We start from the raw sequence: 1,153,433 nt of genomic DNA, 5'->3' as shown, positions 1-1,153,433 counted from the left end.
TCAGGAGGTTATACAGAAATGTACAGTGTGTCATGAACATTATAATCATAGTGGCAAGTAGCACGAGGGAGAAAAAGCCATTAAAAAAAACAAAGCTACGGGAGCGGATGAAATCCCTGCTGAGGCACTGAAGTATGGCGGAGAGGCACTGTTGGCGCGAATACATGCCCTCATCTCTCTCATCTGGAGGGAGGAGAGCATGCCGGGAGATCTTAGAGATGCAGTGATCGTGACCATCTTTAAAAAGGGGGACGTCCGACTGCGGCAACTACAGAGGAATCTCCCTGTTATCAGCTACTGGGAGAGTCGTCGCTAGAGACCTCCTCAACCATTTTCTCCCTGTGGCCGAGGAGCTCCTCCCGGAGTCGCAATGCAGATTTCGTCCCCTACGGGGCACAATGGACATGATTTTTGCAGCGCGACAGCTGCAGGCAGAATGCAAGGAACAGCACCAGCCCTTATACATGGCCTTCTTCAACCTTACAAAGGCCTTTGACACTGTCAACTGCAAGGGTCTATGGGGCATCCTCCTCTGAATCGGATGCCCCCAAAAGTACTTCACCATCCTCCGCTTGCTCCACGACGACATGCAGGCCATGATCCTTACCAATGGATCCATCACAGACCCAATCCACGTCCGGACCAGGGTCAAGCAGGGCTGCGTCATTGCCCCAACCCTCTTCTCAATCTTCCTCGCTGCCATGCTCCACCTCACAGTCGACAAGCTCCTCGCTGAAGTGGAGCTAAACTACAGAACCAGTGGGAAGCTGTTCAATCTACGTCGTCTCCAGGCCAGGTCCAAGACCATCCCAACCTCTGTCATCCAGCTAGATACGTGGACGACGCCTGCGTCTGGGCACACACAGAGGCTGAACTCCAGTACATAGTCGCGTATTTACCGAGACATATGAAAGCATGGGCCTTATGCTAAACACCAGTAAGACAAAGGTCCTCCACCAGCCTGTCCCCGCCGCACAGCACTGTCCCGCAGATCCACGGCGCGGCCCTGGACAACGTGGACCACTTCCCATATCTCGGGAGCCTCCTATCAACAAGAATAGGCATTGACGACGAGATCCAACACTGCCTCCAGTGCACTAGTGCAGCCTTCGGCCACCTGAGGAAAAGAGTGTTTGAAGACCAGGCCCTCAAAACTGTCACCAAGCTCATGGTCTATAGGGCTGTAGTAATACCCGCCCTCCTGTATGGCTCAGCAACATGGTCCATGTACGGTAGACACCTTAAGTCGCTGGAGAAATACCACCAACGATATCTCTGCAAGATCCTACAAATCCCCTGGGAGGACAGACACACCATCGTTAGTGTCCTCGGCCAGGCCAACATCCCCAGCATTGAAGCACTGACCACACTTGATCAGCTCTGCTGGGCAGGCCACATAGTTCACATGCCAGACACGAGACTCCCAAAGCAAGTGCTCTACTCGGACCTCCTTCATGGCAAACGAACCAGAGGTGGGCAGCGGAAACGTTACAAGGATGCCCTCAAAGCCTCCCTGATAAAGTGCAACATCCTCACTGACACCTGGGAGTCCCTGGCCAAAGACCGCCCTAAGTGGGTGAAGTGCATCCGGGACGGCGCCGAGCTCCTCGAGTCTCGTCACCGAGAGTATGCAGAAATCAAGCGTAGGCTGCGGAAAGAGCGTGCGGCAAACCAGTCCCACCACCCCTTCCCTCAATGACTATCTGTCCCACCTGTGACAGAGACTGTGGTTCTCGTATTGGACTGTTCAGCAACCTAAGGACTCATGTTAAGAGTGGGAGCAAGATGATGATGATGATAATCATAGAATCATAGAAATTTACAGCACAGAAGGAGGCCATTTTGGCCCATTGTGTCCATGCTGGCCGACAAAGAGCTATCCAGCCTAAGTTCACTTTCCAGCTCTTGGTTCGTAGCCTTGTAGGTTACGGTACTTCAAGTGCACATACAAGTACTTCTTAAATGTGGTGAGGGTTTCTGCTTCGACCACCCTTTCAGGCAGTGAGTTCCAGACTCCCACCACCCTCTGAGTAAAGAAATTTCCCCTCAAATCCCCTCCAGACCTCCTACCAATTGCTTACTGATAAGAGAAACTAGTCCTTCCTATCCACTCTATCCAGGCCCCTCATAATTTAATACACCACAATAAGATCTCCCCTCAGCCTCCTTGTTCCAAAGAAAACAAACCCAGCCTATCCAATCTCTCCTCATAGCTAAAATTTTCCAATCCAGGTAAATCTCCTCTGTACCCTTTAGTGCTGCACTAGAACTGCACACAGTACTCTAGCTGAGGCCTAACCAGTGTTTTATACAGTTCAAGCATTACCTCCCTGCACTTGTATTCTATGCTTTGCCTAATAAAGGCAAATATTCCATATGTCTTCTTAAACATCTTATCTACCTGGCCTGCTACCTTCAGAGATCTGTGGACCTGCACTCCAAGGTCTCTTTGTTCTTCTACACTTCTCAGTGTCCTTCCATTTAATGTGTATTTCTTTGCCTTGTTAGCCCTCCCCAAATGTATTACCTCACACTTCTGCAGGATTCACAACATTCTGGGACTCCTACTCAATGGACATGTGTCTGGAATTTAAAAGTGAATTGTGTTAAACTTTTGGAGGAGAAATATGGACAGAAATATCTCACTATTAGGCGCCTTTGGACTAAACTAGGGCCTTTTAGATTGAGTTTGGACATTAGCAGTCTAACAAAAGCCCACTTACCAGGGACCCAGATACATACATATTTTAATAGTTCTTAAAACGGCTATACCTGGCATTGGGAAAACACACAATGGACAATATCAAGATGCTAATGCTTCTAACAGCACCATTTGAAAACCCCATTAACACCTTGGGAATCTTATATCATGTTAATGCTCAATCAATCTACCAAAATTCTCACAAAGGGATCACATTAGAGTTGATCAGCCTGCCAAAATCACACAAAAGCAGTCATCAAAAATCAATTGTGCACTCAGGTATAACTGGGGGCCTTGATGGTGACTTTTTGGGCTGAGGAAACACTTTTGAATAAATGGACCCGAGGACACTCTGGAAAAGCACTTGGACTCTGGGCTCTTTGACTCTGGCTTTGAAACATCTAACTTGCCACACGAGGTTATAGCAACGCAACAAGAAGAACCTAACAAGAAGCCTCGGAGTCACTGAAAAACCAACAATCATCCAGCGCTCATTCAAGGAAAAGACTTATTTACCATCAAAACGTCGACCAGTGTTAATACCGAAGACACCGCAACCAGATAAAGAATCCACAAGATTGAGGAGAGAGAAAGCAGTGTGCAACTGGTCTAAACTGTGGAGAAATCCTTTGGTGAGCATAGTCCCTGCAATTTCAGAGCCTAACTTAGTGTAATGGTGGGAGGTGTTTTATTTTCACTGCAAAACCTCTGTACCTGTTGCGGATACGTTTTCCCCCTTTTTCTGTACATTTTGTTATATGCTATTAAGTTAATTAGTGTGATGTGCTATTTTCTAAATAAAATATTTGTTCTTGCACCAAACAGTTGCCTGTCTACATCAATCACATTCCCTAAATAATTTCAAGCTCTAGAACCAGGGAGTGGGACGATTCAAACCAGCAAGGTCAGAAAAGGCTGACAAACCCACCACCCCCTACACTTCTCTGGATTGAATTCCATTTACCACTGTTCTGCCCACCTGACCAGTTCATTGATATCTTCCTGAAGTCAACAGCTTTCTTCTTCATTATCAATCACACAGCTCATTTCTGTATTATCTGCAAATTTCTTAATCATACCCCCTACATTTAAATCTAAATTATTGATATATACCACAAAAAGCAAGGGACCTAGTACTGAGCCCTGTGGAACCCCACTGAAAACAGCCTTCCAGTCACAAAAGCACTCAACCATTACCCTTTGCTTCCTGTCTCAGCCAATTTTGGATTCAACTTGCCACTTTGCCTTGGATCCCATGGGCTTTTACTTTCATAAGGTCTGCCATGTGGGACTTCATCAAAATCTTTGTTAAAATCCATATACACTACATCAAACACATTACCATCATCGACCCGCCTTGTTACTGTTATATATGTAAACATGTATTTACTCTATACAGCCACCAGAGGGCTCATCCCCTGGAGTCCCAAGGGTTCCCATAATTCCTTGGGAGCACAGGTATTTAAGGAGGCCTCACAGGTTGGAGAAGCACTCTGGAAACCTGCAATAAATGACTAAGGTCCCACTTTACTTTGAGCTCACAGTGTTCAGTTTGACTCTTTCTCCATACACAACAGCTACCTCCTCAAAAAATTCAATCAAGTTAGACAGACAAGACCTTTCCTTAGAAAATCCATGCTGACTGCCATTGATTAATCCAATCTTTCTAAATGAAGATTTATCCTGTCCCTCAGAATTTTTTCCAATAATTTTCCCACCACCGAGGTTAGGCTGACTGGTCTGTAATTACTCGGTCTATCTCTTTCTCCCTTTTTAAACAAAGGTGCAACATTAGCAGTCCTCCAGTCCTCTGGCACCACACCTGTAGCCAGAGTATTGGAAAATGATGGTCAGAGCCTCTGCTATTTCCCATTTGCTTCTCTTATCTGGCCCTCGGAATTTATCCACTTTCAATGCTCCTAAATCCCTTAATACTTCCTCTCTCACTATATTTGTTTCATCCAATATTTCACACTCCTCCTCCCTCATTGCAATGTCTGCATCATCCCTCTTTTTTGTGAAAACAGACACAAAGCTTTCATTAAGAACTATACCCACATCTTCCACCTTCATATACAGATTACCTTTATGGTCTTGAACAGACCCTACTCTTTCTTTAGTTATCCTTTTGCTCTTAATGTATTTATAAAACATCTTTGGGTTTTCCTTGATTTTACTTACCAAAATTATTTCATGCTCTCCTAATTTCCTTTTTAATTTCTCCCCTGCACTTTAAATATTCCTCTAAAATTTCTGCTGTATTGAGTCCTCGGTATCTGTCATAAGCCTCCTTTTTTTCATTATCCTACCCTCTTCTTCTCTTCTTAGGCAGTGCCCTGGAATCGAGAATGACTTGCTTCCACACTAAAAATGACTTCTCATGTGACTAATGAGTCCTATGTGAGACCTACAGTCTCTGTCACAGGTGGGGCAGACAGTGGTTGAAGGAACGGGTGGGTGGGAGGCTTGGGATGCTGTGCCCTCCTTCTGCTGTTTACACTTGGCTTCAGCTTGCTCTCGGCATAGAGACTCGAGGTGTTTGGCGCCTTCCTGGATGCTTTTCCTTTTCCTCCACTTTGTGCGGTCTTGGGCCAGGGATTCCCAGGTGTCGGTGCGGATGTTGCACTTTTTCAAGGAGGCTTTGAGGGTGTCCTTGAAGTATTTCTTCTGCCCACCTGGGGCTCGCTTGCTGTATCGGAGCTCTGAGTAGAGTGCTTGTTTTGGGAGTCTTGTATCGGGCATGCGGACGATGTGACCAACCCAATGGAGCTGATCGAGCATAGTCAGTGCTTCGATACTGGGGATGCTGGCCTGAGTGCGAACACTGACATTGGTGCGCCTATTCTGCCAATGGAGTTGCACGATCTTATGGCGGCAACATTGGTGGTACTTCTCCAGTGATTTGAGGTGCCTGCTGTACATAGTCCATGTCTCTGAGGTATATAAGAGGGCAAGAATCATTACTGCTCTGTAGACCATGAGCTTGATGCTGGGTTTGAAGTCCTGGTCTTCAAACACTCTCTTGTTTAGGTGACCTAAGGCTGCATGGCACACTGAAGGCAATGTTGGACTTCATCTTCGACGTCAGCCCTTGCTGACATTAGGCTCCCAAGTTTTGGAAAATGGCTCACATTGTCCAAGGCCGCGTCGTTGATTTTGATAATCGGGGAGCAGTGCTGTGTGGTGGGGGCAGGATGGTAGAGCACCTTTGTCTTACAGATGTTTAGTGTAAGGCCTATGCTCTCATATGCTTCGGTGAAGATGTTGACGATGGGTTGGAGTTCAGCCTCCGAGTGTGCGCAGATGCAGGCGTCATCTGCATACTGTAATTCGACGACCTTGGATCTGGCCTGGAGACGGCGGAGTTTGGACACTTTGCCGTTTGTTCTGTAGATTAGCTCCACTCCAGCCGGGAGCTTACTGAGGATGCGATGGAGCATTGCAGCAAGGAACATCGAGAAGAGCATTGCTGCGATAACACAGCCTTGCTTGACTCCAGTCCGAACATGAATTGGGTCTGTGGTGGAGCCATTGGTCAGGATCATGGCTTGCATGTCATCGTGAAGTAGGTGGAGGATGGCGCCAAACTTTTGGGGGCATCCGAATTTGATGAGGATGCTTCCTAATCCCTCACGATTGACAGTGTCGAAGGCCTTTATGAGCTCAAAGGCCATGTACAGGTGCTGTTCCCTGCATTTCTCTAGGATTTGCCGTGCGGTGAAGATCATGTCCATTATGCCCCTTAGTGGGCGGAGTCTGCATACTCTGTATACCCAGGGGACAGCCAGGGGAACATTTGTTAGTCCCACCCTTTTTCTTTAATGGAACATACTTGCTCTGAACCTTTAGGATCTCCTCCATGAATGCGCCACTGCTCTGACACTGATTTACCTTCAAGAACCAACGACAACATGAGGAAAAATTGTTTTATGCAGTGAGTGGTTAGGATCTGGAATACATTTCCTGAAAGGGTGGTGGAAGCAGATTCAATCATGGCTTACAAAAGGGAACTGAATAAGCACCTGAAGGAAAAAAATTGTGGGGGTGTGGAACTAGCTGAAGTGCTCTTGCAGTGAACTTGCACGAACATGACAGGCCGAATGGTTCCTTCTGTGCTGTGCTGTAACTCAGGGCTGAAATTGTCCCTTCCCTTAAGGCCTGTTGACCATGCTGCGGAGTGTAATGGCCGCTGCTCTTTCATGTAATGGACGCCATTTTGAAAATTCAGCCCCTGAGGTATCCCAGCAGTGACCTGCTCCCTCTGCTCCGCTCCACTGCTGCCGATCCAACCTAAGTGTGTCATCAGAGCATACACCGCTGATATTCCCCCCCCCGATCGCGAAATTCCGCCGAAAAAATCTTGCTCCCACCACGCGGTGCGAAAGCAGCTTTTTCTGCTGGTGCACTGAGCGTAGAGTCCTTCTAAAATGGCGGTGTGGCTCCCATTAAATGGGAAGATCTACTGCCGGTGCCGCCATGTTTTATCTTTGTCGGCCGACTGCCATGTCGGGCCGACAATTATGCCCCCGGGTTCGGCCAGGCTGCCAACATGCAGCCTTGCTCCCCCTCTTGGGTGTCAGGCTGCTAGCCTGGCCGAAACCTCCCTGGTGGCCCAGTGGACCGAACTTAAAGAATCATGCAGACTCTCCCCTTTAAGTGAATGCAGTGCCGTGATGACATCATCAGCGAACTTTCGCTTACCGCCGCACATCCGCTCCTATTATGACCGACTTCCAGTCCGCCGGAAAAAAAAAGCCAAAGAGCAGAATTTTGCTCAAGAGGCCACCGCATCCAGCATGTCAGTAAAAACAAGAGAAACAGGGTAGGTGCACCCCGCTTCCAGCAGTGAACTGAAACAGTTACTGATTTTCATAGCTTTCAGTTAAATTGTTTGGTAATCCCACAAGACTCGTAGACAATATTAGCGTCAGAAGAGGCATTTGACAAATGCACTAAACATTCAATAATCTCTCAGCTTTTTGTATCTAGGCACATTAAAAATGGGTGGCCTGTCAATATCTGATTGAGATCTTGGAAGGTTAATTGGGGAAATCATTTACCTTCTACCCATTGAGCTGTCTTCAATACACATTTAATATATACAATATACAATAAATGATATAGATTTTAGCTCCATCATTCTTTGGTCTTTATTGATGTAGTCTTGCTTCATTTCAACTAAACACACAAATAAATACATCTTGTAATTGTTGAAAATAAACCTAAACATTTCTGACTGATTCAAGATTCAGTTCAATATCACATGACTTTTATTTCGAGTAACCTAGACAAATCAATATTTTGTATCTGTCTTCACAATATAAGTCACAAACAACATACCAAAAATAGTGGGGAACCAAGGAACTAATGTGAATGAGTGACTTAAAGTAATTAATATTAGAAAATAAAAAGTACCGGAGAAATATATGGGACTAAAATCCCCTGGACTTGACGGCCTACATCCTAGGGTTCTAAAAGAGATGGTTGCAGAGGTAGTGGATGCATTGGTTGTGATCTTCCAAAATTCTCTAGATTCTAGAATGGTCCCAGCAGATTGTAAGTTAGCAATAATAACCCCGCTAGTCAAGAAAGAAGGGAGAGAGAAGATAGGAAAATATAGGTCAGTTAGCCTTACATCTGTTGTTGGGAGATACTGGAATCCATTATTAAGGAAGTGGTAACAGAGCACTTGGTAAATCATAATATGATTAGACACAGTCAACATGGTTTTATGAAAGGGATATCGTGTTTGACAAATCTATTCAAGTTTTTTTGAGGATGTAACTAGCAGGGTACATTAAGGGGAACCAGTGGATGTAGTATATTTGGATTTTCAGAAGGCATTTGATATGGTGTCACACAAAAGGTTGTTACACAAGATAAGGGATCATGGGTTTGGGGTAATATATTAGCAGGGACAGAGGATTGGTTAAAGGACAGAAAACAGAGATTAGGAATAAACCGATCATTTTCAGATAGGCAGGCTGTAACTAGTGACATGCTGCAAGGTCAGTATGGGGCCTCAACTATTTACAATCTATGCTGTATTAAGTAATTCAATGAAGGGACCGAGTGTAATGTATCCAAGTTTGCTGGGAATATAACGCTAGGTGGGAAAATAAGCTGTGAGGGGGACACAAAGGCCTAGAAATTGGGGGTTTAACACCGGCCTGTTTTGCTGAAAAAATGGTGGCCAACTCAGATCAACAGTGATGCCATTGCCAGCGTCGCTGCAGAAATGGAAATGAGACAGATAGTGATGTTATTGAGTGTGCAACGGTCGTTTGATGCAAGGAAGTGTTGTTGCAAGTGGAGAACACCTTGCTTCTGCTCACACCAATTGCTCAAATTTACAGGGGCTCTACTTGCAGTTCCCCTCGTGCTCGAGTACCTTCAGGAAAGGTAGTGGAGTTAGCGCAGAAGAGAAGAGGGAGGAGGAAGAAGGCCAGGGGGGCTCTCAAAAGGAGACTTTAAACACCTCGTTTTTTACGAGAGCACTTCTCTTGCCTCCATTTAAGTGAGGAGCAGTGTATTAGGAATCTGCTTCACCAAGGAGGTGGTCACAGAACTCTGGCATCTCCTACAACCAGAGTTGCAGCCTCAGAGCACGGTGATCTTGGTTCTCCCAGCCGCCCTCAAGGTCACGCTGGCCCTCAATTTCTTCGCCAGCGGATCTTTCCAGTCTGCAGCAGGAGCCACAGCTAACATCTCCCAGTTCGCCATCCATCACTGCATCCAGAAGGTCACAAAGGCTCTCTACTCCAGGAAAAGGGATTATATTGACTTCTCCCTGAACAGAGAGAAGCAGGAAGAGTGCACATGTTGCAGGGGACCATTGACTGCATACACGTGGCTTTGCAGGCACTGTATAACAATCCTGAGATGTTCCGTACGCACAAAATCTGCCACTCACTTAATTTGCCGTCGTTGTGCGACCACGGCCAATGCAAGATGATGGTGAAAACCTGGTATCCTGGCAGTAGTCATGATGCCTTCATTCTGTGCCAGTCTGGTGTGCCAGCAATCTTCCAGCGACCACATCAAACCTGAGGCTGGCTGCTTGGAAACAATGACTATCTGCTCTGCACCTGGCTCATAACTCCCCTCCGCAACCCCACTACTCGTGCCCAGCAGTCATATAATGACAGCCATGCTGCCACCAGGAACATCATTGAGCATACCATCGGGATGCCCCAGGAGGAGCCCTTCAGTACTTGCTAGATCAGGTGTCCCATTTCGTGGTTGGCTGCTGGATGTTCCAAAACTTGGCCATCATGAGAGAGCAGCCCTTGCCACCAGGGATTGCGGGACCATCTCCGCAAGAGGAAGGGGAGGAGGTGGAGGAGGAGGAGGAGGGAGGGAGGAGGCAAGTAGCAAATCCTCGTTCCAGACAGGTTGTCCATTAATGCCTCATCAGACTCTGATTCCTGTAAATGAAACCCCAGATCCCAGTTGCTCACCACTTCCTCATCATATCATCCCTCTGTCACGGAGCATCACAGCATTAGCTTGGGTACAAAGCTGAAATGAGAGCCATCACAAAACACACATTCCAAACAAAAATCATAAATTTGTCTGAAAATTACAAGATCAATTAATCATTCTTGTGCATTCCAGTACTTTCTGCCGTCTATGTGTCTTTACCTACTCTAGTGCTTCTATGCAGTGCTCCCCCAGAGACTGCAGCATGGCTGGTGGAAGGCTGATGACTTTCAGTGTGGGAGACTGCAGATAGCCTTGCATGATGATTTTGGCCAGCTGTGGACCTAGAAGGCCCAGCTTTAGATTGCACCACCTCGGCATGGGCGGCAGCAGTGTGCTCTGGCTGGCTGAAAGGCAATGGTAAGGGCATTGGCGGAGTGGCAGTGGTGGGAGTAGGAATGCTATCATCCTGAGAGAAGACAGCAGGTTCTTGCTCCATCGACCCACTGCCACTCTCCCAGGGCAGCGCCTCAGCATTCCTAGCAATCTGTTGGAGGACAGATTGCTGGCCTGTTGCGATTCCCTGCAAGCCCCTTTCGACACTCATAAACCCAGTGATAATGGCAGCAGTCTGAGCTTGCTTTGCAGCAAGCTGAGCATGCAGGAGAACAATCTATGCTTTCACTGCAGCACTGAGATTTTGGGTCACTTCTGCCTATGCTGCAATGGAAGCTGCGAGTTCGCCCATCACACGCAGCATAGTGGCTGCTCTTGGCCTGCAAGAGAAAGGGAAGTGAGTGAATGTAGTGCAATGTGTTTGTGTAATGTGCCTGCCATAGTTGAATAGTTGTCAGTGTGTGCAAGGTGTGAGATGTGGGTGTGAGTGTTGCAGCAGTGGTAAGGCTTTGAGGGTGAAGTGAAGCCATGATTGTGAGGTATGAGTGGTGATAGAAAGAGATTGTTGCTAGGTGAGTGATGGTGGTGTGGTGCATTGAGCAGTGTGTGAGGCATGTGGTGCAGATGGTGAAATAAGGCATTTGCTGAAGCCTTCACTCACCTTGACCTGCTGTGTGAGGTAATTAAACTTACCTCGGCACTGGATCCAGGTCCTTGGGACCACAAAGGTGATGGTGATGGAGTCAGCAATCCCCTCCCACAGCCTTCTGCAAATGGCCTTGGATGGCCTCCTGCCACCCTGCGGGTACAGGACAGCCTGCCTTCACTGCACGGCAAGGACCAAGGAGCCAGTGCAGCATCTGAGAAATCTTTTGCTCGCTCCCTTGGTTGCTGTGCTGTGGTTTGCTCTGCAATAGTAATGAGGTGCTTCTGCAACAAAGCATCTCCCCTTTAAATAGTGCAGAGAGCCAAGGTCAAACATTACTGGCTATCAGACTGCACCTGGTATTGGCCTCCTGGTGAGTGTTAAGTCAATCCGCAGCACATTTAGCGCTGCAATCATTATAATGAGCAGTCAGCATGAATTTTGCATGCTGCCTGCACCACTTTGCATGGGCGCAGGCAAATAGCGTTGGTCTGAGACACTGTCCATTTTTAAGCCATAACAAATCTCTAGGCCATTGAGTCTGCAAAGGGATATAGACAGGTTAAGCGAGAGGACAAGAAGTTGGCAGATAGAGTATAATGTAGGGAAATGTGAAGTTATTCACTTTGGTAGGAAGAATAGAAAAACAGAATATTTTTAAATGGTGAGAAACTATTTGATTACATAGGGTTACATAGGATATACAACTCAGAAATAGGCCATTCGGCCCCACCAGTCCTGGCAAACAATCCATCCATCACCTGACTTCTGCATTTATGTGCAGCGAACTGCTAGGTCCTCGATAAATCAGCAGTAGTGCCCTGAAGGGACCAGAAGCAAGAATTTTAGGGCAGTTTCCTTCACAGCCACTGGTAATGCATGTCTGCCAAGTCCAGCAGGGAGCAGGTCTTCTCCTAGAAAGCTGTAGATGTCTGCCACCACCTGACATGACAACCTCAGCTTCCGGAAGCACTGCTCTCCCGAGAGGTCAAGGAAGCTCAGCCTCTGTCTGTAAATCCTGCGACCTTGGTCCATCTCTTGTGCAGCTCCCCCCTCTGCCCCTTCCCCCTCTGCCCCTCCCCTCGCTGCCCCAACCCCCTGTGCCCCACCCCCCTGTGCCCCTCCCCCGTGCACCACCCTCTTGTGCCCCTCCCTCTGTGCCCCTCCCCCTGTGACCCTCCTCCCTGTGCACCTCCTTCCTGTGCACTTACTGATCCCTCCGCAGCACGTCATCACTACCATGGATGGTGATGGTCTTCCTGTTCTGACAAGAAACCTGTGCTGGAGACGTTAAATTTAAACCTAAGTAAAATTCAATTTAAAAATACCTCATTACCCTCTCCTAAGGATGGTTAATTTTATCAATAAATACCCGCCTGCCTGCCCTAATTAAAGCCTTGACTTTGGGGAGAAGGTTACTCCCAGGAATCCAGTTAAACCTGGAAGTGGGCATGTTGGAACATGCCCGCCTCTAACCCATCTGCTCTTGGGGGTTAAAATTCCCCACAATATTTTTCACCTCACTGATTGCAGTCTGAAAAATAAATCACCATCAAAATTATCCTGAATTGCAATGAATGGAAAGTTTTGGTTTCATCAATTTAAAAAGGAATAGAGATGCCTTTAAATTCAACTTTGGTAAGCCAATGAGTAATAATCAAATAAGTAATCTTTTTTTTTAAACAGTTAAATCTTCCTCCTTAAAGATGAAGCTTAGGTTGTGCAAAATGCGTATTGAACTGCAGGAAGCTTACCCTTTCCTCATGAGGAGGTAGGTACATGGTTCTGTTTAGCATCAGTTCCCAACCATTCTGCTGTTTCATAGCCTCTTGCCTTCGGTTACAGCCTAATGCTCAGCATAACCAATCAGCAGAATTAGCTGTGCACCCTGAGTGCCTCAGTATGATAAGCACAGAACTTATTTCATTATGTACTGAGAAGAGCGACTAATCTGCCAGAGCAATAACCGCAGATGCCAATTATGGATTGAAGCCATCTGGCCTATCAATATCACTTGCTGTAGTTCAGATGTGTATGACACGATAGAGTTGTGGATTATTTGCGCTGACAGAGTCAGTCAAATGCTTGGCTGGGTGGACAGAAGTGTGATCTATCAACCTTTCACCACTAACTGTGTTAAGGTAATTGTTCTCTCCTGTGGAATAAAAAGAACAAAATAAATGCATTTGTACAAAATTTTTTAGCATACTTTATAGATAACATTACACATAATATAGGCCAGTCACATTTGAATCAAATAAAATTTGTTCTAAAAAGCAAGGTGCACACACGGCTGGCAAGCGCTAGGGATGGTTGTTACATAGTTATTGTTTCACTGTGATGTCATCTAAGCTGTCGATATTACTAGCCATTTATACCCCAAATTTATTTAGTCCAATGTAATACCTCTTTAAAGAATTCTCGGAATACAACAGTAAAGATCTGCAAGAAGTGCATGTACGTTCCCGATTCACACATTTAGTTTATTGAAATAATTATGTTACTCCTACTCTGTAAACTGAAGCTGCTTTTGGGGCTGGCGTCGTTCAGCATGGCATGATATGGCACAGCTTGGCACATTACTGATAAACTGTGATAAAGAACAGAATCATTTTTCCCACAAATATTCTTTCCTTTTATCCTATTTCATGGGGTAAGGGTTACATTTCCACTGATATTTCACCCAAGTGACCATTCTTCTGGACCAACTTATCTGGCACTCTCTTCTCCAATAGCTGTGGATGCTGGGACAATTGGAGTTTTCAAGACTGAGATAGATAGAATTTTGTTACGTAAGGGTATCGAGGAATATGGGTAAAGGTGTGTTATGTATGGAGAAAGAGTCAGGCTGAACACTGTGAGCTCAAAGTAAAGTGTCACAGTCTTTTAATGCAGGTCTCCAGAGTGCCTCTCCAACCTGTGAGGGCTCCTTAAATAACTGTGCTCCCAAGGGATTATGGGATCCCTTGGGATTCCAGGGGATGAGCCCTCTGGTGGCTGTACAGAGTAAATACAAGTTTACATATATAACAACACTCCCCCCCCCCCCGCCCACCCCCCCGCAAAGTCAATAGTGTAACTATTTACAATGTGAGTCGATCTAGGGCCCTTCTTGTCCTGGTTCATCGTCTCGGTGTGAAAGCTGTAATTGTGGAATCATTTGTTGGGCCCTTGCTGGGCTTCCAGGTGTGTTGGGCCCTGCTGGGCTGCTGTGGATGATGAGTTCTGCTTCATGGCCAACCGTAGTGCCGGTTGCCACTGGTGGGTATGTTGGGGGATGTAGGGGAGGACGAAAACCCCCTCATTTTACCCAGAAGGAAAAGGGCTGTGGGATCGGTTTGTGCTGTGAATTGAAACCGAGACGGTTTGACCTTGTCAGAGCAGTGATTGGACGGGGGAGGACACCGGAGGGCCAATGGTGGGACAGAGTCAGCCTGAAGCATGGGGCTTTCAAGCCAATGGGAGAGCACTTGCTCAAAAACTGTGGGACTGACTCATAGCCATTATCGGGCTATTGTCTTCCCCATGTTTACACTATGGAAGGAAATTATGCAGACCTTCAGAAAACTAGGGAATCCAAAACAAAGCAAGGACCTACACAATGGCTACAGGAGGCCAACCCAATCAACACCTACTCAAACCTTGAGTAGGTTAGAGAAAACTGAATTGGAGGAAAATTATGCAGACCTTCAGAAACTAGGGAACCCAAAACAACCCAAGGGCCTACACAATGGCTACAGGAGGCCAACGCAATCAACACCCACTCAAACCTTGAGCAGGTTAACATCAGTGGAAAAAACCCGCAATAATCTAAAACTGCTGCATTTTTCAAAATCACAAAGCCCACCAATGGGAAGGATTGATTTCAGCAGGAGAGGCGGACTGGATAATCTGGCTATAAAAAGGGGTTTCTGTGTAGTGTGTGTGGTTCCCTGCCCTCGTGATCCAACAACCAGCAAGCCTCTTGACACTGAAGGAAAACCAGTGTCCGAAGACACCGAAGATGGAAGAAGCAAGCCACCAGACTGCAGAAGGCACAGTAGTGAGTATAACCTCTGGTCCCCGGAACTCCCAACTCAGTTAGGCCAGGAAAAGTGGGAGGTTGGGCATTGTACTGCTAAACTTGTGTAAAGATTTTCGTTGTGTCCGTTTAGTGGGATTTAGGGGGATTGTTTTGTTGGTGTATTGGTGTTTGTTGAGATATACCTTGTCAAATAAATTGGAAGCCTAAGTTCCTCTTGGAATCACCTTGTCTCAATTCTATTGTATTACATCTCCTGATCGTGAGTCTTATGTCAGAACAGTGTAAGGGAAGCTAGGAGCGCCTCGAAAATGCTCAACTGTGTGTCACAGGCTAGGGAAGAAGGGGTTAGGAGTGTTTGACACTCACAGGTGCCTCACAGGCTAGGCATAAGCTGTGGGGACGCACGAGTCTCAAAACCCCCTTCATAAGCTCCAGGGGTGCTCTTGCAGCACTCAGGGTACCTCACAGGCCAGGCATAAGCTGTGAGGGCAGAAGCCCAGAGAGAGACACCCAAGGCACAACAACACTCCCTGAGAACCCCTTACACGGGATCAAAAAAGGTAGGGTCCAAGGTGGGTTGCTCAGGATAGTCCGTGAATCTGAGTTTGATTTGGTCCAAGTGTTTCCGGTGAATGAGATCATTTGAAAGTTTGACCCGAAACACCCATCTCCCCTCTTTGGCCACGACAGTGTCGGGAAACCACTTGGGACCTTGTCCATAATTCAATAGAAATACAGGTTCATTGATTTCAAACTCGTGTGACAAATTTGCGCTATCATGGTATTCACTTTGTTGAAGCCGCCTGCTCTCTACCTGTTCATGTAAATCAGGGTGAACTAACGAGAGCCTTGTCTTAAGTGCTTTTATCATGAGCAGTTCAGCATGTGGGATCCCAGTGAGCGAGAGGGGTCTCGTGTGGTAGCTAAGCAGGACTTGGGATAGGCGAGTCTGCAGTGAGCCTTCAGTTACCCTCTTCAAGCCTTGCTTGATGGTTTGCACTGTTCTCTCTGCCTGACCATTGGACACTGGTTTAAACAGGGCAGATGTGACATGTTTGATCCCGTTAAGGGTCAAGAATTCTTTGAACTCAGCACTGGTAAATCATCACATGCTAGTACGAAACGCGAACATGGATCATACAACACAAGCAATTTGTTGAGCACAACAATTTTCTCGCTTTTACAAAGGCATTTTCTTGGCTTTTGCCCCAAACCCATTCATCCCCTTTTTGTAATAAGATATACAGTCGTTCTAACAGTGTGCTGAGACCCGGTAAGAAGTTACCAAAGTAGTTCAGGAGTCCTGGAAACGACCGCAGCTCCGTCACGTTCTGTGGCCTCGGCGCGTTCTCGATTGCCTCCGTCTTCGCGTTGGTGGGTCTGATGCCATCTGTCGCAATCCTCCTTCCTAAGAACTCCACTTCAGGCGCCAGGAAAACGCACTTCGAGTGTTTTAACCTGAGCCCCACGCGGTTGAGTCGACTAAGAACCTCCTCCAGGTGCTGCAGATGCTCGACTGTGTTCCAACCTGTGATCAAGATGTCGTCCTGGAAGACCAGGGTGTGCGGGACTGGCTTCTTTAAGCTTTCCATGTTTCTCTGGAATATCGCCGCCACTGATCAGATACCAAACGGGCATCTTTTATTTGCAAAAAGACCTTTGTGCGTGTTGATGCAGGTGAGGGCCTACAATGATTCCTCCATTTCCTGCGTCAGGTTGGCTGAAGTCAGATCCAGCTTCGTGAAGGTCTTTACTCCCACCAGTGTTGAAAAGAGGTCGTCGGCCTTTGGTAGTGGGTATTGGTTCTGCAGGGAGAAAAGATTGATAGTTACTTTGTAATCACCACAGATTCTGACCGTGCCGTCTCCCTTGAGGACTAGGATGATTGGACAGGCTCACTCGTTGAACTCAATCGGTGAAATGATGCCCTCTCTTTTCAGCCGGTCTAGCTCGATCTCTACCCTTTCTCTCATCTTATACGGTACTGCTCTCATCTTGTGATGGATGGGTCGCGCCCCCGTAATTAGGTGGATCTGAACTTTTGCTCCTTGGAATTTCCCGATGCCTGGTTCGAACAGTGAAGGAAATTTGTTTTAGACCTGGGCTGACGAAGTGTCGTCAGCGGGTGATAGCACTCCGACGTTGTCCGAGTTCCAGCATATCTTTCCCAGCCAGCTCCTGCCGAGCAGCGTGGGACCATTGCCCGGTACCATCCAGAGTGGTAGCTTGTGCACTGCTCCATCATGAGGGACCTTTACGGTAGCACTGACAATTACAGGAATCAATTCTTTTGTGTAAGTTCTTAGTTTCGTGCCAACTGGAGTTAAGACTGGCCTTGAGGCCTTGATGCACCACAATCTTTCGAAAGTCTTTTTGCCCATGATGGACTGGCTTGCACCCATGTCCAGCTCCATTGACACCAGGAGTTCATTTCGTTCAACAATCAGCTTTATCGGGGGACAATTCATGGTGAATGTATGCACCTCATGTACCTATGCCTTCTCGGTCTGAGGCTCTGGTTCATCGTGATCTGCCGTGCATCTGTCCTCCTCTGCAAAATGGTGGTTTACAGGTTTAAAAGGATTAGCAGCTCACCTGCACACTCATTGGAGGTGTTCCATTGTTCCACAGCCCTTGCAAACGTACCCTTTGAATCGGCATGAATGGAAATTATTATCACCCCCGCAGTGCCAACAAGGTGTTAATGGCCTTGCATTCATCACCCTTGATGGTGGACTCTGAGACATCTGCGGGCATGCAGCTGCATGTATGTGTGACCTGCCCTGTACATTACGATTCGAAAACAACATCACTTTGTTCACAGTACTTGTAGCAGCACTTGTGTGCTGAGAGATTTGCTTAGTATTGTCACTGGTGGCTGCATCTTTGGGTTCGCTATCTGTATCTCATCGCCAGTTGTTTTGTATGGAGAAAGAGTCAGACTGAACACTGTGAGCTCAAAGTAAAGTGTGATCTTAGTCTTTTATTGCTGGTCTCCAGAGTGCCTCTCCAACCTGTGAGGCCTCCTTAAATAGCTGTGCTCCCAAGGGATTATGGGATCCCTTCGGACTACAGGGGATGAGCCCTCTGGTGGCTGTACAGAGTAAATACAAGTTTCCATATATAACATGAACAAATGGAATTGAGATACAATACATATCAGCCAAGATCTAACTGAATGGCTGAAAGGCCTACTCCTGTTCCTATGTTTATTTATGAGCCTAGATGATGAGTATCAGCAGGGTATTAGACTGTAGGAGGTGCCACCGCCAAGCCCAGTCCTATCCTCATCAGCTAAGTATTTTTATTATATTCATTCTCAGGATGTGGGCATCTCGAGCAAGGATGCCATTTATTTCCCATCCCTGGTTGCCCTGAGAAGGGGGTGATACAACTGAATGGCTTGCTAGGCCACTTCAGATAGCAGTTAAGGGACATGTGACTGGAGTCACACAAATATGGGCCGGACCAGGTAAGAACAACAGGTTTCCTTCCATAAAGGATATTAATGAACAGGTTGAATTTCTATGACAATTGGACAATTTTATTGATACTGTAGCATTTTTTTTACTTTGGGATTTAAAAAACTCAATACAAATTCTCAAACTACCATGGTGAACACATTCTTTGAATGATTAATTCAGGGATGGTTGTTATTACCCTCATAATAAATGGTGAGACTGAGTACTGTGTGTAATGAGCAAGTGTGACCTTTGCTCTTTTAATAAGATTCTAGAGTGCAGGTACCTCTGGGTGGCCTGCTTATAATTATAGTGGGGAACAAAGAAATGGCAGACCAGCTGAACAAATACTTTGGTTCTGTCTTCACAAGGAAGACACAAATAACCTTCTGGAAATACTAAGGGACCGAGGGTCAGGGAGAAGGAACAATTGAAGGAAATCCTTATCAGGCGGGAAATTGTGTTAGGGAAATTGATGGGATTGAAGGCCGATAAAACCCCGGGACCTGATAGTCTGCATCCCAGAGTATTTAAGGATTGGGGGTAATGTACTGATGTGGATAGAGAACTGGTTGGCAGACAGGAAGCAGAGAGTCGGGATAAATGGGTCCTTTTCAGAATGGCAGGCAGTGACTAGTGGGGTGCCGCAGGGCTCAGTGCTGGGACCCCAGCTATTTACAATATACATTAATGATTTGGATGAAGGAATTGAGTGTAATATCTCCATGTTTGCAGATAACACTAAGCTGGGTGGTGGTGTGAGCTGTGAGGAGGACACGAAGAGGCTGCATGGTGACTTGGACAGGTTAGGTGAGTGGACAAATGCATGGCAGATGCAGTATAATGTGGATAAATGTGAGGTTATCCACTTTGGGGGCAAAAACACGAGGCAGAATATTATCTGAGTGGCGGCAGATTAGGAAAAAGGGAGGTGCAATGAGACCTGGGTGTCATGGTACATCAGTCATTGAAGGTTGGCATGCAGGTACAGCAGGTGGTGAAGAAGGCAAATGGTATGTTGGCCTTCATAGCTAGAGGATTTGAGTATAGGAGCAGGGAGGTCTTACTGCAGTTGTACAGGGCCTTGGTGAGGCGTCACCTGGAATATTGTGTTCAGTTCTGGTCTCCTAATCTGAAGAAGGACGTTCTTGCTATTTAGGGAGTGTAGCGAAAGTTCACCAGACTGATTCCCGCGATGGTAGGACTGACATATGAGGAGAGACTGGATCGACGGGGCCTGTATTCATTGGAGTTTAGAAGGATGAGAGGGGATCTCATAGAAACATCTAAAATTCTGACGGGACTGTCACAGGTTAGATGCAGGAAGAATGTTCCCGATGTTGGGGAAGTCCAGAACCAGGGGACATAGTCTAAGGATAAGGGGTAAGCCAATTAGGTCTGAGATGAGGAGAAACTTCTTCACTCAGAGAGTTGTTAACCTGTGGAATTTTCTACCGCAGAGAGTTGTTGATGCCAGTTCATTGGATATATTCAAGAGGGAGTTAGATATGGCCCTTACGGCTAAAGGGATCAAGGGGTATGGAGAGAAAGCAGGAAAGGGGTACTGAGGTGAATGATCAGCCATGATCTTATTGAATGGTGGTGCAGGCTCGAAGGTTCGAATGGCCTACTCCTGCACCTATTTTCTATGTTTTCTATACTGTGCTCCCAAAGGTTGCTGTGATCCCTTGGGACTCCAACAGGTGGGCCCTCTGGTGGTCAGGTGTAATGCAGGTTACAAAGGGTTAAATACATAACATCACTCCTCCGTGAAGTGAACAGTATATTTATATTTACAAGGTGAGACGATCTGGGGCTTTGCACTCCCTTGTCGATCATCTCGGTACAAATGCTGGTGTGGGTGGGTTGATCAGTTCTTCACTGGGCTGTTGGGCAGCCAGCCTTGCTGGGCTGCTGGGGATGATGAGTTCGATTTCGTGGTCAACCATGACGTCAGTTGCCACTTGTGTGTGTGTTGGAAGGTCAAAATTAGTGGTGTCCTCTTCGGGTTGTTCGTAGCTGTTGGTGAACCGCAATTTGATTTGGTCCAAATGTTTTCTGTGCGTTTGTCCATTGGTCAGTTTGAACTGAAACACCCTGCTCCCCTCTTTGGATGTGACCGTGCCAGCGAGCCATTTGGGACCATGTCCATAATTGAGCACAAATACAGGATCATTGATCTCAATATCGCGTGACAAATTTGCGCGGTCAAGGTACACACTTTGTTGATGCCGCTTTCACTCCACGTGATCATGGAGATCAGGGTGGACAAGAGAGAGCCTTGTTTTAAGCGCCCTTTTCATGAGCAGCTCAGCTGGTGGAACCGTGGTGAGTGAGTGGGGTCTGGTGCGGTAGCTGAGCAGCACTCGGGACAACCGGGTCTGCAGGGAGCCTTCCAACACATGTTTCAAGCTTTGCTTGATGGTCTGAACTGCCCATTCTGCCTGGCCGTTGGATGTGGGTTTGAATGGGGCAGGTGTGACGTGTTTGATCCTGTTGCGGGTCATGAATTCCTTGAATTCAGCACTGATGAAGCACGGCCCATTGTCACTGACTAGGACATCAGGCAAGCCGTGGATGGCAAATATTGCTCATAGGCTTTCAATGGTGGCCGTGGATGTGCTTACAGACATTATTGTACATCCAATCCATTTTGAGTAAGCGTCCTCGACAACCAAAAACATTTTTCCTAGGAATGGGCCCGCATAGCCGACATGGATCCTCGACCACAGTTTGGATGGCTATGACCACAAATTTAGCGGTGCCTCTCTGGGTGCATTGCTCAACTGAGAGCAAGTGTTGCACTGGCGCATGCTTGACTCTAAATCTGAGTCGATGCCAGACCACCACACGTGAGATCTGGCTATGGCTTTCTGCATTACGATGCCTGGGTGGGTGTTGTGCAGTTCACAAATAAATGTGTCTCTGCCTTTCTTGGGCAATACCACGTGACTGCCCCACAAAAAACAGTCCACCTGCAGGGACAACTCGTCTTTGCGTCTGTGGAACGGCTTAATCGTCTCCTGCCTCTCCACTGGACACTGGACCAGCTCCCATGGAGGACACAGTTTTTTTACCAAGGACATTAAACGATCCTGGCTGGTCCATCCTGATCTGGTGGGCCGTAACGGGGGACTTCTCATTCTCAAATGCCTCCATGACCATGAGCAAGTCTGCTGGCTGTGCCATTTCCACACCGTGGTGGGCAATGGTAGCCGACTGAGAGTATCTGCGCAGTTCTCTGTGCCTGATCTGTGGCAGATTACATAGTTGTATGCCGACAGTGTGAGTGCCCATCTTTGGATGCGGGCAGAGGCATTGGTATTAATCCCTTTGCTCTCCGAGAATCGTATATGAGCGGCTTGTGGTCAGTTTCAAGCTCGAACTTGAGGCCAAATAAGTACTGGTGCATTTTTTTTACCCGTAAACGCACGCCAGAGCCTCTTTTTCAACCATGCTGTAGGCCCTTTCGTCCTTGGAAAAACTCCTGGATACATAAGCGACCAGTTGCAAAATCACCGATTCATTAGCCTGTTGTAACACACACACCCGACCCCGTATGACGATGCATCGCAAGATAACACTAATCGTTTACATGAGTTATACAGGACAAGCAGTTTGTTAGAACACAATAAATTTCTGGATTTCTTAAAGGCAGCCTCTTGTGAATTCCCTCATACCCAGTTGTCTCCCTTGCTCAGTAGCACATGTAGGGGTTCTAGCAGGGTGCTTAACCCAGGTAGGAAATTACCAAAATAGTTAAGGAGTCCCAGGAACGACCGCAGTGTCCGTCATGTTCAGTGATCGTGGCGCGTTCTTGGTGGCCTCCGTTTTGGCGTCAATGGGTCTGATGCCATCTGTTGTGATTTTCCTTCCTAAGAATTCAACGTCCTGTGCCAGGAAAACACACTTCGAGCGTTTCAACCTGAGCCCCACGCGACCTAACCGACTAAGAACCTCCTCCAGATTCTTCAAGTGCTCCATGGTGTCCCAACTGGTAACTAACCAATAAGTCGTCCTAGAAGACCACTGTGCAAGGAATCGACTTTAGCAGGCTCTGCATGTTCCACTGGAAGATTGCCACGGCCGACCGAATCCCGAACGAACACCGATTGTAGATAAACAGACTTTTGTGTGTGTTGATGCAGGTGAGGCCTTTCGAAGACTCCTCCAGCTCCTGCATCATGTAGGCTGAGGTCAGATCCAGATTGGTCCAGCCAATGTCGCAAATAGGTCATCTGCCTTGGGTAGCAGGTACTGGTGCTGCAGCGAAAAACGGTTCATCGTTACTTTATAGTCCCCGCAAACTCTAACCGTACCTTCTTGAGTACCGGGACAATCGGACTAGCCCACTCGTTGAATTCCACCGGTGCGATGATACCTTCACGTTGCAGCCTGTCTAGCTCAATTTCCACTTTTTCATGAATCAGGTATGGTACCGCCCGAGCCTTGTGGTGGATGGTTCGCGTACCGGGAACCAAATGGATCTGTACTTTCGCCCCCGAGAAGCTTCCAATGCCTGGCTCGAATAACGATGGGAACTTGCTTAGAACCTGGTACATGAGGCATCGTTGATGGACGACGGATGTCGTCCCAATTCCTTTGGATTTTTCCCAGCCAGCTTCTGTCAAACAACGTGGGGCCATCCCCTGGTACAATCCACAGTGGGAATTCATGTACTGCTCCGTCGTAGGAGACTTTGACTTCTGCACTGCCAATTACAGGGATTAGTTCCTTTGTAAAAGTCCTTAGTTTGCTGTGAATGGGGCTGAGCTTGGGCCTGTGTGCCTTCGTTCCCCACAGACTGTCGAAGGCCTTTTTACTCATTATGGACTGACTTGCCCCCGTGTCCAGCTCCATAGATACTGGAAGGCCGTTCAGTTCAACTTTCAACATTATTTATGGACATTTCGTCGTGAACGTATATACCCAGTACACTACTGCCTCCTCGGTACGAGTTTCCAATTCAGTCTGATCCACTGTAGATCGATTTTCCTCTGCAACATGGTGGTTTGCAGGATTTGCCGGGTTTGTAGCTCGCCTGCACATTCGTTGGAGGGGTCCCGTTGTTCTGCAACCATTGCACGCATAGTGCTTAAAGCGGCATTGATGGGGCCGATGATCACCTCCGTAGCACCAACAGGGTGTTAACTGCCTCGCATTAACAGTTGATGACGGACTCTGGGTCAGTTGAGGTCGGGCCACAGCAGCTGGCATGTACGTTCTGCCATGTATATTTCTGCTCAAAACCGACGTTACTTTATGCACAGTACTAGCGAAACTTTGTTCTGCGAAATCTGCTTGGTGTTGTCGCTGGTGGACATAAATGCCTCGGCTATTGTTATGGCTTTACTCAGATTCGGAGTTTCTACAGTCAACAGTTTGCGAAGGATTGTCTCATGTCCGATGCCCAGTGCAAAAAGTCTCTGATCATTTGTTCTAGGAATCTCTCAAACTCACAATGTCCTGCGAGGCGCCTTGGTTCAGCGACGTAGCTCGTCACTTCCTAGCCCTCCGATCGTTGACATGTGTAGAACGATATCTCGCCATCAAAATGCTTTCCTTAGGATTTAGGTGCTCCCGGACCAGCATACACAATTCTTCATTGGATTTCTCTGTTAGTTTTGCCGAGGCCAGGAGATTCTTCATGAGGCCATAGGTTGTTGTCCTATGAAGACAGTTAGGAAGATTACCCTTCGTTCGGTAGTGTTCTCGTCCCCTTCCAGCTCATTGGCCACAAAGTATTGGTCGAGTCTCTCCATGAAGGCCTCCCAAACGTCCTATTCTGAGAACTTCTCAAGGATGCCAACTGTTCTTTGCATTTTCGCACGGTCGTTCGTTAACTTGTCGCCAATTATTACACTCATAATAAATGATGAGACTGAGTACTGTGTGTAATGAGCAAGTATGATCTTAGCTCCTTTAATAAGATTCCAGGGTGCAGGTACCTCATGAGTGGCCTGCTTGTATACTGTGCTCCCAAGCGATGCTGGGATCCCTTGGGACTCCAACAGGTGGGCCCTCTGACAGAAAGGAGAGGAGTAAAAGTGGAGGGCAGAGAAACCCAAGGCAAAAAACAAAAAGGGCCACTATACAGCAAAATTCTAAAAGGTCAAAGTGTAATAAAAAGGCAAGCCTGAAAGCTCGGTGCCTCAATGCGAGGAGAATTCGGAACCCAGGAGAGGGCTCTGAGCTAGTTAGAGTGGGTGAGAGCTCAGATGAAAAGGACCCCAAGAAAGAATGCAAAAGGCAGGAGGCAACAGAGCAGAGTAGCACTGGGGTAAGTGTAAACCACAAGCTGACAGGAAGGGACAATATGTATGAATATAAAAGGGGCTGCAGGAGGGGTCAAAACTAAAAATCATGGTTTAAAATCTAGTATTAAAACACTCTACCTAAACGCACGTAGCATTGGAAATAAAGTAAATGAGTTGACGGCACAAATCATTACAAATGGTTATGATTTGGTGGCCATTACAGAAACGTGGTTGCAGGGCAGCCAAGACTGGGAAGTAAACATACAGGGGTATCTGACAATTCGGAAAGATAGACAAGAAGGGATAGGAGGTGGGGTAGCTCTGTTAATAAAGGATGATATCAGGGCAGTTGTGAGAGACTATATTGGTTCTAATGAACAAAATGTTGAATCATTGTGGATGGAGATTAGAGATAGTAAGGGGAAAAAGTCACTGGTGGGCATAGTTTATAGGCCCCCAAATAATAACTTCACGATGGGGCGGACAATAATCAAGGGAATCATGGAGGCATGTGAAAAAGGAACGGCAGTAATCATGGGGGATTTTAACCTACATATCGATTGATCAAATCAAATCGCACGGGGTAGCCTTGAGGAGGAATTCATAGAATGTATACGGGATTGTTTCTTAGAACAGCATGTTACAAAACCTACAAGGGAGCAAGCTATCATAGATCTGGTCCTGTGCAATGAAACAGGAATAATAAACGATCTCCTGGTAAAAGATCCTCTCGGAATGAGTGATCACAGTATGGTTGAATTTGTAATACAGGTTGAAGTAGTGTCTCAAACGAGCGTACTATGCTGAAACAAAGGGGACTACAGTGGGATGAGGGCAGAGTTGGCTGAAGTAGACTGGGAACACAGACTAAATGGTGGCACAATTGAGGAACAGTGGAGGACTTTTAAGGAGCAACAAAAATATATTCCAGTGACAAAGAAGGGCGGTAAGAAAAGGGATAACCAGCCATGGATAACCAAGGAAATAAAGGAGAGTATCAAATTAAAAACCAATGCGTATAAGGTGGCCAAGGTTAGTGGGAAACTAGAAGATTGGGAACATTTTAAACATAGAAACATACATAGAAACATAGAAAATAGTTGCAGGAGTAGGCCATTCGGCCCTTCGAGCCTGCACCACCATTCAATAAGATCATGGCTGATCATTCCTTCAGGAGCCCTTTCCTGCTATCTCTCCATACCCCTTGATCCCTTTAGCCGTAAGGGCCATATCTAACTCCCTCTTGAATATATCCAATGAACTGGCATCAACAACTCTCTGTGGCAGGGAATTCCACAGGTTAACAATTCTCTGAGTGAAGAAGTTTCTCCTCATCTCAGTTCTAAATGGCCTGCCCCTTATCCTAAGACTGTGTCCCCTGGTTCTGGACTTCCCCAACATCGGGAACATTCTGACCGCATCTAACCTGTCCAGTCCCGTCAGAATCTTATACGTTTCTATGAGATACCCTCTCATCCTTCTAAATTCCAGTGTATAAAGGCCCAGTTGATCCAGTCTCTCCTCATACGTCAGTCCTGCCATAGAAACATAGAAACATAGAAAATAGGTGCAGGAGTAGGCCATTCGGCCCTTCTAGCCTGCACCGCCATTCAATGAGTTCATGGCTGAACATTCAACTTCAGTACCCCATTCCTGCTTTCTCGCCATACCCCTTGATCCCCCTAGTAGTAAGGACCTCATCTAACTCCTTTTTGAATATATTTAGTGAATTGGCCTCAACAACTTTCTGTGGTAGAGAATTCCACAGGTTCACCACTCTCTGGGTGAAGAAGTTCCTCCGCATCTCGGTCCTAAATGGCTTACCCCTTATCCTTAGACTGTGACCTCTGGTTCTGGACTTCCCCAACATTGGGAACATTCTTCCTGCATCTAACCTGTCTAACCCCGTCAGAATTTTAAATGTTTCTATGAGGTCCCCTCTCATTCTTCTGAACTCCAGTGAATACAAGCCCAGTTGATCCAGTCTTTCTTGATAGGTCAGTCCCGCCATCCCGGGAATCAGTCTGGTGAACCTTCGCTGCACTCCCTCAATAGCAAGAATGTCCTTCCTCAGGTTAGGAGACCAAAACTGTACACAATACTCCAGCTGTGGCCTCACCAATGCCCTGTACAACTATAGCAACACCTCCCTGCCCCTGTACTCAAATCCCCTTGCTATGAAGGCCAACATGCCATTTGCTTTCTTAACCGCCTGCTGCACCTGCATGCCAACCTTCAATGACTGATGTACCATGACACCCAGGTCTCTTTGCACCTCCCCTTTTCCTAATCTGTCACCATTCAGATAATAGTCTGCCTCTCTGTTTTTACCACCAAAGTGGATAACCTCACATTTATCCACATTATACTTCATCTGCCATGCATTTGCCCACTCACCTAACCTATCCAAGTCGCTCTGCAGCCTCACAGCATCCTCCTCGCAGCTCACACTGCTACCCAACTTAGTGTCATCCGCAAATTTGGAGATACTACATTTAATCCCCTCATCTAAATCATTAATGTACAGTGTAAACAGCTGGGGCCCCAGCACAGAACCTTGCGGTACCCCACTAGTCACTGCCTGCCATTCTGAAAAGTCCCCATTTACTCCTACTCTTTGCTTCCTGTCTGACAACCAGTTCTCAATCCATGTCAGTACACTACCCCCAATCCCATGTGCTCTAACTTTGCACATCAATCTCTTGTGTGGGTTCTTGTCGAACGCCTTCTGAAAGTCCAAATATACCACATCAACTGGTTCTCCCTTATCCACTCCACTGGAAACATCCTCAAAAAATTCCAGAAGATTTGTCAAGCATGATTTCCCTTTCACAAATCCATGCTGACTTCGACCTATCATGTCACCTCTTTCCAAATGCACTGCTATGACATCCTTAATAATTGATTCCATCATTTTACCCACTACCGATGTCAGGCTGACCGGTCTATAATTCCCGGTTTTCTCTCTCCCTCCTTTTTTAAAAAGTGGGGTTACATTGGCTACCCTCCACTCCATAGGAACTGATCCAGAGTCAATGGAATGTTGGAAAATGACTGTCAACGCATCCACTATTTCCAAGGCCACCTCCTTAAGTACTCTGGGATGCAAATGACAACAAAGAATGACTGAGAAAGCAATAAAGAAAGGAAAGATAGATTACGAAAGTAAACTTGCGCAAAATATAAAAATAGATAGTAAAAGCTTTTACCGATATATAAAACGGAAAAGAGTGACTAAAGTAAATGTTGGTCCCTTAGAAGATGAGAAAGGGGATTTAATAATGTGAAATGTGGAAATGGCTGAGATCTTAAACAATTATATTGTTTCGGTCTACACAGAAGAAGACACAAAAACCATGCCAAAAATTGCTGGTCACGGGAATGTGGGAAGGGATGACCTTGAGATAATCACTATCACTAGCGGGGTAGTGCTGGACAGGCTAATGGGACTCAAGGTAGAAAAGTCCCCTGGTCCTGATGAAATGCATCCTAGGGTATTAAAAGAGATGGCGGAAGTTATAGCAGATGCATTCGTTATAATCTACCAAAATTCTCTGGACTCTGGGGAGGTACCAGCAGATTGGAAAGCAGCTAATGTAACGCCTCTGTTTAAAAAAGGGGGCAGACAAAAGGCAGGTAACTATAGGCTGGTTAGTTTAACATCTGTAGTTGGGAAAATGCTTGAAGCTATCATTAAGGAAGAAATAGCGGGACATTTGGATAGGAATAGTGCAATCAAGCAATCACAACATGGATTCATGAAGGGGAAATCATGTTTAACTAATTTACTGGAATTCTTTGAGGATATAATGAGCATGGTGGATAGAGGTGTACCGATGGATGTGGTGTATTTAGATTTCCAAAAGGCATTCAATAAGGTGCCACACAAAAGGTTACTGCAGAAGATAAAGATACGCGGAGTCAGAGGAAATGTATTTGCATGGATAGCGAATTGGCTGGCTAACAGAGAGCAGAGAGTCGGGATAAATGGGTCCTTTTCGGGTTGGAAATTGGTGGTTAGTGGTGTGCCACAGGAATCGGTGCTGGGACCACAACTGTTTACAATATACATAGATGACCTGGAAGAGAGGACAGAGTGTAGTGTGACAAAATTTGCAGATGACACAAAGATTAGTGAGAAAGTGGGTTGTGTAGAGGACACAGAGAGGCTGCAAAGAGATTTAGATCGGTTAAGCGAATGAGCTAAGGTTTGGCAGATGGAATACAATGTCGGAAAATGTGAGGTTATCCACCTTGGAAAAAAAAACAGTAAAAGGGAATGATATTTGAATGGGGAGAAATTACAACATGCTGAGGTGCAGAGGGACCCAGGGGTCCTTGTGCATGAATCCCAAAAAGTTAGTTTGCAGGTGCAGCAGGTAATCAGGAAGGCGAATGGAATGTTGGCCTTCATTGCGAGAGGGATGGAGTACAAAAGCAGGGATGTCCTGCTGCAACTATATAGGGTATTAGTGAGGCCGCACCTGGAGTACTGCGTGCAGTTTTGGTCACCTTGCTCAAGGAGGGGGTACAGAGATGATTCACTAGGCTGATTCCGGAGATAAGAGGGTTACCTTATGATGATAGATTGAGTAGACTGGGTCTTTACTCATTGGAGTTCAAAAGGATGAGGAGTGATCTTATAGAAACATTTAAAATAATGAAAGGGATAGACAAGATAGAGGCAGAGAGATTGTTTCCACTGGTCGGGGAGACTAGAACTAGGGGGCACAGCCTCAAAATACGGGGGAGCCAATTTAAAACCGAGTTGAGAAGGAATTTCTTCTCCCAGAGGGTTGTGAATCTGTGGAATTCTCTGCCCAAGGAAGCAATTGAGGCTAGCTCATTGAATGTATTCAAATCACAGATAGATAGATTTTTAACCAATAAGGGAATTAAGGGTTACGGGGAGCGGGCGGGTAAGTGGAACTGAGTCCACGGCCAGATCAGCCATGATCTTGTTGAATGGCGGAGCAGGCTCGAGGGACTAGATGGCCTACTCCTGTTCTTAATTCTTATGTTATGTTCTTATGTTCAGGTGTAATGCAGGTGACAAAGGGTTAAATACATAACAGTTGTTATATGTACTAACAATCCCTAGTTCTGGATTATTAGTCCAGCAGTTTTACCACTACACAGTCATTCCCTTGCATGCACATTTTCCAATAGCAAGAAAGATGGTCGATTTGTTCTTTCATTAACTCATAGGCACAGAGGACATGTGTAGCAACCACTTTTCACCGCTTGGTCTCTCTCTGACCTTCGATGTTTTGCCTCCTGACCCCTGCCAATTGGGCTCTGGCTACCCACCCATCTTCCCGCCCAATCCTGCTCCAATGTGAGCCTTGACCCTTGGGATTCTGGCTATCCGCTCGGCTACCCTCCCAAACCTTTGGGCCCTGGCACTTAGTCCTCAGTTACACTGTTACAGTACCAGCTGTGTCCCCAAATATATTTAATTATTGTTTGTTTCAGGTGTCCTACAGCCAGCCAGCACTGACCCACACAAAGGACACAGGCCCTGTCATTGATATTGGGAAGGCAGGAAGAACTTTTTGTGACAAATGAAGATCTATTTTTTTTGTATGTTTTTGTCCTGCATTGCCATTGTATCTATTAGTCAACAGCAGAAGAACAACACCTCAGTGCACAGCTCAGGTGTACAGGGCAGAGGTCAATTGTGTGAGTATTAGAGTCAGTGCTCATATTGTGGGATTATGGTTCCACATGGAGGCTTCAGGCAGAGGTTGATGGCTCGGATGAGTTTACTCTGGCCCCAGAATAATTTTCATAGCATAGCACAATGGGTCGGGAAGCTAGGGACTGAAGCAGAGGGATGCTGGAGGAATAAAGAAAGTGGAGAGTACAATAGTCAGCTGAAGAGCAGTGGCTAGGCGGAGCATCAATCACTGAGGAAATAATATGGAGCTTAACAGAAAAGAGTGGGGCCAAGGGTCAACCAGAGAGGGGAAGGTAGACAGCAGAAGCAAGAGGAGAGGATGTGGTGATCAACCAGAGAGAGAAAGGCTGGAGAAATCAGCCGGAGACATGGGGATAGGGACACTATTCAGACAGATAAGGATATGAGGTGCTTCAGGGCTGATAAGGAGCCATAGCAGGTAAAGGGGGTAGGCGGGCTCCGATTCAACACCTGACATTGTGGATGACAGAGCATGGCAAATGGGATGCAATAGCAACAAGGGAAAGGAATAGTGGCGGTCATAGGAGTGACACACTGACATAGCAGAGATACAGGAGGGACCAAGTACTTCCTCCCGACATAGCTTATTCTCTGACTTAATATGAGCAACTCCACAGGAGCTCTACTAGTTTTATTACATAGCTATTGTGATGATTATGTCAGACACTGTGTACTTACAGTAAAAAGATGAACAAAGGAAGTTGTGGGAGTAATGACAATTGATGACAATTTGCAAGCTGGATTTAATACAATACAACAGATTGTGTTGCTATAAAAGTCAAGTTGAAATGGGTAAAGCTATACATATTATGCTTTACAATGAAACAAAGTGCCAGTAAACACCAAAGCCCCAATTTTAATCAATTGCACCTAGCAAGAATGGGATGCATTCAGGTAGAATGCCCGATTCACAACCTGCATAATTTCCAGCTCCATCAAAATGAATGGAATTTAAAATCAAGTGTCCAACCTAAACACGCATTGTTCTCGCCAGGTGCACTCGATTAAAATTGTGGCTCAAACAGTTGTTGCTTTAATTACAAGTGTTATCGGCAAGGTTTTTCATGATCCCCCTTACAGTTGAGCTGCCGTGCTCTATTTTTAGAACTGTGCTCCAGTGAGCTGCGTTCTTGTTGGTTTTTAAAAGCTTAATGATTGAAAAAAGAAGGAAAGACTCACAGAGGTGAGGAGTTCCACACGTTTAATGTCCTCAGAATAAGTTAGAGCTACTGTAACTAATGGTTTCAAGATTGCAGTCTATAAATGACCAAAATTTTAAGGATCTATTTTCTTTTCCAGTTCATAGCACTTTTTATGAGCATGCCTATACATTGCATAGAATTACATAGAATTTACAGCACAGAAACAGGCCATTCAGCCCAACTGGTCTATGCCGGTGTTTACGCTCCACACGTTCCTTCCCTCAGGAGTGCAGAAACCACAGCTTTCCTGTTATTCACCCATAGATTGTGTGGCCTCCTGCTCTAACAATATCTCAACTCTGGTAAACTGCCTATTGACATTTATGTAGGATTATACTATAGGGCTGATTTCCTAAATATGTCCTTCAAAGCACATATTGGGAAAGGGCGAGCATGTTTCCCATGATCTTCCATCCATTAATATGACGTAAAATCATGAGACGTTGGGATGGGCTTCACTTGAACCATGCCAGTGTCTTGGCGAATCTAGGGCTGTAGATAGGGCTTTTAACTAAATAGTCAGGGGTCAAAAGTCAAAGGGAAAGGAGAAGGCAATAGTGCAGGGTAGTAATAGGGGTAATGATAACAAGAATGTGACAGGAAGGGACAGAGCATACAAACATAAGGGTGTACCAGCAATTAGAGTTAGAGTCGGGAAAATGGTAAAAAGACAAAACTAAAGACTCTTTATCTGAATGCACGCAGCATTCGTAACAAGATGAGTTAATGGCACAAATAGAAATAAATGGGTATGATCAGATAGCCATTACAGAAATGTGATCGCAAGGTGGCCAAAGCTGGGAACTGAATATTCATGAGTATTTGACATTTTGGAAGAATAGGCAGAAAGAAAAAGCAGGTGGGGTAGCTCTGTTAATAAAGGATGAGATCAGTGCAGTCATGAGAAATGATATTGGCTCAGAAAATCAAGATGTAGAATCAGTTCGGGTGGGGATAAGAAATAGCAAAGGAAAGAAGTCAGTGGTGGAAGTAGTGAATAGCCCCTCCAACAGTAGCTACACTGTAGGACAGAGTTTAAATTAAGAAATAATGGAGGCTTGTAAGAAAGTTACTGCAATAACCATGGGCACTTTTAATCTTCATATAAATTGGACAAATCAAATTTGCAAAGGCACACTTCAGAACGAGTTTACAGAGTATATTCAGGATGGTATCTTAGAACAATATGGTGTGAAACTAATCAGGGAGCAGGTTATTTTAGATCTGGTAATGTGTAATGAGAAAGGATTAAATGATGATCTCATAGTAAAGGATCCTCTAGGGATCATCATCATCATCATCATCATCATCATCATCATCATAGGCTGTCCCTCAGAATCGAGGAAGACATGCTTCCACTCTTAAAATGAGTCCTTAGGTGGCTGAACAGTCCAATATGAGAGCCACATTACAGGTGGGACAGATAGAAACATAGAAACATAGAAAATAGTTGCAGGAGTAGACCATTCAGCCCTTCGAGCTTGCACCACCATTCAATATGATCATGGCTGATCATTCACCTCAGTACCCCTTTCCTGCTGTCTCTCCATATCCCTTGATCCCTTTAGCCGTAAGGGCCATATCTAACTCCCTTTTGAATATATCCAACAAATTGGCATCAGCAACTCTCTGTGGCTGAGAATTCCACAGGTTAACAACTCTCTGAGTGAAGAAGTTTCTCCTCATCTCGGTCCTAAATGGCTTACCACTTATCCTTAGACTGTGTCCCCTGGTTCTGGACTTCCCCAACATCGGGAACATTTTTCCTGCATCTAACCTGTCCAGTCCCATCAATATTTTGTATATTTGTATGAGATCCCCTCTCATTCTTCTAAACTCCAGTGAATACAGGCCCAGCCGATCCAGTCTCTCCTCATTCGTCAGTCCTGCCATCCCTGGAATCAGCCTGGTGAACCTTCGCTGCACTCCCTCAATAGCAAGAACGTCCTTCCTCAGATTAGAAGACCAAAACTGAACACAATATTCTAGGTGAGGCCTCACCAAGGCCATGTACAACTGCAGTAAGACCTCCCTGCTCCTATACACAAATCTCCAAGCTATGAAGGCCAACATGTAATTTGCCTTCTTCACCATCTGCTGTACCTGCTTGCCAACTTTCAACAACTGATGTACCATGACATCGAGGTCTCGTTGCACCTCCCCTTTTCCAAATCTGCCACCATTCAGATAATATTCTGCCTTCATGTTTTTGCCATCAAAGTGGATAACCTCACATTTATCCACATTATACTGCATCCGCAATACATTTGTCCACTCACTTCACCTGTCCAAGTCACCATGCAGCCTCTTAGCATACTCCTCGCAGCTCACACCGCCACCCAGCTTAGTGTCATCTGCAAACTTGGAGATTTTACACTCAATTCCTTCATCTAAATCATTGATATATATTGTAAATAGCTGGGGTCCCAGCACTGAGCCCTGTGGCACCCCACTAATCACTGCCTGCCATTCTGAAAAGGACCCGTTTATCCCAACTCTCTGCTTCCTGTCTGCCAAACAGTTCTCTATGCATGTCAATACTTTACCCCCAATACCATGTGCTTTAATTTTTCACACCAATCTCTTGTGTGGGACCTTATCAAAAGCCTTTTGAAAGTCCAAATACACCACATCCACTGGTTCTCCCCTGTCCACTCTACTTGTTACATCCTCAAAAAATTCTAGAAGATTTGTCAAGCATGATTTCCCTTTCATAAGTCCATGCTGACTTGGACCGATCCTGTCACTGCTTTCCAAATGCGCTGTTATTTCATCTTTAATAATTGATTCCAACATTTGATTGTAAACAGCAGTAAAATTACATCAATGATGCAGAAATGCAGCATCGGGTTAGCTCTGAATGATGTAGTCATGATGAAGGTGGCATAAGCAGTTTCTTACTCCCAAACAACAAAGCTTTGACAGACACATTTTTCCACAAAGATAGTACCCCTTTTAAGTTCCTTTCTTCCTTGAAGAAAATTAATTTTTCTCTGTCTTTAGAATCACCCAGGCAATCGATGTTGGCTCTGGGGAGTGGCAAATGTGAGCATCAACTTCACCCAGCTTAAATATAGGTCACACACAAGTGAAACCTCATACTGTGTACTGAGTTTACACCTCAATCCCAACCTCACAGGAACATCTCTATGCAACCAATGTGAAGTTTCCATTAAAAAGACTGTAAGTTCTCACAATACAATTGCTGAAATTTTCCCTATAACTGAGTTCAAGTCAGCAGTGTATTTTATTGTAATATTCTCAAAAAGGTGTCTTTGAAATGATTGTTGCAACACTGCACTGAGTTTAGGTCTAAGATTCAGCATGAGCATTCTACCTCTTCTTTTACCAATCTTGTTGCATTTGGCTTTCATATACTACCATTTTTGAGCCAATACTGATGATACTAAGCTTTGTGACAAAATGATGAGTATAGGCAAACACAAAGAGCCAGTGCAATGAAGCAGCTGAGTAAGTAATGACACATGGATGCTAATGCAGTTAATCGAAAGGCAATGCAAATTGGAATAGCCAACTTAAACATGTACATGAAGAAGGGGTGTGCATTAGCAAAGGTAGAGAAGGAAAATAAATTTACTCTGAAAGTTTCCAGTCATGCAAAGTTATTTCCAACAATACTAATGAAGTAGTAGAAAACATCTCAAATATACTTGATCGTGAGTCACAAGCTATTCTAATCTTTCCTAGATCATCATTGAAATTGATTTGAGACAGTGGGGGAAGATTTCCTCTGCAATAGATGGAGCAAAATCCTAAATTCTGTTATAAAGCATGTATTTGTGATTTTGCTGCACCTTGTTCACAAAGGAAATCTTTCTTTGCCATATGTACTTTTGGGCAGATTATCTTTCACAGGACATTGATGCACTGGACAGGGAAATGAAAAGACACGCAGGATGATGAAGAGGAATTAGAGAACTTGCTTTCAATGGACAAAAGAAGACTTAAGTAGGACACAAGCTAGGTTCTTAAGATAAGAGGCACAGATAATGTAAGAGTAAATAGACTATTTAATTTGGATTTTATGTAGAAAAGTGAGTGCTGATGATATTATAAGGGACATAATCAGTGATACTATTGAGGATATTGGCATAGAGCAGTTAGGAGGCTGAACTAATGTACCAATATTACTGATTTGCATCTTTATTGATGCTAATTCCACTCCTTCATACTGTTGCATTCTAAAACACTCCTCTAACCGAACACCCATAATGTTCTTACAAAGTTAACAATCATTATTCAAATAAAAATATTTGAAGCAAAATCCCTGTCTGAGCAAAAACATTCAAAAATCTGTTCAAGCTAATGGTTTAAGAAAGGTTATTGATAGTGGCATTCGGGAGCCTTCTGTCAACAAGAGCAGGCATTGACAACGAGGTCCAACACCGCCTCCAGTGTGCCAGTGCAGCCTTTGGCTGCCTGAGGAAAAGAGTGTTTGAAGACCAGTCCCTCAAAACTGTCACCAAGCTCATGGTCTACAGGGCCATAGTAATACCCGCCCTCCTGTATAGCTCAGAGACGTGGACCATGTACAATTGACACCTCAAATGTCTGGAGAAATACCACCAGCGATGTCTCCGCAAGATCCTGCAAATCCCTTGGGAGGACAGACCGCACAAACACTAGCGTCCTTGTCCAGGCCAACATCCCCAGCATTGAAGCACTGACCATACTTGATCAGCTTCGCTGGGCAGGCCACATCGTTCGCATGCCAGACACGAGACTCCCAAAACAAGCGCTCTATTCGGAACTTGTCCACAGCAAACGAGCCAAAGGCGGGCAGAGGAAACGTTACAAGGACACTCTCAAAGCCTCCCTGATAAAGTGCAACATTCCCACTGACACCTGGGAGTCCCTGACCATAGACCGCCCTAAGTGGAGGAAGTGCATTTGGGAGGGCGCTGAGCTCCTTGAGTATCGCCGCCGAGAGCATGCAGAAATCAAGCGCAGGCAGCGGAAGGAGCGTGCGACAAACTAGGCTCCCTGCCCACCCTTTCCCTCAACGACTATCTGTCCCACCTGTGACAGAGACTGTGGTTCTTGTATTGGACTGTACAGCCATCTAAGAACTCATACTAAGAGTGGAAACAAGTCTTCCTCGATTCCAAGGGACTGCCTATGATGAGCTGTTTCAGACCCACTCTTGGGTGTTTCACATATTCTAATGTTCATCACATAAAGGTCCATACTATTAATTAACACCCATTATAACCCCACACTGATTATTATTTACCAGCTGATGTGGGCTTGATTCCAAAATATATCTGGAAAGATTTTTCATCATATTTGTGCACTACAGTCATTAACAATTATTTATTTAGACTCTGACCTTCTCCAAATAATCCTAATATAAAAATTTCTCCCATACATTGTGATTCAATCTTTGACAATAAATAACATTGAAGAATTACAATTATTTCTGAGATTTAAAGCTGCATGCTTCAGACTCATTTAGCTATGATCATTACAAAAAGGTTAGAACATAAGGGAACACTTTAGTGACTGTCTCAAGTCCTTTTTACTTAGAGTCTCACCACTGCTCTTCTTTAATTGTTTTATTAAGAATTTATTGTGGTTTCATAGAATATGCTTCCAACAGAAACCATTAGGTACAGTGCATGACAGCCATGAAAAAGTAAATCATTATTTTGTATTTATTAGGGTTTACGAAAACAAAATAGGGAACATATGAAACATGTTGCAGTGGTTTAATCCACTATCAGCACTGAGATTTCAGTTTGAATCCATCCCAAGAGCAATTGCCCTTATCCCATTTCAATATCCCTTTATTCCCCTTTCCTTCAAACACTTTCCTTCTAACCGACGAGTAAATGGTGACATGGTCATTGCTTCAATTACTAACATGAGTAATGCAGTCCACAGTCTTACAACCGTTTGTATAAACTTGAGGGCAAAAATCTAGGCTGACACTCCAGTGCAGTGCTGAGGGAATGCTGCACGTTGGAGGGAATGCTGCACGTTGGAGGTGCTATCTCGTCTGCTCTCTCAGGTGGAGGTACAAGATTCCATGACACTATTTTGAAGAAGAGCAGGTGAGTGTGCCAGTGTGCTGGCCAATATTTATCCCTCAATCAACTTCACTAAACCACATTGCTATTTGAGGGAGCTTGCTGTGCGCAAATTGGCTGGCGCATTTCCTACACTACAACAATGACTACTTCATGGGCTGTAAAATGTTTTGAGAATTACGGTGGTCGTGAAAGGCACTATATAAATGCAAGTCTTTCTATCTTTTTTGTATAAGAGGGTTTTTCTTGCTCTCTGTCCCAAATCTCGTATATTTAGTCATGAGGTGGAATTTCCTGTGGGGGGTGTAATTGGAAAGTTACGTCCAAAATAGCGCCCTTTTGTGTGCTCATTTTGCCAATATTAATTTACACCTAAATTTCTTGCCAAACTCATTAGCATATGCCAGAGCATAAACAATCGGGGCCCGAGAAGATACATATATTCCTTCTTTAAATATAAAAATTGAAGTTTCATGCCATCTAACTATCATTCATATATATTAGACATTGCATGTTTAAGAATCTGCAATCGTGCAAGCTTTTAAATAGACTCATACTGATGCCATAAAATACATTCAAAGGAACAGATACCGTGATAATTTTTTTAAATCACTTAAAAAATCACAATGAAACAACAGAAAAATGGTTTTGTTTCCTGTTGTGCCTAAAATTCTAGACAGAATAATTCATTTGTTTTGAACCAGCAAAATTGTAGGAAATTCACATCTAGAATCATAGAATTATGGAATGATATAGCCTAGAAGGAGGTCTATCTGCCCATCATGCCTGTGCTGGCTTTTTGAAAGAGCTATCCAATTACTCCCACTCCCCTGCTCCTTCCCCATAGCCCTGCAAATTTTTCCACTTCACGTATTTATCCAATTCACTTTTGAAAGGTATTGTTGAATCTGCTTCCACCACCAATGTATTCCGGATCATAATAACTTGCTGCATAACTTTTTTTTCCTCATATCACCAATTTTGCCAATTAACATAAAACTGTGTCGTCTGGTTACTGACCTTTCTATCACTGGAAACAGTTTCTCCTTACTTACTCTATCAAAACCCTTCATGATTTTGAAAAGTTCTATTACATCTCTTGTTAACCTTCTCTGATCTAAGGAAAACAATCCATGTTTCTCCAGTCTCTCCACATAACATAGTCTTTCATCCCTCTAGAAAATCTCCTCTGCATGCTCTCTCAGGCGTTGACATCCTTGCTAAAGTACGGAGCTCAGAATTGGACAAAATACTCCAGCTGGGGATTAACCAGAGTTTTAAAAAGGTTCAGCATAACTTGTGTTTGTACTCTAGGCCTAGAAATTTAACTCCTTTGCGCCTCTCATTAGCGCCTCCGGGGGCTACCAGCTTTGCGACTGGGCGTTGTTGTTGTCGATTGGCGCAAATATACAGGAAATTACAGCCCATATAACATATTCCCTCAAAAACTCTGTAATCACTGGAAACAGTCTGTTTCTATTTATTTTGTTCCATCTCTTCATAATTTTAAACAAATTTATCAAATCACCCTTTAATCTCTTCTGCTTTAACAAAAAACAGCCCCAATTTGTCAAGGATTTTTTCATATTTGTACTTCTTCACATCAGGCAACACCCTGCAAATCTGTGCCATATGCACTCATTACCTCAACACTTTCCTATGGTGTGGAGCAGAAAATTGCACATAGTATAGTGATCTTACTAAGCTTTTATATAGATTCATCATTACATTTCGGACTGAATCTTTATCTTTCCATCGGGTTGGGTGCAGGGCAGTCACGTAGTGGGTCGCTATCCCGGACGTTCTATCAGAGTGTTCGACAGTGGCTTTTTAACCAAACCACTGCAATTGAATTAATCATGCGGCTTTCCCGGTCAATTAACTGGAGTGGGTCTGATGACATCACGGATGTGTCGACTTCAGCTCAGCTACTGAAAGGAGCATTGCACAGATGACAATTGAAGGTTGGTGGAGATGCTGCAAAGGTTAGTGGGGGAAACAGTGGATTGTTGTGAAACTAAGCTAGTTCCAGAGAGAATGTTTCCCCTCATGAGGAATAGTTTCAGAATATGGGGTCGTCCATTTAGAACTGAGATGAGGAGGAATTTTTTCTTTCAGCAGGACATAAATCTATGGAATTTTCTGCCCCAGAGAGCGGTGGAGGCTGGGTCTTTGTATATATTTAAGGTGGAGATAGACAGATATTTGAACAATAAGGGAATGAAGGGTTATGGGGAGTGGTCAGGGAAGTGGAGTTGAGCCCAAGATCAGATCAGCCATGATCTTATTAAATGCTTGAGGGGCCAAAAGGCCTACTCCTGCTCTTATTTCTTATGTTCTTATGTTTGAATATAATGATATAATGATGGTTAAGCAAAAATGCAGGCTCAGCGCCAAAAGGCTGCCCCAAGTTTAGTGATCCTTTCCTGGAAATCCTGCTCCAGGGAGTGAGAGCCCACAGGGAGGTCCTCTTTCCTGCTGATGAGAGGAAGAGGCAAGCAGCAGAGATAAAGAGGGTATGGCTGGAAATCACAGAAGAAATGAACAGCAGGAGTGTCGTCACCAGGTCCTGGATTCAGTGCAGGAAGAGATTTAATGACCTCATGAGGTTAGGAAAGGTGAGTGCAATGCCACATTCAATTTCATCCTGGTGTGTGTGTCACCCCAACCCCATCACTCTGCCAAGTCTACTCCTGCACATCGCTCCTCACACCACCCTACCTTGCATCCATCACGTCTATGTACCTAATCACATCCCCATCTGATTATCCACCACTGACACTCACCCTCATCCAAATACAATCATAGAATCATATAAATTAATACCACAGAAGGGGCCATTTGGTAATATTACACCACTCCCTCATAATCACTCTCTACAGATGTAGCCCACCCATCACTTATATTTATTCCATGACTCTCACTCAAATGTCTCTTGTTTGATAAGGTTCTTAACGAATACTTTGCATCTGTTTTCACAAAGGAAAGGGGTAATGCAGATACTGCTATCGAGGAGGAGTGTCATATTCTGGATGAAATAAATATAGTGAGAGAAGAAGTATTAAGGGGTTTAGCAGCTTTGAAAGTAGCTAAGTCCCCAGGCTCGGATGAAATGTATCCCAGACTGTTGAGCGAAGTAAAAGAGGAAATAGCAGAGGCCTTGCCCATCATTTTCCAGTCCTCTTTGGATTTGGGCATGGTGCCGGAGGATTGAAGGACTACTAATGTAGTACCCTTGTTTAAGAAGGGAGAAAGAGATAGGCCGAGTAATTACAGACCTGTCAGCCTAACCTCAGTGGTGGGAAAATTATTGGAAAAAATCCTGAAAGGCAGGATAAATCTACACTTGGAAAGGCAACGATTAATTAGGGACAGTTAGCACGAATTTGTTAAGGGAAGATCATGTTTGACTAACCTGATTGAATTTTTTGAGGAGGTAACCAAGAGGGTCAATGAGGGTAGTGCATACAATATAGTATATATGGACTTTAGCAAGGCTTTTGATAAGGTCCCATATGGTAGACTGGTCACGAAGGTTAAAGCCCATAGGATCCAGGGCAAAGCGGCAAGTTGGATCCAAAGTTGGCTTGGAGGTAGGAAGCAAAGGGTAATGATTGATGGATGTTTTTGTGACTGGAAGGATGTTTCTAGTGGGGTTATGCAGGGCTCAGTACTGAGTCCCTTGCTTTTTGTGGTATATATCAATGATTTAGATTTGAATATAGGGAGTATGATTAAGAAGTTTGCAGATGACACTAAAATTGGCTGTGTGGTTGATAATGAAGAGTAAAGTCATGGGCTGCAGGAGGATATCAATCTACTGGTCAGATGGGCAGAGCAGTGGCAAATGGAATTTAATTCAGAGAAGTGTGAGGTGATGCACTGTGGGAGGGCTAATATGGAAAGGATATACACATTAAGCAGTCGGCCACTTAATAGTGTAGATGAAAAAGGGACCTTGGAGTGCTTGTCCACAGATCCCTGAAAGTAGCAGGCCAGGTGGATAAGGTGGTTAAGAAGGCAAAGGAATGCTTGCCTTTATTGGCCAAGGGATAGAATATAAAAGCAAGGAGGTTATGCTTAAATTGTATAATACTTTAGTTCTTATGTTAGGGCACAGCTGGAGTACTGCGTGCAGAAACCCTCACCACTTTTAAGAGATGGTTGGATGAGCACTTAAAGTGCCATAACCTGCAGGATTACAGACCTAGAGCCGGTAATTGGGATTAGACTGGATAACCTTTTGTTGGCCGGCGCAGATATAATGGTAAGTGCTGCAGGGAATCGAATACGGCCAGGGTGATCTCCTGGACTAGTTTTGATTGCTTGGATGGGTCGGAGAGGAATTTTCCCAGATTTATTTCTCCCTAAATTGGCCTGGGTTTTTATCTGGTTTTTGCCTCTCCCAGGAGATCACATGGCTCCGGTTGGGGTGGAGTGTAGAATTATTCAGTATCAGAGGTGTATGAGGTGGACTGGTTGGGCTGGGTGCTCTTTGCTTTTCCATCATTGTTCATAGGTTTATATGTAACCTTCAGGGCTGATGACCGAGGGCCGTGCGGCTATTTGTCGGCGTGGACACGATGGGCCGAAATGGCCTCCTTCTGCGCTGTAAATTTCTTTGATTCTATGATGAGAGCACAGAATACCAGAGAAAGGCAGAGAATGAAAGATATGTCTTGAGTTACCATTGACTGCATCAGAGGAGGATGCGGTATCCATAAGTTGCGGTGTTGTTGGCGGTGAGAGATGGAGAGTGGGGGAGTTCCCTGCAACATGGTGACAGAATTAAATATCACACAGCCACATGGCATACAACAGTCAATCATGGGAACTTCATGTTAGTAGCCAGTGAAATATGATCATGTGCATAATGGTTACTTAAAACATTCTTATCATAACAGTTCTAATTCATGATTTTACTCTCCCACAGGCCCAGCAAGTGCCCCCACACTTTCCAGCCAGAGGAGAAAGATGACTCATCAGAGGAAGCTTCACTCTGAGGGTGCACCATCACATGATGCATGCACACCCAGCATCAGTGCAGATATGCATTGACGGTGGATCCTGCAAGACGGGTGTCATCGGCAAAGAGGATGATTCTGGAGAAGCAACAAAAAATGCGGGAGAATCTGGCAACTTTTTCAGCCGTGATGTGCACCTGTGAGTATGCTCACAGGTTTATTTAGCTGCTGCATTGTGAGTGGCTTAGCCAGTCACGTGCTGGTTACAAGGCTTAATAAAACCCCAGTCAGTTGGGCCTAGGTCATCCATGATGAGGCATGCGGTTGTGAGCCTAGTGGATGAACTGGTAATGTGCTTTGATAACTCTAGTTGGACATATTCCTGGAGGTATTATCACATAGCCTCCTGGCAGCAACTGCCCCGCCCCCATACTCACGCCATTTGTCACCCAACACATCTATCCCCGTGGCACAATGCCTTCCCACATCAATCAGAAAGCGAATCGTCTTGTCATGATCCGATTGGATGATTTTTGACTATCTGTCAAACTGCCTTTTTTCCCAATCTCTGAAATGTTTATAACCAAAGTGTTAAGAATTTTTTTTAAAGCTTAATTTTTTATTTCCCCTCTGATTTTTGTCCTAGGTTTTGCTCGCAACAGTGTCCTGGAGATTAGTCTTTAATTCGTGGAGACTCCAGAACAATCCTGGAAGGTTGGCAACCCTAGTGCAGTGTGATTGTTAAATCTTTGTTCATAAACCAACTAGTTCTCAATAGCAATGTGTTGCATTGAATGCTTAAACAAGAACCCATGAAGCAAATACAATACATGCACAATTATAGGGAGAATGGAGTAGTCCATCTCCAACTTGAGCAGCACCATGTTGCAGGTAATGGCTATAATGTGGTCTTCCATGGAAAAGGTGGCCACCTGCGTAGAGCATCAACTGTGCCAGTCAAACAATTACACGCTTGCTGTGAACAACAACTTGCAGAATCTGATCGCAGTCACATCTAGGGGGGATACAAAGCGAGACTTGGCCATTCATCGCCTCACTGATGTGTAGCAAGACACTCTCCGACTTCTTGCTAGCAGGGAAGTGCAGGTGGGCCCATGAGAGGGATGATGATGACGAGGGGACATAGAAGTGGGAGCTCTGCTCAAAGTGCTCCCTCTTCTTGCCATTGAGTCCCCCCTCAGTCAGAGCCCCACAAGCTGCTTCAAATTCCGATGGCCGAGACTGCCCCTGCATAGGTGCAGGAGGAACAATCTTTGGCGGGGCCCTCACATGCTCAAAACCCAGAGCATGTCTGCCAAACATACCTAAGCAGTCAGAGCAGGGAAGTGAGCAACCTGCCTCTACTGCTGCTGAGAGAGAAGCCAAAGTAGTCCCTTCTCCTGGTGTAGAGAACCTTAGTGACCCCCCAGGTGCGGCAATGGACAGCAAACTGTAAGATGTTAGTTATGTCTCCTGCTGCAGACTGGAAGGATCTGCTGGCGAAGAAATTGAGGGCCACAGTGACCTTGACTGCCACTGGGTGAGCCGTGGTCACCCTGCTCTGAGGCTACAGGTCAGGTTGCAGAAGGTGGTAGAGTTCTGTGACCACCTCCTTGGTGAAGCGTAGCCTCTTAGGCCACTGCTCCTTGCTTAAGTGGAAGTAGGAGAAGTACTCTCTAGTTGGGTAAGGCCTTCTTTTGAGAGCATGGCCGTCCTCTCCTTCCTCTGCGCGCATTTTCCAATCTTCCTCGCTGCCTCCACTCCCTCTGCCATAGATCCCGGAGTGCGAGGTCGATTACCAGTACTGCCCCCATGACGGTGAGCAAGTGTTATGAGCAGAAGCCTTTAAAAATAAATGAAAGAGTTCTGCACTTCCAAGAACATTCCCTGTTACCTTCCAACCTTAAAATAAAGAAAGCTGCTGGAGATGCAGAAAGTAGCACAGAACATCTCAAACTGCAGAACCATGTCAGGTGCAACTGGTTGCTGATGATCCCTTTAAATATCGTTGCTGCAGCCTCCTTCGTGCTATTGAACACCTGCTCTTCCTGTCGTTGTTTAGCCGTGCCGGTAAGTTGAACAGGGAAAACCAATGCGGCAGATTGGGTGTCAAGTGAGCATTGCACACTCACTAACGTCACGATCTCGTTAATTTAAATTCCTCCATCGATCGCGTTTACCAGCAGCGCTCCTGGCTCTCACAAAATGCGCCCACCATGGGATTCACCACCAGCTGACAAAAGAGTGATGGCCACCATTTGTTCGACATTTCATGACGTTAATGGGGGGGTGCAAACCACCCAAAGTTTTAGCCCGATTTGCTCTTTTAATAGCCTTTTCCAATTGAGGGACTGCTTTAAATATCTTGTGAGCGCAAACACTCAAACCCCTCTGCTCTTCCACATCGCCCAATTACTTATATTGCTGAATTATTGGCCTAAATTTTCCTGCGACTGTGAGATCGGTGACGTTACTGTCGCGCACACCATTCTTGACATTGATAACTTTCTCCATATTTTCCTGCATTTCGAATTAGAACAAACTGCAGCAACGTGAATCAGAAGTACCATTTTCATTCTATTCCCACCTCGCTCTAGTACCCGCTCACTGCAACGTGTGCTCTCCTTTTGAATTAATCTGATGATATGACTTCCTTTCTGCTGCCCCTTTGGAATGCTCAAAATTTTCATCAGAACAGGGATGTTATGCGAAATAATATTACAAATGTCCCTGGCAATACTACATGGCATAATGTCCTTATAGAACCTCCAACTCACTGTGCCCAACACCGTGGGAGATTATCACATAGATATTTGGCTAATTCTGTGCTTCCACACTCTCAACCGAAAGTGATACTCACAGGTGTGCATGGCAGGAAATTGCAGATACACAGCCTGTGATTTTCTGCCCATTATAATTAATTGACAGAAATGATTTGCTGTGCATCCACAGTTTCTTACCAATGCTATCTTGTGACCATTGATCCCCACTGAGGCACAGGTTTGACCTTATTCTTTGATGTTTTAACAAAAGAAAATCAATTGTCACACCAAATACTCAGCAGGTCTCCTCCAACCAGTCGTATTGCAATTTCAAGATAACTGCTCTGTAAATCATGAGAAGCTAACATGAACAGCTCAATGCTCGCACACAGAGGACAACAGTTTTTGTACATCAATGATGTATTGGTGAAATGTATTAATACTAATTATAGGGTACGGTAGTATAGTGGCTATGGTACTGGACGAGCAACACAGAATTCAAATCCTGCCATGGCTAGTTGTGAAATTAAATTCAATTATGTCCTACCCAGTGCGCCCTACATGTGACTGTAATCTACATGACATGATTGGCTTGCAGTGACCTAGCAAGCCATTCCATTGTCAGAACATCACCCACATGTCATACACTCTCTTTACGTGATGATGGAAGAAACAGCAGTTTGCAGCGAGTCAGAGAGACACAGCACACCAGAATATCCATCATCATCATCATCATTTGCACTTAGAGCCCGCCCAGAATCTCAGAATTAATGAAACTAAATGCACTGTATGCTGCACAACATAATGGCAAGGAGGGCTAGAAAAAATGATAGCTGTCAGGGGCAACAAATCCATCTCAAATGCTTCATCTTTCTGTAGAATTAAAAAGACTGGTACATATTAAGGAAAGATTATAATGAATACTAAAGGGAACAAGTAGAGATTCAATGGTAGTAGTCTACGTATGTGTAAATGACATAGGGAGAAATAATATAGCCACATATGTGAGTCTTGCCGTAAAAATCAAAGATAGAGGATGCAGAGTAATGTTCTCCACTGTACTTCCATTATTTGAGAAAGAAGGGGAATTCAACAAAACAAGGAGATAAATGTTGTGGAAATGACAATGCTACCTTCATAAGTAACTATGAATCCTTCCAGAGTAAAAAAAGACTGGTTCAGGTGAGACAGGCTACACTTAAACCAAATCGGTATGAAGGGACATGCTGGGAAAATTGGGGCAGCAATAGAAAATTATTTAAACTAGATAGCTGAGTGCAGGGCAGGGAGAAAACTGAATCCCAGAAGTTCCTAGGATAGAAGGTGGTCAACAGGTAGGGATGAACACAGATACCCAGACAGACATACAGGAACCAGCCCAGAAATAGACAGACACTGGGAGATGTGTATCTATAATAACATGTTTACACAGGAACGTACAAAGAATTAGAAGATGCCAGCTGCAGGCTGTTGTACCAGTTGGTAACAAAGGTGTAGTGGAAATATTAGAATCATGGTTAACTCCAGAGCATGGAAATAAATATGGTATTCAAGGCTTTGTTGAATATATTTGTTCTTGAGATGTTGGTGCCACTGGCAAGGTACTATCTATTGTCCATTCCTAGTTACCATGTAGGCAGGCGTCAACCACTTAGGCCACGATTCCCCTACCTTGGCAGGTCCGTGACCAGTGAAGTCGATGGCGGGTCCCGATCCCGCTGCTGGCTCCAGGCACTGTGTAGAATGATTTTACATTGATTGGGCTTGTTAAGTCTGCCCAGTTCGTTTGCTGACCAATTGAAGGAAGCGAGTCTGATGACATCATTTGATGACGCAGGTTTCCTTAAAGGGACCATACGCAAATGTAGTTTGACAGTTGTGCTGTCAGTGTTCTACAGCATTGAGGTGCTGCAAACATTGACAAACACTGTACAAAGGTGCACGGCTGCACCCAGGCTCTACCAGATGCTTATGGAAGGAGTCACAGCACACAGGGAGGTTCTCTTCCCTTCCCATGGGCAGAAGAGATCTCCCCAGGAGATCAACGCAGCCTGGTTGCACATTGCACAAAAACACAGAAGCAGGGATGTCACCAGGAGGACCAGGCTGCAGTGGCGCAAACCTTTCAATGATCTCAGTAGATCACGAAACGTTACTGCAAAGCCACACTCAACCTCATCCTGCTGTGCCACTCATCACATCCCCATCACTCTGCCTTCCCTACCCTACTCCTGCACATCCTTACACCAACTTACCCTGCACTTGAATCCATCCCTCTCTCTCTATCTACATTATCACTTCCCCATCTCACTAGCTACCCCTGACACACCCTCATCTTAATCGAATCATACCAACTAACAACACACAAGGGTAGTCATTGGGATGTTTTATGCAATGCTCATGTAAATTTTCTGTTAATATGGTGTCAATCATTGAAACCTTTATTTTCAACACTTTGTGTTCTTGGGCAGATCTGTGTGCACCTTTGAAAGTGGCTTAATGATTTGTAGTGAATGGTGAGACATAATGGAATCCCCCGCAATGCTGATGAGTGTGAAAGGAATGGCTTGGGCATTTTAGGTGTTGGTGTGGGGTGGTACCAACCCAGCGTATCATGAGGCAGCCAGGTTGTACAGCGTCAAATGAAATAAATCTGGTCATTGTGAGGCCATCCCTGGTGTCCAAGGCAACAATGTGGTCTGGTGCTGATGCCCTCTGTCCTGTGCAACATCAGTTGATTACAGAGAAGGTTGGTGTTGTTGTTGGTGCTGCTGGTGTGCCTGGTGCTGCTGGTGTTGGGATGATCGTGGTGGGATTCTGAGGACCAAGGTGAGATAGTTTCAAGGGCACCAATTCTAATGTAATAAATGGCAGGTGAACTTGAGATGACAGAAGCAATCTGTCAATGGTGAGAGAGGTTGTTCCAATGTGGTGACACTCGATAGAGAGTTTACCCCAAACACTTGCAACCTGCATAAAGCAACAGCTTCTGAGCTTGGGAAATGAACAGCATGTGCAGGCAGGTAAGTGTGGGGAAGGGGTTTCCAGGAGTGGGTTGCGGGAAGGAGGTGGTTCATGGAGCAATCTAGGACAGAGGAAGGCCTAAACTTTTCTTGTTGAACTGAAAGAAGCATTCCTGCTCCTCCTGATCCTACAAGAAAAGTTAAAAAAGACATAACTTAAATGGCCACTTCTGGTCCTGGATCCTCTTCTCGTTTAACTTTACATTAAACCAGCATTAAAATAGCAGTCAGGGATTGATTACATCATCGGACCTCGATCTGCATATGTGAATGAAGATCCACTGGTTTTTGGCGGGTAGCTTAGCTGTCCCTTCAGAAGCCTGAGTCAAAATCGTGGATGGCGGGATCCCAGGGGCTAGAGGCACCTGCTTTCCAACTGGTAGGTATTGCTGACTAGGGGTATGGCACAGATCACCAGGTCAGCAAAAGAAATAGAACAATGTTCTCAATGAAGAGGCAGGAAGGGTAGCTGAGAACATGAAAGTTATTTTAATGGGAAACTTCAACCAAGCTCACATGAACTGGGAAAACCCAAGTGGTTTAGTCAGTGCTGATAAATGTAACTCAGTTTGTCAATGAAGCCATGCAAAGCAGTGCTCCTCCTAATCTGTTATTCATTAAAGACCCAGAAAATGTACATGAAATGAAATGTGGGACAGTGACCACAGAAGGATAACGTTTAACCTATTCCGGATGTCAGAAATACCTCAAAGCAGGAACATAACTATAAAAGAGCTAAATTCCATGAAATGAGGGAAGAACTAAAGCAATTAGATTGGGGGAGGTTGTTCAACAACACTTCAGTGGAAGAAAGTGGAATATCTTTAAAGTACTAGCCTACGGGATAAGTATTTTCCTTAAACAATTATGAGCATGAATGGATTAACAAACAATCTGAAAGTGAAATAAGGAGGTAAAATAACCTATACAAATCCTGCAACTAGTAAGAAGGGGTTCCCCAGGATGAATACAAGTAAATGCAGAAACATTTTAAAAGGGTGATCAAAGAGCAAAGCGAGATCTGGAAAAACACATAGCAGCTCAGCCCAACAGTAAAATATTATATCAGTACCACAACAGCAAGAGGACAGTGAGAGAAGAGGTGAAAACCATATAAGATGTAAATGGGCTCAAAACTGAGGATGAGCACAAAATAGTAGATATTTGGAAAGGCTACTTCTTCCAAGCATTCATAAGAAAAAGCACGACTCTCCACATAAAGATATCTTAAGTATATGTCGTTGGTCTCAGATCAACCACTGAATGGCAGTGTAATGTATTTGTTTCATGGGTTCTTTGCTTAAGAATTCATAGCAACACATTGCTATTAAGAACTAGTTGGTTTATTAGCAACAGTTTAACAATCACACTACACATTAGAGTTCATCCACCAGGCTCACCACCTCATCATGGATCCCCCAAACCCAACTGGCAGGGTTTTATTGAATCTTATGAACATCACGTGACTGGCTAAGCCACTCAGAACTCAACAGCTCTACAACTATTTAGTAAAACCCATAAATCAAGTGCCCATCTCTCGTGGAAGGCCGCAAGCGTACCAGTGGACACCGCGTGCTCCATCTCCAGGGACACCCTGGCTCGGATGTAACTGTGGAAGAAAGGCAGGCAGTTGGGCTGAACGACCCCCTCGACTGCCCACTGCCTGGATTGGCTTATGGCCCCCTTGTCCATGCGCAGGAGCAGTCCTATGAGGAGGCCTTCTGACCTCCGCACAGGGTGCCCAAAGATCAGGAGCATGGGACTGGAGTGCAACCAGAATTTGAGGAGCAGCCCCTTCAAATATTGAAAGAGGGGCTGCAACCACACACATTGAATATAGGCATGAAACACGGACTCCTCCAGACCGCAGAAATTGCAGGCAGCCTGGGAGTCCGTGAACCAACTTAAAAAACGATTGCACAGGACTGCTCCGTGCAACACCCTCCAGGCCAAGTGCCCAATAAATAAAGGGAGGACTCCCGCGTAGAGAGCACTCCATTAGGGACCCCCGCCTCCTCTGGATGGAAATATGGTGCACCATGGCATATCCAGACGTCAGACGACAACGGCAAAGTGGAGAGTGTGCGAGAGCAGTCCGTACAGGAATCCCCTCCGTGCAGAACTGAAAGGCACGGAGGGGATTTCCCGGAGGAGGTTCAAGTTGTGAGGTGCCTGCTCCTGAGGGAGGTTTTGGGACTTGGCGCCGATGAGGAATTCCATCCAGACTGGAGTCAGTACAGACGGGATCGACCCATCTGTTTAAGCCTCCTCGACACACCTAAAGGAGTCAGGGCCCAGTGTTCTTTTTAGCGACTCGATGGCATTGGCCGCGCAACGGACGTCGGCCCAGGATAGGCGCCATGCCAGCTCCTCAGGCGCCATCCAGCCCGTTCCTCCACCATTGAGTAGGTCCATGACCCTGGTCACCTTGCCAAACACAGCCCTCTCATCCGCCTGCCAAATAAAACCGTGCTCGTGGAGGTACGGATTCCTGAGCAGTGACTCCTGAAGGACAGCAGCCACTCCAGATGGTTGAGAACTATGCTTGATGGTGACTCTGTTCCAGACCCTGGTGAGTTCCTGGTAAAAGACAGGCAGCCCCCGCATGGAGGTCCAGACGCCTCCCAGATTCACAAACAAGAGCTGCGTGTCGTAATTGAGGCAGTACTGCTGGCAGAAGAAATATGTTGCCAGCACACACCATCTAGGAGGGGGCTCAACGTATAGGTATCTCTGCAGGGTCTGAAGATGGAAAGTCGCAGCCTGTGTGCTCACACACACCAATGCATGACCGCCCTCCCTAAGTGGGAGACTCAGAGCCACAGCAGAGACTCAATGCTTCTGTTGTTCCAGAAGAAGTCGACCACCTTCTTCTATACCTTGGTGACAAACGCAGGCGGAGGGGTCAAAGTGACCAACCGGTACCACAGCTTAGCAGCCACCAGCTGGTTTATAACTAGTGCTTGACCCCTGTAGGACAGCATTCTGAGCAGTCCTGTCCAGCCCCCTAGGCGAGTGGCGACTTTGGCCTCCAACCTCTGCCAGGTAGACTCCCAGCTAGAGGAGATGGGTGGTGTTCCAGGCAAAAGGCCTGACTCCTCCGGCAGGGAGTCCACCCTCCACTAACTCACCAGGAGCCTGGAACATTTCTTCCAGTTGATCCTGGTGGAGGATACGGCCAAATAAATCTTCTGGCACTCACGCATCCTCTGCAGGTCAATGGGATCCTCGTCCATGAGGAGCACGTCATCGGCGTAAGCCGAGAGGATGACCTCCACGCCCGGCCCTTGCAGAGCAATCCCATCAACCGTTTCCGCAAGAGGTGCAGGAAAGGCTCCACGCAAATGGCATATAACTGGCCGGACATGGGGCATCCCTGGCGCACCCCTCTCCCAAAGTGAAGGGGCGCCGTCAAAGACCCGTTAACCTTAATCAGACACTCTGCGGCAGCGTACAAAAGTCGGATCCGGGCGACGAAATGCATCCCGAACCCGAAAGCGCGCAGAGTCCCGAAAAGATACTCGTGATCCACGCTGTCGAAAGACTTCTCCTGATCCAGGGAAAGGAAGGCGGCCGACAGACAAGCCCTCTGGGAATGGTAGACCAGATCCCGGACAGATGGATGTTATCGGGATTGTTCGACCCGGGACCGTGTAGTCAACAGCTCTACAACTCTTTTAGTTGAGACAAAATAAACAGTTAAATCAAGTGCCCCCTGATTAAAGTGGGGGGACACTCCAAACACTTTTCAAGTGCCCTTTTTTTTGGGGCACTAAAACTACAAATTTTACAAGTGCCCCCTGGCTAAAAGGGAGGAGGGGAGGAACTAAAACCCGGCAATAAAACAAATTAAACTTTAAAACATATAAAATCAAATTAGAAATTTGGTTGCCGGGGGTGATTATGCACTCCAGTCCCTCAAGCGCCCACCCCTCATGGAAGGCCGCAAGCCTACCGGTGAACACTGCATGCTCCATCTCCAGGGACACCCTGGCTCGGATGTAACCGGGAAGAGAGGCAGGCAGTCAGGCTGAACGACCCCCTCGACCGCCTGCTGCCTGGACCGGCTGATGGCACCTTTGGCCGTGCCCAGGAGCAGTCCTACTTGGAGGCCCTCGGACCTACCCGCTCCCCTCCGCACAGGATGCCCAAAAATCAGGAGTGTGGGAATGAAGTGCAACCAGAATTTGAGGAGCAGCCCCTTTAAATAATGGAACAGGGGCTGCAACCTCGCACATTCCATAAAAACATGGAACACGGACTCCTCCAGACCACAGAAATTGCAGGTGGTCTGGGAGCCCATGAACCGACTTAAAAATTTATTGCACGGGACTGCTCCATGCACCACCCTCCAGGCCAAGTCCCCAATAAATAGTGGGAGCACTCCCATGTAAAGTGCACTCCATCGGGCACCCCCAACTCCTCCGGACGGCAAGATGATGCGCCATGGCGTGTCCGGACGGCAGACGAGAATGGCAAGTTGGAGAGTGTGCAGGAGCAGCCCGTACAGGAAATGCCTCTGCGCAGAGCTGAAAGGCATGGAGGGGATTTCCCCGAGGTGGCTCAAGTTGTGAGGCGCCGGTTCCCGAGGAAGATTTCGGGGTTTGGCGCCGATGAGAAATTCAGTCAGGAAGGGTCAGTTTGGATGGGATCTCCCCACGTGAGCCTCCTCGACGCACCTAACGGAATAAGGGCCTAGCGCTGTTTTTAGCGACTCGATGACATTGGCCGCACGCCGGACATCAGCCCAGATTAGGTGCCAGCACACCTGGTGCCATCCAGCCCGCTCCTCCGCCACCAAGCAGGTCCCTGACCCTGGTCACCTCGCCAGCCACAGCCCTCTCGTCTGCCTGCCACCTAAAACCTCGGTCGTGGAGGTACGGATTCCTGAGCAGCGGCTCCTGCAGGACAGCCACCACTCCAGACGGTGGAGAGCTGGTGGCGAATGTGTTCCAGACACTGATGAGTTCCTGGGAAAAGACAGGCAGCCCCCGCATGATGGTCCTGACGCCCCCCAGTCTCACAAACAGGAGCTGCGTGTCGTAATTGGGTCTGTACTGCTGGCGGAAGAAATACGTCGCCAGGGCATGCCACCTAGGAGGGTCCTCAACGTAAAGATGTCTCTGCAGGATCTGAAGATGGAAAGTCGCAAGCTGGGTGCTGACACACACCAATATCTGACCGCTCTCCCTAAGCGGAAACTCAAGACCGCAGCAGAGACCCAGTGCTTCCTGTTGTCCCAGAAGAAGTCCACCAGCTTCTTCTTTATCTTGGCGACATACGCAGGGGGAGGGGTCAAAGTTACCAGCCAGTACCACCAGCTGGTTTATGACTAGCGCTCGACCCCTGTAGGACAGCACTCGGAGCAGTCCTGTCCAGCGCCCTAGGCGAGCGGCGAACTTGGCCTCCAGCTCTTGCCAGTTCGCCGGCCAGGCTCCCTCGTCAGGGCTAAGGTAGACTCCCAGATAGAGGAGATGGGTCGTGCTCCAGGCAAAAGGCCTGAGCTCCTCCGGCAGGGAGTCCACCCGCCACTGACCCACCAGGAGTCCGAAACATTTCTCCCAGTTGATCCTGGTGGAGGATGCGGCCGAGTGAATCTCCTGGCACTCATGCATCCTTCTCAGGTCAACGGGATCCTCGACCGTGAGGAGCACGTCATCGGCGTAAGCCGAGAGGACGACCTCCACGCCCGGCCCTTGCAGAGCCAGTCCCGTCAACCTCGTCCGCAGGAGGCACAGGAAAGGCCCCACGCGGATGGCGTATAACTGGCCGGACATGGGGAATCCCTGAGGCACCCCTCCCCCAAAGCGAAGGGGCACCGCCAAAGACCCGTTAACCTTAATCAGACACTCCGCGGCGGCGGAGAAAAGTCAAATCCGGGCGACGAAATGCGTCCCGAACCCGAAAGTGCGCAGAGTTCCGAACAGATATTCGTCATCCACCCTGTCGAACGCCTTCTCTTGGTCTAGGGATAGGAAGGCGACCGACAGCCCAGCCTCCTGGGAATGGTGGATCAGATCCCGGACCAGATGGATGTTATCTGGATTGTCCGACCCGGGACCGTGTAGTCAACAGCACTACAACTCTTTTAGTTGCACACAAATTAAACATTTAAATCAAGTGCCCCTGATCTGTGGGACATTCCAAGCATTTTTCCATGCCCCTTTTTTTTTGTTTTTTTGGGGTTTTTTGTGCTTTTTTGTGTTTTTATGGGGTGCTCTAAAACCATAAATTTACAAGTGCCCCCTATAAAAGGGGAGGGGGACACTAAAACCTGGCAATAAAAACAAATTAAACTTTAAAACATATAAAAACAAATTAAAATTTGGTTGCTGGGGGTGATGATGCACTCCAGTCCCTCCGGTGCCCACCTCTCGCGAAAGGCCGCGAGCGTACCGGTGGACACCGCGTGCTCCATCTCCAAGGACACCCTCGCCCGGATGTACTCGCGGAAGAGAAGCAGGCAGTCGGGCTGAACGACCCCCTCAACCGCCCGCTGCCTTGACCGGCTGATGGCACCCTTGGCCGTGCCCAGGAGCAGTCCTACGAGGAGGCCCTCGGACCTACCCGCTCCCCTCCGAACAGGGTGCCCAAAGATCAGGAGTGTGGGACTGAATTGCAGCCAGAAATTGAGGAGCAGCCCCTTAAAATAATGGAACAGGGGCTGCAACCTTGTGCATTCAATAAAAACATGGAACACGGACTCTTCCAGACCGCAGAAATTGCAGGCGGCCTGGGAGCCCGTGAACCGGCTTAAAAATTTGTTGTACGAGACTGCTCCATGCACCACCCTCCAGGCCAAGTCTCCGATAAATAGTGGGAGGACTCCCACGTAGAGTGCACTCCATCGGGGACCCCCGCCTCCTCCGGACGGCAAGATGGTGCGCCATGGCGTGTCCGGACGGCAGACGAGGATGGCAAAGTTGAGGGTGTGCAGGAGCAGCCCGTACAGGAAACCCCTCCGCGCAGAACTGAAATGCACGGAGGGGATTTCCCCGAGGCGGCTCAAGTTGTGAGGCGCCGGCTCCCGAAGGAGGTTCCGGGGTTTGGCGCCGATGAGGAATTCCGTCCGGACGGGGGTCAGTTCAGACGGGATCTCCCCACGTGCTTGAGCCTCCTCTACACACCTAACGGAGTCAGGGCCCAGCGCTGTTTTTAGCGACTCGATGGCATCGGCCGTGCGGCGGACGTCGACCGAATTTAGGCACTGTGCCAGCACGTCTGGCGTCATCCAGCCCGCTCCTCCACCATCGAGCAGGTCCCTGACCCTGGTCACCTCACCAGCCACAGCCCTCTCGTCCAACCGCCACCTAAAACCTCGGTCGTGGAGGTACGGATTCCCGAGCAGCGGCTCCTGCAGGACAGCCACCACTCTAGACGGTGAAGAGCTGCGCTTGGTGGAGACTTTGTTCCAGACCCTGATGAGTTCCTGGTAAAAGACAGGCAGCTCCTGGATGGCTGTCCTGATGCCCCCCAAGCTCACAAACAGGAGCTGCGTGTCGTAATTGAGGCCGTACTGCTGGCGGAAGAAATACGTCGCCAGCGCATGCCACCTAGGAGGGGGCTCGACGTAAAGGTATCTCTGCAGGGTTTGAAGACGGAAAGTCGCTAGCTGGGTGCCAATTCACACCAACGACTGACCGCCCTCCCGAAGCGGGTGACTCAAGACCGCGACAGAGACCCAGTGCTTCCTGTTGTTCCAGAAGAAGTCCACCAGCTTCTTCTGTATCTTGGCGACAAACGCAGGGGGAGGGGTCAAAGTGACCAGCCGGTACCACAACATTGCGGCCACCAGCTGGTTTATGACTAGCGCTCGACCCCTGTGGGGCAGCACTCGGAGCAGTCCTGTCCAGCACCCTAGGCGAGCGGCGACCGTGGCCTCCAGCTCTTGCCAGTTCACCGGCCAGGCTTCCTTGTCGGGGCTAAGGTAGACTCCCAGATAGAGGAGATGGGTCGTGCTCCAGGCAAAAGGCCTGAGCTCCTCCGGCAGGGAGTCCACCCACCACTGACCCACCAGGTGTCCGGAACATTTCTCCCAGTTGATACTGACGGAGGATGCGGCCGAGTAAATCTCCTGTCACTCACGCATCCTCCGCAGGTCAACGGGATCCTCTACCGTGACGAGCACGTCATCGGCATAAGCCGAGAGGACGACCTCCATGCCCGGCCCTTGCAGAGCCAGTCCCATCAACCACGTCCGCAGGAGGCGCAGGAAAGGCTCCATGCAGATGGCATATAACTGGCCGGACATGGGGCATCCCTGGCGCACCCCTCTCTCAAAGCGAAGGAGCGACGTCAAGGACCCATTGACCGTGTAGTCAAGAGCACTACAAACCTGTGATTATTCTCTCAGGTGCATATATTACAGGCAGACCAGGCTCGAGGAGCTAAATGGCCTACTCCTGCTCCTATGTTCTTCCTATTATCATTGCCCTACAAACCCCCCACCCCGAGATATCTGTACTCCTCTAATTCTGGCCTCTTGAGCATCCCTGATTTTAATCGCTCAACCATTGGTGGCCATGCCTTCAGCTGTCAAGGCTCTAGAATTCACTCCCTAAACCTCTCTGCTTCTCTACCTCTTTTTCCTCCTTTGAGATGCTCCTTAAAACCTTTTTGGTCATCTGTCCTAATTTCTCCTTATGTGACTTGGTGTCAAATTTTGTTTTATAATGCTCTTGTGAAGGGCCTTGTGATGTTTTGCTACACTAAAGGTGCTATATAATACAAGTTGTTGTTGTTATAAATGAGATGGAAGTTGTCAATAGTTTAAATGTTGAGAGAGATTAGGGAGATTTGTGAAGCATCAACAATCATTGTGATCGAGTCAATGGCCACTGGAGAGGTACCAGTAGATTGGAAATAGGCTAATGTGGTGCCTATAATCAAAAAAAGTGAAAACACAAATACAGATAATCACTGCCCATGTAGTTTTAATGCCATTCCATGTAAAATAATTTAACAGAATGGTTTGGATAAGATATGTAAGTGAGCAGAACAATGGCAAATTGCATTTAATACAGAAAAGTTCAACACATAAAAAGGAAAAATTGGCAACATGCATACTTCACAAATAGTACAGTTTTGAAATAACTAAGGGTGAAGCTGAAAATTACCTGGGAGTGCTGATAGACTTGGAGCTAAACATGTCCACCCAATGCAGAGCTTAATTCAACAAAGATAGTACGATGTTGAACTACTTAACAAATACCTTAGTGAATAACTGAAAAATCAATGGTTCATTGATTCCGTTGTTCGAATTGGTTCAGTACAAACAGAATTGTCAGAATTTTTACCAACCATAATCCACTTAAGGGACCTCCTAAGAGTGATTAATAACAAGAAAACAGCAGTTCCAATTCTGCCGTCTCGCACCATTTGTGAGTGGCATTTGTAAGGATGTTGTGAGAGAAGAAAGAATGGGGTAAAATATTTCCTGCAGATTGCTTTTTATGAGAGACAATGATGGTGAAATTCGTAGTGCAAAACAAGTGTTTTACACTCCGTCCAGCTTTCCTTTTCATTGAAGTGAATGGAAAAGAAAATCAGCTAGTTTATAAATGGACTGCCGGTTTGCTTTCATTCATGTTGTGTTACCTCCCAAGACAAAACTCACCCCCAAAGATATTCACAGAACCCATTGCGGCATATCTCACATCACTTATCAATTATCACTGCCGTGCTGTACTGAGGGAATGCTGCACTGTCGGACGTACCGTCTTTCGGATGAGACGTTAAACTGAGGCTCTGTCTGCTCTCTCAGATGGATGCAAAAGATCCCATGGCACTATTTGAAGAGGAGCAGGGGAGTTTTCATGGTATCCCTCAACCAACATCAACAAAACAGATTATCTGGTCATTTATCTCATTGCTGTTTGTAGGACCTTGCTATGTGCAAATTGGCTGCACATTTCCCTACCTTACAACAGTAACTACACTTCAAAAGTACTTAATTGGCTGTAAAACTTTTTGGGTCACGCTGGGATCATGAAAGATGTTATGTACATACAAGCTCTTCTATTATCAGCATCTTTAATCTTAACTATCAGGCTACATCTCTGTGCTTCTAAAGATTACTTGTCTGTGGTGATATACCTGTTTTCTATCATTTCTCTCTTCAATGCTGCCAAATTCCGAGATTAGGTATTCCAATGTTTAGAACTCCATCCATGCACAAACCACCCCGCCCACCCCCCCCCCCCCACCCCCGCTGCCCTACCCCACAGGGCCAGACTGCTGGCCAACTTGCAGTAGGAGCAAGTCGATTTTCCACCTTCCCTGTCCTCTTTGGCATTTGCAACTCACTAATGCAAGTGCTAGAGTAGTGAGGCTCAGTCACCAAGATGGTTCAGCCTTCTCGCTGCAGCAATCGGACGGACGCTGCGATCGCAATGCTTACTGTCCACCTGATTAGCACACCAGTCAAAAATCACTCCCCTTTCTTTTTGGAGTATTTTTCTTTTTACTGTACTCTATCCCAAAATTGTCTTCTTCTTCTTCTTCTCTTCTTCTTAGGCAGTCCCTTGGGGTCAAGGATGACTTGCTTCCACACTAAAAATGAGTTCTCAGGTGAGTGAAGAGTCCAATGCAGTTCCTACAGTCTCTGTCACAGATGGGACAGACAGTGGTTGGAGGAACGGGAGGTTGGGGCGCCTGGGTTGATGTGCGCTCCTTCTGTTGTCGACACTTGGCTTCAGCTTGCTCCTGGCGTGGAGTCTCAAGGTGTTCAGCGCTTTCCCGGATGCTTTTCCTCCACTTTGGGCGGTCTTGGGTCAGGGATTCCCAGGTATCGAGGCAGATGTTGCATTTTTCAAAGAGGCTTTGAGGGTGTCCTTGACGCGTTATATCTGCCCACCTGGGGCTCGTTTGCCGTGTTGGAGCTCTGAGTAGAGCGTTTGTTTTGGGAGTCTCGTGTCAGGCATGCGGACGATGTGGCCCATCCAGCGGAGCTGATCGAGCGTGGTCAGTGCTTCGAAACTGGGAATGTTGGCCTGAGCGTGAACACTGACGTTGGTGCGTCTATCCTGCCAATGGATTTGCAGGATCCAAAATTATATGAAACCTTGAAAGACATTCTTCACTGCAACAATGTGATTTTGAAATTTCCCACAACGGACATCCTTAAAACCTCTCCAGTGACTGTTGTGCTGAGATTTACCTCCACTTCTTCCTTCCTTCCAAACATAAGAGCCGCGATTTTACTAACCTCGGTGGGTCCGTAGCCTGTGACGTCGGTGACGGGTTCCAACCCCGTTGTTGGCTACATCCCGGCCTCTGAACTGAATTTACCATGATTGAGTTTGTCAAGCCTGCCCAGCGCATTTCCCGACCAATTCGACGAAGCATGTCTGGTGACATCATTTGATGACGCGTCATCAGCGGGTTTCCTTAAAGGAAGAATGGCTAACTTTATTTTGACATTTGTGCTATCAGTGTTCTACAGCATTGAGGTGCTGCAAACACTGACAAGCACTGCACAGGCGCAAAGGGCTGCACCCAAGCTCTCCCATGACTCCCTCCATATGGTTCTGGAGGGAGTCACAACACGCAGTGAGGTTGTCTTCCTGTCCCATGGGTGGAGGAGACCTCCCCAGGAGACCAACACAGCCTGGTTGCAAATTACACAGCGGCACAAGCAGGGATGTCGTCAGGAGAACATGGCTGCAGTGGCTCAAACGTTTCAATGATCTCAGTAGAACACAAAACGTTACTGCAAAGCCACACTCAACCTCATCCTGCTGTGCCACTCAGCACATTCCCATCACTCTGTCTTCCCTACCCTACTCCTGCACATTCTTACTCACACCAACCTATCTTGCACCTCCACCCATCCCTCTCTATTTACATTATCACATCCCCATCTAACTAGCCACCCCTCACACTCATAAGAACATAAGAACATAAGAAATAAGAACAGGAGTAGGCCATACGGCCCCTCATGGCCGATATCGTCATGGACTCAGCTCCACTTCCCCGCCCGTTCTCCATAACCCCTTATCCCCTTATTGTTTAAGAAATTTCTGTCTTAAATTTATTCAATGTCCCAGCTTTTACAGCTCTCTGAGGCAGCGAATTCCACAGATTTGCAACCGTCGAAGAGAAGAAATTTCTCCTCATCTCAGTTTTAAAATGGGCAGCCCCTTATTCTAAGATCATGCCCTCTAGTTCTAGTCTCCCCCATCAGTGGAAACATCCTCTTTGCATCTACCTTGTCAAGCCCCCTCATAATCTTCTATGTTTCGATAGGATCACCTCTCATTCTTCTGAATTCCAATGAGTAGAGGCCCAACCTACTCAACCTTTCCTCATAAGTCAAACCCCTCATCCCCAGAATCAACCTAGTGAACCTTCTCTGAACTGCCTCCAAAGCAAGTATATCCTTTCATAAATATGGAAACCAAAACTGCACGCAGTATTCCAGGTGTGGCCTCATCAGTACCTTATGTAGCTGTAGCAAGACTTCCCTGCTTTTATACTCCATCCCCTTTGCAATAAAGGCCAAGATACCATTGGCCTTCCTGATCATTTGCTGTACCTGCATGCGAACCTTTTGTGTTTCATGCACAAGTACCCCCAGGTCATTAAACAGTATTAGGGCTCATGGGATTGGAGGTAATACACTAGCATAGACTGAGGTTTGGTTAACGACAGAAAACAGAGAATAAACCCGACATTTGGTGGCAGGTTCGCAGCGAGTTCCCGACACGCTGGGGGAAAAAAACATTTTTCCACCCAACCTGCCACTGACCGCGCCCGCTGAATCCCCTCAAAATCCAACCTTACATTACAAAATAAAATGCTTATTTGAATATCCATGGCAGTCAAATTATAATACATGATCAATAAATTATAATATAATGTATAAGGGCTGAACAAAGCCAACTTAATGCTGGATAATTGGCCCATATTATACCGTGCCGAGGGTATGTTATCTAGTGTGACTGTTAGAACTGATCATGATGCACATTAGCAAAAATTGTGTATGGATGCAGACTGTACAATCTTTATTCCTGGCACTTTCATTATACAAAGCACATATCTGTGTGATACCTAACTCCATGCCTTTGCCCCATATTCCTTAATATCTTTTGTTAACACAAACTAGGGTTGTATTCCTTGGAATTTAGAAGATCAAGGGGTGATTTGATCAAGGTTTCCGAGATATTAAAGGGAACAGATAGGATAGATAGAGAGAAACTATTTCTGCTGGTTGTTCAGTCTCAGATTAGGTGGCAGAGTCTAAAAATCAGGAAGGAAATTAGAAAACACTTCTACACACAAAGGGTGGTAACATAGAAACATAGAAACATAGAAAATAGGTGCAGGAGTAGGTCATTCGGCCCTTCGAGCCTGCACTGCCATTCAATCAGATCATGGCTGAATGTTCACCTCAGTACCCCTTTCCTGCTTTCTCTCCATACCCCTTGATCCCTTTAGCCGTAAGGGTCATATGTAACACTCTCTTGAATATATCCAATGAACTGGCTTCAACAACCCTCTGCGGTAGGGAATTCCACAGGTTAACAACTCTCTAAGTGAAGAAGTTTCTCCTCATCTCGGTCCTAAATGGCTTACCCCTTATCCTTAGACTATGTCTCCTGGTTCTGGATTTCCCCAACATCGGGAACATTCTTCCTGCATCTAACCTGTCCAGTCCCGTCAGAATTTTATATGTTTCGATGAGAGCCCCTCTCATCCTTCTAAACTCCAGTGAATACAGGCCCAGTCGATCCAATCTCTCCTCATATGTCAGTCCTGCCATCCCGGGAATCAGTCTGGTGAACCTTCGCTGCACTCCCTCAATAGCAAGAACGTCCTTCCTCAGATTAGGAGAGCAAAACTGAACACAATATTCCAGGTGAGGCCTCACCAAGACCCTGTACAACTACAGTAAGACCTCCCTGCTCCTATACTTAAATCTCCAAGCTATGAAGGCCAACATACCATTTGCCTTCTTCATCGCCTGCTGTACCTGTATGCCAACTTTCAATGACTGATGTACCATGACACCCAGGTCTTGTTGCACATCCCCTTATCCTAATCTGTCGCCATTCAGATAAGATTCTTCCTTCGTGTTTTTGCCACCAAAATGGATAACCTTACATTTATCCACATTATACTGCATCTGCCATGCGTTTGCCCACTCACTTAACCTGTCCAAGTCACCCTGCAGCCTCTTAGCATCCTCGTCACAGCTCACACCGCCACCCAGCTTAGTGTCATCTGCAAACTTGGAGATATTACACTCAATTCCTTCATCTAAATCATTATTGTATATTGTAAATAGCTGGGGTCCCAGCACTGAGTCCCACGGCACCGCACTAGTCACTGCCTGCCATTTTGAGAAAGACCCGTTTATCCTGACTCTCTGCTTCCTGTCTGCCAACCAGTTCTCTATCCACGTCAGTACATTATCCCCAATACCATGTGTTTTAATTTTGCACAACAATCTCTTGTGTGGGACCTTGTCAAAAGCCTTTTGAAAGTCCAAATACACCACATCTACTGGTTCTCCCTTGTCCACTCTACCAGTTACATCCTCAAAAAATTCTAGAAGATTTGTCAAGCATGATTTCCCTTTCATACATCCATGCTGACTTGGACCAATCCTGTCACCGCTTTCCCAATGCGCTGCTATTTCATTTTTAATAATTGATTCCAACATTTTCCCCACTACTGATGTCAGGCTTTTCTTTCTCTCTCCCTCCTTTCTTAAAAAGTGGTGTTACATTAGCTACCCTCCAGTCCATAGCAACAGATCCAGAGTCGATAGACTGTTGGAAAATGATCATCAATGCATCCACTGTTTCTAGGGCCACTTCCTTAAGTACTCTGGGATGCAGACTATCAGGCCCTGGGGATTTATTGGCCTTCAGTCCCTTCAATTTCCCTAACACAATTTCCCGCCTAATAAGGATTTCCTTCAGTTCCTCCTTCTCACTAGACCCTCGGTTCCCTAGGATTTCCGGAAGGTTATTTGTGTCTTCCTTCGTGAAGAAAGAACCAATGTATTTGTTCAACTGTTCTGCCATTTCTTTGTTCCCCATTATAAATTCACCTGAATCTGAATGCAAGGGACCTACGTTTGTCTTCACTAATCTTTTTCTCTTCACATATCTATAGAAGCTTTTGCAGTCAGTTTTTATGTTCTCAGCAAGCTTCCTCTTATAATCTATTTTCCCCCTCCTAATTAAACCCTGTGTCCTCTTCTGCTGAATTATAAAATTCTCCCAGTCCTCAGGTTTGCTGCTTTTTCTGGCCAATTTATATGCCTCTTCCTTGGATTTAACACTATCCTTAATATCCCTTGTTAGCCACAGTTGAGCCACCTTCCCCGTTTTATTTTTACTCCAGACAGAGATGAACAATTGTTGAAGTCCATTCATGTGATCTTTAAATGTTTGCCATTGCTTATCCACCGTCAACCCTTTAAGTATCATATGCCAATCTATTCTAGCCAATTCACGTCTCATACCATCGAAGTTACCTTTCCTTAAGTTCAGGACCTAGTCTCTGAATTAACTGTGTCACTCTCCATCTTAATACAGAATTCTACCATATTATTGTCACTCTTCCCCAAGGGGCCTCACACAACAAGATTGCTAATTAGTCCTTTCTCATTACACATCACCCAGTCTAGGATGGCCAGCCTCTATAAATATTTGGAACTCTCTTTTGCAAACAACAATTGATGCTAGAGCAATTGTTAATTTCAAATCTGAGATTGATAGATTTTTGGTAACCAAAGGTATTCAGGATATAGGTCAAAGACGGGTATATGGAATTAGGTCACAGATCAGCCATGTTTTCATTGAATGGCAGAGCAGGCTCGTGGGGCTAAAAGGCTACACCCTACAACTATGTCCCTATACAACTTTGTACTAATATTACTAGCCATTTTAGATTGTGCCAGAGTCATTTATGGCAGCTCATAATTCTGTTTGAACGCTAGTATTTCTTATTAACTCATCTTTATTTAAATTGTTTTAAGGTGAAGTTTTAAAAAAATTATCTTATTATTCAAGGTCTAAAATTGGGGTGTGAGATAAACTTTAACCCTACCTGCTTGATGGAAACCAGACGGATAGGCAGTTAAACTCGATGACTTACTGCTGATATTCTGCCATCTTCAATTTTGACCTGCTCTTCTAGTTAAGCCATGGCGACCTCCTTTAAATATGCAGATCAGGGTCCAATGACATCACCAGGTCCCATCTGAAATTTGAACTTCGGCATGGGCAGGAAAGCCATCGTGACTTTCCCGCTCGGTGATGTTAAGTGAGAAGAGAACGGAAAGCAGAAGAGGCCATTCAAGGTAAATTTTTTTTTTAACTTTCCATTGTGGATGAGAAGGAGCAGGAGTGTTACTCCGGGCACCCACAAGGAATATTTAGAAATTCTCTGCACCAGATTCTTCCAAGTCTCTGTGGCGCAACTCCCTCCCTTGGAATCCCGTTCCCCGCATTTACCAGAGTGCCAGTGAGCGGCCGAGAACCAGTCAAACTTCTATAGACCACCAGTCGCTTCCTGCCCGTTTTGGGTGGGAAGTTAGCTAGTGGCATGCTAATGAGGTCTGTCAGCTAAAATCACGGATGGGTGGAGTCAAACTGAAACCAGTCATTTCCCACCAGAAACCCGCAGGCAGTTTTCTTTAAATACTGCCACAGGGCCAATAACATAACCTGAACATTAGAATCAGAACCTTGATTTTATCTAAAAGACAGCAGTGCAGCGCTCCCTCAGTTATGCACTGGAGTGTAAGGCTACATTACATAAAGGAAATTGTGAACACGAGGAAAAAGTTGATACACCAGTGACTAGAATCCAACTTCCAAGTTGCATGACACAGATGGCAAATAATCATGTTTAAAATCATGTGGGTATTATATGGTAAATAAGGAGAAGCTATTTGCAGTGGCACAAAGGTCAGTAACCAGAGGACACAGATTTAATGGAAAAAGAACCAGAGGTGACATGAGGAAACAAAAATTATGCAGTGAGTTGTTATGATCTGGAATGCACAGTCTGAAAGGATAGTGGAAGCAGATTCAATAATAACTTTGGACAACTACTGAAGGGGAACATTTTACAGGCTATGTTAGAACCGGCACAGGCACGATGGACAAAATGACCTCCTTCTGTGCTGTAACACCATCAATTCCTGACCAGATCTACACCCACCAGGCCTCCTGCTTTTCAGGACATTGCCAGAATATCCATTTTCCCGGTGTCTGACTTCATCTTCTTCATATTGCTTGCGTAATATGAATGGCTCACACAAACAGGAAGTGCATAAGAATATAAGAACATAAGAATTAGGAGCAGGAGTTGACCATACGGCCCTTCAAGCCTGTTCTACCATTTAATAAGATCATAGTTCATCTTTGACCTCAACTCTACTTTCCTGCTCGATCCTCATATTCTTTGATTCCCCTAAAGTCCAAGGGGCCGATATTGCCCCTCCCGATAAGGCCTCTGGCCACCTGAAAGCAGTGGCCACGGGGCGGCGCAGAATGGCTGCCGAATCTCTGCGGAGCGGTGGCCATTTTGAAAGTTGCCGTTCTTCAGGGTCCAAGTGTCCGGGACAGCTCCGCCCGTTTTCCAATGGCGGTGTGCATGTGCCGACCCCTTACCGACTGGCGGGACCCCCCTCACGAAATTGCTCCTTGGGAAATTTCCCTTTCCAAAAATTGCCCCGTGGGAGTGGTCCTGCCACAGGTCGGTGCCCCCGACAGTTTTTGCTGTGGGTGCACTCTCTGTGCCATGGCGGCTCGGCCGCCCTTAAAGGGGAGGGCGCACTGCCACGGCCGCAATGTTAATTTTCGCAGGCTCGAAAACTCAGGGGACGTCCGCCAAAAGTGTCTATGCATTCGCAGCAGGAAAGTGAGCAGTCTGCCTTTAACTCTACTGAAGCCGCAGGGTTTGCACCCCGTAAAAGAACGCAGAAGAGAAAAAAGTCACAGAAGTAGATGTACAAATGTAAACACTAGTGTATAATGAGGTGTTACTGTTCCGTTACTTTTATCACACGTATTAAAGTATTTATTTTCACCACTTTCCAGTCATGCCCATTTTTGTCTGCTTCCTTGGAAGTGCCTTTGTGAGTTGGAGTGAATGGTGAGACATTACCTCACCTCCAGCAATGGGGACCAGTGTGAAATAAATGAATTGGTGCTTTAGATTGTTGTTGGAGCGGGAGGGAGGGAGGATGGGTGGGGGACTTGGCACAGCATGTGGCAGCCAAATGGATTGCAGGAAGTTAAGTAAATCTTGCCACGGTGAGGCCATCACTGGCCTCCCAGGCAGCTATGTGCTGGGCTGCTGCTGCCATCTGGACCTCAGCTTTCTCCTCCTCCTCCTCCTCCTCATCTTCCAGATGTTGGTCCGCCTCCTCTGAAGAGGCTCTGGGATGTGCGCCTTGCTCCTCATGCAGCTCTAATCCTGGCTGCTGCGCTATGTTGTTCAACGCACAGAATACAACGATTCTGGAGACCCTGGCTTGTGCGTACTGCAGGGCTCTTCCAGGTCTGTCAAGGCATCTGAAGCGTATCTTCAGCATGCCTATTGTTTGCTCTATGACACATCTGGTAGAAATGTGGCTTTCATTATAACATTCCTCGGCCTCACTTCTTGGCATCCTCTAGGGTGTGATGAGCAATGTCTTTAGTGGATCGCCCTCGTCACCAAGCAGCCGGTAAGTGTGTTTGGCAGTGCAAAGAGCTGAGGGAGGGTAGATTGGCACAGCATGAAAGAGTCATGAGAGCTGCCTTGGAATTTGGTGCATACATGTATGATGATTTTCCTATGGTTGCAGACCAGCTGCACATTGAGGGAGTGGAAGCCCTTCTGGTTCACAAACATTCCTGGGTGAGGTGGGGATGCCCTAATGGCCACATGTGTACAGATGATTATGCTCAGCACCCGTGGGAAGCCAGCCAGAGGGGCAAAGCCGAGCGCCCGCTCTGGAGCACTGGGGTCATCAGTGGCAAAGTTCACATCATTGGCTGCCTTGTGAAACATGGCATCGGTGACATGTGTAATGCATCTGTGACAGCTGACTGCAAGATGACGCAAATGTCTGAAACAGATCCGTGGAAGGAAACTGAGGCAAAGAGGTTGAGGGCGATGGTGACTTGTCCACTAGGTCATCTGGGCTGGAGGTCTTGCTCCACCGAGCTGCAAATATCTGCGACAACCTGGCGCGATAGCTTGCGCCTCCTTGGGCAGTGCTGCTCAGTCGTGTTGAAGAAGCTCATCCACTGCCTGTATCCCTGTGTTGGGGGTATCATCTCTGGCGTGATGCTGCCCTGCACTGGTGCCCTCTCTCCTGTGGAGTATTAAGTATTATGTGGTGGAAGAGAAGGTTGTTGGTGTTGTTGCTGCTGCTGGTGTGCCTGCTGCTGCTGGTGGGGCCCATCTTGATCCAATTCTGAGGACCAAGGTGAGACAGTATAAATGGCACCCATGCTGATGTCATCGATGAAAGATCAAGTCGAGATCAGAGGACCAATCTGTCAATGTTGTGATAGTTACTAACAATGTGGTAAGAGTGACTTCCGAGGTTGCAGAAAAGACTTGCAAACCCTAGACACTTAAATCTGTGCACAAAATGGAATCAGCAACAGTCTTTTCCTTAGACAAATAAGCAGGTTTCATGTCGGAGTATTTATGTGAATTTCCGTGATCTTCATTAATGATTCACACAATGGCCATTGAGCTTCTGCCTCATGTTGATAGTCAGGTTTCCGAGCTCAGCGATTCTTGTGGTCATCCAATAAAAATCAAAAGCACAGGTTAAAAACCCTGTTAAAGACTTTACAACAAACACTTAATTACTTCTATTATGTCGCCCGCCTCTGCCGTTCGGGTCCGTGGCAAACTAGGAAAAGCGCACCAGTAAAATGCGCGAGGCGGCGGGATGATGGCAGGTTCCCGACGTGCTCGCAATTTCAGCAACTTTTACTGACAAACCCCCTCCAAATCCACAACCCTGGCAGTGGGAAAATTCCAGCCTCTGTGTTTCCTGTATGAGGACACGTAAATCTTTCTGAACACCAGCATTTAATAGCTTCGCACCATTTAAAAATATTTGGGCCGAAAGTGGTGAAGGGCAAGGGCCGCCCAAGTGCTGCCCAAAAGACGGCCAATGGCTGCTGAGATACCTGACAGTACTCTGGGCGGGGTTTTCGGTAAAACGGTCCTTGAAAGGGTGGCCGGTGGCAAAAGAGGGACTTACACCATCAATCTGGGCGGCAGCGGGCAGGAGCTCTCATTCTCAGCGGCAAAGGCGCTTGTAGCCCAAGTGCCGCCGAGGATAGAGTCGGGCCCACGGAGAGTCGAAGAACTGCAAATAAAAAGCATTAAAAAAAAACATCGGAAGACCTTCAGGGGACTGTAAAGAAAAAAATGTTACATTGTTTATTAACCTTTTTTTTCACCTCTTCATACTCACCGTCAGGGATAGACCAGCCTCCTCACAGCAGTTCTGGCACCGACTCCTGCCTGCACCAATCTGGCATTTCAGCGGGCAGGAGGTCCCAGTGGCTCTCCCCTCCCGCCCTCTCCAGACTAAATCGAAACTGGCACTGGGCGCAACGCAAGGAGGAATGTTGGCAGCAGTGACCATCAATTTCGCCCCCATTCTGTTTTTCTCTTCTTCTTACCAAAGTGAATAATCTCACATTTCCCCACATTGCTCCATCTGCCACCTTCTTGTCCACTCAATTAACCTGGCTATATCTCTTTTCAGGCTCTTTATGGCCTCTTCACAGCTTACTTTCCCACCTAGCTTTGTATCATCAACAAACTGGGATACATTGCACTCAGTCCATTCATCTAAGTCATTAATACAAATTGCAAATAGCTGAAGCCCCAGCACTGATCCTTGTTGCTCCCCACTAGTTACAGCCTTCCAACTGGAAAATATCTCATTTATCCCTACTCTCTGTTTTCTTTCCATTAACCAATCCTCTATCCATGCTAATATATTACCCCCAAACCCATGAGACCTTATCTTGTGTAGCAACCTTTTATGTGGCACCTTATTGAATGCCTTTTGGATTACCAAATATACTACATCCACTGGTTACCTTTTATCTACCCTGGTAGTTACATCCTCAAAAAAACTCAAATGAATTTGTTAGACATGATTTCACTTTCATAAAACAATGTTGATTCTGCCTAATCATATTATGAATTTCTAAGTGCCCTTTTACTACTTCCTTAATAACAGATTCCAGCATTTTCCTGACGACTGATACGAGGCTAACTGGCCTGTAATTCCTGCTTTCACTCTCCTTCCTTTCTTGAATAGCACAGTTACATTTGCTACCTTCCAAGCTGCTGGGACCATTCTAGAATCGAAGACATTTTAGAAGATTACAATAAAATGCATCAACTATCTCTGCAGCCACCTTTTTTAGAAACCTAAGATGTAGGCCATCAGGTCCAGGGGATTTTTCGGCTTTTAGTTCCATTAGTTACTCCAGTATTTTTTCTCTACTGATATTAATTACTTTAAGTTCCTCACTCTTATTAGCCTCTTGGTTCTCCACTATTTTTGGTATGCTTTTTGTGTCGTCTACTGTGAAGACAGATACAAAATATTTGTTTAAGGTCTCTGCCATTTCCTTATTCCCCATTATAATTTCACCTGTCTCAGCCTCCAAGGGACCAACGCTTACTTTTGTTATTATCTTCCTTTTTACATACTTGTAAAAGCTCTTACAATCAGTTTTTATATTTCATGCTAGTTTACTCTCATATTCTATTTTCTCCCTTTTTATTATTTTGTGGTTATCCTTTGCTGGTTTCTAAAGGTCTCCCAATCCTTAGACTTACTATTATTTTTGGCAACATTATTTGGGGGAACAATTTGTTATCAACCATTTTGATGCACTAACATTGCCTAGTTTAGCGCCTGGTGATAATTAGTGCCGGCAATTGTAAAATTCAGTTTTAGAGCCCCAGGTGGGAAGTTGAACGTTAAAACAAGTGGTGCACACTTCTGTTAGGATGTTACAGTTGTTTAGCAGGGCGCTAATGTCAGAGCATTAATCAAGTTCTGACGCAATGGTGCCAATGATTCTGGACTCAGGCAGAAAACTTGAAATAGCACCCCGGGAGAGGCATCAGATGTATGAACACCAGCTTTTTCTGGTGCGATTAGCACCAGGTGTTAAGTGCGGTGGGGCAGCTGAATTTTGCAGATGGGGCGCTAACAGGACATTGCATATTCATTGACGTCACCATTTCAGTGGCGCTACAGGGCCAGGCATTAAGTGTTGGCACCGCTGGTAAAACGTTAATGAATTTCGCGGGTGACATTCAAATCGCTGTACCTGGTTGATAAGCCATTAGCGCTCCATTAGCGCCCTACCCAGGTGCTAACAGGAGTCGCAAATGAAATGAATTTCTAGCCTTCGCCTCTTTTAATCTAATACTATCCTTTACTTCTTAGATGGACCACATCTGGCAATGTTCAATCAAGACATCACAAACTTGGCCCCTGCTGACCTATTCTTGGAGGAAACCAATGTGCCAATTATAATACTGATACCAGGTAAGTTAAACCATCTGTCACCACTGCACACCCAATATTTCTGTCAGCATTTTCCTAATAATAGATTTAATGATATTTCACTATTCTTCAAAAAGTATTTTTCCATTATATAATAAAGCATTCTATGTTATATTGTATAAGGCTTCTGTTGTTAGAAAACTGTCTCCAACTCAGTGCGAGCAACACCACTGAAAATCCATCAGTTTTAAATGATGGGGTAGACTGTCAACTTGCTGTGAACCTGGCATTGCAGATCAGCTGCCTGTTATGGAAAGTGCCTGATTTTCAGTTCTGTTGAAATTGATGGAAATAAAAATTGGGCAGTTTCTATAATGGGCAGTCGATCTGCAACACTAGCTTTACACTTGAGCAGAAAGTGAAAGATTTCTTCTCGATATGTCATCCAGAAATTAGAACGTGGCATGAAATGCTCTGTGTATGAAACATGAGTTACCAGCTCTCAAAATCTCTTTAAATCATGTATATCAAAGTAAGGCTTGATGCTTTAGCACTGAGACAGAACTGAGAGTTTGCACTATTAAAGCAATGTTCTGCATTGTCTAGTGATAGGTTTCTAATAGCATAGGATATGGGCTATTCGCTAAAACAAGTGCACAAGTTGCTTTCCATGTGTTGAAATAAATCACTACTCCTTCTATTATCAATGTATCCTGCAAGCTGTTCAAAACTGGAAAGGAAAATTGCAAATAGAAAAGGAACGGTATTGACATATGTTTCTCTTTTTTGGGAGATCTCCAATCACAATTTAGCATATTTGGCAGGACTGAATGCAAAAAAAGAGGATGTCATCAACTGAAGTGTGAATGAATCACATAGTGAAAAACAGGAATAGCATTCAGAATAAATAATTAAAAAAAAAGAAAAATAAAGCAAAAACAAAACTCACAATTGAGTTAATAGCCTGCCGTGGTCATACATATGAACATTGGAACAGGAGTAGGCCATTTCCTGTTCCGCCATTCAATGAGATTATGGCTGATCTGCGATCTATCTCCATAGACCTTTGGTAAACAAAAAAAATTGCTCAAGGAGTTTGTTGCATGAAATTTGGCCTTTAATACCTTTGGTTAACAAAAAATTATCAATCTCAGCTTTAAAATTAACAATTTATCTAGCATCAATTGCCATTTGCGGAAGAGAGTGCCAAACTTCAACCACCATTTGTGTATAGAAATGTTTCCTAATTTCACTCCTAAAAGGTTTGGCTCTAATTTTTAGACTGTGCCCCCGAGTGCTACACTTCCCAACCAGCGAAACTAGTTTCTTTCTATCTACCCTATCTGTTCCCTTTAATATCTTGAAGACTTCAATCAAATCACCACTTAACTTTCTAAATTTGAGGGAATACAAACTTAATTTGTCTAATCTCTCCTCATAATTCCTCATAAAATGCCCCTCATGCTGCAGAGACACCGACCCTCAATAAAGCCATTGCGATAGCACAGACGTTTATGTCCACCAGTGAGAGCACCAAACAAATCTCCAGGTATTCAAAATTCACCCAGCATCACCTTGGCAGCTAACAGACATTTAGTAAAATGTTGAACCAGAAAACTGATTGGGCCATTTCTTAGCTCATAGCACCACTACACACAGAGAGCATATAAGAAAGCTACATGGACTCCAAGCAGGCAAAATGGGATTGGTTTTGGTGTTGGTTTCTGTTGTGTATCTGTAAAGCATGCACTTCGATGTTCCGCCATGAGGGAGCGTATCCCCTGAAGTCCCAAGGGATCCCAGCATCCCTTGGGAGCACTGTATATAAGCCAGCGCCGAAGGCCTGTTCCTCACTCTGGAGTGTCTTAATAAAGACTGAGGTCACTGTTACTGTAAGCTCCCTGTGTGCAGTCTCATCTGTGTTTGGAACACAATAACTGACAACGAGTATATGAATCCAATGCAAAGATGCAGCAAACTGTGGGCATCCTGGAGAAGTTCTCGGAGGGTGAAGACTGGGAAGCCTATGTCGAATGGTTAGACCAGTACTTTGTAGCCAGCGAGCTGGACGGAGAAGGAAGCGCTGCAAAAAGGAGAGCAGTCCTCCGCACGGCCTGCGGGGCACCGACCTACAGCCTCATGAAGAATTTTCTGGCTCCGGTGAAACCCACAGATAAGTCGTATGAGAAGTTGTGTACACTGGTTCGGGAGTATCTTAACCTGAGGGAGAGCGTGCTGATGACGAGGTATTGGTTCTACACGTGCCAGCAATCTGAAGGTCAGGAAGTGGCGAGCTAAGTCGCTGAGCTAAGGCGACTTGCAGGACAATGTGAGTTTGATGGCTATCTGGAGCAGATGCTCAGAGACTTTTTTGTACTGGGCATTGGCCACGAGACCATCTTACGAAAACTTTTGACTGTAGAGACACCGACCCTCAGTAAGGCCATTGCGATAGCACAGGCGTTTATGTCCACCAGTGAGAACACCAAACAAATCTCTCAGCACACAAGTGCCAGCAATGTTCACAAATTAACTGGAACTTTGTTTGCGAGCAGAAATGTACAGGACAGAAACCACGAGTCTGCAACTGCCAGCATTCCTCAGGTGACCCAGATGAATCAGAGTCTGCAACAAAGGATGAATGCAAGGCAATTCACACCTTGTTGGCATTGTGGAGGTTTCCATTCAGCCAATTCATGCCACTTCAAAGGGTATGTTTGCAAGAGCTGTGGGACAATGGGGCACCTCCAACGAGTTTGCAGACAAGCTGCAAGCTCTGCAAAACCTGCTAACCACCATGTGGCAGAGGAAGATCGGTCCATGGTGGATCAAAGCAATTTCGAGCCTCAGAGAGAGGAGGCAAATGCTGAAGTATGCAGGGTGCACACATTTTCGATGAAATGTCCACCTATAATGCTAAATGTAAAATTGAATGGCTCACCCATAGCCATGGAACTGGACACTGGGGCTAGCCAATCCATCATGAGTAAAAAGATGTTTGAGAGACTGTGGTGCAACAAGACACTCAGACCAGCCCTGAGCCCCATCCACACGAAACTGAGAACGTACACCAAAGAGCTTATCACTGTGCTGGGCAGCGCCATGGTCAAGGTCACCTACGAGGGCACGGTGCATGAACTGCCACTCTGGATTGTCCCAGGCGATGGCCGCACACTGCTTGGAAGGAGCTGGCTGGGCAAAATCCGCTGGAACTGGGATGACATCGAGTGCTATCACATGTCGATGAGACCTCATGTTCCCAGGTTTTTAACAAATTTCCTTCCCTTTTTGAGCCAGGCATTGGAAACTTTTCCGGGGCGAAGGTGTGGATCCACTTGGTCCCAGAGGTACGACCCATTCACCACAAGGCACGAGCGGTACCTCATATGATGAGGGAGAGAGTGGAAATCGAGCTGGACAGGCTGCAACGCGAGGGTATCATCTCCCCAGTGGAATTCAGCAAGTGGGCCAGCCCAATTGTTCCAGTACTCAAAAATGATGGCACGGTCAGGATTTGCGGCGATTATAAAATAATTATTAATCGTTTCTCTCTACAGGACCAATTCCCGCTACCTAAGGCAGACGACCTATTTGCGATGCTGGCAGGAGGCAAGACATTCACCAAACTCGACCTGACTTTGGCCTACATGACGCAGGAGCTGGAGGAGTCTTCGAAGTGCCTCACCCGCATCAACACACACAAGGGACTGTTCATCTACAACAGATGCCCATTTGGAATTCGGTCGGCTGCAGCGATCTTCCAGAGAAACATGGACAGCCTACTCAAGTCGGTACTACGCATAGTGGTTTTTCAGGACGACATATTGGTCACGGGTTGGGACACTGTTGAGCACCTCCAAAACCTGGAGGAGGTCCTCCAGTGACTGGATCATATAGGGCTGCGACTGAAGAGGTTGAAATGCGTCTTCATGGCAACAGAAGTGGAGTTTTTGGGGAGAAAGATCGTGGCGGATGGCATTCGGCCGACAGACAGACAGACAGAGGCTATCAGGAATGTGCCCAGACCACAGAACGTCACGGAGCTACGGTCGTTCCTGGGACTCCTCAACTATTTTGCTAACTTCCTACCTGGGTTAAGCACCCTCTTAGAGCCCCTACATGTGTTATTGTGTAAAGGTGAGAACTGGGTATGGGGAAAAAACCAAGTAATTGCTTTTGGAAAGCCAGAAACATTTTATGCTCCAACAAGCTGCTTGTATTGTATAACCCGTGTAAAAGACTTGTGTTAGCATGTGATGTGTCATCGTACGGAGTCGGGTGTGTATTACAACAAGCTAACATTGCGGGGAAGTTGCAACCTGCCGCCTATGCCTCCAGGAGCTTGTCTAAGGCCGAGAGGGCCTACAGCATGATTGAGAAAGAGGCATTAGTGTGTGTGTATTCGGGGTAAAGAAAATGCATCAGTACCTGTTTGGCCTCAAATTTGAGCTGGAAACCGATCACAAGCCCCTCATATCGCTATTCGCTGAAAACAAGGGGATAAATACTAATGCCTCAGCCCGCATACAAAGGTGGGCACTCGTGCTATCAGCGTATAACTATACCATCCGCCACAGGCCAGGCACCGAGAACTGTGCAGATGCTCTCAGTCGTCTACCACTGCCCACCACGGGGGTGTAAATGGCGCAACCTGAAAACTTGTTGATGGTGGCGCAGCCCGCAGACTTGTTGATGGTCATGGAAGCGTTTGAAAATGATAAATCACCTGTCACGACCCGCCAGATTAGGACTTGGACCAGCCAAGATCCTCTGCTGTCCCTAGTAAAAAACTGTGTACTGCACGAGAGCTGGGCCAGTATCCCCGTTGAAATCAAGAGCTAATCAAGCCGTTCCAGCGGCGAAAGGACGAGCTGTCCATTCAGGCAGACTGCCTGTTGTAGGGTAATCGCGTAGTGCTATCTCGGATCTCCACAGCACACACCCGGGTATAGTAATGATGAAAGCGATAGCCAGGTCCCACGTGTGGTGACCCAGTATAGACTCTGACTTAGAGTCCTGTGTACGGCAATGCAGTGTGTGCGCTCAGTTGAGCAATGCGCCCAGAGAGGCACCACTAAGTTTGTGGTCCTGGCCCTTCAGACCACGGTCAAGGATCCATGTCGACTATGCGGGCCCGTTTCTCGGTAAAATGTTCCTGGTGGTGGTGGATGCTTTTTCAAAATGGATTGAATGTGGAATAATGTCGGGAAGCACCGCCACCACCACCATTGAAAGCCTGAGGGCCATGTTTGCCACCCACGGCCTGCCTAACATACTGGTCAGTGACAACGGGCCATGTTTCACCAGTGCCGAATTTAAAGAATTCATGACCCGCAATGGGATCAAACATGTCACCTCGGCCCCGTTTAAACCAGCCTCCAATGGGCAGGCAGAGCGGGCAGTACAAACCATCAAACTGAGCCTTAAACGAGTCACAGAAGGCTCACTCCAAACCCACCTGTCCCGAGTACTGCTCAACTACTGCACAAGACCCCACTCGCTCACGGGGTGCCCCCGGCTGAACTACTCATGAAAAGGACACTTAAAACCAGACTTTCGCTGGTTTACCCCAACCTGCATGGTCAGGTAGAGAGCAGGCAGCAGCAACAAAATGTAAACGATGGTCGCGCCACTGTGTCACAGGAAATTGATCTGACTGACCCTGTGTATGTGCTAAACTATGGACCCAAGTGGATCGTGGGCACAGTGATAGCTAAAGAAGGGAGGAGGGTGTTTGTCGTCAAATTAGACAATGGACAAATTTGCAGAAAGCACCTGGACCAAACGAGGCTGCGGTTCACAGACTGCCCTGAACAACCCACAGCAGACACCACCTTTTTCGAGCCCACAACACACACCCAAAAAATCAACGACACCACCCCGAACCAGGAAATCGAACCCATCACGCCCAGCAGCCCTGCAGGGCCAACAACACGCCAGCCCAGGGAGGGCACAGCCAACACACCAGAACAGACATTTGTACCGAGGCGGTTCACCAGGAAAAGAAAGATTCCCGACCGCCTCACCTTGCAAATAGTTTTCACTTTGACTTTGGTGGGGAGTGATGTTATGTATCTGTAAAGCATGCACTCTCATGTTCCGCCACCAGGGAGTGCATCCCCTGAAGTCCCAAGGGATCCCAGCATCCCTTGGGAGCACTTTATATAAGCCGGCCCCTAAGACCTGTTCCTCACTCTGGAGTGTCTTAATAAAAACTGAGGTCACTGTTACTTTAACCTCCCTGAGTGCAGTCTCATCTGTGTTAGGAACACAATAGTTTCCTGTTCAAGTGCATGTTGGCAATGCAATATTAATACAAGCCCAACGATTGTTGAACTAAACCCAGCTGCATTTTTGAGTTCACCTTGAGTGTGGGTGAGCTTCAGGCTTGAGTAATAATTAGAAACATATTCATTAGTAGATGGGATGAATAGTCCTTTTCTGTGCGATAGCATTCCATGCTAATTCCTTATTTTACTGTGAATGTCTGGACCATGCAGCAAATGTACGATAGGATGCTCCCGTTCTCTTTCGGCACCAGTCTCTTTGCTTCACCATATTTATTGATGCAATCAGTGATGGCTGTCATGATTTGCATGCATCTCAGTGTACTTGCATTTAGCAGATTTACCTGGTTAACTCAGAGGTGTCAAGAGCCAGGGCTGTAAAGGATAACCATAGTTTCCTGGAAGCCAACCTGTCATTTTTCTTTTCAGATCCAATAATGGTTGTGTAATGTATTTACCTGCCACCAGGGGGAGCGACCATCAGAGGTCATTGGGCCACAGATACACACGTGCAGCCCTTGTATATAAAGAAAGCCTCCATGTTTAATCCTCACTTTGAGAGCTAATAAAGTAGAGTCAGGTCGCACCTGATTGAGTTCACGGTACTAAGTCTATTGAGTTATTGCATACGCAACATTTGGCGACGAGGCACAAAATGAACTTTCACGCACAAAAAAAAATGAGCACCGTTGGAATCCTGGAGCGATTCATGGAGGGAGAAGACTGGGAGGATTTTATAGATCACCTCGATCAGTACTTCGTGGTCAACAAGATGGATGAAGATACTGATGCAGTTAGACGCAGGGCAGTTTTCCTCACGGATTGTGGTCCAAAAATCTATGGCCTCAAAAAGAATCTGATCTCACTTGCACGTCCAATGGAAAAGATCTATGAGGAATTCTGTGCTCTGATTTGGGACCATCTCAAACCTAAAGAAGGCATCATTATCTCAAGATATTGCTTTTACAAGCATGTTCATTCTGAGGGCCAGGACATTGTGGATTTTGTTGCCGATCTGAGACGTCTCGCTGGGCCGTGTAAGTTTGGAACTGCGTTGGAAGGCATGCTGCGCGACGTCTTTGTAATAGGCATAAACCACGATGTGATCCTGCGGAAGCTGCTGGCTGCGGAGATGCTAGATCTGAGCAGGGCATCACGATCGCCCAGGCCTACCTGACCACGGTCGATAGTACAAAGCAGATATCCTCACAGAGTCGGAACTTCACGGCAAATACTGTGCACCAGATTGTGTCGTCGGTTGGCAGAGCTGCACCTGGCCGGGCCTACCCGACTGTGTTTGTGAAACTTGTAGCTGCTCGAATTCCACCATTGGGCACAAATCCGATTTCACCCTGTTGGCGTTGTGGGGGCAATCATCGGCTTCATCACTGCCGTTTCAGACAGTATATTTGTAGAGGCCATGCGAAAATGGGGCACCTTCAGTGGATGTGTCCGGAGCTCAGCAAGTGTGCTATGACACACCATGTGGATGATGATGACCGATTCGGATCGGATCCAGTAATGCAACCCGAGATACCCAAGGAGGAAGTGTATAGTGTACATTAATTCCTGACAAAGAGCCAACCGATAATGATTGAAGTAAAATTGAACGGCGTGCCGGTATCTATGGAATCAGACACGGGTGCGAGTTAGTCAATTATGAGCCAGAGGACTTTCGAAAAGCTGTGGGACACCAAGACCGTGAAACCCAAGCTGAGTCCAGTGAATGCAAAATTGTGCACCTTCACCAAAGAGCTCATACCAGTGATTGGCAGTGCAGCAGTCAGGGTGTCATACGATGGGACAGTTCATGATCTATCGCAGTGAATCGTTCCAGGCAATGGTCCAACGCTGTTTAGCAGGAGTTGGCTCGAAAAAATTAAGTGGAACTGGAATGATATTAAAGCTTTGTCATCGGTGGATGACGCTTCGTTGCTCAAGTGCTGAGCAAATTTCCTGGTCATTGGCAACTTCACAGGAGCCAAGCTGCAGATCCACCTGGACTCGGATGCAAGACCCGTCCATCACAAAACCCGAGCGGTCTCGTACATTATGAGGGAGAAGGTCGAAATCGAATTGGACAGACTCCAATGTGAAGGGGTCATTTCACCGGTCGAATTTAACAAATGGGCTAGTCCCGTTGTTCCTGTGATGAAGAGTGATGGCACTGTGAGGAGTTGTGGAAATTACAAGGTTATGATCAATCGAGTTTCAAAATAGGATCAGTACCCGTTACCAAAGGCTGATGACCTGTTTGCAATGTTAGCTGGGGGAAAGTCGTTCACTAAATGGGATCTGACATCGGCCTATATGACACAGGAGCTTGTCGAATCGTCGAAGAAACTTATGTGCATCAATACGCTTAAAGGGCTGTTCATTTACAACAGGTGGCTTTTCGGAATTCGCTCGGCTGCAGCCATAATTCAGAGAAACATGGAGAGTTTACTGAAGTCCGTCCCTAGAACCATGGTGTTCCAAGACAACATTCTGGTCACAGGTCGTGACACTGCCGAACACCTGCACAACCTGGAAGAGGTTCTACGTCGTCTGGACAAAGTGGGGCTCAAGCTGAAACGTTCAAAGTGCGTCTTTATGGCACTGGAAGTCGAATTCCTGGGAAGGCAGATTGTTGCAGACAGCATCAGGCCTACAGACTCGAAAATAGAGGCCATCAAAAATGTACCCAGACCCCAGAATGTGACGGAGCTGCGTTCGTTCCTTGGTCTTCTCAACTACTTCGGTAATTTCTTATCTAAATTGAGCACATTATTAGAGCCACTGCACATGCTGCTCAGAAAAGGCAACAACTGGGTTTGGGGTGTATCTCAAAGCAGGGCCTTCGAGAAGGCTAGAAATCTGTTTTGTTCCAACAAATTGCTGGTACATTATGACCAGTGCAAGCATTTAGTATTGGCCTGTGACGCTTCATCACATGGGGTTGATTGCGTGCTGCAACAATCCAATGAGTCGGGTAAACTGCAAACCATTGCGTACATGTCGAGAAGCATGTCTAAAGCGGAAAGAACCTATGGCATGGTCGAGAAAGAAGCTTTAGGGTTAAAAAGATACACCAGTATCTGTTTGGGCTTCGTTTCGAGCTTAAAACCGATCACAAGCCGCTCATATCTTTATTTTCAGAGCATAGAGGTATCAATACCAAAGCGTTGTCCCACATCCAGAGGCGGGCACTGACATTATCTGCCTATGATTATGTCATTCACCATAGACCTGGCACCGAGAATTGTGCCGATGCATTGAGCAGTTCGCCGTTGCCCACGCTGGAGGTGGAAACGCCACAGCCCACAGACCTACTGTTGGTCATGGATGCCTTTGAGAGTGAAGGGTCACCTTTCACTGCTCAACAAGTTAGGATCTGGACCAGGATCCGATCTTATCGGTTGTAAAATGCTGTGTCCTTAGTGGCGATTGGTCGGCCATTCCCAGGGAAGTGTGTGATGAGACCAAACCTTACAACCGTCGCAAAGATGAACAATCCATTCAATCTGATTGTTTGCTATGGGATAATCCCAAGAAAGGCAGGGAGAGAATTGTACAGGATTTACATAGTACCCATCCCAGTATTGTAATGATGAAGGCCATTGCCAGGTCTCAGTTTTGGTAGCCTGGCATTGACTCTGATTTGGAGTCATGTGTGCATCAGTGCATCACTTGCATGCAGTTAAACAATGCATCAGTGGAATCTCCACTAAGTCTGTGGTCATGGCCATCCAAACCATGATCGAGGATCTACATCGACTATGTGGGTCCTTTCCTGGGCAAAATGTTTTTGGTGGTGGTGGATGCGTATTCCAAATGGATAGAATGTGTAATCATGTCATCCAGCACATCCACAGCCACCATTGTGAGCTTCTGTGCCATGTTCGCCACTCATGGTCTGCCCGACATCGTTGTGAGCGACAACGGATCGTGCTTCATGAGATTGGAGTTACAAGAGTTTATGAGACTCAATGGTATCAGCACCATTCAAACCCGCGTCCAACGGTCAAGCGGAGCGGGTCGTCCAAACCATCAAGTAGAGCCTGAAACGCGTAACTCACGGTTCTTTGCAGACTCGCTTGTCATGCATACTGCTTAGTTACAGGACAAGACCCCACATGTTTACCAGGGTCTCCCCTGCTGAACTGTTGATGAAGAGAGGTCTCAAAACCAGGCTCTCGATTGTCCACCCTGATCTTAACGATCACGTCGAAAACAGACGTCAACATCAGCAGTGGTATCATGATCGCACTGCCATGTCACGCGGCATCTCTATGAATGATCCTGTGTATGTGCTAAATTATGGTCAAGGCCCCAAGTGGGTCACTGGCACGGTCACAGCCAAGGAGGGTAACAGGGTGCTTATTGTCAGGCTCACTAATGGGTAAACATGCAGGAGGCACATTGATCAGATGAAATTGCGGCACACAGACGAACTGGAACAGCTTGAAGAAGACACCATCAATGACCAACCGATTCATAATCAGCCATCAGAAGACCCTGCTGTTGTCAATGAAGCTGGACATTCAATCCCCGACATGGACACTGCCATTCCCATTCAATCGGCTACCCAGCCTCAAATCATGAATGCTTCAGAGAGCTCACCCAGATCTGGAATTGAACTAAGATGATCAACTTGGAAGTAGAAAGACCCGGACCATCTCAATTTGTAAATAAGACTGATACCAAGATCTTGGGGGGGAATGATGTAATGTATATATGCCTGGGTTTACCTGCCACCAGGAGGAGTGATCGGCGGAGGTCATTGGGCCACAGACACACACGTGCAGCCATTGTATACAAAGAAAGCCTCCATGTTTAATCCTCACTTTGAAAGCTAATAAATTAGAGTCAGGTCGCACCTGATTGAGTTCATGGTACTAAGCCTATTGAGTTACCAGGTTGCATAATAGATTCCCTAAAATAAAAGTATTATGACTGGTTGCAGGGAAAATGGGAATTTACTGGCATGATTCTGTGTACGTGTAACAAACAAGCTGAACATTGATAGACAGACAATCCTTGAGGTTGATGAATGTACCAATGCTGTGTACACATAGAGCTACATATGAAACTCTAGACTTTGGGAAATCCAACCTGTTATATACGTGGACTTGTATTTACTCTGTACAGCCACCAGAGGGCTAATCCCCTGGAGTCCCAAGGGATCCCATAATCCCTTGGGAGCACAGGTATTTAAGGAGGCTTCACAGGTTGGAAAGGCACTCTGGAGACTTGCAATAAAAGACTAAGTTCACACTTTACTTTGAGCTCACAGTGTTCAGTCTGACTCTTTCTCCATACACAATAACTGGCGACGAGATACAGATAGAGAACAGTGGGCATCCTGGAGAAATTTTCAGAGGAAGATGATTGGAAAACTTTTGTGGAGCAACTCGACCAATACTATTTGGCCAATGAGCTAGATGGGAAGATAGCGCTGCCAAACAAAGGGCGATCCTCCTCACCGTCTGTGGGGCACCAACGTATGGCCTCATGAAGAATCTGTTGAAACGAGCGAAATCCACGAAGAAATCGTACGACGATTTATGCACACTTGTCTGGGAGCAGTTGAACCCGAAAGAAAGCATTCTGATGGCGAGGTACCGGTTCTACACCTACAAAAGGTCTGAAGGCCAGGAAGTGCCAAGTTATGTCGCCATGCTAAGATGGCTTGTAGGACATTGCGAATTTGAAGGACATTTGGAGCACATGATCAGAGACTTTTTCATACTTGGCATTGGCCACGAAACCATACTTGGCAAGCCTTTGACTGCAGAGACCCCAACCATGAGTAAGGCCATAGCGATAGCGCAGGTGTTCATTGCCATCAGTGACAACAAGAAGCAAATCTCTCAGCAAACAAGTGCTGCTACATGTACGCTGAGCAAAGTGAGGTTGTTTTCGAATCGTAACGTACAGGGCAGGTCACACATACCTGCAGCTGCATGTCTGCAGCTGACTCAGAGTCCACCATCAAGGGTGATGAATGCAAGGCCATTAACACCTTGTTGGCGCTGCGGGGGTGATCATCATTTCCATTCATGCTGATTCAAAGAGTACGTTTGCAAGGGCTGTGCAACAATGGGACACCTCCAACAAGTGTGCAGGCAAGCTGCTAAGCCTGTTAAACCATGTTGCAGAGGAGGACAGATCCACGGAGGATCACGACGAACCACAGCCTCAGATAGGGGAGGCAGAGGTACATGAGGTGCACACATTCACCACGAATTGTCTCCCGATAATGCTGAATCTTGAACTAAATTGACTTCCGGTGTCAATGGAGCTGGACACGGGCACGAGCTAGTCAATCATGGGCAAAATGACCTTCGAAAGGTTGTGGTGCAACAAGGCCTCAAGGCCAGCCTTAACTCCAGTTCGCATGAAACTAAGAACTTACACGAAAGAACTGATTCCTGTAATTGGCAGTGCTACCGAAAAGGTCTCCTTCGATGGAGTGATGCACAAGCTACCACTCTGGGTGGTACCGGGCGATGGTCCCACGCTGCTCGGCAGGAGTTGGCTGGGAAAGATACGCTGGAACTGGGACGACGTCCAAGCCCTATCGCCCACTGACGACACTTCATGTGCCCAGGTCTTAAACAAATTTCCTTCGCTGTTCGAACCAGGCATTGGGAAATTCCAAGGAGCAAAAGTACAGATCCACCTAATTCCGGGGGCGCGACCCACCCATTACAAGGCGAGAGCAGTACCATATATGATGAGAGAAAGGGTAGAGATCGAGGTAGACCGGCTGCAACGAGAGGGCATCATTTCACCAATCGAGTTCAGCGAGTGGGCCAGTCCTATTGTCCCAGTCCTCAAGGGAGACGGCAAAGTAACTATCAATCGTTTCTCCCTGCAGGACTAATACCCACTACCAAAGGCCGACGACCTCTTTGCAACACTGGCGCGAGGAAAGATGTTTACAAAACTGGATCTGACTTCAGCCTACATGACGCAGGAACTGGAGGAATCATCGAAGGCCCTCACCTGCATCAACAAGCACAAGGGTCTTTTTGGTTATAACAGATGCCCATTTGGAATCTGATCAGCAGCGGCGATATTCCAGAGAAACATTGAAAGTTTACTGAAGTCGGTCCCGCATGCCGTGGTCTTCCAGCCCGACATCTTGGTCACAGGTCGGAACACAGTCGAGCACCTGCAGAATCTGGAGGAGGTTCTTAGTCGACTCAACCATATGGGGCTCAGGTTAAAATGCTCAAAGTGCGTTTTCCTGGCACCTGAAGTGGAGTTCTTGGGAAGGAGGATTGCGGCGGACGGTATCAGGCCCACCAATGTGAAGACGGAGGCAATCGAAAACACACTGAGTCCACAGAATGTGATGGAGCTGCGGTCGTTTCTGGGACTCCTGAACTACTTTGGTAAATTCTTACCAGGTCTCAGCACACTGCTGGAAGCACTGCATGTCTTACTATGAAAAGGGGCCGAATGGGTTTGGGGCAAAAGTCAAGAAAATGCATTTGTTAAAGCGAGAAAATTGTTATGCTCAAACAAATTGCTTCTGTTGTATGATCCATGTAAGCGTTTGGTACTAACATGTGATGCGTCGTCATATGGCGTCGGGTGTGTATTGCAACAAGCTAATGATTTTGGGAAACTGCAACCGGTTGCTTATGAATCCAGGAGTCTGTCTAAGGCTGAGAGAGACTACAACATGATTGAAAAAGAAGCGTTAACGTGTGTCTCTGGGGTAAAGAAAATGCATCAATACTTGTTTGGGCTGAAATTCAAATTGGAAACTGACCATAAGCCACTTATATACCCTGTTTTCCGAGAGTAAAGGGATAAATGCCAACGCATCGGCGCACATCCAGAGATGGGCGCGCACATTGTTCGCATACAACTACGCCATCCGCCACAGGCCAGGCACAGAAAACTGAGCCGATGCTCTCAGTAGGCAGCCATTGCCCACCACGGGGGTGGAATTGGCGCAGCCCGCAGATCTAGCCATGGTTGTGGAAGCATTTGAGAGTGAGCAATCACCCGTCACTGACCAGCAGATCAAAACCTGGACAAGCCAGGATCCCTTATTATCTCTTGTCAAAAGTTGTGTGCTTCACGGGAGCTGGCCCAATGTCCCAGTGGAAATGCAGGAAGAGATAAAGCCATTCCAGCGGTGCAAAGATGAAATGTCTATACAGGCAGACTGATGAAAGCGATAGCCATATCCCACGTGTGGTGGCCCGGTATTGATGCGGAATTCGAGTCCTGTGTTCATAGATGTAATACATGCTCACAGTTAAGCAATGTGCCCAGGGAGGCGCCGCTAAGTTTATGGTCTTGGCCCTCCAAACCATGGTCTAGGGTACACGTTGACTATGCAGGCCCGTTCTTGGGTAAAATGTTCCTTGTGGTTCTAGATGCGTACTCCAAGTGGATTGAATGTGAGATAATGTCGGCTAACACGTCCGCTGCCAGTACTGAAAGCCTGCGGGCCATATTTGCTGCACACGGCTTACCCGATGTCCTGGTGAGCGACAACGGGCCATGTTTTACCAGTGTTAATTTCAAAGAATTCATGACCCGTAACGGGATCAAACATGTCACACCTGCCCTGTTTAAACCAGCGTCCAATGGTCAGGCAGAGAGAGCAGTGCAAACTATCAAGCAAGGCTTGAAGAGGGTAACTGAAGGCTCACTGCAGCCTCGCTTATCCCGAGTCCTGCTTAGCTACCGCACGAGACCCCACTCGCTCACTAGGATCCCACCTGCTGAACTGCTCATGAAAAGAGCACTTAAGACAAGACTCTCGTTAGTTCACCCTGATCTACATGAACAGGTAGAGAGCAGACGGCTTCAGCAAAGTGAATACCATGATAGCGCAAATCTGTCACGCGAGATTGAATCAATGATCCTGTATTTGTTTTAAATTATGGACAAGGTCCCAAGTGGCTTCCCGGCCCTGTCGTGGCCAAAGAGGGAAGCAGGGTGTTTCAGGTCAAACTTTCAAGTGGACTCATTCACCGGAAACACTTGGACCAAATTAAACTCAGATTCACGGACTATCCTGAGCAACCCACCTTGGACCGTAACTTTGTTGATCCCCAACATACGCACCACAGTTGACCACGAAGCAAAACCCATCATCCACAGCAGCCCTGCAGGGCCCAACACACAAGGCAGCCCAGCAAGGCCAGCTGCACAGCAGCCCAGCAAGGGCCCAACAAATGATTCAACAACACCAGCTTTCACACCGAGATGATCAACCAGGGCAAGAAGGGCCCCAGATCGACTCACATTGTAAATAGTTACACTATTGACTTTGGGGGCGGGGGAGTGTTGTTATATGTGTGGACTTGTATTTACTCTATACAGCCACCAGAGGGCTCATCCCCTGGAGTCCCAAGGGATCCCATAATCCCTTGGGAGCACAGGTATTTAAGGAGGCTTCACAGGTTGGAGAGGCACTCTGGAGACCTGCAATAAAAGACTGTCACACTTTACTTTGAGCTCAGTGTTCAGTCTGACTCTTTCTCCATACACAATACAACCATTTGGAAAAAGCCTGGCGTTCTTTTTTTGTTGTTATCAATTGTTCACTGTGAAAGAGATTAAGCTGTTTGCTCGGCACACAATGCATCAGTCACCTGCTTAATACATATAGAGACTGCAGATTGACTAATACTACTGCTGCATGCTGTGACAGCTTGAATATTCAGGCTGTCACAGCAGGTTGTGCCATATCTGACCTGGAGTTTCGATCCTGGTCAGCTCACAGTATCATCACACTAACCCTCTTCTCGAATTTCCTCACTGCAATGCTCCACCTCACACTCAACAAGCTCCCTGCTGGAGTGGAACTAAACTTATAGAACCAGTGGAAACCTGTTCAACCTTCGTCGCCTCCAGGCTAGATCCAAGACAGTCCCATTCTCTGTCGCCGAACTACAGTATGCGGATGACGCTTACGTCTGCGCACATTCAGAGGCTGAACTCCAAGCCATTGTCAACATCTTCACTGAGGCGTACAAAAGCATGGGCCTTACACTAAACATTCGTAAGACAACCAACCTGATCCCGCCACACAGCACTGCCCCCCCAGTCTTCGAAATCCACAGCATGGCCTAGGACAACTTGGACTACTTTCCATACCTCAGGAGCCTATTATCTGCAAGTGCAGACATCGACAACGAGGTCCAACACTGCCTCCTGTGCGCCAGCACTGCCTTCGGTTGCCTGAGGAAGAGAGTGTTCGAAGATAAGGCCCTCAAAAATTTGGCACCAAGCTTATGGTCTACAGGGCTGTAGTGATACCCGCCCTCCTGTATGGGCCAGAGACATGGACCATATACAGTAGACACCTCAAATCGCTGGAGAAATACCACCAATGATGTCTCCGCAAGAACCTACAAATCCCCTGGGAAGATAGATGCACCAACGTTAGTGTTCTCAATCAGGCCAACATCTCCAGCATCGAAGCACTGACCACGCTCAACCAGCTCCATTGGGCGGGAGACATTGACGCATGCCCGACACAAGACTTCCAAAGCAAGCGCTCTACTTTGAACTCCTACATGGCAGGCGATCCCCAGGTGGGTAGAGGAAACATTTCAAGGACACCTTCAAAGCCTCCATGGTAAAGTGCCACATCCCCACCGACACCTGGAAGTCCCTGGACAAAGACCGCCCTAAGTGGAGGAAGAGCATCCAGAGGGCGCTAAGCACTTCGAGTCCTGTCCTCAAGAGCATGCAGAAAGCAAACGCAGGCTGCGAAAGGAGAGAGCAGCAAACCAGGCTCCCCACCCACCCTTTCCTTCAACGACTGTCTGTCCCACCTTGACAGAGACTGACATTCCCGTATTGGACTGCACCTGAGCACTCACTTTTAGAATGGAAGCAAGTCTTCCTTGATTTCGATGATGACAACACAGTCTCTGTGGTGAATCAAAACTTTCACATTTATTGTTTGTTAGACAATCCTCCATTGTCTATGGGCTAGATTTTACACTTTTGTACAGATCGCCTAAAAATTGGTGTTATTTCTGGTGTGGGCGGTAAAAATGAGATTTCAGATCGCCAGCTTGTACCCATTCTCAAAGCCCCTAGTCTCCATTTTTGAAATTGGGCATTACCGCAAGTGATATGAAATGGGCGGTAGCGTTAAATCTCTCTGACCTTCTGCTGTAAAGTGTTGCTGTCCTTAGCAATGGCATGGCAATGCTCGAATCCTGCGATTCAGGAGTTCAAGAGTCATCATGACATGCGCATAAGAGGAGACAGAGAGAGGGAGAGAGCTGAGAGTGAGTGAATGCGTGTGTGGGTGTGGTCTGGCTGCTTTGGGAGGAAGGAGGGAGAGTTTAGAGCTTTAGAGCAAATAGGGGAAAAAAAATTAGCTGTGACCAGCCAAATATTTGCCCGAATTTGGAACCTAAAATGGAAGGAGAGGAAGAGGTGACTCAGCATGCTGTGGAGACTGAAGCTGGCTGATTCTACATCTGTTGAGGAGCTCCGATTCTCGCCCATCAATCCACTGGGTCTGTTCTCTATGGAGCAGAGCGCGGATTTCAAGAAACCAGCATCGCCAGGCTCCGGAAGGCATTCCACCCCAAGGCCATCGAGTGCTCCTCCGGCCATTCCCGCCTCCACTGTGGAGGTACGGAGCCCAAGCACCTCGCCACAGGACACCCCATTTGTACCCAGGACGGCACTGACCCCACGGAGGTTTCGTGGACATGGCAGGTCTGGGCCATGAGTGCCACATGAGACCGGAGAGAAGGTATAGTTGTCCAGGAGGACTGTAGACATTGGTGACCAGATCCTCGATGCATTGGGGGGCATATCCCGACAGCTGGCCACCATGACTGAGTACATTCTGTGGATAGTGCAGGCCCTGGAGGCGATAGCCAGGAACACTGCTGGCACAGGCCTCCCAGTGGTCCTGAAGTGCGGCTCTCCACCCCTAGGTTCCGCACCGCCAGTGCCAACGACACATGAGAGGCAGGACCAAGATCCTGCTTCTGGATCCGAGAATGTTCTCACCTCGGCAGCCCCCGCTCCAGTGCAACCACCGCCTCTGCCTTAATCCTCCCCAATGAAATACCGCCTGAGGAGGGGAAGTGGTAGAGGTGGGGAGAAGAAGGGGAGGAGGGAAGGAAAGTGAGCTGCATGTCTGCATGTGATGTCTGTGTTGTATCTCCATCTCGGTGTATGCAATTTGTTGTAATGTATGGGGGGACGGGGCCACCCTCCTGCTTTGCATTTGTATTCTGTGTTGTTGGACATGTTGACCATTTGATTGATGTAAATGGTGGAAAAAGTGGGGTGGGGTTGGGTGTTTTTGCCTGTGATACTTATGATTTCAGACCAATGGTCGTATAAAATGTTTTTTATTCAACATAACCTTGTTGTGCATTGTCTCAGACAGCTGGACCATTACACACCGGTGATTCCTTAACATGAAAGGGTTCAATAAAACTTAACTTGAATCAACTTACCAAGGTGATGCCCACTATTGATGTCTGAGCTGCACACACACAGCAGTTTGTCAGTGTTGTCAATCACAACAATGTTCTTTCAGGCAAATCGTTCAGTTATGAGTTCCTGAAGTAAGAGTCTTGCAGCTATGTAGCCACCACGGGGCCTTTCATAAAAACATAGAAACATAGAAGGTAGTTGCAGGAGTAGGCCATTCGGCCCCTCGAGCCTGCACCACCATTTAATATGATCATGGCTGCTCATGCAACTTCAGTACCCCGTCCCTGCTTTCTCTCCATACCCCTTGATCCCTTTAGCCGTAAGGGCCACATCTAATCCCTTTTAAATATATCTAACGAACTGGCCTCAACAACTTTCTGTGGTAGAGAATTCTACAGGTTCACAATTCTCTGAGTGAAGAAGTTTCTCCTCATCTTGGTCCTAAATGGCTGACCCCTTATCCTTAGACTGTGACCCCTGGTTCTGGACTTCCCCAACATCAGGAACATTCTTCCTGCATCTATCCTGTCCAATCACGTCAGAATTTTATATGTTTATATGAGATCCCCTCTCATTCTTCTAAATTCCAGTGAATATAAGCCTAGTCGATCCAGTCTTTCTTCATATGTCAATTCTGCCATTCCAGGAATCAGTCTGGTGAACCTTCTCTGCACTCCCTCTGTAGCAAGAATGTACTCCCTCAGATTAGGAAACAAAAACTGCACACATTACTCAAGGTCTGGTCTCACCAAAGCCCTGTTAAACTACAGTAAGATCTCTCTGCTCCTATCCTCAAATTCCCTTGCTATGAAGGCCAGCATGCCATTTGCCTTCTTTACTGCCTGCTGTACCTGCATGCCAACCTTCAATGACTGATGTACCATGACACCCAGGTCTCATTGCACCTCCCCTTTTCCTAATCTGCTGCCATTCAGATAATAATCTGCCTTCCTGTTTTTGCCACCAAAGTGGATAACCTCACACTTACCCACATTATACTGCATCTGACATGCATTTTCCCATTCACCTAACCTGTCCAAGTCCCCCTGCAGCCTCCGAACATCCTCCGCGCAGCTCGCACTACCACCCAGTTTAGTGTCATCTGCAAAATTGGAGATATTACATTCAATTCCTTTGTCTAAATCATTAATATATATGGTAAATAACTGGGGTCCCAGCACTGAACCCTGTGGCACCCCACTAGTCACTACCTGCCATTCAGAAAAGGACCTGTTTATTCCCACTCTTTGCTTCCTGTCTGCCAACCAGTTCTCTATCCACGTCAATACATTACCCCCAATACCATGTGCTTTAATTTTGCACACTAATCTCTTGTGTGGGACCTTGTCAAAAGCCTTTTGAAAGTCCAAATACACCACATCCACTGGTTTTCCCTTATCCACTCTACTAGTTACATCCTTAAAATTTTTGAGAAGATTTGTCAGGCATGATTTCCCTTTCATAAATCCCTGCTGACTTGGACAGATCCTGTCACTGCTTTCCAAATGCGCTGCTATTACATTTTTAATAATTGATTCCAACATTTTCCCCACCACCGATGTCATGCTAACCGGTCTATAATTCTCTTTATTCTCTCTCCCTCCTTTTAACAAAAGTGCGGTTACATTAGCTACCCTCCAATCCATAGGAACTGAACCAGAGTCTATAGAATGTTGGAAAATGACTACCAACGCATCCAATATTTCTGGGGCCACTTCCTTAAGTACTCGGGATGCAGACTATCAGGCCCTGGGGATTTATCAGCCTTCAGTCCCTTCAATTTCCCTAACACCATTTCCTGACTAATAAGGATTTCCTTCAGTTCCCCCTTCTCGCTAGACCCTCGGTCCACTAGTTTTTTCAGGAGGATATTCGTGTCTTCCTTATTTGTGACAGGACCAAAGTATTTGTTCAATTGGTCTGCCATTTCCTTATTCCCCATTATGAATTCCCCTGATTCTGACTGCAAGGGACCTACGTTTGCCTTCACTAATCTTTTTCTCTTCACATATCTATTGAAGCTTTTGCAGTCAGTTTTTATGTTCCCTGCAACTTTACTCTCATACTCTATTTTCCCCCTCCTAATTAAACCCTTAGTCCTCCTCTGCTGAATTTTAAATATCTCCCAGTTCTCAGGTTTGCTGCTTTTTCTGGCCAATTTATATGCCCCTTCCTTGGAGTTAACACTTTCCCTAATTTCCCTTGTTAGCCACGGTTGAGCCGCCTTCCCTTTTTTATTCTTCCGCCACACAGGGATGTACAATTGTTGTAATTCATCCATGTGATATTTAAATGTCTGCCATTGCCTATCCACCATCAACCTTTTAAGTATCATTCTCCAGTCTATCCTAGCCAATTCACGTCTCATATCATCAAAGTTTCCTTTCTTTAATTTCAGGACCCTAGTCTCTGAATTAACTGTGTCACTCTCTATCTCAATGAAGAATTCTACGATATTATTGTCACTCTTCCCCAAGGGTCCCCGCATGACCAGATTGCTAATTAATCCTCTCTCGTTACACAACACCCAGTATAGGATGGCTTGCTCTCCAGTTGGTTCCTCGACATATTGGTCTAGAAAACCATCCCTTATACACGCCAAGAAATCTCATCCATAGTATTGGTACCAGTTTGGTTAGCCCAATCAATATGCAGATTAAAGTCACCCATGATAACTGCTGTACCCTTATTGCACACGTCCCTAATTTCCTGTTTAATGCCAGCCCCAACCTCCCTACTAGTGTTTGGTGGTCTGTACACAACTCCCACTAATGTTTTCTGCCCTTTGGTGTTTTGCAGCTCTACCCATATAGATTCCACATCATCCACATTAATGTCCTTCCTTATTATTGCGTTAATCTCCTGCGGTCTAGAGGGGGGCGTGGGCATGGTTGCATAGTCAGCCTGATTGTCTGGCCCTAGCTCAGCATCCAGCCCCTCATCCTCCTCTTCTTCTCTCTCCTGAGGTGGACCATTAGTCCCTTCTGGCAACTCTTGTCCCCTCCTGAGTGCTCCAGGCATCTAAAGTGCTGCTTAAGCACAGTTATTGTTTTATGGACCACATTGCGTGTGCCTCTGTGGCTCTGGTTGTATCGCTTCAGCCTCGGTGTGGGTGTCACGCAGGAGGATCATCAACCAGGTGGCTAGGTCATATCAGTTATCACCAAGCATCCAGCATTGTCCTTGTGGCTGACTCTTAAACATGTCAGAGGCAGCGCTCTCATGCAGGATATGAGCCTCATCGAAGCTGCCCGGACATTTGGCATTCACTGCCATTATGATCTGGTTGTGGTCAACAACTAGTTGGACCTTCAGGGAGTGAAATCCTTTTCTGTTACAATAAAGCTCTGGGTCCTGAGAACGTGCCAGCATGGAGATGTGAGTGCACTTTATTGCTCCCTGCAATGCAGTAGAATGCTCCAGCCCTGTCTGTCTGAGCCTCCATGGTCATGGGAAGCTGATAAAGTCCATCCTACTTGCATACCGGGCCTCCGTGACCTGTCTAATGCAGCAATGTGTGGCATGGTGAGACAGAGAGAAAATCTCGACCGCGGAGGCCCGAAAGGAAACGGACGCATAGAAAGACAGTGCTGCGGTGACCTTGACCTCGACTGACAGTGATGTCCTGATGGCAGGCTGCATATATGGCCTAATGAGCTCACTTATTTCATTGATCACCACTTTGTGGAAGTACAGTCTCCGGAGACAGGTGTGCTTAGACACGTCAAGGTAAGACCTCTTCTCCCTCTGGACCTCCCCCTCATTCTGGCACATCTTAGATTGGGCACATAACGATGTGCATTAGACGCTGTGCCATTTGCACTCTGCAGCATCTGCGTATTAATCGATGCAGGCTGGGAAATGGCTGGCCCCATTCCAATGAAAGTATAATAGCGATTGATCAGAAGGAATAATTTTCAGACTAAAAGACTCCTACTGTAAAACCCAATCGTCCAGAGTCTGAAAATATGTCAGTTGAGATGGTCACTTCACCTGAGAAGAACTCCAGAGTCAATCAAAACTCCCTCGAAGTTGAAGTAGCCTTTTCAATAAACGACCTGCGATTTAAAAAATGGCGCCCACACCGCTGTGATTCATATAGAACAGTTCCACTTTTTCAGAGCGGTGTTTTGGGCGTGCGATATTGTGGGCAAAATGTGTGAGAGGTGGTGAAAGTGAGGCTGGGCGATCTCCTGGGCGTTAGTTTCGGCAAATTTGATTTTTACCACAAAAAAAAGTGGGCAGTCGGTATTATTGAATCTCGGCGTTAATTAGATGCGGAAAATAACGCTGGGCGATATTATGGGCGTTGGTTTCGCCCATTCTGATGATTCCACCCAAAAAAATTGGGCGGGCGATATTATTTTTTCCTGGCGTTACGCACATGGCAAAAGTAACGCTCGACGATAAGTGTAGGAAAAATGAGTGTCAGTTTCCATTTTGTGGCTAAATGGGCGATATCTGGGCGTTACATGTCATTTCAGCGTTAAAATGGACATTGAGTGGGCGTTTTGCATGCAAAAATAATGGAACATCTAGCCCTATATCTTTGGCTGGTAGGTTGAGTCCACCTATTATATAATCCAGCTTGCCTTGTATTCCTCCATTCTTCCTCCTCTTTTTCGTCACCCAAGTCACACAAATGACGAGGGATTCCTACAGGAGTAACCATTATCCCGAGGGGTGGAGTGCTTTGAAAATCCCTGTCAGCCATTCTGTGAATCTCTTTCACTCACAGAGATGAGCACATAAAAAAAACAAGATCGACAAGAATAAAAAAAACAATTTTAAATTGGAACTGAATGTTGCTGGTTGTCGCTTTAAATACCTTTCTATTGAAGGTGCAGCTGAGAAATTCTGGACAACCAATTTTTACACATGAAACTAAGAAATTGTGTACTTCTGCTGTAAAGGCCATTAAATGGAATTGCTATCTAAATGACTTCCCTTTCATTAAGATGTTAGAATGCAGTTGTTGCCTATTTCTGATGGGAGCATTTAGTGTTTGATTCTATCTTGACTGAAAATATATATCGCACACAAAATAGGTGGAGATCCAGTATAACTGATCAGTACCCATCTTTCTGCTCCACTGTACCCCATGTGTGTCTCTTCATGGGGAGCAGTGGACATGAAAATTAGGGTTGGTGGCATTTGCCACCATCTTTAACCAAGCAATTGCTGCTGCCTTAATAGCTGAACCAGTCAGCCTTGGGCCGAATATTCCAAGCTACATAAGATACATTTCTCCACTTGGAAAATGAGTCATCTCACAAACCTACTTCCCACAAAATGATTTCAAGTTATGAACAATTTTATATATAAACACGTGATGCAAAGATTTGTTCAAAACCTGCTAATTAATCACAATTATTTTTTTATAAATATTCATTTGTGAATTAAACGCTTTCAAAATTTAAGCACAACTTAATTACATTTTATTTTTGGAGAAAATGTCCCGTACTGAATTCCATCTTGTTCTCCTCCTTTCTTGAAAATTAATGTTTTATTTCTTTGCTGTTTGCTATTACCTGAAGCACTATTGAAATTGGCCCTGGTTTTCCCGGGGTCTGTCTTGAAATTTGAAGGTAACATGCCTATAGCTAATGCCTGTTCTGTCAGCAGGAACAGAAAATTAGATGTTATACATGTGCACCAGTGTCTCTTATTTAACATATATTATTGCCATGACCAAAAGCTATTACATTTAAACACATTAGAAATGTCTGAAATGTTATTTCTACAAATCCCCTTAGTTACATGTGTCCACCATTACTTTGTCACTGTTCTTCTCCAAAAAGTCTATAGTAATTCCCTCAAAGTGTTGTTTTGTATGATATGCATTGGTAAAAGATGTTTGCAAATGTTTTTGTCTATTTTGTGATTTACCCATTGTAAAGTTGAAACACTTCAATCCCATTTTAAAACAGCAAATGTGAGCTTGATTAAAAAGTACTTTCCTCATACATCCCCTTTCATACTCCATTACTAAATATGATTGATCACCTTAAACTCTACCATCACTCTCTATCATTAAATCCTTGAATGATTTTACGATCATTCTGGAGAGCAGAAACAATTTCAAATTCCTCTCTTCCACTACTAAACATTTTCTTCCACCACCTCCTGCTTCAATTTTCATCCTTGCCTCAGACACCAATGTGAGGAGTTTATTAACTTTATCCTGTCTAACACTGAGGGCATCCACTTTTCCTCTTCAGTCCTATACTTACCTGCAACAACAATCTGTTTCTATCATCTGGCATGGCATCTACATCCTTCAAAACTGCTGTTGTCACACCCCACTCAAAAATCTGAGGGCATGAATTTGATCAAAGCTTGTTACGCCCGTTTTTCGGTGGTCCCCGGGCAGTGCATGCTTTTTTACCGGCCGCTACCGCTGGGAGCGATTGGGCACACGATTCATCCCGGTTTTCTCTGCAGGAGCAGGAGTGGGAGCGGTAGGCAGCGGGAGTCGGCGGTAGGTGCAGGCTTCTCAACTCAGGAAAGATCGGAGGCCGTGTACTGCGCATGCGCGAGATTTATAAGAACATAAGAATTAGGAACAGGAGTAGGCCATCTAGCCCCTCGAGCCTGCTCCGCCATTCAACAAGATCATGGCTGATCTGGCCGTGGACTCAGCTCCACTTACTCGCCCGCTCCCCATAACCCTTAATTCCCTTATTGGTTAAAAATCTATCTATCTGTGATGTGAATACATTCAATGAGCTAGCCTCAACTGCTTCCTTGGGCAGAGAATTCCACAGATTCACAACCCTCTGGGAGAAGAAATTCCTTCTCAACTCGGTTTCAAATTGGCTCCCCCGTATTTTGAGGCTGTGCCCTCTAGTTCTAGTCTCCCCAACCAGTGGAAACAACCTCTCTGCCTCTATCTTGTCTATCCCATTCATTATTTTAAATGTTTCTATAAGATCACCCCTCATCCTTCTGAACTCCAACGAGTAAAGACCCAGTCTACTCAATCTATCATCATAAGGTAACCCCCTCATCTCCGGAATCAGCCTAGTGAATCGTCTCTGTACCCCCTCCAAAGCTAGTATATCCTTCCTTAAGTAAGGTGACCAAAACTGCATGCAGTACTCCAGGTGCGGCCTCACTAATACCCTATACAGTTGCAGCAGGACCTCCAAGCTTTTGTACTCCATCCCTCTCGCAATGAAGGCCAACATTCCATTCGCCTTCCTGATTACCTGCTGCACCTGCAAACTAACTTTTTGGGATTCATGCACAAGGACCCCCAGGTCCCTCTGCACCGCAGCATGTTGTAATTTCTCCCCATTCAAATAACATTCCCTTTTACTGTTTTTTTTTTCCAAAGTGGATGACCTCACATTTACCGACATTGTATTCCATCTGCCAAACCTTAGCCCATTCGCTTAACCCCGATCTAAATCTCTTTGCAGCCTCTCTGTGTCCTCTACACAACCCGCTTTCCCACTAATCTTTGTGTCATCTGCAAATTTTGTTACACGACAGTCTGTCCCCTCTTCCAGGTCATCTATGTATATTGTAAACAGTTGTGGTCCCAGCACCGATCCCTGTGGCACATCACTAACCACCAATTTCCAACCCGAAAAGGACCCATTTATCCCGACTCTCTGCTTTCTGTTCGCCAGCTAATTCTCTATCCATGCTAATACATTTCCTCTGACTCCGCGTACCTTTATCTTCTGCGGTAACCTTTTGTGTGGCACCTTATCGAATGCCTTTTGGAAATCTAAATACACCACATCCATCGGTACACCTCCATCCACCATGCTCGTTATATCCTCAAATATTTCCAGTAAATTAGTTAAACATGATTTCCTCTTCATGAATCCATGTTGCGTCTGCTTGATTGCACGATTGCTATCTAGATGTCCTGCTATTTCTTCCTTAATGATAGCTTCAAGCATTTTCCCCACTACAGATGTTAAACTAACCGGCCTATAATTACCTGCCTTTTGTCTAACCCCTTTTTTAAACAGAGGAGTTAAATTAGCTGCTTTCCAATCCACTGGTACCTTCCCAGAGTCCAGAGAATTTTGGTAGATTATAACGAATGCATCTACTATAACTTCCGCCATCTCTTTTAATACCCTGGGATGCATTTCATCTGGACCAGGGGACTTGTCTACCTTGAGTCCCATTAGCCTATCCAGCACTACCCCCCTAGTGATAGTGATTATCTCAAGGGCCTCCCTTCCCACATTCCCATGACCAGCAATTTTTGGCATGGTTTTTGTGTCTTCCACTGTGAAGACCGAAGCAAAATAATTGTTTAAATTCTCAGCCATTTCCCATTTCCACATTTCCCATTATTAAATCCCCCTTCTCATCTTCTAAGGGACCAACATTTACTTTAGTCACTCTTTACCATTTTATATATCGGTAAAAGCTTTTACTATCTGTTTTTATGTTTTGCGCAAGTTTACTTTCGTAATCTATCTTTCCTTTCTTTATTGCTTTCTTAGTCATTCTTTGCTGTCGTTTAAAATTTTCCCAATCTTCTAGTTTCCCACTAACCTTGGCCACCTTATATCCATTGGTTTTTAATTTGATAGTCTCCTTTATTTCCTTGGTTATCCACGGCTGGTTATCCCTTCTCTTCCCGCCCTTCTTTTTCACTGGAATATATTTTTGTTGAGCACAATGAAAGAGCGCCTTAAAAGTCCTCCACTGTTCCTCAATTGTGCCACCATTTAGTCTGTGTTTCCAGTCTACTTTAGCCAACTCTGCCCTCATCCCACTGTAGTCCCCTTTGTTTAAGCATAGTACGCTCGTTTGAGACACTACTTCCTCACCCTCAATCTGTATTACAAATTCAACCATACTGTGATCACTCATTCCGAGAGGATATTTTACTTGGAGATCATTTATTATTCCTGTCTCATTACACAGGACCAGTTCTAAGATAGCTTGCTCCCTTGTAGGTTCTGTAACATACTGTTCTAAGAAACAATCCCGTATGCATTCTATGAATTCCTCCTCAAGGCTACCCCGTGCGATTTGATTTGACCAATCGATATGTAGGTTAAAATCCCCCATGATTACTGCCGTTCCTTTTTCACATGCCTCCATTATTCCCTTGATTATTGCCCGCCCCACCGTGAAGTTATTATTTGGAGGCCTATAAACTACGCCCACCGGTGACTTTTTCCCCTTACTATCTCTAATCTCCACCCACAATGATTCAACATTTTGTTCATTAGAGCCAATATCGTCTCTCACAACTGCCCTGATATCATCCTTTATTAACAGAGCTCCCCCAATTCCTTTCCCTTCTTGTCTATCTTTCCGAATTGTCAGATACCCCTGTATGTTTAATTCCCAGTCTTGGCCACCCTGCAACCACGTTTCTGTAATGGCCACCAAATCATACCCATTTGTAATGATTTGTGCCGTCAACTCATTTACTTTATTTCGAATGCTGCGTGCGTTTCGGTAGAGTGTTTTAATACTAGTTTTTAAACCATGATTATTAGTTTTGACCCCTCCAGCAGCCCCTTTATATTCATACATATTGTCCCTTCCTATCACCTTGTGGTTTACACTTACCCCAGTGCTACTCTGCTCTGTTGCCTCCTACCTTTCGCATTCTTTCTTGTGGTCCTGTTCATCTGAGCTCTCACACACTCTAATTAGCTCAGAGCCCTCTCCTGGGTTCCGAATACTCCTTGCATTGAGGCACTGAGCTTTCATGCTTGCCTTTTTATTACACTTTGACCATTTAGAATTTTGCTGTACAGTGGCCCTTTTTGTTTTGTCCTCCACTTTTATTCATCTCCTTTCTGTCTTTTGCTTTCGTCTCCTTTTTGTTTCCCTCTGTCTCCCTGCATTGGTTCCCAGCAACCCTGCGATATTAGTTTAACTCCTCCCAAACAGCACTCGCAAACGCTCCCCCTAGGACATTGGTTCCGGTCCTGCCCAAGTGCAGACCATCCGACTTGTACTGGTCCCACCTCCCCCAAAACCGGTTCCAATGTCCCAGGAATTTGAATCCCTCCCTGCTGCACCACTGCTCAAGCCACGTATTCTTCTGAGCTATCCTGCGATTCCTACTCTGACTAGCTCGTGGTACTGGTAGCAATCCTGAGATTACTACTTTTGAGGTCCTACATTTTAATTTAGCTCCTAGCTCCTTAAATTCGTCTCGTAGGACCTCAACCCTTTTTTTAACCTATATCGTTGGTACCAATGTGCACCACGACAACTGGCTGTTCACCCTCCCTTTTCAGAATGTCCTGCACCCGCTCCGAGACATCCTTGACCCTTGCACCAGGGAGGCAACATACCATCCTGGAGTCTCGGTTGCGGCCGCAGAAACACCTATCTATTCCCCTTACCATTGAATCCCCTATTACTATCGCTCTCCCACTCTTTTTCCTGCCCTCCTGTGCAGCAGAGCCAGCCACGGTGCCATGAACTTGGCTGCTGCTGCCCTCCCCTGATGAGTCATCCCCCTCAACAGTACTCAAAGCGGTGTATCTGTTTTGCAGGGGGATGACCGCAGGGGACCGCTGCACTACCTTCCTTGCACTGCTCTTCCTGCTGGTCTTCCACTCCCTATCTGGCTGTGGACCCTTCACCTGCGGTAAGACCAACTCGCTGCACGTGCTACTCACGTCATTCTCAGCATCGTGGATGCTCCAGAGTGAATCCACCCTCAGCTCCAATTCCGCAACGCGATCCATCAGGAGCTGGAGGCGGATACACTTCCCGCACACGTAGTCGTCAGGGACACCGGAAGTGTCCCTGAATTCCCACATGGTACAGGAGGAGCATATCACGTGACCGAGCTCTCCTGCCATGACTTAACCCTTAGATACACTGAAATTATTTTTTTTGTCGTTTTTTTTGACTGATGACCTCACTTTTCCCATGATTGGAGCTTAGGGGTCAGCTGCGCATGCACATAAAATCTCGTGAGTGATTGCACCTGACAGTTAGAGAGGGAAGTCATTGAGAGAAAGAAGGAAGAGAATCTCAGCCATCCACCTTGAAAACCCATCATGAGTGGTCGAAAAATTGCCAGGAAGTCCAATGCAGGGAGGCTCAGAGCTTGTCTCTTGTCTCTGAGGTGGACCACCATCACAGAGTGCTCACCCAGGATTGTCGTGGCAAGCCAGCCCCGTCCCAATATAAACACATTTGGCGGGAGATTGGGGAGGCCATGTCTGCATGGTTCGTGATGCTGACCAGTGCAGGAAGAGATGGAATGATGTGGTCGTGTCAGCAAGAGTAAAGATCTTATTGTTGCACTCCCATACTACTGAAAATTAACCATAATGTGTGTGTGTATGTTGCATCTGCAAACCGGTTAAATATTGCAACTTATATTTCTGCAGAGGAAAAGAACAGCCATCGCCTCAAAGCAGTGCAGCATGGTGAGGGGGCCCACCGGCGGTCATCGAAGTGATTGACATCGAGGAGTGTGCCTTGGCATTGGCGGGTGACCAACCCCATGCCACCACACATGGGGTGCCGTTCCCGTGCTATAGCATAGTAATTTGATCATAATCATCGTCTGTGTTATGCTCATGTCATGCAAGGTCATGTAATGTGATGTAAAATGCATGTACTGTCTGTCGGCTATTTTACCAATCACTGAACACCCCCCACCCCCCCCACTCCCCCACCACCCCACACCCCAGCTGCTAAACATTGAAATGTTGTATTGTATTTGCACATGATGAATCGAATAACACCAACTTAGGCATCCCATCCACCTCTGGCATGCAAAGGCCATGTGCAACACCAACACCATCCACCTCGACCTCATCGGGAGCGTGCCCCAGCACCTCTGCCCACCCTCCCCCACCACTCAACATCCCCCATACCCCCCGCATCCACCTCCGCAACCCACAGAGACGAAGACCAGGAGGAAGAGCAGGGAGAAAGCCCAGTGTTTGTCCAACTTGAGTTCGAGGAGGTGGAAGAAAAGGACTCCATCCTCTTGACATGTGTGCCACCTGTGCGCACAACATCGGTATCGGGGTCCGAGTTTTTGGGCTTTGGCTCGGAGGAAGCGGGTGTTGTGAAGCGCAGCACCCGTGCCGTTAAAGCCACCAAGCCGCATCCACCCAGGTTGATGCAGCAAGGAGATGATGATGCAAGACGGGTGGAAGCAATGCAGGAAATGGTTCAGCTGCCGAGGACGAACGTCGATCTAGGTCGAAACTTCCTCCAGGCCATGGCTGGGATAGCTGCCAACATTGTCTCGTTTGCAGAGCAGCATACCAACAAGTATGTCGCTGCTGGCCAGCATGGTGTAGCGAACCGGCAGCTCTGTTGATGCCATGCGGGAATCAATGGTCCCGGGATATGGTGTGGAACCACACCCACCATGCCATACCAGCCAGGCCGACAGAACCAGAGGGTCCGGAGATGGCAGCGTTTTCCAACTCAGCTCCTCCATTCTCTCCCCGATGAACACGACAGCAACGCTTCGGGTGCACTGCTGGACAATGTGCTGGTACCGATGCGGCATGCTGGTCGGCGTGGGGATGGGCAACCCATCAAGAGGAGAATGGGGCTCACTTGGAGGGGGGGAAGAGAGGTCATGGGAATGGGTAGAGGGTTGGGTATTGGTGATGTTTGTATATATTGTTCATGTTGTTGTTGGCGTTTAAGATTTTGCCTTTTGATGCTAAATGTACTGTTTTTGGAAATAGTGTCAAAGACTTTGCTTGACGTCTTTGAATCTTCTGCCACTTTTGAATGTTGTACAATTCAATACCAAAATGTTATTTTACTATTCTTGGTCAGTGTCTAACTTTTAGATAATGAGGCGTATGTTCTGAGAAACACACAAATGTCCTTTAAATGTAGTGCAGTGTGCTAAAATTTTCACATTCCCTGCCAACTCCCTATAAATCGTCCTGCTAAGCCACTGTTGAGGAGTGTCAGGGGAAAGCAGTCGTTGGATGCATTGCCAGCCTGAATAAGGCAATGACCAAGTGGTTTTTAAAAGCCAGCAGAGAAACATAGAAACATAGAAAATAGGTGCAGGAGTCGGCCATTCGGCCCTTCGAGCCTGCACCACCATTCAATAAGATCATAGCTGATCATTCACCTCAGTACCCCTTTCCTGCTTTCTCTCCATACCCCTTGATCCCTTTAGCCGTAAGGGCCATATCTAACTCCCTCTTGAATATATCCAATGAACTGGCATCAACAACTCTCTGCGGTAGGGAATTCCATAGGTTAACAACTCTCTGAGTGAAGATGCTTTTCCTCATCTCAGTCCTAAATTGCTTATCCCTTATCCTTAGACTATGTCCCCTGATTCTGGACTTCCCCAACATCGGGAACATTCTTCCTGTATCTAACCTGTCCAGTCCTGTCAGAATTTTATATGTTTCTATGAGATCCCCTCTCATCCTTCTAAACTCCAGAGAATAAAGGCCCAGTCGATCTAGTCTCTCCTCATATGTCAGTCCTGCCATCCTGGGAATCAGGCTGGTGAACCTTCGCTGCACTCCTTCAATAGCAAGTACGTCCTTCCTCAGATTAGGAGACGAAAACTGAACACAATATTCCAGATGAGGCCTCGCCAAGGTCCTATACAACGGCAGCAAGACCTCCCTGCTCCTATACTCCAATCCCCAAGCTATGAACGCCAACATACCATTTGCCTTCTTCACCGCCTACTGTACCTGCATGTCAACTTTCAATGACTGATGTACCATGACACCCAGGTCTCGTTGCATCTCCCTTTTTCCTAATCTGCTGCCATTCAAATAATATTCTGCCTTCGTGTTTTTTCCACCAAAGTGGATAACCTCACATTTATCCACATTATACTGCATCTGCCATGCGTTTGCCCACTCACCTAACCTGTCCAAGTCACCCTGCAGCCTCTTAGCGTCTTCCTCACAGCTCACCCGCCACCCAGCTTAGTTTCATCTGCAAACTAAAAACATAATAAAGAGAGGGAAGATAGATTGTGAAAGTAAACTAGCACAAAATACAAAAACAGAAAGGGTAAGAGTTTCTACAGGTTCATAAAAAGGAAACGAGTGGCTAAAGTAAATGTTGGTCCCGTGGAGGATTAGACTGGGAAATGAATAATGGAGAACAGGGAAATGGCAGAGACATTGAACAAATATTTTGTATCGGTCTTCACGGTAGAAGACACTAAAAACATCCCAATAGTGGATAATCAAGGGGCTATAGGAAGGGAGGAACTTAATACAATCACTATCACTAATGAAGTAGTACTTGGTAAAATAATGGGACTAAAGACGGACAAGTCCCCTGGACCTGATGGCTTACATCCTCGGGTCTTAAGAGAAGTGGCTGCAGAGATGGTGGATGCATTGGTTGTAATCTACCAAAATTCCCTGGATTCTTGGGCAGTCCCAGCAGATGGAAAATCACAAATGTAACCCCCCTGTTTAAAAAAGAAGGCAGACAAAAAGCAGGAAGCTATAGACCAGTTAGCCTAACATCTGTTGTTGGGAAAATGCTGGAGTTCATTATTAAGGAAGCAGTAGCGGGACATTTGGAAAAGCATAATTCAATCAAACAGAGTCAGAATGGTTTTATGAAAGGGAATCATGTTTGACAAATTTGCTGGAGTTCTTTGAGGATGTAATGAGCAGGGTGGATAAGGGGGAACCAGTGTATGTGGTGTAGTTGGATTTCCAGAAGGCATTCAATAAGGTGCCACATAAGAAGTTACTGCACAAGGTAAAAGCTCAAGGGATTGGGGTTAATATATTAGCATGGATAGAGGATTGGTTAACTAACAGAAAACAGAGAGTCGGGATAAATTGGCAAACAGTGACTAGTGGGATGCCGCAGGGATCGGTGCTGGGTCCTCAACTATTTACAATTTATATTAATGGCTTGGATGAAGGGAGCAAGTGTAATGTAGCCAAGTTTTCTGATGATACAAAGATGGGTGGGAAAGCAAATTGTGAGGAGGACATAAACACTCTGCAAAAGGATATAGACAGGCTAAATGAATAGGCAAAAATTTGGCAAATAGAATATAATGTGGTCAAATGTGAGGTTATCCACTTTGGCAGAAATAATAGAAAAGCAAATTATAATTTAAATGGAGAAAAATTGCAAAGTGCTGCAGTACAGAGAGACCTGGGGGTCCTTGTGCATGAAACACAAAAGGTTAGTATGCAGGTACAGCAATAATCAGGAAGGCAAATGGAATTTTGGCCTTTATTGCAAGCGGGATAGAGTATAAAAGTAAAGAAGTCCTGCTACATCTGGAGTACTGCGTACAGTTATGGTCTCCATATTTAAGGAAGGATATATTGCATTGGAGGCTGTTCAGAGAAGGTTCACTAGGTTGATTCCGGAGATGAGGGGGTTGACTTATGAGGATAGGTTGAGTAGGTTGGACCTATACACATTGGAGTTCAGAAGAATGAGAGGTGATCTTATTGAAACTTGTAAGATAATGAGGGCGCTTGACAAGATGTATGCAGAAAGGATATTTCCACTTATAGGGGAAACTAAAACTAGTGGACATAGTCTTAGAATAAGGAGCCGCCCATTTAAAACTGAGATGATGAGAAATTTCTTCTCTGAAAGGGTTGTAAATCTATGGAATTCTCTGCCCCAGGGAGCTGTGGAGGCTGGGTCCTTGAATATATTTAAGGTGGAGATAGACATATTTTTGAATGATAAGGGAGTAAAGGGTTATGGGGAGCTGGCAGGAAAGTGGAGCTGAGTCCATGATCAGATCAGCCACGATCTTATTGAATGGCGGAGCAGGCTCGAGGGGCCAAATGGCCTACACCGGCTCCTATTTCTTATGTTCTCAAAGGTGGCTTTTCAGATGCCCAATCAGAAGATAACTCACGAGGAGCTGGTTGTGAAGAAGGGATCATCAGGAGGAGCCCATACCTCTGGCAGTAAATGATCTCAAAATATACTGTGAGAATGGGGCCGTGTATCACTGCCACATCACCTTCAGGCCTAATATAGAATGTCAGAATATACGCTATGGAATGTTGAAGGAGCATTGGCCAGTTACTGAACAAGTCACCGCTTTTGATGGCACCATACTCTACCTGCCTGTGAAACTATCCCAGGTGGTCATTCTCAAATCGCTAAGAAAAACAGAAGGCTCAGAGGTGAACATCAATATTGAAATGACCAAGTTCCTGCAGCCAAACTCTGATCTCTGCATCCCCTACTACAACGTAGTAGTCTGGAGAGCTATGAGGGATCTGGAATAAACAGTGGTCGGACGAAATTTCTATGCCCCAAAAAATGAATTTGTTCTTGCTCAACACAGGCTTCTTACTTTGTGTAATGGCGTGAGCAGAGACCGTTGCAGCGATCCCTAGTACCACTCAAATAGTGAGTCAGACTTGGGATCTACTGTTCTGAACTGCTCAGCTCCTTTGTCCATACCATCCCCTCAAGATCGAGGTAAGCCCACCTTTTTCCGAACGGTCTTTCTGGCGGGCGGTCACAGGATCTTAGAGGATACTAATGATGAAACTTACGTTTTGGGAGATTTTCCCATGGGCGGGCAGTATGGACTATCGCCGGCAGTACTTGTCTGATGAATTTCCCGCCGGGCGGTTGTTGGGTGGTAGGTCGGCAGTCCATGAGTTTTTTCCGCCAAACTGGGATTTTTGGGCAATCGCTCGCTGGTTGTGGGTGGCAGTGCGCAGTAGTCCGATGAAATTCGAGCCCTGATATTCAACTCCTCTATTCTCTACTGTTCCATCTTCAATCATCACTTTCTTGGAATGTGCCTTTGCTTTTTAATTATGCCCCTATGTTTCTCATCACTGTCTGTTTGAGGCCTTCCAATCAGGCTATCATCCAGCCCAGAACACTGAAATTGCTCTCGTCAAAGTCATGAATGACATACTGTATGACTTCTCCTCTCTTCACTGTTCCTACATATCATCTTCACACCAAATCACTCCATGCCTCGCCGTTTCCATTGTTAGGGATCCCCTCCTGCTGTACACCCCTTTATGCAACCTTCAGTTCTCTTACACCAAATTACTTCTTGATCCCTGCTCCACCAATGGCTGTTGTTCCTTCAGTCACAATGTTCTAGCCCTCTGGAACTCCATTCTTCAGTATCTCTATGTATCCCTGTGTTCAAAAGCCATTGGACTGTGCTTTTGTCCATCGTTAGCCCTTCTTTTCCCTCTTACTTGTTGCCCATTTTCCTGTAAAGTGTTCTGAAATGCCACTCTAATTGAATAGCTCTATAGAAATATCATCATCACCCTCATAGGCAGTCCCTCGAAACGAGGATGACTTGCTTCCAAGCCAAAAAAGGATGAGTTCACAGGTGTTTCAATGAAGGACCTAATATCCAAGGTCCTGAACTACATCCTGAAGGGTGGAAGATGCCTATGCGTGGATTTTTTTAACGTGTGGTAGCCATTGCACACCAGCCACCACACGGGCTTGACAGAGCTAAGTTTTGGTCCAGTGGCAAGGGTTATCCAAGACGACTGGAGACCTGCTCTGCTGCACGGGTATAGTGCGCACACATATCGTAGTGTGGGCCATGCTGCCCCATGGCCCCTGGCCCAAAACTCACGCCTCTCCTGGGCAACGATTACATCCCTCCACAGTCTCTCGCCACTCCTGCTGTATCTGCCCACGCTCCCATCACCGACCTGGACCTTGATGACATCACTCTTCACTGCGGTTGCCCTCCTACACCAGCTCGCGCTGTACCTTGCAGTGGTATGCCGCCACGCTGCTCCCGGGCCACCGCACCTTCGCTCCTTTATGGCCACTAAATTCCTACTTTGCACATTGACAATTGTTCTTTTTGCTAGTACAGTAAATGGACATAATTCAAATAAATACATACATATATTCCTGGTAGTGCTGCATAACTTTCAGCACTATGATCTGCAGTAAAGAGCTAGGAGAATGCTGGGTTCAGACTGCCAAAAGGTACAAAATATTCATGGGGTCCCATGAACCCAACATTTGCCTTACAACTAATGTGTGTAAATCGCACACATTGCCTGCGAATGCGATACCACTGTTCACTCCATTCAAAGCAGAAGCATGCACATATCCGAGGTTACACAATGAAACTTGTCCTTACCATCCTTGCACCGTTGCATCTGCTCTGATGACACCACCTTTCACACTAGTACCTCTGACATGTTTTCCTTTTTCTTCAACAGAGGATTCCCCTCCGCTGTAGCTAACATGGCCCTCAACCGTGTCTGTTCTATTTCCCGCACCTTTGCTCTCACCCCTTCCCCTTCCTCTCAGAACCATGACAGGGTTCCCCTTGTCCTTGCCTTTCACCCCACCAGCCTCCACATTCAACGGATCATCCTCTGGAAGTGTAGTCCAGTTAACTATGGGAGTCAGTGGGCTTATATTGGATAGAATTCGCATTATGAAGGTATTCAGATAGAATGTAAAGGAGCTTCCACCAGACAGTGCATCAACATTGGAGATTTTGTTTTAATCAAGAGTGATGAGGATCATCTGTATATATCTATAGAAATATACACTGTTGTTGATTACACTTCTTATGGTAGCGTGAGACTCACTGTATCTCTCATGAACATAGTTTGTAGGAATTAGACCATGACTTCAATCTCTGTCACCTATGAAGGATAAACTTGTATTAACTAAAAATACTCTGACGCTGATACGTATATGTATAGGTATATGTAAAAATCTTACTGCACAACCAAACAATAGTCAATTCTTTTAACATAAATCAGAAATGGCAAGGATAAAAGACTCATGGATAATGTGGGGAATTAGCATACTTCAGTATTGATGTTTATGATAGTAATATACCCCTTGCATATTTATAAAATAAAAAAAATTTATATTACAATGTAATGTATTTAGCAGGTGAATAGATAAAGACAGGAAGTGCAAGTCAAGACATTAGGACAATGAACAATGGTTAAAAATGGCGCTTTGAGAGCAAAATGTTGCATGTCAAATATGTTTTCTTACAGTGAAATGACAACAAGCGGCTACCATGCTGCACTACACGTCAACATATATATCAGCTGGGCACAGAGCGCAGAAATTTACAACACCTTTTTTGATGCCAGAAATGAGTTATCAGAACTATAAAATAACCAATTATGCTCATTAATGAGTTAAACATTCAATTAAGCAAACCATGCTGCAGTTCCCATATACTAAGGGTCTAGCCCTTAATCTTTTTCAGTGATATTGGTTGAGGGATGAACGTTGAACACCTTAACAGGCAGACGTGGCCTTGGTTTAAGATGTCATCTGAAAAAGATAGCAGCTCTGGCAATACAGCTATCATTCAATGCTACACTGAAGTGTCAGCCTGAATTATATGCTTAAATCCTGGTGTAGGGCTTGATCCCATGATCTTCAAACTTGGAAGCAATAATGCAAGATTGAAAGGTATTCGCCATACTGAAGTTTGTCCTACAGCGATTGTCATCATCCTTTCAATTGAAGAGTGGGAATAGAGTTTAGGAAGATTTTAATGTTAACCATTTCAGTTCAGGTGTTCCATGCGATGGTGCATAATGTCATGTCATAATGTAGATGATAATAGGACATACATCCTCATCTGTGAAAACAACCTGGCATCTAGGATACATTTACACAGTCACATGATATGGTTTTATGAAAGGGAAACTGATATGTCCTTACTATACAGTATAAATGCACACGAGGCCCATACTTGAGAGAAGGTCACTCTATGACCAGTTACCTTTATTACCAAGACCTCAAGTGATGAAGGTGGGTGAAGCTTCCCCTTTTTTACCTGAAAGTCCAGGTTAGGAGTGTCTCCCACAAGTTCACCCCTCTTGTGGTCAATGTTCTCAAGGTGTACAACTTAGGTCAGCTTATACATGGGTTACAATGATAGTTGAATAAATGACATCATCTCCCCCCCCAAAGTCTTATTGGGATCACAGGTTAAGCCTCTCTCTTGTGGTTTACGCTCCCTTGTAGAGCGCCTGAGTTGGGGCTCCGGTTGTTGGGCGCTGGCCTGAGTGTCTGCTGTTTGCGGTGCCTCAGGCCTGTCCAGACTGCCCACAGTGACTGGGCTCTCCTCCACTTGGTTCCGGTGTTCGTTCACCTGTGGTGGAGTAAACTCTACGTTGTGTTCTTCCTCTGCTTCTTCTATGGGGTTGCTGAACCTCCTTTTAGTTTGATCCACGTGTTTGCGGCAAATTTGTCCATTGGTAAGTTTACCTACCAAAATCCTATTCCCCTCTTTGACAATCACAGTAACCTGCAAGCCATTTGGGTCCTGCAGCATAATTAAGGACAAAAACACAGTCATTGACATCAATACATCGCGCCCTCGCATTCCTGTCATGGTAGTCACATTATGACTGATGCCTGCTCTCAACAATTTCTTTCATGGTAGAGTGTATAAGGGATAACCTGGTTTTGAGCGTCCTTTTCATCAGCAGCTCTGCAGGTGGAACCCCTGTGAGCGAGTGTGGTCGGGATCTATTGGCCAACAGGAGGCATGATAAGCGGCTTTGTAGGGAACCCCCTTGGATTCTGAGCATCCCCTGTTTGATTATCTGCACTGCTCGTTCCACCTGGCCGTTTGAGGCCGGCTTAAACGGTGCCGTTCTGACATGGTTGATTCCATTGCCTGCCATGAAGTCCTGGAATTCAGTGCTTGTGAAGCATGGGCCATTATCGCTGACCAAGATATCGGGTAGACCATGGGCGGCGAACATTGCCCGTAGACGTTCTACTGTGGCAGAGGATGTGCTTGAATTTAAAATGGTACACTCAATCCATTTAGAGTAGGCATCTACGACAACCAAAAACATTTTTCCCATGAAAGGACCTGCGTAGTCCACATGGATTTGTGACCATGGCTTGGCGGGCCAGGACCAGGGGCTAAGGGGGGTTTCTCTGAGTGCGTTGCCCAGCTGAATACACGTGTTGCACCTGCGAACACAAAGTTCCAGGTCTGCATCTATTCCTGGCCACCAAACGTGTGACCTGGCAATTGCCTTCATCATGACAATGCCCGGGTGCTCATTGTGAAGCTCTCTGATAAACACCTCTCTGCCCCTCTGAGGCATGACTACTCGGCAATCGGCCTGAATTGAGAGTTCATCCTTGCGCCTATGAAACGGTTTAAATTCCTCAGGGCATGTCCTGTACGTGGCTGTCCAGTCCCCATTCAGGACACATTTCTTAACTAAAGACAGTAGCGGGTCTTTATTTTCTTCCAGACTTTAATCTGTAGGGCTGTCACAGGTGAGCCTTCGCTTTCGAAAGCTTCAACAGCCATGACCATCTCAGCATCATGCTCAGTTGTCCCCTCAGTGGTGGTGAGTGGGAGCCTGCTGAGTGCATCGGCGCATTTTTCAGTGCCCGGTCTGTGCCAAATTGTGTCGTCATAGACGGCTAACGTAAGTGCCCACTTCTGTATGCGGGCTGATGCATTCGCATTTATGGTCTTGTTGTCTGCCAAAAGGGACATTAGGGGTTTGTGATCTGTCTCCAGCTCAAATTTCCTGCCAAACAGGTCGTGGTGCATTTTTTTTACTGCATATACACATGCTAGCACTTCCTTTTCTACCATCCCGCAGCCCCTTTCTGCCTGGGACAGACTTCTGAAGGCATAAGCTACCGGCTGTAACTGCCCATTGGCATTCACATGCTGCAACACACACCCGACCCCATAGGACGACGCGTCGCACGTTAGAACAAGTTTCTTACACGGGTCATATAACGTTAACAGTTTGTTGGAGCATAACAAGTTGCGTGCTCTATCAAAAGCCCTTTCCTGGCTGTCCCCCCAGACCCAATCACGACCTTTGCATAGGAGCACGTGTAGTGGCTCTAACAGCGTGCTCAATTTGGGAAGAAAGTTACCAAAATAGTTCAGGAGCCCCAGGAACAACCGCAGCTCCGTCGTGTTACGGGGTCAGGGTGCTCTCTGGATCGCTTCCGTTTTGGATGCAGTGGGTCTGATCCCGTCTGCTGCTACCTTCCTCCCCAGGAATTCTACCTCTGGAGCTAAGAAGACACACTTCGTCTCTTTCAGTCGCAGCCCTACCGGTCCAGTCTGCATAGTACCTCCTCCAGGTTGTCGAGGTGTTCTTCAGTATCGCAACCCATGATGAGGATGTCGTCTTGAAAAACCACCGTCCTTGGAATCGACTTGAGGAGACTTTCCATATTTCGCTGAAAGATCGCGGCAGCCGAACGAATCCCGAACGGACATCTGTTATAGTCAAACAACCCCTTGTGTGTCGTGATGGTGGTCACCTTCTTCGACTAACTCGCCAGCTCCTGGGTCATGTAAGCTGAGGTCAGGTCTAATTTTGAAAAAGGTTTGCCACCAGATAGCGACGCAAAGAGATCCTCCACTCTCAGGTACTGTTCTTGGAATGACACCCGATTGATGGTGGCCTTGTAATCGCCACATATCCTGACCGACCCATCCGCCTTGAGCACCGGCACGATCGGGCTCGCCCAGTCACTGAATTTGACTGGCGAGATGATGCCTTCTCTCAGCAGGCGGTCCAATTCGCATTCTATCATTTCCCGCATCACGTACGGCACCGCTCTGGCCTTGTGGTGTACTAGCCTGGCGTCCGGGTTTATGTGAATCATTACCTTGGCCCCCATGAAAGTGCCGATGCCGTGTTGAAAGAATGAGTCAAATTTGTCCAGGACCTCTGAGCATGATACTCGCTCCACAGAAGAAATTGCATTGACATCGCCCCATTTTCAGTTCATGACAGCAAGCCAACTCCTCCCCAGTAATGCAGGACCGTCCCCCGGGAGAATTCAGAGTGGCAACCTGTTCTCTGAATTTTTGTGGGTCCCGACTACCGTGGCGCTGTCTGGCACCGGAATGATCTCCTTTGTATATGTCCGTAGCTGTGCGTCAATAATTTTGGCCTCCTGGCCTTGGACACCCACAATCTTTCAACCTGTTTGATACTCATCAGGGACTGGCTGGCCCCCGTGTCTAGTTCCATTAATATTGGGATGCCATTGAGGAGCACTTTCATCATTATCGGTGGTGTCCTGGTATATGAACTGTATATGTGCTCCACATGAACTCGCTGAACTTCAGCTTCCAGCGATTTCCCCCAGTATTCATTTGGCCTCGTAGGGATTACATTGGGCCCGTTCTCCTCGTACATCAAACTGGCTGCAGGCTTCCTGCACATACGCGCCAAGTGACTGCTGACGTTGCAGTTTCTGCAGGTATATTGCTGATACCTGCAAGCTCTGGCTGGGTTTTTGCCTCCATACCTCCAGCATGATCTGGAGGCCCCGTTGTTGGAAACAAAAGGTCCATTACCAGTCAATCGTCTCTGACTGTCTCTGTAACTGTCCTTAAGCGCACCATTAACAGGTGTTGATGGCCCCATTACTGGCCGCATTGTCCATTGCGATGACATGAATCACCGTTCAGTTAGCCATTGTCTCTGTTGAATTCCCCCTTTGGGTTCGAGTACATGCTGGGGCATGTTCGATTGCCCTTGTCTGCCTAGAGAACTGTGTGCCGCGTTAACAATGTTGACTCCCTGGTCGTTTGCCGCATTTGAGCCAAGATTTTTGTCATACATCATTCTGGTCTCTTCCTCCCCTGAGATAAATGTCTGGGCTATCAGAGCTGCCGCTTCCAAGGTCAAGTCTTTGGTCTCAATCAGTTTCCTGAAAACCCCAGCGTACCCGATGCCCTCAATAAAAAAGTCTTGCAGCATCTCCGCTCTGCATGCATCAGTGAACTTACATAGGCTCGCCAGTCGCCGGAGATCTGCCACGAAGTCTGGAACGCCGCCTTCTCGCCACCGGTGCGTGTAAAACCGGTGTCTCGCCATGTGCATGCTGCTCGCCAGTTTAAAGTGTTCCCCGATCAACTTACTGAGTTCTTCGAATGTCTTGTCTGTCGGCTTCTCTGGCGCTAGAAGGTCCTTCATCAGGGAGTACATTCTGGATCCACAAACCGTCAGGAGATGATCCCTGTGTTTGTCGGCCGAATCCTGTCCCAACCATTCCTTAGTGACAAAATGTTGCTGTAGTCTCTCAATAAAGCCATCCCAATCATCACCAACACAGTACCTCTCTTCTGTGCTGCTAGTGGCCATGCTAAATCCCAGTTTCTCGTCGCCAATGATATGTCCTTACAATACAGTATAAATGCACACGAGGCCCATACTTGAGAGGTCACTCTGTGATCAGTTACCTTTATTACCAAGACCTCAAGTGATGAAGGTGGATGGAGCTTCCCCTTTTATACCTGAAAGTCCAAGTTAGAAGTGTCTCCCACAAGTTGACCCCCTTGTGGTCAATGTTCTCAAGGTCTACTACTTAGGTCAGCTTATACATGGGTTACAATGATAGTTGAATATATGACAGAAACCATGTTTGACAAATTTGCTGGAGTTCTTTGAGGATGTAACACGCAGGATGGATAATAACCAGTCGAGATGGTGTATTTGATTTCCAGAAGGCATTCGATAAGCAGCCACATAAGAGGTTACTGTGCAAGATAAAAGCTCACAGGGTTGGGGTAATATTAGCATGGATAGAGCATTGGCTAACTAACAGAAAACAGAGAGTTGGGATAAATGGATCATTTTCCGGTTGGCAAACAGTGACTAGTGGGGTGCCACAGGGATCAGTCTGGATCCTCAACTTTTTACAATCTATATTAATGACTTGGGACTGAGTATAATGTAGCCAGGTTTACTGATGATACAAAGATGGGTGGGAAAGCAAATTGTGAGGAGGACACAAAACATCTGCAAAGGGATATAGACAGGCTAAGTGAATGGGCAAAAATCTGGCAGATGGACTATAATGTAGGAAAATGTGAGGTTATCCACTTCGACAGAAATAATAGAAAAACAAATTATAATTTAAATGGAGAAAAATCGTCAAGTGCTGCAGTGCAGAGAGACCGGGGGGTCCTTGTGCATGAAACACAAAAAGTTAGTATGCAGGTACAGCAATGAATCAGGAGGCAAATGGAATGTTGACCTTTATTGCAAGGGGGATAGAGTGTAAAAGCAGAGAAGTCCCACTACAACTGTACAGGGTATTGGTAAGGTCACACCTTGAGTACTGCGTACAGTTGTGGTCTCCATATTTAAGGAAGGATATACTTGCATTGAAGACTGTTCAGAAGGAACTTTATGGGCCTAAATTAAATAGTGCCCGATAACGGGTGTAAAATGATCAACACAGTACTCGAGTGCCTGAAGAGAGAGGTCCGATGGCTGCCCTAAATTCATTCTAAGGCCTTATTGTGATAAATCCGGCAAGCTGCAGGCACCAATTGGGAACTCTAATGTACCTCTCTATCCAGACCCTTCAAATTTCAGCCAAATTCAAATTTTGGAGCACGAGCGGCCTGCAGGGAGGTCTGGGTGGAGGAGGCAAATGAGAGGGGATCGACACAGGATAACAGTGGTCTGCAGTATTAATCTGGAGGCAGAAAGAGCGCTTCTGCTTCCCCTGGTTCCACATTAAAGTAAGTTATGAAAGCTAACTTGCTGATTTCTTCCGCAGCTTTTAGCAGTCCCTCTAAAGGCTTGAGACAGAAGATTGTGGCCTATAAATTTGATTGCACCAAAGAACAGGCATGCAGGAAGCAGAGCCTGCACTACATATGCCTGTTAATATTGTCCCAGGTAGCATGTAATATTTGTGTTGCCTGCTCTTTATCATGAGTGAGGCATGCAGCCAACACTAACTGTGCTGGACGCCTGTCTGAAGGCCCATATATCGGGCATCTCTTAAAGTTAGCCGAACCTCTTAAAGGGGATGCACATTCTGGTTGCAGACAACTTGTGCACAAGAAATAGCTGTAGCAAGTACTGAGAGGACACCAAGGTTTTCAAATGCTGTCTTGCAAACCCTGGTGCAGATAGTGAAGAAGAGGAGGAAATCCTCTTTCCCCCAGGGGGCCAAAAGCCCTTCAGGCATCAACTCCATCACCAGTTGGAAGATATCGCCGAGGAGGTCAATGCCAAGAGCTCAGCACATAGGGCATGGATTCAATGCTGAAAGAAGTTCAATCACCTTACCAAAGTTGGTAAGGTAACAATACAGCTCTCTTACTCTCTGCTCACACCTTCAACACCTCCAGCCTCACTAATCAAAATACTCACACCATGCTTCCCTTCACTCTTCTACAATCACTGCACCACATTTCACCATGCTGCCTTCTCCTCAAACTCACAATCTCACCACTATTGCAACTCTCACTTTCTCACACCTCCTATCTGACACCAGCTATTCCACCATAACTGAGAAGAACTTGAAGTGTTGGAGGTGCCTTCTTTCAGATGAAACGTTAAACCAACATCCCGGCTGCCCTCTCAGGTTAATGTAAAAGATCCTCTGGTACTTCTTGAAGAAGAGCAGAGAAGTTCTCCTAGTGCCCTGGCCAACATTGATCCCTCCACAGACAACACTAAAACAGATTATCTAGTTATTTACCTTATTGCTGTTTGTGGAATCTTGCTGTGTGCAAGTTAGTTGATACATTTCTCTACATTACACCAATGACTGCACTTCAAAAGTACTTCATTAACTGTAAAATGCTTAAGCATGTACTCAGTTTGTGAAAAGTGCTATATAAATACAGGTTCTTTCTCACTCTTTAGATTTGCCTTACTAGGTAATAAAGCAGCTTAATGATTCAAACCAAATTTCACCTCACCTTGTTTAACACAGTCTGTCTGCAGAGAGTTTGAAGAAGTACATGTTCAAAAAACACAAGTTTCAATGTTGTGCTCCCAGACCCTGCTATCATGCAAATAAATATAGGACAATGTCAGTTAATTTCTATAAAGATAAGACTTTGGACTGGATTTTTGACTTTTGTGATTTCGGGGTGGTAATGGCAGCAGGGTGGTCCTGATACATACCATACAATTGACAACGTTATGTTGTAGGGCACTGAAAATTGAAACACGTCTGAGCATGCGCGAAATGTCAACCATTTTTAGCCTTGCGATTTTCGGCTGGGTGCAAAAACTTCCTTGTGTAATGCCTGATTTTGTGCCTGGAAAAAATTTGCGCTCTCGTCTGCAAAATTTGACAAAAAATGTGGTTCCATGATCAGGGACGCAAAATCAGGCATTACACAAGAAGGTTTTTGTGCCCCAGCCAAAAATCGTGGGGTTAAAAATGTTTGACATTTCTCACATGCTCAGACATGTTTCAATTTTCAGTGCCCTACAACATGACGTTGTCTATTGTATGGTTTTGCTTTGGTGGGGGGGTGGTTTTGTTACTTTGTTGCAGTAAAATGTCTGTTTTATCCTTTGCCATTGGTGTCTTGTGTATCATTGCAACATTCACCGGAGATGTGGCTTTATGGGGGCACATAGCGTGTCCAGTATTAGCTCTGTCCCTCAGTTTCCTCCATTTAGAGGAGCCAGTCCATTATGAGCTGGTAACATGCGACTCCGGCAGCATCTCCATGCTGGCTCCCCCGTTGGTGGTGTGGGTATCCAATGGGGGTCTCGCCAGGCTCCTCGTCATCGTCCTCCTCCTCCTGAGATGGGCCTGCTATCTCCACTGGCAATGCTTGGCCCCACATGATGGCCAAGCAGTGCAACATGCAGCACACCACAATGAATTCAGAAACCTGTTGATGGGAGTTTTGAAGGCTGTCACCAGAGCGGTCCAGGCAAAGGTCTGCCTGTAGGAGATGGCATATCTCTGTTAGCACTTCCTTTCAGAAGTGCAGTCTTCTCACACACTGCTCCTCAGAGAGCTCGAGATATGAGCGTTGATACCTGTAAACCCGTGGGGCGTAGGTCCACCTCCGCAGACGTCTTCGGCCTCTCCTCCTCCATGGCCCGACGTGGCCAAGAGCCCTTGTTTTATCCTGACGCAGTCTAGCAATAGCATGGAGGATGATACACTGGCGAACTAGTAATGGCAGATAAAAGTACCGCTTTCAAGTCAGAGCTTCACGCAGCGTGCTGTGCGCAAATGTTGTAGTCAATGTGACCTATGATGTAAGAGCCTCCTCCCTCAATTTAAATACGCTGCAAATACCAGCTGCTGGACCATGGAAATGCCTGGTTTTTCAGGTATTTCCTGGGGCGGGCATACAATGGGAATTTAGGGCCTAATTTGGCATCTGGGGTACTAGCGGAGCATTGCACGACTATTGATGTCATGATCGCACTGAAACTAGAAGGCAGGGCAGTCAGTTTTTGCACCACTGCAAACCCTGAGCCGAATTCACCGACCAGGCGGTAAAAGCTGGACGCCCGCCGTTACATCTAAAAACACCCTATACTGCCCCTCCGGGCACAACCAGAAGTGCAAGGAAGCCGAAAATCCAACCCATACACTTTACTTACCACTGAATCAGTAATTATAGCAGATTGAAATTTTAGGGAGGTAAAAAAACACTGACAGTCTGTATATCTGCCTCTCCCTCCCGCCCACATCTGATGAGGGGCAGATAAATACAGTATCACAACAAAAAACTCCCATTTCTAAAAAAATCAGTATCACATGATTATCATTCTGATCATCGTTTAGTAATTACTGATGATCGTTTTCATAACATGCCATATTTTCATATGAATCACATTAAAAGTTAAATCAGTAGCAATGTGAATCTACTTTTGCACTTAAATCTGCCTCCCTTCCCTGACTTTTGCAATTTACCAAAACTAATTGACTTGCTTATAAACACAGGTTGCATACTAATCTTTCATTTTCATTATTTATGCCAGGTACTTACATAAAAGGATTTTACAATGGGAGAATATGTCATCAAGATTCTAGGTGAAAATCTGAACATTTTTTGAAACTTGCATGTTTCTTTCATGTTAAATTTACATAAAGTAATTTTAACTAAATACATTTCTTCAGCATTTGAGAGTTTGAAAAGTTCTAATTAACATATAATAAGATACTCAATAGAACAGTGCTTCCCACACATTAATTCAGTGTTGGCTGGATTATCTTGGAGAGATATTCAGTCGAGATATGGTGGTATGCCTCTGAGAACATAGGAACATAGGAACAGGAGTAGGCCATTCAGCCCCTCAGCTCTGTTCTGCCATTCAATTAGATCATACCTTAACTCCATCTACTCATCTTAATACCATAACCCTTAATACCCTTGCCTAAAAAAATAGGTTAAGAATCATTGCAGAAATCGTCAACCTGAGCCAGTTTTACATTTTTTTAAATTCATTCATGAGATGTGGGCATTGCTGGTAAAGCCAGCATTGATTGCACATTCCTAATTGCTCTGAGAAGGTAGTGGTGAGCTGCCATCATACTATCAAGTGATTAATAACAGCGGTAAGATCATAAGAACATAAGAAATTGGAGCAGGCTATTTGGCTCCTCAAGCCTGCTCTGCCATTCAATATCATGGCTGATCTTCTACTTCAACTCCACTTTCCTGCACTGTCCCCATATCCCTTGATTGCCTCAATATCCAAAAATTCTAGCAATCTTTGTCTTGAATATAATTAACAAAATGAGCTTCCACAACCCTCTGGGGTAGAGAATTCCAAAGATTCACAACCCTCTGAGTGAAGAAATTTCTCCTCATCTCAGTCCTAAGTTTCGGAAGAAGTTTTGAAATAAGTCAGTTGTTCATCCAATTCGCAGTGGGATGGGGGACAGAAAAAAAATAACAAGAATAAAATACAACTTTTTCTCTTAAGACCAGCTATCATTCAGTTATTCAGAATCTATTATGCACATTAAGGCTACGATTTCCCAAACCAAGCCGGGAGAGAGGCATACGATGTCAGGGGCAGATTCGAAGCCCACTCCTGGCTCCATCTTTCCCCTAATTGGGCTTGTTAAGCCCGCCCTGCAAGGTTCATGGCCAATTAAAAGGAAGTGGGTCTGATGACGTCATTGGATGACGCGTAATCAGTCGGTTTCCTTAAAGGGGTCATGGCCAACTTTATTTTGACAGTTGTGCTGTCAGTGTTCTGCAGCATTGAGATGCTGTAAACACTGACAAGCATTGCACAAAAGTGTGCGGCTGCACCTAAGCTCTCCCATCACAGCACGTAGGGAGGTTCTCTTATCTTCCAATGGGTGGAAGAGACCTCCCCAGGAGATCAACACAACCTGGTTGCACATTGCACAGGAGCATAGAAGCAGGGATGTCATCAGGAGGACCTGACTACAGTGGCACAAACCTTTCAATGATCTCAGTAGATCATGAAACATTACTGCTACTGCAAAGCCACACACAACCTCATCCTGCAGTGCCACTCATCACATCCCCATCATTCTGCCTTCCCGACCCGACTCCTGCACATTCTTACTTACAACAACTTACCTTGCATCTCCACCCATCCCCCTCGCTCTATCTACATTATCACGTCCCCATCTCACTAGCCACCACTCACCTTATCATTGTTCAATCATACCAACTAACAACACACTTGGATCTTTTATCCAATGTTCATGTAAAGTTTCTGTAATGTGTTGTTAAACATTGAAATCTTTATTTTCAACACTTTGCCTTCTTGAATAGACTTGTGTGCTCCTTTGGAAGTGGCGTAGTGAGTTACAGTGAATGGTGAGACATAAGAATACCGCTGCAATGGTGATGAGTGTGAAAGGAATGGGTTGGACATTGTAGGAATGCTTTATGGTGTTGATGTGGGGTGGTACCAACCTGGTGCACCATGTGGCAGCCAGAGTGTACAGCATCAAGTGAAGTAAATTTGGCCATGGTGAGGCCATCCCTGGCCTCCCAGACAGCAATGTGGTTATGTGCTGATGTCCTGTGTCCTCTGCAGCATCAGTTGATTGCGGAGAATGTTGATGTTGTTGTTGGTGATGCTGCTGTGCCTGGTGATGTTGGTGGTCGGGCTGATCGTGGTAGGATTGTGAGGACCAAGGTGAGATTTTTTCAAGGGCACCAATGTTGCTGGAATCGATAAAGCTGAAGTTGAGATGACAGAAGCAATCTGTCCCTGGTGAGAGAGGTTGCTCCAAAGAGGTGACATTGGATAGAGAGGTTAATCCAAACAGTTCCAACCTTCTTAAAGCTTAAAAGTGTATTCCAAAGCCTGAAGGCCCCAGCATCTAACATTGCAAAATGAACATCTGTGAAATGGTAGCTTTTATACTACGTTTGCAGCTCTCACCTATTCAAAATTGTTGAAAATCTGACCTACATACCTGACATGATCCCTGAGTGACGGGAACCTCGTGAAAAATTTGAAAAAACGATTATTAGTTGGTAAAATGTTGTTCAACTACCTTTAAATACCCTCTTAACTATTTCAATTAGCTCACCCGCTGCTTAGTGCCGGGTCTGCAAAGTGCAGGCAGACCCGGCACTTGGAAAACATACATGGAGGCGGGTTCCGAGCGGGTTACCGCCCCGCTGTCAATCTTTTAGATTATGACAGGAGATCTGCCTCTGCACCCGCCCTCTGAGCGCTGGCAAAATCCAGCCCGAAGTGTGGCTATAAAACAGTTAAACAGTCGGCACTTGTGTAGAAATCAAAGCTAAATCTTAATTAAAGGCTGATAAAAATGGTATGGCTAGAAGTCTGCAAAAATGGAAAAGATGCAGTAAAATGTCAATCTTTCATTTGGCTGTAACTATTTTTTTCTCATAGGTAAATGACATTCAGCTGCTCCAAAATGTCAAGCTGGGGAATTGTGTCTTGAACTTCATCTTGAGTACAGGGGAAGAATATGTATGTCGTTAAATCTCTTTCAATAGGTTCCTGCCACAAATGGAGACAGTGCAGAAAATAAAACTGTGAGGGAGCCAACAGCTGAACGTTGTTTGAAAGCAAATCGAAAGCAAATTATGCCTTGCTGTTCCCAGTTTGTTGAAATTCAAAAACAACTGAGCCAGATTACAGGCAATCACAGACTACTGTGCATCATTAGGAATCTGCAATCCATACTGGCACACCAGTAGTAGCGGCTGCTTTACAGCTCTTGTTACCATGGCAATGGAGCCTCTCTGGCATCTCCTGGGCAGCAGGTTTCTTGTGTGCATTGACTGTTGCCGGGGTTGCCCACAACAAAAAGCACATATGCTAACAAAATGCCGCACTGAGTATCAATTACACAACTGTTTTGTGTAGTATATACATCTAGTGTGGACAATCCCAGGCTAGATCACTTGGTCAGTCAGGGCTATTGCTTCACTGGAATCTTTGCAGCCCAAATGGAAATATTCACCTGAGGAAATTCTAATATGATTGTACATAAATAATGTCAGATTACATTAAATGTCAAGAGTGCTGTGCAAAATGAGTCATTTAATCATATGCGTTCATTTCACTACTTTATCATCAAAAGTTGACATTTAAAGAAAACTTGCTCTACTGAAGACATTGACTGCCATATTGTGGTATGATTTCATGGGTCATGGTTACCGGCTGTAGCTTTGCCAAGTCATCAATATTCAGGTGTGAACCTTGACAGTTAGGAAGGCAGGACGGTGGCAGAGAATGAGGGAAAATGTGGGCGGTGAAGTCTATCTGTGTTTCACTGCCCTGACCGATATTTCTCTACCCTTGCCCCACCCAGGACGGCTACTAACTGCTTGTTATTATATATGTATACTTGCATTTACTCTGTACAGCCATCAGAGGGCTCATCCCCTCGCGTCCCAAGGGATTCCATAATCCCTTGGGAGCACAGCAGGTATTTAAGGAGGCTTTACAGGTTGGAGAGGCACTCTGGAGACCTGCAATAAAAGACTAAGGTCACACTTTACTTTGAGCTCACAGTTCAGCCTGACTCTTTCTCCATGCACAACAACTGGCGACGAGATACAGATAGCGAACCCAAAGATGCAGAGAACAGTGGGCATCCTGGAGAAATTTTCGGATGGAGATGATTGGGAAACTTTTGTGGAGCGACTTGACCAATAATTCGTGACCAACGAGCTAGTAGAGCGATCCTCCTCACCATCTGTGGGGTACCAACGTATGGCCTCATGAAGAATCTGCTCACTCCAGTGAAACCCACGGAGAAATCGTATGACGATTGTGCATACTGGTCCGAGAGCATTTGAACCCAATGAAAGCGTTCTGATGGCGAGGTACTGGTTCTACACCTACAAAAGGTCTGAAGGCCAGGAAGTGGTGAGTTATGTCACCGAGCTAAGACGCCTTGCAGGACATTGCAAATTTGAAGAACATTTGGAGCACATGCTCAGAGACTTTTTCGTAATTGGCATTGGTCACGAAACCATACTTCGCAAACTTTTGACTGTAGAGACCCCGACCTTGAGTAAGGACATAGCGATAGCCCAGGCGTTCATTGCCACCAGTGACAATACTAAGCAAATCTCTCAGCACACAAGTGCTGCTACAAGTACTGTGAACAAAGTGATGTTTTTTTCAAATCGTAACGTACAGGGCAGTTCACACATACATGCAGCTGCACGTCCACCATCAAGGGTGATGAATGCAAGGCCATTAACGCCTTGTTGGCGCTGCGGGGGTGATCATCGTTTCCATTCATGCCGATTCAAAGGGTACGTTTGCAAGGACTGGGGAACAATGGGACACCTCCGTGTGTGCAGGTGAGCTATGAAGCCTATTAAACCTGCAAACCACCATGTTGCAGAGGAGGACAGATCCACGGAGGATCACGACGAAACAGAGCCTCAGATAGAGGAGGCAGAGGTACATGGGACACACATTCACCATGAACTGCCCCACGATAATGCTGAATGTTGAACAAAATGGACTCCTGGTGTCAATTGAGCTGGACATGGGCGCGAGCCAGTCAATCATGGATAAAATTACTTTCGAAAGGTTGTGGTGCAACAAGGCTCAAGGCCAATCTTAACTCCAGTTCGCTTTAAACTAAGAACTTACACCAAAGAACTGATTCCTGTAATCGGCAGTGCTACCATAAATGTCTCCTACGATGGAGCGGTGCACAAGCTACCACTCTGGGTGGTACTGGGCGATGGTCCCATGCTGCTCGGCAGGAGCTGGCTGGGAAAGATACGTTGGAACTGGGACGATGTCCGAGCACTATCGCCCACTGACGACACTTCGTGTGCCCAGGTCTTAAACAAATTTCCTTCGCTGTTCGAACCAGGCATCGGTAAATTCCAAGGAGCAAAAGTGCAGATCCACCTAATTCCAGGGGCATGACCCATCCATCACAAGGCGAGAGCAGTACCGTACATGATGAGAGAAAGGGTAGAGGCCGAGCTAGACCGGCTGCAACGAGAGGGCATCATTTCACCAATTGAGTTCAGCGAGTGGGCCAGTCCCATTGTCCCAGTCCTCAAGGGAGGCAGCACCGTCAGAATCTGTGGCGATTACAAAGTAACTATCAATCGTTTCTCTGTGCAGGACCAATATCCACTACCAAAAGCCGAGGACCTCTTTGCAACACTGGTGGGAGGAAAGGCGTTCACGAAGCTAGATCTGACTTCAGCCTACATGACGCAGGAACTAGAGGAATCATCGGAGGCCCTCACCCGCATCAACATGCACAAAGGTCTTTTTGTTTATAACAGGTGCCTGTTTGGAATCCGATCAGTGGCGGCGATATTCCAGAGAAGCATGCAGATGTTTACTGAAGTCAGTCCCGCACACCGTGGTCTTCCAGGATGACATCTTGGTCACAGGTCGGAACATAGTCGAGCACCTGCAGAACCTGGAAGAGGTTCGTAGTTGACTCAACCGCGTGGGACTCAGGTTAAAATGATCGAAGTGCATTTTCCTGGCACCTGAAGTGGAGTTCTTTGGAGGGAGGATTGCGGCGGACGGCATCAGGCCCACTAACGTGAAGACAGAGTCAATCGAGAACGCACCGAAGCCATAGAACGTAACGGAGCTGCGGTCATTTCTGGGACTCTTGAACTACTTTGATAACTTCTTACCGGGTCTCAGCACCCTGCTAGAACCACTACATGTTTTACTATGAAAAGGGGGTGAATGGGTTTGGGGCAAAAGCTAAGAAAATGCCTTTGTAACAGCGAGAAAATTGTTATGCTCAAACAAATTTCTTGTGTTCTATGATCCATGTAAGCGTTTGGTACCAACATGTGATGCGTCGTCATACAGCATTGGGTGTGTATTGCAACAAGCTGATGATTTCGGGAAATTGCAACCGGTTGCTTATGCATCCAGGAGTCTGCCTGAGGCTGAGAAAGCCAACAGCATGATTGAAAAAGAAGTGTTAGCGTGTGTCTATGAGGTAAAGAAAATGTAACAATACATTTTTGGGCTAAAATTCAAATTGGAACCTGACCATAAGCCATTTATATCCCTGTTTTCCGAGAGTAAAGGGATAAATACCAATGCATCGGCCCGCATCCAGAGATGGGCGCTCATGTTGTCCGCATATAAATACGCCATCCGCCACAGGCCAGGCACAGAAAACTGCGCCGATGCTCTCAGTAGGCTGCCATTGCCCACCACGGGGGTGGAAATGGCGCAGCCTGCAGATCTAGCCATGGTTATGGAAGCATTTGAGAGTGAGCAATCACCCATCACTGCCCGGCAGATCAAAACCTGGACAAGCCAGGACCCCTTATTATCCCTTGTCAAAAGCTGTGTGCTTCACGGGAGCTGGTCCAGTGTCCCAGTAGAAATGCAGGAAGAGATAAAGCCGTTGAAGCAGCACAAAGATGAATTGTCTATACAGGTAGACTGCCTTTTGTGGGGCAATCGAGCAGTGGTCCCCTAGAAGGGCAGAGACACCTTCATCAATGACCTCCACAGTACCCACCCAGGCATCGTAATGATGAAAGCGATAGCCCGATCCCAAGTGTGGTGGCCCGGTATCAATGCGGACTTAGAGTCCTGCCTTCACAGATGTAATACATGCTCGCAGTTAAGCAATGCACCCAGGGAGGCGCCGCTAAGTTTATGGTCTTGGCCCTCCAAACCATGGTCTAGGGTACACGTCGACTATGCAGGCCCGTTCTTGGGTAAAATGATCCTTGTGGTTGTAGACGTGTACTCCAAGTGGATTAAATGTGAGATAATGTCGGCTAACACGTCCGCTGCCACTACTGAAAGCCTGCAGGCCATTTTTGCCACACACGGCTTACCCGATGTCCTTGTGAGCGACAACGGGCCATGTTTTACCCGTGCTGAGTTCAAAGAATTCATTCCCCGTAACGGGATCAAACATAGAAACATAGAAAATAAGTGCAGGAGTAGGCCATTCAATAATGCACCACCATTCAATAAGATCATGGCTGATCATTCCCTCAGTACCCCTTTCCTGGTTTCTATCCATACCCCTTGATCCCCTTAGCCGTAAGGGCCATATCTAACTCCCTCTTGAATATATCAAATGAACTGGCATCAACAATTCTCTGCGACAGGAAATTCCACAGGTTTAACAACTCTCTGAGTGATGAAGTTTCTCCTCATCTCAGTCCTAAATGGCCTACCCCTTATCCTAAGATTGTGTCCCCTGGTTCTGGACCTCCCCAACATCGGGAACATTCTAACCGTATCTAACCTGTCCCGTCCCATCAGAATCTTATATTTTTCTATGAGATCCCCTTTCATCCTTCTAAACTCCAATGTATAACGGCCCAGTTGATCCAGTCTCTCCTCATTTGTCAGTCCAGCCATCCCGAGAATCAGTCTGGTGAACCTTCACTGCACTCCCTCAATAGCAAGAATGTCCTTCCTCAGATTAGGAGACCAAAATTGAACACAATATTCCAGGTGAGGCCTCACCAAGGCCCTGTACAACTGCAGTAAGACCTCCCTGCTCCTATACTCAAATCCCCTAGCTATGAAGGCCAACATACCATTTGCCTTCTTCACCGCCTGCTGTACCTGTATGACAACTTTCAATGACTGATGAACCATGACACCCAGGTCTCGTTGCACCTTCCCTTTTCCTAATCTGCCGCCATTCAGATAATATTTTGTCTTCGCGGTTTTGCCCCCAATGTGGATAACCTCACATTTATCCACATTATTCTGCATCTGCCATGCATTTGCCCACTCACCTAACCTGACCAAGTCACCCTGCAGCATCTTAGCATCCCCCTCACAGCTCACACTGCCACCCAATTTAGTGTCATCTGCAAACTTGGAGATATTACACTCAATTCCTTTATCTAAATCATTGATGTATATTGTAAAGAACTGGAGTCCCAGCACTGAGCCCTACGGCGCTCCATAAGTCACTGCCTGCCATTCTGAAAAGGACCCGTTTATCTCGACTCTCTGCTTCCTGTCTGCCAACCAGTTATCTATCCACGTCAGTATATTACCCCCAATACCATGTGCTTTGATTTTGCACACCAATTTCTTGTCAAAAGCCTTTTGAAAGTCCAAATACACCACATCCACTGGTTCTCCCTCGTCCACTCTACTAGTTACATCATCAAAAAATTCCAGAAGATTTGCAAGCATGATTTCCCTTTCATAAATCCATGCTGACTTGGACCGATCCTGTCACTGCTTTCCAAATGCGCTGCTATTTCATCCTTAATAATTGATTCCAACATTTTTCCCACTACTGATGTCAGGCTAACCGGTCAATAATTACCCACTTTCTCTCTCCCTCCCTTTTTAAAAAGTGGTGTTACATTAGCTACCCTCCAGTCCAAAGAAACTGATCCAGAGTCGATAGAATGTTGGAAATTATCACCAATGCATCCACTATTTCTAGGGCCATTTCCTTAAGTATGCTGGGATGCAGACTATCAGGCCCAGGGATTTATCGGCCTTCAATCCCATCAATTTCCCTAACACAATTTCCCGCCTAATAAGGATTTCCTTCAGTTCCTCCTTCTCACTAGACCCTCAGTCCCCTAATACTTCCGGAAGGTTATTTGTGTCTTCCCTCGTGAAGACAGAACCAAAGTATTTGTTCAATTGGTCTGCCATTTCTTTGTTCCCATTATAAATTCACCTGAATCCGACTGCAAGGGACCTACGTTTGTCTTCACTAATCTTTTTCTCTTCATGTATCTATAGAAGCTTTTGCAGTCAGTTTTTATGTTCCCGGCAAGCTTCTTCTCATACTCTATTTTCCCCCTCTTAATTAAACCCTTTGTCCTCCTCTGCTGAATTCTAAATTTCTCCCAGTCCTCAGGTTTGCTGCTTTTTCTGGTCAATTTATATGCCTCTTCCTTGGATTTAACACTATCCTTAAGTTCAATTGTTAGCCACGGTTGAGCCACCTTCCCCATTTTATTTTTACTCCAGACAGGGATGTAAAATTGCTGAAGTTCATCCATGTGATCTTTAAATGTTTGCCATTGCTTATCCACCGTCAACCCTTTAAGTATCATTTGCCAGTGTATTCTAGCCAATTCATGCCTCAAACCATTGAAGTTACCTTTCTTTAGTACCCTAGTTTCTGAATTAACTGTGTCACTCTCCATCTTAATAAAGAATTCTACCATGTTCTGGAACCTCTTACCCAAGGGGCCTCGCAGAACAAGATTGCTAATTAGTCCTTACTCATCAGCTAGTCTAGGATGGCCAGCTCCCTAGTTGGTTCCTCAAAATATTGGTCTAGAAAACCATCCCTAATACACTCCAGGAAATCCTCCTCCACCGCATTGCTACCAGTTAGGTTAGCCCAATCAATATGTAGATTAAAGTCACCCATGATAACTGCTGTACCCTTTTTGCATGCATCCCAAATTTCTTGTTTGATTCTGTCCCCAACCTCACTACTACTGTTTGGTGGTCTGTACACAACTCCCACCAGCGTTTTCTGCCCTTTGGTATTCCGTAGCTCCACCCATAATGATTCCACATCATCCAAGCTAATGTCCTTTCTTATTATTGCATTAATTTCCTCTTTCACCAGCAATGCCACTCCGCCTCCTTTTCCTTTCTGTCTATCCTTCCTAAATGTTGAATACCCCTGGATGTTGAGTTCCCAGCCTTGGTCACCCTAAAGCCATGTCTCCGTGATGCCAATTAATCATACCCATTAACTGCTATCTGCACAGTTAATTCGACCACCATATTCCGAATGTTCCTCACATTGAGGCACAGAGCCTTCAGGCTTGTCTTTCTAACACACTTTGCCCCTTTAGAATTTTATTGTCATGTGGCCCTTTTTCTTTTTGTCTTAGGTTTCTCTGCCCTCCATTTTTACTTTTCTTCTTTCTATCTTTTGCTTCTGCCCCCATTCTACTTCCCTCTGTCTCCCTGCATAGGTTCCCATCCCCCTGCCATATTAGTTTAACTACTCCCCAACAGCGCTAGCAAACACTCCCCTTAGGACATTGGTTCCGGTCCTGCCCAAGTGCAGACCGTCCGGTTTGTACTGGTTCCACCTCAGCCAGAACTGGTTCCAATGTCCCAGGAATTTGAATCCTTCCCTTGTGCACCACTCCTCAAGCCACATATTCATCTGAGCTATCCTGCGATTCCTACTCTGACTAGCACTGGTAGCAATCCTGAGATCACATCAGCCCTGTTTAAATCAGCGTCCAATGGTCAGGCAGTGAGAGCAATGCAAACCATCAAGCAAGGCTTGAAGACGGTATCTGAAGGCTCACTGCAGACTCGCCTATCCCGAGTCCTGCTCAGCTACCGCACGAGACCCCACTCACTCACTGGGATCCCACCTACTGAACTGCTCATGAAAAGGACACTTCAGACAAGGCTCTCGTTAGTTCACCCTGATCTACAAGAATAGGTGGAGAGCAGGTGGCTTTAACAAAGTGCATACCATGATAGCGCAAATGTGTCATGCGAGATTGAAATCAAGGATTCTGTATTTGTATTAAATTATGGACAAGTTCGCATGTGGCTACCCGGCACTGTCATGGCCAAAGAGGGGAGCAGGGTGTTTCGGGTCAAACTTTCAAATGGACTCATTCACCGGAAACACTTGGACCAAATCAAACTCAGATTCACGGACTATCCTGAGCAACCCACCTTGGACCCTAACTTTTTTGATCCCCCAACATACACACCAGTGTCAACCGGCGCCACGGTTGACCACGAAGCAGAACCCATCATCCACAGCAACCCTGCAGGGCCCAACACACCAGGCAGCCCAGCAAGGACAGCTGCACAGCAGCCCAGCGAGGGCCCAACAAATGATTCAACAACACCAGCTTTCACACCGAGACGATCAACCAGAGCAAGAAGGGCCCCAGATCAACTCACATTGTAAATAATTAAACCATTGACCTTCGGAGGGGAGTGTTGTTCTATATGTATACTTGCATTTGCTTTGTACAGCCACCAGAAGACTCATCCCCTCGAGTCCCAAGGGATCCCATTATCCCTTGGGAGCACAGCAGTTATTTAAGGAGGCTTCACAGGTTGGAGAGGCACTCTGGAGACCTGCAATAAAAGACTAAGGTCACACTTTACTTTGAGCTCACAGTGTTCAGTCTGACTCTTTCTCCATACACAACACTTCTTTCTTGCCGACCACATACAAATGGTGGCAAGGGACAAGTCCTTGGAGGATTTTCCTCCTGTACGCTCCACAGCTTCCCAGGACTGTCATGTGGAAGTTGGTGGTAGGTGCTGAGAAGGAACAGTTAAAGCCATGAGATCCCGCATGGAAGGAGAGGACCTGGTAGTGATGCCTCTCCCTCCAGTACAAAACACATACCTACTGAACGCCTCAGTCTCAGCCAAACTTTGGGGTGCTTCTGCCATTAAGATCCATCACCGTCTCTTCTGAAACTGCAGTGGAGTCCCAACTTAATTTGTGTCTGTCACTTCCTCACCCTCTTCTCCCTCAGTATTGGCATTGCCCTGTCAATGACTGAATTGCCTTCTGAATGTTCCAATTGTTGGAAGAACTTACATAGAATTTCACAGAAATTGCAATACAGAAACCAGTCATTTGTACCCTCCACAACAAAAGTACGACTCCATTTGTTGCTCTGTTCCCATATGCGTTTATTCCTCTTTCCTTACACCACCTAAACAACCTGGCCTAGAAATTTGTGGTCACCACCAGAGTTGCTGGTGTCAGCGGCAACTTGGGTTAATGGTTGCTGAAAACGGATGCAGCAATACCCGAGAAAGATTTGCACTGGGGATTTGCACTGGGGGTTAAAGATTTTTAGCCCGGTGCAAACTTATTGTGTAATGCCCTTCTGGTGGTGTTAATGCAGGCATGGAAGTTGAAGTTCCCATCCTGAAGTAAAGTTCCAGCTTCCAACAGCCTCTGGGAGCAAGTCTGTGAAGTTTGCAAGGCATTGTTGGCAATTAAAAGGGCAATGAATTCAAGGGGCAATGTGTTCAGAACTAATAAAAATTAAAACAAAGTGAAAAAATGCAGTTTTCAGACCTTACTGCCTTTAAAAAAAATGAACATTAAAAAAAGTCCCAAATGGGAGTCTTCAGCACTTAAAGCTGAATTCACTTCCGAAACTCAAAAAATGATGAAAGTGCTTCAGCGCTAATACAAATGGCTCAGCAAGCCAGGGAAGGGGCACCCAGGGTCTCGCATGCAGCACTGCTGCTTTGTGAAGGGGGTCAACACTGCAAGAGAGGTCCTCTAACCATAGGGGTCCTCCAGAAAGAACGATGTGGAACTACATCACCGAGGCCATCACTGCCTGCAGTTTTACACCCACCACCTGACTCCATTGCCCAAAGAAGCTTCGTGATCTCAGACCACTGGTCATAGGTCACTGAAGGCATCTTCAAAACCATCTCCTACCAACTGCAACACTAGCCTCACACACTGCTCAATCCACAAATTCCCCCCAACCCCAATCACTCACCTCCCAACAATCTGTACCCATTATGAGACACAACTCCCATTCCTATCCTCATCTCACCTCCTTGGAGGAGACAGTGTAAGCTATTCTTGGCAGAGGCATGGCTGAGCCATTGGCCAGTGGTGGGGCAGAAAGGATACAAGATGCAGGTATCCTCATATGTTATCCTCCTTCTGGTAAGCATCTCTGGCTTTCCTGCCCTCCCCTCACCACAACTCCACCCCTGTGCCTTCCTCATTTCACACACCCAAGAAGTGCAGCCTGCCCAGACAGTGGTTGGTCAAGAAGAGGGAGAGGAAATTGAAAAAGAAGAAACACCATCATTCGATCTCACACTCCCAGCCTCCCAGCCACCAAAGTCGACCAGCAAGGACATCTGCAGTGTCCCCCACTAAAAGTCAGCAGCCTTCCACTAGCCATGCTGCAGCCACTGGGTAGCACTATGTGACATCAGTAGGATAGACAAAGGCACACAAGACACTAAGAGAATGCATAATGGTGATGAGTTGGTTTCTTGATGTCATATTGGATGCATAGATATATAAAGTTGGATTGGAAAGTTTGATTTGTGGTGGCTTTTATTTCAGCATTGTGGCCAAGAGGACACTGTGATGGTCAGTGGCAGAGGGAAGGTAAGGTGTGGGACTCATGTTGAATGGGGAGTTGGGATTATGGTCACTGGTACCGCAGGTGGATGATTCTATCCGGATATCCTGGCTAGAAAGGGACTTTCTGGGTTGCATCCTTCCTTCTGCTTCCTCCACTTCAGCTTCCTCCTCATTTGTTTCTTCCTCTTCTGCGTCTTTCTCTTCCATCTGCTAGCGGATGCTGTAAATTTGAAATGGCAGCATAAAATGCTGGAAATACTCAGCAGGTCAGGCAGCATCTTGACCTAAGATGTGAACTCTGTTTCTGTCTCCACAGATGTTGCCTGACCTGTGGAGTGTTTGCAGCATTTTCTGTCTTGTCAGAGGCCATCCTTTATCATTCAAGGCCTTGCAAGCATCCAACAGCACTCCCTACACACTTAAAGAACTTGTAAGAACATAAGAACATAAGAAATAGGAGCAGGAGTAAGCCATATGGCCACTCAGCCCTGCTCCACCATTCAAATGATCATGGCTGATGCGATCATGGACTCAGGTCCGCTTCCCTGCCCGCTCCCCATAACCCCATATTCCCTTATCGGTTAAGAAACTGTCTATCTCTGTCATAAATTTATTCAATGATCCAGCTTCCACAGCTCTTTGAGGTCGCGAACTCCACAGATTTACAACTCTCTGAGAGAAGAAATTCCTCCTCATCTCAATTTGAAATGGGCGCCCCCTTATTCTAAGATCATGCCCTCTTGTTCTAGTCTCCCCCATCAGTGGAAACATCCTCTCTGCATCCACCTTGTCAAGCACCCTCATAATCTTATACGTTTTGCGAAGATCACCTCTCATTCTTCTGAATTCCAATGAGTAGAGACCCAACCTACTCAACCTTTCCTCATAAGTCAACCCCCTCATCTCTGGAATCAACTGAGTGAACCTTCTCTGAACTGCCTCCAAAGCAAGTATATCCTTTCTTAAATATGGAAACCAAAACTGTACGCAGTATTCCAGGTGTGGCCTCACTAATATCCTGTATAATGGTAGCAAGACTTCTCTGCTTTTATACTCCATCCCGTTTGCAATAAAGGCCAAGATACCAATTGCCTCCCTGATCACTTGCTGTACCTGCATACTAACCTTTTGTGTTTCATGCACAAGTAACCCCAGGTTCCGCTGTGCTGTAGCACTTTGCAATTTTTCTCCATTTAAATAATAACTTGCTCTTTGATTTTTTTTCTGCCAAAGTGCATAACCTCATACTTTCCAACATTATACTCCATCGACCAAATTTTTGCCCACTCACTTAGGCTGTCAATGTCCTTTTGCAGATTTTTTGTGTCCTCCTCACACATTGCTTTTCTTCCCATCTTTATATCGTCAGCAAACTTGGCTAAGTTATACTCAGTCCCTTCATCCAACTCATTAATATAGATTGTAAATAGTTGGGGTTCCAGCACTGATCCCTGCGGCACCCCACTAGTTACTGATTGCCAATGCGAGAATGAACCATTTATTCTGACTCTCTATTTTCTGTTAGTTAGCCAATCCTCTATCCATGCTAATATATTACCCCCAACTCCGTGAACTTTTATCTTGTGCAGTAATCTTTTATGTGGCACCTTGTCAAATGGCTTCTGGAAATCCAAATACGCCACATCCACTGGTTTCCCTTTATCCACCCTTTTTGTTACATCCTCAAAGTATTCCAATAAATTTGTCAAACATGACTTCCCTTTCATAAATTCATGCTTACTCTGCCTGACTGAATTATGTTTTTCCAAATGTCCTGCTATTGCTTCTTTAATAATGGATTACAACATTTTCACAACTACAGATGTTATGTGGTCTTCCAGTGGAGCCACAGCAGCTCTGAGGAAATTCTAGGCCCAAATCAACAACATAAGAACATAGAACATAAGAATTAGGAACAGGAGTAGGCCATCTAGCCCCTCGAGCCTGCTCCGCCATTCAACAAGATCATGGCTGATCTGGCCGTAGACTCAGCTCCACTTACCCGCCCGCTCCCCATAACCCTTCATGCCCTTATTGGTTAAAAATCTATCTATCTGTGATTTGAATACAATCAATGAGCTAGCCTCAACTGCTTCCTTGGGCAGAGAATTCCACAGATTCACAACCCTCTGGGAGAAGAAATTCCTTCTCAACTCGGTTTTAAATTGGCTCCCCCGTATTTTGAGGCTGTGCCCTCTAGTTCTCGTCTTCCCGACCAGTGGAAACAACCTCTCTGCCTCTATCTTGTCTATCCCTTTCATTATTTTAAATGTTTCTATAAGATCACCCCTCATCCTTCTGAACTCCAACGAGTAAAGACCCAGTCTACTCAATCTATCATCATAAGGTAACCCCCTCATCTCCGGAATCAGCCTAGTGAATCGTCTCTGTACCCCATCCAAAGATAGTATATCCTTCCTTAAGTAAGGTGACCAAAACTGCACGCAGTACTCCTGGTGCGGCCTCACTAATACCCTATACAGTTGCAGAAGGACCTCCCTGCTTTTGTACTCCATCCCTCTCGCAATGAAGGCCAACATTCCATTTGCCTTCCTGATTACCTGTTGCACCTGCAAACTAACTTTTTGGGATTCATGCACAAGGACCAATTGTGGAGCAGTGGAGGCGTGTCCTGCTCAGAGGAGCTGAGCTGCAGAGAGAGGAGCAGCTATCAACCTGTGCTCCTGCCTGGAGAGCCCTGAGACCAGCCCAGGAAAAGAAGGAAGGAAGGGGCTTCACCATCAATCTTCATCCAGAGGGAGAGGAGGAGAAAAGAAAACTTTGCAACAACCTTATCATTTCTGCAAGGAGTTGGAGAGAGGGGGAAAAACCAACAACATCCAGTGTGGAAGGAGGGAGACTCTACATCTTCTACAGGTGGGTGTGGGTGCATTTCCCAAAAAGACTTTGTTGTATCGGTGGGGGGAGGAAAGAAGACCACTGAGGGCCGGAACATCGCGGGGGGTGTGTGTGTGTGTGGTAGTGTGCGTGGGGGCCGTGCTTACAACTAGGCCCCCCCCCACAATTGGAACACCCCCCACCCCCCACATTTGCCTAGCCTGGGATAGCTGGAGCTACCAGGCTGAAGTTTCTTTAAATCACCAATTAACATCATTAGGAGTGTGTGCCTGGTGGCTCTAGCTACCCCAGGTGAAGACGTCTTCTCCCCCCACCTGAAGACCAACCCAAAGACTGTGCTTGTGTATTTTGCCATCTGGGGAGTGCACCCACCCACAGCTGCGAGGGGAGACCTGCCCTCGCAGCCCCCCCCCCCCTTCCCACCCCCCTCTCTCTTTCTCTGCTACTCTGTTTCTCCCCTCTCTCTCTGAGGCCTCTTCCTTCCAAATTTGCAAAAAAAAAAACCAATTAAGACAACTGAGCAGAGGGAGCAAGGCCTCTCCCCAATTGTCAACGAGGGGAGAGGTGCCTCGTTAAGGGCTCCTCTGCTCAGTTAACATACGAGGCCATTAAAGACCATTAAGGCCTGTGACTCTGGGGTGGGTGTAGCCCTTAAAGGGACCCCGTGATGGCGACCCCATCCACGCCGGTGGCAGGGCCAGCAAGGACATATGCGCAGGTGGCAACCGCTTCCACAGCACCTCCTGCGCCACCCGCTGCCCTGCCACCATTTACACTTATAACAAAAAAACACGGGGTCAAGAGCTACACTCACCCCACAATGAGCATCGAGGAGTGCGTGCGGGCGATGGCTGGGGTAGTCGGCTCCTCGGCCATTGTCGCAGCCTCCAAGATGTCTGGGAAGGCTGTTTTCTTCCTGGGGTCGGAGCGGGCGGTGTCCCTGGCCCTCGAAAAGGGGCTCACGGTGGGCGGGACGTTCCTGCCGGTGGATCCTCTCGAGGCCACCGCGCAGAGGGTCATCGTGTCGAACGTCCCGCCCTTTGTTCCCGCTGGGCTCCTCCTCCCTCACCTACACCAACTGGGGGAGGTAAGGTCGGGGATCAACCCCATACCGCTCGGCCTCAGGGAGAACAGCCTGCGCCACGTGTTCTCCTTCCGCCGCCAGCTCTTTGTCCGGCTGGAGCGGGAGGACATGACAGAAGGGCACTTTAATGTGGTGCACGAGGGGACTGCCTACCGCGTCTTCTGGACGTCGGACGGCGTGCGGTGCCATGCCTGCAGGGAGGTGGGGCATGTTCGCAAGAACTGCCCCGCCTCCAAGGCCGCCAAACCACCGAAGGCGGCCAAGGCTGGCGCTGCCGCCACCCCTCCCCCTAGTTGCGTCCGCGTGCCGGGAGCCATGGGTGCGCGGGCATCGTCGGAGGCCTTTGTTTTCAGGGCCTCCGGCGGGGGGGAGGGAGAGCGTCCGACCGGAAAGAAGGCGCGGAAGAAGACAAAACATCAAGAGGCGGGTCCCCTCGGTGCGCCGGATAATTTGACCACCGCGCTCAGCCCAACCCCGTCACCGGCGAGCGCGGGGTGCCCCGAGCCCGTGCCCGAGCCCTTGAACAACACCACAGAGGGGCCCGGGCGCGGGCAAGAAAAGGAAAAGGGGGGGGCGGAGCGGGAGGCCTCGGCAGACATGGAGGTCTCCCTGACTCCGCGCGCCCCCAGGAACAAAAAGAGGCACCGCCCCAATGACGCGGAGGGGGAACAATATCCCTCCGCGGAGGAGTCGGTGCCCGCCGCGTGTCCCGCGTCCACCACCAGCGCCCCCAAATTGCGCTGCAGGCGCGAGGAGTCTTTCCCCGGGGAGGGTGAGACAGTTGAGGCTGCCCAGCCTCTGCCTCCCGGGGATGGAGTGGAAGATCTGCCTGTCGTGGGGGGCGTGGGGACCGCGGAGGAATGCGTAGCCGCCGGGCCGGGCGTCCCGGGGACTGAGGCGGGCGAGGCCGAAAAGGCCGAACCTGAGCCCGCCCAGCTATTACCCAACTTCCCCCGGGAGTTGCTCGACCCGGCAGAAACAAAATATATTGATTTTAATGAAACTGTAGACGCTGGGCCGGGGGGTGGCAGCGGGGAGGGGGAGGAACACCCACCCTCGCCCCTTACTTTGGAGCTGGAGCACTTGGAGGGCCTGGGGATTTCCTATGGCCGGGTCTCTCCTTGTTCTCCGGTTCCTGGGGCGGAGGGGGAACCCCTTCCGCTGTCATTTCCCGACCCAGCACCATTTTTAAAAGAGCCCAGTGGGGACTCCTCTGCCGACGATCCTGGGGGTGGGATCGGGGCAGTGCCAGGGCCGGTTGGAGCGGCCGGTTCATTTGCCGTACCTTGTGCGGTCGATGGGCCGGCTGCTGGCGGCCACCTCCCGGAGGAGGACGGGGACTCGGTGGGGGACGCGGGTGAAGACCTAGAGACCACCGCCAGGGAGGCGGTGGATCTGCTCGCGGCCGCCGCTGAGGCCCTCCTCGTTCCTGCAAAGGAACTTCGGGACTTTTTGGCCCAGAGCCGGGGTCGCCGCGACCAAGCCCGACTGGCCCTGGATAAATGGGCCGAGCCGGAGCTGATCAAGGGGTCCGTCCGCGCCGCCGTTAAAACCTTGGCCGCGGGCGGGCCCTTGACAAAGGAGCAGCACCTTGAGCTGCGCGAGCTCGAGGGACTCCTCGCTGGGCTGCGGAGGGAGCGGAGTTCAACAAAAGACTCCGCTCCCTCCCCCACAATAGGTTAAGGTAGAGGTTGCACTATGCTTTTGCCATGAAGATAACCATAGCCAGCCTCAACATCAACGGCGGCAGAGGGGCACGCCGTAGATTTGACAATTTTTCGCTCCTGCGGGAGGGGAAATATGCGGTGTGCTTCCTGCAAGAAACCCACACCGTTCCGGGAGACGAAGCCACGTGGCTCCTGGAATGGCAAGGAGAGGTCCGCATGAGCCACCTCACCGCCATTTCTAGTGGGGTGGCCATCTTGCTGGGCCCGCATTTTCAGCCGGAGATCTTGGGGGTCGAGGAGCCCGTGCCAGGCCGCTTGCTGCACGTAACGGTTCGACTGGGGGACGTGCCGCTCCATCTCGTGAACGTGTACGCCCCTCATCCCGGCCCGCAGCAAACGCGCTTCTTTGAAGAGGTGTCCGCTCTTCTTGGCTCCGTCGACGTCGGCGACTGCATTGTCCTCGGGGGGGATTTTAACTGCACCCTCGAGGCGAGGGACCGCTCCGGTGCCCCGCAGTGCATGACGGCGATGGAGAAGTTGAGGGACCTGGTCGGGTCCTTCGACTTGGTGGACGTCTGGCGAAATCTCCACCCCGACTCCAGCGCCTTTACTTGGGTGAGGCCTGGAGTTGGATGGTCTAGAGTCGACCGCCTTTACGTGTCTCGGGCGTACGTTTCCTGCGTCCCGGCGGCCTCCATGCGGCCGGTGCCGTGTTCGGACCACCACCTGGTGTGGGCGGAGCTCGCTTCGCTCCGCGCGAGGACGGGGTCCGCGTACTGGCACTTTAACAACCGGCTGCTGGAGGACGTGCGGTTCCAGGACTCGTTCCGTCGATTCTGGTCCGACTGGAGAAGGAAGCAGGGGGGCTTCCCCTCCTTGAGGCTATGGTGGGACGTGGGCAAGGCTCACGTCCGCGTCTTCTGTCAAGAGTACGCGAGGGGGTCGACCAAGAGGCGGGCGGCCAGAGTCGGGCGCCTAGAAAAAGAGGTGCTCGACCTGGAAGGCCGTCTCGGTCAAGTCGTCCAGGACCCGGCCCTGCGGACGGTGTACGAAGCGAAGAAGGCCGCGCTGAAGGACCTGCAGCTCGTCGGGTCCCGAGGCGCGTTCGTGAGGTCGCGGATCCGGTTCCTGCGGGATCTGGACCGCGGCTCCCCCTTCTTCTACTCGCTGGAAAAAAGGCAGAGTGTCCGTAAGCAGCTCTTGACGCTGCTGGCCGACGACGGCTCTCTCGTCTCGGATCCGGAGGGCGTCAACAACAGGGTCCGTGAATATTACGGGGCTCTGTTCTCTCCGGATCCGTCCAGCGAGGAAGCGCGTAGAGTTTTGTGGGAGGACCTGCCGAGGGTCGGCCCGGAGGGCGCCGAAAATCTGGAAGCTCCGCTAAGCCTGGCGGAGCTGACCGGTGCCCTCGCCCGGCTCTCGAGGGGAAAATCCCCGGGGCTGGACGGGCTGACCGTGGAGTTCCACAGGGCGTTCTGGGACGTCCTGGGGAGCGACTACGCGCGGGTCCTGGGGGAAAGTCTGGCGACCGGGGAGATGCCCCTCTCTTGGCGCAGGGCAGTCATCGTCCTGCTGCCTAAGAAGGGCGATCTCCGCCTCCTTAAGAACTGGCGCCCGGTCTCCCTCCTCAGCACGGACTACAAAATCTTCGCCAGGGCGATGTCTGCTCACCTTGGTGCCGTGCTGGACCACATGATCCACCCCGACCAGTCATACACGGTCCCGGGCCGGACAATCCACGACAACATCCATCTGGTCCGGGACCTCATCCATTGCTCCCAGGAGGCTGGTCTGTCGGTCGCCTTCCTATCCCTCGACCAAGAGAAGGCGTTCGACAGGGTGGATCACGACTATCTGCTCGGAACTCTGCGCGCTTTCGGGTTCGGGACGCATTTCGTCGCCCGGATCCGACTTTTGTACGCCGCCGCGGAGTGTCTGATTAAGGTTAACGGGTCCTTGACGGCGCCCCTTCGCTTTAGGAGAGGGGTGCGCCAGGGATGCCCCATGTCCGGCCAGTTATACGCCGTTTGCGTGGAGCCTTTCCTGCGCCTCTTGCGGACGAGGTTGACGGGACTGGCTCTGCAAGGGCCGGGCGTGGAGGTCGTCCTCTCGGCTTACGCCGATGACGTGCTCCTCGCGGTAGAGGATCCCGCTGACCTGCGGAGGATGCGTGAGTGCCAGGAGATTTACTCGGCCGCGTCCTCCGCCAGGATCAACTGGGAGAAATGTTCCGGACTCCTGGTGGGTCAGTGGCGGGTGGACTCCCTGCCGGAGGAGCTCAGGCCTTTTGCCTGGAGCACGACCCATCTCCTCTATCTGGGAGTCTACCTTAGCCCCGACGAGGAAGCCTGGCCGGCGAACTGGCAGGAGCTGGAGGCCAAGGTCGCCGCTCGCCTAGGGCGCTGGACAGGACTGCTCCGAGTGCTGTCCTACAGGGGTCGAGCGCTAGTTATAAACCAGCTGGTGGCCGCAATGCTGTGGTACCGGCTGGTCACTTTGACCCCTCCCCCTGCGTTTGTCGCCAAGATACAGAAGAAGCTGGTGGACTTCTTCTGGAACAACAGGAAGCACTGGGTCTCTGCCGCGGTCTTGAGTCTCCCGCTTGAGGAGGGCGGTCAGTCGTTGGTGTGCGTCAGCGCCCAGCTCGCGACTTTCCGTCTTCAGACCCTGCAGAGATACCTTTACGTCGAGCCCCCTCCTAGGTGGTGTGCTCTGGCGAGGTATTTCTTCCGCCAGCAGCTCGACCTCAATTATGACACGCAGCTCCTGTTTGTGAACTTGGGGGGTGCCAGGACCGCCCTCCGGGAGCTGCCTGTCTTTTACAGGGAACTCATCAGGGTCTGGAACAAAGTCTCCACCAAGCGCAGCTCTCCGCCGGCTGGAGTGGCGGCCGTCCTGCAGGAGCCGCTGCTCGGGAATCCGTACCTCCACGGCCGAGGTTTTATGTGGCGGTCGGAAGAGAGGGCTGTGGCTGGTGAGGTGACCAGGGTCAGGGACCTGCTCGATGGCGGAGGAGCGGGCTGGATGGCGCCAGTCACGCTGGCGCGGCGCCTAAATTCTGCCAACGTCCGCCGCGCGGCCGATGCCATCGAGTCGCTAAAAACAGCTCTGGGCCCTGACTCCGTTAGGTGTATCGAGGAGGCTCAAGCACGTGGGGAGATCCCGTCCGAACTGACCCCCGTCCGGACGGAATTCCTCATCGGCGCCAAGCCCCGGAACCTCCCTCGGGGGCCGGCGCCTCACAACTTGAGCCGCCTCGGGGAAATCCCCTCCGTGCCTTTCAGTTCCGCGCGGAGGGGTTTCCTGTACGGGCTGCTCCTGCACACCCTCAACTTTGCCATCCTCGCCGGCCGTCCGGACACGCCATGGCGTACCATCTTGCCGTCCGGAGGAGGCGGGGGTCCCCGATGGAGGGCACTCTACGCAGGGGTCCTCCCACTATTCTTCGGGGACTTGGCCTGGAGGGTGGTGCACGGAGCAGTGCCGTGCAATAAATTTTTAAGCCGGTTCACGGACTCCCAGGCCGCCTGCAATTTCTGCGGTCTGGAGGAGTCCGTGTTCCATGTTTTTATTGAATGCACGAGGTTGCAGCCCCTGTTCCACTATTTGAAGGGGCTGCTCCTGAAATTCTGGCTGCACTTCAGTCCCACTCTCCTGATCTTTGGGCACCCTGTGCGGAGGGGAGCGGGTAGGTCCGAAGGCCTCCTCGTAGGACTGCTCCTGGGCACGGCCAAGGGTGCCATCAGCCGGTCCAGGCAGCGGGCGGTCGAGGGGGTCGTTCAACCTGACTGCCTGCCTCTCTTCCGCTCTTACATCCGGTCCAGGGTGTCCTTGGAGATGGAGCACGCGGTGTCCACCGGTACGCTCGCGGCCTTCCGCGAGAGGTGGGCACCGGAGGGACTGGAGTGCATCATCACGCCCGGCAACCAAATTTTAATTTGATTTTACGTTTTAAAGTTAATTTGTTTTAATTGCCGGTGCTTTTAGTGTCCCCTTCCCTTTTATAGGGGGCACTGGGGAAAAATTGTGATTTTAGTGCCCAAAAAAAAAAAGAAAAAGAAAAAAGAAAAAACACCAAAAAAAACACAAAAAAGGGGGAAAAAAAAAAAGGGCCTTGTAAATGTCTGGAGTGTCACCCAGGTCGGGTGGCACCGTTTAATGTTTTATGTTTTCACAGATAAACTCAAAAGAGTTTCATGCACAAGGACCAATTGTGGAGCAGTGGAGGCGTGTCCTGCTCAGAGGAGCTGAGCTGCAGAGAGAGGAGCAGCTATCAACCTGTGCTCCTGCCTGGAGAGCCCTGAGACCAGCCCAGGAAAAGAAGGAAGGAAGGGGCTTCACCATCAATCTTCATCCAGAGGGAGAGGAGGAGAAAAGAAAACTTTGCAACAACCTTATCATTTCTGCAAGGAGTTGGAGAGAGGGGGAAAAACCAACAACATCCAGTGTGGAAGGAGGGAGACTCTACATCTTCTACAGGTGGGTGTGGGTGCATTTCCCAAAAAGACTTTGTTGTATCGGTGGGGGGAGGAAAGAAGACCACTGAGGGCCGGAACATCGCGGGGGGTGTGTGTGTGTGTGGTAGTGTGCGTGGGGGCCGTGCTTACAACTAGGCCCCCCCCCACAATTGGAACCCCCCCCACCCCCCACATTTGCCTAGCCTGGGATAGCTGGAGCTACCAGGCTGAAGAGTCATTAATCACCCTATTGAAGATCGTTAGGAGTGCCTGGTGGCTCCAGCTACCCCAGGTGAAGACGTCTTCTCCCCCCACCTGAAGACCAACCCAAAGACTGTGCTTGTGTATTTTGCCATCTGGGGAGTGCACCCACCCACAGCTGCGAGGGGAGACCTGCCCTCGCAGCCCCCCCCCCTTCCCACCCCCCTCTCTCTTTCTCCGTTACCCTCTGTTTCTCCCCTCTCTCTCTGAGAGCCCTTTCTTCCTAATTTAAAAAAAAACAATTGAGACAACTGAGCAGAGGGAGCAAGGCCTCTCCCCAATTGCCAACGAGGGGAGAGGTGCCTCGTTAAGGGCTCCTCTGCTCAGTTAATATACGAGGCCATTAAAGAACATTGAGGCCTGTGACTTTGGGGTGGGTGTAGCCCTTAAAGGGACCCCGTGATGGCGACCCCATCCACGCCGGTGGCAGGGCCAGCGAAGACGTATGCGCAGGTGGCAACCGCTTCCACGGCACCTCCTGCGCCACCCGCTGCCCTGCCACCTTTCAGATTAATTACGAAGAAACACGGGGTCAAGAGCTACACTCACCCCACAATGAGCATCGAAGAGTGCGTGCGGGCGATGGCTGGGGTAGTCGGCCCCTCGGCCATCGTCGCGGCCTCCAAGATGTCTGGGAAGGCTGTTTTCTTCCTGGGGTCGGAGCGGGCGGTGTCCCTGGCCCTCGAAAGGGGGCTCACGGTGGGCGGGACGTTCCTGCCGGTGGATCCTCTCGAGGCCACCGCGCAGAGGGTCATCGTGTCGAACGTCCCGCCCTTTGTTCCCGCTGAGCTCCTCCTCCCTCACCTACAACAACTGGGGGAGGTAAGGTCAGGGATCAACCCCATACCGCTCGGCCTCAGGGAGAACAGCCTGCGCCACGTGTTCTCCTTCCGCCGCCAGCTCTTTGTCCGGCTGGCGCGGGAGGACACGACGGAAGGAAATATTAATGTGGTGCACGAGGGGACTGCCTACCGCGTCTTCTGGACGTCGGACGGCGTGCGATGCCATGCCTGCAAGGAGGTGGGGCACGTTCGCAAGAACTGCCCCGCCTCCAAGGCCGCCAAACCACCGAAGGCGGCCAAGGCTGGCGCCGCCGCCACCCCTCCCCCTAGTTGCGTCCGCGTGCCGGGAGCCATGGGTGCGCGGGCATCGTCGGAGGCCTTCGTTTTCGGGGCCACCGGCGGGGGGGAGGGAGAGCGTCCGACCGGAATGAAGGCGCGGAAGAAGGCAAAACATCAAGAGGAGGGTCCCCTCAGTGCGCCAGATAATTTGACCATCGCGCTCAGCCCAACCCCGTCACCGGCGAGCGCGGGGTGCCCCGAGCCCGTGCCCGAGCCCTTGAACAACACCACAGAGGGGCCCGGGCGCGGGCAAGAAAAGGAAAAGGGGGGGGCGGAGCGGGAGGCCTCGGCAGACATGGAGGTCTCCCTGACTCCGTGCGCCCCCAGGAACAAAAAGAGGCACCGCCCCAATGAGGCGGAGGGGGAACAACATCCCTCCGCGGAGGAGGCGGTGCCCGCCGCGTGTCCCGCGTCCCCCACCAGCGCCCCCAAATTGCGCTGCAGGCGCGAGGAGTCTTTCCCCGGGGAGGGTGAGGCAGTCGAGGCTGCCCAGCCGCTGCCTCCTGGGGAGGGCGTGGAAGATCTGCCTGTCATGGGGGGGGGGGGGCCAGTGGAAGAATGCGTAGCCGCCGGGTCGAGCGTCCCGGGGACCGAGGCGGGCGGGGCCGAAAAGGCCGAACCTGAGCCCGCCCAGCTATTATCCAACTTCCCCCGGGAGTCGCTCGACCCGGCAGAAATACAAACAAATAATTATGACACTGTAGATGCTGGACCGGGGGGTGGCAGCGAGGAGGGGGAGGAACACCCACCCTCGCCTCTTGCTGTGGAGCTGGAGCACTTGGAGAGCCTGGGGATTTCCTATGGCCAGGTCTCTCCTTGTTCCCCGGTTCCTGGGGCGGAGGGGGAACCCCTTCCGCTGTCAATTCCCGACCCAGCACCATTTTTAAAAGAGCCCAGTGGGGACTCCTCTGCCGACGATCCTGGGGGTGGGATCGGGGCAGAGCCAGGGCCGGTTGGAGCGGCCGTTTCATTTGCCGTACCTTGTGCGGTCGATGGGCCGGCTGCTGGCGGCCACCTCCCGGAGGAGGACGGGGACTCGGTGGGGGACGCGGGTGAAGACCTAGAGACCACCGCCAGCGAGGCGGTGGATCTGCTCGCGGCCGCCGCCGAGACCATCCTCATTCCTGCAAAGGAACTCCGGGACTTTTTGGCCCAGAGCCGGGGTCGCTGCAACCAAGCCCGACTGGCCCTGGAAAAATGATCCGAGCCAGAGCTGATCAAGGCGTCCGTCCGCGCTGCCGTCAAAACCTTGGCCGCGGGCGGGCCCTTGACAAAGGCGCAACACCTTGAGCTGCGCGAGCTCGAGGGACTCCTCGCTGGGCTGCGGAGGGAGCGGAGTTCAACAAAAGACTCCGCTCCCTCCCCCACAATAGGTTAAGGTAGAGGTTGCACTATGCTTTTGCCATGAAGATAACCATAGCCAGCCTCAACATCAACGGCGGCAGAGGGGCACGCCGTAGATTTGACAATTTTTCGCTCCTGCGGGAGGGGAAATATGCGGTGTGCTTCCTGCAAGAAACCCACACCGTTCCGGGAGACGAAGCCACGTGGCTCCTGGAATGGCAAGGAGAGGTCCGCATGAGCCACCTCACCGCCATTTCTAGTGGGGTGGCCATCTTGCTGGGCCCGCATTTTCAGCCGGAGATCTTGGGGGTCGAGGAGCCCGTGCCAGGCCGCTTGCTGCACGTAACGGTTCGCCTGGGGGACGTGCCGCTCCATCTCGTGAACGTGTACGCCCCTCAGCCCGGCCCGCAGCAAACGCGCTTCTTTGAAGAGGTGTCCGCTCTTCTTGGCTCCGTCGACATCGGCGACTGCATTGTCCTCGGGGGGGATTTTAACTGCACCCTCGAGGCGAGGGACCGCTCCGGTGCCCCGCAGTGCATGACGGCGATGGAGAAGTTGAGGGACCTGGTCGTGTCCTTTGACTTGGTGGACGTCTGGCGAAATCTCCACCCCGACTCCAGCGCCTTTACTTGGGTGAGGCCTGGAGTTGGATGGTCTAGAGTCGACCGCCTTTACGTGTCTCGGGCGTACGTTTCCTGCGTCCCGGCGGCCTCCATGCGGCCGGTGCCGTGTTCGGACCACCACCTGGTGTGGGCGGAGCTCGCTTCGCTCCGCGCGAGGACGGGGTCCGCGTACTGGCACTTTAACAACCGGCTGCTGGAGGACGTGCGGTTCCAGGACTCGTTCCGTCGATTCTGGTCCGACTGGAGAAGGAAGCAGGGGGGCTTCCCCTCCTTGAGGCTATGGTGGGACGTGGACAAGGCTCACGTCCACGTCTTCTGTCAAGAGTACGCGAGGGGGTCGACCAAGAGGCGGGCGGCCAGAGTCGGGCGCCTAGAAAAAGAGGTGCTCGACCTGGAAGGCCGTCTCGGTCAAGTCGTCCAGGACCCGGCCCTGCGGACGGTGTACGAAGCGAAGAAGGCCGCGCTGAAGGACCTGCAGCTCGTCGGGTCCCGAGGCGCGTTCGTGAGGTCGCGGATCCGGTTCCTGCGGGATCTGGACCGCGGCTCCCCCTTCTTCTACTCGCTGGAAAAAAGGCAGAGTGTCCGTAAGCAGCTCTTGACGCTGCTGGCCGACGACGGCTCTCTCGTCTCGGATCCGGAGGGCGTCAACAACAGGGCCCGTGAATATTACGGGGCTCTGTTCTCTCCGGATCCGTCCAGCGAGGAAGCGCGTAGAGTTTTGTGGGAGGACCTGCCGAAGGTCAGCCCGGAGATCGCCGAAAATCTGGAAGCTCCGCTAAGCCTGGCGGAGTTGACCGGTGCCCTCGCCCGGCTCTCGAGGGGAAAATCCCCGGGGCTGGACGGGCTGACCGTGGAGTTCCACAGGGCGTTCTGCGACGTCCTGGGGAGCGACTACGCGCGGGTCCTGGGGGAAAGTCTGGCGACCGGGGAGATGCCCCTCTCTTGGCGCAGGGCAGTCATCGTCCTGCTACCTAAGAAGGGCGATCTCCGCCTCCTTAAGAACTGGCGCCCGGTCTCCCTCCTCAGCACGGACTACAAAATCTTCGCCAGGGCGATGTCTGCTCGCCTTGGTGCCGTGCTGGACCACATGATCCACCCCGACCAGTCATACACGGTCCCGGGCCGGACAATCCACGATAACATCCATCTGGTCCGGGACCTCATCCATTGTTCCCAGGAGGCTGGTCTGTCGGTCGCCTTCCTATCCCTCGACCAAGAGAAGGCGTTCGACAGGGTGGATCACGACTATCTGCTCGGAATTCTGCGCGCTTTCGGGTTCGGGACACATTTCGTCGCCCGGATCCGACTTTTGTACGCCGCCGCGGAGTGTCTGATTAAGGTTAACGGGTCCTTGACGGCGCCCCTTCGCTTTAGGAGAGGGGTGCGCCAGGGATGCCCCATGTCCGGCCAGTTATACGCCGTTTGAGTGGAGCCTTTCCTGCGCCTCTTGCGGACGAGGTTGACGGGACTGGCTCTGCAAGGGCCGGGTGTGGAGGTCGTCCTCTCGGCTTACGCCGATGACGTGCTCCTCGCGGTAGAGGATCCCGCTGACCTGCGGAGGATGCGTGAGTGCCAGGAGATTTACTCGGCCGCGTCCTCCGCCAGGATCAACTGGGAGAAATGTTCCGGACTCCTGGTGGGTCAGTGGCGGGTGGACTCCCTGCCGGAGGAGCTCAGGCCTTTTGCCTGGAGCACGACCCATCTCCTCTATCTGGGAGTCTACCTTAGCCCCGACGAGGGAGCCTGGCCGGCGAACTGGCAGGAGCTGGAGGCCAAGGTCGCCGCTCGCCTAGGGCGCTGGACAGGACTGCTCCGAGTGCTGTCCTACAGGGGTCGAGCGCTAGTCATAAACCAGCTGGTGGCCGCAATGCTGTGGTACCGGCTGGTCACTTTGACCCCTCCCCCTGCATTTGTCGCCAAGATACAGAAGAAGCTGGTGGACTTCTTCTGGAACAACAGGAAGCACTGGGTCTCTGCCGCGGTCTTGAGTCTCCCGCTTGAGGAGGGCGGTCAGTCGTTGGTGTGCGTCAGCGCCCAGCTCGCGACTTTCCGTCTTCAGACCCTGCAGAGATACCTTTACGTCGAGCCCCCTCCTAGGTGGTGCGCTCTGGCGAGGTATTTCTTCCGCCAGCAGCTCGACCTCAATTATGACACGCAGCTCCTGTTTGTGAACTTGGGGGGTGCCAGGACCGCCCTCCGGGAGCTGCCTGTCTTTTACAGGGAACTCATCAGGGTCTGGAACAAAGTCTCCACCAAGCGCAGCTCTCCGCCGGCTGGAGTGGCGGCCGTCCTGCAGGAACCGCTGCTCGGGAATCCGTACCTCCACGGCCGAGGTTTTATGTGGCGGTCGGAAGAGAGGGCTGTGGCTGGTGAGGTGACCAGGGTCAGGGACCTGCTCGATGGCGGAGGAGCGGGCTGGATGGCGCCAGACACGCTGGCGCGGCGCCTAAATTCTGCCAACGTCCGCCACGCGGCCGATGCCATCGAGTCGCTAAAAACAGCTCTGGGCCCTGACTCCATTAGGTGTATCGAGGAGGCTCAAGCACGTGGGGAGATCCCGTCCGAACTGACCCCCGTCCGGACGGAATTCCTCATCGGCGCCAAACCCCGGAACCTCCCTCGGGGGTCGGCGCCTCACAACTTGAGCCGCCTCGGGGAAATCCCCTCCGTGCCTTTCAGTTCCGCGCGGAGGGGTTTCCTGTACGGGCTGCTCCTGCACACCCTCAACTTTGCCATCCTCGCCGGCCGTCCGGACACGCCATGGCGTACCATCTTGCCGTCCGGAGGAGGCGGGGGTCCCCGATGGAGGGCACTCTACGCAGGGGCCCTCCCACTATTCATCGGGGACTTGGCCTGGAGGGTGGTGCACGGAGCAGTGCTGTGCAACAAATTTTTAAGCCGGTTCACGGACTCCCAGGCCGCCTGCAATTTCTGCGGTCTGGAGGAGTCCGTGTTCCATGTTTTTATTGAGTGCACAAGGTTGCAGCCACTGTTCCATTATTTGAAGGGGCTGCTCCTGAAATTCTGGCTGTACTTCAGTCCCACACTCCTGATCTTTGGGCACCCTGTGCGGAGGGGAGCGGGTAGGTCCGAAGGCCTCCTCGTAGGACTGCTCCTGGGCACGGCCAAGGGTGCCATCAGCCGGTCCAGGCAGCGGGCGGTCGAGGGGGTCGTTCAACCTGACTGCCTGCCTCTCTCCGCTCTTACATCCGGTCCAGGGTGTCCTTGGAGATGGAGCACGCGGTGTCCACCGGTACGCTCGCGGCCTTCCGCGAGAGGTGGGCACCGGAGGGACTGGAGTGCATCATCACGCCCGGCAACCAAATTTTTATTTGATTTTACGTTTTTTAAGTTTAATTTGTTTTAATTGCCGGTGCTTTTAGTGTCCCCCTTCCCTTTTATAGGGGGCACTGGGGAAAATTGTGATTTTAGTGCCTGGAGAGCCCTGAGACCAGCCCAGGAAGAGAAGGAAGGAAGGGGCTTCACCATCAACTTTCACCCAGAGGGAGAGGAGGAAAAAGCAGAAAACTTTAACAACTTTTATCATTTCTGCAAGGAGTTGGAGAGAGGGGGAAAAACCAACAACAAACATCCAGTGTGGAAGGAGGGAGACTCTACATTCCTACAGGTGGGTGTGGGTGCATTTCCCAAAGAGACTTTGTTATATCGGTGGGGGAAGGAAAGAAGACCACTGAGGGCCGGAACATCGCGGGGGGTGTGTGTGTGTGTGTGGAAGTGTGTGTGGGGGCCTTGCTTACAACTAGGCCCCCCCCACAATTGGAACCCCCCCCCCCCAATTGCCTAGCCTGGGATAGCTGGAGCTACCAGGTTGAAGATTTTTCTTAATCACCTAATTAAACATCATTGGGAGTGTGTGCCTGGTGGCTCCAGCTGCCCCAGGTGAAGACATCTTCTCCCCTCACCTGAAGACCACCCCAAAGACTTTGTGTTTTGCCATCTGGGATTGCACCCACCCACAGCTGCGAGGGGAGACCTCCCCTCGCAGTCCCCCCCCCCTTCCCACCCCCCTCTCTCTTTCTCTGTTACTCTGTTTCTCCCCTCTCTCTCTGAGGCCCCTTTCTCCCAAATTAATAAAAAAAAAAACAATTAGGACAACTGAGCAGAGGGAGCAAGGCCCCTCCCCAATTGCCAACTAGGGGAGAGGTGCCTCATTAAGAGCTCCTCTGCTCAGTCAAATCAAACGAGGCCAATCAAGGCCATTAAGGCCTGTGACTTTGGGGTGGGTGTAGCCCTTAAAGGGACCCCGTGATGGCGACCCCATCCACGCCGGTGGCAGGGCCAGCGAAGACGTATGCGCAGGTGGCAACCGGTTCCACGGCACCTCCTGCGCCACCCGCTGCCCTGCCACTATTCAGATTAATGACCAGAAAACACGGGGTCAAGAGCTACACTCACCCCACAATGAGCATTGAGGAGTGCGTGCGGGCGATGGCTGGGGTGGTCGGCCCCTCGGCCATTGTCGCAGCCTCCAAGATGTCTGGGAAGGCCGTGTTCTTCCTGGGGTCGGAGCGGGCGGTGTCCCTGGCCCTCGAAAAGGGGCTCACGGTGGGCGGGACGTTCCTGCCGGTGGACCCTCTCGAGGCCACCGCGCAGAGGGTCATCATATCGAACGTCCCGCCCTTTGTTCCCGCTGAGCTCCTCCTCCCTCACCTACACCAACTGGGGGAGGTAAGGTCGGGGATCAACCCCATACCGCTCGGCCTCAGGGAGAGCAGCCTGCGCCACGTGTTCTCCTTCCGCCGCCAGCTCTTTGTCCGGCTGGCACGGGAGGAGACGACGGAGGGGTCTTTTAATGTGGTGCACGAGGGGACTGTCTACCGCGTCTTCTGGACGTCGGACGGCGTGCGGTGCCATGCCTGCAGAGAGGTGGGGCACATTCGCAAGAACTGCCCCGCCTCCAAGGCCGCCAAACCATCGAAGGCGGCCAAGGCTGGCGCCGCCGCCACCCCTCCCCCTAGTTGCGTCCCCGTGCCGGGAGCCATAGATGCGCGGGCATCGTCGGAGGGATTTGTTTTCGGGGCCTCCGGCGGGGGGGAGGGAGAGCGTCCGAACGGAAGGAAGTCGCGGGACAAGGCAAAACATCCAGAGGCGGGTCCCCTCGGTGCGCCAGACAATTTGTTTACCGCGCTCGGCCCAACCCAGTCACCGGCGAGCGCGGGGTGCCCTGAGCCCGTGCCCGAGCCCTTGAACAACACCGCAGAGGGGCCCGGGCGCGGGCAAGAAAAGAAAAAGGGGGGGGCGGAGCGGGAGGCCTCGGCAGACATGGAGGTCTCCCTGCCTCAGCGCACCTCCAGCAACAAAAGGAGGCGCCGCTCCGTTGAGGCGGAGGGGGAACAACATCCCTCCGCAGAGGAGTCGGTGCCCACCGCGTGTCCCGCGTCCCCCACCAGCGCCCCCAAGCAGCGCCGTAGGCGGGAGGAGTCTGTCCCCGGGGAGGGTGAGACAGTCGAGGCTGCCCAGCCTCTGCCTCCCGGGGATGGCGTGGAAGATCTGCCTGTCGTGGGGGGCGTGGGGACCGCGGAGGAATGCATTGCCGCCGGGCCGGGCGCCCCGGGGACTGAGGCGGGCGGGGTCGAAAAGGCCGAACCTGAGCCCGCCCAGCCAATACCCAACTTCCCCCGGGAGTCGCTCGACCCGGCAGAAACCGAAACAAATATTTATGACACTGTAGATGTTGGGCCGGGTAGTGGCAGCGGGGAGGGGGAGGAACACCCACCCTCGCCCCTTACTTTGGAGCTGGTGCACTTGGGGAGCCTGGGGATTTCCTATGGCCGGGTCTCTCCTTGTTCCCCAGTTCCTGGGACGGAGGGGGAACCCCTTCCGCTGTCATTTCCCGACCCAGCACCATTTTTAAAAGAGCCCAGTGGGGACTCCTCTGCCGACGATCCTGGGGGTGGGATCGGGGCAGAGCCAGGGCCGGTTGGAGCGGCCGGTTCATTTGCCGTACCTTGTGCGGTCGATGGGCCGGCTGCTGGCGGCCACCTCCCGGAGGAGGACGGGGACTCGGTGGGGGACGCGGGTGAAGACCTAGAGACCACCGCCAGCGAGGCGGTGGATCTGCTCGCGGCCCCGCCGAGACCATCCTCATTCCTACAAAGGAACTCCGGGACTTTTTGGCCCAGAGCCGGGGTCGCTGCAACCAAGCCCAACTGGCCCTGGAAAAATGGTCCGAGCCAGAGCTGATCAAGGGGTCCGTCCGCGCCGCCGTCAAAACCTTGGCCGCGGGCGGGCCCTTGACAAAGGCGCAACACCTTGAGCTGAGCGAGCTCGAGGGACTCCTCGCTGGGCTGCGGAGGGAGCGGAGTTCAACAAAAGACTCCGCTCCCTCCCCCACAATAGGTTAAGGTAGAGGTTGCACTATGCTTTTGCCATGAAGATAACCATAGCCAGCCTCAACATCAACGGCGGCAGAGGGGCACGCCGTAGATTTGACAATTTTTCGCTCCTGCGGGAGGGGAAATATGCGGTGTGCTTCCTGCAAGAAACCCACACCGTTCCGGGAGACGAAGCCACGTGGCTCCTGGAATGGCAAGGAGAGGTCCGCATGAGCCACCTCACCGCCATTTCTAGTGGGGTGGCCATCTTGCTGGGCCCGCATTTTCAGCCGGAGATCTTGGGGGTCGAGGAGCCCGTGCCATGCCGCTTGCTGCACGTAACGGTTCGCCTGGGGGACGTGCCGCTCCATCTCGTGAACGTGTACACCCCTCAGCCCGGCCCGCAGCAAACGCGCTTCTTTGAAGAGGTGTCCGCTCTTCTTGGCTCCGTCGACGTCGGCGACTGCATTGTCCTCGGGGGGGATTTTAACTGCACCCTCGAGGCGAGGGACCGCTCTGGTGCCCCGCAGTGCATGGCGGCGATGGAGAAGTTGAGGGACCTGGTCGGGTCCTTCGACTTGGTGGACGTCTGGCGAAATCTCCACCCCGACTCCAGCGCCTTTACTTGGGTGAGGCCTGGAGTTGGATGGTCTAGAGTCGACCGCCTTTACGTGTCTCGGGCGTACGTTTCCTGCGTCCCGGCGGCCTCCATGCGGCCGGTGCCGTGTTCGGACCACCACCTGGTGTGGGCGGAGTTCGCTTCGCTCCGCGCGAGGACGGGGTCCGCGTACTGGCACTTTAACAACCGGCTGCTGGAGGACGTGCGTTTCCAGGACTCGTTCCGCCGATTCTGGTCCGACTGCAGAAGGAAGCAGGGGGCTTCCCCTCCTTGAGGCTATGGTGGGACGTGGGCAAGGCTCACGTCCGCGTCTTCTATCAAGAGTACGCGAGGGGGTCGACCAAGAGGCGGGCGGACAGAGTCGGGCGCCTAGAAAAAGAGGTGCTCGACCTGGAAGCCCGTCTCGGTCAAGTCGTCCAGGACCCGGCCCTGCGGACGGTGTACGAAGCGAAGAAGGCCGCGCTGAAGGACCTGCAGCTCGTCGGGTCCCGAGGCGCGTTCGTGAGGTCGCGGATCCGGTTCCTGCGGGATCTGGACCGCGGCTCCCCCTTCTTCTACTCGCTGGAAAAAAGGCAGAGTGTCCGTAAGCAGCTCTTGACGCTGCTGGCAGACGACGGCTCTCTCGTCTCGGATCCGGAGGGCGTCAATGACAGGGCCCGTGAATATTACGGGGCTCTGTTCTCTCCGGATCCGTCCAGCGAGGAAGCGCGTAGAGTTTTGTGGGAGGACCTGCCGAAGGTCGGCCCGGAGGGCGCCGAAAATCTGGAAGCTCCGCTAAGCCTGGCGGAGCTGACCGGTGCCCTCGCCCGGCTCTCGAGGGGAAAATCCCCGGGGCTGGACGGGCTGACCGTGGAGTTCCACAGGGCGTTCTGGGACGTCCTGGGGAGCGACTACGCGCGGGTCCTGGGGGAAAGTCTGGCGACCGGGGAGATGCCCCTCTCTTGGCGCAGGGCAGTCATCGTCCTGCTGCCTAAGAAGGGCGATCTCCGCCTCCTTAAGAACTGGCGCCCGGTCTCCCTCCTCAGCACGGACTACAAAATCTTCGCCAGGGCGATGTCTGCTTGCCTAGGTGCCGTGCTGGACCACATGTTCCACCCCGACCAGTCCTACACGGTCCCGGGCCGGACAATCCACGATAACATCCATCTGGTCCGGGACCTCATCCATTGTTGCCAGGAGGCTGGTCTGTCGGTCGCCTTCCTATCCCTCGACCAAGAGAATGCGTTCGACAGGGTGGATCACGACTATCTGCTCGGAACTCTGCGCGCTTTCAGGTTCGGGACGCATTTCGTCGCCCGGATCCGACTTTTGTACGCCGCCGCGGAGTGTCTGATTAAGGTTAACGGGTCCTTGACGGCGCCCCTTCGCTTTAGGAGAGGGGTGCGCCAGGGATGCCCCATGTCCGGCCAGTTATACACCGTTTGCGTGGAGCCTTTCCTGCGCCTCTTGCGGACGAGGTTGACGGGACTGGCTCTGCAAGGGCCGGGCGTGGAGGTCGTCCTCTCGGCTTACGCCGATGACGTGCTCCTCGCGGTAGAGGATCCCGCTGACCTGCGGAGGATGCGTGAGTGCCAGGAGATTTACTCGGCCGCGTCCTCCGCCAGGATCAACTGGGAGAAATGTTCCGGACTCCTGGTGGGTCAGTGGCGGGTGGACTCCCTGCCGGAGGAGCTCAGGCCTTTTGCCTGGAGCACGACCCATCTCCTCTATCTGGGAGTCTACCTTAGCCCCGACGAGGGAGCCTGGCCGGCGAACTGGCAGGAGCTGGAGGCCAAGGTCGCCGCTCGCCTAGGGCGCTGGACAGGACTGCTCCGAGTGCTGTCCTACAGGGGTCGAGCGCTAGTCATAAACCAGCTGGTGGCCGCAATGTTGTGGTACCGGCTGGTCACTTTGACCCCTCCCCCTGCGTTTGTCGCCAAGATACAGAAGAAGCTGGTGGACTTCTTCTGGAACAACAGGAAGCACTGGATCTCTGCCGCGGTCTTGAGTCTCCCGCTTGAGGAGGGCGGTCAGTCGTTGGTGTGCGTCAGCGCCCAGCTCGCGACTTTCCGTCTTCAGACCCTGCAGAGATACCTTTACGTCGAGCCCCCTCCTAGGTGGTGTGCTCTGGCGAGGTATTTCTTCCGCCAGCAGCGCGACCTCAATTATGACACGCAGCTCCTGTTTGTGAACTTGGGGGGTGCCAGGACCGCCCTCCGGGAGCTGCCTGTCTTTTACAGGGAACTCATCAGGGTCTGGAACAAAGTCTCCACCAAGCGCAGCTCTCCGCCGGCTGGAGTGGCGGCTGTCCTGCAGGAGCTGCTGCTCGGGAATCCGTACCTCCACGGCCGAGGTTTCATGTGGCGGTCGGAAGAGAGGGCTGTGGCTGGTGAGGTGACCAGGGTCAGGGACCTGCTCGATGGCGGAGGAGCGGGCTGGATGGCGCCAGACACGCTGGCGCGGCGCCTAAACTCTGCCAACGTCCGCCACGCGGCCGATGTCATCGAGTCGCTAAAAACAGCTCTGGGCCCTGACTCCGTTAGGTGCATCGAGGAGGCTCAAGCACGTGGGGAGATCCCGTCCGAACTGACCCCCGTCCGGACGGAATTCCTCATCGGCGCCAAACCCCGGAACCTCCCTCGGGGGCCGGCGCCTCACAACTTGAGCCGCCTCAGGGAAATCCCCTCCGTGCCTTTCAGTTCCGCGCGGAGGGGTTTCCTGTACGGGCTGCTCCTGCACACCCTCAACTTTGCCATCCTCGCCGGCCGTCCGGACACGCCATGGCGTACCATCTTGCCGTCCGGCGGAGGCGGTGGTCCCCGATGGAGGGCACTCTACGCAGGGGTCCTCCCACTATTCATCGGGGACTTGGCCTGGAGGGTGGTGCACGGAGCAGTGCCGTGCAACAAATTTTTAAGCCGGTTCACGGACTCCCAGGCCGCCTGCAATTTCTGCGGTCTGGAGGAGTCCGTGTTCCATGTTTTTATTGAGTGCACGAGGTTGCAGCCCCTGTTCCATTATTTGAAGGGGCTGCTCCTGAAATTCTGGCTGCACTTCAGTCCCACTCTCCTGATCTTTGGGCACCCTGTGCGGAGGGGAGCGGGTAGGTCCGAAGGCCTCCTCGTAGGACTGCTCCTGGGCACGGCCAAGGGTGCCATCAGCCGGTCCAGGCAGCGGGCGGTCGAGGGGGTCGTTCAACCTGACTGCCTGCCTCTCTTCCGCTCTTACATCCGGTCCAGGGTGTCCTTGGAGATAGAGCACGCGGTGTCCACCGGTACACTCGCGGCCTTCCGTGAGAGGTGGGCACCGGAGGGACTGGAGTGCATCATCACGCCCGGCAACCAAATTTTAATTTCATTTTACGTTTTTAAGTTTAATTTGTTTTTAATTGCCGGTGCTTTTAGTGTCCCCCTTCCCTTTTATAGGGGGCACTGGGGAAAATTGTGATTTTAGTGCCCAAAAAAAGAAACGAAAAAAAGAAAAACACAAAAAAAAAAGGGGGGAAAAAAAAGGGCCTTGTAAATGTCTGGAGTGTCACCCAGGTCGGGTGGCACCGTTTAATGTTTATGTTTTGCAGGTAGACTCTAAAAGAGTTTCATGCACAAGGACCAATTGTGGAGCAGTGGAGGCGTGTCCTGCTCAGTTGGAGCTGTGAGCAGTGAGGAGAGGAGCTACCAACTTGAGCTCCTGCCTGGAGAGCCCTGAGACCAGCCCAGGAAGAGAAGGAAGGAAGGGGCTTCACCACCAACTTTCACCCAGAGGGAGAGGAGGAGAAAAGGAAACTTTGTACATCTTTTTACCATTCTGCAAAGAGTTGGAGAGAGGGGGAAAAGACCAACAACAACAACATCCAGTGTGGAAGGAGGGAGACTCTACAATTCTACAGGTGGGTGTTGGTGCAGTCCCAAAAAGACTTTGTTGAATCGGTGGGGGGAGGAAAGAAGACCACTGAGGGCCGGAACATCGCGGGGGGTGTGTGTGTGTGGAAAGTGTGTGTGGGGGCCTTGCTTACAACTAGGCCCCACACACAATTGAACCCCCCCCCGCAATTGCCTAGCCTGGGATAGCTGGAGCTACCAGGCTCAAGAATTTCCTTAATCACCCTAATTAAACATCGTTGGGAGTGTGTGCCTGGTGGCTCTAGCTGCCCCAGGTGAAGACATCTTCTCCCCTCACCTGAAGACCACCCCAAAGACTTTGTGTTTTGCCATCTGGGGATTGCACCCACCCACAGCTGCGAGGGGAGACCTGCCCTCGCAATTCCCCCCCCCCTTCCTTCCCCCCTCTCTCTTTCTCTGTTACTCTGTTTCTCCCCTCTCTCTCTGAGGCCCCTTTCTCCTAATTTAAAAAAAAACAATTGAGACAACTGAGCAGAGGGAGCAAGGCCCCTCCCCAATTGCCAACTAGGGGAGTGGTGCCTCGTTAAGGGCTCCTCTGCTCAGTTAAATATACAAGGCCAATAAAGACCATTAAGGCCTGTGACTTTGGGGTGGGTGTAGCCCTTAAAGGGACCCCGTGATGGCGACCCCATCCACGCCGGTGGCAGGGCCAGCGAAGACGTATGCGCAGGTGGCAACCGCTTCCACGGCACCTCCTGCGCCACCCGCTGCCCTGCCACCTTTTCAACTTATAACCAGGAAACACGGGGTCAAGAGCTACACTCACCCCACAATCAGCATTGAGGAGTGCGTGCGGGCGATGGCTGGGGTAGTCGGCCCCTCGGCCATTGTCGCGGCCTCCAAGATGTCTGGGAAGGCTGTTTTCTTCCTGGGGTCGGAGCGGGCGGTGTCCCTGGCCCTTGAAAAGGGGCTCACGGTGGGCGGGACGTTCCTGCCGGTGGACCCTCTCGAGGCCACCGCGCAGAGGGTCATCGTGTCAAACGTCCCGCCCTTTGTTCCCGCTGAGCTCCTCCTCCCTCACCTACACCAACTGGGGGAGGTAAGGTCGGGGATCAACCCCATACCGCTCGGCCTCAGGGAGAACAGCCTGCGCCACGTGTTCTCCTTCCGCCGCCAGCTCTTTGTCCGGCTGGCGCGGGAGGACATGACGGAAGGGCACTTTAACGTGGTGCACGAGGGGACTGCCTACCGCGTCTTCTGGATGTCGGACGGCGTGCGGTGCCATGCCTGCAGAGAGGTGGGGCACATTCGCAAGAACTGCCCCGCCTCCAAGGCCGCCAAACCACCGAAGGCGGCCAAGGCTGGCGCCGCCGCCACCCCTCCCCCTAGTTGCGTCCGCGTGCCGGGAGCCATAGGTGCACGGGCATCGTCGGAGGGCTTTGTTTTCAGGGCCTCCGGCGGGGGGGAGGGAGAGCGTCCGAACGGAAAGAAGGCGCGGAACAAGGAGAAACATCTAGAGGCGGGTCCCCTCGGTGCGCCAGACAATTTGTTTACCGCGCTCGGCCCAACCCAGTCACCGGCGAGCGCGGGGTGCCCCGAGCCCGTGCCCGAGCCCTTGAACAACACCACAGAGGGGCCCGGGCGCGGGCAAGAAAAGGAAAAGGGGGGGGCGGAGCGGGAGGCCTCGGCAGACATGGAGGTCTCCCTGCCTCCGCGCGCCCCCAGGAACAAAAGGAGGCGCGGCTCCGATGAGGCGGAGGGGCAACAACATCCCTCCGCGGAGGAGTCGGTGCCCGCCGCGTGCCCCGCGTCCCCAACCAGCGCCCCCAAGCTGCGCTGTAGGCGAGAGGAGTCTGTCCCCGGGGAGGGTGAGACAGTCGAGGCTGCCCAGCCTCTGCCTCCCGGGGATGGCGTGGAAGATCTGCCTGTCGTGGGGGGCGTGGGGACTGCGGAGGAATGCATTGCCGCCGGGTCGGGCGTCCCGGGGACTGAGGCGGGCGGGGCCGAAAAGGCCGAACCTGAGCCCGCCCAGCCAATACACAACTTCCCCCGGGAGTCGCTCGACCCGGCAGAAAATGAAATAAATGTTTTTTATGACACTGTAGTTGCTGGGCCGGGGGGTGGCAGCGGGGAGGAGGAGGAACACCCACCCTCGCCCCTTACTTTGGAGCTGGTGCACTTGGGGAGCCTGGCGATTTCCTATGGCCGGGTCTCTCCTTGTTCCCCGGTTCCTGGGGCGGAGGGGGAACCCCTTCCGCTGTCATTTCCCGACCCAGCACCATTTTTAAAAGAGCCCAGTGGGGACTCCTCTGCCGACGATCCTGGGGGTGGGATCGGGGCAGAGCCAGGGCCGGTTGGAGCGGCCGGTTCATTTGCCGTACCTTGTGCGGTCGATGGGCCGGCTGCTGGCGGCCACCTCCCGGAGGAGGACGGGGACTCGGTTGGGGACGCGGGTGAAGACCTAGAGACCACCGCCAGCGAGGCAGTGGATCTGCTCGCGGCCGCCGCCGAGACCATCCTCATTCCTGCAAAGGAACTCCGGGACTTTTTGGCCCAGAGCCGGGGTCGCTGCAACCAAGCCCGACTGGCCCTGGAAAAATGGTCCGAGCCAGAGCTGATCAAGGGGTCCGTCCGCGCCGCCGTCAAAACCTTGGCCGCGGGCGGGCCCTTGACAAAGGCGCAACACCTTGAGCTGCGCGAGCTCGAGGGACTCCTCGCTGGGCTGCGGAGGGAGCGGAGTTCAACAAAAGACTCCGCTCCCTCCCCCACAATAGGTTAAGGTAGAGGTTGCACTATGCTTTTGCCATGAAGATAACCATAGCCAGCCTCAACATCAACGGCGGCAGAGGGGCACGCCGTAGATTTGACAATTTTTCGCTCCTGCGGGAGGGGAAATATGCGGTGTGCTTCCTGCAAGAAACCCACACCGTTCCGGGAGACGAAGCCACGTGGCTCCTGGAATGGCAAGGAGAGGTCCGCATGAGCCACCTCACCGCCATTTCTAGTGGGGTGGCCATCTTGCTGGGCCCGCATTTTCAGCCGGAGATCTTGGGGGTCGAGGAGCCCGTGCCAGGCCGCTTGCTGCACGTAACGGTTCGCCTGGGGGACGTGCCGCTCCATCTCGTGAACGTGTACGCCCCTCAGCCCGGCCCGCAGCAAACGCGCTTCTTTGAAGAGGTGTCCGCTCTTCTTGGCTCCGTCGACGTCGGCGACTGCATTGTCCTCGGGGGGGATTTTAACTGCACCCTCGAGGCGAGGGACCGCTCCGGTGCCCCGCAGTGCATGACGGCGATGGAGAAGTTGAGGGACCTGGTCGGGTCCTTCGACTTGGTGGACGTCTGGCGAAATCTCCACCCCGACTCCAGCGCCTTTACTTGGGTGAGGCCTGGAGTAGGATGGTCTAGAGTCGACCGCCTTTACGTGTCTCGGGCGTACGTTTCCTGCGTCCCGGCGGCCTCCATGCGGCCGGTGCCGTGTTCGGACCACCACCCGGTGTGGGCGGAGCTCACTTCGCTCCGCGCGAGGACGGGGTCCGCGTACTGGCACTTTAACAACCGGCTGCTGGAGGACGTGCGGTTCCAGGACTCGTTCCGTCGATTCTGGTCCGACTGGAGAAGGAAGCAGGGGGGCTTCCCCTCCTTGAGGCTATGGTGGGACGTGGGCAAGGCTCACGTCCGCGTCTTCTGTCAAGAGTATGCGAGGGGGTCGACCAAGAGGCGGGCGGCCAGAGTCGGGCGCCTAGAAAAAGAGGTGCTCGACCTGGAAGCCCGTCTCGGTCAAGTCGTCCAGGACCCGGCCCTGCGGACGGTGTACGAAGCGAAGAAGGCCGCGCTGAAGGACCTGCAGCTCGTCGGGTCCCGAGGCGCGTTCATGAGGTCGCGGATCCGGTTCCTGCGGGATCTGGACCGCGGCTCCCCCTTCTTCTACTCGCTGGAAAAAAGGCAGAGTGTCCGTAAGCAGCTCTTGACGCTGCTGGCCGACGACGGCTCTCTCGTCTCGGATCTAGAGGGCGTCAACAACAGGGCCCGTGAATATTACGGGGCTCTGTTCTCCCCGGATCCGTCCAGCGAGGAAGCGCGTAGAGTTTTGTGGCAGGACCTGCCGTAGGTCAGCCCGGAGGGCGCCGAAAATCTGGAAGCTCCGCTAAGCCTGGCGGAGCTGACCGGTGCCCTCGCCCGGCTCTCGAGGGGAAAATCCCCGGGGCTGGACGGGCTGACCGTGGAGTTCCACAGGGCATTCTGGGACGACCTGGGGAGCGACTACGCGCGGGTCCTGGGGGAAAGTCTGGCGACCGGGGAGATGCCCCTCTCTTGGCGCAGGGCAGTCATCGTCCTGCTGCCTAAGAAGGGCGATCTCCGCCTCCTTAAGAACTGGCGCCCGGTCTCCCTCCTCAGCACGGACTACAAAATCTTCGCCAGGGCGATGTCTGCTCACCTTGGTGCCGTGCTGGACCACATGATCCACCCCGACCAGTCATACACGGTCCCGGGCCGGACAATCCACGATAACATCCATCTGGTCTGGGACCTCATCCATTGTTCCCAGGAGGCTGGTCTGTCGGTCGCCTTCCTATCCCTCGACCAAGAGAAGGCGTTCGACAGGGTGGATCACGACTATCTGCTCGGAACTCTGCGCGCTTTCGGGTTCGGGACGCATTTCGTCGCCCGGATCCGACTTTTGTACGCCGCCGCGGAGTGTCTGATTAAGGTTAACGGGTCCTTGACGGCGCCCCTTCGCTTTAGGAGTGGGGTGCGCCAGGGATGCCCCATGTCCGGCCAGTTATACGCCGTTTGCGTGGAGCCTTTCCTGCGCCTCTTGCGGACGAGGTTGACGGGACTGGCTCTGCAAGGGCCGGGCGTGGAGGTCGTCCTCTCGGCTTACGCCGATGACGTGCTCCTCGCGGTAGAGGATCCCGTTGACCTGCGGAGGATGCGTGAGTGCCAGGAGATTTACTCGGCCGCGTCCTCCGCCAGGATCAACTGGGAGAAATGTTCCGGACTCCTGGTGGGTCAGTGGCGGGTGGACTCCCTGCCGGAGGAGCTCAGGCCTTTTGCCTGGAGCACGACCCATCTCCTCTATCTGGGAGTCTACCTTAGCCCCGACGAGGGAGCCTGGCCGGCGAACTGGCAGGAGCTGGAGGCCAAGGTCGCCGCTCGCCTAGGGCGCTGGACAGGACTGCTCCGAGTGCTGTCCTACAGGGGTCGAGCGCTAGTCATAAACCAGCTGGTGGCCGCAATGTTGTGGTACCGGCTGGTCACTTTGACCCCTCCCCCTGCGTTTGTCGCCAAGATACAGAAGAAGCTGGTCGACTTCTTCTGGAACAACAGGAAGCACTGGGTCTCTGCTGCGGTCCTGAGTCTCCCGCTTGAGGAGGGCGGTCAGTCGTTGGTGTGCGTCAGCGCCCAGCTCGCGACTTTCCGTCTTCAGACCCTGCAGAGATACCTTTACGTCGAGCCCCCTCCTAGGTGGTGTGCTCTGGCGAGGTATTTCTTCCGCCAGCAGCGCGACCTCAATTATGACACGCAGCTCCTGTTTGTGAACTTGGGGGGTGCCAGGACCGCCCTCCGGGAGCTGCCTGTCTTTTACAGGGAACTCATCAGGGTCTGGAACAAAGTCTCCACCAAGCGCAGCTCTCCGCCGGCTGGAGTGGCGGCTGTCCTGCAGGAGCTGCTGCTCGGGAATCCGTACCTCCACGGCCGAGGTTTCATGTGGCGGTCGGAAGAGAGGGCTGTGGCTGGTGAGGTGACCAGGGTCAGGGACCTGCTCGATGGCGGAGGAGCGGGCTGGATGGCGCCAGACACGCTGGCGCGGCGCCTAAACTCTGCCAACGTCCGCCACGCGGCCGATGTCATCGAGTCGCTAAAAACAGCTCTGGGCCCTGACTCCGTTAGGTGCATCGAGGAGGCTCAAGCACGTGGGGAGATCCCGTCCGAACTGACCCCCGTCCGGACGGAATTCCTCATCGGCGCCAAACCCCGGAACCTCCCTCGGGGGCCGGCGCCTCACAACTTGAGCCGCCTCAGGGAAATCCCCTCCGTGCCTTTCAGTTCCGCGCGGAGGGGTTTCCTGTACGGGCTGCTCCTGCACACCCTCAACTTTGCCATCCTCGCCGGCCGTCCGGACACGCCATGGCGTACCATCTTGCCGTCCGGCGGAGGCGGTGGTCCCCGATGGAGGGCACTCTACGCAGGGGTCCTCCCACTATTCATCGGGGACTTGGCCTGGAGGGTGGTGCACGGAGCAGTGCCGTGCAACAAATTTTTAAGCCGGTTCACGGACTCCCAGGCCGCCTGCAATTTCTGCGGTCTGGAGGAGTCCGTGTTCCATGTTTTTATTGAGTGCACGAGGTTGCAGCCCCTGTTCCATTATTTGAAGGGGCTGCTCCTGAAATTCTGGCTGCACTTCAGTCCCACTCTCCTGATCTTTGGGCACCCTGTGCGGAGGGGAGCGGGTAGGTCCGAAGGCCTCCTCGTAGGACTGCTCCTGGGCACGGCCAAGGGTGCCATCAGCCGGTCCAGGCAGCGGGCGGTCGAGGGGGTCGTTCAACCTGACTGCCTGCCTCTCTTCCGCTCTTACATCCGGTCCAGGGTGTCCTTGGAGATAGAGCACGCGGTGTCCACCGGTACGCTCGCGGCCTTCCGTGAGAGGTGGGCACCGGAGGGACTGGAGTGCATCATCACGCCCGGCAACCAAATTTTAATTTCATTTTACGTTTTTAAGTTTAATTTGTTTTTAATTGCCGGTGCTTTTAGTGTCCCCCTTCCCTTTTATAGGGGGCACTGGGGAAAATTGTGATTTTAGTGCCCAAAAAAAGAAACGAAAAAAAGAAAAACACAAAAAAAAAAGGGGGGAAAAAAAAGGGCCTTGTAAATGTCTGGAGTGTCACCCAGGTCGGGTGGCACCGTTTAATGTTTATGTTTTGCAGGTAGACTCTAAAAGAGTTTCATGCACAAGGACCAATTGTGGAGCAGTGGAGGCGTGTCCTGCTCAGTTGGAGCTGTGAGCAGTGAGGAGAGGAGCTACCAACTTGAGCTCCTGCCTGGAGAGCCCTGAGACCAGCCCAGGAAGAGAAGGAAGGAAGGGGCTTCACCACCAACTTTCACCCAGAGGGAGAGGAGGAGAAAAGGAAACTTTGTACATCTTTTTACCATTCTGCAAAGAGTTGGAGAGAGGGGGAAAAGACCAACAACAACAACATCCAGTGTGGAAGGAGGGAGACTCTACAATTCTACAGGTGGGTGTTGGTGCAGTCCCAAAAAGACTTTGTTGAATCGGTGGGGGGAGGAAAGAAGACCACTGAGGGCCGGAACATCGCGGGGGGTGTGTGTGTGTGGAAAGTGTGTGTGGGGGCCTTGCTTACAACTAGGCCCCACACACAATTGAACCCCCCCCCGCAATTGCCTAGCCTGGGATAGCTGGAGCTACCAGGCTCAAGAATTTCCTTAATCACCCTAATTAAACATCGTTGGGAGTGTGTGCCTGGTGGCTCTAGCTGCCCCAGGTGAAGACATCTTCTCCCCTCACCTGAAGACCACCCCAAAGACTTTGTGTTTTGCCATCTGGGGATTGCACCCACCCACAGCTGCGAGGGGAGACCTGCCCTCGCAGTTCCCCCCCCCCTTCCTTCCCCCCTCTCTCTTTCTCTGTTACTCTGTTTCTCCCCTCTCTCTCTGAGGCCCTTTCTCCTAATTTAAAAAAAAACAATTGAGACAACTGAGCAGAGGGAGCAAGGCCCCTCCCCAATTGCCAACTAGGGGAGTGGTGCCTCGTTAAGGGCTCCTCTGCTCAGTTAAATATACAAGGCCAATAAAGACCATTAAGGCCTGTGACTTTGGGGTGGGTGTAGCCCTTAAAGGGACCCCGTGATGGCGACCCCATCCACGCCGGTGGCAGGGCCAGCGAAGACGTATGCGCAGGTGGCAACCGCTTCCACGGCACCTCCTGCGCCACCCGCTGCCCTGCCACCTTTTCAACTTATAACCAGGAAACACGGGGTCAAGAGCTACACTCACCCCACAATCAGCATTGAGGAGTGCGTGCGGGCGATGGCTGGGGTAGTCGGCCCCTCGGCCATTGTCGCGGCCTCCAAGATGTCTGGGAAGGCTGTTTTCTTCCTGGGGTCGGAGCGGGCGGTGTCCCTGGCCCTTGAAAAGGGGCTCACGGTGGGCGGGACGTTCCTGCCGGTGGACCCTCTCGAGGCCACCGCGCAGAGGGTCATCGTGTCAAACGTCCCGCCCTTTGTTCCCGCTGAGCTCCTCCTCCCTCACCTACACCAACTGGGGGAGGTAAGGTCGGGGATCAACCCCATACCGCTCGGCCTCAGGGAGAACAGCCTGCGCCACGTGTTCTCCTTCCGCCGCCAGCTCTTTGTCCGGCTGGCGCGGGAGGACATGACGGAAGGGCACTTTAACGTGGTGCACGAGGGGACTGCCTACCGCGTCTTCTGGATGTCGGACGGCGTGCGGTGCCATGCCTGCAGAGAGGTGGGGCACATTCGCAAGAACTGCCCCGCCTCCAAGGCCGCCAAACCACCGAAGGCGGCCAAGGCTGGCGCCGCCGCCACCCCTCCCCCTAGTTGCGTCCGCGTGCCGGGAGCCATAGGTGCACGGGCATCGTCGGAGGGCTTTGTTTTCAGGGCCTCCGGCGGGGGGGAGGGAGAGCGTCCGAACGGAAAGAAGGCGCGGAACAAGGAGAAACATCTAGAGGCGGGTCCCCTCGGTGCGCCAGACAATTTGTTTACCGCGCTCGGCCCAACCCAGTCACCGGCGAGCGCGGGGTGCCCCGAGCCCGTGCCCGAGCCCTTGAACAACACCACAGAGGGGCCCGGGCGCGGGCAAGAAAAGGAAAAGGGGGGGGCGGAGCGGGAGGCCTCGGCAGACATGGAGGTCTCCCTGCCTCCGCGCGCCCCCAGGAACAAAAGGAGGCGCGGCTCCGATGAGGCGGAGGGGCAACAACATCCCTCCGCGGAGGAGTCGGTGCCCGCCGCGTGCCCCGCGTCCCCAACCAGCGCCCCCAAGCTGCGCTGTAGGCGAGAGGAGTCTGTCCCCGGGGAGGGTGAGACAGTCGAGGCTGCCCAGCCTCTGCCTCCCGGGGATGGCGTGGAAGATCTGCCTGTCGTGGGGGGCGTGGGGACTGCGGAGGAATGCATTGCCGCCGGGTCGGGCGTCCCGGGGACTGAGGCGGGCGGGGCCGAAAAGGCCGAACCTGAGCCCGCCCAGCCAATACACAACTTCCCCCGGGAGTCGCTCGACCCGGCAGAAAATGAAATAAATGTTTTTTATGACACTGTAGTTGCTGGGCCGGGGGGTGGCAGCGGGGAGGAGGAGGAACACCCACCCTCGCCCCTTACTTTGGAGCTGGTGCACTTGGGGAGCCTGGCGATTTCCTATGGCCGGGTCTCTCCTTGTTCCCCGGTTCCTGGGGCGGAGGGGGAACCCCTTCCGCTGTCATTTCCCGACCCAGCACCATTTTTAAAAGAGCCCAGTGGGGACTCCTCTGCCGACGATCCTGGGGGTGGGATCGGGGCAGAGCCAGGGCCGGTTGGAGCGGCCGGTTCATTTGCCGTACCTTGTGCGGTCGATGGGCCGGCTGCTGGCGGCCACCTCCCGGAGGAGGACGGGGACTCGGTTGGGGACGCGGGTGAAGACCTAGAGACCACCGCCAGCGAGGCAGTGGATCTGCTCGCGGCCGCCGCCGAGACCATCCTCATTCCTGCAAAGGAACTCCGGGACTTTTTGGCCCAGAGCCGGGGTCGCTGCAACCAAGCCCGACTGGCCCTGGAAAAATGGTCCGAGCCAGAGCTGATCAAGGGGTCCGTCCGCGCCGCCGTCAAAACCTTGGCCGCGGGCGGGCCCTTGACAAAGGCGCAACACCTTGAGCTGCGCGAGCTCGAGGGACTCCTCGCTGGGCTGCGGAGGGAGCGGAGTTCAACAAAAGACTCCGCTCCCTCCCCCACAATAGGTTAAGGTAGAGGTTGCACTATGCTTTTGCCATGAAGATAACCATAGCCAGCCTCAACATCAACGGCGGCAGAGGGGCACGCCGTAGATTTGACAATTTTTCGCTCCTGCGGGAGGGGAAATATGCGGTGTGCTTCCTGCAAGAAACCCACACCGTTCCGGGAGACGAAGCCACGTGGCTCCTGGAATGGCAAGGAGAGGTCCGCATGAGCCACCTCACCGCCATTTCTAGTGGGGTGGCCATCTTGCTGGGCCCGCATTTTCAGCCGGAGATCTTGGGGGTCGAGGAGCCCGTGCCAGGCCGCTTGCTGCACGTAACGGTTCGCCTGGGGGACGTGCCGCTCCATCTCGTGAACGTGTACGCCCCTCAGCCCGGCCCGCAGCAAACGCGCTTCTTTGAAGAGGTGTCCGCTCTTCTTGGCTCCGTCGACGTCGGCGACTGCATTGTCCTCGGGGGGGATTTTAACTGCACCCTCGAGGCGAGGGACCGCTCCGGTGCCCCGCAGTGCATGACGGCGATGGAGAAGTTGAGGGACCTGGTCGGGTCCTTCGACTTGGTGGACGTCTGGCGAAATCTCCACCCCGACTCCAGCGCCTTTACTTGGGTGAGGCCTGGAGTAGGATGGTCTAGAGTCGACCGCCTTTACGTGTCTCGGGCGTACGTTTCCTGCGTCCCGGCGGCCTCCATGCGGCCGGTGCCGTGTTCGGACCACCACCCGGTGTGGGCGGAGCTCACTTCGCTCCGCGCGAGGACGGGGTCCGCGTACTGGCACTTTAACAACCGGCTGCTGGAGGACGTGCGGTTCCAGGACTCGTTCCGTCGATTCTGGTCCGACTGGAGAAGGAAGCAGGGGGGCTTCCCCTCCTTGAGGCTATGGTGGGACGTGGGCAAGGCTCACGTCCGCGTCTTCTGTCAAGAGTATGCGAGGGGGTCGACCAAGAGGCGGGCGGCCAGAGTCGGGCGCCTAGAAAAAGAGGTGCTCGACCTGGAAGCCCGTCTCGGTCAAGTCGTCCAGGACCCGGCCCTGCGGACGGTGTACGAAGCGAAGAAGGCCGCGCTGAAGGACCTGCAGCTCGTCGGGTCCCGAGGCGCGTTCATGAGGTCGCGGATCCGGTTCCTGCGGGATCTGGACCGCGGCTCCCCCTTCTTCTACTCGCTGGAAAAAAGGCAGAGTGTCCGTAAGCAGCTCTTGACGCTGCTGGCCGACGACGGCTCTCTCGTCTCGGATCTAGAGGGCGTCAACAACAGGGCCCGTGAATATTACGGGGCTCTGTTCTCCCCGGATCCGTCCAGCGAGGAAGCGCGTAGAGTTTTGTGGCAGGACCTGCCGTAGGTCAGCCCGGAGGGCGCCGAAAATCTGGAAGCTCCGCTAAGCCTGGCGGAGCTGACCGGTGCCCTCGCCCGGCTCTCGAGGGGAAAATCCCCGGGGCTGGACGGGCTGACCGTGGAGTTCCACAGGGCATTCTGGGACGACCTGGGGAGCGACTACGCGCGGGTCCTGGGGGAAAGTCTGGCGACCGGGGAGATGCCCCTCTCTTGGCGCAGGGCAGTCATCGTCCTGCTGCCTAAGAAGGGCGATCTCCGCCTCCTTAAGAACTGGCGCCCGGTCTCCCTCCTCAGCACGGACTACAAAATCTTCGCCAGGGCGATGTCTGCTCACCTTGGTGCCGTGCTGGACCACATGATCCACCCCGACCAGTCATACACGGTCCCGGGCCGGACAATCCACGATAACATCCATCTGGTCTGGGACCTCATCCATTGTTCCCAGGAGGCTGGTCTGTCGGTCGCCTTCCTATCCCTCGACCAAGAGAAGGCGTTCGACAGGGTGGATCACGACTATCTGCTCGGAACTCTGCGCGCTTTCGGGTTCGGGACGCATTTCGTCGCCCGGATCCGACTTTTGTACGCCGCCGCGGAGTGTCTGATTAAGGTTAACGGGTCCTTGACGGCGCCCCTTCGCTTTAGGAGTGGGGTGCGCCAGGGATGCCCCATGTCCGGCCAGTTATACGCCGTTTGCGTGGAGCCTTTCCTGCGCCTCTTGCGGACGAGGTTGACGGGACTGGCTCTGCAAGGGCCGGGCGTGGAGGTCGTCCTCTCGGCTTACGCCGATGACGTGCTCCTCGCGGTAGAGGATCCCGTTGACCTGCGGAGGATGCGTGAGTGCCAGGAGATTTACTCGGCCGCGTCCTCCGCCAGGATCAACTGGGAGAAATGTTCCGGACTCCTGGTGGGTCAGTGGCGGGTGGACTCCCTGCCGGAGGAGCTCAGGCCTTTTGCCTGGAGCACGACCCATCTCCTCTATCTGGGAGTCTACCTTAGCCCCGACGAGGGAGCCTGGCCGGCGAACTGGCAGGAGCTGGAGGCCAAGGTCGCCGCTCGCCTAGGGCGCTGGACAGGACTGCTCCGAGTGCTGTCCTACAGGGGTCGAGCGCTAGTCATAAACCAGCTGGTGGCCGCAATGTTGTGGTACCGGCTGGTCACTTTGACCCCTCCCCCTGCGTTTGTCGCCAAGATACAGAAGAAGCTGGTCGACTTCTTCTGGAACAACAGGAAGCACTGGGTCTCTGCTGCGGTCCTGAGTCTCCCGCTTGAGGAGGGCGGTCAGTCGTTGGTGTGCGTCAGCGCCCAGCTCGCGACTTTCCGTCTTCAGACCCTGCAGAGATACCTTTACGTCGAGCCCCCTCCTAGGTGGTGTGCTCTGGCGAGGTATTTCTTCCGCCAGCAGCGCGACCTCAATTATGACACGCAGCTCCTGTTTGTGAACTTGGGGGGTGCCAGGACCGCCCTCCGGGAGCTGCCTGTCTTTTACAGGGAACTCATCAGGGTCTGGAACAAAGTCTCCACCAAGCGCAGCTCTCCGCCGGCTGGAGTGGCGGCTGTCCTGCAGGAGCTGCTGCTCGGGAATCCGTACCTCCACGGCCGAGGTTTCATGTGGCGGTCGGAAGAGAGGGCTGTGGCTGGTGAGGTGACCAGGGTCAGGGACCTGCTCGATGGCGGAGGAGCGGGCTGGATGGCGCCAGACACGCTGGCGCGGCGCCTAAACTCTGCCAACGTCCGCCACGCGGCCGATGTCATCGAGTCGCTAAAAACAGCTCTGGGCCCTGACTCCGTTAGGTGCATCGAGGAGGCTCAAGCACGTGGGGAGATCCCGTCCGAACTGACCCCCGTCCGGACGGAATTCCTCATCGGCGCCAAACCCCGGAACCTCCCTCGGGGGCCGGCGCCTCACAACTTGAGCCGCCTCAGGGAAATCCCCTCCGTGCCTTTCAGTTCCGCGCGGAGGGGTTTCCTGTACGGGCTGCTCCTGCACACCCTCAACTTTGCCATCCTCGCCGGCCGTCCGGACACGCCATGGCGTACCATCTTGCCGTCCGGCGGAGGCGGTGGTCCCCGATGGAGGGCACTCTACGCAGGGGTCCTCCCACTATTCATCGGGGACTTGGCCTGGAGGGTGGTGCACGGAGCAGTGCCGTGCAACAAATTTTTAAGCCGGTTCACGGACTCCCAGGCCGCCTGCAATTTCTGCGGTCTGGAGGAGTCCGTGTTCCATGTTTTTATTGAGTGCACGAGGTTGCAGCCCCTGTTCCATTATTTGAAGGGGCTGCTCCTGAAATTCTGGCTGCACTTCAGTCCCACTCTCCTGATCTTTGGGCACCCTGTGCGGAGGGGAGCGGGTAGGTCCGAAGGCCTCCTCGTAGGACTGCTCCTGGGCACGGCCAAGGGTGCCATCAGCCGGTCCAGGCAGCGGGCGGTCGAGGGGGTCGTTCAACCTGACTGCCTGCCTCTCTTCCGCTCTTACATCCGGTCCAGGGTGTCCTTGGAGATAGAGCACGCGGTGTCCACCGGTACGCTCGCGGCCTTCCGTGAGAGGTGGGCACCGGAGGGACTGGAGTGCATCATCACGCCCGGCAACCAAATTTTAATTTCATTTTACGTTTTTAAGTTTAATTTGTTTTTAATTGCCGGTGCTTTTAGTGTCCCCCTTCCCTTTTATAGGGGGCACTGGGGAAAATTGTGATTTTAGTGCCCAAAAAAAGAAACGAAAAAAAGAAAAACACAAAAAAAAAAGGGGGGAAAAAAAAGGGCCTTGTAAATGTCTGGAGTGTCACCCAGGTCGGGTGGCACCGTTTAATGTTTATGTTTTGCAGGTAGACTCTAAAAGAGTTTCATGCACAAGGACCAATTGTGGAGCAGTGGAGGCGTGTCCTGCTCAGTTGGAGCTGTGAGCAGTGAGGAGAGGAGCTACCAACTTGAGCTCCTGCCTGGAGAGCCCTGAGACCAGCCCAGGAAGAGAAGGAAGGAAGGGGCTTCACCACCAACTTTCACCCAGAGGGAGAGGAGGAGAAAAGGAAACTTTGTACATCTTTTTACCATTCTGCAAAGAGTTGGAGAGAGGGGGAAAAGACCAACAACAACAACATCCAGTGTGGAAGGAGGGAGACTCTACAATTCTACAGGTGGGTGTTGGTGCAGTCCCAAAAAGACTTTGTTGAATCGGTGGGGGGAGGAAAGAAGACCACTGAGGGCCGGAACATCGCGGGGGGTGTGTGTGTGTGGAAAGTGTGTGTGGGGGCCTTGCTTACAACTAGGCCCCACACACAATTGAACCCCCCCCCGCAATTGCCTAGCCTGGGATAGCTGGAGCTACCAGGCTCAAGAATTTCCTTAATCACCCTAATTAAACATCGTTGGGAGTGTGTGCCTGGTGGCTCTAGCTGCCCCAGGTGAAGACATCTTCTCCCCTCACCTGAAGACCACCCCAAAGACTTTGTGTTTTGCCATCTGGGGATTGCACCCACCCACAGCTGCGAGGGGAGACCTGCCCTCGCAGTTCCCCCCCCCCTTCCTTCCCCCCTCTCTCTTTCTCTGTTACTCTGTTTCTCCCCTCTCTCTCTGAGGCCCTTTCTCCTAATTTAAAAAAAAACAATTGAGACAACTGAGCAGAGGGAGCAAGGCCCCTCCCCAATTGCCAACTAGGGGAGTGGTGCCTCGTTAAGGGCTCCTCTGCTCAGTTAAATATACAAGGCCAATAAAGACCATTAAGGCCTGTGACTTTGGGGTGGGTGTAGCCCTTAAAGGGACCCCGTGATGGCGACCCCATCCACGCCGGTGGCAGGGCCAGCGAAGACGTATGCGCAGGTGGCAACCGCTTCCACGGCACCTCCTGCGCCACCCGCTGCCCTGCCACCTTTTCAACTTATAACCAGGAAACACGGGGTCAAGAGCTACACTCACCCCACAATCAGCATTGAGGAGTGCGTGCGGGCGATGGCTGGGGTAGTCGGCCCCTCGGCCATTGTCGCGGCCTCCAAGATGTCTGGGAAGGCTGTTTTCTTCCTGGGGTCGGAGCGGGCGGTGTCCCTGGCCCTTGAAAAGGGGCTCACGGTGGGCGGGACGTTCCTGCCGGTGGACCCTCTCGAGGCCACCGCGCAGAGGGTCATCGTGTCAAACGTCCCGCCCTTTGTTCCCGCTGAGCTCCTCCTCCCTCACCTACACCAACTGGGGGAGGTAAGGTCGGGGATCAACCCCATACCGCTCGGCCTCAGGGAGAACAGCCTGCGCCACGTGTTCTCCTTCCGCCGCCAGCTCTTTGTCCGGCTGGCGCGGGAGGACATGACGGAAGGGCACTTTAACGTGGTGCACGAGGGGACTGCCTACCGCGTCTTCTGGATGTCGGACGGCGTGCGGTGCCATGCCTGCAGAGAGGTGGGGCACATTCGCAAGAACTGCCCCGCCTCCAAGGCCGCCAAACCACCGAAGGCGGCCAAGGCTGGCGCCGCCGCCACCCCTCCCCCTAGTTGCGTCCGCGTGCCGGGAGCCATAGGTGCACGGGCATCGTCGGAGGGCTTTGTTTTCAGGGCCTCCGGCGGGGGGGAGGGAGAGCGTCCGAACGGAAAGAAGGCGCGGAACAAGGAGAAACATCTAGAGGCGGGTCCCCTCGGTGCGCCAGACAATTTGTTTACCGCGCTCGGCCCAACCCAGTCACCGGCGAGCGCGGGGTGCCCCGAGCCCGTGCCCGAGCCCTTGAACAACACCACAGAGGGGCCCGGGCGCGGGCAAGAAAAGGAAAAGGGGGGGGCGGAGCGGGAGGCCTCGGCAGACATGGAGGTCTCCCTGCCTCCGCGCGCCCCCAGGAACAAAAGGAGGCGCGGCTCCGATGAGGCGGAGGGGCAACAACATCCCTCCGCGGAGGAGTCGGTGCCCGCCGCGTGCCCCGCGTCCCCAACCAGCGCCCCCAAGCTGCGCTGTAGGCGAGAGGAGTCTGTCCCCGGGGAGGGTGAGACAGTCGAGGCTGCCCAGCCTCTGCCTCCCGGGGATGGCGTGGAAGATCTGCCTGTCGTGGGGGGCGTGGGGACTGCGGAGGAATGCATTGCCGCCGGGTCGGGCGTCCCGGGGACTGAGGCGGGCGGGGCCGAAAAGGCCGAACCTGAGCCCGCCCAGCCAATACACAACTTCCCCCGGGAGTCGCTCGACCCGGCAGAAAATGAAATAAATGTTTTTTATGACACTGTAGTTGCTGGGCCGGGGGGTGGCAGCGGGGAGGAGGAGGAACACCCACCCTCGCCCCTTACTTTGGAGCTGGAGCACTTGGAGAGCCTGGGGATTTCCTATGGCCGGGTCTCTCCTTGTTCCCCGGTTCCTGGGGCGGAGGGGGAACCCCTTCCGCTGTCATTTCCCGACCCAGCACCATTTTTAAAAGAGCCCAGTGGGGACTCCTCTGCCGACGATCCTGGGGGTGGGATCGGGGCAGAGCCAGGGCCGGTTGGAGCGGCCGGTTCATTTGCCGTACCTTGTGCGGTCGATGGGCCGGCTGCTGGCGGCCACCTCCCGGAGGAGGACGGGGACTCGGTTGGGGACGCGGGTGAAGACCTAGAGACCACCGCCAGCGAGGCAGTGGATCTGCTCGCGGCCGCCGCCGAGACCATCCTCATTCCTGCAAAGGAACTCCGGGACTTTTTGGCCCAGAGCCGGGGTCGCTGCAACCAAGCCCGACTGGCCCTGGAAAAATGGTCCGAGCCAGAGCTGATCAAGGGGTCCGTCCGCGCCGCCGTCAAAACCTTGGCCGCGGGCGGGCCCTTGACAAAGGCGCAACACCTTGAGCTGCGCGAGCTCGAGGGACTCCTCGCTGGGCTGCGGAGGGAGCGGAGTTCAACAAAAGACTCCGCTCCCTCCCCCACAATAGGTTAAGGTAGAGGTTGCACTATGCTTTTGCCATGAAGATAACCATAGCCAGCCTCAACATCAACGGCGGCAGAGGGGCACGCCGTAGATTTGACAATTTTTCGCTCCTGCGGGAGGGGAAATATGCGGTGTGCTTCCTGCAAGAAACCCACACCGTTCCGGGAGACGAAGCCACGTGGCTCCTGGAATGGCAAGGAGAGGTCCGCATGAGCCACCTCACCGCCATTTCTAGTGGGGTGGCCATCTTGCTGGGCCCGCATTTTCAGCCGGAGATCTTGGGGGTCGAGGAGCCCGTGCCAGGCCGCTTGCTGCACGTAACGGTTCGCCTGGGAGACGTGCCGCTCCATCTCGTGAACGTGTACGCCCCTCAGCCCGGCCCGCAGCAAACGCGCTTCTTTGAAGAGGTGTCCGCTCTTCTTGGCTCCGTCGACGTCGGCGACTGCATTGTCCTCGGGGGGGATTTTAACTGCACCCTCGAGGCGAGGGACCGCTCCGGTGCCCCGCAGTGCATGACGGCGATGGAGAAGTTGAGGGACCTGGTCGGGTCCTTCGACTTGGTGGACGTCTGGCGAAATCTCCACCCCGACTCCAGCGCCTTTACTTGGGTGAGGCCTGGAGTAGGATGGTCTAGAGTCGACCGCCTTTACGTGTCTCGGGCGTACGTTTCCTGCGTCCCGGCGGCCTCCATGCGGCCGGTGCCGTGTTCGGACCACCACCCGGTGTGGGCGGAGCTCACTTCGCTCCGCGCGAGGACGGGGTCCGCGTACTGGCACTTTAACAACCGGCTGCTGGAGGACGTGCGGTTCCAGGACTCGTTCCGTCGATTCTGGTCCGACTGGAGAAGGAAGCAGGGGGGCTTCCCCTCCTTGAGGCTATGGTGGGACGTGGGCAAGGCTCACGTCCGCGTCTTCTGTCAAGAGTATGCGAGGGGGTCGACCAAGAGGCGGGCGGCCAGAGTCGGGCGCCTAGAAAAAGAGGTGCTCGACCTGGAAGCCCGTCTCGGTCAAGTCGTCCAGGACCCGGCCCTGCGGACGGTGTACGAAGCGAAGAAGGCCGCGCTGAAGGACCTGCAGCTCGTCGGGTCCCGAGGCGCGTTCGTGAGGTCGCGGATCCGGTTCCTGCGGGATCTGGACCGCGGCTCCCCCTTCTTCTACTCGCTGGAAAAAAGGCAGAGTGTCCGTAAGCAGCTCTTGACGCTGCTGGCCGACGACGGCTCTCTCGTCTCGGATCTAGAGGGCGTCAACAACAGGGCCCGTGAATATTACGGGGCTCTGTTCTCCCCGGATCCGTCCAGCGAGGAAGCGCGTAGAGTTTTGTGGCAGGACCTGCCGTAGGTCAGCCCGGAGGGCGCCGAAAATCTGGAAGCTCCGCTAAGCCTGGCGGAGCTGACCGGTGCCCTCGCCCGGCTCTCGAGGGGAAAATCCCCGGGGCTGGACGGGCTGACCGTGGAGTTCCACAGGGCATTCTGGGACGACCTGGGGAGCGACTACGCGCGGGTCCTGGGGGAAAGTCTGGCGACCGGGGAGATGCCCCTCTCTTGGTGCAGGGCAGTCATCGTCCTGCTGCCTAAGAAGGGCGATCTCCGCCTCCTTAAGAACTGGCGCCCGGTCTCCCTCCTCAGCACGGACTACAAAATCTTCGCCAGGGCGATGTCTGCTCACCTTGGTGCCGTGCTGGACCACATGATCCACCCCGACCAGTCATACACGGTCCCGGGCCGGACAATCCACGATAACATCCATCTGGTCTGGGACCTCATCCATTGTTCCCAGGAGGCTGGTCTGTCGGTCGCCTTCCTATCCCTCGACCAAGAGAAGGCGTTCGACAGGGTGGATCACGACTATCTGCTCGGAACTCTGCGCGCTTTCGGGTTCGGGACGCATTTCGTCGCCCGGATCCGACTTTTGTACGCCGCCGCGGAGTGTCTGATTAAGGTTAACGGGTCCTTGACGGCGCCCCTTCGCTTTAGGAGTGGGGTGCGCCAGGGATGCCCCATGTCCGGCCAGTTATACGCCGTTTGCGTGGAGCCTTTCCTGCGCCTCTTGCGGACGAGGTTGACGGGACTGGCTCTGCAAGGGCCGGGCGTGGAGGTCGTCCTCTCGGCTTACGCCGATGACGTGCTCCTCGCGGTAGAGGATCCCGTTGACCTGCGGAGGATGCGTGAGTGCCAGGAGATTTACTCGGCCGCGTCCTCCGCCAGGATCAACTGGGAGAAATGTTCCGGACTCCTGGTGGGTCAGTGGCGGGTGGACTCCCTGCCGGAGGAGCTCAGGCCTTTTGCCTGGAGCACGACCCATCTCCTCTATCTGGGAGTCTACCTTAGCCCCGACGAGGGAGCCTGGCCGGCGAACTGGCAGGAGCTGGAGGCCAAGGTCGCCGCTCGCCTAGGGCGCTGGACAGGACTGCTCCGAGTGCTGTCCTACAGGGGTCGAGCGCTAGTCATAAACCAGCTGGTGGCCGCAATGTTGTGGTACCGGCTGGTCACTTTGACCCCTCCCCCTGCGTTTGTCGCCAAGATACAGAAGAAGCTGGTCGACTTCTTCTGGAACAACAGGAAGCACTGGGTCTCTGCTGCGGTCCTGAGTCTCCCGCTTGAGGAGGGCGGTCAGTCGTTGGTGTGCGTCAGCGCCCAGCTCGCGACTTTCCGTCTTCAGACCCTGCAGAGATACCTTTACGTCGAGCCCCCTCCTAGGTGGTGTGCTCTGGCGAGGTATTTCTTCCGCCAGCAGCGCGACCTCAATTATGACACGCAGCTCCTGTTTGTGAACTTGGGGGGTGCCAGGACCGCCCTCCGGGAGCTGCCTGTCTTTTATAGGGAACTCATCAGGGTCTGGAACAAAGTCTCCACCAAGCGCAGCTCTGCGCCGGCTGGAGTGGCGGCCGTCCTGCAGGAGCTGCTGCTCGGGAATCCGTACCTCCACGGCCGAGGTTTCATGTGGCGGTCGGAAGAGAGGGCTGTGGCTGGTGAGGTGACCAGGGTCAGGGACCTGCTCGATGGCGGAGGAGCGGGCTGGATGGCGCCAGACACGCTGGCGCGGCGCCTAAACTCTGCCAACGTCCGCCATGCGGCCGATGTCATCGAGTCGCTAAAAACAGCTCTGGGCCCTGACTCCGTTAGGTGCATCGAGGAGGCTCAAGCACGTGGGGAGATCCCGTCCGAACTGACCCCCGTCCGGACGGAATTCCTCATCGGCGCCAAACCCCGGAACCTCCCTCGGGGGCCGGCGCCTCACAACTTGAGCCGCCTCAGGGAAATCCCCTCCGTGCCTTTCAGTTCCGCGCGGAGGGGTTTCCTGTACGGGCTGCTCCTGCACACCCTCAACTTTGCCATCCTCGCCGGCCGTCCGGACACGCCATGGCGTACCATCTTGCCGTCCGGCGGAGGCGGTGGTCCCCGATGGAGGGCACTCTACGCAGGGGTCCTCCCACTATTCATCGGGGACTTGGCCTGGAGGGTGGTGCACGGAGCAGTGCCGTGCAACAAATTTTTAAGCCGGTTCACAGACTCCCAGGCCGCCTGCAATTTCTGCGGTCTGGAGGAGTCCGTGTTCCATGTTTTTATTGAGTGCACGAGGTTGCAGCCCCTGTTCCATTATTTGAAGGGGCTGCTCCTGAAATTCTGGCTGCACTTCAGTCCCACTCTCCTGATCTTTGGGCACCCTGTGCGGAGGGGAGCGGGTAGGTCCGAAGGCCTCCTCGTAGGACTGCTCCTGGGCACGGCCAAGGGTGCCATCAGCCGGTCCAGGCAGCGGGCGGTTGAGGGGGTCGTTCAACCTGACTGCCTGCCTCTCTTCCGCTCTTACATCCGGTCCAGGGTGTCCTTGGAGATAGAGCACGCGGTGTCCACCGGTACGCTCGCGGCCTTCCGTGAGAGGTGGGCACCGGAGGGACTGGAGTGCATCATCACGCCCGGCAACCAAATTTTAATTTCATTTTACGTTTTTAAGTTTAATTTGTTTTTAATTGCCGGTGCTTTTAGTGTCCCCCTTCCCTTTTATAGGGGGCACTGGGGAAAATTGTGATTTTAGTGCCCAAAAAAAAAGAAAAAAAGAAAAACACAAAAAAAAAGGGGGGAAAAAAAAGCGCCTTGTAAATGTCTGGAGTGTCACCCAGGTCGGGTGGCACCGTTTAATGTTTATGTTTTGCAGGTAGACTCTAAAAGAGTTTCATGCACAATGACCAATTGTGGAGCAGTGGAGGCGTGTCCTGCTCAGTTGGAGCTGTGAGCAGTGAGGAGAGGAGCTACCAACTTGAGCTCCTGCCTGGAGAGCCCTGAGACCAGCCCAGGAAGAGAAGGAAGGAAGGGGCTTCACCACCAACTTTCACCCAGAGGGAGAGGAGGAGAAAAGGAAACTTTGTACATCTTTTTACCATTCTGCAAAGAGTTGGAGAGAGGGGGAAAAGACCAACAACAACAACATCCAGTGTGGAAGGAGGGAGACTCTACAATTCTACAGGTGGGTGTTGGTGCAGTCCCAAAAAGACTTTGTTGAATCGGTGGGGGGAGGAAAGAAGACCACTGAGGGCCGGAACATCGCGGGGGGTGTGTGTGTGTGGAAAGTGTGTGTGGGGGCCTTGCTTACAACTAGGCCCCACACACAATTGAACCCCCCCCCAATTGCCTAGCCTGGGATAGCTGGAGCTACCAGGCTCAAGAATTTCCTTAATCACCCTAATTAAACATCGTTGGGAGTGTGTGCCTGGTGGCTCTAGCTGCCCCAGGTGAAGACATCTTCTCCCCTCACCTGAAGACCACCCCAAAGACTTTGTGTTTTGCCATCTGGGGATTGCACCCACCCACAGCTGCGAGGGGAGACCTGCCCTCGCAGTTCCCCCCCCCCCATTCCTTCCCCCCTCTCTCTTTCTCTGTTACTCTGTTTCTCCCCTCTCTCTCTGAGGCCCCTTTCTCCTAATTTAAAAAAAAACAATTGAGACAACTGAGCAGAGGGAGCAAGGCCCCTCCCCAATTGCCAACTAGGGGAGTGGTGCCTCGTTAAGGGCTCCTCTGCTCAGTTAAATATACAAGGCCAATAAAGACCATTAAGGCCTGTGACTTTGGGGTGGGTGTAGCCCTTAAAGGGACCCCGTGATGGCGACCCCATCCACGCCGGTGGCAGGGCCAGCGAAGACGTATGCGCAGGTGGCAACCGCTTCCACGGCACCTCCTGCGCCACCCGCTGCCCTGCCACCTTTTCAACTTATAACCAGGAAACACGGGGTCAAGAGCTACACTCACCCCACAATCAGCATTGAGGAGTGCGTGCGGGCGATGGCTGGGGTAGTCGGCCCCTCGGCCATTGTCGCGGCCTCCAAGATGTCTGGGAAGGCTGTTTTCTTCCTGGGGTCGGAGCGGGCGGTGTCCCTGGCCCTTGAAAAGGGGCTCACGGTGGGCGGGACGTTCCTGCCGGTGGACCCTCTCGAGGCCACCGCGCAGAGGGTCATCGTGTCAAACGTCCCGCCCTTTGTTTCCGCTGAGCTCCTCCTCCCTCACCTACACCAACTGGGGGAGGTAAGGTCGGGGATCAACCCCATACCGCTCGGCCTCAGGGAGAGCAGCCTGCGCCACGTGTTCTCCTTCCGCCGCCAGCTCTTTGTCCGGCTGGCGCGGGAGGACATGACGGAAGGGCACTTTAACGTGGTGCACAAGGGGACTGCCTACCGCGTCTTCTGGATGTCGGACGGCGTGCGGTGCCATGCCTGCAGAGAGGTGGGGCACATTCGCAAGAACTGCCCCGCCTCCAAGGCCGCCAAACCACCGAAGGCGGCCAAGGCTGGCGCCGCCGCCACCCCTCCCCCTAGTTGCATCCGCGTGCCGGGAGCCATAGGTGCACGGGCATCGTCGGAGGGCTTTGTTTTCAGGGCCTCCGGCGGGGGGGAGGGAGAGCGTCCGAACGGAAAGAAGGCGCGGAACAAGGAGAAACATCTAGAGGCGGGTCCCCTCGGTGCGCCAGACAATTTGTTTACCGCGCTCGGCCCAACCCAGTCACCGGCGAGCGCGGGGTGCCCCGAGCCCGTGCCCGAGCCCTTGAACAACACCACAGAGGGGCCCGGGCGCGGGCAAGAAAAGGAAAAGGGGGGGGCGGAGCGGGAGGCCTCGGCAGACATGGAGGTCTCCCTGCCTCCGCGCGCCCCCAGGAACAAAAGGAGGCGCGGCTCCGATGAGGCGGAGGGGCAACAACATCCCTCCGCGGAGGAGTCGGTGCCCGCCGCGTGCCCCGCGTCCCCAACCAGCGCCCCCAAGCTGCGCTGTAGGCGAGAGGAGTCTGTCCCCGGGGAGGGTGAGACAGTCGAGGCTGCCCAGCCTCTGCCTCCCGGGGATGGCGTGGAAGATCTGCCTGTCGTGGGGGGCGTGGGGACTGCGGAGGAATGCATTGCCGCCGGGTCGGGCGTCCCGGGGACTGAGGCGGGCGGGGCCGAAAAGGCCGAACCTGAGCCCGCCCAGCCAATACACAACTTCCCCCGGGAGTCGCTCGACCCGGCAGAAAATGAAATAAATGTTTTTTATGACACTGTAGTTGCTGGGCCGGGGGGTGGCAGCGGGGAGGAGGAGGAACACCCACCCTCGCCCCTTACTTTGGAGCTGGTGCACTTGGGGAGCCTGGCGATTTCCTATGGCCGGGTCTCTCCTTGTTCCCCGGTTCCTGGGGCGGAGGGGGAACCCCTTCCGCTGTCATTTCCCGACCCAGCACCATTTTTAAAAGAGCCCAGTGGGGACTCCTCTGCCGACGATCCTGGGGGTGGGATCGGGGCAGAGCCAGGGCCGGTTGGAGCGGCCGGTTCATTTGCCGTACCTTGTGCGGTCGATGGGCCGGCTGCTGGCGGCCACCTCCCGGAGGAGGACGGGGACTCGGTTGGGGACGCGGGTGAAGACCTAGAGACCACCGCCAGCGAGGCAGTGGATCTGCTCGCGGCTCCCGCCGAGACCATCCTCATTCCTGCAAAGGAACTCCGGGACTTTTTGGCCCAGAGCCGGGGTCGCTGCAACCAAGCCCGACTGGCCCTGGAAAAATGGTCCGAGCCAGAGCTGATCAAGACGTCCGTCCGCGTCGCCGTCAAAACCTTGGCCGCGGGCGGGCCCTTGACAAAGGCGCAACACCTTGAGCTGCGCGAGCTCGAGGGACTCCTCGCTGGGCTGCGGAGGGAGCGGAGTTCAACAAAAGACTCCGCTCCCTCCCCCACAATAGGTTAAGGTAGAGGTTGCACTATGCTTTTGCCATGAAGATAACCATAGCCAGCCTCAACATCAACGGCGGCAGAGGGGCACGCCGTAGATTTGACAATTTTTCGCTCCTGCGGGAGGGGAAATATGCGGTGTGCTTCCTGCAAGAAACCCACACCGTTCCGGGAGACGAAGCCACGTGGCTCCTGGAATGGCAAGGAGAGGTCCGCATGAGCCACCTCACCGCCATTTCTAGTGGGATGGCCATCTTGCTGGGCCCGCATTTTCAGCCGGAGATCTTGGGGGTCGAGGAGCCCGTGCCAGGCCGCTTGCTGCACGTAACGGTTCGCCTGGGGGACGTGCCGCTCCATCTCGTGAACGTGTACGTCCCTCAGCCCGGCCCGCAGCAAACGCGCTTCTTTGAAGAGGTGTCCGCTCTTCTTGGCTCCGTCGACGTCGGCGACTGCATTGTCCTCGGGGGGGATTTTAACTGCACCCTCGAGGCGAGGGACCGCTCCGGTGCATGACGGCGATGGAGAAGTTGAGGGACCTGGTCGGGTCCTTCGACTTGGTGGACGTCTGGCGAAATCTCCACCCCGACTCCAGCGCCTTTACTTGGGTGAGGCCTGGAGTAGGATGGTCTAGAGTCGACCGCCTTTACGTGTCTCGGGCGTACGTTTCCTGCGTCCCGGCGGCCTCCATGCGGCCGGTGCCGTGTTCGGACCACCACCCGGTGTGGGCGGAGCTCACTTCGCTCCGCGCGAGGACGGGGTCCGCGTACTGGCACTTTAACAACCGGCTGCTGGAGGACGTGCGGTTCCAGGACTCGTTCCGTCGATTCTGGTCCGACTGGAGAAGGAAGCAGGGGGGCTTCCCCTCCTTGAGGCTATGGTGGGACGTGGGCAAGGCTCACGTCCGCGTCTTCTGTCAAGAGTACGCGAGGGGGTCGACCAAGAGGCGGGCGGCCAGAGTCGGGCGCCTAGAAAAAGAGGTGCTCGACCTGGAAGCCCGTCTCGGTCAAGTCGTCCAGGACCCGGCCCTGCGGACGGTGTACGAAGCGAAGAAGGCCGCGCTGAAGGACCTGCAGCTCGTCGGGTCCCGAGGCGCGTTCGTGAGGTCGCGGATCCGGTTCCTGCGGGATCTGGACCGCGGCTCCCCCTTCTTCTACTCGCTGGGAAAAAGGCAGAGTGTCCGTAAGCAGCTCTTGACGCTGCTGGCCGACGACGGCTCTCTCGTCTCGGATCTAGAGGGCGTCAACAACAGGGCCCGTGAATATTACGGGGCTCTGTTCTCCCCGGATCCGTCCAGCGAGGAAGCGCGTGGAGTTTTGTGGCAGGACCTGCCGTAGGTCAGCCCGGAGAGCGCCAAAAATCTGGAAGCTCCGCTAAGCCTGGCGGAGCTGACCGGTGCCCTCGCCCGGCTCTCGAGGGGAAAATCCCCGGGGCTGGACGGGCTGACCGTGGAGTTCCACAGGGCGTTCTGGGACGACCTGGGGAGCGACTTCGCGCGGGTCCTGGGGGAAAGTCTGGCGACCGGGGAGATGCCCCTCTCTTGGCGCAGGGCAGTCATCGTCCTGCTGCCTAAGAAGGGCGATCTCCGCCTCCTTAAGAACTGGCGCCCGGTCTCCCTCCTCAGCACGGACTACAAAATCTTCGCCAGGGCGATGTCTGCTCACCTTGGTGCCGTGCTGGACCACATGATCCACCCCGACCAGTCATACACGGTCCCGGGCCGGACAATCCACGATAACATCCATCTGGTCTGGGACCTCATCCATTGTTCCCAGGAGGCTGGTCTGTCGGTCGCCTTCCTATCCCTCGACCAAGAGAAGGCGTTCGACAGGGTGGATCACGACTATCTGCTCGGAACTCTGCGCGCTTTCGGGTTCGGGACGCATTTCGTCGCCCGGATCCGACTTTTGTACGCCGCCGCGGAGTGTCTGATTAAGGTTAACGGGTCCTTGACGGCGCCCCTTCGCTTTAGGAGAGGGGTGCGCCAGGGATGCCCCATGTCCGGCCAGTTATACGCCATTTGCGTGGAGCCTTTCCTGCGCCTCTTGCGGACGAGGTTGACGGGACTGGCTCTGCAAGGGCCGGGCCTGGAGGTCGTCCTCTCGGCTTACGCCGATGACGTGCTCCTCGCGGTAGAGGATCCCGTTGACCTGCGGAGGATGCGTGAGTGCCAGGAGATTTACTCGGCCGCGTCCTCCGCCAGGATCAACTGGGAGAAATGTTCCGGACTCCTGGTGGGTCAGTGGCGGGTGGACTCCCTGCCGGAGGAGCTCAGGCCTTTTGCCTGGAGCACGACCCATCTCCTCTATCTGGGAGTCTACCTTAGCCCCGACGAGGGAGCCTGGCCGGCGAACTGGCAGGAGCTGGAGGCCAAGGTCGCCGCTCGCCTAGGGCGCTGGACAGGACTGCTCCGAGTGCTGTCCTACAGGGGTCGAGCGCTAGTCATAAACCAGCTGGTGGCCGCAATGTTGTGGTACCGGCTGGTCACTTTGACCCCTCCCCCTGCGTTTGTCGCCAAGATACAGAAGAAGCTGGTCGACTTCTTCTGGAACAACAGGAAGCACTGGGTCTCTGCTGCGGTCCTGAGTCTCCCGCTTGAGGAGGGCGGTCAGTCGTTGGTGTGCGTCAGCGCCCAGCTCGCGACTTTCCGTCTTCAGACCCTGCAGAGATACCTTTACGTCGAGCCCCCTCCTAGGTGGTGTGCTCTGGCGAGGTATTTCTTCCGCCAGCAGCGCGACCTCAATTATGACACGCAGCTCCTGTTTGTGAACTTGGGGGGTGCCAGGACCGCCCTCCGGGAGCTGCCTGTCTTTTATAGGGAACTCATCAGGGTCTGGAACAAAGTCTCCACCAAGCGCAGCTCTCCGCCGGCTGGAGTGGCGGCCGTCCTGCAGGAGCCGCTGCTCGGGAATCCGTACCTCCACGGCCGAGGTTTCATGTGGCGGTCGGAAGAGAGGGCTGTGGCTGGTGAGGTGACCAGGGTCAGGGACCTGCTCGATGGCGGAGGAGCGGGCTGGATGGCGCCAGACACGCTGGCGCGGCGCCTAAACTCTGCCAACGTCCGCCACGCGGCCGATGTCATCGAGTCGCTAAAAACAGCTCTGGGCCCTGACTCCGTTAGGTGCATCGAGGAGGCTCAAGCACGTGGGGAGATCCCGTCCGAACTGACCCCCGTCCGGACGGAATTCCTCATCGGCGCCAAACCCCGGAACCTCCCTCGGGGGCTGGCGCCTCACAACTTGAGCCGCCTCGGGGAAATCCCCTCCGTGCCTTTCAGTTCCGCGCGGATGGGTTTCCTGTACGGGCTGCTCCTGCACACCCTCAACTTTACCATCCTCGCCGGCCGTCCGGACACGCCATGGCATACCATCTTGCCGTCCGGAGGAGGCGGGGGTCCCCGATGGAGGGCACTCTACGCAGGGGTCCTCCCACTATTCATCGGGGACTTGGCCTGAAGGGTGGTGCACGGAGCAGTGCCATGCAACAAATTTTTAAGCCGGTTCACGGACTCCCAGGCCGCCTGCAATTTCTGCGGTCTGGAGGAGTCCGTGTTCCATGTTTTTATTGAGTGCACGAGGTTGCAGCCCCTGTTCCATTATTTGAAGGGGCTGCTCCTGAAATTCTGGCTGCACTTCAGTCCCACTCTCCTGATCTTTGGGTACCCTGTACGGAGGGGAGCGGGTAGGTCCGAAGGCCTCCTCGTAGGACTGCTCCTGGGCACGGCCAAGGGTGCCATCAGCCGGTCCAGGCAGCGGGCGGTCGAGGGGGTCGTTCAACCTGACTGCCTGTCTCTCTTCCGCTCTTACATCCGGTCCAGGGTGTCCTTGGAGATGGAGCACGCGGTGTCCACCGGTACGCTCGCGGCCTTCCGTGAGAGGTGGGCACCGGAGGGACTGGAGTGCATCATCACGCCCGGCAACCAAATTTTTATTTGATTTTACGTTTTTAAGTTTAATTTGTTTTCATTGCCGGTGCTTTTAGTGTCCCCCTTCCCTTTTATAGGGGGCACTGGGGAAAATTGTGAATTTAGTGCCCCAAAAAAAAAAAAAAAAAAAAAAAAGGGGGAAAAAAAAAAGGGCCTTGTAAATGTCTGGAGTGTCACCCAGGTCGGGTGGCACTGTTTAATGTTTTATGTTTTGCAGGTGAACTCCAAAAAGAGTTTCATGCACAAGGACCAATTGTGGAGCAGTGGAGGCTTGTCCTGCACAGTCGGAGCTGAGCTGCAGAGAGAGGAGCAGCTATCAACCTGTGCTCCTGCCTGGAGAGCCCTGAGACCAGCCCAGGAAGAGAAGGAAGGAAGGGGCTTCACCACCAACTTTCACCCAGAGGGAGAGGAGGAGAAAAGAAAACTTTAACAACTTTTATCATTTCTGCAAGGAGTTGGAGAGAGGGGGAAAAACCAACAAACATCCAGTGTGGAAGGAGGGAGACTCTACATTTCTGCAGGTGGGTGTGGGTGCATTTCCCAAAAAGACTTTGTTATATCGGTGGGGGGAGGAAAGAAGACCACTGAGGGCCGGAACATCGCGGGGGGTGTGTGTGTGTTTGGAAGTGTGCGTGGGGGCCTTGCTTACAACTAGGCCCCCCCCATAATTGGAACCCCCCCCCACCCCCCACATTTGCCTAGCCTGGGATAGCTGGAGCTACCAGGCTGAAGATTTTTCTTAATCACCTAATTAAACATCGTTGGGAGTGTGTGCCTGGTGGCTCTAGCTGCCCCAGGTGAAGACATCTTCTCCCCTCATCTGAAGACCAACCCAAAGACTGTGCTTGTGTGTTTTGCCATCTGGGGAGTGCACCCACCCACAGCTGCGAGGGGAGACCTGCCCTCGCAGTTCCCCCCCCCTTCCCACCCCCCTCTCTCTCTCTCTTTCTCTGTTACTCGTTTTCTCCCCTCTCTCTCTGAGGCCCCTTTCTCCTAATTTAAAAAAAAACAATTAAGACAACTGAGCAGAGGGAACAAGGCCCCTCCCCAATCATTAACAAGGGGAGAGGTGTGCCTCATTAAGGGCTCCCTCTGTTCAAACACTAACGAGGCTAATAAAGACCATTAAGGCCTGTGACTTTGGGGTGGGTGTAGCCCTTAAAGGGACCCCGTGATGGCGACCCCATCCACGCCGGTGGCAGGGCCAGCGAAGACATATGCGCAGGTGGCAACCGCTTCCACGGCACCTCCTGCGCCACCCGCTGCCCTGCCACCATTCAGACTCATTACGAAGAAACACGGGGTCAAGAGCTACACTCACCCCACAATGAGCATCGAGGAGTGCGTGCGGGCGATGGCTGGGGTAGTCGGCCCCTCGGCCATTGTCGCGGCCTCCAAGATGTCTGGGAAGGCTGTTTTCTTCCTGGGGTCGGAGCGGTCGGTGTCCTTGGCCCTCGAAAGGGGGCTCACGGTGATGCGGGACGTTCCTGCCGGTGGATCCTCTCGAGGCCACCGCGCAGAGGGTCATCGTGTCGAACGTCCCGCCCTTTGTTCCCGCTGAGCTCCTCCTCCCTCACCTACAACAACTGGGGGAGGTAAGGTCAGGGATCAACCCCATACCGCTCGGCCTCAGGGAGAACAGCCTGCGCCACGTGTTCTCCTTCCGCCGCCAGCTCTTTGTCCGGCTGGCGCGGGAGGACACGACGGAGGGAAATTTTAATGTGGTGCACGAGGGGACTGCCTACCGCGTCTTCTGGACGTCGGACGGCGTGCGGTGCCATGCCTGCAAGGAGGTGGGGCACGTTCGCAAGAACTGCCCCGCCTCCAAGGCCGCCAAACCACCGAAGGCGGCCAAGGCTGGCGCCGCCGCCACCCCTCCCCCTAGTTGCGTCCGCGTGCCGGGAGCCATGGGTGCGCGGGCATCGTCGGAGGCCTTTGTTTTCGGGGCCTCCGGCGGGGGGGAGGGAAGGCGTCCGAACGGAAGGAAGGCGCGGGACAAGGCAAAACATCCAGAGGCGGGTCCCCTCGGTGCGCCAGACAATTTGTTTACCGCGCTCGGCCCAACCCAGTCACCGGCGAGTGCGGGGTGCCCCGAGCCCGTGCCCGAGCCCTTGAATAACACCACAGAGGGGCACGGGCGCGGGCAAGAAAAGGAAAAGGGGGGGGCGGAGCGGGAGGCCTCGGCAGACATGGAGGTCTCCCTGCCTCCGCGCGCCCCCAGGAACAAAAAGAGGCACCGCCCCAATGAGGCGGAGGGGGAACAACATCCCTCCGCGGAGGAGGCGGTGCCCGCCGCGTGTCCCGCGTCCCCCACCAGCGCCCCCAAGCTGCGCCGTAGGCGAGAGGAGTCTGTCCCCGGGGAGGGTGAGACAGTTGAGGCTGCCCAGCCTCAGCCTCCCGGGGATGGCGTGGAGGATCTGCCCGTCGTGGGGGGCATGGGGACCGTGGAGGAAAGCATTGCCGCCGGGCCGGGCGTCCCGGGGACTGAGGCGGGCGGGGCCGAAAAGGCCGAACCTAAGCCCGCCCAGCCAATACCCAACTTCCCCCGGGATTTGCTCGACCCGGCAGAGAATGAAACAACTGATTTTAATGATACTGTACATGCTGGGCCGGGGGGTGGCAGCGGGGAGGGGGAGGAACACCCACCCTCGCCCCTTACTTTGGAGCTGGAGCACTAGGGGAGCCTGGGGATTTCCTATGGCCGGGTCTCTCCTTGTTCCCCGGTTCCTGGGGCGGAGGGGGAACCCCTTCCGCTGTCGTTTCCCGACCCAGCACCATTTTTAAAAGAGCCCAGTGGGGACTCCTCTGCCGACGATCCTGGGGGTGGGATCGGGGCAGAGCCAGGGCCGGTTGGAGCGGCCGGTTCATTTGCCGTGCCTTGTGCGGTCGATGGGCCGGCTGCTGGCGGCCACCTCCCGGAGGAGGACGGGGACTCGGTGGGGGACGCGGGAGAAGAACTAGAGACCAGCACCAGCGAGGCGGTGGATCTGCTCGCGGCCGCCGCCGAGACCATCCTCATTCCTGCAAAGGAACTCCGAGACTTTTTGGCCCAGAGCCGGGGTCGCTGCGACCAAGCCCGACTAGCCCTGGAAAAATGGTCCGAGCCAGAGCTGATCAAGACGTCCGTCCGCGCCGCCGTTAAAACCTTGGCCGCGGGCGGGCCCTTGACAAAGGAGCAACACCTTGAGCTGCGTGAGCTCGAGGGACTCCTCGCTGGGCTGCGGAGGGAGCGGAGCTCAACAAAAGACTCCGCTCCCTCCCCCACAATAGGTTAAGGTAGAGGTTGCACTGTGCTTTTGCCATGAAGATAACCATAGCCAGCCTCAACATCAACGGCGGCAGAGGGGCACGCCGTAGATTTGACAATTTTTCGCTCCTGCGGGAGGGGAAATATGCGGTGTGCTTCCTGCAAGAAACCCACACCGTTCCGGGAGATGAAGCCACGTGGCTCCTGGAATGGCAAGGAGAGGTCCGCATGAGCCACCTCACCGCCATTTCTAGTGGGGTGGCCATCTTGCTGGGCCCGCATTTTCAGCCGGAGATCTTGGGGGTCGAGGAGCCCGTGCCAGGCCGCTTGCTGCACGTAACGGTTCGCCTGGGGGACGTGCCGCTCCATCTCGTGAACGTGTACGCCCCTCAGCCCGGCCCGCAGCAAACGCGCTTCTTTGAAGAGGTGTCCGCTCTTCTTGGCTCCGTCGACGTCGGCGACTGCATTGTCCTCGGGGGGGATTTTAACTGCACCCTCGAGGCGAGGGACCGCTCCGGTGCCCCGCAGTGCATGACGGCGATGGAGAAGTTGAGGGACCTGGTCGGGTCCTTCGACTTGGTGGACGTCTGGCGAAATCTCCACCCCGACTCCAGCGCCTTTACTTGGGTGAGGCCTGGAGTTGGATGGTCTAGAGTCGACCGCATTTACGTGTCTCGGGCGTACGTTTCCTGCGTCCCGGCGGCCTCCATGCGGCCGGTGCTGTGTTCGGACCACCACCTGGTGTGGGCGGAGCTCGCTTCGCTCCGCGCGAGGACGGGGTCCGCGTACTGGCACTTTAACAACCGGCTGCTGGAGGACGTGCGGTTCCAGGACTCGTTCCGTCGATTCTGGTCTGACTGGACAAGGTAGCAGGGGGGCTTCCCCTCCTTGAGGCTATGGTGGGACGTGGGCAAGGCTCACGTCCGCGTCTTCTGTCAAGAGTACGCGAGGGGGTCGACCAAGAGGCGGGCGGCCAGAGTCGGGCGCCTAGAAAAAGAGGTGCTCGACCTGGAAGCCCGTCTCGGTCAAGTCGTCCAGGACCCGGCCCTGCGGACGGTGTACGAAGCGAAGAAGGCCGCGCTGAAGGACCTGCAGCTCGTCGGGTCCCGAGGCGCGTTCGTGAGGTCGCGGATCCGGTTCCTGCGGGATCTGGACCGCGGCTCCCCCTTCTTCTACTCGCTGGAAAAAAGGCAGAGTGTCCGTAAGCAGCTCTTGACGCTGCTGGCCGACGACGGCTCTCTCGTCTCGGATCCGGAGGGCGTCAACAACAGGGCCCGTGAATATTACGGGGCTCTGTTCTCTCCGGATCCGTCCAGCGAGGAAGCGCGTAGAGTTTTGTGCGAGGACCTGCCGAAGGTCAGCCCGGAGGGCGCCGAAAATCTGGAAGCTCTGCTAAGCCTGGCGGAGCTGACCGGTGCCCTCGCCCGGCTCTCGAGGGGAAAATCCCCGGGGCTGGACGGGCTGACCGTGGAGTTCCACAGGGCGTTCTGGGACGTCCTGGGGAGCGACTACGCGCGGGTCCTGGGGGAAAGTCTGGCGACCGGGGAGATGCCCCTCTCTTGGCGCAGGGCAGTCATCGTCCTGCTGCCTAAGAAGGGCGATCTCCGCCTCCTTAAGAACTGGCGCCCGGTCTCCCTCCTCAGCACGGACTACAAAATCTTCGCCAGGGCGATGTCTGCTCGCCTTGGTGCCGTGCTGGACCACATGATCCACCCCGACCAGTCCTACACGGTCCCGGGCCGGACAATCCACGATAACATCCATCTGGTCCGGGACCTCATCCATTGTTCCCAGGAGGCTGGTCTGTCGGTCGCCTTCCTGTCCCTCGACCAAGAGAAGGCGTTCGACAGGGTGGATCACGACTATCTGCTCGGAACTCTGCGCGCTTTCGGGTTCGGGACGCATTTCGTTGCCCGGATCCGACTTTTGTACGCCGCCGCGGAGTGTCTGATTAAGGTTAACGGGTCCTTGACGGCGCCCCTTCGCTTTAGGAGAGGGGTGTGCCAGGGATGCCCCATGTCCGGCCAGTTATACGCCGTTTGCGTGGAGCCTTTCCTGCGCCTCTTGCGGACGAGGTTGACGGGACTGGCTCTGCAAGGGCCGGGCGTGGAGGTCGTCCTCTCGGCTTACGCCGATGACGTGCTCCTCACGGTAGAGGATCCCGCTGACCTGCGGAGGATGCGTGAGTGCCAGGAGATTTACTTGGCCGCGTCCTCCGCCAGGATCAACTGGCAGAAATGTTCCGGACTCCTGGTGGGTCAGTGGCGGGTGGACTCCCTGCCGGAGGAGCTCAGGCCTTTTGCCTGGAGCACGACCCATCTCCTCTATCTGGGAGTCTACCTTAGCCCCGACGAGGGAGCCTGGCCGGCGAACTGGCAGGAGCTGGAGGCCAAGGTCGCCGCTCGCCTAGGGCGCTGGACAGGACTGCTCCGAGTGCTGTCCTACAGGGGTCGAGCGCTAGTCATAAACCAGCTGGTGGCCGCAATGTTGTGGTACCGGCTGGTCACTTTGACCCCTCCCCCTGCGTTTGTCGCCAAGATACAGAAGAAGCTGGTGGACTTCTTCTGGAACAACAGGAAGCACTGGGTCTCTGCCGCGGTCTTGAGTCTCCCGCTTGAGGAGGGCGGTCAGTCGTTGGTGTGCGTCAGCGCCCAGCTCGCGACTTTCCGTCTTCAGACCCTGCAGAGATACCTTTACGTCGAGCCCCCTCCTAGGTGGTGCGCTCTGGCGAGGTATTTCTTCCGCCAGCAGCGCGACCTCAATTATGACACGCAGCTCCTGTTTGTGAACTTGGGGGGTGCCAGGACCGCACTCCGGGAGCTGCCTGTCTTTTACAGGGAACTCATCAGGGTCTGGAACAAAGTCTCCACCAAGCGCAGCTCTCCGCCGGCTGGAGTGGCGGCCGTCCTGCAGGAGCCGCTGCTCGGGAATCCGTACCTCCACGGCCGAGGTTTCATGTGGCGGTCGGAAGAGAGGGCTGTGGCTGGTGAGGTGACCAGGGTCAGGGACCTGCTCGATGGCGGAGGAGCGGGCTGGATGGCGCCAGACACGCTGGCGCGGCGCCTAAACTCTGCCAACGTCCGCCACGCGGCCGACGCCATCGAGTCGCTAAAAACAGCTCTGGGCCCTGACTCCGTTAGGTGCATCGAGGAGGCTCAAGCACGTGGGGAGATCCCGTCCGAACTGACCCCCGTCCGGACGGAATTCCTCATCGGCGCCAAACCCCGGAACCTCCCTCGGGGGCCGGCGCCTCACAACTTGAGCCGCCTCGGGGAAATCCCCTCCGTGCCTTTCAGTTCCGCGCGGAGGGGTTTCCTGTATGGGCTGCTCCTGCACACCCTCAACTTTGCCATCCTCGCCGGCCGTCCGGACACGCCATGCCGTCCGGAGGAGGCGGGGGTCCCCGATGGAGGGCACTCTACGCAGGGGTCCTCCCACTATTCATCGGGGACTTGGCCTGGAGGGTGGTGCACGGAGCAGTGCCGTGCAACAAATTTTTAAGCCGGTTCACGGACTCCCAGGCCGCCTGCAATTTCTGCGGTCTGGAGGAGTCCGTGTTCCATGTTTTTATTGAGTGCACGAGGTTGCAGCCCCTGTTCCATTATTTGAAGGGGCTGCTCCTGAAATTCTGGCTGCACTTCAGTCCCACTCTCCTGATCTTTGGGCACCCTGTGCGGAGGGGAGCGGGTAGGTCCGAAGGCCTCCTCGTAGGACTGCTCCTGGGCATGGCCAAGGGTGCCATCAGCCGGTCCAGGCAGCGGGCGGTCGAGGGGGTCGTTCAACCTGACTGCCTGCCTCTCTTCCGCTCTTACATCCGGTCCAGGGTGTCCTTGAAGATGGAGCACGCGGTGTCCACCGGTACGCTCGCGGCCTTCCGCGAGAGGTGGGCACCGGAGGGACTGGAGTGCATCATCACGCCCGGCAACCAAATTTTTATTTGATTTTACGTTTTTAAGTTTAATTTGTTTTCATTGCCGGTGCTTTTAGTGTCCCCCTTCCCTTTTATAGGGGGCACTGGGGAAAATTGTGATTTTAGTGCCCAAAAAAAAAAAAAAAAAAAAGGGAAAAAAAAAAAAGGGCCTTGTAAATGTCTGGAGTGTCACCCAGGTCGGGTGGCACAGTTTAATGTTTTATGTTTTGCTGGTGAACTCCAAAAAGAGTTTCATGCACAAGGACCAATTGTGGAGCAGTGGAGGCGTGTCCTGCTCAGTAGGAGCTGAGCTGCAGAGAGAGGAGCAGCTATCAACCTGTGCTCCTGCCTGGAGAGCCCTGAGAATAGTCCAGGAAGAGAAGGAAGGAAGGGGCTTCACCACCAACTTTCACCCAGAGGGAGAGGAGGAGAAAAGGAAACTTTTAACAACTCTTTACCATTTCTGCAAGGAGTTGGAGAGAGGGGGAAAAGACCAACAACAACAACATCCAGTGTGGAAGGAGGGAGACTCTACATTTCTACAGGTGGGTGTGGGTGCATTTCCCAAAAAGACTTTGTTGAATCGGTGGGGGGAGGAAAGAAGACCACTGAGGGACGGAACATCACGGGGGGTGTTTGTGTGTGGAAAGTGTGTGTGGGGGCCTTGCTTACAACTAGGCCCCCCCCCACAATTGAACCCCCCCCCCAATTGCCTCGCCTGAGATAGCTGGAGCTACCAGGCTGAAGATTTCTTTTCCTTAAATACCCTATTAAACATCATTAGGAGTGTGTGCCTGGTGGCTCGAGCTGTCCCAGGTGAAGACATCTTCTCCCCTCACCTGAAGACCACCCCAAAGACTTTGTGTTTTGCCATCTGGGGATTGCACCCACCCACAGCTGCGAGGGGAGATCTGCCCTCGCAGTTCCCCTCCCCTTCCCACCCCCCTCTCTCTTTCTCTGTTGCTCTATTTCTCCCCTCTCTCTCTGAGGCCCCTTTCTCCTAATTTAAAAAAAAAAAACAATTAAGACACTGAGCAGAGGGAACAAGGCCCCTCCCCAATCATTAACTAGGGGAGAGGTGTGCCTCTTTCAGAGCTCCCTCTGTTCAAACACCAACGAGGCTAATAAAGACCATTAAGGCCTGTGACTTTGGGGTGGGTGTGGCCCTTAAAGGGACCCCGTGATGGCGACCCCATCCACGCCGGTGGCAGGGCCAGCGAAGACATATGCGCAGGTGGCAACCGCTTCCACGGCACCTCCTGCGCCACCCGCTGCCCTGCCACCATTCAGACTAATTACAAAAAAACACGGGGTCAAGAGCTACACTCACCCCACAATGACCATCGAGGAGTGCGTGCGGGTGATGGCTGGGGTAGTCGGCCCCTCGGCCATTGTCGCAGCCTCCAAGATGTCTGGGAAGGCCGTGTTCTTCCTGGGGTCGGAGCGGGCGGTGTCCCTGGCCCTCGAAAAGGGGCTCACGGTGGGCGGGACGTTCCTGCCGGTGGATCCTCTCGAGGCCACCGCGCAGAGGGTCATCGTATCGAACGTCCCGCCCTTTGTTCCCGCTGAGCTCCTCATCCCTCACCTACACCAACTGGGGGAGGTAAGGTCGGGGATCAACCCCATACCGCTTGGCCTCCGGGAGAACAGCCTGCGCCACGTGTTCTCCTTCCGCCGCCAGCTCTTTGTCCGGCTGGCGCGGGAGGAGACGACCGAGGGGAACTTTAATGTGGTGCACGAGGGGACTGCCTACCGCGTCTTCTGGACGTCGGACGGCGTGCGGTGCCATGCCTGTAGGGAGGTGGGGCACGTTCGCAAGAACTGCCCCGCCTCCAAGGCCGCCAAACCACCGAAGGCGGCCAAGGCTGGCGCCGCCGCCACCCCTCCCCCTAGTTGCGTCCGCGTGCCGGGAGCCATGGGTGCGCGGGCATCGTCGGGGGCCTTTGTTTTCACGGCCTCTGGCGGGGGGGAGGGAGAGCGTCCGACCGGTAAGAAGGCGCGGAAGAAGGCAAAACACCCAGAGGCGGATCCCCTCAGTGCGGCAGAAAATTTGACCACCGCGCTCAGCCCAACCCCGTCACCGGCGAGCGCGGGGTGCCCTGAGCCCGTGCCTGAGCCCTTGATCAATACCGCAGAGGGGCCCGTGCGCGGGCAAGAAAAGGAAAAGGGGGATGCGGAGCGGGAGGCTTCGGCAGACATGTAGGTCTCCCTGCCTTCGCGCGCCCCCAGGAACAAAAAGAGGCACCGCCCCAATGAGGCGGAGGGGGAACAACATCCCTCCGCGGAGGAGGCGGTGCCCGCCGCGTGTCCCGCGTCCCCCACCAGCGCTCCCAAATTGCGCTGCAGGCGCGAAGAGTCTGTCCCCGGGGAGGGTGAGACAGTTGAGGCTGCCCAGCCTCTGCCTCCCGGGGATGGAGTGGAAGATCTGCCTGTCGTGGGGGGCGTGGGGCCAGCGAAAGAATGCATTGCCGCCGGGCCGGGCGTCCCGGGGACTGAGGCGGGCGGGGCCGAAAAGGCCGAACCTGAGCTCGCCCAGCTATTAATCAACTTCCCCCGGGAGTCGCTCGACCCGGCAGAAACACAAATGAGTGATTTTAATGAAACTGTAGATGCTGGGCCGGGGGGTGGCAGCGGGGAGGGGGAGGAACACCCACCCTCGCCTCTTGCTGTGGAGCTGGAGCACTTGGAGAGCCTGGGGATTTCCTATGGCCGGGTCTCTCCTTGTTCCCCGGTTCCTGGGGCGGAGGGGGAACCCCTTCCGCTGTCATTTCCCGACCCAGCACCATTTTTAAAAGAGCCCAGTGGGGACTCCTCTGCCAACGATCCTGGGGGTGGGATCTGGGCAGAGCCAGGGCCGGTTGGAGCGGCCGGTTCATTTGCCGTACCTTGTGCGGTCGATGGGCCGGCTGCTGGCGGCCACCTCCTGGAGGAGGACGGGGACTCGGTGGGGGACGCGGGTGAAGACCTAGAGACCACCGCCAGCGAGGCGGTGGATCTGCTCGCGGCCGCCGCCGAGACCATCCTCATTCCTGCAAAGGAACTCCGGGACTTTTTGGCCCAGAGCCGGGGTCGCTGCAACCAAGCCCGACTGGCCCTGGAAAAATGGTCCGAGCCAGAGCTGATCAAGGGGTCCGTCCGCGTCGCCGTCAAAACCTTGGCCGCGGGCGGGCCCTTGACAAAGGCGCAACACCTTGAGCTGCGCGAGCTCGAGGGACTCCTCGCTGGGCTGCGGAGGGAGCGGAGTTCAACAAAAGACTCCGCTCCCTCCCCCACAATAGGTTAAGGTAGAGGTTGCACTGTGCTTTTGCCATGAAGATAACCATAGCCAGCCTCAACATCAACGGCGGCAGAGGGGCACGCCGTAGATTTGACAATTTTTCGCTCCTGCGGGAGGGGAAATATGCGGTGTGCTTCCTGCAAGAAACCCACACCGTTCCGGGAGACGAAGCCACGTGGCTCCTGGAATGGCAAGGAGAGGTCCGCATGAGCCACCTCACCGCCATTTCTAGTGGAGTGGCCATCTTGCTGGGCCCGCATTTTCAGCCGGAGATCTTGGGGATCGAGGAGCCCGTGCCAGGCCGCTTGCTGCACGTAACGGTTCGCCTGGGGGACATGCCGCTCCATCTCGTGAACGTGTACGCCCCTCAGCCCGGCCCGCAGCAAACGCGCTTCTTTGAAGAGGTGTCCACTCTTCTTGGCTCCGTCGACGTCGGCGACTGCATTGTCCTCGGGGGGGATTTTAACTGCACCCTCGAGGCGAGGGACCGCTCCGGTGCCCCGCAGTGCATGACGGCGATGGAGAAGTTGAGGGACCTGGTCGGGTCCTTCGACTTGGTGGATGTCTGGCGAAATCTCCACCCCGACTCCAGCGCCTTTACTTGGGTGAGGCCTGGAGTTGGATGGTCTAGAGTCGACCGCCTTTACGTGTCTCGGGCGTACGTTTCCTGCGTCCCGGCGGCCTCCATGCGGCCGGTGCCGTGTTCGGACCACCACCTGGTGTGGGCGGAGCTCGCTTCGCTCCGCGCGAGGACGGGGTCCGCGTACTGGCACTTTAACAACCGGCTGCTGGAGGACGTGCGGTTCCCGGACTCGTTCCATCGATTCTGGGCCGACTGGAGAAGGAAGCAGGGGGGCTTCCCCTCCTTGAGGCTATGGTGGGACGTGGGCAAGGCTCACGTCCGCGTCTTCTGTCAAGAGTACGTGAGGGGGTCGACCAAGAGGCGGGCGGCCAGAGTCGGGCGCCTAGAAAAAGAGGTGCTCGACCTGGAAGCCCGTCTCGGTCAAGTCGTCCAGGACCCGGCCCTGCGGACGGTGTACGAAGCGAAGAAGGCCGCGCTGAAGGACCTGCAGCTCGTCGGGTCCCGAGGCGCGTTCGTGAGGTCGCGGATCCGGTTCCTGCGGGATCTGGACCGCGGCTCCCCCTTCTTCTACTCGCTGGAAAAAAGGCAGAGTGTCCGTAAGCAGCTCTTGACGCTGCTGGCCGACGACGGCTCTCTCGTCTCGGATCCGGAGGGCGTCAACAACAGGGCCCGTGAATATTACGGGGCTCTGTTCTCTCCGGATCCGTCCAGCGAGGAAGCGCGTAGAGTTTTGTGCGAGGACCTGCCGAAGGTCAGCCCGGAGGGCGCCGAAAATCTGGAAGCTCCGCTAAGCCTGGCGGAGCTGACCGGTGCCCTCGCCCGGCTCTCGAGGGGAAAATCCCCGGGGCTGGACGGGCTGACCGTGGAGTTCCACAGGGCGTTCTGGGACGTCCTGGGGAGCGACTACGCGCGGGTCCTGGGGGAAAGTCTGGCGACCGGGGAGATGCCCCTCTCTTGGCACAGGGCAGTCATCGTCTTGCTGCCTAAGAAGGGCGATCTCCGCCTCCTTAAGAACTGGCGCCCGGTCTCCCTCCTCAGCACGGACTACAAAATCTTCGCCAGGGCGATGTCTGCTCGCCTTGGTGCCGTGCTGGACCACATGATCCACCCCGACCAGTCCTACACGGTCCCGGGCCGGACAATCCACGATAACATCCATCTGGTCCGGGACCTCATCCATTGTTCCCAGGAGGCTGGTCTGTCGGTCGCCTTCCTATCCCTCGACCAAGAGAATGCGTTCGACAGGGTGGATCACGACTATCTGCTCGGAACTCTGCGCACTTTCGGGTTCGGGACGCCTTTCGTCGCCCGGATCCGACTTTTGTACGCCGCCGCGGAGTGTCTGATTAAGGTTAACGGGTCCTTGACGGCGCCCCTTCGCTTTAGGAGAGGGGTGCGCCAGGGATGCCCCATGTCCGGCCAGTTATACGCCGTTTGCGTGGAGCCTTTCCTGCGCCTCTTGCGGACGAGGTTGACGGGACTGGCTCTGCAAGGGCCGGGCGTGGAGGTCGTCCTCTCGGCTTACGCTGATGACGTGCTCCTCGCGGTAGAGGATCCCGCTGACCTGCGGAGGATGCGTGAGTGCCAGGAGATTTACTCGGCCGCGTCCTCCGCCAGGATCAACTGGGAGAAATGTTCCGGACTCCTGGTGGGTCAGTGGCGGGTGGACTCCCTGCCGGAGGAGCTCAGGCCTTTTGCCTGGAGCACGACCCATCTCCTCTATCTGGGAGTCTACCTTAGCCCCGACGAGGGAGCCTGGCCGGCGAACTGGCAGGAGCTGGAGGCCAAGGTCGCCGCTCGCCTAGGGCGCTGGACAGGACTGCTCCGAGTGCTGTCCTACAGGGGTCGAGCGCTAGTCATAAACCAGCTGGTGGCCGCAATGCTGTGGTACCGGCTGGTCACTTTGACCCCTCCCCCTGCGTTTGTCGCCAAGATACAGAAGAAGCTGGTGGACTTCTTCTGGAACAACAGGAAGCACTGGATCTCTGCTGCGGTCTTGAGTCTCCCGCTTGAGGAGGGCGGTCAGTCGTTGGTGTGCGTCAGCGCCCAGCTCGCGACTTTCCGTCTTCAGACCCTGCAGAGATACCTTTACGTCGAGCCCCCTCCTAGGTGGTGTGCTCTGGCGAGGTATTTCTTCCGCCAGCAGCGCGACCTCAATTATGACACGCAGCTCCTGTTTGTGAACTTGGGGGGTGCCAGGACCGCCCCCCGGGAGCTGCCTGTCTTTTACAGGGAACTCATCAGGGTCTGGAACAAAGTCTCCACCAAGCGCAGCTCTCCGCCGGCTGGAGTGGCGGCCGTCCTGCAGGAACCGCTGCTCGGGAATCCGTACCTCCACGGCCGAGGTTTTATGTGGCGGTCGGAAGAGAGGGCTGTGGCTGGTGAGGTGACCAGGGTCAGGGACCTGCTCGATGGCGGAGGAGCGGGCTGGATGGCGCCAGACACGCTGGCGCGGCGCCTAAATTCTGCCAACGTCCGCCACGCGGCCGACGCCATCGAGTCGCTAAAAACAGCTCTGGGCCCTGACTCCGTTAGGTGCATCGAGGAGGCTCAAGCACGTGGGGAGATCCCGTCCGAACTGACCCCCGTCCGGACGGAATTCCTCATCGGCGCCAAACCCCGGAACCTCCCTCGGGGGCCGGCGCCTCACAACTTGAGCCGCCTCGGGGAAATCCCCTCCGTGCCTTTCAGTTCCGCGCGGAGGGTTTTCCTGTACGGGCTGCTCCTGCACACCCTCAACTTTGCCATCCTCGCCGGCCGTCCGGACACGCCATGGCGTACCATCTTGCCGTCCGGAGGGGTCGGGGGTCCCCAATGGAGCGCACTCTACGCATGGGTCCTCCCACTATTCATCGGGGACTTGGCCTGGAGGGTGGTGCACGGAGCAGTGCCGTGCAATAAATTTTTAAGCCGGTTCACGGACTCCCAGGCCGCCTGCAATTTCTGCGGTCTGGAAGAGTCCGTGTTCCATGTTTTTATGGAATGCACAAGGTTGCAGCCCCTGTTTTATTATTTGAAGGGGCTGCTCCTGAAATTCTGGCTGCACTTCAGTCCCACTCTCCTGATCTTTGGGCACCCTGTGCGGAGGGGAGCGGGTAGGTCCGAAGGCCTCCTCGTAGGACTGCTCCTGGGCACGGCCAAGGGTGCCATCAGCCGGTCCAGGCAGCGGGTGGTCGAGGGGGTCGTTCAACCTGACTGCCTGCCTCTCTTCCGCTCTTACATCCGGTCCAGGGTGTCCTTGGAGATGGAGCACGCGGTGTCCACCGGTACGCTCGCGGCCTTCCGCGAGAGGTGGGCACCGGAGGGACTGGAGTGCATCATCACGCCCAGCAACCAAATTTTAATTTGATTTTACGTTTTAAAGTTTAATTTGTTTTAATTGCCGGTGCTTTTAGTGTCCACCTTCCCTTTTATAGGGGGCACTGGAAAAAATTTGATTTTAGTGCCAAAAAAAAAAAAAAAGGCCTTGTAAATGTCTGGTGAGTCACCCAGGTCGGGTGGCACAGTTTAATGTTTTATGTTTTGCAGGTGAACTCCAAAAAGAGTTTCATGCACAAGGATCCAAAAAGAGTTTCATGCACAAGGACCCCCAGGTCCCTCTGCACCGCAGCATGTTGTAATTTCTCCCCATTCAAATAATATTCCCTTTTACTGTTTTTTTCCCCAAGGTGGATGACCTCACAATTTCCGACATTGTATTCCATCTGCCAAACCTTAGCCCATTCGCTTAACCTATCTAAATATCTTTGCAGCCTCCCTGTGTCCTCTACACAACCCGCTTTCCCACTAATCTTTGTGTCATCTGCAAATTGTGTTACACGACACTCTGTCCCCTCTTCCAGGTCATCTATGTATATTGTAAACAGTTGTGGTCCCAGCACCGATCCCTGTGGCACACCACTAACCACCGATTTCCAACCCGAAAAGGACCCATTTATCCCGACTCTCTGCTTTCTGTTCGCCAGCCAATTCTCTATCCATGCTAATACATTTCCACTGACTGCGTGTACCTTTATCTTCTGCAGTAACCTTTTGTGTGGCACCTTATCGAATGCCTTTTGAAAATCTAAAAACACCACATCCATCGGTACACCTCTATCCACCATGCTCATTATATCCTCAAAGAATTCCAGTAAATTAGTTAAACATGATTGCCCCTTCAGGAATCCATGCTGCATCTGCTTGATTGCACTATTCCTATCTAGATGTCCCGCTATTTCTTCCTTAATGATAGTTTCAAGAATTTTCCCCACTACAGATGTTAAACCAACCTGCCTTTTGTCTGCCCATTTTTTAAACAGAGGTGTTACATTAGCTGCTTACCAATCCGCTGGTACCTCCCCAGAGTCCAGAGAACTTTGGTAGATTATAACGAATGCATCTGCAATAACTTCCGCCATCTCTTTTAATACCCTGGGATGCATTTCATCAGGACCAGGGGACTTGTCTACCTTCAGTCCCATTAGCCTGTCCAGCACTAACCCCCTCGTGATAGTGATTGTCTCAAGGTCCTCCCTTCCCACATTCCTGTGACCAGCAATTTCTGGCATGGTTTCTGTGTCTTCCACTTGAAGACCGAAGCAAAATAATTGTTTAAGGTCTCAGCCAGTTCCACATTTCCCATTAATAAATCCCCCTTCCCATCTTCTAAGGGACCAACATTTACTTTAGTCACTCTTTTCCGTTTTATATATCTGTAAAAGCTTTTACTATCCGTTTTTATGTTTTGCGCAAGTTTACCTTCGTAATCTATCTTTCCTTTCTTTATCGCTTTCTTAGTCATTCTTTGCTGTCGTTTAAAATTTTCCCAATCTTCTAGTTTCCCACTAACCTTGGCCACGTTATACACATTGGTTTTTAATTTGATACTCTCCTTTATTTCCTTGGTTATCCACGGCTGGTTATCCCTTCTCTTACCGCCCTTCTTTTTCACTGGAATATATTTTTGTTGAGCACTATGAAAGAGCTCCTTAAAAGTCCTCCACTGTTCCTCAATTGTGCCACCGTTTAGTTTGTGTTTCCAGTCTACTTTAGCCAACTCTGCCCTCATCCCACTGTAGTCCCCTTTGTTTAAGCATAGTACGCTCGTTTGAGACACTACGTCCTCACCCTCAATCTGTATTACAAATTCAACCATACTGTGATCACTCATTCCGAGAGGATCTTTGACTCGGAGATCATTTATTATTCCTGTCTTATTACACAGGATCAGATCTAAGATAGCTTGCTCCCTTGTAGGTTCTGGAACATACTGTTCTAAGAATCAATCCCGTATGCATTCTATGAATTCCTCCTCCAGGCTACCGCGTGCGATTTGATTTGACCAATCGATATGTAGGTTAAAATCCCCCATGATTACTGCCGTTCCTTTTTCACATGCCTCCATTATAGCCTTGATTATTGCCCGCCCCACCGTGAAGTTATTATTTGGGGGCCTATAAACTACGCCCACCAGTGACTTTTTCCCCTTACTAGCTCTAATCTCCACCCACAATGATTCAACATTTTGTTCATTCGAGCCAATGTCGTCTCTCACAACTGCCCTGATATCATCCTTTATTAACAGAGCTACCCCACCTCCTTTCCCTTGTCTATCTTCCCGAATCGTCAGATACCCCTGTATGTTTAATTCCCAGTCTGGGCTACCCTCAACCACGTTTCTGTAATGGCCACCAAATCATACCCATTTGTAATGATTTGTGACGTCAACTCATTTACTTTATTTCGAATGCTGCGTGCGTTTAGGGAGAGTGTTTTAATACTAGTTTTTAAACCATAATTTTTAATTTTGACCCCTCCTGCAGCCCCTTGACATTCAGTGGCCCTTTTTGTTTTTTGCCTTGGGTTTCTCTGCCCTCCACTTTTACTCATCTCCTTTCTGTCTTTTGCTTTTGTCTCCTTTTTGTTTCCCTCTGTCTCCCTGCATTGGTTCCCATCCCCCTGCCATATTAGTTTAACTCCTCCCCAACAGCACTAGCAAACACTCCCCCGAGGACATTGGTTCCGGTCCTGCCTAGGTACAGACCATCCGGTTTGTACTGGTCCCTCCTCCCCCAGAACCGGTTCCAATGCCCCAGGAATTTGAATCCCTCCCTGCTGCACCGCTGCTCAAGCCACGTATTCATCTGAGCTATCCTGCGATTCCTACTCTGACTAGCACGTGGCACTGGTAGCAATCCTGAGATTACTACTTTTGAGGTCCTACGTTTTAATTTAGCTCCTAGCTCCTTGTATTCGTCTCGTAGGACCTCATCCCTTTTTTTACCTATATCGTTGGTACCAATGTGCACCACGACAACTGGCTGTTCACCCTCCCTTTTCAGAATGTCCTGCACCCGCTCCGAGACATCCTTTACCCTTGCACCAGGGAGGCAAATACCATCCTGGAGTCTCGGTTGCGGCTGCAGAAATGCCTATCTATTCCCGTTACAATCAAATCCCCTATCACTATCGCTCTCCCACTCTTTTTCCTGCCCTCCTGTGCAGCAGAGCCAGCCACGGTGCCATGAACTTGGCTGCTGCTGCCCTCCCCTGATGAGTCATCGCCCTCAACCGTACTCAAAACGGTGTATCTGTTTTGCAGGGGGATGACCGCAGGGGACCCCTGCACGACCTTCCTTGCACTGCTCTTCCTGCTGGTCTTCCATTCCCTAGCTGGCTGTGGACTCTTCACCTGCGGTAAGACCAACTCACTAAACGTGCTATTCATGTCATACTCAGCATCGTGGATGCTCCAGAGTGAATCCACCCTCAGCTCCAATTCCGCAACGTGGTCTGTCAGGAGCTGGAGGCGGATACACTTCCCGCACACGTAGTCTTCCGTGTCCCTGAGTTCCCACATGGTACAGGAGGAGCATAACACGTGACCGAGCTCTCCTGCCATGACTTAACCCTTAGATACACTTAAATTGGCAACAACAATGCTAAAGGTTACTACTGATATAGAAGAGAAAAAAGAAAAACTACTCACCAATCACCAGCCAATCACTTACCCCCTTGGCTGTGACATCACCTTTCTGTTTCTTTCTAATTCTTTTTTGCCTTCTCCCTTTATAGGCCTCTCGCCGACCCCGGACTCGCGCTGCACCAAGCTCCCGCCTCCTCGACTGACTGCTCGAACTGCCTGACTCCCACTGGCCTTTATAGGCCTCTCGCCGACCCCGGACTCGCGCTGCTCCGAGCTCCCACCTCCTCGACCGACTGCTCGAACTGCCTGATTCCCGCTGTCCTTTATAGGCCTCTCGCCGACCCCGGACTCGCGCTGCTCCGAGCTCCCGCCTCCTCGACCGACTGCTCGACCTGCCTGACTCCCGCTGGCCTTTATGGGCCTCTCGCCGACACCAGACTTGCGCTGCTCCGAGCTCCCGCCTCCTCGACAGACCAACTAGTTTTTAGTTTCCTGCTTTTTGTCTGCCTCCTTTTTTAAATAGGGGCATTTTTCAGTTTTCCAGTTTTCAGTTGCAGTTTTCCAATCTGCTGGGACCTCCCCAGAATCCAGGAAATTTTGATAAATAACACCCAATTACACTATCCCTGACGCTATTTCTCTTAAGACCCTAGGATGCTAGCCATCAGGTCCAGGGGATTTATCCACCTTTAGTCCCATTATCTTACTGAGTACCACCTCCTTAGTGATAGTGATTGTGTTAAGTTCCTCCCCCCTATAGCCCCTTAACTATCCACTGTTGGGTTATTTCTAGTGTCCTCTACTGTAAAGACTGATACAAAATATTTGTTCAGAGTTTCTGCCATCTCCATGTTCCCCATTACTAATTCCCCGGTCTCGTCCTCTAAGGGATCAACATTTACTTTAGCCATTCTTTTCCTTTTTATATACCTATAGAAATTCTTGCTATCTCTTTTTATATTTCATGCTAGTTTACTTTCATAGTCTATCTTCCCTTTCTTAATCATTTTTTTAGTCATTCTTTGCTGGCTTTTAAAAGCTTCCAAATCTTCTGTCCCCCCACTAGTTTAACATCCATTGCAGCAATCCATTATTTCTGTAAAATCAAAAAGAACCCAGTCCAAAATCTTAAATGCAAATTTACCTGAAAGATGTGTGTGTCCGATGAAGAGGTGCTGACAGCTCCTCTGTGAGTCTGCTTGCACACTGGGTCAAAGTACACCATAGTGACGTTAAGTTGGCGTTGCACGCTGACTGATGTCACCACTGTGTCATTTCTTTGCAGGACAATACTTCATAATGGCATTGCCACCAGGTTTTCGAAAATGGAGGACACCGTGGGACCCGTCACCAGCAGCTGGAAGAGCTGCCACCGATGCTTTCTCAACATTACACTGCGCTAATGGGTGGTGCAAACGACCCAAATTTCTGGGCCCCTATTCTTAAATGTTGATTTGGGCCGAGAAGTTCCTCAGAACTGTTGTGGCTCCACTGGAAGAGCATATTCCACCTGGATTCCTCTCTAGAAGAAACCACTCCCCTCTGTTTCTATCTATCCTCATCCAATCCTTAATTATTTTAAACACTTTTATCAAATCAACCCTTAATCTCCTCTGTTCTAATAAATGCAGTCAAATTGTGACACAAGAAATGTGATGCTGGCAGACAGGAAGTAAGTGATTTACATACCAGCCACATAAAGACATGGACCATCTTCCCAGCAGTAAAGCCATGATTGTGCATTTCAGCACTGTCCCTGCCAGAGTTTGTGGGATCAGTGGACCTCATTTGCAAGGAGTCAACGGGCATCTGAGCCAATGTGGGTGCTTCTTAGGCCTCCCTCTGTCCCATTCTGCCACTGACACCTGGGTTCCCAGGCCCTCCTCCTGTGTAAGGTGGCTGATCCATATTTCTTTTAAACAAGAGAAGTGACCTCCTTTAGCAGTCCAGACTATGATATGCTTTCTATTTAAAAAATGTTTGGTTCTCGAGTTGTCACTCACTTGCTGTGATAAATAGAACATATTTTTTTAACAAAAAAATTAATTGTGCAAATGGGCTGGATTTTCTTTTAGAAAACAGCATATTTTCAAACAATACAAATTGGCTGCCAAGTTTCCTACATTACAACAGTGCCTACACTTCAAAAGTACTTCATTGGTTGTAAAGCTCTTTAGGGCGTTCTGAGGTCATGAAAGACACTACATAAATGTAAATCTTTCTGTATTGAAATTCTGAGGTGGTAAATAGAGTAAAATGTCAGTTACTGCTACATTCCTGATGTCAAAAATGGCCACCAAAAGTTTGCTCAGGAAAACCCACCAGTCCTGTTACTGGCAGGTGTAAATTGGGATGAGGAGAGCGTGGCCAAGCTCTCCCCATGATTCCCCCAATTCCTGTTCTCAGCCCCCAGGATTCCATCCCTTCTAGCCCTCACTTCAGCCAGTAACACCTCCATGCTGCGTCAGAAAACCCAGGGGCCCTTCCTGCAGCAGAACCATATGCAGCAGCACAACTTGATTCCCCATCCTCCCAATTGCAGTGAACCAATGCCCAGCAGTTTTACTACAGTAACCCTGCCCATCCTACATAATGACAGGCACTCCAGAAAATGTCAGTGGGTTAGCAACTGGGTCACGTGGGCCAATAAAAGTCCTGTCCCACCACTAACCCGCCAATCACTGTAAAATCTTACCCAAGAACGATTACTTGACTTTGAATTCATTTGATATGTCATTACTTGTTCGGGATTAAAAAAAATTAAAACCAAAATATTTTCAAGGATTCTGAATCAGCTATAAGCGACCTTGGGGGCCATATTAACATGGGTGGGAGCAGGTCCCAACCTGCCATATAGGGCCGTTGCCATTTTTATGGGTGTCAGATTGCGTGCCGTGTCAGAACAGGTATAATCTCCGAAATCCGGAAACCTCGGGACCAAGGCCATTCCGGTTTTTGGGTTTTTCCAGATTTCGGAACAGAAATCCGACGTCCCGAATCCGGAAACCCCTGGGTCGAGTTTCGGGTATTTCCGGCTTTCGGAGACAATCCGACGTCCGATATATTTTTTTACACAAGTCCATTTTTTTAATGAATGAGAATGATCTGAATTCTTTTCAGTTGTGTCCATTCTAGGCAATGCACCTGAAACCGGCCCCCTTTTTTACAAAAAAAATATTGCTGTTGTCTTTCTGTTTATATTGTTTTTTCTGGATATTTCACATCTATATACTGGGCTGTAATTTCTATCGGTGCCATTGACAGGCTAATGTGAGGCGAGAGCCCCGCCTAAGTGGGGAAGTATCCCCTGAGGCCGCTACACAGCCAGGGCAGATGCTGTACTCAGCTGCTGCTTGTTCGCACGCTTTGTACCATTCAAACGTGCGCACACACACACATTACCCCACAGATTCACCCGGATCCCAGCTTGGATGCTAAATTGGACCCCTAGATCTGCTTCACATGTCGGCCGCATCTAGAATCCTGGATCTTCCACACAGCGCAGCATGATTGCTTCTTCCAAAAGCTGAGTGAGTCAAGACACAGTCGAGCCCACCAAAAAATACATGCCCCACAAGAGAAAGCCAGACATGCCCATGCCCCAAGAAGTGGGAATCTGACATCCGTATCCGGAAACCCCCGTTGTAGGTGCATGCGGTTCCGGGGAGGAAGGGCCAGGCAGGCTCTCGCAACACTTTCAACGCGGCCTTCTGCCCGAAAAGCGAGCCAACAACAGGACCTCCATCTGGCACCAACTGGACTCCTCAGAGGCAGCTGAGGTCCAAAAGGACACTATGGAACGTCCGGAACTCTGGATCTGATTCGGCTCGGAACACTATCCACTGGCAGAGCTCAGCCAGGACCATTAGGTCCAGAATAAGAGAACCAGCCAGCAAGGATTCCTCACAAGCACTATGGAGGACGGTGGTGTTGGTGCCGACCCTTGATTTAAAAAAGAAACAATCTAGCAGTTGAATTCCATCACTAGCCCCGTGAATACCCCCTGTCAACACCCCCAACAAGCCTCTGTGTAGCCGCAGCACGGACCAACAGAACCCGACGCCTGACGTCACTGTCAGAGACGCTACATCAGCCGTGACCATGCAGGTCATTGGAGGCGACGACTGTTACTGCACTCATTTGGAAATTATTTATTTAGTATCTTTTTAATGTTCCAATTAATAACTTTTTTTAATGAAATTAATTTTAGGGTCCAGTAGTTTTCCCACTGATTTTCTCCTATTTAAGTCACATTAAAAAAAAAGTCCAACTTTCGGAACATATTTCCGGATTTCGGATGACTCCTCCTCCGATCTGCATGATGTCCGAATTTCAGAACATTCGGTTTTTGGAACAATCTTGGGAAACTCGTCAGCAAAATAGGGATGTGAGCAGCTAGTTCAAAAGGTAAGTGCTTTTCATAGTACTGCTTGTAAGCCATAAGGAGCAGGAGAGCAGGAGATCAGCCGATCGTGCCTATTCCTCGCTGCCATGATCATTGGAAACCCTACTCCAAACCCATAATCCCAAGTCTTCTGCCCTACAATCTGCCAACCTCCCACTTCTAACCAGCGATCTTTCCCTCCCTCCCAATTGCCGTTCCGATCTCCCCTTTAACCTCACGATCTGTGCCAAATCCTCCTTTATGCCCTACAATCTTTGCCAATTGCTGGGACCGTCCCCAGCCAATGTTCCCTGTAATTTTCTTTGGCCCTTTAAGGGGCTGCAAGGGCCATTCAAAATATCGCACATGCACGGTTTTTACATTGAAATGATGGCAATCCGGCTGCGCGGCTACTCTGGGGCAGTGCGTGATAGGCTCTCCCACCCGGCAGCCGGCCAACCTTCAATATGGATCATTAATTTCAATTTTGCATGACACATTTGCGCTATCATGATATGTGTTATATATGTATACTTGTATTTACTATGTACAGCCACCAGAGGGCTCAGCCCCTGGAGTCCCAAGGAATCCCATAATCCCTTGGGAGCACAGGTATTTAAGGAGGCTTCACAGGTTGGAGAGGCACTTTGGAGACCTGCAATAAAAGACTAAGGTCACACTTTACTTTGAGCTCACAGTGCTCAGTCTGACTCTTTCTCCATACGCAACAACTGGCGACGAGATACAGATAGCGAACCCAAAATGCAGAGAACAGTGGGCATTCTGGAGAAATTCTCGGAGGGAGATGATTGAGAAACTTTTGTGGAGCAACTCGACCAATGCTTCGTGGCCAATGAGCTAGATAGGGAAGAGAGCGCTGCCAAACGAAGGGTGATCATCTTCACCATCTGTGGGGCACCAACGTGTGGCCTCATGAAGAATCTGCTCAGTCCAGCGAAACTCATGCAGAAATCGTACGCCTTTTTATATGCATTGGTCCGGGTGCATTTGAACCTGAAGGAAAGCGTTCTGATGGCAAAGTACCGGTTTTACACCTACAAAAGGTCTGAAGGCCAGGAAGTGGCGAGTTATGGTACTGAGCTGAGATGCCTTGCAGGACTTTGCGAATTTGATGGAAATTTGGAGCACATGCTCAGAGACTTTTTCGTACTTGGCATTGGCCATGAAACCATACTTCGCAAACTTTTAACTGTAGAGACCCCAACCTTGAATAAGGCCATTGCGATAGCCCAGGCGTTCATTGCCACCAGTGACAATACAAAGAAAATCTGTGCTGCTACAAGTACTGTGAACAAAGTGATGTTGTTTTCAAATCGTAACGTAGAGGCAGGTCACACATACCTGCAGCCTACACGTCCGCAGATGTCTCAGAGTCCACCATCAGGGGTGATGAATGCAAGGCCATTAACACCTTGTTGGTGCTGCGGGGGTGATCATCGTTTCCATTCATGCCGATACAAAGATTACGTTTGCAAGAGCTGTGGAACAATGGGACACCTCCAACAAGTGTGCAGGCGAGCTGCAAAGCCCGTTAAACCTGCAAACTACCATGTTGCAGAGGAGGACAGATCCACGGAGGATCACGATAAACCAGAGCCTCAGATTGAGGAGGCAGAGGTACATGAGGTGCACACATTCACCACTAATTTTCCACCGATAATGCTGAATGTTGAACTAAATGGACTCCCAGTGTTAATAGAGCTGGACATGGGCGCGAGCCAGTCCATCATGGGCAAAAAGACTTTTGAAAGGTTGTGATGCAACAAGACCTCAAGGCCAGTAATAACTCCAGTTCGCACAAAACTAAGAACTTACACGAAAGAACTGATTCCTGTAATTGGCGGTGCTACCGTAAAGGTCTCCTACGATGGAGCGGAGCACAAGCTACCACTCTGGGTGGTACCGGGCGATGATCCCACGCTGCTCGGTGAGGAGCTGGCTGGGAAAGATACACTGGAACTGGGACGACATCCGAACACTATTGCCCGCTAACGACACTTCATGTGCCCAGGTCTTAAACAAATTTCCTTCGCTGTTCGAACCAGGCATCAGGAAATTCCAAGGAGCAAAAGTGCAGATCCACCTAATTCCGGGGGCGCGACCCATCCATTACAAGGCGAGAGCAGTACCGTACATGATGAGAGAAAGGGTAGAGATCGAGCTAGACTGGCTGCAACAAGAGGGCATCATTTCCCCGATCGAGTTCAACGAGTGGGTCAGTCCTATCGTCAAAATCCTGAAGGGAAACGGCACCGTCAGAATCTGTGGCGATTACAAAGTAACTATCAATTGTTTCTCCCTGCAGGACCAATACCCACTGCCAAAGGCCGATGACCTCTTTGTAACGCTGGCGGGAGGAAAGATGTTCACGAAGCTGGATCTGACTTCAGCCTACAGGAACTGGAGAAATCATCGAAGGCACTCACCTGCATCAACAGTCACAAAGGTCTTTTTGTTTATAACAGATGCCCGTTTAGAATCCGATCGGTGGCGGCGATATTCCAGAGAAACATGGAAAGCTTACTCAAGTCGGTCCTGCACATTGTGGCAAACATGGCCCGTAGGCTTTCAGTGGTGGCAGCGGACATGCTTGCCAACATTATCTCACATTCAATCATTTGGTGTACGCATCTACGACCACGAGGAACATTTTACCCAAGAACGGGCCTGCATAGTGGACATGGACCCTCGACCACGGTTTGAAGGGCCAAGACCATAAACTTAGTGGTGCCCCCCTGGGTGCATTGCTTAACTGTGAACATATGTTACATTTGTGTACGCAGGACTCTAAGTCCGCATCGATACCAGGCCACCACACATCGGATCTGGCTATCGCTTTCATCATTACAATGCCTGGGTGGGTACTGTGGAGATCACTAATTGAAGTGTCCCTGCCCTTTTTGGGTACCATTACCCAATTATCCCACAGAAGGCAGTCTGCCTGTATAGACATTTCATCTTTGCACCCCTGGTACGGCTTTATTTCTTCCTGCATTTCTAATGGGACACTGGACCAGCTCACGTGAAGCACACAGTTTTTAACTAAGGTCATTAAGCAGTCCTGGCTCATCCAGATTGTAATCTGTCGGGCGGTAAAGGTTGATTGCTCACTCTCAAATGCTTCCATTACCATGACTAACTCTGCAGGCTGTGCCATTTCCATTCCCGTGGTGGGCAATGGTATTCTACTGCGAGCATCGACACAGTTTTCTGTGACAATGTGAGCACCCATCTCTGGATGTGGGCCGATGCATTCGTATTTATCCCCTTACTTTCAGAAAAGAGGCATATCAGTGGCTTATGGTCGGTTTCTAATTCAAATTTGAGCCCAAATTTGAGATATTGATGCATTTCCTTTACCCCATAAACACACGCTAACGCTTCTTTTTCAATCATGCTGTAGGCCCTCTCAGCCTTGGACAGACTTCTGGAGGCATAAGCAACCGGTTGCAATTTCCCAGATTCATTAACTTGTTACAATACACCGTATGATGACGCATCACATGCTAGTACCAAACGCTTACATGGATCATACAACACAAGCAATTTGTTTGAGCATAACAGTTTTATAGCTTTTACAAAGGTATTTTCTTTGCTTTTGCCCCATACCTATTCGTCTCCTTTACACAATAAGGTGCGCCATGGTTCTAACAGTGTGCTGAGACCCGGCAAGAAGTTACAAAAGTAGTTCAGCAGTCCTAGAAACGACTGCAGCTCCATCACATTCTGTGGCCTCGTTGCGATCTCGATTGCCTCCGTCTTCGAATTGGTGGGCCTGATGCCGTCCGCTGCGATTCTTCTCCCCAGGAACACCACTTCAGGCACCAGGAAACAGCACTTCGAGCATTTTAACCTGAGCTGCACGTGGTTAAACCGACTAAGAACCTCCTCCAGGTTCTGCAGATGCTCGACTGTGTCCCGATCTGTAACCAAGATGTCATCCTAGAAGATCACGGTGCGTGGGACCGACTTCAGCAAGCTTTCCATGTTTCTCTGGAAAATCGCCATGGCTTGTCGAATCCCAAATGGGCATCTGTTGTAAATGAAGGGACCTTTGTGCGTATTGATGCAGGTGACGCTCTTCGATGATCCCTCCAGCTCCTGCGTCATGTAGGCCGAGGTCAAGTCCAGCTTCGTGAACGTCTTTCCTCCCGCCAGCATCACAAAACGGTTGTCTGCCTTTGGTAGTGGGTATTGATCCTGCAGGGAGAAACGATTGATAGTTACTTTGTAATTACCACAGATTCTGATGGTGCTATCTCCCTTGAGGAATGGAACAATCGGACTGGCCCACTCATTGAATTCAATTGGTGAAATGATGCCCTCTCGTTGCAGCCGGTCCAGTACGATCTCCAACCTCTCTCTCATCATGTACGGTACCCCTCTCGCCTTGTGATGGATGGGTCGCGCCCCTGGAATTAGATGGATCTGCACTTTTGCTCCTTGGAACTTCCCAATGCCTGGTTAGAACAGCGAGCGGAACTTTTTTAAGACCTGGGCACACAAAGTGTCATCGATGGACGAGAGCACTCGGACATCGTCCTTGTTCCAGCGAATCATCCCCAGCCAGCTCCTGCCGAGCAGCATGGGACCATCTCCCGGTACCACCCAGAATGGTAGCTTGTGCACCGCTCCATCGTAGGAGACCTTTCCGGTTGCACTGCCGATTACGGGAATCAGTTCCTTTGTGTATGTTCTCAGTTTAGTGTGAATGGGAATCAGGACTGGCCTTGAGGCCTTGCTGCACCACAATTTATCCAAAGTCTTTTTGCTGATGATGGACTGGCTCGCGCCCATATCCAGCTGCATTGACACCGGGAATCCATTTAATTCAACTTTCAGCTTTATCGAGGGACACTTTGTGGTAAATGTGTGCACCCCATATACCTCTGCCTCCTCGGCCTGAGACTCTGGTTCTCCATGACCCGCTGTGGATCTGTCCTCCTCTGCAACATGGTGGTTTGCAGGATTAGCAGGGTTTGCAACTCGCCTGCACATACGTTGGAGGTGTCCCATTGTTCCACAGCCCTTGCAAACGTATCCTTTGAAGCGGCATAAATGGAAACGATGATCATCCCCGCAGCACCAACAAGGTGTTAATGGCCTAGCACTCATCACCATTGATGGTGGACTCTGAGACATCTGCGGACGTGCAGCTGCAAGCACGTGAGGCCTGCCCTGTACGTTGTGATTTGAAAACAACATTACTTTATTCACAGTACTTGTAGCAACACTTGTGTGCTGAGAGATTTGCTTGGTATTGCCATTGGTCGCAAAGAACACCTGGGCTATCGCTATGGCTTTACTCAAGGTTGGGGTCTCTACAGTCAAAAGTTTGCAAAGTATCACTTCATGGCCAATGCCAAGTAGAAAGAAGTCCCTGAGCATGTGCTCCAAATGTCCTTCAAATTCGCAATGCCCTGCAAGGCGTCTTAGCTTGGCGCCATAACTCGCCACTTCCTACCCTTCAGACCTTTTGTACGTGTAGAACCGGTACCTCGCCATCAGAACGCTTTCCTTCGGGTTAAGATGCTCCCGGACCAGTGTGCACAAATCATCATAAGATTTCTCTGTGGGTTTCACTGGAGCAAGCAGATTTTTCATAAGGCCATACGTTGGTGCCCCGCAAACGGTGAGGAGAATCGCCCTGCGTTTGGCAGCGTTCGCTTCTCCTTCCAGCTCGTTGGCCACGAAGTATTGGTCGAGTCACTCCACGAAGGTTTCCCAATCATCTCCCTCTGAAAATTTCTCCAGGATGCCCACTGTTCTCTGCATCGTTGCGGTGGAGTTCGTCATCTGTACCTCGTTGCCAATTATTATGTATGAATAAAGAGTCTGACCAGATACTGTGAGCTCAAAGTAAAGTGTGACTTTAGTGCAGGTCTCCAGAGTGCCTCTCCAGCCTGTGAGGCCTCCTTAAGTATAGGTGCTCCCAAGGGATTGTGGGATCCCTTGGGACTCCAGCAGATGAGCCATCTGGTGGTTAAAGAAGGTATTTATAGGTTTACATGTATAACAAAAAGAATGATAATGATAATGTGGTCCTGCTGTTAAATTCGGTAAGACCACCGCAGGACTGGGATTTCCTGGATTTCCGGGTCCTCGTCCTCCCCGCCCCCCATCCCCCGCAAACACGTTTCCCCTCCCCTCTCTGTCTCCTGGTAAATATCTAATCCCTCATCTCAGATTTGGCTCGGTTGGTAGCATTCTTACCTTCAAGCTCCACACCAAAGACTTCAACACAAAATCTTTGGCTGTGTGGTCCTGAGGGAGTTCTGCATTGTTGATAGGTGCTGTCTTTCAGATGAGATGCTAAACTGAGGCCCTATCTGCTCTTTCAGGTGGATGCCATGGCACTATCTTGTAGAAGGGCAGGGGAGCTAACCCCCAGTATCATGCCCAATATTTATCCCTCAATTATCATTGTTAAAATAACAGATTATCTGGTAATTATCACATTGCTGTTTGTGGTTCTTTGCAGTGCACAGGTTGGTTGCTGCCTTTTCTACATTACAATAGTGAATAATACAAAAGTAATTCATTGGCTGTAAAGCACTTTGGGACATCCTGAGGTTGTGAAAGACACTATATAATTGCAAGTCTTTCTTTTTACGTCATTGACTGTAAAGGGATTTGAGACGTTCTTGATATAAATCCAAGTTCTTTCTTTCTTACTTTCTTTATTGCAAATGCCATTTTGTTCTGTGGATAGGTCAAAATGGTTGAAGATAAGAATTGCTCCTGACCTGAATTGTGTGATTGCCATGATCCCTTTGGGATGTCTGAATTTTATTTTAAATGAACCAACCAAGTACTCAATTTTCTAGTTAAAAGCATAAGAGAGCATAGAATAAAAATGGCCCTCAGTTCAACAAGCTCACTTCTTCTACAGACTGTGTACAATGGCCTAGATTTTCCGATAATAACACCAAAGATAACCCATTTAAATTAAATGGGCTACTGTCAGTGTTACAATTAGTAAATCTAGGCCTGTATGTCTTGTGAAACAAAACTCCAGAATATTCATCCACTCTCAAATATCCACTATTCACCCCTCAGTTTCACAGACAACATGAACTCCTGCCTTACACCACAGGAACCATTGGTCGCGATTTTGTGCCCCCAGTCCCCGTGCTGCCCCACCCCCAGGCAGGAAAGGGTCAGGCAAGAGGGTAAAGTCTTAAAAATCTGTATCCCGCTCCAACCCACCGATTTCGCGGCAGCTGAAATATTAACGATGGCGATTTAGGCCCCGCTAAAGGCAAGCGGGGTCTACTTAAGATTCAAAGGTTGCGGTCTGATGATGTAATCAGCATCACAGCATCAACTTAAGGACCACCAGCGATGTCTGCTACCCGGTAACAGCAACATGGTGGGAGGAGCCAACTGGTCAGAAAAGCTCCAATTAAATTTTACAACTTTGCCCATCTTTGAACTCTTTCTGAGCCATGAGGAGCAGGAGTGCTTGGGTCTCTCCAGCCCAGGCATTCCCTATACTTCAGGGAATCCCCAGCAATAGCATCCTCATGATCTCTCCGCAAGACAAAATACCAACCTACCCCTCCCACCACAAAGCCAGGGAATCCCTCCAACCACAGAGGCCAGGTCGGAAGGGGGGTGGTGGGGGACAGGACCTTGGGTGGCAAAATCATGGGCCTCGGGGGGTAGACATCATTGGTCCCGGGGCGGGGCAGGAAGGATCATGCGCCTTTGCGGCGTAGAGATTCCGTGCCTCGTTGTGGGTTGTGGGGTAAGTGGGATGGGCGTGGGTTCAAGATTGCGGGCCTCTAGGGAGGAAGAGATTGTTGACCTCGGAGGGCATAGAGATTGCTGTCCTCGGGCGGAGGGGAGGGATCGGTGTCAGGGGTTATCAGTAGCCTGGATAGGGGAGGGTGAGGGAGTGCCTGTTATCCGTGGGGGGGAGGTCTGTAGCAATGGCGACCGATTGTGGGGTGGGGAGGGTGTGGGAACCATTCGTCAGTGGACCACGTTCATTTAATGTGGGGTTGGGAGGAGCACTTATACTCTTACTGGCTCCACATTCAGGTAAGGATGGGGCCCTTCCTGCTGGTTAACACCATGTTGTGCTGTGTTGAGTTCAGCAGATTTCTTAGCTTATCCTTCTATTTTAACATTGCTATATTAATGCAAGTTGGTGTTTTAGTTAACGATTGAAATATCCTTTATTCTGTATGCTGGAATTTATGTACACTGCCCAACTACTTGATTCAGAGTGGGTTCCCATTAGTCTGCTAATTTCCTTTTCTTCTCCTTTTGATGAGCAAGAAATACTTGATCAAATACTTCTGTTGAGGCTCCTTTTACTTTCAGTACTCCTGCTCTCCCTGCTGTTGATGGTCTCTGGTTGCATTTTTCTGAGGAAATCAAATAGCTTCACGGAAGACATGTCAAAATATAATATTCAGCAGGGAGTTTTAGGGACATAGTTTTGTTCATAAAATGGGTGTACATCATACCAATTTAGCAGTGGGATAGCCTGGGTCCAATCGGCACAGGCATTGGTCCTGCTGCTAAATTTGTGGGGATCAAAATTTAGGTGCCCTAGGTAGATACCTAAAAAAATGACAATAGGACCCTTAAATATGTTAATAAGGGGGCTTACACCTGGCCTAACATCTCTAGGAGGCATGCAACTTGCCCTGCTCAGGATTCTTCAGCAGGCACCATGGCTGCCAGCTCCAGGTAAGTTTTTACTTTTATTTAAAAGCCAGCCCAAATTCGAGGCCAGTATATCAGGAAGCTGCCTCTGGAGGCACGACAGACACTTACAGCTCGCCGGAAATAAGCTCATGAGGCCCGAGGCCCGAGGCCCAATTTTGGGCAGGCCTTGGGCCTCTAGTTTCTGGTGCCCAAAAACAGGCCTAAACAAATTTTAATTCTCTGCTTTTTGTGGGCTTTGTCATGATTGGCTGATTTAGAGAGGTGCCAGAAGGTTTTTCTGTCAAAATGCTAACCTTCAATTTATTATGGGTTTTCTTTAGAATAATAGCTCTGCATGAATAAGGGAGATTGAGGTCTTGAAATTAAAAACCATTATATAATTTCTTAAACTATATCCAATATTGTTTCCTGATATAAAACAGAAATTTCTAGAAAAACACAGCCAATTAGACAACATCTGACAGGTTATGATATTTTGATTGTATACCTTTCATCAGATCTGGTGATGCTGGCAGGCTGCTCTGTAGTTCCAGCATTTTCACTTTTAATTCTAATTTCCAGCATTTGTAGTTTTTTCTTTTTCTTTTATTGTTTGTACTTTTAGTTCTCACTTATTTTGTTCAAGATCAAAGTCTTTTTAACTTACCCTACTCAAACTCAGCTTTTATATGACATATTCACGGTTTATCAAACCCAGCCATGACAAGGAAATTGGAATAATTTTCAATGAATGGAAAAGATAATTCACTTGTATATATTTGAATTTCCCACAGTGCCCTTGTGGTTCAGTTGAACAATCAAGTGCCTTGAAATTTGACTTTTCAAATATTACTATACAAACACTTTGTACATTGTGCATTTGGATAAAATTCTGTTGCTATTATAACCATTTTATTTTAAATTGGATATAATAATAGATTCACAGAATCCAAATCTTACAACATAAAAGGAGGCGATTCAGCCAGTTCTTTGAAAGAGCTATCCAATTAATCGCACTCTCCTGCTATTTCCCGATAGCCCTGCAATTGTTTCATTTTCAGGTATATATTCAATTCCCTTTTGAAAGTTACTATTTAATGTGTTTCCACCACCCTTTCAGACAGTGCATTCTAGTTAGTGCCCCCATTAAAATAGCAAGCAGAGGAATTACACATCAATGTGTTAAGCATTCATATGCTAATATTCAAACAGCTCAATTTCAAGGTATAATTTATCAAAATGTTTTTTCATAAAGATTTTTTTACAGCATCAAATTTGACAATGTTCCAGTCTTTTGTAACAGTAGTTGAAATGATGTTGAATTAGAAAGATAAAGTGTGCCACGTGAGAAGCCTGGAACTTGATGGTTGGAACAACAGGTTATAATGGAATCTATGTAGGTTACAGTGTTATCCAGTTCTAGTGCTGCTCAGAGCTGTTCAAAAATGACACTGTGAAACATGTCTGAAGGTTGCAATAGGGGAGAAAACCAAGGGAATTCTAGGACAAAACTAATCAGTGCAACTGACTTGTAATGGTCAGTGCAGTTGATAGACACCCCACAGAGTTAATATCGATAGGGTTTGGCAAGTTTCTTTTAAGCATGTGCATGACCAGTGCACCAGTCATCGTAAATTCTCAGGACCAAGCCTAGCAGTGCTGAGATCATTCAGATCAGCTTTTTATACTTGGTCAGTGATGCTGTTGATGGAGGAACTCGATGGTTGCATATCACAAGCTCATGAGAGGGGCCAACATTATGCTCATGAGGACAGGTCTGCCCTGTCCTTCATTTTGTGAGGTTTATCCTAGAGAAATGAATTATCGCTCTGAAGAAGTAAAGACCGAGTGCATTTTGAAATTCACTTCCTAGCATTTGGGAGTGAATTTTCTCAAAGATATGTTGACTTGTTTTGGAAGTAAACATCTTTTGTCTTTTTTGGTTGTTTTTATTCCATTTAGTAAGTTGTGCTGTTTTGTTTTTCATTTGTTCCTTTCTTGGCCTCTTTTGATTTCTTTACTCGTTTACCTTCCAGCAATGCGTTAAGTTGCAAAAGGACATAGAAAGCTAAGTGAGTGGGCAAAAATTTGGCAGATGGAGTATAATGTTGGAAAGTGTGAGGTTATGCACTTTGGCAGAAAAAATCAAAGAGCAAGTTATTATTTAAATGGAGAAAGATTGCAAAGTGCTGCAGTACAGCGGGACCTGGGGGTACTTGGGCATGAAACACAAAAGGACAGGCTGCAGGTACAGCAAGTGAACAGGAAGGCCAATGGAATCTTGGCCTTTATTGCAAAAGGGATGGAATATAAAAGCAGAGAAGTCTTACTACAGTTGTACAAGATATTGGTGAGACCACACTTGAAATACTGCGTGTAGTTTTGGTTTCCATATTTACGAAAGGATATACTTGCTTTGAAGGCAGTTCAGAGAAGGTTCACAAGGTTGGTTCCGGAGATGAGGGGGTTGACTTATGAGGAAAGGTTGAGTAGGTTGGGCCTCTACTCATTGGAATTCAGAAGAATGAGAGGCGATCTTATCGAAACATATAAGATTATGAGGGGGCTTGACAACGTGGATGCAGAGAGGATGTTTCCACTGATAGGGGAGACTAAAACTAGAGGGCATAATCTTAGAATAAGGGGCCGCCCATTTAAAACTCAGATGAGGAGAAAGTTCTTCTCTCAGAGTGTTGTAAATCTGTGGAATTCGCTGTCTCAGAGAGCTATGGAAGCTGGGACATTAAATAAATTTGACAGAAATAGACAGTTTCTTAAACGATAAGGGGATAAGGGGTTATGGGGAGCGGGCGGGAAGTGGACCTGAGTCCATGATCGTATTGAATGGTGGAGCAGGTTCGATGGGCCGGATGGCCTACTCCTGCTCCTTTTTCTTATGTTCTTATGGTATTAAGTTGAGTTCTCTATTTAAACATCCTGAAGTGTTACAATGGACATTCCTCTTAGAACTCCTGTGGTAGAAATTCAGTCGTGCCCATTTTGAGGCGGTAATCCAGGCGGGGCGGTAATTTTAGCGCCTTGAAAAGGATTGCGCCTCCTGCCGAGAAATTTGTTGGAATTGGATGAAGAGCTGAAGGGGGCACTGAATCTGCCATTACAAAACTGAAAAAGGAGGGAGCTAACGAAAAGGCTGGCTCTAAATTATGCCAAACCATTGTACATGCTCCGAAGTCCGATTCAAATCCTGGGAAAAGCTGAATCTTAAAGGCGTGTCAAAGTAATTATCCGCGTGCGCAGCTCCGCCTCCTCACAGACCTGAGAACGGGAAAATGGAGGAGCAGGGAGGAGGTCAGAGAGCGTACCGCTTCTTAGCCATGGCACTAGAGGCTGTTGAGAGGTGCAACAATGCGCTGCATCCTGGAGGGGGAGGAAGGCCATCGCCAATGGTATTCAGAAGGGTGTGGAGGGAGGTGACCCAGCACGTCTCTGCCTGCGACACATTGGCCAGGATAGTGACACAATGTTGAAAAAATTTCAATGACCTCACTTGGGTCGTCTGCGTGAGTACCCTTTATTACATTAACCAACTTGGTGGAGGATAGCACCACATTCCTGGGGTTTGTTGATCCTGATGCTCCTGGCCCCAGTAACCTGCAGCAACGCACAGCATGAGGGGAGGCTTGGGGGCCAGCTTTCCCGAGGTTAAGTTGACCCAGGAGTCCTGCTCAGGGTCAGGCAGATGAGGACCTGGATTGGGAGGCTATGTCCAGGAAGTCGATGTAGATGCACCATGAGCTTATGGGTGCATTGACGAGGGTGCCGAAGAGCGTGGATGCACTTGCTGTGAGTGTGGCGTAGGCCGCCTCAAGCATTGCCCATGCCTCTCAGCATTCCACTGAGCCCATCCTTGCCCAGCTAAAGCAGGAAGCATGAGGAAGGCTAGCACCTACCAATTCCAGCAGCACACTGCCATTCCTCCACGGCAGTCCCAGAGGTGATAGCACATGCCATGGCTGATGTGGCAGCAGCCATGACATCACAGGCCAAAGCCACACAAGGTTTTCGTAATGTTATGCAGACACTGGTTTCTGGCAAGCACTCTCAGACTGCAGTGTTTCAAGCGCAGGCTGTGCTTATGCAGTCTCAGAGTGATGCAATACAAGCAGTGTCTACCGCTATCCTCTTTGTCATAACCACAGTCGGATGGGAAACTTACGATGGCACAGTAGGTCAGCAATCTGTGGTTGCACACATTGCTCCCGCTGCTCTGGCACTGCCATGGAGGAATGGCAGTGTGCTGCTGCAATTGGAAGGTGCTATTCTTCCTCATGATGACAGCATTCCAGCTCCTGCCATTGCCAGTCCGCCTCCGCACCTGCCAAGGTGCAGTCAGCAATCAGGCCTTCCATGCCCACAGCTGATCCAGGATATCATCGTAGGCTGTCTGTCCTGACTCCCTCAGCTGCAGGCACTGAGGCCACATTGAGGAGGAGCAGTAGGCTTCGGAGGGGGTTGAAGCAGAGTGGTGGGAAATGCCAGCTCCAGACACACTGAGGAAATGTGTCCCCATGGGACCTCTGCACATATATTCTGCAATATAATGATCTTGTATGTTCTTTGAAGGGGTGGAAGCTCAATTTTGTTTTATTTGCAGGTGTGGGGTTTTTGGGGTTGTTTGAAGGATGTTAAAAAATAAAATGTTACTTTGACCGTCTCCTTCAGCCTCTGGTGTATGACTGTGGGCTTGTGACAGAGATGTGGCATTATCGTGGCACAATGCACGGTCATTGTTAGCTGCATCCACTGCTGAAACCCTCAGCCATGCCTTTGTAACCTCTAGACTTGACTATTCCAACGCACACCTGGCTGGCCTCCTACATTCTACCCTATGTAAACTAAAGGTGATCCAAAACTAAGCTGCCCATGTCCAAACACACACCAAGTCCCGTTCACCCATCACCCCTGGGCTCGCTGATTGGCTTCCGGTTAAGCAACAACTCAATTTCAAAATTCCCATCCTTATTTTCAAATCCCTCCATGGCCTCGCCCCGCCCTACCTCTGTAATCTCCTCCAGCCCCACAATCCCCCGAGATGACTGTGCTCCTCGAATTCTGCCCTCTTGAGCATCCCTGATTATAATCGCTCAACTATTGGTGACCATGCCTTCTGTTGCCTAGGCTCCAAGCTCTGGAACTCCCTGCCTACACTTTTCCACCTCTCTACCTCTCTTCCTCCTTCAAGATGCTACTTAAAACCTACCTCTTTGAGCAAGCTTTTAGTCATCTGCGCTAATTTCTACTTATGCAGCTCGGTGTCAATTTTTTAAAATCTCATAATACTCCTGTGAAGCACTTTGGGACGTTTCACTATGTTAAAAGTGCTATATAAATATAAATTGTTGTTGTTTTTGTTGCATCCTTCAGTTCCCTCCATTTAAGCAAACTGATGCCTTATGAGCCACCGCCGAATAGCACTGACACTGCCAACTTTGGCTTACAGCCTCTCCCACGGCTGCTGTTGGTCCTCGCCGTCTTGCTGCACATTCATAGAGACATAGAGACTAGGTGCAGGAGTAGGCCATTCGGCCCTTCAAGCCCGCACCACCATTCAATCAGATCATGGCTGATCATTCACCTCAGTACTCCTTTCCTGCTTTCTCTCTATACCCCATGATCCCTTAAGCCGTAAGGGCCATATCTAACTCCCTCTTGAATATATCCAATGAACTGGCATCAACAACTCTCTGCGGTAGGGAATTCCATAGGTTAACAACTCTCTAGGTGAAGAAGTTTCTCCTCATCTCAGTTCTAAATGGCTTACCCCTTATTCTTAGGCTATGTCCCCGGTTCTAGACTTCCCCAACATCGGGAACATTCTTCCTGCATCTAACCTGTCCAGTCCCGTCAGAATTTTATATGTTTCTATGAGATCCCCTCTCATCCTTCTAAACTCCAGTGAATACAGGCCCAGTCGATCCAATCTCTCCTCATATGTCAGTCCTGCCATTCCGGGAATCAGTCTGGTGAACCTTCGCTGCACTCCCTCAATAGCAAGAACGTCCTTCCTCAGATTAAGGAGACCAAAACTCAACACAATATTCCAGCTGAGGCCTCACTAAGGCACTGTACAACTGCAGTAAGACCTCCCTGCTCCTATACTCAAATCCCCTAGCTATGAAGGCCAACATACCATTTGCCTTCTTCACTGCCTGCTGTACCTGCATGCCAACTTTCAATGACTGATGTACCATGACACCCAGATCTCGTTGCACCTCCCCTGTTCCTAATCTGCCGCCATTCAGATAATATTCTGCCGTTGTGTTATTGCCACCAAAGTGGATAACCTCACATATATCCATATTAAACAGCATGTGTCATGCGTTTGCCCACTCACCTAACTTGTCCAACTCATCCTGCAGCCTCTTAGCATCCTCCTCACAGCTCACACCGCCACCCAGCTTAGTGTCATCTGCAAACTTTGAGATATTGGACTCAATTCCTTCATCTAAATCATTGATTTATATTGTAAATAGCTGGAGTACGAGCAATGAGCCCTACGGCACCACACGAGTCACTGCCTGCCATTCTGAAAAGGACCCGTTTATCCCGACTCTCTGCTTCCTGTCTGCCAACCAGTTCTCTATCCACGTCAGTACATTACCCCCAATACCATGTGCTTTAATTTTGTACACCAACCTCTTGTGTGGGACCTTGTCAAAAGCCTTTTGAAAGTCCAAATACACCACATCCACTGGTTCTCCCTTGTCCACTCTACCAGTTACATCCTCAAAAAATTCCAGAAGATTTGTCAAGCATGATTCCCCTTTCATAAATCCATGATGACTTGGACCGATCTTGTCACTGCTTTCCAAATGCGCTGCTATTTCATCTTTAATAATTGATTCCAATATTTTCCCCACTACTGATGTAAGGCTAACCAATCTATAATTACCCATTTTCTCTCTCCCTCCTTTCTTAAAAAGTGGTGTTACATTAGCTACCCTCCAGTCCATAGGAACTGATCCAGAGTCAATAGACTGTTGGAAAATGATCACCAATGCATCCACTATTTCTAGGGCTACTTCATTAATTACTCTGGGATGCAGACTATCAGGCCCCAGAGATTTATCAATTTCCCTAACACAATTTCCTGCCTAATAAGGATTTCCTTCAGTTCATCCTTCTCACTAGACCCTCGGTCCCCGAGGATTTCCGGAAGGTTATTTGTTTCTTCCTTCGTGAAGACAGAACCAAAGTAATTGTTTAACTGGTCCGCCATTTCTTTGTTCCCCATTATAAATTTACCTGAATCTGAATGCAAGGGACCTATGTTTGTCTTCACTAATCTTTTTCTCTTCACGTATCTATAGAAGCTTTTGCAGTCAATTTTTATGTTCCCCGCAAGCTTCCTCTCCTACTCTATTTTCCCCCTCCTAATTAAACCCTTTGTCCTCCTCTGCTGTATTGTAAAGTTTTCCCAGTCCTCAGGTTTGCTGCTTTTTCTGGCCAATTTATATGCCTCTTCCTTGGACTTAATACTATTGTTAATTTCTCTTGTTAGCCACGGTTGACCCACCTTCCCCGTTTTATTTTTACTCCAGACAGGGATATACCATTGCTGAAGTTCATCCATGTGATCTTTAAATGTTTGTCATTGCCTATCCACTGTCAACCCTTTAAGTATCACTCGCCAGTCTATCCTAGCCAATTCACGCCTCATACCATCGAAGTTACCTTTCCTTAAGTTCAGGACCCGAGTCTGTGAATTAACTGTGTCACTCTCCATCTTAATAAAGAATTCTACCATTTTATGGCCACTCTTCCCCAAGGGGCCTCGCACAACAAGATTGTTAATTAGTCCTTTCTCATTACACATTACCCAGTCTAGGATGGCCAGCCCTCTAGTTGGTTCCTCGACATGTTGGTCGAGAAAACCATCCCTAATACACTCCAGGAAATCCTCCTGCACCACATTGCTACCAGTTTGGTTAGCCCAATCAATATGTAGATTAAAGTCACCCATGATAACTGCTGTACCTTTTTTGCATGCATCCTAAATTTCTTGTTTGATGCTGTCCCTAACCTTACTACTACTGTTTGGTGGTCTGTACACAATTCCCACCAGCGTTTTCTGCCCTTTGGTGTTCCGTAGCTCCACCCATACCGATTCCACATCATCCAAGCTAATGTCCTTCCTTACTATTGCATTAATTTCCTCTTTAATCAGCAATGCCACCCCACCTACTTTTATTTCTGTCTATCCTTCCTAAATGTTGAATACCCCTGGATGTTGAGTTCCCAGCCTTGGTCACCCTGGAGCCAATTACATCATATCCGTTAACTGCTATCTGCGCAGTTAATTTGTCCACCTTATTACAAATACTCCTCGCATTGAGGCACAGCGCCTTCAGGCTTAACTTTTTAACACACTTTGCCCCTTTAGAATTTTGCTGTAATGTGGCCCTTTTTGCTTTCTGCCTTGGGTTTCTCTGCCCTCCACTTTTACTTTACTTCTTTCTATCTTTTGCTTCTGCCCCCATTCTACTTCCCTCTGTCTCCATGCATAGATTCCCATCCCCCTGCCATATTAGTTTACCCCCTCCCCAACAGCACTAGCAAACATTCCCCCTAGGACATCGCCAGGCTCCTGTTCCTCTTCCTCCTGCCCCTCCTCCTTCTCCTCCTGAGGTGGGCCTGCAATCCCCATTGGCAAGGCCTGGGCTCTCATGATGGCCAAGTTGTGTAGCATGCAGAACACCACAATGAACAGTGAGACCTGGTCTGATGAATATTGAAGGCTGCCTCCAGAGTGGTCCAGGCATCGAAATTGCTGCTTCAGCAGCCCTATTGTCTGCTCTATGATGTTGCAGCTGGTGGCATGGCTCTCATTGTAGCGTTCCTCCAGCTCTGTGCTGGGATTGTGGAGGGGGTTCATTCGCCAGGTGGGCAGGCCATATCCCTTGTCCCTGAGCAGCCAACCTTGGCCTTGCTGTGGTGGCTGAAACATTCGAGGCACAGTGCTCTCCCACAGAATGAAGGCAGCATGTGCGCTTCCAGGATAGCGAGCATTGACTGCAATGATACGCTGCATGTGGTTGCACACCAGCTGTACATTTTGGAAGTGGTATCCTTTTCAGTTTCTGAAGATCTCTGTATTCTGGAATGGTGCTCGCAAGGCCATGTGCATGCAGTCAATTGTTCCTTGTGCCCTCGTGAAGCCCGCTAATCTGGCAAACCCACATGCGTGCTCTTCCTGTTTCTCCCTGGTCATCAGGAAGGTAATGAAGTCCATTCGATGGTTGTACAGAGTCTGTGTGACGTCGCAGATGCAGCGATGTACTGCGAATTGTGAGACGCTGCATATGTCCCCTGATGCAGCCTTGAAGGAGCCGGAGGCATAGAAGGGTCGTGCCACCGTGACCTTCACTGCGACGGGCAACGCAGTCCTGGTGCTGATGTGAAGCTGCAGGTCTGCCAGCAGGATATGGCACAGCTCTGTAAAGACCTCCTTTCGGAAGCACAGCCTTCTGATGCATGGCTCCTCAGACAGGTCCAGGTATAAGTGTTGCCACCAGTAAAGCCATGTGGGGTAAGGCCTCCTGCCTGACGTCTTGGGGCTTTACTTCTTCAGCCACTGAGATGGCCAACAGCCCTTCACTCTTGATGCTGCCTTACTAGAACATGTAGAATGCAATGCTGGTGAACTAGTAATGCCCCCACTAAAGTTCTCAATTACTTTTTCTCACGCTGAACTGTTATGTCTGTTTGCCACTGCACACTTGGAGGCTCACGCACCATGCTCTGTGTAAACGTTGCACTGACTGTGACCTCTGAGGGAAATGCTTCCTCATCCCTTTCATCATCATAGGCAATCCTTCGGAGTCGAGGATGAATTGCTTCCGCACTAGAAATCAGTTCTCAGGTGACTGAAGAGTCCAATGTGGGATCTACAGTCTCTGTCACAGGTGAGGCATGCGCTCCTTCCTTTGTCGATGCTTGGCTTCAGCTTACTCTCGGCGAAGAGACTCAAGGTGTTCAGCGCCTTCCTGGATGCTTTTCCTCCACTTTGGGAGATCTTGAGCTAGGGATTCCCAGGTGTCGTCTGCGTAAGGTGGTAGCCACCAGTTAATGACCCTGGAAGGCTGTACCGACTGTTTTATCAGATTAGTGGCAGTCACTAAATGAAGCGGCCACCCCTAATTTTGCGAACGGGGCACAAGTGTGGGCATTGTGATCAGACTGATAGTCAGCAGTAGGCGCTAGCATTTTGCACCCCCATTAAACCTCAACTGAATTTTAAGTTGGGGCACTAAAAGCTGTATGCCCCGTCAGTAACGCTCGCATTAATGCCCCTTCTGGCCACTACCTGAGGCGCTAGACAACCGAAAATCCAGCCCATAGAATTTTACAGCAGAGAAGGAGACTATGCATCCCATTGTGCCCAGTGAAAGAGCTACCCACATTCACATTCCCTTGCCCTTTCTCTGTAACAATTTTTTTTTCAAATATTTATCCTTTAAAAAGCTATCATAAATGTTGCTTCCAGGCTATTTCTGGTCGGGCATTCCATGTCCTAACAATCCTGTGTGTAAAAAGTTTCTCCTAACTTGGTACTTTGTTCCTGCAGTCTTTGATCCCTGGTGATAACCTTAAATGTAGGCCCTCTAGTTTTCAACTCATTAACCAGTGGAAATAGTTTTTTCTGATTTGGGGTACGAAAGGCACTCTCCTCAACAAATTGCAGTGAGGGCTGCATAGGCAGAGGGGAAAAGTAAGGCAATGTAATGTGTGCTGTGAAACAAACAGCTTCCCAGTTGAGGAAGACAGACAGCTTCCCAGTTGAGGAAGACATTCAGAACCCTTCAAAGGTTTGCCATGGCATGTGAGAACTCTACAGTTCTGATACCATGTAACATACATTAATTTTTACCCTAATCAGCTGTATACTCACATGGAATGCTTTTTTGTCTTTCCACATTCCCTGCCTGGAACTCTTTCACTGTTGGGAGAAGAAGAGGGTCATGTCCATTAAAAACTGCCCCACTACCCTTTTGCATGTGGTCTCTTCATATATTCCTATTTATGAAAGCAGAGTGGCAAATTGCATACCTTGGACAGGGGTAAGGAACCAATCATTCATTAACATAGAAACATAGAAATTTACAGGACAGGAGGAGGCCATTTTGGCCCATCGTTTCTGCGCCAGCCGACAAAGATCCACACAGCCCCTGGTCAGCAGCCCTGAAGGTTATATATAAACTATGAACAATGACGGAAAGGCAAAGAGCACCCAGCCCAACCAGTCTGCCTCACACAACCTCGACACCCCTTGTACTGAAACATTCTACACTCCACCCCAGCCGGAGCCATGTGATCTTCTGGTAGAGGCAGAAACCAGATAAAAACTCAAGCTAATTTAGGGAGAAAAAATCTGGGAAAATTCCTCTCTGACCCATCCAGGCGATCGAAACTAGTCCAGGAGATCACCCTGACCATATTCTATTCAATTAATGTCTTCTCATTGCAGGCCAAGAAAGCTAGAAATAAAAGAGAAAGGATGAAAACTGAAGGAAACCCCAAATCTCCAGTCTTTATCTTATACTGTGGAACTGATCCTATGCATAGTGAGGAGAAATTCAGTTGTGACAATTGGAGCGGAGCAACATTTTTCCATTTCCGGCTTCCATCAAAGAATGTTTCTCTCAAATACACGTTTTGCCAATTGCTAACTTACCTGACTCCACTACTTTATTTGAGGTGCTGCATATTCCAATATAAGCTTTACCCAATGTGTTTCCATAGGGACACCTGAGGAGCAGGAGCTACAAGAGCCAAAGGCAACTCCATCTGCTTCTCTCGACACTATGCCAATCACTCCATCTGCTGCGTACATCAGACCAGGAATATCCACTCTGGGGGACGAAGTAGAATTTGAGCAGGGAGCATCAGGCGAGGCACATGGCATAAATAGAGAGGAACAATTGCAAGGAATAGCAAAGGGAGCAGCCTGAGGGTGGTTGGAGGGTCTGCTGAAGGCAGTCCTTAGATGATGAGTTCTGGGATTGGTGCCATTCAAGATCTGCCTATAAAAGAAGTTCACTGTGTTAGAATGTGCAAAGAACCTAATACAGTATAATAGTGCGGAGGAGTTCACTCCCAGCATCTGTGTAGTCATCTTTGACTGACTGAACTGCAGTCCTGATATACCCGCAGAAGTAGTGCAGGCATCAAAATCCTGTTTTTTCACTTGCTATGTGTCATGCCAGCAATGCAGTTGAAGAAATTCTTTTCCACTGTATTTCTAAATGGCCCCATGATTTTATAGTCCCCAGTATCAAGTTAAAGCTATCCAAAGCTAACAATAACTACACACATGAGTTGACCTAGCAAATTTGTGGCAGTCAGCTCATTGCATTATTGGCTAGCTTTGTGCCAGCAGCTAGGCATTCAAGCCCACACTTGGCTTGGACTTCAGAAGTATCCCTGTTATTTGCATTTTCACTACAAATGGTGATTGCTAAAAGTCAATTACACTGTACTGGTGGTTGTGAGACTAAGGGTAATCATGGGAAGTAGAGATTCAACGTGATTGTTTAGGTGGCAGCCTTGGCTCAGTGGTAGCACTCTTGTGCAGAGTGGCGGAATGGATTTGTATGATACAATAGAATGATCATGATGTTGTAAATGTGTTTAATGTTCAATAAATAATATATTTTTTTAAAGTGGCAACATTCTGCCTCTACGTCAGCAGGTTGTGGGTTCAAGTCACTCCAGGACTTGTAAAGTTGGCTGTTGTTTATAACATTTCAGTGATGTAAATATAACATAGAAACATAGAAAATAGAAACATAGAAAATAGGTGCAGGAGTAGGCCATTCGGCCCTTCTAGCCTGCACCGCCATTCAATGAGTTCATGGCTGAACATGCAACTTCAGTACCCCATTCCTGCTTTCTCACCATACCCCTTGATTCCCCTAGTAGTAAGGACTTCATCTAACTCCTTTTTGAATATATTTAGTGAATTGGCCTCAACAACTTTCTGTGGTAGAGAATTCCACAGGTTCACCACTCTCTGGGTGAAGAAATTCCTCCTCATCTCAGTCCTAAATGACTTCCCCCTTTTCCTTAGACTGTGTCCCCTGGTTCTGGACTTCCCCAACATTGGGAACATTCTTCCTGCATCTAACCTGTCTAACCCCGTCAGAATTTTAAACGTTTCTATGAGGTCCCCTCTCATTCTTCTGAACTCCAGTGAATACAAGCCCAGTTGATCCAGTCTTTCTTGATAGGTCAGTCCCGCCATCCCAGGAATCAGTCTGGTGAACCTTCGCTGCACTCCCTCAATAGCAAGAATGTCCTTCCTCAGGTTAGGAGACCAAAACTGTACACAATACTCCAGGTGTGGCCTCACCAAGGCCCTGTACAATTGTAGCAACACCTCCCTGCCCTTGTACTCAAATCCCCTCGCTATGAAGGCCAACATGCCATTTGCTTTCTTAACCGCCTGCTGTACCTGCATGCCAACCTTCAATGACTGATGTACCATGACACCCAGGTCTCGTTGCACCTCTCCTTTTCCTAATCTGTCACCATTCAGATAATAGTCTGTCTCTCTGTTTTTACCACCAAAGTGGATAACCTCACATTTATCCACATTATACTTCATCTGCCATGCATTTGCCCACTCACCTAACCTATCCAAGTCGCTCTGCAGCCTCATAGAATCCTCCTTGCAGCTCACACTGCCACCCAACTTAGTGTCATCCGCAAATTTGGAGATACTACATTTAATCCTCTCGTCTAAATCATTAATGTACAGTGTAAACAGCTGGGGCCCCAGCACAGAACCTTGCGGTACCCCACTAGTCACTGCCTGCCATTCTGAAAAGTACCCATTTACTCCTACTCTTTGCTTCCTGTCTGACAACCAGTTCTCAATCCATGTCAGCACACTACCCCCAATCCCATGTGCTTTAACTTTGCACATTAATCTCTTGTGTGGGACCTTGTCGAAAGCCTTCTGAAAGTCCAAATATACCACATCGACTAGTTCTCCCTTGTCCACTCTACTGGAAACATCCTCAAAAAATTCCAGAAGATTTGTCAAGCATGATTTCCCTTTCACAAATCCATGCTGACTTGGACCTATCATATTACCTCTTTCCAAATGCACTGCGATGACATCCTTAATAATTGATTCCATCATTTTACCCACTACCGATGTCAGACTGACCGGTCTGTAATTCCCTGTTTTCTCTCTCCCTCCTTTTTTAAAAAGTGGGGTTACATTGGCTACCCTCCACTCCATAGGAACTGATCCAGAGTCAATGGAATGTTGGAAAATGACTGTCAATGCATCCACTATTTCCAAGGCCACCTCCTTAAGTACTCTGGGATGCAGTCCATCAGGCCCTGGGGATTTATCGGCCTTCAATCCCATCAATTTCCCCAACACAATTTCCCGACTAATAAGGATTTCCCTCAGTTCCTCCTCCTTACTAGACCCTCCGACCCCTTTTATATCCGAAAGGTTGTTTGTGTCCTCCTCAGTGAATACCGAACCAAAGTACTTGTTCAATTGGTCCGCCATTTCTTTGTTCCCCGTTATGACTTCCCCTGATTCTGACTGCAGGGGACCTACGTTTGTCTTTACTAACCTTTTTCTCTTTACATATCTATAGAAACTTTTGCAATCCGTCTTAATGTTCCCTGCAAGCTTCTTCTCGTACTCCATTTTCCCTGCCCTAATCAAACCCTTTGTCCTCCTCTGCTGAGTTCTAAATTTCTCCCAGTCCCCGGGTTCTCTGCTATTTCTGGCCAATTTGTATGTCACTTCCTTGGCTTTAATGCTATCCCTGATTTCCCTTGATAGCCACGGTTGAGCCACCTTCCCTTTTTTATTTTTACGACAGACAGGAATGTACAATTGTTGTAGTTCATCCATGCGGTCTCTAAATGTCTGCCATTGCCCATCCACAGTCAACCCCTTCAGTATCATTCGCCAATCTATCCTAGCCAATTCACGCCTCATACCTTCAAAGTTACCCTTCTTTAAGTTCTGGACCATGGTCTCTGAATTAACTGTTTCATTCTCCATCCTAATGCAGAATTCCACCATATTATGGTCACTCTTCCCCAAGGGGCCTCGCACAACGAGATTGCTAATTAATCCTCTCTCATTACACAACACCCAGTCTAAGATGGCCTCCCCCCTAGTTGGTTCCTCGACATATTGGTCTAAAAAACCATCCCTTATGCACTCCAGGAAATCCTCCTCTACCGTATTGCTTCCAGTTTGGTTAACCCAATCTATGTGCATATTAAAGTCACCCATTATAACTGCTGCACCTTTATTGCACGCACCCCTAATTTCATGTTTGATGCCCTCCCCAACATCACTACTACTGTTTGGAGGTCTGTCCACAACTCCCACTAACGTTTTTTGTCCTTTGGTATTCTGCAGCTCTACCCATATAGATTCCACATCATCCAAGCTAATGTCCTTCCGAACTATTGCCTTAATTTGCTCCTTAACCAGCAATGCTACCCCACCTCCTTTTCCTTTTATTCTATCTTTCCTGAATGGTTTTGGTGTATATAATCTGTTAGCTCTTTGGATTTGATGGTAATCATTTTGAATCCATCAGGATAATTTTATGAGATCATACTCCCAGCAGAGAGTTTTCCCTACTAGATACAACTCTTTTAGTTGAAGACAAATAAATCAATTAAATCAAGTGCCCCCTGATTAAAAGGAGGGAGGGTGGGGGGGACATTCCAAACACTTTTCAAGTGCCCTTTTTTTTGTGTTTTGTTTGCTTTTTTGTTAGGGCAGTGAAAAACACAAATTATACAAGTGCCCCCTGGCTAAAAGGGGGAGACACTAAAACTGGCACAATAAACAAATTAAACTTGAGACAAACATCAAATTAAAATTTGGTTGCTGGGGGTGATGATCCGCTCCAGTCCCTCTGGCGCTCACCTCTCACTGAAGGCCGCGAGCGTACCGGTGAACACCGCGTGTTCCATCTCCAGGGACACCCTGGCTCGGATGTAACCACGGAAGAGAGGCAGGCAGTCGGGCTGAACGACCCCTCAACTGCCCACTGCCTGGACTGGCTGATGGCCCCCTTGGCTGTGCCCAGGAGCATTCCTACGAGGGACCTGCCCGCTCTCCTCCACACAGGGTGCCCAAAGATCAGGAGTGTTGGACTGAAATGCAACCAGAATTTGAGGAGCAGCCCCTTCAGATGTTGGAATAGGGGTTGCAACCTCGCACATTCCATAAAAAACATGGAACATGGACTCCTCCAGACCGCAGAAATTGCAGGCAGACTTACAAGATACATATTGGGAATTCAATGTACATGTCTCTCACTATTTTCTCTCCATTCATTTGAATGGACGGAAAATTGTAGGGAGCACTGAATTCTTAGTGTATGCTCCTGGCAGGCAAGGTTCCTTATCAGAAATTGCCAGGAAACACTCCATCGGGATTTAAATATAACTATAGATTTTCCTGTTGCTAATCATATCTTAAAGAAAACAAAATTGTAACTTAAAGAAAATATTCCATACATATCCAAATCAGATATAGAGCCAAGTGGTACAATGATTTGCAGACTGTCCATTCATTTCAGGGAACTATATATGAATGGCTCAGACTGATGAGATAAAAGTCTGGCTGCAAATGTGGAAAGATCCTGGGTAATATCCTCCCATAATAATTCGAGAACTTCATAGATTTCTTTGTCACTAATAGAGAGGCCATCCAGTCCGCTGCCTCTGCTGCATCTCCCCCTTCCTATGCTAATTAATGAAAGCATCCCTTTAGTCCTCTTGCTAGTAACCTTATCTCTAACTTTATACCTTATCTCTCTCTAGTTTTTCTCCCATCTTTCTTTCTGTCCTTTTATCCATGAGATCTACTTTCTGCATCCTCAATCCATCTACTAAATTCTTAAACACCCAACTTCCCTCCTTGGCCCCCATGCTAGTTGACATTATAAATGGTTCCCTATTCTCAGGAACTGTCTCTCCCTGCCCCTCTGTCAAAGCCACCTTCATCATCTCCTTTCTCAAAGACACACCCACAATCAGTCTTTGTTAGTTAACTGCTGCTTGTAGTTACCTCCCCTTCCTCTCCTTGTTTGAGTTCCCTCAACTCAGTTCATGCCCTCCTATGGCACCAAAACAACCCTAACCAACATTCTTCATGATTGTGATGGTGGTGCTCTATCATAGTTATCCTCTTTGTAGTCTTCACCATAACATGCTCTTCCAATGCCCCTCCTCTATTGTCCAGCTGCTTTGTGGATTGCCCTTGCATGATTTCACTCTTATCTATCTGGTAGTAGTTGGATCATCTTCATCAATGGCTTACATTTCCATCTTCATCACGACACCATCATCTCTAAAGTTCACCAAGAAACTTTCTTTGGCTCCTCCTCTTCCTCATCTACTACTTGCTGCCCCTTAGCAACATCATCTACAGGCAAAGGCCTATAAATTGCATCATGCTCAGCTTGGAGCATAAACCCAGCAGCAAACACCAACCATTTTCTGCCAAAACTGATGAGTAAGCGGACTGCACAAAATCAGTCCCTCTCGTGTCACTAGGGCATGACCAGTGAGCAAGAGGCAATGCGCTGATCACAGCGAAGTTGAGCATCAGCCGGCAGGGGTGCCGGCATCAGACCAACAATGAGTGCGGGAGGGTGGAGGGGAGGAGATCGGGAGGGAGGGGGCTGAGCAATTGCTGGCAGGGACCATGCAGTATTAATGTGGAGATAGGAGGAGCACTTCTGCTCCATGTGGCCCCACATTCAGGTTAGTAACAAAATATATTTTACTTACCTGTTTGGTGGTAGCCTCCTGTGATCCATTTAAAGATGGCTGGTTTGGCAGATGTGCGCCTGAGAATATTGACAGCAGTTCGGACACCTAAAGAATGGTCCCCATGAATGTCGTCATCATAGGCAGTTCTCAAAACGAGGATGACTTGCTTCCACGCCAAAAAGGGATGAGTTCACAGGTGTTTCAATGAAGGACCTAATATTCCAGGTCCTGAACTATATCTTGAAGGGTGGAAGATGCCCATGTGTGGATTTTTTTTATCGTGTGGTGGCCATTGCACACCAGCCAGCACACGGGCTTGACAGAGCTAGGTCTTGGTCCAGTAGTAAGGATTAACCAAGACGACTGGAGACCAGCTCTGCTGCACGGACCTAGCCTGCACATATATCTCAGAGTGGGCTGGCCCGTGCTGCCACTGGGCCCTCGCCTCTTCTGGGCCCCGAACTTATACCTCCCATGGGCCCCGTTCACGTCCTTCTACGAACTCTCGCCGGTCTTCTGCCCCAATCTCGCTGCTCCTTCACCCCGACCTCGCTGCTCCTGCGCTACCTTCCCGCACTGCAACCAGCAACCTGGATTTGAGTGATGTCAAATCCAGTCACGCTCTTCACAGCCGTCGCACTCCTGCAGTAGCACGCACTGCTCCCTGAAGTGGCATGTCACCGGACGTTGCTCCCTCGAATGGCCCCGGCCTACTGATGGTCTTGCAGGCCGGGACCACGCCGATTTCTGGGCTGGACCGCCGCACGTTGCCCCATTAATGTAGCAGTGGGATCAGCAGGCTCTCAGACTGTTAAATTGGTATGATTTGCACCTGTTTAACAGCCGAAAAGTGGGTGCAAAGCACACCAATTTGTACCCTCTTGTCTGAAGAAGCCCCTGTAAAACAAATGAAGCTCCAGCCAGGCACTTCTTGCAGCCAATGCATTATATGCTGGAAATAGGCACGTGACATAAAGTGAGCAAAAGTCTTGCATTGCTGATCTGTCCCATTTTTCCAATGGATTTTGTCCAATTTACTTATGAAATTCTAGACAAGTGTGAATGCTGTTGAGTTCATATTTGCACAAGCAAAAACTAAGATTCCCAACTTTTACACAAAAATGCATATAATCCATCCTCAAGCTAACAAGTCAGATGAAAATGTTGTGGAAAATTATTCTTTATGCAGTAAGAAATAAGGGGCTAAACATTTGTCTGCTTTGCGCCACCCATTACCATCAAAAAGTAGCGAAAAGAGGGCGGCTGCCATTCTTTTGCCAGCTGGTGGCGGGTCCCACAGTGTCTGACATTTACCCAGGCCCGGCAGCGCTATTGGTAAGATTGATGGTCCTGCAAATTTAAACGAGGGAGAGGTGACATCAGTCGGCATGCAACACCAACTTAACGTCACCTCTGCGAACTTGGAGCTTAGCGCTGAGTTCAGAGCTGGGACCTAAGCTCGCCAAGAAAACCAAGCAATCAGCAGACTGACAGAGGCGCTGTCAGCATCTCTTAAAGGGACACACACATCTTTGAGGTAAGTTTGCATTTAAGCTTCTGGACTGGATTTTTCTGATTTTATTGACATAGTGGTTTGCTGCAATACATATTAAAAGTTTTTTTAAGTGTGTAGGTTGTGATGTTGGACACTAGCAAGGAGGATAGAAAATGCTGCAAGTACTCAACAGGCCTGGCAACATGCATGGAGAGAGAAACAGATTTCATGTCTTAGATCGAGATGCTGCCTGACCTGCTGAGTATTACCAGCATTTTATGCTGTCATTTGAGATTTACAGCATCCGCTCGCAGAGAGAAGAGGAAGATGCAGAAGAGGAGGAAGCAGAAGAGAAGAAAGCAGAAAGAATGATGCAACCCAGACAGCCCCTTTCTGGCCGGGATAACTGGAATGGAATCATCTTCCTGCAGTACCAATGAACACAACCCCAATTCCCCTTTCAATATTGGTCTCACACCTTTCCTTCCCTCTGTAACTGACCATCACGGTGTCCTCTTGGCCAGGATGCTGAACTAAAAGCCATCACAAAGCAAACTTTCCACTCTGTTATGTATTTAACCCCTTGTAACCTTGTAACCTGCATCACACCTGACCACCAGAGGGCCTACCTGCTGGAGTCCCAAGGGATCCCAGCATCCCTTGGGAGTACAGTATATAAGCAGGCCAACCACGAGGTACCTGCACTCTGGAACTACAAAAAAGGAGCTAAGGTCACACTTGCTCATTACACACAGTACTCGGTTTGACCAATTTTTATGAGTATAACAATTGGCGACGAGGTAACAAACCGCGCAAAAATGCTAAGACCAGTTGGCAGCCTGGAGAAGTTCTCAGAGGGGGACGATTGGGAGGCCTACACGGAGAGACTCGACCAATACTTCGTAGCCAACGAACTGGAAGGGGACGAGAACGTGACCAAATGAAGGGCGATCCTCCTAACTGTCTGTGGGGCCACAACCTATGGCCTCATGAAGAATCTCATGGCCTCGGATAAACCAACAGAGAAATCCTATGAGGAACTGTGTACGCTGGTCTGGGAGCACCTAAATCCTAAAGAAAGTGTTTTGATGGCGAGACATCGGTTCTACATGTGTCAACAATCGGAGGGCCAGGAAGTGGTGAGCTATGTCGCCGAACTAAGGCACCTTGCAGGACATTGTGAGTTTGAGGGATTCCTAGAACAAATGCTCAGAGACTTTTTTGTACTGGGCATCGGACATGAGACAATCCGTCGCAAACTATTGACTGTAGAAACTCCGAATCTGAGTAAAGTCATAATGATAGCCCAGGCATTTATGTCCACCAGCGACAACATTAAGCAGGTTTCGCAGAACAAAGAAGTTTCGGCCAGTACTGTGCATAAAGTAACCTTGGTTTTAAGCAGAAATCTACAGGGCAGAATGTACATGCCTGCTGCTGTGGCCCGACCTCAATTGACACAGAGTCCGCCATCATCTGTTAAAGCGAGGCAGTTAAAACCCTGTTGGCACTGCGGGGGTGATCATCGGCCCCATCAATGCCATTTTAAGCACTATGCTTGCAATGGCTGCAGAACAATGGGACACCTCCAACGAATGTGCAGGTGAGCTGCAAACCCTACAAACTCTGCAAACCACCATGTTGCAGAGGAAGATAGTCCCACAGTGGATCAGATAGAATTGGAAACTTGTACTGAGGAGGCAGAGGTGTATGGGGTACACACGTTCACGATGAAATGCCCACCAATAATGTTGAAAATTGAGCAGAACGGTATTCCAGTTTCTATGGAGCTGGACATGGGGGCAAGCCAGTCCATAATGAGTAAAATGGCCTTCGACAGGCTGTGGGGGAAGATCGCACACAGGCCCAAGCTCAGCCCCATTCACACCAAACTAAGGACTTATACAAAGGAACTAATCCCTGTAATTGGCAGCACTGAAGTCAAAGTCTTCTATGATGGAGCAGTACATGAACTCCCGCTGTGGATTGTGCTAGGGGATGGCCCCACATTGTTTGGCAGAAGCTGGCTGGGGAAAATCCGCTGGAACTGGGACGACATCCAAGCGCTCTCGTTAGTTGACGACACCACATGCACCAAGGTTCTAAGCAAATTCCCTTTGTTATTTGAGCCAGGCATTGGAAGTTTCTCGGGGGTGGAAATGCAGATCCATTTGATTCCTGATACGCAACCCATCCACCACAAAGCTCGGGCGGTACCGTACATGATGCGTGAAAAAGTGGAAATCGAGCTGGACAGGCTGCAATGTGAAGACATCATCCCATCGGTGGAGTTCAATGACTGGGCCAGTCCGATTGTTCCAGTACTCAAAGAGGACGGTACAGTTAGAATTTGCGGTGATTATAAAGTAACGATTAACCGTTTTTGCTGCAGGACCAGTAGCTGCTATCCAAGGCAGATGATCTATTTGCAACCCTGGCTGGAGGGAAGACGTTCACCAAGCTGGACCTGACCTTGGCCGATATGACGCAGGAGCTGGAGGAATTTTCGAAACGCCTCACCTGCATCAACACGCACAAAGGTCAGCTAATTTACAACCGGTGCCTGTTCGGGATTCAGTCGGGTGCAGTGATCTTCCAGCGGAACATGGAAAGTCTGCTAAAGTCGGTTCCTTGTACAGTGGTCTTCCGGGAGGACATATTGATTACAGGTCGGGACACCATGGAGCACTTGAAGAACCTGGAGGAGGTTCTCAGTCGGTTGGATCGCGTGGGGCTCAGGTTGAAACGCTCGAAGTGTGTTTTCCTGGCACAGGATGTCGAATTCTTAGGGAGAAGAATCGCGGTAGACGGCATCAGACCCACCGACGCCAAGACGGAGGCCATCAAGAATGCGCCACAATCACAGAATGTGACGGAGCTGCGGTCATTTCTGGAACTCCTTAACTACTTCGCTAATTTCTTACCTGGGTTAAGCACCCTGCTAGAACCCCTACATGCGTTACTGCGCAAGGGAGATGACTGGGTATGGGGCAATTCACAAGAGGCTGCCTTTAAGAAAGCCAGAAATTTACTGTGTTCTAACAAACTGCTTGTCCTGTATAACCCATGTAAATGATTAGTGCTAGCTTGCGATGCGTCGTCATATGGGGTCAGGTGTGTGTTACAACAGGCTAATGAATCGGGAACTTTGCAACCAATTGCGTATGCATCCAGGAGTTTGTCCAAGGCTGAAAGGGCCGACAGCATGGTTGAAAAAGAGGCTCTGGTGTGCATTTACGGGGTAAAAAAAATGCACCAGTACTTGTTTGGCCTCAAGTTCGAGCTTGAAACTGACCACAAGCCGCTTATATCGCTATTCTCGGAAAGCAAAGGGATCAATACCAATGCCTCTGCCCGCATCCAAAGATGGGCGCTCACACTGTCGGCATACAACTATGTAATTCACCACAGACCGGGCACAGAGAACTGCGCAGATGCTCTCAGTCATCTACCATTGCCCACCACAGGGGTGGAAATGGCACAGCTAGCGGACTTGCTTATGGTCATGGAGGCATTTGAGAACGAGAAATCTCCCGTTACAGCCCACCAGATCAGGACCTGGATGAGCCAGGATCCTTTACTGTCCCTGGAAAAAACTGTGTCCTCCATGGGAGCTGGTCCAGTGTCCCAGTGGAGATGCAGGAAGCGATTAAGTCATTTCAGAGACGCAAAGATGAGGTGTCCCTGCAGGTAGATTGTCTCTTGTGGGGCAATCATGTGGTCTTGCCCAAGAAAGGCAGAGACACATTTATTGGGGAACAGCACAGCACCCACCCAGGCATCGTGATGATGAAAGTCATAGCCAGATTTCACGTGTGGTGGCCAGGCATCAACTCAGATTTAGAGTCATGTGTACGCTTGCTCTCAGTTGAGCAATGCATCCAGAAAGCCACCGCAAAGTTTATGGTCCTGGCCATCTAAACCGTGGTTGAGGATCCATGTAGACTAAGCAGGCCTATTCCTGGGCAAAATGTTTTTGGTTGTCATGGATGCTTACTCAAAGTGAAGTGAATGTGCAATAATGCCTGGAAGCACGTCCATGGCCACCATTGAAAGTCTAAGAGCTATGTTTGCCACGCATGGCCTGCCCGACATCCTAGTCAGCGACAATGGGCCATGCTTCACAACTGCCGAATTCAAAGAGTTCATAACCGCAACGGGATCAACCATGTCACATCTGCGCCGTTCAAGTCCGCATCCAACGGCCAGGCAGAACGGGCAGTTCAGACCATCAAGCAAAGCTTGAAACGCGTGTCAGAAGGCTCCCTGCAGACCCAGTTGTCCCGAGTACTAATCAGCTAGCGCACCAGACATAGAAACATAGAAAATAGGTGCAGGAGTAGGCCATTCAGCCCTTCGAGACTGCACCACCATCCAATAAGATCATGGCTGATCATTCACCTCAGTACCGCTTTCCTGCTTTCTCTCCTACCCCTTGATCCCTTTAGCCGTAAGGACCATATCTAACTCCCTCTTGAATATATCCAATGAACTGGCATCAACAACTCTCTGCGGTAGGGAATTCCACAGGTTAACAACTCTCTGAGTGAAGAAATTTCTCCTCATCTCAGTCCTAAATGGCTTACCCCTTATCCTTAGGCTGTGTTCCCTGGTCCTGGACTTCCCCAACATCGGGAACATTTTTCCTGCATCTAACCTGTCCAGTCCCGTCAGAATTTTATATGTTTCTATGAGATCCCCTCTCATCCTTCTAAACTCCAGTGAATACAGGCCCAGTCGATCTAGTCTCTCCTCATATGTCAGTCCTGCCATCCCGGGAATCAGTCTGGTGAACCTTCGCTACACTCCCTCAATAGCAAGAACATCCTTCCTCAGATTAGGAGACCAAAACTGAATACAATATTGAAGGTGAGGCCTCACTAAGGCCCTGTACAACTGCAGTAAGACCTCCCTGCTCCGATACTTAAATCCCCTAGTTATGAAGGCCAACATATCATTTGCCTTCTTCACCGTCTGCTGTACCTGCATGCCAACTTTCAATGACTGATGTACGATGACGCCCAAGTCTCGTTGCACCTCTCCTTTTCCTAATCTGCCGCCATTCAGATAATATTCTGCCTTCGTGTTTTTGCCACCACACTGGATAACCTTACAGTTATCCACATTATACTGCATCTGCCATGCGTTTGCCCACTCACCTAACCTGTCCAAGTCAGCCTGCAGCCTCTTAGCATCCTCCTCACAGCTCACACTGCCACCCAGCTGAGTGTCATCTGCAAACTTTGAGATATTACACTCAATTCCTTCATCCAAATCATTGATTTATATTGTAAATAGCTAGGGTCCCAGCAATGAGCCCTGCGGCACCCCACTAGTCACTGCCTGCCATTCTGAAAAGGACCCGTTTATCCCGACTCTCTGCTTCCTGTCTGCCAACCAGTTCTCTATCCATGTCAGTACATTACCCCCAATACCATGTGCTTTCATTTTGCACACCAATCTCTTGTGTGAGACCATGTCAAAAGCCTTTTGAAAGTCCAAATACACCACATCCACTGGTTCTCCCTTGTCCACTCAACCAGTTACATCCTTAAAAAATTCCAGAAGATTTGTAAAGCATGATTTCCCTTTCATAAATCCATGCTGACTTGGACCGATCCTGTCACTGCATTCCAACTGTGTTGCAATTTCATCTTTAATAATTGATTCCAACATTTTCCTCACTACTGATGTCACGCTAACCGGTCTGTAATTACCCGCTATTTCTCTCCCTCCTTTCTTTAAAAGTTATGTTACTTTAGCTACTCTCCAGTCCATAGGAACCGATCCAGAGTCGATAGACTATTGGAAAATGATCACCAATGCATCCACTATTTCCAGGGCTACTTCCTTAAATACGCTGGGATGCAGACAATCAGGCCCCAGGGATTTATCTGCCTTCAATCCCATCAATTTCCCGAACACAATTTCCTGCCTAATAAGGATTTCCTTCAGTTTCTCCTTCCCAGTAGAACCTTGGTCCCCTAGCATTTCCGGAAGGTTATTTGTGTCTTCCTTCGTGAAGACAGAACCAAAGTATTTGTTTAACTGGTCCGCCATTGCTTTGTTCCCCATTATAAATTCACCTGAATCTGACTGCAAGGGATCTACGTTTGTTTTCACTAATCTTTTTCTCTTCACACATCTATAGAAGCTTTTGCAGTCAATTTTTATGTTGCCAGCAAGCTTCCTCTCATACTCTATTTCCCCCCTCCTAATTAAATCCTTTGTCCTCCTCTGCTGTATTATAAAATTCTCCCAGTCCTCAGGTTTGCTGCTTTTTCTGGCCAATTAATATGCCTCTTCCTTGGCTTTAACGCTATCCTTAATTTCCCTTGTTAGCCATGGTTGAACCATCTTCCCCTTTTTATTTTTACTCCAGACAGGGATGTACAATTGTTGAAGTTCATCCATGTGATTTTTAAATGTTTGTCATTGCCTATCCACCGTCAACCCTTTAAGTATCACTTGCCAATCTATTCTAGCCAATTTACGCCTCAAACCATCAAAGTTACCTTTCCTTAAGTTCAGTACCCAATCTCTGATTTAACTGTGTCACTCTCCATTTTAATAAAGAATTCTACCATATTATTGTCACTCTTCCCCAAGGGGCCTCGCACAACAAGATTGTTAATTAGTCCTTTCTCATTACACATCACCCAGTCCAGGATGGCCAGCTCCCTAGTTGGTTCCTCGACATGTTGGTCTCGGAAACCATCCCTAATACACTCCAGGATATCCTCCTCCACCAAATTGCTATCAGTTGGTTAGCCCAATCAATATGTCGAATAAAGTCGCCCATGATAACTGCTGTACCTTTATTGCATGCATCCCTAATTTCTTGTTTGATGCTGTCCCAACCTTACTACTGTTTTGTGGTCTGTACACAACTCCCACTAGCATTTTCTGCCCTTTGGTATTCTGTAGCTCCACCCATACCGATTCCACATCATCCAAGCTAATGTCCTTCCTTACTATTGCATTAATTTCCTCTTTAACCAGCAACGCCACCCCACCTCCTTTTCCTTTCTGTCTTTCCTTCCTAAATGTTGAATACCCCTGTATGTTGAGTTCCCAGCCTTGGTCACCCCGGAGCCATGCCTCGGTGATGCCAATTACATCATATCCGATAACTGCTAACTGTGCAGTTAATTCGTCCACGTTATTCCGAATATTCCTTGCATTGAGGCACAGAGCCTTCAGGCTTGTCTTATTAACACCCTTTGCCCCTTTAGAATTTTGCTGTAATGTGGCCCTTATTGCTTTCTGCCTTTAGTTTCTCTGCCCTCCACTTTAACTTTTCTTCCTTCTATCTTTTGCTTTTGCCCCCTTTCTACTTCCCTCTGTCTCTCTGCATAGGTTCCCATCCCCCTGCCATATTAGTTTAACCCCTCCCCAACAGCACTAGCAAACACTCCCCCGAGGACATTGGTTCTGGTCCTGCCCAGGTGCAGACCATCCGGTTTGTACTGGTCCCACCTCCCCCAGAACCAGTTCCAATATCCCAGGAATTTGAATCCCTCCCTTCTGCACCACTCCTCAAGCCATGTATTCATCTGAGCTATCCTGTGATTCCTACTCTGACTAGCACGTGGCACTGGTAGCAATCCTGAGATTGCTACTTTTGAGGTCCTACTTTTTAATTTCGCTCCTAGCTCCCTAAATTCGTCTTGTAGGGCCTCATCCTTTTTTTTTTACCTATATCATTGGTACCTATATGCACTACGACAACTGGCTATTCACCTTCCATCTTCAAAATGTCCTGCACCCGCTCTGAGACATCCTTGACCCTTGCACCAGGGAGGCAACATACCATCCTGGAGTCTCAGTTGCGGCCGCAGAAATGTCTATCTATTCCCCTTGCAATAGGGGATTCTATTACTATAGCTCTCCCACTCTTTTTCCTGTTCTTCAGTGTAGCAGAGCCACCCATTGTGCCATGAACTTGGCTGCTGCTGCTCTCCTCTGTTGAGTCATCCCCCTCAACAGTACCCAAAGCGGTGTATCTGTTTTGCAGGGGGATGACCGCAGGGGACCCCTGCACTACTTTCCTTCCACTGCTCTTCCTGTTGGTCACCCATACCCTATCTGGCTGTGTACCCTTTACCTGTGGTGTGGCCAATTCATTAAATGTGTTATTCATGTCATTCTCAGCATCGTGGATGCTCCAGAGTAAATCCACCCGCAGCTCCAATGCTGCAATGTGGTCTGTCAGGTGCTGCAGGGCGATGCACTTCCTGCACATGTAATCGTCAGGGACACTGGAAGCGTCCCTGACTTCCCACATATTTCAGGAGGAGTATAACACGTGTCCGAGCTCTCCTGCCTCGACTTAACCCTTAGATTTAACTTAATTTGGCAACAACAATGCTAAAAGATTACTTACTGATAAAGAAAAGAAAAAGAAAAACTACTTACCAATCACCAGCCAATCACTTACCCCCTTGGCTGTGAAGTCACCTTTTGATTTCAGACCCCATTCACTCACAGGGATTCCCCCAGCCGAGCTGCTCATGAAAAGGACGTTTAAAAAAGGCTCTCTCTGGTCCACCCTGATCTATATGATCACGTGGAAGACAAGCGACATCAACAGAGTGTGTACCATGACCGCGCAAACTTGTCACGTGATATTGAGATCAATGATGCTGTGTTTGTGCTCAATTATGGACATGGTCCCAAATGGCTCGCTGGCACGGTCATAGCCAAAAAGGGGAGTAGAGTGTTTCAGGTCAAACTGACTAATGGACAAACGCACAGAAAACACTTGGACCAAATTAAACTGCAGTTCACCAACAGCTACATATAACCTGAAGAGGACACCACCAACTTTGACCTTCCAACACACACACAACTAGCAACTGACATCACAGTTGACCACGAAATAGAACTCATCATCCCCAGCAGCCCGGCAAGGCAGGCTGCCCAACAGCCCAATGAAGAACTGACCAACCCATCCACACCAACATTTGTAGCGAGACGATCGACAAGGGAGCGCAAAGCCCCAGATCGTCTCACCTTGTAAATAAGTGTATTGACTTCACAGGGGAGTGATGTTATGTAGTTAACCCCTTGTAACCTTGTAACCTGCATCACACCTGTCCACCAGAGGGCCTACCTGTTGGGGTCCCAAGGGATCCCAGCATCCCTTGGGAGTACAGTATATAAACAGGCCACCCACGAGGTGCCTGCACTCTGGAACTACAATAAAGGAGCTAAGGTCACGCTTGCTCATTACACACAGTACTCGGTCTGACCATTGATTATGAGTATAACACACTCCAACTTTATACATCTCGCCATCGAATATGACATCAAGAAACCAACTCATCACCCTTATGCTTTCTCTTAGACACTGCCTTATGTGTGCCTGATGTCACACAGTGCTACCACAGTGGCTGCAGCATGGCTAATGGAAGGCTGCTGACTTTCAATGGGGGACAATGCAAATGGCCTTGCTGGTCGACCTTGAGGAGCTGGTGACTGGGAGTGTGATATTGAGTGACAGTGTTTCTTCTTTTTCTTCTGCTTCATTCTTCTCTCCCTCTTCTTGACCAACCACTGTCTGGATAGGCTGCAATTCTTGCGTGTATGAAGTGAGGAGGACTCAAGGGTAAAGTTGTGGTGAGGGGAGGGCGGAAGAGCAAGAAGGAGGATAACGTATGATGATACCATCATCTTGTTCCCTTTCTGCCCAGCCGCTGGCCAATGGCACAGCTATACGCCTACCAAGAGTGGCCTGCAGTATCTCTCCAAGGGGGTGAAATGAGACTAGGAATGGGAAGAGTGCCTCATGATTGGTACAGACTGTTGACTGGGATGGGGGGAGTCATGCATTGAGAAGTGTGTGAGCCTAGTGATGCATATAGTAGGAGATGAAGATGCCTTCACTGACCTTGACCAGTTGTCTGAGATTATGAAGCTTCTTTGGGCACTGGAGCCAGGTGGTGGGGGCAACACTGCTGGCAGTGACTGCCTCGCTGACATGGTCCTACATCATTCTTTCTAGAGGGCCTCCTGTCCCTTCTGGGTAGAGGACCCCTGTTGCAGTATTGATCCCCTGCACAAAACTAGAGCACCGCGTGTGAGACCCTGGGTGCCTTTTCCCTGGCTTGCTGAGCCATTTGTGTTGAAGCACTTTTCCCATTTTTTGAGGTGTGCAAAGCAATTTAGCTTTAAGAGCTGAAGACTCCCAGCAGTAAGGGCTGAAAAATGCATGTTTTACTTCATTTTCACTTTTAGTAGTTCAAAATGCAATGCCCTTTTAATGCATTGCCCTTTTAATGCCCCACAATGCCTAGCAAACCGGTAATGATGCCTGCACTAACAAACACCACCAGGAGGGCGTTAAATGCTAAGTTAGCGCTGGGCTAGAAATCTTTAGTACTCAGCACAAATTTTTTTCCGTGTCCATTTTCAGCGGCCGTTAACCTGAGGCCACGGTGACACAGGCAACTTTTGTAGCAGCCACAAATTTCTAGGCCAAGGACTTGTTTAATGATCATTATGGGCTAGAATTTGCATTCTTTCACCGCCCAGTTTCTCAGCAGTATTGGCTGTTTTGGGCGAGAACCGCATTAGCGAAAAATTCCCTACCTGATGCACGCCGGCCGTTTCGAAGTAACACTGGGGAGAGGACCGCCGGTATGCAATGTCTACAGATCGACGTGGCACGATCTTTGGCTGAATGGGGACCCGCAGGTAAGTATAAAAAAAAATGTTTAAATGCCCATGAGGATCAGCGGAGCTGGGCGGTAGGTAAGTAGGCCTGCAAGAAAAGGTAAGTGATTGGTTTTTTACTATTTATTTTCAAAATCTGTTGGGGTGATTTAATTTAAAAATGTCTTGGGAATGTTTCAGGCATTTTTTAATTAAATTTTTTGAAAAATTATTTTTATTCTTGTTTTGGTGTTGGGCCCAACCCGCAGCCTCGTGTAAATTTTTATAGTTTTTTTATTTTTCACCCATTTTCTTTCGGCACCGCCCAATCTAGCCGAAATTGAACTTTTCCGCCCAGATTGGGGGTGCAAGGCTCATATTTGTCACTGGGCGGATTTTAAAAAAAATTTCGGGAAGTTTTTGCCGGTAATTATGTTCCCAGCCTTAGTATTTTTTTGAGAGGCAATCGGGCGCTGGCGGGCTTTGGGGAAATTCAAGCCCACCTATCAGGAAAGATTGAACAGGCTGGGGCTTTTTTCTCTATAAAAGAGAAGGCTAAGGGGTAACCAAATAGAGATCTTTAAAATTACGAAGGCATTTGATAGGGTAGATGTGGAGCAAATGTGTCCATTTGTTGGAGAGATGAAAACATCTTTACCCAGAGAATAGTAAGAATGAGGAACTAGTTGAGGTGAATAGTATAGATACATTTAAGGGAAAGTTAGATAAACACATGAGGGAGAAATGAATCGAAGGTTATGCTGATATAAGCAATGGATTTTTTAAAATTGCGAAGGAAGAGAGGATAATACCTTTTTTTGCCTGTGATAAGCCTGGAAACTCTAAGGTACTGACATTAAAAACTGCATTAATGACAGAGCTGAGGAACACAGAAAATAACTTGGCTGCTTTCGAGATGGACTTCAAAGTTGTGGCTAGATTAATAGTTCAACTGGAGCACATACAGTTCTAAAAGCAAAGGAAACCAGTGGAGGCCTGTCACTGTCCTGTTTAAAATCCTGGCAGTCTGTCTGGAGGAAAAAACAGATGACCTGAAAAACAAGCTGCACAGAAATAATATAGCCTGGGTTTTACTTGCAAAAATGCCCTTTTTTTGAGCGGTCCTCTAAGCTGCCAAATAAAGTGGGATAATGGATGACCTTCGCTGAAGCTCTGCTGCTGAAAAATGTGATCCTGACCCACCAGTTGGAAGCATTTAAATGAAGAGTCAGGGTGTGGCCAAGTGCCCTCCCACATTTCCTGCCATTTCCAGCCAACAATCGCACTTATATAGCACCTTTAACATAGTAAAAAATCCCAAGGCACTTCACAGGACTGTTATCTGACAAAAATTGACATCGAGCCATATACAGAGATATTAGGACAGATAACCAAAAGTTTGGTCAAAGGAACAACTTAAAGGGTGGGGGGAGAGAGAGGTGGAGCGGTTTAGGGAGGGCAATACAGAGCTTGGGGCCTAGGCAGCTAAAAGCATGATCGCCAATGATGCAGCGATGATAATCGGGGATGCGTAAGAGGCATCTTGAAAATCATCGCCACTGTAGAAGTGATATCTGCGCACATTCTGAGACTGAACTCGAAGTAATAGTCAACATCTTCACCTAGGCGTACGAAAGTATGGGCCTTACACTAAACATCCGCAAGACAAAGGTCCCCCACCAGCCTGTCCCCGCCACACAGCACTACCCACCAGTCATCAAGATCCACGGCACAGCCCTGGACAATGTGGACCACTTTCCTCGGGAGCCTATTATCAACAAGGGCAGACATCGACGACGATGTCCAACACCGCCTCCAGTGCGCCAGTGCAGCCTTCGGCCGCCTGAGGAAAAGAGTGTTCGAAGTTCAGGCCCTCAAATCTGCCACCAAGCTCATGGTCTACAGGGCTGTAGTGATACCCGCCCATCCTGTATGGCTCAGAGACGTGGACTATATACAGTAGATACCTCAAATCGCTGGAGAAATACCACCAACGATGTCTCCACAAGATCTTGCAAATCCCCTGGGAGGACAGACGCACCAACGTTAGTGTCCTCGACCAGGCCAACAACCCCAGCATTGAAGCACTGACCACACTCGATCAGCTCTGCTGGGCGGGCCACATTGTTCGCATGCCCGACACAAGACTCCCAAAGCAAGCGCTCTACTCAGAACTCCTACACGGCAAGCGAGCCCAAAGTTTCCTTGATAAAATGCAACATCCCCACCGACACCTGGGAGTCTCTGGCCAAAGACCGCCCTAAGTACAAGAAGTGCATCCGGGAGGGCGCTGAGCACCTTGAGTCTCATCGCCGAGAGCATGCAGAAATCAAGCGCAGGCAGCAGAAAGAGCGTGCGACAAACCAGTCCCACCCACCCTTTCCCTCAACGACTATCTGTCCCACCTGTGATAGAGACTGTAATTCCCGTATTGGACTTTCCAATCACCTAAGAACTCTTTTAGAGTGGAAGCAAGTCTTCCTTGATTTTGAGGGACTGCCTCTGATGATGAAAAGTGACAATGCTGAGCCTGAATGGTGGCCCACAAATGTAAAGAGAACATGAAGGTAAAAGGTCAGAGAGGAGTGCAATTCTGCAACACTGTTTTGGCTGGGAGTCCCACTTCTTTGAAGATTTCTGAGCATTGAAAGTTATTTTTTGAAGCTTACTGAGAATTTAAAGGAACATCTGCATAGTGAAATAATGGATTTCACTCTGGGGATTCTTTGCTTTGAGTCAGAAGATGAGAGGACATATTGGCGAAAAGGAGGGAAGCCAGGAGGAGGCAGCATCATGTCCGCAGGCAACACCTGGCTCACAGGTGTCCATGCAACAGGTTTAAAGAACAAAGAGGTTCCTTTTTAATTTTTCTTCTAGACACCATGACTGACTCGTTCCACCAGGAACACAGTGGCTATGGCAGCGAAGGTGACAGCACATAGGGGCCAAAATTGCATATCGCCCCATTTGGGGGCGGTAACATTGGCACAGCGGGACATTCTGCGCTCGGCGCAGAAGTCCTGTCTGAGAAGCGAAATTGGGTTTACCACCCCTCACAGTTAGTGGAGCACAATGTTGGGCGCTCGACTTCCTCTCGGGGGTAGCTCGGGGGTGCTAAGCGCATGCAATTCAGAATGTTATCTGGTCTCTCCACATAGTGCTGATGCGATCACAGGGCCCTTCCCTTCCATTAGAGCGGAGGGCATGCTGCAAGCCCTTCAGGGGTTTTGAGGGGCCTCCACTAGACCACCGGGGATGTGGGGTGCCTTGGCCGCAGCCCGGCATGGAAGCCGGGCTGCATCATCAAGGCACGGACCCAGCGGAAAGCCGCACCAAGGCCGAAAGATCAAAATGCCATGCCACAACTCCCTTTTAAATTTTGCCCCACGAGCAGAGTGCGGCTTCACAGGCCATTGGGATTCGCAAATCCCATTTCTGGTGCTTACGCAAGTCAGGGAGAGCACTGTCCTATAATCCAGACACAGTTTCCAAAATTATAGTGGCTTGTTGTATTCTCCATAGTTGAGCTAACACAAAAAATTGGGTCTTTCGAGTACAGAAGGTGAACAAGGAGAAGGTGCTGGAGACCATTCCTTTTTGACAACAATGAAGCCCAGGAGAGGGAGGAGATGGTTCTGCCGCCAGCAGCACAAGCCATCAGGCAAGAGATGATCACCAAACTCTCCAATAAAGAGGGTGCCCTCCATCTGCACAGCACAATAAAGCCCTTTAGCAGGGAGGTTATGCTTGAACTGTACAAAACGCTAGTTAGGCCACAGCTAAAGTAGTGCGTGCAGTTCTGGTCACCACATTACAGAAAAGATGTGATTGTACTAGCGAGGGTACAGAGGAGATTTACAAGGATGTTGCCTGGACTGGAGAATATTAGCTATGAGGAAAGATCGGATATGCTGTGTTTGTTTTCTTTGGAACAGAGGAGACCTTATTGAGGCGTATAAAATTATGAGGGGCCTGGATAGAGTGGCATAGGGGGGTCAACAACCAGGGGGCATAGAGTTAAAATAATTTGTCGGAGGTTTAAAGGGAATTTGAGGGGAACCTTTTTTACTCAGAGGGTGGTGGGGATATGGAACTCACTACCTGAAAGTGTGGTAAAGGCAGAAACGCTCATTACATTTAAAAAGTACTTTGATGTACACTTGAAGTGCTGTAACCTGCAGGGTTACGGTCCTAGAGCTTGAAAGTGGGATTAGGCTGGATAGATCTTTATTGGCCTGCACGGGCACGACGGGCCGAAATGGCCTCCTTCTGTGCTGTAAATTTCTATGATTCTATGATTCTATTGCCTTGGTCTTAACCATTTAACAAATCTAATATAGCTCTAATATCCTTTCTGGGGGCCCAATTTTTCCCAACTCCTTTTTTCGGTGCACTTACCCTAAAAGCGGCAATTTTGCGCGCTGGAAACGGCACCGAAAAAAAGTGGCCCCATCCTGCCTGCTCTGCCAAGTCTCCGGTGTCCCAGCATGGCATACATAGTGAAGTAGGGGGTGGAGCAACAGCCCAGCGCAGAAAACACTGCCGGCAGCTGTGAGCATGCGCAGTGGAGTCTGCACGCACGCTCCTCGCCCTCCCAGCGTGTCCTGCGGGCTGTAGCAGGACTCGATGCTTGCAGCCCCTGTCCCTGACCGAAGGGACGCCCCGATGTTCGCCTGGTGACTGGGGAAAATCCTACAGTATTTATTCAGGGTCAGTGTTGTCAGAAACTGAATGCATCATAAACAAAGTATAAAAGTTGGGAATTTGGGTAAAAGTTGGGAATTTGGTAAGTGGGAATTCGGTGCAGAGGGGAAGGAGGTTCTGTTTTTAGGCTTCAATACTTGTAATGGTTCATGTTACATATTTAAATATTTCATATAATCTATCTATAACTTAAACTGGGTCAAGTATTGAGTTAAAAAACTATAAGCTAAGTTGAGTAAATGTTGAAAGGTTGTTTCCCATGGTTGAGATGATCCACTTTGGACCCAAGAAAGATAGATCAGAATAAATGGTGTGAAGCTTGGAAATGCGCTGCTTTAAATGTACTAACCTGCGTGCTGGCATCAATGCGCTATCTGCTCTGATGCAGGGCCAAATTGATGACATCATCATCATCATCAAAGGCAGTCCCTCGAAATCGAGGAAGACTTGCTTCCGTTCTAAAAGTGAGTTCTCAGGTGACTGTACAGTCCAATATGGGAATTACAGTCTCTGTTACAGGTGGTGCAGACAGTGGTTGAAGGAAAGGGTGGGTGAGGAGTCTGGTTTGCCGCACGCTCCTTCCGCTGCCTGCGCTTGTATTCTGCATGCTCTTGGTGATGAGACTCGAGGTGCTCAGTGCCCTCCCGGATGCTTTTCCTTCATGTATGGCGGTCTTTGGCCAAGGATTACCAGGTGTCAGTGGAGATGTTGCACTTTATCAAGGAGGCTTTGAAGGTGTGCATGAAATGTTTTCTCTGCCCACCTGGGGCTCGCTTGCCATGTAGGAGTTCCAAGTAGAGCGCTTGCTTTGGGAGTCTTGTGTCAGGCATGCAGACGATGTGGCCCGCCCAATGGAGCTGGTCGATTGTGGTCAGTGCTTCGATGCTGGGGATATTGGCCTGATCGAGAACACTGACGTTGGTGCGTCTATCCTCCCAGGGAATTTGCAGGATCTTGCGGAGACAGCATTGGTGGTATTGCTCCAGCGATTTGAGATGTCTACAGTATATGATCCATGGCTCTGAGCCACACAGGAGGGTGGGTATCACTTCAGCCCTGTAGACCATGAGCTTTGTGCCAGATTTGAGGTATCGTTCTTCGAACACTCTTCCTCAGGCGACCGAAGGCTGCGCTGGTGCACTGGAGTCGGTGTTGGACCTCGTCGTCGATGTCTGCCCTTGTGGATAATAGGCTCCCAAGGTATGGAAAGTGGTCCACACTGTCCAAGGCCATGCGTGGATTTTGATGATCGGGGGGGGTAGTGCTGTGTGGCAGGGTCACGTTGTTGGAGGAGTCTTACGGATGTTTAGTATAAGGCCCATGCCTTCGTACGCCTCGGTGAAGATGTTGCGGTTAACTTGGAGTTCAGCCTCTGAATGTGCGCAGATGCAAGCATCGTCCGCGTACTGTAGGTCAATGACAGAGGATGGGATGGTCTTGGATCTAGCCTGGAGGCGACCAAGGTTGAACACGTTCCCACTGGTTCTATAGTTTAGTTCCACTCCAGGGTGGAGCTAGTTGAGCATGAGATGGAGCATTGCAGCGAGGAAGATCGAGAAGAGGTTTGGCATGATGACGCAGTCCTGCTTGACCCCAGTCCGATGTGGATTTGGTCTATGGTGGATCCATTGGTCAGAATCACGGCTTGCATGTCGTCGTGCAGTAGGCGGAGGATGGCGACAACCCTTTGGGGGCAGCCGAAACAGAGGAGGACGCTCCATAGTCCTTCACGGTTAACATTATCAAAGGCCTTTGTGAGGTCAAAAAAGGCCATGTACAAGGGTTGGTGCTGTTCCCTGCATTTCTCTTGCAGTTGTTGCGCCGTGAAGATCATGTCCATTGTACCCCTTAGTGGATAGAATCCGTATTGTAACTCTGGGAGGAGCTCTTCAGCCACAGGGAGAAGACGGTTGAGGAGGATTCTAGCGATGACTTTACCAGTGGCCAACAACAGGGAAATTCCTCTGTAGTTGCCGCAGTCGGACTTGTCCCCCTTTTTAAATATGGTCACGATTATGGCATCTCTGAGATTTCCTGGCATGCACTCCTCCTTCCAGATGAGAGTGATGAGGTCATGCCTTCGTGCCAATAGTGCCTCTCCGCCATACTTAGCTGTGGAAGCTGGGACATTTAATAAATTTAAGACAGAAATAGACAGTTTCTTAAACAATAAGGTTGATTAGGGGTTATGGGGAGTGGGCAGGGAAGTGGAGCTGAGTCCATGATCAGATCAGCCATGATCTTATTGAATGTCGGAGCAGGCTTGCGGGACCGTATGGCCTACTCCTGCTCCTATTTCATGTTCTTATATTATGTTCTTATACTTTAGTGCCTCAGCAGGGATTCCATCTGCTCCTAATGCCTTGTTGTTCTTAAGTTGATGGATGGCATTTTCTACCTCATGCAGGGCTGGGGCTTTGCTGAGATGGTGCAGGTAGCATGCTGCGGGATGGAGTCGAGGACACTCATGTCAAAGGCAGAGTCTCGATTAAGGAGATCTTCGAAGTGTTCCTTTCAGCGGGCCCTAACTGCCTCGGTGTCCTTGATGTGTGTCTCCCCATTCTTGGCCAGCAGTGAGGTGGGGCCTTGGGTGCTTGGGCCGTAGATGGACTTAACTACGGTGAAGAATCCTCGCATATTATGGCTGTTGGACAGCTGCTGGATCTCCTGTGCTTTCTCCACCCACCATCTATTCTTTAGGTCGCGGATTTTTTGTTGGACCTCAGCCTTCAGCCATCTGTAGAGCTGCTTTGCTGCTCTCAAGTTGGGTTGTTGCTTTAGGTTCAGAAATGCCCTGTGCTTGCGATTTATTAGCTCCTGGATCGCCTGGTCATTCTCATTTAAACTAGTCCTGGTGTTTCCTGGTTGAATGACTGAGCGTCTCTTCGCAGGCTGTGGTTATGGTGGCCTGGACAGCAGACCAAACCCTGTGGGCACTCTACGTCTCGATCATCGAGAATTACCAGGTTGGCAGTGAGGCGCTAGCTGTATAGCACTCTCTTAGCTGGGGCTTTGAGTACCCCGGCATTGATTTTTCTGTGGCATTGCTTCTGTTGCCGTCATCATATTAGTGCTATATTAATGTTGATGACAGAACAGATTAGGCAGTGGTCCGTCCAGCAGTCGTCAGCTCCTGTCATGGTGCATGTGATGCGCATGTCCTTGCGATCCCTTGCTTGAACGATGACGTAGTCAAGGAGGTACTTGGAATGAGGATGTTGCCACGATGCCTTGTACCTGTCCCTCTAGCGGAACAAGGTGCTGGTGAAGACAAGGTTGTGTTTTAGGCATTTTGTCATTATGAACCACCACCGAATAGCCCTGCCACCGCCAACATTGGCACGCTGCCTCCTCTGTGGATGCTGCTGCTCGTCACCATCTCGCTGGACATTCAGGGCATCGGCACGCTCCTTTTCCTCCATCTCCTCCTCCTCCCCCCTCCTCCTTCTCCTCCTGAGGTGGGCCTGCAATGCCCACTGGCAAGGCCTGCGCCCTCATGATGGCCAAATTGTGCAGCATGCAGCACACCACAATGAATAGTGAGACCTGTTGTGGGGAATATTGAAGGCTGCCTCCAGAGTGGTCCAGGCATCGGAATTGCTGCTTTAGCAGCCGTATTGTCTGCTCTATGATATTGCGGGTGGCAGCCTGGCTCTCATTGTAGCGTTCCTCCAGCTCTGTGGTGGGGTTACGAAGGGGGGTCATTAGGCAGGTGGCCAGGCCATATCCCTTGTCCCCGAGCAACCTGTTATGTATATAAACATTGTAACTGTGTAAAACTTGCCACCAGAGGGCACAAGGCTTTGAGGGTGTCCTTATAACGTTTTTGCTATCTTCCTTTGGCTCGTTTACCATGAAGGAGCTCCGCATAAAGCATTTGCTTAGGGAGTCTCGTATCTGGCATGCGACCTATGTGGCCTGCCCAGCGAAGCTGATCAAGTGTGGTCAGTGCTTCAATACTGGGGATGCTAGCCTGGTCGAGGACACTGATGTTGGTGCACCTGTCCTCCCAGGGAATTTGCAGGATCTTGCAGAGACATTGTTGGTGATATATCTCCAGCGACTTGAGGTGCCTTCTATACATCGTCCATGCCTCAGATCCATACAGGAGGGCAGGTATAACTACAGCCCTGTAGACCATGAGCTTGGTGGTAGATTTGAGGGCCTGGTCTTCAAACACTCTTTTCCTCAGATGGCCGAAGGCTGCACTGGCACACTGGAGGCCATGTTGAATCTCCGCATCAATGTCTGCTTTTGTTGATAAGAGGCTCCCGAGATATGGGAAAAGGTCCACGTTGTCCAGGGCCGCGCCGTGGATCTTGATGATTGGAGGGCAGTGCTGAGCGGCGGTGACAGGCTGGTGGAGGACCTTTGTCTTACGGATGTTAAGTGTAAGGCCCATGCTTTCATATCATATGTCTAAGTGAATACATTGACTATATCCTGGAGTTCAGCCTCTGAATGTGCACAGATGCAGGCGTCGTCCGCATACTGCAGCTCAACGACAGAGGTTGGGGTGATCTTGGACCTGGCCTGGAGGCGGCGAAGGTTAAACAGCTTCCAACTGGTTCTGTAGTTTAGTTCCACTCCCGTGGGGAGCTTGTTGATTGTGAGGTGGAGCATGGCGGTGAGGAAAATTGAGTTCTTCAATAGTTAACAATTGGCGACGAGTAACAGATTACGAATTTTCACGCGGTCATGGCTGCCATTGGTATTTTAGAGAGATTTGTAGAGGATGATGATTGGAAAGCCTTCACTGAGCTTCTCGACCAGTACTTCGTGGCCAACGAGTTGGATGGGGACGATAAAGTGATCAAGTGCAGGGCGATTCTCCTCACCGTGTGTGGGTCCACAATATACGGCCTCATCAAGAATCTACTAGCACCGGAGAAACCAGCAGAGAAGATATATACAGAGTTGTTTACGCATGTTTGGAACCACATCAAGCCAAAGGAGAGCGTCTTAATGGCCAGGTATCGCTTCTACACGCACCACCGCTCCGAAGGCCAGGACGTGGCGAGTTATGTTGCCGACCTGAGACGCCTTGCGGGAACTTGCGAATTTGCTGGATTTTTGGGGGACTTTTTTGTGCTTGGCATCGGCCACGAGGTCATTCTTCGCAAGCTGCTGTGCGCCGAATCCCTAGTCCTGAACAAGGCCAACACGATAGCCCAGGCATTCATATCCACGAGCGATAATACCAGATAGATATCTTCCCAGCATTGAAGCTCACCAGCAAGTACTGTGCATAAAATAATGTCGCTAGTAGGCAGGACTGCATATGGCAGGGCCTACACGTCTGCAGCTGCAAGACCTAGGAAGACTGAGTCCGCCATCGGGCATGAATGCAAATTCATTAGAACCATGTTGGCACTGCGGGGGTCATCATAGAGCCCATCAAAGTCGATTCAAGCACCATGTGTACAAAAGCTGCGAAACAATGGGGCACCTCCAGCGAATGTGCAAGAGTGCTGAGACTCACGACATGGCAGAGTCGGCAGAGGATGATCGATCCGGCACGGATCACGCAGAACAAACAAGAGAGGCAACTCAACCCGAGGAAGAAGTGTATGGGGTACACACCTTCACCACCAAGAGCCCGCCTATCATGCTGAAAGTCAAATTGAATGGTATTCCGGTATCGATGGAATTGGATACGGGGGCGAGTCAGTCAATTATGAGCCAGAAGGCTTTTGAGAAACTGTGGGGCAACAAGGCACGAAGGCCCAAACTGAGCCCGATTCAGACAAAGCTGAGCACCTACACCAAAGAATTCATACCAGTCATTGACAGTGCAGCAGTTAAGGTATCATACGATGCAGCTGTGCATGATTTATCACTGTGTATTGTACCAGGCGATGGCCCAATGCTATTCGGCAGAAGTTGGTGGGAAAGATTCGATGGAACTGGGATGACATCAAAGCACTATCTTTAGTGGATGATTCCTCGTGCGCCCAAATGCTGAGCAAGTTTCCGTTGCTATTTGAACCAGGTATCGGCAACTTCACAGGCGCCAAGGTGCAGATCCATCTAGTCCCCGATGCAAGGCCCGTTCATCACAAGGCTCGAGCAGTTCCATATATGATGCGGGAGAAAGTCAAGATCGAACTGGACAGACTTCAACGAGAGGGAATCAAATCGCCAGTCGAGTTCAAGGAGTGGCCCAGTCCAATTGTTCCGGTGTTGCAAAGCAATGGTACAGTCAGAATCTGCAGAGACTATAAGGTGACGATCAACTGAGTCTCATTACAAGACCAGTACCTGCTACCCAAGGTGGATGACCTGTTCGCAACGTTAGCGGGGAGGGGGGAGTCATTCACTAAGTTGGATCTAACCTCTGCCTACATGATACAGGAGCTGGCTGAACCTTCAAAAAGATTGACGTGCATCAACACGCACAAAGGACTGTTTATATACGACAGGTGCCCTTTTGGGATTGGCTCAACTGCTGCCATCTTCCAGAGGAACATGGAGAGTTTGCTGAAATCGATTCTGCGTACCATTGTGTTTCAAGACGACATCCTGATCACCAATCATGACACCACCGAACACCTGCACAACCTGGAAGAGGTTCTAATTCGACTAGACAGAGTGGGACTCAGGCTGAAACGCTCCAAGTGTGTTTTCCTGGCACCAGAGGTTGAATTTTGGATGAGAAAGATTGCGACAGACGGCATCAGACCCACGGACTCAAAGACAAAGGCCATCAAGAATGCAGCCAGACCACAGAATGTGATGGAGCTGCGTTCGTTCCTGGGATTCCTCAACTATTTTGGTAACTTTCTATCTGGGTTAAGCACTTTGCTGGAATCGTTGCACATGTTGCTACGTAAGGGTGACGACTGGGTTTGGGGTAAATCTCAAGAGACAGCCTTTGAAAAGGCCAGAAACCTACTTTGTTCTAATAAGTTACTTGTACTGTATGACCCGTGTAAACGATTAGTGCTAGCTTGTGATGCATCTTCGTACAGAGTCGGCTGTGTGTTACAGCAAACCAATGTGTCAGGCAAACTTCAACCGGTTGCATACGCATCTATAAGTCTGTCTAAGGCTGAAAGAGCCTACAGTATGATCGAGAAAGAGGCATTAGCATGTGTACATGGGGTTAAGAAAATGCATCAATACGTATTTGGACTTCAGTTTGAGCTTGAAACCGACCACAAACCCCTCATTTCGCTGTTTTCAGAAAGCAAAGGTATAAACACCAATGCTTCATCCCACATCCAAAGATGGACACTAACATTGTCCGCCTATGACTATGATATCCGCCACAGACCAGGCACAGAGAACTGTGCTGATGCCCTCAGTCGGCTACAATTGCCCACTACCGGGTTGGAAATGGCGCAGCCCGCAGACTTGCTTCTGGTCATGGATGCTTTTGAGAGCGAGGGGTCACCCGTCACTGCTCCCCAGATCAGGACCTGGACCAGCCAGGAGCCCGTGCTATCACATGTAAAAAGTTGCGTCCTCAATGGGAACTGGTCGGTGATTCCCATTGAAATGCAAGATGAAATTAAGCCGTTTCACTGATGCAAAGATGAAATGTCCATCCAGTCGGGTTGTCTCTTATGGGGTAATCACGTGGTTTTGCCAGAAAATGCAGGGAAACGTTTATATGCGACCTACACAATACCCACCCAGGCATAGTCATGATGAAGGCTATAGCCAGGTCGCATGTTTGGTGACTCGGCATTGACTCGGACTTAGAGTCATGCGTACCCAGTGCAACACGTGCTCACAATTGAGCAATGCACCAAGGGAGTCTGTGGTCATGGCCCTCCAAACTGTGGTCCAGGATCCACGTAGATTTTGCTGCCCCCTTTCTCGGAAAGTTGTTTTTAGTTGTAGTGGACGCATACTGTAAATGGATTGAATGCATAATCATGTCATCCAGCACATCCACTGCCACCATTGAAAGCCTTCGGGCTATGTTCGCCACCCATGGCTTGCCCGACGTCTTTGTCAGTGACAACGGAGCGTGTTTCACCAGCTCGGAATTCAACGAGTTTATGACTCACAATAGCATCAAGCATGTCAGGTCTGCCCCGTTTAAGCCCACATCCAACGGTCAAGCGGAACGGGCAATCCAAACTATCAAGCAGAGCTTGAAACGCCTGATGGATGGCTCCTTGCAGACCCGCTTATCTCGGGTTCTGCTCAGCTACCGGATGTGACTCCATTCGCTCACTGGGGTTCCCTCTGCAGAATTGTTAATGAAGGAAGCACTCAAAATCAGGCTCTCCCTAGTCCACCCAGATCTAAATGATCATGTGGAAAACCGGCATCACCGGCTAAACATGTACAACGATCGCGCGGCTGTATTGCATGACATTGATGTTAACGACCCTGTGTTTGTCCTTAATTACGGTCATGGTCTTAAATGGGTTGCTGGCACTGTCTAGGCCAAGGCGGGGAATAGAGTATTTATAGTCAAACTACTGAATGGACAAACGTGCAGAAAGCATTTGGATCAGACCAAACTGCGGTTCACCGACAACCAGGAACAACCTGAAGAGGATCACCATCATCGATCCACCAACACACACCCAACCAATAATCAACCTCGCTGTCAATCAAGAGGATGAACTCACCATTCCCAACAGTCCTGTCAGACCAGCCACGCTGCAGTGCAGCAATGGTCTGACCAACTCACCCATGCCAGAGTTTGAGCTCAGACAATCGACCAGGGAGCGTAGGGCCCCGGGTCATCTCAACTTGTATATAATTTGTATCAAAGACTTTGGGGGTGGCGGGTGGGGTGGGGGGAGTGATGTTATGTATGTAAACATTGTAGCTGTGTAAGACTTGCCACCAGAGGGCGCAACTGGTGGAGGCCCAAGGGTCACCTGCACACCTCGTGCAAGGGAGTATAAAAGTTTGTCTGCCATGCTGCTGCTTAGGCACTCTGGAGTTGTATTAAAGAGACTAAGGTCACATCAGTTTTAGCTCACAGTACTCAGTCTTGTGGCGTTCTTCCATACTTAGCAGTTGGGATGGCAAACTCCTCCTCCTCCTTCCCTCCCTCCTCCTTCTCCCGACAAGGATGGAGACCCGTTCAGGTAAGTACTGCAATGCACCATCAGAGCGGTCAAGGCAATGGAATCTTTGTTTAAGCATGCCAATGCACTGCTCAATGATGCATCTAGTCCCTGAATGAGTGTCGTTATAGGCATGCTCGGTCGCAGTCCTGGGGTTGCGAAGTGGAGTGAGCAGCCAAGTGGACAGGGGATATCCTTTATTCCCCAAGCAGCCACCCACAGTCCTGGTTTGGGCCAGTGAAGAGGGCGGGCACACTGCTCTGGCGCAGGGTGAAGGCATCATAGCTCCCAATCACGACTGCAGATGACTGTATATATTCCCTTGATTATACTGGTCCCGTATCACTACAACAATCCTTTTCCCGCCCCCGCCGCCCCCCACCCCCCAACTTGAATGGCCTGCTGCAGAAAGGTGCCGTGGTCAATTTGCTCATCCACTCTGCAGACTTTCCCCTCATCCACACAGGCAGCAAGAACCTCATGCCTGTTGGATAAGGACAAAGACCGAGACTCCTCCAGCACTGCACCTGGGTTCCCTTACCCTGCCTGAGTTGCAGTCACACCCTCCTGTCCCTGTCCACTATCCAGCCCAAAAACATAAGAACATAAGAAATAGGAGCAGGAGTAGGCCATACGGCCCCTCGAGCCTACTCCACCATTCAATAAGATCATGGCTGATCTGATCATGGACTCAGCTCCACTTCCCTGCCCACTCCTCATAACCCTTTACTCCCTTATCGCTCAAAAATCTGTCTATCTCTGCCTTAAATATATTCAATCACCCAGCCTCCACAGTTCTCTGGGGCATAGAATTCCATAGATTTGCAACGCTCTGAGAGAAGAAATTTCTCCTCATCTCAGTTTTAAATGGGACCCTTATTCTGAGACTGTGCCCTCTAGCTTTAGTTTCCTCAATGAGTAGGAATATCTTCTCTGCATCCACCTTGTCGAGCCCCATCATTATCTTATATTTTTCAATAAGATCACCTCTCATTCATCTGAACTCCAATGAGCCCAGGCCCAACCTATCAAGCTATCTTCATAAGTCAACCCTCTCATCTCCAGAATCAAACTAGTGAACCTTCTCTGTATAGTCTCCAATAAATGTATACCTTCCTTAAATACGGAGACAAAAACTGTAAGCAGTACTCCAGGTGTGGCCTCACCAATACCCTGTACAGTTGTAGCAGGACTTCTCTGCTTTTATAATCTATCCCCCTTGTAATAAAGGCCAACATTTCCATTTGCCTTCCTGATTACTTGCTGTACCTGTATACTAACTTTTTGTGTTTCATGTACAAGGACCGGCAGGTCAATCTGTACTGAAGCACTTTGCAATTTTTCTCCATTTAAATTATCATTTGCTTTTCTATTATTTCTGCTAAAGTGGATAACCACACAGTTTCCCACATTGTACTCCATCTGCTAAATGTTTGCCCACTCACTTAGCCTGTCTATATCCCTTTGCAGATTTTTTGTGACTTTGTGACAATTTGCTTTTCCACCCATCTTTGTATCATCAGCAAACTTGGCTACATTACACTTGAACACTTCATCCAAGTCATTAATATAGATTGTAAATAGTTGAGGCCCCAGCACCGATCCCTGCGGCAGCCCACTCGTTACAGTTTGCCAATCGGAAAATGACCCAGTTATCCTGACTCTTTGTTTTCTGTTAGTTAGCCAATCCTCTATCCATGCTAAGTCATTAACCCCAACCCCGTGAATTTTTATCTTGTGCAGTAACCTTTTATGTGGCACGTTATCATTTGCCTTCTGGAAATCCAAATACATGACATCCACTGGTTCCCCCTAATCCACCCTGCTTGTTATGTCTTCAAAGAACTCCAGCAAATTTGTCAAACATGGTTTCCCTTTCATAAAACCATGCTGACTCTACTTGATTGAATTATGCTTTTCCAAATGTCCCGCTACTGCTTCCTTAATAATGGACTCCAGCATTTTTCAAATGACAGATGTAAAGTTAACCGATCTATAGTTTCTTGCTTTTTGTCTGCCTTCTTTTTTAAATAGGGGTGTTACATTTGCGGTTTTCCAATATGCTGGGACCTCTCCAGATTCCAGGGAATTTTGGTAGATTACAACCAATGCATCCACTATCTCTGCAGCCACTTCTCGTAAGACCCTAGGATATAAGCCATCAGCTCCAGGGGATTTGTCCGCCTTCAGTCGCATTATTTTACCGAGTACTACTTCTTTAGTGATAGTGATTGTATTTAGTTCCTCCCTCCCTCTAGCACCTTGATTATCCACTATTGGGATGTTTTTAGTGTCTTCTACCGTAAAGACCGATACAATATATTTGTTCAAAGTCTCTGCCATGTCCCTGTTTCCCATGATTAATTCTCCAGTCCCATCCTCTCAGGGACCAACATTTACTTTAGCCATTATTTTCCTTTTTATGCACCTGTAGAAACTTTTACTTTCTGTTTTTATATTTCATACTAGTTTACTTTCATAATCTATCTTCCCTCTTGTTATTTTTTTAGTCATTCTTTGCTGGCTTTTAAAAGTTTCCCAATCCTCTGGCCTCCCACTAGTCTTGGCAAAATTTATGCCCTTGTTTTCAATTTGATACCACCCCTTATTTCCTTAATTTGCCAGAGATGTTTATCCCTTCTCTTACAATCTTTCCTTCTCATTGGGATATATTTTTGTTGAGGATGATTAAATATCTCCTTAAATGTCTGCCACTGCTCATCAACCATCCATTTTAGCCAACTCTGCCTTCATACCTTTGTACTCTTCTTTATTTAAGCATAGGACACTGGTTTCAGATCCAACTTTCTCACCCTCCAACTGAATTTCAAATTCAACCATGTTATGGTCACTCATTCCTTAAGGATCCTTTACTCGGAGATCGTTGTTTAATCCTGTCTCATTACACAGGACCAGATCTGAGATAGCCTGCTCCCTGGTTGGTTCCATAACATACTGTTCAAGGAAACTATCCCGGATACACTCTATGAACTCTTCCTCAAGGCTACCCTGGCCAATTTGCTTTGTCCAGTCAATATGAAGGTTAAAATCGCCCATGATTACTTTTTACAAGCCTCCATTATTTCTTGAATTATACTCTGTCCAACAGTGTAGCTATTGATAGGGGGTCTATAGACTTTACCCACCAGTGACCTATTTCCCTTATTATTCCTTATCTCCACCCAAACTGATTCAGCACTTGATCTTCTGAGCCAATATCATTTCTCACTAATGCATTGATCTCACCCTTTATCAACAGAGCTACCTCACCTCCTTTTTCTTTCTGTCTGTCCTTCCGAATTGTCAAATACCCCTGAATATTTAGTTCCCAGCCTTGGTCACCTTGCAAACATGTGTCTGTAATGGCTATCAGATCATATCCATTTGTATCTATTTGTGCCATCAACTCATCTATTTTTTTATGAATGCTGCGTGCATTCAGATAAAGTGCTTTTAAATTTGTTTTCTTACCATTTTTTCCTGCTTTGACCCCACTTTCTGATTCACTTTTATGTTTATACATTCTGTCCGTTCCTGTCACGCTCTTGTTTTCATTTCCCCCAGTGCTACCTTGCTCTATTGCTTTCTCGTTATTCTTCGACTTTTTACATTTTTGCTCACCCGAACCCTCCCCCCCACTAATTAGTTTAAAGCCCTATCGACAGCCCTAGTTATTTGATTCGCCAGGACCCTAGTCCCAGCATGGTCTAGGTGGAGCCTGTCCCAACAGAACAGGTCCCTCTTACCCCAATACTGGTACCAATATCCCACGAACCAAAACCTATTTCCACTACCTGTACCACTACCTAACCTAAGGGGTGCAACAGTTTGAACTGGTGCTCTCCACCTTCTGTCCCACGACAGTTTATACCGACAGAAGAGGAGGTGTACCCACGAAGGATACGATGGGTGTCTTCTGTGGTTACTAAGGGTCTCATTCATGTAATTGTTTGACACTATGTCATTCTGGATGGTATGAGTTATGCTTACAGCAGTATGTAAACATCTGCATGAGTACAATAGCTGTTGGGGGGATTGTAGATTTGGTACTGACCACAAAAGCACCTCTCTCCAGACAGTTTGTGCATCCTTCCCCTGGGGTATAACTCTCTTGGTGCCCTGGCCTTTATTTCTGCCAGCATTATTGCCACCACAGCTTCTGAAAATCTTGAGGCCTTGGTCAGTGTTGTCTTCTCAGAAGGTGCTCCTCCTTTTGCTCTCACTTTTCAATGTTCAAGTGCAATTCCAGCTCTCTCTCAACCTGCGCCCCCCCACGCCACAACCCCCCCCCCCCCCAATCCTTCCTTTCTGAGTCATCTGCTGTGCTTGTGGCCATTTCATTTGCAGCAGCATTTTAACTGCTACAGCCTGCCCCAACTTCCCTCCTTCCAAGTGGCAGAGACCCAGTTACAAGCGGCTTTATCGCTGAAATACCACCCTGCACGTTAAATGAGGCCCCATTGAGGAGATTGTGGTCAACTGCTGATTGAATTATAAGGGTTGCTATAAGTCGGGCCCTGTCATTTTGCCAATACTCCAGGTCTGTAAGACTTATTAGCTGACCTGAAAGAACAAGAGGAAAAAGCACTCTCTTATCTACAAGGTTTGTTGACATGAACTATCATATTATCCTGTGTTGAAACTAGCACATTCAGCACTGTATCCAGGGCTACAGTCAGGGTCATATTTTTATTGAAATAAGCACGTGCCACACTCCTAACAACCAACATGGCTACCAACAGTTTTGATATTTTGCTATTGCACTGTGACATCATATTAACTTATTAAGTTGCTTTATCGTTATTAAACACATGTAATAAAGTTTTGAATATAACTTTTTTTTGTGTGCCCTTAAGTCATCCCTGTCTTGCACGTCACTACTGAGGTGCCTGGTGTCTCCATGCGTGACAATGACTCCAGCATGTCATAATGCTTTCATCAAATTAGTGGCACATGATCAGCTTTATCTTATCTGAAAACCATAAAATCCTGGAACAAAAAGCCTTTTTACACATCCCTGACTCTAATACTATGGGGAAGGAATTTGGACGTGCCTTTGTAGCGGCGTTGTCCCGGGAGGAGCGGTATATTTTGCTCCAGCAAATGGATTGCGTCTGCCACCGCAAAAATCATCAGCTGGGTCCGGAGTTTGGAGCAGAGCGCTAAGGGAGGTGTTGCACACCACGTTTAGGGCGCTAGACCGGATGAGCAACTGAAAATCGCAAGCTAAACAGCCAGCCTCGGAGCACCATAACAGAGGCCTCGGACGGGAAAAAAACCCACAAATATTCCCAATACACAACACACGCCACCACAACATAAATCGCAAAACAAAGACAATCACACTTACCTGAGATCAACACTACTTAACTCACTGCAGCCACTATAGCTTGGAACGTTAGCTTCTCCAGGCGTTTCCAGCAGGGCGTTCTATGGAGTGCTACGGGTTGGGTGACAGCCAAAAATCGAGTTGGTGTCGCAACCAGGGGCATTGCACAATGGCTCGCTACTTCCGGGTGGTAATGCTCTGCACCACCTCGAAACTGGCACCGCATGTCCCGGCAGGGCGCTGGAAGCCTGAAGTGCTTACCGCCACCATTGCCGCCCCTCCGGGGTGCTAACGGGTGGCAAATGAATGAAAATCAAACCCCTAAGGCTAGAACCTCCACTTTTTTTGCATGCTTAACACCCACTTAACGCCATTTTACTGCTGAAATGACGTATAACGCCCACATATCACCCATTGTGGCACAAAATGGAAACTGGCGGGAATTTTTCGGAAACTTATCGCCGAGCGTTACTTTACGCACAGAATTAACGCCGAGATTCAATATTAACGCCCGACCACTGTTTATTGTTGTGAAGAGCATATTTACCCAAACTAGTGGCAATGGAGATTGCCCATCATCAATTTCACCACCTCGCACGCATATTGCCCACAATATCGCTCGCCCAAAACAACGCCCACAAAAAGTGGAACTAACCGGAATGAATCACAGCATTATGGACACCATGTTCTCGATCACAGGTCACATCCTTTAAAAGGCTGCTGTGCTTCAACCTCGGGGGAGTTCGGATGTACTCTGCAGGTCGTTGGAGTTGATGTGAACATCTTAAAAAACATCTTGACCATACTGTGATCAATTGGAATTGTAAGGACTGGAAGCATCAAACCCCCAAGAATTGATTGGACATTGTCTGGACATAGAAACATAGAAACATAGAAAATAGGTGCAGGAGTAGACCATTCGGCCCTTCGAGCCTGCACCACCATTCAATAAGATCATGGCTGATTATTCCTTCAGTACCCCTTTCCTGCTTTTTCTCCATACCCCTTGATCCCTTTAGCTGTAAGGGCCATATCTAACTCCCTCTTGAATATATCCAATGAACTGGCATCAACAACTCTCTGCGGCAGGGAATTCCACAGGTTAACAACTCTCTGAGTGAAGAAGTTTCTCTTCATCTCAGTCCTAAATGGCTTGCCCCTTATCCTAAGACTGTGTGTCCCCTGGTTCTGGACTTCCCCAACATCGGGAACATTCTTCCCGCATCTAGTCCAGTCAGAATCTTATATGTTCCGATGAGATCCCCTCTCATCCGTCTAAACTCGAGTGTATAAAGGCCCAGTTGATCCAGTCTCTCCTCATATGTCAGTCCAGCCATTCCTGGAATCAGTCTGGTGAAACTCCGCTGCACTCCCTCAATAGCAAGTACTTCCTTCCTCAGATTAGGAGACCAAAACTGAACACAATATTCCAGGTGGGGCCTCACCAAGGCCCTGTACAACTGCAGGAAGACCTCCCTGCTCCTATACTTAAATCCCCTTGCTATGAAGGCCAAAATTCCATTTGCCTTCTTCACCGCCTGCTGTACCTGCATGCCAACTTTCAATGACTGATGAACCATGACACCCAGGTCTCGCTGCACCTCCCCTTTTCCTAATCTGCCACCATTCAGATAATATTCTGCCTTTAGTTTTTGCCCCCAAAGTGGATAACCTCACATTTATCCACATTATGCAGCATCTGCCTTATATTTGCCCACTCGCCGAACCTGTCCAAGTCACCCTGCAGCCTCTTAGTGTCATCTGCAAACTTGGAGATATTACACTCAATTCCATCATCTAAATCATTAATATATATTGTAAAGAGCTGGGGTCCCAGCACTGAGCCCTGCGGCACTCCACTGGTCACTGCCTGCCATTCTGAAAAGGACCCGTTTATCCCAACTCTCTGCTTCCTGTCTGCCAACCAGTTCTCTATCCACATCAGTACATTACCCCCAATACTATGTCCTTTGATTTTGCACATCAATCTCCTGTGTGGGACCTTGTCAAAAGCCTTTTGAAAGTCCAAATACACCACATCCACTGGTTCTCCCTTGTCCACTCTACGAGTTACATCCTCAAAAAATTCCAGAAGATTTGTCAAGCATGATTTCCCTTTCATAAATCCATGCTGACTTGGACCAATCCAATCACTGCTCTCCAAATGCGCTGCTATTTCAACCTTAATGATTAATTCCAACATTTTCCCCACCACCGATGTCAGGCTAACCGGTCTATAATTACCTGTTTTCTCTCTCCCTCCTTTTTTAAAAAGTGGTGTTACATTAGCAACCCTCCAATCCATAGGAACTGATCCAGATTCGATAGACTGTTGGAAAATTATCACCAATGCATCCACTATTTATAGGGCCACTTCCTTAAGTACTCTGGGATGTAGACTATCAGGCCCTGGGGATTTATCGGCCTTCAATCCCGTCAATTTCCCTAACACAATTTCCCGCCTAATAATGATATCCTTCAGTTCCTCCTTCTCACTAGACCCTCGGTCCCCTAGTACATCCAGAAGGTTAGTTGTTTCTTCCTTTTTGAAGGCAGAACCAATGTACATGTTCAATTGGCTGCCATTTCTTTGTTCCCCATTATAACTTCACCCGAATCTGAATGCAAGGGGCCTACGTTTGTCTTCACTAATCTTTTTCTCTTCACATATCTATAGAAGCTTTTGCAGCCAGTTTTTATGTTTCCAGCAAGCTTCCTCTCATACTCAATTTTCCCCCTCTTAATTAAACCTTTTATCCTCCTCTGCTGAATTCTAAAATTCTCCCAGTCCCCCAGTTTGCTGCTCTTTCTAGCTAATTTGTATGCCTCTTCCTTGGAATTAATACTATCCTTAATTTTCTTTGTTATCCACGGTTGAGCCACCTTCCCCATTTTATTTTTACTCCAGACAGGGATGTACAATTGCTGAAGTTCGTCCATATGCTCTTTAAAGGTTTGCTATTGCCTATCCACCGTCAATCCTTTATGTATCATTTGCCAGTCTAATCTAGCCAATTCGCACCTCATACCATCAAAGTTACCTTTCCTTAAGTTCAGGACACTAGTTTCTGAATTAACTTTGTCACTCTCCATCTTAATAAGGAATTCTACCATATTATGGTCACTCTTCCCCAAGGGGCCTCGCACAACAAGATTGCTAATTAATCCCTTCTCATTACACATCACCCAGTCTAGGATAGCCAGCTCTCTGGTTGGTTCCTCGACATATTGGTCTAGAAAGCCATCTTTAATGCACTCCAGGAAATCCTCTTCCACCGCATTGCTACCAGTTAGGTTAACCCAATCAATATGTAGATTAAAGACGCCCATGATTGCTGCTTTACCTTTATTGCACACATTCCTTATTTCTTGATTGATGCTGTCCCCAAGCATACGACTACTATTTGGTGGCCTGTACACAACTCCCACTAGCGTTTTCTGCCGTTTGATATTCCGTAGCTCCACCCATACCGTTTCCACATGATCCAAGCTAATGTCCTTCCTTACAATTGCATTAATTTCCTTTTTAACCAGCAATGCCACCCCGCCTCCTTTTCCTTTCTGTCTGTCCTTCCTAAATGCTGAATACCCTTGTATGTTGAGTTCCTAGCCTTGGTCCCCCTAGAGCCATTTCTCCGTGATGCCAATCACATCATATCCGTTAACTGCTATCTGCGCGGTTAATTTTTCCACCTTATTCCGAATACACCTCGCATTGAGGCACAGAGCCTTCAGGCTTGTCTTTTTAACACACTTTGACCCTCTAGAATTTTGCTGTAAATTGGCCCTTTTTGTTTTTTGCCTTGGGTGTCTCTGCCCTCCACTTTTACTATTCTCCCTTCTAGCTTTTGCGTCTATCTCCATTTTATTTCCCTCTATCTCCCTGCATAGGTTCCCATCCCCCTGCCATATTAGTTTAACTCCTCCCAAACAGCACTAGCAAACACTCCCCCTCGGGCATTGGTTCCGGTCCTGCCCAGGTACAGACCATCCGGTTTGTACTGGTCCCACCTCCCCCAGAACCGGTTCCATTACCCCAGGAATTTGAATCCCTCCCTTCTGCACCACTGCTCAAGCCACGTATTCATCTGAGCTATCCTGCGATTCCTACTCTGACTAGCACGTGGCACTGGTATCAATCCTGAGATTACTACCTTTGAGGTCCTGCTTTTTAATTTAACTCCTAGCTCCCTAAATTCATCTCATAGGACCTCATCCCATTTTTTACCTATATCGTTGGTACCTATATGCACCATGACAACTGGCTGTTCACCCTCCTTTTTCAGAATGTCCTGCACCTGCTCCGAGACATCCTTGACCCTTGCACCAGGGAGGCAACATACCATCCTGCAGTCTCGGTTTCGGCCACAGAAACGCCTATCTATTCCCCTTACAATTGAATCCCCTATCACTATAGCTCTCCCACTCTTTTTCCTGCCTTCCTGTGAAGCAGAGCCACCCACGGTGCCATGGACTTGGCTGCTGCTGCTCTCCCCTGATGAGTCATCCCCCTCAACAGTACCCAAAGTGGTGTATCTGTTTTGCAGGGGGACATTGCGTTTAATATTTTTCTCATCGCAGAAAGAAAAATGGAAGCTGATTGTGGGAGGGGCCCAAGTGCGGCTCCGTGTTGGACTTAGAATGATGGGCAGGGAGTCTGGAATGACAATGGCCAACATAAGGCAGGAACTGGGCTAATGGAGTCCATTGTTAGGCAAGGTGACCTTGTCAATCAGTGATTACCTGGATGAGTTACCAGAACAATAGAGAGTCATTAAGCCCAGATTCCCTGGAAGCGAAAACCCATCACTGGACTCAAACACAGGAAGCCTTGAAAACAAGGAACTTTATTGGGTAAAAGCAGAAGGCATACCCACATGAAACCTTGAAACAAAGACCAAAGGAAGACACACCCTCAGGAAGCCTCAACAGCAATGACCCAGGAGGGGCAAACAGACTTGGATATAAAAGGTGGCCGTGTGGCCATCTCTCTCTCTCTCTTGCCTCGCTGCTTCGCCCCTACAAGAATCCAACCCTCCATATTGTGATGGAGAGAAGAAACAAGAAGAGATACCTTTTCATCGGAAGAAGCAGCGAGTAAGCCAGTGAAATCGGTGAGCATTTCTACACACACATCTTTTAAGATCACAGCCATGGTGTGAGGAGGTATCGTGCGTTCTCCCAACCAAATTCTTAGGGATTTAGAGGGGAGCTGTTTTAGACAGACGTTGGGGTGCTTCGCATTAGGGGCCTGTTAGATGGGCCACACTGTGTGTTGTACTGCATTTGTTTGTTTTACACAACCAGGGTGCGTGTGGTTTTACTGGGTGAAGGTGTGTGTTTAGCTTTAATAAAGCATTGCCGGTTGAGACCGAGGTATTTGTCCGTGACTCTTTCATCTGTTCAGTACAGTAATCACTCCAAGGTCTAGAACTAGTGCTTCGAAAACACCCAAGGGAAACCACTTACAGAATTGAAGAGGTGTCTTCGTTGGGGCATTCCTTGTTTGTGACCAATCAGTGGAAAACAGAGAGCTACTATAAATGGGGCCTGTCCTTTCTCACCCTCTCTTGTTGACCAAATACATGCAGCAGACTCGACATCACCCAAGGAACGCTCCACTGCATTATGTGCCCAATGTAAGAAGTGACAGACAGATGAGGAGAACCATACGTTACACTTCCCGCTTCTGGAGAAGCATTCTTACCTCGACTTGCCCGACACCACCTGCCTTCGGAGACTGCGCTTCCATAAAGAGGTTATCACTGAAGTATGTCAGCTGATAAGGGAAGATGTGCAGCCTGCCAGCACCATCAGTACTGCAGTATCCGTTGAGGTCAAAGTCACCACAGCACTGTCGTTCTACGCCTCGGGTTCTTTTCAGGCCACAGCTGGCGACATTTGCAGACTTTCTCAGCATGCCACACCTCACTGCATTAGACAGGTTACTGATGTCCTCCATGCACACAGGAGGGACTTGATCAGTTTCCCTATGACCTGGGAGGCACAGAGTGAGAGGGCTCTACGATTCTCCAGAATTGCAAACTTCCCCAAGGTGCAGGGAGCAATAGACTGTATGCACATTGCAATGCGGGCACCTTTTCAGGATGCTGAGGTTTTCAGGAACCGCAAGGGATTCTACTCCCTGAATGTCCAACTGGTTGTCGACCACCAGCAAATTATATTGGCAGTGAATGCTCAATTTCCAGGCAGCATCCATGATGCTCACATCCTGCGTGAGAGCACTATATCTGACTTGCTTAACAATGAGCCACAAGGTCAATGCTGAATGTTTGGTGACAAAGCATATGGCCTCGCCACCTGACTGATGATCCCCCTGCATGACACCCACACCGAGGCCGAGAGGCAATAAAACGAGAGCCACAGAGCAACTCGCAATATCATGGAGAAAACCATTGGAGTGCTGAAGCAGCGCTTTAGATGCCTGGACCGCTCAGGAGACGAGTTCCAATGCTACCCTGAGCAGGTAGCTCAATTCGTGGTGGTGTGCTCCATGTTGCACAACTTGGCTATCAGGAGGGGACAAAAATTACCCGATGAGTCTGACAGTCCACCTCACCAGAGAGAGGAAGAGGAGGATGAGGAGGCGGAAGCTAACATCGGCCCAGACATTCAGGCTCACGCTGAAGCCATGCCCCCGCCCCGCTGTAGACTACATGAAAGTCTCCATGGTGGCATGATAGCTGCAAGAGCCTTACGTCAGGAGCTCATCAATGATCGCTTTGTCTGAAAGAACGTTGGTATTATTTACAAGGCTGACACACTACTGGGTGTGCAGGTCATACATCAATGGTGGGCATCACCTTGGTGACAGTTAAAGTCTAAGTTGATTGAAGTTAAATGTCATTATACCCTTTAATGTTAAGGAATCACCAGCGTGTAATGATGCAGCCAACTGAGCCAATGCGCTATAAGGTTTTGTTAGATAAAAAACATTTAAACCGAACATTAGTCTAAAATCATCAGTATTTCTGTACAAACCAATCCTACCCCCCACCCCCTCCTGCCGCTTCTCCTTCCCAAATCCTTCCCCTTCCCCTCCTGACTCCAAGCTGCCTGTCCAAGGAGCTCCTCAGGCGATGCTTCAGTGCGGGGGGCTTGCTGTGGGGGGGCGGGGTGGCGACATGACGGTCAAATTGCTGCTTGGACGGATACGGGAGAGGACAGTCCTGAGGTGGAATGTGTTCTGAGCCAGAAGCAAGATGTTGCTGCTGGCTCTCATGTGTGGTTGGCAATGGAGTGTGGCACCTTGGGGTGCAGTGTCACGCTCCGGGACCATTGGGAATTCTCTGCCATCAGTGTTCCTGGCTACCAGCTCCAGGGCCTCCTCCATCCCTCGATGTTATATCTTATTTGTTGGACAAAAACTCGGTGCCATCTATGTTCTTGATGCTTAGTAGGCTTTTTGCTGCTGGTGAATCTCTCTCGTGCCTCCCACAACAACCAGACAAGCACACATCACAGCCACACATTCTTTCAGTGGCTCTGAGCTCCCTCTCTCTGTCTCCCCTTCTGCTCATGTCATGATGACACTTGACCTCCTGAATCGCGGGAATCGAATGTTGCCATGCCGTTGCTAAGGTCGGCCACACTTTACGGCAGAAGGTCAAAAAAATTTAACTCTACCACCCATTTGATATCGCTAATGTAACACCCATTTTCAAAAATGGAAACTAGGTGTTTTGAGAATGGGCGAGAAGCTGCCGATCTGAAAACCCTTTTTTAATGCCCACGCCCGGAAATAGTGCCCTTTTTGGGTGATAAGCACAAAAGTGGGGGTTCTAGCCCTTAGACTTTAATACCTGGCACAGTTTTGATTTGTCTAAACTCATGTCGACCCATCCCTAAGTGACTCCTCAAATGACTTTATACAGTGTAAAGTGCATTTCGTCTGTTTCTCTAAAATAAATATACTTTGACATTTTTACTGGATTGATCTTGAAATGCAATATTGTTATTTACAAAGGAATACTTGATTGAACTAGTTACTTGTCCTATTTATAGGAACAGCATATAGCTCAGGAGCTGGTCGATTAGCACACTATCTTTTCACCTCTTAAATGCCGAGATTTAACCCAATCTAGTCAGATGGAACAAAAGTCTCCTTGTCTCTGCCAACTGTAAGGGCCCTGAATAAATTGAATTTATGCAATGCCAACCTACTCGCTAGTGGGTGCAGCCCCGCAGCACAAACTGACACTAAAGGATCGACCAAAACGAGGCACACCTACCGCTTTTTTCCATTCATTACCGCCGCAATAGATGGGGCAGTCATTAGAGGGAAATTCAGCATTTTTGCTGGAAAAAAGCAGTGCCGTATTGGCGGTGGGAATGGGCTGTTTGCAGCGGTGTGGGTGTGGAGTGGCAAAATTCAGCTGTTGCCAATTTACTCCTAATGAGCCAGCTGCTCCTTGGCTTTCTTAAAGGGTAGGTTTTGCAGCTAGGCCCTGAGCGTTGAGTTTGTCTCATTTGCTTGCGGAGGTATGCAGGGTGTTTTGTGCGCCCCGTGTCTCTATGACTTTCCCTTGAGTCGACCCGTGCTTTAAAACTCCCTGGTTCGGGTTGTTTCCCTTTGGACGGCAGGAGTTTTTGCCAATAGTTCCTGCCTAGCCCGTAGATTAGCGGGTAATCCCACAGAGAGAGAGAGAGACCAAGGTCAGATAGGTCTTCTCCTATGCCCGATGCACTGCGTACCCAGCAGGATTACTTTGTAATCCGGCCGTGAGCGGATACCACCCGGTTGGTCTTCCGAATTATGCCGCAAACCACAAGTCCCACAACCCCCAAGTGCGGACCCAAGGAGTTACTATGGATAGATTATAATTGACTCAGACAAAACAAAACGGTTCAGGTTGGTCAAAGATCGATTCCATTTATTACACTCACAAAACAACAACACCTACTCCTCTTGCTTACGGCTTAAAGATTAGGTGACTGTGGTCACTAGCTTAAAACCTTAGACTAAATACCCATCCTGTCGGTTACACCAAACCAACCCCCTTCCCAGAATCTAAGTCTAGATAATGGAAACCCTTCTAAGTAAACTCCTCTCTCAGTTCGGTCAGAACCCACACTTGGAAGCCTCCTCACACACACATCCTGCATCTTGGACACTTACAGTTCCTCAGCAGCCAAACACGCTGGCAGTCTTGGGGATTTCCAGAGGTGAATGCTGGCTATAATTACCAGCCTTCTCATTGATTCACGCGGTCCCAGGTCTGTTCAACTCCAAAGACAAAACTATGCCTATAGAGGCATGCGATGAGGCCTAGAGAGTTATGTTCAGGCGGTATGGCGAAGCACTCACTTTGGGCGTTCCTGGAGAGTTGATGGACGCGTAGCCATGCGGGGATCCCCGTTCCAGATGGTGAAGAAAAGTAAGCCACTGAATCCCCCAAATTCAGCATCTTTATACCCCGTATAATACAGAAAACTGTCTGGGCGATTTCTGGTTACCATGATTGCAGAGATGCTAGTTGGTCTTCCTGGTGACGTCTCTGTCCTGGATTGGTCATCTCGATAAAATCAATGGTAGGCCATTTCTGTAAATGAGCAGTTCTCGAAGTGCTAATTGTTTGTTGAGTTCTTGACTGCTCCTTCATTGAAAGAGTCCAGAGGTGTTACATTTGGCCTGCAAACCTCATTGTCCATCCAGACATACCGGCTCTATGGACAAAACGTGTTTTTCCACAAATCACACAAAGTTCGAAATGAAAAGGCGTCATCACGCCAGCATTGAGACTGGTCCCATGGCAACCCAAAAGACAGACAGCTCCTGCTATACTTCACAGAAATCAAAAATCAGTCCCTTTAAAGTCCAAACTCCATTTTGAAATTCAGCCCATGTGCGTCTCCATGTACAGATCCATTTTAAAAATCCAAAAATCCTTCCGGCCCATACACACACTGATGTTGGCACCAGACAAATCCTACAGGTATGGCTAATGCCAGAGATTTGAGGAGGGCCAGCCGCTTTTCAGATGTGGAAATCGAGACCCTGATCGAAGCTGTGAAGGGAAGGAGGCACATTCTGTATCCAGATGCAGGCAGACCGACTAGCACTGTGTTTGTAAATGCCTGGAGAGAGATAGCTGTGGAGGTGTCGGGGACCTCCATTCATGATCGCACCACCACCCAATGCCACAAAAGGCTCAACGACTGATGAAACTGAGTACATCTTCAACCAACGCCTCACCTGCCATCTTTCACCTTCTCTTATTTCCCACCTTCGCTCATCATCATCATAGGCAGTCCCTCGAAACGAGGATGACTTGCTTCCACGCCAAAAAAAAGGATGAGTTCACAGGTGTTTCGAATGAAGAACTCGAACTACATCCTCGAGGATAGAAGATGCCTGTGCTTGGATTTTTTTAATGTGTGGTGGCCGTTTCACACCAGCCACCACTTGAGCTTGACAGAGCTAGGTATTGGTCCAGTGGCAAGGATTACCCAAGACAACTGGAGACCTGCTCTGCTGCACGGACCTGGTGTGCACACATATCGCAGTGTGGGCTGGCCCGTGCTGTCCCTGGACCCCTGGCCCTAAACTCATGCCTCTCCTGGGCCCCGATCACATCCCTCCACAGTCTCTCACCGCTCCTTCACCCTGATCTCGCCGCTCCTGCTGTATCTGCCCACGCTCCAATCACCAACCTGGACTTTGCTGACATCACTCTTCGCTGCCATTGCCGTCCTGCACCAGCTCGCACTGTACCTTTTAGTGGTACGCCACCACGCTATCTAGAGGCCACTCGCTGCTCCTTTTATTGCCCCGACCTGCCGCTGATGGTCTCTCACAGGTCGGGCCCTCTACGCTGCCCATGGTTGCCACTTGCCGCTCTTTTTATTGCCCCCTTCACTATATATAATCACTGAAGGACCATTTGATTGTTGAGGCCTGTATATATATATGTATGCATACTCGCAATGGAGGCTCCCTTTCATGTCAGAGTTACACCTGCATGTAATGGACCCATACTTGCACTAAATGCCGAGGCCTCATGACACTGCTACTCAGCTAGCCTTCTTTGCTTTGCGGGCCAAGGTATCTCACAACCACTTGGAGCAACAGAGGACTGGTGGGGCAAGCCAGATATCGAGCAGTTGACTCATTTTGAAGAAAGGGTGCAGCGGCTAGTTGGCCCACATGTTGCCTTCCCTGTGACCGCCGGCCGTGTGGAGGCAGCATCGGTAAGTGAAGGCCTTCCTTTAATGCCATCTCTCCCTGAAAGTCCAAGCGCCTACCACGCACTTGCTTATGATTATGTGCAACTTGCTGGCTGCATGATGCAATGCCCTACCTCACGGGATCCCTTGTGCTATTTAAGATAGCAGATGAGAAACCGAGTGTGAGTCACAGTGACACAGAGGCCCTTGAGGCAACTGGGAGGCAAAGTCAGGAGGACACCCTTGAGGCCATTCCAGATATTGCCAGCATGTCCGATGAGGCTGAGGAAGAGGGGGACACTGCTGGCAGCACCATGTCACTGCTTCCTACACTCACACGCTCCAGCTCAGATATTGGGAGTACAGGGTCGGGACAGTTAGAATTAGCAGAGGAGTCTGCACTGGGTAATGCACCGGGGACTAGCGGGCTGCAGCATGGTCAAGGGCAAAGGCAACCTAGGGACAGTTCTCTGGGGGGAAAGTTCACATGCGAGTTCTGCTGCAGAGGACTCAGATGAGCCCATCAATGTTGGGGCTTATGAAAGGCGGGTGGAGGCCATGCATTCCCAGATGTTAGGGGCAATGGCAGGCTGCATGAGAGCCTGTCGCAAGTGGTCAGGAGCGTGGAGAGTCTGCCTCCCGCATTGTAGACAGCTCTGCAAACACCATGGAGCCCATTATTGCCAGTGTACAGACGATGGTGGACTCCCAGGGTGACCGAGCGGATCCAGCTGTGATGCCATGTCTCATTGGTGATGTGGCAGCTGCCATTACAGCACAGGCGCAAGGGAACGAATGTCTCAGTGCTGCTTTGAAGAGGATTGCCGCTGCCCTGGAAGCTCAGAATGCTCTCATGCACTCTGGACAACAGGCCATGGAGCGTCTTACTGCTGTCGTCTCTGGTAGCATCGAGACTGTGTCTGCTCTCATGCAGTCTCAGCTGGATGCCACACGAGATCTGACTACTGCCATCGCGGCTGGGTCCACCACGGTCCACAGGGGACCTTCCGGTATCACAGCATCCCGCCGACCTGTGCTCCAGCAGATTGGTGGTGATGGTGAGATGCTGCCCCGGAGGATTGGCGCAGGTTCCTCGGACCAGGACCCTGATGTGCTCTCTCAGGATCACAGCAGTCCTGAGCCGAGACCTGGCACGCCGTCATTGCTGCTAACCATGGAATCGCCCCAGCTAATTCCGACTGAAGGCACTGAGAAGGATGCGGCCCAGTCTGCAGCTGGCCCTTCCAGGACCAGAGCTGTTCGAGGGCATCCTAGAGCATACTAGAAGGACATCCGTAGGTTCTACACGTGAAACACAACAGCCTTCACAGACCCATGACACAGCCACAGGGGAGACACTGCAGCATAGATGCAGAATAGGCATACATAAGAGGGGTCATAAGGAAATGCACAAGGGTGATAAATGAAAATGCGTATGTTTTGCGCATCCATTTTTTGTGATGTAATAAATCTTTATTTTGTGTTTGAATATCTCTGCAGGCCTCTCATTTCACTGTGGGCAATGATGTGTGAAAGGACTCATTTGGAGGGTAAAGAAACAAGCAGCAATAAGATGGTTTAGCACTTCCCTGGCAGAGTCCAAATGGTGCCGCCCACCACCTCTTTTGTGGCCGCCGACCAGCATCCTGGTCCTGCACCTCCTCCTCTTCCTCTTCCTCCTCCTCCTCCTCCTGCGTGTCGTGCTCCTGCACCTCCTCCTCCTGGTCCTCCTGCTCAGATGGTACTGGTGGCTCGTCCCCCAATGGTTGTACCCTCATGTTTGCCAGATTGTGAAGCATGCAGCAGACGACCACGAATAGGGAGACCCGCTCAGGCAAGTACTGCAACACTCCACTAGAGCGATCCAGGCAACGGAACTTCTGTTTAATAGGTAGGCTTGCTGCGCAGCAGTCCTGGGGTGGCGAAGGGGAGTCAGCAGCCAAGTCATCATCATCATCATCATCAAGTGCACAGTAGGTAGCCCTTGTCTCCAAGGAGCCAGCCGTAATCTTGGTTGGGCCTAGCAAAGATGCCTGGCACAGGATGAAAGCATCGTGGCTGCTGCCAGGATACCGGGCATCAACTGCGATGATTTTGTGGTGGTGGTCGCACACCAGCTGAGCATTGAGGGAGTGGAATCCCTTGCGGTTTATGAACTTCTCAGGATTGTTCTGTGGCGCCCTCAATATGACATGGGTGCAGTCTATGGCGCCCTGAACCCTGGGGAAGCCCGCAATCCTCACGAACCCAGTCTGCCGCTCCACCTGCTTCTCCTTACTCATAGTGAAGGATATATACTCCCTCCTCCTCTTAATGGGCTAGAGTCTCCCTAACCTGTTTTTCTGGCGCCCTCACCCGAGGTGCGCCATTTTTGTCCCAAAAAAGACATCGGTATTCTGGCCGCTCCCCAGCCTCTCTTCGGTTGTGGGGCAGTGTGGCTCAATGGATTGGGGATGGAGCCAGATCCCGGCGCTGGCAACAGTGCCGGGATCTCTGCACATGTGCACTAGAGTCTGCGCGCATGTGCAGTAGCTCCTGGCAGGCCTTTTCTGCAAACGTGTGCTGCAGGCTGTGTGGGAGGGGCCGAAGCAGGCCATCCCTAGCCCTGGCTGAATGGATTCCCTCATCAGCAGCCCGCTGCGTTCCCTAAGGTAGGACTTCTATTTTTTATTTGTTATTTACTGATTGATTTTGGTGCTTTAGGTGCAGGATTCCTTCTATTTTTTTATTTGTTATTTATTGATTGCTTATTACTTTGGTCTTGGTGCTTTAGGTGCAGGGTTCTTTCTATTTTATTTGTTAATTAATTGCTTATTACTTTTTGTGTTTTGTTTGGTGCTTGGTGCTGCTTTAAATGTAGTTACTTGCGCCAGTTCCTTACCTCTAGGTAAGGTTTTTCTGTGCGGACAGAAGTGGCAACATACGCTGGCCTAAGTTAGCTTGGAGCAACTATTTGCTGGCCAAACGCCTAAAACAGGGGTGAGTGGCTGGGAACGCCCCCTTTTGACAAAAAAACTGAACAAAAAAATAACCTAGCTAACTCACTTACACTGGCACAAATTAAATGGACAGAATTGCAACTTAAAAGATAGTCCAGAAAAGTCAAGTTGCTCCAAAAAAAAAGGAGCAACTCCTGGGGAAACTTGGGCCCATAGGGAGCATCTGTCACCTGACGGATGGAGCTATGCGCGGCAAACTGCAAAATGTTAGAGATCTCTGCTGTTGCAGCTTGAAAAGATCGAGTCTCATAGAAATTGAGTGCTATGGTCACCTTGGATTTAATGGTCAGAGCTGTCCATAACTTTGTTTGAGGCTGGAGGTCTGGCTGCAGGAGAGGGCACAGCTCCGTGATGATGTCCTTGTGGAATCGCAGTCTCCGGAGACACTGGTCATCCGTAAGGCCCATGTATGAGAACTGCTGTCTGTAGACCCTTTGTCGATAGAGCCTTCTGCTACCATGTCTGTGTAGGCGTCTTCCTCTCACAGCTGCCTCATTTCCTTCTCCCTCCTGCTCTTGTTGGTCCTTCCCCTCTGCAGCTTGCTGCTGGCAAGCATCTGCCTCCTGTGCCTGCTGCCTGCTGTTCATCTGGTCCACTATGTTGCGCGGGGTAAGCATATCTGGCCCTCCCTCCTCCTGATGGCAGGTTCTTCCTGGGCCACCTCTCTGGGTTGAGGTCTGTCACCATTTCCATGGCCTTCTGCATGTTCAGCAGCCATGTCTGCTGCGCCCTTGCCCGCTACCTCTGGAGCCGTAGGAGACGGCACCGCCTTCTCCTGCATGTCTCCCTGCCGCGCACAATGTGCAGGAGGCGTTTTTCTGCCAGCATTGACCCCATTTAGTTGTCCACCGCAAGCAGAGCCTCCAGAATCACGGCTCTCTGTTGTCGAGATTGAAGATCCTGCCCCAGTATCACTCAATGCCGCTGTGAACAAGGCAACTGACAAAGTTTGGAAAAGTCCAAAAAAATTCTCGGCGACAAGAATACTGCTACACACAACACACCTTTAAAGGCCGGTGGCAGTCTTGAGCAAGCACTGTGTACCGACCCAAAAACCTGTCGTTATCACAGACAGACGGCAGGAAGACTTTTTGAGGTGAACTTACCTTCCGGGGCGGGTCCGTTGCGGTGCGCGCTCTGATGACATCGTTAACGACACATCTGCAGGAGCGGGGCGGAAGTGGGGGGAGCGGGGCGGATCTCCACACCGCAGCAAAAACCCATGAAGGCAATTCCGCAATCGTCGGCCAGTCCGCTGCGTCTCGGTAGCCATTACGCGCCGCACCGTCGCTGTCGCTTTCAGGCGGCCAGAGGCCTTATTGAAAGGGGCAATTTCTACTCCTAATTTAATAGTTTCAGCCGATCACAAGGTCGGTTGATGCTGAAAGGAGAAAAGTTTGCCTTGGTGCAAAATATAGTTACTAACTTTTGGACAGGAAACATCTGGAGGAGGAAGTGAGATGTTTGGGAGGCGACCATCCCCAATCTCTTCTTCCGATTCCTCAGTGGCCCATTGTGTTCCATGAAGTGCTGTATCCCGAATAAAGCCTTTTTATCCCAGGAGAATGTAAGACCTAGAAATTACCCCCCTATGGTCGTTTATAGATCTGGGGAAGTAGAGCACCCATTTGAGACTGAGGAGTGACGAGCTACACTGAAAAGATAGAGGGAGCTTTGTTCTCCATTTGGCTGTACTATACCTAACCGGATAATACCTCATGCTGACACTGGATGACAAAGTAGAAGAGTATCCCAGCTCTAGCATCCTTTACATCGGTGAGTACAACCTCCACTGCTTCCCCTCACACCTGCAAAGAAACAGCATGGTTTATATTTCTCACGTTATACAATGGTTTAATTTTTCATGGTTTGACAAGATTGGCAGCACCATATCTTCTATTTTCCTTTGTGTTGTCACTATTAATTAGATCACTACAAATTGATTAGCAGAATCTTAATATTGCACAGTTAACCTTCCTTTCTGTTCTACTGGATTAATTTATCCGAGCACGACGCTACTAATATTTTGATTAGCACGTCGTTTTTTTTGTTTTGTGTGACAACATATCTTGTGTATTAGAAAGTAATCAAAAAGTGACGTCACAGCCAATGGGGTAAGTGATTGGCTGGTGATTGGTGAGTAGCTTTTCTTTTATTTTTTATATCAGTAAGTGAACTATAACATTGTTATTACCAATTTAAGGGTATCTAAGGTTAAGACATGGCAGGAGAGCTCGGTCATGTGATATGCTCCTCCTGTACCATGTGGGAACTCGGGGACACTTCCGGTGTCCCTGACGACTACGTGTGTGGGAAGTGTATCCGCCTCGAGCTCTTGACGGTCCGCGTTGCGGAATTGGAGCTGAAGGTGGAATCACTCTGGAGCATCCACGATGCTGAAAATGACGTGAGTATCACGTGTAGTGAGTTGGTCTTACCGCAGGAGAAGGGTCCACAGCCAGATAGAGAATGGAAGACCAACAGGAAGAGCAGTGCAAGAAAGATAGTGCAGGAGTCCCCTGTGGTCATCCCCCTGCAAAACAGATACACTGCTTTGAGTACTGTTGGGGAGGATGACTCATCAGGGGAGGGCAGCAGCAGCCAAGTTCATGGCACCGTAGGTGGCTCTGCTGCAAAGGAGGGCAGGAAAAAGAGTGGGAGCGCGATAGTGATAGGGGATTCGATGGTGAGGGGAATAGATAGGCGTTTCTGCGGACGCAACCGAGACTCCAGGATGGTATGTTGCCTCCCTGGTGCAAGGGTCAAGGATGTCTCGGAGCGGGTGCAGGACATTCTGAAATGGGAGGGAGAACAGCCAGTTGTCGTGGTGCACATTGGTACCAACGACATAGGTAAAAAAAGGGATGAGGTCCTATGAAAAGAATTTAAGGAGCTAGGAGCTAAATTAAAAAGTAGGACCTCAAAAGTAGTAATCTCGGGATTGCTACCAGTGCCACGTGCTAGTCAGAGTAGGAATCGCAGGATAGCGCAGATGAATACATGGCTTGAGCAGTGGTGCAGCAGGGAGGGATTCAAATTCTTGGGGCATTGGAACCGGTTCTGGGGGAGGTGGGACCAGTACAAACCGGACGGTCTGCACCTGGGCAGGTCCGGAACCAATGTCCTAGGGGGAGTGTTTGCTAGTGCTGTTGGGGAGGAGTTAAACTAATATTGCAGGGGGATGGGAACCTATACAGGGAGACAGAGGGAGACAAAAAGGAGGCAAAAGCAAAAGACAGAAAGGAGATGAGGAAAAGTGGAGGGCAGAGAAACCCAAGGCAAAGAACAAAAAGGGCCACTGTACAGCAAAATTCTAAAAGGACAAAGGGTGATAAAAAAGCAAGCCTGAAGGCTTTGTGTCTTAATGCAAGGAGTATCCGCAATAAGGTGGATGAATTAATTGTGCAAATAGATGTTAACAAATATGATGTGATTGGGATTACGGAGACGTGGCTCCAGGATGATCAGGGCTGGGAACTCAACATCCAGGGGTATTCAACATTCAGGAAGGATAGAATAAAAGGAAAAGGAGGTGGGGTAGCATTGCTGGTTAAAGAGGAGATTAATGCAATAGTTAGGAAAGACATTAGCTTGGATGATGTGGAATCTATATGGGTAGAGCTGCAGAACACTAAAGGGCAAAAATCGTTAGTGGGAGTTGTGTACAGACCTCCAAACAGTAGTAGTGATGTTGGGGAGGGCATCAAACAGGAAATTAGGAGTGCATGCAATAAAGGTGCAGCAGTTATAATGGGTGACTTTAATATGCACATAGATTGGGCTAGCCAAACTGGAAGCAATACGGTGGAGGAGGATTTCCTGGAATGCATAAGGGATGGTTTTCTAGACCAATATGTCGAGGAACCAACTAGGGGGGAGGCCATCTTAGACTGGGTGTTGTGTAATGAGAGAGGATTAATTAGCAATCTCATTGTGCGAGGCCCCTTGGGGAAGAGTGACCATAATATGGTGGAATTCTGCATTAGGATGGAGAATGAAACAGTTAATTCAGAGACCATGGTCCAGAACTTAAAGAAGGGTAACTTTGAAGGTATGAGGCATGAATTGGCTAAGATAGATTGGCTAATGATACTTAAGGGGTTGACTGTGGATGGGCAATGGCAGACATTTAGAGAACGCATGGATGAATTACAACAATTGTACATTCCTGTCTGGCGTAAAAATAAAAAAGGGAAGGTGGCTCAACCGTGGCTATCTAGGGAAATCAGGGATAGTATTAAAGCCAAGGAAGTGGCATACAAATTGGCCAGAAATAGCAGCGAACCCGGGAACTGGGAGAAATTTAGAACTCAGCAGAGGAGGACAAAGGGTTTGATTAGGGTAGGGAAAATGGAGTACGAGAAGAAGCTTGCAGGGAACATTAAGGCGGATTGCAAAAGTTTCTATAGGTATGTAAAGAGAAAGAGGTTAGTAAAGACAAACGTAGGTCCCCTGCAGTCAGAATCAGGGGAAGTCATAACGGGGAACAAAGAAATGGCAGACCAATTGAACAAGTACTTTGGTTCAGTATTCACTAAGGAGGACACAAACAACCTTCCGGATATAAAAGTGGTCAGAGGGTCTATTAAGGAGGAGGAACTGAGGGAAATCTTTATTAGTCGGGAAATTGTGTTGGGGAAATTGATGGGATTGAAGGCCGATAAATCCCCAGGGCCTGATGGACTGCATCCCAGAGTACTTAAGGAGGTGGCCTTGGAAATAGCGGATGCATTGACAGTCATTTTCCAACATTCCATTGACTCTGGATCAGTTCCTATCGAGTGGAGGGTAGCCAATGTAACCCCACTTTTTAAAAAAGGAGGGAGAGAGAAAGCAGGGAATTATAGACCGGTCAGCCTGACCTCAGTAGTGGGTAAAATGATGGAATCAATTATTAAGGATGTCATTGCAGCGCATTTGGAAAATGGTGACATGATAGGTCCAAGTCAGCATGGATTTGTAAAAGGGAGATCATGCTTGACAAATCTTCTGGAATTTTTTGAGGATGTTTCCAATAAAGTGGACAAAGGAGTACCAGTTGATGTGGTATATTTGGACTTTCAGAAGGCTTTCGACAAGGTCCCACACAGGAGATTAATGTGCAAAGTTAAAGCACATGGGATTGGGGGTAGTGTGCTGACGTGGATTGAGAACTGGTTGTCAGACAGGAAGCAAAGAGTAGGAGTAAATGGGTACTTTTCGGAATGGCAGGCAGTGACTAGTGGGGTACCGCAGGGTTCTGTGCTGGGGCCCCAGCTGTTTACATTGTACATTAATGATTTAGACGAGGGGATTAAATGTAGTATCTCCAAATTTGCGGATGACACTAAGTTGGGTGGCAGTGTGAGCTGCGAGGAGGATGCTATGAGGCTACAGAGTGACTTGGATAGGTTAGGTGAGTGGGCAAATGCGTGGCAGATGAAGTATAATGTGGATAAATGTGAGGTTATCCACTTTGGTGGTAAAAACAGAGAGACAGACTATTATCTGAATGGTGACAGATTAGGAAAAGGGAAGGTGCAACGAGACCTGGGTGTCATGGTACATCAGTCATTGAAGGTTGGCATGCAGGTACAGCAGGCGGTTAAGAAAGCAAATGGCATGTTGGCCTTCATAGCGAGGGGATTTGAGTACAGGGGCAGGGAGGTGTTGCTACAGTTGTACAGGGCCTTGGTGAGGCCACACCTGGAGTATTGTGTACAGTTTTGGTCTCCTAACTTGAGAAAGGACATACTTGCTGTTGAGGGAGTGCAGCGAAGATTCACCAGACTGATTCCCGGGATGGTGGGACTGACCTATCAAGAAAGACTGAATCAACTGGGCTTGTATTCACTGGAGTTCAGAAGAGTGAGAGGGGACCTCATAGAAACGTTTAAAATTCTGACGGGTTTGGACAGGTTGGATGCAGGAAGAATGTTCCCAATGTTGGGGAAGTCCAGAACCAGGGGTCACAGTCTAAGGATAAGGGGTAAGCCATTTAGGACCGAGATAAGGAGAAACTTCTTCACCCAGAGAGTGGTGAACCTGTGGAATTCTCTACCACAGGAAGTAGTTGAGGCCAATTCACTAAATATATTCAAAAGGGAGTTAGATGAAGTCCTTACTACTCGGGGGATCAAGGGGTATGGCGTGAAAGCAGGAAGTGGGTACTGAAGTTTCATGTTCAGCCATGAACTCGTTGAATGGCGGTGCAGGCTAGAAGGGCTGAATGGCCTGCTCCTGCACCTATTTTCTATGTTTCTATGTTTCTATGATTCACATGTATTGCTCATCCTTTAAGAAATGTAGCAATATCTTCTGTCCTTATATATACATTTGCAATGTCCAATAGTTTTACACCCTCCCTTAAGCACGTACTGTATTTGAGACATAAAATTCTGAACAATTCTGCCTTTAATAGCATGTCCCTCTGAGCACTTGGCTTGTGGAAATCTTGTTCATTATTGTCCTTTTGTAACAAGGATGATCTATTACTCGACTAACTTGCCTTAGTTCTGTATTTTGCTTCAGAGCACCCTCCTGATGACGAATGTATGAGTTTCAGAATCTGTTGTCAGGAAAATAATTTGTTGCATAGATTTCTCAATGCTTATAAATCAGTATTTTAATGTTGTAATGGGACTGCTACTTTCATATAGCTGTATATCCTCAATTTTCTTATGTTAGTTATATTAATAATGTATTGTTGTTTCTGGGTTTCATATTCTGGGGGTTATTTACTTTTAGGCTCACATGGTGTAAAAACGATCTGCATATTTAACAGAACAAACATTTAAAACACAATTAGCATTTTTACTTATTTATTTTCAAGTGCAGAAATTGCTCACTGTACATCAGCACCATCCCTAACCTGACCCTTCATTGATATGGGTGTTACACGAATATTGAAAGGGTGGTATGAGAAGGCTTTTTGGTCAGCAAATCCATGTAAAATCTGCTCTATCATGGGCACTACCCAACCTATTTAATCTTCTCAGAAAGATTCTGCAAAGTTTATTCTTGCCCCAAAGTTCAATATTTCCATTTTATCGAAAAGCCAAGTTAAAGAAGCAAGACTTAGTGCAAGACTGATGAGAATAAAGGTAAGGTTAATCAGGCGTAGTCATTGAGTGGCACATAGCTTGAGTTTTTAAAGTTTAAATGGATTATAGAAGAAAGGTAAGCAGTTCCATAATTTTGAGTCCCTTGGACAAATATGTTAGAGTAAGAGACATTGTATTGATCCTTGATTTCAACACAGTGAAATGAATGTAGGGAGCAGGAAGAGCCTTCATGATGGTGTATTTGATGCTAAAAAGGAACAAGAGAAGAAAGTATAGAGAATCACTGAACTTGGTAGAGTTAAATAAATAAGGAGATGAAAAGAGAGGTTGAGCTGGTGAAAAAGAGAGTTAAATGTCACCTATCCAATCAAGGATTTCTTTTTTAGCCTGTTAATGAGTGCGAGAGGTTTCTCCATCAACCGGTCCAGGCAGTGGACGGTTGAGGGGGTCGTTCAGCCCGACTGCCTGCCTCTCTTCCGCGGTTACATCCGAGCCACGGTGTCCCTGGAGATGGAGTCCGCGTTGTCCACCGGTACGCTCGCGGCCGTCCGCGAGAGGTGGACACCAGAGGGACTGGAGTGCATCATCACCCCCGGCAACCAAATTTTAATTTGATCCATTATTGTTAAAAGTTAATTTGTTTAAATTGTCGGTTTTAGTGCCCCTTTAATAAGGGGGCATTTGATTACATTTGATTTTTAATTTTAAACAAAAAGAGAGGTTTCTCTGGCATATCATGGATAAATTTGGACTTTGTAGGGAGTTAATATTTGCTGGAGCTGACTTTCCTATACAGGCCCCACTAGGTGCCCAGCAGGCATAGCCTACTGGAGGTAAGTTGCATCTGTGAAGGGGGCAATGCACTCAACTTTCCTGCTCCAGGCCATTTGCATAGCCAAGGTACCTTCCTGGCACAGGCCTAGCCCTGCCATGGGCTTGTGCTGGGATCAGGAGGTAGAAACACGAATACAGCTGCAGTCTTGATTGGCTTTCAGCCGCACTTCTGGCAGATGGTATTTGGTCTTTCTGGTTGCTGCTCGAGCACAGCAACCAGAAGGTCTTCAAGTCTCAAAGACTGTGCTGGGGGAATACTTTGTGCCTCCCATTAGCATCTCCAGGGGCGATAACAGGGCACAAAGGGTTTACTGACCGGGCACGCAAAGTGACCGATGCCCGCGCACTTCCATGGCGGTTTAGCGCTGGTGTTAAAACTTACTGCCTCAATCTCCTGTGCCCCAGAGATCGTGACAGCATCCGGTGAGCAGTGCCCCGTTATCGCCCCGGATATAAAATTCGCTTCCATCCCCTGCAGCATCGCCAGGCGTTAACAGTGGCAGCTGCAGGAGGCATTGTCACCTTGGTCGGCCACTTGGGAAGTGATATTTAAAGGCAGTGGTGGTCAGGTAGAGAAAAATGTAATAATGTCCTCATAGTGCTGTGTTTTCATTTTTTTCCAAGCCACGATTGATCAGCCCTGAACTCTCTTAGAGTGCTTGGGGCTGCTTTGCACATATGACAGGTACTGTCGACAACCATTCCCAGCCTTAGCCTTCAATGCTCGCAGCATTGGCCCTTCCCTTTAAGGGAGGGAAGGAACCTGTGAAACCAGACCGGCAGCGGTGCATGGGACATTGTTAGAGTTCTGCCGCTACCGCCCCTCTTGCTGCCTTTAGCTTGATTTAGCACTCCACTTCTCTCTTGGAGCACTAAACCACAAGTTCACATCCGAATCATTTGCGTAGCGCCCAGCGATAAATTTGCACTCCTGCAAAAATTATCGCCTCAATTTCTAGCCCTTAATTTATCTTGAACAGAAATTGTGTCACTTTGTACCTTGAGGCCACCTTCGGGATCCCTTTGAGGTGAAGAACATGCTGACGCAAGCCCCACCGGTGGCTTTTCTGGGGTGCTCCTCTGTTTAGGATACCCACGGGTGCATATAGTAGAAAATAAGACAGGGACCCCGCCTGGGTCATTAACATGCCAACGCTGCTGACTGCTAATGGCATTGACTGAGGCACAGAATGCTTCAGAATATGTTTTGCTGCCAGTAAGTAAATGAAAGGATAGAACAATAATGAAAAACAGTAAGAAGGATATCATGAATCATAACGTGTACATGCAACATTGAGCTACATTAGATGGGAGGATTCTTTTGGGCTGAATACGTGTAACGATGTGGGTGAAAGAAAAGTGGTTTAATACAATGTGAATGGCTTGTAAATGTAATTCACATAGAAACGTAGAAACATAAAAAATAGGTGCAGGAGTAGGCCATTCGGCCCTTCGAGTCTGCACCATCATTCAATGTGATCATGGCTGACCATGAAACTTCAGTACCCAATTCCTGCTTTCTCTCCATACCCCTTGATCCATAAGGGCCACACTAACTCCCTTTTGAATATATCTAATGAGCTGGCCTCAACATCTTTCTGTGGTGGAGAATCCCACAGGTTCACAATTCTCTGAATGAGAAGTTTCTCCTCATCTCGGTCCTAAATGGCTTACCCCTTATCCTTAGACTGTGACCCCTGGTTCTGGACTTCCCCAACATCGGGAACATTTTTCCCGCATCTAACCTGTCCAGTCCCGTCAGAATTTTATATGTTTCTATGAGATTCCCTCTCATTCTTCTAAATTCCAGTGAATATAAACCTAGTTGATCCAGACTTTCTTCATATGTCAATCCTGCCATCCCTGGAATTAGTCTGGTGAACCTTTGCTGCACTCCCTCAATAGCAGGAATGTCCTTCCTCAGATTAGGAGACCAAAACTGAACACAATATTCAATGTGCAGCCTCACCAAGGCCCTGTGCATCTGTAGTAAGACCGCCCTGCTCCTATACTCAAATCCTCTCGCTATGAAGGACACCATGCCATTTGATTTCTTCACCGCCTGCTGAACCTGCATGCCAACCTTCAATGACTGATGTACTATGACACCCAGGTCTCGTTGCACATCCCCTTTTCCTAATCTGTCACCATTCAGATAATATTCTGCCTTCCTGTTTTTGCCATCAAAGTGGATAACCTCACATTTATCTACATTATACTGCATCTGCCATGCATTTGCCCACTCACCTAACCTGTCTAAGTCACTCTTCGCATACTTCTCGCAGCTCACACTGCCACCCAGCTTAGTATCATCTGCAAACTTGGAGATATTACATTAAATTCCTTTGCCTAAATCATTAATGTATATTGTAAATAGCTGGGGTACCAGCACTGAACCTTGCGGTACCCCACTAATCACTGCCTGCCATTCTGAAAAGGACCCGTTTATTCCTACTCTTTGCTTCCTGTCTGCCAACCAGTTCTCTATCCACGTCAATACATTACCCCCAATACCATGTGCTTTAATTTTGCACACTAATCTCTTGTGTGGGACCTTGTCAAAAGCCTTTTGAAAGCCCAAATACATGACATCCACTGGTTCTCTCTTGTCCACTCTACAAGTTACATCCTCAAAAAATTATAGAAGATTTGACAAGCAGGATTTCCCTTTAATAAATCCCTTCTGACTTGGACTGATCCTGTCACTGCTTTCCAAATGCACTGCTATTACATCTTTAAGAATTGATTCCAACATTTTCCCCATTACCAATGTCAGGCTAACCAGTCTATAATTCCCTGCTTTCTCTTTCCCTCCTTTTTTCAAAAGTGGTGTTACATTAGCTACCCTGCAATCCATAGGGACTGATCCAGAGTCGATAGAATGTTGGAAAATGACCACCAATGCATCCACTATTTCTAGGGCCACTTCCTTAAATACTCTGGGATGCAGGCTATCAGGCCCTGGGGATTTATCGGCCTTCAATCCCATCAATTTTCCTAACACAATTTGCTAATTAATAAGGATTTCCTTCAGTTTCTCCTTCTCGCTAGACACTCGGTCCCCTTTATTTCCTTAGTGAAGATAGAACCAAAGTATTTGTTCAATTGGTCTGCCATTTCTTTGTTCCCCATTATAAATTCACCTGATTCTGACTGCAAGGGACCTACATTTGTCTTCACTAATCTTTTTCTTTTCACATATCTATAGAAGCTTTTGCAGTCAGTTTTTATGTTCCCTGCAAGCTTATTCTCATACTCTATTTTCCCTCTCAGAATTAAACCCTTTGTCCTCCTCTGCTGAATTCTAAATTTCTCCCAGTCCTCAGGTTTGCTGCTTTTTCTGGCCAATTTATATGCCTCTTCCTTGGATTTAACACTATCCTTAATTTCCCTTGTTAGCCACGGTTGAGCCACCTTCCCCATTTTATTTTTACGCCAGACAGTTATGTACAATTGTTGAAGTTCATCTGTGATCTTTAAATGTTTGCCATTGCTTATCCACCGTCAACCCTTTAAGTATACTTCGGCAGTCTATTCTAGCCAATTCACATCTCATACCATCAAAGTTACCTTTCTTTAAGTTCAGGACCCTAGTCTCTGACTTAATAAAGATCAATAAGATAAGAGATGTCTTTCAACCCATTTCACTCATCTATTCATAGAAATTTATGACCCACATCATTGTCGCTAACTATCTCTTGAAATACTTGCCTCCCCTCTCATACTCAGAAGACCATTCCAGGTATTAATTTGACTTTTTCTGTGAAGAAGAACTTCTTGATATCAGTCCTCAGCTTGCCTTTTACCAATGTTTGCCTATCATCTTTTGGATTAAACATTAAACCGAGGCTCCGTCTGCTCTCTCAAGTGGACGTAAAAGATCCCATGGCACTATTTTGAAGAAGAACATGGGAGTTATCCCCAGTGTCCTGGCCAATATTTATCCCTCAATCAACATAACAAGAACAGTTTATCTGGTCATTATCAGGTTGCTGTTTGTGGGAGTTTGCTGTGCACAAATTGGCTGACTTGTTTCCTACCCATCATAGGCAGTTACTCGAAATGAGGATGACTTGCTTCCACCCCAAAAAAGGATAAGTTCACAGGTGTTCCAATAAAGGACCTAAGATTTCAGGTCCTGAACTACATCCTGAAGGTGTGGAAGATGCCTATGCATGGATTTTTTTAACGTGTGGTGGCCGTTGCAGAGCTAGGTCTTAACAGAGCTAGGTCTTGGTCCATTGGCAAGGATTACCCAAGACAACTGGAGACCTACTCTGCTGCACGGACCTAGTGCGTACACATATTGCAGTGTGAGCTGGCCTATGCTGCCCCATGGCCCCTGGCCCCGAACTCACGCCGTTCCTTCGCCCCAACCTCGCCGCTCCTGCTGTATCTGCCCACGCTCCAATCACTGACCTGGACCTTGCTGACATCACTCTTCGCTGCCGTTGCAGCTCGTGCTGCTCCCTGGAGTAGTATGCCAGCACGTTGCTCCCAGGCCGCTGGTGTTCTCACGCAGGTCGGGCCCTCCACGCTGCTCCCAGGCCACTGCAAGTCGCTCCTTTTATGGCCCCGACCTGCCGCTGGTGTTCTCACGCAGGTCGGGCCTCCACGCTGTTTCCTACATTTCAACAGTGACTAAACTCCAAAAGTTCTTAGTTGGTTGTAAAGTGCTTTGACACATTCGGTGGTCATGAGAGACGCTATATAAATGTAAGTCTTTCTTTTCTTTATGCTCTCTTGTCCTGCAATCATTTTTAATGAAATAGTTCTCAGGATTAAACTTGTGTATTCTACTCAGTGTCTTATACATACCCATAAGGTTCCCTGTTATTTAGATGGTTGAAGATTCTGTTATTCTGAACTTTTTTCATAACTCAGTCCTCTAACACCAAGAATCGGATTCAGAGCCTTTTTGTTGTGCTGTTTCCAGGCTGGAATATTTCCCTCAGGTTTCTGTGACTAGAGCACTGTAGTGTAATGGGCTACTCAGGTTTGTACTCCACTGGTTGGCAATATAGCTCAACATTCTGTTTGCCTTGTTAATTGATGCTCTACAATGACTGAACATGTTCAATGTTCAGTCTACTATCACTCTGGAATTCTTTCAGCCTCTCTCTAGCTAATTTAATATCATTCATTATGTAAGCTTGTGCACTGTTTTTCTTCCACTTTGTAAAGCTTTGTACTTATCTGTATTGAATTTAATTTGCCTATTTATAAATAATGTCCAGTCCTTCTGTAATTCTTCAGCTTATCCATCAGTCTCTATAGTCTCTCCCTAAGCTTAGCATCATTTTAAAATTTGGCCAGCTGACTTTATATTTCTGAATCTTGGGAGTTGATCTTAACTCTGCAATAATGACTTCAATCGAAATAATAATCAGGAGAGATGTAAAATCGGCTGTCAACTTGCTATCACCCATCTTACACTGTCGCACAAAACCAATTATCTACCTCCTGGCCTTTTATGTAGCACAGCATCAATCCCTATGACACTTGACTCAATACATAGCTTCATCCCAATATTACTACTCTAATTAGCAACCGCTGCTTCCTCTCTTTTTGACAATTCCTTATCCACCTACAAATTTTACCTAGAATAACCACTACCTTTTGCTTGTTTAGCCTTTTATGTGGAACTTACCAAAGGCTTTCTGAACATCTTGGTATACTTTGTCATATGTTTCAGAGATGTATTAATATAAGGTGATTGTGGTTCTTCCCACCTTGGCTAACCTAGCAAACCAGTAACTCTGACTCACTACTGCTTCTTTATGTGTTATCACATTGGAGATGACATTCACACTAGTCGCAACCTCCTTCCATTCTCCCCTGACTGCTTTCTTGGGGTCCTGTGGAGCTCACTGCCACAGAGGCCTCCCTTCCTGCAGGAGAATTGTGCTGTTTCCCATCTGAGAAACAGATTGCTCTCTCATTTCCTGCACTGTTTAAGAAATTGGAGCCATTTCTCTTGGCCACTTCTGCCCTGGTGCTGGATAGGAGCAGTGCACCCAAAGTACACTGTGCCGGTCCAGCCTCAGGCATGCTGGTATTTCCTGTCCTGAACCTGGTGTGCCCCCAGGTGGGGTCAAATATGTAGCACCAACTTTGTGGCCATTTTTATGAACAATACTTTAAACCCTTAAATCCAAAGCCCCAAGAGAGAACTGTACTGTTTGGCACTAAGGTGCATTCATATGCAAATGGTCATTTCACACTGATAGGCTGGGTGAAAGGGAACCCAGGCCGATTAATGTCATCACCAGCTAAAGTGATTACTGGGAACAATACCCCGAGCGGTAACTCAGAGACACTCCTTTGCATTATTACTGGTGCAAGGCAGGAAATAGCCAGGCCTTTGTCTTCTAGTGATAAACCAGTTACCTGCTTTTGGGGGCCATCAACTCAGGAAACGACAGACACCCAGTAATCAGCACCCATTGTCTCTTCAAATGCAAGACCTGGGAGCGGGAAAACAAAATATCATTTTTCACAAATATTTCATAGGCTACGAGTGACTCCAGGCCATGGGGTGGGGGTGGGGGGCGGTGGGTGCGGGGTCGTCGAGACAGATCATCTGAGTCAATCCATCGGTCAGTATTGGCGGGAGAAAAGGTGGTGGATTTTGAGGATATAAGGAGCCACTTTGCAACAAGCTGCACCACAGGAGGGAGAAAGCTCAGGAAACAGATGAGGAAACTGTTCAGGAAAAAGCTCAAGTTCAAAGCTCTCTTCATTTCAATGAAACATCACCAGAACAACGTCGGCGGTACGGAACCAGGAGCGAGACGTACAGGAAAAAGCTGCAAGCAAGACAACGGGCAATTAGGGTGAGCATATTGCCTGCGTCTACACATCCACAAGACCACTTAGCTGTGAGAGGATGATTGTAAGTCCCAAGCAAACCCAAGGGGTCTCGTGCTGGGAGGGGTCCTGTGTTAGTTTATTTCACGGGAGATTTCTTGTATTAAACCGTGGTAACTTAGCATGGCAGGGCTTATTGGATAAGCCAGGGTTGTACTGTTTTGCACTGTTTATGAGTGGTGTTGTCAATCTTATTCAACACAATACAGTTGAGCCCGAAAAATGTATGTCCGAGTCTCATCTGCCCATGTAATCCCTATCTTCCAAAACTTGTAGTAGGACGTGCATTTTCGGTATGCCCGAGAAAACCACCTACAAATATTGGCAAAGGACGAGGAAATTTGAATGCAGCTGCAGGCATTTTAGCTGATGACCAGCAGCCAGAAGGATGAAGGGCTCGAAGATCTGCAATGTAAGTGGAAGAAACATAAAGGGCTGGATTTTTGGTTCATTTGCGCACCGTTTAGCGCCTGGGCGGATTGTAAAAACTATTTTTTGGTCGTAAAACTGGGCAGAACTTTCGACAGTGGTTTTGAGGTGGCGCTAAAGCTTAGTGCCCGTCCGGTGTTTTCAGCATTTGAATGACGTCAATCGTCATGCAACGCTGTGCTAGCACCCCGGGTGGAACTTTCAAGCATATCACCCAATTTAGCGTCCGCCCAGGAACCCGCCAGCAAAAACCAGTTGCACCCAGGGCGCACCCGGCGCAAACAGTGCCACCTTTAAAACAGAGGATAGATTCGTTTAATGCTGTTTTTTTAAGCTATAATAAAATTGTTCAAGTTAATAAAAATGTAGAAGCTTACTACAATGCTGATCTTTTTTTTCTGTAACTCAAAACCAGAGTATATCTTTGGCATTTGGAAGGAATAGATAATTGTCACTTTTGACTTTGCTTTAGTGACTAATGATATGTTGTTAAATTTTCTGTTCTGAGCAAGCTTTTTCTTGTGTTTATAGATCATTGTCAAACAGATGTTGCTCAGTTCATTGACATTACTGGGCTATTTTCTTCTCTTCAAAACCAATTATAATGGCTCACCACTGTCCTGGCTGAGATCAGCAAACTTCACGCAGGCAAGTGGGTTAAGCCTGAGAACTTTATGATTTACAGACCTGTTTTTAATGTTCCATTTTCTTCATCTGGTGAAAGTGAGTGGAGGGGGAGGGAAAGGCATGGCCAGGTGCAGCCTGTTCTCACTCAGCATCCATACATGTGCACTTTATAGAAGGTTCACTAAACCATCTGTCATTGTATTGGGACATAAGCCAATTATATAGTGGCCATTGCTGTCTTGATTAATTCACTATCGAAAAGGATTGGTGGCATTTTTCATAGTGAAGTTTTATGTCATTTTATAGTTCGTTGTAAAGGACATTTAAGGACATTTAAAAAGATGGGGGCTATACTATGTCAGCCATTATGCCTGGCTGCTATATTTATACAGCATCGAGCTGCAAGAAGGTTCATTAATGATCATTTTGAAAGTAATCAAAGAGGTTGCAGACATATGGGGAGGAAGCCTTACCTCCAATGCGTTTACAGGGAACAGCGCTCATACCTGCAGCTCTCTGAGGCACAGTGCGTTAGAAGGCTGTGCTCCCGAAAATAAGTGCTGACAGAGATATGCCAGCTCATAAATGCAGACCTACAGCCTACCAGCGGCAACTGGACTGCACTGCCCATCGAGGTGAAGGTGACTGCAGGACTTGCCTTCTATGCCTCCGTTCCTTTCAAGCATCAGCAGGGGACATATGCTCCATCTTGCAACATGCCACACATTGCAACATTCACCAGGTGACTACTGCACTGTACGCATGCAGGATGGACTTCATAAACTTCCCAATGACCAAGGAGGTTTTGGACGATTTGCTGGCTTCCCCAAGGTTCAGGGTGCCATTGATTGTAAGCACATCTCCCTGCGAGCACCTTTACACAATCCAGTGGTTTACCAAACCGAAAGGAATTCCACTCCATGAACGTACAGATCATCTGTGACCATACTCAGCGCATCATGGAAGTCAATGCCCAATATCCATGATGCTTTCATCTTGCGTGAGAGCACTGTCTCAGGCCTGTTCCAGCAACAACCACAAGGCAAGAGCTGGATGCCTTGGGACAAAGGTTATGTCTCACCACCTGGCTCATGACCCCCCTCCGGAACCCTCAGACAGAAGCCGAGCATCACTATAATGAGAGCCATACAGCCATACGCAACATCGTCAAACAGACAATTGGATCACTCTGGAGGCTGCCTGTAATACTCCCCTCAGCAGGTCTCTGAGTTCATTGTGGTGTCCTGCATGCTACACAACTTGACCTTCATGCGGGGACAGGAATTGCCACTGGGGATTGTAGGACAACCTCAGGAGAAAGAGGAGGAGGAGGAGGAAGACGAGGAAGAGGAGTCTGGCGAGGAACCCATGCCACCACCACCACCACCACAATCACAGGGGAGGCATCATGGAAATTTCACCGCTGCAAAAGCCTTATGTCAGCAGCTCATAATTGAATGCTTTGCCTGAAGAGTAAACGGCATGTTTAAGCATTGCCTGGCCACTCTATCCCACCATGTTGACTATTACCCCTCTTATTCTGCAAATGAGACACTGCACAAGAATGGTTAAGGTAAACAACAGATTTTATCAAAAATGTAAACTTTCAGAACTTTGTAAATGTTGAAATATTGGAAACTTTACAAAAGATTGAGAACTTTTCTAACTTAATATTAACATAATTAACCTTTGCCATCAGATAGCTGATCAGAAATGCGGGAAGAAGAAAAAATATATATATATTTGCGCATGCGCCAAAAGGCCAATTTTTAAAATAAATTTGCGCATGCGCAGTACACCCGAGGTTAAATCAGCCATTTCATTCTCAATTTGGATTATGGAGGATCACAGCATCATGGAGGAGGACAGACAACGGGCGAGGAGGTTTACCACTGAGGCAAACGAGGCCCGAGTTAGTGTTGTGGAGAGGAGGGGCGGAAGTTTCGGGTCTGCCGCACAAGATCTATTGTGCAACACCGGAGTTAGAGCGCGCAACTTTAATTTGGTGAAAGTTGCGCGCTCTGGCGATAACGTTAACCTGTCGCTAAAAAAGAACAGGTGAAATCACAAAAACACGAAAATCCAGCCCTCTGTGTTGTGGTCTTCTACACCAGTTTTCTGCCAGAGTCCCCTCAGATCCCCCAGTCGCACATTTTATGCTGGTTTTTTTGTGCCCCACAGCTACTGGAAAAAGCGGTGGGAGAGCTGAGTACACCCTGTCCAGCCTTATTTGCCTTACCATCATGGGCTTGCATGTATTACATTCCCCTTATGGAAGCCCCAGAAATCCCTTTGGATAATTAGCCCTTTTTGCCTGACCTTTGCACACAAAAGTCAGCATTCTCCAGTGGCAAAGGTGAAGAAAACTGTTCCTGTTATTTTTCTGAAGAAACTTGTTGACTTACAAATTTTCAACTCACCAAGTCTGCAGGTTGTTGTTGTTGTTCTTTCAAATTTGCTGCATCATCCAAGTTTCTGACCACCAACAGCTGTGTTTTCCACAGCAAGAAGTCACCCCATTATGATAATGAGGCTGTGGGCTAGCATATTAATAGTAGAGCAGGTGATCATCCAACACGGCTCTACTTTCGATCATGTGTACACCCAATTGGAAAATCTAGGCTATTTTCTGTAGGGCTGGGTTGACTAACTCTTTTGGGTGACAGCCTTGGCTCGGTGGCAGCACTCTTGCTTCTGAGCCAGAAAATGTTGGGACACGTCCCACTTCAGAGGATTGAGTACATAATCTAGCTGACATTTCAGTGCAGTACTGAGGGACTACTGCACTGTTTGAGGTGATGTCCTTTGGATGAGATCTTAAACCAAGGCCCTGTCATCCCTCTCAGGTGGGCGTAGAAGATCCCATGGCACTATTTGAAGAAGAGCAGGGGAGTACTCCTGGAGTGCAGGCCAATATTTATCTCTCAACCAACATCACTATGAGACTTTGCTTTGTACGAATTTGCTGCCACATTTCCCGACATTACAATAGTTACGACACTTCCAAAGTACTTAATAGACTGAAAGGTGCTAAATTAATGCAGATTCTTTCTTTCCTTTGTTTGGGATTTGCCCACATTTGTTTGCACAGGGTGGAAAGAAATAAGATTCTGCATTTAGTTCATAAACAGGTTCAATACTCATTTTTAAATATTATTAGGGTTTGGAACTTTGGAGGGAAAATTAGCTGATGAATTAGTTTCTGGGTATCCTTTTCTTTTCCTTTATTTTAATGACATGAACAAGCAACCCAGAGAGAGAAATGTAAAGTATTTTTTTATGGCAACAAGTCCTCTAAATCAACGCTTGGGGATGAGCATCTGGAGGAATATTATCAATTTACTGTTGAATTGATTATAGATAGATTGCCTTGAATCCAAGGCTTGCACAGTTTTGGAGTGACAAAGTTCCACTGCTGTTAGTTTCACGGATGTTTCAGACTTCTGAATTTGAGAAAAAAATTGGCAGGCCAGTGTTGAATGATTCATGCTTCATGCATCTAATGAATAAGGTAAGCCACAACGATACAATGCAAAGACTAGGTCCTCATGCTTTTTCCTCATCCTTGCTTCTATCCTGATCCTCTTATCAGTTTGTAAACTCTGAATTTTACTTATGCTTGAAATGGTTTTAAAAGAGCATATAAAACAAATAGACTGGAAAAAAATGAGAACAAAATACAGAGACATTGAAGTCAATCTCTAAAGAGTTTGAGATGAATTTCCGGTGGGGTTCTCTGACTGAGTCTCCGCAACTTTGGCAGATAAGTTGCGGAAACCTTGGATAAAAGAGCGTAACTACGGCTTATGCCATTTTTCCAGGGTTTCCATGGCTTTTCTGCCAAAGTTACGCCAGATGAGTAAGAGAATCCTGTTATTTGCTACTCTGCAAGAACTAGGACCCTCGGTTCAATTCTAAATGTGTGGTGAGTTAGCTGATCATGGGGAATAGTAGTAGTAGTCCTACAATTGGGTTGAGCATATTTGGGTTATGGAGAGGAAAATCATTCCAGGTTTCCATTCCCGAGGATGCATCTTCAGCTCTGGTCATAAGTTTGTGGTGGTGTAGCAGGTGGGACATGTGGTTGCCTCATGAAATTATCACTGACCCTGGAGCATTTCACGTGCCAGATAAGTAGAATATTTGTGGCAGACTAGCAGACTGGGTGTACTACCAGACTGGGTGCAAAATATCATGCTGCTGCAGGTTTTAAATGCCTACAGCAGCTTAAGGAGCTAGGCATTGCAAGGCCAATAATTTAAAGCAAAATATCAAGAAGGATAGTAGGTGGAGGCCAGGATCTCAATTTCCCTGGTGTAGATGCGGAGATGCTGCCACAAGAGTTTCAGCTAAGGAGGAATGCTCTTTCAGGCAGATTAGGGGAGAAGGATGGTTAAAGGAATAAAAACAGAAAATGCTGGAAATCTCAGGTCAGGCAGCATCTGTGGAGAGAAAACAGAGTTAACATTTCGGGTCAACGACCCTTCGTCAAACTGGAGAGTGTTTGGAAAGAACAGATTCATAACAAGCACTGAAAGGGGGAGGGGAAGAAAGAACAAAAGGGAAGGTCTGTGATAGGGTGGAAGACAGGAGAGATTAGAGAGACAAAATGGATGATGGCCCAAATTCAGATGGTAATGCCAGGAGTTAGAAAAACATTAGTCGCGATAGGGTGTGGATGGTGGGATAATGACCAACTGCTATTAGAGACAAGGAGAAAAAAAGAAAGAAACAGGCTCTGATGGTGGCAGTGGTGGTGGTGGGGGGGGCGGGGTGGGAGGGGAAAGGGAGCCAAGGGTGCAGCGGTTACGCTCTGAAATTGTTGAACTCAATGTTGAGTTCAGAAGGCTGTGAAATGCCTAAACAAAAGATGAGATGCTGTTCCTCGAGTTTGTGTTGCGCTAGAATTTCCTATGGCTTACTGCCCGGTTTCTGGGCAGTATTGGCCATTGAGGGCGGTAATCAGGTGAGCGAAAATTTCCTTACCTGAGTTTCGCGGGCGGTTTTAAGGTACCGCCAGCATGCACCGTCCTCAGATTGCCCTGGCACAATATTTGGCTGAGCGGTGACCCGTAGGTAAGTTTTTAAAAACCACTCACGAGGATCAGAGGAGCTGGGCGGTAGGTGAGTAGCTCTTCAAGAAAAAGGTTAGTAATTGTTTTTTTACTAATTATTTTAAAAATGTGTTGTGGTGATGTAGTTTTAAAGTGTCTTGGGAATGTTTTTTTGATTTTTTTAGTTGATGTTTTTGGAAAATTATTTTTATTGTTTTTCTGGCGTTAAGCCCAACCTGCAGCCTCGGGGTAAATTTTTATTTATTTTTTCACCCATTTTGTTTAAGAAGCACCCAATTGACCCTAAATTGCACATTTTTACCCAGAATGGGGGTGCAAGGCCCATGTTTTTTGCTCGACGGATTTTTTTATTATTGGGGGGGAAGTTTTCACCAGCGATAATCTTCCCTGTCTTAGCGGTCTTTTGGGCGCCGATTGGGTGCTGGCAGGCTGATAGGAAATTCTAGCCCTTAGAGTCTGAATTCCTGTGAAGCTATAGAAATGAATGGACAGCATTGCGTAGTCCTCCCTTTCTTATGCCCTCTTTGGGTCCAATCGAATTCTCACTAGACGGACCTAGTAAAGGAACGATATGAACATACAAACAGACAGGAAAAAAAAAGACCCTCTGGTCCATGCAGCCTGTCCCACACAATTGTGATGCCCTGTGCAGCCAGGAGATTACTCTGACCGTTAGAATGCTATCCAGTACCTAACTTTTGTACAACGTGATCTCCGCCCCAGCCAGAAACAGATCCAGCTTTCGCTTGAAGGAATTCATAGAAACATAGAAACATAGAAAATAGGTGCAGGAGCAGGCCATTCAGCCCTTCTAGCCTGCACCGCCATTCAATGAGTTCATGGCTGAACATGAAACTTCAGTACCCCCTTCCTGCTTTCTCGCCATAACCCTTGATCCCCCGAGTAGTAAGGACTTCATCTAACTCCCTTTTGAATATATTTAGTGAATTGGCCTCAACTACTTTCTGTGATAGAGAATTCCACAGGTTCACCACTCTCTGGGTGAAGAAGTTTCTCCTCATCTCGGTCCTAAATGGCTTACCCCTTATCCTCAGACTGTGACCCCTGGTTCTGGACTTCCCCAACATTGGGAACATTCTTCCTGCATCTAACCTGTCTAAACCCGTCAGAATTTTAAACGTTTCTACGAGGTCCCCTCTCATTCTTCTGAACTCCAGTGAATATAAGCCCAGTTGATCCAGTCTTTCTTGATAGGTCAGTCCCACCATCCCGGGAATCAGTCTGGTGAATCTTCGCTGCACTCCCTCAATAGCAAGAATGTCCTTCCTCAAGTTAGGAGACCAAAACTGTGCACAATACTCCAGGTGTGGCCTCACCAAGGCCCTGTACAACTGTAGCAACACCTCCCTGCCCCTGTACTCAAATCCCCTCGCTATGAAGGCCAACATGCCATTTGCTTTCTTAACCACCTGCTGTACCTACATGCCAACCTTCAATGACTGATGTACCATGACACCCAGGTCTCGTTGCACCTTCCCTTTTCCTAATCTGTCACCATTCAGATAATAGTCTGTCTCTCTGTTTTTACCACCAAAGTGTATAACCTCACATTTATCCACATTATATTTCATCTGCCATGCATTTGCCCACTCACCTAACCTATCCAAGTCACTCGACAGCCTAATAGCATCCTCCTCGCAGCTCACACTGCCACCCAACTTAGTGTCATCCGCAAATTTGGAGATACTGCATTTAATCCCCTCGTCTAAATCATTAATGTACAATGTAAACAGCTGGGGCCCCGGCACAAAACCTTGCGGCACCCCATGAGTCACTGCCTGCCATTCTGAAAAGTACCCGTTTACTCCTACTCTTTGCTTCCTGTCTGACAACCAGTTCTCAATCCACATCAGCACACTACCCCCAATCCCATGTGCTTTAAATTTGCACATTAATCTCTTGTGTGGGACCTTGTCGAAAGCCTTCTGAAAGTCCAAATATACCACATCAACTGGTTCTCCTTTGTCCACTTTACTGGAAACATCCTCAAAAAATTCCAGAAGATTTGTCAAGCATAATTTCCCTTTCACAAATCCATGCTGACTTGGACCTATCATGTCACCATTTTCCAAATGCGCTGCTATGACATCCTTAATAATCGATTCCATCATTTTACCCACTAACGATGTCAGGCTGACCGGTCTATAATTTCCTGTTTTCTCTCTCCCTCCTTTTTTAAAAAATGGGGTTACATTGGCTACCCTCCACTCGATAGGAACTGATCCAGAGTCAATGGAATGTTGGAAAATGACTGTCAATGCATCCGCTATTTCCAAGGCAACCTCCTTAAGTACTCTGGGATGCAGTCCATCAGGCCCTGGGGATTTATCGGCCTTCAATCCCATCAATTTCCCCAACACAATTTCCTGACTATTAAAGATTTCCCTCAGTTCCCCCTCCTTACTAGACCCTCTGACCCCTTTTATATCTGGAAGGTTGTTTGTATCCTCCTTAGTGAATACCGAACCAAAGTACTTGTTCAATTGGTCTGCCATTTCTTTGTTCCCCGTTATGACTTCCCCTGATTCTGACTGCACGGGACCTACGTTTGTCTTTACTAACCTTTTTCTCTTTACATACCTATAGAAACTTTTGCAATCCGCCTTAATGTTCCCTGCAAGCTTCTTCTCGTACTCCATTTTCCCTGCCCTAATCAAACCCTTTGTCCTCCTCTGCTGAGTTCTAAATTTCTCCCAGTTCCCGGGTTCGCTGCTATTTCTGGCCAATTTGTATGCCACTTCCTTGGCTTTAATACTATCCCTGATTTCCCTAGATAGCCACGGTTGAGCCACCTTCCCTTTTTTATTTTTACGCCAGACAGGAATGTACAATTGTTGTAGTTCATCCATGCGGTCTCTAAATGTCTGCCATTGCCCATCCACAGTCAACCCCTTAAGTATCATTCGCCAATCTATCCTAGCCAATTCACGCCTCATACCTTCAAAGTTACCCTTCTTTAAGTTCTGGACCATGGTCTCTGAATTAACTGTTTCATTCTCCATCCTAATGCAGAATTCCACCATATTATGGTCACTCTTCCCCAAGGGGCCTCGCACAATGAGATTGCTAATTAATCTTCTCTCATTACACAACACCCAGTCTAAGATGGCCTCCCCCCTAGTTGGTTCCTCGACATATTGGTCTAGAAAACCATCCCTTATGCACTCCAGGAAATCCTCCTCCACCGTATTGCTTCCAGTTTGGCTAGCCCAATCTATGTGCATATTAAAGTCACCCATTATAACTGCTACACCTTTATTGCATGCACCCCTAATTTCCTGTTTGATGCCCTCCCCAACATCCCTACTACTGTTTGGAGGTCTGTACACAACTCCTACTAACGTTTTTTGCCCTTTTGTGTTCTGCAGCTCTACCCATATAGATTCCACATCATCCAAGCTAATGTCTTTCCTAACTATTGCATTAATCTCCTCTTTAACCAGCAATGCTACCCCACCTCCTTTTCCTTTTATTCTATCCTTACTGAACGTTGAATACCCCTGGATGTTGAGTTCCCAGCCCTGATCATCCTTGAGCCACGTCTCCGTAATCCCAATCACATCATATTTGTTAACATCTATTTGCACAGTTAATTCATCCACCTTTTTGCGGATACTCCTTGCATTAAGACACAAAGCCTTCAGGCTTGTTTTTTTAACACCCTTTGTCCTTTTAGAATTTTGCTGTACAGTGGCCCTTTTTGTTCTTTGCCTTGGGTTTCTCTGCCCTCCACTTTTCCTCATCTCCTTTCTGTCTTTTGCTTTTGCCTCCTTTTTGTCTCCCTCTGTCTCCCTGCATTGGTTCCCATCCCCCTGCCATATTAGTTTAAATCCTCCTCAACAGCACTAGCAAACACTTCCCCTAGGACATTGGTTCCGGTCCTGCCCAGGTGCAGACCGTCCGGTTTGTACTGGTCCCACCTCCCCCAGAACCGGTCCCAATGCCCCAGGAATTTGAATCCCTCCCTGCTGCACCACTGCTCAAGCCACGTATTCATCTGCGCTATCCTGCGATTCCTACTCTGACTATCACGTGGCACTGGTAGCAATCCCGAGATTACTACCTTTGAGGTCCTACTTTTTAATTTAGCTCCTAACTCCTTAAATTCGTTTCGTAGGACCTCATCCTTTTTTTTACCTATGTCGTCCACTGTATGAGCGGGCAGCCTATTCGAGAGGTCCACTATTCTCCTGGTCTTACTGCTCTCCCTGGTGTTGTGCACTGTCTTGTCCTGCAGAGAGCGAGTGCCTCTTACAAAGGAGATGTTGGGGTTTCTGCAGGCAGGAAGGGAGGTGTTGGACAGAGAGCAAGTCTGTGGAATATGAAGTAAGGAAGGAGCCATGAGAGATGTTGCTGTTTCTGAAAAAGCTAACTTGACGAGAATAGTGCCAGTAATGCCATGAATGGAGCAAGGAAGAGTTGGGTGTGTGTTTATAATGAGAATGAGAAGTGGTATAATGTGCCTCTTGATAGATAGTGAAAGCTGAGGTAGGAATGGAATGTTGCCACGTCTTATTGACAGAGATGGTGAAATGAAGAGCTGTACTCACCCTTGCTGCTCTTGTGACATCTTCGACGCACTTTCTGCACTGTATCCAGGTCCTGGTTGTGATGTTCCTGGTGAGAATCTCTTCAATCTCTCTCCGGGCCTGGTGTGCTTCATGTTTATAGATTCTCCTCCCACTAACTGGAAACAGAAACAACCACCTCATCTTCATCTCTTATATGAGGACCTCAATGGCTTCAGAGAATGTTGGGGCTTGCCTGCAACTCATCTTTCAGCACCATTGTGACATCAAATCAGTCAAAAGGGAAAGCAACCTCACTTTAAATCCAGCTTTAAATGGCCCCCTGCAGGCCTGTCAGAAATGGTGACAGGTTTGTCAGATCTCCCTTTGTATCAGCGAATCAGGTGGGAAATCTTCCAGTGAAATTAAAATAAGAACTGAGAGTTAAAATAGCCCGGGTCTCAAATTTTCTGCAGGGGTTGAGTTCTGCACTCACCTCAGTACTCGAGAGAGAAAACGGGTAATTATAGACCGGTTAGCCTGACTTCAGTAGTGGGGAAAATGTTGGAATCAATTATTAAAGATGAAATAGCAGCACATTTTGAAAGCTGTGATGGGATTGGTCCAAGTCAGCAGGGATTTATGAAAGGAAAATCCTGCTTGACAAATCTTCTTGAATTTTTTGAGGATGTAACTAGTAGAGTGGACAAAGGAGAACCAGTGGATGTGGTGTATTTGGACTTTCAAAAGGCTTTTGATAAGGTCCCACACAAGAGATTGGTGTGAAAAATTAAAGCCCATAGTATTGGGGGTAATGTACAGACGTGGATAGAGAACTGGTTGGCAGACAGGAAGCAGAGAATCGGGATAAACGGGTCCTTTTCAGAATGGCAGGCAGTGATTAGTGGAGTGCCTCAGGGCTCAGTGCTGGGACCCCAGCTATTTACAATATACATCAATGATTTGGATGAGGGAATTGAGTGTAATATCTCCAAGTTTGCAGATGAAACTAAGCTGAGAGGCGGTGTGAGCTGTGAGGAGGACGCTAAGAGGCTGCAGGGTGACTTGGCAAACGCATGGCAGATGCACTATAATGTGCATAATTGTGAGGTTATCCACTTTGGTGGCAATAACACAACGGCAGAATATTATCTGAATGGCGGCAGATTAGGAACAGGGGAGGTGCAACGAGATCTGGGTGTCATGGTACATCAGTCATTGAAAGTTGGCATGCAGGTACAGCAGGCAGTGAAGAAGGCAAATGGTATGTTGGCCTTCATAGCTAGGGGATTTGAGTATAGGAGCAGGGAGGTCTTACTGCAGTTGTACAGTGCCTTAGTGAGGCCTCACCTGGAATATTGTGTTGAGTTTTGGTCTCCTTAATCTGAGGAAGGACGTTCTTGCTATTCATGGAGTTCAGCGAAAGTTCACCAGACTGATTCCAGGGATGGCAGGACTGACATATGAGGAGAGACTGGATCGACTAGGCCTGTATTCACTGGAGTTTAGAAGGATGAGAGGAGATCTCATAGAAACATATAAAATTCTGATGGGACTGGACAGGTTAGATGCAGGAAGAATGTTCCTGATGTTGGGGAAGTCCAGAACCAGGGGACATAGTCTAAGGATAAGGGGTAAACCATTTAGGACTGAGATGAGGAGAAACGTCTTCACTCAGAGAGTTGTTAACCTGTGGAATTCCCTACCGCAGATAGTTGTTGATGCCAGTTCATTGGATATATTCAAGAGGGAGTTAGATATGGCCCTTACGGCTAAAGGGATCAAGGGGTATGGAGAGAAAGCTGGAAAGGGGTACTGAGGTGAATGATCAGCCATGATCTGATTGAATGGTGGTGCAGGCTCTAAGGGCCGAATGGCCTACTCCTGCACCTAGTTTCTATGTTTCTATGTTTCTATGTTACTCACCCACCCAAAACCCACCATAGTTAAAATAGATTTCACTTGTGTAGCCCAACATGGATTGAAAAAGGAAGAAAACCCGCTGAGGACAGATTTTCCATTAAATTCGATGACACAGTCCAATTGCTCATAGTCAGTTACGTTTAGCGGTCACCTATGTCCAGTTAGCTACAGAGAAAAGAGATCCTCTCACAGCTTTCTCAGATACATTTGCTGAAAAATTTTTGTTAATTTGGATATTTCTAACTTTTTTAAATCACATAAAATAGAGACAAAAGTTTGTGCTTCCATCGCAAGCTAATATGTTAAATAAAACTACATTTGTGCAACAAAATTTTTTTCTGAGTAAATGAGCAGTGAGCTTTAAGCTAAATCTAATCATTCAAGCATTGAATTTGCAAGACTTCACTTCAGGACGGGTACTGAGGTGAATGATCAGCCATGATCTGATTGAATGGTGGTGCAACTGCTTGAATGCAATTGTTTTTTAAAACAAAGGGCTGGATTGTGCTGGAAAAATAATGGAATGTTAACGATGCACACCGTTTTTAATGCGCAGATCTGCCAGCAAGTTCAGGCGATTAACAGATATGCCATGATGCTGCTCCGCCATTTGCTTCGCACAAACAGCATCTCGCCCTTAGTTTCTCTGTTATATTTAAGAACTTACTGGATTTGCACGTTAATTGCCCATTAAACTCGTCAGAGAAAGCTAAGTCTGGTACTCTTTTAACAATGTGATAATTGTTAATGCAATGCCAATCAACCTCTCTGACCCAGAAAGGTAACAATTGAAACTGTGCAATCTCATTCTTTCCGATACTGAATTGTTTTTAGAGGTTTGTGTCAACCATGGCACAGTTGATAGCACTCTCCCCTCTGAGTCGGAAAGTTGTGGGTTCAAGTCACTCCAGTGCAGTACTGAGTGAGTGTTGCCCTGATGGAGATGCCGTCTTTCAGGTAAGATGTTAAAACGAGACTCTGTCTGCTCTTTTAGGTGGACTTGAAAGATCTCATGACACTATTTTGAAGAGCAGGGTAGTTATCCCTGATGTCATGGCCAATATTTATCCCTCAATCAACATCACTGAAAAAGATTATCTTGTCATTGTCATATTGCTCTTTGTCGGAGCTTGCTGTTTGCAAATTGGCTGCTACATTTCCCTATATTACAACAGTGACTACACTTCAAAAGTACTTCATTGCCTGTAAAGCATCCTGACGTCATGAAAGGCGCTATATAAATGTAAGTCTTTTTCTTTTAAAAATGTAAAATTTTAAATGTGTACATTTTTTTCTTACTTTTCCTGTATGTCTCTTTTTCTCTCTTAATCGAGTCTTTCTTTTTCTCTCTTTATTTCTCTTTCTGTACCTGATTTGACTCTAATTCATCCAGCAGGTTATAATGTAAAAGAATTTTGAGTTGAAGGATGCAGGGAAAAGTTTAACTCATGTCTTATGTCGCAAGATGCCCCGCTCCAGTCCAGTGTTTCAATTCCAGGCCTAGCAGACATCCTTAGAAGTTGCACGGAAAATAAATAAGGGGCAGGTAGAATTGCTAAAATTGACCTGGCCATTATAACAAGACTTAATTTAAACTCAGAAGACAGAAGATCAAAGTCAATTTGGAAGACACCAAAGGGCAGAAACAGGACTCTTCATTAGAACAGAGCAAATTAAGGGATGATTTGATTGATATGTTCAAAGCTATGAAGGAATAAAATGGAATGGAGAAAAACAGGCTGGTCGGGGGATCCAGAAGAAGGGGACAGTGACATGAGATTAAATCTAAGACATTTAGCAGGAGCAGGAGTACTTTCTTTTTTCACAAAGGGTTTCAAGGCTGCGGAATGCACACCTGGAATTAGTGATTAAAACAGAGCTATGTCAACATTTAAGAATAGATTAGCTATGTGGTTGAAAGAAAGGGGAATAAAGGGATATGGGAACTGAGCGGGCATATGGAATTAGGACTACTGCTCATTTGGAGGATAAGCATCAATAGGATCGGATGCTGCAACAATGCTGCTATGCACACACACAAAAATAACTTTCATTTGGAGCAACTTGTGGGTTTTGTGCAAACAATTAATTTGTCCATTTCCAGCAGTTCGAACATTTGCCCTTTGCTCCTAAGTTTTTCCCTTGGGTAGGACAGTGTAAAAAACAGTATTTCCAGCATTTTCTGTTTTTAATTTCAGATTTCCAGCTTCAGTAGTATTTTGCTTTTGTATCAGTTTGGCTGGATTGGGCTCAATGGCTTGTTTTATGCTGTAGTTTCAATGTAATTCTATGTAAATTCATCCAATCATCACTTTAATCAGAAGTACAAGTTGCACATTTATATGGAGCAACTTGTGGGTTCTAAAGTTTACCCTTTGCTTCTAAGGTTTTCCCTTGGGAAGGACAGTGTAAAAACAGCCAAGGAAGTTCCAGCAGCTTATTGTGTCCAATGAGAGCTGGGACTGGAGCAGTAGAGCTGGTAGACAGCCACTAGGACACAAAACATCACTCCAACTGCTGACAGAGAAGTGTTATTGTGTGTGTGCACCACAGCATCGATGCAGCATCCAGTACCACATTGGCAGAAGTGTTGGAGGAGTAGGAGATCAGAAGATTAGCCCAGGAGGTCACAGGACATAGGAAGGCAGAGCAATAGGACCAGCATACTCAGGTGTATTGCAACAGAGTGAGCTACAGAGGATGTGTCACTGAGGGGACTCCAATGCAGCAAGGAAGCAGTCACTGTTTTCACCACTGAATAGATCAAGTCCAAAGCCACAGTCTACCATCCATACTGCACTATCAGCAGCAACGAAAGTCACTGCAGATTCCTGCTAGACAAGAGACATCTCTGGGATAAGACAGCTTGCCATGCAACTCCTGTTTAATAAGCACTACATTGACAAGCTGCTGCATTAACAGAAGAGGCAGACACTGTCTTTCTGCAATTTTGCCCCTCCTATGGCATTGGAGGTTGTCTGCATAGAGCAATTCTTGCACCTGGAAATAAAGCCATTCATCATAGGCAGTCTCTCAGAATCAAGGAAGACTTGCTTCCACTCTTAGAATGAGTCCTTAGGTGGCTGAACAGTCCAATACGAGAGCCACAGTCCCTGCCACAGATGGGACAGTCGTTGAGGGTAAGGGAGGGTGGGACATGTTATATATGTGAACTTGTATTTACTCTGTATAGCCACCAGAGGGCTCATCCCCTGGAGTCCCAAGGGATCCCATAATCCCTTGGGAGCACAGGTATTTAAGGAGGCCTCACAGGTTGGAGAGGCACTCTGGAGACCTGCAATAAAAGACTACGGTCACACTTTACTTTGAGCTCACAGTGTTCAGTCTGACTCTTTCTCTGTCAACTGGCGATGAGATACAGATTACAAACCCAAAGATGCAGAGAACAGTGGGCATCCTGGAAAAATTCTCGGAGGGAGATGATTGGGAAACTTTTGTGGAAAGACTCGACCAATACTTTGTAGCCAACGAACTAGATGGCGAAGAGAGCGCTGCCAAATGAAGGGTGATCCTCCTCACCTTCTGTGGGGCACCAACGTATGGCCTCATGAAGAATCTGCTCACTCCAGTGAAACCCACGGAGAAATCATACGACAATTTGTGCACACTGGTCCGAGAGCATTTGAACCCGAAAGAAAGTGTTCTGATGGCGAGGTACCGGTTCGACACCTACAAAAGGTCTAAAGGCCAGGAAGCAGCGAGTTATGTCGCCGATTTAAGATGCCTTGCAGGACATTGTGAATTTGAAGGACATTTGGAACACATGCTCATAGACTTTTTCGTACTTGGCATTGGCCACGAAACCATACTTCGCAACCTTTTGACTGTAGAGCCCAAGTTTCAACCTGGAGTAAGGCCATAGCGATAGCCCAGGCGTTCAGTGCCACCAGTGACAATACGAAGCAAATCTTTCAGCACACAAGTGCTGCTACAAGTACTGTGAACAAAGTGATGTTGTTTTCGAATCGTAACGTACAGGGCAGGTAACACATGTCTGCAGCTGCACATCCGCAGATGTCTCAGAGTCCGCCATCAAGGGTGATGAATGCAAGGCCAGTAACACCTCGTTGGCACTGCGGGGATGATCATCGTTTCCATTCATGCTGATTCAAAGGGTAGGTTTGCAAGGGCTGTGCAACAATGGGACACCTCCAACGAGTGTGCAGGTGAGCTGAAAATCCTGTTAAACCTGCAAACCACCTTGATGCAGAGGAGGACAGATCCACGGAGGATCACGATGAATCAGAGCCTCATATCGAGGAGGCAGAGGTACATGGGGTGCACATATTCACCACAAATTGTCCCCCTATAATGCTGAATGTTGAACTAAATGGACTCCCGGTATCAATGGAGCTGGACACGGGCGCAAGCCAGTCCATCATGGGCAAAAAGACTTAGGAGAAATTGTGGTGCAGCAAGGCCTCAAGGTCAGACTTAACTCCAGTTCGCACGAAACTAAGAACTTACACAAAAGAACTGATTCCTGTAATCGGCAGTGCTACTGTAAAGGTCTCCTACGATGGAGCGGTGCACAAGCTACCACTCTGGGTGGTACCGGGCGATGGTCCCACGCTGCTCAGCAGGAGCTGGCTGGGAAAGATATGCTGGAACTGAGACAAAGTCTGAGCACTATCATCGGCTGATGACACTTCGATGTACCCAGGTCTTAAACAAATTTCCCTCGCTGTTCGAACCAGGCATCAGGAAATTCCAAGGAGCAAAAGTGCAGATCCACCTAATTCCGGGGGCGCGACCCATCCATCACGAGGCGAGCGCAGTACCGTACATGATGAGCGAAAGGGTAGAGATTGAGCTAGACTAGCTGCAGAGAGGGCATTATTTCCCCGATTGAGTTCAACGAGTGGGCCAGTCCTATCGTCCCAGTCCTCAAAGGAGATGGCACCATCAGAATCTGTGGCGATTACAAAGTAGCTATCAATCGTTTCTCCCTGCAGGACCAATACCCACTACCAAAGGCCGATGACCTCTTTGCAACGCTGGCGGGAGGAAAGACATTCACGAAGTTGGATCTGACTTCAATCTACATGACGCGGGAACTGGAGGAATCATTGAAGGCCCTCACCTGCATCAACATGCATAAAGATCATTTTTGTTTATAACAGATGCCCGTTTGGAATCTGATCAGCGGCGGCGATATTCCAGAGAAACATGGAAAGCTTACTGATGTCGGTCCCGCACACCATGGTCTTCCAGGACGACATTTTGGTCACAGGTCGGAACACAGTCGAGCATCTGCAGCACCTGGAGGAGGTTCTTAGTCAACTCAACCGTGTGGGGCTCAGGTTAAAATGCTCGAAGTGCATTTTCCTGGCGCCTGAAGTGGAGTTCTTGGGAAGGAGGATTGCGGCAGATGGCATCAGACCCACCAAAGTGAAGACGGAGTCAATCGAGAAAGCACCAAGGCCACAGAACGTGATGGAGCTGCGGTCGTTTCTGGGACTCCTGAACTACTTCGGTAACTTCTTACCGGGTCTTAGCACACTGTTGGAACCATTGCATGTTTTACGACAAAAAGGGGGCGAATGGGTTTGGGGCAAAAGCCAAGAAAATGCATTTGTAAAAGCGAGAAAATTGTTATACTGAAACAATTTGCTTGTTTTGTATGATCCATGTAAGCGTTTGGTACTAGCATGTGATGCGTCGGCATATGGCGTCGGGTGTATATTGCAACAAGCTAATGATTCTGAGAAACTGCAACCGATTGCTTATGCATCCAGGAGACGGTCTAAGGCTGAGAGAGCCTACAGCATGATTGAGAACGAAGCGTTAGCATGTGTCTACGGGGTAAAGAAAATGCATCAATACCTGTTTGGGTTAAAATTCGAATTGGAAACCGACCATAAGCCACTTAAGTCCCTGTTTTCCGAGAGTAAAGGGATAAATACCAACGCATCGGCCCGCATCCAGAGATGGGCGCTCACTTTGTCTGCATACAACTACACCATCCACCACAGACCAGACACAGAAAACTGCGCCGATGCTCTCAGTAGGCTGCAATGTGCCCACCATGGGGGTGGAAATGGCACAGCCCGCAGATCCAGTCATGATCATGGAAGCATTTGAGAGTGAGCAATCACCCGTCACAGCCTGGCAGATTGAAACCTGGACAAGCCAGGACCCCTTATTATCTCTAGTGTGCTTCACGGGAGCTGGTGAAGTGTCCCAGTGGAAATGCAGGAAGAGATTAAGCCGTTCCAGCGGCACAAAGATGAAATGTCTATACAAGCAGACTGCCTTCTGTGGGGCAATCGAGTAGTGGTCCCCAAGAAGGGCAGAGACACCTTCATCAATGACCTCCACAATACCCACCCAGGCATCGTAATGATGAAAGCGATAGCCAGATCCTACGTGTGGTGGCCCGGTATCGATGTGGACTTAGAGTCCTGCGTTCACAGATGTAATACATGCTTGGAGATAAGCAATGTACCCAGGGAGACATCACTAAGTTTATGGTCTTGGCCCTCCAAACTGTGGTCTAGGGTACACGTCGACTATGCAGGCCTGTTCTTGGGTAAAATGTTTCTTGTGATTGTAGACGCGTATTCCAAGTGGATTGAATATGAGATAATATCGGCTAGCACGTCCGCTGCCACTACTGAAAGCCTGCGGGCCATGTTTGCCACTCACGGCTTACCCGATATCCTGGTGAGCAACAACCGGCCATGTGTACCAGTGCTGAGTTCAAAGAATTCATGACCCGTAACGGGATCAAACTTGTCACATCTGTCCTGTTTAAACCAGTGTCCAATGGTCAGGCAGAGAGAGCAGTGCAAACCATCAAGCAAGGCTTGACGAGGGTAACTGAAGGCTCGCTGCAGACTCACCGATCCCGAGTCCTGCTTAGCGACTGCAGGAGACCCCACTCGCTCACTGGAATCCCACCTGTCATGTATGTAACCACAATGTAACACCACTGTATGACTGTATACACTCAACCTAGCTGCACACCTTGACCACAGGAGGTGAACTTCTGGGAGACACTTCTTACCTGATCACACAGGTATAAAAAGGGAGGTCCCACGCAAGTTCATCGTCTTTGGAGTCCTGTGAATAAAGAGTTAAGGTCACAGAGTGACCTTGTCCCCAGAATGTGCCTCATGTGGTTTCATGCTGCAGAGTAAGGACTTTACATTGGCGATGAGAAATGGGAATTCACGGCCCACGAGAATGGCCACCGGTAGCACAGAGGAACGGTACTGTGTTGGGGAAGACTGGGATGATTTTGTCGAGAGGCTTCAGCAAAGCTTTGTTACGAAAGAATGGCTGGAGGATGCAGCGGCCGACAAGTGAAGGGCTCATCTTTTCACCAGCTGCGGACCAAAGACTTACGCGCTCATGAAGGACTTACTAGCACCCAAAAAGCCGTCAGACAAAACCTTTGAAGAACTTAGCAAATTGATCAGGGAGCACCTCAAACCGGTGAGTAGCATACACATGGCTCGACGCAGATTCTACACCCACCGACGTCGTGAAGGACAGAGCATACCGGACTTCGTAGCGGACCTCCGGCATTTGGCCAGCCTCTGTAAGTTCACAGACACCTGCAGGGGGGAAATGCTAAGGGACGTCTTTATTGAGGGAATCGGTCATGCTGGAATTTTCCGCAAATTAATTGAGATCAAGGATTTGACCTTGGAAGCGGCGGCGTTGATGGCTCAAACTTTCATGGCGGGGGAGGAAGAGACGAAAATAATATACGCGCGCAATTCTGCCTCTAACGCGGCGATGGATCAGGGAGTCAGCATCATCAATACGGCTCATAGCCCCGCAGGCAGGCAGGGGCAGTCCGACATTCTCCAGGCAGCAATCGACCCCAGAATAGGACTTCAACAGAGACAATGGCAGGCTGAACGGACATTCACGCCATCACAGTGGACAATGCGGCCCGGGATGGGACCATTGACACCCACTAATAGGGTAATTAAGAGCAGTTAAAGGGACAGTCAGTGCGGAATGCCTGGCCATAGTCCCTTTGTTCCCAACAATGGAAACTTTAACTCATGCTGGAGGTGTGGGGGAAAACACTCAGCTAGACCTTGCAGATTTCAACAGTTTGTCTGCAGGAACTGCAATCTCAGTGGCCACTTAGCTCGAATGTGCAGGAAGTCTGCAACCAGACTAATATATGAGGCAGATGGACCAGAAGAGGGTTCTTTGAGGCAAGATAACTTTTGGGGCAAATCGATGGACGCCGAGGTTCAGCGGGTCCATGTGGCGAATATTCACAGTTCATACACCAGAACGCCACCAATGATGATGAGAGTTTTATTAAATGGTATCCCAGTACGCATGGAGCTGGACACTGGGGCCAACCAGTCACTCATGGGCGTTCAGCAATTTGAGAAGCTAGGGCCACTTAAAACCAGTAGACCCAAATTATCACGTATTGAGACACAATTACGGACTTACACGAAATAAATCATTCCGGTGCTAGGCAGTGCAATGTTGGCTGTCACACACAATGGGTTAGTGAATCAGTTGCCACTCTGGATTGTCCCGGGCAATGGTCTCGCACTGCTGGGGAGGAGCTGGTTAGCCGAGATGAACTAGAAATGGGGGGATGTTCACGCAATGTCATCTGTGGAGCGAAGTTCATGCTCAGAAGTCCTACAACAATTCGATTCACTATTCCAACCTGGCATCGGGACTTTCAAAGGCACTAAAGTAGTGATACACATCACCCTGGACGCCAGGCCAGTGCACCACAAAGCCAGAGCGGAGCCGTATGTGATGCAGGAAAAGATCGAGAGAGAATTGGACCAGCTGTTGAGAGAGGGCATCATCTCGCCTGTTGAATTCAGTGACTGGGTGAGCCCCATCGTTCCCGTCATAAAAGCGGATGGCTCTGTCAGGATCTGTGGCGACTACAAGGCCACCATCAATCAGGTGTTTCTACAAGATCAATACCCGCTCCCAAGAGCGGAGGACCTCTTCGCCACGCTGGCAAGCTGTTCACCAAGTTGGACCTCACTTCAGCCTATATGACCCAGGAACTGGCCGATGAATCTAAACTACTGACCACCATCACCACGCACAAGGGACTGTTCGTTTATAACAGGTGCCCGTTTGGCATTCGATCAGCGGCCGCGATTTTTCAATGAAACATGGAAAGCCTGCTTAAATCCATTCCTGGAACCATCGTATTCCAGGACGACATCCTCAGCACAGGTCAAGACACCGAGGAACACCTCCACAACCTGGAGGAGGTGCTACGCCGACTGGTCCGGGTAGGCCTGCGACTCAAGAAGTCTAAATGTGTGTTCTTAGCTCCTGAGTTTGAGTTTCTGGGCAGGAGGGTTGCTGCAGATGGGATTCGGCCCACCGAATCCAAAACAGAGGCGATTCGATGAGCACCCAGGCCCTACAACACATCGGAGTTACGTTCATTCCTGGGATTGTTGAACTATTTCGGGAACTTTCTGCCAAACTTGAGCATGTTGTTGGAGCTGCTACACGTGCTCCTGCGTAAGGGTTGCGATTGGTTTTGGGGGGACTGCCAGGAACGAGCTTTTGATCGGGCGCGAAACCTACTTTGTTCAAATAAGTTGTTGACCCTGTATGACCCCTGTAAAAAATTTAGTTCTGACATGTGATGCATCGTCCTATGGGGTTGGGTGTGTGTTGCAGCAGGGCAATGCTGAGGGTCAACTACAACCTGTGGCTTATGCCTCCAGGTCGCTCTCTCAAGCAGAACGGGGATTTGGGATGTTCGAGAAGGAAGCGCTTGCATGTGTTTATGGTGTAAAAAAAATGCATCATTACCTCTTTGGTAGGAAATTTGAATTAGAGACGGACCACAAGCCATTAACATCCATGTTGTCAGACAGCAAGGCCATCAATGCCAACGCATCAGTTCGCATACAGCGATGGGCTCTCACGCTGGCTGCTTATGACTACTCCATCCGGCACCGGCCCGGCACTGAAAATTGCGCTGACGTGCTCAGCAGGCTTCCACTGGCCACCACTGAGGGGGCAGCGGAGCTAAGCACTGAGATGGTCATTGCTGTCGATGCCTTTGACAGCGCAGGCTCCCCCATCACAGCCCGCAGATCAAAATCTGGACAAACAGAGATCCCCTCCTATCCCTGATTAAGAAATGTGTCCTGTCTGGGGATTGGGTGCCCACACACAGAGCATGCCCTGAGGAGGTCAGACCGTTCCACAGACGGATGATTGAGCTCTCCATCCAAGCCGACTGCCTACTATGGGGCAGCCGGGAAGTTATGCCCCAGAAGGGCAGGGAGGCATTCATCAGGGAACTCCACAGCGAGCACCCAGGCATTGTGCTGATGAAGGCCATTGCCCGGTCACCCATTTGGTGGCCTGGAATTGATTCAGACCTGGAATACTGTGTGCGTAGGTGCACAACGTGTGCCCAGTTGGGTAATGCTCCCAGGGAGGCCTTGCTCAGCCCGTGGCTCTGGCCCACCAGGCCATGGTCATGCATTCATGTTGACTACGCGGGCCCATTCATGGGTAAGATGTTCCTTATTGTGTTAGATGCGTACTCGAAATGGATCGAGTGCATCATTCTGAATTCATGCACGTTATCCACCACCGTGGAAAGCCTACGTGCGATCTTTGCAACCCATGGATTGCCGGACATCCTGGTTAGTTATAATGGCCCATGTTTCACAAGCTACGAATTCCGAGAGTTTATGTCGGGCAATGGCATCAACCACGTCAGGACTGTGCTGTTCATGCCGGCCTCCAATGGCCAGGCGGAACGTGCGGTCCAAATCATTAAGCAAGGTATGCTTAGGATTCAAGGACCCTCCCTACAATCCGCCTATCGCGTCTCCTGCTGGCTATAGATCCTGACCGCACTCGCTCACGGGGGTCCCGCCAGCAGAAATACTCATGAAATGTTCACTTAAAACTTGGCTGTCCCTCATTCACCCAGTCCTGACCAACATAGTTGAGGGCAAGCACAAGTCACAAAACGAGTACCATGACGTAGTTAACAAAGAGGAGAGTAGGTTCATCGTGGTAAAACTCAACAATGGTCAGATATGCCGTAAGTATCTGGACCAAGTAATAAAAAGGTTCAGCATCGACACGGAGGAACCTGAAAAAGACCATGAGATGGAGCTCACAACACCGCCAGTGAACGAGCAACAAGAGCGATCAGAAGAATGCACAGTTCCTGTGGTCAGCCAGGCCGGAATCACCACAGGTGACAGACACTCACGTCAGTGTCCAACAACCAGAGCCCCAACTGTGGCGCTCCACGAGGGAACGTAAACCACCTGAAAGACTAAACCTATGATCCTAATATGACTTTGGGGGGGAAGGTGATGTCATGTATGTAACCACAATGTAACACCACTGTATTACTGTATACACTCAACCTAGATGCACACCTTGACCACAAGGGGTGAACTTGTGGGAGACACTCCTTACCTGATCACACAGGTATAAAAAGGGAGGACCCATGCAGGGTCTGTGAATAAAGAGTTAAGGTCACAGAGTGACCTTGTCCCCAGAATGTGCCTCATGTGGTTTCATGCTTTAGAGTAAGGCCTTTACACCACCTGCTGAACTGCTCATGAAAAGAACACTTAAGACAAGGCTCTCGTTAGTTCACCCTGACCTACATAAACAGGTAGAGAGCAGGTGGCTTCAATAAAGTACTTACCATGATAGCTTAAATGTGTCATGCGAGATTGAAATCAATGATCCTGTATTTGTATTGAATTATGGACAAGGTCCAAAGTGGCTTCCCGGCACTGTCGTGGCCAAAGAGGGGAGCAAGGTGTTTCGAGTTAAACTTTCAAATGGACTCATTCACCGGAAACACTTGGACCAAATCAAACTCAGGTTTACGGACAGTCCTGTGCAACCCACCTTGGACCCTACCTTTTTTGATCCCCCAACATACACGCTAGTGGCAACTGGCACCACGGTTGACCATGAAACAGAACCCATCATCCACAGCAACCCAGCAAGACCCAACACACCAAGTTGCTCAGCAAGGCCAGCTGCACAGCAGCCCAGCGAGGACCCAACAAATGATTCAACAATACCAGGTTTCACACCGAGATGGTCAACTAGGGCAAGAAGGGCCCCAGATTGACTCACTATAGTTACACTATTGACTTTAGGCAGAGTGTTGTTATATATGTGAACTTGTATTTACTCTGTACAGCCACCAGAGGGCTCATCCCCTGGAGTCCCAAGGGATCCCATAATCCCTTGGGAGCACAGGTATTTAAGGAGTCCTCACAGGTTGGAGAGGCACTCTGGAGACCTGCAACAAAAGACTAAGGTCACAATTTACTTTGTGCTCACAGTGTTCAGTCTGACTCTTTCTCCATACATAACAAGACAGGTTTGCTGCACGTTCTTTCCGCTGCCTGCGCTTGTTTTCTGCATGCATTTGGCGATAAGTCTCGAGGTGCTCAGCGCCCTCCCCGATGCACTTCCTCCACTTAAGGCGGTCTTTTGGCCAGGGACTTCCAGGTGTCGGTGGGGATGTTGCACTTTATCAGGGAGGTTTTGAGGGTGTCCTTGTAACATTTCCTCTGTCCACCTTTGGCTCGTTTGCCATGAAGGAGTTCCGAGTCGAGCGCTTCCTTTGGGAGTCTCATATCTGGCATGTGGATAATGTGGCCTGCCCAGCGGACCTGATCAAATGTGGTCAGTGCTTCAATGCTGGGGATGTTGGCCTGGTCAAGGACACTAATACTGATGCGTCTGTCCTCCGAGGGGATTTGTAGGATCTTGTGGAAGCATCGTTGATGGTATTTCTCTAGCAACTTGAGGTGTCTACTGTACAAAAGCCATTATACATTAAGAATTATTACCGATTGGGGTAGAAATCAGTGTGTGTCGCATCTATTTCCAGGTTGTAAAATGGGTGCTAACATTCACACCAATCTAAGAGTGGAGCAGCTTGCACCCAATCTGCATGGACTAATTTCTACCTCAATGAATGTGTAAATAGTGTGTGCCTCATACCTTTAATTATAAGCTGCCGCCCTTTAAAGAGATTTTATGCTCCTCAGTCAGGTGTGCTACAGGTTAAACTCTCTGGGCAAGCTTTTTTGTGCCTGCAACCTATTAAAATTAGGGACTGGGTTTCCACAGGCTTGAGGTCACTCATCCAAATTTTTCACCCATTATATGGTGAGGCCGCACCTGGAGTACTGCGTGCAGTTTTGGTCACCTTTCTTAAGGAAGGATATACTAGCTTTGGAGGGGGTACAGAGACGATTCACTAGGCTGATTCTGGAGATGAGGGGGTTACCTTATGATGATAGTTGAGTAGACTGGGTCTTTATTCGTTGGAGTTCAGAAGGATGAGGGGTATCTTATCGAAACATTTAAAATAATGAAAGGGATAGACAAGATAGAGGCAGAGAGATTGTTTCCACTGGTCGGGGAGACTAGAACTAGGGGACACAGCCTCAAAATATGGGGGAGCCAATTTAAAACCGAGTTGAGAAGGAATTTCTTCTCCCAGAGGGTTATGAATCTGTGGAATTCTCTGCCCAAGGAAGCAGTTGAGGCTAGCTCATTGAATGTATTCAAATCACAGATAGATAGATTTTTAACCAATAAGGGAATTAAGGGTTACGGGCAGCGGGCGGGTAAGTGGAGCTGAGTCCACAGCCAGATCAGCCATGATCTTGTTGAGTGGCGGAGCAGGCTTGAGGGGCTAGATGGCCTACTCCTGTTCCTAATTCTTATGTTCTTATGTTCATTGGATGAATTGAACATAAATGATACAAACCAGAAGCTCGGTCATATCTCCAGTTTTGTTCGCCTTGCGCCCTCCAAGGCTTCCCCGTTGATAATCTCCATAACTGCTTCCTCAAATAGGCTAATGATTCTGTTCTGCCAGATACTTTTACAATGCACTTTCTCCTGCAAAGAGAACGCTATGCACAGTTGAGAAACTATTATGCATTAACAATATAAACAAAGTCTCTCGTCTCTCTGACATCATGTTTGGCAAAATATAATTTTCATAGTATAGCTGATGGCATTTCAAGATGATACTGCTTAATTTTTTATTGTCAAATCTTAGCATGCATGCAGATATTTGGACATATAGTTTGTCTCCTGCAACTTCTTGTCATGTCCTCACGTTAATAATTATTGCTTATCTCACATACCGGCACAGACACAATGGACCAAATGGCCTCCTTCTATGCTGTATGATTCTATGATATTTATTGAGGTCTAACAACTTACTGTTGACACCCACACACACACACACACACACACACACACATACACCCACACACACTCCCACACACATGCCCCACACCCCACCCCCACACACACACCCTCACACACCCCCCCACACACACACCCACACACACACACATCTACACACACACACACACACACACACGCCCAACACACTCCCACACACACACTCCACACACACATCTACACACACACACACACACGCCCAACACACTCCCACACACACACACACACACCCCCCCCCCACACACACACACCCCACCCCACACACACCCACACACACACACCCCCCCACACACACACACCCCACCCCACACACTTTCTATCATGTCTGGTGAATGTACAACCTGGACCCTCTCAGTTTTTACCTTCACACCTGGTGCATCCTCTAGAGGGTGCTATTTTGCCCTAAAGAAGACATTTTACCACTTCATCCACTATCCACAATAGCATGTTGGGCCCCTTCGCTAAAGTGTGCTTATCTCTGTTGCTCGCTCTGCTCCATTGCCAAATACCTTCTCTGCCCCCTTAGTGTGCAGTATTGCACTTTGCACAGCTGGCATCATGAATTCTGAGTATTTCTTACTGGCGAAGTCAGTCATCCCATGCGTAACAGTAGCTTAGCAATATTATTGCAAGTTCGTTTTGATTGGGTCATCAGTCACGCAAATGTTCTTGTAACTCTGATCTCACAGCAATCATGCTATTCCAAATGGTACTTTTTAACAAGTGCTTTACATAGCCAAATAATAACAAAATATTTTTTTCACATGTAAAGAGGTATTTCACCCCTTGGAAAAGACCATTAGCAAAATGGAAATGACTACAAGTGATACATAATTACTTGAGCAACTAGAGTGCACAGGGAGAAGAGAGAATGAATTAATGGAAAAAGGTAATTACCTCATTAAAGTAAAATGAGGTTCGGCAATTTTCAATGGGGAAAGTAAATCAATGAACTTTTATTGCACAACTTAAAAGAACAGGGAAGAGGCCACTCTGTATTTTGTATTTCACAGTGAGTCTGAGATAGTGAAAAAAATGAAGGTTGGGGAGCACTTGAAAACCATTTATCACCATGTGATTAGGTTCAATATTTTGGCAAAGGTGGGAGGAAAGAATAATAAAACTAATGTAGGAGATTTCAAGAGAGTTTATTTTGAGGTAAATCAAGAACAATTACAATAAATTGAGAAATACTGATGGAGAAAACCACTAAGCACAAATGGGTTGCTTTTTATACTGCAAACAAAGCTCATGGAACGTAAATCATATAGACATAGGAGGTTAATGACACAACCCCGATCTAAATGTTTAAACAGAGTAAACATAAAATAAATGTAAATCTATATTTTTTAAAGAGGAAGCGAAATCAATAATTATATCTTAAATAAATAGATGCCAAAAGAAAAACTAGGGATGATCAAAGGACATTTGAAAATAAAATCAAAAAAGACAATTGGAAAAGAAAATGAGACACCTATGTTATGTTCATTGCATTGAAGAATAAGTGAGGCTGCTTTCTGATGAGAGGTGAGCTAGTGGTAAAAGTTTTTAGTACAGAACATTTTTAAGAAAAAGATACGTCAGCAGAACAGGAGCAGCTCTGAGGAAATTCCCAGCGTGTATTGTGGATATATATATATGTGAGAGATAGAGAATGAACTATGGGTCCCAACACTCTTTACATCTCTCCAGTCTTAAAAGCATTTATTAAGCACAATACTATTGTTTTCTGCCATTTAATCAATTTTTTAACCATGCAACCATGTTTCCTTTAATACTAAACACATACTCCAATCTGTCATCCTCACATATCCCCTCATATATAAAAATTGAGCCAGCCTGAAACCTGGTACTAACATTAAATTATCTGCAGCAATAATTTGCCAAACGAACTGAAATCTGATAATCATTATCACCCAGATGGTTGTTCCACATGGAGATTGGATATCATTCCAGGATCACTGCTAAGAACTAAATCCAATGGGATTGAGATGGTTTAATTTGGCCCATGGAATTATAATGCAATATATTATTTTTCCCATCATGAAGTGTCTAATGAAATTTACATTTCCTAATATATCTTTCCCAACATTTTCTGTGTCACAATTTGTGTATATATCTTTAACAATGACTATTTTCCTTCATGTCCATAGATGTCCTACTTATATCTCCTACTTGTGTTTCTCCATTACAGCAATGACCAGCGCCTCCAAAGCTCTGTTGATAAGAGAAATGCAGGGAAGAGCACCAAACTTTGTACATGGCCTTCTTTGACCTCTCAAAGGCCTGTGACACCATCAACCGTGAAGGACTATGGAGCGTCCTCCTTCATTGCAGCTGCCCCCAAAAGTTTGTCACCATCCTCCGCCTGGGCCATGACGATATGCAAGCCGGGATCCTGACCAAAGGATCCACCACAAAGCCAAACCACATCCGGACCGGGGTCAAGCAGGGCTGTGTCATCGTGCCAACGCTCTTCTCGATCTTCTTCGCTGCAATGCTCCATCTCACTCTCAACAAGCTCGCCGCTGGAGTGGAACTAAAATACAGAACCAGTGGGAACCTGTTCAACCTTCGGCACCTCCAGGCTAGATCCAACGTCATCCATCCTCTGTCATCAAACTCCAAGCCATCATCAATATCATCACCAAAGCATACAAAAGCATGTGCCTTACACTAAACATCCATAAGACAAAAGTCCTTCACCAACGTTGACCATTTTCCATACCTCGGGAGCCTACTATCAGCAGGGGCAGTCAGCGATGACGAGGCCCAACACTGCTTCCAGTGTGCCAGCGCAGCCTTCAGCCTGAAGAAGTGAGTGTTTGAAGACCAGGACCTCAAATTTGGCACCAAGCTTATGGTCTACAGGGCAATAGTGATACCTGCCCTGCTATATGGCTCAGAGACGTGGATCATATACAATAGGCATCTCAAAGCGCTGGAGAAGTACCACCAGTGCTGCCTCTGCAAGGCCCTGCAAATCCACTGGGAGGATAGATGCAACAATGTCAGTGTTCTTGATCAGGCCAACATCCCCAGGACAACACTCGACCAGTTCCGTTGGGCAGGCCACATCGTCCACATGCCCGACACGAGATTCCTTAAGCAATTGCTCTACTCGGAATGCCTATACGGCAAACGATCCCCAGGTGGGCAGAGGAAACCTTTCAAGGACACCCTCAAAGCCTCTTTGATAAAGTGCAACACCCCCACCGACACCTGGGAATCCCTGGCCCAAGACCGCCCTAAGCGGAGGAAGAGCATCCGGGAGGACGCTGAGTACCTCGAGTCCTGTCGCCAAGAGCATGCAGAAACCAAATTCAGACAGCGGAAGGAGCGTGCGGCAAACCAGACTCCCCACCCACCCTTTCCTTCAACGACTGTCTGTCCCACCTATGACAGAGACTGTAATTCCCATATTGGACTGTACAGTCATCTGGGAACTCACTTTTAGAGTGGAAGCAAATCTTCCTCGATTTCAAGGAACTACCTACGATGACGATGATAAAATAACATTGGCCCACTGTATACAAAACAATCTGCACTTCACAGATGTACTAAACAGACTTTCTGATATTTGTACTAGTGAAGTGGCTCATTAGTTGGGCCAGAAATGTTTAAATATTTTTACTAAAAGTGGTTCATGATTAACTGCTTTTTTCATTTCCACTACTGAAAATACATTCTCAGGAATTGAACATGACTAAACTGTCATGTATTCAACCAGCATTGTAACTCATGTATAAACTGACCTAAGTTGTACACCGTGAGAACACTGGCCACTAGGTGGGAGACACTCCTAACCTGGACCTTCAGGTATAAAAGGGGAAGCTCCACCCACCTTCATCACTTGAGTGCTAAGGAATAAAGGACAGGTCACAGACTGACCTTCTCTCAAGCATGGGCCTCGTGTGCATTTATACTGTGTAGTAAGGACGTATCAATGGCGACAAGAAACTGGGATTTAAACCACGCGAGCATGGCCACTAGCAGAACAGACGAGAGGTACTGTGTTAAGGAATGGTTGGGACAGAGATTCAACATTGGTAAAGCAGCACACAGTTCTCCAGGCAGACAAGGGCAGTCAGGCATGCCCCAACATGTAGTCGAACCCAGAGGGGGAGTTCGACAGAGACAATGGCAAGCTGAACAGCGATTCACGCCATTGCAAGGGACAATGCTGCCAGTAATGGGGCCATCAACACCTGTTAATGGTGCACTCAAGGACAATAACAGGGGCAGTCAGGGACGATCGACTATCAAGTGAACTTTTGTTTCAAACCGCAACTCATGCTGGAGGCGTGGAGGCATGCATTCAGCCGGAGTTTGCAGAGATAAGCAAAATACCTGCAGAAATTGCAGAAATGGACACTGGGGGAAATCGCTGGAAGCTGAAGTTCAGCAAGTTCATGTGGAGCACGTATACAGTTCATACACCAGGACGCCACTGATAATGATGAAAGTGCTCCTCAATGGCATCCCAGTATCAATGGAGTTAGACACGGGTGCCAGCCAGTCCCTGATGGGTATCAAACAGTTCAAAAAGTTGTGGGCATCCAAGGCCAGGAGGCCAAAATTATCGGCGATTGACGCACAGCTACAGACTTACACAAAGCAGATCATTCCGGTGCTAGGCAGCGCCACGGTAGTCGTGACCCACAAAGATTCGGAGAACAGGTTCCCACTCTGGATTGTCCCAGGGGACGGTCCCACACTACTGGGGAGGAGTTGGCTTGCTGTCATGAACTGGAAATGGGGCGATGTCAATGCAATTTCCTCTGTGGAGCGAGTATCATGCTCACAGGTCCTGGACAAATTTGACTCATTATTTCAACCTGGCATTGGCACTTTCATGGGGGCCAAGGTAGTGATTCACATAAACCCGGACGCCAGATCAGTACACCACAAGGCCAGAGCGGTGCCGTATGTGATGCGGGAAAAGATAGAAGGCGAATTGGACCGCCTGTTGAGGGAAGGCATCATCTCGCCAGTCGAATTCAGTGACTGGGTGAGCACGATTGTGCTGGTGCTCAAGGCGGATGGGTCGGTCAGGATATGTGGCGATTACAAGGACACCATCAATCGGGTGTCACTCCAAGACCAGTACCCGCTACCGAGAGCGGAGGACCTCTTTGCGACGCTATCCGGTGGCAAACTTTTTTCAAAATTGGACCTGACCTCAGCTTACATGACCCAGGAGCTGGCGAGTGAGTCGAAGAAGCTGACCACCATCACGACACACAAGGGGTTGTTTGAGTACAACAGATGTCCGTTCGGGATTCGCTCGGCCGCCGCGATCTTCCAACGAAATATGGAAAGCCTCCTCAAATCGATTCCAGGGACGGTGGTTTTTCAGGACGACATCCTCATTACGGGTTACGATACTGAAGAACACCTCCACAACCTGGAGGAGGTGCTATGCAGACTGGACCGGGTAGGTCTGCGACTGAAAAAGGCGAAGTGCATCTTCCTAGCTCCAGAGGTAGAATTCCTGGGGATGAGGGTAGCAGCAGATGGGATCAGCCCTACTGCATCCAAGACGGAAGCGATCCAGAGAGCACCCAGACCCCGTAACACGACGGAGCTGCGTTCGTTCCTGGGGCTCCTGAACTATTTTGGTAACTTTCTTCCCAAATTGAGCACGCTGCTCGAGCCGCTACACGTGCTCCTACGCAAAGGTCGCGAATGGGTCTGGGGGGACAGCCTGTTAACGCTATATGACCCATGTAAGAAACTTGTGTTAACGTGCGGTGCGTCGTCCTATGGTGTCGGGTGTGTGTTGCAGCATGTCAATGCCAAGGTTCAGTTACAGCCGGTAGCTTATGCCTCCAGGAGTCTGTCCCAGGCAGAAAGGGGCTACGGGATGGTAGAAAAGGAGGCGCTCGTATGTGTATATGCGGTAAAGAAAATGCACTAGTACCTGTTTGGCAGGAAATTTGAGCTGGAGACAGATCACAAACCCCTAACGTCCCTTTTGGCCGACAACAAGGCCATAAATGCAAACGCATCGGCCCGCATACAGAAGTGGGCACTCACGTTAGCTGCCTATGACTACACAATTCGGCACAGACCAGGCACCGAAAACTGCGCCGATGCACTCAGCAGGCTCCCACTAGCCACCACTGAGGGGGCTACCGAGCATGCTGCTGAGATGGTCATGGCTGTTGAAGCTTTCGGAAGCGAAGGCTCACCCGTGACAGCCCGTCAGATTAAAGTCTGGACAAATAGAGACCCGCTATTGTCTCTCGTCAAGAAATGTGTCCTGAATGGGGACTGGGCAGCCACGTACAGGGCATGCCCTGAGAAATTTAAACCATTTCACAGGCGCAAGGATGAACTCTCGATTCAGGCCGATTGCCTACTGTGGGGGAACCGCATAGCCATGCCCCAGATGGGCAGAGAGGTGTTCATCAGAGAACTCCACAATGGGCACCCGGGCATTGTCACGATGAAGGCAATTGCCAGGTCACACGTTTGGTGGCCAGGGATAGACGCAGATCTGAAACTTTGTGTTCGCAGGTGCAACACGTGTGCCCAGCTGGGCAATGCGCCCAGGGAAGCCCCCCTTAGCTCCTGGCCATGGCCCGCCAAGCCTTGGTCATGCATCCATGTGGACTACGCAGGTCCTTTCATGGGGAAAATGTTTTTGGTTGTAGTAGACGCCTACTCCAAATGGATCGAGTGTGACATTTTAAATTCAAGCACATCCTCTGCCACGGTAGAAAGTCTACGGGCAATGTTCGCCGCCCACGGTCTACCGGACATCTTGGTCAGCGACAATGGCCCGTGCTTCACAAGCACTGAATTCCAGGACTTCATGGCAGGCAATGGAATTAACCATGTTAGAACGGCACCGTTCAAGCCGGCCTCAAACGGCCAGGCAGAACAAGCAGTGCAGATAATCAAACAGGGGATGCTCAGATTCCAAGGGGGTTCCCTACAAACCCGCTTATCACGCCTCCTGTTGGCCTATAGATCCCGACCACACTCGCTCACAGGGGTTCCACCTGCAGAGCTACTAATGAAAAGGACGCTCAAAACCCGATTATCCCTTATATACCCCACCATGAAAGAAATTGTCGAGAGCAGGCGCCAGTCACAATATCACTACCATGACAGGAATGCGAGGGCGCGATGTATTGATGTAAATTATCCTGTTTTTGTCCTCAACTACGCTTCAGGGCCCAAATGGCTCGCAGGCACTGTGGTTGCCAAAGAGGGAAATAGGATTCTGGTAGTTAAACTTACCAATGGACAAATCTGCCGCAAACATGTGGATCAAACAAAAAGGAGGTTCAGCAACCCCATAGAAGAAGCAGAGGAAGAACACGATATAGAGTTCACTCCACCACAGGTGACCGAACACAGGAACGAAATGGAGGAGAGCCCAGTCACTGTGGGCAGTCCGGACAGGCCTGAGGCACTGCAAACAGCAGACACTCAGGCCAGCGCCCAACAACCAGAGCCCCAACTCAGGCGCTCTACAAGGGAGCGTATACCACCAGAGAGACTCAACCTGTGATCCCAATAAGACTTTGGGGGGGTGGTGATGTCATGTATTCAACCAGCATTGTAACCCATGTGTAAACTGACCTAAGTTGTACACCGTGAGAACACTGACCACTAGGTGGGAGACACTCCTAACCTGGACCGTCAGGTATAAAAGGGGAAGTTCCACCCACCTTCATCACTTGAGTGCTAAGGAATAAAGAACAGGTCACAGACTGACCTTCTCTCAAGCATGGGCCTCGTGTGCATTTATACTGTGTATAAGTTCTGATATTTGTACTAGTGAAGTGGCTCATTAGTTGGGCCAGAAATGTTTAAATATTTTTATTAAAAGTGGTTCATGATTAACTGCTTTTTTCATTTCCACTACTGAAAATGCATTCTCAGGAATTGAACATGACTAAACCACATGTTCCTGCAATGTATTTAAGGGTTTGCAAATCACAACCAAATAATTTCTCCTGGCTTTTTCTGAGCAGAGGAAATTATTGCCCCTAATAACTAAGTTGATGAGGAGTGTTTCCAATATTCTGAAAGGGCCCACAAACAAAAGTTCAGTAAAGAACCAAAGCAATTCATGAAGCACTGGGGTGAGACAAAACCTACCCAAGTGTACTAAAATAAAATAAAGCATGAAATAAGGGTTCCTATGCTTGAAATATTGTTGAAGTATATTGGAAACAAAAGTGTCACCTGAGGATTGAAAACTAACAAATACAATTTTATTTGATTTGATTTGTTTTTTTATAGGAAAGAAGCATAACCTTCAGCTTATTAATGTGACATCTATAGTTGGTCAAGTATTAAAATGCAATATAAATAATGAATAGATAATTCAAAACCTTCCACTCTAAAAGTGAGTTCCCAGGTGACTGTACAGTCCAATATGGGAATTACAGTCTCATTAAAGGTACAGGAAAAATATCTGTAAATGGCATAGACTTGAAATGAATTCCTGTTATATCCTGTTACACACAGATCAGTTTCAATTTCTAGAACCCAGTTATTATGGGCTCAATTTGCCTCAAAGATTTTTTTTGGCGTACTTGAAGAGTTACGCCCCATTTTTTTGGGCCCAAGTACACCAAAAAAAACCATTCTAAGTTTCTCCATTGGATTTGTTAATTTTGGCGTGTCCAAACCTGTCCTTTAGTTTTGGGGGTGGAGCCTTGATTTGTGCCAAAAAGATCAGGCTGCCATGGTAACCAGGGACACAATGCGAACCGAGGCTGCAATGTGAAGCATACAGCCAGCTCCCAACTCATTAAGAGAATCGAAAAACACATAACAGCAACTTACCGCCCAAAGGGCTTGCCAGTCCGGCCCCATTCTCAGTCCCCAGTCTTCCAGTCCGGCCCCATTTTTGGTCCCCAGTCTTCCAGTCCGGCCCAATTCTCGGTCCCGGGTGTGTGTGACTCTCTCTCTCTCTCTCTCTCTCGTGTGTGAGAATCAGGGACCGAGAATGTGACCGGACTTGGAGAATGGGGACCTAGAATGGGACTAGACAGCCTTCGGGGGGTGTTGGCTGTAAGTTGCTGCTATGTGTTTTTGAATTCTTTTAGTGTGTGTCCAGACACCTGCTGTGCCGATTTCCTTACTTGCGCCAATTTATTTAACTCTCTGCAAGGGTTTTTTTGGAGAGGCCACATACGCTGGCCTAATCAGAACTGGAGTAACTCTCAGTTGGCCAAACTTCCATAAATGACCAGAATTGGCACGGGTGGCTGGTTACGTCCCTTTTGCCTGAAAAAAAAACTGACCTAAAAAAATCATAACTAACTGAGTTACACTGGTGCAAATTGATTGGGGAAACTCTGGTTTTTCAACTTAGGCCAAAAAGGGCAGCCTGCTCCAAAAAAAACGGCGCAAATCACTGGGGAAAATTGAGCCCTATATTTTAATGTCAAAATAATTGGAAAGGGAGATTCCAGCTTAAAACAATCACTGTTCAATTAATTGTAAAAAAAAAATGCCCAGAGTAACAACAAATAACATCCCCCTTAACATCAGTCTTCATGTGCTAGTTGACATTATCTCATATTCATAATGATTACCATTCGAACTCAAACTGACTGGAGTGGAAAAACCTATAAGCTCGCATCCGCCAAGTAAAAGGCATGCTGAAAATTAGAAGAGAACTGTTGAGTGAAGTTTTTACAGTGATTTAAAAAAAAAAATAGATTGGTTTCTAGCTAAGTTTAGTGATTTATTTGAGACTTTAAAAAAATCAGTTTGTAGCTCGTGTCTGAAAAGCAAAATGCTCCTCATATAAAGTTTAAACAATTTTTTCAGTAATTTGACTGATTGGTTTTGTAATGCTTGCTGGATCTTGAATGGTAATTTAAGGAAAAAAGAGCAGTTTCACTGCTTGGTTTTGTGCTGGTTGCTCATAGCTGATTGGTCTAACTAGTTAATGGAACTGCTTTTCATTGATTCATATTTAGTCGATTGGATATTTGAGTCAACCAAAATGATTCATTTAACATATAGGCCGTAAATTTTACTTTGAAGAGAGTGCAGATTTGCGAATGTGTTAAAAGCGCTGAGATTGACAATGCATCTGTAAGCCACCTTCAACCCGTTGACTTCCGCCTTTAACTCAGGCGCATTACTCAGCGCACCACAGATCCACTCAGGAGAGGCAGGCAACCTATTCAAGTATTTGAAAGCTTGCTAATAGGCTATTAACAGTCTATTTAACCTGATGTTACAGCTTTTACTAGTTGTCCATGCGATTCACGTTCTTCCTGAACTTCACCAGTAAAATAAGGCATGAGCTGAGCGGCCATTGTGCAAGTTGAACAATTGACAGTTGAAAAAAATCACATAAATATTTATACCTCACAACCTGCTTCCTTGCCTAAGGGAAAGGCTCTTGTTGACTCATTTGTGCTGAGAATTTGCTTCCAGGAGTTTGCAAGTGATTTCAACAACTTCGGACGCCACTCTCACTACGTTGGAGGATTGTGCCTCTGATCTCCACTTTACCTGACATCTATCAGATCAGCATGGGTGCCACTTATGCTGTTTCACTTTGGACCTCAGATTCAGATCAAGATGAGCCCCAGCAGCAACACCACCAGCAAAACCAGTGGCAGCAGCCTTTTTCCCACTGACCTGCCGCTCAACAGGAGAGAGGGGATGAGCACAGGATGCCCTGCCAGAGGCAATACCCCTATCACAGGGTATACCGGCAGAGGCTGAGATTCCTGGACATGACTGAACAGCAGTGCTTCAGGAGACTCAAAGCTATCTCATCAGGTCATCGGCAGATATTTGTAGCTTGCTGGAAGAAGGCATGATGCCAAGTGGACCTGGTGGACAAGCCTTACCAGTGGCTGTCAATGTCACTACTGCCCTCAACGTCTTCACCTCAGGCTCCTTCCAGGGATCTGCAACATACATTTTCATGATCTCGCAGTTGGCCATGCATAAATGGTTCACCTAGGTGACCGATGCCATATTTGACAAGTCAAGCTCTGCTTTGCTGCTCTGGCTGGCGTCCCACAGATGCAGGACTTCATCAAGTGCACACATGTGCCCATCAAGGTTGTTGTGATATATTCACAGAGTGCAAGCACACACAGCTTCCTAAAATGAATGCAGCTTCGAAAGTCTCCGGAAATTCCTGGTTCTTATAAGCTGAATGTTTATTCCCTTTAGTTGCAGTAACACAATATGTCCACATCCACAATGTGGAGCTGCAGACATTACACTTCACTCCACTTAATGAAGAAGTTATTATAACAAACATCATACATAACTTGCATGTTTATACATAACAAAGGATATTATTTTGCCATATTTACAAATTTAACTTAACCTCTTGTTTTCTGTTTCGAAGAGGATACCCTTGCTCTCGAACAGAACGTTCCAAACATGGTGTCAAATTTAAACTCATTCGAGGCTCATCCTGAGAAACGTTTTCCTCCATGGGATTGCCTTGATTTTCATTTGAACTCACTCTAACTTCAGACTGTTGGGTTTCCTGACTCGGACTCAAACTTACATTCTGATTTTCTCTTGCATTTGTTTCCAGTACACTAGATGTAGGATTATGCTACTGGTGTATCAAAACTATCTGATGAGTCAGGAATGAGTGAATCATTCCCACCTTCAACTCCTTCCATGTCTGTAGGTAAAATATGATCAATGTGAAGAAACCTAACCTGTCCATTATCACCTTTTCCAAATATGTGTGAGGACCACATATCTTCACTGTCTTTTCTAGTAACCACTTTACCCATTTATGGTGATGGTTCTTCACACTCACCTTCTGATTTAATTTCAGACTTCTCTCTTTTACTCTACCTCTATCATGATTCTCTTTCTGTCTTAATCGTGTCTCTTCTCCGAACTGTGCCAAGGTTGGTTTTAACAACGAGAATCTGGTTCGTGGCTGTTGTTTGAGAAACAGTAGTTGTAAGAGGAGTATTACGATATGTAATTACAAAACTGGCCAATTTGTGATCCAATGACAATTGTCATTTCTTTGGATTTGGATCTAACATTATATTTATGCGGGCACGTTTTACAATTTGTATAGTGCGGTCTGCTGCACCATTTGAAGCAGGGTGGTATGGTGGAACCTTGGTATGTTTCACACCATTTTTGCTCGTGAACTGTGCAAATTCTTCTGAATGAAATTGTGATCCATTATCAGAAACAATTTCTTCTGGGAGGCCAAATGAAGAAAATAAACTTCGCAAACTGTCTAATGTTTTACTTGTTATTTTCCACATTGGGAACACCACAACCCATTTCAAATGGTTACCAATCACAATGAACTACTGTTGTCCTTCTAGCTCAGCAAAATCGATATGTTGCCTTTGCCACACCCTGGGAGGCCATTTCCATGGCTGTAATTGTACTGATGATGGTTGCTTGCTTACCGATTGACATGTCGTACACTGACTCACGATGTACTCTATATCTTTATCAAGACCTGGCCACCATAAGTAACTACGTGCAAAACTCTTGGTCAAGCACATTCCCAGGTGCTGGTCATGCAGGTCTCCTAATAATTTGGACCTGAATTTATTTGGTATAACCACTCTTGCACCCCACATAATACAATCTTTAACGACTGATAATTCATTCCTACGAATGAAGAATGGATGAATATCTTTGTCTGTTACCTGGTTTGGCCATCCATTTGCAATATAATCATACGCTTTTGACATCACTGGGTCACGTTTGGTTGCTCTACTAATCTCTTCAGCTGTGACTGGCAGTTCATCAATGTATGAAAAATAGAACACTTCTTCCTTATCGGGGATGGGAAGGCAATCTAGACATAGCATCAGCATTACTGTGATCAGCTGATTGTCTGTCATCAATGTCATATGTATATGCTGACAAAATCAAAGCCCATCTCTGCATTCGGGCTGCAGCTAATGTTGGAACTGGGGAATTTGGATGGAGGATTGCTGTTGGGGGCTTATGGTCCGTAATGATGGAAAACTTATGACCATACAAGAATTTGCGAAACTTCTTGACCCCAAAAATGAATGCCAAAGCTTCCCTTTCGATTTGCGCATAATTATTCTCATTGGCACTGAGAGTGCATGAAGCAAAAGCAATTGGTCTCTCCTCCCCATTACTTGATACATGAGAGATTACTGCCCCAACTTCATATGGAGAGGCATCACATGCTAGCTTAATCTCCTTAGATACATCATAGTGTTCTAACATGGTGCTCTCTACCAATTTGCTTTTACACTCCTTGAATGCTGTAACACATTCTTTTGACCACGTCCAATGGATCTGTTTTTTCAATGATTCATTCAGTGGATGTAATACTGTAGCCAAATTTGGTAGGAACTTCCCATAATATTTCAAAAGACCCAAAAATGATTGCCGTTCAGTGACATTCTTGGGAGTGGGTGCATTGCTGATTGCATCCAGCTTTCCCATGGTTGAATGTAAACCATCTTTGCACCCTAAGTACTCCACTGAGTTTTTAAATAACTCACACTTACGAGCAGACACTCGAACTCTGTGCTTCTCTAGCCATTTGAGGACTTCATTCAATATGTTATTATGAATTTGCCTATTTGGCACCGAAATTAGTATGTCATTCAAATAAAATAATGCCTCTTCAATGTCTTGCAAAATCTGGTTCATCACCCCTTGGAATATGGTAGGAGCGGAAGACACTCCAAACAGTAACCTACTAAATTGATACAGGCCTAGATGAGTTAGGTGAGTGGGCAAATGCATGGCAGATGTAGTATAATGAGGATAAATGTGAGGTTATCCACTTTGGGGGCAAAAACACGAAGGCAGAATATTATCTGAATGGCGGCAAATTAGGAAAAGGGGAGGTGCAACGAGACCTGGGTGTCATGGTTCATCAGTCATTGATTTGAAAAATGTATTCCAAATCCTGAAGGCTCCAGCTTCTTTGATTGGAAATTGAACAGCTGTGAAATGGTAGCTTTTATACCACTTCTGCAGCTGTCATCTAGTCAAACCAATTCAAGTTGTTGAGAACCTGACAGGGGCGTGAACCTCATAAAAAACTTAAATAGCTTTATGCAGCTTGTTAACTAGCACAATTACCTGACACGTTACTTAGTGCCGGGTCTGCAATCCGTAACCATTTCACAGCTGTTCAATTTTACATTTTTCAAATTTATGGAGGTTTGAAGTGTTTGCAGTAAACTCTCTACCCAGTTTCACCTCCTTGGAGCAACCTCTCTCACCAATGACAGATCGCTTCTGTCATCTCAACTTCAGCTGCCATCTATTCCATCAGCATCGGTGCCCTTGAAAAAAAAACTTACCTTGGTTCTCAGAATCACACCACCATCATCCCCAACACCAACATCACTAGGCACACCAGCATCACCAACAATAACACCAACCTTCTCCGCAATCACCTGATGCTGCACAGGACACAGGGCATCAGCACCCGACCACATTGCTGCCCAGGGATGGCCTCACCATGGCCACATTTACTTCACTTGACACTGTACACCCTGGTTACCACTTGATGCGCCAGGATGGTACCACCCCACACCAACACCATAAAGCATCCCTACAATGCTCAAGCTATTCCTTTCACACTCATCACCATTGGGGGTGAAGTACCATTATGCCTCACCATTCACCGCAACTCACTAAGCCACCTCCAAAGCTGCACACAGATCTGCCCAAGAATGCAAAGTGATGAAAATATAGATTTCAATGTTTGACAACACATTAACAGAAATTTTACATTAACATTGGCAATAACATCCAAGTGCCTATCCTTGTGTGTTGTTAGTTGGTATGATTGGAGAAGGATGAGGGTGAGTGTGAGGGGTGGCTAGTGAGATAGGGATGCAATAATATTGATAACGAGAGGGGGATGGGTGGAGGTGCAAGGTAAGTTGGTGTGAGTAAGGATATGCAGGAGTAGGGTCAGGAAGGCAGAGTGATGGGGATGTGATGTGAGGCACAGCAGATGAGGTTGAGTGTGGCTTTGCAGTAATGTTTTGTGATCTACTGAGATCATTGAAAGAGTTGTGCCACAGCAGCCTGGCCCTCCTGACCACATCACTGCTTGTGCCCTAATGTGCAATGTGTAATCAGGCTGTGTTGGTGTCCTGGGGAGGTCTCTTCCGCCCATTAGAAGAGAAGAGGACCTCCCTATATGTTGTGACTGCCTCCATAACCATCTGGAGGGCGTCATGGGAGAGCCTGGGTGGAGCCCTGCACCTTTGTGCTGCAGGAAACTGACAGCACAACTGTCAAATTGAATGTGGGTAATGTCCGTTTAAGGAAATCGGCTGATGTCCCATCATCAAATGACATCATCAGATCCGCTTCTTTTTAATTGGCCGGGCAGGCTTAACATGCTCCAGCCATGTAAAATCACTTGGACAGAGGCGGATGAAGAAGGAAGCGAGGTTTCAGTTCGCAGTCGAAGTTGCCCGCCTCGCTTCCGACCCGATATAAAAAATCACGGCCATTGTATGTGTTTCTGATCAAGTGCCTTGAAGATTACATAAATAAAAGTTTATAATTTTTAAACTATCGACGATGAGACACTAAAGTGCTGTGAACTCGCAGTACTCATTATAAAGTCATAACTCTCTGTATTTTATGATCAATTTGAAATATTAAAGTGTGGATTTATTCGGGTCTGTTTTACAGAACAACTCATTTATTACATTATTCATTGTTTTTTAGCATGTGTTTAGTAATAATACATCAAACACGAAAGCAGTCTGTAATATTGTCACAATCAGATGTTTTAGCTCAGCCTCAATCCAAATCATGGAAATTGGGCTAATAATGGCACTGTTGGATTTTAGAATGCAACCTATTTAAACCACCCGTCATCATAGGTGTATGCTATGTTCATGCCTTCGAATGTTCCCATTCATTCAGCTCACTAAATCCAGGTCTAACAATAAGTAAAATACTTTCTGACTTGACTTTGCAGCTGAGTAAAATTGTACCAATTGATCAGTAAAGAGCTTTACCATGGAACAATTCTGTTTTCTACTCCTTAGTTTTTGTTATTTTTTTAAATCCATTATTGGCAGGTAAGAATTTTCAGAGCAGCATGAAACATGGACAGATATCCCATTAGCACTTTCTACCAACATTTACTCCACATTTTACTCACATAATAGAGTAAGTAAAATTAGTAAAGACAAAAATGTTACCTTCTAGTTCAATATCAACATTCTCAGGTCAAGTATGGAGTAATGCTACTTCTACTCCACCACAACAATGTGCCTTATCCTCAACTTCAGCGAACACCTCCTACTCTACTGTAATGTGATATTTTTTCACTTCCCACACAGCCATCTTCAAGGCTTTTCTAAGACTGCCAATTCAGCGCTTATTGGCAAGAAATTATGATTACTTTCATGTTGCAGATAAAGTTTGTTAAGATTGCCCAACGTCCCTTCAGTTAATTAGAGATTCTCATTCCTTTAGGCTGGGCTACATTCCAAAAAAGATCACAGAGATGATAACACAATATGCCAACCCTAACAAATTTAATTTGAAACAATTTTATTCTGATATAAGGAAGGCAATTCTGGGGAGTCATGTCGACTGGTCATTTGGGCTGCTGTATCAAGATCTACCAACTTCTGCTATATTAAGTAATGCTAACAAAATAATCTTATTAACTCTACATGAAAAGAGGTAGCACGAAACATACCATAATACAAGATCTGCAATTGTTCAGTGCCAAGATTCAAACAGCACTTTGCCGCATATAACACAATTTTATATTCTAGATGTGATTTTCTAGCAAGCTTTTTCCTTGTAATTGAATCTCACAAACCTGATTTGGTCAGCTGTGGGATTTTGTCAAAGTTTAAGATTGTACATGAAAAAGTAGTCAACTTGAATTAGAATTCTAATAGAGTCATACTGTTACTTTTGTGGCAAGGAAAAAGCAGCCGTCTAAATTAGAATTTGCTCCTGACTTGGTTCCCAGCCATACGAGAGGCAACTATTATGGGACCATTGTCAGGAGGCCTTCTCACACCACTTGGGCTTACAAATCTTACATATGATACATACTTCCTGTGTCAAGGCTTTATATTGAAAAATGCTATGTAAACATGTTTAATGGAGATTTTAATGTTAAAATGTATACACATACATGTAACCCTTAACTGCAATAATAACACGTAACACCACTAGTTGATGCTTCAGTGGGAATTACAATGTTAAATCACACCAATGACCTACCACAGCATTAGGTGGAACTGTATGATCTTTCCTCACAGATTACTCAAAATGCTTTCTGCAAACAATCATTCACCATTTTATCTCAGTAACTGAGATTTCTAATCTTAAAAATATGCTAAAGGAAATAAAAATTCAGATAATTGCATAGTTCATAATAATGCAATTAAAATTATTAATTGAACTATCTTTTGTATATTTTAATACTTGCAGTATTTATGTTATTGGTAGTTAGAAAATATAAATATTCTAATCACTAACAGATGTCAGACAAAAAAAATACAGGTAGACAGAAAGAAAGTGAGATGGAGAGCTGGTGAATCAGTATAACCTACAGACAGAATAAGTTTCATTCCTCATCCAAATTTAAGTTTTTTTTAGCTACTAAGTAAGTTGAATTTTGAAAGCAAACAGAAAGCTTTTGAATAATATCTGATTATTACCTTTATTTTGCTGTTAGAAAATGTAAATATCCTAATAACTAAGAACATTCAGACACAGAGATACCGAGATACAGATAGATTGTATTTTCTCTTCTCAACATTAATTTTTTTTCAAATAAAAGTAAGCAGGTGAATTTTGAAAGCAAACAGAAAAGTTCTAATTACCATCTGAATTTTGGTAATACTTAATAATTACAATATTTACATTTCCCTATATAAAGAAAGACAGAAAAGGGAGAGAGAGAGAGGCAGCCAGAGACATTCACACAAACCAATCATAAAATATCAAATACAATGTTTGCAGAGCTCTCTTCGAAGGTTACATCCGAGTGCTGTTTGACATGCAATCTCCCCTCCCCTGCCCAGGTGCTGTCAGGCCCAGGTTTTTTCTCTCCCTCTCTGCTGGCAGACACCAAGTGAGCCAAACATCAGGTTTGTGCCAACCTCTGGTTTGCTTTCAAAGGTTCTGCCAAACACAATGTTCCCCACCACAGTGATACCAGCTCAAAGGATTTCCCTCATGTTGCCAACACCCAGCAGTCAAACTCCAGAACATCCACCCTAGTTCTGCCAAATCCTAGGACTGTTCTCCAGTGCTACCAAAACTCAGTACCTTACCCATTGCTATCGAAGTACAGGACTGCCCCCGAATTCAGCTATGCCCCAACAACCCTTCCCAATCATCATCATAGGCATTCCCTCGGAATTGAGGAAGACTTGCTTCCACTCCTGAAGTGAGTTCTTTAGTGGGTGAACAGTCCAATACGAGAGCCACAGACTCTGTCACAGGTGGGACAGATAGTCATTGAGGGAAGGGGTGGGTGGGATTGGTTTGCCGCACGCTCTTTCCGCTGTCTGCGCTTGATTTCTGCACGCTCTCGGCGTTGAGACTCGAGGTGATTAGCGTCCTCCCGGATGCACTTTCCCCACTTAGGGCGGTCTTTGGCCAGGGACTCCCAGGTGTCAGTGGGGATGTTGCACTTTATCAGGGAGGCTTTGAGGGTGTCCTTGTAATGTTTCTACTGCCCACCTTTGGCTTGTTTGCCATGAAGGAGCTCCGAGCAGAGCACTTGCTTTGGGAGTTTCGTGTCTGGCACGCGAACTATGTGGCCTGCCCAGTGGAGCTGATTGAGTGTGGTCAGTGCTTCAATGCTGGGGATGTTAGCCTGGATGAGGACGTTGGTGCGCCTGTCCTCCCAGGAGATTTGTAGGATCTTGTGGAGACATTGTTAGTGATATTTCTCCAGCGACTTGAGGTGTCTACTGTACATAGTCCATGACTCTGAGCCATACAGGAGGGCAGGTATTACTGCAGCCCTGTAGACCATGAGCTTGGTGGCAGTTTTGAGGACCTAGTCTTCAAACACTCTTTTCCTCAGGTGGCGTAAGGCTGCACTGGCACACTGGAGGCCTGCTCTTGTTGCTAGGAGGCTCCCGAGATATGGGAAGTGATCCACGGTGTCCAGGGCCGCGCCGTGGATTTTTATGACTGGGGGGCAGTGCTGTGTGGTGAGGACAGGCTGGTGGAGGACCTTTGTCTTACAGATGTTTAGCATAAGGCCCATGCTTTCGTATGCCTCAGTAAATATGTCGACTATGACCTGGAGTTCAGCCTCTGTATGTGCGCAGATGCAGGCTTCGTTCGTGTACTGCTACCAGATATCTACCTTCAGCTGGTATATCTTGCATACCATCTTGCAATGTATTCTCAGTTTTAAAATGGTAAAGGATAAAAATTAAATATATATAGGTAAAGGAATATACAAATAAAGGTACTCATTCACAGTTTGCACCGAATAGTGAACAGAATTATGGGCCCCAAGTTTCCACACGATAAAAAACGAGCTGGGTGACCGTTTTCTTTGCCGAAAACGGCGCCGGAAAAAAAACGCGCGCTTCTGGAGCGCCCTGCAGCTCCATGTCTGCTTGGCGCGGCGCCCAGGGGAGCGGAGCCTACCACTCGCGCCGATTTTGTAAGTGGGAGGGGGCGGGTACCATTTAAATTAGTTTTTTTTCCTGCCGGCAACCCTGCACGTGCGCGTTGGAGCGTTCGCGCACGCGCAGTGTGAAGGAAACATTGGCACTCGGCCATTTTTGTAGTTCTCTGTAGCTGTTTAATTTTTGAACATTTTTTAATAAAAGCACATTGCCATCAGCACATCAGCACTGAGGCTTCTTGCAGCAGTGAGAAGGCTGCAGGAAGCCTCAGAAAGTTGAGGCAGTCATTTCCCGACAGCCTCCCGCCCCTGCCGTCGGGAATGGCTGCTGAACTTGTGAGGCTTCCTGCAGCCTTCTCACTGTCTCCTTCTCCTCTGCCCGCCGTCTGGAACGGCTTCCTCCCCTCCCCCCGAGGGAACGAACGGCTTCCTCCTTCCCCCCCCCCCACGGGAACGGCTGCCTCAACTTGTGAGGCTTCCTGCAGCATTCTCCCTGGCTGAAGCACTTTCACACAGGTAGGAAGATGGTTTATTTAATCTTTTCTTTGCTTATAAATGTTTATTCAGGTTGGATTTATTTGTATAATATTTGTATAAGTATAAATAAGGATTTATTATAGAATTTTATGACTTCCCTTCCCCCCCTCCACCCCCCCCCCCCCCCCCACCTCGTTCTGGACGCCTAATTTGTAACCTGCACCTGATTTTTTAATGTGTAGACAAGGTTTTTTCAGTTCTACAAAAATCTTCACTTGCTCCATTCTAAGTTAGTTCGGAGTACGTTTTCACTGTGGAAACTTTGAAATCAGGCGTCAGTGGCCGGACACGCCCCCTTTTGAAGAAAAAATTCTGTTCCAAAGTGAAACTGTTCTAACTGACTAGAACTGCAGAAACAAAATGTGGAAAATTGCGATTTCTAAGATAGTCCGTTCTCCACCAGTTGCTCCTAAAAATCAGGCGCAAATCATGTGGAAACTTGGGCCCATGGAATTTAATCCCAGTAACATCAGGAAGCATCCCAGAATACCATTTAATCAAAGCAAAATTTGACGTATTCAGTCACTGTGTATTATTGATTCTGGTGTTATCATGTACATGGCATAAACACTCATATTATTATAAAACAATGAACACTCTGACTCACTGAGAATGTATACAGACTCAATGGCCTCTAAATTTCTGGCAGCCTGCTACACCACTGTAAATGAAGGACTTCTATTTCCTAGCCTGACTTTAGGCTTGCCCTATCTCAATTCCGGGTATGGAGTCAATAGCAATAAAAGAGGTGCAAGTGCCCACGTCATTTAAAGCACTCTCTGCGCATCCACTCTGGGCAGGGTGGGCCAAGGAGTTTCAGAGCATTATCTTGCCACTCTGTGGTGGTGGGGGGGGGGGGGGCATTGGCGTGAGGGGGAGAGGAATGGTGTTGAAGAGGGTGGGAATGCCATTTCAACTGAAGATCTTGATATTTGTTTGAACCTTAGTAAATTGACAGTTGCCACTGACTTAACTGATATATTCAGAAACTGACAAGATGGGCTCAACTTCTTAGGATCTCGTCCTGGCAAACAGAGTCCATTTGCCTCGTGCAGATTAATTTTCCGATGGCCGTGAAGGAGGTGGAACTGGTGGGGTTTCTGGTGGATGATGTCATCCTACCAGTTCCACCTCCTCTTCTGATCTGTGCATGGCTTGGAACAGACACAAACACTCGCTCTCGCCCCTACCCACCACCAGTTCTCATCAGCACTTGGTATATAGCACAAAAGGGTCACTGAGCAGGCAGAACCTCTTCCTGTCCAGAAAATAGTGACGTTGTCTGCAGAGATCAGGCCTCCTGTCTTTGGCCAAAAAAAACTGTTAGTCACATTTTTTTTTCATTTGGAGAGGAAAAACAGCACGGTGCTGTTATATATGATAAGAGAATTGATGGTTTACTTTATTCAATTTACATCATTGTATCTTTAAAAAAATGTAAAACACGTTTTCCTACAATACACCTTTAATGTCTTATCACATCCTCAGAACACCCCAAAGAATTTCATGGCCAATGAATTACTTCTAAAGTGCAGTCATTGTTGTTATGTAGGCAATGGACAACCAATGTGCACACAGCAAGGTCCCACAAACGGTAAATAAGATCAGATAATTTGGTGTGGTGATACCGATTGAAATGTAAATGTTGGCCAGGACGGTGGAAGACCTTTCTGCTCTTCGGACAGTGGCAAGGAGATTTTATAGGTACACCTGGACAGACATAAGTGCCCGTTGAAGGTCTCATCGGAAATGCATTATTGGAAGAGCGTTTTCCGATAGTGAAGCCTTTAATCATGTTATTTATAGTATTGGTGGCGGAGTTTTATACATTAAGCTGCTAAGTATTTAATTGGACAAGACAGATGTGTAGTTTGGTAGTGTCATTCAGTGTTCCTTGTCTTGGCCAGCTACAGTTACCTGTCGGTCTATGATAACTCTTTCACACCGCAGTTAGCAATTTGACGCAAATGTTAATATTATGCAGAGATGCATTGCCATCATTGAAACATATATTTCTGTACAATCAACAAAACGTCCAAACTAATTTTGACAGACACCATCTGCTAATGGTGCTTACCGAGCAATCCACGGACATTCTCTTCACATGACCGGATTTATCTGTCAGTCCCAGATTAGGTTTTGCTTGGAAAGAGATTAGGAGGAACAGCCTGATTTGCACTACCTTCCGCTGGTCACTGGAGGATACCCCCCACTTTTACCCGTAAACCATAACCTCCTATCGGGGAAAGGCGAGGCTCTCCTGATGCCCACTGTTTTTAATGGGCTTAGTTAATTACCTTTTCCATATAATACGAACACAATACAAATGTTGTGCACAACATGGTTAGCGAGCATAATCAGGATGCTTGTTTAGTATTGTGACTTCATTAACAATAGGCAATGCAATTATGTAATCGTTTTTTGAATATATTCTGAGCCATTCTATTGGTAATAGAAAACTGTTGTGATTTTTAACTGAGTTGCATTACTAAGCCGAACCAGCGGGATGTTTATTTTTAGTTGCCACTGGTCATACGGCAAATAGCATTCAAAAGCAATTTATGCAAATCATCTAGAGAAGCTCTGCTCCTTGAGAACTGGATTGTTTTCAGATCGAGTGCAAAAGCAAATATTTCTTAAATGTATAAAGGAATAGAAATTGATACATAAAAAATCCTAAACACTTCGCTGGCTTGTGGCGGCGAAGCAACAGTGTTGAGAATATAGCTCCATCCTGCGGCTTTGAGTTAAAGATAGAATTCAGCACGGCTACATCTATTGATATGACCTACAAAAGGAAAGGCACACGATCCATTGCCCGATCAGTTACAGTTCGCATTTGTTTGAAAGAAACATCGGGCAGTTAAATGCCCTGCGGGTGTGGTGAGGGGGTTGCTATATTTTGCATGTGCCGCTAATGCTTCGCAGTTCTGTGATGTGAGATATGATTTTTTTAATTAAATAGGTGTTGATTCCGTGCACGTTTGACTCGTATTTTTATAGTTCCCTAGTTTTATTGCGCCAATGAGCAACCTTTCACTTTTCTTGGCGCCACCTTTTCGTGCTCATCATGTTAAAAGTACATGCGGGCTGCTAGTGTGTGCTGCTGAACCCTTGTCGGTGCTGTTTGTGTCTCAGTGCGTGGATCTGTTGCACATCAGACGGAGTGAGACCGTGTTGCTGTTGGGAGCGAGATATCTCGGGTTTCGTCTTGTGAACTGCTTTGGTGCGAGACGTGAGTTGTTGCTTAGGGGAGGGGGCAGTGCGCAGGCGTCATTAATCTGTCCATGGTACAAGGCTCTGGGTTAGCATGGGATCATTCTCTGCTCTCATCTCTCTCCTTCTATGTCTATATCAGCAGGGGAAAGAGGCGACCAGCCACCGAGCTCCGGCTTCCTGGACATCTACCGTCTGATCTTGCAATCGCCAACTTCTTTATTTCTTGCTGTGTTTTTTGTTAAGTCTCCCTTCCCCTCCCCACCCTGAGCTCTGCCCCCTCTCTCTGAACCGTTGCCTCTTCTGACATTGCAAGGAGGGGGTGGCTGGGTGGGGGGTGGGTGGGTTTGAGGCGCAGAGCCAGTCTCATCGGCCTGGGGACTCCGGCAGAGCCGCAGCCCAGCGAGAGCTAGGAGGAGGAAGAGTGGGAGTGGGGGTGGGGGTGGGGGGGGAAGAGAGTCGTTAAAGGTGTGCGTTTTTTTTTGAATGGCAATGACATGGAGGAAATACCGTTTCGCAAAGTCAAGACAAGAAGGAAGAAGTGTCCGTGCGCCCCGGGGTCGCCCCTGGACGCGGTGGGCTGCGAAGACGAGTTCGATTGCAAAGAGCTGGAGTCACTCTTCCAGAATTACAACCTGAAGCTGGAGCAGACGGCGACCCTCAAAGCTCTGGCCATCCTCATCGTCCTGACAGCCACCCTGGCCATCGTGGAGTTAATGTCCGGCCCGCGGCTGACCATCTCCAAGGGCTCGCACCCCGTGCACTGCATCATCTTCGTCTCGCTTTTCATTGTCACCAACGTCAAGTACCTGCAGGTCACCCAGCTGCAACAGATCGTCAAGCTCACTCTGCTCTTCGCCTTCACTTTCTCCTTCCTCTGCTGCCCCTTCTCGCTCGGAGCCTACGGCTTGGAGCCGCCGACCTCCCCGGAGCACGGCATGTGGCAGCTCATGTTGGTCACTTTTGTCGCCTACTGCCTGGTGCCCGTGCGGACCTTGCTGGCCATCATCTTCGGGCTCATGGTGGCTGTTTCTCACATCATCGTCACCGCCACCTCGGTCACATCCAGAAGGCAACGACTGTGGCGCACGGTAAGTCCCGCTTCACACCCCTCCCAACCCGCTCTCTTCCGGAAGAAAGAACTGTTTTAGTGAGTTTTTAAAAAAAAAATAGGACTTCAACAGAATTCTCAAAAACCCTTTATCTGGATCAACTCTGAAACATCTGTTCCAAGTTTTGATTCGAGGATTCAAAGCTCCTTTCTATTTCCTGAGATCACTATAGAACTGGTGTGCTACAAGAGCACAGCCAACTCTTAAACTTCTCTCTCTGGTTATTCAGTGTCATTTCAGAGAGGAGGTCGCACTGTAACTGTGGCCAGTTTAGTTCGGCGGCACTTTGTACTTTATTATTTCAAGATCAATCAACCCGATCACAAACCTGGTGATAGCTAGGCTGCTGGATAGGTCTGACTTCCATTTTCGTAAGAAACTCAGCTCCTGTTTCTGATTAAAATGATGGGTCGTGTAAAGATTTCAATTTTATTTCACCCCACCTCGTTTGACAATGGTCTGACTGCAGAGGAGCCGCCGTTTTAATGTTCGTAAATAACTGGTTAATCGTTCATTCTGTGCGGGCTGGCTGTAACGCCACACACCAGCACACTGAGCATCCATTAAAACTGTGGCATTTTGACGCAAAACCAGTTAAGTACCACTCCGCAATTAACAAACTCTTCTGTAAAGCACATCTTAAATAAAGATCAGTTTCCAATAATCCGACGGCTGAGTTCAGAAAGCGGCCTTTGTTAATCTCAGTCACTCCTCTGCTGACCTGTGTCCACATCCCATTCATTTTTACTTACACTCTGAGAATGATGTGGGTATCGTTTGTCCGGTTCCAACTATAAGTTACTGGTTTTACCGTCACTTCAATGTCCTTACGTCAACGTTAAAACATATTTCCACTTTTGTTCAAGATAAACTAATGCTTCTCGGCGAACTTTCGGAACCAATTGCCTAAAACCCAGATAATCCAGCCACTCTGGACTGACATCTCAAGGCGATTTCTGAAGAGCGATCATGGTCGAGGGCAGCTCGGGTTTGGGGCAAATTAACAGTCAGTAAAGTGAATCAGGGGGTCTTGAGGCTCCAGATTTGACCGTAGCCGTTCGATCTGCACTGATATCCAGCGATGTAACTGGAGATCTGAACGAAGGGCTCCCATTAGAAAGTGCCTGGTTTGAACAGAGCGCAGAATGGAAGAGTCAAGTGTTGGTGGATGAGAATGCGTATAAAATTATTAATCATAATTAAGGTTAGCAAATGACAGTTCATTCGTCAAATAACAATCTTGGGAGGGCGTTTATAAATCGGAAACGGTGCCGGCTGTAATCACCAATGTAACAATTCAGGAAACAAAATTGTCTTTTGGTTTGTATTAATCAACTTCTCGAGATTCCGACAAACTGATTGCAATATATGTGTTGTGCTCCCCGCCCGTAGCTTGTGGCCAATGCTGTTCTGTTTGCCAGTGTGAATGTGTCCGGGGTGTTTGTGAGAATCCTGACGGAGAGAGCCCAGAGGAAAGCTTTCATACAGGCGAGGAATTGCATCGAGGAGCGTCTTCGCCTGGAAGATGAAAACGAGAAACAGGTCAGTGGGTTTGATTGAAAAGACGGAAAAGCTAAACATTGCGCAGAAAAAGAGAGATAATAATAAGAAATAAAAGATGTGAGTGAAAAAGGTAACACATAACAATATGAAGAAAAGTGGATGCACATTCTCCACATTTTCACATGTGTCTTATAAGTTTAACGAGAATGAAACAGTCTAATATTAAATTGGTATGCAAATTATGAAAATGCAAGGAATGCAAGAGGATAATATACTGATGAATAAACGACTTTTTAAAGACAGAAAGCAAAATAGTGTGAAATTGAGAGAAAACATGAAATATCTGTAATATGCTGCGGGATTAATAGAGTTGATAACTAGTTGGGCTTCAGAAGTTGGAGACATCCTCACAATGTTCATTACTGTACCACTGTTTCAATTTATATTTTTAATAGTTATGGTTTAATTTGATGTAAACAGACTATTGAGTAAAATCTAGTACACACAACATCCCATTATTCAAATGCACAAAAATAAGAACATAAGAAATAGGAACAGGAGTAGGCCCCGCGATCCTGCTTCGCCATTCAATAAGATCATGGCTGATCTGATGGACTCAGCTCCACTTCCCGCCAGCTCCCCATAACCCCTTATCCCCTTATTGTTTAAAAACTGTCTTATTTCTGTCTTAAATTTATTCAATGTCCCAGCTTCCACAGCTCTCTGAGGCAGCGAATTCCACAGATTTATAACGCTCTGAGAGAAGAAATTTCTCCTCAACTCTTTTAAATGGGCAGCCCCTATTGTAAGATCATGCCCTCTAGTTCTAGTCTTCCCCATCAGTGGAAACATCCTCTCTGCATCCATCTTGTCAAGCCCCCTCATAATCTTGTATGTTTCAATAAGATCACCTCTCATTCTTCTGAATTCCAATGAGTAGAGACTCAACCTTTCCTCATAAATCAACCCCCTCATCCCCAGAATAAAACTAGTGAACCTTCTCTGAACTGCCTCCAAAGCAAGTATATCCTTTCATAAATATGGAAACCAAAACTGCATGCAGTATTCCAGGTGTGGCCTCAATAATACCTTTTATATAGCTGTAGCAAGACTTCCCTGCTTTTATACTCCATCCTCTTTGCAATAAAGGCCAAGATACTATTGGCCTTCCTGATCACTTGCTGTACTATCCTTTTGCATTTCATGCACAAGTACCCCAAGGGCCCACTGTACTGCGGCACTTTGCAATCTTTCTCCATTTAAATGATAACTTGCCCTTTGATGTTTTTCTGCCAAAGTGCATGACCTCACACTTTCCAACATTATACTCCATCTGCCAAATTTTTGCCCACTCACTTAGCCTGTCTATGTCCTTTTGCAGATTTTTTGTGTCCTCATACATTGCTTTTCCTCCCATCTTTGTATCGTCAGCAAACTTGGCTACGTTACACTCGGTCCCTTCTTCCAAGTCGTTAATATAGATTGTTAATAGTTGGGATCCCAGCACTGATCCCTGCGGTACCCCACTAGTTACTGGTTGCCAACCAGAGAATGAACCATTTATCCCAACCCTCTGTTCCCTGTTAGTTAGCCAATCCTCTATCCATGCTAATATATTACCTCCAACCCTGTGCACTTTTATCTTGTGCAGTAACCTTTTATTTGCCACCTTGTCAAATGCCTTCTGGTTATCCAAATACACCACATCCATTGGTTCTCCTTTATCCACCCTGTTCGTTACATCCTCAAATAATTCCAGCACATTTGTCAAACATGACTTCCCCTTCATAAATCCATGCTGACTCTGCCTGACCAAATTTTGCTTTTCCAAATGTCCTGCTGCTGCTTCTTTAATAATGGATTCCAACATTTTCCCAACCACAGATGTTAGGCGAACTGGAATTTAGTTTCCTGCTTTTTGTCTGCCTCCTTTTTTAAATAGGACATTACATTTGCAGTTTTCCAATCTGCTGGGACCTCCCCAGAATCCAGGGAATTTTGGTAAATTACAACCAATGCATCCACAATCCCTGCCATTACTTCTCTTAAGACCCTCGGATGCAAACTCTCAGGTCCAGGGGATTTATCTGCTTTTAGCCCCATTATCTTACTGAATACCACCTCCTTAGTCATTGTGATTGTGTTAAGTTCCTCCGCCCCTATTGCCCCTTGATGATCCACTGTCGGAATATTGTTAGTGTCCTCTACCATAAAGACTGATACAAAATATTTGTTCAGAGTTTCTGCCATCTCCATGTTCCCCATTACTCATTCCCTGGTCTTGCCCTCTAAGGGACCAACATTTATTTTAGACACTCTTTTCCTTTTTATATACCTATGGAAACTCTTGCTATCTGTTTTTATATTTTGTACTAGATAACTTTCATAGTCTATCTTCCCTTCCTTAATCATTTTTTTAGTCATTATTTGCTGGCTATAAAAAGCTTCCCTGTCTTCTGTACTCCCACTAGTTTTGGCCACTTTGTATGCCCTTATTTTTAATTGATTACCGTCCTTTATTTCTTCAGTTAGTCACGGATGGCTATCTTTTCTCTTACACCCTTTCCTCCTCACTGGAATATATTTTTCTTGAGTTGTGAAATATCTCCTTAAATGTACACCACTGTTCATCAACCGTCCTACACTTTAATCTATTTTCCCAGTCCACTTTACCTAACTCTGTCCTCATACCTTCATAGTCTCCTTTATTTAAGCTTGGTACTCTGCTTAGAGATCCAACTTTCTCACCCTCCATCTGAATTTGAAATTCAATCATGCTATGATCTCTCATTCCGAAGGGATCCTTTACGAGGAGATTGTTTATTAATCCTGTCCCATTACACAGGACCAGATCGAAGATAGCCTGCCCCCTGGTTGGTTCCATTACATACTGCTCAAGGAACCTGTCCCTTACGCACTCTATGAACTCTTCCTCAAAGCTACCCTGACCAATTTGATTTGTCCAATCAATATGAAGGTTAAAATCACCCATGATTATTGCTGTTCCCTTTTTTACAAGCCCCCACTCTTTCCTGGTTTATGCTCTGACCAACAGAGTTGCTACTATTAGGGGGCCTATAGACTGCCCATCAGTGACTTTTTCCCCTTATTGTTCCTTATCTCCATCTAAACTGTTTCAATACTCTTATCATTTGAGCCAATATTGTTTCTTACTATTGCAGTGATTACATCCTTTATCAATAGAGCTACCCCACCTCCTTTTCATTTCTGACTGTCCTTCCAGATTGTCAAGTACCCCCGAATATTTAATTCCCAGTCCTGGTCACCTTGCAACCACGTCTCTGTAATTGCTATCAGATCATATCCATTTGTCTCAATTTGTGTTGTCAACTCATCTCTTTTGTTACAAATGCCACGTGCATTTTGACAAAGTGCCTTTTAAGTTTTTTTTTACCCTTTTTTGTTGCTTGTTTCCTCTCTCCTTCAAACTCACGTTCTTTATTTTTGCTTTCTAATTCCAGCTTTACTCCCCTCCATACTGAATCTATTTTCAGGTTCCCATCCCCTTGCCAAGCTAGTTTAAACACTCCCCAACAGCACTCTCAAACACCCCTGCGAGGATATTGGTCCCGGCTCTGTTGAGGTGCAACACGTCCAGCTTGTACAGGTCCCACTGCCCCCAGAAGCGGTCCCATTGCCTCAGGAAACTAAAGTCCTCCTGCCTGCACCATCTCTCCAACCACGTATGCATCTGCTCTATCCTCCTATTTCTGTACTCACGAGCTCGTGGCACTGGGAGTAATCCGGAGATTACTACTTTTTGAGGTCCTGCTTTTTAATCTCTCTCCTAGCTCCCTAAACTCTGCCTGCAGAACATCATCCCTCTTTCTACCTATGTCATTGTTACTGATGTGGACCACAACCTCTGGCTGTTCACCCTCTCCCCCCAGAATATCCTGCAGCCGCTTCTTGACCATGGCACCAGGGAGACAACATACCATTCTGGAGTCACATCTGCAGCCGCAGCAATGCATCTCTGCTCCCCAGACTATTGAACCCCCTACCACTATAGCTCTTCCATTCTTCTTCCTCCCACACCCCCCCCCCCCCTCCCGGTGCAGCTGAGCCCCCCGTGGTGCCATGGACTTGGCTCTGGCTGCACACCACAGAGCCACCATCGCCCCCACCGGTACTCAGAACAGAGTACCACTTGGAGAGTGAGGTGGACTCGGGGGACTCCTGCACTACCTGCAAGTCCTCCTCCTCTGTTCAAGGGTCACCCAATCCCAATCTGCCTGCACACTCTTAAGCTGTGGGGTGACCGCCTCTAGAAACATGCTATCCACTTTGCTCTCAGTCTCACAGATGCACCGCAGTGACCCCAGCTGTGGCTCAAGCTCCAAAACACGGAGCTCGCGTTGGTGCAGCTGGAGACACCTCCTGCACAAATGGTCGCCCTGGCTGCGTGAAGCATCTGGGACTTCCCACGTACCACATGATGTGCAATCCACGGGACTGAGCTGCCCTGCCATCCCACTAGTTACACTTGCAACTATCGAGTAGAACTAAACTCTAAACCTTGACACAACACACCCAGCCGCTTCTCAGCAAACAGCGGATTTAATTATCTAGCTCTCCTTAGATATTAAAGATCACATATATTTACGAGCAGTTCCTACTGACAGCAATGCCAAAGGTTTCCTACTGAAAAGAAAAAGAAAAAGAAAAAGAAAAATACTCACCAATCCGCCAGCCAATCATTTACCCGCTTGGCTGTGACGTCACATTTCAATTAAAAAAAAAAAAACTTTTTGTCCCGGCACCAGCTGGATCCTTCCGACTCTGGCCCCTTTCTCTGGGCCTGAAACTCCTGCTCCGCTCCAAGTTTTCCTTTTCCATGGATTTTTTCTTAATGTCCAAGATAACTTTCTTTTTGACAAATAATGTCAGTATTGCAAAATGTGTACACAGTCTTAAATGTCCATGTCCAATGGTATGTTGGCCTTCATAGCTAGGGGATTTGAGTATAGGAGCAGGGAGGTCTTACTGTAGTTGTACAGGGCCTCAGTGAGGCCTCACCTGGAATATTGTGTTCAGTTGTGGTCTCCTAATCTGAGGAAGGACGTTCTTGCTATTGAGGGAGTGCAGCGAAGATTCACCAGACTGATTCCCGGGATGGCAGGACTGACATATGAGGAGAGATTGGATTGACTGGGCCTGTATTCACTGGAGTTTAGAAGAATGAGAGGGGATCGCATAGAAACCTATAAAATACTGATGGGATTGGACAGGTTAGATGCAGGAAGAATGTTCCTGAAGTTGGGGAAGTCCAGAACCAGGGAACACAGTCTAAGGATAAGGGGTAAGCCATTTAGGACCGAGATGAGGAGAAACTGTTAACCTGTGGAATTCTCTACCGCAGAGAGTTGTTGATGCCAGTTCATTGTATATATTCAAGAGGGAGTTAGATATGGTCCTTGCGGCTAAAGGGATCAAGGGGTATGGAGAGAAAGCAGGAAAGGGGTACGGAGTTGAATAATCAGCCATGATCTTATTGAATGGTGGTGCAGGCTCAAAGGGTCGACTGGCCAACTCCTGCACCTATTTTCTATGTTTCTATGTTTCAGTATGAATAATAAAAACACAATCATCAGTAAATGCTCAAAATCTGAAATAAAATCAAAAAATGCTCGAAACACTCAGCAGGTCAGCCAGTGGAGAGAACGGATGAGTTAAAGCCTTGAATTTCCTGAAGCTTTTTGCCACTGGACTGTCATAACTCTGCCGGAAGGAAAACCCCATCTAGGCAGGTCAGAACATATGACAGTGTTAACTTGTCTGTTTTCTCCACAGATGCTGAGTGTTTCCAACGTATTCTATTTTTGTTAAGTGTCCAATGTTTTACATGACATATTAATATATAAACATAAAATAGCTGCAGGAATTCTTGATCATAGAATCATAAAAATTTACAACACAGAAGGAGGCCATTTGGCCCATCGTGACTATGCCGGCCGACAGAGCTATCCAGCCTAATCCCACTTTTCAGCTCTTGATCCGTAGACTTTTAGGTTATGGCACTTCAAGTGCATATCCAAGTACTTTTTAATTGTGGTGAGGGTTTCTGCCTCTACCACCCTTCCAGGCAGTGAGTTCCAAACCCCGACCACCGTCTGGGTGAAAAAAAATTCTCCAAGTGCCCTCTAAACCTTCTTCTAATTACTTTAACTCTGTGTGCCCTGGTTATTGACCTCTCTGCCAAGGAAAACAGGTCCTTCCTATCCACGCTAGGACCTTCATAATTTTATACACCTCAATTACGTCTCCACTCAGCCTCCTCTGTTTCCAAGCAAACAAACCCAGCCTATCCAATCTTTCCTCATAGCTAAAATTCTCCAGTCCAGGCAACATCTTTGTACATCTCCTCTGTACCTTCTCGAGTGCAATCACATCTTTCCTGTAATGTGATGACCAAAACTGCACACAATATTCTAGCTGTGGCCTAACTAGTGTTTTATACAGTTCTAGCATAACCTCTCTGCTCTTATATTCTGTGCCTTGGCTAATGAAAGGATCCCATATGCCTTCTTAACTACCTAATCTACCCGTCCTACTATCTGTCCCTCTGTTCCTCTACATTTCTCAGTATCCTACCAATTATTCTGTATTCCCATGCCTTGTTAGCCCTCCCCAAATGCATTACTCACACTTCTCTGGATTGAATTCCATTTTCCATTGTTCTGCCCACCTGCAGTGCATTGACATCTTCCTGCAGTCTACAACTTTCTTCTTTATTATCAACCACACGGCCAATTTTTGTATCATCCGCAAACTTCTTAATCATACACCCTACATTCAAGTCTAAATCATTGATATATACCACAAAAAGCAAGTGAACTAATTCTGACCCTGCGGAACCCCACTGGATACTTCATTCCAGTCACAAAAACACCCATCGACCATTACCCTTTGCTTCCTACCTCTGAGCCAATTTTGGATCCAACTTACCACTTTGCCCTGGATTCCATTGGCTTTTAGTTTCGTGACCAGTCTGCCATGTGGGACCTTATCAAAATCCTTGTTAAAATCCATATACACTACATCATACGCACTGCCCACATCGACCCTCGTTGTTACCCCTCAAAAAATTCAGTCAAGTTGGTGAGACACGACCTTCCCTCAACAAATGCAAGCTGACTGTCCTTGATTAATCCATGTCTTTCCAAATGAAGATTTATCCTGTCCCTCAGAATGTTTTCCAATAATTCTCCCACCACCGAAGTTAGGCTGGCCTGTAATTACTCGGTCTATTCCTTTCTCCCTTTTTAAACAACGGTACAACATTAGCAGTCCTCCAGTCCTCCGACACCATACCTGTACCCAGTGAGGATTGGAAAATGATGATCAGTTCTTTTGCTACTTCCTCTTTTGCTTCTCTTAACAGCCTGGGATACATTTCATCCATTATGTTTATCATATAACAGCCAACACATATTTTATTCTGAGATAAAGAAAGACTTGAGATACTGGGACTATTCCCATTGGAGCAAAGAAAGCTAAAATTAGATTTATTAGGTGTTCAAAATTATGCTTTGAGAATATAAATAGGGAAAAACTATTTATCTGGTTTGGGAGTCATTGATGAAGATTCATCAGTTTAACATTTTTACTGAGAGCAAGGAACGAGGTGAGGGGAAAGTTCTTTATGCTGAGAGCTATTATTTTCCACAGGAAGTGGCTGAGGCAGAGGCCATTGCACCTTTAAAGTAAATTGTATAAATATTTGAAGCCGAAGACAACACAGGGATATGGAACAGTGGGATTAGGTTTGGACTGCTTTCAGAAAGAATCAGCACAGACTGTGATAATTTTTATGACTCTGTCTTCAAAGAGAGTATTATAGGCAGAATATTGCATCTACTTTCCAGTTGTAACTTTCTACTGAGGAAAATAAGTTGTTTCCGAACGCAGTAAAGCTTTTAGATTGTCAGATTGATAAAGCGGATGTTCAGCCCCAAAGACCAGGAAATAAGATTATCCTACTTCAAATAAAATGAAAAAAGTGAATACATCTTCGCAGGGTTTTCTTTTTAGAAGCAATCAAAATAAATTGGTGAAAATATTAAAATCTAAGTTTTAGTGCATCAAAAATTGCAGAATGTGCAGTGAACAAATCAAACTGAGTCAAGCAGGTGCCCATTTGCACACCATAATGAAGTCTATATTTAGTCTCCGGCCTTTTAAGTACAATATTAATCCATTAGAAGGTGTTTGATAAAGTCCCATATAAGAACCTGTTACTAAGATAGAAGTCCACGGAATTGAGGGAAAATTACTGACCAGGTTAGGAAATTGGCTAAGCTGCAGGAGACAGAGAGAAGGGCTAATGGGTAGGTACTTAAATTGGCAGGATGTGACTGGGGGTGTCCTGCAGGGATCTAATTTGGGGCCTCAACTATTCACCGTAGTTATTAATGATTTAGATGATGACATAGAAAGTCGTATATCCAAATTTGTATATGGCACAAAGATAGGCGGCATTGTAGGCAGTGTAGATGAAAGCATAAAATTATAAAGAGATATTCATAGATTAAGTGAATGGGCAAAACGGTGGCAAATTGATTTAAATGTAGGCAAATGTGAGGTCATCCAAAAAAGGATAGTACAGGGTACTTTCTAAATGGTGAAAAGCTACAAACAGTAGATGTCCAAAGAAACTTGGTGATCCGGGTGCATAGATCATTAAAATGTCATGAACAGCTACAGAAAATAATCAAAAAGCTAATAGAATGCTAGCCTTTTTATCTAGTGGATTAGAATACAAGTATTGTGAGCAGTTTTGGGCACCACACCTTAGGAAAGATATATATTGGCCTTGGAGGGAGTGCAGCGTAGGTTTATCAGAATGATACCCTGACTTCAGGAGTTAAGTTACGAGGAGAGATTACATAAATTAGGCTTGTATTCCCTAGAATTTAGAAGGTTACGGGGTGATCTGATCGAAGTTTTCAAGATATCGAGGGGAACAGATAGGGTAGATAGAGAGAAATTATTTCTACAGGTTGGTGATTCTAGGACTAGGGGGCATAGTCTAAAAATTAGAGCCAGACCTTTCAGGAGTGAAATTAGGAAACACTTCCTCAAACAAAGAGTAGTAGACGTTTGGAACTCTTTTCCGCAAATGACAGTTGATGCTAGATCAATTGTTAATTTTAATCTGAGATTGATAGGTTTTTATTATATGGGCCAAAGGCCGGTATCTGGAGTTAGCTTGCAGATAAGCCATAATCTCATTGAATGGCTGAACAGGCTCGAGGAGCTAAATATATGTTCCTATGTTCCTAGATTGAGGTGACTAATAAAAAGATGACTGGTAAAGTGCACTGCAATATAATATGAGATATACTAGTGGGATAATTGTCATCTTTAGCACATACATTGATCACAATCTAAAAATGTCTCTTTTTTTAGAAATTTTAAAATGGATAAACCTATTTCCTTTAAAAATATTCTAAATCTCAATTGTCATAAAACTCAGAGTAAAATCCCTGTGAAAGTTACTCATGATGGTTGTTTCCTCCTGGACTGCATAATATAGCCCCACAACATAACATTTAATATTTGCAGACTGTGAATTACAATACTTCTGACACTAAGGATGCCTGACTTCAGAAATGGGTGTCAGCATTGGCACAAATAGAAGGAGATGCTTGAACTCTAAAGCCAGGAGCAGTTTGGCTCCCTGGCCCAATTCAGAAACCCTGTTTGACTCCAGGAGCCAGTGAAATATCAAGTGAAAACAAAATTGTGTACACTGGTGGTCTATCTTGTATTACCTTATGCATTCTCTATGTAAAGAGCTTTATCATGCAACACAGCTGACTGACATTTGGTGAAGGTGGAGTTGCTTTGCTGATTGCAGTCAGCAAGAAAATCCTGCAGAGCACATATATTCAGTCCCTCAGCTCTTCAAAGTCTGTATATTTGCAGCTCAATCAGAGGCAGATTTCTGAGAACAGCCAAACCTGGGCCTGTGTATAACTGTAAATTGAATAACTCAACTGGTTTCGAGGACACATGTTCTTTGGGGGTTAGCCCGCTTGCTGCCAGTTGGAATGCATCTGCTTTCAATGAAATGCCAGTCAGTTAGCCTCTGAAGAAGAGTCCTTTAGAGAATTATTAATCATAAATGTTGACACTGCTTTAAACAAACACTGTAGGGCATGTACAGGAGTATGGTTGTTTGCATTACAAGTATTTAATCTGGAGTCCCCTTTCTCATGAAATCTCCTGTCCAGCTACAGGTTTAATTTATGAATTCTCCATGGACTTATAATATTAAAATATTTTAAGCTGTGACGGTTTTTTGACTTATTTTGTTGGCTGCAAATGTTACTGTATATTTAAGTACCCCATCTATTATGTCTTCACTAATCTATGTTCTTTTGCCAATGATTTTTACTTTATTTTAGATAGTTGAGTTTAGATTAGCTGGTACAGTAGGGATACATATAATATTTTTACTGCTTTTATTGTAACTGTTGGTAACATCAATAGTGCACAGTGATTTTTAGAATAAGAACATAAGAAATAAAAGCAGGAGTAGGCCATATGGCCTATCAAACCTGCTCTGTCATTCATTTAAGATCATGGCTGATCTTCTATCTCAACTCCACTTTCCTGCCCTATCCCCATATCCCTTGATCCTAGTGTCCAAAAAATATATCATCTCAGTCTTGAATATACTCAACGACTGAGCATCTACAGCCCTATGGGGTAGAGAATTTTAAAGATTCAGAATCCTGTGAATGAAGAAACTTCTCATCTCAGTCCTGTGAGTTTGGTACTTCATATGTAGAAAGTTTGGTTTTCTAAGTGTATCAATTCACTTTGTATCCCCAAAGAGAGTCAATTCCTTGGGGAAGACTTAGAACATGTATTTAATTTAATTTTAATATTTGTTTTCCCTTGGGGAGAAATCGACTAGTTGTCAACTTGCAGGATGCTGTACAATCTGACAGTGTATACAATACTATAAGGGGAGAGGATGAATAAAATTACATTAATTCACATTAGATCATATGCAAATGAATAAATTATGGTAATGAGATCTAAATAGTTTGTGATTTCTTAAATCTTACATCTAGGTGGTAGTTAAGAATTTTTGAAATCATTATGTTTTTAAAAAATATCTATATATCATCTAAAATGTTCATCTGTAATTTTCTACAGGAAAGACTTTTAATGAGCCTGTTGCCCAGAAATGTAGCAATGGAAATGAAAGAAGATTTCCTGAAACCTCCAGAAAGGATATTTCATAAAATATACATCCAAAGACATGACAATGTCAGGTAGATCAGTCTGCTTTTGTATTTTCTTTCAGCGATATTGCACCTAATTTTATTATTTGTGTGTAGTTTGATGTTATGATTGATTACCTGACAGATGCTATATTTAATGCCCTCAACAATTTGCAGCACAGAAGTCCACAGTACATCACATGAACTTGTAACCTCAAGAACAATACTCTGTAAATTGATAAGGCAAAGAACTTAAGAATGAATTAGAAAGCTACTAATTTAAATAATAGTATTAAATAACAATGAAAATCTTATATTTTTAAGTTGTTCATTGTGGTTTAAGATTAATTCAATGTGAAATTCCAGACTGGGTTATGGATACATAGAACTCTGAAGCTACAAAACATCAGTTAAACAGTCCATATGAAAACAATATTAACATAATTTTGAGACTAATTTAAAAAAAATTGTATTACCAAATAATGTAGCGAGAGTGATTCGGAACTCATCAAAGTTACTATAGTTTAGGTGATTCAATAGTGAGTTTTCAGGTAAGCATAATATCCAGAACAGTTTGGTTTCAAAATCTCACTTCTGCATTCTCATTTTGATAACCATTGCAGTTTGCATTAAAGTAGAACTGTATTGCAATAATACTCCTTTTTATAGTGCCATTTTTGATTTTAAAATGCATTTTACACAATTATTTACTTTTTTGAGATGAAGTGCCTTGGTTGTCAGCATCATAGGCAGTCCCTCGAATCGAAGATGACTTGCTTCCATGTCAAAATGTTCACGGGTGTTTCCACGAAGGACCTAAAATTCCAGGTCTCGAACTAAATCTTGAAAGATGGGAGATGCCTGTGCGTGGATTTTTTTAACCACCAGCCACCACACTGGGTTGACAGAGCTAGGTCTTGGTCCAGTGGCAAGGATTAACCAAGACGCTGGTGGAAGGTTTTGAGGGGGGGGCTTTTTTTACTCAGAGGGTTGTGGGGATCTGGAACTCACTGCCTGGAAGAGTAATGGATGCAGAAACCCTTACCACTTTTAAGAGATGGTTGGATGGGCACTTGAAGTGCAGTAACCTGCAGGGTTATGGACCTAGAGCTGGTAATTGGGATTAGACTACATGACCTTTTGTTGGACGGCACAGATATAATCATAAGTACTGCATGGAATAGAATATGGCCAAGGTGATCTCCTGGACTAGTTTCGATCGTCTGGATGGATCGGAGAGGAATTTTCCCAGATCTTTTTCTCCCTAAATTGGCCTGAGTTTTTATCTGGTTTTTGCCTCTCCCAGGGGATCACATGGCTCCAGTTGGGGTGGAGCGTAGAATGTTTCAGTATTAAGGTGTCTCAGTTGTGTGGGCTGTATGCTCTTTGCCTTTCCGTCATTGTTCATACGTTTATATGTAACCTTTAGGGCTGCTGACCAAGGGCCATGCAGCTCTTTGTCGGCCGGCATGGACACGATGGGCCGAAATGGCCTCCTCCTGCTCTGTAAATTTCTATGCTCTGCTGCACAGACCTAGTGTGCACACATATCGCAGTGTGGTTGGCCCATGCTGCTCCATGGCCCTCGCCTCTTCTGGCCCCGAACTCACACCTCTCCAGGGCCCCGATCAAATCCCTCTACAATCTCTTGCCGCTCCTTCGCCCCGACCTCGCTGCTCCTGCTGTACCTGCCCACGGTCCAATCACCGACCTGGAACTTGGTGACATCCCTCTTCACTGCAACTTGGTTGTAGTGTAAAACTGAGATTCCATTTGCCTGCTCTGATGGTTCAGGTGAATGTTGAGAATCCCATGATGGCATTCAAAGGAGAGCAGGGAATTTTACTGGTGTCTGACAACATTCCTCAAAGCTCCCTGGTGGTTAAATTGGATAGCCCCCGAAAACTGGCACAAGTATTGCAATGCGCGATTAACTCGTGGCCATTGATTGCAATGCAGCCAGCACGCCAACTTCATGCTGCCTGCTCATTTAAATGATTTCAGCCTCAAACCAGCACACTTCATTTTCTGCATGCATCAGCAGGGAGCCAATATCATGAGAGGCTAACATCAGTTACAGCTTAAAGAGGAGGTACATTGTTGTGGGAGCAGGTGCTAGCAGACATTCAGGAAGTGAATCTGACCTGGGAAACAGTGAAGAAAGGCACAGCATGAGAGAGAGAGAGCAGACTGCAAGATTTTCAGATGCTGTACTGGAGGCCTTGGTGGTGGAGGAGGTGGAAAGTAGGATAGATGTCCTGTATCTGCAGGGGGCCAGGAGGCCGTCCAGATACACACACAAAAGGCAGTGGGAGCAAATAGCTGCAGAGATCAATGCCAGGGGTTCATGCCCGAGGACCTGGGGATCCAGTACCGCAAGAAGTTCAGTGACCTGAGTGGTCAAGATCAGTGAATGCATCTTCAAATGTCATATCCTACCAACTGCATCACTAACCTGAAGCACTCCTATATTCACAACAACTAATCACTCACCTACAACAATCTCAAACAATCAGGACTCATACCTAACATTCATAGCTTTATCTCATCCTCGCACACTTAGCACGACTGCAAGACTCATACTCACATCTAATAGCTTGCACACATTGCCAGCTATTCAATCATAACAGCCACATCACCCAAACAGATTGCATGACGCTCTCTGACACAGTTCCCTCTCTGTTATGTATGTAAACATTGTAACTGTGTAAGACTGGCCATCAGAGGGTGCAACTGTTGGGGGCCCAAGGGTCATCAACGCACCTTATGCAAGGGAGTATAAAAGGTTTTCTGCCATGCTGTTTCGGCACTCTGGAGTTGTATTAAAGAGACTAAGGTCACATCAGTTTTTGCTCACAGTACTCAGTCTTGTGGAGTTCTTCCATACTTAACAATTGGCGATGAGTAACAGATAACGAACTTTCACGCGGTCATGGCTGCCATAGGTATTTTAAAGAGATTTGTAGAGGGTAATGATTGGGAAGCCTTCAGTGACCGTCTTGACCAGTACTTCGTGGCCAACTAGCTGGATGCGGACAATAAAGCGATCAAGCGCAGGGCAATTATCCTCACCGTGTGTGGGTCCACAATATACAGCCTCTTCAAGAATCTGCTGGCACTGGAGAAACCAGTGGAGAAGACATATACAGAGTTGTGTATGCTGGTTCAGAACCACCTCAAGCCGAAGGAGAGTCTTAATGGCCAGGTATTGCTTCTACACGCACCACCACTCCGAGGGCCAGGACGTGGTGAGTTATGTCGCCGACCTGAGACGCCTTGCGGGAACTTGCGAATTTGCTGGATTTTTGGGGGAAATGCTGCGCAACTTTTTTGTGCTTGGCATTGGCCATGAGGTCATTCTTCGCAAGCTGCTGTCTGCCGAATCCCTAGACCTGAGCAAGGCCATCACGATAGTCCAGGCATTCATATCCACAAGTGATAGTACCAGACAGATATCTTCCCAGCATCGAAGCTCACCGACAAGTACTGTGCATAAAATAATGTCACTAGCAGGCAGAACTGCATATGGCAGGACCTGCATGAATGCAAATCTATGAGCACCATGTTGGCGCTGCGAGGGTAATCATTGAGCCCATCAAAGTCAATTAAAGCACTACGTGTACAAAGGCTGTGAAACAATGGGGCACCTCCAGCGAATGTGCAAGAGTGCTGCGACTCACCACGTGGCAGAATCGGCAGAGGATGATCGATCCTGTGCAGAACAAACATGAGAGACAACCCGAGGAAGAAGTGTATGGGGTACACACCTTCACCACCAAGAGCCCTCCTATCATGCTGAAAGTCAAATTGAACGGTATTCCGGTATCAATGGAGTTGGACACGAGAGCGAGTCAGTCAATTATGAGCCAGAAGGCTTTTGAGAAACTGTGGGGCAACAAGTCAATAAGGCCCAAACTGAGCCCAATTCAGACAAAGCTGCGCATTTACACCAAAGAGCTCATAGCAGTCATTGGCAGTGCGGCAGTTAAGGTATCATACGATGGAGCTGTGCATGATTTATCACTGTGGATTGTACCAGGCCACCTCTATTCGGCAAAGCTGGTTGGGAAAGATTTGATGGAACTGCGACGACATCAAAGCACTATCTTCAGTGGATGATGCTTCGTGCGCCCAAGTGCTGAGCAAGTTTCTGTCACTATTTGAATCATGCATCGGCAACTTCACAGGCACCAAGATGCAGATCCATTTAGTCGCCGATGCAAGGCCCATTCATCACAAGGCTTGAGCGGTTCGAGATCGAACTGGACAGACTTCAACAGGGAATCATATCGCCAGTCGAGTTCAAAGTGTGGGACAGTCTGATTGTTCCAGTGTTGAAAAGCGATGGCACGGTCAGAATCTGCGGAGCTATAAGGTAACAATCAACCAAGTCTCGTTACAAGATCAGTACCCGCTACCAAAGGCAGATGACCTGTTCGCAACGTTAGCGAGGGGGAAAGTCATTCACCAAGTTGAACCTAACCTCCGCCTACATGACACAGGAGCTGGCTGAATCTTTGAAAAGATTGACCTGCATCAACACACACAAAGGACTGTTTATATACCACAGGTGCCCTTTTGGGATTCGCTTGGCTACTGCTATCTTCCAGAGGATCATGGAAACTCTGCTGAAATCGGTTCTGCGCACCGTTGTGTATCAATGCAACATCCTGATCACCGGTCGTGACACCACCGAACACCTGCACAACATGGAAGAGATTCTAAGTCACAAAGTCAACTAGACAGAGTGGGACTCAGGCTGAAACGCTCCAAGTGTATTTTCCTGGCGCCAGAGGTCGAATTTTGGGGGAGAAAATTTGTGGCAGACTGCATCAGACCCACGGACTTAAAGATAAAGGTCATCAAGGATGCACCCAGAACACAGAATGTGACGGAGCTGCGTTCGTTCCTGGGACCTCCTCAACTATTTTGGTTACTTTCTACCCGGGTTAAGCACTTTGCTGGAACCGTTCCACATGTTGCTACGAAAGGGTGATGACTGGGTTTGGGGTAAATCTCAAGAGACAGCCTTTGAGAAGGCCAGGAACCTACTTTGTTCTAATAAGTTACTTGTACTGTATGGCCCGTGTAAACGATTAGTGCTAGCTTATGATGCATCTTCGTACAGGGTCTGCTGTGTTTACAACAAACCAATGTATCGGGCAAACTTCAACCGGTTGCATACGCGTCTAGAAGTTTGTCTAAGGCTGAAAGAGCCGACAGTATGGTCGAGGAAGAGGCATTAGCATGTGTACATGGGGTTAAGAAAATGCACCAATATCTATTTGGACTTCGGTTTGAGCTTGAAACTGATCACAAACCGCACATTTCGCTGTTTTCAGAAAGCAAAGGTATAAACACCAATGTTTCATCATGCATCCAAAGATGGGCACTAACATTGTCCACCTATGACTGTTATCCGCCACAGACCAGGCACGGAGAACTGTGCTGATGCCCTCAGTCGGCTACCATTGCCCACTACCTGGGTGGAAATGGCGCAGCCCGCAGACTTGCTTCTGGTCATGGATGTTTTTGAGAGTGAGGGGTGACCCGTCACTGCTCACCAGATCAGGACCTGGACCAGCCAGGATCCTGTGCTATCACTTGTAAAAAGTTGTGTCCTCAATGGGAGCTGGTTGGCCGTTCCCGGGAAAATGCAAGATGAGATTAAGCCATTTCACCGACTCAAAATGAAATGTCCATCTAGTCGGATTGTCTCTTATGGGGTAATCATGTGGTTTTGCCAAAAAAAGGCAGGGAAACGTTTATAGGGGACTTGCATAATACCCACCCAGGCATAGTCATGATGAAGGCTGTAGCCAGGTCGCATGTTTGGTGGCCCAGCATTGACTCAGACTTAGTCATGCGTACACCAGTGCTACAGATGCTCACAATTGAGCAATGCACCTAGGGAGGCTCCTTTGAGTCTGTGGTCATGGCCCTCCAAACCTTGGTCCAGGATCCACGTAGATTTTGCTGGCCCCTTTCTCGGAAAAATGTTTTTAGTTATAGTGGACACTTACTCTAAATGGATTGAATGCGTAATCATGTCGTCCAACACATCCACTGCCAGCATTGAAATCCTTCGGGCTATGTTTGGCACCCATGGCTTGCCCGACGTCCTTGTTAGTGACAATGGACCGTGTTTTACCAGCGTGGAATTCAACAAGTTAATGACTCGCAATGGCATCAAGCATGACAGCTCCGTTTAAGCCTGCATCCAATGGTCAAGCGGAACGGGCAGTCCAAACTATCAAGCAGAGCTTGAAACGTGTGATCTGTTTAGCTCAGGTTCTGCTCCGTTACCGGACGCGACCCCACTCGCTCACTGGGGTTCCCCTTGGAGAATTGTTAATGAAGAGAGCACTCAAAACCAGGCTCTCCCTAGTCCACCCGGATCTAAATGATGATGTGGAAAACCGGCATCACCGGAAAAACATGTACCACGATTGTGCAGTTATATCGCGTGACATTGATGTTAACAACCCTGTGTTTGTTCTCCATTATGGTCATGGTCCTAAATGCATTGCTGGCACTGTCTTGGCCAAGGAGGGGAATAGAGTATTTATAGTCAAACTATTGAATGGACAACTGTGCAGAAAGCATTTGGATCAGACCAAACTGCGGTTCACCAACAACCAGGAACAACCTGAAGAGGACATCTCCATCATCGACACACCAACACACACCCAACCAGCAATCGACCTCGCTGTCAATCAAGAGGATGAAGCCACCAATCCCAATAGTCCTGTCAGACCAGCCGTGCCACAGCGCAGCAATGGTCTGACCAACTCACCCATGCCAGAGTTTGAGCTCCGACGATCAACCATGGAGCGAAGGGCTCCGGATCATCTCAACTTGTAAATAATTTGTATGAAAGACTTTGGGGAGGAGTGATGCTATGTATTTAAACATTGTAATTGTGTAAGACTTGCCACCAGAGGGTGCAAATGTTGGAGGCCCAAGGGTCACCTGTTCACCTCGTACAAGGGAGTCTTCCATGCTGCTTAGGCATTCTGGAGTTGTATTAAAGAGACTAAAGTCACATCAGTTTTAGCTCACAGTACTCCGTCTTGTGGAGTTCTTCTAGACTTAACAATCTCTCTTGCAGAAAAAGGTGGCGCACAACCGGCAGCAGCACAAGCTAACCAGCGGGGGACAGGTGCACCTGCAAGTCCTAACCCCATGGAGGTGATGATGTTGGCCATTAGTGGAATGGCCATCGCTGAAGCCATTGCCAGTGGCGGGGCTGAAACCATCAAAGATTATGGTATCCTCATACCTAATTCTCCTGCCCACATCCCATTTGCCCCTCATCCCACAATCTCAATTGATTTACAAGCTTCATTTAGTGTTCACCCCCTCCCCTCACCTTACCCTTGTGCCATTCTCCTTTCAGATACCCAAGAAGTGCAATCTGACCAGGTAGTGAAGGAACAGCAAGAAGAGAATGATGATGAAGATATGCCACCACTCGATTCCACACTCAGTCACCAACTCAGATACTGACACTGCATGTAATTTAGTGGATAGCATAGAGGTGAGATCTGCATGTGTTGAGCTACCGGGCATGAGTGGCCTGCAGCCAGAGCAGGGAGCAAGGATAGCGCAGATGCCAGTTTGCTAGAGGGCGAGGTCACACACGAGTTATGCTGCAGAGGACTTGGATGAGCGCTTCGATGAGGAAGGCTGATGGGTATTCATAATGAACTGCTTGGTGCATTGGCAGGCCTGCCAGAAAGCCTGCATGCAATGTTAAGTAGCATGGAGGAGTCTGGCACCAACCTTATACAGTGCAGAGCTTGGAGAACACCCTTTCTAGCATGGAAGTGGTGGCCAACTCCATTAGCCCAATTGTGGACCTAACCATGATGCGGCGTCTGATGGCTGCTGTCTAAGCTTCCATTGCAGCACAAGTAGCAGGCATCCAATGCCTGGGTGTTGCAGTGGAAGCTCGGACTTCTGTCATGCAAGGTCAGATTACTGCCATTCAAGCTGAGACTGCTGCCATCATGGCTGCGGATTACAGTGTTCAAAGGGGCTCACAAGGTATCAAAACATTCCAGCAATTTGTTCTCCAAACGATTGTTGAGGTGCCACCCTGGTGGAGTGGCAGTGGGTCCATGGAGCACGAACCTGCCGTCAACTCTCAGGATGACAGCATTCATCCTTGCACCACTGCCATTCCACCAGTGCCCTTGCTGTTGCCTGTCAGCCAGCCAGCCCAGACTGCTGCCACACATGCCAAGATGGTGTAGTCCGCAGCTGTGCCTTCTAGGCCCAGAGGTGCTCTCGGTCATTGTCCAAGGCCATCTATAGTGTTCGCCACTGAAGGTTGGCAGCTTTCCACCAGCCATGCTGCAGCCACTGGGGTAGCACTGCATAGAAGCACTAGGACAGGTTAAGGCACATGGGTGATGGGCACTAAGGTGATTAGTTGACTTGTGTGTGCAATATGGCATGATTTCATTTATAAATTTGGTTTGGAATGTTTATTTTGTGGTGGCTTTTATTTTTGCATTGCGGTCAAGCAGACGCTGTGATGATCAGTGAAAGAGGGAAGGTAAGGTGTTGGACTCAGATGAGTTCTTCACCAAGAGCCCGCACAGAAAGGAGCTGTCTAGGTTGCCTCCCTCTTCCACCTCTTCATCCTCCTCATGCTCCTGCACTTCAGTTGCTTGCCGTATAGCTGGTGGCAAGGGCTGTGCCCTTATGATGCCAAGAAATTTTCAGCACCCCAATGGTCTGCTCCATCATTTTTTGTGTCAGTTTGGCTTTCATTGTACGCATGCTGCCCATGTATGCAAGGTTTGCGCACTGGAGTCATGAACCGTGTTGTCAATGGATAGCCCTTGTCACCCAGCAGCCACCCCTTGGAATGACATGGTGGATCAAATGCAGTTAACACAGCAGAGTGCCATAGAATGAATGCATCGGGATGGCTGCTAGGATACCGGCCATTGGCATGCATGATTCGCTGCCTATGGTCGCACACCAGCTTGACATTCAGGGAGTGGATCCCTTTCAATTCCGGTGTACGGCAAAGTTTACATGCGGCACCCGCAAAGAGATGTGTGTGCAATCAATGGTACCCTGCACCATGGGGAAGCCTGGAATCCTACAGAAGCTGTGTGTTCACTACACCTGCTTATTTCTGGCAAGAGAATGAAATGTAGTTAATTTTCTTTGAATAGAGAGCCTCAGTGACCTCCCTTATGCAACAGTGGACGGCAAACTGCGAAATAATATTGCAAATGTCTCCAGCTCCAACCTGGCAGGAGCCAGTCAGATAAATGTTTATCGCCACTGTTGCCTTCACAGCTACTGGCAATGCAGTCCTTGCCCTGCTCCGAGGTTGCAGTTGTGGCAGTAGGTGGCAGAATTCAGTGAGGACATCTTTACTGAAGCGCAGATGTCACAGTGTTCCCTGCTGAGGTTGAGGTAGGAAAATTACTGCTTGAACATGCTGAGCAAAAATGGCCTTTTTGGAGCTCTTCCCTCCTTTTTCCTCCCTTGTCCTGCTCTACATGGCCTCTTTTCATTCCCCAAGTCATACTGTATTTCAAAGGGAAAAACTACTAGTGCACCCATGTCTGGGAGCAACTGGTTGGTGCAGAAACCTTGAAGTCAGCAAAAAGCCCTTCAGCGCCTGCCACACCACTCCCTGTAGACCTTTGCAACTTGGAGTAATTTTAGAAAGCATCAACCACAGCAACAGTCAGAAGAGATCAACCAGCAAGTAACCTGTAAGTAATTGACCATCCTTGTAAATGGTGCTCGGCGGGGGCGGGGGGGGGGGGGGGTGGTGGTGGTCCTACCTGCTGCTGAATGCATGTTCAGTTTTTCTTTTTATTCATTCATAGGATGTGGGCGTCACTGGCAAGGTCAGAATTTATTGTCCATTCTTGAACCGCTGCTGTCCATGTGGTGAAGGTACTCCCACAGTGCTGTTGGGGTGGTGGGGGGGAGGCGCACGGGGGAGTTCCAGGATTTTGACCCAATGACGATAAAGGAATGGCAATATAGTTCCAAGTCAGCATGGTGTGTGACTTGAAGGGGAACTTGGAGTTGATGGTGTTCCCATGCACTTGTCCTTCTAGGTGGCAGAGGTCACGGGTTTGGGAGGTGCTGTTGAAGAAGCCTTGAAAGAAAAGAAAGACTTACATTTATATCATCATCATCATTGGCAGTACCTCAAATTTGAGGAAGACTTGCTTCCACTCTAAAAGTGAGTTCTCAGGTGGCTGTACACTAATGTGGGAATTACAGTCTCTTAACAGGTGGGGCAGACAGTGGTTGAAGGAACTGGTGGGTGGGGAGCCTGGTTTGCCACACGCTTCTTCCGCAGTCTGTTTGGTTTCGGCGATGAGCCTCGAGGTGCTCAGCGCATTCCCGGATATTCTTCCTCCACTTTGGGCGGTCTTGGGCCAGGGATTCCCAGGTGCCAGTGGGGACGTTACACTTTATCAAGGAGGCTTTGAGAGTGTCTTTGAAGCATTTCCTCTGCCCACCTGGGGCTCGCTTGCTGCATAGGAATTCCGAGTGGAGCACTTGCTTAGGGAGTTTCGTGTCGGGCATGCAGACAATATGGCCCGCCCAATGGAGTTGGTCGAGTGTGGTCAGTACTTCGATGCTGGGGATGTTGGTTAGAGTGAGAACCTCAGGAGTCTACATTTATGCAGCACCTTTCGCGACCACCAGATGTCTCAAAGCGCTTTACAGCCAATTATGTACTTTTGGAGTGTAGTCACTGTAGTAATGTGGGAACCGCGGCAGCCAATTTGCGCACAGCAAGCTGCCACAAACAGCAATGTAATAATGACCAGATAAGCTGTGTTTTATTATGTTGATTGAGGAATAAATGTTGGCCAGGACACCAGGGATAACCTGCCTGCACTTCTTCAAATTGTGCTATTATGTTCAGAATAACTCCACAAGATTGTGTTGTCAGCTCAAACCATTGTAACCTTGGTCTCTTTAACTTAACTCCAAGGTGAGGAAACAGCATGGTAGATTGCTTTTTATACCTGCTTGCCCAGGGTGCACAGGTGACCCTTGGGTCTCCCACAGATGATCCCCCTGATGGCAAGTCTTACACATTGGTGATGTTTGCATACATAACATCACCCCCCCCTCAAGTCTTATGTACAAGTTGTTATTTACAGGTTGAGGCGATCTGGCGCTCTGCGTTCCTGGGTCGATTGCCTGAGTTGAATTCCTGGCATGGGTGAGTTGGTCAGATCATTGCTGCATGGCCGTGCGGCTGGTCTGATCGGACTGTCAGACATGGTGGGTTCATCCGTGGTTGACAGCGAGGTCGATTGCTGGTTGGGTGTGTGGTGGTGGATCATAGATGGTGGTGTCTTCTTCAAACTGTTCTTGGTTGTCAGTGAATCGCAGTTTGGTCTGATCCAAGTGCTTTTTGCACGTTTGCCCATTCAACAGTTTAACAACAAATATTTTATTCCCCTCCTTGGCTAAAACAGTGCTAGCAATCCATTTGGGACCATGACCGTAATTGAGAACAAACACAGGATCATTAACCTCAATGTCACGTGATACAGCCGCGTGATCATTGTACACGTTATGCCGGTGCCGCCGGGTTTCTACGTGATCATTGAGATCTGGGTGGACTAAGGAGAGCCTGGTTTTGAGTGCTCTCTTCATTAACAATTCTGCAGAGGGAACCCCGGTGAGCGAGTGGGGTTGCATCCGGTAGCTGAGCAGGACCCGAGATAACCGGGTCTGCAAGGAGCAGTCTGTTACGCGTTTCAAGCTCTGCTTGATGGTTTGGACTGCCCATTCCACTTGACCATTGGATGCGGGCTTAAATGGGGCAGACCTGACATGCTTAATGCCATTGCAGGTCATGAACTCATTGAATTCCAAGCTGGTGAAACGGGGTCCATTGTCACTAACAAGGACGTTGAGCAAACCATGGGTGGTGGTCATGGCCCTAAGACTTTCAATGGTGGCAGTGGACGTACAAGATGATATTATACATTCAATCCATTTGGAGTAAGCGTCCACTGCTACTAGAAACATCTTTCCTAGAAAAAGGCCAACAAAGTCTACATGGACCCTGGACCATGGTTTGCAAGGCCATGACCACAGGCTCAGTGGGGCCTCCCTGGGTGCGTTGCTCAACTGTGAGCAAGTGTTGCATTGGTGTATGCGTGACTCCGATTCGGAGTCAATGCCGGGCCACCAAACGTGCGACCTGGCGATAGCCTTCATCATGACTATGCCTAGGTGGGTACTGTGTAGGTTGCATATAAACGTTTCCCTGCCTTTTTTTGCCAAAACCACGTGACTCCCCCATTGGAGTCAATCCGATTGGATGGACAATTCATCCTTACGTCGGTGGAACGACTTAATTTCATCTTGCATTTCCCCGGGAATCGCCGACCACCTCCCATTAAGGATGCAGCTTTTTACTAATGATAGTACAGGGTCTTGGCTAGTCCAGGTCCTGATCTGGCGAGCCATGACAGGTAACCCCTCGTTCTCAAAAGCATCCATTACCAGAAGCAAGTCTGCAGATTGCGCCATTTCCACCCGGTAGTGGGCAATGATAGCCGACTGAGGGCGTCAGCGCAGTTTTCAGTGCCTGGTCTGTGGCGGATTACATAATCATATGCAGACAATGTTAGTGCCCATCTTTGGATGCGGGACGAAGCATTGGTGGTGTTACTTTTGCTTTCTGAGAGCAGTGAAGTAAGCGGTTTGTGGTCAGTTTTGAGCTCGAACTGGAGAACAAATAGGTATTGCTGCATTTTCTTAACCCTGTATACACATGCTAATGCTTCTTTCTCAACCATACTGTAGGCTCTTTCAGCCTTGGATAAACTTCTGGATGCATATGCAACCGGTCGCAGTTTGCCTGACACATTTGCTTGCTGTAACACACAACCGACCCCGTACGACGACGCATCACGCTAGTACTAAACGTTTACATGGGTCATACAATAAAAGTAACTTGTTAGAGCACAGCAGGTTTCTGGCCTTATTAAAGGCTGTCTCTTGGAGATTTACCACAGACACAGTCGTTACCCTTGCATAGCAATAAATGCAAGGTTTCCAGCAAAGTGTTCAACACCGGTAGAAAGTTACCAAAATGGTTGAGTCCCAGGAACGAATGCAGCTCCGTTACATTCTGTGGTCTGGGTGAATTCTTGATGGCCTCCGTCTTGGAGTCCGTAGGTCTGATGCTGTTTGCCACAATCTTTCTCCCCAGTAATTCAACCTCTGGCGCCAGGAAAACACATGGAGCGTTTCAGCCTGAGTCCCACTCTGTCCAGTCGCTCTAGATTCTCTTCCAGGTTGTGCAAGTGTTTGGTGGTGTTGCAACCAGTGATCAAGATGTCGTCTTGGGACAACACGGTGCATGGAATTGATTTCAGCAGACTCTCCATGTTCCTCTGGAAGATGGCCAAGCCAAGCGAATCCCAAAGGGGCATCTGTGGTACACAAAAAGTCCTTTGTGCGTGTTGATGCACGTCAATTTTTTCGAAGGTTCAGCCAGTTCCTGTGTCATGTAAGCAGAGGTTAGATGTAGCTTGGTGAACGACTTTCCCCCTGCTAGCATTGCAAATCAATCATCTACTTTAGGTAGTGGGTACTGGTCCTGATCGTTACCTTGTAGTCCCAGCAGATTCTGACTGTCCCATCGCTCTTTAGCACTGGCACGATTTGACTGGCCCACTCGTTGAACTCGACTGGCGGTATGATTCACTCTCGCTGAAGTCTGTCCAGCTCGATCTCGACTTTCACTCGCATCATATATGGGACTGCTCGGGCCTTATGATGAACGGGCCGTGCTTCAGGAACAAGATGGATCTGCACTTTGGCACCTGTGAAGTTGTCGATGCCTGGCTCAAATAACGGCGGGAATTTGTTTAGCACCTGGGCGCACGAGGCGTCATTCACCGAAGACAGTGCTTTGATGTCATCCCAGTTCCATCGGATCTTTCCTAGCCAGCTTCTGCCAAACAGCTTTGGGCCATCGCCTGGTACAATCCATAGTGGTAAATCATGCACCATTCCGTCGTACGATACTTTCACTGCCGCACTGCCAATAACAGATACAAGTTCTTTGCTGTAAGTGCGGAGCGTTGTCTGAATCGGGCTCCATTTTAGCCTCTGTGCCTTGATGCCCCACAGTTTCTCAAAAGCCTTCTGGCTCATGATTGACTCGCCCCTGTGTCCAATTCCATGGAGACTGGAATGCCATTAAGTTTAACTTTTAACATTAGCAGAGGGCTTTTGGTGGTGAAGTTGTGTACCCCATACACTTCCTCTTCATCCTTAGGTTGAGTTGCCTCTTCTGCTCGTTCAGCGTGATCCATGCTGGATCGGTTGTCCTGTGCTGACTCTGCCACATGGTGAGTCAGAGGTTGTTTGCACATTCGCTGGAGGTGCCCCATTGTTCCACAGCCCTTGCACACATAGTGCTTGAATCGACATTAATGGGCTCTATGACTGCCCCCGCAGCGCCAGCATGATATTAATGGATACGCATTCACACCCCGCAGCGGCCTCTGAGTTACCCTAGGCCTGGCATCTGCGGTCGTGTAGATCCTGCCATGTACAGTTCTGCCTGCTAAAGGCATTATTTTATGCACAGTACTTGCCGGTGAGCTTCGATGCTGTGAAGATATCTGTTTTGTGTTGTCGCTCGTGGATATGAAAGCCTGGGCTATCGTGATGGCCTTGCTCAGATCTAGGGATTCGGCAGACAGCAATTTGCGAAGAATGACCTCGTGGCTGATTTCAAGCAAGAAAAAGTCCCGCAACATTTCCTCCAAAGATCCGGCAAATTCGCACTGTCCTGCAAGGTGTCTTAGGTCAGCGACAAAGCTCGCTATGTTCTGGCCCTCAGAGCAATGGTACGTGTAAAAGCAATACCTGGCCATTAGGATGCTCTCCTTCAGCTTGAGGTGTTCCCGAACCAGCGTGTACAGCTCTGTATAAATCTTGTCTGGTTTGACCGGTGCCAGCAGATTTTTGACAAGGCTATATAATCAAAGATCCACATAGGGTGAGGAGAATCGCCCTGCGCTTGATCGCCGTCTCCAGCTCGTTGGCCACGAAGTACTGGGTTGAGACGCTCCACAAAGGCTTCCCAATCATCACCCTCAACAAATCTCTCAAGAATACCAACAGCCATTACCGTGTGAAAGTTCGTGATCTGTAACTCGTCGCCAATTATTGTTCAGAATAACTCTACAAGACTGTTGTAAGCTCAAACCATTGTGACTATGGTCTCTTTAATGTAACTCCAAGTGAGGAAACAGCATGGTGGATTGCCTTTTATACTTGCTTGCCCAGGGTGCATTGTGGGTCTCCCACAGGTGTGCCCCCTGGTGGCAAGTCTTACACATTGAGGTTTGCATACATAACAAGTATCATGGGATCTTTTATGTCCACCTGAGAGAATAGAACAGACAGGGCCTCGATTTAATATCTCATCCGAAAGATGGCACCCTGGCGAATTGCTGCAGTGCAGCTTGTAGATAGTAAACACTGCAGTCACAGTGCACTGGTGACAGAGGGAGTGAATGTTTAAGGTGGTGAATGGGTTGGCAATTAAGCGAGCTGCTTTGTTTTGAATGGTGTTGAGATTCTTGGGTATTGTTGGAGCTGCACTCATCCAGGCAATGGAAAGTATTCCATTGCATTCCTGACTTGCGCTTTGTAGATGGTCGAAAGTCTTTGGGGAGTCAGGAGGTTACATACTTGCCACAGAATACGCAGCCTCTTGCTGTCCGAGGTTAATAGAGTGTCAGCAGGAGCGCTGAGCTCCAAATGGCACTGCTGCTGTCAAATATAGCATTGCACGCTAATTGACATCCTCATCTGCCTGCTCTGCATACTTCCAGCCAGACTAGAGTGCACACACGCCGCAGATGTATTTTGCACCTCCATGTGTGCGCGTAGCACCCCAAAAAAGGCGCTAACATTTCCAATTTTGCAGTCCCTCAGTTTTAATACTGCTTGTGGGAATGTCATTTCAGAAAGGTGCTGGAGAATTGGGTTCACTAACTCTGTTAACATTGGGACATTTTATGAGATTGACAGCTGATTCAATTTAACACACAGTGCATCAAATGATTCCATAGAAACAGTGTGCGGTTCTTTCAAGGACAATATAGTGTGTATATATATATATTATATATATGAAAGTAAGACTTGCATTTATATAGTGCCTTTCATGACCTGAGGATGTCCCAAAGCACTTTTACAGCCATTAAAGTAGTTTTTGAATTGTAATCACTGTTGTATTATAGGAAATATGGCAGCCAATTTGAACACACTAAGCTCCCACAAACAGCACTGGGATAAATAGCAGATAATTTGTTTTAGTGACGTTGATTGAAGGAGAAATGTTAGCCATGACACCAGGGAGAACTGCGAGGTTATGCTTCAAACTTTATGAAATATACATGGCAGTAATGCAATGACAATCGATATCTTGATTAAGTATTCAAATAATTGAATTTTTTGAGGCAAATGTTGACACTTCTGATATATCAATGTACTTTGTGTTAAAGCCACACAGCTGAATATTTCAAATGTGTAAAATGAATCAACTGTGCAGAACATATTGTGGTATAATTTTAGTGGTTGTTTGAAATTTGTGGTGGGGATAGGAGCAAGCTCCTGAAAGCATATTTTATAGCATTTATATAGCACCTTTAACAAAGAAAAAACATCCCAAGTCATTTTACAGATGCTTTACCAGTCAAAAACTGACCACAAATGAAAGAGGAGATATTAGAAGGCATGACTAAAAACTTGGTCAAAGACGTAGTTTTTAATGAATGTCTTAAAGGAGAAGAGTTGAAAAGGCACGGAGGTTTAAGAACATAAGAATATAAGAAATAGGAGCAGGAGTAGGCCATATGGCCCCTCGAGCTTGCTCCACCATTTCGTACGATCATGGCTGATCTGATCATGGACTCAGGTCCACTTTCCTGCACTTTCCCCATAGCTTATTAATGTCTTTCTGTATTTTGTCGCAGCCCTCCTTGGTATTGACTATTCCCCAACTGCCTCCCCAATTTGGTACCTTCTGCAAATTTTCAAATTGTACTTCCAATTTTCAAGCCAAGTTATTTATATAAATGGTGATCAACAGTGGTCCGAGCACCGATCCTCGTGGAACCCCATTTCCCACCTTTTCACCGTCTGATTAACCACCTTTAACAACTACTCCTCTATTTTCTTTTGTAGCCTGCTTGCTATCAATTCAGCTACTTGTCCCCTGACTCCACATGTTCTGAGCTTAGTCATGAGCAATTTTCCCCACAAGCAGCACTGCCTCCTGTGCGGCCTGCCTCTCCCAATGTGCAGCCCATTCAAATTTTTGTGCATGTGCGGTACCCACAATATAAAAGCCGGTGAGCAGCCTGTGCGGGATCTTGCAGGTGACTGTGCGATTGCGCAGCTTAGCGAGAGTATTGATCATGACCCTACTATGTGGTAACTTATCGACGACTTTTTGTAAATCTAAATATATAATGTCAATTGCATTATCCTTATCAATCATTTCCATTACTTCTTCAAAGAATTTGATAAGGTTGACCTTCCCTTTTGAAATCCATGCTAACTACAGTTCATTATATTTTCAATTTCTAGATGTTTTTCTGTTACATCTTTAAGTAAGGAAACCATTATCTTTCCTACCACTGATAGTAAGCTAATTGGTCTGCAGTTTCCTGGAATTATAAGAACATAAGAAATAGGAGCAGGAGTAGACCATACGGCCCCTCGAGCCTGCTCCACCATTCAATAAGATCATGGCTGATCTGACCATGGACTCAGCTCCATTTCCCTGCCCACTCCCCATAATCCCTTATCCCTTTATCGTTTAAGAAACTCTATTTCTGTCTTAAATTTATTCAATGTCCCAGCTTCCACAGCTCTCTGAGGCAGCGAATTCCACAGATTTACAACCCTCAGAAGAAATTTCTCCTCATCTCAGTTTTAAATGGGCGGCCCCTTATTCTAAGATCATGCCCTCTAGTTCTAGTCTGCCCCATCAGTGGAAATATCCTCTCTGCATCCACTTGTCAAGTCCCGTCATAATCATATATGTTTCGATAAGATCAACTCTCATTCTTCTGAATTCCAATGAGTAGAGGCCCAACCTACTCAACCTTTCCTCATAAGTCAACCCCCTCATCTCCAGAATCAACCTATTGGACCTTCTCTGAACTGCCTCGAAAGCAAGTATATCCTTTCGTAAATATGGAAACCAAAACTGCAAGCAGTATTCCAGGTGTGGCCTCACCAACACTCTGTATAATTGTAGCAAGACTTCCCTGCTTTTATACTCCATCTCCTTTGCAATAAAGACCAAAACACCATTGGCCTTCCTGATCACTTGCTGTACCTGCATACTATCCTTTTGTGTTTCATGCACAAGTACCCCCAGGTCCCGCTGCACTGCAGCACTTTGCAATATTTCTCCATTTAAATTATATTTTGCTTCTCTATTATTTCTGCCAAAGTGGATAACCTCACATTTTCCCACATTATACTCCAGCTGCCAAATTTGTGCGCACTCACTTAGCCTGTCTATGTCCTTTTGTAGATTTTTTGTGTCCTCCTCACACATTGCTTTTTCTCCCATCTTTGAATCGTCAGCAAACTTGGCTACATTACACTCAGTCCCTTCTTCCAAGTCATTAATATAAATTGTAAATAGTTGGGGTCCCAGCACTGATCCCTGCGGCACCACACTAGTTACTGATTGCCAACCGGAGAATGAAACATTTATCCTGACTCTGTTTTCTGTTAGTTGCCAATCCTCTATCCATGCTAATATATTACCCCCAACCCTGTGAACTTTTATCTTGTGCAGTAACCTTTTATGTGACACCTTGTAAAAATGCCTTCTGGAAGGTTTTGGGAGGGATTCCAGAGCTGAGGGCCTAGATGGCTGAAGGCACATCCGCCAATGGTGGGGAGAGGGAGCGAGGGTTTCACAAGAAGCTGGAGTTGGAGGAATACAGAGCTCCTGGAGAGTTGTAGGGCTGGAGTTGGTAAGAGGTACAGCCTCAAAATACGGGGGAGCCAATTTAAAACCGAGTTGAGACGGAATTTCTTCTCCCAGAGGGTTGTGAATCTGTGGAATTCTCTGCCCAAGGAAGCAGTTGAGGCTAGCTCATTGAACGTATTCAAATCACAGAGATAGATTTTTAACCAATAAGGGAATTAAGGGTTATGGGGAGCAGGTGAGTAAGTGGAGCTGAGTCCACGGCCAGATCAGCCATGATCTTGTTGAATGGCGGAGCAGGCTCAAGGGGCTAGATGGCCTACTCCTGTTCCTAATTCTTATGTAAGAGAAATGAGGAGAATGGAGGCCAGGGATGATGTGAAGACAAGGAAGAAAATATTAAATTGGAAACTTTGTGGACCCGTGCCAGTGCAGGTCAGGGAGCATAGGGGTGATAGAAACATAGAAAATAGGTGCAGGAGTAGGCCATTCAGCCCTTCGAGCCTGCACCACCATTCAATATGATCATGGCTGATCATGCAACTTTCGTACCCCATTCTTGCTTTCTCTTCATACCCCTTGATTCCTTTACCCGTAAGGGCCACATCTAATTCCCTTTTGAATATATCTAACGAACTGGCCTCAACAACTTTCTGTGGTAGAGAATTCCACAGGTTCACAATTCTGAGTGAAGAAGTTTCTCCTCATCTCGGTCCTAAATGGCTTACCCCTTATCCTTTGACTGTGACCCCTGGTTCTGTAGTTTCCCAATATCGGGAACATTCTTCCTGCATCTAACCTGTCCAATCCCGCCAGAATGTGTTATGTTTCTATGAGATCCCCTCATTCTTCTAAATTCCAGTGAATATAAGCCTAGTCGATCCAGTTTTCTTCATATGTCAGTCCTGCCATCCCGGGAATCAGTCTGGTGAACCTTTGCTGCACTCCCTCAATAGCAAGAATGTCCTTCCTCAGATTAGGAGACCAAAACTGCACACAATATTCAAGGTGTGGCCTCTCCAAGGCCCTGTACAACTGCAGTAAGACCTCCCTGCTCCTATACTCAAATCCTCTCGCTATGAAGGCCAACATGCCATTTGCCGCCTTCACCGCGTGCTGTACCTGCATGGCAGCTTTCAATGACTGATGTACCATGACACCCAGGTCTCATTGCACCTCCCCTTTTTTCTAATCTGTCACCATTCAGATAATTTGCCTTCCTGCTTTTGCCACCAAAGTGAATAACCTCACATTTATCCACATTATACTGCATCTGCCATGCATTTGCCTCCTCACCTAACCTGTCCAAGTCATCCTGCAGGCTCTTGGCATTCTCCTCACAGCTCACACCGCCACTCAGCTTAACGTCATCTGCAAACTTGGAGATATTACACTCAATTCAGTGAACTGGATGTGGTGTAGGGTAAGGAACGAGCAGCAAGGTTTTAGGATGAGATGATGATCAAGGAAGGTAGAAAATGTGAGGGGAGAGCATTAGAATTTATGACTCTGTGGGTGACATAAGCATGGATGAGGGTTTCAGCAGCTTATAGGCTGAGGCAGGGATAGAGATGGGCGAGGCTACAGAGCTGGTAGTAGGAGAGGATATGATATCAGAAGCTCAATTAAGGGTGAAATTGTTCACAACCTCAGCGCCCTATCAGTATTAACCTGAGTCAGTAGTCAGGGAGGGGGATGGAATCATTGGCAAGCGTCCAAATTTTATGGTGGGGACTGAAGACAATGGTTTTAGTCTTCCCAACATTTAATTGGAGTAAATTGTGGCTCATCCAAGATTGGATGTCTGACAAATGAGTTGACAACACAGACAATTGAGGGGTTAAGATAGATGGCAGAGAAGTAGAGCTGGGTGTCACAGCATACATGTGGAACCTGATACCATGTCTTTGGATGATGTTGCTGAGGGGAAGCATGTAGATGAGGAATAGGAAGGGGTTAAAGATAGATCCTTGGGGAGTCCAGTAATAACAGTGCAGGGGTGGGAACAGAAGCCATTGTCGGAGATTTTCTTGCTACTACTGGATAGGTAAGTGTGGAAACAAATGAGAGAAGTCCCACTTAGCTGGATAATGGAGGAAAAGCTTCGGCGGGGGATAGTGTGGTTGACATTGTGAAAGTTGCAAAGAAGTTGAGACAGATGAAGAGGGATAGTGCATCACGTTCACAGGATGTAAGTTGTGAATTTGATTCAGGTTGTTTCTGTGCTGTGGCAGGGGAAGATACCTGATTGGAGAGATTCAACCATGGAGTTATGGGAAAGATGGGCACAGTTCTGTAATTACTATATACTTACGGGCCACTTTTACAGCAACATTGAAATAATGCATATGTATCTATCCAGCTTGCAGATAGGGACTTTTAACTATAAACAACAAGGTTGGTTTATACCCCCTGGCCTCTTAAACCCATAAATTAAAATGCTGAGCAACAAATTAAAGATGGCTGTCTCATTCGAAAAGGTAATAAAAACTGTATTGTTTGTGAATTTAAAATAGCTATAATTATGATATAATCAGGAAAGGAAAGTTTGTGTAAGAGTTACAATTCAATGACATTTTGGTTGAGTAGATTTTATTAACTATTAGCCATTGCTTTTGAAAACAAAATCATAAATAAGAAAAGTTTGCAATATTTCATGTAATTTTTAAGAACTATTTTCTTTTTGAAATATTATAGATTTTACATTATGACGGGTTATATATAGGGGGTAAAATTCTGGTCGGATGCTTCCTTCAGACGGACGTCTCTGACTGAAAATATTTTTACGAAAGTACCTGGTGGTCCTGGAGGCCCCTTTGATTCTGGTCAGAGCCTTCATTCAATTTGCAGCACATGGGGAGAGAACTTCCCCGTCTGTATGATAGAGCTGGAGTCACGTGGGCCTGGACCACCAATCTACTCAACCAAAATATCATTGAATTGTAACTCTTACACAAACTTTCCTTTCCTGATTATATCATAATTATAGCTATTTTAAATTCACAAACAATATAGTTTTTATTACCTTTTCGAATGAGACAGCCATCTTTAATTTGTTGCTCAGCATTTTAATTTATGGGTTTAAGAGGCCAGGGGGTATTCCCAGTTATTAATGGGAAATCCGATCCCATTATTATCAATGAGAATAAACTCCTAAGACAAGAAACACAAAATAATAAATAAATAAAACACCTCACACATATTTAAAATTAATTGAAATTAAAGTTAATTAAATGATTTAGGGAAAAAAAAATGTTTTGTAATTTTTTTAAAATGTGTTTCAATAGGGTTTAAAATAAACTTACCTTAATGAACAGGGTTTTTAAACTATAAAACAGTGTATTTAAATGTAATTTTTATGTTTTAAAACTTTTACGCTGGTATAAGTAGACTTTGCACCTGCTTTTACCAGGCGTAAGAGTTTGAATCACATTCGCTGGGCATGAGTTGGGCAGTACTTTGGTTCGGTATTCACTAAGGAGGACACAAACAACCTTCCGGAATTAAAAGGGGTCAGAGGGTCTAGTAAGGAGGAGGAACTGAGGGAAATCCTTATTAGTCGAGAAATTGTGTTGGGGAAATTGATGGGATTGAAGGCCGATAAATCCCCAGGGCCTGATGGACTGCATCTCAGAGTACTTAAGGAGGTGGCCTTGGAAATAGCGGATGCATTGACAGTCATTTTCCAACATTCCATTGACTCTGGATCAGTTCCTATGGAGTGGAGGGTAGCCAATGTAACCCCACTTTTTAAAAAAGGAGGGAAGAGAGAAAACCGGGAATTATAGACCGGTCAGCCTGACCTCAGTAGTAGGTAAAATGATGGAATCAATTATTAAGGATGTCATAGCAGCGCATTTGGAAAGAGGTGACATGATAAATCCATGCTGACTTGGACCTGTGAAAAAGAAATCATGCTTAACAACTCTTCTGGAATTTTTTGAGGATGTTTCCAGTAGAGTGGACCAGTTGATGTGATATATTTGGACTTTCAGAAGGCTTTTGACAAGGTCCCACACAAGAGATTAATGTGCAAAGTTAAAGCACATGGGATTGGGGGTAGTGTGCTGACATGGATTGAGAACTGGTTGTCAGACAGGAAGCAAAGAGTAGGAGTAAATGGGGACTTTTCAGAATGGCAGGCAGTGACTAGTGGGGTACTGCAAGGTTCTGTGCTGGGGCCCCAGCTGTTTACACTGTACATTAATGATTTAGACGAGAGGATTAAATGTAGTATCTCCAAATTTGCGGATGACACTAAGTTGGGTGGCAGTGTGAGCTGCGAGGAGGATGCTATGAAGCTGCAGAGTGACTTGGATAGGTTAGGTGAGTGGGCAAATGCATGGCAGATGAAGTATAATGTGGATAAATGTGGGGTTATCCACTTTGGTGGTAAAAAGAGAGAGACAGACTATTATCTGAATGGTGACAGATTAGGAAAAGGGGAGGTGCAACGAGACCTGGGTGTCATGGTACATCAGTCATTGAAGGTTGGCATGCAGGTACAGCAGGCGGTTAAGAAAGCAAATGGCATGTTGGCCTTCATAGCGAGGGGATTTGAGTACAGGGGCAGGGAGGTGTTGCTACAGTTGTACAGGGCCTTGGTGAGGCCACACCTGGAGTATTGTGTACAGTTTTGGTCTCCTAACTTGAGGAAGGACATTCTTGCTATTGAGGGAGTGCAGCGAAGGTTCACCAGACTAATTCCCGGGATGGCAGGACTGACCTATCAAGAAAGACTGGATCAACTGGGCTTGTATTCACTGGAGTTCAGAAGAATGAGAGGGGACCTCATAGAAATGTTTAAAATTCTGACGGGTTTAAACAGGTTAGATGCAGGAAGAATGTTCCCAATGTTGGGGAAGTCCAGAACCAGGGGTCACAGTCCAAGGATAAGGGGTAAGCCATTTAGGACCAAGATGAGGAGAAACTTCTTCACACAGAGTGGTGAACCTGTAGAATTCTCTACCACAGAAAGTTGTTGAGGCCAATTCACTAAATATATTCAAAAAGGAGTTAGATGAAGTCCTTACTCCTAGGGGGATCAAGGGGTATGGCAAGAAAGCAGGAATGGGGTACTGAAGTTGCATTTTCAGCCATGAACTCATTGAATGGCAGTGCAGGCTAGAAGGGTCGAATGGCCTACTCCTGCACCTATTTTCTATGTTTCTATGTTTCTAAATAGCCCAATCTCTCCTGCGCAAATGTCCTTCTCCCGAGGATGCAGAGGATCTATCAAGAGAAATCTTGACAGATCGGAAAAGTTGGTTTTCGGTGCGTGCGCATCGCACCCCGAAAACCTGCTTTTGCGAGACCTTGCCGGGTCTGTGCGCACTCCGTACAGACCCGGAGAGGCTGGAATTTTAGCCCCAATATCATTTAAAATGTAATTTATAAATTCTACGTTAGAATTGTCATCGACATTGGATATCTTCAATTAGTGCCTTGATATACAGGAGGCAAAAATCTATCTATTATAAATTAGGTAGATAATGAAATGATTAACACAGCAATACATGTAATTTCTTCAGGGACTGGAATTAATGAGAAGTTTATAAACATTCAGTGGCGAGTAGGAGTGTGATAACTGCTGGACAACAAAGCCCATGAATGTTTGAAATTTCATATCCAAAATAAATATGTTTTTGGTAATGGCAGAATCATTCTTTTAAAACAGTCCCAGTTGTTTACATAATCACACTAAAATTCAGAATAAACATATAATGGGGTGAAGTTTCCACTTGGTTGTGCAATTTGTCTAAAATCGGTTAAACCAGCACAAAAGATCGGGGAATTTTAAACACACATTACATTCTGCACAGGTTTTTTCCCCCAGTTTAAAAAAAATATCGCACTGGAATCTGGCCCCGCCTACAAAACTGGCCAAGCCCCCAGATTGAATTAATCACCATGACGAGTTTCCGCTAATTGTACCTGCTTGTGGGTCTTCAAGAAGGCTCTAAAAATTGAGCTGGTTCTTTTGGGCACAAGGACACTAATTAATAGGCACATTTTAAAAGACTTTGAATATAATTTTTTAAAATTTACTCAGAAAATTGTATCATATAACTACCAAATGGTTCTGTATAGATTTTTAAAGTCATTTTCAGTTATTCAAAATCGGGTTACTCAGTTGACTCGAAACTCTGGTTTAAAATGCTTGTGGCTGAAATTGCCCACTACTGGAAATTGGGCTCATTCACCCTGTTTCGCATGTTTTTACTGATGCGATGGCCTCTTGAGCAAAATTTCGTTCTTTGGCTATTTTTTTCGTCAGACCGGAAGTCTGTCATAATGGGGGCAGTAGTGCGACAGTGAGCACTCTAGAGGGGCAGAAGTTGCGATAAACCCATTTTCACTTAAAGGGGAGAGCTTGCGCAATTGTTTAAATTTGGGCCACCAGGGAGGGTTTCGGCCGGTCCCTGTTGGAGGCCTGGCCGAATCCAGCGGCATAATTGTCAGGCCGACATGGCAGTCAAAATAACATGGAGGCAGCGGCAGTGCGCCCCCCTCTTTTATGACAGCCACGCTACCATTTTACAAGGAGTACAGCCTCATTGCATCACCAGAAAAAAGCAGCTTTCGGCGGACTTTCGCCATCGGGGGGGGCGGTTGGAGGGGTGGTGGAGGGAACATCGGCGGTGCGTGCACTCATAATGCACTTAGATCGGATCGGCAGCAGCGGAGCGGTGGGAGGGGAGCGGGTCACCACCATGTACCACAGAAGTGGAATTTTAAAAATGACCGCCATTGCACTCTGCAACATGGCCGCCGATTTCTGGCGGTAACCAGCCTTAAGGGAAGGGGCAATTTCGGCCCCCTTATTTGTTGCGATAAACTCGTTTTCAGCTGTATTCATAAAGCTGCACCAAGTTACTACTCTTAAATATCAAGGAATATGTTTTAAAGCAAATTATTTTTTAAAATTATGTTCTAAAATGCTGCTGAATTGCGCTGGTTCATGGCAGATTTTACGTTGGGTGATATGTAAATGAGTTTGAGTGGAAATTTTTGGAAAAAAGCTTCTCAAAACTAGTGCAATTTTGGGGGCAATTTGCGCCTGGATCACCAAAACAGAAACTCTACCCTATAAACAAATTAAATTCCACATTTCTCAAGAGATGATGCATTTCCTTTAAAAGGCACGAAGATTTGAAAATATTATAGTTTGGAATATGCTATTTGCATAAAAAGTCATTTGATAAATAATATTCAAATGTAACAAAGTGGATAAAAAATTCAGATGCTAACCATTTCATCTGGATGTTCAGATGTTCCTGTCATAGCGGAAAGTTGTGGTAAATCAGTTAGGAGTGTATCGGGAGGACTGGACTGCTCAGACCTGTATTTCACAGATTTGTCCAGATGTACAAGCAGCATGGATATATTCTAGGGAATGTTAAAACACTCCTTGAAGTGTCACAGCATATCCTGCTGCTAATGCCCTTGTTAATATAGCTGTTACATCAAATTACTTTTGAAGTCAATTCTAATTAAACAAATGGAAGCAACTGTGATTTCATTTTCACATCAATTGAATTAATAAAATATTGTAACCAAACCAACTTTGTTAACAAAACTATACTCTCTGATATAGGTGAGTGTATAACTTAAGTGGGTTTTTCTTATTCTCTTTGGTTGAATGTTAAATTGAGTGAATGAGTGCAATATTACATAATTAATTACTGCTGGAAGTTCTGTAAAGCTTACAATTGCTCATATATAATTTTTTGGACCAGTTACTCTATTGGTTTTGCATCAGTACAATGTAGTTTTAGATGCACAGCAATATAAAACTGGAAGTATAATTTACAAGTCAGGTCAGTAATCTAAATGGACACATTGGGGTCTAAATATACATATATTCCTTTAAGGCACAAAAACCCCACAAGAAAAGTGATCTAACTGTGGTTAACAAGAGAAGTTAAAGATAGTATTAGATCAAAGGAAGAGGCTTATAATTTTGCTAAAAAGAGCAGTTACCTTGAAGATTGGGAGGATCTTAGAATTAAACAAAGGAGGACCAGAAAATTGATGGAAAGGGAAAATAGAATATGAGAGTAAACTAGCGAGAGACATAAAAACAGAGCTTCTGTTGGTATGTAAAAAGGAAAAGATCAGCAAAAATAAATGTGGGTCTCCTAAAGGCTGCGACCGAGAAATGATAATTGTGTGATAAGGAAATGGCAGAGAAATTAACATACTTTGTGTCTGTCTTCATGGAAGAAGACAAGAAAAACCTCCCGGAGATAGTGGCATTTCAGGGGTCTAGTGAGAATGAAGAACTGAAAGAAATTAGTATAAAAAAAATAGTACTGGGGAAATTAATGGGACTGAAAGCTGATAAATCCTCTGGACTTGATGGCCAACATTCTAGGGTTTTGAAAGAGATGGCTGTAGAGATAGTAGATGCATTGGTTGTCATCTTCCAAAATTCCATGGATTCTAGAACGGTTCCTGCAGATTGGAAGGTAGCTAATGTAACCCCGCTATTAAAGGAGGGAGAGAAAATGGGGAACTACAGATCAGTAAGCCTGACATCAGTATTAAGGATGTGATAACAGGGCACTTAAAGAATAATAGGATTGGGCAGAGTCAACATGGATTTATGAAAGGGAAATCATGTTTGACAAATCTGTCAGGCCACACCTGGAATATTGTGTACAATTTTGGTCTCCTAACTTGAAGGACATTCTTGCTATTGAGAGAGTGAAGTGAAGGTTCACCAGACTGATTCCCAGGATGGCGGGACTGACATATCAAAGACTGGATCAACTGGGCTTGTATTCACTGGAGTTCAGAAGAATGAGAGGGGATCTCATAGAAACGTTTAAAATTCTGACGGGTTTAGACAGGTTAGATGCAGGAAGAATGTTCCCGATGTTGGGGAAGTCCAGAACCAGGGGTCACAGTCTAAGGATAAGGGGTAAGCCATTTGGGACCGAGATGAGGAGAAACTTCTTCACCCAGAGAGTGGTGAACCTGTGGAATTCTCTACCACAGAAAGTTGTTGAGGCCAATTCACTAAATATATTCAAAAAGGAGTTAGATGAAGTCCTTACTACTCGGGGGATCAAGGGGTATGGCGAGAAAGCAGGAATGGGGTACTGAAGTGCATGTTCAGCCATGAACTCATTGAATGGCGGTGCAGGCTCGAAGGGCCGAATGGCCTGCTCCTGCACCTATTTTTTTCTATGTTAAGAGTTTTTTGAGGTTGTAACTAGCAGAATAGATAAGGGGGACCAGTGGATGTGGTATATTTGGATTTTCAGAAAGCATTTGATAAGGTACCACACAAGAGGTTACTGAATAAAATTAGGGTTCATGGGATTGGGGGTAATATATTAGCATGGATTGAGGATTGGTTAATGGACAGAAAACAAAGAGTAGGAATAAATGGAACATTTTCAGATTGGCAAGCAGTAACTAGTGAGGTGCCGCAATGATTTGGATAAGGGGACCAAATGTAACATATCCAAATTTGCTGATGATACAAAACTAGATGGGAATGTAAGTTGTGAGGAGGATGCAAAGAGGTTTCAAGGGGATATAGACAGGCGAAGTGAGTGGACAAGAAAATGGTAAATGGAATATAATGTGGAGAAATGTAAAATTATCCACTTTGGTAGGAAAAATAGAAAAGCAGAGTATTTTTAAATAGTGAGAAATTGGGAAGTGTTGGGGTTCAGAGGGACCTAGTACACAAATCACTGAAAGTTAACATGCAGGTACAGCAAGCAATTAAGAAAGCAAATGGTATGTTGGCCTTTATTACAAGAGGGTTTGAGTATAAGAGTAAAAGCGTCTTACTGCAATTATATAGGCCCCTGGTGATACCGCATCTGGAGTATTGTGTACAGTTTTGGTTTCCTTACCTAAGGAAGGATATACTTGCAATTGAGGGAGTGAATCAGACTGATTCCTGTGCTGGGTGGATTGTCCTATGAGGCGAAATTGAGTAGACTAGGCCTATATTCTCTAGCGTTTAGAAGAATGAGAGGTGATCACATTGAAACATACAAAATTCTTATGGGGCTTAACAGAGTAGATGCGGGGAGGATGTTTCCTCTGGCTGAGGAGTCCAGAACCAGGGGTCACAGTCTCAGAATAAGGGGTTGGCCATTTAGGACTGAGATAAGGATAAACTTCTTCACTCAGGATGGTGAAGCTCTGGAATTCTCTACCCCAGAGGACTGTGGAGGATCAGTCGTTGAGTATATTCAAGACAGAGATCGATAGATTTTTGGATATTAAGGGTATCAAGGGATATGGGGATAGTGCAGGAAAGTGGAGTTGAGGTAGATCAGCCATGATCTCATTGAATGGCAGAGTAGGCTTGATGGGGCCTGCTCCGAATTCTTATGTTCTAAATTCAACTTTGTTGTGCCCATTTTCCAGTCACGGGCATTTAAGCAACTAGTTAAATGATCAGAGCCTTTTGTTAGGCGGCTTGGTAGCCTCCTGAAATAAACACCGTTCTCATTTCAATATTGAAATGAGGCTCCTGCGTCCATTTCCAACACAGATTCCTAAATTTGTTTAGACTAATCAGAGTCAATCAAGGGTCAAAACTTTCTGAAATGCACTTTTTGTGGAGTTGGAAGGAGCAGTTGCTTCTCTTGGCTCCAGAAAAAAACTGGGGCACTGCCTATAACCCACCCCCGCTTCCCGATTCGATGTTTTGCCTCCCACAGGAGGTTGTGTGACTGGGGACTTGGATTGCTAGTGCATGTAAACTGCACCATATCTTATTGGACCAGTTGATCTTTCCCTGTCCTTTTTTGTATGTCCATAACAAGATTGAGGTTCTTTTAAAACACTTGCTTAAAAGTAAACAAATCAAAGGGCATATTTGCATTTTTTCATTTTAAAGCAATTCTTTACCACAAATAACTTCAAATATGTTATTAAAGCTGACAAAGTTGATACATTTGCTTTGAATTTAGTCATTTTTCTATGGAGAATGATATTTCTCTCAAGTCCTTTACTTTCCTATGGTGTCATTTCTACCATACGACTTCATTTCTCTCTGTGGAGGAAGTAGCATTTCGAAGGTGAGGGCAACAAAATCTTTTCAATTTTCCAAATGAGAAATACATATTCCCCCTGGGAAAATGACAATAGTAAGTGAGTTATATATTTACACATGTGATGTGAGGAAAGTCAACTGCTAGAACTAGACACTTCAAAAATTAAATGCAATTCTGTGGAGTGGAATAGTTTTGACACCAGTTTTATTAATAGTGACACTGATGTGATTCAACAATTTGCTTTGTTTTAAATGGGCACTGAACTCATGTTTTATGGTTGAAGTGTCAACTTCAGTTGGAAAGCAAAATATTTTATGTGGCAGTGAAAAGGGTATAGGCTAGTCTTTTTTTAATTGTAAAGAATCCATTGACAGTTTTGAGGATCGCTTTTCAAATGCAAGTTTTATTGACATAAATGTACCAAGAGCAAGTATTATCACAGGTGAAAAATAAGTCTGGCCACACCATTTGTTTCCTCTGCGATATTGGCAATGTGTACAACCACATTCCGGTTTACAATAATATGAAAATGCAGTAAAACAAGAAAATTTGTTCATCTAAAATTTTACCAAATGGGTTAATCGAACTTTCTGTCTTCTCCATAAATTAAATGAGTTGATCATCAGCAAAAATGAACTTTATGCAGTATGTACATAAGAACATAAGAATTAGGAACAGGAGTAGGCCATCTAGCCCCTCGAGCCTGCTCCGCCATTCAACAAAATCATGGCTGATCTGGCCGTGGACTCAGCTCCATTTACCCGCCCGCTCCCCATAACCCTTAATTCTCTTATTGGTTAAAAATCTATCTATCTGTGACTTGAATACATTCAATGAGCTAGCCTCAACTGCTTCTTTGGGCAGAGAATTCCACAGATTCACAACCCTCTGGGAGAAGAAATTCCTTCTCAACTCGGTTTTAAATTGGCTCCCCCGTATTTTGAGGCTGTGCCCCCTAGTTCTAGTCTCCCCGACCAGTGGAAACAACCTCTCCGCCTCTATCTTGTCTATCCCTTTCATTATTTTGAATGTTTCTATAAGATCACCCCTCATCCTTCTGAACTCCAACGAGTAAACACCCAGTCTACTCAATTTATCATCATAAGGTAACCCCTCATCTCTGGAATCAGCCTAATGAATCGTCTCTGTACCCCCTCCAAAGCTAGTATATCCTTCCTTAAGTAAGGTGATCAAAACTGCACGCAGTACTCCAGGTGCGGCCTCACCAATACCCCTGTATAGTTGCAGCAGGACCTCCCTGCTTTTGTACTCCATCCCTCTCGCAATGAAGGCCAACATTCCATTCACCTTCCTGATTACCTGCTGCACCTGCAAACTAACTTTCTGGGATTCATGCACAAGGACCCCCAGGTCCCTCTGCACTGCAGCATGTTGTAATTTCTCTCCATTCAAATAATATTCCCCTTTACTGTGTTTTTTTTTCCCAAGGTGGATGACCTCACATTTTCCAACATTGTATTCCATCTGCCAAACCTTAGCCGATTCGCTTAACCTGTCTAAATCTCTTTGCAGCCTCTCTGTGTCCTCTACACAACCCGCTTTCCCACTAATCTTTGTGTCATCTGCAAATTTTGTTACACTACACTCTGTCCCCTCTTCCAGGTCATCTATGTATATTGTAAACAGTTGTGGCCCCAGCACCGTTCCCTGTGGCACACCACTAACCACCGATTTCCAACCCGAAAAGGACCCATTTATCCCGACTCTCTGCTTTCTGTTAGCCAGCCAATTCTCGATCCATGCTAATACATTTCCTCTGACTCCACATACCTTTATCTTCTGCAGTAACCTTTTGTGTGGCACCTTATCGAATGCCTTTTGGAAATCTAAATACACCACATCCATTGGTACACCTCTCTCCACCATGCTCGTTATATCCTCAAAGAATTCCAGTAAATTAGTTAAACATGATTTCCCCTTCATAAATCCATGTTGCGTCTGCTTGATTGCACTATTTCTATCTAGCTGTCCCACTATTTCTTCCTTAATGATAGCCTCAAGCATTTTCCCCACTACAGATTTAAACTAACCAGCCTATAGTTACCTGCCTTTTGTCTGCCCCCTTTTTTAAAACATAGGCGTTACATTAGCTGCTTTCCAATCCGCTGGTACCTTCCCAGAGTCCAGAGAATGTTGGTAGATTATAACGAATGCATCTGCTATAACTTCCGCCATCTCTTTTAATACCCTGGGATGCATTTCATCAGGACCAGGGGACTTGTCTACCTTGAGTCCCATTAGCCTGTCCAGCACTCCTTCCCTCGTGATAATAATTATCTCAAGGTCCTCCCTTCCCACATTTCTGTGACCAGCAATTTTTGGCATGGTTTTTGTGTCTTCCACTGTGAAGACCGAAGCAAAATAATTGTTTAAGGTCTCGGCCATTTCCACATTTCCCATTAATAAATCCCCCTTCTCATCTTCTAAGGGACCAACATTTACTTTAGTCACTTTTTTCCGTTTTATATATCGGTAAAAGCTTTTACTATCTGTTTTTATGTTTTGCGCAAGTTTACTTTCGTAATCTATCTTTCCTTTCTTTATTGCTTTCTTAGTCATTCTTTGCTGTCATTTAAAATTTTCCGAATCTTCTAGTTTCCCACTAACCTTGGCCACCTTATACGCATTGGTTTTTAATTTGATACTCTCCTTTATTTCCTTATTTATCCACGGCTGGTTATCCCTTCTCTTACCGCCCTTCTTTTTCACTGGAATATATTCTTGTTGAGCACTATGAAAGAGCTCCTTAAAAGTCCTCTACTGTTCCTCAATTGTGCCACCGTTTAGTCTGTGTTCCCAGTCTACTTTAGCCAACTCTGCCCTCATCCCCCTGTAGTCCCCTTTGTTTAAGCATAGTACGCTCGTTTGAGACACTATTTCCTCACCCTCAATCTGTATTACAAATTCAACCATACTGTGGTCACTCATTCCGAGAGGATCTTTTACTCGGAGATCATTTATTATTCCTGTCTCATTACACAGGACCAGATCTAAGATAGCTTGCTCCCTTGTAGGTTCTGTAACATACTGTTCTAAGAAACAATCCCGTATGCATTCTATGAATTCCTCCTCAAGGCTACCCCATGCGATTTGATTTGACCAATCGATATGTAGGTTAAAATCCCCCATGATTACTGCCGTTCCTTTTTCACATGCCTCAATTATTCTCTTGATTATTGTCTGCCCCACCGTGAAGTTATTATTTGGGGGCCTATAGACTACGCCCACCAGTGATTTTTTTCCCCTTACTATCTCTAATCCCCACCCACAATGATTCAACATTTTGTTCATTAGAGCCAATATCATCTCTCACAACTGCCCTGATATCATCCTTTATTAACAGAGCTACCCCACCTCCTTTCTCTTCTTGTCTATCTTTCTGAATTGTCAGATACCCCTGTATGTTTAATTTCCAGTCTTGGCCCCCCTGCAGCCACGTTTCTGTAATGGCCACCAAATCATACTCATTTGTAATGATTTGTGCTGACAACTCATTTACTTTATTTTGAATGCTGCATACTGTTTTCGATACCATCTCAGTTAAATTCAACATGTAATTTGTATACCATTGTTTATGATTCTTTGTACTTAAAACAAATTAAATATGTGATCTGATTTCCATCTACTGGTGTAAAGCAATTTGAAATGGTTAAGAACTGGTGCTAATCTGACTACAATAGAAAAGTACTAAATGTACTCAGACAGGGGATTCCCAATGGGAAGCACATTGGTGCCAATAATGGTGCCAGGGGAAAAACAAATTAAAACAATTGGCACAAAGGCTTATCGAAAAACTAAATGCTAGCAGAAAAAAAATCAAATAAATTAAAATGAGCCAAAAATGGCCTAAAAATACCGATTTAATCTTTTTATTGGCCCTTTGAAATTCTGTATACATCTCAGCATCTAGTAATCCTGGCCAGCCATTGATTTGAGTCAGTGTGAACCTGGCTAAAGACCAGCGAAAGATAAAGGTGGAGGGAGCTTCCTCCAGCTGGCCCACCGGAAAAATGTGCAGACCAGGCGTTGTGGGTGTCTACCCCCTTTTTCAATGCTATACCATCTGGTGAACTAGCACACAAGGCAAAAATTAGCCCCCTGGTCTGTTCTCCACATTATGTTTAATTGAAATCCATTGTTGCAGTAAGTTTTGAACAGTCTTGTTGGCACAACATAACTGTATTCACTGGAGTTTCGAAGAATGAGAGAGGATCTCATAGAAACAGAGAAAATTCTGACCGGACTGGATGGTTAGATGCAGGATGAATGTTCCCGATGTTGGGGAAGTCCAGAACCAGGGATCACAGTCTAAGGATAAGGGGTAAGCCATTTAGGACTGAGATGAGGAGAAACTTCTTACTCAGAGTGGTCAACCTGTGGAATTCTCTACCACAGAAAGTTGTTGAGGCCAATTCACTAAATATATTCAAGAGAGTTGTTGATGCCAGTTCGTTTGATATATTCAAGAGGGAGTTAGATATGGCCCTTATGGCTAAAGGGATCAAGGGGTATGGAGAGAAAGCAGGAAATGGGTACTGAGGTTAATCAGCCATGATATTGAATGGTGGTGCAGGCTCGAAGGGCCGAATGGCCTACTCCTGCACCTATTTTCTATGTTTAACATCTTCACTGACATAGATTTTACTTGCAGTTATTTTGAAGAACAGGACTCACATTTAATTTATTTCTCCTCTCCCCAGCATCTTATTTGCAGATATTGTGGGCTTCACCAGTTTGGCATCGCAGTGCACCGCGCAGGAACTAGTCAAGCTTTTAAATGAACTCTTTGGCAAGTTTGATGAGCTGGCCACGGTAAGCCTTATTTTTTAATGATTTTGCAGCTACCTTTACCTTGGCATTTGTTTGTTTTTCTCTTGATTGGTCAGTGAGGAAGAGTAAAAATAGATTTCTTTGGATTTCACTTATTTGTGTTGCCAATGATGTACATTGTTTAATGATCACTAACAACAAGATAGTGTATGCTGTCAGGGCATTTACTTACAGTGACCGCACAATAATCACTTCCTACTTCATGTTAATGACTTAGGGCTAGAGTTTCCTCTCAAATCGCCCAGTTACTGCCCGTTTTCATAAAAAATGGAATTACTGCGCGTTACCGCACGCGATTAGCGCAGTAATTCCACCCATGTTTCCCACCCAAAAATTGATCAAAATTCCCCATCAGTGTAAATTTCCACAAAAATGTTTTTCCTGCCCGCCACCGCCCATTATCGGTCAGGATCGAAACCCACCCACTTTTTAGGTACTTGCCTTACTTGGGCCCAGCTGTATGCCTCCATTTTGTTTTTTTTTTCCTCTGTGGGGAAACTTCTTTTTTAGTTTATCTTTCACTCCCAATGTATACTGAAGGAGGACAAGAAGAAACAGGAGCTTTTGATCACAAACAAATGATAATCAGTCGGCCTAGCAATCTCTCGGCCTCAGAAAATATTGCAATTGTGGTTTAAATTTCTGGCTGCTTCAAATTGTTTCCTGTCTCTTCCTGTTTTATTTTGCAGTGCTTTCAAACAAGTATTATTACCCTGAAATCTTACAGAAACCCTCCCTTGATTTTGCAGGGTTCTCAACTGTTGCCATTCACTCACAATTCAGAGAACATTAGTGTCTCCATCTTCAAAATATTTCCCCCGAATTTGCAGGGGTTCGTGACTAAAATTTATTCCATTTTTAAAATCTGCCCCTAATAAAGATGAGTTACTACCATGCACTCCCCTCTATAGATAGATCTTATGCAGCAGCTCCTCTCTCTCTCAGATTGACCCACCTCTGCACTTTCAAAATGTCCAGCACTCTGTGTTCTCTATGTGCATGTGCAGGGTCACCTTTGAGCCCGAAATCGCAGGAGAATGCCCGCGCATATGCAGAGAAGAAAAAATGCGCGTTTTCCAGGGGTGCTGCTTGCCTTTAGTAAGGCAAGCAAGATCAGCGACTTTTAGGCCATTCACCGCCGGCCCGCTACCGCAACACATCACCACCACCGAGACTCAACCACTGAAAATCGCAGGAACGTGCAGCAGCAGTATTCCGGCGGTTCAAAAGACGCAACTGCCGGAATACCGCTAAGAATCCAGCGGCAGCGATCTTTGGGGAATTTCTAGCCCTTAGACTTCAATCTGTATTAAAAAAACTACCAATCTGATTGAAAAACCACACTTGAGATTATCTATAGTTAGGATTCACTATAATAATCATTTGAATAGAATGATAAATGCTTGCTAAGTTACAACAAATCAATCTAATGTAATACTGTGTATTTATTAATATATTTTATTCAGTAATGCTTTGAACATATACATGTTGCAAAATGCAATTTTTACCTTCTGCATTTTGTCCAGATAGCTATCTTTTTTCAATATATTTTGATGCCTCATCTGCAAAGTTTCAACAAATGCTACTAAATAAACTTGAAAGTGCCTGGCGGGGAGTCAGTGGCAGAAGAATTAATGTTATTCACAATGCTACTTGACTTTTTAGGTACTTGTGGGTTTCTTGGTGTATTTTCCCTCCAATGAAGAATGCATTTGTAGGTCCCACCTCAACTGTTAAGATAGCAGGTGCTTGTAGCCCACTCCTGCAGCCCTCCTTATCCAGCTAATCAGAAGCATTAACATGGAAATAGCAGCCTCTCGCCCAATCTGATTTTTACTCTCTCCTACAGTGAGATGCTCAGGTATTTCTTTTGAGTTCTCCCTGCTCAGTGCAGTTCAGCTCAGGAACTAAGCAGGGTAGACAATTAAATCTACTTCTTTGCACTCAAATTCTGCTTCATTTTGTGTCCGAAGGGCTGTGCCATCGCAGAAACCGAATGCATTTTCCTTTTGTGAAATACTGGAAGTGCAAAATATGTTAACAATAGTGCAGAACGACATGTTTTTAGTTATCCCTATTTGAAATGGATTTTGAAGTGCCAGCCAGTGTAAATATCCTGAAAAATGAAAGGCTCCTAGGCATTTTAGGAACATAGGAGCAGAAATATGCCATTCAGCCTGCTCCGCCATTCAATTAGATCATGGCTGATCTGTACCTCAACTCCATTTACTCACCTTAGTTCCATAGCCCTTGATACCACTTGTATATTTCATTGAGGCACAACTCTGATCATATGTGTAAAGCATCAAAATCATGGTTACTCCTTGGTACATGTAGCATGGCATGTAATCGTTTGATCAATCTAGTGAAGACCAAAATCTATGCTCCAAGTTTAAAAAGAGAAAAGACAAGAAAAAGTAATGGTTAGATTATGCAAAACTTGGGTTTAAATTTCCTGTAGACCACAGTAACAATTGAACGCTTTATGCTATGCATCACAGATGCTTTGACTGATTAAATAATTTATTTAAGTTTTGAATTGTTACAAAGTTTAGGAAGTGTATGCATTACATTTTTTTCCATCTAATAGTTGTAAGAACACTGGGTTTTGTGTGTCTTAACAAATATATGCTAAGGAACCAGACTTATCCTTAACACACTTGTTTTGCTCCTGTTTGGGGTTTTACTGCCCAGTTTTAGGTCAAGAAATGAATGATGCCTGAGCCGGCTCATCAAACTTCATTACATTACAGGTTCAGATCAATTTTCAGTTTATTTCACCCACCCTCAATTAGGGTACCTACAATTTACTGAGTGAGTGAAGTAACCCTTTCTCACCAAATTATCAAGGGAGAAGTGAGACAACAAGTCATGGACTAACAACCATTTATTGACTTCAAAATCACAACTTAAAGTTAAACATTGAATGCACAAGCAGTTAATAGATATAAACAGATGCAGTCAGTGTCATTTGCAGTTGAGTAAAAAAGAATAATGGACAGATTTACTTAACAAAATGAGTAATAGAGGTTATAAAAGCAATTTATTTCATCATTATAAATCGGCATTAACTAGATGCTGAGTATTAAATTATAGTTGAGATCAGAATCTGAGACTAATAAATTAGTGAAGTTAAATTAGGGTTAAATCCCTAGATAGCTGACACTATCAGCATTAGATAGCCAGTCTACTGGATAGAAAAGTCTTGATGCAGTCACTTAGCAGTGTTTGCAGAGCTTATGTGACCATGTTCTTAGTGTGGTTGAGTCGATCTCCTTCTGTAATGTATGCACCTGTGAGTATGCTCACGGTTGGAGAGCTGTTGAGGTGGGGGTCCCCAATGGAGTGCACTCGATGCGGGAGTCCTCCCCTTATTTATTGGGGACTTGGCCTGGGAGGGTGTTGCATGGAACAGTCCCATACAATAAGTTTTTAAGTCGGATCATGGGCTCCCAGGCCGCCTGTAATTTCTGCGGTCTGGAAGAGTCCGTGTTCCATGTTTTTATCGAATTCACGAGGTTGCAGCCCCTGCTCCATTACTTAAAGGGGCTGCTCCTTAATTTCTGGCTGCACTTCAGTCCCACACTCCTGATCTTTGGGCACCCTGTGCGGAGGGGAGCGGGTAGGTCCGAGGGCCTCCTCGTAGGACTGCTCCTGGGCACGGCCAAAGGTGCCATCAGCCGGTCCAGGCAACGGGCGGTCGAGGGGGTCGTTCAGCCCGACTGCCTGCCTCTCTTCCATGCCTACATCCAGGCCAGGGTGTCCTTAGAAATGGAGCACGCGGTGTCCACCGGTCCGCTCACAGCCTTCTGCGAGAGGTGGGCACTGGAGGAACTGGAGTGCATTCTCACCCCCGGCAACCAAATTGTAATTTGATTTTATATGTTTTAAAGTTTAATTTGTTTTAAATGCAGGATTTTTAGTGTCCCCCTCCCCTTTTATAGGGGGCACTTTTAAATTATGGTTTCAGAGCCCCCAAAAAACACACAAAAAAAAAAAACCCTACAAAAAAAATACACAAAAAAACAAAAAAAAGGGGCCTTGGGAAATGTTTGGAGTGTCCCCCAGATCGGGGGGGCACTTGATCTAATGTTTTTATTTCCTCTAAAAGAGTTGTAGAGCTGTTGAGGTGGGGGTCCCCAATGGAGTGCACTCTATGCGGGAGTCCTCCCCTTATTTATTGGGGACTTGGCCTGGAGGGTGTTGCATGGAACAGTCCCGTGCAATAAGTTTTTAAGTCGGATCATGGGCTCCCAGGCTGCCTGTAATTTCTGCGGTCTAGAGGAATCCATGTTCCACGTTGCAGCCCCTCTTCCAATATCTGAAGGGGCGGCTGCTCAATTTCTGGTTGCACTTCAGTCCCACACTCCTGATCTTTGGGCACCCTGTGCGGAAGGGAGCGGGCAGGTCGGAAGGTCTCTTCGTAGGACTGCTCCTGGGCATGACCAAGGGGACCGTCACCTGGTCCTGGCAGTGGGCGGTCGAAGGGGTCATTCAGCCCGACTGCCTGCGTCTCTTCCGCGGTTACATCCGAGCCAGGGTGTCTCTGGAGATGGAGCACGCGGTGTCCACCGGTACGCTCGCGGCCTTCCGCGAGAGGTGGGCGCCGGAGGGACTGGAGTGCATTATCACCCCCGGCAACCAAATTATAATTTGCTCCTTAATGTCTAAAGTTTAATTTGTTTAAGTTTGTCGGTTTTCGTGCCCCCTCCCCCCTTTTAGCCAGGGGGCACTTGCATAATTTGTGTTTTTTGGTGACCTCATTAAAAAAAACACAAAACAAAAAAAAAACAAGGGGGCACTTAAAGTTCTTGGAGTGTGACACCCCCTTTAATCAGGGGGCACCTGATTGTTTCTACACAAAATAGTTGTTGAGTTGTGAGTGGCTTAGCCAGTCACGTGATGTTCAAGACTCCATAAAACCCCAGCTAGTTGGGTTGGGTTTAGGGGATCCGCGATAAGGTTGTGAGCCTGGTGGGTGAACTGCTAATGTGTAGTGTGATTGTTAAACCATTGCTAATAAACCGACCTAGTTCTTAATAGCAATGTGTTGCTATGAATTCTTAAAGAAAGAACCTTCCTTCTCTGTAAGGCCACCATTAGCTTCTGGAGTGTTGAGTTGGTGAACCCCTTTAGGGGGTGGGTTATCTGTTTCACTTGGATCTTCAGCTCTGGATGAAGCCACCTTATGCATGAGTAATGATATCTGAGCTGGCATATATTTCTCCTTCCCTGATTTCAGATACTGATGCAGTTACGTGAAGGGCTCGAAGGGCCGAATGGTCTACTCCTGCACCTAGTTTCTATGTTTCTATATTTAAACACTTAGGTCTGCCTTTAACCAGCCATTGCAGACACAATTGAACTTCTTTCGCTGATTCTCTGTCCTGAAAATACCTTTTTAACATCTGTTCGGTAAAGGTTATTTACAGAAGAAGACTAGAACATTTTTTTGAATTACAAAGAGAAAATGGGGAACGGTAGAATAGTGGTTATGTTACTGGAATAGTAATCCAGAGACGTGAGTTCAGATCCCATCAAGGCTGCTGTGGAATTTAAATGTAGCTAATTAAATAATTCTGGAATATAAAAAAAAACTAGTCTCAGTAATGGTGACCATGAAACTATCGGATTGTCTTAAAAACCCATCTGGTTTTCACTAATGTCTCTTTACGGAAGGAAATCTGCTATCCTTACCTGATCTGACTCCAGACCCACAGCAATGTGGTTGACTCTTAACTGCCCTCTGAAATGGCCTAGCAAGCCACTGAGTTGTAACAAACCACTACGACAACAGTCAGCACTGTGCGAGTGCCTTCAAAGGAATGCAGCGGTTCAAGAAGGCGGCTCAACACCATATTCTCGAGAGCAATTGGGGATGGCCGATAAATGCCGGCCTTGTCAGCGATGCCCATGTCACATGAATAAATGTTTAAAAAATAAAAGGGGGGCGAAATTGTCCTTCTTTATAGCCCTGTTAGTGCCTCCAGGAAGCGCTAATGGGGCGTAATTACATTTTCACCTGGGGGATGGGGCGCTACCACCTCCTGGGAAATTGTCATGAGGGTTTGGGAGGTGCTGTACTGGCAGCACCACGACCCGCAGTTAGCACCCTGGGCCAGCACACAACCGGCGATGACTTCATCGGCGTGCGCTGTAACCCCTGACCACCCCGTGGGGGAAATTGCCCCGCTCGGCTGGCATGGGCGGCTGTCAGTGCCAACCTCGTGGGTCGCAAAGCTGGCAGACATCTGCCTGGGCACCCCTTAAAGAGGAGGCCTTTAATGCCCCGGGTTGCCATCTTTGTGTCAACCGACTCTTGGGTCGGTCCGACAATGGCGGCCCTAGCCTGGATCAGGCCGCCATCATGCAGCCCGGCACTCTCTCTTGGGTGCTTGTCCAGTCTCATGCGCCTCAAACCGGCATGCAGCAATGGCGAACCAGAACAGAGTGTACCGAGGACTCAACAAATTCATCCTCAGGCCTCATCATCATAATTCAGGTTCCCAATCAAATTTTGAACAGTGCTGCAAAAATATAAGTCCAAGTGCAATGGTGAGGGGGACAGTGGGCAGGCCGCCAGTGGCCCTACTGCTCTGTAGACCTCTGAGCTAGGTACCTGGTTTGAGGTCCTGGTCTTCAAACACTCTTTCTCAGGCGATCGAAGACTGCACTGGCACATTGAAGACAGTGTTGGACTTCGTCATTGACCTCTGCCCTTGTTGACCATAGGTTCCCGAGGTATGGAAAATAGTCCACGTCCTCCAAGGCTTTGTCGTGGATTTTGATAATCGGGGGGTACTGCTGTGTGGCAGGGGTAGGTTGGTAGAGGACCTTTGTCTTACGGATGTTTAGTGTAAGGCCCATGCTCTCGTATGCCTCGGTGAAGGTGTTTGACAATGGCTTGGAGTTCAGCCTTTGAGGGTGCGCAGAGTGGAGCTTCCTTGTGACTCCACATAGAAACAAGGTTTAACAAAGTTTTGGACCTTTTTTGAGCAGCTTTGCACCTTGCCTTTAAGAACTGCACATTGCAAGCTTCAACTCACCTAATTAAATTTAGAAGTCAAGGTCCAAATTGTCGCCAGAGTTTAATTTCAATATTTAATGAGGCCCAGGCTCATTTCAGCCAACTGCCAAAAAAGGTCCCGGCCAGTTTAGCAGTGACCCAAACCCCTGTGCAGATCAAGTGCAGACCTTTGCCTTGCTAAATTGGTTATTGTGCATACTTTACGCCCGAACAACCTTCCGGTTATAAAAGGGGTCGGGGGGTCTAGTAAGGAGGAGGAACTGAGGGAAATCCTTATTAGCCGGGAAATTGTGTTGGGGAAATTGATGGGCTTGAAGGCCGATAAATCCCCAGGGCCTGATGGACTGCATCCCAGAGTACTTAAGGAGGTGGCCTTGGAAATAGTGGATGCGTTGACAGTCATTTTCCAACATTCCATTGACTCTGGATCAGTTCCTATGGAGTGGAGGGTAGCCAATGTAACCACACTTTTTAAAAAAGGAGGGAGAGAGAAAACAGGGAATTATAGACCGGTCAGCCTGACATCGGTAGTGGGTAAAATGATGGAATCAATTATTAAGGATGTCATAGCAGTGCATTTGGAAAGAGGTGACATGATAGGTCCAAGTCAGCATGGATTTGTGAAAGGGAAATCATGCTTGACAAATCTTCTGGAATTTTTTGAGGATGTTTCCAGTAGAGTGGATAAGGGAGAACCAGTTGATGTGGTATATTTGGACTTTCAGAAGGCGTTCGACAAGGTCCCACACAAGAGATTGATGTGCAAAGTTAGAGCACATGGGATTGGGGGTAGTGTACTGACATGGATTGAGAACTGGTTGTCAGACAGGAAGCAAAGAGTAGGAGTAAATGGGGACTTTTCAGAATGGCAGGCAGTGACTAGTGGGGTACCGCAAGGTTCTGTGCTGGGGCCCCAGCTGTTTACACTGTACATTAATGATTTAGATGAGGGGATTAAATGTAGTATCTCCAAATTTGCGGATGACACTAAGTTGGGTGGCAGTGTGAGCTGCGAGGAGGATGCTGTGAGGCTGCAGAGCGACTTGGATAGGTTAGGTGAGTGGGCAAATGCATGGCAGATGAAGTATAATGTGGATAAATGTGAGGTAATCCACTTTGGTGGTAAAAACAGAGAGACAGACTATTATCTGAATGGTGACAGATTAGGAAAAGGGGAGGTGCAAAGAGACCTGGGTGTCATGGTACATCAGTCATTGAAGGTTGGCATGCAGGTGCAGCAGGCGGTTAAGAAAGCAAATGGCATGTTGGCCTTCATAGCAAGGGGATTTGAGTACAGGGGCAGGGAGGTGTTGCTACAGTTGTACAGGGCATTGGTGAGGCCACAGCTGGAGTATTGTGTACAGTTTTGGTCTCCTAACCTGAGGAAGGACATTCTTGCTATTGAGGGAGTGCAGCGAAGGTTCACCAGACTGATTCCCGGGATGGCGGGACTGACCTATCAAGAAAGACTGGATCAACTGGGCTTGTATTCACTGGAGTTCAGAAGAATGAGAGGGGACCTCATAGAAACATTTAAAATTCTGACGGGGTTAGACAGGTTAGATGCAGGAAGAATGTTCCCAATGTTGGGGAAGTCCAGAACCAGAGGTCACAGTCTAAGGATAAGGGGTAAGCCATTTAGGACCGAGATGCGGAGGAACTTCTTCACCCAGAGAGTGGTGAACCTGTGGAATTCTCTACCACAGAAAGTTGTTGAGGCCAATTCACTAAATATATTCAAAAAGGAGTTAGATGAGGTCCTTACTACTAGGGGGATCAAGAGGTATGGCGAGAAAGCAGGAATGGGGTACTGAAGTTGAATGTTCAGCCATGAACTCATTGAATGGCGGTGCAGGCTAGAAGGGCCGAATGGCCTACTCCTGCACCTATTTTCTATGTTTCTATGTTTCTAAAACAGGTGAAACAATGTTAAATTTAGGCCCTTGTATGTCTTTGTTTTACGATCCACCTTACCTATATATCAAGATGTTTCACAGAAATATAAGGTGAGGCGAGGTGTTTATGTGACATCATTATCCCTTAGCCCAAGTCTTTCGGATGGCTTTCTAACTCTAGTAAGGAATGTGTTTTTATATACACAGGCCTTTATGGCTTTTAGCTTAGAAGCTTTATGGCTTAATTAGCTTAGAAACCTGTATTCGTTTGAGTAGCTTTGCTTGTCTGAAGCTTCCTCATCATCATAGGCAGTCCCTCGAAACGAGGATGACTTCCTTCCATGGCAAAAAAAGAACGAGTTCACAGATGTTTCAATGAAGGACCAGAACTACATCCTGAAGGGTGGAAGATGTCTGTGCGTGCTTTTTTTAAACGTGGGGCGGCCATTGTACACCAGCCACCACACGGGCTGGACAGCTAGATCTTGGTCGAGTGGCAAGGATTATCCAAGACAACTGGAGACCAGCTCTGCTGCAAATACCTAGTGCACACACATATCGCAGTGTGGGCTGGTCCAGGCTGCCCCTGGGCCCCTGGCCCCGAACTCGCCCCTCCCCTGGGCCCCGCTCACATGCCTCCACAGTCTCTCTCAGCTCCTTCACCCCGACCTCGCTGCTCCTGCTATATCTGCCCACGCTCCAATCACCGACCTGGATCTTGATGACGTCACTTTTCACAGCCGTCGCCCTCCCGCACCAGCTCGCACTGTACCTTGTAGTGGCCTCCACGCTGCACCTGGGGCTCCACACGCCACTCCTTTTATAACCCCGACCTGCCGCTGATGTTCCCTCGCAGGTCTAGCATTTAGTGCAACTACTATTCCATTTTGTGTTGCAACTTTAAGGTGAACTCCATTTTGGGAACACATCCATGCATATTAAAAGAAGTTAGGGAAAAGATAACAGAGGCACGATTAAATATGTTAAAAAAATCATCAGAAAAGGGAATAGTTAGAGAACTGGCAGACAACTAATGTGATTCCTAACTTTAAAAAGCGAGATAGAACAAGAGGGGCTATGGGGGGCAGGAACTTAAAACAATCACAATCACTAAGGAGGTGGTACTCAGTAAGATAATGGGACTAAAGGCAGATAACTCCTCTGGACTCGATGGCTTGCATGCTAGAGTCTGAAGAAAAGTACCAGCAGGGATTGTGGATGCATTGGTTGTAATTTACCAAAATTCCCTGGATTCTGGGAAGGTGCAAGCAGATTGGACCTCAATGTTGCCTTTGCGGCTGGATCCACCATGGGGCACCGACTGGTCTTGCGCCACAGCACCGACCTGAGCTCCCTCAGACTGGTGGTGGTGGTAATATGCCACCCCCGGTGAGTGACTCACCTATTTAAAAAAGGAGGCAGACAAAAAGCAGGAAATATCGACCAGTTACCCTAACATCAGTGGTTGGGAAAATGTTGGAGTCCATTATTAAAGAAGCAGTAGCAGGACATTTGGAAAAGCAAAATTCGGTCAGGCAGAGTCAGCATGGATTTATGAAGGAGAAGTCATGTTTGACAAATTTGCTGGAATTCTTTGAGGATGTAACGGACAGGGTGGATGTGGTGTATTTGGACTTCCAGAAGGCATTTGACAAGGTGCCACATAAAAGGTTACTGCACAAGATAAAAGTTCACTGGGTTGGGGGTAGATAGAGGATTGGCTAACTAACAGAAAACAGAGAGTCAGGATAAATGGTTCATTCTCTGGTTGGCAATCAGTAACTAGTGGGGTGCAGCAGGGATCAGTGCTAGGACCCCAACTATTAACAATCTATATTAACGACTTGGAAGAAGGGACAGAGTAGAACGTAGCCAAGTTTGCTGATGATACAAAGATGGGAGGAAAAGCAATGTGAGGAGGACACAAAAAAATCTGCAAAAGGACATAGAAAGGCTAAGTGAGTGTGCAAAAATTTGACACATGGCGTATAATGTTGGAAAGTGTGAGGTCATGCACTTTGGCAGAAAAAAATTAAAGAGCAAGTTATTATTTAAATGGAGAAAGATTGCAAAGTGCTGCAGTACAGCGGTACCTGGGGGTACTTGTGTACAAAACACAAAAGGATAGTATGCAGGTACAGCAAGTGATTAGGAAGGCCAGTGGAATCTTGGCCCTTATTGCAAAGGGGAAGGAGTATAAAAGCAGGAAAATCTTGCTGCAGTTATACAGGGTATTGGTGAAGCCACACCTGGAATACTGGATGCAGTTTTAGTTTCCATATTTATGAAAGGATATACTTGCTTTGGAGACAGTTCAGAGAAGGTTCACTAGGTTGATTCCAGGGATGAAGGGGTTGACTTATGAGGTTGAGCCTCGACTCATTGGAATTCAGAAGAATGAGAGGTGATCTTATCGAAACATATAAGATTGAGGGGGCTTGAAAAGGTGGATGCAGAGAGGATGTTTCCACTGATGGGGCAGACTAGAACTCGAGGGCATGATCTTAGAATAAGGGGCCGCCCATTTAAAGCTGAGATGAGGAGAAATTTCTTCTGAGGGTTGTAAATCTGTGGAATTCGTTGCCTCGGCTGTGGAAGCTGGGACATTAAATAAATTTAAGACAGAAATCGAGTTTCTTAAATAATAAGGGGATAAGGGGCTATGGGGAATGTGCAGGGAAAGGGAGCTGATTCCATGGTCAGATCAGCCATGATCTTATTGAATGGCGGAGCAGGCTCGAGGGGCCGTATGGCCTACTCCTGCTCCTATTTCTTATGTTCTTATAATTCCAGGAAACTATAGACCAATTAGCTTACTATCAGTGGTAGGAAAGATAAGGGTTTCCTTACTTAAAGATGTAACAGAAAAACATCTAGAAATTGAAAATATAATAACGTGTAGTTAGCATGGATTTCAAAAGGGAAGGTCAACCTTATCAAATTATTAGAAGAAGTAATGGAAATGATTGATGAGGATAATGCAATTGACATTATATATTTAGATTTCCAAAAGGTCGTCGATAAGGTACCACATAGTAGGGTCATGATCAATACTCTCGCTAAGCTGTGCAATCACACAGTCACCTGCAAGATCCCGCACAGGCTGCTCACCGGCTTTTATATTGTGGGTACCGCACAAAAATTTGAATGGGCTGCACATTGGGAGAGGCAGGCCGCACAGGAGGCAGTGCTGCTTGTGGGGAAAATTGCTCATGACTAAGCTCAGAACATGTGGAGTCAGGGGACAAGTAGCTGAATTGATAGCAAGCAGGCTACAAAAGAAAACAGAGGAGTAGTTGTTAAAAGTGGTTAATCAGACGGTGAAAAGGTGGGAAATGGAGTTCCACAAGGATTGGTGCTCAGACCACTGTTGATCACCATTTACATAAATAACTTGGCTTGGAAATTGGAAGTACAATTTGAAAATTTGCAGAAGACGCCAAATTGGGGAAGCAGTTGGGGAATAGTCAAGACCAAGGAGGGCTGCGACAAAATACAGAAAGACATTAATAAGCTTGCAGAATGGTTGTGTAATTGGCAAATGAACTTAAAGGTAGAAAAATGTGATGTGATGCATTTTGACAGGAAGAATCAGGAGGTCACATATTCCTTTGAAGATGAGGGCATGATTTTTCCCACTGGGTTGGGAGTGAGGTGGGCGAATTCGGGTGTAGATTAGAACCCCACTCCCATCTTCATGCAGCTCTTTCCTAGTGATTTTACATTGATGGGGCTTGTTAAGCCCGCTCTGATGTTCCTGCCTAATTAAAAGCAAGCCGGTCTGATGACACCCTTTGATGATGTGTCATCAGCCGGTTTCTTTAAAGGGACTATGCCCACATTCATTTTGACCATTCTGCTGTTCGTGTTCTGCAGCATTGAGGTGCTGCAAACACAGTCAAGCACTGCACAAAGGTGCATGGCTGCATACAGGCTCTCCCTTCACTCCCTCTAGATGCTAATTAGAGGGAGTCAAAGCATGCAGAGAGATTCTCTTCCATTCCAATGGGCGGAAGAGACTTCCCCAGAACATCAATGCAGCCTGGTTGCACATTACACATGAGGACACAAGCAGGGATGTTGTCAGGAGGACCAGGCTGCAGTGGCCCAAACCTTTCAATTATCTGTCGATCACAAAACGTTACTGCAAAGCCTCATGGAATCTTATCCTGCTGTGCCACTCATCACATCCCCATCACTCTGCTTCCCTATCCTACTCCTGCACATCCTTACTCACAGAAACTTGCACCTCCATCCATCCCTCTTTCTATCTGTATCATCACATCTCCATTTCTCTAGCCCCCCTCACATTCACCTTCATCCAACTAACAACACACAAGGGTGGGCACTTAGGCCTTTTATCCAATGTTCATGTAGAGTTTTTGCTAATGAGTTGCAAATATTTAAATCTTTATTTTCAACACTTTGCTTTCCTGGACAGATTGGGCAATGTGGTTGGGTGCTGATGCCCTGTGTCCCGTGTAGCATCCGGTGATTGCGGAGAAGTTTTGTGTTGCTGGTGTGTTTAGCTGTGTTGAGGTTGATCATGGTGGGATTCTGAGGGCCAAGGTGAGATTTTTTTCTAGGACCCGACGATGGTAGAATAGATGGCAGCTTAAGTTGAGATGATTGAAGCGATTTGTCAGTGTTGAGAGAGGTTGTTCCAAGGAGGTGAAACTGGATAGAGGGTTCACTGCAAACACTTCAAACCTCTATAAAGCTGAAAAGTGTATTCCAAATCCTGAAGGCTCCAGCTTCTAAGAGTGGAAATTGAACAGCTGATAAATGGAAGCTTTTAAACCACTTTTGCAACTGTTAACTATTCACAGCAATGGCGAATCACTGTGAACCCGATACACTTATCTGATGTGATCCCTGAGTGCCGAGAACCTCATTAAAAAATTTGGAAAAATCTTTAAGACCTAGTAAAATGCTGCTTAAATACCTTTAACCAACTTCTTGAGTATCTCAATTGCCTAATCTGCCGCTTAATGCCGGGTCTGCAAACCGTAGGCAAATGCGGCACTTGGGAAATTAACAAGGAGGGTGGTTCAGAGTGGGATACCGCCTCACTGTCAATCTTTTATAAATTGACAGCGGACCCACCTCCAAACCTGTCCTCTGAGCGCTGGGAGAATTTTTTTTTATCATTCCATTTGGGACAAGTAACACTTGGGAGGTGCGAGACTTAGTGCCAAGCGCAGAAGTCTCGCCCTTCTCAATAAATTTGGTTTACCACCCCCGGAAGGAAATGGAGCAAGCGCTCCACTTCCTTCCTCGGGCAGTAACAGGGTGGATGCCTCAGCAACGCTACGCACTTAAAGTGAAGGGCCCATGCTGCCAACTCTGCAAAGGAGAAAGGCATCTACCTGGACCACCAGGGAGTGGGGGAGTGCCATGCGATCAGCCTGGCACGCAAGCAAAGTGCCTGGCTGAGCGCTCATGGCCATGTCCCCGCAAAGAAACCACATCAGGAGCGGCAACAAAAAGGTCATTTTTTTTTCTGCACTCGGCCACCTCCCGTTTAATTTCTGCCTTTTGCCTGATATGCATCCCCTGAAGCATTTGGTGTTATTGCCCGGCGCTGCTGCAGGGGGTGAATGCCAATTTCAGGGCCAGGGCACTAACCGGGCAATGTGCACACCGATGATGTCATGATCTCCGGGAACAGGAGATCGGGGCACAACGCTGTTGCACCATCGCTAACCTCCTGCCCAATCATCATAAGCAGTCCCTCGAAATTGAGGAGACTTGTTTCCACTCTAAAAGTGAGTTATCAGGTGACTGTACAGTCCAATATGGGAATTACAGTCTCTGTCACAGGTGGGGCTACAGTGGTTGAAGGAAAGGGTGGGTGGGGAGCCTGGTTTGCCGCACGTTCCTTCCGCTGTCTGCGCTTGATTTCCGTATGTTTTTGGTGACAAGATTTGAGGTGCTCAGCGCCCTCCCGGATGCTCTTCCTCCACTTTAGGCAGCCTTGGGCCAGGGATTCCCAGGTGCCGATGGGGATGTTGCACTTTATCAAAGCGGTTTTGAGTGTGTCCTTGAAATGTTTCCTCTGCCCACCTGGGGCTTGCTTGCCATGTCGGAGTTCCGAGTAGAGCGCTTGTTTTGGGAGTCTCGTGTCGGGTATGCAGGCGATGTGGCCTGCCCAACGGAGCTGGTCCAGCCTGGGCAGTGCTTCAATGCTGGGGATGTTGGCCTGAGCGAGAACAATGATGTTGGTGCGTCTGTCCTCTCAGTGGATTTGCAATATGGCGGAAGTCGTTAATGTGCGCCGCAAATGCACCAAATTTCTAGGCTTAAGTGTCTAAATGGGGTAGAGGTGCAGAGAGATCAAGCGTACAGATACACAAATCATTAAAATTAGTGACACAGGTTAATAAGGCCATAAAAAAGTAAACAAAGCACTGGGGCTCACTTCTAGAGGATTAGTTCTGAAAAGCAGAGAAGTGATGCTAAACTTGCATAGAACCTTGGTTAAGACCACACTAGGAGTACGGTCAACAGTTCTGGTCTCCATATTATAAAAAGGATATAGAGGCACTGGATATGGTGCAAAAATATATATCTTTGGTATAACCTCTCAGTTCTGATAGAATGATATCAGGAAAGATTGAACAAGCTGGGGCTATTTTCTCTCGAAAAGAGAAGACTGAGGGGTGACCTGATAGACTTCTTTAAGATTATGAAAGGGTAGACGTGGAAAAGATTGTTCCACTTGTGGGGACACAAATATAAGACAGTCACTAATAAATCCAATAGGGAATTCAAGAGAAACTTCTTTACCCAAAGAGTGGTTGGAATGTGTAACTCACTACCACAAGGAGTAGCCAGAAATGCTATTTTATTAATAAATTACAATCATTGCAATAGTATTTAATACACAGACCAAGGTTATAATACACAAACCTATAATTATAGCCTTATAGGCCTATCGGATTTGTTTCTCCTCTATTAGACAAATTAACTTGATTAATTTAAATAATCTAAAATTGAGAGTTTAAATGTCTGATAACATTAGAAATTCATGAAAGTGAATTAAATCCTATCTAAATAGAAGTTGGGAATTAAAGCAAAACTACAAAAGGCTTTTGGGCAGCAAAATGACCCTGCTAGCTTCTTTCAAAGTTTGTATCCACTCAGACATGAACCAGTGCCTCATAGTTTATGCTGCAGCCCATAACAAATACAATTTTCTCATCCCCCCCCCCGCCCCCCCGCCCTCTCCCCTTATGCAGTGCAACAGGCTCCTGCTCCTGTTTGCACCAGACGATAAAATGTTCAGGGTAATTAATGCGCAGTAGGTGGGGAATTAGCCCAATCTTTCACCAGTACATTGATTTGAATGGGCAGGTAAAACGTGCAATGAAGCCAATGTTCGGTTGGAACTTGCAGTTTGGGATTTAGTACATGCGAACTTGCGATTAATTTCAAAGGTGCAAAATTGTAATACTATGTAATTTCAGGCAGTTTACAGAGCATTTCCCTTACAAACCTTCTAGTATTTTTATGGGGCATTTTTCCTACATTGTGGACAGAGTTTTCTTAGATTTTAATTTTACAAAACTTAAATAATGCTATTTCTCAGTGTCTCTAGATTGTTTCTTATTGAGTTTTCTAACACCCACCAATTGGACCTATGTTCCATCTATCAACATAATTTTCTGAATCTTCTAAGCCTGTAGTATTATCAATTTAGTCACTAACAGTGCTCGTCTATAAATTTTGCTTTAAAAGGTCAATATTTACCTTGGAAATATATTTAATTACTGTTACTCCATTCAATTGCTAATTTCATTTGTAATGGATTCAACACTTGAGAATAAAATTTTAAACAATTCTACAATCCAAGAAAACATATATGACTGTTACCATTTATATCGCTCTTGCTTTGAAAATAAGATTCGCAAACTGTTTTCAAATCAATATTAATTACTCTTGAAAAAAGAATGCCAAATTTATAAGTCGTTACAATTTCAATATTCAGTGGAACGTACTTTAATATTTGCACCGTTAAACTGATTCAATAGCTAAGTTCAATTGAACATTTATTCCTTGTTCTTTCTATGTCTGAAACATAGAAACATAGAAAATAGGAGCAGGAGTAAGCCATTCGGCCCTTCGAGTCTGCATCGCCATTCAATATGATCATGGCTGATCCTCTATCTCAACAACATATTCTCTGCTTTATCCCCATACCCCTTGATGCCTTTTGTTTCTAGAAATCTATCCATCTCCCTCTTAAATATATTCAGTGACTTGGCCTCCACAGCCTTCTGTGATAGAGAATGCCACAGGTTCACCACCCTCTGAGTGAAAAAATTTCTCCATCTCGGTCCTAAATTTCCTACCACATATCCTGAGACTGACCTCTTGTTCTAAACTTCCCAGGCAGGGGACACATCCTCCCTGCACCCAGTCTATCCAACCCAGTCAGAATGTTATACTTTGCAATGAGATCCCTCTCATTCTTCTAAACTCTAGTGAATACAGGCCTAGTCGACCCAATCTCTCCTCATATGACAGTCCTGCCATGCCAGGAATCAGTCTAGTGAACCTTCGCTGCACTATCTCTATGGCAAGTATATCCTTTCTTAGGTAAGGAGACCAAAACTGCACACACTAATCCAGGTGCGGTCTCACCAAAGCCCTGTATAACTGTAGTAAGACATTCTTGTACTCAAATCCTCTTGCAATGAAGGCCAACATACCATTTGCCTTCCTAACTGTTTGCTGCACCTGCATGTTTGCTTTCAATGACTGGTGTACAAGGACACCCAGGTCCCTCTGTACATCGACATTTCCCAAGCCATCACCATTTAAATAATACTTTGTCTTTATGTTTTTCCTACCAAAGTGGATAACTTCACATGTATCCACATTATACTACATCTGCCATGTGTTTGCCCACTCACTCAACCTATCTAAATCGCCTTGCAGCGTCTTTGCATCCTCCTCACAACTCACAATCCCAACTAGTTTTGTGTTGTCAGCAAATTTGGAAATATTACATTTGGTTCCCTTATCCATATATATATATATATATTGTGAATAGCTGGGGCCCAAACACTGATCCCTGTGGTACCCCACTTGTCACTGCCCGCCACCCCGAAAAAAGACCCGTTTATTCCTTTTCTCTGTTTCCTGTCAGTTAACCAATTTTCAATCCATGACAATACATTATCCCCAATCCTATGTGCTTTAATTTTGCACACTAACCTTTCGTGGAACTTTATCAAAGACCTTCTGAAAATCCAAATACACTACATCCACTGATTCTCCCTTATCTATTCTATCAGTTACATCCTCAAAAAAAACTCCCATAGATTTGTCAAGCATGATTTTCCTTTCATAAATCCATGTTGACTTTGTTTAATGCCGTTGATATTATCTAAGTGTGCTGTTATCACATCCTTTATAATAGACTCTAGCATTTTCCCTACTACTGATGTCGGGCTAACTGATCTGTAGTTGCCCATTTTCTCTCCCTTCTTTTTTAAATAGTAGGCTTACATTTGCCAGCCTCTAGTCTGCAGGAACTTTTCCATAATCTATAGAATTTTGAAAGATGACAACCAATGCATCTATTATTTCCATGGCTAGTTCTTTTAGTACTCTGGGATGCAGATCATCAGGCCCTGGGGATTTATCTGCCTTCAGTCCAATTAGTTTCTCCAGCACTATTTTCTTATAATAATCATTTCCTTTAAGTCCTCTTGCTCACTCGGCCCTTGGTTCCCTAGCATTTCTGGATTATTTGTGTCCTCTTCTGTGAAGACAGAACTAAAGTATTTATTTAATTGTTCTGCCATTTCCTTGTTCCTCATTACAAATTCTCCCGTTTCTGTCTGTAAAGGACCTACATTTGTTTTCAATAATCTTTTTCTTAACGTATTTGTAGAAACTTTTGCAGTGGGTTTTTTTATTCCTTGCAAGTTACACTCATCCTCTATTTTTCCCCCTCCTTAATCAATCTCTCGGTCCCTTTTTGCTGAATTCTAAACTGCTCCCAATCCTCAGGGTTGCTACTTTTTCTGGCAACTTTGTATAACTCCTCTTTGGATCCAATACTATCATAAATATCTTTTGTTAGCCATGGGTGGGCCACTTTTCCTTTTGTGTTTTTAGGCCAGAAAGGAATGTATAACTGTTGCAATTCATACATTCATTCTTTAAATATTAGCCATTGCCTATCCATTGTCATGCCTTTTAATGAAACTTCCCAATCTATCATAGCCAATTCAATCCTCATACCTTCGTAGTTTCCTTTATTTAGAAACCTATTTTCTATTCATATTTAAGATTGACAAATTATTTCATTTTTATGACATCATTGGAATATCTTTTCCCAATTGGTGAAGTTCAAGTACAAGTAATTGACACATTGCACTACATACCTTCAGCGTTCAAACCTAAACATTGTCAATCTAGAAATATACTCCAGGCTTCTAGATTGGTCACAGTCCCAAACCTATAATTTAGTGGGTATGTCAGAATCATGGCAAACTACCAGAGAATGAAAATGAATCTAACCTTTATGGGTACAGAGTGTTCAGAAAACAAGAGTGGACAGAAAAAGAAGTGGTGCAACTCGAATGGTCAAGGACATCTGGGAAGTAAAGTAAGTTAACCCTGTGGGATTGGGGGAAAGCTACATAATGAACTACTCTGGTTAGATATTCCTAAAAATATTAAGTAGTCAAACTAACACTAGAGATATGTTGCAGACCACAAAGTTAGCATAAGGAGAAGGATAGTTTGCTACCTGAGCAGATAAAATTTGTTTGTGAGACCAAGAAAGTTATTTTATTGGGAGATTGTAATTGACCAAATATAAACTGAGAAAACGCAATGCATGACTGATTCATGATTTTAGGGCAGTGTCATCGGCCCAAATATCTTCAGCTGCTTCATCAATGACCTTCCCTCCAAAGTAAGGTCAGAAGATAGGCTGTGGACTAATAATTGCAGTGTTCAGCATCATTCACAGTTCCTCCGATAATGAAGCAGTCCGTGCCTACAGGCAGCAAGACCTAGGGCTAGATTTTACACTTTTATGCAGATCGGCCAAAAATGGGCGCTATTTCCAGCATGGGCGGTAAAATTGGGATTTCAGATCACCGGCTTGTCGCCCATTCTCAAAGCCCCTAGTCTCCATTTAAGAAATTGGGCATTACCATGAGCGATCTGAAATGGGCGTTAGCATTAAATCTCTCTGACCTTCTGCCGTAAAGTGTCGCTGTCCTTAGCAACGGCATGGCAACGTTCATTTCCCGTGATTCAGGACGTCAGGAGTCATCATTACATGCGCAGAAGAGGAGACCGAGAGAGAGGGAGCAGAGAGGGACCGAAAGCGTGTGTGAGTATGGTGTGTGCTTGTTTGGCTGTTGTGGGAGGCATGAGGGAGATTCACCAGCAGCAAAAAGCTTACTAAGCACCAAGAACATAGTTGGCACTGAGTTTTTAACCCAACAAAGATTATATAATATGGAAGGAATGGAGGAGGCCCTGGAGCTGGTAGCCAGGAGCATTGGTGGCAGAGGACTCTGTGGTCCTGGAGCACGGCACTGCACCCCAAGGTGCTGTATCCACATTGCCAACAACATATGGGAGCCAGGAGCAACATCTTGCTTCTGGCTCGGAGCACGTTCCCACCTCGGGACCATCCTCTCCCATATCCGTCCAAGCATCAGTTCGGCCGTCATCACCCCCCGCACCCCAATGAAGCAGCGCATCAGGAACTCCTCGGCCAGGTGGTTCGGAGTCAGGAGGGGAAGGGGAAGGCGTAGAGTTGGGGATGAGAAGCGGTGGGTGGGGGAAGAGTTGTTTTTTATAGAAATAATTATGATTGCAGACAAATTTTCGTTTTAAATGTTTTTTATTTAACAAAACCTTGATGCGCATTGGCTCAGATAGCTGCACCGTTAAACACTGGTAATTCCTCAACATCAAAGGATATAATTACACTTGACTTCAATCAACTTAAACTTTAACTGACACCAAGGTGATGCCCACCATTGACGTATGATCTGCACACCCAGCAGTGTGTCAGCCTTGTAAATACCACCAACATTCTTTCAGGAAAAGTGCTCATTTATGAGCTCCTGTCGCAAGAGTCTTGCAGCTATGATGCCACCACGGGCCCTTTCATGTGGTCTACAGGGGGGTGGGGGCATGGCTTCCGCATCAGCCTGATTGTCTGGCCCGATCTCAGCATCCACCTCCTCATCCTCCTCTTCCTCTCTCTGCTAAGGTGGACTGTCAGACTGTCAGGCAATTCTTGTCCCCTCCTGATAGCCAAGTTGTGCAGCATGGAGCACACCAACACAAATTGAGCTGCCCGGAAATTTAGCATTCACTGCCATTATAATTTGCTGGTGGTCGACAATGAGTTGCAGGTTCAGGGCGTGGAATCCCTTGCGGTTCCTGAAAACCTCTGCATCCTGAAAAGGTGCCCGCATCGCAATGTTGCTCCTGCACCTTGGGGATGTTAGCAATTCAGTAGAATCCTAGAGCCCTGTCAGTCTGTGCCTCCCTGGTCATAGGGAAGCTGATGAAGTCCATCCTGTGTGTGTATAGGGCTTCAGTGAACAGTCTAATGCAGCAATGTGTGGCATGCTGAGACATACTGCAAATGTCACCAGCTGAGGCCTGAAAAGAACCCGATGCGTAGAACGACAGTGCCGTGGTGACTTTAACCTCGATGGACAGTGCAGTACTGATGGTGCTGGCAGGCTGCAGATCTCACCTGATGAGCTGGCATAACTCAGTGATAACCTCTTTGTGGAAACGCATTCTCCGAATGTACGTGGTGTCGGGCAAGTTGAGGTAAGACTGCTTCTACCTGTACTTGCAGGGGGTGTAACATCTGGTCCTCTTCTTCAGTCTGCCACGTCATAGATGGGCATATGATGCTGTGGAGCGTACCTTCTCCCATCTCGAGTCTGCAGCATGTAATTGGTCATCAAGAGAGGGTGAGAAAGGACAAGCCCCATTCCAATAGCTATCGGTTTTCCACCGATTGGTCACAAAGAATGAATGTCCCGACGAAGACACTTATTAAATTCCAATTGTCCAGAGTTGATAGATGTTTGTTCAGATGTTCACATTACCTCCAAACACCTCCAGAGTACATCCGAACTCCCCTGAGCTTGAAGCAGAGCAGCCTTTTAAATGATGCGACATGTGATTTGGAACATGGCGTCCATACCGCTGTGAGTAGTTCCGGTTAGTTCCACTTTTCCCGGCGTTTTTTTGGGTGAGCGATATTGTGTGTGAGATGTGTATGAGGTGTTGAAAGTGATGCTGAGCAAACTCCTGGGTGTTAATTTCGGCAAATGTGATCTTTACAACAAAATAAAGTAGGCAGTTGGTATTATTGAATCTCGGCATTAATTACTTGCGGAAAGTAATGCTGGTCAATATTATGGTGTTGGTTTCACCCATTCTGAAGATTCTGCCCAAAAAAAGTGGGCGGGTGGTATTATTTTTTCCCAGCATTACGCACATGGGGAAAGTAACGCTCGGCGCTAAGTATCCAAAAAATGGGCATCCGTTTCCATTTTGTGGCTATCTGGGCATTATATCTCATTTCAGCAGTAAAATGAATGTTAAGTGGGTGTTATGCATACAAAAAAAATATAAAATCTAGCCCTAGGACAACATGCAAGCTTGGCCTGATAAGTGGCAAGTAATATTGGTGCCACACAAGTGCCAGACAAAGACTATCTTCACCAACAGAGGGGAAACATTTGGGTTGTTTGTGCCTCCCGTTAGCACCCCAGGCACGGTGCGGCTAACATCCCCTGCTAAATTTCACGGGAGTTTAGCGGCGGCAGTAACCGGTAGTGCCCCACTCTGCGCAGCGAACCATTTTTGCTCCTGAGCAAAAATTCGGGTCGTCCCCCGAAGCTGCGCCTGGCGATGCCAGTGACAACTTCAGGGGGTGCATTCATGGCAGCTGGCTGCTAGCCGGGCGCTAGTTAAAGGGGAGGTGGCGTACGCGTAAATATAAAATTAGCCGACTTACCTGTCGCGACCCGTTGCTTGAGTGCCGGACAGATATCTCGGCACCCCGCTCTCTATTGGTCTAGGTATGGCTCCGCAGAGTAGAGTCTGCAGCTTGGCCCTCCCTCTGCTTCTGCCCCAGAGAGGAAGTTCTTTTACGCTCCACTATTTCACAAGTGGGCCGGGACTTCTGCGCTTGGTGTAGGAAGTCCCTCTCCGCAGATACTACTGTCCCCAAATGGACCTCTACGTAATTTCTTGGCCGGAGAGTGCAACCAAATCCCCTTGAAATTTAATGGCATTATGATTGCTAAATCCCTTACCATCAACATTCTGGGTGTCGCCATTGACCAGAAACTGAACTGGACCAACAAAATAAATGCCCTGCTACTACAGCAGGTCTGAGGCTGGGTATTCTGTAGTGGCTGACTCACCTCCTGACTCCCCAAAGCTTCTCGATTACCTACAAAGTACAAGGTGTGATGGAATATACTCCACTTGCCTGGATGAGTGCAGCTCTAACAACACTCAAGAAGCTTGACACCATCCCAGACATAGCAGTCCTTTTTTAATCAGTAGCCCATCCACCTTAAACTCCATTGCAGCTCTGCACCAAGGCTGCAGTGGTGTATTATCTATAGGATGCACTGCAGCAACTCACCAAGGCTTCATCAACAGCACCTCCCAAACCTGTGACTGCCACCACCTAAAAAGACAAGGGCAGCAGGTGCACAGAACGCCACCACCTCGAGTTCCCCTTCAAGTCACACACCATTCTGACTTGATGATTTCTGGAGCAAAATCCTGGAACTCCCTACCTAACAGCACTGTGGGAATTCCTTCACCACATGGACCGTTGCGATGCAAGAGAAAGGCTCACCACCACCTGGATGAAGCGCAGTTTCCTCCGTTTAAACTGTTGTGATTGGGAATACACTGCCTGAAAGGGTGGTGGAAGCAGATTTAATGGTAACTTTCAAAAGGGAATTGGATAAATACTTGGGGAAACATTTGCTTTGTCATGGGGAAAGAGCAGGGAGTGGGACTAATTGGATATCTCTTTTAAAGAGCCGCCACAGGCATGATGGGACAAATGTCCTGCTTCTCTGCTGTATCATTCTATTAATCTTTGATTTGGAAGATCAAAGCCATTGTGCTTGGCCCCCACCACAAACTCCATTCCCTCGTCACTATTTCCATCTTCCCCCTTGCCCACTGCCCCACATGATTTGTAAGCTTGGCATGCTATTTCACCATGAGCTGAGCTTCTGACCACATATCCTCTCTATCACCAAGATTGGCTACTTCTATATTCCCAACAACGCCCATCTCCACCCCTCTCTCAGTTTATATGCTGTCGCTGTTGTTTCCTCCAAACTCGAATACTGCAACGTTCTCCTGGCCGCCCTCTCTTTTTTTTTCCAACCTCCAGGAACTTGAGCTCATCCAAAACTCTGCTGCTGATATCTTAACCCACACTAAGTTCCGAATACCTATCGCCTCTGTGCTTGCTGACCATCATTGGCTCCTGGGCGACCAATGGCTTGACTTTAAAATTATCATCCTCATGTTCAAATCTCTCCATGGCTCAGCCCTACCTATCTCTACAACTTCCTCTAACCCTACAACTCTCTAAGAACTCTGAATTCCTCCCACTCTGCCCTCTTATGCATTCCACTCTCTCTTTGCCCCACCATTAGAGACCGTGTCTTCTGCCATACAGGCCCTAAGCTCTGGAATTTCTTTCCTAAACTTCTTTGAATCGCCACCTGTCACTTATCCTTTAAGACACACCTTAAAACCTTTAACCAAGCTTTTGGTCACCCTCCTAATATCTCCTTCTTTGGCTTAGTTTAAATTTTTGTCTGATTATGCATCTCTGAATCGCCATGTGATGTTTTCCGATGTTAAAGGTGATATATCAATATTGTTGTTGTATTCTTCAGCCCAAAGTACATAAAATAACATTGAAATAAAATTGGGATTCCACTGATTGATTGTTTTCTCCTACAAAAACGCTCAAAATAAAAATGTAAATTGTTGCTAGCGTTATGCATAGAGTTCGAAGGGATATTGTGATGAGTAAAATAACATCTGTCCTACTTTATTTAAGTGCTTGATAAAGTTTAGTAAAGACTTCAAAATAGTGAATTACGGTGAGTCACATGATCATAAAATTATAGCATGATAGAATTTTATAGCATAGAGGAGGCATTTTGGCCTTTTCTGCTTCCATCAGCTCCAGTAAGATCCACTTAGTTCTATACCACTGTTCTTTCACCATGTTGCCAAAAATTCATTTTCAATATTTATCCATCTCTGATTTATGGTGATGGTTGATTCTGCTTTCACCACTGTTTCTGATAGGGCATTCTGTGTCCAACCAATTTTAAGGATAAAAAGTAAATTCTCCAAATCTCTCCATTCATTCTTCTGGTGGTGCTCTTAAAATGATGCCCTTTAGTTAACTACGTTTTGACCAATGAGAATAGGTTTTGCCTATTTCCCTCTTCATTTTGATGGCAAGTCAATCAATCAACATGTCCTACTTAAACTCCCAAGCCAAGAGGTTCCGCTTTAGGTGCAATCGACAATCTGGGTGCAAATTGTGTTTAAAGAAATGTTTGGGCTGGATTTTTGGCTTTGCTGTTTTCAGGATGAAAATGGAGGCAGGGTGGGAAATTTACCACCCAATTAATGTTAGCGATTAATTGCTTAACTTTCGTCATTTGGGCTCTGTGCCAGGGCACAGCGCAAATGGAGGCATTGAACTACTTTTGTGGTGCAAAAACGGGAACTTCGGCAAATTTAGTGTGAGGTCGGGAATGAGCCGAGAGAAGCCTTGGGAGGGGAAATTTTTTTTTTTTTTTAAAAACATTCAAAAAATATTGCCAAACCCTTACCTCACAAATTGCTGCAAAAATAGAAAAAAATATAAATTTTAACTTGCCTTTTTTGCAGTTTATCCAACTCGCCACCGCTGGCAGGGCTGGACCGCTGTGTTTTCCCTGGCAGTCATCGCGGGGCACGCTTTGTGGCGTAGGGATTCGCAGCGAGGTCGCAATGCGAGCCATTGCACACCTGGCACAGCTCTCCCCGGCGCAGCTTCTAAGCGCCGCGGAGGGTCAAAATCCGGTGAAAAGCGGGTCACAAACAACCCAAAAATCCAGCCCTTTATTTTTACTCAAGTTTCCACTCAAACTTGGCAGGGGCTCGATGGGCCGAATGGCTTTCTTTCGTGCTGTAACCATTCTATGATTCTATAAAACTCATTTGCATATTGCCAAACATAAAATCTTGCATGAGCCAACATAAAAATATTCCTTGCTATATTTAAGAGTGGTAACCTGGTGCAGTTTTATTAATACAGCTGAAAATGGGTTTCTCACAAAGATTTCATCAGTGTGTCTAGACCACCACTTGTGAGTGTCCCGATTTTAAATAACTGAAAATGATTTTTTTAAAAAACTATACAGAACCATTTATGAATTAATTTGGTGTACAATAGTCAGTTTGTTAATAAATTAAAAGCTTTTAAAACGTGCATATTAGTGTCCTTGCATCTAAAAAAAACAGATAAATTTTAAGAGCTTCCTCGAAGGCCCATAAATGGGCTCATTTAGCAGAAACCCACCATGGTGATTAATTCACTGTGGGCCATGGCCAGTTTAGTCAGCACAATATTTTTTAAACCACGCAAAAGATTGCAGAAACTCGATTTAGGTTGGACTTAATATGCACTTGAAATTCCTTGATCTTTTGTACTGGTATGGCCGATTTCAAGCGAATTGCACTGAAAAAATCTCCAACCCCAGATAACAAAACAACTTTTGCTTCTAAATATATCTTCCTAATACCTTTCCCTAATTAAGTAAATAAAAATAATAAAAAAAAAGACTATTATTCCATTTTAAATCATTTTTGCCAGAGAAGTCATTAGATTTTGTTTGCACTTTATTAAATGCTGGATGTTTGATAATTATACCAAACCAGTGATTAGAAAATATATAGATCTTTCTGTAGTTTGAATTATCAAATAAATGGAACAGAGATGTGATAGTGTCATTATTCATTGAGCTGCTTGGCAGATCAATGACGGAGACCTTGCTAGAATTTCCATGTGCAGCATTAGATTTAATACAAGTATTGGTAATTGCTTGCAACGATGTGGAAATACAAGATGGATTACTGTACTGCTAATCTGAATCTGAACCATCACAACAGTCTTGCACATTTTCTATTCTTGAACTTGAAATTTATTTTCTCTCAGGTGATCTGGCTTGAATTTATGATGATCCCAGGTATATCTATCTGAATATTTTAACGCTATGTACCATGCTCCTGTATTTAGCATTCAACATTTCCAAGAAAAGAGTTAGTAAGATGAGCTGTTCCCAGGTCTGGGTAGGAGCTGGTACAGTCAACTATTTTTTTTATATTCATTCTCGGGATACAGATGTCACTAGCAAAGTCAGCATTTATTGCCCTTCCCTAGTTGCCCTTGAGAAGGTAGTGATGAGCCTTCTTCTTGAACCATAGAACAGGTGTAAGTGTACGCATCATAATGTTCCTTAGAACTCTATGCATAAAGCTAGCAACAATTTGAATTATTATTTTGTGTTTTTGTAGGAGAATCAGCGCCATCTCAGTGGCTTTTCAATGTAATGTTATGTACTTTGAACTTTCAAACAGAGTATTTGTGCTGAAGAATACAACAACAACATCACTGTAATTATATAGCACCTTTAATGTAGAAAAACATCCGAAGCCGGCTCACAGCAGCGTATTCAGAAATAAATTGACACTGAGCCAAAGAAAGGGATATTCAGAGGGTGATCAAAAGCTTATATTGAGTTACATCGAGCCACAACAAGTGGAGAACACACAAAGTGGCCATTCGGCCCGACTGGGTCTATGCTGTGTTTATGCTCCACACAGATTTAGGGGCCGAAATTTTCCCTCTCCTTTAAGCCTGTTACCATCGTAAATCGGCAGCCATGTTGTGGAGTGGAGTGACTGCTGACTTTTGGTGGAAGAGCCGCTGATAGCCCAATTGCCTTCTCGAGTTCGTCCGGCGGTGCCCCCACCATTCCACTGCTGCCGATCCGTCTTAAGCGCATCAACACCGTGCGCACTGCCAATTTAACCCCCCCCCCGGCCCGACGGTGACATTCCACTTGGAAAATCTTCGGCCTGCCCGGCTGTGCCAAATCAAGCATTTTCCTGGTGGCGGCCGCCATATTGTTTTTTGGCGGCCAACTGCCATATCAGCCCGACAAATATGCCCCCGGGTTTGGCCGGGACACCAACAGGCAGCCTGGTACCCCCTCTTGACGAAACCTATACTGGTGGTCCTGTGGGCCGAAGTTATATAATTGTGGAGGCTCTCCCCTTTAAGTGAAGGGGAGAGCCGTGGCAACGCAGTGCCGTGATGACATCATTGCGCCATTCACTCCGCACCGCCCCCAACTCCTGCCCCTCAGTTGCTGCCACTGCCGTGTATCTGCCCCTCCGGTGCAGTCACCACCCCCATTATGATAGAGTTCCGGATTGGACAGAAAAAAAATTCCGAAGAGGCGACCTGAATCACAGCTGCGGTAAAAACCATCGAAACTGGGTGGGAGCGCCCTCTTTAGGCGGGGGGCAGTTTCTATCCCTTTGAATCATAGAAATTTATGACATGGAAGGAGGCCATTCCTGCCCATCATATCCATGCCAGCCAACAAACAGCTATCTAGCCTAAACCCACTTTCCAGCTCTTGGTCTGTAGCCCTGCAGGTTACAGCATTTCAAGTGCACATCCAAGCACCCCTTGAATGTGATGAGGGTTTCTCTCTCTACCACCCTTTCAGGCAATGAATTCCACACCCCCACCACCCTCTGGGTGAAGAAACTTCCTCTCATATCTCCTCTGGACCTCTTACCAATTACTTTAAATCGATGTCCCCTGGCTGTTGACCCCTCTACCAAGGGAAATATGTACTTTCTATCCATTCTATCTAAGCCCCTCATAATTTTATACACCTCTAAGGTCAGCCCTCAGCCTCCTATGTTCCAAGGAAAACAAACCCAGTCTATTCAATCTTTCCTCATAGCTAAAATTTTCCACAGAGGGCAACATCCTCATAAATCTCCTCTGTCATCATAGGCAGTCCCTCGGAATCGAGGAAGACTTGCTTCCGCTCCTGAAGTGAGTTCTTTTTAGGCTGAGCAGTCTAATACAAGAGCAACAGACCCTGTCACATGTGGGACAGACATTCATTGAGGGGTAGGTGGGACTGATTTTCCCCATGCTCCTTCCGCTGCCTGCACTTGACCTCTTCACGCTCTCGGCGTTGAGATTCGAAGAGCTCAGAGCCCTCCCAGATGCACTTTCTCCACCTTCGGCGAGGGACTCCCAGGTGTCGGTTGTGATGTCGCACTTTATCAGGGAGGCTTTGAGGGTGTCCTTGTAATGTGTCTGCTGCCCACCTTTGGCTTCTTTGCCGTGGAGGACTTACGAGTAGAGCACTTGCATTGGGAGTCTCGTGTCTGGCATGCGAACTATGTGACCTGTCCAGCGAAGCTGATCGAGTGTGGTCAGTGCTTCAATGCTGGATGAGGACACTGATGTTGGTGCGCCTGTCCTCCCAGAGGATTTGTAGGATCTTGCGGAGACATCGTTGATGATATATCTCCAGAAACTTGAGGTGTCTTCTGTACATCATCCATATATCTGATCCATACAGGAGGGCGGGTATTATTACAGCCCTGTAGACCATGAGCTTGGTGGTAGATTTGAGGGCCTGGTCTTCGAACATCTTTTCCTCAGGCGGCCGAAGGCTGCACTGACGCATGGAGGCGATGTTGAATCTCCGCATCGATGTCTGCTTTTGTTAAGAGGCTACCGAGGTATGGGAAATGGTCCACGTTTGAGGGCCACGCTGAGAATCTTGATGACTGGGGGGCAGTGCTGTGCGGTGAGCAATTACCTCTCCAGAGTGTGATATATTCACAGAGCACATGCACACACAGCTTTCTAACACGGCTTTCGGAAGTCACCGGAACTGCTGCTTGTTTAATTATTAACTCTGTAGTTGTAGTACACAATACGTCCACATCCACAGTGTGGAGCTACAAACATTACAAGCTTACAGACATTACACTCCACCCTCCTTAATGAAGAAGTTATTCCAACAACATGATACATAACTTGCATGTTTATACATAACACCGGATATAAATGTATTTTTTCCATATTTACAAATTTAACTTAACCACTTGTTTTCTGTTTCGAAGCGGATACCTTTGCTCTTCACCAGAACCTTCCAAACATGATGTCGAATGTAAACTCACTTGAGGCTCAGCCTGAGGAATATTTTCCTCCACGGGATTTCCTTGATTTTCATTTGAACTCACTCTAACTGTTTTCCTGACTCGGGCTCAGATTTACATTCTGATTTTCTCTTAAATTTGTTTCCAGTACATTGGATGTAGGATATGCTACTGGTGTATCAAACCTATCTGATGAGTCAGAAATAATTGAATCATTCCCACCTTTAACTCCTTCCATGTCGGTAAGTAAAATATGATCAATATGAACAAACCTAACCTGTCCATTATCAAACATCTTTACCAAATATATGCGAGGACCACATATCTTCGCCACTCTTCCTAGTAACCACTTTTACCATTTATGGTGATGGTTCTTCACTCTCTCACATTCTGGTTTAATTTCACACTTCTCTCTTTTACTCTACCTCTATCATGATTCTCTTGCTGTCTTAATTGTGTCTCTTCTATGGACTGTGCCAAATTTAATTTTAACAATGAGAATCTGGTTTGTGGCTGTCTTTCGAGAAACAACCCTGCTGGTGTTCTACCAGTAGTTGTATGAGGAGTATTACGATATGTAATTAGAAAATTAGCCAATTTGTGATCCAATGACAACTGTCGTTACTTTGGATTTGGATCTAACATATTTGTTTTATGAGGGCACGTTTTACAATTTGTACAGTGCGCTCTGCTGTACCATTCAAAGCAGGATGGTATGGTGGAACCTTGGTATGTTTCACATCATTTTTGCTCGTGAACTGTGAAAATTCTTCGCAACGAAATTGTGGTCCGTTATCCGAAACAATTTCTTCTGAGAGGCCAAATGAAGAAAATAAACTTTGCAAAATGTCCAATGTTTTACTTGTGTTTCCAATGTGGAAAATAACAACCTCTACTCACTTCGAATGGCTATCAATCACAATGAACAATTGTTGTCCTTCTAACTCAGCAAAATAAAGATGTCGCCTTTGCCACACCCTGGGAGGTCATTTCCTGGCTGTAATGGTTCTGATGGTAGTTGCTTGCTTACTGATTGACATGTCGTACACTGACTCACGGTGTACTCTATATCTTTATCAAGACCTGGCCACCATAAATAACTATGTGCAAAACTCTTTGTCAAGCACATTCCCAGGTGCTGGTCATGGAGGTCTCCTAATAATTTGAACTTGAATTTATTTGGTATAACCATTCTTGCACCCCACATGATACAATCTTTATCGACTGATAATTCATTCCTACGAATGAAGAATATATGAATATCTTTGTCTGATACCTGGTTTGGCCATCCATTTACAATATAATCATACACCTTTGACATCACTGGGTCACGTTTGGTTGCTCTACCAATCTCTTCAGCTGTGACTGGCAATTCATCAATGTATGAAAAATCGAACACTTCTTTCCTATTGGGTGTAACCTGTGATGGGGAAGGCAATCTAGACATTGCATCAGCATTATTGTGATCAGCTGATCGTCTGTATTCAATATCATATGTATATGCTGACAAAATCAAAGCCCATCTCTGCATTCAGGCTGCAGCTAATGTTGGAACTGGGGACTTTGGATGGAGGATTGCTGTCGGGCTTATGGTTCGTAACAGTGGTAAACTTATGACCATACAAGTATTTATGGAACTTCTTGACCCTAAAAATTAATGCCAAAGCTTCCCTTTCAATTTGTGCATAATTACTCTCTCTGGCACTGAGTGCGTGAAACAAAAGTAATTGGTCTCTCCTCCCCACTACATGATACATGAGAGATTACTGCCCCAACTCCATACGGAGAGGCATCACATGCTAGCTTAATCTCCTTAGATACTTCATAGTGAACTAACATGGCACTCTCTACCAATTTGCTTTTACACTCCTTGAGTGCAGTATTGCATTCTTTTGACCACTTCCAATGGACCTGTTTTTTCAATAGTTCATTCAGTGGATGTAATACTGTAGCCAAATTTGGTAGGAACTTCCCATAATAGTTCAAAAGACCCAAGAATGAACGAAGTTCAGTGACATTCCTGGGAGTGGGTGCATTTCTGACTGCATCCAGCTTTCCCATGGATGTATGTAAACCATCTTTGTCTACTCTGTACCCTAAGTATTCCGCTAAGTTCTTAAATAACTCACCCTTATGAGCAGACACTCGTACTCTGTGCTTCTCTAGCCGTTTGAGGACTTCATTCAATATGTTATGAATTTGCCTAATTGGTGTTGAAATTAATATATCATCCAAATAACATACTACCCCTTCAATACCTTGCAAAATCTGGTTCATTACCCCTTGGAATATGGCAGGGGCGGAAGACACTCAACGTAGCCTATTAAATTCATGTAGGTCTAGATGAGTATTTAGAGTCAAGCATGAGTTGGACTCCTCATCTAGTTCAAGCTGCAAGTAGGCATTCGTAAGATTCAACTTTGAGAAAATCTGACCCTCTGTCAATGTTGTGAACAAATCTTCTGTATTCGGCAATGTATTGGGGACATTACCCTCTCAAATGTGGTTTACGGTTACTTTATAATCACCACACAATCTTACCTTCCCATCAGACTTAGGTACAACAACAATGGGTGTAGCCCAATTACATCGATCTGTCTTACAAATAATGTTCTCAGTCTCTAGTCTTTGGAGTTCTTGCTCAACTTTCTCCTTGAGTGCATATGGTACGGAGCGTGGCTTGTAGTAAACAGAGTCCTCCTGTACCCTGATACTCGCCTTGAAGCCATGGATCAGACTGCCCGTTTCGCAGAACACCTTCGGATACTTCTTGATAACATCATCCGTTGATGCAAATCTCATTTCCGCATAGAAGATCTCACTCCAATCCAACTTCAGTGACCTCAACCAATTTCTTCCTAGTAAAGCAGGCTTGTCTCTTGCCACTACTATTAGAGGCAAGTTCTGAAATTGATCGTTGTATTTCACCGGTACGGTGATACAATCTACCACAGGAATTTTCTCTCCCGAGTAGCCTCGCAGATCTATCTTGGATTTCTCCAATGGGAAATCACGCAATTTGTCGAGGTATAGCAACTTCGGTACTAGACTCATGGATGCACCAGTGTCGATTTCCATTGGTATCTTGAATCCCGCAAAATCCATGTGGATTTTGATACTTTTTGAATCGCTGTCCGTTAACCTCGTGCTCCTGATGACTTGTAACTCTTAACATCTCCACATCCTGTTGTTGTTCTTCCATGCTATGTAGTCACTGGGGATTTCTACACATGGCTTTAAACGCTGGATTCATAGCTTTAAAAGCTGATTTACCCTTCAGTCGGCATGCCTTCGCAAGATGCCCAGTTTTTCTGCAGAAGAAACACTCTGCTTTCATATATGAACAACTTTGAGCAATGTGTTGTCCCAGACACTGATAGCACGACTTCGACGCTCTGTTAGAATTTCCTGTTTCTGAGACTTTGGGCCCCCACCGCCTTTTACTTTAAACCTGCAGGTGATTTACCTCGGTTGACTGACGACCATAATTATTATTTAATTCTCAGGAATATTGATCGGCCATGCCCATCGACCTTGCTGTCTGACAAGCAATCTCAAAAGTCAAGTCATCCGTTGTCAATAACTTTCTTCTGATCGCATCATTTTTCACCCCACAAACAAAATGATCCCACAATGCTGTAATTGCTTATTTAAGCAATACTCTGACCCCGCCTTCTTTTTTTTACCCCCCCCCCTCTCAATCCCATCTGAAAACCCTGTAACCAAGAATGTTGAGCTGCCATACCTGCCCTTCTTTCAACCATGACTCAGTAATAACTATAATGTCATACTCCCAAGTGTCTATCTGTGCTCTCAGCTCATTAGCCTTTTTCCCTAGACTCTTTGCATTGAAGCACATACCATTTAGCACTGCCAAACTTCCTTGTTGTCTATTTTCTAGCTCTTGTTTCCTCTGTCTTTGAAATTTACTTTCCACTTTTCTGCTTTCCAATTTCAGCTTTGCTTCTCTCCCTGCTGTATCTATTTTCAGGCTCCCATCCCCATGCCAAGTTAGTTTATACCCTCGTCAACAGCAGTAGCAAACACCCCTGTGAGGATATTAGTCCCAGCTCTGTTGATGTGCAACCCGTCCAGCTTGTACAGTTCCCACCTCCCCCAGAAACAGTCCCAATGCCTCAGGAATCTAAATCCCTCCCTCCTGCACCATCTCTCCAGCCACGCATTCATCTATCCTGTCCTCTTATTTCTGTATTCAATAGCATGTGACACCGGGAGTAATCCAGAGATTTCTACATTTTGAGATCCAGCTTTTTAATCTCTCTCCTAGCTCCCTAAAATCTACCTACAGGATCTCATCCCTCTTTCTACCTATGTCATTAGTGCTGATATGGACCTCTGGTGGTTCATCCTCTCCCCCCAGAATGCCCTGCAGCAGCACGGTGACATCCTTGACCCTGGCACCAGGGAGGCAACATACCATTCTGCAGTTACGTCTACAGCCACAGAAACGCCTGTCTGTTCTCTTAACTATCAAATCCCCTACCAGTATTGCTCTTCCACTTTTCTTCCTCCCCTCTTGTACAGCTGAGCCACCCATCGTGCCGTGGACTTGGCTCTGGCTGTACTCCCCACAGGAACCATCGCCCCCACCTGTACTCAGGACAGTATACTGGTTGGAGAGCAAGATGCACTCTGAGAACTACTCCTCTACCTGCCTTGTCCTCCTCTTCTTTCTGGCGGTCACCCAATCACTCTCTACTTGCACACTCTTTAGCTGCGGGGTGATTGTTATCTATTGATGTGTTTATCGTCCTGGTACCTTAAATGTATAATAAGCACAATGGTACACCACAGAGGGCGCTGTGGTGGGAGACCTGAAAGTACCTGCAAGAGGCAGTGTAAAAGGCTGACCACCACACCTGAGAGTCACTCTGGAGCTGTTCAATAAAGGAGGAAGGTCACAGCAGTTAGATTAACACCAGACCGTGTGGAGTCAGTGATTTGTGTACTACATACACCACAGTGATGACCTCTAGAAACGTACTATCCATGTAACTCTCGGCCTCGTTGATGCACCGCAGTGACTCCAGCCGCCACTCTCCGAAACCCGGAGCTCAAGTTGCTATAACTGGTGACACTTATAGTAGTAAGGACTACATCTAACTCCCTTTTGAATATATTTAGTGAATTGGCCTCAACAACTTTCTGTGGTAGAGAATTCCACAGGTTCACCACTCTCTGGGTGAAGAAGTTTCTCCTCATCTTGGTCCTAAATGGCTTACCCCTTATCCTTAGACTGTGACCCCTGGTTCTGGACTTCCCCAACATTGGGAACATTCTTCCTGCATCTAACCTGTCGAAACCCATCAGAATTTTAAACATTTCTATGAGATCCCCTCTCATTCTTCTGAACTCCAATGAATACAAGCCCAGTTGATCCAGTCTTTCTTGATAGGTCAGTCCCACCATCCCGGGAATCAGTCTGGTGAACCTTCGCTGCACTCCCTCAATAGCAAGAATGTCCTTCCTCAAGTTAGGAGACCAAAACTGTACACAATACAAGGCCAACGTGCCATTTGCTTTCTTAACCGCCTGCTGTACCTGCATGCCAACCTTCAATGTCTGATGTACCATGACACCCAGGTCTCGTTGCACCTCCCCTTTTCATAATCTGTCACCATTCAGATAATAATCTGTCTCTCTGTTTTTACCACCAAAGTGGATAACCTCACATTTATCCACAGGTCTTACTGCAGTTGTGCAGGGCCTTGGTGAGGCCTCACCTCGAATATTGTGTTCAATTTTGGTCTCTTAATCTGAGGAAGGACGTTCTTGCTATTGAGGGAGTGCAGCGAAGGTTCACCAGACTGATTCCAGGGATGGCTGGACTAACATATGAGGAGAGACTGGATCAACTGGGCCTTTATTCACTGGAGTTTAGAAGGATGAGAGAGGATCTCAAAGAAACATATAAGATTCTGACGAGACTGGACAGGTTAGATGCGGGAAGAATGTTCCCGATGTTGGGGAAGTCCAGAACCAGGGGACATAGTCTTAGGATAAGGGGTAGGCCATTTCGGACTGAGATGAGGAGAAACTTCTTTACTGAGAGTTGTTAGCCTGTGGACTTCCCTGCCGCAGAGAGTTGTTGATGCCAGTTCATTGGATATATTCAAGAGGGAGTTAGATATGGCCCTTACGGCTAAAGAGATCAAGGGGTATGGAGAGAAAGCAGGAAAGGGGTACTGAGGGAATGATCAGCCATGATCGTATTGAATGGCGGTGCAGGCCCGAAGAGCCGAATGGCCTACTCCTGCACCTATTTTCTATGTTTCTATGTTCAACAGCTAAGAGAGCTACATGAATATAAATAAAGTGCATTCTGAAGACCCACCTGCTCATCCATTGAAATATCACCCCATGAGCATCTTCGGGAAGCCTGCTTTCTCTGTCAAGTACTATGGCAGGCAAAAAGATTGAAGTTCGCGATCGCGGGCTAATGGGGCGTTGCACACTCTTGATGTCATCAAGTGGGTGGTGCCAGAGTTCACAGCGTTAACTGTTAGCATCGCCATGAAATATCCACTAAAGTTTGCGAGAGGCACTGACAGTGCGGTGCTCGGGCACTAAGTGTTTTGTGGCCAGTTAGCGCCCCTCTCGGGTGCTAACGGGCGTCACTAAGCAAATTAATTTTTCGCCCTCTGTTTTTTGTTTTATAGCCAGCTTGCTATCCATTCTTCTACTTGTCTTATGACTCCATATGTTCTGACTTTAGTCATGAGTCTAATATGCAGTACCTGAACAAATATATTATTTTTGAAAATCCAAATATATTATGTTTACTGCATTACCCTTATCTACTCTTTCTGTTACTTCTTCAAAGAATTAATTTAGTTTATTCAAGTATGACCTTCTCTTCTGAAATCCATGCTGACTACTGTTTGGTATATTTTTGGTTGCTAGATGTTTTTATATTGCATCTTAGAGTAAAGATTCCATTATCTTTCCTACCACTGATGTTAAGCTAATTGGTCTACAGCTCCCTATATGTGTTCTATCTCCCTTTTTTATTTATAGGAATCACATGAGCTGTCCATTAATCCTCTGGCACAAATCCCTTTTCTCATGAATTGCTATATATATGTAATAGTATCTCTGCTATCTCTTCACTAACACCTTTTAATATGCAATCCATCTGGACCAGGGGTCTTATCCTTTCTAAGTTTGATTAGTTTATCAACTATCTCCTCCCTTTCTATCTTAAATGTCTTGTACTCTTTTTTGATTTCTTCTTATAATGTTATGGCCACCATGTTAGTTTCCCTTATAAATACTGAGCCTAAGTAAGTATTTAATATTTCTGCCATTTCACAGTCATAATCTGTGTTTATCTTGTGTGTTCTTTAGTGGCCATAACTTTATCCTGATTTTTCTTTTATTTTTGTGTCTGTAGAATAATTTACTATTACTTTTTAGACTCCTCGATAAATTAATTTTACAATTTCTTTTAGCTTTCCTAATTTATTTTTACTTCCATCCTACCCTCTTTGTATTCCCTTTTGTTATCCTCTCTTTTATTGTCTATGTACTAGTGTATGCCTTTCTCTTTAGTGTCACTTTTATCCTTATCTCTTTATTCATCCATGATGTTTCATTATGCACTAGTTTTTTCTTGTTCTTTAGTGGAATATATTTCTCCTGAACTCATAGAAAATTAAAATTTTAAATCACCCACCCAAGTACCATAAAAATGTTATTACCGATATTTCTTCACTACTTTCCTCCCACTGCCTCTGCACCGAACGACTTCTCATGCTCAGTGATTTCAACCTCCATCTCAATTCATCGTGCTCTCTTTCCTCTGCATTCACTAGCCTCCTATCCTCCCTTCATCTCTCCCTCCATGTAAACACACCAACCCATATTCATGGCTAGCCCCTCAACCTTGCAATTTCTCATGACCTCGCTACTCCCATTGTGTCAATCGCAGATAAGGCCGTCTGTGAGCACTTACCTGTATTGATCTCCACCCACATCCCCCTTCCACCCCCAGCCAACCCCACCTCCTTCTGTATTGGAAAAAAACTCTCTCCGAATTCTCTTACAACTGCACTTATCAACTCCCAACAGTCCAGCCTTTGGCCCTCCATTCACCACGATATTTCTGCAGCTAAAGATCCACTCAACCACACCCTCAACACCACCTTTGATGCCCTAGTCCCGATTAAATTACTCTCTCTCAGCCTGGCCATTCCCCCTAGTACAGTCCTGATCTTTGCTCCTTCAAGTCTAAGGGATGCAGATTTGAACAGATATGGTGAACAGCTGGTTTAGAAATGCACCGCCAGATCTGACTAGACCACATAAAGCACTATCGGGTCCCATTCTCGTCTGCCAAAATCGCTCACTATTCCAGAATCATTCTGGAATGTAAAGATAAACCCCGGCTTCTATTCTCCACTGCAAATTATCTTTTTAAACCCCTCTCCCAAGTCTCCACCCTCACCTCCGACAATAAGTGTGAAGAGCTCATGGACTTTTTGTCACTAAGATTTAGACCATCCATTCGGCTGCCTCTGCCTCTTCCCTTCCTTCCTCTAAGGATCTCCCTTGCCCTAGCATCTTTCTCCAGTTTCTCTCCGATCTCCCCTTATGACCTTTCTGAGCTCATCCTGTCCATGAGACCTATGACCTGCTCCTTTGATCCTATTCCCACCAAACTGTTGACCACCCAAATTCATTTTCTGGCTCCCATGTTAGCTGATATTGTTAATGGTTCTCTCTCCTCAGATACTGTCCCCCTCTCCCTCAAATCTGCCATCTTCATCCCTCTCCTCAAAAAACCAACCCTCGATCCATCCGTTCTTGCAAACTATCACCCCATCTCCAACCTTCCTTTTCTCTTCAAAGTCCTTGAACGTGTTGTCACCTCCCAAATCCGTGCCTCTTTCCCACAATTCCACGTGGGAATCCTTCCAGTCCAGTTTCCAAGCTTGCCACAGTCCCAAAACGGCTCTCATCAAAGTCACAAATGACATCCTTTGTGACTGACAAAGGCAAACTATCCCTCCTCGTTCCTCTTGACTTGTCTGCAGCCTTTGACACGGTTGATCACTCTATCCTTTTTCAACGTCTCTCCACCATCGTCCAGCTGGTGCACTTGCCTGGTTCCATTCTTATCTATCGAAGCGTAGCCAGAAAATCACCTGAAACAGCTTCTCTTCCCACCCTGCCATCCTTACCTCTGGTGTCCCCCAAGGATCTATCCTTGGTCCCCTCCTATTTCTCAACTACATGTTGCCTCTTGGCGCCATCATCCGAAAACACAGCAAGAGTTTCCACATGTATACTGATGATAGCCGGCTCTAACTCACTACCACTTCTCTCGACCCCTCCATGGTCTCTAAATTGTCAGACTGCTTGTCCAACACCCAGTTCTGGATGAGCAGAAATTTTCTCCAATTGAATATTGGGAGGACCGAAGCCATTATTTTCGGACCCCGCTACAAACTCCGTTTCCTGGCCATTGACTCCATCCCTCGCCCCAACTTCTGTCTGAGGTTGAACCAGACTGTTCACAACCTTGGTGTCATATTTGACCCTGAAATGAGCTTTTGACCACATAACCACGGCATAATTAAGACCGCATATTTCTACCTCCGTAACACGCCCGTCTCTGACTTTGCCTCAGCTCATCCGCTGCTGAAGCCCTCATCTATGTCTTTGTTACCTCTCGACTTGACTATTCCACCATACTCCTGGATGGCCTCCTGTTATGTATGTAATAACGCGATAGACTGAATACTATAACCTAACACAGGTACGAACCTGGCTCTGCTGTATTCGGGCCCTAAGTGAATACATTACAAGATGGCTTGCCTTTTATACCTGAGTCGCACACGTGCATACAGCCTAATGACCTCCGACAGTCACGCCACATGGTGGCTAGTAACCCCAAGCATACATACATGACAATATCCCCTTTTAAGATATCAGGAAGTCTTTTTACAAATTGAGACGGTCAGGGGCTTTCCACTCCCGAGTTGATCATCTCAGTTCAACTCCAGCCTTGGGTGAGCATTCTGAGTCTGTTATGACTGGGGGCTGGGTAGCAGATCTGATGGGAGTGGCAATGACCATGTCAGGGATTGAAAGTCCAGATTGATGATAACGGAGTGCTCTGATGACCGAGGGTAGGTTGGTTGGTCACTGATTGTGTCTTCCTCAGACTGTTCCAGTTAATCCGTGTGCTGCAGCTTTATCTGATCAACATGTTTCCTACATGTTTACCCATTCTTGAGCTTGACGATAAACACTCTGTTACTCTCCTTGGCCTTAACAGTACCAGCGACCCACTTGGGACCTTGACCATATTTAGTACATACACAGGATCGTTAACAGAAGTGTCGCGGGACACAGCAGTGCGATCATGATACCACTGCTGATTTTGACGTCTGTATTCAACATGATTTTTCAAGTCAGGGTGGACAAGAGAGAGCTTGGTCTTGAGACCTCTCAATCAATAGTTCAGCAGGGGGGACCCCGGTAAGCATGTGGGGTCTTGTCCTGTAATGAACCAATATGCATGACAAGCAAGTCTGCAGTGAACCTTGAGTTACATGTTTCATACTCTGCTTGATGGTTTGGACAGCACGCTCTGCTTGACCATTAGATGTGGGTTTGAATGGTGCTGACCTCACAAGTTGAGTTTCATGAACTCTTGAAACTCCAGACTAGTGAAGCAAGGTCCATTGACGCTTACAACGATGTCGGGCAGACCATGAGTGGCAAGCATGACACGAGGGCCCTCAATGGTAGTTGTGGAGGTACTGGATGACATGATTATACACTCTATCCACTTGGAATATGCATCCACCACAACTAAAAACATCTTTCCCAGGAAGAGACCTGCAAAGTCGATGTGGATCCTGGACTATGGTTTAGATGGCCACGACCACAGACTCGGCAGCGATTCCACTGGTGCTTTATTTAGCTGCATGCAAATGTTGAACTGATGCACACATGACTCCAGATCAGATTCAATTCCAGGCCACCATACATGAGACCTGGTAATGGCTTTCATCATGACAATACCAGGATGAGTGATATGTAGATCATGTACAAATTTCTCTCTGCCTTTCTTAGGCATAACAATACAATTACCCCACAGTAAACAATCTGACTGAATGGATAGTCCGTCTTTGCAACGGTTGTAAGGTTTAGTCTCATCACCCATTTGCTTGGGTAAGAACACAATGTTTCACAACCAATAATATCGGGTCCTGACTGGTCCAGGTCTTAACTTGAGCCGTGACAAGGGTTTCTTCACTCTCAAAAGCATCCATGATTAACAGTTGGTCTGCAGGTTGTGATGTCTCCACCTCCGGTGTGGGCAACGGCATATGGCTCAGTGCATTGGCACAATTCTCGGTGCCAGGTCTGTGGCGAATGATATAATCATAGGCAGATAATGTCAGCGCTCACCTCTGGATGTGGGATGATGCATTGGTATCTTGTTTTCGGAAAATAAAAATGAAATGAGTGGCTTGTGATCTGCTTCCAGTTCAAACCGAGACCAAACAGGTATTAATGCATCTTTTTAACCCCATACACACAGGCTAATGCTTCTTTATCTACCATGCTGTAGGCTCTTTCCGCCTTGAACAAACTTTTAGAAGCATACGCAACAGGTTGTAGTTTACCCGACTCATTAGCTTGTTGGAGCACGCAACCAGCTCCATATGATGAAGCATCACAGGCCAATATTAGACGCTTACACTGATCATAATGTACCAGCAGTTTGTTAGAGCAAAGCAGATTAGTAGCTTTCTCAAAAGCTCTGTCTTGAGACGCACCCCAAACCCAGTTGTCGCCTTTTCTGAGCAGCATGTGCAGTGGCTCTAATAAAGTGCTCAATCTAGGTAGGAAATTACTGAAGTAGTTGAGTAGACCAAGGAACGAACGTAGCTCCATCACATTCTGAGGCGTTTGTGCATTTTTGATGGCCTTGGTTTTCGAGTCCATAGGCCTGATGCCGTCAGCATCAATTTTCCTCCCCAGGAATTCGACTTCCGGTGCCATGAAGACGCACTTTGAACGTTTCAGTCTGAGTCCCACTTTGTCCAGTCGATGTAGAACCTCTTCCAGGTTGTTCAGATGTTCGGCGGTGTCACGACCTGTGACCAGGATATCATCTTGGAACATGATGGTTCTAGTGACGGACTTCAGTAGACTCTCCATGTTCCTCTGAAATATGGCTGCAGCCGAGCGAATTCCAAAAGGAAACCTGTTGTAGATAAACAGTCCTTTATGAGTGTTGATGCATTAAGTTTCTTTGACGTCTTGACCATATCCGGTGTCATGTAGGTCGATGTCAGATCCAGTTTAGTGAACAACTTCCCCCCGGTTAGCGTTGCAAACGGGTTATCAGCCTTCGGTAACTGTTATTGATCCTGTTTCGAAACTCGGTTGATCATAACCTTGTAGTCTCCACAAATCCTGACAGTGCCATCATTCTTCAATGCAGGAACACTGGGGCTGGCCCAGTCATTAAATTCGACCGGTGATGTGACCCCTTGATGCTGGAGTCTGTCCAGTTTGATTTTGACCTCCCTCATCATGTACAGAACCACTCGAGCTTTATGATGGACGGGTGTTGCATTCGAGTCCACATAGATCTGCACCTTGGCTCCCATGAAATTGCCGATGCCTGGTTCAAACAGCGAGGGGAACTTGCTCAGCACTTGAGCACATGGAGTATCATCCTCCGACGACAATGCTTTGATATCGTTCCAATTCCATTGGAGTTTTTCTAGCCAATTCCTGCCAAACAGCATTGGACCATTGCCTGGAACAATCCATAATGCTACACCATCATACAACACCTTGACTACTGCACTGCCAATCACCATTATGAGTTCTTTAGTGTACGTAAGCAACTTGGCATTGACTGGACTCAGCTTAGGCCTCACGGCCTTAGTGTCCCACAGCTTGTCGAATGTCCTCTGGCTCATTATTGATTGACTCGCACCCGTATCCAATTCCATCGGTCCTGGCACACTGTTAAGTTTCACATTAATCATTATCGGTTGGCTCTTTGGTAGGAACGAATACAGTCCATACACTTCCTCCTCTTGTATCTCGGATTGCATATCCGGATCCGCGCTACACTGGTCATCAACCTCCACGTGGTGTGTCACAGCAGGATTGCTCAATTGAGGACATCTGCGCTGGAGATGCCCCAGTCTCGTACAGCTTTTACAAATGTACTGTTTAAACCGACACTGATGTGACCAATGATTGCCCCCACAACACCAACACGGTGAAATTGGATTCATTCCCATTGGTGAACTTTGGGCAGCCACAGGTTTCGCATATGCAGTCGAGAAGGCCCTGCCATACGCACCAACCTAGTGCGCGCACACATCGCAGTGTGGGCTGGCCCTTGCTGCCCCTGGGCCCTCAGCTCTTCTGGGCCACGATCACGTCCCTCGACAATCTCTCGCCGCTCCTTCGCCCTGACCTCGCTGCTCCTGCTGTACCTGCCCACGCTCCAATCACTGATCTGGATCTTGGTGATGTCATTTTTCACTGTGGTTGCTCTCCTGCTCCAGCATGTGCTGCTTCCTGGAGTGGTATGCTGCCACGCAGCTCTTTCCGCTCCCCAGCCTGCTCCAATGATGCTCGCAGGCCGGGGGCTGCACAGACTGCTGGGCCAGACTGCCACGCTGCTCCTTCCACTCCCCGGCCTGCTACAATGGTGTTTGCAGGCTGGGGGCCGCACAGACTGTCGTCTTGGTTAACCCTTGCCACTGGACCAAGACCTAGCTCTGTCAAACCCGTGTGGTGGCTGATGTGCAACGGTCATCATACGTTTAAAAAAAAACCATGCACAGGCATCCTCCTCCCTTCAAGATTTCGTTTGGGACATAGAAATTTAGGTGCATCATTGAAATACATGTGGACTTTTTGACGTGGAAGCAAGTCATCCTCAATTCAAGGGACTGCCTATGATGATGATGATGCCATCCGCAGCTCTGCCAAACGACGATACAATCTTGTTTACAGTACTTGCCAAGTTCCGATTTTTCGATGATACCTGCTTTAAGTTTTTGTCCGTCGTCATGCATGCCTGGGCAATCGTGATGGCCTTGCTCAAATCCAGCATCTCCGCCGCCAGTAGCTTACGTAGGATCACCTCGTGGTTGATGCCGATTACAAAGAAATCCCGCAGCATGTCTGCCAACACATTTTCAAAATTACAGAGTCCAGCTAGACGTCTTAGGTTGGCAACAAATTCCGACACATCCTGGCCCTCAGAACAAACGTGCTTGTAGAATCGATATCGTGAAATGTTGATGCCTTCTTCTTGTTTGAGATGGTCACGTACCAGAGCACACAATTCCTCATAGTCCTTGTCCATTGGACTTGCAGGCGAGAGAAGATTCTTTGAGTCCATAGATTTTCGGACCACAAACTGTGAGGAAGACCGCCCTGTGCCTAACTGCGTCAGTGGGTTCCTCCATTTTGTTGGCTACAAAGTATTGGTCCAGGCGAGCTACAAAATCTGTCCAGTCCTCTCCCTCCAAGAGTCTCTCCAGAATTCCAATTGTGCTCATTTTTGCATACAAAGGTTCTTAAGTTACCTCATAGCCAAATGTTATGTATGTAATAACTCAATAGACTGAATACTGTAAACTAACACAGGCACGAACCTGACTCTGCTTTATTCGGGCCCAAAATGAATACATTACATAATGGCTTGCCTTTTATACCTGGGCCGCACACGTGCATACAGCCCAATGACCTCCGACAGTCGCACCACCTGGTGGCTAGTAATCCCAAGCATACATACATGACCCCTCCCACATTCTACCCTATGTAAACAAGAAGTGATCCAAAACTAAACTGCCCATATCCTAACTCACACCAAGTCCCACTCACCCATTACCTATGTACTCACTGACCTACATTGGCTTCCGGTTAAGCAACGCCTCGATTTCAAAATTATCATACTTATTTTCAAATCACTCCATGGCCTCGCCCCTCCTTATCTATGTGATCGCCTCCAGACCCACAACCTCCTGAGAAGTCTGCACCTTTCAAATTCAGCCCTCTTGAGCATCCCTGATTATAATTGTTCAACCATTGGTGGCCTTCTGTTGACTAGGCCCCAAGCTCTGGAACTCCCTGGCTAAACCTTTCCATCTCTCTACCTCTCTTTCCACCTTCAAGCAGCTCTTTAAAACATACATCTTTGACCAAGCTTTTGGTCACCTGCACTAATTTCTACTTATGTATCTTGGTGTCAAATGTTTTATTTCATAATACTTCTGTGAAGCACCCTGAGACATTTCACTACATTAAAGGTGCTATATAAACACAAGTTGTTGTTGTTGTTGTAATAACAAAAGCATGAATGAGGGTTTGAGCAGCAGATATCCCAAAGCAAGCGCAGAGTTGTTACGAAGCACTGTTACAGATATGAAAGTAAATGGTCTTTGTGATGGAGAGGATATGCGATTGGATGCTCAGCTCGGGGTTAAATAGGCTACTGAGGTTGTGATCTGTATTGTTCAGCCTGTGACAGTGGCCAAGGCGAGTGATGGAAGTGTTGGTGAGGGAACAAATGGTGGTGGGGGCTGAGGACAATAGCTTTGGCCTTCCCAAAGTTTTTTTGGAGGCAATTGTGGCTCATTCAGGTGGTGATGAATTTTCTTCTTGAACTACTGCAATTCATGGGGTGAAGATACTCCCACAGTGCTGTTGGGGAGGGAGTATCAGGATTTTGACCCAATGACAATGAAGAAACAGCTTGTCTAAGTCGGGATGATGTGTGACTTGGAAGTAATCTTGGAGGTGATGGTGTTCCCGTGCACCTATTGCCCTTGTCCTTCTAAGTAATGGAGGTCATGGGTTTGAGAGATGCTGTCACAGAAGCTTTGGCAACTTGCAGCAGTGCATCCTGCAAATAGTAGCCATGGTGGAGGAAGTTGATATTTAATGCTGTGGATGGCTGCTGATCAAATGGACTGTTATGCACTAGATAGTGTCGAGCTTCTTGAGTGTAAAGAAATAAGTTCTGAACTCAAGGTGAATAAGTCAGTTAATCCTGATAGTGGGCATCCAAGACTTTTGAAGAAAGTCAGAGGGGAGATAGCAGAGGCTCAGGCCAAGATTTTTCAGTTCTCCTTAGATATGTAAATTGTTCCAGGATAACACTTGCATTCAAGAAAAAAATGATGGATAAATTGTGCTACTACAGACCAGTAAGGTTAATGTCAGTTGTTGGCAAACTTTTGCAGGTTGATTTTTACTCCTGAGCAAGACCATCTGTGAGTGGTAGCAGGGAGGCTCGCCCGATTTAAACGGTTGGACCTCATTGGCATGCCACTTGCCGACTAACCACTCAAAGCAGCCAAGAAGATGGCAGGAAGTGGCTCCCCAGTTGAGAAAATTGGGTGGCGTATTACGCAGGACAATTGTGGTTTGAGAGGGGTGAGTGGGTGGGTGGGTGAAGCCCAAAGCGGTGGAGCCAAAGTTTCCTGGTGGGGCCCAGAGGAGTACTCCTGCTCATCCTAGCCGAAGAGGAAACCTTTCGGAAAAGTTTTAAAACTTATCTTAATCGACTTCTTCTGGCCTTTGATGCAGCTCCCAGAGGCTTTGGCCTGGCGGGGAAGCCTGCTCAGGCTTCAATTAAAAATAGCATTCAGTCCTCAATGTACGTCATTGGAGCCCAATCTGCACGTTTAACGAATGATCCAGCCAGCTTCCAGTGGGTATCCTTGCTGCCTGCAAGTTAAAATTGTAGTCAGCCAGATCAGCGTGTAAATGGAGTGGGTAAATATGTAGTCAACTATATGAAAAGATTAAGAAACACCAAATCGGAATCTGGGGGATTTCAACCACAGGCATGGAGAGGGAGTCAAGGGAAGAAAGGGATGGATTTTTTTTTACAGTGCGTATAAGGCTCCTTTCTGACCCAATACGTAAGAAGCACAACAAGGGAGGTAGGAGGGCTAGACCAAGTCATGGGAAATTAATGGAGCAGATAAGAGAAATAAGCATTTTAGAACATCTAGGGAGTAGTGATCACAGTATCATAAGGTGTAAGATAATGACTGAGAAGGATATAGATAGTGCTCAGACTAAAGTAATTGATTAGCGAAAAGCCAAGCATGAGGGAATGAGGATGGAGCTAAGGATGGTTAACTGGAGAAAAATATTGACAAAGAGGTAGAACAATAGTGAGCAACATTTAAAGGGGAGATCAACGAGCCATGAATGAGATGCCATGGATAAATAACGAGATGAGAATAAAGTTGAATGTAAAAAAAAAGGCATGCACAGTTATGAAAACAATAAAGGAGAGAATGACAAAAGAGAATGAGTGTAGGAAAGAGGTTAAAAAGACAATTAGTAAAGGAAGGAGGAAATATGAAATGAAAATATCAAAGATATAAAAAATAAATAGTAAATTTCTTAATATTAAGGAAAATTGAGCTCAGGATGGAGCCACTAAGCATGAGCAAGATAAACTCACAGAAGATAATATTGAAATGGCAGTGATACTGAATAGATACTTTGCTTCAGTTTTCACTGGAGAGATGAACAGAGAGGAAATGACAACAGTAGAAGAAATCAAGAGGGATATTACAACAATTAAGATAGATAGAAAGGAGATACTAGCCAAATTAGCCAACTTAAGGAGGAAAAAACATTGGGTCCAGATGGATTGCTTCCATGGATATTCAAAGAAACTAGGGAGGAGATGGGAGAACTATTATCTATAAATAAACATTCAATAAAGAAAGGAATAGTGCCAGATGACTGTCAAACACAAATGCAATGCCTATTTTCAAAACGGGAGATAGAGCTTACTCAGGGAACTACAAACCAGTTAGCTTAATGTAGTGGTAGGAATGATACTGGAATCATTGCTAAAAGATGAGATAATAAAACATCCAGAGATGGAGAATATAATAAAATGTCAGTATGGATTTCTGAAAGGAAGGTCATCTTTAACAAACTCTATAGAATTCTTAGAAGTAGCAGAAAGAGTAGACAAGGGCAGTGCAGTGGATGTGGTATCAATTGACTTTAAGAAGGCTTTTGATAAGGTGTCATATAAGGGACTCATGACAAATATGGAGTCAGAGGTCAGGTTGAAGAATGGATTGAAAGATGGCTACAGAACAGCAAACAGAAGGGAGGAGTTAGAGAAGTTTATCAGCCTGGCAGAAAGTGGGCAATGGTGTTGGGACCACTGTTGGTTCAGCCAGGTTACCGGTGTGCTTCTCCAATCTGGTGACATTTGGGCGCCGACCGACGAGAAAACCAGTAAAAACCACGGCATCGGAAGCCAGGGGGTCAGGGGGCGGTGAGAATCGGCGATATTTTTAACCGGCGGGGGAGAAAATGGTGAATATAATCCCAGCCCAGATATTTATATTTCATGAAGCTGCCCTGACACCCGAGAATTAATTAGAGAAATTGTACAGCAGATTTCCCGTAGCTGAATGCAGGCTCCTGTAATTCTGGACCTTCAAGTGAAACACCCAATTACATGATATTACCATCGAGGTCGGGACTCGAGGCCAGCATCGAGGTAGGAAGGTCGAGACCAGCATCGAGGTCAGGACTCGAGACCAGAATACAGGCAGCCACTAGTAAAGACCCAGTGGCCAAAGCGTGAGTGGTGGAGAGAGAGCGTGAGTGGCTGGAGAGAGAGTGGAAAATGTGCAGCAGGGCCTGCGAATGGAGAGCAGCATGCTGGATGGTGTATAACAACGGGCAATGACCAGTTGGGCTCAATGGCCTGTTTCTGTGCTATAGATTCTATGCAATTCTATGACATCAAATTAATTGAGCCAAAAATGCAGACTAATCAAGGATGGCTAGCATGAATTTGTTAAAGGCAAGTTGCATATGGCATATTTAACAGATTTGTTTTTGAAGAAGTAACCAATTAAGTAAGGATACTGCAGTAAATGTACTGCATTTGGATTTTCAGAAGGCTTTGAAAAAGATGTTTCACAATTTGTTACAAAATGTAGGTGTACAATGTAGGGCTGTCCAAGATCGACTCATCCAACTGCAGTATGTGAACAGAACCCCAATTTCCCATTCAACATTAGTCCCACACCTTACCTTCCCTCTGTTACTGGCAATCGCAGCATCCTCTTGGCCACATTGCTGAAATAAAAGCCACCATAAAAGAAGCATTCCAAACCAACTTTATCCATCAATTTATCCAATATTACACACCGAAGTGAACTAAACACCAATACAAAAGCAAAATACTGTGGATGTTGGAATCTGAAAAAAAAAAACAGAAAATGGTGTCTTCCACCCTATCACAGACCTTCCCTTTAGTTCTTTCCTCCCCTCCCACTTTCAGTGCTCCTTAAGAATCTGTTCTTTCGAAAATTCGCCAGTTCTGATGAAGGGTCATTTGACCTGAAATGTTAACTCAGTTTCTCTCTACAGATGCTGCCTGACCCGCTGAGATTTCCAGCATTTTCTGTTTTTATTTATGAACTAATCACCCTTGTGCATTCCACTAGTGCCTGTCTTCAGTGTGCCTTTGCCTGTCCTAGTGCTCCTGTGAAGTGCTACCCCAGTGGCTGCAGCATGGCTGGTGGAAGGCTGCTGACTTTGGGGGGGGGGAGACTGCAGATGGCCTTGCAGGATGACCTCGAGCAGCTCTGGGGCCAGAAGGCCCAGCTGCAGACTGCACGACCTCGGCATGGGAGGCAGCAGTCTGGGCTGACTGGCAGACAGGCAACAGCAAGGGTACTGGGGAGTGGCAGTGGTGGGAGGACGACTGCTGTCATCCTGAGAAAGGACAGCAGGTTTGTGCTCCCCAGAGCCACTGCCACTCGCCTGGGGCGGTGCTTCAGCTTTTCTTGCCATCTGTTGGAGGACAGATTGCTGGATTGCTGTGGCACCCTGCAAGCCTCTTTCCACACTGGTAAACTCAGACTCAATGGCAGCCATCTGAGCTCGCATGGCAGCAAGCATGAGAGCAGACGAGCTTCCACTACAGCACTCAGACGTTGGGTAGCTTCTGCTTGTACTGCAGTGGAAGCTGAGACATCAGCCATCACACCCTGCATGATGATTGGGTACACAAGTGCACGAATGGATCTGCCCACCCCTTCCATGCCCTGTGCAAGATTGGTGCTGGACTCCTCCATGCACATTGACACTGCACTCAGGTTTTCTGGCAGGCCTACCAATGCGCCAAGTATTTTGTTGTGTGCATACTCATCAGCATACGTTTGTAGGCCGCCCCATCAAAGTACTCATCTGAGTCCTCTGCAGCAGAACTCGTGTGCGACCCCCGCTCTCCAGGAGGTGGCACCTGTGCTACCGTTTCCCCCTCTCCTGGCTGCAGGCCACTCATGCCCGATGACTCACCACATGTAGCTTCTGCCTCTAAGCTACCCTCTAAACTCAGCAAGGGTACCAGTATCTGAGCTGGTGGCTGCGACTGTCAGATCGAGTGACAATGTTTTTTCTTCTTCATCACTCTCCTCTCCCTCTTCTTTTTGAACCACTGACTGGGCAGTTTGGTTTTCTTGGGTCTCTGAAATGAGAACGGCACAAGGGTAAGGTTGTGATGAGCGGAGCGTGGCGGGGGCGGGGGGGGGGGGAGTGTGTGTGTCAGGAAGCAAGAGATGCAAGCTTACACCATTTACAGCTTGTAAATCAGAAGTGATTATAGGATGAGGAGGAAGTGGCATGTGAGAAGGAGAATAATGTATGAGGATACCAGCATCTTGTATTCTTTCAGCTCCACCGCTGGCCTCGAGCTCAGCCATGCTCCTCCCAAGAATGGCCAACACTGTCTCCTCCATGGGGGAGAGGTGATGCAGGCGAGCCTGTCCCCCAAAGGTTAGGTTCTGCTGGCACCGATTATGCACCACATTTTCATGCAAGAGGAAGGTTAATGTTTCAGTGAGGGTGGTGCAATGTGTTTTGGTGATGTGCCTGTCATGGTTGAATAGATGACAGTGTGTGCAAATGTGTGAGATGTGGGTGTGAGGTTTGCAGCAGTGGTAAATGTGTGAGGGTGAGTTGAAGATATGAATGTGAGATATGAGTCATGTTTGGTAGAGATTGTTGGTACTTGAGTGGTGGGGTTGTGGTGCTTTGAGCAGTGTGTGAGGCTAGTGGTGCAGATGGTGGGCTAGGGCATTTAAAGATGAATTCACTGACCTTGACCACTCATGTGAGGTCATTAAACTTCTTCCTGCACTGCATCCACATCCTAAGGGCTACACTGCTGGCTTTGTTGCCTGAGGGGCCTCCTGACCCCCTGTGGAAAGAAAACCTTTCTCCTTCTATTGACCTCCTGTACCAAGGCCTCCAGTGCTGCATTGGAAAACCTTGGTGCATGCTCTTTCCCCTGTTGCGCCATCATCAATTGTTCTTTCTCACTGTCTACCCCAGCCAGTTCAATGATCTGCAGGCAGAATGCAACTCCCCTTTAAGAGGTGCAGACTGTTTTTAAGTAGTTTCAGCTAGCTTTAATTGGTGCTAACCTCGCACAAAAGTGGGCCCTCTGCTGTGTGTTCAGCCACTCAGCAGCATGTTCTATCCTGGGCTGAATGTCACAATCATGGAAATGAGCAGGCAGCACGAAGTTTGCGTGCTGCCTGCAGTCCTCCGAATGTGCGTGGGTTGATCATGCATCACGGACCCTGCACCTATTTTCGGGAGCAAACCCATTTTTAAGCCTATGACCTCTGGCTGATGAGTTGCTGGTAAGGGTCATAAATTTAAAACTTAAATTACAGAGGAGAGAAGTTAGCAGAAATGAATTTATTTTAAAAATCGTTGGAGCATGGAATGCTTTGTCACAGAAAGTAAAAATAGAGACCATTGCATTTTTTTCAACTAAAATTAGATAAACATTTGAAGGCGAGGCAGGTAATTGATGTTGTGATCTAGCATAGATACCGTGGGCTAAATGGCCTCTTATGCTGTAAATATCTATGGTTCTATGGATTGAGTCTTCCTCTGATTTTTCACCTCTGCTCAGTGTTTTTCTTGGCTAAGTATAGAATCTTATTAGCTGGCAAATTGTGCCACTCTGAGCATTGTGATTTTACTCTCTGCCATACTGAGCTGGCAAAGCCCAGATGTAACAATTAACCTTGGTCACAGAAAATTGCTTACTGTAATTTAAGTAGGAATCCCATTACATTACCAAATATAAAGTCAATTTTGTACAGGCTAAATGAATCACATTTATTTACACAAGGAACAAAGTAGAGCTAACAGACAATAATATGAAGAGCAATAAATATTTCCACAATTGCTTTAATAAAGGTCCCTTGGCTTGATTGGATTACTGTGTTCTGGTCAAAACCTACATTCTCTTCCCCTTGCTGAATCTCACTGTGCTTATTTTTATTAACTTATTGAGATAATTTTGCCTCATTTCAATAAGATTGTGGACAGGAAATTGCGGTCGGAGGCTTCCCGCGGGCAATTGCCTCCGACCTGAAACATTTCTACGAAATTACCTAGTGATCCGGGAGGAGCCTGCGATTCCGTTGGGAAGGCCTTCTCTTTCCGCGCTGCGAAGCACGCTCCCGTCCGGAGGGTTCCCACGCAGACGATGCAGTCCCGTGTGACTGCTCAGCTCATCAGGTGCAGTATTCCACAGCTTTCCATTAATAGCAATGAGAACTCCGTATCTACGAGTTCTCATTACTATTAATGAGAAAAAAAACACACTAATAAAAAATGAAGAACAGACCTCACGTAATTAAAATTAATTTAAATTAAAGTTAATAAATGCCTTAGATAAAAACAGTATTTTTCCGATTATTTTTAAGTTTTGTAATTTGGGTTAAAAATAAACTTACCTTAGTGGGCAGAGTTTTTAAACAATAAAATGTGTTTATTTAATTTAATGTTATTATATTTGTGTATGTTTTTAAACACTTATGCCTGTAAAAGTAGGCTGTGTGCCTGCTTTTTCAGGCACAAGAATTTTGAGGACATTTGCTGGGTAAGGTATGGGTAAATACTGCAATCTTGCCCAAGCAAATGTTCTCGCTCCCGAGATGTGGATTGACAGATCGGAAAAGCAGGTTTGCAGCACATGCGCATTGTGCGCTGAAAACCGGCTTTTCCGATGTCTTCCAGGGTCCGTAGAAACTTCGTATGGTCCCGGGGAGGCTGCGATTTCTGGGCCAAAAAAATAGTATCAGACCTGACTTGGTTTTACCCTTGTTGCTGGGGCAGAAACCTCAGTTACCAAGACAAAAATTCTATTCTATTTTTCTCATATTATTGCGAATACCAAAGCAATGTTATTCTGTTTGGAACGAGGAGACTTAGAGTTGACCTAATTTAAGTTTTCAAGATGAGAAAGATAACTGACGAAGCTGATTTAGGCAAGTTGTTCACTGTGGTGAAGGGTTTGAATTCCAAAGGGAAACAAGTTCAAAAGTAAAATGTTAAAAGCAAGGAAAGAAATCAGGTGGAACTCTTTTATACAAAGGCACATAGATTTGTGGAATACATTATCAGGGAATGGCATTGAAGCAAACAGTATAACTTCTAGAGACATTTAAAGGTATTGCTGACAGCAGAAGGCAGTTGGGTAAGAAGGAGGGTAGGTGTAAACATAAGATTTATTTGCAAGAAAAAGTCATTAAACCCAACAATGACCCCTTTTTATAAAGAACAATTCACCTAACCACCTTCTGATGTGATTGAGATCTGTCCAAAGTCTGGTTGGACCTAATGCTGCTTCCTATTAGTAAATGCTTTTAATCATCTTTATACATACTTGATCTAATGGTTATCTGAATGATGTTATATGTACAGGTCTCTCAGACTACATGCAGAAGAAGCACAGGTTATATTCGTATTGAAAATGATAATGATAACCGGCAGGTGTTAAAGGAAACACTTTTAACTGCCGACAATGCAAGCTTCAGAGCCATGGAGATTTTTTTCCAATCAGAGCTGCAAATTTCTTAGTACATTTTAAGCATAAAAATGACTTGAACAATAGATTTGAATAGAACTACAGCTTTTATTTTTTAACATTCATGATCCTAACCAATCTATTTTTGAACTGCATAATTCAATAAATAAGCCACCTACAGACACAGCTTCCTGCAATTTCAAAGAGTAGGATCATTTTCAATTGATTTGTTGACAGTGTTGGAGAAGAAGAGAGGGAGCATTATTCAGGGCAAAGATTGTGCTGTCCCTGGTGGAGTGCTTGATACTGCTTCCAGGTGGCAAACGTGTTCCACTTCTTCATCCTCAATCAACACAAACATTTGCCAAAATGTTGTGGCCATTCTTCAGAAGATGAGAAAATGATGTACTGTTCATAATCTTTACCAGCTTTTTAAATATAATTCAAATATAATAAATATTTAGGCACGGGGAAGATGAAGAGGCTTCCAGCGATGTCTTTCAGTGATGTAATGTGCAGAACTGCCACTATGCTGCCCATTTTGTGTACCATCCCAGGATTACCTACCCAGTATTGAGTAAAGAGCAGTACGATAGTAGGCTATGGTTTAGTATGAATTATGTCAGTGTACTTGGCAATGGTGCTGTGTCTTGAGGCTAGTACTTTGTTTCAGATAAATTACACCTAACCTACTGCTCCTTCTAGTTGATTTTCCCTGTGGAAGGAGTAAGTGTGTTGGCTGGCTGTAGGATGTGACTGATAGCCTGTTGGGATTCTGGTGGCCCTAGAATGGGCTGTGCATTGTAATGCTCCTGCAAATGAATCGGCCATAGTGGTCGCAAACTACGGTTGTTTGCTTTAAGCTACCGCTTCCCATGCATCAGGTGCTTTGGAGGAAGTGGGCAACATCAGTGCATGCGTTCACTCCCCCAAGCTTAGCAGAAGGGTCTCTAGCTCCTGGTCAATCAAACTAACCTTTCACAGTGATGCCCAAATCTGCAACAATTTGATAAGTAATCAGCTTGCTTTGACTTCCCAAAACCATTTCAGGTTTCTAATTGCCACTCATGGTGATTTAGAGGATTTAGTTGCTACTCCTTACCTTTGCTTGTCCATTGTGTGGGAGAGAATCGCCACAGTTTTGCCTATAGATTGAAAACGGATATATCGGCCTGGATATTAGCAGGGGCAGATTACGTAGGCGGGGACAGAGTTTCCGATTGGAAGTCTGGGTTTCCTGCATGTTGTGGAGTGCATGTGCGTCTTTTGTCCTTTACAGGTTCCTAGCCATGAAGTCAGCCTGATTGACATACGTGGCTTTCAGTCGGGTGGGTGGAGGACACTGGAGCAAGCCGCAGGACCAGGTAAGTTTGATCCCCGACCACACAGGAGGTCCAATTCCGGAGGTGGTCTGATCCCTGACCATGGGGGGAGGATTGAAGCATGTCCGATCCTGGGGCTGTGCGATCCCCAGCCCAGGGATGTGTGTCCGATCCCAGGGAGGTTTCTGATCCCGGGGGTGGGTCTGATCCCCAATCCCACAGGGGTTTACGATTCTGGGAGAATCCGATCGCGGGGATGCTATTTTGGTTCTGATTAATCTCTTTACCCAATACGGTTCTGAGAATCTGTGGGTCATGACCCACCTCCGGGAGCGGTTGGCTGCCCACCCTCTGTGCCATTTCCGTTAAACCCGGAAGCAAGTGAGTTGGAAGCGGGTTGGGGTCGGGGTTGAGATTTTTTAAATTCTAAGTGTCAGCTGTGGTTCAGTGGGTAGCACACCCACCTCTGAGTCAGAAGGTTGTGTGTTCAAGTCCCACTCCAGGGATTTGAGCACATAAATCTAGGTTGACACTCCACTGCAGTGCTGAGGGAGCGCTGCACTGTTGGAGGTGCTGTCTTTCAGATGAGACGTTAACCCGAGACCCCGTCTGCACTCAAGTGGACGTTAAAGATCCCATGGCACTATTTTGAAGAAGAGCAGGGGAGTTATCCCTGGTGTCCTGGCCAATATTTATCCCTCAATCGACATCATAAAAACAGATTATCTGGCCATTATCACATTGCTGTTTGTGGGAGCTTGCTGTGCGCAAATTGACTACCGTGTACAAATTCACTGCCGTGTTTCCCACATTGCAACAGTGATTACACTCCAAAAGTACTTAATGGCTGTAAAGTGCATTGAGATGTCTGGTGGTCGTGAAAGGCACTATACAAATGCAAGTCTTTCTTCTTTCTTTCTTTCAACCCACCTGTTTTCTGTGTGGTAAAATCCAGCACACTGTGGATAAATCAGCAAGGGTCGTGCAAAATGGGCGGTAGCAAATTGGCAGTCCATTTTATATCCCATCTGATTTTCTTTAAAGAAAATCAGACGGGGTGTAAAACTGACTGTGATTCGTTATTGTTTGTTCTGCGCTGATGCCGAAGACCAATTTAACCCGCAGAAACTTTTAGTAAGCTCACAGTCTACCCATGAACAAATTTCCAGGCCTTGTGTTTTGTGTAGAAGTTCAGAGTAAATCCAGTTAGTGGTGTGAGCTGTTTTCTATCTGATATTTTAAATCTTGATGTGTTAGGGTAAATGGTAGCAGTGTAAGAAGAATAGTCACAAGTTTTCACAGATGCTACTTTTCGCTTTAAGTTGTAACAGCTAAAGTAAATGCTGAATTTGCCTTAAGCCCTCTCAAAAAAAATGGACAACATCCAATGAGAATAAAAATGGAAGATTGTATATCGGAGAGGTAGAGTTAAAGGGGTGGAAATTTGGTCTGTTGCCGCTCTGTTCGCGGGGTCGGGGGGGGTGGGGGGAGAGGGGGCGGTAATGGTGGCGTAAATCATTTTCAGCCAGGCGGCCAGCTTCCAGCGCCCCATCGAGACGTTCGATGCCGGTTTTGCGGGGGTGCAGAGCAGCACCGCCCAGGAGAGGTGAGCCAGTGTACAACGCCCCTGGTTGCGACACCGTTTTAAAATTTGTTTTCTGGGGGACCCATAGTGCCTTGCAGCACGCTGTAGTGGGACTGCCTGGGAAAGTGGGCGGTCTGAGCTGTACCGGCGGCAGTGACGGAAGGATCATCTACCTGAGGTAAGTGTGATGGTTTTTTACTTTTTTATTTTTGCGATTTATGCTTATGTGACGTCAGTAAGGTATTGGGAATGTTTTTGGGTTTATTTTGCCAAGTTGGTTTTTCCCAGGGAAGCCTCTCTTAGGGCACTCCCAGGCCGGCTCTTTAGCTCAGGATTTTCAGTTGCTCAGCTGGCCTAGCACCCTAAAAGAGGTGTGGAATGTCACCCTTAATGCTCTGCTCAACATTTATGACCCAACTGATGAATTTTTCCCAGCACAAAATTTACCGTCCTCCCGCCATTGGCGTCTCAAAATGGATGGTACTGAATTTCCACCCCAAAATATTGCATTCCGAGTACCATTTTCTTAGTATCAAACAATTCCAAGTAGCAGCACCTTACAATAAAGATGGTTTTCAAAGAGATCTTCTCAGGAGTCACTTTCTTCCACCTAAGTGTGAAAGATTTTCACACTAAATCTGACGAGGCAGCCGGAATAATTTGGCTCTCTTCAAATTGGCAAGCTGCCTCTGATGGCCAGTTGGCTCACCGAAAATATGATAATGAGGCCCAAGGCTCAATTTTGGTCATGTCTTGGGCCTCCGGCTTTTGGCATGTGCTCCCAGCGTAATGATCATTCTGCATCCGAAACTAATTTCTAGCTGCGTCCAATTTCTCCCCCAGTGTACCTATGCTATTGGAACCATGATAACAATAACGATACTGATACATCTGAATTGTGAGTGTACGTCAAGCTGGTCTCTTAAAAGTAGTGAATCATTTTTTAACTGGGTGAAGAACTGTTTAGAAGAACTCCATGATAGTGTTAAAAGCAGAGATAAATAGAGAGGAGGATGATATGATTAAAAATATACATGAATGTATCAAAAACCAGATTTTCCAATTGACTAAGTGTAAATTTTTCCTACAACTCACAGACACCTAGAAAAATAGTGATTAATTGATATGGTACCACAGTCAGCTTTTATAACATGGCAGCTACAAGACTCTTTCCTTTTCAGACTTATGCGCAGCATAGAATGGAAAGGGTTGAGCTGAGGCAAAGCTGCTTTAAAGCTATCCTGGTCATTATCACGTTGCTGTGTGTGGGACCTTCCTCTATGCAAATGGGTAGCCACGTTCCTTTTACATTGCAACACTTCAAAAATACATCATTGTCTGTGAAGCACTTTTGGGAGCTCTGACATTTTGAAAGTTGCTACATATATTTTTTTTCTTTTGTTCGTTCGATCATTTGTTTGTTCTTTCTATAAATAACGTGTCTAATCTGTTATTTAAACACTGAAATTCTAAAGTGATCTCAAGCAACTTCTAATAATTGGTGAAAAAGTGTCACAAGCAGTAATGATTTTAATGCTGTAGATTAATCTTGGGAAAATGAATTATTTGTCCTGGAGCAATTTGTTAGTGCATGGGATAAATTGTCGGTGGACCATACACTGGCTGCGATTTCGCCACATGCAGCAAGTTGAATGTAGCCGGGGTTGGTGGCATGTGGTAAACCCGCTCTCAACTCAAGCCTGCCCTCGGTCCCAAATCTTCCGATGATTGTGCTTGTTAATTCGGTTTCCTTAAAAGAACCATTCCCACTATGATTTTGACAGATGTTCTGTCAGTGTTCTACATCTTTGAGCTGCTGCAAACAATTACAACATCAACTTGTATTTATATAGCGCCTTTAACATAGTGAAATATTCCAAGGCGCTTCACAGGAGTATTATGCGATTAATATTTGACACAGAACCACATAAGTAAAAATTAGCACAAGTGACCAAAAGCTTGGTCAAAGAGATATGTTTTAAGGAGCGTCTTGAAGGAGAAAAGAGAGGTAGAGTGGTGGAGAGGTTTAGGGAGGGAGTTCCAGAGCTTGGGGCCGAGGCAACAGAAGGCTGATGGTCGAGCGATTAAAATCAGGGATGCTCAGGAGGGCAGAACTAGAGGAGCGTGGACATCTTGGGGGTTTGTGGGGCTGGAGGAGATTACAGAGATTACTGACAATGACTGCTCAGAGGTGCACAGCTGCAGCCAGGCTCTCCCATGATGCCCTCCAGATGCTTATGGACAGAAGGGATCTCCCCAGGACACCAATGCAGCCTGATGGCACATTGCACAGGAGGGCACAAGCGGAGCTGGCATCAGGAGGACCTGGCTGCAGTGGCGTAAACAGTTCAATGGAAAAACATAATACAGTCAAGCAGATTCAGCATGGTTTTATGAAAGGGAAATCATGTTTGACAAATTTACTGGAGTTTTTTAAAGATGTAATGAGCAGGGTGGATGATTGACAGCTGCAGATAAGGTGCCACATAAAAGATTACTACACAAGATAAAAGCTCATGGGGTTGAGGGTAACATGCCAGCATGGATAGCGGATTGGCTAACTAACAGAATGCAGAGAGTCTGGATAAATGGGTCATTTTCTGGTTGGCAAATGGTAACTAGTGGGGTGCTGCAGGGATTGGTGCTGAAGCCTCAACTATTTACAATCTTTTTAATGACTTGTATGAAGGGACCGAGTGTAATGTAGCCAAGTTTGCTTATGATACAAAGATGAGTGGGAGAGCAATTTGTGAGGAGGACACAAAAAATCTGCAAAGGGATATAGACTGGCTCAGTGAGTGGGCAAACATTTGGCAGATGGAGTATAATGTGGGGAAGTGTGAGGTTATCCACTTTGGCAGGAAAAATAAAAAAACAAATTATTATTTAAATGGAGAGAAATTACAAAATGATATAGTACAGAGGGACTTGGGGGTCCTTGTGCATGAAACACATAAAGTTAGTATGCCATTACAACAAATAATCAGGAAGGCAAATGAAATATTGGCCTTTATTGCAAAGGGGACGGAGTATAAAAACAGGGAAGTCCTGCTACAACTGTACAGGGTATTGGTGAGGCCACATCGAGAGTACTGCGTACAGTTTTGGTCTCCTTATTTAAGGAGGGATATACTTGCATTGGAGGCAGTTCAGAGAAGGTTCACTTGGTTAGTTCCTGAGATGAGGAGGTTGACTTATGAAGAAAGGTTGAGTAGGTTGGGCCTATACTCATTGGAATTCAGAAGAATGAGAGATGATCTTATTGAAAAATATAAGATACTGAGACGGCTCAACAAGGTAGATGCAGAGAGAATGTTTCCACTCGTGGAGGAATCTAGAACTAGGGGGCATAGTATAAGAATAAGGGGCCGCCCATTTAGAACTGAGTTGAGGAGGAATTTCTTCTCTCAGAGAGTTGTAAATCTGTGGAATTCTCTGCCCCAGAGAGCTGTGGCGGCTGGGTCATTGAATATATTTAAGGTGGAGATGGACAGATTTTTCAGTGTTAAGGGAGTGAAGGGTTATGGGGAGCAGGTAGGGAAGTGGAGCTGAGCTCAGGATCAAATCAGCCATGATCTTATTAAATGGCGGAGCAGGCACGAGGGGCCAGATGGTCTACTCCTGCTCCCATTTCTTATGTTCTTAAGGGTAGGATCTTGGGTCCTTTAGCCAATGTTCATGTAAAGTTTATGTTGATGTGTTGTCAAACATAGAAATCTTTATGTTCAGCATTCTTGGACAGATTTGTGGGCATCTTTGTAAGTGGTTTGGTGAGTTGTGGTGAATGGTGAGACATAAGGGTACACCCCCCACAATGGTAATGAGTGTGAAATGAATAGCTTGGCTATTGTAGGGACGCTCTATAGTCTTGGGGTAGGGTTGTGCCAACCTGGTGCACCATGTGGCCATCAGGGTGTACAGTATCAAATGAAGTAAATCTGGCCATGGTGAAGCCATCCCTGGCCTCCCGGGCAGCAATGTGGTCGGGTGCTGATGCCCTGTGTCCTCTGCAGCCTCAGGTGATTGTGGAGAAGGTTGGTGTGGTTGGCAGTGATGCTGATATGTTTAATGATGTTGATGTTGGGGCTGATTGTGGTGGGATTCTGAGGACCAAGATGAGATTGTGTCAAGGGCACCGATGCTGCTAGAGTAGATGGCAACTGAAGTTGAAATGATAGAAGCGATCTGTCAATGGTAAGCAAGGTTGCTCCAAGGAGGCGACCATGAATAGAGAGTTCACTGTAAACACTTCCATCCTGCATACAGCTCAAACGTTTCTTCCAAATCCTGAAAGCTTCATCTTCTGACATTGAACAGTGAACAGCTGTAAAATAGTAGCTTTTATACTTGTGCAGCTGTCAACCATCCAAAGCAATAGAGTCACTGAGAACCTGACTCCACTTATCTGACGTGTTCCCCAAGGGATGGCAAACCCATCAAAAAGTTGGTAAGATTGTAAATGCTTAGTTTTAATCCTCTTAAATAGCACTAAACTATTACGTACCGAAATGAAGTGGCCCACCACTTGGTATTGGGTCTAAGATCAGCACACAGACCTGACAGCTGAGAAACTGACACGGAGGCGAGTCCAAAGCGGGATCCCAACCCGCTGTCAATCATTTTGACAGCGGGCCCACCTCCAAACCCGCATTAGGGAAGATTCCAGCCACTGAGTGCATTCATAATGTAAATCACTGATGTGTTTAAGCATTCATATCAAAGCTTATATCATATGGAATAATTGGAGAGAACTGAGATAGATGAGAGCACAGCTTGGGTTATTATCGGGTTTACAATAAGAGAAAAAAAAATCATGGCTTAATATATTTTAGACTGTTACACTAGTATAATCCATACTATAATAGATGAGCTTACTTGAAGAAATATCATTATTCATTGTTTTCCATATTTTGCAGGTATTTTTATGGTCTTTTTTTCTCCTGCAACCTTAATGGAACACAGAAAGAAATGAGATTGGTATTGAAGATGTATGGAAGCAATCCGGAGGGTAGGGTGAGGAATGATTTGTTTGCTAGTTGTAGCAAAATCATGAATGAGAAAGAATGGTGATTTTGTTACACCTAGTGCACAGACTAAATCTTCTCCCACCCTCATCCCTTGTAAAAACAAGTCAAATAACTGAGATTGTAGAAAAAAGAAGACACGCAGTTAGGCGACAAAACAGAGTATAAACAAAGGTATTAAAAAAAGGCCTAGAAAATCATTTCCATTTTGAGGTGGGAATCAAATCTTCCAAGCATTGGAAGGGGAGGAGCTTGAAATCGATGTAAAACCTTCTGTTAGGCCATCCTTTCTTCACTCATGTGACAACTTCTGATGGAAGAGGCAGAGGCAACTTCCTCCCAACTCTTCATCAGTTCCACGTCAGTTTTGTGGGCTTGGTTCCTGTGCAGTCCTAGAAATCGCACTAGATGTGCATCTTTTGTGGTCAGCAATAGGTATGCCTGCGGAAAGCAGGCGCACATGTCATGCAGGCCTGTGTGTGGGCTCCACTAATGAAATTTAAAAATCAGTCAATCCCAGATAGATTGATTACCATTTGACTTGGGGCTGACTATCCCGGGGGCAGAAGAAGAAAAAGTAAGCTATCTTCAATCTTTGGCCAGACTGGCTTATGCCCTGCATCTCCAGAGTGGCAAGATACCAATTCAAAATCTCAGCAGGTTTGCAGGCTGTTACTACGAGAATTTCTATGCAAAGATTAGTTGTGGAAGAGCTTGAACGCCATTAAAGCCAACAGCAAAAATTTTGGACCAGGCAGTACAGAAAGCTGATATTTTGTGCAAATACCTATGATTGTCATATTTTTGTAGCTGCTGTGCCAGCGACCTATTACTGTGGCTAAACAGAAGGCAGCAGAGGGAGTCAACCGTGTTGGCAATTTGTTATTTTATTCCCCTCAAAACATTTAGAAGATTCTAAGTGAAGCTTTGGTGTTCTTTCAGTGCGAGACTGCAAAACATCATTAAAGGTTTTACATTAAGTACATCACATTTTTCAATGACATCACACCTGAAAAGTATCACACATCAGTGCATTGCTCTTCAAAGTACTAAACATCTATAGGTCAAAATTTAGTGATTGTCTAAAATGAGCACTTATCTGTTACGTTGCCAATCAAATATCCAATTGACTAAATGTGAACAAATCAAAAGCAAACGGATTCAATTAAAAAATCAGTACGCATCTAAAAAAAGCCAAGCAATCAAATGGGGCAATTCTTTTTCAAAGTTAATACAGCGTCCGAAATCTGGCAATCTCGGGACCGAGACCATGCCGGTTTTTGGATTTTGCCGGATTTCGGACCTCACTGATGGCGCTCCTCGCCACCCGCCGATCCTTCGCTTCTCGCCGCTTGCCGATTCCCACCTCTCCTTTGCTCCTACACGCCCACCGATCCTCCGCTTCTCGCCGCCCGCTGATTCCCAATGATCCTTCGCTCCTCGCCGCCCGCTGATTCCCATCTCTCCTTCGCTCCTCGCCACCCGCCGATCCTTCGCTTCTCGCCGCTTGCCGATTCCCACCTCTCCTTTGCTCCTACACGCCCACCGATCCTCCGCTCCTCGCCGCCTGCTGATTCCCAATGATCCTCCGCTCCTCGCCGCCCGCTGATTCCCACCGATCCTCCGCTCCTCGCCGCCTGCTGATTCCCAACGATCCTTCGCTCCTCGCCGCCAGCTAATTCCTACTGATCCACCGCTCCTCGCCGCCTGCTGATTCCCAACGATCCTTCGCTCCTCGCCGCCCGCTGATTCCCACCGATCCTCCGCTCCTCGCCGCCTGCTGATTCCCAACGATCCTTCGCTCCTCGCCGCCAGCTAATTCCTACTGATCCACCGCTCCTCGCCGCCTGCTGATTCCCAACGATCCTTCGCTCCTCGCCGCCCGCTGATTCCCAATGATCCTCCGCTCCTCACCGCCTGCTGATTCCCAACGATCCTACGCTCCTCGCCGCCAGCTGATTCCCAACGATCCTTCGCTCCTCGCCGCCCGCTGATTCCCAACGATCCTTCGCTCCTCGCCACCAGCTGATTCCCAACGATCCTTCGCTCCTCGCCACCAGCTGATTCCCAACGATCCTCCGCTCCTCGCCGCCCGCTGATTCCCAACGATCCTCCGCTCCTCGCCGCCCGCTGATTCCCAACGATCCTCCGCTCCTCGCCGCCCGCTGATTCCCAATGATCCTCCGCTCCTCACCGCCAGCCAATTCCTACTGATCCACCGATCCTCGCCGCCTGCTGATTCTCACCAATTCTCGCTGACCGTGGCCCCCCAGCGCTGCGCTTTTTTTTTTACTGGTTTTTACCGGTTTCCTCATCCCTCATTGCCCGACGTTGCCATCTTGGCCGGCTAAAAAATGTCCGGTTTTCCAACAATTCCGGTTTTTGGACAGCTGGATTTGAGATGTTGTACCTGTATTACCGAGCAGAGAAGTAACAAGAACTGACGTATCAAGTCATATCAGGTCACAAAAATATAAACTTGGTTTGAGCCACCAAATTGATTATTTTTTTAGCTCGCTGAAAATATACTCATAAGTAACATTCATAATTTAAATTCATAAAATGAAATAATTCAGAGACCCCGTGTACAATGATGCAAGAGGCCGCGACAGGTAAGTCGTCAGATTTTAATTTTTTTTGTGCGACCGCCACCTCCCCTTTAAGTAGCACCCTGCCAGCGGTCTACAGTTGGCATTGCCCAGCGCAGCTTCAGGGGGCACTCCTAAATTTTTGTTCCGTGGCAGGTCACTGCACATGATGATGACATTGTTGCTGCTGATGCAACGGAGTGAGGTGCTACAGGTTACTGCTGCCAGTAAACTCCTGCTGAATTTAGCAGGAGTCGTTAGCAGTGCCGCACCCAGGCGAAAAGTCATTTGCACCCCGTTAGTGCCCTTCCCCGGGGTTGCTTACGGGAGGTGCAAATGACTCGAGTTTCTCCCCCATGTGTTTGCATTACAATTATGGTAGCACTAAATTAGTTGTTTGCATGCAGACATTGTTTTTAGCACAGAATGGAAGTATATTTCATCAGGTGGCATGAATTAGGGTTGAGTGAATTGTTCCATGCATGCTTATGGTGCTGCACAGCTGGGGTACCGAGAATGTGGGAATCAAGAAATGGTCTCCTATATCAGAGTGACAAAAATATTTCTTGCAGCCGGCAATGTGTTGCCTTCTTTGTTACATCTTGAATAAAGAGTCAGACTAGATACTGCAAGCTCAAAGTAAGGTGTGACCGGAGTCCTTTATTACAGATCTCCGTGTGCCTCTCCAGCCTGTGAGGCCTCCTTATATACAGGTGCTCCCAAAGGATTGTGGGATCCCTTGGGACTCCAGGGGATAAGCCCTCTGATGGTTAGACATGGTATTTACAGGTTTACATACATAACATTCTTCAAGCTACTGGGTGCTGTTGCTCTTGTTCCCTATAAGGGTGCCAAAATTGGTGGACATACTGCCGCATACCACCCGCAGACTGCCGACATTCCGCCCAAAATCGCAAAATTGATCAAAAAATACCGCCCGGTGGGAAATTCATCAGCGACATACTGCCGGGCGGTATGAATACCATCGGTCCACACGGAGCACGCTACAGACTGCCCAAAAGTCCAACATTGGTAGCATACTGCCTATATACCACCGGAGCTGCACACCATCTGAAAAAAGGTGGTTTTATGCCGATGTTATGTCGGCGGTATGTAAACTACAATGTTCCTCCTCACCCCCTGCCCGTGATCTATTCCTCTCCCCAGCAATCTATTTCTCTCTCCGCCCTCCCCCCCCATCCCCCAGAGATATAGTCCTCCCTCCCCCCCTGCCCCAGAGATCTAAACCCCCTCCCAGAGATCTATTCTGCTCCCCGCCCCCCAGAAAACGGGTAAATAAATAAATAACAATATAAGTATTATAAATAAATCAAAAACACTGCACAAAACAATTAAAAATCTAAACTTGCCCAAAGACACTTACCTGCAATCTGACATCGACAGTCTCTGGCCTTTGGACTGATCTTCTGGGGGGGGGAGGGGGGGGGCGGAGGGGGGAATGGAGGTCGATGGAAGAGCGCGCGTGCACAGAACTCGCGACCCAAAGAATCCTGAGTCCCAGACAACTTACCCTGCACCACCAGAGCAGACCATCTGTCGCACTCCTCCCGCTGATGCACCGTTCAGGACCACCCGGACCAATGTTGCCAGCACTCCGCCCCAGTGGTACCGGGCAGAGGATATAGACTGACCACTGTGAGACCACTGAGAATTGGGCAGTCCACCAAGTTCGGGCCCAAGGACTTATATCCCTTGGAGCCTCTGAGAGTCTTCATTTGAAGGCCAAATTATGCAGTAGGCAGCGCACCGCCACAATCCTTGAAACCATTATCAAAGGAAGGATAGGAAGGACCTATTTCCCTTACAGAAAGGTCAATAACCAGAGGGGATAGATTTAAAGAAATTGGTAGGATTAGAGAGGAGTTGAGGAGAATATTTTTCACCCAGTGGGTGGTGGGGGTCTGAGCTCACTGCCTTAAAGAGTGGTAGAGGCAGAAAGCCTCGTTGCTTTTAAAAAGTCCTTGGGTATGCACTTGAAGTGCCGTAACCTACAGGGCTATGGATCAAGACCTGGAAAGCGGGATAAGGCTGATAGCTCTTTTTCGGCTGACACAACACAATGGGCCAAATGGCCCCCTTCTGTGCCATAAATTTCTATGATTCAGGCACCTGAAACTCCCCTTTAATGTGCCTATGGTATTCTTAATGATGACTCTGGTGGATGAATGAATTAGATTATAGTGCTGCACAGCTGGGGTACCGAGAAGCACTTGGATAACATCTGCCATAACTGCCATAACATCATTCAGCTGGGTGGCACTTGCCTGATTCCATTCTTATCTCTCCAGTCGTAGCCAGAGAATCGCCTGCAATGGCTGCGCTTCCCGCTCCTGCACAGTTACCTCTGGAGTACCCCACCAATTTATCCTTTGCCCCCTCCTATTTCCCTACCTGCTGCCCCTTGGCGACATCATCTGAAAACACAATATCAGGTTCCACATGTATAGTGATAATACCTAGCTCTATCTCACCATCATATCATCATAGGCAGTCCCTCGCAACGAGGATGACTTGCTTCCACGCCAAAAAGGGATGAGTTCACAGATGTTTCAATGAAGGACCTAATATTCCAGGTCCCGAACTACATCTTGAAGGATGGAAGATGCCTGTGCGTGGATTTTTTTTAACATGTGGTGGCCGTTGCACACCAGCCACCACATGGACTTGACAGAGCTAGGTCTTGGTCCAGTGGCAAGGATCATCCAAGACGATTAGAGACCAGCTCTGCTGCACGGATCTAGTGCACACACATATCGCAGTATGGGCTGGCCCGTGCTGCCCCTGGGCCCTCGCCTCTTCTGGCCCAAAACTCACACCTCTCCTGGGCCCCGATCACATCCCGCTCCTTTGCCCCGACCTTGCCGCTCCTTCTGTATCTGCCCACGCTCCAATCATCGACCTGGACCTTGATGACGTCCCTTTTCGCTGCCGTCGTCCTCCCGCACCAGCTCGCGCTACCCATGGCCGCCGCTCGCCACTCCTTTTATGGCCCTGACCTGCCGCTGATGAAGCCTACGAGTCCAGTGACAAACAGTTGAGCAACTGTCAGCCTTACATGGATATGTCTTTGTGAACGGTTGAGGTGCGCTTCCGTTTAATTATATATCACTAGACTGTAACACAAAGCTGAACTCGCTGGTGTCTCAGCAGGTTGGATGACTAAGTGAATCCTTTCCCACACTCTCGATCCCTTCATTGTTTCTGATTTTCAATGCTGCTTGTCCAACATCCAGCACTAGATGAACATAAATTTCCACCAACTAAATATTGGGAAGACAAAAGCCATTGGGGGAGAAATTCATTATCACCTCATTTGAGGCGTTAACAATTTAAAACTTTAATATAATTCACCAGTAGCATTCCAAGAAGGACATGAAGAGCTATCAAGCGTTCCACTTCCTTCTTGGAGCGCAATCGGCATCGGTCAGGGCGGAGACTTCAGCAGCGCTGCACGTGGGGCCGCGTAACACTGCTGCATTTCTTCCCTCACTTAAAGGGAAGGGCCATCGTTGCAGGCTCTGCAACATAAAAGGCACCAAGGCAGTGGCGATTCCGCACAAACAACTCAGCACTCGAGCAGAGTGCCGGGCTGAACAGTCACTTGCAGGAACCTGCTAAAGAAAATGGCAACAAGAAAGGTAAGATTTTTTTTTTTTACTTACCTCGGCCACCTCACCTTTAATCATCACCCCTGTAGCGGCTGGCAGCCCGATGCATGCCTCCTGCAGCTATTGGTGCTTTCGCCCAGTGCTGCTGCAGGGGGCGGAAGTCAATTTCAGGTCCGGGGCACTGCCGGGACGATGCACATGACAATGACGTCACGATTTCAGGACGCAGGAGATTGGGATGCAAGGCCGTAGCGCCACCGCAAAACTTGCACCAAATATGGCGAGAGTCGATGTTTGTGTCGCACCCGATTGCAAGGCCATTTGTGCCCTCCGTTAGCACCCCATTGGGGCTCTAATGGGAAGCTAGGAGGCACCCAATTTCTTCCCCACAGTCTTTTGTCCTTGCCACAAACTACATTTCCGAGCCAGCGACTCCTTCCCTCTCCCTGGTCATGCTCTGAGGCTGAACCAGACCATTCACAAATACAAAAGCAAAATACTGCAGATGCTGGAATCTGAAATAAAAACAGAATATGGTGGAAATCTCAGCAGGTCAGACAACATCTGTGGAGAGAAATAGAGTTAATCTTTCAGGTCTGTGACCCCCCTCAGACCGTTCACAACCTTGTCTTTCTATTTGACCCCGAGATGATCTTCAAACACATATCCACTCAGTCACCAAGACTGCCGATTTCCACCTATGTAATATCGCCCGTCTCCAACCCTGCCTCAGCTCACCTACTGCTGAAATCCTCATCCATGTGCTTTTTTTTACCTCGAGACTTGACTATTCCAATGCTCTTCTAGATGGAATCCCATCTTCCACCCTCCATAAATTTGAGCTTGTCCAAAACACTGCTTCCTGTATCCTAACTTGCACCAAGTCCCATTCACCCATCACTTCTGTGCTCACTGATCTACATTGGCTCCTGATCTGGCAATGCCTCGATTTTAAAATTCTCATCCTTGTTTTCAAATCCCTCCATGGCCTCACCCCTCCCTAACTCTGAAACCTCTGCCAGCCCTACAACCCTCAGAGACCTCTGTACTCCTCCAATTCTGGCATCTTATGCATCCTCGATTTTAATTGCTTCACCATTGGCGGATATCCCTTCAGCCACCAAGGTCATGTATTCCCTCCCTAAACCTCTCTGCTTCCCTAACTCTCGTTCCTCCTTTAAGATGCCCCTTAAAAAGGCACTATATAAATGCAAGATGTTGTTTGTCACCTCCTGCCTATTATGTGGATGATACGAGGAATGAAATGTGGTAGGTGACAGGTATGACTCAAAATTAAATACATTTATTTATGATGTGTCATGATGTTGGCTTCTTTCCTTTTGGCATAGTAGTTACAGGGTTAAAAACCATGTTGACTCATGAAAATAGTCCAGCTTGTGCTGATACACTCTAGCATAGCCAGCTATTAGGCAGAATTGTCTTCATCTTCACTGCTGCTTTAGTAACAGTAATAGTTGGGTTGGAAAATTAGGCACAAACCTGTTTCTACCTATATCAAATTTTGCCAAAAGTATAGTATTTCTTTGAAATGCCCACTGAATTAGGGGTGGATTTATTCAAATTCAGGGCTGTTGTAGATACTTGTTTGGATTCAGTGGCAATCATTTGCTTCTGTAAGTGGTGTGAGCATTTTGCTTTAATAGGAATTGACTCAAACTGCTCTATATTTATTTGTGCAATAGTAGGACCCGGGGGTGTAACAATAGTATCCCCTTGTGACCTGAACTAGATAGTCATATCATTTGCACATGTTTTTATATGCCTCTGTATTCTTTCTGAAGTTGTATTGAGAATACACTTGATAAGATGAAGCCTGATAAGAATCGATAAGCTACTTTATTTCACAGTGAGTAAATATACATAGTAATAGTTATGATCAGATGCACTGAGCTAAATCAGTGCAACTTGCCTTTGAGTGATAATACAAAATAAAGAGTATGCAATGCTTCTGATCATGAATAGGTCATCATACTTGATGTAAACAAAATTACTTTCAATTACACTGCTGCCTTCTCCTCGTCCTGGTAAAATATTCTCCTTGCAGCCTTCTATTTAAAAAATAAATCACAACTTTGCAACCTGACTGCCTGCCTGTGGCTCTGTTTCTCCCTTTGTTTAATTGCCCTCTGTTCACAGGCAAGAAGGGAAGGCCTGACAAACCTACAGCTGAATGTTTTGGACCATAATGGGTGTAGGATGTTTATTGATTATGAAGTCAAACTAATGAATTGCTTATTGCTTACTGACTTTGGGGAAAACAACTAAAATACCATATTTACCACCTCTCATTAGGTGCCCCCCCTCCCCCCCCCAAACATGTGTGAGTACACTTGTCTTAAAAACCCCAACATTAAAAGTAACACATTTTTCCAAATTCTTTTTATGGAAAAATGTTCACAATGTCCTGAAATGTGCTGAGCGATAATGATGTAGTGGCATTATGCATCGCATTTTCTTTCATTACCGCCATTAGCAATGCTGGACACCAACAATGCCTATATACAAAAGGCATAAATTATTGCTTGAGCCAGGGGAGGTCATTTAAAAATGAAATGGTCCATCTCAGTGAGTCCAATTAAACATGGGACCAATATCCCTCCTGGCATCTTGTGCTAGAATTTGGAGAGGATACTTTTTCTGCCTGGTGACAGTGGCTGTTTTGCCAGGGTTCTGCAATCGCAGCAATGTTCAGAGTCCTCCTCCCGGTGGCCTAATTTAATTTAATCTGACCCCAAGAACTTCATCAGGGTCAGTAGTGCAACAGTCAGGCAGATGTGCAACCTGCCAGTCAAATTAATGCCGAAAATCTTGGCTGTAGCTAAATCTATACAGGGACGATGTTCCTCTGCTTTATCACCCAAGGAACACATTCCCTGGGCACAAAGTAGAGTAGAAAAAGAGGCAGAGATGCTTTACACTGGATCGCTGCCCCCTTTGTGTTGCGAGGAAACTACCAAGAGTTTCCCCTACAGGAGGGCAAGAGGGTCAATGATACTGGGCTTATACAGCATAAGCCCACTCAGGTCTGAGCAGGGCCCGCGTGCAAATCTGTGACTAGCCAGAAGGTAAATTTTGTTGTTCCTTCCACGGGGCCAGTGGGTCGGACATGGCATAATGCAGACCTTTTTGGCTGCTGTTTTAGGACATCATTACCACTGTTGCAGACCCGAAAAAAAATCCTCTCCCATTTCTAGCCATCAAGGCCTGCTAGGGAGTTGGCTTCAGGACTCTCCACCTGATTTTCACTCAATCAGAGGAGAAGGAAAATTGGCTCATATGTCTCAGCATATCATGTTCCAATTGAGAAGCCATCAGCATAGGCAGAAAGCCTTCATGGTAAGTCAACAATGTATCAGTTAAGCCAAGACCCATGAGCCAGGTCCAGTTCACATTGAAGTTTAGAAAAGGAACAGTCATGTTTTGTGCATTATCTTCTGAGAAGGGGTCATCATGCCTATAACTATTACAACTCTATTGTGTGTCCTTACTTTTCACTTATCTATGTGCTATTTATTAAATCTGTTTGGCAGCTTATAGCTTGAGCAACAGTCTAGTGAAATGTTTATTCTACTGCCGTCCAAGGAAGATTACATGCGAGCACATGATGTAACCAGTAAGTTAAAATACACCAGGAAGAGTTTTTTTTAATCCCTGGGCTCTCTACAGATTTCCTACATGTTGGGAAAGTAAAGATACTCCAGTTGTAGAGAGTGAGGCCTTGTCAATGTCATTGTCTAACATTGCTGAACCTGAGAAAAACATCTGAAGCCTAAAACTTCAAAAACTCATCAATAGGTTTGAAGCCTAGTCCATTGTTGCATGGATGTTGCTTTAATGTACTGTATATCATAAGTGACCCTTTTATTTGCTACTCTGGCTCAGAGGTAGCACACTTGCATCTGAGTCAGAAAGTAATGGGTTCTACATTCCACTCCAGAGACTTGAGCAGATAATCCAGGCTGACACTCCAGTGCAGTACTGAGGGAGTGCTGCACTGTCGGCAGTGCTGTCTTTCAGATGAAACGGTAAACTGAAGGCTCGTCTGCCCACGCAGGTGTATGTAAAATATCGCCATGGCACTATTCGAAAAAAGAACAGGGTGTTGGTCATTATTTATCCCTCAAGCAACATCACTAGAAACAGATTATCTTGTCATTATCACATTTCTTTTGTGCAAATTGGCTGCTGCATTGCAATACAGTATAACAATAACTACACTTCAAAAAGTACTTCATTGGCTATAAACACTTTGGGACACTGTGAGGTTGTGAAAGGTGCTATATACATGCACGTTCTTTCTCTTTATTATGTAAATTAATTAATATCTCACTTTAGGTCCAAGAAGTCCTTGATTAGGACATCTAATGGCAACTTGCTAGTAGGTCCAGATCTGTGTCATTCTTGAGTTTGTCCTTAGTTGCTATCAAAGCTGATCATCTCTGATTTTATCTCCCTCAGGGAGAACAACTTTACATGTTAACTTGGCCAAAGAGTACAACTGGTGGCATGTGGAAGGTTCGAAGGGAGAGTCACATCCCATCTCTCAGCAGTGTATTGCATTAGTGCAGTAACATACACTGCAACTGTAAAGTTCGGTCAGGCAGAGTCAGCATGGATTTATGAAGGGGAAGTCATGTTTGACAAATTTTTGGAGTTCTTCGAGGATGTAACGAACAGGGTGGATAAAGGGGAACCAGTGGATGTGGTGTATTTGGACTTCCAGAAGGCATTTGACAAGGTGCCACATAAAAGGTTACTGCACAAGATAAAAGTTCACGGTGTTGGGGGTAATATATTAACATGGACAGAGGATTGGCTAACTAACAAAAAACAGAGAGTTGGGATAATGGTTCATTCTCTGGTTGGCAACTAGTAACTAGTGGGGTGCCGCAGAGATCAGTACTGGGACCCCAACTATTTACAATCTATATTAACAACTTGGAAGAAGGGATTGTTTGTAACATAGCCAAGTTTGTTGACGATACAAAGATGGGAGGAAAAGCAATGTGTGAGGAGGACACAAAAAATCTGCAAAAGGACATAGACAGGCTAAGGGTGTGGGCAAAAATTTGGCAGATGGAGTATAAGGTTGGAAAGTGTGAGGTCCTGCACTTTGGAAGAAAAAAATCAAAGAGCATGTGATTATTTAAATGGAGAAAGATTGCAAAGTGCCACACAACAGTGGGACCTGGGGGTACTTTCGTATGAAACGCAAAAGGATAGTATGCAGGTACAGCAAGTGATCAGGAAGGCCAATGGTATCTTGGCCTTTATTGCAAAGGGGATGAAGTATAAAAGCAGGGATGTCTTGCTACAGCTATATAAGTTATTGGTGAGGCCACAGCTGGAATATTGCGTGCAGTTTTAGTTTCCATATTTACGAAAGGATATACTTGCTTTGGAGGCAGTTCAGAGAAGGTTCACTAGGTTCACTCCGGGGATGAGGGGTTTGACTTATGACGAAAGGTTGAGTAGGTTGGGCCTCTACTCATTGGAATTCAGAAGAATGAGAGGTGATCTTATCGAAACATATAAGATTATGAGGGGGCTTGACAAGCTGAAAGCAGAGAGGATGTTTCCACTGATGGGGGAGACCAGAACTAGAGGGCATGATCTTAGAATAAGGGGCCGCCCATTTAAAACAGATGAGGAGAAATTTCTTCTCTGAGGATTATAAATCTGTGGAATTCACTGTATCAGAGAGCAGTGGATGCTGGGACATTTAATAATATCAAGACAGAAATAGACAGTTTCTTAAACGATAAGAGGATAAGAGGTTATGGGAGCGGGCGGCGAAGTGGAGCTGAGTTCATGATCAGATCAGCCATGATCTTATTGAATGGCGGAACGGGCTAGAGGGGCCTTGTGGCCTACTCCTGTTCCTATTTTTTATGTTCTCATGTTCTTATTACTTATTTTAGCTTTTTTGAGCTCACTCTATTTAGGGATAGAATGTTAATTAATGTTGTTAAATGTTAGTTATTCATGCTTGACAGATGAAGTCAGAAAATTATTCATTGATAACAAATTCTCATTTAGCACATTTGTAAGCTGGAACAAACATATATTAAATTATTTTATATTATTGACGTTAGTAAATTTGCCATGGTGTCACTCATGATTAATTACAACATATGGCATATGTTTGTTATATATTTTACATAGAAATGAATAGAGATGAGAAGTGACAAACAGACCTGTAATTTGGAAAGGATTTTGAGAGATATGCTCAAAGACAGTAGTTTTTTTTTCATTGTTTCCTGGAAATTGTGAGCTAAACAGAAGAGTGAAACAGTTTTTTTGCTATACATTATCATCATCATCATAGGCTGTCCCTCGGAATCGAGGAAGACTTGTTTCTACTCCTGAAGTGAGTTCTTTGGTGGCTGAACAGTCCAATACGAGAGCCACAGACTCTGTCACACATGGAACAGATAGTCATTGAGGGAAGGGGTGGGTGGGACTGGTTTGCCGCACGCTCTTTCCGCTGCCTGCGCTTGATTTCTGCATGCTCTCGGCGTTGACACTCGAAGTGCTCAACGCCCTCCCGGATGCACTTTCTCCACTTAGGGCGGACTTTGGCCAGGGACTCCCAGGTGTCAGTGGTGATGTCGCACTTTATCAGGGAGGCATTGAGGGTGTCCTTGTAATGTTTCCACTGCCCACCTTTGGTTCGTTTGGTGTGAAGGAGCTCCGCATAGAGTACTTGCTTTGGGAGTCTCGTGTCTGGCATGTGAACTATGTGGCCTGCCCAGCGAAGCTGATCGAGTGTGGTCAGTGCTTCAATGCTGGGGATGTTAGCCTGGATTAGGACACCAATGTTGGTGCGCCTGTCCTCCCAGGAGATTTGTAGGATCTTGCGGAGACATCATTGGTGATATATCTCCAGCGACTTGAAGTGTCTTCTGTACATCATCCATTCCTCTGAGCCATACAGGAGGATGGGTATTACTACAACTCTGTAGACCATGAGCTTGGTGGTAGATTTGAGAGCCTGGTCTTCAAACACTCTTTTCCTTAGATGGGCGAAGGCTGCACTAGCGCACTGGAGGCGGTGTTGAATCGCCGCATCAATGTCTGCTTTTGTTGATAAGAGGCTCCTGTAAGGGGAGGGGTGGTCTTTGAGGGGGTCAGGTTCCCTTCCGACCAACTTGAGCGGTTCGAATCGCTCCCACTCCCTTGGGATCTGTACTCTGGATTTATTTGGGGGGTGTGACATAAGTGCAAAGGACACTGGTTTGATTCAAAAGTACTTTGTTTTATAACAGTCAAGGTAATACAAGCTTATTACTCTAGTGAGAGAAAACAAGATTAAACTTACAATCACTCTAATAAAGGAAAATACAAGGAAAGGTACAAGGTCAAACTTATAATCACTCTAATAAAGAACCATACACTACACATTCAAAGGGGGTTACAGTAAAATTATACATCCCACCTCCCAATACCTAATTCTAGCTAGGTTGGACTCCAGGGCATGCAGGGACTATGATTACCAATCCTTTTGACAGTTAATAGTAGATCGCAGTTGTTTTTCCATTGATACCACGTTGACTGTGATCGGTCACTGCCGCAATGGTGATGTTCTTCCTTCCTTCAGGAATTTAGGACTTTGTGGGTGGAGAAGTTAGTTTACAACTATCGCATTGGTTTCTCTCCTTGTCGTGATGGCACAGCGTAGTGTGTTACTAGTCTGTCAGTCAAAGTGTCATCTGAGATAGTAGCAGCCTTGCAGCTACCTAGCAACCCGGTGTAGTATGGTACACCCTCTGTTGAAACAGGGGGCCAGTTATATGATGTCAGTGTTCTAATCTTGGTGCCAAATCTGTTCAAAATCCTTTGGCGGGCTTGGTTCTTCTTTGTAATATTTTGGTGGGCTCATTAAAAGTTGATATGTTTTGAATGAGTTGATGTTCGAAAACTGTTTCCTGATGGAAACATTAGTTTGGCAATTGCAATGTCCTTTTGTGCTTAGTCTTTCGCATACAGGCTGGATTGGGTCTCTTTGCGATGTATATGCTGAAATTGTTATCCAGACCCATGTTGATGGGTAGCTACTTCTGGGTGATTTTGTGATGTTAATGTCTCTTGTGGGGAAGGATTTTCGAATACTCATCACTCCAGACAGGTTAACTTAGTCCTCACGCCCAGGTAGCTTCACTTAATTAGACTGTCTCCTGCTAGTTCCGTAGGTCGGCCCACAGCCTTGAGTTTGTCTTTTAAAATCCAAAATTCTATTAAAGTTCTTAGTTTCTTCCATAAGCGCTTTAGATTTCCAAACTTTTCGGTAGATAGTCCCAAGTTAAATTTTCTTTCAAATGAGCCCAAACATGGGGCGAGGGGGCGGGGGGGCGGTTTCATGTGAAATTTGCACCTGCTTCAGTTCCGCCTGTTGACACTCCACACTCTTGAGTGTCAATCAAGTTAAGCAAAATTCCTGCTCCCGAGAGTCAACCTTCCCGGCATTTATACTAGCTAAACATTACCCTGCATCCCCCGTTGAAATGCAATGCAATTTACAGGCGAATACAGTCGTTACAATTCGGTTGCAGTATAGAGGGGGTATCATGTCCCTCTTTTACTTAATTTTCACAGTGGAATAATGATACATGGCCAAACACAGTTCTAAGTAAAACAAGTAAAAGCACATCATCAAACACATTCTCAAGTAACATTAAAGGTCCATAGTCAAACACATATTCAAGTTCAGTACATAGTCAAAACATTTCAAGTAACTCTCACAATACTCGAGATTTTGCGGTTTACAGCAGGTAAAATCAAACACAAATTAAACATGGCAGTATGGTGTCACCCCACCCTGCATGATTCCCAAGTTCGGCCAAGGAGCGTACAGCACCCTTTGGTGCCTGACCTGACGGCCTCTGCATTTCACTCGGCAAGTGTGACACCATAAGTAAAGTATAATCGCGAGTTGACAAATAACTAAAGTGTGGGAAGCAATTCTGATCCAGACTGGAACCTCTATATTTCTGAAAAGGTCCCACCAAGACGGAATGGTGATATCGAGAATCTTTCTCCCTATCTCAATGGTTTTTTGTTCTAGAGTATAGAAGTGTTTTTGTGAGATAATTACAGCTTTTAGCAGAACGGTAAGATGTTCGGGTAGAGGGGGAATTGCATAGCCAAAATGTACAACATAATCCTGCAGGTTTGTAATATTTTCCTTCACAGTGAGGTGGACAGTGGAGGGTTCAGGAATGGGGACAATCCTTCCTGGGCCACTTGAACTGATGCTTCAAGCAAAAACTGCTGTCACTTACCGGACACCAGAAGTGTCCATGTTGGTAGTGGGGCGCACTGGTGGTGACACAATATGTCCCAGCCCCTATGTATGCTACCTGTGGAGGGACATGGTCTTGTGTCATTACCTCCATGGTGCAGTTAATAGGCTGTGTGCCAGCAGCTTTAAACCCACACTGTGACTTTGAATGGGCACTCAAGTACTGGGGACACAATATTACGTGTGCACGCTGGCTCCGGCACCCAGAGAGGTCAGTACCTGTTACAGCTCACACTTTATGACATAGGGTGGGACCGCTGCGAAACGAATGTGTGCACCTCCCTGAATAACTCCAATGTTTTCCACCTGGTATACCGGTGCGGGTCGGGCTGTCTCCCCCATGACCGGCATCCTTAGTACTATTCCCATAATAGTGTGGTTAGATTTCCCACAATCTACTGGGACAGGGTAGGCTTCAGAGGCTAGGTGGAGCTGGCACGGGCTTAGTGAATTGCTGTACAGGTGGAGGGCTGCGAGGTGCTTGTTCCTGATCCTAAAGGGGACTACACCTTGTTTTAAATCCTCCAGGTTGTTGCGGCCCTCGCCCAACAACCATGCACCATACAGTACGCACACCTCGTTCTGTGCAGCCTGGTCCGAAGCGTTTCTATCCTCCCGTATGAGTGCATTCACTGTCTGCATGTTTTTCCAGCTCAGCCACTATTTCTTTTAAATGGACAGTCATAGTCTGGTCCTCGTGTAGTTCTGAACCTACTACAGTGTTCTCCTCCTGTTTCAGGATTTTTCTCAATCGGGTCTTTAAACTGTTTATCTGTGTTTGCAGTTGTATGTCATCTCGGTTATTTATTACAGAGGATGCTGTATTGTAGGTAGTGAATACGTCGTTTATGATTCCCCTTCTAGGTATCCCTGAGCTCATGGTGTCCCTAGCGTTTACGGTGTATAGGTCTGCTTTGTCTACATTTCCAAAGTCTAACTCATAACATTTCTTGAACATGTCTCTAAGTAGGGCCAGGTATAGCAGCTCTGTTTCATTCGGACACCATGCAGGTAGGTATACCTCGGTAAGGTTTAAAATTACTGAATCTACTGCATAATGTACCCCCTGTATAACACCTTTTCGGTCGGTATCAATACTAATCCATTTCCAGGTCCCTTGGTGGTGGTAGGACACCTTTCTATTGCTGTGCGTATTGGCGGGGTTGTGGGCAGGGGTTTCTTAATGTGTGTTCTTAGTTCGGTGGCATTAATTCGGGGTGGGGAGTGTGGGACCGTGCACCCATGTAGGCTAGAATCCCACCCCATCCCTTCCCCTTTGTCTTGCCATTGCCTGGCGAAGGCGATCGATATGTCTGCGGGACAAATACACTCTGATCCCCACATGCAAACATAAGTTCCTTGTTCGGATTCCCACCATTTGTCCCAACACACTTTTACTCCTCCCCGTGTCCCTGTGATGGTGCGGTACGTATCATTACCAAGTCTTTCCCAGTCCGATTCCTGGTCCCATGCGTCCTTGCTGAGTTTTCTGAGCCACCACCATCTTCCCAGGGGAATGTTCCCATGGCAAGTCAAACACAAACGCTTTTCCTCTGTAACACTGACTCGGGCAGCGATGATCCACATCCGGGGGCATGGAAGTGAGGCCTCCCCGTAGTTAAAACCTTCCTGGCTGGAGTAGCGAGTAGAATTAGATCCCAGCTACCCTGGCCATCTTCCCTCGTGGGCGTAAACGGCGAGTTCTTCCATGTCTCGGGGGCCACCCTGGCAGTTACGATCGATGCTTCCCTCCTGAACACCCGTAAATTAGGGATTCTTCCACGTCTCCTCAGTCGCTGCTGCTCATCCTTATCAGGGCGAGTAGAAATAGGATCCTTCTCATGCTGCTCTCTTTCCTGTCGCGGCACATAAAACAGATTGTCTAGCCCTGAGAAAGCTCTCTGGCTTGACAAAGGTGACCGAGTTCCAAATTGGGTTCATAGTCTTTACTGGCTGTCTTATTCAGTTCCTTGTGGACTGATGTCTGCTGCTAACTTTTATCTCATAGCCGTTTTGCTTGTTATCTTACCGGTACTTCCTTAATAGCCATACTGGTAGATCCTTCTTACTCCCGGGTGTTACCTGGCCTGTGCCTCTTTTAGCAGCTGCACAGGTAGATTCTTTTCCTTACCCCAGCTAACTAAAAGAGATATATTTCTCATTACACAGATAATCTTACTCTATTCTAAACTGATTCACTAAACATACTTAAATTCATATTGTACTATATATGTACATCTGCCACCCGTCTCCGGGTGGTCAGGTTAATTCCTGCCTTCTTTCTTTCTTTCTTTCTTCTGCTGGGTCTCCAGCGAGGTAGGTAATAGGTCGGTCTGCACCGTCTAACCCTAAGTACCCTGACCGGAGGCAGGTTCGAGTCCCACACTATCGGGGGAATGTCCCCTCCGGTGCTGCAGCACACCGCTCATTTGGGGGTGGCTGCCTGGTTCCTTTCTTCCCCTGGGGGTTCTGCCTGGTCAATGGCTACGGGCTGGGGACTCCCACTTGGTGGCTGGTCCACCGCTATCTCTTCTGGGGGTCCCTTGTTGCCTAAGGCTACCGGCTGGGTGTCCCTGCTCACGGGCTGATCTCTGACCTTAGGTGCCCTTTTGCGGCTGGTCCCTTTCCTGGGGCTGAACCATTTAAATTGGAGTGCTGGTGACCACGGTGTCTTTGCTGTGGTGTGCGGGGAATCCTTCTTCAGGCTCCGGCTGCTGGGGGTGCATCCGAGGCCCAAATGATTGGGGGGACAGCTCCTCCAGTAACACAGCCCACCGTCCCTCTAGGTATAGTCTGTGGGTCTGCCACATCCCCTGTGGGATTTCCACAGTCGGGGGCTGTTGGCTGGGGGTCCCTGTCTTTAGTACGGTTTACAGTTTTTGGCCGTTCATTACGTTTTGTTGCTGCCCCTGGGTTGGAAAGTTTGCACTGATTTATGTGGAAGCAATTTGTACGGTGGGGCAATTTTATGACATAGACCATGGGGCTTGCCTTGTCGACAATGTGGTACGGTCCCATATACAGTGCTTCAAAGACCCCTACTCTAACGTAGTTCCTCACCATAACCTGGTCCCCTATCTCCCATTCGTGATGTTTGCGGGGTTCTAGCAGCATTCGGTTGCTCCGATGCTGTTTTCCCATGTTGTTAGCAGGCTGCCAATGAATCTGTTTAAGGTGTTCAAACAGATTCCTGACAAAACTGTCCCAGTTCGCTTCCCTAAACTGACCTTCCGTGAGTCGCGGGGCTAACACATGGGTGGGGGTTCGCATAGCTCTGCCGGTCATGAGCTCGTACGGGGAGTACTCTGTGCTCTTTAGCTGGCTGGCCCGGATCCCCATGAGGACCAGAGGTAGGACCTCTACCCATCCTTTGGGTGAGTCCCCTGTCTCTTTGCGCAGCCTTTCTTTGATAGTACGGTTTAAACGCTCCACAGGCCCAGATGACTGCGGGTTATGGGTGACATGCCATTTCCCTTCGATGCCGAGTACCTTAAGGGTCTCCTGCATCACCTGCCCCATGAAGTGACTCCCTTGGTCGGACTCCACGTATTGTGGTAGTCCCCATCGAGAGAACACGTCTCTAACCAGGATCCTGGCTGTTCCCAGGGCAGTGGCTGTTCGGCATGGGAAGGCCCCCACCCATTTGGTGAATACATCCACCAATACTAGACAGTACTTGTAGCCTCCCTGGACAGTGGGTTGGGGCCCGATGTAATTGATTTGGATTGACTGCCAAGGTCCCTCTACCTCCTGATATATCCCATAGACACCTTTCTTTTCTGGGGGTCGGGATTGTTAGCCGCGCACACCAGACAGTTAGCACAGAACTCACGGACATCTTCCCTGTGTCCTGGCCACTACCCTGCCTGTTCCACTCATTGCCAAGTGATCTCAGGTCTGGGGTGTCCTGCTCCTGGACCCTCATGGGCTAGCTGGAGGAATTCTCTTCGATGTTGTTGCGGTACTACTCATTGCTCCCCCCTGAACAGCATGCCTTCTTTAATGGCAATTGCTGCGGTGCCATAAGGGCCGTCTATCCTTTCCACTTTAGCTAGCGTGTTCAGGACAGTTTTTAGGACAGGGTCTTGGGTCTGGACCATTTTGAGGTCCGGGGGCAAAGCTATCCCTGCCTTCCCTGCCATCCCTATCCTGCCCCTGACTGCTGCTATGGGTCCTGGGTTGTACGGATCCTAGAGCTTGTCTGTGTGAGCCCTCTGCTTGGCCAGCATGTCAGCCTGCTGGTCTCGCTCGCTACGGGGTTCTGTAGTGGAATGTGCCTTCACCTTATGTATGTAGATATTCTCTTCCTCCCCTACGGCTTTCATTATCTTTTCCAGTAGGGGCTTAATTGCCAGGGGTCTCCCGTCTGCGGATGTGTATCCGCGGCAGGACCAGATAGCCAGGTACTCCATACATGAATTGCATGTGAACATACTGTCCAAGCAAATCGTGTATGGGGTAGAGAATTCTTTGGGGTGTGCGACTATATGGACGGTTCCATGTTGGAACCGTCCATATAGATCTCTCGGCCTGTGGGGTGTAACCCAGTCCTAAAGCCTATGTCAATTTCCCATACCCCTTCTACAGAACATCGGTGGGCTGTCCCTGGATAAATCATGTTGGCTGCGAGTCTTGGCTCACAGAGATCCTTTACCCTTAGGTCCATTTGGGAGAGGAGCAAGGTCCAGCAAGCAATGCAGGCACTGCTCATTGTCCCGTCCTTGATTCTCCCGCCCAGGACCATTTAGGTGGGTGTATGGTGGGTAGGGAGTGTGATACGGGACCCCTCTGTGAAGATCAGTGATCTTTTCACAGCCCAGTGAGTGGCTAAGGGGTGCCGCTCACAGTTGGAGTATCCCTTCTCCATGTCCGTGAGTATCCTGGAGGAGTAGACTACTGGTCTCAGCCGGCCGTGCCGCTCTTGGAGCAGTACTGCGCTCAGGCTGTCCCCACTGGCTGCTACCTCCAGGAAAACCTCTTTACCCCCATCGATGGGCCCTAGAGCTGGCTCAGTCTGCAGGTCTTTCTTGAGTTGGATAAATGCTGCCTCGCAACCTTTGTCCCATTCCCACTCCACTCCCTTGTATATCAGAGGGCCTGCGGTGGCTGCATAATCCTCAATGAAATCTCTGCAGTACCCGGTTAGCCCTAGAAAAGATCTTACTCCTGTTACTGTGTTGGGGGGCAGGCAACTTCTGCACTGCTTCCCTTCTAGCTTTGTCTATGGCTCTTTCCCCAGCGCGCACAGCCAGTCCCAGTAATTTTACTTCCTTCAGGCCGATCTGTGCCTTTTTGGGGTTTACTTTAAATCCTTCTTCTTTCAGCAGCTCCAGCAGTTCAGCCAATAGTGGGCCATGCTCCTTCCCTTCATCGGTGAACAGGAGCAGGTCATCCACATACTGTATGAGCTGCTGGGGTCTGCTGAAACTCTTTAAACAGTTGGCCTACACTGATGGAAAATACTGGGGCTGTTGTGGAAGCCCTGAGGGAGACAGTTCCAAGTATATTGCTGCCCTTTAAAGGTAAAAGAAAACTTGTACTGATATTCCCTCCTTAAAGGTATGGACCAGAACGCGTTGGAAATATCCAGCACCGTGAAGGTGGTCGCGGAGGCTGGAATACTTCCAATGAGGTCGGCAATGGCAGCAACAGTGGGTGCATAGGCGGGGATGTTACGGTTGAGTACTCGATAGTCCACCGTGGCTCTCCAGGAGTTGTCCGGTTTCTTAACCAGCCACAATGGAGAATTCACATGGGTAGCTATTGGTCTCAGTACCCCTGTTTAACTAAAGAACCCAAGGCTGTTTCCATGTCTGCCTCCGCTTCCCTGGGGAAGTTGTACTGTTTCTGTGGTCGGGTCATGGGGTCCCTATCGATACTAACCTCGACCCCATTTATTCTCCCGCAGTCGTGTTTGTGAGTGGCAAAAGCTGCAAGGTTTTTCCTCACATACTCTTGGTATTCTACAGGGGTGTCACTGACCAGTGAGTCAAGATCGTAACCCTCCTTTGGTTTCATGCTGCACACCGTCCCTTTTCCCTGTTTTCCCGGGATAACCATCACCTCACTCTTCTGTCCCGTACAGACTGACCCCCAAAGGCAGTTTTTTCTTAAATTCACCAGGATGCCATGGCCTAGGATGAAGTCAGCCCCCAGGATCCCTCTCCCTTACTTCTCCCACTTCATCAGGACACAATGCCACTTAGTGTGGAGTGTACCTAAATGAATGGAGAGCGGAACGGAGAATGAGACAGTCTGTTCAGTGCCTGTGAAACCCACCCAGCTGTAGGGGACCCCGTTAGACAGAGGTAAGGTGGTGGGGTTAGCTGCATAGACAAGGGTGCTTGAGGCACTGGTGTCCAGCAGTAGGTCCCTTTCACCTTTTCCACCTCCATCTGTACGGTCGGTCTCCCCCACGCATCATACTCGAGGGCACACAGGTGGACAGGCTGTGCCTGTCCTAGTCACGGTTTTGGTTGGGATGGGGCAGATGGGATCTTGGTACCGGTGGCGGTGGCTACCTTCCCAGGGCCATCTAACATGGCTCGGAACACAGTTAAAAAGAGATCAAACAATTGGGGAGGGACTGGCTTATCTGTTTCGATCTTTTGGGCAGGGGCTGGAGAATTCTTTCCTGCGCTATTCTTCCAAGGATTTTTACAATCCCTTCTCCAGTGCCCACTCTTTCCGCACCCGAAGCAGGTACGTTTTTTTTCCACTGGTCGGGGAGACTAAAACTAGGGGAGCACAGCCTCAAAATATGGGGGAGCCAATTTAAAACCAAGTTGAGAAGGAATTTCTTCTCCCAGATGGTTGTGAATCTGTGGAATTCTCTGCCCAAGGAAGCGGTTGAGGCTAGCTCATTGAATATATTCAAATCACAGATAGATAGATTTTTAACCAATAAGGGAATTGGGGTTGCCCCCCTCGTGGCGCCAATCCCTATTATCTTGGCTAGGTCGGATTGCGTGAACCCTTCCCTTTTGTGGGTGCTTTTCTGTCCCTCTGCTGTTTCTGTAAGCTAGGGTCAGTTGTCTAAGCACTCCCTGTTCATAAGAACGTAAGAACATAAGAATTAGGAACAGGAGTAGGCCATCTAGCCCCTCGAGCCTGCTCCGCCATTCAACAAGATCATGGCTGATCTGGCCGTGGACTCAGCTCCACTTACCCGCCCGCTCCCCGTAACTGTTAATTCCCTTATTGGTTAAAAATCTATCTATCTGTGATTTGAATATATTCAATGAGCTAGCCTCAACTGCTTCCTTGGGCAGAGAATTCCACAGATTCACAACCATCTGGGAGAAGAAATTCCTTCTCAACTTGGTTTTAAATTGGCTCCCCCATATTTTGAGGCTGTGCTCCCCTAGTTTTAGTCTCCCCGACCAGTGGAAACAACCTCTCCGCCTCTATCTTGTCTATCCCTTTCATTATTTTGAATGTTTCTATAAGATCATCCCTCATCCTTCTGAACTCCAACGAGTAAAGACCCAGTCTACTCAATCGATCATCATAAGGTAACCCTCTCATCTCCGGAATCAGCCTAGTGAATCGTCTCTGTACCCCCTCCAAAGCTAGTATATCCTTCCTTAAGTAAGATGACCAAAACTGCACGCAGTACTCCAGGTGCGGCCTCACCAATACCCTATACAGTTGCAGCAGGACCTCCCTGCTTTTGTACTCCATCCCTCTCGCAATGAAGGCCAACATTCCATTCGCCTTCCTGATTACTGCACCGACAAACTAACTTTTTGGGATTCATGCACAAGGACCCCCAGGTCCCTCTGCACCACAGCATGTTGTAATTTCTCCCCATTGAAATAATATTCCCTTTTACTGTTTTTTTTTTCGAAGGTGAATAACCTCACATTTTCCAACATTGTATTCCATCTGCCAAACCTTAGTCCATTCACTTAACCTATCTAAATCTCTTTGCAGCCTCTCTGTGTCCTCTACACAACCAGCTTTCCCACTAATCTTTGTGTCATCTGCAAATTTTGTTACACTACACTCTGTCCCTTCTTCCTGGTCATCTATATATATTGTAAACAGTTGTAGTCCCAGCACCGTTCCCTGTGGCACACCACTAACCACCGATTTCCAATCCGAAAAGGACCCATTTATCCCGACTCTCTGCTTTCTGTTAGCCAGCCAATTCTCTATCCATGCTAATACATTTCCTCTGACTCCGCGTACCTTTATCTTCTGCAGTAACCTTTTGTGTGGCACCTTATCGAATGCCTTTTGGAAATCTAAATACACCACATCCATCGGTACACCTCTATCCACCATACTCATTGTGTCCTCAAAGAATTCCAGTAAATTAGTTAAACATGATTTCCCCTTCATGAATCCATGTTGCGTCTGCTTGATTGCACTATTCCTATCTAGATGTCCTGCTATTTCTTCCTTCATGATAGCTTCAAGCATTTTCCCAACTACAGATGTTAAACTAACCGGCCTATAGTTACCTGCCTTTTGTCTGCCCCCTTTTTTAAACAGAGGCGTTACATTCGCTGCTTTCCAATCCGCTGGTACCTCCCCAGAGTCCAGAGAATTATGTTCTTATGTATACAGGCCACAGTTGGTCTGCGAAAGCCTGTGGGGTTTCCCCTGTGAGCTGCATTGTTTTCTCTACTCTGAAGTTTCTGGCAGTTTTGACAGTTAATGGTAGATCGCAATTGTTTCTCCGTTGATACCACGTTGACTGTGGTCGGTCGCTGCCGCGATGGTGATGTTCTTCCTTCCTTCAGGAATTCAGGACTTCGAGGCTGGAGAAGTTAATTTAGAACTGTCGCGTTGGTTTCTCTCCTTGTCGTGATGACACAGCGCAGTGTGTTACTAGTCTGTCAGTCAAAGTGTCATCTGAGGTAGTAGCAGCCTTGCAGCTACCTAGCAACCCGGTGTAGTATGGCACATCCTCTGTTGCAACAGGGGGCCAGGTATACGATTTCAGTGTTCTAATCTTGGTGCCAAATCTGTTCAAAATCCTTTGTATAATTTTGGTGGGCTTGGTTCTTTGTAATATTTTAGTGGGCTCGTTAAAAGTTGATATGTTGTGGGTGAGATGATGTTCGAAAACTGATTCCTGATGGAACTATTAGTTTGGTAATTGCAATGTCCTTTTGTGCTTAGTCTTTTGCATACAGGCTGGATTGGGCCTCTTTGTGATGTATATGCTGAAATGGTTGTCCAGACCCATGTTGATGGGTAGCTACCTCTGGGTGATTTTGTGATGTTAATGTCTCTTGTGGAGAAGGATTTTCGAATACTCATCCCTCCAGACAGGTTAACTTAGTCCTCACACCCAGGTAGCTTCACTTAATTAGACTGTCTCCTGCTAGTTCCATAGGTCGGCCCACAGCCTTGAGTTTGTCTTTTAAAATCCAAAATTCTACTAAAGTTCATACTTTCTTCCATAAGCGCTTTAGAGTTCCAAACTTTTAGGTAGATAGTCCCAAATTAAATTTTCTTTCGAATGAGCCCAAACACAGGGCGGGTTTCTTGTGAATTTTGCACCTGCTTCACTCCCGAGGTATGGGAAATGGTCCACGTTGTCGAGAGCCGCATAAGAAATAGGAACAGGAGTAGGCCATACGGCCCCTTGAGCCTGTTCCACCATTCAATACGATCATGGCTGATGTGATCATGGACTCAGCTCCATATGCTATATATAAAACATTTAATTGTATAGATTTTACTTGATTACATTTAGTTCAAAATGTCTTCGAGATTTAGTGCACTTTTAGTTCTCTGATGCATTCAATGAGATATTTTTCTCCTTTCTTAGTACAGTGACAAGAATAAACAAGTGCACTTCCTTCGATGTTTCGAGGCCAAAATTGCCCTCCGCCGGAGACATGATGCACTTATCCTGTTTCAGCTGTTTTTACTGGTGCGGTGGATGCGGTGGCCTCTTGAGCGTAATTCCGCTCTTTGGCTTTTTTTTTCCAGTGGCCCGGAAGTAGTTCATAATGGGGGCGGAAGTATGGCGGTAAGCAGAAGTTCGCACACTAGAGGGGCGGAAGTTGTGGGGGTGGGTGCGGGTGGAGTGTCCGCCACTTTCACTCATCAGCATAGCGCTGATGACATCATCACGCTGGCAAGTCACCACGTCTGTCCCCATCACTTAAAGGGGAGAGCCGCTGTGATTCATTATGTTAGGTCCACTGGGCCACCAAGGAGGCTTTCGGCCAGGCCAACATAATTGTCGACCAGGGACATAATTGTCGGCCAGACCTGGCAGTTGGCCGACAAAAAAAATATGGTGGCCAAGGAAGTGCACCCTCTCCTTTAATGGCAGCCACACCACCATTTTAGAAGCAATCCAAGCACAGTGCACTGGCAGAAAAAGCTGGGGGTGGCACCGAGCGGCGGCCTCAAACTTTTCTCGGTGGAATTTCGCTTTTGGGCGAGGTACATCAGCGTTGCATGCTCTGATGATGCACTTAGGATGGATCGTCAGCAGCAGAGTGGTAGCGGGGGGAGTGGCTCACCGCCAGGATATCGCAGGAGCGGAATTTTCAAAATAGCGGCCATTCCACTAAAACTCAGCGGCCTTTTCACTCCACAGCATGGCTGCCGATTTCCAGCGGGAACAGTCCTTAGGGAATGGGCAAGTTCGGCCCCTACATGTGTAACAAGTAACACAATTGAACTGCCAATCAAAATACTCCTGTAATAATGCTGCTGAATCTTTGACTAACTCCCTTAATTTGCACAAAAACGTTAAAAAATGTTCAGTGCATCAATCCAATGCACAAATCATGAATCATAGAGGGGTCAAGGAGATCCCTCAAAATCTTACGGCACAGGTGAGGCTCCGATGGTCATTACCAGAATGCACAAGAGAATGGCAGCACTGGAGGAATGAAGCAATCTAGATGACAAGAATGGCAGCTAGCTTAAAAACAATGAGTAGCAAACTTCAAGGAGCCAGAGGGAGATACGAGCAGGAGGCAGCTGTTGTTTGGGCTCAGAGGCTGGAGACCTGCCAAGAATATACTTTGTGCTGGAGGAAGGTGGCTGTGGCAGTGAGATCCAACACCTTGAGTCCCAGGATATATTTGCAGTGCAGAAAGAATAAAGTAAACTAGCGCTCCTTACTTTTCCTTGCTGTCTTTTTATAATTATGCCACTGAGATGAAAGTGGGACCTGACAGTGGGGAGTGAGCCTGCGGACTCAGATCTGGTTCTGCTCTAAAAAGAAGCATGATGGGTGTTCATCACACATGAATGGAGGCACTGAGGACCATGTAAGAAGACCTGAGACAGGTGGCAGGAGTCATGGCAAAGTACAATGCGATCCTCAGTGCCAATATCGGAAAAGAATTTGATCCAATTTCGAACCAGTAGGACGGGTTGGTGGTACCATGAACATCTGCATTAATTTCCCCTAACAGTGCAGCCTCCAGACCAGCTAGTGCATTCTATGTGACTGCTTTGACCACTGGCATTCAATTCTTGAGGGACTATTGGGAGAGAATGATGGCAACTGGCTTCTAAGAACTTCTGGATGTTATTTCTCGGGGCATGCAGGATCTTACTATCACCGTCATGTCTGCCACACCCGCTGATCAGTGGGCACTCAGATCTAGGACCCAGCACAAGTAGCATGGCTAGAGTCCACCTTCATGATGTCATCCTTTCTCCTGATGGCAGCTCACGTGACTTTTCTAGCCAGCCCCCTCAGATGCCTGGTCCTGTTCAGCAGGTTACACGAGCAGGCTGCCCATGCACCTACAGTAGAAACATTGCTTGCTGAAGAGTCTCCTGGGACTCACAAAACCCTGAGATGAGGATCCCTCAGTCTCAAGAAGCTCATGCTAGCACAACACAACCTAGCACTGCTGGTGTCTCTAGAACTGTGAAAAAACAGGAATATTGACAATTCCAGAAACATTATGCCCACTCTCTCAAATAACAATTCACTTACAGTTTTACAAGAGAAACAAAACAGCCCACTAGAGTATGTAGCACAAGGGAGCAGCTTGGTGGCAGCACATTAAACATGAGGGGTCCTGTGATATATTCACAAAGCACAGCACACACAGCTCCTAACATGGCAGGTAGCTCTGTTGGAAGTCTCCGGAACAGCCTGGTTCCGTTTATTATTAACTCTGCAGTTGCAGTACACAATACGTCCACATCCACAGTGTGGAGCTACAAACATTACAAGCTTACAGACATTACAGGCCCGAAATTCAGTACCGCTGGTGCTCCCCCCACCTTTATGTGGCCATTAGCGCCGAAATTGTTTCGTGGCTGGGCCACCCCATATTCAGTTCCAAAAGTGAACTAATGGGTTCCAGCGCTAATGAACCCTTCCAAAATGGAGTTTTCAGCTGTGTGGCTGTCTTAATTTGGCCGAGGTGCAACAGAAAACCCACGACCTAAAGAACAGATGGTGGGTGGAGAAAGCTCAAGAAATCCAGCAGCTAGCCGACAGCCACGACATGTGAGGATTCTTCAGGGCAATCAAGATGACCTATGGTCCAAGCTCCCAAGGTCCTACCCACTACTGGCCAAGAACGGAGATGTGCTCATCAAGGACAGAGAGGCAGTCGGTGCCTGGTGGAAGGAGCACTTTGAGGATCTCCTCAACCAAGACTCTGTCTTCGACGTGAGTGTCCTCGACTCCATCCCACAGCATGCCACCCGCCACCATCTCAGCACAACCCCAGCCCGGCACAAGGTTGAAAAGGTCATCCGACAACTGAAGAACAAGTCATCAGGAGCAGATAGAATCCCCGGCGAAGTAGTAAAACATGGCGGAGACGCACTACTGCCGTGGATCCATGACCTCATCTCTATTATGTGGAAGGAGCAGATCATGAGATCTCAGAGATGCTGTAATCATGACCATCTTCAAGAAAGTTGAGAAGTTTGACTACGGTAACTACAAAGGAATCTCCCTGCTGTCGACCACTGGGAAAGTCATCGCAAGAATCCTCCTGAATCAACTTCCTGTGGCTAAAGAACTCCTCCAAAAGTTGCAATGCTGATTCCGTCCACTAAGGGGAAAAATGGACATGATCTTCACCGTGAGGCAGATACAACAGAAATGCAGTGAACGGCATCAACCCTTGTACATGGCCACCTTCGACCTCTCAAAAGCCTTCGATACTGTCAACCATGAGAGATTATGGAGCATCCTCCTCAGATTCGGCTGCCCTCAAAAGTTTGTCACCATCCTCCACCTGCTCCACGATGACATGCAAGCTGTGATCCTGAACAATGGATCCACCACAGACCCATTCCATGTTTGGACCGAGGTCAAGCAAGACTATATCATCGCACCAACGCTCTTCTCGATCTTCCTTGCTGCCATGCTCCATCTCACCCTCGGTAAGCTCCCCGCTGGAGTGGAGCTAAATTACAGGACAAGCGGGAATCTGTTCAACCTCCGCCATCTCCAGCCAGCTCCAAGGTCGTCCCATTCTCCGAATCTGAGGAGGACGCTCCATAATCCCTCACGTCCGGTATCTCGGTGGTTATCGGTGGCACTTGGGCAGGCGGAAGCCTTGACCAAATTCGGCCCCATGGACTAGGTACAGCAGGCATCTCAAAACACTGGAGAAGTGCCACCAACGCTGCCTCCACAAGATTCTGCAAATCATTTGGCAGGATAGGCGCACCAATGTCAGTGTCCTCGTCAGGCCAATATCCCCACCATCGAAGCACTAACCATGCTCAATCAACTCTGCTGGATGGGTCACGTCATCCAAATGCCTGACACGAGATTCCCAAAACAAGCGCTCTACTCGGAGCTCTGACACGGCAAGCGAGCCCCAGGTGGGCAGAGGAAACGCTTCAAGGACACCCTCAAAGCTCCTTGAAAAAATGTAACATCCCCACTGACACCTGGGAATCCCTGACCCAAGACCGGCCAAAGTGGAGGAAATGCATCCGGGAGGGCGCCGAACACCTTTAGTTTCTTCACTGAGAGCAAGCTGAAGCCAAGCGTTGACAGCGGAAGGAGCGTAGGCACCCCACCCACCTGTTCCTTCAACCACCATTTGCCCACCTGTGACAGAGACTGTTGGATCCACATTGGATTCTTCAGTTACCCGAGAACTCATTTCTAGTGTGGAAGCAAGTCATCCTCAACTCTGAGGGACCGCCTATGATGATGATGATGGCTGTCTCAATTTGAACGTTATCACCATTGAGAAATTCAGCATGGAGCTAAGGGTTTCTAATGAGTCAGGGTTTGCAGCAAGGCCCTGAGGGGGGAAGGAGGTTGGAAGGATGGATGATGTAAGAGGTGTAAGGGGAGCCAACAAGTTCACTGATAGGGAGCTGGAGATACAGATGGAAGGTGTGGAGGACAGAAGAAGAATACTGTTTCCTGACATGGGGAGACCTGACAGACAGGCAGTACAAAATGCATGGAGGGAGATTACAGGGGAGGCGTCGGGCGCCTCCATATATGTGAGGACACACCGTCCCAGGAGGATGCTGGCCAGTCTACACCCGGCCCTTCCAGGGTGGCAATAGGTCGATGCCTCCTAACTCTGGGGCAATGGGGATCATCATTCTCCTCCTGCACCTCCTCCTCAGATGGTACTGCTGGCTCGACCTCCAGCGGCTGTCCCCTCATGATGGCCGGGTTGTGCAGCATGCAGCAGACCACGACGATTATGGACACCCATTGAGGAGAGTACTGCAAGGTGCCACCAGAGCGGTTCAGGCACCAGAATCTCTGCTTAAGGATGCCTATGCACTACTCAATGAAGCACTGGTGGCACAATGAACATCATTGTATGCCTGCTCTGCCGCTGTCCTGAGGTTCCGCAGAGGAGTGAGCAGCCAAGTGGACAGGGGATATCCCTTGTCCCCAAGCAGCCAACCGCAATCCTGATTTGGGCCGGTGAAGATGGTGGGCACACTGGTCTGGTGCAGAATTAACAAATCATGGCTGCTGCCTCACTTGCCCGCTGCCTGACTGCATGGTAGTGATGGCAACGCCTTCTCTTGCGTGCCACCCTGCTTCTCACCAGGTGTATCAGGTGTGACCCTCCCAACACTCCTCCCATCCTCAGGGTGAACCCTGCCAAGCAGGTCTCTGCAGCCCACAGGCCTCCACTAAAGAGTCAGACCTGAAAGTTGTACAAAAGTACAGGGGTATGTGCAAACCTCTGAGCAGCACTCAGCAGATTTAATGGAGCCAAAACAATTAATAAAACTATATGAAAAGATAAATACTGCAGATGCATGCTGGAAAATGAAATAAAAACACTAACAATTAATAAAACTTTTTACCCACCAAAGGGCCCCAGCGGTGTCGCGTTCGAACACCGCATCGAAAACCTCGCGGGGGCACTGCTGGGAAAAGTCCGACCTTTTCCTTGGTGAATTTTGTTGTGGTCGTCCCTTTCCAGTGGTCCGCACGCTGCAGAGCTCACTGCTGGAAATCTTCCTTTACTGCAGTTTCACCGCGCCGTTTCCAGCGGAAGTGAACACCACTGAAATCCTCCCCGAGCTGAATATGGCTCGGGGAGGGAAAAGTACCCGATCGCGGCGGCCGATCGATTTTTTTCAATCCACCGCCCAAACTCCATGATAGCCGTCCCTTTGGGGAGGGATGGTGAATTTCGGGCCCCAGGTATATTCACTTTTCTGTTATTAAAAGCAAATAGTTAACACTGTAAAGACGACACTCATAAATATATTTTGTTTATAACAAATGTAGAAAAGAACACCTCATCGTGGAAGAACAGCTGGGCAACGTTGGTGAAAATATACTTATGAATAATGTATTCTGTCCTATCTGTCGAAAGGACTCTGTCAAAGCTAGATGAACAAATATCCTTTAATGAGTTTCATTGTACCTGACCTGCTTCAGGCAATCACAGAAGTGCTGTTGAAGGTTCACGTCCTCTTTCATCTCCTTTCTGGGGCTTCCCTTCAGTAATCATGCATATGCCTCTTTCAATAGAAATGTTATGTGGCACACAATGCTTCAATTATTCCCATCTGCAAGGCAACACCAGAGGGGCTGAAAATTGGAAACATTTTAAGAAGCTAAAGGTGGACTTGTTTGAAATTCAGGTGAGCATCGATACCTTGGTTACAGTGGTGTCAGCCCGTTAATGATCTGAACATTTCACCTTTGAAGGGTTGACTCTTACTGCTTTGTATTTGTTTGATAGTGTAATCTGGGGCTGTAGCAATAACACCCACTTGTGCCCTGAATTAGATATTCCTGTATTTTGCACGTGCACTTCCTCAATTTCGCGAAAGATAGACGGAGCAATCACTTGCAAGATATGGCCACATGTGAATCATTATGCTGCCATATTTCACAATGAGTGAGCATACAGAGCAACAGTTATGATCAGATACACCTCATTCAATCAGTTGAACTTGACTTCGCATAATAACACAAAATAATGAACACAATAAGGGGGTAATTTAAGCTTTTGGCTTTTCACTTGGGATTAAAATTGACCGCAGTGGTGTAAGGCATTTATTGACAAGGTAACTAACTGCTCATTATTCACAGTTCATGTTGAAATATAAAACCTAGCTCATTACCATCTTAACTACCTACTGGCCCAGAACTTGCGGTGGGCAGTAACAGCAAACGAACAGCGTTCACTGTTATTACCCCTTTGAAACTGACCACAATTTCAGGATTTAGTGCATGCACATCCGAACGCAGAAATCCTGACGGTCAATCATTCATTGCTCTGACACAGGCTGCACTGTGCCCTTCCCCCACCCCAGATAACCGTCAATCAGTGTAATCAGGGAAATCAATTAAACTGATAAAAATGTGGCTCTTCCGCAGTAAGTTCGCTGTTAAATACCCCATTAAAAGTTCGATCCTTTTGGATTAGTGTAATTGGTTTAACAGAGTATTGACTGCTAAACAAATGTTATGGCCCTGAAAAACTAATAATTTTGTGTAGTGTCAAATTTATTCATTTTAATAAAAGTTACATTTTTTTTTAAAAACTTTAAAAAACAAATTTTTAAATTTGTCCATCTTTATTTCAGATTCACCTTTTCCCCATGTGAGAGCCCCAATCTTTGTTTTGCTCTCGAACATTTAAAAAAAATGAGACTACAAGGAGTTTATTCATTTCCTGGTTCCCGGTCTGTGAGAATTCTACATTGTGATTGGCTGCTTAGACAACTTCTTGCTGTCACAGCAGCTCACGTTAGGGATTCCTCATTAATTTACACTGATCTCAACTGAACGTCACAAAAGCTGAACTTCTTGCCACAGAGATCGCGAGATCTTTGAGGGAAGCTTACTTCGGAGCAAATGCCTTTGCTTCACCGCTGACCGTAAATTACAGGCCATTATCTTGGAGCCCTTTTTTAAAAAAAAAACTCTTACAAATACACTGTACTTTGAAAAATCAAATATTAAAAAGGACTCTTAACAAATCCCCCAAAATGGTCAAAAGTTCCCAAAATGTAATAGTGCTGTATTACATATTTGCCTTGCAACTGTAGATCACATACGTGGAGAGTTGTGGGGTCTGACTGTTCCGCAGCTGTCTTTGAAGTGGGAAATTATATCGTAATTTTCCTGGGTGTGCACTTGGAGACAGTGGAGCATCTGGGCTCAAAGACCTTTGGAAAATTCCGTGAGATGAAGTCATGCCTGTGAAGGAACCCACCCAATTTCCCTTCCCTTGAAATGAATGGATTTTCTGATATTTGCTGTGCACAAGTGACCCAGGGCATCTTGGTGCAGACCAAAGAAAATAAAGGAGAATAAATACTGGTGCAAGGATCAAGGATGTCTCGGAGTGGCTGCAGCGCATTCTGGAAGGGGAGGGGGAATAGCCAGCTGTCGTGGTGCATATAGGTACCAAAGATATCGGTAAAAAACGGGATGAGGTCCTGCAAGCTAAATTTAGGGAGCTAGGAGTTAAATTAAAAAGTAGGACCTCAAAGGGAGTAATCTCAGGATTGCTACTAGTGCCACGTGTGAGTCAGAACAGGAATTGCAGGATAGCTCAGATGAATACGTGGCTTGTGGAATGGTGCAAGGGGGAGGGATTCAAATTCCTGGGGCATTGGAACTGGTTCTGGGGGAAGTGAGACCAGTACAAACCGGACGGTCTGCACCTGGCAGGACCAGAACATATGTCCTAGGTGGAGTGTTTGCAAGTGCTGTTGGGGAGGGGGTTAAACTAATATGGTAGGGAGATGGGAACCTATGCAGGGAGGCAGAAGGAAGTAAAAAGGGAGTAGAAGCAAAAAGTAGGAAGGAGAAAAGCAAGAGGGGAGGACAGAGAAATCAAGGGCAAAAATCAAAAAGGACCACATTACAACATAATTCTAAAAGGACAAAGAGTGTTAAAAAAACAAGCCTGAAGGCTCTGAGTCTCAATGCGAGGAGCATTTGTAATAAGGTGGACGAATTAACTACGCAGATAGCTGTTAATGGGTATAATGTAATTGGGATTGCGGAAGCATCGCTCCAGGGCAACCAAGGCTGGGAACTCAACATCCAGGGGTATTCAATATTCAGGAAAGATAGACAGGAAGGAGAACGAGGTTGGGTAGCGTTAATGGTTAAAGAGGAGGTTAACGCAATAGTAAGGAAGGACATTAGCTTGGATGATGTGGAATCTATATGGGTAGAGCTGCAAAACACCAAAGGGTAGAAAACGTTAGTGGGAATTGTGTACAGACCAACAAACAGTAGTAGGGATGTTGGGGATGGCATCAAACAGGAAATTAGGGACGTGTGCAATAAGGGTTATCATGGATGACTTTAACCTACATATTGATTGGGCTACCCAAACTGGTAGCAATACTGTGGAGGAAGACTTCCTAGAGTTAATAAGGGATGGTTTTCTTGACCAATATGTCAAGGAACCAACTAGAGAGCAGGCCATCATATACTGGGTCTTGTGTAATGAGAGAGAATTAATTAGCAATCTGGTCATGCGAGGCCCCTTGGGGAAGAGTGACCATAATATGGTAGAATTCTTCATTAAGATGGAGAGCAACACAGTTAATTCAGAGACTAGGGTCCTGAACTTAAAGAAAGGAAACTTCGATGGTCTGAGACGTGATTTGGCTAGAATAGACTGGCGAATGATACTTAAAGGGTTGATGATTGTTAGGCAATGGCATATATTTAAAGATATTTAAAGGAGTATCCGCAATAAGGTGGATGAATTAACTGTGCAAATAGATGTTAACAAATATGATGTGATTGGGATTACGGAGACGTGGCTCCAGGATGATCAGGGCTGGGAACTCAACATCAAGGGGTATTCAACATTCAGGAAGGATAGAATAAAAGGAAAAGGAGGTGGGGTAGCATTGCTGGTTAAGGAGGAGATTAAGGCAATAGTTAGGAAGGACATTAGCTTGGATGATGTGGAATCTATATGGGTAGAGCTGCAGAACACCAAAGGGCAAAAAACGTTAGTGGGAGTTGTGTACAGACCTCCAAACAGTAGTAGTGATGTTCGGGAGGGCATCAAACAGGAAATTAGGGGTGCATGCAATAAAGGTGCAGCAGTTATAATGGGTGACTTTAATATGCTCATAGATTGGGCTAACCAAACTGGAAGCAATACGGTGGAGGAGGATTTCCTGGAGTGCATAAGGGATGGTTTTTTAGACCAATATGTTGAGGAACCAACTAGGGGGGAGACCATCTTAGACTGGGTGTTATGTAATGAGAGAGGATTAATTAGCAATCTCGTTGTGCGAGGCCCCTTGGGGAAGAGTGACCATAATATGGTGGAATTCTGCATTAGGATGGAGAATGAAACTGTTAATTCAGAGACCATGGTCCAGAACTTAAAGAAGGGTAACTTTGAAGGTATGAGGCGTGAATTGGCAGGGATGGATTGGCGAATGATACTTAAGGGGTTGACTGTGGATGGGCAATGGCAGACATTTAGAGACCGCATGGATGTACTATAACAATTGTACATTCCTGTCTGGCATAAAAATAAAAAAGGGAAGGTGGCTCAACCGTGGCTATCAAGGGAAATCAGGGATAGTATTAAAGCCAAGGAAGTGGCATACAAATTGGCCAGAAATAGCAGCGAACCTGGGGACTGGGAGAAATTTAGAACTCAGCAGAGGAGGACAAAGGGTTTGATTAGGGCAGGGAAAATGGAGTATGAGAAGAAGCTTGCAGGGAACATTAAGACGGATTGCAAAAGTTTCTATAGATATGTAAAGAGAAAAAGGTTAGTAAAGACAAACGTAGGTCCCCTGCAGTCAGAATCAGGGGAAGTCATAACGGGGAACAAAGAAATGGCCAAGTACTTTGGTTCGGTATTCACGAAGGAGGACACAAACAACCTTCCGGTTATAAAAGGGGTCGGGGGTTCTAGTAAGGAGGAGGAACTGAGGGGAATCCTTATTAGCCGGGAAATTGTGTTGGGGAAATTGATGGGATTGAAGGCCGATAAATCCCCAGGGCCTGATGGACTGCATCCCAGAGTACTTAAGGAGGTGGCCTTGGAAATAGTGGATGCATTGACAGTCATTTTCCAACATTCCATTGACTCTGGATCAGTTCCTATAGAGTGGAGGGTAGCCAATGTAACCCCACTTTTTAAAAAAGGAGGGAGAGAGAAAACAGGGAATTATAGACCGGTCAGCCTGACATCGGTAGTGGGTAAAATGATGGAATCAATTATTAAGGATGTCATAGCAGTGCATTTGGAAAGAGGTGACATGATAGGTCCAAGTCAGCATGGATTTGTGAAAGGGAAATCATGCTTGACAAATCTTCTGAAATTTTTTGAGGATGTTTCCAGTAGAGTGGACAAGGGAGAACCAGTTGATGTGGTATATTTGGACTTTCATAAGGCGTTCGACAAGGTCCCACACAAGAGATTGATGTGCAAAGTTAGAGCACATGGGATTGGGGGTAGTGTGCTGACATGGATTGAGAACTGGTTGTCAGACAGGAAGCAAAGAGTAGGAGTAAATGGGTACTTTTCAGAATGGCAGGCAGTGACTAGTGGGGTACCGCAAGGTTCTGTGCTGGGGCCCCAGCTGTTTACACTGTACATTAATGATTTAGATGAGGGGATTAAATGTAGTATCTCCAAATTTGCGGATGACACTAAGTTGGGTGGCAGTGTGAGCTGCGAGGAGGATGCTGTGAGGCTGCAGAGCGACTTGGATAGGTTAGGTGAGTGGGCAAATGCATGGCAGATGAAGTATAATGTGGATAAATGTGAGGTTATCCACTTTGGTGGTAAAAACAGAGAGGCAGACTATTATCTGAATGGTGACAGATTAGGAAAAGGGGAGGTGCAATGAGACCTGGGTGTCATGGTACATCAGTCATTGAAGGTTGGCATGCAGGTGCAGCAGGCGGTTAAGAAAGCAAATGGCATGTTGGCCTTCATAGCAAGGGGATTTGAGTACAGGGGCAGGGAGGTGTTGCTACAGTTGTACAGGGCATTGGTGAGGCCACACCTGGAGTATTGTGTACAGTTTTGGTCTCCTAACCTGAGGAAGGACATTCTTGCTATTGAGGGAGTGCAGCGAAGGTTCACCAGACTGATTCCTGGGATGGCGGGACTGACCTATCAAGAAAGACTGGATCAACTGGGCTTGTATTCACTGGAGTTCAGAAGAATGAGAGGGGACCTCATAGAAACATTTAAAATTCTGACTGGGTTAGACAGGTTAGATGCAGGAAAAATGTTCCCAATGTTGGGGAAGTCCAGAACCAGAGGTCATAGTCTAAGGATAAGGGGTAAGCCATTTAGGACCGAGATGAGGAGGAACTTCTTCACCCAGAGAGTGGTGAACCTGTGGAATTCTCTACCACAGAAAGTTGTTGAGGCCAATTCACTAAATATATTCAAAAAGGAGTTAGATGAGGTCCTTACTACTAGGGGGATCAAGGGGTATGGCGAGAAAGCAGGAATGGCGTACTGAAGTTGAATGTTCAGCCATGAACTCATTGAATGGCGGTGCAGGCTAGAAGTGCCGAATGGCCTACTCCTGCACCTATTTTCTATGTTTCTATGTTTCTATCACATGGATGAATTACAGCTATTGTACATCCCTGTCCAGCGTAAAAATAAAACAGCAAGGGTGGCTCAACCGTGGCTAACAAGGGAAATTAGGGATAGTGTTAAATCCAAGGAAGAGGCATATAAATTGGCCAGAAAAAGCAGCAAACCTGAGGACTGGGAGAAATTTTGAATTGTGCCAGAGGAGTACTAAGGGTTTAATTAGGAAGGGGAAAATAGAGAATGAGAGTAAGCTTGCAGGGAACATAAAAACTGACTGCAAAAGCTTCTATAGATATGTGAAGAGCAAAAGATTAGTGAAGACTAATGTAGGTCCCTTGCAGTAAGAATCAGGTGAATTCATAATGGGGAACAAGGAAATGGCAGACCACTTGAAAAAATACTTTGGTTCTGTCTTCACTAAGGAAGACACGAATAACCTCCCGAAAATACTAGGGGACCGAGAGTCGAGCGAGAAAGAGGAACTGAGGGAGATCCTTATTAGTCAGGAAATGGTGTTAGGGAAACTGATGGGACTGAAGGCCGATAAATCTCTAAGGCCTGATAGTCTGCACCCCAGAGTACTTAAGGAAGTGGCCCTAGAAATAGTAGATGCATTGGTGGGCATTTTCCAACATTCCATGGACTCTGGATCAGTACCTATGGATTGGAGGGTAGCTAATGTAACCCCACTTTTAAAAAAAAAGGAGGGAGAGAGAAAACGGAATTATAGACTGGTTAGGCTGACATCGGTAGTGGGGAAAATGCTGGAATCAATTATTAAAAATGTAATATGCATAAATGTGAGGTTATCAACTTTGGTGGCAAAAACAGGAAGGCAGATTATTATCTGAATGGTGGCAGATTTGTAAAAGGAGAGGTGCAACGAGACCTGGATGTCATGGTACATCAGTCACTGAAGGTAGGCATGCAGGTACAGCAGGCAGTAGCAAATGGCATGCTGGCCTTCATAGCAAGAGGATTTGAGTATAGGAGCAGGGAGGTCTTACTGCAGTTGTACAGGGCCTTGATGAGACCATACCTTGAGTATTGTGTGCAGTTTTGTTCTCCTAATCTGAGGAAGGTTCACCAGACTAATTCCCGGGATGGCAGAACTGACATATGAAGAAAGACTGGATCGGCTAGGCTTATACTCACTGAAATTTAAAAGAATGAGAGTGGATCTCATAGAAACATATAAAATGAGGACGGGATACGACAGGTTAGATGCAGGAAGAATGTTCCCGATGTTGGGGAAGTCCAGAACCATTGGTCACAGTCTAAGGATAAGGGGTATGCCATAAAGGACCGAGATGAGGAGAAACTTTTTCACCCAGAGAGTGGTGAACCTGTGGAATTCTCTACAACAGAAATTTGTTGATGCCAGTTCGTTGGATATATTCAAGAGGGAGTTAGATGTGGCCCTTACGGCTGAGGGGATCAAGGGGTATGGAGAGAAAGCAGGAATGGGGTACTGAAGTTGCATGGTCAGCCATGATCATATTGAATGGCGGTGCAGGCTCGAAGTGCCGAATGGCCTGCTCCTGCACCTATTTTCTATGTTTCGAGATAGCACCCTTCACATTCTCAGGAGCTCCTAAAGCACCTCATAGCAAATGACGTACTTTTAAATTGTAGTCGCTGTTATAATGTAAGCAAATCCAATAGCTAATTTGTACACAGCAAGGCTCCACAAACAGCAATGAGATAAATGATCAATGTATCTGTTTTAGTGATGTCGATTGAATTATAAATGTTGGACATAATACCGGGGGAACAGGTTTGCTCTTCTTCAAATGGTGCCATGGGATATTTTACTTCCACCTGAGAGGGCAGATGGGGCTTCTGTTTAGCATCTGATCTGAAAGGCAGCACCTCTGGCAGTATCTCTCCTTACGTCTCTCAGGAGCCAACCTTTTCATTCTATTTTTATTCTCAAGCAATTCGGGAACTGTTTATTCCTTCAAGATGTATGTGTTGTGAGCATTTCCTGAAACGTGAGTATCAACTGGCATCATTTTTTTATACTTTTTCTGTGCTCAACATGGGGCACTGTAGGGCTGTGGACCACCCCATTTCAAGCACCCAGTGTTATCGGAACAGGAGAAGGCCATTCAACCCCTCAAGTTTACTCTGCCTTTCCATAGTAGCATTCTTGAAAGCTCCAATTGTCCTAGCATCCGTAAGCATTTGGGGGAGAGATTTTGATGTTTCTACTACCTTTTGTGTGAAAAGGTGCTTCTGACTTGCCTTCTCAATGGCTTAGCTCTAATTTTAAGCTTATGTCTCTTCATTTTTGAATCCTCCATCAGCGGAAATAGTTTCTCTGTATCTACCCTATTGAATCCTTTTAACATTTTAAAGACCTCGATCAGATCACTCCTTAATCTTCAATACTCAAGAGAATACAAGCCAAGTTTATGCAATCTGTCCTCATAATTTAACCCTCTAAGCCCCAGTATCATTCTGGTAACTCTGTACTGCACTGCATCCCTTCCAAAGCCAGTATATCCTTCCTGGGATGAAGTATTATCATCAAATACTCCCGGTCAGGTGTAGTAGAGCCAGATACAGGGTACAGTTCCATCTATTCTGTTCCAATAACATACTCAACCCCAACCTCAGAAGAACACCCTCTACTACACCAGTAAGACATTTGTATCTTCATCATCATAGGCGGTCCCTCGAACGAGGAAGACTTGCTTCCACATGGGTTCACAGATGTTTCAATGAAGGACCCGATATTTCAGTCCTGAACTCCGATTGAAGAGGTGGAAGATGCCTGTGTGTGGATTTTTTTAACGTGTGGTGACCGTTGCACATCAGCCACCACAAGGGCTTGATAGAGTGGTAAGGGGTAACCAGTACGACTGGAGACCTGCTCTGCTGCACGGACCTAGTGTGCACACATATCGCAGTGTGGGCAGGACTGTGCTGGCCCTGGGCCGTCGGCTCTTCTGGGCCCCATTGCCTCATTTGCCACACTACTGCCATGATTTCTCACCGCTCCTCAGCCACAAATATTCACCGCACCTCCGCCACAATCTCTCACCATTCCTCCGTCACGATCTCTCGCTGCTCCTCCGCCCAAACATTCGCCGCACCTCTGCCACGATCTCTCATCGCTCATCTGTCCCGACCTTCCCGCTCCTCCATTGTACCTGGGTCCCGCCGATGTTCCTGCCCACGTTCCAAATGGTGATCTGGATTTTGATGACGTCACCCAGTCACCACCCACTTTGAAACCATCGCACACTTGTAGCAGCTCGCGCTGGAAGCTGCAGTGTAATGCTCTTTTATCCTCCCAACCCTAACCTGCGAGAGACACCACCGCAGGCCGGGTTGACCCACAATGTTCAAGGGGCCCACGTTGCTCTTTTTTCCTCCTAACCTGCGATGGTGTCCTCTCACAGGTCGGGGTGGCCCATAAGATTTGTATTGATGCTTGGGGTCACTGGACACCAAGGGGCGCCACTGTCGGAGGTCATCGGGCTATACGCGCTTGTGTGTGGGCCCTGGTATATAAGAGCAAGTACCATGTCATGTGCGCACTTTGGGCAAGAATAAAGTTGAACCAGGTTTGCACCTGAGTGAGCTTACAGTAACAAGTCTTTCAAGTCATTATATACATTACATTTGGCGATGAGGTAATTTAAGAACCTTCACATGCACAATGGGCACCATTGGAATTCTGGAGCGATTCATGGATGGCGAGGATTGGGCGGAGTTTATCGACTGCTTGGATATGTATTTCGTGGCCAACAAAATGGAGGAATCTGGTGAAGCAGTTAGGCACAGGGCGGCTCTCCTCACTGTTTGTAGTCCAAAATTTATGGCCTCATAAAGAATCTTCTCTCGCCTGCACGTCCAACGGACAAAGAGTATGGGGATCTGTGCGCTCTGGTACGTGAACATCTCAAGCCAAAAGAGGGGATCATCATCTCACACTTTTGCTTCTACACACATGTTCGTGCTGAGGGCCAGGATGTGTCAGGATTCGTCTCCGACCTAAGACGTCCGGCTGAGCCGTGTAAGTTCGGAAACGGATTGGAAGACATGCTGCGAGATTTCTTCGTGATAGGCATCAACCATGATGTGATCCTTCGGAAATTATTGGCTGCAGGAATGCTGGATTTGAGCAAGGTCATCGCGACTGCCCAAGCATGCATGGCGACTAATGATAATTTAAGGCAGATATCATCGAAGAGTTGGTGCTCCACAGCAAGTACTGTAAACAAGATTGTGTCGTCGTCTGGCAGAGCTGCTTATGGCAGGGCCTACTGGACTGCTTATGTGAAACCTGTAGATGCTCAAAGTCCGCCAACTGGTACGAATCCGATTTCACCCTGTTGGTGTTGTGGGGCTATCTTCGGCCTCATCAGTGTCAGTTTAAACAGTACATCTGTAACGACTGTTCGAAAGTGGGGCATCTTCAGCGAATGTGCCCACAACTGAGCAAGCGTGCTGCTGCCCATCACATTGATGATGATGACTAGTCCAGTGCTGGCCCAGATATGCAACCCAAGATACCCGAGGAGGAAGTGTAAGGCCGATATTCGTTCCTGACCAAGAGCTAACCGATAATGGTTAATGTGAAGCTGAATGGTGTGCCTGTGTCAATGGAGCTGGACACAGGTGCGAGGCAGTCAATAATGAGCCAAAGGACATTCGACAAGCTGTGGGATACTGATGCTGTGAAGCTTAAGCTGAGTCCAGTCAATGCCAAGTTGCGTACATATACGAAGGAACTCATACCGGTGATTGGCAGTGCAGTAGACAAGATATCATATGATGGTGTGGTTCACGACTTACCATTATGGATCGTCCCAGGCAATGTTCCAGCGCTGTTCGGCGGGAATTGGCTCAAGAAAATCAAGTGGAACTGGAATGATATCAAAGCGTTGTCCTCGGTGGATGACACTTCGTGTGCTCAAGTGTTGAAGAAGTTTCCTTCTTTATTTGAACCGGGCATTGGCAATTTTACTGGAGCCAAGGTGCAGATTCACCTGAATTCTGATGCAAGACCTGTCTATCATAAAGCTCGGTCTGTTCCGTATATGATGAAGGAAAGGTCGAAATTGAGCTTGACAGACTCCAACGTGAATGGGTCATATCACCGGTCGACTTTAATGAATTGGCCAGTCCTATCATTCCTGTGTTAAAGAATGATGGCACTGTCAGGATCTGTGGAAACTACAAGGTTACGATAACCGATTTTCGAAACCGGATCAGTATCTGCTACCGAAGGCTGATGACCTGTGCGCCAAGCTAGCTGGTGGAAAGTCGTTCACTAAACTGGATCTGACATCGGCCTATATGACACAGGAGCTTATCGACACTTCAACGAAACTCACCTGCATCAACACCCATAAAGGACTGTTTGTCTACAACAGGTGTCCTTTTGGAATCCGTTCGGCTGCAGCCATATTTCAGAGAAACATGGAGAGTCTACTGAAGTCCGTTCCGTGAACCATTGTGTTTCTGGTCACAGGTCGTGATACTGCTGAGCACCTGAATAATCTTGAAGTCTTACATTGTCTGGACAAAATGGGACTCAGGCTGAAATGTTCGAAGTGTGTCTTCATGGCACCTGAAGTTGAATTCCTGGGGAGGAAGATTGCTGCTGATGGCATCAGGCTGACTGATTTGAAAACCAAGGCCATCAAAAATGCACCCAGACCTCAGAATGTGATGGAGCTGCATTCAATCCTTGGGCTACTCCAACTGCTTCGGTAATTTCTTACCCAGATTGAGCACTTTATTAGAGCCACTGCACATGCTGCTCAGAAAAGGTGACAACTGGTTCTGGGGTGTATCTCAAGATAGAGCTTTTGAGAAAACCAAGAATCTGCTCTGTTCGAACAAGCTGCTTGTTCATTATGACCCGTGTATCCTTGTATTGGCTTGTGATTCTTCTTCATATGGGGTTGGCTGTGTACACCAACAAGCAAATGAGTCGGGTAAGCTACAACCTGTTGCGTATGCTTTGAAAAGTTTGTCAAAGGCAGAAAGAGCTTACAATATGGTAGAAAAAGGAGCTTTGGCCTGTGTGTATGGGGTCAAAAAGATGCATCAGTATGGTCTTGGTCTTCGTTTTTAACTCGAGATGGATCACAAGCCACTCATTTCATTGTTCTCCGAAAACAAAGGTATTAATACCAATGCATCGTCCCGTATCCAGAGGTGGGTGTTGACATTGTCTGCCTATGATTATGTTATTCATCATAGACCTGGCACTGAGAATTGTGCCGATGCACTGAGTCGTCTGCCGTTGCCCAGACCTGAAGAGGAGATGCCTCAACTGCTGTTAGTAATGGATGCTTTTGAGAGTGAAGGAACTCCTGTCACTGCTCAACAAGTGAGGATCTGGACCAGCCATGATCCTATTTTGTTGGTTGTGAAATGTTGTGTCCTCAGTGGTGATTGGTCTGCAATACCTATGGAGATGTGTAATGAGACTAAACCTTACAACCGTCGCAAAGATGAACTATCCATTCAGTCAGATTGTTTAGTGTGGGGTAATCATGTTGTTATGCCTAAGAAAGACAGAGAAAAATTTGTGCACAGCACTCATCCTCGTATCGTCATGATAAAAGCCATTGCCAGGCTCATGTTTGGTGGCCTGGAATTGAATCTGATCTGGAATCATGTGTGCATCAGTGCAATACTTGCATGCAGCTAAGTAAAGCACCAGCGGAATCTCCGCTGAGTCTTTGGTCATGGCCATCTAAACCATGGTCGAGGATACACATCGATTTTGCGGGTGCTTTCCTGGGAAAGATGTTTTTTGTTGTTGTGGATGCATATTCAAAGTGGATAGGGTATTATTATGTCATCCAGTACGTCCACAGCTACTATTGAGAGCCTTTGTATCATGTTTGCAACTCATGGTTTGCCTGACATTGTTGTGAGCAATAACGGATCTTGCTTCATAAGTCTTGAATTTCAGGAGTTCATGAAACTCAATGGTATCAGGCATGTAAGGTCTGCTCCATTCAAACCTGTGTCTAATGGTCAAGCAGAGTGTGCGGTTCAAACGATCAAGCAAAGCATGAAACGTGTGACTCGGTTCACTGTAGTCTCGTTTGTCATGTATATTGCTTAGTTACAGGACAAGACCTCACACACTTACCAGGGTCTCCCCTGCTGAACTACTGATGAAGAGAAGCCTGGAGACCAAGCTTTCTCTTGTCCATCCTGATTTGAATGATCCCGTTTTTGTGCTGAATTATGGTCAAGGTCCAGAGTGTATATAAGAGCGAGTACCATGTTATGTGTGCATTTGGGCGCAAATAAAGTTGAACCAAGTTTGCACCTGAGTGAGCTTACAGTAACAAGTCTTGTGAATCATTATATACATTACACTTATTCCCATGCTGGCTATCCTGTAGGCTGTCTGAGTAAAATTGTTAATTAAAACTGGAATATGGTCAGGTTTGTGCAAGCTCCTCATGGCTGCTGAACTAGTTGAACATGAGGATGCTTTAATATTGATGAGAGGGTACAACCCTTAGTTTAACAAATGGTAATCTCTGTGGAGTCAATGGTGTTTTTTTAAGTCAGGGAAGGCCATAGGACTAAAATAACAACTGGGGTTGCATCTCCAGTTGATGCTGTATGTCAGTGTTTAACCATGATGTATGCAGATACCTAGAAAAAGAGGGCACCTGTGATGCTGGGTGAACTATAAAGGCCAGAGAGTCGGAGGAGGCTAGCTGGTGCAGAAGTTAAACAAAGAAGTAAGAAGAAATTGAAGTGGGATGTGACAGTCAAGTGGGTAAGTGATTGGCTGGTTGGTGAGTATTTGATATTTTATTTTGCATAGCAGTAAGAAACCTTTGGCATTGTTACAAATTAAGTTAATCTAAGGGTTAAGTCATGGCAGGAGAGACCAGACCAGTGTTATGCTCCTCCTGTGCTATGTGGGAAATCAGGGATATTACCAGTGTCCCTGACCACTACGTGTGCAGGAAGTGTATTCAGCTGCAGCTCCTGACAGGCAGCATTGCATCACTGGAGCTGCGGATGGATTCACTCTGGAGCATCTGCGCTGCTGAGGATGTCGTGAATAACTCGTTTAGTGGGTTGGTCACACCACAGGTAAAGGTTGCACAGCTAGATAGAGAATGGGTGACCATCAGGAAGACCAAGGGAAGGCAGGTAGTGCAGGGGTCCCCTGCGGTCACCTCATTCCAAAACAGATAGACCGTTTTGGGTACTGTTGAGGGAGGTGCCAAGTCCATGACACCAGGGTGACTCTGCTGCACAGGAGGGCAAGAAAAAGAGTGGGAGAGCTATAGTGATAGGGGATTCTATTTTAAGGGGAATAGATAGGATTTTCGGTGGCCGCAAAGGAAGGTAGGTTGCCTCCCTGGTGCAAGGGTCAATGATGTCTCGGAGCCGCTGCAGCGCATTCTGGAGGGGGAGGGTGAACATCCAGCTGTCGTAGTGCATATAGGTACCAACGATATAGGTAAAAAATGTGATGAGGTCCTACAAGCTGAATTTAGGTAGCTAGGAGCTAAATTTAAAAAGTAGGACCTCAAAAGTAGTAATCTCAGGATTGCCAGAAGTGCCACGTCCTAGTCAGAGCAGGAATTGCAGGATAGCTCCGATGAATACATGGCTTGAGCAGTGGTGCAGCAGGGAGGGATTCAAATTTCTGGGGCATTGGAACCGGTTCTGGGGGAGGTGGGCCCAGTACAAAGCGGACGGTCTGCATCTGGGCAGGACCGGAACCAATGTCCTAGGGGGAGTGTTTGCTAGTGCTGTTGGGGAGGAGTTAAACTAATATGGCAGGGGGATGGGAATCAATGCAGGGAGACAGAGGGAAACAAAAAGGAGACAAAAGCCAAAGACAGAAAGGAGATGAGGAAAAGTGGAGGGCAGAGAAACCCAAGACAAAAAACAAAAAGGGCCACTGTACAGCAAAATTCTAAAAGGAAAAAGGGTGTTAAAAAAAACAAGCCTGAAGGCTTTGTGTCTTAATGCAAGAAGTATCCGTAATAAGGTGGATGAATTAACTGTGCAAATAGATGTTAACAAATATGATGTGATTGGGATTACGGAGATGTGGCTCCAGGATGATCAGGGCTGGGAACTCAACATCCAGGGGTATTCAACATTCAGGAAGGATAGAATAAAAGGAACAGGAGGTGGGGTAGCATTGCTGGTTAAAGAAGAGATTAATGCAATAGTTAGAATGGACATTAGCTTGGATGATGTGGAATTTATATGGGTAGAACTGCAGAACACCAAAGGGCAAAAAACGTTAGTGTGAGTTGTGTACAGACCTCCAAATAATAGTAGTAATGTTGGGGAGGGCATCAAACAGGAAATTAGGGGTGCATGCAATAAGGGTGCAGCAGTTATAATGGGTGACTTTAATATGCACATAGATTGGGCTAATCAAACTGGAAGCAATACGGTGGAGGAGGATTTCCTGGAGTGCATAAGGGATGGTTTTCTAGACCAATATGTCGAGGAACCAACTAGAGGGGAGGCCATCTTAGACTGGGTGTTGTGTAATGAGAGAGGATTAATTAGCAATCTCGTTGTGCGAGGCCCCTTGGGGAAGAGTGACCATAATATGGTGGAATTCTGCATTTGGATGGAGAATGAAACAGTTAATTCAGAGACCATGGTCCAGAACTTAAAGAAGGGTAACTTTGAAGGTATGAGGCGTGAATTAGCTAGGATTGATTGGCGAATGATACTGAAGGGGTTGACTGTGGATGGGCAATGGCAGACATTTAGAGACCGCATGGATGAACTACAACAATTGTACATTCCTGTCTGTCGTAAAAATAAAAAAGGGAAGGTGGATCAACCGTGGCTATCAAGGGAAATCAGGGATAGTATTAAAGCCAAGGAAGTGGCATACAAACTGGCCAGAAATAGCAGTGAATCCGGAGACTGGGAGAAATTTAGAACTCAGCAGAGGAGGACAAGGGGTTTGATTAGGGCAGGGAAAATGGAGTACGAGAAGAAGCTTGCAGGGAACATTAAGACGGATTGCAAAAGTTTCCATAGATATGTAAAGAGAAAATGGTTAGTAAAGACAAACGTAGGTCCCCTGCAGTCAGAATCAGGGGAAGTCATAACGGGGAACAAAGAAATGGCGGACCAATTGAACAAGTACTTTGGTTCGGTATTCACTGAGGAGGACACAAACAACCTTCCGGATATAAGAGGGGTCAGAGGGTCTAGTAAGGAGGAGGAACTGAGGGAAATCCTTATTAGTCGGGAAATTGTGTTGGAGAAATTAATGGGATTGAAGGCCGATAAATCCCCAGGGCCTGATGGTCTGCATCCCAGAGTACTTAAGGAGGTGGCCTTGGAAATAGTGGATGCATTGACAGTCATTTTCCAACATTCCATTGACTCTGGATCAGTTCCTATCGAGTGGAGGGTAGCCAATGTAACCCCACTTTTTAAAAAAGGAGGGAGAGAGAAAACAGGGAATTATAGGCCGGTAAGCCTGACATCGGTAGTGGGTAAGATGATGGAATCACTTATTAAGGATGTCATAGCAGCGCATTTGGAAAGAGGTGACATGATGGGTCCAAGTCAACATGGATTTGTGAAAGGGAAATCATGCTTGACAAATCTTCTGGCATTTTTTGAGGATGTTTCCAGTAGAGTGGACAAGGGAGAACCAGTTGACGTGGTATATTTGGACTTTCAGAAGGCTTTCGACAAGGTCCCACACAAGAGATTAATGTGCAAAGTTAAAGCACATGGGATTGGGGGTAGTGTGCTGACATGGATTGAGAACTGGTTGTCAGACAGGAAGCAAAGAGTAGGAGTAAATGGGTACTTTTCAGAATGGCAGGCGGTGACTAGTGGGGTACCGCAAGGTTCTGTGCTGGGGCCCCAGCTGTTTACACTGTACATTAATGATTTAGACGACGGGATTAAATGTAGTATCTCCAAATTTGCGGATGACACTAAGTTAGGTGGCAGTGTGAGCTGCGAGGAGGATGCTATGAGGCTGCAGAGTGTCTTGGATAGGTTAGATTAGTGGGCAAATGCATGGCAGATGAAGTACAATGTGGATAAATGTGAGGTTATCCACTTTGGTGGTAAAAACAGAGAGACAGACTATTATCTGAATGGTGACAGATTAGGAAAAGGGGAAGTGCAACGAGACCTGGGTGTCATGGTACATCAGTCATTGAAGGTTGGCATGCAGGTACAGCAGGCGGTTAAGAAAGCAAATGGCATGTTGGCCTTCATAGCGAGGGGATTTGAGTACAGGGACAGGGAGGTGTTGCTACAGTTGTACAGGGCATTGGTGAGGCCACACCTGGAGTATTGTGTACAGTTTTGGTCTCCTAACCTGAGGAAAGACATTCTTGCTATTGAGGGAATGCAGCGAAGGTTCACCAGACTGATTCCCGGGATGGCGGGACTGACCTATCAAGAAATACTGGATCAACTGGGCTTGTATTCACTGGAGTTCAGAAGAATGAGAGAGGACCTCATCGAAACATTTAAAATTCTGACGGGTTGAGACAGGTTAGATGCAGGAAGAATGTTCCCAATGTTGGAAGTCCAGAACCAGGGGACACAGTCTAAGGATAAGGGGTAAGCCATTTAGGACCGAGATGAGGAGGAACTTCTTCACCCAGAGAGTGGTGAACCTGTGGAATTCTCTTCCACAGAAAGTTGTTGAGGCCAATTCACTAAATATATTCAAAAAAGAGTTAGATTTAGTCCTTACTACTAAGGGGATCAAGTGGTATGGTGAGAAATCAGGAATGGGGTCCTGAAGTTGCATGTTCAGCCATGAACTCATTGAATGGCGGTGCAGGCTAGAAGGGCCGAATGGCCTACTCCTGCACCTATTTTCTATGTTTCTATGAATTAACTGCACAGATAGCTGTTAACAGATATGATGTAATTGGGATTAAAGAGATATGGCTCCAGGGTAACAAAGGCTGGGAACTCAACATCCAGGGGTATTCAATATTTAGGAAGGATAGACAGGAAGGAAAATGAGGTGGGTTAGCGTTACTGGTTAAAGAAGCGATTAATGCAATAGTAAGGAAGGACATTAGTGTGGATGATGTGGAATCTATATGTGTAGAGCTGCGAAACACCAAAGGGCAGAAAACACTCGTGGGAGTTGTGTACAGACCACCAAACAGTAGTAGGGAAGTTGGGGACAGCATCAAAAAGAAAATTAGGGACGCGTGCAATAAGGGTATAGCAGTTATCATGGACGACTTTAATCTGCATATTGATTGGGGTAACCAAACTGGTAGCAATACTGTGGAGGAAGAGTTCGTGGAGTGTATAAGGGATGGTTTTCTAGACCAATATGTTGAGGAACCAATTAGAGAGCAGGGCATCCTAGACTGTGTCTTGTGTAATGAGAGAGAATTAATTAGCAATCTGGTCATGCGAGGCCCCTTGGTGAAGAGTGACCATAATATGGTAGAATTCTTCATTTAGATGGAGAGCGACACAGTTAATTACGAGACTAGGATCCTGAACTTAAAGAAAGGAAACTTCGACGGTATGAGACGTGAATTGGCTAGGATAGATTGGCAAATGATACTTAAAGGGTTGACGGTGGATAGGCAATGGCAGACATTTAAAGATCACCTGGATGAACTACAACAATTGTACATCCCTGTATGGCGTAAAAATATAAAAGGGAATGTGGCTCAACCGTGGCTAACAAGGGAAACTAGGGAAAGTGTTAAATCCAAGGAAGAGGCATATAAATTGGCCAGAAAAAGCAGCAAACCTGAGGACCGGGAGAAATTTAGAATTCAGAAGAGGAGGACAAAGGGTTTAATTAGGAAGGAGAAAATAGAGTATGTGAGTAAGCTTGCAGGGAACATAAAAACTGACTGAAAAAACTTCTATAGATATGTGAAGAGAAAAAGCTTAGTGAAGACTAATGTCAGAATCAGGTGAATTCATAATGGGGAACAAGGAAATGGCAGACCAATTAAAAAAATACTTTGGTTCTGTCTTCACGAAGGAAGACACGAATAACCTCCTGAAAATACGAAGGGACCGAGGGTCTAGCGAGAAGGGGGAACTGAGGGAAATCCTTATTAGTCAGGAAATGGTGTTAGGGAAATTGAAGGGACTGAAGACTGGTAAATCCCCAGAGCCTGATAGTCTGCATCCCAGAGTACTTAAGGAAGTGGCCCTAGAAATAATGGATGCATTGGTAGTCATTTTCCAACATTCCATGGACTCTTGATCAGTTCCTATGGATTGGAGGGTAGCTAATGTAACCCCACTTTTTAAAAAAGGTGGGAGATAAAAAAAACAGGGAATTATAGATCAGTTAGCTTGACATCGGTGGTGGGGAAGATGCTGGAGTCAATTATTCAAGATGCAATAGAAACGCATTTGGAAAGCAATGACAGGATCGGTCCAAGTCAGCATGGATTTATGAAAGGGAAATCATGCTTGGCAAATCTCGAGTTTTTTGAGGATGTAACTAATAGAATGGATAAGGGAGTACCAGTAGATGTGGTGTATTTGGACTTTCAAAAGGCTTTTGACAAAGTCCCACACTGAGATTAGTGTGCAAAATTAAGGCACATGGTATTGGGGGTATGTATTAACGTGGATAGAGAAATCATTGGCAGACAGGAAACAATGAGTGGGAATAAACGGGTCCTTTTCAGAATGGCAGGCAGTGACTAGTGGGGTGCCGTAGGGTTCAGAGCTGGTACATCAGCTATTTACAATATACATTAATGATTTAGACAAAGGAATTGAATGTAATATCTCCATGTTTGCAGATGATACTAAGCTGGATGGCAGTGCAAGCTGTGAGGAGGATGCTAAGAGGCTGCAGGGGCACTTGGACAGGTTAGGTGAATGGGCAAATGCATGGCAGATGCAGTATAATGTGGGTAAATGTGAGGGGATCAACTTTGGTGGCAAAAACAGGAAGGCAGATTATTATCTGAATGGTGATAGATTAGTAAAAGGGGAGCTGCAACGAGACCAAGGTGTCATGGTATATCAGTCATTGAAGGTAGGCATGCAGGTACAGCAGGCAGTAAAGAAAGCAAATGGCATGCTGTCCTTCATAGCGAGAGGATTTGAGTATAGGAACAGGGAGGTCTTGCTGCAGTTGTACAAGGCCTTGGTGAGACCACACCTTGAGTATTGTGTGCACTTTGGTCTCCTAATCTGAGGAAGGATGTGCTTGCTATTGAGTGAGTGCAGCGAAGGTTCAGCAGACTGATTCCCGGGATGGCAGGACTGACATATGAGGAAAGGCTGGATCGGCTAGGCTTATACTCACTGGAATTTAGAAGAATGAGAGAGGATCTCATAGAAACGTGTAAAATTCTGATGTTACTGGACAGGTTAGATGTAGGAAGAATGTTCCCGATGTTGGGCAAGTCCAGAACCAGGGGTCACAGTCTAAGGATAAGGGGTAAGCCATATAGGACCGAGATGAGGAGAAACTTTTTCACCCAGAAAGTTGTGAACCTGTCGAATTCTCTGCCACAGAAAGTTGTTGAGTCCAGTTCGTTGGACATGTTCAAAAGGGAGTTAGATGTGGCCCTTTTATGGCTAAAGGGGTCAGGGGGTATGGAGATAAGGCTGGGGTGGGGTACAGAGGTTGAATGATCAGCCATGATCATATTGAATAGCAGTGCAGGCTCGAAGGGCCGAATGGCATTCTCTTGCACCTATTTTCTGTGTTTCTATGTTTCTAACTGCACACCAGCTAGCCAACCAGCCTGTTGCTGATTTTAAAAGTTTATAGAGGTGATGTTCAGATGTTACTCCTTGGCTACAGCAGTCATCCAGGAGCTGCGGCATTCCGAGTTTGTGTTCCAGTTGAGGCACAGCTTTCTTTAACACTGTTCGTTGCTGAGGTTCAAGCAAGGGGCACGCCGGCGGTCCTCGGGGTTGATTGAGTCTTGAAGGTCTGCCTCTTATACCTTCCAACCTCTCAGACTGCAGTCTCCTGCTGTTTCTCCCAATGTCTAGCAAACAGAGATCAATCTCCTGCTCTGCTCATCACTGCTCCCTCTGGTGTTCTTACACGTGCTTTAGTTGTGCACTATTAATGCAATGTGTGACTCATGTAAATGCTGAGTAAATTTGCATATTTCATGTTAATTGATGTTTGACATGCAGAAAACAGAATTAACAAGATCAATGGATTAATAAGTATTGCACCTATTTACACCCAGGAACAATTTTAGGAGTGTGGGCAAAAGTTAAGCCGCCGATTTTAACTCGGGGTGGTAGTGGTGTGGGTGGGAGCCGAAGTGAGCAGCAAAGCGTTCCATCTCTGTCAGCCTGCGGTCCAGAGCTCTCAACTCCCGGGCCTCATCTGCATAAAATTAATCAATTTCCTGCCCGCATCTGGCAAAAAGTGGCAGCAGAATGTTGGACGGCAGGATGCTGCCACCGGTGACCGAAGGAACTCAGATAAGTCGCTGAAAGAGGGTTTGGGAGGACCTTGTGATTGGTGGAGGGGTAAAGCCTAGGCTAGGGAAAGAGTAAACTCCTATTCCTCCTAGCTCCACAAAGAAAGCAAAAAAAAAGTTAAAACACTTACTATTTCAGGTCTTTTATGACCTGACTCCTCTTCCCACGAGGTTAGCCTGGGGGGAAAGCCAAAATGGTTGCTCTGTGCAGACCTCAAGTTACAATAGCAGTGGGGCCTCGATGACATCATCAATGCCCGATCTGCATTTTAAAGAAGGACCCCATCGGTTTCCAGCAGGTGTCCTTCCCAATAATCCAGAAGAACAGATTAAAATTGAAACCTGTGGATAGAGAACCTCTCCTTGGTGAGAATGTCAATTTCTGCTGGGTGGTTAGGATTAAAATCTCTCCTTTAGTGTCTCTAATAAACACTCTTTTTTCTAGTGCTCAGAGCAAATTAAGCCCCCAGGTATATTATCTTTTGAGATTATTTAAACAGCTCGGAGGAAGAAAAATGCACTGAATTGCCCCGAGTATAAAGGCCTTGATCGTAACCTCCCAACAATGAGCAGAATAAAGTTAAAAAGTAAAATGCGCGGAACGTGACCCCAACCTGCCGCATACGAGCCCACCACTTGTTTAAGGCAGCGCATATGTGGACATTCGAGAAGTGGGATGCTTAATTAACATATTTAAATCGACTCCCACAGTGCAATTGGGAGCCCGATTTGAAATTTACTGCTGCTATGCGGGTTTACCAGGGGTCGAAAAATCCAGCCGTGAAAGGGAGGCGGGAGCTTTCGGCTCCCCAAGGCTCTTTCAGCACTCCCTGTTGGCAGGAGGAGCAGAGTGCTTCCCCAGGCCCCTCAAGGAAGCCTTCGGCCTCCCTCAGCCCCAGTTGCCAGCCTCACCTTCCCCGCCACCCCTCCCCCCAGCCTAGATTGCTAATCTACCCTCTCCTGATTATCAGGGACTGTCCCCAAGGGTCCTCCTGCCACCAGTGTCCCTCCCTCATGCTGGCTAGGCTGCCCATTAAGTTCGGCCGGATCTTAACGTCTTCAGTTTTGTCGACTTCTTCAGACATTTTCGGCCTCACCGTACCCTCCCTACTTTCTCGTAAATATTGGGGCCAAAGAATACTCTGGCAATATATGGCATGATGGATAAGATTGGACAGCAATCATAGAATGGGATGGGAGGTGCGCGGCAGACAAACTAAGGTGATCATGCATGAGAATGCGACTAGAACAATTTATATTATCACAATTAGCGGAAGATTAGATCTGGGTTCGCACCCACCTCTCTCATGGAAATATAAGGCTGTTACAAGATTGTGAATGGGTCAAGTGAAGGCATCATTCACGAAGAGAGAATTCTATTCACGATAACAATTATCAGAAAATTCCGCCAACCGATCTCATCATTTTTATAACAGTGTACACTTTGGTCCTTTATTTGTAGAACTAATTTTCCCAATAACTTACCAGTAACCAGAGCTGCCTTAAAGTTGATGTTAGTGAATAGTTAATAGAGTTTCTCTTTTACGTCTCATAAGCAAATGCATGATACTGATTATCGGAGAGTGTATTACAGGCTTTTTTCTATTGCTGTTAAACTCAGATTACTTGCTGTCTGGATATTAAATTGTATCCCCAAGGGAGAGCACTTATATCTAGTATTATTGAGGGTGCTCAATGCCTGGCAGGTATCCCCAATCTATGATATAGAACTGATTCAAGATGCTGTTAACTAAACACAAATGGAATAAAAGCAGTGACTCAAAGCAGACAGGTAAAGAGACTAACAAGCTATCTATTGATGGTTTTCGTCATGTGATAAAATCTCTGCTTGACAATAAGGATTTTCAAGCCTCATTAGATATTTTCGTGATTGTTGCTATAATGTTCAACCTAAAAATCTAAAATAATCTTCATGGAGAAAGATTTCCCATGTGTGCTTTGTGTAGCAAAATCTTTAGAAAAAGAAAAGCTAATTTTCCCTGATCCCTTGTTATTAAAAATTATAAAATAGAATTTAAGAAACTACAGACTGTCTTTGTAAATCATTGTGTGCTCTGAATAAATGGGATTACTATTCAATTACACTTAGTGCAGATTAAATCTTCCATTGCACCTACATTTAGTTAAAGCCAGGAGCTCTAAGTGTAACAAAGCACTGCCTGAAATGCAGCAAGACGTACTTATTCAATAAAAAATGCACAACAGCTTAATCAGAAGAAAAGCATAGGCCTCATTCTCTGAGGCCAGGCAGAAGGCATGAGCAAAGTAAACTCTTGGAGCTGGGGAGGGGGTCAGCATCAGGACTAGGAAAGGCAGGAAGATAACAAAAACCAACCAGAGAGCTTAGAACAGGGAATCTGTATGGGAGAGTTTATGTCCAGGCAGCCAAAATTAAAGTCTTTGGAAAGTGAATTTATTTCCTATAAGCATCACAGAAAAACAAGGTGGAGGACAGAGTTGAAAGGGAGACTCCAGAACCTCACTGTGCATCGTTACCTATTAGCCACAGACTACAGTTACATCATTACAGGCAACTCTTTACATACAGGACTTCCATTACAATTGTTCACATAATAGGTTTTAGTGTTAACTGCTGACATAAAATCATCACAATAGGATATGAAGTGCACATGTAAACATAGGCCGGGAGTTTCCACTGCATTTGTGCGCAGAGGCACAAGTTATCTGAACGCAAACCGATTATGTGACTTAACAGATCATGGAATTTGGGGCGATAGTGAGTTACCCGTGTAACTACAATTCGCTCAAGTCTTCTTGATCTTTCACATCAAAACTGCCCATGCCCAAATTCTTAAATGCGAGTATCCTCCAATTGAACTTGTTCGAGGGTCTCTGAACATTGTAACCAGACTTTCAGATACAGCACAAAACAGTCATTTTTACAGTGTTTTATTGCAATTTTTGAACATTTTTAAAAAATTCCTCACTGAAACCTGTTCTGTTTTTGATGTTTCCGCTGGTTTCCGCTGATTTCCACCATTTTACGGTTACGCATATTCTAATGAGATTGGGATGATACTTGGACATAACTTGACATCAGCAAAATGGGTGCAACATTCAGCGCCATTTCAGTAAGTTTTGGATTGCACCCAAGGAGGATACGCCACACATAGGGTATTGTGTGAAATGTACGCTGGGATGTTCCTAGCTGCTTGGAGTTCTGGGCCTAGATTTTCATCTGCAGTTATGCTGGCTCCTTGTTGTAACTCTAAAAGATTGGATCAGAGGCTACTTCACCAGCACCCCTTTCATCCCTGCCACCTTTGAGATTTTTCAACGGAAGTGATGTCGGGAATAGCAGCAATGCACCTTATATGGACAGGCGTATAATATCTGATGAACTTCCTTTCATTTGCACCTTCGCAACCATGGGATCTTTGAACATGACTGTGCATTCCTGACATCCAGGGTTGCTTGGGCATTGGAGTGCATAATGGATTTAAAAATTGAAGGATTGTTTTCGTCTGTACAACATATTTCACCGGTTAAGACAGTAGTTTAAAAAAATGTATAATTTTTTCTTTGCCAATTCTGGGGAGTCAGGCTCAAGGCCTGCAGTGGCCATTTTCTGCCCCCCCTCCCAGGTGGGTTCTTCAACAAAAACTGGGGAGTAAGCCTAACTTGTGCTAAAAACCTGATCACGGAACATCTGTCTTGAATCCACCAAGGTGGTAAACCCTGGCTCTGATTTCCAAATGGTAGTTATGGCAAAGTTACTGTATGTCAGTAAGTGACTTAAAAAATATATTTAAAGAAAAACAATATTAAGCAGTTTATTCAGATAAAGGCGAAACATCATTAAAGTTTTTGTGATTTTAATTATAGTTTGATTTCATTCAATCGGTTTGATTCTTACATGCTCTGCTTTCATATGTCAATTCTGCAAATACTTTTTTGAAGAATCTACACAAAATCTAGTAGGGTTATAGTTTAATTTCTTAAATATAGTGTTACATATCTTTCTTTCTCTCTCTCTGGCAGGAGAACCACTGTCGAAGGATTAAAATCCTTGGGGATTGCTATTATTGTGTATCAGGTCTTACTCAACCGAAAACTGACCACGCTCATTGCTGTGTTGAAATGGGATTAGATATGATTGACACAATCACGTAAGTAATTCATCTTCAAAGGAGAATATTATCTTGTGTCAGTATTAATCACAATTTTTGAAAATAAATAAAAGGCACAAGTACTTCAATCCAGACGCTTAACTGCTAATCATGGTTATTAGCAGTTCCCAGAGGTTGATAATTGCTTTTCTAAATATGAATGAATAACAGGAACTTGTAACAATAGCATAATTGAGTGTCTGTCAGTAATATATCAGATCTTTAATGGTAGCACAGAGAGATTACAAGGTGAATATATATTTTTTGCTGAAGTCGCATTTAACAAAGCTAAATTAATGTTGTCCTTCCTGACCTAGGCCCTGCGATTCAGATTTCTGCAGATTTCTGGCTACCCAGCTTTGGCAGTAAAGTAGCTTACTTACCAATCACAAAATGACCTCAAATCAGGTCTTGACCTGGCCCAGTTGTAACTGCTGCCTGTAGGGAGATAAGCCTGATCCTGACCCTCATCAGCCTAGCGATGGAGGCAGTCCAGTAAGAGAGTTTCGACCCAACGTGCCTGAGCCGGCTCTTTGAAAGAGCTGTCCAATTAGTCCACTCTGCTCTTTCCCCACAGCCATGCATTGTTTTTCCTTTGCTAGTATATATACAATTCCCTTTGGGAAGTTATTGTTGAGTCTGCTTCCAGCAACCTTTCAGGCAGTGCATTCCAGATCATAAAAAATGCTCTCCTCATGTCGCCTCTGGTTCTTTTCTAATAACTTAAATTCTGTCCTCTGGTTACCGACCTTCCTGCCAGTGGAAACAGTTTCTCCCTATTTATTCTATCAAAACCCTTCATAATTTTGAACTCCTCTATTAAATCTCCCCTCGCCTCTCCACATAACAGAAGTCCCTCATCCCTGCACACTTTCTAAGGCCTTGGCATCCTTCCTAAAGTGTGACGCCTAGCATTGGACACAATATTCCAGCTGAGGCCTAACCAGTGATTTATTAAGTTTTAGCACAACTTCCTTGTTCTTGTACTCTATGGCCCCGATATTTATGGGGATGTGGGGAGGGTGCGGGGAAGGCCAAAAATGGCTAAAGAGCCCAAACTTACAGGCAGGACGCATTATCATTTTTATCTTCCATTTTCTGCCTGACTGCCAGCCAAATTGACAGCCTGGCTGGCGACTAAAAGAGGAAACCAGTGACAGATGGCAAAAGACAGTCCCCAAGGGGGGAAGTTTGGCCATCATGACTTAGAATGAAGAGAGAGAGAGAGGCTGCGATCGGCAGAGGGGCGGTTGAAGGCTTCCTTGAGGGGCCTGGCGGAGCACTCCTGCTCCTCCTGGCCCACAAGAAGTGCTGAGAAAGGCATTTACCTGGTGCTATCAGCAGTTCCCGCCTCCCTTTCACTGTCGAGTTTCCCAACCGCGGGAAACATGTGGCAGCAGTGAATTTTAAATTGTGCTCCAAGTTGCACTGTGGGAGGCCTGATTTAAATATGTTAATAAGTTGTCCCTCTTTGATATCCTATGCTGTAAAAAAATGTTTGATGTGTTGGGGTCACATTCCTAATATTTAACTCTTTAAAGCCCCCACCCAGAAACTCTACCGCCCTTCGTGGGGGTCGGGGTGGGGGGGAGGTGGGAACGGTTAATATCGAGGCATATGCCTCTATTTATAAAGCCAGGTATCCTGTGTGCTTTTTTTAAACAGCCATATCAAATTGTCCTGCCATCTTCAAAGATTTGTGTACATACAACCCAGGTCTCTCTCTTCCTGTACCATTCAGTTTATTTTGCCTTGCCTCATTCTTCCTTCCATCATTTCACACTTCACTGCATTAAACTTCATCTGCCATGTGTCTGCCCATTTTGTCAGTCTGTCGATGGACTAGAAATTGGAGGACGATTTCGGCTAATAAATGACGGCCGCCTCACTTCTGCAGGCAGGTCCCATGGCGGCCACGAGGGTGTGTCTGCGCTCGCTAGGGATATGTATCTTGGCAGGGGGATGGGAAGGAAGTAAAGCTGAAATTGGAAAGCAAGAATGTAGAAAGTGAAACGAGGATTAGTAAGTAGTAATCAAAGAGGTCTTCCTGTGCTAAATGGTATATTCTTCAATGCAAGGAGTACAGCGAATAAGGCGGAAGAGCTGAGAGCACAGGTAGACACTTGGGCGTATGATATTATAGCCATTACAGAGACATGGCTGAAAGAAGGGCAGGTTTAGCAACCAAATATTCCTGGTTACAGGATTTTTAGACAAGACAGAGAGGGGGTAAAAAGGGAAGGTGGGTCACGGTATTGATTAAAGAAACCATTACAGCTGTGAGGATGGATGATATGGTAAAGGGATCATCAAATGAGGCCATATGGGTCGAACTGAAAAATAAAAAAGGGGCGATCACACTGCTGGACATGCATTACGGACCCCCAAAAAGTGGGATGGAGATTGAAGAGCAAATATGTAGGCAAATTTCTGTGAAGTCCAAAAACCATAGGGCAGTAATAGTAGGGGATTTTAATTGTCCAAATATTGGGCCCAAGTTTCCACATGATTCGCGCCTGATTTTGAGGAGCAACTGGTGGAGAACGGACTATTTTAGAAATCGCAATTCTCCACATTTTTTTTTCTGCAGTTCTAGTCAGGTAGAACAGTTCTAGTTTAGAACAGAATTTTTTCTTCAAAAGGGGGCGTGTCCGGCCACTGACGCCTGATTCGAAAGTTTCCACAGTGAAAATGTACTCCAAACTAAAGTAGAATGGAGCCAGTGAAGATTTTTGTAGAACTGAAAAAACCTGTTCTACACATTAAAAAATCAGGCGCAGGTTACAAATTAGGCGCCCAGAACGAGGTGGAGGGGGGGGGAAGGGAACTCATTAAATTTGACAATAAATCCTTATTTATACTTCTACAAATATTATACAAATAAATCCAACCTGAATAAACATTTATAAGCCAAGAAAAGATTAAATAAACCATCTTCCTACCTGTGTGAAAGTGCTTCAGCCAGGGAGAATTCTGCAGCTGTTCGTGCCGCTGAGCGAGAGGGGGAGAGAGAGAGAGAGAGAGAGCGAGAGGGGAGGGAGGGAGGGAGAGAGAGAGGGGAGGGAGAGAGAGAGAGAGAGGAAGGGAGGGGGGGTCGGGGGAGCGGGTGTCGGGTCGGGGGGGGTAGAGGGGGAGCGGGCCTCGGGTCGGGGCTGGGGGGGGCGGGGGGAGCGGGTGTCGGGTCGGGGCGGGGGGGGGGGAGCGGGTCTCGGGTGTTGGGTCGGGGCGGGGGGGGGGGAGAGCGGGTGTCTGGTCGGGTCTGGTCGGCGGGGGTGGGGGGGGTGGTGGAGCGAGTGTCGGGTCTGGTTCTGGTCGGGCGGGGAGCAGGAGCTGGCCGTGGGAGGAGCCTCATTCACGCAGCCCCAGTGAGGCCATTGGGCCAGGGCTAGGGGCTGCGTGCTTCGGGCCCCTCCCACACAGTTCGGCGCCTGGAGCTACTGCACTTGCGTGCCGACTGTAGCGCGCATGTGCAGAGGTCCCGGCACTGTTTTCAGCGCAGGGACCTGGCTCCGCGCCCCCCACAGCTCGTGCTGGCTGCGCCGAGTGCCACAGGACCTGTAAGTCGGTGGAGACTACCGAGGATTTTTTTAGGCGCCGTTTTAGGCGCGAAATACGGGCGCCCAGTTCGGAGAGGCGCCCGTTTTTTTTCTTGTGGAAACTTGGGCCCATTGATTGGGACAAATATAGTGTGAAGGGTATAGAGGGTGAGGAATTCTTAAAATGCATTCAACAGAACTTTTTTAGTCAGTATGTAACAAGCCCAACACTGATTCTGGATTTAGTTTTGGGGAATGAAGCTGAGCAGGTGGAAGGGGTATTAGTGGGAGAACACTTGCGTACCAATGACCATAATTCAGTCAGATTCAAGGTAGTTAGGGATAAGGACAAGGATAGACTAGGAATAAAAGTCCCAAATTGGGGAAAAGCTAACTTTGCTAAGTTGAGGAGTAATTTGGCCACAGTGGACTGGAAACAGCTAATTGTAGGCAAATCAGTGTCGGAACAGTGGGAGGCATTCAAGGAGGAGATCTGGAGGGATCAGGTCAAGCATGTGCCCCTAAAGAAAAAGGATGGGAATAACAATTCTGGAGTCCCTTGAGGCTCAATATACAGCTAAATACTGTAGAATCTCTAGAAAGTTCAGAGGTAAAATTAAAAAGGATATTAGGAATGCTAAGAGAGAGCATGAAAAATTCTTGGCAAGTAAAATTAAGGAAAACCCAAAGATGTTCTGTAAATATATTAAGAATAAGAGGGTAATTAAAGAAAGGGTAAGGCCTATTAGAGACCGAGGGTAATCTCTGTGTGGAGGTGGAAGATATTGCTATGGTTCTTAATACTTTTCACAAAAGAAAGGGGCAATGCAGATACTGCTATCAAGGAGGAATGTGAAATTCTGGATGAAATAAACATAGTGAGAGAGGAGGTATGAAGGAGTTTTGCAGCTTTGAAAGTGAATAAGTCGCCAGGCCCGGATGAAATGCATCCTAGGCTGCTGAGTGAAGCAAAAGAGGAAATAACATCATTTTTCAGTCCTCTTTGGATTTAGGCATGGTGCCGGAGCACTGGAGGACTGCTAATGTGATATCCTTGTTTAAGAAGGGAGGAAGGGATAGGCCGAGTAATTACAGGCCAGTCAGTCTAACCTCAGTGGTGGGAAAATTATTGGAAAAAATCTTGAAGGACAGGATAAATCTACATTTGGAAAGACGAGGATTAATCTGGGACAGTCAGCATGGATTTGTAAAGGGAAGATCGTGTTTGACTAACCTGATTGAATTTTTCGAGGAGGTAACCAAGAGAGTAGATGAGGGTAGTGCATATATGGACTTTAGCAAAGCTTTTGATAAGGTCCCACATATCAGACTGGTCATGAAGGTAAAAGCCCATGGGATCCAGGACAAAGTGGCAAGTTGGATCCAAAATTGACTTAGAGGTAGGAAGCAAAGGATGGATGTTTTTGTGACTGGAAAGATGTTTCCAGTAGGGTTCCGCAGGGCTCACTACTGGGTCCCTTGCTTTTTGTGGTATATATCAATAATTTAGATTTGAATATAGGGAGTATGATTAAGAAGTTTGCAGATGACACTAAAATTGGCTGTGTGGTTGATAATGAAGAGGAAAGTCATGGGCTGCAGGAGGATATCAATCTACTGATCAGGTGGGCAGAACAGTGACAAATGGAATTTAATTCGGAGAAGTGTGAGGTAATGCTCTCGGGGAGGGCTAATAAGGAAAGTGTATACACATTAAACGATAGGCCACTTAGAAAATATAGATGAACAAAGGGACCTTGCAATACTTGTCTACAGATCCCTGAATGTAGCAGGCTAGGTGGATAAGTTGGTTAAGACGGTATACGGAATGCTTGCCTTTATTGGCCGAGGCATAGAATACAAGAGCAGGGAGATTATGCTTAAATTGTAAAATACTCTGATTAGACCACAACTGGAATACTGGGTGCATTTCTGTTAGTCGTATTATAAGAAGGACACTGGAGAGGGTGCAGAGGAGATTTATGAGGATGCTGCCTGGAATGGAGAATCTTAGCTATGAGGACAGATTGGATAGGCTGGGTTTGTTCTCCTTAGAACAGAGAAGGCTGAGAGGAGATCTCATTGAGGTGTATAAAATTTTGATGGGCCTGGATAGAATGGCTAGCAAGGGCATATTTCCCTTGGTGGAGTGGTCAATTATGAGGAGGCATAGTCTTAAAGTGGTTGGTGGAAGATTTAGAGGTGATTTGAGGGAAAGCTTCTCAACGCAGAGGGTTGTGGGAGTCTGGAACTCACTGCCTGGAAAGGTAGTAGAGGCAGAAATGCTCACCACATTTAAAAGTGCTTGGATGGGTACTTGAAGTGCCTTAACCTGCAGGGTTACGGACCTGGAACTGGTAAGTGGGATTAGGCTGGCGCAGATACGATGGGAAGTACTTCAGGGAATCAACTACGGCCAGAGTGATCTCCTGGACTAGTTTTGATCACCTTGATGAGTCGGAGAGGAATTTTCCCAGATTTTTTTCCCCAATTGGCCTGGGCTTTAACTTTTTTTGCCGCTGCCAGGAGATCTCATGACTCCGATTGGGGTGGGGTGTAAAATGTTGTGATGTATGGGGTGGACTGGTTGTGCTGGATGCTCTTTAACTTTCCACCATTATTCATTGTTCATACGTTTATATGTAACCTCGAGGGCAGCTGACTGAGGGCTGTGTGGCTCTTTGTCAGCTGACGCGGACATGATGGGCCAAAATGGCCTCCTTCTGCGCTGTAGATTTCTATGTTTCTATGTAGATTATGCAGATCGCGACATCTGTGAGTGTGCTCACATGATGTCTGATCTAGAGATTGCCGCTCATCTTACTGGCCTGTGTTAATTATGAGTAGCTGACTAAGTGTTCCCAAGCAGGAAGGAGCCTCCAGCAGCGCTATTTTAAAGGGATCATCAGCAACAACTTGCAGCTGACATGTTTTTTCAGTTTGTCTGGCTCTGTGTAACCTTACATAGGATTACATACGATATACGACACAGAAACAGGCCATTCGGCCCAACCGATCCATGCCAGCATTTATGCTTCACTCAAGCTCTCTCCTGTCTTTCCTCATCTACCACCATCAGCATAACCCTCTATTCCCTTCTCCTTCAAATACTTGTCTAGCCTCTCCTTAAATGCATCTATACTATTCGCTTCAACCACTCCCTGTGGTAGCGAGTTCCACATTCTCACCACTCTTTAGGTAAATAATTTTCTTCTGAATTCCCTATTGGATTTTTTAGGGACTATATTATATTGATGGCCTCTAGTTACGCTCTTCCCCACAAGTGGAAGCATTCTCTCTATATCCACTATCAAAACCTTTCATAATTTTAAAGACATCTATTAGGTCACCTCTCAGGCTTTTTTCAAGAGAAAAGAGACCCAGCCTGTTCATCCTTTCCCGATATATACCCTCGCATTTCTGGTATCATTCTTGTAAATCTGCATCCTGGTTTCTGCAACTCTAGCAGCTTTCTAAACTTGTTTCAAGTTACTAAGGTGATAGGAGTGTTGGTGCAAGTGGAGAATGCCTTCATTCTTATTTAAAGGTTTCTGCTCAGAACACTTACTCGATTGGCAGTCCCTCTCATGCTCAGGTATCTTCGAGAGAGGGAGTGGAGGCAGCAAAGAAGAGGAGAAGATGCACACAAAGGGAGAAGGAGGAGGGCCAGGATGTCTCGCAATAGGAGGCCTTATCCATCTCGGACCTTTGACAGCACTTCTCTTACACTGCTCCTGGCATAAGTAGATATATTAGGAGGCTCCGCTTCAGCAAGGAGTTGGTCACAGAACTCTACCACCTCCTGCAACCAGACCTGCAGCCTCAGAGCAGGGTGACCACAGCTCTCCCAGTGGCCCTCAAAGTCACCATGACACTTAATTTCTTCGCCAGCGGATCCTTCCAGTCTGCAGCAGGAAACATAGTTAACATATCACAGTTCGCCATCCGTCATTGCACACGAGAAGTCACTGAGGCTCTCTACACCAGGAGAAGGGTTTTGGTTGTCTTCTGTCTGAGCAGAGAGAAGCAGGAGGAGCGCGCAAATGGCTTTGCCAGGATAATGGGCTTCCCCTTGGTGCAGGGCGCCATCGACTGCACACATGTGGCTTTGCGGGTGCTGCATAACCTTCCAGAACCGCAAAGTCTACTACTCACTTAATGTGCAGTTGTTGTGCAACCATGCCCAGTGCATCCTGATGGTTAATTCCCGGAATCCTGGCAGCATTCAAGATGCCTTCATCCTGCGGCAGTTTTCCAGCCATCACGTCAAACCTGGGTGGCGGCTCTGCACCTGGCTGATGACTCCTCTCCGCAATCCTACCACTCGTGCCCAGCACTCATATAATGAGGGTCAAGCTGCCAGCAGGAACATCATTGAGCAGACCATCGGGATGCTGAAGCAATGGTTCCATTATCTTGAGTGCTCGGGAGGTGCCCTCCAGTACTCAGCAGAGTGGGTGTCCCATTTCATTGTGACCTGCTGCATGCTTCACAACTTGACCATCATGAGAGTACAGCCCTTGCCAGCAGGGATTGTAGGACCAGCTGAGATCAGCACTACAATCATGTAAATGAGCAGGCAGTACAAATTTTGTGTGCTGCCTGGACCACTTTGAATGGGTGCAGTCAAATAGCACTGGACCATGACACTGCCCTTTTTCGGATCATATGCAATTTCTAGGCAGAGTCCTCATGAAGTCTGCTCCTATCCTCCTCACTGTTTACTACATTTCCGATTTGCGTGATACCTGTAAACTTTGAAATGATGCCCAGTATATCCAATTCCAGGTCAGCAAATATATAGCTCTGTCTCAAAAAGAGCAATGGTCCTAATCTCAACCCCTGGGGAACACCACTATATACTTCCCGCCAGTCTGAAAAACAACCGTTCAGCACTATACTCCACTTTCTGCCCCTCATCCATGCAGCCATTGCTGCTTTAATCCCATGGTCTTTAATTTTGCTAACAGGTCTATTATGTGGCACTTTATCAAATGCCTTTTCAAAATCCATGTATACTACATGAATAACATTACCTTCATCAACGCGCTTTGTTACTTCATCAAAAAACTCAATCAAGTTTCTCAGACACAATTTGCTTTTAACAAATCCATACTGGCTGTTATTTATTGACTCATGTTTTTCCAAGTGACAATTAATTGTGTCCTGGATTATGATCTCTAAAAGGTTCCCCGCCACCGATGTCAGGCTCACTGGCCTGTAATTCCTGGGTTTATGCCTCTCCCATTTTTTGAACAGGGGTGCAACATATATAATCCTCCAGTCCTCTGGCACCACTCCCAGATCCATGGAAGATTGAAAGATTGTGGCCAGAGCCTCAGCTATTTTCACCCTTACTTCCCTCAGCAACCCAGGATACAGCCATCCGGTTCTGGTGACTTTTCAAATTTGAGTGCTGACAACTTTAAGTACTTCATCTTCATTTTTATCCAACCCAATTTCTCTACTTCCTCCTCTTTTACTGTGACATTGGTAGCATCCTCTTTTTGTTGAAGACAGAAGCAAAGTATTCATTTAGTACCTCAGCCATGCCCTTTGCTACCACAAGAATATCTCCTTTTTGTCCCTAACCAGCCTCCCCCCTTCCGTTAACCATTCTTTTACTATTTATATGTTTATAAAAGTATTTTTATGTTACCTGCTAATCTTTTCTCATACTCTCTTTTTGCCCCTCTTATTTCCTTTTTCAGTTCAACGCTATACTTTCTGTATTCAGCTTGATTCTTCACTGTATTATGAACCTGACATTTATTATAAGTCTCCTTTTTCTGTTTAATGTTAACTTCGATATCTTTAGTCATCCAGGGAGTTCTTGTTTTGGATGCCCTTCCTTTCCCCCTTGTGAGAATGTGTCCACTCTGTACCCGAACAACTCCTCCTTGAAGGCCTCCCATTGCTCGTTTGCAGTTTTACCTGCCAATCTTTGTTTCCAATCCACCTGGGCCAGATCACTTTTCAACTCACTGAAGTGAGCCCTCTTCCAGTTGAGTATCTTCACCTTTGATTGCTCCTTGTCTCTTTCCATAACGACTCTAACCTGAATGATGTTGGTTATTTGAAACCAAAATTTAACTTTGGGTCTTTCCCGAAAAGAACATTGAACGTCAGCTGTGTTTTCGCTCTGCAGTTCATACAGCTGGTTGTCCACTTAAAAATTGACCTGCGGCCCTGATCCACATTGGCTGTACCCCAATCCCCAATTTTAGTCCTGTTGCTGCACTCTCTGTTTCCCGCTACCTATTCCCCATTACCTGGGGGAGAAAAAAATGACATTCACCCTGTCCGGGCTTTGCTGGTCATTTCCTGTTGCACCTGGGGGAAAAAAGTAAATTCAACCCTGTGACATCAATGGGCTGTGCTTCCTCTCTTGTCCTGTTCCATCACCTTTACATGCTCCACCTATTAAACAAAATTAAACTGCGGCCAGGGCAAGCAACAAACTTGCATGTTAAGGTCCACAGAGATTTTAACTCCTAGGTCTCATTTCAATATTTAGGCTCTGACTCCTGCCTGATCCCAGGCAGGAACAGATATTCGAGCAGCAGGTGGTCATCCCTGGGATCCGCGGATATGGCCCACGGTAGTCAGGTAAATGGAAAGTGTGTTCCACTGGGCTGGCCCTACGCCTCTGGGCCCCACATGGATACAAAAATATATTAAAAACTTACCTTGCTGGGCTTTTTCTGGCCCAGATTCAGGTTTGGCCTGGTAGGGAAGCCATCACTGCTCCCCAGCTCGGATCTTGCGTTAATAAAGCAGATCGACCCCCGAAGATGTAATCAGAGCTCAATCACCATCAGAGCCAAATTGAAAGAATACCCCACTGGCTTGTGGAGGGTATCCTTACTGTATACAACTTCAACACGTCGCAGGAGTTTAAATCAAGCCCTATGCTTTTATATTGTAACTGATGTTTCTACTCCTGTTCTCCATCATTTTAAAGACCCCAACCATTTCACCTTGAAATTCATGCTCCTCTAGTAAATTCGCTGAACCTAAGACTTGTTATCAATCTGGTGGCCCTTCTCTGAACCTTCTCCAAGGCTCGGGTATCCCTCAGTGTACGAGGGGCTAAAATTGAGCATAATATTCTAGATATTGCCATTGCAATGCCTTGTATGCAGTAAGTATCATATTTTTAGTTTTGTATTTAATTGGCTAAGCTTTGTGGCCTTGTGACACAGGTTGTGGACCTTCAATGTTTCATGAGCTACAATTGCCAGCTCACTCTCCTGCTCTGCAGCCTTAAGTGGCTTTCTCTGCATAATATATAAATGTCTGGAATTTTCTCAGCTCCCAGGCATCTCAGTGCATTTATCCCCATTGAATTACATCTACTCATTTCCCCAATGTAACAACATCAGGCTGCAGTCTATTTAGTTCATCTAAAGACTTAATTCTCACACATTTTTGTGTAATTAGCTAATTTAAGAATTATTCCCCTGATGTCTTTATCTAAATAATTGATAAAGATTTTGAAGAGCAATAGTCCCAACATGAATCCCTGCGGGACACCATTACTGACTGAACCCCACGCAGAGCTACTACCATTAATAACTATGCTTTGCCTATGTGAATGTAACTAATTCTCTATTCAGCATAAAATCTGCCCAGCCAATCTATTGGATACAATTTTACTTAACAGCCTTCTGTGCAACATTTTATTAAAGGATATTTGGAAACTCAGATATACTGGACCCCAAATTCCTGGGAATGGAGAGAGAATGAACCCTATCTCCTTCAAAAGTGGAGCCTGGAAACTGGGCAGGAACCTGTCACCAGTGGGATTCCACCCCATTTAGACCAGACCATTGAATTCCAGTTAGGTGTGGGGGGCGGGTTGATGAGGTGGTGTGGTGGCATGAGTAGATTTTCTGCTTGACCTCTCTGTCAAGGAGAGGTGTCAAGTAACATTTCTGGGCTTCCCTGAAAAATTCCTTCCTTTACATGCTTAAAAAACCTAATTAGAACTCAATCAGCAGAAACCTGAATTAATTCCAGTCAGAGGCACTTTTGAAGTCCTCAAACCTTCACTAGAATAAGATTGTTGATTCTCGAGGTGACCTACTACCTTTCCTAGTCTGTGGGGCTCATGTGGGAACTGAAGATGGTTTAAAAATAATGCTTTTCTTCAGTTTATTTGGGTCTCGGAATTCAGGAAAATTGGCTTGACCCAGGGTGGTCATCATTGATACACCCTTGTAGGAACGGGGGCCTGCCTCAGCTATGCTTTCGATAATGGGAGGAGGTCTCTGGCTCTGAGCAAGGGTGGGCAGGGTTCTGCTCTGCTCATAGGCAGTCCCTTAAAATCGAGGAAGACTTGCTTCCATTCTAAAAGTGAGTTCTTAGGTGACTGAACAGTCCAATACAGGATTTACAGTCTCTGTCACAGGTGGGACAGACAAGTCATTGAAGGAAAGGGTGGGTGGGACTAGTTTGCCGCATGCTCCTTCCACTGCCTGCGCTTATTTTCTGCATGCTCTCGGCGACCAGATTCGAGGTGCTCAGCGCCCTCCCAGATGCACTTCATTCACTTAGGGCGGTCTTTGGCCAGGGACTCCTGTGGGGATGTAGCATTTTATCAAGGAAGCTTTGAGGGTGTCCTTGAAACGTTTCCTCTGCCCACCTTGGGCTCGCTTGCTGTTTAGGAGTTCCGAGTAGAGGACTTGCTTTGGGAGTTTTGTGTCAGGCACGTGAACAGTGTGGCCCGCCCAATGGAGTTGGTCGGGTGTGGTCAGTGCTTTGATGCTGGGGATATTGGCCTGATCGAGGACGCTAACGTTGGTGCGTCTGTCCTCCCAGAGGATTTGCAGGATCTTGCGGAGACATCGTTGGTGGTATTTCTCCATATGGTCCACGTCTCTGGGCCATACAGGAGGGCAGATATCACTGCAGCCCTGTAGACCATGAGCTTGGTGGCAGATTTGAGGGCCTGGTCTTCAAACACGCTTTTCCTCAGGTGGCTGAAGGCTGCGCTGGTGCGGTGTTGAACCTCGTCATCGATGTCTGCCCTTGCTAATAATAGGCTCCCAAGGAATGGAAAGTGGTCCACGTTGGATCTTGATGACTGGTGGGCAGTGCTGTGTGCCGGGGTCAGGTTGGTGGAGGACCTTTGTCCTACAGATGTTTAGTGTAAGGCCCATGCTTTCGTACGCCTCAGTGAAGATGATGACTATGACTCGGAGTTCAGTCTCTGAATGTGCGCAGACGCAAGCGTCGGTGGTGTATTGTAGCTCGATGACAGAAATTGGGATGGTCTTGGATCTGGCCTGGAGACGGCGAAGATTGAACAGGTTCCCACTGGTTCTGTAGTTTAGTTCCACTCCAGCGGGGAGCTTGTTGAGTGTGAGGTGGAGCATTGCAACGAAGAAGATCGAGAAAAGGGTTGGCACAGCGTGCTTGACCCCAGTCCGGCTGTGGAATGGGTCTGTGATGGATCCATTGGTCAGGATGACGGATTGCTTGTCATCGTGGAGTAGGTGGGGGATGGTGATGAACTTTTGGGGGCAGCCAAAATGGAGGAGGACGCTCCATAGTCCCTTGTAGTTGACAGTGTCAAAGGTCTTTGTAAGGTCAAAGAAGGCCATGTACAGGAGTTGGTGCTGTTCCAGCATTTTTCATGCGGCTGTCACACCGTAAAAATCATGTCCGTTGTACCCCACAGAGGACGAAATCCGCACTGTGACTCCAGGAGGAACTCCTCAGCTACAGGGAGAAGACGGTTGAGGAGGATTCTAGCGACGATTTTCCCAGTGGCTGATAACAGGGAGATTCCTCTGTAGTTGCCGCAGTCGGACTTATCCCCTTTTTTAAAGATGGTCATGATTACTGCATCTCTGAGATATCCAGGCATGCTCTCCTCCTTCCAGATGAGAAAAATGAGGTCATGCGTTCATGCCAAAAGTCTCTCTCCGCCATACTTTAGTGCCTCAGCAGGGATTCCATCCACTCCGGTTGCCTTGTTGTTCTTGAGCTGGCAGATGGCCTTTTCTACCTCATGCAGGGTTGGGTTTTGCTGAGATGGTGGCGGGTAGCATGCTGCGGGATGGAGTCGAGGATACTCGAGTCAAAGGCAGAGTCTCGGTTAAGGAGATCTTCGAAGTGCTCCTTCCAGCAAGTCCTGACTGCCTCGCTGTCCTTGATGAGTGTCTATCCATTCTTGGCCAGCAGTGGGGTGGGGCCTTGGGTGCTTGGACCGTAGGTGGCCTTGACTGTGGTGAAGAATCCTCGCATATCATGGCTGTCGGCCAGCTGTTGAATCTCCTGTGCTTTTTCCACCCACCTTCTATTCTTTAGGTTACGGGTTTTTTGTTGGACCTCTGCCTTAAGCCGTCTGTAGAGCTGCTTTGCTGCTCCCGAGTTGGGTTGTTATTTTAGGTTCAGAAATGCTTGCGATTTTTAATGCCAGCAGAGTAAGATCCCCGGAATTTCCAGGTCACAATATCTGCTGGGCTACCATCATCTAACAACTTTCTGACCTTGAGAAACTCAACCAAGTTTGTGAAATAAGACCTCCCTTTCCAAAAGCCATGCTGGGATTCCCTGTTACCTTTGTTCTTTCCAAGCCATTGCATAAGCACATCATTAATGCTTTCTAGTAGCAACTTAATGACAACTGAAGTCAAACTAAGTGGCCTGTAATTCTCAGGTTCTGATTTAAATCAACCAGCTGCTCGCATAACACAGTCCCCATTTCATGGTCAGCAGCCCGATCTGCCTTAAGAGCCCTAATCCTTGCCAAGACTATTTATGAATTGGCCCCCATGAAATAATTTTAGTAGCAGATCTATCTGTCGTTATTGGCTACTCAGCATCACCTTCAGTAGTGAAAACAATTGCAAAGTAACCATTTAACACAATTGGAAGGCGGAAATTACATAGAGTTTACAGCACAAAAACAGGCCATTCAGCCCAACTGGTCCATGCTGTGTTTATCCTCCATGTGAGGCTCCACCCATTGTACTTCATCTAACCCTATCAACATGTTGCTTATTTATTTATCTAGCTTTTCCTTAAATGCATCTATACATTTTCACTTTAATTTCTCTTGTGGGAGCAAGTTCCACATTCTAACCACTTTACTCTCTGGATAAAAAATTTTCTTTTAAGTTCCTATTGGATTTATGGCCCCCAGTTCTGGCCTCCCACACAAGTAACTTCTCTACATCTGCCCGGTCAAACTCTTTTATAATCATAAAGACCTTCAACAGGTCAATTCCTCAGTCCTCCCTTTTCTAAAGAAAATAGCCTCAGCCTGTTCAATCTTTCCATATAACCTCTCAGTTCTGGTATCATCCTCGAACAAGAGAAAGTCTAACCACCTCCCCTTGGTATTCAATGGTATTACCATCATCAAATCCCTCACTATCAATATCCTGGGAGTCACCATTGTTCAGAAACTTAACTGGACCAACCAGCTAAATACTGTAGCTACAAGAGCAGGTCAGAGACTGGGTATTCTGCAGTGAATGACTCACCTCCTGACTCCCAAAGCCTTTCCACCATTTACAAGGCACAATTCAGGAGTGTGATGGAATACTCTCCACTTGCCTGGATGAGTGCAGCTCCAACAACACCCAAGAAGCAGTTTGATTGGCACCCCATCAACCACCTTAAACATTGACTCCCTCCACCACCGGTATACCATGCCTGCAGTATGTATCATCTACCAGATGCACTGCAGCAACTCGCCAAGGCTTCTTTGACAGCACCTCCCAAACCCGTGACTTCTACCACCGAGAAGAACAAGGACAGCAGGCATACGGGAACACCACCACCTGCAAGTTTCACTCCGAGCCACACACCATCCTGAATTGGAAATATATCGTTGTTCCTTCATCATCGCTGGGTCAAAATCCTGGAATTCCCTCCCTAACAGCACTGTGGAAGTAACTTCATCACACGGACTGCGGTGGTTCAAGAAGGTGGTTCACCACCACCTTCTCAAACGCAATTAAGGATGGGCAATAAATGCTGACCTTGCCAGCGATGCCCATCTCCTGTGAATGAATTTTTCAAAAAAAAGAAAAAGCGAGCCTTGAATATTGGTGAGGAAGAGAGAGGCAGCAAGGCAAAGTGGTTTGGGAGAGAATTCTAGAGGGGAAAAGCATATTAGTTAAAAGACTGACATTCAATGATGGAATGAGGGAAATGGGAACACAGTCTGAGAAAAAGAGGGTTGAGGATAGGATGTAGAACTGGAGAAGATTCCCTAGGTAAGTAAGCCTTTGAAAGGATGTGAAAAGAATAAGGATCTTGAAATTGATACATTGGTACACAGGAAGTGAGTGAAGTTTAGCAAGGCAACTATGGAAGAGGACTCAGACCATAGAATTTTGGTATAGTTGATGTCTACAATGGAAGGAAGTTGGGAAGCCAGAGAAGAGAATTTGAGAAATGAATACTTGAGTTGATGAAAGTTTGCATCATGGTCTTTAGTAGTGATGGGAGTGAGACATGGACATAAGTGGTCAATGTTCCAGAGATAAAAGAAGATCATCTTGGTAGATTACCATTATTTTTGCATGCATAACGCCCACTTAACGTCCATTTTACCGCTGAAATGAGGTATAATGCCCTGATATCGCCCATTTAGCCACAAAATGGAAACTGACGCCCATTTTTCAGACACTTATCGCTGAGCGTTACTTTCGCCATGTACATAACGCTGGGAAAAAAATAATGCCGCCTGCCCACATTTTTGGGGGGAATCATCACACAATGGGCGAAACCAACGGCCATAATATTGCCCAGTGTTACTTTCCGCACGTAATTAACGCCGAGATTCAATAATACTGACCGCCCACTTTATTTTGTTGTAAAGATCACATTTGCTGAAACCAACGCCCAGGAGATCGTCCAGCATCACTTTCACCACCTCGCACACATCTCATCCACAATATCACTCATCCAAAATATCGCTCTGAAAAAGTGGAACTGTTCTGAACTAATCACAGCGGAGTGGGCCCCATTTCTCAAATCGCAGGTCGTTTCATTGAAAAGGCTGCTTCAACTTCAGGGGAGTTTGGATTGACTCTGGAGCTCTTCTTAGGTGAAGTGACCATCTTAACAGACATCGTTTCAGACTCTGGACGATTGGGGTTTACTGTAGATGTCTTTTAGTGTGGAAATAATTGCTTCTGATCAATCGCTATTATATTTTCATTGGAATGGAACCAGCCATTTCCTAGTCTGTATCGATTAATACGCAAATGGCACAACGTCTAATGCACATCATTATGTGCCCACTGCAAGACTTGCCAGAATGAGGAGGAGGTCCAGGCCATACACACCCCGCACTTACAGGGAGAAGAGGTCTTACCTCGACGTGTCCGAGCACACCTGCCTTCAGAGACTGCGTTTCCACAAGGTGGTAATCACTGAAATATTCGAGCTCACCAGGCCAGATATGCAGCCTGCCATCAGGACATCACTGTCAGTTGAGGTCAAAGTCACCGCAACACTGTCTTTCTACGCGTCTGGTTCCTTTCGGTCCTCCGCGGTCGAGATTGCCCCTCTGTCTCACCATGCCACACATCGCTGTATTAGACAGGTCATGGAGGCCCTATATGTGCGTAGGATGGACTTTTATCAGCTTCCCCATGAACACGGAGCCTCGGACTGACAGGGATGGAGCATTCTACCGCGTTGCTAAGTTCCCCAGGGTGCAGGGAGCAATACAGTGCACTCACATTGCCATGCGGGCACCTTCTCAGAACCCAGAGCTTTTTTGTAACAGAAAAGGATTTCACTCCCTGAAGGTCCAACTAGTTGTCGACCACAACTAGATAATAATGGCAGTGAATGCCAAAGCTTTGAGGAGGCTCACATCCTGCATGAGAGCGCTGTCTCTGACATGTTTAAGAATCAGCCACAAGGACAATGCTGAATGCTTGGTGATAACCAATCTGGCCTAGCCACCTGGCTGATGATCCCCCTGCGTAACACCCAAACCGAGGCCGAGGAGCGATACAACCACAGAGATACACGCAATGTGGTCCAGAAAACAATAACTGTGCTTAAGCAGTGCTTTAGATGCCTGGAGCACTTGGGAGAGGAGCTACAATACAACCCTGAGCACGTAGCAAAATTCATGGTCGTGTGCTCCATGCTGCACAACCTGGCGACAAGAATTGCCAGAAGTTCTGATGGTCCACGTCAGGAGAGAGAGGAAGAGGACGACAAGGGGCTGGATGCTGACCTCGGGCCAGACAATCAGGCTGACTAATCAACCATGCCCGCCCCCCTGCACCCCCACTCCAGACAGCAGGAAAGGGCCTGTGGTGGCTACATCGCTGCAAGACTGTTGCGTCTGGAGCTCATAACTGAATAATTTGCCTGAAAGAACGTTGCTGTGATTGACAAAGCTGACACCCTGCTGTGTGTGTGCAGCTCAGACATCAATGGTGGGCATCACCTTGTTTAAGTTGATTCAAGTTTAAGTTGATTCAAGTTAAGTTTTATTTAGAAACATAGAAACATAGAAAAATAGGTGCAGGAGCAGGCCATTCAGCCCTCAAGCCTGCACCGCCATTCAATAATATCATGGCTGATCATTCCTTCAGTACCCCTTTCCTGCCTTCTCTCCATACCCCTTGATCTCCTTAACCATAAGAGCCATATCTAACTCCCTCTTGAATATATCCAGTGAACTGACATCAACAACTCACTGCGGGAGGGAATTCCACAGGTTAACAACTCTCTGAGTGAAGAAGTTTCTCCTCATCTCAGTCCTAAATGGCCTACCCCTTATCCTAAGACTATGTCCCCTGGTTCTGAACTTCCCCAACATCGGGAACATTCTTTCTACATCTAACCTGTCCAGTCCCGTCAAAATCTTTTATGTTTCTATCAGATCCCCTCTCATCCTTCTAAACTCCAGTGAATAAAGGCCCAGTTGATCCAGTCTCTCCTCATGACAGCCCAGCCATCCCTGGAATCAGTCTGGTGAACCTTCGTTGCACTCCCTCAATAGCAATCACGTCCTTCCTCAGATTGGGAGACCAAAACTGAACACAATATTCCAGGTAAGGCCTCACTAAGGCCCTGTACAACTGCAGTAAGACCTCCCTGCTTCTATCTTCAAATCCCCTAGCTATGAAGGCCAACATACCATTTGCCTTCTTCACCGCCTGCTGTACTGGTTGCCAACTTTCAATGACTGATGAACCATGACACCCAGGTCTCGCTGCACCTTCCCTTTTCCTAATCTGCCGCCATTCAGATAATATTCTGCCTTCGTGTTTTTGCCCCCAAAATGGATAACCTCACATTTATCCACATTATACTGCATCTGCCATGCATTTGTCCACTCACCTAACCTGTCCAAGTCACCCTGCAGCCTCTTAGCATCCGCCTCACAGCTCACACCGCCACCCAGTTTAGTGTCATCTGCAAACTTGGAGATATTACACTCTATTCCTTCATCCAAATCGTTAATGTATATTGTAAAGAGCTGGGATCCCAGCACTGAGCCCTGCGGCACTCCACTAGTCACTGCCTGCCATTCTGAAAAGGACCTGTTTATCCCGACTCTCTGCTTCCTGTCTGCCAACCAGTTCCCTATCCACATCAATACATTACCCCCAATACCATGTGCTTTGACTTTGCACAACAATCTCTTGTGCTGGACCTTGTCAAAAGCCTTCTGAAAGTCCAAATACACCACATCCACTGGTTCTCCCTTGTCCACTCTGCTAGTTACATCTTCAAAAAATTCCAGAAGATTCGTCAAGCATGATTTCCCTTTCATAAATCCATGCTGACTTGATCTGATTCTGTCACCGCTTTCCAAATGCGCTGCTATTTCATCCTTCATGATCGATTCCAACATTTTCCCCACTACTGATGTCAAGGTAACCGGTCTCTAATTACCCGTTTTCTCTCTCCCTCCTTTTTTAAAAAGTGGTGTTACATTAGCAACCCTCCAGTCCATGGGAACTGATCCAGAGTTGATAGACTGTTGGAAAATGATCACCAATGCATCCACTATTTCAAGGGCCACTTCCTTGAGCACTCTGGGATGCAGACTAACACACTCTAGGGATTTATCGGCCTTCAATCTCATCAATTTCCCCAACACAATTTCCCACCTAATAAGGATATCCTTCAGTTCCTCATTCTCACGAGACCCACTGTCCCCTAGTACCTTCGGAAGGTTATTTGTATCTTCCTTCGTGAAGACAGAACTGAAGTAATGGTTCAATTGGTCTGTCATTTCTTTGTTCCCCATTATAATTTCACCTGAATCCGACTGCAAGGGATCTACATTTGTCTTTACTAATCTTTTTTTCTTCACCTATTTATCGAAGCTTTTGCAGTCAGTTTTTATATTCCCTGCAAGCTTCTGCTCGTACTCTATTTTCCCCCTCTTAATTAAACCCTTAGTCCTCCTCTGTTGAATTCTAAATTTCTCCCAGTCCTCAGGTTTGTTGCTTTTTCTAGCCAATTTATATGACTCTTCCTTGGCTTTAACACTATCTTTAATTTCCTTTGTTAGCCATGGTTGAGCCACCTTCCCAGTTTTATTTTTACTCCAGACATGGATGTACAATTGCTGAAGTTCATCCATGTGATCTTTAAATATTTGCCATTGCTAATCCACCGTCAACCCTTTTAGTATCATTTGCCAATCTATTCTAGCCAATTCACACCTCATACCGTCGAAGTTACCTTTCCTTAAGTTCAGCACCCTAGTTTCCGAATTAACTTTGTCGCTCTCCATCTTAATAAGGAATTCTACCATAATATGGTCACTTTTCCCCAAGGGGCCTCGCACAACAAGATTGCTAATTAGTCCCTTCTCATTACCCAATACCCAGTCTAGGATGGCCAGCTCCCTGGTTGGTTTCTCGACAAATTGGTCTAGAAAACCATCCCTAATACACTCCAGGAAATCCTCCTCCACCACATTGCTACCAGTTAGGTTAGCACAATCAATGTGTATATTAAAGTCGCCCATGATTACTGCTGTACCTTTATTGACAACATTCCTTATTTCTTGCTTGATGCTGTCCCCAAGCTCACTAATACTATTTGGTGGTCTATACACAACACCCACTAGCGTTTTCAGCCCTTTGGTATTCCGCAGCTCCACCCATACCGATTCCACATCATCCAGTCTAATGTCCTTCCTTACAATTGCATTGATTTCATCTTTAACCAGCAACGCCACCCTGCCTCCTTTTCCTTTCTGTCTATCCTTCCTAAATGCTGAATACCCTTGGATGTTGAGTCCCCAGCCTTGGTCCCCCTGGAGCCATGTCTCCGTGATGCCAATCACATCGTATCCGTTAACTGCTATCTGCGCAGTTAATTCATCCACCTTATTCTGAATACTCCTCGCATTGAGGCACAGAGCCTTCAGGCTTGTTTTTTTAATACCATTTTCCCCTTTAGAATTTTGCTGTAATGTGGCCCTTTTTGTTTTTTACCTTGGGTTTCTCTGCCCTCCAATTTTACTATTCTCCTTTCTATATTTTGCTTCTGCCTCCTTTTTATTTCCCTCTGTCTCCCTGCATAGGTTCCCATCCCCCTGCCATATTGGTTTAACTCCCCCGCCGCCCCCCTCCCCCATCCCCAACAACACTAGCAAACACTGCCCCTAGGATATTGGTTCTGGTCCTGCCCAGGTGCAGACCGTCCGGTTTGTACTGTTCCCACCTCCCCCAGAACCGGTTCCAATGCCCCAGGAATTTGAATCACTCCCTTCTGCATCACTCCTCAAGCCACGTATTCATCTGAGCGATCCTACGATTCCTACTCTGACTTGCACATGGCACTGGTAGCAATCCTGAGATTACTACTTTTGAGGTCCTACTTTTTAATTTAGCTCCTAGCTCCCTAAATTCACCTCGTAGGACCTCATCCCCTTTTTTACCTATGTCATTGGTACCTATATATACCACGACAACTGGCTGTTCACCCTCCCTTTTCAGAATGTCCTGCACCCGCTCCGAGACATCCTTGACCCTTGCACCAGGGAGGCAACACACCATCCTGGAGTCTCGGTTGCGGCCGCAGAAACGCCTATCTATTCCTCTTTCAATTGAGTCCCCTATCACTATCGCTCTCCCACTCTTTTTCCTGCCCTCCTGTGCAGCAGAGCCTGCCACGGTGCCATGAACTTGGCTGCTGCTGCTTCCCCTGATGAGTCATCTCCCTCAACTGTACTCAAAGCGGTGTATCTGTTTTGCAGGGGGATGACCGCAGGGGATCCCTGCACTACCTTTCTTGCACTGCTCTTCCTGTTGGTCTTCCATTCCCTATCTGGCTGTGGACCCTTTACCCGCAGTAAGACCAACTCACTAAACGTGCTATTCACGTCATTCTCAGCATCGTGGATGCTCCAGAGTGAATCCACCTTCAGCTCCAATTCCGCAACGCGGTCCGTCAGGAGCTGGAGGCGGATACACTTCCCGCACACATAGTCGTCAGGGACACCGGAGGCGTCCCTGATTTCCCACATAGTACAGGAGGTGCTTAACACATGTCCGAGCTCTCCTGCCATGACTTAACTCTTAGATACACTTAAATTGGCAACAACAGTGCTCAAAGTTATTCACTGATATAGAAGAGAAAAAAAAAAAACTACTCACCAATCACTAGCTAATCACTTACCCCCTTGGATGTGATGTCACCTTTCTATTTCTTACTACTTCTTTTTTGCCTTCTCCCTGTAACTCGCCAACTCCGGACTCACGTCTCTCCGACGCACCTCCCGACGCCTCTCGCGGCCTTTTGTAGGCCTCTCGCTGACCTCGGCCTCACGTCTCTCCGCCGCGCCTCCCGACGCCTCTCGCGGCCTTTTGTAGGCCTCTCGCCGACCCCGGACTCACGTCTCTCTGACCTCATATCTGATGATAGTCACTCATGACTCTTTCAAATCAATTTATATAAATACATAAGTACATGTAAATCAATGTAATACTTACTCTTGTGGATCCAACAAGGTTGTTCCATCGTCTGCGGCATTGTTTGCTCTCATGCTCCTCGTTGTTCGCCGACGAGACCTCCTCTGATATCTCGGCTCATATCTTCTGGTAGACCTTTGGTGTGGGCTTCCCACGCTTTCCCTAGGTCAAATCACCCCAGTGTAACTCGACCTCCTGCAGGAGGGAGGCATTTCCCTCATCTGAAAACCTCCTCGCTCTTTTGCGCCCTCCAATGTGCTCCTCTCCCAGCTCACTGCTCTCGCCAGCGTTAGTCTCCACAGCGTGCTGTGTCGCCTTCTCCTCTCCTTCCATTATACACCAAATTCGGGCAAATATCTGGCTGGTAACAGCTAATGGCCCTGAAATTTCGATGTCCCGGGTCCGTCCGAAGTTCCGACGGACCCGGGAAGGCATCATAAAAGCCGGGTTTCAGCCCGCAATGCACATGCGCTGAAAACCAGCTTTTCCAATCTGTCAAGTTTCTGGCTTGACCGATCATCCGCAGATCGGGAGCGAGGACACTTGCAGGGCAAGATTACTGATATTTACGAATATCTTGCCCTGCAAATGTTCTTTAAAATCTTGCAACTGAAAAAGCAGGCGTATAGCCTACTTTTACAGGCGCAAGTGTTTAAAAGTATATAAAAACATTAAAATTAAATAAAATAAACACATGAAAACATACTTTATTGTTAAAACCCCTCCCCACTACGGTAAGCTTATTTTGAGGCATCTTTAAAAAAAGTCGGGAAAATATTATTTTTTACAAGAACTTTAATTTAAATAATTCTTAAATATGTTATGTATTTTTCTATTTTTTTATTGATGTTTTTGTGTGTTTGGGGGAGGGGGGTTTCTCATTCATAATAATGGAATCTCCAACTTACGGAGTTCCCACTATTATGAATGAGAAAATACTGTACCTAGATTGGCTGCCCAGAGCCATATGACTACAGCTCCAGCCATGCGCACATCCCAACGTGCACACGCTCTGATGCGTAGGAGTGAAAGCCTCAGGCTCGGAAGTTCGAGTGGGCGCAGCAACAACAGGTAAGTGCGCAGTTTTTTTACCTTTTTTCTTTCGTTTGCCCATGGGAAGACCTCTAGCGGAATTTTAGGCCCAATATTTTTTCCTAATTTGCTCGAAAGCTCTAAACTCTCCCTCCTTCCTCCAAAAGCAACTACACCACACACACACATACCTTCATTCCCTCTCAGCTCCCTCTCTGTCTCCTCTTCTGCGCATGTCATGGTGACCCTTGACCTGGTGAATTGCAGGAATCGAGCATTGCTATGCCGTTGCTAAGGACGGCAACACTTTACGGCAGAAGATCAGAGAGATTTAACACTACCGCCCATTTCATATCGCTCACGATGACGCCCAATTTAAAAAATGGAGGCTTTGAGAATGGGCGACAAGCAGGTGATCTGAAAATCCATTTTACCGCCCATGCCGAAAATAACGTCCATTTTTGGGTGATCTGCACAAAAGTGTAAAATCTAGTCCATACCGGAGGAGATGCATTGGGACAGGTCGGAGTGGAAACAAAATAGAACAGCACCATTATAAGTACAGTGCTTATGAACACAAATTACATGAAATATGCTATTCATCCCAACAATGTTGTTGTTTTATTCATTCATGGGAAGTGAGCTTTACTGGCATGGCCAGAATTTATTGATCATCCTTAATTGCCCTTGAGAAGGTGGTGGTGAGCCGCCTTCTTGAACCGCTGTAGTCTGTGCCATCGGTTTTTGTTCTTACTGTTTTCCCCAGCAGTTTTGATGCAACAGAATGGCTTTATCGGCTATTTAAAATTCAGTTACATTGCTGTGGGTCTGGAGTCACATATAAGTCAGACGATTCTCTTCCCTGAAGGAAATTAATGAAACAGATGGGTTTTTATACAATCCGGTAGTTTCATAGTCACCATTATCTGATGCTAGCTTTTTATTCCCCAGCTGCCATGGTGGGATTTGAATTCATGTCTCCAGATCATTAATACAGGCCTCTGGATCATGAGACCAGTAACATAACCGCTATGCTATTGTTCCCATGTTTATACTCCACGTGAGTTTCCTACCATTCTAACAACCTCAGCTCAGTCTTTCAGCATATTTTTCTATTCTCTTTCTGTCATATACTCGTCTACAAGAAAAAAAGACCAACAAGTCATGTGCATGGAGTTCCTTCTCCCTGAGTCCCCAATTCTAGGAGTGCACCCCTGTGGATTTTCTAGAACAATGAATTGTGGGTTTGCACATAAATTGCAACTAATGTTTGAATTCAGGTTTCCTTCAGGGACTTTTTTGCCACTTTGAGCAATATGGCAGTGAAAAAAGTGAAATCTAGATCAGTGGCTGTGCTTTCTAAATGACAATATAATTCAAGGGGTAATAGCCTGAATACAAACAGTTGGTGTGATGGAAGATAATGCAAATATATGAGAAAATGGCAATGAATTTGTTTACTGTGACAATACCAGCAGGTGATAATACTGGCACATATATCATCTCTGGTGGAACAATAGAAGACTAGAAGAATCTTCCACTCAAGCAGATTTGGGTTGTCAAACAGGTTGTAATTCTACAAGAAGTTCCAAGGGGTAATTTTATGAAATTGTACTCCCAATGCGAGAGTTTCACCAGCTGGGAGAACAAATCAGAAATTCAGGTGCGGAGGTCAGTCGGCCCCATAAGATTTTCCATCCATTAGTTTAAATTTGTAAAATGTACCCTATATTTCGAATACAACTAGTCATAAGAACATAAAAAATACGAACAGGAGTAGGCCATTTGGCCCCTCGAGTCTGCTCTGCCATTCAATGAGATCATAAGAACATAAGAACATAAGAATTAGGAACAGGAGTAGGCCATCTAGCCCCTCGAGCCTGCTCCGCCATTCAATAAGATCATGGCTGATCTGGTCGTGGACTTAGCTCCACTTACCCGCCCTCTCCCCGTAACCCTTAATTCCCTTATTGCTTAAAAATCTATCTATCTTTGACTTGAAAACATTCAATGAGCCAGCCTCAACTGCTTCCTTGGGCAGAAAATTCCACAGATTCACAACCCTCTGGGAGAAGAAATTTTTTCTCAACTCGGTTTTAAATTGGCTCCTCCGTATTTTGAGGCTGTGCCCCCTAGTTCTAGTTTCCCCCACCAATGGAAACAACCTCTCTGCCTCTATCTTGTCTATCCCTTTCATGATTTTAAATGTTTCTATAAGATCACCCCTCATCCTTCTGAACTCCAAGGAGTAAAGACCCAGTCTACTCAATCTATCATCATAAGTTAACCCCCTCATTTCTCGAATCAGCCGAGTGAATCGTCTCTGTACCCCTTCCAAAGCTAGTATATCCTTCCTTAAGTAAGGTGACCAAAACTGCATGCAGTACTCCAGGTTCGGCCTTACCAATACCTTATACAGTTGCAGCAACACCTCCCTGCTTTTGTACTCCATCCCTTTCGCAATGAAGGCCAACATTCCATTTGCCTTCCTGATTACCTGCTGCACCTGCAAACTAACCTTTTGGGATTCATGCACAAGGACCCCCAGGTCCCTCTGCACCACAGCATGTTGTCATTTCTCCCCATTCAAATAATATTCCCTTTTACTGTTTTTTTTCCCAAGGTGGATGACCTCACACTTTCCGACATTGTATTCCATCTGCCAAACCTTAGCCCATTCGCTGAACCTATCCAAATCTCCTTGTAGCCTCTCTGAGTCCTCTATACAACCCGCTTTCCCACTAATCTTAGTGCCATCTGCAAATTTTGTTGCACTACACTCTGTCCCCTCCTCGAGGTCATCTATGTATATTGTAAACAGTTGTGGTCCCAGCACTGATCCCTGTGGCACACCACTAACCACTGACTTCCAACCGGAAAAGAACCCATTTATCCCGACTCTCTGCTTTCTGTTCGCCAGCCAATCCATGCTAATACATTTCCTCTGACTCCGCGTACCTTTATCTTCTGCAGTAACCTTTTGTGTGGCACCTTATCGAATGCCTTTTGGAAATCTAAATACACCACATCCATCGGTACACCTCTATCCACCATGCTCGTTATATCCTCAAAGAATTCCAGTAAGTTAGTTAAACATGATTTCCCTTTCATGAATCCATGCTGCGTCTGCTTGATTGCACTATTCCTATCCAGATGTCCCGCTATTTCTTCCTTAATGATAGTTTCAAGCATTTTCCCCACTACAGATGTTAAACTAACCGGCCTATAGTTACCTGCCTTTTGCCGGCCCCTTTTTTTAAACAGAGGCGTGACATTAGCTGCTCTCCAATCCGCTGGTACCTCCCCAGAGTCCAGAGAATTTTGGTAGATTATAACGAATGCATCTGCAAAAACTTCCGCCATCTCTTTTAATACCCTGGGATGCTTTTCATCAGGACCAGAGGACTTGTCTACCTTCAATCCCATTAGTCTGTCCAGCACTGCCTCCCTAGTGATAGTGATCATCTCAAGGTCCTCCCTTCCCACATTCCTATGACCAGCAATTTTTGGCATGGTTTTTATGTCTTCCACTGTGAAGACGGAAGCAAAATAATTGTTTAAGGTCTCAGCCATTTCCATATTTCCCATTATTAAATCCCCCTTTTCATCTTCTAAGGGATCAACATTTACTTTAGTCACTCTTTTCCGTTTTATATATCTGTAAAAGCTTTTACTGTCTGTTTTTATGTTTTGCGCAAGTTTACCTTCGTAATTGACTTCCATTGACTCTGGATCAGTTCCTATGGAGTGGAGGGTAGCCAATGTAACCCCACTTTTTAAAAAAGGAGGGAGAGAGAAAACAGGGAATTATAGACCGGTCAGCCTGACATCGGTAGTGGGTAAAATGATGGAATCAATTATTAAGGATGTCATAGCAGTGCATTTGGAAAGAGGTGACATGATACGTCCAAGTCAGCATGGATTTGTGAAAGGGAAATCATGCTTGACAAATCTTCTGGAATTTTTTGAGGATGTTTCCAGTAGAGTGGATAAGGGAGAACCAGTTGATGTGGTATATTTGGACTTTCAGAAGGCGTTCGACAAGGTCCCACACAAGAGATTGATGTGCAAAGTTAGAGCACATGGGATTGGGGGTAGTGTACTGACATGGATTGAGAACTGGTTGTCAGACAGGAAGCAAAGAGTAGGAGTAAATGGGTACTTTTCAGAATGGCAGGCAGTGACTAGTGGGGTACCGCAAGGTTCTGTGCTGGGGCCCCAGCTGTTTACACTGTACATTAATGATTTAGATGAGGGGATTAAATGTAGTATCTCCAAATTTGCGGATGACACTAAGTTGGGTGGCAGTGTGAGCTGCGAGGAGGATGCTGTGAGGCTGCAGAGCGACTTGGATAGGTTAGGTGAGTGGGCAAATGCATGGCAGATGAAGTATAATGTGGATAAATGTGAGGTTATCCACTTTGGTGGTAAAAACAGAGAGACAAACTATTATCTGAATGGTGACAGATTAGGAAAAGGGGAGGTGCAAAGAGACCAGGGTGTCATGGTACATCAGTCATTGAAGGTTGGCATGCAGGTGCAGCAGGCGGTTAAGAAAGCAAATGGCATGTTGGCCTTCATAGCAAGGGGATTTGAGTACAGGAGCAGGGAGGTGTTGCTACAGTTGTACAGGGCATTGGTGAGGCCACACCTGGAGTATTGTGTACAGTTTTGGTCTCCTAACCTGAGGAAGGACATTCTTGCTATTGAGGGAGTGCAGCGAAGGTTCACCAGACTGATTCCCGGGATGGCGGGACTGACCTATCAAGAAAGACTGGATCAACTGGGCTTGTATTCACTGGAGTTCAGAAGAATGAGAGGGGACCTCATAGAAACATTTAAAATTCTGACGGGGTTAGACAGGTTAGATGCAGGAAGAATGTTCCCAATGTTGGGGAAGTCCAGAACCAGAGGTCACAGTCTAAGGATAAGGGGTAAGCCATTTAGGACCGTGATGCGGAGGAACTTCTTCACCCAGAGAGTGGTGAACCTGTGGAATTCTCTACCACAGAAAGTTGTTGAGGCCAATTCACTAAATATATTCAAAAAGGAGTTAGATGAGGTCCTTACTACTAGGGGGATCAAAGGGTATGGCGAGAAAGCAGGAATGGGGTACTGAAGTTGAATGTTCAGCCATGAACTCATTGAATGGCGGTGCAGGCTAGAAGGGCCGAATGGCCTACTCCTGCACCTATTTTCTATGTTTCTATGTTTCTATGTAATCTATCTTCCCTTTCTTTATTGCTTTTTTAGTCATTCTTTGCTGTTGCTTAAAATCTTCCCAATCCTCTAGTTTCCCACTAACCTTGGCCACCTTATACGCATTGGTCTTTGATTTCATACTTTCCTTTATTTTCTTGGTTATCCACGGCTGGTTATCTCTTCTCTTGCCACCCTTCTTTTTCACTGGAATATATTTTTGTTGCGCATTATGAAAGAGCTCCTTAAAAGTCCTCCACTGTTCCTCAATTGTGCCACCGTTTAGTCCTTGTTTCCAGTCTACTTTAGCCAACTCTGCCCTCATCCCACTGTAGTCCCCTTTGTTTAAGCATAGTACTCTCGTTTCTGACACAACTTCCTCATCCTCAATCTGTATTACAAATTCAACCATATTGTGATCACTCATTCCGAGAGGATCTTTTACGAGGAGATTGTTTATTTTTCCTGTCTCGTTACACAGGACCAGATCCAAAATGGCTTGCTCCCTTGTAGGCTCTGTTACATACTGTTCTAAGAAACAATCCCGTATGCATTCTATGAATTCCTCCTCCAGGCTACCCCCTGCGATTTGATTTGACGAATCGATATGTAGGTTAAAATCCCCCATAACTACTGCCGTTCCTTTTTCACATGCTTCCATTATTCCTTTGATTATTGCCCGCCCCACCATGAAGTTATTATTTGGGGGCCTATAAACTACACCGACCAGTGACTTTTTCCCCTTACCATCTCTAATCTCCACCCACAATGATTCAACATTTTGTTCATTGGAGCCAATATCATCCCTCACAACTGCCCTGATATCATCCCTTATTAACAGAGCTACCCCACCTCCCTTCCCTTCCTGCCTATCTTTCTGAATTGTCAGATACCCCTGTACGTTTAATTCCCAGTCCTGGCCACCTTGCAACCATGTCTCTGTAATGGCCACCAAATCATACCCATTTGTAATGATTTGTGCCATCAACTCATTTACTTTATTTCTAATGCTGCATGCATTTAGGTAGAGTGTTTTTATCCTAGTTTTTAAACCATGATTTTTAGTGTTTACCCCTCCTGCAGCCCTTTTATATTCAGTGGCCCTTTTTGTTTCTTGCCTTTGGTTTCTCTGCCCTCCACTTTTACTCATCTCTTTTCTGTCTTTTGTTTTTGTCTCCTTTTTGTTTCCCTCTGTCTCCCTGTATTGGTTCCCATCCCCCTGCCATATTAGTTTAACTCCTCACCAACAGCACTCGCAAACACTCCCCCTAGGACATTGGTTCCGTTCCTGCCCAAGTGCAGACCGTCCGGTTTGTACTGGTCCCATGGCTGATCTATTACCTTAACTCCACTTGCCTGCACTATTCCCACATCCCTTGACTCCCTTAACATCCAAAAATCTATCGATCACTGTCTTGAATATACTCAGCATCCAGGGCCCCATGGGGTAGAGAATTCCAAAGATTCACCACCCTCTGAGTGAAGAAATTTCTCCTAATTTCAGTCCTATTCTGAGACTGTGACCCCTGGTTCTACAGTCCTCAGCCAGGGGACACTTCTTCCTTGCATCTACCCTGTCAAGCCATATAAGAATTTTGTATGTTTCAATGAGATCATCTCTCATTCTTCTAAACTCTAGAGAATATAGGCCGAGTCTACTCAATTTTGCTTCATAGGATAATCTCCTCTTCTCCGGAATCAGTCTGGTGCACCGTCATTGCGCTCCCTCTATGATAAGTATATCCTTCCTTGGGTAAGGATACCAGAACTGTACACAATACTCCAGGTGTGGTCTCACCAGGGTCCTATATAATTGCAGAAAGATATCTTTACTCATAGTCCAATCCTCTTGTAATATAGGTCAACATACCATTTGCTCTCTTAATTGCTTACTGTACTTCATGTTAACTTGCAGTGATTCATGTACATGGACACCCAGGTCCCTCTGAACACCAACATTTCCCAATCTCTCACCATTTAAAAAAATACTCTGCTTTTCTTTTCTATTTTTCTTACCAAAGAGGATAACTTCACATTTCTCAACATTATATTCTTGCCATGTTCTTTCCCCCTCACTTAGCCTGTCTATATCTGCTTCCATTCTCCTCACAACTTACGTTCTCACCTAGCTATGTATCATCAGCAAACTTGGATATATTACATTTGGTCCTGTCATTCAAATTGATATAGATTATGAATAGCTGAGGCCCAAGCACCGACCCTTGCAGTACCCCAATCCGAAAATGAGCCGTTTATTCTTACTCTCTGTTTTCTGATGTTAACCAATCCTTAATCCATGCTAGTATATTACCCCAATTATGAGCCCTAATTTTGTTTAATAACCTCTTGTGTGGCACCTAATCGAATGCCTTGTGAAAATCCAAATACACCACATCCACTGGTTTCCCCTTATCTATTCTGCTCATTACAACCTCAAAAAACTCCAACTGATTTGCCAAATATGATTTCCCTTTAATAAATCCGTGCTGACTCTGCTCAATCTTATTATTTTCTAAATGCCCTGTTACCATGTCCTTACTAATAGATTCTAGCATTTTTCCTACTACTGATGTCAGGCTAACTGGTCTGCAGTTCCCTGTTTTCTCTCTTCCTCCTTTCTTAAATAGTGGGGTTACATTTCCTACTATTCAGTGGCATGTCTTTGTCAAACAAGCAATCTAAGAATTTTTCAGAACAGACAATTGACAGGAAAAGCAGAAATTTTTGACAAGCATGAAAATAAATAAACCCTCAGTCTGTGTTGCTTCCTTCCTGTGGCCAAGTCATTGTGAATATGAGCAGGTAATAATGTGCTAGATTTATGATGTTCTATATTCTTGACAGATGAATACTATGCTTGTAAATGCCACTAATTCCTGCCAAAAGGAGGTAAGCTACGGTACTAAACAGAGAACTGTAACAATGTGATTCATTTCAATCTGTCAGGCTGTGGTTTTTCCGGCTTTGCTTAAATGGATTATAGTAGATGGCAGTTATGGATTTTAATAATTGAGATTAGATTTTTCTATCCAGCAGTTTATAATTTTATATCTCGATTTTGTTATCTTCCTTGTTTCAGTCGTTGAATTGTCATCTTTTTTTCATGATCTTTATTAAAATGGACAGGTTTTTCCATGTTTGTCGGATCTTGTTAAAAGTTATAGGTATATGCTAGCAATAGCTAAGAGCTAGCTATGACCGAAGCATTGAATGTGCCCTTTAGAAATATAGCACAAGCCATCTACAATGTGGTTTGTGATTTTCCAAAGCCTGATACGGCTCGACTGAGAAAAGAATCTTGGATCCAACATTCCTTTTTTAATCAAAACATGAGAGAAATGCGTGCTTTCCCCCAAAAATTATTTAACCTCTAATAAAATTGCAGCAACACGTTATTTAGAAAGTAATATATCTAGTGCTGCAATTTCATTGGTGGAACAGCAAATAGCAATCACAGCATATGCACCCTAATGACCTTTTAATGCTTAAGAAGCTAACAAGCCACTTAACCAGTATAACTGGTTCATGTTTTTGCTTCATGGGTTCTTTGCTTAAGAATTCATATGCAGCATATTGCTATTAAGAACTAGTTGGTTAATTAACAAAGGTTTAACAATCACACTACACATTACCAGTTCATCCACCAGACTCACAACCTAGACCCAACTGGCTGGGGTTTTAAAAATTCTGATGGGATCGGACAGGTTAGATGCAGGAAGAATGTTCCCGATGTTGGGGATGTGCAGAACCAGGGGTCACAGTCTAAGGATAAGGGGTAAGCCATTTAGAACCGAGATGAGGAGAAACTTCTTCACTCAGAGAATTGTGGTTGAGGCCAGTTTGTTAGATATATTCAAAGGGGAGTTAGATGTGGTACTTACGGCTAAAGGGATCAAGGGGTATGGAGAGAAAACAGGAATGGAGTACTAAAGTTGCAAAAATGATCAACCATTATCATATTGAATGGTGGTGCAGGCTCGAAGGGCCCAATGGCCTACTCCTGCACCTATTTTCTATGTTTCTATGTTTCTATGTTTGTTAAAGCTGTGGTAGAAATGTTTAAATGTGAGAATGAGCCCCTGTAAGCACAGCTGACGTACAGCAATGCAAAGAGAATTGTGGTGCGGGAGGACAACTCCCGCATGCACAAGGAAACTTGGCAGTATGTCGCCCTCAGAGTAAACTCAATCTCAGCAACTCAAAGAAAAGGCATCTTACAATAAAGTAGCAGCACAATACATAATTGGTGCTGAAGGAAATTAAGGTTGTTAAAGGATAGCAAGTGCATAACAAGTAATATAGTGAAGCTGAAGACAAGTTACAATATGTATGTCAGGATGGAAAAGAGTATTGCAGAGTGGAATTTTCATTGGCTAAATGTAGCAAGTTGTGTATTAGAAGCATACTTTAGCACAAGAGGAGACCACTTGGCCTTTCTGGCCCTTGTGGAATTGAGGATCCTCTTGGGGGCTACTTAATGCAGTACCATGTTCTTACTTTCTTCCCTAAATGGTTCCCCTTTCCCTGCTTTCTCTTTGTGCTCTTCTATATTTTTCTGTAAGTATTTATTCAGTACTTTTTAGAATGACGTCATTTATTTAACATTGATCACCACTTGTGGCAAAGCAATCAACATTCTGAGACTCCACATGAAAAAAAGTTTCTGCAAATCTTCCCTTCATGCATGGAGTGTTGAGTTTTCCACTCCTGCGATCAGTGGCCTGCGGCTTCTGTCTATTCACTTTAATGGGTTTCCACAGGTTTGTCCACATTAGCGAGAGATCGGCCGAATTCTTGGAAAAGTGGTGTAAACGGTTGCTTTTAACTGCTTATGTCGATTCTCCGGGAGTTCCACTGATCTTCTGCCAAAGTTACGGTGGGAGATTGCAACAACACCTGTGGAAATTGCAGGTGCACATGTTTACCTTTTATCATTTTGAAAGTCACTAATAAATTCCCATCAATCTGTTCAGTGCAAGAGAATACTGCCCCAGTTGCTCGAGCCTTTGCTGAGAACTCAGACACCTCATTCCTGGTGATCTGCATTACTCTTTGTCTGTGACTATTATATCATTCCTATAGTGAGGAGCTCAAAACTACTCATGGTATTCCAGATGTAGTCTAACCAGCATATTATTCAGTCATTGTAATCTCCCTGGTTTTATGTTCAATCCCTTTCTATAAATTGCAAAATCCCATTTGCCTTTTTAGTGGTCTCTTTAATAATTTCACTTACTGTTTATGATTTATGCGGCTGCATACTTAGATCCCTTTGCTCATCCACTGGATCGAGAAATTTACCATTTAAGCTATACTGTATTTCCATTATTTGTTCTTGTTCTCAAAATGTATTACCTCACATTTTTGTATATAAAATTGCATTTTCCCATTATATGTCCATTCTAGCTGTTTATGCCCTTCTGTAATCTCCCACCTGCCAGTTCATTACTATTCCCACTACTGTTTCAGCAGCAAACTTTGATACTCCCCCCTTGTTATGTAGCACAAGTGCAGCCATAGTTTTATTCCATAAAAGAAAGAAGGAAATAACTTGCATTTATATAGTGCCTTACACAACCTCAGTATGTCCCAAAGCACTTTTCAATCAATTAAGTACTTTTGAAGTGTAGTCACTGTTGTAATGTAGGAAACGCAGCAGCCAATTTGCGCACAACAAGGTTGCACGGACAGCAATGAGATAATGACCAGATAATCTGCTTGTTGAGGGATAAATGTTGACCAGGAAACCAGGGAGAACTCCCCTGATCATCTTCGAATAGTGCCGTGGGATCTTTACCTCCACCTGAGTGCATATGGGACCTAGGTTTAATGTCTCATCCAAAAGATGGTGCAGTGCTCCCTCAATACTGCACTGACATGTCAGGCTAGATTTTGTGTTCAAGTCTCTGGAGTGGGGCTTGAACCCACAACCTACTGATGCAGAGGCGAGAGTCATTAGGTAATCGCTGCAGCAAAGAAGATCCTTGGTACTGCTGTAAGTCCATCAGAATTAGACACAGATATAAATAGTAATTTGTGTTCCTGCAGATTATCAATTAGCTATCTGTGCTCCTCCCTCAACCAAGGGAGCATTCAATAGTCAGACACATCCACAACCAACACGGAGAAGGCCATGACACACAAAGAGCAAATACAACAAGCACATTAAAATGTACAGTGGTTGCACTACAAATGTGATTAAATGTAATTCAATTTTAATATAGCTGGCAGTCTGTCATTCTTTTAATGTGGAGAAAACAAAGCATCATGTCTAGGAACCGAACAACGTGGCTGACTCCTGAGATATCCCATGTGGTTTCTTGATGTTTTCTATGCGTAGAAGTCATACACGCCAACCTCAAAAAACAGCAAAAGCCAATGAACAGCTGCAGAAAAGCTGTTACAGCTTCCAAAAAGCTGACAATTCAAATAGTAAGCAAAAACTAATAGACATCCCAGAATAAAAAAAACCTGTGACTAGTTCCACTACTTTACAGTTATAGAATAAAGTAGCTTTTTTTAATTACATCAGATTCCATGAGTTCTACCAATGTTTTGGGATCACATTTCACAATTCAAACTCTTAATTCAGTGATAAAGCAAAACTTAAAGGTCTTGCCTATGAGGTGAGGACAATGGTTATGCTGAGAGTGCAGTGGGACATTAGCTTGCTGTAACTGAATTGGAAGGTCTATCCATTACGTGTGTGTGTGCAGCAGAGCTGGTCTCCAGTTGTCCTGGCTAACCCGTGCCACTGGATAAAGGCCCAGCTCTGTCAAGCCCGTGTGGTGGCTGATGTGCAACGGTCACCACATGTTAAAAAAATCCACGCACAGGCATCTTCCACCCCCTCAATTGGAGTTCAGGACTGGAACATCAGGTCCTTCATCGAAACACCTGTGAACTCGTGGAAGCAAGTCATCCTCGTTCGAGGGACCGCCTATGATGTAAGAGAACTGAAGTGCACAAAAACGTATTTTTCGTAAGAGTCAATCTAGAAATTTGTGAAGAGGGAAGGGATTGATGTGCTCACTGAAGACAAAAGTTTATTATCTGGTGGGCAATGGTTGTTGACCCCACCTCCAAAAATAAATCTGACTTTTGACACTTTTTATGATGCATTTTGGAATCAATTGTAATTCTATCGTTGAAACTAAAAATAAATTATTCTGGAATAGGTTACAGATATTTTAAATATTAAGACAAAGTAGTTGTTAAAAGTTGCAATTGACTCTTGACCCCAATTTGAGCTCCGGGCAGGATTTGGACAGTGGGTGAATTAATGAATTAGAAACACACCGGCTGCAGCAGAAAACAGGCCTGGGGTATTTGAACTCTGAGGCCTCATTATAATCTCATGGGCTGGTTTTCCATTTTATTTAAAATGAGGTTGCATTGCCATCTGGTTCCTGGGCAAATTTTGCTGAACAAAGAAGTGGAACATCAAAGATGTCAAGAAAACAAACCCATAGGTTCCCTGAAGCCTCCCTGGAGATCCTCCTGGAAAAGGTGACTGAGAGGAGAGAAGTCATTTACTCCAGCACTGGAAGGATGGCGCCTAAACATAAGGTCCACCAGGCCTGGAGGGAGATGACAGAGATGGTCAGCTCCAGGAGCATCACCTTCAGGACCTGGAATCAACATCGGAAAAGGTTCAATGACCTCATTAGAGTAGTAAGGGTGAGTACAGCTCTGCATTCTCCATTTTGCTGCCAACAGTCCTTCCCAATCCCTCCTCCAGCAATCTGATCTATTTTCTCTCCTCCATGATTTCACTCATCACATAGTACAAGGGCACAATACGCCACCTCTCATCCTCATTCCAAACACACACTCACCTTTTCCTTACTCCCTTCATAGCACTCACTAGCATCATTATCTTCTCATTTGCGAGATACTGCAGATTGAGAAACTTCCCTCGAGACTCCTTTCTCACTTCTAGCTCCAGACACTTACAGAATACAGAAACATAGAACAGCACTGCTCCAAGGAGAACTACACCAGCTTCTCTAGTCTATCCTTGTAACTGTAAACCCCCATCCAGCTTTCAACTTGCTTCTTCTCCTTCTCAGCATCTACATCTGCTAGCAGAAGCCTAAGTCTGCAGGAGTCACCCACTAACTCTCACCTTCTATCTCTGCAGGCCAAGACAGTGCACAAGACCAGGGACAAGAGTGAAACAGGGGAGGACCAGCTAACCTCATGGTGCTGTTGGAGCTGGAGTAACATGCTCTGGAACTTAGTGGCATAGCCAGAGCTGTGCATATTGGCTATATTGATGCTAAGGGCTTCTCTGAACAGTGTCTCTGACTATGAAAAATACCCTGTCATTAAGCATAGACAAACACACAATGGACAAGCTTGACTACATCATTTTGCTTTGTGATACATATCTTTGCAATTGTGCAGCCTTTCAGTGCCATTCTAACTGTGATCCCGTTTCTTTTTCCTCTGGGTCTTTCTGAGGCAGGTGGAGGCCCATAAGAAGAAATTATCTTTGAGGAGAACAATCCCCCAGAGGAAGCACCAGTCCTCTCATCACACTCTCCATCACACCCAAGTACCAGGAGAAAGATTGGCACCCAGGGGTGGGTTAGAGAGTGAGTTAGAGGGTTCAGCACATGGTGATGCACCCAGCACAAGTGAGCAAGAGACAGCCTAGGAGACAGCTCGCTGGAGGGTGAGGTCTTCTTCCCTCTCTGCTGAGGTGGACAGAGATGAGAACAACATGGCCCAGCAGTGAAAAGGAAACTGCCTACATTGCACATGTAGTTATATCAGTAGTTATTGGAAGGCATGCCAAGGAGATTTAGCTGAAAGTATGCAGGAGTCCACTTCAAGGCTGCTCGATGTCATCTCACATGGCATCAGCACTCTGAAGTTGTCCTTGGAGAGTGTGGCCACCGCCAGGGGCACTGCAGCTGGGGCCTCACAACAGGAGTCCATATATGCAGGATTTACTATGTTGCTCAAATGGTTGCCATGCAGACTCTGGGCTCAAACCTGTGCCCTGCCTTGGAGAGGCAGATATCTGCCTTGCAGAGATTGATGGATCTGCACATCTGTTCCCTTGCCACTCCTTCAACCAATAGCAACCATGGTACCTGAAGGCCAGCTGTGCCAGACCGCCCTGGCAGCAGCCAATAGTCTGCAGCCAGTTTCTCAGAAGCTGGAGCAGCCAGAAGGCACTGGCCACGAGCATCTTAAGTATCCAAACATGAGCAACAGCAGCCTTCCACTAGCTCTGCTGAATCCACTGGGGGAGCACATCATAGGAGTAGTTGAGTTAATAAACTGTCTTTTATGAAAATCACTATGGATTGATGATTGGGGTGACAAAAGAAATCACTGCATTGCAATTAAAATCAATATCTTTATTCCATTAGTTTCTTTACATTGCAGCTTAGTCTGCGTTGTCAGAAGGTCATTCACATTCAGGTATCATTGTTTTATGCACCAGCAAGGAAATTGTGAAGGGGCTAACAGGGACTGTTAATAAAGAGGGGGATTTTGTCACATTTCAGATAAAGGGATTAAGCAGGTCACCCAAAACATTGTTGTATCAACTGCTCCCTGGCTTGTCCAGCTGCAATGTGTTGTGTTGCTCCTCCTTCTTATGGTTCTCCCTTGCTTTCTTCCAATTCTTCCTCGTCTGATGGTGTCTCTTGTTGTTGTGCCTCCTACAACTGCAATCCTCTTTGCATTGCCAGGTTGTGCAGAATGCAGCAAACTACAATGATATGGCTCACTTTGTCGAGGCCATAATGTAGGGAGCTCCCAGAGTGATTAAGGCACCTGAAATCTTGCTTCAATATGTCAACAGTATGTTCTACAATGTTCCCGATGGTCCCATGGCTCTGATTGTACCTGAACTGTGCAGGTATGGTGGGGTTGCAGAGGGGCATCATCAGCCATGTCTGTATGGATATCACTTGTCCCCTAGCAGCCATCTGCTTAAATTACTAGACTGGTGGAAAAGATTGGGGGATTGATGATTGTGGTAGAATTAACACACCTTCCGACAAACTGGCACAGACGTGCATTATTCTCATGTGGTCATCACACACCAGTTGAAAATGGCATGGAAACCTTTTCTGTTCACATAAGCTGCTGGTGCATCTTCTAATGCTCTGATAGCTCTAAATCAGTGCTGTCTATTATGCCCATGAAGGAAACTGGCCCCAGCGCTCTCTCGTTCTAACTGTTGCCATCCATTGGGATGGTAATGTACTGTTTTTCTCTACAAAGAAGGGCATTGGTGACCTGCTTGATGCAGTTGCGCACTGAAGATTGGGAAAAGTGGGGGATGTTGCCAGGAACAGTGTTGAAGGAGGCTAGGGCAAAAAAGTTAAGGGCAGCGGTGACTGGCAATCCATGACCACCTGTATCAGCTGGCAGCAGGTTCTATTGCATGATCAATAGATCAGCGACAGCCTCCTAATGCAGTGTTCCTCAGCGATATCCAGGGAACTGACTCTTACCCTATAGTCCAAGTGGACTGGGTAAGGCCTTCTGTTCACCTGCAATATGTTTACAGGCCTACCTGCTGCTCATCTTGATTGTTGAGGCTGATGCTGCTGTTCCTCTTCCTTCAACTGTTCTTACATCCAAAGAATGAAGCAAAATTAACGCCTATAATAAGCAGCGAATGCTTAATGAGGACAAGGAAGGAGGGAAAAAAATCAGAACGAAAAAAAATCAGAACGAAGCAAACTCCAAGCATTGGAAATCCACTAATCGTAATTCAGTTGGCCAGTTAAAATAATGGTGGTAATGGGGCAGTAAGTTGATTTTTGATATTTTAACTGTTCACCCGTCCCATTCTTTCTGGGTGGTTTGGGTTAAAATTGGGGTCTTAATCTTTGTGATATTGAAAGGAAATACATGGTAGTGTAATACAGCTGCTGCCATTAACATAAGAATGAACAGCAGCTCATGATAATAACTTGGACACTTGCTAGAAATTATGAACCTTCTTGCAGTTGAAGTCACTAATTCAAATCGAAGGCCATGATGAATATTAATTCCTTTAACTATCTGACACCAAATGCCAGAAAAATCCAGCACAGCACACAGCCTTTCAGCCTGCACACAGATTTATGGTATTCACAAATACACTCAAGAAACATTCGGCAGCAGTAGGAACAGAAAGTGTCTCAGGCTGCTAAAAGTGCTGATTTCAATCAGCAAACACTGACTCGCAGAAAAGGCGGAGGAAACTCTGACACTCTGCATCAAGCACTGAGGGTTGGTATATATGAAAAGTTGAGGGCAGTGGTGACCATCATTCATTGCCACTGGCCGGTTGGCAGACTGTAACTGCAGTACATGGTACACAGCAATTACAGCCTCCAAGGACAATTTAAACATCTTCCTGCATTCATGCTCTGCAATGTCTACGTGGCCAACCTTATTACAGTAAGCCCACTGCCAGGGGTGGCACTTGCTGCAGGTTCTGCACTGAAGGTGATTAAGCCTATGACACTTCCTGAGGAAATCCTGCAGCGATGTCGCAGGGCTGCATGGATTGGCTCCGACCATCTTTGTTTGTGTTAAGTATGAAATCACTATTGAGGCAAAAATAATTTGAATGTTTTTAAGAAAAATGTTTGAACAATTGTTTATTTGAAAGCAAAGCCTCTGAATGCAGAAGTGCAGAGTGGTGGATTTGCTCAGATCTACTCCCACTCCACCATTGTATCTTTGATGGAACTGTAGCGGAAACGTCATTTAATTGCATAAATGGGGTTTCTGCTGCACTTCCAGTGAAGTTACGACGGTGGAGCTGAAGCAACTCCCAGGCAGTCTCTGGTTTCTGAATTAGCCTCCAGTAGTCTTAGAGGAGAGCAGAAGCACAACCTGGTATAAACACATGCCAATGACACACACCAGTCAACTGTTCTGCTTTCTCCTGACATTGTACACTTTTGATTTATCTACGTGTTCACTAAAATTAGCAAACATGGGAATGTTAGACCCCATATATTTTGAGAATTACAGCATTAAATGGAATACATTTATTATAGCGACAGTGTCATGGCAGTGCACTTGCAGTAACGGTTGATAACAGTTGAACTTGTTCCATCTTGACTGGCCAGATGGACCACAATAGCCTTTTCTAGTTCTGTACATTCTTACGCTCCTTTGTTCCTATGACACTGGGGTCGGTGTTATACTTCCGGGCAGAAAACAGGAGGGAGTAGGCCAGCCACCCATTTTACACCCTGATGATTTGTCTTTCCATTAACTTCCCATCCAGTGGGAACAATTACAGTCGACCCCACAGTGCCGGACGCTGAACTCAATAGAATCTAAGATGGTGAATGAAAATGCAAGCCCTTTGTCATTTCTATAACTTGAAATATGAGGCTTATTTTACAAATTCAAGCTCCCAATGCAGAACTTTTCCAAGCTTTAGTGCATATTGGAAATTCAGGTGCACACTCCCCACGATTGTCTATCCAATATGGAATATTGTGGCAGGTGCACACCCAAAGTGTACAGGAATACAGTTGATAAAATTAGCCCTATATCATACATTGGGGCAACTCTTAAGGTATGTTGATTAAAAAAATATTGTACTTTTAAAACTACCCCACAAAATCATTTATTGTGAAAAAAGTGACTGGGGTAGAACTTGACTTTGTGCGATATTGTAAAACGCGTGATAGCGAATAGGCCGCCCGCTTTACATTGCTCCCGATTTTTATTTCCATTGACTTCAATCGAATGTAAATGAGAGATGTACAATGTGCTGCCGATTCGCTATCACCCATTTTACATCATCCCACAAGGTCACTATCTACCCTACCAACATTACTGCATTCATCTCTAACAAAAAATCATCAATGAAGTGCTCTCATGATCCACATTAGAGCCAGTAATTAGAAGTTACTAACCTGAACATTTGTATTGATTTAAATAAAAAGAATGGATTTTGCTGATGGGATTATTATTGCCAATTATGTATCCACACTTTATGCCGTATATTCACAATGCTTTTTTTAATGTTAACCTTTATAGGCAAACAGATGGACATGGGCTCCCAGAGGATTACCATACCTGACGTTTGCATTCCAAACATTGCAACTGCACCAGATAGTCATTTATCTACTGTGCAGCATGGGACATAACAAAAACATCCCCCACTTTCAGTAATGCTGCTCTGTCAGATATGAAAAATGCACAACCTGACACACCCCTCCCCCCATCAAGGATAAATAATATTTTGTGTGAACATCCATGTTGCTGTTTACTGACGGCACCAGCTTTTTCTCCCCCACCTGTGTTTTCAAGGTTATTTGGAAGGTTCAAGTAACCTCTTGCTCATTTCAGCAGTTATACCTTCTGGCTATTGCAAATTTGCTATACATTTTATAAATACGTACTCAGTTGAATATGGAATTTGTACCATGAATGTGAGGAATTGCATAACTCATGTGTGCCACAGGTAAGTGAGTTGTGAAGCTCCTACTCCTTCAACCACCGTCTGCCCCACCTGTGACAGAGACTGTAGGTCCTGCATTGGACTAATCAGTCACCTGAGAACTCATTTCTAGTGTGGAAGCAAGTCATCCTCGTCTCTGAGGGACTGCCTATGATGATGATGATGCAATTATGATAAATTCCATTTTTTTCATCTAACTATAGAGTAAGTATTTATAAATTGCATAGCCTGAATGGTCTTGCGACAGCAGCCATCTTGTACAAGAAGATAATTTCTGTGTTCATTATGTTTTCTAACAGTGATGGGGACAGCACTTCAGTACCAACCTATAAATGGTTGGAAATGGTTATGGCAGTAGGAATAGGAAGCTTCTCCTGTTGCTGTACTTTCAAACGATTGGAGGACTTGCGAGTGGTTATGAAATTCAAGTCTGAACAAAGTTGTAGACCTAATATAATCTCTGCCCAGATTGAAAGAAAGAAAGTAAAAAAGAAGAAAGATTGGATTGTATTTTAATGAGGTTTCAATCCAAAAGGCTCATTTGGCAAACAAGCTGTAAGACATTATTAAAAAATTATTTAACAATAAAATGTATCTGTCTTACAAAATGTACTTCAGATTCCTTCCAATGGTATCAGCATTCCTTCAGGTCTTTCATAGTCGATAAAGAGGGTAGCATTTCCCAGCCCAATGTTAAGTCAATAGTAGATGTTGGAAAGGTATGGTGTCTTCTGAAATGTGGGAGTTGTAACTGCAACACTTATCATCTCATCTGAAGCAAACAGGTCACTGTGTAAAATAGGTTGACGGAGCATTAATAAAATGCTTCATGGAAAGTCATGTGTCACTGGTTGCTTTGAGCTTCAATCATGAAAATTATATCACATTACATGACGGATTACAGAGATATTATCACTAATATTGTCATTCTAAAATATGATATGTTAATATTACAGCTGTGCAGGCAAAAATGGTATCAGACATATCAGAAGATCCTTATATAATGAAAGAATATCTGCTAGAAATACATAATTTTTACTTCTATGATTATTAATGGCTATTGGAACATGGTGATACAGCAACACAGCGTTCTGAAGCCAGGTCATATATCCACATAAAAAAGCAGATCATGGGCTGAGGACTTTGATTCCTCATACATTACTTCTGATTTAGCTGGACTAATGTGGACAGGCACTGAATGAGTAGCAAACACTGCTTCAGAAGAAAAAACAGACATCCCAGTCCAGTTTCCAGAGGAGTATCTGAAAATCAGATGGCCATTCAACCTGGCCGACTCTTGTACACTTCACAGTCGAGGCCATGGAGAAGATATCCAGCTGCATTCTTGGCAAGTGCATGGTTGAGGGACATGTCAGAGAAAAGGGAAAGGTAAAGTGACTTCTCCACTGGGACAGGGTGGGAGAGGAAACAAGAAGGAGAGGTACCTTGGGTCACTCTAGATAGCTCCTAGATCCCAGTTACAGAATGGTATCAAAAAGGTCTTTGCATTGCCTTTCCCTTCTCACAGCCTGGGATTGGTTCAGGGACTGCAGTGATAGTGAAAGAGAGAAAAATAATAAAAACACCTTTAAATTTTTTTTAAAACCTCTTATTGCAGGACAGCTAACTAGATTATTTGTTCCTTTTAACTTACGTTTCTCTTGATATTAAATTAAAATTAAAGTATTAGGGCTGTTCATTATTTAATATTGAAGATCCTGTGAATTGGAAAAACAAAGTAATGCCTACTAATAAACATTGGGGTGAAATCGGTCATAAAACTGGCAAAAGCAAGTCGGCAAATCATTGTACATCTGCCAGATTTTCTTTTCCATTGGATAGCCGGTCATGTTATCTTTACTTTTATTGTACATTAGTTTTTTAAAAATCTAACATAATTTCACAGTTACAATCTCAGTTTTCACATAACTACTGTTCTGTTCTTTTTTTGCTCATGGGATGTGGGCGTCGCTGGCAAGGCCAGTATTTATTGCCCATCACTAATTGCGTTTGAAAGATGGCGATGAGCTGCCTTCTTGAACTGCTGCAGGCCATGTGGTGAAGGTACTCCCACAGTGCTGTTAGGGAGGGAGTTCAAGGATTTTGACCCAGTGACAATGAAAGAACGGCGATATACTTCCAAGTCAGGATGGTGTGTGACTCGGAGGGGAATGTGGAGCCGGTGGTGTTCCATGCACCTGCTGCCCTTGTCCTTCTAGCTGGTAGAGGTTACGGGTTTGGGAGGTGCTGCCGAAGAAGCCTTGCAGAGTTGCTGCTGTGCATCTTGTAGATGGTACACATTGCAACAATGGTACGCTGGTGGAGGAGGGAGTGAATGTTTAAGGTGGTGGATGGTGTGCCAATCAAGTGGGCTGCTTGGAGATATTCATTGCTCAGCCATTGTGTGGCACTATTGTTGCTCACCACTTATCAGCCCAAGCCTGCATGTCATCCAGGTCTTGCTGCATGTGGGTATGGACTGCTTCATTTCTTTGACAGATACTGATCTTTTAGGGTCTTTATTTCTAAGATGGGGAGAAATGGGGAGAAATTACAACATGCTGCGGTGCAGAGGGACCTGGGGGTCCTTGTGCATGAAACTCTTTTAGAGTCTACCTGCAAAACATAAAACATGTATCCGTGCCACCCGACCTGGATGACACACCAGACATTTACAAGGCCCTTTTTTTCTTTTTTTTTGGGTTTTTTTTTGGGCACTAAAATCACATTTTTTTCCTTTTTCCAGTGCCCCCTATAAAAGGAGAGGGGGACACTAAAAGCACCGGCAATTAAAACAAATTAAACTTTAAAACGTAAAATCAAATTAAAATTTGGTTGCCGGGCGTGATGATGCACTCCAGTCCCTCCGGTGCCCACCTCTCGCGGAAGGCCGCGAGCGTACCGGTGGACACCGCGTGCTCCATCTCCAAGGACACCCTGGACCGGATGTAAGAGCGGAAGAGAGGCAGGCAGTCAGGTTGAACGACCCCCTCGACCGCCCGCTGCCTGGACCGGCTGATGGCACCCTTGGCCGTGCCCAGGAGCAGTCCTACGAGGAGGCCTTCGGACCTACCCGCTCCCCTCCGCACAGGGTGCCCAAAGATCAGGAGAGTGGGACTGAAGTGCAGCCAGAATTTCAGGAGCAGCCCCTTCAAATAATGGAACAAGGGCTGCAACCTCGTGCACTCAATAAAAACATGGAACACGGACTCCTCCAGACCGCAGAAATTGCAGGCGGCCTGGGAGTCCGTGAACCGGCTTAAAAATTTATTGCACGGCACTGCTCCGTGCACCACCCTCCAGGCCAAGTCCCCGATGAATAGTGGGAGGACCCCCGCGTAGAGTGCCCTCCATCGGGGACCCCCGCCTCCTCCGGACGGCAAGATGGTACGCCATGGCATGTCCGGACGGCCGGCGAGGATGGCAAAGTTGAGGGTGTGCAGGAGCAGCCCGTACAGGAAACCCCTCCGCGCGGAACTGAAAGGCACGGAGGGGATTTCCCCGAGGCGGCTCAAGTTGTGAGGCGCCGGCTCCTTGTGCATGAAACTCTTTTTGGAGTTCACCTGCAAAAACATAAAACATTAAACCGTGCCACCCGACCTGGGTGACACACCAGACATTTACAAGGCCCTTTATTCCTTTTTTTGTTTTTTTTTTGTGTTTTTCATTTTTTTTTGTTTTTTTTTTTGGGACGCTAAAATCACATTTTTCCAGTGTCCCCTATAAAAGGGAAGGGGACACAAAAAGCACCGGCAATTAAAACAAATTAAACTTTAAAACGTAAAATCAAATTAAAATTTGGTTGCCGGGCGTGATGATGCACTCCAGTCCCTCCGGTGCCCACCTCTCGCGGAAGGCCGCGAGCGTACCGGTGGACACCGCGTGCTCCATCTCCAAGGACACCCTGGACCGGATGTAAGAGCGGAAGAGAGGCAGGCAGTCAGGTTGAACGACCCCCTCGACCGCCCGCTGCCTGGACCGGCTGATGGCACCCTTGGCCGTGCCCAGGAGCAGTCCTACGAGGAGGCCCTCGGACCTACCCGCTCCCCTCTGCACAGGGTGCCCAAAGATCAGGAGAGTGGGACTGAAGTGCAGCCAGAATTTCAGGAGCAGCCCCTTCAAATAATGGAACAGGGGCTGCAACCTTGTGCACTCAATAAAAACATGGAACACGGACTCCTCCAGACCGCAGAAATTGCAGGCGGCCTGGGAGTCCGTGAACTGGCTTAAAAATTTGTTGCACGGCACTGCTCCGTGCATCACCCTCCAGGCCAAGTCCCCGATGAATAGTGGGAGGACCCCTGCGTAGAGTGCCCTCCATCGGGGACCCCCGCCTCCTCCGGACCGCAAGATGGTACGCCATGGCGTGTCCGGACGGCTGGCGAGGATGGCAAAGTTGAGAGTGTGCAGGAGCAGCCCGTACAGGAAACCCCTCCGCGCAGAACTGAAAGGCACGGAGGGCATTTCCCCGAGGCGGCTCAAGTTGTGAGGCGCCGGCTCCTTGTGCATGAAACTCTTTTTGGAGTTCACCTGCAAAAACATAAAACATTAAACGGTGCCACCCGACCTGGGTGACACTCCAGACATTTACAAGGCCCTTTTTTTTTTTCCCCCTTTTTTTTTTGTGTTTTTGTTTTTTTGGTTTTTTTTGGGCACTAAAATCACAAATTTCCCCGTGCCCCCTATAAAAGGGAAGGGGGACACTAAAAGCACCGGCAATTAAAACAAATTAAACTTAAAAAACGTAAAATCAAATTAAAATTTGGTTGCCGGGCGTGATGATGCACTCCAGTCCCTCCGGTGCCCACCTCTCATAGAAACATAGAAACATAGAAAATAGGTGCAGGAGTAGGCCATTCGGCCCTTCTAGTCTGCACCGCCATTCAATGAGTTCAGGGCTGAACATGCAACTTCAGTACCCCATTCCTGCTTTCTCACCATACCCCTTGATTCCCCTAGTAGTAAGGACTTCATCTAACTCCTTTTTGAATATATTTAGTGAATTGGCCTCAACAACTTTCTGTGGTAGAGAATTCCACAGGTTCACCACTCTCTGGGTGAAGAAATTCCTCCTCATCTCAGTCCTAAATGGCTTCCCCCTTATCCTTAGACTGTGTCCCCTGGTTCTGGACTTCCCCAACATTGGGAACATTCTTCCTGCATCTAACCTGTCTGACCCCGTCAGAATTTTAAACGTTTCTATGAGGTCCCCTCTCATTCTTCTGAACTCCAGTGAATACAAGCCCAGTTGATCCAGTCTTTCTTGATAGGTCAGTCCCACCATCCCGGGAATCAGTCTGGTAAACCTTCGCTGCACTCCCTCAATAGCAAGAATGTCCTTCCTCAGGTTAGGAGACCAAAACTGTACACAATACTTCAGATGTGGCCTCACCAAGGCCCTGTACAATTGTAGCAACACCTCCCTGCCCTTGTACTCAAATCCCCTCGCTATGAAGGCCAACATGCCATTTGCTTTCTTAACCGCCTGCTGTACCTGCATGCCAACCTTCAATGACTGATGTACCATGACACCCAGGTCTCGTTGCACCTCTCCTTTTCCTAATCTGTCACCATTCAGATAATAGTCTGTCTCTCTGTTTTTACCACCAAAGTGGATAACCTCACATTTATCCACATTATACTTCATCTGCCATGCATGTGCCCACTCACCTAACCTATCCAAGTTGCTCTGCAGCCTCATAGAATCCTCCTTGCAGCTCACACTGCCACCCAACTTAGTGTCATCCGCAAATTTGGAGATACTACATTTAATCCCCTCGTCTAAATCATTAATGTACAGTGTAAACAGCTGGGGCCCCAGCACAGAACCTTGCGGTACCCCACTAGTCACTGCCTGCCATTCTGAAAAGTCCCCATTTACTCCTACTCTTTGCTTCCTGTCTGACAACCAGTTCTCAATCCATGTCAGCACACTACCCCCAATCCCATGTGCTTTAACTTTGCACATTAATCTCTTGTGTGGGACCTTGTCGAAAGCCTTCTGAAAGTCCAAATATACCACATCGACTGGTTCTCCCTTGTCCACTCTACTGGAAACATCCTCAAAAAATTCCAGAAGATTTGTCAAGCATGATTTCCCTTTCACAAATCCATGCTGACTTGGACCTATCATATTACCTCTTTCCAAATGCACTGCGATGACATCCTTAATAATTGATTCCATCATTTTACCCACTACCGATGTCAGGCTGACCGGTCTGTAATTCCCTGTTTTCTCTCTCCCTCCTTTTTTAAAAAGTGGGGTTACATTGGCTACCCTCCACTCCATAGGAACTGATCCAGAGTCAATGGAATGTTGGAAAATGACTGTCAATGCATCCACTATTTCCAAGGCCACCTCCTTAAGTACTCTGGGATGCAGTCCATCAGGCCCTGGGGATTTATCGGCCTTCAATCCCATCAATTTCCCCAACACAATTTCCCGACTAATAAGGATTTCCCTCAGTTCCTCCTCCTTACTAGACCCTCCGACCCCTTTTATATCCGGAAGGTTGTTTGTGTCCTCCTCAGTGAATACCGAACCAAAGTACTTGTTCAATTGGTCCGCCATTTCTTTGTTCCCCGTTATGACTTCCCCTGATTCTGACTGCAGGGGACCTACGTTTGTCTTTACTAACCTTTTTCTCTTTACATATCTATAGAAACTTTTGCAATCCGTCTTAATGTTCCCTGCAAGCTTCTTCTCGTACTCCATTTTCCCTGCCCTAATCAAACCCTTTGTCCTCCTCTGCTGAGTTCTAAATTTCTCCCAGTCCCCGGGTTCTCTGCTATTTCTGGCCAATTTGTATGCCACTTCCTTGGCTTTAATGCTATCCCTGATTTCCCTTGATAGCCACGGTTGAGCCACCTTCCCTTTTTTATTTTTACGACAGACAGGAATGTACAATTGTTGTAGTTCATCCATGCGGTCTCTAAATGTCTGCCATTGCCCATCCACAGTCAACCCCTTCAGTATCATTCGCCAATCTATCCTAGCCAATTCACGCCTCATACCTTCAAAGTTACCCTTCTTTAAGTTCTGGACCATGGTCTCTGAATTAACTGTTTCATTCTCCATCCTAATGCAGAATTCCACCATATTATGGTCACTCTTCCCCAAGCGGCCTCACACAACGAGATTGCTAATTAATCCTCTCTCATTACACAACACCCAGTCTAAGATGGCCTCCCCCCTAGTTGGTTCCTCGACATATTGGTCTAAAAAACCATCCCTTATGCACTCCAGGAAATCCTCCTCTACCGTATTGCTTCCAGTTTGGTTAACCCAATCTATGTGCATATTAAAGTCACCCATTATAACTGCTGCACCTTTATTGCATGCACCCCTAATTTCATGTTTGATGCCCTCCCCAACATCACTACTACTGTTTGGAGGTCTGTACACAACTCCCACTAACGTTTTTTGTCCTTTGGTATTCTGCAGCTCTACCCATATAGATTCCACATCATCCAAGCTAATGTCCTTCCGAACTATTGCCTTAATTTGCTCCTTAACCAGCAATGCTACCCCACCTCCTTTTCCTTTTATTCTATCTTTCCTGAATGTTGAATACCCCTGGATGTTGAGTTCCCAGCCCTGATCATCCTGGAGCCACGTCTCCGTAATCCCAATCACATCATATTTGTTAACATCTATTTGCACAGTTAATTCATCCACTTTATTGCGGATACTCCTTGCATTAAGACACAAAGCCTTCAGGCTTGTTCTTTTAACACCCTTTGTCCTTTTAGTATTTTGCTGTACAGTGGCCCTTTTTGTTCTTTGCCTTGGGTTTCTCTGCCCTCCACTTTTCCTCATCTCCTTTCTGTCTTTTGCTTTTGCCTCCTTTTAGTTTCCCTCTGTCTCCCTGCATTGGTTCCCATCCCCCTGCCATATCAGTTTAAATCCTCCCCAACAGCACTAGCAAACACTCCCCCTAGGACATTGGTTCCGGTCCTGCCCAGGTGCAGACCGTCCGGTTTATACTGGTCCCACCTCCCCCAGAACCGGTTCCAATGCCCCAGGAATTTGAATCCCTCCCTGTTGCACCACTGCTCAAGCCACGTATTCATCTGCGCTATCCTGCGATTCCTACTCTGACTATCACGTGGCACTGGTAGCAATCCCGAGATTACTACTTTTGAGGTCCTACTTTTTAATTTAGCTCCTAGCTCCTTAAATTCGTTTCGTAGGACCTCATCCCTCTTTTTACCTATGTCGTTGGTACCAATGTGCACCACGACAACTGGCTGTTCTCCCTCACTTTTTAGAATGTCCTGCACCCGCTCCGAGACATCCTTGACCCTTGCACCAGGGAGGCAACATACCATCCTGGAGTCTCGGTTGCGGCCGCAGAAACGCCTATCTATTCCCCTCACCATTGAATCCCCAATCACTATTGCTCTCCCACTCTTTTTCCTGCCCTCCTGTGCAGCAGAACCAGCCACGGTGCCATGAACTTGGCTGCTGCTGCCCTCCCCTGATGAGTCATCCCCCTCAACAGTACCCAAAGCAGTGTATCTGTTTTGCAGGGGGATGACCACAGGGGACTCCTGCACTACCTTCCTTGCACTGCTCTTCCTGTTGGTCTTCCATTCCCTATCTGGCTGTGGACCCTTTCCCTGTGGTACGACCAACTCGCTACACGTGATACTCACGTCATTCTCAGCATCGTGGATGCTCCAGAGTGAATCCACCCTCAGCTCCAACTCCGCAACGCGGTCTGTCAGGAGCTGGAGGCGGATACACTTCCCGCACACGTAATCGTCAGGGACACCGGAAGTGTCCCCGAGTTCCCACATGGTACAGGAGGAGCATAACACCCGACCGAGCTCTCCTGCCATGACTTAACCCTTATATACACTTAAATTGGCAACAAGTGTTAAAAGTTACTCACTGATATAGAAGAGAAAAAAGAAAAACTACTCGCCAATCACTTACCCTCTTGGCTGTGACGTCACCTTTTGATTTCTTTCTACTTCTTTTTTGCCTTCTCCCTGTAGCTGCACAAGTCACGCCTTTTATAGGCCGCTCCACGCACCTCCTCGACGCTGCTCCCGACTGCCGCCGATGCTGGGCCCCGGACTACCTGCTGTGCCTTTTATAGGCCTCACCACGCACCTCCTCGACGCGAGCGTACCGGTGGACACCGCGTGCTCCATCTCCAAGGACACCCTGGACCGGATGTAAGAGCGGAAAAGAGGCAGGCAGTCAGGTTGAACGACCCCCTTGACCGCCCGCTGCCTGGACCGGCTGATGGCACCCTTGGCCATGCCCAGGAGCAGTCCTATGAGGAGGCCTTCGGACCTTACCCGCTCCCCTCCGCACAGGGTGCCCAAAGATCAGGAGAGTGGGACTGAAGTGCAGCCAGAATTTCAGGAGCAGCCCCTTCAAATAATAAAACAGGGGCTGCAACCTTGTGCATTCCATAAAAACATGGAACACGGACTCTTCCAGACCGCAGAAATTGCAGGCGGCCTGGGAGTCCGTGAACCGGCTTAAAAATTTGTTGCACGGCACTGCTCCGTGCACCACCCTCCAGGCCAAGTTCCCGATGAATAGTGGGAGGACCCCTGCATAGAGTGCCCTCCATCGGGGACCCCCGCCTCCTCCGGACGGCAAGATGGTACGCCATGGCGTGTCCGGACGGCCGGCGAGGATGGCAAAGTTGAGAGTGTGCAGGAGCAGCCCGTACAGGAAACCCCTCCGCGCGGAACTGAAAGGCACGGAGGGGATTTCCCCGAGGCGGCTCAAGTTGTGAGGCGCCGGCTCCTTGTGCATGAAACTCTTTTTGGAGTTCACCTGCAAAAACATAAAACATTAAACGGTGCCACCCGACCTGGGTGACACTCCAGACATTTACAAGGCCCCTTTTTTTTTGGTTTTTGTTTTTTTTTGGGGCGCTAAAATCAAATTTTTCCCGTGCCCCCTATAAAAGGGGAAGGGGACACTAAAAGCACCGGCAATTAAAACAAATTAAACTTAAAAAACGTAAAATCAAATTAAAATTTGGTTGCCGGGCGTGATGATGCACTCCAGTCCCTCCGGTGCCCACCTCTCGCGGAAGGCCGCGAGCGTACCGGTGGACACCGCGTGCTCCATCTCCAAGGACACCCTGGACCGGATGTAAGAGCGGAAGAGGGGCAGGCAGTCAGGTTGAACGACCCCCTCGACCGCCCGCTGCCTGGACCGGCTGATGGCACCCTTGGCCGTGCCCAGGAGCAGTCCTACGAGGAGGCCTTCGGACCTACCCGCTCCCCTCCGCACAGGGTGCCCAAAGATCAGGAGAGTGGGACTGAAGTGCAGCCAGAATTTCAGGAGCAGCCCCTTCAAATAGTGGAACAGGGGCTGCAACCTTGTGCATTCAATAAAAACATGGAACACGGACTCCTCCAGACCGCAGAAATTGCAGGCGGCCTGGGAGTCCGTGAACCGGCTTAAAAATTTATTGCACGGCACTGCTCCGTGCACCACCCTCCAGGCCAAGTCCCCGATGAATAGTGGGAGGACCCCTGCGTAGAGTGCCCTCCATCGGGGACCCCCGCCTCCTCCGGACGGCAAGATGGTACGCCATGGCGTGTCCGGACGGCCGGCGAGGATGGCAAAGTTGAGGGTGTGCAGGAGCAGCCCGTACAGGAAACCCCTCCGCGCGGAACTGAAAGGCACGGAGGGGATTTCCCCGAGGCGGCTCAAGTTGTGAGGCGCCGGCTCCTTGTGCATGAAACTCTTTTGAGTTAACCTGCAGAAACATAAAACATTAAAACCATGCCACCCGACCTGGGTGACACAGCAGACATTTTCAAGGCCCCTTTTTTTTTGTTTTTTGTTTTTTTTTGGGGCGCTAAAATCAAATTTTTCCCGTGCCCCCTATAAAAGGGGAGGGGGACACTAAAAGCACCGGCAATTAAAACAAATTAAACTTAAAAAACGTAAAATCAAATTAAAATTTGGTTGCCGGGCGTGATGATGCACTCCAGTCCCTCCGGTGCCCACCTCTCGCGGAAGGCCGCGAGCGTACCGGTGGACACCGCGTGCTCCATCTCCAAGGACACCCTGGACCGGATGTAAGAGCGGAAGAGAGGCAGGCAATCAGGTTGAACGACCCCCTCGACCGCCCGCTGCCTGGACCGGCTGATGGCACCCTTGGCCGTGCCCAGGAGCAGTCCTACGAGGAGGCCTTCGGACCTACCCGCTCCCCTCTGCACAGGGTGCCCAAAGATCAGGAGAGTGGGACTGAAGTGCAGCCAGAATTTCAGGAGCAGCCCCTTCAAATAATAAAACAGGGGCTGCAACCTTGTGCATTCCATAAAAACATGGAACACGGACTCTTCCAGACCGCAGAAATTGCAGGCGGCCTGGGAGTCCGTGAACCGGCTTAAAAATTTGTTGCACGGCACTGCTCCGTGCACCACCCTCCAGGCCAAGTTCCCGATGAATAGTGGGAGGACCCCTGCATAGAGTGCCCTCCATCGGGGACCCCCGCCTCCTCCGGACGGCAAGATGGTACGCCATGGCGTGTCCGGACGGCCGGCGAGGATGGCAAAGTTGAGAGTGTGCAGGAGCAGCCCGTACAGGAAACCCCTCCGCGCGGAACTGAAAGGCACGGAGGGGATTTCCCCGAGGCGGCTCAAGTTGTGAGGCGCCGGCTCCTTGTGCATGAAACTCTTTTTGGAGTTCACCTGCAAAAACATAAAACATTAAACGGTGCCACCCGACCTGGGTGACACTCCAGACATTTACAAGGCCCCTTTTTTTTTGGTTTTTGTTTTTTTTTGGGGCGCTAAAATCAAATTTTTCCCGTGCCCCCTATAAAAGGGGAAGGGGACACTAAAAGCACCGGCAATTAAAACAAATTAAACTTAAAAAACGTAAAATCAAATTAAAATTTGGTTGCCGGGCGTGATGATGCACTCCAGTCCCTCCGGTGCCCACCTCTCGCGGAAGGCCGCGAGCGTACCGGTGGACACCGCGTGCTCCATCTCCAAGGACACCCTGGACCGGATGTAAGAGCGGAAGAGGGGCAGGCAGTCAGGTTGAACGACCCCCTCGACCGCCCGCTGCCTGGACCGGCTGATGGCACCCTTGGCCGTGCCCAGGAGCAGTCCTACGAGGAGGCCTTCGGACCTACCCGCTCCCCTCCGCACAGGGTGCCCAAAGATCAGGAGAGTGGGACTGAAGTGCAGCCAGAATTTCAGGAGCAGCCCCTTCAAATAGTGGAACAGGGGCTGCAACCTTGTGCATTCAATAAAAACATGGAACACGGACTCCTCCAGACCGCAGAAATTGCAGGCGGCCTGGGAGTCCGTGAACCGGCTTAAAAATTTATTGCACGGCACTGCTCCGTGCACCACCCTCCAGGCCAAGTCCCCGATGAATAGTGGGAGGACCCCTGCGTAGAGTGCCCTCCATCGGGGACCCCCGCCTCCTCCGGACGGCAAGATGGTACGCCATGGCGTGTCCGGACGGCCGGCGAGGATGGCAAAGTTGAGGGTGTGCAGGAGCAGCCCGTACAGGAAACCCCTCCGCGCGGAACTGAAAGGCACGGAGGGGATTTCCCCGAGGCGGCTCAAGTTGTGAGGCGCCGGCTCCTTGTGCATGAAACTCTTTTGAGTTAACCTGCAGAAACATAAAACATTAAAACCATGCCACCCGACCTGGGTGACACAGCAGACATTTTCAAGGCCCCTTTTTTTTTGTTTTTTGTTTTTTTTTGGGGCGCTAAAATCAAATTTTTCCCGTGCCCCCTATAAAAGGGGAGGGGGACACTAAAAGCACCGGCAATTAAAACAAATTAAACTTAAAAAACGTAAAATCAAATTAAAATTTGGTTGCCGGGCGTGATGATGCACTCCAGTCCCTCCGGTGCCCACCTCTCGCGGAAGGCCGCGAGCGTACCGGTGGACACCGCGTGCTCCATCTCCAAGGACACCCTGGACCGGATGTAAGAGCGGAAGAGAGGCAGGCAGTCAGGTTGAACGACCCCCTCGACCGCCCGCTGCCTGGACCGGCTGATGGCACCCTTGGCCGTGCCCAGGAGCAGTCCTACGAGGAGGCCTTCGGACCTACCCGCTCCCCTCCGCACAGGGTGCCCAAAGATCAGGAGAGTGGGACTGAAGTGCAGCCAGAATTTCAGGAGCAGCCCCTTCAAATAGTGGAACAGGGGCTGCAACCTTGTGCATTCAATAAAAACATGGAACACGGACTCCTCCAGACCGCAGAAATTGCAGGCGGCCTGGGAGTCCGTGAACCGGCTTAAAAATTTATTGCACGGCACTGCTCCGTGCACCACCCTCCAGGCCAAGTCCCCGATGAATAGTGGGAGGACCCCTGCGTAGAGTGCCCTCCATCGGGGACCCCCGCCTCCTCCGGACGGCAAGATGGTACGCCATGGCGTGTCCGGACGGCCGGCAAGGATGGCAAAGTTGAGGGTGTGCAGGAGCAGCCCGTACAGGAAACCCCTCCGCGCGGAACTGAAAGGCACAGAGGGGATTTCCCCGAGGCGGCTCAAGTTGTGAGGCGCCGGCTCCTTGTGCATGAAACTCTTTTGAGTTTACCTGCAAAACATAAAGACATTAAACGGTGCCACCCGACCTGGGTGACACTCCAGACATTTACAAGGCCCTTTTTTTTCCCCCCTTTTTTGTTTTTTTTTGTGTTTTTTCTTTTTTTTTTTTTTTTTTTTTGGGCACTAAAATCACAATTTTCCCCAGTGCCCCCTATAAAAGGGAAGGGGACACTAAAAGCACCGGCAATTAAAACAAATTAACTTTAAAACGTAAAATCAAATTAAAATTTGGTTGCCGGGCGTGATGATGCACTCCAGTCCCTCCGGTGCCCACCTCTCGCGGAAGGCCGCGAGCGTACCGGTGGACACCGCGTGCTCCATCTCCAAGGACACCCTGGACCGGATGTAAGAGCGGAAGAGAGGCAGGCAGTCAGGTTGAACGACCCCCTCGACCGCCCGCTGCCTGGACCGGCTGATGGCACCCTTGGCCGTGCCCAGGAGCAGTCCTACGAGGAGGCCTTCGGACCTACCCGCTCCCCTCCGCACAGGGTGCCCAAAGATCAGGAGAGTGGGACTGAAGTGCAGCCAGAATTTCAGGAGCAGCCCCTTCAAATAGTGGAACAGGGGCTGCAACCTCGTGCATTCAATAAAAACATGGAACACGGACTCCTCCAGACCGCAGAAATTGCAGGCGGCCTGGGAGTCCGTGAACCGGCTTAAAAAATTTGTTGCACGGCACTGCTCCGTGCACCACCCTCCAGGCCAAGTCCCCGATGAATAGTGGGAGGACCCCTGCGTAGAGTGCCCTCCATCGGGGACCCCCGCCTCCTCCGGACGGCAAGATGGTACGCCATGGCGTGTCCGGACGGCCGGCGAGGATGGCAAAGTTGAGGGTGTGCAGGAGCAGCCCGTACAGGAAACCCCTCCGCGCGGAACTGAAAGGCACGGAGGGGATTTCCCCGAGGCGGCTCAAGTTGTGAGGTGCCGGCTCCTTGTGCATGAATCCCAAAAAGTTAGTTTGCAGGTGCAGCAGGTAATCAGGGAGGCGAGTGGAATGTTGGCCTTCATTGCGAGAGGGATGGAGTACAAAAGCAGGGAAGTCCTGCTGCAACTTTACAGGGTATTGGTGAGGCCGCACCTGGAGAACTGTGTGCAGTTTTGGTCACCTTACTTAAGGAAGGATATACTTGGAGGGGTATTCTGGAGATGAGGGGGTTACCTTATGATGATAGATTGAGTAGACTGGGTCTTTACTCGTTGGAGTTCAGAAGGATGAGGGGTGATCTTATAGAAACATTCAAAATAATGAAAGGGATAGACAAGATAGAGGCAGAGAGGTTGTTTCCACTGGTTGGGGAGACTAGAACTAGGGGCCACAGCCTCAAAATACGGGGGAGCCAATTTAAAACTGAGTTGAGAAGGAATTTCTTCTCCCAGAGCGTTGTGAATCTGTGGAATTCTCTGCCCAAGGAAGCAGTTGAGGCTAGCTCATTGAATGTATTCAAATCACAGTAGATAGATTTTTAACCAATAAGGGAATTAAGGGTTATGGGGAGCGGGCAGGTAAGTGGAGCTGAGTCCATGGCCAGATCAGCCATGATCTTATTGAATGGCGGATCGGGCTCAAAGGGCTAGATGGCCTACTCCTGTTCCTAATTCTTATGTTCTTATGTTTATGTTCTTATATGTTTTATTTCATGCTGTGGTATTTTGTCTTTGTAACTGTTTTCATTGATCTGACGTTGGCCTACTTGCTGGGATTTTTACGCAGCCCCAAGTGCCATCATCATCATAGGCAGTCCCTTGAAATCGAGGAAGACTTGCTTCCACTCAAAAAGTGAGTTCTCGGGTGACTGTACAGACCAATACAGGACTTACAGTCTCTGTCACAGGTGGTACAGACAATGGTTGAAGGAAAGGGTGGATGGGTAGTCTGGTTTTCTGCTTGCTCCTTCCGCTGTCTGTGTTTGGCTTCTGCATGCTCTCGGCGACAAAACTTGAGATGCTCAGTGCCCTTCCGGATGCTCTTCCTCCACTTAGGGCAGTCTTGGGCCAGAAATTCCCAGGTGCCGGTGGGGATGTTGCTCTTTATCAAAGAGGCTTTGAGGGTGTCCTTGAAACGTTTCCTCTGCCCACCTGGGGCTCACTTGCCATGTAGGAGTTCCAAGTAAAGCGTTTGCTTTGAGAGTCTCGTGTCGGGCATGCGGACAATGTGGTCCACCCAACGGAGCTGGTCGAGTGTGATCAGTGTTTTGATGCTGGGGATGCTGGCCTGATCGAAAACAATGACGTTGGTGCATCTATCCTCCCAGTGGATTTGCAGGATCTTGTGGCGGCATCGTTGGTGGTATTTCTCCAGCGATTTAAGCTCTTGTATATGGTCCATGTCTCTGAACCATTTAGAGGGCGGGTATCACTACTGCCATGTAGACCATAAGCTTGGTGCCAGCTTTGAGGTCTTGGTCTTCAAACACTCCCTTCCTCAGGCGACTGAAGGCTGTGCTGGCACACTGGGGGTGGTTTTGGAACTCGTTGTCGATATCTGCCCTTGCTGATAGTAAGCTCCCGAGGTATGGAAAGTGGTCCACGCTGTCCGTGGATTTTGATGACCAGGGGGCAGTGCTGTGCGGCGGGGTCAAGTTGGTGGAGGAACTTTGTCTTACGGATGTTTAGTGTAAGGCCCATGCTTTTGTACGCCTCAGTGAAGATGTTGACGATGGTTTTGAGTTCGGCCTCTGTGCATAGCTGCAAGCGTCATCCGCGAACTGTAGTGCGATGACAGAGGATGGGATGATCTTGGATCTAGCCTGGAGGCGATGAAGTGCCATAGGCTTGTAACATAAACAAAGATAAACAGTAACAATGTTAAAACATGCACTTTAATTTACCGAAATAGCTGTTTGCTATTCAACACTTTTCTTTTATGCTTATCATAAATGTAAAAGCTGTACTCATGAAAATAAAACAAGCAATATTAATTTTGAATATTATAGATAAATAATTGTAAAATAGAAATAGTTCACTGGGGCAAAGTTTCCACTTTAGGCATCCATTTTAAAAAGTGTTTCTCCCCCCCCGCCCTCACCCCCGAGTTTCTGTTCAAAATCCAATTTCAAATGACTGAAAATGACTTACAATATGCACAATTATTTTCTAGTTAGATTGGGGTACAGTAGTCAGTTCTTTAGTAATTAGAAAAAATATTTAACTCAAAAAATGCCTATTAGATACCTTGTGCCTAAAAGATCGAGCTTAATTTTCAGGGCCTAGTCGAAGATCTGCAAATGAGTGCAATTGGCAGAAACTACCAATGCTGATTAATTCACCCTGAGGGCGTGGCCATTTTTGTGGGTGAGGGCTGCTTTTAGCGCGACATTTTAATAATTAGCGCAAAAGATTGCAGAAACTCGAGTTGCGCTGAACATAATTTGTGCTAATCGAGCGGTAACTCTAGGCTAGTGCAATTAATCTAATTAATTGTTAACAGCAAGAGAAACAGGGCATCTGGGGCCTGAGTGAACCGGACAAGCAACTGTGTATCTCCTTAACCAATCAGATTGAAGGATTGTGAATTAACAGTGCAAGGACTGAGAATGAGGGTGAATTAGAGTGGGTGAATTCAGTTAGAGAAAGAGAAATAAAGAAAAGGGAAGAAAGGTTGGATTAAGAGAGAGGAAAAAAAAGGAAACGTTCAAAATAAATATAAAAAATTAAATTGGACTTTAAAAAAATCTCCAACAGCAATTAACATACTTGTAATAATTAATTTTTAGTGCCATAGAGGTTGATTGGCTGTAATTAACACATATGACATTAAAAGGGTATTTAGATTGAAATGACAAGACTTAACTTTCTGTGGCAAGTTTCGTTCGGAACAGATGCGCAAATACAGCAACTTCACGCCATTCAATGCATTGCAATGGTGAGGCAGACAATGAGATTGACCGCCTTGTCTGAAGTTTCTGTACCATTTGTGCATAAATAACGAAGAGCATCTTTAGCCTCACAATGTAATTAAAAGCATTAAGGCGAATTCCACAATCCTTGCAGATAAGCTGCATTCAAAAGAGGTGTTAGAGCTACAATATTGTCATGTCAATTCTCTGGCCCATCTTTCCTGCCAGCAGAGTTCTTGCTGGGAATGTGGCATCACGGAATTAACCTAATTATTTCAATTTTAGAGTTACATCTACTTTGAGAATTTTTTGAACAAGAATCAGTAACAATAAACCAGTTGTAGGTATTACATTTATTTCAACTAAAGATAATGGGGACAATTTCTGTGGGGAGTTTCCTGATCAACTTTAGCAAAAGAGCTATGGAAACCCTGCAAAACAGCGGGAACAGCTATTTTCGCTGGGGTTTCTGTAACTTTACCACTAGATGATTGGGAAAGCCCCCAATATCCCATGGTTCAATTTCTGGTCTGTGCTATGCCGACTAATCTCAGCTGGGAGTGTGGGAGTGCTACAATTCGCCCCAGAGCTCCTAAACTAGAAAGGGGAAAACCAGTGAGGGTTCCTACTTAAGATCACTATCACTGATCACTATCATTTGAAGGGGTTTCATTAATCCAACCTCCAGACCAAGAGACACTACTCTTGCATGCGACCTGTAATTGTTGCGATCTCTGATGGAAGGTGCGCATGTGTAGATGCCGGCTGAAAACAGATCGGGCAATGAAGCTCTGTGGGATTAAATAGCCTTCTGACAGCACTCTCCAGGTTCACATATGAATAGCCACTTGGGCAAGGCCTATTGATGTTTGTGAAACTGTATCCAACAAAAATCAGTGCCTTCAGAACAGGAAAGGAGAAATTGGAAAAACAAATCAAAATCCTAAACTATAAATTAGTAGCAACATACTATAAATGTAACTTTAAGTGACGAAACGAAACAGAAGTTGAGAGACTCTTCATTTCACTACATAATATTTGCCTCATCAGTAATATTTATTGTGCAAGGACAGTGACCAACTACACAGAGGCTGCAATTAGGCTGAATTTTATTATGAAAATAAATAGCATATTTTAGTTTACTTTCAGGTGGCTAAAACATAACATTAAATAAAACATGTGTATGTCATAGTTTTCAAGTTAATAATCCAGATATTTTAATGAAGCATAACAGAGTCGAGGTGGTGGTGTGTCATGGCTTTTAGTGAGAGTACACTATTTGCCTAATGATGCAGACAGCAGAATAAATGTAGAAGGAATTATCCAGTCATTACTCCGTGGTGTAATGTGAAAGAAGCAGCAGGATACCTGAAAGTTAAAATGAAATTTTTGACTGAGTTGGAAAAAAAATTGAAAGCTTTATTGCCTCCTTGTTGGTACTAGGAAGGTGCTCCCTGTTTCAAATAATAAATTGTGGAAAAATTGAAGACAGAAAGGGCACAAAAAGCAAATTGAGGATGAATAGATGTGAAGGTGCTTTGTGTTGAACCAGAAGTGGAAAACTAAAATCTAAACTCAAATTCCAATTGGAGAAGAATTACTTCAAGCTGAGACTTATTATGAGTAGACAACTAGATAGGACACTGAATGTGAACTTAATTGAAGCAATTAAAATAAAATGAGACAAATTTCTAACTTTACAATAAATAGTGCCTCACAGAAACATAGAAACATAGAAAGTAGGTTGCAGGAGTAGGCCATTCGGCCCTTCGAGCCTGCCCCACCATTCAATAAGATCATGGCTGATCATTCCCTCAGTACCCCTTTCCCACTTTCTCTCCATACCCCTTGATCCCTTTAGCCGTAAGAGCCATATCAAACTCCCTCTTGAATATATCCAATGAACTGGCATCAACAACTCTCTGAGTAAAGAAGTTTCTCCTCATCTCAGTCCTAAATGGCCTACCCCTTATCCTAAGACTATGTCCCCTGGTTCTGGACTTCCCAACATCGGTAACATTCTTCCTGCATCTTACCTGTCCAGTCCCGTCAGAATCGTATACGTTTATATGAGATCCCCTCTCATCCTTCTAAACTCCAGTGTATAAAGGCCCAGTTGATCCAGTCTCTCCTCATATGTCAGTCCAGCCATCCCTGGAATCAGTCTGGTGAACCTTCGCTGCACTCCCTCAATAGCAAGAACGTCCTTCCTCAGATTAGGAGACCAAAACTGAACACACTATTCCAGATAAGGTACAACTGCAGTAAGACCTCCATGCTCCTATATTCAAATCCCCTAGCTATGAAGGCCAACATACCATTTGCCGCCTTCACCGCCTGCTGTACCTGCATGCCAACTTTCAATGACTGATGAACCATGACACCCAGGTCTCATTGCACCTCCCCTTTTCCTAATCTGCCACCATTCAGATAATATTCTGCCTTCATGTTTTTGCCCCCAAAATGAATAACCTCACATTTGTCCACATTATACTTCATCTGCCATGCATTTGCCCACTCACCTAACCTGTCCAAGTCACCCTGCAGCCTCTTAGCGTCCTCCTCATAGCGCACACCTCCACCCAGTTTAGTGTCATCTTCAAACTTGGAGATATTACACTCAATTCCTTCATCTAAATCATTAATGTATATTGTAAAGAGCTGGGGCCCCAGCACTGAGCCCTGCGGCACTCCACTAGTCACTGCCTGCCATTCTGAAAAGGACCCATTTATCTCTGCTCTCTGCCAACCAGTTCTCTATCCACATGAGTACATTACCGCCAATACCATGTGCTTTGACTTTGCACAACAATCTCTTGTGTAGGACCTTGTCAAAAGCCTTTTGAAAGTCCAAATACACCACATCCACTGGTTTTCCCTTGTCCACTCTGCGAGTTACAGCCTCAAAAAACTTCAGAAGATTCGTCAAGCATGATTTCCTTTTCACAAATCCATGCTGACTTGGACCGAATCCTGTCACTGCTTTCCAAATGCTCTGCTATTTCATCTTTAATAATTGATTCCAACATTTTCCCCACTACTGATGTCAGGCTGACCAGTCTATAATTAGCTGTTTTCTCTCTCTCATTTTTTAAAAAGTGGTGTTACATTTGCTACCCTCCAGTCCATAGGAACTGATCCAGATTCGATAGACTGTTGGAAAATTATCACCAATGCCTCCACTATTTCTATGACCACTTCCTTAAGTACTCTGGGATGCAGACTAACATGCCCTGGGGATTTATCGGCCTTCAATCCCATCAATTTCCCTAACACAATTTCCCGCCTAATAAGGATATCCTTCAGTTCCTCCTTTTCACTAGACCCTCGGTCCCCTAGTACCTCCGGAAGGTTATTTGTGTCTTCCTTCGTGAAGACAGAACCAAAGTATTTGTTCAATTGCTCTGCCATTTCTTTGTTCCCCATTATAAATTCACCTGATTTTGACTGCAAGGGACCTACGTTTGTCTTCACTAATCTTTTTCTCTTCCCATATCTATAGAAGCTTTTGCAGTCAGTTTTTATGTTCAAGGCAAGCTTCCTCTCGTACTCTATTTTCCCCCTCTTAATTAAACCCTTAGTCCTCCTCTGCTAATTCTAAATTTCTCCCTGTCCTCAGGTTTGCTGCTTTTTCTGAACAATTTATATGCCTCTTGGATTTAACACGATCCTTAATTTCCCTTGTTAGCCACGGTTGAACCACCTTCCCCGTTTTATTTTTACTCCAGACAGGGATGTAGAATTGTTGAAGTTCATCCATGTGATCTTTAAATGTTTGCCATTGCCTATCCACCGTCAACCCTTTAATTATCATATGCCAGTTTATTCTAACCAATTCATGCCTCATACTGTCGAAGTTACCTTTCCTTAATTTCAGGACCCTAGTTTATGAATTAACTGTGTCACTCTCCATCTAAATAAAGAATTCTACCATATTATGGTCACTCTTCCCCAAGGGACCTCGCACAACAAGATTGCTAATTAGTCCCTTCTCATTACATATCACCCAGTCTAGGATGGCCAGTTCTCTAGTTGGTTCCTCGACATATAGGTCTAGAAAACCATCCCTAATACACTCCAGGAAATCCTCCTCCACCACATTGCTACCAGTTTGGTTAGCCCAATCAATATGTAGATTAAAGTCGCCCATGATAACTACTGTACCTTTATTGCACGCATCCCTATTTTCTTCTTTGATGCTGTCCCCAATCTCACTACTACTGTTTGGTGGTCTGTACACAACTCCCACTAGCGTTTTCTCCCCTTTGGTATTCCGCAGCTCCACCCATATCGATTCCACATCATCCAAGCCAATGTCCCTCCTTACTATTGCATTAATTTCCTCTTGAAACAGCAACGCCATCCAGCCTCCTTTTCCTTTCTGTCCAACCTTCCTAAATGTTGAATACCCCTGGATGTTGAGTTCCCAGCCTTGGTCACCCTGGAGCCATGTCTCCGTGATGCCAATTACATCATATCCGTTAACTGCTATCTGCGCAGTTAATTTGTCCACCTTATTCCGAATACTCATCGCATTGAGGCACAGAGCCTTCAGGCTTGTCTTTTTAACACACATTGTCCCTTTAGAATGTTGCTGTAATGTGGCCCTTTTTGTTTTTTGCCTTGGGTTTCTTTGCCCTCCACTTTTACTATTCTCCTTTCTATCTTTTGCTTCTGCCTCCATTTTAATTCCCTCTGTCTCCCTACATAGGTTCCCATCCCCCTGCCATATTAGTTTAACTCCTCCCCAATAGCACTAGCAAACACTCCCCCTCGGACATTGGTTCCGGTCCTGCCCAGGTGCAGACCGTCCAGTTTGTACTGGTCCCACCTCCCCCTAGAACCGGTTCCCATGTCCCAGGAATTTGAATCGCTACCTTCTGCACCACTCCTCAAGCCACGTATTCATCTGAGCTATCCTGCGATTCCTACTCTGACTAGCACGTGGCACTGGTAGCAATCCTGAGATTACTACTTTTGCCTCATGTCAAGTCATCAGAGGAGGAGGAGGAGGAGGAGGAGGAGGTGAAAGTAGTTTGAATGGATACTGTATATTGACCAGAATGTCAGGGTAAGCTTGATGGATTGAATTGACTGTACTTGTATCTACTGTGTTTTCTGATATCGTGCTCGTGTGCTTGTGAACAAACTTTTTTTTATTTTCCTTGCAATAAAATAGCAAATAACACTCTAACCAGAAATAAGTTCAACTTACTTGCATATAGCATGTATTGTTTTAAGCCTATGCAAGAGGCTCGATTGAATAAAAATATTCTGGCGGTGAGGAAAAACTGAAGAGCTTCAATTTTCTTTATCTGTATAGTAGTGTCTCTTCACCATGTGCTCAGTAAAATGTATTATACTTATAGGAAATGTTAAAAATGAATGGCAGGCTTTAATCAGTTATGTAAAAATGCTCTAGACCCAGAGAAGGTTCCTTGTTTGACAGACTTTGTTGCAGATATGTGGATGACAAATCTTCAATGCCAGATCCTAGTATGCCATGAAGATTAAGTTGGGCGAATTGGATGTGCACAGATTGGCATCCTACCTATTCAGAGACACAAAGAATGGTAGTCTCTATAATGCCACTGCTGCAGGCATATTCTGCTTTGATCCTGGGGATTGCCTGACCTGATAATCCATACTCCCGCAGCAGTTGATGAAATGTCTTGACAGGCAGCAAGTGGACTTTGGTCATATGTAAATACTACACACTACAGACTAGGGAGCCTGTCCATATCACTTGATTCTTGCAATCCATGGTTTTGAAATTCCACTGACCGATTATCAAGAGTCAAAAGGCCTGAAATTCAGTAACCCTGGAAAGCTGGTGCTCTCCCCACCTTTTTGAGGCCATTAGCACCAATTTTTTTTTTGTGGCTGGGCCACCCCATATTCAGCTCCAAAAGTGAACAATTTGGTGCCAGTGCTAATGAACCCTTCCAAAGTGGATTTTTCAGCGGTGTCGCTCTCTTAATTTGAGCGTTATCACCACTGAGAAATTCAGCATGCAAGTAAGGGTTTCTAATGAGCCAGCTGCAAAAAGGCCAGGGTTTGTCGCAAGGCCCTGAGGGGGGAAGGAGGCTGGAAGGAGGTTGGAAGGATGGCTGGTGTAAGAGGTGCAAGGAGAGCCAACAGGTTCGCTGATATGGAGCTGGAGACATTGATGGACGGTGTGGAGGACAGAAGAAAAATACTGTTTCCTGATGTGGGGAAACTTGGCAGACTGCATGGAGTAAGATTGCAAGAGAGGTGTCAGGCCCCTCCCTATATGTGAGGACGCACCCTCCTCTGACTAGTCTGCACCCTGCCCTTCCAGGTTGGCGATGGGTCGACACCTCCTAGCTCTGGGGCGATGGAATTTCCTTCTCCTCCTCCTTCTCCTGCACCTCCTCCTCCTCCTCCTCAGGTGGTACTGCTGGCTCGACCTACCCTCATGATGGTCAGGTTGTGCAGCATGCAGGATGCAGCAGACCACGATGATTATGGAGACCCATTGAGGAGAGTACTGCAAGATGCCACCAGAGCAGTTCAGGCACCGGAACCTCTGCTTAAGGATGCCAATGCACTGCTCGATGATACACCTGGTGGCACAAAGAGCATCATTATATGCATGCTCTGGTGCTGTCCTAGAGTTCCACAGTGGAGTGAGCAGCCAAGTGGACAGGGGATATCCACTGTCCCCAAGCAGCCAACCGCACTCCTGTTTGGGGCCGGTCAAGAAAGCGGGCACATTGGTCTGGCACAGAATGAACGAATCATGGCTGCTGCCTCCCTTGCCCACTGCCTCTCTGCACAGTGCTGAGGGCGACGCCTCCTCCTGCGTGCCAACCTGCTTCAGAGCAGGTGTACCAGGTGAACCCTGGCAAGTAAGTCTCTGCAGCCCACAGCCCTCCACTAAAGAGACAGACCTGAAAGTTGTACAAAAGTATGTGCAAACCTCTGAGCAAAACATCAGCAGGTTTAATGGAGCCAAAACAATGAATAAAACTATATGAAAACCTAAATACTGCGGATGATGCAATCTGACATAAAAACACTCATAATTAATAAAACTATATGAAAACCTAAGTACTGCAGATGATGCAATCTAACATACAAACAAAATTAATAAAACTATTTCCCTACCGAAGGGTCCCAATCGCGGCAACACTCCAGCGAAGTCGCGTTCGAGCACCAACTCGAATACCTCATGGGGGCACTGCCTGAAGAAGTCCTACCTTTTTGGAGCTGAAAACCCCTGTCCTGGCTGCTTTCCAGCGGCCTGCATGCTCCAGATCTCAACACTGGATACCTACCTTTACAGCGGCTTCACCTTGCCTTTTCCACTCAAACAATCCATCCCCCTGAGCTGAATATGGCTCGGGGAGGGAAAATTACCCAACCGCGGCGGCCGATCGATTTTTTTCGATCGGCTGCCCAAACCCCGTGGTAGCCGTCCCTTCGAGGATGGTCAATTTTGGCCCCGAGCTCTCTGTAGAGGATACAGATGTTAATATTTTAAACATGCCAAATTTGCCCAACAATGATTTTGCCTAACTTTTAATTTCCTATTGAAATACCTCATTCAGAAAATAATCAGACATCAAGCTTAATGGTGTTTAAACCAAATCTTAAATCGCAATGAATAGTAGTCAAAATGTTGGGATGGCTCCTGCTTGCCTCGTAATATTTGGAACAAATCTACTGTGGTCTTAATCACAGGAATAGCTAGACTCTCACTTGGAAGTAATAATGACAGCTTAAAGGAGAGCAGTATTGAGAACTGGACAGGCACATGCTTGGCTTAACTCTTATAAACTGATCAGCTTGAGGGCTGCGGCTTTAATAAAACTGCTCCTTAATCATGAATTATCTTATCCCCACAACTTGGGCATAATAGACATTTTAGTTCCATAATATATGGGAGTTGAACAGAAGAGTGTGGAATCAGGTCAATCTCTGGTCTTTCTAGCAGCTCCTTACTCCTCCTTCTCCAGATCCAGGGACCATTCGTTTAAGCAGTTTGTGGGTCCTAAGAAGAGTCCTCAGAAGCAGCCATTCTCTGCATCCTCTTCCAGTTGTCTCATGGAACAACGGTAAGTACTTTTCTGTTGTCCCACTCAATCAGTTAGCAACGTTGATCCTATTCCCAGTGAACTATTTTGATCAAGCCCAACTCCTAGTATTCGTGACCTGTTGACAGTATCCTTACTAGATCCTTTGTTATCAATGCTGGGAAAGATTTTACACTAAGTATTTAGGAGACCAATTTGACTTGGTTTTATTTGAGAATCCTATCTACTGTTCAATCTTTCTGGTCCTCATGTTGCTTTTCTTTTCTCCTGCTGTTGGTAGCCAGTGGGCAACCTTGGACATAAAATCTATCATGTGCCAGTGTCCTGGACTCTGGAACATATTTCTGCATCAAAATTATCAGAAGTTAGGTGAATATTATTTGTTCAGATGAATTTCTGTCAAAAACAGTTCCACAAAATATATGAAATAGCTTCAGCTGCATATTCCTAGCAAACTTATATATCCAACAGTGCAATGTTTCTTACATTTCTGCGTATAGCTATTCTATTGGAAAGCCATGATGATTTGGTTCTCCATATGCCCAAGCAAATTTCCTGTGCTGCATTATGTTGGCCCATCTATCTCTTCTGATTTATTTTTTGATCAATTCTCTATTTGCAGCAGATTTTTTGAAGGCCAACTACATCTATTTCAAAATAGTTTGAAGGCACTATAGATTTGGTACAGAGCCACTGCCTTCCCTCTTGGTTTGATGTTATCACATTCTGTCATTCCATACTCCCTCTCTCTCTCACTTGCTCCTTTGCATTCAGTTGTCCACCATTCAGGAATACTCATGGTTTTCCTTCCAATTGTCAATTCTTAGATCTTCGCTTAAAAGCTTAGCTTAAAATCTGGGGTCTACTACCACGATTCTTACTGCCACCATGGTGTCTGAGTGGGCTGCAGAAGCCTTTGGTCCACCTGTTGAAGCTTGAACTAGTACAGGTAATCTTACGGGTATTGGAATTGGTTCCCATTGAATTTATATTAGTTGTCCTTAAAGTAATCCCTTTGGCCATGTTTGAACCTGAGGATTCATGGCATTCCAGGAACTTGGCAACCATCTTCACACATGGACATGCAAAAGAAATATGTTGATAATTGGACCCTGATGAAGACATAAAAGTACATTTTGGAATGCAGTATGCAAGGAGAATATTGGGTAACAAGTGGGAGAACAGAGTAACCAATCTTTCATCAGCTTGTGCACAGTAATGTGGCATTTTATAATGAGAAGATTACAATTTATGGGGCATACGGTACGCCTTATATCTGAAGATTGGTACCATTGGAAGACAATGCAATGAGCTGGATTTTCAGCTTTCGAGGTATTTCGGTGAAAACAGTAGCAATACATGAAACTTACTGTTTTTGCTGCACTACCGTTTTTAGGCTGAACTTTCGGCCTTCTCATCTGTGCCAGGGCAGTAAGGGAGGCGTTGCACAAGCACTCGCGGCGCAAAATGGGAGTTTTGGTAACTTTAGTCCGGGGACGTATGCGCTGCTAGAGAGGCCTTGGGAGGGGGAACAAAAAAATTCACTAAACATTCCAAAAACATTTACAAAATCCTTAACTATTTCATCGCTGCAAAAAAATTAAAAAATAAAAACTTTAACTTACCTTTTTTGCAGGTTTTAATACTTAGCACTATTGGCAGAGCTGTACCGACAGGTTTGACCTGTCGCTATTCTGGGCACGGCGTACGGGTTGTGAGAGAGCCGAAACTCGATCGCAAACGAAATCAGCGTCGTTGTACATTGGCACACCTCTCCCCGGTGGTATTTGGAAGCGCCGCCGGCAACAGGTACCCGAGGATCCTGCCCAGGCTTTGCGATCGGGTTTTCGCCGCGGAGGATTAAATTGCGGCCAAAACCCGGTCGCAAACCTCTTGAAAATTCGGCCCAATGTGTTCTAGCTGGAAAAATATGACCAGAGTTAAGATGTTGGCACTATGTCATGAATGAAAGATGGCAGGAGGAGCTGGCAGAAAGGATAGCATGGTCGTAAAGATTTGTGGCATCCATAGCCAGCCCAGTTATGATGAGTGCCTCACAAGATTCTTACAGCAATATCAAGTCACTTGCGTCTCCTTACATTCAATAGAATTTATTTGATTCCTCTAAGACGCCACATGCTTGAACCATAGCCTCTTCTCACCTCATCAAAACATTCTCAGATGGAAATAGATGCAATTTTCTATTCACTCGTGACCTGGTTTCTTCCCTTCTACTGCCTCTTTACTGTATGACCTTTCAGTGCTAGGAGAAAGAATTATTCTATCTGCAGAGGTAGTTAGATCATTGAAACATATCTAATTTCTATTTCAAACTTTGGCAGCCTATCTTTAAAATTTAATTATGGTTCAAAAAAGTTCTCCCTGCAGAGAACTCTTCTCCTATGTGGCTGTTCTGCTTCTGGTCACAAGTTCTCTTACTCTTGTTAACAAATGCCTTCTGATAGTTGAACATACTGAAGGAAATATCCTTCCTTCGAGACTCGACAGATACTTATTTTCAGCAGATCTGATCACATAACATGTATAAGGAATCTTCTATTTTAGTCCGGACTGTTTGAAGCATTCCTTAACTTGGCAGCCAGGAAAGGACGTGTTAACATAACTTTGCCTATTTTGCTTTACAACCGTTTAGCCATTTCATTTCCTTTATTGCTTGCTGCCCCCTTAATCCTAATCTTCTGATCCATTATTTATTCAAAAATAAACTTCCATTGTCAAGTGCAGTGCTGTTTCCTTCGTGAGAGAAACTTATCATTAGTATCCCTTTTAAAATTGAAATAGTTACAAAGAATGTTGACTAACTGTTTTTCAGCTTACTCTATTGATTTAAAAATATTTTTAATGTTCCCATAGCATGAGAACTAATTAGAAAAGTTGAAATGATATAATTGTTGAAGCACCCTAAACTGCTGATTGTAATGACTGTATCTAATATTTTAATTCAGCTCCTTCACACCATCAGGCTGAGTAACTGCCTCAATCCAGTGTTACCAAATACATTATTGTCACTTAGCTGTTAAATAAAAGTATATGAAAAATACAAAAAATTCGAAAGTTACTTTTAATAAAAAAACTCATAAAGTTATTTTTTTCTTAGCAAAGAAACTCTCCAGATCTCCACTTAGGGGGAGATTCTTTCCTTTGGTGCTCCCAGCACATAATGAAAGTGCATGTAGGAAAATTGTGCACCTTCGTTGATTTTCTATCCATTAATGTTCACGGATTCTCTACAACTCACCCTGTTCAAAAGATGTAGAAACTGTTATGTTATATTATGCCTCTCAATTTTTCTATTTGTTTAAAGACTTAAAAAGCTTAGCTATCTCTCTGGTCATCCTTTCTTGACATGTAAGTAGATAATTTTTGGCTTCTATTTATTGTGGATCTCAATACAATAGCTTGAAAAAAACTACCATCAGGTTAAGAGTTCCTTTGAGATAGAGAAGTGTAAAATTGATTTGAGAAGTCCCTGTACACCTTTATAATTTTAGGGTGCTGACATTTCTATTTTTCTGAAAGATCAATGAAATGGCAGATTTTTTGTCATAATTAATGAACCACTAATGAAATTGCAGAATTGCATATTTTCAAAATGTGCAGTTCCTGAGAAAACAATTTCATTTGCAGTATTTTTTAAAAAAGCAACTGATCACAAAATTCCCACAGTAATAATCCTTTACCAGTTCTCAAGAAGCTAATTTATCACTTTACTGGTATAATTGTGAGAAAGTTCCTTAAGTCAACTACAGTCGTAAACCGTAAAATGCCAGCAGAGAAAAATAGATTTTACTGATTAAGCAATACAAGTCCTGGTGACATGTGTAATGCAATAGAGGAAACAGAACGCCAAATATAAAAAAAATAAAGAACTTGCAGTTACATAACACCTTTCATGACTTCTGGATGTCCCAAAGCACTTTATAGCCAATTAAGTACTTTTCGATTGTAATCACTGCTGTAATGTGTAAAATGGAGCACCAATGTGCGCACAGCAAGCTCCCATGAACAATAATGTGATAATGACCAGTTAATCTGTTTTAGTGATGTTAGTTGAGGAATAACTATTGTCCGGGATACCCATGCTCCTCTTTGAATAGTGCCATGGGATAGGGCAGACAGGGTCTCGGTTTAACGTCTCATCCAAAAGACAGCACGTCCAACAGTGCAGTGCTCCCTCAGTACTGCACTGGACTGTCAGCCTGGATTGTATGTGCAAAGGAAGCAGCAAGCATGGGAATACATGATAGAGATGATGAATATTGTAGCAAACACAAAAACGACCTGGCAGGAAAGGAGAAAGAAGCTGCAATACCCCAAGGAAAACACAAAGGTAAGGTGTAAATATTTCTGTAAAGTATCAGCTCAGGACACACATGTGCATGATGCAAAGTTGTAATTGTTAAAGATATAGGAAAAAATAAAATATCTTGACAGAGAAAAATTAAGAATGTAACACATAAAGTAGTAGAAGTAAATATGTCAGAATTATTATGCATGCCATGATGGAAGTAAGAATGTACTCCAGGAATAAATTTCTCTGGCTCAAACCAGCTTTTCTCAATTCCCATTGCTCAGAGTAGTGCATGCGATGACAATTCAGTACCTAAATGGATGAATGTGCTTATTTGCTGATGATGCCCCATCTGCTCTCTTCACAGAGAAAGGAGAACCCAGCTGCTCTCCAGCAAAACCTGGAGGACAACTTATAAGCACATCAGTCGTTATCACCACCCACACCACTCCATTCACGATGAGCTCAAGTTTCGGCTCGAGTTGCTCCTATTTTTTTGGAGCAACTAGTTTAGTGTGGAGTATCTTAGAAATTACAATTCTTGGCATTTAGTTTGCTCCAGTTCTAGTTCGTTAGAATAGTTTTGTATTGGTACAGTTTTTTTTTCAAAAGGGGGTGTTACCAGCCACTTACGCCTGTTTTGCAAGTTTAGGCAGCAAAAAGTTACTCCAAGCTAACTTACAACGGAGTAAGTGTCGATTTTTGTACGCTCAGAAAAATCTTGCCTACACTTTATAAATTAGGCGCAGGTAGCGAGAGATAGCGGGGGGGTGGGGGGGGGAACGGAAGTTAGAGGGAAGTTAGGGGATTATACAAAGCATTAAACACTTCACTTTTACCAATAAAGAGACATCATCAATAATAAATGATAAATAAATCAATAAATCAATAAATGAACCAAAAAATCAATCAATAAATAAAAAATTTAAAGTTTCTACTCACCTACCGCAGCAACAGGAGCCCTCCCACAGCCTGCTGAAGAGCTGCTCGGGCAGTACCCACATCCAAGGAAATTCCGGGCGGGCAGGCCCCGCTGCCGACAAGGATTTCAGGCGGGGCCCGCCGTCGAAGAGGTAAGGGTAGTCAGGCCACTCGGCCCGGGATAGGGGCGACATCCCTTCGTCCAGGGATAGGGTCGTCGCCCAGAGACTACGCGCTGGGAGGGCCAGGAGTTACTGCACATGCGCGCAGCTGCCGGCACTCTTTTTGGCGCAGGGCTGTAGCTCTGCCCCCAGCAGCTCCTACTGCGCCGCGCCGAGCTGGAAATGGCCCGACATATATCTGAGAATCGCGAGGTAAGTATTCGGCGCAATTTCTGTTTAACAAATTATGCGGGCCTCTCCGATGTGCGCCGTTCTAGCGGGGGTCCAAAACTTGAGCCCATTAGAACTGAAAACTAGCAGGCTTTCTTTGTAGGGGAACAGGGGAAGAAACAGTCGATACTTCATTCGCAGTGATGAAACTTCTGAATAGAATGGCCTGTTCCTGAATCTGTTAACTTCCCCTCTGTGATTGGGTTATCTGTTGTTTTTTTCCCTTTTTTTTTAGTTTGCAGATAGATCTGCTGTATATTTCTAGCATTTTTTTATTTTCAGTTTTCCAGCATTTGTAATTTTCATGTTGTTTCTATTGAAAATCTGCTTGGGAGGGAGGGCTTAGAAGGTCTGGGGCCTGTGGATATTGTAGGAGAACACAGAACTTATGGCATGCTAATAAGATAGTCTATGATTTGCATAATATGTAACATGAACATATCAATACAGTAATTGTGCTTAAGTGCATTACAAAGCATATGAAAATACAGTATGGATAAATGTATTTATTTACTCATGATATATTATAAGCTCTATTCAGTGACACTTCGAAGCAGTGCAGATGGAGTGCTACATTTTTGGATGTGCTGCCCTTGAGATAATGGGATAGAAATTGTTACATGATGTGCCCATTTTTCTGGAGTTCAACAGGCATTACACAAGTTAGCAGTGGGACAGTCTAATCCGTGCAGGCATTCGTTCCACTGCTAAGTTCCCGCATTTTTTAGGCAGAATTCAAACTAAGTGTCGATGAGCAGAGTATTGGTGAGTCGGTGCCGCTTGATGGCCCTAATGATGATTCCTTCCATCGCTTTGGTGATGATTGGGAGAAGGCGGATTTTTGAGAAGGGGAGGGTAATTGGCTGGGTTACATTTACCCTGTTTTTTAAGTGGATTGGGTATACCTGAGCATCTTTTCATGTTGGGTCGATACCAGTGTTATAGCTGCACTGAAACTTCTTGGCTGGGGAGGCAGCCAATTCTAGTGCACAGGTCTTCTGCACAACAGTCGGGACGTTGTCAAGACCCAATGTGTCCAATGTATTTAGCCATTTGTTAATGTCATGTGGCGTGTACACAATGGTAAAGCCAGAGGACCTTCTGTATTCATTGCAACTTATCAAATGGTTACGCAGCGACCACAAGTACCATAACTTTAACTCAGAGTATACTTATTACTGGGCTATAAGTTCATGACACACAAGAGGAAAGTACAACTGTGAAACCCAGGTAAACATTTACACCACAGGTACATTAACATTTAATTCACTTTTAACATACCTTGCCATCTGCCATTCTTTTATTATACCATAATCCCCACTGGCACCTGGGAATCCCTGGCCCAAGACTGCCCTAGGTGGAGGAAGAGCATCCGGGAGGGCGCTGAGAACCTCGAGCCTCGTCGCCGAGAGCATGTAGAAAACAAGCACAGGCAGCGGAAGGAACGTGCAGCCAACCAGGCTCCCCACCCACCCGTTCCTTCAACCACTGTCTGCCCCACCTGTGTGTAATTCCCATATTGGACTGCAGAGTCACCTGAGAACTCACTTTTAGAATGGAAGCAAGTCTTCCTCGATTTCGAGGGACTGCCTATGATGATGATGATTATACCATAAATATGCATTAGGGGTTAGAATTTCCGTGGGGTTTCATCTTTCTCGCATCATCATTTCAGTGAAAGATCATCAGAGATCCTGAGGAAATGGCGGAAACATAAATTCTACCTCCAGATGTTCAAAAGTAAACCTAACAGAAGATATGCAGTTTTCTATAAACAATGAACAGATGTTCCTAGCCAAATGTATTGCAAAGCTTTTGTACATGGCAATTTTGTGCAGCATGCAGAATACTACTATAATCATGCAGATCTGCACTGGCGTATATTTTAATGCTTACCCCAATCCCGACTGGTACAAGCATCCAAAGTATTGTTTAACAATGCAAGTATCTGCTGAATAAAACCCTGGACGTCCAAGCCCTGGTTGTAACTGTTCCCTGCTAGAGTACAGAAGTTGTGCAGAAGTGTTACCACCCATGATTGTCCTGGATACTCCATATCTCCAAGGAGCCCTCCATCCATTCTTTCTTTCCTTTTAAAGAGCGGTGTCACTTCTGCCTCAGAGAGAAAGCATTATGCCTATCCGCTTAGAACCATGTATTGAGATTATTAATTTCTAATGATGGGTGTATGTTATAAGGACATAAGAAATAAGAGTAGAAATAGGCCATACAGATCCTTGAACATGCTTCATCATTCAGTAAGATCATGGCTGAATTTCTACATTGACTCCACTTTCCTGTGCTATCCCCATGTCCCTTGATTCGCTTCGTGACCAAAAGTGTATCGATCTCAGTCTGGAATATATTTTATGACTAAGCATCCACAACCCCCTGCAATAGAGAATTCCAATGAAATTTCTCATCTCAGACCACTTATCCTGAAACTATAGGAAGAAATTCGGGAGTGCCTCATTTGAAAGCTGGGAAGTATTAGTGCCAGGCACTAATGATTCCCAGCTTTTAAAAAATGTGGTGTTTGCGCTCCAGGAAAGAAGTAGAGCACTACATGACACATGCGGGACAATGGGCTGTGCAGCGCTGCCGCATTCCGAGACTTCTTCCCTCCTTTAAAGGGAAGGGCCATCATTGCAGGCTCTGCATTGGGACCAATGTGTTGGTCTCCATCGGCAGCCACGATCCAGCTCGATCAGCCCCATGCACTGCAGCAGAGTGCTGGGCTGATCCATCATGGCTGAAAAGGAGTGAAAAAAATTGAAAAACATCATTGCAGAAATTTCTGTATTTACCTTGGCCACCGCCCCTTTAACTTTCACCCCTAAAGCGCCCGGCCTCCGAATCAGAGCCTCCTTTTCATGAGCAGTTAAGCAGGTGGGATCCCAGTGAGCGAATGGGGTCTCGTGCGGTAGCTAAGCAGGAGTCAGGATAGGCGAGTCTACAGTGAGCCTTCCGTTATCCTCTTCAAGCTCTGCTTGATGGTTTGCACTGCTCTCTCTGCCTGACCATTGGACGCTGGTTTAAACGGGGCAGATGTGACAAGTTTGATCCTGTTGCGGGTCAGGAATTCTTTGAACTCAGCACTGGTAAAACATGGCCCATTGTCGCTCACCAGGACATCGGGTAGGCTGTGTGTGGCAAACATGGCCTGCAGGCTTACAATAGTGGCAGCAGACGTGCTAGCTGACATTATATCACATTCAATCCATTTGGAGCACACATCTACAATCACAAGGAACATTTTACCCAAGAACGGGCCTGCATAGTCAACATGTACCCTAGACCACGATTTGAAGGGCCAAGACCATAAACTTAGCGGTGCCTCCCTGGGTGCATTGCTTAACCGCGAGCATGTATTACATCTGTGCACGCAGGACTCTAAGTCCGCATCAATACCGGGTCACCACACGTGGGATCTGGCTATCGCTTTCATCATTAAGATGCCTGGGTGGATACTGTGGAGGTCACTGATGAAGGCGTCTCTGCGCTTGGGAACCACTACTTGATTGCCCCACAGAAGGCAGTCTGCCTGTATAGATATTTCATCTTTGTGCCGCTGAAACGGCTTTATCTCTTCCTGCATTTCCACTGGGACACTGGACCAGCTTCCGTGAAGCACACAGTTTTTGACTTGGAACAATAAGGGGTCCTGGCTCATCCAGGTTTTGATCTGCCGGGCAGTGATGGGTGATTGCTCACTCTCAAATGCTTCCATAACCATAGCTAGATCTGCGGGCTGCACCATTTCCACCCCCGTGGTGGGCAATGGCAGCCTACTGAGAGCATCGGCGCAGTTTTCTGTGCCTGGCCTGTGGCGGATGGCATAGTTGTATGCCGACAATGTGAGCACCCATCTCTGTATGTGCTCCGATGCATTAGTATTTATCCCCTTACTCTTGGAAAACAGGGATATGAGTGGCTTGTGGTCAGTTTCCAATTAAAATTTTAGCCCAAACAGTTATTAATGCATTTTCTTTACCCTATAGACACACGCTGATGCTTCTTTTTCAATCATGCTGTAGGCTTTGTCAGACTCCTGGATGCATAATCAAATGGTTGCAATTTCCCAGAATCATTAACTTGTTGCAATACACACCCGACGCCATATGACGACGCATCACATGCTAGTACAAAACGCTTACATGGATCATACAACATAAGCAATTTGTTTGAGCATAACAATTTTCTTGCTTTTACAAAGGCATTTTCTTGGCTTTTGCCCCATGCCCATTTGTCCCCTTTATACAGAAAGACGTGCAGTGGTTCGAACAGTGTGCTGAGACCCGGTAAGAAGTTGCCAAAGTAGTTCAGGAGTCCTAGAAACGACCGCAGCTCTGTCACGTTCTGTGGCCTCAGTGCATTCTCGATTGCCTCTGTCTTTGAATTGGTGGGCTGATGCCATCCACCGTGAACCTCCTCCCCAGGAACTCCACTTCAGGCACCAGAAAAATGCACTTCGAGTGTTTTAACCTGAGCCCCATGTGGTTTAGTCGACTAAGAACCTCCTCCAGATTCTGCAGATGCTCGACTGTGTCCCGACCTGTAACCAAGATGTTGTCCTGGAAGACCACGGTGCACAGGACCGACTTCAGTAAGCTTTCCATGTTTCTCTGGAATATCGCCGCCGCTAATGGAATTCTAAATGGGCATCTGATATAAATGAAAGACCTTTGTGCGTGTTGATGCAGGTGAGGCCCTCTGATGATTCCTAATGATCCTGCATCATGTAGGCTGAAGTCAAATCCAGCTTTGTGAACGTCTTTCCTCCCACCAGCGTTGCAAAGAGGTCGTTGGCCTTTGGTAATGGGTATTGGTCCTGCAGGGAGAAATGATTGATAGTTACTTTGTAATCACCACAGATTCTGGCGGTGCTGTCTCCCTTGAGGACTGGGACAATAAGACTGGCCCACTCATTGAACTCGATCGGTGAGATGATGCCCTTTCTTTGCAGCCAGTCTAGCTCAATCTCTACCCTTTCCCTCATCATGTATGGTACTGCTCTCACCTTGTGATGGATGAGTCGCACCCCCGGAATTAGCTCGATCTGCACTTTTGCTCCTTGGAATTTCCCGATGCCTGGTTCAAACAGCGAAGCAAATTTGTTTAAGACCTGGGCTGACGAAGTGTCGTCAGCAGGCGATAGCACCCGGATATCGTCCCAGTTCCAGTGTATCTTTCCCAGCCAGCTCCTGCCAAGCAGCATGGGACCATCGCCCGGTACCACCCAGAGTGGTAGCTTGTGCACCACTCTATCGTAGGAGACCTTTATGGTAGCACTGCCAATTACGGCAATCAGTTCCTTTGTGTAAGTTCTTAGTTTCGTGCAAATTGGAGTTAAGATTGGCATTGAGGCCTTGCTGCACCACAATTTCTCGCAAATATTTTTGCCCATGATGGACTGGCTCGTGCCAGTGTCCAGCTCCATTGACACCAGGAGTCCATTTAGTTCAACATTCAGCATTTTCGGGGGACAATTTGTGATGAATGTGTGCACCCCATGTACCTCTGCTTCCTCGGTCTGAGGCTCTGGTTCATTGTGATCCTCCGTGGATCTGTTCTCCTCTGCAACATGGTGGTTTGCAGGTTTAACAGGATTTGAAGCTCGCCTGCACATACATTGGAGGTGTCCCATTGTTCCACAGCCTTTGCAAACGTACCCTTTGAATCGGCATGAATGGAAACAATGATCACCCCCGCAGCGCCAACAAGGTGTTAATGGCCTTGCATTCATCACTCTTGATGGTGGATTCTGAGACATCTGTGGATGTGCAGCTGCAGGCTTGTGTGACCTGCCCTGTATGTTGCGATTTGAAAACAACATCACTTTGTTCACAGTACTTGTAGCAGCACTTGTGTGCTGAGAGATTTGCTTAGTATTGTCACTGATGGCAATGAACATCTGGGCTATCGCTATGGTCTTACTCAAGGTTGGGGTCTCTACAGTCAAAAGTTTGCAAAGTATGGTTTCGTGGCCAATGCCAAGTACGAAAAAGTCTCTGAGCATGTGCTTCAAATGTCCTTCAAATTTGCAATGTCCTGCAAGGCGTCTTAGCTCGGCAACATAACTCGCCACTTCCTGGCCTTCAGACCTTTTGTAGGTGTAGAACCGGTATCTCGCCATCAGAACACTTTCCTTCGGGTTCAAATGCTCTCGGACCAGTGTGCACAAATCATCGTATGATTTTTCCGTGGGTTTCACTGGAGTAAACAGATTTTTCATGAGGCCATAGTTGGTGCCCCACAGATAGTGAGGAATATCGCCCTTCATTTGGCAGTTTTCTCTTCTCCATCTAGCTCACTGGCTACGAAGTATTGGTCGAGTCGCTCCACAAATGTTTCCTAATCATCTCCCTTCGAGAATTTCTCCAGGATGCCCACTGTTCTCTACATCTTTGGGTTCGCTATCTGTATCTCATCGCCAGTTGTTGTGTATGGAGAAAGAGTCAGACTGAACACTGTGAGCTCAAAGTAAAGTGTGACCATCGTCTTTTATTGCAGGTCTCCAGAGTGCCTCTCCAACCTGTGAGGCCTCCTTAAATACCTGTGCTCCCAAGGGATTATGGGATCCCTAGGGACTTCAGGGGATGAGCCCTCTGGTGGCTATACAGTGTAAATACAAGTTTACAGATATAACACATTTGTTTAATGTCTGTGCCATTTCCTTATTCTGCATTATAATTTCTCCTGACTCTGCCTCTAAGAGACTTACATTTACTTTTGCTAATCTCTTCCTTTTTAGATTCTTGTAAAAGCTCTTACAATCTGTTTTTCTTACACATTTACTCTCATTCTATTGTCTCCGTATTTATCAATTTCTTGGCCATTTTTTTTGAAAACCCTCCCAATCCTCAAGCCTACTTTTTCTGGCAATGTTGTTAACTTCTTCTTTTAATCTAATACTATTCTTAACTTCACTTGTTAACTATAGCTGTACCATTTTTCCAGTCGCGTTTTTATTCCTTAAAGGAATGTACATTTGTTGAATTATGAATTATTTCTTTAAATGTTCGCCTTTAATTATCTCCTGTCATATCTTTTAATTTAATTCCCCATTCTACCTCAGCCAACTCATCCCTCATAATTAACATTGTTTAAATTTAAGTCCCAGCATCAGACTTAACCATATCACTCTCAAGCTTAATATGAAATTCTATCATGTTTTGATCACTCTTCCCCAGAGGACCCTTTACTGTAAGATTGCTAATTAACCCTGCCTCATTACACAATACATATCTGCATATTGATGGAATAATAAGCTTAGGTGTGCTGTAGAGTTGTTAGTGAACACGTGACTCTATGCATACCTCAGGAAAGCAACAATTTATAAATAATGTTACTACTGCTTGTATCTGTTGAAGTATATGTAGCTGCATGGTGACCATAGAGGGTTTTAGTTACCTCCTTAAGGAGCAACACGTGGAAAAATAGCTGGCTCCTGAGATGTCCTCTGTGAATACCTGGATGGTTATTGCAGCTTAAAAGTTGAGGAAAGTGGTTGTCTTCACTCCCGCTGATACTACAGTGTTGTTAATTGACAGGCTCCGCTGGTCTTTTTGGGCCAGATGGTACAGACTCTATACTGAACCTAGCCCTCCTTATTATCCAAGGTAGCTGACGGTGCGTTATTAATCCTGCTGTCTGGCATAGTGCATATTGTGAGTTATGAAACATGGCGTGGAGGCCCCGACCTGTGTGAGAAAACCAGTGGCAGGTTGGGGCCATAAAAGGAGTGGCGTGGAGCCTCGGGAGTGGCGTGGAGGCCTCGGGAGTGGCGTGAATGCAGGCCACTTCAGTGAGCAGCGTGAGTTGGTGCAAGAGGGTGATGGCAGTGAAGAGTAACGTCATCAAGGTCCAGGTCAGTGATTGGAGCGTGGGCAGATACAGCAGGAACGGTGAGGTCGGGGCGAAGGAGTGGCGAGAGACTGTAGAGGTACATGATCGGGGCACAGGAGAGGCATGAGTATTGGGCCAGGGGCAGCACGGGCCAGCCCATATTGCGATGTCCGTGCAGCAAAGCAGGTCTCCAGTCAACATAATTCAAAAAGACAAAGAGTGTTAAAAAAACAAGCTTGAAGTCTCTGAGTCTCAATATGAGGAGCATTCGTAATAAAGTGGATGAATTGACTGCGCAGATAGCTGTTAACGAGTATGATGTAATTGGGATTACGGAGACATGGCTCCAGAGTAACCAAGGCTGGAAACTCAATATCCAGGGGTATTCAGTATTCAGGAAGGACAGACAGGAAGGAAAAGGAGGTGGGGTTAAAGAGGGGGTTACTGGTTAAAGAGGGGATTAATGCAATAGCAAGGAACGACATTAGCGTGGATGATGTGGAATCTATATGGGTAGAGCTACGAAACACAAAAGGGCAGAAAAGGGTAGTGGGAGTTGTGTACAGACCATCAAACAGTAGTAGGGAGATTGGGGATGGCATCAAACAGGAAATTAGGGATATGTGCAATCAGGATACAGCAGTTATCATGGGTGACTTTAATCTACATATTGATTGGGCTAACCAAACTGGTAGCAATACTGTGGAGTTGGATTTCCTGGAGTGTAAAAGGGATGGTTTCCTCGATCAATATATCGAGGAATCAACTGGAGAGCAGGCCATCCTCGACTGGATCTTGTGTAACAAGATAGGATTAATTAGCAATCTGGTCGTGCGAGGCCCCTTGGGGAAGAGCGGCCATAATATGGTAGAATTCTTCATTAAGATGGAGAGTGACACAATTAATTACGAGACTAGGGTCCTGAACTTAAAGAAAGGAAACTTTGACAGTATGAGACGTGAATTAGCTAGGATAGACTGGAGAATGATACTCATAGGGTTGATGGTGGATAGGCAATGGCAGACATTTAAAGATCACATGGATGAACTACAACAATTGTACATCCCTGTGTGGCGTAAAAATAAAAAAGGGAAGGTGGCTCAACCGTGGCTAACAAGGGAAATTAGAGAAAGTGTTAAATCCTAGGAAGAGGCATATAAATTGGCCAGAAAAAGCAGCAAACCTGAGGACTGGGAGAAATGTAGAATTCAGCAGAGGAGGACAAAAGGTTTAATTAGGAGGGGGAAAATAAGCTTGCAGGAAACATAGGCCCCAAGTTTCCACATGATTTGCTCCTGATTTTTAGGAGCAACTGGTGTAGAATGGAGTATCTTAGAAATCGGAATTCTCGTCATTTAGTTTGCTCCAGTTCTAGTCAGTTAGAACAGTTTCACTTTGGAACAGAAATTTTTTTTCAAAAGGTGGCGTGTCCGGCCACTTACGCCTGTTTTCAAAGTTTCGTCAGTGAAAACTTACTCCAAACTAACTTAGAATGGAATAAGTGAAGATTTTTGTACGCGCGAAAAAACCTTGTCTACACTTTAGAAAATCAGGCGTAGGTTACAAATCGGCGTAGGGAATGGTGGGGGGGGGGGGGTTTAAAGGGAAGTTTACAAAAACTAAACACTTCAGTTTTACAAATAAAGAGCCATCATCAATAATAAATGATAAATACATCAATATATCAAACAATAAATCAATCAAAAAAAATTAATAAGAAATAATTTTTTTTTTAAATCAATAAATAAAACATTTTCTACTTACCGACTGCAGCACCGGGATCCCTCCAACAGCGTGCTGGGATGCCCCCCTCAGTGTGTCTCTGTCAGTGTCTCTATCTCTCTGTCTGTCTGTGTGTCTCTCATTCTCTGTCTGTCAGTGTCTGTGTTTCTGACAACGAGGGGAGGGGAAGGAGGGGGATAGAGGGCGAGAGGGGGGGAGCAGAGGGAGGGAAGGGGGAGAGAAGGGGAAGGGATGGGGAGAAGGGGGAGGGGGAGAAGGGGAGAAGGGGGAGAAAGGAGATGGGGGGAAAGGAGATGGAGGGGGGGAGAAGGAGATTGGGGGGGAGAAGGAGATTGGGGGGGGAGAAGGAGATTGGGGGGGAGAAGGAGATTGGGGAAGGAGATTGGGGGGAAGGAGATTGCGGGGGGGAAGGAGATTGCGGGGGGAAGGAGATTAGGGGTGGGAAGGAGATTGGGGGGGTGGGGGGAAGGAGAAGGGGGAGGGAGGCTGAACGGGCCGGGCCCGAGACTTCGGGCAGGGCCCGTCCCCAGCACCAGATTCACAGGTAGGTGGTGTTGAGTTGGGTCGGCGGGGTGGTGGGAGAGAGGTCGGTTCGGTTCGGGTCGGGAGGAGGGAGGGAGGGAGAGGGTGGTCAGGTCGGATCCAGTCCGGGGGTGGGGGGAGCGGGTGTTGGGTCCGGTCCGGGGGCGGTGGGGTGGTGGAGCGGGTGTCGGGTCCGGTCCGGAGGCAGGGAGAGCAGGTGTCGGGTCCAGTCCGAAGGCGGGGGGGGGGGAGCGGGTGTCGGGTCCAGTCTGGGGGCGGGGGGGGGGTGGGAAGCGGGCGTCGTGTCTGGTCTGGAGGCGGGGGGGGAAGCGGGAGTCGAGTCGGGTCGGGAGGAAGCAGGAGCTGGCCATGGGAGAAGCCTTATTCATGCAGCCCCAGTGAGGCCATTCGGCCAGGGCTAGGGGCTGTGTGCTACGGGCCCCTCCCACACAGTTTCGGGCGCCTGGAGCTACTGTACTTGCGTGCCCACTGTAGCGCGCATGTGCAGAGGTCCCGGCACTGTTTTCAGCGCAGGGACCTGGCTCCGCCCCCTACAGCTCCTGCTGTGCTGCGCCGAGGGCCAGAGGACCTGCAGGGAGGTGGAGAATCTGGAGGTTTTTTTTAGGCGCACTTTGTGGCGCGAAAAACGGGCGTCCAGGTCGGGACTGCGCCGTTCTAGGTGCGGCTCGAAACTTGGGCCCATAAAAACTGACTGCAAAAGCTTCTATTGATATGTGAAGATAAAAAGATTAGTGAAGACTAATGTAGGTCCTTTGCAGTCAGAATCAGGTGCATTCATAATGGGAAACAAGGAAATGGCAGACACATTGAACAAATACTTTGGTTCTGTTTTCACTAAAGAAGACACGAATAACCTCCCGAAAATAGTAGGGGACCGAAGGTTTAGCGAGAAGGGGGAACTGAGTGAAATCCTTATCAGTCAGGAAATTGAAGGGACTGAAGGCCGATAAAATCCCAGGGTCTGATAGTCTGCATCCCAGAGTACTTAAGGTAGTGGTCCCAGAAATAGTAGATGCATTGGTGGTCATTTTCCAACATTCCATGGATTCTGGATCAGTTCCTATGGATTGGAGGGTAGCTAATGTAATCCCACTTTTTAAAAATGAAGGGAGAGAGAAAACAGGTAATTATGGACTGGTTAGCCTGACATCGGTGGTGGGGAAAATGCTGGAATGAATTATTAAAGATATAATAGCAGCGCATCTGGAAAGCAGTGACAGGATCGGTCCAAGTCAGCATGGATTTATGATAAGGAAATCATGCTTGACAAATCTTCTAGAGTTTTTTGAGGATGTAACTAGTAGAGTGGACAAGTGAGAACCAGTGGATGTCGTGTATTTGTACTTTCAAAAGGCTTTTAATAAGGTCCCACACAAGAGATTAGTGTGCAAATTAAGGCACATGGTATTGGGGGTAATGTATTGACGTGGATAGAGAACTGGTTGGCTGACAGGAAACAAAGAATGGGAATAAACCGGTCCTTTTCAGAATGGCACGCAGTGACTAGTGGGGTGCCGCAGGGCTCAGTGCTGGGACCCCAGCTATTTATAATATACATTAATGATTTAGACGAAGGAATTGAAGGTAATCTCTCCAAGTTTGCAGACGATATTAAGCTGGGTGGCAGTGCACACTGCGAGGAGGATGCTAAGAGACTGCAGGGGGATTTGGACAGGTTAGGTAAATGGGCAAATGCGTGGCAGATACAGTATAATGTGGATAAATGTGAGGTTATCCACTTTGGTGGCAAAAACAGGAAGACAGATTATTATCTGAATGGTGCCAGCTTATTAAAAGGGGAGGTGCAAAGAGAGCTGGGTGTCATAGTACATCAGTCATTGAAGATAGGCATGCAGGTACAGCACACAGTCAAGAAAGCAAATGGCATGCTGGCCTTCATAGCAAGTGGGATTTGAGTATAGGAACAAGGAGGTCTTACTTGCAGTTGTACAGGGCCTTGGAGAGACCACACCTTGAGTATTGTGTGCAGTTTTGGTCTCCTAATCTGAGGAAGGACATGCTTGCTATTGAGGGAGTACAGCGAAGGTTCACCAGACTGATTCCCGGGATGGCCGGACTGACATATGAGGAAAGACTGGATCAGCTAGGCTTATACTCACTGGAATTTAAAAAATGAAGGGGATTTCATAGAAACTTACAAAATTCTGATGGGACTGGACAGGTTAGATGCAGGTAAAATGTTCCTGATGTTGGGGAAGTCCAGAACCAGGGATCACAGTCTTAAGATAAGGAGTAAGCCATAAAGTACCAAGATGAGGAGAAACTTTTTCACCCAGAGAGTTGTGAACCTGCGGAATTCTCTGCCACAGAAAGTTGTTGAGTCTAGTTCGTTGGACATATTCAAAAGAGAGTTAGATGTGGCCCTTACGGCTAAAGGGATCAGGGGGTATGGAGAGAAGGCAGGAGTGGGGTACTGAGGTTTCATGATCAGCCGTGATCATATTGAATGGCGGTGCAGGCTTGAAGGGCTGAATGGCCTGCTCCTGCACCTATTTTCTATGTTTCTACGTTTCTATCTTGGATAACCATTGCCACTGGACCAAGACCTAGCTCTGTCAAGCCCGTGTGGTGGCTGGTGTGCAACGGCCACCACACATTAAAAAAATCCACACACTGGCACCTTCCATCCTTCAGGATGTAGTTTGGGACCTGAAATATTAGCTCTTTCATTGAAACACCTGTGAACTCATCCTTTTTTGGCGTGGAAGCAAGTCATCCTCATTTCGATGGACTGCCTATGATGATGAGTTATGAAATCTGTGCACCTTCTGCACTTTTGGAGCCATTCTCTTAAGTTCCTTTTAATAAATCCACAGCTATGGCTACTGTCGTCCTCTGTGCTCCTCTGTTAGCCCCTGTAGATCTCTGGTCTCCTCTGGACTCCTCTGTGCTCCTCTCTAAGTGGCTGTACTCCTCTGTGCTCCTCTATAAGCTCCTGTGCGCCTCTGTGTTCCTCTGGACGCACCTTTATGCCTCTGTATGCTTCTGTGTTCCTCTGTACACCGCTTTATGCCTCTGTGTTCCTCTGTACACCCCTGTATTCCTTTGTACACCCCTGTATTCCTCTGTGTTCCTCTGTGCACCCCTGTATTCCTCTGTGTTTCTCTGTACACCCCTTTATGCCTCTATATGCTTCTGTGTTCCTCTGTACACCCCTGAATTCCTCTGTGTTCCTCTGTCAACCCCTGTACGCTTCTGTAATATTCACTTCTACCATGGCTGTATTAACGCTTCAAAATTGTTGTTTTGAATAGTTTTACTTATGCCAGCTCAGATCTGAGGTAAAATGTTTACTTTTTAATGATCCTCCAAGGCTGTGTCATTCTGCTTTAGTTTTTTGTGATTGGCTTTAATAGAAGGACTTAATAAATTTGATTGATTATTTCCTATAATTTTGGCAATATTGGTTAATTTATTTTGGAAGAGTTGGAATCCTGAAAGCAGTACTCGCCATGGTGAATTAGGATTTTCTACTGATATTTATACAGGTAAAGCGTCCAAAATACAGAAACCTCGAGACCGAGGCTGTTCCGGATTTCCAACATCCCAAATCCGGAAATGCCCGGGCCGAGGTAAGAGTGCTGCAGCGGCGGAGGATCCTGGGTGGCGGGGGGTCTGGGGCAGAGGAGGGTCAACAGAGAGACCGGGGTGGCGGAGTGTTGGTGGAGGGTCCGGGGCGGGGGTGGGGGGGGGTGGCGGGGGAAGGGGGGACGGGGTGGACGGTGGCGGAGGGTCAGAGGAGGGTTGGCAGAGGGTCCAGGGCAGCGGAGTGGGAGGGGGGTGTGGATGGTGGCGGAGGGTCAGGGGAGGTCTGGCGGAGGGGCGACACAGATTCAGCGGAGGGTCCGTGCCGGCGGAGATCCGGGGGCAGCGGAGGGTCGGCGGAGGGTCCGAGGCTGCTGCGGCGATACAGTGGGTCCAGGTTTGGCAGCAACGGCAGCTGAGAAAAACCTGCCTTGAAGACTTGCAAAAAAGGTAAATTAAAGTTTTTATTTTAAAATTATTTTTCAGCGATTTAATAGGTAAGTGTTTTGTGAATGTTTTGTGAATTTTTATTTTTTGTTTTTTTGAATTTTTTTGTGTGTTTCCCCTCCAACTCGCAGCGGTAATTGATTAAAAAAAATGTCTGGATTTTGGAACATTTTCCGGATTCCAGACGCCCCCTCCACTGATCAGCACGGTGTCTGGATTTCGGAACATTACGAATTTTGGAATGCTGGATTTCGGACGCTCAAACTGTACTATTTTTTACTCACTTCTGCTGCTTTTATGTTACAACTAGCTAATTCAGTAATGTCAGTCTATAGCTCTTCTCAGTTTCACTATTGTTTTATCCAACTATGAACCACTAGTTATATAAGGAACTGCGGGTGGAAAATTAATTTCCTGATTGCTATTTGTAGTGAAATTGTAAATGTGAGTGTAAAAACAGCATTTATAATATGCTATAGCTTTGATGTCTCAGAAAAACCTCTGACAGATTACCCAATAAGAAGACAAGGACAGGTTTGTAAAAGTTAATTTTCACCTGCAGTCTTAGGGAAAGTTATACGTGAAAACAACAAAACCTCTACTTTTATATAAACCTAAAACTTTAGTATCATTTTAAACTGATATATATTCATTGGTCTGTAGGTTTTTCAAGCATGGGCCTAACATTTAATGAAACTGATTAAGTGTCTCTCTTTGAAATAAAAGGGGTGATTTTAGCTTTCAGTGCCCAGCACAAAGTCTTGGAGAGGGCGCAGAGGAGATTTATCAGAATAGTACCCGGGATGAGGGACTTCAGTTATGAGAGATTAGAGAAGCTGAGATTGTTCTCCTTAGAGCAGAGAAGATTATGGGGAGATTTAATAGAGGTGTTCAAAATGATGAGGGGTTTGATAGAGTAAATCAGGAGAAATGATTTCCAGTGGCAGAAGGGTCGATAACCAGAGGTCACAAATTTAAAGTGATTGGCAGAGGGGAAATGAGGACTTTTTTTTACGCAGCGAGGTATTAAAGGGGAAAAATTGCAGGGCTATAGGGAAAGAGCAGGGGAGTGGGACTAATTGGATAGCTGTTTCAAAGAACTGGTGCAGGCACAATGGGTCGAATGGCCTCCTTCTGTGCTGCATGTTTCTGTGAAAAGAATTGGGGGAAAGGGCAGGGAAATGGAATTAGAATCGTACCAGCCCAGGCCCGGTGGGCATAATGGCCTCCTTCCGTGTTGTCATTTCTCTAATTTTAAATGCATGATGAATGACATTTTGATCAATTATTCCAAATGTATCTTGGCTTAAACAATGAACCAAAAGCAGAGGGTTCATTAACATATACTTTGAAGAATTAAATATAACCACTATGCCTGGAAGCAGCTTATTGAGCTCTGGATATATTTCAGCAGTACGGCTATAGCTCAGCCTTGGCTTCATAGACAGATGTTGAAACATGTTTAGTAAGCTACTTATGTACTAAATTTAAATACAGAAAATATGTGTCATGATCTAAAGGTGAAAGACAAGTTGCGTTACTTATGAATAGTCCATTAACTGGTGGTGTGCTTTGTATTTTAATATGTGGCACACTGGTTAAGGCCACATTTAATGCAAAGCATTGATTCAGCTTCAAAAAATAGCAGGTTTCCTGACTTGCATCAATTTGCTAGTGGTAGTCTTGTTGATGACTAACTACAACAAATACATTCAAAAGAATAATATATTATGCCACATAAATACACATGACAGGCAATGTATAAAGTGAAACTAGGGTGGGCTAAGTAATAGAAAGTGAAAACAATGAATTAACAGAGAAAATCTGTTGAACTATCATTGTACCAAAAGGACTGATGTTATTTTTATGATCCTTTATTATTTGAAATTTTTGCTTGTATCAAAGAGCCCAGACTATCACCGAAACAGTATCATTGCAGCTCTCCACTTTGCTCTCCTTCTTACTCACTCATGATAACTCGACACATCAGTGCCCTAAAAAACAGAGCTGTCTTAGCTGGACAGGTAAAGGAAGCCTTACTACTGGTCTGTGCTGATAACCCTTGCAGTTTTAGTAACTCTTGTGCCTTAGCTCTTTCCAACCAGCATCTAAGGTCTTTGGGCTTAGGTAAGTGCAGTTTGTCTTTATGAAGGGGAAATGTGTCTGACCCTACTACCCTGACCTTAACACCCTGTTCCTAACACAATGGCCTGTGTTGGCCAAGCAGAAACTCAACTTAAAAGGATTTCACAGACATTTGGTTCGCTGACTATTATGATGATAGTCCAGCTGATCAAAAAAAGATTGTCACCATACAATCTATAGAATGTTGTTTACATGAGAAATAGGAGCAGGAGTAGGCGATTTGGTCCTTCGAGGCTGCTCTGCCATTTAATAAGATCATGGCTGATATGATCATGGGCTCAGTTCTACTTCCCTGCCCGCTCCCCATGACCCTTCATTCCCTTATCGTTCAAAAATCTGTCTTTCTTCATCTTAAATATATTCAATGATCCAGCCTCCACAGCTCACTGGGGCAGAGAATTCCATAGATTTACGACCCTCTGAGAGAAGAAATTCCTCCTCATCTCAGTTTTAAATGGGCGATCCCTTATTCTTAAACTATGCCCCCTAGTTCTAAATTCGCCCACGAGTGGAAACATCCTTTCTGAGTCTATCTTGTTGAGCCCCCCTCAGTATCTTATATGTTTTAATAAGATCACCTCACATTCTTCAAAACTTCAATGAGTATAGGCCCACCCTGCTCAAGATTTCTTCATAAGTCAACCTCTTCATCTCAGGAATCAATCTCGTCAACCTCTGAACTGCCTCCAATGCAAATATATCCCTCCTTAAAGAAGGAGAACAAAACTGTACACAGTACTCCAGGTGTGGTCTCATCAATACCCTGGACAGTTGTAGCAGGACTTCTCTGCTTTTATACTCCATCTCCCTTGCAATAAAGGCCAACATTCCATTTGCCTTCCTAATTACTTGTTGTACCTGCATATTAACATTTTGTGTTTTATGCACAAGGACCCCCAAGTCGCTCTGTACTGCAGCATTTTGTAACCTCTCTCCATTTAAATAATAATTAGCCTTTTTATTTTTCCTGACAAAGTGGATAACCTCGCACTTTTCCATATCTGCCAAATGTTTGCCCCTCACTTAGCCTGTCTATATCCCTTTGCAGATTCTTTATGTCCTCTTCACAACTTGCTTTCCCATCCATCTTTGTATCATTAGCAAACTTGGCGACATTACACTCGGTCCCTTCATCCAAGTCATTAATATAGATTGTAAATAGTTGAGGCCACAGCACCGATTCATGTGGCACCTCACTAGTTATCGTTTGCCAACCGTAAAATTAACTATTTATCCTGACTCTCTCTTTCTTCTATCCATGCTAATATATCAAACCCGTGAGCTCTTATCTTGTGCAGTAAACTTTTATGTGGCACATTATCGATTGGCTTCTGGAAATCCAAATACACCACATCCACTGGTTCCCCCTTATCCACCCTGCTTGTTATATCCTCAGTGAACTCCAGCAAATTTGTCAAACATGATTTCCCTTTCATAAATCCATGCTGACTCTGCTTGACTGTATTATGATTTTCCAAATGCCCTGCTGCTACTTCCTTAATAATGGACTCCAGCATTTTCCCAACGACAGATGTTAAGCTAACTGTTCTATAGTTTCCTGCTTTCTCTCCCTCCTTTTTTAAATAGGGGCATTACATTTGCGGTTTTCCAATCCACTGGGACCTCTCCAAACACCAGGGAATTTTGGTAGATTGCAACCAATGCATCCACTATCTCTACAGTCTCTACTTTGCAATAGTAAGAAAGGACATCAGCTTGGATGATGTGGAATCGGTATGGATGGAGCTGCGAAATACCAAGGGGCAGAAAATGCTAGTGGGAGTTGTGTACAGACCACCAAACAGTAGTACTAAGGTTGGGGACAGCATCAAACAAGAAATTAGGGATGCATGCAATAAAGGTACAGCAGTTATCATGGGCGACTATAATCGACATATTGATTGGGCTAACCAAACTGGTAGCAATGCAGTGGAGGAGGATTTCTTGGAGTGTATAAGGGATGGTTTTCTAGACCAATATGTCGAGGAAACAACTAGTGAGCTGGCCATCATAGAAACATAGGCCCCAAGTTTCCACATGATTTGCTCCTGATTTTTAGGAGCAACTGGTGTAGAACGGAGTATCTTAGAAATCGGAATTCTCGTCATTTAGTTTGCTCCAGTTCTAGTCAGTTAGAACAGTTTCACTTTGGAACAGAAATTTTTTTTCAAAAGGGGGCGTGTCCGGCCACTTACGCCTGTTTTCAAAGTTTCGTCAGTGAAAACTTACTCCAAACTAACTTAGAATGGAGTAAGTGAAGATTTTTGTACGCTCGAAAAAACCTTGTCTACACTTTAGAAAATCAGGCGTAGGTTACAAATCAGGCGTAGGGAATGGTGGGGGGGGGGTTTAAAGGGAAGTTTACAAACATTAAATACTTCAGTTTTATAAATAAAGAGCCATCATCAATAATAAATGATAAATACATCAATAAATCAACCAATAAATCAATCAAAAAAAATTAATAAGAAATAAAAAAATTTTTAAATCAATAAATAAAACATTTTCTACTTACCAACTGCAGCACCGGGAGCCCTCCAACAGCGTGCTGGGATGCCCCCCCCCCCAAGTGTGTCTCTGTCAGTGTCTCTATCTCTCTGTCTGTCTGTGTGTGTGTCTCTCATTCTCTGTCTGTCAGTGTCTGTATTTCTGACAGCGAGGGGGGTAGAGGGAGAGAGGGGGGGAGCAGAGGGAGGGAAGGGGAGGGATGGGGGAGAAGGGGGAGAGATGGGGAGGGATGGGGAGAAGGGGGAGGGGGAGAAGGGGATAAACGGGAGAAGGGGGAGAAAGGAGATGGGGGGAAAGGAGATGGGGGGAAAGGAGATGGTGGGGGGAAAGGAGATGGTGGGGGGGAAGGAGATGGTGGGGGGGAAGGAGATGGGGGGGAAGGAGATAGGGGGGGAAAGGAGAAGGGGGAGGGAGGCTGAACGGGCCGGGCCCGAGACTTCGGGCAGGTGGGAGGGAGGTCGGTTCGGTTCGGGTCGGGGGGAGGGAGGGAGAGGGAGGTCAGGTCGAGGGGAGGGAGGTCAGGTCGGATCCAGTCCGGGGGCGGGGGCTGGGGGGGAGCGGGAGTCAGGTCGGGGTCGGTGTAGGGTTCGGTCCGGAGGCGGGGGTGGGGGAGCGGGAGTCGGGTCGGGTCGAGTCCAGGGGGTCGGGTCGGGTCCGGGGGCAGGGGGGGTGGGGGAAGCGGGAGTCAGGTCGGTGTCGGGTCCGGTCCGGTGGCGGGAAGCGGGAGTCGAGTCGGGTCGGGAGGAAGCAGGAGCTGGGCGTGGGAGGCAACCTTTTTCATGCAGCCCCGGTGAGGCCATTCGACCAGGGCTAGGGGATGGGTGCTTTGGCCCCTCCCACACAGTTTTGGGCACCTGGAGCTACTGCACATGCGCACCCACTGTTTTCAGTGCAGGGACTTGGCTCCGCCCCCTACAGCTCCTGCTGCGCTGCGCCGAGGGCCAGAGGACCTGCAGGGAGCCGGAGAATCTGGAGGTTTTTTTTCGGCGCACTTTGTGGCATGAAAAACGGGCGTCCAGGCTGGGACTGCGCCGTTCTAGGCGCGGCTCGAACCTTGGGCCCATAGAAACATAGAAAATAGGTGCAGGAGTAGGCCATTCGGCCCTTCAAGCCTGCACTGCCATTCAATGAGTTCATGGCTGAACATGCAACTTCAGTATCCCATTCCTGCTTTCTCGCCATACCCCTTGATCCCCCTAGTAGTAAGGACTACATCTAACTCCTTTTTGAATGTATTTAGTGAATTGGCCTCAACAACTTTCTGTGGTAGAGAATTCCACAGGTTCACCACTCTCTGGGTGAAGAAGTTTCTCCTCATCTCGGTCCTAAATGGCTTACCCCTTATCCTTAGACTGTGACCCCTGGTTCTGGACTGGGTGATGTGCAATGAGAAAGGACTAATTAGCAATCTTGTTGTGCGAGACCCCTTGGGGAAAAGTGACCATAATATTGTAGAATTCTTTATTAAGATGGAGAGTGACACAGTTAATTCAGAGTCTAGGATCCTGAAATTAAGGAAAAGTAACTTTGCTGGTTTGAGGCGTGAATTGGCTAGAATAGACTGGCAAATGATATTCAAAGGGTTGACACTGGATAAGCAATGGCAAAAATTTAAAGATCACATGGATGAACTTCAGCAATTGTACATCCCTGTCTGGAGTAAAAATAAAATGGGGAAGGTGGCTCAACCGTGGCCAACAAGGGAAGTTAAGGATAGTGTTAAATCCAAGGAAGAGGCATATAAATTGTTCAGAAAAAGCAGCAAACCTGAGGACTGGGAGAAATTTAGAATTCAGCAGCGGATGGACAAAGGGTTTAATTAAGAGGGGAAAAATAGAGTATGAGAAGAAGCTTGCTGGGAACATAAAAACTGACTGCATAAGCTTCTATAGATATGTGAAGAGAAAAAGATTAGTGAAGACAAACGTAGGTCCCTTGCAGTCGGATTCAGGTGAATTTATAATGGGGAACAAAGAAATGGCAGAGCAATTGAACAAATACTTTGGTTCTGTCTTCACGAAGGAAGACACAAATAACCTTCCGGAAGTATAAGGGGACCGAGTGTCTAGTGAGAAGGAGGAACTGAAGGATATCCTTATTAGGCAGGAAATTGTGTCAGGAAAATTGATGGGATTGAAGGCCGATAAATCCGCGGGGCCTGATAGTCTGCATCTCAGAGTACTTAAGGAAGTGGCCCTAGAAATAGCGGATGCATTGGTGATCATTTTCCAACAGTCTATCGACTCGGGATCAGTTCCTCTGGACTGAAGGATAGCTAATGTAAAACCACTTTTTAAAAAGGGAGGGAGAGAGAAAGTGGGTAATTATAGACCGGTCAGCCTGACATCAGTAATGGGGAAAATGTTGGAATCAATTATTGAGGATGAAATAGCAGTGCATTTGGAAAGCAGTGACAGGATCGGTCCAAGTCAGCATGGATTTATGAAGGGGAAATCATGCTTGACAAATCTTCTAGAATTTTTTGAGGATGTAACTAGTAGAGTGGACAAGGGAGAACCAGTGGATGTGTATTTGGATTTTCAAAAGGTTTTTGACAAGGTCCCACACAAGAGATTGGTGTGCAAAATCAAAGCACATGGTATTGGGGGTAATATACAGATGTGGATAGAGAACTGGTTGGCAGATAGGAAGCAGAGAGTCGGGATAAACCGATCCTTTTTCAGAATGGCAAGCACTGACTAGTGGAGTGCCGCAGGGCTCAGTGCTGGGACCCCAGCTATTTACAATATACATCAATGATTTGGATGAAGGAATTGAGTGTAATATCCCCAAGTTTGCAGATGACACTAAATTGGGGGGCGGTGTGAGCTGTGAGGGGACGCTAAGAGGCTGAAGGATGAATTAGACAGGTTAGGTGAGTGGGCAAATGCATGGCAGATGCAGCATAATGTTGATAAATGTGAGGTTATCCACTTTGGGGGCAAAAATGCGAAGACAGTATATTATCTGCATGGTGGCAGATTAAGAAAAGGGGAGGTGCAACAAGACCTGGGTGTCATGGTTCATCAGTCATTGAAAGTTGGCATACAGGTACAGCAGGCGGTGAAGAAGGCAAATGGTATGTTGGCCTTCATAGCTAGGGGATTTGAGTATAGGAGCAGGGAGGTCTTACTGCAGTTGTACAAGGCCTTGGTGAGGCCTCACCTGGAATATTGTGTTAAGTTTTGGTCTCCTAATCTGAGGAAGGATGTTCTTGCTATGGAGGGAGTGCAGCGAAGGTTCACCAGACTGATTCCCGGGATGGCTGGACTGACATATGAGGAGAGACTGGATCAATTGGGCCTTTATACATTGGAGTTTAGAAGGATGAGAGGGGATCTCAGAAACATACAAGATTCTGACGGGATGGTACAGGTTAGATGCGGGTAGATTGTTCCCAATGTTGAGGAAGTCCAGAACCAGGGGACACATTCTTTGGATAAGAGGTAGGCCATTTAGGACTGAGATGAGGAGAAATTTCTTCACTCAGAGAGTTGTTAACCTGTGGAATTCCCTGCCGCAGAGAGTTGTTGATGCCAGTTCATTGGATATATTCAAGAGGGAGTTCGATATGGCCCTTACGGCTAAGGGGATCAAGGGGTATGGAGAGAAAGCAGGAAAGGGGTACTGAGGGAATGATCAGCCATGATCTTATCGAATGGTGGTGCAGGCTCGAAGGGCCGACTTGCCTACTTGTGCACCTGTTTTCTATGTTTCTATGTTTCTAAGACCCTAGGATGCAAGCCATCAGGTCCAGGGGATTTGTCCATCTTTAGTTTCATTATTTTACCGAGTATTTTTTCTTTAGTGATAGTGATTGTATTAAGTGTCCCCCTCCCTACAGTCCCTTGATTATCTATCATTGGGATTTTCTTAGTGTCTTCTACCATGATGACTGATACAAAATATTTGTTCAATGTCTCTGCCATTTCCCTGTTCCCCATTATTAATTCCCCAGTCTTATCTTCTAGGGGCCAAACGTTAACTTTAGCTACCCTCTTCCTTTTTGTAGCTGTAGAAGCTCTTATTATCTGTTTTTATATTACTTGGTAGTTTATTCTCATAATCCATCTTCTCTCTCTTTATTATATTTTTAGTCATCCTTTGCTGATTTAGAAAAAAATCCCAATCCTCTGGCCTCCCACTAATCTTAGTCACTTTGTATGCCATTGTTTTCAATTTGATACCATCCTTTACTTCCTTAGTTAGCCACCGATGATTCTCCCTTCTCTTAAAATCTTTCCTTCTCGTTGGAATATATTTTTGTTGAGAGTTTTGAAATATCTCTTTAAATGTCAGCCATTGCCCGTCAACCGTCTTACACTTTAATATATTTTCCCAGTCCACTCTGCCTTTGTACCTTTGTAATTGCCTTTATTTAAGAACAGGACACTGGTTTGAGACCCAACTTTCTCACCCTCCAACTGAATTTGAAATTCAACCATGCTATGATCAGTCTTTCCTGCAGGATACTTTACAATGAGGTCATTTATTAATCCTTCTCATGACACAGTACCAGATCTAAGATAGCCTGCTCCCTGGTTGGTTCCGCAATGGACTGTTCAAGGAAACCATCCCAGAACTCTTCCTCAAGGCTACCTTGGCAATTTGATTTGTCCAATCAAGACGAAGATTAAAATCACCCATGAATATAGCCGTTCCTTTCCTACAAGTCACTATTATTTCTTGATTTGGACTCTGTCCAATGGGCGTAGCTATTGTTAGGGGGCCTATAGACTATGCCCAGCAGTGACTTCTTCCCCTTATTATTTCTTATCTCCACCCAAACTGATTCTACATCTTGATCCTCTGAGCTAATATCATTTCACACTACTGCCCTGATCTCATTCTTTATTAACAGAGCTACCCCACCTTCTTTTTCTATGTGTTTATCCTTCCGAATTGTCAAATACCCCTGAATATTCAGTTCCCAATCTTGATCACCTTGCAACCACGTAAAGGCTATCAGATCATAACCATTTCTAACTATTTGTGCCATCAACTCTTCTACGAATGCATTCAGATAAAGAGCTTTTACTTTTGTCTTTTTACTATTTTTCCCTGTTTTGACTCCACTTTCTGATACACTTTTATTTTTGTCCCTTCCTGTCACAATCTAGTTTCCATTTCCCCCAATGCCATCCTGCTCTATTACCTTCTCCTTGCTCTTTGAGTTTTTTAATTTCTGCTCACCTAAACCCTACCCCGACTATTTAGTTTAAAGCTCTCTCTACAACCCTAGTTAATCGATTCGTCAGGACACTAGTCCCAGCATGGTTCAAGTGAACCTGTCCCAACGGAATAGTGCCCCCTTAGCCCAGTACTGGTGCCAGTACGCCAGGAATCAAAACCCATTTCTCCCATGCTAGTCTTCGAGCCATGTGTTCATCTCTTTGATTATTTACCTATGCCAATTTGCTCATAGCTCAGGTAGTAATCCAGAAATTATTACCTTTGTGGTTCTGCTTTTTAATTTAGCCCCTAGCTGCTTTGAAGATATAACGAGCATGGTGGATAGAGGTGTACCGATGGATGTGGTGTATTTAGATTTCCAAAAGGCATTCGATAAGGTGCCATACAAAAGGTTACTGCAGAAGATAAAGGTACGCAGAGTCAGAGGAAATGTATTAGCATGGATAGAGAATTGGCTGGCTAACAGAAAGCAGAGAGTCGGGATAAATGGGTCCTTTTCGGGTTGGAAATCGGTGGTTAGTGGTGTGCCACAGAGATCGGTGCTGGGACCACAACTGTTTACAATATACATTGATGACCTGGAAGAGGGGACAGAGTGTAGTGTAACAAAATTTGCAGATGACACAAAGATTAGTGGGAAAGCTGGTTGTGTAGAGGACACAGAGAGGCTGCAAAGAGATTGAGATAGGTTAAGCGAATGGGCTAAGGTTTGGCAGATGGAATACAATGTCGGAAAATGTGAGGTCATCCACCTTGGAAAAAAAAACAGTAAAAGGGAATATTATTTGAATGGGGAGAAATTACAACATGCTGCGGTGCAGAGGGAGCTGGGGGTCCTTGTGCATGAATCCCAAAAAGTTAGTTTGCGGGTGCAGCAGGTAATCAGGAAGGCGAATGCAATGTTGGCCTTCATTGCGAGAGGGATGGAGTACAAAAGCAGGGAGGTCCTGCTGCAACTGTATAGGGTATTAGTGAGGCCGCACCTGGAGTACTGCATGCAGTTTTGGTCACCTTACTTAAGGAAGGATATACTAGCTTTGGAGGGGGTACAGAGACTATTCACTAGGCTGATTCCGGAGATGAGTGGGTTACCTTATGATGATAGATTGAGCAGACTGGGTCTTTACTTGTTGGAGTTCAGAAGGATGAGGGGTGATCTTATAGAAACATTCAAAATAATGAAAGGGATAGACAAGATAGAGGCAGAGAGGTTGTTTCCACTAGTCGGGGAGACTAGAACTAGGGGGCACAGCCTCAAACTACGGGGGAGCCAATTTAAAACCGAGTTGAGAAGGAATTTCTTCTCTCAGAGGGTTGTGAATCTGTGGAATTCTCTGTCCAAGGAAGCAGTTGAGGCTAGCTCATTGAATGTATTCAAATCACAGATAGATAAGATTTTTAACCAATAAGGGAATTAAGGGTTACGGGGAGCGGGCGGGTAAGTGGAGCTGAGTCCACGGCCAGATCAGCCATGATCTTGTTGAATGGCGGAGCAGGCTCGAGGGACCAGATGGCCTACTCCTGTTCCTAATTCTTACGTTCTTATGTTCTTATGCTCATATTCCTTCAGCAGAACCTCTTTGTTCTACCTAAGTCATTGGTACCTACATGGACCACAACGACTGGATCTTCCCCCTCCCACTCCAAGTTCCTCTCCAGCCCAGAGGAGATGTCCTTAACCCTGGCACCGGGCAGCAAACTTCTTCTTAAGCAGTCCCTTGGAATTGAGGATTATTATGCTAAAAATGACTTCTCATGTGACTAATGAGTTCTATGCGAGACCTACAGTCTCTGTCACAGGTGGGGCAGACGGTGGTTGAAGGTACGGGTGGGTGGAATGCTTGGGATGCCATACGCTCCTTCCGCTGTTTATGTTTGGTTTTAGCTTGCTCTCAGCATGCAGACTCTCGGTGTTCGGCGCCTTCCCGAATGTTTTTCCTCCACTTTGTGCAGTCTTCGGCCAGAGATTCTCAGGTGTTAGTGGGGATGTTACACTTTTTCAAGGAGGCTTTGAGGGTGTCCTTAGAGGTTTCCTCTGCCAACCTGGGGCTCGTTGCCATGTCAGAGCTCCAAGTAGAACGCTTGTTTTGGGAGTCTCATATCAAGCATGCGGACGATGTGGCCCGCCCAACAGAGTTGATCAAGCATAGTCAGTGCTTCGCTGCTGGGACATTTGCTTGAGTGAGAACGCTGATGTTGGTGCGCCTATTCTGCCAATGGATTTGCAGGATCTTGCGGAGGCGGGGTTGGTGGTACATCTCCAGTGCTTTGAGGTGCCTGTTGTACATAGTCCATATCTCTGAGGCATATAGGACCATGAGCTTGGTGCCGGGTTTGAGGTCCTGGTCTTCAAACGCTCTCTTCCTCAGACGACCGAAGGCTGCACTGGCACACTGATGGCGATATTGGACTTTATCATCGACGTCAGCCCTTGTTGACAGTAGGCTCCCAAGGAATGGAAAATGGTCCACAGTGTCCAAGGCCTCGTCGTGGACTTTGATAATTGGGGAGCAGTGCTGCATGGCGGGGGCAGGTTGGTAGAGCACCTTTGCCTTACGGATGTTTAGCGTGTCTTCAGGACTCACACACTCAGCTGCAGAAAACAGTATCTATCCCCCTAACTATACTGTCCCCTACCAATACACTTCTTTTTACTCCCCCTTCTTGAATGGCTCCCTATACCGCGGTGCTGTGGTCAGTTTGCTCATTCTCCCTGCAGTCCCTGCTCCGGTCAACACAATGAGTAAGAGCCTCCTATTTGTTGGACAAGAGCAAGGGCTGAGACTCCTCCAATGCTACCTCCTGTATCCCCATACCTGCCTCGCTCATAGTCATATCCTCCCGTCCCTTACCATGGAACAAATTTGAATAATTTGACCTTAGGGGTGTGACTGCCTCCAGGAACACAGTGTCCAGGTAACTCTCCCCATCCCTAATATGTCGCAGTGTTTGAAGCTCGGACTCCAACTCATCAACACGGAACCGAAGTTCTTCGAGCAGCCAACACTTACTGCAGGTGTGGTCGCCGTGGACCTCAATGGTGTCCACCAGCTCCCACATGCATCAGCAGTAACACATCAGCTCCGCTGGCATCTCTAATGTATTTTATTTAATTAATTCAGTTTTGAAGTTTTGAATGTTTCGTTTTTTTAATCCCAGCTCTTAATTTAAACAACTGCCCAAGAAAAAGAGAGAAATACTGACGAACCAATCACTTCCCTGCTTTCCTGTGATTTACACTTTGATTCTTTTTATTTCTTACCCTCCCATGCCCATTGGTGCTGTTCTTGCTGGCTGTTTTGTTGTTTTGCCGCTCTGGTCGGGTCTCGCACTGTTTACTGCTTTATTATTATTAAAACCTACATAATATACAGAACAAATATTGCACAACAAAATAATTGATTAGTTGAGTATAGTATATGTATTTGTAATGGGGCAGAAATTATGGTCTCCATTGCAGCGTACACTCAACGTATGCCATCATAATCCATCTAAAAGGCTCCGCAACTTCTGGGTTACCGCATGCGTTTGCGCATTAGCGAAACCCGGAACTTGCAATCTGTCACGGTACGTCTTGATAGATCATATGAAACGACTCTAAATCAGTATTGCTGGCGCAGAGTTGAGCTACATGCCCAACAATTGTTCAGCAATTGCCTACAAAATTTTTTCAGCTAGTGATAGGCTTGGGCCTGCTTTCATCAGCGTAAGAGGGTATATATAATACTTAAAATAAACATTTAACATTTAAAAATGATGCACATACACTTTAAATTAGTCTTTGAAAATATTGGCCTGGATTAAGATGTTTAAAATTATTGATCAAAAAATTTAATTTGTATTTTATTTGGTGTAATTAAGGCACTTTTGAATAAAATTGAAAATCAGTACATTTATATTTATTAGAATTGTGTAAATTGTATAATTATTTGGGGATTCCATTGCATATCATTAAGAGATTCCAGTCATAAATGTCTGCAATGGAATCCTCCTTTGTGATTGAAGGACCAAGCCCACATGATCCCAGGGATGCTTCCAAACCACCTGAGTCCCTGGGATTTGTGAGCCTTTCCACTGACATCCGCCTAAAGGCCCAAGACTAGAACTCTCCGCAGCTTAGACACATGGGGGTGGGTGCGGAAATATTTTGCGTGTCGGAGGCATACTCTGGAGATATGTCTCCGACCGCAATTTGTGGCTCATTATTTTCTAATGCCAGTAAAATACACATTCCTTGTAACCTTGAAAATGAAGAAAGTTCAGCAACATTATTACCTTGTTTATCTGTAGGTTGTTTTCATTAGTGTCTGAAATGTGTCTAATGGTATGCACTGTTAATGATCAATATTCTGTACAGTTTTAAATTATCTACCTAATGTCACAGGTAGACTTGTGTGAAATGTCATTAGAAGAAAATATCCATTACTGCCCTTCAGAATGGAAAATACTTAGACTTTTTTCCAGTAATGAGTTGAGTCTTTAAAACATAGATGCTTTTTGTGACAACAATAGTGCCAGTAGCAACTTCTAATCCAAATCCTAACGCTCTGACCCTAACACCCTGACCCGAACCCTAACCCCAATACCCTGAACCTAACCCCCTAACTACTATCCCTAACCTCTATTGCTAACCTCTAATCTAACCTCTAGTCCGAACCCTAAATCAAAACTCTAAATCGCATGTTATCAATAGCACGTGTAGGACTGGCTATGGTGTCAATAGTCATTGTGACATCTTTGCTGTGAGTCAGTTGTTTTATTAATAGTCATTTTGAAAACATTGCATAAGAGTGTGTACAATCTGTACAATCGCAAAGGATATCAGTGTACTAGCACATCATACTGCAGACATGCAGGATGTTAATTAATTAAATTACTGATTTCAATCAAAGCCCAAGCAGCTGAAGCATCTAACAAAGCCAGGTCCGTCTTAACAGGGAGGGAGTATTGGAGGATAACTTAACCTGGGAGGATCTTCTGGACCTCTTAATTGTTAGAGAGCTTTATAGAAAGAAGAAATAAATAAAGATTTGCATTTGTATAACAACCTTCACAAGCAATGGATTTCCCAAAGCGCTTTGCAGCCAATGAACTACTTGTTAAGTGTAGTCACTGTTGTAATATAGGAACTGTCATGTATGTAACCACAATGTAACACCACTGTATCACTGTATACACTCAACCTAGATGCACACCTTGACCACTAGGGATGAACTTGTGGGAGACACTCCTCACCTGATCACACGGGTATAAAAAGGGAGGTCCCACGCAGGGTCATCGTCTTTGGAGTCCTGTGAATAAAGAGTCAAGGTCACAGAGTGACCTTGTCCCCAGAATGTGCTTCACGTGGTTTCATGCTGTAGAGTAAGGACTTTACATTGGCAACGAGAAACTGGAATTCACGGCCCACGAGAATGGCCACCGGTAGCACAGAGGAACGGTACAGTGTTGGGGAAGACTGAGACGATTTTGTTGAGAGGCTTCAGCAAAGCTTCGTTACGAAAGAATGGCTGGGGGATGCAGCGGCCGACAAGCGAAGGGCTCATCTTTTGACCAGCTGCGGACCAAAGACTTACGCGCTCATGAAGGACTTACTAGCACCCGAAAAGCCAGCGGACAAAACCTTTGAAGAACTTAGCAAATTGATCGGGGAACACCTCAAACCGGCGAGTAGCATACATATGGCCCGACACAGATTCTACACCCACCGACGTCGTGAAGGACAGAGCATACCGGACTTCGTAGTGGACCTCCGGCATTTGGCCAGCCTCTGTAAGTTCACAGATGCCTGCAGGGGGGAAATGCTAAGGAACTTCTTTATCGAGGGCATCGGTCATGCGGGAATTTTCCACAAATTAATTGGGACCAAGCATTTGACCTTGGAAGCGGCGGCATTGATGGCTCAAACTTTCATGGTGGGGGAGGAAGAGACAAAACTAATATACACGCGCAATTCTGCCTCTAAATCAGTGATGGATCAGGGAGTCAACATCATCAATGCGACTCAGAGCCCTGCAGGCAGGCAGGGGTAGTCCGACACTCCCCAGGCAGCTATAGACCCCAGAGTAGGACTTCAACTGAGACAAGGGCAGGCTGAATGGACATTCACGCCATCACAGTGGACAATGCGGCCCGGGATGGGACCATTGACACCCACTAATAGGGTACTTCAAAGCAGTCAAAGGAACAGTCAGCGTGGAATGCCAGGCCATAGTCCCTTTGTTCCCAACAATGGAAACTTTAACGTGCTGGAGTTGTGGGGGAAAACACTCAGCTAGATCCTGCAGATTTCAACAGTTTGTCTGCAGGAACTGCAAACTCAGTGGCCACTTAGCTCGAATGTGCAGGAAGTCTGCAACCAGATTAATATATGAGGTGGATGGACCAGAAGAGGGTTCTTTTGAGGCAGGATGACTTTTGGAGCAAATTGATGGACACCGAGGTACAGCGAGTCCATGTGGCGAATATTCACAGTTCATACACCAGAACGCCACCAATGATGATGAGGGTTTTATTAAACAGTATCCCTGTATGCATGGAGCTGGACACTGGGGCCAACCAGTCACTCATGGGTGTTCAGCAATTTGAGAAGCTATGGCCACTTAAAGCCAGTAGACCCAAATTAACATGTATTGAGACACAATTACGGACTTACACTAAAGAAATCATTCTGGTGCTAGGCAGTGCAATGTTGGCTGTCACACACAATGGGTTAGTGAATCGGCTGCTGCTCTGGATTGTCCCGGGCAATGGTCCTGCACTGTTGGGGAGGAGCTGGTTAGCCGAGATGAACTGGAAATGGGGGGATGTTCACGCAATGTCATCTGTGGAACGAAGTTCGTGCTCACAAGTCCTACAACAATTCGATTCACTATTCCAACCTGGCGTCGGGACTTTCAAAGGCACCAAAGTAGTGATACACATCACCCCGGACGCCAGGCCAGTGCACCACAAAGCCAGAGTGGTGCTGTATGTGATGCGGGAAAAGATCGAGAGCGAATTGGACCGGCTGTTGAGAGAGAGCATCATCTCGCCTGTTGAATTCAGCGACTGGGCGAGCCCCATCGTTCCCGTCCTAAAAGCGGATGGCTCTGTCAGGATCTGTGGCGACTACAAGGCCACAATCAATTGGGTGTCCCTACAAGATCAATACTCGCTCCCGAGAGTGGAGGACCTCTTCGCCACGCTGGCAGGTGGCAAGCTGTTCACCAAGTTGGACCTCACTTCAGCCTATATGACCCAGGAACTGGCCGACGAATCTAAACTACTGACCACCATCACCACGCACAAGGGACTGTTCGTTTATAACAGATGCCCGTTTGGCATTCGAAGTTTGAATTAGAGACAGACCGCAAGCCATTAACATCCCTGTTGTCAGACAGCAAGGCTATCAATGCCAATGCATCAGCTCGCATACAGCGATGGGCTCTCACGCTGGCTGCTTAAGACTACTCCATCCGGCACCGGTCCAGCACTGAAAACTGCGCTGACGTGTTCAGCAGGCTTCCACTGGCCAACACTGAGGGGGCAGCGGAGCAAAGCGCTGAGATGGTCATAACTGTTGATGCCTTTGACAGCACAGGCTTCCCCATCACAGCCTGCCAGATCAAAATCTGGACAAACATAGATCCCCTCCTATCCCTGATTAAGAAATGTGTCCTGACTGGGGATTGGGCGCCCGCACATGTAGCATGCCCTGAGGAGGTCAAACCGTTCCACAGACGGATGGATGAGCTCTCCATCCAAGCCGTCTGCATACTATGGGGCAGCCAGGTAGTTATTCCCCAGAAGGGCAGGGAGGCATTCATCAGGGAACTCCACAGTGAGCACCCAGGCATTGTGCTGATGAAGACCATTGCCCGGTCACACGTTTGGTGGCCTGGAATTGATTCAGACCTGGAATACTGTGTTCGCAGGTGCACGACGTGTGCCCAGCTGGGTAATGCCCCCAGGGAGGCCCCGCTCAGCCCATAGCCCTGGCCCACCAGGCCATGGTCACGCATTCATGTTGACTACATGGTCCCAATCATGGATAAGATATTTCTTATTGTGGTAGATGCGTACTCGAAATGGATCGAGTGCATCATTCTGAATTCGTGCACATCATCCACCACCGTGGAAAGCCTACGTGCCATCTTTGCAACCCATGTTTGCCGGATATCCTGGTGAGTGATGATGGCCCATGTTTCACAAGCTATGAATTCCGAGAGTTTATGTCAGGCAATGGCGATCAACCACGTCAGGACTGCACCGTTCAAGCCGGCCTCCAATGGCCAGGCGGAACATGCGGTCCAAATCATTAAGCAATGTATGCTCAGGATTCAAGGACCCTCCCTACAATGCCGCCTATCGCGTCTCCTGCTGGCCTATAGAGCCCGACCGCACTCGCTCACGCGGGTCCCACCCACAGAGCTACTAATGAAATGGACACTCAAAACTCGGTTGTCCCTTATTCACCCAGTCCTGACTGACATAGTTGAGGGCAAGCGCAAGTCACAAAATGAGTACCATGACCGTAATTCGAGGGGGAGATGTATAGAAATAAATGATCCTGTATTCATCCTCAATCACGCCGTGGGGCCCAAATGGCTTGACACTGTAATTGTCAAAGAGGGGAATAGGGTCATCATGGTAAAACTCAACAATGGTCAGATAGCCGAAAGCATCTGGACCAAGTAAAAAAAAAGGTTCAGCATCCACACTGAGGAACCTGAAGAAGACCATGAGATGGAGCTCACAACACCACCAGTGAACGAGCAACAAGAGCAATCAGGGGAATGCACAGTCCCTGCAGTCAGCGCGGACAGGCCGGAATCACCACAGGTGACAGACACTCACGTCAGTATCCAACAACCAGAGCCCCAACTGCGGCGCTCCACGAGGTAGCGTAGATCACCTGAAAGACTAAACCTATGATCCCAATAAGACTTTCGGGGCGTGGGGGGGGGAGGTGGAGGTGATGTCATGTATGTAACCACAATGTAACACCACTGTATCATTGTATACACTCAACCTAGATGCACACCTTGATCACTGGGGGTGAACTTGTGGGAGACACTCCTTACATGATCATACGGGTATAAAAAGGGAGGTCCCATGCAAGATCATCGTCATTAGAGTCCTGTGAATAAAGAGTTAAGGTCAAAGAGTGATCTTATCCCCAGAACATGCCTTATATGGTTTCATGCTGTGGAGTAAGGAATTTACAGGAAACGCGGCAGACAATTTGCACATAGCAAGCTCCCACAAACAGCAATGTAATAATGACCAGATAATCTGTTTTAGTGATCATGATTGAGGGATAAATGTTGGCCAAGATACCAGGGATAACTCACCTGTTCTTCTTCGAAATAGTGCCATGGGATATTTTATGTCCACCTGAGAGGGCAGATGTGGCCTCGGTTTAACATCTTATCAGAAAGATGGCACCTCCAACAGTGCAGCACTGGACTGTCAGCCTGGATTTGTGTGCTCAAGTCTCTGGAGTGGGACTTGAACCCACAACCTTCTGTTTCAGAGGTGAGGTTGCAACCAACTGACCCACAGCTGACATGTGAACATGGTGCATGTCATGTGTGATACAGGGAAAGGATGTGATCTAAATGAGAGGAAAAATAGATTAAGTAAAACATAGGAATTTCCTTGGAGCTGCTCCCACTCCACTACCATAACTTTACCAAAGCGGTAGAAATCCTATTTACACACATTACGTTTCAGTGTCAAATTCATCGGCGATTTAATGTAATGGATGTTGTGTTGCAAACCCTGGGTATTCTGTGGAATATGCATGCCTTGGGTCAGATTTACTGATCAAATCCCACTGAACATAATGGACATCCCTGATACTGCTTTGTGCATTTTCTTTATCATTATACTAAACACATTTATTAGGTATGGCGCTTATGCTAGAGCTAAACAAATCTAATTGTGGAAAAAAATATTTGTATTATCGTTGTGATGTGGTTCCCCACTGTAAGTTGTATGTGGACATGGTGTTGTTACAATAATACGAGAGGAAGTGTTCTGTGTGATGTGCCAGGCTGCAGAGACTCAGAGGGAGTCTGTCAATGCATCTGTCAGATTATTTAAATTAGTCTGTGAGCTCGGGAAGAGCTAGGAACACTGGTTTGTTTTAAATTTAGGGCGAATTTGGCCTGATTCAGACCATTTTATATGCACTTGTTCCTTTAACAAAATGATTGTGTGTTAACACAAGAAGGTAACATCACACTCTGTCTTTTTATATGTACCATCCAAAGTTTATTTTGGTCACCGGTTGTGTTTTTTTTGGTTAATCTTGCCAAGGTGCTTCAAAGGAGCCTCTTGTAGATTTACATTATTTTGGCATGACATTTTACTACTATCAGCATTTTACTTCAGTCCTTATAAGAGCTTCTAGAATTTTACAGTATCAGGGAGTGCTGTATGCAATAAATGCAAATTAAAGTTTATATTTAAAATAGAATTTATAATATACAATGGCCTTGGGCATTAGAATATTGTGCTAATATCAACATGATCTAACTGTTTTGATGTGACCAGTATTGGTTATTGTCAGTTATATTATGGGCTCAATTTTGGCTACTGGAGATTTCTGGCGTACTTACCAGAGGTGCACCAATTTTCCACGCGTGGAAGTGCAGCAAAATTCTTCGGGCCAATTTTGGCCGCTGTCCCGGGTCTTCTAGCTGCTGGCGTGGTGTGGCGACTGGGTCTGTGAGCGGAGCCAATGTCCTGTGCTGGAAACAGTGCCGGGACGCTGGACATGCGCGGTAGGACTGGGATTGCCGTGATCGCGCATGCGCAGTAGAATCGGGTCAGTGGGTGAGTGAGAGAGCTGCAGTTTCAACTGACCGTGCATGTGCAGTAGAATCGGGCTGCTGTTACTGGAGAAGTTTGGAAAATCAACAAGCACAACAACAATCGCTGCCCATCACCCGCAGACAGAATCAAAAAGCAACATTGCAGCTTATTGTTTATCTGATCCAGCGAATCTTCTGTTTTGTGTTGGAGAATTGAGTCGTCCCCCCTTCAGCCTCCCGATATTTTGCCGTGTTTCTGCCAAGCCCAGCCAGCCCAACCCAGCCTCTTTCCCCCCCCCCTCCCCCTCCTTCCCTTCAGCCTCCCGATGCGTCTTTGCTGGCTGCCCCTTTCTCAGGCCGAATGGCCTCCTGTACAGGCCGGCCCGCTGCCTTCCCCGGCCGAGTTCAATTCAAGGTAGGATTGACTATAATTAACTATTTGTTATTCAATTGTTTACCCGAGTTCTTTATTTTTATTGAGTTATTTCAACTTTTATTTGCAATGTTTGGTGCTTGGTGCTTGGGTGCAGGTCCTTACTTACTTACCTGTGCCGATTTCTTAACTGCCCACAAGGTTTTTCAGAGCTGGCCACATACGCTGACCTAAGTGGATTTGGAGTAACTTTTAGCTGGCCAGAATTGCCTAAATGGCCAAAACTGGCGTAAGTGGCTGGGAACGCCCCCTTTTGAAAAGAAAACCTGAACTAAAAAAATTCGTACCTAACTGAGTTAGTCTGGAGCAAGTTGATTGGAGAAAATGGCATTTTTTAACTTATGCCAGAAAAATCAACTTACTTGAAAAAAATTAGAGCAAGTCATGGCCAAAATTGAGCCCAATATGAGGAGAGTAGAGTTAAAGAAAATGTATTTTACCGAACTGGGAAAGTTTATGATGACTGTTGAGTAAATTTTTCAGAAAAAAATCATTGAAACTACAAACACAACAAAATAAAAAAAAAACCTCACAAGGAACTAATGGTCTGAATCTTGCTGGAAAAATAAAGACGTGTTAATGTTAATTCAGAAAATCATCCAGCAAATTTAGGGGATTAAGAGATATGCCATGAGTTGCAAATCTCCGGAAAATGCTGGTCGATTTACACCGTTCCGCTGTTTGCTTCACACAAATGGCACCTCCCCTTAGCCTCCTCGTTATTTGCTGGATTTGCACATTAACTGCCCATTAAACTCGGTGCAGAAAGTTAGAGCTGGAACAGTGTAAGTACCTTTTTAGTGGCGTGATAATTGTTAATGCATTGCCAATCAACCTCTCTGGCCCAGAAAGGGAACAATTTTAACTCTTCAATTTCATTCCAGCATGTAAAAGAAAAGAAAGACTTGGATTTATATAGCCCTTTTCACGACCACCGGACGTCTCAAAGCGCTTTACAGCTAATGAAGTACTTTTAAAATGTAGTCACTGTTGTAATAGAAAATATAGAAACATAGAAAATAGGTACAGGAGCAGGCCATTTGGCCCTTCGAGCCTGCACCACCATTCAATACGATCATGGCTGATCACTTTTGCAACTCTAGTACCCCTTTCCTGCTTTCTCTCCATATCCCTTGATCCCTTTAGCCGTAAGGGCCACATCTAACTCCCTTATGAATATATCTAACGAACTGGCCTCAACAACTTTCTGTGGTAGAGAATTCCAAAGGTTCACAATTCTCTGGGTGAAAAAGTTTCTCCTCATCTCGGTCCTAGATGGCTTACCCCTTCTCCTTAGATTGTGACCCCCTGTTCTGGACTTCCCCAACATCGGGAACATTCTTCCTGCATCTAAGCTGCCCAATCCCGTCAGAATTTTATATCCTTCTATGAGATCGCCTCTCATTCTTCTAAATTCCAGTAACTATAAGCCTAGTTGATCCAGTCTTTCTTCATATGTCAGTCCTGCCATCCTGGGAATCAGTCTGGTGAATCTTCGCTGCACTCCCTCAATAGCACGAATGTCCTTCGTCAGATTAGGAGACCAATACTGCATACAATATTCAAGGTGTGGCCTCACCAAGGCCCTGTACAACTGCAGTAAGACCTCCCTGCCCTTATACTCAAATCCTCTTGCTATGAAGGCCAATATGCCATTTGCTTTCTTTACTGGCTGCTGTACCTGCATGCCGACTTTCAATGACTGATGTACCATGACACCCAGGTTTCGTTGCACCTCCCCTTTTACTAATCTGTCACCATTCAGATAATCTGCCTTCCTGTTTTTGCCACCAAAGTGGATAACTTCACATTTATCCACATTATACTGCATCTGCCATGCATTTGCCCACTCACCTAACCTGTCCAAGTCACCCTGCAGCCTCTTAGCATCCTCCTCACAGCTCACACTGCCACCCAGCTTAGTGTAATTTGCAAACTTGGAGATATTACATTCAATTCCTTCATCCAAATCATTAATATATATTGTAAATAGCTGGGGTCCCAGCACTGAACCTTGCGGTATCCCACTAGTCACTGCCTGCCATTCTGAAAAGGACCCACTCTTTGCTTCCTGTCTGCCAACCAGTTCTCTATCCACGTCAATACATTACTCCCAATATCATGTGCCTTAATTTTGCACACTAATCTCTTGTGTGGGACCTTGTCAAAAGCCTTTTGAAAGTCTAAATACACCACATCCAGTGGTTCTCCCTTATCCACTCTATTAGTTACATCATCAAAAATGTGGGAAACACGGCAGCCAATTTTGCACACAAGCAAGCTCCCTCAAACAGCAATGTGATAATAAGATAATCTATTTTTTTGTTATGTTGATTGAGGGATAAATATTGGCTATATCAGGCAGGAAAGTGGAGTTGAGGTTGAAGATCAGCAATGATCCTATTGAATGGCGGAGCAGGCTTGAAGGGCCATATGGCCTACTCCTGCTCCTAATTCTTATGTTCTTATGTAGAGCTCAGCAGTTCATACAGTATTCTAACAGCAGTGTTGAATATGAGAGGAATAGTTACACCTCTCCATTTCAAGGCAAGATGGTTTATAACAGAGGAGGTGAGACATAATAAAGCAAATCAGCATAAAGCAGAACATACTTTCAAATGAATGTTGATGGGCCTTCTTTCCATCCATGTTTTAAATTTTCTGTTTGTTTACTTCCTTTGCTGCCCACGTATTAGTGTCTTGCTCCATCCTGCAAACATAGAGACACAATAGGAATCTCAAGTGTCAGAAATACTCTGACTGGCCAGCAATAGATAAAGTATGCATAGTGAACAAATACAGACAATGCCTGATTTTCACTCCCCTCAGAAAGGAACAGTGCTTTTCCACTCAGAAGCCCAATCAGCTGGTTCAGAAGTGACATCAAGTTCATGCACCTTGAACAAGAGTTCTACTGACACACAGCTCTAGATTCATACTTTAATGGGGAGCAATGAAGACATTAAGTTATTGACCTAGCTAGTTTATTCATATCAATTGAATCCAGGTGTACATGTGCTTATCGCTCTCTGTCCCATCAATGTAGGAATTCACAGATCTGTAAATAATATATTGTCACCAAATAATTAATAATCTTAGGTATGATGCTATTGTTTCAGGTCTGTCGCTGAAGCCACTGAAGTTGATCTCAACATGCGTGTGGGTCTACATACAGGAAGAGTGCTGTGTGGGGTCCTTGGTCTCCGCAAGTGGCAGTATGATGTGTGGTCCAATGACGTTACACTGGCAAATGTAATGGAAGCTGGTGGTCTACCTGGGTAAGTGACATTTTCATTTAAAGCTTATGCACGTTGAACCTCCCTTATCCAGAACTTCCTTATCCGGAGCACCCCTCGTCCAGAATCATTCCCAGCCACTGGGTGGCACATGCGCAAAAGTCCGTTGTGAACAAATTGAAGTCCTTCCTCGCTGCCGACTCCTGCAATCGTTGGCCTGACCTCACGATCCACTACCACCCCCATGATCTCTCTGCTGCACTCCCAGCCCCAAGCCAGCCAGCCCTGATATCCCCTTGCTCTGTACCTGTACCATCCAATTTAACGTGACCACCCCTCGTCCGGAAAAATCCCTTATCCAGAATAGGCCAGGTCCCGAGAGTTCCGGTTAAGAGAGGTTCAATCTGTATACTGAAATTATAAATCGCTTTGGGGTAAGTAGTAACTGCAAAATTATTTAAATACATATTCATGGTGATTCTTTTCAAACTTATAAACACTTTCATTTTGCTTAATAAATATATTCTGTGATTACTGTTAGAATTTTTATTCAGTCTGAAGTCAATGGAGAAAGGTCTGTTATTTGAATTGTATTTGCCCTGTCATTTGACTTGTCCTGTCCTGTCATTCCATTCAGTTGTCTTCAGCTTTCTATTTTCTTTCTTATTTGTCTCACTTTTTTCATCTTTCTAATTTGTTCACTTTCTTTCTCTTCGTGTTACAAGCGAGTGGAAATTAGAATGCAGAGAGCACTATGAGGGAAGGTTTCCTCTATACAATGAAATTATAAACATACTTCTAAAAGACTGGTTTATGATATCTCTAAATATTGTGTGAAGTAGAAACATGTTTTTCTTGGCAGAGGATACTTCCACAATTTGGATGCAGGGTCTATTATTGTACTGTGGGGTTAGAGTGCTGTTGAATGCTCCTGGAGTTTGAACTGGGAGTTAATAGGTGTTTCAGAATGCTTCTTTGAGGGGTGCATTGTGCTACCCTGACTTGGAGTTTTATCACCATTCCCTTATCATCACAATATCCTGGAATTCCCTACCTAGCAGGAGCACCACACCTCAAGAACTATAGTGAATCAAGGACAAAGCTTAACAATCTTCTCAGAACAACTGGGAAGGGCAAAAAGTTGGCTTTTACAGCATTGCCCACATCTTGAGAACATTTTAAAATAAAATTAGTATATTTAATTTTTGTTAGGAGTATAGAAAAAGGAGCATTCAGTCCTTCGAGCCTGTTTTACCATTCAATTCGATCATGGCTGGCCTGTAAGTCAGCTCCCTTTATCCACCTTTGCTCTATATTCCTTGATACCCTTACCTAACAAAAATCGGTTGACCGTGAAAATTTAAATTTGCTCAGAATCCACTGTCTTTTTGATGGAGAGAGTTCTAGATTTCCACTACGCTTTTGTGAGAAAAAGTGCCTCTTGATTTGAGTCCTTAATATCCTAGCTCTAATTTTCCAATTGTGCCCCTTGTTCTGGCTTGTCCCACTAGAGGAAATAATTTCTCTTTATCTAATCTATCAGATCCCTGTATCGTTTTAAACACCTTGATTAGGTTTCCCCTGAACCTTCTAAATTCAAGGGAATACAAACCAAGCTTATGCATGTATATGGTGAAAAGCTGAGGCACCAATACAGATCACTGGGGAATACCACGCGTCACATCCCGCCAGTTAGAGAACCTTCTCTTTAACCCGACTCAATCTCCTACCTCCCAAACAATTAAATTACAGACCCATGTCACAAGGTTACCGCCAATTCTATGCACTTTTATTTTTGCTGATAATCTATTGTGCGGAACCTTAGCAAATGCTTCTGGAAGTGCATGTAGACAACATTCACAGGAACTCCCTTATCCACCATGTTAATGACCTTCTCAAAAAATTAAACAAGGTTAGTGAAACCTGACCTATCCTTCACAAATCCATGCTGACTCTTTTTCATCAACTCAATCTTGTCCAAGTGCTCAGTCACTCTGTTCCTGATGATACATTCCAGTAGCATCACTGCAATTGATGGTAAGTTGATGGGTCTGTAGTTACCTGGTTTCTCCGTCCACCCTTCTTAAATAATGGAGTGACATTTGCAATTTTCCAATCCAAAGGCACAATTCCTGAATCTAAGTTCCATCTGTGAAAAAGAGAAGTAATTAGTACAACTTGAGTGTTTCATTTTATTATATCCTGTAAATGTAGAAAACGTGATAATCATAATCAATTGAACCCTGTTAGTTGGGGCATCCTGTCTAAAGCAAAATTGTACCATTCGTCATGTTGCCAATAAACTGAATATCAGTCTTGATTTTAATAGTTTAAGAGTCAATGAGGCCAAAATTGCCCACCGCCCTAAACGAGGAGCACCTACCGGTTTCAATGTGTTCTGGCTGCCCCAATGCATTGGGGCAGCCTAACTGTAGAAATTCGGCACTTCGGGGATTTTTTCGAGCAGGCCTCTTGAGTGGCCTCATCATGGGGGCAGAAGTCAGGGTGGGGCTGAGTGGCCGTCAACAGCTGGGTGAAAGTGGGGGTGGGGCGGAATAGCTGAGGCTGTCTGTCATCGCACGGACATAAGAACATAAGAACATGGAACAGGAGTAGGCCATCTAGCCCCTCGAAAAGATCATGGCTGATCTGGCCGTGGACTCAGCTCCACTTACCCGCCCGTTCCCAGTAATCCTTAATTCCCTTATTGGTTGAAAATTTATCTATCTGTGATTTGAATACATTCAATGAGCTAGTCTCAACTGCATCCCTGGGCAGAGAATTCCACAGATTCACAACCTTCTGGGAGAAGAAATTCCTTCTCAACTCGGTTTTAAATTGGCTCCCCCGTATTTTGAGGCTGTGCCCTCTAGTTCTAGTCTCCCCGACTAGTGGAAACAACCTCTCTGCCTCTATCTTGTCTATCCCTTTCATTATTTTAAATGTTTTTATAAGATCACCCCTCATGCTTCTGAACTCCAACGAGTAAAGACCTAGTCTACTCAATCTATCATCATAAGGTAACCCCCTCATCTCTGGAATCAGCCTAGTGAATCGTCTCTGTACCTCCTCCAAAGCTAGTATATCCTTCCTTAAGTAAGGTGACCAAAACTGCATGCAGTACTCCAGGTGCGGCCTCACCAATACCCTGTACAGTTGCAGCAAGACCTCCCTGCTTTTGGACGTGTCACAATGTCTCTCCCCTTCAGTTACAAGGGGAGGGCTGCTGCGAACTCTGCAGCCATGTTAGTGACAAACACTGGGCTACCAGGGAGGGTTTCGGCCAGGCCTGGAGCTTGGCACCCAAGAGGGGCTGCCAGGCTGCATGTTGTGGCCTGGCCGAACTTGTGGCCATAATTGACAGATCGACCTGTCAGTCACCCAAAAAAAAATAACATGGTGGCCGCGGCAGTTGGGCCTTCTCCTTTAAGGGCGGCTGGGCCGCCGAGCCAAAGAGAGTGTACCGGCAGCAAAAGCTGTCAGGGGCATTAATCGGCGGCGGATGATGTGGAATCTGTGTGGGAAGAACTGCAGAATTCCAAAGGGCAGAAAACGCTAGTGAGAGTTGTGTACAGACCACCAAACAGTAGTAGTGAGGTTGGGGACAGCATCAAACAAGAAATTAGGGATGCATACAATAAAGATACAGCAATTATTATGGGCGACTTTAATCTACATGTAGATTGGGCTAACCAAACTGGTAGCAGTACGGTGGAGGAGGATTTCCTGGAGTGCATTAGGGATGGTTTTCTAGACCAATATGTCGAGGAACCAATGAGCGGGCCATCGTAGACTGGGTGATGTGTAACGAGAAAGGACTAATTAGCAATCATGTTGTGCGAGGCGCCTTGGGGAAGACTGAACATAATATGGTAGAATTCTTTATTAAGATGGAGAGTGACACAGTTAATTCAGAGACTAGGGTCCTGAACTTAAGGAAAGATAACTTTAATGGTATGAGACGTGAATTGGCCAGAATAGACTGGCGAATGATACTTGAAGGGTTGACGGTGGATAGGTAATGGGAAACATTTAAAGATCACATGGATGAACTTCAACAATTGTGCATCGCTGTCTGGAGTAAAAATAAAATGGGGAAGGTGGCTCAACCATGGTTAACAAGGGAAATTAAGGATAGTGTTAAATCCAAGGAAGAGGCATATAAATTGGCCAGAAAATGCAGCAAACCTGAGGACTGGGAGAAATTTAGAATTCAGCAGAGGAGGACAAAGGGTTTAATTAAGAGGGGGAAAATAGAGTATGAGAGGAAGCTTGCAGGAAACATAATAACTGACTGCAAAAGCTTCTCTGGATATGTGAAAAGAAAAAGATTAGTGAAGACAAACTTAGGTCCCTTGCAGTCAGAATCAGGTGAATTTATAATGGGGAACAAAGAAATGGCAGACCAATTGAACAAATACTTTGGTTCTGTCTTCACGAAGGAAGACACAAATAACCTTCCGGAAATATTAGTGGACCGAGGGTCGAGCGAGAAGGGGGAACTGAAGGAAATCCTTATTAGTCAGGAAATTGTGTAAGGGAATTTGATGGGATTGAAGGCAGATAAATCCCCGGGGCCTGATAGTCTGCAATCCAGAGTACTTAAGGAAGTGGCCCTAGAAATAGTGGATGCATTGGTGATCATTTTCCAACAGTCTATCGACTCTGGATCAGTTCCTATGGAATGGAGGTAGCTAATGTAACGCCACTTTTTAAAAAAGGAGGAAGAGAGAAAACGGGGAATTATAGATCGGTTAGCTTGACATCAGTAGTGGGGAAAATGTTGGAATCAATTATTAAAGATGAAATAGCAGCGCATTTGGAAAGCAGTGACAGGATCAGTCCAAGTCAGCATGGATTTATGAAAGGGAAATCATGCTTGACAAATCTTCTAATTTTTTGAGGATGTAACGACAAGGGGACGAGGGAGAACCAGTGGATGTGGTGCATTTGGACTTTCAAAAGGCTTTTGACAAGGTCCCACACAAGAGATTGGTGTGCAAAATTAAAGCACATGGTATTGGGGGTAATGTATTGATGTAGATAGAGAAACATAGAAAATAGTTGCAGGAATAGGCCATTTGGCCCTTCGAGCCTGCACCGCCATTCAATAAGATCATGGCTGATCATTCCCTCAGTACCCCTTTCCTGATTTCTCTCCATACCCCTTGATCCCCTTAGCCGTAAGGGCCATATCCAACTCCCTCTTGAATATATCCAATGAACTGGCATCAACAACTCTCTGCGGCAGGGAATTCCATAGGTTAACAACTCTCTGAGTGAAGAAGTTTCTCCTCATCTCAGTCCTAAATGGCCTACCCCTTATCCTAAGACTATGTCTCCTGGTTCTGGACTTCCCCCAACATCGGGAACATTCTTCGCACATCTAACCTGTCCAGTCCCGTCAGAATCTTATGTTTCTATGAGATCCCCTCTTGTCCTGCTAAACGCCAGTGAATAAAGGCCCAGTTGATCCAGTCTCTCCTCATATGACAGTCCAGCCATCCCTGGAATCAGTCTGGTGAACCGTCGCTGCATTCCCTCAATAGCAAGAACTGGTTGGCAGACAGGAAGCGGAGAGTTGGGATAAACAGGTCCTTTTCAGAATGGCAGGCAGTAACTAGTGGGGTGCCACAGGGCTCAGTGCTGGGACCCCAGCTATTTACAATATACATCAATGATTTAGATGAAGAAATTCAGAGTAATATCTCCAAGTTTGCAGATGACGCTAAGCTGGGTGGTGGTGTAAGCTGTGAGGAGGATGCTATAAGGCTGCAGAGTGACTTGGACAGGTTAGGTGAGTGGGCAAATGCATGGCAGATGCAGTATAATGTGGATAAATGTGAGATTATCCACTTTTGGGGCAAAAACATGAAGGCAGAATATTATCTGAATGGCGGCAGATTAGGAAAAGGGGAGGTGCAACGAGACCTGGGTGTCATGGTACATCAGTCATTGAAAGTTGGATTGCAGGTACAGCAGGTGGTGAAGAAGGCAAATGGCATGTTGGCTTTCATAGCTAGGGTATTTGAGTATAGGAGCAGGGACGCCTTACTGCAGCTGTACAGGGCCTTGGTGAGACCTCACCTGGAATATTGTGTTCAGTTTTGGTCTCCTAATCTGAGGAAGGATGTTCTTGCTATTGAGGGAGTGCAGCAAAGGTTCACCAGACTGTTTCCCAGGATGGCAGGACTGACATATGAGAAGAGACTGGATCGACTGGGCCTGTATTTACTGGAGTTGAGAAGAGTGAGAGGGGATCTCATAAAAACATGTAAAATTCTGACGGGACTGGACAGGTTAGTTGCAGGAAGAATGTTCCAGAAGTTGGGGGAGTCCAGAACTAGGGGCCACTGTCTAAGGATAAGGGGTAAGCCATTTAGGACCGAGATGAGGAGAAACTTCTTCACTCAGAGAGTTGTTGACCTGTGGAATTCTCTACCGTAGAGAGTTGTTGATGCCAGCTCATTCGATACATTCAAGAGGGAGTTCAAGAGGCCCTTACGACTAAAGGGTTCAAGGGGTATGGAGAGAAAGCAGGAAAGGGGTACTGAGATGAATGATCAGCCATGATCTTATTGAATGGTGGTGCATACCCGAAGGGCCTACTCCTGCACCTATTTTCTATGTTTCTATGTTTCCTGCGGGGCACTACCAGAAGAGGGGCAATTTCCCCATGGGCAATTTCGTAAGGGGGTTTCCGCCAGTCAGTCAGGGGTCAGCGCGTGCACGCCCTGGTGGGAAAATGGGCGGAGCGGTCCCGGGACACCGCTCCAAAACTGAGGTAGGGCAATTTCCAAAATGGCGGCCCCTCTGCGGAGAGTCGGCAGCCATTCCGCGCCGCCTTCAGCCAGCCAGAGGCCTTATCAGCAGGGGCAATTTCGGCCCCAATCTGTATTGTACCATTAAAGGCATTGACTAGAAAATAATACTTGATTTAATCTTTTCTTCGAGGAGGCGTGTTGGGAGTGGAGCAAGTTGGGGTGGGGGGGAGGGTTTAAGGGGGGCAGGAAACCCAGGAATCTAATTTCAATGTGAGGCCTCGGTTTCACGCCCATAGTCAGCCAGCTTTAGAGGTTGGCTGACTGCGGGTGGTTGATCTCAGTTCCGAGGGCACTGTCCAAGAGTCGGCAATTGGCGGAAGTTAGGTTGGCAATCGGAGGAATGGGTCAGCAATTGGTGGGAGGACGTCAGCATTCAGGAGTGAGGAGAGAGGATCAGCAGGGGGTGTTGCAGGACTAGCAGGAGATCAGGGTCATGGAGGTCGAGGATTGGCAGGTGATGGGGGCGTGGTCGTGGATCGCGGAGTTCGGGGATCAGCAGGCAAGCGGGGATCACGTTGTGAGGGGGAGGCCAGGGACGGGGGGCTGGCAGAGGACTGTGGCTGGCATCATCATCATTGGGGGGGTGGGAGGCCTGGAGTGGGTGTGGGCAAAAGCCTTGGACGGTGATCAGAGGTCTCGTGGGGGTTCACCAATCACAGGAGCTGGGTATGGTCGGGACCCTGGATCCAGGAGGTAGGTACCAATCCACTTACCTCCTGGATGCAATGTTTCAAGGACACCCTCAAAGCCTCATTGATAAAATGCAACATTCCCACCGACACCTGGGGGTCCCTGGCCAAAGATTGCCCTAAGTGGAGGAAGTGCATCCGGGGGGGGCGCTGAGCACCTCGAGTCTCATCGCCGAGAGCATACAGAAATCAAGCGCAGGCAGCGGAAGGAGCGTGCGGCAAACCAGTCCAACCCACCGTTTCCTTCAACGACTGTCTGTCCCACCTGTGACAGAGACTGTAATTCCAGTATTGAACTGTTCAGTCACCTGAGAACTCACTTTTAGAGTGGAAGCAAGTCTTCCTCAATTTCGATGATGATGATGGAGGTGGGATCAGGTCGGGATTCACATTTTCAACAATTTAACTTCCCCCACGCTCCAAACCCACCTGTATTTTTGATGGGAGAAGTCTGGCCAAGGTTTCTGCTTGCAAATATAGATCTCAAACAGATGAAAGCAAACAATAAATCAAATGCTTTGGGTTAGATTATTTATCTATTTCTGTCAATATGTGACAAATCTATTATGAAGAGATTTATAAAAACAGATATTCCTATTAATTCCTGCTTTACAAAGTATAAACAAAGGAGAAATGTAGAACCAGTACAAAAGTTTATTTATTTTAGCATTGTAGGTTGGAGGCTTCCTTCGGATGAATGCCTCCAATCCGAAAAAAATCTATGAAAATACCTGGTGGTCCCAGGGGAATGTAGGATTCCGGTCGGAGGCCTTCATTTGCTGTGCAGTGTACGGGAACATGTCTTCCAGATCTGGATGTGCATGCTGAAATCACATGGGCCTGGACCACCAATCACTCTGCAGTATTCTCATTGATAATAATGGGAACTCTGTTTTTACGAGCTCCCATTACTATCAATGAGAATACCCCCACTAAAACAAGAAACATCGCACAATAAATAAAAAAACACCTCACACACTTAAAATTAATTGAAATTGAATTTCATTAAATGTTTTAGAAAAAAATTATTTTTTTGTCATTATTTTTATTGTGTTTTAATTGGGTTAAAGGTAAACTTACCTTAATGGACAGGGTTTTTAATGTAAAAATAAGTGATTAAATTTAATTTTTCTACGCTTAAAAACTCTTACGCTGGTAAAAGTAAGCAATATGCCTGCTTTTACCAGGCATAAGAGTTTGAAGGACATTCGCTGGGCAAGAGTTGGGAAAATAGTCCAATCTCTGCCTCGCGAATGTCCTTCCTGCGAGGATGCATTGGATCAGTCAAAAAAAATTTTGAGATTGGAAAAGTCCGTTTTTGGCGCATGCGCATTGTACGCTGAGAACCAACATTTGCAAGGCCTTGGCAGGTGTGTGAAGACTTCGTACGCACCCAGCGAGGCCGGACTTTTCGGCCCATAATGTATTTGCTTCATGGGTTCTTTGCTTAAGAATTCATAGCAACAAATTGCTAATAAGAACTAGTTGGTTTATTAGCAAAGGTTTAACAATCACACTACACATTACCAGTTCGTCCATCAGGCTCACAACCACCTGCATCATCGTGGATCTCCTGAACCCAACTGGCTGAGGTTTTAAATAAAACCAGAAAATGCTGGAAATCTCAACGAGTCAGGCAGCATCTGTAGAGAAAAAAGCAGAGTTAACGTTTCGGGTCGACGACCCTTCGTCAGAACTGGCGAATGTTCAAAAAGAACACATTCTTAAGGAGCACTGAAAGGGGGAGGGGGAAAAAAAACAAAAGGGAAGGTCTATGATAGGGTGGAAGGCAGGAGAGATTAGAGAGACAAAAGGGATGATCGGCTGAATTGAAATGGTAATGCCAGGAGTTAAAAAAAAATTAATCAAGATAGGGTGTGGATGGCGACAAAATGACCAGCTGCCATTGCAGCTAAGGAGAAAAAAAATGGATGGGGTGGGGTGGGGGTGGGGTGGGGGGGTGGGGTGGCACAAGGGAGCCAAAGATGGGCAGCGGTTATGCTCTGAAATTATCGAACTCGATGTTGAGTCTAGAAGGCTGTCACGTGTCTTGTCAACATCACGTGACTGGGTAAGCCACTCTCAACTCAACAGCTCTACATTATTTTCATTGCATCTGTAAATCGAATGTAAATCAAATGCCCCCTTATTAAAGGGGCACTAAAACCAACAATTTAAACAAATTAAACTTTAAACTTTCAACAGCTCTACAACTATTTTAGTTGCACCTGTAAAACAATAAATCATTAAATTAAGTGCCCCCCCGATTAAAGGGGGGCAGGGGGGCACTAAAACCGACAATCTTAAATAAATTAAACTTTAGACATAACATGGTTCAAATTAAAATTTGGTTGCCGGGGTGATGATGCACTCCAGTCCCTCCGGCCCCCACCTCTTGCGGAAGGCCATGAGCATACCGGTGGACACCGCGTGCTCCATCTCCAGGGACAACTTGGGTATAACCACGGAAGAGAGACAGGCAGTCGGGCTGAACGACCACCTCGACTGCCCACTGCCTGGACTGGCTGATGGGCCCCTTGGCCATGCCCAGGAGCAGCCCTAGGAGGAGGCCTTCTGACCTGCCCGCTTCCCTCCACACAGGGTCAACAGCTCTACAACTATTTTAGTTGAAGACAAGTAAATCAAGTGCCCCTGATTAAAGGAGGGGGGACGCTCCAAAAATTTTCAAACAAGTGCCCCTTTGCTTTTTTTTGTTTTGTTTTATTTTTTCTTTTGGGGTGGGGGGGCACTAAAAGCACAAATTATACAAGTGCCCCCTGGCTAAAAGGGTTGGGGGACACTAAAACCCAGTAATAGAACAAATTAAACTTTAAAACATATAAAATCAAATTAAAATTTGGTTGCCGGGGGTGATGATGCACTCCAGTCCCTCCGGCACCCACCTCTCGCGGAAGGCCGCGAGCGTACCGGTGGACACCGCGTGCTCCATCACCAGGGACACCCTGGCTCGGATGTAACCACAGAAGAAAGGCAGGCAGTCAGGCTGAACGACCCCCTCGACCGCCCGCTGCCTGGACCGGCTGATGGCACCCTTGGCCATGCCCAGGAGCAGTCCTACGAGGAGGCCTGCCGACCTATCCGCTCCCCTCCGCATAGAGTCAACAATTCTCCAACTATTTTGTTGCAAAACAAAAAAATAATTAAATCAAGTGCCCCCTTATTAAAGGGGGGGCGGGGGCGGGGAGACACCACAAACAGTTTTCAAATGCGTTTTCTTGGTTTTTTGGGGGGGTTTTTTTGTGTTTTTTTGGGTTTTTTGCAGCAGTTCGACAAACCTGAGAGCATATTCACAGGTGCACACATTACAAGCATGAAGGATGAAGCTAGATTTTTTTCCATCATTGTGGGGAAAGGAATATTTTCCCATTTTTAATATGTGAGTCCATCAATGGTTGGTCAGCAATAGCATGATTCGGATCAAGAATAAATTAGTGTAAACTCTGTCCTAACAATGTGTCTTAACTTTCACTCCATGGGGCCGAAATTGCCCACCGCTGGAAACGGGGTGCATGCACCCCGTTCTAGTGTTTTTACCGCCGCGATGGTTGAGGTGGCCTCTTGAGAGAAATTCCGCTCTTTGGCTTTGTTTTTCAGGCGGACCAGAATTCGCTTCTGATGGGGGCGGTAGTCCGGCGGTGAGCACTCTAGAGGGGTGGAAGTTGGGAGAGGTATAGTGTCCACCGCTCTCAGTCATCAGCATAACGCTGATGTCATCACGGCACCGCGTCACCACGGCTCTCCCCTTCACTTAAAGTGGAGAGCCTGTGCGATTTTAAAAGTTCGGTCCACTGGACTACCAGGGAGGGTTTTGGCCAGGAGTGGGGGCCAGGCTATTTGTTGGTGCGCAGGCTGAACTCGGGGGCATAATTGTCGGATGACAAAAAAAAGATGGCGGCAGCAGCAGTGTGTCCTCCCTTTTAATGGGAGCCACACCACCATTTCAGAAGGCCACAACCTCACTGCACCATTTCAAAAAAGCAGGTTTTGGCACCGCCCGGTGGGAGGAAGATTTTCACCGCGGAATTTCGTCGTCGGTGGGGGGAGGACATCAGCGGTGCGCACTCTGATGACGCACTTAGGATGGCTCGGCAGCAGTGGAGCGGTGGGGGAGGGGGAGCAGGTCACCGCTGGGATACCGCATGAGCGGACTTTTGATAATGGTGGCCATTAATTGAAAAATCGGCGGCCATTGCACTCCGCAGCGTGCCTGTCGATTTCCGGTGGCAACAAGCCTTAAGGAAAGGGGCAGTTTCGGCCCCCATGTGACAATCTCCCATTCTACCAGCATTTCCAATTACCACACCAGCAATGCTCAATCCCTCTTTGAGTAACATTACCAAATTAGTGACGTTTGTTCCACATTTAACAGTTGTATATGCACATGCCTACACCCACTTGGAACTGGGTGAAACGGGCTAAACTCTTTTTATGGAAGATCCCTAATCCAGCAAAGAAAGGAGACTATCATTCCAACAGCCTCAGCTCAATACAAACCTAATTTTCGAAGGTGAATGATCAGTGTGCTAGCCAAATGTAACAACCAGATCCTTGAAATTTGTTTTCTTTCTTATTCACTGCTTAGTGGCAAGTTGGATCCAAAATTGACTCAGAGACAGGAAGCAAAGTGTTATGAATGTAAACATTACCAGTGTGTAAGACTTGCTACCAGGGGGCGCATTTGTGAGAAACCCAAGTGTCACCTGCACACCCTGGGCAAGCAGGTATAAAAAGCAGTCTACCATGCTGCCTCCTCAATCTGGAGTTACAATAAAGAGATAAAGGTCACAACAGTTTGAGCTTAAGATATACAGTCTTGTGGAGTTATTCTAAACATAACAATTGGCGACGAGTAACAGATCATGAACTTTCACGCAGTTACGGTTGCCATTGGTATTCTTGAGAGATTTGTTGAGGGTAATGATTGGGAAGCCTTCATTGAACATCTTGACCAGTACTTCGTAGTCAACAAACTGGAAAAGGCAGAAACCGCGATCAAGCGCAGGGCGATTCTCCTCACCGTTTGAGGGTTCACGGTATATGGCCTCATCAAAAATCTGCTAGCACCGACGAAACCAACGGACAAGACTTATGAAGAGTTGTGCATGCTGGTTCGGGAACACCTCAAGTGGAAGGAGAGCATCTTGATGGCCAGGTATCGCTTTTATACGCACCACCGCTCCGAGGGCCGAGACGTGGCGAGCTATGTTGCCGACCTCAGACACTTTGTGGGACTGTGCATATTTGCTGCATTTTTGGGGGAAGTGTTGCGGGACTTTTTCATGCTTGGAATCGGCCACGAGGTCATTCTTCGCAAACTGCTGTCTGCCGAATCCCTAGATCTGAGCAAGGCCATTAAGATAGCCCAGGTGTTTATGTCCACGCACGATAATACCAAACTGATATCATTGCAACATCGGAACTCACCGGAAAGTATTGTGCATAAAATAACTGTGCATAAAATAACATAAAATAACAAGCAGAACTGTACATGGCAGGGCTTACACATCCGCAGAGGACTGACCTAGGATGACTCAGAGTCCGCCGTGGGGCATGAATGTGAATCCATTAACACCGTGGTGGCGCTGCTGGGGTAACCATCAAGCCCATCAATGTCGATTCAAGCACTACGTGTGCAAGGGCTGTGGAACAATGGGGCACCTCCAACGAATGTGCAGATGTGCTGCGACTCACCACGTGGCAGAGTCGACTGAAGATGTCCGATCCGGCGCGGGTCACGCTGAACGAGTAAGAGAAGCAACTCAACCCGAGGCTGAAGAGGAAGTGTATGGAGTACACACTTTCACCACCAAAAGCCCTCTGATAATGTTAAAAGTCAAATTAAATGGCATTCCAGTTTCCATGGAATTGGACATGAGGACGAGTCAGTCAATTATGAGCCAGAAGGCTTTTGAGAAACTTTGGGGCAACAAGGCACAAAGGCCAAAACTAAGTCTGATCCACACCAAGCTGCGGCTGAGCGGTTCCATACATGATGCGAGAGAAAGTTGAGATCGAGCTAGACAGACTTCAATGAGAGGGGTTCGTATCGCCAGTCGAGTTCAACGAGTGGGCTAGTCCAATTGGTCCGTTGTTGAAGAGCGATGGGAAGGTCAGAATTTGCGGGGACTATAAGGTAACGATCAACCAAGTCTCGTTACAGGACCAGTACCACTACCCAAAGCAGATGACCTGTTTGCAATGCTAGCAGGGGGATAGTCATTCATCAAGCTGGATCTAACCTCTGCTTACATGACACAGGAGCTGGCTGAACCTTCGAAAAAATTGACGTGCATCAACACGCACAGAGGACTTCACAGGCGCCAAAGTGCAGATCCATCTAGTCCCTGATGCATGACCGTTCATCACAAGGCCTGAGCGGTTCCACTCATGATGCGAGAGAAAGTGAGATCGAGCTGGACAAACTTCAACGAGAGGGGATCATATCGCCAGTCGAGTTCAACGAGTGGCCCAGTCCAATTGTTCCAGGCTGTTGAAGAGTAATGGCACGGTCAGAATTTGCGGGGACTACAAGGTAACGATCAACCAAGTCTTGTTACAGGACCAATACCCACTACCCAAAGCAGATGATCTATTTGCAATGCTAGAAGACTGTTCATATACCACAGATGCCCCTTTGGGATTTGTTCGGTGGCGGCCACCTTCCAGAGGAACATGGAGAGTCTACTGAAATCTGTAACTGCACCGTAGTGTTCCAAGACAACATCTTGATCACTGGCTGCAACATCATCAAACACTTACACAACCTGGAAGAGGTTCTCAAGTGACTAGACAGAGTAGGACTCAGGTTGAAACGCTCCATGTGTGTTTTCCTGGCAGCAGAGGTAAAATTTCTGGGGAGAAAGATTGCGGCAGATGGCATCAGACCCACGGACTCCAAGATGGAGGCCATCAAGAATGCACCCAGACCACAAAATGTGATGGAGCTGCATTCGTACCTGGGACTCCTCAACTATTTTGGTAACTTTCTACCGGGTTGAGCATTTTGCTGGAACTATTGCATTTATTGCTACGCAACGGTGACGACTGGGTTTGGGGTGAAGCTCAAGAGTCAGCCTTTAACAAAGCCAGAAAGCTGCTATGTTCCAACAAGTTGCTAGTATTGTATGACCCGTGTAAACGGATGCATCTTCGTATGGGGCCGGTTGTGTGTTACAGCAAGCCAATGGATCAGGCAAACTGCAACCAGTTGCATAAGCGTCCAGAAGCTTATAGAAACATGGAAAATAGGTGCAGGTGCAGGTGTAGGCCATTCGGCCCTTCAAGCCTGCACCACCATTCAATCTGATCATGGCTGATCACTTTTGCAACTCTAGTACCCCTTTCCTGCTTTCTCTCCATATCCCTTGATCCCTTTAGCCGTAAGGGCCATATCTAACTCCCTTATGAATATATCTAACAAACTGGCCTCAACAACTTTCTGTGGTAGAGAATTCCACAGGTTCACAATTCTCTGAGTGAAGAAGTTTCTCCTCATCTCGGTCCTAAATGGCTTCGCCTTACCCTTACACTGTGACCCCTGGTTCTGGACTAACCCAACATCGGGAACATTCTTCCTGCATCTAACCTGTCCAATCCCGTCAGAATTTTATATGTTTCTATGAGATCCCCTCTCATTCTTCTAAATTCCAGTGAATATAAGCCTAGTTGATCCAGTCTTTCTTCATATGTCAGTCCTGCCATCCCGGGAATCAGTCTGGTGAACCTTCGCTGTATTCCCTCAATAGCAAGAATCTCCTTCCTCAGAATAGGAGACCAAAACTGCACACAATATTCAAGGTGTAGTCTCACTAAGGCCCTGTACAACTGCAGTAAGACCTCCCTGCTCCTATATTTAAATGCTCTCGCCATAAGGCCAACATGTCATTTGCCTTCTTCACCACCTGCTGTACCTGCATGCCAAGTTTCAATGACTGATGTACCATGACACCCAGGTCTCGTTGCACCTCCCCTTTTCATAATCTGTCACCATTCAGATAATATTCTGCCTTCCTGTTTTTGCCACCAAAGTGGATAAACTTACAGTTATCTATATTATGCTGCATCTGCCATGCATTTGCCCACTCACCTAATCTGTCCAAGTCACACTGCAGCCTCTTAGCATCCTCCTCACAGCTCACTGCCCCCCAACTTAATGTCATCTGCAAACTTGGAGATATTACATTCAATTCCTTTGTCTAAATCATTAATGTATATTGTAAATAGCTGGGGTCCCAGCACTGAACTTTGCAGTACCCCAATAGTCACTGCCTGCCATTCTGAAAAGGACCTGTTTATTCCTACTCTTTGCTTCCTGTCTGCCAACCAGTTCTCTATCCACATCGATACATTACCCCCAATACCATGTGCTTTAATTTTGCACACTAATCTCTTATGTACGACCTTGTCAAAAGCCTTTTGATAGTCCAAATACACCACATCCACTGGTTCTCCCTTGTCCACTGTACTAGTTACATCCTCAAAAAATTCTAGAAGATTTGTCAAGCATGATTTCCCTTTCATAAATCCATGCTGACTTGGACCGATCCTGTCACTGCTTTCCAAATGTGCTGCTATTGCATCTTTAATAATTGATTCAACATTTTCCGCACCACCGATGTCAGGCTAACCAATGTATAATTCCCTGTTTTCTCTCTCCCTCCTTTTTTAAAAAGTGGGGTTGCATTAGCTACCCTCCAATCCATAGGAACTGATCCAGAGTCTGTAGAATGTTGGAAAATGACCAACACTATTTCTAGGGCCACTTCCTTAAATACTCTGGGATGCAAACTATCAGGCCCAGGGGATTTATCGGCCTTGAGTCCCATCAATTTCCCTAACACAATTTCCTGACTAATAAGGATTTCCTTCAGTTCCTCCTTCTCGCTGGACGCTCGGTCCTCTAGTATTTCTGGAAGGTTATTTGTGTCTTCCTTAGTGAAGACAAAACCAAAGTACTTGTTCAATTGGTCTGCCATTTCTTTGTTCCCCATTATAAATTCACCTGATTCTGACTGCAAGGGACCTACATTTGTCTTCACTAATCTTTTTATCTTCACATATCTATAGAAGCTTTTGCAGTCAGTTTTTATGTTCCCTGCAAGCTCCCTCTCATACTCTATTTTCCCCCTCCTAATTAAATCCTTTGTCCTCCCCTGCTGAATTCAAAATTTCTCCCAGTCCTCAGGTTTGCTGCTTTTTCTGGCCAATTTATATGCTTCTTCCTTGGATTTAACACTATCCCTAATTTCCCTAAGGCTAAAAGAGCCTACAGTATGGTTGAAAAAGAAGCATTAGCATGCATATACGGGGTTAAGAAAATGCACCAATACCTATTTGGGCTCCAGTTCGAGCTCGAAACCGACCGCAAGCCGCTCATTTCGTTGTTTTCAGAAAGCAAATGTATCAACATCAATGCTTCGTCCCGCATCCAAAGATGGGCACTAAAGTTATCTGCATATGATTATGTAATCCACCACAGATCAGGCACAGAGAACTGTGCAGATGCCTTCAGTCGGCTACCATTGCCCACCACCGGGGTGGAAATGGCACAACCCGCAGACCTGCTCCTTGTAATGGATGCTTTTGAGAGCGAGGGGTCACCTGTCACGTCTCCCCAGATCAGGACCTGGAATAGCCAGGACCCAGTGCTATCACTAATAAAAAGCTGTGTCCTCAATGGGAGCTGGTCGGTGGTCCCAGGAGAAATGCAAGACGAAATCAAGACGCTCCACCGATGCAAGGACAAAATATCCATCCATTCGGACTGCCTCCTATGGGGGAGTTGTGTAATTTTGCCAAAAAAAAGCAGGGAATTATTTATACGCGACCTTCACAGTACCCACCCAGGCATAGTCATGATGAAGGCTATCGCCAGGTCGTACGTTTGGTGGCCCGGCATTGATTCGGAATTGGAGTCATGCGTACACCAATGCAACACTTGCTCACAGTTGAACAAGTGTATTTCGCTGGCCCCTTTCTAGGAAAGATGTTCCTAGTCGCAGTGGACGCTTACTCTAAATGGATTGAATGTACAATAATATCGTCATGTACGTCCACTGCCACCATTGAAAGCCTCTGGGCCATGTTCACCACCCATGGTTTGCCCGACGTCCTTGTTAGCGACAATGGACCATGCTTCACTTGCTCGGAATTCAACGAGTTCATGATCCGCAATGGCATCAAGTATGTCAGGTTTGCATCGTTTAAGCCCCCATCCAATGGTCAAGCGGAACGGGCAGTCCAAACCATCAAGCAGAGCTTGAAACGCACGACGTACGGTTCCCTGCAGACCCGGCTATCTCGGATTCTGCTCAGCTACCGCACGCAACCCCACTCGCTTACCAGGGTTCCCCCTGCAGAATTGCTAATCAAAACCAGGCTCTCCTTTGTCCACCCGGGTCTCAATGATCATGTAGAAACCTGGCGTCACCGGCATAACGTGTACCACGATCGCGTGGCTATACCACGTGACATTGAAGTTAATGACCCTGTGTTTATTCTTAATTATGTTCATGGTCCCAAATGGGTTGCTGGCACTGTGTTAGCCAAGGAGGGAAATAGAGTGTTTGTTGTCAAACTTTTGAATGGACAAACGTGCAGAAAGCACTTGGATCAGACCTAACTGTGGTTCACTGACAACCAAGAACAGTTTGAAGAAGACATCACCATAATTGATCCACCAACACACACCCAACCAGCAGTCAACCTCGCGGTCAACCACGAGGATGAACCCACCATGCCCAACAGTCCGATTAGACCAGCCACACCGCAGTGCAGCAAGGATCCAACCGACTCACCCATGCCAGGACTTCAACTCAGGTGATCAACCTGGGAATGCAGAGCCCCGGATCGCCTCAACTTGTAAATAACTTTATCTAAGACTTTGGGGGGAATTATGTTATGTATGTAAACATTAGCAATGTGTAAGACTTGCCACCAGGGGGCGCACCTGTGGGAGACCCAAGGGCCACCTGCACACCCTGGGCAAGCAGGTATAAAAGGCAGTCTACCATGCTGCCTCCTCGCTCTGGATTTACAATAAAGAGAGAAAGGTCACAACAGTTTGAGCTTATGATGTACAGTCTTGTGGAGTTATTCTAAACATAACACAAAGGGTAATGGTCGCTGGGTGTTCTGTGACTGGAAGGGTGTTCCTGTGGGGTTCCGCAGGGCTCAGTACTAGGTTCCTTGCTTTTTGTGGTATAAATCAATGATTTAGACTTCAATGTGGAAACATGATTAAGAAGTTTGCAGATGATACAAAAATTGGCCATTTGGTTGATAGTCAGGAAGAAAGTTGTAGACTGCAGGAAGGTATCAATGGACTGGTCAGGTGGATAGAAAAGTGGAGAACGGAATTCAATCCGGAGAAGTTTGAGGTTATTACATTTGGGGAGGGAAAACCAGGTAAGGGAATACACAATACATGTTAGGACACTCAGAAGTGTAGAGGAACAGAGGGACCTTGGAGTACATGTCCACAGATCCCTGAAGGTAGCAGGACAGGTAGATAAGGTGTTTAAGAAGGTATAGGGGATACTTGCCTTTATTAGCCGAGGCATAGAATACAAGAGCAGGGGGGTTATGCTTGAACTGTATAAAACACTAGTTAGGCCACAGCTAGAGTACTGTGTACATTTCTGGTCGCCACATTACAGAAAGACGTGATTGCACTAGAGAGGGTTCAGAGGAGATTTACAAGGAAGTTGCCAGGACTGGAGAATTTTAGCCATGAGGTAAAATTGAATAGCCTGGGTTGTTTTCTTTGGGACAGAGGCAGCTGAAGGCAGACTTAATTGAGGTGTACAAAATTATGAGGGGCTTAGATGGATTGAAGAGGAAACATCTATTTCCCTTAGCAGAGAGATCAAATACGAGGGGGCAGTGATTTAAAGTAATTTGTATAAGGATTAGAGGGGAGTTGAGGAGACCTTTTTTTACCCAGAGGGTGGTGGGGGTCTGGAACTCACTGCCTGAAAGTTTGGTAGAGGCTTAAACCCTCATTGCATTTAAAAAGTACTTGGATATGCACTTGAAGTGTCGTACCCTACAAGGATCAAGAGCTGGAAAGAGGAATAGCTCTTTTTCGGCCGGCTCAGACACGATAGGCCACATGGCCTCCTTCTGTGTCGTATATTTCTATGATTCTGTGATCCTCTGAAAATTATCTTTTCTTGCCTAAAAGCTGTCATTTAAACAACAGCCATAAAAAAATGAACTCTGATCAAATGTTGAGTCTTTGAAAGCTGTAAAAGAATGATGTATCAGAGAAAGGGGGAGATGCGCAGTGATGTGATTGGCAAGAAACTTCCACTGTTTATTATCTGTCAATGCTGAAAAGGAGCAGTTCCAGGTAACAGGAATTCACAGACCTTTGTGAAATGTAGAATTTATTTTGTGTGTGGATGAATTAATAATTCATAAGTGAGGAAGTTTTGGATGACTTACAAGTGAATGAGTTGTGGTTGGTGCAATATTTCTTTCATTAACTTACTGTTTATGTAGCACATTATAAAGTAATGAAACATTAGATATGAAATATTGAATACATTATATCAAATGATGGAATATGTGACACTTTTTCATTTTAGATATGTGTAATTACACACAAAAAGAACTGTACAATCTTTCTACCCACACATTCTGTTTAGAAAATGTCCTCGAGCCTACTGTACTGAAGTGTACTTGATTGTGTGCTTTCTAAAAGATGACTTTCCTCATGTGTTCATTCTCTCTCCCCCACCCCCTCCCCTCCCCTCACCCACGCCCCCACGCTTTGCTATACCCTTCACCTCACCCTCTCCCCTCTCCACAGTATGATTCCCCAGACAGGAGAATAAGTTGATGACCAATCTGTAACCTACCACTGAGCAATGTTCCAGAGTGTCTCAGGTCAACTTTCCCTCCAATATATGTCCTCCTTCCTCTCTGCCTCCACTGTTTGCATTTGCCCCTGCCTCTTAGTGACCCACATGAGAATGGAAGATCAGAAATGTGGGGGATTTTGAATGTGTGTGCATGGTGGTTGTGGTAGGCGGGGGAGGGGGGCGGGGGGGCGTCGGAGAAGGGGGGCCTGATGGAGAGATGGGGAAGAATTTTAAGTGTAACGTCTTATCTCCAGGACTATATCAAAAAATAATGTAATTACCAGTACTGAATGAAACCCTGTGGAGAGTCATCTCTTCAGATGCCCTTCTGAAGAGGGACTAGAGAACTACCTAAATGACATAGCTTACAGGTGAATCAAGACCAACCGAGATGAGGATAAGTAGCTGACTGAGCCGGTAGTAGTAAGTACTAATAGAATATTCGATCAGTATCTATCCAGTTCTAAGTGTTGATTTCCAAACTTATTTGTGTGTCTGCTGAGGACAGACAAAATGAGGAAAGGCATAGAAAGGAGAAGGGTCTGCATGTGGTGGAGAGAAAACAATATTGTAACTTATGATAACTCCCCCCGAGCTACATTTTTACACCTTTTATTTTACATTATACAAATGGATTGCCCCATTTGCTTACAGTAAATTAACAACCACTCCATGAAAAAATGCCAGTTGTCAGCCATGGAATTGTGTGCCAGATGAGGGGTCAGCTGATAGTTAGTGGGGAATAGGATAAGGTGGCCCATAAGCCAACTATCTAGGGAGGAGTAAAATGGCATGGAGGCGGATATTCGATTAGTGATTACAAGAATTAGCCATTTATTTTCCACTTGTAGCTATATCTTTACCAAAATTAATATATAATTGCAATATATTTTTTATAGAATGTCTTCAGTGCATCACCCTAAATAAGTATGTAACTAAATTGTGACAAATTAGTAACTCACTTATACGTAAATTGTATCTACCAGCTCTAATATCCATAATTTTGACAAACTAAAAATAACCCTCAGATACACAGCAAAACCATGTTTTATTAATGTTTCACATGTTTGTTTACAATCCCATAGCTTTTCTAGTATTTTTGACATTTCCCTAAACAGAATCCAACATTTCTAAATGGCTTTTTTGCCAGTATTGGCTGGGGTGGAGTGCAGAATGTTTCGGTGCAAGGGGTGTCGCAGTTGTGTGGGGCGGACTGGTTCGGCTGGGTGCTCTTTACCTTTCTGCCATTGTTCATTGTTCACTGGTTTATATGGAACCTTCAGGGCTGCTATGCCGAGGGCTGTGCAGCTCTTTGTCGGCCGGCACGGACCCAATGGGCCGAAATGGCTTCCATCTGCATTGTAGATTTCTATGTTTCTTTGTAAAGGCTTGAGTTAAATACCGATAGGTTCAATAAGTCTCTAATTACTTCAGCTCAATAATTAGTGGCCTTCATAACTCCCTGGTGAAGACACTATGGGGCTGAAATTGCCCCTTTCTATAAGAGCCGTGACCACCTCAAAGAGGCATCCCCGGGTCAGTAAACACTCACTGCTTGGTTGGCGCCGAGGGCCGCCATTTTACAAATTGCCCTTGTGGATATTCCTGGCGAAGAACATCTCTGCTCCGCCCATATTGCCGCCCCCTTGACCCCCTATTGACCGGTGGTGACCCCCTTTCCGCCCTCGTGTGGGAAATTGCCCTGCAAGAGCAGATCGGTCGCCGCTCGGTGCCCCCTGACAGCTTTTTCTGGCACGAAGCTGTGTGTGGCTGGGTGGCGTGTCCACCCTTAAAGCAGAGGACGCACTGCTGCAGCCGTCATTTTATTTTAATTATCGGCCAACTGCCAAGTCGGTCTGACAATGGTGGCCACAGGTTCGGTCGGGCCGCCAACAGGCAGCCCAGCAACCTCCCTTGGGTACCAGGCCGCTGGCCTGGCTGAAACCCTCCATGGTGACCCAGTGTTTACCACTAAAGTTTGCAGCGACCCTCCCCTTTAACTTAAAGGAAGGGACATTGTGATGCGTTAGCATGACACAGCATGTCCGCGTCGTGCTGACCACTTGGACCGACGGTCATTCCGACCTGCCCGCACTTCCACCCCGCTGATGACACCATATCCGTCCCACTCCCCAAAAAAAACCCAAGTGCTGAATTGCCCTGGATTGTCCGCCTCATGCATTGGGGTGGAAGGAGCACTTGAAAATCGGTAGGTATTCCCGGTTCGGGCGGAGGGCAATTTCGGCCCCTATGCTTGTTTATGTTCATAATCAATTCAGTGATTGGCTGCAGTGTTACTTTTGTTTAATGTCTTCACTTTGGTTTTAGAAAGGTTCATATAACAAAGACCACCTTGGAGTGCCTGAATGGAGATTATGAAGTTGAAGCAGGATATGGGCACGAGAGAAACAGTTTCCTTAAAAAGCATAATATTGAAACCTTCTTCATCGTGCCCTCTCATCGAAAGAAAGTGAGTCAAAAACTGATCTCTGGATTCACAGTTAAGACTATAGCGTACGGAAATACTAACTGAAATGTCAAGATATGACTGAGGTTCCAATTGCTGAATTGTGTTGAATTACAAGAATGAATGAATTAGTACTTTAGTTTTGATTTGGACCTTTAAACTGTGGCACATTTATGGGGGCCGATTTTTGATTTCTGCTAAAAACAGGCACAAAGACAATGGAGCAGCCATTCTCCTTTCCCGTTGGTGTCGGCGTGAGGCCTAAGCCATTTTGAGGCCCGAGCCTCATTAACATGCTGCCAACAAGTAACAAGTGGCAAGGAGGTGGCCCTTGGCAATTCACCAGTTGTGGGAGGGCAGGACACCTGGTCAGGTCTTGGGAGGGGGAACAAGAGAAAACAATCCCTGTGAGGGCGGGGGGGCCTCAAATGGGCTGGCAGCGGTCCCATGTTTTTTTGGGGGGGGTCCAGAAGCAACACTCCTACTCCTCCTGAGTGCATCACAAAAATTTAAAGTTTCTTGAGCCAATTTTTGAGCGGCCACCAGTGTTCCCTTTGAGGCACGCAGGGCAAGTTATTAAAAACAGGGAACCTGATTCTATTCAACCTAATAAAACAAATATTGTTAGAAACTTTAAATACAGGTTGTGTAATTATTCCGTTTCACTTCAGACGTGGGATTTAATCAAGTCTTGATAAAGAATGTGAAGGTCTCCTCTCAGTGATCGGAACCAAGGGCTAGAAATTAAATTAATTCAGAATACAGAGAGTTGAGATAATACCTGGTGCAGGAAAAATGTTTCTGGAGTTTAGGTGCAAATCCCATTGTTATATTGTAATATTAAAATGCTGTTACATTCTCACACTATAGAAAGGTTTTGAAGTCAGGTGTAATAGCTGGTAAAGATTTGAACTGCTTCTTCCAAGAGGATTTAGTGCCAATTTTGTATCCTTGATTTTCATTCAGTTTTTCATATACCTAGAAATAGTGCTCATTTGGAATATTTTTCATCAGAAAGTATAATTTGGTGCGTGCATTAGGCCCAATACACACGTTTGTTAAGCAGTCGTAATTTTGTGCATTAGTATTAATGGAGGATTAATACATTTTTGCCAGGACTGATAAGCTCAGTCCTGGAAGTATATTTTTGTTTGCTACCTGCATGTAAATTTTCTCAGGATTTAATTTATTCCGGCATGGGTTAATTTCTCCCATTTAAAATCTGACATTCAAGCGCAGGAGGGAGCCAATAAAGATTCACTGGTGAGCAGAGCAAAGGATGTTGCTTAAAGGAGTATTTTTGGTGAACTCTGCAGCATGGGTTTGTCAATGCTGAATAATTTGAAGGAATAATATGGGAGCAGCAACAACATGAGATAACGGTCCAGGCCTGGGAGTTTGGGGCATTAGAATATGTCAACTCACCGAGACTTCAGCAGGGGACAGTGGAAGGGTTTCTCATTGACCAGGAAGGAATCTCAGATTTATGCTCTCTCCTGGAACAAAATGTGCAGCCAAAGCAATCTGGATGGTACTTTCAGTTAAAGTCACATTGACTGCTGCAGTCAATTTCTATGCCATTGTGTGCTTCTAGGCATCAATAGGAGATATATCTCACAACAGCCTGTGTGCAGTTCACTGTTGCACCACTGAGATTACTCTTCTGCATAATTTGACACAGGCTCATTTGTCCATTGTCCCTCACTGTGTCCACTGTCCCTGTGTCCACTGTCACTCCCTGTGTCCACTGTCCCTCCCTGTGTCCACTGTCCCTCCCTGTGTCCACTGTCCCTCCCTACAGTTTCATTTAGCGCCAATTGGAGAGGCTGCCTTCAGCTGCCTAGGCCCTAAATTCTGGAATTCCCTCCCTAAACCTCTCCGCTTCTCTATCTCTCTCTCTCCTCCTTTAAGGTGCTCCTTAATGCCTTCCTCTTTGACCAAACTTTTGGTGACCTGTCGTTATATCTCCTTCTGTGGCTTAGTGTCAAATTATGTTTGCCAAAGCTCCTTGCAGCATCTTGGGATGCTTTACTACATTAAAGGTGCTATCTAAATGCAAGTTGTTGTTGTTGATCCAGTTTTACCAGTTATGTGGCATCCCCGGGTACAGGGCACCACTGATTGGAGTAACATTACCATATGTGCACCTGCTGATAATGCTTGCTATTACCAATAGAGTAGGCAGACTGCTACCTCAATATTTGGATGTTATATTCTGTAGAAGATTATACAAGTCAATACTCATTTTTAGGAAAGGACATACAATGCACACATCTTGTGGAAATCAATGCTTTCCTAACTGTTCAAGGAAGAAGACACAATACATCTTCAATATTGTGATTGGCGCAGCACTGTACAAGTTACTAGTGCTTCAGGCAGATCTCATTTTTGCAGCAGTTTTATTTCAACATTCCATATCATTCCAAAACATCTGTACAGAATATCAGCTGAAAAGCTTTAGAATCCACTTTTGCTTACTTTTGGGCTGGAACTTTGACCTTAGAGTTGGGTAGGTGCATGCTGGCTGCGGAGCGGAAGCTTACCCTCGTGGATGACAGCGGGTTTCCGACGTACTGACAATTTTAACGCTTTTAACTGTTGATCCGCTCCCAAACCTGCACGCTCTGCAATGTGAAAATTCTGGCCTTGATCTCTGGTCTATGATAGGATTGTTACTACAAAATCTCACCTTTGCATGCAGATATTCAACACTAGAGTTAACTATCCCATGCACACAGAGTTCTCATAGTAAAAGTAACAGGGGAGTAGATATCAACAGAAATCAATTACAAAAATTAACAAAGGGTCAGAATTATTGTTGTAATGTATTTGCTTCATGGGTTCTTTGCTTAAGAATTCATAGCAACACCTTGCTATTAAGAACTAGTTGGTTTATTAACAAAGGTTTAACAATCACACTACACATTACCAGTTCGTCCATTAGGCCCACAACTGCATGCCTCATCGTGGATGACCTAGACCCAACTGACTGGGGTTTTATTGAGTCTTGTGAACATCACGTGACTGGCTAAGCCACTCACAATGCAATAGCTCTACACACCAGGTGCATACATTACAATTGTGATGAATAAATTCACAGTGATTTCTTACTTTAGGTTTGAGTACTCATTTGGTAATCCATAAGAATGAAATAGCTGGAGATACAAAGTGAGAAATTTCAACAGAATTAAAATATATATATATATTGTGGTTGCACGAGGGTAAGCTTCCCTTTATTTTGAATTGTTATTTTTTCCCTTTTTCCACCTGGCCTGTTGCCTGCAACAGAATGGATGGTTACAGCCCAGCCCTCAGACTACTGCCAATGCCCATGGCAGGTATTCACCAGTAGACACCCTAAACCACTTAAACATGATGCTCCCTTTCAATTTTTTTCCTTCCCGCTGGGAGATGTCACAGCACACCTAACCTCTTGATACAGCCCAAGTAGGGAATTCAATAGAGAAAATCTCGAGAATGCATCCATTGACGCCTATGCTACAACATCATCAAAAAAAACCATTTTACCATCTATTGAGGGCTGGGGGCCAAAGCTGGGTTATGGAAGGGTTTTTTCTGGTTCATGAGGAATGTCAGCATTAGGTATTGGAACAGCTTTCCACTTTCACACCCTCGTTGTCATCTTCAAACACTCGCAAGGCAAATATAGCATGGGCTAGTCAAATGGTAGAGCTCCCTCTAATCTATCTTAACAATACATCTTCACCAAGTGTCTGAAGAACAATCCCTCCAGCACCAATTTGACATTGCCATTCTTATTTTGCATACCAACTAACCTAAGGGACTCTTTCAGTAGGTCTACCAATTTGATGTCAATTAGTATTGACTTGTGGCTAGTTCTGTGCTTTGGGCTTGTACCCACCAGGATATAAGTTGAGACAGCTCAAGTTATGCACAGGTATACAAAGAAGTCACAACAGGAAACAGGTCAATTGGTCCAATCAGTCCGTCTTGGTGTTTACCTTCCATGCGAGCAAATAGTTCCATTCACAATTACCCACTTTGTTCCCATAATCCTTCAATCCCTTTTCTTTCATCCCCTTATCCAATCTAATCTTGAATGTTGACAGTTTCTGCTTCAACCATTAATCCTGAAAATGAATTCTGCAGCCTCACAACTCTGTGTGTGAAGAAATTTCTGTTGCCTTCTGATCAAAATCTTACAGTTAATCTCATACATTCTTGACTATTCAACTATTATCTACCATGTCTCATCCTTTCATAATTTTAAACACTTCTATAATATAAACCCTTAATCGATGTTCTAACAAAAAAAGCCCCCAACTTTTCAAGTCTTTCTTGGTATTTGTGTTTTGAAATCAGGCAGTATCCTAATAAAACTGCGTTGTACTCTCACTAAAGCCTCAATATCCTTCAATATGAAGCTCAATACTGTGCACATTACTCTAACTGGGGTCTTATTAAGGTTTTATGTAGCTCATCATTACCTCTTGGTTTTTATATGCTCTGTCTCTTGCAATAAACCCTTAATTCAATAAATTTTTTTCACAGCCTTATGAACCTGAGGTGCTGCTTTTCATGTTCTGTGAACCTGTACCAGTAAATCTTATGATCTTCTACTGCACACAGCTTACTTCCATTCAGAGTATAATTACTGCTGTTATTTCTTTTACCAAAATGTATCACCGCACACTTACTGATATTGAATTCCATCTGCCACTTTTTAGACCATTCCTCATTTTATCAAAAGCAAAATACTCCAAAGCATACCCTAGCTTATCAATATTCCTTTTGCACTTTCCTTTGGTCTTCTAAAGAATTAACTGTAAATCTTTACATGCAGCAGAGAGAAGAGACTTTGAATTAGGTTTGAACCCAGCTGTCAGAGGTGAAAGGAATGCATTTAAATGTACATATAACATTGTCTTAAAACTGCAATACTTTACTTGTTACAAATATGTAATATCATTTATTTATTTTTCATTTTTTGGCAGATTTTTCCTGGGTTAATTCTTTCAGACATAAAACCAGCCAAGAGGATGAAATTTAAAACAGTGTGTTACTTACTTGTTCAACTCATGCACTGTCGTAAGATGTTCAAAGCTGAAATCCCCTTTTCCAATGTGATGACGTGTGAGGATGATGATAAGGTAAACAACATATCTAAACACTTTTATTCTGATTTTTGTTGATGAATCTGACTGCTTTTAGCTAATGAGATCCTCGGTTGACAAGGAAATGTGTCAAGGAGGAAATGCTATTTTCCTCTATTCCTGTTTATTTCTTTTGAAAGTCATTGCCTTCTATCTGCTCTTGTGAAACAGAATCTCTCAGCATGCCCATTGTGCTGATTGAAAAGCTGCTATTTATTTCTGCCCTCATCACCCTACCCAGCTGGTATGAAATGGATGAAGCTTTGTTATTTGTTTCCTAAATGACCGCTGCACAGATGTGGATTAACATCAACAAAAGGAAGACACTAATTCAAACCTAAATATAGCCTCATGCTACAAATTAGGATATTTAAATATATAATGACATTATCAAAATGGGTTGCTTATATTTAAATCATAGCAATAGGAGAGGGTAAGAAAGATCTGTTAGGGAATGAAAATAATGGCCCTGAATTCACGGCCCCTACAGGCATGTATGAGGTACGCATGCGCCCATAGGGGCCCCGCAAGTTCCGGGTTCAGGCATGTGAAGCGCATGCGCCTAAACCTGGAACATGCGATCTGTCAAGAATCCTCTTGACAGATCGCAGGCATCGGAAGTAAAGGGCTTTCACGGGCAGAGAGTTAGACTATTTGCCCAACTTCTGCCCAGTGAATGCCTGTGAAATTCTTATGATTGATAAAAGCAGGCATAAGGTCAGTGTAAGACTTTTAAAGGACAGAAAAATAAATGTTTTTCAATAAATTAAACATTTAAAATAAGGTAATTTTATTTTTAGACCCTTTAAAATATGTACATTTATTTTTCAAAAAATTCAATTTTTGTTAACTTCCATTTTGATTAATTTTAAATATGTGTTTTTTAAAAATTTATTTTGGGGGTATTCCCATTCATACTTTTAAGTATGAATGGGAATACCCCTTCTTCGATTGGTTGGGCTGGCCATGTGATCCCAGGGACACATACGAAGCGCCTAAGTCCCTGGAATACTTGGGCCTCTACACAGGCCTTCGCGTAGAGGCCCAGGACCTGAAGTCTCCGAACCTCCCAGTAGATTCGTAGAAATTTTTCAGGACAGAGGCTTCCAACTGCAATTTCTGGGCCATGTATTAAATAAATTATGTCAGTGGTAGAATGTGTGATATATAGACATTGTAGATGAATGCATTCCAACTTTCCAAATTCAATTACTTGTTTTCAATTAAGATACAGCGTGGAACATTTATCAAAATTACTTTCAAGAAAGCAAAATATTTTCCTTAGCTATGTTGTTAGTTAAAAGCAGATCAATAGCTGACAGTAGAACATTGCCCATCCAGCTAAAGATTCACCAGCTCTAAGCCCAAACTGACTGGCATTCTACTTTTTTGTCTTCAGTAAATGAAGTTTGACATTTCTTGGTCAGGCCTTGAAATGGAATGCTAGGCAACAGTGAAATGCTGTATTTCAGGGCATAACAAACCGGGTAGAACCCATCTCATCCCATGGATGACAGTGCAAGACTGGCAGTGACAGTGGCTGTGGAGAATTCTGCCATCTAATTGCCTTCATCTTCCCACGCTGCTTGCTGATGTACAATGTACTCTTGGGAGGCAGCAGATGATAGAACATAAAGGGGAAATAATGAAGAGACACCATCAATAATGAATTTTTGCCTGCAACGTAGGTTTAAAAGGCATGGCATTGTAATCAGACCACAGTATCATTTTTGTGAAAGATTCCATGGCTTAAGATTAGAGGAGAGATTACGCAAATTAAGGTTGCATTCCCTAGAATTTAGACGGTTAAGGGCTGATCTGGTTGAAGTTTTCAAGATATTAAGGGGAAAGATAGAGTATATAGAGAGAAACTATTTCCACTGGTTGGGGATTCTAGGACTAGGAGGCATTATCTAAAAATTAGAGCCAGACTTTCAGAAGTGAAATTTGGAACTCTCTTCTGCAAATGCCAATTGATGCTAGATCAATTGTTAATTGATAGCTTTTTATTAACCAAAGTTATTAATGGATATGGGCTAAAGGCAGACAAGGGGGCGTGGCATTTGAAGACAATGTATGATTTTCTTGTGGTTTTACAGTACACACCAAATAAAAGCTGTCAATTTACTCACATCTATGTGCATCAGCTCTGTTACATTAATGCTGTAAACTTGTAAACTTGTAAACTGAGTAAACTGTGTGCTAGCAATAGTAGTGAGATTAACACACAATGGGCTAGAAATTGCATCACGCCCCTTTTGGGGCGATAACTTTTGTGGGAGCACAAAAGTATCATTGGACCAAAAAAAACATTGAAGCTGACGGGAACTTCCGTTTTAGCGTTCCAAGAGGGAAGTAGAGAGCTAAATCAAGCGCTATCACTTCCCTTAGAGCGCTAAAGGGAGTGAGAGGAGAGGTAGCGGCAGAGTGCTGAGCAATATTCCGTGCACCTTGCCGTCTGTACAGGCTGATTCCTCACAAAGGGAAGGGCCAATGCTGGGGTGACTGAGTTTTCCGACTGTCTGTGGGGCCACAGCACCTGAGCTAAGTCCATAGCAGCCCCAAGCACTCTAAGGAAGTACAGGGCTGAGCAATTGCGGGGTCCAAAAAAGCAAAACACACAACACTGGGGACATCATCAAATTTTGCCCTACCTGACCACCACTGCCTTTAATTAGCGCTCCCCAAGCGGCGAGCTGAGGCGCCAACCCCTCCTGCGGCTGCCGTTATTGATGCTCGGCGATGCTGCAGGGGGGCGGGAGCGAATATTGCATCCACAGCGTTAACAGGGCACTGTGCACCGGATGATGTCACGATCTCCAGGGCGCAAAGCAGCGAGGCGGTAAGTGTTAGCGCTAGCACAAAACTGCCAGGGAAGTTCGCGGGCGTCGGTGATTTTGCCGTGCCCAGTTAGTAAGCCCTTAGCGCCCCGTTAACGCCACCCGCAGGTGCTGACGGGAGGTGCAAACCAGGCCAATTTCTCCCCCAATATATTGGTATTGGAAAAGCTGGTATTTCTTTACATTTTTCAGGGTATTTTGATACTCTCTATGTAATGGACATATTTTCGTCCTTTTGCTAATAGCATAAAAAACAGCATGAGTATACAGTGAGATTCCCACTTTCTTTGGAACATTAGTGAACAGAGGAAATAGATCTCATATTAGTGATATTAAAGAGTGTACTACAATGTGTGATCATACTGTAACTGGACCTACTGCTAATGTAAATCCATTATCTTCATGTGCACAATAGCAGTCATCTTTACAGCCTGCTGTGTAGCATTGAATCAGGATGGGATGGTTGACAACACATGTGAAAACTTTAATGATTTGTGTTTAGACTACATTACATAATGAAATAAAGTAGCTGCATGATTCATTTGTGAAAATAATAGTCTTAGAGCTAAGCTGCTACTGTGAATTTACTAAATCGTTACTTGGGGGATTTTCAAAGCAATGGCCTGTCAGAAGAGGTGATAGGCAATTCACACAATATAATGAAGGTATCAAAACAGTCCACACCTTCCAAATTATAAAAGGTCTAAATACAACAAACTAATGATTTAACTTGTTAAAGAACAGTGGGTGATATTGTTCTGTTTGTAGTATGTTTGCATGTGTTTAGAAAACACAATGTCAAAAGATTATTTTTGCATTTAAAGTATGTTTCCTGTTATTTTTGTAAGGTAGTCCAGTGGAAGACCTTGCAAGTATGGTGCCCTCCTCCAGGATTTTTTTCCAGACTGTTATACCCATGAGTGTTGGATCACTTATCTTAGTGCCAGAAGATGTCAACCCCCTCTATTTCCTTCACTTCTTCCTCTCCTTATTTCATCATTATAGACAGTCCCTCGAAATCGAGGAAGACTTGCTTCCACTCTAAAAGTGAGTTCTCAGTACAGTCCAATGTGGGAATTACAGGCTCTGTAACAGGTGGGGCAGATTGTGGTTAAATGAAAGGGTGGGTGGGGAGTGTAGTTTGCCGCACGCTCCTTCCGCTGTCTGCGCTTGATTTCTGCATGCTCTCAGCGACGAGACTTGAGATGCTCAATGCCCTCCAAGATGCTCTTCCTCCATTTTGGGCAGTCTTGGGCCAGGGATTCCCAAATGTCGATGGGGATGTTACACTTTATCAAGGAGGCTTTGAGGGTGTCCTTGAAACATTTTCTCTGCCCTCCTTTGGCTCGCTTGCTGTGTAGGAGTTCCGAGTAGAGCGCTTGCTTAGGGAGTCTCGTGTCGGGCATGCGGACGATGTGGCCCTCCCAACTTGGCTGGTCAGGTGTGGTCAGTGCTTCAATGCTGGGGTTGTTGGCCTGAGTGAGAACACTGATGTTGGTGGGTCTATCCTCCCAGTGGATTTGCAGAATCTTGCGGAGGCAGCACTGGTGGTACTTCTTCAGCGTTTTGAGGTGTCTACGTATATAGTCCATATTTCTGAGCCATATAGAAGGGCGAGTATTACTACTGTCCTGTAGACCATAAGCTTAGTGCCAGATTTGAGGTCCTGGTCTTCAAACATTCTCTTGTTCAAGCGACTGAAGGCTGCGCTGGCACACTGGAGGCGGTGTTGGACCTTGTCATTCGATGTCTGCCCTTATTGATAGTAGGCTGCAAAGGTATGGAAAATGGTCCACATTGTCCAATGCCACGCCATGTATTTTAATGACCGGGGGGCAGTGCTGTGTGGCAGGGTCAGATTGGTGGAGGAACTTTGTCTTATGGATGTTTAGTGTAAGGCCCACGCTTTCATTTGCATAGGTGAAGATGTTGACAATGGTTTGGAGTTCGGCCTCTGAATGTGCGCAGACGCAAGCGTCATCCGCATACTGTAGTTCGATGACAGAGGATGGGACGACCTTGGATCTAGCCTGGAGGCAACGAAGGTTGAACAGGTTCGCATTGGTTCTATAATTTAGTTCCACTCCAGTGGGGAGCTTATTGAGAGTGAGATGGAGCATTGCAGCAAGGAATATTGAGAAGAGCATTGGTGCGATGACACAACCCTGCTTGACCCCGGTCCATACATGGATTGGGTATATGGTGGATTCATTGGTCAGGATCATGGCTTGCCTGTCATCATGGAGCAGGTGGAGGATGGTGATAAACTTTTGAAGGCAACCGAAACTGTGGAGGACGCTCCAAAGCCCCTCATGGTTGTCAGTGTCAAAGGCCTTTGTGAGGTCAAAGAAGGCCATCTCCTTATTTACTCATCATCTCAAGCACAACATTAGCTCCTTTTGTGGCATGATTTGGGATGTTCATAAGCCATCTAGGTGAATACGGTAATACGGTTTCTGAATATATCAATTTTGAGCTCTGTATTATCTGACTTATTTTAAAAAGCTGCACATAAGATGTTATACCATATGTTTTCTTACAAAACTTTATTGAGCATAGAAATTATATTATCACATCTACATAGATAACTTCTGAATTTCCAAAATCATGACTCATTCTATGAAAAAATGTACCATTGATATAATGCAAGCGGTAAAAGAACTGATGTGGTCTCTTCCTCACTCACTTGATAGAAAATATGGCCACTTTTCTTTTTGTTGAAGAAAGTACATTTTCAGCGGTGCAGTCCCTTCATAGATACTTACAATGTGCAAAATTCTGCAGCAACTTCAGACCAATTGCTGCAGAATGTCCAACCAAATTCAGTCAGGCAAGAGATTGCAGATCCTGCAGTGGCACAACAATACATCATAGTGCCAGTTATTTCCACCCCTTCCTTTTCCTCTACATCTGTAATGCAAAGGATTAGTAGAGTCTGTCTGGTTCTCCTAGATACTAAAAATTAGTGCAGAAAGCATAGTCACATTGAATACCCAACACCCAGCAGCCATGGACAAGTTAGTGTTGCATTCTACTTCAGGGAGAGAACCTTTTATAACGAGACGCCATCACAATTTTGAACTGAATAGGCATCTGTGCAAATTAATTTGTTAGCTTCAGACTTCATGCTGTCTGGAATTCTCTGGGCTGAATTTTTACATTAGCATTGGGTTGGTTGCGGTGGGAGGGGCGGGGGTGGGGGCTGTATAATGGGTCGCTGCCCCAAACATTCCATCAGCGCACTCTGCAGTCTCTTTTTAACTCTTATTGAGTTAATCATGCGGGTTTCCAATTAACTGGAGCGGGTCTGATGACGAAACGGATTACTCAACTTCACCGTACCTATTTAAAGGGGCAGTGGACAGGTCAGAGTTGAAGGTTGTTGGAGATGGTCCAGAGGTTGGTCTGAGGGTTAGCTGTTGCTGTGAGATAGACCAACTGGTTTGACTGTGAAGGTTTAGCCACTTTATGCAAAGATGCAGGCTCACCGCCAAAAGGCTGCACTGAGGTTTAGTGATGCCTTCCTGGAAATCCTGCTCCAGGGAGTGAGAGCCCGCAAGGAGGTCCTCTTCCCTGGTGATGAGAGGAAGAGGCAAGCAGTAGATACAAAGAGGGCATGGCTGGAAATCATGGATGAAGTGAACAGCAGGACTCTTGTCCGCTGTTCCTGGATCCAATGCAGGAAATGATTAAATTACCTCATAAGGTCAGGAAAGGAGAGTACAATGCCACATTCAACTGCATCCTAATATGCGTGTCACCCCAATCCCCTCACTCTTCCTTCCCAAGCCTGCTCCTGCACATCACTCCTCACACCAACCTATCTTGCAAGTGCACCCATCACTCACTGTCTATGCACCTACTCACATCCTATCTGACTATCTATCACTGGCACTCACCCTGATCCAAATGCAATCATCGAATCATAGAAAATAATGCCACAGAAAGAGACTATTTGGCAACATCATGCCTCTCCCTCATAGTCACCCTCTACAGATGTACCCCAAACGTCCCTTACACTCATTCCATCAAGCTCACTTAAAGTTCCTTGGTTTCCTTCGAGTGGAGCATAAATGCCGACATGGATTGGTTGGGCCGAATGGCCTGTTTCTGTGCAGTATATCCCATGTAATCCTATATAATGTAATCGCTCATTGTAGGAGAAGAGAGCGCAAAACATCTAGAAGAGGCAGCGAATGGGAGGTGGCCCTCCAATCACCACTGCATTGATGCCATCAGAGGTAGCGGCGCTCGACATAAGTAAAGTTGCAGAGCTGCTGGTCGTGGGAGATGAAGAGAAGGGAACTTTCCAGCAATCTGGTGACAGAATTAAATATCATACAGCCACATGGCATATAACTGTCACTCAGGGTGACATGTCAGCTGCCAGTGAAATATGATCTTGTGCATTATGGTAACTTACAACATTCTTATAACAGTTCTAATTCATGTCTTTACTCTCCCACAGGACCATCAAGTGAACCCCCCTTTCCCCCACACTGTCCGGCCAGAGGAGGAAGACAACTCCTCAGAGGCTGCCCCACTCTCTGAGGGCGCACCGTCACCAGACCCATGCGCAGCCAGCACCAGCGCAGATAGGCACACCTCGGTGGATCCTGTGAGACAGAGAGTAGTGCTGTCACCTGGTGTCTCACAGATCACAAGTGAGCAAGAGCAGATGGTGGCGAGAGGGACGGCAGTGGAGAGTCCTTGTCGGAGAGCGCAGGACACTCCAAGCTCTGCTCAGCTGGATGCAGATGCTGAACCTCAGGGGCCGATGACAAAGAGGAGCAGCAAAAAATGCACGAGCTCTGGCAGCTTTTCCAGCCGCAATGTTTGCGATTGTGGGGAGAATGGAGGAGTCCATCTCCAACATGAGCATCACAATTTCGCAGGCGTTGGCGGCGATGTGCTATTCCAGGTGGCCACCTGCACCTAGGAGCAAATGCGCCAGTCAAATGAGAACATGCTTGTTGTGAACAACAACTTGCAGACTCTGATTGCACTCATATCTAGGGAGGATATAAACGTAGACTTGGGCGTTCATCGCCCCACTGATATGCAGCAAGGTGCTTTCCAGCTCCTTGCTAGCAGGGAAGTGCGAGTGGCCCATGAGATGGAAAATGGTGAGAGGGGACATGGAAGTGGGAGCTCTGCTCAAAGTGCTTCCACTTCTCCCCGTTGCCTCCCCCTCATTCAGCGCCCCTCATGCTGCCTCGGATCCCGATGGCCGAGTCTGACCCTGCACAGTCACAGGAGGAGCAGTCTTTGGCGGGGCCCTCACGGGCCCTAAAACCCAGAGGACGTCTGCCATAAGTGTCCAAGCAGTCACAGCAGGGAAGTGAGCAGCTTGCCTCTACCTTTGCTGAAGCCATCTCATAGAAGCACTAGGAAAAGAAAAATTACACAATTGTAGATGCATAAGGAGATGCACATGGGTGTTTGCAAGATGCTATAGAGGTTAAGTTTCTGTTCTATTTATGAGCCACATAAATGTATTTCTTTGTACCACCCTTCCGTCTTGTCCATTTTTGCCTGCTGCCTGGGAAGTGACCTTCTCATTTGCAGTGAATGGTGAAACATTACTTAACCTCGAGCAATGGGTGTGTGTTTGACTGGAATGGTTTGATCATTTTAGCACTGCTTTGTGGCGATGGTGGGTCGGGAGGGGGTGTGATTCGATTCAGCATCTGGGTGCCATATGGGTGCACTGGTACAACCTAACTAAATTGTGCAATTATGAGTCTATCTCCAGCTTCTCACGCAGCTGCTGGTGCCATCTGCACCTCAGGTTCCTCCTCCTCCTTCTCATCTTCCACCTGCTCCTCCTCCTCCTCATCATCTTCCACCTGCTCTTCCTCCTCATCATCATCTTCCACCTGCTCCTCCTCCTCCTCATCATCTTCCACCTGCTCTTCCTCCTCATCATCATCTTCCACCTGCTCCTCCTCCTCCATCATCTTCCACCTGCTCCTCCTCCTCCATCATCTTCCACCTGCTCTTCCTCCTCATCATCATCTTCCACCTGCTCCTCCTCCTCATCATCATCTTCCACCTGCTCCTCCTCCTCCATCATCTTCCACCTGCTCCTCCTCCTCCATCATCTTCCACCTGCTCTTCCTCCTCATCATCATCTTCCACCTGCTCCTCCTCCTCATCATCATCTTCCACCTGCTCCTCCTCCTCCTCATCATCTTCCACCTGCTCTTCCTCCTCATCATCATCTTCCACCTGCTCTTCCTCCTCATCATCATCTTCCACCTGCTCCTCCTCCTCATCATCATCTTCCACCTGCTCCTCCTCCTCCATCATCTTCCACCTGCTCTTCCTCCTCATCATCATCTTCCACCTGCTCCTCCTCCTACATCATCTTCCACCTGCTCCTCCTCATCATAATCTTCCACCTGCTCCTCCTCCTCCATCATCTTCCACCTGCTCTTCCTCCTCATCATCATCTTCCACCTGCTCCTCCTCCTCCATCATCTTCCACCTGCTCCTCCTCCTCCATCATCTTCCACCTGCTCTTCCTCCTCATCATCATCTTCCACCTGCTCCTCCTCCTCCATCATCTTCCACCTGCTCCTCCTCCTCCATCATCTTCCACCTGCTCCTCCTCCTCATCATCATCTTCCACCTGCTCCTCCTCCTCCATCATCTTCTACCTGCTCCTCCTCCTCATCCTCATCTTCCACCTGCTTCTCCTCCTACATCATCATCTTCCACCTGCTCCTCCTCCTCCTCATCATCTTCCACCTGCTCTTCCTCCTCATCATCATCTTCCACCTGCTCCTCCTCCACATCATCATCTTCCACCTGCTCCTCCTCCTCCTCATCATCTTCCACCTGCTCTTCCTCCTCATCATCATCTTCCACCTGCTCTTCCTCCTCATCATCATCTTCCACCTGCTCTTCCTCCTCATCATCATCTTCCACCTGCTCTTCCTCCTCATCATCATCTTCCACCTGCTCCTCCTCGATCATCTTCCACCTGCTCCTCCTCCTCATCATCATCTTCCACCTGCTCCTCCTCCTCGATCATCTTCCACCTGCTCCTCCTCCTCATCATCATCTTCCACCTGCTCTTCCTCCTCATCATCATCTTCCACCTGCTCCTCCTCCTCCATCATCTTCCACCTGCTCTTCCTCCTCATCATCATCTTCCACCTGCTCCTCCTCCTCCATCATCTTCCACCTGCTCTTCCTCCTCATCATCATCTTCCACCTGCTCCTCCTCCTCCATCATCTTCCACCTGCTCTTCCTCCTCATCATCATCTTCCACCTGCTCCTCCTCCTCCATCATCTTCCACCTGCTCTTCCTCCTCATCATCATCTTCCACCTGCTCCTCCTCCTCATCATCATCTTCCACCTGCTCCTCCTCCTCATCATCATCTTCCACCTGCTCTTCCTCCTCATCATCATCTTCCACCTGCTCTTCCTCCTCATCATCATCTTCCACCTGCTCTTCCTCCTCATCATCATCTTCCACCTGCTCCTCCTCGATCATCTTCCACCTGCTCCTCCTCCTCATCATCATCTTCCACCTGCTCCTCCTCCTCATCATCATCTTCCACCTGCTCCTCCTCCTCATCATCATCTTCCACCTGCTCTTCCTCTTCCATCATCTTCCACCTGCTCCTCCTCCTCATCATCATCTTCCACCTGCTCTTCATCCTCCTCATCATCTTCCACCTGCTCCTCCTCCTCCATCATCATCTTCCACCTGCTCCTCCTCCTCATCATCATCTTCCACCTGCTCTTCCTCCTCATCATCATCTTCCACCTGCTCCTCCTCCTCATCATCATCTTCCACCTGCTCCTCCTCCTCCATCATCTTCCACCTGCTCTTCCTCCGAGGAGGCTCTGCATTTTACATCTTGCTCATCCTGCAGCTCCACTCCTCGTTGCTGTGCTATGCTGGAGATCCTGACTGGTACGTACTGAAGCGCTCCTCCAGATCTGTCCAGGCATTTGAAGCGTATCTTCAGCATGCCTATTGCTTGCTCTATAACATATCTGATTGTCATGTGGCTTTGATTGTAACGCTCCTCAGCCTCATTGCTTGGCCTCCACCAAGGTGTCATCAGCCACGTCTTCAGTGGATAGCCCTTGTCTCCAAGCAGCAAGCTGGTAAGTCTGGTCAGAGGTGCAAAGAGCTGAGGGAGGGTGCTGTGGTGCAGAACGAAAGAGTCATGATAGCTCCCTGGGAATTTAGCTTGCACATGCATGGTGATCTTTTTGTGGTTGCTGATGAGCTGCACTTTGAGGGAGTGGAAGCCCTTGCAGTTTACAAACACACCTGGATGATCTGGGGTGCCTTGATGCCAATGTCAATGATGCCCTACACCCGTGGGAAGCCAGCCAGAACAGCAATGCCGAGCCCCCACTCAGTAACACTGGCTTCATCAGTGACAAAGTGTACATAAGTGCCTGACTTGTGAAATATGGCATCGGTCACCTGGATGATGCATCTTTGTGCGGCCGACTACGAGATCCTGCAAATGTCTGCTGTAGATTCCTGGAAGGAGCCTGACGTGAAGAAGATGGTAAGGCAGGTCCACCAGGTTCACTTGACAACAAGTCTTCTTCCAGCAGACTACAAATGTCTGCCTCAATCTGACGTGATAGCCTGAGCCTCCTGAGGCACTGGTGTTCAATCATGTCCAGAAGCTGCTCCTCTGTCTGTATACTCCATGTTGGGGGTATCGCCTCCTGAGAGGTGCACCCTGTGCTCATCCCCTCCTGTGCGCAGCCGCTCGGTTAGGAGAAGACCGCTGCTGCTGGTGTTGCTGCTGGGGCTCATCTTGGACCGAATCTGAGGTCCAAATTGAAACAGCATAAGCAGCATCCATGCTGATTTGACAGATGCCAGTTGAAGTGGAGATCAGAGGCACAATCCTCCAATGTAGTGGGAGTGACTTCTGAGGTTGCAGAAATCACCTGCAAACCCCTGAAGGCAAATTGTCTGCAACAATGATGTCAGAAAAAGCCTTTCCTTAGACAAGGAAGCAATTGTGAAGTTTGGGTATTTATGTGATTATTTCAATTTCAATTGTGAAACTCACACAATGGCCGCTACCCTCTCGCCTTGCTTTGACAGGTGAGTTTCAGGAAGCCCATGATCAATAAAAGCTGAATAGTCTGTTAAAAACATCTTAAATACTTGAAAGAGGTCGCCCGCCTCTCCCGAAGGGGTCTCTGGCACGCTGAGAAACATGTCGGAGTTGAAGGCAGAAGTCGGCGGGTTCCTGACGCGCTGTCAATTTCAGTGCTTTTAACAGCTAATCCGCTCACAAACCCGCATTCATTCTGGCCACTGTGTGTGTTCAACTTAACATGGTGGCAAGGACAGGTAGCAGGCATTGTAAGCATAGTGGGCAAGTGAATTGTGGAAAAGAGCGGAATTTAAATGGAACCTCAAGTGCAGCATTCAAAGTGTGGGGAAAGAAAGAAATAAAACGAGCAAGAGAGAAATTCATAGGTAGTTTCGAATGCTGCAAAACCTCAGAACACTATCGGTCCTGATTATGGACAATCGTTATCATTGCCACTCTTTTGAGGTGCTATTATGCTGCCATTTATACATCAGTATAAACTGGCTTTGGATCTAATTCTCCTGTCATCAATTAGGTAGATAATGAGAGTGATTACCTTGCATTTACCATTAACATAATCTTAATGGCTACAGATGAGATAATGCCAATGAAAATTTCACAGAGCTTGTATAAATAAAATACATAGTAGTTAGACTGCTCCATTTATTCTATCCAGGACAAAGATCATGCAACTCACCAATATTATTATTTCTTTCTCATTGTGGAAAACCTGGCAAAACCTGTTGTTCCTCAATGTATATCTTGTCAGTCAGCTATGTCCAACGGACAGATCTCCATATAAATGTTTATATATCCATATTTAAATCTCCATATAATTTTAAAAGTTTCTTCCATTGAACATCTGTGAAATCTGTGTATAATACACACACAAATCAGTATCAGCTTTTATGCGGCGTGTACTGTGGTTAAAGTACTTGTAAAAATGTCCTTAATTGCATAAAATCAAGTAAAAGTAGTATAGCTGTGTCATTCATCAAATACCATTGAAACTATTTTCCAGAGATTTATTGACTGCTAAAGTTAGCCAAGAAAATATCAAGACCTATTTAACAGATTAAGGAAATAGAGGCCCTTCCTCCCATCCTGTTAGCAGGATTAGAGCTGAAAAAAAAGCTTTTGCACTAGGACTGTCAAAGTGTATGGATTGAAAATTGGAATGTAGCAGAGTGGTTCTCCCTCAAACCGTCACTAATTAAAACATTTTCTTTTATTTACAAAGCGAAGAGCACTGAGGACAGCATCTGAAAAAGTCAGGAATCGATCATCTTTTTCTACAAATGTTACACATAACACTCCAGGAACTCGAGTGAATCGATACATCAGCCGGTTAATTGAAGCTCGGCAAACAGAGTCTGAAATGGCAGATTTACATTTTGTTACTTTAAAATACAAGCAAACTGAAAGGGAACAGAAAGTAAGTTATTTTTATAAAACAAGATAAACATGCTGTTTTCTTAAGGTTCAGACTAGTCCATGTGAAAGGGAAGACTTTCCTGGGTTTTCACCCAATGCATGCGATCATCAGGGTGCAGCACATATTGGGAAATTGGGCAGGTTGCTTTACAGACATGCACTCCAACCCATAGTTAGCCTCAGCATCTTGTGGCGAGGGAGGAGAAAAAGTCAGCCAGTGTTCCCAATCCTGATTGCTGACCAGTAGCCCGAGCTAAACCACTATATGTGTATTTGTTGAGTCAGGGCAGGATTTAGCTTGGCCGTAAAATGTCTCGTGATAATATTGCCTGTTAATATTTGCTGTCTAGACTCATAACGGTTGCTTGGGTGAGGTATTGAAGCATGACCAGTGACTGTGCGACGGTACCTCAGCATAAGTCTGTGTCTGCACGAGAAGAGGGGAGAAGCACTGAAATTACTTGACAAGTGGTAGAATATGGAATTCCCTGCCACAAGCCATTGGTGAAGCAGAGTCCATAAATGCTTTCAAAAGGGAGTTAGATTGTTGCTCGATGCCGAGGAATATTAAAGGCTATATGGCAATTGCAAGTACACTAGATGGAGAGAACACCGACACAGGGCTGAGGGGCTGAATTTCTGATTATCTGCTGTAACATTTTACGATTCTATGACAAACTTTTCAAAAGCAAATTTGTTTCCTCAAAACAATTTTACTCAATTGGATAACTGTATTGCTTTAAACAGGCTGATTTCTGTATGGGAAAAGTCTTGTAGTTAAAATAAAGACCAAATGTAACCAAAATGAGGATATTTGGTTACAGATGGATAATAATTGAAGAGACTTGGCAGTCTTGCTGCAGAGGAAATTTCCCGAGTGTTTTTTCCCTTATTGGCCCTGTTTTTTTTGCCTCTCCTAGGAGAATACATGGTTGTGGAAGGAGACGTGGGGGTGGGGGTTTGAGGGATGGGGGTGCGGGTGCATGCGGGAGGGCAGAAGTGTTTAGTCACATTGCTCCGGCCATCATGGTATGGAGCAAATAACAGAAAATGCTGGAAATACTCAGCAGGTCAGGCAGCATCTGTGGAGAGAGAAACAGTGTTAAGGTTTCAGGTCGATAACCCATCTGTTAATTCTGTTTCTCTCTCTACAGATGCTGAGTGTTTCCAGCATTTTCTGTTTTTATTTCAGATTTCCAGCATCCGCAGTATTTTGCTTTTGTAATGATGTGGAGCAAGCTTGATGGACCATCTGGTTTTTCCCTGTCTTTTGTTCGTATTCGTCAATTTTGTCAAAATCCACACACGCACCGTCCACCAGGATTCATTACATAGTGATTAGATATGGGAACCTGCAGCTGAGATTAGCTAACTCAGCACAGGACAAGGATTGACTGGGGCCTTTTAGCTTAATATGAGTCAGTATGGCAGCAGGCAATGTATTTACCAGCTGAGCATGCAGAGGAGCTTCAACAAGATCACAAGATAATTACAGGCGGGAAAGGCCATTAAACCTTAAAGTTCCCCATTGCAGAATCTAGATGCTTCTGAAATGATTCAAGTACTTTATCTAATGGCCTATTCCAACTGTTTGTGTAAAGGGAAATGTTCTGATATCGGTCTTAAACTTACCTTTTAGTGAGTTGAACCTATGTCACCTTGTTGTAATCTCACAATTTAATTTAAAGTAACATTCCAGATTTACCTTTTCCATTCCTTTAATTATCATATACACCTCTAAGTTCACCTCTCAAACATCTCTTTTCAATGCTGAAAAGTCCAAGTTGCTCAAGTTTTTCCTCAAAGCTCAGACCTTTGATATGAAGGATCAGCTTTGTGCCTCTCCTCTGCACTGTCTCTAATACTTATGTATCTCCGGTGTGTCTTAGTGATAGTACTCAAGGTGTGGTCTGACCAGAGTCTGTTTGATCACGATTTCCTCTCACTTGTATTCTGCTGTTTTGGTTACATAGTTCAACAGTTTAATGCTGCTCTACACTGGTTGGACAGATGTTGATTCAACAAAGGCTCCTCGGTCTCTTTTAACTTCATTTATAGCAATTTCAGTACCAATCATAAAGTAGATATGTTGCTTATTTCATTAATGGGATGAAAATCAGGCAGGTTCTACTGTGATTTCTTGCTACTGAGCTTTGTCAACATTTCTTTCCTCTATCTGCTACTTCAATCTGTCACCTGACATGAAGATAGACTTTATGGGATTATATGATGCTGGACTATCAGGTTTTACTAGAAAATGGAATATCTGGTCTTGTCAGTTTAGAGGAAGAAAGCATTTTACTAAAAAAAAATGCACTTTAACACAATGTAGCGTTAATGAGGACCCAAATTTCCCCAACCCCTTTTTCCGGCGCACTCACCCGAGATGCGCTGACTTTGTGCACTCAAAGCGGCGCCAAAAAACGTACTCACGATTCTGGCCGCTCTGCTGTGTGTCCTGGGTCCTGGCACAGCGTATATAGTGGAGTGGGGGGCGGAGCTACAGCCCTGCGCCGAAAACAGTGCCGGCAGCAGTCCGCATGCACAGTGCAGTCTGCGCGCATGTGCAGTAGCTCCTCGCCCTCCCAGCGCGTCCTGCAGGCTGTGAGCGGGACCTGATGCTCGCCGCCCCTATCCCTGGATGAATGGACGACCCGATATTCGCCGCCCCTATCCCTGGCCGAATGGTCTCCCGCACCGGCCTGTGAGCTATTGAACAGGTGGGAACCTGCTGTGCTAACTTGTTTCTGGCAAAAATATGGGGAAGTTGTTTCTATTTTACACATCTTTTGGGAGTATCTCGGCATGTAGCCTTTGGAGCCAATTATTTACAGAGAATAGAAACATTGCTTGGCTTAATTTGTTATAGGGAGATCCCTGTACAGGTACAAAAATGATTGTGAAAATGTGCAAAGTAATGAGTGACATGAAAAAAGCCCTGTACATGTAAGTAGCTGCTTCTGTTGTTTAAACTACTGTGATTGTGTGTTTGCAGAGTTCCTTTATTTTCTCTTAATCTTTCTATTGTGTTCCGAACACAGATGAGGCTGCACACAGGGAGGTTAAAGTAACAGTGACCTCAGTCTTTATTAAGACACTCCAGAGTGACGAACAGGTATTAGGGGCCAGCTTATATAAAGTGCTCCCAAGGGATGCTGGGATCCCTTGGGACTTCAGGGGATGCGCTCCCTGTTGCGGAACATGGGAGTGCATGCTTTACAGATACACAACATCACTCCCCCACCAAAGTCAAAGTGAAAACTATTTACAAGGTGAGGCAGTCAGGAGCCTTTCTTTCCCTGGTGGACCGCCTCGGTACAAATGTCTGTTCTGGTGTGTTGACTGTGTCCTCGCTGGGCTGGCGTGTTCTTGGCCCTGCAGGGCTGCTGGGTGAGCCTGGCCTTGCTGGGCTGTTGGGCGTGATGGGTTCGATTTCCTGGTACGGCGTGGTGTCGTTGATCCTTTGGGTGTGTGTTGTGGGCTCGAAAAAGGTGGTGTCTGCTGTGGGTTGTTCAGGGCAGTCTGTGAACCGCAGACTCGTTTCATCCAGGCGCTTTCTGAAAATTTGGCCATTGTCTAGTCTGACTCCAAACACCCTACTCCCTTCTTTAGCTATCACCGTGCCCGCGATGCACTTGGGACCATGTCCATAGTTTAGCACATACACAGGGTCATTCAGATCAACTTCCCGTGACACAGTGGCGCAATCATCATTTACATTTTGTTGCTGCCGCCTGCTCTCTACCTGATCATGCAGGTTGGGGTGAACCAGCGAGAGTCTGGTTTTAAGTGTCCTTTTCATGAGTAGCTCAGCCGGGGGCACCCCTGTGTGCGAGTAGGGTCTCGTGCGGTAGCTGAGCAGTACTCGGGACAGGCGGGTTTGGAGTGAGCCTTCTGTGACTCGTTTGAGGCTCTGTTTGATTGTTTGTACTGCCCGCTCTGCCTGCCCATTGGAGGCTGGTTTAAACAGGGCCAAGGTGACATGTTTGATCCCATTGCAGGTCATGAATTCTTTAAATTCGGCACTGGTGAAACATGGCCCGTTGTCACTGACCAGTATGCCAGGCAGGCTGTGGGTGGCAAACATGGCCCTCAGGTTTTCAATGGTGGCGTTGGCGGTGCTTCCCGACAATATTTCACATTCAATCCATTTTGAAAAAGCATCCACCGCCACCAGGAACATTTTACCGAGAAACGGGCCCGCATAGTCGACATGGATCCTCAACCATGGTCTGGAGGTTCAGGACCACAAACTTAGTGAGCACACACACGGCATTGCTGTACACAGGACTCTAAGTTAGAGTCGATACCGGGCACCACACGTGGGATCTGGCTATCGCTTTCATCATTACTATACCTGGGTATGTGCTGTGGTGATCCAAGATGAATGGCTCCCTTCCCTTTTTGGGTAGCACAACGCGGTTACCCCACAACAGGCAGTCTGCCTGAATGGACAGCTCGTCCTTTCGCCGCTGGAACGGCTTGATTAGCTCTTGTATTTCAACGGAGATGCTGGCCCAGCTCCCAGTACACAGTTTTTTACGAGGGACAGCAGAGAATCTTGGCTGGACCAAGTCCTAATCTGGCAGGCCGTGACAGGTGATTTATCATTTTCAAATGCTTCCATGACCATCAACAAGTCTGCGGGCTGCGTCACCATCAACAAGTTTGCAGGCTGCGCCATTTCCACCCCAGTGGTGGGCAATGGTAGCCGACTGAGAGCATCCGCACAGTTCTCGCTGCCTGGTCTGTGGCGGATGGTATAGTTATAGGCTGATAGCGCGAGTGCCTATCTTTGTATGCGGGCTGAGGCATTAGTATTTATCCCCTTTTTTTCAGTGAACAGGAATATGAGGGGCTTGTGATCGGTTTCCAGCTCAAATATGAAGCCAAACAGGTACTGATGCATTTTCTTAACCCCGAACACACACGCTAATGCCTCTTTCTCAATTAAGCTGTAGGTCCTCTCGGCCTTAGACAAGCCCCTGGAGGCATCAGCGACAGATTGCAACTTCCCAGCAGCGTTAGCTTGTTGTAATACACACCCAACACCGTACGACGACACATCACATGCTAGCACAAGTCTTTTACACAGGTTATACAATACAAGCAGCTTGTTGGAGCATAAAATGTTTCTGGCTTTCTCAAAAGCAATTACTTGTTTTTTTCCCATACCCAGTTCTCACCTTTACACAATAACATACGTGGGGCTCTAAGAGGGTGCTTAACCCTGGTAAGAAGTTACCAAAACAGTTGAGGAGTCCCAGGCACGACCGAAACTCTGTGACGTGCTGTGGCCTGGGCGCGTTCCTGATAGCCTCTGTCTTGGCGTCTGTGGGCCGAATGCCATCCGCCGCGATCTTTCTCCCCAAAAACTCCACTTCTGTTGTCATGAAGATGCATTTCAACCTCTTAAGCCGCAGCCCTATGCGATCCAGGTTTGTAGGTGCTCGACGGTGTTTCAACCCATGACCAATATGTCGTCCTGAAAAACCACGGTGTGTGGTACCGACTTGAGTAGGCTCTCAATGTTTCTCTGGAAGATCGCTGCAGCCGACGAATTCCAAACAGGCATCTGTTGTAGATGAACAGTCCTTTGTGCGTGTTGATGCAGGTGAGGCCCTTCGAAGACTCCTCCAGCTCCTGCGTCATGTAGACTGAAGTCAGGTCGAGCGTGCTGAATGTCTTGCCTCCTGCCAATGTCGCAAATAGGTCATCTGCCTTAGATGGCGGGTATTGGTCCTGTAGCGAGAAACGATTAATAGTTACTTTATAATTGCCGCAAATCCTGACCGTGCCATCACTTTTGAGTACTGCAACAATCGGGCTAGCCCACTCGCTGAATTCCACTGGGGAGATGATGCCCTCGCGTTGCAGCCTGTCCAACTTGATTTTCACTCTCTCCCTCATCATGTGAGGTACCGCTTGCGCCTTGTGGTGAATGGGTCTTGCCTTTGGGACCAAGTGGATTCGCACCTTTGCCCCGGAAAAGTTTCCAATGCCTGGCTCAAAAAGGGAAGGAAATTTGTTAAGAACCTGGGTACATGAGGCCTCATCGACATGTGATAGTGTTCGGATGTCATCCCAGTTCCAGCGGATTTTGCCCAGCCAGCTCCTTCCAAGCAGTGTGGAGCCATCGCCCGGGACAATCCAGAGTGGCAGTTTGTGCACCATGCCCTCGTAGATGACCTTGACCATGGCGCTGCCTAGGACAGTGATGAGCTCTTTGGTGTACGTTCTCAGTTTCATGTGGATGGGGCTCAAAGCTGGTCTGAGTGCCTTGTTGCACCACAGTCTCTCAAACATCTTTTTACTCATGATGGATTGGCTAGCGCCAGTGTCCAGTTCCATGGCTACGGGTAGACCATTCAATTTTACATTTAGCATTATAGGTGGACATTTCGTCGAAAATGTGTGCACCCCGTGTACTTCAGCATCTGTCTCCTCTCTCTGAGGCTCGAAATTGCTTTGATCCACCATGGACCAATCTTCCTCTGCCAAGTGGTGGTTAGCAGGTTTTGCAGAGCTTGCAGCTCATCTGCAAGCTCGTTGGAAGTGCCCCATTCTTCCACAGCTCTTGCAAACATATCCTTTGAAGCAGCATGAATAGGCTGAATGGAAGCCTCCACAACGCCAACAAGGTGTGAATTGCCTTGCATTCATCCTTTGTTGCGGACTCTGAGTCAACTGGGTCACCTGAGGCCTGCTGGCAGTTGCAGACTCGTGGATTCTGCCCTGTACATTTCTGCTTGCAAACACAGTTCCAGTTAATTTATGAACATTGTTAGCACTTGTGTGCTGAGAGATTTGTTTGGTGTTATCACTGGTGGACATAAACACCTGTGCTATCGCAATGGCCTTACTGAGGGTCGGTGTCTCTACAGTCAAAAGTTTTCGTCGGATGGTCTCGTGGCCAATGCCCAGTACAAAAAAGTAGCTATCAAACTCACATTGTCCTGCAAGTCGCCTTAGCTTGGTGACGTAGCTCGCCACTTCCTGACCTTCAGATTGCTGGCACGTGTAGAACCGACACCTCGCCATCAGCACGCTCTCCCTCTGGTTAAGATGCTCCCGAACCAGTGTACACAGCTTCGCATATGACTTATCTGTGGGTTTCTCCAGAGCCAGAAGATTCTTCATGAGGCTGTAGGTCGGTGCCCCGCAGCTCGTGAGGAGGACCGCTCTTCTTTTTGCAGCACTTCCTTCTCCGTTCAGCTTGTTGGCTACAAAGTACTGGTCTAGCCGTTCGACCTAGGCTTCCCAGTCCTCACCCTCCGAGAACTTCTCCAGGATGCCCACAATTTGCTGTATCTTTGCGTTGGATTCGTATACTCGTCGCCAGTTATTGTGTTCCTAACACAGATGAGACTGCACACAGGGAGGTTAAAGTAACAGTGACCTCAGTCTTTATTAAGACACTCCAGAGTGACGAACAGGCTTTAGGGGCTGGCTTATATACAGTGCTCCCAAGGGATGCTGGGATCCCTTGGGACTTCAGGGGATGCACTCCCTGGTGGCGGAACATGGGAGTGCATGCTTTACAGATACACAACACTTTCCTTAAAACTTTGTAAGTCTTGATGCTTTAGATGCAGTCCTTCTCCACTTCCTTCTATTTTTTATTTGTTATTTGAATGCCTTTTGTGCTTTGTTTAGTGCTTTGAAGATTTGGTGCTTTAGAATGTACTAACCTGCGCTGATTTCTTAACTCTCTGCAAAGGTTTTCTGTGCGGCCACAATTGGCCCAGAAACGCTGGCCTAATTTAATTTGGAGCAACTATTAGCTGTCCAAACTGGCTTAAATGGCCAAAACAGCTGGTAACATCCCCTTTTGGAAAAAAAAACTAAACTAAATAAATCCTAACTCACTTACACTGTGCAAATTAAATGTACAGAATGGCGATTTTTAAGATACTCCATAAAAATCAAGTTGTTCCAAAAAAAATGGAGCAACTCCTGGGCAAGTTTGGGCCCAATGATAGGGTAATACGAGAGAATAACAAGCACAAGTACTTGTATTCCTGTATCTATAGCCATAGGGAGTCGTGGAGTGGGAGTCATGGACTACATTACAAGGTAGCAATTCAATCACAAAGGGTAGAGATGATAAAGCTGGCAGCTTAGCGGGGTCATAATATCCCTGAGTTATATTGCACTCCCAGTCTGAGAAGATTGCTGAGGGGCTGGCTCATTACTGGAATTTACTGGCTTGTCAGTGTTTTCAATTCAATGAGCAACTTGATATTTCCCTTGATAACTGATCGAGCAGCTTGTTGAAGTGCAGGAAATTTGGACCCGCTGATTTTAATGTGCGCATGCAATGGCACTGCACCAGCCCAACCCGTTATTAGTGTGTATTGGTTCTGCCTCCTCCGTGTTTGGATGGGTCAGTTCCTATCCAGACGTGTCATATATCATGAGAGCATAGCCCAATCTGTTTGTTTTCTTGAGAATTAATTACTGATAGCTGTCCAATATTATGTGGGGGCAGTGTTTACTTTCCTACTCTTCAAGTGTAATGATCCTGCAATAAGGGCCTTGAATTTCACTGAGGGTTTAATTTTTGCATTTTATCTTCTGTATAACTGAAAAATCCATTGTTTAATAACTTTAATGTTGCATTAACAGTGATTAGTTCATTTCACATAGTGCTGTTTGACATTGGACGTCATAGGACTCCAGATGCATAATTCACTATTCTCCATATAATGGCCCGAATTTTGAGGTTGAAATAATGGTGAGGCAACTGGACAGCAACTTCTGGCGTCTACACATGTGCAGTTTAACACGGAAATCAGGAAGTTGCTGTCCGAGTTGTCCTGCTCCTCCACAAGCTTCTCTACATCGGTACCTCGCCGATACCTCAGCATTCACATACATGCAACAGCATGAAGTTGCAGTACTTATTCAATAAACATGCCAGAAAAAGTTAGGGCTTGTCCATTCAAGTGTAAGTGAATTTTTAACAGTGTGATAAGTCTTAAATACTGCCAAACAGCCTTTCTCGTACTAAAAATTTACTTTTGCAAGTGTGGAGTCTCATTCCTTCAGATTTTGATTATTGTTGGCAATATAAAAAAATTAAAATATAAACATTTTTTTCTACTTTTTCTTTCGCTCTCTTTTATCGCTCTTAACCCACCTTTTTTGCGCTCTCTTTATTTTGCTTTCTGTACATGATTTTACATTGAATTAAATATTCCAACTTCCTGGTTTAGACTCGATATCATGTCTTAGTAAGGATTCTTCAATCTGATTGGTTGAGGAGACCTGCCATTGCATGTCCTGTTCACACAGGTCCCAAATCCCCTGCAGAAGGCACTGTGCTGTTTCGGCTCTCTAATTACTGCAAATTGCTGTGTAAAGCCCACAGAAATCTGTGGCCAAGTGTAAGTGCAATGAACGGCAAGCACCATTCGTTTGCCACTGACGGCAAAATCCGGGCCAATATGTCATTAATTCTCAACACTGTCAGAATGTTTGTGTCTTATTTTGATGTAATTTTTGGTTAAATACAGCTAATTTCTAAATAAGCATTTTGGTAAAATTTCTTCTGTCCAATCCTTGAATACCCCATAGTGGATGTATGATTTATTTCCAGTTCACGGTAAAGATTTTCTTTCACTCTTCCACCCACAGTATCATCAGCTTCATGATGAATATTTTACCAGCGCAGTTATCCTCTCATTGATACTTGCTGCCTTATTTGGCCTTCTGTATCTTCTCATAATACCACAGTAAGTATTCTCTATACTTCCTTAATATAACTGCCTCTTTGCTTTTTATTTCTAATCTAAAATAACTGCTATTTGTTTGTAAGTAAGCACGTGTTTCCTTTTACATTTCTCTGTTAGGAGCACCGTGGTTCTTGTCCTTCTCGTATTTTGCATTTGTTTCCTGATTGCTTGTATCATGTACCTCCACGTCACTCGAGTGCAGGTAAACTAGGTTTTATTTTACTTTTTGGAGTGTTATAGAATCAAAACAACATGATACTTGTTCCAATATGATGCACAATTTTAGTGCAGCACTCTTGGTAGAGAGTACTACAGAGCTGGAAGAGGTTAGGGCATTTTTGCAGTTGAACTGAGAGTCCTTTTTGTCCAGGGAGACTATGTCAATAGGTGATGGGTCTAACCACTGCTCCTCAAATCAAGCGCCGGTGAATGCACACGAAAAGGCTTAGAATATTTTGGGGAGGCCTTTTTGTGGGGTGATAAGGAGCACGAGCACTCCTTCTGACTCCACAAAAATACCGCAACCCACTATCGGACTGCGCTTGCCCCCCTTTGGGACTGGTTCTCCCCACCACCTCCTCCCAGGCCTGACTTACCGGCTCAGTGTGGGAGCTGGCCCATTACCCGCCCTCCCACAACTGAGCTGCAGCGGGGCACCCGTTTGGCATCCACACTTTGCCGACTGCATTCAAATGAGACTCAAACCCGAAAATTGTTCGGGTCTCCCGGAGCTCACTCCTGGTGCAGTCACTCGCCCAACTTTGTGCCTGGTTCAGGCAGGAGTCAAATTCCCCCTCCATCATTGGTTAGTCAGGCATGGTCAGGGCCAGAATCGCGGGGGTGGTTGGGGCCAGGATCGGGGGGAGATCAGAGAGGGCCTGGTGGGCACAGTCGGGAGTGAGGTCGGAGATGATAATGGTTAGTACTTATATATTTTTTAATTTGTCACTGTATAGCATTTGTTTTCCTGTAGGCAATCAGTGCTGGCTACCTTAGACGCAAACCAAATTTGTAAGAGGTAGCAGAAGCAGGAATTAGGCCACTTACTTCAATATGTTAATGGCCTAATGCCTGCTTCAGACGAAGGTAATAGATGCCTTTTCTTTTTGCCCTCACCAATATGGTGTCGAGCATGGCTCGTGCCAGAAGTGAGGCGGACCCCATTTTTTCCACAAAACCAGCTAAGGTGCCGATTTTCAGGCCCTATTAGATTCCACAGCCAGTCATTTACTGTATTAAGTTACCACAGACATGAAATTCTGTAGATACAATCATCTTTGACAACTCTGCGTGACTCACATGGAAATGTCACAGTGATAATAGTTCTCTTTACGTGTGTTAACTTCACTTAGGATTGGGATTGAAGGGGAAAAAATTTACTCAAATATGATGGAAAGAAGGATGAATGTCATCTTATTGGGACTGAGGAGAGCAATGATTTATCTTACTGGAATTGAGGGTACTGCAAATATACTCCAGGTTTAAATTAAAACAGTAGATGGAACTATTAAACTGATGGGGATTGATGAGATTAAGGACAAAGTGAATCATTATCATATCTGAATACAATTGAGAAGGGTTGAAAGATAATTTGGGAGGCGAAGAATATGCTAAGACTTACTAAAAACCAACAAACCTGTATATAGATCACTGTAAAATTCAGAATTATATATTTCAAACCTTATTTAAATTCTAAGTCCCAGATCTTCCTCTGTGGTGGGTTTGCTGCCGAGAAAGCAGCAAATTCTCCTTCCACCCATCGGTATAACTCCTCCTTGGTCCAGACCAGATCTCAGCACACCTTCATGATGGGGAGAAAATTGTGGTCGGAGGCTTCCTTCGGGCAAATGCCTCCGACTGCAATTTTTTTAACGAAAATTCCTGGTGGTCCTGGAGGAACTTAGGATTGCGGTCGGAGAGCTAGTTTCACAGTCCAGGATACAGGAACATGTCTTCCAGGTGCGTATTCATATCCTGGGATCACATGGGCCTGGATCACCAATGAACATCTCGTATTCTCATTGATAACAATGGGAACTCTGTTTGTACGAGCTCCCATTACCATCAATGAGAAGAAACCCCTCAAAAACTAGAAACACAACACAATAAATTAAAAAAAACACCTCGCATATTTAAAATTAATTGAAACTGAATGTAATTAAATGTTTAAAAAAAATAAATATTTTTTTGAATTTTTTTTTACATGTTTTGATAGGGTTAAAAATAAACTTACCTTAATGGACAAGGTTCTTAATATAAAAATGAGTGATTAAATGTAATTTTTCTAGGTTTTAAAATTCTTACTCTGGTAAAAGAAGGCCTGTTTTTACCAGGCATAAGAGTATGAAGGCCATTTGCTGGGCAAGTGTTGGGCAAATAGCCCAATCTCTGCCCTGCGAATGTCCTTCCTGTGGGGATTCGTGCCGGTTCTCGGCGCATGCACATTGTGTGCCGAGAACCGATATTTGCAAGGCCTCTTTGGGTATGTGCGCACACCATACGTACCCGGAGAGGCCGCAATTTTCGGCTCTATATCCCTGCTGGCATCCTGGTACTCATAGGTGGTCTTCCTCTGGAAAAAGGGGAAAATTCAGTGCTGCTGCAGCTGCTGATAGGGCCAGTAACAATGTGGCTCACTGGAATGTCTGTGGCTGGTGCCTCTTCAGGGCATTGAGCCAATTCATTTTGAAACACTTTAGGTGATGTTCCATGATTCCCTCTATCTGATTTCCCCAAGAGGAGTACAGTATTTTTGTGCTAATACTTGTGGGTCTGAAAACTTAATGGGTGCACACGTGATGGGTCTGATTGCTTCTCCTCCCTGGCACCAGCTTCCTCATTTATGGGTACCCCTACACAAAGAGAAAGGGAGGATATGTGAGCATAAGGTATGAAGCCAATGCCTCTACATACAGTAACAAGGCCACACATTCCTTACAGCAGAGGGGCAGATGTAGCTGCTGATAGTTACTAATTGTTGGGGTCCTAGCATGTGATCAATTTGAAATGAACACTTGGTATGAAGCATTCAATGGCCTTTATCTCAATTAAGTAGCTTTTGAGTGAATTAACAAGTTCTGTGAGTGAAAGAAAGCCTTGGCCTTTCTCGGACAAGTTGGAGCTGCACTTTTACTGATGTATTAGTGATTGTTGGAACCAGTGTTTTCTAGACTGCATTGCTGATGATGTGGCAGCATACTGTGGGCTGAGTACTTGGTGCATGCATAGTGCAACCATTCCTTTCCTTGAAGTGGGCAGCATTTACTGAAGCTTATCTTGACATTCTTCCTCAGTGCTGAGAACATTTGGTCGATTTAATCCCATGAATTATGGATGTGGGAATCTGCATTTACTGTGTGCACTGCCTCAAGTCCTGCTCATTGCACAGTCGTTCTGGTTGGAGGATTCCTCAATGCCTTAAAATTAGTTACTTCCCTGAATGCTACCTCTTGCAGCCTTTCTTCAGTTACAAAAACATTTCCTACAGCTCCTGAACAATTTCCTTGGCACAATAGTCATCCTCCACCAAAAACTGTACCGTACCTCTTTAAGTGCAAGAGCCTTTAAGAGCAGCTGCACTTGTGATTTCCTGCCGCACCTCCCAGGCTGACTCAGTACTTACTACCTTCAAATAAAACTTGACAAAATTATTTAAAAGAGTTGACTACAGTGAATCCAGTGAGTTGGTCCAGCACAGATGTGCCTGTGAGTGCCAGGAGCGCAAGTCATTTCCTAATTAATATACACTAATGGATTTACTGTCCATTGGTGATGATGAGCCAGAGAATATATTGTCTTATCCCTAGGAGTATTGTATCATGTAGTGCGCAATGTATTATTCTGCTGCTAAGTGGCAGCAGTATGTGTAACTGGCCTGTCCCTTCATACCTATAACATCCCAAGATTAATTAAAAGCTAATTTCTCTGAGGGTAAGTTTGATTTCTGAGGTCAACTACAGTGGTAGTTTCTGGAGCTATGGAAGCTTCTCTCTGAAGTGAAATATTTAGCTTCCTTCGCCTTGAGGAGTGGTTCTGTGATCTTGTGTTTCCAATGGGAAGCCACACTTGTAGGGAGTGTAGGTCAGAGAATCAGGACTATAATGTTCTAGGCCCTACTTTCTATCAGTGCTTCCTGCAGAGTGCCGGGAGTGATGGATTACAGCTGTTCTTATGCTATGCTCTTAAAAGGCAACAGAAAAAAATTGCATTTGTAACAATTGACATATCACAAATACATCATCAATGTAAAGTAGGAACAATGCATTTCAAATATTTCAAGTATTATTTAGCAAAATATAATTGATTACCTCTTTAGTGTTTTCCAGGGTGCCTAACAATACAAATTCGAACCATTATCTGCGTCTTCATAGTGGTCTTAACTTATTCTGTGGCCCAGGGATGTGTGGTAAGCAAATGTCATACTATTTAAACTTTTAATTACTTCTATTGCATATCTGCAGTGAAAGTGGCATGAACATAATATCGAATGGCTTTGGACAATGAGTGCAAATCATGTTCTGAAATCTGAGCAGCTTTACTTTTGCAGATTTCTATTTTTCTCATTTGAGGCTTGGGTACACATAAATTTCTCTTGAATTAGCAGTATTTTGGATGCTGTTTATAACTATCCATAGATGGGAGTCCATCCTAGTGGCTCAAAGGTCTCTTCCATACGGACCAGGAGTGTCCTAGGTTCAATCCCGAGTCACAATTACATTAGCTGATCTCAGCCAGGGCAGTGGTAAAATTAGTTTTAGTCCCTTTAGGTTAAAGAAGAAAAAATCAGCCAGAATTTCTGCTCCTAGTTGCTATACAGTACTCCTACTGGAAGTGTTCAGTGAGTGAGGGTGGAATGTTGGCCAAGGCACTGGGAGAACAACGGAACTGCACCTGTATGGATGTCATGTGATGACAGAATCAGGTTCCAGTGCAATGTGTGAGCCTTTACAATGAGTGTTGACACTCGAAGCTCATGCACGACGAATGGCCAGTGGCATGACGTTCTGAAGGAGAGACCGTCAAGTGGAACTTAAACCCAGCAATGGCCCCAGAATTCTAGGGTCCCATCTCCACTGGCAGAACTGTGGCAAAGTGGGACCCCCATTACACAGAAAGATACTTACAGACTCTGGTGACTGCTTTTGTGGCCTTCTCTTTGAGGCCGCAGGGTGATCTCATCCAGGAGGACCTGTAATACAGCATCTCAGAAATGTCTCACATCACCACTTGTTTGAGGTAATCAAAAGATCAGTGACATCCATATAGGTTGGCATGATATACAGCACCCTGAATTTTACATTGTTAAACATCATTTAATTTAATAACTACACTAATATATCATTAACATCCATGTTTTAGAATTGTTCTTTTTCCCCATCTTTGCATGCGCGCAATCTACATTCATTTGTTATTTCTTTACCACAGAAGTTTCATTTGAGAATTCCTCAATATTTAAGTTTTATAGTCTACATGAGAAGAGGAACAAAGGGAGAAAGTGGGAGTAACATTGTAGGAAAATATTGTTATAGCTCTAGAGAAGCAGTGTCCTTCGCATGAGACATTAAGTTAACATAAGAACACAAGAAATAGGAGCAGGACTGGGCCATTTGACCCCTCGAGCCTGCTCCACCATTTAATAAGATCATGGCTGATCTAATCATGGACTTACCTCCCCATAACCCTTTATTCCCTTATCGCTCAAAAATCTGTCTAACTCCGCCTTAAATATATTCAATGACCCAGCCTCCACAGCTCTCTGGGGCAGAGAATCCTGGAGCAGAGTTAAGATGCTGCCTCCCTGTTCAGGTAAATATTAAATATTAAAGATTCCATGGAACATTTGAAGAAGAGCAGTATTTGAGGAAAAGTGTCCTGACCAATATTCTTTCCTTAACCAGAAAAACAACCTGATTAACTGATCAGCCCATCACAGGTGTTTGTGGGATATTGTAGGAACAAAATTATTGCACTGTCTCCTTACATAACAAATGTCACTGCATTTCAAAAAGTAATTCATTTTCTGAAACATCTCAACAGTATGATAAGGCACTAAATAAATGCAAATATTTATTGTTCTGAAGATGTTAATAAAGAATATTTTGACTTAAGGTTGATGAAATTACAATCAGTGTTCCTTACTGGAGATATTATGTGGATATGTTTCAACTTGACTACTTGGACAGTATGTGGCAGAATAAAACAGACACAGTAGATTTTTACAGAGTGACTCCTTCCAACGACCGGAAGCATACTGTTCATTAATCAAGAACCGGAAGCTTCATTTTTTTTCCAAGGCGCGTTTTTTGACTGGCATTTGTCCTCACAGACCAGCCTCTCCCAGCCCACTCCCTCCCAGCATTTTTCTTGCTCCCTCCCGACATTTTCCTGCTCCCTCCTGACATTTTTCCCACTCCCTCCTAACATTAAAGAATTACTACACCATTTACAACAAACATACATTCCTTTAAGGCACAAAAAAACCCACAGGAAAAGTGGTTCAACCGTGGCTAACAAGAGAAGTTAAAAATAGTATTAGATCACAGGAAGAGGCTTATAATGTTGCCAAAAAGAGCAGTAAGCCAGAGGATTTTAGAATTCGGCAATGGAGGATCAAGAAATTGATAAATAAAGGGAAAATAGAATATGCGAGTAAATGAACAAGAGACATAAAAACAGATGGTAAAAGCTTCTTTATGTGTATAAAAAAGGAAAAGATTAGTGAAAGTAAATGTGGGTTCCTTATAGGCTGAGACAGGAGAAATTATAGTAGGGAATAAGGAAATGGCAGAGAAATTAAACAAATACTTTGTGTCTGTCTTCACGGAATAAGCCACAAAAAACCTCCTGGAAATAGTGGAGAACAAAGGGTCTAGCGAGTAAGAGAAAATGAAAGAAATTATTATTAGTTAAAAAAATAGTACTGATGAAATTAATGGGACTGAAAGCCGATAAATCCCCTGGACCTGATGGCCTACATCCTAGGCTATAGAGATAGTGGATGCATTGGTTGCCATCTTCCAAAATTCCATTGATTCTAGAACAGTTCCCGCAGATTGGAAGGTAACAAATATAACCCCGGTATTTAAGAAAGGAGCGAGAGAGAAAATGGGGAACTACAGACCAGTTAGCCTGACATCAGTAATAGGGAAATGGCTAGAATCTATTGTTAAGGACATGGTAACAGGGCACTTAGAAAAGAATAATAGGATTGGGCAGAGTCAACACAGATTTATGAAAAGGAAATCATGTTTGACAAATCTGTTAAGAGTTTTTTGAGGTTGTAACTAGCAGAATCGATAAGGGGGAACCAGTGAATGTGGTGTATTTGGATTTTCCGAAGGCACCACACAAGAGGTTATTAAACCAAATTAGGGTTCATGGGATTGGGGGGTAATATACTAGCATGGATTGAGGATTGGTTAATGGACAGAAAACAGAGTGTAGGAATAAACGGGTCATTTTCAGGCTGGCAGGCTGTAACTAGTGGAGTGCCGCAAGGATTGGTGCTTGGGCCCCAGCTATTCACAATCTATATCAATGATTTGGATGAGGGGATCAAATATAATATATCCAAGTTTGTTGATGATACAAAGTTAAGTGGGAGGGTTAGTTGTGAGGAAGATGCAAAGAGGCTTCAAGGGAATACAAAACATGGCAAATGGAACATAATGTGGAGAAATGTGAAATTATCCACTTTGGTAGCAAAAATAGAAAAGCAGAGTATTGTTTAAATGGTGAGAGATTGCGAAATGTTGGTATTCAGAGGAACCTGGGTGTCCTTGTACACCAATTACTGAACATTAACATGCAGGTACAGCAAACAATTAAGAAAGCAAATGATATGTTGGCCTTTATTACAAGAGGATTTGAGTAAAGACATCTTATTGCAATTATATAGGGCCCTGGTGAGATCACACCTAGAGTATTGTGTACAGTTTTGATCTCCTTACCTAAGGAAGGATATACTTGCCATAGAGGGAATGCAGTGCAGGTTCAACAGACTGATTCCTGGGACTGGGGGGATTGTCCTATGAGGAGCGATTGAGTAGACTAGGCCTATATTCTCTAGAGTTTAGAAGAATGAGAGGTGAACTCATTGAAACATACAAAATACTTACAGGGCTTGACAGGGTAGATGCAGGGAGGTTGTTTCCTCTGTCTCGAACCAGGTGTCACAGTCTCAGAGTAAAGGATCGGCCATTTAGGACTGAGATAAGGAGAATCTTCTTCACTCAGAGGGTGGTGAATCTTTGGAATTTTCTATCCCAGCAGGCTGTGGATGCTCAGTCTTTGAGTATATTCAAGACAAAGATCTATAGATTTTTGGATATTAAGGGAATCAAGGGAGATGGAGTAGAGCAGGAAAATGGAGTTGAGGTAGAAGATCAGCCATGATCTTATTGAATGGCGGAGCAGGCTCAAGGGGCCGAATGGCTTACTCCTGCTCCTATTTCTTACATTCTTATTTTTCCTGCTCCCTCCTAACCTTTTTGAAGCAGCCCGCTCACTCCCCAAATTTTTCCCATTCCCTCCTGACATTTATGAACCAACCCGCTCCCTCCCAGCATTTTTCCTGCTCCCTCCCGGCATTTTTCCTGCTTCCTCCCAGCATTTTTCCTGCTTCCTCCCAGCATTTTTGAACCAGCTCGCTCCCTTCCAGTATTTAAAATTATATTTCGAACGAACCCACTCCCGTGAGGAAACAGCAGCGTGCATGCGCAGTCCGCTTCTGATTTGGTGGCAGCAGTCGCGTGCATATTTTTATTATAGAATTGCAATACAAGTTGTCCCAGAAATTTTCAGGGCAAATTGGCAAACTTTGTTGCTTTATTGTGTTTTACACAGGTTGGCTGCATGCCTTGGCTATGGACTACCAATTCGAGCAGCTCCATTGTTATTGTTTCCCCTGATGGACTCAATAAAACAATGACTGAATTGCCCTGTGACGCAGCCCATTATGCTTTTCTTGCTTGTGTTGTCGGAACACTAAGTCTTGCAGTATTCCTGCGTATATCTTCATTACCAAAAATGATCCTACTCCTCATCGTCACTATTTTGTATATAGTAGTTTTTGAGATTAGTGGATACAGAAGAGCAATGGGGTAAGTATTTACATATTTCAAGATGTTATCAATTTAGATGCATTTTATATTTGAAACTTTGTCCTGATGATCTGTTTGCCAATTTTATAATTCAAAAATCAATGTGCCTAAGTTAGTTCTGCAATAGTAATGTTTAGATTGTGGTATGAATAATTATTAAAAAGATGATACATTAATGCTTTTTATTACGTATTCCATATAAACTTGTATTGGGGCAAGTAAAAGCACCACACTATTAAAGTTTAAGGGAAAAGAAAAACACGAATGCTGTTCACTAAAAAACATGTTTATTTTTCACTACATAAAGAACCCTCAGCTGTTGTGTGTAAGTTAGTCAGCTACGTTTAAAAATAGGCTTGATAATGTCACTGATTATAATTCCTAGAATAATCCATAAAGCTGGTACAAGGGTTAGTTTACTGCTCTAATACCATCTAGATATATATTCAGAAAATGGAATCCTTTAATTTATTTTAACCAAGTAAACTTAATTCATTATTTCTAAATCCAATGATTCTGTATTAATTTCTTGTATATATTAGAATATATTTCTCACTTGATAAGTAATTAATACTGAAAGGTTCTAATAAATTTGTTTTGTGTTCTGTTCATTTCTGAAGAGGCTCATTTTACATAAAAGGATACGAATCTATTTTGGCAATCCTGCTTTTCTCTTGTGCACTTGCACTTCACTCCAGACAATTGGATCTAAAGCTACGTTTAGACTACCTCTGGGCAATACAGGTAAGCTATAAAACTGTTACGTGTTTTTGAACTCAACTAAACACAAAATGGGAGAAAGAAGTTCAACTTATTCATAAAGAGAATATCTCAAATGCTAGAAATGTAAAATAGAAAAAAAAAACATGTACAGCAGCATCAAAGAAAAATAACAACTCAGACATAATAGACTTCAGAATATTTATTTTTATTTTGCTTTGAAGCTTTTCAACCATTCTGAGATCAGTTATCTTACTTCTTCCTTGAATGTTTTTCACACACGTGCTGTGTTATATTATTTTTGTGATGACAGTTTTACAGGAGCAGCACAGTCAAAGATGCAGCATCCCTAAAGGGAGAGGCCTTGTTGATAACAATGAATGAATAGGATTGAAAACATATGTTGCAATAATGTGTGTACAGCTCTTACCAATGGGTTTGCTTTGGGACAGAATCCTTTGTAAATAAATGTAATTGATCTATGACCAGTTTTGTATTGAGCCTAATATAAAATGAATTGGGACATGTAGAAGTTGGAACTGGATTTTGCAATCAGAAATTTCAGTCTTTTTTCTGGATAATATAAGAACATAAGAACATAAGAAATAGGAGCAGGAGTAGGCCATTCGGCCCCTCGAACCTGCTCTGCCATTCAATAAGATCATGGCTGATCTGATCATGGACTCAGCTCCACTTCCCTGCCCACTCCCCATAATCCCTTATCCCCTTATCATTTAAGAAACTGTCTATTTTTGTCTTAAATTTATTCAATGACCCAGCTTCCACAGCTCTGTGAGGCAGCGAATTTCACAGATTTACAACCCACTGAGAGAAGAAATTTCTCCTCATCTCAGTTTTAAATGGGTAGCCCCTTACTCTAAGGTCACGCCCTCTAGTTCTAGTCTTCCCCATCAGTGGAAACATCCTCTCTGCCTTGTCAAGCCCCCTCATAATCTTATGCGTTTCGATAAGATAATCCATGTTTCAAACTTTTCTGGAGGAGGGAGTAGTGTCATATAAACATTGCACCGATCCTTAATGTTTGATGAATTCAAAGAAAAAAAGGAATGACTTTCTATATTCATGCATAATTCCTAATTGCACTCATATTTTACATAATATCACTTCCGCTGCAATTTTAAAGTAAGGGCCTCAATCTGCGGATGTTGTCAATCTGAAATAAAAACAGAAAATGCTGGAAATACTCAGCAGGTCAGGCAGCATCTGTAGAGAGAGAAAAAGAGTTAATGTTTCAGGATGATGACCTTTCATCAGAAGCTTTGCTTTTCCCCCTCTCTATGCTAGCAATGTTGCACTGGGGCAACACAGAAATATTTAAAGAGATGTATTTTTGCCAGTAATAGCTGAAACTGGCAGAAGTGATTTACTTTAGAGCCTGAAGTCTGAAGAAATATATCCAATTTGGAATCATAACAAGGCTGAACTGTGAGATAGGACTATCCAGAAGGTGAGGTGGCAATTAGTGCCACTAGCACCTTCTTCCACATGGCGCATGAGACACTTTTCTGAGACTTCCAGTATTGGGCACTGTTAGTGTTAGTGTTTATCAGAAGAATCACTCAACACCCAGAGTCGGTTCCACCGCCAGTGCGGCCTTTATTTACGCCAGCGGGGAGGAAATTACAAGACTGAGTCCAGGCTTCTCTCCGCTGAACAAAGGGTTTCATGGATCTTTATATGTTTTACAACAGTTTACTACAGTTACATACAACAGTTTACTACAGTTACATTAGACCAATAGCGTTCGTCTCTAAACGTAAAGTGGCTCATGTGTTGCCAAGAGATGTGTTGCTAAGGGGTGTGTTGCTAGGGATGACTCATGTGTCTTGTAACATGGCCTGGGCCTCTCTTATCTTACTGTCCTTGGATGCTGGCATTGGGTAGCCTCCTTATCTCCATCCTGCTACAGAGCCATATTGTTACTAGAACATTTGGTCCTGAGGCCTAGCTGATTAGAGACACCTGCAGAGCTTGCTTGCTGGTCCTGTGTGTGGGAAACAACAAGTATCAGTCTCCAGGAATGCGATCGATTTCAGCTGACATAAATCCCTTGAGGCTTCACTGGTAGCCATTTTATGGTACAAGTTACATATTTAATTCTAACCTTATCCTACAGGTGCATTTCTAACCTTATCCTACAGGTGCCGTTGCCCTAGGGTGCCTAATACCTACAACAATTCCCTCCTTTCGGTAAGGGGACTGGTCCTAGTCCCCCTTTAACCGACCGTCCTACTTATGTTAGATTTTGTGCACGGCCTGGTACTCCCTGCCTCAACGTGCTGGCCAGTCACGCGGTTTCAGGAGTCCCAGTTGCTTAGATCAAATTGACTAAGGTCAAATCCTCCTTCTCTTTTATTAGATAGGCTTGTTTAGTATTTGGGGACCGGTCATGGGTTCCTCTACGTTGTGCATGGTGTCTGCATGTGGCAGGCCATTATGTCCCATGTTAATGCTAAGATCAATTGTATCCCGACCAGTATGTGTGAAATTATACGAATCCAAGGATGGATGTTCACATTTATTCCCCAGTCCCAGACCTTTCTCTACCAACTCTGACTTTGTAAGTCTATTTCGATATCTTCTTCCAGTACTTTGATTTTAGTTTGCAGTTGGTGGTAGAGCTTTACGGATTGACCCACCCTGAGCCTCAATTCTCGTAATACTTCGGTTAGATGTGGGATAGGGACCTGATCTGGCTCATCATAATCCTGCAAATGATCATGGAGCTGATCGGTTACATCAATAGCTTCGGGCTTCCGGCGCCTAACCTGGGTGATATGTGCTTGCCCGATCGTGACAGGTCGTAGTGGCGTAAAGCAAAAGTTTGGCTGTGGTATAGGGCACTGCAGGTCATTATACTGGTATGAACGCTCTGTGATAGAGACGCAGTATCTTCCCTTCCCTCCGTAGCCTGCTCTCGCGAAGTGCCTGTGTGCGGGCACTATTTCTAGTACGCACCCGTCGGTTCGGTTAAACCCGCACTCGTCTAGCTCACCTCGGCCTATCGGGTGAGGGATACTGTGATCCCCCCCCTTTGCTTGCAATCCGTTTGGGAAATCCCAGTAAGTATATCGTTTCGGCGAATGGCGGAGGTGGTGGTCAGATAGTAACGGATTTTCCCGTATTACTCCGATATTCTCTAGTTGGTACAGGGGGAACGGTCCTGAGTCCGGCGTGGCTATAGGGATCATCAGGACTATCCCTTTCCCAGTATTCCTTCCCATCTGGCAGTCTGGAATTGCTGGGTATACTCGGGTCAGTCCCTTCAGAGTACAGTTATCCAGAGTCCCCCTCTGGTTTGCCAACTGAGCCAAATGTGAACTGTCTATCCAATCGGGTACTTCCCCGCGTTGGATCTGGTCGAGATTGTGGCGGATCTGTCCCACCATCCACAGACCATAAGCGTGACAGAGTTGCCCCTGTCTTTGCTTTCCTGTATCTTCTTTTTCTCTATCAATGAGGTGATTAATGGTATTGGCGTGAGCTTCCAGGACTGAGATGCCATCCAACTGGATTTCGGCACCCTCCTTTCCTAGGTTGGCTTGGTCTTCCTGGTTTTGCTCCACCCTCCCTAATAACCCCTTCATCACTCCTCTAAGCTGTTCCACCCTCTCATTTAACCCTTGTATATCTATCAAGTTTACTACGGAGGTCCCTGTATTGAAAACGGTAGCAATATCATTAACTAGTTCCCTCTTTATCCTGGGGGCTGACCCCTGTCCTCGGAATCTACTGGCACCCATTGCATCGGCAGCCTGCTGCATTACAACTTTACTTAATATATTGTACATTTTCCTTGACTGTTCCGTACAGTATTCCGGCATCTGGATGCCTGAAATATTGATCAGGACAGGCACAATTTCATGTTTACCATTATCATACAATAATTCCCCTTCGTTGTACATTACAATCCCATTTTCTGGTCCCTTAGTAGTTATGGGACAAGGCAGTTCCTCAAGCAATGTAGTGGTTCTTATGGGGCGCGGTGTCAGAGGGGGTGAGAAGCATACATACAATGATATTGCAGCCGCCCCCACCTCCTTGTAGTACCTACACAGCCCCACTCCCTTTTTGCGGATGACTGATTGCTGGGATTGTCCCGGAGGCACGCAAATTATGCCGAAAGTACATTCATCGGGCCCTTTGACATCCCTCCGTTTAATGCAGCTGCTCCTTATACCCATGGTGCACTGTACACATACCCGGCTCTTATTAGGATTCACTTGTAACCATGCATTAAAATAAGTCCTGTCCTTGCTCCAGTCCTCGGCTGCTGGGATGCACATTTCATCCGTTAAATTAAACAAGACTCCATAGTTCATGTAGTTGTTTATTTCCTGAGTGCGCTGCAATCCGTCAGTGTCGTCCAGGGTACGTGCCTGTCGCAGGGCTATCCATATTACGAGGAGTGCCGTTCGTATTCCCATTCTGGTAGGTATTATCTGTAATTTTAAACAGACGGCCTGGTCGTCACCAGGGGTTAGGTTTTGCTCTACGAGTATCCCTATCACCCTGCGAAATCAGAAGCACAAGGTTATAATCGAACCATTTCGAGTTGAATCTGTGGGGCGTGCGCCGTGTCTTTACCCACTTAAATATTACCCAAACTCCTATTATGACCAAGGCCAAAGCTATTCCTCCGAACATCGTTGTCTGCCTTACCGTTAGGTTGGGTTTGTGGACTACACCTACCCACCGTGGGGTACATTGGCTCTATTGCCATAGGTGATGGTGCTATGGCTGCGCACTGCACTATCCGTCTAGTCCCGTTTTTTTTTTTAAAACGTCTCTTCCAGCCTGTTTATCTTAGCTTTTAACGCTTCAATTTCTTTATTGTATCAGGCAAGTATTATTACATAAGCTAGTTCTGTTTTTATTTTTGTTTCCTCTGTTAGGTGAGTCTTTTTTTTTCCTATTCAGAAATCCAAACTAATAAAGTTCAGTATAAAACGGCTGTCGATGGAAAGGGTTAACTCCTTTCCAGGTTTGTAAGAAGACCTGATGTCATTACGTGACTTCATGTAATCATCTGAAAAAAAAAAGTCTTTGTGCCTTCAAAACTTGCTTAGAAATTAGGAATCCGTTAAACAGCATAAATCATTAGAGTAAACTCCAATGTTTTCTTAATTTCTAATTCAAGTACTTGCCAAATAATTTTTTTTTTTTAAATTGATTTAAAACGAAACCACACATACTATAGCAATTTTGTTTACTGAAATTCAATTTTGTTTTTTTTAAATTTTTCTCTCAGCACAAAATCTAAACTTCTGTGCCAGTTCCATTTTCTATAAGAATTTAAGAATTCAGTAAGATTCTCTAATTCCCAGTTTTTTTTTTCTGTGCTGAGTTCGCATAGCTTAGATCTCCAAAACCCTTCTGCTTGTTTAGGCTGTTCGGGATTTTTCTTGATAAACACTGTCCATTTTGGAAAATCTTTTCAAACTGCATTGAAACTTTCTCATAATTTAAAATCATTCGTTTACTTTCAAAGTGGCGTCTTTATCTTTTTCTTTTTTTTTCCATAACTGGAATGGAGTCCAGCTTTGAGAGTTTGAGGGCTGCTTTTCGTTATCTTAAAATGCTCCAGTTTCAAAGTCGTTACTAAAGCTTGCTGTTTTTAACATTTTCCAAAAGTCCCTTTTACACCTTCGCAGATAGCTCGCCACTCACCCAGAAGTTTGACCTGATCAGATTTAATTTAATAATTTTTTTTTTTTAATCCACCTCAGTATTTTCTGTGCCTTCTCTGAATATCTCAAAATCCCAATTCAAACTTTGTAATTTCAATCTTTATTTAAAACCTTTTTTTTGTTTTGAGCTAGAGGCTTTCTTAAAAGGCATTCTTTATCTCATTCCGAGACTAAATTTATGTCTTTCAATCCAATGTAATCAATCATTGCACATTTTCTTTCGACAAGTAAATTCTTTTTTTTTAACCACCGGGACCATGTATTTATTATGTTTTACTCAACAAACCTATCCTTTGTACATTTCCTAGCTCCGTAACTTATCATCCGAATAAATCCACACCTGCGTTTCTAACTTAAAATGTCTTAAAACTTCCCACATACAGGACAACACTACAAAGGGTTAAAAAAGACTTTCACTCTGTTTCTAAAATAAACAGACACTTGCATTCCTCTTCCAACCAGGCTTTCGGAACATGAAAACATAAAAAAATTCATTCCGCAGTCAAAAATCACACAGGCACTTCTCACTCAACGATCAGACATTTACAACAGTCTCTCTTCTTGTTTTGGCTGGCTCTATTTTTGGATCCATGACCTTTCAGGGAATTCGTAGTTTTATCTAAATAATTCCTCACGTAACTTTTGTAGTGGACTACCGGTATTGGTTTTTCCGTTCCTTCACCCACCATTCCCGTTGGGCTGCTGGCAGGTCCCACCCTGCTCTAATCATTTTCTCGATTAGTTTCTTTTGCTTTTCCGCCAGATGGTGGGTAAGGGACCCTTCTGATCCCCACTCGAGTTTACTTGCTTTCATGGCCATTCCTGGGTAGGACTAGATCCGTTAGGTATCTACTCTGAGAGATCCGCTTTCTACCTAGCGTAACTTGTAGTAAACCGTCTCCTAGCTACTGTCAGGTCACAAGTTCTGCTGTTACACAGACTTATACAATTCTTAAAATGCGTTTAAGCAATTCCCGCAGTGCTTACGTTAACCTTAATGACTACCTACCACCGCTCTTGCCCGTTGGTCCGACCCTGTTCACAGGTTTGGATTCCGTTAGCCGCTGTACACCGCTTGGTTCTACCCCGGGGTATATTTCAAATTACATTGCTGGGTCCGGAAGATGCCTTTCAGTATCACAATCCCACGGTCCAAGTGTGTTCCTGGCACCTACTTAATTCCTGACCGTCATGTGGGACTAAAATCCTATAAATTCAGGCTCAGGCTAGGTGTTTGAGATATTGGACCATCTCCTCATGTCGATCAACCAGCATCCACCTTCCGCACCCTTTATAATTAAAAATCGTTTTGTATACTCACCCGGGTTTTTCCAAGGGCGCCCAGCGACCCCGAAATCCTGTTCGTGACGCCACTGTTAGTGTTAGTGTTTATCAGAAGAATCACTCAACACTCATAGAGTCGGTTCCAACGCCAGTGCGGCCTTTATTTACGCCAGCGGGGAGGAAATCACAAGACTGAGTCCAGGCTTCTCTCCGCTGAACAAAGGGTTTCATGGATCTTTTTATGTTTTACAACAGTTTACTACAGTTACATACAACAGTTTACTACAGTTACATTAGACCAATAGCGTTAGTCTCTAAACGTAAAGTGGCTCATGTGTTGCCAAGAGATGTGTTGCTAAGGGGTGTGTTGCTAGGGATGACTCATGTGTCTTGTAACATGGCCTGGGCCTCTCTTATCTTACTGTCCTTGGATGCTGGCATTGGGTAGCCTCCTTATCTCCATCCTGCTACAGAGCCGTATTGTTACTAGAACATTTGGTCCTGAGGCCTAGCTGATTAGAGACACCTGCAGAGCTTGCTTGCTGGTCCTGTGTGTGGGAAACAACAAGTATTAGTCTCCAGGAATGCGGTCTATTTCAGCTAACATAAATCCCTTGAGGCTTCACTGGTAGCCATTTTATGGTACAAGTTACATATTTAATTCTAACCTTAGCCTACAGGTGTATTTCTAACCTTATCCTACAGGTGCCGTTGCCCTAGGGTGACTAATACCTACAACAGGCACCCATTTCTCCCTCTCTCCCTTTCATCTTTGCTGCATTTCATCTCGATGTGTCTGATGATCAGCCTCATTAACATTTTATGCTCTTCCTTTCTTCCTCCTTCCAGTGCCTTACTCCCTTCTATGGGAGTCTCTGCCAAGTTTTCCACTTGATGACAGGCTCCAAACGTACCGTAAAATGTCTTGTGAGCCATCTGTGCCATTTACCTGACAGTTACCTCAGTCTTGCAATATGTTCAGTACTTTGCTGCTACTCCATCAGCTTGCTTGCAGTGTCCGCTTCCAGCCTTTTTAAAGACTGCCAAACAAATTTCTAGCCCTCACCCCGGCAAAGCAGTCCCATGTTATATGAGAGTTGCGCTACTGAAACACCAGTGGGTATTTCAGTAAATTAGCTGACCCCACGTTCTCTGATGGGGTCAAGACTGCAGGTGATCAGTCAATGGAAGTCCTGCCACAACTGGGGAACCCTGGCGTAAATAGCATTGTGCATTTTTAGGGTCATACTGTATGAGTAAATAAAGTCTTCGAATGCAGTACAAGTTATTAAAGGCTTATACACCATTAACTAGATGTGTAAGTTATGTATGAAATGTAGCTTTTGCGCAGATTCATATTGTTTGAAAACAGGAAAAATGAATGGTGTAGTGCCTTCAAACACAGACATTTTTACCTCTGGCATTTGAATCCAAATTCAACCTGCACAGATGGCATACAAGTCTCTACTGTCAGCTGAGTATAAAGATGCTAAGTGAAATGGGTTTCAAAGCTTCTAGTATGCATAGGTCCCCAGAATTAAATGCTCCCAATTGATTACTATTTGAAGGTTACACTAAGAAAACAATAGGATGGTTGAACAGGCAGCAGAAATTACATTGGTGCTCTCTCTGAGGTTAATTTAAGGGTTGGCGTTGCACTGTGCTATATCTGATGTTACACAAAAGAAAAAAATTCCTCTGCACTGACATTTATTACCTTGATAATAAAAAATCTTTCATAAATAAAGAACATGTAGAGATACACAGTGACAAACTGGGAGTTGCCAAGTTTCCCACATAAGAGACAGCACTGGTGAATATTAGAGCTGTTGTTCAATTGAATTTTTTTTTCACATCTTGTTACATAAAATAGGGAAAAACATCAGATAATATCTTTGATCTTTTTTAATTATAGGACCCATTGAGGATGTTTTATACTGCTTGTCATAATGTACTCCTTTATTTCCCTCATCATCTCCTAAGGTGGCCAATGAAGTAACCATCGATGCAGATGGCTCCTTTCGAATTTAAAACCATTGTACAGTCTTCATCAAGAGTAAAATGAAAATTAAGAAAGCAAGACATGCTCCTTTCTTTTTTTAAAAGAGGATGATGTGTTCCCTGTGGCTTGCCTAAAATTGGTTTCTAATCTGAGAGAGAAATAAAATGGCTTAACTTGAAGTGGAGCACTAGAAGACAAATGAGAACACATCTTAAACTGAAATTGAGTTACTTGACAGAATGTAAAAGTACTCCGTGCACCTTCATTTTAATGAAATGTTATTCAGCACATTAAGTAAGTGCCTGAATACTATTTCTATCAAGTGCTTTCTTTTTCTGTTTTCATCTTGTTTTCTGAGTATTGAGTGGGAGTGAACATAATAGCATGGTGGCTGTCTGAAGCTTATTGATAGTGCAAACATAGAAAAACTAATAGATGAGGTTTTTTTGTAAACTGTAATCACTTTTAAGTATTTACAATATTTGGAGTATTGAGAAAGGAAATGATAACTGTTTAAAAAATATTGAAATGAATATAAATAGATGGGGCAGAGGTGTGTACACTGGGTTTGAGGGAAGGACTGTATATGGAAAACAACTCACTTGGGGCACTCAGCACTTAAGACATTTTTATTATTCAGCAATTTTCACAATGTTATGTGTCCTATTACATGAATAAATTGGTTTTAGATTTGTAATGCAGAAATGTTATAATTTTGATAAACAGATTGTAAAACACAATATACAATTTATTGAAACCTATCAGATACATTTCTAAAGTACTGTAGTATCGGTGCTGTGGATATTTATCATACAAAGCCTGTGTAATATGTCTTCTTATTGATGATGAGTCTGATAGTAAAGTGTGGCCCTGCATTATTTGGATGGCGATATTTGTTATGAACCAAAATACCCAGATGAAGCTTGCACGAAGGATAGAAACCCTTTTTCAAATGTTATCAGTGAATAGTCATAGGGCTGGATTTTCGGCTAATTTGCGCCCCATTTAGCACCTGGGCAGGGCACAAAAACAACTGTTTTGGTGCAAAACGAGGCGCACAAGATGTTGCACCTGGGCGGAACTTTCGGCAATGGTTTTGCAGCGGCTTTAAACTTTAGCGCCCGCCCGCGGTTTTCACCGATTTGATGACGTAAATCGTTGTGCATTGCTGTGCTAGTGCCCCAGGCGGAACTTTTGGCCATTTCGCCCGATTTAGCGTCCACCTTGGAACCCATCAGCACAAACCAGTGGCACCCAGGGCACAACAAGCGCTAATGGCGCCACCTTGGAAACGGAGGAGAAAGTCGGAGTGATTAAAAACATTCAGAGAAGAACGCTGCGTTACTGCATACTTTTCAGTGTGAAGTTTATAGTTTATTTTAAAGGACATTTAAGGATATTTTAAAAGATGGGGCTATACTATGTCAGCCATTATTCCTGGCTGTTATATTTATATGGCATCGAGATGCAAGAAGGCTTATTGATGATCATTTTGAACATAATCGAAGAGGTCGCAGATGTATAGGGAGGAGGCCTTACCCCCAACGACTTTACAGGGAGCAGCGCTCATACCTGCTGCTCTCTGAGGCACAGTGCCTGGACCACTCTGGAGGCTGCCTGCAATACTCCAGTCAGCAGGTCTCTGAGTTCATTGTGATGTGCTGCATGCTACACAACTTAGCCATCATGAGGGGACAGGATTTGCCAATGGGGATTGCAGAACCACCTCAGGAGAGAGTGGGGCGGGAGGGGGGAGGAGGAGGAGGAGGAAGACGAGGAAGAGGAGCCTGGTGAGGAAACCATGCCACCACCACGCCCACCACAACCACAGGGAAGGCATCGTGGAAATTTCACCGCTGCAAAAGTCTTATGTCAGCAGCTCATAATTGAACGCTTTGCTTGAAGAGTGAATGGCACGTTTGACGTTGCCTGACCACTCGATTCCAGCATGTTAAATATTCCCCCTCTTATTCTGCAAATGAGACACTACACAGGAATGGTTAAGGTGAACAAAAGAATTTATGAAACATTGTAAACTTTTAGAACTTTGTTAACATAATTTGCAAACGTTTGAACAAAATAACATAAATTGTGATTAAACTGTGATTAGACAACAACAAAAACTATAACAACATTATAACCAACACCCCTGCCCCACTGTCTTTTACCACTGGCTTTCCTTCCCCCTCCCCCTTACACTTAGCCCCCTCCCTCGCCTGCTCCTCTTAACCAAAGTGGCACCACGATAGCATACAATAACGTTGTCAGAGCACTGCTGTGTTGCGGGGAGAGACATTGGAGATGCCTTCTGGGGAGACACTGGATGAGCTTGTGACATGGAAGGCCTGACTTGTGACAGCGTCGCCAGTCACAGGTGGTGTGGGTCTGAGTGGCACACTGGGGAACTCGGAAAGGCTGCTCGGCAGAGTCTCTGGGTCTCCAGTGTCACTGATGGAGGCCACCAGCCTCGTGTGGGCAGTGATGGTCTCACAGGTTTTGCGGCTCGCACCGACGTGCGACCCTACCTCCGTTATGGTCGTAGTGAAATTCTCGATGGTCATGGGAATCCTATCCAGGACATCAAGGAGCTGACAGTTGAGCCTGATGCTCTCCCTGGACAGTCCCAACATGTCCAGTTCTGCGTCTGCCTGTCTGTCAGCAGATTGACTTTGCCAACTTAGCCTCCGGAGAGATGGCTTACGGGATTCTGATTTTGCCGCGAATGGGCGCAATCGCAAAAAGCCGAAACTCCAGCCCATAGATTTGGAGTTGCCGCTTTGGGCGCAATTGGCAATCCAGGCACAAATTGCACTCAAAATTGCACTAGTTCTGAGAAGTGATTTTATTCAAGTTTCCGACGAAACTCATTTACATTTAGTCAAACATAAAATCTGCCATGAACCTGTGCAATCGAGCAGCGTTTTAGAAAGTAATCTTTTTTTAAATTTGCTTTAAAAATATTCCTTGATATATTTAAGAGCGGTAATCCTGTGCAGTTTCATTAATACAGCTGAAAATGGTTTTATCACAAAAAATAAGCATTTTAATCAGCATGTCAGTCCACCTGAGAGTAACCCAATTTTAAATAACTAAAAATTGCTTTAAAAAAACTATACAGAACCGTTTTCTAATTACATTGTTCTACAGTATTTTAGTAAATTAAAAATTATATATTCAAAAACTTTTAAAACGTGCCTATTAGTGTCCTTGCGCTTCGAGGAACCAGTTTTATTTTAAGAACCTCCTTGAAGGCCTACAAACAAGCGCAATTAACGGAAACTCGCCATTGGTGATTAATTCAGTCTGGAGACATGGCCAGACTTGTGGGCCTGGCAGACTTCTAGCAGGATGTTTTTTAAACCAGCGCAAAAGATCATGGAAACTCGATTTGCGCTGGATGCAAATCTTTTGTGCTGGTTTAGCCGATTTTGAGTAAATTGCACGAAAAAATCCAATGTAACCAAGCAGAAATTCGAAGCCATTCTGTTTAATCTATAAATCGCTGAGAGTCCTGGGGCTAGAACCTCTATTTTTGAGATTAGCGCCCAAGAATGGGCGTTATTTCCGGCATGGCATTATAAAAGGGTTTTCAGATCGCCAGCTTCTTGCCCATTCTTCTTTTTGAAAATGGGCATGACCGCGAGCGATATTAAATGGGCGGTAGCGTAAAATTTTTCTGACCGTTTGCCATAAAGTGTGGCTGTCCTTAGCAATGGTATGGCAATGCTCCATTCCCGTGATTCTGGAGGTCAAGGGTCACCATGACATACGCAGAAGAGGAGACAGAGAGGGAATCAGAGGGATTGAAGGCGTGTGTGGGTGTGGTGTGTGCTTGTTTGGCTGTTGTGGGAGGAACGACAAAGATTCACTAGCAGCAAAAAGCCTACTAAGCACCAAGAACATAGTTGGCACCGAAATTTTGTCCAACAAATAACATATAACATGGAAGGGATGGAGGAGCCCTGGAGCTGGTAGCCAGGAACATTGCTGGCAGAGGGCTCCCTGTGGTCCCGGAGCGCTGCACTGCACCCCAAGGTGACGCACCCCCATTGCCAACCACACGAGTGCCAGCAGCAACAACTTGCTCATGGCTCGGAGCACGTTCCCACCTCAGGGCCGTCCTCTCCCGTCTCTGTCCAAGCAGCGTTTCGGCCATCACCACCCCGTCCTCCCCACCAATGAAGCATTGCCTGAGGATCTCCTCGGCCAGACAGCTTGGAGTTAGGAGGGGAAGGGGTAGAGGTGGGGAGGAGAAGTGGTGGGGGGGGGGGGGTGGCTCTGTACAGAAATACTGATGATTTCAGATTGATGTTCAGTTTAAATGTTTTTTATTCAACAAAACCTTGCAGCACATTGGCTCAGATAGCTGCACCATTACACGCTGGTGATTCCTTAACATCAAAGGGTATAATCACACTTAACTTCAATTAACTAAAACTTTAACTGTTACCAAGGTGATGTCCACCATTGATGTATGACCTGCACACCCAGCAGTGCGTCAGCCTTGTAAATAACACCAACGTTCTTTCAGGCAAAGCGATCATTGATGAGCTCCTGACATAAGGCTCTTGCAGCTATCATGGTCACCATGGACCCTTTCATGCGGTCTACAGAGGAGCGGGGGCATGGCTTCTGCGTCAGCCTGATTGTCTGACCCGATGTCAGCATCCACCTCCTCATCCTCCTCTTCCTCTCTCTGGTGAGGTGGACTGTCAGGCTCATCAAGCAATTCTTGTCCCCTCCTGATAGCCAAGTTGTGTAGCACAGAGCAGACCACCACGAATTGATTTACCTGCTCAGGGTGGTATTGGAGCTCGCCTCCTGAGTGGTCCAGGCATCTGAAGCGCTGCTTCAGCACTCCAGTGGTTTTCTCAACGATATTGCGAGTTGCTCTGTGGCTATTGTTGTATCGCCTCTCTGCCTCAGTGTGGGTGTCACGCAGGGGGGATCATCAACCAGATGGTGAGGCCATATCCTTTGTCCCCAAGCATCCAGCATTGACCTTGTGGCTCATTGTTAAACAAGTCAGATACCGTGCTGTCACGCAGGATGTGTGCATCATGGTTGCTGCCCGGAAATTAAGCATTCACAGCCTGTATAATTTGCTGGTTGTCAACAACCAGCTGGGCATTTAGGGAGTGGAATCTCTTGCGGTTCCTGAAAACCTCAGCATCCTGAAAAGGTGCCCACATCGCAATGTGCGTACAGTCTATTGCTCCCTGCACCTTGGGGAAGTTTGCAATTTTGGAGAAACCTCGAGCCCTCTCACTCTGTGCCTTCCTGGTCATAGGGAAACTGATCAAGTCCCTCCTGCATGCGTACAGGGCTTCAGTGACCTGTCTAATGCAGCGATGTGTGGCATGCTGAGAAAGTCCACAAATATCTCCAACTGTGGCCTGAATAGAACCCAAGGCATAGAATGACAGTGCCGCAGTGACTTTGACCTCGACAGACAGTGCAGTTTTGATGGTGCTGGCAGGCTACAGATCTCGCCTTATGAGCTGGCATACCTCAGTGATAACCTCTTTGTGGAAGCGCAGTCTCCGAAGGCAGGTGGTGTTGTGCAAGTCGAGGTAAGACCGTTTGTCCCTGTACTTGCGGGGGGTGTAACGTCTGGTCCTCCTCATCTGTCTGTCACTTCGCTCATTTGGCACATAATGCAGTGCAGCGTTCCTTCGGCGATATCGAGTCTGCTGCATGTATTTGGTCACCAAGAGAGGGTGAGAAAGGACAGGTCCCATTGCAGCAGTTCTCTGTTTTCCACCGATTGCTCACAAACAAGGAATGTCCCGACAACACACCTCTTCAATTCCAATCGGTCACAGTGTGGTCAAGATGTTTTTAGAGATGTTCACATCAACTCCAACGACCTGCAGAGTACATCCGAACTTCGCCGAGGTTGAAGCACAGCAGCCTTTTAAAGGATGCGACATGTGATCTACAGCATGGCGTCCACAACGCTGTGATTCGTCCCAGTTAGTTCCACTTTTTGTGGGCAGTTTTTTGAGCGAGCGATATTGTGGGCAAAATGTGTGCGAGGTGGTGAAATTAACGATGGCCGATCTCCATGGCCGCTAGTTTGGGTAAATATGATCTTTACGACAAAAAACAGTCGCCGGGCGTTAATATTGAATCTCGGCGTTAATTCTGTGCGGAAAGTAACGCTGGGAGATATTATGGGCATTGAATTCGTCCATCCTGCTGATTCCGCCCAAAAAAAGTGGGCGGGTGGTAATAGTTTTTTCCATCGTTAAGCCCATGGGGAAAGTAATGCTCGGCGATAAGTTTCCGAAAAATGCCCGCCAATTTCATTCTGTGCCAAAATGGTTCCTCGTTGAAGGAAAAAAGGAAGACATAACCTCATACCTCAAACCTAGTAAGCAATGAGAAGGATAGTAACAGATTTCAGGAGAACACAGACAAACTTGTGAAATTGGCAAACACATGGCAGATTAAATTTAACATAGAATTATGAATTCAAAATTTTGGTCAGAAGAATGAGAAGATGCAATATAACCTTAATGCTACAAATGTAAAGGGAGTACAGAAACAGAGAAACCTGGAAACAGATACAGGAAACAGAGAAATATGTACACAAATCTTTGCAGTTGGCAGGACAAGTTGAGAAGGCTGTTAAAAAAGCATATGGGATCCTTAGCTTTATTAATAGAGGCATTGGGATAGAAATTCACCGCCACCCAAAACGAGTCGCACCTAACGCTTATGATGTGTTTTCACCACTGCGGTGGATGAGTTGGCCTCTTGCGCGAAATACAGCTCTTTGTTATTTTTTTACATTCGGACTGGAAGTCAGTCATAATGGGGGTGGTAGTGTGGCCGTGAGCATTCTATAGGGGTGGAAGTGGAGGTGGGACGGAGTCTCCGCTGTGTCAGTCATCAGTATAGTGCTGATGACGTCATGACGCTTGTGCATCACCATGTCTCTCCCCTTCACTTAAAGGGGAGAGCCGCTGCGAACTCTGCGGTTCTTTTAGTTTGGTCCTGGGCCACCAGGCAGGATTTTGGCTGGGTTAGTGGCCTGGCACCCAAGAGGGGTTGCCAGGCTGCCTGTTGGTGGCTCGGCTGAACCCGGGGGCATATTTGTTGGGCCAACCTGGTAGTTGGCCGACAAAAAAAATAAAATGGCGGCCACAGCAGTGCACCCTCCCCTTGAATAGCTGCCGCACAGCCATGTCGCAGTGAAGACAGTGCACCAAGAGGAAATACTGTCAGGAGCATGAAGATTTTTCCCCCTGAATTTAGGTTGAGGTGTGGGAGATCGGCGGTGCGCACTTTGATGACGCACTTAGGAGGGATCAGCAGCAGGGCAGAAGTGAGGACCACCGGATAAAGTACCAGGAGAATTTTGTGAGCAGCGGCCATTCAACTCCAAATCGGCGGCCATTTGTGGTCACCGCTTCCCGGCGGTAAGAGGCATTTTCGGGAGGCTGAATTTTTGCCCCATTGAATACAAAAGCAAGGAATTTATACTATACCTTTTTAAAAAAAAAAAGCACTGCTTAGGCCGCAGCTGGAGTATTATGGGCATTACCCTTCAGGAAGGATGTCAAGACCTTAGAGAGGGTGCAGAGGAGTTTTACTAGAATGATACCAGGGATGAGGGACTTCAGTTGTGTGGAGAATTTGGGGTTGTTCTCCTTCGAGCAGAGAAGGTTTAGAGGTGATCTGATAGAGGTGTTCAAAATCATGAATGGCTTCCATAGAGTAAATAAGGAGAAACAGTTTCCAGTGGCAGAAAGGCTGTTACCAGAGGACACAGATTTAAGGTGATTGACAACAGAACCAGAGGCGACATGAGGAAACATTTTTTTTTTTACACAGTGAGTTGTTGTGATCTGGAATGCATTACCTGAAAGTATGGTGGAAGCTGCTTCATAGGATTACATAGGATTACATAGGATATATGGCACAGAAACAGGCCATTTGGCTGAACCAGTCCATGCCAGCGGTTATGCTCCACTCGAACCTGCTCCCATCTTTACTCATCTAAATCTATCAGCATAACCCTCTATTCCCTTCTCCCTCATATACTTGTCTAGCCTCCCCTTAAATGCATCTATACTATTCACTTCAACCACTCCCTGTGGTAGCGAGTTCCACATTCTCACCACTCTTTGGGTAAAGAATTTTCTTTTGAATTCCCTATTGGATTTCTTGGGGACTATCTTATATTGATAGCCTCTAGTTATACTCTTCCCCACAAATGGAAACACCCTCTCTTTATCCACTCTATCAAAACCTTTCATAATTTTAAAGACCTCTATTAGGTCACCCTTCAGACTTCATTTTTCAGGAGACTATCCATCCTGTCCTGATATGTATACCCTCGCACTTCTGGTTCCATACTTGTAAATCTTCTCTGTACCCACTCCAGTGCCTTTTTATAATATGGCGACTAGAATTGTACGCAGTACTCTAATGCCGGAATCTTACCGGCACTGTGAGTGCAGGTTCAGAGGTGGGCCCGCTGTCAAAATGGCCGTGACTGACAGCGGAGCGGAGGTGCCGGGTCCTGCTGCGGATTGCAGACCTGGCACTAAGCGGCAGGTCAGGCAATTGTGGGACTTAACAAACTGCTTAAACCTATTTAAGCAGCAATTTACCAGCAACAAAGGATTTTACCAAGTTTTTAAAGAGCTTCACATCCCTCGGGGAACACATCAGGTACGTTTGTCGGGTTCTCAACAACTCTGTATTGGTTTCAATAGGTGACAGCTGCATTACTGTCCGTGGAGGCATTTGGGGCTCTGGCCAAGGGGTTGGCAAAAGGGTGGAAGTTGGAGCACTTGGAGAGGAGCCCCACATCCATGTCCCTCCCACCATCATCCCTCTCATGGGCCACCCACACTTCCCTGCTGGCAAGGAACTGGAGAGCACCTTGCTGCATTTCAGTGGGCCATGAAGGCCCACGTCTATACTGACACCCCTCCTACAAAGGACGTTTATGAGCCTCTGGTTTCTATTCTGCATAGATAACCATTTCTCCTCCATAGATGACCATCTCTCCCCCATAGATGACCATCTCTCCTCCATAGGTGACCATCTCTCCCCTATAGATGCCCATTTATTTACAAGTGAAACCATGTTGTCATTATATTGGCACTGTGATTCCTCCATGCAGGTGGCTATCCTATCCATGGAGGAAGCTATAGTTGCCAGTGACTGTGCAACGGTGATGCTCATGATGGAGAAGGACTCCTCCATTCTCTGCACACTCGCAGTCACCGTGGTCACAAAACCCGTGAGAGCCTTCCGCACTTGTTCCTACAGCTCCAGGATCACCCTCTTCCTGGATATGCCCTGAGGCTCAGCGTCTGCATGCAGCAGAGAAGAGCATGGAGACCCTTGTGCCCTCGAACGAGGACTTTCCACTGCTGATACTGTCTCCACCATCTGTTCTTGCTCACTTGTGATCTGTGAGACACCAGGTGGCAACACTTCTCTATCTCGCGAAGGACCCACCGAGGTGTGCGTATCTGCGTTGGTCTGGCTTCTTGTCAAATAAAACATCGATTGAGGGCCTCCTCCAATTCTTTCCCACTCCCTCTTATTGTGGGCAATCTTTTCCTGCAAGGAGGGAAAGAAGAGAAGGTTGATTGAGACTGATGGAATGAGCGTCATTTATGGAATGGGATACAGCTTTACAGAGAGACTTGGATGGAGTGTATTGGCAATACCAAGTTGCCTCCTTTTGTGCTGTTACTTGCTGTCATTGCATTACGATGAGGCTGAGTATGAGGGGTGGAAAGTAAGCTGGGAACCTGATAATGTAAATAGAGAGTGGGATGGATTAAGATCCAAGGAATCTTGGGGTTAGTAACATTGTGCAGGATTATGGTTGGCAATGCACAGTGGTGGGGTTGTGATGACAGGCACAGCAGCATCAAGGTAACTGTAGCTTTATACTCACTTTTCCTGATCTTAGAAGATCGTTGAACCTTTAGCAGCACTGGACCCAGGTGCGAGGTATTACTGAAGTCACCGTTATATCGCTGGCTACTTGTAACCACGCTGCTTTTATCTGCTGGGGAGGCTTCTTCCTGCCGTCCACAGAGAAGAGAACCTCTCTACATCCTCTTACTCCTTCCACAAGATGATGGAGGGACTTGTCGCAAAAGCGAGGCGCTGATCTCTGCCTCTCTGATGCCATGGTGGAGACCTGCACTCACTTACACAAGATTAACATCTGCAAAATGAACTGTCAGCAAACGGGGCCATGGCCCCTTTAAATATACTGGCAAGAACCGCGTCATCCAGTGATGTCACCAGACCCGCTGCTTATAATTGGGCTGGAAAACATGCAGACCCATTATGGGAAGATATTATTTTTAGTCCAATCACTGCAGAACCGGGGTCGCCCAGGTAGATGAAATCGAGGCCCAAGTGTGGTCTAAACAAGGGTCAATATAGTTTTAGCATAACTTCCCTACTTTTCAATTCTATACCTCTAGAAATAAACCATAGTGCTTGGTTTGATTTTTTTACGGCCTTGCTAACCTGTGTCACAACCTTTAGTGATTTGTGTATTGATACTCCGAGATCACTTTATTCATTTACCCCAAAATTCGCACCCTTCAAGTGACCTACTTATTCTTTCTACCAAAATATAATACCTCACCTTTATCTGTGTTGAAATTAATTTGCCAATGATATGCCCATTCTGTAAGTTTATTAATGTCCCCCTGTAATTTGTTGCAATCCTCCTCAGTATTGACTATTTCCTCCAATTTGGTGTCATCCACAAATTTAGAAATTGTGTTTTTGATTCCAAAATCTAAATTGTTAATATAAATTGTGAACAGCAGTGATCCCAGCACTGATCCTGTGGAACACCACTGTGTTCTGCCACTGTGAATAGCTGCCCTTTACTCTCACTCACTGCTTTCTGTCTTGAAACCAGCTAGTGATCCATTCTGCTACTGGTCCCCTGACTCTGCATTTCCTGACCTTGTTCATTAGTCTATTATGGGGTATCTTATCAAAGGTTGTTTGAAAATCTCATAAATTACATCTACCTCATTACCATTGTCTACTCTCTCTGTTATCGCTTCAAAAAATTCAATGAGGTTGGTCAAGCAAGACTTTCCCTTTTGAAATCCATGCTGACTATCCCAACCTTTCTTTTTTATTGACGTGCCTGTAAAATATTTTATTATTTTGTTTTATGTTCCTTAATAATTTAATTTCATAGTTTCTCTTTGCCTTCCTACTTGTTTTTTTGACTTTGCTCCTCATTTCTTCTGTTCTTCTTTATCATGCACTACCCTGCTGTCTATGTACGTAATGTATGCCTCTTTCCTTACCTTGAATTGTCTCCTTGTGGCTTTATTCATCCATGGTGTCTCATTAGTATTTAATTTGTTCTTTTTAGCGGAATATTTTTACTCCTGCACTTTGTTGAACACCGCTTTAAATGTTTCCCATTGCTGTTCTACATTGTTGGCTGCTAATAAAGTTGCCCATTTTATTATTCTCAGCCCCTCAAAATCAGCTTTTCACCAATCTATTACCCTGGTTTTCATCATACTTATGTCCTTCTCAATTATCATCTTAAAGTGTATTATATTATGGTCACTATTGACTAGATGTTCCATTACTTTTACTTCTTTTATTTGCTCTGGTTCATTCCCATTACTAGATCCAATAGAAAATCCTCCCTTTTTACATATTGGGTTAGAAGACGTCCTGTACACATTGCAGGAACTCCATTTCCTTATTCCCTTTACCTATCTCTTCTATCCAATTAATATCGGGATAGTTGAAATCCCCCAGGATTATTATTCTATGTTTTTTACTCATTTCCCTAATTTGTCTGCATATTTCTTCCTCCACCTCCCTTCCACTATTAGGTGGTCTGTAAACTCCACCTATTAGTGTGATTGATCCTTTATTATCTTTTATCGCTATCCATATGGATTCTATTTTCGTTTTACTGATAGCTGTATCACTTTTTTCTACTGCCATTATGTTATCCCTAATAAGTACAGCTATTCCACCTCCCCTTTTTCCCCCCTCTATCTTTTCTAAATATTTTATACCCTGCACTGTTTACCCTAAGTGGAGGAAGTGCATTCAGGAGGGCGCTGAGCTCCTCGAGTATTGTCGCCGAGAGCATGCAGAAATCAAGCGCAGGCAGCGGAAGAAGCGTGCGGCAAACCAGACTCCCTACCCACCCTTTCCCTTAACGACTATCTGTCCGACCTGTGACAGAGACTGTGGTTCTCGTATTGGACTGTACAGCCACCTAAGAACTCATGCTAAGAGTGGAAGCAAGTCTTCCTCGATTCCGAGGGACTGCCTATGATGATGATAATTCCCAGCCCTGATTTCTCTGTAGCTATGTCTCAGTAATCCCTACTATGCCTAGTTCCGCACAACACGTGATTGCTGCCAGCAATTACGGACACTGTGTGCATTGATGTACAGACAGTTTAACTCATTTTAATAGGATTTCCTCTCATGTTATGTTTAACCATCTTTTTAGACTCCTGTTCTATAACTTCACTAGTAACTTGCAAAAGGGAATTGGATAAGTACTTTAAGAGAAAACATTTATGGGGCTATGGGGAAAGAGCAGGGGAGTGGAACTAATTGGATAGCTCGTCACAGAAATAGTAAGCCGAATGGACTCCTTCTGTGCTGTGTCATTCTATGATTCTATGAACTCTTTCCGACACCATCTTGGTGAAATCACGCTGTGTGAAATTATTCTACAAATGCAACTGTTTGTATGAAATACTTTTGCCTAGTATTTTAACAGAGGCAAAAGTGGCATTTTACAATAAATGAAGTAATGCCTTCGATAAAATAGCAGAGAAAGGAATTTCATGCCAAAGCATCCATTGCTTGCATGCTCACATTCCACAGCATGATTTCACCCAATGGGTCTGGAGCTTTCATTATTTAAGCTTTTCTTTCCTACGCAGAGGATAAATCCCAGAGATCCATATTATAAACCAATATTTTTCAGCACATTTTATACCAGTAACAGAATAATTTATAAAATCTTATATATAGGAGGGGGTGAGAGAAAGAGCGAGGAGGGAAATGAAGGAGAGGGGACAGGGAAGCAGAGCACAGGGAAAGTGAAGGAGGAGGAAGCTGGAAGCATTGCTTGGTGGTGGTGATATTGGAGTTGGGAAAAGCTGGCAAACTTCAGAACACCCATCCCAATTCTACCAGACCCTGGGTCACCAGTGCCCAAGTCAAAATCCAAGACTATCCCACTGGGTTACCAAAGTACAGGAGTGCTCCCAAGTACAGCCAAACTCCTACCCCTCTCCCCAGTACTGCTGAATACCAGAGGATAAAATTTATGCCAGTTGGGGTAGAATTCTAGTGCAGGCATGATGAAGGCACCAGGATTTGGACACTTCTTCTACCCAACCCCTTACATCCCAGCAGTAGTTAGATATGGACCTTGGGGTGTTCTAGGGCTGCTTATAGCAGGTGCAGATTCCATTCTGGGCCACAAGTAGACTCCACCAGGTGTGCTTTGGTAAACATAAAGTAATGTGACTCCCTGCAATTGGAGATGAAGGGCGGTGTGATTACCCTCACACTGCACATTTACCACCCACAAATGCAAGTTTCCTCTCAAACCGGCCATTTACTGCCCAGCAGTGAATGCCATAGTCGTTACCGCTGGGCAGTATTCAATACTGTCCGCCCATATATTACCGCCCAAATACCACCCAAAATGGAAGTTTCAGCATTTAAGTTCTGTTTATCACCGGACCTTAATACCACCCTGAAAAAACAGGTCTTACTGAATCTTAAGTGGACGTTATGGACACAGATCTGACAGGGTTGTTTGATATTACACAGATATTCATAGATCTCCACAGTTTGATGTATTTTTAAATGGATTGTAGTATTTTCTAGTGTTAGACAATAATATAAATGGTCCAATAAAGCCGTATTTACTCCTTTAGTCTCTCTCACTCACTAGTCTCACTCAAATTAGTCTCACTTACCCCCCCCCCCCAGTCTCTCTCAGCCCCAATCTCTCACCCCAGTCTCTCTCACCCAAACACCATCCCCCCTAATCTCTCTCACCCCAACCCTAGTCTCTCCTGCCCCCCAATCTCTCCTGCCCCCCCAATCTCTTCTCACCACCCCCCCAGCCTCTCCTCACCCCCCCAGCCTCTCTTCACCACCCCCACAGCCTCTCCTCACCCCCCCAGCCTCTCCTCACCCCCCCACCAGCCTCTCCTCACCCGCCCCCCAGCCTTTCCTCACCCGCCCCCCCAGCCTCTCCTCACCCGCCCCCCCAGTCTCTCCTCACCAACCCCCCAGTCTCTCTCACCCACTCCCTGAGTCTCTCTCACCCCCCCCCAGTCTCTCTCATCCCCCCCAGTCTCTCTCATCCCCCCCCAGTCTCTCTCATCCCCCCCCAGTCTCTCTCATCCCCCCCCAGTCTCTCTCACCCCCACCCAGTCTCTCTCAACCACCCCCCCCAGTCTCTCTCACCCCCACCCAGTCTCTCTCCTCCATCCAGTCTCTCTCACTTCCCAGTCTGTCTCTCCCCTCAGTTTCTCCTCCTCCCAGTCTCTCTCCCCCCCAGTCTCTCTCACCCCCCCCAGTCTCTCTCACCCCCCCTCCCAGTCTCTCTCACCCCCTCCCAGTCTCTCTCACCCCCACCCAGTCTCCCTCACCCCCACCCAGTCTCTCCTCCCCACCCAGTCTCTCTCGCCCCCACCCAGTCTCTCTCGCCCCCACCCAGTCTCTCTCGCCCCCACCCAGTCTCTCTCGCCCCCACCCAGTCTCTCTCGCCCCCACCCAGTCTCTCTCGCCCCCACCCAGTCTCTCTCGCCCCCACCCAGTCTCTCTCGCCCCCACCCAGTCTCTCTCCTCCACCCAGTCTCTCTCCTCCACCCAGTCTCTCTCCTCCACCCAGTCTGTCTCTTCCCCCCAGTCTGTCTCTTCCCCCCAGTTTCTCCTCCTCCCAGTCTCTCTCCCCCCCAGTCTCTCCTGTCCCTCCCAGCCTCTCTCACCCCCCAGTCTATCTCACCTCCCAGTCTCTCTCACCACATACAGTGATCTCCACCCGCCACAGCGATCTCACTCTCTCTCCCCCTCCCCCCCCGCATGGCGATCTCACTCTCCACCCCCCTCCCCCCACAGCGATGCCACTCTCCCAACCCCCCGACAGTGATCTCAAGCTGGCAGTCTATGGCCTCTCGTCAGTGCCTCTCGGAAGTGCGGAGCTTGACAGCCGCGAGTGCGTGCGCACAACTTGGGAGCCGAAGATTCCCGAGTCAATAGGTCTCCTCTGCCACACACCGCCCGCTCCCACACTGCTTCGCCCGCCAACATGGAGCACCCGAAAATCGCGGGAGCGCGCACCAGCGGCATTCCAGCGGTTGAAAAAGATGCAACCGCCGGAACATTGCTAAGGATTGGGCGGGGGCGATTTAAATGGAAAATCCAGCCCGAAGAAATTTCAGCAGCAATAGTCTAGATTGTCTTCTAATCCCCCACATAGGGCAGCAGAGTGGCTGTCTGATTGGAAATGCTAGATAGGCATCCCTGTTTTGCCGCTATAGGCACAGGCATCTGCCCTTCATATAACATTCAATAGAATTAAAATCAGATGGGTTTCAAAGCAGGAAGGTGATCCACTCTGCTAGATTATTGGCCAAGTGGTGAAGACAAAAGTTTATCCCACTGTAATCTTCAACTCGCCATGAGCAATAACATGGGAAATCTACTAATATCCTTTTTCTCCATCAGTATAAGTGAAGGAATATCAGGTATAACGATAGCTTAAGTTAGAAATCATAACATGTAACTATTTGTTTCACATATCATCAGCTTGTAATTAGGACCATCTTGAGAGTCAGCTCTATCCACTATTTTGAAGCTGCTGTTAGCTTTTATTAGTTTGCCAGATTGTTCTGAATATCTATATTGATTAATCATGTAACTTCATACTGATTCTCTCCCCATTTTTATGCAGTAATACTTGACATTGCATTGTATACTCAAGAATGGTTCTGAATATTAATATTTGTTTGGATTGGCAAGATTTGGAAGTGGTGTACCCCAGGGGTCCATTTTGTATATGTGTGTATATATATATATATATATATATATATATATTTATATAAAATATATAATATAATTTGGGCATAGAGAACGTAATCTCAAAATTTGCTGTCAGGGATTTGGGAAACAGGTGGACTGAAGCTACTTCAGGAAAACATACGTGAGCAGAATGGGTAGATCGGTGGGAGCTGCAATTTAATGTGGAGAAGTGTGAAGTTAAATATTTTGGGAGGAAAGCAAGGAATGGAAAGATAGTAAATGGTGCGGATGAACAGAGAGACCGAAGGTTCAAATATATAATCCCTTACAAGTGCAGCTAGGGTAGATAAAGTCATAAAAAATGACTAACGCCAAAATGAATAGGTATAAAGGAATAAAAAAATAAAATTTTAATTTATACAAAACATAAGTTAGGCCATAGTTAATGTTCTATGTGCACTTTTGGGCAGGCCATTATTGAAAGGACAGTAAAGCCATGGACAGCATACAGCATAGATTCCACAAATTGATATGTGACAAGAGCTGACAATGATGTCGGGGTCTGGGAGTATTGGAGAGAGGGATTGTTAGGTGTAGGAATAGTGTGAGGGGTTTATCAGGGTTGCAGTTGTTGGATAGAGACTCTAGTTGTAGTAGTACTGATAAGATGTATGATATTGGGGTCTGATGTTTGGGAGCACTTGGAAGGGTATACCAGCATCTGGTAGGAATGACAGGAAAGTCTTGTGTTGTTCTGGGGAGTAGGAGTAATGGGAAAGGTGTCCTGGGGTGAGACTGTGGTGTAGGAGCACTGGTATGATTGAAGTTGGGGGGATTGGGTGAGAGAGTATTGCAATAATGGAAAGGTGAGAAAGAGGATGAGTGGTAGAGTCAGCAAGGAGAGACAAAAGTGGACCTCATACAAATGACATTGTGGAGCATTGGTATAGCTTATAACATAAATTGTAAATGCAACAGGCCGGGTGATGAAAATAGCATTACACGAAATGTAACACTGACAGGAAGTGTGCAAATTTACAAGACTTTTTCCTATATTTAGAATAGACAGATGTATAATTTTACAGATTATTATACTTGTAATTAATCATATTACGGGGGTGGGGGGGAAGTTATATGGGGACATGGATGATATTCCACAGTACCTAATGAAAACAGTTAAGCAAAGCGATCAATGCTAAAGAACAAATTAATAATTTAAGGTAATGCAGGGAAAATATACAACAAAAATATTGTCCTTCATCAAGCCCGTCAAAATACCACATCATTTTTTAGGAGCAAATGAAAGATATTATTAGTTAGGCAAATACCAATGTTTAGGTGAAATGCTCTCCGATCCTGTGGCTCTTTCCAGTATAGTGGCAGTTATATCAGGTACATGGTGTGCAACGGTCACCACACATTAAAAAAATCCACGCACAGGCATCTCCCACCCCCTCAATTGGAGTTCAGCACTGGAACATCAGGTCCTTCATTGAAACATCTGTGAACTCATGTAGAAGCAAGTCATCCTCGTTCGAGGGATCACCTATGATGATGCTGATGAGGTACATGAATCTATAATGTTTTTCTCGGAAAGCTTTTTATATTTCTGCAGGAACATGCACTATAATTATTCAGTGAGCAACAATGTTGGCAGAACATGGGATTCCACAAAAAACTCTTTTGAAGGACCATACAGTAATTTGCTCTTCCTAGTTCACTCCAAGCATCTGAGTGACATCTTACATGTACCAAAGGTGCTGTCTATTTATAAAAACATAAAATGCTGGAAATACTCAGCAGGTCAGGCAATATTTGTGGAGAGAGAAACAGACTTAACATTTCAGTTCGATGACCTTTCATCAGAACTGAAAGAAATGAGAGATTTAACAGTTTATAAGCAAGTTCCGAGCTAGGGAAAAGGGGAGGGTGGGCAGGGGAAACGAGAAAAGAACAAAGGGAAGGTCTGATAGGGTAGAGGATAGGAGTGATTAAATGATGAAAGGGATGATGGTACAAGGCAAAAGGGGCTGGACACTCCGGACACCAGACCAGTGCACCACAAAGCCAGAGCGGTGCCGTATATGATGCGTGAGAAAATTGAAAGTGAATTGGACAGGCTGCTCAGAGAGGGCATAATTTTGGCTGTTGAATTCAGCGACTCGGCAAGTCCCATCGTTCCTTTCCTTAAAGCAGATGGCTCGGTCAGGATTTGTGGCGACTACAAAACCACCATCAACCGAGTGTTGCTGCAAGACCAATATCTGCTCCCGAGAGCAGAGGACCTTTTTGCCACGCTGGCAGATGGCAGGCTGTTCACGAAGCTGCACCTCACTTCAGCCTACATGACTCAGGAACTGGCTGAAGAATCCAAGCTTCTGACCATCACGACGCACAAGGGATTATTTATCTACAACAGGTGTCCGTTTGGCATTCGTTCGGCAGCAGCTATCTTTCAGCGGAACATGGAAAGCTTGCTCAAATCCATTCCTGGAACAATTGTATTCCAAGATGACATCCTTATAATGGGTTGAGACACCGAGGAACACCTCCACAACCTGGAGGAGGTGCTACGCCGATTGGACCGGGTAGGCTTGCAGCTGACAAAGGCTAAGTGTGTGTTTTTGGCCCCAGAGGTTGAGTTTTTGGGCAGGAGGGTTGCCGCAGATGGGATCCGGCCCACTGAGTCAAAAACGGAGGCGATCCGCCGGGCGCCCAGGCATGGCAACACGTCGGAGTTGCGATCATTCCTGGGACTTTTGAACTATTTTGGGAACTTTCTGCCGAACTTGATCACATTGTTGGAGCCATTATACATGCTCCTGCATAAAGGTTGTGAATTGCTTTGGCGGGACTGTCAAGAACGGGCTTTCAATAAGGCGAGGAACCTGCTGTGTTCTAACAAATTGTTGATTTTGTATGACCCCTGTAAAAAACTGGTTTTAACGTGTGATGCATCGTCCTATGGGGTTGGGTGTGTGTTGCAGCAGAGTAATGATGACGGCCGACTCCAACCGGTGGCTTATGCCTCCAGGTCACTCTCCCAGGCAGAGCGTGGATACGGCATAGTCAAAAAGGAAGCACTCGCTTGTGTTTACGGTGTGAAAAAGATGCACCAGTACCTTTTCGGTAGATGGTTAGAGCTAGAGATGGACCACAAGCCGTTAACATCCCTGTTGTCCAACAGCAAGGCTTTCAATGCCAATGCATCAGCTCGCATACAGCGATGGGCTCTCACGCTGGCTGCGTATGACTACACCATACGGCACCGGCCAGGCACCGAAAATTGCGCTGATGCGCTCAGCAGGCTCCCACTGGCCACCACCGAGGGGACAGCGGAGCAAAGCGCTGAGATGGTCATGGCCGTTGAGGCTTTTGACACCGCAGGCTCCCCCAACACAGCCCGCCAGATCAAACTCTGGACCAACAGAGACCCCCTCCTATCCATGATAAAGAAATGTGTCCTGACTGGGGATTGTGCGTCCGCACACAGGGCATGCCCCGAGGAGGTCAGACCGTTTCAGAGACGGATGGATGAGCTCTTCATCCAAGCCGACTGCCTGCTATGGGGCAACCGGGTAGTCATGCCCCAGAAAGGCAGGGAAGCGTTCATCAGGGAACTCCACAGCGAGCACCCTGGCATCGTATTAATGAAGGCCATTGCCCGGTCACATGTATGGTGGCCGGGAATTGACTCAGACCTGGGACACTGGGTTCGCAGGTGCACGACGTGTGCCCAGCTGGGCAATGCCCCCAGGGAGGCCCCACTCAGCCCGTGGCCCTGACCCACCAGGCCATGGTCACGTATTCACGTCGACTATGCGGGGCCATTCATGGAGAAAATGTTCCTGATCATTGTCAATGCATACTCGAAATGGATCGAGTGCATCATATTAAACTCGTGCACGACATCTATCACCGTGGAGAGTCTGCGTACGTTTTTTGCGACCCACGGCTTGCCGGACATCCTGGTCAGCAACAATGGCTCGTGTTTCACCAGCCAAGAATTCCAGGAGTTTAATTCAGGCAATGGTATCAAACACGTCCGGACAGCGCCGTTCAAGCCGGCTTCCAATGGCCAGGCGGAACGTGTGGTCCAAGTCATAAAACAGGGCATGTCACGCATCCAAGGACCCTCCCTTCAGTACCGCCTATCGTGCCTCCTGCTGGCCTACAGGTCCCGCCCGCACTCGCTCACGGGAGTCCTGCCAACGGAACTCCTCATGAAACGCACACTTAAAACGCAACTGTCCCTCATTCACCCAGCCCTGGCAGACATTGTTGAGGGCAAGCGCCAGTCCCAAACCGAGCTCCATGATCGAAACTCAAGGGGGAGGTGTATCGAAATGGATGACCCGGTATTTGTTCTTAACCATGCTTTGGGACCCAAGTTGCTTGAGGGCACAGTAATCGGCAAAGAAGGGAATAGGGTCATAGTGGTCAGACTAAACAATGGGCAGATATGCCGCAAACATATGGACCAATTAAAGAAAAGGTTCAGCATAAACACGGAGGAACCTGAAGAAGAGCATGAGATGTCACCCAACCACTGCCAGTGGATGAGCCACGAGGACAATCCACAGCATGTACAGTCCCTGCGGCCAGCCCGGACAGGCCGGAATCACCTCAGGTGACAGAGACGTATGCCGAGGCTCAGCCACCAGAGCCACAACTGCGGCGCTCCACGATAGAGCGTCGACCACCTGAAAGACTTAACCTTTGACACAAAAAGACATCATGTCATGTATGTAACCATCATGCAACGGTAATCTTCATGTAACTGTAACCTTCATGCAACTCCTGTACACTGTACTTATACCCGAGAAATGCACACCCTGACCACAGGGGGTGAACTTGTGGGAGACACTCCTCACCTGGGTTTCCAGGTATAAAAGGGGAGATTCCACCCAGGGTCAACACTCCTTGGTCCTGGGAATAAAGGAAGGTCACGTAGTGACTGTGTCTGCAATACATGCCTCGTGTGAGTTTGTAGTATGGTGCAGGGACACCACAAGACCTAAAGAGGCATTTGCCTTAAAATTAGGGACCACTATTTACGCAGAGGACTCTGTCCTGGCAGTAATAATGTCAGCTTCAGAGGCAGAGTAGGAAAACATAAACTTGGACAACCCTTGACAAATTGGGCCTTGACTGTTCTGGCTAGAAAAGAGCTCCACACTGTCTAAAAGCAATCTAGCTATAATCATAGGTGGTCCCTCGAACGAGGATGACTTGCTTCCCCACTAGTTCACAGATGTTTCAAAGAAGGACCCGATGTTCCAGTCCTGAACTCGAGGGCTGGAAGATGCCTGTGTGTGGATTTTTTTAACATGTGGTGACCATTGCACATCAGCCACCACACAGGCCTGACAGAGCTAGGCCTTTATCCAGTGGCAAGGTTTAACTAGGACGCCTGGAGACCTGCTCTGCTGCACGGACCTAGTGCGCACACATATCACAGTGTGGGCTGGCCTATAATGCCTATAATGTGGGTAGCTATAATGCCTGTATTGTGTTAAACAGTTGGTTCAAGGAGGCTTAGATACAGCATGCATTAGAACACTGTCCTTTGAAAAATGCAACACTTGCAAAAGAGCTTGAACCATTTGGAGGAGGCTTGGTACATTTTCCACTAGACATGGGTCTACACTACAGAAGTACCTTTAAACTGGAAGGGGTGGAAATTCGGTCGCGCCTCTGTTGAGGTGTTAACACAGGTGGAGAGGTAAATTTTGCGCTGGGAAATGGTTTGCATCTCCAGCCACAAATTTCACCAGCTGGGCTCTGAGTGTGGAACGGAGCGCTAAGGGAGGCGTTCCACACCTCTTCTAGGGTGCAAGGCCAGCTGAGCAAATGAAAATCCCATGGTAAACAGCCAGCCTCAGAGCGCCCTAAAAGAGGCTTCCGTGGAAAAAAGAAAAATCTGAAAAAAAACACCAAAAATTTTCCCACTACTTTACTGACGACAGATCCACGCGAATCGCAAAAAATAAAAAACATTCCCTCACTGCGGTCACTACAGCCCGGACCGGCAGCTTTCACAGACGGTCTCACTAGGGCGCATTGCAGAGTGCTACAGATCGGGCGAGTTTCAAATATCGAGCCAGTGTCGCAACCAGGGGCGTTGCACACCGGCTCGCCTCTCCCAGGCGGTACTGCTCCGCGTCCCCGCAAACCCAGCACCGAATGTGCCGACGAAGCGCTGGAAGCTGGACGCCCGCCCGGAAATTCTTTTCTCCGCGGTGTTGTTGAATTGGGATCATTTTCAGGTGGACTTAATTCCAAAAAAGTCTGTTCTGAAAATCCTGTTATGTTGCCAGGTGGCTGCATCATTAATATTTGTAGTGTGTTTTTGTTTTAGTTTTCAATAAACTCGTTAATGCTTTACAATTTTTAGCAGTGAGTGTGATCAACAATTAGACACTTCTCAGTTTACAAATGTTTTATCAGCCAAAGATGCTCTTTTAAATTCAGCACACTCACCAATGAATCAATTTCATTTTACAAGGCCTTTTAGGCAGAGGGATTGTTCAATAAATATATTACACCTGGCCTCCAGTATCTTCCTCTCGAGCAAGCAAGACACATAAAATCATCTCACTCATTCCACCCTGAACAAAGCCCACGGAGACTGGTGGAGAAGGCCGGGTCTTGCCATTTCCAGATTCTAGCTTTACAGCCAAGCACCCTCATCATCATAGGCTGCCTCTCGAAACAAGGATGACTTGCTCCCACCCCAAAAAAGGATAAGATCACAGGTGTTCCAATGAAGGACCTAAAATTCCAGGTCCTGAACTACATCCTGAAGGGTGGAAGATGCCTGTGCATGGATTGTTTTAATGTGTGGTGGCCATTGCACACCAGCCACCACATGGGCTTGACAGAGCTAGGTCTTGGTCCAGTGGCAAAGATTACCCAAGACGACTGAAGACTGCTCTGCTGCACTGACCTACTGCGCACACATTTTGCAGTGTGGGCTGGCCCCTGCTTCTCCTGGGCCCCTGGCCCCGAACTCATGCCTCCCCTGGGCCCCGATCACGTCCCTCCACAATCTCTCGCCGTTCCTTCGCCCCGACCTCGCCGCTCCTGCTGTATCTGCCCACGCTCCAATTACCGACCTGGACCTTGATGACGTCACTCTTTGCTGCCGTCGCAGCTCGTGCTGCTCCCTGGAGTAGTATGCCTTCACGCTGCTCCCAGGCCGCTGCTCGCTGCTCCTTTTATGGCCCCGACCTGCCGCTGGTGTTCTCACGCAGGTCAGGACCTCCACACTGCACCCACCAGAGTTATGGTGGGCATGTGTCAAAAGGGCTATGGATTTTATGGTTCCAGAAGACCAGATGGATCAAATGTCCTCTACTGGATCAAGAAGAGTAAAACATTTTTATTAAATGATGATAAAAGTGCAGCTCCCCCACCATGGCTGTATGATACCAATCATGCAAAAAACATTACATGAATGAAGAGGAGAACTTTGCCTTGTGACTACAAATCAATGCTTTTTTCAATTTGAAGTGACTCATATTGTAAAGTAATCCAAAACAACTTAAATCAGGTCATGTGTAAATAAATCTGAAATGAACTGAATTGTCATTGCTAATTAGTTCGAATATCACATATACTACTAATAAAAAAATGAACTGTACTGCTTGCGTTTAGAATCATAGAATCATAGAATGGCTACAGCACAATAGGAGGCCATTTGTCCTGTCGAGCTTGTGCTGGTTCTCTGCAAGAGCACTTCAGCTAATACCACTCCCCCACCCTTTCCTCGTAGCCCTGCAAATTTTTTTCCTTCAGGTACTTATCCAATTCCCTTTTGAAAGCTATAGTTGAATCTGCCTCCACCACCCTTTCAGGCAGTGCATTCCAGATCATAAACACCCGCTGCATATAAAAGCTATTTCTCATGTCACATTTGATTCTTCTGCCAATCGCCTTAAATCTGTGTCCTCTGGTTCTCGACCCTTCCGCCAATGGGAACAGTTTCTCTCTATCTACTCTGTCCAGACCCCTCATGATTTTGAACACCTCTATCAAATCTCCTCTCAAACTTCTCTGCCCTAAGGAGAACAACCCCAGCTTCTCCAGTCTATCCATGGAACTGTAATTCCTCATCCCTGGAACCATTCTTGTAAATCTTCACATCCTTCCTAAAGTGAGGTTTCTAGAATTGGACATAATACTCCAATTGTGGCCGAACCAATGTTTTACAAATGTTCATTATAACTTCCTTGCTTTTGTACTCTATGCCTCTATTTATAAAGCTCAGCATCCCATATGCTTTTTTAACTGCTTTCTCAACCTGCCCTGCCACCTTCAACAATTTGTGCACATATAATCCCAGATCTCTCAGTTCCTTTCCCCCCTTCTAGAATTGTACACTTTAGTTTATACTGCCTCTCCAAGGGGCTAAAAATTGAATAGCTTAGCGGCATGAGGGGCACAGCAGGGGTGTTAAAGGGTTAGCGCCCACGAGCAGCGATATTAGCGCCGCTCACGAACTTGATTGGGGTTTAGCGGTGGCACTAATAATTACTGCCAGGGGATGTTGTGCCAGTGTGGAATGCCCTGGTAGCACCACAGAAGCCATCTTCATGCCAGTGAAAGCTGGCATGCAGAGCTGTCCTGGGGCATTAATGAAAGGGATTAGTGTACCAGGTAAGTTTTAGTGCTTTTGCTTCATTTTATTTCCTATGATATAACTTTATTTGGGATGCTTGATGTTTGAAAGAGGTGATTTGTAATTATTTTAATTATTTTTATTTTCTAGCGATCCCAAGAGCGCTATTTTGCCGCTTTTTAGCGCCAGAACTTTAGCAGCGCTGCCGGTTTAGTGCCCTAAGAGAAGTGTGGAACACTTCCCTTAGTGCTCCACTCCACTCTTATCCCGAGGGACTGCCTATGATGATGATGATTACTCCTTCGGTGCTAAAATTAGCGCCCCGGTGATATTAGTTCCTTAAGAGCGTATTTATTCAATTTTTCCCCCTTTGTTCTTTCTCCCAAATGAAATAAACACTAGTGCAGTACGAAGAATCTAGGAGCTCTCACACACTCTCTCACTCTCCCTCACATACATACCTCTCACACACACTCTCTCACACTCTCTCACACACTCTCTCACACACTCTCTCACTCTCCCTCACATACATACCTCTCACACACACTCTCTCACACTCTCTCACACACTCTCTCACACACTCTCTCACTCTCCCTCACATACATACCTCTCACACACACTCTCTCACACTCTCTCACTCTCCCTCACATACATACCTCTCACACACACTCTCTCACACACACTCTCTCACACACTCTCTCACACACTCTCTCACACACTCTCTCACTCTCCCTCACATACATACCTCTCACACACACTCTCTCACACACACTCTCTCACACACACTCTCTCACACACTCTCTCACACACTCTCTCACACACTCTCTCACTCTCCCTCACATACATACCTCTCACACACACTCTCTCACACACACTCTCTCACACTCTCTCACACACTCTCTCACACACTCTCTTACTCTCCCTCACATACATACCTCTCACACACACTCTCTCACACACACTCTCTCACACTCTCTCACACACTCTCTCACACACTCTCTTACTCTCCCTCACATACATACCTCTCACACACACTCTCTCACACACACTCTCTCACACACTCTCTCACACACTCTCTCACACACTCTCTCACTCTCCCTCACATACATACCTCTCACACACACTCTCTCACACACACTCTCTCACACTCTCTCACACACTCTCTCACACACTCTCTCACTCTCCCTCACATACATACCTCTCACACACACTCTCTCACACACACTCTCTCACACACTCTCTCACACACTCTCTCACACACTCTCTCACTCTCCCTCACATACATACCTCTCACACACACTCTCTCACACACACTCTCTCACACACTCTCTCACACACTCTCTCACACACTCTCTCACTCTCCCTCACATACATACCTCTCACACACACTCTCTCACACACACTCTCTCACACTCTCTCACACACTCTCTCACACACTCTCTTACTCTCCCTCACATACATACCTCTCACACACACTCTCTCACACTCTCTCACACACTCTCTCACACTCTCTCACACACTCTCTCACACACTCTCTCACTCTCCCTCACATACATACCTCTCACACACACTCTCACACTCTCTCACACACTCTCACACACTCTCTCACACACTCTCTCACACACTCTCTCACTCTCCCTCACATACATACCTCTCACACACACTCTCTCACACTCTCTCACACACTCTCTCACACACTCTCACACACTCTCTCACATACATACCTCTCACACACTCTCACTCACACACTCTCACACACACTCACACACACTCACTCTCACACACTCTCACAATCACTCTCACACACTCTCACACACACTCTCTCTCACACACATTCACTCTCACACACACTCACTCTCACATACTCTCACACACACTCTCTCACACACTCTCTCACACACTCTCTCACACACACACTCTCACACACACACTCTCACACACTCTCTCACACACTCTCTCACACACACTCTCTCACACACTCTCTCACACACACTCTCTCACACACTCTCTCTCACACACTCTCTCTCACACACTCTCTCTCTCACACACACACTCTCTCACACACTCTCTCTCACACACTCTCTCACACACTCACATACACACTCTCTCACACACGCTCTTTCTCTCACACACTTACTCTCTCACACACGCTCTTTCTCTCACACACTCACTCTCTCACAGACGCTCTTTCTCTCACACGCTCACTCTCTCACACACGCTCATTCTCTCACACACGCTCTTTCTCTCACACACTCAATCTCACACACCCACTCTCTCACACACACTCTCGCACACACACACACACATTCTCGCACACACACACACACACATTCTCACACTCTCTCACACTCGCTCACACACTCTCACTTTCTCACACACACTCTCTCACACTCTCTCGCACACACACACTCTCTCACACTCTTTTACTCTGTCTCACACACTCTCTCACTCACACACTCTCTCACACACTCTCTCACACACTCTCACACACACACTCACACACTCACTCTCACACACACACTCACACACACTCTCACACACACTCTCACACACACTCTCACACACACTCTCACACACACACTCACACACACTCTCTCTCACACTCTCTCTCACACTCTCTCTCACACTCTCTCTCACACACACACTCTCACACACACACTCTCACACACTCTCTCACACACTCTCTCACACACACTCTCTCACACACTCTCTCACACACACTCTCTCACACACTCTCTCTCACACACTCTCTCTCACACACTCTCTCTCTCACACACACACTCTCTCACACACTCTCTCTCACACACTCTCTCACACACTCTCTCACACACTCTCTCACACACACTCTCACACACACACTCTCTCACACACACACTCACACTCTCTCACACATTCTCTCTCACACTCACATACACACTCTCTCACACACGCTCTTTCTCTCACACTCACTCTCTCACACACTCACTCTCTCACACATTCTCTCTCACACACTCACATACACACTCTCTCACACACGCTCTTTCTCTCACACACTTACTCTCTCACACACGCTCTTTCTCTTACACACTCTCTCTCACAGACGCTCTCTCTCTCACACGCTCACTCTCTCACACACGCTCACTCTCTCACACACGCTCTTTCTCTCACACACTCAATCTCACACACCCACTCTCTCACACACACTCTCGCACACACACACACACACATTCTCACACTCTCTCACACTCTCTCACACACACACACTCTCTCGCACACACACACTCTCTCACACTCTTTTACTCTGTCTCACACACTCTCTCACTCACACACTCTCTCACACATTCTCTCTCACACACACTCTCATACACTCACATACACACTCTCTCACACTCTCTTACTCTGTCTCACACACTCTCTCACTCACACACTCTCTCACACATTCTCTCTCACACACACTCTCATACACTCACATACACACTCTCTCACACTCTCTTACTCTGTCTCACACACTCTCTCACTCACACACTCTCTCACACACACAAATACTCTCACTCTCTCTCACACACACTCTCACACACACACACTCTCACTCTCTCTCACTCTCTCTCACACACTCTCTCACACACACACTCTCTCACACACACACACACTCTCTCACATATTCTCTCTGACACAAACTCTCTCGTACACTCTCTCACACAGACACTCTCACACACACACTCTCACACACACTCTCACTCACACACACACATGCTCTCTCACACACACACACACACTCTCTCTCACACACTCTCTCACACACTCTCTCACACACACACACTCTCACATATTCTCTCTGACACACACTCTCTCATACACTCTCTCACATACACACTCTCTCACACACGCTCTCTCTCACACACTCACTCTCTCATACACTCTCACATACACACTCTCTCACACACTCTCTCACACACACACACTCACTCTCTCACACACTCTCACACACACACACTCTCACACACACACAGTCTCTCACACACACACGCTCTCTCACACTCACACACACTCGCTCACACACTCTCTCACACTCGCTCACACACTCTCTCACACTCGCTCACACACACACACACACACTCTCTCACATATTGTCTCTGATACACACTCTCTCATACACTCTCACATACACACTCTCACACACGCTCTCTCTCACACACGCTCTCTCACACACTCACTCTCTCATACACTCACATACACACTCTCACACACATGCTCTCTCTCACATACTCACTCTCTCATACACTCTCACATACACACTCTCTCACACACTCTCTCACACACACACACAATCTCACACTCTCTCACACACCCACTCTCACACACACACACATGCTCTCTCACACACACACTCTCTCACACTCTCTCACACTCTCTCTCACACTCTCTCTCACACTCTCTCTCACACTCTCTCTCACACTCTCTCTCTCACACTCTCTCACATTCGCTCACACACTCTCTCTCACACACTCGCTTACACTCTCGCTCACACACTCTCTCTCACACACAACAGACACACACACACACTCTTTCTCTTACACTCTCTCACACACGAAGCATCTCAGGGCGATAACGGGGCGCTACCACAAATGTTATCGCCCAAAATGGGCAGTTACACAATTTCACCCCCTAACATTTTAGAGGTCTGTGACTTCTCTCTCTGTAGTTACTTTTCCCCGTCCCTTAATTTAGAAGTTACTTATGTGCACTAATAATGTCATGACACACCATTACATGACTGACAGGTTTAAATAGGTAAACTGTTTTCCGACGTCTACCCGGGTCTCATTGTGTAACACATTGCAGGTTGATTTTTTTTCTACCTCAGTGGCTCTGTATGTCTTCATTTAGGTGCAGTCACCATTTAGGTAAACAATAGATTAAAAACTCTCAGCCTGTGCCAATACAGGGAAAGAATTCCAAGTCCATTAGCTTTGCACAAATGAGCTGAAAAAATTCTGGGAGCCTGCTCGGCCCTCAGAACTGCAATGGAACGCGACTTCCAGCTGCCTATCTGCCGAGGCCTTGGCTCCATCCCAAATGCCAGGGATAGAGGCATTTTAGTAATTGAGGTGAGCAGGACTCCCTCAGGAAGGAAGTGGCATCCTACTTTAAATATTTCAAGTTGAAGCGTGAGTGGGGGGTGGGTGAGGGGGCGCGGGGGGAAAAGGGAGTGGGGGTGGATGGCAGTGTCAGCTTCCTCGTTAGGCAAAACTGGATTCTGGGCCAGAGGAGGTCTGGAAGGTAAATTTAACAGGTTTCCTTGTGGGCCAGGAATGGTCCTCTGGGCCTCACAAAGAAGCTTTGGGCCTCCCTTGTGTATTTTATAGTCTTTTGAACACTCTTAGTTCAATTTATTGTGGGAGATCTCAATCAGCCATGTGCTGTTAAAATGGTGTTCCTCATACAGCCACTTTCGCTCAATACAGATCCAGGGCACAATACCTCCAAGCTAGAGGGCGCTATACATTATATCGTTACACCTTTCCTTTCATAAGAAACAAGTTGGATTAAAGTGAGCGCAATATAAACTGGTAATTACTTTTTCTGAATATATGTAGTAAACAACTACAAGTTTAACAAACAACAACAAAAACCTTGTTTTATTGTTTCTTTATCCAAGTGTTGCATGTTTCACACTTTGAAACATAGTCTTGTATGTCACTGTTCAGTCCTGGCAAGTAAATGGATTCTCTGGCATGTTGAAGAGTGCTCTCAACGCCAGTGTGAGTAGCATAAAGTTGCTGACAAATGTCGGATCTCAGGGTTTTTGGTATGACACAACAACAAGACTATTCCATCCTGTGTTGTGAGTTCGTCACGAACTTTGAAGTATGCATGCGTTTCAGGTGGGCATTCGTATGTCGTTTCTGGCCATCCCATTGTGATTTGTTGTGTTATGTATACAACCCTATGTAACCAATATTATACCGCCACCAGAGGGCGTACCTGTTGGAGTCCCAAGGGATCCCAGCATCTCTTGGGAGCACTGTATATAAGCAGGCCTCCCATACTGTACCAACACTCTGGAGTTCGAATAAAGGGACTAAGGTCAAACTTACTCCTGTCTACAGTACTCAGTTACACCACTTTATTGTGAACATACCAACTGACGATGAGATAACGAACCATCACGTGAAAATGCAGAGAACTGCTGGTATCCTGGAGAAATTCTCAGACAGGGACAATTGGGAAGCCTTCATGGAGTGACTCGACCAATACTTTGTGGCCAACGAGCTGGAAGGGGATGAGAACGCTGCCAAACAAAGGGCGATCCTCCTCACCGTCTGCAGGGCAACAACCTATGGCCCCATGAAGAATCTTCTTGCTCCAGTAAAACCAACAACCAAATCATATGAAGAACTGTGTACGCTGGTCTGGGAGCACCTAAATCCGAAGGAGAGTGTTTTGATGGCAAGGTATTGATTTTACACATGTCAACGGTATGAAGGCCAGGAAGTGGCAAGCTACGTCGCCGAACTAAGGCGCCTTGCAGGACATTGCCAATTCAAATAATTCCTGGTGCAAATGCTAAGAGACATTTTTGTGCTTGGCAGTGGCCATGAGGTTTCCTTCGTAAACTATTGACTGTTGAAACACCGAACCCGAACAAAGCCAGAACGATAGCCCAGGCATTTATGTCCACCAACGATAACACCAAACAAATTTCATAACCTAAAGAGGTTTCGGCAAGTACTGTACACAAAGTAACGTCGTTTTCAGGCAGGAATGCATATGGCAGAACGTACACGCCTGCAGCTGCATAACCTCAATGACCTAGAGTCTGCCATCAAATGCTAATGCGAGGCAGTTAACACCTTGTTGGCGCTGCAGAGGTGATTATCGAACCCATCAATGCCGCTTCAAACACTATGTGTGCAAAAGCTGTGGAACAATGGGACACCTCCAGCGAATGTGCAGACGAGCTGAAAACCCTGCAAACTACCACGTTGCAGAGGAAGACTGATCCATGGCGGATCAAACTGAACTAGAGACTCGAACCGAGGGGTCAGAAGTGTGCGGGGTACACACCTTCACCACAAAATGTCCACCAATCATGTTAAAAGTCGAACTGGACGGAATTCCAGTATCCATGGACCTGGACACGGGTGTGAGTCAGTCTATCATAAGCAAAAAGGCCTTTGACAGACTGTGGTGCAACAAGGCACACAGGCCCAAGCTTAGCCCCATTCATACCAAGCTAAGAACTTACACTAAAGAGCTGATTCCTGTAATTGGCAGTGCAGCAGTAAAAGTCTCCTATGATGGAGCAGTGTACGAACTCCACTATGGATTGTACCAGGAGATGACCCCACACTGTTCGGCAGAAGCTGGCTGGGGAAAATCCGCTGGAACTGGGACGACATCCGAAAGCTCTTGTCCGTCGACGACGCCTCATGTGCCCAGGTTCTGAGCAAGTTTCCGTCGTTGTTTGAGCCAGGCATCGGAAGTTTCTCGGGGGTGAAGGTGCAGATCCACTTGGTTCCCGGTACACGACCCATCCACCACAATGCACGAGCAGTGCCATATATGATGCGAAAGAAAGTGGAGATTGAGCTGGACAGGCTGCAACGAGAAGGCATCATCGCACCGGTGGAGTTCAACGAGTGGGTCAGTCTGATTGTTCCAGTTCTCAAGGGCGATGGCACGGTCAGAATTTGTGGGGACTTTCAAGTAACGATTAACCGTTTTTCGCTACAGGACCAGTACCCGCTACCCAAGGCAGATGACATATTTGTGACCCTGGCTGGAGGAAAGACATTCACCAAGTTGGACCTGACCTCGGCCTACATGAAGCAGGAGCTGGCTGAATCTTCGAAAGGCCTCACTTGCATCAACAGGCACAAAGTCTGTTCATCTACAATAGATGCCCGTTTGGGATTCGATCGGCCACGGCTATTTTTCAAAGGAACATGGAGAGCCTGCTAAAGTCGGTTCCACGCACCGTGGTTTTCCAGGGCGACATATTGATCACAGGTCGGGATACCATCGAACACTTGAAAAACCAGGAAGAGGTTCTAAGTCGGCTAGATCATGTAGGACTCATTTTCTCAGGTTGAAATGCTCGAAGTGTGTTTTCCTGGCACCAGAGGTCAAGTTCTTAGGGAGAAGAATCGCAGCAGATAGCATCAGACCCACCAAAACCAAGACGGAGGCCATCAAGAACACGCCGAGACCACAGAATGTGACGGAGCTGCGGTCGTTCCTGGGACTCTTCAATTATTTTGGTAATTTCCTTCCCGGGTTAAGCACCTTGCTAGAACCCTTACATGTGTTGCGACGCAAGGGAGATGACTGGGTATGGGGGAAATCACAAGAGGCTGCTTTTGAGAAAGCCAGAAATCTGTTATGTTCCAACAAACTGCTTGTCCTGTATGCTCCTTGTAAACATTTAGCGCTAGCTTGCGATGAGTCTTCGTATGGGGTCGGGTTACAACAAGCAAACGAATCGGGAACATTGCAACCAGTCGCCTATGCATCCAGGAGTTTGTCCAAGGCCGAAAAGGCCTACAGCATGATTGAAAAAGAAGCTCTGGCATGCGTTTACGGGGTAAAAAAAATGCACCAGTATCTGTTTGGGCTTAAATTCGAGTTTGAAACTGACCATAAGCCGCTCATATCACTATTCTCAGAGAGCAGAGGTATCAATACCAATGCCGCTGCTCGCATCCAAAGATGGGTGCTCACACTATCTGCATATAACTATGTAATCCGCCACAGACCAGGCACAGAGAACTGTGCTGATGCTCTCAGTCGGCTACCATTGCCCACCACCGGGGTGGAAATGGCACAGCCTGCAGACTTGCTCTTGGTGATGGATGCATTAGAAAATGAAAATCACCCATTACAGCCCACCAGATCAGGACCTGGACCAGCCAGGATCCCTTACTGTCACTTGTAAAAAAAATTGTGTCCTTCATGGGAGTTGGTCCAGCATCCCAGCGGCGATGCATGAAGAGATCAGGCCGTTCCAGCGGCGCAAAGACAAAATGGCCATACAGGTGGACTGTCTTCTGTGGGGTAATCGCGTGGTCTTGCCGAAGAAAGGCAGGGAAACATTCATACGCGACCTACACAGTACCCACCCAGGCATAGTAATGATGAAAGCTATAGGCAGATCCCATGTGTGGTGGCCAAGCATCGACTCAGATTTGGAGTCTTGCATGCACCAATGCAACATTTCCTCTCAACTGAGCAATGCACCCAGGGAGGCATCACTAAGTTTGTGGTCATGGCCCTCCAATTGTGGTCTAGGATCCACGTTGACTTCGCTGGCCCGTTTCTAGGCAAAATGTTTTTAGTTGTTGTGGATGCTTATTCAAAATGGATTGAGTGTGTAATAATGTCTGTAAGCATGTCCACTGCCACCATCGAAAACCTACGAGCCATGTTTGCCACGCATGGTCTGCCTGATGTCCTTGTCAGCGACAATGGGCCGTGTTTCACCAGTGCTGAATTCAAGGAATTCATGACCCGCAGTGGGATCAAGCACATCACATCTGCCCCGTTCAAGCCCGCATCCAATGGCCAGGCAGAATGGGCAGTCCAAACCATCAAGCAAAGCTTGAAACGTGTGTTGGAAGGCTCCCTGCAGATTCTGCCCTCCTGAGTCCTGCTCAGCTACCGCACCAGACCCCACTCGCTCACCGGAGTGCCCCCAGCCGAGCTGCTCACGAAAAGGACGCTCAAAACAAGACTCTCTCTTGTCCACCCTGATCTCCATGATCACATCGAGGACAGACGGCATCAACAAAGCATGTACCACGACCACGCAAATTTGTCATACGATATTGAAGTCAATGACCCTGTATTTTACTCAAATATGGACATGGTCCCAAATGGCTTGCTGGCACTGTCATAGCTAAAGAAGGGAGATGGGTGTTTCAGGACAAATTCACAAATGGACTAACTTGTAGAAAGCATTTGGACCAAACCAAACTCTGATTCACAGGCAGCCACGAGCAACCCGAAGAGGGCACCACCAACTTCGACCCTCTGACACACACACAAGTGGCAACCGACATCACGGTTGACCACGAAGCTGAACTCACCATCCCCAGCAGCCCAGCAAGGCCAGCTTCAGAGCAGCCCAGCGAAGAACCAATCAACTCACCTACACCGGCATTTGTACTGAGAGGATCGACTCGGGAGCGAAAGGCCCCAGATCGTCTCACCCTGTAAATAAGTGTACTATTGACTTTGGGAGGGAGTGATGTTATGTATGCAACCCTATGTAACCAGTATTATACCGCTACCAGAGGGCGTACCTGTTGGAGTCCCAAGGGATCCCAGCATCTCTTGGGAGCACTGTATATAAGCAGGCCTACCATGCTGTACCAACATTCTGGAGTTAGAATGAAGGAACTAAGGTCACACTTACTCACGTCTACAGTACTCAGTTACACCACTTTAATATGAACATAACATGTTGTATGACAAGTTGAAGTGTAGAGTCGCTTGCAGTTGTGCATTGTAGGTTAGTCAATCCTTGTTTGGAGAGTGGGAGAAAGTCCACCATGTGGATGCATTCCGCTGCAATTTCATATGGTGATTTCTCCACGTTTTTGAGGTATGCGCATGAGAGGATGTCTGCTAGGTATATTTCCTCATTGATACTTTATTTCGATGTCATATTGGTTGAGCCGAATGAGCAGATGTTGTAGCTGCTTGGGTGCTGCAAATAACGACTTGTGTCATATGGCAACCAAAGGCTTATGGTCTGTCCATAATGTGATCTTGCGACCGTATACATATTGATGGTTTTGTTCCATTTCGAAGACTTGAGCGAGCAGTTCCTTTTCGATTTGAGAGTATTGCGTTTCTGCTGGAGTGAGTATTCGGCTCGTGTATGCGATTGGTTGCCCCTGTTGCAGAAGGATGAACCTAGGACCCTTGCTCGAAGCATATCCTTGACATTTAAGCCTTTAGGTATGTATCTAAGAGGTCGCACATTGCATGTGGCCTCACAATCTATTTGCATTTCTACCATTTGACCTTTAATGGAGAAGGTAGCCACAATCTCGTTCGGATAGTTTCTGTCAGCTTTGTCCTTGATTGCGCGATCAACTTTACCAAGCCTATTTACAGTCATGACTTTAAAATCAGCATCATCACTGTCTTCATATAATGCATGAACTTTTGACTTGCCTTTATATTTCTGCTTATGTGTAGACTTTTGCCTCGATCCATTCTGCTTGCACTTTATAGAAAAGTGATTTTGCTTGTCGTAACTTGTGCAGGTCTTCCCAACTGCTGGGCACTTAGTTTGTGACAGCTCATGTCTTTTGCCACATTATCTACAATTGTTCGTGAACTCTTTGTCTGTGAATTCTTTCTTTGTGGGTTGGGGTTTCTGTCCGACAGCTTTGACATCTTCAAAGTCTAAATCTGTTTTAGTGAGCTTCATGGATTTCATTTGCGCAATTGTGGCCTCTGTAGCTTTACAGAGCATCACACATTTATTTAGTGTTAGGCTTGATTCTTGCAACAGCAGACTATGCTGTCTCTGATGAAATCATTCCTCAAATTGCCGAAATCACATGATGATACAAGCTCCCTCACTTTCACTAGATAGCTGTCAAAATGCTTGTCCCCTTGTATACAATTGTTAAACTGGTACCATTCACAGATGATGTTGGTTTTATCTTTACAGTGCTCTTCCCAGAGCTTCAAAATAATCTCAATTTCCTGTTTGTATTCCTCTGATTTGTAGGGAAGATTATTGTGGATATCTAGGGCATCTCTGCCAATGGCAGTGATAAACGTTGCAATCCTAATTCTATAATTTTTTTCCACAATATCCGTGATAATTTCATAGCTGTACTAGAGTTAATTCAATTTTTCCCAGTTGGCTTTCAAATCACCAGTCATCTGCAATGGAGGTGGGCGGGGAGTTTGTGCAGGAGTTGGCACCGTGGTCGTCATGATAACTCACTACAGTTTAGAACTTTTAGTATGTCACATACATGTATACAGTTCAAATAGAAACATAGAAACATAGAAAATAGGTGCAGGAGTAGGCCATTCAACCCTTCGAGCCTACACCGCCATTCAATGAGTTCATGGCTGAACATGCAACTTCAGTACCCCATTCCTGCTTTCTCACCATACCCCTTGATTCCCCTAGTAGTAAGGACTACATCTAACTCCTTTTTGAATATATTTAGTGAATTGGCCTCAACAACTTTCTGTGGTAGCGAATTCCACAGGTTCACCACTCTCTGGGTGAAGAAGTTTCTCCTCATCTCGGTCCTAAATGGCTTATCCCTTATCCTTAGACTGTGACCCCTGGCTCTGGACTTCCCCAACATTGGGAACATTCTTCCTGCATCTAACCTGTCTAAACCCATCAGAATTTTAAATGTTTCTATGAGATCCCCTCTCATTCTTCTGAACTCCAGTGAATACAAGCCCAGTTGATCCAGTCTTTCTTGATATGTCAGTCCTGCCATCCCGGGAATCAGTCTGGTGAACCTTCGCTGCACTCCCTCAATAGCGAGAATGTCCTTCCTCAAGTTAGGAGACCAAAACTGTACACAATACTCCAGGTGTGGCCTCACCAAGGTCCTGTACAACTGTAGTAACACCTCCCTGCCCCTGTACTCAAATAACCAGAGAACTAGAACAAGTCTAATAGTAAAATATCGTGGCCATTTATTTTAGAAATACTTTTGCAATCAAGGCTCTATAATAGCTTATGCTACCTTAATTTTACTTTGCTAATGCCTCTAGATTACTTTACAAGCATATGACTATTTATCGCCCTTCACGGATCCATGCATGATGTGTAGGAAGCATGCTCTGCACTGCACTGCACTGCTTAACGTCGATTTTGATCGGATCAAAAAAGTCCTACAGACCCAATATTTCGATCATTAATACGTTCGATGAAAGATCGGAAGTCTTCGCTTCTGGCACCATGTATTTTATTGTCTCTTGAACATAGTTCAATTTAACTCGATTTATGGTGAGAGATCTCAATCAGCCATGTGCAGTTAAAATGGCATTTCTCATACAGCCAGTTTCTCTCAATACAGATCCAGTGAACTATACTTCCAAGCTACAGGGCACTATACAATGGCCCTGAAATTCCGTTTTGGCCTTCCCGCGGGCATTTTAGAGAAAAAATACGTACCTACCTTAATCTGCTGCTCACGATCGACTTGCCGATGCTGTGGCCTCGCCTGACTGCCAGTCGCAGCGTGTGCACGTCGACGTGTGCGCAAGCCTACAGCTGGGCAGCCAATCAGGTAAAGTATCATAGTAATAGGAGTTCTACAGGGTCCTAAACTCCTATTACTATGATTGTGATAGAGCCCGAAACACCCAAAACACAGCCCCAAACATCCAAAACACTAATAAAACATAGAAAATAATTACACTGCATTCATTTTATTAATGTCTTAAAAAATATATAATTTCCCGATTTTTTTAAAAACATTTTTTTTTTTTAAATTTTTTAAAATAAACTTACCATTGTGGGGAGGGTTTTTAATTATAAAATATGTTTTAATAACTTTTTTGTTATGTTTTTGTGTTTTTTAAAACACTTGCGCCTGTAAAAGTAGGCTATGCTCCTGCTTTCTCAGGCGCAAGAATTTTGAGGACATATTCGTAAATATCGGAAATTTCCACTTACGAGTGTCCTCACTCCTGAGATGCGGCCATCTGTCAAGCCAGAAACTTGACAGATCGGAAATGCTGGTTTCCAGCGCATGCGCATTGCACGCCGGAAACCGGCATTTCCGATGCCTTCCCTGGTCCGTAGGAACTCCGTACCGACTGTGGGGACTGGGAGGGGCAGTTGTGAGAGGGGTGGTCAAACATTGGAATTTCTCTAAGTAACCAAGAAGGGAATGAAAGTTGCTGGAAACAGGCTGCATCAAAACTCATGCCTCCGCTTAAATCACAACAAATCTGCACCGGAAACTCTGGGCCATAATATTCAAAGAAAGTTAGGACCATATCCTTTCCAACAGCACAAGTAATTTCACTATATTTGCCACGTATTTAGATTCTCTCATTCTCTTCAATTTTATCATGCCCCAGTTCTTAGAATATTTTGATTTCTGAAATACAATATTAAAACTAGATCTTCCGATTAGGACATTTATTTCTCTATCTCCTGATATTGTTTAAAATCATGCTGTCAAGTCTATTTTTTGATATGAGAGTTTGCACATTACAAGTCAGAACAGAAAATTGGGAAATAAAATAGTATTGACAGAAAGTTTTGAATGTTTCAACCAAAAAAAAAAATAATTTATTGCACTACTGCGTAAGTTATTCTGTTTATTTTACCGATGCTACATTTGGTGTGACATCTTAATTGCACTGAGACCAAAAATGGTATTTTCAATCCTCAATGGTCTCTAGTATTCTTACCAGGGAGAAGAATTCCTGTGAACAAAATTATAAACCCATCCTTATAAAACCAATTTATAATTTTGTTGTTCATGGTTCAGAGAGTGAATCTCTTCCCCTCCTTCAATATACTGAAGTAATGATCTTGAATAAATAATGCATTGATTCCCTTTCATGGCCTGTTTGATATCAGCGCTTGTCGGGAAAATGGATGTTAGGCACAGAGTAAAAGTAAGCATCTAAATGTCTTAACAGTCTAATATACCAGGACAGAAATTGTTGCATTTCTTTTAAAAAACAGAGGGCTCGATTTTACACTTTTTTTGCATGCATAACGTCCACTTAACGTCCATTTTACCACTGAAATGAGGTATAACGCCCAGATATCACCCATTTAGCCACAAAATGGAAACTGACGGCCATTTTTTGGATACTTATCAGCGAGCGTTACTTTCCCCATGTGTGTAATGTCAGGAAAATATAATACCACCCGCCCACTTTTTTTGGGTGAAATCATCAGAATGGGCGAAACCAACGCCCAGCGTTACTTTCCGCATGTCATTAACGGCGAGATTCAATAATACCGACCGCTCACTTTATTTGGTTGTAAAGATCACATTTGCTGAAACTAACGCCCAGGAGATCGCCCAGCGTCATTTTCACCACCTCACACACATCTAGCCCACAATATCGCTCACCCCAAAAAACGCCGGAAAAAAGTGGAACTAACCGGAACTACTCGCAGCAGTATGGATGCCATGTTCTAAATCACATGTCGCATAATTTAAAAGCTGCTCTGCTTCAACCTTGAGGGAGTTTGGATGTACTCTGGAGGTCTTTGGAGGTGATGTGAACATCTGAACAAATATCTTTATCATACTGTGGATGATTGGAATTTAATAGGTGTCTTCGTCGGATCATTCATTCTTTGTGACCAAATCGGTGGAAAACAGATAGCTATTGGAATCGGGCCTGTCCTTTCTCACCCTTTCTTGATGACCAATTACATGCTGCAGACTCGAGATGGCAGAAGGTATGCTCGACAGCATCATGTGCCCAATGTAAGATGTGACAGACGTAAGGAGGACCAGACGTTACACCCCAACAAGTACAGGGAGAAACAGTCTTACCTCAACTTGTCCGACACCACTTGCCTTCGGAGACTGCGCTTCTACAAAGAGGTTATCATTGAGATATGCCAGCTCATAAGGAGAGATCTGCAGCCTGCCAGCACCATCAGGACTGCACTGTCCATCAAGGTCAAAGTCACCGTGGCACTGTCGTTCTATGCGTCAGGTTCTTTTTAGGCCTCAGCTGGCGACATTTGCAGTATGTCTTAGCATGCTACACATTGTTGCATTAGACAGGTCACTGAAGCTCTGTACGCAGGCTGGACTTTATCAGCTTCCCTATGACCAGAGAGGCACAGACTGAGAGGGCTCTAGGATTCTACCAAATTGCTAACTTCCCCAAGGTGCAGGGAGCAATTGACTCCATGCACATCGCGATGCGAGCACCTTTTCAGGATGTAGAGATTTTCAGGAACCACAAGGGATTCCATTCCCTGAATATGCAACTCGTTGTTGACCACCAGCAAATTATAATGGCAGTAAATGCTAAATTTCCAGACAGCATCCATGATGCTCACATCCTGCGTGAGAGCACTGTATCTGACTTGTTTAACAATCAGCCACAAGGTCATTGCTGGATGCTTGGTGACAAAGGATATGGCCTTGCCACCTGGCTGATGACCCCCCTGCATGACACCCACACCAAAGTCGAGAAGCGATACAAAAAGAGCCACAGAGCCACTCGCAATATCATGGAGAAAACCATTGGAGTGCTTAAGCAGCGGTTAGATGCCTGGACCACTCAGGAGGCGAGCTCCAATACCACCCTGAGCATATAGCTCAATTCGTGGTGGTGTGCTCCATGCTGCACAACTTGGCTATGAAGAGGGGACAAGGACAAGGGTGTTAAGGTCCATCTCAGCAGAGAGAAGAGGAGGATGAGGAGGTGGACGATGACATCGTGCCAGACAATCAGGCTGAGGCTGAAGCCACGCCCTGCCCCCTTGTAGACTGCATGAAAGGGCCCATGTTGGCATGATAGCTGCAAGAGCCTTATGTCAGGAGCTCATCAATGAGCGCTTTGCTTGAAAGAACGTTGGTGGTATTTACAAGGCTGACATACTGCTGGGTGTGCAGGTCATACATCAGTGGTGGACATCACCTTGGTGACAGTTAAAGTTTAAGTTCATTTAAGTCAGGTGTAATTATACCCTTTGATGTTAAGGAATCACCAGTGTGTAATGGTGCAGATATCTGAGCCAATGCGCAACAAGGTTTTGTTAAATAAAAAACATTTAAACCGAACTTTTGTCTGAAATCATAAGCATATTTGTAAAAACCAGCCCTTTCCCCACCCCCGCTTCTCCTCCTCACCTCTGCTCCTTCCCCTTCCCCTCCTGACTCCAAGCCGCCTGACCGAGGAGCTCCTCACGCGTGCTTTATTTGGGGGGGCAGGGAATGACAGCCAAACCGCTGCTTGGACGGATACAGGAGAAGACGGTCCCGAGGTGGGAATGTGGTCTGAGCCAGAAGCAAGATGTTGCTCCTGGCTCTCATGTGCCGGCAATGGGGGTGCGGCACCTTGGGGTGCAATGCCGCGTTCCAGGACCACTGGGAGCCCTCTGCCACCAGTGTTCCTGGCCACCAGCTCCAGGGCCTCCCCCATCCCTTCCATGTTATAAATTACTTGTTGGACAAAAACTATGTTCTGGGCGCTTACTAGGCTTTTTGCTGCTGGAGAATCTCCCTCGTGCCTCCCACAACAGCCAAACAAGCACACACCACACCCAAACACACTTTCAGTCCCTCTCTGCCCCCTCTCTCTCGGTCTCCTCTTCTGTGCATGTAATGATGACCCATGACCTCCTGAATCGCGGGAAACGAGCGTTGCCATGCCGTTGTTAAGGATGGCGACACTTTACTGCAGAAGGTCAGAGAGATTTAACGCTAACACCCATTTCAGATCGCTCATGGTAACGCCCAATTTTTAAAATAGAGACTAGGGGCTTTGAGAATGGGCGACAAGCCGGCGATCTGAAAACGCATTTTTATCGCCCATGCCTTAAATACCACCCATTTTTGAACGATCTGCACAAAAATGTAAAATCTATCCCAGAGACTCGTGGCTATTTTGTGGCTCTGACATCAGCTGTAGGTGGCTTTTCAAACATTTAGTCGACAGTGCTAAGGACAATCATGGAACCAGCACAAAGAAAGCCAAGACAATTTCTGATCCTTTGCATAGAAAAAAACACTAGCTATACAGTATAACTTGCCTAGGGAAGTGAAAGTGCCATCTCCACCTACATTTGCTTCAGCATTAGGTCCAATGATGCATTAGTGCTGGCCTAAATGGCACTTCATGCTCTGTAACATTTTACCGTGACTAGTTTCTTAATAATGTTACTGATGCAAGATAGTGTTTGTATGGAGTTGGGTAAAGAGAGGATAGTGAATCAATCAACATTCCAAAAATATCTGTATAACCTTGCATTCTTCCTTGACAGTTACTTTCCTTGTCATAACATTAACATTAACATTCAGAATCATAACATAATATTTGGCCCTTTCTATTTGTACTTATACATTTATGAAAATAAGACTTGCATCAGCCCAGCTACTATTTGACCCGTTATCAAAAAAAGAACAACAGTTCTCACCTGGGATGATCCACTCCAGAATGAAGAGAGGTGCTGTTAGTCCACACACGGAACAAAATCTGCCTGTACAAGCTGAACCCGAAGTACCTGCCAGGTGTTTAGGGTTTTGCTTGTATAGACAGGGATTGTTCCCCTATGTGGATGAACAGCCCTAGTGAGGGTAGTTGCTCCATGATCCAGCCCTAGTAGCCGATACCAGCAAATTACCCTGATCCCTGAGAGTATATGGTCACCAGTCTCTACCAACAATCCCAATGTGCCAGCATTTCATAAAACTGTATATATTTGTTTCTCTGAATTAATAAAGGGGGACGAAAAGTAACTTGCCACAAGTTATAGGTTACAGATTATAATGGAGTTATGAGAATCATGCAGCCATCATCTGGATCAGTGCATGTCTCTGGTTCAATCCTGCAGGTGTCAATCAGAAGTGCTGACCCAAAGGGGCAGAAAATGAGAGATCTGGGGTCAGAGGTCAATATCCTGGGTTCAGATCTCATGGATTTTGAACAAAGGACAATGTTTGGGATTTCAGAAATGCATTGCTTGGAGTAAAGGAACAACAGGAAACCGGAACAGAATAAATTCCATAGAAAAACTAGAGATCAGGAATAAAGCCAGGAAACAATATTTGGAGAAATGGAGGGAGCAGAAGAGGCAGGAAATGCAGCTCGTAAATACTCAAATTCGGCAAAAGGGGGACAAGGAAGCTGAAGAGCAGCAGAAGAAAGTAATAATTGAAACAGAGAAGTAACTGTGCAGAACAAAGGAATGGAGTAAAGAGAGTTGTGAGTAAAAGACAGGATTTTCACACAAATCAAAAGGTTCAAATGAGACCTTGCACGTAATAAAATGTTTTCTTTTATTATGCTCCAAACTTTCTCCTATCTCTGTAATTTAATAATTAAAGTGTCAGACTGTATGTAGAGAATGCTCTTATAATTATAACACCAAATCATGTTCCAAGCCAAATATTCATCTAGTTCTTTTTTAAAGGTCACAAGATAGGTTCAGAAGAAGAAGGCCTTTTGGTCCATTTAATCTCATTCCTTCAGAATATCAAACTTCCTGCCTTCCCGTTACACTGTTTAATCAAATCTAGCATCTGGCTTTAACCATCTTTCCTGGTAGCCCATTCCAGTTGTTGATCTCTATTTATGTAAAAGCACATTTCATGGCATCTGTCCTCAATGTGCTGTGAACCCATTTCCTTTTGTTCTTTTGGTTTGGCATATCTGACAGTATTGTTTCAGCTTTACTTTATCTCAGTATGTACCTTATATACATCTATAAAGTCCCTCTCTGAGATGGATGAAGAGCCCTAGCTGATCTAAAATCATTGTAGTTCATTACTCTAACATCAAGAATCAGCCTTGCTACTCATGTCTGCACCATCTTTTGGGCCTGGACGATCTATATATGTTGCAGCGCCCAGAACTGTTCCCAGTACTCCAGGAGTAGAATCAGAGAAGTGTATCGTGTACATTCAGTGTAATTTATACAAGCTTGAACTGAATGTTTTGGGTGTTGTTGAATACAGCATTGACTGCTTCAGCTATGAATCTATTCCATATATTCATGACAAAGGGACAGAAAAATACATTTCCTACTCCCCTCAAAGTTTGCTTGTCGCGTATTAGTTTTTTTTTTCCAATCTTCCCTTTTTCTCCATTAATCAGTGATTCCTTCTGTCGTATGGTTCCACAGACACCAGCATTCTTCCAATATCTTGCTCATAACAATTCTTCATGTGTAAGACCAGTGAGCACAGACAATCTATGAGCACGTAATCTTGGCTGACATGTCAGTGCAGCAATGAGGAAGTGCTACATTGGCAAAGATGCTGTTTTTCGGATGACATGTTAAGCAGAGGAACAGTCTGTTTAGGTGGATATAAAAGATCCCATGGCAATATTCGAAGAAGAGCAGGGTAGTTCTGCTGTCCTGGCCAATATTTATCCCTTTACCAACACTAACAAAACAGATTAACTGGTCATTTTTCTCATTATTCTTTGCGGGACCTTGCTGTACCTAAGTTAGCTGCCACATTTGCCTACATATCAAAAGTGACAATATTTTTAAATTAATTCATTGTCTGTGAAGCACTTTGGGACATCCTGAGGTTGTGAAAGGTGCTCTATTAATGCAAGTTCTTTCGTTCTTTGTCTGCCGAGGTCATCACAGCTAAGCCTCATCCTGTCTTCACCTGATAATCTCTCATTGCACAGGATTATTTCCCCTTTCCCCACAAGTAGGCTTGTCAGCAATATAGTTGTGTGCAATAATAGTAATGAAGAATTGATTGCAAAAATGAAAAAAAACTATAACATTGCAAAATTAAAATATATGTGTGATTTAATGGTCTTTTGTGAAAGAGCCTTTTGCTGTATGTTTTTTTCCATAATGTGTTCGGAACTGAATTATGTTGTTAGAGAATTCTGGTGCCCCCATGTGGTCCACTTGTGCAATTTAACAATTAGTTTCAGATTGAGTTTAGTATTCAGCCAGAAGGGAGAAAGGCAGAGAGTTCAATACTGTTATAATCAGATAATCACACTTTTCTATCAGCAGTCATTGGATAACAATTAGCAGCATGATTCCCTGCTAATTCCACCCCAGTAGTTACTGTTGTTTTGTAGAGAAACATAGCAGTTAACTTGCATATAACAAAACCCCACAACAGTACCAAGATAAATAAACACTTTGTTTTGATGGTGTACATACATGTCTGTGATATTTATAATGAGGAACTAATATTGTTATTAAATAGTAACTCAAGAAGTAAGTGCAGAAAGCAGGCAACCTGTCTTATTAAAGTATTTTAATAAGCAATTACACTGTGAGAATTCCTGTGAAGCCTGTTTGATTGAAGTTTCTACAGAAACAGATACAGAAACTACCAAATGTTAGTTCCAATAATATATTCATCATATATCTTTGAAACCTGTAAGGGAACAGACTCCGTTATCAAACAAGTGACAGTGATGTATGTTGCATTAAAACTCATTATTAAATCACTTGCTTGAGAAGTTATAATCATGGCAAAATAATGCACAGCTCTATTACTATCACTTAAATTGAAAGAAAATGATATGCATGGAAACTGAAAGAGATTTGAGGTCCTTGATTGACAATAAATTGAACACCAACCCACACACTTCCGATTTTAACGGAGGTGGGAGGTGGGGGACTGGTAACCAACACACAGCAGGCGGGTTGGCAATTTAAATATTGTAATAAGGCTTCGTGCCTCAAATTGAGCCACAATTTCAAATTTAACTCCGGGTTTCCACTGGCTAAATGGAGGTGAGGACTGTTGTATCCAGGAGATGTGCCTTTCCACTCACCTGTTGCATCGAGCGTACCTCCTTTACCAACCCCCCCCCCCGCCACCGACTGTTCCGATCTCACCCTGACCTCCCGCACGAGGCCTCCGATCTCAGCACCCCACCCCCCCGCCCAAGGCATCTGGTCTCACTCCCAAGACCTCTGGCCTCTGTTGTAGACTAATTGGTCGGAATTTTCTGGCGTCCATGTGGATGTGATTGGAGGCAGATCAGGAGGGAAATTTGAAATAACTTGGAGAGGGTTGGTAACTGACCCCCATGCGCGTTTCCCTCGGGCGCGTTTACCAGTGCAACCCAAATGGCACAGGCGGCCGAAGTAATTTAGATGATTATGAGGTACTTGTCAGACCCTTAAACCACTTTTTAACCCTACCTTTAAAATTTCCCTGGATGACCTTGGGAATCACATAGCTCACGAACCATGTCTGTGAACCTGAGGCAGAAGTTGAATAGCCATTAATACAGCTCATTAGTGCATAGCATGGAAAGTACAATAAATACTCCCACCTGACACCACCTAATCCAGATGCTGCTGTTGAGTGCATTGTCAGCATACAGTTAGCTTTCTAGAGGTTGCAACTCTTTTCAGCAAAGTTGAGGACCACTGTTACCTCATTGGTAGAAACTATCACACCATTGACAGCTTGCATCTGTCATCTCTACTTCACCTGCCATCTTTTCTATTTTATCGTTCCTGGAATGTGGGCATCGCTGGCAAGACCAGCATTTATTGCCAATCCTTAATTACCCTTGAGAAGGTGGTGATGAGCCACCTTCTTGAACCGCTGCAGTCTTTGTGGTGAAGGTAGTCCCACAGTGCTGTCAGGGAGGGAGTTCCAGGATTTTGACCCAGCGACGATAAAGGAATGATGGTAGATTTCCAATTCAGGATGGTGTGTAATTTTGGAGGGGAACTTGGAGATGGTGATGTTCCCATGCACCTGCTGCCCTTGTCCTTCTAGGTGGCAGAGTTTGTGGGCTTGGGAGGTGCTGCCGCAGAAGTCTTGGTGAGTTGCTGCAGTGCATCTTGTAGATGGTAGACACTGCAGCCATGGTATGCCAGTGGTGGAGGGAATGAATGTTTAAGGTGTTGGATGGGGTGCCGATCAAGCGGGCTGCTTTGTCCTGGATGGTGTCGAGCTTCTTGAGTGTTGTTGGAGCTGCACTCATCCAGGCAGGTAGAGAGTATTCCATCACACCCCTGACTTGTGCCTTGCAGATGGTGGAAAGGCTTTGGGGAGTCAGAAGTGAGACACTCACTGCAGAATACGCAGCCTCTGACCCAGTAGACACAATATTTATGTGACTGGTTCAGTTAAGTTTCTGGTCAATGGTGATCCCCAGGATGTTGATGGTAGGGCATTCGGCGATGGTAATGCTATTGAATGTCAAGTGGATGTGGTTAGACTCTCGCTTGTTGGAGATGGTAGATCACTAAAGAAGTAGTACTCGGTAAAATAATGGGACTAAAGGTGGACAAATCCCCTGGACCTGATGGCTTGCATCCTAGGGTCTTAAAAGAAGTGCTGCCGAGATTGTGGATGCATTGGTTGTAATCTACCAAAATTCCCTGGATTCTGGAGAGGTCCCAGCAGGTTGGAAAAGCGCAAATGTAACACCCCTATTTAAAAAAGGAGGCAGACAGAAAGCGGGAAACTATAGACCAGTTAGCCTAACATCTGCCATTGGGAAAATGCTGGAGTTCATTATTAAGGAAGCAATAGCAGGACATTTGGAAAAGCATGATTCAATCAAGCAGAGTCACCATGGTTTTATGAATTGGAAATCATGTTTGACAAATTTGTTGGAGTTCTTTGAGGATGTAATGAGTAGGGTGGATAAGGGGATACCAATGGATGTGAGGTATTTGGATTTCCAGAAGGCATTCAATAAGGTGCCACATGGAAGGTTACTGCACAAGATAAAAGTTCATGGGGTTGGGGGTAATATATTAGCATGGATAGAGGATTGGCTAACTAACAGAAAACAAAGAGTCGGGATAAATGGGTAATTTTCCGGTTGGCAAACAGTAACTGGTGGGGTGTCGTAAGGATCAGGGCTGGGGCCTCAACTATTTATAATCTATATTAATGACTTGGATGAAGGGACCGAGTGTAATGTAGCCAAGTTTGCTGATGAGACAAAGATGGGCAGGAAAGCAAATTGTGAGGAGGACACAAGAAATCTGCAAAGGGATATAGACAGGCCAGATGGCAGATGGAGTATAACGTGGGAAAATGTGAGGTTATCCACTTTGGCAGAAAAATAGAAAAGCAAATTATAATTTAAATGGAGAAAAATTGCAAAGTGCTGCAGTACAAAGGGATCTGGGGGGTCCCTGTGCATGAAACACAAAAAGTTAGTATGCAGGTACAGCAAGTAATCAGGAAGGCAAATGGAATGCTGGCCTTTATTGCAAAGGGGATGGAGTATAAAAGCAGAGATATCCTGCTACAACTGTACAGGGTATTGATGCAGCCACACCGAGAGTACTGCGTACAGTTTAGGTTTCCATATTTAAGGAAGGATATACTTGCATTGGAAGTTGTTCAGAGAAGGTTCACTCGGTTGATTCCAGAGCTGAGGGGGTTGATTTATGAAGATAGGTTGAGTAGGTTGGGCCTATACTCAATGGAGTTCAGAAGAATGAGAGGTGATCTTATCGAAACATATAAGATAATGAGGGAGTTTGACAAGGTTGATGCAGAGATAATGGGGTCAAGTTTCGGCATGAGTTGCTCCAATTTTTTTGGAGCAACTGGTTTAGAATGGAGTATCTTAGAAATTGCAATTCTTAGCATTTAGTTTGCTTCAGTTCGAGTCAGTTAGAACAGTTTCATTTTGGAACAGATTATTTTTTCAAAAGGGGGCGTGTCCAGCCACGTACGCCTGTTTTTAAAGTTTAGGCAGTGAAAGCTTACTCCAAACTAACTTAGAATGGAGTAAGTCTAGATTTTTGTACGCTCAGAAAAACCTTGCCTACACTTTAGAAATCAGGCGTAGGTTACAAATCAGGCGTAGGAAATGAGGTGGGGGGGAGGGGGGGAAGGGAAGTAATTACATTTTACAAGCATTCAACAGTCTTACTTATACAAATAAAGATCCATCCTGAATAAAAAATTATAAACAAAGCAAATACAAAATATTGAATATTCCTACCTGTGTGAAGCAGCAGCAGTCTTCGAGCTGCAGTGCTTCAGACAAGCCTTCCATGTAGGAGACAGGGGCGGCGTCAATGACTCGACGGCAGCCCAATAACAACGGCAGCAAGCAGCCTTCGAGCTGCGGTGTTTTAGGCAGGCCTTCCTTCCATGTAGGAGATGGGGCGGCATCAGTGGCTGACGGCAGCTGAAGACACAGCAAGCAGCCTTCGAGCTGCGAGGGAGACTGAGGTCATGCGGCCAGGGACAGGGAGAGGCAGCCAGATAGCCAGTTTGAAACTTAAATTTGTAATTGCAGAATGGGTGCTGCATTATCAACATCATGGATTATGCAATGGTTCGCCAGCAATTCACTGCATAGGAGAGAATTAATTAGAGCTCACTGCACCAGGAACGTCATAGCCCGTAGGCTGATGGGCAGGAGACCTTACCCACGTCGGCAATATCGAGTCAGGCGCTCGTACCTGGACATGAGCGAGGCTGATTGTGTCAAAAGGCTGCGTTTCCGCAGAGAAGTTGTCGTTGAGATCTGTGATATTCTGAGAGCAAATTTGCAACCCAGAAGCAGAACGGCAACTGCCTTGTCTGTTGAAGTGAAGGTAACAGCTGCCACTTGCCTTCTATGCCTCGGGATCGCTTCAGGCTACAACTAGAGATGTGTGCACCATCTCTCAACGTGCAATACATGGCTGCGTTTACCAGGTCACAGCTACACTGTAGGCGCGGAGGAATGACTTCATCAATTTCCCAATGACCGCACAAGCGATCCGTGAGAGGGCTGTGGGCTTCTTTAGGATTGCTGGCTTCCCAAAGGTACAGGGCTGCATTGATTGTACCCACATCGCCTTGCGAGCACCTGTGGAGGATTCCGAGCAGTACAGGAATAGAAAAGGTTTCCACTCCATCAATGTGCAGCTCATGTGTGACGACAAGCAGCGCATCATGTCAGTCGATGCGAGATACCCTGGCAGCACTCATGATGCATTCATCCTATGCAACTGCATTATATCTGACATGTTTGAGCAGCAGCCAGAAGGGCAGAGTTGGCTACTGGGAGACAAAGGGTACGGCCTGACCACCTGGCTCATGACGCCCCTACGCGTGACACGGACGGAAGCTGACCGTCAATACAACATGGCGCACATGCGACGCGCAGCATCATTGAGAGGACCATTGGCATGTTGAAACAGTGTTTCCGATGCCTGGACCATTCTGGAGGCCACTTGCAATACTCTCCTCAGATTGTCAGTCACTTCACTGTTGTGTGCTGCATGCTTCATAACTTAGCCATCATGAGGCAGCAGGAGCTGATAGTGGAACCAGAAGATCCACGTGAGGGTCCAGTGCCTGATGATAGTATTTTGGAAGAGCAGGATGTGGATGATGACGGCAATCAGGAAAGCATTCAAGTGCCTGATGCCGGAGCATGAGGTCGGAGGAGGGCCGTCCATCGTGCTCTTTTAACGATTGCTTGAGCCCTGCGCCAACAGTTCATCCATGAAGGCTTCAATTACTGATGCCTGAGGGCTCTGCGACAACTGTTGTGCATGGACATGTTTATTCTTTGGAGTTGTTCCTATGTTGTGTTGTAGAAGATGAATCAGTTTTAATGAAAAAATATTTTATTGAAAAGTTAACGTCACTGTAATAAAATATTTGTTGTATCAAACTTTACTTTTTAATATGACTCTTGAAGATCACTTAAAAACTTTAAGATCACTTATAAACTTGTAAAGTTACAGAATAATTTCAATGTGAAAAATCTTACACTCTTAAGATCACTTAGACTTCAGGATCACTTTTTCGGTGCAAAATTAAATAAGATACAAAATGTGAGAGCATTTACACTATAAGATCACTTAAAAACCCTAAGATCATTTATAAGTTGTAAAGTTACAAAACTTACAAAACAATTTCAATTTGAAAAACGCTACTACAGCTGCATCAAGAACAAGAACAAAAGCAGCAAAGAAAGGCTGCAACCATCTCTCATCCACATCTCAGTGAATGTTCACTTCTTACAGCGCTTTCCTGAGGTGCAGGATGTAACAGATGTGGTTCAGATGATGGCAATGAGTGGGGAGAACATTCATGGGGGTGTCATTTGATTGGCGGGGCTGTGTGCCCTTATTGCAGCAGCTACCTCCATGAGGGCTTGTGCCGTCGCTTGCATGCCCTCCCTGATGGCCTGTGCCATCGATTGCACTCCCTTGGACATTCCCTCGCTAAGTTCCCGTATCATTACTGCTATTTCTTCCATCAGGATCGTCACCCACTGCACTGACGCTACAGATGAGTGATCGGGTAAGCTCATTGGTCTCCATACCCAATGCCACAACCTGAGCCGCATCTGTTGCACGCTGCATCTCAGGAGAGCATGTCTCCAAACTCCTTCTCCTCTGCCTGGGTCTGCCTCGCAGCACCACTGCACTGGGAGGCACGGGCACGGACGGTGGGACGCTCGATGTTCCAAACGGCACCACTACACAGGGAGGCGCGAGCTGGGACGGTGGGATGCTCAGTGTTCCAGACGGCAGTACTAGAGAGAGAGGCGCAGGCTGAGATGGTGGGACGCTCTGTGTTCCAGACGGCAGTACTTGAGAGAGAGAGACACGGGCTGGGACAGTGGGGCGCTCGGTGTTCCAGACGACAGCACTCGAGTGCGAGCCGTGGGCTGGGATGGTGGGTGAATGGGTGTAAACTGCCCCATTATATCACCAGCACCACTGGGACCCGCAACGTCGGTATCAAAACCATGGAAGGTAGAACCAGAACCTATGCAAGTGGGAGGCGCAGGCTCGGACGATGGGGCACTGGCTGTAAACTGCTGCATTACACCAGCAGCACCACTGGGACCCGCAACATCGGGATCAAAACCATGGAAGGTGGAATCAGAACCTATGCAAGGGGTTCAAACTCTGATGCCCCTTAATGGGAGCTTATAAACATTAATTTGGAAGCTCTCCCCTGTAGACATTTCCGTCATCGCCGCCATCATCCAGTCTGGATCGTCCACATCTAGTTGTTCTTGTTCTGTATCTTCAGGATCCTCAGGGTTGGCAGCATCATCATCATCATCCTGTTCTGCAAAATACATCAGAACAGTCAAATATTTAACAGCAAGAGAGGGGGCCGGATGGGTGCATGAGTACTCTCACACATAGCAGGCCAGGCAGCAGGTTGATTTGAAGGGCCACGATGCATTTTTAGGACTTACCCTCTTCCTCGCGTGCGAGCCCAGCTTGTGCTGTACTGATTGCTTTTCTCCATGTACGACTCATCATAGCAGCTACCCTCTGTTCCAAGGGTGTCCGTGGATGCAGATTGGACATGCCTCCTCCTGTTTGAGTTGCTTCCCTTTTGTTGTGTGCCAATTTCTTCTGCAAAGAGTAAAATATAACGTTTTACAGAGTGTGTCTTTCTGCAGGGTGGGACATATAGATAGTCACGTTACAATTACGATTACATTAAAAATTGAAAATATTACTTGCACTAACTACTTGACCAAGGTCGTGCCATTTCTTTTTACACTGACTTCCAGATCTCATGGTATGCACCACTGCGCAGTAATCTTCTGCAACTTGGTTCCAGCATTTCTTCATTTCTTTTGGTGGCACTTTTATGCGACCTCTGTTGCTCTTATCTAGCTCCTGCCATCTCTGCTCAATGACGTTGACTAATATCTCCACTTCCTCATGCAAGAAATTCTTTGTTCTTGGTGGACGTTGTTCCATTGCTGTATTGAATTGACACTCTTATTTTTCAAAACACACAGTCCTTAATTTGCATGCACCAATGCAGCACCTGTTCTGGAAGTTTAGCAGTGAAAAGCAGCACTCACTGATTTCAGCAGGTGATTTATTCAACAGTGCTGCCTCAGACACCAAAAAAACACCAAAATTCAATCCCAAGCCTTTCCAGAGGTCCTCGAGACAAATCAGCACTTTTCTTTAAATTCCTTTAAAAATGGCCGAGTGCCAATGTTTCTGGGCTACCTCGTGTGCGCGCGTTCCAACGCATTCGCGGAGGGCTGCCGGCATGACGTTCCCTCATTTGACTTAGCCTCGCCCCCCTCCATTGCAGAATTGGCGCGACACTGTGGTTCCGCCCCCCCGCTGCTGTCTGCACGCCGCGCCAAACTCCCAGGGACCAGCAATTACGAGGTAGAATTTTGTCGCGCAAATGAGCGTCCATGTCGGGGCTGCGCCGTTCTAGGCGCGGTCCGAAAATTGACCCCGATATTTCCACGTATCAGAGAAATTAAACTAGGGGGCATAGTCTCAGAGTAAGGGGCCGTCCATTTAAAACTGAGATGAGGAGGAATTTCTTCTCACAGAAGGTTGTAAATCGGTGGAATTCTCTGCCCCGGAGAGCTGTGGAGACTGGGTCATTGAATTTATTTAAGGTAGAGATAGACAGATTTTTGAGCGATAATGGAATAAAGGGTTTTGGGGAGCAGGCAGAGAAGTGGAACTGAGTCCATGATCAGAGCAGCCATGATCTTATTAAATGGCGGAGCAGGTTCGAGCGGCCAAATGGTCTACTCCTGCTCCTATTTCTTATGTTCTTATGTTCTTATTGGATAGTCAGTGCCTGGCATTTGTGTGTCACGAATGTTACTTTATCTATTTTCTAAGCATAGGTGCCGTTTATACTTTCGTTGTGTCTTCACGAAGGAAGACACAAATTAACTTCCGGAAATACTAGGGGACCAAGGGTCTAACGAGAAGGAGGAACTGAAGGAAATCCTTATTAGTCAGGAAATTGTGTTAGGGAAATTGATAGGATTGAAGGCCGATAAATCCCCAGGGCCTGATAGTCTGCATCCCAGAGTACTTAAGGAAGTGGCCCGAGAAATAGTGGATGCATTGGTGATCATTTTCCAACAGTCTATAGACTCTGGATCAGTTCCTATGGACAGGAGGGTATTTAATGTAACAGCACTTTTTAAAAAAGGAGGGAGAGAGAAAACGGGGAATTATAGACCAGTTAGCCAGATATCAGTCATGGGGAAAATGTTGGAATCAATTATTAAAGATGTAATAGCAGTGCATTTGGAAAGCAGTGACAGGATCGGTCCAAGTCAGCATGGATTTATGAAAGGGAAATCATGCCTGACAAATCTTCTAGAATTTTTTGAGGATGTAACTAGTAGAGTGGACAACGGAGAACCAGTGGATGTAGTGTATTTGGAATTTCAAAAGGCTTTTGACAAGGTCCCACACAAGAGATTAGTGTGCAAAATTAATGCACATGGTATTGGGGGTAATGTAATGACGTGGATAGAGAACTGGTTGGCAGACAGGAAGCAGAGAGCTGGGATAAACGGGTCCTTTTCAGAATGGCAGGCAGTGACTAGTGGGGTGCCGCAAGGTTCAGTGCTGAGATCCCAGCTATTTACAATATACATCAATGATTTAGATGAGTGTAATATCTCCAAGTTTGCAGATGACACTAAGTTGGGTGGCGGTGAGCTGTGAGGAGGATGCTAAGAGGCTGCAGGGTGATTTGGACAGGTTAGGTGATTGGGCAAATACATGGCAGATGCAGTATAACGTGGATAAATGTGAGGTTATCCACTTTGGTGGCAAAAACAGGAAGGCAGAATATTATCTGTATGATGACAGATTAGGAAAAGGGGAGGTGCAACGAGACCTGGGTGTCATGGTACTTCAGTCATTGAAAGTTGGCATGCAGGTACAGCAGGCGGTGAAGAAGGCAAATGGCATGTTGACCTTCATAGCTATGGGATTTGAGTATAGGAGCAGGGAGGTCTTACTGCAGTTGTACAGGGCCTTGGTGGGACCTCATCTAGAATATTGTGTTCAGTTTTGGTCTCCTAATCTGAGGAAGGACGTTCTTGCTATTAATGGAGTGCAGCGAAGGTTCACCAGACTGATTCCCGGGATGGCAGGACTGACATATGAGGAGAGACTGGATCGACTGGGCCTGTATTCACTGGAGATTAGAAAAATGAGAGGGGATCTCATAGAAACATATAAAATTCTGACGGGACTGGACAGGTTAGATACAGGAAGAATGTTCCCGATGTTGGGGAAGTCCAGAACCAGGGGTCACAGTCTCAGGATAAGGGGTAAGCCATTTAGGACCGTGATGAGGAGAGGCTTCTTCACTCAGAGAGTTGTTAACCTGTGGATTTCTCCACTACAGAGAGTTGCTGATGCCAGTTTGTTAGATATATTCAAGCGGGAGTTACATATGGCTCTTACGACTAAAGGGATCAAGGGGATGGAGAAAAAGCGGGAAAGGGGTACTGAACTGAATGATCAGCCATGATCTTATTGAATGGTGGTGCCGACTCGAAGGGCTGAATGGCCTACTCCTGCACCTATTTTCTGTGTTTTTATGTTTCTATATCTCACCTTGGTCCTCAGAATCAGACCACGATGAGCTACAATATCTGCAGCACCAGACACAACAGAAGCACCAACAACACCACCATCAACCTTCGCCTCAGTCACCTGATGCTGCACAGGACAGAGGGAATCAACACAGGGCTGCACTGTGCCAGAGGCAATACCCCCAACACAGGGTATACAGGCAGGCGATGAGCTTCCTCAACTTAACCTATCACACCAGATCATCGCAGACATTTGCAGATTGCTGGAGCTAAATCTGCAGCCCAGAGAAGCGGCTGGCCACACCTTGCCAGAGGCTATCAAAGTCACCAGCCCCCTCAACTTTCCGCCTCAGGTCTCTTCCAGGGATCTGCTGCAGATATTTGCAGCATCTCACAGTCAGCCACTCACAGATGCAGCGCACAGCTCACTGATGCCATGTGTGACAAGCCAGTCACTTATATCAACCTTCACACTGAGGAAGCCAGTGTTATTGAGTGGGCACTTGGCTTTTCCTCTCTGGCTGGCTTCCCACGGGTGCAGGGCATCATTAACTGCACACATGTAGCCATCAGGGCACCCCCACATTACCCAGGAGTCTTTTTCAACTGCAAAGGCTTCCATTCCCTCTATGTGTAACTCATCTGCAACCTTAGGAAGAACATCATTCATGTGTGTTCCAAATTCCCTGGCAGCTATCATGACTCTTGCGCCAGTCCACCCTCCCTCAGCTCTTTTCTCCTCCAAACAGACTTTCCAACTAGCTGATTGGAAACAAAGGCTATCAACTTAAGACATGGCTCATGACACTATTGAAAAGGCCAAGTACAAAGGTCAAGTAGAGATATAATGAAAGCCACATTTCCACCAGATGTATCATAGAACAGACAATAGGCATGCTGGAATAGTGCTTCAGATGCCCTGACAGATCTGGAGGAGCCTTTCAGTACAAACCAGCCAGGGTCTCCAGAATCACCATGGTCTGCTGTGCCCTGCACAACATAGCACAGCAGCAGGGATTAGTGCAACATGAGGAACAAGGCAGAGCACACAGCCTCTTCAGAGGAGAAGGAGGAGCAGGAGAAGTATTACTTGGAAGACGATGAGAAGGAGCAGGAAGAACCTGTGGTCCAGATGCCACCAGCACCTGAGCACATTGCTGCCCAGGAGGCCAGGGTTGGCCTCATCATGACCAGATTTACTTAACTTCAGGCATTACACCGATATGGCTGCCACATGATGTCCCAAGTTCCCACCATACCACAGCAACACCATAAAGCATCCCTACAATGACCAAGCCATTCCTTTCACACGGACCACCATTGCTAGAAGTAATGTTATGTCTCATCATTCACTCCAACTCACGAAGTCACTTCCAAAGTTGCACACAAATTTAGCCATGACAGTAAAGTGGTGAAAATAGTTATTTTTATCTGTGACATCACAGTAACGGAAACTTTACACAAACATTTATTAAAACACCCAAGTGGTTACCCTTGTGCATCTACTTGAATTTCATCTTTCTCTTAACGCATGCTTCTACAAAGTGCTACCCCTGTGTCTTCCGCAGAGGTAGAGACAGCCTGCTCAATCCTTGCTGCTACTGCACAGGCACTTTTGGAGGATGTCCTCTGGGTTTTGAAGCCTGTGATAGTCCTGCCAATGTCTGGTCCTCCTGAGACTGTGCCGGGATAGACTTGGTCATCGCGATCCCAGGAGGCATGTGAGACTCTGACTCAGAGGGAGGGAGCAATGGGAGAGAAGTGTAAGTGCTTTGAGATGGGCTCCCACTTCCATGACCTCTCTCACATCATCCCTCTCATGGGCCACCTGCAGTTCCCTGCTAACAATGAGCTGGAGAACACTTTGCTGCACAGAAGTGGGCCCATGAGGACCCACATCTACATTTAGACCTACTCTCTAGGAAGGATATATGAGCCTCTGCTATGCGTTCTCTATAGAAAGCCCCACTGATACCCGGGAGTTCCTGACCAAAGACCGCCCTAAGTGGAGAAAGTGCATCCGGGAGGGTGCTGAACACCTCGAGTCTCGTTGCCAAGAGCATACTGAAATCAAGCGCAGGCCGCGTAAAACCAGTCCCACCCACCCCTTCCCTCAACGACTATCTGTCCCACCTGTGACAGAGTCTGTGGCTCTCATATTGGACTGTTCAGCCACCAAAGAACTCACCAGGAGTGGAAGCAAGTCATCCTCGATTGCAAGGGGCTGCATATGATGATGATGATGTTAATGATGATAGAAAGCCATCTATTCTCTCTAGATAACGATCTATTCTCCATAGTGATCATGCGCTCCTGTGAGTGGTGCATTCGCTGCTCCATGCAGGTGGCCATCCGATCCATGGAAGAGCCTATATTTGCCATCGCCTGCAACACAGTGGTGCTCATGTTGGAGATGTATGTGATATCTTTATACAGCTACTCAAGCACACAACCTACAAGATGCCTCCTTAACAGAAACTGTCATCATGTGATCTTGCCACATGATCTTTTATTGTTAATACATCAGTAGTTGCATTACATCAGTAGTCCACTAGGTAGAGCTCTATAACACATTTCTCCCTCCTTATTGAAGAAGTAATCATGGCAAAATAATCATTATGCATAACTTGCATGGTATACATAACAAAATATATCAACTTATTTTTCTATATTTACAAATCAAACTTAACCACTGTTTTTTTTGTTTCAAAAAGTATACCTTTGTTCTGGAACAGAACTTTCCAATCATTCTAGGCTGAGCCAGAGGAGAATTTTGACTCTCTACACCTTCAGATTGTTTATCTGCCTGACTCGAACTCAGATTTAAATTCTGACTTTCTCTTGGACTTGTTTCTAGTACATCTGATGTATGATTTGCTACTGGTACTCTACTTGTAACAAGCCTATCTGACTCATCAGAAGTAATCAAATCATTCCAACTTTCAATTCCTTCCACATCTGTAGGTAAAATCTGATCAATGTGAACAAATCTAACCTTTCCATGATCAAACATCTTGACTAAATATGTGCGAGGACCACATATCTTCACTAGTCTTCCTGGTAACCACTTTAACCATTTATGGCGATGGTTCTTCACTCATCTTCTGATTTAATTTCACACTTCTCTCTCTTATTCTACCTTTATCATGACTCTCTTTCTGTCTTAATTGTTTCTCTTCTACTGACAGTGCCAAGTTTGGCTTTAACATCGAGAACCTGGTTTGTGGCTGTCATTTTAGAAACAACTCTGCTGGTGTTCTACCAGTAGTTGTATGAGGAGTATTTCAATAAGTAATCAGAAAAATTGCCAGTTTGTGGTCCAATGACAACTGCCATTTCCTTGGATTTGGATCCAACATTTGCTTGATGAGGGCATGTTTTACAATTTGTACTGCTGCACCATTTGAAGCAGGGTGGTATGGTGGAACTTTGGTATGTTTCACATTGTTTCTGCTCATGAACTGTGCAAATTCTTCTGAACAAAATTGCAGCCTATTGTCAGGCACAATTTCTTCTGGGAAGCCATATAAAGAAAACAATCTTTGCAAATTGTCTAGTGTTTTACTTTTATTTTCTGCATTGGAAACACCTCTACCCACTTCGAATAACTGTCAGTCACAATGAACAATTGTTGTCCTTCCACGTCAGCAAATCTACATATCACCTTTGCCACACCCTAGGAGACTATTTCCATGGCTGTAATGGTGCTGATAGTGGTTTCTTGCTCACCGATTGATGTGTTGTACACTGACTGATGATGTACTCAATCTAAACCTGGCCACCATAAGTAACTGTGTGCAAAACTCTTGGTCAAGCACATTTCCAAGTGCTGGTCATGAAGATTGCCTAACAATTTGGACCTGAACTTATTTGGAATAACCATTCTTGCACCCCACATGATACAATTTTTATCCACTGACAATTCATTCCTACGCATATGGAGGGAGTCATCTGAGAACCTGAGTGCAGCCCTCTGTCTCTGTGCAGTCATGTTTACTAGTCTTTCCAGCACTCCAATGGTCCAATACAGTGCTTGCACAATCCTGGATGAACCTCAAATGCAATGTGGCCATGGCTCCTTTAAATAGCCCAGCTGAAAACACGTCATCGATGACGTCAACAGACCCACACCATTTAATAGGACCGGGTAACATGCAGGGCTACCTGAATAGTCGCCATTAAGGGAAAGTCGATCTCAGGAGGGGGATGAATTGAAGAACACGGTGATCACCCGCACCTGACCTGCCCATGCACAGAAAATTCTGGCCATTAATAGAGGTTGATTCATATGATTAGTCAACAACTCCATTATTATTGAATTATCATTGTACCAAAATGGTAGAAGGCAAACTAGATGGACTGTGGTCTTTTTGTCTAGCAATTCCTATGTTATTCTCCCAAACAATAAAAGGTTTCGCAAACAAATTTAATAGAGGTGTTCGAAATCAGTTTTGATAGGGACTGTTTCCAGTGGCAGAAGGGTCAGTAACCAGAGATTGACAAAAGAACCATGGGCGACCTGAGCAAATTGTTTTATACAGCTAGTGGTTGTGATCTGGAATGCACTGCCTGAAGGGGTGGTGGAAGGAGATGCATTAATAACATTCAAAAGAGAATTGGATAAATACTTGAAGGGAAAAAAATACAGGGCTATGGGGAAAGCGGAGGGGAGTGGGACTAATTGAATAGCTCTTTCAAAGAGTCACCACAGGCATAATAGGCTAAATGGCCTCCTTCTGTGCTGTATCATTCTATGATTCTATGATTCTATATGACTTGGTGAGTAGAAGACATCGTGACGTGAGGGTGACTCTAAGCAATATTCACAAATATTGTGGGAAGTACCTTTCCCAATGATAACCTTGAGATACTTAAGTGAAAAAAAATATTTGGGGCTTTTGTCAAAATATTGTCTACAGATCTTAGATATTTTATGAAAGCTGTACCTGGGAAACAAAATGAAATAATTTGCTGGATACGAGTTTTGATTAAATGCAGCAGTAGCAGGGGTAAAATATATTCAGTCACTAGTGGTTGGAAATTTCCTCAGGGCTTCTGCCACTCCGTTGCCATAATCTTGGCGGATGTTCAGCAGAAACGCATATTTACCTGCGTGAAAGGAGTTTCTGCCAAAGTTATTGTGGCAAAGCAGCAGAAGTCCAGAGGAAATTCCTGTTCAATGTAACTGCAGGAAATTTTCCACCCCACAAAAGATCTCTTACAGCTCATTAAATAAGTAGTCGAAGAAAGATATAATTGCTTTCCCCCACGTATTTCTCTGACACAATGCTTGTCTCACTGCTCACCATGAACACTTTGTTGTAAGTCAATAGAGCCGTCAACTCATTTAATGTATTTCCTTTTTCAGGCTGAAGAAGAGAGAGATGACATGGAACGGGTAAAGCTCGACAACAAACGGATTCTCTTCAATTTACTTCCAGCACATGTTGCACAACATTTTTTGTTGTCCAATCCACGAAATATGGTGAGACAAACCTTTTTATTAAAATCTTTTGCCGCTTCAGCAAATGATTGTTCTTTGAAATATAGGCAATTTTTCATCTCACTGAACTTAATAGAACAGAATATTAGCTACCAGCGCATGATATTGTATTTAACAGAATCATGGTACTGCTTATATTTGAGTAAGGATACTGCAATTGTTGTTTAGGATTGTTCCTCATATTGAATTTATTTTTTAAACATTATTGACTTAAAGTAAGAGGCAATGAAAATAGCTTTGGCATAATATGATCAGCTGGAAACAGTAACTGTTAGGAATTTATTTTGTTTTGAGTTACCCAAAACACTACCGTATATATTGGCTAACAGGGGAAAGTTTATGAAAGTAACATATCCAATTGTTTGTTAACCCTTAATCCTTGTCAAGACCACGAAATTGTAAGGGCTAAAAATGTGTGTCCACCATAAGAGTTGACGGTGTCACCTTGGATTAATGGCCGTTGAAAATGGTCCAAGCATTAGATGAGAAAAATTCATGCTGGGGCCTAACGAGTTTTGGCCAAGCGCTAACTCACCATGTAATGCCCTCCTAGTGGTGTTGCTACGGGCAGCACAGGTGAAGTTACCATCCAGAAGGGGCTTTCCATCTTCCAACAGTCTCTGGAAGCGAGGCAATGAGTTCGTTAGTGTCATGTATCTTACATTATTATATATAACTGTATCCTAACATGCTATACATGACTGTAAAAGATATGACCTGTAACCACCAGCATACCTTACCACCAGGCGTGCACTTGCAAGAGACAGGTATATAAGGGCAGGTCTCAGGCAAATGCAGCATTCCAGAGCTGTGAAATAAAGGTGCAGATCCAGAGTGACCTTGACTTCACTACATGCCTCGTGTGAATCTGTACTGAGGGGACAGGACTTTACAGTGGCGACGGGTTACGGGATTACAGAATTCACAGAATGGCTACCAACGGATCAGATGAAAAGTACAATGCGGGAGACAATTGGGAGGACTTTATAGAAAGGCTCCAGCAAAGCTTTGTAACCAAAGACTGGTTAGGCGATGATAAGGCAAACATGAGAAGAGCCCATCTCTTGACCAGCTGTGGCTCGAAAACATACTCTTTAATGAAGGATCTGTTGGCACCCGAGAAACCAGCAAGCAAGTCGTTTGAAGAATTGAGCACACTGGTAAGAGACCACCTGAAGCCAGCGAGCAGCCTACACATGGCCAGACACAGGTTCTACAACTACAAACGCTGTGTGGGCCAGAGTATACCCGACTTTGTGGCGGAACTTCGGAAGTTGGCTAGTTTATGTGAGTTCTCTGATGAACTGAGGAGAGAAATGCTGAGAGATTTTTCATTGAAAGAATAGGCCACGCAGGCATATTCCGAAAGCTCATAGAGACCAAAAACCTGAACTTAGAGGCAGCAGCACTGGTTGCACAGACATTCTTGGTAGGGGAAGAAGAAACGAGGTTGATTTACAATGCAGGTACGACAACTAACGAAATATTGGAACAAGAAGTTCACAGCACTAAACAAGCTGCTACCCCCACACACAGACAAAACCAGGAGAACAGGTTCTCGACAGCAAGCAGAAGCCATCAAGGGCCACAGGAACAGCCGTTCACTCCTCATCAACCCACAATGCGAGCAATCAACTACAAACTGAGAGAAGCTCAAGAGAGATCAGCCAGATGCAGCTCATTCTTTGGGAACACTTTGAACAATGGAACAGATCTGTGCTGGAGGTGTGGGGGTGGGCACTCGTCAAGGGGATGTCGATTTCAGCAGGCTGTTTGCAGAAATTGTGAATATACAGGGCATTTGGCCCGCATGTGCAAAAAAATGGCAGCTCGGCTGGTATACGAATCGGGTGGGTCGGAAAGCGGACCAGAAGATGGTGAGGACAGTACCCGGGACACCGGTGTACAGCGGGTCAACACAATCAATGGCCGCTGCTCCTACAACAGGATGCCTCCTATAATGATGAGGGTCCTACTCAATGGGATATCTGTCAACATGGAGCTGGATACGGGAGCGAGTCAATCTCTCATGGGCGCTCAACAATTTGAACAACTGTGGCCGCATAAAAGAGACAGACCAAAACTCACAAGGGTCGACACCACACTAAAGACCTATACCAAAGAAATCGTACCAGTCCTCGGCAGCGCCATGCTCTCTGTCACATACAAAGGGACAGTGAACAGACTTCCCCTGTGGATTGTCCCCGGAGACCCCCCAGCACTGCTGGGGAGAAGCTGGCTGGCAAAACTAAACTGGAAATGGGATGCTGTCCATGCCATGTCATTAGAGGAATGAACCTCCTGCTCAACAGTTATAAAGCGATCTGAACATCTCTTTCAGCCAGGTGTGGGCACTTTCAAAGTGGCCAAAGTCAAAATCTACATCACACAGGATGCTAGACCGGTCCATCACAAGGCCAGAGCTGTACTCTATGTGATGAGGGAAAAGATTGAACACGAACTAGACAGGCTTCTGCGGGAAGGCATTATATCACCTGTGGAATTTAGCGACTGGGCAAGTCCCATCGTCCCAGTCATGAAGCCTGATGGATCCGTACGAATGCGTGGGGACTACAAATCTACCATAAACAGAGTCTCCCTACAGGACCAGTACCCGCTGCCCAGAGCGGAGGATTTATTTGCCACATTGGCTGGAGGTAAGCTTTTCTCAAAACTAGACCTCACATCTGCGTATATGACGCAAGAATTGACCGAGGAATCCAAGCTACTCACCACCATCAACACACATCGAGGCCTTTTCATGTACAATCGATGCCCATTCGGCATCAGGTCGGCAGCTGCCATATTCCAGCGCAACATGGAGAGTCTGCTCAAGTCCATCCCGGGGACGGTTGTATTTCAAGACGACATACTTATCACGGGCAGGGACACCGACTCCCATCTCCGTAATTTGGAGGAAGTACTAAAGCGGTTGGATCGGGTAGGCCTACGAGTCAAGAAATCCAAGTGCCTGTTTCTCGCACCCGAGTTTGAATTTTTGGGCAGAAGGATTGCCGCTGATGGAATCCGCCCAACAGAGTCCAAAACAGAAGCAATTCGCCTGGCACCCAGGCCCCGGAATGTCTCAGAACTGCGCGCCTTTCTCGGGCTACTCAATTACTTTGGGAACTTTATGCAGAACTTAAGCATGCTGCTGGAGCCTCTCCACGTGCTACTCAGAAAGGGGTGCGATTGGTTTTGGGGGGACACCCAGGAACGCGCCTTCAATAAGGCACGCAACCTTCTGTGTTGCAACAGTGTTTTGACTTTCTTTGACCCAAGTAAAAAACTAGTTCTCACATGCGATGCGTTAGCGTATGGGGTCGGGTGCGTTTTGCAACATGACAATAGTGCGGGCAAATTACAACCCATACCTTATGCCTCCAGGTCACTTTCGCGGGTGGAGCGCGGGTACGGAATGGTAGAGAAGGAGTCATTCGCGTGCGTGTACGGTGTCAAAAAGATGCACCAATACCTTTTCGGGGCCAAGTTCACGTTAGAAACCGACCACAAGCCCCTCACGTCCCTTCTATCCGAGAGCAAGGCAATAAGCACCAACGCCACGGCGCGAATTCAACGGTGGGCACTCATGCTGGCGTCCTACGACTATACCATAAGGCACAGACCAGGCACAGACAACTGTGCCGACGCGCTCAGCAGGCTACCCCTGGCGACTACGGAAGGGTCTGACGAACAGGACTGTGAGATAGTCATGGCAATCACTGCCTTTGAGTCCACAGGTTCGCCCATGACGGCTCGCCAAATCAGAGCCTGGATGGCCAGCGACCCCACGTTATCCTTCGTAAATAGATGAGTCCTAACCGGTGACTGGGCAGAGGCTCGCGATGCCTGCCCCGAGGAATTAAAACCCTTTCACAGGCGCATGCATGAGCTATCACTACAAGCAGACTGCCTGATGTGGGGCAGCCGAGTAGTCATGCCTCTGCGAGGCAGAGAGGCATTTGTCCGGGAGCTCCACCGCGAGCACCCGGGGATCGTTCTCATGAAGACCATAGCCAGATCCCACGTCTGGTGGCCTGGTATTGACGCGGACCTGGAGCTTTGCGTCCGAAGGTGCACCATTTGTGCCCAACTCAGCAATGCCCTCAGGGAGGCTCCACTGAGCCCCTGGCCCTGGCCTACCAAACCGTGGTCGCGGGTGCACGTAGACTATGCGGGCCCATTCATGGGCAAAATGTTCCTCGTAGTTGTAGATGCATTTTCAAAGTGGATCGAATGCACCATTTTAAACTCGAGCACAACCTCCACCACTGTGGAGAGCCTTGCAACCATGTTTGCAACGCACGGAATCCCTGACACATTGGTCAGTGACAATGGTCCGTGCTTCACCAGCGCAGAATTCCAAGACTTTATAATTGACCACGGCATAAATCACGTCAAGACGGCACCGTTCAAGCCGGCCTCCAATGGCCAGGCGGAGAGAGCAGTGCAAATCATTAAACAAGGCATGCTTAAAATCCAAGGTCCCACACTGCAGGGTCGCGACTGCTGCTGGCATACAGATCTCGTCCGCACTTATTGACTGGGATCTACACTGCGCAATTGTTGATGAAAAGGACTTTAAAAACAAGGCTCTCATTAATCCTCCCAGACATGCACGAAATCGTTGAGGCAAAGCGCCATAAGCTGACTGAGTACCATGACAGAAATTTGAGGGGGAGATGGAATGAGATAGGGGACAAAGTGTTTGTACTAAACTATGGCAGGGGTCCCAAATGGCTTGCAGGGACAGTAACGGGCAAGGAAGGAAACAGGCTACTGGTAGTACAAATGGACAATGGCAAAATCTGCCGGAGGCATGTAGACCAAGTCAAAAGCAGATTTACCAACAACACTGCTGAACCAGAGGCAGACTACAATGTAGAACTCACACCACACCTGGTGGATAGACAGAGGGAACAACCTGAGGAAAGGGCAATCCCAACAGACAGCCCAGGTGAGTCAACAACAGTCACACCAATCGAAACAGACAGCCCAGGCGAGATACCAGCAACCACACCCAAAGAAAAACAGATACCAAGGCAAACAACTGAACCACAACTCAGACGCTCCACGCGAGAGCGTAGACCACCTGAGAGACTGAACCTATAAAGACAATAAGACCTTGGGGGAGGGTGATGTCATGTATCTTACATTATTATATATAACTGTATCCTAACATGCTATACATGACTGTAATAAGATATGACCTGTAACCACCAGCATACCTTACCACCAGGGTTGCACTTGCAAGAGACAGGTATATAAGGGCAGGTCTCAGGCAAGTGCAGCATTCCAGAGCTGTGAAATAAAGGTGTAGGTCCAGAGTGACCTTGACTTCACTACATGCCTCGTGTGAATCTGTACTGAGGGGACAGGACTTTACAGTTAGGCATTGTGGGAAATTAAAAGGGCAATGCCATCTCAACCAATAAAAACTGAAATGAAGTAAAATAATGCAGTTTTCAGCCCTTACTGCCTTTAAAAAAACATAACGTTGAAAAGTTGTCTCAAATGGTCGTCTACAGCTCAAAGCTAAATTCCCTTCCATACCTCAAAAGATGGGAAAAGTGCTTCAGCATCAATACAAATGGCTCAGCAAGACAGGGAAGGGGCACTCAGGGTCTCGCATGCAGCACTCCAGATTTGTGCAGGGGGTCAACACTGGAAGGGAGTCCTCTACCTACAGGAGCAGAACGCCCTCCTGAAAGAACGATGTGCGACTACATCACCGAGGCCATCACTGCCAGCAGCGTTGCCCCCACCACATAGCTCCAGTGCCAAAAGAAGCTTCATGACCTTAAACCACTGGTCAAGATCAGTGAATGCATCTTCAAAAGTCGTCTCCTACCAACTGCATCACTAGCCTCACACACTGTTCAATACACAAATCCCCCCCAACCCCAATCACTCACCAACGAACAATCTGTACCAATAACGAGGCACACCTCCCATTCCTAGCCTCACCTCACCCCTTACAGGAGACAGTGCTGGCCATTCTTGGCAAGGGCATGGCTGAGCCATTGGCCAGCGATGGGGCAGAAAAGATACAAGATGCAGATATTGTCACATGTTATCCTCCTTCTCACATGTACCTCTTTCTTTCCTGCCCTCTCCACAGCACATCTCCACCCTTGTGCTTTCCTCATTTCACACAACCAAGAACTGCAGTCTGCCCAACCAGTGGTTGATCAAGAAGAGGAAGGAGGAGAAGAGGGAGGGGGAGAAGAGGGAGGGGGAGAAGAGGGAGGGGGAGAAGAGGAAGGGGGAGGAGAAGAGGGAGGGAGGAGAAGATCCCAGCCACCAGCTACTCAAGGTCAGCAAGCAAGGCCATCTGCAGTGTCACACACTCAAAATCAGCAGCTTTCCATCAGCAATGCTGCAGCCACTGGCATAGCATTGCATGACATCAGTAGGAGAGGGAAAGGCGCACACAACACAGTCACTTAGGGAATGTATAGGTGATGAGTAGATTTCTTGATGTCATATTGGAAGGATAGCTGCATAAAATTGGATTGGAAATGTTGCTTTGTGGTGGCTCTTATTTCGGCATCGTGGCCAAGAGGACACTGATGGTCAGTAACAGAGGGGACGGTAAGGTGTGGGACTAATTTTGAAAGATGAATTTGGGTTGTGATCACTGGGACAGCAGGCGGATGATTTCATCCCGAATATCCCAGAAAGGGGCTGTCTGGGTTGCATCCTTCCGTCTGATTCCTTCTCTTCTGCTTCCTCCTCTTCAGCGTATTTCTCTTTTGCATCTTCCTTTACTACATCTTCCTCTTCCCTCTGTGAGAGGAGACAGTAAATCTTAAATTACAGCATCATCTTGACCTGAGACTTGCACTCTGTTTTTCTTACACGGATGCTGCCTGACCTGCTGAGTATTTCCAGCATTTTCTGTCTTCTCAGAGGCCTTTCTTTACCATCCAAGGTCTTGGGAGCATCCAGCACTCCCTACGCACATAAAAAAACTTTTAACATGTATTACAGCATTCAACTACTTCAATAAAATCAAAAACATGCAGTCCAAAAGCTTATAAATATAAACTTACCTGAAAGATGTGTGTGTTCCTTTAAGAGGTGCCTGAACGCTGGGTTTTCACGGCGAGCTAAGGCCCCAGCGTTGAACTCAGCATCAAGGTCGAAGTTCACCGAGGTCATGTTAAGTCGGCATTGCACTCCAACTGACGTCACCTCTCCCTCATTAAAATCTACAGGGCCATCGAATTTATCAGCAGCGCTGCCAGGCCTGGGAAAATGGCGGACACCACGGGACCCGCCACCAACTAGCAAAAGAGCCGTGGCTTCCTTCTTTATGCTCTTTTTTCTGGTAACGGGCGCTGTTTTTACCCTAAGAATTTGTAACTTAATTTAAAGGATTATGCACAGAGTGAAAGTTTAGAATAACATGGACACGAGCCTTGCTTTTTAATTAACTTTGCCCAGTTCTTGCATGGAATATTTATGCTTTTGGGTGGCCTAGTATTTCTTGCAGTATAAATTGCTGGACTCCCAGCTAGTGAGCCCAAGTACAATCCCAGCCAATACAGATGCTAACCCTCTCATGGACGAGGTTGATCAGCTCTTGAATAGGCAACTACTTCAAACACTTTGCTGTCGTGGCCATATTATATTTTCTGAAAAATCAGATAGTGCGATAACTTCATGGATATATACGTACACCGTTCATGCCATATCATGTAAAATTTCAATTAAAAAATTGTATAACCTTCTGTGATCTTCAAACTTTAATATAATACAAATGGACCTGAATCCTTCAAGAGCAATTAAACCTGAAATTATCCCCTAGTCGAGTGGGATAAAAATGTTTTGACAACGGGTCAAAAGAAAGATTCTAAGTGAAGAATGAACCATCCTTGGATAACTAAGGAAGTAAAGGATGGTATCAAACTGAAAACAAAAGGCATACAAAGTTGCAAAGAATAGCGGAAGAGGAGAGGATTGGGACATTTTTAAAAACCAGCAAAGGACGACTAAAAAAATGATAAAGCGAAAGAAGATAGAATGAGAGTAAACTAGCAAGAAATATAAAAACAGACAGTAAGAGCTTCTACAGGTATATAAAAAGGAAGAGAGTAGCTAAAGTAAATTTTGGTCCCTTAGAGGATGAGACTGGGGAATTAATAATGGGAAACGGAAAGGGCAGAGCATTTGAACAAATATTTTGTATTGGTCTTCACGGTAGAAGACATTAAAAGCATCCCAATAATTGATAATCAAGGGGCTCTTGTGGGGGGGAGGGGGGCGGAGTTCAGCAATCACCATCACTAGAGATAAAGGACTACAGAGAAACATAGAAAATAAGAGTAGGCCATTCGGCCCTTCGAGCCTGCACCATCATTCAATATGATCATGGCTGATCCTTTATCTCAACACCATATTCCCGCTTTCTCCCCATAGCTCTTGATGCCTTTTGTGTCGAGAAATATATCTCCTTCTTAAATATATTCGGTGACTTGGCCTCCACAGCCTTCTGTGCAAGAGAATTTCACAGGTTCACTACCCTCTGAGTGAAGAAATTTCTCCTCATCTCAGTCCAAAAATTTCCTATCCCATATTCTGAGACTGTGACCCCTTGTTCTAGACTTCCCAGCCAGGGGAAACATCCTCCCCGCATCAAGGCTGTCCAGCTCCATCAGAATTTTACATGTTTCAATGAGATCCCCTCTCATTCTTCTAAACTCTAGTGAATACAGGACCCAATCTCTCCTCATACGACAGTTCTGCCATCTCAGGAATCAGTCTGGTGAGCCTTCGTTGCACTCCCTCTATGGCCACCAAGCTCATGGTCTATAGGGTTGTAGTAATACCCACTCTTCTGTATGGCTCAGAGACATGGACCATGTACAGTAGACATCTCAAGTCGCTGGAGAAATACCACCAACGATGCCTCTGCAAGATCCTACAAATCCCCTGGGAGGACAGACGTACCAACATTAGCGCCCTTGACCAGGCCAAAATCCCCAGCCTTGAAGCACTGATCACACTTGATGAGCTCCGCTAGCCAGGCCACATCGTTCGCATGCCAGACACGAGATTCCCAAAGCAGGCGCTCTACTCGGAACTCCTTCACGGCAAACAAGCCAAAGGTGGGCAGAGGAAACATTATAGGTACACCCTGAAAGCCTCCCTGAAAAAGTGCAACATCCCACTGACACCTGGGAATCCCTGGTCAAAGACCGCCGTAATTGGAGGAAGTACATCTGGGAGGGCACCGAGCACCTCGAGTTTCATCGCCAAGAGCATGCAGAAATCAAGCGCAGTCAGCGGAAAGATCGTGCGGCAAACCTGTCCCACACACCCTTTCCCTCAATGACTATCTGTCCCACCTGTAACAAAGACTGTGGTTCTCGTACTGGACTGTTCAGCTGCCTAAGGACTCATTTTTAAGAGTGGAAGCAAGTCTTCCTCGATTCCGAGGGACTGCCTATGATGATGATGATCCTTTCTTAGGTAAGGAGATGAAAACTGCGTACATTATTCCAGGTGTGGTCTCACCAAGGCCCTGTATTACTGTAATAAGACATCCTTGCTAGTGTACTCAAATCCTCTTGCAATGAAGGCCAACATACCATTTGCCTTCTTAACTGCTTGCTGCATCTGCATGTTTGCTTTCAATGACTAGTGTACAAGGACACCTAGGTTCCTCTGTACATCGACATTTCCCAAGCTATCACCTTTGTCTTTGTTTTTCCTACCAAAGTGGATAACTTCACATTTATCCATGTTATACTGCATCTGCCATGTATTTGTGCACTCACTCAAGCTATCTAAATCACCTTGCAGCATCTTTGCATCCTCCTCACAACTCACAATCCCACCTAGTTTTGTGTCGTCAGCAAACTTGGAAATATTACATTTGGTTCCTTCATCCAAATCATTTATATATATTGTGAATAGCTGGAGCCCAATCATTGATCCCTGTGGTATCCCACTAGTCACTGCCCACCACCCCAAAAAAGACCCATTTATTCCTACTCTCCGTTTCCTGTCTGTTAATCAATTTTCAATCTAGGCCGGTATATTACCCCCAATCCTATGTGCTTTAATTTTGCACACTAACCTCTTATGTGGGACTTTATCAAAGGCCTTTTGAAAATCCAAATACACTACACTGCATCCACGGGTTTTCCCTTATCTATTCTATCAGTTACATCCTCAAAAAACTCCAGTAGGTTTGTCAAACACTATTTTCCTTTCATAAATCCATGTTGACTTTGTCTAATCCCATTGATATTATCTAAGTGTGCCGTTATCACATCCTTTGTAATAGACTCCAGCATTTTCCCAACTAATGATGTTAGGCAAACCGGTCTGTAGTTCCTGGTTTTCTCTCTCCCTCCTTTTTTAAATAGTGGGGTTACATTTGGCACCATCCAATCTGCAGGAACTGTTCCATAAGCTATAGAATTTTGGAAGACTTGGCAAACTAACGGGACTAAAGGTGAACAAGTCCCCTGGACCTGATGGCCTGCATCCTACGGTCTTAAAAAAAGTGGCCGCAGAGATAGTGGATGCATTGGTTGTAAAGTACCAAAATTCAGTGGATTCTGGAGAGGTCCCAGTGGACTGGAAAACCATAAATATAATACCCCTATTTAAGAAAGGAGGGAGACAAAAAGCAGGAAACGATAGACCAGTTAGCCGAACATCTGTCACTGGGAAAATGCCGGAGTCCATTATTAAAGAAGTAGTAGCAGAACATTTAGAAAATCATAATGCAATCAAGAGTCAGGATGGTTTTATGAATGGGAAATCATGTTTGACAAATTTGCTGAAGTTCTTTGAGGATGTAACAAGCAGAGTGGATAAAGTGGAACCAGTAGATGTTGTGTATTGGATTTTCAGAAGGCATTCAATAAGGTGCCTACTACTACTAGGCAGTCCCTCGTAACAAGGATGATGCTCTTCACACCAAAAAAGGATGGGCTCACAGGTGTTACAATGAGTTAAAGGGTGGAAGATGCCTGTGCATGGATTTTTTTAACTTGTGGTGACTGTTGCACATCTGCCACCACACGGGCTTGACAGAGCTAGGTCTTGGTCCAGTGGCGAGGATTGACCAAGATGACTGGAGACCAAGCTCTGAATGCACCACTCCTGGGCCACTACCCCGCCACTTTTAAATGCTGTGCCACTCCTGATCTACGACCTCTCTGATGTTATATATGCCGTGCCATTCCTGGGCCATAGCCCCACCACTGTTAAATGCTGCGCCACTACTCGCTGGGCTCAACCTCCACCCCTCGCTGGCCTCAAACGCCGCCCCTCGCTGGCTTTGAACGCCGCCCCTCGCTGGCCTCAAACGCCGCCCCTCGCTGGCTTCGAACGCCGCCCCTCGCTGGCCTCAAACGCCGCCCCTCGCTGGCCTCAAACGCCGCCCCTCGCTGGCCTCGAACGCCGCCCCTCGCTGGCCTCGAACGCCGCCCCTCGCTGGCCTCAAACGCCGCCCCTCGCTGGCCTCGAACGCCGCCCCTCGCTGGCCTCAAACGCCGCCCCTCGCTGGCCTCGAACGCCGCCCCTCGCTGGCCTCAAACGCCGCCCCTCGCTGGCTTTGAACGCCGCCCCTCGCTGGCCTCAAACGCCGCCCCTCGCTGGCCTCGAACGCTGCCCCTCGCTGGCCTCGAACGCCGCCCCTCGCTGGCCTCAAACGCCGCCCCTCGCTGGCCTCGAACGCTGCCCCTCGCTGGCCTCAAACGCCGCCCCTCGCTGGCCTCGAACGCCGCCCCTCGCTGGCCTCGACTGTAAGCCCCTCGCTGGCCTCAAACGCCGACCCTCGCTGTCTTTGAACGCCGCCCCTCGCTGGCCTCAAACGCCGCCCCTCGCTGGCCTCAAACGCCGCCCCTCGCTGGCCTCGAACGCCGCCCCTCGCTGGCCTCAAATGCCGCCCCTCGCTGGCCTCGAACGCCGCCCCTCGCTGGCCTCAAACGCCGCCCCTCGCTGGCCTCGAACGCCGCCCCTCGCTAGCCTCAAATGCCACCCCTCGCTGGCTTTGAACGCCGCCCCTCGCTGGCCTCAAACGCCGCCCCTCGCTGGCCTCGAACGCCGCCCCTCGCTGGCCTCAAACGCCACCCCTCGCTGGCCTCGAACGCCGCCCCTCGCTGGCCTCAAACGCCGCCCCTCGCTGGCTTTGAACGCCGCCCCTCGCTGGCCTCAAACGCCGCCCCTCGCTGGCCTCAAACGCCGCCCCTCGCTGGCCTCAAACGCCGCCCCTCGCTGGCCTCAAATGCCGCCCCTCGCTGGCCTCGACTGTAAGCCCCTCGCTGGCCTCGACTGTAAGCTCCCCGCTGGGCTCGACCTCTGCACCTGCTGGGCCCGACCTCTGCACCTGCTGGGCCCGACTCACAGCCCCACCGGCTGGGCTCGACCCTCAGGCCTCCCCCGTTGGGCTCAGACGCTGCTCCAGTGGGCTGGCTGGACTCCAGTGACATCAATCCAGTCGCCCTTCCAGAAGTGGTTGCACTCCTGGGTCAGCTCGCGCCGCTCACTGAGCTGGCAATCTCTCCTATTTATACTCCCGCCTGCCGATGCTGTTCTCTCGCAGGTGACACATAAAAGATTACTGTGCAAGGTGAGAGCTCATGGGGTTGAGGGTAATATATTGGCATGGATGGAGGACTGGCTGACAAACAGAAAACAGAGAGTTGGGATAAATTGGTAATTTTCAGGTTGGCAAAGTGTAACTAATGGGCCACGGGGATCAGTGCTGGGGCCGCAACTTTTTACAATCTATATTAATGATTTGGATGAAGGGACCGAGTGTAATGTAGCCAAATTTGCTGATGACACAAAGAAAGTTGAGAAAGCAAGTTGTGAGGAGGACGCAAAGAATCTGCAAAGAGATAGATAGGCCAAGTGAGTGGACAAAAATTTGGCAGATAGAGTATCTAAAGTAAATGTTCATCCCTTAAACAATGAGACTGGGGAATTAATAATGGGAAACAAGGAAGTGGCAGAGATTTGAACAAATATTTTTTATCTGTCTTTAAGGTAGAAAACACTAAATGCATCCCAATAATAGTAGAAAATCAGGGGCAAAAGGAAGGGAGGAAATTTTAAAAATCATGATCACTGGGAAAAAAGTACTAGGCAAACTAATGGGACTAAAGGTGGACAAGTCCCCTGGACCTGATGGCCTGCATCCTAGGTTCTTAAAAGAAGTGGCTACAGAGATAGTGGATGCATTTGTTGTAATCTACCAAAATTCCTTAGATTCTGGAGAGATCCCAGCCGATTGGAAACCCGCAAATATAACACCCCTATTCAAGATAGAAAGCAGGAAATTATAGGCCAGTAAGCTTAAGATCTTTCATTGGGAAAATGCTGGCATCCATTAGAAAATCATAATACAATCAAGCAGTGTCAAGATGGTTTTTTGAAAGGGAAATCATGTTTGACAAACTTATTAGAGTTCTTTGATGATGTAACAAGCAGGCTGGATAAAGAGGAACCAGTAGAAGTAGTGTATTTGGATTTCTAAAAGGTATTCAATAAAGTGCCGCATAAAAGGTTCCTACAGAAGATAAGAGCTCATGGGGTTGGGAGTAATATATTAGCGTGGATAAAGGATTGGCTAACTAACAGAAAATAGAGAGTTGGGATAAATGGGTCATTTTGAGGTTGGCAAACTGTAACTAGTGGGGTGCCTCAGGGATCAGTGCTGGGCCCTCAACTATTTACAATCTATATTAATGACTTGGATGAAGGGACTGATTGTATTGTAGCCAGATTTACTGATGATACAAATTGTGAGGAGGATTCAAAGGCCTGGATTTTCAGCTTTGCTCATTTCGGGACAGTAATGGTGGTGGGGCATTAAAGATTGCGCCCGAGAATATTTTGCTCCTCAGTCAGCAAAAGTGGGCCCCGAGTGTTGGGCAGAGTGCTAAAGGAGGCATTGCACACCTCTCTTATGGTGCTAGGCTGGCTGAGCAGGTGAGAATCCCGAGCTAAACAGCCAGCCTGGGAGTGTTGAGAGAGAGGCCTGGGAGAAAACAAAAACACCAAAAACATAGCCCACACCACCACAACATAAATCACAAAAAAAATACAAGAATGAAAAATCACACTTGCCTAAGGTGGATATTTCTTACCTGAGTGTAGCTGCTCTAGGTCGGACTGCCCGTTTTCACATGCGGTCCCAGCAGGGCACACTGGGCAGTGCTATGGGTCAGCCGGGACTCAAAAATCAAGCTGGTGTCGCAACCAGGAGCATTGCACACCAGCTCGCCTCTTCTGGCGGTAATGATCCGCGCCCCGCTGGCACCGATCCCGAAAACCCCGGCAGGGCGCTGGAAGCTGGCCGCCCACCCAGAAGAGCTCACTGCCGCCATTGCCACCCCTCCGGAGAGAAAACAGAGGCAGACAGAAATTCCAGCCCAAATGGTCTGCAAAGGAATATAGATAAGTTAAGTGAGTGGGCAAAATTTGGCAGATGGAGTATAATGTGGGAAAATGTGAGGTTATCCATTTTGGTAGGAAGAATAGAAAAGCAAAATATTGTTTAAATGGAGAGAGACTACAAAATGCTGCGATGCAGAGGGATCTGGGTGTCCTCGTACATGAAACACAAAAAGTTAGCATGCAGGTAAAGCAAGTAATTAGGAAGGCAAATGGAATGTTGGCCTTTATTGCAAGAGGGTGGATTATAAAAGTTGCAAAGTCTTGCTACAACTGTACAGGGTGTTGGTGAGATCACACCTGGAATACTGCGTACAGTTTTGGTTCCCTTATTTAAGGAGGGATATATTTGCATTGGAGGCTGTTCAGAGAAGGTTCCCTGAGATGAAGGGGTTGACTAATGAAGAAAGGTTGAGCAGGTTGGGCCTGTTCTCATTGGAGTTTAGAAGAATGAGAGGTGATTTTATTGAAACATATAAGATTCTGAGGGGGCTTGACAGGGTAGATGCTGAGAGGATGTTTCTCCTCGTGGGGAAATCTAGAACTAGGGTGGCGTAATTTCAGAATAAGGGGTCGCCCATTGAGATGGAGATGAGGAGGAATTTCTTCTCTCAGTGGGTCATGAATCTTTGAGTTCTCTACCCTAGAGAGCTGTGGAAGCTGAGTCATTGAATATATTCAAGGCTGAGGTAGACAGGGTACTTGAACTATAGGGGAGTCAAGGGTTATGGGGAACAGGCAGGAAAGTGGAGTTGAGGCCACAATCAGATCAGCCATGATCTTATTGAATGGAGGAGTAGGCTCGAGGGGGCATATGGCCTATTCCTGCTCCTATTTCTTACGTTCTTTAGGGCCAGAATTTGATGAAGGCCTCCGATCGCCCAAGTGCCGCCCAAAGGGTCGCCGATGGCCGCCAAGGTACTTGACGGTACTTTGAGGGGTCCCTCGAAGGTCAGCGGGCGGCAAATGAGGGACTTTCGCCGCCAACCTGGGTGGCAGCCGGCGGGAGCTCTCATTATCGGCAGCAAAGGCGCTTGCCGCCCAAGTGCCGCCGAGGATGAAGTCGGGCCCATGGAGTGTTGAAGAGCTGAAAAGCAAAAGCGTAAAAAAAAATGTTTTAAACCATTTGAAGACCTTCAGGAGACCCCATCCAGGTAAGTCGCTGTGAAAAAAAAATTTTTTTTTTTAAAAGTTCACTAACCTTTTTTTCAGGTTCTTCCTACCTACCGTCGGGGACAGACCTGCCTCCAGCCAGCGGTCCACCCTTGTTTTGGCGCCAACTCCCACCAACTCCCGCCCGCACCAATCTGGCAGCTCGGCGGGCAGGAGGTCACTTACGCCACGCGGCCATTCGCTGACGTCAGGGGGCGGTTCCTGGCGGCTCACCCCTCCTGCCTGCTCCAGCCCACCTTGAAAGTGGCACTGGGTGGATCTTCACAAGGAATGTCGGTGGCAGTGGCGGCAGTCTGCAGCAGTGGGCGGTAAGGTGCTCAAAATCAGGCCCTATGTTTGCCAACGCTGAGCTAATCCGAAACACAGTGACGGGGAAGGCAATTCACGTCATTATGACTTTGTTAACAGACCACTAACAACTATTTAGAGATCACCTTCAGAGTTTGACAGGTCGCCAACGGGATCTAAGCTGCTCGGGGATCACGTCAGGTAAGTAGGTCGGGAGTTGAATATCCATGGAATCATCTCATTACTTGACAGCTGCAAATATGCTATAATAGCTCCCATCTCACAACTGTTCATTTTCCTAGCTCAGAAGCTGTTGTTTACTGCATTTGGTAGACAGATTGAGCTTTATGCTGGTTGAATGTGTTTGGAGTAAACTCTCTATCCAGTGTCACTTCATTGGAACAGCCTCTCACCATTGAAAGATAATTTCAGTCATCTCAAAAGTTCACCTTACATCAGCATCAGAGCCTTTGAAACGATCTCACCTTGGTCCTCAGAATCTCACCACAATCAGCACCAACACCAACAACAACCTTCTCTGCAATCAACTGATGCTGCACAGCGCAGAGGACATCAGCTCCCAAGCACATTGCTGCCCGGGAAGCCAGATTGACTTCACTTGATGCTGCACACCCTGACTGCCACATAATGCACCAGGTTGGCACCACCCCACACCAACACCATAAAGCATCCACACTATGCCCAAGCTATTCCTTTCACACTCATCACCATTGCGGGGATACCGTTATGTCTCACCATTTGCTAATTACTTCCAAAGGTCCATACAGACCTGTCCAAGAACGCAAAGTGTTGAAAATAAAGGTTTCAATGTTTGACACCACATTAACAGAAACTTTACACGAACATTGCATTAAACACCCAAGTACCAACACTTGTGTATTGTTAGTTGATTTGATTGGACAGGGATGAGGGTGAGTGTGAGGGATGGTTAGTGAGAGGGGGAAGTGATAATGTAGAGCGAGGGATGGGTGGAGTTGCACAGTAAGTTGTTGTGAGTAAGGCAGAGTGATGGGGATGTGTTGAGTGGCACAGCAGGATGAGGTTGACTGTGGCCTTGCAGTAACATTTTGCGAACTACTGGTTTTCTCCACTGCAGCCTGGTCCTCCTGATGACATCCCTGCTTGTGTCCTCCTGTGTAATGTGCAACCAGGCTGCATTGGTGTCCTGGAGAGCTTTCTTCCGCCTGGTGGAAGTGAAGAGAACCTCTCTGCATGCTATGACTCCATCCATAAGCATATGCAGTAGGTGCAGATGTTTGGTGGGGGTGTGGTACTTTGTGCTGTGTGCACAGACAGAGGTTCAGATCTTGGTATGTAGGACCTGTTGAAGCATGTACTTACCTTGACCTCCTGACAGAGGTCGTTGAATTTCTTCTGGCACTGTGTCAGGCAGTGTTGCACCACACTACTGGCCGAGGCCTCCTGGGACACAACCCTCCTCATTGCCCTGAAGACCTGGGGCAATGGTCTCCTTCCAGTGGCCAGGAGCAATATTGCTCTTTATTTTCTCCAATCCAGCCACCAATGCCTCCAATGCCACGTTTGTGAAACGACGAGCTCTCTCCCTGGGAGTGGGATCAGCTATTGCCATCAGGGGATTCAGTTACTCGCAGGTCACCTTCAGAGCAGCAATGATGAAAATGAGGATCTGGACAATAATACAACTTCCCCTTTAAGAGCTGGAATGAGCCAGTGTGAAGCAACTCTTTTTAGGAGACAAAATAAACAGTAAATCAAGTGCCCCCCGATCTGGGGGATACTTCAAACATTTTTCCAGGCCCTTTTTTTGTTTATTTTTTGTAATTGTTTTTTTGGTTTTTTTGGGGCACGAAACTCATAATTTTTACAAGTGCCCCCTATAAAAGGGGAGGGGGACACTAAAACCGGCAATTAAAACAAATTAAACTTTAAAACATATAAAATCAAATTAAAATTTGGTTGCCGGGGGTAACGATGCACTCCAGTCCCTCCAGCGGCCACCTCTCACGGAAGGCCGCGAGCGTACCGGTGGAAACCGCGTGCTCCATCTCTGAGGACACCCTGGCTCGGATGTAAGCACGGAAGAGAGGCAGGCAGTCAGGCTGAACGACCCCCTCGACCGCCCGCTGCCTGTGCCGGCTGATGGCACCCTTGGCCATGCCCAGGAGCAGTTCTACGAGGAGGCCCTCGGACCTACCCGCTCCCCTCCGCACAGGGTGCCCAAAGATCAGGAGTGTGGGAGCCAGTGTGAAGCATCATTGCTGAATGCATTGCACCTGAAATTCATTATCACTCTGCTGTTAACAGCCCTGTAAAGCCCTACTGAGGTCATCACCTCTTGATTTAGAGCGCCAGTTCCATCCTGGGGTGCAAACACCGAATTCAGTAGAAAGTTCAGAATCATTAGCGCCTACTGCTAAAATTTCACAACTTCAAAAGTTTAACACGATGCTACTGAATTTCTCCCCCTAAGTATTGTATGGAATTGTCCCAGCTATACCTTATAATATCCTATTTGCCTTCTCTATAGCCTCACTACACTGATTATCAACCCTCAGCATTTCATGAACAATGCCCCCCATCTCTCTGCTATGACTCCACTACCTTTAATTGGAAACCCATGCATGACATACACATTACTTAAATTACCATGACCCAAATACTTCACACTACATTTATTAACGTCCAAAAATATTTGCTTTGCTCAGGTCCATTTCCCCAGTGTATCTACCTGTGGCTGTAGCCTGCTCTGGCGTGCTCCCCGCCTGACTGGAAGCCAAACCTGTCAATCAGGCTGACTTCTGGGTGAGGTTCCTGGCAAAGAAAAAAGTCACACACTGTGGAGGTAAAACTTCACAGAATAAGGGGAAACCCGGACTTCTGGATTTCTCGACCAAAATTCGACCTCCGGCCTACGCCGCACCTGTCAATATAGGGGCCAAAGATTCCACTTTAGGAAGAATGTAAGAACATAAGATATAAGAGCAGGAGTAAGCCATTTGGCCCCTCAAACCATTCAATGAGATCATGCCTGATCTTCTATCTCAACTCCACTTTTCTGCACTAGCTCAATATCCCTTGATTCCCTTAATATCCAACAATCTATCGATCTCTGTCTTGAATATACTCAAAGACTGAGCTTCCACAGCCCTCTGGGGTAGAGAATTCCAAAGATTCACCACCCTCTGAGTGAAGATCAGCCATGATCATATTGAATGGTGGTGCAGGCTCAAAGGGCCGAATGGACCTATTTTCTATGTTTCTGTTTCTAAGATATTTCTCCTCATCTCAGTCCTAAATGGCCAACCCTTTATTCTGACACTGTGACCCCTGATTATAGACTCCCCAGCTAAAGGAAACATCCTCCCTTCATCTACCCTGTAAGCCCTGTAAGAATTTTGTATATTTCAATGAGATCACCTCTCATTCTTCTAAACTCTAGTAGGCCTATTCTACTCAATCTCTCCTCATATGAAAATCCCCCCATCCCAGGAATCAGTCTGGTGACCCTTCGTTGCATTCCCTCTATGGCAAGTATGACCTTCCTTAGGTAAGGAGACCAAAACTGTACACAATACTCCAGGTGCAGTCTCACCAGGGCGCTATATAATTGCAGTAAGACATCTTTCCTCTTGTACTCAAATCCTCTTGCAATAAAGACCAACATACCATTTGCTTTCTTAATTGCTTGCTATACCTGCATGTTAACTTTCAGTGATTCATGTACAAGGACACCCAAGTCTCTCTGAACACCAACATTTCCCAATCTCTCACCACTTAAAAAATACTCTGCTTTCTACGATAACTTCACATTTTGACATTATGTTCCATTTTCCATGTTCTTGCCCACTCAATTAGCCTTTCTATATCCGCTTGAAGCCTCTTTGCATTCTCCTCACAACTTACATTCCCACCTAGCTTTGTATCATGAGCAGACTTAGATATATTACATTTAGTCCCCTCATCCAAATCATTGATATATATATTGTGAATAGCTGAGGCCCAAGAACCGATCCTTGCGGTACCACACTAGTTACAGCCTGCCAACCCGAAAATGACCCATTTATTCCCACTCTCTGTTTTCTGTCCATTATCCAATCCTCAATATATGCTAGCATATTTCATCCAATTCCACGAACCCTAATTTTGTTTAATAACCTCATGCGTGGCATCTTATTGAATGCCTTTTGAAAATCCAAATTCACCACATCCACTGGCTCCCCCTTACCTTTTCTGTTCATTACAACCCAAAAAACTCTTCATAGATTTGTCAAACATATGATTTCCCTTTCATAAATCCATGTTAACTCTGTCCAATCTTATTATTCTTTTTTAAGTGCCCTGTTACCACATCCTTAATAATAGATTGTAACATTTTCCCGACTACTGATGTCAGGCTAACTGGCCTGCAGTTCGCTGTTTTCTCTCTCTCTACTTTCTTAAATAGTAGGGTTACATTTGCTACCTTCAAATCTGCTCCATGACAACCAATGCATCCACTATTTCTATAACCACCTCTTTCAAATCCCTAGGATGTAGGCCATTAGGTCCAGGGGATTTATCGTCATTAAGTCCCATTAATTTCTCTGGTACCATTTTTTTTACTAATACTAATTTCTTTCAGTCTCTCATTTTCAGTAGACCCTTAGTTCTCCACTATTTCTGGCAAGATTTTTCTGTCTTTTACGTGAAGATGGAAACAAAGTATTTGTTTAATTTCTCTGCAATTTCCTTATTCCCATTATAATTTCTCCTGTTTCAGCCTGTAAGGAACCCACATTTACTTTCACCAATCTTTTTCTTTTTACATATCTCTAAAAGCTTTTGCAGTCTGTGTTTATGTCTCTTGCTAGTTTACTCTCATATTCTATTGTCCCTTTTTTTAAATCAATTTCTTGGTCCTCCTTTGCTGAATTCTAAAATCTTCCCAATCCTTAGGCTTATTGCTCATTTTGGCAACATTATAAGCCTTCTCTTTTGATCTATTACTATCTTTAACTTCTCTTGTTGGACCACTTTTCCTGTGGGGTTTTTTTGCCTTAAAGGAATGTATATTTGTTGCAAATTATATATTCATTGTTTAAATACTATCCATTGCTTGTCTACCATCATACCTTTTAATATAGTTTCCCAACTTTCCTTAGCCAACTCACACCTCTTACCTACATAGTTTTCTTTGTTTTGATATAAGACGCTAGTTTCGGATTCAACTAAAAAAATGATTAAGAGACGGAAGATAGATTATGAAAGTAAACTAGCACAAAATATAAAAACAGATAGTAAGAGTTTCTACAGGTACATAAAAGGAAGAGAGTAGCTTAAGTGAATTTAGGTCCCCTGGAGGATGAGACTGGGAAATTAATAATAGAGAATAGGGAACTGGCAGAGAGGTTGAACAAATATTCTGTATCGGTCTTCACAGTAGAAGACACTAAAAACATCCCAATAGTGGATAATCAAGGGGCTATAGGTAGGGAGGAATTTAATACAATCACTATCACTAATGAAGTAGTACCAGGTAAAATAATGGAACTAAAGGTGGACAAGTCCCCTGGTCCTGATGCCTTATATCCTAGGTTCTTAAGAGAAGTGGCCGCAGAGATAGTGGATGCATTGGTTATAAACTACCAAAATTCCCTCGATTCTGGGGCGGTCCCAGCAGATTGGAAAACCACAAATATAATGCCCCTATTTAAAAAATGAGGCAGACAAAAAGCTGGAAACTATAGACCAGTTAGTTTAACATCTGACATTGGGAAAATGCTGGAGTCCATTATTAAGGAAGCAATAGCAGGACATTTAGAAAAGCATGATTCAATCAAGCAGAATCAGCATGGTTTTATGAAAGGGAAATCATGTTTGACAAATTTACTGGAGTTCTTTGAGGATGTAACAAGCAAGGTGGGTAAGGGGATGTGGTGTATTTGGATTTCCAGAAGGCATTTGATAAGGTGCCACATAAGAGGTTACCGCACAAGATAAAAGCTCATGCATGGGGTTGTGGGTAATATATTAACATGGATAGAGGATTGGTTACGTAATAGAAAACAGAGAGTCGGGATAAATGGATAATTTTCCAGTTGGCAAACAGTGACTGCTGGGGTGCCGCAGGGATCGGTGCCGGGTCGTCAACTATTTACAATCTATATTAATGACTTGGATGAAGGGACCGAATGTAATGTAACCAAGTTTGCTGATGATACAAAGATGAATGAGAGAGCAAATTGTGAGGAGGACACAAAAAATCTGCAAAGGGATATAGATAGGCTAAGTGAGTGGGCAAAAATTTGGCAGATGGAATATAATGTGGGAAAATGTGAGGTTATCCACTTTGGCAGAAATAATAGAAAAGTAAATTATAATTTAAATGGAGAAAAATTGCAAAGTGCTGCAGTACAGAGGGAGCGGGGGGTCCTTGTGCATGAAACACAAAAGTTATAGCAAGGACTCAGGAAGGCAAATGGCATGTTGGCCTTTATTGCAAGGGGGATAGAGTATAACAGCAGAGAGGTCCTGCTATAACAATACAAGGTATTGGTGAGGCCGCACCTGGAATACTGCGTGCAGTTTTAAATCTCTGTAATTAAGGAAGGATATACTTGCATTGGAGGCTGTTCAGAGAAGGTTCACTCGGTTGATTCCGGAGATGGGGGGGTTGACTTATGAGGATAGGTTGAGTAGGTTGGGCCTATACACATTGGAGTTCAGAAACATAGAAAATAGGTGCAGAAGTGGGCCATTCGGCCCTTCGGGCCTGCACCACCATTCAATAAGATCATGGCTGATCATTCACCTCAGTACCCCTTTCCTGCTTTCTCTCCATACCCCTTGATCCCTTTTGCCGTAAGAGCCATATCTAACTCCCTCTTGAATATATCCAATGAACTGGCATCAACAACTCTCTGCGGTAGGGAACTCCACAGGTTAACAACTCTGAGTGAAGAAGTTTCTCCTCATCTCAGTCCTAAATGGCTCACCCCTTATCCTTAGACTGTGTCACCTGGTACTGGACTTCCCCAACATTGGGAACATTCTTCTTGCATCTAACCTGTCCAATCCCGTCAGAATTGTACATGTTTCTATGAGATCCCCTCTCATTCTTCTAAATTCCAGTGAATATAAGCCTAGTCGATCCAATCTTTCTTCATATGTCAGATTAGTCATCTCGGTAAGCGGACTGGTGAACCTTCGCTGCACTCCCTCAATAGCAAGAACGTCCTTCCTCAGATTAGGAGACCAAAACTGAACACAATATTCCAGGTGAGGCCTCACCAAGGCCCTGCACAACTGCAGTAAGACTATACTCAAAACCCCTAGCTATGAAGGCCAACACACCATTTGCCTTCTTCACCACCTGCTGTACCTGCATGCCAACTTTCAATGACTGATGTACCATGACACCCAAGTCTCGTTGCACCTCTCCTTTTCCTAATCTGCCGCCATTCAGATAATATTCTGCCTTCGTGTTTTTGCCCCCAAAGTGGATAACCTCACATTTATCCACATTATGCTGCACCTGCCATGCATTTGCCCACTCACCTAACCTGTCCAGGATGGTATGTTGCCTCCCTGGTGCAAGGGTCAATGATGTCTCGGAGCGGGTGCAGGACATTCTAAAAAGGGAGGGAGAACAGCCAGTTGTCATGGTGCACATTGGTACCAACGACATAGGTAAAAAAAGGGATGAGGTCCTACGAAACGAATTTAAGGAGCTAGGAGCTAAATTAAAAAGTAGGACCTCAAAAGTAGTAATCTCGGGATTGCTACCAGTGCCACGTGCTAGTCAGAGTAGGAATCGCAGGATAGCGCAGATGAATACGTGGCTTGAGCAGTGGTGCAGCAGGGAGGGATTCAAATTCCTGGGGCATTGGAACCGGTTCTGGGGGAGGTGGGACCAGTACAAACCGGACGGTCTGCACCTGGGCAGGACCGGAACCAATGTCCCAGGGGGAGTGTTTGCTAGTGCTGTTGGGGAGGAGTTAAACTAATATGGCAGGGGGATGGGAACCAATGCAGGGAGACAGAGGGAAACAAAAAGGAGACAAAAGCAAAAGACAGAAAGGAGATGAGGAAAAGTGGAGGGCAGAGAAACACAAGGCAAAGAACAAAAAGGGCCACTGTACAGCAAAATTCTAAAAGAACAAAGGGTGTTAAAAAAACAAGCCTGAAGGCTTTGTGTCTTAATGCAAGGAGTAATCCGTAATAAGGTGGATGAATTAACTGTGCAAATAGATGTTAACAAATATGATGTGATTACAGAGACGTGGCTCCAGGATGATCAGGGCTGGGAACTCAACATCCAGAGGTATTCAGCATTCAGGAAGGATAGAATAAAAGGAAAAGGAGGTGGGGTAGCATTACTGGTTAAAGAGGAGATTAATGCAATAGTTAGGAAGGACATTAGCTTGGATGATGTGGAATCTATATGGGTAGAGCTGCAGAACACCAAAGGGCAAAAAACGTTAGTGGGAGTTGTGTACAGACGTCCAAACAGTAGTAGTGATGTTGGGGAGGGCATCAAACAGGAAATTAGGGGTGCATGCAATAAGGGTGCAGCAGTTATAATGGGTGACTTTAATATGCACATAGATTGGGCTAACCAAACTGGAAGCAATACGGTGGAGGAGGATTTCCTGGAGTGCATAAGGGATGGTTTTCTAGACCGATATGTCGAGGAACCAACTAGGGGGGAGGCCATCTTAGACTGTGTGTTGTGTAATGAGAGAGGATTAGTTAGCAATCTCGTTGTGCGAGGCCCCTTGGGGAAGAGTGACCATAATATGGTGGAATTCTGCATTAGGATGGGGAATGAAACAGTTAATTCAGAGACCATGGTCCAGAACTTAAAGAAGGGTAACTTTGAAGGTATGAGGCATGAATTGGCTCGGATAGACTGTGGATGGGCAATGGCAGACATTTAGAGACCACATGGATGAACTACAATAATTGTACATTACTGTCTGGCATAAAAATAAAAAAGGGAAGGTGGCTCAACCATGGCTATCAAGGGAAATCAGGGATAGTATTAAAGCCAAGGAACTGGCATACAAATTGGCCAGAAATAGCAGCGAACCCGGGGACTGGGAGAAATTTAGAACTCAGCAGAGGAGGACAAAGGGTTTGATTAGGGCAGGGAAAATGGAGTACGAGAAGAAGCTTGTAGGGAACATTAAGATAGATTGCAAAAGTTTCTATAGATATGTAAAGAGAAAAAGGTTAGTAAAGACAAACGTAGGTCCCCTGCAGTCAGAATCAGGGGAGGTCATAACGGGGAACAAAGAAATGGCAGACCAATTGAACAAGTACTTTGGTTCGGTATTCACTAAGGAGGACACAAACAACCTTCCGGATATAAAAGGGGTCAGAGGGTCTAGTAAGGATGAGGAACTGAGGGAAATCCTTATTAGTCGGGAAATTGTGTTGGGGAAATTGATGGGATTGAAGGCCGATAAATCCCCAGGGCCTGATGGACTGCATCCCAGAGTACTTAAGGAGGTGGCCTTGGAAATAGCGGATGCATTGACAGTCATTTTCCAACATTCCATTGACTCTGGATCAATTCCTATTGAGTGGAGGGTAGCCAATGTAACCCCACTTTTTAAAAAAGGAGGGAGAGAGAAAACAGGGAATTATAGACCGGTCAGCCTGACATCGGTAGTGGGTAAAATGATGGAATCAATTATTAAGGATGTCATAGCAGCGCATTTGGAAAGAGGTGACATGCTAGGTCCAAGTCAGCATGGATTTGTGAAAGGGAAATCATGCTTGACAAATCTTCTGGAATTTTTTGAGGATGTTTCCAGTGGAGTGGACAAGGGAGAACCAGTTGATGTGGTATATTTGGACTTTCAGAAGACTTTCGACTAGGTCCCACACAAGAGATTAATGTGCAAAGTTAAAGCACATGGGATTGGGGGTAATGTGCTGACATGGATTGAGAACTGGTTGTCAGACAGGAAGCAAAGAGTAGGAGTAAATGGGTACTTTTCAGAATGGCAGGCAGTGACTAGTGGGGTACCGCAAGGTTCTGTGCTGGGGCCCCAGCTGTTTACACTGTACATTAATGATTTAAACGAGGGGATTAAATGTAGTATCTCCAAATTTGCGGATGACACTAAGTTGGGTGGCAGTGTGAGCTACGAGGAGGATGCTATGAGGCTGCAGAGCGACTTGGATAGGTTAGGTGAGTGGGCAAATGCATGGCAGATGAAGTATAATGTGGATAAATGTGAGGTTATCCACTTTGGTGGTAAATACAGACAGACAGACTATTATCTGAATGATGACAGATTAGGAAAAGGGGAGGTGCAACGAGACCTGGGTGTCATGGTACATCAGCCATTGAAGGTTGGCATGCAGGTACAGCAGGCGGTTATGAAAGCAAATGGCATGTTGGCCTTCATAGCGAGGGGATTTGAGTATAGGGGCAGGGAGGTGTTGCTACAGTTGTACAGGGCCTTGGTGAGGCCACACTTGGAGTATTGTGTACAGTTTTGGTCTCCTAACCTGAGGAAGGACATTCTTGCTATTGAGGGAGTGCAGCGAAGGTTCACCAGACTGATTCCCGGGATGGCGGGACTGACCTATCAAGAAAGACTGGATCAACTGGGCTTGTATTCACTGGAGTTCAGAAGAATGAGAGGGGACCTCATGGAAACATTTAAAATTCTGATGGGGTTAGACAGGTTAGATGCAGAAAGAATGTTCCCAATGTTGGGGAAGTCCAGAACCAGGGGTCACAGTCTAAGGATAAGGGGTAAGCCATTTAGGACTGAGATGAGGAGGAACTTCTTCACCCAGAAAGTGGTGAACCTGTGGAATTCTTTCCCACAGAAACTTGTTGAGGCCAATTCACTAAATATATTCAAAAAGGAATTAGATGAAGTCCTTACTACTAGGGGGATCAAGGGGTATGGCGAGAAAGCAGGAATGGGGTACTGAAGTTGCATGTTCAGCCACGAACTCATTGAATGGTGGTGTAGGCTAGAAGGGCCGAATGGCCTACTCCTGCACCTATTTTCTATGTTTCTATGTCCAAGTCACCCTGCAGCCTCTTAGCTCACAGCTCACAACGCCACCCAGTTTAGTGTCATCTGTAAACTTAGAGATATTACACTCCATTTCTTTATCCAAATCATTAATGTATGTTATAAATAGCTGAGGTCCCAGCACTGAGCCCAGCGGCACCCCACTAGTCACTGCCTGCCATTCTGAAAAGGACCCGTTTATCCCGACTCTCTGCTTCCTGTCTGCCAGCCAGTTCTCTATCCACGTCAGTACTTAACCCCCAATACAATGTGCTTTAATTTTACACACCAATCTCTTGTGTGGGACCTTGTCAAAAGCCTTTTGAAAGTCCAAATACATCACATCCACTGGTTCTTCCTTGTCCACTCTACTAGTTACATCCTCAAAAAATTATGGAAGATTTGTCAAGCATGATTTCCCTTTCATAAATCCATGTTGACTTGGACCGATCCTGTCACTGCTTTCTAAATGCGATGTTATTTCATCTTTAATAATTGATTCCAACATGAAGTAATACTAGGTAAAATAATGGGACTAAAGGTGGACACGTCCCCTGGACCTGATGCCTTATATCCTAGGGTCTTAAGAAGAATGAGAGGTAATCTTATTGAAAATTATAAGATAATGAGGGGACCCGACAAGGTGGATGCAGAGAGGCTACTTCCACTCATAGGGGAAATTAAAACTAGGGAATATAGTCTTAGAATAAGGGGCCACCCATTTAAAACTGAGCTGAGGAGAAATTTCTTCTCTCAGAGGATTGTAAATCAATGTAATTCTCTGCCCTGGAGAGCTGTGGAGGGTTGGTCATTGAATATATTTAAGGTGGAGATAGATTTTTGAGCAATAATGGATTAAAGGGTTATGGGGAGCAGGCAGGGAAGTGGAGCTGAGTCAATGATCAGATCAGCCATGATCTTATTGAATGGTGGAGCAGGCTCGAGCCGCCAAATGGCCTACTCTTACTCTTATTCCTTATGTTCTTAAATCATTTTCAATTCAATATATAATTCTATCTTATTATGGTCACTCTTCCCTAAATGATCCTTTACTGCAAGCTTATTAATTAACCTTTTTTCATTGCACAATATTAGATCTAAAGTAACCTGTTGCCTAGATGGTTTCTCAACTTACTGATCTAGAAAACTATCTTGTATACATTCCATGAATTTGTCCTCTACAGTATTACTGCATATTTGATTTACCCAGTCCACATGTAGATTAAAATCCCCCATAGAAACATAGAAATATAGAAAATAGTTGCAGGAGTAGGCCATTCAGCCCTTCGAGCCTGCACCACCATTCAATATGATCATGACTGATCATGCAACTTCAGTACCCCATTCCTGCTTTCTCTCTATACACCTTTAACCTTAAGGGTCACATCTAACTCCCTTTTGAATATATCTAACAAACTAGCCTCAACAACTTTCTGTGATAGAGATTCCACAAGTTCACAATTCTGTGAGTGACGAAGTTTCTCCTCATCTCGGTCCTAACTGGCTTACCCTTATCCTTAGACTGTGACCCCTGGTTCTAGACTTCCCCAACATTGGGAACATTCTTCCTGCACCTAACCTGTCCAATCCTGTCAGAATTTTACATGTTTCTGTGAGATCCCCTCTCATTCTTCGAAATTCCAGTGAATATAAGCCTAGTCAATCCAGTCTTTCTTCATATGTCAGTCTTGCCATCCCGAGAATCAGTCTGGTGAACCTTCGCTGCACTCCCTCAATAGCAAGGATGTCCTTCCTCAGATTAGGAGACCAAAACTGCATACAATACTAAAGGTGTGGTCTCACCAAGGCCCTGTACAACTGCAGTAAGACCTCCCTGCTCCTATACTCAAATCCCCTCGCTCTGAAGGCCAGCATGCCATTTGTTTTCTTTACTGCCTGCTGTACCTGAATGCCTACCTTCAATGACTGATATACCATGACACCCAGGTCTCGTTGCACTTCCCCTTTTACTAATCTGTCACCATGATTACTGTATTACCCTTATTACATACATTTCTAATTTCCTGACTTATACCCTGCCCTACATTACAACTATCCTTTTGGGCCTATAAACAACTCCCTCCAATATTTTCTGCCCCTTGCTGTTTCTTAGCTCTACCCAAATTGATTCTACTTCTTGATTTTCAGAGCTAAGATCCTTTCTCTCTACTGTCTTGATCCCATCCTTTGTTATCAGGGCTACCCCTCATCCTTTTCCATTTTGCCTATTTTTCTAAAAGTTAAGTATCCTGAAATATTTAGTTCCCAACCTTGGCCACTTTGCAACCACGTCTCCATAATGGCTGTTAGATCAAACCTATTCATTTCTATCTGCGCTATTAATTCAACTATTTTGTTGTGAATGCTTCGCACATTCAGATATAGTGCCTTCAGCTTTGATGTATTTTTATTCTTCCCTGATGTCACTTTAGTCACTGATGCCTTATTATCTTTGTTACTCTCTTTGTCCCTTCCTGACTCACTCTGCTTATTTTTTACCCAAAACTCTACTCTGCTCTTGAGTGTTGACATTTCTCTTGCTGTTTTTAAATTTGCCCTTTCCTGAATCCTCCCAAAACCTCTTCATTAGTTTAAAACCCTGACTACTGCCCTCATTATTTGGTACACCTGGTTCTAGCCTGATTTAAGTGGAGCCCGTCCCATGCAACAGCTCCCTCTTTTCCCAGTACTAGTGTCAGTGTCCCATGAACTGATGCCACTTCCTCCCAGACCACTCTTTGAGCCATGCATTTGTGAAGGCCTAGAGAGGGTGCAGAAAAGATTCACGAGGATGATTCCAAGGTCGAAAGACTTCAGTTACGTGGATAGAGTAGAGAAGCTGTGGTTGTTCTCCTTAGAACAGAGAAGGTTGAGAGAAGGTGTTCAAAATCATGATGGATCTTGACAGAGTAGATAGAGATAAACTTTCCCATTAGCAGAAGGGTCGAGAACCAGAGGGCACAGATTTAACGTGATTGGCAAAAGAACCAAAGGCGACATGAGGAAAAACTTTTTTATGCAGCGAGCGGTTAGGATCTGGAATGCACTGCCTGAAAGGGTAGTGGAGGCAGACTCAATCGTGGCTTTCAAAAGGGAATTGGCTAAGTACCTGAAGGAGAAAATATTGCAGGGTTACAGGGAAAGGGCGGGGAACTGGGACTAGCTGCAGTGTACTTGCAGAGAGCCGGCAAAGGTTCGATGGGCCAAATCGCATCCTTCTGTGCTGTAACCATCCTATGATTCTATGATTCTACTGATGCCTTCATCCAAATACTTCCTGGTTAAGGATAGAGAAGACCCACAATCCTAACATGGATCCATGTTTGATTCCACTAATGACTAAACAACTGCAACTATTAATAAGTATCCCCACCTACCAGAATATAATCCATCTTAAATTTGAGTGCCAATCAATCGACGGACGAAAGCGCTCAGATGTCGTCCCAGTTCAAGTGGATTTTCCCTAGCTAGTTTCTGCCGAACAGTGTGGGGCCATCTCCTGGTACAATCCATAGTGGTAGTTCGTGTACTGCTCCATCATAGGAGAATTTTACTGCTGCATTGCCAATTACAGGGATCAGCTCTTTAGTGTAAGTTCTCAGCTTGGTATGAATAGGGCTCAGCTTGGGCCTGTGTGCCTTGTTGCACCACAGCCTGATGAAGGCCTCTTTGCTCATGATAGACTGACTCGCACCCGTGTACGGGATACTGGAATTCTGTTCAGTTCAACTTTTAACATGATCGGTGGACATTTCATGATGAAGGTGTGTACCCCGTACACTTCTGCCTCCTTGGTTTGAGTTTCTAGTTCGGTTTGAGTCTCTAGTTCAGTTTGATCCGCCATGGATCGGTCTTTCTCTGCAACGTGGTGGTTTGCAGCTCGTCTGCACATTCGCTGGAGGTGTCCCATTGTTCCACAGCCTTTGCATGCATAGTGTTTGAAGCGGCCTTGATGGGCTCGGTGATCACCTCCGCAGCGCCAACAAGGTGTCAATTGCCTCGCATTAACGCTTGATGTCAGACTCAGGCATCTGAGATCGTGCAGCTGCAGGCGTGTACGTTCTGCCATATGCATTCCTGCCTGAAAACGACATTACTTTGTGTACAGTACATACCAAAACATCTTTATGCTATGAAATTTGTTTGGTGTTATCACTAGTGGACATAAATGCCTGGGCTATTGTTCAGGCTTTGTTCAGGTTCGATGTTTCAACAGTCAATAGTTTGCGAAGGATAACCTCATGGTCAATGCCAAGCACAAAAAAGTCTCATAGCATTTGCTCCAGGAACCCATCGAATTCGCAATGTCCTGCAAGGCACTTTAGTTTGGTGACGTAGCTCGCCACTTCCTGGCTTTCAGACTGTTGATGTGTAAAATCGATACCTTGCCATCAGAATGCTCACCTTTGGATTTCGGTGCTCCCGATCCAGCGTACACAGTTCTTCATACGATTTGGTTGTCAGTTTCACCGGAGCAAGAAGATTCATGAAGCCATAGGTTGTTGCCCCACAGATGGTGAGGAGGATCGCCCTTCATTTGCAGCGTTCACACTCCCTTCCAGCTCGTTGGCCATGAACTATTGGTCGAGTCGCTCCACGAATCGTCCCCTTCTGAGAATTTCTCCAGGATACCAACAGTTCTCTGCATTCTCTGCATGGTTCGTTATCTTGTCGCCAGTTGTTATGTCTTGAATAAAGCAATGTGACTGAGTACTGTAGACATGAGTAAATGTGACCTTAGTCTCTTTATTCTAACTCCAGAGTGTTGGTACAGCATGGGAGGCCTGCTTATATAGAGTGCTCCCAAGGGATGCTGGGATCCCTTGGGACTCCAATAGATATGCCCTCTGTTGGTGGTAGGATGCTGGTTACATAGTATTGCATACATAACAACATGGACCTCTGTGAAGTCCATGAGAACATTCTCAGATTGCAAAAACTGGTAACTGTGAGCCCACAGTTGATATGCTACAATCCCATTTCCTTAATCACACTTGTGTCAAGGTCATCAGCCTGATCTGTCGCAAGATTCTCAATCCTAGCAAGGACTAATTTTGCATCAGCTTCAACTGATTAAATTTTATCTGTCCGTCTGTCTATCAGCTCCAGCAACTCTGCATCATCTTCAGTAGTGAAACCAGAGCAACGTATCTATTCACCACCACTGCTATTTCCAGAGACTCTACCTAAAGATTGTCCAACAAAGCCTCTTAAAGGTCCTTTGTGGTCTTTACTCTTGCTCAGACTCCTAACGTAACTAAAGGCCTTCCTACTATTGCCACACAATTCCTTTGTCCAGTGCTATTTTGGCCAATCTATAGTAGATGTTGTTATCCTCACTGACCCTTATACCTATTTCTATTCTCTGGAGTTGTTTTCCATGTCAGTAAGTTTGGTTCTAAAAGCCCATTTATCTTTCCCCGTAACTTGGCTAATCAGCTTCATCTGATAATGTTGCGATTGCTATTACCCAGGTGTTCCCTCACACAGAGGTCTGATATCGTCTCTGGATTGCTGCTAAAGATTAAGACTAAGAAATGAATTTGATAGTATTCTCTCCAACATGGTGTGAGAAAAAAGCATTGCAGTCCTGACCCCTCAAGTGGCGGTCCACGGGATAACGGAGTTAAAATGCCCATTACATACACTACCTAATTCTGTATTCCTTTTAATTGTCACACAAAGTGCCTTGTCCTGGTTGGCCCTCTAACCTGGAGGCCCATAGTCAGTACCAGTGATCAATTTAGAATCAACTGCTTGATCCAGCTGCACCCAAATTGCTTTAGTTCCTCCCAGCAGACTAATATAATTTCTCTTAGGAACAATTAAATCATCTTTAATAAATAGAGATAAACATATCTTTGTACCATGCTATCCTTTTCATATCCTTTATAAACCTTTAATGGAAATTCAATTCCCCAATTTACATCTAACCATGTTTCAGAGACACCAATAATATCTAAATCTTCAATAGCCGCATTGCGATTCTTATACTCCTGGAATTGACATAGAAGCATTTTAAGAGTTTGTTAACTTTCTGCTTGTGAACCCCCCTTGAGGTGTTTAAAATGATAAAGGGATTTAATAGAGTAGATATAGAGGAGCTATTTCCTCTGGTGGCGGTATCCAGGAAAGGGATCTAATTGTAAAATTAGAGCTAGGCCATTTAAGGAGTGAAATCAGGAAGCACTTTTCACATGAAGGGTAGTGGAAATCTCGAATTCTGTCCCCCAAAAGGCTGTGGATTCTGGGACAATTGGAGCTTTCAAGGCTGCGTTCGAAAACAATTTATTAGGCAAGGGTATCAAGGGACATGGAATAAAGGCGGGTAAATGGAGTTGAGGTACAAATTAGTCATGATCCAACTAAATGGCAGAACAGGCTCAAATGGTTGAATGGCATAGTCCTGTTTCTATGTTCCCCTTTCCTTTATAAAAATGATTCTCATGGTTTAATCCAACTGAGACCTTATAATTAGCAATAAGTTTATTTGCAATTTTTGTCCTTAAGGACTTACACTCAGATATAACAAGAACAACCCCAGTTCCAATTCATTCCCAATTGTTCCCTCAACATTCTGAGCCCGTCTTTCAGCTCCCAAGAAGTTTGAATGTATCCCATCCCTCCTGAAAAGCTTATCTTCACATGAAAAAAATCTCCTGCTGTCCAGATGGTGAGCTTTACCTTTCTATACAGGTCTTACCAGTAATATTGGCCAATTATCCTAGAAATAATTACATCTATTTGGACTTACTTTGCTTCAGAAAAGCACACAAAAATAGATATTTGTTTTGTATTACTGATAAATGCGACAAATGCAAGGAATAGTATTAATGGTAAACTCTCAATTTAAAGATGGCAGCAGCATAGTTTTACTGGAAAGTCGCATTTGTATTTTCTACTCCCCTGAATAGCTCTGCTTTCTTTTTGCAAGGAATTATGGATAAAATGTCATTGAGGGCCCATTGTGCCTGTGCTGGCTCTTTGAAAGAGCTATTGAATTAATCCCACACAGCTGTCCTCTCCCCATAGTCCTACAATATTTTCTCCTTCAAGCGTTTATCCAATTCCCTTCTTAAAGGTATTATGGAATCTGGTTCCAGCAACCTTTCAGGCGGTGCATTCAAGATCATAACAACTCACTGCGTAAAATAAATTTTACTCATCTCCCCTCTTTTTTCTTGCCAGTTACCTTAAATCTGTGTCCTCTGGTTAACAACCCTTCTGCCACAGAAAACAGTTTCTACTTATTTATTCTATAGAACGATTGAGATGAACATAAGAACAATGATGGACAGGAAAAGACCCTCTGGTCCATACAGCCCATCCCACACAATTGTGATACCTTGTGCATCACAATATATACATTCTCCATCCCATGCAAAACTCTGATCTCCTGAGAATGGCAAAGAAACAGATAAAAACCCAGGCCAATTAGGGACAAAAAATCTGTGAAATTCCTCTCCGGCCCCCCACCCCCACCCCCGCAGATGATTAAAAGAACATAAGAACATAACAAATAGGAGCAGGAGTAGGCCATTTGGCACCTCGAGCCTGCTCCACCATTTAATAAGATCTTGGCTGATCTGATCATGGACTCAGTTCCACTTCCCTGCCCGTTCGCCATTCCCTTATCGCTCAAAAGCTAATGCAGGAGATCACTCTGGCCCTTATAAGGCTATCCAATATCCATGTTTTTTTAAAAGATGATCTCCGCTCCAGCCAGAAACAGGTCCAGCTCTCCCTTGAAGGAATTTAGCAAATCGCCGTCAGCCTGTTCCAGAGGTCAACCGTTCTCTGGGAAAAGAACCACCTCCTCACATCTAACCTAGATCTGGTCTTATACAACTTACATTTGTGACCCCTGGACCTCCCTAATCTATTTCATTCGAGGAAAGGGCAAGATGTAAAATTAGAGGCAGGTAGGGAGACAAAAAAAATGCCGAATTTAATGACCGGTCCTGATTAGCATTTTGTTTCTGTTTCACCTGCAGTCAGCCAGATTGACAAGCTGGCTGTATGTCGGGCAAGTAGGCCTGCGGCACCCCGCCACAACTGGGTAGCAGAGAGGAGGGAGGGAGAGACCGGAGGCTCTGATTGGGGGTGGGGGTCGGAAGGCTGGGATTGGGCTGTGGCAGGATCAGAGATCGGGGAGGGGGTAGGAAGGCTGGGCGGGAGGTGGGGGTTTGTCAAAGGCTGGGGATCGAAGAGTGGGATGAGTGGTCAGGGGCTTGGTTTGGAAAGGCCCGAGATTGCAAGGGGGGATGTCGGAAGGTCAGTGATTGGAGGCCAGAGGGGTGGGGGATTGGGGGCCAGGGATCAAAGACTGGAGGTGGTGGTCAGGGCGGGATCGGAGATCTTGGAAGGGAGGTCGGAGGGAGATCAAAAAGATTGGGGGGGGGTGTCCAAATTTCAGGGGATTGGTGAGGTAGGGACGCTGGATCCAGCAAGTAAGTGGAAAGACACTTAACCTCCTGGATCCGGCAGTCCTCACCTTCCCTCAGTTGCCTGGTTCCCTGAAGCCTGGGAAACCCGGCCGCCCGGAGTTAAATTTAAAATGGTGCTTCCAAATGGGGCACGCAGTCTCATTATAATATTTAAAGTACTATCTCTACACTATCATATCAAACACTCCTAGGACAGGGACAGAAAGGATTAGATGAAGAGGAAAGCTCCCTCCTGAAAGAAAAAAAAATTACAGGGCTATGGGGAAAGGGCAGGTGGGTGGAATTAGCTGAAGTGCTCTTGCAGAGTCGGCATGGGCTCGACGGGCCAAATGGCCGCCTTCCGTGCTGCAACCATTTTATGATTCAACCCGCCTCCTGGGAGCAGATTGGCAACCCATCCCCTGTCTCACCGCCTTTAAAATTGGAAGTGGGCGGGTGGGTGGCGTGTTCGGGTCGGGATTCAGATTTCTACTACTTTAACCTCCCACCTGACCCAAACCCATTTGTTTTTTGGTGTTAAAATTCCGGAGATGCCGTTTTTCAGATGAGGTGTTAAACCAACGATCTCTTAGGTGGACGTAAAAGATCCCATTGCACTATTTCGCAGAAGAGCAGGGGAGTTATCCCTGGTGTCCTAGCCAATATCTATCCCTCAATCAGCATCAATAAATAAACAGATTATCTGATCATTATCACATTGCTGTTTGTAAAGGGTTGAAGATGCCTGTGCGTGGATTTGGTCATCCTTGATATGAGGGATCGCATGAGTACTTCATTGGCTGTAAAGTGCTTGGGAAATCCTGAGATCGTGAAAGTTTTTCTTTTTCTTTTCTCCTCAGCTTCCTATCAAAATGCATTACCTCTCACTACTCTGCATTAAATTGCATCTGCCATGTGTCTGCCCATTTTAACAGTCTATTGATGTCTAACTGAAGTTTGTTACTAACCTCCTCACTGTTCACTACATATCCAATGTTGGTGTCATCTGCAAACTGAAATTATGTCCTGTATAACCAAGTTCAGGTAATTAATGGCCTAGAAATCCCGGTCGGCTGCTTCCCACGGGCGATCGGCTAAAAAAGGGAAAAAAGATGCGCACTTACCAGAACCTGCTGTGCGCACAAGAGTTCCCGGTCCTGAGGCCTCCTCTCACTGTGTGTCGCAGCGCGTGCACGTCAGGACGTCTGCAGAGCTGGAGCTGCAGTCACATGGCTCTGGGCAGCCAATCCAGGTAAAGTATTTTCTCATTCATAATAATGGGAACTCCGTAAGTTGAAGTTCCCATTATTATGATTGAAAAACCCTCCCAAACACCCAAAACAATAATAAAAAATAGAAAAACTACACCACATATTTAACATTAATTTAAATTAAAGTTATTTATGTCTTAAAAAATATATATTTTTCCGATTTTTTTTAAAGATTTTTAAATTATGGTTTAAAATAAATTTACCGTAGTGGGGAGGGTGTTTAACCATAAAGTGTGTTTTTATAACTTTATTTTAAAATGTTTTTGTGTATTTTAAAACTCTTATGCCTGTAAAAGAGTTTTCAGAACATTTGCTGGCCAAGATATGGGTAAATACCGCAATCTTGCCTATGCGAATGTTCTCGCTCCCGAGGTATGGATGATCGGAAAAGCTGGTTTTCAACGCATGTGCATTGTACGCTGAAAACTGGTTTTTGCGATGCTTTCCCGGGTCTGTACACACTCAGTATGGACCCGGGGAGGCTGAGATTTCTGGGCCGATATACATCAAAAAGAATAGTCGTCCTGATACAGACCCCGAGGGACACCACTGTATACTTTCCTCCATTCTGAAAAACAACCATTCAGCACTACTCTCTGCTTTCTGACTTAAGGCAATTTCACATCCATGGTGGCATTGTCCCTCATGGCTTCAATCTTGTTGATAAGTCTATTTATGGTACTTTATCAAACGCCTTTTGTAAGTCCACATACACATCAACCGCAGTACCTGCATCAACCCTCTTTGTTACTTCATCAAAGAACTCAATGAAGTTAGACCAACACAATTTTCCTTTAATAAATCCATGCTGGCTGTCATTTATTAATCCATATTTTTCCAAGTGACAATTAATTTTGTCATGGATTGTTGTCCCTGAAAGTTTCCCCACCACCGCCATTAGGCTGACTGGCCTGACTATGCTGATCCCTCTCCCCCTTTTTTGAACAGGTGTGTAACATTTTCATTCTTCAACAGTACAGTATGGAATGGTTAATAATTGTTGAGACCAGGCCTGTACTATTACAGTGGAAGAAATAATATATGTTCAGAGTTGTTTCATCCCAGATGAAGAAATACTTGAATATTTAGGTGGCAAGATTGCATAGCGCGTAAGTCCCACCCCACGACTTATATTCAGGTTACCACCCCCGAGAACGAGTGGAGTGCAAAATATCGCACTCCACTTGCTCTGTGAGGCGCAAGCGGGGCGGAAGGATATTGTGAGGGGCGGTTGTTCCTGTAGCGCTACTGCGTAGACAGGGCCTTCCTCTTCATTAAAGGGGAGGACCAAGCTTGCGACTCTGTGGGGGAGAAACGGGTCCCTACCTGGACCACCAGGGAGCGGGATGTCGTGGCAGCAGTTCGGCACACAAGCGGAGTGCCAGGCTACAAGATCACGGCACGGATCCCGCGATCCAAAAAGGCGGCGGCCATAACCGGTAAGTCGGCCATTTTCTTATTCTGAAATCTCCACCTCCCCTTTAAATTTCACTCTGTAGTGGCCTACAGCCTGATCCACGCCCCCTGAAGCTGTCGCTGGCATCATCCTGCTCAGCTTTAGGGGGCGGCAACAAATTTTCACTCCGGGGCGAAAATGGGTCACTGCGCACGGTGATGACGTTGTCATCGCCGGTGCAGCGGAGCGGGGCGCTAAAAACCCGTGGGATTTTGCGGGAGTAGTCAGCAGTGCCGTGCCCAGGTGAAAAATGATTTGCGCCCTGGGAGCGCTGCAGGAGGTGCAAATACTCCGAATTTTTCCCCCTTAATATTTCATGCTGTTATCTGAAGAATTACTGTAACTCTGAGTACCTCTAGTGGAGCAATGCAGTAACCACAGTGCTCCTGCCAATGAATATCCATATTGTCTCCCTAGCTTGGCAATTTACCTAGCGGTGAGAGAAGGAATGACATGAGCAAAATCACCTTGTTGTACCAATGTAATTACTTCTTAATTAATTAATCACATAAGAAACAGCATCGTCAACGCATTCAGCTTTCTACAGCTTGAATTGTTTAAGCACTACAGAAAAAAGTAACAGGGCAGTAATTGCACGCAGTGGAGTTCTTCTGTGAATATTTAAGACTCTCAGAAAAAATTCCTCTCCATGACAGTCATAATGTGTTTTTGGTCTAAGCTGTGTCTAGGAGGGGTCAAGTATGTTATTCCCTCCTTCCTAACTATACGTTTTCACCAATGTTCCACTTAACCTCTATGTTAACCCTAACCCTAACCCTAACCCTCTGTGTTGTTCATTACAGGACCTCTACTACCAGTCATATTCACAAGTGGGTGTGATGTTTGCCTCAATTCCCAATTTTAATGACTTTTATATTGAACTTGATGGTAATAACATGGGAGTTGAGTGTTTGCGCCTCTTGAATGAAATAATAGCTGACTTTGATGAGGTATGTTTAATTCAATATTAACCATACGAAATGATAGAAGTCTTTAAAAAAATGACTGAACAAAACTCTTATTTTATAATTCTTTTAAATGTGTTTACATCTTTCTTTTGGTACAAAAGCTAATGGACAAGGAATGCTATAAGGATATAGAGAAAATCAAAACAATTGGCAGCACTTACATGGGAGCAGTTGGACTTGTCCCAACAACTGGAACCAAGGTGAGCAATTGCTTTTGAAGTTTTTAAGTTAATGGTGAGTCATCATTTCTAAGCACACACAGGGAAAACAACCAATAAAGTAGCTGTTCTCCGATTCCACAAGTAAAAGGGCACCAAAAATACCTGGTAGCAATGGAGAAAAAATTGATTCTGAACAAATGTAAACTAAGCCTGATCTAGTTTCTTGGCATTATAACACAGCAAGTTGGACATCCCTGTCCTGTTTTGGTGGAATTTGCTGCAATTGCATTTATACCAAGTGCAGCTCTCTAAGGTTCACAGACAGAATCAACTGAACAGCTACATGTACTGCTAATGAATTGTCATCATTTAGTGTCAATATCATTTGGGTTTCAGCTTTCTAAATGCCAGCTGCTTTGAGTGGAGACTGTGAGCCCAAAATTCAGTACTACTGGAAAGCTGGTGCTTCCCCCACCTTTTCGGGGCCATTAGTGCTGAAATTTGTGTGTGGTTAAGCCACCCCATATTCAACTCCAAAATTGAACAAATGGGTTTCCAGCATTAATGAACCCTTCCAAAGTGGATTTTTCAGAGATGTGGCTGTCTTAATTCGAGCGTTATGACCACTGAGAAATTCAGCATGCAGGTAAGGGTTTTTAAATGAGCTAGCTGCTTCCTGGCCTTTTTAAAGACCAGGGTTTGCACAAGTCCCTGAGGAGGTTAGAAAATTGGCTGGTGTAAGAGGTTCAAGGAGAGCCAAAAGATTCACTGATATGGAGCTGGAGACATTGATGGACAGTGTGGAGGACAGAAGAAGAATAGTTTCCTGATGAGGGGAGGCCTGGCAGACAGGCAGTACATAATACATGGAGGGAGATTGCAGGGGAGGTGTCAGGCAACTCCATATAAAAGTGAGGACACACCCTCCCAGGAGGGTGCTGGGCAGTCTGCACCTGACCCTTCCAGAGTGGCGATGGGTCAACGCCTCTTAGTTCTGGGGCGATGGGGATCATCCTCCTCCTCCTCCTGTGCCTCCTCCTCCTCCTCCTCCTCAGGTGGTATTACTGGCTCGACCTCCAGCACCTGTCCCCTCATGATGGCCAGGTTGTACAACATGTAGCAGACCACGATGATTATGGAGCCCCATTGAGGAGAGTACTGCGAGGTGCTACCAGAGCGGTCCAGGCACCTGAACCTCTGCTTAGGGATGCCAATGTACTGCTCGATGATGCAACTGATGTCACAATGAGCGTCATTGTATGGATGCTCTGGCTACCCTGGGCTTCCGCAGTGGAGTGAGCAGCCAAGTGGACAGGGGATATCCCTGGTCCCCAAGCAGCGAACCGCAATTCTGATTTGGGCTGGAGAAGAAGACGGGCACACTGGTTTGGCACAGAATTAATGACTCATGGCTGGTGCCTCCCTTGCCCGCTGCACGGTGCTGATGGCGACGCCTTCTCCTGCGTGCCACCCTGCTTCTCACCAGGTGTATCAGGTGTCACCCTCCCAACACTCCTCCCATCCTCAGAGTGAACCCTGCCAAGCAGGTCTCTGCAGCCCACAGGCCTCCACTAAAGAGTCAGACCTGAAAGTTGTACAAAAGTACAGGGATATGTGCAAACCTCTGAGCAGCATTCAGCAGGTTTGATGGAGCCAAAACAATGAATAAAACTATCAAAAGCAAAATACTGCGGATGCTGGAGTCTGAAATAAAAACCCTAATATATAATAAAACTATTTTCCTACCAAACGGACCCGATCGCGGCAAAACTCCAGCGGTGTCGCATTCGTGCACCGACTGGGCACTGCCTGAAGAAGTCCTCGGTTGTTGCTGCTGAATTTCGCGGGTGTGGTCGTTTTCCAGTAGCTCGCCCGCTAAAGACCTCACCATGCCACTAACTCCTTTACCGTGGCTTCACCCTGCCGTTTCCGTCAGAAGTGCTCACCGCTCAAATACCACCCAAGCTGAACATGGCTCGGGTTGGGGAAAACACCCGACCGCGGCGGCCGATTGATTTTTTCGATTGCCCGCTCAAACCCCGCGATGGCCGTCCCTTCGGGGATGATAGGTTTCGGCCCCTGTGCTTCTAAATTTGCATACACTTTATCGTGTCACGAGCTTCCTACTTACGACTATATTTTTTTGTTTTGTGATGTAAAAAATGTATTATTGCAATGTTGTAAAGTAATATTTGCATATGCAATGATAAGATATATTGACAAAAGTATCATTCAAGGTGTGGCACGTTACACATATCCAAGATGTTGCTCATCATTGTAGTACAAAGAGAGACACAAACAAATACAGGTGCGACGTCCAAAATCCAGAGTTTCAGAGTCCGGACACTGGGCCAATCCATGACGGGGTCGTCTAGAAACCGGAAAATGTTCTGAAATCCAGACTCCCCGCCTTAGCCTGACCTCCCACGGCCTCACCTCCTCCGGCCTCCGGCCACCCGACCTCCCCCAGCCTAAGCCACACCATCCCCCAGCCTCGGCCACACCTCCTCCGGCCTCCAGTCACCCGATCTCCCCCAGCCTCGGCCACACCTCCCCTGGCCTCTGGCCACACCATCCCCCGGCCACACCATCCCCCGGCCTCTGGCCACCCGACCACCCCCCACTCCCGGCGGCCCGATCGAACCTCCTCCCCGCCACCCCTGGCCTCGGCTCGACCAACCCCCAAAACTCCAGCATCCCGACCAACCCCCCCCAACCTCCAGCGGCCCGACCGACCTCCACCGTACCTACCTTCCTCAGCCCAGGCAAAGACGTTCCAAAATCCAGAAATACCCGGAATCCGGAATGACCTCGATCCTGCGGTTTCCGGATTTTAGATATCACACCTGTAATGCTGGAAACACTCAGCAAGTTAGACAGCATCCATCAAGAGAACACAAACTGCCCTTTTGCATGTGGAATTATTTTTCAGAACTGGATGATATGACAAATGAACAGCATTTAAAAGGAATGCAAAAGGGAAAAAGAACCAGACACACAGGAGGAAAGAAATAAAATAGCCTGTAAAGTGTTGAGGTGGAGAACAGATGATGCTTAAATGGACTCCAGGTGCAAATCACTGCTGCCATTTAACTATCTCCTGTTCTCCACCTAAGCATGTTACAGATCATCCTATTTCCCTTCCTCCCTGCTCCCTGTGTAGTTGTTGTCTGTTATTTTTCAACTCCTCGCCTCTTTTTAAATGTTATTAATCCATATTATCTTCCAATTCTGAGAAAGGCTTCCACAACGGGAAAAATCAAATTGTGTTCTCTCGAGAGCTGCTGCCTGAGTGTTTCCGGCATTTTCTGTATTTGGTTCAGATTGCCAGCATCTTCAGTATTGTGCTTCTGCTTCATATTACTAACGGAGAATTTTCCTCCATGGCAACACACAATCCTTTTATGTTGTCATGAGAAACAAATTAAAAACAGTCTTGAAAAGTAATGCCGCAAGCAGGCAAATCACCTTATTAAAATTGGATACAGTCATACTCTGGTAATCTCATATGTTAGTAACCTGCCAGTTCTCTTAAAGGAGGAATATATAGAGACTTGTAGCAACCTATAGTTGATTCCAACAAAAAATGAGTGACTCAGAACCGGATCTAATAAAGAGATCACAAGTCAGACAAGTGGTCAGTCGAGACTAAATTAAAGCCATTCTGCAACTTTAGTTACTAATGGTGAAGTGCCCAATTTAGCCAAGTAATATTCAATAGTTTAAATTCTGAAAGTGTCACAAACTTAATTGTACTTCCAAATGTATATAGATCTGTGTGATCTCAATTGACTATTCCACTGGTTTTGTCATGGAATTGTTGTTTGTACTAATCAAACTATCATCTAGTGGTACAATTCATTTGAAAAACAAGGTCCAACATAATGGCAATAACATTTAAAGTACAGCATCAGACTATTGTATTTGTGAATATTGAATCAATACAATGGTTTCATTAGGTGTCAAAAATTATGCTCTTAGTTCAAGCCACTAATCCAATTATTTCTAAACTTGATGGAGTTACATAAGAACATATGAACATAAAAATTAGGAGCAGGGGTAGGCCATTCGGCCCCTCGATCCTGCTCCACCATTCAATGAAAGCATGGCTGAACGAGCTTAACACTTTCCTGCACTTGCCCCATATCCCTTGATTCCCTTAATATTAAAAATCTATCTATCTCAGTCTTGAATATATGCAAAGACTGAGCCTCCACAGCCTTTTGGAGTAGAGAATTCCAAAGCTTCACCAACCTCTGAATCCTAAATGGCTGACCCCTTATTCTGAAACTGTGACCCCTTGTTCTAGTCTCCTCAGCTAGAGGAAACATCCTCCCTGCATCTACCCTGTCAAGCCCTGTAAAAATGTTGTGTGTTTCAATGAGATCACTTCTCATTCTTCTAAATTCTAGAGAATATAGGCCTAGTCTACTCAATCTCTCCTCATTGGCAAATCCCCCCATCCCAGGAATCAGTCTAGTGAACCTCTGTTGCACTCCCTCAATGGCAAGTATATCCTTCCTTAAGTAAGGAGATCAAACTTTACACAATACCCCAGGTGGGGAACGGGCGTGGAAGTGGAGCTGAGTCCATGATCAGATCAGCCATGATCGTATTAAATGGCGGAGCAGGCTTGAGGGGCCGTATGGCCTACTCCTGCTCCTATTTCTTATGTTCTTATGTTCACCAAACCTTATATAAGATGTCTTTACTCTTATACTCAAATCCTCTTGTAATAAAGACTAACATTCCATTTGCTTTCTTAATTGCTTGCTGTACCTGCATGTTAACTTTCAGTGATTCGTGTACAAGGACACCTAGATCCCTCTGAACACAAACATTTCCAAAATCTCTCTCCATTTAAAAAATACTCTGCTTTCTATTTTTCCTACTAAAGTGGATAACTTCACAAATCTCCACATTATATTCCATTTGCCATGTACTTGCCCACTCACTTAGTCTGCCTATATCATTTGAAGCTTCATTGCATCCTTCTCACAACTTACTCACCCACCTACCTTTGTATCATCAACAAACTTGGATATATTACATTTGGTACCCTCATCCAAATCATTGATATAAATTGTGAATAGCTGGGGACCAAGCATCGATCCTTGCGGCACTCCACTAGTTACGACCTGCCAACCCGAAAATGACCCATTTATTCCTACTTTCTGTTTTCTGTCCATCAACCAATCTTTAATCCATGCTAGTATATTACCCTCAATTCCATGAGCTCTAATTTTGTTCAATAATCTCTTATGTGGCACCTTATCAAATGCCTTCTGAAAATCCAAATATACCAAATCCACTGGTCCCCCTTATCTATTCTGCTAGTTACAACCTCAAAAAACTCTTAACAGATTTGGCAAACATGATTTCCCTTTCCTAAATCCACATTGACTCTGCCCAATCCTATTATTTTTTAATTGCCCTCTTACCATGTCCTTAATAATAGATTGTAGCATTTTCTCTGTTCTAGAACTGTTCTAGAATCTATGGAATTTGGGAAGATGACAACCAATGCATGCACTATCTCTATAGCCACATCTTTCAAAACCCTAGGATGTAGGCCATCAACTCCAGGGGATTTATCAGCTTTCAGAGCCATTAATTTCTCCAGTACTATTTTTTTACTAATACTAATTTCTTTCAGTTCCTATTCCCGCGAGACCCTTGGTGCTCCACTATTTCCAGGAGGTTTTTCGTATCTTCTTCCGTAAATACAGACTCAAAGTATTTGTTTAATTTCTCCGGCATTTCCTTAACACCCATTATAATTTCTCCTGTCTCAGCCTGTAGGGAACCCACATTTACTTTTGCTAATCTTTTCCTTTTTACATACCTATAGAAGCTTTTACAGTCTGTGTTTGTGTCTCTTGCAAGTTTATTCTCATATTCTGTGTTCCTTTTCTTTATCAATTTCTTGGTCCTCCTTTGCTGAATTCTAAAATCCTCCCATTCCTCAGGCTTACTGCTCTTTTTGGCAACATTATATGCCTCTTACTTTGACCTAATACTATCTTTAACTTCTCTTGTTACATAAGATCATAAGAATTTAAAGCAGGAGTAGGCCATTTGGCCCCTCGAGCCTGCTCCGCCATTAAATAAGATCATGGCTGATCTGATCCTGGGCTCAGCTCCACTTCCCTGCCTGCTCCTCATAACCCTTCACTCCCTTATAACTCAAAAATCTGTCTATCACCACCTTAAATACGTTCAATGACCCAGCCTCCACAGCTCTCTGGGGCAGAGAATTCCACAGATTTACGACTCTCAGAGAAGAAATTCCTCCTCATCTCAGTTCTAAATGGGCAACCCCTTATTCTTAAACTATGCCCTAGTTCTAGATTCCCCCACGAATGAAAACATCCTCTCTGCGTCCAACCTATCAAGACCATTCAGAATCTTATATGTTTCAATAATATCACCTCTCATTCTTCTAAACTCCAATGAATATAGACCCAACCTAGTCATCCTTTCTTCATAAGTCAAACCCTTCATCTCCGGAATCAACCGAGTGAACCTTCTCTGACCAAAACTGTACACAGTTGTTAGCCATGGTTGGACTACCTTTCCTGTGCATTTTTTGTGCCTGAAAGGAATGTACATTTGTTGTAAATTATGTATTAATTCTTTAAATGCAAGCTATTGTTTGTCAACCATTGTCACGTATGTAACCATCATGCAACGGTAACCTTCATGTAACTGTAACCTTCATGCAACTCCTGTACACTGTACATATACCCTAGAAATGCACACCCTGACCACAGGGGGTGAACTTGTGGGAGACACTCCTCACCTGGGTTTCCAGGTATAAAAGGGGAGGTCCCACCCAGGGTCAGCTCTCCTTGGTCCTGGGAATAAAGGTTAAGGTCACGTAGTGACTGTGTCTGCAGTACATGCCTCGTGTGAGTTTGTAGTAAGGTGCAGGGACACCACAACCATCATACCTTTTAACGTAGTTTCCCAATCTACTTTGGCCAACTCTCTCCTCACATCTATGTAGTTTCCTTTGTTTAGATTTAAGACCCTAGTTTCGGATTTAACTAAATCACTTTCAAACTTAATGGAAAATTCTATCATATTATGGTCACTCTTCCCTAAGGGCCCCTTTACTACAAGGTTATTAATTAACCTTTTCTCATTGCACAATACTAGATCTAAAATAACCTGTTCTCTAGTTAGTTCCTCATCATACTGATCTTGAAAACCATCTTGTATACATTCCATGAATTGGTCCTCCACACTATTACCGCAAATTTGGTTTGTCCAGTCTATATGTAGATTAAAGTCCCCCACGATTATTGTATTACCTTTGTTACATTCACATCTAATTTTCTGATTTAAACTGTGCCCTACATTACCGATACTGTTTTGGGGCCTATAAACAACTCCCCACCAATGATTTCTGCCCCTTGCTGTTTCTTAGCTCCACCCAAACTGATTCTACTGCTTGATTTTTCGAGCAAAGATCCTTTCTCTCTACTGTCTTTATCCCATCTTTTATCATGGCTACCCCTCCTCCTTTTCCATTTTGCCTATCTCCTCTAAAAGTTAAGTATCCTGGAATATTAAGTATCCAACCTTGGCCACTTTGCAACCACGTCTCCATAATGGCTATTAGATCAAACCTATTAATTTCTGTCTGCGTTATTAATTCATCTATGTTGTTGCAGATATAGTGCATTTAACTTTGGCATTTTTCTATTTTCCCTGATGTCACCTTAGTCACTAATGCCCTATTACCTTTGTTACTCTCTCTGTCCCTTCCTGACCCACTCTGCTTATTTTTACCCAAAACTCTGCTCTGCTCTGGCGCCTTGACATTTCTCTTGCTGCTTTAAAATTTATTCTTTCCTCAATCCTCCTCCCCGCCCGCCCCCACCCCCCCGCACCATTAGTTTAAAGCCCTGTCTACTGCCCTAGTTATTCGATTCGCCAGGACACTGATGCCAGTGAAGCTCATCCCAACAGTTCCCTCTTTTCCCAGTACTGGTGAATTGCCCCATAAAGCAAAACCCCTGCTTCCCACACCACTCCTTGAGCCATGCATTTAACTTTCTAATCTGCTTATCCCTATACAAATTAGCACGTGGCTCAGGTAACAATCCAGAGATTATTACCTTTGAGGTTCTGCTTTTTAATTTGGACCCCAACTCCTCAACCTCTTTCAGCAGAACCTCATTCCTTGTTCTACCTATGTCGTTGGTTCCTACATGGACCATGACAACTGGATCAATTATTAAGGATATCATAGCAGCACATTTGGAAAGAGGTGACATGATAGGTCCAAGTCAGCATGGATTTGTGAAAGGGAAATCATGCTTGACAAATCTTCTGGAATTTTTTGAGGATGTTTCCAGTAGAGTGGACAAGGGAGAACCAGTTGATGTGGTGTATTTGGACTTTCAGAAGGCTTTCAACAAGGTCCCACACAAGAGATTAATGTGCAAAGTTAAAGCACATGAGATTGGGGGTAGTGTGCTGACGTGGATTGAGAACTGGTTGGCAGACAGGAAGCAAAGAGTAGGAGTAAATGGGTACTTTTCAGAATGGCAGGCAGTGACTAGTGGAGTACGTATGACACTAAGTTGGGTGGCAGTGTGAGCTGCGAGGAGGATGCTATGAGGCTGCAGAGTGACTTGGATAGGTTAGGTGAGTGGGCAAATGCGTGGCAGATGAAGTATAACATGGATAAATGTGAGGTTATCCACTTTGGTGGTAAAAACAGAGAGACAGACTATTATCTGAATGGTGACAGATTAGGAAAAGGGAAGGTGCAACGAGACCTGGGTGTCATGGTACATCAGTCATTGAAGGTTGGCATGCAGGTACAGCAGGCGGTTAAGAAAGCAAATGGCATGTTGGCCTTCATAGCGAGGGGATTTGAGTACAGGGGCAGGGGGTTGTTACTACATTTGTACAGGGCCTTAGTGAGGCCACACCTGGAGTATTGTGTACAGTTTTGGTCTCCTAACTTGAGGAAGGACATTCTTGCTATTGGAGGAGTGCAGCGAAGGTTCACCAGACTGATTCCCGGGATGGCGGGACTGACATATCAAGAAAGACTGGATCAACTGGGCTTGTATTCACTGGAGTTCAGAAGAATGAGAGGAGATCTCATAGAAACGTTTAAAATTCTGACGAGTTTAGACAGGTTAGATGCAGGAAGAATGTTCCCAATGTTGGGGAAGTCCAGAACCAGGGGTCACAGTCTAAGGATAAGGGATAAGCCATTTAGGACCGAGATGAGAAGAAATCTCTTCACCCAGATAGTGGTGAACCTATGGAATTCTCTACCACAGAAACTTGTTGAGGCCAATTCACTAATTATATTCAAAAAGGAGTTAGATGTAGTCCTTACTACTAAAGGGATCAAAGGGTATGGCGAGAAAGCAGGAATGGGGTACTGAAGTTGCATGTTCAGCCATGAACTCATTGAATGGCGGTGCAGGCTCGAAGGGCCGAATGGCCTACTCCTGCACCTATTTTCTATGTTTCTATGACCCTCCCCTTCTTACTCCAAGTTCTTCTCCAGCCACGAGGATATGTCTTTAACCCTGGCACCAGGCAGGCAACACAACCTTTGGAACTCCCGGTTGTGGCTGCAGAGAACAGTATCGATCCCTCTGACTATACTGTCCCCTATCACAACTACATTCCCTTTTACTCCCCCCACTTGAATAGCTTCCTGCAGCATGATCAGCCTGCTCATCCATCCTGCATGTTTTTCCCTCATTCACACAGGCAGCAAAAATCTCATACCTATGGGATACGGGCAAAGGCTGAGGCTCCTCTAGCACTGCACCTGGGGTCTCCTGACTTGCCTGAGTTGCAGTCACACCTTCCTGTCCCTGACGACTAACCAGACCTGCACCACCAACTCTCCCCCTTCCTGGTGTCCTGCAATGTCTGCTCCTCAGACTCCAGCTCAACAACTCTGAGCTGAAGTTCCTCAAGAAGCAGGCACTTATTGCAAACATGGTTGTCCGGGATCACAATGCTCTCCACAAACTCCCACATGCTGCTGTTGCGGCACACCACCTGCACTGCTGTCCCTATCTGACCTTGTTCTATGTAATTAAATTTAATTACATTTGTATTTAATTAACTTAGTTTACAGTTTAGCTCCTTGACTTCTTATTTGATCTGGATTAAGTAATGGGTAATGAAATTAAATATCTACCTGTAACACAAAGCACTACAAATAGTGTGTGCAAAAAGCTGCATCTCCTTCCCCCTCTCTCTGAATTCCCACTCTTTCCAAATTCCCAAATAAACCACTCTGTTTAAGTCCACTCCCTTTAAGACCGTTCTGTGCAGACCACAGAGTTTTAAAACAATGTAACAACTTTACTATATCTTTGTCATAAATTTGACTAGTATATCTATACATATGTAAACATATAGATGGATCAGATTATTGTTAGTTTTAATCTGCTTTGTTAAAATCTCTTGCCTCAATTTGCTCCTTTACTGGGCTCATAAACCATGGTTGCCATTTGCACTACAACTGTCGCACCAGTTTGCATCGGCACTAAAGACTTGGATTTATATAGTGTCTTTCACGACCACCGGATGTCTCGAAGCGCTTTACAGCCACTGAAGTACTTTTGGAGTGTAGTCACTGTTGTAATGTAGGAAATTGCCTGAATCTGGAGTCAGAGTCCAATCCTAACACTGGAGCAAAGCAAAGTGAGACTTGCTAAAGAAGGCTTCGCTTCAGATTTCGTTGGGGTCTTGACTATGTTGGCTTCCATTAGGTTGCACTGGTTTTTTTCAGTGCAAATCACCTGAAATCAGCCAAACTAGCACAAAAGATCGTGGAATTTTAAGCACAAATTAGGTTCACTGCAAATCGAGTTTCCTCAATCTGTTGTACTAGTTTAAAAATCATCATGCTGGAAGCCAACCCTGCTTAGAAAACTGGCCACACCCCCAGATCAAATTCACTAATTGCTTCAATTGCAGGCCTTCAAGGAGCCTCCAAAAATTAAGCTTTTTAGGCACAAAGAAACTAATAGGCATGTTTTAAAGCTTTTGAATATATAAATTTTTAAATTTACTAACTGACCACTGTACACCGAGAAAGCAGGAATTGGGTACTGAAGTTGCATGTTCAGCCATGAACTCATTGAATGGCGGTGCAGGCTCGAAGGGCCGAATGGCCTACTCCTGCACCTATTTTCTATAACAAGCAAATGATTCTGTATAGATTTTTAAAGTCATTTCAGTTATTTAAAATTGGGTTACCCACAGGTGGTGGACTAGACATTGATTAAAAATGCTTGGGGACAAATTGCCCTGCGCCCCATTTGGAGACAATAACCTTCTGGGGTCGAGACATTTATCGCCCTGCCCAGACGTTTCACCCCCAGCGTGGAATTCAGCACTTCTCCCCTCAACGGAGGAGGAGCACTATCGGAGGCGCTCCGCATCTAAGAATATAAGAACATAAGAAATAGGTGCAAGAGTAGGTCACGGGGCTCCTCGAGCCTGCTCCGCCATTTAATTCGATCATGGCTGATCCGATCATGGACTCAGGTCCACTTCCCTGCCCGCTCCTTATAACCCCATAGTTCCTTATCAGTTAAGAAGCTATCTATCTCTGTCTTAAATTTATTCAATGTCCCAGCTTCCACAGCTCTCTGAAGCAGCGAATTCCACAGATTTACAACCCACTGAGAGAAGAAATTCCTCCTCATCTCAGTTTTAAATGGGTGGCCCCTTATTCTAAGATTATGCCCCCGAGATCTAGTCTCATGTGTGGTGGGATGCTCCCGGGGTGGTCGATTGGCGCTGACTCCAGTGCCACGCTCCGGAGCTCAGTGCCCCACCAGTAATGTCAGTGCTACGAGGATGCTCCGCATAGCGCTGATGCGGAATTTAATTAAAGGGGAAGGCCACTGCGCACTCTGCAGTCTCTTTGGCGGTCACCACTCGGTCACCACCTCAACCCAGCCAATGGCCTAGATCCATAATGGAGTGCCGGGCTGCAGGCTGGCAGCCGGTCGAGACGAGGGCCGCCATTGTCAGGCCGACAAAAGAGTCGGCCGACAGAAAAATATTGCATCATGTGGTGCAAAGGGGTGCCCCGGCTGCAGGTGTCCGCCAGGCCAGGCGCAAATCACGGGGCGTGGCACTGACGGCACAACACCCCCCAAAGCTCCGGGGCAATTTCTCTGGAGGTGCTATGAACCCCTTCCCCCAGGCGATAACCTCATTGCGCTCCATTAGCGCCTCCCAGAGGCACTAATGCGGCTACAAAAAAGGGCAAGTTCGCCCCCTTGTTTTTGTGATATTTCAAGCTGTTTTAATAAAACTGAACCAGGTGGCCACTCTTAAATATATCATGGAATATTTTTTAATGTAAACATTTTTTTGAAGAAAATTACATTCTAAAATGCTTCCCGATTGTGCTGGTTCATGGCAGATTTTACATTCGGCGATAAGCAAAAGAGAAAAATGCTCTTCTCAAAACTAGCTCAATTTTGAGCACAAATTGCATCCGGATCACCAATTGCACCCAAAGTGGAACCTTTACCCACAGGATTTCCACTCCACAAGTTTAGCATTTGTACAATGCTGAAAAAAATAAACACCTCACATCAATGTTAAATTTGTCGCATGAATGCACCGTCAATAAAGCGCGATAGTCCTTTTGAAGTATATGACATATGCCCACGCAATTTAGATATATGCAATTGTAATTCAAGCAAATGACTAAGTTTCTCATCTGTACAAATTGCTTCCAGGTCCAATTTTCAGCTTGTGTTTAGAATAGTGGATATCTGGAAATGATTATCAGACAGTAACTTAATCAAGGGGAGGAGATGTCAAAAACCATTAGAATTTTTTTTATTATCAAATGCAATTAACATCATCTGGTCTCCAAAATTTGATTACAACTCCAAATCACTCCCTGGAATTTGCTATCTTTTTTGCAATATATCTGTTTTACCTATTAAGTGGGGATTTTATCTGGATTTAATCAGTCTTAGTGCTGGCAATGGTTGTCGGTGTGTCATCTATTAGTGAATGCAAATAGTGTTTTCACAAGATAATCTTTGTCGCTCCACTGCTGCAGAGAACATGGAAAAATTGGTTCTTGTCGTGCCGATTTTATGGATGAAAAATGAGAGTTGGGGATCAATTTCCTGGCGTGATCTCTCACACCCGATCTCCCTCAGAAGTGCACCGGCTGCCAGATTGGAAACTGATAACTTCCAAATGTCTCGGATGCCTGTCTGAAACAAATGTTAAGCCCCTTGAATATGCTAATCAGGGTGCTTATGCCTGTTTTACAACTCCACTCCCAAATTTGGCATAACCTGGGCGGAGCTTGCATCATGCATACTCAGTTGTTCTGGGTGTACAAGGATCTAACCAGCGGTGCTTAAAGGAAGTGTTCCTCCTGGCTCCACAACAGTGCTGCAGGCCCCTGCCTACTCAGGCTCATCCCCCTCTGCTTCGCCTCCCCCCACCAGATATATCTGCGAACCAGCTCAGAGCCAGCGGCAGACGATGTTTCCAAGGCCCTCAATCGGTGAGTTGCACAAGGACACCTGTTTGGCATCCATGGCTCACCAATTCTATGCACATGAGGCTCGAGGCCCAATTTTCAGCATGCCTTGAGCCAACTTCTTCAGGTGATGGCCACTTCGTGTTGCATTCCAACACTACTCCAATTTTTCGGCCTGTATGTTCGTATGGTTCAGTTGCAAACCACGCCCTACATTCACTTATTGGGCCATTGGAGAAATACTACAAATTGACCTTCACTGGTCGGAGGACCATTACATTTTTCCTACTGCTTTTGAACAGAACTCGCCATCATAACCCAACCGAAAATCAAAAACTAGCAGCAGGATTTGCTTTATATTTACTAAATAGGTACTTTTCCAAACACATCCCTGTGGGCTTCCTGTTACAGTTATCCAGTAGCTGCAGTGTACATGTCACATTGACACAGCAACAGGCACTAGTATTTTACCCTGAAAAGTAACTTAATTGTGAAAAATAATAGGCAGTTCATACTGTTTTGATGTTCACTATACCCATCCCTCTGATCAATTCCCTGTGCTTCTGCTTCCAAGCGAGGAGTCTGCCTATAGTCGGAGCGTGGATGGGAAGGGTGGAGCTGACTGTAGAGGAAAATGGCTGCTTTGATATTAATGCTATAAGTTATAAATCATTGCCAACTTTTGACTCACAGAGCAGAGATTACTGGAGACTGGTTTCAGCAATAACTGCCTGTTCAGTAAAGTAGTCACACAACACCCCTGTCTTATATAAATTGTGTAAAGATATGCAACTCCATATGAATCTAAATACATTAAATTCTAGCATCTAATGGGTGGGCTCCAAAAATGTGATGAGCAGGCTTTGTTCACGAAGAAGCAGCAGTATATCGCTCTCGAGCCCTATAGCAGTTTAGCAGCAACATCTTGTTTTCCATGACAAAATCTCATTACTTCAGGGCCCAGCTGATTGAGGATTACTGGCTACGACTTTGACAAGTTGAAGTTCAGTTACAATAAACAGACAACTCCACTTGAAATCTCTGCATTCTTGCTGCTGATTCAAAAGGTGATGCAAAGACTATAATCCAAAGAATGTAGTGCAGTTCTCTTGTTCTTGAGCTTGTAAACCTGACCAGAAACTAGGAGCATACTTTGGTACAAACACAATTGTTGCTGTAATTTAATTGAGATGAACAGGTCCTTAAAATTCTGATAAAATAGTTTGGTCAGAGCCCAGACATTGATTTATGCATTTTTTAAATCAGTGCATCAAATTCCATTGTACTATATGACATATTACACTGTCCATGACAGGCTAAATAATGCAAAATGAGTTTACAGATTTCTACTATAAATGGGTGGAAATATCATTATAACAGATGCATCAATCTATTATTCATTTATACTGAATTCAGACATTGAAATGTTTTCACAGCAATGAATTTCCACATGCTGTGTGAGGAATACACAATGACCGAGTTCATCCATGTATGAGAAATATCTAGCTTTAAAGTCTTCTCCATGGAATAAATGAGTTGCTATTTCTCAGATTTTTATTTAGTCTGTTCATGTATATATGATATTTATGGTGATAATTTTATCAGAAAATGTATTTAAGTTTTACTTGCACCATATCTGGTTTGAATGGAGTTTTTTTAAGAAGTGTTCTAAAGATCTTCATTATTCCAAGCTGTATTCCAGGCATGACTGGCCTGCATCATGAAAATGTTATAAACAGGGATCAAGTGTTAACCTTTAAACTGCTGGCACCCAGCCAATCGGTTTTGTTTATTTTCAGCTATAGCATAAGAGTAATAAAACTACTCAGAAACAGCCTTATCAAAGAAAGAAAATAATTACTTGCCTTTATATAGTGTCTTTCATGACCACATCCCAAGGCACTTTACAGCCAATACAGTACATTTTATTATAAAATAAAAAAAAAATTTTAAACTACTAAAATAAGCACCTCAAAAATCACATAAAATGGAGGCATTTAAACATATATATTGCTTGTCCCACATCTTGTTTCTTCCCATTCACTCTGCCCTTTTTTATTTGTTTTATATTTAACTATAGCTTTATTCTTTTTCCTCATCTACTCTAACTCTATCCTACACATTCTAACTCGATACTTTTAAAAAATGTTTTAAATCCTTACCTCGTCTTCTCCCTTCCAGCTCCCACCATCCAGTTTAGAAGTAGGCACTATTTTTTTTAAAAGGTAGTATTTTTATTGGCTGTAAATCAGCTTGAAGGTCAGCTTTCCAGTCACCCAGAACTCAAGCTTCTGAAGATCAACCTGTAGCTAGGTCAAAATGTTGTAAAAAAATCATCTCCAGACAGTAAAGTCATTGGTAGTAAACATTTCATCCAAATAGGATTTGAACATCCATCCTTAATATTACCCTTCCAACTTCTAAGCAAAATACAGACCCAGAAATTGTGGTCTACAAATCTATCTGGTGGTCCCAGAGGCTTGGAGGCTTGTGGTCATGGGCCACAATGCAAAGGCCTTCGTAGATGCACATGTATATCCCAGGAGTGCAAGGATTTCGTATGCATAAATGGGATCATGTGGGCTAGCCCAACCTATTAATGGGGATCCCCATTCATACTTATGGTGATTCGTATGTACAGAATCATCATATGTATGAATGGGAATAACCCACAAGACACACAAACACTGAAAATAACTATTAAAATAAACCATCACATATTTTAAATTAATAAAATTGGAATTTAATTATTTAAAACAAAAAATTATTTTTTGAAAAATAAATTTACATATTTGAAAGGGTTTAAAAATAAACTGACATTATTTAACAGGATTTTAAATGTTTAAATTATTTTTTTAATGTATTTTTCTATACTTTAAAAGTCTTATGCTGATAAAAGCAGGCCTTACGCCTGCTTTTTTCAGTCATAAGAATTTGAAGTACATTTGCTGGGCAGGAGTTGGGCAAATAGCCCAACTCTCCGCCCACGGAGGCCCTTTAGTTTCAGATGCTTGCGATCTGTCAAAAGAGTCGCAAGTGCCAGGTTTAGGCGCATATGCTTCGCATAGCTAAACCCGGAATTTGCGGGGACCCCACGAGCATATGCACACCTCGTACGCAATTTTAGACCAATCGAGTAGCTTGAAATAACAAGGAAGGCACCAAGTGATAATAGATTCTTTAAATGTAAACGGTATTGAGCTCACTTTACTATTCATAGAATCCTCTTCAGCTAAGCAGCACAATGTGGATTATAACAAAAAGAATACAAGTGCATAAGAAACTATGGACCAAGAAAAGCCACTTAGACCTTCAAACCCATTCTTTCTGACAGACCAGGTATTATCTGTACCCTTCTCTGTAATATATGTAACCTCTTCAGAGAGGCAAATAACCAAAAAGAGAAAATCAAAATTTCTACCTTAGCTCTAAAGGCAATCAAGTGAAACTTGACTATTAATTTAACAATATTCACCTGAGCAGCGATATTCCACAGATGATATTCCTGTTATCTAATGAAGACAGAAGCCATGTTGCTCTGCAGATGTTTTTTTTTACTTCTACCCCTACTGCAATCACATTTCATTTAGTTTCTTTATAAAATAATGGATTCCTGTAACTTTGGGCCAAACAATTGCTGTTTCTAGTTCACAGAAACATTGATAAGCCCTATTAATTTGTCTATCTAATTAAAAGTCTTACAATCAATAGCTGCCCATAGTGTCACATCTCAAAAGCGCCAATATACTAATGTAGAAAGAAAGATTTGCATTTATGTAGTGCCTTTCACAACCAACGGACGTTCCAAAGCACTTTACAGCCAATGAAGTACTTTTTGAAATACATAGTTTAGTCACTGTTGTAACATAGGAAACATGGCAGCCAATTTGCACACAGCAAGGTCCCACAAACATAATGACCAGATAATCTGTTTTTTAGTGATGTTTATTGAGGGATACACATTGGCCAAGACAGTACAGATAACCCCCTTGCTTTTCTTTGAAATAGTGACATGGGATATTTTAAGTCCACCTGAGAGAGCAGACAGGGCCTCAGTTTAACATCTCATCTGAAAGACAGCACCTATGACAGTGCAGCACTCCCTCAGCAGTGCACTGGAGCATCAGCCTAGATATTTGTACTCAAGTCTACGGAGTGGGACTTGAACCCACAACCTTATGACACAGAGATGAGGGTATACCCAACTTAGCTACAGCTGACACATTACACTGTAGGACAAAACAATAATCTGGTTTGTCTTAAATAACTGCTATCTGTTAAATTAACCTAGCTGAGAACCTCCAATATCCCATTGATTAAATGCAAAAACCAGTTCCATAATTGATCAGGTAGGAAGTGTAACACACTAGTAACCAGAAACTACCTCAAAAACCACCATTTAAATGCTCAGTTTTGTTTTCAAAGATATAATTCACAAATCAGCAAGTACCACAAGCTCAACCAATCAATTTTATTCAAGTCCTTTGAGCAGCCATGCTATTTCCTCAAATACCCGGATATATGTATAGGCTTGTATGGAGCATAAGTACTGGCATGGACCAATTGGGCTGAATGGCCCATTTCTGTGCTGTAAATTCTACATAATTTAAACTTATACCACAACAAGTACATTAAATTACACAATTCTAGAAGAAAAACTAAACCTATCCATGAAGTTAGCCATTGCATATTAGAAATTCTTCGAAGATGTTTCCCCAATTCCCTGCTCAGTTCTCAGAGTTCCAGTTTTTCAAATGGGGCATTACAGTGCTTGTTGGTGCTGTCTTAAAACAGAATTATGTTTGTTAACTTGAGTAGCAACGAGTTTAGTCTTCTGGTTATAATCATTTTATTCTTTAACGACACCATAGAAAGCAATTTACAGTATAGTCACAGAGCACGCAAACCTAGGCATGGGTCCTTTCGTGCTGCTTGAACAAAAGAAAAAGCGTATATTTATATATTATTACCTTATCAAACTTGAGCTGGCATTGCCTAATATTGTAGTCTCTGGCTACATCATAGTCCAGAGACACAAGTCTACATTTTCTTCAACGTACATCAACAATGTTAGAAGCACGTTAAAACACTGTGGCCTTGCTGTGGTAAGCATAAACCTTCTAGTCTGTACCATAACATAACATTTCTAATTTAAAATATTATGAAAATATCCCAGCGGCTGTTGCTACATGATATCTGTATCTTTACCTCTCTCTAATGATACCAACCACATTTTTTCCCGATATCGAATGAACTAAACATGAACACCTTTCAGAAGCTGAATTAACTGAGTTCTATATGCCAACAGTTGGTAAACTCTATGGGGGGGATTTTTAATCTAAAAAAAATGGGTGGGTTGGGACATGGGGGTAGTTAAAGTGCTAAAAATCAGAATCCCGAATTGAATCCACCTCTAACTTGTCCACCTCCAGTTTTAACGGAGGTGGAACGGGAGGCGGGAAGTGTGGCGGGACAGGAGCGGACAGCCAACATGCCACATTCTCACCACCCTTGAGTAAAAATATTTCTCCTGAATTCCTTATTGGATTTATTAGTGACTATCTTACATTTCTAGCCTCTAATTTTCGACTCCCCCACAAGTGGAGTGGTTGAGGCAATTAGCATAGATGCATTTAGGAGAAGCTAGATAAATACATGCGGGAGAATTGAATAGAAGGATATGTTAGTACGGTGAGATTAATTAAAGTAAGTGGTCATTGGTGGCCGTGCCTTCAGCTGATCAGGCACTAAGCTCTGGAATTCCTTCCCTAAACCTCTCTGCCTCGCAACCTCTCTTTGCTCCTTTAAGATGCTCTTTAAAACCTACCTCTTTGACCGAGCTTTTGGTCATCTGCCCTACTTTCTCCTTATGTGGCTCGGTGTCAAATTTTGCTTTCTAACACTCCTGTGATGCGCCTTGGGACATTTTATTATGTTAAATGTGCGATATAAATACAAGCTGTTGTTGTTAGAAGCTGACACATCGAAGTGCAGTACTGAGGGAGTTATACAGTCAGAGATGCCATCTTTCAGATGAGATGTTGAACCTCTTTCTCAGGTGGACATAAAAGATCCTGTGGCACAATTTTGAAGGAGAGCAGGGGAGTTATCCCCGATGTTCTGGCCAATATTTATTCCTCAGTCAACATCATTAGATTATCTAGTCATCATCACATTCCTGTCTGTGAGAGCTTGCTGTGCACAAATAGCTGCCACGTTTCCTACATTATAAATGTGACTACACTTCAAAAATACTTAATTGGCTGCAAAGCACTTTGGGGCATCCGATGATCATGAATGGCGTTATATAAATGCAAGTCTTTCTTTCCCCATATTGTCAGTATTATCGTGTCTCTCAAAGGTCCAACAGCAATTTCAATAAGTGACCCTTTGCAGCACTCTCGTCTCTGAATGGATTCAAGCCTCACTTAACGACTTGAACACGTAATCTAGGCTGACACTTGAATGTAATACTAGAGGAATTGTTTGCACTCAGAGGTCCCATCTTTCAGATGAGACATTAAACTGCCTACACAGGTGCAGATAAAAAAAAAATCCCACACCAGTGTTTTAACTACAGCCAGGGAGTTCTACTGGTGTCTTAACCAAATTAAATTAACTGGTAATTATCTCATTGCAGTTTGGGGCCTTGCTGGGAGCAAATTGTCTGCTGTGTTTGTTTACAAAAGAACAGTGACTACATTTCAAATGTAATTCATTGGCTGTGAAATACTTTGGGACATCTTGGGTCAACAACCAAGGACATAAATTTAAAGTAATTGGTAGGAGGTTTAAAGGGGTTTTGAGGGGAAATTTTTCACCCAGAGGATTGTGGGGGTCTGAAACTCACTGCCTGAAAGGGTGGTAGAGGCAGAAACCCTCACCACATTTAAAAAGAACTTGGATATGCACATGAAGTGCCGTAACCGACAAGGCTACGGACCAAGAGCTGAACAGTGGGATTCGGCTGGATAGCTCTTTGTCGGCCGGCACAGACACGATGGGCCAAATGGCTTCCTTCCGTGCTGTAAATTTCTATGATTCTACGACTCTATGATCCTGAGTACATGAATGAGGCTATCAACATAAAAGTTCTATGATCTGGATGTTGTACCTTTCTATACTTTTCCCTTCTTAAGGTGTATATCTGAAGGTTAGTTACCCCACTTGCAATAATTTCCTACCTAGAACATAAGAAATAGGAGCAGGAGTAGGCCATACGACCCCTCGAGCCTGCTCCGCCATTCAATACGATCATGGCTGATCTGATCATGGACTCAGGTCCACGTCCCTGCCCGCTCCCCATAACCCCTTAATCCCTTATCAGTTAAGAAACTGTTCATCTCTGTCTTAGATTTATTCAATGTCCCAGGTTCCACAGCTCTAAGGCAGCGACTTCCACAGATTTACAACCCTCAGAGAAGAAATTCCTTCTCATCTCAGTTTTAAATGGGCGGCCTCTTATTCGAAGATTATGCCCCCTAGTTCTAGTCTCCCCCATCAGTGGAAACATCCTCTCTGCATCCACCTTGTCAAGCCCCTTATAATCTTACACATTTCGATAAGATCTCATTCTTATCATTCTTCTGAATTCCAATAAGTAGAGGCCCAACCTCCTCAACCTTTCCTCATAAGTTAACCCCCTCATCTCCGGAATCAACCTAGTGAACCTTCTCTGAACTGCCTCCAAAGCAAGTATATCCTTTCGTAAATATGGAAACTAAAACTGCACGCAGTATTCCAGGTGTGGCCTCACCAATACCCTGCATAACTGTAGCAAGACTTCCCTGCTTTCACACTCCATCCCCTTTGCAATAAAGGCCAAGATTCCATTGGCCTTCTTGATCACTTGCTGTACCTGCATGCTAAGCTTTTGTGTTTCATGCCCAAGTACCCAAGGTTTGCAATTCTTCTCCATTTAAATAATAACTTGCTCTTTGATGTTTTTTTCTGACAAAGTGCATGACCTCACACTTTCCAACATTATACTCCATCTGCCAAATTTTTGCCCACTCACTTAGCCTGTCTATGTCCTTTTGCAGATTTTTTGTGTCCTCCTCACACATTGCTTTTCCGCCCATCTTTGTATCGGCAGCAAACTTGGCTACGTTACACTCGGTCCCTTCTTCCAAGTCGTTAATATAGTTGAGGTCCCAGCACTGATCCCTACGGCACCCCACTAGTTACTGATTGACAACCCGAGAATGAACCATATATCCCGACTCTTTGTTTTCTGTTAGTTAGCCAATCCTCTCTCCATGCTAATATATTATCCCCAACCCCATGAACTTTTATCTTGTGCAGTAACCTTTTATGTGGCACTTTGTCAAATGCCTTCTGGATTCCAAATACACCTCATCCACTGGTTCCCCTTTATCCACCCTGTTTGTTACATCCTCAAAGAATTCCAGCAAATTTGGCAAACATGGCTTCCCCTTCATAAATCCATGCTGACTCTACCTGACCAAATTATGCTTTTCCAAATGTTCTGGTACTGCTTCTTTAATAATGGACTCCAACATCTTCCCAATCATAGATGTTAGGCTAACTGGTCTATAGTTTCCTGCTTTTTGTCTGCCTCCTTTTTTAAATAGGGGCGTTACATTTGCAGTTTTCCAATCTGCTGGGAACTCCCCAGAATCCAGGGAATTTTGGTAAATTACAACCAATGCATCCACTATCCCTGCTGCTACTTCTCTTAAGACCCTAGGATGCAAGCCATCAGGTCCAGGGGATTTATCCACCATTAGTCCCATTATCTTACTGAGTACCACCTCCTTAGTGATTGTGATTGTGTTAAGGGGCAAGAGGGGGGGAGGAACTTGACTATCCACTGTTGGGATATTGTTTGTGTCCTATACCGTAAAGACTGATACAAAATATTTGTATTTAACCTGTATTTAACATAGTCTATTGATATGGATGTGAAAGCGTCTTTCACATTTCAAAGCGCTTTGCAGTTAACTGAGCAGATAATTTATTTTGGTAGTGTTGGTTGATGGATAAGTGTTGGCCAGGACATCAGAAGAATGCCCTGGCTCTTCTTCAAATCGTGAAATGGAATATTTTATGTTCACTTAAACAGACAGATGGAGTCTTGGTTTAACATCCCATCTAAATAACAGCATCTCAAACAATATAGCTCTCCCTCGGTATTGCAGTGAAGAGTCAGCCAAAATTTATGTGCTCAAGTCCTGGGGCTTCAATCCATGACCTTTGACAGTGGCAAAAGTGGGACAACTGAGTCAAGAAGATAAGAGTTCATGGGGTTGGGGGTAATATATTAGCGTGGATAGAGGATTGGCCAACTAACAGAAAACAGAGAGTCGGGATAAATGGGTCATTTTTAGGTTGGCAAACTGTAAATAGTGGGGTGCCACAGGGATCAGTGCTGGGGTCTCAACTATTTACAATTTATATTAATGACTTGGATGAAGGGACTGAATGTAACGTAACCAGATTTGTTGATGATACAAAGATAGGTAGGAAAGCAAGTTGTGAGGAGGCCGTAAATAATCTACAAAGGGATGTAGAAAGGCTCATTGAGTGGGCAAAAATTTGGCAGATGGAGTATTATGTGGGAAAATGTGAGGTTATCCACTTTGTCAGGAAAAATAAAAAATGAAATTACCATTTAAATGGGGAGAGATTAAAAAATGGTGCAGTACAGAGGGACTTGGGGGTCCTTATACATGAAACACAACAAGTTAGCATGCAGGGACAGCAACTAATTAGGAAGGCAAATGGAAGGTTGGCCATTATTGCAAGGGGGATGGAGTATAAAAGCAGAGAAGTCCTGCTCCATCTGTGCAGGGCGTTGGTAAGATCACACCTGGAGTACTGCGTACAGTTTTGGTCTCCATATTTAAGGAAGGATATACTTGAACTGGAGGCAGTTCAGAGAAAGTTCACAAGACTGATCCCTGAAATGAAAGGGTTGTCATATGAAGAAAGGTTGAGCAGGTTGGGCCTATTGGAATTGAGAAGAATGAGAGGTGATCTTATTGAAACATAAGATTCTGAGGGGTCTTGACAGGGTAGATGCAGAGAGGATGTTTTCCCTCATGGTGGAATCTAGAGCTAGGGGGCATAGTTTCAGAATAAGAAGTCGCCCATTTCAATGAGAAATGAGGAGGAATTTCTTCTCTGAGGGTCATGAATCTTTGGAATTCTCTGCCCCAGGGAGCTGTGGATTCTGGATCACTGAATATATTTAAGGTGGAGATAGACACATTTTTGAATGATAAGGGAGTCAAGGGTTATGGGAAGCAGGCAGGGAAGTGGAGTTGAGGCCAGGATCAGATCAGCCATGATCTTATTGAATGGCAGAGCAGGCACGAGGGGCCAAATGGCCTACTTCTGCTCCTATTTCTTATGTTCTTACATATGTTCTTATGTAACACAAATTAGAGGTTTACAGAATAAAACTACAAATATTTTTACTTACAATGAAGCATAACAAAAGGCAAATACAAGTACCATAAACACAAATAGAACGTCTCAAATGGGTTAATTAACCTTAACATGGCTTTAGTTCAAGAGAACCGGTAAATTGAGAAATACAGTTCTTGTTGTTGCCCGACAAATCATGCCTGTCTCTGCCCTACAGGTGTCAACCAATATTTCTGAGGATTCTCGGATGTTGATTTTCCCAGCTTAAATCAGACAGTGGGGTGGTTGACTCCTAAAATACAAGTTGAGTAGGTGCACTCCACCTGAAGGATCCCGAACCCACCTATATTTGTGAGTTCAGGTCACAGCCAGAGCCCTGATGTTTCGCTGCCACAGGAACACCCATTTGGAAAGATATTGTTATACATGTAAACATGTATATACCTTGTACAGCCACCAGAGGGCTCATCTTCTGGAGTCCCAAGGGATCCCACAATCCCTTGGGAGCACAGGTACTTAAGGATGCCTCACAGCCTGGAGAGGCACTCTGGAGACCTGCAATAAAAGACTAAGGTCACACTTTACTTTGAGCTCATAGTATCCAGTCTGACTCTTTCTTCATTACATAACAACTGGCGATGAGATACAGATGACGAGATACAGATGAGATACAACGATGCAGAGAACAGTGGGAATCCTGGAGAAATTTTCGGAGGGAGATGATTGGGAAACCTTCGTGGAGCAACTCGATCAATACTTCGTGGCCAACGAGCTGGAAGGAAAAGCGAACGATGCCAAAAGAAGGGCGATTCTCCTCACCGTCTGTGGGGCACCAATGTATGGCTTCATGAAACATTTGCTTGCTCCAGAGACACCCACAGAGAAATCATACGATGATTTGTACACACTGGTCCAGGAGCATCTAAACCCAAAGGAAAGCATTCTGATGGCGAGGTACCAGTTCTACACTTACAAAAGGTCTGAAGGCCAGGAAGTGGCGAGTTATATCACCGAGCTAAGACGCCTTGCAGGACATTGCGAATTTGAAGGACATTTGGAGCACATGCTCAGAGACCTTCGCGTAATTGGCATTGGCCATGAAACAATGATACTTCGCAAACTTTTGACTGTAGAGACCCCAACCTTGAGCAAGGCCATAGCGATAGCCCAGGCATTCATTGCCACCAGTGACAATACTAAGCAAATCTCTCAGTGCACAAGTGCTGCTCCAAGTACTGTAAACAAAGTGATGTTGTTTTCAAATCACAGGGTACAAGGCAGGCCCCATATGCCTGCAGCTGCACGTCCACAGATGTCTCAGAGTCCACCATCAAGGGTGATGAATGCAAGGCCATTAACACCTTGTTGGCACTGCGGGGGTGATCATCGTTTCCATTCATGCCGCTTCAAAGGGTACATTTGCAAGGGCTGTGGAAAAATGGGACACCTGCAACATGTGTAGCTGAGCTGCAAACCTTGTTAATCCTGCAAACCACCATGTTGGAAAGGAGAACAGATCCACGGTGGATTGCGACGAACCAGAGCCTCAGACCGAGGAGGCAGAGGTATATGGGGTGCACACATTTACCACAAAGTGTCTCCCGATAATGCTGAAGGTTGAATTAAATGGACTCCCGGTTTCAATGGAGCTGGACATAGGCACGAGTCCATTATGAGCAAAAAGACTTTCAAAAAATTGTGGTGCAGCAAGGCCTCAAGACCAGTCTTGACTCCCATTCGCACGAAACTGAGAACTTACACAAAGGAACTGATTCCCGTAATCGGCAGTGATACTGTAAAGGTCTCCTACGATGGAGCGGTGCACAAGCTACCACTCTGGGTGGTAACGGGCGATGGTCCCACGCTGCTTGGCAGGAGCTGGCTGGGAAGGATACGCTGGAACTGGGACAACGTCCGAGCACTCTCGTCCGCTTACGACACTTCGTGTGCCCAGGTCTTAAATAAGTTCCCTTCGCTGTTCGAACCAGGCATCGGGAAGTTCCAAGGAGCAAAAGTGCAGATCCACCTAATTCCGGGGGCGCGACCCATCCATCACAAGGCGAGAGCAGTACCATACATGCTGAGAGAAAGGGTAGAGATCGAGCTAGACCGGCTGCAAAGAGAGGGCATCGTTTCCCCGATCGAATTCAACGAGTGGGCTAGTCCGATTGTTCCAGTCCTCAAGGGAGACGGGACCATCAGAATCTGTGGTGATTCCAAAGTAACTATGAATCGTTTCTCCCTGCAGGATCAATACCCACTACTAAAGTATGACAATCTTTTTGCTACGCTGGCGTGAGGAAAGATGTTCACGAAGTTGGACTTGACCTCGGCCTACATAACGCAGAAGCTGGAGGATTCATTGAAGGGCCTCGCCTGCATCAACATGCACAAAGGTCTCTTAATTTATAACAGATGCCCATTTGGAATTCGATCAGCCGTGGCGATATTCCAGAGAAACATGGAAAGCTTACTGAAGCCAGTCCCACACACAGTGTTTTTCCAGGACGATATCTTGGTTACAGGTTGGGACACAGTTGAGCACCTGCAGAACCTGGAGGAGGTTCTTAGTCAACTCAACCACGTGGGGCTCAGGTTAAAATGCTCAAAGTGTGTTTTCCTGGCGCCTGAAGTGGAGTTCCTGGGGAGAAGAATCGCGGCGGATGGCATCAGGCCCACCGATTCGAAGACGAAGGCAATCGAGAGCGCACCGAGGCCACAGAACATTTCTAGGACTGCGGTCGTTTCTAGGACTCCTGAACTACTTTGGTAACTTCTTACTGGGTCTCAGCACACTGTTAGAACCATGCCTTACTGCATAAAGGAGATGAATGGATATGGGGCAAAAGACAAGAAAATGCCTTTGTAAAAGCGAGAAAATTGTTATGCTCAAACAAATTGCTTGTGTTGTATGATCCATGTAAGCGTTTGGTACTAGCATGTGATGCATCATCATACGGCGTGTTGTGTATTGCAACCAGCTAATGATTCTGGGAAATTGCAACCAGTTGCTTATGCATCCAGGAGTCTGTCTAAGGCTGAGAGAGCCTACAGCATGATTAAAAAAGAAGCGTTAGCGTGTGTCTGTGGGGTAAAGAAAATGCATCAAAATCTGTTTGTGCTAAAATTTTAATTGGAAGCTGATCATAAGCCACTAATATTTCTGTTTTCCGAGCGTACGGGGATAAATACGAATGCATCGGCCCAAATCTAGAGATGGGCGCTTTAACTTGTCCGCATACAATTACGCCATCCGCCACAGGCCAGGCACAGAAAACTGTGTGATGCTCTCAGTAGGCTGCCATTGCCCACCACGGGGGTGGAAATGGCGCAGCCCGTTTCCATGGTTATGGAAGCATTCGAGAATGAGCAATCACCCTTCACAGCCTGACAGATTAGAACCTGGACGAGCCAGGACCCCTTACTGTCCCTAGTAAAAAATTGTGTGCTTCACGGGAGCTGGTCCAGTGCCTCAGTCGAAATGCAGGAAGAGATAAAACCGTACCAGCAGCGCAAAGATGAAATGTCTATACAGGCAGACTGCTTTCTGTGGGGCAATCAGGTAGTGGTCTCCAAGAAGGCAGAGACACTTTCATAAATGACCTCCACAGTACCCACCCAGGCATCGTAAAGTTGAAAGCGATAGCCAGATCCCATGTGTGGTGGCCCAGTATCGATGCGGACTTGGAGTCCTGCATGCACAGATGTAATACATGCTCGCAGTTAAGCAATGCACCCAGGGAGGCGCCGCTAAGTTTATGGTCTTGCCTCTCCAAACCATGGCCCAGGGTCCATGTCGACTATGCAGGCCCGTTTTTGGGTAAAATATTCCTTGTGGTTGTAGATGTGTACTCCAAATGGATTGAATGTGAGATAATGTCAGCAAGCACGTCCGGTGCCACCGCTGAAAGTCTGCGGGCCATGTTTGCCATGCACGGACTACCTGATGTCCTTGTGAGCGACAACGGGCCATGTTTTACCAGTGCCGAGTTGAAAGAGTTCATGACCCGTAACGGGATCAAGCATGTTACATCTGCCCTGTTCAAACCAGCATCCAATGATCAGGTAGAGAGAGCAGTGCAAACTATCAAGCAAGGCTTGAAGAGGGTAACTGAAGGCTCACTGCAGACTCGCCTATCCTGAGTCCTGTTTAGCTACCGAACGAGACCCCACTCGCTCACTGGGATTCCACCTGCTGAACTGCTCATGAAAAGGACATTTAAGACAAGGCTCTTGTTAGTTCACCTGGATCAACCTGAACAGGTAGAGAGCAGGTAGCTTCAACAAAGTACATATCACGATAGCGCAAATGTGTCACACGAAATTGAAATCAATGATCCTGTATTTGTATTGAATTGTGGACAAGGTCCCAAGTATCTTCCCGGCACTATTGTGACCAAAGAGGGGAGCAAGATGTTTCGGGTCAAACTTTCAAATGGACTCATTCACCAGAAACACTTGGACCAAATCAAACTCAGATTCACGGACTATCCTGAGAAACCCACTTTGGACCCTACCTTCTTTGACCCCCCAACATAAACACCAGTGGCAACCGACACCACGGTTGGCCACAAAACAGAACCCATCACCCGCAGCAGCCTAACAGGACTCAGCACACCAGGCAGCCCAGCAAGGCCAGCTGCACAGCAGCCCAGCGAGGGCCCAACAAACAATACACCAAAACCAGCATTTGCACCGAGAGGATCAACCAGGGAAAGAAAGGTCCCAGATTGATTCACCTTGTAAATAGTTACACTGTTGACTTTGGTGGTGGTGGGGGGAGTGTGGTTGTATATGTAAACTTGTACAGCCAACAGAGGGCTCATCCCCTGGAGTCCAAAGGGATCCCACAATCCCTTGGGAGCACAGGTATTTAAGGAGGCCTCACAGGCTGGAGAGGCACTCTGGAGATCTGCAATAAAAGACTAAGGTCACACTTTACTTTGAGTTCACGGTATCCAGTCAGACTCTTTCTTCATACATAACAGTTATCACACCCAAAAGTGGGGAAAGAAAGTATATCGCTGCAGTGGTAATGGTTTGAAAATGCACCTGTTGTCCAAAAACAGCAGCCAGAAGACTTAACATAAGTTTGTAAGAAATAGGAGCAGGAGTAGGCCATCCGGCCCCTCGAGCCTGCTCCACAATTTAAAAAATCATGGCTGATCTGATCATGGACTCAGATCCACTTCCCTGCCCGCTCCCTATAACCCCTTATTCCCTCATCGTTTAAGAAACTATCTATTTCTGTCTTAAATTTATTCAATGTCCCAGCTTCCACAGCTCTCTGAGGCAGCGAATTCCACAGATCCACAACCTTCTGAGAACAAATTTCTCCTCATCTCAGTTTTAAATGGGCGGCCCCTTATTCTAAGATTATGCCCTTTAGTTCTAGTCTTCCCTATCCATGGAAACGTCCTCTCTGCATCCACCTTGTCAAGCCCCCTCATAATTTTATACATTTCGATAAGATCACCTCACATTCTTCTTAATTCTAATGAGTAGAGGCCCAACCTACTCAACCTTTCCTCAAACGTCAACCCCATCATCTCCGGAATCAACCTAGTGAACCTTCTCTGAACTGCCTCCAAAGCAAGTATATCCTTTCGTAAATATGGAAACCAAAACTGCACGCAGTATTCCAGGTGTGGCCTCACCAATACCCTGTATAGCTGTAGCAAGGCTTCCCTGCTTTTATACTCCATCCCCTTTGCAATAAAGGCCAAGATTCCATTGGCCTTCCTGATCATTTGCTGCACCTGCATACTATCCTTTTGTGTTTCATGCACAAATACTCAGGTCCCACTGTACTGCAGCACTTTGCAATCTTTCTCCGTTTAAATAATAACTTGCTCTTTTATTTTTTCTGCCAAAGTGCATGACCTCACACTTTCCAACATTATACTCAATCTGCCAAATTTTTGCCCACTCACTTAGCCTGTCTATGTCCTTTTGCAGATTTTTTGTGTCCTCCTCACACATTGCTTTTGTTCCCATCTTTGTATCGTCAGCAAACTTCTAACGTAAAGAATCATACTTGCTGGGCCTGTGAGAATGTACTTATCCTGTTCGAGCAGAGAGGAGGATATTGGCAGTCCCTTCTATGATGCTCCAATATGAGGGGGTTAGGTCCAACCTCCAAGGCCAAGAGAAGACCCAGGAAAATGAGGCAGGAGACATGTTTACACCATCCCCATTTAATTTGAATTGTATTTGAATGCATTCTCCAGTTTCAGTCAAAATTGCTCTGGCCTCCTCGGGGAAATTAGTAGAAGTACACGTTAAGTGCAAAGGAGAGGGATCTGACGTAATGGGTCTCTGATGTAATTTTGCCTCTACTTTGCACCCAGAAAATAGGCATATCTGGAAGGCAAAGATGGGGAATATCAACCCCAATATCTCATGCAGCTTTGAGATTAACAGATAAGATTGCTGCAGCAAATTAAACAATATCTTGTGCATAAATACAGTTATGCACAGATTTCAGCACAATGTACTATATTGTCTGCTCAGATACAAAACAAAAACACAAGTGTTTAAATAGTTAACTGGATCAGAGCCTTCACCATTGAACACACCAGATCTTGGTCACAGGAAAAACTTTCTATCCAAATCAATGAGACCATCTTTATCTTACATCAACAAATCAAGCTGAGTTGTGATCAAAGAAACCAACGGTACAGACTATTTTGCATGCATGACCCCTTTTAACCAATCTCAATTACTGAACGAAGGAAATTACTATCAATAGTAAACATAGAAACATAGAAAATAGGCGCAGGAGTAGGACATTCAGCCCCTCGAGCCTGCACCACCATTCAATAAGATCATGGCTGATCATTCCCTGCTTTCTCTCCAGACCCCTTGATCCCCTTAGCCGTAAGGGCCATATCTAACTCCCTCTTGAATATATCCAATGAACTGGCATCAACAACTCTCTGAGGTAGGGAATTCCATAGGTTAACAACTCTCTGTGTGAAAAAGTTTCTCCTCATCTCAGTCCTAAATGGCCTACCCCTTATCCTAAGACTATGTCTCCTGGTTCTGGACTTCCCCAACATCGGGAACATTCTTCATGCATCTAACCTGTCCAGTCCCATCAGAATCTTATACGTTTCTATGAGATCCCCTCTCATCCTTCTAAACTCCAGTGAATAGAGGCCCAGTTGATCCAATCTCTTCTCATATGACAGTCCAGCCATCCCTGGAATCAGTCTAGTGAACCTTTGCTGCACTCCCTCAATAGCAAGAACGTCCTTCCTCAGATTAGGAGACCAAAACTGAACACAATATTCCAGGTGAGCCTCACTTAAGGCCCTGTACAACTGCAGCAAGACCTCCCTGCTCCTGTACTCAAATCCCCTAGCTATGAAGGCCAACATACCATTTGCCTTCTTCACCGCCTGCTGTACCTGCATGCCCACTTTGTGACTGATGAACCATGATACCCAGGTCTCGTTGCACCTCCCCTTTTCCTAATCTGCCGCCATTCAGAAAATCTGCCTTCGTGTTTTTGCCCCCAAAATGAATGACCTCACATTTATCCACATTATACTGCATCTGCCATGCATTTGCCCACTCACCTAACCTGTCCAAGTCACTCTGCAGCCTCTAAGCATTCTCCTCACAGCTCACACCGCCACCCAGTTTAGTGTCATCTGCAAACTTGGAGATATTACACTCAATTCCTTCATCTAAATCGTTAATATATATTGTAAAGAGCTGGGGTCCCAGCACTGAGCCCTGCAGCACTCCACTAGTCACTGCCTGCCATTCTGAAAAGGACCCGTTTATCCCAACTCTCTGCTTCCTGTCTGCCAACCAGTTCTCTATCCATGTCAGTACATTACCCCCAATACCATGTGCTTTGATTTTGCACACCAATCTCTTGTACGGGACCTTGTCAAAAGTCTTTTGAAATTCCAAATACACCACATCCACTGGCTCTCCCTTGTCCAGGTCTGTTAGTTACATCCTCAAAAAATTCCAGAAGATTCGTCAAGCATGATTTCCCTTTCATAAATCCATGCTGACTTGGTCCGATCCTGTCACTGCTTTCCAAATGTGCTGCTATTTCATCCTTAATGATTGATTCCAACATTTTCCCCACTACTGATGTCAGGCTAACCGGTCTATAATTCCCTGTTTTCTCTCCCTCCTTTTTTAAAAAGTGGTGTTACATTAGCTACCCTCCAGTCCATAGGGACTGATCCGGAGTCAATAGATTGTTGGAAAATGATCACCAATGCATCCACTATTTCTATGGCCACTTCCTTAAGTAAATTAACATTTTTACCAAGTGCAATGTCACAATAGATCTGGCTGTCTTACTGATATATAGTTTTACATCTGGTGTTGTCAACTATAACTTTAACATGTAGATATTAACAAAATGACCATTTTAAAAACATATCTTCATCTTTTTCAAACTATAGGCAAAACGATCTATTTATTCTCACCTGAGTACGCTGGCGGATTTTGCAATAGAAATGTTTGACGTTCTAGATGAAATCAACTATCAGTCATACAATGACTTTGTCTTAAGAGTTGGTAAGTAGTTGGCTTGTAACAATTAGTGATGAACTTAGTTTGTAATTAAGCAAATAATTCTATGTACTACAAAGTGCTAAAACAGCCCACATATGGGAATGTATATATAGATGCTTGCATGGATTTATTTGAACTATTGTGTACTGATACATTCAATAAGATTTTGAAGATGCAAGTGCTGTGCTGTTCACAGTGTAACATTATAGGATCCAAATTTGTCCAGGAGTTGCTCCGTTTTTTTTGGAGCAACTTGATTTTTCTGGAGTATCTTAAAAATCCCCATTCTGCACATTTAATTTGTGCCAATGTAAATGAGTTAGTTAGAATTTTTTCTAGTTTTGTTTTTTTTTCAAAAGGGGCATTACATAGAAACATAGAAACATAGAAAATAGGTGCAGGAGTAGGCCATTCAGCCCTTCGAGCCTGTACCACCATTCAATATGATCATGGCTGATCATGCAACTTCAGTACCCCATTCCTGCTTTCTCTCCATACCCCTTGATCCCTTTAGCCGTAAGAGCCACATCTAACTTCCTTTTGAATATATCCAGCAAACTGGCCTCAACAACTTTCAGTGGCAGAGAATTCCACAGGTTCACAACTCTCCGAGTGTAGAAGTTTCTCCTCATCTCGGTACTAAATGGCATACCCTTTAACCATAGACTGTGACCCCCTGGTTCTGAACTTCCCCAACATCGGGAACACTCTTCCTGCATCTAACCTGTCCAATTCCGTCAGAATTTTATACGTTTCTATGAGATCCCCTCTCATTCTTCTAAATTCCAGTGAATATAAGCCTAGTCGATCCAGTCTTTCTTCATATGTTAGCCCTGCCATCCTGGGAATCAGTCTGGTGAACCTTCGCTGCACTCCCTCAATAGCAAGAATGTCCTTCCTCAGATTAGGAGACCAAAACTGTACACAATATTCAAGGTGTGGCCTCACCAAGGCCCTGTACAATTGCAGCAAGATCTCCCTGCTCCTATACTTAAATCCTCTCGCTATGAAGTCCAACATGCCATTTGCCGCCTTCACCGCCTGCTGTACCTGCATGCCAACTTTCAATGACTGATGTACCATGACACCCAGATCTCGTTGCACCTCCCCTTTTCCTAATCTGTCACCATTCAGATAATATTCTGCCTCCCTGTTTTTGCCCCCAAAGTGGATAACCTCACATTTATCCACATTATACTGCATCTGCCATGCATTTGCCCACTCACCTAACCTGTCTAAGTCACCCTGCAGCCTCTTGGCATCCACCTCACAGCTCACACTGCCACCCAGCTTAGTGTCGTCTGCAAATTTGGCGATATTACATTCAATTCCTTCATCCAAATCATTAATGTATATTGTGAATAGCTAGGGTCCCAGCACTGAACCTTGCGGTACACCACTAGTCACTGCCTACCATTCTGCCAGCCACCTACGCCTGTTTTGGCCATTTAAACCAGTTTGGACAGCTAATATTTACTCCAAACTAACTTAGGCCAGTGTATGTGGCCAAAACCCTTGCGGAGAGTTAAGAAATCAGTGCAGGTAACCTCCAAATGATAGTGTTGTAATAGGAATTGCTCGTGTTTTTTTAAATCTCAAGCAGCGAGACTGGACAGGGTGTAGGTGCTATCAGCCTGATTAAACTGAGTATAGTGTTTAGAATAAAAATGATCTTGTAATGAAGGCTGAAGTATAGGGGCCACTTAAGCAAGGGGAGGGTTTTCTTTGTAAATAATAGATCAAGAGCACCAACACTCTCGCCTAATGGACTCGAGTGCGGCATCACACCACATTGGATTTTGACTTCTGCAGCACTAAAGAATTGCCCTGACTAGGTTTAGAAATTTAAAACATTAGACTTAACAAAAAAAGCATGTCAAAATGTAAACTTAAATATTGGTGTTCAGCATTGCGTAGTGTGACTCTGATAATTAGTAATATTTTAGAATTCTATGCAGTAGTGGTTAAGCTGTAAGATACTGCAGATAGGGAATTTTTAGTAAAGATAGCTAGATATTAAAGTACTAGAAAATCTTTGAAGATTCTTTCTCCTCTCCGCCCCCCCACCCCCAATCAAAACTCTCCCCCCCCCCCCCCCCACCAACCTGTTTCTTGCAGCCCTCAGCGTGGGAAGACAGCGGCCGGCCTGTGCGGCAGGCCACTCAACCTGGGATAGAGGTGGGACGCATTGGGTCCTAAGCTGCAGGCATCATCATCACCTTTATGGGAGGAGCTACTGCGCATGTGCGAACACTCTATTGCGCATGTGGATAGCTGCCGGCACTGTTTTCGGCGCAGGTCTGTAGCTCCACCCCCCACTCCACAAGAAACGCTGCGCTAGGACCCGGGACACACAGCAGAGCGGCCAGACTCGTTAGTAAGTTTTTTGGCGCCGTTTTGAGCGCACTAAGTCTGCGCATCTCGGGAGAGTGTGCCGGAAAAAGGGGTTGGGGAAATTTGGGCCCATAAAGTGGCATAGAAAAACAGAGAGGTCCATCTAGCTCCATCTGAACTGTAACAAAAGACAAACACATGTGTCGGTTATTTATCTCCACTCAAGTAGCCATAGAGTCTCCCCTCGAGTTAGGGAGGGGAAAAGTTCCAACTGGTTCCAGTGATAATTGCTATCCAATGATTCCTTCTGGAATGAGTGTGTGCTTTTAAGTGTGTGTGCATGTGTGAATGTTGAGTGAAGACTGGGGTAAGGCTCAGCTACAACGCTCTCCATGGTCAAATAGCATGCCAACACTCATTGCCCATGAAATTTGTTGGCATTGTGCCTATATTTCAGGTGCAAAGTGGGAACCCACACATCCAATCGTGCTGAAAGCACACTACCTGCCTTATTGGAACAGTCTGCTCCTTAGGTATCCAGGGAGCACACCGGAAGTATGTTAATTCATAATTAAAATATTTATAAAAGGGCCCCAAGCTTGCTGTAGGAACCTTTTGTGATATTGGTTTGCCCCAGCACCTGATTCACCACTCACTCAGCAACTCATGGTGCTAACAAGCAGGAAGGACCCACCAGCAGTGCTATTTAAAGGCCACTGAATACAGGTTCATTGCTAGTTTTTAGGCTGGTGGTCATCTTTTGGGCAATTCTTGGTTTGTTTTCTTGCTTGTAACACTTTATTTTGACTTCTGAGAAGAATATTTTTCAAGTGCAGCACAGTGTTTGATTGTCTTCAAAACAGTTTTACTGCAGTAATGGGTGGTCTGGTTGGGGCTGGAGGATGATGGGGAGCAATTCAGAAGACAAGAGAAAGCAGAAGAAGCTGGGAGAAGAGGTAGGAGGAGGGGGCACTGCACAGGAGGCCATACCCTCATGGATTTCAGGGGGCATTTATTTGACTTGATCTTCACTGAAGAGCAAGGACTCAGGTGCCTTTGCTTCACAAAGGAAGCTATCATTGAACTATGTCACCTGCTGTGACTCGAGCCTCAAACTAGGCCATCGACTGCAGGCTACAGAAGGTGATAATCTGCGGCTTCACCATCGCTGTACCAGGGAGATCACCAAAGCTCTCTATGCCAGGAGGAACACTTATATCTCTTTCTTCAAGGACAGAGTGAAGCAGAATGAGAGAGCACTAGGCTTTGCCTACAATGCAAGCTTCTTCAGCGTATGAGGTGCCATAGCCATTAACCACATTGCCTTTGCCTGCTCTCCATCACCATCCTGGTATCTTTCTGAACCGAAAGAGGTTCCATTCCTTCAAAGGACCTCTTGGTTGTGACCACAGGCAATGTTTTCCAGGCCCCAGTCACAATGCATGCATCCTGTGCCAGTCCTTTGTGCTGCCTTTGTTCGAATCAGGTGGTCAGGATACAGGCTGGCTACTGGGTGACACTCAAGATTCCTATCAGGAAACCAGGCACAGCTGCAGAGCTGCGTACAAAGAGAGCCCAGCATCATCGAGCATAGAGGCCACAACCCTTCCGCTACCTGGGCGATTTGAATGGAGCTTTTGCAGGACAGCCTTGAGCGGATATCCGGACATGTCACTGTCTGCTACATTACTTTGTTGTCATAAGGAGCCAATCTTACCACCACCTGGAGAGCAAGAAGTACAGCAGCAGGAGGAGCAGCAGCAATGACCAGTGCCCCAATTTGCCAGAGCTCTCAGAGTGCGGCTCATCCAAGTACTTCACCTGAACCATCCCTCCCGTCCCCAATACTCTAACACCTCTTTTGGTTGGAAACAAAATTAACCAGTTGAATCAAGTGCTCCCTGATCTGTGGGACACTCCACTTATCAAGGCCCTTTTTTTTGTGTGTTTTTTTGGGGGTTTTTGGGGCAATAAAACCATACATTATACAAGTGCCCCCTATTAAAGGGGAGGGGGACACTAACAACCGGCAATAAAACAAATTAAACTTTAAAACATATAAAATCAAATTAAAATTTTGTTGTCGGGGGTCCAAGACTCTAACAATCCTCATCACCACCATCTTAACGACCACCAGTTGATCACCTTCCTGATTCGTGACTCCTGATCACTTGCTGTACCTGCATACTATCCTTTTGTGTTTCATGCTCAAGTACCCCCAGGTCCCGCTGTAATGCAGCACTTTGCAATCTTTCTCCATTTAAATAATAACTTGCTCTTTTATTTTTTCTGCCAAAGTGCATGACCTCACATTTTCCAACATTATACTCCATCTGCCAAATTTTTGCCCACTCACCTAGCCTGCAGCTCTTTATGTCCTCCTTACACATGACCTTTCCTCCCATTTTTGTATCATCAGCAAACTTGGCTACGTTATACTCAGTCCCCTCTTCCAAGTCGCTGAAATAGATTGTAAATAGTTGGGGTCCCAGCACTGATCCCTGCAGCACCCCACTCGTTAGTGATTGCCAACAAGTGAATGAACCATTTATCCCGACTCTTTGACTGACAAACAGAAAACAATCTTCTATCCATGCTAATATATTACCTCCAACCTCGTGAATTTTTATCTTGTGCAGTAACCTTTTGTGTGGCACCTTGTCAAATGCCTTCTGGAAGCCCAAATACACCACATCCACTGGTTCCCCTTTATCCACCTTGTTCATTACATCCTCAAAGAATTCCAGCAAATTTGTAAAACATGACGTCCCCTTCATAAATCCATGCTGACTCTCTCTGACCAAATTTTGTTTTTCCAAATGTCCTGTTACTGCTTCTTTAATAATGGACTCCAACATTTTCCCAACCACAGCTGTTAGGCTAACTGGTCTATATTTTACTGCTTTTTGTCTGCCTCCTTTTTTGAATAAGGGCTTTACATTTGCAGTTTTCCAATCTGTTGGGATCTCCCCAGAATCCAGGGAACTTTGGTAAATTACAACCAATGCATCCACAATCCCTGCCACAACTTCTCTTAAGACCCTAGGATGCAAGCCATCGGGTCCAGAGGATTTATCTGCCTTTAGTCCCATTATCTTACTGAGTATCACCTCCTTAGTGATTGTGATTGTATTAAGTTCCTACCCCCTATAGCACCTTGACTATCCACTGTTGGAATATTGTTAGTGTCCTCTACCGTAAAAACTGATACAAAATATTTGTTTCGAGTTTCTGCCATTTCCATGTTCTCCATTACTAATTCCCCGGTCTCCTCCTCTAAGTGACCAACATTTAGCCACTCTTTTTCTTTTTATATACCGATATAAACTCTTACTATCTGTTTTTATATTTTGTGCTAGTTTACTTTCATAGTCTACCTTCCCTTTCTTAATAATTTTTTAGTCATTCTTTGCTGGCATTTAAAAGCTTCCCAATCTTCTGTCCTCCCACTAGTTTTGGCCACTTTCTGTGCGCTTGTTTTTAAATCGGATACCATCCTTTATTTTTTTAGTTAGCCACGGATGGCTTTTTTTTCTCTTGCACCCTTTCCTCCTTACTGTAATATATTTTTCTTGAGAGTTGTGAAATATCTCTTTAAATGTACACCACTGTTCATCAACCATCCCACACTTCAATCTCTTTTCACAGTCTACTTTAGCCAACTCTGCCCTCATACCTTCATAGTCTCCTTTATTTAAGCTGAGTACGCTGGTTAGAGATCCAACTTTCTCATCCTCCATCTGAATTTGCAATTCAATCATACTATGATCACTCATGCCAAGGGGATCCTTTACTAAGAGATTGTTTATTAATCCTGTCTCATTACACAGGATCAGATCTAGGGTAGCTTGCTCCCTGGTTGGTTTCGTTACATACTGCTCAAGGAACCCGTCCCTTATGCACCTTTTTTGAGGATGCAACTAGTAGAGTGGACAAGTGAGAACCAGTGGATGTGGTGTATTTGGACTTTCAAAAGGCTTTTGACAAGGTCCCACACAAGAGATTGGTGTGCAAAATTAAAGCACATGGTATTGGGGGTAATGTATTGATTTGGCAAGAGAACTGGTTGGCAGACAGGAAGCAGAGAGTTGGGATAAACGGGTCCTTTTCAGAATGGCAGGCAGTGACGAGTGGGGTGCCGCAGGGCTCAGTGCTGGGACCCCAGCTATTTACAATATACATTAATGATTTGGATGAAGGAATTGAGTGTAATATCTCCAGGTTTGCAGGTGACACTAAACTGGGTGGCGGTGTGAGCTGTGAGGAGGATGCTAAGAGGCTGCAGGATGACTTGGACACGTTAGGTGAGTGGGAAAATGCATGGCAGATGCAGTATAATGTGGATATATGTAAGGTTATCCACTTTGGGGGCAAAAACATGAAGGCAAAATATTATCTGAATGGAGGCAGATTAGGAAAAGGGGAGTTGCAACGAGACCTGGGTGTCATGGTTCATCAGTCATTGAAAGTTGGCATGCAGGTACAGCAGACGGTGAAGAAGGCAAATGGCATGTTGGCTTCATAGCTAGGGGATTTGAGTATTGGAGCAGGGAGGTCTTACTACAATTGTACAGGGCCTTGATGAGGCCTCACCTGGAATATTGTGTTCAGTTTTGGTCTCCTTATCTGAGGAAGGATGTTCTTGCTATTGAGGGCGTGCAGCAAAGGTTCACCAGACAGATTCCTGGGATGGCAGGACTGACATATGAGGAGAGACTGGATCGACTGGGCCTGTATTCACTGGAGTGGAGAAGAATGAGAGGGGATCTCATAAAAACATATAAAATTCTGACGGGACTGGACAGGTTAGATGCAGGAAGAATGTTCCCGATGTTGGGGAAGTCCAGAACCAGGGATTAAAGTCTAAGGATAAGGGGTAAGCCATTTAGGACTGAGGAGAAACTTCTTCACTCAGAGTTGTTAACCTGTGGAATTCTCTACCGCAGAGAGTTGTTGATGCCAGTTCGTTAGATATATTCAAGAGGGAGTTGAATGTGGCCCTTATGGCTAAAGAGATATGGAGAGAAAGTAGGAAAGGGGTACTGAGGTGAATGATCAGCCATGATCTTACTGAATAGTGATGCAGGCTCGAAGTCTGAATGGCCTATTCCTGCACCTATTTTCTATGTTTCTATGTACTCTACCTCAAGGCTACCCTAACCAATTTGATTTGTGCAATCAATATGGAGGTTAAAATCACCCATGATTATTGTTGTTCCCTTTTTACAGTAAGAAACCTTTGACGTTGTTACCAATTAAGTTAATCTAAGGGTTAAGTCATGGTAGGAGAGCCCAGATCCATGTCATGCTCCTCCTGTGCCATGGCACATGTGCAGGAAGTGTATCCAGCTGCAGCTCCTGACAGACCGCATTGCGGCACTGGAGCTGCACATGGACTCACTCTGGAGCATCCACGATGATGAGGATGTCGTGAATAGCACGTTTAGTGAGTTGGTCACACCGCAGGTAAAGGTTACACAGCCAGATAGGGAATGGTTGACCATTAGGCAGGGCACTGGAAGGAAGATAGTGCAGGGGTGCTCTGCTGTCATCTCCCTCCAAAACAGATACACCACCTCGGCTACTGTTGGGTGAGATGACTCATCAGGGGAAGGCAGCAGCAACCAAGTCCATGGCACCAGGGGTGGCTTTGCTGCACAAGAGGTCAGGAAAAGGAATGGGAGAGCTATAGTGATAGAGGGTTCAATTTTAAGGGGAATAGATAGGCATTTTTGCGGCCGCAAACGAGACTCCAGGATGGTATGTTGCCTCCCTGGTGCAAGGGTCAGAGATGTCTCGGAGCGGCTGCAGCGCACTCTGGAGGGGGAGGGCGAAAAGCCGGCTGTCATGGTATATACAAGTACCAACAATATAGGTAAAAAAATGGGATGAAGTCCTACAAGCTGAATTTAGGGAGCTCGGAGTGAAATTAAAAAGTAGGACCTCAAAAGGTAGTAATCTCAGGATTGCTACCAGTGCCACGTGCTAGTCAGAGCAGGAATCGCAAGATAGCTCAGATGAATACGTGGCTTGAGAAATGGTGCAAGGGGGAGGGATTCAAATTCCTAGGACATTGGAACCGGTTCTGGGGGAGGTGGGACCAGTACAAACCGAATGGTCTGCATCTGGGCAGGACTGGAACCGATGTCCTAGGCAGAGTGTTTGCTAGTACTGTTAGGGAGGGTTTAAACTAAAATGGCAGGGGAATGGGAATCTATGTAGGGAGACAGAGGGAAGTAAAAAGGGGGCAGAAGCAAAAGGCAGGAAGGAGAAAAGCAAGCCTGGAGGGCAGAGAAATCGAGGGCAAAAATCAAAAAGGGCCACATTACAACATAATTCTAAAAGGATAAAGAGTGTTAAAAAAACAAGTCTGAAGGCTCGAAGTCTGAATGCGAGGAGCATTCATAATAAGGTGGATGAATTGACTGCACAGATAGCTGTTAACGGGTATTATGTAATTGGGATTACGGAGACATGGCTCCAGAGTAACGAAGCCTGGCAACTCAACATCCAGGGGTATTCAATATTCAAAAAGGACAGACAGGAAGGAAAAGGAGTTGGGTTAGCGTTACTGGTTAAAGAAGAGATTAATGCAATAGCAAGATAGGACCTTAGCGTGGATGATGTGCAATCACTATGGGTAGAGCTGTGAAACAGCAAAGGGTAGAAAACATTAGTAGGAGTGTGTACAAACCACCAAACAGTAGTAGGGAGGTTGGGGATGGCATCAAACAGGAAATTTGGGACACGTGCAATAAGGGTACAGCAATTATCATGGATGACTTTAATCTACATATTGATTGGGCTAACCAAACTGGTAGCAATACTGTGGAGGAGGATTTCCTTTGTGTATAAGGGATGGTTTTCTAGACCAATATGTCGAGGAACCAACTGGAGAGCAGGCCATCCTAGACTGGATCTTGTGTAACGAGAGAGGATTAATTAGCAATGCGGTCGTGTCGGGCCCCTTGGGGAAGAATGACCATAATATGATAGAATTCTTCATTAAGATGGAGAGTGATACATTTCATTTCGAGACTAGGGTCCTGAACTTAAAGAAAGGAAACTTTGACAGTATGAGACATGAATTGACTAGGATCGAATGGCAAATGATACTTAAAGGGTTGACGGTGGAAAGGCAATGGCAGACATTTAAAGATCACATGGAAGAACTACAACAATTGTACATCCCTGTGTGCCGTAAGAATAAAAAAGGGAAGGTGGCTCAACCGTGGCTAACAAGGGAAATTAGGGAAAGTGTTAAATCCAAGGAAGTGGCATATAAATTGACCAGAAAAAGCAGCAAACTTGAGGACTGGGAGAAATTTAGAATTCAGCAAAGGAGGACTAAGCGTTTAATTAGGAAGGGGAAAATAGAGTATGAGAGTAAACTTGCAGGGAACACAAAAACTGACAGCAAAAGCTTCTATAGATATGTGAAGAGAAAAAGATTAGTGAAGACTGATGTAGTTCCCTTGCAGTCAGAATCAGGTGAATTCATAATGGGGAACAAGGAAATGGCAGACACATTGAACAAATACTTTGGTTCAGTCTTCACTAAGGAAGACACGAATAACCGCCTGAAAATACTAGGGGACCGAGGGTCTAGCGAGATGGAGGAATTGAGTGAAATCCTTATTAGTCAGGAAATGGTGTTAGGGAAATTGAAGGGACTGAAGGCCGATAAATCCCCAGGGCCTGATAGTCTACATCCCAGAGTACTTAAGGAAGTGGCCCTAGAAATAGTAGACGCATTGGTGGTCATTTTCCAACATTTCATGGACTCTGGATCAGTCTCTATGGATTGGAGGGTAGCTAATGTAACCCCACTTTTTAAAAAAGGAGGGAGAGAGAAAACAGGGAATTATAGACTGGTTAGCCTGACATCGGTGGTGGGGAAAATGCTGGAATCAATTATTAAAGATGTAATAGCAGCGCATCTGGAAAGCCGTGACAGGATCGGTCCAAGTCAGCGTGGATTTATGAAAGGGAAATCATGCTTGGCAAATCTTCGAGTTTTTTGAGGATGTAACGAGTAATGTGGATAAGGGAGAACCAGTGGATGTGGTGTATTTGGACTTTCAAAAGGCTTTTGACAAGGTCCCACACTAATGTGCAAAATTAAAGCACATGGTATTGGGGGTAATGTATCGATGTGGATAGAGAACTGGTTGGCAGACAGGAAGCAAAGAGTGGGAATAAATTAGTCCTTTTCAGAATGGCGGGCAGTGACGAGTGGGGTGCCGCAGGGCTCAGTGCTGGGACCCCAGCTATTTACAATATACATTCATGATTTAGACGTAGGAATTGAAAGTAATATCTCCAAGTTTGCAGATGACACCAAGCTGTGCGAGCTGCAAGGAGGATGCTGAGAGGCTGCAGGGGTCTTGGACAGGTTAGGTGAGTATACTGCATCTGCCATGCATTTGTCCAATGTGGATAAGTGTGAGGTTATCCACTTTGGTGGCAAAACCAGGAAGGCAGATTATCTGAATGGTGACCAATTAGTAAAACAGGTGGTGCAAAGAGACCTGAATGTCATGGTACATCAGTCATTGAAGGTAGGCATGCAGGTACAGCAGGCATTAAAGAAAGCAAATGGCATGCTGGCCTTCATAGCGAGGGGATTTGAGTATAGGAATAGAGAGAGGCCTTACTGCAGTTGTACAGGACATTGGTGATACCACACCTTGTGTATTGTGTGCAGTTTTGGTCTCCTAATCTGAGGAAGGACGTGCTTGCTTTTGAGGGAGTGCAGCGAAGGTTCCCCAGACTGATTCCCGGGATGGCAGGTCTGACATGAAGAAAGACTGGATCAGCTAGGCTTATACCCACTGGAGTTTAGAAGAATGAGAGAGGATCTCATAGAAACTTATAAAATTCTGACGGGACTGGGCAGGTTCGATGCAGGTAGAATGTTCCCGATGTTGGGGAAGTCCCGAACCATGGGTCACAGTCTAAAGATAAGAGGTAAGCCATATAGGAGCGAGATGAGGAGAAACTTTTTCACCCAGAGAGTTGTGAGCCTGTGGAATTCTCTACCACAGAAAGTTGTTGAGTCCAGTTCATTGGACATATTCAAAAGGGAGTTAGATGTGGCCCTTATGGCTAAAGGGATTAGCGGGTATGGAGAGAAGGCAGGGGTGAGGTACTGAAGTTGCATGATCAGCCATGGTGATATTATATGGTGGTGCAGGCTCGAAGGGCTGAATGGCCTGCTCCTGCATATATTTTCTATGTTTCTATGTTTACAAGACCCCACTATTTCCTGGTTTATGCTCCGACCAACAGAGTTACTACTGTTAGGGGGCCCATATGCTACGCCCACCAGTGACTTTTTCCCCTTATTATTCCTTATCTCCACCCAAACTGTTTCAACATCCTGATCCTTTGAGTATATATCGTTTCTCACTGTTGCAATGATTCCATCTTTTATCAATAGAGCTACCCCACCTCCTTTTCCTTTCTGTTTGTCCTTCCGGATTGTCTAATACCCCATAATATTTAATTCCCAGTCCTGGCCACCTTGCAACCACGTCTCTGTAATAGCTATCAGATCATACCCATTTGTCTCAATTTGTGCTGTCAACTCATCTCTTTTGTTACAAATGCTACGTGCATTTAGACAAAGTGCCTTTAAATTTGTTATTTTACCCTTTTTTGCTGCTCGTTTCCTCTCCTTCAAACTCACTTTCTTGATTTTTGCTTTCTAATTTCCACTTTTCTCCCCTCCCTACTGAATCAACTCAGGTTCCCATCCCCCTGTCAAGCTAGTTTAATTCACCCCCTGCCCAACAGCACTAGCAAACCTCCCCCCCGCATTGTTTATCAAGTTTATATTGATCTTATGACCCTATTCCTTTTGTCAGCTGATTTTGAGAAGTGTGAAAATAGCATTATTCCAGGTGAATTACGATTGACTGTTTATTCTGCTGTTACTGCTATCTAATTTTTGGTTCATGAATTTCATAAAGGAAAATATTCAAAAAATCATCATGTAAGTAAAGCTTTCTTTCCAAAAGAGGAAAGTCTACCCTTCCAGCACCAATAGTTCTTGTAGCTAGTTCTATTTTAATAAAGAAAGAAGGAAGACTTGCATTTTCATAGTGTCTTATCATATCTCTCAGAAACCTCAAAATACTGCACATGCAAGGAACTACTTTGGGTAGTTCATCATCATCATCATAGGCAGTCCCTCGAAATCAAGGAAGACTTGCTTCCACTCTAAAAATGAGTTCTTAGGTGACTGAACAGTCCAATACGGGAATTACAGTCTCTGTCACAGGTGGGACAGACAGTCGTTAGAGGAAAGGGTGGGTGAGGAGTCTGATTTGCTGCACGCTCCTTCCGCTGCCTGCGCTTGGTTTCTGCATGCTCTCGGCGACGAGACGCTAGGTGCTCAGCGCCCTCCCGGATGCACTTCCTCCACTTAGGGTGGTCTTTAGCCAGGGACTCCCAGGTGTCAGTAGGATGTTGCATTTTATGAAGGAGTCTTTGAGGGTGTCCTTGAAACGTTTCCTCTGCGCACCTTGGGCTCACTTGTCATGTAGGAGTTCCGAGTAAAGTGCTCCTCAGTTACTGTTGTGTGAGTAACATGGCAGCAATTTTGCAAACGTCACGATCCCGCACAGCAATATTGTGCCTGTCCAGTTATTGATGGTTTTCATTCAAGGAAGAATGTTGACCAGAAAATCAGGCAAACTCTCTGTTCTTCAGACACTGCCAGGGAATTCCTAACATCCACCAGAGCAGACAGATCCTCAATCTAACATCACATTTGGAGAATTGCAGCTCCATCAATGCAGTAATCCCTCAATACTGCACTGGAGTGTCAACCTGGACCATGTGCTCAAAAACTGGAGTGGGGCTTGAGTCGACAACCTTTTGACTCAGAAGCAAGAAACTGCCAATTGTGTCAAGCCACACATAATAGGCCCATTTCACTTGGTGTAGAAAAGCTGGGATAATTCTGTCCATTAATAGCATAGCATTCGCATCTTTTGCTGGAGCTCAAGAGAAACAGCTCTGAATTCCCACTTAATCAACATCCTATAGTCAGGCAGGCTGTGAAGAAGAGCGAGATATCTTGTATATATAGTGCTTTTATGTCCTCAATATGTCTCAAAGAGCATCACATCCAATTCATTGCTGTTGAAGTGTAGTCATTGTTTGCCTGCAGGCAGATGGGATTATGGGAGGAGTCCAAAGTTCCATGGCGCAGCAAGTCTCTTGAAGGGAATGTGAAGGAAACATGGGCCACAACTAACCCCATTAGCCAAATTGCATGTATTACTCTCCTAGGAGAGGTTACATTGCTTATTATTGTTGGAGTTCAAAGGAACAAGCACCAGGAATTTCTCGGGGCTGCTCCTAACTGGCCGACATAACTTTGGTGGAAAATCAGTGGAAACTCAGATAAATGAGGTTTCTGCTAATCTTCTATCAAAGTTAAGATGGAAGAACCCCAGGAGGAAATTCAAGATGAGCATGTATATTGCAGTGCAGTGTCACAATCACTAAAACCAAATCTTACTTCAAATTCTTTGGCGACGAAATTGTCCTCTTGTGCGCCCGCCGTTAGCATGGCACAAAATGTTTTGTGCCCGGGTGCGACGATAATAGCGCCCCCTGCAGAATTGGACGGCGGGGGGGGGGGGGGGCGGAGGGTTTGCGGAGGCGCCAAGAGGTAGCGCCTCGCTCCCCACTCGGCTGTGTTGATGACGTCATCACTGTGCGCAGTGCCCCAATACCGACCCAGAAGTGAAATTCAGCTGCGTACCCTCATTTACTGCCTGGCGGTGCCAACGACAGCTTCAGCAATCGAGTTGCAGTCAGGAGTTGGCTGGAGCAGCGCTATTGAAAGATGTAAATCTTGAAAAAAATATATTGTCAGCCATTACGCTTTGCAGCTTGCTAACAAATAGGCAGAGTGGCTGGTGGACAATCACAGCAATTTTGACTTCAAGGACTGTTCTGCCTCCTAACTATTCACCTGTATCATTCAGGGCAGGTTTCAAATCACAACATTTCTCTCCTTTCATGGGGGCTGAGCTGGCACTTGACATCCTGCTCCAAACATCACCAATGGAGGTTACTAAGGCGGAGGCAAATGCAGAGAGAAAGGCTTGGAGAAGGACATGGGGCAAGACAGGGAGAGGCACAGGGAGAAAGGCAGCTACATGTAGCCAGAGGAAGGCAGCCCAACAGGGCTGGCAACAGGAGATCTTACCCTCCCAAGGTGTTCCTGCAGCAGTTCTTCTACATCAATTTCACTGAGGAACAGTGTGTTCGAAGGCTGCGTTTCAGCAAGGACATGGTCACAGAGCTCTGCTATCTTCTGCAACCAGACCATGAGCCTCAGACTAGGGTGAGGATGGCTCTCAGTGGCAGTCAAGGTCACCACCATGCTCAATTTCTCCACCAATGTATCCTCCCAGGGAGCGACAAGAGACGTCTCCAACATCTCCCAGTTTGGCGACCATTACTCCATATGCTCTGTAGAGAAGAAGGAGAGGGACTACATCTCCTTCTCCATGACCAGAGAGAAGCAGCACGAGTGTGCACGTGGCTTTGTTAGGATAGTGGGCTTCGCCATGGTGCAGGGCACCATTGACTGCACCCATAGCACTTTGCAGGCACCGTATAACAATACTGAAGTATTCCGTAACCACAAACCTCCATTCACTTAATGTGCAGCTGGTGTGCGACCACACACACTGAATCCTCACCATCAATGCCCGCTATCCTGGCAGCAGCCACGATACCTTCATCCTGTGCCAGACCGATGTGCCAGCTTTGTTCCAGCCACCACATCAAGCTCACGGCTGGCAGCCCGGAGACAAGGACTATCTGCTCTCCACCTGGCTCAGGACTCCCCTCCGCAACCCAACACTCCCGCCCAGCATTCATATAATGTGAGCCATGCCGCCACCAGGAACATCACTGAGCAGGCCATCGAAGTGCTGAAGCAGCAGTTCTGCTGCCTTGACCGCTCAGGAGGAGTCCTTCAGTACTCGCCAAGCAAGTGTCTCTATTCATCAACATCTGCTGCAGGCTACACAACCTGGCCATCATGAGGATGCAGCCATTGCCACCAGTCATAGCCGCACCACCTGTGGAGGAGGATGAGGAGGAACAGGAGGAGGAGGATGAAGCACAGGAGCAGCAACAACAGCGATGAAGGAGGCAATGAGTCCATCGTGATTCTGCAAGGGAGATCCGCGACCATCTCATCAGAGTTCGGTTCCAGTGAATTCCATCCCACTTCCCAGTTCCTCTGGATATCCCCATCACTACATCCATGTTCCCTTCCATTTCAAAGCCCCAAAACTGAAATGAGACACAACAGCAAAAAATAAACATTCCAATCCGAATTTGTATCTTGCCAACAAACCGTTACATAATGTATTTTATAATCACCCTTGTGCATTTCCTTATATCCCTTCTTTGCTTTAACTAAAATGGTGCTCCTCCTCAGTGTGTCCTCTGTGGCCCCAGCTGGTGGAAGGCTGTTATGTGTCAGGGCCAGAGACTACAGATGGCCTTTCAGGAAGCCCTGAACCAGCTCTGGGCCTGGAATGCCCGGCTGTAGACTGCACCACCTCAGGCTGGGCTGCGGCAGTCTGAGCTAGCTGGGTGATGGCCAGTGACAAGTGCAATGGCAGAGTGGCAGTGGTGGGGTCAGGAATAGTATCATCCTGAGAGAGGACTACAAGTTCCTGCTCCATTAACCCACTGCCATTCTCCCAAGGCAGTACCTCAGCATCCCCGCTAATTTGCTGGAGCACAGTTTGGTAGGCTGCTGCGACACCGTGAGATCCATGGTGGACATAAGAACATAAGAATTTGGAACAGGAGTAGGCCATCTAGCCCCTCGAGCCTGCTCCGCCATTCAACAAGATCATGGCTGATCTGGCTGTGGACTCAGCTCCACTTACCCGCCGTGGTGGACCGAACGGCAATGGCAGCAATCAGAGCTTGTGTGGCATCAAGCTGACACTGCGTGAGAGCAGTTCCATGCCACTGACCATTGTCTGCATTACAGCATGAAGATGTTGAGTTGCTTCTGCCTGTACTGCAATGGAAGCTGTCACATCGCCCATGACAGGCTTCATGAGGTCTGGATCTGCACGGTTTCTCTAAGAGTCCACCATTGTCTGCAGACTGGCAATGATGTGCTCCATAGTGTGTGCAGAGCTCTGTGCAATGCTGGAGGCGGACTCCTCCATGCTCCGTACCATAGCTGACCTCTCGGGCACCCTTGCAATTGTACCTATGATGTCAGAGTTCAAGGCCATCATCCTTTGTGTGAATGCCTCCCCATCGAGGTCCTCATCTGAGTCCTGTGGAGCAGAACTCAAGCGCGAACTCCTCCTCTGGGTAGATGGCTCCCGAGGTTCCATTTCCCATTGGCCTTGCTGCAGCCCGCTAGGCCCCGGTGCATCACCCACTGCAGACCTCGCTACGAACCTAATCTCTAAGGAACGCATAGTGCCAGTATCTGAGCTGGTGCCTGCGGGTGAGAGAGGCAATGACACAGTGTTCTGTTCCTTCTCCTCCTGCTCTTCGCCCTCTTCCTCTCCAGAATGTCTTGGGGTGGGGGAAGAGAGAGAGGGGGCTCAGGTTCAGGATTGACAGCTTCTACCTGGTTATCTGAAAGCATAAATGGCACAAGACTCACATTAAGGTGAGGGCAGTGGGGCACGAATGGAGCAAGGAATGCAGACAGTTTCAGGAGCTGGAAAGTGAGAAAGCCTTCTGGTGTGTGTGTGTGTGTGGGGGGGGGGGAGGGGGGGAGGGGAGTGTATGAGAGAAGAAGGAGAGGGGATAAAAAGACCATTGTTGTCCCCAGCAGGGTCAGCACCTCTGGGTCAATGACAACCAGCACTGGCTCCTCAAGGTCAGAGAGGGGCCAAAATTCAGGTTCCCCTCCTACAGTCCTTTGCTGTTCCCATCTGTTATGTGCCACCCTGGTCTGCAAAAGAAAGGAAAACGTGTGAGTAAGAACCCAGCTTTGTATGTGGAAGATATGCTTGCCGTGGTTGAACAGCTGTGAATATAAGCAAGGCATGAGCTGAGGATGCGAATGTGAGTATCTGCAGATGCTTGGTGGTTGAGTGGTGGGGAAGTGGTGGTTTGCACAGTGTGCACACCGACAGAGATTGAGAGGCTGGTATGGAGGAGATGTGGAAGCTTGTACTGACCTTCAACACCCGACATAGGTCGTTGAATTTTTTACAGCACTGGGTGAGGCTTCTCTGCACCACAGTGCTGGCCGACACCTCTCGGGCCACCTCTTTCTACATGGCATGGAAAACCTGCAGTGATGGCCTCCTTCCCAATGCAGGGAACAGGGGCTCCCTCCTGGTCCAGAATGCCCCAACCAATGCCTCCAGAGCCACATTGTTAAATCATATGACCCTCTCCGTTGAAAGGGGATTAGCAGCAGTCATTTCACAATCTTCCTCAGGTCCAGAGATCAGTGACTGAAGTTCAGCGATGCTGAAAATGAGCAGCAGCTGGTTCAAATGACCTCCCCTTTAAGATCCAGATTGAGCTGGAGTTAAGGACTGAAGGCCGATTGCTGAATAGAACTCAGCTGAAATTGGGTAAGTGGCTCTGAACTCTTTTTGGGAGAAAATTAAAACATTAAATCATTAAATCGTGTCCCCCCGATCTGGGAGGCGCACCAAACATTTCCAAGGCCCTTTTTTTTTTGTGTTTTTTTTAAATTTTTTTTAAAGTTTTTTTTTGGGCACTAAAATCATATTTTTTCCTCCCAGTGCCCCCTATAAAAGGGGAGGGGGACACTAAAAACACCGGCAATTAAAACAAATTAAACTCTAAAACATAAAATCAAATTAAAATTTGGTTGCCGGGGGTGATGATGCACTCCAGTCCCTCCGGTGCCCACCTCTCCCGGAAGGCCGCGAGCGTACCGGTGGACACCGCGTGCTCCATCTCCAAGGACACCCTGGCATGGATGTATGCGCGGAAGAGAGGCAGGCAGTCAGGTTGAACGACCCCCTCGACCGCCCGCTGCCTGGACCGGCTGATGGCACCCTTGGCCGTGCCCAGGAGCAGTCCTTCAAGGAGGCCCTCGGACCTACCCGCTCCCCTCCGCACAGGGTGCCCAAAGATCAGGAGTGTGGGACTGAAGTGCAGCCAGAATTTCAGGAGCAGCCCCTTTAAATAATAAAACAGGGGCTGCAACCTCGTGCATTCGGTAAAAACATGGAACACGGACTCCTCCAGACCGCAGAAATTGCAGGCGGCCTGGGAGCCCGTGAACCGGCTTAAAAATTTATTGCATGGGACTGCTCCGTGCACCACCCTCCAGGCCAAGTCCCCGATAAATACTGGGAGGACTCCCGCGTAGAGTGCCCTCCATTGGGGACCCCCGCCTCCTCCGGACGGCAAGATGGTACGCCATGGCGTGTCCGGATGGCAGGCGAGGATGGCAAAGTTGAGAGTGTGCAGGAGCAGCCCGTACAGGAAACCCCTCCGCGCGGAACTGAAAGGCACCGAGGGGATTTCCTCGAGGCGGCTCAAGTTGTGAGGCACCGGCTCCCGAGGGAGGTTCCGGGGTTTGCTTTCGGGGGTCAGTTCGGACGGGATCTCCCCACGTGCTTGAGCCTCCTCGATGCACCTAACGGAGTCAGGGCTCAGAGCTGTTTTTAGCGACTCGATGGCATCGGCCGCGCGGCGGACGTTGGTGGAATTTAGGCGCCGTGCCAGCGTGTCTGGCGCCATCCAGCCCTCCTCCGCCATCAAGCAGGTCCCTGACCCTGGTCACCTCACCAGCCACAGCCCTCTCGTCCGACCGCCACCTAAAACCTCGGTCGTGGAGGTACGGATTCCCGAGCAGCGGCTCCTGCAGGACAGCCGCCACTCCAGCCGGTGGAGAGCTGCGCTTGGTGGAGACTTTGTTCCAGACCCTGGTGAGTTCCTTGTAAAAGACAGGCAGCTCCTGGAAGGCGGTCCTGACGCCCCCCAAGCTCACAAACAGGAGCTGCGTGGCGTAGTTGAGGCCGTGCTGCTGGCGGAAGAAATACGTCGCCAGAGCACGCCACCTAGGAGGGGGCTTGACGTAAAGGTATCTCTGCAGGATCTGAAGACGGAAAGTCGCGAGCTGGGTGCTGTCCACACCAACAACTGACTGCCCTCCCCAAGCGGGAGACTCAAGACTGCGGCAGAGACCCAGTGCTTCCTGTTGTTCCAGAAAAAGTCCACCAGCTTCTTCTGTATCTTGGTGACAAACGCAGGGGGAGGGGTCAAAGTGACCAGCCGGTACCACAACATGGCGGCCACCAGCTGGTTTATGATTAGCGCTCGACCCCTGTAGGACAGCACTCGGAGCAGTCCTGTCCAGCGCCCTAGGTGAGCGGTGACCTTGGCCTCCAGCTCTTGCCAGTTCGCCGGCCAGGCTTCCTCGTCGGGGCTAAGGTAGACTCCCAGATAGAGGAGATGGGTCGTGCTCCAGGCAAAAGGCCTGAGCTCCTCCGGCAGGGAGTCCACCTACCACTGACCCACCAGGAGTCTGGAACATTTCTCCCAGTTGATCCTGGCAGAGGATGCGGCCAAGTAAATCTCCTGGCACTCACGCATCCTCCGCAGGTCAGCGAGATCCTCTACCGCGAGGAGCACGTCATCGGCGTAAGCTGAGAGGACGACCTCCACGCCCGGCCCTTGCGGAGCCAGTCCCGTCAACCGCGTCCGCAGGAGGCGCAGGAAAGGCTCCACGCAGATGGCATATAACTGGCCGGACATGGGGCATCCCTGGCGCACCCCTCTCCCAAAGCGAAGGGGCGCCGTCAAGGACCCGTTAACCTTTATCAGACACTCCGCGGCGGCGTACAAAAGTCGGTAAGTGGCTCTGAACAGCTCTCTGCAGCACCCAGCTGAGGCCATTAGCGCCTCATTTACCACTCCCCTTCAATCCTGGGGCAAAAACATCCAATCTCGCTGGGCGCTAAATTGTGTAAAAGTAAAACTATTTTCGCTGCAAACAGGACGCTACTGAGTTTTGCCCCCTCTGAACCTTTCAGATATAAAGCTGAATCGTTCAGATCAAAGCAAAATTGTGAAAACCTCCATTTGTTGGTTGCTTTTGGCCATAGATATTTTCTACACTGTGAATCAACACGGCTCAAAATGTAATCAGCACAAATCATTTTTGCCTTATACATGACTAATAAATGTACAAATGTGCTACTTAGTCCTTTTTTCAGGAGTTGAGAAACTACCCAAAGCTATTTGTTTAAAAGAGTAGAACCATTGCCAAACCAAAATAAGCTTATATTGTAAATAATTGCCTCCAATTATTAAATAGCAAAATCACCCATGACACAGACTAATTAGTGCATGGAAGTAGTAAACTTCTTTTGAGTCCATAGACTTCAGTTGATTCAGTGTTGCAGTGCTTGAGGACAATGCTGACAAAACAACGGACATGATCAATATTGATAGCTACTGGCACATGCTTGCCAATAACCTCGCACCAAAACTTTGTTGAAGTTCTGCCAGAAACATTTGGCTCCATACCTTGTTCACATCCCTGAGACAGACATGGACATAAAAGTTGAATGTCAAATGAGAAGGGAGGATAATTGCCTTCAGCATCGAAGCAGCATTCAACTCGAGCCCTAACAAAATTGAGGCCAATCAGAATCAAAGGGAAAACCTTCTAGTTGCTTTAGTCATACCTGACACACAGGAAGATGGTTGTGATTGTCAGAGGTCAATCATTACAGTGCTAAAATGTTGCTGCAGAAGTCCCCATGGCAGCATCCTTGGCTCAACAATCTTCAGCTGCTTTATAGAAACATAGAAACATAGAAAATAGGTGCAGGAGTAGGCCATTCGGCCCTTCTAGCCTGCACCGCCATTCAATGAGTTCATGGCTGAACATGCAACTTCAGTACCCCATTCCTGCTTTCTCACCATACCCCTTGATTCCCCTAGTAGTAAGGACTTCATCTAACTCCTTTTTGAATATATTTAGTGAATTGGCCTCAACAACTTTCTGTGGTAGAGAATTCCACAGGTTCACCACTCTCTGGGTGAAGAAATTCCTCCTCATCTCAGTCCTAAATGGCTTCCCCCTTATCCTTAGACTGTGTCCCCTGGTTCTGGACTTCCCCACCATTGGGAACATTCTTCCTGCATCTAACCTGTCTAACCCCGTCAGAATTTTAAACGTTTCTATGAGGTCCCCTCTCATTCTTCTGAACTCCAGTGAATACAAGCCCAGTTGATCCAGTCTTTCTTGATAGGTCAGTCCCGCCATCCCGGGAATCAGTCTGGTGAACCTTCGCTGCACTCCCTCAATAGCAAGAATGTCCTTCCTCAGGTTAGGAGACCAAAACTGTACACAATACTCCAGGTGTGGCCTCACCAAGGCCCTGTACAATTGTAGCAACACCTCTCTGCCCTTGTACTCAAATCCCCTCTCCATGAAGGCCAACATGCCATTTGCTTTCTTAACCGCCTGCTGTACCTGCATGCCAACCTTCAATGACTGATGTACCATGACACCCAGGTCTCGTTGCACCTCTCCTTTTCCTAATCTGTCACCATTCAGATAATAGTCTGTCTCTCTGTTTTTACCACCAAAGTAGATAACCTCACATTTATCCACATTATACTTCATCTGCCATGCATTTGCCCACTCACCTAACCTATCCAAGTCGCTCTGCAGCCTCATAGAATCCTCCTTGCAGCTCACACTGCCACCCAACTTAGTGTCATCCGCAAATTTGGAGATACTACATTTAATCCCCTCGTCTAAATCATTAATGTACAGTGTAAACAGCTGGGGCCCCAGCACAGAACCTTGCGGTACCCCACTAGTCACTGCCTGCCATTCTGAAAAGTCCCCATTTACTCCTACTCTTTGCTTCCTGTCTGACAACCAGTTCTCAATCCATGTCAGCACACTACCCCCAATCCCATGTGCTTTAACTTTGCACATTAATCTCTTGTGTGGGACCTTGTCGAAAGCCTTCTGAAAGTCTAAATATACCACATCGACTGGTTCTCCCTTGTCCACTCTACTGGAAACATCCTCAAAAAATTCCAGAAGATTTGTCAAGCATGATTTCCCTTTCACAAATCCATGCTGACTTGGACCTATCATATTACCTCTTTCCAAATGCACTGCGATGACATCCTTAATAATTGATTCCATCATTTTACCCACTACCGATGTCAGGCTGACCGGTCTGTAATTCCGTGTTTTCTCTCTCCCTCCTTTTTTAAAAAGTGGGGTTACATTGGCTACCCGCCACTCCATAGGAACTGATCCAGAGTCAATGGAATGTTGGAAAATGACTGTCAATGCATCCACTATTTCCAAGGCCACCTCCTTAAGTACTCTGGGATGCAGTCCATCAGGCCCTGGGGATTTATCGGCCTTCAATCCCATCAATTTCCCCAACACAATTTCCCGACTAATAAGGATTTCCCTCAGTTCCTCCTCCTTACTAGACCCTCCGACCCCTTTTATATCATGAAGGTTGTTTGTGTCCTCCTCAGTGAATACCGAACCAAAGTACTTGTTCAATTGGTCCGCCATTTCTTTGTTCCCCGTTATGACTTCCCCTGATTCTGACTGCAGGGGACCTACGTTTGTCTTTACTAACCTTTTTCTCTTTACATATCTATAGAAACTTTTGCAATCCGTCTTAATGTTCCCTGCAAGCTTCTTCTCGTACTCCATTTTCCCTGCCCTAATCAAACCCTTTGTCCTCCTCTGCTGAGTTCTAAATTTCTCCCAGTCCCCTGGTTCTCTGCTATTTCTGGCCAATTTGTATGCCACTTCCTTGGCTTTAATGCTATCCCTGATTTCCCTTGATAGCCACGGTTGAGCCACCTTCCCTTTTTTATTTTTACGACAGACAGGAATGTACAATTGTTGTAGTTCATCCATGCGGTCTCTAAATGTCTGCCATTGCCCATCCACAGTCAACCCCTTCAGTATCATTCGCCAATCTATCCTAGCCAATTCACGCCTCATACCTTCAAAGTTACCCTTCTTTAAGTTCTGGACCATGGTCTCTGAATTAACTGTTTCATTCTCCATCCTAATGCAGAATTCCACCATATTATGTTCACTCTTCCCCAAGGGGCCTCGCACAACGAGATTGCTAATTAATCCTCTCTCATTACACAACACCCAGTCTAAGATGGCCTCCCCCCTAGTTGGTTCCTCGACATATTGGTCTAAAAAACCATCCCTTATGCACTCCAGGAAATCCTCCTCTACCGTATTGCTTCCAGTTTGGTTAACCCAATCTATGTGCATATTAAAGTCACCCATTATAACTGCTGCACCTTTATTGCACGCACCCCTAATTTCCTGTTTGATGCCCTCCCCAACATCACTACTACTGTTTGGCGGTCTGTACACAACTCCCACTAACGTTTTTTGTCCTTTGGTATTCTGCAGCTCTACCCATATAGATTCCACATCATCCAAGCTAATGTCCTTCCGAACTATTGCCTTAATTTGCTCCTTAACCAGCAATGCTACCCCACCTCCTTTTCCTTTTATTCTATCTTTCCTGAATGACATTCCCTGCATTATAAGGTAATGGGTGCAAGGAGACAAATTACTTTGCTATTCTATCACAATCAGGTAAATGAACACTCTGAAGGTAGAATAATAATAATAAGAAAACAGATTAGAGTAGAGTACTGGTTCGAATAAATTATAAAGTTAAAGTTAAAAAAGACAAAGGGGGCTAAATTTCCCCACAGCCCCATTTGGGGGCGGTAACCTTCCAGGGCCAGGATTTTGGTGTTTGGCGCGGAAGTCCTGCCCCCGATGTGGAATTGCCCTGAAAGGAATATCCATATAGGCAGTCCCTCAAAATCGAGGAAGACTTGCTTCCACTCTAAAAGTGAGTTCTCAGGTGATTGTACAGTCCAATATGGGAATTACAGTCTCTGTCACAGGTGGGACAGACAGTGGTTGAAGAAAAGGGTGGGTGGGGAGTCTGGCTTTCCGTACCCTTCTTCCGCTGCCTGCACTTGTTTTCTGTATGCTCTTGCCGACGAGACGCGAGGTGCTCAGTGCCCTCCTGTATGCTTTTTCTCCACATAGGGCAGTCTTTAGCCAGGGATTCCCAAGTGCCGGTGGGGATCTTGCACTTTATCAAGGAAGCTTTGAGGGTGTCCTTGAAATATTTTTTCTGCCCACATGGGGCTCGCTTGCCGTGTCAGAGCTCCAAATAGAGCGCTTGCTTTGGGAGTCTCGTGTTGGGCATGCGGACGATGTGGCCCGCCCAACGGAGCTGGTCGAGTGTGGTTAGTGCTTCAATGTTGGGGATATTGGCCTGATCGACAACACTGATGTTGGTGCGTCTATCCTTCCAGTGGATTTGCAGGATCTTGCAGAGGCAGCGTTGGTGGTACTTCTCCAGCGATTTGAGGTGTCTACTGTGTATGGTCCACGTCTCTGAGCCATATAGGAGGGCGGGTATCACTACTGCCCTGCAGACCATAAACTTGGTGCCAGATTTGAGGTCCTGGTCTTCAAACACTCTTCTTCAGGCGACCGAAGGCTGCACTGGCACACTGGATGTTCTGTTGGCCCTCATCATTGATATCTGACCTTGCAGATAGTAGGCTTCCGAGGTATGGAAATGGTCCAGAATGTCCAAGGTCGCGCCGTGGATTTTGATGACCGGAGTGCTGTGAGGCGGGGTCAGGTTGGTGGAGGACCTTTGTCTTACAGATGTTTAATGTAAGGCCCATGCTTTTGTAAGCTTTGGTGAAGATGTTGATGATGGCTTGGAGTTCGGCCTCTGAATGTGCGCAGATGCAAACGTCATCCACGTACTGTAGTTCGATGACAGAGGATGGGACGACCTTGGATCTAGTCGACCCAACAAAGGTTGAACAGGTTCCCATTGGTTCTATAGTTCAGTTCCACTTCACGGGGAGCTTGTTGAGAGTGAGATGGAGTATTGCAGCGAGGAAGATCTAGAAGAGGGTTGGCGTGATGACGGAGCCCTGCTTGACCCCAGTCCGGACGTGGATTAGGTCTGTGGAGGAATCCAAATCCCAATCGCTGAAAGGAAGCAGAATGCACTCCACCTCCTGTAGTGGCAGGTCCCGGACACTAGGGCGCTGAGAGAAGCGCTACGCGGATGCTGCATGTAGCATTGATGCGTTTCAACACCCCTCCCCTTCGATTAAAGGGAAGGGCTGTTGCGCACTCTGCATGGCCTCTAATGGTCACCACTGGGCCACCAAGGCAGCGTGCGACTAGGCCAGCAGCCCGGGACCCAAGAGGGAGTGCCAGGCTGCATGATGGTGCCCTCCACTGACCATGCTAGGGCTGCCATGGTCGAGCCAACCAGAGAGTCAGCCAACAAAAAAAGATGGCGGCCCGGGGTGCTAGCACCCTCCCTTCTGAGAGCGGATGTCTGCCAGCTTCGCGACCCACGAAGCTGGCGTTAACATCCACTCGTGCTAACCTTGTGGCCCACAGGGCATTAAGGGGTCGGCGTGGGGCGGTGAGGGGTCGCTGCTTACGGCGATGGCATTATTGCCAGTTGTGCGACAGCCCAGGTTCCTAACCTCAGGGCACGGCTCTGTTGTGCCAGTCCCTCTGCAACCTCCCGAGCAATTTCACGGGAGGTGGCAGTGTCCCCCTCCCCTGGGTGAAAACTGCCTTGTACCCCATTAGCGCCCCCTGGAGATGCTGATGGGACTATAAAAAGGGACAATTTCGCCCCCAAAGAATTTGAAATAATAAATAGGCGAAGTACAGGTAAAGGCTCCAGATTTCCTTGGATCTCCCAACGCACTGCTGCCATAAATCAGGTGGGAATGCAGTAGAAGACCCAGGAAGTAGGCTAGGACCCAGATACACCAAGTCCTTGTCTGCGATAACAGTTTTCAAGAGGTCTTGTTTGAAATGGAACCTCCATGCCATAAACAAGGTCACCTATGTCAGAGTGGCATGGCAGGGGGAGGGTCCTCAAAGGACAGGAGTTTCTTCATTCCTCACCTGTGATTTACTGGCCGGCTAGTTCAGTGGATGACAAGAGGTGTATCAGCATGCTGGCCAGCTAAGATGGTGCCCATCTTGGTGTTGTAGGCCTGGGACATGTTCTATACCCTCGGAGATTTTGGAGAATTTATTTTGTCGTGGCTCCCCCTTACAAAGGAGGCTAATGAGAGCTTACCTGTGCCTTGTTCTGGGCTAGTGATACTGATGAAGCAATGAGCAGTTGGGCAATGCCTCATTTCCAACCCTCTTCTTCTGGCATATATCCAAGATGTGCTTCCAGTGACTTGAGTGCTCACCATTTTTATTTAAATCCGGGTACCTCTTGCCCTTTAATGCTCTGGCAAGAGATAGTCTTCATTTATGTCGGGATGTTGGCCCTGTGATCTTTCATTTCATTTATGTCTTTATTTATTTATTTACTTATGTGTAAAATTTGTACATTTTAGTAGTTTGGGGTTAATGTTACCGTGTTTCAGGTGTTCCTGATATATGTGGCGTTAAAAGAAAAAATAATATTAATATTTTTTCAGTGTAGAAGTACATGATCTGAAAACAGCAAAACTTGTGAGCTCAGAGAGACAAGAGTTTCCCTCAACTTGCTAGCAGTTTAAAACTTACTGTCATAAGTTACATAGAAACATAGGAACAGGAGTAGGCCATTCAGCCCCTCACGCCTGTTCTGCCATTCAATTAGATCATGCCTGATCTGTACCTTATCTCCATCTACCCGCTTTGGTTCCATAACTCCTAACAAAAATCTCAGTTTTGAACTTTTCAATTGACCCCCAGCCTCAACAACTTCACGAGGGAAAGAGTTCCAGATTTCTACTACCCTTTGTGTGAAGAACTGTTTCCTGACATCACCCCTGAATGACCTAGCTCTAATTTTAAGGTTATGCCCGCTTGTTCTAGAATCCCCACCAGTGGAAATAGCTTCTCTCTATCTACCCTATAAACTCCTTAATCATCTTAAATATCTCAATTAGATTACCCTTTAATCTTCTATACTCAAGCAAATACAAGCCTAGTTTATTCAACCTGCTCTCATAATTTAACCCTGCTATCATTCTGGTGAATCTGCACTGCACCCACTCCAAATATATCCTTTCTGAGGTCTGATGTCCAGAACTGAACGCAGTGCTCCAGATGGGGTCTAATCAGAGCTTTATATAACTGTAACTGTATAAAAGTTAATGTCATGTTGACTAATTATTGTGAAATGGATTGAAGGTAGAAGGAGCACATAAATATTTGACAGAATAAAGTCACTTCAGTCTAGCCTGGACAATAGTCATATTGAATTTGTTAAGTTTAGATTTCAAGTTTTTTGCTCGATTGCCTTTAGAAGTCGGGGAAATATTTTGGACTTTTCTTGGAAGAGATATCTGGAAGAGTTAATCAAGAGACTAAATGCATTTGGAGAGAAACCATGACATTACAGATTGTATCTGGTCTATTGGAAACAATGGGTTTAAAGGTCCAGATAGATTTTATTCCTATTCTATGATTTCTTATCTCTTTGTATTGTTTTTGATATAAATTGCATTCAATTTATTGGCCAAGGATAATATTATGATAAATGAAATTAGCAGAGTACCATTTTAATTTTAAGAATCTATTATCACTTGCTGCCTTCCTTTGATATATATTTTCTTCTTGCAGCATGTAAGGTTAAGGGTAAACAGTCAGATATTCAACACAACATTGTTTTATTTTATTTTATTTACATAGGTATAAATGTTGGACCTGTAGTGGCGGGTGTGATTGGAGCAAGACGGCCACAGTACGACATCTGGGGAAACACTGTAAATGTTGCCAGCAGAATGGATAGTACGGGGGTTCAAGGCAAAATACAAGTTAGTACATTGCTCTTACAAGACAGTATAGGAAATTCAGAACTGAATATATTGGAGTTTATTGATGCATACACTTTTTAATCCAGCATATATTTTTTTCTCAATAAATTATTATTTATTATAACCCTCAACTATATTTTTTTATATTGTGTGCTTTATCTTATGGCATGAAAAATTAAATATCCATACTGTATACTGTGACTACTGCAAATTATGTAATTGATAAAACTGCATAGGAGTGTAAAGTTCTACTTGTAGAACAATCAGTGGCTGGCAACAAGGTGTAAGGCTAAGAATGAGGACCATACAGGACCAGAAGGACTATTACTGTCCATCAAGTCAGTCCCAAGGACCAGGAGATATTTCTTCCTCGTAACCTTCAATCACTTCCCTCACCTTTCTCATATCCCTACTGCTCCGGTTTCCAAACATCGAGGTGTCCATTTTCACTCCGCTTTTCCTTAAATGCCATAATATATAATACCTTGAGCCAGGTGCCTTGTCTTCCTTTGGAGTCCTCAGTACATCTACCCCTCTTTATTTCTGAATATCTATCATTCTTAATATTTTTTTGTTTCACCTGAATATTCTACCTCTATTTTAGGAAGGGAAGCCTTTAATTTATTGATTTATTTTGTTCACCCCTCCCCCTTGATTTACTATTTTAAATCTTCCTGCGCTGCCCAATGAATACACCCTGTCTGCAAGGATTAACACCAGTGAGTTTCAGCCTTTCTCTAGTGAAACCCATACCAGCTGAGCAGCTTGTCTTTTTCCCAGAAATTACCTCAATATCCTAGGAATCTAAAACCCTCATTTTGATGCCATCACTCAAGCTATTGTATCTGCATTATCTTTTTACTGGGACCAGGATAAATCATAAGATTACTACTCCTAAGCTCTTGAACGTTAATTTGGCCTCTCAGTTCCTAAAAATTGATAAGGACACTCCTGCTTTACCCTATATTGTTGGTGTCCACAGTTTCTGGTTACTTTATTGCCTATTTCAGTAGTTCTTCCATTTTGCCACCTACCTTGGCACCTGGGAGTCATCACTTCAGTCAAGATTCTGCAGTGCAGCTGCAAAACATCTGGTCTAGCCTCCTGGCCTTCTTGCCCCCATAAGTAACCATTCACTCCACAATGCTGTGGTGTTTATTATCTTGCCCTGTGCTATTATTCTCATCCACATCATCAGGAAAGCCCTTAGATAAGCTCAAACTCCTAGTGGTTTCCTACAGTGTCTGCTCCTGTCTCCTCCTTCTCCCATTGTCCATTCTCATCCAATCCTTCCTCTCTAATACACTTTTCGATCCTCAGATCTTAACCCTAATAATCATAAGGTGACCATCTTCTGGATTGTACTTTATAGAAATCCTTCCTCCTCTTTTATGTTGTGGAGTGTAGCCAAGGGTTATCCAAACTAACTATTTCTCTGCTCAAGCTGTAAACTTCATCCAAGATTCCATGAGCTTTCAAAATATCCCACGTCATGCATGCCATGCACATCATGGGTTTCACCAGATTCCCTCATCCCTATACTCTATCTCCTTGTATGTGCTTGTAGTCCAAGACCCTGGTGGAAAAAAAAATTGCTTTTAATGCTTTGTTTTTAATATTAAAATAAGATTCTTTGAAACTTTTTTCCACATCTGCCAGATCCAACTTTACAAGCTTTAAAAAAATTATATAAATCCTGATATAAATTGATTGTACCTGTATTCTTCCTTTTGTTTAATTTTTAAAATATTTTACTTATTATTATCCATGTTATTTTATCTTTTCCATAGCTTCATTCGGTAAGAAAAAAACTATTTAAAATATTTAATTCTTCTGCGTCCTCGGCCCATTTTGCAGGTGATAGCAACATGCTAAACATTGACCTATGGCTGCAAACTAGCTCTGAAGGCCAGTATTGAGTAATAAGTATAAATATTGACATGCTCATGTCCCACATACAACCAGATCAATCTTTGATGCAAATTTCTTGAATGAAATACTCAAACACTGAAAAAGTTAACAGTCATTTTATGCGTCTATTGTCAGTTTGTTTCGACAAACATTATAACAGTTGATTTAAAAAAATGGATGGTACAGATTTTCTCTCTAATCCACCTGGTAAATGCTTAGTTCTCAGAGAGGTGGGGGTGGAACACCCATGACTGAAACCACAAAAATGTCCTTTGTGTTGTCCAGGGATTTGCAGAATATCTGCTGGAGGTGGGTAGAGGGGGGAAGCCAGTGCGGTGCATTGCAGATTTAGCAGACACAAGCAAAGGCCAAGTATAATAATAAGGCTGAAGGGATCATTACCATCTTCTTGCTTTATTTTCCTTCCTAAACACCGGAAAGGCACCCATTTTGAGGGGTACACAGAAATTATGGGGTTTAGTCCTGCACCCAGCCCCAGTGAGCCTGGACTCTCATGGGAGGCCTTCTAATTGCTATTTTTGGACTGCAGCCAAAAGGCCCTTTCAGGCTTGCAGGATTTCTGCCCCTATTTCCAAGTACAACCCTGCAGAAAGGTAGACCTGCATTTGGGATGCATTGGGCCTAGGCTAATGACCTGAACCCACATATATGGCTGGGTTCAGTTCAAGTTTGTCCAAGCGCATCAGGTATACCCCACCTGACTAGCACCGACTGTGTAGAGGGTTAGCTGATTAATTTGCTGTGTTATTGGTGAATTTGAGTTTTTGAAGTGTGTGTGATGTGTAATAAGAGTCTGTCTAACCACTAATCTCCAGGTAACAGAAGATGTCCATCGAATTCTCATTAAATGTAATTATGAGCTTGTCTGTCGAGGCAAAATCAGTGTAAAAGGAAAAGGAGAAATGCTGACATATTTCCTCGAAGGGAAAGTGAATACTAATCCACAAACAAGCTCAACAAATTTAGAGAGGAAAATGTATCCATATGGAAGAGCAAAACTAGGGACAAGCTGTCCCTCAGTGTCATCAGTAGCCAGTTTCACAGTAAAGGCTGGACTTGGAGCACTTCAGACCTCTACAATGCAAACAAATCAATCTGTGCAGTATCTTCCACCCATACCAGTTGTTGATCAAGCGTAATGGATTTTGGCATAAAAATTAAGTCTGCATTTTGAGCTGGTAAGTGAGGGGAAATCATTTAATAATGACAGGATGCACTGATCTTTCAAGAAGATTTTGACATTTGGAAGTCAGGCAATGAAGAGAGGAATGTTTTCCTGGAGCAATCACCAGGAGGATATGGGTTATCAGCGCCAAGAATTACTGCGATCGAACCAAAGACTAAAACTTTGGGCGTTGTTACAAAATACAATTTTTAGAATGGCAAATTAAGGGCTAACTATCTGTTAGAAGAAGCAAAGAGCTACATTTCTGGCATACAGAATTATCTTTCTAAATAAAATGAAGAATCTTAGCAGTCTGAATCAACTATAACTAGAATTTGTACATTTTAAAATTTCTGCATATTTTCTAAATGTACACAACATATTTTACCACATGACTTTTGAGTTATAAAATTAGTACTCATTTTTACTTCAGTGGCCAATAGATGGTTTCACACATTATCAAGATATCTGTGTAATATTGCCTTATTTGATTTCTTTTTCATGTATGTATAGCATTTTCAAAGCCTGCCTTTTTCATATTATTCTCTGCAAGAATTTATTGTGTGTAATTTCTGTAAATAATTTTATTAATTATACAGTATGGATTATGTATGACATGAAAAAGCATATGCCAGGTGAATATTTAAGTAATTTTTTATAAAAACGTTTTATTTATGTAAGCATGACTACTGGCATGCTTTAAAAGCTGTGGTATTCCTTCTTTTGTTGGCCTCCATAACTCATGTTCAGACCTATCAAATATCAAAGCTTTGGAACTCCCATTGACTATAGGTAATCTTTGCCAGAAGGTTACAGGCAGTTTACAGTGACAGAGCACTTACTGAATGGTGAAAACTTTTCTCTACCAATTTGTCCCCAGGCACCATAACTATTACTCGCTAGCAATAAATCTTAGCTGTAAGAATATATATTGAACATTCTGTACAGATTACAGGATGTTAATGGGTTCATTCTGCACTATTGACTTCTGATACTTTCACAATCTAGTCAGTGTAGGCATCATATAACGAAGACTGCAGTTCAACAGGTGGGAGAAGCAGGATGGGGACTGTAAAATTTTTCAAACATTGTGGCCTCTGTATTAAGTCAAATGTTTTACAAACCATTAATTTTATGCTTTACCACACAAATAAAAATACTGCTATGTGTTTATGATTTTTTTTTAAACTGTAACTAGCTTGCTAATTTTCCATATTTAAATACGGGTCTATTTTTATGTGCATATTGAATATTGTAGAATATCTTTCAGTCTCTTTTGGAACTGTAAGAATGACCTAAAGAATCAAATACATGTCCTACCTTTTATGTTAAAAGTGGATAATATTCATGGAAATGTTAAATGTGAATGTAAATTTCTAATTATAACTTTTTTACTGAGTGTTTGCACTATTATAATTTCTTCTGGGTCTTATGAAAAAGTAAAGAAAAACAGTTTGAAAAAAAAACCTTGTTTCTGTGCATTTGTAGATATCTACTATGATGTTCTTTATTAACTTTACAATGTTGTATGCTTTATTGGAGTATTTCTCTCAGTTTTACTTCAATATGTGAAATGCTTGAATAATGGATTTGAGTTAGAAATCTTCAACAAGTCCGCTTCTAAAGTATAACGCTTCTAGTGCTCTCACCAGTCCTAGACATTGATACTGAGAATCATCTCTGTGCTTGAAAAATCCCTCCCACCGTCTTCACTAAAGTATTTGCTAGTCAGCAAAATGAACATTATTTTCCTGTTTGATGAATGATTGTTTGCAGAATTTTGACAGAAAACTTCAACTATCTGCAAAACAATCATGGAAAATTGTATTTTATTACATGCTGGCAGTTGTTTTGAAACCGATATTATTTCTATAATTAAATGTCTTGCAATCCAATGCGCATATGTAACATACATTCTATAAAGGCATCACACCTGAAAGTTTGGGCCCAAAATTATTCAGTTTTTACAACGTCCCTGGGGTGCTTTTTTAATGCAATGGCATTTTCAATGATGGAATTTTGGACGGAACCTGTTTCCGCCAGCTTTCCACCCCATAACGACAGCGATGTTAATCCATTGAGCCAGGGGCCACCACATGATCAACCTGTCAGTAATACAGGCAGTGACTTTAAATATATGTAAATTACAGGGGTCTAAAGTTAGATTTCATGAGGTAAGTCAGAATGATATAAATCAATGCATCAAGGAGCCTTAGTAAATTTGAAATCAGTGGGTATCAGGGAGAAAGCTCTCCATTGCTTAGAGTCTTACCAAGCGGTTATTGGAGGCCAATCATCTCAGTCCCAGGATATCGCTGCAGGAGTTCCTCATGGCAGTGTTCTAGGCCCAACCATCTTCAACTGCTTCATCAGTAACTTTCCCTCCAACTTAAGGTCAGAAGCGGCGATGTTCGCTGATGATTGCACAGTGTTCAGTTCCATTCACAACTCCTCAGACAATGAAGCAGTCCATGCTCGCCTGCAGCAAGACCTGGACAACATTCAAGCTTGGAATAATAAGTAGCAAGTAACATTTGCACCACCCAAGTGCCAGGCAATGACCATCTCCAACAAGCAAGAGTCTAACCACCGCCCCTTAACATTTAATGGAATCCCCCACCCTCAACATCCTGGGGGGGGTCACCATTGACAGGAAACTTAACTGGACCAGCCACATTAATACTGCAGCTTCAAGAGCAGTTCAGAGGCTGGATATTCTGAGCACCTCCTGACTCCCCACAGCCTTTCCACCATCTACAAGGCACAAGTCAGGAGTGTGATGGAATACTCTCCACTTGGCTGGATGAATGCAGCTGCAACAACACTTAAGAAGCTTGACACCATCCAGGGCAAAGCAGCCTGTTTGATTGGCACCCCATCCCCCACGTTATACATCCACTCCCTCCACCAGTGATGCACTTTGGCTGCATTGTGTACCATCTACAAGATGCACTGCAGCCACTTGCCAAGGCTTCATCAACAGCACATCCCAAACCCATGATCTCTAAGACCTAGAAGAACAAGGGCAGCATGAGCATGGGAACAATGCCACCTCCAAGTCACACACCATCCTGACTTGGAAATAAATCAGCATTGCTGGATCAAAATCCTAGAACTTCCTCCCTAATAGAACTTTGGGGGTAGCTTCACCACACGGACTGCAGCCATAGAAGGAGGCGGCTCATCACCGCCTACTAAAGGGCAATTAGAGATGGGAAATAAATGCCGGCCATGTCAGCGATGCCCACATCCCAGGAATGAACAATGAGGAGTACTTGTTGCCAACATCAGCTGAGGCTAGCGAAGGAATTTGCTGCCTGACAAGACTTTCAAGACCGATTTAAAGAAAGTTGGTGAGGAAATTGCAGATGCGTTAGCCATAATCTTCCAAACATCTCTCGATTCAGGAATTGTCCCTTTAGCTTGGAAAATTCAAAATGTAACTATTATTTAAGAAAGGTGAGAAAGAGAAACCAGGAAATTATGACCTGATACTCTAACATCTGTTATTGGAAAGTTATTGGAATCTATATTTAAGGACAGAGTGACTGAGCACTTAGAGTTGAGATAGGAAGCGATCAGTTCCATGGAGCAAGAACATGTGGAAACGATGGGTCCACCAGGGCAGTTCTGTTTGTGGATCTTGGGAAGGAGGTAGAAGCGGGCTGTGCGGGATTAGGGAACTAGGAGTTTGGAGGCCGTGGAGGGAAGATCTCCAGAGATGAAGTCAGTGACTGGGAAATGATGGCTTGATGTTGGGTGGTGGGGGTCGTATCTTTTGTCATTCAATCTCTCCTGCCTTCCATAATATCACAGACTTTCCCTTTTGTTTTTTCTTCCCCTCCCCCCTTTCCCTGCCTATGCACTTGTTTAAAACCTGTTATATCTCTAACCTTTTCAAGTTCTGACGTAAAGTCATCGACCTGAAACATTAACTCTGTTCCTCTCTCCTTGATCTTATCTCTGTCTAAAGTATATCCACAGAAGGTCAAAGAATCTGTAGCAAACACTCCTATGGCGGCTTTTCCTTCTGCCATTTCAAAGTCTTCCCAATATAGAATGCTCTGGCCCTTTAAGCAGCTGCAGCCTTTCAAAAGCTTCAAAAACATTGCATTTCCCTTCCGCCTAGCAGCAGTAAGCCAAATAAGATGAGGAAAAACGTTGGAAACCCACTCTACATTTCAAATGAGGTCCTAGCAGGAAAATGGTGTGGGTTTCTAGTGGTGTCACATTGGCAGATGGATGACCACCTTGCTCCATTCTGCCATGTTTACATTAGGCAGGGGAATAGCAAGTGAGGTGACTGACTTTAGATTCTATCTCAGGTTCTATGGCATTCTTCTTTCGTATGGTAGTAGCAAAGCAATTTAAATATCAATATCTAAGTCAGATATCCAGGTTAAAACTTCTGGTGTAACAGCGTGGATATCTTGTAGGCTGTCTGCGAATTTACTCTGAGGGCAGTGCTCAATGATGTGCTCCAGGGACTGATTAGGAGCATCACAGCCGCATGATGGGATGCTTTCATTTTCCATCTATGGAGAAGGTGGCAGCATGTATCATGACCAGTTCTGAGCCAGTTAATGGTTGTCCATTGTTTGCGATGAAGGTTTCTTCAGGTTGTACTGTGGGGTCCTCTATAAAGAATCCATTCTGTATGTCACAGTTCTTCCAAGCATTTCACCATCGGTCATCAAGGCTGAGGGGAGATCGCTGCAGGGCTTTGGTGATGGTCCAAAATGGCCACCTGGGTTTCATAGAATCATAGAAATTTACAGCATAGAAGGAGGCCATTCGGCTCACCGTATCCATGCAGGCCGACAAAGAGCTATCCAGCCGCATCCACTTTCCAGCTCTTGGTCCATGTATAGGTTACGGCACTTCAAGTGCACATCCAAGTATTTTTTAAATGTTATGAGTGTTTCTGCCTCTACCACCCTTTCAGGCAGTGAGTTCCAGACCTTCACCACCCTCTGGATGAAAAATATTTTCCTCAAATCCCCTCTAAACCTCCTACCACATATTTAAATCTGCCCCCTGCTTATTGACCCCTCTGCTAAGGGAAATAGGTTCTTCCTAACAGCAGTTGTACAGGGCTTTGGTGAGGCCTCACCTGGAATATTGTGTTTAATTTTGGTCTCCTAATCTGAGGAAGGACGTTCTTGCTATTGAGGGAGTGCAGCGAAGGTTCACCAGACTGATTCCCAGGATGGTCGGACTGACATATGAGGAGAGACTGGATCAACTGGGCCTTTATACATTGGAGTTTAGAAGGATGAGAGGGGATCTCATAGAAACATACAAGATTCTGACGGGACGGGACAGGTTAGATGCGGGTCGATTGTTCCCGATGTTGGAGAAGTCCAGAACCAGGGGACACAGTCTTAGGATAAGGGGTAGGCCATTTCGGACTGAGATGAGGAGAAACTTCTTCACTCAGAGTTGTTAACCTGTGGAATTCCCTGCCGCAGAGAGTTGTTGATGCCAGTTCATTGGATATATTCAAGAGGGAATTAGATATGGCCCTTACGGCTAAAGGGATCAAGGGGTATGGAGAGAAAACAGGAAAGGGGTACTGAGGGAATAATCAGCCATGGTCTTGTTGAATGGTGGTGCAGGCTCGGAGGGCCAAATGGTCTACTCCTGCACCTATTTTCTATGTTTCTATGTTTCCTAACAACTCTAGGACTCTCATAATTTTATACACCTCAGTTAGGCCTCCCCTCAGCCTCCTCTGTTCCAAAGAAAACAACCCCAGCTTTTCCAATCTTTCCTCATAACTAAAATGTTCCAGGCCAGGCAACATCCTCGGAAATCTTCTCTGTACCCTCTCGAATGCAATCACATCTTTCCTGTAATGTGATGACCAAAACTGCATGCAATACTCTAGCTATGGCCTTACTGGTGTTTTATACAGTTCAAGCATATTCCCCCTGCTCTTGTCTTCTATGCCTCGGCTAATAAAGGCAAGTATTCCGTATGCCTTTTTAACCACCTTATCTACCTGTCCTGCTACCTTCAAGAATCTGTGGACATGCACTCCAAGGTCCCTGTGTTCCTCTACACTTCTCAGTGTCCTACTATTTATTGTGAATTCCCTTCTGTTGTTAGCCCTCCCCAAATGCATTATCTCACACTTCTCCAGATTGAATTCCATTTGCCATTTGCCACTGTTCTACTCAGCTGACCAGTTGATTGATATCTTCCTGCAATCTACAGCTTTTTTCTTCATTTTTAACCGCGACCAATTTTTGTATCATCTGCAAACTTCTTAGTCATACCCTCAACATTCAAGTCCAAATCATTGATATATACCACAAAAAGCAAGGGAGCTAGTACTGAGCCCAGTATTTGAGATGGGTTGGTGGTAGATTGTTCAAGTCGGCCTGGATCGGCATGTCGTTGCTGGTGTGGCAGTTGTATTCTCCGGAGACTGCATATTTGTGGTGTAGGTGTGATGGTGCGCTGTTTACAAGCACGGGCAGCCAAGTGTTGGTGTCGATAAAATCGAACCGGTGATAATTCAGCTGGACATCAACAGATTTATCATACAGACTTGTTAGCCATGCCAGAGAGCAGTACTCCGCTGTAGAGTACACAAGGGTGTTTGCTGCTGCACAGAGAGTTTAAGCGTCTGCTCGCCATGTGGATCCGGCGAGTTTCTGGATCAAGTTGAACTTACTCTTTAGTTTCTTGCCAAAGTTCTGGAGATGCTGGGGTCGAAATTGTCCCTTCTGATAAGACCTCTGGCCACCTGAAAGCAGTGGCCATGGGGCGGCGCAGAATGGCCGGTGAGTCTCCGTGGAAGGGTCGCCATTTTGGAAATTGCCCTTCCTCAGGTTTGCAGCGGTGTCCGAGACCACTCCACCCGTTTTCCCACCACGGCATGCATGCGCAACCCCTTACCAATTGGCACTGGGCGGATGTTGCAGAGGAATGTCGCCGGCAGTCTGCGGCAGTGGGCGGTAATTATTCAATTACGGGCCCATACATTTATAAGTGACCCCGAGACGTTTATGAAGCGATGAAGACACCGCAAATAATTTAGTATTAACATTTCTCGATCGATTTTCACCTTTTGAGCCATGAAACGGGCTCACAAGTCAAGCAATGGTAAGCCATCTAACTACATTGGAGTAACTTTTTGTCTTCACTGCCTGTGCAGTAATGTGGCGGAATGAATCGCTGACCCATTGTAGAACCCGGCTGATTGATTTCAATTGGCTCTATAATGGGTGGGCGAGCCCTACTGCCAGATTACTACCCAAATGGTGAAAGCCAAACCCCCACTGTCTCTCTCATGAGCTATCCAAACATCAACAGATATAACAGCAGATAGACATATGGGTGGAATTTTGTTTGGGGAGACGGTTTGGTAGCGGGGCAGTATCCAAGGGGGGCAGGAAACTCTCAGGCCCTGACGATTTTACTGGCAGGGCCTAATTTGAATGTGAGGCCTCAGATTCCCGCCTGCAGCCAGACAGTGTAAGAGGCTGGCTGGCTGCGGGCTGGTTGGACTCAATTGCGAGGGGTCGGTTCGGGGGAGGGATCGTGGAGGGGAGTCGGAGATCAGCAGGAGGGGGGTTTGGGGATTGGTGGGAGGGGGGTCAGCAATCGGGTTCGGCAATTGGGAGGTGGGTAGGCAATTGGCGGGGGGGGTTATGCATTCGGAAGTGGTAGTCGGCAATCCAGAGTGGGGAGAGAGGATCGACAGGGGGATTGCAGGATCGACAGGGGATCGGTAGGTGATGGGGTGTTGTCGAGGATCAGGGAGGTTGGGGATCACGGGGGAGATCGGGGATCATGGGGGATTGGGATCTGGGGGGTGGATAGCGCCAGGGATCAGAGGGCGATGGAGGATCAGCAGAGGGGAGAGAGGATCGGGGCTGGACACTGGAGGATCGTGGCTGGCCTCATCCTCATTGTTGTGGGATGGGGGGTGAAGGCCTCATGGTCGGGATGGGAGGCCTGGGAATGTGATCGGAGGTCTCGTGGTGCGGTCACTGCTTGCAGAGGGTAGGTTAGGCAGGGACATAGAAACATAGAAACATAGAAAATAGGTGCAGGAGTAGGCCATTCGGCCCTTCTAGCCTGCACCGCCATTCAATGAGTTCATGGCTGAACATGCAACTTCAGTACCCCATTCCTGCTTTCTCACCATACCCCTTGATCCCCCTAGTAGTAAGGACTTCATCTAACTCCTTTTTGAATATATTTAGTGAATTGGCCTCAACAACTTTCTGTGGTAGAGAATTCCACAGGTTCACCACTCTCTGGGTGAAGAAATTCCTCCTCATCTCGGTCCTAAATGGCTTACCCCTTATCCTTAGACTGTGTCCCCTGGTTCTGGACTTCCCCAACATTGGGAACATTCTTTCTGCATCTAACCTGTCTAACCCCGTCAGAATGTTAAACGTTTCTATGAGGTCCCCTCTCATTCTTCTGAACTCCAGTGAATACAAGCCCAGTTGATCCAGTCTTTCTTGATAGATCAGTCCCGCCATCCCGGGAATCAGTCTGGTGAACCTTCGCTGCACTCCCTCAATAGCAAGAATGTCCTTCCTCAGGTTAGGAGACCAAAACTGTACACAATACTCCAGGTTGTGCCTCACCAAGGCCCTGTACAACTGTAGCAACACCTCCCTGCCCCTGTACTCAAATCCCCTCGCTATGAAGGCCAACATGACATTTGCTTTCTTAACCGCCTGCTGTACCTGCATGCCAACCTTCAATGACTGATGTACCATGACACCCAGGTCTCTTTGCACCTTCCCTTTTCCCAATCTGTCACTATTCAGATAATAGTCTGTCTCTCTGTTTTTACCACCAAAGTGGATAACCTCACATTTATCCACATTATACTTCATCTGCCATGCATTTGCCCACTCACCTAACCTATCCAAGTTGCTCTGCAGCCTCATAGCATCCTCCTCGCAGCTCACACTGCCACCCAACTTAGTGTCATCTGAAAATTTGGAGATACTACATTTAATCCCCTTGTCTAAATCATTAATGTACAGTGTAAACAGCTGGGGCCCCAGCACAGAACCTTGCGGTACCCCACTAGTCACTGCCTGCCATTCTGAAAAGTCCCCATTTACTTCTACTCTTTGCTTCCTGTCTGACAACCAGTTCTCAATCCATGTCAGCACACTACCCCCAATCCCATGTGCTTTAACTTTGCACATTAATCTCTTGTGTAGGACCTTGTCGAAAGCCTTCCGAAAATCCAAATATACCACATCAACTGGTTCTCCCTTGTCCACTCTACTGGAAACATCCTCAAAACATTCCAGAAGATTTGTCAAGCATGATTTCCCTTTCACAAATCCATGCTGACTTGGACCTATCATGTCACCTCTTTCCAAATGCACTGCTATGACATCCTTCATAATTGATTCCATCATTTTATCCACTACCAATGTCAGGCTGACTGGTCTATAATTCCCTGTTATCTCTCTCCCTCCTTTTTTAAAAAGTGGGGTTACATTGGCTACCCTCCACTCCATAGGAACTAGTTCTAAAGCCACTTATTTCCTGGATCCAGCAGTCCCTGCCTCTGTTTAACTGCCGGGTTTCACGAATTGTGTGAAAGCTGTCCCCAGGAAATGAAATTCAAAATAGAGGGGAAAATAGAGGCTTCCATCCTCATAAATAGGAGGTTGGGGCCAGGGTCAAGAGGAGAAGAGAGGGGGCCTGGAGGGCAAAGTCGGGCCTGAGTTTGATGATAATGGTAAGTAGTTACGGTAATGGTTTGTAATTCTGTGCTGTTTAGCATTGTTTTTCCCAGGGATAAAGAGTGCTGATCCTGGCTGCCTCAAACACAAGCCAAATTTGCAAGTGGGAGCAAAAGCAACAACAACAACAACTTATATTTACATAGCGCCTTTAGCGTAGTGAAGCATCCCAAGGTGCTTCACAGGAGTATTATGCGATAAAAATTTGACACCAAGCCGCATAAGTAGAAATTAGCGCAGCTGAAGGTCAAAGAGGTAGGTTTTAAGCAGCATCTGGAAGGAGGAATGAGTGGTAGAGAGGTTTAGGCAGAAATTCCAGAGCTTGGGCCCATTATTTGAATATGTTAATGGCCTAATGCCTGCTTCAGATGTCGGTAAACAGCACCTCTTGTTTTGCCCTTACCAAAATGGCATCCGCGCGGCACGTGCCAGAAGTGGTCGGAGCTGAGGCAGCTGCCATTTGTTTGCCAAAACCGGCCTTAACTGCCAGTGCTAAGCAGGAGAATTTTGCAGCCATAGAATTTACAGCACAATAACAGACCAATCGGCCCAACTGGTCTATGCCGGTGTTTATGCTCCATACGAGCCCCTTCCCACCACACTTCAACAACAACAACAACTTGTATTTATACAGCATCTTTAACGTAGTGAAATGTCCCAAGGTGCTTCACAGGCGTATTTTGAGAAATTAATTTGACACCGAGGCACATAAGTAGAAATTAGAGCAGGTGATCAAAGGTTTGCTCAACGAAGTATGTTTTAAACAACTAAAAAAAAATTAAAGAGAGGGAAGATAGATTCTGAAAGCAAACTAGCATGAAATATAAAAACAGATAGTAAGAGATTCGACAGGTAAATAAAAAGGAAAAGAGTGGCTAAAGTAAATGTTGGTCCGTTAGAGGATCAGACTGGGGAATTAATAATGGGGAATACGGAAATGGCAGAGACTTTGAACAAATATTTTGTATCGGTCTTCACGGTAGAAGACACTATAAACTTCCCAATAGTGGATAATCAAGGGGCTACAGGGAAGCAGAAACTTAATACAATCATTATCACTAAAGAAGCAGTACTCGGTAAAATAATAGGACTGAAGTTGAGCAAGTCCCCTGGGCCTAATGGCTTGCACAGGAGCCGGAGTTTGGACAGTCGAGCGGCCTATAAAGGCTCGAGAGTCGGAGGAGGCGGCCACAGGAGCAGGAGTTCAGGCAGTTGAGCGGCCTGTAAAGGCCCGAGAGTCGGAGGAGGCCAGCTGGTGCAGGAGCAAGGGCAGAAGGTAAACAAAGAAGTAAGAAGAAATCGAGGTGGGACGTCACAGCCAAGCGGGTAAGTGATTGGCTGGTTGGTGAGTATTTGATCTTTTATTTTTCTTAGCAGCAAGAAACCTTTGGCATTGTTACAAATTAGTTAATCTAAGGGTTAAGTCATGGCAGGAGAGCCCAGACCCATGTCATGCTCCTCCTGTGCTATGTGGTAAATCAGGGACAATATCAGTGTCCCTGACTACTACGTGTGTGGGAAGTGTATCCAGCTACAGCTCCTGACAGACCGCATTGTGGCACTGGAGCTGTGGATGGATTCACTCTGGAGCATCCGCGATGCTGAGGATTTCATGACTAGCATGTTTAGTGAGTTGGTCACACCGCAGGTAAAGGTTGCACAAGCAGATAGGGAATGGGTGACCATCAGGAAGAGCAAGGGAAGACAGGTAGTGCAGGGGTCCCCTATGGTCACCTCCCTCCAAAACAGATACACTGTTTTGGGTACTGTTGAGGGAGGTGGCTCATTAGGGGAAGGCAGCAGCAGCCAAGTCCATAGCACCAGGGGTGGCTCTGCTGCATAGGAGGGCAGGAGAAAGAGTGGGAGAGCAATAGTGATCAGGGGTTCTGTTTTAAGGGGAATAGATAGGCGTTTCTGCGGCTGCAAATGAGACTCCAGGATGGTATGTTGCCTCTTTGTTGAAAGAGTCAAGGATGTCTCGGCGTGGCTACAGCACATTCTGGAGGGGCAGAGTGAACAGCCAGCTGTCGTGGTGCATATAGGTACCAAGGATATAGGTAAAAAATAGGATGAAGTCCTACAAGCTGAATTTAGGGAGCAAGGAGTTAAATTAAAAAGTAGGACCTCAAAGGTAGTAATCTCAGGATTGCTACCAGTGCCATGTGCTCGTCAGAGCAGGAATTGCAGGATAGCTCAGATGAATACGGGCTTGAGGAATGGTGCAAGGGGGAGGGATACAAATTCCTGGGACATTGGAACCAGTTCTGGGGGAGGTGGAACCAGTACAAACTGGATGGTCTGCACCTGGGCAGGACTGGAACCGATGTCCCATTCAGAGTGTTTGCTCTTGCCGTTGGGGCGGGTTTAAACTAATATGGCAGGGGGATGGGAATCAATGCAGGGAGGCAGAGGGAAGTAAAACGGGGGCAGAAGCAAAAGTTAGTAAGGAGAAAAACAAGAGTGGGGAGCAGAGAAATTAAGGGCAAAAATCTAAAAGGGCCACATTACAACATCATTCTAAAAGGACAAAGAGTGTTAAAAAAAAACAAGCCTGAAGGCTCTGAGTCTCAATGCGAGGAGATTTCATAATAAGGTGGATGAATTAACTGCGCAGATAGCTGTTAAATGGATATGATGTAATTGGGATTACGGAGACATGGCTCCAGGATAACCAAGGCTGGGAACTCAACATCCAGGGGTATTCAATATTCAGGAAGGATAGACAGGAATGAAAAGGAGGTAGGGTAGCGTTCCTGGTTAAAAAGGAGTTAACGCAATAGTAAGGAAGGACACTCACATGGATGATGTGAAATCTACATGGGTAGAGCTGCGAAACACCAAAGGACAGAAAACGTTAGTGAGAGTTGTGTACACACCACCAAACAGTAGTAGAGAGGTTGGGGATGGCATCAAACAGGAAATTATGGATGCGTGCAATAAGGATACAGCAGTTATTATGGGTGACTTTAATCTACATATTGATTGGGCTAACCAAACTGGTAGCAATACTGTGGAGGAGGAGTTCCTGGAGTGTATAAGGGATGGTTTTCTAGACCAATATGTCAAGGAACCAACTCGAGAGCAGGCCATCCTAGACTGGGTCTTGTGTAACAAGAGAGGATTAATTAGCAATCTGGTCGCGTGAGGCCCCTTTGGGAAGAGTGACCATAATATGGTAGAATTCTTCTTAAAGATGGAGAGTGACACAGTTAATTCAGAGACTAGCGTCCTGAACTTAAAGAATGGAAACTTTGATGGTATGAAATGTGAATTGGCTAGGATAGACTGGCGAATTATACTTAAAGGGTTGATGGTGGATAAGCAATGTCAGACATTTAAAGATCACATGGATGACTTACAACAATTGTACATACCTGTGTGACATAAAAATAAAAAAGGGAATGTGGCTCAACCGTGGCTAACAAGGGAAATTAGGGAAAGTGTTAAATCCAAGGAAGAGGCATATAAATTGGCCAGAAAAAGCAGCAAACCTGAGGACTGGGAGAAATTTAGAATTCAGCAGAGGAGGACTAAGGGTTTAATTAGGAGGGGGAAAATAGATTATGAGAGTAAGCTTGCAGGGAACATTAAAACCGACTACAAAAGCTTCTATAGATATGTGAAGAGAAAAAGATTAGTGAAGACTATTGTAGGTCACTTCCAGTCAGAATCAGGTGAATTCATAATGCGGAACAAGGAAATGGCAGACCAATTGAACAAATACTTTGGGCTAGACTTTCCACTTGGTGGCTGAGGCCGAAATAAATGGGCCTTGTTCCAACGATGCGGGACGTATCGCCTGTGCTGATTGCCAGCTCAAGGCCCATTTTTTTTTTTGCGATTTTCCACTCGACCTTAGCCCAGCGATGTCAAATGGGCAATGTGATTTCTTGGCGAACTCACGATCGCCCAAAGAAAACGGAAGTGAATGGAAAAAAAAGCTTCCCTAGCAAAGCTTTACTGCGCATGTGCAGGTTGATTTTTTTTTTGGTTGATGCTCCTTCCCGCGTTTTGAGTCGTCAAGGATCTTCACACATGCTCAGAAGCTCTGTGTCGATCTGGGGGAGAGAGAGAGAGAGAGAGAGAGAGGAGAAAGGAAGCAGGTTATCTTAAGCTACTAAAAAAACAGATGAATTTAAACAATGGAGGGATCAGTAGAAAGGCGAAGGGCCAAACCCTTCAGCGAAGAGGCAAATGTGGTCCGAGTGAATAGTGTAAGCGCGAGGTGGGAGGATCTGACACGGGGTGGGCAAGGGAAACCTCCACCCCGTGCATAATGGAGGATTTGGGCAGAGATTGCCGACGTGGTCACGTCGGCATCAAATGAAGCCGGACACCGGACCAGTGCCGGAAAAGATGGAACAGTCTACTGGCAGCTGCAAGAGTGAGTTGAAACTTAAATTTGAAATCATCCATATTTATTATTTAATGTTGTATGGAAAATCTAATTAGAATCTGCAATGTTATATCTTAATCTTTAAGCATGACTAAGTAACTAAATTAGGATTAAATTATGATTACATTTATGCACCGCAACATAAATTTGAATGTTACAGTATGAAATATCTTCCGATGCAATGTATTGCAAACTTGAAATTGAACTTATAAAATCTGCCAGTCCTAAATGTTTATTGCCAAATCCATCTGCTTATGTCGTGCAATGTTACCTTATCTATTACAGAAGAAGATTTCCATCAACCAGTGAGAGCAACGCAGGATGGGCGCGGGCTGTGCCATGCTGCAGTCGCTCAATGCCTACGAGGAGCTTGCAGTGGCCTTGGTGGGGCCAGAAAGCCATTCGTTCACAAGCCGTGGTGTGGCCGAACCCACCCTAGAGTCACGTGAGTAATGAGAACGGTGCATTGTGCAATGTGTGAATCAATAGTAAATGTTTGTTATGCGGGTAATCCTATGCAATGATATTTTAATTTGATATATAATTGACCTATACTATTGAGATGTACTATTGATCTTCAAATGAGTTCATGTTAGGCCTGGTGACCGCTTGTGCCTATGGGCTAATGGTAATGTTTTGAGTTCTTAATTGAGATGAATTGATTTCCATTGTTTTACGTTGTTTATAACTTCCATTGATTTACGTTGTTTATAACTTCCATTTGTCTTTCAAAGGTCAACAAGTACTGATGGAGTCAACGGACACATCCACTGACCAATCGGGACACTCCCAGGTGGAAGAGCCAGAGGAGGAGCCATTGCAGACTCCTGCTGCAGCTGTGCGAGAGCAGGAGGAGGAGGAGGAGAAGGAGGAAGAAGAACAGGAGATTTTTTTTTGCGGGGGGGGCAACAACCTGCGGCCATCTCTTTTGAGATAGATGAGGCACTGGGACCAAGCGGTGTGCAGGTGGTGACGCCAAGGTGTGTGACATTGCTGACACCGACCCCACGGCGGTCCGGTCAGCGTGAAATGCACTCGCCTGCCACGGAGGACCAGATGGAGAGCTTACTTTCCCTATGCAGTGCCTTGCGGGTTTCTCAAACAATTGGAGCCAGTTCTCCACATCCTGGAGCGAGTTCTGCTCGTGCTTCTCCAGTTGGTCTTCTGAGCAGTCACAACTGCTCGGGAGACGTTGGAGGCGATCAGGGAGCAGACAGCCGCAACAAATGCCCTACGGCACGCGTTGCTGGCTGGACATGGCACTGCACCCCAAGGTGTCGTGTCCACTCGCAGCGAGACCCCAAGCACACAAGCGAATACAGAGGACACAGTTCCTCCTGACTTGGAAGTAGAGCCTGAGGCTTCTGCTTCCGCTCCGTTACCTCCACCACGGCAGGAAGTCTTGCTGTCCCACTCTGCACAATGTCTTGGTGTCAGTCTGCAGAGACCAAAACGGGCAGGTGGGGTGCGAACACGGGGTGGGACAGGATCTGGAGGGAAACATGGCCGCAGGTAGGGAGGGGGGAGTGCTTCTCAATAGTTCACTTGTTTTAAAATATTTACTTGTTATTATCACTTTATTATTCTCTTGTTATTGTTACTAAATTGGCCACTTGTATTCAATAGTTAAACGTTTACTTGTTATCATTACTTAACTGTTCACTTTCCATTCTTTCTGAAATGCTCACTTGTTAGCATGACTTAAATGGTCACTTGTTATCATGACTGAAATGGTGAATTGTTAACATAAGTTTTACAACATACAGTTTTTCATGTATATTTGTTTGTTTATTCTGTTTCCCCACGGAAATGAAACTTTTGTTTAAACGTAACTGTATTTGAACGTTTGAATATCAACAATAATAGTTCATGCGAAGCGTTCATTAATGAGCTGTTGACGCAAAAGCTTAGCGGCCGTGTAACTGCCACTGGCTACTGGTCTTCGGGAAGGGTGTGGTGGTACCGGTGCTAGGTTGCCATGCTGATTAAGCTTCCCTATTGTGATATATTCATAGAGCACAAGCACACACAGCTTCCAACATGGCAGGCAGCTCTCTCTCGGAAGCCTCCGGAATCTGCCTGGTTCTGTTTATTAACTCTGCAGTTGCAGTACACAATACATCCACATCCACAGTGTGGAGCTACAAACATTACAAGCTTATAGACATTACACTTCTCCCTCCTTAATGAAGAAGTTATTATAACAAACATCATACATAACTTTCATTTTTATACATAACACATGATATATAAACTTATTTTTTTCCATATTTACAAATTTAACTTTACCACTTGTTTTCTGTTTCGAAGAGGATACCTTCGCTCTCGAACAGAACCTTCCAAACATGGTGTCGATTTCACACTCATTTGAGGCTCATCCTGAGGAACGTTTTCCTCCACGGAATTTCCTTGATTTTCATTTGAACTCACTCTAACTTCAGGCTCTTTGTTTTCCTGACTCGGACTCAGACTTTCATTCTGATTCTCTCCTGGATTTGTTTCCAGTACCTTGGATTTAGGATTTGCTACTGGTATATCAAAACTATCTGATGAGTCAGAAATGATTGAATCATTCCCACCTTCAACTCCTTCCATGTCTATATGTAAAATATGATCAATATGAACAAACCTAACCTGTCCATTATCTAACATCTTTACCAAATATGTGCGAAGACCACATATCTTCACCACTCTTCCTGGTAACCATTTTAACCATTTATGGTGATGGTTCTTCATTCTCACTGTTGAGTCCTTAACTCTTAAACATAATCACACGAGGCATGTACTGCAGACACAGTCACTCTGTGACCTTCACCTTTATTACCTGGACCAAGGAGTGCTGGCCCTGCGAGGGACCGTTCCTTATATTCCTGAATCTCCAGGTAAGGAGTGTCTCCCACAAGTACACCCTCTGTGGTCAAGGTGTGCATTTCTAGTAAGTATGTACAGTATGTAGTGGTTACATGAGGGTTACAATTGTATAAGGGTTACAGTAGTATGCTGGTTACATACATGACACTCACCTTCTGGTTTAATTTCACACTTCTCTCTTTTACTCTACCTCTATTATGATTCTCTTTCTGTCTTAATTGTGTCTCTTCTACGGACTGTGCTAAATTTGGTTTTAACAACGAAAATCTGGTTCGTGGCTGTCGTTTGAGAAACAACTCTGCTGGTGTTCTATCAGTAGTTGTATGAGGAGTATTTCGATATGTAATCAAAAAATTAGCTAATTTGTGATCCAAAGACAACTGTCGTTTCCTTGGAATTGGATCTAACATTTGTTTTATGAGGTCACGTTTTACATTTTGTACAGTGCGCTCTGCTGCACCATTCGAAACAGCATGGTATGGTGGAACCTTGGTATGTTTCACACCATTTTTGCTCGTGAATTGTGCAAATTCTTCTGAATGAAATTGTGGTCCATTATCCGAAACAATTTCTTCAGGTAGGCCAAATGAAGAAAATAATTTTCACAAAATGTCCAATGTTTTACTTGTTGTTATTTTCCACATTGGAAACACCTCAACCCACTTTGAATGGCTATCAATCACAATGAACAATTATTGTCCTTCTAACTCAGCAAAACCAATATGTAGTCTTTGCCACTCCCCAGGAGGCCATTTCCATGGCTGTAATGGTGCTGATGGTGGTTGCTTGCTTACCGATTGACATGTCGTACACTGACTCACGATGTACTCTATATCTTTATCAAGACCTGGCCACCATAAACAACTGCGTGCAAAACACTTGGTCAAGCACATTCCCAGGTGCTGGTCATGGAGGTCTCCTTATAATTTGAACCTGAATTTATTTGGCACAACCACTCTTGCACCCCACATGATACAATCTTTATCGGCTGATAATTCATTCCTACAAATGAAGGATGGATGTGTATCTTTGTCTGTTACCTGGTTTGGCCATTCATTTGCAATATAATCATTCATCTTTGATATCACTGGGTCACATTTGGTTGCTCTACCAATCTCTTCAGTTGTGACTGGCAGTTCATCAATGTATGAAAAATAAAACACTCTTTCCCCATCGGGTGTAACTTGTGATGGGAAGGAAATCTAGATATTGCATCAGCATTACTGTGATCAGCTGATAGTCTATATTCAATATCCTATGTATACTCTGACAAAATTAAAGCCCATCTCTGCATTCGGGCTGCAGCTAATGTTGGAACTGGGGACTTTGGATAGAGGATTGCTGTTTGGGGCTTATGGTCCGTAACGATGGTAAACTTATGACCATACAAGTATTTGTGAAACTTCTTGACCCCAAAAATGAATGCCAAAGCTTCCCTTTCAATTTGCGCATAATTACTCTCACTGGCACTGAGACTGCGTGAAGCAAAAGCAATTGGTCTCTCCTCCCCACTACGTGATGCATGAGAGATTACTGCCCCAACTCCATATGGAGAGGCATCACATGCTAGCTTAATCTCCTTAGATATGTCATAGTGAACTAACATGGTGCTCTCTACCAATTAGCTTTTACACTCCTTGAATGATGTATCACATTCTTTTGACCACTTCCAATGGACCTGTTTTTTCAAAAGTTCATTCAGTGGATGTAATACTGCAGCCAAATTTGGTAGCAACTTCCCATAATAGTTCAAAAGACCCAAGAATGAATGAAGTTCAGTGACATTCCTGGGAGTGGGTGCATTTCTAATTGCATCCAATTTTTCCATGGTTGGACACAAACCATCTTTGTCTACTCTGTACCCTAAGTACTCCACTGAGTTTGCAAATAACTCGCACTTATGAGCAAACACTCATAATCTGTGCTTCTCTAGCCGTTTGAGGACTTCATTCAATATGTTATGAATTTGCCGATTTGGTGCTGAAATTAGTATGTCATCCAAATAACCTACTACCCCTTCAATACCTTGCAAAATCTGATTTATCACCCCTTGGAATATGGCAGAGGCACAAGACACTCCAAACGGTAGCCTATTAAATTATTATAGGCCTAGATGAGTATTTATAGTCAAACATGACTTGGACTCCTCATCTCGTTCAAGCTGTAAGTAGGCATTCGTAAGATCCAGTTTTGAGAAGATCTGACCACCTGTCAGTTTTGTGAACAAATCTTCTATATTCGGCAATATATTGGGGACATTACCCTCTGGAACCTGGTTTATTGTTACTTTATAATCACCATACAATCTTACCTTACCATCGGACTTAGGTACAACAACAATGGGTGTAGCACAATTACATCGATCTATCTTACAGATAATGTTCTCAGTCTCTAGTCTTTTGAGTTCTTGCTCAACTTTCTTCTTAAGTGCATATGGTGTGGAACATGGCTTGTAGTAAACCGATCTAGCGTCCTTCTGTACCCTGACACTTGCCTTGAAGCCTTGGATCGGACAGCCCGTTTTACAGAACACCTTCGGATACTTCTTGATAACTTCATCCGTTGATGAAAATCTCGCTTCCACACAGAAAATCCAGCTTCAGTGAGTTCAACCAATTTCTTCCTAATAAGGCAGACTTGTCTCCTTTCACTACTATTAGAGGCAAGTTCTGAAATTGATCTTTATATTTCACCGGTACAGTGATATGACCTACTACAGGAATTTTCTCTCCCGAGTATCCTCGCAGCTCTATATAGGATTTCTCCAGTTGAAATTCTTGCAATTTGTCACGATATAGTGACTCCGGTACTACACTCACGGATGCACCCGTGTCAATTTCCATTGGTATCTTGAATTCCACAACATCTATGTGGATTTTGATGCTTTCCGAATCGCTGTCCGTTAACCTCGTGCTCCTGATGACGTGTGACTCTAACATCTCCTCGTCCTGTTGTTGTTCTTCCATGCTATGTAGTCTCTTGGGATTTCTACTAATAGCTTTGAACGCTGGGCTCATAGCTTTAAAAACTGGTTTACCCTTCAGTCGGCATGCCTTCGCAAGATGCCCAGTCTTTCTGCAGAAGAAACACTGTGCGTTCACGTATGGACAACTTTGAGCAATGTGTTGTCCCAGGCACCTAGAGCACAACTTCGACTCTCGGTTAGAATTTCCAGTTTCTGAAACTTTGGGCCCCCACCATCTTTTACTTTGAACCTGCAGATGATTTACCTCGGTTAACTGATGACCGTAATTATTATTTAATTATCGGGAATATTGTTCTGCCATGCCCATCGACCTTGCTGTCTGACAAGCAATCTCAAAAGTCAAGTCATCCGTCGTCAATAACTTCCTTCTGATCGCATCATTTTTCACCCCACAAACAAAAAGATCCCGTAATGCTCGGTTTTGAAAGTTTCCAAAATTACAGTGTATCGATAGCTTTTTTAATGCTACAATGTAATCACTGATAATTTCATCTTGTCTTTTGATTCCGAATCCCGAAATGATAGCTTTCAGCAATTTCTAACGGTTTGGGGTTATAGTGCTGCTCCAGCTTCATTAAAATCTCTTTAAGTGTTGTGTCCTTTGACTCGTCAGGCATAAGCAGAATCACAATGGTTTCGTACAATGCCGGACCCGGCTCTGGTAAGATGATCGCTTTCTTACGTTCCAACACAGCCCGGTTCTGGACTGTATTGTCTGGAACTTCGATTATGTTATTTGCAGTGAAATACATTTCTAGCCGATCCTCATACGCTTTAAAACATTCCCGGTCATGTCTATATTCCCCCAAATGTCTGATTACACCTGCCATTTTAATCTCTAGCTGTTCGCACTGTGTGCTGTATTTTCCCTCAGATTTTGTAGCTTTTTTCCAAAGACAGAAACTTCCAAAGGCTCTCTGTCGGCTGGCTGAATCCTTCCCCAACAAAATTTAAGCTTTAAATCATCCAAAAAATCCCATCTCATCGCCAAATGTCATATATTCACAGAGCACAAGCACACACAGCTTCCAACATGGCAGGCAGCTCTCTCTTGGAAGCCTCCAGAATCTGCCTGGTTCTGTTTATTATTAACTCTGCAGTTGCAGTACACAATACGGCCACATCCAGTGTGGAGCTAAAAACATTACAAGCTTACAGTCATTACACCTATGTCCTCGCCCGCGTCTTCTCCCACCTGTTCCAACAATATCATTAAATAACTTCACTATGTAAAAGCTATTTACTAAATAATTCCAATATATGAGATCTATTTAGCATAAATAAGTTGATAATACCTATTTCTATTCCCTGTCTCAAATTTCTGAGTACAATTTGCTTCAATTTTACTCTCTAAATAACTCAGAACTAATTCTCCACCCTTCCACAGAAGCTAAAAATGGCGTCCGTAGTGCCCATTTCCCTCTCTAAGGCCCTGAAAAAGCAACTATTTTTGAGCACTCTTTTGGGCCTTGTACTGGCCCAGCGTAGTGCATGCTAGGTGCAGAAGCTTGGGATGGGCCTTGTGTGGGTGATTATTTGGCCGATCATCTCGGCGATCAAAGTGGAAACTTGGGGGCCTATTTTTCCGGCGATGTTTTGGGCCTAGTTTCCACTTTTTGCTCAAAATGCGCAATATAATTCCGTTTTAGGCAATAAATGGGCCTTAGATGGGCGATGTGAAGTGGAAAGTCCAACCCTTTGCTTCTGTCTTCACTAAGGAAGACACGAATAACCTTCCGAAAATACTAGGGGACTGAGGGTCTAGTGAGAAGGGGGAACTGAAGGAAATCCTTATTAGTCAGGAAATTGTGTTTGGGACATTGAAGGGACTGAAGACTAATACATCCCCACGACCTGATAGTCTGCATCCCAGAGTATTTAAGGAAGTGGCCCTAGAAATAGTAGATGCATTGGTGGTCATTTTATAACATTCCATGGACTCTGGATCAGTTCCTATGGATTGGAGAGTATGTAATGTAACCCCACTTTTTAAAAAAGGAGGGAGAGAGAAAGCAAGGAATTATAGATCAGTGAGCCTGACATCGGTGGTGGGGAAAATGTTGGTCAATTATTAAAGATGTAATCGCAGTGCATCTGGAAAGCAGTCACAGGATCGGTCCAAGTCAGCATGGATTTATGAAAGGGAAATCATGCTTGACAAATTTTCTAGAGTTTTTTGAGGATGTAACTAGTAGAGTGGATAAGGGAGAACCAGTAGATGTGATGTATTTGGACTTTCAAAAGGCTTTTGACAAGGTCCCACACAAGAGATTATGTGCAAAATTAAGGCACATGGTATTGGGGGTAATGTATTGACCTGGATAGAGAACTGGTTGGCAGACAGGAAGCAAAGAGTGGGAATAAATGGGTCCTTTTCAGAATGGCAGGCAGTGACTAGTGGGGTGCCGCAGGGTTCAGTGCTGGGACCCCAGCTCTTAACAATATACATTAATAATTTAGACAAAGGAATTGAATGTAATCTCTCCAAGTTTTCAGATGACACTAAACTGGGTGGCAGTGCGAGCTGTGAGGAGGATGCTAAGTGGTTGCAGGGACTTGGAGAGTTTAGGTGAATGAGCAAATGCATGGCAGATGCATTATAATGTGGATAAATGTGAGGTTATCCACTTTGGTGGCAAAAACAGGAAGGCAGATTATTATCTGAATGGTGACAGATTAATAAAAGGGGAGGTGCAATGAGACCTGGGTGTCATGGTACATCAGTCATTGAAGGTAGGCATGCAGGTACAGCAGGCAGTAAAGAAAGCAAATGGCATGTTGGCCTTCATAGCGAGGGGATTTGAGTATAGGAACAGGGAGGTCTTGGTACAGTTGTACAAGGCCTTGGTGAGCCCACACCTTGAGTATTGTGTGCAGTTTTGTTCTCCTAATCTGAGAAAGGACGTGCTTGCTATTGAGGGAGTGCAGCGAAGGTTCACCAGACTGATTCCCGGGATGGCAGGACTGACATATGAGGAAAGACTGTATTGGCTAGGCTTATACTCACTGGAATTTAGATGAATGAGAGGGGATCTCATAGAAACGTATAAAATTCTGACGGGATTGGACAGGTTAGATGCAGGAAGAATGTTCCCGATGTTGGGAAAGTCCAGAACCAGGGGACACAGTCTAAGGATAAGGGGTAAGCCATATAAGACCGAGATGAGGAGAAACTGTTTCACCCAGAGAGTTGTGAACCTGTGGAATTCTCTGCCACAGAAAGTTGTTGAGTCGAGTTCATTAAACATATTCAAAAGGGAGTTAGGTGAGGCGCTTACGGCTAAAGGGATCAGTGGGTATGGAGAGAAGGCTGGGGTGCGTTAGTGAGGTTGAATGATCAGCCATGATCATATTGAATGGCGGTGCAGGCTCAAAGGGCCAAATGGCCTGCTCCTGCACCTATTTTCTATGTTTCTATGTTTCTATCCTTGGGTCTTAAAAGAACTGGCTGCAGAGATAGTGGACGCATTGTTGTAATCTGCCAGGATACCCTGGAGTCATGGGAGGTGACAGCGGATTGGAAAACTGCAAATGTAACATCCCTATTTAAAAAAGGAAGCAGACAGAAAGCAGGAAACTATAGACCAGTAAGCCTAACATTTGTCATTGGGAAAAGCCGGAGTCCATTATTAAGAAAGCAATAGCAGGACATTTGGAAAAGCATGATTCAATGAAGCAGAGTCAACATGGTTTTATGAAAAGGAAACCATGTTTGACAAATTTGCTGGAGTTCTTTGAGGATGTAATGAGCAGGGTGGCTAAGGGGTAACCAGTGAATGTGGGGTATTTGGATTTCCAGAAGGCATTCGATAAGGTGCCACATAAAAGTTTAATGCCCAAGATAAAAGTTCACGGGGTTGGGGGTAATATATTAGCATGGATAGAGGATTGGCTAACTAACAGAAAACAGAGAGTCGGGATAAATGGGTCATTTTCCAGTCGGCAAACAGTAACTAGTGGGGTGCCGCAAGTGTCATGTTTATAACCTTCATGTAACTGTAACCTTCATATAACAACATTGCACACTGTATACACATAAGAAATGCACACCTTGACCATAGGGGGTGAACTTGTGGGAGATCATCCAGGTATATAAAGGGAGGCCCACGCAGGGTCATCACTTCTTGGTCCTGTGAATAAAGTATAGGTCACAGAATGACCTTGTCTCCAGCATGTGCCTCGTGTTGATTTGGTGTAGTGTGTAAGGACACAAAATTTGGCGACCAGAAACGGGAATCAACGACTCATGAGGATGGCCACCGATAGCACAGAGGTACAGTAATGTGTTGGGGAGAACTGAGACGATTTCGTTGAGAGGCTCCAGCAGAGCTTTATCACGAAGGACTGGCTGGGAGTGGCAGCGGCTGACAAGCGAAGGGCGCATCTACTGACCGACTGTGGACCTAAGACGTACGCACCCGAGAAGCCAGCGGACAAGACCTTGAGGAGCTCAGCAAACTGATCGTTGAGCACCTCAAACCTGTGAGCAGTATACACATGGCCCGACACCAATTCTACATGCACCGACGTCGGGAAGGACAGAGCATACCGGACTTCGTTGCGGACCTTCGGTTCTTGGCCAGCCTCTGTAAGTTCACAGACGCCTGCAGGGGGTGATATTATGTGATTTCTTCATTGAGGGCATTGGTCATGCCGGGATTTTTAGGAAGCTAATAGAGACCAAGGACTTGACCTTGGAAGCAGCGGCGTTGATGGCTCAAACCTTCATGGCAGGGGAGGAGGAAACCAAGATCATAAACGCGCGTAACGCTGCTCCCAATGTGGCGATGGAGCAGGGAGTTAACATGGTAAACGCAACTCAGAATCCCGCAGGCAGGCAAGGGCATTTCGACACCAACCAGGCAGTAACAGACTCTAGGGTGGGTCCTCAACAGAGACAGTGGCAGTTTGAACGGACATTTACACCATCACAAGGGACAATACGTCCCGGGATAGGACCATTGACACCCACTAACAGAGTGCGCAAGAGTAATCAAAGAGACAATCAGAGAGGAATGCCTGGTAACAGCTCTTTTGTTCACAACAATCTCAGCTCATGCTGGAGGTGCGGGATCAGACATGCTGCGAAGACCTGCAGGTTCCAACAATTCATCTGCAGAAATTGTAAATTAAGTGGACATTTAGCCACAATGTGCAGGAAGCCCGCAGCGAGGCTGGTTTATGAAGCGGATGAACCACAAGTGGGGTCTGCAAGGCAGGGCTATGTTTGGGACACAGCAATGGATGCTGAAGTTCAGCGGGTTCAGGTGGCAAACATCCACAGCTCATCCACAAAGACGTCACCTATGATGATGAGAGTACTGCTAAATGGCTTCCCGGTACGCATAGAGCTGGACACAGGAGCTAGCCAGTCACTTATGAGTGTCCAACAATTCGAAAAACTGTGGCCACTCAGAGCTAGCAGACCCAAACTAGAATGCATTGACATGCAATTACGGACATACACCAAAGAGATCATCCCAGTGCTAGGCAGTGCAATGTTGGTGGTCACACATAATGGATCAGAGAATCGGCTGCCACTCTGGATTGTCCCTGGAAATGGTCCTGCGCATTTGGAGAGGAGCTGGCTAGCCGAGATGAACTGGAAATGGGGGGATATGCACGCCATTTCATCTGTGGAGCGAAGTTCATGCTCACAGGTCCTTCAAAAGTTTGAGTCACTATTTCAACTTAGTGTCGGGACTTTCAAAGGCACCAAAGTAAGGATATGAATCACCCCGGATGCCACACCAGTGCACCACAAAGCCAGAGCTGTGCCGTATGTGATGCGGGAGAAAATTGAGAGTGAGTTGGACATGCTGCGAAGAGAAGGCATAATTTCGCCCGTTGAATTCAGTGACTGGGCAAGCCCCATCGTCCCTGTTCTAAAAACGGTTGGCTCGGTCAGGATCTGTGGCGACTACAAGGCCACCATCAACTGAGTGTCGCTTCAGGACTAATACCCGCTTCCGAGAGCGGAGGATCTTTTTGCCACGCTGTCAGGCGGCAAGCTGTTCACCAAGTTGGACCTCACTTCAGCCTACATGACCCAGGAACTGGCTGAAGAATCCAAGCTTCTGACCACCATCACCACGCACAAGGGGCTGTTTGTCTACAACAGGTGTCCGTTTGGCATTCATCCAGCAGCCGCTACCTTTCAAAGGAACATGGAAAGCCTGCTCAAATCCATCCCCGGAACAATCGTATTTCAGGACGACATCCTTATCATGGGTCAAGACATCGAGGAATACCTCCACAACCTGGAGGAGGTGCTACATCGACTGGACCGGGTAGGCCTGAGACTAAAGAAGTCCAAGTGTGTGTTTTTGGCCCCAGAGGTCGAGTTTTTGGGCAGGAAGCTTGCCGCAGACATGATCCGTCCCACCGAATCCAAAACAGAGGCGATCCGTCGTGCACCCAGGCCCGGCAACACATCGGAGTTGCGTTCATTTCTGGGACTCTTGAAATATTTCAGGAACTTTCTGCCGAACTTAAGCACATTGTTGGAGCCGCTACATGTGCTCCTGCATAAGGGTTGTGATTGGTTTTGCGGGGACTGTCAGGAACGGGCTTTCAATCGGGCGCGGGACCTGCTTTGTTCTAATAAGCTGTTGACCCTGTACGACCCCTGTAAGAAATTGGTTTTGACATGTGATGCATCATCCTATGGGGTTGGGTGCATGTTGCAGCAGAGTAATGATGACGACCCACTCCAACCTGTGGCTTATGCTTCCAGGTCGCTCTCCCAAGCAGAAAGGGGGCATGGGATCGTTGAGAAGGAAGCACTCGCATGTGTCTACAGGGTGAAAAAGATGCACCAGTACCTTTTTGGCAGAAGGTTTGAGTTAGAAACGGACCACAAGCCGGTAACATCCCTGTTGTCCGACAGCAAAGCTGTCAATGCCAATGCATCAGCTCGCATACAGCGATGGGCTCTCACGCTGGCTGCGTATGATTACACCATACAGCACTGGCCAGGCACTGAAAATTGTGCTGACACGCTCAACAGGCTTCCACTGGCCACCACTGAGGGGGCAGCGGAGCAAAGCGCTGAGATGGTCATGGCAATTGAAGCCTTTGACAGTGTAGGCTCCCCCATCACAGCCCACTAGATCAAAACCTGGACAAACAGAGATCCCCTCCTATCCCTGATTAAGAAATGTGTCCTTACTAGGGATTGGGTGCCCTGAAGAGGTCAGACCGTTTCACAGACAGATAGATGAGCTCTCCATCCAAGTTGACTGCCTACTATGGGGCAGCCGGGTAGTCATGCCCCAGAGGGGTAGGGAAGCATTCATCAGGGAACTCCACAGCGAGCACCCAGGCATCGTGCTGATGAAGGCCATTGCCCGGTCACATGTGTGGTGGGCAGGAATTGATTCAGACCTGGAACACTGTGTTCGCAGGTGCACGACGTGTGCCCAGCTATGTAATGCCCCCAGGGAGGCCCCGCTCAGCCCATGGCCCTGGCCTACCAGGCCATGGTCACGTATCCACGTAGACTACGCAGGCCCATTCATGGGAAAAATGTTTTTCATTGTGGCTGATGCGTACTCGAAATGGATCGAGTGCATCATTTTGAATTCGTGCACGACATCCACCACCGTGGAGAGTCTGCGCGTGGTCTTTGCGACCCACGGCTTGCCGGACATCCTTGTTAGCAATAATGGCCCATGTTTCACAAGCTACGAATTCCGGGAGTTCATGTCGGGTAATGGCATTAACCATATCAGGACAGCACCGTTCAAGCCGGCTTCCAATGGTCCAAATCATAAAACAAGGCATGCTCCGGATTCAAGGACCCTCCCTTCAATGCCGCCTATCGCGCCTCCTGCTAGCCTATAGGTCCCGACCGCACTCGCTCACAGGGGTCCCGCCCGCCGAGCTACTCATGAAATGAACACTCAAAACTCGACTGACCCTCATTCATCCAGTCCTGTCAGACATTGTTGAGGGCAAGCGCCAGTCCCAAAATGAGTGCCACGACCGTAACTCAAAGGGCAGATGTATAGAAATCGATGACCCTGTATTTGTTCTTAATCACGCTGTGGGGCCCAAGTGGCTCGAGGGTACTGTAATTGGTAAAGTGGGGAATAGGGTCATAGTGGTCAGACTTAACAATGGACAGATATGCCGCAAGCATCTGGACCAAGTAAAAAAAAGGTTCAGCATAGACACTGAGGAACCTGAGGAAAGTCATGAGATGCTGCCCACACCACTGCCAGTGAACGAGCAACAAGAACCTTCAGCAGCATACACAGTCCCTGCGGCCAGCCCGGACGAGCCGGAATCACCACAGGTGACAAAGACGCAAGCCAAGGCTCAACAACCAGAGCCCCAACTGCGGCGCTCCACGAGAGAGCGTCGACCGCCTGAAAGACTCAATCTTTGACCCAAAGTCGTTGGGGGGAGTTGATGTCATGTTTGTAACCTTCATGTAACTGTAACCTTCATGTAACAACACTGCACACTGTATACACATAAGAAATGCACACCTTGACCACAGGGGGTGAACTTGTGGGAGACACTCCTCACCTGGTCATCCAGGTATATAAAGTGAGGTCCCATGCAGGATCATCACTTCTTGGTCCTGTGAATAAAGATACAAGTCACAGAGTGACCTTGTCTCCAGTATGTGCCTCGTGTTGATTTGCTGTAGTGTGTAAAGACACAACAGCAAAGATCGGTGCTGGGTCCTCAACTATTTACAATCTATATTAATGACTTGGATGAAGGGACCGAGTGTAATGTAGCTAAGTTTGCTGACGATACAAAGATGGGTGGGAAAGCAAATTGTGAGGAGGACACAAAAAATCTGCAAAGGGATATAGACAGGCTAAGTGAGTGGGCAAAAATTTGGCAGATGGAGTATAATGTGGGATATGTAAGGTTATCCACTTTGGCAGAAAAAATAGAAAAGCAAATTATAATTTAAATGGAGAAAAATTCCAAAGTGCTGCAGTACAGAGGAAGCTGGGGTCCTTGTGCATGAAACACAAAAGGTTAGTATGCAGGTACAGCAAGTAATCGGGAAAGCAAATGGAATGTTGGTCTTTATTGCAAGGGGGATAAAGTATAAAAGCAGAGAAGTCCTGCTACAAATGTACAGGGTATTCGTGAGGCCACACCTACAGTTTTGGTCTCCGTATTTAAGGAAGGATATACTTGCATTGGTGGCTGTTCAGAGAAGGTTCACTAGGTTGATTCCAGAGATGAGGGGGTTGACTTATGAAGATAGGTTAAGTAGGTTGGGCGTAGACACATTGGAGTTCAGAAGAATGAGAGGTGATCTTATCAAAACATATAAGATAATGAGGGGGTTAGACAAGGTGGATGCAGAGAAGATATTTCCTCTATTATCTGCACTGTATTTTTGGCATGCGCCACTTTCTTTGGCGTAAATTAAAATATCCAAATTTCCCCAAAGGTTCCGCGCCAGCATAACTCAGTTAGTTATGATTTTTTTAGGCTAGTTTTTTTTGCATGATAGCCGACGTAACCTGATGTCTGCATCAGATTTTTAGACTTATGCAAGTTTGGCCAACTTACATTTTTCCCAGGACGGCGTATGTGACAACTCCCAATAAACCTTCTGGGCACTTAAGAAAAACTAGCACACATTAAAAATACAGCGCAGAAAGACACCATTGTTTTTATATGAAGGGAATCAAGAAGACATTAAATATACATCATGAAGCTTAATTTTTTCAAATTCAAAACTGAGAAAATGGAAGTTTAATGCAATTCTGTAATTTTTGATTTATTTCTAAGTACCACCCCTCCACCGAATGATTTCTCACCGGGCCCAAGGGTCGGAGCGTCAGCCAGCAGAATCGCTCCCTTGCCCAGACACAGAGGCTTGGGGCTCGGTTTCAAAAGAAGCCCGGGGGTGGAAGCCGAACTGAAGGCATGAGAAGCCTTACACTATACAGCAGCTTCAAAAGAAGTCCGGGGCTGGGGGTGGGGGTGGGGAGGGAGGGGGTGTTGGGGGGCTGTTTGCCGAGCTCTTTTGTCCGGGCGAGGGAGCGATTCTGCCGGCCGACCCTCGAGCCCAGTGAGGAGACGTTCGGTCGGTGGTGGGATGGTACTTTGAAAAAAATCTAAAATTAAAGAAATACATTAGACTTCGTTGCCCCAAATGTCCTCATTGAATGCCTAGCTTCCCGTTCTAAGCTAGCCTATTGCGCATGCGCAGACCAGGGTGTGGTCCATACTAGGGCATCAACCCTGGGGAGCGAGAAAGGAGAGAGGCTTTAACTCCTTGTCCTGCTGTTTTGAGCTTCTTGCAAAGCTACAATTTAACTATGGGGGCAATACTGACAATGCCATACCTCATGCAAGCCTTCTGCATGATGGTGCTGTGGAGGAGACAATAGATTCGACGTCATCGCATGAGGGACCTCAGAGCACATAGGATGATGGGCAGGAGGCCTTACCCACATTGGGCATATCGAGACAGGCATTCATACTTGCACCTAAGTGATGCAGACTGTGTGAGAAGGCTGTGTTTCTGAAAAGAAGTTGTAACCGAAATCTATGAGTTAATAAAAACAGATCTGCAACCTAGAAGCATCAGGAAGACAGTTTTGTCAGTTGAAATGAAGGCTACAGCTGCACTTTCATTCTATGCAGTTGGATCATTCCAGGCCACAACTAGCGATGTGTGCACCATCTCTCAACATGCAATACATATTTGCATTCGGCAGGTGACTGCTGCACTATATGCCCAGAGGAATGACTACATAAAGTTCCCCATGACTGCCCAGGCAATGCGTGACAGGGCTGTGGGTTTCTCCAGGATTGCTGACTTCCCAAAGGCACAGGGCTGCATTGACTGTACCCACATAATTTTGCAAGCACCTTTGTAGGCTTCCGAGATGTACAGGAACAGAAAAGGCTTCCAGTCCATTAATATGCAGTTCGTGGCTGCTGGGAGACAAAGGATATAGCCTCACCACCTGGCTCATGATGGCCTTATGCATAACCCAGTTGATCGGGAATACAACATGTCGCATATTGCGATGCACAGCATCATAGAGAGAAACATTGGCATCTTGAAACAGCATTTCCGATGCCTGAACCATTCCGGAGGCTATTTGCAATAATCCCGTGAGATTGTTGGGCAGTTCACTGTTGTGTGCTGCATACAGCATAACTCTTCCATCATGAGGCAGCAGCAGCTGGTAGTAGAAGAGCCACCTGAGATAAGAGTGGCTGATGATGAGGAGGAGCATGCAGATCACGAGGAGGAGGAGGACGAGGAAGCTATGCAACTACCTGAACCCAGAGCATGACGTCAGAGGAGGGCTGGCTGTTGTGCCCCTTTTACAATTGCTCGAACCTTGCGCCAGTAGCTCATCCGTGAACACCTTGCTGCCTGAAGGCTCAGCAGCAACTATTCCAAATGGACCATGTTTACTGTTTGGACCTGTTCCGTAATGTGTTATCTTAATGGAACATCTAATGGAAATAATTATTTTTTAGTTCAAAAAGTTGTGTTAATAAAAATGGAACAAATAATCAAAATTATTCTTCTTTAGTTCAAAAAGTTGTGTTAATAATGGAACAAATAATGGAAATGATTCATTTATAATTTAAAATATATTTTATTCAAAAGTTTAACACTTCTTTGTATTTAACTTAACTTTAATAAAAATGTTCTTGTGTCAAACTTTAAAGTTTTCAGTTAAGCTCACTTACAATCTCTAAGATCACTTAAACACTTTAAGATCAGTTACAAACATTTAAACTTGTAAATTTACATAGTTTATAAAATATTTTAAATTTGAGAACAGTTGCAACAGTAACAATAATAATAACAACTACAACAACAACAACAACAGCAGCAGCAAAGAAAGGCTGCACCCATCTCTCCTCCACCTTATGCTAAGACTGCCCGCTGCACATGGTCTGGTTGACTCCATTCCTGCCCACAGGCAGTGGCACAGCGTTTCTTTCAAGCATCTCGGGTAATGCGCACTTCTTGATCGGGGACACCAGGGATAACTCCCCTGCTCTTCTTCGAAATAGTGCCATGGGATCTTTTACATTCACTTGAGAGGGCAGACATCTCATCAGACGGTAATGTGGAAGGCCCGCCTTGGGCCTCTTCAGAGGCTGATCTGGGGATTGGAGTGGGAGTGGCAATTGATTCTGTCAATGGCCGTGAGGTCTGAAAGTGTTCCCTTATTGCAGCGGCCAACTCCGACATTCCCTCCCTCATGTGCCCTGACAGTTTCTCAACTACTTCCAACATTCCCTCCCTCATGTTCGCCGACAGTATATCAACCACCTGTGACATTCCCTCCCTCATGTTCACCGATTGAGTATTACTCGGTAACAAAATGGGACTAAAGTTGAGCAAGTCCCCTGGACCTGATGGCTTGCACAGGAGCCGGAGTTTGGGCAGTCGAGCGGCCTATAAAAGCCTGAGAGTTGGAGGAGGCGGCCACAGGAGCGGGAGTTCGGGCAATCGAGCGGCCTGTAAAGGCCCGAGAGTCAGAGGAGGCGGCCACAGGAGCGGGGGTTCGGCAGTTGAGCAGCCTATAAAGGCCAAAGAGTCAGAGGAGGCGGCCACAGGAGCGGGAGTTCGGGCAATCGAGCGGCCTGTAAAGGCCCAAGAGTTGGAGGAGACAGCCACAGGAGTGGGAGTTCGGGCAATCGAGCAGCCTATAAAGGCCCGAGAATCGAAGGAGACAGCCACAGGAGTGGGAGTTCGGGCAATCGAGCGGCCTATAAAGGCCCGAGAGTTGGAGGAGGCCAACTGGTGCAGGGGCAGGGGCAGAAGGTAAACAAAGAAGTAAGAAGAAATCGAGGTGGGACGTCACAGCCAAGCGGGTAAGTGATTGGCTGGTTGGTGAATATTTGATCTTTTATTTTTCTTAGCAGCAAGAAACCTTTGGCATTGTTACAAATTAAGTTAATCTAAGGGTTAAGTCATGGCAGGAGAGCCCAGACCCATGTCATGCTCCTCCTGTGCTATGTGGTAAATCAGGGACAATATCAGTGTCCCTGACTACTACGTGTGTTGGAAGTGTATCCAGTTGCAGCTCCTGACAGACTGCATTGTGGTACTGGAGCTGTGGATGGATTCACTCTGGAGCATCCGCGATGCTGAGGATTTCATGACTAGCACGTTTAGTTAGCACATTTCCCTCCCTCATGTTCACCAACAGTGTCTCAACTACCTGCAACATTCCCTCCCTCATGTTCACCGGTAGTGTATCAACTACCTGTGACATTCCCTCCCTCATGTGCCCTGACTGTGTTCCCATTTCTCATGAGAGTGTTGTTACTTCTCCCGATAGTCCCGATACCTCATCACCCACCCCACTGATGGTATCCAGGAGCGATCGGGTAAGGTCAATGCTCTCCGCATTCATTGCCATCACCTGAACCATATCTGTTAGAGCCTACACCTCAGGAGAGCACTGCTGAGCTCTCCTTCCCCGCCTCACCCTGGGTGTGGCTTGCTGCATCCCACTGGGACCCGCAGCCTCCAACGGTGGGGTCCTGGGTGTGTCTCGTTGTGTCCCACAGGGACCAGCGGCCTCGAAAGGTGGGGCCTTGGGTGTGCCTCGCTGCATCCCACTGGGACCCACAGCCTCGGACGCTGGGGCCTGGGTGTACCTCGCTGAACCCCACTGGAATCACTAGCCTCGGACTGTGAGAAACCATGGAATGTCCCAACACTCGAACCACTCAGGAAAGAGCCTGGCATCTCAATGGGCTGCACTGGCACCTCCTCCAGAGTGAGTACAACAGTGCGGCCTTCATCCATCCACTCCCCCTGCCCCTCCCCCTCACTCTCATGTTCTTGGTCTGGAAGGTGGGATTGGATGATGTTCTCCTCTTCAGCTCGTCCACATCTGAATCTTCTTCTGCATCATAGGGTTGGCCTCAAGTTCTGCAAAATATAACAGATCAAACAAATGGTTAGTAGCAGAGGAGGGGGCAGGCTGGCATGAGCAGGCTCAGACAGCGCAGGCAGCAGGCTCATTTGAAGGACCACGATGAATGATAGTTCATTGCATCAACCAAAGCGTAGCTGGCAGAGTCATCCCCATGAACCAAAGCATGACTAGCCCGCACAGTACTTGATTTTTCACAAAGCCAGACTGTGGAATTTGCAGGACTTACCCTCTCCCTCGAGTGTAGGCCCAACTTGTGCAGTAGTGGTTGCTTTTCTCCAGGCAGAACCCATCAAAGCAGCAACCCTTTTTACCAAGGGTGTCAGTGGGTGCAGATTTGCCGGGACTCCTCCTGTTCGAGTTCTTTCCCTTTTGTTGTGTGCCACCTTCCACAGCAAAGATAAAAATATAACTTTTTAGAGATGGTATCTTTCTGCTGGGTGGGACATATATAGATGGTCACATTTGCAATTGCCATTCCAGTGAATAAATGAAAATATTAATTACACTAACTACTTGACCAAGGTCCTGCCACTTCTTTTTGCACCGGCCTCAATTACAGTAACTAGTGCCTCCACTTCATCCTGTAAGAAATTCTAGGTCCTGGAGCTGTATTGCATATTGTATTGCGGCTCTGATTTTTCCACTAAGAATTAAAGTTCTCACACACAACTAGCTCTTTAAAAATGGCCGAATGCAGACCGGGAACTGTACTGGGCATGCACACCCATAGCAGTCACGTCAAAAGCTTAATTTTGGTTTTTGTGCCTGCGCAGAAGGGGGGGGGCATAGTTTGTTCGGCGCAGACATTAGGCTCCACCACCCCCACCACCCACCGCCCCCCGCCTTCCCCCCCCCCCCCCAAAGCTAAAGGACAGACTGCGCGGCACCAATTTCAAAAAATAGAACGGGAAACTTGGTAGTTATTTTTTTGGAATAGTCGGATCCAACAACATTTCCAGGCTTAAGTTCTCTGTTGACTGTAAATTGCTAATCCTCCACAAAGAGAAAATGGATACTGATGAATGATCGGCAAGGCAATAATCTGACTGAAGGCATTAGGTGATGTTATGTGAGGGGGAAGCTTGTGCAGTTTATAACCATTATCTGCCACTAGCTCCAACTCAGTGACCATTTCCCTCCCTTTTGTGGGGTTTGAGGTTTGGAAAATGGCTCACATATAATGGTGTTATATAATTGCAGGTTTGCGTACATATGAGAAAACAGCCCTGGCATCACTCAACCATTAGCTGGGTAGGGCAAATAGTTAGAGTACAGTCCTTTCATCCACAGAGTGTAGTTTAATATCTTAGGTAAACTGAAGGCATGCTTTTATGCAAAAAATGTTATGTGAAAAGATTTTGCTACTCAGTTCACAATAGGGATGAATCCACCAACCACAATTGTGCATAATTTGATACCAAATTGACAGTCTTACTGAGAAAGGACATAAAGGTGGTTGGTGACGAAAAGTGGAAAACATATGAAATACTTTTGGAAATGCTCTTCTTCTGTTGATAATAATGGGCTGGAAATTGCGGTCGGGGTCTTCCGCGGGCAAATGCCTCTGAACCGTAAGTAAACTCTGCACCTACCTGGTGCCTCCATACCTTCAAAGACTCATGCTCCTGGGCCTGCAGGTGTACGCCTGTGTAAAGGCCCACATATCCCAGAAGCACATATGGTTCGCAAGTGTCACTGGGATCACATGGGCCATCCCAACCAATCAAAAAGGGGGGTTCCCATTATGCTATGGGGTTCCATTTACATACAGAATCCCCATAAGAATAATAGGAATCCCCTAAAAAACACACTATCACACTGTAATAATAAATCAGCACATGGTGAAAATTAATTAAAATACAATTTAATTAAATATTTAAAACAAAAAATTAACTTTCTAAAACTAAAGTTAAACACTATTCAATGGGCCAAAAATAACCTCAACTAACTTGAAAGGTTTTTGTATGGTTAAGTCATAAAAAAACATGTATTTTAATATTTATGCTTTTACCAGGCGTAAGAGTTTGGAGGGCATTCGCTGGGCTGAAGTTGGCTAAATAGGAATATAGAGACATAGAAAATAGGTGCAGGAGTAGGCCATTTGGCCCTTCAAGCTGCACCACCATTCAATAAGATCATGGCTGATCATTCACCTCAGTACCCCATTCCTGATTTCTCTTCATACCCCTTAATCACTTTAGCCGTAAAGGCCATATCTAACTCCCTCTTGAATATACCTAATGAACTGGCATCAACAAATCTCTGCGGCAGAGAATTCCACAGGTTAACAACTCTTATGAGTGAAGAAGTTTCTCCTCATCTAAATGGCTTACCCCTTATCCTTAGACTGTGTCCCCTGGTTCTGGACTTCCCCAACATTGGGAACATTCTTCCTGCATCTAACCTGTCCAGTCCCATCAGAATTGTATATGTTTCTATGAGATCCCCTCTCATCCTTCTAAACTCCAGTGAATACAGGCCCAGTTGATCCAGTCTCTCCTCATACGCCAGTCCCGCCATCCCGGGAATCAGTCTGGTGAACCTTCGCTGCACTCCCTCAATAGCAAGAACATCCATCCTCAGATTAGGAGACCAAAACTGAACACAATATGCCAGGAGAGGCCTCACCAAGGCCCTGTACAACTGCAGTAAGACCTCCCTGCTCCTATATTCAAATCCCCCAGCTATGAAGGCCAACATACCATTTGCCTTCTTCACCGCCTGCTGTACCTGCATGCCAAATTTCAAGACTGTTGTACCATGACACCCAGGTCTCATTGTACCTCCCCTTTTCTTAATCTGCTGCCATTCAGATAATATTCTGCCTTCCTGATTTTTGCCACCGAAGTGGATAACCTCACGTTTCTCCATATTATACTGCATCTGCCATGCATTTGCCCACTCACCGAATGTGTCCAAGTCACCCTAAGCCTCTTAGTATCCTCCTCACAGCTCACACAGCCACCCAGCTTAGTGTCATCTGCAAACCTGGAGATATTACACTCAATTCCTTCATCTAACTCATTGATGTATATTGTAAATAGCTGGGGTGCCAGCACTAAGTCCTGCAGCACCCCACTAGTCACTGCCTGCCATTCTGAAAATGACCCGTTTATCCCTACTCTCTGCTTCTTGTCTGCCAAACAGTTCTCTATCCCTGTCAATACATTACCCCCAGTACCATATGCTTTAATTTTGCACACTAATCTCGTGTGTGGACCTTGTCAAAAGCCTTTTTAAAGTCTAAATACACGACATCCACTAGTTCTCCCTTGTCCACTCTACTAGTTATATCCTCAAAAAATCCGAGAAGATTTGTCAAGCTTGATTTCCCTTTCATAAATCCATGTTGACTTGGACCGATCCTGTCACTGCTTTCCAAAAGCGCTGCTATTTCGTCTTTAAAAATTGATTCCAACATTTTCCCCACAATTGATGTCAGGCTAACTGGTCTATGATTACCGGTTTTCTCTCTCCATCCTTTTTTAAAAAGTGGTGTTACATTAGCTACCCTCCAGTTCAAAGGAACTGATCCAGAGTTGATAGACTGTTGGAAAATGATTACCAATGCATCGACTGTTTCTACGGCCACTTCCTTAAGTACTCTGGGAGGCAGACTATCAGGCCCCGGGGATTTATCGGCCTTGAATCCCATCAATTTCCCTAACATAATTTCCCGCCCAATAAGGATTTCCTTCAGTTCCTCCTTCTCGCTAGACCCTTGGTCCCCTAGTATTTTCAGAATGTTTCATTAATGATTTAGACGAGGGGATTAAATGTAGTATCTCCAAATTTGCGGATGACACTAAGTTTGGTGGCAGTGTGAGCTGCGGGGAGGATGCTTTGAGGCTGCAGAGTGACTTGGATAGGTTAGGTGAGTGGGCAAGTGCATGGCAGATGAAGTATAGTGTGGATAAATGTGAGATTGTCCACTTTGGTGGTAAAAACAGAGAGACAGACTATTATCTGAATGGTGACAGATTAGGAAAAGGGGCGGTGTCATGGTACATCAGTCATTGAAGGTTGGCATGCAGGTACAGCAGGCGGTTAAGAAAGCAAATGGCATGTTGGCCTTCATAGCGAGGGGATTTGAGTACAGGGGCAGGGAGGTGTTGCTACAGTTGTACAGGGTCTTGGTAAGGCCACACCTGGAGTATTGTGTACAGTTTTGGTCTCCTAACTTGAGGAAGGACATTCTTGCTATTGAGGGAGTGCAGCGAAGATTCACCAGATTGATTCCCGGGATGGCGGGACTGACATATCAAGAAAGACTGGATCAACTGGGCTTGTATTCACTGGAGTTCAGAAGAATGAGAGGGGATCTCATAGAAACGTTTAAAATTCTGATGGGTTCAGACAGGTTAGATGCAGGAAGAATGTTCCCAATGTTGGGGAAGTCCAGAACCAGGGGTCACAGTCTAAGGATAAGGGGTAAGCCATTTAGGACCGAGATGAGGAGAAACTTCTTCACCCAGAGAGTGGTGAACCTGTGGAATTCTCTACCACAGAAAGTTGTTGAGGCCAATTCACTAAATATATTCAAAAAGGAGTTAGATGTAGTCCTTACTACTAGGGGGATCAAGGGGTATGGCAAGAAAGCAGGAATGGGGTACTGAAGTTGCATGTTCAGCCATGAACTCATTGAATGGCGGTGCAGGCTTGAAGGGCTGAATAGCCTACTCCTGCACCTATTTTCTATGTTTCTATGTTTCTATTGTTATTTGTGTCTTCCTTTGTGAAGACAGAACCAAACTATTTGTTCAACTGGTCTGCCATTTCTTTGTTCCCCATTATAAATCACCTAAATCTAACTGCAAGGGACCTACGTTTGTCTTCACTAATTTTTTTCTCTTCACATATCTATAGAAGCTTTTGCAGTCAGTTTTTATGTTCCCAGCAAGCTTCCTCTCATACTCTATTTTCCCCCTCCTAATTAAACCCTTTGTCCTCCTCTGCTGAATTCTAAATTTCTCCCAGTCCTCAGGTTTGCTGTCTTTTCTGGCCAATTTATATGCCTCTTCCTTGGATTTAACACTATCCTTAATTTCCCTTGTTAGCCACGGTTGAACCATCTTCCCCATTTTATTTTTACTCCAGACAGGGATGTACAATTGTTGATGTTCATCCATGTGATCTTTAAATGGCTGCCATTGCCTATCCACCGTCAACCCTTTAAGTATCATTTGCCAGTCTATTCTAGCCAATTCATGTCTCATACCCTCGAAGTTACCTTTCCTTATATACAGGACCCTAGTCTCTGAATTAACTGTGTCACTCTTCATCTTAATAAAGAATTCTACCATTTTATGGTCGCTCTTCCCCAGGGGGCCTCGCACAACAAGATTGTTAATTAGTCCTTTCTCATTACACATCACCCAGTCTACGATGGCCAGCCCTCTAGTTGGTTCCTCGACATATTGGTCTAGAAAACCATCCCTAATACACTCCAGGAAATCCTCCTCCACCGTATTGGTACCAGTTTGGTTCGCCCAATCTATATGTAGATTAAAGTCGCCCATGATAACTGCTGTACCTTTATTGCACGCATCTCCTAATTTCTTGTTTGATGCTGTCCCCAATGTCGCTATTACTGTTTGGTGGTCTGTACACAACTCCCACTAGTGTTTTCTGCCCTTTGGTATTCCGCAGCTCTACCCATACAGATTCCACATCATCCAAGCTGATGTCCTTCTTTACTATTGCGTTAATTTCCTCTTTAACCAGCAATGCTACCCCACCTCCTTTTCCTTTCTGTCTATCCTTCCTGAATGTTGAATACCCCTGGATGTTGAGTTCCCAGCCTTGGTCACCCTGGAGCCATGTCTCCATAATTCCAATTATATCATACTCGTTAATAGCTGCCTGTGCAGTTAATTCGTCCACCTTATTACGAATACTTCTCGCATTGAGGCACAGAGCATTCAGGCTTGAGGAAGGACGTTCTTGTTATTGATGGAGTGCAGCGAAGGTTCACCATCATTATTCACGGGATGGCAGGACTGACGTATGAGGAGAGTCTGGATCGACTGGCCTGTATTCACTGGAGTTCAGAAGAATGAGAGGTGATCTCAAAGAAACATATAAATTTCTGACGGGACTGGACAGGTTAGATGCAGGAAGAATGTTCCCGATGTTGGGGAAGTTCAGAACCAGGGTTCACAGTCTAAGGATAAGGGGTAAGCCATTTAGGACTGAGATGAGGGGAAACTTTTTCACTCAAAGAGTTGTTAAGCTGTGGAATTCTCTACCACAGAGAGTTGTTGATGCCAGTTCATTGGATATATTCAAGAGGGAGTTAGATATGGCCCTGATGGCTAAAGGGATCAAGGGGTATGGAGAGAAAGCAGGAAAGGGGTACTGAGGTGAATGATCAGCCATGATCTTATTGAATGGTGGTGCAGGCTCGAAGGGCTGAATGGCCTACTCCCGCACCTATTTTCAATGTTTCTATGTTTGTATTTGCATGTTTCTGCGGGCAGCCAGCATTATACGTGCTGTTCATTGGCTGTACTCATCAGCAGAGGGCCCCAAATCGATACTTGCTAGCACTACCTAAAGGTAGCCTGCTCCTCTTAAAGGGGAGGTGCATTGTCACTGGAGCAGATGCTAGCAGTCCTGTATGAGCTGAATCTGACCTGGGAAAGACAAAACATAGGAACCTAGGAACATAGGTACAGGAGTAGATCATATTGCCTCTCGAGTCTGCTCCGCCATTCAATGAGATCATGGCTGATCTACGACCTAACTCCATATACCCGTCTTTGGCTCATATCCCTTAATACCTTTGGTTAACATAAAGCTATCAATCTCAGATTTAAAATTAACAATTGTTCCAGCACCAATTGCTATTTATGGGAGAGTTCCAAACTTCTACCACCCTTTGGGCTCAATTTTCCCCGAGCCCGTTTTCTAGCGTATTCACCCGCGTTGCGCCACTTCAGTACGCTAGGAGATGCTCCAGAAAAAAATCTTCTTACTTTCGCCGCTGTTTGGCCTCTTCGCTGCAGCCGCACAGTGTGGCCAGTTGCGGGTGCAGCCTGTGTTCTGCGCTGGAAAATGTGCCGGGACGTCTGCGCGTGCGCGGTGGAAAAAAGTGATAGCTGCGCATGTGCAGTAGCGCTCCGAGTTGGTAATCGGCCATTTGTAATGTCCGTGATTCTAGGGCCCTGCCTGAATACGAATATCCAAGTTCCGGGGCTTGAATGTGAAGCAGTCAACTTGATACTGGCTGTGTCCTTTGCTGCAGATATGAGGAGCTCTCGCATGAAGTACAGTCTTCAAGGCCGATTCCACGGGCCTCTGTTTGCAGTGTGATAAGCCAGGATGGTCATACTGACCAGGGCAGCACTGAAGAAACCTCAGCCATGCACTCGAGTCTTATCGAGCCTGCCTCTGAGCTGAGGGCAGTCTCTCGGTGCTGGACACGACACTGCTGCAGAATTGCAAGGAAACCAGACTTCAAAAGCAACTAACAGTATTTTATTCTGAAGATTCTTAATCGGAGTTTTTAAGAATATAGCCGCGTGTATTGAAGAATGCCGATTCTGATCTTCTGGAGATCCAAATTGGTGCTGTTGCTTTTAATTATGATCACTCTGGTGCTGCATGTCCTGATAGCCTATACTGGAGCTGAGTGTGCAGGGCCAGTTCGCTCCCTCCCACCCCTAGCCTAGGACAAGTGGCCTCCCAGTGCGTTCTCCCGCCCCTAGCCCAGGCCGAGTGGCCACCCACACCGGCCCGCTGCCTTCCCGAGCCCTGTGCAGAAAGGTGAATTGGAGTTTGATGCTGAAGGTAGGCCTGCAATTTTTTATTTCTTTTCGAATTGTGGTAATGATTATTTTTTGATTATTTTAATTGTGCGAAGGAAGGATGGTTTTGCAAGTCTGTTCCCTCTGAGAAGTGATGTTTCTATTGAATGGATTTTATTTTTTGATGTCTCGTTAGTAGTTTTTGTTTGCAAATGCACTCCGTGTTGATTTATTTAACATTGCTAAGGCTTGGTTGGTTCAGGTCCAGGTCCTCTCTGCTTCCCGCCCCTAGCCCAGGCCGAATGGCCTCTGATGTACTTACCTGCGCCGATTTATTTAACTCTCTGCAAGGGTTTTCTTGAGTGGCCACATACGCTGGCCTAAGCAAAAATGGAGTAACTATTAGCTGGCCAAGGTTGCCTAAATGGCCAGAACTGGCGTAGGTGGCTGGTAACGCCGCCTTTTGAGAAAAAAAAATTATCTAAAAAATTTGTAACTAAGTCAGTTACGCTCATGCAAATTGATTGGGAAAACTGGGGATTTTTAAGTTAGGCCAGAAAAAGCAGCCTACTCCAAAAAGAAATGGAGCAAAACTGGGGAAAATTGAGTCCTTTGTGGGTAGAAGTTTTTCCAAATTTCACTCTTGAAAGGTCTGGCTCAAATTTTTAGATAATGTCCCCTAGTCCTAGAATCCCCAACCAGTGGAAATAGTTTCCCTCTATCTGCCCTATCTGTTCCCCTTAATATCTTGAATACTTCGATCAGATCACCCCTTAACCTTCTAAATTCTAGGGAATAAAACCTTAATTTGTGCAATCTCGCCTCATAACCTAACCCTTGAAGTCCGGGTATCCTTCTGGTAAACCTACGCTGCACTCCCTCCAAGGCCAATATATCCTTCCTAAGGTGTGGTGCCTAGAACTGCTCACTGTATGCTGATTGATATCATGACCTGCCTGCTCTGCATACTTTCGACAGTCATTCACTTTGCGCATGCTACGCCTGCATTCAGACTGCGTCCTGCGTGCTTTGCATCATAAGTGTATGTGTGCACTGTGGACACCTTTTTTTAACTCTAATGGAACCTGTAGCACCCAAAAAACGGGCGCTACCCAGCCCAGTTTCTCACCTAATATGTTGGTTGAGGCATAAAGATTGGCCAGGACTCTGGTGAGAACTCCCCTTCTCTTCTTTGAAATAGTGCCATGGGACCTTATATGTTCACCTGAGAGAGCAGACGGGTCTCAGTTTAATGTCTTATCCAAAGGACCGCATCTCTGGCAGTACAGCACTGCAGTGTCAGTCTAGATTTTGTGCTCAAGTCTCTGGAGTGGGACTTGAACCCACATTGTTACGACTCAGAGGTGAGAATGCTACTTAAAGTCATATACAAAGATATCAAACCCCGCACAAGTTTCAAGGATTCTGTTTCTCTCTGCCTGGTGAATGCTGCAGAGCCTGTGGACACAATGGCACAGAATAGGTTATATAGATGATTGAAGGAAAGGGGGATAAGGGATATATAATTAAGGTGGATTCTTGTGTGCTGGATAAACACCAACAGGGATTGGTTGGGCCGAACGACCTTTTTCTCTGTTGTAATTTCTATGTCATTTGATGAAATCATAGCTGGGTTTAATTGTGTTATTCAATTAACCACCACAAATGCACATTTCAAGCACAGCTTGCTGAATAATGTTCAATAACAGGAACACTGCAATTTTTCCCTTCCTCATCTAGGTATTTGCTGCCCTGGCTCAGATCAGCCAACTCAGCACAGATCACAGATTAAATTTGAGAATATTCTGGTCTTTATGGATCAGGTATTTATTGCTTAACCAGCTTGGTGGGAGATGAAGGTGTGGCTAGAATTTGTTTTTATAATTTGTGTGCTGTGGCTCAGTTGGTAGCATTCTCGCTTCTGAGTCAGAAGGTCGTGGGTTCAAATTCCACTCCAGGGACCTGAGCACAAAGATCTAAGTGGCACAAGAGCTGCGCATGGACTCACCCTGGAGCATCTGCGATGCTGAGGATGTCGTGAATAACACATTTCAGTGAGTTGGTTACATCGTAGGTAAAGGTTACTCAGGCAGATAGTGAATGGGTGACCATCAGGAACAGCAGTGGAATGAAGGTAGTGCAGGGGTCCCCTGTGGTCATCTCGCTCCAAAACAGATATACCACTTTGGGTATGATTGGGGGAGATGACTCATCAGGGGAATGCAGCAGCAGCCCAGTCCATGGCACCATGGGTGGCTCTGCTGCACAGGAGGGCAGGAAAAAGAGTGGGAGAGCTTTAGTGATAGTGGATTCTATTGCAAGAGGAATAGATACGCGTTTTTACGGCCGCAAACGAGACTCCAGGATGGCATGTTGCTTCCCTGGTGCAAGGGTCAAGGAGTCTCAGAGTGGCTGCAGCGCATTCTGGAGGGGGAGGGGAGGGTTGTCGTAGTACATATCGGTACCAACGATATCGGTAAAAAACGGGATGAGGTCCTACAAGCTGAGTTTCGGGAGCTAGGAGTTAAATTAAAAAGTAGGACCTCAAATGTAGTCATCTCAGGATTGCTACCAGTGCAAAATGCTAGTCAGAGTAGGATAGACTGTTGGAAAATTATCACCAATGCATCCACTATTTCTAGGGCCACTTTGTTAAGTACTCTGGGATGCAGGCATCATGAAGATGTCGTGCTGCTTGCATTACATCGAAGGGTGGGGGTTAATCGTGCATCACGATCCCTGCGCCCATTTTTGGGGCCATCCTTTTTAGCCCCCATTATATGGTCATTATTATATTGCTGTTTGTGGGACCTTGCTGTGCACAAATTGGCTGCCGTGCTTACTACATTACACCAGTGACTCATCATCATCATCATAGGCAGTCCCTCAGAATCGAGGAAGACTTGCTTTCACTCTAACAATGAGTCCTTAGGTGGCTGAACAATCCAATACGAGAACCACAGTCCCTGTCACAGGTGGGACAGATAGTCGTTGAGGGAAAGGGTGAGTGGGACAGGTTTGCCGCATGCTCTTTCTGCTGCCTGCACTTGATTTTACATGCTCTCGCAGATGAGACTCAAGATGCTCAGCGCCCTCCCGGATGTACTTCCTCCACTTAGGGCGGTCTTTGGCCAGGTGTCAGTGAGGATGTTGCACTTTATCAGGGAAGCTTTGAAGGTGTCTTTGTAATGTTTCCTCTGCCCATCTTTGGCTCATTTGCTGTGAAGGAGTTCCGAGTAGAGCGCTTGCTTTGGGAGTCTCATGTCTGGCACGTGAATGATGTGGCCTGCCCAGCAGAGCTGATCAAATGCGGTCAGTGCTTCACCAGTGACTACACTATAAATGTACTTCATTTGCTGTAAATGCTTTGGGATGCCCTGAGGTTGTGAAAAGCGCTATATAAGTGCAAGTCTTTCTTTTTTCTTTGTTGCATTTTGCTCCACCTGGCAATTTGGCAGTAGATGGTGCTTCTGAAGTATTTGTCCCTTCTTTAATATCTGGCAAACTAGGTCTTGCTCCCATGTTCCCTTTATGTTTCTGTGAAGTCTGTTGCTGGGAAGGGAGTGCACATGATGGAAATTAATCTAAAGGGTAAGCAGGTGAAATGATGGTATCTGAACAAGTACATTGTTGTGTTGTTGTACTGTTTTACACGTCTACCCAAAGTGGAGGCTACCACACCTTTGAACCCTTAAGACAACTACATTAGCTTCTGCTTATGCGAGCTAAGTACCTAGCTTAGGATTTACCTTAGTGTATAGATACCAGCGTTCTTAATTGGGTTGAGCCTGTGTAAACTAATTGCTGAGCTCAAATATGCCTGAATTGCGTAGAGATGGGTTGTTAAACAAATGGCCTTTGTGGGAAATTGTAGCTGAGTTTGCGATAACAAGGAAATGCATATAAACAGATGTCTGTGTTGAAAATAATGATGGCTGAGCTTGAGATAACAGAGGAATGAAGGAATGGCTGTCAGATATCTTTGAACAAAGATAACCATGAATGAAATTAGAAAAGGTTAAGTATAAATATGACTTTACCAGCCACAGTGTTTAGCTTGGACCTAGGGTAAGAACAGCTCGACAACAACACATTTGTTCTCCAGATCAAGCAGTGGCAATTTGTTCTTTATCTGTACTGTACTGTAAATAAATTCAGTTGAATTAAACTTCTCTGTGAGAGCATTTATTTCCACTGTCTGAGGTCATTGATTATACAAACAACAATAGTCTACTTTGAAGTTGAGGAGGTATGGTCCTCGGGATGTCATCTCACCCTGGTATTTGCAATGTACACTTGTTTCCAAAGAAAGTGCTTGATTTGTAAATATTAAACCAGGTCCAACTGACCTAGACCAATGACGCCCTTCTCAGGCAAGGCTTTGAATCTGCTTATGGAAAATGTGTCTGGGAGCTCTTTATTGTGCCAGATTGTGGACAAGACTAATAGAACTAGTGGGATATTTAGCAAAGACCAGGCCTCGCTCCAAACCAAAAACTCCTGCTTCTTGCCAGGGTGTATGAAAGATGGGCTGAAGAAGATGGAAGGTGTCCATGAAGAAGAAATTGGGAGGTTTCCATAAGGTCAATGTTAAGGTTTTAGTTCAAGCCATAATTTCCTGAACCTTGGATGGCCAGAAGAAATTTTGGAAAAAAATTATAATAACAATTAATAAATTATAGGCCCTGTATTCAGGCTGTTAGTTATTTTATTGCTCAGTTACTGCCAAGAGGAAAATTGCCCAATATAAGTCATATTAAAGTCATACTACAGATTCAGACATGGGTTTAATATAAGAGTCTGCAAGCTAATGGTCTAAAACACTAAGGAGCATAAATTCCACAAGAATTTCACTGGTCTTCTGCCATAATTCTGGTGGGAGCCTAGTAGAATCTCCAGGGAAATAGTGGAAAATGACGTTTCTGCCCTTTCCCCAGGAGCTATGTACCAACTCGTTATCTATTTTTATCCAATGCAATTTCTCTACCCCATCCTCCTTTCAGAACATAAGAACATAAGAAATAGGAGCAGGGGTAGGCCATTTGGCCCCTCAAGCCTGCTCCGCCATTCAAGGAGGCAGACAAAACCAGGAAACTATAGACCAGTTATCTTAATATCTGTGTTTGGGAAAATGTTGGAGTGCATTATTAAAGAAGCAGTAGTAGGACATTTGGAAAAGCATAATATGGTCAGGCAGCGACAGCATGGATTTATGAAGGGGAAGTCATGTTTGATAAATTTGCTGGAATTCTTTGAGGATGTAACAAACAGGGTGGATAAAGGGGAACCAATGGATGTGGTGTATTTTGACTTCCAGAAGGCATTTGACAAAGTGCCTCATAAAAAGTTACTGCACAAGATAAACGTTCACAGGGTTGGGGGTAATAATAAGAACATAAGAACATAAGAAATAAGAATAGGAGTAGGCCATATGGCCCCTCGAGCCTGCTCCACCATTCAATAAGATCATGGCTGATCTGATCATGGACTCAGCTCCACTTCCCTGCCCGCTCCCCATATCCCCTTATCCTCTTATCGTTTAAGAAACTGTCTATTTCTGTCTTAAATTTATTCAATGTCCCAGCTTCCACAGCTCTCTGAGGCAGCAAATTCCACAGATTTACAACCCTCTGAGAGAAGAAATTTCTCCTCATCTCTGTTTTAAATGGGTGGCCCCTTATTCTAAGATCATGCTCTCTAGTTCAAGTCTCCCCCATCAGTGGAAACATCCTCTCTGCATCCACCTTGTCAAGCCCCTCATAATCTTATACATTTCGATAAGATCACCTCTCATTTTTCTGAATTCCAATCACTAGAGGCCCAACCTACTCAACCTTTCCTCATAAGTCAACCCCCTCATCTCTGGAATCTTCCCTGATCTGGCTCCAAAGCAACTATATCCTTTCATAAATATGGAAACCAAAACTGCACTCAGTATTCCAGGGGTGGTCTCACCAATACCCTGTATAGCTGTAGTATGAATGTCCTGCTTTTATACTCCATCCCTTTTGCAATAAAGCTCAAGATTTCATTGGCCTTTCAGATCATGCTGTACCTGCATACTATCCTTTTGTGTTTCGTCCACAAGTACCCCAGGTCCCACTGTACTGCAGCACTTTGTAATTTTTCTCTATTTAAATAATAACTTGCTCTTGCTGATAACTTGCTGATGGAGTATAAAAGCAGGGAGGTCTTGTTACAGCTGTACAGGATATTGGTGAGGCCACACCTGGAATACTGCATGCAGTTTTGTTTTCCATATTTAAGAAAGGATATATTTTCTTTGGAGGCTGTTCAGAGAAGGTTCAGTAGGTTGATTCCGGAAATGAGGCAGTTGACTTATGAGGAGAGTAGAGTAGGTTGGGCCTCTACTCATTGGAATTCAAACGATTGAGATGTGATCTTATTGAAACGTATAAGATTATGAGGGGGCTTGACAAGGTGTATGCAGAGAGGATGTTTCCATTGATGGGGGATCTTGGGGGCATAATCTTAGAATAAGGGGCCACCCATTTAAAACTGAGATGAGGAGGAATTTCTTCTCTCAGAGGATTGTAAATCTGTGGAATTCGCTACCACAGAGAGCTGTAGAAGCTGGGACATTGAATAAATTTAAGACAGGGATAGACAGTTTCTTAACCGATAAGGGAATAAGGGCTTATGGGGAGCGCGCAGTGAAGTGAACCTGAGTCCATGATCGGATCAGCCATGATCGTATTGAATAGTGGCGCACACTCACGGGGCTGTATGGCCTACTCCTGCTCCTATTTCTTATGTTCTTATGTTCTTATAAGATCATGGCTGATCTGATCGTGGCCTCAACTCCACTTCCCTGCCCGCTCTCCATAAACCTTGACACTCTTATCGTTCAAAAATCTGTCTATTTCCACCTTAAATATATTCAATGACCTAGCCTCTACTGCTTTCTGGGTAGAGAATTCCAAAGATTCACAACTCTCTGAGAGAAGAAATTCCTCCTCATCTCCATTTTAAATGGGCGATTCCTTATTCTGAAACTATGCCCCCTAGTTCTAGATTCCTCCCGAGGCAAAGCATCCTCTCTGCATCTAACCTGTCAAGCCCCCTCAGAATCTTATAGGTTTCAATAAGATCACCTCTCATTTTTCTAAACTACAATCAGTATAGGCCCAACCTGCTCAACCTTTCTTCATAAGATAATTCCTTCATCTCAGGAATCAACCTTGTGAAACTTCTCTGAATTTCCTCCAATGCAAGTATAGCCCTCCTTAAATTAGGAGACCAGAATGGTATGCAGTACTCCAGATGTGGTCTCACCAACGCCCTGTACAGTTGTAGCAGGACCTCCCTACATTTATACTCTAACTCCCTTGCAATAAAGGCCAATATTTCATTTGCCTTCCTTATTATTGCTGTACCTGCATGCTAACTTTTTGTGTTTCATATAGAAGGACTCCCAGATCCCTTGTACTGCAGCATTTTGTAATCTCTCCTCATTTAAATAATAATAATTTTTTTAATTTTTCCTACCAAAGTGGGTAACCTTACATTTCCCCACATTATACTCCATCTGTCAAATTTTTGCGCATTCACTGGGCTCAATTTTCCCCAGTATTTGCGCCATTTTTTTGGAGCAGGTTGCTTTTTCTGGTCTAACTTGAAAATCCCCAGTTTCCCCAATCAATTTTCACTCAGTTAGTTATGAATTTTTTAAGTCCGTTTTTTTTTCAGCCAAAGTGGGCGTAACCAGCCACCTATGCCATTTCTGGCCATTTAGGGAAGTTTGGCCAGCTGAGAGTTACTCCAGTTCTGATTAGGCCAGTGTTATATATGTATACTTGTATTTACTCTGTACAGCCACCAGAGAGCTCATCCCCTGAAGACCCAAGGGATCCCATAATCCCTTGGGAGGACAGTTATTTAAGGAGGTTTCACAGGTTGGAGAGGCACTCTGGAGACCTGCAATAAAAGATTACGGTCACACTTTACTTTGAGTTCGCATTGTTCAGTCTGACTCTTTCTCCATACACAACAACTGGTGATGAGATACAGATAGCGAACCCAAAGATGCAGAGAACAGTGGGCATCCTGGAGAAATTCTCGGAGGGAGATGATTGGGAAACTTTTGTGGAGCGACTCGACCAATACTTCGTGGCCAATGAACTAGATGGGGAAGAGAGTGCTACCAAACGAAGGGCGATCCTCCTCACCATCTGTGGGGCACCAACGTATGACCTCATGAAGAATCTGCTCACTCCAGCGAAACCCACGGATAAATCATATGACAATGTGTGCACACTGGTCCAAGAGCACTTGAACCCGAAGGAAAGCGTTCTGATGGTGAGGTACCGTTTCTACACCTACAAAAGGTCTGAAGGCCAGGAAGTGGCGAGTTATGTCGCCGAGCTGAAGCGCCTTGCAGGACATTGCGACTTTGAAGGACATTTGGAGCACATGCTCATAGACTTTTTCGTACTTGGCATTGGCCACGAAACCATACTTCGCAAACTTTTGACTGTAGAGACCCCAACTTTGAGTAAGGCCATAGCGATAGCCCAGGCGTTCATTGCCACCAGTGACAATACGAAGCAAATCTCTCAGCACACAACTGCTGCTACAAGTACTGTGAACAAAGTGATGTTGTTTGTGAATCGTAATGCACAGGACAGATCAGAAATACTTGCAACTACACGTCAGCAGATGTCTCAGAGTCCACCATCAAGGCTGATGAATGCCAGGCCATTAACAACTTGTTGGTACTGCAGGGGTGATCATCGTTTCCATTCATGCCGATACAAAGACTATGTTTGCAAGGGCTGTGGAACAATGGGACACTTCCAACGAGTGTGCAGGCAAGCTGCAAAGCCTGTTAAACCTGTAAATCACCAAGTTGCAGAGGAGGACAGATCCACGGAGGATCACAATGAACAAGAGCCTCAGATCGAGGAGGCAGAGGTAAATGTGGTGCACACATTAACCACGAAGTGTCCCCCGATAATGCTGAATGTTGAACAAAATGGAGTCCTGGTGTCAATGGAGCTGGACACGGGCGCGAGCCAGTCCATCATGGGCAGAAAGACTTTTGAAAGGTTGTGGTGCAACAAGGTCTCAAGGCCAGTCTTAACTCCAGTTCGCACGAAACAAAGAACTTACACGAAAGAATTGATTCCTGTAATTGGCAGTGCTACCGTAAAGTTCTCGTACGATAAGCGGTGCACAAGCTACCACTATGGATGGTACTGGGCAATAGTCATACGCTGCTCAGCAAGAGCTGGCTGGGAATGATACGCTGGAATTGCGACGACGTCCGAGCGCTATCGCCCGCTGACGACACTTGTGCCTAGGTCTTAAACAAATTTCCTTCGCTGTTCGAACCAGTCATCAGGAAATTCCAAGGAGCAAAAGTGCAAATCTACCTAAAGGTGAGGGCAGTACTGTACATGATGAGAGAAAGGATAGAGATCGGGCTAGACTGGCTGCAAAGAGATGTCATCATTTCCCCGATCGAGTTCAATGAATGGGCCAGTCCTATCATCCCAGTCCTCAAGGGAGACGGCACCGTCAGAATCTGTGGTGATTACAAAGTAACTATCAATTGTTTCTCCCTGCAGAACCAATACCCACTACCAAAGACCGACGACCTCTTTGCAACGCTGGCAGAGGAAAGACGTTCACGAAGCTGGGTGTGACTTCAGCCGACATGACGCAGGAACTGGAAAAATCATCGACCTGCATCAACATGCACAAAGGTCTTTTTGTTTATAACAGATGCCCGTTTGAAATCCGATCGACGGCGGCAATATTCCAGAGAAACATGGAACGTTTACTGAAGTCGGTCCCACACACCGTGGTCTTCCAGGACGACACCTTGGTCACAGGTCGGAACACAGTCAAGCATCTGCAGAACCTGCAGGAAGTTCTTAGTCGACTCAACCGCGTGGGGCTCAGGTTAAAATGCTCAAAGTGCATTTTCCTGGTGCCTGAAGTGGAGTTCCTGGGAAGGAGGATTGCGGCCCACCAATGCGAAGATGGAGGCAATTGAGAACGCACCGAGGCCACAGAACGTGACGGAGCTGTGGTCGTTTCTGGGACTCCTGAACTACTTTAGTAACTTCTTACCGGGCCTCAGCACACTGTTAGAACCACTGCATGTCTTACTACAAAAAGAGGATGAATGGGTTTGGGGCAAAAGCCAAGAAAATGCCTTTGTAAAAGCGAGGACATTGTTCTGCTCAAAGAAATTGCTTGTGTTGTATGATCCATGTAAGCGTTTGGTGCTAGCATGTGATGCGTCATCATATGGCGCGGGTGTGTATTGCAACAAGCCAATGATTTCGGGAAACTGCAACCAGTTGCTTATGCATTCAGGAGTCTGTCAAAAGTTGAGAGAGCCGACAGCATGATTGCGAAAGAAGCATATCCGTGTGTCTATGGTGCAAAGAAAATGCATCAATACCTGTTTGGGCTAAAATTCGAATTAGAAATGGACCATAAGCCACTTCTCTGAGAGTAAAGGGATAAATACCAACGCATTGGACCACATCCAGAGATGAGTACTCACGTTGACCGCATACAAATATTCAACAACACCAGCTTTCACACCGAGATGATCAACCAGGGCAAGAAGGGCCGCAGATCGACTCACATTGTAAATAGTTACACTATTGACTTTGAGGGGGAATGTTGTTATATATGTGAACTTGTATTTACTCTGTACAGCCACCAGAGGGCTCATCATCTGGAGTCTCAAGGGATCCCATAATCCCTTGAGAGCACAGGTATGTAAGGAGGCTTTACAGGTTGGAGAGGCACTCTGGAGACCTGCAATAAAAGATTAAGAACACACTTTACGTTGAGCTCACAGTGTTTAGTCTGACTCTTTCTCCATACACAACAGCCAGTGTATGTGGCCTGTCCTGAAAAATCTTCCCTAGAATTAAGAAAATCGGTGCAGGTAAGGAAAGAGGTGCAGCAGATGCCCAGACACACTGAAAAACACATCGCACCAACATACCTCCAACCCCGCCCGAAGGCTGTCCGGTCGCATTCAGAGAGAGCGAGAGAGAGAGAGCTGAACCGGCGACTGAGAAGACCGGACAGTCTTCGGGTGGGGTTGGAGGTACGTTGGTGCGATGTGTTTTTCAATTCTTTTAATGTGTTGGGCGGTGGCTGTCTGCTTCACTTTGCAGCCTCAGCTCGCATTGTGTCCCTGGTTACCATGACAGCCCGATCTTTTTGGCGCAGATCAAGGCTCCACCCCCAAAACTAAAGGTCGGGTTAGACCACGCCAAAATGAACAGATCCAACGGGGAAACTTACAACACTTGTTTTTTGGTGTACTTGGGCCCCCAAAAATTGGGCGTAACTCTTCAAGTACGCCAAAAAAATGCTTTGTGGAAAATTGAGCCGACTGAGCCTATCTGTATCCCTTTGCAAAAATTTGCTTTATCCTCATAACTTGCTTTCCCACCTATCTTTGTATCATCAGCAAATTTAGCTAAATTACACTCGGTCCCTTCATCCAAGTCATTAGTATAAATTGTAAATAGTTGAGGCCCCAGCATTGAGCCCTGTGGCATCCCACTAGTTACAGTTTGCCAAACTGAAAATGGCCCATTGATCCCGACTCTCTGTTTTCTGTTAGTTAGCCAATCCTCTATCCATGCTAACATATTACCCCCCCAACTCTGTGAGCTGTGACATTGGCTATATCCTCTTCTTTTCTGAAGACAGATGCAATATATTCATTTAGTACCTCAGCCATGCCCTCTACCTCCACAAGAAGATTTCCTTTTTGATGCCTAGTTAGCCTCATCCTTCGTTCGACTACCCTTTCACTCTTGTCACTTTGTAAAAGATGTTAGTGTTCCCGTTATAATGTTACCTGCAAATCTTTTCTCATGCACTCTCTTTCCCCCACTTATTTCCTTTTTCAGTTCTCTTCCCCCCTGTCAGCCAGCTCTTCGATTCTTGCCCTTTTTCAAATAATAGTGGAATAGTAGATTACCTGAGGGTAAAGAAATTGTATGAGCTGCCAGGAAGCCTGACAGTCACCTGCATAATTTTGTGCCAGTCATCCTCGTATCAACTCCGAGGGACTGCCTAAGAAGAAGAAGTTTGTGCCAGTGGTCACACACAAGCTGCCCATTATTAGCATTTGTTGTATTCGTGTAGGGGGAACTCCTCTATCTATTACTTCTTGAAGCCTGGGGAAGCCTGGCACTTGGTAGAGCTAAGGTCACATACTTGCTGATTCCTGGCATCCTCAGAGAACACCAAGTCATTAGCGGGATGTAACCAGGAGCGAGGACTATGCAGGGAATTCCTGCTAGCTCAGTTGGGACACAATTTATCTGTGGAGACCAGTATATCACGTCAGTTGAAGCATACTGGCTTACACATGAGTAAGATTGGGACCCACCAGTAGTGTCCAGGTCAGGGAAGAGGCCTGGAAAAAGATTATTTTTTTTTAAATTGCGAAGGGTCCTGGTAACCCCCTAACTCCCATGGTGGGTGGGTGCCAGAGTTTCTGGCTACATGGGACAGAGATGCAACCATCATGGAACTTGCACCTACCTGCCTGTACAAATGAGGTGTGCTCCCAGTGATCCTGCAAACTCCAGTAGGATCAACACTGGAGGGCACAGGCAGGCATTTTGGCTCCCATATTTTCTTGTCCAAAAACTAACTGACCATATAGGGACAGATATTTGGCGTGTTGATGAGTTTCACTAGTCAGTAATACATCAGTATGGGAGTTGGATACTTTGGCTGGTGTTAACACAGACTGAACATTCCAAAACAGGTTTAACACAGTGATAAATGATCAGTGGTGGTGAACTAACAACCCCCAAATTAGTCAATTATTTTGGATAGATCATTGGATCCAAACATTGTAAGCCATTTGGAAGTGATGTGCAACAGCGTTATAAGTCAACTTATCTGTGGGTAATGTTTTAACCTCCAGAACATTGTTAATATAAGTTAACCTCTTTCCACAGTGCTTCAGTGCCTGTGCTGTTCATTCATTACCTAAATGGGAGACTGGGCAAATTGGGAGTTTCAAATGTCGGCATGATTCTAATATTCTTGGTTGAACCAGAGACAGGACGAGTGGCCCAGAAATTGCTGGAAAAATAATGGTGAGTTAATGTCACACCCCATTATTAATTTGAAAAAATTACAGCAGTTTGTGTTGAAGAAGAGATTCGCCCCGAGTTCCAATTCTCCATAAATTGCTGAATAATTTTCGCCGCTCCTCCATTAGCCTCAACAGAACCAAAAAATTTGCAACCTCATTATTGAAATTAATCGCATGTCATGAAATTGCTGGATTTGCACTGTAAATGCAAATTAATCTTCACGCTGCCATTTTATGCTAGTAATTCATGTTGTGAGGGCCCTGTGAATGACGGGAATTATGGTCCTGACATGAAACTCAAACTTATAGGCCCAGAAAGGTAACAAATGAAGCTGTGGAATCTCACTCCAGCAGATAGTAAATTGTTACTCGTGGTATTTTTCAACTGTTTTTAAATCTGTCTTGGCAGTAGTGTCGTACCAATCTTGCCATCCAAACTCCTGTTAGTGTTGAAAGGAACCAATTTTCAGGACACTCAGACATGCAAACTAGATAGATTTCTTTCCGAAAATAATTTTTGTTACAGTATATGGGTAAGAATGTTTGTACATTTCACGCATCTACCCTGTCATTCACTCATTATTAACTTCTCAAGGACCAATACATTAATTCCCAAACACAACTGGGTTATACCATCTTTTGCTTATTCTTTTTAATTTTTTCTTACTTTTCCTTTCCATGGGCTAGATTTTCACTTTTGTGCTTATCGCCCAAAAATGGACATTATTTCCGGCGTGGGCAGTAAAAAAGGGTTTCCAGATCGCCGGCTTCTCACCCATTCTCAAAGCACCTAGGGCTAGAACCTCCACTTTTGTGCTTATCACCCAAAAATGGGCGTTATTTCCGGTGTGGGTGTTAAAAAAAGGTTTTCAGATTGCCGGCGTCTCACCCATTCTCAAAACAGCTGGTTTCCATTTTTGAAAATGGATGTTACCGCAAGCGATATCAAATGGGCAGTAGCATTAAATTTTTTTGACCTTCTGCCGTAAAGTGTGACCGTCCTTAGCAATGGCATGGCAACGCTCGATTCCCACGATTCAGGAGGTCAAGGGTCATCATGACACGCGCAGAAGAGGAGACAGAGAGAGAGGGAGCTCAGAGGGACAGGAAGGCGTGTGTGGCTGTGGTGTGTGCTTGGCTGTTGTGGGAGGCATGAGGGAGATTCACCAGCAGCAAAAAGCCTACTAAGCACCAAGAACATAGTTGGCACCGAATTTTTGTCCAACAAATAAGATATAACATGGAAGGGCTGGTGGAGGCCCTAGAGCTGGTAGCCAGAAACACTGGTGGCAGAGGGCTCCCAGTGGTCCCGGAGCATGGCATTGCACCCCAAGGTGCCGCACCCCCATTGCCAACCACACGAGAGCCATCAGCAACATCTTGCTTATGGCTCGTAGCATGTTCCCACCTCGGGACCGTCCTCTCCCGTATCTGTCCAAGCAGCAGTTCGGCTGTCATTCCCCACCCCCACCCCCCCACTGAAGCATCAACTGAGGAGCTCCTCGGCCAGGTGGCTTGGACTCAGGAGGGGAAGAGGAAGAGGTAGAGGTGGGGAGGAGAAGCGGGGTGGGGGAGGGTTGGTTTTTACAGAAATACTGATGATTTCAGACAAATGTTCGGTTTAAATGTTTTTTATTCAACAAAAGCTTGTCGCGCATTGGCTCAGATAGCTGCACCGTTACGCGTTGGTGATTCCTTAACATCAAAGGGTATAATGACACTTAACTTCAATCAACTTAAACTTTAACTGTCACCAAGGTGATGCCCACCATTGATGTATCACCTGCACACCCAACAGTGTGTCAGCTTTGCAAATAACAAAGCGATCATTGATGAGCTCCTGATGTAATGCTCTTGCAGCTATCATGCCACCACGGGCCCTTTCATGTAGTCTACGGGGGGCAGGGGCATAGCTTCAGCATCAGCCTGATTGTCTGGGCCGATGTCAGTGTCCACCTCCTCATCCTCCTCTTCCTCTCTCTAGTGAGGTCGACTGTCAGACTCATCAGGCAATTCTTGTCCCCTCCTGATAGCCAAGTTGTGCAGCATGGAGCATACCACCATGAATTGAGCTACCTGCTCAGGGTGGCATTGGAGCTTGCCTCATGAGTGGTCCAGTCATCTAAAGCATTGCTTCAGCACTCCAGTGGTTTTCTCCATGATATTGTGAGTTGCTCTGTGGCTCTCATTTTATCTCCTCTCGGCTTCGGTGTGGGTGTCATGCAGTGGGATCATCAGCCAGGTGGCGAGGCCATATCCTTTGTCACCAAGCATCCAGCATTGACCTTGTGGCTGATTGTTAAACATGTCAGATACAGTGCACTCACGCAGGATGTGAGCATCATGGATGCTGCCTGGAAATTGAGCATTCACAGCCAGTAAAATTTGCTGGTGGTCGACAACCAGTTGGACTTTCAGGGAATGGAATCCCTTGCGGTTCCTGAAAACCTCAGCTTCCTGAAAAGGTACCCGCATCGCGATGTGTGTACATTCTATTGCTCCCTGCATCTTGGCGAAGTTTGCAATTCTGGAGAATCCTGAAGACCTCTCACTCTGTGCATTCTTGGTCATAGGGAAGCTGATCAAGTCCCTCCTGCATGCGTACAGGGCTTCAGTGACCTGTCTAATGCAGCAATGTGTGGCATGCTGAGAAAGTCCGCAAATGTCGCCAGCTGTGGTCTGAAAAAACCTGAGGCATAGAACGACAGTGCCACAGTGAATTTGACCTTGACGGACAGTGCAGTACTGATGGTGTTGGCAGACTGCAGATCTCCCCTTATCAGCTGGCATACCTCAGTGATAACCTCTGTGTGGAAGCGCAGTCTCCAAAGGCAAGTGGTGTCAGGCAAATCGAAGTAAGAATGCTTCTCCCTGTACTTGCGGGGGGTGTAACGTCTGGTCCTCCTCATCAGTCTGGCATGTCTTGCATTGGGCACATAATGCTGTGGCGCATACCTTTGGTGATTTCGAGTCTGCTGCATGTAATTGGTCACCAAGAAACGGTGAGAAAGGACAGGCCCCATTGCAGTAGTTCTCTGTTTTCCCCCATTGGTCACAAATAATGAATGTCCCGACGAAGACACCTATTTAATTCCAATCGGTCACAGTATGGTCAAGATGTTTGGAGAGATGTTTACATCATCTCCAATGACCTCCAAAGTATATCCGAACTCCCCCGAGGTTGAAGCACAGCAGCCTTTTAAAGGATGCAACATGTGATGTAGAACATGGCATCCAAAATGCTGTGATTAGTTCCGGTTAGTTCCACTTTTTCTGGGCAGTATTTTGGGCGAGCGATATTGTGGGTGATATGTGTACGAGGTGGTGAAAGTGATGCTGGGCGATCTCATGGCCGCTAGTTTCGCTAAATATACGACAAAAAAAAGTGGGTGGGCGGTATTATTGAATCTCGGCATTAAATCGGTGCGGAAATTAACGCTGGGCGATATTATGCACGTTGATTTTTCCCATTGTGATGATTCCGCCCCAAAAAAGTGGGCGGGCGGTATTATTTTTTCCTGGCGTTAAGCACATGTGGAAAGTAACGCTTGTCGATAAGTTTCCGAGAAATGCCCGTCAGTTTCCATTTTGTGGCTAAATGGCCGATATCTGGGCGTTATACGTCATTTCAGCGATAAAATGGTCATTAAGTGGGCGTTAAGCATGCAAAAAAAGTGGAGGTTCTAGCGTCATCTATTTTATCTTCACTTCTTAATCCACTCTCTTTCTTTCCCTCCCTTTGGCTAAAAATTTGGTGGCTTTGTGCCACCCAAGAGGGGGCTTGGTGATGTAGATGCGCATGCAACACCCCGTTAGCACCGTGGTCGTGAACTTCATTGGGTTCGCCTGACTTAGTGATGGAAAGCAGACGTTTCCCAACCTACAGGCGTGATACGGAGATGGCTGAGCAGGTGGGTGTCCATAAGTTGCGATTTTTGCATTTCTCTTTAGTTATTGTGCACTTATTTCACCTGGATTTGTGAGCAACAGTCTTCAAAGGAGCTCTGGTCCATTTTTTTCCAGTCTTCAGGTAGTCCATTGGACCTCCCTTTAGGCGCTAGGATGCCGGCTTTCTGGCGCAAGAACTTCAGTTGCAATGCCGCATTACCGCCCCAGGAATCAGGGTTAGCGCCCGAAGTGGAGTGTGGAATGTTTCCCTTAGTGCTTCACTCCCCTGTTGGGCCGCTAAAACTGAATGTCCCGGTTGGAGGTGGTGAACATCGCCCGGCGCTAACGTTGTCACCACCTCAAACCAGGCAATACTGAATTTTTAGCTCTCTATTTCTTTTTCTGCATCTAATTTGGCTCTGAAATACTCAGCAGGTCAGGCAGCATCTGTGGAGAGGGAAACGGTTAACGTTTCAGGTCCATGACCTTTCATCAGAACTGAAAAAAGTTAGAGATGTCACAGGTTTTAAGCAAATGAAGGGGCAGAGAAAGGGGGGAGTGCAGGAAAGAATAAAAGCAAAGGTCTGTGGAAGGCAGGAGAAATTAAAGGGATGATAGTGCAAGGCAAAAGAGGATGGTGATGGGACAAATAAAGAAACAAAAGAAGGGTCCAGAGGAGATGTAAATGGCAATAGCAGAATCATTACCAACAGCTGCTGTCTGAAAAAATGGGAGCAGTGAATATTATCTGAAATTGTTGAATGCGATGTTGAGTATGGAAGATTGCAAACTACTTAATCAGAAGAAGAGGTGCTGTTCCTGAAACTTCTGTTGAGCTTCATTGGAACAGTGTAGGAGACCGAGGACAGAGAGGTCAGAGTGGGAGTGGGGCTGAGAATTAAAATGACAAGCAACTGGAAGCTTGCGGACTGAACAGAGGTGTTCCGCAAAGCGATCATCCAATCTGCATTTGGTACCCCAAGTGAGCAGCGAGTACAGTATACTAAATTGAAAGAAGTACAAGTAAATCGCTGTTTCACCTGGAAGGAGCATTTGGGACCCTGGATGGTGGGAAGTGAGGTGGTAAAGGGGCAGGTGTTGCATCTCCTGCGCTTCCATGGGAAGGTGCCATGCTAAGGGGATGGAGTGTTGGGCATGATTGGAGAGTGGACCAGGGTGTCACGGAGGGAACAGTCCCTTCAGAATGCTGAAAGGCGAGGGGAGGCGAAGAGGTGTTTGGTAGTGGCATCATGCTAGAGGTGGCAGAAATGGTGGAGGATGATCCATTGAATGTGGAGGCTGATGGGGTGGAAGATGAGGACAAGGGAAACCTTATCGTGGTTCTATGAGGGAAGGGAAGGGGTGAGAGCAGATGTGCGGGAAATAGAACGGACATTGTCAAAGTGCATGTCAACCACAGTGGAGGGGAATCCTCGGTTGAGGAAAAAGGAAGACATATCGGAAGCACTGATAGGAATACGGTGTCGTCAGAACAGATGCAACGGAGACAGAGAAACTGGGAGAATGGAATGGAGTCCTTACAGGATGTGTGCTGGGAGGAGGTGTGATCAAGGTAGCTGTGGGAGTTAGTGGACTTATAGTAGATATTAGTCAACGGCCTATCCCCAGAAAAGAAGATAGCGAAGTTGAGGAACAGAAGGGAAGAGTCAGAGAAGGCAAGGGAAGGGTGGATATTGGAAGTAAAGTTGATGACATTTTCCAGTTTCAGATGAGATCAGGAAATGGCACTGATACGGTCATCAATGTACCGGAAAAAGTGGTGAGGGAGGAGATCTGAGTAGGACAGGCAAAGCTAGAACCTATACGAATTCCCATAGCAACACATTTTATTTGGAGGAAGTGAGTGGAGTTAATGTAAGCACAAGTTCAGCCAGGTGGAAGAGGGTGATGGTGGATGGGGACTGATTCGATCTCCATTCAAGGAAGAAGTGGAGGGTCCGCAGGCCGCCCTAGTGGGGGATGGAAGTGTAAAGGGAGTGGACGTCCATGGTGTAAGGGAGATGTTGTTAATTTTAAAGTGACAGAGGGCGTCGGAAGAGGTGTGGATGTCGGTGGGAAGAGACTGAACAGCGGAGAAAAAATAGAGTTGAGATAGAAAGAACTCAGTTCCGGAGGGCAAGAACAGAATGAAAACGATGGGTCTACCGGTGTTTATGGAAGCGAGGTAGAAGCAGGTTGTGCGGGGTTGGGGAACTATGAGTTTGGAGACCATGGAGGGAAGATTTACAGGTGAGATGAGGTCAAATGACCGTCTGGGAAATGATGGTTTGATGTTTGGTGATGGGGTGATGGTCCAGGGGGAGGTAGGAGGAGGTGCCAGAGAGTTGCCGTTCAGCCTCCGCCATGTCGAGGTGGTTCACCAGAAAACAACCACCCTTTTCAGCAGCTTTAATGACAATGTTGGGGTTGGACCTGAGCGAGTGGAGTGATGCAAGTTCAGAGGGAAGTAAGTTAGAGTGAATCAGTAGAGTAGAAAAATTGAGATGGCCGATGTCATGCTGGTAGTTCCCAATGAAAAGATCTAGAGTAAGAGGCCAGACGGACAGGTCCATGTGAAAAGAAAATTCTGAAAATGGGAGATTGGATGAAGGGATGTTGGTATCCAAGTGTTGTTGAAGCTTGCGCTTGTTAAAAGAAAAAAAAAATGTTTTCTTAAAGCGCCGAATGAGGTGAAGAATGAAATGGAACTACGGACCAGGACAGCTTTGAGTTAAAGTGAATTGGTGCTGCTGAAGAGAGAGGTCGAGAGCATGCATATGGTGATGCATGGCATTAAGCATGAATCTCAGTTCGGTGACACTAATTCACCCTTCTCTGTCATTTCTTTCTCTATCCTTAAATTTAATTGGTTAAGGAGATCGACCATTAGATATGATGTGCATGCAATCGCAGATGTGATGTTGATATCGTTGCGCCATTATCAATTCACATTTCCAACAATTTACGGTGCTAAAATGTACGATCTGAAAGGTGAGTAAAGAAGTCTAGTTTATGTCACTCGCAGCGAGATGTGCCATTCCAGCAATTTCTATTCAATGTTCTAATTCATCTAAAATAAAAAATGCTCTTTGGAGCCATTTATTAATCAATTGAGCATTGCGACAAACATATGCAATTAAGAGTGGAATAAAGAAAACAAGGAGAATGAGGAAGCAGAGGACAACAAGTAAGAAATTCATTTCATCTTTAAAAACAGGGAACATAAATAAAAGTTAAGGTAATAATTGTAAGAAAGAAAATAAATATGTGAATGGGTATGAAAGCAAACACCAGTAGAAGATACGTAAAGTCTTTGAAACATTATGGGGGAGAAATTCCCTAGCCCCGATTGGGAGCGCTAACCAACTCGGGGCGGGACTTCCTGAGTCTGCGCGGAAGTCCCCCCCCGGTCACAAAATTGCGGTTACCGCCCCTCATAGCAATCACGCGTGCTCCACTTCTTGTAGGTTCCGGGGCGCTTCTGGGTCGAGTTACTCAGCGCTTTGGTTAAAGGTGTAAGTGGTTTCCTTTAGGTGTTTTCGATTCAACCCCACGTTACACTAGTTCTAGTCCTGGGAGTGATTATTGTACTGAACAGATGAATGATTCACAGACAAATACCTCAGTCTCAACCGGCAATGCTTTATTAAAGCTAAACACACACCTGCAACCAGTAAAACCACACACACCCTGCTGTGTAAAACAAACAAATGCAGTACAATACACAGTGTGGCCTGTCTAACAGGCCCCGAATGCGAAGTACCCACATATAAAACCCCCCCCTGTAAACCCCTAAGAATTTGATTGGGAGAACGCATGATACCCCCTTATACCGTGGCTGTGATCTTAAAAATGTGCATGCAGAAATGCTCACCGATTTCACTGGCTCACTCGCTGCTTCTTCCGATGAAAAGGTATCTCTTCTGGTTTCTTTTCTCCGTTCCAATACGGAGGGCTGGATTCTTGTAGGGCGAAGCAGCGAGGCAAGAGAGAGAGCTGTGTCCACATGGCATGCTTTTATATCCCAAGTTCGTTTGCCTTTTCAGGCTGAATAAAGTTTGTTTCGAAGCTTCCTGTGGGTATGTCTTCTGCTTTTCCCCAATAAAGTTCTTTGTTTTTGAGGCTTCCTGTGTTTGAGTCCAGTGATGGGTTTTTGCTTCTAGGCAGTCTGGGCTTAATAGCTCTCTATTGTTCTGGTAACTCATCCAGGTAATTGGTCCGATCACTGATTGACGAGGGCACCTTGCCTAACAATAGACTCCATTAGCCCACCTCCTGCCTTATGTTGGCCATTGTCATTCCAGACTCCCTGCCCATCATTCGAGGTCCAACATGGAGCCGCATCCAATGCCCCGCCCCCAAACAGCTTACAGCTTTCTTTCTGCGGTTAGAAAAATATTAAACGCAATGTCCAATAAATCTTTGGGAGTCCGATGCTTCCAGTCCTTACAGTGGGGAGGGCCGCTGTGCACTCTCCTGAGCCTCTGATGGCCTCCACTGGACCACCTGGGTGGCATGGTGCCGAGGACACAGCCCAGCACCTAAATGGAGTGCCTGGCTGCACAATGGCAGCCACGTAAGCGAGGCAGAAGTCAGGCCGACCGGTGAGTTGGCCAAATTGGCAAGATGGCAGTGCGGGGCACCTCCACTTTAACTTCCATCCCACGAGCAGATGTCAGTCCGGAGTGCAGATATCTCGGAAGGTTGTAGGGCTGGAGAAGGTTACAGAGATAGGGAGGGGCAAGGCCATGGAGCGATTTGGAAACAAGGATGAGAATCTTAATATTGAGATGTTGCTGGACTAGGAGCCAATGTAGGTCAGCGAACACAGGGGTGATAGGTGAACGGGCCTTGGCACAAGTTAGGATACAGGCAGCAGAACTTTGATGCACCTATTCCACTTTACTGGTATGGACATAATTTGTTTTAGTGGATAGACTTTGAAGTACCTTACTTGGGCTAAATTTATGTGCTCAACTCATTAATTCAAGAAAGTGTTCAATTGGTGTTATTTTAAATTTAGTATTTCACTTATTTGCACTGTCCTGTCACCACTTTGTACTCTGCAGCTGATATTATGTTAAAATAGCTTAGGCCACAGGCTACAGCTGAGACCCCTAAGCATCTCCTTGTATTAACAGACACTGGCATTGTGCATTAGAACTCCTTGCAGATATTTTCAGTCCTTTTTGTTTTGTGTCGTTTGTTCCTCTTAGTTTGATGTCACTGTAAGACTTCTGACATTTGTACAATGCTTTCAGATATTTGAAGGTGATGCTTCCACAGTTAGAGCATAAAGAACAATATGTCTAAAGCTCAGCTGGTTGTGTTGCGCAGAGTTCCAGCAAAACAAATCTCATGCTGTGTTGGCTAGCATGTTTCAGAAGAACTGGATAAATATCTGGTGGGGAAGGTGATTCGGGTTATAAGGAAATGAACAGATAGAGATGACTAAATGCTCTGTGAAATACAATGGATCCTCAGCTTGCAGGTGCATGAAAACATCATGCCAAAAAAATACAGTTTAGTCAGGGATCAATCATGTAGGATGTAAAACTTGATGGATGTTCTCGAGTTTCCATTCATCTTTGGAAAGGCCCGGTAGATGGTCTGTGAAAGAATAGATTTCATGTGCCGAAGTGGTCTTTTCTGATTCCATATTTAGATGGTTCCATGTTGTATTCGGTTTTGGGGTTTCACTACCCTCTCAAAAGAAACTGACTATAAAGGCTTGAAACAAAAAGGATATATGATCTCTAACTGGCTCTCAAACTTCAAAAAGAGCGCAAATTAAAGCAAGCAACTAAACAATTGTAATGGAAGGCTTGTTCCAGCTCCACTGAAGGAAGAGTTAAAATAACCAGCGTCCTTCGGGGTAATCAGTTCATATGTTAAACATAAACTATCTGCAATCTCCTGAGCTAATAAAGAACAAGTTCAATCCAGATGTACAATTGAAACTGGCACCATCGCACCATTTAGTTATAAATTGACAGGTATTTATAGCTACCCATTTAATTGCAAACTTTATGTTTACATTGTCGTTATATTTGTTTTTGTTGCAGGAAAATCAAGATCCAGAGGAAGCAGAGGCTGTCACATGACCTTGAGGGTCAATATACCCACAGATGCTCCCTTTAATCCCGAGGCTTAGACCAGATCCTAATGCTGTGTGTGTCTATACCAGAACACGCTCTTGTGCTACATTTTCTCCATGTGATGTTTTAATGTACATGTGCAAATTACTGGACTAGCTTATTAGACATATGATCCTGTGTCAGCCTTTGTATCTTGGGTCCGTGACACACATGCATTTCTGTATTTCTGTAGTTAAGTAACTGGTACAATTCCCAGAGACATCTTCAATATGTTTTGACTGTACTTCAGTCTCTAATCTTTTAAACATAGAAACATAGAAACATAGAAAATAGGTGCAGGAGTAGGCCATTCGGCCCTTCGAGCCTGCACCGCCATTCAACAAGATTATGGCTGATCACCCATCCCAGCACCTCCCCCCCACGCCCCCTCCACACCCCCCGACCCCCGCAGCCGCAAGGGCCACATCCAACTCACTCCTGAACACATCCAATGTCATCAACAACTCTCCGCGGCAGGAAACCCCACAGGCCCGAGTGAAGAAGTCTCTCCCAATCCCAGCCCCAAACAGCCCACCCCCCATCCCAAGAGCGTGCCCCCCCCCCCAGCTCCAGACCAACCCAACACCAGGAACACTCCCCCCGCACCCAACCCGCCCCATCCCGTCAGAATCCTTCCCAAATGTCAAACACCCCCGGATGTCGAGCCCCCAGCCCCGGCCACCCCGGAGCCACGCCCCCGCGACGCCAACCACACCACATCCACCAACCGCCATCTGCGCAATCAACCCATCCACCCTACTCTGAACAACCCCCGCACCGAGGCACAGAGCCCCCAGGCCCACCCCTCCAACACACTTCGCCCCCCCAGACCTCCGTTGCAATGTGGCCCCTCCTGTTCCCCGCCCTGGGTTTCTCCGCCCCCCACCTCCACCACTCTCCCCTCCATCCCCTTTAGCGCCATTATGCTCACAGCTCACAGGATATGGCAACTTCACTTTGAAGTTAACAATCTTCACTGCCATATAAAGCAATTTACAAGATCATTAACTTAGTTGCCAGACTACATCTTGCAAAAAACAACATCTTCTAAATTCTTAAAAGTAGATATTGACATGCTAGGGATTGTGTTAACTGCAAGGGTTGCATTATAATAGAGCTCCTGGAGCAAGTTGACACTTATGATCTTTCCCTAGCAATATAATTAAGTTAGAACTGCACTCTGCTAGTTAAAACAATGTGGGGTGTATACAGAGAGAAATCTGTTCAGAAATAGAACAAATAATTTTTTTTTTAAAGGTTTGAATGGGGCTGTCATTTAGGCCTGAATCATCACTTCCTTAGTGACAAGGTCCTAAAAGAGATGTTATTTGTGAAACCAAGGTCACGGTGGCACTCACCTTCTATGCCTCTGGCTCCTTCCAGACTGCATCAGGGGACATATGCGGGATCTGACATTTCGCAGCACATCGCTCCATCCGCGATGTCACACAGGCACTCTACACATGCAGAATGGACCTCATTATTTTCCAGAGGACCAGGGAGAAAGAGGATGAGTGCGCATGTATGCTTTCCAGGAGAGCGGGCTTCCCTAAGGTGCAAGGAGCAATTGACTACACGCACATGGCTTTACAAGCACCATTCCAGAATGTAGAGGTCTTCAGAAACAGAAAGGGATACCACTCCCTAAATGTGCAGTTGGTGTGCGACCACACGCAGCGCATCCTTGCAGTCAATGCTCACTATCCTGGAAGCGCACATGATGCGTTTATCCTGCGGGAGAGCACTGTGCCACCACTAGTCACCATAGCATGGCCAAGGCTGGCTGCTCGGGGACAAGGGATATGGCCTGGCAACCTAACTAATGTCCCCCCTCCACAACCCCATCACAGAGCTGGAGGAACGCTACAATGAGAGCCATGCCGCCACCCATAACATCATAGAGCAGACACTAGGGCTGCCGAAGCAGCGATTCCGATGGCTGGACCACTCAGGAGGCAGCCTTCAATACGCCCCTCAACAGGTCTCACAATTCATTGTGGTGTTCTGCATGCTGCACAATTGGCCATCATGAGGGCCCAGGCCTTGCCAGTGGGCATCGGAGGCCCATCTTAGGAGGGAGAGGAGAAGGAGGAAGAGGAACAAGAGCCTGGCAGCACCCCAACTCTCCAGCAACACACCGAGGACCAGCAGCAGCCACGGAGGAGGCAGCCTGCCAATGTTGTCAGTGCCATGGCTATTTGTCAGCGGTTCATAAGGGAGCGGTTCACTTAAATGGAGGTGGCTGAGGGACGCGGCTAATAATGACCATGCATTCTGCCATAATAATGCCACATCTCCATCACAACTGAACAGTCAGACACCAGAGGCTGAAGGAAAGGTTCAACTAACATTTTATTTAGCAATCATGCCTCAAACAACCCCAATTGCCCCACACCCTCCAATAAAATAAAATGGAGCACCTAGCCCCTCAAAAAACACAACAGATGCTGAAACTTCTCAACATATATATATATATATCATCATCATCATCACAGGTAATCCCTCAAAATCGAGGAAGACTTGCTTCCAGTCTAAAAGTGAGTTCTCAGGTGACTGTACAATCCAATACGGGAATTACAGTCTCTGTCACAGGTGGGGCAGACAGTGATTGAAGGAAAGGGTGGATGGGGAGCCTGGTTTGCTGCACGCTCCTTCCACTGTCTGCGTTTGGTTTCTGTTTGCTCTTGGCGACAAGACTCGAGGTGCTCAGTGCCCTCCCAGATGCTCTTCCTCCACTTTGGGTGTCTTCGGACAGGGACTCTCAGGTGCTGCTGGGGATGTTGCACTTTATCAAGGAGGCTTTGAAGGTGTCCTTGAAACATTTCCTCTGCCCACCTTGCCGTGTCGGAACTCCGAGCACAACGCTTACTTAGGGAGTCTCGTGTCAGGCATGCGGATGATGTGGCCCGCCCAATGGAGCTGATCGAGCGGGGTCAGTGCTTCATTGCTGGGGATGTTGGCCTGAGCGAGAACACTGATGCTGGTGCGTTTATCCTCCCAGTGGATTTGCAGGATCTTGCGAAGGGAGCACTGGTGGTACTTCTCCAGCGCTTTGAGATATCTGCTGTATAAAGTCCATGTCTCTGAGCCATATAGGAGGTCCCATGGGGACACACTTATTCAGTGGATCTTCTGCTGGCATTTCCCAACCTCTGCCTCACTCCCCTCCCTTGCCTACTGCTCCCCCTCAATGGGTCCTCAGTGCCTGTAGCAAGGCCGCTTGAGTGTGTGTCTGAGGGAGACAGAAAAGATGGCCTAGCATGATGCCCTGAACCAGCTCTGGGCCTGGAAGGCCCGGCTGCTGACAGCACCGCTTGCGAATGGGCAGCAGCAGTGTTGGATGGCTGGGGTGCAGATCGCAGCAGGCACAAAGGTGGAATGGCAGTGGTGGGAGCCGGAATGATGTGCTCCTGAGAGAGGACATCAGATTCCATCTTGACTGACTGGCTTCCTCTCCACTGGCGCCGAGCCTCATCATCCGGAGCAATCTGTTGGAGTGCAGTTCAATGGCTACTGCCACATCAGCCATGGCCCGTGCCATCATATCTGGGATCCCATGGTCACTTGTGGCGCCTATCATCCATTGGTATCTACCAAGGATGGGCTCAATGGACTCCTGAGATGCAAATGCAAAGGTTGAGGTGGTCTCCACCACAATCAAAGCAAGTGCATCCACGCTCGGTGGGATCCTCGCCAATGCACCCATTAGCTCGCGGTGCATCTGCATTGACTCCCTGGACATAGCCTCCAGATCCAGGTCCTCATGTGCCTGTCTGTGAGCAGGATTAATGGACCAATTTACTCTCTGGAGAGTTGTTTCCCGAGCATTCATGCAACCCCAGGAAGACGGCCTCTTCCACCGAGGTGCTCTCCCCACTCGCTCCCAATGAGGACATGTTGCGCTGTGCCGGCACATTGCTCTCCACCTCCTCCTCATCTTCCCAGTCTGAAAATGTAGGCTGACGGGCAGGGTGGCGCTCTTCTGGCTCATCATCTGTAAGCACAAAGCAACAGAAGTGTAGTTATCAGCAGGGGAGGGGCAGGAAGGCAAGAGGGAGGGGGGCATCATTATTTTGGTTACAACATCTTGCAAGGCATGTGGCCTCAAGGCTAAGGGGACTCAAACAAAATGCCCATCTTATTCACATTCCAACACTGTCAAGCGGGGGCTCTGCCTCCCCATTCTCCACCGCTAAGACTGCAGCACCCATGAGGGCGGATACTTGCACCTCCTCATTGGTCAGGTCCTGGAAGTAGGGCTGATCCTCTCTCCGACGATGCATATTGTTATGTATGTAATAACTCAATAGACTGAATACTGTAAACTAATACAGGTACAAACCTGGCTCTGATTTATTAGGGCCCAAAGTGATTACATTACATGATGGCTTGCCTTTTATAACCGGGCCGCACACATTAGCATACAGCCCAATGACCTCCGATAGTCGCGCCACCTGGTGGCTAGTAACCCCAAGCACACATACATGACAATATCCTCCTTTAAGATATTAGTAACAGTATTTTTACAAATTGAGATGGTCCGGGGATTTTGGCCCCCGAGTTGATCGTCTCAGTTCAACTTCATCCTTGGGCGAGCATACTGAGTCTGTTATGACTGTGGGCTGGGTAGCCGATCTGATGGGAATGGCAATGACCTTGTCAGGGATTGAAAGTCCAGATTCATTGATGATAGCGGAGTCCTCTGATGACTGAGGGTAGGTTGGTTGGTCACTGATTGTGTCTTCCTCAGACTGTTCCAATTCATCCGTGTGCCACAGCTTTATCTGATCAACATGTTTCCTGCATATTTACCCATTCTTGAGCTTGACGATAAACACTCTGTTACCCTCCTTGGCTGTAACAGTACAAGCAATCCACTTGGGACCTTGACCATATTTAGTACATAAACAGGATTGTTAACAGAAATGTCGCGTGACACAACAGTGCGATCATGATACCACTGCTGACTTTGACGTCTGTATTCAACATGATCATTCAAGTCAGGGTGGACAAGAGAGAGCCTGGTTTTGAGACCTCGCTTCATCAATAGTTCAGCAGGGGGGACCCCGGTAAGCGTGTGGGGTCTTGTCCTGTAACTAAGCAATATGCATGACAAGCGAGTCTGCAGTGAACCTTGAGTTACATGTTTTACTCTGCTTGATGGTTTGGACAGCACGCTCTGCTTGACCATTAGATGCGGGTTTGAATGGTCCTGACCTCACATGTTTGATACCATTGAGTTTCATGAACTCTTGAAACTCCAGACTAGTGAAGCAAGGTCCGTTGTCGCTTACAACGATATCGGGCAGACCATGAGTGGCAAACATGGCACGAAGGCTCTCAATGGTAGCTGTGGATGCACTCTATGATTATACACTCTATCCACTTGGAATATGCATCCACCACAACTAAAAACATCTTTCCCAGGAAGGGACCTGCAAAGCCGATGTGGATCCCGGACCATGGTTTGGATGGCCACGACCACAGACTCAACAACGATTCCGCTGGTGCTTTACTTAGCTGCATGCAAGTTTTGCACTGATGCACACATGATTCCAGATCAGAATCAATTCCAGGCCACCATACATGAGACCTGGCAATGGCTTTCATCATGACAATACAGGGATGAGTGCAATGTAAATCATGTGCAAATTTCTCTCTGCCTTTCTTAGGCATAACGACACGATTACCCCACAGTAAACGACCTGACTGAATGGATAGTTCGTCTTTGCGACGGTTGTAAGGTTTGCGCTCATCACCCATTTGCTTGGGTATGGCAGACCAATCACCACTAAGGACACAATGTTTCACAACTGATAATATCGTGTCCTGGCTGTTCCAAGTCTTAACTTGTTGAGCCGTGACAGGGGTTCCTTCACTTTCAAAAGCATCCATAACTAACAGCAGGTCTGCAGGTTGTGCCGTCTCCACCTCCGGTATGGGCAACGGCAGACGGTTCAGTGCATCGGCACAATTCTCGGTGCCAGGTCTATGGCAAATGACATAATCATAGGCAGATAATGTCAGTGCCCACTTCTGGCTGCAGGATGATGCATTCGTATTGATAACTTTGTTTTCCGAAAACAATGAAATGAGTGGCTTGTGATCTGCTTCCAGTACAAACTGAAGACCAAACAGGGTATTGATGCATCTTTTTAACCCCATATACACAGGCTAATGCTTCTTTTTCTACCATGCTGTAGGCTCTTTCCACCTTTGACAAACTTTTAGAAGCATACGCAACAGGTTGTAGTTTACCCGACTCATTAGTTTGTTGGAGCACGCAACCAACTCCATATGATGAAGCATCACAGGCCAATACTAAATGCTTACACGGATCATAATGGACCAGCAGCTTGTTAGAGCAAAACAGATTAGTAGCTTTCTCAAAAGCTCTATCTTGAGACACACCCCAAATCCAGTTGACCCCTTTTCTGAGCAGCATGTGCAGTGGCTTTAATGAAGTGCTCAATCTCGGTAGGAAATTACTGAAGTAGTTGAGTAGACCAAGGAACGAACGTAGTTCAATCACATTCTGAGGCTTCGGTGCTTTTTTGATGGCCTTGATTTTCGAGTCCGTCGGCCTAATGCTGTCAGCAGCAATTTTCCTCCCCAGGAATTTGACCTCCAGTGCCATGAAGACACACTTCGAATATTTCAGTCTGAATCCCACTTTGTCCAGACGATGTAGAACCTCTTCCAGGTTGTTCAGATGTTCAGCGGTGTCATGACCTGTGACCAGGATGTCATCTTGGAACACGACGTTTCTAGGGACGGACTTCAGTAGACTCTCCATGTTCCTCTGAAATATGGCTGCAGCCGACTGAATTCCGAAAGGACACCTGTTGTAGATAAACAGTCCTTTATGAGTGATGCACGTAAGTTTCTTCGACATCTCCACCAACTCCTGTGTCATGTAGGCAGATTTCAGATCCAGTTTGATGAATGACTTCCCCCCGGCTAGCATTGCAAACAGGTCATCAGCCTTCGGTAACGGGTGTTGATCCTATTTCAAAACTCGGTTGATCATAACCTTGTAGTCTCCACAAATCCTGACAGTGCCATCACTCTTCAACACAGGAACAATGGGGCTGGCCCATTCGTTAAATTTGACCAGTGATATGACCCCTTCACGCTGGCGTCTGTCCAGTTCGATTTCGACCTTCTCCCTCATCATATACGGAATCGCCCGAGCTTTATGATGGACGGGTCTTGCATCCAAGTCCACATGGATCCCGTGAAATTGCCGATGCCTGGTTCAAACAGTGAGGGAAGCTTGCTCAGCACTTGAGCACATGGAGTATCATCCTCCGACGACAACGCTTTGATATCGTTCCATTTCCATTTGATTTTTTCTAGCCAATTCCTGCCGAACAGCGTTGGACCATTGCCGGTAAATCATAAACCACACCATCATACGACACCTTGACTACTGCACTGCCAATCATCGTTTGTATTGTATGTGGTTAATCACATACTGTTAATTATGATATTTAGTCATTTACAGTGTGTCTCTGTCCCATGCCCAGTAGAATGTTGTAGCTATAGAGAGAGAGGGAAGCGACCTTGAGGCGCACACTAGCTTGTTATGAGACGGTCAGCGCCTCAAGATCTCATGCTTTGTGGACAAACAGCTGGGGCCTTACAGATTAGGAGTTGGCCATAAGCCACATGCACCCATGTTTTGTTTAATAGTATAAAGGAGCGGCACTGTCCCGTAGCTCTTCGAACTTCACCTTGGACCGTGATTCGCGAGCGGTGCCGGGACCCCCAAGGCTCCAGACCAGCTGTCGTTGCGGAGTTCCCGACGGGCTGAAGGCCGTGAGCTTTGTTGCATCTTATCATACTTCTCTTTTCTTCGTAAACTGTATTATTAATGTTTCTTTTCTCTCAGTAAATGGTATCTTATTCTTTACTTCATTTGTCTTGTCTCTTATTTAATATTCATCCAGATCCTGAACCTGGATCTATTATTATCGATCCAAAACATTTTGGCGTCACGAATAGGACCTGGTAAAATGTTTAAGAGAAAAGACAAGAAGCAGTCTCCTCCTGCGAGAGAGAAGTATAGAACACCAGGGTGGGGCACGAGGGATGAGGGTTTTGGCTCTCTTTCCAAGGTGCGAGCCCGGTTTGGACCCCCACAACATGGGGATATGCCGTTATTGGAACAGAACAAAGATAGAACTGTACCCCATGCGGTACTGTCTCTCCTGGAGGAAACGGGCTTCCCACAGCAGAAAAATAGTCCCCCACAAATGGGATGGATTTTGTTGATAGCTTTAAGGGTGATGTGTAAACAACTTAAGGAAAGTGAGGCAGAAAACCTACAGTTAAAAACAGCTGTTAAGGTTTTGGAAAGTGAAAACTCGACCCTGACTGAAGCGGTCCGCACTGCACAAGAACAGGCGGACAAGGTCAATGAACAATCAGAAACTTTAATATAGCATCTGCCGACAGAAAAAAATAAAAAGAAAGCCAGACGATGGAAATTACAGATGGATTTGAAATATATCCTTTGTACTGCACTGATTTGCTGCTGCATGTGGTTTGGACTTGCTCAATCAGACCCCAGTGAGTGTTTAAAAGCCAATGCAAAATCATGTGGGGAATGTATACAAGCTGGGAAAAATGGAGAGTGGGGGGGAACGGGAGGAAATTAAAAACCCTCCCCCATACGCTCCGGGCACGGAAGCTAGACCCCTTATGACAAATAAGACGAAACAGCAAGATAGGGAACAGCCGGTAACCACTAGAGGGGTGCGTGACTTCACCACTAGTGAGCTCCAAGAAATACTTAACCCCGAAGAGTTAACAAAAATGGGGACTATGACTACGGACCACCATATCACAGCAGTGCTACGGAATGTCCAGGGCACAAATTCACTATGGGACATGGTTACTACAGGGGTCCTGCAAATACATCCCACTGCCGTTGATTGGGAAGGAGGTAAAACCTTGGAATACTATGGCGGAGGGTGCGATACAGTTGCGCAACATGACAACACAGGGAGGAATATGTCACCAACAATATGGGGGGCCAGATCAGGCGCTCTTTATGGCAGGAATGCAGAGCAGGCTGATGAAGAGTGGCCCTCCTATGATGAGGGGTGCGCTACTCGCATTATTGGGACCAGCCCAAGGGCAGCGGGTGGGGCACGCTTGCCTATTGTTAGGACAGTTACAGGATGCAGAAGATCCCCTCGACTAGGGATGTGGCCGGGATCCGGGAGCACTCCCCATTAGAACCACATCAACCCAAGCTCCCAGGGATCTGAGGCCACACATTCCGATTACTTACCTGGCAGGGGAGTAACCATAATAAGCTTTGTTGAATGAAGAAAGACTTTGTGAATGTCTGTCTGTGAATGAAAGTGCTTGTGTGATTTTTTTGACTGCGGAATGAATTTTTCATGTGTCTGAAAGCCTGTTTGGAAAGGTGGTGGAGCTATCTGTTTGTTTTAGCTCCACCCACTTTTTCAAACAGAGTGAAGGGTTTTTTTTTAACCGTTCGTAGTGTTGTCCTGTATGTGGGAAGTCTTCAGAAAGTGTGAACCTTACAGGGGAAACCATACAAGAGCTCTTGGAGGCGGATATCATTAGACATGCGGTGTCCCCCTACAATAGCCCTGTTTGGCCTGTGCAGAAACCCGACAAAAGTTGGAGGATGATGGTGGACTACCGACAACTGAACAAATTTGCCCCTCCCCTGGCAACCGCTGTCCCAGATGTAGTAACTATAACAGAGCGGCTGTCTGAAGAAGGTGCGGAGTGGTATGCGGCAATCGACCTGGCCAATGCCTTTTTCTCCATTCTAATAGCGGAAGAATCCGAGGACCAGTTTGCATTCACTTGGGAAGGGAGGCAATACACGTTTAAACGCCTACTTCAAGGTTACCTACATTGCCCTACCCTATGCCACGGGTTGGTGGCCCGGGACCTGGACATGTGCATGTTGGCTCCTAATGTCTCACTGGCACATTACATCGATGATGTAACAATTATTAGCATGTTATTGGGCCCTAACAGAAACAGAAGGACAGACAGGGGACGACAAAGTCAGTTTAAGACCAGACCTACCCATATTATCCTGGGTTCTCTCAGAAAATGAGACACACAAGGTCGGGCGAGCACAGCAAAGCTCCATAGTGCACTGCAAATGGTATATCGCAGACAGAGCAACTAAAGGAAAAGAAGGAATCACCCGACTACATGAGCATGTGGCTGAATTCCCACAAACAGCTGAGAGTGAACTTACGCAGTCGTCTGTCAGTTTAACCCAGGAGTCACCGATCTCCTGGGGCGTGTCTTTTGAACAGTTAATACCTGAAGAACGTAGCCATGCCTGGTTCACAGATGGCTCAGTGGTCTGGTGAAATGGCCTTCGGCGATGGCGAGCCGCTGCCTTCAATCCAAAAATCCAGACAATTGTGCATGATGAGGGCATGGGAGGCTCCAGCCAGTTAGCAGAACTAGCAGCTGTAGTCCTTGCGTTAGAAGAGGAACAGCAACAATTACACCACATATATACTGACTCATGGGCAGTAGCCAATGGCATGGCGAGCTGGATGCGAAACTGGCATGAACATAATTGGCAAATAACTGGGAAAGACTTGTGGGGAAAGCACCTATGGGAATAAATATGGTCCAAATACCAGAAGATGAAAATAACTGTATATCATGTGGACGCTCACATGAAAAACACTTCAAAGACCTCTGAATGTAATAACACCGTTGATAATATAGCCCGGGTACGGGCTGTCAAAGAGGCGGAAGAGGAAGAATATGGCATAGGCAAGTGGGCCCACCACAAATCTGGACATTTGGGCATTCAGGGTACGAAACAATGAGCACGAAATAGGGGGTTACATTTGACTACGGACGGTGTTAAACAGATCATAAACACCTGTGAAATTTGTCAAAAGGTGAAGCATTTTCCCCTACAATGACAACCCGGTGCCCATATTAAGAGGGGCTCAACCAGCACAAATATGGCAAGTTGATTATGTAGGACCTTTACCATTGCAACAACGGTTCCAATATTTGCTCACTGCTGTTGATACCTATTCTGGACTTTTGATAGCTTATCCAGTGACTAAAGCAAATCAACAAAGTACGAGTAAAGGACTGGAGAATTTAATCACATACGACGGTGAGCCAGCAGAAGTACAGTCCGATAATGGGTCGCACTTCACAGGTCAACAGTGCAACAGTGGGTGGTAGACAACGGGATCTATTGGATGTTTCACATACCTTACTATCCGTAAGCTGCAGGGTTAATAGAATGCATGAATGGACTACTTAAGCAACAGATTAAAATATTAACTCCCACTAACACATTGCAAGGGTGGTTAAAGGTCTTACCACAAGCAGTGCGCAATTTGAATCACCGACCATTGCCGGGGGGAACTCCCATAGGCCACATGTTAGGCAAAGTTAGTGTCCCTATTATTGAAAAAGAAAATCAGACTCAGGACACAATTTGTGAAGGAGGAAAAGTGTGGGTGCAGTACCCCCAGAACCCCTTACAAGCAGGGGAAATCTTCGCGAAAGGAGAAGGAAACACTTATTGGGTGCTCCTGACTGGTCAAGATATTCCTCTCTGTGTTGACAAGGGTAAATTGACTAAACGAGGCTGAAATTAATATACTTATGCTTCCTCCCAGAGGAATTCTGCCAAAATGGCCACTTACCAACTCGTGCTGGCAAATCTCTATGTCTCGTTATCTGTGACTGTGCTACTTCCATCCTCAAACACAGCATGGGATGGCCGTACAGGGTGGCGGTTAGCTAACATTGATCGTACGCAAGACAATCAAGGGTGGATTGTATTGGTGGGACATCTTTTACGGATGGTCCCCAAAAACATCCGCCACTTTGAAGCTGTTAATATATCCTATCGTTGTTTTACTCATCGCGTTATTACTGCTTGTATGTATTCTTAGGTGTAGATTGCGGGCGTTGCTTGCGCATACTCAACGTGTAACTGATGCATTACGCCTTCAACTTGATTATATTACTCAGAATGTCTAAATATCAAGGGTGGATTGTATTGTATGTGGTTAATCACATACTGTTAATTATGATATTTAGTCATTTACTGTGTGTCTCTGTCCCATGCCCAGTAGACTGTTGTTGCTATAGAGAGAGAGGGAGGCGACCTTGGGACGCACACTAGCTTGTTATGAGACGGTCGGCGCCTCAAGATCTCATGCTTTGTGGACAAACAGCTGGGGCCTTACAGATTAGGAGTTGGCCATAAGCCACATGCACCCATGTTTTGTTTAATAGTATAAAGGAGCGGCACTGTCCCGTAGCTCTTCGAACTTCACCTTGGACCGTGATTCGCGAGCGGTGCCGGGATCCCCAATGCTCCAGACCAGCCGTCACTGTGGAGTTCTCGACGGGCTGAAGGCCGTGAGCATTGTTGCATCTTATCAGACTTCTCTTTTCTTCTTAAACTGTATTATTAATGTTTCTTTTCTCTCAGTAAATGGTATCTTATTCTTTACTTCATTTGTCTTGTCTCTTATTTAACATTCATCCAGATCCCAAACCTGGGTCTATTATTATCGATCCAAAACACCGTTATGTGTTCTTTAGTGTATGTACGCAACTTGGCATTGACTGGACTCAGCTTAGGCCTCACAGCCTTTGTGTGCCAAAGCTTGTCAAATGTCCTCTCGCTCATTATTGATGGACATGGGTGCGAGTCAAATTCCATCGGTACCGACACACCGTTAAGTTTCACATTAATCATTATCGGTTGGCTCTTTGTTAGGAACGACTACAGTCCATACACTTCCTCCTCTGGTATCTCGGATTGCATATTCGGATCTGCGCTATACTTGTCATCATCGTCCACGTGGTGAGTCGCAGCACGCTTGTTCAATTGCAGACACATGCGCTAGAGATGCCCCAGTCTCAAACAGCCTTTACAAATGTACTGTTTAAACCAACACTGATGAGGCCGATGATTGCCCCCACAACACCAACACGGTGAAATCGGATTCATTCCAGTTGGCGGACTTTGGGCAGCCACAGTTTTCGTATACGCAGTCGAGTAGTTCCTGCCATATGCAGCTCTGCCAAACGACGATACAATCTTGTATACAGTACGTGCCGAGTTCCGATTTTTCGATGATACCTGCTTTAAGTTTTTGTCCGTCGTCATGCATGCCTGGGCAATCGTGATGGCCTTGCTCAAATCCAGCGTCTCCCCCGCCAGTAGCTTACGCAGAATCACCTAGTGGTTGATGCCGATTACAAAGACGTCCCGCAGCATGTCTCCCAATGCGTTTTCGAATTTACACGGTCCAGCTAGATGTCTTAGGTCGGCAACGGATTCCAACACATCCTGGCTCACAGAATGAACGTGCTTGTAGAATCGATATCGTGTGGTGATGATGCCTTCTTCTGGTTTGAGATGGTCATGTACCAGAGCACACAATTCCTCATAGTCCTTGTCCGTTGGACTTGCAGGCAAGAGAAAATTCTTTACGAGCCCATAGATTTTTGGACCGCAAACCGCGAGGAAGATCGCCCTGCACCTAACTGCGTCAGTGGGTTCCTCCATTTTGTTGGCCATGAAGTACTGGTCCAGGCAAGCTACAAAATCTGCCCAATCCTCTCCTTCCACGAATCTCTCCAGAATTCCAATTGTGCTCATTTTTGCATGCGAAAGTTCTCAAGTTACCTCATTGCTAAATGTTATGTGTGTAATAACTCGATAGACTGAATACAGTAAACTAACACAGGTACAAACCTGGCTCTGCTTTATTAGGGCAAAAAGTGATTACATTACATGATGGCTTGCCTTTTATACCTGGGCCGCACACACGTGCGTACAGCCCAATGCCTCCAACAGTGGTGACACCTGGTGGCTAGTAACCCCAAACATACATACATGACATATTATGCATGAGTTTGACCTGCAATGACAAAAACAAAAAGTTGTTAGTGGCTGTGTAGGTGCTGATATGCCACATATGTCTGCAGTAGGGTACTCACGAGTAATATGAGGAAGTGTACATATCTTCATTTCATTCTGCGTGGCCTTTCACAGTGGCTGTGTGATCCGTGGGTCTGGGGCACAAGCAACTACCAGTAAGTATGAGGCTTATACCTGTGACCTCTTATGTCGAGTTGACAGGTGCTGGTAGGTGGACTCAGGCTGAGTAAGGAGCTAGAAGGTGAGAGACGCTTGGATGGGCAGGGCATGTCTGGTGATGTGATGGAGAGGTCTCAGGCTGGTTTCAGCAATGAGGAGCATGGCTTGGTAGATATATAGAAGGCGTAGACACTGCAAAGTCTTTACATTGTATGAGACAGTGAGGTTCACATGAAAGCATTGGAAGGTGAATGGAAAAGGTACTCATCCTGATGACCCTCGTAAGGTTGTTGAATTGATCGTGACATTGCATCGCTGTTGTGGCCACCGTGCTCTGGGCTGAAACGTGGTGTGTCACTTCCCTCCACAGCCTTGCCAAAACCCTCGGTGGTGGTCTTCATCCCCCTCCAGGCTAGAGGGTATTCCAGTGACTCTCCACTGCCTCCAGCAAGGCATCAAAGGCGGTGGGCAAGAAGCGGGCACATAACTGGTGTCCTCCTTCCTCCTCCATTTTCGAGCTCTGAAGACACTGTGGAGCAGGAGCTGCTGATGCGCTAACTTACCTTGCTGTGCCTTTAAGACTTAGATTTCTCCGGGATCTGAATCAGAGTTCGGCGCATGCGTAAGGGATTCGCAAAATTTACCGACCAAACTCTGGTGCGCAATGGCTGATTTAGCACAACTATCAGCTCTTCGGCCGATTCTGACAAATTTCTGGGCAGGAGGCGCAAACTTTTTCAAGGCGCTAAAAGTACCGCTCCACCTGCATTAACGCCACACCAGAGGCACGACCAAAGTTTCTCCCCGAAAGTATTTTAACCAAGCTGCATGGAACACCAAAGGACATTAAAGGTTTGAAACATGAAGAGGCTTAAGTATTCAGGGGGAGGTGAAACAATTGGTGTCATTTTAAACTAATGCGTCGAGCGGGAACTGGCGGGATCAGATCAGCCGCCCGATTTTACTTTCCATTGAAGTCAGTGTGCAAAACTGGTCTCATAAGTATTTGGCCGGCGGTCTGCGGGCTGAAAATGAGTGTCCGGGGCAACCTAGCGGCTCCAGCTCATTGCAATATCGGGCAGGTCTGCCGGTATCCGGGCCTGACGAAGGTCGATCCGTGGGGTGAGTGGGGGGCAAATCTTGGAGCGGGGTGACTCGGAGTGGCAGCGGCCCCAGGTTGGTTTTGTGAAGCCCGGACAAACAATATTGCTCGACAAAAATAAACACAAAGTCACCTGTCAGCTCCTCTTCGGCTGGACCGCCAGCTGATATACTGCAGACTCTGCCCATTGCTCTCTTAAAATGGCAAACGGGGTCCTATGTATGTCATGGAATGCTGCTTTACATTTTAAATGGGCCTCCAGCTCGAGTTAAGCAGGTGCTTCGGATGCCCAGCGGGGTGATTACGGCGGCCACTGTGATGGCGGGAAGGGGACGGGAAATCATTCCCCACCCTTTTTGGGATGCTACCTCTCCTTTTCCACTGATGGGAGGGCTTAAATTCTACCCCATGGGGTTTGTAATGTTACTATGGTAATGCCTTAATAAAGCCTTATAATTAATGAGTTTAATTTGGATGTTATTCAGCTCCTTTTCCATTAGTGACCTCTTCATATGAGTAGGCAGAACAATGGAAACATTTCAGTGATAATCAGATAGTAAAACACATCCTGATGCTGCAGCTATTCTTTTTCTCTTGATTTTTTGTGTTTATAATTGGACTTTTTATTGATTTCAGGAGACATTAGAATTAGAACCAACAATTTTCACTGCAGACTGGATGTGCCCGGCCAGATAGGGGCGCTGTTCTCGGAGGAAGATCGATCCACCAGCTACTCATAGCAGGTCCGGATGCGCCGGTTACGTCACCTGCCTCTCCTCCACCATCTTACTCCCCATTAGCAGGCGCCTCTCCCTCTCAGGGGGATTGTGGGGCTGAAGGAAATTACAGAGATAGGGAAGGGCGAGGTGAAAAAGGTATTTGAAAACAAGGATGAGAATTTTGTAATCAAGGCATTGCTTAACCGGGAGCTCATGTAGGTCAGCGAGCACAGGGGTGATGGGTGAACAGGACTCGGTGCGATTTAGGACACGGGCAGCCGAGTTTTGGATCACCTCAAGTTTACATCAGGTCGAATGTGGGAGGCTAGCCAGGAGTGCATTGGAATAGTCAAGTCGAGAGGTAACAAAGGCATGAATGAGCTGAGGCAAGGGTGGAGATGGGCGATGTTGCAGAGCTCAGTGGTATCCGCCGAGAAACTGTATCAACGACCAACAATTTAGAAATAGCACACGTTATCAAATGAGAGCACTAATAATCAGTTATCAGTTATCTGTTGTAAAAAACTGGAATTTAGACCTTTGACTTTATGAAGGCACTTGGAGAATTGCCTGCCAGAAATGCAATTAGAAAATTGGCATGAGGTTCCCCCAATATTAAGAAAACCGGAATTCACAGAAATGGAATTGCCTGTATTGGCTGAGGAGGTGATAAACAGAAGAGCAATGACATGTGGCACTAACATAAAAAACACTGATTTGATGGCTTAGAAGGGAGGAATGGGAAGGAGCAAGCAGATCCTGGTAGGATGCCCGAAATTTATTGTGATATTTAACGGATCACAAAGCAAGAAGTGCCTTCAACAAATAGATTTCAAGTGTAACTGGTGGGGATGATGAAACTAAAAATGATTAGTAGTCCCAGAATAGATAATTCTCCAACCCTGCCTGGGGTTGGTGATTTGAGACTTATCTTTGCAGACTCCACAGTTATCATCCTGTTCTATATTAAAATATTGACCTTCTTTAATTATATGAAAGATCTTGGCCTAGAAATTGGATTATGTCCATTTTTCCCGCAAGTAACGGGCGCCTCATGGCCCAATATGGTGGCAAACACATGAATTCCCATCCCGCACTGGAAGTCCACTGCCAGATATACCATTAGCCCCTGATATTAATTTGGAGACAGGAACAGGGCAGCAGTAGGTTTCTCAGCAGATTCACACGCCTGCAGGTGTGCTGCCCACTTAAATGGCACAATTGTCACTCTGAGTCCCGGCCACTATTTAAAGCTGCAGTTCATCTCTGGATTCAGTCAGGGATAGCTTTACATCGACTCAGTAGGATTGTTCAAAATAATTACTATGGCTGCAAGGTGGCGCTCAGGTTCTCAGATACTTCCCTGGAGCTCATGACAGGTGCAATGAGGGCCGCCTCACCCTATCCTGCTCAGCGGAGTGGGGATGGAGGGTTAAAATCAAAGCCAACAGATTGGACATTTAGGCCATGCTCTGAAATTTTATTCAGAATACTCATTATATTAAAGAAAGGGTTCTATGCTGATTGTAGAACCCTTTTAAGAAATTAGTCTGATTGTCACGTGATAAACCCGCCGCGCAAATCCCGGTGGTAAGAGTTGGCAAGCTCTATTTAAAGACGCCATTCCCTCCATTCAAGTTAATTGCTGGTTTGTCCTGTTAGGCTGCTGGTCAACATCTGGGACTATTTAGGGAGCTATTTTCTCATTTCCATGACTGACTTGTGAGTTCAGGCAGGAAGCAACATTTTCCTGGTGCTGGATTGCTTGTCTACCTTGCAAATATTTTATTTCTTTCATGGGTGGACTGGTAGGTCTGCCTTTGGGGCTGGAGAAGGAGGAGGAGCAGCAAAGAAGACAGCAATTAGCAGGAGAAGCTGGGAGAAGAGAGAGGAGGAGAGCATTGTGCAAGAGGCCCTACCCACAGCAGGTCTCCAGCAAACACTTCTCCCATATCAACCTGACTGAAGAGCAATGTATGAAGGGCCGGTGCTTCGCCAAGGAGCCTGTAAGAGAGTTCTGTCACCTGCTGTAGCCACAACTGGAGCCCGAAACCAGGGCACAGACAGCATTGCCTTTGGCTGTCAAGGTCACAGTGGCCCTTAGTTTTATGCCACAGGTTTGTTCCAGGCTCTAGCAGTTAACATCAGGGACATCTTGCAGTTTGCTGTTCGCTGCTGCAGCAGGGAGGTGACCGAGTCGCTCTACTTCAGGAGGAACACTTATATCTCCTTCCCCATGGACTAAGAGAAGCAGGAAGAGAGAGCATTAGGTTATGCATGCATTTAAGGCTTCTCCAGAATTAAATGGGTCGCAGACTGAACTCACACTACATTGTATGCTCTCCATTGCCAGACTGGCAGCTTCCTCAACAGAACGGATTACCATTCCATCAACGTCCAGCTTGTTTGCCACCATAGGCAGTGCATAATTCAAGTTTTATGCCCAGTTTTTTGGCAGTAGCCATGATGCCTTCATCCTGTGCCAGTCCTCTGTCCCACCTCTATTTGAACCAGACTACCTGGTCACAGGCCAGCTACTTGACAAGAAGGGATAGCCCTTGTAGAGATGGCTCATGAGTCCTGTCAGGAACCCAGGCACAGAAAAAGAGTTGGCCTGCAATGAGAGTCATGTTGCCACCCAAAATCTTATTGAGCAGACCATCAGCATGCTCAAATAATGGTTCTGCTGCCTGGACTGTTCTGGAGCAGCTCTGCAATGCAACCCCGACCATGCTTCCAAATTTGTTGTGGTGGGCTGCTTGCGGCATAAGCCTAGCCACCACTTGGGCAGGAAGAAGTAAAGGAGGAAGAAGAGCATGAATAGCATCGACCAACTGTCTGAACTCTTAGGAAACAATTTATACAAGAGTGCTTCACCTGAACCATCTCTCTCCTCCCCCATACATCAACAGTCCCACCATCCTTAGAACTATCCCCTCACAATCGCCATCTGATTGGCCTCCTGCAATCAGACCTCATGGGTCATGCTCTCACTTGACTACAAAAATGAATAAGTATTGGATAAGGGTTAACTGGAAGAATCCACTTGTGCAAGTCCTTAGTGCCAGTCTTGTATGTTTGTTGACCTTTCCCAGTGCTCTAATGATGTGTATCCCCAGTGGTTACAGCTTGGGAGGTGGAAGACCAATTAGCTTCAAACGGTCATGGTAGGCTACCTTGAATGGCTGTGAGCCTTGAGGGCATGGTTGCAACCTGCAGCATCTTGGAAGCCTGGCCTAGTTGACTATGTGGCACTGACAAGGGCGTTAATGGAGTGGGCAGTGGGGGATAAGGCATGCTGTTATCCTGAGAGAGTAGCTGGTACAGAGCATGATAGTAGGAGGAGAAGGAGGTGGATTGAAGTGTGGTGCGCTGATTGGAGGTAAGTGAAGGGTTGTGGGGAATGGAGTGTTGTGAGTAGTGGGGCTGCAGGTGTGAGCAGAGAGTAATTGAGGTGAAAGCTAAGATTCTTATCTTGACAAGCCTGGTAAGGTCATTAAACTTTTTTCAGTATTACTGCCATTTTTGCCCTTGGAATGCATTTACACCTGTCTGCAGCCATGGTGCACATCCCCTTTAAGAGGTGCAGGCTGTCATTAAGTGGTGTTAGTGATGCCCGATTTCCCATCCCCTCAAACTGGCGTACAGCCAATAAGCAGCATGGGCAGCACTGGCCACCCAGCATGATTTTCTAGTCGTCCCTTGCTAGATCAAACTGAAACATCCCTCTGTCCTGTTCTCTTCCCATAGCTCTGGAACGAACCAATCAAATACAAAATGCTTTTTGAAAAAAATTTTGTCTCCCACTTTTTTTCCTCAGTGAATCAAATTTTAAATGTTGAAAATAAGCTTTTAAACAAGATTTAAAAATTGTAAAACTTAAAAAAAGTTAGACATCTTACAATAATAAGATTAAATGTAACTTTAAGTTGTCTTTTGCATCCTTTAATACCTTCATTAAAGTTTTTACTTCAAGGCCTCAGCCTCTTTCAAAAGCCGTGGTTAGGTCGCATGTTTGACTCAAGAATACTTGGAGCATTATCAACCACATCTGTGCGATTTAAGCATTTGCAGTTTACAGAGGTTGTCAGCATACATCTGTAATATTCTGTGAGTTGATGTAAATTGGTGTCTTGCCTAATCCTCTGAGGTTCGTGAGGTTTTTTTTTCGCATTTTTCAAAAGACTTTGCAATGAATTGGAGAGACTGAATTCCCTAAGATTTATTTCAGGAAAGCTTCACATTTAAAAATATTAACAACTGCTTTTTTTTATTATGAACTGCTCAATCTTTGACAGTTAAATGAAACTGTGATTACCATGCCTGTGGTTTCTTTGATCCACATTTAGGCCTGTACTTTCATTAAAATAAAATCCCGGTTTTCGGGTGGTCTTCTGGTTAATCTGTAATATCACTAATATCCTCTCTGGGAGCGGACAGTTACAAACATTAATCACCATAGGAGAGAAATAGCAAGAGGCCTCCCTGGAAAAAACACACACATGCATCAAATTGCCAGAAATGTACATTTAATGCCATCTTCATTGTGCTCTACTACCACTGCTCTCTATTCCAGTGACAACGCCTTGTGCCTAAACCTCTTTCACTCGTGCCTCTAACCATGTACGGCTATGTAGTGCTGTCTCAGCGTCAGATGCTTATGAGGTTGGTGGCTGGTTGTGTACTGTTGGAGCCCTTGAAGAATGAAGTGGCACTCACCTCATTGTTGCTGATGTCCTTGAAGGACCTGCTTCTATTGTCATGTTGCTTGTGCATCCATTGCTAACTGAGTCCAGACCAGAAGCTCCCTGTTGTAGTGGCTTTGGAGGCGACTGCATTGTTGCTGGTGTGTCACAACAAATAGCAACATCTACACCCACGTTTTGCAGCCCATTAGTCCTGTGCTAATCATCTGCACAAGAGCAAGTTAGATGGTCCTAATTATACCCTGAGCTAGGGTGCTCTTCAGTCCATCTATGGAAACAGTCATTACTGTAACTCTGGATGCTCGCAAATCCTCTTTCTGATTTCTTGCAGCTGCATTGATCTCCTGAACTGCCATAGTCACGAGAGTGTTCCTCAGGTTATGCCATACCTCCTGTATTGGATTGCAGATGGCTGTTATGGACTCTGAATGTTTCCACCATCTGAACCACATGACCTGAGACTGTCTCCACTGCTTGCACATGAGATCTATGCTTCTAATTCATAGATCTTTTGAAAGCTGGACTGGCAAATCTTTGTCCATAGGTTCCTCAGCCAAAAGGAGCATTACTGCTCCTTCTGGGATGGGACTGGGTGTTTCTTCTTCCAATTCCTCCTGCTTACTTGTGCTCTGTGGTTCATCCAATGATAGCCCCTCTGTCTCAGTAGTCCTGATCCCAAATGGGTGCATCTGGGCTGCTGCTGGAATAAGTAAGGTACCATGCAAGAGTGGGTGAATCAGGTAAAGGGTTTCACTGGATGTGTTAGGCTGTTTGTCAGATGCATTCTGTAAGCATTCAACAGGTGTGGGAGAAAAAGGGGACATTTGGTTTAGGAGGGTACACTCTGACCCGTGAATCAGATGATGTGGCTGAGCAAGTCATCAGAACCTGACAGCTCTCCTCCCACTTTTCCATATCTCACAGCCTCCTCCATGTTTCTGTCCAGGAGTTACAGTCCTTCCTCCTCTCACCACTGAGAGGCCCGATCTGAGCAATTTCCCCACACATGGAAGACCTTTGCCTTTGGTTGTGCACATGTTTCTCATTTGCAAAGAACAGAAAAAGTGCAGTCCACGCTACAGATTATTTCACAATGAGCGTATAATTCAACTTCAACGGGGGCACAAAACGAGTGGCAGTACATTAGCCACTCATTATATACCTCGCCCGGCCAAATTTCCTTTCCATTGACTTTGTAAGTGGTGGGGCCGGATATTGCAGAAATATCGTACCAGCAATGGTGAGCTATAGGAAACTGGCGGCAGGTAAATGAGGTCTAGGCCGCAAAGTGGCTTCGGCCTCACAAGGGCAAGAACAGGTCAGCGGCGAGCACGATCCACCCGCCTGTTCTCCACCTGAAGCTAAAGTTGGTCCTCACCTTTCCTGTATGAGTGTAATCTACATGAGTAACAAAGTGTCAGGTCAGTGCACAGTATATTTTAATACAATGGGCCGGATTTTTGAGAAGTTTGCGATCGGGTTTTCGCTGAGATTTGATCCTCCGCGGCGAAAACCCGCGCAAAGCCCGGGCGGAATCCTAGGCTTGTTGTTTGTGGTGGCGATGGGACATACCACCGGTGGGGGGGGGAGAGGTGTGCCGATGTGCAACGCCACGGCGTGCGTTACCGTCGGACTTTCAGCTCTCTCCCGACCCGTATGCCGTGCCCAGAATACTGACAGGTCAAACCTGTTGGTGCAAACTTGCCAGCAGCAGTAAATATGAAAACCTGCAAAAAAGGTGAGTTATGGAGCTAGATTTTATACTTTTGTGCAGATTGCCCAAAAATGGGTGTTATTTCCGGTGCGGGCGGTAAAAATAGGTTTTCAGATCGTCGCCTATTTTCAAAGTCCCTAGTCTTCATTTTAAAAATTGGGCATTACCACGAGCGATTTGAAATGGGCATTAGCGTTAAATCTTTCTGACCTTCTGCCATAAAGTGTCGCTCGTTTCCCATGATTCAGGAGGTCAGGGGTCATCATTACATGCGCAGAAGAAGAGCCAGAGAGAGAGAGAGGGAGCAGTGAGGGTCTAAAAGCATGTGTGGGTGTGGTGTGTGCTTGTTTGGCTGTTGTGGGAGGCACGAGGGAGATTCACCAGCAGCAAAAAGCCTACTAAGCACCAAGAACATAGTTGGCACCGAGTTTGTGTCCAACAAATAATATACAACATGGAAGGGATGGAGGAGGCCCTGTAGCTGTTAGCCAGGAATACGGGTGGAAGAGGGCTCCCAGTGGTCCTGAAGTGTGGCACTGCACCTCAAGGTGCCAATGACACATGAGAGCCAGGAGCAACATCTTGCTTCTGGCTCAGAGCATGTTTCCACCTCGGGACCGTCCTCTCCCGTATCCGTCCAAGCAGCAGTTCGGCCGTCACCGCCACCACCCCCCCCAACCCAATGAAGCATCGCCTGAGTCAGGAGGGAAAGGGGAAGGGGTAGAGATGGGGAGGAGAAGCGGGGGGAGGGAAGGAAAGTGATGTGCATGGCCGCAGGTGTTCTCTGGGGCATATTTTTAGGTTGCTGCTGCTATTTTGGTGGGAGGTCAGAGCAAGAGTCGAGGGGGTTACCTTGTTGGTTTGCATTTGTGTTCTGTGTTGCAGGAAATGGGGACCATTGTAATGATGTAAATGTGATAAATTTGTTGTGGACTGGGGCAGGGGTGGGGTGGGGTGTTTTTTTACAGATATGATTTCAAACAAATGGTCAGTTTAAATGTTTTTTAATTAACATTACCTTGTTGCACATTGACTCAAATAGCTGCACCGTTACACACTGATGATTCCGTAACATGAAAGGATATAATTACACTAAAATTGAATCAACTTAAACTTTAACTGTCACCAAGGTGATGCACACCATTGATGTATGACCTGCACACTCAGCTTTGTAAATACCACCAATGTTCTTTCAAGCAAAGCGCTCATTTATGAGCTCCTGACGTAAGAGTCTTGCAGTGATGATGCAACCACGGGGCCTTTCCTGCAGTCTACAGGGGGGCAGGGGTATGGCTTCAGCATCAGCCTAATTGTCTGGACTGATATCAGCGTCCACTTCCTCGTCCTCCACTTCCTTTCTCTCCTGAGGTAGACCGTCAAATCCTTCTGGCAATTCTTGTCCCCTCCTGATAGCCAAGTTGTGCAGCATGCAGCACACCACCACGAATTGAGCCACTTGCTCAGGGTAGTATTGGAGCTCGCCTCCAGAGTGGTCCAGGCATCTAAAGTGCTGGTTAAGCACTCTAATGGTTTTCTCGACGATATTGCAAGTGGATCTGTGGCTCTCATTGTATCGCCTCTCGGCTTCGGTGTGGTTGTCACGCAGGGGGGCCATCAGCCAGGTGGTAAGGCCATATCCTTTGTCACCAAGCACCCAGCATAGACCTTGTGACTGATTGGTAAACAAGTCAGATACATTGCTCTCATGCAGGATGTGAGCATCATGAATGCTGCCCTGAAATTTAGCATTCACTGCTGTTATGTATGTATGTAAACCTCACCGATATGTAAGACTTGCCACTAGGGGGCACACCTGTGGGAGACCTAAGTGTCACCTGGGCACCCTGGGGCAAACAGGTATAAAAAGGTGATTCACCATGCTTCTTCCCCACTCTGGAGTCTGAATAAAGAGACTAAGTTCACAACAGTTTGAGCTTGCAATATAGTCCTGTGGATTTACTCTGAACACAACAAATTGGCGATGAATAATGGATCACGACCTTTCTTGCAGTAATGGCTGCCGTTGGTATTTTAGAAAGATTTGTTGAGGGTGATGATTGGGAAGCCTTCGTTGAGTGCCCCGACCAGTATTACATGGCCAACGAACTGGACAAGGCTGAGATAGCGATCAAGCGCAGGGCGGTTCTCCTCACCATATGTGGGTCTTCGATATATGGCCTCCTCAAAAATCTGCTGGCACCGGTCAAATCAACGGACAAGTCTTACACAGAGCTGTGTAAGCTGGTTCGGGAACACCTCAAGCCGAAGGAGAGCATCTTAATGGCCAAGTATCGCTTTTACACGCACCATCACTCCAAGGGCCAGAACGTGGCGAGTTTTGTCGCTGACCTAAGACACCTTGCGGGACAGTGCGAATTTGCAGGATCCTTGGGGGAAATGTTGTGGGACTTTTTCGTGCTTGAAATCGGCCACGAGGTCATTCTTCGCAAACTGCTGTCTGCCGAATCCCTAGATCTGAGCAAGGCCATCATGATAGCCCAAGCCTTCACATCCACGAGCGATAACACGAAACAGATATCTTCTCAGAATTGAAGCTCACCGGCAAGTACTGTGCATAAAATAATGCTTTCAGCAGGCAGAACTATACAGGGCAGGGCCCACATGACCTCAGAGGTCAGGCCTAGTCCTAGGGTGACTCAGAGTCCACCGTGGGGCGTGAATGCATATCCATTAGCACCATGTTGGCACTGCGGAGGCAGTCATGGAGGTCATCAATTTCGATTCAAGCCCTATGTGTGCAAGGGCTGTGGAATAATGGGGCACCTCCAGCGAATGTACAAACGACCTGTGACTCACCATGTGGCAGAGTCAGGAGAGGACGACCGATCCAGCGAGGATCGCACTGAATGAGTAGGAGAGGCAACGCAACCTGAGGATGAAGAGGAAGTATATGGGGTATACACCTTCACCACCAAATGCCCCCGATAATGTTAAAAATTGAACTCAACGGCACTCCAGTCTCCTTGGAATTAGACACGGGGGCAAGTCAATCAGTTATGACCCAGAAGGCATTCGAGAGGCTGTGGGGCGACAAAGCACAGCGAAGCAAGCTGATCCCAATTCCGGCAAAGCTACGCATCGACGCCAAGGAACTGATACCAGTTATTGGTAGTGCGGACATAAGAGTATTCCACGAGGGAGCAGTGCATGATTTACCACTGTGGATTGTTTCAGGTGATGGGCCAATGTTGCTTGACAGGAGGTGGATGAGGAAGATTCAATGCAACTGGGAAGACCTCTGCGTACCTTCTCCGGCGAACGATGTCTCCCTTGCTCAAGGGCTGAGCAAACCCCCACCTTCAGCTGAACCAGGCATCTAAGTGCAGATCCATTTGCAGATCCCCGAGGCACAAGCCGCTTATCACAACCACGAGGAGGAGAAGGTCAACCGAGCAGCGGTACAGATGCGATACCCACCACCCGAAGCCGATGACCTCTTCGCGACGATGGAAGAGGCTCCAGGTTGAACATGCAGAGAGGGACTCCAGCCGAAACGATCCGAATGCGTCTTCCCGACACCAAAGGCAAAATCCCTGGGGAGGAAGATCACGGCAGTCGGCATCAGAGACATGGACGAAAGTGCGTCCAGACCACGGGACGAGAGAGCGTCTAGACCATGGGATGTCGCCGTAACGGAACAGAGGCATGTGTTGCCCAGCAAGGAAGATGACTGGGTTTGGGGCAAAGGTAAAGGGGCGGCCGCGGAGATGGCCAGGAATCCAGTACGTTCCGATAAGTTGTTTGCACTATGTAACCCATGTGAGCGTTCTTTGGCAGCCAATGATGTACTATCATATGGGGTCGGGGGCATCTTACAACAAGCCAAAGTTGCGGGCGAATACCAACAGGTCGTATATGTATCTGACAAAGTACTTGTAACAAGTGATGTGTTATCACATGGGGCCGGGCGTGTTGTACAGCAAGCCAAAGTAGCAGGTGAACCCCAACCAGTTGTATATGTATCTAACAAAGTATTCGTAGCAAGTGATGTATTACCACACGGGACCGGGCGTGTTGTGTAGATTGGAAAACTGCAAATGTGACGCCCCTATTTAAAGAAGAAGGCAGACAAAATGTAGGAAACTATAGACCAGTTAGTCTAACATCTGTGGTTGTGAAAATGTTGGAGTCCATTATTAAAGAAGCAGTAGCAGGACATTTAGAAAAGCAAAATTCGGTCAGGCAGAGTCAGCATGGATTTATGAAGGGGAAGTCATGTTTGACAAATTTGCTGGAATTCTTTGAGGATGTAACGAACAGGGTGGATAAAGGGGAACCAGTGGATGTGGTGTATTTGAACTTCCAGAATGCATTTGACAAGATGCCACATAAAAGGTTACTGAACAAGATAAAAGATTAGGGGTTTGGGGTAATATATTAGATTGGCTAACAGAAAACAGATAGTCGGGATTAATGGTTCATTCTCAGGTTGGCAATCAGTAACCAGTGGGGTGCCACAGGGATCAGTGCTGGTACCCCAACTATTTACAATCTATATGAACAACTTGGAAGAAGGGACTGAGTGCAATGTAGCCAAGTTTGCTGACGATATAAAGATTGGGGGAAAAGCAATGTGTGAGGAGAACACAAAAAATCTGCCAAAGGACATAGACAGGCTAAGTGAGTGGGCAAACATTTGGCAGATGGTGTATAATGTTGGAAAGTGTGAGGTCATGCACTTTGGCAGAAAAAAAATCAAGGAGCAAGTTATTAATTAAATGGAGAAAGATTGCAAAGTACTGCAGTACAGCAGGACCTGGGGGTACTTGTGCAGGTAACACTAAAGGTTAGTATGTAGGTACAGTAAGTGATCAGGAAGGCCAATGGAATCTTGGCCTTCATTGCAAAGGGGATGGAGGAAAAAGCAGGGCAGTCTTGATACAATTATAGAGGGTATTGGTGAGGCCACACCTGGAATACTTCGTGCAGTTTTGGTTTCCAAACTTATGAAAGGATATACTTGCTTTGGAGGCAGAGAAGGTTCACTAGGTTGATTCCGGAGATGAGGGGGATGACTTATGAGGATAGGTTGCGCAGGTTGGGCCTCTACTCATTGGAATTCAGAAGAATGAGAGGTGATCGTATCGAAACGTATAAGATTATGAGGGGGCTTGACAAGGTGGATGCAGAGAGGATGTTTCCACTGATGGGGGAGACTAGAACTAGGAGGCATAATAGAATAAGGGGCCGCCCATTTAAAACAGAGATGAGGAGAAATTTCTTCTCTCAGAGGATTGTAAATTTGTGGAATTTGCTGCCTCAGAAAGCTGTCGAAACTGGGACATTGAATAAATTTAAGACAGAGATAGACAGTTTCTTTACCGATAAGGGAATAAGGGGTTATGGGGAGCGGGCAGGGAAGTGGACCTGAGTCCATGATCGGATCAACCATGATCTTATTAAATGGCCGAGCAGGCTCGAGGAGCCGTATGGCCGACCCCTGCTCCTATTTCTTATGTTCTTATGAACTGACTGATCCCTGGCTGCTTCTTAGCTGGGGATCTGCGGTAGAATTCAATGTTCAATTGGTGGCTCCAAGAAAGACAAAGGGCTCGATTTTCATAGGGTTGGGGGACGGGGCACAGGAAGGGCTTCCTTGCACTCCAGCCCCTCCTGGCCCACAAGGAGACCTAAAATAAAATTGTAAAACTTATCTCCTGGGCCGAAACAAGCCCCCAGCTCAGACCTCAGGCTGGGTACTAATGACATCATTGTTACAAAAGAAGATAAATATTACTCTGTTATCGCACAACTAATGTCCTAGAACTAAATTAAACCTTGCAGCAGAAACTACTACTTATTGAACATGCAATGTAGAAAGAAATGAATTTAAAAATCCAATAGGAAGAACTGGATCATGATTTTACAATTTATATTACTGTGTTCCAAGCGCAGATAAGACTGCACACAGGGAGGTTAAAGTAACAGTGACCTCAGTCTTTATTAAGACACTCCACAGTGAGTAATAGGCCTTAGGGGTCGGCTTATATACAGTGCTCCCAAGGGATGCTGGGATCCCTTGGGACTTCAGGGGATGCACTCCCTGGTGGCAGAACATGTGAGTGCATGCTTTACAGATACACAACATAACTCCCCTCCAAAGTCAAAGTGAAAACTATTTACAAGGTGAGGCAGTCGGGAGCCTTTCTTTCCCAGGTAGACTGCCTCGGTACAACTGTCTGTTCTGGTGTGTTGGCTTTGCCCTCGCTGGGCTGGCGTGTTGTTGGCCCTGCAGGGCTGCTGGTGAGCCTGGCCTTGCTGGGCTGTTGGGCATAATGAGTTCGATTTCCTGGTCTGGTGTGGTGTCGTTGATCCTTTGGGTGTGTGTTGTGGGCTCGAAAAAGGTGGTGTCTGCTGTGGGTTGTTCAGGGCAGTCTGTTAACCACAGCCTCGTTTGGTCCAGGTGCTTTCTGCAAATGTGTCCATTGTCTAGTTTGACTACAAACATCCTACTCCCTTCTTTAGCTATCACCGTGCCCGCGATCCACTTGGGACCATGTCCATAGTTTAGCACATACACAGGGTCATTCAGATCAATTTCCCATGACACAGTGGCGCGACCATCATTTACATTTTGTTGCTGCCGCCTGCTCTCTACCTGATCATGCAGGTTGGGGTGAACCAGCGAGAGTCTGGTTTTAAGTGTCCTTTTCATGAGTAGCTCAGCCGGGGGCACCCCTGTGAGTGAGTGGGGTCTCGTGCGGTAGATGAGCAGTACTCAGGACAGGCGGCTTTGGAGTGAGCCTTCTGTGACTTGTTTGAGGCTCTGTTTGATTGTTTGTAGCCCGCTCTGCTTGCCCATTGGAGGCTGGTTTATACGGGGCCGAGGTGACATGTTTGATCCCATTGCGGGTCATGAATTCTTTAAATTTGGCACTGGTGAAACATGGCCCGTTGTCACTGGCCAGTATGTCAGGCAGGCCGTGGGTGGCAAATATGGCCCTCAGGCTTTCAATGGTAGCGGTGACGGTGCTTCCTGACATTATTTCACATTCAATCCATTTTGAAAAAGCATCCACCACCACCAGGAACATTTTACCGAGAAACGGGCCCGCATAGTCGACATGGATCCTCAACCATGGTCTGGAGGGCCAGGACCACAAACTTAGTGGTGCCTCTCTGGGCACGTTGCTGAACTGAGCACACACGCTGTATTGCCGTACACAGGACTCTAAGTCAGAGTCGATACCAAGCCACCACACGTGGGATTTGGCTATCGCTTTCATCATTACTATACCCGGGTGTGTGCTGTGGAGATCCGAGATGAACGCCTCCCTGCCCTTTTTGGGTAGCACTACACAGTTACCCCACAACAGGCAATCTGCCTGAATGGACAGCTCGTGCTTTCGCCGCTGGAACGGCTTGATTGGCGCTTGCATTTCAATGGGGATGCTGGCCCAGCTCCCATGCAGCACACAGTTTTTTACTAGGAAGAGCAGAGAATCTTGGCTGGTCCAAGTCCTAATCTGGCCAGCCGTGACAGGTGATTTATCATTTTCAAATGCTTCCATGACCATCAGCAAGTCTGCGGGCTGCGCCACCATCAACAAGTTTGCAGGCTGCGCCATTTCCACCCCGGTGGTGGGCAATGGTAGCCGACTGAGAGCATCCACACAGTTCTCAGTGCCTGGCCTGTGGCGGATGGTATAATTATACGCTGATGGCGTGAGTGCCCACCTTTGTATGCGGGCTGAGGCATTAGTATTTATCCTCTTGTTTTCAGTGAACAGGGATATGAGGGGCTTGTGATTGGTTTCCAGCTCAAATTTGAGGCCAAACAGGCACTGATGCATTTTATTTACCCTGAACACACACGCTAATGCCTCTTTCTCAATCATACTGTAGGCCCTCTCAGCACTAGACAAGCTCCTGGAAGCATGTGCGACAGGTTGCAACTTCCCTGCAACGTTAGCTTGTTGTAAAACACACCCGACTCCGTACGATGACGTATCACATGCTAGCATGAGTCTTTTACACGGGTTATACAATACAAGCAGCTTGTTGGAGCATAAAGTGTTTCTGGCATTCTCAAAAGCAATTACTTGTTTTTTTCCCCATACACAGTTCTCACCTTTACATAATAACATATGTAGGGGCTCTACGAGGGTGCTTAACAAAGTTACCAAAATAGTTGAGGACTCCCAGGAACGACCGCAGCTCCATGACATTCTGTGGCCTGGGCGTGTTCCTGATAGCCTTTGTCTTGGCGTCTGTGGGCCGAATGCCATCTGAGGTGATCTTTCTCCCCAAAAACTCCACTTCTGTTGCGATGAAGAGGCATTTTGACCTCTTCAGCCTCAGCCCTACATGATCCAGTCACTGGAGGACCTCCTCCAGGTTTTGTAGTTGTGGTGTCCTGACCCGTGACCAATATGTCGTCCTGAAAAACCACCGTGCATGGTACTGACTGGAGTAAGCTCTCCATGTTTCTCTGGAAGATCGCTGCAGCCGACCGAATTCCAAACGGGCATCTGTTGTAAATGAACAGTCCCTTGTGTGTGTTGGTGCAAGTGAGGCCCTTCAGCTCCTCGAGCTCTTGCGTCATATAGGCCAAAGTCAGGTCGAGCTTTGTGAACATCTTGCCTCCTGCCAGCATCGCAAATAGGTCGTCTGCCTTAGGTAGCGGGTATTTGTCTTGTAGCGAGAAATGATTAATGGTTACTTTATAATCACCGTAAATCCTGACCGTGCCATCACTTTTGAGTAATGGGACAATCGGGCTGGCCTACTCGTTGAATTCCACTGGGGAGATGATGCCTGTCCAGCTCGATTTCCATTCTCTCCCTCATCATGTGAGGTACCGCTCGCGCCTTGTGGTGAATGGGTCATGCCTCTGGGACCAAATGGATCTGCACCTTCGCCCCGGAAAAGTTTCCAATGCCTGGCTCAAAAAGGGAAGGAAATTTGTTGAGAACCTGGGTACATGAGGCCTCATCGACATGTGATAGCGCTCGGATGTCATCCCAGTTCCAGCAGATTTTGCCCAGCCAACTCCTTCCAAGCAGTGTGGGGCCATCGCCTGGGACAATCCAGAGTGGCAGTTCGTGAATCGTGCCCTCGTAGGTGACCTTGCCCATGGCGCTGCCCAGGACAGTGATAAGCTCTTAGGTACACATTCTCAGTTTCGTGTGGATGGGGCTCAGGGCTGCTCTGAGTGCCTTGTTGCACCACAGTCTCTCAAACATCTTTTTACTCATGATGGATTGGCTAGTACCAGTTCCATGGCTACGGGTAAGCCATTCAATTTTACATTAGCATTATAGGTGGACATTTTGTCAAAAATATGTGTGCACCCCATGTACTTCAGCATCTGCCTCTTCTCTCTGAGGCTCGAAGTTGCTTTGGTCCACCATGGACCGATCTTCCTCTGCCACGTGGTGGTTAGCAGGTTTTGCAGAGCTGCAAGCTTGTTGGAGGTGCTTCATTGTTCCACAGCTCTTGCAAACATACTCTTTGAAGTGGCATGAATAGGCTGAATGGAAACATAGAAACATAGAAACATGGAAAATAATTGCAGGAGTAGGCCATTCAGCCCTTCGAGCCTGCACCGCCATTCAATGAGTTCATGGCTGAACATGCAAATTCAGTACCCCATTCCTGCTTTCTCGCCATACCCTTGATCCCCCTAATAGTAAGGACTACATCTTACTCATTTTTGAATATATTTAGTGAATTGGCCTCAACAACTTTCTGTGGTAGAGAATTCCACAGGTTCACCACTCTCTGGGTGAAGAAGTTTCTCCTCATCTCGGTCCTAAATGGCTTAACCCTTATCCTTAGACTGTGACCCCTGGTTCTGGACTTCCCCAACATTGGGAACATTCTTCCTGCATCTAACCTATCTAACCCCGTCAGAATTTTAAACGTTTCTATGAGGTCCCCTCTCATTCTTCTGAACTCCAGTGAATACAAGCCCAGTTGATCCAGTCTTTCTTGATATGTCAGTCCCGCCATCCCGGGAATCAGTCTGGTGAACCTTCGCTGCACTCCCTCAATAGCAAGAATGTCCTTCCTCAAGTTAGGAGACCAAAACAGTACACAATACTCCAGGTGTGGCCTCGCCAAGGTCCTGTACAAATGTAGTAACACCTCCCTGCCCCTGTACTCAAATCCCCTCGCTATGAAGGCCAACATGCCATTTGCTTTCTTAATCATCTGCTCCACCTGCATGCCAACCTTCAATGACTGATGTACCATGACAACTAGGTTTCGTTGCACCTCCACAATGCCAACAAAGTGTGAATTGCCTTGCATTCATCCTTTGTTGCGGACTCTGAGTCATCTGGGTCACCTGAGACCTGCTGGCAGTTGCAGACTCGTGGATTCTGCCCTGTACATTTCTGCTCGCAAACACAGTTCCAGTTAATTTTGAACATTGCTAGAACTTGTGTGCTGAGAGATTTGTTTGGTGTTATCACTGGTGGACATAAATGCCTGTGCTATCGCAATGGCCTTACTGAGGGTCGGTGTCTCTACAGTCAAATGTTTTCATAGGATGGTCTCGTGGCCAATGCCCAGTACAAAAATGTCTCTGAGCATTTGCTCCAGTTAGCCATCAAACTCACATTGTCCTGCAAGTCGCCTTAGCTCGACGAAGTAGCTCGACACTTCCTGACCTTCAGATCGCTGGTACGTATAGGACTGATACCTCGCCATCAGCACACTCTCACTCGGGTTTTGATGCTCCCGAACCAGTGTACACAGCTCCTCATACGACTTATCTGTGGGTTTCACTGGAGCCAGAAGATTCTTCATGAGGCTGTAGGTCGGTGCCCCGCAGACCGTGAGGAGGACCGCTCTCCTTTTGGCAGTGCTTCCTTCTCCGTCCAGCTCGTTGGCTACAAAGTACTGGTCTAACCGTTCGACATCGGCCTCCAAATCCTCACCCTCTGAGATCTTCTCCAGGATGCCCACAGTTTGCTGCATCTTTGCGTTGGATTCGTGTACTCGTCGCCAGTTATTGTGTTCCTAACACAGATGAGACTGCACACAGGGAGGTTAAAGTAACAGTGACCTCTGTCTTTATTAAGGCACTCCACAGTGAGTAACAGGCCTTCGGGGCCGGCTTATATACAGTGCTCCCAAGGGATGCTTTACAGATACACAACATATATATGATGCCATTTGGCCTGTGGGTCACTGGCACAAACCAACAGACTTACAGAAACTGTCACTGCTCATGTTTAAAGTTCGTTCAAGGCAATATTGCAAAGATTTACTATTTGCTCTTACCAGATTTGGAAAATGTCAAAGACATGACACAAAGTGCAGTGTACTGCAAACAGTTACTTTATATAATGACATATATAACATTACAATTATTACCATTAAAAGGTTCAGTACCAACGATCATGGAAAACGTAACTGGTACATACTAAAATTGACAGAATTTTAATCATATAATGTCACAGAATTAGTTGGTTTAAATTCAATAGCAATAATAAAATTTAGTTTTCAAAGTTACATCATGTAACTAGCATGCTTTTAGGTTAGTCTCTGACTTGGATTTTTAGTCAGAAAAAATGACCTCTTTCATGTAGCAGCAGATTAGCTGAAGTGTTTACCTGGTCAGTCAGTTTCACTGATTCAGGTTTGATTAAGTCATTCGAGTTATCTTCTTGGCCTCCCCTTGCCCAGGCACTGGATATTTGAAGAAATGCAGCCAGAAGGCTTTCAAATCAGTTAGGAGGCTGCAAGAAAAAGGAGCACCGACCTTCATGGCTGCTCTTGCCTTGCAGACTGGCCCTCTCAAACCTTCCGGTCAAGGCCCACCCCTACCTGGGCCTGTGCTTGCAATTGGTTGAGACCAAACGCTACCACAGAAATTAGTCAGGAAGGCTGCGAATGGTACCAGCAAGAAAATAATGCTTAAGAAATGGCTGAAATACACTTATTATATTACTGAAATATTACTGTGTTCATTCCTTGAAACTTAGTATATTTACGCGACCCAAGATGCCACTTTATATCAGTGTACTTTATGTTTGACGTCCTGCTCACCAGAATGGTTGTAAATGGCCTGCAGTATGGAGACCACCCATCTCCCTTGCCCATATCCCGAATTAATATTAGAATGAAATGCCCACCCCTGTTTGAGGTAGATGTAAAAGATCCCATGGCACTATTCAAAGAAGAGAAGGGGAGTTATCCCTGGTGTGCTGGCTGATATTTAACTCTCAATTCACATCATTAGAATAAATTATATGATAATTTCTTTCATTGCTGTTTGTGGGAGTTTGCTGTGTGCAAATTGGCTGCTGCATTTCCTCCATTACAACAGTGTTTCACTTCAATTTGCTGTAAAGTGCTTTGGGACGTCCTGAGATCATGAAAGGTGCTATATAAATGCAAGTTCTTTCTTTTTTTCCACATATCGCAGTGTGGCCAGGCATGTGCTGTCCCCGGACCTTCGCCTCTTCTGGGCCCAGAACTCACACCTCTGAACCATCTGCGGCAGGTCAGGGCCATAAAAGGAGCGGAGGTACGGAGGTATACCACTACAAGATACAGCACAAGTTCAGGAGGGCGATGACTTGGAGAAGGGCGACTGGATTGGTCATCACCAAAATCCAGGTCGCTGATTGGAGCGTGGGCAGGTATATTAGGAGAGGCGGCAAGCAGCAGAGGAGAGCCGAGGTCAGGGCAAAGGAGCGGCGAGAGAATAATGATATGGTTCCATGGGGATTGTCTAATTTTAGAGCAAAATAGAACAAATGTCTATATATAACTGTAGCGGTTTGAAAAATGCAAATGACAACAACAGCTGCTTGCATTTAGCGTTTTTAATGTAGTAAAATGTGCCAAGGTGCTTCACAGGAGCGTTATCAAATAAAAATTAACACGGAACCAAAGAAGGAGACATTAGGACAGAAAAGAGGTAGGTTTTAAGGAGCGTCTTAAAGGAGGAGAGAGCTGCAGCGAGGTTTAGTGAAGGAATACTAGAGCTTAAGGTCTAAACAACTGAAGAAATGGCTGCCAATGGTGGGGCAAAGGAAGTAGGGAATACACAAGAGGCCAATGTTGGAGGGGTGTAGAGCTAGAGGAGGTTACAGAGATTGAGAGGCGCAAAGCCATAAAGGGATTTCAACATGAGGATGAGAATTTTAACATTGTGGCATTGGTGCACCAGTTAGATAATGTAGGCCAATTAGCACAGGGGTGATGGGTGAATGGTACTTGGTGCAAGTTCGGATAAGGGTAGCAGAATTTTGAATGAGCTCAAGTTTATGAAGGGTAGAAGTTGGGAGGCTGGCCGAAAGATCATTGGAATAATTGAGATGGGCTGAGGCAAGGGTGGAGACGGGTGACATTGCAGAAGTGAAAGAGGATGGTCTAGGTGATGGAGAGGATATGGGGACGGAAGCTCAGCTCAAGTTCAAATAGCATGGCAAAGTTGCGAACAGTCTGGTTCAACCTGAGACAGTGGCCAGGATGGGGGGATCGAATCGGTGGCTCGGGAACAGAATCTTGTGGCAGGGACTGAAAATTAAGGCCTAAAAACTCAGCTACATAGCGCCCGAATTTCGGCGCTACGGGTGCCGTTTTGTGTCCAAAATGGCATCCGGGCCGGCCGTGCACACTTCTAGTTGAGGCAGGACACAATTTTGAAGAGGTTATTTGCACCATTTAAAAAGTGCTGTTACATTAGCTACCCTCCAGTCCATAGGAACTGATCCAGATTCGATAGACTGTTGGAAAATGATGACCAATGCATCCACTATTTCTAGGGCCACCTCCTTAAGTACTGTGGGATACAGGCAATCAGGCCCTGGGGATTTATCGGCCTTCAATCCCATCAATTTCCCCAACACAATTTCCCACCTAATAAGGATATCCTTCAGTTCCTCCTTCTCGTTAGACCCTCGGTCCCCTAGTACATCCGGAAGGTCATTTGTGTCTTCCTTCGTGAAGACAGAACCAAAGTATTTGTTCAATTGGTCTGCCATTTCTTTGTTCCCCACTATAAATTCACCTGAGTCCGACTGCAAGGGACCTACGTTTGTTTTCACTAATCTTTTTCTCTTCACGCTACTCGAAGAGGGAGGAGGATGAGAAGGGATCTCAGCAGGAGACCGGATCCAGCCAGGGTCTTCAGGGAGCATTTCTCCTATTTCAACCTCAGCGAGAAACAGTGCCCATGACATCTCAGCTTCACTAAGGAGGTGCTCACTGAAATCTGCCACCTGTTGCAGCAGCCTTCAATTTGCAGCATTCCGCTGTACCATCCACTTTTCAGCCACCATGACAAACCAAAGGGTAGTTACTGGGCAACAAAGGCCATCCAGTGACCACTTGGCTCATGTCTCCGGTACGGTGACCAGTTGAGGAGGAAGCGGAGGAGCAGGCGGAGCAGGAGGAGGAAGAGGAGCCAGAGGAGGAGGAGGAAGCAGAGAAGGAGGAGGTAGAGGAGGAGGAAGAAGAGGAGGAGGAGAAAGTGGAGGAGGAGGAAAGGAGGAGTCAACGCAGACAGATAGACACTGGCTGGGTCTTAGAGGCTTATGTTATGATGGCAGGCTGCATAAACTTGGCTCATCTTCTCTTGAGTATAGAAAGTTGAGGGGCAATCTGATTGAAGTGTTTAAAATGTGGCTTTGATAATGTAGATATGGAGAAACTATTTTGTCTGATGGCGGAAACAAGAAAAAAGGGACATAAACAAAATTAGAGCTAGGCATTTCAGAAGCAAACCATGAAGCATTTTTTCACACAAATGGTAGTAGAAATCTGGAATTCTCTCCACCAAAAGGCTCTGGATGCTCGGACAATTGGAAGTTTCAAGCCTGATAGATCAATAATTTTGTTAGGTAAGGGTATCAAGGGCTGTGAAGCAAAGTTGGGAAAATGGAGTTGAGATGTAGATCAATAATAAGTGGTGGAGCAGGCTACAGGGGCTGAATGGCCCACTCCTACTCCTAATATTCCTAGGTATAAGCGCTGAAATTCTTTACCCCATATTGACCACAAAATATTACTGCCAAACATCTGAGGAGTGCTGTGACATTTGTTTAAATTCAATAAAAATAAATAGCCATGAAAAATATAGCAGCGTCTAATGTGAACACAAACATGTTAATTCTCAGTGCTGTTCCATTTAGTCATAAAGGCTTTGCCTGGTTCTGTTCAATATCAAAATTGAAAACAACAAATGATGAGACCAGCCAGCAAGCGTCCTGGTTCTTAAAAACCTTGTGATTCCAAACAAAATGCTACCATAGCCAATGCCTTCTTCAAACATCAGCATGGTGTTTTAGCGCAGCTAACTATATCGTCTAGTGATTTTGTCTTCCAAAGTTTTTTTTCTTGGCAACTGATGTCCACTGCCAGAAATTGGATATCTAATTTAAATTTGAATTCTATTACATCTACTTCAATGCTTTTCAATTATTTTTACTTCAGTTTTCTTTTCCAAAATGAAGAAATTATAGAGATCAAAGGTGTGTTAGTGTTCCCTGTCACTGTTACTGTACTGTGAAGTACAAGGAGTACAGATTTATTGTTGGGAAAGTAATGAACTTATCACTATATATCCATCTGCTTCTTGGGATAAATAGAATATCAAGTCACGACTATGTTGTTTTGGCTGTAACCCAATCCTTCAAGTTCCTACTGGTACAACTATGTGTTTAAGACCTAGCGAAAGTATTTTTCCACTTCATGCTGTACGATTACACCCACATGTAAGGAATAGCTAATCAGAGTCCTGACCGGAATTTATCACTAACTAGTCTAACCATTGTATAAATAATCCAGATTGCCCTCGGAGAGGCTAGGTATTGTGAGTACGCTCCCGTTTTCCGTCTGCTTTACTTTCTGTGTTTCGATGTGTCTTTTAAAGTATTGGAGTGTTCTGCTTGTGCTGCTTTCACCATTGATGCTGGAGGCATCTGGGCCGATCCGCTGCTTGCCCTGCACCGATGACAGGTTGGCTCACTGCCCACCCGTGGATAATACGTGCACAGAGGATGTGGTGAGGGAGCCCGGTTGTGGCTGCTGCCGGATGTGCGCGCTGTCTCACCGACAACCATGTGGGGTGTACACAACGCGCTGTGGCACGGGGCTCCGCTGTTACCCCCAGCTCGAGGAATCCAGACCTTTGGAGACACTCATGCAGGGACGGGGCATATGCATGGAAGTAGCTGAGGTGGAAAGGATTCAAGCAACACAAGCAGGTAACCAAGGGAAATACATTTGTAATATGGCGGTGGGAAAGACCAACCTAATATGAAGTCATTTCTTAGTTATCTGTAATAGCATAGTACACTAGTATTGCTGTAGCTAGAATTATTAGAATAATTGGAGATAATCTACAGTTGCCGGTACAATTGGACTTTAATAGCACTTAAAGATGCACTGTTGTCTTGCTTGCCCAAAATTCCTACAAAACAAAAAGGGTTCACACAGAAAATGAATGTATCTTCATGTAAAGCCTTTTGTAAAAGTCACAATTTTGAAATGATCATATATCATAAAAACTGAAAGAGGTGTTACGAATATCCTCTAGTGTTTGAAGCTTTGATCTATTTGATGTTTGACCGCAGGAGTGTTTGGCTTACAGATCATGTTTCTGATGACAATGCACCTTCTAATTCATGCTTCATTTACTGCATTCCAGAGGAATGATCAGAAAGACACATTTAATAAATAGACCTATGACAGGGGACAGTGTACACAGATTGCATACTCAATGCTGCTGAAGGCAATACATAATCTACAGTCTGGTATTCTATGGCTAGTTAAAAAAATAAAATCAGAAGTAAGGGCAATTTTAATTTCATTAAAAATCATAAATGTGTTAAAAAGGAGCTGGAAAGTGTGATATGATCTACTTCACTGCTCGCAGCAACTACATAACTAGAACCTGTCACGTTTCTGAGTCATTTGATCTTTACCCCCTCAAGTAGTGAAGTATCATAATTGTCATCGTTTATATACACTTGTAAAGTTCACTCATACAGTTCTCCCTCTGTGTAGACCGTGGCAAGGAATGTTTAATGGAACAGTGCCACAAAGTCATAAGCTGCATGCTAAATAAAGGAGATAAAGAAAAGCAGACATTTATTTTAATATATTTTCAAATTATAATCTTTGGGGGAGCCAAATTAGAGCCAGATGTTTGTGTTGCTTTACAAAAAATTGTTTAGAGTCAGAAATGATTAGCATGATGTTTCTCTTCATATTAAATCCTGTTATAGTATTATCCATTCCTGATCCCACCCCACGTACACACACAGCTACAAACACAGCATTCACCAGCATTTTATGGTATTTCAGAATTTAAGATTAAAGGTGCTGATGCATACAGTGATTTAAGGATCTCCCCAATAATGAGGAGTTACAAGCCTCTTTTCACTCGTTTGAAAAATTATCAGAGCTCATTTGCAAGTTATGGATCTACCAGACTCATGGAACAACGTTGGAGAGGAGATATGATTAAGGATTTCCAAACAACCAGGAAAGTAGGCGCTGAATGCCAGAATTTAAAAAAAAATAAAAAAATGTTAAAACATGTTTAAAAATATCAGCTCACGTAGGGTTGCTAAGATTTCAAAATGAACAGCCTGCTAGTGCAGCAATGCAGAATTTGTTTCAAAAGGGATTAAAACAGATTTATTGGTGAACAAAGGTATAGAGGGCTATAATCTTCAATGTGAGGAGAGTCGATCTGAGGTGAGCAGGGAATGAAAGGACCAATACGGGCTGCTCAGCTTCCCCAATGGCTCTATTAATAAATGTGTGGTACTGAACAGTACAGGTCAGGAAAGTCCTGGTTTTAATCCCCAGTTTGTGCTGCACTAGCTGATCTCAGCTGTGAGGTAGCAGGGACATTAAATTGGCCTCACTGTCACTGGGCTAGAAAAAGGGAAGACCACACAGGATTCATGCTCCTGATTACCGTATAGTGACCTCTGCTGGAAACTTTGTGGAGATTTGGTAGGTATGGAATTAGGCTTGGCTCTATTGCCTGTCATGGCCATTCAGCCTCCCACTCTAGTATGGCACATGAAGAATGGCAAGATCTGTGATTGCAACCAGCACCATACCTCAGCACTGGAGACTTCAGGAGGGAAGGAGTGAAAACTGAGTGAAAACAGATCTGGGCTCTTATGTTAACTCCAGGCCAGGCCAGCTAGAAACTCACCTCCTGTTCCAGAAATGAGGCCCAGGATATTTTAACTACTGGATCTAATTTAAATCCCGCCGGCTGACTTAGCAACTGTTCTGGGTGGGAAGTCTAGAGGAACGGCAAAAAATCGTTCAGTCTGGCCACCACTCCTGCTTCTCCTGGCCCCACAAGGAAAGTAAAAAAAATCCTTACCTTTTTGGGTCATCCTCTTCATCACTCTGTTGGCCCTGCGAGAAACTCACTCGTTACTTCTCACTCAGTCAGCCAAGTTTAAATTGCAGGCAGGTCACAGTGGCATAATGCTGTATATGTTTAAAAAAGGACTCAGCCAGCTTTTGACAGGTGTCCTCGCCACCTCTGGACAAACATGTTCAAGTTGTGATCAGTCAGTTCCCAGTGGCTTCAGGGCATGCAAGTAACCAGGACAATTTAATCCACCTGTCCGGTTTCTGTTGGGCAGGAAGGGTTATAATCATCCCCATGGTCTGCAAACAGCACTAATCTTTTAACATGATGAACCAAACAACCGACTCCAATGCCAGATTTAAATGTGTATTTATAATTAAGCTTGAGTGAGAAAGACTGCATTTCACTGTTCCTTTTAACATATCTTGTAAGTGAGGCTTCCTTTGTTTCTTATAAGAACATAAAAACATAAGAAATAGGAACAGGAGTAGGCCATACGGCCCCTTGAGCCTGCTCCGCCATCAATAAGATCATGGCTGATCTGATCATGGACTCAGCTCCATTTCCCTGCCCACTCCCCATAACCCTTATCCCCTTATCATTTAAGAAACTGTCTATTTATTCAATGTCCCAGCTTCCACAGCTCTCTGAGTCAGCGAATTCGACAGATTTACAACCCTTTGAGAGAAGAAATTTCTCCTCATCTCTGTTTTAAATGGGCGGCCCCTTATTCTAAGATTATGCCCTCTAGTTCTAGTCTCCCCCATCAGTAGAAACATCCTCTCTGCATCCACCTTGTCAAGCCCCCTCATAATCTTATACATTTCGATAAGATCACCTCTCATTCTTCTGAATTCCAATGAGTAGAGGCCCAACCTACTCAACCTTTCCTCATAAGTCAATGCCCTCATCCCCGGAATCAACCTAGTGAACCTTCTCTGAACTGCCTCCAAAGCAAGTATATCCTTTCATGAATATGGAAACCAAAACTGCACGCAGTATTCCAGGTGTGGCCTCACCAATGCCCTGTATAGCTGTAGCAAGATTACCCTGCTTTAATACTTCATCCCCTTTGCAATAAAGGCCAAGATACCATTGGCCTTCCTGATCACTTGCTGTACCTGCATACTATCCTTTTGTGTTTCATGCACAAGTACCCCCAGGTCCCGCTGTACTGTGGCACTTTGCAATCTTTCTCCATTTAAAAAATAACTTGCTCTTTGTTTTTTCTGCCCAAGTGCATGACCTCACACTTTCCGACATTATACTCCATCTGCAAAATTTTTGCCCACTCACTTAGCCTGTCTGTATCCTTTTGCAGATTTTTTATGTCCTCCTCACATATTGCTTTTCCTGCCATCTTTGCATCGTCAACATGACTGGAGTGCGATTGTTAAGCAGTCAGTCCATAGAATGGACCCCAAATCTCACTCATGCAGTAAACAGTTCTTCAGTCAGTAATGTCACTCAGCTCCTTCTTGATTGGAACACATTGGTGCTGATTGTGGTTCGCTGGTGTTCACATCATGCTTTGGTAGGTCAGTGGTTTATTTGAGTATAGAGCCATACCCAATTTTATGCAGCAGCAGCGCATTATCGGTAGAATTTAATTAAATCTACTCCCATTGAGTTATTAGCCTGTTTTCTCCATTATGGCCCTGAAATTCCGTTCGACCTCTTCCCGCGGGGAAACAATCTAAACAAAGCAAAAAGATATGCACTTACCTGCTGCTACTGCGACTGTCCGAACTTCCGAGCCTGAGGCCCAGAGGTGACTGCGCGCGCAGCTCGTGCACTTGGGGACGTGCGCAGGCCGGGTTCTAGTGACAGCAGCTAATCAGCTACAGTATAGTTCCTAATTCATAGCAATAGGAGTTCCATAAGTACATAGAAAATAAGTGCAGGAGTAGGCCATTCGGCCCTTTGAGCCTGCACCGCCATTTAATAAGATCATGGCTGATCATTCCCTCAGTACCCCTTTCCTGCTTTCTCTCCACACCCCTTGATCCCCTTAGCCGTAAGGTCCATATCGAACTCCCTCTTGAATATATCAAGTAAGTACAGAACTCCTTTTGCTATGAATGAGAAACCCAAACCCCCCAAACACTTAAAAACCAATAAAAAATAGAAAATAAAGTACACAATTAACATGCATTTAAATTAAAGTTGTTATATAAAAAAAATAGTTTTCCGACTTTAAAAAAAATACATTTTATTAACACTTGAAATAAAGTTACCGTAGTGGGGAGGGTTTTTAAACATAAAAAGTTCTTTTATAACTATTTTTTATTTGTATGTGTATTTTTAACCACTTGCGCCTGTAAAAGTAGGCTCTACGCCTGCTTTTTCAGGCACAGGATTTTTAAGGACATTTGCAGGGCAAGATATTTGTAAATAGTGTCCTAGCACTCGAGATGCGGCCATCTGTCAAGACCAAAAACTTGACAGATCGGAACTGTCGGTTTCAAGCGCATGCGCATTGCGTGCTGGAAACCGGCTTTTCTGATGCCTACCCGGGTCCATAGGAACTTCTTACGGACCCAGGACATCAGAATTTCAGGGCCAATGTGTTTTTCATATCAAAAGTATGCACTTATCAGGCATTCTCTGTGAAATACTAGGAAGCATTTCTGTTGTGGAATTTTTTATTTCTTTTAGCTGTAACTGAAGGTTTTCCTAATTTAAATTGTCTTGTACTGTTATTGCTTTTAACTTCCTGCTTTTTATCGACTGGAATATAAGTCTTATAACCTAACATACTGAACGTACTTAAATTCATGTGTAATTGAAACTATAAACATAGCAATATGTGTAATATGGGCAGAAGTATTCATTTAATGAGAGTTGATGGTTAAAATGATTACATTAACAGGAAACAATACAATCAATGTTAAATATCTTATTTAATATTTATATTCAGGTTGCAGAAATATTTCGCATTGTTAACTTAAAAGAAATCAACTGCAATTATAGAACAGATTGTGCAAGAAGGTTTTTTGATGCCTAAGGCCACACAACTACATGGTTTTGCCCTATTCCCATAGTTAAGACATTTTAGTTGAATTTTACAAAGTGGCTTTCTCAATGTTTCCAGTCAGTAAAAACAAGTTTCCCATCCTTTTCTTGTTGTCATCAACTTTGAGTAAGCACGTGTCTTCAGTAGAGTCATTTTTGATTGGCTGTATGAAAACACCCCTGATTTGCAAGTGGTAAATTTTGCTTTGCTTCATTGGAAGGCTGGGCGTTTGAAGCATGCATTAATGTCGCTATCAAAATAAGTCACAAAGGCTTTATGACACTGGTTCTGTCTCTCTTCCAGTAAATTGTTTAAATTTTTATTTGTACCAAAACATTAACCACATAACTCAAATTTTCTCCTTCACCTTCCAACCTAATAATGAAGAAAAACTTGTATCACACCTTCCATGATCTGAGGATGTCCTAAAGTGCTGTACAGCCAATGAAGTAGTTCTGAAGTATAGTCACTAATGTAGGATAACACGGTAGCCAATTTGTGCACAGCAAGGTCCCACAAACAACAACGACCAGATAATCTTTTTTTTTTAGTGATGTTGGTTGAGGGATAAATATTGGCCAGGACAATAATGGGTCCAAATTAGCTACAATTACAGAAATACAGAAAAGTCATATGTCACTGATAACATGAAATTGAAGATCTGCTACAGGTATTAATTACATTGTGTGAAAGTAGGCATGAACATGTTTTAAAAATCTTATGGATTTAAAAGTAAAAAAACAAAATGGTTTAAGGTACATTCGCAGGTTTTGTTATATGTATATGGTATAGATTCATGATAGCACCAATTGCACCTTTTCATTCCTGACCACCTCTGGTCTTTGCTGAGCCTGTTGGTGAAATAGTCTGGATTTCGGAAACCTTTGGCTTTATTTGACACTATTGAAATCAGTGGAAAAGAAAATCGGTCGAGCTGTATAACTACTGCCCGAGACCAATTTCACTTCCTACAACTCTGGGCCAACACTGTCTGTGTAAGTATGTACAATGTAAACATGTATCACCAATATTTGCTGTACTGACTGTGGGAGCTTTTCTAATGAAATGCAGCACTTACGACACCCAAAGTTATTTGTTCAACATCAGTGCTTTGCTAAAAGTATGATTTTCATGGTTAGCACTGTCATTCTGCAAAAGTCACCAACAAACCAAAATGTGCCTACTTTTGCTAAAGGTGCAAACTGCTGATTATTGCATGGCACCATTTGAGTCGAGTGATGTGATTCAGTGGCATAGAAATTCCATCCTGTCTGAAGGGAGCCAGACCAGCTGAGTTCTACTTGCATTGGCCAGTACATTTGCATCTACATGCTGTGAGCTTCCATAAATTCTTCCAGCAATAAGAGATATGGCTATCTTATAAAGGAAGCTGTTGGAGGGTTGAAGTGTAGCTGTCATACATGTTTCTGAAATGAATGTATCCTGTCAGCAAAGACTTGAGAAAGGGTTAATTGATTATTCCTTTTCGTTCAAACTAAACATAGTTCTGAGTTAATCATCACCTCATCTTGTCTACCTCAGTTAGACATTTAACTGAACCTTTCCAGTTTTAAATTTCCCTCAGGGTACAAATGGCTCTTTAATCCCCCTCCCCCACCCCAGTCTTATAATCTCCACATTTCCAGTGACCAAGTCAGAAGATGTGAAATCTCCTCTGAGGTCTTTACATATATCACTAGATATCAGCCATTAGGAGGCACATAAACAAAATTGGCAGACCCCTCTGACCCTGATGTTTCTTCTCCGTGGCAACATAAGCAATTCGGCAGTGTGACAGGTGAAACTTGCATCCCTCCCTCCCTCATTTGTTATTGGCTCCAAACATCATTATTACAATGAGCTATTGGGGCAGTTGGATACATACATAGCTCCGGTATTGATTTAGTGAGTGGACAGTGTATGTTTGAAACTTTTACTTGCCCAATGGCACAGAATGACACTCTGCAGTGAGGCACATTTTGAGAACAAAGGGCTCTTTTGTGTGTTTCCCTCGTAAAGGTTTGAAGTACTTGCAGGTAGATTTAATGTACGTGTAAGTGCAATTTTGTGTGTTCAGCACCAGAAATGTGCTAAAGTTTTTAAATGGGTGCTGCTTTGAAAACCTCTAAAGCTTTTTTTTTTCAAAACTTTTCAAAATATATCTCTCTATTTGTTGGTTTTGAAGAAGCAAGAGGAGGATCTGAGGAGGCATGAAAGGGAAGCATAGTTATATCAGAGGCGGTCTTGCCACAACTCCCACACCCAATCATCAACAATTAGGGGGATAGAGGGTGACCTCTGTCGTCACGATCAAGAGTCCCAGTGGGTGTGTTGCCTACCCGGTACCAGGATAAGGGGTATTTCAACGCAGCTGGAAAGGAACTTGGAAGGGAAGGGAGAACCAGTTGTCCAGTCCATGTCAGAACCAATGGCATAGGAAAGAAATTGGAGGAGCTCCTGCTGAGGGAGTATCAGGAGGTAAACTTAAAAGCAGAACCTTGAAGGTGGTAATCTCCAGATTATGACTTGAGGTATGTGCTTATTGGCACAGAGATTAGTAAATCTGGAAAGTAAATGTAAGACTGAAAGTGTGTTGTGGGAAGGAGGTGTTCCAGTTAATGAGACACTGGTACAGGAAAGAGCCATACCATTGGCAACTGTACCCAGTTGGGACCAAGGTCATAGATAAAAGAATAAAAAAGACTATGGTAAGGACCTTAAACTAGTAAAGGGGGGAGGAGTTCGAGAGGATACTATAGTAGCTAAAGATAATAGAAAGAAGGGCTGAGAACAAAGATCAGTGTACAAAAACAAATGAAGATAACATACATACTCAGGGAACAGAAAAGTTATTGAAAGTAATACTAAAATACATGCCAAAATAAAGGAATCAAATAAGATCATATTAAATTGTCTGTATAGCAATGTATAGAGCATCAGCAACAAAACGGGAATTGGAGACAATAATTAAAAGTGAGGAAATATATGTACTAGGGATAACAGAAACATGGTACAGATAGGACAGGATTGGTAGTTAAATATTGCAGGCTATAATGTATTTAGAAAAGATAGAGAAGGAAAAAGAGGTGGTGTTAATCAGAAAGAGGATAACCGCAACAGCAAGAAGGATATAACTAACAAAGAGGAAGAAACAGAATCCATATGGATTGAGATAAAGAATAGAAAATGATCGGTCACTCCATTAGGGGTATACTATCTACCAACAAATAGGAAAAGAAAGTGAAGTGAGAAATATGTAATGAGATATATGAAATGAGTAAAAACAAATAAACTGGTAAAAACAAATAAAAATACCAAAGTAATAGACTGGAATAAAGCCAGCTACGAGGGAATGAGAATAAAGCTAAGGAAGATAAAATGGAGAAAATTATCAACAGACAAAGGACTAGAATGGAATTATTTGAAGAACAACATATCGCACTGAAAAAAAACACACTAGCTGAGAAGGAGATGTCATGGATAAATAAAGAGGTAAGAATAAACATGAATCTAAAGAAAAAGGCAGGCACATTTACATAAACAATAAAGGCAAGGATGACAAAAGGGAATATGAGCTTTGGAAAAACTTTAAAATGACAGCTAGGAACACAAAAAGGTAATATGGAAAGGAAATATCAAAGAATATAAAAAGGAATAGTGAATTATTCTACAGGCAGATAAGTAACAAAAGGAGAATTAAGATAGGGATAGAGTCAATGAGGGATGAGGAAGAAAAATGCACAGGAGATGATGCTGAGATGGCAGCAAAACTGAGTGGATACTTTGTCTCAGTTTTCACTGAAGAAGCTACCAAAGAGATCATGACAGCAGTAGAAGAAGTCGAGTGGAATATTACAACAATTAAGCTAGATCGAAAGGAGATGCCAGACAAGCTGGTAAAACTTAAGGAGAACACAACCCCGGGTCCACATGGATTGCACCAATGGATCACATGGATGAACTTCAGCAATTGTTCATCCCTGTCTGGAGTAAAAATAAAACGGGGAAGGTGGCTCAACCATGGCGAACAAGGGAAATTAAGGATAGTGTTAAAGCCAAGGAAGAGGCATATAAATTGGCTAGAAAAAGCAACAAAACTGAGGACTGGGAGAAATTTAGAATTCAACAGAGGAGGTCTAAGGGTTTAATTAAGAGGGGGAAAATAGAATATGAGAAGAAGCTTGCAGGGAACATAAAAACTGACTGCAAAAGCTTCTATACATATGTGAAGAGAAAAAGATTAGTGAAGACAAACGTAGGTCCCTTGCAGTCTGATTCAGGTGAATTTATAATGGGGAACAAAGAAATGGCAGACCAATTGAAAAAATACTTCAGTTCTGTCTTCACAAAGGAAGACACAAATAACCTTCAGAATATACTAGGAGACAGTGGGTCTAGTGAGGAGGAACTGAAGGATATCCTTATTAGGCGGGAAATTGTGTTAGGGAAATTGATGGGATTGAAGGCCAATAAATCCCCGAGGCCTGATAGTCTGCATCCCAGAGTACTTAAGGAAGTGGCCCTCGAAATAGTGGATGCATTGGTGATTATTTTCCAACAGTCTATCGACTCTGGATCAGTTCCTATGGACTGGAGGGTAGCTAATGTAACACCACTTTTTAAAAAAGGAGGGAGAGAGAAAACATGTAATTATAGACCAGTTAGCCTGACATCAGTAGTGGGGAAAATGTTGGAATCAATCATTAAGAATGAAATAGCAGCGCATTTGGAAAGCAGTGATAGGATCGCACCAAGTCAGTATGGATGTATGAAGGGGAAATCATGTTTGACGAATCTTCTGGAATGTTTTGAGGATGTAACTTGCAGAGTGGACAAGAGAGAAACAGTGGATGTGGTGTATTTGGACTTTCAAAAGCCGTTTGACAAGATCCCGCATTAGAGATTGGTGTGCAAAATCAAAGCACATGGTATTGGGGGTAATGTACAGACGTGGATAGAGAACTGGTTGGCAGACAGGAAGCAGAGAGTCGGGATATACGGGTCCTTTTCAGAATGGCAGGCAGTGACTAGTGGAGTGCCGCAGGGCTCAGTGCTGGGACCCCAGCTCTTTACAATATACATTAACGATTGAGATGAAGGAATTGAGTGTAATATCTCCAAGTTTACGGATGACACTAAACTGGGTGGTGGTGTGAGCTGTGAGGAGGACGCTAATAGGCTGCAGGGTGATTTGGACAGGTTAGGTGAGTGGGCAAATGCATGGCAGATGCAGTATAATGTGGATAAATGTGAGGTTATCCACTTTGGTGGCAAAAACACAAAGGCAGAATATTATCTGAATGGCGACAGATTAGGAAAAGGGGAGGTGCAACAAGACCTGGGTGTCATGGTTCATCAGTCGTTGAAAGTTGGCATGCAGGTACAGCAGGCGGTGAAGAAGGCAAATGGTATGTTGGCCTTCATAGCTAGGGGATTTGAGTACAGGAGCAGGGAGGTCTTACTGCAGTTGTACAGGTCTTGGTGAGGCCTCACCTGGAATATTGTGTTCAGTTTTGGACTCCTAATATGAGGAAGGACGTTCTTGCCATTGAGGGAGTGCAGCGAAGGTTCACCAGACTGATTCCCGGGATGGCAGGACTGACATATGAGAAGAGACTGGATCGACTGGGCCTGTATTCACTGGAGTTTAGAAGGATGAGAGGGGATCTCATAGAAACATATAAAATTCTGATGGGACTTGACAGGTTAGATGCAGGAAGAATGTTCCCGATGTTGGGGAAGTCCAGAACCAGGGGGCACAGTCTAAGGATAAGGGATTTAGGACTGAAATGAGGAGAAACTTCTTCATTCAGAGAGTTGTTAACCTGTGGAATTCCGTGCCGCAGAGAGTTGTTGATGCCAGTTCATTGGATGTATTCAAGAGGGAGTTAGATATGGCCCTTACGGCGAAAGGGATCAAGGGGTATGGAGAGAAAGCAGGAAAGGGATACTGAGGTGACTATTGGACCAACACACGAAGAAAAGCTTACTCTCACAAATATAACCTGCATTTCAAGTCAAGTTTCCATTGCACCAGATCCTGTCACAATGTACATATAGCAAATCAGAGCAATATTCGGATTTGTATTTTGAAATCAGAAACACTTGGATGTAGATGAATTCTTATATTTCCCTTCAATAAATAGTTCACTTAGGAACATGGGAATGCACAGGTCAAGAAAGGACAATTGCAGTCCATTTAGCCAATCTCCGAACATATCATAGAATTCTGCTCAGTGAAAATGTTATGATTTAGCACTCCCAGTGATGGAGCTTTGCATGCTGAATTTGGGTGTAGAAGTCAACATGACCAATCCACAGACTGCTTAATTTTCCATCCATTAAAATTAATATAAGGTCTCATGGGTCATTCAACACAGTTAATCATGTACTGGATGCACCTTAAGGTCATTTGACTAAGAAGTAGAACCAATTTATTCTAACCTTGTGTAAACCATCAACATGAACACATTTGGAACATTAACCCTACCATTACAAGGCTCCACTGGTTATAAAGAGCCTGGTGAATATAAGTAATAAACCCCCAGGGTGAGATTGAATTTATCCCAGAGTGCTGAAAGAGGACTGGGGAAGAGATTTGGGAAGCATTGACAATCATTGAGAATCATTGAGAGAGAATCATTGGATACTGGTTAGGAACCAAAAGATTGGAAACAAATTAATGTGGTACCTGCATTCTAAAGGTGACAAAACAAACATGGATAACTATAAACCCATTCAGGTTACTTCCATTCGCTGTAAAATAATGGAATTGATTATCAGAAGTAAACTAATTATCTGTACAACAATAACCTAGTTAACAGGAGTCAACATAATTTCAGAAGGGGGCAAATTTCCTCAACATCTTTGAGCAAGTGACAAACCAACTGAACTGTAGTAAGCCCTATGGCGTGGTGTACATAGACTTAAAAATGGCTTTTGACAAAGTTCCATGTGTACATCGAGCAATTAAACTCAAAGATGTGGGGATTCAGGATAAACCCTGGGAATGGAACATAACAACAGGAGTAGGCCATTCAGCCCCTTGTGCCTGTTCCTCCATTCAATTTGATCATGGCTGATCTATTCACTCCATCTACAGAGTAACAATGGATTGGAGAGAGGTTGAAAGGTAGGAATTAATGAGTACTCATTAGAGCATTTATGTCAGAGTGAGTATTGACAGGGATGCTTCAGTACTGGGACCAGTACTGTTTCTGATTTACATAAACAATCTGGGCCAGAATTTTCCCAGTCCTGAGCATACGGGTTTGGAGGTGCGTCAGTGGTAAAAATCGCGGAAACTATCAGTGTGTCGGGAAACTGCTGTCATCCTGCTGGCTTCCGCATTTAACTCGGGCATGTTTCCCAGCGTGCCACGGACCCACACGGGAGAAGTGGGCGACATCATTAAAGTACTTAAATGCTTGTTGAGAGACCCTTAAGAGGCTTTGTAACATCAGATTTTGGCTTTAACATCTTGAGCACGGGATTCACGCAACTTAGGAGCCTCAAATGTGAAGGGGAGATAGAAGGTCAGTGGCCATTGTATGAAACCATTAATTGGCAGCTGGGAAAACCACATAAATAGTTCTGCTTCCTTGCCGAATGTAAAGGCTCTTACTGACTCCATTTTGTGCAGAGATTTAGCTGTCAGAAGTTAGCAGGTAATTTCTGCAACCTCGGAAGCCATTCTCACCACATTGCTTGTCACTATCAGAACATTGAGGGATTGAGCCTCTGATCTCCACTTTACCAGACATCTATTAGATCAGCATGGTCTAATGATGTCTCACCTTGGACCTCAAATTCGGACCAAGATGAACCCCAGCACCAACAACACCAGCCACACCACCAGCAGCAGCAGCCACAATACCAGCAGCAGCCTTTTCCTCAATAACTTGACGCTCCACAGGAGAAAGGGGATCAGCACAGGGCTGCACAGCATAGAGGCAATACCTCCAACACAGGGTATACAGGCAGAGGATTATCTTTTTCAACATGACTGAACAGCAGTGATTTAGGAAGCTCAGGCTATTGCGCCAGGTCTTCGCAAACATTTGCTGGAACAAGACCTGCTGCCCAGAGGACCTGGTGGACATGCCTTATCAGTGGCTGTCAAAGTCACTACTGTCCTCAACTTATTTGCCTCAGGCTCCTTCCAGTGATCTGCAGCAGACATTTGCAGGATTTTGCGGTTGGCCGCAAAATATGCATCACACAGATGACCGATTCCCTGTTTCACAAGTCAGCCAATTATGTAAACTTTGCCACTGATGAAACCAGTGTTACTGAGCGGGCGCTTGACTTTGCGGCTCTGGCTGGCTTCCCACAGGTACAGGGCATCATCGACTGCATGCATGTGGCCAGCAAGGCACCTCCCTACCACCCAGGAGTGTTTGTGACCCCCAAGGGCTTCCACTCCCTCAATCTGCATCCATAAAAAGAGCATGTTTATGCTAGATTTCCTGGCAGCTGTCATGGCGCTTTTGTCCTGTGCCAGTCCAGCCTCCCTAAGCCCTTCGCCCCTCCAACACACTTACCAGCTGGCTGCTTGGAGACAATGGCTATCCACTGAAGATGTGGTTGTTGACACCATTGAGGAGGCCAATTACTGAAGCCGAGGATCATTATAATGACAGCCACATGTCCACCAGATGTGTCATAGATCAAGAAATACACATGCTGAAGATGCACTTCAGAAGGCTGAACAGATCAGGACAGCCCTTCAGTAAGCACCAGCCAGGTTCTCCAGAATTATCATTGTTTGCTGCACGCTGCACAACACAGCGCAGCAAGGAGGATTGGAGCTGCAGAAGGAGCAAGACGCAGAGTGCACAGCCTGCTCCTCAGATGAGGAGGAGGATGAGGAGGAACAGATAGAAGATGAGGAGGAGGAGGACAAACCTAAGGTGCAGATGGCACCAGCAGTAGTGCATATTGCTGCCCCGGATAGAAAGGACCTGTTTCACTTGGTAGAGGGGTCAACAACCAGGGGGCATAGATTTAAAGTAATTGGGGGGAGGTTTAGAAGTGATATGAGGGGAAATTTCTTCCCAGAGGGTGATGGGCATCTGAAACTCACTGCCTGAAAGGGTGGTAGAGGCAGAAACCCTCACCACATTTAAAAGATACTTGGATGTGCACTTAAAGTGCCGTAACCTACAGGGCTACGGCCCAAGAGCTGGAAAGTGGGTTTAAACTGGATAGCTCTTGGTTGGCCGGCGCGGACACGATAGGCCGAAATGGCCTCCTTCCATGCTGTAAATTTCTATGATTCTATGATTCTATGATATGGCTGCCACATGCTGTACTAAGTTCTCCCCACCCCCCCCCCCAAACCACCAATAGCAAGGATAAAAGAGCGCCCTAAAGCAGCACGAGAACAGACCAGTAGCGGGGATAAAGCAGCGAGCTGGGAGCTGGGAGCAGCACCAACGGACCTGTGAGGGAAGAGAAGTAAAAATAAATCAAAGAGTGACATCACAGGAAAGCAGGTGAGTGATTGCTTAGTGAGTATTTCTCCCTCTTTTTTTTTCTAAACTTGGGCATTGGTTTAAATTAAGAGCCGGGATTAAAAACAAAACATTCAAAACTTGAAAACTTAATTAATTAAATAAAATATATTGGAGATGGCAGGGCAGGCAATGTGTTGCAACTGCAGCATGTGGTAGCTGGTGGACACCAGTGTGTTTTGGCGGCTTGAGGAGCTTCAGCTCTGAGTTGATGAGCTGGAGTCCGAGCTTCAGACACTACGATACATCAGGGAGGGGGAGAGTTACCTTGACACTGCATTCCAGGAGGCAGTCGCACACCTTAGGTTAAATAATTCAAATTTGGTCAGGGACAGGAAGGTGTGACTACGAGTGAGGCAGGTCTGGGGACCCAGGATGTAGTGATGGAGGAGCCTCAGCCTTTGCTCTTGTCCAACTAGTACAAGGTTCTTACTCCCTGTGTGGATGAGAGCAGGGACTGCAGGGAGGATGAGCAAACTGACCACAGAACCATGGTACAGCGGGCCATTCAAGTCGGGGGAGTAAAAAGAAATGTAGTGGTAGGAGACAGTATATTGAGGGGGATAAATACTGTTCTCTGCAGCCGAGAGCGTAAGTCCCGAAGGCTGTGTTGCCTGCCCGGTGCCAGGGTTAAGAACATCTCCTCTGGGCTGGAGAGGAACTGGAGTGGGAGGGGAAAGATCCAGTTGTCGTGGTCCACATAGGCCGTGGTCAACGACATAGGTAGGACAAATAAAGAGGTTCTGCTGAGGGAGTATGCATAGCTAAGGGCTAAATTAAAAAGCAGAACCACAAAGGTAATAATCTGTGGATTACTACCTGAGCCATGAGTAAATTGGTAGGGTAAATAAGATCAGAGAGATGAATATGTGGCACAAAGATTGGTGTGGGAGAAATTGATTTTGATTCATGGGGCATTGGCACCAGTAATGGGATAAGAGGCAGCTTTTCTGTCAGGATGTGCTTCACTTAAACCAGGCTGGGACCAGTGTCCTGGCAAATCGAATAACTATAGCTGTAGACAGGGCTTTAAATTAAATAGTGGGGGGGGAGGCATCAGGTGAGCAGAAAGTTAAAAAGTCAAAGAGAAAGGAGAAGACAATAGAGCAGGGTACCAATAGGGGTAATGATAACCAAAGTGTGACAGAAAGGGCCAGAGCATTTAAACAAAAGAGTGCAGCAGAAAGTGGGGTCAGAGGGCAAGCAGCATTCCTAACAAGATAGATGAGTTGACGGCACAAATAGAAATAAATGGCTATGATCTGATAGCCATTACAGAGTTGTGGTTGCATGGTGATCAAGGCTGTGAACTGAATATTCTGGGGTATTTGCCATTTCGGAAGGATAGGCAGAAAGGAAAAGGAGCTGGGGTAACTCTGTTAATAAAGGATGAGATCAGTGCAGTAGTGAGAAATGATATTAGCTCAGAAGATCAAGGTATAGTATCAGTTTGGGTGGAGATAAGAAATAATAAGGGAAAGAAGTCACTGGTAGCAGTAATTCTAGGCTCCCTAACAGTAGCTGCACTGCAGTACAGAGTATAAATTTAAAAAAACGGAGGCTTGTAAGAAAGGTACGGCAATAATCATGGGCAATTTTATCTTCATATTGATTGGACAAATCAATTGCCTTGAGGAAGAATTCATAGAGTGTATTTTGGATGGTTTCTTAGAAAAAATATGTTGTGGAACCAACCAGGCAGCAGACTATTTTAGATTTGGTAATGAGTAATGGGACTTGATTGATTTATGGTCTCATAGTGAAGGATTCTCTTGGGAAGAGTGATCATAGCAGAGTAATATTTCAAATTCAGTTTCAGGGTGAGAAAGCTAGCTCTCAAACTAGTGTCCTGAACTTAAATAAAGGTAGTTATAAAGGTAGAAGGAAGAGTTGGCTAAAGTGGCCAGGGAAAATAGATTAAAGGGTAAGACGTTAGATAAGCAGTGGCCAAAATTTAAGGAGATATTTCATAACTCTCAGCAAAGATATATTCCAGTGAAAAAGAAAGACTCTAAGAGAAGGATGAACTATCCATGGTTAACTAAGGAAGTAAAGGATGGTCCCAAACTAAAAACAAAGGCATACAATGTAGCAAAGAATAGTGGGAGGCCAGAAGATTGGGAATTTTTTAGAAACCAGCAAAGGACGACTAAAAAAAAAATAAAGAGAGAGAGGATAGTTTTAGTAAACTAACAAGAAATATAAAAACAAATAATAAGAGCATCTACAGGTATATAAAAAGGAAGACAATAGCTAAAGTAAACGTTGGTCCTTTAGAAGATGAGACTGGGGAATTAATAATGGGAAACAGGGAAATGGCAGAGACTTTGAACAAATATAGTGTATCGGTCTTCCCAGTAGAAGACACTAAAAGCAACCCAATAATTGATAATCAAGGAGCTAAAGGGAGGGGGGATCTTAAAACAATCACTATCACCTGAGAAAAAGTACCGGGCAAAGTAATGGGACTAATGGTGGACAAGTCTCTTCGACCTGATGGCCTGCATCCTCGGGTCTTAAAAGAAGTGGCAGCAGAGATAGTGAATGCATTGGTTATAATCTATCAAAATTCCCTGAATTCTGGAGAGGTTCCAGTGGATTGGAAAATCTCAAATGTAACAGCCCTATTTAAGAAAGGAAGGAGACAGAAAGCAGGACAATGTAAACCAGTTAGCCTAACATCTGTTATTAGAAAATGCTGGAGTCCCTTATTAAGGAAGTAGTAGCAAGACATTTAGGAAATCATAACACAGTCAAGCAGAGTCAGCATGGTTTTATGTAAAGGAAATCATGTGTGACAAATTTGCTGGAGTTCTTTGAGGAAGTAATGAGCAGGGTAGATAACGGGGAATCAGTAGATGTCATATATTTTGATTTCCAGAAGGCATTTGATAAGGTGCCACATAAAAGGTTACTGCACAAGATAAGCGCTCACAGGGTGGGGGGTAATATATTAGCATGGATAGAGGATTGGCTAACTAACAGAAAACAGAGAGTTGGGATAAATGGGTCATTTTGAGGTTGGCAAATTGTAACTAGTGGGGTGCCACAGGGATCAGTGCTGGGACCTCAACTATTTACAATCTATATTAATGACTTGTATGAAGGGACCGAGTGTAATATAGCCAAATTTGCTGATGATACAAAGATAGGTGGAAAAGCAAGTTGTGAGGAGGATGCAAAGATTCTGCAAAGGGATATAGATAGGCTAAGTAAGTGGGCAAAAATTGGCAGATGGAGTATAACGTGGGAAAATGTGAGGTTATCCACTTTGGTAGGAAAAATAAAAGAGCAAATTATTATTTAAATGCGGAGAAATTACAAAATGCTGCGGTACTGAGGGATCTGGTTGTCCTTGTACATGATACACAAAAAGTTAGCATGCTGGTACAGCAAGTAATTAAGAATGAAAACGGAATGTTGGCCTTTATACAAGGGGGATGAAGTATAAATGTAAGGAAGTCCTGCTACAACTGTACATCATCATCATCATCATAGGCAGTTCCTCGTATCAAGGATGACTTTCTTCCATGCCAAAAATGGATGAGTTCACAGGTGTTTCAATGAAGGACCAAATATGCAGGTCCCGAACTACATCCTGAAGGGTGGAAGATACCTGTGCATGGATTTTTTTAATGTGTGGTGGCCGTTGCACACCAGCCACCACACGGGCTTGACAGAGCTAGGTCTTGGTCCAGTGGCAAGGATTAACCATGACGACTGGAGACCAGCTCTGCTGCACGGACCTAGCGTACACACATATCGCAGTGTGGGCTAGCCCTTGCTGCCCCTGAGCCCTCGTCTCTTCTAGCCCCAACTGTACAAGGCATTGGTGAGACCCCGACGGAAGCCGCAATCCGGCCCAATCAACCCCATGCACTCCTGCAGAGTACCAGGCTGATCGATCACGGCCCAGGGGAATTTAAAAAAATTGAAAAAAATCATTTTAGGAATTTTGCTATTTAACTCGGCAACCTCCCCTTTAACTTTTGCCCCCAAAGATCCCGGCCTCTCGAACAACGCCTCCTACAGCTGTTGGTGTTTTTGCTTGGCAATGCTGCAGGTGGTGGAACCGAAGTTCGGATCCGGAGCACTGCCAGGGCGGTGTGCACGGCAATGATGTCACGATCTCTGGGCGAAGGAGATCAGGCGCAACCTCTTACTGCCACCGCAAACCTCTCGTTAACGGGAGTCGTTCATCTCGCTGCGCCCGGCCAGTAAGTCATTAACGTCCCATTATCGCCCCCCTGGAGGCGATAATAGGAGGCGCTAAGTAGACCTATTTCTAGGCCTCAACCTTAGTGCTAGGGCTCTCAGTTGTGAGGAAAGTCTGGTGAATTGAGATTTTCAGCCGAAATAGAAGGCATCTGAGAGGTGATCTTATAGAGGTATATAATATTGTTAAGGGTATAGAAAAGTTAATCCAGAACATTACTCTAAATTCAATTTCAGGAATAGAACTGGGGACATAGGTCAAATGAGAGAACGTTACTTTTTGGACAGAAATCAGGAAATTCTTCTTCATACAAAGAGTGAAGATCATCTGGAATAAGCTCAGTGCTTCCACATCCCACAGCTTCCTTGAGTGCTCCAGGAGTGCTTTTTGTTCCCAAGCCTGAGGACCACCCCCTCAACTATCAGTTCAAATGGCACTTTTCACTTCCCAGTATGCTTCACCTAGTTTCTACAATCTATCTCCTAGCTACTCTCAATATCTTCCCTGCTATTTTCCTGCGTAATTTTAACCTAACGCGCCCAAAGGAAGCTGACGGGATTGAATCGGCTTCCTCTTTTACACACCACCCAATTTTACTTTCCAAGTGTGTTAGCAAGTAAACATGCATTATGCAACTAGGTTGTATTACTGGCAAAAAACAATTTCAGCCCCGATATATTTTGCTCGATCCCCCACATTGTTATTTGCAATATTTTTTTAAGGTACAAGTATTTTGATGTATTGATTTTTCTTTCCTCCCCTGTTAAAACTTTACTTTCAGTTTTTTATCTGATTATAAAGGCTATTTTATCCTTATCCCACGATACAATTGTACTATTTCCCCTGTCACAGGAGTTTGAAGAAATGATCATTTGCCATGATCCATGTCAGATTGACTGACTTCAGTTTCTGAGCTCAAAATGCTGTAATTGTATAAAATAGTGAAAAAAAGAAATCATTTTATGTTTGAATTGTTTTCACTGTTGTTACTGGCAGATTTTCTGTCTGGTTGTCATATGACATGAGTTGTTATAGTATATATCTTAAATAGACTTACATAGCATTTACAGCACAGAGACAGGCCATTCAGCACAATAGGGAGCCCAAAACTGTTCACAGTACCCCAAGTGTGGTCTAACCAAAGTTCTATACAAGTTTAACATAACTTCTCTGGTTTTCAATTCTATCCCTCCATAAATGAATCGCACTGCTTTGGTTATTTATGGCCTTATTAACCTGTGTCGCTACTTTTAGGATTTGTGTATTTGTAACCCCAGATCCCTCTGCTCCTCTATTCCATTTCAACACTTATTTTCCAAGGAGTATGTGGCCTCTTTATTCTTCCTACCAAAATGTACCATCTCACACTTATCTATATTGAAGTTCATTTGCCAATTGCACCCCATTCTGGAAGTTTATTAAGGTCTTTCTGTATGTTGTCCAAGTCTGCCCTGTATTAACTACACCAATTTGGTGTCGTCTGCAAATTTTGAAATTATACTTGTGATTCCCGAGTCCAAATTGTTTATGTAAATAGTGAACTGCAGTGGTCCCAGCAACGATGTTTGTGAAACACCACTTCCCACCTTTTGCCAGTGTGAGTATTTACCATTAAACCCTACTCTCTGTTTTCTGTTTTGTTGCCAGCTTGCTATTCATTCTGCTACTTGTCCCCTGAATCCACATGTTCTGACCTTAGTCATGAATCTACTATGTGGTACCTTATCGAAAGCCTTTTGGAAATCTAAATGTATTACATCTACTACATTACCCTTATCTACCCTTTCTGTTACTTCTGCAAAGAATTCAATAAGGTTAGTTAAGTATGACCTTCCCTTTTTAAATCCATGCTGACTACTCCTTATTGTTTTTTTAGTTACTAGATATTTTCTAATACATCTTTGAGTAAGAAACCATTATCTTTCCAACCGCAACATTATGTTAATTGGTCAAAATTCCCTGGACTTGTTCTGACTTCCGTTTTAAATATAGGAATCACATTATCTGTCCATCAGTCCTCTGGCACTATTCCATTTTCTAATTACGTTTTTATATATATGTAATAGTGCCTCTGTTATCTCTTCCCTAAATGTTTTCAATATGCGCAGATGTAATCCAGCTGAACCAAAGGGTTTATCCTCTCTAAATTTGATCAGTTTACCAATTCTATCCCCCTTTTCTATCTTAAATACCTTTATGGGCTAGATTTTACACTTTTGTGCAGATCGCCCAAAAATGGGCAGTATTTATGGCGTGGGCGGTAAAAATGGGTTTTCAGATCGCCGGCTTGTCGCCCATTCTCAAAGCCTCTAGACTCCATTTTTAAAATTGGGCATTACCACGAGCGATCTGAAATGGGCGTTAGCGTTAAATCTCTCTGACGTTCTGCCGTAAAGTGTCGCCGTCCATAGCAACGGCATGGCAATGCTCGTTTCCCGCAATTCAGGAGGTCAGGGGGCATCATTACATGCACAGAAGAGGAGACAGAGAGAGAGGGAGCAGAGAGGGACCGAAAGCGTGTATGGCTGTGGTGTGTGCTTGATTGGCTGTTGTAGGAGGCACGAGGGAGATTCACCAGTAGCAAAAAGCGTACTAAGCACGCAGAACATAGTTGGCACTGAGTTTTTGTCCAACAAATAATATATAACATGGAAGGAATCGAGGAGGCCCTGGAGCTGTTAGCCAGGAACACTGGTGGCAGAGGGCTCGCAGTGGTCCCGGAGCACGGCACTGCACCCAAAGGTGCTGCACCCCCATTGCTAATGACACATGAGAGCCAAGAGCAACATCTTGCTTCTGGCTCGGAGCATGTTTCCACCTCGGGACCGTCCTCTGCCATATCCGCCCAAGCAGCAGTTCGGCCGTCATCCCCCCACCCCCAATGAAACAGCACCTGAGGAACTCCTCAGCCAGGCGGCTTGGAGTCAGGAGGGGAAGGGGAAGGGGTAGAGGTAGGGAGGAGAAGTGGAGCGGGCGGGGGGAAGGGTTGGTTTTTACAGATATACTTATGATTTCAGACAAATGTTCAGTTTAAATGTTTTTTATTCAGCATTAACCTTGTTGCGCATTGGCTCAGATAGCTGCAGCATTACACACTGGTGATTCCTTAACATCAAAGGGTATAATTACACTTAACTTCAATCAACTTAAACTTTAACTGTCACCAAGATGATGCCCACCATTGATGTATGCCCTGCACACCCAGCAGTATGTCAGTTTTGTAAATACCACCAATGTTCTTTCAGGCAAAGTACTCATTTATGAGCTCCTGATGTAAGAGTCTAGCAGCTATGATGCCACCACGGGTCCTTCCATGCGGTCTACATGGGGTCAGGGGCATGGCTTCAGTGTCTACCTGATTGTGTGGCCCAAGTTCAGCATCCATCTCCTCATTCGTCCTCATCCTCCTCTTCCTCTCTGTGGTGAGGTGGACTGTCAGACTCATCAGGCAATTCCTGATAGCCAAGTTGTGCAGCATGGAGTACACCACCACGAATTGAGCTACCTGCTCAGGGTGGTATTGGAGCTCTCCTCCTGAGTGGTCCAGGCATTTAAAGCACTGCTTAAGCACTCCAATGGTTTTCTCGACGATATTGCGAGGGGCTCTGTGGCTCTCGTTGTATCACTTCTCGGCTTCGGTGTGGGTGTCACGCAGGGAGGTTATCAGCCAGGTGGCGAGGCCATATCCTTTGTCACCAAGCATCCAGCATTGAACTTGTGGCTGATTGTTAAACAAGTCAGATACAGTGCTCTCATGCAGGATGTGAGCATCATGGATGCTGCCCGGAAATTTAGCATTCATTGCCGTAATAATTTGCTGGTGGTTGACAACGAGTTGCACATTCAGGGAATGGAATGTCTTGCAGTTCCTGAAAACCTCTGCATCCTGAAAAGGTGCCCGCATTGCAATGTGCATATAGTCTATTGCTTCCTGCACCTTGGAGTGTTAGCAATTCAGTAGAATCCTAGAGCCCTCTCAGTCCGAGCCTCTCTGGTCATAGGGAAGCTGATGAAGTCCATCCTGCATATGTACAAGGCTTCAGTGAACAGTCTAATGCAGCAATGTGTGGCATGCTGAGACATACTGCAAATGTCGCCAGCTGAGGCCTGAAAAGAACCCGACGCGTAGAACAACAGTGCCGTGGTGATTTGACCGCGACGGACAGTGCAGTCCTGATGGTGCTGGCAAGCTTCAGATCTCCCCTTATGAGCTGGCATATCTCACATAACCTCTTTGTGGAAGCGCAGTCTCCGAAGGCAGGTGGCGTCGGGCAAGTTGACGTAAGACTGCTTCTCGCTGTACTTGCAGGGGGTGTAATGTCTGGTCCTCCTCATCAGTCTGTCAGGTCTTACATTGGGCACATGATGCTGCCGAGCATACCTTCTGCCATCTCGAGACTGCAGCATGTAAGTGGTCATCAAGAGAGGGTGAGAAAGGACAGGCCCCATTCCAATAGCTACCTGTTTTCCACTGATTGGTCACAGAGAATGAATGTCCCGGCGAAAACACCCATTAAATTCCAATCGTCCACAATATGATAAAGATGTTTGTTCACATGTTAACATCACCTCCAAAGACCTCCAAAGTACATACGAACTCTCCCGAGGTTGAAGCAGAGCAGCCTTTTAAATGATGCGACATGTGAATTCGAGCATATTATCCATACGACTGTGAGTAGTTCCGATTAGTTCCACTTTTTCCCGACGGTTTTTCAGGCGAGCGATATTGTGGGCGAGATGTATGCGAGGTGGTGAAAGTGACACTGGGTGATCTCCTGGGCGTTAGTTTTGGCAAATGTTATCTTTATAAGAAAATAAAGTGGGCGGTCGGTATTATTAAATCTCGGCGTTAATTATTTGCGGAAAGTAACACTGGGCGATATTATGGGCATTGGTTACAGCCATTCTGATGATTTCGCCCCCAAAAAGTGGATGGGCGCTATTACTTTTTTCCTGGCGTTACGTAAATGAGGAAAGTAACGCTCGGCAATAAGTGTCCGAAAAACGGATGTCAGTTTCAATTTTGTAGCTAAATGGGCGATATCTGGGCGTTACAAGAGCATAAGAACATAAGAAATAGGAGCAGGAGTAGGCCATATGGCCCCTCGAGCCTGCTCCGCCATTTAATACGATCATGGTTGATGTGATCATGTATTCAGGTCCACTTCCCTGCCTGCTCTCCATAACCCCTTATTCCCTTATCGTTTAAGTAACTGTCTATTTCTGTCTTAAATTTATTCAATGTCCCAGCTTCCACAGCTCTCTGAGGCAGCGAATTCCACAGATCCACAACCCTCTGAGAGAAGAAATTTTGCCTCATCTAAGTTTTAAATGGGCGGTCCCTTATTCTAAGATCATACGCTTAAGATCTAACCTCCCCTATCAGTGGAAACATCCTCTCTGCATCCATCCCGTCAAGCCCCCTCATAATCTTATACGTTTTGATAAGATCACCTCTCATTCTTCTGAATTTCAATGAGTAGAGGCCCAACCTACTCAACCTTTCCTCATAAGTCAACCCCCTCATCCCCGGAATCAACCTAGTGAAACTTCTCTGAACTGCCTCCAAAGCAAGTACATCCTTTCCTAAATATGGAAACCAAAACTGCATGCAGTATTCTAGGTGTGGCCTCACCAATACCCTGTACAACTATAGCAAGACTTCCCTGCTTTTATACTCTAACCCCTTTGCAATAAAGGCCAAGATTCCATTGGCCTTCCTGATCACTTGCTGTACATGCATATTAACCTTTTGTGTTTCATGCACAAGTATCCCCAGGTCCCGCTGTACTGCAGCACTTTGGAATCTTTCTCCATTTAAATAATAATTTGCTCTTTGTTTTTTTCTGCCAAAGTGCATGACCTCACACTTTCCAACATTATACTCCATCTGCTAAATTGTTGCCCACTCACTTAGCCTGTTTATGTCCTTCTGCAGATTTTTCGCATCCTCCTCACACATTGCTTTTCCTTCCATCTTTGTATCGTCAGCAAACTTGGTTACATTACACTTGGCCCCTTCCTCCAAGGCGTTAATACAGATTGTAAATAGTTGGGGTCCCAGCATGGATCCCTGCGGCACTCCACTGGTTACTGATTGCCAACCAGAGAATGAACCATTTATCCCGACTCTCTGTTTTCTGTTCGTTAGCCAATCCTCTATCCATGCTAATATATTACCCCCAATCCCGTGAACTTATATCTTGTGCAGTAACCTTTTATGTGGCACCTTGTCAAATGCCTTCTGGAAGTCCAAATACACCACATCCACTGGTTCCCCTTTATCCACCTTGTTCATTACATCCTCAAAGAACTCCAGCAAATTTGTCAAACATGACTTCCCCTTCATAAATCCATGCTGACTCTGCCTGACCGAATTTTGCTTTTACAACTGTCCTGCTATTGCTTCTTTAATAATGGACTCCAGCATCTTCCCAACCACAGATGTTAGGCTAACTGATCTATAGTTTCCTGCTTTTTGTCTGTCTCCTTTTTTAAATAGGACGTTACATTTGCAGTTTTCCAATCTGCTCATACATCATTTTAGCAGTAAAATGGACATTAAGTCGCGTTATGCATGCAAACAAAGTGTAAAATCTAGCCTTATATATTATTTGATCTCTTCTACTAATGTCATGCCCAACATGTCAGTCTCCCTGGTAAATACTGAGGCAAAGTAATTATTTATTATTTCTGCCATTTTGATGTAATTATCTGTGAGTTTATCCCTCAGTGGCCCTATCCCTATCCTGATTTTATTGTTATTTATGTGTCTGTAGAATACTTTATTGTTTCTTTTTATATTCCTTGACAATTTAATTTTGTTATTTATCTTTGCTTTCCTAGTTGTTTTTTCACTTTTTTCCTAACCTTTTCATATTCCCTTTAGGCTTCGCTGCTTTTTTATCTATGAGCTTAGTGAATGCCTTTTTCTACAGTTTCAATGTTGTCCTTATTTATTTTCTTATCAAAGGTGTGTTATTACTGGCTACTTTGTTCTTGCTTCTTAGTGGAATATATTTCTCTTGGACGCTATTGATCACCAGTTTAAATCTTTCCTACTGCTGTTCTATTTCTTTGTCAGTAAATATTTAAAGTTTATTTTCCTTAGTTCCTTTCTCATTCCTTTAAAATCAACTTTTTTCCAGTTTATTACTTTTATCTTTGTCTTACTTATGTCCTCCTCAATCTTTATCTTAAAGCTTTTTGTTTTGTGATCGCTAATGCCTAGATGTTCCCCTATGCACACTTCTCTTATCTGTTCTAGTTAATTTCCCATTACTAGATCCAGCAGTACTCCCTCTCTTGGTGGGCATTTTACATACTGGGTAAGAAAGGAGTCCTGCACACATTGTAAAACTCTATTCCCTGTACCTTTTGCTACCTCTTCTTGCCAGTTTATTTGGGGTAGTTAAATTCTCTTCTCATTATTATTCTATGTCCTTTACTCATTTCATGTATTTGCTTACATATTTCTTCCTGCACCTCCAGGCAGCCTGTAGTGTATCCCTATTAGTGTGATCGATCTCATCTTATCTTTTCTTTCAATCCATGTGGATTCTTTTTCCAACCTTCTATTAGTTATATCCATTTTCTACTACCATTATATTATCTCTAATTAGTAAAGCTAATCTACCGCCTTCTTCTTTCTCTAGCCTTTCTGATTATGTTATAACCTGCAATATTTAGTCGCTAGTCTTGTTCTTTGCAGCCATATAGCCATGTTTCAGTTATTCCTACTACATCCAATTCCTCATTACGGATTATTGCCTCCAGTTTCCCTGTTCTAGTTTGGATGCTGCATACATTACTGTACAGGCAGCTTAATTTGTCTTTAATAATTGTCACTTTTACTTTATTTTTAACCGTTCTTTTAAACTTCTGTTTTATAACTGTATTCGTTCCCTGCTTGTTTATTTTACCCTTGTTCCTTACCTTGGTCTGACATAAGAACATAAGAAATAGGAACAGGAGTAGGCCATATGGCCCCTCGAGCTTGCTCCACCATTCACTATGATCATGGCTGATCTGATCATGGACTGATCATGGAATGATCATGGACTCAGCTCTATTTTTCCGCCTGCTCCCCATAACCCCTTATCCCCTCATCATTTAAGAAACTGTTTCTTTCTGTCTTCAAGTTATTCAATGTCTCAGCTTCCACAGCTCTCTGGGCAGCGAATTCTACAGATTTACAACCCTCAGAGAAGAAATTTTTCCTCATCTCGGTTTTAAATGAGTGGCCCCTTATTCGAAGATCACGCCCTCTAGTTCTAGTCTCCCCCATCAGTGGAAACATCCTCTCTGCATCCACCTTGTCAAACCCCCTCATAATCTTATATGTTTCAATAAGATCACCTCTCATTCTTCTGAATTCCAATGACTAGAGGCCCAACCTACTCAACCTTTCCTCATAAGTCAACCCCCTCATCCCCGGAATCAACCTAGTGAACCTTCTCTGAACTGCCTCCAAAGCAAGTATATCCTTTACTCTCATCTCCTATTTCTTTTATCTTCAGTCTTGTGTTATTTTCACCATATTGCTCCCTCAGTCTTCTTGCTTTAAAGTCCTATCAACAGCCCTATATATCCTTTCCGCTATGACACCAGTTGTAGCCCATCTCTGCAATACAGCTCATCCCTGTCCCAGTACTAGTGCCAGTGTCCCACAAAATAGAACCCCTCCTTCCTACACCTGCATCGATTAATACGCAGATGCTGCAGATGCAGATGGCTCAATTTGTGATGCTCATCATTATGTTCCCAATTTAAGATGCGTCAGAATGAGGAGGAGGGCCAGACCATACACACCCCGCACGTACAAAGAAAAGAGGTCCTACCTCGATGTCTCTGAGCACACCTGCCTTTGGAGACTGCGCTTCCACAAGGTGGTGATCAATGAAATATGTGAGCTCATCAGGCCACATATGCAGCCTGCCATCAGGACATAAGTGTCAGTTGAGGTCAAAGTCACGATCTTTCTATGCATCCAGTTCCTTTCGGGCCTCCGCGGTCCAGATTTGCCCTCTGTCTCACCATGCAACCCATTGCTGCATTCGGCAGGTCACGGAGGCCCTGTACGTGAGAAGTATGGACTTTATCAGCTTCCCCATGATCATGGAGGCTCAGACTGACAGTGTTGGAGCATTCTACCGCATTGCTCAGTTCCCCAGGGTGCAGGGAGCTATACAGTGCACTCACATCACCATGCAGCCACCTTCTCAGGATCCGGAGCATTTTCGTAACAGAAAAGTATTCACTCCCTGAAGGTCCAACTAGTTGTCGATCACAACCAGATCATATTGGCAGTGAATGCCAAATGTCCGGGCACCTTCGATGAGCATCACATCCTGCGTGAGAGCGCTGTCTCTGACATCTTTAAGAGTCAGCCACAAGGACAATGCTAAATGCTTGGTGATAACTGATATGGCCTAGTCACCCTGCGTAACATCCACACCGAGGCCAACAAGCGATACAACCGGAGCCACAGAGACAGACGCAATGTGGTGCAGGAAACAATAGCTGTGCTTAACCAGCACTTCAGATGTCTTGACCACACAGGAGGGGAGCTACAATACAACCCTGAACAAATTTGTGGTTGTGTGCTCGATGCTGCACAACCTGACTATCAGGAGGGGCCAAGAATTGCCAGAAGGCACATATGCTCCACCTCAGGAGAGAGAGGAAGAGAATGACGAGGGGCTGGACGCTGACCTAGGGCAAGACAATCAGGCTGGCTATGCAACCATGCCCACGACCCCCTCCAGACCGCAGGAAAGGGCCCGTGGTGGCTACATAACTGCAAGACTCTTACATGAGGAGCTGATATCTGAACGATTTGCCTGAAAGAACATTGATGTGAGTGACAACGCTGACACACTGCTGTTTGTGTGCAGCTCAGACATCAATAGTGCCCATCACCTTGGTGCCAGTTAAAGTTTACGTTGATTGAAGTGAAGTTGTTTTTAACCCTTTCATGTCAAGGAATCAACAGTGTGTAATGGTCGAGCTATCTGAGACAATGCGCAAGAAAGTTATGTTCAATAAAAAAAATTGGTCTGAAATTATAAACTATCACAGGCAATAACACCCAATCCCCACCCACACCCCACTTTTTCCACCATTGACATCAATGAAATGTTCAACATGTCCAGCAACACAGAATACAAAGGCAAACAGGAGGGTGGTCCCCAGCCCCCATACAGTATAACAAATTGCATACACCCAGATGGAGATATAACACAGCCATCACCCGCGGAATGCAACTCACTTTCCTTCCCCCCTCCCCTTCTTCTCCCCACCTCGACCTCTGACCCTCCTCGCTCCATGGCGCCTGGCCAAGGAGCTCCTCAGGCGGTACCTCATTGGGGGGGATGAAGACAGATGCGGTGGTTGCACGGGTACGGGAGCAGGTGTGCCGAGGTGGGTGTAAAGTCCTGACCCAGCAGTACAGACTTACACGAGGCACATGCTGAAGTCAAGGTCACTCTGGACCTGCACCTTTATTTCACAGCTCTCGAGTGCCACACTTGCCTGAGACCTGCCTTTATAGACCTGTGTGGAACAGGTATGCCGTGTCTCCTGCAAGTGCACCTCTGGTGGTAAAGTATGCTTGTGGTTACAGGTCATATCTAGTTAGTCATGTATAGCATGGTAAGATACAGTTATATACAGTAGTGTGAGATACATGACATCAGCCTCCCCCATGGTCTTATTGTCTTTATAGATTCAGTCTCTCAGATGGTCTATGCTCTCGTGTGGAGCGTCTTAGTTGTGGTTCAGTTGTTTGCCTTGGTGCCTGTTTTTCTTTCGGTGTGAATGCTGGTATCTCGCCTGGCCTGTATGTTTCGTTCAGTATGATTGCTGATATCTCGCCTGGGCTGTCTGTTGAGATTGCCCTTTCCTCAGGTTGTTCCCTCTGTCTGTCCACCAGGTGAGATGTGAGTTCCACATTGTAGTCTGCCTCTGGTTCTGCAGTGTTGTTGGTGAATCTACTTTTTACTTAGTCAACATGCCTCCGGCAGGTTTGGCCATTGTCCATTTGTACAACCAGTAGCCTGTTTCCTTCCTTGTCTGTTACTGTCCCTGCAAGCCATTTGGGACCCCTGCCATAGTTTAGCATGAACACTTTGTCCCCTATCTCATTCCACCTCCCCCTCGAATTTTGGTCATGGTACTCAGTTAGCTTCCAGCGCTTAGCCTCAACAATTTCATGCATGTCTGAGAGGATTAACGAGAGCCTAGTCTTTAAGGTCCGTTTCATCAATAGTTGCGCGGGGGGAACCCCAGTCAACGAATGCGGACGAGATCTGTATGCCAGCAGCAATCGCGACAGGCGGCTCTGCAGCGTGGGACCTTGGATTTTTAGCATGCCTTGTTTAACGATTTGCACTGCTCGCTCCGCCTGGCCATTGGAGGCCGGCTTGAACGGTGCTGTCTTAATGTAATTTATGCCGTGGTCAACGATAAAATCTTGAAATTCTGCACTGGTGAAGCACGGACCATTATCACTGACCAATATGTCAGGAATTCCGTGCGTTGCAAACATGGTTCTAAGGCTCTCCACAGTGGTGGAGGTGGTGCTCGAGTTTAAAATGGTGCACTCGATCCACTTTGAAAATGCATCGACGACTACGAGGAACATTTTGCCCATGAATGGGCCCGCATAGTCTACATGCACCCGTGACCACGGTTTGGTGGGCCAGGGCCAGGGACTTAGGGGGGCCTCCCTGGGTCAATACTGAGTTGGGCACAAATGGTGCACCACCGGACACAGAGCTCCAAGTCCGCGTCAATGCCAGGCCACCAGACGTGGGATCTGGCTGTGGCCTTCATAAGGATGATCTCGCGGTGGAGCTCCCGGACAAACGCCTCTCTGCCGCAAGGGCATAACTACTCGGCTGCCCCACATCAGACAGTCTGCCTGTGGTGATAGTTCATGCATGCGCCTATGGAAAGGTTTGATCTCCTCGGGGCAGGCATCGCGGGCCTCTGCCTAGTCACCAGTTAAAACACATCTTTTGACTAAGGATAACGTGGGGTCGCTGGTCGTCCAGGCTCTGATTTGGCGAGCCGTCATGGGCGAACCTGTAGATTCAAAGGCATTGATTGCCATGATCATCTCACAGTCCTGTTCGTCGGATCCTTCCGTGGTCGCCAGGGGTAGCCTGCTAAGCGTGTCTGTGCCTGGCCTGTGCCTTATTGTGTAGTCGTAAGACGCCAGCATGAGTGCCCACCACGGAATGCGCGCTGAGGCGTTGGCATTTATTGCCTTGCACTCGAACAGCAGGGACGTGAGGGGTTTGTGGTCGGTTTCTAATGCGAACTTGGCCCCGAAAAGGTATCGGTGCATCTTTTTGACACCATACACGCACGCGAGCGCCTCCTTCTCCACCATATCATACCCGCGCTCCACCCGCGAAAGTGACCTGGAAGCATAAGCTATGGTTTGTAATTTACCTGCTTCATTGACATGCTGTAAAACACAACCGACCCCATACACTGACGCATCACATGTAAGAACTAGCTTTTTACCTGGGTCAAAAAAGGCTAAAACACTATTGGAACATAGAAGGTTGCGTGCCTTATTGAAGGCGCGTTCTTGGGCATCCCCCCAAAACCAATTGCACCCCTTTCTGAGTAGCACATGGAGAGGCTCCAGCAGTGTGCTCAAGTTCTGCATAAAGTTCCCAAAGTAGTTGAGTAGCCCGAGAAAGGCGCGCAGTTCTGAGACATTCCGGGGCCTGGGTGCCAGATGACTTGCTTTGGTTTTGGATTCTGTTGGGCGGTTTCCATCAGCGGCAATCCTTCTGCCCAAAAATTCAACTTCGGGCGCAAGGAACAGACACTTGGATTTCTTAACTCTTCGGCCTACCCAATCCAGTCGACTTAGTACTTCCTCCAAATTGCGGAGATGGGAGTCGGTGTCCCTGCCCGTGATGAGTATGTCATCTTGAAACACAACCGTCCCCGGGATGGACTTGAGCAGACTCTCCATAATGCACTGGAATATCGCAGCTGCTATAGCAGCTGCCGACCTGATGCCGAATGGGTATCGATTGTACATGAAAAGGCCTCGATGTGTGTTGATGGTGGTGAGTAGCTTAGACACTTCGGTCAGTTCTTGCGTCATATACGCAGATGTGAGATTGAGTTTCGAGAAAAATTTTCCTCCAGCCAATGTGGCAAATAAGTCCTCCGCTCTGGGCAGCGGGTATTGGTCCTGTAGGGAGCCTCTGTTTATGGTAGACTTGTAATCCCCACAGATTCGTACGGATCCATCAGGCTTCATGACGGGGACGATGGGACTTGCCCAGTCGCTAAATTCTACGGGTGAGATAATGCCTTCCCGCAGAAGCCGGTCCAGTTCGTGTTCAATCTTTTCCCTCATCACATAAGGCACAGCTCTAGCCTTGTGATGGACCGGTCTGGCATCCTGTGTGATGTAGATTTTAACTTTAGCCCCTTTGAAGGTACCCATACCTGGCTGAAAGAGATGTTCAAAATGACTTAGAACTGTTGAGCAGGAGGTCCGTTCCTCTGACGACATGGCGTGAACATCATCACATTTCCAGTTTAGTTTTGCCAGCCAACTTCTCCCCAACAGTGCTGGGAGATCTCCGGGGACAATCCACAGGGGAAGTCAGATCACCATCCCTTTGTGTGTGACTGAGAACATAGCACTGCCAAGGACTGGGACGATTTCTTTGGTATAGGTCCTTAGTTTGGTGTCGATCCTTGTGAGTTTTGGTCTGTTGCTTTTGTGCGGCCACAGATGTTCAAATGGTTGGACGCTCCCATGTCCAGTTCCATGTTGACGGGTATCCCATTGAGTAGGACCCTCATCCTTATTGGAGGCGTCTTGTTGTAAGAACAGTGGACATTGATCATGTTGACCCGCTGTACCCCGGCATCCCGGGCACTGTCCCCACCGTCTTCTGGTCCGCTTTCTGACCCTTCTGATTCGTATACCAGTCGAGCTGCTGTTTTTCTGCACATGCGAGCCAGATGCCCTGTATAGTTGCAGTTTCTGCAAACAGCATGCTGAAATCAACACCCCCTTGTTGAGTGCCTTCCCCCACATCTCCAGCACAGACCGCTTCCATTGTTTCCGAAAGATGAACTGTGTCTGGTTGATCTCTCTTGAGCTTCTCTCAGTCTGTAGTTGATTGCTTGCATTGTGGGTTGATGAGATGTGAACAGCCGTTCATGTGGCCCTTTATGGCTTCTGCGCCACTGCCTGCTATTGAAGGCCTGCTCTCCTGCCTTTGTCTGTGTGTGGGGGTAGCGGCTCATTTCACGCTGTGAACCCCTTGTTCCGATGTTTCGTTAGTTGTCGTACCCGCAGTATAGATCAACTTTGTTTCTTCTTCACCTGCCAAGAATGTCTGTGCGACCAGTGCTGCTGCCTCTAGGGTCAAGTTCTTGGTCTCTAAGCTTTCGGAATATGTCTGCGTGGCCTATTCCTTCAATAACAAAGTCTCTCAGTACTTCCCACTTAGTTCATTGGAGAACTCACATAAACTAGCCAGCCTCCGAAGTTCCGCCACAAAGTCGGGTATGCTCCGGCCCACACAGCGTCTGTAGTTGTAGAATCTGTGTCTGGCCATGTGTAGGCTGCTCGCTGGCTTCAGGTGGTCTCTCACCAGTGTGCTCAACTCCTCAAACGACTTGCTTGCTGGTTTCTCGGGTGCCAGCAGGTCTTTCATTAAGGCGTATGTTTTCGAGCCACAGCTGGTCAAGAGATGGGCTCTTCTCTTGTCTGCCTTATTGTCGCCCAACCAGTCTTTGGTTACAAAGCTTTGCTGGAGCCTTTCTATAAAGTCCTCCCAATTGTCTCCAGCATTGTATTTCTCATCTGAGCCGTTGGTAGCCATTCTGTGGATTCTGTGACCCCGTAACTCGTCGCCACTGTAAAGTCCTGATCCTGCAGTACAGACTTACACGAGGCACATGCTGAAGTCAAGGTCGCTCTGGACCTGCACCTTTATTTCACAGCTCTCGAGTGCCACACTTGCCTGCGACCTGTCTTTATATACCTGTGTGGAACAGGTATGCCATGTCTCCTGCAAGTGCACCCCTGGTGGTAAAGTATGCTTGTAGTTACAGGTCATATCTAGTTACAGTCATGTATAGCATGGTAAGATACAGTTATATACAGTAGTGTGAGATACATGACAGGGGGAACATTCTCTAATGCAGAAGCAGGATCTTGGTCCTTGCTCTCATCTGTCGTTCGCAGTGGTGATGCTGAACAGGGGTAGAGTGCTGCGCTCGAGGACCACTGAGAGGCCTGTACCAGCAGTATTTCTGGCTATCGCATCCAGAGCCTCCGCCATCCGTGGAATGTACTCGGTCGTGGTGGCCAGCTGTCGTAATATGCTCCCCGATGCTTCGATGAGCTGCTCACCAATGTCTACAGTCCTCCTGGACAACTGTACCATCTCTCTGCTCTCATGTGGCGCTCGTGAAACAGACCTGCCGCGTCCACAAGGCCTCCGCGAGGTCGGCGCCGTCCTGGGGACAAATGTGGTGCCCTGTGGTGAGGTGCTTGGGGCCGGTAACTCCAGAGTGGAGGCGGGAATGACCGAAGGACCACTAGATGGCCTTGGGGTGGAATGGTGATGCAGGTTCCTCGAAGTCCGCTCTCTGATCCATGGAGAACAGACCCTGTGGATTGATGGGCAAGAATCGGAGCTCCTCAGCACCAGATGTAGGATCGTCCGGAGAGTTGGGCCCTATGCCCCCACCTCCTGGCCTCTGTGGTCTTGCCTTGGGAGGTGCTGCTGGCTGAGCTGCAAAACACAAATGAGGTTATTAGAGGAGAAGTGGGTTCTAGGGTCACAAGGTGAGTCCAACGCTACACACAGCATATGCACGACAAAAGCACCACCGCTATCAAAATCATCACAGACATCACATTTCATGACCATCAACACATTTGCATTGCAATGATTTTGATTAGGCCAGCATTATTTATAGGACAATTTTAGAAATCATCTATCATATATGCTTGTTCGGATATGAGTGGGTGCGGCATCTATTGACTTTACATCACGCAATGGTGTAAACTTTACTCACGTGGCATCACTTCAGGGCTGCAGATGCTTCCGTGGCTGTCCGGAGGTGCTTCCCCATGAGTGCGAGCACTCGCTCCTCCATCTCAGTGATGTCGCTGGGGACAGGTGGACCCCCACCCATTCGCCTCTGCACAGATCTCATCATCGATAGCTTCTTCTGTAAAAGGTGACAGGACGACATGGCATGAGATCATTGCGTGATTTCATTGCTAGGTACTGTCACAGAGACTGATACAACACATAACCAACAAATGTAATCATGATTATTATGAAAATTATCATTCTTTACCTGAAGACGTGCAGCATGACCGCAGGCTTTGAGTAAAACATTCCCGGTAAAAGTGAAAGACCTCACATCTGCTGATAGTCACTCATGACTGTTACAAATCAAATTATATAAATACATAAGTACATGTACATAAATGTAATACTTATTCTTGCGGATCCCACAAGGTCATTCCATTGTTTGCGGCATTGGTTGCCCTCAAGAACCTCGTTGGTCGCCGATGAGACCATCTCTGCTATCTCGGTCCATATCCTCTGGTAGGCCTTTGGGGTGGGTTTCCCACACCTTCCCTGTGTCAAATCACCCCAGCGTGACTTGATCTCCTGGAGGAGGGAGGCATTTGCCTCATCCGAGAACTTCCTGGCTCTTTTGCGCCCTGCAATGTGCTCCTCTCCCACCTAACTGCTCTCTCCAGCATCAGTCTCCACAGTGTGCTGTGATGTCTCCTCCTTGCCCTCCAGTATAGGCCAAATTTGGGAAAATATGTGACTGGTAACAGCTAATTTTCTTTCCCTACTTGCTGTGAAGCTTTAAAGTCTCCCTCCTTCTTCCCAAAGCAGCCACACCACACCCAGACACACCGTCAGTCCCTCTGAGCTCCCTTTCTCTCTGTCTCCTCTTCTGCACATGTCATGATGACCCTTGACCTCCTGAATCACGGGAATGAGCGTTGCCATGCGGTTTCTAAGAACGGTAACACTTTTTGGCAGAAGGTCAGTGAGATTTAACGCTACCACCCATTTCGTATCGCTCGCGGTAACGCCCATTTTCAAAAATGGAGACTAGGTACTTTGAGAGTGTGCGACAAGCCGGCGATCTGAAAACCTTTTTTTACCACCCACGTCGGAAATAACGCCCATTTTTGGGTGATCTGCACAAAAGTGGAAAATCTAGCCCTTGACTTTTGTTGTGTATACCTTGCAAGTTATGTATGATGATTATTTTGGTATGATTGCTTCTTCATTAAGGATGGAAAAGTGTAATAATGCTCCACCTAGTGGAATACTGTGGTAATGCAGCTCCTGGTATATAATAAAAGGGTCATGTGACAAGGTCATACGATGAGAGGTTTTCTGTTTGGAGCCATCTTGTGTAGTGTGTTTCTTAATGATGTTGTAAGAATATATCACAGTTGGATGTGCCACGCAGCTACAAGAAGTTTCCTGCAGGGGAAAGCTGTCAAGAGCACCGACCGATCTGCTCCCGTGGGGCAATTGCCCGGTAGGTAATTTCCCGCCAGACAATTTCTCATGCGGGGTGGAAAGGGGGTCGTCGCCGGTCGCTAAGGGGTCGGCACATGCCCGATGGGGTGGTCCCGTACACTGCTCCAAAATTAAAGGAGGGCAATTTTCAAAATGGCAGCCCCTCTGCGCCAACCGAGCGGGGAGTCCCTACCGACCCGTGGCCGTCTCTTTGAGGTGGTCACGGCTCTTATAGAAAGTGGCAATTTTGGTCCCTTGAACACTTGGTGGAAATAGTAATGGATTTTATCAACATTTCAAAAGTTAAATAATAGTTAAAGACAGGGTAGAGCCACTTGGGGATGAAGCAAGTACTTTAATTGTGGGGGATGACCATATGGCAGTGACATTCAAAGTCCTACAATCTTTAGTAGGACCCCTATTTGCATATTTAAGGAGCCTCTAGCTGTTTGAGGCAGCCACCCTGGACAACTAAAAGTTTCCCAAGCCAACATGCTTGCCACCTCACAACATGAAATTCAACGGCCTCACGCCCATTTATATGGGTACAAAATGGATGGCCATAAGTTGAATTTCTTGCCTCATGAGTCCACATACTAATGAAGCACAGCTAAGCAGAGCACAAATCATACATCATACAAGCAATTAGTTAACAACATTGCATCTTTTGCTAAGGGGAGCTGCAGAATTCTCAATGGGATATAAATAAATTATTTATAAATATTCCAAATAAATTGGGAAATGGCCTAATCTTTGAACATGGGCCTTTGGGTATACACTGGGATGATCTCCAAAAGCTATAATAAACAGGGATGTATATTCAACTAAAGGGTTTTGACATCTTAGGCAAAACTTGAACAGAAAAGATGAGTATTAACAATGCATAGTCCAAGAGAACAATCAGATACATGCAACAATCCTGGATTGCTACCATCTGGGAAAGGCGGAGGAAAAATTTCAGTGCAAACTAACTCCCATTTAAATTGGTGTAAAACATTAAAATCAGAGGCCTTCTACTTGTACCTTCTGTGGACATCCTCTTAGCCAAAGTTCACATAGCAATGTATGGCCCATTTTTGGCATTAAGTGACAATTTATCTACCCTGGGATTCAAGAAACTTCATTCACAGTATTGTCGCACAGAAGGGGAGACTAAACAGTAAAAACAGTAATAAATGTCAGAAGAATCAGCTATGGATGTATGCACACTAAGTAGAGTGATCAATTTACCTACTTTGGTGGCCAAAACCACTGCATATAGAACTGACCTGCTGCCATCTTTTAAAAAAAAACAGGAAAATCTACGTTCCAAAATAAATACTTCCTGGCATCTCCAGGAGAGGAAGGACAAGGAGACCAACCAATCAGTATGAAGGAATCGCACATTCTGCATCATCCTGAAAAAAACAATATGGGCCGATATTGCTCCCTCTTTAAGGTCCATTACCGCGGTAAGGCCTTTCTGACCAGAAATAGGCGTATAGTCTGACCCATCTGAAATTGCCCCCGGGCTGGGAGCGGCAGAAACGGGTTTCAGCCCGCCCACTTCCCCGCCCCGTTGGGTTAGCGCCGACCCCTTACTGCCCGGCGGCAACTCCTTTCTGCCCCATGAGAGAAATTGCTCGCGGGAGCAAAGTCGCCGTTGCTCGGTGCCCCCAACAGCTTTTCCCAGTGGGAAGCTGCCAGTGGCTAGGCAGCACATCCGCCCTGAAAGGGGCGGGCGCGCCGCCTAGGCCGCCATTTTATTTTAATTGTCGACCGACTCTGAAGTCGGCCCGACAATGGCAGCCATGGGTTCGGCCGGGCTGCCAACAGGCAGCACAGCACCCACTCTTTGGTGCCAGGCCACTGGCCCGGCCGAAGCCCTCCTTGTTGGCCTTATGGGCATCACTAAAGTGGCTGCAGAGCTTGCAGTAGTCCCCCATTTAACTGAAGGAGAGGGATGTTGCTACGCATCAGCGTGACGCTGATGATACCACCTGCCTTCCGCCATGCTCCCGACGCACTTCCGCCCCTCAGCCACCCCAAATGCCACTGCAACGATTTAAAAAAGCGAAAGAGGCCAATTTCCCTCCATTTTCCGCCCTATGGATTCGGATGCAGAATATTGATTGCAATTTCTAGCCCTATATTTTTTTCTCAGTGCTGAAAAGGTAGGGCTAGAAATTCCGCTCCATCACAAACGGGGCGTATAATTTGAATTAAATGAATATTCTCTGCCTGAATCCTTGGGGTGAGAATAGAGGGATTTTGGCCTCTTAAACTTTTGAAATTTGTTGTGACGATGTTTGGGCGACTGAGGGGTGGAAGTGTGTTGGGAGCAGGGCAGAAAGCGGGCAGTGTCATCAGCGTGACGCTGAGAATGTCAGCGCAATGCGGACTTCCTGTATCGCGCGGATGTGCCGTGTTGCGCTGACACATAGCAACGTTGCTATCCTTCAGTTAAAGGGAAGGGCCACTGCGAGATCTGCGGCCACATTAGTGGCGTCCACTGGGCCACCAGGGGGCTGGCCCGGCCCCTCATGTGGGGTTGCCGGGCTAACTGTTGGTGGTCTGGCCGAAACTGTGGCTGCCATTGTCGGGCCAACTTCAGAGTCGGCTGGCAATTAACAGCCGCAGTGGTGCGCCCTCCCCTTTAATGGCGGACGCGCCAACCAGCCACTGGCAGCTTCCCGCTGTGAAAAGCTGTCGGGGGCACCAACCGGCGACCGCTCCGCTCCCGCGGGGCAATTTCCCTCACGGGGCAGAAAGGGGTCGGCACCTGTCCCCGGTTGGAAAGCCATACTGCCCAAATGGACCTTAAAGTGGGGGGCAATTTTGGCAAATTTGCTTTCAGTTCTTTGTTCCGATTAAAAAATGAAATTCAATCACTTTAATGAGGAGAGAAATCAACCAGGATCAGCCTCACATTTTACTAATGGAAGGATAAAATCGTTACAAACAGCTTTGGAAGAGTACTAGTAGCAGATCACCTTCCTGCCCTCTTTGTCAGAGAATGATGTGTGATGCTGAAGGAATTTGTCGTGGGGATGAAACAATTCAGAATTGAGTCAAATGTTTTAGCAATAAACATTAACCAGGATTGGTACATGCCACACTTCATGTGATTATTATAGTTTCAGCATTTTACAGCATGTGGTTAAAAAGTGCACTTTGAATCCAGCCAAAGTACATGTTAAACAAATACATGGGCATAATGCAATAAAAGCGCTTTTCTTTCCAAGAAGAGCCTCACTCTGGATATTAATCTAGCTGGCAGAAACTCATCTGATATGATATATAACTAAACCATAAAAGTATTTTAATAAACAATTCAATGGGAAAAGTAGAAATTTATTCAATAATACAATTATATAAACATTTTATGTAAAACACTACTGTCTGTGCATATATTCAACTCAATTCGCTACCAAATGATGGAACCCTGTTTTCTCTGCTGTATTTATTGCTTTTATTTTATGTGTTTTCTTATCCGATCTAAAATTATTATTCTGTTTGTCATTGTATTTTTCTCTCCACTTCCCTTCATTTGAATTAGAAGAGGAATATAATCTTTAATTGAAATAGTAATATATAAATAATAATACAGCATGAAAAATAGTCATAGCAGTTGGTACACTCATAATAAAGGATGAAACTGAGTACTGTGTACAATGAGCAAGTGTGACCTTAGCTCCTTTAATAAGACTCCAGTGTGCAGGTACCTCGTGGGTGGCCTGCTTATATACCGTGCTCCCAAGGGATTCTGGGATCCCTTGGGACTCCAACAGGTAGGCCCTCTGGTGGTGGTGTAATACAGGTTACAAGGGGTTAAATATATAACATCACTCCCCCGTGAAGTCAACAGTACACTTATTTACAAATTGAGACGATCTGGGTCTTTTTGCTCCTTTGTCGATCATCTCGGTACAAATGCCGGCCTTGCCGGGCTGCTGGGGATGGTGAGTTCGTCTTCGTGGTCAACCATGATATCAGTTGCCACCTGTGTGTGTGTTGGAGGGTCAAAGTTGGTGGTGTCTTCTTTGGGTTCGTAGCTGTTGGTGAACCGCAATTTGATTTGGTCCAAATGTTTTCTGTATATTTGTCCATTGGCCAATTTGACCGGAAACACCCTACTCCCCCCTTTGGCTGTGACCGTGCCAGTGAACCATTTGGGACTATGTCCATAATTGAGCACAAACACAGGATCATTGATCTCAATATCGCGTGACAAATTTGCGCGGTCATGGTACACACTTTGCTGATGCCGCTTGCCCTCCACGTGATCATGGACATCAGGGTGGACAAGAGAGCAGCTCGACTGGGGGCATCCCCGGTGAGGGAGTGAGGTCTGGAGCGGTAGCTGAGCAGCACTCGGGACAGCCGGGTCTGCAGGGAGCCTTCCGACACACGTTTCAAGCTTTGCCTGATGGTCTGAACTGCCCGTTCTGCCTGGCCGTTGGATGCGGGCTAGAATGGGGCGATATGACGTGTTTGATCCCATTGTGGGTCATGAATTCCTTGAATTCAGCACTGGTGAAGCACGGCCCATTGTTGCTGACTTGGACATCAGGCAAGCCGTGCATGGCAAACATGGCTCGTAGGCTTTCAATAGTGGCCGTGGACATGCTTACAGACATTATCGCACATTCAATCCATTTTGAGTAAGCGTCCACTACAAGCAAAAACATTTTGCCTAGAAATGGGCCCACATAGTCCACGTGGATCCTCAACCACGGTTTGGAAGGCCATGACCACAAACTTAGCGGTGCCTCTTTGGGTGCATTGCTCAGTTGAGAGCAAGTGTTGCACTGGCGCACGCATGACTCTAAATCTTAGTTGATACTAGGCCACCACACATGGGATCTGACTATGGCTTTCATCATTACAATGCCTGGGTGGGTGCTGTGCAGTTCACATATGAACGTATCTCTGCCTTTCTTGGGCAAGACCACGCGATTGCCGCACAACAGACAGTCCGCCTGCAGGGACATTTCGTCTTTGCGTCTGTGGAACGACTTAATCGCCTCCTGCATCTCCGCTGGGACACTGGACCAGCTCCCATGGAAGACACAGTTTTTTTTACCAAGGACAGTAAAGGATCCTGGCTGGTCCAGGTCCTGATCTGGCAGGTTGTAACGGGGGACTTTTCATTCTCGAATGCCTCCATAACCATGAGCAAGTCCACTGGTTGTGCCATTTCCACCCCGGTGGTGGGCAGTGGCAGCCGACTGACAGCATCTGCGCAGTTCTCTGTGCCCGGTCTGTGGCAGATTACATAGTTGTATGCCGACAGCGTGAGTGCCCATCTTTGGATGCGGACAGAGGCATTTGTGTTAATCCCTTTGCTCTTAGACACCAGCGATATGAGCGGCTTGTGGTGAGTTTCAAGCTCAAACTTGAGGCCAAATAAGTACTGGTGCATTTCCTTTACCCCGTAAACACACACCAGAGCCTCTTTTTCAATCATGCTGTAGGCCCTTTCGGCCTTGGACAAACTCCTAGACGCATAAGCGACCGGTTGCAAAATCCCCAATTCGTTAGCCTGTTGTAACACACACCCGACCCCGTATGACGACGAATCGCAAGCTAGCACTAATCTTTTACAAGGATTATACAGGACAAGCAGTTTGTTTGAACACAACAAATTTCTGGCTTTCTTAAAGGCAGCCTCTTGTGAATTCCCCCACACCCAGTTATCTCCCTTGCACAATAGCGCATGTAGGGGTTCTAGCAGGGTGCTTAACCCAGGTAGGAAATTACCGAAATAGTTGAGGATTCCCAGGAACAACCGCAGCTCCATCACGTTCTGTGGTCTTGGCGCGTTCTTGATGGCGTCCGTCTTGGCGTCGATGAGTCTGATGCCATCTGCCGTGATTCCGCTTCCCAAGAACTCGACCTCCTGCCCCAGGAAAACACACTTCGAACGTTTCAATCTGAGCCTCACCCGATCCAGCCGACTAAGAACCTCTTCCAGATTCTTCAAGTGCTCAATGGTGTCCCGACCTGTAACCAGTATATCATCCTGGAAAACCATGGTGCATGGAACCGACTTTAGCAGGCTCTCCATGTTCCATTGGAAGATTGCCGCGGCCGACCGAATCCCGAACGGGCACCTTTTATAGATGAACAGAACTTTCTGCATGTTGATGCAGGTGAGGCCTTTCGAAGACTCCTCCAGCTCCTGCGTCATGTAGGCCGAGGTCAGGTCCAGCTTGGTGAACGTCTTCCCTCCAGCCAGGGTCGCAAATAGGACGTCTGCCTTGGGTAGCGGGTACTGGTCCTGCAGCGAAAAATGGTTAATCGCTACTTTATAGTCCCCACAAATTCTAACCGTGTCGTCCTCTTTAAGTACCGGAACAATCGGACTAGCCCATTCGTTGAATTCCACCGGCGCGATGATGCCTTCTCGCTGCAGCCTGTCCAGCTCAATTTCCATTTTCTCACACATCATGTACGGTACCACCCGTGGTGGATGGCCCCTGAGAAGCTTCCAATGCTTGGAACGAACAACAATGGGAACTTGCTCAGAACCTGGGCACATGATACATCGTCGGCGGGCGAAAGCGCGCGGATGTCGTCGTCCCAGTTCCAGCGGATTTTTCCCAGCCAGCTTCTGCTAAACTATGTGGGGCCATCCCCTGGCACAATCCAAAGCGGGAGTTCGTGTACTTCTCTATTATAGGAGACTTTGACTTCTGCACTGCCAATTACGCCATCAAAACGCTATCCTTAGGATTTAGGTGCTCCCGGACCAGCGTACACAATTCTTCATAGGATTTCTCTGTTGGTTTTGCCGGAGCTAGGAGATTCTTCATGAGGCCATAGGTTGTTGCCCCACAGACAGTTATGAGGATCGCCCTTCGTTTGGTAGCGTTTTCATCACCTTCCAACTCATTGGCCACGAAGTATTGGTTGTGTCTCTCCATGAAGGCCTCCTATTCGTTCCCTTCTGAGAACTTCTCCTGGATACCAACTGTTCTTTGCATTTTCATGCAGTTGTTCGTTACCTCGTCGCCAATCGGTACACTCACAATAAAGGATGAAACTGAGTACTGTGTACAATGAGCAAGTATGACCTTAGCTCCTTTAATAAGACTCCAGAGTGCAGGTACCTCGTGGGTGGCCTGCTTATATACCGTGCTCCCAAGGGATGCTGAAACAGGCCCTCTGGTGGTAGAGTAATACAGGTTACGAGGGGATAAATACATAACAGCAGTGACCTCATTGAACCTGCTTGATGGGTGCAGATATCATGTCCAGCAATTTTTCAGGCATCCCAGCCGGCTACCTAAAAACAGGAGTTAGGTCCCTTACGTATGTAACACCTCTTTTCGGCAACTTCGCCAAAGTCGATATCATAGGACAGATGCCCCTCATTATTTTCCTGCTCTGCTCGAGATTCTTATGGGATATGAAAACACGAACATACGAATGATGACGGACAGGTAAAAAACAATTGGTCCATCGAGCCTGTCCCACACAATTGCGATACCTGTGGATCACAACAGATACACTCCACTCCATCAGAGACCATGTGATCGCCTGGGAGAGGCAAAAAAACAGATGAAAAACCCAGGCCAATTTGGGGGGAAAAATCTGGCCAATTCCTCTCAATCTAGGCGATCGAAACTAGTCCAGGAGATCACTCTGGCCATTAAATTCCCTGCAGTACCTACCTTCTGTAAGAGGTGATCTCCGCCGCAGCCAGAAACAAATCCAGCTTTTGCTTGAAAGAATTCAGTGGATCTGATTCCACTAAACTCTTTTTTCCTGTCTTGATAACTCAGATGCTTTAGACTTGGAATTAGTCTAGTGGCCCTCTTCTGCACCCTTTCCAGAGCGTCAATATCACCCACCATGTGAGGAGACCAAAACTGGACACACTCTTCCAAGTGCGGCCTGACTAAGGTCTTGTACAAGAACAAAACAGTATGCCTCGTTTTATACTCAATTGTCCTATGGATACACCCCAACACTCTATTTGCTCTAGCTATTGTTGCATGGCTATGCTCATCTACCTTTAAGGATGTATGCACTAGAATGCCCAAATTTCTTTCTATCTCCACCATCTTTAATGCCTTTCCTTGGAAGGTGTACAAATGTTGAGTGTTTGCCCTACCCACATGCAAAACATGCACTTATCTAAGCTATACATAATTTTCCAGTCTTGAGCTGAATCTCCCAACACATTAGAAGCTGGATTTTCGGCTCAATTGCGCCTCTGTTTGCGCCCCGGAGGAGTGATAAATGGTGTTCCTAGAAGTAACACCGGGCATCCAGCTTTTAGCGTCTGGCTGGTAAATTCGACTCATGGTTTGCGGCAGCACAAAAACCTATTGCCCCACCCTCTAGTTTCACTGAGACCATGACATCAATCGTCATGCAACGTTCTGCTACCGCCCCGGATGCAAAATTTGGCTCTAACACCTCATTTAACGACCGCCCCAGGAAACATCTGAAAAACCAAGCATTCCCTGGGTGCAGCAGGCAGTATTGGCAGCATATTTAAATAGAGGGATGCGGCTCCTACATCGCAGGTCACATTGACTGCAACGGTTGGGCACAGCTCGCTGCGTGAAACTTGGACTTGCAAATGGCACTTTTATCTGTCATGACTGACAAGGTGAGTGAGAAAATTTAATGGGGGTATTTCTAGTTTGCCAGCGTCTCATGCTCCATGTTATTGCCAGACGGCACCAAGCTAGAAAAAGGCCTCTTGGCCATGTCGACTTATGGGGGAAGGGAGGCCGAAGACGTCAAAGGAGGAGGGATTACCCCCCCACCGGTTTACAGGTACCATCGCTGATACCGTCAGCTCTCTGAGGAGCAGTGTGTGAGACGGTTGCACCTCCAAAAGAAAATGCTGACAGAGATATTCTATCTCCTACAGGCAGACCGATACCTGGACCGCTCTGGAGGCAGCCTTCAATACTCCCCTCAACAGGTATCCAAATTCATTGTGGTGTGCTGCATCTTGCACAACTTGGCCATCATAAGGGACCAGGCATTGTCAGTGGAGATTGCAGGCCCACCTCAGGAGGAGGAGGACGATGAAGAGGAATATGGTGAGGTCCCCATTGGATAGCCACCTCATCCACGGGGGGAGGCAACATGGAGTCCAGTTCTCCAAATGGAGGAAACTGAGAGATGGAGCTAATACTGGACATGCTATGTGCCCCCATAAAGGCACATCTGTGGTGAACGTTGAATGTTGGAATGATACACAAGACACCAATGGCAAGGGATGAATCATAAATGTTACTGAAACACAGTAACAGAAACTCTCCCCACTAAAATAAAACCATACAATAGACAACATTATGTTTCAGAGCACTGAGCAACCATGAAGTTCCTTAAATAAACAAAACATTTTTAATGCTGCGTTTTTCGGCTGTGGTGCAAAAACTTCCTTGTGTAACACCTGATTTTGTGTCCCCGATCATGGAACCTCATTTTTTGCTGAATTTTGCAAACTTTTTCCAGGTGGTAGCAGTACCACCCCGTTGTGATTACTGTCCCAAAATCTCAAAAGCTAAAACTCCAGCCCTTTGATCTGCCTGAAGCTGACAAGCATCTTCTACAGTTCTAACACTCACACAGATCTTCGTTTTCATGATTATTGCTGTACCTTTGTTACAAGCCTTCATTATTTCTTGATTTATACTCTGTGCTACAGTGAAGCTGCTGTTTGGGGACCAATAGACCACTCCCACCAGTAACTTCTTTCCCTTATTATTACTTATCTCCACCTAAACTGATTCTACATCTTGATCGTCTGAGCCAATATTATTTCTTACTACTGCAGTGATCTCATCCTTTATTAAAAGAACTACACCACCTAAGTTTCCTTTGAGCCTATCCTTACCAAATGGCAACTACCCCTAAATATTTAATTCCCAGCCTTGGTCACCTTGCAACCACGTCTCTGTAATGGCAATCAGATCATAGCCATTTATTTCTATTTGTGCCGTCAACTCATCTATTTTGTTACGAATGCTTTGAGCATTCAGATATAGAGCTTTTAAATACGCTCTGTCCCTTCCTGTCACACTCTGGTTATCATTACCCCTATCACTACCCTGCACTTTTGCCTTCTCCTTTCTCTTTGACTTTTTCTATTTCCATTCACCAGATACCATCCGCCCCGCCCCCCGCCACCAACTCCACCCCCCCTCTCCACCCTCCTGCCTCGCCACTATTTAGTTTAAAGCCTTATCTACAACCTTAGTTATTCAAATCACCAGGATACTGGCCCCAGCCTGGTTTAAGTGAAGTTCGTCCCGACAGAACACCTCCCTCCTATCCCAGTACTGGTGCCAGTGCCCCATGAATTGAAACCCATTTCTCCCACACCAATCTTTGAGCCACGTATTCCTCCCTCTAATCTTATTTACCCTATGCAAGTTTGCTTGTGGCTCAGGTAGTAATCCAGAGATTATTACCTTTATGGTCCTATTTTTTAATTTAGTCCCTAGCTGCTCATACTCCCTCGGCAGAACCTTTTTGTTTGTCCTACCTATGTCGTTGATACCAACGTGGACTACGACAACAGGATCTTTCCCCTCCCACTCCAAGGTCTTCTCCAGTCCAGAGGAGATGTTCTTAATCCTGGCACAGGGCAGGCAACACTGCCTTCAGAACTCATGCTCCAGAACAGTATCTATCCCCCTAACTATACTGTCCACTACCACTACCACATTTCTTTTTACTCCTCTCACTTGAATGGCCCTCTGTACCACGGTGCTGTTGTCAGTTTGCTCATCCTCCCTGCAGTCCCTGCCCTCATCCAAACAGGGAGCAAGAATCTCATACCTATTGGACAAGAGCAAGGGCTGAGGCTGCTCAATCATTACATCCTGGACTCGCATACCTGCCTAACTCGTAGTCACACCCTTCCTGCCCCTGACCACGGAACAAATTTGAATGATTTATTTAACTTAAGGGGTGGGACTCAGCTGGAACACCGCGTCCAGGCATATATTATGCAGAAAATATATATATATATATGCAGTCATGTCTTTCATTCGCTTTTGCTTCATAGCTCGATTAAAAATGTTTTGAGAGCAAGTATGCAACTCAGACTTATTTCCCTTGCTTGTGATGGACATCTGAATTGGACTTTGTGAATTTTATGATCATATTCTGCACCTGCAGTGATACTGCAAATTATTATTTTTCATAATGCTGTCAGGTGATTTGAGATCAGTTTCCACTTTGACCATATGCCATAAATATATTTATGGAATTTTCACACTAATTTAAAAAATAACTTGTTCTTTTTATTAAGGGAGTAAACTTCTGTGGGGATTCTCCCGATCATCTGCTAACTTTGGCGAATCTTTTTTTTCTTGAAAATTATCCATTTTTGTGTATGATTTTGATTATATCTACGGATGTTGTGACCTGTGCTCACAGTGGATCACCTTTGAGCAATGATAGCTACTTTATGATTAAATATCCATTAAACTTTCCAATTACTGCATCACGTTATTTAATGTTGCCAACTATCAAGTTGACTAATCTAAGAATATCCATTGCTTCAGTCTAATTATAGTTCTATCAGCTCCTCTGACATGATGCAATAGCATTCCCATTGCTTTTACAGCTCTTCCTTTAATTATGCTTGGAAAAATTACTTTTTTCTGGAGGAGCAACATTGGTTTCTGTCATATTTAGTTTTGGTTGACACTTAACTTGTCTTTTAGATGGTCCTAACAGTCTTTAATCCACAACACCCATGGCTTTCCCTGCTCAATATTCCCATGGACTTCTGTTTTTTTTTTCCTCTTCTTGCTTACCAAGAACACTCCAGCAGCTTGGATTAATGATTTCCTTTTGTTTTCAGTCCTTTATGTCAATGGCTTTTGAAGAGCAGGCAGAGATTTTGCAACCACCCCACTGCCCCCAACCCCCACCCCCAAGGTCATCCTGGAAACTTTGGTTAATGGCTAGGACTTCATGTGCCAGGTCTTGGTTGAGTTTCCGGCCATTCCAATGGACTACTGCCAACATTACAGCAGGAATTCACTGGAAGAGCCATATATTTTCGGACGATACTCTCTTAGTTGAAATACATTACCATGTTACTAGTGGTCACGCTCATTCCCAGTCTATTAATTCTATTATTCTCTGCAAACAAAACTTCTCTTTACCTTTCTCTTTCTCAGTTACATGTACATAAAATTCAATAAATCTCGAAATGCCAATGTAATTAGGTTTTTTCCCAGAATATTTGCATCACAACTGTAACTACGTGTAGGGATGAGCACCGAACAGCAACAGATAGAAGAGTTTTTCCAAATTTATCAGGGATGTTTGATCTCAAAACAAATTCAAACATCTGGGATATTTCAATTTGGGTGTTGTTTCAACTTTTCTTTCCCAATTGTCTCCTGTTCTCTCCTGGAGTGACTCATGCTGAGCTACGGTTCGACAGGCAATCCTGCTACTTTACTAAGGTTGCCATTAAACTGTGAGTGTACTATTCAACTTGGAGGGAGGCTGAAGGCACAGCAACAACTTATACTGCACTGTTGACATGGAACAGTGCACCACAACATGTCACAGGGGTGTAACCAGACAGAAATGGAGGCTAAAACAAAGAAGGAGATATTAGGATGCTCAAATAAACTTGATCAAAAAAGTGAATTTTAAGCAGATTCTCAAAGAAGAAGAAGGAGGTAGAGTCACAGAGGGGTTTAGGGAAGGAATTCCAGAATGTGTGATATAGGTGGTTGAAGGCTCAGTTGTCAATGGAGGGGGATTGCACGAGGCCAGAATCTAAGAGGCCAGAGTGGAAGCCCTAGAAATCTAGGACATATAAAGTGGGCAGAGACTTGTCAAAATGGAAAATTCCACCTTTGTGCATTGACCTTTGTGCCTTGGGAAATGGACAGGAAATTCAGCTCTCTAATCTTCAAAAAATCATTTGGGCATCACCAGATGGCAACCTTTTTAATTGATCTTGGGATGTGAGCAACACTAGCAAGGTAGTATTTGATTCCTATCTCTAGTTACCCTGGGGGAATTAAGAGTCAGCCTTTGTATTGGAGCTATACATAAGCCAGACCAAGTAGGAGTGGCATGTTTCTTTCTCTGAAGAACATTAATAAGACAATGGGTTGATGTAAAGTCCTTACTCTACAGTATGAAACCACACGAGGCACATTCTGGGGATAAGGTCACTCTGTGACCGGAACTCTTTATTCACAGGACTCCAAAGACAGCGACCCTGCGTGGGACCTCCCTTTTTGTACCTGAGTGATCAGGTAAGGAGTGTCTCCCATAAGTTCACCCCTTGTGGTCAAGGTGTGCATCTAGGTTGAGTGTATACAGTAATATAGTGGTGTTACATAGTGGTTAAATACATGACATCACCTCCCCCCCAAAAAGTCTTACTGGGATAATAGGTTTAGTCTTTCAGGTGGTCTACGCTCCATCGTGGAGTGCCGCAGTTGGGGCTCTGATTGTTGGACACTAACGTGAGTGTCTGTCACCTGTGGTGATTCCGGCCTGTCCGGACTGACCGCAGGGACTGTGCATTCTTCTGATTGCTCTTGTTGCTCGTTCACTGGCGGTGTGGTGAGCTCCATCTCATAGTCTTCTTCAGATACCTCCGTGTCGATGCTGAAACTTTTTTTTACTTGGTCCAGATATCTGACCATTGTTGAGTTTTACCATGATGACCCTATTCCTCTCTTTGTCAATTACAGTGCCCTCAAGCCATTTGGGCCCCATGGCATGATTAAGGACGAATACAGGATCATTTATCTCTATACATCTCCCCCTCGCATTACGGTCATGGTAAACATTTTGTGACTTGCGTTTGCCCTCAACTATGTCGGTCAGGACTGGGTGAATGAGGGACAACCAAGTTTTGAGTGTCCGTTTCATTAGTAGCTCTGCGGGCGGGACCCCCGTGAGCGAGTGCGGTCGGGATCTATAGGCCAGCAGGAGGCGCGATAGGCGGCATTGTAGGGATGGCCCTTGAATCCTTCCGCCTGACCATTGGAGGCCGGCTTGTACGGCGCAGTCCTGATGTGGTTGATGCCATTGCCTGACTTAAACTCTCGGAATTCGTAGCTTGTGAAACATGGGCCATTATCACTAACCAGGATGTCCGGCAAGCCATGGGTTGCAAAGATCACATGTAGGCTTTCCACGGTGGTGGATGACGTGTATGAATTCAGAATGATGCACTCGATCCATTTCGAGTACGCATCTACCACAATAAGGAACATCTTACCCATGAGCGGGCCCGCGTAGTCAACATGAATGCGTTACCATGGCCTGGTGGGCCAGGGCCACGGGCTGAGCGGGGCCTCCCTGAGGGCATTAACCAGCTGGGCATACGTCGTGCAGCTGCGAACACAGTGTTCCAGGTCTGAATCAATTCCAGGCCACCAAACGTGTGACCGGGCAATGACCTTCATCAGCACAATGCCTGGATGCTCGCTGTCAAGTTTCCTGATGAATGCCTCCCTGCCCTTCTGGGGCATAACTACCCGGCTGCCCCATAGTAGGCAGTCAGCTTGGATGGAGGGCTTATCCATCAGTCTGACCTCCTCAGGGCATGCTCCGTGTGCGGGCGCCCAATCCCCAGTCAGGACACATTTCTTAATCAGGGATAGGAGGGGATCTCTGTTTGTCCAGATTTTGATCTGGTGGGCTATGATGGGGGAGCCTGCATTGTCAAAGACATCGACAGCCATGACCATCTCGGCGCTTTGCTCCGATGCCCCCTCAGTGGTGGCCAGTGGAAGCCTGCTGAGCGCGTCAGCGCAATTTTCAGTGCCGAGCCGGTGCCGGATGGAGTAGTCATAAGCAGCCAGCGTGAGAGCCCATTGCTGTATGCGAGTTGATGCATTGGCATTGACAGCCTTGCTGTCTGACAACAGGGATGTGAGTGGCTTGTGGTCCGTCTCTAATTTAAACTTCCTTCCAAAGAGGTACTGATGCATTTTTTTACACCATAGACACATGCAAACGCTTCCTTCTCGACCATCCCATATCCCCGTTCTGCTTGAGGCCCGACCTGGAGACATAAGCCACAGGTTGTAGTTGACCCTCAGCATTGCCCTGCTGCAACACGCATCCAACCCAAAAGGACGATGCATCACATGTCAGAACCAATTTTTTACAGTGGTCATACAGAGTAAACAACTTGTTTGAACAAAGTAGGTTTCGCGCCCGATCAAAAGCCTGTTCCTGACAGTCCCCCCAAAACCAATCGCAGTCTTTTCGCAGAAGCGCATGTCGCGGCTCCAACAACGTGCTCAAGTTTGTCAGAAAGTTCCCGAAATAGTTCAACAGTCCCAGGAATGAACACAACTCCGATGTGTTGCAGGGCCTGGGTGCTCATCGAATCGCCTCTGATTTGGATTCGGTGGGCCGAATCCCATCTACAGAAACCCTCCTGCCCAGAAACTCAACCTCAGGAGCTAAAAACACACATTTACACTTCTTGAGTCACAGGCCTACCCGGTCCAGTTGGCGCAGCACCTTCTCCAGGTTGTGGAGTTGTTCCTTGGTGTCTCGACCCGTGATGAGGATGTCGCCCTGGAATACAATCGTTCCAGGAATGGATTTCAGCAGCTTTCCATGTTTCTTTGAAAAATTGCAGCTGCTGATCGAATGCCAAACGGGCACCTGTTATAAACGAACAGTCCCTTGTGCGTGGTGATGGTGGTCAGTAGTTTAGATTTGTCGGCTAGTTCCTGAGTCATATAGGCTGAAGTGAGGTCCAACTTGGTGACAGCTTGCTGCCTGCCACCGTGGCGAAAAGATCCTCTGCTCTCGGGAGCGGGTATTGATCTTGTAGGGACACCCGATTGATGGTGGCCTTGTAGTCATCTTGACAGAGCCATCCACTTTTAGTATGGGAATGATGGGGCTCGCCCAGTCGCTGAATTCGACAGGTGAGATGATGCCCTTTATCTACAGCCGGTCCAGTTCTCTCTCGATCTTTTCCTGCATCACATACGGCACCGCTCTGGCTTTGTGGTGCACTGGCCTGACGTCCGGGGTGATGTGTATCACTACTTAAGTGCCTTTGAAAGTCCCGACGCCAGGTTAGAATAGTGAATCGAATTGCTGTAGGACTTGTGAGCACGAACTTCGCTCCACAGATGACATTGCGTTAACATCCCCCCATTTCCAGTTAATCTCGGCTAGCCAGCTCCTCCCTAACAGTGCAGGATCATTGCCCGGGACAATCCAAAGCGGTAGCCGATTCACTAGCCCCTTGTGTGTGACAGCCAACATTGCACTGCCTAGCACCGGAATGATTTCTTTCGTGTAAGTCCATAATTGTGTGTCAACACGTGCTAATTTGGGTCTACTGGCTTTAAGTGGCCATAGCTTCTCAAATTGCTGAACGCCCATGAATGACTGGTTGGCCCAGTGTCCAGCTCCATGCATATAGGGATACTGTTTAATAAAACCCTCATCATCATTGGTGGCGTTTTGGTGTATGAACTTTGAATATTCGCCACATGGACCCGCTGCACCTCGGCATCCATCGATTTGCCCCGAAGGTCATCCTGCCTCAAAGAACCCTCTTCTGGTCCATCCACCTCATATATTAGTCTGGTTGCAGGCTTCCTGCACATTCGAGCTAAGTGGCCACTGAGATTGCAGTTCCTGCAGACAAACTGTTGAAATCTGCAAGGTCTAGCTGAGTGTTTTCCCCCACACCTCCAGCATGAGTTAAAGTTTCCATTGTTGGGAATAAAAGGGCTATGGCCAGGCATTCCACGCTGACTGTCCCTTTGACTGCTCTTAAGTACCCTATTAGTGGGCGTCAATGCCCCCATCCCGGGCCACATTGTCCATTGTGATGGCATGAATGTCCGTTCAGCCTGCCATTATCTCTGTTGAAGTCCTGCTCTGGGGTCTATTGCTTCGGACTGCCCCTGCCTGCCTGTGGGGCTCTGAGTCGCATCGATGATGTTAACTCCCTGATCCATCGCCGCGTTAGAAGCAGAATTGCGTGCGTATATTATTTTTGTCTCTTCCTCCCCCGCCATGAAAGTTTGAGCCACCAACGCCACCGCTTCCAAGGTCAAATCCTTGGTCTCAATTAATTTGCAGAAAATTCCCGAATGACCGATGCTCTCGATAAAGAAGTCCCTTAGCATCTCCCCCCTGCAGGTGTGTGTGAACTTACAGAGGCTGGCCAAACGCTGGAGGTCCGCTACGAAGTCTGGTATACTCTGTCCTTCATGACGTCGGTGGGTGTAGAATATGTATGCTACTCACCGGTTTGAGGTGCTCGTCGATCAATTTTCTAAGTTCTTCAAAGGTTTTGTCCATCGGCTTTTCAGGTGCTAGTAAGTCCTTCATGAGCGCGTAAGTCTTTGGTTCCGCAGCTGGTCAAGTGATGAGCCCTTCGCTTCGCATCCCCCAGCCATTCTTTCGTAACGAAGCTTTGCTGAAACTTCTCGACAAAATCATCCCCGTCTTCCCCAACACAGTACCATTCCTCTGTGCTACCGGTGGCCATTCTCGTGGGTCGTGAATTCCCGTTTCTCATCGACAATGTAAAGTCCTTACTCTACAGTACGAAACCACACGAGGCACCTTCTGGGGATAAGGTCACTCTGTGACCGGAACTCTTTATTCACAGGACTCCAAAGACAGTGACCCTGCGTGGGACCTCCCTTTTTGTACCTGAGTGATCAGGTAAGGAGTGTCTCCCACAAGTTCACCCCTTGTGGTCAAGGTGTGCATCTAGGTTGAGTGTATACAGTAATACAGTGGTGTTACATTGTGGTTACATACATGACAGTTTTCACTGTTCTTATCGTTATTTTCTGGTGATACCCCACAAATTAAGAGAATTTTGAATTCAATTTTGCAAATTATTTATGATTGGTAAATATTCCCACTTTTTTGGGAGGGGGGATTATCACAACTGGTGTAGCTTTATTTATAGAATATTAGAATGATACAGCATAGTATATCGCCGTTGCTTCAATGTTGCTGGGTCAAAATTCTGGAACTTCCTCCGTAACAGAACTGTGGGAGTACCTTCACCACATGGATTGCATTGGTTTAAGAAGGCGGCTCACCACCACCTTCTAAAGGGCAATTAGGAAAGGGTAATAAATGCTGGCCTTGCCAGCGATGCCCACATCCCATGAATGAATAAATAAAAAGAAGGCCATCATATCTGTGCCAGATCTTTGGTAGAGCTATCCAATTAATCCCATTTCCCCTGCTTTTTCCTCATAGCCCTGCATTTTTTTCCTTTCTCTTTTGAAAGTTACTATTCAGTCTTCTTCCACCACCCTTTCAGGCAGTGCATTCCAGATCACAGCAAATCGCTGTGTAAAAAATGTTTCCTCGTGTCACCTTAGGTTCTTTTACCAAACGCTTTAAATCTGTGTCCTCTGGTTACCAATCCTTCTGTCACTGGAAACAGGTTCTGCTTATTTACTCTATCAAAACTATTCATGATTTTGAACACCTATAGACTCTGGATCAGTTCCGATGGACTGGAGGGTAGCTAATGTAACCCCACTTTTAAAAAAAGGAGGCAGAGAGAAAACAGGGAATTATAGACTGGTTAGCCTGACATCAGTAGTGGGGAAAATGTTGGAATCAATTATTAAAGATGTAATAGCAGCACTTTTGGAGAGCAGTGACAGGATCGGTCCAAGTCAGCATGGATTTATGAAAGGGAAATCGTGCTTGACAAATCTTCTAGAATTTTTTGAGGATGTAACTAATAGAATGGACGAGGGAGAACCAGTGGACGTGGTGTATTTGGACTTTCAAAAGGCTTTTGACAAGGTCCCACACAAGAGATTAGTATGCAAAATTAAAGCACATAGTATTGGGGGTAATGTATTGACGTGGATAGAGAACTAGTTGGCAGACAGGAAGCAAAGAGTAGGAATAAACGGATCCTTTTCAGAATAGCAGGCAGTGACTAGTGGGGTGCCGCAGGGTTCAGTGCTGGGACCCCAGCTCTTTACAATATATATTAATGATTTAGATGAAGGAATAGAGTGTAATATCTCCAAGTTTGCAGATGACACTAAGCTAGGTGGCAGTGTGAGCTGTGAGAAGGATGCTAAGAGGCTGCAGGGTGACTTGGACAGGTTAGGTGAGTGGGCAAACGCATGGCAGATGCAGTATAATGTAGATAAATATGAGGTCATCCACTTTGGTGGCAAAAACAGGAAGGCAGAATATTATCTGAATGGTGACAGGTTAGGAAAAGGGGAGCTGCAATGAGACCTGGGTGTCATGGTACATCAGTCATTGAAAGTTGGCATGCAGGTACAGCAGGTGGTGAAGAAGACAAATGACATGTTGGCCTTCATAGATATGGGATTTGAGTATAGGAGCAGGGAGGACTTACTGCAGTTGTACAGGGCCTTAGTGAGGCCACACCTTGAATATTGTGTACAGTTATGGTCTCTGAGGAAGGACATTCTTGCTATTGAGGGATGCAGCGAAGGTTCACCAGACTGATTCCCAGGATGGCAGGACTGACATATGAAGAAAGATTGGATCAACTAGGCTTATATTCACTAGAATTTTGAAGAATGAGAGGGGATCTGATAGAAACATATAAAATTCTGACGGGATTGGAAAGGTTAGATGCAGGTAGAATGTTCCTGATGTTGGGGAGGTCCAGAACCATGGATCACAGTCTAAGGATAAGGGGTAAGCCATTTTTGACCGAGATGAGGAGAAACTTCTTCACTCAGAGAATTGTGAACCTGTGGAATTCTCTACCACGGAAAGTTGTTGAGGCCAGTTAATTAAATATATTCAAAAGGAAGTTAGATGTGGCCTTTACAGCTAAAGGGATCAAGGTGTATGGAGAGGGAGAGAAAGCAGGAAAGCGGTACTGAGTTGATGATCAGCCATGATCATATTGAATTGTGGTGCAGGCTCGAAGGGCCGAATGGCCTACTCCTGCACCTATTTTCTATATTTCTATGTTTCTATCTCCCGTTAACCTTCTCTGCTCTAAGGAGAACAACAACAGGTTCTCCAATCTATCCACATAACTGAAGTCCCTCATTACTGGTACCACTCTAGTAAATGTCTTCTGTAGCCTCTGCAAGGCCATGACATCCTTCCAAAAGTGTGGTTCCCAGAATTGAACACAATGGGAGAATTTTAACCTAAAAAAACAGGTGGGTTGGGCTCGGGTGGGACGTTAATATGTTAAAAATGTGAATCCTGACCCAAAACCAATGAGTACAGGCCCAAACTGCTCAAACTTTCCTCATAAGACAACTCCTTCATCCCAGGAATCAACCTAGTGAACTTTTTCTGAACAGCCTCCAATGCAAGTATATCCTTCCTTAAATAAGGAGGCCAAAACTGTACGCAGTACTCCAGGTGCAGTCTCACAAACTCCCTGTACAGTTGTAGCAAGACTTCCCTATTTTTATACTCCATCCCATTTGCAATAATGGCCAACATTCCAGTTGTCTTTCAAATTACTTGTAGCTGCATACTAATGTTTTGTGTTTCATGTACGAGGATAGCCAGATCGCTCTGTACTGCAGCATTCTGTAATCTCCCTCTATTTAAATAATATTTTGCTTTTCTATTCTTCCCACTAAAGTGGATAACCTCACATTTTCCCATATTATACTCCATTTGCCAAATTTTTGCCCACATACTGTTCCTGGCTAAAGTTGAGATAATATAATTGCTCTTGGAAGACTTGCTGAGAACTCTTCTCCCCTTCTCCTCCTCCCTTTATGAGCCATTTGTCCTCTTCTTTTCTGCCTCTGCTCCATCTCCCTGACGTGATGCAGGCCAAAGGGAATGGCCAGTAGAATTCTCATGACTGGGAGTAAGTGGTCTGAACAGAACCCTTGAAGTCAGAAGCAAGGCGTTCTCCACTGGCAGCACCATTCCCTGTCACCTCACCACTCTTTTGGGTTGAAGAAAATTAAGCAATTAAATCGAGTGCCCCCCGATCTGGGGACACTCCAGACACTTTTCAACTGCCCTTTTCTGTCACCTCACCAACTTTAAACAACTTAAACAGCTGCAAACACTTCCACAAACCTACACAGAGCTAGTAGGAATTAATCAGAGTGGTTGATGATACCTTTAAATATCACCGATAGAGGGTCCTTGAAGCTACTGAAGCATGTTCAGCTGTGCAAGGTTAACACAGGGTGTTACTTTCAGCATTGCGGATAAGAATAGCAGTGCTGGCGTCAAAGCACCAGAAGTGCGCACACGTGGCTCGGACGCTATTTCTGACCCAAAACGGCACCTATAGCACACAAACAATGGGCGTTACACAATCAAACCATTAGTTTGTAATATTCTTGGCTACAAGGTATTCAGGAAAGGTAGGGAAGGAAAAAAGGAGTGGGTGGTGGGATGGGGTGGTGGGTGGGGTGTGGAAACAGGGGTCTGGTGGTAATATTGATCAAGTAAACTATTATAGCATTGGAGAGGGATGATGTCATTGATGGGGCCAAGGACAGAGTCAATTTCTATTAAGGAACAATAGAGGAGCTATTATATAACTGGGTGTACACTATAGGCCACCAAATAGTGGGAAGGAGATAGAGGTGTATGTTTTCAGGCAAACTGCAGACGGATGCAAGAATTGCAGATTAGTGATAATGAGGGATTTCAATTATCCTAATATAGACTGATTTAGTAACAGTTAAAAGGGCAAAGAGGGGGATGGTTGAAATGTGTACGAGAACTTTCTTGATCAGTGTGTTTCCAGCCCGACAAAGAAGGAAACAGTGCTGGATCTAGTTCTGGGGAATGAAGTGGGGCCATTGGAGAATGATTCAGTGGGAGAGCATCTGCGAACAGTGACCATAATATCATCAGGTTTAGAATAGTTATGGAAAAGGACAATTTACAATCAAGTGCAAAAATACTTAACTGGAGGAGGGCTAACTTCAGTGACTTGAAAAGAGATCTGGACCAGGTTGTTTGGAATCAAAAGTTGGTCGGCAAATCAATTGGAGGCCTTCAAAGAGGAGATGGTTCGGGTATAGAGTAGACACATTCTTAAGAGAGAGAAATGAAGGGCATCCAAAGGTAGAGCTCTCTGGATGACTAAAGATATCGAGCTTAAAATGAGACAGAAGAAAGAGGCCTATGACAATTGCAAGGTTCATAATGCATTAGACTACCAAACTGAATATAGAAAGTACAGAGATCAAAAAGAAGGGATTAAGAGGGGCAACGAGAGAGTTTGAGATTAGATTAGCAGCAAACATAAAAGGAAACACAAAAGTCTTTTGCTGACCAAGGACCGTGCGGCTCTTTGTCGGCCGGCATGAACACGATGGGCCGAAATGGCCTCCTTTCTGCACTGTAAATTTCTATGTTTCCATGTAAACTCATAAATAGTAAAGGGCTAGTCAAAGGAAGGGTGGGGCTGATTAGGGACCAAGAAGATCTTCTTGTGGTGGCAGAGTGCATGACTGAGGTAGTAAATTAGTACTTTGCATCTGTCTTCACTAGAGAAGAGAATACTGCAAATGTAGCAGAAAAGGAGGAGATAGTAGTGATATTGCATAGGATAAAAATAGATAGAAGAGGTACTTAAAATGTTGGTAATCCTCAAAGTAGAAAAGTCACCCTGTCTGGATTGGATGCATCCTAGGTTACTGAGAGAAGTAAGGATGGAAATTGCGGAGGCACTGGCCACAATCTTCCTCCTTGGATTTGGGGATGGAGCCAGAATAATGGAGGATTGCAAATGTTATCATAGAATCATAGAAATTTACACCACAGAAGGAGGTCATTTTGGCCCATCGTATCCGTGCCGGCCAACAAGCAGCTATCCAGTCTAATCCCATTTTCCAGCTCTAGGTCCATAGCCCTGCAGGTTACAGCACTTCAGGTGCAAATGCATGTATCTTTTAAATGTGATGAGGATTTCTGCCTTTACCAGCCTTTCAGGTAGTGAGTTTCAAACCGCCACAACACTCTGGGAGAAGAAATTTCCCCTCAAATCCCCTCTAAACCTACCAATTACTTTAAATTTATGCCCCCTGGTTGTTGACCCTTCTGCTAAGGGAAATAGGCCCTTTCTATCCACTATATCTCGGCCCCTCATAATTTTATATACCTCAATGAGGTCACCCCTCAGCTTCATCTGTTCCAAGGAAAACAAACCCAGCCTATCCAATTTGTCCTCATAGCTAAGATTCTCCAGTCCCGGCAATGTCCTCATTAATCTCCTCTGTACCCTCTCCAGTGCAATCACATCATTCCTGTAATGCAGTGACCAGAAGTACATGCAGTACTCTAGCAGTGGCTTAACCAGTGTTTTATACAGTTGAAGCATAACCTTCCTGCTCTTGTATTCTATGCATTGGCTAATAAAGGCAAGCATTCCATATGTCTTCTTAACCACCTTATCTCCCTGGCCTGCTACCTTCAGGGATCTGTGGACATGCACTCCAATGTCCCTTTGTTCCTCTACACTTCTCAGTGTCCTATCATTTAATGTGTATTCCCTTTCCTTGTTAGCCCTCCCCAAATGCATTACTTCACACTTCTCCAGATTAAATTCCATTTGCCACTGTTCTGCCCACCTGACCAGTTGATTGATATCTTCCTGCAGTCTATAGCTTCCTTCTTCATTATCAACCACACGGTCAATTTTAGTATCATCTGCAAACTTCTTAATCATACCCCCTACATTCAAGTCTAGATCATTGATGTATACCACAAAAAACAAGGGAACTAGTACTGAGCCCTGTGGAACTCCAATGGAAACAGCCTTCCAGTCACAAAAACACCCATCAACCATTACCCTTTGTTTCCTGTCTCTGAGCCAATTTTGGATCCAACTTGCCACTTTGCCCTGGATCCCATGGACTTTTACTTTCGTGATCAGTCTGCCATGTGGGACCTTGCTGAAATCCATATACACTAATCAAACGCACTACTACCCTCATCGACCCTCCTTTTTACCTTCTCAAAAAATGCAATCAAGTTAGTCAGACACGACCTTCCCTTAACAAATCTGTACTGACTGTCCTTGATTAATCTGTATCTTTCTAAATGAACATTTATCCTGTCCTTCAGAATTTTTTCCAATAATTTTCCCACCACCGAGTTTAGGCTGACTTGCCTGTAATTATTCGGTTTATCCCTTTCTCCCTTCTTAAACAAAGGTACCACATTAGCAGTCCTCCAGTCCTCTGGCACCACACCTGAAGCCAGAGAGGATTGTAAAATGATGGTCAAAGCCTCTGCTATTTCCTCTTTTTCTTTACTTAACAGCCTGGGATACGTTTCATCCAGGCCGTGGGACTTATCTACTTTCAAAGCTGCTAAACCCCTTAATACCTCCTCTCTCACTATGTTAATTTCATCTAATATTTCACACTCCTCCTCCGCGATAGCAGTATCTGCATCGTCCCTCTATTTTGTGAAAACAGACACAAAGTATTCATTAAGAACCATACTCACATCTCCCACCTCCACACACAGATTAACCTCATAGTCTCTAATAGGCCCTACCCTTTCTTTCGTTATCCTCTTGCTCTGAACATATTTATAAAACATCTTTGGGTCTTCCTTGATTTTACTTGCCAAGAATCTTTCATGCTCTCTCTTTGCTTTCCGAATATCCTTTTGAATTTCACCCCTGCACTTTCTATACTTATACCTCTGTTCAAAAAAGGAGAGATGGATAAATCCAGCAACTACAGGCCAGTCAGCCTAACACCAGGGGTGGTGAAACATTTAAAGGCAATAATCCAGGTCAAAATTAATTTGCATTTAGAAAAATATGGACTAATAAATAAAAGTCAGCACATATTTGTTAAAAGTGAATCATATATGACTAACTTGATAAAGTTCTTTGATGAAGTAACAGAGAGGGTTGATGAAGGTAGTGCAGTTTTGTATATGGATTTCAAAAGGCATTTGACAAAGTACCACATAATAAAATTGTTAGCAAAAGTAAAGCCCATGGGATTGAAGAAATAGTCACCGCATGGATACAAAATGTGCTAAGTGATAGAAAGTGGAAAGTAGTGGTGAACAGTTGTTTTTCAGACTGGAGGGAAGTATACAGTGGTATTCCCCTATTAGGACCACTGATTTGTTGATATATATTAATACCTAGATTTGGGAATATAGAGCATAATTTAAAAGTCTGAAGATGATACAATACTGAAAAATGTAGTAAACAATGAGGAAGATAGTAACAGATTTCAGGAGGACATAGACAGACTGGTGTAATGGGCAGAGATATAAGAACATAAGAACATAAGAAATAGAAGCAGGAGCAGCCATATGGCTGCTCGAACCTGCTCCGCTATTTAATACGATCATGTCTGATCCGATCATGGACTTAGGTCCACTTCCCTGCCCCCTCCCCAAAACCCTTATTCCCTTATCGGTTAAGAAACTGTCTGTCTCTGTCTTAAATTTATTCAATGACCCAGCTCTCTGGGTCACAGCTCTCTGAGGCAGCGAATTTCACAGATTTACAACCTTCAGAGAGAAGAAATTCCTCCTCGTCTCAGTTTTAAATGGGCGACCCCTTATTCTAAGATTATGCCCCCTAGTTCTAGTCTCCCCCATCAGTGGAAACATCCTCTCTGCGTCCACCTTGTCAAGCCCCCTCATAATCTCATACGTTTCGATAAGATCACCTCTCATTCTTCTGAATTCCAATGAATTCCAACTTACTCAACCTTTTCTCATAAGGCGGTTGAAATTTAATACAGAGAAGTGTGAAGTGATACATTTTGGTAGGAAGAATGAAGCAAGGCTATATGAACTAAATTATACAATTTTAAAGGGGGTGCAGGAACAGAAAGACCTGGGGATGTATGTACACACATTTTTGCAGGTGACAGGACAAGTTGAGAAGGCTGTGAAAAAAGCATATGGGATCTTTGCCTTTATCAATAGAGGCTTAGAGTACATAAGCAAGGAAGTTATGCTAAAACTTGATAATACTCAGGTTAGGCCTCAGCTGGAGTATTGGCTGAAATTTTCAGTTTTTCACGGCCGGGAGCAGGGTTGGGGAGGTGGGGGCAGGGGCAGTGGAGTGGGGGGTGGGGAGGAACACTTGGAGATTTCTCCACAGTGCACGTGTGATGTAAAGGCTGACTTCCAATCGGATGGGGTGCTGGAAAAGAAGCTGCAACCCTAGGTAGGTTAGAGCCACAACCCCGGGGAGGATGTGTCCAATCCCAGGGCTTTCTGATCCGGTGGGGTCCGATCCTGTGGGGGTTCCGATCTCCAACCCGGGGAGGGTGTGCCCGATCCCAAGGGTTTCTGATCTGGAAGGGTCCGATCCCGTGGGGGTTCTGATCCCCAACCCCAGGGGGATGCTCTGTCCCTGAGAGGGGTCCAAACCCGACCACGAGGTGGAGGTCCAAGGCATGACTGAAAGCAAGACATGACTGCATCCCATGTTGGGGGGTCCAATCCAGGGGGCGGCTGATTGTTGGGTAAATTGGGCAGCAGGCAGGAAAACTCCTGCTCTTCCCCGCCCACAAGGCTTGCTCCCCGATGCCTGGATCCCGGCCGGCAACAGTTAAATCTGCACAGCAGATTAAATACGAAGCTTCCAGCCTCAATATAATATTTAAAGTGCCAACCCGCTTCTTGGGACCGCCTCTGTTAACCCTGGAAGTGGGTGGGTTGGAGTGGAGTTTGAGAGGTTATCTTATTGAAACAAATAAGATTCTGCGGGTGCATGACAAGGTAGATGCTGAGAGGATGTTTCCCCTCGTGGGGAAGTCTAGAACTAGGGGCGTAGTTTCAGAATAAGGAGTCACCCATTTAAAACAGAGATGAGGAGGAATTTCTTCTCTCAGAGAGTCGTGAATCGTTGGACTTCTCTACCCTGTGAGAGAGCTGTGGAAGCTGAGTCATTGAATATATTCACGGCTGAGATAGACAGATTCTTGAACTATAGGGGAGTCAAGGGTTATGGGGAACAGGCAGGAAAATGGAGTTGAGGCCAAGATCAGATCAACCATCAGCTTATTGAAGGAGCAGGCACGAGGGGCCATATGGCCTACTCCTGCTCCTATTTCTTATGTTCTTATGCTTTACGAAAGAGGTTCTCGCAGAGGTCTGCCATCTCCTTCAACTAGACCTGCAGCCTCACTCCAGGGCAAGGACAGCACTTCCAGTGGCTGCGAAAGTGACCGTAGCACTGAAGTTCTTCTCTTCGGGGTCCTTCCAGGCTGGAGCAGGCGACATCTGTTACATTTCCCAATTCACCATCCACTGCTGCATAAGAGAGGTGACAGGCGCTCTTATGAATAGGAGAGGGGACTGCATTGCCTTCTGTCTGATCAGAGAGGGAAGGAAAGGAGGAGGCACTACACACAGCTCCTTTCTCCCGAGTTGTCTGTGATCAACGTATCCGACTGCAGTACAAGTGAACCCAAACCCAATTCCCCATTCACAAATAGTCCCAAACTTCACATTTCTTCTGTTACTGACCATCACAGCATCTTCTTGGCCACAATGCTGAAATTAAATCCACCACAAAAGAAACATTCCAATCCAACTTTATCCATCAATCCATCCAAAATAACATAACACAAATGAAAGACTTGCATTTATATGATGCCTTTCATGACTTCAGGACTTCACAAAGCACTTTACAGCCAACGAAGCACTTTTAAAATGTTTTTACTGTTGTCATGTACGAATCACTGCACCCATTTGGACACAGCAAGCTTCCACAAACAGCACTGTTATAATAGATACATAGAAACAAAGAAAACAGGTGCAGGAGTAGGCCATTCAGCCCTTCAAGCCTGCACTGCCATTCAATGAGTTCATGGCTGAACATGCAACTTCAGTACCCCATTCCTGCTTTCTCGCCATACCCCTTGATTCCCCTAGTAGTAAGGACTACATCTAACTCCTTTTTGAATATATTTAGTGAATTGGCCTCAACAACTTTCTGTGGTAGAAAATTCCACAGGTTCACCACTCTCTGGGTGAAGAAGTTTCTCCTCATCTCGGTCCTAAATAGCTTACCCCTTATTCTTAGACTGTGACCCCTGGTTCTGGACTTTCCCAACATTGGGAACATTCTTCCTGCATCTAACCTGTCTAAACCTGTCAGAGTTTTAAACATTTCTATGAGATCCCCTCTCATTCTTCTGAACTCCAGTGAATACAAGCCCAGTTGATCCAGTCTTTCTTGAGATGTCAGTCCCGCTATCCCAGGAATCAGTCTGGTGAACCTTCGCTGCACTCCCTCAATAGCAAGAATGTACTTCCTCAAGTTAGGAATCCAAAACTGTACACAATACTCCAGATGTGGCCTCACCAAGGCCCTGTACAACTGTAGCAACACCTCCCTGCCCCTGTACTCAAATCCCCTTGCAATGAAGGCCAATATGCCATTTGCCTTCTTAACTGCCTGCTGTACCTGCATGCCAACCTTCAATGACTGATGTACCATGACACCCAGGTCTCGTTGCACCTCCCCATTTCCTAATCTGTCACCATTCAGATAATATTCTGTCTTCGCGTTTTTGCCCGCAAAAAGGATAACCTTACATTTATCCACATTATACTGCATCTGCCATGCATTTGCCCACTCAGCTAACCTGTCCAAGTCACCCTTCAGCCTCCTAGCGTCCCCCTCACAGCTCACATCGCCAACCAGTTTAGTGTCACCTGCAAACTTGGAGAGATTACACTCAATTTCTTCATCCAAATCATTGATGTATATTGTAAAGAGCTGGGGTCCCAGCACTGAGTCCAGCGGCACTAGTCACTGCCTGCCATTCTGAAAAGGACCCGTTTATCCCGACTCTCCGCTTCCTGTTTGCCAACCAGTTCTCTATCCGCGTCAGTATATTACCCCCGTACCATGTGCTTTGATTTTGCACACCAAACTCTTGTGTGGGACCTTGTCAAAAGCCTTTTGAAAGTCCAAATACACCACATCCACTGGTTCTTCCTTGTCCACTCTACTAATTACATCCTCAAAAAATTCCAGAAGATTTGTTAAGCATGATTTCCCCTTCATAAATCCATATTGACTTCGACCGATCCTGTCACTGCTTTCCAAATGCGCTGCTATTTCATCCTTAATAATTGATTCCAACATTTTCCCCATCACTGATGTCAGGCTAACCGGTCTATAATTATCCGTTTTCTCTCCCTCCTTTTTTAAAAAGTGGTATTACATTAGCTACCCTCCAGTCCATAGGAACTGATCCAGAGTCGATAGACCGTCAGAAAATGATCACCAATGCATCCACTATTTCTACGGCCACTTCCTTAAGTACTCTGGGATGCAGACTATCAGGCCCCGGGGATTTATTGGCCTTCAATCCCATCAATTTCCTAACACAATTTCCCGCCTAATAAGGATAGCCTTCAGTTCCTCCTTCTCACTAGACCCTCGGTCCCCTAGTACTTCCGGAAGGTTATTTGTTTCTTCCTTCGTGAAGACAGAACCAAAGTATTTGTTCAATTGGTCTGCCATTTCTTTGTTCACATTATAAATTCGCCTGAATCTGACTGCAAGGGACCTACATTTGTCTTCACTAATCTTTTCCTCTTCACATATCTATAGAAGCTTTTGCAGTCAGTTTATATGTTCCCAGCAAGCTTCTTCTCGTACTCTATTTTCCCCCTCTTAATTAAACCCTTTGTCCTCCTCTGCTGAATTCTAAATTTCTCCCAGTCCTCAGGTTTGTTGCTTTTTCTGGCCAATTTATATGTCTCTTCCTTGGATTTAACACTATCCTTAATTTCCCTTGTTAGCCACGGTTGAGCCACCTGCCCTGTTTTATTTTTACTCCAGACAGGGATGTACAATTGCTGAAGTTCATCCATGTGATCTTTAAATGTTTGCCATTGCTTATCCACTGTCAACCCTTTAAGTATCATTTGCCAGTCCATTCTAGCCAATTCACGCCTCAAACCATCGAAGTTACCTTTCCTTAAGTTCAGGACCTTAGTTTCTGAATTAACTGTGTCACTCTCCATCTTAATAAAGAATTCTGCCATGTTATGGTCATTCTTCCCCAAGGGGCCTCGCACAACAAGATTGCTCATTAGTCCTTTCTCATTACACATCATCCAGTCTAGGATGGCCAGCTCCCAAGTTGGTTCCTCGACATAATGGTCTAGAAAACCATCCCTAATACACTCCAGGAAATCCTCCTCCACCGCATTGCTACCAGTTTAGTTAGCCCAATCAATATGTAGATTAAAGTCACCCATGATAACTGCTGTACCTTTATCGCATGCATCCCTAATTTATTGTTTGATGCTGTCCCCATCCTCATTACTGCTGTTTGGTATTCTGTACACAACTCCCACTAGCGTTTTCTGCCCATTCGTATTCCGTAGCTCCACCCATACCGATTCCAGATCATCCAAGCTAATGTCCTTTCTTACTATTGCATTCATTTCCTCTTTAACGAGCAATGCCACCCCGCCTCCTTTTTCTTTCTATCTATCCTTCCTAAATGTTGAATATCCCTGGATGTTGAGTTCCCAGCCTTGGTCACCCTGGAGCCATGTCTCCGTGATGCCAATTACATCATACCCTTTAACTGCTATCTGTGCAGTTAATTCATCCACCTTATTCTGAATACTCCTCGCATTGAGGCACAGAGCCTTCAGGCTTGTCTTTCAAACACACTTCGCCCTTTAGAATTTTGGCGTAATATGCCCCGTTTTGCTTTTTGTCTTAGGTTTCTCTGCCTCCACTTTTACTTTTTTTCTTTCTCTCTTTTGCTTCTGTCCCCCATTCTACTTCCCTCTGTCTCCCTGCTTAGGTTCCCATCCCCCTGCCATATTAGTTTAACTCCTCCCGAACAGCACTTGCAAACACTCCCCCAAGGATATTGGTTCCGGTCCTGCCCAGGTGCAGACCGTCCAGTTTGTACTGGTCCCACCTCCCCCAGAACCGGTTCCAATGTCCCAGGAATTTGAATCCCTCCCTTCTGCACCACTCCTCAAGCCACGTATTCATCTGAGCTATCCTGCGATTCCTACTCTGACTAGCACGTGGCACTCGTAGCAATCCCAAGATTACTACTTTTGAGGTCCTACTTTTTAATTTAGCTCCGAGCTCCTTAAATTCGTCTCGTAGGACCTCATCCCATTTTTTACATATATAATTGGTACCTTTTTGCACCACGACAACTGGCTGTTCACTCTCTCTTTTCAGAATGCCCTGCACCCGCTCTGAGACATCCTTGACCCTTGCACCAGGGAGGCAACATACCTTCCTGGAGTCTCGGTTACGGCTGCAGAAATGTCTATCTATTCCCCTTACAATTGAATCATCTATCACTATAGCTCTCCCACTCTTTTTCCTGCCTTCCTGTGCAGCAGAGCCACCTACGGCGCCATGAACTTGGCTGCTGCTGCCCTCCCCTGATGAGTCATCCACCTCAACAGTACCCAAAGCGGTGTATCTGTTTTGCAGGGAGATGACCACAGGGGACCCCTGCACTACCTTCCTTGCACTGCTCTTCCTGTTGGTCATCCATTCCCTATCTGGCTGTGTATCCTTTACCTGCAGTAGGACCAACTCACTAAATGTGCTATTCACTTCATTCTCAGCATCCTGCATGCTCCAGAGTGAATCCACCCACAGCTCCAGTGTCACAATGCGGTCCATCAGGAGCTGCAGGTGGATGCACTTCCCGCACATGTAGTCGTCAGGAAGCGTCCCTGACTTTCCACATCATACAGGAGGAGCATGACACGTGTCTGAGCTCTCCTGCCATGACTTAACCCTTAGATATACTTAAATTGGCAACAACAATGTTAACGGTTACTTACTGATATAGAAAATAAAAAGAAAAACTACTTACCAATCACCAGCCAATCACTTATCCCCTTGGCTGTGACTTCACCTTTCAATTTCTTTCTACTTCTTTTTGCCTCTCCGCTGCAGCCTCCGATGTCCAGCTCCGCCTCCTCAACTCCCTGCTGGGCCTCCCGACTCGACGCTGGCCTCTTGTAGGCCTCACCGACGTCCTGCTCCGCCTCCTCGACTGCCTGCTGGGCCTCCCAACAATGCTGGCCTCTTGTAGGCCTACCACAATGCCGCTCCACCTCCCGACTCCCTGCTGGACTGGCTGGCTGACAGACTACAGCAAGGGCACTGGCGGAGTGTGAATGGTGAGAGGATGAATGCAGATATCCTGAGAGACTATAGCAAGTTCTTACTCTGCAGAGCCACTGTCACTCTGCTGGGATGACGCCTCAGCATTGCTAGCCACCTGTTGCAGGACAGATTTCTGGACTACTGTGACACACTGCAAGCCCCTTTCACACTGGTAAACCCAGCCACAATTGCAGCAGTTTGAGTTTGCATGGCAGCAAGCTGAACCTACATGAGAGCAGTCTGAGCTTCCACTGCAGCGCTTAGACTGAGGGTGGCTTCTTCTTGTGCTACAATGGAAGTGGAGACAACAGCCATCAGATGCTGCATGATGGTTACGTCCACAAGTGCGCTGATGGATTTTCCCACCTCTTCCATGTTAGAAGTCATGGGCTCTACGATCTGCGCAAAACCCTGTGCAAATTTGGTGCCAGACTTCTCCAAGCTCTGTGACATTGTTTTCAGGCTTTCTGGCAGGCCTGCCAATGTACCAAACATTTTGTTGTGTATACCCATCAGCATTCTTCTGTAGGCCACTCCATCAAAGTCCTCATCTGAGTCCTGTGGAGCAGAACTCGTGTGCGACATCACCCCCTGGGGAGTTGGCACCTGCACTAGCCTTTCCCCTTGCCCTGGCTGCAGGCTACTCATGCCCGGTAACTCACAGTGTGCAGAATTTCTTGGGTCTCTGAGATGAGCAAGGCACAAGGATAGGACTGTGGTGAGGGGAGGAGGGGAAAGCAAGAGGTCCATGCTTACAGAATATGCAGCTTGTAAATCAGAAGAGATTGTGAGATGAGGGGAAAGTGGGATGTGGGAAGGGGGATAACTTATGAGGATACGGGCACCTTGTATTCTTTCAGCCCCACCACTGCCAAAAATGGCCAGCACTGTCTCCTCCTTGGGCTGAGGTGATGCAGGCAAGCCTGTCCCCCGTTGGTTAGGTTCTGCTGTCGCCGGTTATGCGTCATCTTTTCCTGCAAGAGAAAGGGATGTGCAGCAGTGAGTGTGGTGCAGTGTGTTTGAGTGATGTGCCTGTCCCAGTTGAATAACTGTGAGATGTTGGTATGGGACTTGCAGCAGTGGTAAGTGTTTGAGAATGAGGTGAAGCTATGTATGTGAAGTATGAGTCATGTTTGGTAGAGATCGTTGGTAGTTGAGTGATGGGGCGTAGTGCATTAAGCAATGTGTGAGGCTAGTGGTGCATATGGTGGGATAAGGCATTTGAAGATGAATTCACTGACCTTAACCAAGCATGTGTGGTCATTAAATTTCTTCCAGCAATGCGTCCACGTCCTGCATAGAGAGGTCTTAAATGGAGTGGTGTTAAAAAGAGTGTTTTATTCGGGAATTTGGAATTTGGAATGTGTGGGAATTTCTGGTAAGTATTGGGTAAATTGAAGCTATACATAGTGAAATCAAAATCTATTTTAACATTTTGATTTGAACCTAGTACTTTAAAACTGTAGGTAACAGAAGTTGCCTGCCAATGGCAGTTCACTGTCAGTCAGCTGAAATTGTTTGTCTTAAATAAGTGTTAATCACAGACAAAAGGTGTGCTTGACCAGGCCAACATCCCCAGCATTGAAGCACTGACCACACTTGATCAGCTCCGCTGGGCAGGCCACATTGTCCGCATGCCAGACACGAGACTCCCAAAGCAAGTGCTCTACTCGGAACTCCTTCACGGCAAATGAGCCAAAGGTGGGCAGAGGAAACATTACAAAGACACCCTCAAAACCTCCCTGATAAAGTGCAACATCCCCACTGACACTTGGGAGACCCTGGCCAAAGACCGCCCTAAGCGGAGGAAGTGCATCCGGGATGGCGCTGAACACCTCGAATCTCGTTGTTGAGAGCATGCAGAAATCAAGAGCAGGCAGTGGAAAGAGCGTGCGGCAAATCTGTCCCACCCTCAATGACTATCTGTGCCACCTGTGACAGGGACTGTGGTTCTCGTATTGAATTGTTCAACCACCTAAGGACTCATTTTAAGAGTGGAAGCAAGTCTTCCTCGATTCCGAGGGACTGCCTATGATGATGATGATGAAATTGGGTGTAGCTCCTAAGGGTATAAAAGTCAACAGTTTTTCAGAGCAGAGTGGAGTTGAACAGAGTAGAGTATTCAGGAATTTGGAACAAGGAGGAACATTAAAATTAATTTAAAAAGTAAAAATAGGTAAGTGATATTTCACTAGCTGCTGGGTTGGACAGTTTGGTCAGTTTTTCTCTCTCTCTTGGGCATTGGTTTAAATTAAGAGCTGGGATTATAAACTAAACATTCAAAACTTCAAATCTTAACTAATTAAATACATTTGAGATGGCAGGGCAGGTGGTGTGTTTCTGCTGTTGTATGTGGAGCTGGTAGACACCATTGAGTTCCACATCGACCACACATCTGCAGCAAGTATCTGCAGCTCGAGAAATTTTGAATCCGTGTTGATGCGCTGGAATCCAAGCTGCAGACACTACGACACATCAGGGAGGGAGAGAGTTACCTGGATGCCGCGATCCAGAAGCTAGTCACACCAATTAGATTAATTAATTCAAATTCGATCCATGGTCAGGGACAGGAGGGTGTGACTATGAGTGAGGAAGGTATGGGGACTCAGGAGATAGTGATGGAGGAGCCTGGGGCCTTGCTCTTGTCCAACAGGTTTGAGGCTCTCACCCTTTGTGTGGACGAGAACAGGGACTGCAGGGAGGATGAGCAAACTGACCACAGCACCATGGTATAGGGGGCCTTTCAAGTAGGGGAGCAAAAAGGAACGTTGTGCATAAGAACATAAGAAATAGGAGCAGGAGTAGGCCATTTGCCTCCTCAATAAGATCATGGCTGATCTGATCATGGACTCAGCTCCACTTCCCTTCCTGCTCCGCATAACCCTTTACTCCCTTCTCACTCAAAAATCTGTCTATCTCTGCTTTAAATATATTCAATGACCCAGCCTCCACATCTTTCTGGGGCAGAGAATTCCATAGATTTACAAGCCTCTGAGAGAAGAACTTTCTCCTCATCTCAGTTTTAAATGGGCGACCCCTTATTCTAAGACTATGTCTTCTAGTTTTAGTTTACCCAATGAGTGGAAATAACCTCTCTGTTGTAATGGTGGGGGACAGTATCATTAGGGGGATATATATTGTTCTCTGCAGCTAAGAGTGTGAGTCCCGAAGGCTGTGTTGCCTACCCGTTGCCAGGGTGTAGGACATCTCATTTGGGCTGGAGAGGAACTTGGAGTGGGAGGGGGAAGATCCAGTTGTCGTTATCCACGTGGGTACCAATGACATAGGTATGACAAAAAAAGAGGTTCTGCTGAGGGATTATGAGCAGCTCGGGTCCAAATTAAAAAGCAAAACCACAAAGGTAATAATCTCTGGATTACTACCTGAGCCACGAGCAAATTTGCATAGAGTAAATAAGATCAGAGAGTTAAACATGTGGCTCAAAAACTGGTGTTGGAGAAATGGGTTTTGGTTCGTGGGAGACTGGCATCAGCACTTTGGTAAGAGGGAGCTGCTCCATTGGGATGGGTTCCACTTAGACTGTGCTGGGACTAGAGTCCTGGTGAATCGAATAATTAGGGTTGTAGAGAGAGCTTTAAACTAATTAGTGGCGGGGAGGGTTCAGGTGAGCGGAAATTTAAAAAGTCGAAGAATAAGGAGAAGGCAATAGAGCAGAGTAGGACTGGGGGAAATGAAAACCAGAGCGTGACAGGAAGGGACATAATGTACAAGCATAAAAGTGTATCAGAAAGTGGGGTCAAAGTAGGAAAAATGGTAAAAAAACAAAGTTAAAAGCTCTTTATCAAATGCATGCAGCAAATGCATCCACAAAATAGATGAGTTGACAGCACAAATAGATATGGGTATGATCTTATAGCCATTACAAAGACGTGGTTGGAAGGTGACCAAGGCTGGGAACTAATTATTCAGGGTTATTTGACAAATCAGAAGGACAGACAGAAAGGAAAAGGAGGTGGGGTAACTGTTAATAAAGGATGAGATCAGTGCGTTAGTGAGAAACGAATTTGACTCAGAAGATCAAGATGTTGAAACAGTTTGGATGGAGATAAGGAATAATAAGGGGAAAAAGTCGCTGGTGGGCGTAGTCTATAGCTACACTGTAGCTACACTGTTGGACGGAATATAAACCAGGAAATAGTGGGGGCTTGTAAAAAAGGAATGTTAATAATCATGGGCGATTTTAACCTTCATATTGATTGAACAAAACAAATTGGCCAGGGAAGCCTTGAGGAAGAGTTCATAGAATGTATCCGGGATAGTTTCCTTAAAAAGTACGTTGCAGAACCAGTAGGCTATCTTAGATCTGGTACTGTGTAATGAGACAGGATTAATAAATGATTTCCGAGTAATGAATCCTCTAGGAATGAATGACCATAGCATGATTACATTTCAAATTCAGTTGGAGGGTGAGAAAGTTGAATCTCAAACCAGTGTCCTAAACTTAAACAAAGGAGACTACAAAGGTATGAAGACAGAGTTGGCTAAAGTGGACTAAGAAAACAGATTAAAGTGTGGGATGGTTGATGAGCAGTGGCAGACATTTGAGGAGATATTTCATAACTCTCAACAAAATATATTCCAATGAGAAGGAAAGACTAAGGGAACGGATAACCATCCATGGCTAACTAAGGAAATAAGAGATGGTATCAAATTGAACATAAGGGCATACAATGTGGCAAAGACTAGTGGGAGGCCAGAGGATTGGGAAACTTTTAAAAGCCAGCCGAGAACAACTAAACAAATAATAAAAAGAGAGGGAAGATAGTGTAAGTTGTTTTTCCACTGGTGGTTTCGAATCACCCCTCTTACAATAGTTCTAGACTCTGCAATTATAGTCGTGAACAGCAATATACAGTCATAGACAGATCTTTTCTGTTTCAACCGTCACAATGCTTTATTCAAGTGAAAACACACCTGCTCCCAGTAAAAACACACCCTGGGTAGTGCAATACAAACAAACACAGTACCACACACAGTCTGGCCTATCTAAACAGGCCCCTAACGCGAAGTACCTATGTCTAAAACACCCCAGCTCGGATTCGAAATTGCATCACTGAAATCTGTCCAACGGACTGCGCGTACACTTATGATGCTTGCAAAAAACCTCCCCACTAAAACCTCTAAGGCTTGGCTGGGACCCACAACACCCTTTCACACTATGCGGTGGTCTTAAAGATGTGTGGGCTGCGATTACTCCTCTGGCTTACTCGCTGCTTTTCCTGATGAGGTGTATCTTCTGGGTCTGTACCAAACTGTGGTATTCAAGTCCAGTCTCAAGATCAGCTTCCCAGTTGAAGCAGCAAGGCTCTCTTGGCTCAGAGATGGTGGTTTTTTCTCTCCATCCCAGACAGAGTGATCGGTCCTTGTGCATTGCAAGCAGGCATAGAAGAGGGGAGAGAGAGAGATGGCTGCAAGTGACGTTCTCGTGTACCTGCAAGACTGCTTCTTTTCATGCCAATAGTCCGACTGGCTTTTCCCTGAGGCAGTCCAACTGAAAAGCAAAATCAAATCTTTGTTGCCCCTTTGTCAACTGGGCTGTCCCTCGATGGGTGGCTCCGATGAGTCTGTGGTCGAATAGTTCTCCTTTGTCTTTCGATGGCCTGAAACACCGGCCACTTTACTTAAGGTCTTGCTGATGGGTTCCAATTCCATGAAAAAAGGCACTTATCAACCATGATGTTCCTGCTTTCAGCCATTCTCCTACCCGCCCAGCTGATGTATATTCCAGTTAAACATGTTTGGACCTGCCTCAGCCAGTGCTGTTTGCTCTTCGCAATAACAGAAAATGTGTCCAAGCAAAGTTCAAAAGTATATGCTTTTGCTGTCGATGTTTTCGCTGAATCTTACAATAGATTATGAAAATAAACTAGCATGAAATATAAAAACAGATAGTAAGAGTTTCTACAGGTACATAAAAAGGTAAAGAGTGGCCAAAGTTGGTCCCTTAGAGGATGAGACTGGGGACTTAATAATGGGGAACAAGGAAATGGCAGAGACTTTGAACAAATATTTTGTATCGGTCTTCATGGTAGAAGACACGAAAAACTTCCCAATAGTGGATAATCAAGGGGCTATAGGGAGGGAGGAACTTAATACAATCACTATCACTAAAGAAGTAGTACAGATTGAATCTCCCTTATCCATCCACTTCGGGACCCGGCCTGTGCCGTATAAGGGATTTTGCCGGATGAGGGGAGGTCAGTGGCCTGAGGTCAGAGAGCGGGGGAGGGGAGGAAGTGTCGGCGGGCCCTCAGCAGGCCGCGAATGAAGTGTCGGTGGGCCGAGTGCCGGCACAGCCCCAAAGTCGGGGTGGAGGTTGGCCGCGTTCTACGAAGGTGCCCCCAGCTACCGGAATCATGCCGGACGAGGGGTGGTGCCGGATAAGGGAGTCTCGGATAAGGGAGGTCCAACCTGTACTCGGTAAAATAATGGGACTAAAGTTGGAAAAGTCCCCTGGACCTGATGGCTTGCATCCCAGGGACTAAAAAGAAGTGGCTGCAGAGATAGTGAATCTATCAATATTCCCTGGATTCTAGAGCAGTCCCAGCGGATTGGAAAACAGCAAATGTAACGCCCCTATTTAAAAAATGAGGCAGACAGAAAGCCGGAAACTATAGACCAGTTAGCCTAATGTCTGTCAGTGGGAAATTGCTAGAGTCCATTATTAAGCAAGCAAAAGCAGGACATTTGGAAAGGCATGATTCAATCAAGCAGAGTCAGCATGGTTTTGTGAAAGGGAAATCATGTTTGACAAATTTGCTGGAGTTCTTTGAGGATGTAACGAGCAGGGTGGATAAGGGAGAAACCAGTGGATGTGGTGTATTTGGATTTCCAGAAGGCATTCGATAAGGTGCCACATAAAAAGATACTGCACAAGATAAAAGTTCACAGGGTTGGGGGTAATATATTAGCATGAATAGAGGATTGGCTAACTAACAGAAAACAGAGAGTCGGGATAAATGGGTCATTTTCCGATTGGCAAACAGTAACTAGTGGGGTGCCACAGTGATCGGTGCTGGGTCCCCAACTATTTACAATCTATATTAATGACTTCGATGAAGGGACTGAGTGTAATATAGCCAAATTTGCGGATGATACAAAGATGGTTGGGAGATCAAGTTGTGAGGACACAAAACATCTGCAAAGGGATATAGACAGACTCAGTGAGTGGGCAAAAATTTGGCAGATGGAGTATAATGTGGGAAAATGTGAGGTTATCCATTTTGGCAGAAAAAATAGAAAAGCAAATTATAATTTAAATGGAGAAAATTTGCAAAGTGCTGCAGTACAGAAGGACCTGGGGATCCTTGTGCATGAAATATAAAAAGTTAGTATGCAGGTATAGCAAGTAATCAGGAAGGCAAATGGAACTTTGGCCTTTATTTCAAGGGGCATGGAGTATAAAAGCAGAGAAGTCCTGCTACAACTGTACAGGGTATTCGTGAGGCCACACCTGGAGTATTGCATACAGTTGTCTTCGTATTTAAGGAAGGATATACTTTCATTGGAGGATGTTCAGAGAAGGTTCATTAAGTTAATTCCGGAGATGAGGGGGTTGACTTATGAATATCGGTTGGGCCTATACTCATTGGAGTTTAGAACAATGAGAGGTGATCTTATTGAAACATATAAGATAATGAGGGGGCTCGACAAGGTGGATGCAGAGAGGATATTTACACTCAAAGAAGAAACTAAAACTATGGGCACAGTCTCAGAATAAGGGGCTGCCCATTTAAAACTGAGATGAGGAGGAATTTCTTAGAGGGTTGTAAATCTGTGGAATTCTCTGTCCCAGAGAGCTTTGGAGGCTGGGTCATTGAATATATTTAAGGTGGAGATAGACAGATTTTTGAACTATGAGAGTCCAGGATTATGGGAAGCGGGCACGGAAGTGTAGTTGAGGCCCAGATCAAATATGTTATTGAATGGCGAAGCACGACCCTCTAAGAGAAGAAATTCCTCCTCATCTCCACTTTACATGGACGACCCCTTATTCTGAAACTATGCCCACTAGATTCCCCCATGAGGGGAAACATCGTCTCTGCATCTACTTTGTCAAGCCCTCTCATAATCTTATACGTTTCAATAAGATTGATCACCTCTCATTCTTCTAAACTCCAATGAGTATAGGTCCAACCTGCTCAACATTTCTTCATAAGACAACCCTTCAACTCAGGAATCAACCTAGTGAACCTTCTCTGAACTGCCTCCAAAGCAAGTATATCCCTTCTTAAATAAGGAGACCAAAATTGTTATGCCTGGAGCCCTTTGATCAGGCATAGGATGCTAGCACAATGTGATCACCGTGCTCATTTTCGGGGTCAAACAAATTTATATGCCTCAATTCCCAATTCTCCCCTTCTTTAAGCCAGGTCTCTGTTATTGCCACTATATCATAATTCCATGTGACTGCAGCTCACAAACCTTATTTACCACACTGTGCATTTAAGCACATGCATTCCAAACCCATTTTAGACTGCCTCATGTTTGCTCCCTGACTATTTCTGAACTATTCTTTACTCTAGTCCTATTTGTCTCTGCCAGTCCTCTGTGTACATTGTCTCTCCTCTCTAATGTTTCATCCTTCGTGCCCATCCCCCTGCCAGATTAGTTTAAACCCTCTCCCACAGCAACAGTTAGCCTTCCTGCAAGGATATTGGTCCCAGCTCTGTTGAGGTGCTACGCGTCCAACTTGAACAGATCCCTCCTGCCCCAGCACTGGCCCCAATGTCCCAGGAATATGACATCCTTCCTTCTGCACCATTTCTCCAGCAACCCATTAATCTGATTAAAGGTGATTAGCAAAAGAACCAAAGATGATATGAGGAAAAATATTTTTAATAATGAGTGGTTAGGATTTGGAATGCACTGGCTGATAGGGATACAGACTCAATAGTAGTCTCTGTAATGGTTATCAGATCATACCCATTTGTCTCAATTTGTGCCATCAACTCATCTATTTTGTTACAAATGCTACGTGCATTTAGACAAAGTGCCTGTAAGTTTGTTTTTTTAACCTTTTTTTCCTGCTTGTTTCCTCTCTCCTTCAAACTCACTTTCTTTATTTTTGCTTTCTAATTCCAGCTTTACTCCCCTCCCTACTGAATCCATTTTCAGGTTCCTATCCCAGTGCCAAGTAGTTTAAATCCTCCCCAACAGCACGAGCAAACCTCCCCGCGAGGATATTGCTCCCAGCTCTATTGAGGTGCAACCCGTCCGGCTTGTACAGGTCCCACCTCCCCCAGAAGCGGTCCCAATGCCTCAGGAAACTAAAACCCTCCCACCTGCACCATCTCTCCAGCCACGTATTCATCTGCTCTATCCTCCTATTTCTGTACTTTTGGCTAATTAACAGAGAACAGAGTCAGGATAAATGGTTCATTCTCTGGTTGGCAACCAGTAACTAGTGGGGTGCCATAGGGATCAGTGCTGGGACCCCAACTATTTACAATCTATATTAACGATTTGGAAGAAGGGACTGACTGTAGCGTAGCCAAGTTTGCTGATGATACAAAGATGGGAGGAAAAGCAATGTGTGAGGAGGATACAAAAAATCTGCAAAAGGACAAAGACAGGCTAAGTGAGTGGGAAAAAATTGGGCAGATGGAGTATAATGTTGGAAAGTGTGAGGTTATGCACTTTGGCAGAAAAAATCAAAGAGCAAGTTATTATTTAAATGGAGAAATATTTCAAAGTGCCGCAGTACAGCGGCTCCTGGGGGTACTTGTGCATGAAACACAAAAGGATAGTATGCAGGTACAGCAAGTGATCAGGAAGGCCAATGGTATCTTGGCCTTTGTTGCAAAGTGGATGGAATATAAAAGCAGGGAAGCCTTGCTACAGCTATACAAGGTATTGGTGAGGCCACACCTGGAATACTGCATGCAATTTTGGTTTCCATATTTACGAAAGGATATACTTGCTTTGGAGGCAGTTCAGAGAAGGTTCACGAGGTTGATTCAGGTGATGAGGGGGTTGACTTATGAGGAAAGATTGAGTAGGTTGGGCCTCTTCTCATTGGAATTCAGAAGAATGAGGTGTGATCTTATCGAAACGTATACGATTATGAGGGGGCTTGACAAAGTGGATGCAGAGAGGATGTTTCCACTGATGAGGAAGACAAGAACTATACGGCACGATCTTAGAATATGGGGCCGCCCATTTAAAACAGAGATGAGGAGAAATTTCTTCTCTCAGAGGGTTGTAAATCTGTGGAATTCGCTGCCTCTGAGAGCTGTGGAAGCTGGGATATTGAATAAATTTAAGACAGAGATAGACAGTTTTTTAAACGATAAGAGGATAAGGGGTTATGGGGAGTGGACAGGGAAATGGAGCTGAGTCCATGATCAGATCAGCCAGATCTTATTGAATGGCGGAGCAGCCTGAAGAGGCCATATGGTCTACTCTTGTTCCTATTTCTTATGTTCTTATGTTCTAAAAGGGAATTGGATAAATACTTGAAGGATAAAAAATTGCAGGGTTATGGAGAAAAAGACGGGGTGTGGGACTAACTGAATTGCTCCTCGATTGAGCCGACGCAAACTCAATGGGTCAAATGGCCTCCTGCTAATCTGTACTATTCTATGATTCTGTGATTTATCCCTCAATCAACACCATCAAAACAGATTAACTGTTAATTTATATAATTGCTATTTGTGGGAACTGTCATGGGAAAGCTGGCTGCTGCATTTGCCTACATAACAAAAGTGACGACATTTTAAATTGAATTCATTGGCTGTGAAACACTTTGGAATGTCCTGAGCACATAAACGGCACCATACATACACTAGTTCTTTCTTTCAACAACAACTTGCAGTTAGATAGTGCCTTTAACATAGAAAAATACCCAAAGTGCTTTCAGGGAGGTGCAAGGAAAATGAACACAGAGCCAAACAAGAGGAGATTAGGGCCAGAAATATCTTCCAAGCTGCTCTCAATCCGCTTCCATAATTTGCAAAAATGCAGCAGAAACAGCGTTGCTGCACCTCTAGTCAGGTTACATCATAGGTGGTCCCTTGTATCGAGGATGACTTGCTTCCACACCAAAAAGGGATGAGTTCACAGGTGTTTCAATGAAGGACCTAATATTCCAGGTCCCGAACTACATCTTGAAGGGTGGAAGATGCCTCTGCATGGATTTTCTTAACGTGTGTGGCCATTGCACACCAGCCATCACACAGGCTTGACAGAGCTAAGCCTTGGTCCAGTGGCAAGGGTTAACCAAGATGACTGGAGACCAGCTCTGCTGCACGGACCTAGTGTGTGCACATTTCGCAGTGTGGGCTGGCCCGTGCTGTCCCTGGGTCCTCGCCTCTTCAGGGCCCCGAACTCACGTCCCTCTACAATTTCTCGCCACTCCTTCACCCCGAACTAGCTGCTCCTGCTGCACCTGCCCACATTCCAATTACTGACCTGAGTTATTGTGACATCCAATCCAGTCGCCCTCCTGAACCGGCTCGCACTGCACCTTGAAATATTATGCTCCACGCCGCTCCTTTGAAGGCCCCGACCTGCTGATGATCCTTGCAGGCCGGGGCCGTCACGCCGAATGCCGGATCGGGCTCCACGCTGCTCCTTTGAGTCACGGCGACCCCGGCCTGCAAGCCAGGTTAAAGCAGTGGAGCAGCAGCTGCTCTGAGGATACACCCAGCCTAGAATGTGTAACCAAACTATCTGTCGAAGAGCTGAGTTTGAAGGAGGGTTTTAAAGGAGGAGAGGGAGGAGCAGAGGTGGAGGAGTTTAGGGAGGCAATTCTAAAGATAGGATCTAGGATGCTGAAAGCACGACTTCTAATGGTGGAAGAAAATGAGGGCAAGATCCACAAGGGGCTGGAGTCAGAGGAATGGAGAGCTCAGGGGGTGTGGGTTTGCTGAATGAGGTTACAGAGATATGAAAAGGGCAAGGACATGGACACAAAGATGTGAATTTTTTATTTGAGGCAATTGGGTACTAGGAGCCAATAACAATTCTGTAGAATATTTAGATGCATATTACAAAATGCAAAATTATTTTATTTCAATATTTTATTGTATGGCAATGCTATTTTCAAGTGTCCAATATATTGTTCAACATTACTTTATTTAAAGGAAATGTTTAAATTAATTAATTGTCCAGGATGTTACCTCAATTATAAATGCAGTGATATGATTTAACAAATCAACAGCACCAAATGTAACAGAATTTTGGAACAGTTCAAAACCATTATGTGTCTCATATGTCACAGACAAATTGACCACTGTGAGCCAGCTAAGTTGGCATTTACAGGAAGCCATTGGAGGTTGATGATTTGAAACTTTGAAGCAGCATTTGACAGAAGCGCAATTTGGCAAGTTTCAGGATGGATTCTAACCTTTCCACGTTTTAATTCCTCAATCCAAAAATACATTGAACGCCAAATTGTGAACCGTCCTGGGGGCGGTACCAGCTGTGAGGCGGGACTTCCTGTGCCAGCAGAGAAGTCCCGCCCCACTAGCTAAATTAGGCTTACCACCGCCAAGAGGAAGTGGTGCGTAAAATCTCACGCTCCACTTTCCCTCGGGGGCAGGTCTGGGGCTCTAACACAAATTTTCCAGCGCGACGCGGAGAGCTGTGTAGCATTGGCAGGAATACAGGGCCCTCCCCTTCCATTAGGGAAGGGCCACGATGTCGACTCTGCAGGGGAGGGGGGAGAAGGGACCATTGCTTGACCACCAGGGAACAGCAGCCCGACACACAAGCAGAGTGCTGGGCTGCAACACCACGGCACGGACCCCGCAATTTGAAGTTGAGAAAGCCACGGCTGGTAAGTCAGCCATTTTTAAAATTTTCAGCACTGCACCTCCCCTTTAATTTTTGCCCCATGCGCAGCCTAAAGCTGTCCCCGTCATCACCGGCACTGCGGCCCGGGGAGTTGTGCTGTCAGTGTTCTACAGCATTTAGGTGCTGCAAACAATGACAAGCACTACACAAAGGCACAGGGCTGCACCCTGGCTCTCCCATGACTCCCTCCATATGCTTATGGAGGGAGTCACAGCACACAGGGAGGTCTTTTTCCCTTCCCATGGGCGGAAGACCCCAGGAGATCACACAGCCTTGGTTGCACAATGCAGAGGAGGGCACAAGCCGGGATGTGCTCAGGAGGATAAGGCTGCAGTGGCGCAAACCTTTCAATGATCTCAGTAGATCACAAAACGTTAGTACAAAGCCACACTCAACATCATCCTGCTGTGCTTCTCATCACATCCCATTCACTCTGCCTTCCCTAGCCTACTCCTGCACATTCTTACTCACACCAACTTACCTTGCACCTCCATCCATCCCTCTCTATCTACATTATCGTATCTTCATTTCACTAGCCACCCCTTACACTCCCCCTCATCCTAGTGCAATCATACCAACTAACAACACATAAGGGGAGCCACTTGGGTGTTTTATGCAATGTTCATATAAAGTTTCTGTTAATGTGGTGTGAAACATTGAACCTTTATTTTCAACACTTTTAGTTCTTGGGCAGATTTGTGTGTACCTTTGGAAGTGGCTTAGTGAGTTGCAGTGAATGATGAGATATAACGGTATCCTCCGCAATTGTGATGAATGGCTTGGGCATTGTAGGGATGCTTTGTGGTGTTGATTGGAGTGGTGCCAACCTGGCACATCATCTGGCAGCCAGGGTGTACAGCTTCAAGTGAAGTAAATCTGGCTATGGTGAGGCCATCCCTGGCCTCCTGGGCAGCAATGTGGTTGGGTGCTGATGCCCTCTGTCCTCTGCAGCATCAGTTGATTGTGGAGAAGGTCGGTGTTGGTGCTGTTGGTGTGCCTGGGGCAGCTGGTGTTGGAGCTGATTGTGGTGGGATTCTGAGGACCAAGGTGAAAGAGTATAAAGGGCGCCCATGCTGATGCAATAGATGGCAAGTGAAGTAGAGATGACAGAAGTGATCTGTCAATGGTGAGAGAGGCAAAGAGGTCAGACTGGATGAAGGCTTGTGTAAAGACTTGTAGCATGTTGAATCTGTTGTGGAAATGTGGTGAGGAAAAGCTTACATTTGAGGGAAGATATCTGCAAGGTGAGAGCTTTTATTTTACATTTGAAGCTGTCAACTCATCAGCTGATTCAATGGCCACTGAACTCCTTCCTCAGCTTTACAGACATGATCCACAATCAGCGTGGAGGCCATGGGTGAGTTGTCAAATGCAAAAGGAAAGCTGAAATCATTCTTAAGTTGCTCAAAACAAGCCACTAATTATCTGAATTGGATCGCCCACCACTACCTGCCGGGTCTGCTCAGCGCTGACAGACCCGACATTGGGATAGGCGCATGGGAGCAAATTGACAGCGGGTTCCCAACCTGCTGCCAAAAATATCAAATTTCCCACCCGACCAGTCAGCAATCCCATCTGCTGATGCCCCCCCCCCACCACAAAATTCCGACCTTCCAGTGCACTGCACCCCAGTTAGTGAAGGTATAATGGTACATTTCCCCAAGGAGTCTTCTTTATCATTGCTATGTCAGGATAACAGAAACCATTTGGAGCCTGAGACCGTCACAGTGGGTGGCTGAACAATAGAATGTTCAGCCAAAGAAATGACAGCTAAGTGTTGCCTTTGTTACAGAGTTAGGTGTAGATCTTTGGATGAAGACCTATGTTATGCACCAAGAACCAGGAATTGTGCCATGATTTAGAAGTGACACTGCTCTATGCTATTGGAATTAATAAATAGATTGGCATCAATGGGATACGGCACGTTCCTGTATTTGGGAACAAACCAGTTCAAGGTTTAATCTAGGCTGTAATTCAAGAATTTCTTTTGCAATTGACTTATTTCCAAGAACTCCAATCACTTAAATTCACACATTTTATGACTAACCTCTCAAACATGGACCCTCAACATTAATATGAATCAAAATGAATATGAGAAACTACAGCATTCAATTCAACCTTAATATGTCAGATCTGAAAATATTGAGGTATACTTTCCTCTACGTCTAGTCACATTTTTTAAGCTGTAAAATATAAAATTAAACTATATAAGCAAGTTACATTGTAGTAACCGAGGTTTTCTCTAACTTTATTTAGATGAAAATATGTCCATCGTCTCTTATATTCAAAATTTGCTGATATGAAATATTATACTTTTATTCTGGATGCTACTTCTCCTTATCTTCTGTTTGAATCTGTAGCAATTAAACACCAGGTTTGAAATGTTAGAAAGGTCAAAAGCTTGTTTTACTGCCATGTTTACCATTTCCCTTTTAAGCAAACAACCCTAATCTGCTGTAAGTAAATTTGCACATTAAGCACCTTTCAATTTTATGATAAAGGACGATTAACAAGAGGTTTTCCCAGGGAGTGAGCTTATTTTACTCACCCATCAAAAACAATGATTCAAATGCAAAATACTGCGGATGCTGGAATCTGGAATAAAAACAGAAAATGCTGGAAATCTCAGCGGATCAGGCAGCATCTGTGGAGAGAAAGCAGAGTTCAGGTTTCTTGTCGATGACCCTTCGTCAGACTGGAGAGTGTTCGGAAAGAACAGATTCTTAACAAGCACTGAAAGGGGGAGGGGAAGAAAGAACAAAAGGGAAAGTCTGTGATAGGTTGTGTTTTGTATGTAAACTTGTATATACGTTATACAGCCACCAGAGGGCTCATCCCTTGGACCCCCAAGGGATCCCACAATCCCTTGTGAGCACAGGTACTTAAAGAGGCCTCACAGTCTGGCGATGCACTCTGGAGACCTGCAATAAAAGACTAAGGTCACACTTTACTTTGAGCTCACAGTATCCAGTCAGAGTCTTTATTCATATATAACAACTGGCGACGAGATACAGGTGACGAACCCAACGATGCAGAGAACAGTGGGCATCCTGGAGAAATTTTCGGAGGGAGATGATTGGAAAATCTTCATGGAGCGACTCGACCAATACTTTGTGGCCAATGAGCTGGAAGGAGATGCAAATGCTGCCAAACGAAAGACGAATCTCCGCACCATCTGTGGGCCACCAACGTGTGGCGTCATGAAAAATCTGCTTGGTCCAGCGAAACCCACAGAGAAATCGTACAATCATTTGTGCACACTGGTCTGGGAGCATCTGAACCTCAAAGAAAGCATTCTGATGGCAAGGTATCGGTTTGACACCTACAAAAGGTCTGAAGGCCAGGAAGTGGTGAGTTATGTCGCTGAGCTAAGACACCTTGCAGGACATTGCGAATTTGAAGGACATTTGGAGCACATGCACAGAGACTTTTTCATACTTGGCATTGGCCATGAAGTGATACTTCGCAAACTTTTGACTGTAGAGACCCCAACCTTGAGTAAGGCCATACCAATAGCCCAGGCGATCATTGCCACCAGTGACAATACTAAGCAAATCTCTCATCACACAAGTGCTGCTACAAGCACTGTGAACAAAGTGATGTTGTTTTCAACTCGCAACCCACATGCCTGCAGCTGCACGTCCACAGATGTCTCAGAGTCTACCATCAAGGGTGATGAATGCAAGGCCATTAACACCTTGTTGGCACTGCAGAGGTGATCATCATTTCCATTCATGCGCTCCAGAGGGTACGTTTGCAAGGGCTGTGGAACAATGGGACACCTCCAACATATGTGCAGGCGAGCTGCAAATCCTGTTAATCCTGGAAACCACCATATTGCAGAGGAAAACAGATCCACGCTGGATCACGATGAACCAGAGCCTCAGACAGAGGAGGCAGAGGTACATTGGGTGCATGCATTTACCACAAAGTGTCCCCCGATAATGCTGAAAGTTGAATTAAATGGACTCCCGGTGTCAATGGAGCTGGACACGGGCACGAGCTAGTCTATTATGAGCAAAAAGACTTTCGAAAAATTGTGGTGCAGCAAGGACTCAAGGCCAGTCTTGACTCCCATTCGCACGAAACTGAGAACTTACACAAAGGAACTGATTCCCGTAAATGGAAGTGCTACTGTAAAGGTCTCCTACGGTGGAGCAGTGCACAAGCTACCTCTCTGGGTGGTACTGGGCGATGGTCCCACGCTGCTCGGTAGGAGCTGGCTGGGAAAGATACGCTGGAACTGGGACAATGTCCGAGCGCTCTTGTCCGCTTACGACACTTCATGTGCCCAGGTCTTAAACAAGTTTCCTTTGCTGTTCGAACCAGACATCGGGAAGTTCCAAGGTGCAGATCCACCTAATTCCAGGGGCGGGACCCATCCATTACAAGGCGAGAGCAGTACCGTACATGATGAGAGAAAGGGTAGAGATCGAGCTCGACTGACTGCAAAGAGAGGACATAATTTCACTGACCGAATTCAACGAGTGGGCCAGTCTGATTGTTCCAGTCCTCAAGGGAGATGGCACCGTCAGAATCTGTGGTGATTACAAAGTAACTATCAATCGTTTCTCCCTGCAGGATCAATACCCACTACCAAAGGCTGATGACCTTTTTGCTACATTGGTGGAAGGAAAGATGTTCACGAAGCTGGACTTGACCTCGGCCTACATGACGCAGGAGCTGGAGGAATCATCGAAGAGCCTCACTTGCATCAACACGCAAAAAGGTCTTTTCATTTATAACAGATGCCCGTTTAGAATTCGATCAGCCGTGGCGATATTCCAGAGAAACATGGAAAGCTTACTGAAGTCAGTCCTGCACACAGTGGGACTTCCAGGACAACATCTTGGTTACAGGTTGGGACACAGTCGAGCATCTGCAGCACCTGGAGGAGGTTCTTAGTCGACTCAACTGCGTGGGGCTCAGGTTGAAACACTCGAAGTGAGTTTTCCTGGTGCTTGAAGTGGAGTTCCTGGGGAGAAGAATCACGGCGGACGGCATCAGGCCCACCGATTCGAAGACAGAGGCAATCGAGACTGCACCGAGGCCACATAACGTGAAGGAGCCGCGGTCATTTCAAGGACTCTTGAACTACTTAGGTAAATTATTACCCGGTCTCAGCACACTGTTAGAACCACTGCACACCTTACTGCAGAAAGAAGATGAATGGGCATGCGGCAAAAGCCAAGAAAATGCCTTTGCAAAAGCTAGAAAATTGTTATGCTCAAACAAATTGCTTGTGTTATATGATCCATGTAAACGTCTGGTACTCGCATGTGATGCGTCGTCGTTTGGCGTCGGGTGTGTATTGCAACAAGCTAATGAATCTGGGAAATTGCAACCAGTTACTTATGCATCTAGAAGTCTGTCGAATGCATCAATATCTGTTTGGGCTAAAATTTGAATTGGAAATGGAACATAAGCCACTAATATCCCTGTTTTCCGAAAGTGAGGGGATAAATACGCATGCATTGGCTCGCATCCAGAGATGGGCGCTCACATTGTCCGCATACAACTATGCCATCTGCCACAGGCCAAGCACAGAAAACTGTGCCAATGCTCTCAGTAGGCTGCCATTGCCCACCACGGGGGTGGAAATGGCGCAGCCCGCAGATTTAGTCATGGTTGTGGAAGCATTCGAGAGTGAGCAATCACCCGTCACAGCCCGACAGGTTAGAACCTGGACGAGCCAGGACCCCTTACTTTCCCTCGTAAAAATTGTGTGCTTCACGGGAGCTGGTCCAGTGTCCCAGTGGAAATGCAGGAAGGGATAAAGCCGTACCATGGCGCAAAGTTGGAATGTCTATACCAGCAGACTGCCTTCTGTGGGGCAATTGGGTAGTGGTCCCCAAGTAGGGCAGAGACACTTTCATTAGTGACCTCCACAGTACCCACCCAGGCATCATAATGATGAAAGCAATAGCCAGATCCCACGTGTGGTGTCCCGCTATCGATGCGGACTTAGAGTCCTGCGTGCACAGATGTAATACATGCTCGCAGTTAAGCAATGCACCCAGGGAAGCAACACTAAATTTCTGGTCTTGCCCCTCCAAACCGTGGTCCAGGGTCCATGTCGACTATGCAGGCCCGTTTTTGGGTAAAATGTTCCTTGTGGTTGTAGATGCGTACTCCAAATGGATTGAATGTGAGATAATGTCGGCAAGCACGTCCACTGCCACTACTGAAAGCCTGTGGGCCATATTTGCCATGCACGGACTACCTGATGTCCTTGTGCGTGCCAACGGGCCATGTTTTACCAGTGCCGAGTTCAAAGAGTTCATGACCCATAACGGGATCAAATATGTTACATCTGCCCCGTTCAAACCAGCATTCAATGGTCAGGCAGAGAGAGCAGTGCAAACTATCAAGCAGGGCTTGAAGAGGGTAACTGAAAGCTCACTGCAGACTCGCCTATCCCGTGTTCTGCTTAGCTACCGCACGAGACCCCACTCACTCACTGGGATTCCACCTGCTGAACTGCTCATGAAAAGGACACTTAAGACAAGGCTCTCATTAGTTCACCCTGATCTACATCAACAGGTAGAGAGCAGGTGGCTTCAACAAAGTACATATCATGATAGCGCAAATGTCTCATGCAAAATTGAAATCAATGATCCTGTATTTGTATTGAATTATGGACAAGGTCCCAAGTGGCTTCCCGGCATTATTGTGGCCAAAGAGGGGAGCAGGGTGTTTCAGGTCAAACTTTCAAATGGACTCATTCACCGGAAACACTTGGAACAAATCAATCTCAGATTCATGGACTATCCTGAGCAACCCACTTTGGACCCTACCTTCTTTGACCCCCCAACATACACACCAGTGGCAACCGACACAGCGGTTGGCCATGAAGCAGAACCCATTGCCTGCAGCAGCCCAGCAGGACTCACCACACCAGGTAGCCCAGCAAGGCCAGCTGCACAGCAGCGCAGCAAGGGCCCAACAAACGATTCACCAAAACCAGCATTTGCACCGAGACGGTCAACCAGGGAAAGAAAGGCCCCAGATCGACTCACCTTGTAAATAGTTGCACTGTTGACTTTGGCGGGAGGGGGGGGGAGTGTTATTATGTATGTAAACTTGTATATACCTTGTACAGCCACCAGAGGACTCATCCCCTGGAGTCTCAAGGAATCCCACAATCCCTTGGGAGCACAGGTACTTAAGGAGGCCTCACAGGCTGGAGAGGCACTCTGGAGACCTGCAATAAAAGACTAAGGCCACACTTTACTTTGAGCTCACAGTATCCAGTCAGACTCTTTATTCATATATAACAGGTTGGAAGACAGGAGAGATTAGAGAGACAAAAAGGGATGATGATGATGATGCCAAGAGTTAGAAAAACATTCGTCAAGATAGGTTGTGAATGGCGGGATAATGACTGGCTGCCATTAGAGAGGAGGAAGAAAGAAACAGGCTTTGGGGAGTGAGAGGGGCAAAGGGAGCCAAAGATTGGTGGTGCGACCATGCTGGAGTAGCGGAAATGGCGAAGGATGATCCGTTGAACATGGAGGCTGGTGGGGTGAAAGATGAGGACATGGTTCTGAGAGGGAGGAGAAGAGGTGAGAGCAGAGGTGCGGGAAATAGAATGGACACGGTCGAGGGCCATGTTAACCATGGCGGAGGGGAATCCTCAGTTGAGCAAAAAGGAAGACATTAAAGAGGCACTAGTGTGAAAGGTGGTGTCGTCAGAGCAGATGCGACGGAGACGGAGAAACTGTGAGAATGGAATGGAGTCCTTACAGGATGCGGGGTGGGAGGAAGTATAATCCAGGTAGCTGTGGGAGTCAGTGGGCTTATCGTCGATACTGGTCGATAGTTTATCCCCAGAGATGGAGACAGAGAAGTCGAGGAAGAGAAGGGAAAGGAAGAGTTGGAGTTGGACCATGGGAAGGGTGGAGATTGGATGCAAAGTGAATGAAATTTTCAAGTTCAATAATTACCTTGTTTGATGTGGGTGGTAGAGTGAAAAAGTACAAAGCCATTTTTAGAAACTTATCAGATCGTCTTGATTAGGAAAGTAGTGTTGTAGCACCAAATCTAATCTCACTTTCTGATTAGTTAATTTTACTATCAAGTGTTTTTGTTTGGCCAATGTGAAGTTCTTTTAATTCCGGTATGTTAAGTGAAGCTTGGCAAGTGAGGAGTGTGTACTAAGTGGTTTACAACTGGGCGTTGGTAGTATCACACTGTTATTGTGGAGGAAGACATTTTAAAGGTTGAGCATTCAAGTAGTTGTTGTTCGGAGAGATCGGTAGCCATACTTTAAAATCTCAAGTTAGTGCTCCCCCTTGCCAGAGTGCATTATGAAGGGTTAGTTATACATTGTATCTTTTAGAAGGTGGAGTTCATTGTTGTCCAAGGACGAAATGGGAGAGTGGTCACTGTATTACCTTGCCTAACCTGGTCAGGTCATTGAAAGTTTTTTGGCACTGGTCTAGAGTCTTGTGGATGAAAGTTGGCACTCAGCACTAGTGTCACCTCCTTTCGCATAGCACACAACCTTATTTGGCAGGTTTCCTGCCATGGATCCATAGCGTTGTGCCTCTCCAGTGTTTCTATTTCATCCAACAGGGTTTGAAGGTTAGACTCAGTAAAGATTTGGCATCCTCTTCTCTGCCTCTGTGCCTTTGCCTCAATGTTGGCTGCCTCTGCCAGGTTAAATTACATTAGATATTCTTGTAAAGTGGGGTAAAAACAGTCATAAGACATCCATTCAAGTTAGCTATCAGTCAATTCACTGAGCCAAGCATTTTCCTCCATACATGCTGCACCTTCAGGCTGTTGCCGCAAACTTGAGCCAGAAATATTGGGGCCGAAATTCAGGTCCCCAATAAGGCCCGTTACTGTTGGATTGCAGCGGCCATACGGCAGAGTCGAGCGGCCGCCGACTTCCTGTCCAAAGGTCGCCACCAGCGAAATTTAGCTAGGCCTTTCTTCTGGCAGTGCTCACTTCTGCCCTGATTGCTCCACTTCTGCCGCAGTACTTTGGTAGCGGCCATCATGACTCAATCATCGTGCACACCGCTGCCGCTCTGCTCAGCAATCGATATTCACTATAAAAATGGCTGCCTCCTTCCTGATGATGCACCTGATGGTATTTTGTGTCCGAGCACTTTGCTGGGCTGCTCAAAACCTCCGGAGGAGAAGAAAGGAGTTTTGTTGGAATCGGGATTTTTGTGGTGGAAAATTTTGCGACGTTCTAAAACGTGTTGGGAGTATCTAAAACTGTTGCGGACTTGTGAGAATTTTTGCCAACTTCTGAAAAATGTTGTTTTTAACTTGCCATGATTACTAGAGGCCTGGTGGCCTGATTCTGTTGCCCACAGGGGCCTCTTAATGAGGGTTGAGCCTGCAGACGCATGGGCTCAATGTTAGCAGGGGAACGCCTTGTCTACATTGTGAAAGACAGGGCGACACGCAGGAGAAGGTGACGCCATCAGCAATGGGTGCAGAGGCAATGGGCAAGGGAGGCAGCAGCCATGGCTGCCCAACATGGAGAAGTGCCTGGAGATGGCCACAGGCCTCAATGTAGAGATTGGCCAGGAAGAAGCTGGCGTCAGGAGGAGAGTCAGGTATGCTGACCTCCTACACCAGATAGTGGGCGAGGAGCCAAATGCTTGCCAGCTTCAGCCTCCAGAAGCTGAGGACCATCAACTGCATGAGGAAAAAGGCAATCAGCCAGCTGCCATCGGAGGGGCCCAGCACAGACCTGGGGGAAGGCGACCCTACTGTGCAAGGTTGTGCCGACATCAGTTTTCCTTCCTGGAGCTAAGTGATGAGCAATGTCTGCAAAGGGTCAGATTTAAGAAAGACATCCTGAGGGAGCTGTGCAATCCCTTGTAGGCAGATCTTCAGCCTCAGATAAGGCTGAGGACAGCTCTCAGCATTGAAACAAAAGTCACCATTGCGCTGAACTTCTACGCAACAGGCTCTTTCCAGTCTGCGACTGCCAGACATTTGTAGTATTTCTGCCCATCGCTCCATCCGGCAAGTGACCAATGCTCTCTATAAGAGAAGAGTCCAATACATATCATTCCTGATGACCAGGGAGAAGTAGGTGGAGCGGTAGGCTGGATTTGTCCACATTACAGGGTTCCCCAGGGTGCCGGGGGCCATCGACTGCACACATGTCAGACTGAGGGCACCACAAACCCATGCAGACATTTTCATGAACAAAAAGGAATTCCACTCCCTGAATACCCAGCTGGTGTGCGACCACCAGCGCAGGATCATGGCAGTTCATACCCAGTATCCAGGCAGCAGCCACAATTCCTTTATCTTGTGCCAGAGCACTGTGCCCGCCGTCTTCTCGGGCCCAAACCAGGATTGTAGATAGCCTCTTGGGGACAAGGGATATCCCTTGTCCACTTGGCTGCAGACTTCCATTTGGAACCCCAGGACTGCTGGTGAACATTCCTCCGATGCTCATTCTGCCACCAGGTACATAATTGAGCACTGCATCGGGATCCTCAAACAGAGGTTCCGTTGCCTGGACCGTTCTGGTGACGCCTTACAGTACTCGCCTGAATGGGTCTCCATCTTCGTAGTCGTCTGCTGCATGCTTCACAACCTGGTAATCATGGGGAGGCCAGCCGCTGGAGATCGATCCAGCAGTACCACCTCAGGAGGCGGCACAGCAACAGCAGGAAGAGGTGCAGGAGGAGGAGGAGTAAGAGGAGGACCGGAATGCGCATCAGCAGCCACCCAGGAGGCGTCGTCGCCATCGCAACCCTGCAAGGGAGGTGCAGACCCGTCTCATCGCTGCTCGATTCAGATAAGTTAAAGCCCACGTGACCCTGCAGCTTCACTTTTCCATGGCCATCCCAATGAGACCCTTCATACATCATTGCCCATCGTCAAATGATGCCCAGATATAGGAACACAAAAGAAAGCTTTATTACTTTATAAAAAACGGTGCAAAAAAACCCACAATATCATTTCTCACTCGTGCATTTCCTTATAAACCCTCTTACGCCTGTTTATCCCACTACTGCGCCACAGTATCTCCCCTATGGTTGCCTGATGGGTCTGGGAAGGCTGCTGTGTTTCCTGTGTGGAATCTACAGATGTCCTTCTAGGATGCCCTCGACCAGCTCTGGCTCTGGAAGGGCTGAGTGCAGACTGGGCAGCACCCTCCTGGGAGGGTTCAGTCTGGCTTGACTCGGGCGAGGCCATGCGTGAAGGCATTGTTCGAGTGACAGGTCTGGGGCCAGGAATGGTGTGATCCTGAGAGAGCACATCATCAGGATCCTGGTCCGAGGAGCCTGCATCACTCCCCGGGGGCGGCACATTACCACCACCACCAATCTGAGGGAGCTCAGGTCGGTGTTGTGGCGCCACACCGTTAGGTCCCCTGTGGCCCGTGGTGGACCCAGCCATGAAGGCAACACTGAGGCATTGGGTGGCATCGAGCTGAGACTGTATGAGAGCAGCCACAGTCTCAAAGCCACTGGAGATGACAGCAGTAAGACAGTCCGTGACGTATTGCCCAGAGTGCATAAGAGCATTCTGAGTTTCAAGGGCCAAGGCCATCCTCTCCAAAGCAGCACCGATACATTTGTTCTCTTGTGCCTGTACTGCAATAGCAGCTGCCACATCACCTACAGGTTGCGGCATCACAGATCACAGCTGGATCCACACGGTCTCTCTAGGAGTCCACCATCGTCTGCACACTGGCAATGATGGGCTCCATGGAATGCGCAGAGCTGTCAACAATGTGAGAGGCAGATTCCTCCACGCTCCTCACCACTTCCAACAAGCTCACAGGCACCCTGCCACTGCCTCCAACATCTGGGAATGCATGGTCTCCACCCTTCTTTCATAAGCTGCAACGTCAATGAGCTTGTCTGAGTTCTCCTCAGCAGAACTCTGGTGCGGACTCGCATCCCCCCCCCACCCCCCCACCCCCGGAGAGATGGCCCCTGAGGTTGCCTAGCCCAGTCACAATGCTGCAGCCCGCTAGGCCCCGGTGCAACAGCCAGTGCAAACCCCTCTGCTACCTCAACTAAATCCGACCACGTACTCACGTACTCCCAGTGTATGAGCTGGGTTGTGTGAGTGGAAGCAGTGACACGGTGCTGCCAACAGTGACCCCCTCGTCCTCGACCTCTTCGGAGTTGTCTCCAATGGATGGAGGGGGCTCCAGCGTATCACATAGGCTCGAGGCTTCAATGTCCTCTAGGGTGACAGGATCCCCATGGCTTTCTGGCCCCTCAAGGCTGCCGTCCAGCCTCGCCTTGCACTCTCCATCTCATCATCTCCTTCCTGGTCTCAACTTTCACAGCTGTCAAGGCTGTCATCGGTCATTTCCCTCCAACGTGCACCAATGCTAGGACCCGCTTGCTGGCTGTCAATGGACCTCTCATCTGCAAGCATAAATGGCACAAGGGCTGCCATGAGAGGGAGGTAGGGGATTGACGCATGGAGGCTGCAACGAGCACACTTTCAGAAGGAAAGGCACAGTAGGCACTGGCTCTTTCAGGGGATGATAGCACTAAAGGAGGGCCTCACTTACCCATGCTAGCCACAGGGGGATCGGCATCGCCAGTCCCGGTGGCCACAGGGAATGCAGCATGTCTGCCCACTAACGCCTCTAGCCTCTCCTCCAAAGCTGTCAGGATTTGAAGCTGGGGATCGCCATCACCAGTCCTCCTCTGTTCCATGCGGTTGTGCGCAACCTTGGCCTGCAAAACAAAGAATGGTTGCTGAGTAGCAATGTCATGAGGCCTCAGAAATGAGCACATTAGTGTGTGTCCCTGACAATCAGCTATAACTGTGACATGAAAAGGAGACTCCATCGTGAGAACACATACATATATATACCGGCCTCAACAGCGAAATGCTGCTTCAGTGACTACATAGTGAAGGTGGGAAATAAGAGAAGGATGAAGGAGATCATTATCATCATCATAGGCAGTCTCTCGGAATCGAGGAGGACTTGCTTGCACTCCCTAAGTGAGTTCTTTGATGGCTGAACAGTCCGATACGAGAGCCACAGACCCTGTTACAGGTGGGACAGACATTCTTGAGGGAAGGGGTCAGTGGTTTGCCGCGCACTCCTTCCGCTGCCTGCGTTTGGCCTCTTCACGCTCTTTGCGTTGAGACTCGAAGAGCTCAACGCCCTCCCGGATGGACTTTCTCCACCTCGGGCGGTCTTCGGCCAGGGTCTCCCAGGTGTCAGTGGTGATGTCGCACTTTACCAGGGAGGCTTTGAGGGTGTCCTTATAACATTTCCGCTGTCCTCCTTTGGCTCATTTACCACGAAGGAGCTCTGCATAAAGCATTTGCTGAGGGAGTCTCGTACCTGGCATGCGTACTATGTGGCCTACCCAGCGAAGCTGATCGAGTGTGGTCAGTGCTTCAATACTGGGGATCTTAGCCTGGTCAAGGACACTGATGTTGGTCTGCCTGTCCTCCCAGGGGATTTGCAGGATCTTGCGGAGACATCATTGGTGATATAGCTCCAGCAACTTGAGGTGCCTTCTAAACATCGTTCATGTCTCGGAGATGAAAGGTTAGCAGTTGGTGGAACAGATACTCACTTTCATCAGACAAATTATGTCCTTTGGCCTTTTTCTGGGCTGGGCAGCAGTGTGGTCATGAAAGGACCTCCACAGCAATCTTCCTCCAGGCATTGGAAAAAATTCCCAAATAGGTCTGTCTGCATCGGGGTACAGCACTCACCTCCTACCCTCCACAGCCTGCATGAATGTCTCCAGTTCTCTATCAGAAAAACGGGTTGCCCTCCTCGCTACACCTCCAGCTAGTCCAGCAGCCATGTCCTCCAGTCAAACGACTTCCCTCCTCAGGGCCTGGCTTCAAACCCTTAAGAAGGCCAGGGAGCAGCTGGCTCGTTAAGAGCTCATCAAGACAAGATGAATTTCTCTGTGGAATCTCCGCTCCAAACTACTCACCAACACCACTGCAAAGTCCCGATTTCCACCGGCCAATACCGCTGGGCACCATTTTTTCTCAAAAATCTAGGTCAGATTCCCCACAAAGATTGTGGCGGTAATGAAGCCCAAAAAGCGGTAGGTGCACCCCGTTTCGGGCAGAACTGAATTTTGACCCCATTGTTTTTAAAGCTGCACCATAATTTCTATGTGCCCCAGCACATTATTCCCATTTTACATGGAATTTAAGGGCGAAAAATTCAGTATCGCCCCGGTTGGGGTGTTAACTTATGAGAAGCTGGAAGTTTAGCGTCAGGCACTAATCAATCTCGCTAACCGCTGAATTCAATCTCAGCGCTCAAAGAATGTAGGGGAGCGCTAAATCACATGCTAATGGTGTAGATGAGTGGCGTTAGGCTCCAAACAACAATGATTATGAGGTGTTGTGTAAACGGGAGTGAGCGTTGGCAAAGGTGCCTTGCAGCCATTAAAGGGGAGGATCACTAGAATCTGCACATCAGCCCCCAATGATTCAGGGGGTGCAGAATGGTGATATCCTGTGGGATTACAAAGCCCTTTGACGGCCCAAAACACTCCGGGGACTAAGCAGCCTTTATTTGACTATAGATACATCCTGCGCTCTCTGCCACTCATAACTGATGTTTGGAATGGAAGTTCCTTGACAGCTGGGGCACATCGCTTTAAGTAGCACCCTGCCAGCCGCCAGCCGGCTGGTTCAAGTTTCCGCTCCCTGGTGCTGTCGGCACAAGGCGGTAACGGGGGGGGGGGGAACATTACTGAAGTTTTCAGATCATTGCATGCTCACTTACGTCATGGTCTGCATGCCGGAAGGTGCTGCGGCGCCAACTGTTGGGGCCAGCGAATTTGCCATGCGGCGCGGGATTTGCCCCGCCACAGCGCAACTGCCTGAGCACCCCATTAGCGCTCCTGGCAGGCCGTAACATGCTAAATTTCTCCCCTTAATGAAATGGCAAAAATACAGCGTCCAACACTCTTCTGCCAGCTGCTGGTGGGTCTCACGATGGCTGCCATTTTGCAAGGGACAGTGGCACTGTTAGTAAATGCGATCACTGGAGGGGTTTACATTAACGAGATTGCGACGTCAGTGAGTGTACACCATTCACTTGATGCTCGATCTGCAGCATTGGATTTCGTAGTTCAAGTTACCGGCATGGCTAAACAACGACAGGGAGGGCAGTTGTTCAACAGCATGAAGGAGGCTCCAGTAATGATTTTTAAAGGGATCTTCGGCAACCAGTTACACTTGACATGGTTATGCAGTTTGATACGCTCTGTGCTACTTTCTGCAACTCCAACAGCTTTCTTAACTTCTTTCAAGGTTCTAATGTAACTGGGAGTGTTGTTGCAAGTGCAGAACGCCTTCATTATTTTTTAAAGGCTTCTGCTCACAACACTTTCTCAGTCATGGGGGCTGTACTGATAGTCGACCTCGCGCCCAGTGTCTTTGACAATGGGAGCGGAGGCAGTGAAGAAGATGGGAACATGCGTGCAGAGGGAGGAGATGGAGGGTCATGAGGGCTGTCAACAGAAGGCCTTACCCACCAAGGAACTTCTGATAGCACTTTTCCTACCTCCACTTAAGCGAGGAGCAGAATCTTAAGAGGCTATGCTTCACCAATGAGATGGTCACAGAAATCTGCCACCTTCTGCAACCAGACCTGCAGTCTGAGAGCAGGGCAAACATGGCTCACCCAGTGGCAGTCAAGGTCACTGTGGCCCTCAATTTGTTTGCTAGCGGATCCTTCCAGTCTGCAGCAGGAGTCCTAGCTAACATCTCACAGTTCGCCATCTATCGCTGCACCTGGGAGGTCACTGAGGCTCTCTACACCAGGATTACATTTTCTTCCCTCTGAGCAAAGAGAATCAGAATGAGCGCGCATGTTGCTTTGTGGTAGCTGCATAACAATCCTGAGATCTTCTGTAACCGCAAAGGATATCACTCATTTTATGTTCAGGTGGCATGCAACCATGCACAGTTAATCGTCAATATCAATGCCCATTATCCTGGCAGCAGCCACTATGGACTAGAACTTCCACTTTGGGTGTTATTTCCGGCGTGGGCATTAAAAATTCTCAAAACACCTAGTTTACATTTTTGAAAATGGGCATTAACGCGAGCGATATCAAATGGGTGGTAGCGTTAAACTTTTCTGACCTTCTGCCGCAAAGTGTGGCCGTCCTTAGCAGCGGCATGGCAACCCTCGATTCCCGCGATTCTGGAGGTCAAGGGTCAGCATGACATGCGCAGAAGAAGAGACAGAGAGCAAGCGAGCTCAGGGGCACTGAAAGCGTGTGTGGCTGTGGTGTGTGTGCTTGTTTGGCTATTGTGGGAGGAACGACGAAGATGGCACCGAGTTTTTGTCCAACAAATAACATATAAAATGGAAGGAATGGAGGAGGCCCTGGAACTGGTAGCCAGGAACACTGGTGGCAGAGGGTTCCCAGTGGTCCCGGAGCATCACACTGCACCCCAAGATGACGCACCCCCATTGCCAACCACACATGAGAGCCAGCAGCAACATCTTGCTTATGGCTCGGAGCATGCTCCCACCTCGGGACCGTCCTCTCCCGTATCCGTCCAAGCAGCGCTTCGGCCGTCACCAACCCCCCCCACCCAATGAAGCATCGCCTGAGGACCGCCTTGGCCAGGCGGCTTGAAGTCAGGAGGGTAAGGGTAAGGGGTAGAGGTGGGGAGGATAAGTGGGGGGGGGCAGGGGAAGGGTTGATTTGTACAGAAGTACTGATGATTTCAGACTAATATTCGGTTTAAATGTTTTTTATTTAACAAAACTTTGCTGCGCATTGGCTCAGATAGCTGCACCATTACACACTGGTGATTCCTTAACATCAAGGCTATAATCACACTTAACTTCAATCAACTTAAACTTTAACTGTCACCAAGGTGATGCCCACCATTGATGTATGACCTGCACACCCAGCAGTGTATGAGCCTTGTAAATAACATCAATGTTCTTTCAGGCAAAGCGATCATTGATGAGCTCCTGACGTAAGGCTCTTGCAGCTATCATGCCACCATGGGCCCTTTCATGCGGTCTACACGGGCGGGGGCATGGCTTCAGCATCAGCCTGATTGTCTGGCCCGATGTCAGCGTCCGCCTCCTTGTCCTCCTCTTCCTCTCTCTGGTGAGATGGACTGTCAGACTGATCAGGCAATTCTTGTCCCCTCCTGATAGCCAACTTGTGTAGCATGGAGCAGAAAACCACCACAAATTGAGCTACCTGCTCAGGGTGGTATTGGAGCTCACCTCCTGAGTGGTCCAGGCATCTGAAGCATTGCTTCAGCACTCCAATGGTTTTCTGCACAATATTGCGAGTTGCTTTGTGACTCTCGTTGTATCGCCTCTCAGTCTCCGTGTGGGTGTCACGCAGGAGGGTCATCAGCCAGGTGGCGAGGCCATATCCTTTGTCCCCAAGCATCCAGCATTAACCTTGTGGCTCATTGTTAAACAAGTCAGATACAGTGTTCTCACGCAGGATGTGTGCATCATGGATGCTGCCTAGAAATTAAGCATTCACAGCCAGTATAATTTGCTGGTGGTTAACAACCAGCGGGACATTCAGGGAGTGGAATCCCTTGCGGTTCCTGAAAATCTCAGCATCCTGAAAAGGTGCCCACATCGCAATGTGCGTACCGTCTATTGCTCCCTGCACTTTGGGGAAGTTTGCAATTCTGGAGAAACCTAGAGCCCTCTCACTCTGTGCCTCCCTGGTCATAGGGAAGCTGATCAAGTCCCTCCTGCATGCATGCAGGTCTTCAGTGACCTGTCTAATGCAACGATGTGTGGCATGTTGAGAAAGTCCGTAAATGTCACTAGCTGTGGCCTGAAAAGAACCCGAGGCATAGAACGACAGTGCCGCAGTGACTTTGACCTCGACGGACAGTGCAGTTCTGATGGTGTTGGCAGGCTGAAGATCTCCCCTTATCAGCTGGCATATCTCAGTGATAACCTATTTATGGAAGCGCAGTCTCCGAAGACAGGTGGTGTCGGTCAAGTCGATGTAATAATGCTTCGCCTTCTGCTTTCGGGGGGGATGTAACATCTGATCCTCCTCATCTGTCTGTCACTTCGTACATTTGGCACATAATGAAGTGCAGCGTTCCTTCGGCAATGTCGAGTCTGCTGCATGTATTTAGTCACCAAGAGAGGGTGAGAAAGGACAGGCCCCATCGCAGTAGCTAAGGAACGTCCGAACGAACGCACCTCTTCAATTCCAATTGGCCACAGTGTGGTCAAGATGTTTTTAGAGATGTTCACATCAATTCCAACAACCTGCAGAGTACATCCAAACTCCGCTGAGGTTGAAACACAGCAGCCTTTTAAAGGACGTGACATGTGATCTATGACATGGCGTCCATAATGCTGTGATTCATCCCGGTTAGTTCCACTTTTTGTGGGCAGTTTTTTGAGCGAGCGATATTGTGGGTGAAATGTGTGCGAGGTGGTGAAATTGACGATGGGCGATCTCCATGGCCGCTAGTTTGGGTAAATATGCTCTTTACGACAAAAAACAGTTGCCCGGCGTTAATATTGAATCTCGGCATTAATTCCATGCAGCAAGTAATGCTGGGTGATATTATGGGCGTTGAATTTGCCCATCCTGCTGATTCCACCCAAAAAAAGTGGGCCGGCGGTAATATTTTTTTTCGGCGTTAACCACATGGGGAAAGTAACAGTCGGTGATAAGTTTACGAAAAATGCCCGCCAGTTTCCATTTTGTGTCAAAATGGTCGATATATGGGCATTATACATAATTTCAACGGTAAAATGGGCATTAAATGGGCATTAAGCAGGCAAAAAAAGTAGAGGTTCTAGCCCGATGTCTTTATCCTGCATCAGTCCAGTTTGCCAGCAATCTTCCAGCCACCACAGCAAACTGGAGGGTGGCTGCTTGGAGACAATGAATATTCTCCCACCAATTGGCTCATGACTCTCCTCCGCAACCCTGGCCCAGCACTCATATAATGAGAGCCATGCTTCCACCAGGAATATCTTCGAGCAGACCATCAAGCTACTGAAGAAAGGTTTTCACTGCGTGGACTACTCAAGAGGAGCCCTCTAGTACTCGGCATCCCATTTCGTGGTTGTCTGCTGCACGCTCCACAACTTGGTCCTCTGAGGGCGCAGCACTTGCCAGTAGGGATTGTGCCACCAACTCAGAAGGAGGATGAAGGAGAGGGGGAGGGGCATGAGGAAGAGGAGGAGGAGAAAGAGGACAAGGAAGAAGAGGACGAGGAGGATGACAAGTAGCAAGAGGAAGGAGAGAGGAGGCAGGCAACCAATAGTCCTTCAGAAAAGGCTTTCCATGAACAGCTCATCAGACTCCGATTCGAATGAATGAAACCCCAGATCCTCGTTGCTCACCACATCACCATCATAGCATCCCTGTCTCATGAAATATCATAGTGTCCTCCTGGGCACAAAGCTGAAAGGAGAGACACCACTAAAGATTGCAAACAAAATTCATACATTTACAGGTACAGCGTCGAGAATCTGGAAGCCTCGGGACCAAGGCTGCTCCGGATTCTGTGTATTTCCGGACTTCAGAATGTCTTTATGATGTCCCAAATCCGGAAATGCCCAAGCCCAGGTGTGTGTATTTCCAGACTTCGGAATGTCTTTCTGATGTGCTGAGTCTGGAACCGCCTGGGCCAAGGTAGGTGAGGTGTGGGGGGTGTAGAGGGTCGGGCGGGGTTGAGTGGTGGCAAGGTCGGCCTGAGGCGGGTAAAAGGTTGCAGAGGGAGAGGTCATGGCGGCCTGAGGGGGGTAAGAGGTCGGCGGGGGAGAAGTCGGTGCCGGCCCGAGACGGAACATTTACCGGATTCCAGACGACTCCGCCACACATCGTCCCAGTGTCCGGATTCCGGAACAGTACGGATTACGGAACTTTGGATTCTCGACCCTGTACCTGTATCACTAATCACAACACACATATTTACATAAAAACTATGAACTAATCACCCTTCTTCAATCCATTAGTGGCTGTCTTTCATGTGGGTTTTTCTAACCTAGTGTTCCTATGAAGTGTTTCCCCAGTGGCTGCAGCATTGTTGGTGGAAGGCTGCTAAGTTACCCTGCAGGAGACTTCAGATGGTCTTGCAGGACAACCTCAAGTAAATCTGGCACTAGAAGGCCTGACTGTAGACTGCACCACATTGGCATGGGCAGCAGGAGCCTGGGCTGCCTGGTTGACAGGCAGTGGCAAAGGCAATGGCAAAGTTGCAGACGTCGAACAGGAATATTGTCATTCAGAGAGAGGACAGTCGCGTCCTGCTCCACTGACCCACTGCCACCCCGCCCACCCCCCCCTGGCCCCTTCCCCCCCCAGTATGGCACCTCAGCAATCCTAGCAATCTGTTGCAGCACTCATTTCTGACTTGCTGTGACACCCTGCAAGCCACGGTCAACAGTGGTAAACCGAGCCACAATGGCAGCAATCAGAGCTTCGGTGGCTTCAAGCTGAGACTGCATGACAGTGGTCTGAGCTTGGGTGGCATCACATTGAAATTGCATGAGAGCAGCCTGAGTTTTTATGGCACAAAGCAGAGACTGCATGAAAGTAGACTGAGCTTCTTCTGTAGCAGTGACACATTGGGTCGCTTCCGTCTGTGCTGAATTGGAAACTGCAGCAATGCCCATCTTGCGCACCATCATGTCTGAGTCATCCCCATCACTTTGGGAGTGTACTCTCATTTCCAGGCTGGAAATCCTGGGCTCCATGTTCTGCGCAGATCTTTGTGCAATGTTGGAGTCTGACTCCTGCCGAGAGGCTCTCTGGCAGGTTTGCCATTGCCCCCATTCATTCGGTGTGCATCTTTTGAAGCCCTCCGCATCGAGTCCTGTGGGTGTGAGTGTTGCGGGAGTGGTAAGGTAGTGAGGGTGAAGTGAAGCTCTGATTGTGAGGTGTGAGTGGTGATAGCTAGAGATTGCTATCTGTGAGTGTTGGGGGTGTGGTGCAATGAGCAGTGTGTGAGGCTTGTGGTGCAGATGGTAAAATGTAGCATTTGCTGAAGCCTTTACTCACCTTGTACAAACGTGTGAAATCATTAAGCTTCTTCACACACTTGATGGCGATCCTGGGAACCACAGTGCTGGCTGTCACATGGTCCGCAATCTCCTGCCACATGGTTCGGGATGCATAGGGCAAGGGCTTCCCGTTTGCAGGAAGAGGACAGTCGCCTCCTCTCCATTGCGAATACCAATGCCTCCAGAACCTTATCTCATAACCTCCAGACTCTCACCCTGGGGCGAAGATCTGTCAACACAATTTGTACAGAACGCTTCCTTATCCTTGACATTCTTCTTGTGTTTGTTGGGGCAGTTGCAAACTCAACTACCCTGACAATGAGGTGCTATTACGTTAATGCACCTCCCCTTTAAGTAGTGGAAAAGCTCTCTGGCAAACTAGACTGGCCATAATATTGGTTCACCTGTTGAGAGTTAAACAAATGAGCATCAGTTTTAGCGCTGAAATCATGGGGGCAAAATTCCGAGTGCCCCGTTTGGGGGCAGTAACCTCCATGAGGCAGGACATCCTGTGCCCAGCGAAGAAGTCCTGCCCCACGATTTGAATTATGGTCACCGCCCCTAACAGGAAGTTGATGGAGAGCAATGTCAGGTGCTCCACTTCTTTGGGGCAGCCCTTGGGGGTGCTACACAAATGAAAGATGGAGCACTGTGTGGCCTCTCCGCATAGTGCTGACATGATCCCAGGGCCTTCCCCTTCCATTAAAGGGGAGGGCACGCTGTAAGCTCGGCAAGGTTTTCAGGGGCCTACACTAGGCCATCAGAGATGCAGGGTGCCATGGCCACAGACCGGGTCCAAAATGGATCGCGGCATGGACCCCGCGAGAATTGACAGAGTTTGGACCGGTAAATCGGAGGGCAGCGCAAAATCCGGGCGGGTGACACTACCTAGACCTCCCTTTTAAATTTTGCTCTGCGAATGGAGTGCGTCCCAGTTCGCGACCCACGAGTCTGGCACTGACATCACCGTAGCAGCCTTATGGGGTGCTGCCCAACTTATGCCATGGGGCGAAAAGCTGTTGCCATGTATGGCGATGACGTCATTACCGGAAGCGCAGCGGGCCGGGGCGCTACCAGCTGGGGCGCGGTGCTACTGGTTTTGCACCTACGCTAATTACCGCACAATTTTGCGGGTGCCAGTAACGCTCCCCACCCCCACTCCCACCCCACCCCACAGCCCTGGGCGAAAACACTTCCACGCACTGTTAGCACCCCCCGGAGGAGCTAACGGGAGATGCACAGCAGGGGAATTTCACCCCCCATGATTCTAATCATGTTAATGAAAAACGAGCACGAATTTTGCAAGCTACCTAGACCATTTTGAAAAGGCACAGCTTAACTTCGTTTGGCCTTAACATTTCGTGGCTATATCCAATTTTTAGCCCAGAATTCCTGATAGCAAATCACTGTAAAAAAAGAAAACAATATTCACTCAACAGTAGTAATTTAAGAGAATTTAGGAGCAACTGGGCAAACTAAATCATAACAGCGTAACTAAAGATTGAAATCAGGTTAATTAAAATACATATATGAAATTGCCCTCCCCCACTGATGTTCAGTGTTCCAAAGTGATCTTTTAGAGAAAAAGTGCAGGTCTACAAATAGCAAGAATATCCACAGATAACATTACATAAAAATTACAACATAGAAAGAGACCATTTGGTTCAACCAGTCCATGTTGTTGTTTATTCTCCAAACAAGCAGTAGTCCACAATTTATTTGCCTGCTCTACTCCCATATTCCTTTATTCAACTTTCTTTGAGCTACCTATTCTTAAATGTTGACATCATCTTTGCTTCATCATTAGCTGTGGTAATACATTGTGATGTGGAGTCTGACAAAGACACACAACACAGGTCTGTTGTGGAGAAAAGAATTGTTTAATTGCTTGATCAAGGGAGACACGGTCTACATCAGTTCCTTAACTGGATGCCTTCCCAACCGTTCTCGTCGAACACATTAGGAGCTGCTTCTTTTATACAGAATTCTTTGCAAAATCATCAGTTACATTATTATTGGTCAGTCTTTCGACCGCGTGACAATTTTTTTCGCTTTGTTACAGATTGTTTAATTTCAACTTTGTTCATTGTTTCACATCCTCCTTGGGTTTGAACATATGTATCCTACATCCTGCCTCCTGCCATTAACAGGAATTTATTTCTAAGCTCTGAATACAACAGGAAGCCACTTCCTAGGCCTGCGACCTTAGCTCTGAATAACAGGAACTGTACCATTGTCCTACAGTTGCACCTGCTAATTCTGCCACATCAGCAAATTGTGTTTTTGTTTTTCTAATCTAAAACGTATTTAACTCCTTAATTTCCACTTCAATCCCCACTTTGGTCACATGGTTATTCTATTAACCCACTGTGACCAATTCTTTTACCTCACTAGTCTCGTGTGTCTCCCGCCCGGATTTTGTTGATCAGGCGATAGGATTGGGACACTCACGACTCATATCAGGTATTCGTGTTGGTTTGGTTCATCTCCCCTGTTACCTATTTTCAGCGAAGGCTTCCTTTCGAATTTCTGAGCGGCTTTTACCAGCGCTTTCATCCTTCTCCTCCTACATCTAAAGCACCATTCAAACAGTAACATAAGTATTACCAACATCTGCACTATCACTAATACATATGACATAATTCTTAACCAAGAGTGTACATGAACACTAAGTCCAAAATCCCATAGTCGTGTATACCAGGGTTGATTGGCCAGCACTTTCTTTGTGTCCTTTTGCAGCTCAACAATCTCTTTCATCAGGATGATGTATTTTTGTCGTTGCTCACAGACACTCTTCTCCAATGCTGTCTGTTCCTCACTTAGCTTGGGAATAGGTTTTCCCTGAGGCTCTTCGAAGCCCTCATACCTCACATTTATAGTGTCTACCACCGTTCCACTGATAATTTCTTCTTTTAATTCTGGGTATGTAATATGTCCCTGAATATTAACCTCTTCTCTAGTCGTGAAGCAAAAGTCGGTGGTGGTGATGGGGCAGTGCGTTACTCCTCCCACAGTCATGTTAGTGGCTGTGGTGCTGACACACCATTTCCCGTTACTTCGTGGTGTTGCTGTTGTCTCGAAATCCAGCATCAGCGGAGTTATGCTCAGGACGCATCCTTCTGTGCGGCTATATCCGCAGTCATCTTGATCAAATTTGGGATGTTCTCGGCACAAAACAACCTGGTTATTCTTATAACAATCTTTAATGCACATACCCTTGGTAGCATCTCCCTTTTTAATAATGTATTGGTGCAGTTTGTGGTATCTGACCCGTGTTTGGTTTCTTATATCTCCTATATTTTCAACTTTATACAGGAGGTTTCCCTTGGTCACATCATATTGTGGTATTGACAGTACAAATCCAATTATATTCTGATGACCAGTTACACATTTAATTTTAAGAACCCATGCATGGCTGTTTCGCCTGATTTCACAGGCATCTGTTTCCCTTTTTCTCAAGGTCCATTCCCTGAATATATCATTGGTTATCCAATCTGGGACCTCCCCATTTTGTAGCTGTTCTAAGTTATGTTCTACTGTACTTATTATCCATGATCCATACCCAGTGCATACCATGGCATTTCGTCCGCTTTCGCTATTGTACTTTTGGTTCACGTTTATTAAGTTAATTGTCTTGGCATGATCCCTTAGTGTGTGGGCCACTTGTACCAATTCTCGTTCAGCCCCATCTCCCAATTGGGCCTGCATTTTCTCATTGTCATTTCCCCTTTCCAGTAATCGTCTTAGGGTTTGGGTGAGTGTGTCAACCTGCTCTTCTACCATCTGGAGATCTATAGCGTTTACCGTGGCTACACCCGCCGCATATCCCATCATTTCTAATATCTCCCTTTTTCGTCTAACCTTCCCTTTTAATGTGATAAACCTCAGGGTCTTGGATTCGGGTCCATCTAAGGCCCACAGTGTCAGATTTTTATACATGCTTATTGTTTTTGACCAGCAGAAACTGGGGATCGTTAAATCGGTCAGATTTAGAAATATCGTGATTATCTTCTGGCGTATTCCAAAGTGTATCTTTTCCTTTGTCTTCTTTATCACCAGCCCTCGACTTGCCCTTCCTCTGTTTGAGGACAATCTGGTGGTGAGGGATTCAGAGTTTCTGGTATGGGTGTAAGAGTTATTTCTGAGCTCCAATATCCAAGCGCTGCTGATCTGCTGTGGCCCTATTATTCAGGTACGCGAGGTCTTTATAGGTGGTCTGTCCCCCCCACTTTCAGTCTTGGTTATCCAGGGACAATCTAGCAACTTATGCCCCAGATCACACCCTACCTTCCAGCACCCTGGGCTAGTGGACTAACGCATTGGTCGCCATCCTTACCCTCTGATCCTTTATAGACGTGGTGAGAATTAGGGTAACACGCCCAACATTGTTTCTTCTGGTTCCTGAAATAGTGTGTGATCCCCTTTTTGTCCTCGGGGATCATACTCTTGCTGTCTGTTGGACAGCGTCACCGTGTATTCTCTTCCTCTAGCCAGTCCCAGCAGGCACAACAAGCCCAATAACCGTATCCTTTCGAGTCACCTGTTTGGGGGAACACAATCTGGACAGCTCATACTGGGGTCAGTACCTTACCATCCCGACTTGGCCATTCCTATTCCTCTCGTGGGTCCTCTCCCACAGCCAGATTATCACAACGACTATGCTTAACATTACAAATATAATACACATCCCTCCTATTAATCCGCCTACTAATCCATTTACCCAACTGTTGCATGCCTCTGCATACCATTCAGAGAGGTATATTGGTACAAATTTGGGGTCAGTCATTGGTCAGGTCCCATATATTCTTTCAGTTGAGACCACTGTTTCCACCTGCCCCCCACTTTTCATATTTATGCATGCACACGTGTGTCCACTAATCAGTACCTCATAGGGTCCGCTCCATCGAGGGGCGAATCCAGGTTTTTCTGGTAACACCTTAACCATTACCCTTGCCCCCACCTCGGGTACTACCACCGGGGGTTTTGTTCCTTTATCCTCGTCTTCCTCTTCCTGCTTATCTCGGATCTCCTGTCGCATACCTTTCAACTGCCTACTCAGTTCCATCACAAACTTCCTAATTCTATCACGTAAAGGTTCTAACTCTATTGCTCCTGTAACTATTCCCTCAGGGAGTTTCATTGCTCATCCAGTCATTAGTTCGCAAGGGGTGAGTCCTGTTGTGCAGTTCCGTGTAGCACGCAGTCTCATCAATATGGTGGGCAGGAGTTCCGGCCATGTCTGTCCGGTTCCCTGTATTGCTTTACTCAGCGAGGTTTTGAGGGTTCTATTCATTCTTCCTACCATTCCCAAACTCTGGGGATGGTAGGTGATGTGGAATTTCTGCTTAATGTTCAGTATTTTACAAGTTTCCTTCATTACCTTTCCTGTGAAATGAATCCTTTGGTCCGAATCTATCTGAATGGAAATCCCCCATCTAGGAATGACCTCTTCCGCTAGTATACAGGCTACCATGGTTGCAGTGCAATTGTGGGTGGTGAATGCTTCCACCCACCTTGTAAACTGGTCAATAATCATCAAGCAGTACTTCCTTCCCCTGGAGTTTATTAGGGGCCCAGTAAAATCAATCTGTATGTTTTCCCATGGTCCCCGTGGGCGGGGTTGATGCGCCATCCTTATTTTTATCGCTTTTCCAGATTATGTTAGGCGCACATAACACAGTGCTGACAATGTTTAGCAACGTCGCGCCCAATTTCCGGCCACCACCAATCCCGTGCGATATTGGATATCATGGCGTTACGCCCGTCATGGTTAATGCCATGGTGTAACTCCATGATCATTTGCCGAATGCAGGAAGAGGCCAACACCTTTCCGTCCTTTCTCCACACTGAGTCTATACCAGGTGATCCTCCCTTCCTCTCCCATTCTGCTCTTTCTTTCTCGTTCGTATCTGCGTGCAGTTTAACTATGTTTATGTCCTCCTTTGTGGTAGTGCTACAGACTGACTCTATCTTTATATCTGCGGATGTGGTCGCTTCTCGGGCGGCATTATCCGCAGCTTCATTTCTACGCTGTATTTCGTCCACTACTCGTTGATGGGCCTTTACCTTTATCACTGCTGCTTTAGCTGGTTTGCTGGCTGCTTCTAATAGTCATTTTATACGTTTTATGGCTTCGTCGCCAGAGGTAACAAATCCTCTCCTTCCCCATGCTACCATGTAGTCATGCACTACCCCAAAGGCATACCTGCTATCTGTATATATATTCACTGTCTTTCCCTCTGCCAGTAATAAGGCTTCCGTCAGTGCGGTTAATTCTGTTACTTGGGCCGAAAGGCCTCCGTCCAGTGCTCCCTGCATCACTACCTCAAGATGCTGGTTTAATACCGCCCATCCCGTACATGGGTGGCCGTCGACGTACCGTCGGGATCCGTCCACATACAATGTGAGGTCTGAGTTTTCGAGAGCTACCTCACTTACATTCCCTGGGGAATCTTCCCATTCTAATGCGTTACACTCGTGGGGCTCCCCCCTAGTGAGGATTCCTTCTGCCAGGTTTTCCTGGTGTCTCTGACTATCTTTACTGATTCATTGTGGGGCACTTTGCTCGGTGGACATTGGAGCTTTCCAGTATTCAACATTTCTACCAGAGTGTGTTTGGTATGTAGGACAATTTTGCCTGTCATCACGACAGGTTCACTGACCTTGACTGCCATGTGGCACAGTCTAGTGCAGCCACGCATCTGGACAAGCCCACGGCTACTGGTGATTGTTGGATTGAATAGTAAACTATGGGTCCCATTCTGTCCCCGTGCATTTGTGTTACCACAGCTTCATAAAAGCCTTCTTGGTTTTCACAGCAAACGTGGAAAGGGAGGTCCATATTCGGGAGTCCCAATCCTGGGGCGGACATTAGGGCTTCCTTCAGATTTCCATATGACGTCTCTTGCTCGGGACCCCATTCTATGGTCTCTAGGGACGGTTTTCCCCCTTTTACCAACCTCTGCATGGGTTCCGCAATTGCTGCAAAGTTGGGTATAAAATTCCTGCAGTAGTTGAAGAGTCCCAGTACCTTGCGCACTCCTCGGACTGTTTTTGGACGGGGCATGATTCTAATGGCTTCTTTCATATCCTTGGACATTGTCATTGTCTGAGTGCCTTGGAAGATCTCGTGTCCCAAGTACTGTACTGTGGCTTGTCCAATCTGTGCCTTTTTGGGGTTTACCTTAAACCCTGCTTCTCGAAAGGCTTCGAGGACCTCTGTAAGTGTGTCTGTGTGCCCCCTTTTGTCTTCTGAGGCTATCAATAGGTCATCTACATACTACAGTACCATACTTCTGTATGGTATCAGGTCCACTTTTTCTATGGCCCGGCTCTTGGTTCGATAAAATATTGCCGGACTACTGTGGAATCCTTGTGGGACCCGCATCCAAGTATACTGGTGGTCATCCACCATAAAGGCAAATTTATCCTGGGATTCATTTGCCAGGGATATGGACCGAAAGCCATTGGCTATGTCTAGTACCGTGAACACCTGGTGTTCGGACTTCAACCCATTAAATATGGTAGCGGGGCTTGCCTCAATGGGATGCTGTATTGGGGTTACCTTATTCAAAGCTGTGTGGTCAATGGTCAACCTGTATGACCCGTCTTGCTTCTTTACTGGCCACACCGGGGAGTTAGTATCCTATTATTTAATAACTCCTTTATGATTTGTTTTACGGCGGTCATTGTCTCTGGTTTAATGGGATATTGTTTATGTGAGGTATGTTCGGGTCCTGGGATCACACAGGGTCCCGCCCTACCAACCCGCAGTCTTGCTTGGATGTTGCCCAAACTCCACAGACATGCCGGCAGACATTCCCCCACTGCCCGAGCGCATCCCAATCCCTTGTTATGACTTTAGCATCGAACCTACCTTGCCTTCTAACCATTGGCCTTTATCCAAATTACTTTCCTCCCCAGGGGTACACCAGCGGCCCTAATTGATCCAATAAATCTATTGCTAGTATCGTACCCTCATTGTTGGGCATTACGTAAAATTGGGCCGGAAGTAAGATTCCAGCTACTTCCAATAATACAACCTCACTTAGTTTGGCAGTCGAATTGGTCCCTTCCAGCTCCCCTTACCATCATGATTTTTCGGGTAATTGGCAAGGGAATATTTGTAATGGAGACCACTGCCCCAGTATCCACTAACCTATCCCACTGCCCACACCCTAACACTACTGTCACGTGAATATGCGGGTCATCTTCACTCTGTAGGGGGGCCGCTGACCTTCAATCACGCCCGAGTTCCTTCAAGGCCTGGAGTAGTTGTTGCCAATTGCTCCAGTTAGGTTAGCCCATGGGGTTTCCTTATCTGCTCCCTGTCCTTCCTGCCCGCCCCCCTCCCCTTTTGGCCTTGAGGTGGCTGTTTCTGCTGCAGTTCCGGCATTTCTGTGGGGATGATCTACACTCGCTTTTTCAATGTCCCATCTTTCCACAATTATAACACCCCACTCTCACGGCCGCCACCTCGGTCTTTATCTGTTTTGTTGTTTCGTTATCTATCTGACATGCCCATTGTACCAATCCATCATACGTATTGGCTGCTATTACCCACATTTTGAGAATTTTCTGATGCTCTGCCGACAACCCATCTTTAAACATTTTACAGAAGGGGATATCGTTCCGGTCTGGGTTGGCCTGGCCTGACAACTGATATGCTGTCCATAAACACTCTCCATATTCATTACTATTCTCATTTTTCTTTTGTTTTACCAACATTATAAGGCCACAATTGGGCTGTGGTGGTCCCAAGACAGTCTGCACGGCGTAGGGAACCCAGGTTCCGTCCCTAAAATTTTGTGCCATTTGGTTTTCCATTTGTCACGTGGGCACTTTGCCCTTACTAGTTGATGAACGTCCTGTTCATGCATATCATGAATGTCATACATTTCTTGCAGGGACTTCCAAAACTCTATGTTTCTGTTGCGGGGTTTTATTACACCCAAATCCTTAAGTATGCTCTGTTTTTCCAGGGGAAGGCCCTATATTTGTGTGCCCCTGCAGTGGGACCTCCTACTGTCACTGTCACTGGTGCGAGGAGGTTCCGTCGTCGTCGTCGCTGTTGTCCCCTTTTGGGGCAGTTGGGACTATTTTCTCAAAGGGCGGGGGCACGTCATTTGTCTTACTGTCTATCTCGTCGTCCTGGTCATTGCTTTGGGGCCCAAAGCGTCCCTCCGTCTGCTGTTTTAAACTACTTACTTCTATCATTAACCTACGTAGTTCTTCTAGCTGAGCCCTGGCCATGGCCTTATATTACAAACATTGACTGACCTCTATCAAACCCGCTTTGGCCGTCTTTTTGTTTTTTTGTTTCTCTCACCATAATTTTTGTTTTGTGGGGTCTTCTTTGGGATCCCATCCGTCACTTAACATAATAACTATCAATTTTCTATGGTTGTCAGCAAAATTACCTACTTAGTGAACCTTAGTCCCCCAATCTAGCATATCTTTGCATGCCTTCTATGTTTGGTACGTCTACCCCTCTATCGGTTTGTTGTCCCCTTTAACCTGGTTTCCTCGAACCTAGGTTCTGCAATTACAAACCTACGAAGCTGATCCTACTTTGGTAATTACTATTGTGACCTCTTAACTACCCTCAAGTCTTTTCCACTAGTACAGACCTTTCACACAAGTTCGGACACCCCAGGCGACGGGCACGTTTCATGGCAGATTACATCGGATTTATGAGTGGTATTTAAAATATATACTCACTCGTGATGGTCTGAAAACGTCCGTCTGTCTTTCGCCCGGGTGCGTCCTGACAGACTACGCTATTTAATGTGGAGTATGACAAAGACACTCAACACAAGCCTGTTGTGGAGAAAAGAATTGTTTAATTGCTTGATCAAGGGAGACACGGTCTACACCAGTTCCTTAACTGGATGCCTTCCCAACCATTCTCATCGAACACGTTAGGAGCTGCTTCTTTTATACAGAATTCTTTGCAAAGTCACCATTTACATTGTCATTGGTCAGTCTTTCTACCACGTGACAATTTTTTTCGCTTTGTTGAAGATTGTTTAATTCCAACTTTGTTAATTGTTTCACATCCTCCTTGGGTATGAACATATCTATCCTGCAACCTGTCTCCTGCCACTAACAGGAATTTATTTCTAAGTTCTGAATACAACAGATAGCCACTTCTTAGGCCTACGACCTTAGCTCTGAATAACAGGAACTGTACCATTGTCCTACAGTTGCACCTGCTAATTTCACCGCATCAGTAAATTGCGGTTTTGCCTTTCCAATCTAAAAGGTGTTTTAACTCCATAATTCCCACTTCACATTGCACAGCCTCGAAGCAGTTTCTGTAAAAATGTTTCTACTGCTCTCTGTCCTAAATCTCTTAATTTTAATCTTGTATCTATGTACCCACAATCTCTGGAACTGGTCTGTTTTCGTCTACCCTTTCCCATCCCTTCATAATTTTAAAAGCTCTATCAAATGACTCAACAATCACCTTTGTTTGAATGAAAATATACACAACTTTTCAAGTGGTGAGACGTAGAACCACCTTCAATGCATGCTCACTGGATATCAGAGCAAGCCCACTGAACCACCAGAGAGTACGATACATACCCAGTAAAGTGCCAAAGAATACTTAAGTCTCATGGTTAAAATATGCAAATACTACATCATTTTCTTCTGTCTATCATCAAACTGGAGACATAAAGAACATAAGAACATAAGAATTAGGAACAGGAGTAGGCCATCTAGCCCATCGAGCCTGCTCCGCCATTCAACAAGATCATGGCTGATCTGGCCGTGGACTCAGCTCCACTTACCCGCCCGCTCCCCATAACCATTAATTCCCTTATTGGTTAAAAATCTATCTATCTGTGACTTGAATACATTCAATGAGCTAGCCTCAACTGCTTCATTGGGCAGAGAATTCCAGAGATTCACAACCCTCTGGGAGAAGAAATTCCTTCTCAATTCGGTTTTAAATTGGCACCCCCATATTTTGAGGCTGCGCTCCCTAGTTCTAGTCACCCCGACCAGTGGAAACAACCTCTCTGCCTCTATCTTGTCTATCCCTTTCATTATTTTAAATGTTTCTATAAGATCACCCCTCATCCTTCTGAACACCAACGAGTAAAGACCCAGTCTACTCAATCTATCATCATAAGGTAACCCTCTCATCTCCGGAATCAGCCTAGTGAATCATCTCTGTACCACCTCCAAAGCTAGTATATCCTTCCTTAAGTAAGGTGACCAAAACTGCACGCAGTACTCCAGGTGCGGCCTCACCAATACCCTGTACAGTTGCAGCAGGACCTTTCTGCTTTTGTACTCCATCCCTCTCGCAATGAAGGCCAACACTCCATTCGCCTTCCTGATTACCTGTTGCACCTACAAACTAACTTTTTGGGATTCATGCACAAGGACTCCCAGGTCCCTCTGCACCGCAGCATGTTGTAATTTCTCCCCATTCAAATAATATTCCCTTTTACTGTTTTTTTTCCAAGGTGGATGACCTCACAGTTTCCGACATTGTATTCCATCTGCCAAACCTTAGCCCATTCGCTTAACCTATCTAAATCTCTTTGCAGCCTCTCTGTATCCTCTACACAACCCGTTTTCCCACTAATCTTTGTGTCATCTGCAAATTTTGTTACACTACACTCTGTCCCCTCTTGCAGGTCATCTATGTATATTGTAAACAGTTGTGGTCCCAGCACTGATCCCTGTGGCACACCACTAACCACCGATTTCCAACCCGAAAAGAACCCATTTATCCCGACTCTCTGCTTTCTGTTAGCCAGCCAATTCTTGATCCATGCTAATACATTTCCTCTGACTCCGCGTACCTTTATCTTCTGCAGTAACCTTTTGTGCGGCACCTTATCGAATGCCTTTTGGAAATCTAAATACATTACATCCATCGGTACACCTCTATCCACCATGCTCGTTATATCCTCAAAGAATTCCAGTAAATTAGTTAAACATGATTTCCCCTTCATGAATCCATGCTGCGCCTGCTTGATTGCATTATTCCTATCTAGATGTCCCGCTATTTCTTCCTTAATGATAGCTTCAAGCATTTTCCCCACTACAGATGTTAAACTAACTGGCCTATAGTTACCTGCCTTTTGTCTGCTCAATTTTTTAAACAGAGGCGTTACATTAGCTGCTTTCCAATCCGCTGGTACCTCCCCAGAGTCCAGAGAATTTTGGTAGATTATAACGAAGGCATCTGCTGTAACTTCTGCCATCTCTTTTAATACCCTGGGATGCATTTCATCAGGACCAGGGGACTTGTCTACCTTGAGTCCCATTAGCCTGTCCAGCACTACCCCCCCAGTGGTAGTGATTTTCTCAAGGTCCTCCCTTCCCACATTCCCGTGACCAGCAATTTTTGGCATGGTTTTTGTGTCTTCCACTGTGAAGACTGAAGCAAAATAATTGTTTCAGGTCTCAGCCATTTCCACATTTCCCATTATTAAATCCCCCTTCTCATCTTCTAAGGGACCAACATTTACTTAAGTCACTATTTTCCATTTTATATATCAGTAAAAGCTTTTACTATCTGTTTTTATGTTTTGCGCATGTTTATTTTCGTAATCTATCTTTCCTTTCTTTATTGCTTTCTTCGTCATTCTTTCTGTCGTTTAAAATGTTCCCAATCTTCTAGTTTCCCACTAACCTTGGCCACCTTATACGCATTGGTTTTTGATTTGATACTCTCCTTTATTTCCTTGGTTATCCACGGCTGGTTATCCCTTCTCTTACCGCCCTTCTTTTTCAATGCAATATATTTTTGTTCAGCACTATGAAAGAGTTCCTTAAAAGTCCTCCACTGTTCCTCAATTGTGCCACTGTTTAGTCTGTGTTCCCAGTCTACTTTAGCCAACTCTGCCCTCATCCTCCTGTTGTCCCCTTTGTTTAAGCATAGTACGCTCATTTGAGACACGACTTCCTCACCCTCAATCTGTATTACAAATTCAACCATGCTGTGATCACTCATTCCGAGAGGATCTTTTACAAAGAGATCGTTTATTATTCCTGTCCCATTACACAGGACCAGATTTAAGATAGCTTGCTCCCTTGTAGGTTCTGTAACATACTGTTCTAAGAAACAATCCCATATGCATTCTATGAATTCCTCCTCAAGGCTACCCCGTGCGATTTGCTTTGACCAATTGATATGTAGGTTAAAATCCCCCATGATTACTGCCGTTCCTTTTTCACATGCCTCCATTATTCCCTTGATTATTGACCGCCCACCGTGAAGTTATTATTTGGGGGCCTATAAGCTACACCCACCAGTGACTTTTTCCCCTTACTATCTCTACCACCCACAATGATTCAACATTTTGTTCATTAGAGCCAATATCACAACTGACCTGATATCATCCTTTATTGACAAAGCTACCCCACCTCCTTTCCCTTCTTGTCCATCTTTCCGAATTGTCAGATACCCCTGTATGTTTAATTCCCAGTCTTGGCGACCCTGCATCCACGTTTCTGTAATGGCCACCAAATCATACCCATTTGTAATGATTTGTGCCGTCAACTCATTTATTTTATTTCGAATGCTGCGTGCGTTTAGATAGAGTGTTTTAATACTAGTTTTTAAACCATGATTTTTAGTTTTGACCCCTCCTGCAGCCCCTTTATATTCATACATATTGTCCCTTCCTATCACCTTGTGGTTTACACTTACCCCAGTGCTACTCTGCTCTGTTGCCTCCTGCCTTTTGCATTCTTTTTTGGGGTCCTGTTCATCTGAGCTCTCACCCACTCTAACTAGCTCAGAGCCCTCTCCTGGGTTCCGAATACTCCTCGCATTGAGGCACCGATGCCTTTTTATTGCACTTTGACCCTTTAGAGTTTTGCTGTACAGTGTCCTTTTTTGTTTTTTGCCTTGGGTTTCTCTGCCCTCCACTTTTACTCATCTCCTTTCTGTCTTTTGCTTCTGTCTCCATTTTGTTTCCCTCTGTCTCCCTGCATTGGTTCCCATCCCCCTGCCATATTAGTTTAACTCCTCCCCAACAGCACTAGCAAACACTCCCCCGAGGACATTGGTTCTGTTCCTTCCTAGGTGCAGACCGTCCGGTTTGTACTGGGCCCACCTCCCCCAGAACCGGTTCCAATGCCCCAGGAATTTGAATCCCTCCCTGCTGCACCACTGCTCAAGCCACGTATTCATCTGAGCTATCCTGCGATTCCTACTCTGACTAGCACGTGGCACTGGTAGCAATCCCGAGATTACTACTTTTGAGGTCCTACTTTTTAATTTAGCTCCTAGCTCCTTAAATTCGTCTCGTAGGACCTCATCCCTTTTTTTACCTATATCGTTGGTACCAATGTGCACCACAGCAACTGGCTGTTCACCCTCCCTTTTCAGAATGTCCTGCACCCGCTCCGAGACATCCTTGACCCTGTTGAGGGGAGAAATTCGGCTGCTTTGCGCCTCCCGTTAGCACCTAAAGACGGAGGTAATGGGGCACTAAGGGGTTACCGACCGGGAGCGGCGAATTCAGTGACACCCGCAAACTTTCTTTCTGGCTTTGCGCTAGTGCTGATACTTACCACCTCGGTCGCTAGCGCCTTGTAGATCATGATGTCATCAAGTGTGTAGCGCCCCATTACCACCCTGGTTGTGAAATTCGCTCCCGCCCCCTGCTGTATTGCTAGGTGGCAACAACGGCAGCAAGAGGAGGCATTGTCACATAGAAACATAGAAATCTACAGCACAGAGGAGGCCATTTCGGCCCATCGTGTCTACGCCGGCCGACAAAGAGCCACATGGCCTTTGGTCAACAGCCCTGAAGGTTACATATAAACCAATGAACAATGAACAATGGTGGAAGGGCAAAGAGCATCCAGCCCAACCAGTCCGCCCTACACAACAGTGATACCCCATATATCGCAACATTTTACACTCCACCCCACCCGGGGCCATGCAATCTCCTGAGAGAGGCAAAAAAAGAAAAAAACCCAGGCCAGTTGGGGAAACAAATCTGGGAAAATTCCTATCCGATCCATCCAGGTGATTGAAACTAGTCCAGGAGATCATTCTGGCCTTATTCGATTCCCTGAAGTACCTACCATCATATCTGCACCAGCCAACAAGAGATTATCCAGTCTCATCCCACTTACCAGCTCGAGGTCTGTAACCCTGCAGGTTACAGCACTTCAAGTGCCCATCCAAGCACCTTTTAAATGTGGTGAGGGTTTCTGCCACCACCACCCTTCCAGGCAGTGCGTTCCAGTCCCCCACAACCCTCTGCGTGAAGAAGCTACCCCTCAAATCACCTCTAAACCTTCCACCAACTACCTTAAACCTATGCTCCCTCGTAATTGATTCCTCCACCAAGGGAAATAGGCCTTACTATCCACTATCTCCAGGCCCCTCAAAATGTTATACAGCTCAATGAGGTCTCCTCTCAGCCTCCTCTGTTCCAATGAAAACAAACCCAGCCTATCCAATCTGTCCTCATCGCTAAAATTCTCCATTCCAGACAACATCCTAATAAATCTCCTCTGCACCCTCTCTCGTGCATCATGTCTTTCCTATAATACGGCAACCAAAACTGCATGCAGTATTCCAGCCTAAGCAGAGTATTATACAATTTAAGCATAACCTCTCTGCTCTTGTATTCTGTGCCTTGGCCAATAAAGGCAAGCATTCCGTATGCCTTCTTAACCACTTATCCACATGGCCTGCTACTTTCAGGGATCTGTGGACAAGCACTCCAAGGTCCCTTTGCTCATCTACACTTCTAAGTGGCCTACCGTTTAATGTGTATACCCTTTCCTTATTAGCCCTCTCGGTTATGTATGCATGCCTGCAATGTTGTGATGTAATGTTATATGTACTGCAATACTGAATGTACCTTCACCCTGTACACACCTTACCTGTATACCAGAGGGTGCTGCTGCTGGAGACCTTAGGGTCACCGGCACACTGCAGGTAACCCAGTATAAAAGGGAGCTCACCTCTTAGTGCCCTCACTCCAGGAGCTGTAATAAAGGACTACAGTCTTCACAGTTTAAGTACCATACCCCTGCCTCATGGAGTCATTAACAAGGTGTCTACATACAGAATAACTGGTGACGAGATCATGAACTACACGCATAACATGTCGAATCTCAGCAACTTTCAACAATTCACCGATGGGGAAGATTGGGACGCTTTCGTGGAAAGATTGGAACATTTTTTCATAGCCAACAACCTGGATGGGGACACACCAGCTACACTACTGAACAAGCGCAGGGCCAGTAGTTATGGATCCATTATCCATTGTCTCGTCAGGGACTTGCTAGCCCCAGTGAAGACAACAAGCAAGAGCTATGGGGAACTTGTAACCTTAATACAAGAACAACTAAAACCCAAAAAAAGCATCCTCGCAGCCAGGCCGGTTCTATACTCACCGGCGACCCGAAGGCCAAGAAATTGCTAAGTATGCTGCAGATTTAAGAAGGTTGGCTGTATCGTGTGACTTTGGCGACCACCTTAACGAAGCACTAAAGGACATATTTGTCATCGGAATCGGCCACGAGGGCCTCCTCCGTAAATTGCTCTCTGCGGACATCACAGTCATCCTGCAGAAGGCAATTAAAGTGAGCCAGGCCTACATGATTTCGGTCGGCGAATGTTGACCCACACCCAGAACTCTAAACCGACGAATGCAGTGCACAAAATGGCTACTTCTAAAGGCAGAAATGCTGCCCCGAGCCCCGCAACTCTGAGTCCGCCACATGGGACAAACCGGCTGGCCCCGTGCTGGCGCTGTGGAGAAAACCACAGGGCCCACCAGTGCTGTTACAAAGACTATACCTGCAAAGGCTGCAAAGAGAAAGGGCACCTTCCGAGAATGTGCAGAAAAAGCTTTACTCACTGCATTGCTGAAGAGTTGGCTGATCACCTGGGCTCCGACACAGATGAAGAAAAAGCTGCTCAACCCCTGGAAGAAGAGTATGGAATTTATACCTGCTCCACCAAAAGTTCCCCATTGAAGATGGAAGTAGACATTGACGGACTTCCAGTTTTGATGGAGATCGACACAGGGGCGACCCAGTCTTTGATGAGCCAGACGACTTTTGAAAAACTTTGGATCAATCCTGCCAAACGACCAAAACTGTCTCCTGTCCAAGCGAAGCTGCTCACCTACACCAAAGGTAAAATCCCAGTCGTTGGCAGCGTGGACATCCAGGTCCCCCGGGGCAGCGTGATGAACAAACTCCCCCTGTGGATCGTTGCCTGCAATTGACCAATGCTGCTGGGAAGAAGTTGGTCGAAGTGATGACGGCCCCCGGGCTCCAGCAATCCACATCCCACGCAGTCCTGAACTTGGATCCATCGCTGCACCTAGAGATCCTACCGTCCAGCTCGACTGCGCGGCAACGACTTCACAAAACTGTGGCTAGATCTCCAGAACCGAACGTCCAAAATTCACCTTCCAGGCCTTGGCAGGACTTCAAGAGAAGAATATCTTTGAGAGAAGTGGATTCCCGATGTCTATGGCTGAACCTGAGAAGGAAAAGATCACCACAGCCTACTTGGAGAAGAGAGAGAAGATGGCGGCCGCACCATGAGGCAAAGATGCTAAAATCAAAATGGCCGTGACCAGATCATGAGGGGCAGTGTTGGACGGGCGACACGTGGCATCGATTGGAAGGCCCCCTTAAAGGAGACCAGTAACCCAAAGAATTTAAAGGGACATTTCAATCTAAAGATGACAATAACTTTAAAGTTAAAAATGCAGTTAGCGAATGCAGGTATGATAATGTAACACGGAATTATGATGCCGGAGTAACTGGTGAGAAAAATGAAATGAATGCTTGTGTAAGTAATGCCTAATGATTATGATAGAAATTTCAAAATGACAAATGTAACCATGTATGGAGAGACCGAGATACAAGAAAGTGATGTAAATGCAGTAATTAACAATGTAAAGGTAGTTAACAATGTAGACTCGACTATGTTTGAGCAGAGCCAATGTGTCATGTACACAGGTAGTAGACTGTTAAAGAACACTGGGTTCTACAGGGACAATGTAAATGCTAGAGAAATCCCCCCATGGGAGACCCCAGGTCCAGCGGGCTACCTGACCGTGTAGCCTGGACTTTTGGGACAAATGTGATGACCCAGGAAGGGCTCACACACACCCAGTGGGAGCGGACCCATTGCAGGGACAGCGATCAATGGGCAGCACAGCCACCACCACTGGTAATCTTCCCCAGACCGGCCCTACACCCCCTGGCCACCAGGGCCAACACCAGAAGCGAGAGGCCAGTACCCTCTACCTTTCCTGGTGGATCCTGGGATGACCAGACTTTCTTCACAAATGGAAAACAAGGAGCCCACATAGCCCTGTGGTCCTGCCCACCACCACACACTTACCCAATCGACACAGTATATACCCTACCCACTGCTGCACTGGCTGCCCCCACTGAGGGATCCCACAACAGTGGTCTGTGTGTGAAGGGGGGGGAAATGTATGAGGCCAGCCTCAAGTACAGGGATCACACCTGGCACCCACACAACTCTCATCACAACCTCCCACAGCCCACTACTGATCACCTCCCCAGGTCACGGCAATAAGAACTTGAAAAATGCTTAGGGGGGAGTGTTGTTATGTATGCATGCCTACAATGTTATGATGTAATGTTATATGTACTGAAACACTGAATGTACCTTCACCCTGTACACCAGAGCGTGCTGCTACTGGAGACCTAAGGATCACCTGCACACTGCAGGTAACCCAGTATAAAAGGGAGCTCACCTCTTAGTGCCCTCACTCTAGGAGCTGCAATAAAGGATTACAGTCTTCACAGTTTAAGTACCATACCCCTGCCTCATGGAGTCATTAACAAGGTGACTACATACATAATACTCCCCAAATGCATTACCTCACAATTCTCCAAATTAAATTCCATTTGCCACTGTTCTGTCCACCTGACCAGAAGATTGATACCCTCTTGCAGCCCATGACTTTCCTCTTTAAAGAAACATAGAAACTAGGTGCAGGAGTAGGCCATTCGGCCCTTCGAGCCTGCACCGCCATTCAATGAGTTCATGGCTGAATATGCAACTTCAGTACCCCATTCCTGCTTTCTCGCCATACCACTTGATCCCCCTAGTAGTAAGGACTACATCTAACTCCTTTTTGAATATATTTAGTGAATTGGCCTCAACAACTTTCTGTGGTAGAGAATTCCACAGGTTCACCACTCTCTGGGTGAAGAAATTCCTCCTCATCTCTGTCCTAAATGGCTTACCCCTTATCCTTAGACTGTGACCCCTGGTTCTGGACTTCCCCAACATTGGGAACATTCTTCCTGCATCTAACCTGCCTAAACCCCACAGCCAATTTTAATGTAATCTGCAAACTTATTTATCTTACCCCCTATATTCAAATCTAGATCATTGATATATACCACAAAAAGCAAGGGACCCAGTACTGAGCCCTGCAGAAACATCCAAATACCATTACCCTTTGCTTCCTACCTCTAGGCCAATTTTGGATCCAACTTGCCACTTTGCCCTGGAATCCATGGGCTTTTACCTTCGTGACTAGTCTGCCATGTGGGACCTTATCAAAAGCTTTGCTGGCTGCTTGGGTAGGATAAGCTTTATACTTTGCTCCAGTCTGGTGCCTGCTGAAATTTTTGAAGCCCCATTGCTGCGCATTGTCCAAGCCCCCCCACTCTCTGAGAGTGATTGGTGCTGTAATGACAGTCGTGCAAATCCCCTGGCCACACAGAACGGACTACAAGAATGTTGTAAACCATCATTGGCCCTTCCCTTTAAGCAATGGAAGTAGCCTCTGATACCGGCTGCACTGCACATTCCTCAGTGTTCTACCACCACCGCCCCGCTCACACACTTTATTGCCCTAAGAGAAGTGGTTAGCATTGTAGAGCTTCTCGGCAGACGACAGGGCTGGGGGCAAAGTCTAATTACCTCCTTTGCATCAACTCAGAGAGGACTACTAAATAATACAAAGCAACTTGGAGCAGATGGTAGTTGTAGAAATCACTGCTTCAATCCCACAGAATGCAGAAGCCAGGAGGCAAGTTGTCACCTCCAATTCGCAGACTTTTACTGGTGGTATTCAGGCCTTGAGTGATAGAAACATAGAAACATAGAAAATAGGTGCAGGAGTAGGCCATTCGGCCCTTCTAGCCTGCACCGCCATTCAATGAGTTCATGGCTGAACATGCAACTTCAGTACCCCATTCCTGCTTTTTCGCCATACCCCTTGATCCCCCTCGTAGTAAGGACTTCATCTAACTCCTTTTTGAATATATTTAGTGAATTGGCCTCAATAACTTTCTGTGGTAGAGAATTCCACAGGTTCACCACTCTCTGGGTGAAGAAGTTTCTCCTCATCTCGGTCCTAAATGGCTTACCCCTTATCCTTAGACTGTGACCCCTGGTTCTGCACTTCCCCAACATTGGGAACATTCTTCCTGCATCTAACCTGTCTAAACCCATCAGAATTTTAAACATTTCTATGAGGTCCCCTCTCATTCTTCTGAACTCCAGTGAATACAAGCCCAGTTGATCCAGTCTTTCTTGATAGGTCAGTCCCGCCATTCCGGGAATCAGTCTGGTGAACCTTCGTTGCACTCGCTCAATAGCAAGAATGTCCTTCCTCAGGTTAGGAGACCAAAACTGTACACAATACTCCAGGTGTGGCCTCACCAAGGCCCTGTACAACTGTAGTAACACCTCCCTGCCCCTGTACTCAAATCCACTCGCTATGAAGGCCAACATGCCATTTGCTTTCTTAACCGCCTGCTGTACCTGCATGCCAACCTTCAATGATTGATGTACCATGACACCCAGGTCTCGTTGCACTTCCCCTTTTCCTAATCTGTCACCATTCAGATAATAGTCTATCTCTCTGTTTTTAACACCAAAGTGGATGACCTCACATTTATCCACATTATACTTCATCTGCCATGCATTTGCCCACTCACCTAACCTATCCAAGTCGCTCTGTAGCCTCATAGCATCCTCCTCGCAGCTCACACTGCCACCCAACTTAGTGTCATCCGCAAATTTAGAGATACTACATTTGATCCCCTTGTCTAAATCATTAATGTACAGTGTAAACAGCTGGGGCCCCAGCACAGAATCTTGCGGTACCCCACTAGTCACTGCTTACCATTCTGAAAAGTACCCATTTACTCCTACTCTTTGCTTCCTGTCTGGCAACCAGTTCTCAATCCACTACCCCCAATCTCATGTGCTTTAACTTTGCACATTAATCTCTTGTGTGGGACCTGGTCGAAAGCCTTCTGAAAGTCCAAATAAACCACATCAACTGGTTCTCCCTTGTCCACTCTACTGGAAACATCCTCAAAAAATTCCAGAAGATTTGTCAAGCATAATTTCCCTTTCACAAATCCATGCTGACTTGGACCTATCATGTCACCTCTTTCCAAATGCGCTGCTATGACATCCTTATTAATTGATTCCATCATTTTACCCACTACCGATGTCAGGCTGACCGGTCTATAATTCCCTGTTTTCTCTCTCCCTCCTTTTTTAAAAAGTGGGGTTACATTGGCTACCCTCCACTCGATAGGAACTGATCCAGAGTCAATGGAATGTTGGAAAATGACTGTCAATGCATCCGCTATTTCTAAGGCCACCTCCTTAAGTACTCTGGGATGCAGTCCATCAGGCCCTGAGGATTTATCGGCCTTCAATCCCATCAATTTCCCCAACACAATTTCCCGACTAATAAGGATTTCCCTCAGTTCCTCCTTCTTACTAGACCCTCTGACCCCTTTTATATCTGGAAGGTTGTTTGTGTCTTCTTTAGTGAATTCCGAACCAAAGTACTTGTTCAATTGGTCTGTCATTTCTTTGTTCCCCGTTATGACTTCCCCTAATTCTGACTGCAGGGGACCTACGTTTGTCTTTACTAACCTTTTTCTCTTTACATACCTATAGAAACTTTTGCAATCCGTCTTAATGTTCCCTGCAAGCTTCTTCTCGTACTCCATTTTCCCTGCCCTAATCAAACCCTTTGTCCTCCTCTGCTGAGTTCTAAATTTCTCCCAGTCCCCGGGTTCGCTGCTATTTCTGGCCAATTTGTATGCCACTTCCTTGGCTTTAATACTATCCCTGATTTCCCTTGATAGCCATGAGCCATGGTTGAGCCACCTTCCCTTTTTTATTTTTACGCCAGACAGGAATGTACAATTCTTGTAGTTCATCCATGTGGTCTCTAAATGTCTGCCATTGCCCATCCACAGCCAACCCCTTCAGTATCATTCACCAATCTATCCTAGCCAATGGAATGGAGAGAACAATATCTATCAAATTCCAAGATCACCTGGGCAGAATTTGAAAGGGTTTGTGTGATATTCAGTGTACTCTCTCCTATGGATTAAAGGATATTAGTAATTCCATAAGATCTTTTTTCCAGAGATCATTAGCAACCAATACCCTCACCCCATGCCTAATGAGAGAGCAGGAGAGGTCTCTGAGCGTCTTGCCTTGCCTTGCCTGGACACCAGAGAGTTCTCTGTTCAGTCCCCTCTAATGCCTTCACAGGCGGGATGCCAGAAGGCTAGTGCTGTGGAGATTCCAATCCCAGAGAAGCAGTCTGTTAGATTCCATCCCAGGACAGTAGCTGTGAAAAGAGGGACACTTCTGTCCCAAGAGGCACATACTCATATAGAACAGCCGTCAACATCTAAGATCCCAAGCTCTCAGACTTTACTTAGACAAAGTGCTGGACTAAGAATGAAGAAAAAGTTAAACAAGGGTGGTGAGTCTAACTGATTTCTCAGTTACAGTGGTGAGTGTAATTGATTTCTCAGTTACAATATTCCAGAAACTTTATATGATTGTTGCTGTCAGAAATATTATCATAATTCTTCTATTGAAAGCATAAAGTTGCATTGGAACTTTTCGATTAAGGGACCCTCATGGGAATTCAGCTTTTAAAGATAAATGTAGTGTTCTGAAATGTTATGCATCAAAAGTGATGTGGAGCATCCTGTTTATTACAGATGCTGTATAATCTTATCACATGGAACTGAAAGTCTCTCTGATTAGTTTGTCTTGCAGCTCTTTGCCCAGAAATCATGAATTTTAATATGTTGCTGAGAGATCCCATGGAGCATGTTCAGTGACCTGCAATGTTAGAATGTATTGAATCCAATCAGGACCTATCATTTCTGGTTTTTGTATTCCCTTTAAGCTGGGAAAGATTTGAATAGAAGTTAATAGGATCCACTCTGTATTAATAAACCTAAATATTGTAACATTAAGTGCTGGCTAATTACCAGAACCTATGGCAATTCTGCTATAATAATATAATATACACACATTAAAAGTATCAGGGTAAAGTATACCTGTGTAGGATGCATACATCTGATTTTAAATCTTCTGACATTAATACAGAGTATAACAAGCTTATCCATATTGTAAACACAACATTATGCAAATGCTTTGTTTAGCCCTTTTCCATCAATAACTTTGAAAAATTTAAATCATTTCTTGTGGGATTTTTAATTTTTGACCATTTCAAGAGATTTGAAAAGTACTGTTAAATGCCAACATATACATTATGTTCTGAAGATTCTGCAATGCATATCATATTCGTGGGACTTTTATTATTTTTGAAATTCTCTGAGTTGTGGGTGGATAATAAATTAATCCTTAACTATTAAATTTTCCAATGCATATATATCAAATAGAGTTGTGTGAATTCACCTGATTAGGTGGGAAAGCTTTAGAAATGAAAATAGAATATAGAATATATGGGAAATAACTGGTGCACATTAATTGCCACATAGTGTACTCCTGAAAGCCGCTTATGTTTAAATAGCTTGGTGCTGCAATGTTGTGATTGTATGTTGCCGACTGAATTTCTCAATTACTAATTGTAGTTATTAAGGATAAGAGATAGCCAGAAGCGAGCTGCATCATAATAGCCCCTTTTGAGACTCAAGTGATATAACTCATAAAAGCAAAGCTGGAGCAGTTTTTCAATATTGTCTGAGCTCCAAGTTATGTAACTTTCTGAAAAGTATTATTGTTTATATTTATATAGAAGTAGTTACTGTTCTATGACCTTTCTGTACCATGTGAGATTATTTATATCCTGGTGGCCAGATGTAATTCCAGCTCTCTGACCTTAATGTCCATCACATGTATAGAAATTCCAAAGCGTCCTGTTTGGGGCAATAACTTTTGAAAACTAGAAAAAGTAGCGCAGGTGCTAATGATTCTCTACTGCCGGGAAATTCAGCTTTAGTGTTCCAAGAGGGAAGTGGAGCACTAAATCAAGTGCTAACCACTTCTCTTAAAGCACTAAAGTCTCAGAGCATGGCGGTAACGTCAGAACACTAAGCAATGTGGAGTGCCATGCTAACGACATCAGAGGCTGCTTCCCTCACTTAAAGGGTAGGGCCAATGATGGTGAATGTTATGTATGTAAACATTATCAATGTGTAAGACTTGCCACCAGGGGGCGCAAGTGTGGGGGACCCAAGGGTCACCTGCACACCCTGGGCAAGCAGGTATAAAAGGCAGTCTACCATGCTGCTTCCTCACTCTGGAGTTACATTAAAGAGACCAAGGTCACAACAGTTTGAGCTTACAATATACAGTCTTGTGGAATAATTCTGAACATAAAAATTGGCAACGAGTAACAGATCACGAACTTTCACGTGGTTATGGGTGCCGTTGGTATTCTTGAGAGATTTGTTGAGGGTGTTGATTGGGAAGCTTTCGTTGAGTGTCTTGACCAGTACTTCGTGGCCAATGAGCTGGATAAGGAAGAAACCGCGGTCAAGCGCAGGGCAATTCTCCTCACCGTTTGCGGGGGTCCACGATATATGGCCTCATCAAAAATCCGCTAGCACCGACGAAACCAACGGAGAAGACATATGAAGAGTTGTGCACGAAGGAGAGCATCTTGATGGCCAGGTATCGCTTTTATACGCACTGTCGCTCCGAGGGCCAGGACGTGGTGAGCTATGTCGCCGATCTAAGATGCCTTGCGGGACCGTGCGTATTTGCTGGATTTTTGCGGGAAGTGTTGTGGGACATTTTCGTGCTTGGAATCGGCCACGAGGTCATTCTTCGCAAACTGCTGTCTGTCGAAACCCAAGGCCATCACTGATGATAGCCCATGCTTTCATGTCCATGAACGATAACACTAAACAGATATCATTGCAGCATCGAAGCTCACTGGAAAGTACTGTTCATAAAATAACGCCTTCAGCAGGCAGAACTGTACATGGCAGGGCCTACATGCCCGCAGAGGCCAGACCTAGGAAGACACAGAGTCTGCTGTGGGGCATGAATGCAAATCCATTAACACCATGTTGGCGCTGTGGAGGTAATCATCGAGCCCATCAATGTCGATTCAAGCACTACATGTGCAAGGGCTGTGGAACAATGGGGAACCTCCAACGAATGTGCAGATGTGCTGCAACTCACCACGTGGCAGAGTCGGCAGAAGATGACCGATCTGGCGTGGGTCACGCTGAACGAGTAAGAGAGGCAACTCAACCCGAGGCTGAAGAGGAAGTGTGTGGGGTACACACCTTCACCACCAAAAGCCCTCCGATAATGTTAAAAGTCAAATTTAATGGCATCCTGTTTCCATGGAATTGGATACGAGGGCGAGTCAGTCAATTATGAGCCAGAAGGCTTTTGAGAAACTGTGGGCAACAAGGCACAAAGCCAAAACTAAGCCCGATCCACACCAAGCTGCGCACTTACACCAAAGAGCTCATACCAGTCATTGGCAGTGTGGCAGTGAAGGCATCGTACGATAGATCTGTGCATGATTTACCACTATGGATTGTACCAGGCGATGGCCCAACGCTGTTCGGCAGAAGCTGGCTAGGAAAGATCCGATGGAACTGGGACGACATCAAAGCACTGTCTTCGGTGGATGACGCCTCGTGCGCCCAAGTGCTAAACAAATTCCCGTTGTTATTCGAGCCAGGCATTGGCAACTTCACAGGCGCCAAAGAGCAGATCCATCTAGTCCCTGATGCATGACCCGTTCTTCACAAGGCCCAAGTGGTTCCATATATGATGCGAGAGAAAGTCGAGATCGAGCTGGACAGACTTCAACGAGAGGGGATCATATTGCCAGTCGAGTTCAACGAGTGGGCCAGTCCAATTGTTCCGATGTTGAAAAGCGATGGGACAGTCAGAATCTGCGGGGACTACAAGGTAATGATCAACCGAATCTCATTACAGGACCAGTACCCACTACCCAAAGTGGATGATCTGTTTGCAATGCTAGCAGGAGGGAAGTCGTTCACCAAGCTGTATCTAACCTCTGCTTATATGACACAGGAGCTGGCTGAACCTTCGAATAAATTGACATGCATGAACACGCACAAAGGACTGTTCATATACCACAGATGCCCCTTTGGGATTCGCTCGGCTGTGGCCATTTTCCAGAGAAACATGGAGAGTCTGCTGAAATCGGTTCTGCGCATTGTAGTGTTTCAAGACAACAGCTTGATCACTGACCGCAACACCACCGAACACTTGCACAACCTGGAAAAGGTTTTCAAGCGACTGGACAGAGTGGGACTCAGGTTGAAACGCTCCAAGTGTGTTTTTCTGGCATCGGAGGTTGAATTTCTGGGGAGAAAGATTGCGGCGGACGTCATCAGACCCATGGACTCCAAGACGGAGGTCATCAAGAATGCACCCAGACCACAGAATGTGATGGAACTGCGTTCGTTCCTGGGACTCCTCAACTATTTTGGTAACTTTCTACTGGGGTTGAGCACTTTGCTGGAGCCTTTGCATTTATTGCTACATGACGGTGACAACTGGGCTTGGGGTAAATCTCAAGAGACAGCCTTTAACAAGGCCAGAAACCTGCTATGTTCTAATAAGTTACTTTTATTGTATGACCTGTGTAAACGTTTAGTACTAGCTTGTGATGCATCTTCGTACGGGGTCGGTTGTGTGTTACAGCAAGCCAATGGGTCAGGCAAACTGCAACCAGTTGCATATGCATCCAGAAGCTTATCTAAGGCTGAAAAAGCCGAGAGTATGGTTGAGAAAGAAGCATTAGCATGCATATACGGGGTTAAGAAAATGCACCAAAACCTATTTGGACTTCGGTTCGAGCTCGAAATCGACTACAAGCCACTCATTTCGCTGTTCTCAGAAAGCAAAGGTATTAACACCAATGCTTCGTCCCGCATCCAAACATGGGCACTAACGTTATCTGTGTATGATTATGTAATCCACAGACCAGGCACTGAGAACTGTGCTGATGCCCTCAGTCAGCTACCACTGCCCACCACCGGGATGGAAATGGCGCAACCCACAGACTTGCTTCTTGTAATGGATGCTTTTGAGAGTGAGGGGTCACCCATCATGGCTCGCCAGATCAGGACATGGACTAGCCAGGATCGTGTGCTATCACTAGTAAAAAGCTGTGTCCTCAGTGGGAGCTAGTCGGTGGTTCCCGGGGAAATGCAAGATGAAATTAAGCCGTTCCACCGACGAAAGGATGAAATGTCCATCCATTTGGACTGTCTCCTATGGGGGAATTGTGTAGTTTTGCCAAAAAAAGGCAGGGAAATGTTTATATGCGACCTTCACAGTATCCACCCAGGCATAGTCATGATGAAGGCTATCGCCAGGTCGCACTCGGAATTGGAGTCATACGTACACCAATGTAACACTTGCTCACAGTTGAGCAATGCACCAAGGGAGGCCCCACTGAGTCTGTATTCATGGCCCTCCAAACCATGGTCCATGTTTCACCAGCTCGGAATTCAACGAGTTCATGATCCGCTATGGCATCAAACATGTCAGATCAGCGCTGTTTAAGCCCGCATCCAATGGTCAAGCGGAATGGGCAGTCCAAACCACCAAACGCATGACGGACGGTTCCCTGCAGACCCGGTTATCTCGGATCCTACTCAGCTACCGCACGCGACCCCACTCGCTTACCGGGGTTCCCCCTGCAGAATTGCTAATGAAGGGATTACTCAAAACCAGGCTCTCCTTAGTCCATCCTCAATGATCATGTAGAAACCCGGTGTCACCGGCATAACGTGTACCACAATCGTGCGGCTGTGTCGTGTGACATTGAGGTTAATGACCCTTAATTACGGTCATGGTCCCAAATGGGTTGCTGGCACTGTGTTAGCCAAGGGGGGAAATAGAGTGTTTGTTGTCAAACTTTTGAATGGACAAACGTGCAGAAAGCACTTGGATCAGACCAAACTGCGGTTCACTGACAACCAAGAACAGTTTGAAGAGGACATTACCATCAACGATCCACCCACACACATCCAACCAGCAATTGACCTCGCGGTCAACCACGAGGATGAATCCACCATGCCCGACAGTCCAATCAGACGAGCCACAACGCAATGCAGCAAGGATCCGACCGACTCACCTATGCCAGGACTTCAACTCTGGCGATCAACCCAGAAACACAGAGCCCCAGATCGCCTCAACTTGTAAATAACTTGTATCTAAGATTTTGGGAGGAATTATGTTATGTATGTAAACATTACCAATGTGTAACACTTGCCACCAGGGGGTGCACCTGTGGGAGACCCAAGGGTCATCTGCAAACCCTGGGCAAGCAGGTATAAAAGGCAGTCTACCATGTGCTTCCTCACTCTGGAGTTACATTAAAGAGACCAAGGTCACAACAGTTTGAGCTTACACTATACAGTCTTGTGGAGTTATTCTGAACATAACAGTGTACAACCTACTTCTCGGCATTTCTACATTGCAAGGTGACCTGCGTGACTGCCATTACAGCCCCAAACACTCTTACAAAGGCTTGGACATATTTAAGCAATCAAACAGCAAAAACTTTCAGCAGGCACCATAATGGTGCAAATAATAAAGGTTGGCCTACATGAAAATCAATCCCTTTAATTAGCGCTCCCCAAGCACCCAGCCAAATTGACAATGCCTCCTCTTTCTGCCATTGTTGACGCCCGGCGATACAGCAGGAGACGGGAGCCAATTTCATATCCGGAGCAGTAATGGCGTGCTACGCACATTAGGATGTCATGGTCTGTAAGATGCTAGAGGCCCAGGCGATAAATGTTAACACCACGCTAACCCGGCACTGAAGTTCGCAGGCATTGCTGAAATCGTCGTGTCCGGTCGTTAACCACTTAGCCCCCTCCCACCCCCGGTGCTAACGGAAGGCACTAAGCAGGCAAATTTCTCCCCCTTGATACTTACTTGATGCCTTAAAATAAAAAGGCCTTGTCCCTACACTAGCACTACTGTTGGACTATATCTATCAGAGCTGGCACTGATGCAGAAGAAAATAATTTTGCCCAATATATCAGAAAAAAAAGTTAGCAGGATACAAGATCAAGGCTGTTGTTTTATCTCAGGGTTATCATAAATCATTAAATCTTCACTCTAACTGTTTATAGTTTGGTTAATCCACTTGATTTGATTTCAAAACATAAATAGCATCAGTGGAGAGAACCGACAAGTTAATGTTTCAGGTGTAACCTTTTTCCACATATGCTGATTGACCTGCTGAGTGTTTCCAACATTTTCTGTTGTTCCAGATTTCCAGCATATTTCAATTTTTTGGTTTCTATTTTGATTAGACTCCAGCTTTCTAACCCACTCTAATGTTTCCAACTTTCTGTCTATAATATTTCAGCATTCCAAAATCTACTTACTCTTATTTGTACAATTAACAAAATGTAACAGCAATTTGCCTTAAGGGACGAAAACATCGTAAAAAATTTCCAGGAAGGGAAGGAACACTCAACAAGAGTTGGGGAAGGGATGATTAAAGGATTGGTCAAAGAAGTAAGTTTTGAGCTGTATTTTGAAGGCAGGGAGAGCCAGAGCAAGATAGAGTAGTTTAGGAGTGAAGGGGCATGATGGTTGAGAGCTCTGCCACTCACTGGGGTAGAGTGAGGGGAAGTTGCACAGTAGACGAGAGTCGGAAGAGTGGAGGATGCAAGCAGGAACATAGGGCAGGTTGCAACGATAATTGGTAAAGATTTTCAAATCTGCCTGCTGGGTGATGGGAAACCAGTGAAGAAAGGGTGAGTAGTTGAACTGAACCTAGTATCGGATAGAATGCAAGCAACAAGATTTTTTGATGAGTTAGAACTTATGTAGGGTCATACCCCTTCGCTCTTAATATTAGGGGGATCAAGGGGTATGGCGAGAAAGCAGGAAAGGGGTACTGAGGTTGCATGTTCAGCCATGAACTCCTTGAATGGCAGTGCAGGCTCGAAGGGCCGAATGGCTTACTCCTGCACCTATTTTCTATGTTTCTATGAAACTTGAGAGCTGGTGAGGGGACCATTGAAAAAAATCAAACCTGGGAAATGTGAAAGTAAGAATGGGTGTTTCAGCACTGGTGTGGGTGAGGTAGAGATGGAGCTCAGTCATGTGACAGGTGAGAATGGGTAATCTTGATGAAGAATAAGATATGGGATTTGAAGCTCAATTCTGAGCCAAGCCTCATGTTATAGATCATATTAATTATTTTGATTATAAAGTTTTACAACTTACATGAACTGATAAGAATTCAGAAAGTTATCTTTTTATCTTGCAATAGTTTATTGACTGTTCAGATATTTGTAAAATCACTTTCCTGGATCTTCATTAACATACTTGCTCCTTCAATTTCAGCCTTGATGATGCTGGGGATACTGCAGTTGTCCTTAGCGTCTTCTGGGCTATGGTGGGGCGGGGGGGGGGGGGGGGCGGTGCGGGGGAAATAAGGTAAAGTTTCTATTCCTGTTCAGTATCCAGTGACTCCCATTGGAAAATGTGCATGTGTTGATGTCAGATAAGGACAGAATCGAGCTAGACTGTGACGTTTCTCATTATCAGATAGCTCGTGGTACAGGCTGAACCTTCCTTATCCAGCAACCTCGGGACCTGGCCTGTGCCGAATAAGGGATTTTGCCGGATAAAGGGAGGTCAGCCCGAGGGGGGGGAGGGGGAGGGGGGGGGGAGATGGCCCGAGGTCAGGGAGGGGGAAAGCGGGAGGTGGTCGGTGCCCCGGGTGGGCCCCAGCGGGTGTCGGCACGGCCCCCAGCAGGCTGAGTGTCGACGGGCTCTGACGGGCTGAGTGTCAGCGGGCTCCGCAAAGTCAGGAGGTCGGCTGTGATCTGTGCATGCACCCCCAGCCACCAGAATCATACTGGACAAAGGGTGGTGCCAGATAAGGGAGTCCCGGCTAAGGGAGGTCCAACCTATACATACTCTTAGGATGACACATGAATAATGGTCACTTGGGTGAGATATTTGTGGGCCTGTTGCCATTTGTAGAACTGCACACCACCATGACCCAGGGACAAATCTGGAGGGAAATAAACAGGAAAATAAAGAGAGTATTTTATCATTTGGGCAGACGATTTGCGTAACACGAGTGTCGACGAGCTGGGAGGATCGCCTCAGCTACCCATTAAACTAGCAGTAGAAAGATGGTGGTTGGATGGAAAATCAGAAATATGTCTACTGCTTTGATTTTAGCTCTGAGTTGCTGCCAGGTGGGGAAAGTTAAAATCTCCCCTTCTGGTATACAGTAGTTGTGAACAACATCTCAGACATGTGATTTGTGGTTATATTTTATTTAATTGCTGTTGAGCTACGGAGAAGAATATTTATCTGGCAAAGGATTATCTAAAGAGTATTTTTGAGTTAATGGCCTCTGGGAGTTTTTAAAGGACATTTTTCAAAGTCAAATAAAGAGTTCCATTTGTTTCTACTCTACACAATTTGCATTTGTGGTCTGCAGTCTGAACACACCTTACTGTCTCAGCACTCTTGAACATGTTACACTGCTCATTAAAGACAAGTTATAAAAGAATGATTTCATTTTGCTAAAACTCCTTTGGGGCTGAAATTCCCCTGTTCTGTGCCTCCCTAGGGGGCACTCACGGGGCGCGAAACTGTTTTTGTCCAGGGGTCGCTCCCGGCTCCTGCGAAATTGCGCGGGAGTTAGCGAAAATGCGAAAACGGTAGCACCGTATATAAGATGACTGCTGTCTGCACCACAGCAAAGTGCCAGTTTGACTCAGTGGGTAACATACTTACCATGGGTCAGAAGGTTGAACCCTGCACCAGGCTTTGAGTGCTTAACATAGGATGCAGCATTTCAGCAACAGTCAATCAACCCCACCAAAGTATTATTGCTATCTATGGCACTTTGGTGAATCCAAAACAGTTGTGGTATTCATCCATATCATAGTGAATGTATTTCAAAGCAATTTATTGTAAGTAAATTACATGGAGTATAAACATCGACAAAGTAAAGTTGGGCTGAATGGCCTGTTTCTGTGCTGTAAATTATATATAATATATAAAGCACTTTGGGACATTTCTGAGTGATGCGATAAGACACTATCAATTCAAGTTCATTCATTCTTACTTACTGAAGGAGTCATCATAGGCGGTCCCTCGGAATTGAGGAAGACTTACTTCCACTCTAAAAATGAGTTCTTAGGTGACTGAAGAGTCCAATACGGGAATTACAGTCTCTGTCACAGTTGGGACAGACAGTCGTTGAAGGAAAGGATGGGTGGGACTGGTTTGCCGCACGCTCCTTCCGCTGCCTGTACTTGATTTCTGCATGCTCTCGGCGATGAGACTCGAGGTGCTCAGCGCCCTCCCAGATGCACTTCCTCCACTTAGGGCCGTCTTTAGCCAGGGACTTCCAGGTGTCAGTGGGGATGTTGCATTTTATCAAGGAGGCTTTGAGGGTGTCCTTGAAACATTTCCTCTGCTCACTTTGGGCTTGTTTGCCGTGAAGGAGTTCCGAGTAGAGCGTTTGCTTTGGGAGTCTTGTGTCAGGCATGCGAACAATGTGGCCCGCCCAGCGGAGCTGGTCGAGTGTGGTCAGTGCTTCAATGTTGGGGATGTTGGCCTGGTCAAGAACGCTAACGTTGGTGCGTCTGTCCTCCCAGGGGATTGCAGGATCTTGCGGAGACATTGTTGGTGGTATTCCTCCAGCGATTGGAGGTGTCTACTGTATATGGTCCATGTCTCTGAGCCAAAGAGGAGGGCGAGTATCACTACAGCCCTGTAGACCATGAGCTTGGTGGAAGATTTGAGGGCCTGGTCTTCGAACACTCTTCATCAATGCAGCATTCCTTCAGTTTATAGACATGGACCATATACTAAAGGATTGCTGCATTGTCAGATTGTCAGATTTCAAATGAGTAATTAGATGGGGGTCATGTCCACCTGTTGAGGTAGAGCTATCATCTCACTCCTTTAACAGTGACTGCCTCACCGATACAAGCTGCGTTCTGTTGATATTGAAAATACTTTCAGTACTTTTGTGAAAACTGTCATTTTCAGAAATTCAAGCATCTGATGTGGAAACTGAGAATCCCAGTCCAGGTGGCACGGAAGGTACCCAAGATCATTTAGCAGGCACCAACTTCAGATATATGCCACCTTCTGGGCACATCATACCCGACAGACTGTCCGATACACGAAATTCAGCTGATATACTGATGGGAAGGAGGTCACGTATAAACTACAAACCGAAGCCAAGAGAGCCGCAGGTAAGAATCAAAAATTTCTTGAAATCATTTGGAAAAAATTGTTTAAATTACTGTTGGCTTAACATTGGTAAGCATTTTTCCTGGGTTTCCTTTACCATTGCATGGTGATTAACTTAATGGGCTAGAGTTTCCATTATTTTTGCATGCATAACTCCCACTTAAAGTCCATTTTACCGCTGAAATGAGGTGTAACGCCCAGATATCGCCCATTTAGCCACAAAATGGAAAGTGACGGCCATTTTTTGGACACTTATCGCCGAGCATTACTTTCAGCATTACGTAACGCCGGGAAATAATAATACCGTCCGCCCACTTTTTTGGGGCGGAATCATCTGAATGGGTGAAACCAACGCCCATAATATCGCCCAGTGTTACTTTCGGCACGTAATAGAAACATAGAAACATAGAAAATAGGTGCAGGAGCAGGCCATTCGGCCCTTCGAGCCTGCACTGCCATTCAATATGATCATGGCTGATCATGCAACCTCAGTACCCCATCCCTGCCTTCTCTCCATATCCCCTGATCCCTTTAGCCGGAAGGGCCACATCTAATTCCCTTTTGAATATGTCCAATGAACTGGACTCAGCAACTTTCTGTGGCAGAGAATTCCACAGATTCACAACTCTCTGGGTGAAAAAGTTTCTCCTCATCTCGATTCTATATGGCTTCCCCCTTATCTTTAGACTGTGACCCCTGGTTCTGGACTTCCCCAACATCGGGAACATTCTTCCTGCATCTAACCTGTCCAGTCCTGTCAGAATTTTATAAGTTTCTATGAGATCCCCTCTCATTCTTCTAAATTCCAGTGAGTATAAGCCTAGCCGATTCAGTCTTTCCGCATATGTCAGTCCTGCCATCCCGGGAATCAGTCTGGTGAACCTTCGCTGCACTCCCTCAATAGCATGCATGCCCTTCCTCAGATGAGGAGACCAAAACTGCACACAATACTCAAGGTGTGGTCCCACCAAGACCCTGTACAACTGCAATAAGACCTCCCTGTTCCTATACTCAAATCCCCTCACTATGAAGGCCAGCATGCCATTTGCTTTCTTTGCAGCCTGCTGTACCTGTATGCCTACCTTCAGTGACTGATGTACCATGACACCCAGGTCTCGTTGCAGCTCCCCTTTTACTAATCTATCACCATTCAGATAATAATCTGCCTTCCTGTTTTTGCCACCAAAGTGGATAACCTCACATTTATCCACATTATACTTTTTCTGCCATGCATTTGCCCATTCACCTAACCTGTCCAGGTCCCCCTGCAGCCTCTTAGCATCCTCCTCGCAGCTTGCACTGCCACCCAACTTAGAGTCATCTGCAAACTTGGAGATATTACATTCAATTCCTTCGTCGAAATCATTAATGTATATTGTAAATAGCTGGGGTCCCAGCACTGAAACCTGCGGCACCCCACTAGTCACTGCCTGCCATTCTGAAAAGGACCCTTTTATTCCAACTCTTTCTTCCTGTCTGCCAACCAGTTCTCTATCCACATCAATACATTAACCCCAATACCATGTGCCTTAATTTTGCACAATAATCTCTTGTGTGGGACCTTGTCAAAAGCCCTTTGAAAGTCCAAATACACCACATCCACTGGTTTTCCCTTATCCACTCTACTAGTTCCATCTTCAAGAAACTCTAGAAGATTTGTCAAGCATGATTTCTTTTTCATGAATCCATGCTGACTTGGATCGATCCTGTCACTGCTTTCCAAATGCTCTGCTATTACATCTTTAATAATTGATTCCAGCATTTTCCCAAGAACCGGTATCAGGCTAACCAGTCTACAATTCCGTTTTCTCTCTATCGTCTTTTTTAAAAAGTGGGATTACCATAGCTACCCTCCAATCCAGAGGAACTGAATCAGGGTCCATGGAATGTTGGAAAATGACCATCAATGCATCTACCATTTCTAGGGCCACTTCCTTCAGTATTCTGGGATGCAAACTATCAGGCCCCGGGGATTTATCAGCCTTCAGTCCCTTCAATTTCCCAAACACCATTTCCTGACTAATGAGGATTTCCCTCTTCTCGCTAGACCCTCGGTCCCCTAATATTTTCGGGAGGTTATCTGTGTCTTCCTTAGTGAAGACAGAACCAAAGTATTTGTTCAAATGGTCTGCCATTTCCTTGTTCTCCATATGAATTTGCCTGATTCTGACTGCAAGGGACCTGCATTAGTCTTCACTAATCTTTCTCTCTTCACATATCTATAGAAGCTTTTGCAGTCAGTTTTTATGTTCCCTGATAGTTTATTCTCTTACTCTATTATCCCCCTCCTAATTAAATCCTTAGATCTCCTCTGCTGAATTCTAAATTTCTCCCAGTCCTCAGGTTTGCTGCTTTTTCTGGCCAATTTATATGCCTCTTCCTTGGATTTAACACTTTCCCTAATTTCCCTTGTTAGCCACGGTTGAGCCACATTCCCTTTTTTATTCTTACGCCACACAGGGATGTGCAATTGTTGTAGTTCATCCATGTGATACTTAAATGTCTGCCATTGCCTATCCACCGTCAACCCATTAAGTATCATTCTCCAGTCTATCCTAGCCAATTCGCGTCTCATACCGTTGAAGTTTCCTTTCTTTAAGTTCGGGACCCTAGTCTCTGAATTAACTGTGTCACTCTCCATCTTAATAAAGAATTCTACCATGTTATGGTCACTCTTCCCCAAGGGGCCCCGCATGACCAGATTGCTATTAATCCTCTCTTGTTACACAAGACCCAGTCTCGGATGGCCTGCTTTCTAGTTGGTTCTTCAACATATTGGTCTCGAAAACCATCCCTAATACACTCCAGGAAATCCTCCTCCACAGTATTGCTACCAGTTTAGTTAGCCCAATCAATATGTAGAATAAAGTCACCCATGATAACTGCTGTACCCTTATTGCACGCATCCCTAATTTCCTGTTTGATGCCATCCCCAACCTCCCTACTACTGTTTGGTGGTCTGTACACAACTCCCACTAATGTTTTATGTCCTTTGGTGTTTCGCAGCTCTACCCATATAGGTTCCACATCATCCATGCTAATGTCCTTCCTTACTAACGCCGAGATTCAATAATACAGACCGCCCATTTTCTTTTGTCGTAAAGATCAAATTTGCCGAAACTAACGCCCAGTATATCACCCAGCTTCACTTTCATCACATCGTACACATCTTGCCTATAATATTGCTCGCCCAAAACACCGCTCTGATAAAGTGGAACTGTGCTGAATTAATCACAGCGGTGTGGACGCCATTTTTCAAACCGCAGGTCGCTTCATCGAAAAGGCTGCTTCAACTTCGGGGGAGTTTGGATTGACTCTGGAGTTCTTCTCAGGTGAAGTGACCATTTGAACAGACATCTTTTCAGACTGTGGACATTTGGATTTTACTGTAGGTGTCTTTTAGTGTTGAAATTATTGCTTCTGATCAATCAGTATTATACTTTCATTGGAATGGGGTCAGCCATTTCTCAGCCTGCATTGATTACTACGTAGATGTTGCAGAGTGCAAATGGCACAACATCTAATGCACACCATTATGTGCCCAATCTAAGACTTGCCAGAATGAGGAGGCGGTCCAGACCATACACACCTCGTACTTACAGGGAGAAGAGGTCTTACCTCGACGAGTCCGAGAACACCTGCCTTCGGAGACTGCACTTCCACAAAGTGGTGATCACTGAAATATGCCAGGTCATCAGGGCAGATCTGCAGCCTGCCATCACCTTCAGGACATCACTGTCCGTCGAGGTCAAGGGCACTGTGGCACTGTCGTTCTATGCGTGCGGTTCCTTTCGGGCCTCCTCAGTTGACATTTCCCTCCATCTCACCATGTCGCACATCACTACACTAGACAGGTTACGGAGGCCTCGTACACATGTAGGATGGACTTTATCAGCTTCCCCATGACCATGGAGGCTCAGACTGACAGGGCTGGAGCATTCTACTGCATTGCTAAGTTCCCCAAGGTGTAGGGAGCAATATAGTGTACTCACATCGCCATGCGGGCACCTTTTCAGGACCCAGAGCTTTTTCGCAACAGAAAAGGATTTCACTCCCTGAAGGTCCAATTAGTTGTTGGCCACAACCAGATAATAATGGCAGTGAATGCCAAATGTCTGGACAGCTTCGATGAGGCTCACATCCTGTATGAGAGCACTGTCTCTGATATGTTTAAGAGTCAGCCACAGGGACAATGCTGGATGCTTGGTGACAACCGATATGGCCTAGCCACCTAGCTGATGATCCCCCTGCATGACACCCACACCGAGGTCAAGAAGCGATACAACCAGAGCCACACGCAATGTGGTCCAGAAAACAATTAGTGTGCTTAAGCAGCACTTCAGATGCCTGGAGCACTCAGGGGGGGAGTTACAATACAACCCTGAGCAAATAGCTCAATTCGTGGTCATGTGCTTCATGCTGCACAACCTGACTATCGGGAGGGGATAAGAATTGCCAGAAAGGACTGATGGTCCACCTCAGGAGAGAGAGGAAGAGGAGGACGAGGGACTGGACACTGATCTAGGGCCAGACAATCAGGCTGACTATGCAACCAGACCGCAGGAAAGGGCCCGTGGTGGCTACATAGCTGCAAGACTCTTACGTCAGGAGCTCATAAATGAGTGATTTGCCAAAAAAAAGTTGCTGTAATTGACAAAGCTGACACACTACTGTGTGTGTGCAGCTCAGATGTCAATGGTGGGCATCACCTTGGTGGCAGTTAAAGTTTAAGTTGATTCAAATTAAGTTTAATTATACTCTTTCATGTTAAGGAATCACCTATCTGAGAAAATGCGCAACAAGGTTATGTTGAATAAAAAACATTTAACACGACCATTGGTCTGAAATCATAAGTATCACAGGCAAAAACACCCCACCCCCACCCCACTTTTTTGACCGTTGACATCAATCAAATGGTCAACATGTCCAGCAACACAGAACACAAATGCAAAGCAGGAGGATGGCCCCCTCCCTCTTACATTACAACAAATTGCATACACCCAGATGGAGCTACAACAAAGCCATCACCTGTGGATATGCACCTCACTTTCCTTCCCCCCTCCCCTTTTTCTCCCCACCTCCAGCCCTTCTGCTCCTCGCTCCATGCTGCCTGGCCGAGGAGCTCCTCAGGCGGTGCCTCATTAAGGGGGATGAAGGCAGAGCTGGTGGTTGCACATGTACGGGAGTGGAGGGTGTCAAGGTGGGAACATTCTCAGATCCAGCAGGATCTTGGTCCTTGCCCTCATGTGTCGTTGGCAGTAGTGGTGAGGAACCTAGGGGTGGAGTGCCATGCTCCGGGACCACTGGGAGGCCTGTGCCAGCAGTGTTCCTGACTATCGCCTCCAGGGCCTTCGACATCCGTGGAACCTACTCAGTCATGGTGGCCAGCTGTCGGGATGTGCCCCCCAATGCATTGAGAATCTGGTCACCTATGTCTACAGTTCTGCTAGACAACTTTACCATCTCTCCGCTCTCATCTAGCACTCGTGGACCAGGCCTGCAGCGTCTACTAAACCTCCGCAGGATCGGCGTCGTCCTGGGGACAAATGGGGTGCCCTATGGTAAGGTCTTGGGCCCGGTATCTCCAGAGTGGAGGTGGGAATGGCCGGAGGAACACTAGATGGCCTTGGGGTGGAATGCGTTCTGGAGCCTGGCGATGCAGATTCCTCAAAGTCGGCGCTCTCATCCGTAGAGTATTGTGTGCAGTTTTGGTCTCCTAATCTGAGGAGGGACATTCTTGCTAGTGAGGGAGTGCAGCAAAGGTTCACCAGACTGATTCATGAAGAAAGATTGGATCGACTCGGCTTATATTCACTGGAATTTAGAAGAATGAGAGGGGATCTCATAGAAACATATAAAATTCTGACGGGATTGGACAGGTTAGATGCAGGAAGAATGTTCCCGATGTTGGGGAAGTCCAGAACCAGGGGTCACAGTCTAAGGATAAGGGGTAAGCCATTTAGGACCGAGATGAGGAGAACCTTCTTCACGCAGAGAATTGTGAACCTGTGGAATTCTCTACCATAGAGAGTTGTTGAGGCCAGTTCGTTAGATATATTCAAAAGGGAGTTAGATGTGGCTCTTATGGCTAAAGGGACCAAGGGGTATGGAGAGAAAGCAAGAATGGGGTACCAAAGTTGCATGATTAGCATTGATCATATTGAATGATGGTGCAGGCTCGAAGGGCCGAATGGCCTACTCCTGCATCTATTTTCTATGTTTCTATGTTTCTGGAGAACAGACCCAGAGGATTGAGGGGCGAGAATCGGACCTCCTCAGCAGCAGATGTAGGATTGTCTACCGAGTCCGGCCCCGCGCCCCCACATTCTGGCTTCTGTGGTCTTGCCTTGGGACGCACTGCTGGCTGAGCTGCAAAACATAAATGAGGTTATTAGCGGAGAAGGGGGTGCTAGGGTCACAAGGTGATTCCAGTGCTACACACAGCGTATGCACGACAAAAGCATCACCGCTATCAAAATCACCACAGACATCACATTTTATGACCATCAACACATTGTGCATTGCAATGATTTTCATGAGGCCAGCATTATTTATAGGACAATTTTAGAAACCATCTATCATATATTATTGTTCGGATATGAGTGGGTGTGGCATCAATTAACTTTAGATCATGCAATGATGTAAGCTTTACTCACGTGACATCACTTCAGGTTCTGCAGCTGCTTGCGTGGCAGTCCGGGGATGCCTCCCCATGAGTGCGAGCACCCGCTTTCGATGTCAGTGATGTCGCTGGTGACGGGTGGCCCCCCACCCGCTTGCCTCTGCACGGACCTTATCATCGATAGCTTCTTCTGTAAAAGGTGACAGGACGACATGGCAAGAGATCATTGCATGATATCATTGCTAGGTACTGTCACAGAGACTGATACATAGAAACATAGAAAATAGGTGCAGGAGTAGGCCATTCGGCCTTTCGAGCCTGCACCACCATTCAATATGATCATGGCTTATCATTAAACCTCAGTACCCCACCCCAGCCTTCTCTCCATACCCCCTGATCCCTTTAGCCATAAGAGCCACATCTAACTCCCTTTTGAATATGTCCAACGAATTGGACTCAACAGCTTTCTGTGGCAGAGAATTCCACAGGTTCACAATTCTCTGGGTGAAAAAGTTTCTCCTCATCTCGGTCCTATATGGCTTACCCCTTATCCTTAAACTGTGTCCCCTGGTTCTGGACTTCCCCAACATCAGGATACAACACATAACCGACAGATGTAATCATGATTATTATGATAATTATCATTCTTTACCTAAAGACGTACAGCTTGACCGCAAGCTTTGAGTACAACATTCCCGGTAAAAATGAAACACCTCGCATCTGATGATAGTCACTCATGACTCTTACAAATCAAATTATATAAATATATAAGCACATGTAAATAAATGTAGTACTTACTCTTGCGTATCCGACAAGGTCGTTCCATCGCTTGCTGCATTGGTTGCCCTCGCGCACCTCGTTGGTCGCCGACGAGACCACTTCTGCTATCTCAGTCCATATCTTCTGGTAGGCCTTTGGGATGGGCTTCCCACGCCCTCCCTGTAAAGTCCTTACTCTACAGCATGAAACCACATGAGGCACATTCCAGGGACAAGGCCACTCTGTGAACTTAACTCTTTTTTTACAGGATTCCAAAGATGATGACCCTGCTTGGGACCTCCCTTTTTATATCTGTGTGATCAGGTAAGGAGTGTGTCCGACAAGTTCACCGCCTGTGGTCAAGGTGTGCATCTGAGTAATACATTGTAGTTACAAACATGACATCACCTTCCCCCTCCCCCCCAAAGTCTTACTGGGATCATAGGTTTAGTCTTTCAGGTGGTCTACGCTCCCTCGTGGAGCGCCACAGCTGGGGCTCTGGTTGTTGGACACTGACATGTGTGTCTGTCACCTGTGGTGATTCTGGCCTGTCCGGGCTGACCTCAGGGACTGTGCATTCTTCTGATTGCTCTTGTTGCACGTTCGCTGGTGGTAGTGTGAACTGCATCTCATGGTCTTCTTCAGGTTCCTCTGTTTCCATGCTGAACCTATTTTTTACTTGGTCCAGATACTTACGGCATATCTGCCCATTGTTGAGTTTTACCACAATAACCCTACTCCTCTCTTTATCAATTACAGTATCCTCAAGCCATTTGGGCCCCATGGCGTGATTGAGGATGAATACAGGATCATTTATTTCTATACATCTCCCCCTTGAATTACGGACATGGTACTCATTTTGTGACTTGTGCTTGCCCTCAACTATGTCGGTCAGGACTGGATGGATGAGGGACAACCGAGTTTTGAGTGTGCGTTTCATGAGTAGCTCTGCGGGCGGTACTCCCGTGAGCTCATGCGGGCGGGATCTATAGGCCAGCAGGAGACGCGATAGGCGCCATTGTAGGGAGGGTCCTTGAATCCTGAGCATGCCTTGCTTAATGATTTAGACTGCCCGTTCTGCCTGGCCATTGGAGGCCGGCTTGAACGCCGCAGTCCTGACGTGGTTGATGCCTTTGCCCGACATAAACTCCCGGAATTCATAGCTCGTGAAACACGGGCCATTATCACTAACCAGGATGTCTGGCAAGCCATGGGTTGCAAAGATCGCACGTAGGCTTTTCACGGTGGTGGATGATGTGCATGAATTCAGGATGATGCACTCGATCCATTTCGAGTACGCATCTACTACAATGAGGAACATCTTCCCCATGAACGGGCCTGCGTAGTCAACGTGACTGCATGATCGTGGCTTGGTGGGCCAGGGCTACGGGCTGAGCGGGGCCTCCCTGGGATCATTGCCCAGCTGGGCACAGGTCGTGCACCTGTGAACACAGTGTTCCAGGTCTGAGTCAATTCCAGGCCACCAAACGTGTGACCTGACTGGGGATTGGGCAATGGCCTTCATCATCACAATGCCTGGGTGCTCACTGTGGAGTTCTCTGATGAATGCCTCCCTGCCCTTCTAGGGCACGACTACCCGACTGCCCCATAGTAGGCAGTCGGCTTGGTGGAGAGTTCATCCATCCACCTGTGGAACGGTCTGACCTCCTCAGGGTATGCTCCGTGTGCGGGCTCCCAATCCCTAGTCAGGACACATTTCTTAATCAAGGATAGGAGGGGATCTCTGTTTGTCCAGATTTTGATCTAGCGGGCTATGATGGGGGAGCCTGTACTGTCAAAGGCATCGACAGCCATGACCATCTCAGCGCTTTGTTCAGCTGCCCCCTCGGTGGTGGCCAGTGGGAGCCTGCTGAGCGCGTCAGCGCAATTTTCAGTGCTGGGCCAGTGTGCCGGATGGAGTAGTGATAAGCAGCTAGCATGAGCGCCCACCGCTGTATGCGAGCTGATGCGCTGGCATTGACAGCCTTACTGTCTGACAACAGGGATGTGAGTGGCTTGTGGTCCACCTCTAATTCAAACTTCCTACCGAAGAGGTACTGATGCATTTTTTTTACACCATAGACACATGCAAGCGCTTTCTTCTCAACCATCCCATATCCCTGTTCTGCTTGAGAGAGCGACCTGGAGGCATAAGCCACAGGTTGTAGTTGATCCTCAGCATTATCCTGCTGCAACACGCACCCAACCCCATAGGACGATGCATCACATGTCAGAACTAAACGTTTACAGGGATCATACAGGGTCAACAACTTATTTGAACAAAGTAGGTTTCGCGCCCGATCAAAAGCCCATTCCTGACAGTCCCCCCAAAACCAATCACAACCCTTACGCAGGAGCACGTGTAACGGCTCCAACAACGTGCTCAAGTTTGGCAAAAAGTTCCCGAAATAGTTCAACAGTCCCAGGAATGAACGCGGCTCCGATGTGTTGCAGGGCCTGGGTGCTCGTCGAATCGCCTCTGTTTTGGATTCGGTGGGCCGAATCCCATCTGCAGCAACCCTCCTGCCCAGAAACTCAACCTCAGGAGCTAAGAACATACATTTAGACTGCTTGAGTCGCAGGCCTACCCGGTCCAGTCGGCGTAGCACCTCCTCCAGGGTGTGGAGGTGTTCCTCGGTGTCTCGACCCATGATGAGGATGTCGTCCTGGAATACAATCGTTCCCGGAATGGATTTAAGCAGGCTTTCCATGTTACGTTGAAAAATCGCAGCCACTGATCGAATGCCAAATGGGCACCTGTTATACGCAAACAGTCCCTTGTGCGTGGTGATGGTGGTCAGTAGTTTGGATTCGTCGGCCAGTTCCTGGGTCATATAGACTGAAGTGAGGTCCAACTTGGTGAATAGCTTGCCGCCTGCCAGCGTGGTGAAGAGGTCCTCCACTCTTGGGAGCGGATATTGGTCTTATAGGGACACCCAATTGATGGTGCCCTTGTAGTCACCACAGATCATGACAGAGCCATCCGCTTTTAGAACGGGAACGATGGGGCTCGCCCAGTCGCTGAATTCAACAGGCGAGATGATGCCCTCTCACAACAGCTGGTCCAATTCGCTCTCGATTTTTTTCCCGCATCACATACGGCACCGCTCTGGCTTTGCACTGGCCTGGCGTAAGGGGTGATGTCTGTCATGTTTGTAACCTTCACATAACTGTAACCTTTATGTAACAACACTGTACACTGTATACACTTGAGTAATGCATACCTTGACCACAGGGAGTAAACTTGTGGGAGACGCTCCTCACCTGGTCATCCAGGTAGATAAAGGGAAGTCCCACGCAGGGTCATCACTTCTTGGTCCTGAGAATAAAGGTTCAGGTCATGTAGTGACTTTGTCTGCAGTACATGCCTCGTGTGATTCCATAGTAAGGTGTAAGGACACCACATTTGGCGACGAGAAACGGGAATCAACAACCCACGAGGATGGCCACCGGTAGCACAGAGGAACGGTACTATGTTGGTGAGGACTGGGACGATTTCGTTGAGAGGTTCCAGCAGAGATTTGTCACGAAGGACTGGCTGGGAGATGCAGCGGCTGACAAGCGAAGGGCGCATCTACTGACCAGCTGTGGACCTAAGACGTATGCGCTGATGAAAGACCTGCTCTCACCCGAGAAGCCGGCGGGCAAGTCTTTTGAAGAGTTCAGCACTCTGATCGGTGAGCACCTCAAACCGGCAATCAGTATACATATGGCTCGACACCGATTCTATACACACCGGCGTCGGGAGGGACAAAGCATATTGGACTTCGTTGCAGACCTTCGCCATTTGGCCAGCCTCTGTAAGTTCACAGATGCCTGCAGGGGGGAGATGTTAAGGGATTTCTTCATTGAGGGCATTGGTCATGCCAGGATTTTCAGGAAGCTTATTGAGACCAAGGACTTGACTTTGGAAAGGGCAACGTTGATAGCTCAGACCTTCATGGCAGGGGAAGGGGAGATCAAGATAATTTACGCAGGCAGCCCTGGTTCCAACGTGGCGATGGACCAGGGAGTTAACATTGTAAACGAGATTCAGAACCCCACAGGCAGGCAAGGGCAATTCGACACTGCCCAGGCAGCAACAGACTCTAGGGCGGGCCAGCAACAGAGACAATGGCAGGGGGATCGGCAATTCACGCCATCAAAAGGGACAATGCGTCCCAGGATGGGACCATTGACAATCAGCAACAGAGTGCTCAGGAGTAATCAGAGAGACAATCAGAGAGGAATGCCTGTTAATAGTTCCTTTGTTCACAACAATCTCAGCTCATGCTGGAGGTGCGATGGCAGACATGCTGTAAAAACCTGTAGGTTTCAGCAATTTATCTGCAGAAACTGTAACTTCAGTGGACATCTGGCCAGAATGTTCAGAAAGCCCGTAGCTAGGCTAGTTTACGAGGCAGAGGAACCAGACGAGGGGTCTGCAAGGCAGGGTGATGCTTGGGGCAAAGCTATGGGCGCTGAAGTCCAGCGGGTTCATGTGGCAGACGTCCACAGCTCGTATACCAAAACGCCACATATGATGATGAAAGTTCTAGTAAATGGCATCCCGGTACGGATGGAGCTGGATACAGGAGCCAGCCAGTCACTTATGAGTGCCCAACAATTTGAAAAACTATGGCCACTCAAAGCTAACAGGCCCAAACTAGAACACATTGACACGCAGTTACGGATGTACACCAGAGAGATCATCCCAGTACTAGGCAGTGCAAACTTGGTGGTCACACACAATGGATCGGAGACCCGGCTGCCACTCTGGATTGTCCCGGGGAATGGTGCCGCGCTCTTGGAGAGGAGCTGGTTAGCCGAGATGAACTGGAAATGGGGGGATGTGCACGCCATTTCATCTGTGGAGTGAAGTTCATGCTCACAGGTCCTACAGAAATTCGAGCCACTTTTTCAACCAGGTGTCGGGACTTTTAAGGACACCAAAGTAGTGATACGCATCACTCCGGACGCCAGACCATTGCACTACAAAGCCAGAGCCGTGCTGTATGTGATGCATGAGAGAATTGAGAGTGAGTTGGACAGGCTGCTAAGAGAGGGCATAATTTCACCTGTTGAATTCAGTGACTGGGCAAGCCCCATCGTTCCTGTCCTTAAAGCGGATGGCTCGGTCAGGATTTGTGGCGACTACAAGACCACCATCAACCAAATGTCACTACAGGACCAATACCTGCTTCCGAGAGTGGAGGATCTTCTTGCCACGCTGGCAGGTGGCAAGCTGTCACCAAGTTTGACCTCACTTCAGCCTACATGACTCAGGAACTGGCTGAAGAATCCAAGCTTCTGACCACAATCACTGCGCACAAGGGGCTATTCGTTTACAACAGGTGTCCGTTTGGCATTCGTTCAGCGGCCGCTATTCTTCCAGAGGAACATGGAAAGCTTGCTTTAATCTATCCCTGGAACAATCGTATTCCAAGATGACATCCTAATCACGGGTTGAGACACCGAGGAACACCTCCACAACCTGGAGGAGGTGCTACGCCGACTGGACCGGGTAGGCTTGCGACTAAAGAAGTCCAAGTGTGTGTTTTTGGCCCCAGAGGTAGAGTTTTTCGGCAGGAGGGTTGCCGCAGATGGGATCCGGCCTACCGAATCCAAAACGGAGGCGATCCGTCGTGCTCTCAGGCCCAGCAGCACATCGGAGTTGCAGTCATTTCTGGGACTATTGAACTATTTCGGGAACTTTCTGCCGAACTTAAGCACATTGTTGGAGCCGCTGCACGTGCTCCTGCGTAAGGGTTGTGAATGGTTTTGGGGAACTGTCAAGAACGGGCTTTCAATCGGGCGCAGAATCTGCTTTGTTCTAACAAGCTGTTGACCTTGTACAACCCCTGTAAGAAACTGGTTTTAACATGTGATGCATCATCCTATGGGGTTGGGTGCGTGTTGCAGCAGAATAATGATGAGGGCCAATTCCAACCTGTGGCTTATGCCTCCCGGTCGCTCCCCCAGGCAGAACGGAGATATAGGATGGTTTGAAAAGGAAGCACTCGCATGTGTCCACGGGGTGAAAAAGATGCACCAGTACCTTTTTGGCAGAAGGTTCGAGTTAGAAACGGACCACAAACCATTAACATCCCTGTTGTCCGACAGCAAGGCTGTCAATGTCAATGCATCAGCTCAGATACAGCGGTGGGCCCTCACGCTGGCTGCGTATGACTACACCTTACGGCACCGGCCAGGCACCGAAAATTGTGCTGACGCGCTCAGCAGGCTCCCCCTGGCGACCACCGAGGGGGCGTCGGAGCAAACCGCGGAGATGGTCATGGCCGTTGAGGCTTTCGACACCGCAGGCTCCCCCATCACAGCCCGCCAGATCAAAATCTGGACCAACTAAGATCCCCTCCTATCCCTGATAAAGAAATGTGTCCTGACTGGGGATTGGGCGCACACGGAGCATGCCCCGAGGAGGTCAGGCCGTTTCACAGACGGATGGACGAGCTCTATCATCCAAGCCAAATGCCTGCTATGGGGCAGCTGGGTAGTCATGCCCCAGAAAGGAAGGGAAGCATTCATCAGGGAACTCCACAGTGAGCACCCAGGCATCGGGCTAATGAAGGCCATTGCCCGGTCATATGTATGGTGGCCGAGAATTGACTCAGACCTGGAACATTGGGTTCGCAGGTGCACGACGTGTGCTCAGCTGGGAAATGCCCCCAGGGAGACCTCACTCAGCCCGTGGCCCTGGCCCACCAGGCCATGGTCACGTATTCACGTGTACTACGCGGGCCCGTTCATGGAAAAAAATTTCCTGATTGTTGTCGATGCATACTCGAAATGGATCGAGTGTATCATATTGAATTCGTGCACGACATCCACCACCGTGGAGAGTCTGCGTACGGTCTTTGCGACCCACGGCTTGCCGGACATCCTGGTTAGCGACAACGGCCTGTGTTTCACTAACTATGAATTCCAGTAGTTTATGTCGGATAATGGTATCAAACACGTCAGGACAGCACCGTTCAAGCCAGCTTCCAATGGCCAGGCGGAACGTGCGGTTCAAATCATAAAACAGGGCATGCTCCGGATTCAAGGGCCCTCCCTTAAGTGCCGCCTATCGCGCCTCCTGCTGGCCTATAGGTCCCGGCCGCATTCGCTCACGGGAGTCCCGCCCGCGGAACTACTCATGAAACGCACGCTTAAAACGCGGCTGACCCTTATTCATCCAGGCCTGTCAGACATTGTTGAGGGCAAGCGCCAGTCCCAAATCGAGTGCCATGATCACAACTCAGTGGGGAGATGCATAGAAATCGATGAACCTGTATTCGTTCTCAATTCTGCTTTGGGACCCAAGTGACTTGAGGGTACTGTAATTGGCAAAGAGGGGAATAGGGTCATAGTGGTGAGATTTAACAATGGGCAGATATGCCGCAAACATCTGGACCAAGTAAAGAAAAGGTTCAGCATGGACACTGAGGAACCTGAGGAAGATCATGAGATGTCACCCACACCACTGCCAGTGAACGAGCAACACGGACATTCACCAGCATGCACAGTCCCTGCGGCCAGCCCAGACAGGCCGGAATCATCTCAGGCAATAGAGACGCATGCCAAGGCCCAATCACCAGAGCACTAACTGCGGCGCTCCACGAGAGAGCGTCGACCACCTGAAAGACTCAATCTTTGACCCAAAGACGTTGTGGGGAGGTGATTTCATGTTTGTAACCTCACATAACTGTAACCTTTATGTAACAACACTGTACACTGTATACACCTGAGTAATGCACACCTTGACCACCGGGGGTGAACTTGTGGGAGACACTCCTCACCTGGTCATCCAGGTATATAAAGGGAGGTCCCACACAGGGTCAGCACTTCTTGGTCCTGGGAATAAGGTTCAGGTCACGTAGTGACTTTGTCTGCAGTACATACCTCGTGTGATTCTATAGTAAGGTGTAAGGACACCACAATGTATATTACTACTTTAGTGCCTTTGAAAGTCCCGACGCCCGGTTGGAATAGTGACTCGAATTGTTGTAGGACTTGTGAGCACGAACTTCGCTCCACCGAGGACATTGCGTGAATATCCCCCCATTTCCAGTTTATCTCGGCTAACCAGCTCCTCCCGAATAGTGCGGGACCATGGCCCGGGACAATCCAGAGTGGCAGCCGGTTCACTAACCCATTGTGTGTGACAGCCATCATTGCACTGCCTTGTACCGGAATGATTTCTTTGGTGTAAGTTCGTAATTGTGTCTCAATACGTTCTAATTTGGGTCTACTGGCTTTGAGTGGCCATAGCTTCTCAAATTGCTGAATACCCATGAGTGACTGGCTGGCCCCAGTGTCCACCTCCAAGCGTACAGCGATACTGTTCAACAAAACCCTCATCATCATTGGTGGCGTTTTGGTGTATGAACTGTGAATATTCACCACATGGACCCGCTGAACCTCGGCGTCCATCGATTTGCCCCAAAAGTCATCCTGCCTCACAGAACCCTCTTCTGGTCCATCTGCCTCGTATATTAGTCTGGTTGCAGGTTTTCTGCACATTCGAGCTAAATGGCCATTGAGATTGCAGTTTCTGCAGACAAACTGTTGGAATCTGCAAAATCTGGCTGAGTGTTTTCCCCCACACCTCCAGCATAGTTAAAGTTTCCATTGTTGGGGACAAAGGGACTATGGCCCGGCATTCCGCGCTGACTGTCCCTTTGACTGCTCTTAAGTGCCCTATTAGTGGGTGTCAATGACCCCATCCCGGGTTGCATTGTCCACTGTGATGGCGTGAACGTCCGTTCAGCCTGCCATTGTCTCTGTTGAGGTCCTGCTCTGGGGTCTATTGCTGCCTGGTAAATGTCAGACTGCCCCTGCCTGCCTGCGGGGCTCTGAGTAGCATTGATGATGTTGACTCCCTGATCCATCACCGCGTTAGAGGCAGAATTGCGCGTGTAAATCATTTTCGTCTCTTCCTCCCCCGCCATGAAAGTTTGAGCTAACAATGCTGCCACTTCCAAGGTCAAGTCCTTGGTCTCAATTAACTTGCGAAAAATTCCCGCCTGACCGATACCCTTGATAAAGAAGTCCCTTAGCATCTCCCCCTGCAGGCACCTGTGAACTTACAGAGGCTGGCCAAACGCCGGAGGTATGCTGTGTCCTTCACGACGTCGTTGGGTGTAGAATCTGTGTCGAGCCATGTGTATGCTGCTCGCCGGTTTGAGGTGCTCCCCGATATATTTGCTATGCTCTTCAAAGGTTTTGTTCGACGGTTTTTCATGTGCCAGTAAGTCCTTCATGAGCGCATAGGTCTTTGGCCCGCAGCTGGTCAGGAGATGAGCCCGAAGCTTTCATAACAAAATCGTCCCAGTCTTCCCCAACACAGTACCGTTCCTCTGTACTACCGGTGGCCATTCTCATGGGTCGTGAATTCTCGTTTCTCGTCGCCAATGTAAAGTCCTTATTCTACAGCATGAAACCACACGAGGCACATTCCAGGGATAAGGCCACTCTGTGACCTTAACTCTTTATTACAGGACTCCAGAAGTGATGACCCTGCATGGGACCTCCTTTTTTATACCTGTGTGATCAGGTAAGGAGTGTCTCCCACAAGTTCACCCCCTGTGGTCAAGGTGTGCATCTGAGTTGAGTGTGTACAGTAATACAGTGGTGTTACATTATAGTTACAAACATGACACTCCCTGTGTCAAATCACCCCAGTGTGACTCGACCTCCTGCAAGAGGGAGGCATTTGCCTCGTCCGAGAACCTCTTCGCTCTTTTGAGTTCACCAATGTGCTCCTCTTCCAACTCACTGCTCTTGCCAGCGTCAGTCTCCACAGCGCGCTGTGTTACCTCCTCCTCTCCCTCCATTATAGGCGCCAAATTCTGGAAAATATCTAGCTGGTAACAGCTAATTTTTTTTCCCTATTTGCTATAAAGCTCGAAACTCTCCCTCCTTCCTCCCAAAGCAGCCACACCACACCCCACACGCCTTCACTCCCTCTCAGCTCCCTCTCTCTGTTTCCTCTTATGCGCATATCATGATGACTCTTGACCTCCTGAATCACGGGAATCGAGCGTTGCCATGTCATTGCTAAGGATGATGACACTTTATGGCAGAAGGTCAAAGAGATTTAACGCTAACGCCCATTTCATATCGCTCGCAATAACGCTCAATTTCAAAAATGTAGACTAGGGACTTTGAGAATGGGCGACAATCCGTCGATCTGAAACCCATTTTTACTGGCCACGCCGGAAATAACACCCATTTTTGGGAGATCTGCACAAAAGTGTAAAATCTAGCCCAATGTCTCATCAGTTAGTTTATCCAAGTACAACATTCTAGTCAATGTCAAAATTGGTTACACTTTTTTTTTAAATTGTATTTCCCCTCTATTTTCTATCTGCCATTAGCACTGACTCATTCGGGGCTATGATTCCAGGAGCACAGACTGACCAGTGGCACTTTGCTGAGACAATGACTGGGCGAACTATTTGATCATAACATGCAACACAGCTGAACCCAATCATATCCTCAACAGTTATTCATACATTGATACTTTCCAGCAGCTGGTTGGCAATCAAGTGTGAGAAAACTGGTCATTTTTCCCCATCTAAACCAAGGGCAATGAGGACAATTATTGCCTCCTACCCCTGCCCTGGCTTAGATCAGTAAATCAGCACATATCTCGGATCAAATCTGGTATTTCATAGTCTCTATGACCCAACTATTCACTGCTTTAAACAGCTGAGTAATTATGGGATTACCTTTGAAGCAATTGTAAATCAATGATATGACATTAAGTTGAATATATAAGTCATGATTTCCCAGTTTTGCGAAAAAACAACACACCTTCACAGCTAATTGTCCAGGGGCCATTTGCATTTTTGAGGCTCACACCAGGGAGTCTGTCTGGAGGGAAATGGACATTGCTTGAAGGCCTGCTGCAGTGTAACATGGCTGGTAGCCTCTCTGGTGAGATTTTAAAAAATGTTTTGAAAATGATAAAAACAAATGGATAGCTAAGCTTATGCAATCATTCTGCGATAAAAGGCCCTTCGAGCCTGCACCGCCATTCAATGAGTTCATGGCTGAACATGCAACTTCAGTACCCCATTCCTGCTTTCTCGCCATACTCCTTGATCCCCCCTAGTAGTAAGGACTACAACTAACTCTTTTTTGAATATATTAAGTGAATTGGCCTCAACAACTTTCTGTGGTAGAGAATTCCACAGGTTCACCACTCTCTGGGTGAAGAAGTTTCTCCTCATCTCGGTCCTAAATGGCTTACCCCTTATCCTCAGACTGTGACCCCTGGTTCTGGACTTCCCCAACATTGGGAACATTCTTCCTGCATCTAACCTGTCTAAACGCATCAGAATTTTAAACATTTCTATGAGATCCCCTCTCATTCTTCTGAACTCCAGTGAATACAAACCCAGTTGATCCAGTCTTTCTTGATAGGTCAGTCCTGCCATCCCGGGAATCAGTCTGGTGAACCTTCGCTGCACTCCCTCAATAGCAAGAATGCCCTTCCTCAGGATAGGAGAACAAAACTGTACACAATACTCCAGGTGTGGCCTCACCAAGGCCCTGTACAACTGTAGTAACACCTCCATGCCCCTGTACTCAAATCCCCTCGCTATGAAGGCCAACATGCCATTTGCTTTCTTAACCGCCTGCTGTACTTGCATGCCAACCTTCAATGACTGATGTACCATGACACCCAGTCTCATTGCACCTCCCGTTTTGCTAATCTGTCACCATTCAGATAATAGTCTGTCTCGCTGTTTTTACCACCAAAGTGGATAACCTCACATTTATCCACATTATACTTCATCTGCCATGCATTTGCCCACTCGCCTAACCTATCCAAGTCACTCTGCAGCCTCATAGCATCCTCCTCGCAGCTCACACTGCCACCCAACTTAGTGTCATCCGCAAATTTGTAGATACTACATTTCATCCCCTTGTCTAAATCATTAATGTACAATGTAAACAGATGGGGCCCCAGCACAGAACCTTGCGGTACCCCACTAGTCACTGCCTGCCTTTCTGAAAAGTACCCATTTACTCCTACTCTTTGCTTCCTGTCTGACAACCAGTTCTCAATCCATGTCAGCACACTAGCCCCAATCTCATGTGCTTTAACTTTGCACATTAATCTCTTGTGTGGGACCTTGTCAAAGGCCTTCTGAAAGTCCAAATACACCACATCAACTGGTTCTCCCTTGTACACTCTACTGGAAACATCCTCAAAAAATTCCAGAAGATTTGTCAAGCATGATTTCCCTTTCACGAATCCATGCTGACTTAGACCTATCATGTCACCTCTTTCCAAATGCGCTGCTATGACATCCTTATTAATTGATTCCATCATTTTACCCACTACCGATGTCAGGCTGACCGGTCTATAATTCCCTGTTTTCTCTCTCCCTCCTTTTTTAAAAAGTGGGGTTACATTGGCTACCCTCCACTCGATAGGAACTGATCCAGAGTCTATGGAATGTTGGAAAATGACTGTCAATGCATTCGCTATTTCCAAGGCCACCTCCTTAAGTACTCTGGAATGCAGGCCATCAGGCCCTGGGGATTTATTGGCCTTCAATCCCATCAATTTCCCCAACACAATTTCCCGACTAATAAGATTTCCCTCAGTTCCTCCTTCTTATTAGACCCTCTGACCCCTTTTATATCCGGAAGGTTGTTTATGTCCTCCTTAGTGAATACCGAACCAAAGTACTTGTTCAATTAGTCTGCCATTTATTTGTTCCCCGTTATGACTTCCCCTAATTCTGACTGCAGGGGACCTACGTTTGTCTTTACTAACCTTTTTCTCTTTATATATCTATAGAAGCTTTTGCATTCCGTCTTAATGTTCCCTGCAAGCTTCCTCTCGCACTCTATTTTCCCTGCCCTAATCAAACCAGCTACATTGCTACAGAAATAGTAATAATGTTACACAGTGTAGCTGTAAGTTTATACAGCCATCCATTCAGCATGATTTCCTCTACCAATACTATGTGACACACAAATGATTCAATTTTCAATATTTTTTTAAATTGTTCCTGGGATGTGGATGTCATTGGCAAGGCCAGCATTTATTGCCCATCCCTAATTGCCCTTGAGAAGATCGCGATGAGCCACCTTCTTGAACCGCAGTAGTCCGTGTGGTGAAGGTACTCCCACAGTGCTGTTAGGGAGGGAGTTCCAGGATTTTGACCCAGCGATGATGATGAAAGAATGGCGATATATTTCCAAGTCAGGATGGTGATTAACTTGGAGGGGAACTTGAAAATGATGGTATTCCCATGCGCCTGCTGCCCTTGTATTTCTAGGTGGTCGAGGTCACGGATTTGGGAAGTGCTGCCAAAGAAGCCTTGGCGAGTTGCTGCAGTGCATCTTGTAGATGGTACACACTGCAGCCATGGTGTGTCAGTGGTGGAGGGAGTGAATGTTTAAGGTGGTGGATGCGATGCCAATCAAGCAGGCTGCTTTGTCCTGGATGGTGTTGAGCTTTTTGAGTGTTGGAGCTGCACTCATCCAGACAAGTGGATGATATATGCAAATATCATCTGCTATTTTATTTGACTTCTAATATTTACAGATGCGTAACTTTGCAAGGAGAGGCTCCAGGTGTAGAGCATCTCTAGATGGGAGAACAGGACACATATTCTCTCCTGTGGTGTATGGTCCTATCTCTGACCCATGCTCTGGCAACAGAGCTTCATGAATATAAAGTTACCATAGCAGTAGTTATGAATGGAATTTAAATATACTGTTCAATCTCCAATTGATGTAAAATTGGGCTTGGATTGTCCACTGAAATATGTAAAGGCATGTGCCTTGCTGTGCAAGTGTTTGTAAGCTGGTGACAAATGGACTCAACTTTCAGCAGTGTTTTAATTCCTGGTGAAAATAAACAAATTTATTGCAATCAAATAAACAGGACGCATTTATATGTTCCCTCAGCTGTTAGTTTTTGAGATAGATGTGGAAGGATTGCATTCACATGGGCCTCTTACCACTAATTGGAATTTTTGCAAAGATGGTTTCATTTGTTAAAAAATATGACCCTTGTTATTTGCTGAACTAACAATCAGTTTTATTCTGTGAATGTCAACAGAAGTTTTCTATATGAAAGTGGCACACGTCACCAAAATCAGCTCTATATAATGATGATGATGGAATATTCACTTTGGTAAGAATAATAAAAAAAACAGAATATTTATTAAATGGTGAAAAACAATTAAATGTTGGTGTTGAGCGAGATTTAGGTGTCCTCGTACAGGAAACAGAGAAAGCTAACATGCAGGTACAGCAGCAATTAGGAAGACAAATAGCATGTTGTCCTTTATTGCAAGGGGGTTGGAGTGCAGAAGTAAGGAAGTCGTGCTGTAATTGTACAGGACCTTGGTGAGACCACACCTGGAGTACTGTGCAGAGTTTTGGTCTTTTTATCTGAGAAGGACATACTTGCACCGAAGGTTTACTCGATTGATACCTGGCATGAGAGAGTTTTCTATGAGGAGAGAGTGAGTAGATTGGGCCTATACTATCTGGAGTTTAGAAGAATGAGAGGTGATCTCATTGAAACATAGAAGATTCTGAGGGGGATTGACAGGGTTGATATTGAGAGGTTGTTTCCTCTGGCTGCACAGTCCAGGACTGGGGGATATAGTCTCAGGATAAGGGGTCGCCCATTTATGACTGAGATGAGGAGGAATTTCTTCACTCAGAGAGTTGAGAGTTTTTGGAATTCTCTACCCCAAAGGGCTGTGGATGCTGAATCATTGGGCTGGATTTTAGGCTTTTCTGTTTTGAGGACGATAATGGCGGCGGGGCTGGAAAGTTAGCAGCCGGCGATAGTTTGCACTTTAGTATTTAAGCTTGGGCATCTGGGCCTTGTGTCGGGGACGCAGCGCTAAGGGAGGCAATTTAAACCTTTCTTGGAGCAAGAAAAGGAAACTCCCGAGCTAAAGAGCCTGGCCATGAGCGCTCTGAGAGATGTCAAGGGGGTTGGGGGGTGGGGGGACCTAAAAAAATCAACAAAAACATTCCTGAAATATTGCCCACACCACCTCAACACAAATCGCACAAAGATTTAAAACAAAAACCACTCTCACTTATGTTTGTTGTACTTTACTTTCCTCTCGGCCGCTGGCATGGTTGGACTCTGATTTCCCAGGCAGTCATTACGGGTGCACTTCCGGGCGGATGGGTCGGGCAAGATTCAAAACTCACGGCGGTGTCGGAACCAGGGAAGTTGTACACCCGGCACAGCTTTTCCCGGTGTGGCTGCTCAGCGCCACTGCATCACCCGACTGAAGGATCGCTGCAATCTCACCGCCGCTTTCACGCCGCTCCGGGGTAAAACCCGGAGTGCAAAGGACTGGAAAATCCAGCCCAATGAGTATATTCAAGGCTGAGATAGATAGATTTTTGGACTCTAGGGGGATCAAGGGATATGAAGATTGAGGTAGAAGATCAGCCATGATCTTATTAAATGGCGGAACAGGCTTGAGAGGTTGTATAAGAACATAGGAACATAAGAATTAGGAACCGGAGTAGGCCATCTAGCCCCTCGAGCCTGCTCCGGCATTTAACAAGATCATGGCTGATCTGGCCGTGGACTTAGCTCCACTTACCCGCCCGCTCCCCATAAACCTTAATTCCCTTATTGGTTAAAAATCTATCTATCTGTGATTTGAATACATTCAATGAGCTAGCCTCAACTGCTTCCTTGAACAGAGAATTCCACAGATTCACAACCCTCTGGGAGAAGAAATTCCTTCTCAACTTGGTTTTAAATTGGTTCCCCCGTATTTTGAGGCTGTGCCCCCGAGTTATAATCTCCCCGACTAGTGGGAACAACCTCTCTGCCTGTATCTTGTCTATCCCTTTCATTATTTTAAATGTTTCTATAAGATTAGCCCTCATCCTTCTGAACTCCAACGAGTAAAGACCCAGTCTACTCAATCTATCATCATAAGGTAACCCCCTCATCTCCGGAATCAGCCTAGTGAATCGTCTCTGTACCCCCTCCAAAGCTAGTATATCCTTCCTTAAGTAAGGTGACCAAAATTGCACGCAGTACTCCAGGTGCGGCCTCACCAATACCCTGTACAGTTGCAGCAGGACCTCCCTGCTTTTGTACTCCATCCCTCTCGCAATGAAGGCCAACATTCCATTCGCCTTCCTGATTACCTGCTGCACCTGCAAACTAACTTTTTGGGATTCATGCACAAGGACCCCCAGGTCCCTCTGCACCGCAGCATGTTGTAATTTTCCCCATTCAAATAATATTCCCTTTTACTGTTTTTTTTTCCAAGGTGGATGACCTCACATTTTCCGACATTGTATTCCATCTGCCAAACCTTAGCCCATTCGCTTAACCTATCTAAATCTCTTTGCAGCCTCTCTGTGTCCTCTACACAACCCGCTTTCCCACTAATCTTTGTGTCATCTGCAAATTTTGTTACACTACACTCTGTCCCCTCTTCCAGGTCATCTATGTATATTGTAAACCGTTGTGGTCCCAGCACCGATTCCTGTGGCACACCACTAACCACCAATTTCTAACCTGAAAAGGACCCATTTATCCCGATTCTCTGCTTTCTGTTGCCAGCCAATTCTCGATCCATGCTAATACATTTTCTCTGACTCCGGGTACCTTTATCTTCTGCAGTAACCTTTTGTGTGGCACCTTATCGAATGCCTTTTGGAAATCTAAATACACCACATCCATCGGTACACCTCTATCCAGCATGCTCATTATATCCTCAAAGAATTCCAGTAAATTAGTTAAACATGAGTTCCCCTTCATGAATCCATGTTGCGTCTGCTTGATTGCACTATTCCTATCTAGATGTCCCACTATTTTTTCCTAAATGATAGCTTCAAGCATTTTCCCCACTACAGATGTTAAACTAACTGGCCTATAGTTACCTGCGTTTTGTCTGTCCCCATTTTTAAACAGAGGCGTTACATTAGTTGCTTTCCAATCCGCTGGTACCTCCCCAGAGTCCAGAGAATTTTGGTAGATTATAACGAGTGCATCTATTATAACTTCCACCATCTCTTTTAATACCATGGGATGCATTTCATCAGGACCAGGGGACTTGTCTACCTTGAGTCCCATTAGCCTGTCCAGCACTACCTCCCTAGTGATAGTGATTGTCTCAAGATCCTCCCTTCCCACATTCCCATGACCAGCAATTTTTGGCATGGTTTTTGTGTCTTCCACTGTGAAGATCGAAGCAAAATCATTGTTTAAGATCTCAGCCATTTCCACATTTCCCATTATTAAATCTCCCTTCTCATCTTCTAAGGGACCAACATTTACATTAGTTACTCTCTTCCGTTTTAAATATCGGTAAAAGCTTTTACTATCTGTTTTTCTTTTTTGGGCAAGTTTACTTTCGTAATCTATTTTTCCTTTCTTTATTGCTTTCTTAGTCATTCTTTCTGTCGTTTAAAATTTTCCCAATCTTCTAGTTTCCCACTAACCTTGGCCACCTTATACGCATTGGTTTTTAATTTGATAATCTCCTTTATTTCCTTGGTTATCCATGGCTGGTTATACCTTCTCTTACCGCCCTTCTTTTTCACTGGAATATATTTTTGTTGAGCACTATGAAAGAGCTCCTTAAAAGTCCTCCACTGTTCCTCAATTGTGCCACCATTTAATCTGTGTTCCCAGTCTACTTTAGCTAACTCTGCCCTCATCCCACTGTAGTCCCCTTTGTTTAAGCATAGTACGCTCGTTTGAGACACTACTTCCTCACCCTCAATCTGTATTACAAATTCAACCATACTATGATCACTCATTTAAAGAGGATCTTTTACTTGGAGATTGTTTATTATTCCTGTCTCATTACACAGGACCAGATCTAAGATAGCTTGCTCCCTTGTGGGTTCTGTAACATAAAAACATAGAAAATAGGTGCAGGAGTAGGCCTTTCGGCCCTTCAAGCATGCACCGCCATTCAATGAGTTCATGGCTGAACATACAACTTCAGTACCCCATTCCTGCTTTCTCGCCATACCCCTTGATTACCCCTATTAGTAAGGACTACATTTAACTCCTTTTTGAATATATTTAGTGAATTGGCCTCAACAACTTTCTGTGATAGAAAATTCCACAGGTTCACCACTCTCTGGGTGAAGAAGTTTCTCCTCATCTCGGTCCTAAATGGCTTACCCCTTATCCTTAGACTGTGACCCCTGGTTCTGGACTTCCCCAACATTGGGAACATTCTTCCTGCATCTAACCTGTCTAAACCCGTCAGAATACGTTTCTATGAGATCCCCTCTCATTCATCTGAACTCCAGTGAATACAAGCCCAGTTGATCCAGTATTTCTTGATATGTCAGTCCCGCCATCCCGGGAATCAGTCTGGTGAACCTTCGCTGCACTCCCTCAATAGCAAGAATGTCCTTCCTCAGGTTAGGAGACCAAAACTGTACACAATATTCCAGGTGTGGCCTCACCAAGGCCCTGTACAACTGTAGTAACACCTCCCAGCCCCTGTACTCAAATCCCCTCGCTATGAAGGCCAACATGCCATTTGCTTTCTTAACCGCCTGCTGTACCTGCATGCCAACCCTCAATGACTGATGTACCATGACACCCAGGTCTCGTTGCACCTTCCCTTTTCCTAATCTGTCACCATTCAGATAATAGTCTGTCTCTCTGTTTTTGCCACCAAAGTGGATAACCTCATATTTATCCACATTATACTTCATCTGTCATGCATTTGCCCACTCACCTAACCTATCCAAGTCGCTCTACAGCCTCATAGCATTCTCCTCGCAGCTCACACTGCCACCCAACTTAGTGTCATCCGCAAATTTGGAGATACTACATTTAATCCCCTCATCTAAATCATTAATATACAATGTAAACAGCTGGGGCCCCAGCACACAACCTTGCGGTCCCCCACTAGTCACTGCCTGCCATTCTGAAAAGTACCCATTTACTCCTACTCTTTGCTTCCTGTCTGCCAACCAGTTCTCAATCCACGTCAGCACACGACCCCCAATCCCATATGCTTTAACTTTGCACATTAATCTCTTGTGTGGGATCTTGTCGAAAGCCTTCTGAAAGTCCAAATACACCACATCAACTGCTTCTCCCTTGTCCACTCTACTGGAAACATCCTCAAAAAATTGCAGAAGATTTGTCAAGCATGATTTCCCTTTCACAAATCCATGCTGACTTGGACCTATCATGTCACCTCTTTCCAAATGCGCTGCTATGACATCCTTAATAATTGATTCCATCATTTTACCCACTACCGATGTCAGGCTGACCGGTCTATAATTCCGTTTTCTCTCTCCCTCCTTTTTTAAAAAGTGGGGTTACATTGGCTACCCTCCACTCCATAGGAACTGTTCTAAGAAACAATCCCGTATGCATTCTATGAATTCCTCCTCCAGGCTACCCCGTGTGATTAGATTTGACCAATCGATATGTAGGTTAAAATCCCCCATGATTACTGCCGTTCCTTTTTCACATGCCTCCATTATTCCCTTAATTATTGTCTGCCCCACCATGAAGTTATTATTTGGGGGCCTATAAACTACGTCCACCAGTGACTTTTTCCCCTTACTATCTCTAATCTCCAACCACAATGATTCAACATTTTGTTCATTAGAGCCAATATCATCTCTCACAACTGCCCTGATATCATCCTTTATTAACAGAGCTACCCCACCTCCTTTCCCTTCTTGTCTATCCTTCCGAATTGTCAGATACCCCTGTATGTTTAATTCCCAGTTTTGGCCACCCTGCAACCATGTTTCTGTAATGGCCACCAAATCATACCCATTTGTAATGATTTGTGCCGTCAACTCATTTATTTTATTTCGAATGCTGCGTGCGTTTAGATAGGGTGTTTTAATACTAGTTTTTAAACCACGATTTTTAGTTTTGACCCCTCCTGCAGCCCCTTTATATTCATACATATTGTCCCTTCCTATCACCTTGTGGTTTACACTTACCCCAGTGCTACTCTGCTCTGTTGCCCCCTGCCTTTTGCATTCTTTCTTGGGGTCCTGTTCATCTGCGCTCTCACCCACTCTAACTAGCTCAGAGCCCTCTCCTGGGTTCTGAATACTCCTCGCATTGAGGCACCGAGCCTTCAGGCTTGCCTTTTTATTACACTTTGACCTTTTAGAATTTTGCTGTTCAGTGGCCCTTTTTGTTTTTTGCCTTGGGTTTCTCTGCCCTCCACTTTTACTCATCTCCTTTCTGTCTTTTCTGTTTCCCTCTGTCTCCCTGCATTGGTTCCCATCCCCCTGCCATATTAGTTTAACTCCTCCCCAACAGCACTAGCACACACTCCCCCTTGGACATTGGTTCCAGTCCTGCCTAGGTGCAGACCGTCCGGTTTGTACTGATCCCACCTCCCCCAGAACCGGTTCCAATGCCCCAGAAATTTGAATCCCTCCCTGCTGCATCAATGCACAAACCACGTATTCATCTGCGCTATCCTGCGATTCCTACTCTGACTAGCACGTGGCACTGGTAGCAATTCAGAGATTACTACTTTTGAGGTCCTAGTTTTTAATTTAGCTCCTATCTCCTTAAATTCGTCTCGTAGGACCTCATCCTTTTTTTACCTATGTTGTTGGTACCAATGTGCACCACGACAACTGGCTGTTCTCCCTCCTTTTTCAGAATGTCCTGCACCCGCTCCGAGACGTCCTTGACCCTTGCACCAGGGAGGCAATATACCATCCTGGAGTCTCAGTTGCGGCCGCTGAAACGCCTATCTATTCCCCTTACAAATGGCCTACTCCTGCTCCTAATTCTTATGTTCTTATTCTTACTCCATACTATCATTGCACTTAGTGGGTGAATCCAATATCAATCTGACTAACCACAAATTAAACTTCGCCAACTCTATATTGGGCTAGAAATTGGTCTTTTTGCGATAGCGGCATTTTATCGCCATTTTTCGCCAAAAATACTGTTACAAATACCACTATTTTTTACAGGCATAAAATTGGCAACAAAATGCGCCCGACGGTAAAAATCGCGTTGCACGAGGATTCGCGATGGAAACCATGGTCCTCGCCAACTTTAGTCCAACGCCGATCACTGCGAAAAAGCAGGCCCTGGGAGGGGGGAAAACACACAAAAGAATTGCAAAACACAAAAAATAAAATATCACAAAACATTTATAAGACCCTTAACTAAGTAATTGCTGCAAAATAATTAAAAATTAAAAACTTTAACTTACCTTTTTTGCAGGCCTTCATACTTACCACTGTTTCTGGGACTGCAACGCAGGCTTTTCTCAGGCGTTTTTTTCCACACAGAATACGGGTGCGTCGAACGGTCAATTTAAAGCGATATTGTTTTTTTTGGTGTTGCACGAAGGCAATCTGCTTTTCAGCAGTATTTCTAAACCACTGGCGCACAACTTTGGCCAATTTAGATGAACATCTTTTACCATCAAAAAAGGTGAAATATTGTTGAAAAAACAAGTGCAAGGCTGGCCAATTTCTAGCCCATAATATGTATACTTTGTTATTGTGACTGTGACAAAGGCAAACTATCCCTCCTTGTCCTTCTGATCTGTCTGCAACCTTTGACACAGTTGACCACTCCATCCTCCTCCAACACCTCTCTACCACCGTCCAGCTGGGTGGGACTGCACTCACCTGATTCCATTCTTATCTATCTCACCATAGCCAGAAAATCTCCTGCAATGGCATCTCTTCCCACTCCCACATCGTTACCTCTGATGTCCCCCAATGATCTATCCTTGGCCTCTTCTTGTTTCTCATCTATATGTTGCCCCTTGGCGATATCATCTGAAAACACAGAGTCAGTTTCCACATGTAGGCTGACGACACCCAGCTCTACCTCTCCACCACTTCACTCGACCCCTCCATGATCTCTAAATTGTCAGGTTGCTTGTCCGACATCCAGTACTGGATGAGCAGAAATTTTCTCCAATTAAATATTGGGAATACTGAAGCCATTGTCTTTGGTCCCTGCCACAAACTGTGTTTCCTAACCACTGACTCCCTAGCATCTGTCTGAGGCTGAACCTGACTGTTCACAACCTAGGTGTTATATTTGACCTGAAATGAGCTGCCAGCCACATATCCGTGGCATTTCTAAAACTGCTTATTTCTACCCCCGTAACATTGCCCGTCTCCACCCCTGCCTCAGCTCATCCGCTGCTGAAACCTTCATCCATGCCTTTGTTGCCTCTAGACTTGAGGGGGCCATAAATTCAGCCTCCTGATAAGGCCTCTGGCCACCTGAAAGCGATGGCCACTGACCGGTGCCGAATGACCGCCAATTTGCGGCAGCCTGGCCAACGCTCGCTAAATTCAGCTTGGGGCTTTTTGCTGCGGTGTGACGATCCTCCCCGCTCCTGCAGATGCATCTTAAAGATGTCATCAGTGTGCACAATGCAACGGAGCTGCCCTGGGAGGGGAATTCACCTGCCAAAGTCTCCCGGCCACCGCTCGGTGCCCCAGACAGCTTTTTGTGTCGGGGTACTCCTTGTTGGCTGTGGCTGCCCTTAAAGGGGAGGTGGTGCTGCCAGCGACGCCATTTTCTTTTGTCGGCCGACTATCAGATCGGGCCGACAAATATACCCCCGGGTTCGGCCGGACTGCCAACAGGCAGCCTGGCACTCCCTCTTGGGTGTCAGGCCATTGGCCTGGCTAAAACCCTTCCTAGTGGCCCAGTGGACCTAACTAAATAAGATGCAGAGCTTGCACCTACCCTCCCCTTTAACTGAAGGAGAGAGATGTTGTGACGTGCCAGCGCGATAATGTCATCGGCACGGCACTGATAAGTGACAGCGGTGGAGACTACGTCCCGTCCCGCTCGTGACGGCCTCTCCGCTCCGCCCCCACTTCCGCCCCCATGATGAGGCCACTTCCGCTCCGCTTGAAAAAAAAGTTCGAGGAGCTGAATTTCTCCGGAAAGGCCATACATCCATTGCGACAGGCAGAAGACTTTGAAAACAGTAGGTCCGCACCGTTTTGAGCGGAGGTGAATTTCGGCCCCGACTACTCCAATGCATTCCTGGCTGACCTCCCACATTCTACATAAACTAGAGGTAACCCAAAACTCAGCAGCCCATATCCTAACTTGCACCAAGTTCCACTCACACACACCGCTGTACTCGCCAACCTACATTGGCTCCCGGTTAAGCAATGCATCGATTTCAAAGTTCTCATCCTTGTTTACAATTCCCTCCATCGACTCGCCCCTCCCTATCTCTGTAATCTCCTTCAGCCTCACAGCTCCCCGAGATGTCTGCACTCAAATTTTGCCCTCTTGAGCATCCCTGATTATAACTACTCAACCATTGGTGGCTGTGCCAAGCTCTGGAACTCACTCCCTAAACCTCTCCGGATCTCTGTCAAATGTATTTGTTTTGTCTTAAAACACTCCTGTGAAGCGCCTTGGGATGTTTTACTATGTTAAAGACACTATATAAATAGAAGTTGTTGATATTAATTGTAATTGGAACATTGGTGTGTATTGATTCTGCTATCATTATTCAATTTCTTGGATATTAGAAGGAGTATGAAACATAGACAAGTGCATATATTTTATAATAGACCAGGTGCTCGCCTCCTTACCTGTGGGCCTTGGTACTTAGCAAACTTGCTGCACTGTGTGTTTTGCTGCATCCATGAAGAGTCTGCCTTGCTGTGTGATTTAGCTGAAGCTATTAATTGGATTTTGCTGTTCCCTCATGTCTTGCTCTCCGATTAGATGCTGTCAGGAACAGGAGAAGGAGAGAAGATAAAGCATCATTCGTCAATATAGAGCTGAGCAGATATTGAATAGAGGAAAAATTGAAAGGAAGAAAACAGAATAAGAGGCAGAAATATTAAGACAGAGAGAAAGAAGCAAATATCTTAAACAAAGGATTTCTTTAAAATGATAAACTCTGTTATATGATCTAGTTAGATGAACTATGGGAGAGTGGAATTTGTAAAACTAACTTCAAAAAATATACCAATCTGTTCCATATTCTTTGTGCAATATGTTCATACAACCACATGGAGGCATGATCGCTTTCCTGATCAAACTTTGCGTGGCAGTTTCCAGCATTAGGTTCAAAGTTTAGTAAATTAAAAGGCATCCATATGAAAAGTACTGTATCATGCCTCATTCATATTACATTATTTTCCTTAAATATATGCAATGATATTTAAAAGAGAAGGGACTGTGATGCGAATTGCTTAATGTGTTCCTATTTCCTTTCAGATAAATATTTAGTTGAAGAGCTCTTGTGTGGAGAGCAGGAGCGAACTGTTTCAGTTAAACGTATAAGATTATGAGGGGGCTTGACAAGGTGGATGCAGAGAGGATGTTTCCACTGATAGGGGAGACTAGAACTAGAGGGCACGATCTTAGAATAAGGGGCCGCCCATTTGAAACTGAGATGAGGAGAAATTTCTTCTCTCAGAGGGTTGTAAATCTGTAGTATTTGGTGCCTCAGCGAGCTGTGGAAGCTGGGACATTGAATAAATTTAAGACAGAAATCGACAGTTTCTTAACCGATAAGGGAATAAGGGGTTATAGGGATCGGGCAGGGAAGTGGACCTGAGTCCATGATTGGATCAGCCATGATCGTATTAAATGGCGGAGCAGACTCGAGGGGCCGTATGGCCTACTCCTGCTCCTATTTCTTATGTTCTTATGTTCTATGTTCAGAGAAAGTGAAGCAGACAAGCTCCACTGACATCAGGCAAAAGAAGGACATTCTTGCTATTGAGGGAGTGCAGCGAAGATTCACCAGACTGATTCCCGGGATGGCGGGACTGACCTATCAAGAAAGACTGGATCAACTGGGCTTGTATTCACTGGAGTTCAGAAGAATGAGAGGGGACCTCATAGAAACGTTTAAAATTCTGACGGGTTTAGACAGGTTAGATGCAGGAAGAATGTTCCCAATGTTGGGGAAGTCCAGAACCAGGGGTCACAGTCTGAGGATAAGGGGTAAGCCATTTAGGACCGAGATGAGGAGAAACTTCTTCACCCAGAGAGTGGTGAACCTGTGGAATTCTCTACCACAGAAAGTAGTTGAGGCCAATTCACTAAATATATTCAAAAGGGAGTTAGATGAAGTCCTTACTACTCGGGGGATCAAGGGTTATGGCGAGAAAGCAGGAAGGGGGTACTGAAGTTTCATGTTCAGCCATGAACTCATTGAATGGCGGTGCAGGCTAGAAGGGCTGAATGGCCTGCTCCTGCACCTATTTTCTATGTTTCTATGTTTCTATGTTTGCTCTAATCAGTAGCCACTTTTAAACTTTTGGCATCATATTAAAGTAAAAAGTGCAGCTTCTGATCCATTCTCAAACAAATGTCACTGGATTAAATAGCCGCTAATACATACAGCTTGTGGCCTGACCTCAGCAGAGTGAGACTGCTCTATTTCCTCTTCATCAAAATGTCTATCTGCCAGGGTCTACAGGAGGGATCTATGACTAAGGATTTTGCTGTGAAAAATAGATTGCTGTCTAGATCCATTGTTGTTATTCAAACTGTTAAAGCTTTCACTGCAGTAGACTTGGTGGTCTAGTGAATTAGACATTGTTTAATTTCTGGGATGTGGTTTTGAATACAGTCCAGTTTAATGGTTGAAAATTGCTCTGTCTGCTGGCTGTATAAGTGTTTTTTGGGCAGCTTCAACATACTTCCTAATAGGTATGTTCTTAAGGGGGAAGAAAGTAGCAATAAATGAGTAACCTCATTCAGACAGGTCTGGAGGATTGGTGTCATAAGTGGAAAATGGCACAATGTTGCAAAAAAATTTTTTTTTGAATGAGTTCAGGTGTATTTTAATGGAAGAATAACAAGACCTATATGCTGTATCTAACCATGGTGTAGTTGAGCTGCGAGTGCTTGATCCAGATATTCAATACTTGAAATCAAAAATGCCTCATTCCTTGGACTGGATTTTCAACTAATTTGCACCCCATTTAGCGCCTGGGCGGAGCGCAAAAACAATTTTTTTTTGGCACGAAATGAGGCGCACAAGATTTTGCGCCCGGGCGGAACTTTCGGTAATGGTTTTGCGGCGGTGCTAAAATTTAGTGCCCGCCCACTGTTTTCACTGTTTAGATGATGTAAATTGCTGTACATTGCTGTGCTAGCGCCCCGGGTAGAACTTTTAGCCATATCGCCCGATTTAGTGTCCGCCCGGGAACCTGCCAGCACAAACCAGTCGCACCCAGGGTGCACCAGGTGCTAACGGCGCCACCTTGTAAACGGAGGAGAAAGTCGGAGTTCTGAGTGATTAAAAACATTCAGAGAAGAACACTGCGTTACTGCATACTTTTCATTGTGAAGTTTATGTGAGTTTATAGTTTACTTTAAAGGACATTTAAGGACATTTTAAAAGATGGAATCTATACTATGTCAGCCATTATATTTATATGACGTCAAGCTGCACGAAGGCTTATTGATAATCATTTTGAACGTAGTCGAAGAGGTCACAGACATATGGGGAGGAGGCCTTACCCCCCAAAACTTTACAGGGAACATCACTCATACTTGCAGTTCTCTGAAGCTGCGTTAGAAGGCTGTGCTTCTGAAAGGAAGTGCTGACAGAGATATGCCAGCTCATACAAGCAGACCTACAGCCTACCAGCGGCAACAGGACTGAACTGCCCATCGAGGTGAAGATGACTGTGGCACTTGCCTTCTATGCCTCCGACTCCTTTCAGACATCAGCGGAGGACATATGCTCCATCTCGCAGCTTGCTGCATTTGCCAGGTGACTACTGTGCGCACGCAGGATGGACTTCATAAACTTCCCAATGGCCTAGGAGGCCCAAGATGAGAGGGCTGTAGGTTTTGGACAATTTGCTGGCTTCCCCAAGGTCCAGGGTATGCACATCACCCTGCGAGCACCTTTACAGAATTCAGAGATTTACCGAAACCGAAAGGGATTCCACTCCATGAACGTACAGATCGTCAGTGACCATACTCAGCGCATTAGACTAGGAAGAGGAACCTATGCCACCACCACCCCCACCACAACTACAGGGGAGGCATCGTGGAATATTCCGCCACTGCAAAAGCCTTACCTCAGCAGTTCATAATTGAACGCTTTGCTTGAAGAGTGAACGGCATGTTTGACCGTTGCCTGGCCACTCTATCCCACCATGTTGACTATTCCCCCTCTTAATCTGCAAATAAGACACGACACCGGAATGGTTAAGGTGAACAAAACCTTAACATTGTAAACTTTTATAAATTTGTTAACATAATTTGCAAATGTTGAAACTTTAAAAAAATAACATAAATTGTGATTAAAGTTTGATTAAACAACAACAACATTATTAGCAACACCCCTACCTCACTGACTTTTACCACTGGCTTTCCCCCCCCTTTATCCCCCTCCTTGCATGCACATCGTACCCAAAGTGGCACCACGATGGCATATAGCAATGTTGTCAGAGCGCTACTTTGCTGGGGGAGAGACATTGGTGATGCCTCCTGGGGAGACACTGGACGAGCTCATGACGTGGAAGGCCCGGCTTGTGACTGGCGAGCCTCTTCATCAGCGTCGCCAGTCGCAGGTGGTGTGAGTCTGGGTGTCACATTGGGGAACTCGGAAAGGCTGCTCGCCACACTCTCTGGGACTCCAGTGTGACTGGTGGAAGCCATCAGCCTTGTTTGGCACCGATGGCCTCACAGGTTTCGCAGCTCACACCGACAATCTGCGACCCTACCTCCGTTATGGTCGCAGTGAGTTTCTCGATGGTCGCGGGAATTCTACCCAGGACATCAAGGAGCTGACGGACGAGCTGGATGCTCTCCCTGGACAGTCTCACCATGTCCAGTTCCACTTCTGCTTGTCTGTCAGCAGACCGACTTTGCCGACTCATCCTCTGGAGAAATGGCATACGGGATTCGACCCTAGCACTGCATTGCTGCACACCAATAGTCCCAGGAGCCTCGGAGATCTCAAAGCCCGAGAATGTTAGATCATCCTCAGACGAGGTGCTTGCCAGTGGCAAAAGAGGTGTAGAGTGCATCTGCTGCACTACCAACTCATCTTCCTCTTCATCCTCCTCCTCCGCATGATGGTTTGACGTGGAAGGTTGATCCGAGGGATGTGTCGCCTGTGACTGGTCACCTGGAAGGAGAAAACAACAGACGAGTTGTTAGCAGCAAGGGAGTGGGCAGGGTGACATGAGGAAGGCCACATAGCACAGGTTAATTTGAAGGACCGCCGCTAATCCATTATATCTAGTCCAGAGACACTGCAGACACTGAATCACATTGCCCCAACCCTAGTCCACAGACACTGCATCACATTGCCCCAACCCAGCCTAGGGAGTGTGCAGGACTTACCCTCAGTATGCAAGAGGGGGTCAGCACCCCCATGGGCAGTTACCCGACTGGAGACACCGATAAGACCTGTCACTCTCCCTTCCAGGTCAGTCACTGGCAGGGTCTGAGGTGGATCGCCACCTGTCCGCACCTGCTCGCGGCGGTTATGGGACTACTTTGCCTGAAAAGATGAAAATGGGAATGGTTACTAGAGGGTCCATCTGCTCTTGTGGCACACTTATATCAAATTGTCTAAATGTAATACAGTCCTTTGCTTAATGGCTTTGGAAGTTGCACATGGTTTATCACAAGGTCATCGAAGTGCAGAAGCATCTTATGAGATCTCAGAAAGTAATTTTAATAATGTGTAAAGATCATTCATGGCAAATAGGATGTCACACTAAGCCTACCTATGCAGAATCATAGAATCATAGAAGTTTACAGCACTGAAGGAGGCCATTTCGGCCCATCGTGTCCATGCCGGTCAACAAGAGGTTATCCAGCTTAATCCCACTTTCCAGCTGTAGGTCCATAACCCTGCTGGTTATGGCATTTCAGGTGCACATCCAAGTACTTTTTAAATGTGGTGAGGGTTTCTGCCTCTACCACCCTTTCAGGCAGTGAGTTCCAGAGCTCCACAACCCTCTGCGTGAAGAAATTTCCCCTCAAATCCCCTCTAAACCTTCTACCAATTACTTTAAATGTATGCCCCCTGGTTGTTAACCCTTTTGCTAAGGAAAATAGGCCCTTTCTATCCACTATATCTAGGCCTCTCATAATTTTATACACCTCATTGAGGTTACCCCTCAGCCTCCTCTGTTCCAATAAAAACAAACCCAGCCTATTTAATCTGTCCTCATAGCTTAGATTCTCCACTCCCGACAACATCCTCGTAAATCTCCTCTATACCCTCTCCAGTGTAATCACGTCCTTCCTGTAATGTGGTGACCAGAACTGCACACAGTACTCCAGGTGTGGCCTCACCAGTGTTTTATATAGTTCAAGCATAACACCCCTGTTCTTGCATTCTATGTCTCGGCTAATAAAGGCAAGCATTCCGTATGCCTTTTTAACCAGCATATCTACCTGGCCTGCTACTTTCAGGGATCTGTGGACATGCACTCCAAGGTCCCTTTGTTCCTCTACACTTCTCAGTATCCTACCATTTAATGTGTATTCCTGTTCCTTGTTAGCAATCCCAAAAATGCATTACCTCACACTTCTCTGGATTAAATTTAATTTGCTACTGTTCTGACCACCTGACCAGTTGATTGATATCTTCTTGCAGTCCACAGCTTTCTTCTTCATTTTCAACCACACAGCCAATTTTAGTATCATCTGCAAACTTCTTAATCATACCCCCTATATTCAAGTCTAGATCATTGATGTATATCACAAAAAGCAAGGGACCTAGTCCTAGTACTGAGCCCTGCAGAACCCCACTGAAAACATCCTTCCAGTTTCAAAAACACCCATCAACCATTACCCTTTGCTTCCTGCCTCCGAGCCAATTTTGGATCCAACTTGCCACTTTGCGATGGATTCCATGGGCTTTTACTTTTGTGACAGTCTGCCATGTGGGATCTCATCAAAAGCTTTGTTTGCCTTCATTGACCCTCCTGGTTACCTCCTTGAAAAATTCAATCAAGTTAGTCAGACATGACCTACCCTTAACAAATCCGTGCTGGCTGTCCTTGATTAATCTGTGTCTTTCTAAGTGAAGATTTATCCTGTGCTTCAGGATTTTTTACAATAATTTTCCCACCACTGAGGTTAGGCTGACTGGCCTGTAATTACTCGGTTTATCCCTTTCTCCCTTCTTAAACAAAGGTACCAGTCCTCCAATCCTCTGGCACCACACCTGAAGCCAGAGAGGATTGGAAAATGATGGTCAGAGCCTCTGCTATTTCCTCTTTTGCCTCACTTAGCAGCCTGGGTTACATTTCATCCAGGCCTGGGGATTTATCCACTTTCAAAGCTGTGAAACCCCTTAATACCTCCTCGCTCACTATGTTAATTTCATCTAATATTTCACACTTCTTCTCCTCGATAGTAGTGTCTGCATTGCCCCTCTCTTTTGTGAAAACAGACGCAAAGTATTCTTTAAGAACCATACCCACATCTTCCGCCTCCACATACAGATTACTCTCATAGTCTCTAATGGGCCCTACCCTTTCTTTAGTTATCCTCTTGCTCTTAATATATTTATAAAACATCTTTGGGTTTTCCTTGATTTTACTTGTCAAGAATTTTTCATGCTCTCTCTTTTCTTTCCTAATATCCTTTTTAATTTCATCCCTGGACTTTCTGTACTCCTCTAGAGACTCTGCAGTATTTAGCCCTCGGTATCTGTCATAAGCTTCCCTTTTTTTCTTTATCCTACCCTGTATGTCCTGCAACATCCAGGGGGCTCTAGATTTGTTAGTCCCTCCCTTTTTCTTTAAGGGCACATATTTGGCCTGAATCCTACGGATCTTGTCCTTGAATGCCTCCCACTGCTCTGACACTGATTTACCTTCAATAGCTGTTTCCAATCCACTATGGCCAAATCACTTCTCAGCTTAGCAAAGTTGACTTTTCCCCAATTTAGAGCTTTTATTCCTGGTCTATCCTTGTTCTGTTCCATAACTACCTTAAATCTGACTGAATTCTGGTCACTAGCACATAAATGCTCTCCCACTGATAACCCGTCCGCCTGCCCAGCTTCATTCCCTAAAACTTAATTCAGAATCGCTCCTTCCTATGTTGGGCTTGCTACATACTGGCTAAAAAAGTTTTCTTGAATGCAATTTAAGGATTCCGCACCCTCTATACCCTTCTCACTAATTTTGTCACAGTTAATATTAGGATAGTTGAAGTCCTCTACTATTACTGCCCGATAGTTTTTGCACTTCTCAGAAATTTGCCGACATATTTGCTCTTCTATCTCCCTCTCACAGTTTGGGGGTCTATAATACACGCCCAGCAGTTTTTCAGTTCAACCCATATGGTCTTGTTTGATGATCTCTATAGCTTATCATCCCTCCTCACAGCTGTAATAGTTTCATTAATCAATACTGTGAGTCCCCCCCCTCTGTTTTTACCCCCTCCCCCCCATCCCATCTGAAGATCCTGTAACCAGGAATGTTGAGCTGTCATACCTGCCCCTCATTTAGCCATGTTTCTGTAATAGCTATAATATCATACTCCCAAGTGTCTATCTGTGCTCTCAGCTCATCTGCCTTATTTGCTATACTCCTTGCATTGAAGTATATAGCATTTAGTACCGCCAGACCTCCTTGTTGACGACTTTCTAGCCATTGTTTCCTCTGTCCTTCATGTGTCATGCTTTTTAGGAGGCTGAAGACTGCAACAGCATGAGAACAAATAGTGTCAGATTTATAACTTAAGTAATAAAGAAGTGCATCAATAAAAATTGTACTCACTCTAACGATCCTACAAAGATCATTAAACTTTTTCTGCCACTGCTTCTCACTCCTCCTCAGCAATTTTCCTCCAGCTTCTGTTAAAAATGGCTGGCAGGGGTCTAGATCCACCCCTCCTGTGTAGTTCCTGCCATCTCCTCTTGCCTCTTGTGAAAATCATCTGGCAAGCTGTCTGCTGTCCTCTTCCTCCATCGAATAATAAAATGTCTGATTCAGCCCTGCATGTACTGCACATGCTTGTAATCGTACCCTGCATTAGCGTTTGTGATCAGACAGCAGACCAGAATTTTTCCGCGATTTGTGCCTGAAAACGGGCGAAATCGCAAAAAGCCAAAAATCCATTACCCCCAGCACAGCTGAAGCCCGTATTCACATTATTGCTACCCCAAGACTCGTCTTCAACCACTCCTCTCTGCCCTCCCTTCACAGACTTCAAGGGGTAGATTTTCAATTTGCCAGCCGGTTGTATAACAGGCATTGCTGACCAATGGATTTGAAAATCGGGCAATCTCTATAGCAGGCAACCAATCAACAATGCCAGTTTTACGCCTGGGTGGCAAGCCCAAAATCTACCCCACATCAACCAAAGCTTTGGCACTTGTATTGTGTCCTGCAAGGAGAAACATAGAAAGTAGGCCAGGAGTAGGCCATTCGACCCTTCGAGCCTGTACCACTATTCAATAAGATCATGGCTGATCATTCGCCTCAGTACTCCTTTCCTGCTTTCTCTCCAAACCCCTTGATCCCTTTAGCCGTAAGGGCCATATCTAACTCCCTTTTGAATATAGAGAACATGATAAGCACAAAGTTCACAGGTGATAACATTGTTTTCACTACTTCATAATCAAATTCCTACAGTATAGAGATAGGATCTAATAATATTGATTCATAATTTAATTTCTTTTTATGATATCCAATGTATTAAAGTTTTTCAAGTTATTTTCCTGCTGTATAGAATTTCTCCTACCACAAACATTCTTCGGCTGAGAGAACGAGTGGGTAATCTGTCTCAGGTCTTTGTCAAATACACTCTTGTATTGCTCACTGCAAGGTACAGGATGGTGATTTGAGATAACTCATTGTGGTGAAGTATCTGGCTGCTACTTGTTGCCTTTTGAATGACCAAGCTAAGATCAGGAACCTATTGTGCTAAGTGCTAAGGATTCAATATTGTAGCTTACCTTTCATGTTTAATGTGTGGTACAGCAACCCATTGTATCACTGGAATATACATTTTTTTAATGATATTATTTTTCCCTTAAAGAGATAGATTATCAATAATGTGTGGGTAATGTATTGGATATATTGACCTCAGGTCGATGTCCATTGCTTCCCAGCTATTCTCAGAAACCTAGGGTGAAAGAGTAGAGGTCAGTGACATCAGTACACAAATTGCAATGCCCTTATTGATCCCTTCGGAAAACACTTGATATCTTTAATTTGGGGCTAAGTTTGCAATTTATTTTCTCCAGACAGACTACATTAGCTCAAACTTTTACAATAAAATAGATTATAAAGCTTTTCTGATTTCAATGAGCCCTTAATAATTTTGAAGTTTCAGTTCCTGACCTCATCACAATTTTAATCCAGACACGGAGGCAAGAGCTGAATTCAGGAGGAGAGGTGGGAGTAGCTGCCCTTGACATCAAAGCAGCATTTGACCAAGTTTGGCAACAAACGGACTTTAGTAAAACTGACGTCAATGGGGAAAAGAGCAAGCCCTGAATAACATCCAGGCTTGGGCTGACACGCAGCAGGTAACATGTGTGACTCATTTGTGCCAGGAAATGGAAATCTCCAACAAGAAAATGCCCAACCACTCTCATAAACTTCAGGCACCACCATCACCAAGTCCCCCATCATCAACATACTTAGTCAACATTGACCAGAAGCTGAACTGAACCAGCTATATTAACGCTATAGCTAGAAGAGCAGAGGCTGTGTACTCTGCAATGAGTGGCTCATCTCTTGACCCTTCAAAGCCTCTCCACCATCTACAATGTTCAGGTCAGAACTGTGATGGGATGCTCACCACTCATCAGATTGGGTGCAGCTGCAACCGTAACAACATTTATGAAGCTTAACATCATCCAGGACAGAGCAATTCGTTTGATTGGTGCTCCTGCCACTGAACTCAATATATATCTCATCCATCACCAGTGCACTGTCGCTGCTGTGTGAACTATCTACAGAATACACTGCAGCAACTCACCAAACTCACTTTTCTACAGCACCTCCCAGTCTTGCATGAGCAGCAAGATCATGGGAATACTATCACCTCCAAATTCCCTTCCAAGTCACATGCCATCCTGACTCGGAGATATACCACCGTTCTTTCATTGTTGTTGGGTCAAAATCCTGAAGTACTATCTAACATTATCATGGGAGCACCATCACCACAAAGACAGCAATGGATCAAGGAAAAAATCCCACCACTACATCCTCCTCAGAAATAATTATAAATAAGACATCTAGTTGATGGGCCAGATGATCACATCAACCACAAAAAAATGCTCAAATGGTTTGCAATGATCATCTGAACAAAAGGATGAGATTACAGTCTTGAAATCATTCCAACTGTTTGTTACTTTTTATTATAAATTTTAAATAGTTGGTTTTATTTTATTTTATTTTAAGCCTACTTTTTGCCAATAGCCAATGTACTCCATGGATCAAGGGATTCATGATTTTTCATAATCCCTGAAAGTTTAATCAATGATTATCAAAAGTTTATAAATATAATAAATTTGAGAAAATTGAATATAGTCGGTACATACCACTGATTTTTAGAAGTCATGTTTGAATCAGAGAAGAGTTGTGTTTTACTATAATGTTTGGTGAGCTTACTGTACATCACATAAAAAAACCTGGGTCATAATGGCAATACTATGTTGATTCTACCCAGGGTCCATGCCAGGAGGAAATGCAACGAGCTATTGATAGGGTTACTCTGGGTCATCCCACCTTTCACATCCCGAACTGTGATAAGAGAGGATTCTACAACCTAAAGCAGGTATGCTGATTTTTAAGTTAAAAGTATAATGAAGGATGTATGAACCTAGGAACAGCAGTAGGCCATTCAGCCCCTCAAGCCTGTTCTGCTTTTGAACTATATCATAGCTGATCTATACCTCAACTCCATTTATGCACCTTGGATCCATATCCCTTAATATCCTTACCTAACAAAAATCTATCAATTGCAGTTTTGAAATTTTCAATTGACCTAGACTCAACAACCTTGTGGGGGAGACAGTTTCAGATATCCACTACCCTTTGTGAAGAAGTACTTTTGGGCATCACCCCTGAATAGCCTAGCTCTAATTTTATGATTATGTCCTCTTGTTCTGGCCTAGCTCTAATTTTATGATTATGTCCCCTTGTTCTGGCCTAGCTCTAATTTTATGATTATGTCCCCTTGTTCTGGACTTCCCTGCCAGAGGAAACAGTTCCTCTGTATCGACTCTATCAACTCCTATCTGAGGATAATTAGAAGGCAGAGTTTGAGGTAGGGAGATATGCTTGTTGAACAGTCTGCACAAGCTCATCCCTTGTAAAGAACCCTCATGTGTAATTCAGATTTAATTTAAACTGCTGCACCAGGCTTGTTCTAACTACAATATACCAAAAGAAACCTCTGATCTTGCCCCTATGACACACCAACATGGACTTTCTAAGACTTTTAAAAATCTCAACTTTCCTGAGACGTCTATCCTGGTTTCAGTTGTTTCTAGTGGCACCATACTGTGATTTCCGAAAACACACTCGCCTACATTTTCTGCTCTTTTATGGGGTGCAAATCAGGTATTCTGGGAAAAGAGGGGCTGAAAATTGGGGCAGAACCCAATTCCACTGGATTTCTACCTCTTCCTCAATCCCACAGTAATTCCCGTGAGAGGGGAATTTGGGCGGGTGGTTCTTTCTCATGCTTCCCCATCCTAATGGCAGTTTGGGGCATATCTGGTTCTTCCAGATATTGCTGTGAAGCAATACTTTGCGCAGTACCTTTTGTATAAATTTAATCGACCATTGTTTTCCCACTTCCATATTTTGTCCAGCTCATTTTGTATGTTTTAAATGGGCTCACAGAAATCCTTACCTTTCCCAAAGCATGCATAGATCCAGAATAATATATCTGCAAGTCTCTGAAAAGTAGTTCAAAAGGGTGGCTGTCACAGAGTTGTGTCGTTTCCTGCAGCAAGATCGGCAACCAAATGCCACAGTTAATACAGCACTGTCTGTTCAAGTCAAGGCTACTGCAAACCTGAAATTCTTTGCCTCTGGCTCTATCCAGGCTACCACAGGGGATATCAATAACATCAGTCAATCTGCATTTAGTGTTTCCATTCCATTAATGTACAACTGGTGTGTGATCACTAAGATCTGATTATGAAGGTCTCTGCCTGCTATCCTGGCAGCTGTCAATAAGCGGCAATCCTTCATTTTCCCCATTCTTTGCACAGCTGGTTGCCTGGGGATTGCACTACATTCAGATCCGTAGCTCAACCAGAGCCCTCACTGAGCAGACCACTGAGTCCTCTAGCGCTGCTTGGACAAGTCTGGTAGCATCCTGCAATAAAGCTCACATAAAGGTTTCGATATTTACCCCAGCACATCAGATGGGAGAGGGCCGGGGGTGGGTTAGAAATGAAAAAACAGAGAACGCGACCCCAATCTGCTGTGTACGAGCCTGTTGCCATTTTTCATGCTGGCAGGTTGCGTGGCATCTTAGTGTCATTCCGTGGAGAGGCAGAACGCTTCATTAACATATTTAAATCGGGCTCCCACAGTGCAATTTCTGTGAGGGGTCTGGAAACCCGAATGCCATTCCCAAGTGTCTCCAGCTGCAGCCTCCTGCCGCTGGTGTTTCCCACCTGGCAGCTGGCCAGCCTGTCAATTTGGTCGGCTGCCGGGCAGGAAAAGGAAGAAAAAAATGATTAACAGGTCCTACCATTAAATTCAACAGGACCTTCGCGTCGCCAGCCTTGGTCCAGTTTTTCGGTCATTTTCAGCCTCCCTCAAATATCCGGTCCCACATCTTAGTTGTTGCTGTATGCTGCAAAATGTTGCTGTGCAATTGTGACAAAACATATAGCCACCATTGGACAAAGACCTTCAGCAAGATGAGGAAGAGGACACTGATAACATAGAGGATGACAAAACAGTAGAAGTGCTTTAAGGCCTGCAGCCAAAACTCTTCAGCAGTAGCTCATTAAAGTGCACTTCAGCTGAACACATGCCCCCTGAATTGTCAGTCCTGTCCAGTGAGACATGATATATCCAGGGATGCTGATCGTGAAGTCTGTGATGTTGGTTGATATAAATAGAAAGGTTTACTGTGTTGCATCCAAGGGTACAACTCTTTTAGAAGAGAAAAATGTCAGTGTTGAAAGATGTGGGACGTTATTCCACCTAACTCAGGGTCTGTTTTGCAGGGATCTGGTTAAATTGTGAAATGGAATGAAAAATGCTGAAATCGGTAGTCGGCAGGATCGAACCTGCACGGGGAAACCCCAATGGGTTTCTTAGTCCATCGCCTTAACCACCCAGGCACGACTACGGAGTGGGTAAAAGCCTACTGCACCTGGTATTCCCAAGCGGTCTCCCATCCAAGTACTAACCAGGCCTGACTTTGCTTAGTTTCTGAGATCAGACGAGATCGGGCATTTTCAGACTAGTGTGGCCATCGGCGCCAAGGGTACATTCCCTTGTGATCACTGCTCAGGTGTTTTGATCAGATGACTGATATTTCTGACATACCAATTAGATTGATATATTATTCTGAGCCCGATTGTTTTATGCTTTTATTGATCCATCCAGCATTTTATATTAAAACATATTTTGGAGGTTATCAAGAATGCTGGTAAATATAGATTTTCAATTCACTTTATTTAAAAATAATCAAATTGTCATTTACCTGTGTGGTGGTTAAGACATGTATGTATATGTGATAGTGGGCTGGTATTGTCCAATGACAATGGGGAGTGGAGCTTGGTGGCAAGGAATCAACTACGAACAGAAAAAAAATATATATAAAAATGATGGACCCTGTAAAGATACTTTGCTTTTCACCAAATGCTCCCTTCAACTTATACGTTACTTACAACCTGTGAATAAAATTAACAAAAATGTCATTACAGCTGTATTAGAAGGCAAATTGAGATGTCCTAAGAGATGATGGACAAGGGTGCCATTGAGATCTATTATTTGCTCTGGGGCCATTATGAATGAGTTGGTACTCAATTACAATTTACAATAGCAATCCTTTCTAATAAAGTCAATCATGTGAGCAAAGGTTTTTTTGTGTTTGTATGTATGATTGCCCATTTTGTAGTTTGCCACATGTAAAGTGGCATTTTGCAAGCAGCAGAAAATAACTTTAATATATGTATAAAAAAATGTTTTCAATGTATTACAGTTTATAGCATATTTTACCAAGTTACATTTCACCAAACATGTGCAAGGGGTGCAGTACTGAACATAGTGAATGTCATGAATATCTGGATACAATAAACTGAGAATGACTTGCAACATTGTCCTGTACACCTTGAGAATGTTATTTAGAATTTCTCTTTTCTCCAGTGCCTATTCATAGGAGACAAACGTGAAGTGTGTTGTGACAGTTAATTTATCAATTGGCTGAGTCCCCAGCATAAAATATCTGCTTCTGAATCAGTAACATTGACTCTCATAAAGGAAGTCAGTGTTACTGTGCTCCCAGTGTAGAGTTTTGTTCGCTGGGAGTACGTATCTGGAATCGTGCAGGCACAACTCTTGACTTTGCTTCCATAAATTTAATAGATTGAAGATCAGGGGCTGCACCCACATGATTTTTCAGAATGCCTTCCCAGTGGATGGGGCTCTACATTGAGAGTGCAGAAGTGGAAACTTTAGCCTGTTTGACAAGTGCCCTTCAAAGGCAAAACATGAGCTATGATGCATGTCCTGAATATATTGTTAGGTTCTTCTATCTTTCTTTTTAAGAGAATTAACATGCCACCTAGAGGAGTTTTGAGGGTGCAGTTCAATAAGTTAAGGAGAACCTTAGAAATGACAGCATAGAAGACCATTCATCCCATCAGTGATGGTTTGCCTCAGTTGTAGTCACCTTGTCCCTGAATTAGAAAGTTTTGGGTTCAAGATTGAGGGAGTACCGCATTATTGGAGGTGCTGGCTTTCGGATGAGACATTAGATAGATGGTCAGTTAATCTGCTTTTGGTGGTGTTGAGTGAGAGATGAATGTTGGGTTGGAGACCAAGGGAACTCCTTTGCTCTTCGAATAAAATCATGGGGCGTTTTACACTCACCTAAACTAGCAGACATTGTTTCAGTTTAATGTCTCATGTAAAAGATAGCACCTCCAACAGTGTATCACTCCCTCAGTACTGCACCGAAAAGTCTGGATTATGTGCTTAAATCCTGAATGTGGCTTGAATTCGCAACCTTCTGACTCAAAAGATCTATGTATCTGTATCTCTATTTCTGTTCCAGCACTGTTAATAATTTTATCATTTAGTTTATACTTTCACTACTTTTTTCAATGTACTATTTCACATTTTTCTGCATCCACCATTTGGACAACCTATCTTCTGCAATCCCCTCCATTCTTCCTGACAGTTTGCCATCCCCTAATCCCCTAGCATCAGTATGAGGAAGAGGATATTACACAATGGGGTAGTAATTGGTATTTGTTTTTCGTCTGTGAGCGGATACCTAAAACAGGGTTAGGCCTAGTAATATGTAATTTTGAAGCCTATTAAACTGGGGCAGGCATCGGAACTGCTCCGCTCAGGATTCTTCAGCGGTCGCCAACCAAAGGCAAGTTTTTTATTTTCTTTCTCAAAAAATACCGCCCTATAGAGCAAGGAGTGGTAGTGATCCTCTGACTTCACAGGAGACACAATTGGTCTCCCCTCCACCCACCTTCCCCCGCCCCTGCAGAACGTACTGAAGGCCGCTGCTGGCAAGGCAGGTGCCCCGATATTGATTTCTCCCATTAGGCAACATGTCTGTGTAGGTTCAGTAGTTCGCCTGAGTATGAAGATCAGGCCTGAGGACCAATTCTTATCGATCCGGTTATTCTGTGCAGAAAATTGCAAGGGCCATGAATCATGTGTGCTGAAACTCCACACCTGATTATCCAGTCTGCCTTCCCTTTGAACAAGACTGCATACTAGCAACATTAACTGAGATCATGCTGTTTTGCATGATTATTTTGTGTAGTTACATTGGAAAAAGCTTTTTTATTTCTGCACTTTTTTTTATAAACATTTGGCCTGCTATTCAGAGGTCAATAAATATTAAATATTGTGCGCTTGTGTTTTAAAAGTGCGAGTCGTCACTGAATGAGCAGCGTGGAAGATGTTGGTGTGTTTATCGCTGGAGTGGAAAGAGAATCCCTGGCTCTCCAGAAGTAAGAGGTGATCCCCAATGCCACAGGCACGACAGAAACGTTCCATCATCGGCAGAACAAAATAACTGAAGTATCTTAAGAAACTGATAAGGCGTTAACATCTTTGCTTTTCTTTCACACGTTACACCACAGCATTTGAAGGTGATATCTGCAAGATTACAGTTATCTTTCATGTATGTAAGCTATTTATTTCCTGCTCTTTTTTTAGTTTAACGATTGCATTTTAAAAAAATAGATCACATTTAACATAGCGTGTATATGAATGGTCCAATGAAATAATCTACTGTTGCTAGTTGCACGTTTGGTTCACTATTAGGTAAAATGCATGAAAATATACCTTTGTGAAAAATGTATGACTAGATAACTCTCAGTTGGAAAGAAGTAGTATCTAAATAGTCACTGGGTACACTGCAAGTCAATATGTATAATCAGAGTTGTCAAACCCAAGTATTACAATAATGGATCTCATGGCATTAAAATGTAAAGCTCTCGAGTCCTATGCCATAGACAAATTCTGCCAATGGTAATTGACCATTGCCTCCATGAGAATCAAAACCTCTTCCGAGTCATACAGTCAATTGTCATTTCAGATGTCAATATTTTATAGAACATAAACATAGTAGTGTGTTTCAAGGTGATACAAGTCTTCAGGTTCAGATAACATTTGTTAACTGCTCAAACTTCATTTTTATGCTTTAACATCTGTGTTCTTGCCTTTAACACACATCTATGAACAATACTTGGTACATCTAGTATTAATATAAAAAAATGAAGTCATTTGGTGCTGAAATTATTTGTTTAAATGCATTCATCATCTAATGTAAAACTTAAGTGTTAATTATAAACAAGCAAAAGATGGTTACTTTATTCTGGTGGTGCAACTTTACACTATTGTCTCTCATTTTCCTCACAATTTTGAAATAATTAAACGGATTAGTGTCGATCCTTTGCTCTCCGAGCCCTCAGCTGAAGGTAAAAACCTTATGCTCACTTCCCCATGAGGTATGTAATGATATATTTTATTTTTGTAATAATAACTAGTGCTTGATATGGATATCAACCTTTGCCCCCTTGCAAAGCAGTTTTGCTTCAACTAATGTTCAGACACACATCTGCCAAGAGGCTGAGGCATCACTGTGCTCAGCACTCATAGTAAAGGAGCAGAATCAGTTAACAATAAATCTTTAGAGCATTAAATGAAAAAAAAGCCCATGTAGCTGTCTGAAATGGTAAGTTAGTACACAGCAATTCCATCATCATCATTAGATGGAACTGAAGCCATGGTGGAAGAGCACATCTGACCCTCTGCCAGCCAGAATTTATTTTATGAATCTCTCCGCTATAATCGTGGACACCCTACTGCTTCAGGAGTTACCTTTTCCAGGTGCCAATTCTGATCGAGCAATTCTTATTTTGTTTTTGCCATCATAGAACAAGGGAGCAAAATAAAATTTAGCCAATACAACTTTCATCTCTTAACTTTTACTTTAAACATCGTTTTATATATTGGGTGGTTGTAAATGGAACCAAATTTACTTGTTTGTTTTTTATTGTTTAAGTATTGATACTTCCTATACCAAAGTTGGTGAATTCCATAATAAAGCAAGACAACATGACTAAATGATTCATGAGTGAAGAATGCTTGCAGTGCAATCATTATTATCTTAAAAAAACGCTATATACAGTGTTATTAAACAACAGTATATTATTTTACTGACAGGCACTTTTGTGTACAATGAATTGTAATTGTGTTGAACATATTGACTCAGTAAAGACGGAGAATGTAATATAGAAAATATGATTTCCTACACCTGCTGGATTTTCTGGTGATGTCTTCACACCCTGTAACCACTAGATGGCACTCATACATTTGTTCATATTTTCTCAATCAAAATTGTTGTATGATAGCATATGTCCTTTTAATGCGACTGTATCATCTAAATTTTATTTTAGAAAATCATTACATAATTATGATGCACAATTAATGGACTTATCTTCAGTGAATTTGTGAATTGTGTAATATTGTAGTACAAATTAAGCTGTTGACTTGTTGCTGTAGAAAATAAAATGCTTCATGTTTATTCGGTTTAAATAATGTTTATTAAAAAACATAATTATATTAAATACAGACCATATTCTAACAGAATATTCATTTCATTTAAGGAAAAATAATCATATGACTTTTTAGTAACATGAAAGCTTTTTTTTTTAAAAGAACAAAAGTCCTTTTTAAATTTTATAGAAAGTTTTACCCGTGAAGGCTAGGTTCCTGTTTCAGACCTGCAGAACAAGACATTTCAAAATATGTAGCATCATACACTAATATTTTTACATAAGAGCACAAAGTCTGTCAGGATCAAATTGGTCACAGGCAGTTCTTAAATAGTCAAGTGGAGATTCCCTGATTCCTTTCTGAAGTGCCTTTTCCTTGGGAACTATAGTGCAGATTTCTTGGGAATTAAAAAACTCCCACTCTTTCAGGGAGCTGGAAGATTATGTGGCAGGATAGAGCTGCATCATCTTGGCTGAAGAAAGCCACCTTTCCCAACCTAAGCTGGCAGCAGAACTCACAGCTCTAGAACACAGGCAGTCCATGCCTACTGCCAGTTGCTCTGAAGTCTCCGATTGATCAGTGTCTCTTGCTCGCTCTCTTTCTCACACACACATACAGAGTCCACAGGAGCTGCTGGCTTCCTCACTTACTCTCAAAGCTGTAACAGCGCAATTCCCCATTCCTGTCATAGCTGCGCAGTCGAGTACCATATTTATCCACACACCAGCAGAAACCTCGCCTTCTACCTTTAGAAGATCGGCACTGTGGTAAAGGGAAACAAAAACAGGTCAAAATTTTTTTAAAGTTTAATGCCATTTTTCCTTTAAGCATAATATAGTAATGAACAGCCAAATTACTTGCTATAGTCATTAAAGGGTCCTAATCTTGACTCAGTGATGTAGGGATGCTGAGTAGCATCCATACCGTTAGCAAAGATTTGCCTCACATTTGTGAATTTTGCATATTACGGGAGCAGTAGCTGCAGCACAGCAGCCATTCTTTCCAAGGCTTCAGCAGCTGTAGCACCAAAATATCCTCAAAGGATGGTGGTGTACAATGCGCAGTTGGTAGACCACCATCTTAAATTAGTCTTCTGTCATGGTGCACTGGGTCTCTTAGTAGTTTGCAAGCAAATAATAGGACTCGGCTTGCTGCTTTCCAATGGATTTTCTCTTACAACTTTACAAATAGCAAATTTAAAGTTTATTTCACAGTTAACATTATCTATTGATATCAACTAAGGTTAGAGTTTTATTGAAATATCACAATGCGGCCTTGCAGAGCACCAAGCTGCAGTCTGTGAATAATTATTCCCTGTTGCAGTGTCGATACACCAATACAATAATAGGACTCATTGATCTGATGGAAGGGTTCAGCAATTGTAGTTTCAAAGGGAATCAACCTAACTCTTGATGAGGTAAAAAGTGGAAATCTGGAAAGCTCTCCCCTAAAAATGTGTTGAGGCTAGTTAATTTAAATCTCAAAAATGAGACTGATAGATTTTTGTTAGGTAAGGGTATTCAGGGATATGGAACCAAGGCAGCTAAATAGAGCTGAGATACTGATTGGTCATGATCTAATTGAATGGCAGAGCAGGCTCAAGAGGCTGATTGGCCTATTGCTGTTCCCAAATCATTTGCTTCCGGGAGCAGTTACATTCCTGTGTTATTTTAGAAGGTCTCCACCTAGTTTAGTTGAACAGTTACTTCTAATTTTAAAAGCATTTTGGGCATAATAGATTTACCAGTGACAAAAATGCAAATCCTACTGGGTCTAATCTCACAGGTTTTAAGGTCAAATCAATAACCAGTGACGGGATCCTTAGTCACCTGAAAAGATGGCAACTTGAATATCAATGCCCTCAAATCAGCCAAAACACAAAACATTACAGATACAGAATGGGTGGGACAGCTGTGACAGGATCAAACTATCTCATGCCCTCCCTCCCAATATTTCCCAAAAAACATGCACAGCTTTCAGGTCAGTCCTAGGTTTATAATTTACATATATAGAATATAGTAATATTATATAGTAATAATAATTTACTAATATAGTAATATATAGTATATAGTAATATTATATAGTAATATAATTCACATATTATATTAGATAAAAGTTGGCCATTATTTTTGCACAACTTTCAAAAAGTGTTAACTGTATGAGCTACGCCCAAGAAAAAAATCAACTGCAAAATCTATCCTTTGGTCTTGAATATTAAGCTCTGAGCAAAACATCAGGAATGGACTGCATACCCTCCTTTGGCATAGTAAAGAAATGCCTCGGAGTTTCTGCCTTTTAGCCAGTACATTATCTGGTAGGTAATCGATATGCTTTAGGTGTGTTAAGGATAGAACAATATCATTGACTCGCAAGGCAACTTCAGCGAGTGCATCCTACACATAATTAGGAAGAGAAACATTTATCACATGGAACAAACAAAAGAAAGCTGACCCCAATGGGGCTGCGACATCTACAAACCTGTTTTTTCTTGTAGAAGCCTTTCTTGTCACAATTTGGAATGTATACACCTCTGGGGCTCAGAATGGACACAGCTTTCAGATTATTTAGGATATCTTCCATTTCTCTCCGACAAGGACCCTGATAAATAGATAGGAAGAAAAATGTCATGATCTTTGGCGCATTGACAAAGGTGAACTTTACTTTGTGAAATTTAAATCATTCATTTGGAGCGAAACAATAAATCTAAATGTTGAATTGTTTTTAAACCAAATGTGTTTCATTGAAAATGTAATGACTTTGGACTCACTAGAATAAGAATTACAATGGTTGCTTATGTTTAGTGACATTGCAAATACATTTTTGCTGATTTCCTGTGTTCGGCATTTCCTGTGAAACTGTGAACACTTTCCAGAAAAAAAGTCACATTCGTGTTAGATTTAAGTAGAAATGCTGCTGTGAAAATCTTCAGCGCATTTATGATGTCACTACATTGGGACCAGAGGAATTCCTATCTCACTGTGGTAGATAGTACAGGTGCATCGTTTGATTTCAGGAATTAGAACAGGAGATTCAAATCCTTCAAAATAAATATATATTTAAGAGAGGGACCCACTGCTCACTCACATATTCTGTGTCGTGTTTTATTTCTGAAGAAAAATTGGTAGTTTCAGTATTCTCTGCTTCATTGTTAATTTTGTAGAGCTGGGATTTTCTAGATGCTTCTTTCTGGATCAGCTTGCTGTGTTGTTGGTGAGTTTTACTCTCTTGCATTCGGTGTGTGTTGGGACTCCACTCATTCCCGGAGTTACTGGCATTCCTTTCTTCCTCTGAACGGTTGACATTTCCTAAATGTAAAAATAGGAGTCACATCAGTAAAGCTTGGTGCAAAAATCCTACGGAACAAACGGCTTGTTTAGTGCTTAAACTGCATGGTAACTATGCTGAGAGAGGGGGTAAACAGGCAAGTGTACAAAATGGTTTAATTTCATCATCATTTCAGTTGATTCCAGTCGTCAGTCTGTCCTTGTAAGGCTTTTAAAGAGGATCGCCGCTCAGCAGCAAGCCTTGCAATAAATACTCTCTTCCACCAGATGGTGGTGAGCTAACATCGCCAATACACACGCTCACTCTTTCTGTTTGCAACCTTACCAAGCCACAAAAGTGTGTCCCAGCGAGGAATGGAAATCGTAGAGTTATTCTTATCCCACCTTTTCAGTAATAGAACGAATGCTTTTAATTCATTTTGCACTGTTGTACTAATAGTATGATTGTCGTAACCAAATATTAACGAGGAAAGCTTTCACAAAATGAGCAACACCGATGTATCAGCACGAAATACGTTCAGCAGCGCGATTCCACGTGTATGCAACATCTTCGAGCAAGCGACTTCTTTTCAAACAGATGTTAAAATACATCTAAATTGAAAACAGTCAGTACATCGCACATAATTATTGCGTTACTGAAAGTGCAATTGAAATCATTCAAGACAGAAATTAACTTTAAAAAGTTACTTCCAACCCAATCGTCGCTGGTCTCTGGTGGAAGGGGCCGAGCCACGCTGCAAAAGAGGCAATGTTGCTATTTCTCCCAACCCCAACTGTTTAAACAGTTCTCGGGACAACACCCGCTTCCTATCGGCTCGGAAGACAAACTTAGCACCGCGTCCTTTTCAACCATCCATCCGCAACAATGATACGACCACAGGACCTCCACTTCAAGGTACACATATTTTAGTCAGAGAACCCGAAATTAGATCAAACCTCCACGTATAGTTGCTGACGTGCTGACAGAGCAGCACGTTTTGGTCCAGCAAGCACCAAAACCTAGAGCAACTGGTAAAAATAATGCTACTTTAACAAAAGCAAAACAAAAGCTGCAGATGTTGGCAATCTGAAATAAATGATTAATACATAAACTAATAGACTCTTACTAATATATAAGTAAACTCTCATTAACACACAAACTAATAGACTCTTGGCTTTCGCCCTGAAAGAAGGGGTGTGTAAAAGACATGATTCTGTACCTGCAGCGCTCAGAAGGATGCGGAGTCTCGCCGTCTCGTTCGTGCACAGCCCCCTGCCCTCCAGCAGTGACTGCAGCGGTCTGCTTTCGGCCGCCTGGGGCAGGCAGGTGAGGCCCGAGGCGCAGCGCTCGGTGTAGACGCCGCACTGCTGCCCCTGGCGGAGGGCGCAGGTCAGGCAGCAGCCGCAGCCCGGCTCCCGCACCGGCTCGCAGTCGCCCTGCAGCGGCTTGCACTGCGCCAGCGCCCGGCCGTCGCACGGCTCGCAGCGGACCACAGGTCCCAGAGAGGCGGCTACCTTGACACTCACCGCCGCCACGGCCAGCACACACAGCGCGTACACCATGGTTTATCTACACAGCCTTGCCGAGCGGACGCCGGGACTCCCCGTTTTTGCAAAGAACTCCTCACACACACACAAAAATATTGTTTGACAAAATCAAAAAAGGGAGGTGGGGGAGATAAAAAAAAACAAGTTTGCTGCTCCGAGGAATTCAAACCGAACTTGTCGGAAAGTTTCCTTTTTATTTTACTTTTTTTTTAATAAACTTCACCCGCTCGCACTTTCCTCGACTCCGAGAAGCCAGCAGCGAATGCAGGTTCTCTTATATCAAGAAAGGAGAGATCCCGCCCCCGGAATATGAATAATTCACTCGCCTCCCATTGGATTTACGCAGTTGGTTATTTGCTGATACAGGTTTCGGGGCGGGGCAGTTTCTTTGCCCCTCTCCTCCCGCCCCATCCCATACAACAGCCGCTGCCTTTCTCTCTCGCTCTCTCTAAAAGTCGTCCAAGTGAGTGTCACCCCGGAACACGAAAAACCAATGCCAGGGTCATCTTGGACCTGGAGAACGCCCTGGGCTATTCAAGTTGCAGGGTGCCACATTACCTTTTTTTGTCACTGAGATATCGTCAGTTTGTAATAGATTAAATCTCAATTGTTTTAAACAAAGAAAGTGCGTTCATCCGACTGTACAATACCTGTGCCACATGGGTTGACTAATCTGTGACTTGCAGGAATAGATTATTAAAGTTGATCATTTTGCAAATGATGGATGGATACTGTTCTCAGTCAGGCGGAAAGGCTCCTTGTAACTTAGACTTTTATTCACCTGAGCCAAGTGAAATGATTCTGCACCAATGACTTCTATTGTTAGGTGTTTAGTAATCGGAACAGTCTCCTCTTAAAGCTTGGTTTTATTACACACGTTTCTCTCACTAAAAAAAACAGTGGATTGTAAACTGCTGGTCAAAATTGACACAGATCTCCTACACCTTTAACGGCACGTACGCTTTGCTCTTATCTGCATCAACAGAAAGGAGATAGCAAAAACCCATTTTTCTGAACAAGCAAGGTCGCTGCGAGGCGACCGGCACCTCTACTTGTTTAAGGACGGCGGCAATGGAACAGCACACAGTTCTTCAAGTTAGATTCAAGTTTAGTAACAATTTTTGAGATTTATGAGAAACGTTGCCTCTTGGTTTCAGGGTCGCTTTGGGATGTATTCTGTGCAACAGGTACCTGCAAATCAGTTTTACTATTTTTAAAAACGTGTCTGCCCCCTCCCCACAAGAAGATTTGGCAGACACTCGGTTTTTTCAATGTTTTAATAAGGTTTTATTTACCGTGTTTGGATTTTATGCAAACCTCTTTGAGCTCCCCCAGCTTTTTTTGTTGGCCAAAAAAGGAAATCGATGGATTGAAAGGGGGTTGAAGCGCTTGCGGAAAGCTGCACGTTGGGCAGGGTTGAAGTTGTCTGCCTGTGAAAGCATGCGCTTTAACCCGAGCAGCGCAGGCAGCGAGCCTGGGATTGTTTAAAGCGTGTCCTAGCAACCGTGCGCACCCCGACCAAACTCGTGACTGCCAGGGACAGATACAAAGACATTCAGAGACATAGCTGCACGCTGCCTTGACACAACTTGCTGCCACTCCAGCCTCTGTCCTTCGAACGGCACCAGAAAGCCCAGGCTAACTGCACCAAGCAGGAGCTGAGAGCGCAATCACATGCCATATAATGCTGCACCATTAATGCTCCTGCTAATAAAAAAACTGTGGATATTCTCCATCCTTTGTAGGGTTCACTTTTACACATGTTGACTGTCAGTACCACGAAACAAATCGGTTTGGGATGGATTAACAGCCAGGACTGAATCTGCTGGTGATGGAAGTGCTTTAACCGAGATTTACTTGGTTTAACTGAACTTTAAATTTAGAAGAGGCGAGGAGACGTGCCTACTTACAAAGGCGCGCAGGGAGGATTTGGGCGGGTTGTGGGGCTCAGGAGGCGGCTGCCGGTGCGATGCCATCCATTTCTCTCCCGACCTTCATTCAGGAGCTCTTGTTCCAGCCTCATTTCTTGGCGCCGACCCTGAGCATGCGCAAAAAAAAAACCCCGACCGCCAGAATAACTCCGAAACTTGGTGATCAAACAGTGTCCGAGCGCTCGGATATCCCATCTCCCTGCACCTTTCCCCCTCAACACACGCATACACACGGTCAGAGCTTGATCATGTTTCTCCAAAAATTAAAACAACCTCAGCAACAGAGGTCGGTAGTACTACAATCAGAAAAATGCTGGAAATACTCAGCAGGTCAAGCAGCATCGGTGGAGAGAGATCAAACAGTTCACGTTTCAGATCGATGACCTTTCGACAGAACTGGAAAAAAGTTAGATCTGTAACAGATTTTAAGGAAGTGCAAGGGCAAGGCAAGGGGGGATGGGAGGAAAGGACAAAAGGGAACGTCTGGGATAGGGTGGAAGGATGAGAGATTAAATGACAAAAGGGATAGTACAACGCCAAAGTAGATGGTACTGGGACAAGTAAAGAAACAAAAGATGGGTCTAGAGATCGGTAGCTTTGATTTTCATGTCGGCAATCAC

At 46.3% G+C, this 1,153,433-nt stretch overlaps 3 protein-coding genes and 1 pseudogene across 4 annotated transcripts; 2 read left to right on the top strand and 2 right to left on the bottom strand.

Annotated features, from left to right (window-relative positions):
• The first annotated feature begins 344,148 nt into the window (after nucleotides 1-344,148).
• LOC139263941 (adenylate cyclase type 1-like) lies at nucleotides 344,149-857,299 on the top strand. The gene is made up of 20 exons (XM_070880028.1): nucleotides 344,149-344,751; nucleotides 346,165-346,314; nucleotides 357,469-357,587; nucleotides 392,291-392,402; nucleotides 511,476-511,603; nucleotides 623,163-623,321; nucleotides 646,008-646,149; nucleotides 651,123-651,278; nucleotides 664,456-664,650; nucleotides 674,289-674,386; nucleotides 674,504-674,588; nucleotides 678,702-678,791; nucleotides 683,231-683,487; nucleotides 684,108-684,231; nucleotides 754,224-754,340; nucleotides 793,227-793,373; nucleotides 793,493-793,591; nucleotides 825,905-826,019; nucleotides 854,104-854,228; nucleotides 856,976-857,299. Exons 1-20 carry the CDS (start codon nucleotides 344,158-344,160, stop codon nucleotides 857,297-857,299), a joined length of 3,336 nt encoding a protein of 1,111 aa, XP_070736129.1. The 5' UTR covers nucleotides 344,149-344,157.
• A 102,960-nt stretch (nucleotides 857,300-960,259) lies between these two features.
• LOC139264549 (insulin-like growth factor-binding protein 4) lies at nucleotides 960,260-1,146,068 on the top strand. Of its 2 annotated transcripts, XM_070881183.1 has the most exons (6): nucleotides 960,260-960,662; nucleotides 1,096,310-1,096,518; nucleotides 1,138,513-1,138,620; nucleotides 1,143,935-1,144,025; nucleotides 1,144,151-1,144,191; nucleotides 1,144,956-1,146,068. In XM_070881183.1, exons 1-6 carry the CDS (start codon nucleotides 960,314-960,316, stop codon nucleotides 1,144,986-1,144,988), a joined length of 831 nt encoding a protein of 276 aa, XP_070737284.1. In that variant the 5' UTR covers nucleotides 960,260-960,313; the 3' UTR covers nucleotides 1,144,989-1,146,068. The 2 variants fall into 2 exon arrangements, with proteins under 2 accessions (XP_070737284.1, XP_070737285.1); XM_070881184.1 differs by having other exon boundaries at nucleotides 1,143,935-1,146,068.
• Nucleotides 1,141,177-1,141,295, bottom strand: LOC139264973 (5S ribosomal RNA; annotated as a pseudogene).
• Nucleotides 1,146,069-1,146,095: 27 nt separating the features above from the next.
• On the bottom strand, nucleotides 1,146,096-1,151,142 carry LOC139264550 (insulin-like growth factor-binding protein 3). The gene is made up of 4 exons (XM_070881186.1): nucleotides 1,150,555-1,151,142; nucleotides 1,149,156-1,149,376; nucleotides 1,148,550-1,148,669; nucleotides 1,146,096-1,146,833 (listed from the first exon to the last, which is right to left on the bottom strand). The coding sequence occupies exons 1-4, from the start codon at nucleotides 1,150,895-1,150,897 to the stop codon at nucleotides 1,146,714-1,146,716; spliced, it is 804 nt and encodes a 267-aa protein (XP_070737287.1). The 5' UTR covers nucleotides 1,150,898-1,151,142; the 3' UTR covers nucleotides 1,146,096-1,146,713.
• Nucleotides 1,151,143-1,153,433: the final 2,291 nt, after the last annotated feature.

This window comes from Pristiophorus japonicus, chromosome 5 (assembly GCF_044704955.1).
Source record: "Pristiophorus japonicus isolate sPriJap1 chromosome 5, sPriJap1.hap1, whole genome shotgun sequence".
NCBI lineage: Eukaryota > Metazoa > Chordata > Chondrichthyes > Pristiophoridae > Pristiophorus > Pristiophorus japonicus.
The sequence above is the reverse complement of the archived record's forward strand: the minus strand, read 5'-3'. Positions and strand labels throughout refer to the sequence as shown.

Bases quoted from the DNA above. Each gene is read 5' to 3' on its own strand.
- LOC139263941 (XM_070880028.1), top strand. From the start codon at position 344,158: ATGGAGGAAATACCGTTTCGCAAAGTCAAGACAAGAAGGAAGAAGTGT. The intron at 344,752-346,164 runs GTAAGTCCCGCT...CCCCGCCCGTAG, and splicing joins GGCAACGACTGTGGCGCACG to CTTGTGGCCAATGCTGTTCT. The intron at 684,232-754,223 runs GTAAGCTATAAA...TTCCTTTTTCAG, and splicing joins ACTACCTCTGGGCAATACAG to GCTGAAGAAGAGAGAGATGA.
- LOC139264549 (XM_070881183.1), top strand. From the start codon at position 960,314: ATGTGTCTTTTAAAGTATTGGAGTGTTCTGCTTGTGCTGCTTTCACCA. The intron at 1,096,519-1,138,512 runs GTAAGAATCAAA...GATTCTACCCAG, and splicing joins CGAAGCCAAGAGAGCCGCAG to GGTCCATGCCAGGAGGAAAT. The intron at 1,144,192-1,144,955 runs GTATGTAAGCTA...TAAACGGATTAG, and splicing joins AGATTACAGTTATCTTTCAT to TGTCGATCCTTTGCTCTCCG.
- LOC139264550 (XM_070881186.1), bottom strand. From the start codon at position 1,150,897: ATGGTGTACGCGCTGTGTGTGCTGGCCGTGGCGGCGGTGAGTGTCAAG. The intron at 1,149,377-1,150,554 runs GTACAGAATCAT...TTTTACATTTAG, and splicing joins CATCCTTCTGAGCGCTGCAG to GAAATGTCAACCGTTCAGAG. The intron at 1,146,834-1,148,549 runs GTTTGTAGATGT...CCTTTACCACAG, and splicing joins GCTTCTACAAGAAAAAACAG to TGCCGATCTTCTAAAGGTAG.